At 40.5% G+C, this 1,126,966-nt stretch overlaps 15 protein-coding genes and 4 long non-coding RNA genes across 31 annotated transcripts; 10 read left to right on the forward strand and 9 right to left on the reverse strand.

Moving 5' to 3' along the window:
* The first annotated feature begins 14,435 nt into the window (after positions 1-14,435).
* LOC119656678 (death-associated protein kinase related) lies at positions 14,436-217,322 on the forward strand. The gene is made up of 5 exons (XM_038063163.1): positions 14,436-15,690; positions 198,757-198,969; positions 199,127-199,302; positions 209,797-210,115; positions 215,073-217,322. The coding sequence occupies exons 1-5, from the start codon at positions 15,563-15,565 to the stop codon at positions 216,199-216,201; spliced, it is 1,965 nt and encodes a 654-aa protein (XP_037919091.1). The 5' UTR covers positions 14,436-15,562; the 3' UTR covers positions 216,202-217,322.
* LOC119656679 lies at positions 97,005-97,459 on the forward strand. The gene is made up of 2 exons (XR_005250071.1): positions 97,005-97,228; positions 97,304-97,459. It is a non-coding gene; the product is annotated as an uncharacterized LOC119656679 (long non-coding RNA).
* A 135,443-nt stretch (positions 217,323-352,765) lies between the features above and the next one.
* On the forward strand, positions 352,766-354,511 carry LOC119658103 (piggyBac transposable element-derived protein 4-like). Its single transcript, XM_038065369.1, has one exon. It carries the CDS (start codon positions 352,766-352,768, stop codon positions 354,509-354,511), a length of 1,746 nt encoding a protein of 581 aa, XP_037921297.1.
* Positions 354,512-366,938: 12,427 nt separating this feature from the next.
* LOC119658104 (tigger transposable element-derived protein 6-like) lies at positions 366,939-367,898 on the forward strand. Its single transcript, XM_038065370.1, has 3 exons — positions 366,939-367,485; positions 367,625-367,753; positions 367,795-367,898. Exons 1-3 carry the CDS (start codon positions 366,939-366,941, stop codon positions 367,896-367,898), a joined length of 780 nt encoding a protein of 259 aa, XP_037921298.1.
* A 30,774-nt stretch (positions 367,899-398,672) lies between these two features.
* On the reverse strand, positions 398,673-475,621 carry LOC119657645 (E3 ubiquitin-protein ligase HECW2). 3 transcript variants are annotated; one of them, XM_038064651.1, is made up of 7 exons: positions 475,054-475,621; positions 464,660-466,198; positions 464,013-464,599; positions 463,759-463,925; positions 406,178-406,366; positions 399,724-400,112; positions 398,673-399,662 (listed from the first exon to the last, which is right to left on the reverse strand). In XM_038064651.1, exons 1-7 carry the CDS (start codon positions 475,301-475,303, stop codon positions 398,977-398,979), a joined length of 3,807 nt encoding a protein of 1,268 aa, XP_037920579.1. In that variant the 5' UTR covers positions 475,304-475,621; the 3' UTR covers positions 398,673-398,976. The 3 variants fall into 3 exon arrangements, with proteins under 3 accessions (XP_037920579.1, XP_037920581.1, XP_037920580.1); XM_038064653.1 differs by lacking the exons at positions 463,759-463,925; positions 464,013-464,599; positions 464,660-466,198; positions 475,054-475,621 and adding an exon at positions 460,690-460,965; XM_038064652.1 differs by lacking the exons at positions 463,759-463,925; positions 464,013-464,599; positions 464,660-466,198; positions 475,054-475,621 and adding an exon at positions 406,494-406,788.
* A 6,918-nt stretch (positions 475,622-482,539) lies between these two features.
* Positions 482,540-488,896, reverse strand: LOC119657236. The gene is made up of 2 exons (XR_005250122.1): positions 483,107-488,896; positions 482,540-483,029 (listed from the first exon to the last, which is right to left on the reverse strand). It is a non-coding gene; the product is annotated as an uncharacterized LOC119657236 (long non-coding RNA).
* A 13,647-nt stretch (positions 488,897-502,543) lies between these two features.
* On the reverse strand, positions 502,544-554,775 carry LOC119658299. 3 transcript variants are annotated; one of them, XR_005250212.1, is made up of 5 exons: positions 554,342-554,775; positions 516,539-518,122; positions 504,391-504,643; positions 503,618-503,995; positions 502,544-503,549 (listed from the first exon to the last, which is right to left on the reverse strand). XR_005250212.1 is itself a non-coding variant. In XM_038065597.1 (4 exons), the coding sequence occupies exons 2-4, from the start codon at positions 517,691-517,693 to the stop codon at positions 503,733-503,735; spliced, it is 1,671 nt and encodes a 556-aa protein (XP_037921525.1). In that variant the 5' UTR covers positions 517,694-518,122; positions 554,342-554,775; the 3' UTR covers positions 502,544-503,732. The 3 variants fall into 3 exon arrangements, 2 of the variants coding, with proteins under 2 accessions (XP_037921525.1, XP_037921526.1); XM_038065597.1 differs by having other exon boundaries at positions 502,544-503,995; XM_038065598.1 differs by lacking the exon at positions 554,342-554,775 and adding an exon at positions 537,242-537,396 and having other exon boundaries at positions 502,544-503,995.
* A 48-nt stretch (positions 554,776-554,823) lies between these two features.
* LOC119658298 (GPI transamidase component PIG-T) lies at positions 554,824-563,387 on the forward strand. The gene is made up of 4 exons (XM_038065596.1): positions 554,824-555,108; positions 561,251-561,551; positions 561,635-561,977; positions 562,044-563,387. Exons 2-4 carry the CDS (start codon positions 561,377-561,379, stop codon positions 563,305-563,307), a joined length of 1,782 nt encoding a protein of 593 aa, XP_037921524.1. The 5' UTR covers positions 554,824-555,108; positions 561,251-561,376; the 3' UTR covers positions 563,308-563,387.
* A 6,826-nt stretch (positions 563,388-570,213) lies between these two features.
* Positions 570,214-577,585, reverse strand: LOC119657926 (26S proteasome regulatory subunit 8). The gene is made up of 3 exons (XM_038065113.1): positions 577,445-577,585; positions 577,233-577,377; positions 570,214-571,382 (listed from the first exon to the last, which is right to left on the reverse strand). Exons 1-3 carry the CDS (start codon positions 577,460-577,462, stop codon positions 570,328-570,330), a joined length of 1,218 nt encoding a protein of 405 aa, XP_037921041.1. The 5' UTR covers positions 577,463-577,585; the 3' UTR covers positions 570,214-570,327.
* LOC119657927 (post-GPI attachment to proteins factor 2-like) lies at positions 577,492-606,500 on the reverse strand. Of its 2 annotated transcripts, XM_038065114.1 has the most exons (6): positions 606,130-606,499; positions 605,982-606,071; positions 605,738-605,872; positions 599,250-599,517; positions 598,965-599,183; positions 597,890-598,659 (listed from the first exon to the last, which is right to left on the reverse strand). In XM_038065114.1, exons 2-6 carry the CDS (start codon positions 606,039-606,041, stop codon positions 598,496-598,498), a joined length of 846 nt encoding a protein of 281 aa, XP_037921042.1. In that variant the 5' UTR covers positions 606,042-606,071; positions 606,130-606,499; the 3' UTR covers positions 597,890-598,495. The 2 variants fall into 2 exon arrangements, with proteins under 2 accessions (XP_037921043.1, XP_037921042.1); XM_038065115.1 differs by lacking the exon at positions 597,890-598,659 and adding an exon at positions 577,492-577,623 and having other exon boundaries at positions 605,982-606,500.
* Positions 577,792-580,991, forward strand: LOC119657925 (basic proline-rich protein). Its single transcript, XM_038065112.1, has 4 exons — positions 577,792-577,917; positions 577,978-578,320; positions 578,382-578,694; positions 578,747-580,991. Exons 2-4 carry the CDS (start codon positions 578,018-578,020, stop codon positions 580,042-580,044), a joined length of 1,914 nt encoding a protein of 637 aa, XP_037921040.1. The 5' UTR covers positions 577,792-577,917; positions 577,978-578,017; the 3' UTR covers positions 580,045-580,991.
* A 427-nt stretch (positions 606,501-606,927) lies between the features above and the next one.
* Positions 606,928-614,046, forward strand: LOC119658505 (39S ribosomal protein L22, mitochondrial). Its single transcript, XM_038065968.1, has 3 exons — positions 606,928-607,193; positions 613,493-613,706; positions 613,779-614,046. The coding sequence occupies exons 1-3, from the start codon at positions 606,939-606,941 to the stop codon at positions 613,997-613,999; spliced, it is 690 nt and encodes a 229-aa protein (XP_037921896.1). The 5' UTR covers positions 606,928-606,938; the 3' UTR covers positions 614,000-614,046.
* LOC119658502 (transcription factor IIIA) lies at positions 613,995-631,316 on the reverse strand. 2 transcript variants are annotated; one of them, XM_038065963.1, is made up of 4 exons: positions 630,741-631,316; positions 630,559-630,663; positions 624,334-624,623; positions 613,995-614,623 (listed from the first exon to the last, which is right to left on the reverse strand). In XM_038065963.1, exons 1-4 carry the CDS (start codon positions 631,065-631,067, stop codon positions 614,044-614,046), a joined length of 1,302 nt encoding a protein of 433 aa, XP_037921891.1. In that variant the 5' UTR covers positions 631,068-631,316; the 3' UTR covers positions 613,995-614,043. The 2 variants fall into 2 exon arrangements, with proteins under 2 accessions (XP_037921891.1, XP_037921892.1); XM_038065964.1 differs by lacking the exon at positions 630,559-630,663 and having other exon boundaries at positions 630,741-631,310.
* On the forward strand, positions 618,616-620,205 carry LOC119658503 (peroxisomal membrane protein PEX16). Its single transcript, XM_038065965.1, has 4 exons — positions 618,616-618,839; positions 618,906-619,152; positions 619,400-619,786; positions 619,844-620,205. The coding sequence occupies exons 1-4, from the start codon at positions 618,716-618,718 to the stop codon at positions 620,091-620,093; spliced, it is 1,008 nt and encodes a 335-aa protein (XP_037921893.1). The 5' UTR covers positions 618,616-618,715; the 3' UTR covers positions 620,094-620,205.
* A 154-nt stretch (positions 631,317-631,470) lies between the features above and the next one.
* Positions 631,471-641,105, forward strand: LOC119658504 (NECAP-like protein CG9132). Its single transcript, XM_038065966.1, has 4 exons — positions 631,471-631,720; positions 638,477-638,873; positions 638,933-639,129; positions 639,205-641,105. Exons 1-4 carry the CDS (start codon positions 631,632-631,634, stop codon positions 639,263-639,265), a joined length of 744 nt encoding a protein of 247 aa, XP_037921894.1. The 5' UTR covers positions 631,471-631,631; the 3' UTR covers positions 639,266-641,105.
* Positions 641,106-647,262: 6,157 nt separating this feature from the next.
* On the reverse strand, positions 647,263-648,525 carry LOC119657762. Its single transcript, XR_005250168.1, has 3 exons — positions 648,130-648,525; positions 647,836-648,070; positions 647,263-647,774 (listed from the first exon to the last, which is right to left on the reverse strand). It is a non-coding gene; the product is annotated as an uncharacterized LOC119657762 (long non-coding RNA).
* A 33-nt stretch (positions 648,526-648,558) lies between these two features.
* On the forward strand, positions 648,559-972,038 carry LOC119657760 (protein scalloped). 6 transcript variants are annotated; one of them, XR_005250166.1, is made up of 12 exons: positions 665,649-666,976; positions 904,221-904,357; positions 904,455-904,593; positions 945,596-945,726; positions 953,775-953,930; positions 961,172-961,212; positions 961,562-961,739; positions 961,802-961,867; positions 961,941-962,107; positions 968,000-968,234; positions 970,654-970,996; positions 971,051-972,038. XR_005250166.1 is itself a non-coding variant. In XM_038064823.1 (12 exons), the coding sequence occupies exons 1-11, from the start codon at positions 666,943-666,945 to the stop codon at positions 970,765-970,767; spliced, it is 1,398 nt and encodes a 465-aa protein (XP_037920751.1). In that variant the 5' UTR covers positions 665,649-666,942; the 3' UTR covers positions 970,768-970,783; positions 970,858-972,038. The 6 variants fall into 6 exon arrangements, 5 of the variants coding, with proteins under 5 accessions (XP_037920752.1, XP_037920751.1, XP_037920749.1 ...); XM_038064823.1 differs by having other exon boundaries at positions 970,654-970,783; positions 970,858-972,038; XM_038064824.1 differs by lacking the exon at positions 665,649-666,976 and adding an exon at positions 648,559-648,834 and having other exon boundaries at positions 970,654-972,038.
* A 13,398-nt stretch (positions 972,039-985,436) lies between these two features.
* LOC119657761 lies at positions 985,437-990,371 on the reverse strand. The gene is made up of 2 exons (XR_005250167.1): positions 986,917-990,371; positions 985,437-986,882 (listed from the first exon to the last, which is right to left on the reverse strand). It is a non-coding gene; the product is annotated as an uncharacterized LOC119657761 (long non-coding RNA).
* Positions 990,372-1,005,886: 15,515 nt separating this feature from the next.
* LOC119657759 lies at positions 1,005,887-1,045,330 on the reverse strand. 2 transcript variants are annotated; one of them, XM_038064820.1, is made up of 8 exons: positions 1,044,662-1,045,330; positions 1,023,544-1,024,227; positions 1,023,135-1,023,438; positions 1,013,291-1,014,134; positions 1,012,912-1,013,212; positions 1,012,708-1,012,850; positions 1,012,481-1,012,630; positions 1,005,887-1,010,774 (listed from the first exon to the last, which is right to left on the reverse strand). In XM_038064820.1, the coding sequence occupies exons 2-8, from the start codon at positions 1,024,209-1,024,211 to the stop codon at positions 1,008,016-1,008,018; spliced, it is 5,169 nt and encodes a 1,722-aa protein (XP_037920748.1). In that variant the 5' UTR covers positions 1,024,212-1,024,227; positions 1,044,662-1,045,330; the 3' UTR covers positions 1,005,887-1,008,015. The 2 variants fall into 2 exon arrangements, with proteins under 2 accessions (XP_037920748.1, XP_037920747.1); XM_038064819.1 differs by having other exon boundaries at positions 1,012,696-1,012,850; positions 1,044,662-1,045,322.
* Positions 1,045,331-1,126,966: the final 81,636 nt, after the last annotated feature.

Genomic DNA, 1,126,966 nt, shown 5'->3' on the forward strand with positions numbered 1-1,126,966 from the left:
CGGATATGTGATAGGGAAGCACGGTCTTGACGACCGTAATGAAAATGGTGGGATGTATGTAGTTTTCTAAAGCAGTTGGGTTTCAGGTGACCGACACCGCACGAGCAATTAGATTGTCCACTTTGCCATCAGCAGTCGATTTAGGGATTGTCTGCTGGATGTGCATAACAAGAGAAGCATTGACATTGACCTCGAAAGTGATCGCCATTTGACGATCGCTTACTTTTGCTGGCGTATTTCTTCTGTCACATTTTGTAAGATTGGAGAATTGCCACCCACCAAGTTCAATATCGACCGTTTGTATGATGCAGCTGTCGCTCTACAGCTATATTATTTATCAGAAGGCAGACACAGTGAATAATCTGTCATCGAAAATGCTCTTTTCTCGGATGCCACACAGTCCGTTGACCACGTTCCGAAAGGATGTCATAACATCTGGGTGACTGCAGAATTATGGAAGCGGTTCGATGAGCGAAAGGTATTAAAGGTCTTATTGACCGCTGCAAGTAATAGGGGACGTGACGCGCTCGAACTCCCATATCGCACTAAATCTCGGGAAGAATGCGCCATGATAAAGGGGAATTTGTTATTGTGCTACTCAGGGAAACGGAAAATTCCGTAATGATTTCAGAAATGTATAGCGAATCACGGAAGAACTTGCATATGGTCAGAAATCTTCCCATAGTCCTGTCAAGGACGTTAACGGTCGACTTCTCATCTACGATGGCGAGCCGCGGAGTAGGTGGAAGGAACACTTCACCACGTTTCTTGACAGTATCATATCCGGTAAAGTTCCTCCTTATGTGGATGAAATGACTAGTCACGGAATAATGTGCGGATAAGGACAGTTCTTCCAAGCAGAAGAGAAATTATCTCAGCCATCGATGAACTCAAATTAAATAAAGCCGTTGTGCACTCGCAGTTACTGCAGATTGGCTACTTTTATTCGTGCCGAAATTCTGGGAATTCAAGGCTTTTTCCAGAGAGTGGAAGAAGGGGATGATCTTTAAGATTTCAAAGAACGGTATTCGTTTTGAGTGTGACAATTGGAGGTGTATCTGTGTGCTGCTTACTGCCGCGAAGATAATAACTAAATTAATTCTGAAACGCATCAGTGAACATCTCGAAAGCCATATTGACCGAGAGCAGGCTGGTTTTCGCTCCGGATCCTTTTGCATTGACCACATCAACACACTACTGATTATTTTGGAAAAGTGCGCGGAATTTAGATCTTCGCTGCACCTGCTTTTCATCGATTTCGAGAAATCTTTCGACAGCGTGAACAGGGAGTGTATCTGGAGTACTCCACGTAGGAGGGACATTCCGGAGCAATTAATAACTATTAGGTTGTTGCATATGAAATGGCTGATTTGGCAATCAAGTGAAGTTAGTTGCGATTTTGCTGTATCAAACGACCACTAGTTGGCGCGTTGGTGTCGGATACATTTAATCAAGAAGTCATTTCAGTTTTGGCCATCGTTGTGATAACAGTGAATCAAAAGGAAAAAAGGATGGAAAAGAGTCAAGAACGTATACTTTTTCTGTATGAGTTCAAACTAGGTCATAAAGTAGCGGAGGCGACCAGGAACATTAACAGCGCATTTGGAGCTGATACGGTAAGTGAACGAACTACACGGCGGTGGTTCGAAAAATTCCGGTGAGGTAACGTAAACCATCAAAGTGAGGCACGTGGACATCCAAGACCATCGATTAATAACAGCGAGCTGCGTTTGCTAGTCGAATCGAACGCACGTCAGTCTGTGAGAGACATTGCAGAGAAACTGGGCATACACTATTCGACAGTTTTTCGGCACTTGCAACAACTTGGAAAGGTGAAAAAGCTCTACAAATGGGTTTCGTAAGACCTTACGGAGCAAAACATCACGCTTCGAATGGAAATTTGCAGTTCTTTACTCTCCCGCAACAGAAGCAATCCCTTTTTGCACAGAATAGTGACATGTGATGAAAAGTGCATTTTATACGACAATCGTAGCCGATCAACACAATGGCTAGATGCTGATGAGCCACCGAGGCATATGCCGAAACCAAACTTCCATCCGAAGAAGGTAATGGTGACTGTTTGGTGGTCTACAGCTGGCGTTATCCACTACTCATTTTTGGCACCTAGAGAAACGATAAATGCACAGAAATACTGTGCCCAACTCGAAGAAATGCACCAAAAATTGAGTATTCAACGGCCGAGATTTGTCAACGGAGATGAAGTAATACTCCTTCACGACAATGCACGACCTCATGAATCCAAAGCAACGGTTCAAAAGTTGAACGAATTGCAGTATGAGACTCTGCCTTATCCACCATATTCACTTTCTAAGCATTTGAATCATTTTTGGCGGAATAACCATTTAGGAATGAAGAGGTCATCAAAATTGCCTTCGACGAGTTTATCAACCCCTGAAAATTGGACTTCTACGAAACTGGCATACATGCTCTTGTATCTCGCTGAGAGAAGTGTTTTGAATCGACTGGCGCCTATTTTGATTAATTAAATAAATTTTTGTAAGCTTTACAGTCGTTTCAAATTTTGGTACCAAATCGGTCATTTCATGTGCAACAACCTAATATTATCAGAGTGACATATGATGGTGCAAAATGTCATGTGATAACCCAAGGTCAAATTTTAGAGAAAGTTACGGTGCTGACATTCTTCTTGGTGCCCTGTGGATGAATTCAATGGATTATGACGTCCTTTCTCAAACACTTCGACTATGTTGATGACATCTATTTGCTCTCCCACCGGGTCATGGGTCTCGACTAAATGACTCTGGATTTGGAAAGAGAGGCAAGTAAGGTGAAGATGAATACAAACAAACTCAGTCCCACAATAAGGAGGGGTGACAATTACATTGATAGCTACGTATGCACTGGATCCCACTCTACCAAGATGGCTGATGGGTCGGTTGCTCCAAGAGCACTTGGAGCAAATCAGAAGAAGAGGAGTGCAGGCATCTCGAGAAGTCCTGAGGAAAGTTGAAGCGCAGAAATTAGAGACGTAACGAAATTCAACTAATTTTGAAATTGGAGGGTAGCCTGCATAATTCCGGTCCGGAGCTTCTCCTTATGATCATTTTCTTCGGTCTACTTAAGAATTATCATAGAACATTCCTCCTGCCTACCTTCTTTGAGTCGATGTCATTGATGAAGAGGAACAAAAAGACGATTGTCATCACTTTGTCGTGATCCGGTAGAGAACACCACGCAATACCACAACGTGGTGCTGAATCTGGATTTTATCTACGGGATGGGATCTTCCCCTCTAGCTGGGAGACCATAAAGTATCTTGTTTTAAGTCAGTTAGAAAGTAACACAAACTTCCGAAAAACTCGCAAGATTAGATAAATTTCCAGACAGTACAAAGTCTCACAGTCGTACGACGTTTATCTGAAATTCCGAAAAATGAACGTAGGCAGATTGTTCGAAACTTTTCCAATAGTGATCATTTAGGTATTTCCATATACCTACTCTGACGAATTCGTTTAACTTGATAGAAACTATTCTGCGAAAAGTTTGCACACTTTGCAACCGCAGAAGGAAAGTAAAGTTCATGAAGATTTTACAAAGGATACATTGGATTTGATAGATTAAGTCCGTGTGATGTGGCATGCAAACATGGATGGTAGTTTAAACCTTTAGAAGGAATGACTCCGGGCCGTAGACAGAACTCTGCGATTAGTAATGTAATGTAAAATTATGAGCAGTTTTTTTCTTATATGTATATATGTGGTTGTCAGTCACCCCTTGCTGGAGCATAGCGCGTCAGTTTTTAAGGTTTTGTGTAAACACAAAGCCTTATTAAAATCGGTTTGCTGTCTGTCTGTCTGTCTGTCCGTCACAAGCATTTTTCTCGGAGACGGTTATAGCGATTGACACCAAATTTGGTAGAAAGGTGAGAACTGTGAACGCTCACGCATATAGTGAGTTACATCCTTTTACGTCGAATTTAAGGGGGGGTGCCCATACATGCGAAAGGGGGGTGTAAATTTTTTTTTCATCAAATATAGTCATGTGGGGTATCAAATTAAAGGTCTCGATTAGCACTTTTCGAAGCCGCTCTTAGTTTTGACTTTTGTTGAAAAGGTGGGGAGTGCGGGGGGTTGAAAGTGGTCATTTTTTTAACGAACCCATTCTCAGGAACTACCCAGCCGAAAAATCTGGAAAAAATCAGGGGGCTGCCACTATATGGTGCCTAGGTTCCGAAATACCCTCCATATCGATACCTGTTCAAATAAACTTAATAATAGTATATTACTATAATTTCTAGTAATTGACAGGAAAACTCCCCTTAAGTTCACCCTAGAATCACAAACACAAACACACGCAATGTAGGCTACAGTATAGATCATGATTCTGCCAAATTTGGTGAAAATCGCACTATTACTAACAAAGTTATACTAGGTCAAATCTGTCGCTCCTCTGAAAATTCAAGACTATGAATGTCAATATCACTTGAAAGTTGCTATTTTCTCATAATATATGCATATTTTACGTGCTACATGCTAATGGGACAAATGCACACTCAAATCTCTTTATAAAAGAAATACACAAAACCTTTCATACCTGAAGCGTCTAGCTTCCGGTTTCCCGACTTGTTTCTTGCTTCGATATAAATAAATACCTTACTCGCCCGCTAAATTATGTTACTTTTATCTTGCTTTAAATTTCTCGAACCAACTCAACCAAGTATGGGGGGGTTGGTGGAAAGTTCACACAAGGGAAGGGTAAGGTTCGCCCTCTTGAACCGTGATGAAAACTCGGGCAGTCACTTTCTCCTAAAAAGGTATGGCCCCACAAAGTGTTTTTTTTTTGGAATCATCATAGCAAAATTTGAATGTTCAACTCCATCCCGTGGGATAGAGACGAGGGGGAGGGTTCGTAGGAGAAAGGGGATGGTCCCCTGTCTATAACCCCACTGAATAGTTGCGGCGGCGTAATGGCGTTTCAGATGCGGGGCATTTTGATATCATCATGGCAAAGTTTGACTCCTGGAGAGGGAGGGGATAAAGAGGGAATATGGGAGGAAGAAGAGGCTCTCCCTTTCTGGCAGCGTGGAAGAACTCTGGCGATTATCCCCCGTTAAAAGATTATGGCGCCCCGAAAAGGTTAGAATATGTTCGCCAAAGAAGGATCACTTTTTTTATAAAATATGCACTATAGGCTGCAGTGAACAATCTCACTTCAAATTGGTCGCAATTATATCATAAAAGAGGGTAGCAAGGGTAGCGGACTTTTGTCAACACCCAGAGAAAAGGGCCAATGAGCGTGCCTAATTGATCAGCCTCGAAGGAGATGCAGAGTGTTGTTGTTAGACCCTTCAACCTGTCTCCAAAGTAGAAGTAAAGTAATAAGGTTTTCTCTGCATTCTAGTATAACGATACCTACATGTAAAAGTTCGATACCACAAATACGCCCCCAGATACCACGCACTATTCAAACATATCTTTCCGATTTAGCTACCGAGTCAGACTCAATCAATTTCAATTTCGACGAGAGTAGAAATCGGAATGCAAGAATGCACTAGTGCTGACGGATTGCGTAATCTGAAAGCGACGGATCTCGATGCTTCCCATCCGCAGGCTCTCGACTTCTTAAGTGAGGCCAAAATTTCGCGCTATTCCAATATGGTCGCAGCCAAGATGTTCGCATGAGAAATCCTCCAAGCAAAAGAACTATCGAACGAGGGCGAAGGGAGTGGGCTATCGTGCGCCATGCCAGGCAAATGGACACTTAAATTAGATGCAGAGGAAACGGCTAAATGTGGAATGATCAACATTTTAGAAATTGTTGGCATACCAAAAAGTGCGTACTAACTTTGGAATTTCTGTAGTTATAAATAAACTTTTGGCGATTTCAATTTTAGTTCTTCGAGTTGAAGGTTTATTGGACGCTGGTCCGTTGCCGAGGATCATGGCGATGATGATATCGTTGGTCCATTCATTTGATTGGGAAATCTTTATTGGGAATCGATGGAGCAATCTTGCGGATGGATGGGCTATTTGGAAGTGAAGTGAATACTCTCCAGAGGATGCGGACATAAATGATTATTTGTTTTCGCTCTGGTGGTTCTTGGGAAACGATAAAGCAATTGCGCGAAGGTTAAATCGATAAACACGCTAATTCATTAGGTGATTCCGAGTCGTACGTGAGTTTCACAAGGACTTACTCGATAGAGATTATGTTATTCATCTGGAAAGATATTTATTCGAATTGGGTAAATGATTTTATAGAACGTTTCATTCATTCGAGTAAATTTCCTATATTGCGCCAAACATTCTTTTAGAAGAGATTCATGATCTCAGGTGCTTCAAGTAAGGAGAATCAACAGATTTGGTAATGAAACAATCTCCAGAACAGGCGAAAATATTTCATTAGCACTTGTCCTTCACGTTTTCGATCGAAGATTGAATTTATTTTGTATCATTTCAAATGTACCTTGGGACTAAGTTATTTATGGAGAACAGATCTTTGTACGTTTAGCAATTAGTGTATCATCACTCATCCCCTAAAGCCATGAGCTACGGCAATGAAAACAGGATTTTTATGTAAGTTCTCTATAACCGATTGAATGGCATTGAACAAACCATTTCCACTGATGTGAGGTTGTTCTTTTTTCCTTAGAAGTCTTTGAAGGGCTTTAATGGAAAGTGACCAGACCCTCAATTAAACGATAGAAAAAACAGAGGTGGATCAGATATAAGTAAAGAGTGATAACCAAAGGCAGACGTAAATAGAAAAATAAATGTATTAGTATGCAGAGTTAGAAATTTAGTTTCAACAGCTCACGCCTAGGATCTAAAACCTATGATCTATTAAGGCCGGGGGAAGAACTCGGGAGGAAGTCGTGGCATCAGGACGCTTTCCAGGAGACGACACCCAATTCTTCCCGGTTGTGATGCCAACGCTCACCATGGGGTCTGAGGAAGCAGAAACATTAATTGAAGAGGAAGGTAGTCTTTTGGAATTCATCCTCAGTAATAAGTTAGAAGTACAAAACGTAGGGAACACTTCAGCATTCGTAACCATCACTAGGCAAGATGTACTAGACATAACTCTAGGGAACACTCTGATGAGTGGCTTGGTCACATTGAGGGGAAACTCGGAAGTAAATAGAATAATAAAGAATTCCAGGAGAACAGACTGGGACTCCTACACAAGATACCTGAGTGACAACATGGCTCATCTGCAGGTGAGCGGTGACATCAGGAGCGAAATAGACCTACAAATAGTGATGGAAGGCTTCAACAAAGTCGTTATTGACGCTTATGTAGCCAGCTGTCGAAAAATGCGAAAGGAGGTGTGAAAACTCCTCAACAGGCGAAACAAGTCGGGGAATGGCAGAGGTACGAAAGATCACTGACGACGTACAGCAACACGATCAGGTAAGTAAAACAAAACAGCTTCATAGGATTCTTTCCGGGGTGCCTACGTCGTAAGGCAATAGCATTTTGCCTGACACCTCAACAACGGGCAAAAGGGGGAAAAGATGAATTGAATATTATCGAAAGAGGTATGCTCGGGAGCTAGTGTAAGGTGGACAGTGGGAACCTTTAAACCACTGAAATCACACAGAATAGATGGCATTTTCCCAGCACCACTCCAGAGAGGCCATAAAATCATCTTAAGATCCCTTCTAAGAGTGGTGAGGGGCATCATAGCCTCGAGATATAACCATAGGCATAGAAACGGGCAAGAGTAGTCTTTATTTAGAAACCGGGTAAGAAGGATCCTTTCCACCGTCAGCACGCTTACCAGGCAGGTCGCTCAACCGAAACTGCCCTGATTCGGCTGACGGATGTACTATGGGATGCCAAAGGAAATAGCACTGCGTGTGTTTTTGGACATCGAAGGAACATTTGATAACACATCTAATACAGAAATACAAGATGCCCTAATTCGCAATAGAGTGGGAGACACTTTGCCTTCTGAATGGGCAGAATTTTAGAGGCTAGCCAAATAGAAGTGCCGACAGGTACAAATTCTGTTGTAATGATCATTACTCAAGGTTGTTCATAAGGTGGGGTATTATTATCATTATTGTGGAGTATGGTAGTTGATGAACTCCTAGGAGAACTAACAAACACTGAAATACAGGTTCAGGGTTATGCTGATGATATTGTTTTAATCTGTAGGGGCAAATATGAGGATACCATATCTGACAGAACCTAAACCGGACTCCAAATCACTAGTAACTCGTGTAGGAAGGCGAGGCTACGCATAAATCAAGCCATGGTCAATATAGAACCATTCACCCGAGAGCCGTTAAATTACATGTCATGGAAGTGAAATGAGTAACAGAGGTCAAATATTTGGGAATCACACTATACATGTTGAAAACATATACCGGATGACTTGCAAGTCCATAGCAGGGAAAAAATGGTCATGCATCCCAAAAATGCTGCACTGGATATACATTGCAATAGTTAGACCAATGATTACTTATAATAATAATCGTTGGCACAACAATCCATATTGAATCAAGGCCTTGAAGTGCGTTATAGTACTTCATTCAAGACCGTAACGGTTTACTACAGGATTACAGTACCCTGTAGTAGGTAATATTATCAGCACTGCGCTCGCCCGAGATTATTACCCTGATTTGACTAAGGTACTCATTCAACTGGTATCCGACGTCAAATCACGATACAAATCCCACTGCCACCAGTGAGATTTGAACCTATGGGGCGATAATTTGGGCAGCCAGAACGAAACTCAAAACACCCAGGGAATTATACAAACTTTAAAGACTGGCTTGCGTGTGCATCAGTGGATCAATGAGAAATTGGCCAGTGGCATCCCTAGAAATCCTTCTTTCGACCTCGAAAGGAACTACAGGGGGCAAAACATTGCTATTTTAACCGACAACCAAGCAGCTATTAAGGCACTTAGGTTCTACCAGGTAAATTCTAAACTGGTATGGGAATTCCTTGACAAACTAAACACGCTTGCCTCGTTGAATAAGGTTTTGATACTCTGGGTTCTAGGCCACATTGGGTTAGAAGGCAATGATCCAGCGTACGAGCTGCCCAGAAAAGAACAGCGATTCCACTGTGAGGGCTAGAGCCATTCTGTGGAGTCGGAAATGGGTCCATGGCCACGACATTGAAAAAGAAAGAGGAACGGCTGAGGGAACTTTACTGAATGAACTTATCAGTAGTGGAGCAATCCCGGGTGCTCATGGGGTTTTATGCTCAAAAGATTGTTTAAACCTCGAGCTTCCGGATCATAGTGGATATGTCAACTGATCACTTCAGGTTAAACTATCACCTGGGGAAGTTAGCGAAATCTACGGACACTCTCTGTAAATTTTGTGAGAAAGGTGATGAAACCTCCACACATGTTCTGGGACAGTGTCCGGCACTTGTCCAAAGTACGAATACCTAAAATCAGATGCCAAGTTTAAACACTCCGAAATAGGGAACATAATAAGGCTTCTGTCGGTTATAGGTTTAAATGACATACTATAGTTTATAGGTATACTATAACCACTAAAGGGACACAATAGTTCTTTTAGGACTCAGTACAACTTCTCATGGCAATATTACTACTATGGTATATTAGGTGATTGTGTATGCGACTAGCTAGATGTCAGATACCTGAAGAATTTCATCAATTACGTTGCTTTTTTCTTTTCGTAGGGCTACATCGCCTTGGTCTATTGTAAAAAGTTTTATCTCGTCGCTTGCTTTAAATAAACACGTCAATGTTGCGTTAACTAAAATTAGCCAACCTTTCGTTCCAATTAGTCTATATCCCGCATTGTCCTTGACTACGCCATTTTAGAATCCTTCGTTGGATCCTTAGATTGTTCATATTATGTAATTAGAGTTGCATATGGGAAAGATAAGATACGCGCCATAGCTTTCGGCTTGCCGAAATGCGTTTTAAATCTCTTCCAGTTTTCTCGAAAAGCCACATGTCTCTAGGGCGATTCACTCTTCAATTGCATGGCGTAAGCTGCAATGGATTCGCTGCCCTTTCCTCAAGTCTGGGACTATAATGTTCCGCAAGGTGTTAATGTGACTAGCGCATCCATAGTGGAAACCAGTCTGCTCTCTATCGATCAGGCTTTCAAGGTGATCTTTATTACATTCCAAGATAATTTCAGCGATGGCAGGAGACACTTAGGACACTTAGGCACTTCGGACCGATGCCTTTTTTGAGACCTTTTAACATCTATCATTCCCTTATTTCACTTCCTTGGAAAGATCTCAAATTTCAAGGATTTTTGAAAAAGTGGGATTACCAACTCTGTAGAAACACAGTGGACAATTACACAGGCAGACAGTTAAGCCCAACGTATTACCCCCCTTGATTACATTGATGGCGAGGAGTAATCATTTGTGTTTGGAAGAGCAGTCCATATCTGCATGTTACGGTATCAAAATAATAATTTTTGCGTGGCATCGAAGCTCAAACGTCTCAATATCGTACCCACTCGCAACTGCAATAAGAGGTTGCAGTTTCTTAGGTTCGTCAATCCGCTTCATGTTTCCGCTGTTACCTAAATTTGATGGTGCGACTTCGGTACGGGGCGACAGAACGCTTTTGTTGACGCCCCAGTGTTCATCAATATTCTGACAGGCTGTTCAAAATGTCTAACGTCTGGTCAAAAAGGTAGAAGTGTGTAGAAGGCTATACAAGCTTTCTTAACCCTCAGTTCTATATTTAGCCTCTTCTTTAACTTAGGATTCAGGATCACATCCAGATATTTTACACTGAAGAAGCCGCCCCAAAAATATCTTGGTGGGATAGTTTCCTAAGTTCTTTGGCCAGAATCTTACTGAGTATTGCAAATCCACTGATGCTTTCGATGTTCTGGTATTAACCCAGTCAGAACCTCTTCTTGGCAGTCCTGATGGACTTGCATCACTTCAGGCAGTCCTTATGTGGCTGCCAGTATTTGTGCCTGTGCCAGATATTGTAGACATTCCTGCCTTTTTACTGTATTTTGCAGGGCACGGGACTCTAAAGCCTCGACTTTTGATACCAGTTCCTCTATGGTGCCAATGTTACCATTGGGAGCATCGGAGAGATTGTTCTTGATAACTTGACAAAACTCTCAGAGGTAACCAATGCCCGAATTGAAATCACCTCTGAGAATTCTTCAGGCCTAAAACTCACTGTGGTGAAAATTGCCCAGCAATTCGTGAGAAAACTTCTTAACAACGTGAGAGCGTTACACATACTGCGAACTTGGGGCGGTGTCTGGTCTCAGATTTGGAAAAAGCTAGAACGCGCTTGAGATGATTCGCATCCTAACGACACAACGTTCAAACGACCGGAAGGAGACATGCAGCACAATAGCAAAGTACAGATCAGCCAAAGGAGACTCCGCAGTGTGATAAACAAAAAGAAAGCTCGCTTGTGGCAGGATCCAGTCGATGGGGTGAATGGGGATCCGTGGGGGCTCGGTTATAAACTGGTAACCCGGAAATTCGAAATTCTGTGGAAACCCTGTTAAATTCATGAACAGTTTTGTACGGGCACTATTCCTGCCAGCAAGCCGTGGAAGTGGTTCATCAAGTAGAAGTACAGAGCCGTCTACCTCGATGAGTGGTTCTTCTCTTGACGCTTGGTGTCAGCAATTACCTTAATTTCGTAAGACGAAAAGACATTGTAGGCGTACAAGACAATTCATTCCACGTGCCGGGATATCTCTTACGGATATTGGGTGATTATTTGAGAAACCGCCTCCTTGTCTCTGAGATTCTAGAAGGTCAGAGCACAATGTTCTGCTCTACGGCGCGGAGGTATGGGCTAATACTCTTATCAAGAAAGTGTATCATAAGCGCCTTGCGCAAATATAAAGGTAGCTTTGAGAGTGATGCCTGCCTATCGGACTCTCTCTGAATTGGCCGTGATCGCGGGAGGGATTCCTGTTGCTTTTCTTGTTAAGGAGCGTAAAGCCATGTACAAGCGCAAGGGAGAAGAATCAAGCGAGGTGGTTGTTCGTGAAGAACGGTAACGTATACTCAATGAGTAGGAACTCTCTCGGCAAAGCGAGAAACGACGCAGATGGACTGAATAGATCATTGGCGACTTGTGCGCGTGGCTGAATCGAAAGCATGGTGATACTGACTACTTTCTTACTCAGCTTCTAAGAGGATATGGTAATTTTCAGTCTTACCTGCACAAGATTGGCAAGGCACGATCTCCTGACTTTGTATTTTGCAATGGAGTTGCGAACGACGCCCACCGCACACTCTTTTCTTGTGGAAGGTTGGATGGGATTCGTCAACCACTTTATTTCCAGATAACATTATCATAAAGACGCTGAGGAGTGCAGACAGAACAAGTTATATTACTTATTATATTCGGTTTTTTCTTGTTGCGAAGAATATAGATTTCGAAAGGTGGACTGGGCAAATGGCAGGTTCCTTCCTCCAGTTCCTTTCCTCCCCACCCCTCCCGGTGGAGAGAGGAATTCGCTGACTTGAATGCTCCATAAGTCGAGGGAACCAGAGCGCTAGCCTGAAGTAATATGACAAACTATTCCAGGCTAGTTCTCTGACGACATGAAGCTGTTTAGTTGGTAGTGCGACGGTGTACCGCTGCGGGATACCAACAGTCTACGTGTAAATGCATTCACCTACCCTAGCTGAGCTAATCGGATTTGAGCCATGAAAGTCGAGGAGACATACACGTTCTCCACTCCTGCTTGCTAAAATTTAAGCAGCGTTAGGTCGCTGGAGTTTAAGTGCGGACACAGAAAGGCATCCACACTCTTAATGGCAGGGACGAATGATCTAGATCTGCCCCGATCAGTATCAATAGTGTTTTGGAATAAATTGTATTATTTGCTTTGGACTCCGCTGATGATTCGGCCTCCATTCCAATGTAATGTCGATATCTTCTTCCCGGAGGAAGATAACTAGTTGGCTGAAGCGCAATTCTAGTGCTGCAAATTTATCTGTGCTAGCCTCAACATGGTTTGCTTACGCAGGGGAATTGTTGGTCCCCATCCAACAATTGATATTTATTTCCATCAAGAGCTCGCTGGCGGCGTCGACCGGGTCAAGGCCGGAGGCCGGTTTCACGTAGCGGAATATTTTCATATTAGTATCCCTGATCCGAATCATATTTTGTAGTCAGTCGCTTCCAGTGCCTCCAAGTACTCTGCATTTTTGCAGGGTGGATAAGATTGGCCATTCGCCGGGAGTTCCTCTTCTTTAATCATCGCGCAGTCGTCTATGGGGATCTTATGGTTTGTAAGATGCAGGGATTGGGCGAGTTTGTGCTTATCGGCAACCAGATGCAAGTAATAGGAGGATGGTAGAGAACTTTACCTTATATTACGTGGTACACGAGGGCTACCTAGGACGATTCAATGCAGGAATAAATCCAAGCGTTTGTTGCTGTATTCCTCGACAATGGTATTGAGGGGAGCTTGTCATCCTGTTCGTCGACAGTACTGGTCTCTTTATTCTTTGCAGTCTTATTCGGAATATGACCATAAATACTGGCGAGCAAGACTCTAGCGGACTTCCGCTTCTAGACTAGCTTTCAGTTCTTAACATTTTGCTTTTTGGGGACCTCTGTATAGCACGGCTTTCAGGGTCAGGGTCTTCATTGAAACGAAGCTCCCCTTTGGCTATACAGCCCTCGGCTAGGAGCCCTGTTGGCATTTTTTTATAGTGCAGGGTGGATGGTCCCTGGGCTGTTGCTTCAGTTCTTTCCCTTTCGCATTCGTTTTCCATTCGCACATCCTAGTCGGTTGACTAAACCTAACCCCAGCCCAGCCCTGAAAGCTCTTTGCTCGTCCGAAAACAGTTTCGTTTGGCCGTCACGGCGAGTTCGTCGGGGAACTTGCCCAATTATGTAAATTTAACCGAAAGCATAATCGATACTGTTCGTTATAACGTTTTAATTTTTGAGATGCGTTATAAGCGAATTACAATGTATATACAAAAGGACTTTGAGTATTAGAAAGTTTTGGCTGGGACTACATAAGAATAAAGTTGATGTTGAATATTTGTAATGTATGGTCAATAGGTTTTCAATTATTTGAACAATTTATTTCCCTTACGGAAAACAATTTCGTTTTCTTTCTATTATAATCGTCCGCCGAGCTAAACAGTTACATAATACTCGTTGTTAATTCGAAATTTCGATATTTGAACAGCATTTTATTACGAAATACCAATAGTGGAGGCATTAGTTGTTCTCTAAATAAGCAATCGGACTCATCCCATTAACATTTATATTAATTAGTAATTCATCAAAATTGTGGGAAAGTTATATGAGGGAACATGTGAGTTTTGTGATTTATGTATTATTAGCATTGTCAGTATCCTTTATAATATGCACTGCAAAATTATGATTAATCTATTTCAGATTTCGAATTTATTTCCAGTAATTCAGCTCATCCACAGACTCGTTCCACGCTACCATGATTCGCTGAAATCCACACCCGTTAATTGTCATTCTTCACGAAACCTTGGCAACCCTATTGTACTCCATGCCAGTTAGAATCGAATGGGAAATGGCAGAAAAGAAAATCTGAAGGAAGTGAAGGGTCAGGAAACGGGTGAAACGATAACGAGAAAAAATCGAAGTTCAATCGAAAATACGAGCGGCCGCGCGAGGTGAAGCAGCAGCAACGGCGGCACAAAGAAGTTCTACAAGAAGTAACGACGAGTTAGCAGCAACGACGGCAACGAGATAACGACCAGCCGCGACGTCAGCAGGGAGCCCGTCTCGAGCTTGCACAAAAGCGGACGGAAAACGAGTTTTGAGCTCGCGAATCGGACCCCGGACTCGGAATCGAGCACCGTCGAGCAGTTAGTGTTCGCCAGTTGTCACTTCGCAGTCGAGTTTTGAGATTGAGTGCATTCCGCGCTCGTAGCGAGAAGTCAGAAGCCACAAATCAGAATTGCAAGTTGGAAGCTGGCCGCGGCCGAGCCAAGTGGAAAATTTCGTTGCTATTTGCCGTCGAGGGTTTGCACGGGCACACACGGTTCGTTGTTCCAAGTGCAGCACAGACGTTCGCATCCCAGTTTCAGTTTTTTGTTCGCCTGAGTGAGCCAAGTTCCCGGCCGTCCCTCAGGAAAGGGATAAGTGGTCCAGTGTGTTCGCGGGCGTGGTGATCCGACTCCAAAACGTTCGAAAGTCACCAGTTGTGCGGACGACAGACGTACTGAGAACCCGCGAGGAAAGTGCTGTATGCAGCAGAAGATGGGCCCTGCGGCAGGCGAGCAGTGAGCAAGCGATCGGGAAAAAATAGTAAAAATCGGCGCCTGAGCGGCGAAACCTTGCGAGCAAGAAGTGTGATGACTTGTTTCTTTCTCCTTGAGACCCATTCCGTGCAATTCGCGATCGAGGAGCTGCCGCGGTTTGAAATTCGACTGGAATAAATCGAGATCCGAGCGAAGAGTGGTTCGAAGCGTGTCGCAGCAGACGTGAGACCGGAAAACGTCGTCGTCGCTGCCGTGGAACTGCAAGTGCGCTCGTTACCGAGAAAACAGTGTTTTCAGTGAAGTATTTTGAAATTCAGTTACAAGCAATCGTGATTATAGTTTTGCCCGGGGAGAGACAGCCAAATCGACAAATGCTGTCCGACGGAATTCGTCCCATCGGAGATGGGCTCCTGGACGTGGAGGAGGAACGTCTCCGGGCCTTGCTGGTCCCGCAGGATATCAACGAAGTGTACGAGGTGGAGCAGACGCCGTTTGCAAGGTAAGCAGTGGCCCAGTGGCATGGATTTCAGTTCAGGGAAATGGTGAAAATGTGCAGATGGACGGGCCGTTGACAATCTGCCGTGAATGGGGTCCCTCGGCGACACGGTGTGACCACTCACACCAAGGGAGTTGCACAACTCAGCGCGGCGCGCGTGAAAAAGTCAGAAATGCATGTGCACAGGCGACGGGCTGGAATGAGGGAGTGTGTGTACGCTGCTGGGTGCGTGTAGGTTTAAGGGCACTGCATTACCGGCGAAAATGTCACCTTAAATGGAAAGTATTTTTGATAGTTTTCCGGACCTCATACTAACTTTTCGTGTGGGAGACTTTACACTTTAGCTGTTTGGTTGGTGATAGGCTCTGTTTTGACTTTAACCCTTGCCATATCTTCCCAAGAGGGTCCGAAAAACCGCGTCAGTGGCAACCTTGCAAAAGTGACCCTTTGCCTCCACAATTGCATATTCTTCCTTCGCAATTGGTGTCCTATTTTTTCTCCCCTGATACCCAACGTCTGGTTAGTCGGAATTAAGTCCATGAAAGTAAAATTGCGAGTGATGTTTTTCTGAATTTCCTGCTGTGGGTCTCAGTAGCGAAGAGAACCCAAGATGGCCGTGTGCCTTAAGGGGCTCTTTCATTTCCATGAATTCACTTGGTTGCTCTTGCAATTCAAGATGAGAAAGCAAAAATTGAATTCTAGTTATGATGGTCGAGGGTCTTATCTCCGGAAAACAAGAATCTGTCTTAGCATGAACGCAAGCATTTTTTAGCGACAACAAATTATCGATTCTCAGTCGGATGTCTGGCGACACATGTTCCAGTCATAGTCAGTTTGCGCCAAACAGATCAGTACAAAAACATTTATGGATGATTCAGCTCGTTGATCTGTTCTTGCGTATAAATATTGTACGTTCAAGGAAGAATATAATACAGATTGGTCGTAGTAGGATCACCATCCAAACATATGTCTTGGCGGCTATTGTTGCTCCTAATTTTTGAAAGTTTATGAAATAATATCAGAAGCAACGGGTTATCCGCTAGTTGAAAAATACCTTTCGAATGGAAATCAAGCTAATCTCAAAGCTGCCGAATTTGACCAAAAGATTTATGATGTTTTTGCGCCTTGTCATGAAGGAACTTTCTGCACTCCCTGATGCAGAGTTCATACTCTCCAGTCACTGGATGTGCTAATAAAAATAGTCACCTCTGAAGTGGAGGGGGTTAATGCGAATTGTTCTGTGTTACTTGCTCCATGATAGTCCAAAACTCCACCAAAAACAGGATTAATTCCTCACTTTTGAATTAATATGATGCGGAGTAATGGTGTTATAGACAAATGTGGCTCCTTTAATCTGCAAAGAAACTACAGGGGGCAGAACATACCTATTCTCACCGATAGCCAAGCAGCGATCAAAGCACTTAGGTCCAACCAGGTGAACTCTAAACTGGTATGGGAATGCCTTGAGAAACTGAATACACTCGGCTCGTCCAACAAGGTCTGCATACTTCGGGCTCCAGGCCATGCAGGACGAACTGGCCAAGAAGGGGACAGGGATGCCTTTACACGGGCCAGAATCCTTCTGTGGAATCGGAAACGGTTTCATGGCTATGAATCTAAGAAATGAAGAACTATACTGGGCTGGCCTACCAGGGATGGAGCATTCCAGGGTACTTATTGGGGGATACGAACCCATGCGGACAAAGGATTGCTTAAACTTCACCAAAAAGAACCTCCGAATCATAGTGGGAAATCTCACTGGTCATTGTCGGCTGAACTATCACCTAGGGAAGTTAGGGATATCTACGGACACTGCCTGCAGGTTTTGTGAAGAGGAGGACGAAACCTCTATACACGTCCTGGAACAGTGTCCGGTACTTGTGCAAAGTAGGTCGAGACATCTGGGAGAACAGTTTATACCAGATGCAAAGCTGAAAGATCTGGAAGTAGGCAACATACTAAAGTTCCTAACGGTTATAGGCCTGCTTGAGATACTATGATCAATAGGTACACTATAACCAGTAAAAGAGGCACAATAGTTCTTCAAGGACGCGGTGCGACCTTCCCTTAACAGAATAATAATAATGATGTTACTTATTCCTACGATTTGAATGCCGCCAGTTCATTATAGTGCTCGCAATTTCGACGATCTTGCCCACCTATGAATTTGAATCTGTTGTGGACTTCGAGGAAAATTAAGAACAGATCAGATCTTTTTGCTGGGGACGAAGGAAAACATTGGAATGTCGCCGTGAGCTGCACGTTCTTTTCATCACTTTCAAGACCGCATATGATAGTATAACCAGCCAAACTTTACATATCCATGAGAGAGTTCAATAAGCCGACAAAATGAGTAAGTGTAAAGTTAGGTAGAAGCAGCAGGATCACTCTCTAGATCTTTCCCTATCAACAACGGTCTAAGGCCATGGTATGCTTTATCATGTATTCTGTTTAACCTGGTCTTAAAAAAGTGATCCGCGATGCTGAGGTGAATGCCAGAGGTACTATCTTCTGAAGACATAGAAGCAGAATAACTAGAGGTGTACAAATTATTTTCGTGGTGGGGCGAGATCATGAGATGTATATTCATAGAAGTAAGGGCAACATCTTGCAGCACTGGTTTACTGAGAACAATGGATATAGGCGATTATTCCTTTAAAACTGTTGAAGATTTCTCCTACCTCGGGTCGAAAATCAAAGTCGATAACAGCTAAGATGAAGGAAAGCGTGTACTATGGTTAGCAGTTAACAGAGCCTATTTCAAGCTACAAAAACAATATCATTCGTGTTAGTCGTAGAGAAAATCCGACTCAGTAGACTGATGTGAGTAGGTCACCTGATTCGTATAATCTACACTACACGATCAGTTTTTCACAAGTTTGCCATAAGTCATCAAAAACTGACTGATGAGAAACTGATGAACTGACGTGTTTAGTATAATAATAATCGTTGGTGCAACAAACCATATTGGATCAGGGCCTTGAAGTGTGTTAGAGCACTTCATTTAAGATCGTAACGGTACATAACAGGATACCCTACAGGAGGCATTGCGCTTGCCCGAGATTATTACCCTGATTTGACTCAGCTACTCATTCACAGCTGAGTCAACTGGTATCCGACGTCAAATCACGATACAAATCTCACTGCCCCCAGTGAGATTTGAACCGCGACCTTTTGTCTTTAGTATAAACAGGACGAAAAAAGAAATTTTGTCGCATGCATTTAAACATCCGAACTATTCAGAAGTCATGTTTCGACTAATAACACAATAACAACTGCACTAAGCTTAGCTTGGTATTAGTTCAACCAGATTTGTTTGTTCCGTTCACAAGCGGGGTCGGCTCGTCGTTGTCGGTTTCGCCATTTGGCTCTATCAAATGCCTGATCTGGATGCAATCTCGAGGCTTTTAAATCCCCATCCAACGTATCAAGGTATCGTTGTTTCGGCCTGCCTTTTGGTCTTTTACCATCGACTTCGATGTTCAGACCAATCTTGGCAAGTGAATTCTCGTTAGCGCGAATTGCGTGACCATACCATCGAAGACGCATCTCTCGCAATTTCTTTACGATCGGTGCAACCTCATAACCATAGAGGGCGACAGGACGGACGACATTGCGGTAAATTTTAAATTTGAGACGTTCGTTGATACGTCTATCACAAAGAATACCGTTTGCGGAACGCCATTTCATCCAGGTTGCGTTAATACGTGAAGCAATTTCATAACGCAGCTCTCCATTGGCTGATGGCATTGAATCGAGGTATTTAAATCGCTCAGTTCTAGACAGATCACTGCTGCTGATACTGATTGTGCCTGCTTCATGGGGATCGGTCGTCGAAAATTCAGTTTTATTCAGATTCAATCTGAGACCGTGTTGCATGAGGCGATCATTCCATTTTTGGACAAGTTGCTCGAGATCATTTTTGCTATGTGATCCTAGGAAAACATTATCTGCATAAACCATAATTTTGTATATTCTGACTTACGCCAAAGTGATGAAAAACTGATCGTGTAAAGTAGGTATATAGGTGTGGATGATCCACCCCGGGAAGTCTGTAGGGGCAATATCTATAAAGAAGACGTAGTAAATCCTGCCTCGGATAGAGCGATATTGTAGGCCAGGATGCCAGTAAGCTGTTAGAGACAATGACAAGGAATTCCACGTGAAACGGATGTTTGAAGTTCCTTATTAAGGCAGGCATAGACTGAACAACGATTGTTGTGCCGTGAGCTTGGGATGGTATTTTTATTTTTAAGTTCTGGTTTAACGGAGGCATATTCAAATCTGCTTGGCTTAAAAAAATTTCCACGGAGAGGATTGTATTTAGTGTGCCCGCTCGTCCAATTACGATTACGGTGAAGCCTCTTTCCCGAGCAAAACTAATTTTTTTTTCTGGACTTTCAACGGTTCTCTTTAATATCCCCGAATCGTATGAGGCTTTGTGCCAATTAGATTTTCTCGGATTATGTTTATTGTGATCATTCTGTCTATTCACTTTCCTTCATTTCATTCTCTACACTAATGTCAATCTCCGCATGTTCAAGCGGCTTAACTCCTTACTTTTCGGTCCTATAGTTGCACTCCCTTCCCAAGAATACCTTTTTTGCATTCAATTCACAATTTCCGACTTCAAAATATATTTTCCACCTTTCCGTTAAATTTTACCCGCTGTCTTCTCAACCTCCAAAACAAATGTTACAAAATGCTGCCCAGGCTAATAAAGACATAGGTCAAGCCCTTCTTAAAAAAATATATTCGACGAATACCAGAGGATTTCAACGTGGAAAGTTGACAATCGACCAGATATTTTCAGTGAAATAAATACTGAAGACTGACCCAGATTTGGAGCACCTGCAAAACTGAAAATTCATTCCAATAACAATGAGTCAAGTCGGGGCAATGTTGGCAATCGGTAGATATGAATAAGGCGGTCAGTTGACTTCGTACTGCTTCATAAGACATCTCAAATGGTGGTCTATGTGAATGAGGTAAATGCACTGCCACTATCAAAAAATAGCCCGAAACATAAAGTTACACTTGACGAACCAGGGGAAGAAATTAGCTTAAAAATAAATATAGCGAAAATTTTTGCTCAAACTATAAAGAAAACGCCAAAATGACAAGCGTCTAAAATTTCGTATAAGCCGATAGGTTTGAGGTATTGGCTACAATCACCTTTGTGACAACAAAACGAGAAAAGAAAAAGGGACCTTCTGCCACGTACTGTCAAAATTAAAAAAATAAAAATGTGCGTGTGAAAACGTCTGTGATGCATGGACAATGGGCTAGACCAGTACGAGTCTTCAGAGAAAAGAAGAAGAATCTTCGGCCCAGTGAGGGAAGGCCGCCTGCGATAAATTAGGCATAACACTTCTTATATGGCGAGACACAAGCCGCCATTTATAGAAAATTCGACGGACTATGTATTGCATGACGATGACAGAAGGATTCAAAGGTAACTTGGAAGGCAAAATACTATTTGGGAAGCCCTGGGAAGACTCAGTGGACGACAGTTTCTTCCCATTTCGTCAGCTCATCATTGTTTTTACCCTAGACGAAACACGGTCTTTACACGCTGCACAATTTTACCAATTGGAGAACGCGGTCGGTTGATTGGGGCGAAAACTTCGAAAGGCCAAGTGTCGTCTTTGGAATGCAGCGCTATAGAAAACCTTTTCATCAACGATATTTGTTGTGGGTTTCTGGCATGCTGTTTGTAATTCTTGTACCACCACGCACAGTTCTTTCCCAACTACGAAGAAAGAGATTGTTATATCTTAGTCTTACTGGTATCATCGAAGTGAATTACGGCGTCTTCTATACTCCCGAGGTTTGAAAAAGGGTCCTGTATACATATTTATTATGAACATGGGCATAAGCAAATGATCACCTCTAAACGCAAGGAAAGCTACTTTTATTTTCAATATACGTTTCCAAAAGCAATGTTCCTCTATCCTTTGGAAAGAGGCCCTGATTCCGACCGACTATTCTTGTCAAAAAATTGTTAACACATCCATACTGGCTTCATTAAGGACTTTCGACTTCTATCCAAACTTACCCTGTTCAACGTTTCCTATTCTATTGTAAAGTAGATCACTTACTCCATTGTTACTTATTTCAAAGAGTGTTTTTTTTTTGTGTTGGTTAAACATTATCCTTTTACTTTTTTTTAATTCAAAGGGTTTCAGGGCCCGTTTTTGTTCTGCTCTCTATAAATGACATTCGATGTACTTGTCCCTCAGAACTTCCTGAACTCTTTACACCATTGACGTTGGGGTATATATGCCGTTTTCCTTTCCTTTGAAAATTTGAGTATAACCATTGGTTTTGTAGGATATCCAAAAGTTTGGGCTTAATCTAGAGTTCCATTCATAATTGCGAATGTCTTGTTTGTACTTTTGCTATTATTAGGAAAAGGACAAAAACAAAACTTTTCTCGGGCACCATATTTATACCGAATTCTGTTAAAGTTGGGCGCAAGTTGAGAGTGCAGCAATATAAAAGAAAAGAACGTACTGACGAAGAAAACAGATGGTTCCCAAAATACTGTATATGCAGTAATTCAATAAAAATCCTTATTTAAAATAGGAAGCTTCTTTTGGGAAAAGAAAAACGACTTACAGGTTTCGCCTCGTTCTCGTTCACTTGATATCTAACCAGATCAATTGGATAGAAAGTACTTCCACTTTTTTAGGCTAACCGACCTCAGAGGTAAGACAGTCCTGATGAGTCCACTCTGCGTCGGACAAAATTGTCAATCGTTTCTCTTTCTTGAAAAAAATAGTTGCTAACCCAGAGAAGGGATCTATGGACGACTCAACCCTTAATCAAGAACTTTCTTGTGTTAAAGTGTTGTCATATTGTCCAGGACTTTTACGGCAATTATTGGCATTGGAAAACCTTCCAAATTAATGGAACTATCAAGAGAGAAAATGGAATCTAATTTACCAGCTTGGTTTTTGATTGTGATGTATTACCCGAGAGTAGACACTGTATTTTTGAGGTTGCAGGGTAAGTCTCCAAGAAAAGGGACTTTATCAAGCCCTGTTGATAGAGGTAGTGATTTTCACGTCATTTTTCCTTACACTAAGAATTTTGCTGAGTGGTTAGAGCACAAGCCTGCCGTACGGAAGGTTACGGTTGAAATCTCACTGGTGGCAATGGGATTTATATCGTGATTTGACGTCGGATACCAGTCGACTCAGCTGGGAGTGAGTATGTGAGTCAAATCAGGGTAATAATTTCGGACGAGCACAATTCCTGGCATTGATAGCGTTAGCTATAAGATTGGAAGGAAAAATTTGTAAGGGAAAAAAATAGTATCTTAGTATTAATAATAATAATAATAATCGTTGGCGCAACAATCCATATTAGATCAGGGCCTTGAAGTGTGTTAGAGCACTTCATTCAAGACCGTAACGGTACACTAGGAGGCAATGTGGTCAGCATTGCGCTCGCCCGAGATTATTACCCTGATCTGATCTTAGTATTCCTAAATTTAAAGTTACAAGGAAATGCGGAAATCAAGGCTGAAGGATATGAAGGTTTTAGTGTATTCCGTGGAATCAAAATATTCCTAGAACAGTAGTCAGAAGAGAAATAAGAATCAAAGAAAATTATTTAACGATATCCTTCAATTGCTTGCTCAAAAATTGACGGGAAAATCCAGGATTTTATTTGTAAGCGAATGCTGTAGCTCCTATCACTTTCATTGGTAGGCCATTTATGCTACTTTCTTAAGGCAATCACAAACATTCACGTAGAGGGTTGGAATTTGCTACCTTAACCATTACGACCACTTTTCGGACTCTCAGAATTTAATCGACATTAGATTATCTTTCAAAGTCCTTTATAACAAAAGGGATCGCAGGTTGAAAATGTAGACAATAAGGTGGTTTTTTTCATAGCTAATCTATAGTCGGCTGAAATATGTAAAGTATCAGATGAATACTTCACAAGCATATAGGCATAGGCTTTGAGGTCCTTCGTTATCTACGCTATCAAAGACCACCTGTAAGTTACACAGAGTGTAAGGCGAGTCACCCGTCAGATGTGATTGGTAGTTGCAAATGGTAGCGCTATAGTTTTCAAGACCAAGACTGCTATTGGGGAAGGAGTAAAATCCTTGGGACTAGCTCGAGGAATTCATGCAAGATATCAACTTTCTTACTCTACAGTTGGCTCTGACTAGTCAGGAAGTAAATACATGAGAGTTTTGCCTTTGCCTCTGGAACTTCAGCAGTGTTTATTGTAAGTTGTACCCAATCTGACGGCATAGTTTCCTACTGGCCATTGAATCGTACCGATCTCTGGGTTTTTGTAAGTGTTTCCAAACGCGTGTCTCATAAGATCCTATGTACGGGTTTTGTTTTATGAGACCCAAATCTTGCTCGATTTAGGACAGGTGTTGTAGTTATCAACTGAAAAGTAGTACGAATAGGTTCCGGTTTTAACCACAGGCAACGGGCGTAGGCAAGATAGGAATCTCGTCTGGCTAATTTGTCCGCCCACTACATTCTTGTGTTAGCGAATTCAGTGGAGAGGAACTTTACGCGAACTGCCGCTGGTATACCTTTGAAAACTATAATTCAATTTGTTGTATGTATTTGACAAAACTCCTGTTCCGATATCACAGCCTTTTTTTGATCTCCGTCGTTGGAAAGCATGCGATATCATAGACTTTACCGGCTTTCTACTGCGACCTAGGTGGAAATCCCACAGCAAAGTCTTTCTGGAGTCCTGCTTATGAATAGTAAAGCCCATTGGAGATTCCAAAAGTACCTAACAATATGCAGCAATGGCAGTAGAGCTTCGTTGCCCAGCATCCTGGTTCCCGGAGGGTAACTTTTATGTGAGGTATCGTGACACTTGCCAGATGAAGGTTTTCAATTCCAAAATTGAATTCGCCAATATTCTGCTCAGAAAAAAGACGCTGGCCTTATTCTTCACAAATATGCGGGTTCTGTTTTTACTTGGAAGTTCAGGATAGGTTAAAAGGATGGATGGGAAACATGTTTTGAATTATTCAAGGTACATATCATATATTTTTGCCGACGTCATTGGCAGAGTTTCACCTTGTAAAGGGAAAGAACGTACTTTTTTTATTGAAGACTCTTCTGAGTTCCTTCATTTTAAGATTTTTCGTATTGGCTACGAATAATCGAGCTGACCATTCCGATTTTCTCAACGTGGCAGTTTGAGGAGCAGTAAAATTTTATTACAACAATTCCTAGCCTGAGGTTCCCGTAATTCTTATTTGCTTTTAGTAGGACGAACCAGGGGGCGTAGACCTACGTGATGTGATGTGGAGGTGCTGGCGTGTAAACCTCGGACTTTATTGACGTATTTATTCAATATGATACGATAAGTGGCGACATGGTTCTGAGTGTTGGCCGACTATAAAAGACAATGGACGGTGTGTTACGGCAATGGAGACGAAAATGTTGGGTTGGACTAGTGGCGTGACACGCTTTGATCACATTCGAAATGAGGATATCCGCGATTGGTATGGGATTGCGCCGATCGTGGAAAAATTGGGAGAGAGGCGTTTTCGATGGTATGGTCACGTAATACCGGCTAACGAGAATTCATTCGCCAAGATTGGTTTGAACAATGAAGTCGATGGTAAACGACCAAAATGCGACCGAAACAACGGTGGCTGGATACGTTGGATTTGAAAGCCTCGCGATTGTTCCAGATCAGGCTTTTGATAATACAAAACGGCGCAACCGATCAGGATGAGCTGACCCCGCTTATGAACGGGACAAAAGCTTTAGAAAAAGAAGAAGTCGTTTCGTATTGCTGGACATATGATACACAAGACCGTGGAGCATTGAAAGTAGGATTAGATTCGATGAGCTGCTCTACCGCATTTTCGGGGAGAAATTGGGCTCTGTAGAATTTTGGTCTGAACCAGGATGTTCGCTTTACTCTGACATTTTAATCCGGTCGTTCAACTGCATCTGATTTGCCATCTTCGAGTGTCGTCAGTCGTTTCTTGAGTATATCCTGTTTTATTTGGGTTTTATAATAGTTGGGTCGCTTTGACTCAAAATAATTTACTTAGGGTGTTACTTCACACTACCAATGCGGCGGTAATCAAAGGTGGTGAGGTTGAAGGACTCAAGATTAGTCTTATTAATCTTTGAAGGGGGTCCTTTGTTTTTATTGGACCTGAAACAGAGTGTTTATTCTCGGTACTTTTGCAAGGGAAAATTGTGTTCTAACCAAGGATATTCCCAAAGCATTTGTAAGGCGTCAAAGTCTCATATGAGTGCGATACTTTAATTTTCACTGCGCTATATGATGTCAATCAAACAAGACTGAGTTCATAAAAGGAAAGTAAAACATATGGAATGTGCTGAATGCAAATTCCTGTTTGATTTCGGAAAGAATCATCGGAAATTGAATCTGCCGAGAAGGATTGTGATTGAGGGTTGCAAAATCAAACACGGCAGCTGTTCGATTCGGTCTAGCCAACTTCAAGGAGCGAGGGTATCGCATGGATACTGGCGACAACCTAAGTAGCACATACACATGTACCTCATCTGGAAAAAATAATTCTAATAGCATTACCCTCATTGCTAGTGAACGCAACATATAAGGCGCGACCGGCGCCACAAATGATAGTATTTCTTCAGAATTCTGCACAAACTAGTTCCAAGCATCCGCCACTCGACTCCCTCTGGCCTAAGCCAATTAGAAGACTACAAAACTAACAACCTTGAATATTCTAGTGCTAGGCACATATAGAGCGCCCCATGTGCATGCCCGACGACCATATTGTCATAAGATTGGATGAAAAAGTTCCATTGGAATGCTGCGTGTCAATATTCAAGAGCAACTGAACAAATAAAACTGAAATTGCCGGAGAAAGAGTTTTTCATGGCGGACATGACGGATTCCGAAGAACAATTCATTCATAACAAAAAGCGTCTATAAATTACGGAATTTTAGTGGAATTTCTCCAAATGATAATTGCAGAATTGCTGGCCGCAAGTGTGGATGTGGATGGACTCGATGATTGGTAGCATCACGTAATACAGCATCCGTCCCAGAGATCAGGGTACATCATCTTCACATGAATTGTGTTACTTGCAGCATTAGAAACGGCGAGCAAGCAGCACAAATACCAGCGGAAAAAAGCGGACAATCTTGGAGACTTTGGTCGCTATCGCTGTCGCCGCCATTCGCCATATACACCAGCGTCAAAAGCAAGTTTCCCATCTTGTTCGGTGGGTCTTGAGGTGCCGCGAGCCGCAGCGGTCTCGCGTATTTGCACAAACATTTGCTTTGGGGAATTCTTCAGCGTTGCTTGTTGTTTTTGTTGCAGCAGTTGCTGTTGTAGTTGTTGCTGCTGCTATTGTTGTTGGCAGTGTAGAGTCTCTTGTATTATTAAGTTGAGTCGAGGCAAGCAAACGACCTTCATACTTTTTCATCACGGAACAGAATCGAGAGGAAAGGCTTTTGCACTGAAAAGCGAGCAAAGCGAAAAGATACCAACCAGGGCCCGACGACATCATATCTCGGATGGAGTTACGACGTGCGGCCGTTGCAGCTTCTGGTGATTGTGTCGGCAGGCGAGGGGAGGGATCGGGGTCCCTAAGTCGTGGTCAGGCCAGATCTTAGAGAGAAACACATTCACGACATACAAAAGTACCACAGCTGGCTCACTGCGGATGGCTAGCTAGCTAGCATGCAGGCATGCCCCTTTAGATATGGTCGCCCGTTTTGCCTTTTCTTGGCGGCGCTGCCACGACGACTCAAGCAAGATTTTTATGAAGACTTCTTTCTATTTCTTCTTGTGGCTTGCGAAGAGGCCAGGGAAGATTGTGCTAGTGCTTCGCGACGACTGTAGATTTCCATTCCCGTCTCGTCTTGTTCAACACAGTCGAGTTAGTATTTGAACGAATTGAAGGGGCCAAAGCCATTTCTAGTTGCGGAACGAATAAAAGTTTGGTGTTAAGGGGTATCGAAAGATTGGCTGAAGAATGGATTATCGACCTCGTCGAGCAGAAGATGCGAGAAGTTTGGTTTTGGTTGTGATTGGAAGTTGGGAATTGTATACAATTGGGCAGTTTATGAACAGCGAGTGGCAGACGTTCTTTCATCTAACGAAATGACACATGAATTCAGGATTTGTCGAAGGGATACAGGCTACAAGGACAACCTCTTATTTGCGGGCTGTTATTATGTTGGCTAAGTCTGCAATGGATCATGAATAAGTTCAAACTGGAGAAAAACTTCAGAATATTGTGTCGCCTCCGGTAAAATATACTCGAGCAATTTCTCAAAATTTTATAGATTTCATTTGATGCTTCGCGGACGACATTGCTTTAATCTGTAGGGGCAAATATGAAGATACCCTATGTGATAGAATCCAAACTGGACTAAGGATTACTAGTGCCTGGTGCAGGAAGGTGGGACTGCGGATCAACCCAGCCAAAACCACCATAGTACCATCCACTAGGAGGCGTAAGCTTGATCACCTGAGAGAGAGAGGTCAAATATTTCGGAATTATGCTAGACCAAAAATTACTCTGGAAGACGCATGTCGGAAAGCCACGAGGACTCTGATGACTTGCAGATCTATAGCAGGAAAAAATGGGGTTGTAACCCGAAGATACTACTTTGGATATATACTGCAATAGTAAGGCCAATGATTACCTATGGAGCGGTAATCTGGGCAGAAAGAACCGAACTCAGCACACAAGCCAGGGAATTACATAAGCTCTAAAGGCTTGCTTGCGTGTGTATCACTGGGGCAATGAGGACATGCCTAACGACATCCCTGGAGGTCCTGCGGGGATTAACCCCTCTCCATCTGCACATGCAGATGCAGGCAAGGAGGGCAATATTCAGGATGGCCGGTAGTATGAGTGAGGCGGGGAGCTGCCTAAATCGAAGGAAGATCGATATTCTTTCTAGGCGGTATCCCGAAATACTGATACCAAGGGATAGTATGACAACGAGGTTTCACTTCGATAAGAAGTTTGAAACACGTTGGAGTAACAAGGCAAACTGGAAGAGCGTGGCTGCGACATACGGCCTAAACCAGCAACTGATTCCTTGGTACACTGACGGATCCCTCACAGCAGAGGGAGTGGGTGCCGGTGTCATTGGTCCAAGGAGCCAATGGGCAGGTACACTAGCATATTCCAGGCGGAAATATACGCCATAGACAAATATGCCTCCTTTAATCTGCAAAGGAACTATAGGGGGCAGAACATAACTATTCTCACCGATAGCCAAGCAGCGATCAAGGCACTTAGGGCCAACCAGGTGAACTCTAAACTGGTATGAGAATGCCTTGAGAGACTGAATACATTCGGCTCGTCCAACAAAGTCTGGATACTTTGGGTTCCAGGCCATGCTGGGTTGGAAGGTAACGAGGCAGCGGACGAACTAGCCAAGAAGGGAGCAGGGACGCCTTTACACGGGCCAGAACCCTTCTGTGGGATCGGAAACGGTTTCATGGCTATGAATCTGAGAAATGAAGAGGAACGGTTGAGGGAACTATACTGAACGGGCCTACCGGGGATGGAGCAGTCCAGGGTGTTTATTGGGGGATACGAACCCATACGCACAAAGGATTGCTTAAACCTTACCACTGGTCATTGTCGGATGAACTATCATCTAGGGAAGCTAGGGATATCTACGGACACTGCCTGCAGGTTTTGTGAGGAGGAGGACGAAACCTCTATACACGTCCTGGGACAGTGTCCGCCGCTTGTGCGAAGTAGGTCCAGGCATCTGAGAGAACACTTACTACCAGATGCAAGGCAGAAAGACCTAGTAGTGGGGAACATACTAAAGTTCCTAACGGTTATAGGCCTGCTTGAGATACTATGATGAATAGGTACACTATAACCAGTTAAAGGGGGACAATAGTTCTTCGAGGAAGCGGACTTTCCCTTAACAGAATAATAATAATGCTTCGCAATGTTGAGTCCCGAAGAGTTGGTATCACCATCTGGTAGCCTGTGAGATGAATATCATTGCTTTCATTTTGAGGCAAGCATGGTACAACCGGCTTTCGTCAGAATGAATAAGATTGTGTAGAGAATTTGTTACCTAGAAAGCAAGCCCGCAGTTTTTGCTTTCCCAATGCCACTAGTCAACACCTGATCGATAGTCTGCACTGTTAAATGAATCTCGAAGGATTTTGTTCACTTCAAGAAATGGGGGGGGGGGGGTGTATCTGGTGTTTCATTGCGAAATAGGTTCCATAGCTTTTATCGAAAATTTGTCAAATATTACCGAGATTCCAGTGATGAGATGACGTTGCGAGTTGGGTGTTACCATTGTTATCATACGATGTGCAACATGAAACTAAAAAACTTAACAAATATTCTTAATTCGCTTGAAATTGTGTGTGAACTGCATACTGCGACTTTGGTGAAAAAGGTCGAAAGTGTTTCATAAGAAGAAAAACGCCTTGGCACAAAATCTTCTCGAAATAGTTAGCAATATTGGAAAGTGAGCCTTGCGATCGATGACCAACAACAAGATGACAGAGTAGGACATTGAAATTACCCATCGTTTTATTGAAGTTATCCGTCATTTTAATGAAGAAGATCGCCGTCTCATCATACCTTCGACTTGAGAAGTCCGAAAGCTGGCTGGAAAAGTAGGAAAAGAGGTGCGAAATCCACCAAATTAGTATCCCTAGAGAAAAACGATCCGCCACCGACGTAGATTTCATTAAAAAGCTTCCTGACATTGCCAGAGAAAATGAACTACCTCCCAAGCAGCTCTATAACATCACGGGTTTTTATTCCAAAATGCTCCCATGGAAAAGTCTTTTTTTCTAGGCAAGAGGAGAATATAAGTCGATAGAAGCAGTCAAACGGTAATGCGCAAGGCTGGACGCTGCACTACTTTGAATAATGTTTCGACGGAGTGTTTTGTACCTGAGGTTTCTGCACTTTTAAAATCGAAAGCACTTCTTATTTTGGATAACGATCCATCACATCCAAATGAGAAAAATTTGTAAAAACATTCTTGATTTAGCTTATGAATCAAGATAGAGTGCCTGATGATTGCCATATAAATACCTATTTGGGACAGAGCGCATCAATGATACGTACGGTGTATTGTTGTCGATTTTCGCGCTTCAACTCACCCCACTCGAGGGGCCTCTTCTCTTCCTCGACGCCATGTTGTAGCTCAGTCGCTCGTCGGTCATTTTGGAGCCATACAATCTCTCTAATCTACCTGTCCACGGGTATCTGGCCGGACGCGGGTGAAGTTTTCCGTTTGCTATTGTCTTAGGTCAGTGTACCCCGATGACACGACACATATATGAACTGATGACCTTCCCAGTAACAGTGACCATAATTTCCCGGGTACTACTCTCATGTACTAGTTGCGCAGAGAAAATATTGACGCAAACTTAATGTTGGAGTTGAGATAGTTATTTTCCAGATTTTGGGCAAACTCGTGAAGGCAGATTTATCGTAGTTAGCGCATCCAGCGACATCAAGTTCGGTATGGCCGAGGGCAGAAACAGTGCTACGTTAATTACAAATGGCTCGCCGAATTCGATTCTTTGGCAATCAATGCAAGTAGGAAGAGTGCGGTGAAGAATCAGCCTGAGAACTCTGGTTTTTAGTTTCGGTCCGATTCTGTTTGTCTCCAGTTCCAAATTCAGGCAAGGTCCATGACTCCATGCGACACAAACAGATGTTATCCCCGTAATAGAGGTGTTTGTAGAGAGATGACAGCGTCCATTTAACCCCTCCACGCCTTCCAAGCAAGTCAGTATGAGAAACGTCATCGATAATAGAAAGAAACTGTTGGTGACAAAATGTAACACTGACGGATCCCGCTTTGGATTTCACATTCCTCTGAAATACAACAAGTTTTTGAGAAGAAAATACCAAAATAGATGGGAAGAATGGATTTGGTTAATGATTTCAAAATAGCGTCGGGGAAGGAAGTGAGTCCTGAAACAATACTATGAATTTTCCGCAAGCGAGTGTAGTTTGAGTGAGTCATGATAGCGAAGAAGGGACCTTTCACTTCTTGGATTAATCAGATCAAACGATTAGAAATCGCCCGTCAATACGAGAAGGAGAGGAATGAGTTTTGGAAGCAAGTGTAATTTAATGATGATGAGTTTGGGAATGATGGTTGCAGTTACGTTTGGCGGCAATCAAACCCAGCTATGCAAAAACATAATTTACTGTCAACGGTCAAACATGGAGTCGGTAGCATAGTTGGTTGACGGTGCATGTCTGCGAAAGTTCTTGTAGACTCTCGCCGATAACAACGATGAGGTGGCAAAGGAAAATTGCGAGGGAATAACTGGTAAATGCATTATGAGTTAAATTTCGCATCCTGCATTGCATCTTCTATAAGACGTTGCACTGGTTAATGTTTTTTAAAAACGTGCATTGGAAATCCCCTTTAGAGTCTCGTACCATACAAAATACAGCAAAAAGATATTGCCACCGGGGTGGGATCTCAGGAAGTTGACCCCGTTGGTCTTCAATATTTGCTACAGGCATCAATACTGGCCATACAAGAACTGCCTTAAGAGGTATAGCTTTCAGGACTGCTAGGGAGCGGTCCTGGCTGGATTATTGCCAGAACATCTAAAGCCTCAGCGATTCTGTCAGACTCAGTATGATTCTGACCAAGCGAACTAAGACGCCATTCATTCGTAAAAAGTGGAAGGGTTCCTGGACGGAATCTTCTGATGAGAATCTGGAGCTGCTAGTCGAAACGTACCTTCCCGCCAGCGGGGAAGACTGCGAGTCAGAACCTTGGTTGGAGATTGTGCAGCTCCAGTCTTGTGAAATTATTGAATCGGCCATCATTGAGGATAAATTTAGCTGGGATATATACAATTTTTTCGCATATAAATCTCCGAGCACACACGGCTTAATGCCAATCATGTCCCAATAAACAGAAAGAAAGAGCTGTAAAGATTTATCGAAGCTTTATTTTGTTCAGACATGTGCGCCCGGTTTCGATATATAAAGCAGGCAAGCGCGGTTATGGGTCCGCGCAAGACTTTAATGATCCCACAGCGCGTGATGGACATCCAACTAGCATAGAGAGATTCCCTTCTCAAAATGTTCACCTACTTCAAAGGTAAATCCACAGAGACTGCTCTTCGCGAGATATTTGGCAGGGTTGAATGATAATTGCACTACAAGCAACATGCCTTAGTTACTTTCGTAGATATGGAAGGAACATTCAACATATAAGTACCAAAGTCATTAAGGAAGCTCGAATCAGAATAGAGTTTGAGGAGTGTTTTATGTAAGCTGAGAACTTGGATAATCCAATCTGATCTGAAAAGTTCATTTGATCAGAATTATGAGTAGAGGGACGCCTTAGGGTGGTGTGATCTCTCTGATGCTCTGGTTAATAGTGATGGATGAAATTCTGCGGTATTGGATAGGAGCGGGATGAAAGTGGCGACGGACGCCCAGGATTTGGTGATGTTGATGTCTTGAATGTTTCCCTCCGTTATGAGTGAAATTGCGGAACGCGTTGGGAAAGGTGTGTCTGTAGACTGCAAGATGCGGACGCGGCATGAATCCAAACAAACCGCAGCTGACGCTATTTAGCATCAGAACAAAAGTGTCCCAACTCCTGCGGCTAAATGGACAAAGATTGGTACTTTAACCTAGAACTGATGGTTAAGAAAGCCTGTGTAGTCTTCTGCAAGAAGATCTCTTATAAGGAAGTGGACTTCCCGGTCATGGGATATCATTCTGATATACGGTTATATTTTGTGATGGCTGGCACTGAGCAAGAAATATAATAGAACCAAACTTAATAGTAGTACATTCCAGAAGAAGGTACTTGCGATGCTGGACACCTGTCGATGGCTGATCATGTTCGTTGTGTTGACCGACAGTTAAGCGGCCATTCAAGCTTTGTGCTAAGTGAGGACATCCTCCAGGCTGGTGGGGCAGTGTAGGGCTCCACAGAAGGGTTTGGGGAGCTCGCTTAAAGTTACCCTTCTCTGAATTCTCGGTCATAGCAATATATATGGAAATCATCAACTGGCCAGAAGGGCAGGCAGCGTCAATAACAAAACCCAATCTCGACAGATTTTACGCCAGATATACGCAAATGTGTGTAAGACTATGGCGGTTTGCACAGGGCAGTGGCCTATAGGAGAATGTGCCGCGAGACTCGTCATACCCTTCTATTATACTATTCGCATTGTCGAAATTATAGAGAAGAACGATAAGCTTTTAGGCATTTCCTTTGCCTCCACCGATTCTTTGAAGGGATCGCTGGTTGGGGAGCTATCACCGTTCGTAAGCTGGCGTTGAAGATCTGAAATCCTCCCCACAGCAATCACAGCCCTAGGAGTTTGTGGTCTAAAAGCGGCGTACAACAGCACAAACCCCTTGTTCTGTTAATGTTAGAAGAGCTTCATTGAAAATTCTGTACATCTTCTCCACTGAATTCAGTTGGTTTTTCTTTATTGTCATTTTTTTTGGGTTGATTTGGTTTGATTAGATATACGCATAATGAAGGAAAATTTGAAATTTTGCGAATTCAACTGCAAAGAATTGTTCGATATTGACTGGTGCTTCATGTTTTTTTATGCCTAAGGCCGGCAGATCCACTTTAAAAAATGGAAAGAATAAACCACAACTATCGGAATGCACTGATTTCCCTAGAGTCTCTAATACTAATTTTTTTTTGTCGGGGCTTATGACCTCAAGAAAGAAACATTTATCAAGGCGAATGATGTTATACAAAATTTCACAGTTCCGAATCTAATGAACAAAAAAATTGTGATGAATGTTCTGAACACAATTTGCATTAAAGAACACAGAACGGTTCATGGAATCCCAGCAAAAACTCCCAAAGTAGGCAAGCAAATATCAATGGTGATATATTCAATGAGGTGAAACCTTCCATTAAGTCTACCTCCATCACCGCTATCTATGTTTGCGGCTGCTATCCTATCTCTTATCACACATTCCTTTGCAAAAGCATCAATATCTAAACTTATCTCTCTCCGTTCTCGTTATCATCTCATAAAAGCGGACAAACACTAATTCATTAACACACAATTTAGCTAATAGTTAAATAAGAGGGAATGGAAGAAGAACGAAACATGGATCTAAATATCTAAAAATAAATGTTTCCATCCAAAATTCTTTTAGAATACGACCGACACGTTAGTATGGAAATAGTAATTGCACAAATGGTTCGCCACTTTCAACCTGAAATGCATGCCTGACTTACTTAATGTTAGGCTTAGTCAGTATCAGCAAAGCAAACGTAATAAATGCCTAAATAATTGCTCTTGAAATGGGAATTCCAGTTGAATCCCTTGTTCCGCACTTTTGTGATAGTATTCAGACCAAAAGGCTGCAGAATGGAGAGACTTTCGAATTTTTTTTTGCTTTTTTTTTACCCGAAAGACTAACTCGAATGGCATTAAATTCCAGCGGCAAGATGAAGTTATTTGCCTTCCATAAGTAACTTTTTTGAGTCTAAAATGGGATATCTATCCAATCAAAAGTGGTACGGTAGTTGCCTTTGTTTCTAAACAGAGATTTTGCGTAGTTGGAGATTACCTTTATTTGAGATTTCATCATCGTGACCGATTTAATTTCGACGCAATCGTTTATACTATTCTGAGTAATCTACTTTATTTTGAGTGCTACGTAAAACCCTCCTAGAACAGCCTATCAAATCGGACAATCACACTTGAGGCCGAATTAACGTGATCAAAACTTTGTACTATTAATGCTTGCTTTCGTTGGAATATTATCAGCTACTCGACTAATTTCAATGCCGTCAAATGGTTAGCGAAAATTTTTGGCTGACAAGTGGTTAATAACCAGAGATAACACTTTCTACGTAAAACAACTAGGAAGTGTGACCTTGATTCATACTTCTGATAAGTGAGGAATTCAGTTATAAATACAATATGTTGGCGATAGTACCATAACATATTATCCTTGGCCTTACAACTCGCAATTAACAAAACTTGGAATATTAAAAGTTCTTTGTTCAAAGCCCCTATTTTATTGCGTCCCTCATAGCAAGGACCCGAAGTGTGGAAACAATAACCGCACTAGGGTCACCGAATCATCTCCTAAAACATCATTGTCAGCTTCAGTTCACCAAAAGACGTTTCTATTTTCAGGTAGAAATCTCATTCTTGGATATTTTGTAGTTTTACTGTCCTCGCCTTTCTTTTGTAACCATTTCGAACAATTTGATTTATGAGGATTACTTTGGAATGTGGCGGCCGACCTTTGTCATGTCTTCGCCGAAAACCCTTATCCGAAGATCTGAATCATCTCTTAACTAGGTTTTCTCAAAACGGACCGCACAATTAGAAAACTGGTCCCTCGTCCTATCTCAGAAGTACGAAGACAATAAATTCTAAGTAAATACCAGCATCCCTTAATTTACTTCCACATGAAACGAAGTCCGATTTAGTTGTGCTGAAACAAGATAAAATATGGAGAAGATAATCTCACAGACATTTAACAAATATTTAATTTTACAAACCACCTGTAAAGCATATTTTCACCACATAATAATGTTCTGACATTTAATTTTCATAATCTTGCATTTTTAACACAAACGCACCAGCATAGAATGAAAAAAGTAGTGAACGTAGATAAGATAAAGCCGTAACTATGAGTAATTTACCCTTCAAGCAGAGTATGCGCAACAAATAATTGCTGCCGGGGTCTGTATGGTAGATAAGAGGACTAGGCCGAAAAAATGAAATGTCGATAAAAGCGTACTTTGTTGTGTTATTACTCACGAGTTGTGACTGGATTGGCGCGCATTTTATCCTAGAGTTCTGTATCTGAAAAACATGGAAATATTGCGCACACCCAACCCATTACTGACCCTCTTTAGAATTTTTCGTTATCTATTCAAAAACATACAAAAGGGAGACCATATGATAGGTTTGTTTGACGGGATTGAGCGGGTGAAACGCTATTCTGCCTTGAGCGCCCGTTCAACTCGTCTCACTCTCGTTATCTTATCACCGTGTTGTCTACATTCGTGTTTGTACTTTGATTTCTTTTCAAAATGTTCTGACCTGTAGTCGTCGTTTTGGAATATTTGAAATTGTTGCGGGAAATAAAACACAATGAAAGCATATTTACGCAATATGTGGGGGACTGATGATAAGGGGTGAACCTTTGATGTGGATCTGCCATTTCTCTAGTTCTTCTGGGTATGAATTCCGCTCTTAAAGTCTCTAATATGTGGACAGCTAGGAGAATTATTCTAAATATCATAGCCTCAGTGGTGATCATCTACTTTTCAGGAAAAACTATTTGGACAATTTATCGAGGAAACTTCAGATATCAAACTGCGCAATCTTGAGAAAGCACCTGTTGATCGATTCGTTGACATACCTAATTGGCATCCAAACCGGGTGCTTTGTTATCAACAATTCTCCGGCAAATTTGCGCAAGTTCCTCCTCAGCTATCGCAGGTAGGGTGTAGACGTCCAATACTTGCTTGTGTTGTTTACGCTCCCCTTTATCCGGGGGGAAGAACGCCATCACGATATCGAGCAGAAGATGCGGGCAGGTCAGCTGTGGTGTTCGCCCTCATCTTCTTCATAACCATCCTGTACGGTGTTTCCCAGGGGCTTTAGTCTGCCTCTGCGCAAAGTTCCTTGAATCATTTTCGCTTGCTGGTCCGTATAGCCTGCTTAAGCCTACCTCGAAGATTCACATAGACTTGCCGTTTCTCGTCGAAGTCCGGTCTTCCTCTAGATCGTTGGCAGATCCTTCTAGCTCAAAAACATGCATTCCGTAACACCGCGATCTCTTCATTCCACCAATAGTTTGAGGGTCTTTTTGCGAAAACTCATCGCCTCGGTATAGCGTCGCATGCTCTCGTTATGCATCCCATTATTTGCTCTACTTTTTCTGTAGCCGCACTACTGGGATTTTGGCCTCCCAATAGCATCTCTATAAATGCATCCTCTTCATACTTTTTCACGGACGAGCCCTGGTTTCCAGCTCCACGGGAACGCACATCGCCACATGGCCCATATTCAATCTGGAGGAAAATTGGCTGGTGGTCGCTCTGAGTATAATGCTCACTGGCAAACCATGCCACTCTCCTTGCCAATGTGGTACTCACATATGTCAGAGCGACTATCGACGAATGGTGGAAACATTTTCCGTATTGGCAAGCCCCAATCCACGGCCCACGCGTTGAAACCACCCGCAATGGTCTTCGGGTTTCGGCTTCCTGCATCTGAAACTAGCATACCTACCGTTCCTTCGAATTCTACCATCGTCGCGCTTGGTGGAGCATAGCAACTATATATAGATACCAACTATTTTGCCCTGACGAATCTAACTTTTGGAAACTCCATCACTTCTTGAATGGTTTGATTTCCACACGCCCATATTGCCGCCTTGTCAGTTACATCTGCAGTCCAAGCACCGCTCTTATTATTGCGATAAGGCTCGCTGATTATGGCAGCTTCGATTTCCTTCTCATAGATGGTCTGCGAGAGAAGGTCTTGCGCTGCCTCGCAATGGTTGAAGTTGATTTGTATCAATCTCATTTCTTTACTGCATTCAAGGCTCTCCTAAACACTGAGCATCTGCTGCTGCCCGCAACGTGCCGACAGTCGACGTTTTTTTTCTCCTTGCTAAGCATACATTCAGGCTCAGCCTTGCACTCCTTGAACATATAACCTTCTCCACCACATTTCCTTTCCGTGACATTTTCTGCAACTTTTTGACCTGTCACCGTCACCGGTGCATTTCGCGGCTAAAGCAGCGCTTGAGGGATATCTGCTCCCTAAGTCAGCAAACGATCCAACCTATTTTTACTTTACCAGCCGCCAGCAGTTTGAACGCTGCTTCAGCTGGTAAGCTTATGATTGCCGTTTGTGTGCCACCGTATGCCTTCCTCAGTCCCCTGATTGCGGAATCTTGCAAGCCAAGTGGTCCGAACTGATTTTCTAAAGCGTCGCGGATATTCTCCTTGGTCGCGATTTCATCAATGTCCTTACATTGTATAACAATCTCCTGCTTCCTGGCCCGTACTTGTGCTTCTTCTCCTAAAGACTTCTCCACTTTGCCGAGGAAATTTCTCTTCTCTTCAGCATCAAATCTCCTTTCTGGGAGCGTCTAATTCGGTTGACGTTTTCTCCAAGGTCCATCAGCTCAGGATTGGATTTGACCTTCCTGCGGATATCGGCATAACTCATATCACCTTTTTTGGAAATGATAATTAATTCGGGCCGTAATCTTCTTTTCTGTGAAATTCATACCAAGGCCAAGTCTTCTACTGGTAAAAACAAATTTTACATTTTGAGAAAGTATTGTTTTTTTATGAGAGAAATACCGTCCGGGCCAAGGAGTGGCTGTTTTAATATTAGCACGGACGTCCCTTAGGGACAACTAAATAAAAAAACATTGAAAAGAATCGATCAAGTAGTCTTCCAAGATCGGAGTGAGATTACAGAGGCCATAGGCATATCCGTTCTCCGGACCAGAAGCAGAAATATGTTGACAATTTCAAGTGTGGCGTGGCTTTAACCGGCGTAATCATTAGAACTTTTTGCGTTGATTTGGGACTATAGCGAAAATATCGATCGTTTATCATTTTTCGGAATCAAATTGGCAGTCTGTGGAGTGGTTGAAAGCGAGGAGCAGCAGCCTTCTAAGGACCCAATAGTCGGCTGGAAAGGTTTTGGTCAGCATTTTTGATGTGTTCAGGATGATCTTCAATGATTATTTGGAGAAGGGAAGAATTATCACGATCAACTATTACGTTGCTTCCTTTGAGTGCAGCTAGTTTACTAAAGCTTCGGTAACTTAATCGTGGTGTGGGTCTCTGATTGATCGTATCCCTGCCTTAATCAAAAGCTCTGTGGACATGATTTTAGTTTTATCGTAAAAAGTTTATAGTCCTTCCTCCACTGTATTGTCATGGCTCACGGGTGCCTTTTTTGTTTCAAAAAATGAGCCCAATAAGACGTTTATGTCATTGGTGCTGCATGCTACTATTTGAGTTCTTCTAAAGTGTAACGTACCTCTGGAATTCAAAAGCATTATGTCTGGTTAATACTCAAGAGTTAAATTGAATAGTATCCGCCAGAGTCCGCCTGCCCACCCTTTATCATCTCACTTGAGGGGGAAAATAACATTAGGAGGTTTTCAGAATCTACTTTTTTTATTGCATAAATCTCCCCTTAATGCTGTTTCAGTGGTAAGCTTATAGCACTCGAGTTATCGAGATCGAGAGCTTGGCGCTCAACCAATGCGAGCATCGCGCCGTATAGACCAGTCAAATTCTGACCGCGTTTTAACCTCTACCGATCGGCAGTCAATTATGCCCTGTTTGTCTTCCGTGTGAGTAACGGCGAAATCATGAATTTTAATTATATAGAACGGGAGGAGGAGATCTTTACATCGGCACCAATTTTTATCATTTTTGCAACCTATATCGTTTTGTTAATATCGAGGTGTTCATCAATGCATTCAGGAGGTTACAATTATCCTGTAATTTAAAGATATACCTTACTATCTTCATTGTTAGCTTTCCGAAGTGAGGATGTTTCATTTCTTTTCAGCGGAAAGAAATTTTCTATTGCATTGCTTATTTTGTATGGCTGTTTCGTGTACTTTAGGCCTTTTTGGCAATAGAATACATAAGGATTAAACCTTTTTTTGAATGATTATGTGGTCGTGGAAACACTATGCAAACGTGTCATTGAACGAAAATTAGGGTGGAAGCGTCAGGGTCTTTGTAATTGCAGAGTCTTAAAGAGACGTCGACGACCTTCCAAAATCCGATCTTGAGCTGTGGTATTCCATGAAAGTGGAGGTGCCAAGCTGTCAATAGTGGGGGTTGTCCGCTTCCTCTAATCCTAGTGTCGTATCTTGAATGTTATTGTTCGCTTAGTGGATTTCTAGGAGTTGTAATGGTGTTTATGGTTGCTTGCATGAGCATTTTTTTTGTGATTTTGAGGCGATGATTTCTGAATTTGCATTATTATGTCAAAGTTTGAGCATTATTATCAGTTTTTTGTTATATATAGCCTCACCTCACTTTTCTATCTTTATCTAATATATCGATTATTTTTATTTACTTGCCATAAATAGTTTCCAATATCAAAAGGAACTAATGTTTGTTTCATTGATGTTGTCATGGCATCTTCAAACTACTTTGTTTCAAATGTTTGCTTTGTGAATTTTCATTTTAGTTTGTATCATTCTACATCAAATCTCAGTAATAATGAGTCAAACCACGCCGTGCCTGGTGCATCACCATGATCTCTCGTATGGGAACCACTCGGTACGACACGAGCCTTTATTATATTTCTATGATATATATATATATATTAACTTTCATTTTGAGAATGCCGTTTGCTTACGGATCTTCGCTTGACGAACTCAATCTCTTTCGAAATGAATACCATCCAGATCATGAATGCTCCACAAAGCCTCTTCCAGATTCTCTGTTTATTGCTTGGATTATCATTAGGATGAAAAAGGGTTTCAAGTAAAAGTCATACCACTAAATCACTATGAATATTCCCAGGAGTCCAGCTATTTTTCTGAAAGCTGAGATAAGTCCAAAAATCATTATATCCTCTGGGTGGGAATAGCTTACCTAAATATTTATAATTAAATCTTTGATTTTAGTTTTATTGGCAAAAATTGCCTTTTGAGGGATTAAGAACGCATGGCCAAGTGACGATTCCACAAAGTAAACCAACAACATACAGGTTTGTAATATGCGGTTACTAGGAAAATTACAACAAATGAACATTTTGAGCCAACCTTGAAACTGTAAGGAGGAGGATATCTTTTTATTGCTAGTTGTTGGGCAAGGAGAAGACCTGACTGAAATATATGTCAAACAGATGAGTCAAAAACCTGTCTTCTGTTGTAATTAAAATGGGTGGGTAAGTTTAAATTGAGTGCAGAAGTCATTTACGGTAGTAAATGACTTACGAGGGATAATCCTGGACTTCCCTGCAGGTATACGTTAATATTGCGAATAAGTCTTCCATCTCAAACTGATCGATACCTCTCGCATAAGAATTTTCAATGCGAAAACCTTTCGTGAGCCTATCGCAATCATTGGCTGTCTTGGACTTAGCGTCGCTCTTGCGAGATTATATCGAGAAGTAGAAAGTGATGTCATATTTACTGGTGACGATCGACTGTCCAGTAGGGTAAACTTCGTATTCTTTGAGAAATGGGCTTGAAATCTGACTTTTAGGGCTGGTGTATAATATTGCTCGTTGAAAATAGAGAAGGTTCTTGATAGTACTTAATATTAAGGATATGCATGCTGTAGCCTGGTAGAGGTAGGTCTAAGTAAACAAGGTACATCTCCTAAAATATCATTAATGATACCCTTGAATTGTTTTAATTGCAAATGCAGCCCTTTCTCGAAATGCTAAAATAAGCCCCAGCATACAAACATAATTGACCGGGACTAATTGACTTTACAACTGCAATTTTATTGCTCTCATTTGCGTTTGGGGATTATGGACACTGAGTTAATTACCTGGAAGCCAGTCTAGGCGCTGAGGGATTATTTGTGGTAATTAGGATATTTATTTGAAATTATAACTATGCCAAGGACTAAACGTTCAACCTCTTTATTAATATTCAAGGGAATCTGAATTAGATGCCATATGACATAGGTAGACTTCAAAATTTCAGGATATATTTGAAATCATGAGGCTCAAGTGGGATTATTCTAAAACTTCTCAAAACAGTGTACACAGAAGTCCTGGTTTTTTGACCCACATTTTTCGCAGATTCAAGGCTTCATCCGCTAACTTCTGGGATTTAAACTATACTGAAACTTTGATATAGCAATTTGAATTGTTTTTAATTTAAAAATATTTATTTGGGAATGTGAAATGCATTTTTCAAAATGGATCCGACTTATTAGCCAAACGTTTTTCATGGCTTCATATGGTTGGTACCTCGCCTTGTCCTAAATTTCTTCTTTAGTACCCCTTCAAAATTGCCTTGGGAAAGTGACCAATTCAGTCATTGTATAACTTTGTTGATGAGGGATAAGTCTTATTAAGTACTATACAAATGAATCACAATTGGTTCTTACTTCTCAGGAGGTGACGACTATAATTTTGTGCCCGCTTCTAATATTTCTGAAAATATTTTTAGTATTATATCTCTCGTTTTGATTCGTTGATTTTTACATTAAAAAGCAACCGACTAAAATCTTCGAAATTAAGTAGCACTTCCAGGAATATGTTGACCTACATTGGTTTTCTAGCCATTCAGTAATACTAGCAACAAAGCTTAGTCAATCTGCCAGTAGAATCTCGCTCTTCACTGTAATGTTGGCAGTTGGAACAAAGATCACTGTCAGCTGGATGTTGAGATGTTTGGTCTTTGATTTAAATTCAATGCGAGGAGTTTATGGATTGTACGCTATGTTATAGAGTTGTGCCCTGAAATGGTACGGAGCGAAAATATGTCACTGTTTACTTGCTTCCTTCACAAAGGACAAATAAACGGTTAGTTAAAAAACATTTGCCTAGTAGAACTAGCTAGTAAGCATGATCTATAAATTTGTATTTTCCAGATACCTCACGTTAGATATTGAGAGATATTCTTCAGCATCTTTCCTCTGCAATAGGGTATTTTAGATATTCACGAGTATTTTTTAGCTGCATAAGGGTTCTTCGGCTATTTTCCAGCATCTTTAACTTGGTGCTGATGTCACATTACCCACGTTATCTGAGTGTGTTCACGACTGACTGACCTTCATCCTACATCATTTGCGTGATTACTTTTTTCGGAAACCATGATTATGCTAATTTCATAGGATTTTGCCCGTACGCTTCCAGGTTGTGAATAATCCAGTTTCGATAAATGTCAAATGCACTCCGCTCCTTTTTGCAGTGATGTAGCCTATAATGTAGAGCATTACCAAGTTTGGTGGAAATCGCACTATTACTAACAAAGTTATAATACGCGTATTTCTCAGAAAGGTGTGCCCAATATAGCAATGTTCTACCTAATAGTTAAGTTTGAAAAATTTTTGAGAAAATTGGCGATGTCATTCACAGATAATTCGAACAAGGGCGGAGTTCAGTAGAAAGCTTTGACGCATTCTGTTTGTTGTAGCAAATTCATCATCATACTTACTCTACAGCAAATTTCAGGATTTTTTGACGTATATATGAGTAGTTGCCTTTATTACTGACACCTTTCTTGCGGGTCACAATTTGTCAAACCTTTTCGCGGGAATCTTGAAATTCCCTGATTTGTTCTATTGTTGTTAGCATCACACTAGCTTCTTAGAAGTACCTGATTCATTGAAAGTTTTTGTTTGAAATGCGCGAAAAGGTTACCTCATTTTTCCATACATACTCTTGAAAAGTAGGGTACGTCATCGATTGTCCTAGATGTTAGCCTATTCACGGGTTTTCTCAACTTTTCTCTTAAATGAAGTTACTCTTCCATTCGGACTAAACTGAAAATAGGTTATGGAAGACCTACATTCTAGACTGTTTTTCATGTCATTGCTGTTATATAATAATAATAATCGTTGGCGCAACAATCCATATTGGATCAGGGCCTTCAAGTGTGTTAGAGCACTTCATTCAAGACCGTAACGGTACACTAGGAGGCAATGTGGTCAGCATTGCGCTCGCCCGAGACAATTACCCTGATTTGACTCAGGTACTCATTCACAGCTGAGTCGACTGGTATCCGACGTCAAATCACGATGCAAATTCCACTGCCACCAGTGAGATTTGAACCGCAACCTTCCGTATGACAGCCTAGTGCTCTAACCACTGAGCTATCCGGACACTGCTGTTATATGTTAATTTTTTATCCGAGTTCTGTACTACTGTTAACCACAGTTAAATCTGGGGGCCAAAGGCAGATGTTACCTGTCGTCTGTTAAAGAAGATCGAAGAACGAAGAAAAATGTCTTACTTCTACTTCATTCCATTTCTTCCTAAAATGTGTTGAAAAGGGAAGTGAATACGTCCAATTTGAGTTGAAAATTTCTTTTTTATCCTAGATGTTGCTAATTTTAAATCAAAAAACCCTTTTCTTCTTTACTTGGTCCACTTATGGTACTTTTTGTGTAGACCTGGGCAAGAGGGCGGGGTCACCTCTTTATTCTAGATTTCGGTTTGTGTGAATACCCTAGGATTCATCCGTCTGAGAAGATATTTGTCTTTCGAGCCAGTTATGATGGAATTTGAATGTCAACTATATTATAATGCTTCCTTAAACCTAGTATTCGGTATCTGTCATTATCTGAGGGAAGTTTGTCTTCTTTTTTTTCTATTGGGCATATATTGCTGTTTGGAAAGTACTGAATTAGTGTGTATGTGGATTAGTCTGATTCTTTCCAGCATTCTCCCGTATTTCCTCTACGCCTAAAGGATTTATTAGATTTCTGGACGTATTTGGCTACTTCGAGGTATTCAAGGAAATGTGAAACATGTAGTTGCCAAATTGGGGCTTATTTTCTGGAAATAGTGTACTCATCTTTTTTGGGTCCTGTTGGGGTTGTTCATTACATTCTCGACTTTAGCCTGACGTAGATCTGTATGCAATTTGTACTATTGTCTTATTTACTTTACTCCTGTGTATACGGCACATGTGCCATTTTCCTTGTGTTCTTTTCTTTTTTGAACACATTATTCCTAAAAAAATTCCTAAGTTTATTATTTTATTTCTGAGCTGTCAATCTCCGCAAATGCCGGATTTTTTTAAGTGCCAAGTATTTAGGCTCGAATGATCCTACCTATTTAAAAGATAAAGAGGTTTTGGTAGTGGTGGCCAGTAGTAGGCCAATGAGGGAATCTGTCGAGATTTGCTCGCATCATCGAACACGTATAATGGTGTACTTCTGCGTGGTTTGAACCAGACTGTGCAAGAGTCCCAGGACATCAAGGGAAGCCTTGAGGAATTTCGGTACAATACCTGTAACTGACAATATTATGGGAACTATAACCGCCCTCTGAAGACATCAGATTTCTTTAATTTCCTGAGCCAGTCTTTCTTAGTTCACCTTCCTCTAGTAACATCAATAATATATCCAGAGCGACCCCTCTTGTCAACTAACAGCATGTCAGGCATGTGCATGTGCGGTATGTGGTGATCAGTTAGAATGCTATAAGCAAAATTATTAAGTATTGCCTACGGCTCATATTGGTGAACCGGTTTCCATTCATCAGTTAAGTGGAGTCAGCCCACAGTCTGCCTTACAAACAGCCGAATGCAAGGTACTCGCTTGCTCTTTGTTGTAAAAATAAGCGCGAGTCGACTTGGCGGTGATGTTGTGCCGCCACGTCAACCCCGCGGCTACCAGGTTCAGGCAGGTTTATTGGATCCACAGAGAGAGTTTGGATGACGCGTTCGGAATTCGGACATAGTATCCCGTATCCGCCGCTATGATGATCAGCATACAGCTTGATATCATCTAAGTACATCAAGTGTAACAGCTCGTATTTAGAACCAAGGCCATACTTTGTTTCAAAACCATGCCCTCTAGCATCATTCAGTAGCTATGAAAGGCGGTTTAGCGCCAGGCTCTGATGTGTCGATACCCTTAGATAAATGCATTGGCAAAGTGGTATACCACCCTTTCATGACTGTTACTGAACTTTTTGTTAGAGTAGGGTAATCTCTGCAGTGAGGAAGGGTGGTAATTCCTGCGGCCGACTCATGAGCTGATTTATTTTATTATTTTTATTTTACTTGTACTGGCTTCAGCATTTAATGCTTTCTTACGAGTCATTTTCAAGGTATTGTGCAAAACATTCATCACCAGATATAGTCTAATCAGTTTCCAGTAATACTATGTATGCCATAAATTATTCAGCCAAAAAGGAAAACTTCATTTATTGATCTGCTAATACGGATATATAACGATCAGATTCTTTTTTTTTCCAAATTTTGAGAATTTTGTGACCTATTTGAATTTACAGTCTGCCATATGGCGTCATGACACTTGTACTTCTCGTTAAAAGTGGCAGTTGGTGTTTCAGTAAGACCTGACGTATAGGATATTGGTAGCAGACTCTTTATCAAGTAGGGCCAATAGATGGTCGGCATTTAAGCAAATTGACTAACCATCTCCTACTTAATAAGGGGCCTTATACCTGTATCTTATACGATCGATTTTACTGGGACGCCAACTGTGACTCAGACTGAAGTCAATGCCCACTTTCTTTTATTTTTGCCGTGATGTGGAAAACATATCGGGTTAACGGCCATATTTTTGCAAGCCAAGCCAGTTACTGTTTCTTGTCAGTTTTGTGGAGCTACCCCTTATGAAATTGTCTAGACCGATTTTAGTGTCATTTGAATATAATGAATCATGTGACCTTTCTAGGATGTCATCAGACTCATACCTTTTATTTGTTCAGCTTTGTCTTCTGTTTGATCGTGAAAATTTATTAGTCACTTCCTGAAGAATTTAAGATTGTTTGACTAGAAGCCTATGAGAATTGACTTAAATGTGCTGTTAACAATGAAGGACGTTTCAAATTCGATCCAGCCTACGATTCGGTTGCCCCCAATAAGGTTTGAACCACGAGGTTCTGCTACGAACGTTAAGTACTCTAATCACTACGTTATATACTTATATTTATGTATGTTACTAGAACCATTAGTTAACGGATAACACAATCAAAGCGAAGGAAAACAACGACAAATTACAGCCGGATGCAATGTATGTCTCTTTCTATTCTGTACAATCCTGAAGTAAATACTATCCACATAGTCCTCTCGTTCCTATTGTTTCCCGGTTTGTTTTCTATGAGATTGTGCTTTGGTTCGTAGTCATCACAGGTAATCTTGGGCAAGTGATAGGCCTAAACCAGAAGGACAGCACAAAGATATACATGAGCGTCCGTGATGAAGTAGGAATCGATCCCGAGGTAAGGATATCGAGAGGCTGATGCTTACCAATTTGATTATGGGACCGGTTCTTGGTGCGATGCTCAATTGTTCACATTCCAAAATATGTAGTACAGTTGAATACAAATGGTTGTGGACGGGCGCTTCCTTGGAGCTGCACTTAGTCGCGGACGAATCTGAAAATAGTCGCTAGTTTCCTTAAGGAAGTGTATATCTTCGCCCTTTGATCAACATTAAGGCTAGATAGTCGTCAAGTTCGTTATATTTAGCTGTAAGTTACACATATATGGGGATCTTGGAAGTAACCCATTCCAGTTCCAACCTTCTAACAAAAATATCTGTAGACATTACTAGCGTTTCGCTCTATTTACTACATTATACACTTGACCTTTTGCTACAGTTCATACCCCGCTCAGTAGAGTATAATTATGTATGTGTCGTTTGCTTCGTTATCATATCTCAAAAGATTTGTAATTTTTTTGGAAGTATTGCGTCTCCCAAATGGATGCCTTCCAGAAATTTCTGGAAATACGGGTTTAGCAGTGTCATTGCTCCTTGCTTATAAGAATCAGGATTGCTATTGATTTGTCATTCCATTGTGAATATTCCTGACATGACCACTCTATTTCTTCTGACTATGCCGGTGACCATTCAGTTACACCCGTGCTCAGCTGACAATGTGCAAAGATATGGAGGAATCATCCTGTGGACTGTCCTTCCAATCAGGATGCAGTGGACACTTTATGGTCTCAGAAATTGAAGAATTGGTTTGAGCGATATTGGCTCACTGAAATTTCCCGATAACATACCAGGCGACAAAATGACAATCCGCTTCAACTCATTTGGTGCTTACAAACAGTGGATATGATAAAAGATGCGACAACCCGTATGAACCTGGAAATAGGACGAACTCGATGTGGCATATAATTATGCACCATTCTCTTTTTTTATGTACACCTTTTTCAGGCACCGAACCGCAATACGATATTGGAGACACCATTGACCTATCAAATCAAATTGCCATCTCTTGCCTAAGCTGAACGTGGTCACTTCAGCGGACCTTTTAGATGTTTGGGGCGACTAAATTTTTCCCGGTACCTCCAAAAGTTAGTAAATTGACAAGATCTGCTTTATTAAATTTTACTCTTATTAGTTGTCAGAAGGGGTTCTTGTGTTCTTACCTAACTTTTCTGGATGATCCACTCGATATATCATGTGACATCAACAGGTTATCTTCTTTTCATAAAATATGGAAGTTTGGTTACAAACGCGTCTACTTTCTTTGAAAATCTTAGTCATTCTAACAAGTGTTACATTTCAAGTTGTATACCCATATGGATCACAGCAAACAAGCTCGACAAATGAATACAAAAGCGGCGAGTTAATTGTTACAAATTATAGTGAGGTGGTTGAGCGAGGTAATAATAAAATTATATAAAAAGTCATTTTTAAGAGTGAATCACTTTGTGATAAAACGTGAATAATTGCGTCTGGTGTGGTTAATCACATCGATATATGGAAATTCCATGCTCAGATCTTTGGCCAGTGGCTCTACCAATGAAGAGAGGAAAACGATGGTTTTAACACTGGAAATCAGTTTGGACGTAATCTGTGTAGGTCTACCACAATGCCGCTTGTCTGAACGAGCTGGACATGACTCATTCTTTGGTGGATGACCATCAAACTACCAGATTTAGCTATTTCAAAAAGAAATCTGATGTGTCACGTTGTCATCATGGGTTGAAGATATCATGCTAGTATGAACGCTTGCAAGTTTCATAGTTTTGAGTTTCACTATCTTTCACCGTAAGTGAGGCTCGTAGTTTATTTAGCCAACATTTTCCAATCGATCTCGATGGTTGTATCCGCCGTCAAGACAAAGGTATCGAAAACTTAATCGGGGCTGTTACATCAACGCGAAATCTTCATACCTCGGAGAACAGTAGGTCAAATCTCACGATCCTCATTGGGCCTGTCTTGCGGATTTATTTTGGAATTCGTTGTATTTGGGTCCCTCAATCTCCAATCCGGTGTCAAATTGATCGTGCCTAATCTGTAAGCTATCTACCAAGAAAGATGCCATTCAATCGTTGCGGTATCTGGTAATTATGTAATCATAATTGAAGCGTGCAAAAAGGTGTCTAGTAAGTAAAAAAAAGTTCATAAATTGCTGGGAAGAATAGCGCAAACATTGATTGGTAAACAAACCACGACGAATGAGATCAACAGCCCACTCATCGGTTTTTTCTATCCGCAATGGTAGATCTTCTCTTTTCGGTCCCAACGCAAATAGATGCTGCTCAAGCATGTGGAAGATACTCGTCAAAGTTCACGTATGTCTCAAGCCGACAAATTATTTACAAATATTTTGACTTTTGTATGTTACAACACATTTACAAACTAAATAATTATTATTGATCGAAAATGAAAAATGATGATTGTGGTTGATGTCGATGCTGGCGCTGTTGGGACAAATTCAAATATTTCGCGACCCACACTCTTTGATTTCCCAGTTTTACAAGATGTTTACATGGCGCGACTTCTTGAATTTCAGAGTTTTTTTTTTCGACCATTTTCTGTTCACATATGCAAATGTTTGAATTTGTGCTTTTTCAAAATTTTCTATTGAATTTTTAATATGAAAGCGAGTCCGACACCGCCACCCGCCTGTTGTGTAACATAAATCAAAGAATTGCACAAAAAGATGCATAAGGTCTGCGGAAACAAAAAGCGAGGAAGACATTTCAAAAGTCATTTATTGCAGACACTCTTCGGATTCTCGTCATTTTGCAATCACATGACCATTTGTTTGGTTGGACTCCATGCGAAATTACGGTCACAGAATGAAATGCAAAAATCAATAAAGTCAGTCACAATTCCATATAACGATAATCGCATTATATGAATTGTGTGTTAAGAATCCGTTTGTCATTTGACCCTCCTTGCTGGGCTCCAGGAATGGGATTCGCTTGAAAGACTGAACGGTTGGACTTTGAGGGGGTATTTGGATGGGTAAACCTGTGATTCCCGCTCCTCAACGAATGCCTGCTGCTATGGAAAGAATGAAGTCATGGTGTTGCATGGTGATTTCTTTTAAACCCGAATCCAATGGAATATAATACGGCGAGAAACAAATTATGATCGTAAGAGGATTGTTGTATGATCCTATCAAAATGAAGGTTTTTCGAACACGTTGGGTAACATGATTGGACTCATGTTTGTCTAAAAGGCAAATCGTCAGTGGTGATGGGTAGGCAACCCCCTTTCCAGTAGCAGACTGAGTTCTTCGATGAATTCGTGCGATTTTGCAACTATAATGTTTACCAACAAAGGCGGTGGTTGCTTGGATTTACATCATGGACCCTCTGTAGGTACATAGGCATTCTTAACTCTGTACTCAACCCTGAAAATTAATTCATATATTGGCCCTGAATTCATTTTTTAAAGTTCGCAGCTGTTAGTGTGCTAACGACAAAGTGATACAATTTATCCAAACCAAATCATCCGACCAAAGGTGGACCTTTTTTCATTAGAAGATTGTTGGGTCTGGGTATATGCACAATTGCATGATAAGTCTTAAGGTCTTCTTGGATTGGTCTTTGACTGTGCTTACATATTGGATAATCTGTTGGGTGCGAATTATAATGTTTACATAATTGGGTTGAGGTCACACAAAAATAATCTGAATCATCCGTCCTGAGATGGTGGAGCACCTTCGAGAGGTTTTTTGATGGTTTTTCATTCGATATTCTTGAAAATTAATAATGACAATCAATGGTGCGATGGTCCAAATCAGGGTTTGGCTTCAAGGCTGTCTCGCTCCATTTTTACGCTGCAACATTGGATCAAGGATTGCCGCTGACGTCAATTGGAAATTTTTAGAAACGACTTACTCTTTACAATGACTTGATTGTTGTAGCGTTTATTAGCAGATTGGGTTCTCACTCAGTTTCATATTTTTTACAGAATTACTGAATTTTATTGTTTCAAATAAAAACAAATAAATCAATTATTATCTATTATCATTGGTGACCTGCTGCGATCACGTAGGCAGAACCATGATTTCAACCCCAACAACTCGCTAGTTTGTGGGCAAACAAAACTCTTCTTTGAAGGGATATAAAAAAATTATAATCCGATGGCGGAATATCAAGACTGTATCGCGGAGAGACACAATCTTTCTAACCAAATTCCTCCAGTTTAGTCGATTTTCGAGAGAAGTATGTCTCGTGTTATCCCGCTTAAATATGAAACTTCCGGATTCCGTCAAAATTTTACGCATTTCGAACCTCATTCGATTTCGTTAGTTACAAATTGCTAAATGCTGGAGTTTTAAATTAATTATTTAGCCAGACTAGATAAGCTTATAGTGGCTGGTTCCCTTCCCTTTTTTTCAGAAATAATTGATTGCGCAGATACTGTCGAGTAAATTGGTTTGCACTCACCAGTCTATTTTACGGTCTTCAGCACTGTCATCTGCGCCTCAAGAATTTTCCTACTTTTTTCCTTTCCATTTTAAAATTTATTTTAAACCTCCATTAAACTGGTCTTAGGAATTTGTGAGCAAAGATTACAGTTGGACTTTTCCTTGGGTTTTGTGTTTTAGAAAATCTGGTTTAGCTAGATACTAAAATATGAGTTTTATTGCAAAGAGGATGGTGTTTAGCGAATAGTTTTTGTACTTATATTCCTCTCTGCTCTCCAAAGTTTGATTGTACGCAAATTCTGTGTTTCTTTGAGGCCCCAGAGGGGTCTTCACTTCACAATTGAAATACCATATAGAGAAGTATGTCCTAAAAAAGAAAACGAATCTTACAGGATATACAGACAATCACGTAATGATTTTTCATTTATATGTTGTCAAATCTATATTTTCTCTTTTCTTTTGACATCATTCTTTTTCTTTACTGCCTCTACCTCATGGACTCCTCAGTTCCCGAAAAAACAACAGGGCCAATGGCTTATAATGATTGCCAAAAAGATCATCAATGTGGGAGGGTCCTGTTGAAAACCTCAGTCTCTCACACATCGTATACAGAAGTCCTCATGTGCTATACATGGTGCACTGGAATTACTTCAGGAGCTTAAATGTCCACTGGAACTTACCGACCGTTCAAAAGTAAAAAACAAAAATAAACAACGTCCCGACCGCACATGTGGGGCGGGAAAACTCGTCACTCGAGTGTCACGATTGAGGCAGATTCTGATCCTCATACGATGACTCTTTTGTCTCAAATATCGATGAAACGTGGCTTATGGATTCAACCTTAAATCAGGGCGGCAAAGCTTACCAACCAAGCCTGGTAGATCGTCTCGAGGGACGCTCCAATTCGATGTAAAGACGGATGCTATCATCTAGATCGCAGTGGCAACAAATTACCTTGTGATGTCGAGATTTCAGTTCAACTTACACAGCTCCTTACACTGCTATCACTACTCCTAGCAGCGACAGCAGTGCGAGGAGCAACGTTTCTTTCACACTTATCTAGGCAGTCACACCCTCTTAATTCCTATTGGAATGATTGATGTTACCGATGCAAGTTCGGCTCGATTTTTCGGTCCCGGCGGCGATATTCACGTAAGAATTTCTTCAGTACAGTTGGTATCATTATTAGGCACTGTCATGGGCAGGTGGCTAATCACTAGCGGATGTAGGAACTCTCTGTAGGATTGCGTATTGGTTCGTCGTTCTGTTTTACTTTATGTCTGATGTAAACTCAACGAGATGTTGCATCATCAGCTTCTCCATTAAAGTCTGGATACGTTTTTCGAAATTATACTGTAGTAATCGGTACGATGGATATATTTCGATCGGTCTTTATGCTTCAATTTATACAGACTTTATTCAATTTTACCTTAGTTCTATGAAATGAAAGCGAGTGATTAGGTCACCTAACTTCTTTTTGATGTTAGTGGATTATATCCAATGGGTTAATTACCCAAACCATATCTTACGCGCTCATCGCGAATAAACGCTTCCTAAGCATTCGCCAGTCGAAATTTTTCAAATACTTTTTACTGAAGGAAAAGTTTATGCAGCTCATCAAATGCCAAAAAATCCGTTCACGAAATTACTTTTTTTTTGCTTTATCACGTTTCTTTCTATCCAAGTTCCATCTCCCCGAAATGAATGTCCTAATGATCAAATGATCGCCTTAAATAAGACAACCATCTATTCTTTTGTGTATGCATCAATATTTTTATATTCCGTCGTGGCTCGCTTAGGCAAAAATGTATTCAACTGTACACGAGCATGGAAATATACATAGCATTGAAATGTTCGAAGTTAAAGGGTTGTTTTTAATTTATAATGTGCTTGAACTTGTCTTTTGTCTCAATGCTTTTCATTGCTATTACGAATCTTCTTGCTTCTGCTTCATACTATTTACTATTTGAGGATGTCCCTAAGTCCGCATTCATTTGATGACGGACCGGATCAATTAGAAAGCAACTTGCTCCCTCTCTTATGGTCCACAGACCCCTCTTTTTTGGATTAAACACCAAAGTTTTTCAAAAAAAGTTAGCTGACAGTTTCGTCCAGGGCAGACTCAAGTGCAAGAACGCGAACTCAGGATACCCTGCATCCTCAACAAAAAAATCACTTCAGCCTAGTTTAGGTCTGAACATACGACGGAGTTCACTTCAACATAATTCGTACTTATGTCGTGTTTGCGATTATATATAAGTGGAGCGATTACCACCTGTCGCCACTTTCGGTCACGTTCCTCCTAGGGCAGAGGGGAGGCAGCGTCTGATGAGTTGTCTCTGCCTGAACGAAACCATCAGTCTACTTTTTGCTTTATAACAATGGTTGCAGGCACAAATCGTGAAAGTGAATTTTTCTCCACATTCATTGCATTCCAAACTAAGGGTGGGTCCACCTCCTAAGCCTGTATATTTACATCGAAATATGGGTGAAAATGTCAGTCAATTTACAGTCAAAATACTGAAAAACTCGTATTTTGCCAAAAAACGTATGCCTCCTAGTATCAATATTTTAGTCACTCTTAGAAAAACGAATGACATTTTTTTTTTGGACGAACAAGATCCTCGTGAAACTTTCCTCGGCGAAATGTTAGCACTCGAATTTAAATTATCAACGATATGATTTGAAATACTTATAGGGAATGAATGGCCGGTAGATGATTGTCTCGTTCCGGCCACCCAACAAATTTGAATACACAAAAAGTAGAACGAAATACAGAGAGAATGCTGGTGAATTTAAAATTTCGGTAGTGCCCGGTAGTGATACTTTGACTATGAGACGTGTCGTGGCAAATCTCGTTCGGAAGTGGCTGAAGATCTGCTTTCTGGGGTAAGAAATAATGCCATGTTTTGTGAAACAGATAACTTTTGAGTTCTGTGATAGTCTAGTGTATTAATTAGGTATGGTATGGTACCCAGAAGGGTGTTTCTCCTCCCTTCCTGGCTGCCACATTGCCTTTTAATCCAATAAGGCCGGGAACCCAGAATATCTAGTCGAGCCAAGCGTATTTATACCCGCTTAGACATTTTAGATCGCATTATCCAGCACCTGGGGTTCTTTTGGAGGTAGGAAGCAGGCATATCTATTTTTAAGGCGGTGGGTTGAATCCACGTTGATAACGCGCTGTGGTACCGAGCTAGGGTAGTGTTTCATTATTCCACTAAACGCCAAGCCCATCGAACAACCTTGTAGTTACCTGACATGGCTTTCAATGTCTTTCCTCTTTCCAAATTGAAAATAATCCTCCGTGGAAAGAAATTTCAGTGTGGACGAAATTACAGAATGCAGTGACGAAATTGGAAGCTATCCTTGTAACGGTTTATAAATAGTCTGTTGGTTTTAATGGGCGAATTAAATACAACCAAGATGGGTACTATTGTCTCCTGGTTATGGACTTCAGTTTCGTTTTTTGCGGTATTGTGCTTCATATATACTCGAAATTTAAACCCTAGAAAATAGCCTGTTCCGAATGCCAAAGTGTGGCTTTGGAATGCCAGGCAATTCCCATACATGGGAAGGATATCTGGCTTTAGATAGAGCATGAGACGTCAAGGCAGAGTGAAAGCCCCATAGATCACGTCTCGATAAGAGATTAGGCGAAGCAGATATCAGATGAGGATGCAATATGTCGTGGATTTCCCCGCGTTCATTGAGGTAACAAGATCAGCGAGTTGTTCGACGGTATGCGCGCGCATTTATTTTTTTTTTTGGTCCTCGTTTGTCCTCCTCCATCATATTATTTCTGGATAATGATAGATTTTTAGTCTGCGATCCATTTTAGTGCAAGTCCCAAAAATACCAGGCACCTCCCTAGCAAAGAGGCAGGCAAGCGGATGTTTTGATAGAGCAAGCACTGCAGGCAGAACTGAACGGTCAACATTTTTGGTTTGTTTATAGCTCTGCTCTTACAGTTATTACAGTAGCTAATAAAATTTATATCTGATTCTAACAGTTCCTGATTTTTGTCTCGTTACACTGTTATCATGTGTATTTCCCTGGAAATTTTCGCTTTTGTGGTGGGTGGTAACTATTTGGTTAAACTGATGTATGTCTTTATGATGGATGATGAAGATGGAGGAGAATCTAATTATTTATGGAGATTTGGGACTTTAATTTAATTTTCTTAAAAAACTGTTGCAATGAGATCGAATTTGACATTTCAGTTCTTTAATTTTGTGGTAGCCCTTGAGTTTTTAGAAAATATTTTTTTCGGATTGGCAGTTTCGACACTTATTATATTTAGCAATTTCAAATACAAAGCTTCCAATTTATTCATTAGATTATTCAACCTGCATTCTCTATAATAAAACAATCTTTATCAAGTTCTCCCACTTGACGCAGCCCTTATTGTAATTTAAGGACACATTTTTAGCTCATAATTCATCATGTTTACTTAGAATGCAGTTCATTGTCATGCTTCGGCACTATTCATCTCGCTATGCCATGCATTCCGCTCAATTTCAGAACCTTCCACGCTCTATTGGCTGCCGATATAGAATATCAAACATTCCCACTAAATAGAACACAAAAATTCCATGCAAAATCAAGTCAAGCTATCATCGATACTCGCAGTACATCGAAGTGAACTCGATAGATTTGTTGCGAGCTCAGGATTCTCCCAGTCAAAGTGAAACCAGGCCACTGTTGATGGAAAAACCCTAACGTGATTCTGTACTCGCCGCCATTTAACGCTCGCTGTCAACGAGCAGCATTCTAAGTCAAATCATTCCTTGAGGGCTCGTTAACTTTCTAGCTCGCTGCAGTCCATGCTGTCACTGCTTGACTGGCTCGTATGAGAGAGTGCTGCACGCACAGCAACAGCTTCACCTTCAAATTCAAGAGGGTGATATCACTTTACATCCGATGGAATGCTGTCCATGGTTCCATGTTGAATATGTGGCTTGCTCTCGCTAATGTGGTTATTTGGAATATAATATGATTCTAGCGAACGCGAATGCAATAGCCCAAACAACAGCAATGCAGGCTCGACCCTCACCGGAATACCGCAACGTTTGACATATTTTAGCACTTAGCGTGGAGCGCGAGCACACCCGCTGACTCCGAAAAGCCAGAGGAAAAGTTATGGAGTGAAGATAGGGCGGTCGAATAAAGAATATCTATCAGGGCGAAGTCATGCGGTAACTGCATATGGGCGCAAGAGGTAGAGGTTAAGCTAAGACCACTAGTTGCTAGCTCCCTCCTCGACTCCTATGCGCTGTCGTTGGCTTCTGATATTACAAATTGTCCAATTGCACTTTTTTCCTCGATCCCATGACTTGATTTCGGTTTGGTTTTCTCCTCCATTCATTACTTTATGGAAGCCAAATGCTTAGGCAGCAGCACCCAGATGGATCGATATTGGTGTCATTTTACAATAAGATAAATGGAAAAACGCCGAAGCATGGAATTTTACACAGGGCATGGATCATGTTATACTTTGTGGATAGGTGTCTGCAGAGGAGTGAGACTACGTACGCATGTTAGACATTGGGATTAGTAGTTTTTCGGTCAGACCTTTGGCTATTTCAATGAAAAATAAATAACGTGGTCGAACGAGTCTGTCGGCATGTGATATGGTGTGAATTATTTGTATGTAGTGCATGTAGTTTCTGCTGATTCAGCTATCAATTCAGGACATCCTTAATTGCTTTGTAAATTCATTCACAGCCGGGTGATGAGGTAGTTTTGGTGATGCCCCAATGTCTAAATATTTAATTTAATTAGCGAGGATAATATCAAGTTGCGATAAATTTTGAGACGTAGCTTTTTCAGAATAGCTACACACTATTCCCAATCACTTCCCAATTATATAGAAATTTCTGTAACTGTTTCACCCATAAAGAAATAAGACTGCTAACGTTGGTCATATTATATGAACCTCTCTAGAATACACTCTTGGATGCAAGTAACCTTGTATGGCGTTCCAATTTGTTTTTCAGGATTACTCCCTTGACAGAAAATAGTAGTTTTATGAGTAATTATTAGCTGTGTAAGGCTAACTTGAGGAGGAATTCGGTTGATAGTAAAGCACACGAGAGGTCATGAGATGATATTCCTGGAGCTTGAAGAGCACAGAAAGTGCAATCAATCGATAAAGGGTGGTCGCGACAGTTGTTAATCGGCGGCGGTGATCAAAAGGAACTTTAGATGCTCGGTCCACTTTGTGTGTCCTGGTAATTTTGTGTATACCAGGGAGGGCGAAAGTGCAAGGAGGTCTTAGAGTATTTCTCGTGGGTGAGAGTTGAAATACAGTATTTCAAATAATGGAAAATCGGCTTCATCTATGGCTACCCACACTAGTCTAGTCGGATTGGGGAATAAAAGTCATATGGAGGCAGCTTAGACACCTATTTTTTCGTCCGTATCTCTGGAGTGGAATATTCCATAAACTTTCATTGCCCTTGAATTGAGATCTTGGGAAATTTTTAAGTCAAGTGTTGTCTAGGATATAGGCTAAATATTTAAACATTAAGGATCAACGCTTTTATAAGATTCTTTCTTATAAAGAGAAAAGGGCATCTGGGAAAGTGGGTTTGTTCAAACGAATCGAAGCGTTGATCTCCTTAGCATGTACAGATGTTTGTGGTCTTACTAAGAGATGGGGAGATCTCGGTTACCTGCCTGCCAATGATACTTCTTGGAGAACTAAATGGAGATGATAACGAAGATGTGCGAGGTGTGGTATATTTTTACAAAGAAAATAAAGTCGGTAACAGGCAAGGTAGTGATATGCGCTGTTTGGGTAAAATTTTCCTCTTGGATCTTTTAAAAATAAAGTTTTGGCCGGGTATGTAAGGACCGGTAGGCACTACACAAAGGAAATGAGATTGAAAAAGATGTAGGACATTGACATACACTGTTTGCATCGAATCGCCTGTCATGAATCTTTTCAAAATAAAGTAATAGGCCCGTGGCTGTGTTAAATGATTTTACGTTTTTGTTCTGGGAGAAGTAGTTATATACTAGTTCGTTCTACTGTTTTTGGCTATTGAAAAGATTTAAATTTAATACTCAAGGATAAAGCTTTTTTAATTTCTCACAGTTTCTCAGAAGAAGTAACTACAATTTTTTCTTTCTTTTCAGGTAAATACATATAATTAATGGGTTATCGTAAGTATAATAAACGCATTAGGATTGCGGATTTCTTCGAAGTGATGAAGGTCATGAATTAAGCCTCATGCCTGCCTAAGATTTTGTGTATAATAAACAATTATTAAAATCAATTTCCCTTCTGACTAAACGCAAACGCCATAAAGTGTACCAGGTCCCGTTAGAGCTTATTGGAATATTTTTAAACAAGGAAAAAATCTTTCTTGAGTCCACAAAAGCAAAAATTTAAATAATAATAATAATAATAATCGTTGGCGCAACAATCCATATTGGAACAGGACCTTGAAGTGTGTTAGAGCACTTCATTCAAGACCGTAACGGTACACTAGGAGGCAATGTGGTCAGCATTGCGCTCGCCCGAGATTATTACCCTGATTTGACTCAGGTACTCATTCACAGCTGAGTCAACTGGTATCCGACGTCAAATCACGATACAAATTCCACTGCCGCCAGTGAGATTTGAACCGCGACCTTCCGTACGACAGCCTTGCGCTCTAACCACTCAGCTATCCGATACTGAAAAGTTTGGTCAGAATGGTATTCAGGAGTGAATAGAAGATATACATACACAACGGAGCGTTACGGGAATAAAATTTCTTATGTTGATAAACCAAAAAACGATAATGAATCTTGCAATACTCGTGTCATTACTCTAATAAGAGTTGGTTTTTACAACTGCCGAGAAGTTTGTGAAAATGTCCATATTTGTAGAAGCAAAATTTGACACAATTGCACCCTACAATTACCGACAGTCATAGCCCCTGCATAGAATTGACAGTCCACCTACCATGGTAGATGATAGCTAGTATCATGTCCCTCGGAAATTGTTTATGCTGGCAGAAAGTTTTTCGTGCTCGGGCGACCTGTACTACAGCCACTGAAAGCTGTCCAACCTGCGTCAAGATCGGGCTAAATAATTGTGTGTTTTCTACGTCATCCGTTTTTCATGAGAATTGGGAGCTACATATTTCATCGCAATTACTCTCAATTTTCGTCGCTCACGCCGACATCTAATTTCAACTGCATTCATTCATCGGATCGACGCTTTCTCAATGAGGTGCAATTGTTACGATGAGAGGTGTCATCTTAGCAGTTGCTCGGCCTAAATCATAATAGGCTGTGGGGTTACCATTTTATCACCAACGAATCCAAAAGTAGTCGGCAACAAAATTCCACTTCATCTAACATTCCTAACCATGTGCTACCATACAAAAAAGCTGCCTCCAATAACTCAGATAATTAACAATGCCCTCCAACATTGGACTCCGGTGCAGCACATCTGCTGTCGGTTGTTGGCAATGTGTTTTAACTATGCCCACCACCAATTCCCAACTCCCAAAATTCAGTTGAATGTCCCACTTCAACCATCAGCACCCAGGGCACCAACGACCCGAGAATTAAGTACTTTAAGCCATCTAGCATCACTGACATCTAATCTACTGTTCGAGCTCTCAGCTATGAAATTTGACAGTAATACCCATATCGCCCTCAAAGAGTCAGTCACAATATTTTGACGATCTTTTCAGCTCCTCCCACGACCAACTTCCAAAATTCATTCAAATTCCCCACTTCACATCACAACCTCACAATCAGGACACTTTAACATATAGTTCATCGAAACCTCGCCAGTTTACAAACATAAACGCAACGTATTGAAAAAGATTCATAACCTAACAGCCGATTAGATGCTTCAATTCACTCCCGTTGAAGTTGCTTCAAGCATAATAAAAACTAAAATTGGAAAACCTTAGGTCATAATGAAATTTCCATTGTGGTGCTCAAGAGACTGAACACAAAACCCATAAAATACCTAAAGATCATCCTAAACTTTTAGTTGTTGATTCCTAACCTGGAAGAAAGGAAAAGTAAATCAAATATTATAGCCAAGAAGAAACCTAAAACTATGCGAACCTTACCGCTCGTTGTCAAGACGTGAACAGCGCTCCTCCCCATAGTCACGACCCCTAGTTGATTCATTCATGGTTAAAACACTTATCAGAGGATGTACGACACCACAACGACTTAGTTGCTGCCGCATTCCAAATGCAACTTCTAGATGACGATAGTTGTCCATTGCTCCTGAAATAGATAATCAAATGGATTGCTGATTATCTGAATGTCTCTCGCGGAATTTAGATACAATCAGTCCAAATTTCGTACGGTCGAACGTAGTGTCCCCCAAGCAGCCTTTTCATTAGCTCTACTCAACGTGCATCTACAGGGGGCGCCATTTAAATTGAAGGGATGTTTTTTTAAAAAAAATATAAATAAAAGACCAAATATTTTCAATTTTTTTACGTAGTCATTTATTTTGCTTCAGGGAGATTTGTTTTAACAACTTTTTGAAGATGATATCGCGTAAATGTTGGCCTTTGGACTTGATGGACAAATTGGTCCTTTTAACGGCGTTTTGCATCACTTTGGCCAACGTTTCAGGCGTAATGGCGGCGATTTCGTTTCGAATGTTGTCCTTAAGTTGAGCCAGAGTCTCAGGCTTTCCAGCGTATACTTTGGATTTTAAATAGCCCCACAAATAAAAGTCCGGTGGCGTTAAATCTGGAGAGCGCGGTGGCCAGTCAAAATCACCATTTTTCGATATTATGCGACCAGGAAACAATGGGCGCAATAAATCCATTGTAGCACGAGATGTATGGCATGTGGCGCCCTCTTGTTGGAACCAGAAGTCCTCCAGATCATTTTCACGAACAATCGGCATCATAAAATCGGTTATTATAGCTCGATAACGGTCGCCATTGACGGTTTCGGTAGCACCAGCACCATTTTCAAAAAAGTACCGCCCAATGATCATTGTTGCACAAATGCCGCACCAAACTGTGACTTTTTGTTCGTAAAGAGGCTTTTCATGAATTATTTGTGGGTTTTCAGTGGCATAGAATCGACAATTCTGTTTATTTACACCTCCAGATAATGAGAAATGTGCCTCATCCGACATAATGATTTTTTGCCAGAAGTCACTTTGATTTCGAGCCATTTCCACAGCCCATTTGCCATAATTGACACGACGCACATAGTCGGCTGGGTTTAATTTGTGTGCCATTTGAATTTTGTACGGAAATAACTTCAAATCTATACGAATAATGCGTCTCAAAGTGGTTTCCGGGATGTTCAATTCCTTAGAACGGCGTTTGGTCGAAGTTGTTGGAGTGGCATCAACACTGGCTTGAACGAGCGCGATGTTTTCATCGGAGCGTGATGTGCGCATTCTGGACGCGTGGCTGGCATCATTAAGATTGCCGTGATCAACAAACTTCGCGTAAAAACGTCGTATGGTAACGTCAGTCGGTGCAGTTTTCACTTTCTTTATTTTTCGATATTCACGTTGTGTTTGCACAATTGAGAAGTTATTTTGAATGTATAGCTGCACAATTTCTTTTGGAGTGTATCTGTCCATGGCGAAAAATCTCCTAAGACTGACGTTTGTAACGCGGTATTTGATTAGTCGATTTGACAGTTCTGTCAAAAGTTATAGTGTTGCCAGATGCCTTCAATTTAAATGTCGCCCCCTGTATCAGAGCTGTATATATCACTTAATAATTTCAAATTATCAGCCACACTGGTGACTGCTGAATTTCGGTCATTGGAAACGCTATCTCCCATATATGCACTGTGATCACTGGTTATCTGGACAAACTTAATGGCTTCGCCAAGAGGAGCTACTATCAACTCCTGAGTTGGCAGTGGCCCTATTGACCAAGAATAAGCTATCAACTTACGATTAATAACCTAAAATTCTATGTTAATGTCAATAGCGATGGAGCCATATAGCGATATCGTGGTGAAAAAGTCAGGTCAGCGTCGATCTTACGCCACCTCCTCAAATTATCGTTATTTTTGGAGGTTGTCATATAATGATACGCAATATTGCCAGGTCGTAAAATTTCCTGGCTTTGTCGACTTCCTTTTCCTTTGCAGCCATACTTTTGTTTTCTTTTTTTTTTTAAGTTTCTGAGCATTATTCCCATTCGATTTGTCACGTGCTCCACACATTCCTTATTTTTGTAGAATCGAGTATTTCCTTGAAAGCCTATTTTCTAAATTGAATTTCCCGTGTTGAGTGATGGAACACTCTTTTTCGTGTATTCTCGTCTTTCAAAGATTTTCTTATTTCTTTGTATTTGGCAAAAACTCCATTTTATTAATTACTTTTCAACTTTAATTCCCGTTAAGAAAGCGAATCCCCACTTCCACGAAATCGTTTAATTCTATCTTCTCATTCACTAGTATCCCTATCCTTAACGCGGTGCCTTAAACGGCAACAGTAGCGATTTCGACGTTTTCAAGGCAACTGTAGTAATACGAATATTATTTTGCGATACACTTCGTAAGGACATTTAATTTTAGGGCGATTTAATGCTCATAACCGTGGCACTGCCTAAGGAATTTGAATTCGATCCCAGGTTTGGCACTTTGGAATCACTTCACTTTTCATTACAAATTTTTGAGAAATGACAGTAAAGCAGCAATGAATGAAAGCGAAAGCTATTGCAGCCCCTAATGACTGTTTGTACGTCTGCTCCTGGCAAATTCTGTCTTGTAATACACCGAGGTCCCCTTCATACGACCAATCGTACGTTTTTCGAATATATTCTTAAAAAACCAGCGAATGTTGAGGTATGGAACAATTGAGATGGTTTCCACTTTGAATTCGCTTGTACACTGAACTGGTGCTCAGAGGTGGCGGCGAGGAAGATGGGGCGGCAACCCTATCGGCCAAACCAAAACCAAGTGGCCGTGGAGAACCTCCATAGTGGTGGCACCGGGAGACGCTGTATTCACTTTGGTTTGTCGGCCGTGATTCAGTAGGCGAATGTTCCAAAGGCCTAATCAGGGCGATCAGACCCGAGTCTGCACGAGGACTCATCTGAAGTGGCAAATTGGTCACGAAACCTTACCAGGGGTATACTGGTACCATGGGAACCGGGAAAGCCCCTGGACTCACATACTTCGGGTGAACTCCTGTTATATGTGAGGACAGCTCGGTTATTTGCGGTTGGCCCCCCCAGGTGGGAGTTTCATGGTGGTTGTGGTTATGCTCAAGCTAGAAGAGACCTAAGGGCCTCGACGTGGTGTTGCGTATCAACACGGGTGCCGTACTCCATAGTTCGGTAGAGATTTAGGTAATTCTTGCATCCACCAGTATGAATGCTAAGCCATGCACTTGGTATAGACTGGTATCGTTGTTGCTTGTCTCAGCGGGGCTCTGATTGTGGTCACAAAATCAATCCGTGTCTGAAGAGGACCGTAGGATTAAGTCTCACGACAGGTGCCTACGTAAAACACCATGGGCTTCACTGTACACTGAACTATTTCGAGGATGCAATATGAAAGGGAGATACGCGCATATTCACAAAATGTCAACAGGTCTGCCACAAGGGAGAGGGAAGGAGTATAAAGCACAACGGAACAAAATTTGATTTGATATCAATTTTCAAAGGTTCACTTAGAGCTCTTTAGATCACTTTCGAAGTGAACCCTACAGGAACCTTTGCAATGATGTAGGGATCACGGATTAAATTGGTTAAGCTCCAGTATAAGCGTTCTTCGACAAAACTGTACGGAGTTGCAAGAGGCAGCTTTGTGTTAGCCACGTAGGCGGCGTATATGTATATTTGCTGTGAATGCTGCTTTGAATGAGTTTGGGAACACATTTTAACGACCTGCTTTCCGACGCCCGTACTAAATCTTAACATTTCACTCAGGTGGCATCTAGTCTAACGAGTAAGCAATAGATAAGACCTATTGAGAAGGAAAGAATAGGCCTATAAAAAAGTGCAAAGAGACCTCAAGTTAGTTGTTTTGTGAGGTAAGGTGGCTCCTGAGAGACTCTGTGCAGAGGTAAAAATAGTACTCGATGAGTCTCCAGAGAGTTATGATAGGGTCACTTAAAAGCTATACGATAGATGACGTGGCACTGATTACCATTGAGGGATTATTGCCTTAGCAAGGAAAAGCAAGAAAGCTTGGGAGATAACAGTACCACGCCCAATAAACAGAAAAGAGCTCCGTAGAATATGGGGAACCGACCTAATAAGGTGCCCAAACTCGTGGTAAAGACAAGGCCGGACAAGTTTGCAAATTCGTGCGGAGCATGTATTTCATAAAAGATCTTCCCAACATCATCGGACTGGCGGAACCCTGTGTTGGGATCTAAGGCGATCCATTCTCATTGTCCCATATATTTACTGCTATGATGAAAGTACTGAAGCAGTTAATGACTGCTCTGAGTAGTTAATTTCCGTTGCGTTTCTATTGCAAATTATAAAATTGGCTACCGGCTTGGCTGAAAGTGAATATGAAGAATGCATCAAATTCAGTCAATTTGAGCCGAATTGGGAATTCTTTAGCGACCGCAGCTATCGTCTAGCATGACACTTATGATAGAATCAAGGGATGTATTGCCTCCGTGGGTAACCCAAGGGCTCATTGCCTCCATTATTGTGGAAATCACTTATCACGATACATCCAATCTTCCACAAGATACAGTAGTGGATAACGCTTGGATGTATTTATAAAAACATCTCGAGAATGCCAGGTTGTACTCATAAAGACGAACTCGCAAAGCAGGACGGTAAAATAATACTCGTTTTCACAAAGCACTGTAAGAGAAATGAAATATTCATTAACAATGGGTATCACATGGTTCACTTTCCAATGTATGGGAGTGATGATAGAGGCAATCTTAACTTTTAAGCAGCTCCTGCAGTATACATTGCATTACAATATAATACAGGCGAGGATGATGCCAGACGGAGAATGTATGTGGTTTCTTCAGGCCCAGAATTTTCTAGGGAGTGCAAAATATTGATACATCAACCAAATAGCTGAACATAAAGGAATAATTGAAATAATCGCAAAATGTTCATCGGCCCCGGATTTTTTCTATCCGGCCGAGAATATCGACAATTTAAGGTAAAATCATTGTGGGAAACATTTTATGTCTGAAAAAGGAACCAACCTCCCGCTACCGAGCTCGAAAGAACCCGAGTTGCCTATGTTGCAGGTTCCATATACCCACGCAAGAAAGGGTATTTTACAAAATTCGATTTGAAAAATGCAAAATAGAAGAAATTGGTTTTTTGAAACCCCGAAAGCAGACGTCCCCACGCAATATATACCATACTAGCGAACGAAACTGGAAAGTTTGTTAGAAATCCTACTCCTACTTACTCAATAGTAAATTAACTGTACTCCATATGTATAGCATAAAATGTGGAGCGTCAGTACCAGCTACCAAAAATGCTAAGCAACACTTGTTTTTCTAGCAAATCCATGCCACATGACACATAACTCGCTCAACAAAACTTATTGACGCCTCCTAAATGCAACCACAAACATGTAAATATATTACACGTTAGTGAAAAATTGAGCGATTAATACGCCCAAGTCAAACATTTTCTGGAAATGCAAAAAACCGAAATTAGAGCGAAAAGAGCTAATTGTTCAAATTTTATTAGCACATCATAGCCAAATGCAAAAGTTCCAAGTATTAATGAACCAGACTGGCCAATCAGACAAAATGTCCCACCAAAATTGGTCACACATTTCGACATTTTCGCTTCCCCCAACTTTCTTACGGTGTACTTTAATTAATTGCACCTTTTAAAATGAATCGCGACTAATTAAACTGTGAAAATAGTCACAACTCATTAAATTTCATCAGCCATATTTGGTAAGTGCCTGGGCCTAATTAGAGAGCAGTCGTCAACCTGGTCTGTATCGACGACCTGACAAAATTAAGGCCAGCTCCATATACGCTATCCATTTGAAGAAAATGCCCCTAGTCAGCTAGCCAGGGGTCTTTTTTTATTCTGAAGATTAACTAGAAATCTTTCTGTCCGGACTCTGACAGCCGGAAATGTTCTTCCCATTCGCGATCTCATTTACGAAGACTTCGCCAAGGCAGAATAACGCGGGCCTGTAACTGGAGCTTAAGCTGTTAATTGGGAAAATTTGAATTATTCTAACGATCAATTATCTATGATTGATTTACTGGACCGGTTTGACAAATTTGAACGTTCTCGTTGAGTCATTAGACGGAAAGGAGAGGTCTAATCCAACTGGTACTAATCGTCGGGATAAAGTGGATAATACCCAGACAGAATGGTGGCGAGAATCGAAATTAGCAAAAAATGATTTACATTTGTGATTCAAGACCGATTGTGGCCTCTAAAGGTGAGGTTCGTACTGGAACTAGACAAATATGGATACGATTTACGGTTTCACTTGTTTCATCCAGTAATTGCAGTGCGTTGACAAGTTGCGATACTGAGAACAGTCTGTGTGGAGTCAACGTGACTGAGTGTTTCGAGGGTTCAGTTGAAGTCATTAGGAAGCCTTGGACGTAAGGTCAATGAAGAATTGAAGCTTCAGCCCTGCTACTTCAAGAAGAGGGTGTTGGTGTTTTCTTTCCCTGAAAGAGACTGCAACCAGAGAAATTTCACATTCAAGTAAATATAGTGGATTTGTTGTAAACAGACAGCACCTTTCTATTCCAAGTAATTCCATCAGCAACTTTCGAAAAAACAACAAACATTTGTCCAGTATTTGGTATTTTTCGGTCCTCTGAAGGCGAAACCAGCCACTTGAAATTCGAGCCCCAACGAAGATTTCCTCACATCACAGATTGTAATATTCAAATTTCGCTCGGCCCATAAATATGAATATGAGTAAAATTAATGAATGGCCTTAGAACCTCATTGCAATGCCGCAAAGCTGTTTTGTATGTCCGAGAAATCAAAGTTTTGCACATATTCATAAGCCCACGAGCGTTAATTTATGCTAATGAATGTGATCCATGAATACGTGTGCCATGTTGTGCATAAAACCGGTGAGGCTGTTGTTTGAATTGTCGGGGCCCGGCAAGACAAGAGGACTTTGGCACCTCCGTGCCACGACAAATATTCCAAGACATCGAGGTACATTGTACAAAAAAAAGATCATCCAATCTGATAGCTTTGTATGGCAGAACTTATTGAACTTGTAATTCCCAAAGCACCCTCGACAGAACAAAGAATTAATCTCAATTCCAAAGAAACTTATTTCAATACAATCGAATCGGATTCGGATTTTCGACCATTCAATCGATACATGAAAGACAAAGGAGGGAAAAGGCATGAAATTGGAAAGAAAAGAAAAATCGAACCAGTTTTATGAATGAAAATGTATCTTGCGTTTGACTGGGCATTTGCTTTTCTCTGTTCCGAAGAGGTCATTGATATCCAGTTTAAAATTATATTTAAGAGTTGAAAATTTCGAACTTTAATCTCTCTCCTACACATTGAGTGATTATCAGAGATTAGACCTAGTTGGATTCTTTTTTGGGCCAGCGACCGGCGGTTTCTAGGAGCTTTCTATAGTGTCGAGTTTGGGTGTTAACACGTGCCCTTTTTTGACGAGTGAATGTATCGGAAAAATGGTTCGATGTGGTGTATTTATGCGCGGATTATGGTTCCATTGGCTTAATATTTTTCTGATATTAAAGTGCTGCTGATATGCTATAGTTTCTCTTCCGGTCTAGTCGTTTCAGACTAATCTTTCGATTAACTATGTCAAGTTTCACATGAAGGTGAGGTAAGATATTGTTCGTGAGTACATGGGTAATGAGTAGCTTTCGTAACCGAATAGAAATTGAAAAATTGGCAGATTTCGTTGTCGGCTTGATGGTGCGACTGCCGAGGGTAGTGCCAACATTCCAGTTCTCGTGCCTCGGGTTGGAATCCTGATCTGGGAATAATTCGCACCAGACAAAGCATGGAGCTTCTTTTTTGTCCATAAATACGCGCCGAAAAATGCTACCTTATTCTGACAGTTTTCTAGCTTTTTAGTAGATTCCCAGTATGGCGCCGATATCACGCCAGCGGCGAATTGCACTTCAGATAGAATTCAAGGAATCTTATTCAACATTTGTTTTCAAATTCTCTGCAATAGAAATTGATCGGTTCTAAGAACTCGCCAAAATATCTGACACTATTTGACCTTTCAATCTAGGATAGGGCAATTTGGTCGATTAGGGATTATATGTCCTGGATGGCAATAGGATGCGCCTAGTTCAGGTGGGCACCATGAAGCCCCTCTACTCCCACCTGACTGAGAACACATGGCTCAAAATTCTTCTAAGACATATGACCTGAGAAAGGTATCCCAGTTCTCATGGTACCTGATGGCCCACTTTAGATAGGTCCCCGTGCAGACTCGGTGCTGATCGCTCTAGTGAAGCCTTGGAGCATTTGCTACTGAATCACGACCAATAAGTTGAGTACATCGTTGCCGGAGCCATAACTTGCAGGTTCTCCTCTGCCATTTTGTTTTGATTTGATCGACAGGGTTACTGCCTCGGCTTCCTCTTCATCACCTTAGAGAACAATTAAAAATGAAGTGAGAATCATAAGCTTTGGGGTTGCTGATTGCGATTCATGGACGAGCAAGCATCCAGGATGATCTTCAGGGAAGATGACTAAACATATGGCTGCTCGGAAAGCCGTGTGGAGTGTGCTTAACTTTTACCTTTTAGTGATTTTGAGTTCTATGAATAGCAAACGTCAAACTTTCTTCAAAAAAGAAGAGTCCGATAATGGCTGACTGTAAGGTTTAGTGCTGATGCTAGATGCATATAAATTATCTAGTATGAATTATTCCAGTAATTTCTGGTATTTCGATGTGCAAATGGAAATTTTGAGACGTGGACTGCGGGACTGAACCTTTTAGACTCATTTGTTGTCTTCTCAAGTTTGTAGTTTGATGACGTTTTGTCAGAATTCTAATCAGTGTGGTTTAGAAAGTGGTTGATGGTGGATTGGGTTCTGTTGACGATCTGAATATGCAGTACGGGGGTAGTATTGACTTTAGTGGTTAATTTGGGTTCTGGGTTAATGCAGAAATATTTCCTGATAATAAAAGGCGATTTTGACCGCGGCTAGAGGTGTGAAGGCAATCTGACTTACTAGTGGTTGATTATATTTTTCATTTATTGTCGATGAGAAACGACCCAAAGACTGAATAAAAAAGCGCTGGCTTGATAAGCTCGATGGTAACTTGAAAACTTCTAAACTCTAAACTTCATGAGCTCGATCGCAGATCAGAAGTAACGAAGCCGATTTAAATGAGCAAGTCCCGCTCCCAAAGGCTGAAGAAGAAGAAATTTGCTTGTTGGTATTGTGCGTGCCAAAGTGTTCTATATATCAACAGGTTGCATGCAGTCAACATGTTTCGTCGGCACTGATTATGGTAAATTTCACTCGTTGGATTGGATTTTCTTGTGTAAAATGCCGGGTTAAGGATTTTGAGTGGAGCTGATCGCACAGTCTTAGCATATTTAATTCAACTTTTTTTAAGGAACCATCTATGAAGAATTTAGGTTTTGCAATGTTACTGTTAGAAATGAAGCCTGTCTAAACGTTAAACACTCGGTCCACATGGTACCTGTTGGAAAACGTCACAATGGCGTTGTCTGGTTAGAGGCAGTTGTGAATTTGTCGCTATATCGTTGATATGCCACCCGATGTTTTATTCTCAATTTCCTCTTCCTACTTTTTTGGCGGACAACGTCTAAAAACCGGGGGGTAATCTTGGTCCTATCATCGAATCATCTTTCCTTAGTACTCTTTAATTTTCTCCTTAGAACCAGTCTTGAATATTCCTCCATAATTTAATTTGCTTGACACAATCGTCAATAATTCTTCTGCGCGGACAACGCTGCCAGCTTGCCTTACCTGCATCAACATAATTTCCTTGATAAGTGCATTCTTTTCAAGCTTTCCCGGGCCTGCTCCGCCGTTTCTGGAAATCTGGGAATTTTTCGATATATTTTATAACACAGACTTTTTTATGGTTTCCATTGCGATCGATATCTATTTTCCCTCCCTGATTTTGGGATAATGTCTGTATCGTTATTCCGGCAGCCTAGTTCCTTTTGGTTCTTTTTTTCCCATGTTGTTTATTTTTTCCGCCCTTTCGAAAAGAATATGGTTGCAGTGCGTGTCCAGGTCGACTATGTATTCTACCGGTGTGTATATGGAGAGATTGGACCATTTCATTATTGGTAACAATAAGTACATCCCTTACCGACAAATTTTGGCATATTATTCTATTTGATTCATCAATACTCCTTCAAAAAGGAAACGTTCTCATCCATACAAAGTAGAACATCATCATGCCGGTCTTTTCTGAGTTCATCGACTCCTTCTCTTGCTCTTCTTCTCCTGCTCCTGCGGGTTCTGCTCCTGTTCCACCACCTGTTATCTCTCGTGCGGGCCAGTCAACTAACGCCTCCCCCCCCTTCTCCCTTCTCCTAGCCACTCATCCTTCTTCTCCTAGTCACTAAGTCACGCTTAGCATTATCATGAAAAAAAATATTCCTTCAAATGTGCTTTTCTTTTCCTTCTAAATGTCAACTTCCCCGCATGCGACATTTTGCATTGATCACGTGCCGATCGCTGATGACAGCATGTTGGTCTTCATCGGTGCTCCTCCACATCTCGCCATGGGGTCAAAGCTCTTACTATACAGATAATGATGGACCGGTAAAATCCTCTTAGCCGCGAGGGAAGAATTTTTGGGCGACCGTCAAGTTGTGGAGAAAATGCGGCTTACTAGGTTACGGTGGGCGAGTCACCTAGTCCGTATGGGTGGGGATGATCCGACCCAGAAAGTCTATTAAGGGGGACAGCCTTAAATCGTGCAAAAAAGGACGCAACTTTGTATTTTTTTTAACGACAGAGTAACAATCTATTCATTCAAATCGTTGGTGCATGATACATTAACGTATGACATTCGAAGAATATTGTGTAAAATTTTTATGAAAAAAAATTTAAAAATAAGGCAATGACAGCAATTATTCCAAAGCTTCTCGGAAAAAAAGTAGAACTGCGGTGCCACTCATTACTCGGGGCTTGATCATCTGAAATCAAAAAATTTAAATTCTTTCATTAGATAACCACCTTCCTCAGGTAACGTTAAGAGGGTTTTTCAAAATTTTATTTTTCCAATTTTTGGGAACACTTTGAAGTGAAAATCGCGATTTTTGTAAAAAAAAATCTGCTAATTTGTTATCGCAAAATAAAAAATATTAACAATTTTGAAAAAAAAAACTCTTCAGCGTTATCTCGTAAATTAAGTACAGAAATAGTGTTCAAAATTTCAGAAGGATCGATGCATTAATTTTGGAGGTATAAGGAGCACCGGCTTAGAAAACGTGAGTTGTGGGAAAAAGGCTTTGAGGTTTTGAACCCTAAAAAAATTGAAACAAAACGTTCTTAAACGAATTTTATCGATTTACCTCACAGTGAATCATCTATACCAGGTCCATAAAGGATGTTGCTATTATCTAATGTCTAAAGCATCTTTTTAAGGTTTTGTGTAAACACAAAACTTTTAAATTAAATTAAAATCGGTTTACTGTCTGTCTGTCTGACCGTCACACGCATTTTTCTCGGAGACGGTTGTAGTGATTGACACCAAATTTGGTAAAAAGGTGGGAACTGTGAACGCTTACGCATATAGTGAGTTACCTCCTTTTACGTCGAATTTAAGGGAGGTCCCCATTCATGCAAAACGGGGTGTATATTTTTTCCCCATCAAATATAGTCATGTGGAGTATCAAATTAAAGGTCTTGGTTAGTACTTTTCGAAGCCGGTCTTAGTTTTGACATTTGTTGGAAAGGTGGGGACTGCAGGTGGTTGAAAGTGATCATTTATTTAACGAACACATTCTCAGAAACTACTTAACCGAAAAATCGGAAAAAAGTCAAGAGGCTGCCACTGTATGGTGCCTAGGTCCCAAAATATCCTCCATACCGATACCTGTTCAAATAAAGGTTATAATAGTACATTACTATAATTTTTAGTAATTGGCAGGAAAACCCCCTTAAGTTCCTCCGAGAATCACGAAATTTTGCAGCAATGTAGGCTGCAAGCATGATCCTACCAAATTTCGTGAAAATCGCACTATTACTAACAAAGTTATAGACTTTGAATATCAATATCAAGCGAAAGTGGATATTCTCACATAATATATGCAAATATTACGTGCTACATACTAATGGGACAAATGCACACTCAAATGTCTTTATAAAGGAAATACACAAAACCTTTCATACCTGAAGCGTCTAGCACCGGGGTCCCGACTTCCTTGTCTTGTCTACGACGAATCCTCCTTTCTTTAGTCTGTTTTTCAGCTCTCTGCTCCGCTCGGCTTATCGGACCCATGGGCGCTTGGTCCACTGCTTCTTGTGCCTTTAATGAAGGTTAGTAAAGCAAAGAACCTTCATTGAAGACACAGGGTGCCCAATAAGCTGCAATCTCAAGGATGACAGAGGCTCCACTCAAGTGCTTTAATGAGATTTTCCAAGTAAGTTGCTCCAGGAAGGTATCTTTGTTCATATCTTCCTAGATAGGCTTGTTGATGGCATCCAAAATATCCTAGGGAGCGCATCATATGTGTGTTTGAACAAATCCAGCTCCAGCTTTTTGACATTCGCACCATGAAAGCGCGCTGAGTCATGTATGAGACGTGGTTACTTAAACCGCTGTATCTACCTTAGTTTAGCTCCGATTCATCTCAAATTTCCACACAATATACTTGAAAGGTTCTCCATTCAGAAAATGAAATAATAGAAAAATGCAAAAAAAACAGAAACATAGAAGATCGTTATTCCCCATTATTGCCCATTACACGACGCATAGTAGTGATATGCGTCAATATTGGCTTTGAATACAGAATATATTTAATGATGAGAAGCGTGCCCCGACTTGTAGAAATTATAAGTGTTTCTCCTTTGCCAATAATCTCCGACAAATGGTATCATAAATTTTCCTTACTTCCTATCTATATCGCGCGTGTAAACATTTTTTCTCGTCAAGCGATGCTCAGAATATCAAAACATTTCAACGCTTTTGTTCGCCGAGACATTCAGACTTCCCGCATTGAGTTCTCGCGTCATCACAATACAAACAATAAATCGTTGACCGTTACACTCCGCCCCCCCTGATCTGTGATGCAAAATTATGCCCTAAACATTCCACGATTGAGCTTGCACAATAAAAAGCACGTCGCGAAAAAAATTGCTTAAGATCTTATTGTGCTTAGGAATTGACATTACGTTACGAATTGTTGCCTCGCAGTTCGTTTGTGTATTGTCTGAATCATTATCTAAGCATTTAGCCAGCTCCAAATGCGGAGCCAGCAAGACAATAGTCACCGACCTCACTGACAGACCCGACTTGTCTATATCATTGTAACATTTAATTCCTCTAATCACCCAGTTTGTGTACAAACTAGCCAAATCTGAAGAGAGTCATCAGATGAAAAGATGGCTATCTATCGGACCTATGGAATCTCCCTCAAGTCTGAGCTTTTCGTGTCCACGAAATGGCTGGAAACGGGTTGACCCAAATTATATAATAACTGAACATGGAGTCATCAACTTCTTTTTGCTTCGCGACCGTTGGGTCTGGGATGTAATTTGCAGCCTGGAACACCTTCAACGTTCTCAATGCCGAATATAATGAGCCAAATCATAATGGAGCGATAGATACTTTCATATCTGGACATGTAACAATTTAGTCATTGAATTAAAATAATTATCTAAGAAATCTCACGACTTCCGGGAACACCTCTAGAACGCACGGGCTCCCAAAGTCCAAGAACGAATAGGTGTTGCGCCAATTACAGTATGTTCATCATCTTCCAGAGATAATGAAGTCGCACGAACCATATAAGAACCTTCCCGCAGTCGCATGGAACCTTGCACAGTAAAAGGCGGGGGAGGCAGTTCGGATCTGGAGTGTGGAAATTTGGAGAACGGTGCATTGACTACATTTTTTGCTATCACCAGACGATGGTAATTTGCGTGAATTTTGCCCTGTTTTTCGGCCATTGTCGTCCCAGTTGACACCATTATCGTCTTTGGCATTATCGCGTTGCTCTACGATCCCCATCATATGTTTCGAGAGCTCTCCACTCCCCCATTTCTTCGTAAGGTGAAATAGCGTGCAAATAATTGATTGTTACGTTGGACGCATTCCACTCTGTTGTATTCCTCCACATCCAAACGGACCGACTCAGCGGTTCCAGTCTCTGTGTCAGCAGTTTAACATTTTTTTTGTAAAGGCTAGTTCGATAGATAATGGGGAGAATTTCTTAAGAAACAATTATAGATACATTTTCAGAAAGTTTTCATTCATATGTTAGCTAGCCGTCGTATGGTCGCATGAAAGTTTGGAGCATGTGTTTTTGGAGCTCGGTTCATTGAATGGAATAGAAAATTGCTTGGGTAATTGATACAAAGACGGGGCGTAGAAAATGTTGGGTCACCTAGAAAATAGGTCAAAAGTTGGAAACAATGGGGCGAAGGAAAATCATTTTGTTGTCAGACCTATTTGGAGGATTGCATGTTATTAATGAATTCTCGGAGGAGGTAATTGGGAGTTTCGATTGGAATATGGCAGGTGGCTCGATGAATCGGGGAAATTATAATAATTTGAAGAAAGTTAGAGCAAGTGGAAGCAAGTTTAGTAGTTCTAAATCGTTTTTGCTTTATTTTGAATGGCTTGTCAATTCTTCATATCTTTAAATGGTGTCGTTTCTTTTAAAATGCAAGTTCCGGGGAAGTCCCAAGGAAACTTAAAGGAAGCTCTTTGATTTTGAACAAAATTGCCTGTTATATTGGAACATTACACATTTTGGCACCTACTTACTGAGCTTATTTTTTTTATCTTCCAGGTATGTACTGAATCACACAACAAAGCTATTTTAAGGATTGAGGCGTAAGTATGAAGTAGAAAGATTAGGCCAAGCATAAATTCAATGAAAATTTTCGTTTCATACATGTCAGAGTAAATCAGAACCTGGACGCTTCAGTATGAAACGTTTTCTGTATTTGCTCCTAGCTCGTAATGCATGCATATATTACGTCAGACTATTCACTTTAGTGTGATACTGGCATTCAGAGTTTTAGATTGCAGTAAATTTTGCACAAAAACGCAAATTTTGATCTAGTCGAATTTTGTTAGTAATAGTGCGATTTCCACCAAATTTGACAGGATCATGCTTTACATCATAGCCTTCTCAAATAAACTTATGGGAAGTTTGTGGTCAATCACTAACAATTATAGTACTATTAACTTTATTTGAGCAGATATCGCTATTTCGGAAACTAGGCATCGTATAGTGGGAGCTCGGTGATTTTTTTTTTCCAGATTTTTCGCTTGAGTAATTTCGGAGATTGGTTCCGTGAAAGAAATGATCACTTTCCACCTCCGTACTTCTCTCTTTTGCATCAAATATCATTCTAGTTTTCGAAAGTACTAATCAATTTTGTATTTGATTTATTATTTATTATATTCGATGAAGAAAATCTTAAATTCAAGGTAGATCGATGTTATTCACTGCATGCTTGGGGGTTCACAGTTTCCACTAAGTTTCATATCAATGAGAATAATGGTTTCTAAGAAAAGTGCGTGTAACAGACAGAAAGACCAGTTTTAATAACTGTAGCACCTAAAATAATTCAAAACACGGTTTCTGTTGGCCCACCTACCTATGTAGTAAATTCTTGATTCACGTTACTATTCACCAATATTTTAAGGTGACAAGGGATATTGTGAGTCAAATACACTTTCCTGAACAAAACGACGAACGTATGAACGATGTGTAATTCGGCTCTGATATTTGTGGCGTATAGTAGCCGCGTTGATTATAGGAAAATTTCTTTGGAATCCTACAAAATTTATGCCATTAAACCTTTCCGGCAAGCAAGGAAATTTTGGCTTTCGGTTGAGTTAGGTTTCGCTTTTGCCTCCATTCCATATTGGCCGTTTGGTGGATCCAAGTTTGCCGCACAAAACAATTCAGGACTTTCCATTAAGCGACCTATTTGTGTAAACACAAAACCTTATTAAAATCGGTTTACTGTCTGTCCGTCACACGCATTTTTCTCGGAGACGGTTACAGCGATTGACACCAAATTTGGTAGAAAGCTGGAAACTGAACGCTCACGCATACAGTGGGTTACATAATTCTACATAGAATTTAAGGAGGGGGGGGGGTCCCCATACATGCAAAAGGGGGTGTAAATTTTTTTTTCATCAAATATAGTCATATGGGGTGTCAAATTAACGGTCTCGGTTAGTACTTTTCGAAGCCGGTCTTAGTTTTAACATTTGTTGGAAAGGTGGGGAGCGCGGGGGGTTGAAAGTGATCATTCATTTAGAGGGGGCCATTCTCAGAAACTACCCAACCGAAAAATCTGAAAAAAAAATCAGGAGGCTGCCACTTTATGGTGCCTTGGCTCCGAAATACCTTCCTTACTGATATCTGTACAAATAAAGTTAATAATAGTGTATTACTATGATTTTTAGTAATTGGCTGCAAAACCCCCCTTAAGTTCATGCTAACACCACGAAATATAGGGTATAACATAGAGCATGATCTCACAAAGTTTGATGGAAATCGCACTATTACTAACAAAGTTATAATACGTCAAAGTTGTTGCTTCTTTGCAAATTCAAGACTATGAATGTCAATATCATCCGAAAGTGGATAATCTCACATGATATATGCATATATTACGTGCTACGTACTAAGAAATACACAAAACCTTTTGTACCTGAAGCGTTCAACTTCCGGTTTCCCGACTTGCTTATAAAAGAAAATGCACGCATTCCGGCTCCGTCTATGGTTTGTACTTTTTTGCGCTGAAGCCTGACTAGAAGTTTCCTAATTCGTATTGCGAACGTTGTGTCCTTCCTAATTCTTCTGGTTGTTTAATTATTAATATGAGTTCAGCCGTAGCTGAACGGTTTGGAGTACCCTGTTCAACGTTAATGACAATTTTGAAAAAGAGAGATGCCTTGTTGGCAGCAAGTGGGAACGGCAGAAGTCCGCTGTGTACCAAAAATGAAAAGATTGTTGACTGAAGTGGTTTCAAAGTGCATCCATTATTGGCTCACTTTTGACATAAAAATCCAAGCCATTTGCAACGAAATTAGGAATAAAAAATTGCGAAGCTAATAAAAGACGCTCAATTTTTTTTAATGCTAGAAGGGATAATATCAATTTTAAAATACCTGCGAAGAGTCTGATGAGTTAGTTGCCTTTGCTCTGGATGAAATCTCAAGGCATATAATTCTGCAACTTGGGTGTTTACTCACGGCTAAGGGCCCGTGGACCACAAACAGTGGAAGTAAGTTGCTTCCCAAGTGGTAATGTCCGCCATCCAGTGGATGGATTGTAAGCACTGAAACAGGAAGCAACTGGCTCCCGAAATATCGATATATGCTAATAAGAGCAATAGGGTTATCTCAATAAAAAACAATCTTTTTATTTAGTGGAAACATAGCACAACCAAAAAGTTCGACGCCACTAACTAGAGGAAGGTTTTTCTTCATTGCATGGTAACTAGTGATGAAATGGAAGAAAGTCATGGATACTGCGAAGAATATGCTGGCTATTTGGTGGGATCAGGCTGATGTTATTTATTATGAGCTGTTGCAACCCAACGACATCACTACTAGGGAAAGGTATCGATTTCAATTGATGCGATTGAACCGAGCCACAATGCGAAGAAAACGTACGAAAAATTGATTCTACAGAATAACAACGCTGAGCCTCACGTTGCAAAAACCAGTAAGATTTATCTGTAAAAGCTAAAATCGGAAGTCCTACCCCATGCACGATATTCCTCAGATATTACCCCATCCGATTATTGCTTTTCCGTTCAATAGGACATGGTGTGACTGATCAGGAGTTCCGCTCTTATGCAGGCATCGATTCGTGGATAGCATCAAAAGTAGAACACTTTTACCGTAACGGTAATTGAGCTCTGGTACAAAGATCTGAAAAAGTTGTAGCTAGCGATGGACAATAGTTGAATTCTATGAATTTGTTACCATTTTTTTATAAAAAAGTTGCATTTTCAGAAAAAGAAAAACAATAAGAACTTATCTACGCATTCTGATTCGGAGACGGTTATAGCAATTGACACCAAATTTAGTGAAAAAGTGGGAACTTTGAACCCTCAAACATACAGTGAGTTTCATCATTCTACGTGGAATTTAATGGAGGTCCCCTTACATACAAAAGGGGGGTGTACATTTTTTTTTCACCAAATATATTCATGTGAAATCAAAGGTGTCGATTAATACTTTCCGAAACCGGCCTTAGTTTTGACATCTGTAGGAAAGGTGGGGAGTGCGGGGGTCGAAATTGATCATATCTTTAACGGACCCATTCAGTGCAGTAATGTAGGCTATCACCGAGCATTATCCTACCAAGTTTGGTGAGAATCACACTATTACCAACAAAGTTATAATAGGTCAAAGTTGTCGTCTCTTTGCAAGTTCAAGACTGAATGTCGATATCACCCGAAAGTGAATACTTTCAGATAATATATGCATATATTACGTGCTACGTACTAATGGGGCAAATTCACACTCAAATGTCTTTATATAAGAAATACACAAAACCTTTCATACCTAAAGCGTCCAGCTCTCGGTTTTTCGACTTGTTTGATAACTGCTCCGTACAGAATGACGTTCCTCATCTCACAAATGTAAAGTCCGTCTTCTGCCACTCAATACCGATGTCAAAACTCTGGTTCTTCGATCACTCTGATATTAAGCATAGAAAAGAAAAAAAAATCGAGCAAATGGTAGACTCAGTGGATGAAGGACGGGAGCCCCAGATATCTTATTTAAAACAATGAAGGTTCTGTGGTTTTCAAAAACGAGCGAGAGCCAGAAATTGCAAGTATGGTTCAGAGGCATTAGGATCGACTGCTGAATGGAACCTTTTTGCGCATCACAATAAAGAGAAAAATACAGTTGCAATTATGGACACTATCACGATAAATGAGAATATTGCGGTTGCGGAAATGTTTTCTGATGGAACTATTAATGATGAACAAGAGCCCGTCCAACCAATATTTTGCAAACAAGCGAGAGCTTATCTAAACGGCTTACGTCATTTCTTAGCAATACATAATATGGGCGATGACGTTTTCTAGGCTCTTTACACACTCAACGTAGCAGTTGATAATGTCGGAGAACGAATTTAAGTCAAAAGCAAGATTAATTTTTTTTGTAAGAATCATTAAATATAATCACAAGTGTACTCGCATATGACCTTTTCTTTTCGTAAAATTAATTAACTGTCCATAATTTGTATTTTTCCTGTGAGTTTTCCAAAATTCGTACAAAACGGCTGGAGCCTTGAGCGACAAATTATCGAGCTTTCCTGGCGAAGGTGAGGACGATCTTCTGTAAAAAAAATCTTGAAATTGAAAATGATAGCGGATAATTAAAGGTGTGTTTTCCATTGCAATCTTTAGTTCAACACTGATCTAATTCCCGCTTGAGCCAATAATCACCTTCAATGGGTCCCAATAAACTGCAATTGTGATATTCTTCGGAATAATGTTGGAGTGGATGCATCTTAGAGAACTTCAGCTTTTGACATGTTACTTCTCCTTTACAGCCCGCCCTTTCGTCGAAAGAACTGTACTCGCTATTGATCCTAAATTTTGACCGATTTAATATCGTTGTTAACGAAAGGTTTGACTATGATTTATACAGCCTTTTAAGCGATGTAACCCCTTCTCACCCATCCTGAAACAAATTTAAGCAAGCCGGAAATTGCTTCAGGCGTGAAAGGTTTTTTGATTTTTTTTATGCAAGAATATCTGAGTGCTCGACGTTTGCAGTATATCTGCCTATATTTGAAATAAGACTATTAATTTTAACGTGTGGCATTTTACCTGCATTTGGTGTCTTAGGATGCTGTAAATTTATGCAAGACGGACAACATTGATTTACTATAAGCTGATCAATAATAGTAGGATTTCTATCAAACTTTCTAGTATGATGCTTTATATTGTGCACAATTTTGTACTTCTCTAAAAGCTAGTTTGTACCATCAAAAACTTCTGGCGTATGTATAGGCTTCTGTCCTCTTGATGAAAAAGAACAGCCTTTCTATCGCTTGCTTTAATCTCATCAGCTGTTGTTGTTAGGTAGAATTGAATGATGAAAATTGCTCATAGTGGGTAATTCCCTTCCAATCTCACTAAATACACACTACAGCAAAGCGAACCTTCTTGGCCATTAATTGACGCTTGGTATTCGATTGAGACAGCTTACCGCGATTGGACCATGGTTTTTTCCGCATTTGTTCATTTGTATTATTCATTTTCGATCACCAATTACCGGCCGATCCTAAAATAAAGCAATTTTGTTACGTGGCAACAAAGGTTCGCACTTATCAACTTTATATAAAAGAGTATTTTGCGCCAATTTTCTTGCACCTAGTTCCAACTTTTTCATCAAATTTCATATCAGTAGGTATAACGATTTTGGAAAATGTATGTGTGGCAAACAGATACAGTGAACAGATTTTAATAAGGTTTCGTTTTCTAGAAAACTTTAAAATGATATACTTTAGTCTTGGTCCGTGAGGGGGACTACCATTACCTGAGGACTTTGCTTTGTTTGCTGTTTTTTTAGACATTTACAATTGGCGTAAATGTTCTCGCGAGAAACCCAGGGAGATTTTCTATGGATTTAAAGCAGGAGGAGACTATGTTGACCATTCCAAAAGTGTCATCGGTAATTGCAGCAGTGGCATCTAAAACTGTCAATTCGATCGAAATAAAAATGTTTAAATGAAATATACAGTGGAAATGCATGATTTAAGTTTACGGTGGGCTTCCTAATCGTCCGAAAGGAGGCTTAGTTTTTTTTTCACATTGAATCTACTTGTCAGACTGCAAGCCATCTTCGTATTTTCTAAAATGATTTCCGGCTGAAATTGTGCCCAAAAATTAGTTTTGTTTAGATTTCTTTAGTGAATATCATGGACCTGTCCAGGAAAGTCTAGTTCTATATACGCATATATCTCCAGTTTACTCTATTGTTGGGTGTATTTTATATAGATCATTCGTTCCTGTTATATTATAATTTTTGCTCAGTTTGCTGATTCCGTTTCATTATCACCACCCTCCCATGCAAGCTAGTTAATTTGTTAGCAGTTTGGTTGTACTGGGTCTTATTAGGTATCTCTAGACAAGCATCAGCTTGATCCGGCAAGTCAGGTGCCAGGTACTGTAAAAATCGCAAACATAAACACAAACATCCGTGACAAAGAGGCCAAAAAGCAGACGCTCAACCAACTTGGGCTGTCAACAAATTGATTCCTTTGGTGAATTTTCTATCTCATCGTTTTTTTATAGAAAACGTCCATTAAAAAGACAATTCTAGCCAGGGTTATAATAGCACAATCGAAAGTTTCTTATATTAGACGCTTGCTGACTAGACTTTGCGAGACTTTGTCAATTAACCGGACCGGTTTCGAAAAATTTGTGGAAATATGCAGATGGGACTGGTCAACACATCAATTGTCTTAGACATGACTCATGACATGTGAAGAGAAATTTATTGTCTTTTCGGGTGTTTATGTGCTTTAAAAGTTCAGAGGTAGTCCCAAGCTGCAGAAATGAGAGAGCTAGTATCCCATATGAGTTAGGCGAATTCCAGCATAACTAACATTTTGAAAATCTTTAATGGGTAAATTGAACTTCTGGATTTAAACGTCAATCGATGTATCTTATTGGAAACTACTCGTTGCCCTGTTACGAACCAACTGATATTACCTAATTGTAGTTATAACATGACAAATGGTTGTGCAATCCATTTTATAAATTTATTCGAAAGCAATGGAAATAACTATTCCACAAAATCTCTATTCAATAACGCAATATTGGCAAATTATTGTGAAACTTTTTGTCGTTTGTCTAAAGTTAAAGTACGTTATCAATACTACACATAACTTAGAACTTTGACGATACAATCTTATCAGTAAATTGCTTGGTAATGACATTTCTAAAGAAAATAAATGTTATCTGATCAAGAAGGGTGTAACTGAGAATTTGCTATTAGATTATTGCACCACGATGTCTCATCTAAACGGCGTAGAATATGGAATTTTATAATATGGCAACAAGGGGGTCTTTTTAAACGAAAATCGCCATAAAGCATGTGGAGCAAAGAGCGTCAACTAGTTGATTCTAGGACAACCGAGATGTCGATAATCCTGGGATAATTGATTCTGCTAAAGCATAGCGGAAATGGAAGCATGCCTTATTAACTTGCAAAAATTAAACCGAGGCCAATTATTGTTGAAACTTCGCACTTAACTCTGTTCTCCAATCCTCTATCTGCTATTTGGTTCGATTTTCCTAGATTCATTCCTGGATCATCCATCCAAAAGCCGAAGCAAATAGTGAGTTCTTTTGAAGTACTGAAACTCCTTAGATTGTTGACAGCCGATGTCATTTGAGATTAATATAATTTGTTTGTTTATAAAACCTTTAAATTAAAAACTCACAAGGACAAAGCAACTACTTACAACATTTGCAGATTCGACTAAAGATAATTCCCGAAGTTATTAATATTGGTAAATTAGCTAAAAGCAAAGTCGCATTTCCACGAAAACTAGTCTCGGCCGCTTCAATTTGAACGATTGGTTTCCCGTAAGGCAGGCAGAACTATGAGGAGGATTTTACTTCAAAAAATAATAAATGTCTTTCTTCGATCATCTCGAGAAGGGCGGACCTATCGCTGAAAACCATTCTTTTCTTTCGCATAAAGTGGAGATAGCAAATGGCATAAAAGCGTTTATATGCATTTGGCTATGCAAATGGACTCGTCCGGTACTGGTCTATTCAAACCCCATCGTTAGTTTCAATGAGTCTAGAATCTCTTTGGACTCCATTTGTTTAACTAATTCAAAACTCTTTTAACCCTTTAAAAAAGACAACTAACGGGGGTACACAACGAGAGTAAGAGGCTGATGCGCTACCCTCTCAACCATGGCGACAGATGCTCATTTGATTGGATTAAGATTTCATACAGCACACGGTTTACTGGAAGATTTTGACAAAATTAATTTAGGAAAGGAATCGAAAATCTAGAGAAATGTTAGATAAAGGCTTTTTAGCTTTGGCGGACTCAGATTGGAAACTAGGTGCGAATTGGGTACGACTGCCGTCCTTGATATCAGATTACAAAGAAGAAGGTCTTCTAGAAAGACGTACGGTGGAGCAGTAGAGCACAAGTGTAGCCTTTTTGAAATGTCTTGGGGATAGCAGAAACCAATTACTCGTTGAAAATAGAATTGCCTGCATGAGTCATTCATAACGCCGTCCCTAATCATAGGCTTAATAAACAGAGTAAATTAAATTAAATCAGACGAGAACCACCCAAAAAACAACGACCATACAAAAATCATTTTGAATTAGATCCATTACAAACTTAGTAATTATTTCCTTCATTAGGAGCTCCCAGGAAAAAGAAGAAATTATGTATATCGTCTTGTGAAATTCCCTGATTGGCGAGCTTCCGTATAAAGGTAGCCCTTAGGATATCCTAGACAATTATGGCTATAACCGGGCAAGTAGCTGCGCCGAATTTGCTTCCAGGGTTCTTTTCCCTTATTTTATTGTCGCACAGGGTGCGCCAGTTTTTATGTTGGTATATAAACATCGAATAACTTAAAAAGAAAATGATTTCTATATATGGGGTATTTTTATTAAACTTGGTCCTTTACAATTTATTCGGACTAGTTTTTGAATACTACATCGACCAAGTGGCCGCCTTTATTGGTGAATACAAAATGTGACTTTTTTGCGGCGGTTTCCATTACCATGTCGAGCATCTCGTGTGGTATAGTGGTAATTTCAGCATGAATATTTGCTATGAGCTTTTCAATGGTCTGAGGGTTGCTGGTGTACACTTTGCTTTTCAAATTCTCCACAAAAAGAAGTCTGAAGGTGTCAAATCTAGAGACCTGGAAAGCTAGTCAATGTCGCCCCTCTTTGACTTCAGACTTCCAGGGAATTTTCATTGCAGAAACTGGATTGTTTGATTTGTGGACAGATATAATGAGTCAATACCCACCGACATCAATTCCATTGACTAGTTCGTTTTCTTTGAAAAAAAAATATGATCCAATGGTGGTTTTGACGCAAACGTTGATCCAGTCACGGTCGTGGAATGGCGTCTCGGGTAGATTCTCTGTCGCCAAAATGCGGCAATTTTACTTATGTATACCGCCAGAGTTTGAAATGGGTTCGTCGGGCATCAAAATTTGCTTCCAAAAATCGGATTCGGCGTCAACCATTCGACCGACTGTTTGGCCGTATTTCAAGGGTGGACGTGAACAAATGCAATGTTCTTCTTACTGGATAATTAAGTAGTTCAGTTACTCTTGCAGGTAGAACCCCCATAGTGTTCCAAACTACACTGATATCCTGTAAATTTGTCAGATTAGTTTTAAGAATCTAGTCTCAAATAGACCAAACCATGGTTGACAAATTGGGGTTGGAGATTTTGTGTTTATCTGAGTGTAATTATGCGATATTTTTAGCGATTAAATTATTTGAAATAATTAAAACTTGCTTTTTTCTATTCGCTGATTTATTGGTCTTGCAAACACCCGATATTTCGGGAACCACTGGTTCCCTTCATCAGAGCTAACAAGACAAGTGGTTCCCGAAATATAAAGCAAGTTTTGATTATTTTAAATGACTTTGTATTGCATTTGGCTAAGAAAGTCTGAAGCTTGTACATAGAGTGAACCTACAGATTCGGACTTTTGCTCGCGTGAAATATTAAAGTCGTATTTATGGAGAATCTACTTATCTGCAGCCCTTTTTAAGGTTTTGTGTAAAACACTTATGTGAAATCTAATCTTCGAAAGATGTCCCATTCCGGTATCTGCGCAAATAAATTTACTAATAGTACATTATCAGCTTTTAGAAATTGACTAAAAAACTCCCCTTAAGTTCATCCTAGGTGTACTAAACTTTGCACCGACTTAGAGGACATGGCACGTGTGCCAAGTTTCATGAAAATCCACCTATTAGTGTCAAAGTTATAGCAGTTCAAACTTATCAATTTCGTGCGAATTAACAGTACCCTAAGCCCTAAGTTGCTGACGTCATAATTAACGAGAATAATTGACATTCGAGTGAAATATTAAAATTCCATTCAAGAAGAATCTAATTCTCCCCAGCCTTTTTAAGGTTTTGTGTAAACACAAAACCTTATTAAAATCGGTTTACTGTCTGTCTGTCTGTCTGTCTGTCTGTCTGTCTGTCTGTCTGTCTGTCCGTCACACGCATTTTTCTCGGAGACGGTTGCAGCGATTGACACCAAATTTGGTGGAAAGCTGGGAACTGTGAACGCTCACACATACAGTGAATTACATCCTTTTACAACGAATTTAAAGGGGGGTCCCCATACATGCAAAAGGAGGGTGTAAATTTTTTTTTCATCAAATATAGTCATGTGGGGTATCAAATTAAAGGTCTCGGCCAGTACTTTTCGAAGCTGGTCTTAGTTTTTACATTTGTTGGAAAGGTGGGGAGTGCGGGTGGTTGAAAGTGACCATTCCTTTACGGGGGCCATTCTCAGAAACTACCCAACCGAAAAATCTGAAAAAAATTGAGAGGCTGCCACTATATAGTGCCTGGGCTCCGAAATACCTTCCACACTGATATCTGCATAAATAAAGTTAATAATAGTATATTACTATAATTTTTAGTAATTCGCTGCAGAACCCCCCTTAAATTCATGCTAGGACCACGAAATTTCGCAACAATATAGGGTATAATATAGAGCATGATCTTACCAAGTTTGGTGGAAATCGCACTATTACTAACAAAGTTATAATACGTCAAAGTTGTCGCTTCTTCGCAAATTCAAGACTATAAATGTCAATATCATCCGAAAGTGGATATTCCCACATAATATATGCATATATTACGTGCTGCGTACTAAGAAATACACAAAACCTTTCGTACCTGAAGCGTCCAGCTTCCGGTTTCCCGACTTGTTTATATTTGATGTAGATTACATTCTTGGCATTTGCTAATAATATTAAACTCAGTGTGAAGCGTATGAGGTTGACTATTATCAATACAGGGCTTTGCATCAAATGATTTATTTAAATCGCTTTCTAAGAAGTAGAGGGCAATGGAATTTTTAGCTATGCGACACGGAGCTGTCGTGCACTCATCGCTTCTCACATCTTTTTCTTCAGCGTTTGTCCCGTTCACAAGCGGGGTCGGCTCGTCGTGATCGGTTTCGTCATTTTATATTATCAAATGTCTGATCAGGATGTAATCGCAAGGCTTTTAAATCCCCATCCAGTGTATAAAGCCCCTGTTGTTTCGGCCGGTCTTTTGGTCGCTTCCTATCGACTTCGATCTTTAGACCAATCTTGGTAAGTGAATTCTCGTTAGCGCAAATTACGTGAACCATCGAAGACGCCTCTCTTGCAGTTTTTCCATGATCAGTGCAAACCCATATCGAGCGCGGATATTCTCATTTCAGACGTGATCAAAACGTGTCACGCCATTAGCCCAATGCAACATCTTCGTCCCCATTACGACAAGACGCCGTTCATTGTCGTTTATAGTCGGTCAACACTCAGAACTATTGAGTTGTGGAGTGCCACTTTATCCAGGTTGCGTTAATGTGTGATCAGCCAATGGAGAACTACGTTATGCTCCTCACATAGGGAAACACAAAACCTTTTATACCTGAAGCGTCAAGCTTCCGGCTTCCGGACTTGTGTTATAGTTCTGAGTGTAAATACATTTTTCTGTTACATTGTGTGGGGAATATATCGTTGTTATTTCTTATTTGGAAGTAAATTATATTTCATTACATTTCATTATCAGCAAGTGGATCGCAAATATATTCAGCAATATGTAGAGTAAAATGGCATGCTTGAATAAAATATATCTATAGTTTATGTGATTAAAAGAAAATGAAACCTTTTATTATTTGCGGGATTAAAATCTTCCAGTGGGACTTTATTGTATGTTGATGTTATCGCTACTGAAAAATGAACAATTTTCCTACTGTTAGGAAATCAACACCGCTCAGAAGTTCTCAAAATTAATGCTGAAAATATTTTTCTGCGTAACAGAAGCAAAACAATCATTTACTTCATATCAAAGTTATTCGCAAAAAGCGAAGATATCAGATGATTGATGTAAAATAAAACCTCTTGAATATTTGCATATGATTAAAGCTTTGTGAAAATATGCAAATGGTTTGAGTGGTAAATCATTATTTCAACATTTCATTTTTGATTAATGACCAAGTTCGCTTAATTGAACGATTTCCTTCATTCATCGACGAGTGCTCATTAAAACTTGGAAATATTCAATGTTTATTGAGTGGCCCTCTCAAATATCATCGTTTCATTATTTTGATTTATTTTCTAATATTGGATATTTGTACTTGAAAATGATGACAACTGTCTCTCTATCATTCAAGCGTTTTCCACTCCTGATTCGTTCGATTACGTTTCTATCATAATCAAAATATTATACGAGTAAAAAGCGAAATGTCATCGAGAGTGTTCAAATTTCTTCGTCCCCATCTCGATTGGGTTTATTTTCCTCCGTGCTCCATGCCATTCATCTTTTTGTCAACTTTCTTTCACCATACATCATATGGAGTACTGTGAGCGCAGATACACTCGGGTGTTAGCGACACCGTATCAGATACTTATTAGACTATAATAAATATCAAAGATCATCAAATGATTCATGAGTGGATGTGACTAGTGGCTACTGGTTGGGTCCATATAAGATACTAGCACTGGAGTATTACGACGCGATGGGATTGAGAGGCGACAGTCCCGGCGACAAAAACGTTCGTTCAATAAAATATGTATAATTGAAGATAATAAAAGAAAGTATGCAAAATATGCAGTAGCAGAAATAGGCAGTAAAAGTATTTTCTATATGGGGTCTAGAAAAAAACGAGAAATTTGTCTTACACTACATATTTAGAGAATGGAATCATTTGGTGTCAACTTACAACAGATTTTTTTATCTGAGTTCAGTATGATTTTGAATGACTCATTCTTTAGACCTAAAAGTACTTCCGGAAGCTAAAGAAAATTTCATTCTTCTCATTCTGCAATCATTTCCGAGGAAAATTAAGTTTTCAATAGAAGCAGCATCATCAGAAGTTTAATTTACGTCAAGACTTTGGATATAAAACGACACTTGGAATTGGAATCAGAATTGTTGATTTGAAAGAAGTGAAACTTCCTAAAAGATGTTTTCATCTGTCACGTATATAATAAAATAAGGAGATATGTTCCTAAAATAAAGGAAAATGGCGAATACTGTTATTACGAAAGTCAGATTACGAAATTACTAAAGCCACAGCAGAAAGTTGTCTTATCCTTCAAGAATGTCTCAATCATATAGTCATGGGGACGGTGATTTTGTGCGTATGTTGTTTGTCTAAACACGCTTGGCAGCCATATATCTCGTACCTAGATGAGGTGATCCCACCTTTCATTCTGGGCATGAATAGGAATGCAGTTTGCCCTACCGTGTCACACCAACATTGCCAAGCGCGGTAAGACGCACGGTACCCGGAGAGAAGTATTATTTGAAATCTTTCCCAAGAAAAACTTGTGTTGTCTGAATGTCCCGCCAAATATTTATATGTTCAAAAGCTCCAAAGACGTCAGTGATATGCACCTTACATGTGCGAATGTAGCAGGATATGCGTTTGGCCGACCATGGAAATTGTTGGATAGATGTAGTGCAAGTGACTACACCCTATTGCTATTCAATATGAATGTCAATGCGAGAGCTAATCTTTCAATTACGCCGATTCAATGTATTCGATGGAGGAGTTGATCGGCAACTGTTCCCTCTCCTTTCTATCTATCTATCTTCTGAGTACTGTCAATCAGCCTTGATGTTGATTACCTTAGGCTTGCTTATAAGCGAGGTGTCTCGTTTTATAAAATTTGCTCAGGAAGTTGAAAAAGAGTGGAGGTGATTCGTCGGTGACCATAGTGATGACTCGTCGAGAAGAGTCTAGCAAATATGCAGAACGAAAAGAAATCATGTCAGCCTATGTTGATATGGCGTCATATTGTTTGAGCTCATTTGGGCGATTTTTTCCGAAATCTTGGCTTTAGATGTCTTCTGACGATTGTGTTGAAGGCGTCGAAGAGGTTGTGAAATCGTCTGGCAGGCTACCTATGGGAGGGCTATTTAACTACATTTTGGAAGAGTGCGAGGGTGGCTGTACGGAGAAAGAAAAGAGTAATCTTTGCCGTACAGAGATATATTTGTTTTCATGAGGAAGATTATGGTGAAAACGAATATTTCCCATCTGGTGTCGAGTAGCAGTACGACTTCTAAACTGCAGGTCTGGCGGGAATCTTTTCAAGTTACAAATGCGTATTGGATCTCCTAAGTTAACCTTATGTCTTATATCGCGCGTCTTTGGTGTTAATGCATTGTCCAAGGTGTCAATAAGCATGTGTCAGTGAATATCGAGGTGGAACCTGATGGTGAATGGTCTCTTCGATAAGCTTACCCATTTGGTTGAATTTGTTGCTTATCTCCTTATTCTGAGGGCAAACACAGGATCTGAGCTTGAGCGGAGGTGCAATTGGTACATGCGTATTGTTAAAGCGAGATCAAAGGAAGTCGGCGTTTCGGTTTCAACCGAGGAAATTATCGTGAAGTTCCCAAATTGAATGAAGCGTATTTAAAATTCCGAAAAAAATGAAGTCTTTAGAGATTGCAGCGTATATGCTTGTATCCACACCCGATTAAACTGACTTACCCTATGTCCATGAGTGCTGCTAGATCCATATATGTAGGCCCCTTTGTTGCGCTTATGCCACTGGCCAATTATGTTTACCTCTGTTGTGTGAATGTGTAATAACGGGCCAGGAACTATTGAGTATTCCTCTTTTTAATTTAGGAGTAACCCGACATGATACGGCCTAATGGATCAGAAAGGATCGCACCTTTGCTGCACAATGATGCACACTACCCAGGCGGGTTGACTAGGGTGACTAAGAATGTTTGACGACAGTGCTACATATAAACGGCAAGGAAAATGAAACAAAAATAGTTAAGGTCGAGTCACATATGAGAGCGTTAAATGTGTCTCAGTCAGATTAAGCTTTATCTTAGACTTCAGGCTTGAGTTGGGCTAACTCTTGGCTGGCATGGTAGTTTGAATGAATTTCTTTTCTTGGTATCAGGAGATTAACTACATGTCCTCAATGTCTGTTCGATGTACTCTGACATCCACATTCTAGGCGAGGCGTTCATGTAGTGAACGGTATTATACGCCCGCGCTGTTTTTCAACGATGAAGAGAATTGTTTGTCGATGTCCCATCGTTAGCATGATGGGCGAATGATCATAGTGGCCGTAGTGTTTTGTGTTAGTGTTGGTTGTCCTGTGACGTCTTTTGTGTTGAGTCATATTCAGATCGATATGTTATTGATGGGAAGGCTTGATTGAGATTTTTCGTACTGAGTTGCTTCCAGTCAAACCATTGGGGAGTGCCATTCTACGTATTCAAGGAGGGCCCACCTGACCGGACCCTGAAGTGGGTCTTGCAAAGAAGCCTCACGGAGGTTATCTAATACCATGAGAATCGAAAAAGCACTTTCAGAACATATGTTCCTAGTTCCTCGCCTCTTTTTCTTTGGTCCCCTTATAAGAGATTTATAATAGTCGCAATTACGCCCAAATTCCGGGCATAGTTCTTTGTAGGTTCAGTGCGTTAAATTAGGGTTCACAATTCCGGGGTGCAACCCTTAGTTGCAGCAAAACTATTAGATAAGACTCACATCCGTTGGTCCAGATGCCAGGAACGCTTCCGAAATTGGGATCGCATTCAGATTCGGATTTATATATCATACATATTACTGCCTATCAGAAAGTGGTCAAGGTAAAAGTTCCTATTTTAAGTAAGCAGCATTGGTCTAAAATGGGAGAAGTTTCATGCAGCAAGACATGATGTCAGCCAGCAGTGTATCTGGTGGCTTTTCTTGCCGATATAGCAGTCCAACTAAGATGTATGTCTAACATTTAAATCCCACCATTAAAGACCGTTTGTCACTTAGGCGAGGCTGGTTCGCGCAGAAAGATGTGATGATGGACAGATCGGTCGGACAATAGATGGAAACGACGTAAACGCAACCGAAGTTTCGATAAAGGCGATAGTTATCTCGAGGTATTTAAGTGCATTAGCAGGTGAGGAACTCGTTGAATACTATATTGCAATACTGTGGTGTCTATCAATTCGAACGAGATTAATAAAATTAATTTTGAAATGGCTTGAGTTCACCGAGGAGCATTTCGAATTCTTGTACTTCTCAAATATAACCTTCATTCATGGCGAACTTTGAAACACTGGTCAAATTTGCATGACTTTACGTTTACTTTTCTCGCCCAGAGTCTACATACTTTTAACTTTGACACATTCACAAAATATTTGCGCCACTCCAGCAAAGGACACTCATCTCTCACAGTTTCAAAAGCTTCGCGCATTACGTTTTTATGTGATATATAAGAAATATATAAAAAGTAAATAAAATTTTGAGTCTAGGATGGAAGGAAGGAGGTACGAGGCAATGTGGTTAGCATTGCGCTCGCCTGAAATTATTCGCAGTTGAGTCGACTGGTATCCGACGTTCAGTCAAATCCCTCTGCCACCAGTGAAATTTGAGCCGCGACCTTCCGCTACGAAATTTAGGAATAAATAGCCAACTTTTGCTTTGACTCTCCATTTATAATAACGGTGGTTCAATTCAGTTTGAGCCTTAGCCACTTAGCTCACAGATTGACAGTTGAGTTAATTTATATCTGACAATCAGCTTACGATACACAAACCCGTCTCTTTTTACCGAAGATTGTTCCAGAATCTGCGCATTTCTGGACAACATAGCCTCTAGAGGATGGCATTTGGTGGTAGAAGTCGCATTCTTTTTTATTAAGTGGCGAAAATTTAGTGAATCAGGAATTGAGGGATTACCTTCAGGTTGTTATACAAATACTGCATATTTAATAACAGCTTGAGCTTGTCAGGCTGTCTATTAGTTTTAGGGTACCTTTTCTTGAGTGTCCTTGGCTTATTATTTCCTAGCATTTAGAATTTGTCTGAATATTCGGGATCAGTTCATTGTTTTCGGTTGACATAAGAATTTATGATTAAGACCCCTATTGCAGATGTACTACCTAAAAGAAAAGCGGGAGGGGATTGAGATAGGTGTCTTAGTCAAGCAAGAAAAAATCCACAATATGCTCCGAGCCGCTGAATCGACCGTGGTCTGAGTGGGGGCGTGTTTGAACGTTGCGGTGAAAATTTTGGACAGGCAAGATGCATCGTTTTTTAAGCAGCTTCATTCAATTAAGTTTTGTGTGAAACTCAAGAAAAGCCCGACTGAGACTCATGGTATGAATCAAGAGGTTTATATAGAGTATGTGCAGGGGTGTTTGGGTGTCACAAGCAGTATAAATATATTCACGATGGGGTCGAAAATGAAGACCGCGGTGGCCAGCCTGTAACAACTTGATTAACGGCAATGGGCAGAAAGTTCATGTTTTGAACTCTTACCGTCCCCTGAGTATGCAATTAATAAAATAAAACTTATCGCATCCCGACACAAGAGTTGAACATGAGAAAATTATACGCAAAACTGGTGCCCAAAATTGTGACGGAACATCACGGTATGCAGTGGAATACATTTGAATGTTTGAGAAAAGGAGTAGCGTTAGAGTCCTGAATGGTACTCCAATCGGTTTGCAAATCTGAAAAAAGATCACATGAGCAGGCCACACAAGACAATAGCATGTTGATTGTCTTTTTCGTTGTGAAGAGTGTGGTCCGCAAGAAATTTCTACCCGCCGGATAGACTTATTCCCGGCAGTGCTTTGCCGTTTGAATGATCGGATCCACTAAACTCGTCCGGAGATCGCCGATGATAGTATCTCCCATCACGACAACGCGTCAAGTCCCATGTCGCTCATGGCTCGCGGGTTTTGGCCAAAAATACAATTGTAGCCTTGTTGCATCCTCCTATAGCCATGACGTTGCTTCCTTTGATTTTTTCTTGTTTTCCGAGATGAAAAAGAACATGAAACGGCAGCCTGGTAGAGATTCAGATCAATTCAATCAATTCAGAATAATAATAATGCCAATTCCTACTTTTGAAATCAATGCCGATACTTTTAAAATGAACCCTGGGGTAGGTGAATGCATTTACGCACATAGTGTTGAACTCCCCGGTCGGTACGTCGGCGGACTACCGACTAAACACCACCCGCTTAGAGAGCTAGCCTGGAACCGTTTGTTACATTACTTCGGGCTAGTCCCCGAACTCTCCCGCCTTGGTGAGCCTTCAAATCAAGGAATTTCTTTCACCAACGGGAGGGGAGAGAAAGAAGGGAACTGTCAGGTCAACGAACCCCCTGCCATCCGGCTCCTTAACCGGTCGAGCTCTATCTTCTTAGCAACGAGAAGGGCCTGGATGTAATTAGCAACACGGCTCCACTTGTCAGCACTCCTAAGGATCTCTTCGACAATGTCGTCTGGAGAGAGATTCTCTGCGTTTAAATGGAGCTGCTGACGAACCCCGTCGCACCTTCCACAAAAAAAATGGTGGTGTGCGTCGTCCACAACTCCATTGCAAAACACACAATCCGAAGATCGCGCCTTTCCAATCTTGTGCAGGTGAGACTGAAAACTTTCATGCCCACTTAAAAATTGGGTAAGGTAATAGTCAGTGGCACTATGCTTCCGATTCAGCCACGCACCTAAGTTGCCGATGAGCCGCGCAGTCCATCTGCCTCTAGTTTCATTTTGCGATAAGAGCTGCCACTTATCTAGATTGCATTGCCGTTCTTCTTGAGCAACCACCTCCCTTGGCTCATCTCCCTTGCGCTTGTATATGGCTTGATGCAAGAAGGGCAACGAGGATCACTCCCGCGATCACGGCTGGTTCAGAGATAGTGCGGTACGCAGACGCCACCCGCAAAGCTCTCTGTTTCTGTACTTGCGCGAAGCGTTTACGACATAGCTCCTTGTTAAGAGCGTCAGCCCATACCTCTGCGCCGTAGAGCAGGGCAGACTGCGTTGAACTCATCGGGAGACGTCGCCTGCTAAGTGTAGGACCCCAACGTTTGCCATTAGCCTACTTAACGCCGAAACTACAGCCTTGTTTGCCGCTGCTTTGATTTGCTCAAAAAAGCTCATCTTTGAGTCAAGAGTCAACCCGAGGTACTTTACCGCTGATTTTGACTCGATTATCGACTCGTCGAACGATATGGGACGCAGGGTCGGAATTCTCTTTTTAGTCAGGATGACTACTTCGGTTTTTTCCAATGCAAGGTTGAAACCATGAGTAGTCATAAATCCGCTTACCCGTCGCATCAATATGCCGAGTCTGCTGTGCGCTTGCTCGACAGCGCGTCCAGCAACAAGCGTCGCGATATCATTTGCATAGCCGACCAGGCGCGGCCGAGGATGGATCCCTGTGGTACCCCAGACGTGACCTCCCTCCTCCTTTGACCCTGTAGTGTTTCATAGAGCAGGGAGGGGTTCCTCAGATAGCTCCTCAATATCCGTAAGAGATAGTTCGGCACGTTGAAAGTATTGTCTAGTGAGCTTGACTATGATTAAGTTCATTTATTGTGTTACTATAAAAGCGATCTTCCTTCAAATTTCGGTATCGACCTGTTTTCCATTTCCTTCCCATTCAATCTTCTGTAGTCACTGGAGCAAACAAGCATCCGCCAAAAGCCCAAAATGATATTTACCATAACAATGATGTCGCGCAATTAGTCAGTTAAAGCACACAAAACAATAGAAATAATCCCACTAAGTACTTCCCCAAATTCATCGTCAATTTCTTTGAATAATTACTCGTTTGTTAGCTGCCTCCGCTTCTTTGAATCGCACATACCAAAACTAATCTTCAGCATCAGAAATGAAATTTTCCAAGATGATAAGAATGGGGTGAAGGCAAATGATTCACGTTAAATGAAATTCGTTCAACTGATCACCTTGGGGGTTTCTCTCTGTTCTACAGTTCTATCTAAGCTATCTTATCTCGTGCAGATACTTAGCGAGAGATGTTGCGAATTAATGAATTGTTCATGATTTTCACACCATGAACGCGAAATCTGGTCGCACATGGAGCGAAAAAGGCCTGGCTGGAGAGATGCTCGTTTGACGATCATATCAAAGAAGAGGAAACAGTTTTTTTGTGCACAGAGGGTACATTGAACGATATCGCTGTTGTTTGTGATGTTGCGATGTTTAGATAGTCGGGTGCCTATTACTGTGTTTGTTGTGAAAAGTATGCGGAAACAAAATACAAACTGCGAATACGATAATTTCCTTTTGATGGACGCCTTACTATTTTTTCTAGACCTTCAGAGGTAGAAAATGAGGAAATATCAGTTCCATCATATGAGAAGGAAGGTAATCTCCAATTATTGTTATTTCCAATCTTTTGAGAATTATGAATGCCGAATCCCACTCACCATATTATACAATTTTTGCGGATTATTGAGAAAATGTCCATTAATAATGATATTACCATAACTAGGAAGCTTTCCAGGTCAAATCCTATGCCCCTTAGCTGGAAAAACTGTAGTTGCAGTATTTACACACCGCGGGAGGAGGAAACCTTGCTTGCAGCCAACAGCAAGCCTACACATGCCTCAGATCTAAACGTAGCCTTCTTCACAATTGACCTCACAATTCCTGCGGAGCCACATTAACGCCATTCACTCTATTCCATACAATGGGCATCAAGAGCACTTCCATTACGCAGCGAGATCATCTTATCATTTTCAGCTGGTGCGCGATTGATAGATGATAGCATTATTGAGCGCAACACGACTTTCATTTTCCCTCTATCGGGGCATAATGAAAATCTGCACATACAAATCTAAGTACTGGTCATTTGTTACAATAACTGCGAGCAACAATATTACGGCGTTTCGTATTTTTTTCCTTTTGATCCACCAGGCAACCAGTAGGAGGGTAACTTTCTCTCTCTTTGGGTATCTCGTCGGTGGCTGATAAGGAACCTCTTAAAAGTTTTACGGCAATTGTTGCCAAACTATCGGTTCAAATGGATATTTTCGAATTACTATAATCGCAATTCGCATTTATACTCGTAATAATAATGGTAGGTAAGTGAGTAGCGTTGCTTATTGCGGAGATGCTTGTGTAATTTTAATAATGTCAATTGTTATCAAAATTTGCAGCCGTTGCCGGATGGAATTCGCTGTTGTTGACAATTAATGGTGAATCAATGAATGTATATCTAATCGACTGCCATGGAGGTGGAGTTTCCTAGGAATATGATGGAAGACATTTTCTTTCGAGTGGGAATAATCAGCCAATAAAATTGATAAATTTAATGCTAGATTTCTTTTGATGTGTTGAACAACTGTTGCGTAACATTACGTGAAGACTTGAGTGAGGCGCAATAAGTAATGCAGCTAATGATTGTTTTAAATTGTACTTGATTGTTCTTAGAATTTTCAACAATTATTTGATGGATGTTATGAGCCCCCTTATCGCGCTAATTTCCCATTCTCCTAACAAAGCATTTAGGAATTCTTCAACGCCACGCATGATGGGAATGACATGATTTTACGTTGTGTTCAAAGGTGACTCCCTATACATGTAAGATGGAATTGCATTGTTTTTTGTCTGTCTATGGTCATGCGGGATATAAGATACGCGGTCTGGTTAGTTACTCTCTCAATTATGTGTTTAATTTTAGTTAATTTAGCGGGGGGAATCGCAGCTCCAAGCACTCAGGCCTTTTGTTAGGCCCATTGCACTATCACCGGGGGTCGCCTATTCAATGGCCTCTTGCTTGCAGATTTCGTAGTCTTTTACCAATCTGAGAATATCTCCCAGAGCTAGAAAGTGCGCAGATTCTTCGTTGAAGAAAGTCTTATCGAGTTATCTGTGTCTGACAAAGGTGGCGGGCAGCTGTATATAAAGTGCAGGCCTCACATTGGTTGTATATAGCCGAGTCCACGACCCCATTTTTGTCAATGTGCTGGTTTAAGAAGCAATGTCTCGTAAAAAGCCATACTAAGCTTTTCATGTCCCACTTCTTAAGGGGCCACGAAAAAGCCGCTCTAGTGACTCAGGATCCTATTACAAAGTTTTTTCGTCTGCCGACAGGGGTTCAGATTTCTCGATTTGGTTGCTTGAATCCTTTTAATATCACCATTCAGACCCAGTGGATGGTCAGATTACAAAAGCCTGCTCTGGCCCCGCCATTGTAGATCCAGACCCTTCGGGAACCAGCCTGTCAGCTTAATCTTTACCAGTGATATTCGGTGCCAACTCTATACCAACTGACTTGATGTATCGTCGCTGTTTAGTGTTGATAACACTGTCTGACTGCCGGAACAGATTCGAATGGTGAGGCCCTACCATTTTATCGCGAACATTCTTCTGCTGCCAATGACATGGCATATATTTGCGCTTGAAATATGGCCGTCGTTTTTCCGAGAGATCGGGGCAGTCTCATAATCGGGTGTCCCGAGAATACTCCTACGCTCGATCCGTCTTCCACGACTGACCCTTCAATGAAGGTTATTAGGTGTGTAAACTCAAAAGCCTCATGGCCATTTATCGACCATTCTTCTCTTTTGGTGATTATGACGAAATATGTCTTTTCGAAGACGAAACTGGAAACTGTATGATCAACAGGCATAAGAGTCCCTTGCCCTGGATGAAAACGGCAGTCATTTTTTTGGACGAAACTAGATCTTGTGTATGCTTTTCCATCCCATACATCACATACACGACGCACCAAAGTAAGTGCGCGAAATTGTTCACGTGCAAGTGATTGGAAAACGACGACATGTGCGACCCCTAAGGAATCTGCCTAATCAGGAGGTCCACCAAATTATAATTGCTCAAAATAATGTGTTGCCGTTGCTCAAATGGAATCAGGGCATTTATCAATAATCCTCGCAGCCTAAGAAGGGCACTATTTTCCTCCACGAGATGTTTGACATGCTCAAACAATGAAGTTTTTCCATGGATTGCTCCTGCTTCCTCATCTGCTTCCCAAATAGCTCCATTTGCTATCATTCATGAATTCATGAAAAAGTGGCCACTAAAGTCTGAATTAACGAGAATCGGAAACTACATTCAACAGCAACAATCTACTCTCCCTGATGTAGCCCATCTACCATGAGAACAAGTCGGGAAACCGGAAGCTGGACGCTTCAGGTACGAAAGGTTTTGTGTATTTCTTAGTACGTAGCACGTAATATATCCATATATTATGTGAGAGTATCCACTTTCGGGTGATATTGATATTCATAGTCTTCAATTTTCAAAGAAGCAACAAATTTGAGGTATTATAACTTTGTTAGCAATAGTGCAATTTCCATCAAACTTGGTAAGATCATGTTCTATATTATAGCCTATAAGGGGGGTTTCTGACCAATTACAAAAAATTGTAGTAATATACTATTATTAACTTTATTTAAACAGATATCGGCATGGAAGGTATTTTGGAGCCCAGGCACCATATAGTGGCAGCCTCCTGATTTTTTTCAGATTTTTCGGTTTGGTAGTTTCTGAGAATGGCCCCTTTCAACCCCCCGCGCTTCCCACCCTTCCAACGAATGTCAAAACTAAGATCGGCTTTGGAAATTACTAATCCAGACCTTTAATGTGATACCCCACGTGACTATATTTGATGAAAAAAATTTTACACCCCGTTTGGCATGTATGGGGACCCCTCCTTAAATTAGACATAAAAGGATGTAATTCACTGTACGCGTGGGCCTTCACAGTTCCCACCTTTCTACCAAATTTGGTGTCAATCGCTATAACCGTCTCCGAGAAAAATGCGTGTGACGGACGGACAGACGGACAGTAAACCGATTTTAATAAGGTTTTGTATTTACACAAAACCTTAAAAATGAGTGAGTGAGCAGTTCAGCCTTCAAAAAGAAAAGACTCTCGAATCGTGATTCATAACAAATTTCTGCGAATGGCTTGTCTTAAAGCGTAGTAGACTGGGTGCATTCCAATCGCACATGACGAATCTTGGAAGGCTCGAAAAGATTGATACAATCTCAATCTCCTTCTGACTCTGTATGCAGACGAGAACCGTCTCCCAGTTGATGTAGGCTGTGCAATTTATGGAAACAACTGCCCTGTACAATAAGTAATCTATGTAAAAGGCTTTTAATGACCCAGTTTTAAGGTTTTGTGTGTATGTCTGCCTATCTGTCACATCGGATTTATTCGGAAACGGGTGAACCAATTGTCATGTCATGAAATTTGGTCAGAAGAAGTGATCTGTGAATCCCTTTACATATAGCAAGTGGTGCCATTTTATGTTCAGTTTGGGGGGACCTCCCCATATATGTGTGGATGGTGGGGGGTGTGGGATTTTTTTTTAATAATATCTGAATATAGTCGACACGATGGTGGTATCAAATGAAAGGGCTCGATTAGTACTTTTCGAAACTGATGACATTTTTGATACTGGTTGAAACTTAGAGGAGTGAGGGCTCAAAATATGTGCCCTAAAAAGTATAACAACCTACCTAAGCGAAAAATCTGAAAAAAAATCACAATGCTGCATCCATGCATCTAGCCCTCAAAGTAAATGTCATTCCTATATCTGCTCAACGAAAGTTAATAATGGCCTATTACCATATTTTAGAAATTTACCATAAACACCCCCGTTAAGTTCATTCTAGAAGTTCGAAATTGGTACCGCTATAGGCAATAATATAATACACAATTTTGGAAAGTTTGAAAAAAATCTAGCTATTATTAACAAAGTTATACAAGGATCAAAATTCTGCATTTGACGTGGACTTATCGCACTCTAAAACGAGTACGATATTATCATCATATAAAATGACCTCATATGAACGACGAAGTTGGAATTTGATACATACGAAGGAATATTTAGAACTTTTAGGTATGTACGAATGGGAAAACGTGCATAGGAAATTTTTCACACAAGATGAGCACAAAACCTTTATACCCGAAGTGTTCAGCTTGCGGTATTCCGACTTATTTCCTTATCGGAAACGTTGGGCTCGGGAACTTGATGAAGTGTCAAAGTGTGTAAAGTTGCACAATACTTGATAGGTAGGGTTGTTTTCAAAAGTGCTCCTGAATAAGTTCTTCCGAGTTCGATGTTCGGGTGCGTAACCTTCTACTGGAGGATCATCGTCATCATCAACGGCCTGCCTTCTTAATAAGGAACTCCAGACATCCCGGTTTTGCGCCGAGGTCCACCAATTCGATATCCCTAAAAACTGGAGGATCTGAACTTGATTTTAGGGGTCGGGAAGAATCTTCTAATTAACATTTACTCTATTAGAGGTTTGACTTGGGTCATTAATCACATTTTTGAACTTACAACATATAATAGACCCTCCTAGATTTTTTGAGTGTTACCTAGACGATACTTTCATGGTACCACCAATGAGGATTTGAATTTTTTTTTTTTTTTTTTTTTTTTTTTTTTTTTTTGTGTTACATGGGCACGAGTTTGTATCATAAACTGGTTATTGGATAGCAATCAATGCTTTGGTCTAGCGAAGGTTTCCAGCAGCCACCATGAATAAAATTATATTTTTATAGCTATATTCTGCACTAGTTCAAATCCGGGTCCATTATATGGAGATCATTACACTGTCGAATAAGGCAAGAAGTCATAACAATAATAACCAGCAGTAATTCGTTTTAAATCTGCTACAATTCAGGCACTGAAATTTCCTTAGGTCATCTAGTCAGGACTACCCATCGACTTTCGTAATCAGGAACTTCAATATCTACGTCATTCTCTCAGATATATTACGGCTAATTATTACTCAACTTTTGAAAAAGACCACCACTGATACGTGGTCTACAATATTCTGGAGAAAGTGGGGTTGAACACTAAGGGGTCCTTGTCACTGTCATTGGATTTGAATCATTCGGGTCTAACTTTTGAAAGACCAGAGAAAAGCTCTTTAGTTATCATTCATTTACCCTGGAATGCATTACATATTTTGTTACATCATCGGGTTTCTCAGTTTGTTTGATGTTTGTCGGTTTGCTCATTTGATTTTAAAAATAATTTCTAACTTTTGGAGAAGATAATAATTTGCTTTCGTTTCTTTCCAGGTAAGAGTCTCATTTTGAGTGACATTAAGGGATGCTGAGGGAAGAGTAAGTAACGATAGTCTCGCATTTCAGCCTTCATTTTAGCTTTCTGAAATATCTATTTCTACCCGCAAAGTTACATTACGCAACGAAAACAGAAGAAAGTCTCACAACCATCGGAGTATGCCTATCAGATTGCTCAACCCTCCCACCATAGTTTGAGCAGTGTGAAAATATAAACAATTCGATTTAGCAAATTAATAGGCGAAACAGGTCAATAACTACTAAAATACGCAATGCATTAGTGTATTTCTAACGCCACTACTAACTTTTCTGCCGCAGCCATTACCGCGCTTATTACAAAATCGTATTTTAATAAACTATTTTGTGGTTGCTGATTTGCAACTGATGTTTTCTGCTTGGTTGCTCGATTGCTGGTCGCTATTGCACTTTAGTGTACCCGACATCGTCACGAAAAAGACAAGCCAACCAGCTAACAAACAACTTGACTCACTTAACCCGTTACTGCACTTGCTACTACCGCACAAAATCCGTTACATAATCATCAAACAATCTTTTTCTTCATAGTATCTTTTCGCACACATTTGCAAAATACGTTTAACCCAAAAGGTTACAAAGTAGATTTGCCGCTGTTGCTTCTATATTTGCTTCTAACTCGAATAGGAATTTTGTTAATTCGCCTTGGGCGGACATTTTAGAAAAAAAATGTTTTTCTTTTTATTTTCTGATAGATTTGCATATGAGTGATGTAGCCGACAGTGTACCCAGACTATCGCCGCCATCGACACTTCGTTGATATACGTAATGAATTGACGGGACCCCAAGTTTGCTGCTAATAGTCGTGATGTCAGTTTACAATCGATTATGTATCTAAATGTACAGTTTCCCTGACCGCCACCATGCTATGTCTCCTGAATTACCATTGAATATTAGCATTTATGCATGAATATTACCTCCAGAATGCTTGCACGATTATTGTGTGCTAATAACAACCAGCCGAACGGGGTTCTTGATAAATGCCATCCCAGTGCCTCTCGTCACTAATTTTGACTATATTTCGAAAGTCATCACCAGGAGATTTTATTACTCACCTCAATAAGATCATCAACAGTCAATATAAGGCTTGGACATTGTCCGAAAATGACAAGATTGAGTAAACCTGTCCCCTAAATTGAGGAATTTTGGAGATGAAGTGACATTGAATAGATGTTTTTTGGAACCGACGCATCTTTTGGATTTCTGGTGAATCTCCCGAGATGAATTCTAAACACTTTTCAATTGGTCTTCCGCAATTTTTATAAAAGAAGACAATTCTAAACAGAATTTTTTTTGTTGACGCCCCAGAGTCTGGGTAAAAGATGACTCAATGTCGGCTAGAACTTCCTGTCTTAGAAAAACGTTCATTTGAAAAATTTCCAAGACTCATGAATTTGTCCCTGCTGAAGTAAGCGATAAGACTATCCTTGGTTAGATAAGAGTTTGTTTGCGCTTCTCAGCCGTGGACTTTGATATTGTATTTTCCATAATTTACAAAGGCGCTAAGGTGGTCCCTGTTACTCCAACGAACTACAAGCGGAAACAGATCTCTCAAAGTAATCTCTTTCAGATTCATCAATATTCATACACACTTACAGCTTCTAATAGATTTATTATGTCTTTTCGCATTTATTACTCAATATTATAATTGATATTATGTGAGCACCCCACTTAATACGCCACAGTCCATTACGTTCGGCCGATTTTTGCATACGGTATCAATTGCGATGTAGTTTTCCGTTGCACCCAATCTTGTCGCTTGAATAGTAATACTCCCTGCCACCAGCGTTGAATTTATTGCAATTCTCGCCATGCATACGCTGAGGTCAATTAACATACCATCCATGCAGACTAACAAAAAGCATTCTTATCACAAATCATTCATTCAGAGCCCAGCAAAATACGGAGCGATGATAAAATTAATGTGAAGTAATATACAAAACGACGCATTCCACTATTATTCACTCGACAAAGTTACTCTTGTCGCGAATGCCTTTCTATCCAACCATCTATAACACACACGATACAAGAGCCGAGTAATCTATTTATCTATTCCGCAGAGAAAGATACTAAAATGCCGCTTAAAAGGTTGTATCTGGGACTGGAGTGAATGGCGGCGTTGTTATATGTCGTCAGCAAGTCAGTCAAATGACTGTCGAATAACGTGCATAGTTCAAGGGTAAATAACGTTACAATAACATTATAATGATAGTAACTTTGTTGTTAAGTGGCGAACGTTGAGTTCAAGTAGCCAAATGTACGACTACCTCTGTATCTATCTGTTTTCGAGTACAAGTCCGAGCTACTGCTTGGTAGTTGATTACTACACTTCATCACTTTGCGTACTTTTTCGAGTAACTGACGTTTTTGCTTATGCAATCTGGTAAGCTTAGAGTTGGGCTAAATTTTAGGTAAATTGGGCAGTCACTGCCTCCCTCTTGGATATGCAAAAAAAGTGATAATATGTTTTGAAATATGTTACCACCATAGAAATGTTTGTTTGTGCGAACCATCAGGCAAACTATTAGTGTGAATGATTGAATGATTTCAGTTGCGCATTTGTCATATTGTTTGATGAGAATTCATTGGTAGCGTTAATTTGTCAATAGTACCTGATTGTAAAAAATTGACAACCTTTTTTGGAAGCTACGTAAGTCACTGGTGGTTCAGATTGTTTCTGGTCGGTTGGTTTGATTCGGTGACAGTACAAAGCTGGATGAAGAAATAGGGTACAATTAGAGCTCGGAGTGGATCGTTCTCCTACTCCAGGTTTAGTAATCAAGTGAAGCAAACGCCGGAGTTCTGAAACCTTTAGAGGTTTCAGCCTGTGCCGAGGGTTTAAATTAATCGGGATTTTTCACCTGGTCTAATTCCAATTCAGTTTCAGTTTCTTATTTTCGAACTGTTGAAACCGTGCTTGGAATCGAGGGCGATGGCGATGAGTTGGGGAAGTATTTTGTCAGCCTTTTTCGTTCGTGCACGGCATTTTTTTGGGCTTCTGATAAAGTTTTTCCTTGGGGTTTAACTTGCAAGAGGTGTTTTTGATGATAATTCTATTATGAACAGATCCAAGATATTATTATGCATAACTAAATGAACGCGAATGTGGTCTCTCCTATGTGGCACAGCAAGATTACCCATGGGACATGTTGCCACCATGTTTTGCGCAGGGGAAAAGTATTGTCTGAAATATTGTTGAAGCACGATTGGTTTTGTTAAAATATCCTGTTAGATGCCTATAAGTTTGAGCGCTCGAGAGGCATCAGTGATGTTGACCTTATCTGAGTTAATGTGGTGGCAAAGTCGTTTGTCCAGTCATGGAGATTGTTGGAAGGCTATAATATTAGTGACCACACTCCTATTGAGGTCATGCTGGTGAATAGGGTTATGTGGTTGAGTGTTAACCCTCCATTTATGCCGGCTTGTTGGAATACGCGTGGGTGTAACTGGGTGGAATATGTTGCTCGGATAGAGGAGTTCGTCAGTCGCACTCCCCTCTCTGAGTTCATGCTTTTTGTTAACGGATGAAAAGGAAGGAAGGAATTTTTCTTTGAACGATGATATACTGGGGAAGCCCGAACGGACGACTCCAAAGTATGTCACGTGGTGGATGAATGCTCTTCGCAGTAAGCAGTGGGAAGTCTGTCGTCTAAGGAAAATATTCCAAAGGGTGAGTCGTCAATGTGATGTTAGCCCCCTTGTTGATATCCACCAGTTTAGGTTCGCCTATATGCGAGGTATATCGACTTACAAGGAAACGATTCTTCAGTGAGCATAGCGACGACCCTTCTGCAATGCAAAGAGAAACGAAGTCACGGCATTAAGGTGAGCAAAAAGCCTATGTTGTGCCTTGGTGTGTGAACTACTTTCGAGATCCGAGTCTTCAGTGTCTCTTGATGATCGCGTTAAAGAAGTTGAAGAAATTCCTCCTCTGAGGTTTTATGAAATCGGCGAGAGCATGGCGTGGCTCAGGTCTCAAAAGTAACTTAGGAAAGATGGGATGACTGGCAAGATGTGCAAAGCCTTCTGTGGAGTCATCCTATCTTATGTCCAATATCCGTACGATTGTTGCCTACAGGAGGGCTGATTCCCTGCTTTCTGGAAGACTTCAGACCAGGGTTGTTGTGCTTCTGAAGCTGCGAGAGAAATTCACAGTCGTACGGAGTCATACTTCCTCTCGTCGCCGTTGGTAAAGTCTTAGAGGGGATTACAGTCCAGCGATTCGGGGTGAAAATATTTCATCTGGATCAGGCGTATGGCTTCCGTGCTGGTAGGTCCACCGGCGACGTCTTAATGTATCTGAAAGACTTTGTTGTCCGTTGTGTTGGCAAATACGTCCTTGGAATCGTCGTAGATTTCAAAAGCGTATTTGATTACCTGAGTTGGCCATCTGTGTTATCGAAACTTCGTGAGTATGGTTGCCAGGAATAAGCTGTGTAGAAGAGCTACTTGCATGGTAGAAAAGCATTCGTGCAGGCTGTCAATGAGCGTGTGTGAGTTAATGTTGAGCGCGGCTGCCATAGAGATTTATCGCAGATTGATTTATATGGAACCTGATGATGGGTGAATTGTTTAGTGAGCTTTATATTGTGGTTGAAAGCGTTGCTTACACGGATGATCTCTTCATTCTTTTTGAGGGGAACAGCCGACTTAAGCTTGAGCAACAGGGTACTGAATGCATGCGCATCGGAGATGCGTGATGTCTTAAATTTGGTGTCGCAGTCTCAATGGAGAAAATCGTCGGGATGTTCCTGAAAAGGAATCTACGTCGTTTGCCCTTAATTAAATCCAATGGAGTAAATTTAAAATAGCGGCAGAAAGTGATCTACGCTTGTACCCGCACCTGATCGAGCTCAGGTGGCGTTTATTCAAATTAGTATGTATGTTGAGGTGTGAATGGGGTCCCAGCAGGAGAGCTTCTAGATATATATTCATGGGACTCTTCCTTGTATGTTTTACGTACGGGTCCTCTCTGTTATATGAGTTTGTAATGACGGTGCAGGAGAGGAAACTACTCTACGCTTGTCAATGAGTAGCATTGTTAGCGTGTCTTCCTGTGTGTCACACGATTTCGATCGAATCCAGGATCAGGAGGCATACCTTTGCTGCGAACTGATCAAGTGGAGGGGTTAGGACCGCTTGCGGTCAAAATGTTATTAGAATAGGGTGTAACATCTAAGTGGCAGCTGCGTCTGCCAGAGGAAGATCCGTCGTGGAATTTGGGCTTGATATGGGTTTTCTCCTGATGGGGCATGGTAGCTTGAATGAGTTTCCTTGTCGCGGAACATTGCCTCCCCCAGGGTTTTTTTTGCATGGGGCAGACTCTGTGTCTGTGCAGCGCACTGTGAGATCCGCAATCTAGACGAATGGGCGTGGTAGACAGCCACCAGTCTTGTGTCTTTTGTGTTAGTGAATTGTTGATGTCTAAAAGAACTATTGAATGATCTCGATGGGACATACTGCAGAGTAGTAGTAGACCACCCTGCAACTGATTGCATAGGGAAGAAGGTATATTTATAAATTGAGGGGCTCCCTTTATTGTGAGTAATTTTGTGTCCTTGGCTACTGTAATCAACAAGATTTAACTGGTTCTCGGAGAATAAAACCGGTAGCACCGTCGTTGAATCAGCGCGTTTCGTTCGGTTTGTCAGTTTATTTTTTTGATGCTTCCAGCCAATTCAATGATAAAGGCTAAGCAATTGCTGCTTTTACAGCCGAGGATCATTTAACCAAGGTTATTCTTTTCCTAATCAGCGTTTCGTCAGTAAGTCTTAAAACTCCTGAATCTTTTAATAACGCGCTTCTACTACAATTTAATTTTTTCTCATTAGCAAACACCATTTGTGATTAATCGGAATAAAATGTAGATGTATCATCGACGTAACCCTGGCACACACTCCACGATCCAATCAGTCATGTAATCTGCAATATAAATAAATACCCAAGACCAAACACAACCAACAACAGTGGGTACAAAAAACGCACAAACAAAATAAATAGATAATGTGCAGACGAGTCGATGATTTGGGAAAAGGAATGAAGTTGAGCTGTCAATTCATGAAATTGTCTGCACTAAGTAAGGAAGCAAATTAATTAATTGAATTCTTAATTGAGTTTTACTAACAGAGGGAACAGGAGAGAGATGAAGGCAGCCTTAGGAAAAAGGAAAAGATTAAGACGTTGTATAGCGTTTAGGTAGATAAGGGAGGCTAGAAATTTAAACAATTATGGATCGACCAAAGGTGTGGAGTCATTTGCCAGTGACATAAACACGGTTGGCTTCGCTACCAACCATCGAAACTATATCCATATACCTTTCATTCCCTCACGGTGGATTTGTAATTGAATCCTACTGCGATTCTGCGGCTGACAGTTTCGAAATCCTTTTTGCTTTATATCTGTTTTTTGAAGACCATAGGTGTCCTGTGTAGTTCAAATATGTCCTTACTTTAGAAGCACAGAACACAGTCATTTTATATAGCTTTTGCTGAACCCGTTGAAGACGTTGTTTTGGCTAGCTATATCTGCAAAAATTGTGGATTTTCTTCGTGTACTGGAAGAAATAAACGAATCAGATGATAGACTTCGTCCCTATATACTCGAGGAAGGCGAATCTGTAATGGAACTCATCTGAAGTAGCTTTTGCCACGAAGCCTATTGGAGGTTATCTGATGCTATCGGAACCGGGATTGCCAGCTAAAGCATTTGCTTCAGGAGAATTCATGGGGGATGTGCACCGAGTCCGATTATTTGCTGTTAGCCTCCTTATGAGAGTTTTAAGATGATTGTGGTTGTGCCGCAATCGCGAGCAAGACTTCTTCTAGTGTGGAGTAGCGCTGTGCGGCTCGTCGTGCTCTTTACTTGCGGCAGAGGTATTAGATAGGCCTCTCACTCCGATTGTTGCCAACAAATCAATTTCTGGCTGAACAAGACCGTGGGATTATGCCCACATGACATGCATAAATGTTAAACCCTCGGAACCTTCATGTCGTTTCAACTATTCGTTATTCGTTGCTCCAAACGATGTTATTCTTCAATGGTGAAAAATTAACTTTGCCAGTCGTGAAACACCATACGCCAGGCATTTCTTGCTGAAGCTTCAAAGCCCGTCAGTATAAGCAAAATATATATCAATGAGAATATTTCGGTGCACTCTGTAGCCTTCATCGTAATTGAATCCTGCTTTATGGGGACCGTTTCTCAATATTGATTGATCCTGTCGGGAACATTCAGTTTTACTATGTTGTGTATCTTGCTCTTCGGGAATTGCAGCAGGTCTGAAAGTAGACGCTTTTGCTTGGGCATTTAGTTTTGGTACACCATGTTTCTGCACCTCTTAAAGTTAAAGCCCTCAGCGCCGGTTGTTAACTAATGCATCTCGTTTTTCTCATGTTTTAGCAGCTCTCAAAATAGAGACTCTGATTCCCTTTGTTTCTAGTCGCGGAATGATCATTCAATGTTCGAGTTTTTGGGTCAGATATTTCGAATTTCAGCCCCACCTCTGGTAGGAGTGAACACTTTATGATGGGGAAGAGGGAAGTTCTCTTCTTGAAACCCGATGAAAGCTTGTGGCGGGGCCGGCACTCCCTTAGAAAGTTAAGGTGCTGTAAATGGGAAATATTTTCATCATCATCATGGTAAAGTTTGATTTTCAACCACGCTATCGCAATTAAGGAGGTAACGGGAGGAGAAATAAGGAAGTCTTTCCTTGGTACCCCCGCTAAAAACAACGATTACTTCTTTTTGAAAAGTTGCAGTGTGCTGAGAAGAGGATATTTTCGTAAAATTAATAAGGACAATGATCGTCACGATGTGATTGCAAAGAGGGCTTTTGCTTGTCCCATCACCCCCTTCCCTCTATGGATGTGCGGGAAGCGAAGGGCCAATCCTTGCACATTGCGACGACGATTGCTCTAGGAATAAACCCATTAATGTTACGAAAATATTCCCTTTCCGGGCACAACTTTTCAACGGGAGATAACCGCCACAATTCTTGGAGAATGTTAAATAGAGGAGACCTCCTTCCATCTACGCATCCTCTTTATCATCTCCCACTCCGGGGCTGGTGCTAACGAATCAAATTTTACTATGATTATATAAAAATACCCTCGTTTGAAACATCATTACTTTTTAAGGGGATGTGACCGCTGCGATTTTTCAACGGGCTTTGAGAGAGAAGATTTCCCGCTTCTCTATTCATACTGTCCTTTTTCCCGGGGGGATGAGGTTGGCAGTTAAACGCTACCGTTTTCATAGGAAAATAGCCCCAATTTGGGGGCGGAATTGCCGTCGCAATTTTTAACGTGGTTAGAGAAGTGAAACTTTCTATTCTGTTGAAGAGGGGTTCACCCTCTCCTCTTGCATAAATTTCACACAGCCTACGAAGATGGGGTTGAAAATTCACCCGTTATCAATTTTCATGGCGAACGGGTGAATGGTGTAGAAGTTAATCTGATGCTGTCTTCAGCATCATCTAGTGGTGAGCTACAACAACGTGGATGGGACGAAAATATTTCTCATGCAAAAATACATACATATATACACCAATTTTCATGGCGATCGGGTGAACGGTTTAGAAACTGACCCTTTCTAGCGCTATCTAGTGGCGAATTGCAACAACTTGTATAGCGTATAAAGCTTCTGCATTAAAAAATACCAATTTTCATTGCGATCGGTTGAATGATTTCGGAGCTTATCAGTGACAAACAGATAGTGAGAGAGGATCTCTCGCTTCAACATTGATACTCTCTCTTCCGTCTGGAGGATGAGGTTCAAAGCTAGACCCTATGGTTTGACATGAAAATAACCTCAATTTGGGGCGTTTTAACTTTTTAAGCTAACTTTTCAACTCAGGGCCACGACTTTTTCAAGAGGGTGACCCCCACGACCTTTCATCAGGATTGATGATCCTGCGTAAACTTCACACTCCCTACGAGGATCGGGTTGAAAATGAGACCGTTACCAATTTCATGGCGAACGTGTGAATGGTGTAGAAGTTAATCTGTCGCAGCGTCATCTGAAGGCGAGCTACAACAACGTGAATGGGGCCAAAATATTTTCCATATATGTGTAAACTAATTTTTATGGCGGTCAGTTGAACGGTTCCGGAATCGATCGGTCAGAAAATTAAGGCTCAGGAGATGAAAATTACACCCAGGAGCATGTCGCGTATCATAAAAGATGACTTTAAGCTCGAAGCTTACTCCAGATGCTTGACAGTAGTTTTGCGGCAAATAACAGGTAGTTCAGTGACATGCGAACGGCAGTTACCGACAAATTTTCTTCACAGATGAAACAATTTTCAGCGTAGAAGAGAAATTTAACCCTCGAAATAATAGGGTGTATGCACACAGTTCTCGGAAAGTTAAAAAAATCCCAAAGTGGTACGACGACATCATTTGGTTTCCCTATTGGTTTGGTGGGGAGTGTCGAACAGGAATTAAGGTTTTTGCGAACAAGTGCTCAAAATTCGATCTTGTAACTGCCAAAGTGATGTTTTAAGGAAATTAGTAACACCATTAAATAAAGCCCTCTTCTAAGGGAAGTATTGTATACTCCCGCGAGCCTCAGCGCTAGCATATAAAGCGAAGTCGACTTAACGTTGGTTGGAAGCTACTCTACTCGGCTTTATCGTTGCTGAAGATTGACCTTAGTTAGCCCTGAATTTTAGACTACTGATTGCGATATATTTTAGAAAAGAAGGTCCGCACTGGCGCTCACCGAAATATCGAAGAATTAGAAATCTGAAGAGGTAGTCCGAGGTAGGACAGCTCTTCAAGAGTTGCAAAATCAGAATCAGGATAGGCAAAGTGAAGTTAAAAAATTGATATAGTTGAGGTTATCTCCATATTTTTAGCGAAATCGATATTAATCACATATTTCGCAATTTGTCTGTTCGTACAACTATATAACTTCACTTTTTGCACCACTTGCACAGTCTTCCTACGATACGCCGGTGCGTAAACTTGAGCTAAGGCAATCGACAAATCAGTCATCACATTTAAAGTCGTTGATATGCTGATTTTGGTCGATGATTCATCCACAGAACTCCCGTCACCATTCATCAACCTTTAGATTTCCTGACACGTTTTCTTGCGTATGTGGTTAATTGCCGTCGTGTCTGTGGTGAAATAGTGGCCCTGAACCTCACCGGCCAATGAATCCAAAGGTATGATATTCAAAAAATACGAATGATTGACTGATTCCAAAATATAGAAAACCGAAAAAAATCAATCAAGGAAGGCGGATTGAGCATCGCTACCCAGGCAAGATTTTCTACACATTCTGACTGAAAAATTTACTGCATCCACTGAATTTTAAAATATTTTCTATCGTTAAATGCTTTCGCTTTCCCACAATAAAGTTCAGAATGTTGAAAAAAGATCCAAAAAAAGAAAAGCCGTTTGGCTATGGAGGAGAAAAAAAGGTCTTCAATGAGGTGGACAAGAAAAAACAAGTTTAGATGAAGCAAGACAACAATAGATACTTAGATATTTCTTAGTTAAACTGATTTAGCTTTAGATTTAACTGACCGAACAATCAAAACCTTTTTTTTTTCAAGTGGAAGATTTCTGACCCGTTTTTTTCTACCCTTATTGCGGTACCTGCACGCTCCCCGCGTGTCTTTGCTGATGTCATGCAAAGTATATATTTTTTTCACTGTTGGAACGAGTCATTCGATTGGAATTCGCTTGGCATCTTGGTCGTCTCCACGCTTTTTTTTCTCTCTCAGATTACTCAAGATCAGGTTATGCTGTTCGGAAAATACCGTATTTCGTGTGCATATATAAATATTGGAATGAAAGGTGAAAAAATCTGAAACACCTGAGTCAATTGCTGCGTACGAAAGCAAAACTCTAAAAGTCTCGTTTGAGGGGCCGAAAAAAATGAAACTATTTGCTTGGTCTTAAGTCGATTTGCACAATAATTCTTGCTCGAATTTTTCGGTTTATGAAAACCTTCGCTAATTATGCCGGTAAGTAGTCGTTTAAGCTGTCTAAAAAGTTCAGCCGCCTTTAGAAGTTTCTCCTAATTTATGCACTCATGTAAATACATATGCATATGGGTAAAATCAATGGAAGCCAAGAAGAAATTACTCAGGAAATTAGTAAAGAAAATATCGTAGAAATTGATAAAAAATAACGAATGATTTATCTCATTAATGGACACTATTATCGAAATTTCGAATATCTTCTGGTTAAGTTATTATCGGACGCCATTTCACTTTCTGTCGTATTTAAAATCAGTTTTTTTTTCGTCGTTTCTTGGGTAAGAAGGTATTAAGATCAATTAACTTTCAGACGAATCGTAGAAGAAAGTGAAAAGTGTCCCAGAAAGAAGATTTTTTTCTTTATTTTGCCTTAAAAAAATGTGACTTGTGTTGTGATAATTCAAATTGTCTGGACATAATAATGAGATGTTTATATGGGGGTTCATAAAGTCGTCTTATATGTACTTTTATTTTTTGCTCCTTTTTCATTTCTGCTGAGGCTGAGCTATAGTTCTATTATCATTGGACTGCATGATATATAAGTGATAATCCTATAGGAAAGTAATTAACATAAAGTCAAATAGTATTCATGACGGGAATCAGGGTTATACCCCGGGCATGAGACATTGAAGTTCCGTCGATCTCAGGCATCACGCCGTCGTCGTTGTCCTTATTTTCTTATCTTTATCGATGCCATGCTATGACTTTACCTTTACAGAACTCCTATGGTTTTTGTTTCAAAAACTATGAAAAGTATCTATGACGGTCACTTTTCGTGTGAATGCCTTCCTGAAGGTAGTTTTGAAAACATGGGAATAATTGGTAATCTGACGGAACACTGTCAAGATTGTGCAGTATAGGGATAAGAAGATTTCGCTAAGTTTTTCCTATTTTTATGCAGCCAACGAATATGTGGTTTGATCTTGAATTGTCCTACTGGATGACACCTCAAAATTAAGTGTTTTTCGATGATTTTTTTTCAATTACTTCGCTCAATCTGGTTAGTTGCTGACAGTAGAAGTGAAAATCAATCCCTTGACCAGGTTGGCTCTCTTCCAGTTTCATTAATAACAGAATATTGCCTTGTTCTTCAACGTTTTCGAAGGTTGACGTGTGCATTTCATCTGTTATCTCCAGTGATAATTAGTGATTTCCCCAATTGCCTGTTTTGAACCGCATTCGCAGCTAATTGTATGCTCAATTTTGGTCAAGTACGTGTTTTCCGCTTAAATGGAATGGTACTCTCATGCCAAGTGGAAGTTCTAAACATGGAATCACTAGAACAGACTAAATAGGTTAGGTTCAAAGGATTGTCGGTATAATTAGTCAGATAGAAAATTATCTCGACTGACTGGAATGGACTTTTCAATGTAATTTTGATATTGCTTATATAAAAGGGGCCTATTTGAGATCCATACTCAGATATCTGACACATCTCCTAGTAGGGATGCTTTCAGAGCCAAACTTTACGACGAAGTGGGAATCTCCTCTATATTCTCTTCTAAATCATTAGATATATGTTTGCTATTAGCACTTTAATCAGTCGCGTTATTCAGGAAGAATTTTTTATCATTAAAAGTTCGATTTATACTTCAGACGCCCTTTTGAATCTTTTGACCGATGCTACCAAAGGTCCCCTAGACAAGCTGCTACGAGAAATCGTTTCCAATGTTTGGGAAACTTGCTCTGCAAAAGCCTGAAAACTGATCCATATAACATTCGCTGTCGTTGAATATCCAGCAAATTACGGATATACCTTCGTCGTTGCATATATTTTCGACTACTCGTTTGGGGGTCCGAATTAAGTATTTGATAATACAAGGCACGTCTAGAAAATTAGTGTGCATTTCCATATATATAAGTTTTTTTCAAAATAGTCACCGTCCATTTCGATGCAGGTGATGAGGTGGAGGATCAATTTTTGGTGCCTCCCCACAAAAAGTCTCTCCCGCCAGTTCCTTCACTCACGACGCCCATGTGCACCTTCAGAGAAGTGAATAGATGGTAATTTGCAAGCACCCAGTAGTTGCTTCAGCGTTGGTCGTGTGTAGTTCGGTATTATTGTGCTGCAGCCAGACTCCTTTTGTCAGCGTGCCTCCCCTTTTATTCACTATCGCTATCTTCATTTTTTTTTAGGGTTTCACAGTATCTTGTCGTTTTGATAGTGTTTCCCTAAGCCAGATTGGTCTAAACATCGAAAACGATGGTAAGTGACCAGTGTGAAAGGCCAGTCGAAACAACGGTGGCTTGATATGCCTGATGGGGTTTTAAAAGCCTCGCGATTGCATCCAGATCAGGCATTTCATAGAACCAAATGGCGAAAAGAAGATATTAATCAAAATTATAGCTTTGGGAGTGGAGTAGTATTACACTCCAATGGGGAAAAAATGACTCCGCTGTCACACTGGTTTCAGTTTTCAGAGCCTGGAAAAGTTGAGTGTAAAAACTGTTTGCGGTGTTCAAAGCGCTATTTGTAGCTGCATAGGTCAGAGAATTGCTTTGTAAAAGAACAAAGAGTGGAAGATAACGTTAAATTCCTGGTAAATATATTTATTAACCCAGCATTTTCAGAAATCGCACCTATGTAAAAGAAGTATTGCAGAACGAATAATTTGTGACCTCAAGGAGAGCTCCAATTGCGTGGTTCTATCCAGAGTGCGGTGTTCATTATTGGTAAAGAGCACTAACTAGGAATTCTTAAAACGTTCAGTTCTGAGTAGGTTGTTGTAAATGACATTGATCGTGCCTTTTTGATGGGGGACGATTTTGATATATCTGCCGTGCATTGAACTTTAGTCTTCGATCTTCGGCGGATTCGTTTGCTTCAAGATGTGGTAATATACACCAAATGTGCTTGTGTGCGCCTTCTTTTTTTCGGAGAAAGCAATGCCGAGAGGGCGATGTTATAATGTTTCCCTATGATTAACCAAACTGTGTGAATCCCGCCCGTAAGTACTGTCTTAGTTCTTGACTCGGCTTGACTGTGGGCGAAACGATAATAATTTTCATCAGGTGGTCAAGTCCTTTTCACTCGGAGTTGCGGAAACCCAGCGATATCTTATTAAGGGTGTAGGCTACCAAAGTATTTGAAACAATTAAGGCTTGCTTTTTTCTAATGCACTGATGAAGGCAACAAGTGATTCCCGAAATATCGGTATTTGCAAGATCAATAAATACCACTAGCGAATAGAAAAAAGAAGCCGAGACATACATCGTGTGATCTTTAAGAATTCCGATTCCTCTCTGATAATGGAATATACACTCTCCTAACATAGTTATACTGAAGAAGCAATTTCGTCGGCGTTAAGGAGCCGGCATTCCTCCAAAAACTCCCCAACTTCACGAATATTTTCGTTCTTTCATGACGTTCCAGAACGTCAGACTCCACTTTCCAGCATTTCGTCTTTCAGAAAAACTTTTATGGCACTAACCCATGCGGGTTTTAGAGGTAGTTTCGGCCCCGAATTGCGCCCGTAAGCGTGTTGAGATTTGTGAAGACTTCACTTCACTTCAAAAATTTTATAATAATATTGGTGGTGGGTGCGGAGCTGGGGTAGGGAACTCCGGATCCTTCCGACTCTCCTACAACATTTGATACCTAAATTCCCCTTCAGTTACACGTATCGATACAACAAATATTGTTTGTGTCCGCGTATTACTCGTGAAGGGCAAAATGTTGAGAAGTAATTTGAAGGTGCCGTTCTTTTTTTTCTTTGCCGAGGTTATGTGGTACCCGTGTTCTCTGTTTTTCGGCAAATCTCATAAAATGAATATGGTTGAGCGTTACAATATGATTGCAACTCATTTTTCGCCAATTCATCGTCTATTATTTGGCGACTGTTTACCATCAAAGGTAAACGATCTTTGTCGAATTCTGAAGGTCCCCTGCTGTCGATGTCAAATTTGCCACTTTTTGATTTTGCGAACCATTTTCGCGCTGTCGACGCACTCATGACGTCATATCCGCAAATATTAAAAATAATGCGAGCAGCTGCATTAGTTTTATTATCACAGTGAAAGGTAACAAACAGGAGATGTCGACAATACTTTTGATTCCCTGGATGCTCTATCACTTAGTCTATGAAGCCTAAAACGATGGAAAAACTTTCCCAACAATAAACATTTGCGACATTTTGGGGAGTACAAAACAGTTCTTCCGAATGGCTTCAAACATTTTGCAAAACAATAAAAGACATGTTTTAAAATAAAAACAAGACAAAATAGACAAAATGTTACCAATATATTGGCATGAAGAAGAATGAATGAATAAGAACATCAACCAACAAGAACTATTTATTATAATTTTTGAAACGAAATACCAATTTTGGTGGAATCCTAGAAATACCACTGTCCTTCTTGAGTCTTGTCGTGTGATGCCAACGTCCCATCTAACGAGTTCGGGACGGAAGAGAAAACTTCTTGAATCTAGAAATAAGATTCTGGCTTTATCTCTTATTGCTAGTCCGCGAAAGTGGCTCCGAAAATGTTCACTAGCAAATGACATAATCCTTATTGATGATTTTCTCCAACATTCGCACGGCAACTTTGTCACTCCGCTGCGAACGCATTGCATATAACGTCAACTCGAGTGTTATTGTTGTAAACATCAGTAGATATCTTAGAGGGTTGGCATTTAATAAAATTAAAATCTACCATTTATCTCGTAATTAAAGTAGATTTGCTACAAATGTAAGTAAATAAAAAAAAATCATGATTTATTTGATTTAAAAAAAAAAAAATCAAAAAAAAAAACTCAGAAACAAAAAAAACGTGATTTTTATCAACCCTGCTTTGTGGTATTACGAGCTGTCAACAGGTTCATTTATAGACATTGCAGTAATAATTGCAAAACTAAGATTGCCAGATACGGAGCTGATCTGGCAATCTTAGTACTGGATGCAACACTAACGCAGATATCAATAGAAAATCATACCAATATGCTTTACCTATTGTTATATGTAACCAATGCATGGAAATTTTCGGTCACTATCACTAAAATGGGACAAATTTTCATTAAACCTTGCCTGCATAGCACGTGTTCTTAAGTAGAGAAAGAGCATTGGATAGGTCCCATGCTCAAAAAGAACAAAGGACTTTGCTTAGTTCACAATCGTGGTGACAAGGTCTGCCGCTTTTGAAAAAATGAAGTAGAAAAGTGAAGGGATCGGTTTCCACAATGTCCTGGCAAGAGTCGAAGCAAATAAAACTGGTAATGATTTCATGTATGGTGGTTGTTCCCAGGAACCTTACGACGAACGATTTTCTAAGTGAGCCTATCAGGTTGATTGCATTCCACTTAACCTGATTCACTTAGCTTGGGTAAACATTTACACTGAAAAGTAAAAAACCCGATCATTGGCATTCAGTAAGACAATTCCAATCTAATATCTTGTAAACAAATATCTCACATTATTCCCTTGAACTCATTGCATAGTCTTCTATCTTGAAATATCAAATGCCGCAAATGTAATTCCAGATACAAAGAAATACTTGCACGTTTCACACTCCAGCATTGAACAACTTGTATCCGTAAACGTTTGAATCTCCCCTACTTTGTAGATATAATAATATCTAACGTACTTAATTCCTATGCAAACTAAAAGATAAGTCTAGATAATCGATGCAAAATTAATAACACAAATACCGCCTGTTAGGAAACGTGTTCTCTGCACTAATCTCGTAGACCTTTCGATTTTTAATGCTCTCTCGTGACCTATAATCGGATTCAAACGCTGCTAGACGTGTGTGTTTTCCTTCGAAGAAAAAAGCCCCAATTACTCGCTTTCAAGGCCCCCGACTAAATCCCCCAGCAGAACAAGTGGCGTGCAGTGCAGCATTTGTGCACTCCAGTTTCTTAGTCTCGGCAAATAGACTCTTTAACACTATCACGCCGGTGAAGTCGAAATGCAGGAATGTTCGGCCCAACCCTGCTAAATCGGAGTCACATAAGACACAAATCTGAGTTGCTGAGTGAAAACTTTTTCAACTCCCATGTGATATGGTGTTTATCCAGTTGACCTTGCCATGTATCATGTAATTACCTCAATCTTTTATTTCTCTGGTTGTTTTCCTCACCTCACGGCGAGTACATAGGCGGGCTACCGAGGAAAGCATGTGTATTGTTGCCGGGTCTTTATGCGCTTGCCGGTCCACTGAACACCCGAAAAGTAAAAGCGCACCGAATTCAAATATTATGCATAAATTTTAAATGCTAAGGCCAAGTCAGATTGTTGAACCTGAAGAATTAAAAATATTTTGACTGTAGATTGGTGCGGTCTATGGTGGAGGTCGAATGGTGCTGTGACGTCGCCGCCGACACGGTGCCGCCATATATCTCCCGCTTGGCCTTTGGTATCACCTAACCATGTTCGAGTCGAATTTTATTGTTGGAATGGCAGTAACCTTTCGTATTTCGGGTTCAAGTTGTAGAATGTAGTGCGGCTGTGAAAGACGCAATTTTGTTAATACATCGGAAATATCCTTCACACGCCACCACATCACGTACCAGATTTTTATAAACATCAAGTCTCCCTGGTGATCTATTAGCCACAATAACGCTTGCTTTAATTCCGTTTCGGTAAAGCTACTCAAGGAGATTTTTATAAACGCCGTAAGGTCATGTATGTGGTAATGTCTTACAAATCTATAGATACCTCGGTTTTCAGATATTTATTACCGAAAATGGGCACCAGATCCGACTGAGTGGCGCTGGAACTGTTTCTACGTATATTCGTTCAAAGATATACTTCTCGATCTGGTGAATGAGAATACAATTTTGCCAGCAATTCCAAAACAACCCAATGAATTGGAATAATCAAACGAATCTTGTTTTCAATGAACGAAAAACAACGGATCCAGCAAGTGATCGAAATGCTCAAAATGAAAAGTTTATTTATATCCCGACCAGTAATTTATCTCAGACAGAACGGACAAATGGTCATATCGGGGGATCTTATATTTGTCAGTAAACAAAGACGGCTAACAAACAACCCGCTCCATATCACACTTTAACGCATTTTCGAGGCGCCAATGGCTCCATTCCGATAGCCCAAAAAGGTAAGGCTATTCCGAACCAGCTGACGCTTTATTGACAAACATCTTTATTCAGTGACTTTGAGTAATTTGACTACATTCAGTACGAATTCGGCATCCAGGACTGTAAAACCTTACGCCCCATTCGCATGTGCTGGGGGGTTAACAATTTGTACGTTACCTCCAAGCCAATCCACCAAAGTAATTGCGGCCAATTTTTGCTGTCTAGAATAAGCAACCACATCGAAAATGATCAATTGGAAAACAATGGAAATGGCAAAAGCCCATTAACAGTGCCCACTAATGAAAAATAAACGCAAAATCGAAAAACATGATGGCGACGGCCGTTAGGAAGTTGGTTGGCATTGTACCAACCAAAAATGGTCATTTGAATGTTTTGGGGAAACAGAAAAATCCAATTTCATCTTGAATGTTTCTCTACGTTTTCGAATGCGACGTAGATGATGATTGGTAATAAAAAAACATAGAATGCCAGTCATTATATGAGCAAAATGTCTGTAGAGTAAGCGAACATGCTGATATGTACCACGAAAATATGCTTCAGCAGTAAAGGTTCAGCTAAAGTTTGGGGGCATAACGGTCGTCTTTCATTTTTCTTTGATTGTAGCACTTTTTTCTTTAATTAGGAAAATAGGCAAACGTGGAGAAGTGTTATCGTTAAGATAGTTTCCTGTATGAAACTACTTTTTTCAGTATTAACATGGGCGCATTCGGAGCCACCTGGAAAGACGTGAGTTGGAAATGGGTTACCAAAAAATGGGACCACGTACGGGATTTCTAGACATGTCGTTAATGGAAGGTGGGTTTTATGACGAAAATCGTGACTATTCAATTATGTAGAAATTTCAACACATTGGCTTTAGTTCTTGTAAATCATGTTGTGATAGAATTTGAAATTAATTTGTTAGAAACTTATTTGTTGGACAGTAGATCAACTAGTTTTTGGATTTAATCGGAAGGGAAGTCCAAGAAAATTGAATCTCACTCCTATCCACTGCTGATGATTTCGCACTGTTATTTGGATTTTTGAAAGAAGGAAAAATATCTCTTTAATGGTCATTTCTCCCTTTTCCCCCCTTCATTATCTTTTAGATATGCTATGCAAAGGTTACCGTACAGCAGTTGTACATTTCTTTCTGATTATTCCTTTTTCAGACAGATGCTTCCAGCTTCTTTTTTGAAGTAGTCTGCATATGGCCCGATCGTCTTTGCAAGTAGTTCCCCGATTATCTAAATTCAACTTCTTCAAAGCTAATTTTTCAGCTCTAAGCAGGTTTATAGGGAGTACTGGTGTCCTGGTTTGTTCACAGTACAGTGCAATGAAACTGTCATTGCTACTCAAAATGTGCTGAACCCACGTTTCCTTTTTCCTTCCCCATCTTGGTTTCTGGAATGGCTTATTCACTTCAAAATAAGAATCTATAATATAATGCCGATTTTTTAAGCTTTTCTGTAAACAATCCAAAAGAAAATATTTTTACACAAAATGAAGATATTTTTATTTTAGTCCAAACACCCAAAGTCTCCCAAATATCCGCCTCGTGTCTTTTTAGAAATAGTTATTCTTGTGATGAAAATTTTAATGATGTTTTCACATACTAGCAGCTGCATTTTATCAATAGCAATTCCAATATTGTCTTTGACTGCTTGAATCGGTGTTGCACCATTGGCCAATATTTTATCTTCTTTTGTTTGTAGACATAGCAAAATGGACATCACAAGCCAGCACAATTTTGGTACAAAAACAAATTTACAATTTCTCTAATAATTTTCAGTATTTTCATTCATTGTATGCGTGTGTATCGATCCTTATCGTAGAATCTTTCAAATGTCATTGCAATGACAGTTGGGTCGCGGCAGTTAAAAAATAACGTGAATTTTGAAGGTACACCTCTTGTTGAAAGAACGGGGTTAGTATTAGTACTCCTCAATCAACTTGCGAGATTCCTCCTTATTGATTTGTTGATATGCCCATAAATTCTTTCATCAGTGTCCTATCTTCATCCCTTAGTATGCATTTTTCCTTGCTTTTTCTATTGATGTATTCCTTATCGACATCTTTGGCTGTCGTTCTGATGCTGTTTCAAAATCCTTTCAAATAAATCCACGCTATATTCTTCGCTAACCTCTTTTTGAAAGTACGTAGTGTAGTGAAAATTATCCCTTAAAAATTCTTCATAGGTAACGTAAAATTTGGTTTTACATTTTTCCAGCTGGTCTACCGTTCTCAGCAATTGAAAAGGGCTTGCGAACTTCGTTAGTAAACACGAAAGATGTTTATCCACAAACTTCCGTAGCTTTTCGATATCGTTAACTGTTTTTTGCTTGTAATCCATTTCCAATTGCATGGTTTTCTTATTTCTATCGTTTCCTAGATTAGACCTTACTTCTATCTTTCTTTCGAATATGACTTTTCCAAGTAAGTTGATCCTTCGACTGTGTTATCCAATTGAAAGCATTAGTAGCTTTTATTTTCATTGTCAACAAAGTCGTCTCAGCACGTGCATGGCTTTTGTAAGGGTACATTTTTTTGCCACTTACCTTCGTTTGCTCTTTAAGGGGGTCATCCCGTGTGAAGGCCGTTTTTTTTGCCTATTTTTGAAAAATTATTGTGGAGGGCTGGATAAAGATAGAAACGTGATTTTTTCACCATATGTTTACTGATATCTCTAGTATATGTGATCAATTTTTCAGCTTGATATCGTAGCTAGTTTTTGGAATTCGTGTCAATTTATGCATCTATCTCCAAAAAAAGGTGTTTTTCTGCTGCCACGCTGGAGGGCGCTGTGTTCATCTGAAGAAAAAAAACTAAACGGCATTTTAATGTGGACAATATTCTACGGTCCGCAAACTAGGATAATTCGAAAATGTTAAAAGGTAAATTTTTGGTGGGCTTTTAAACTTAATTTTTTGGATTTTGGTGTTTTTTTACGGCTTTTTTTATGAATTAAAAAAAAACTACCAGTCCGATTGTAATTATCCTAGTTTGCGGACCGTAGAAATATGTATTAAAGAAGTCGTGAAAATTTCAAAGAATTTGGTTAGATACATTTTGAGCTACGGTGGCAGCCGATTTTCAAGATGCAGTTTCGAGAAAAACGCATTTGAAAATTTAAATGTCATTATCAACAGTAAAACTTTAACTCAGCATTAATCTGCTATACCTAGTCCATAGAGAGCACCCTCCGTTTCTTCAAAAAAGTCTTGTAAGGCCGATTGTTGCCCTCTGGTTTCAATTTTGCCTCTTTTAGAGAGGTCAGTCGGTCGTCGTTCGGACCGCCAAATTCGCGCTCCATTTAGGCGGTCGGCATAAACCTGACATATGTCACCAACTTGACATCCCATTGTCACTAGGATTTTGAAAATGCTATTGACTCCTTCACTGAAAATAATTACAGCCAGAAAAGTGACTATTTCTACATCCTTGGCCCCAGAATGAGGGTGTTTAGGAGTGAAAGTCCAGATCAATTCATTTAACGACTCATTGTTATTCTGGGTCTCTGCTCCTAAACATCTGTACAAGAGATCATCTCGTGACAAATCTTCGTAGATTGGTTTGATGACTGTTTGAACTTCTTCAGTCAAAGGTGCCTTCTCGTGGTGGAAACTATCCAGTTCTCCTTTAGCTTTGCGCCATTTGCACCAACTGTCTTCGCCTGCTGACCAATTTTGATGCTGAGGATTTTCATCTGTAGAACATTTATGGAAGAAAGTTGCCCAAATTTCTTCCTTCATTCCTTCTATCGAATTTGCGTGTCGACAAATAGCTAGCCCAAAAAATGTAGTGAGGTCAGTAATACATAACCTTATCAGTAAGTTTTCCAGCCCCTTTTCCACCAATGCCTTTGTGATTCTTCTTTGCATTTCTAAGCCGCGTTCCCATTCTTTTCTCGACATGTCCTGCGCATTCCTTTTTTACTACTACTTATATTTTATTATTTGCAGAAACTTGCAGAAATACCGGAGCAAACTCCAGCAAAATCCAATATACAATATACAAAACTTGTCGCAATTGGAACATCCATGTTCATGCTTGCTAAAAGTTTCTTTGCTGATGCTGATGCGAAGTCCTTTTTCTTCTCTGATAAGTATCGATTCCCATAAAATACTCGTTTTTTTAGTGTGAGTATGACGTTGAACGTTAAAGCGATCTCCCTTGGTACGATCCATTTAAAAAAATCACTGAACACACAAACAGCACAATACGTACAACAAACTATCATATAACTGAGTATAGCTTGAAGGCCTTTCAGTGCTCACTCTAGACTGGATTATCCTTTTTATTGCAAACAGCAAATAAGTTTAGACAATTTATTGGTTTTCCATCTTTTTATATTTAGACCTGTGTTCGAATTTATAAGGCTCAGGTAAAAAACTAACAGGTAAAAAAAGATTCGATGCTCTTTCTCATCGAGTACTCTAGCCGCTGCTGCAAACTCCTTACCTGTTTAACACTACAATTTCTGAACTACTCGGAATATCGGAAAATCCCTTTGCCCACATATTCTCCACTATATATAGATACAATTCATGCAAAAAAAAAAATCGATTTCTCCAACCCGACACACGGGATGACCCCCTTAAGGTCCTCCCGTGTTGGTCCTTCGTTATGTGTGGCTTTCTTACCTGACAGTTTTCTTATAACATTCTATATACCTTTACCCCATCGACATGTTTTACGTGCTGATGCCGTTGAATCATTGTACAACTCGTCTTCATCTTAACCTGAGCTTTATCATTATATTTTATATGCTGATCTTGTCTTTTTTTGTTTTTTTTTTTTTGGTGAACCCATTTACTTTTCGTTATTTTGAAATCATATGTCGCCGAGCAAACGTATGGAATTCGCATCCATTGAAGATCTTCTTGTCATTTTCCATCCTTTGAGACTCCTACCTTTAGGCTCTGTTGTTAGGTATGAGTTAACTTTGTGACTCCAATTGAACTTTCGAAAGTAATTACATGATTCCGATCTTGCCTGATTTCCTTCTGCGCATGCATCTATACGTCTTGCTTGATACAATAAACTCATCTCTCTCGCAGGCGTGTCAATAATGCCTCATATGATGTGATTTTAAAAGTGTTTCAGATCCTCAGAGCTATCAGCCGGTGAACCAAATTAATCGCTTAGACTATGCTTACAGTAGAGTGAGCCGAACTACTCCAGCTATGAAAAATCTCCGACCCTGCCATTCTTTTAAGTGTCATGGTGGAATCTAAAACTTCCACGAGGTTTTCATCGGTTCGTAATCGGAACCGCTTCCGTTTTCTCAGTAGTGAGCATCAGCTCAGCTCTTTCAGGTAAAATTTCACTGCTCTCATTAACTCCGTCATATAGGCTTCCACGCCCCCTTAGTTCTTTGCCGTGGCCTAGTCAACCTTTTCTGTGACGCAGAACGCGAGCACTGCATTATAAATCACATTTCAGCACCGAGCCTTGTGGTATCCCCGCTATGACGATATATTCCTTAGGAACCTCATCCACCCACAATAAAAAGCCCTCCGAGAAGGCTTCATGCAAAGTTGGACACAATTTTGACATTTCAATGTCAATATGGTACGGCGCTCATCAGAATTGAGCGCACCTTTTGCGAGGTTCGTACCACCATGCTTGTTGCCTCCACAGTGGGGTGGACGTGCTGAAACTCACACTGCCACTCTGGCAGGGCATTGTCTTTTTCGATGATAGGCACCAGTTTGTTATAGTTGACTCTTACTACCTTCACCATTGTCTCCAGACAGAAAATTAGACGATATAATGTTGAGTTTCCAGATTTGAGGGGCAACATCAAGTTTTACTCTTTCCATTGGACAAGCAATATTTTCCCTTTTAGATCTCGAAGATGTTAGCAAATAGATCGAGCATAGTCTTTGCTTCGAGCTTCAAGACTTTTATGGGAATGTCATCAAAAGCTGCGGTCTTATATTCCCCGACCCTCCCACATATTCTCTTTCCTTAATTTACTGGTGAGGAAACGGAGTAGTGGTAATTTCTCTGAAAAAAAACGGAGGTAGGTTAACTGTGGCGATCTTTATTCGTATAGCTCGTTTACTGCCATCCTGTAAGCTCCCCCAAAGCTATATGTCGATATCCTCGTATAACTGTTTGAAGCAATTTCTCTTGCCGCTTCAGATAGCCTCGCGTTGCTTGGATGCTTCGTTTCATTATTTAATTCTTTAGCAGCTCGTCGCATACCGATTTCATGTTTCACCACGTAGCTGGTTTGCTTGTCGGGAAGTAATTGTCTTCCGAACATAATAATATACCATGTTTCCGTAACCTATTAGGAAATTTGCGTGATATTTCCCAGGGTCTCCGGAGTATATCGGTCTCGAATACCATATCTCCGCCATCCATTCCACGGAAGCGCTTTTTGGACCTCGGTCTGCTCTTAATTTCCATGCAGATTGCCTAGGGCGAAAATAGTGCTCAGTAACATGCCAAGCGATTTTCCTTGCTCCGGGGGCGTTCGCATATATCCTATTTGGAAAATGCTTCGAGTAGAACATGTACCCTCACACTTGTTGTTTAACTACCCCACTCAAAAGTCCATGCGTTAAAATCTCAAAACTATGATTTTCGACTCGCGTTCTCTCGCATCCAAAACCAGAGCGCTCAGCATCTACTCATACTCAGAAATCGTATCGGGAAGTGTGACATAGCAATTGAATATGTGGATTCGTTATATCTTCACCTTATTGAATTCCATTTTCGAGCCTTCAATTAGCTTCTACATAGAAGGCCTGGTCTCCGCAAGTCCATAACGTTGTCCTGCCTGTTTGATCTCTAGTGCAAATTCCATATTAGTAATATCGCTAATTATGGCCGAAACAATGTTTTTCTTTCGGATAGTCTGAGAGAATAAGTCATGCGCTGCCTTAAATTGGTGGATGTCCTAATAAGCTCATCTATATCTTTGTATACAGTAGTGATCCCTTGCCTGTTAGCCCTTATGTTTGCTTCCTGTTCCAAAGACTTTTGAATTGGGTTCAACAATTTATTTTCAGTTTTATATTTTTATTGAGCTCCAACCTAAGATGTTGCTAACGTTTTCCCTCCGATTCGTTGGATTGGACTTCATCATGAGAATACCAGTTTTGGTCCTTCACCTCGTTTGGAGATGATCACCTCAGACCTTTCCTTGTCATCTTTCTCTGGACTTTGGCATTTATATGTGTCTATTCATTTTGTCAGACATTGCGACTATGTGTGCTTCGCTAGCAATTTCAGCGACTCTCTTAACCTGTTCCACTTTCTTGGGAGTTGAGCCTTTTTGTTTCTTGGCCTTTGTTGTCCAATTATTCCCACAGTTAACCCACGCTTTCCCAGTTTATTCTGTTCTATCTTTTGAATCAGCATCTTTTAAGTTGCCTGGCTCACCTGTTCGCTCGATGCTTTTGCGTTTCTTTCATCTCTCTAAAGTTTTTTATTTTAATCCTTATATTTAGGGAATATTCCTGAATCAACTGGCGCACTTTCATACTCTACGTTGGGTACGATAATGGCCGCTTTCGGTCTTATGTCGTGCGAGATATAAAGCGTCGACAATTTTCCTTTTACACATTAATGCCCTTTGAAGTACTTGCCTTGCCTCACTAGTCCCAATCATTTTGTCATTGCTGGAAGCAACCCTGGAAAATCTCACAGGTGATCCGATCACCTATCATCGCATGCTGCGTAATGTCGAAGTCTAGGAAAGTAGCGAAATCAGCGAATTACTATTATGTTTCGTTAGGAAGCTCGTGAGAAGAAAGCGCTGGTGTGTTATTGTGAAAAACTTATTAACGGCTACCGATTTGTTCATAGGTTCAATCCAGCCGTTTGACGGATCCAGCACAGAACCTCTTGACGGCACCGCATCTGTGACCAAGCATACTCATGTAGTAAGAAAAGGCTAGTATGATTTTGAAATTATTGCAGATCTCTCTTGCTTGTTTGGACTGCGAGGATGACGTATGCTTCTATTGTGGCTTGAATATGGTTTTTGGGTGGTACCCATGAATCCAAGAAAAGGTAGATTATTTGAAACGCACCACTCGCTTCTGAAAACTGTCAAAAATTCGCGCAGGGACTTGAATATATTAGAATAAATAGAATACAACCAACAAAGCCGGCTGAATTCAGTAGAACTTGAGTGCTTTGAAAGCAATTGATGACTTCACCGAAAGAAAACATTTAGATATCGCTGCTCATACCAACAAGAGGTTCTTAGCCCTTGATAAGATAATGCTAAAACGGGGTTCTCTGGTGACGTCTATCGATAAAAACTGAAGTGCCACTCATGGGACTGCAAGAGTAGCTGATAGAGACGTTTATCTGGAAAAGCTGATTTCATCATCGTCTTTCCTTGGTAGAATATCTAACCATATTGTGCGCCTATTTGCATTGTGCATTAGTGAAATTGACATAGCGAAGTAAAAAACGCTGTCACTTGGAACAAATAATAAACAAGTCGGAATACCGGAAGCTCGCGCTTCGGGTATAAAGGTTTTGTGTTCATCTTATGTGAGAAACTTCAACGCACATTTTTCTGTCCGTATATAGCTACAAATCCAACATAATCCTTCATATTTTTCCAAACTACGAGACATACCTACATATTACAGCCATAGATATCACGCTCACCCTAAAGAAACAAACTGCCTATTTCCGAATACTGTACACATGTATGCACGTATATAAATTGATCGTACCCATATTTCCGATTTACTTCTTATATCTATTTGAATTAAGCACTGCCCGCAAAGTTCATTAGCACGCATCTATTATATACCTACATACACACATGTCTGGTTGACAAATAACTAAAAAACTAAAACAAAATAATTCTCTGTGACCCAATTCATAAGAACTCATTTCGTTGTGGTATTGACGAATTGATATGTGATGATGACGTCATGCAGGTTGTAGAGTGCACGAAATTCACAAAAAATTGTAAAGTTTCACCCCCTATAACTTTGTTAATAATAATTGGATTTTCTTCAAACTTGACTGAATTGTGCACCATGTTCTTCATTATACGCGCGCCAAATTTTGTACTTCTGGGATGAACATAAGGGGGGGTGCCGGGTAAATTTCTAAAATGTGGAAATATACTATTATTAACTTTATTTGTGCAGATATCGGAACCGGATATATTTTGAGGCCTAGATTTCGTAGAGATGCACTACTGTGATTTTTTTCAGATTTTTCGGTTGGATAGGTTCTGAGAACGAGACCTGTTACACTTTTTGTGGGTCATATTTTGAACCCTCACTCCCCTATGTTTCATCTAGTATCAAATATTGAACCAGATTCGAAAAGTACTAATTGAGACCTTTCATTTGATACCCTACATGGCTACATTCTATGAAAAAAAAATTTGCACCCTCCATTCACATGTATGGGGAGCCCCCCTTAAACTTAACACAAGATGGCGCCACTTACTGCATGTAAAGGGATCACCAGATTACATACTCTCACCAATTTTCGTGACAATCAGTCTAGTCGTTTCCGAATAAATCGGGTGTGACAGACAGACAGACAGACAGACACCGTCTCGATTCTAATAAGGTTTTGTTGCACACAAAACCTTAAAAAGAATCTCTTGGTGTATCACTGTGTTGAACAAAAGAGTCACCTGATTGACATTTTCCACAATTGCTCCTGGTCAAAGGATTTGATTAGATTTAATCTAATGCTGCTGATGTCCTTAATTGAAATTTTGGAATTTCCGGTTTTGTCCTTCATTCAGTTGCTCGTCCTCATATTAGTTTGTAGATATACATACCTTCCATTAATGCACAAAGGGTCTTTAAAATTAGCGATCATGAGGGTTTGAATATATTATTGTTTTCAAGTCACCATTTAATAATACCGCCTTCATTTATGTGTACAAAAAGGGAATATGCCTGACTGTAAGAGTATGTTGTTTCCAAAAACTTTTCTGTTAGTATCAATCAAGGAATTGTGAATGCTGCTAGTATGTCTAGTTAGGATTATCTGAGAGAGGTTACTGATGGGGTCTGAAAAAGAAATCCTGCAACTAAAATTTTTAATAGATGACTTTATGCATTACTACTCTTTCCCGTAAGATACTTTCACTAAATCATTTGGTTACAAAAAAAATTAATTTATTTCACTAGCATATAAATCTATGAGCAAGAAAATATCTCCGCAGTATTTAACTTCTACTTTTTATCTAGGTTTTATGTGAATAACTAGCAAAGCTGCAAAGTATTAACCACATTTCATTTGATATCCTACCACAAGTTCCTCATGTTTGTATCATGTTTCATAACTGTAACTAGTTGCTTCATAGGTAGGATCTAAACAAAGGAGATAGTTCTATTATACTTTAAATAGTGGATAAAATCAGAACCATTCACTAATGGATGGTGAGAGAATGGCGCCATTTATATATAATTGCGGTTTTAGAAATTACCTAAGAAATACCCAATTGGGTGAGGCTTTTAATTGCAAAATTGACTGTGAAATGATTGGATCTGTAGTATTGGAATTGAAAATTTTCAGTATTATAGATCTTCGTCTCAAATTGTCCATGCTTGAGCGGACATGTCTACCTATCAAGATTTTGTCCTTAGACGAGTATTTATTATTCCTAAACAATTTACAATTTACAAATCTATAAGCGAAGGTCATGTCAAAATTTTTAGTAGAATAAAAAGATTCCACGTACTTAAATAGATTCAAAATTTTGGAAAAGAAGGACTTCACTTATCGAAAGGTGGGATGCGATGCACCAATGCCTTGGAAACTATTCAGCCTTTCTAAATCTCTAAAACAGATCCTCCATTTTTAAATTATACCAAATATGTGCCAAGGTTCGAAACTGAGCAGGTATTGAGCGGATATTGAGCTACTGTTTATCCCCCTTAGACAGTTACAAAAATTCATAACCGTGGCTGAGATTCTAACGCGTGGTACAAGGTCGACATTGTAAACGTCCGAATCACATTGGTCATCACATCGTTCTTAGTTCAGGAGTCCTGAAAAATCCTCCTATTTTAGATGTGTCAGAGATCCAGTCATAAACCAAATTTCGTTATATATGAAATATTTTCAGTTTGTAGGAGTGCAGGAGCAACCGATGAATATATTCCTGTTTTATACAACTGCTTAAAAAGCTTGTATGCGTCAGTATAAATCGTATGGTATCGTTACTTTGGAAGTTCATCCAGACACAACAAAAACCATTTACTTATCGATCTTGTCTCCTTCGGCTTCTGTACATATCATCAACCATTTCTTCAATGTTTCTGTCCTTGTCAAAAAATAAGGTTTGTCTTGGGATTTTCAATAGGCATTTTTGGTCCAATGCGGTGTTTTTTGCTTCAAGTCGCTCGTGAACTGATTCAGTAAGTTTGCATCATATCTGCCATTGATTGAATAGCAAAGAATTATCGCCATGATACCAACAGATACTGAACGACTTTCGACGCTGATTTCCCCAAAAAGTTTTCAACCATTGCCTAGTATCTATGTTTGTCCACAATTATGAAAACTCATTTGGATTTCCGATGAACAAAGCTAACCCTTTCTTTCAAGCTGTCATACCCATTTACTTGCCGTAATTGAGTGCACACACGGTATTCTTCTTCGCAAAACTTTCTAATGGCCAGTCCAAACTTACGAGGTTGAATCGCGCCCAACTTCCACTATCACATTTTAATCATCGGGCGACCCGGTTTGGATGAAAAAAATGTAATTTGGCGTCCAGATTATTCGGGTTCACTTGTACTTCCTTCCGAAATTATTTTTTTCACCATTGAAATTGGTGGTACAGAATAGAGGTACCAAAGAATTAGTTTCTTATATTCTTGGCATGTAGGGTTCTTGTTAGTTGCCCGTCACATTCCATTGGAGGAAGGGTTCTATGTTGGCCTCCTTTCAAGAATTTAAAAAGTTGTTACGCCAGCGCGACGCTGTACTCACGAAGTCGGAGCAGCATGATCAACATTAGACTTTTCACGTATGAAACATGAGAGATATTAATAGTCTTCCGAGATCAAACATGGTTAACGTTAAGTTGTTTGCTGAGCTACCTTCAGCTGTCAGTATGGTTTCGCAGGAAAAAGAGATGTATCCCATTAGTTTGACTTTTTGTGAATTAACTCCTTTCACTCCAAATATTGCTTGATATTACGACCTCTAGAGTGAAGTAATGATCGCTTATTGTCTCATATAATTAATCAACCGACGTCGACGAGACGTCATTCTTTTCCACGATAATTCTCTAGCCTATACTGCAGTTCTCACTTCCGTAAACAAAATAAATAAGATGAATTCTAGTTGAGCACTAGTGCTACGCACCACGCTAAAATTTTCACCTATGTCGGCGTCTCAAGGAAATATTTGAGAGTCAATGACTCCGAGAAAATAAGGTGACATAAGGATTGATCGAACAATGCAATAATAGATACAAATCGTCATTATCTACGGTGTAACAACCAATGGTCGGCCAAAGCCTGTCATATTAACAAATTTCAAACCTGTCAGTTTTACGCCGAGGTTCGTCAATTCGGTGTCCTTAAGGCCGCCATCCACATGCAGTTCAACCTGTCAATTACGCCGGAAGAGCTCGTAGTGTTACCGACCGCCAGTTGAACTGAAAGCACCATCCATGTACCGGTAAGCCAAGCGGCATCATAAGTTCAATTCTGGACGTTGAAGGCCTTGTGACGAAAATTTGTGATATTTGTTTTATGCGAGCATTTATAAAAAATGTCACCAGCGATGAAGATGCCTATACAATTCTCGCTTACATGAAATTATCGTAAACAGCCTTACCAAACATGCCTGGCCAGTTGGCTGAATCATTTTTCATTCGATTAAGGGCCGCCTGAAGTGTCCAAACTGACAGACCAGCCACATCCCATCCACGTTCCGTTTTGAGCCAAACTTTATCTATAATCAAATGGTCACTGTTTCGTTCATAAATTTCTTCGCTATGTCGGCTATAGAAAATTCTTCTGAGAATTTTCCTCTGGAACACGGCTAAGAGCTCATAGCTGGGATTTTGAGGATTGACACTCGATGCTGCGAGATGCTGCGACGCTGAGAGGAGACTTGCTGATTTTGCCAGGAAGAAGCCTCTAGGTACTAACAGGAACTGTTTGGTAAACTTCCTAGCATATTGTTTCTTCTCTTTCTTCTTGGTGCTCTTGCCAGCAGAGTCCTTTCATTTGTTTAGAAGCTCTCCAAATAGCCATCCGCTTATGTAAAATAAAACACTATTAAAATAGGTTCTCTCTATCATACGCACTTTCTAATTGTTTATCATACTTATTTTTCCCGAAAGTCTACACCGTAATTAAACGGAGTTTAGCTCCATACATGCGAAAGGGGGCTATAAAATATTTTCTTCAAATGTATTCGTGTACGATATCAAATAAAATGGCTGGATAGTACTTTCTAAAGCAGGGATTAGTTTTGATATTGTTCTCAAAATAAAGGAGTAGAAAGTGCAAACTTTAAGCAAGGCAGGCTTCATTTTCAGAAACTGTCTAATTGAAAACCTTGAAAAAATTACAATAGTGTAGCTGTATGAAATCTAGCCCTGAAAATATACGAACCATACACAAAACCTTTCATACTGAAGGTTCCAACTTCCGGTTTCCCAGCTTGTTATACGTTTATCAGCAAGCATGATCCGCCTCTAGACTCCGTCCGCTTGTAATTATCGCCCTTAAGTTAATGAAGCTGTCCACTTGCTTCAAGTTGAAATCGCTCAAAGTAACGCTTCGTTGGATTGGCGTTTATTGTCTGCTTTATTGTACACCCTGGTGTTAGTCTAATGCAAATTTCATCGGTACTCATTTTCGACCTTACTGGGATATTTAAATCAGCATGGGTCACTAACTCGGAGGATCTGCACAGCAATCTTCCTTTTGAGTCTACTGAAATCTATCAGATAACGTACTCCAAAGCAATGTTGAATAATGTTGGGGCTAGCCCATCGCCTTTTTTCAGTCCAGAATCTACTCTGAAACATCCTATTGATTGATTCTGAAATTTTATTTGATCAGCCTTTTTTTGTTTTAAATCGATTGACGAGGGTGTATTAAATATAAACGGGACTGATTTTTTTTATGACTCGGAAGTGGTCTTATACCTGGAAAGAATTGATGTGCAGGTAGCCGGTACTTTTATAGGAAAGGGGTACTGATCGTAGTTCTCTCGAACCCCTTAATATCGAAAGAAACCATGAGCGAGAAAGAAGTGTGCATTCGGTGGAGCAAAGAATTATTAAATTTTTGACCAGGGCAGGAGTAAATCCGATCGAAATTTTGGAGCGATTAGGCGTACAATTCAGAAAGAATACTCTTTCAAAGAACTGAGTATTTGCGTGACATAAGGAATTCTCTGGAGGGCGAGAGTTTCCGCGGAAACATCGAGGCGGTCCGCAGGCTTATAGAGCAATCGACGAATTTCCCTATTCGAAATGGGTACGGAAGTCAACATAAGCTTTGGAAGTATCCAAATAATCGTGACAGATGATTTGGAATTTCGAAAAGTCTCCGCTAGATGGGTGCCACGTTTCCTATCGGAAGGCCACAAGCGGCATCGATTGGAAGTTTCTCGGCGGTCGTTAGGACGATTCCAGAAAACGGAGACGCGGTTTTGGATAGAATCATCCGAGTCGGAACAGACCAATATGAAGTGGAGGAAGAAAGACGAGAGGGCGCCTGTGAAGATGGAGTTGCAGGATTGTCAGCCGGTAAAGTAATGGCACAATATTACTGCGAAATCTTGAATGCTGCATTTCTGCCAAAAAGGAAGACAAACTCCGTTAGAAGTGTGATTCTTCTTTATGACAATGCAACGCCTCACGTAGGCAACGCAACGAAAGGAAAATTGAACTGGTTTGGTTGGGAAACCTTAGAACATCTTCTCTACAGTCTGGACTCCTTGCGATTTCCATCTTTTTGGGCCCCTTAAAGAATCTTTTGGAGGAAAGTGTTTTGACGACGATGTTCGTGGCAAGTTTCGTCCTCTTCGCGTTGTATTCTGGGATCTGGAGAATCCATTTGGCCATATACTAAGTAAACTCATCTTGTGCGCACTGCGACTACACCTATTGCCAGAGGACCCTCATGTACTAGATTAAATTGCTCTATCGCAAATCGAAGTTGCTAATATTGCAGATTATGTCTTCTTGACGTCCTAGCTAATCTCGAGCAACTTGTCCTCAACAACACAGTCTGGGATTGAATCTGAAAAGACAAAGTTTTTGATGACCGATCTTGTTGAAATAGAAACTGCCCTCTATGCTCCCAAGTGACTGCTGGCCGACTACCAAAAACAATGAACGTCGCTTTACGATAATGGAGGCAAAGATGTTGCGTTGGATAATACGCCATAATCTTGTCTGAAATGGAAACATCCGTGGTCAATATGGGGTTACACCCATCATCAAAAATTTCTTTGGTTTGGTAATGTAGTTCATGCTGATCAAAACTCACTGTGTAAGATTAAACTAAACATAGAAAATTGGTCGGAAGCGACAAAAAGCCGATGGATACAATGATGACTTAATACCCAGATGGACTCCATCCAGACAAAGGGTAAAAAGAACAAAAAAGAAGAATTAGAAGAAAGCAGTTGCATTCAGGTAGCTGTTCTGAAGAGGAAAATCAATTTACATTATTATGTATTTACTACTACTAGTTTCTCGGAGATAAATAACTTAAAAAGACGTTAGACTGGGCTACCATCAGTCTATGGAATTCACACTCGCTAAAACCGCCCTCACTTCATGTTCCCGCGGGATACTGAGAGGGTTCATGCCTACATCAGCACTTTCATGTCACGTTTTCGTTGCATACTCCGGCTGGGTTAAGTTCCTGGAGTTTCTTTTGTATCGCGACTGTAGTGGTGTTGACTGTCATCCTATTTTCCTCTAATCTCAACATCTTTTCCACGAAACGGCGGGATATAATGTCACTGAATGAGAATGCATTGAAAGCTCGTTATTAGGATTCAGACATTGATGTCACCAAGTCATAAGTGTTTTCTGGGAACTATAAATTCGCCCTAGGATTTGTTATTTCTTCATATTTCCTTATAAAATTAAACTACATTGTTAAGTAAATTAGGATTTTAGGGCTAAATAGTCCGTGTAAATTGCAGTTTCCATGACTGTGCAATTATTAAGATCGTTCAGTTTATGTCTGGAAAAAAAATGAGAAAAAAGTCTTGGCAAGCTTTTCTCAAATTTTCAAAACTAACACCGTGTGAACCCATTGACTTTCATCTCCAATATCTTCAATCTTTTCTATCAGCAAAACATTTTCACAGCATCCACTTGGAACCAGTTTACAACCTTCTCCGAATTGTTTCAGTTCCCATAGTATTGTTTACCATAAACTTTCGATACTACACTTCCAATTGTCTATAATAGAAAATATCTAGAAATAAAGTGAAGGCCTTGCCTTGGCAAAGATATCGACGAATTGAACGATCTATGCGAAATTGCTTATTATCACTTCCCTCATCTAAAACGATTGATTTATCGTCGGTCATTTCCAGCTGATGACGACCATGTTGATTGGGTCAAATTAATTTGTTGAATAGACTTTACTTTTGTGAAGAATCAATTCAGACGAGCACCAGCGAGTCTATTGCTTCAGAAAAGATAACAAAAAAATGCAAACTTTTTAGCGAGGCAAAAAGAAAATTCAATCTACGCAATTTTAAATTTATTTCATTGCATATAAATTTGGTAATTTCACGTTGAGAAGTGAATTTTGCATTAAGTGGTTTTGCTGCGCGACATTTTTATCTCTCTATTGAGTGAACAGGTTTTAGAGGGAAAAGATACTTTTCAGAAGACAAGTGATAATACAAAAAGCACTGGGCAGAAGATCGAACCTAGAGATGACCCACTTTCTCTTTCTCTTCGGAGTTCTTTTTTCGGTTGTAATGTTAGCGTGATAACTTTCCGAGTAAGATAATGTACTCGGTGATATCGGGCTATGTGCGGGGAAATGTATGCATTCCTCGAACCTTTGATCACACGTTTGACCATGTGCACGTTTGGTTGAATTCTGGGTTCAGTGTCACTGAAGTGCAATACCCAATCCCGTCGTTGAAATTCAAGATTCCGACCTTTTCGCTATATTTCGAAAATATCTCACTACGTACAAGCATTCTCAAGTTGTTTTCCCTTTGCTCGGTTTTCAAACCACATTAATTTAATTCATTACATGGATACCCAATCTTTTCGCGGTTTGTTGCAGAAAAAATGTTAATTTGGCATTTCGAACAGATTGACCATATTTAATTGATCAGGAAAACCAAAAAACGCAAGAGGTTGGCGTAAGATATTTGTCTGTGAATTTGAATTGTATTCATGTGTGTGATGCAAAGATCTCATCTCGTATCGCTGCTTGCAATAATTAACCTTGGGTTGATGATGTTGTTCAGCTGATTTTTGTTAGGAGAAGCACGGCTAACACCGACGCTAACTGACGTCGTTTTAACGCCAGCTTCGTCGTCATAAAATATATTGGATAATATTTTTACTGCCCAATCAGGTGATTTATGGTTTTTATGATGGTTTCGTTCTGCATTTTTCTACTAATATCAGGGAAAGACAGTGGATCTATTATAAAACATTCATAAACTTTTCATTTTATATCGCTGGAGTACTGATTACATGGTTGCAGCGATTGCTGACGCAAAGAAGAAATTGAAAAAAAGAAAATATGTGATAACACAGACAGATCAGGATCAAGGGCAGGTTAGGAAATGTATTCATGGAATTTCAAGAGAAAACCATTATTTGGAAATATTGTTTTGACATAGGATTAAAACAACAAAACTATTTCACTGAATGGAATAACAAATTTGATTTTTGTAACATGGTTGATAGTTGTTGGTCCTCGTACCTTTGTTTCATTGTCAAGATTTTAAATTTGCATCTAATAAATTATTTGAAATTAACAAACAATATTGGAACAACGTAGGTTAAGGTAACAGAATTTGTCAAAACTTAATTTTTTTTTAGATTGGTTTGAATGGAAAGAGACGGGAGAAATTAATTTAAACATTGTTGCTATGTGGGTTTCAAAAGTAGATAGATTTCTGGTTTATTTTCAAGGTCCAGGAAAAAGTTGTTATTTATAAGCGAGGGGCGAATGAAGAGATCCTTTCTAGTATACTATGCTGGTTATGTTGACATTTAATAATAATAAAACTAAAAGTCGGATTTTTCCTTTTTTAAATTTAATAAGTTTATTTTTATGCAAGTATGCATATTCCGACGACTATTTGTTATCTTCCTCAATTCAATGAATTCGAATTCGTAAAAGCAAAAGATACAAATTTTGCTTTAATTTTTATACTTTACATAAAGGTCCACTATAGGTTTTGTGAAAAAAATAATTATTAATGGCTGTTCTATATTTTTTCACAAAATTGAAACAGAAACTAAAAGAGGCAATTTTCTCGAATAAGACGCAAATAGGATGCACTCACTGTTCGTAACCTCTTGAAGTGGGAGCATCTTTAATTTACGATCGGATAAAATAGTTTATAGAACAATTTTTTGGGAAACAACGCGGAATTTGAGTGATCGAAACATTCAGCGTCATCGGTGTTTATATGGCTGCGTTCGAAATCATCAAACCAAATTCGGTGGAACAGAATCCAAATACCATATATCACGCCAATGCTTTGCTTGAATGGTAAATGTATTTCTCCCTTAAGAAGCAATAAATGATCAATACACAAAATTCAGTTTTTTTTTCTTAATTAGGAAAATACTAAAGTTGCACCACTAAACCTATTGTAACTTGTGAACTATTTGATGTGTAGTTCAGTTGTCACAAAATTTTGACGTGTATCGTATAAAGATTTGTACTAACCAAAAATCGCATGGAATGTGGGAGGAAGATATTATTAAATCCGTGGAATATAGATATACTTAAATAAATCGAGTCAGCAGCAATTCAAATGATACATTATTTCACTTTCAATATTCAAACAATGGTGAAGAACTCGTTAACTCGTAATTTTCATCCTTTATCTAATCAGTGCCTGTAGCGTTCGTTAGGGGCGATGATAGGACGAGGTTTTTTGTCCTCTTGTCCTTTGTTCTCTCGGCTTTGCCATGGAAAAGAGGAATTCCTTTAGGGAACCTGGATACCTGATCTCCCCAGTAAGGGAACCTGGATACCTGATCTCCCCAGTAATTATGTCAGCAGACAAGAGAATGCAAATCAACGACAATCCATTGAGTTAGTATTTTTCTTTGTGCAAATGTGGCTCCTTTCGCTTTTGATCCTAGATAAGTCTTCAATATTGGTCTAACTATGAACTGAATGGATAAATTTCCAGATGACAGTTCTAGACTAATGTATCGACGAACTTGGACGATTGACACCAGTTGATGCTGCGCAAAATGACAGAGTTGGCCAACGTTTATATTTGCTTCTTTGCCTTTAATATCTATCCGAAATTTCTTGAGACAGAATCTCTGGTGGTATACCTTCGAAAATGAAATGTTCTCTAGGCTTCGGAACACAGTCTCGTAGACCAACTCTACTGCTGAAGAAATTTCTGTTGTGGCACATGAGTGAGCGATACCATGGTCCATTATTTGCAGGAGAAAGATACTTCGCCGTCCTGTTCCTATTGTAGTCCTCAGCGCTCATAAGGGCTTTAAAGATTAAATGTCGATCTTTGGTCGCTGATACGCGGGATACCAAATCTCGCAAACCAGGTTATATAATATAACGATTTCAGATAGCTTAAACCTTTCATCAACGATAAAACCTGCCAATTTTCTACCGAGAAAGCCTTGCAATTTGATATTGATAAATATTCAAAACTTATATCGGGAACATTTATGTGTTCGTGCAACAAATTTGATGTGTCCTGTCCTTCTTCGAGAAAAAAACCCCGCAAATGTCATGATTGCTCGGGGACATCACCCAATGTAACGTCCGAGACGTCGTTGTGAATTGCGAGGACTGAATCTAATTTAAAAGCGTAGAATCAATCAGTTGTTGTTGAGTTGTGCTTGAGATCAGGAGGAGGATAAAATTCTCCAGTTGATCTAACGAAACCGGTTTTTCTTATTTAAGAACTACAGTTTTGATCCTTATTTGTTAAACTGATATCCGAAGTAGTTTGCAGTTGCAGCTCCAAAGACATGTGTTGACGTTGATATGTAGGCCAAATTCTTAAAGTTGCTAAAAGGTGATACATAGATACTTCTTCTGGCTAAAGCTACCCGAATATCATTGATGTAGTCAAACTACAACGATTTGTATAAGCCAAATGTCGTAACTGGAACTTAGAAGAGGCCGAAGAGAATGACGGCGACTATCTTCGGTACATCCTCTGGTGCGACAGTTTTTGATTGTACGCTGTGGTCAGCTCCAAAGCTGTAAAAGAAATTTCAATCTTGTAGCTTATGGAAATACGTAATTGGGTATTTGTCCGGAATGGTCAGTTCGTTGAAGAAAAGATAATCTCCACAAGGCCACCAAGCGCGTTGGTCTTGGGTTGAAGATGCTGAAAACTAGTCAGAGACTGTTAGAGGGGCGGAAAATTTCTTGAGAGGTCATGAATTGATGCCCTGACTCGCTGGGGTTTCGCTGCTGTTAGCCGGCATGTGCATTTTGTCATCAGGTGCCACATCAGTTTGAATGACGCCTTGAGCTTTTGATGATAAAACACCTTGCACTGGCTTTCGTCCAACTATATTACTGTTGAAAGGAGACGAACAAGTTCCGCCGTTTGGCGGAGTATCTTAAGTAGCTCGGCGTCAAGGGAGTCACTTTCAACATCTTAGAAAAACGTAGAATTTTGAATGTCTGAGTTCACAAATTCAGTTAAGAGGCCAGAGGTATTGCCATAGTGAAAATTTCTATTACTCCGTTAGTACGAGCGTTTTGTTGTCCTACCAATGCCTAGGGAATAATTCAATCCTGTAATTTGATCTCGATCAGTTTGCGTATAGTATTGATATTTTCAGACATAATTACTGATTTTGGATAAGCTTCCCTAAATTTGTTTGTTAACGAGTGTTTTGAAAAACGAATTCTGGGACTTAAATGCTTTTAGACAGGACCTTGTCTACTGTTAGTACGACCCATGACTATATTTTTTAAAATCGGGGACTTGGCACCACAGTAGATTATCTGCCTCTACATTCGCTGCCATCACGCATGTATCTCCCTTTTCCGAGGAGAAAGACCTAGAAAACTAATCTTTGGGGTAACAGATGATCGCCGTTAAGGCAGAAACCAAGAAGGTAGCAATTATCAAACACGACAGGGGTCTCTCATGCTACAATGGAGACGTCATTGCCATATAAATGGTAATGATGGAAAATATTATCTCGGAGTAAGCCAGAGGGATCAAATCCAGACTCATATGTAGTATTCTTACTAATCGTGTACATAAGTCAAGCACAACGTACTCTGTCTATGGTTAAATCATATAAGACAAAACCCAAACTTCTACTTGGATTCACAAAGCCAACTATAGTCTATACCACTATACCAGCAATAATAATGTTTGAGGCTAGTATGGTGACTCTTAATAAAAATGAAATTGGTAGCAAATTAACTATCAAATGAACAACAAATTTGCGTTTGGAGTACTGGCATGAAAACGTTTTTAATTAGCGTTTAAAAAAACGAAATCAGGAGCCTTTACTGCTTTCAGACAGATGTGCCTTGTCCACTGTCAGTACGACCCACCAGTATGGAAAGGGATATACACGAATAGTAGTTCTGGATATAGACAGGCAAATGCTCTTTTGAGGTCTCAAGTCCTCCAGTCGTGGGTCGTACTGACAGTAGACCAGACACCTCTGTCTGAAAGCAGTAGAGGCTTCTCAGTTCATTTTTTGTTTTTTTTTCAAAACGTTAGTTAGAAACGTCGAAATTTTCAAGAGTTGATAATATTTTTGACTTGCATAAAACTTTCCAAGGTAGGGACATTATTGAATGTTAAATTAAATAAATATTAAAAAATATTTTTGGAAAGGGTTTTTTCTGTCAATACGACGTCTAGTTATCTTATATGAAAATAGCTTTCAATATCCTTCACTTTTCCAGTGGTCTTTTTGATTGTGCTCCAATTGTCGGGGTTTTGAAGACGTCAGATATCTAAACCGGTCTATATTATTCTCCTGAAATAGGTCGCCATGCCTTTGATGTTTTTTGTTGCTGGTATGGCAGACTTTATCCTTATTTATACTGAGCATTGTATACATAAGATCTGTTGGAAAAGTCTGAGAAATTGGTAAATAAAAAGCACAATTTACATTTATTCATAAACTATCATCATTAAGTCTTCATAGTAGCTTTCATTTGTAGCAATGCACATACACAGTGTGTACTCTAGCGTTCGAAACACCTTTTCCAGCATTTTATGTTGTGGCTTCCTATACATTTTAGCTTTTCATTTCGATGGGCTGAAAAATCCATACACACGAGGCAATTTCAGTTTCGGGAACGACACACTCCCCACGATGATTATGAAGATTTTTTTATCTGGGCCACGTACTGTGATAATCGTAAGCTATGACGTTCAGGAAAAATCCTTGATTTGTGAAATTTGCCGCTGTCTGTAGGCAAGTAGAGAAGCAATATTTTCTTGTTTCCTCTTTAACCTTCCGCACAGCAATAAAGACGACTATATGGGAGAATATTTTGCCGGCATTTGACAAGTACCATCGCTGCTGACGTGTCATCAGCCTTTCGATTGTATGCTCTGGATTCAAATCCTAGACTCTTTCATGGATTCGACTGCTTTTTTCTTTGACGTCTTGCCAATATTTACATTCCCAAAACTATCATGTCCATCATCATCGTCTAGTAATGAAAAATGGTGCCTTTTAATCAGCTTGAACCATACATTTTTCCTTCTGTCGGTGGGTTCTGTCGCCTTGACATCTCCATTAAACGCATAAAGAAAGGTCAGGAATGCTCATTTTTATTGTCTTATAATGACCTGGAAACTTTAGGTTTAATCCATGGGAGCTTATCTGACAACTCAATAGTATTACTATGTCATTCAATTTCACTCGATTTAATCCTTGTTTCATAAGAAAATTCGTCTTAGGATAATGGATGTATTAATTGTTATCGGGTTTGCTTTTTTCTTACCACGTTTTCATAACTTTTGTTGAAGACGTTACAGTCATTCCAGGTTGTCTTGCAGTTTTTCTTTTTGCTGCCAAGGGTAATTTACAGTCCCGGAATAGTATTTGCGCTTCTCAGATACATTGCCAACCACATCTTATAATTTCATCTCTATGAATTGTGGCAAATCTTGGAAATTCAGGCTGCAATAACCAACCGGCTATCAGCTTTATAAACCACCTTAACACGCATATGTGATCGACGACTGTGAGAAGCTCCTTTTACTATTTTCCACTCCATATCCAACATTTCCGGTTGATTGTATGAGTCGAGTTAATGAAATAATTCTTCCTTTCAACAATAATTTTTATTGTTTAGTACTTTTTTTTTAAAAAAAGAAAAATCTATCTAAAAATAAAATTCATCGGAAGAGTAGATTCTCAAAGATTAAAATCTTTGATTAATCCTATATTCATATTTCTTAACGTGTACTCATCATCAGCAGCGATTGTTCCCTCTAGAAAAATGAATGGATCAATTCACCATCTCCTGAAACCATTGTTATTATAAATCACCGCTAAATATCAAACATTTCCTGGCAAATATTTTTCGCATAAACGAACTCAACAATTCTTCCACTACATCACCGGATGTTTTGCCCAAAACATTCTTCATATATGGAAGGAAGCTTCCATGCAGATAATTTGCATTAAATTATAGACGTCTAATGTAATTATAACATTTACGCATTTATACGAAATACAAGAGGGTCTTATATAGGGAATTGTGTCGCTGCTTCGCTTGTAAAATTTCATACGTCAAAGCTTTCCTTTGAAGGTTGTGTGTTTATGAAAGAAAAATCACGAAACAGGGTTAAATGCTTCTCGTGGATATCGTAGACGTGAATTGAATACTATAATTTTACAAGTAGTCCATTATGTTTGAAATGATTTTTAATGATTAGATGTCTTGTAGGTGTTATTTTATGCGATTGTCGGTCAGATGGTCGTAAAGTTTCTGTTGGTTTTGGTAAATGCTAGTGGTTTTCGCAAGAAAACACTCCTTTATTGCGGACCAGGTTATAGATTTGCAAATAATTTTCTTATTTAATTGATCTGCAAAGTCATTTATTTGTGGAATAGTTTTTAAAGACAGAAATGTTCATTGCATCATTGAAAAGTTATTTGATTTCAATCGACATTTGTTTTTACTTCACGTTTATCCTTCAAGTTTTATATTTGGACATTTAGGAAATTAAACACGAAATGGATAAAACAGAAGAGGGTTTCCTGTAGCGTAATGTTCCGCCTTCTTTAATCGAATCTATAATATAAAACATCTTTGACTGCATCTTGCTAGCATTTTTTGATCAAACTATTTTATTTGCAAAAAGTATCAAATTGTAACTTTTCTATTTTACTTTCTAGTTATTTTTGGTATTTTTTTTAAAATTTTTATGGATTCTTTTAATTTATTAAAAAAATTGTCAATAATTTCCATGATTTAGGAATATGATAAATATAAACATTTCTAGCTACACAACCAGACTCTTCCAAAAAAATTGGAACAATACTGGAATTTCAACTCTGCCTGGAGGATGAATAAAAAAATACCTATCTTTATTTTACAAAACTTTGTCATCATTATGGTTACTTTATTATTTCCGCTTAGTTTACTTTAATTTTTAATATAATTTCGGTTGAAGTTTGCTCAATTTTTTTGAGTTTTCTTTGTTACTCATTTTATGTTTGTTATAAATGAAAAGTTCTAACTCTTAATTTTCTTTCTTTTCTTCCAGGTAAGTGTTATCCACGAAAATACAAAAATGAAAAATGGCATCGTTGTAAGTATTCTTTAGTCGAAGTTTGCTAATAATCGCTGTTTTCACATCTTAGAAGATTTTGCCGTTCATTGCTTGAACCTATCATTGTTGATTCCCAATTTTCAAATTTCAAATGCCAACAAACTCTCAAGAGTGTTATAAGGCAAGCGACGATAAGGGCAGATGTGAATAGGAGAGAAAATCATTCTATAATTTCTTTAATAAAAAAGTCCGTCGTAGCTATAAACCAAACTAAATTTACTCTGAAAGCTTCCCTGGGAGAAACATATTTACTAGAATGAAGGTAACTAGATAGATTAATCTCATTTTGATAGTGTCAGTAGCTATTTTGCCTCGTTGATAAGTTTCTCTGTATAGATAATAAGATACTCCCAAAGACTTATCGAATATAATAAAAAGAAATTGCATTGGTTTTGCAACATTGGATAGAGTCATACAAGAGTACTGCAATGTCATTAGAAGAACTGAAGGATATGTTTCGTATTCAATTCTCTAAGCTGAATTTTGTGTATGCAAGTTATATAAATGAAAATTTCAACTTTAATCCAGACTACACAGTTCAAATCTGAATATCTTTCTGATTGTATGATAAAAAAGGCATGCTAAGCACACTTGAAAAATAACATCACGCCCCTGCTCTATGCATAAGACGAGAGACGGAGGATGAAGACCACGTCGGGGATAGCACAAGAATCCATCTCACAATAGTCTGCTAAGACTCGACTTGCCAGAAGAGTGGCACCGGATCGGTTACACAGATGATACTTCGGCACTTCTTGCGGGGCATCGCGCGTAAACGAGGCTTGGCATATTGATGTGATGGATAAGGATTTTGATGACGGCTCATGAATTCAGTTTCGCCCTGTAAAAGCCGAAGTATTCATTCTGAATAAAAGAGTCAAAACAAACGGTTAAATGCCTTGGATTAAGACTCGACTCGAAGATGCGCTCTTTCGAGTAAATCAATCATGGAGGTGATCATAGAAGTACTTGTCGTTTTCATCCTTGGTAAGAAACTCGTGAAGAACGGCAGCACACACTAAATGAATGTCAACTTTCTAGACAAAACGAGTGAAGATGCAGATGGACTATGAGGATAGTGGACGGCACCAATTACACCTTTTTTCTTGTGGAATGAGATTCTTCCACAAGTTTATACAGACATAGGGTATCTCTCTGCGGGAAACACTGTCAGAGAGATGCTGACAGACGAACTCGTATTTGGGTTCTTGTTGCGTAGAAGATAAAGCTTTCTTCCTGTTTGCCTTATTCGGCTTTAAATTAGTTTAGTTCCTTACAGTTTTACACAATGTGTAACGCAAATTGCCTTTCCTCATTTTACCAAGTGCATACCTCCTCGATTAATCGCCAAAGATCACGAGCTATTTCTCTTAAGATTCGTTTTCTCCCTAGACTGGTCGACTGTTCTGCGCTATCTAAGGAGATCATGCGGCCTTTACACTGCCACATATATGCCCTTACTGGATCATAATCATCCATATGAGAAGTCAACAATTAGTAGCTTTAAGGAGTTTATTGTGTCAAAGGTTGAAATTGGATAGTAAGGAAGTTGGGGTTGGAGAAATTAACTAAATGTTTGTCTGTAGGAGGAAAATAAGATGATAACAACAAGATGTGCTGCTTTGATGACGAGGAGTAAATCGAATGAAGACCCGGAATCAGACTGTGAATAGTAAGACCTTTGGACACTGCATATGAAAAAAGATTGCTCCAATTGCAATTTAAATTTTTTATGTGGCTATTAAGGCAGTTACGTCCTGGTGAATACCCGCCGTGTCGGCCTAACTCCACGGTCTTCTTAAGACACGGATTGGTGTGATGACCACAATTAGTGTCCCGCTGTGACAATCCCAACGGTATCAGTTTATAATAAGTGTAGGCTCAACATTCATACTGATGGATGTAAGACCCACCTAAATGGCAAAAATGATCTCTTTTGGATAGTAAGAGCGACTTGTCATCTATAAGTCTGGTGTCCTCATTTAATGGATCAAATGTGAGTGGACGATTTACCTTGGCATTTTTATCGGGTTCTGAGGAATTGTTGAACTATAATAGTTCGTCTTTTATTGAAGAAGGCGCCGGTTACTAGCCTAAAGACAGTACTTGAGTCTAATAAGAATGATTCCAAGAAATGGCGGGCTTTCATAAGCGACCTTAAAGAAGTGAGGACCGTTTCCTTTTTACCCAAGTAGCACCATATATCATTGTTTCCAAACCCGCTGTAAGGGAAGATTTGCGTCAGTAATTGTTGGGCTATCAGAGAGTTCAGGCAACAGCGAAAGTTGTTGCTCTCGCTAGTTGGGAAATGCGGTCTGGCAATCAATATTATCACACCACAGGAACTTCAGCTGCCGAAGTTCATCAGAAATGTTGATAGTTTATGGACCTACAGTAGTAAGTGTATGAAAGGTTGATCTGTGGTCTGATAGGCGTGCAACGACGCCAGACAGCTTTTGGGTTTATCGAATTAGTGGATAGCGGCGCAAAACCGAGATGTCTGGAGTTCCTTACTAAGGAAGGCCTAAACCGGATACCGGTTCTTGCGCCGTTGATGATATGAAAGCTATTTTTTCAAATTTGTGTTTGCCATTAGAGAATCAATATTTGTTGATTTTTCATCCTTTCGCTATTGTAAAATCTTTAGGACACACCATAATTAAATTTTGAGGAGAATATAATGCATTTTTCGAAAAATTGAGTGAAAAATATATCAACTGCCATCAATTTCTACTGGTTAAATAAGAACAATAAAGATATGAAGCCACAGCTGTGAGACCGTTGATAATTTCTCCTATCTAGGGTCAAAAATCACAACCGATAACAGCTATGCCGATAAAATCCGCACACGGTTGTTAGCAGCTAACAGACCCCATTTCAGCTGATAATTTGTCGTTCGAGAGAAGAATCCTCCGAAAATTATTTGTCCCCCTACATAAGGATAGAGGATTTCGTAACCTATATAACGACGAAATGTATGAGCGACAGGTTGTGAATAAAATTCGGCTCAATAGGTTGTGGTGGGCGGGTTATTCAAACCGTATGGGTGAGAATGATCCAACCCGGAAAGTTTGTATGGGTCGATGGTAGAAAAAGAAGACGTAGAAGATCTTGCCTCAGATAGAGCGATGGCGGTCAGAGAGCTTTTAGGGATATGAAATTGGTGGACATCGGCGCAAAACCGGGATATCTGGAGTTCCTCACTAACGGAGGCCTAGACCGAATACAGGGTGTTGCGCCATTGATGATGATGATTGAGAGGGTGAAATGCTTCGCTGTTGGAAACAGTTTATCAATTAGAAACTGCGAAGTCGTCATTAAATTGGTCCTCTGAAGATTGAATTTGGTAAAGGATTTCTTCGTCTGACAGTAGCTGAAAAATCCTTGAAGCCACTATGTGATGTCCCAGTTTGTAAACGCACCTGCCTCTAATTTTTCCGAAAGTTCGTGCACAAATTGGGGAAGTCAATTCTAAAGTCAAGTTGGCTTCCTCAGAATGGTCAACCATGACTTCAGAAGAACACTGGATGGTGTTACATTTCAATTTATTTCAGCTGTGAGTTACATTAAAAATGGGATGCTTGGCACACAAGCTTGTGTGGGTCAATCGAATTCCTTGTTCTTTTGATATTTCTGTTTCAGGGGCATATTTTCGGTTGAATACACAAACGTGTGGCAACATCCTCCAAATAACTGAATTTAATCCGCATTATAGACTTGCTCTGGTTGGAGAACTAATTTTTGAATTTTCAACTTAAATTGCTCCAACGATTCTGTTGTGAGCTTATCACTTGCATAATCGCAGTCGTTCTCTGTTAAGGTTTTGTGTGAAGGAAAACCTTATTAAAATCGATTCAACGTCTGTCTGCATGTCTGTCTGTCACACCCGATTTGCTCGACTGAGCGGATTGCCACGAAATTTGATGATTACATGTAGTTTGTGTGTCCCTTTACATACGGCGAGTGGCACCATTTTGTGTTGAGTTTGAAGCGGGCTCCCCATACATGCGAAAGAGGGTTTTTTTTTTTTCACAAAATATGGTCGTGGGTATCAAATGAAAGGGCTGAATTAGTACTTAGGGGGATAGAGCCCAAAATGTGTGCCCCAAAAAGTGAAACAGGTCTCGTTCTCAGAACCTATCCAACCGGATAATCCGAAAAAATTACAATGATGCATCTATATGAAATCTAAACTTCAAAATACAGTTCTAGAAATTTGCCGGAAAATCCCTTTTAGTTCATCCCAAAAGACATCAGCATAGGCGATAATATAGGACACAATTCTGGAAAGTTTGAACTCGATCTAACTATTATTAACAAAGTTATAGAAGGTTAAAGTTTCGCATTTCAGGTAAATTTATTGCACCCAAAGACGTGTATGACGTTATTATCATATGAAGTGAACTTATATGAATGGCGGGGTAAATTGGGACGTTTTAGTTTTGCTTTTTTGGTTTATTTTAGTTATTTGCAAATAAAGCTTGCAGGTAGTGAATAATATAATAGACATAAGTGCACCTGGTTACCAGCGGTTTTTAATTTATCTACGTAAATTAAAAATCGCTGGTAACCATATGCTTTTGTGCACAGAGTAAAGTGGAAATGCGTAAAGATGCGTTACAGCAATTCATCGTCATGCGATAACAGATGATGTTTGTTTATTTAGGATAAACACAGCATTTGTAGAGTTATATGTAGAGTTTGCCAAAATATGACGAAATATTTTGTATGCTAAGCTACGATTGGAAAATAGTGCATAAAGAGTTTCTCACATAAGATGAACACAAAACCATCATACCCGAAGCGCCTAGCTTCCGGTATCTCGACTTGTTTATACATTAGCTAGCCTTGACCAAGCAGGTACCTGCATATATTACCCTGTGATATTGCTTGAATCCGCAGAGGGTTCCTTGATTTACTACGCACCAGATTAACTGGAGCAAAGTCCCATCGAGAACTGATAAACAACAAACAAGAATAAACTGTTTGGATGGTCTATGTTATGCTTCACAAACAGGAAACATATAGACGTTAACATTGTTGTTGTTGTCTGGAGCACTCCTGTTGTACCCATATTTTAAAATGGCTTTGAAGATGTCAGAATTAACAAACCAATTCAGTGTTCAACCCACTCGTTTCCTGATCAAATAAAGGTCATTCGCCGGCAAAAATAAAAATGCTATTTTGTTGTGGACAAAACCTGCAAGAGATTACCATATTCACAACGTCTGGAGTTCAATTTGAAAAGACGAAGAAATGAAGACATAAAATGTATAACTGTGACGTAAAGTGCATTATATCATATCATTAGATTGAAGTTACTCCGCATTTCTAATATTTCAACCCAGAGTTTTTCGCAAACCCAAGTTACAAATCTTATAACATTTCCGTTCTTTATTCACTTTTGTGGGAGTGTGAAGATATTCAAATCTTGAATCTTCTTTCGTAGTTTGTTTAAATAATTCATTCTTCTGCTGGGAATTTTCATCTGTTCTCATACCTCTCGTCCATAAATCATGCGCCTTATATGCAGGTCAAAATATATTTGATTATCCCCGGGCGATTTATGTGACATAACCAACAATTTAAAGAATTTGTGGCGAACATGTCGGCCAGTTTGATCACTGTCGCGATTAAGGACACAACACAACATTTGCATAGTGGCAGCAACAAAATGGTCTAGAAGGTTAGCGACTCTCACGAGCTACAGCTGTGACTAACACAAAATTGCATATTTCAAATAATTTGTTGCAACAATTTTGAATGCAAACGTAATCCTCTTGTTTTCGTGTTTTATTGTTACTATCGCTCCTGCACACATGCCACCTAATCATCTCAGATCATGTGTGTGCTACAGTCGATGATGGAAATTATTGCCAAAGATATTCTAATTAACAATTCTGCATGCATCTCGCTGTGTTTCGTTGGAAAATATGTTGTCATGCCTCATTACACAGTCTAGTGCGGTGTTGTTTCACGCTTTTCACATTTGCACAGTGCATAGTATCTGATTATTTTCATTATTTTCATCGCCGTACCTTTACAGTATTTTCATGTATTTTTTCCACAATTAAAGCGTTTCTTAGTTTTCTCGGTGAGAAGCGAGGAGAAAAAAATATTTTTCTCGATTTCGCGGCCATTAAAACGTTTTTTTTTTATTTCGTTGGTTTTTTTTTGTGGGTTGCACTCTAGTCGCACAGTGAAGGCCGCGTGAAATGTTTTTTCTTGTTTTACAACACGTGAACTTTGTCTCTGAAAAGCCTTGGCTTAACATGAAAATTGGCGTAAAGTCTTTATTTTATTATATTCATTTTTATCGCAATTCACTACCTTATGTTAGTGGGTTGTACGTAGTAACAATAATAAGGTTGTGCTGATAGTCAAAAGATAAGGAAAAAGTAAAACTGATCAAATGCACTATTTGAAGGGTATTTACTGTAATTTGAAACGAACATTAATTTTTGTAATTAGTTAAGGTCCGGGTGTGGTCAAATAGGTACAATCAAAAATCAAAATGAAATATACTGAAACTTGGAGTATTGGCTAACAAATTATTCTATATAGGATCTACAGTGGATAACGAATTAAGTCGGCATGAATGGGAGGAAATTTGCAATGTGTTGTTCATGAAGGGTCGCTATGATGATAGATAGTTCAGAGGCTCTAGAGGGAAACTAAGTCATCGAAAACTAAGTTTAAACTAGAGACCTTTTGTAATGGAATGGGTAGCAATGATGCCTTATACATGTTGGTTTACTCTTACTCTCCAAGCAACATGTCTGTTCTTCTAATTTTCAGAGTTTTTAAGGAGGTGAGCTGCGCTTTTTTATCTGTTTGGCTGTTGCCATAAACCCCTATGTGGGTCATAGCGCATCCACCACAAGTTATATCGCTGCCGGTTTCTGGAAATACGCATTAGTTGCCTCCACGATTTTTCGAGAAGCTTGCATTCCTCATCGGCCATCCCAGGATAGGGGATTCCATTGCATAACTGGTAATGGATTTTTGGGCCGTGATTCTGGATACATGAGGTCGAGCGTTGTCATGAAGAAGACCACCCCATCGATGTTGAGTAATCTAGGCCATTGAATACGGGATTTCCAATGCATCGCTATTACCTTCTTCGAATGAAGGTTCGGTTTTGGCATGTGTTTTTAGCCTCACCGATATCTAGCCATTGTGTTTATCTACGACGGTTGTCGTATAATGTTCACTTTTCATCACATACCACTATTTTGTGAAGAAAGGGATCCTTTCTGTTATGGGAGAGCAGTGTTGCAAGTGCTGGGAAACTGTTGAATAGTATGCGCCCAATTTCTCTGTAATGTTTCTTACAGGTGTATGTATGTCAGATTCCACCACCAAGCGCAGCTCGTCGTTATCCTTTGCCCTGAACGAAATCCCAAGACGTCTGTTTTTTTTTCAAGTTAATTACTGTAATAGATGATATGACTAGTCACTAAGTGATGGAATGTGGTCTATATGAGATTGTTGAGCTGTTAAGGATCACTTCTCAGAACGGAAGCCATTTGTGAAAAGTAAAGCTGGTGTATCTGATTTATTGGCCTTTATGACATTGCATTGAGAAATTTGATGTGAGAATTATTGAGTGAAATTGTTTTGAAGTATCTAGCTACAATGTGTAATGATATGCAGCTTAATTTTCGCAGGGAGTAACGTTGACTTAGGTCGAAACAAAAGGAAATTCTCATATAAATTGATGTTGAACGGACCCGAAAAGTTCTCATATCCATCTTGTTCTTTAGCCTTTTTCAAAAGCAAGGCCGACTCGTCCTGATTGGTTGCGCCATTTAGTTCCGTTAAAGGCCTGATCTGGATGTAATCGCGAGGTTTTCAGATCACCATCCAGCCTGTCAAGCTACGGTTGGTTCGGCCAACTTTTTGGTCGTTTCCCATCGACTTCGATGTTCAGACCATTCTTGGTAAGTGAATTGTCGTTAGCGCGAATTACCATTTAAGACGCCTCTCTCTTAATTTTTTACGATCGGCGCTTGTTACAATCCCAGTTGGGAGCAACTGGTTTGTCCCTAATTTAATCAAGTTTGTAGCAAGCACTGACAGAAAGAGCGAGTTTTTTTTTTTCAAATTTAGGACAACCCACAAACTCTGAAATCACATCATTACAATCGACAGTTGGGGTCTATCGCCAACGGAGCTTGTTTTGACCGCACATTAAATGTTGAGATGGCATTGTTTGATGATGCGTTATCGTGGAGCAAAATCCATGACTTGCTTGCCCACAAATTCTTTACAAGCTGTCGAATTGCTCCACGCAAAGATTTCATAATACCTAAAGAATAGTCCGTTTTGACTATCTATTCTTGTGGCATAAATTCATGATGCATAATACCGTTCTGATTGATGAAAACCGTGAGCGACACCTTGTTTCGACGAAGATTACTTTTTTTCGGTCCCGGCTCATTCGTAATACGCCATTCACTCGATTCCTGAATTACGTGTCGTAATCCTAACCCCTTGTTTTATCTTATGAAGTTTAGCTCAGATTGAGTCATGGAAATTATGCCTGGTTTTTTAATACCAACTTTGCCACAAGAGCGGAAATCTAAATCACTAATCAAAATGTTTTGAACAGATCCCTAAGTAATGTTCAAGTCTTGTCTGTATGTTTGGTTTGTAGTTGTTGGCCAACCTTCACTTTATCGATAGTTTCATCGTTGACGAGCTCACGATCGCTTCTCAATTGTTGATGCAACTAATAAACGATGGTTTCCTTTAAATTGCCTTTACCGAAACACTTTTCTAACATTTGCAATATTCACACATCGTCGAATGCCAGTACGAAATTTAATACAAACTCGTTGTTTCAGGTTTATTTCTTTTTTTAAAATTGTAAAGAATCGAATCGAACGAACGCCAAATTGGGGGGAAAATATCAGTAACCTAACAAATAAATAAAAATAAAACTTAAATCCCGTCAGTAGGAGCGCCAAATTCCTGGATTTTTTTTTATCAAGGTATAATAGTATTAAGTTTTTTGTGGATATTTCCTTGAAAACTTTAGCTTTGAATCATAAAAATTCTGTCAGGCAATGCAAATGAGCTTAGATTAACATCTCTCAAGCGTGTCCTTTCTACGTACCACCGTCTCTGTTATTTTCCTATCTCGCCTTTCCGCGTACTCGATGGTGATTCATCTGAGGTGACTTTTGCCACGAAGCCTTATTTTCGGAAGGCATATGCTCCAGAAGAACTCGTGGATAATCTGAAATAATAAAAACTTGTTGTTTCGTTTTCGTTGGTGTGAATATTTATATTGAAGAACTTGTTAGCACTGATGAAGGGAACAAGTGGTTCCCGAAATATCAGTATTTGCAAGAATAAATATTCACACCAACAAGAACAAGAAACAAGTTTTTATTATTTTAGATAATTAATCGTTGGAAACACCGCATAATTTTACTCAGATCGTGGATAATGTGCTCTCGGTACGGTTATTTGCAGTTGGCTCCTTGTTGATTTTGATTATGCCCGTATCGCAGGCAGAGCCCCTTGCGTGAAGTTACGCTTTATAATTCAGAGCCGCATCCGTCAACAATGAAGTAAATGCTGAGTTTTTACACGTTGTAAACCAGTTCCGCTATGCTACTCACAGCGGTTCTCTGATTGTGGTCCGCAAATCAATTCAGGTTTGAAGGATACCGTAGGATTATGCCTCTCGTTGAATTCCCAGAACCTTTATGTTGGATTCCTTTCTAAATAGGACTCTTGCCGGACTATTATTCAAACGATCCATTCTAACCATGCGAGACGGAGGTGGGAGGAGTTTAAAGTGTAAAACAAGAATATTCTTAAGTGGAACTGTTGGGCGCCTCTCGTGTAAATTCAAAGCGATTTACCTGAAGCTGCATAAATGTAGAGAAGCTTCGAACCAGTATGGTATGCTTCAATTTTAACAATAGTCGACAGTGCCCGACAAAAAAATGTCTGCTCTACGAGTGTGAAACGAAATCCAGGTTCAAAAAGTTTTTTTCGGGTTTATAATAGGGCTCGCGAATAATTCTGTGCTTCATGTGATTGCATGTGAAATTCTTTTTATTTACACCAGCAGAAGTTCTATTCAAAGGATACGGTGGAAAGAAAAACTGAAATTTTGAGAGAAAGTGTACGTTCGTCGAAGTTTTGAGTGTTATTAGTAAAGGACGCAAAACATCGAAAACAAACAAATATGCAAGCAATTTGTTAAAAAAAATTTTTAATGAAAATTGATAAATGAAGGTTCCTATAAATGCCAAATTAGAAGAACGCAAGTCGGGCAGGCATCGATTGGTATAAATTTTCAGTAAAATGGTCCGGAATTTCACTAAACCATATCGTTTCTACTGTTTTTTTTTCTAGATTTGCTGCTCAATGTTTGTTGCATTCACTGCTTCATGAATGACTTTATGCCAAGCTCCCCTTTCCAAGATGTTACCTGTGAATAAGAACCGTATTGAGAAAAAAACACGAATTTTTTATTCGTTTACTTACATTACGAGCTGCACGGGGCCGAATTGTCCTGAAACATTACTTCACCAAGTGCTCATGTAGTGCTTCTACCGTGGGAACAAGGCAATTTTCGATAACTTTTTTGTACTTTTCTGCATTGACAGCACCACCTAGAAACGAAAAACGACCATTTGCTTTGGATGTTATGCATCCCCATTTCAGTACTGAGGAAGAATGCCGTGCAGTTCGTACAACACATTGATGGTTTTATTTCTCTTCTATTCTTCTTTACACTGGGGATGGACTGTCAGATCCCAGCAAATTGAATTTGGACTCATCACCTCGTTGCAATGCCCAATTCAGCCTTTTTTCGTTCAAATTGGTGTTTTTGCTGGTCTTCGCTCTAAGCCTCAATCCATTCAATTGTCTCTGAACCATTCTCACACTAACTAGAATATTTTCCTTTTAAAACAATTAAGTGCGTAATTGAGGAGCAGTTGCAGATGTATCTCGCAAGCGTGATCGCAGTAATGACAGTTTTGGCCGGGAGTAATCACATACTTCCTCCCGCTCCCTTATTTGCGCCTCAGCCTGTCACCTCTGGTATGCTTTTGAAAAAAAATCTAATATTTGCCTTAGAACAATTGATTTTTCTCCCTATTTCGCTTTACTTTTCCTCAACACTTAACTTTTACCTTCTTTATATGTTTTTTTACATAAAATTAGATGTTTCACTCTTTCGTTCCAAATCTCCATGTAAACTGATACTGAACCAAATTTGAATGTGACAATTCTTTTGTAACACCAACATTTAACTTCCCAAAACAGACGAGGCTAAATATTGTCTATTAAAAAGCTATAATCATAAAAGTATTGAGTGCGAACATTTTTTTTTTTGCCGGGAACTGTATACATAAAAATTTCAAGTGAGGAGCTCCATGTCACTTATGAAGATTTGCTAAGGAAGTGTATATACAAAAACGTTTATCCCTTGTAGCGCTTGTTACATTACAAAAGGAGTGCAAAATTGAAAAGTTTCGTGCAAACCCTGCGATAATTAGCAAAGTTGTATTAAAATTTGTGGTCAATTCTTTTCTATGAAAAATGAAAGCCACAAATTTTTAACATCATTATATTATATTAGTATATCATGCCCTGAAGTTTTCGTGTATAATCACTAAAATCTATTAATTCCTCCGAAAATCCGAGGTTTATAAGTTTTGAATACCCCAGTAACTCCTCTGAATATTACTTGGTTGGGCAACCTCTCGGTATCGTTGTACAGGTTTCTAATTCCGGTTCGGCATGTTTCTATACTTTCTATTTCTATACTATCCCAGCTTATCACTTGCAACATTGTCCCATTGAAATTCAAGAAGGAACTATACGATAAACAATTCGGGAAACCGGAAGCTGGACGCTTCAGGTGTGAAAGGCTTTGTGTATTTGTTTTATAAAAACATTTGAGGGGGTATTTGTCCCATTAGTACGTAGCACGTAATATATGCATAAATTATGTGAGAATATCCACTTTCGGGTGATATTGACATTCAAAGTTTTGAATTTGCACAGAAGTGACAATTTAGACCTATTAAAACTTTGTCAGTAATGATGCTATTTCCTCCAAACTTGGCAAGATCATGCTCTATGTTATAACCTATATTTCGCGGTGCTAGGATGTAATTAAAGGGGGTTCTGCAGCCACTTTCTGAAAATTATAGTAATATTAACTTTATTTGAATAGATATCGGTATGGAGAGTAGCCACCGTATAGTGGCAGAAATGCTTTATCTCAGCCCTCCTTTGACTTTTACGTTTTTATCGAAGGATTAATGGAGGTAGTTTCATTTGGCGTAGCATCCTTGCCTTTGGACCTAGGGCACGAAATCGGTTCCTGATCAGCAATATCGAGTTGCGCGGATTTTTTTTTGAGCTTTCGTGAGTGTTCTTCCGACCAAGTTATTTGTGATTGGTGGAGTTACGATCCTTGGCTAGATATGTCTTTTCTTGTGCCGATATCCTTTCCCTTGAAAGAGTTTAGATGTATTTATTTTTCAAAGCTCACCGGACTTTTACCTTTTGGATTTGATTCACTGAGTAATCATTATAAAGGAGGCGCACTTGTGGCGAAAGATCTTAAAGAGTCGTTTCATGCAACTTGATTTCATTGCAGTTTTATTGCCAGTTCCAATTCATTGTCTATTATTTTTCGTTCTCTTCAATAATTCAGCCTAAATATCATATTTCTCGCATCAATTCGAACAAAGCCATTATCGTGATAATTATGTGTGTAAGTAGCTACTCAACTAAGATTAACATCTTATTAGGTTTCTCCACTTCTCTCCCTAATTTTGCCATGGAATTGTGTAAACTCGGTGAATTTTTAGCCATAAAACAAAGGCTCTATTATGTATGTGATGTTGTAAAGTAAAGAGTGTAGGTTGCGCAAAGTGGTGTGGGGCGGCGTTAAGTATACAAACAGATATTCCATATATACATATTTGCATGGATATCTAATGGTTTATGGTATAGTTCAGTGAACCACTTAACGTCAAAATGCCAGACCGAATGGGGTCAATTCCGTTTCGATGACACTGATTTGCAGAAAAACCGTGGAGAGAAAAGATAGATGAAGAAAAAACGCCAGAAACTAGCTAAATTAGCTTTTACATGCAGTAAAAAGTTGCCCATTTTAGATTCCCACGTATTCGGCTTTATATTTCGTTGTAATTCTGCATAGCGTCTATGCGCTTTTGAGGATTGCTCTTTGCACTGTTTTATAGCAAGAAATGCTCATAAATATTTTAATTTAATGCTGATAAAGTGGAGAGATCCGACTAGGTTGGCTGCATATTGAAGGCCATTGTCGGCCACAGATGTTGGAATATTCACGAATGATAATGAAATTTATGTTTTATTGTCGTTCAAGGTTGGCGTTTACTAAATTTTGTTATTTCTACTAAAATACATAATTTTCTGTCAACAGGAGACTGACGTAGAGAAACTACTTCATGATAGGATCACCAACTCTGCATAAATCATGTAATTTACTGCTCAACATAATTTGCAAACCATCAAACATTCCTCGGGTTCCACATGCGAATTTTACCTCAGGAGCCAATCCATAAATCTTTTTATCGCTATCTTTCCATATAGGCCTGCAAAACACGCACAAATTGTGTACAAAGTTTTTTATTTAACTTCTCGCTCCACAATCACCAACAACGCGATCATCCAGCTGCAAATCCGAATTATACAATTGTCTGGCCCATATATGCACGTATATTTCTTGTTTTCTGCTTGGCCATTTTTCTCAAAATTATGCATGCATTGCATAATAATAATTATGGCGTCGTTAATTCTTTATCAATGCAAAAAAGCCTTCTCGTGCGTTATATTGTTGTCTTCACGCTGGCTTTAATTGCCGCACGAAACACACATGACAGAGAGAAGACATTGGACATCACCTACACACTTTACGAACAAAAAAGATAGAATACAGAAATGAAAATGAATTTATTAATGCATACGTAAAGTTTATGATATGTAGAGGTAAAATTAAGTTGTTGGGGTCTTTTGAAGGCTTTTCAGTTTTAATAAATAAATAAACTACAATTATGGTGTAGTTTGACGCCAGTCATTTGAATACGCTGTGTTGCTGCTGTTCATGCGGTGATTGAAGTTCGAATTCTAGGTGGTCTGGTTGAGTAATTAAAATTCGAGGAAAAGTTGCCGAATATGGAGGGAAGGACACTAGTTAAATCAAGTCATTTATTTGACTTTTTTATTCACCTTTTAATCGTTCACTTTTACAGTGGATTTTATGTTGTTTGAATAGAGTCAAATCAATGCCGGTTGTCAACTCATACGTAAATTTTCGGATTTGTTCAAGTGCGAACCCATCTGGTAGCCTGAAATAAAGCCAAGTTGATGCAGAAGTCTCAATGGAACATCGAATGATTTGCGCCTTTAACACCTTTTGTGGTCATATTATTTTGGCATCATTTAGATTTGTTTTTCTTTACATTATTTAGAACAACTCATAAGGGGGCCCTTTCCTTTATTGGCAGAGCGAATATTTAGTAATTATTGTGAAAGGGTTGAATGTTTTTGCACTTTTTGTTTGGTTACCCTTGAACTTTCAACATTGATTTTTAGGCATACTATCGTTGACCTCGGTAACTTGGGGATAGTGACTTTGACCACACCTCTGTCAAACAATAAAAATAAAACAGTGGCCATGTTTTTAGTTGGCAGGCCTGTGCCACATTTGGTAGCCCTTTTTGCGTATTGTTGGAGGCTATGAAATTGTATAAAACTATTGAAAGATGTACGATATGATGTTTGGGCTCGATTCTACAGATATTTCAACCCAGTTGAATTGTACTTAATTTTCTACCTACAAATCCTAGTAGTTTTGGTTGTATTTGAATAATCTTGTTGTAGTTAGTAAGGCTACCGATCGATCGCTGTACGGGCGAACTCCATGAGAAAATGGTCCATAGATGCTACCAAATCCTGCCCTAATGAATTCAGGTTATGGTGTCATTTTCTCCCTCTTAAACTAACCACATTTTATGGTAGACGAGATTAAGGTCTGAACTGGTTAATGCTCAATAGTCAGTATGTATAGACACAAGTACATGGACAGGAATAATCACCTCGTTCAATTTTTGACAACAATTCACTGGCGTCCATCAAGGACTGTTATTACACTCTATCAGTCTGTTCATTCGAAGTTATTTTCATCATCATCATCAACGGCGCAACAACCGGTATCCGGTCTAGGCCTGCCTTAATAAGGCACTCCAGACATCCCGGTTTTGCGCCGAGGTCCACCAATTCGATATCCCTAAAAGCTGTCTCGCGTCCTGGCCTACGCCATCGCTCCATCTTAGGTAGGGTCTGCCTCGTCTTCTTTTTCTACCATAGATATTGCCCTTATAGACTTTCCGGGTGGGATCATCCTCATCCATACGAATTAAGTGACCCGCCCACCGTGACCTATTGAGCCGGATTTTATCCACAACCGGACGATCATGGTATCGTTTATAGATTTCGTCATTGTGTAGGCTACGGAATCGTCCATTCTCATGTAGGGGGCCAAAAATTCTTCGGAGGATTCTTCTCTCGAACGCGGCCAGGAGTTATTTTCAATATTATGTAATCGGATATTGCAGCAAAAGTAGGGACGAATTTAAAAATGTAGTATTCGAATCTGAAGATGATTGCGCTTTAATCAACCCTTAGGTTGTTCACTGATCTCCGGAAGTATTACTACTTTGTAGAATACAAAGTAAGACTAGTTTTCAATTTATATCGCACGGAGAAACCGCACAACATATTTTTTTCTAAGTTTACAGCATTGTCACAGACATCTGTGACTTATCAAAATATTCTTTACTTTTGGTTTTACGCTTGGTTTTGTGTGACGCTAAAAGTGCATTCGGTGCAATTTTTGGCATTGTTTGATTAAATTGAACAAAGAAGTTGCTTCAAATTTGGTCTGCTAAATGGATTTTCGGGTGCAGTAACATTCAGGATAATACAGAAAGCCATCGGCCATCATGCTTTGTCGGAAAAGAATGTTTACAAGTAGTATAAATAGTTTGAAAAAGAAAGTGTTGTCGAAGACAAGGAATATTCCGGACAAACATCAACCTCTACCGACAAACAATACCTCAAGAACTTATGCCTGTCAATTGTCGAAACCATGATGATGCTATTGATATTTGGAAACGATCTGTCTCTGAGTACAATTTGAAAGGTATTGTGAGCTTGAAACCTGTAAAGTCTCGGCTTGTACTAAAACAACTCAATTTCTTCGAAAAAAAGCACTCGTTTTTCGTGACTTTTCCGCCAAAAATGTGACTTATGGCTGTTCCAAAATATCAAAAGACTAGTGGGTGAACATAATTTTGAGACGATAGAAGAGATAAAACGTGAATTGCTACGCACTCTGAAAGTTATCTCGGAAGGCGATTTTAATTCTTTTTTCGAGGTATGGTAAATACATTGACATCAAATAGATAAGAAGAATAAATAAATACATTTTGGAAAAAAAAATTTGGTCGTATTTTCTGGACACAATAGTATGTGGCGCTTTCAGCAGCTTTAGGATTGTTTGGTTTACGTTTTTCATATCGTCAAGGAAGCGTGCATTTTTTCGTAAGCCTTTATAGTACATTTTTCTGGAAGTTTAAAAAATACAAAGCATTGATCTGGAATTGTTGAATACGGTAGGTAGTACAACTGCTATTCAATATATCGAAAATATTTTCAAACCTCTTATCTCTCTTAAATCCCTTTAAAGAACATGGTTTGAGTCCTCTGTAATCACTAGATACAAGAAATAGTCAAGTGATGCATGTTTGAATGGTAGGCCTGGACCTCGAGTAATACGATGAATTTCGAAGATTTTCATGATGCACTTTGAAGTCCCAATTTTGACAGAAATGCAAAAGTAGAAACAATAGAACTTAGTTATTTCTTCCAATCCAATAGTAAAATGATTTCCTTCCTATTCCGCCATTATAAAATCACTGTGACGGATCTGAATGCGCCTTGTTTCTGCGCTAACCTTCTGGGGCTTCCATAGCCAATCGTGTTGTGAGAGAGAAACAACAAAGGTAATTCCTCCGGACAAGGAACTTAGTAATAGAAACTATAATAGAATTACTGGTGGGAGGAAGCCTATTTTCCTGTCCGGATTTGCATTTTCTCTACGGCTCTTTTCAACATATTACATCATGGGGGATCAAGCTTTAGTTAGTTTTCCGTTCTTCATTAAATGTTACCGCGCTTTTCTTCTCTGTTCATTTCTTGATCATGGAGTTGATTGCATCGCAATCTCCAGAAATTCAAGCATTTTCATCAACACGTATTCCACAGTCATTGTGTCACATTCTCTTTATGAAAGTGTAGATGTCGTGACTCCTGGGATGCCATCATTGCTAGGACGACTAATTGACTTATAAAGTAACTTCCATGCGTTAGGGACATCGAGTCATTAATGCAACACCGTTAGTGGAATTATGGTCATTCTTGGCATCTAGCGTCACTACTCCGCATCACTTACTCAAAACCATTTCGTGCGGAGCAAGATCCCCGGTAGAATGGGTTTGCTGATAAACTGCTAGCTCGATGAACGGAAGTAGCCCTGTTATATATTACCTTATCCCACATCTCCCCCTTAGTGTTTAAAAGATATAGTGCAATATAAAGAGGGCGAACTAGGTGGTTTTTGGGACTTCGGTAATAAAACCAACTTCTGCCTCTTCCACTGGGTGAAATTTTTGGTTGTATCATGTACGAGTAAATTGTAATTATAAACTACTCAAGTTGGTCTTTTCAGACATCTTTATGGCGTTTTCGGAATGGATCATTGTTATCCCAAAAAGATCCACAGATCTCTCGAAGTACCCAACAAGTCTACTTTCGTCCTGCGGAAAAAGGGCTGGGATTATTTTCAATAAGAGCTACGGGCTATCTTGTTCATTAGGCAAAAATCCGCCGGTTCGTACTTATATACGAGCATACCCTCGTCGGTTGGCTTCCCTTTTAATACTGTTTAAGAGATCCTCTTCCTTCAGATTCTGATATTTTGATTTCCCCTTTCCCTTTAGAAAAGTCTCTCCGCTTGCAGTCAACGTCGATATTTCTTGGTTGCCTGCTGTGATTCAAGTGCGATGAGGCATTGTAGCGTCCCATGCCTCGGAAATGCCAAAAATATCTCCTCATCAAAAGCACCAACGAACCATTGAGTATCCTTGAATTTCGCCTTTTTTTCTCTGCTCTTACTTTTTGATAATAGAATTGATCGCATTGCAATTATTCCTATCACTGTTGTCACCTTAGCGATCTTTCTGCTTTGGGTATAAAGTAGATCGTCGAAATTTCGAAATTCGTGTTTTTAGCGATTAAAATTTTTTAATGATTAAATTAAATGCAATTAAAGAGACGATTTTATTCGGTTCTATTCCCTGTTCTCAGAGATCAAAAATGTGCTGATGGGTGGAACAAATAATAAAGTTATTTTTCGAGAGGGACTTGGAAGAAACTAACGTAGGATAGAAGATAAACTGAGAGAAAACGCAAACGGAAGTGAGAAGATTTTAAGTGGATAACGCATGGATTGGCATTTGAACATTTATAGAACATTCAAAAAGCCTTATTTGTGGTTTGAAGGGAACCGTGAAGATTGCGCAGAGTTATTCGAAACAAATTCCTATCCTCACGTCTACTCGTCTTTCTTGCAAATCCACTATCAAACTGGCGCTACTGTATATACGGTAGAAATTCTCTTCTATCTATTGTTCCTATGTCCTGTTTATACGTTACAATGGGTGGTGACAGTTTTGTAGACGTCAAAACTGGACAAGACCGGGACTAATAGAGATTTATTTTTGGGATGCTAAAGGCCAAAACAGCCTCATCAGGGCAAGCAACTGACGCATATTTGCTATATTTGCACAAATCGCTCTAATGGCTTGCCCGCTTTGATCAGCGGAGTTCAGAAAATTTACGCATACAAATCATCATTACCAGTGACGTTTCCCAAGTATCGAATAGGTGTTGCGTAGTCAGTTACCAAGGTTCTCAGAGATTACATGAAAAAAATTATTTTGTTCACTAGTTGCTGCATATTCGGGCATGTATTGTAGAGACCAAAGGGTCAAAAGGTCTTTAGGTAGGTAGGTGCACTTCTAAACTTTCAACTTCGAAGAACGAGAAACTGCTTACGATAGCTCTTATGTCGTTACGTGGTGTTGGTTGTTGACAGTAGCAGGGCTTAGGAAGGTTTAGTTAATGACGGGATAAGGACGGACATTACCCACCCTGACCAGTCGCAAACCGAGATTTAATCTGACACCTGAAATGAAAATTGGATCCTTCACCCTCATTCATAACAACTGGGGATAATTGATTCATTGGTTGGACTGTGGTGAAGTTCCATGACACTTAAGGAAATCAAAGTTGCTGCGAGAATCATGGTGGTCGTTCGGTGGTCTGCAAGCTAGTCTTATCCATCATAGTTTTTGAATCTGTACGAATGAAAAAGATAAATACCGCCAATAAAGTGATGAAATTCATGGAACTCAGTTGGCCAAGTCTCGAACAGTGGAAGTGTAGAAAGGGAGTAACGCTTACATTAATTGGAGGCATAATCCTCCTCTAGTATTTAACATCTTTTTTTTTAGTTCAATCCACTCGAAATCCTTGTCAAGATGACGACGATGCCAGTAACACCCTCTGACTTCTTTATTGAGCAGCATATACACGGTATAGAAACTGATCTATGCGGAAGGACCTTTAAGCCTCAAGAACACCAACATGCAATGGGAAGAGGTGGGAACAATGACAGTTTATCATTAACCGAATAGGAGATCACAAAGGATTTTCAGTTGATAATAACTTTTTTGACGGTAAGCTAAGCTAAGATTCCAGACGTCCTTCAAAGTGAGGAGCAGTAATACTGCCAGGATCCTTAGCATAAATAATGTGGAAATAGTTTGAATGCTCGAATGAATAATGTGACCATGCACCAAATTTTCAAATAGAGAATTTCACAAATTTAGGGTCTTGGATTTGTACAGAGAGTTGAAGTTGTGTTTTGTTTTTTGTTTGAAACAGAACTCAAAAATGGTTCTACAAATTAAATAATAGATAAAAGATACCTGGATATGAATCAGATTTCAGTAACACCATTTTTACTCAAATTTACTGTCTATAGCGTTCCCGCATAGTCTTAAACAAATGGGAAAACCGGAAGCTGGACGCTTCAGATGTGAAAGGTTTTGTGTGTTTCTTATATAAAGACATTTGAGTGTGCATTTGACCCATTAGTACGTAGCACGTAATATATGCATATATTATGTGGGATTATCAACTTTCGGGTGATATTGACATTCATAGTCTTGAATTTGCAAAGAAATGATAACTTTGATCTATTATAACTTTGCTAGTAATAGTGCGATTTCCACCAAACTTGGTAAGCTCATGCTTTATGCTATAGCCTAGATTACTGTTTCGGGGTACTAGGATGAACTTAAGAGCGGTTGTGCAGCCAATTACTAAAAAACTTTATTTGAAAGGATATCGGTATTTTTTTTTTTTTGTGCGTACACGGAGGTGGAAAATCTTAGAAAGACACGTCCGCCGCCCGAACGGCGGAACAACAGCGGGCGCGTGTGGGATTCACACCCACTAAAAACCACCCCCGGTCTCTCCAGCCCCAGCCCCGCGGGACCACCATTGAGGTATTACTTCGCGGGGTAGGTTTGCTCTTAGGCACTCATCCTTCTCCTATTTGCAGCTTTCCGCCTTCTTTGTTCTTTCAGCAACTCCTCCTGCATTTGGATGATTGCGGAGCTAACCGCAAGCCACTTCTCCTCGGACTCCAGCATCTCAGTAAACAAGCGCTCCGGGGTCCCGCTCCTGCCCAGCACCTGGTTTAAGTTCCTTCTCTCCATCGCAAATCGTGGGCAGTGAAACATCAGATGCTCTGGATCCTCCGGTATGCCATCGCATCTGGGACAGTTCGGAAAATCATCCAACCCAAAGCGGTGCAGATACTGCCTGTAGCAACCACCGTGTCCCGTGAGGAACTGGGTAATGTGGTAGTTGGTATCCCCATGTTTTCGCTCAAGCCACACCCTAATGTTGGGAATGAGCCTGTGCGTCCACCGACCTTTCGCAGACTCGTCCCATCTGCGTTGCCAGAGATCAAGCGACTCTGGCCTTGCCGCATTTCTACGCTGTGCATGCCCCTCCATATGTCTTGCATTGTACAGGACACTCATTTCTTTGGCCAGAATGTCAACCGGGATCATGCCTGCCACCACCAATACTGCCTCATCTGATGTGGTTCTAAAAGCACTGCAAACCCTCAAAGCCATCGGCCGGTAAACCGAGTTCACCTGCTTCCGTCTTTGAGATTTTGCAAACGCCTCTGCCCACACAGGCGACGAGTAGAGCAGGATGGAGCGCATCACTCCGGCTAGCACCAACCTCCGGCAATGTTTCGGCCCACCAATATTTGGCAACATTTTTGCAAGCGCCGTGGTGGCACTGGCTGCCTTTTGGCATGCATACTCTAGGTGCTCCCTAAAACTCAATTTGGTATCAATTATTACCCCCAGGTATTTGATAGCCGGCTTTGATACGACCGTATGTCCACCGACCTCCACTTTTACAGTATTATTTTTCCTGCGTTTCGTTATCAAGACCGCGTCCGTCAAGGTCAGCCCGGCCTTTTCTAGCCAGGACTTTACCGCTCTCACTGTTTCCGTTGCGTAAACCTCCACATCTTCTGGGTGTTTTGCTGCAACAACCACAGCTAGGTCATCAGCAAAGCCGACAATCGTAGTCCCCTCTGGGACGGGAAGAGCAAGCACCCCATTATACATGATATTCCACAACAGGGGACCAAGTACCGATCCCTGTGGTACCCCGGCTGTGACAATGTACTCTTTGGGGCCCTCATCCGTCACGTACCAGAGAGTCCTCTCTGAGAGGTAGTTTTCCACCAAATTCGCTAAGTATCCGCGGACACCTATGTCAGCCAACGCCCGTTTAATTCTATTCCAGTTGGCAGAGTTGAATGCGTTTTTGACATCCAACGCCACCACGGCACAGCAGCCGCCAGAAATCAGTGCACCTTTTGCCAGGTTTACCACCATGCCAATTGCGTCCACCGTAGTGTGGGCGCGTCGGAAACCAAACTGGCGTTCCGACAAACCATTGCTGGCTTCGACGATGGGCCGGAGTCTGTTGTAGATGACTCTCTCCATCATCTTCTCCATTGTATCCAACAGGCGGATAGGACGATACGACGCTGGGTTTCCAGGTTGCTTGCCAGGCTTCGGATATCGATATGGAAGGTATTTCGGAGCCTGTGTCCCATATAGTGGTAGCGTCTTGATTTTTTTTTGGATTTTTCGGTTTAGTAGTTTCTGAGAATGGGCCCGTTAAAGAAATGATCATTTTCGCCACACACACCACACCATTAAATTTGGTATCAATCGCTGTAACCGTCTCCGAGAAACATGCGCGTCACGGACAGATAGACAGACAATAAACTGATTTTAATAAGGTTTTGTTTTACAAAAAACCTTAAAAATATGAGTCTTTTTTAAGTGTTTCCGCATTGTCTTTTAAAAATGTACATTTCGTTTTCTACATAAATTTGATTCATTCTAGACATTGTGGATCACAGAATCTATTGTCTTTCGATAAAAATTCTAAAAGATGTCAATTCTAGTGTTCCTGAAATTAGCATAGCTTTAAACGTAAACTAAAAGATAAACACAAAAGTCAAGAACCTAATAACGATCCAAGTTCTTTTATTTTGATAAAATTCCATGAAAGTAAAGAAAAATCCGTTGCAGAAAATGTCAACAACCGGCGCCGTTATGGACGACTGATTTCAGTTTTTTTTTTCACTATCATTGGTCAACCGACATTATGCCAGTCGAGTTGGATAGAACCAACGATACTGGAATATATTTACAACAGCATGAAAATCATGCAGTTAACTAGCTGATGGTTAAATAGCAATGTGATATCTAAATTTTGTAGTAGAACTGTTCATTTAAGTTCTGTTTAGGGGATAATGTTGTAAGTTGGGTCGAATTTATGTCTCAATTCAGATTTCGAGTCGGTTTCGAAAAGGCTCTTGGACTAAAAATCAGTAGAAATAATCAGGATATGCTCTGACCAGAGCCATATGCATCTTGAATAATCTAATATTCATGCTTGTCTATTGCTTGAAAACGTGGTGATCTTCCGCACTATGAAACAATTTTTAAAGGATGCAATGGTTATTTCAAGTCTAGGGTCGTTATCTTGGCCGACGTAATATTGACGTTCATTTCAAGGAAATTTTCGAAGTATCCTTGATACTTTCACAAAAAGTACAATGAATATAAATCATGCCCCGATCAGGTTCGATGTACGGCAGAGTGAATGATTCCCAAAGCAGAGGTCGACCCCATAGTGCAACCAGCTCCTCTACTATCTTTTTCCATAGTTAGTATGCCTCAAGCAAAACTCTTAATCTACGTTCTTAGTTTACTTGATTGTACGGGAACTGTCTGAATACATTTCACATGACAACCGATCGTGTAGTGATCGTGTCTGAAATAAATATATACCGTAATGAGATGACAATCCACGAGGGGCTCAAAGAAAAATATTGAGCCAAGTAGACAATACTCGAAATGATGGCGATGACGACTGTAATTGTAATAAAAGTTTTGTATGGAAAACGTTTGTTCAGATGAAAAATTCAAGGTAGGATCGTGCGTGATCATAGCATTGCTATCCCGCGTACTGTATACCAATCAATTTATTCCAATCTATCTAAATTCATGCATGAATTGCGTATAGTTGGGTGAATAGAGTGATTGATCCGCTATAAGACTTATGTAATTGAAAAACGACAGTTAGGAGGAGAGGACACGTTAGGCGTTTTGCTCTAATGTTCGTTGGGCTTTGTCAGCGAGTCACGAAATTCAAAGAAAAAAATATTGTATGGTGTAATAGAATTGTGTGAAAGAAATACCAAATGATTAGGGGGTGATCACTGATCTCAATGAATCAGATGTTTCCTGAGCATAAAAAGTTGTTACGATAGTGGAATTGGGTTAAGGTTTTCATTATTAATTTAGTTCGTTGCCTATCAGAGATTTAGATAAACGAGAGCAGAAAGGTTTTCAAGGTATTTGGGATGCAACCTTGATGCAACGAAGCAAGTGGTTCACTCTCGATTACATCTGAGAAGCTCGAATGTGAAAATTTAATTTATAATAATTATCCTATGAGTATGTCTAGAGTATTTGTTGAAAAATCGCTTTAATTTCAAGTTTGCTTCAAGCGACGCCGTCTCTTCACAAAAAAGGGTTCAAAAGGAATCAACCTAGGCGAACCTATGCTCTTCGTCACATTTATCTGAGCTTCTTTCTGTCAAATCTAAACCTCGGTTGATTTAGTGTTCAGGGCTTGTTTTGGGAGTGTTTTTCTAGTTCTCCTTTTCTTTCCGGGCTTGAAGTTAAAACAAGATGAACGAACGAAAGTGTCTCCTATACTGCTTGGGATGAACTGTGTTGCTTCCTAAAATTCAGAAATGGTTTGGCTTGCCTTCCAGAAGTTATCACTCAGGCGTTCAAATCAAGTTCATTCAGCATCGCGTGAATTTCGGAATGGAGAAGTCAAAATTGGTTTCATGGCTATTACGGAATTTGTTTATGTTCTAATTTTTAATTAGGCTTCTAATTAGGTTTCGTTGCGGTTCCACGCATTGGGCGGCTTTCAGTCAATTCGTTGGGAAGAGCCGTTCTTACGTGCTCGAAGAATGCGATCAGACTCAAGCCTGCAAGGGGGGTCCGATACCATAGGAATCGTGAAAGTCCTCTGAGAACGAGTTTCAGGAGAATTCCAGCGGGATATGTTGTCTTCCCGGTTATTTGTGCCTCCTTGTGGGAATTTCATGGTGGTTGTGCCCGTATTGCGAACAAAGCTCTTTGTTGGCTCAAGTGTAAAATTGCGCTGTACAGCTCGAGCGCCATACCCCTTAATTGCGACAAAGGAGCTATATAGGCCTTACATCCACTGGTATGAATGCTGAGCCTGCACTCAACATAAACCAGTACCGACGTGCCAGTCATGGCAGAGATTGTGTCGCCAAATCAATCCGTTTCCCAGGACATTCAAGTTTCAATAGTGTATCATTGTTTAAAATCCGCTATTCTACGACGAGAAAAATTGCACCAGCAGCTGCTACCATGATAAACATGACTTCCCACCTGGCGATTTGTTGAGAAGTTGTAGTTTTGTTCCAGCATGTACTCCAATAATTTTTATCTTGGAATTACCCCAAGAAATCACTTATCACTAATCACTTGCAACAACACTTAATTTCGATGATAGGAGGAGATGGGATTTTTTCTTCAACGGCTCTTATAAATCTCGACACAAATGTGGGCCAAAAAAATTGTTTTTATGAACAATATGAAATATAAAACAAATACTGAATACCCCTTACATTGAACGATTTGACCCTCTCGTATTTGCCCCACTTTTGCATGCTTTTCATTTCAGTCGGGATATATGTAAAATATATAAGAACAATTCACTCTTAAATGTCTGACTTTTTGTTAATGATAACAATATTTGTACCAAACTTTCCAGTTTTTCCCTCTATTGCCAATTTCGTAACTGTGGCAATAGTATATTGTTTGGTTAACTTTGTTAAAATATATCAGTATGGAATATATTTCGAGACTCGATAATCCAGGAAAGGTTTTTCTATCTTTGCCCTTATTAAACAAGTATCTTATTGCAAGAATCAGTTCTTCCGATTCTCGAAATACGTTACTTGTTTAAAAAATCACTTCGTAATTCCACTACCTAAAATTCAACTACATACATATATCCCTATAAGATAAGCAAACAAGTGTTGATCAAGTTCGAAAAGTCAGCAAGTTCCTGAGGAACGAAAACGTAGATTTTCTGTTAGAGCTAAGGTTCAGTGAGAAAAAGAAGAAGAAGAAGGCCTCCGCGGTTAGGAAAAAATTCACTTGATGAGAGAGCCGAAATCTGTGATCAAAGCATAATATTTCTATCTAGTACAGGGACGTAGACGTGGTCATACGGAGATCTGCATCTTAACGAAGTACTTTAGACTGCAATACCTACAGAACTTACCTATTGTGCATCTCAGAAAGGTATATACAAATAACTGTTAGCAAGGGCTGCTAGACACAGAAAATGCGTATTGAACGGGAGTGGAATAGGTACGTGCATTCCGATAGGTGCTACGTAAGCTCCTTCAATGCTAACATTGGCAGAGCTCAAGGAAATGCCGGCAGGCTGGTCCCGAATGCAGCAGAAGAAAACACACAAGTCATCGCTTGTGAGGCACAGAGTAGCAAGGTTCACTTGAAAATGAAAGAGTGTGTGGTTTCGAGAAGCTAGCGAAAGGGAGTCTACCGACAAGGAAAATCCGATTTTGGGAAGTATTCTGAATAACGCGGTTAGCCTGCTTGTTAAGGCCAGGTCAGATAGGTTCGGAGATTTATTTAAGATATTATTGATGACTGGGATCTTTTTATGCCATGGAAGCACTTGAAGCTAGTGCGTATATTCGTATAGACACATATGCCCTTTGAACATTTTTGGACAAATTGTTCCCCCGTTTTTCGGATCGCTAATTTAGTTTGGGCATGAGAGAAACCTGGATATAAGCACGACCAATTGGAACCTAACATAATATGGAGGTTTGGCTGCATTTGTCTGCACTTAAGGGGCAGAAAGACGGACAATGGTGATGGATAGTAGGAGTATGTTGTTTTCGCAAGTATGACACAAGTTTCTGTGTTAGTCAAACTGATTCAGAATAGCTTGTATGTTAATTTCGGTACCATCCCGACTGCTAGGAATGTGACAAATGAATTATACTGAAACGAAATATTCAGTGCCGTAAAAGATTGGAGAACTCTGGTCGTACCATGATAAAACCGAAACGGTGCTCAAAAGGGGCTACATCATCATCTCAAGGCAAGTTGTCAAATTGCTTGGATTAATGATAGACCCCAGTCTAAATTTTATGCTGGAAATAACTCATGCTAAGGGATCCCGTGGTAGCATAGACTGGCTAGGACGAACCCAGTTAAAAGAATCTCGTGTTACCTCCATAGACTGCTTACAGTTTGGGTGGTAAGCTCTGTACTGCCATCCAGAGCCCGAAAATTAATAGCATGGTAGGGCGCATTCAGTGTAGACCCCGGGCAATGGGAGAGTTAACTAAACCTCCTAGCCTGCTCTGTAATGTAAGACTTTACAGTAGTTTCACGAAAAGCAAAGTAGGAGTCGGGATGGTTTTAGTAGGTAGAAATCCCACGCGCTAAGTTTAACAGGACAGTGAGTGTCCTTTGAATAATTTCCGCCTTTGGAAAAACAAGATGTTGTAATTAATTAATTTTATATTGCTATTGCATAACAGGCTATATTTTCGTCAGCTACTTCTGGCTTTAGCCATTCTGTACAGCCCTGCACTTACCCAAGTTGTTGATCTCAATTTAGTAATCACAATTTGAAAGGCACGCATTCTAGTAATTTGTGAACATTTACGAATAACGCCGAACTTTCAAAAGTTACGTTCTGTGTATTTCAACCGTCCAAATTCAATATGCCCGTAATCGATACAATCACCAATCTTATTTATCATTCATGTCACAGCATTTTACCATCGAATGACGCGCATGGATACATGCAATCGTTACTTTTCAATATCTAATCCTCGACATTTCCATTTGATTCCTATATACTAGTAGAATTATCGTTGAACAATTCCATGTCAAGGCCGCTGAAAGCTACTGAACATTCATTCGATTCAAAATCGTAAACTGACCTGTCTGGAGAACATCAGCCCACAAGTCAATGAAATACTTACCTCAATAAATTGCATTTTAGGTTTTCCAGTGAATTCTTGATTTTTTTATAGATAAATTCAAAATTTGCATGTTCATATTACTTGCGCCCAAAAAAACCTTAAAACTCTTGAGATACTCGCAAGTGTGTACAAGTTTTCGAGAGATCCGCATCCAAAACCAGAGGCTTTGCCCAGTTCCAAAAACTCTCGAAAGTATCTAAATGCAAAAATAATAAAGATAATGACTTTTAAGTCCGTTATTACAGGAGATGAGTACTTTTCTTCATCTACTGGAGGTTTCGGTGTTTAGCCGCAATGACGGCAGGCATCACGTCATAGGTCGTCTTCGCATAACGGCGCCGGTAGAATACAAAATCCTATCAATTATTTCGTAATCAAAGATTCAAGTAACTCGCAAAAAGATCTCGAGAAAAGAATCGGCGAAAAAAATTTGTAAATATTATTATTTAGGTCACTGCCAAGTGCTAATACCGTAAAGATGCTTGCAAGTGGTATTTGATTGATTTTAATATGTCTGATACGTTCGGGGTACGGTCAAGACGGGACCAAGTGGTGCTCGTTATGGAGTTGATGTTAATGCCTTAGCGAAGACTACAAAAGATATTTATTAATAATAGCGAGGAAAAGCTGGCTTACGATTTGTTTCTGGAGTTTATGCGCAATAGTATTACATTTTGATCATGCATCGTTTACGTTGCTCAGTGATTTGCTTTTAATTTGTTTCTAGTTTTTATGATGGATGATGTAGAGATGTGAATGGCTATGTCTGTTTCTTGTTGGTTTTATTGTTTAACAAGGGCTTGAAGTGTAACTGGGAAAAATACAATAGAAACAGCTTATTTTGAACTGGAATACTTAACTAATTTAAGACAGACGAACTTCAAGTTTCTTTTCAACCAATGAATTTGCTATAAGTATTTTGAATAGCGCAATATATTAGCAAACGCTTTGCTTGTTAGTAACCCCATGTTCTAGTTTTCTGATATTATGTAGCTCCTAACCTTACATGATTTTAATATTTTATGAAACTTATTAAAACTTTTTTTCTGAGATACTGGAAGCCTTCACAAAGGTCTTGATCAACTAAAGTTTTATGTTGTGTGATTACAAATCGTTTTTGTTTTCAGACATTATTTTCAGGTTGCCAGGTACTTTTATCCTTTAGATTTCACTTTCCTGGAGTCATCGTTTTTAAAATTTTGCCTAAAACGAAACTTATTATTAAAATTGGTTTATCGTCTGTCTGTTACATGTACTTTTCTCGAAAACGGCTACATCAGTTCAAGCAAATTTGATTGACATGTCGGAACTATCCGACACATGGGCAAGCACTACTCTCCTGGAGGCGTGTGCGCATGGTTTCTATATCCAAAGCACGCAGTCACGGCCATGAGTTCACGAAGGACTTTCGGTCAATCAGTTTCACTTTCTTCGTGTTGAAGACCCTAGAGCCCGTCCTGGACATCCACTTGCAGACAATCATGGAGATGTCGCTCGAATCTAAATCTCAATCGCCTACCTTTAAGAGAAATATACAGGGACTACTGTTCATTTATTAATTAGTACTGTTGAGTGGTCCTTACACTACAAACAACATATCCTGGCTGTCTTCCTGGATACAAAGGGTTCATTCAACAACGTGAGTACCCAAGCTACCCGAAGGCTCTAACGAGATCAGGCCTAGAGGCGTGTCTTACGTAATGGGTTGTATTCATGCTAAGAACGAGGTTAATCCAATCTGATTGGGAAGGTAGCCGATGGACCAGAGCCAGAGTAGAGGGATGCCCAAGAGTGACGCCATCTATGGATGAGATTATGGGGGATGCGTTTGCATAAGTGTGCTTGTGGGCGTTGCGGACTCGGGATAAATTCAACCAAAGCGGAGCTGATGCTTTTTCCAAAGAAAGATACTTGAGTTTCACCTTCCGTAGCTAAGTGGACAAAGATTTGTACTTTCGTTCAATGTAAAGCACCTGAGTGTGATCCTGAATCGCCAAGTTAATTTAGAAGTAAAGTATAGAATTATATAACCTTCTACGCTTGCAAGAAGACCTTCATAAGGAAGGGGGTCTCGTGCCAATGATCGTTCTTTGGATGTACGAAGGGCGGCTGATAAGTTCGTGCCCTAAGGTAGTTAGCGAGGGCTCATCATCTCTTTACTGATAGCACTAATTACATGACTCATTGTTAGTAGAAATGACGCTTCGTTCCCTCATTCCGATTTGGCTTATTTGTAGTTATTTCTGGTATAAGCAAAGAAACTCGGAATTCTCGCAATTTGAAGCACCACAGTCCTTGTTAAAAAAGGAAATACACCCAAAAAAATTTTGGAAGAAATGTCATCGGTTCTTCGGGATTTTGAACCTTCATATACAATGATAAAAAACTGGGTTCGGTTATTTCAACGAGGAAGGGGGTCCTGTGAACACGACCTCCGCCCGGGTCGCCCAGCGAAAGTAGTAACCAAAGAAAATATTCAAAAAGTCAAAAATTTGTACCGGCCGTTTGAAGAATTAAATTGTGGCAGATACTGGAGGAACTGCAGATTAGCAAAAAACAAGTTGGAGAGATTTTGCATGAAAATTTGCACATAAGAAAAATTAGTGAAAGTTTGGTACTGCGAATGCTCACAACGCTCGACAAGCAATGGCGATTGGAGAGTTATAAAGATTTTTCGGAGTTGTGTCAGGGAAATTTAGATGAAATTTGCAACCGTATTGTAACAGTTAATGAAACTTGGAATCGTCAATATGATCCGGAGTCCAAACAAAAATCGATGCAGTGGATAAAAAAGGAAGAACGGCCACCAAAGAAATTTAAAGTGAAAAGTCGGCATCGAAGATTATGGATACCATTTCCTGAAACAGCGAAGGAATATTACTAATTGATTACTTTCCTAAAGGGACTACAATGACTAGTATTACTAGGTCAGCCACGTAAAGCAGTCGTTCAGGAGGGACGTGCCTAGTTGGCGTGCGGAGTATTCTTTCTGCAAGACAACGCGCCTGTTCGCACCACTCAGATTACGTCGGCTGTCCTAAAAGCTATGGGATTCATCGAATATGTCGACCCACTCTACAGTCTGGACCTGGCTTCCCGCGTCTTTCTGTCCGTCTGTCTGTCTGTCCGTCACACGCATTTTTCTCGGAGACGGTTGTAGCGATTGAGACCAAATTTGGTAGAAAGGTGGGAACTGTGAACGCTCACGCATATAGTGAGTTACATCCTTTTAAGATGAATTTAAGGGGGGGGGGGGGTCCCCATATATGCAAAAGGGGGGTGTAAATTTTTTTTTCTTCAAATATAGTCATGTGGAGTATCTAATTAAAGGTCTCAGTTAGTGCTTTTCGAAGCCGTTCTTAGTTTCGACTTTTGTTGAAAAGATGGGGAGTGCGGGGGTTGAAAGTGGTCATTTTTTTAACGAACCCATTCTCAGGAACTACCAAACCGAAAAATCTGAAAAAAATCAGAGGTCTGCCACTATATGGTGCCTAGGCTCCGAAATACCCTCCATACCGATACCTGTTCAAATTAAGTTAATTATAGTATATTACTATAATTTTTAGTAATTGACAGGAAAACCTCCCTTAAGTTCACCCTAGAATCACAAAATTTTGCAGCAATGTAGGCTACAGTATAGAGCATGATCCTGCTTGAAAGTCGGTGAAAATCGCACTAATACTAACAAAGTTATAGTAGGTCAAAACTGTCACTCCTACGTGCTAATGGGACAAATGCACACTCAAATCTCTTTATAAAAGAAATACACAAAACCTTTCATACCCGAAGCGTCTAGCTTCCGGTTTCCCGACTTGTTTCGAATTTAAAGGAGTTACGAGGACGTAACTTTTCGTGAGTCCGGATGTTCGAAGCCCTACGGCCATAGTAACACCCGAGACCAAATACTTTGGGAACGCTGAGTATCCCCAACAAACTACGCCACGCATATCCAGGTTTCAAGAGAAATGCCGCTGTCTGGAAAATCGACGATGTGTTGTCAGGTTATAAAACAGTATTTTTTGTCGATATGTCTCGGAGGACAACTTCAGGAACGGCAGCTACAGCGAGACAGGATGCTTGCCCTTACAATCTGCTTCAGGATAACATCGCACTTGGTCAAACTGAACGGAACAAGCTGGCTTCAGGCAAGAAGAAAAAGTAGAATGCAACTCTTTCCTTCACATTATATTCGTGGATTTGGACGAACGTTCGAAGTTGGCCTATATAATGTTTATATCATTATCATTATTATCATCGTAGCAGTAATAGCCAATTCAAAGCTCCTCTCATTGCAAGAGAAAAAAGAAGACAAGGTGGAAGTCGGTCTCTTTAACCTCTTTTGAAATAGCCTCCTTCACCTTTCAGATGTATTTCTAAGTGTTTATTCTGGTGAGGAAACACCTTTCAAATTCGTCCTCTTTAATATCTGCTAGTCCTATCGCAACATTGCTTTTCACGATGTTGTTATTGAAAACTTTTCTTGTAAGACTTTTTGTTATCATAGGTAACACCAGGAAGTCGGAAGCAGCTGAATGTGGCGGCAAACACTGAGAGCTATGTGCGCAGAAGCATTATCATGATACAGGAGTGACTCGCTTTTTCAAAACCGTTAAATAGAATTATTTGTGCAGTGTCTGCTTTTGAGGAGCAAATTCTTTGATGTTGAAAAAACACAGCATTGTCGCCACATTCGATTTCACTTAACATAACACGGTGATTCATTCCCTGTAATAACGTTGGCAAGAAAGTTTCGATTTTTTCTAACGTATACTTCATTTCCTGATAGGCCTGGATTCGACCATCCTTTTGATTCCTAGTCAGAAGCCTTGATACAACTCGGGCGATTATTCTAGTTCGTTGATAGTCTTATGTCAATCTTCACAGTTGAATAACGATCAGAACAGTGGAGAACCTCTACTGACCTTTCCCCTGCACTTGAGTTTTACTAAGAGCGTGTCCCTTATACCTAAGTTGTTTGTATTGAAAAAGCCGACTCACGGTTTCGTCCAAGGTAGAGGCAAGTCGTCAGACGCAGCCACACCTCCGTCCTCAGAGTAACGTAACTGAACGTGATTGCCAGATGTTCACTCCTTTTTATATTGTTATATGGAAAACGAGGATGCCTAATTTAGGCTTAAGTTGCTCGTAGTATATTTTTGTTTACGATTGAGAGGGTTGTGAGTTCGCAACCATTTAATGACAGACCGGCCCAATTTGAAACTAATTGTCTCCTATCTTCTCCGTGAATGTATGTATATAAGGAATGTATTTATGTATATAAGGGAGCCGCGCTGCTTCCAGAATAGAGGTGAAATAGCATATGATTTGAAATTGGGTGATTTGCGGTCAGTGGACAAAAAAAAAATAGAATGCAGTTGCTCCTTGATCTGCACTCAAGTGGATGCGGTTTCAGGACCCCCTCCTTAAGCTTGTTTGTATCTTTGAAATAGTTTCCGTCACATTCTTGCCAAGTAAAAAGCGAAATTTCACATTAGCTCGTTAGTCGTCCATGTCTGTTTATTTTTGCTTCATAAGTGCGCTAAAGGCAGTCATGTATCATTTACGATAGTAATTACATCCGTCATTGTTGGTTGGGCCACTTGGACTCTCTACTACCACGCAACCTAGTAATATAAATACGCGATTTCGGTTATTTGGGATCCCACCCTTATTTTCATATGCTCGTTGAAAATTTCAGCGGTCAGTAACTCTGACTATGCAGACAACGTCTAGTTTCTCATTCCTCTAACTAACAAATAATTGAAGAAAGAGAAAGAGAAAAGCAGCGATGGGAGGGTTAGTTGCCATACAAACATTGGAAAGCTCAATATCACTCAACGCATAAACAGCGGTAAATCCACTGTGTAAAGTTGTCTATATGTAGTTGAGATTGATCAGCACCAACGAACTCGTTTAGCAGTTACATGGGAACATCGCGCAGATACTAACCGCCGTTATGTATTACAGAAAGGTTCCTAAATTTTCCTGAGATTCTGTATTCTCTGTTTTGTCAAGAGGTTCTGGAGGGGTCAATTTCCTATGGGGTAGTTTATGATATCAGCAATCTACGGAGTATCGAGCGATTGGAGTATATTGGATCTATGTTATCAGCCAATGGTGAACTGTGTTATGGAATTGGTTCCTGCATCAGCGCATCTTATATGAAGTGCCATTTCGTAACTGGGGTTCTTTGTTATCGACACATCACCGAATCTCTGAAATCCAAAATCTACGGCAGTTCTGGTTGCCTATACAAGACAATGAACGACGCCTCGCGATAATGGCGGTAAAGATGTTGCGCTAGCATCCTCGATGGTGGAATTACGTGACTAATGACTAAAAAGAACTAACTAGATAAGATTGGCCTGATCATCGGCGTCGACCGATCCCAAATCACCATCTAGCGTTTGACCGTCTCGACTTCATACGGACCAAGCCTATGTATGACCGAGAAAAAAGTCGTGTTGGAGCGAGACTTACCAAATCCGCTACTGCACAGAACAAAGACTAAAGAAGAAGATGATAGATAAGGTCCAATGGTTGTTAGTGCACAATCCTCGATCTGGTTGCGTCATGGATGATTGTTCTCGACTTAATGGTTTCTCCGTTGCTGCAAGCTTATCACTTACGCGCTGTTAAGTGTGACATTAACGGAATTGAAGTACAACTTCATTGTTTGTGAATATTCCATTCCAACAAAGGAGTTAACAGGAGACATATTTATCCTCATAATCAGGATATTCTGTTTTATTTATGTCAGCTAATAAATTAAGATATATCACTATATAACGGTTAATAGTAATCGTAGTTCATATTATTAAATTTTGATTATAATCTAAAAATCTGAAATACGAACTTAACATTTCTAATTGTTCTTTTATTATTTTTTTCAGGTAAGGATCTCATGAAGGATTAAATTTGCGTACGAGTATGTATGTAGGGAAGAATCCATCGTATTTTCAGGCATATGCAAAAGATAGTTATCTATAGTGCTACCTTTTAATAGAAAAGTGTCACTGAGCGTTTATAGTGACAGAATCATAGAAGCTTTCAAACTCCTCACAGCCTGGCATTCCAATCATGTTTAATCTGATGCCGTTTGTTGTACTCAGAGCTCTTATGGGGGTCATCCCGTGTGTAGGATTCGCGGAATCGAATTCTTTTTTTGGCTTCAATTATATCTAGATATATTGTAGAATATATGGGCAAAGTGATTTTTTGATATTTGGAGTCATTTGGAAATTATAGTGTTAAACAGGTAAAATGTTACATGCCAGGTTTATGTCGATCGCCGTAAGAAATCGCGTATTTATCGGTCCAAATGATGTTCGAATGACTTCGCTAAAAGGAAAAAAATTGAAACCAAAGCTGTACATGCGTTTCTTCAAGGAACCTAAAGTTTATGGATTAGGTATAGCAGATTAATGCTCAGCTAAGGTTTTATGGCTAAAAGTCGCATTCTACTTTTTAAATGCGTTTTTCTCGAAACTGTATGTTGAAAATCGGCTGCCACCATAGCCCAAAATCTATCCAACGAAATTCTTTGAAATTTTCGCTACTTATTCAAAACATATTTCTACGGTCCGCAAACTAGGATAATCGCGATTCGTTCAGTAGTTTTTTTTTTTATTCATTGAAGAAGCCTTGAAAAAACACCAAAATTCACAAAAAAAAAGTGTAACACACCACCAAAAATTTAGCTTTTAATATTCTTTAATAATCCTAGTTAAGTCTATACGTTAAAATGCCGTTTACATTTTTTCTTTAGGATGATCACAGCGCCATCTAGCGTGCCAGCAAAAAAACGCCTTTTTTTGGAGATGGGTGAATAAATTGCCCTGTATTTCAATAACCAACTATACGATCGTTGTGGAAAAATTATTATGCATACTCAAGACATTAATAAATGGTGAAATGGTGAAAAATTCGTATTTGTATCTTTATCCCGTTCTTCACAAAAAATTTCTAAAAAAAGCCAAAAAAACGGCCTTCACTCGGGATGACCCCCTTAAGCTTTCGTGTCGAATATATCCGTCTGTATTATGGTCATGACTGAAAGGGGAAAAAAGAAAGGATGCGGTAAAAAACCGAATGTTTATTATTTTTGACGTATGTCCCCAATATACTAGTTACATATATACATCATCAACTACCTCAAACTTCACTTCCTGCTTCATACTTTAATGTTCATTAACTAGCGCAAATTGAATTGATACATTCGCTAATCAGCAATGGTAATCGTGGCGTCACATTATCTCATACTCTTCATAACATTTTACAAGTCAGTGCACAAAATTGTTGCAATTAGCGGCCATAAATAGGCCTAGAAATAAAATCTTCAACGGTTAACTGCATGAATAATTAATACAACAATTATAATTGACTGGTAACGAATTCAGCGGTTAGTTTGGAGTTTCCATGTAAGTCGCCATTGGACTTTTGCTGGGAAAATTTAGATGTTTTCCAGCTCTTCTATTAGCAATGAGCTTCCAATAGCAATTTTTCTTCACTCGGTGAGGACTGAGCGTTTAAACTCAGCGAATCATAGTTATGTTGATTCTTGGCGCTGAACTGGGATGGGCTCAATGCTGGGGACAAAAAAAGTTCCTGAGAATTTCACTGTCCCGTCTTTGGACATTCCATTCGAAGCAAATTATTGTTTCACAGTTTATTTTAGTTGGCATGGTTTTTAGTTTTTTTTTCTTAAACTTTCCTGTATTTAAGGGGGTTTTTTTCGGTAGAGATTTTACATTCTTTCCGCCGGCTATATCGGAACTCCACTGGGTCTGTGTATTGAGGGTGCAAATTCTGTGGTATCTATTCCCATTTCACTTTACCTGCTTGCAACTGTAGTAACGCGAACTGCTATGTTCTGCTAGGATGTACTTGAAAAGCGACAAAACCTGCCGGCACCACCTCTTTAAAATCTAGAATTTAATACTCCACGGGACTCATCCATTAGGAGCTTGTAGGTCAATTCAGTTTTCTACAACGTTATTTGTCTTCTATGCCATCCCAGTAAAAGGTAGTTGATCTTATAGTTTGTTTTGCCTGTACTTGTTTTTCTTCTTTCGCCATTAAAGTGCTTTGAACTATGAACTATGCTCGCCTCTTGTTGTCTCGAGGCATTGCATAACGTTCTCCCAATGGTGCTGGAGCTTGTAAGTGTACCCCATCCGTGGTGTATACGATTTGAAGCCTGGCTGGTGGTAAGCGACAAAGCCATCATTGTTGAATGTCGTGAGATTTTAAATGTACAATTTCTTAAGAAACCGCCATTGTACAAAGAAATACAACAAACACGATAGTATCATTACTACTATAAGAGTTAGTACTACTGTCGTTCATCACTGTTCAGTTTTGAATGTGTGCCGAACCAAATAGGGGGAGAAGGACGTAATAGTAGATTTTAATGTTCAAGGAAGTGCATGTATCGTTTTTGCTTTGATAAATTGTAAAATCCATTTCGAAGTTTGTACTGTGAGAGATTTTCAATGGGCAAGTGTTGCACTAGAATCTGCAAACGTTTCTCAATGGAAATTTCGATTGCGGGTAACACTTCATTTGTGATTTTTCTCTTTCCTTAAGTACTTCCGTGTTTAAACTTCACCTAATTTTGTATAGAAAGTGGGAAATCCCGACTACAGAGATAATTCTTAAAGAATAGAATCAACTGTGATGAATGAAGAACAACAAAAGGAAAATCAACAGAGTTCGCAGACAAGACTCGGAAACATTGACCTTTCGAAGATAGAAACCTAAGCATTACATTAAAGCTAGAGAGACTAACAAAGATATATCGAAAAGTAAACCTCATTCTTTGGAAAGTAAAAATAAACGTCTTTGTTTGCATGAATTAAATATATCATAGAAGCAGGAATCCTGGCATCGCTTTGTTAATAACTTTTCATTACTAAAAGTTTTTTTGGCGTTTTTCCAAAAGTTATGAACTTAGTGTGGCGCAGCGGGGTTAACAACATTCGAGATTTATTTCGAATGTTGTTAATTCGATTGACAGTTCCCACCACCGGTGTTTTCCGTGGTGGAGTAGGACTGGATTAGGTTGAAAAAAGAATTGTAATTAAAAAAATTAATTGTGACGTTCGGTTCTTCCCGTACCCCGGCACCATCGGCTATTTCCTCAACCGTTGAAACTGGCGGCAGCAAATTCCTCCCGAATTAACACCTGCGGATATAGGCAAGTGGACGGGAGTCTTGGCTTGCGTAGGACGTTTTCGTGGCAATTCATCCTGGCGGATGTCAGCTTCCCCATTTTAGGCGCAGACTTCTTCTGTCACTATGGGTTGCTGGTGGACTTGCAGAACAGGTCCCTTATAGACTTCACAACCAACCTTAATTCGTCAGGCCAAATCTTGTTTCTTCCCAACAATAATCTTTCCGTACTTTTGGAGGATATTACTGACTCTCGTGTTCGGGCACTCCTCTGAAAATTCAGCCACATTACTACCGAACGTAGTCCTAAACCAGTAAAGCACAATGTGCAGCACCACATTAACACTACTGGTCCCCCTATCTTCTCGAAGATGCGTCCCCTACTACCCCAGAAGCTAGCTATTGTATGGAAAGAGTTTGAACAACTTATAGAACAGGGTATCTGCAGACCTTCGGACTGCTGTTGGTCTTCCCCACTCCATATGGTCCCTCCCCTGTGGGGATTACAGAAAATTAAACGCACAGACTTTACGCATCATCTCGCAAACTGCCGCATCTTTTCGACCTTGGATTTAACAAAGGCGTATCACCAAATCCCTGTAGCTCCAGAAGACAATCGACGGCAATGTGCATACCCTTCGTCCTCTTCGAGTTCACGCGGATGTCTTTCGAGTTGTGCAATGCGGCGTAAACCTTTCAAAGGTTCATTCATTCGGTCCTGCGAAACCTCGACTTCTGTTTCGTATATTTGGATGATGTTTTGGTCGCTTCTTCCTCATTAGTATTGACAACAAACTATCAATAAATAAAAAATGGAACGAATAATTCTTAAGCTTAATACTTTCTACTTTCACCATTGATTATTGATATGATACTTTCGGCCGAACCTTGGGTAGCGAGATCGTGAGTTTGGCGTGCAATTATTTCTTTTAATAGAGTAGTTCTGGGAAGCGACAACTTTGACCTGTTATATCTTTGTTAATTATAGCGCAACTTCCATCAAAATTGGTAGTGTCATGCTCTATAGTATAGCCTACTTATATTACCGCGTAATTACGATTTTAAGATGAACTTATACTTTTTAAAAAATATAGCAATATTCTGTTATTAACCTTATTTGAGCAGATATCGGTATGGAGATTATTTCGGGGCATAGACACCGACAGTTGGATAGCTTCGGACAATGGGTCCGTAAAAGTAGTTATTACTTTCCGGCACCCGCAATCTCCCCTTTGCATCAAATGTCACATCTACTTTCAGCTTCAAAAAGCATCAATCATTTGATGCACCATACAGTTCACGCAGTTTTAATTTCTACCTTAAGACTTTGCCAGTTTCGTATGCGATAGACTTTCTTGTACTGAATCATCCAAGAGCAGACTCTCTCCTCTTTTCATGTAGTAAGGGAAACAATGACAAATCTCTAGCGAGGTGGATATTCCAAATAGTGAAACCTATTATGATTCTAGACATGGTGATATTTCTTGACGACTAAGGATATCCTACTAACCGGGTGGAAATACGCCAAAGTGATAAATTTGGAGAGAATCTCAGCGTTTAACGGACAGAACGAATGCTAACTCTTCAATTCTGATGGATTAAAATTAACACATAATTGTAATGACTGTATAAGGCTGGGCATCGATGAATAATAGGTTAATCTCAAAGTAAGATGTAGGAAACAAAAGCGACGTAAGAAAAGCAGCTTTTAGTTATAGTGTTGTAATTATTGCTTCCCCCGCTGAGACCAAATGGTTACTTGGTTGATAAGAACGAACCTTTCGATTGGCGTGGCCACCAAGTGTTTATGCAGTTATTCCACAAAAGGGGATTCAAATCTCTTGTCATTCACGTATGCCGCCAAAAACTGGCAACTGGCTTAGGAAGCCGTATTGAAATTCACGACGACGTTGCCCAAAGATTAAGTAAAGGACATATGTGGCAGAGAGATTTGTTATCGTGACTGGATGTCAGATACCAGTCGACTCAGTTGTGAATGACTACCTGAGTCAAATTAGATTAATAATCTCAGGCAAGCGCAATGCTGACCACAATGCCTCCTACAGGGTACTGAAATCCTGTAGTCTACCGTTACGGTCTTGAATGAAGTGCTCTTACACACTTCAAGGCCCTGATCCAATGTGGATTGTTGCGCCAAAGATGATTATTATTATTATTGCCCAAACGTAATCCATAAAACCGTCATTCTTTTGAAAGAAACAACATCCACCCTACGGGATGAAATTGGAAATCAAATACTACCACTTGCTCCCTATTTTGTAAGAACGATTGCCCGAAGGGAGCCGCAACTGATATGTCATAGGCATAGTCCCTATTATTGGGTAGATTGATCATGAAGGAGAATTGATGACCATAATCCGATTTCCGAGAAAACTGAAGTGAAAGTAAGGCAACTATTACCGCGGTTTGAGAGTGGGTTTGGAGAAGGGGACCGCTCGCTTCCTCCTTTTACCCGAGCTTCCTTTTGGTTTATTGTGTGTCTCTTTTTTTAGGGGCTATATAGAGACATTACATCGTGCGCTCTAACCTTCGAAGCTCCTCTGAATTGAATACAGCTTATGGTGGCATTAACTGCATTCCACTCTTAATGGGGTTCGAGCATTTGCAGAATGATCTTCACTTGTAAGGATCTTGTCAAATGAAGCTGTTCGTTCCCATTTGTAAATCTTGGACATACGAAGAGAATCGTTATGCCCAAAACGATGTAAATACCTACGGTATCCACCTTGTCAGTTAGAAACTGGTTCAAGTGATAGCGGACATCTCCATGGCTTCGCATAATCCACAGTTGGATATTGCGTCCACCCTGATTGTGGGCGCTCTCTTTTCTCGCCATCGGCCTTCGGCATTGTGGTCACTGCGTGCTTTCCAGTTGTATAGCCTTCGCATGTTCTTGGCCAAAATATCAATAGGCACCATTCCCGCGAGAATGAAAGTCTGACGTTGTTCGGAATGCGCTAGCGACTCTTAACGCATTCAGATGATATACTGAAAATAATTTTCTCCTACATGTCTGAACATGAAGGTTTTTTGTTCAAACTGGTGCTGCGTACTTACTGTACGTAGTAAAATGGATAAACACACTCTGACTAACAACAACATCTCCGGTGGTTTGGGTCCTCCAATATTGGACATCATGCTAATTAACACAGCTACAACTTTGGCTGCTTTCTCGCCCGCGTAGCTCGAGCGTTCCTTGAGAGTCAGTCGATAATCCAGCATAACGCCGAGGTATTTGATGGAAAGCTTAGACTCTAACACGTACTGCCCCACATGAAACCGTAGAATTTCTTTCAGTTGTCGGTAGCTGGCCAGTATAGTTTCAGTTTTGTGTTCCGCCAACTCTGACTCATGTGATACCAAACAATCCTTGATCAGCCTAATCGATGTCTCACACGCTCAGATAACATCCTCCAGATGTCTGTCTACTGCAACAATTGCAATGTCGTCTGCATAGCCGATAAGGGTAACCTGTCGGGGGAGTTTGATGGGCAGCACAGGGTCATACACACCTTCTACAACAGTGGGTCCAGCACTGATCATTGAGGCATTCCGCAGGTTATCAAATATTCAACTGGGTCTACGTCGGTATCATAGGGATATTCTTTGTCGGATGCTCTCTTTCAACCGCGATAATGAATTTGCTTTACTGTGGGAATAGAGTGGTCGCAATAAAACTGGGGACTTTATCTACGTGGCCCTGCTTCTTTTTAACTTACTATCCATTACTGCTCTATAGGCTCTTCCCCTTCGGTTGATGTCAGTCTCTTCGCAGAGTTCTTTAAAGGAATTCTGTTTACTTTCACGGGTCGCCTTCCGCAGCTCTCTTCGACGAGTTTTGTACCTCGCCATTCTCTGTGCAATTTCCTGCTCATTATTTGCGTGTTGGTAATTTTTTTATCGCTTGCAGTCGTCTGATTTCGTCATTCCATCATAGAGGCATCACAGGCTGCTACCATGTTTCTGAGAATTTGCTCAGATTTTTCTCTCGCTGTACCTGTTGTTGTGGAATTTTCCTTAAATATTCCGGCGAACATTTTCACGTTAAACATCTTTGAACTCCACCGCTTCGTCCGGCATGAGTTTATGTCTCGCGGATGACCTAATCTCCTCTTCTTCACTGTAATGAACAGTATAGCCTGATGGTGGTTATGCGTGCAGCGTTCACTAACTCATTTGGTAATGTCCCTCATCAACATACTGCTTACGAAGGTACCTATCCTTCCTTTACTGAACGTATAGATACTTCCGGTATTAGCAGGATCAATGCCTAGCAAAGAAAAAGCTTGTCGCAATATTAGCCCCCTGTTGTTGAAACCTTGCTTCCCCATTCGCTAGACCGCGCGTTGAAATCTCCCTCGATTACAATGGGGAATCGTACACTTGTGTTTAACGCCAGTTCATGTAGCATTTGCTACTATTCGCTCCCGAATCCTACAGTCATCTCATCCGATCTTAACTTTGCCAGCTTCCAGCAACTTGGTTGCCCAAACAGCTAGCAAGCTGATGATTGCCGTTTGATTGTTTGTCTGTCACACGGCTTTTTTTCGGAGACGAGTATAGCGATTGACACCAAATTTGGGGGAAAGGTGAGAACTGTGAACGCTCACGCATACAATTATTATCCAATTGTCATCATATATTTATTTCATTAATTCAAAAATCTCAGTAAAAGTTCTACCAAAGTTTAAAACAAAACTTAATATTCGCTCTTTGTTCGAAGTTAATTTTTCGACCACACACACTGTCACTTACAGAGCAATAACTCGGCTTCTAATTGTCCGTTGGTCATGAAATTTCGACAACAAATCAGTGAAGGATGTACCTTTCCAGCTCCTACTTCCGTCAAAAGAGAACGTAACCATAAATAGAGATTTTGGAAAAGTCTCGTTTACTTTGCGACAGACCTTGTAGAAAATTTATTCGCTAAGGTTTGTGAGAAAACAGCGGATGTGGGAATACAGCGCATTGAGAAGTCTCAATCCAGTCCTTAGCTCTTCCCATGAATACTCAAATCTCCATACCTCTACTTACTAGGAGATATAAGATTATCCTCAAACCCAGAAATAATTGCGGCAGACCAGAAGAATATGGGGCGGGATATACTGAAGTATTCTATATCGATGAATGAAAAACAGAACAGGGTCCGAGAGCTATTTTTTGGCTAAAAACGAAGAGTGGAGTGGGTTTTTTCTTTGGGATAATATATAACGGTGTTTCAAGTTGAAGTATATGCGATTTTAAAAGCGACAATCTGAGTGATTGACGAGTGTTGAAGGACAGATGCATCGCAATCTGCAATCACAGCCAAATATCTCTGAAGGGTCTCAAAAATCGTTCAAGGATACAGAGCTTGTATGAACTCTATGTTTAGATTTGTCAAGGGTAGGAGGAAATGAGATCGCAGTTTGTCCTGTCAGAACGGCTTGAGTGCTGCAGATGTATGCTCTGGAGGATCGACTGATGAGATATACCTATTTGGAAAGTTATAGGTTGATTGATTAAAAACGAAACGGAATCACGGATGCGCGGTTAGAAAATATAATTCTCAACACTTCAATGAAGAGAACTCAAAAGCCGCTAATAGGAGATGCTTTTTGAGTTTTAAAATGAGTGCGTAGCTCAAAAGTTTTGACACTAAAACCTTTTGGAAGCATTGTGATTTCATTCTTAATTTTCGGCATCCATCCTACACCTAAGACATGGGTAGAAAATATTCCAGGCTTCGATCACATGTTGTTAAGGTACTTAAAAAATGCTAAGATTATGAAACATAACATTACTCAGAGAAGCTCAGTTAGACGTGCAACTGGTTTCAACATTGGTTAAATCTAAACACATTTCTGGTTTTTCGAGGCACAATACAAACGTTCCATGGGGGCTTCCTATCGCGGCGCAAACTTAGAATGTATTATATCACTTGCTCAGTAAACCAAGTCAATAACATTTAAGATTGCCAATATCAGCGGGAGCTGAAAATTCTCCACGGAAACTGAAGAAGCAGAATTCATACCGAATTTTCGTTGGAGCTGCAGAAGAAATGTGTATATAGTTCTTCAACACTCGACCACGTTACCGTTAATTCTTTGTTTCATTGATTTTCGCCATCAAGAGGGGCTATAAGTCTTTCGGCTTTTTCTATCTTTCTTTTTCCCCTCGGTTTAGTCTTTATGTTTTTTAAGTCGATCTTTTTTTTTATCTGAAATTCGATTCAATACGCCATCTTCCCGCGATCATATCGACCAAACTCTACCTATAAAAAGGCAATACAAGATCGCGTTCAAGTTTCACCTGGGCATGCCACTGTGGTTGTGATTGCTAATTCTGCTGATTCGTTATTTTGTTTTTTTTAGCGCTATTGCTACCACTTTTGTGGATATCTGCTTTGGTAGCGAGTGCGCATTTGAAATTTTCCCGAAAGAAGCTCGAATTCGGCTTCAATTCTTGTAGATATAAATTGGTAACTTACTCGACCAGGCGCAAGGTCGTCAGCCAGAGACTTGGTTCTCAACCAAATTCACCATCTTGAAATTGTTATTCTGAGAAGCTGATTCAATTTTATCTGTAACGAACATATATTTTGAGTCTGATTTTCTAACTTTAGTGTTGCGTAGGTCATGAAAGCCAAATATGTCACCGAAAAACAAAGTTCCATACTTCAGTCGTGGATCTGTTTAGGGAAAACAATGTCCATTACCGAAAAACGAAAAACAATTAGCTTCGAAATAAGTTATCTTTTTCCGAATCAGTTGCCAAAAAAGACCATCAAAATTCATAACTGGCATTTCTCAGGCGATGTTTACGTTTTTCTTGTCACAATAATTTTCCTTTTTTTGTCAAAACGTCCCACACGAGCCAGTGTTGAAAGAAATAACTGAAATCTCGTTCAGTTAGTGAAGTTTAAAGTTTTTAGCTCTCAGACTGGAGCGGTAATTCGATGTTGATGATTAACCAAACTTACTTGAAAATATCTGACCGATTTGGATCATGGTAATTAAAGTCTAAGACCGCAAGTGGAAATTTCGAAGAAAAGCTATTATTTGTCATGATTTGAAAATTCTAATCTCATCCAAGAGTGCTCAGAATGACTTGTCCCCTTCTGCTTAGGTATTGGGGTTTCGTCTTCTGCCAACAAGAAGAAGTAACCTTGGATCATTCAAATTTGGTCTCTGTATGGCATGACCAAATTGGAAAATAATTTCGGTAACTATCTTGTCTATTTATTTAGTTCGTTTTTGGTACTTAGTCTGTGTAGTAAATGATATCGTTTATCACGACAACCCTCCCACTTCTCATGCTCCCAGTTCAATAAATCGATTGCTATCGGAACAACTTCTATTCCAGGTCTGTCTGCAATGATACCTACTCATATCTGGAAGTTTGTTCAATTAATTCTCATGATTTTACCGCTCAAACGCATTGTAAATACTTAGCCGAAAGATTACTCCAACGCAATCTACGAATTTATTTAATTTAATTTGAATTTTTATATAAACACAATCTTAATCGTATGCAGAAATGTATGTGCTGAAAGATGAAGGGGTCATGCAAGCAGGAAACTCGGTTCTAATTGATGACCATATTTGAAAGGTTCTTAAAAGTGACTTTCGCGATTCTATTTTTAAAGAACGCTTGGAGCAGGTATTGGCCGATTTGGGGAGGAAATCGAGGCACGTGTGACACTACCCAAGGTACTTACTGAAAATCTTCTCATCCGGATTAACATTTGAATGAATTAGAACGGCTTGTCATCATTATGTCTGCTCTGGCTATTGTTGGATAATACTTAACAAGATGCTTGGAATATGATAATCAAATACGTTTGCGTAGTATATATGTAGATGGTTCTCATTCAGTGAAATAATTCATTCATTAAGAACAGAACAAAAGGATGAATTTTTGAAAATTATGTTTGGGAAGACAATTAAAAGAATTGTGTGGGAAATTGAATGGTTTATTTATGTTGATATCGCGAAAAGTTGCAAATAATCGGACGTATATTTCATTATAGCAGAGTATGTGTATGGAGAAGAAATAATTTAACAATTGGTTTGTTTCAAAAATGGTTCAATTCAGGTACTTTGTTTTTAAGGGTTCTTGTCAAATTCTTCTTCCTGGCCCTGAAAGCACTTGAATCTATAATTTCTTTCTCCGTGAAACTGCTTCAAATATTATTTCTCCGGAAAAGTTTCTTTTTAACGTTTTAGGTTGTAGGTTTTTGAAATCTGCATATAATTTCACTATAGAAGAATTCATCTCAAATCAGTTGCATAATCCAAATGCCGCACTTCCTTGACAATGTTTTCTGGTTAATCCCTCCGTAGTCTCTTACCTATTGCAAACGTTCCCCTTTTGGTAAATTCACATGACACGGATGAGAATAAGCCCGCAAGTCCGGTTTTTAGATCGTCTTCGTTAAAAAACAAGCGAAACAAGTAAAAATCTGATGGGGCAAGATAATGGGAGAATCAAATTTCGCCTAACAATCTAGCGATCGAATTCCTTTTTCTACGATGCACATTAAACCTTCCTTATAGTTCAGCAAAAGTTAATTTGTCCTGGTGCTTTATTCCCACGAACAATTCGTCGCTTTCGAGTTCGTTTGGTCTTTCAGAACGTGGCTGATTTACGACCTGTCTTTTTCCGTCAAAATCTCGAGAAGCATCCGACCCCCGTTCCAGTAAATAATGCCTTAAATGGTTGTTGGAAACTTCGCCGTGTATACCACCTCCCGAAGGAATTTGCATATGATCGCAAATCTTTCGTCCGTCCTGGGAAGGACGTTAATGGTCGACTTATCATTCACGATGATGAGCAACTGAAGAGGTGGAAGAAAGACTTCACCACAGTTCTTATCCGTATCGCATTCGGTGATGTTCCGCCTCTTGTGGATGAAATGATTCTTTTTCTTCAGCCTTTTTCCCGTTCACAAGGGGGGTTGGCTCGTCGTGATCGGTTTCGCCACTTGGGTCTATCGAATACCTGATATGGGTGCAATCTCGCGACTTTTAAATCCCCATCCAGCGTATCAAGCCACCGATGTTTCGGCCTGCGTTTTGGTCGTTTACCACCGACTTCGATGGTCAGACCAATCTTGGCAAATGAATTCTCCTTAGTACGAATTACATGACCATACCATCGAAGACGCCTCTCTCGCAGCTTTTCCACGATCGGTGCAACCCCATAACGATCGCGGATATCCTCATTTCGGATGTGATCAAAACGTGTGACCCCATTAGTCCAACGTAACACCTTCGTCTCCATTACCGCGAGACGTCGGTCATTGTCTTTTATAGTTGGCCAACACTCAAAACCATAGAGAGCGACAGACGGACGACATTGCAGTAAATTCAGTAAATCACAAAGAACACCAGTTGTGGAACGCCACTTCATCCAGGTTGCATTAATGAAATGATTGCCACTGTAATATTCGGATACGGACTGTTTCTCCAAGCAGAAAAAAAATCATTTCCGCCATCAATGCACTCAAACGGAGTAAAGCCGCTGGGCTCGACAGTCTCCTCATAGAGTCATTTTCCGCTGCTCCTGTAGTGTCTGCCGATCTGTTACCACCAGAGAGTCGAAAAAAGAAATAATCATTAAGATTTAAAAAAAAGCACCCGTTTTGAGTGTGACAATTGAAGGGGTATCTGCGTGCTGCCTGCCGTCGCAAAGATAATAGCTAAAATAATCCTGGAACGCATCAAAAACACCTTGAAAGCTTGGTCGATAGAGAGTAGACTGGTTTCCCCTCTGGATCATTTTGGAACAGTGTGCGAAGTTTAGATCTTCGCTTCACTTGCTCACCATCGATTTCGAGAAAGCTTCCAACAGCTTGAACAGAGAGTCTGTCTGGCGTGATCTACAAAAGGGGCATTCTGGAGAAACTAATAGCAGAGCGACATATGATGACACACAATATCACGTGCTGTATCGAGGTAAAACCTCAGACGAATTTTAGGTCGGAGTCCGCCAGTGTTGCATCTTCATCCTTTCGAAGTGAAGGAATTCAATGTACTATGGCATCTTCCGTTGACAACATCTGTTTGCTTTCTCACCGGATCAGAGGAGAGAGAGGCAAGTAGAGTTGGACTGAAGATAAACAGCAACGGAACTAAGGTTCTCAAGCTGACAGATTATCGCGCTCTCTCTATCCACATTGATTGGCAGAGCATGCAAGCGTGGTCTGTGCAGACGGTGGCACCGAAATGAATGTTGCCCGATGCATTACCAGCGCTTTCGATGCCTTGTCTAAAATCTGGAAATACAGTTATCTCAGCATCAAAATCAAGTTGAGACGGTTTTGTGTTGGTGTTCTTTCTGTGTTGTTATATGGGAATAGCACTTAGAAAGTGATCCCAATGTCACTTAAAAACCCGAAGCCTTCGCGAACACTTGTCTGCGACGCATTATCGGCGTATGCTGGCCTGATACTATTTCAAACAAAGAACACCAATGACTAAATGACCAACCTTTGTAATTTGACAGCTTCCATCTCTTCTCCCATCAGGCTCAAGCAAGAGCTTGTGAACGAGGAATATCATTAATAGATTGTCGTCAGAAGATGTTTCCTTTTTTGTGGTTTTCACATATGGTGTATTTCGGGAACCAGTTTTTCTTTTCTTCGGTGTGAGATATTGTGAATTCTAGTATAAAAAAGGAAGCAGCTTCGTGCTCATGAGTGTTCCCGCTACGATGGTCAGATTGTTGTCTGGCAAGCACTGCTCATATAAGTGAACTATTTAAAAAAAAAATAAATTTATTTAATAAATAAATAAATGGTCAATTTGAAAGTTTCCAATGTTTCCTGAACCAGTTTCGTCGTATGTGATGGTACATTATTATGGAAGCATTTTCGGTCATTTTTCGATGTTTAATCATTGAAAAAAAGTTTTTTCACAATGGCTTCATTCCAAATGTTGATGGCTGTTCTCTTTCAACCCATTATTTTCTGATTTTTAGCCTATCACAATATGTCCATTTTTAAGGTTTTGTGTAAACACAAAACCTTATTAAAATCGGTTTACCGTCTGTCTGTCTGTCCGTCTGTCTGTCTGTCTGTCCGTCACACGCATTTTTCTCAGAAACGGTTATAGCGATTGACACCAAATTTGGTGGAAAGGTGGGAACTGTGAACGCTCACACATACATGCAAAAGGGGGGTGTAAATTTTTTTTTCATCAAATATACTCATGTGGGGTATCAAATTAAAGGTCTCGGCTAGTACTTTTCGAAGCCGGTCTTGGTTTTGACATTTGTTGGAAAGGTGGGGAGTGCGGGGGGTTGAAAGCGACCATTCCTTTAAGGAGGCCATTCTCAGAAACTACTCAACCGAAAAATCTGAAAAAAATCAGCAGGCTGCCACTATATGGTGCCTGGGCTCCGAAATACCTTCCATACTGATATCTGTACAAATAAAGTTAATAATAGTATATTACCATAATTTTTAGTAATTGGCTGCAAAACCCCCCTTAAGTCCATGTTAGCACCATGAATTTTCGCAATAATATAGGGTATAACATTGAGCATGATTTCACCAAGTTTGGTCGAAATAGCGCTATTACTAACAAAGTTATCATACGTCAAAGTTGTCGCTTCCTTGCAAATTCAAGACTATGCATGTCAATATCATCCGAAAGTGAATATTCTCACATAATATATGCATACATTACGTGCTACGTGCTAAGAAATACACAAAACCTTTCGTACCTGAAGCGTCCAGCTTCCGGTTTCCCGACTTGTTCATCGCTATTATCATGAGAAAATATTTTACACCAATTTTATGGTGACCACAGAAAAAGTAGTCTAAAGTTGACCAAGTATGGGTGTCCCATGTTGTTTTCTACAAATATACGACTTTTCTGTATTGCTAAATTAGTCAAAGAAGTTTTTTTTTTAATTCTGAAACTGGCTTTGAAATGGTTTAATTTTCCTATATCAGTTGTCAAAATTGGCAAGTCATCCCTAGTTTTTAAGGAGGAATTTATGTCAGAAAATTGATTAGCTAAACTCAACCTTTACATTATATCGTAAAAAATAGTGTCCTAAAATATTTCGACCAGTACATTTCGCATTCCGCAGCGGAGTTCCTTAAAAACTGGGTCTATGTCATTCCCATTGCGATGGCATATTTTTCTGATCCCATCATCAATTCCATAGCAAGGATTTCATTCAGTTAACCAACATTTGCTAAAGGAGTAGCTATTTCACTTAATGCATTTTAATTTCTGTCAAATTAATGCACTTTTTATATGTGTGGCATCACAATGCACAATTTTCGAAACTCGACTGCTCTCGCTAGATCCACCGTGGATACAATCCCTGGGTTGTAGTGATCTCAGCAGAGTCTATTCTATTGTGCTAGCAGCGATCCATTCTGACAATTAGTAAATTCAGAAATTGGAAGTTGAGTATCAATTTTCTCATATGCATTTACCGAAAGAGCTTGAGTATTACCAAAGTTCAGGTAGATTGGTAAGGAAAACGTCTAAGCTTAAACTTGAACTAGAAAACAGAACGTACCAAATGTTCATAGGGGAATAGATAAATAGGAAAAAGTAAAAGGATCTTAGGAAGCGTCACTGTTGGATTCTTTACTCATAGTGCGTAGTAGTAGGCGTTATGCAGCAATAACTAGACTTGATAATTAACAAAGTTGTATGGTCAGTCTAAGACTATCCCACCATACCCAGTAGATCCGGCATATATTGGATTGGGATAGAAGAGTGAAATATCGCTTTAAGGGGGTCATCCCGTGTGCCGGATTCGGGGAATTGATATTTTTTTTACATGAATTGTCTCTGTGGTTCAAATGCCGTTTACATTTTTTCTTTAAGATGATCACAGCGCCCTCTAGCGTGGCGGCAAAAAAAACACCTTTTTGGAATTGCTGTATATGTTGCTTTATATTTCAATAATGAACGATGCCATCGGGCTGAAAAAATTACCACGTAAGCTCAAGATACTTATGGCGAAAAATCCGCATTTGTACCTTTATCGAGTTCTTCACAAAAAAAAAAAAATCTAAAAACAGCGAAAAAACGGCCCTCGCATGGGATGACCCCCTTAAACCACATTTCATACGATTAGGTCGTACGCTGAGATATCCACCCATGTTTTTCGAGTCCACTTCTTAATAGGTTCAGCCTCTTTATATCTGGATTATGTATCTTCGTTTCGCTTTGAGTTGTACACTGTAAAGTTCATCATTTTTCCAAAATATATTATTCTGATTAATGATATTCGGTGGCTTTTCAAACGAACATTCACAGCGGACACGTTTGTCTAGGATTTCGACTGAATCCAAAAGGTCTCAAAAGGATTCTGATTAGCATTAATGAGCAATTCAACTAAGATTTCAGTATTGTATTAATGGTCCATGCGCTGAAGAGTTACCGTTTAGTTTAGAAGCATTTGTCAGTTTCTGGTTCGCTTAATTTAATATTGATTAGCATTTCCGCATTCCAAGCATAATTTGAAACTAAAAATTAAAAATAAATTGATATTCAGTCGTAAATAGTGTCCTAGCCGCACCAAAGTTCTCGCTTTTCAGATTCGGTCCACGTTCTGATTCACACGATTTTTCAGATGTCGTTCGTTCCCATGGATTTTAGGTCCCATCGAAGATATCACAGCATTTGCAAATCACATCAAATTATTCGATTAGAAACGTGTTTTCAAAGCGGAAATGCTTATATGTTTGAAATTAACTGATTAAAATTTGCGATTTGCCTCTAATTTTCATTTTACGAATGCATATTTATTTTTTAGGCATGGGGATTTGTCGTTGCTTCTAATTGATCCGAAAAAAATCTGATTTACATTTGCGTAGTAGTTGGTTCATTCATTCATCTTTCCATTCATTGAAATTTTAATATCTTGTCACACGAAATAGGTTAACTCAGGTATATTATTTATGTTTCAAACTGGTCGTTTCGCCATTCATTCAAATTCATTTCAGTTTGATATTTTTTTTCTCGAATTGGGTAGGTGATTTTGAAAAGTTGATAGCTTTCAATTAAGCATGAATGGCAATGAAATTCTAGTCTTTTTTCATGCAAAAGAGCTAAAAAAAGATTTCAAATTAGAGATTCAACGAATTCTTCAGAAGATAAAAATCTACCAATGAAATAGCAAGAAGTATTTTTGTACACTTTTTTCTTGTCACTGTGGCGCTGGTGCTCGTTTTTTTCCCATAACGTCTACATATTTCGAATTTTATTTACTTTTAGAAAAGTTTAAATTATACGATTGCTCCAGCTGTAGAGGTGGAGTGTAGTTTTTCTGTTTGAAAATCGAAAAGAAGTAGAAAGAAGTCCTTGTCCTTAAGATAATCCTGAAATATGATCGATTTTACGGCATAGATAAAAATCTCATTCATTTTAGTTATTAAAGTGCAACCTCATAACTAAGCTTTCTTAAATTTTGACTGAGCACATACACTCGCTTTCCAATTGAATCGCAAAATACAACATTTCTCAGTTGTGAAAAGTCTGAAGAGATCATGATTTTAAACTTACAGCCAAACAAGGGACCAAAACAACTAAACCACGAAGATAATTTCAGCCATTTTCGGAAAAAACTGCCGAGGAATCCAAATATTAGACTTATTTTAACTTGCATTTGCTATCACTGCAAACAGCTGGAAATATGGCCATGAGGGTATCAATCAAGATGAAGAAACCTATGTTTATACGATTCACGGTAGCTTTCGTGTAGTCTCACTTTTTGTGTACTTTCCCACGATATCAAACTCAGCTGCAGGTCGTTCTTCACTGCCCGGAATGCTAATGGGATCGCAAAACGCGCACTTTTTCTATTGGCTCTTAATTAGGAACTCGACGCTAATTGATGCAGTTCGCAATTGAATAGAGAGTTCAACATGGTGCACAGAGTCGATGTTCTAGTCTAATTTATCGTCCAATCTCAGTACGATGATCACAAAGAAGGTACTGGTTGATTCACTGTTACAAGTGAAAAATATCATTTGGCTATTAGCACCGTTTAGTTATGTAAAAGTAAATAAGGAGCGTTAATTGTACGCAATACACAATAGAATGTGGATGAAACTGGAACTCTCATTGCTGTGCCTGTAATTCAACGAGGAATCTTCGTTGAAAGTTTTTTTGTTTATGTATACAATTGCGCTTTTCTGCTGAATCGAATGACTCTTTGTAATAACCCAAGGAGCGGAAGACCTTTCTGTTAGGAGAACTTCCATCAAATTATTTCATTTTTGGAAAGAGAGCTCAATGTTTTCTTCCAAATCAATTTGAAAGTTGCTCTAATTATAGATACCATTCTATTGAAATTATCTTACTGTTTTGGATTCAATTCAATTAAGCATAAACTAAAATGGTCATTACAACTTTCTTTTTAGGGGTAAATTTGCAGCAGTCAGACGAGCTGTTCATAAAAGTTCAGGAACACATTTTGCTGCGAAATTCCTTAAACGGCGTCGACGTGCTCAATCATCAGATAAAGAAATCAAACATGAAATTGCCGTTCTAATGCTATGTTCCGGATCGGAGAATATTGTAAAGTTGAATGCTGTCCATGAGAGTCGTTCGGATACAGCTCTTCTTTTGGAATTGTAAGTTTACATTGATATTTCATTGTTTTGATTGATTGGGAGAAAGAAAATTCAATCGTTACCACTAAAAATGGAACAATGAGTGGTTTATAATTGAAATTTCTTAGCAGTGTCAGGAGTAATTGAACTCATTGTTTTCCTTTATTCTTCTTTTTAGAGCGACAGGTGGAGAGCTCCAAGCAATTTTAGACGATGAAGGATCTCTGACTGAAGCTCAAGCACGCTTCTGTATGAGACAAGTACTTAAAGCTTTACAGTTCCTGCACAAACGTTCGATAGCACATTTAGATTTGAAACCACAAAATATATTATTGGCAGGAAAACGTGTTGAAGGTAAGTAGGATAAGTTTTTGCTAATTGCTTGCTTTCTTTACATGAAATACTAAATATTGTTCCATTTAGATCCATGAGACACTTATTAATTACAGTTGTTTGAGGCCAATAGTTGGAAGATCAAATTATAGTTGTTCATCAGAAATAAATCTTGGGTTAGGACTTGAAATAGCAATTTTCAGATAGTGCTATGAAATATCGACCAAATCGTCAGTCCCTTGATCATACGGATTATCGGGGATCTACTGTATTTCCATTTCTTTCTTCGCTTTTTTTGAGAATTTTAAACAAATCGGGAAACCGGAAGCTGGACGCTTCAGGTACGAAAGGTTTTGTGTATTTCTTAGTACGTAGCATTATGTGAGAGTATCCACTTTCGGGTGATGTTGACATTCATAGTCTTCAATTTTCAAGGGAGCAACAACTTTGATGTATTATAACTTTGTTAGTAATAGTGCGATTTCTACCAAACTTGGTAAGACCAGGCTCCACATTATAGCCTACATCACAGCAAAATTTCGTGGTGCTAGGATAAATTTGCAGCCAATTACCAAAAATTATAGTAATATACTATTATTAATTTTATTTGAACAGATATCGGTATGGAAGGTATTTCGGAACCCAGGTGCCTCCTGATTTTTTTTCTGATTTTTCGGTTAGGTAGTTTCTGAGAATGGCCCCCTTAAAGAAATGGTCACTTTCAACCCCCGCACTCCCCACCTTTCCAACAAATGTCAAAACTAAGACCGGCTTCGAAAAGTAACCTAACCGAGACCTTTAATTTGATACCCTACATGTCAATATTTCATGAAAAAAAATGTACACTCCCCTTTTGCATTCAATTCAACGTAAAAGGATGTAACTCACTGTATGCGTGAGCGTCCATAGTTCCCACCTTTCTACTAAATTTGGTGTCAATCGCTATAATCGTCTCCGAGAAAAATGCGTGTGACGGACAGACAGACAGACAGTAAACCGATTTTATTAAGGTTTTGTGTTTACATAAAACCTTAAAAACAAGCAACTACACTAATAGTCTATTTCTTGGAAAACAGCCGGTCACTCGTAAATTTCAAGTTTCACACACCTGAGCCTAATCCAAATCATCTCTGATGATATCGAGGCAACTTGGCGAAAGATTGGGAAAATAAATATAAGGCCTACAAATAAGTTCTGTCGGTTTTTTCTTTAAATTTGAAGCTTTATTGTGAAAAATTGGTTATACATTCATTGTTCAAAGTATTGCCCATCGCTAGCCACAACTTTCTTTCATCTTTCAGACAATTCATAGATACCATCCCGCCAAAAATTGGCCTGCTTGGCCGCTATCCACTCATCGAGCCATTTTTTTAGTTCGTCGTAATTGGAGAAGTGCTGGTCAGCCAAGCCACGCTGCATCGACCGGAACAAATGGTAATCAGAAGGAGCAATGTCTGGAGAGTACAGCGGGTGGGGTAGGACTTCCCATTTCAACGTTTCTAGATATGTTTTAAGGGGGTCATCCCGTGTGAACGCCGTTTTTTTTGCCTTTTTTTGAAAAATTATTTTGAAGGACTAGATAAAGATAGAAACGTGATTTTTTCACCATATATTTATTGATATCTCTAGTATATGTGATAAATTTTTCAGCTTGATTTAGTAGCTAATTTTCGGAATAGGTGTTAATTTATGCACCCATCTCCAAAAAAAGGTGTTTTTCTGCTGCCACGCTGGAGGGCGCTGTGCTCATCTGAGGTAAAAAAACTAAACGGCATTTTAATGTGGACAATATTCTACGGTCCGCAAACTAGGATAATTAGAAAATATTAAAAGGTAAATTTTTGGTGGGCTTTCAAACTTAATTTTTTGGATTTTGGTGTTTTTTTACGGCTTTTTTTATGAATAAAAAAAAACTACCCATCCGATTGCAAATATCCTAGTTTGCGGACCGTAGAAATATGTACTAAAGAAGCCGTGAAAATTTCAAAGATTTCGGTTGGATAGATTTTGAGCTATGGTGGCAGCCGATTTTCAAGATGCAGTTTCGAGAAAAACGCATTTGAAAATTTAAATGTGATTATCAACAGCAAAATTTTAGCTCACCATTAATCTACTATACCTGATCCATAGAGAGCACCCTCCGTTTCTTCAAAAAAGTCTTGGAAGGCCGATTGTTGCTCTCTGGTGTCAATTGTGGCTCTTTCAGCGAGGTTAGTCGATCGTCGTTCGGACCGCCAAATTCGCGCTTCATTACGGCGGTCGGCATAAACCTGACATATGTGACCAACTTGACATCCCTTTGTCACTAGGATTTTGAGAATGCCATTGAATCCTTCATTGAAAATAATTAAAGCCAGAAAAGTGGCTATTTCCACGACCTTGGCCTCAGAATGAAGGTGTTTAAGAGCAAAAGTCCAGATCAATGCATTTAACGACTCATTGTTATTCTGGGTCTCTGCTCCTAAACATCTGTTCAACAGATCATCTTGTGACAAATCTTCGTAGATTGGTTTGATGACTGTTTGAACTTCTTCAGTCAAAGGTGCCTTCTCGTGGTGAAAACTATCCAGTTCTTCTTTAGCTTCCGCTTTGCGCCATTTGCACCAACTGTCCTCGCCTGCTGGACGATTTTGATGCTGAGGATTTTCGTCTGTAGAACATTTATGGAAGAAAGTTGCCAAAATTTCTTGCTTCATTCCTTCTACCGAATTTGCGTGTCGACGAATAGCTAGCCCAGAAAATGTAGTGAGGTCCTTATCAGTAAGTTTTCCAGCCCCTTTTCCACCAATACCTTTGTGATTCTTCTTTGCATTTCTAAGCCGCGTTCCCATTTTTTTCTCGACATGTCCTACGTATTCCTTTTTTACTACTACGTATATTTTATTATTTGCAGAAATTTGGAGAAATACCGAAGAAAACTCCAGCAAAATCCAATATACAATATACAAAACTTGTCGCAATTGGAATATCTATGTTCATGCTTGCTAAAACTTTCTTTGCTGATGTTGATGCGAAGTCCTTTTTCTTCTCTGATAACTATCGATTCCGATGAAATACTCGTTTTTTAGTGGGAGCATGACGTTGAACGTTAAAGCGATCTCCCTTCGTACGATCCATTTAAAAAAATCACTGAACACACAAACAGCACAATACTTACAACAAAATATAACTGAGTATAACTTGAACGCCTTTCAGTGCTCACTCTAGACTGGACTATCCTTTTTACTCCAAACAGCAAATAAGTTTAGACAATTGATTGGTTTTTCATCTTTTTATATTTATACCTGTGTTCAAATTTATAAGGCTCAGGTAAAAAACTAACAGGTAAATAAAGATTCGATGCTCTTTCTCATGGAGTACTGTAGCCGCGGCTGCAAACTTCTTACCTGTTTAACCCTGTAATTTCTGAAGGACTCGGAATATCGGAAAATCCCTTTGCCCACATATTCTCCACTATATATAGATACAATTCATGCAAAAAAAAAAAATCGATTTCTCCAACCCGACACACGGGATGACCCCCTTAACGGGCTGTGCAACATGTGGACGAGCATTGTCATGTTGCAAAATAACTTTATCATGCCTTTGCTGGTATTGCGGCCGTTATTTCTTGAGTTCGCGGCTCAAACGCATCATTTGACGTCGGTAGAGTTTGCCCGTGACCGTTTCGTTCGGTTTTAGCAGCTCATAGTATACCACACCCAGCTGGTCCCACCTTATACACAGCATGATCTTCTCACCATGAATATTCGCTTTGGCCGTCGATGATGAGGCATGGCCGGGGTATCCCTACGTTGCCCGACGCTTGGGATTATCGTAATGGATCCACTTTTCATCGCCAGTAACTATTCAATGCAGAAAACCCTTCCTTTCTGGTCGTTGGAGCAGATGTTCGCACGTGAAAAAACGGGGTTCGACGTCTCTTGGCTTCAGTTCATACGGAACCCAATTTCCGACCTTTCGGATCATTCCCGTTGCTTTTAAACGGTTGGAAATGGCTTGCTGAGTGACTCCAAGTGTTTTTCCAAGTTCTTCTTCTGTTTGCGATGGATCTTGGTCGAGCAATGCCTCTAATTCTTCATCTTCAAAAATTGTTGGTCGTCCGGCGCGCCAAATTGCCACTTTTAAACCGTCCAAACCATCTCTGACACGTTCGCTCAGATAGAGCATGTTCACCATATACTTCCACCAAAATGCGATGACTTTCGGTTGCTTTTTTCTTCATATTGAAATAATGAAGTATAACTCCCCGCAAAAACACATTATTTGGTACAAAATTGGCCATTTTCGTTGATGAAAAAAGTATTGTTGTTTACACTTCAATTAAATAATTTATACTGACGTTTGTGCCTATTGACAGTAGCTTTCCGATGAATGGTTGGAAATGTGGATCAATGGAATAAAAAACAAGCTACGCCATCTATTGTGAAAACCGACAGAACTTCTTTGTAGACCTTATACTTTTCTAAAAAAGAATTTTTGCCTTTATCTATTTGGGTCTAAGCTCACGTTTGAGAAAAAATCACTAATCACTTAGTTCATGCGGGAGGTTGTCAATGTGAGGTCGATTGGTTATGTCAAATAACATGAACCGTTAAATTATTCGTACTTCATTTGTTAGTCTTCATGTTTAAAAGACATCTCGTACTCTCGATTTGACTTTTATCGAGGCATTTCCCATTTTTCTCTAATATTTTGAATGTATTCTCATTAAAAGGGATGTTGATTTTTCTTGCTTTATGACAAGTGGTCTTGGCGTGGAAAATATCGTCGATACGTTTTTGGCAAGACTCTGTTAACAATTCTGCCCCCATTGTCGTATTTACGATGCAAACATTCTCTGGCCCCTTCGGGCTGTCACCAACGAAGGTTCCGAATAGTTCGGACAGTGTACTCCCTTTCTTTTATTCGTAAACTCATCGAAACGCGATCCCTTCATCATAGTAAGGAATTTGCTTTGATTTATGAGCCAATCTTTGTCCGATTATTTCACTTTCAATTGAGAGGATTGCCCGTAGAAGATTTTCCTTTTTTATTTGTTGCTATTTAATCCTGTAAAACTGCAGAAGAGGATTATTGGCTCTCGAAAAAACGTTACCTGCAGAAAAAGAAATTGTTAGCTAAGAAACATCCTTTGCTCATAATTGATAAAAATTGATCGGCAAAATTATCGCATCCATCAACTACGATTTCTGTATTATTTCTTTTCTTAGATTCCGTCAATTTGGATGTTGGGCAGTGAACCCCTATGGCCATAGTAACATTCTGTATGAAGCACCTTGGGGTTGGGTATTCCGAACCGGCTACCCCACTCGTAAGCCGAGAGTTAAGAGGAATTTTGCTGTAGGCTTTGTTATCAAGATAGAGTGGAAGACCGGCGATGTGTTGCGAGGTTGTAACACATATTTTCGAATACGCACAATGTAGCCGCTAGTGTATTTCATAGTGACGATTCTGGAGATATATCAAAGACTGGGACATGACCCGGGCTCCGAGCATAGCATAGCCAAGCGGTTGTTAAGGCTTTGTACTTAGTGGTTATATCCTTCAGACTGGTAGGGTGTGTGTGGTGGGGGAGAAGCTACAGCTTCTGAGCACTCGAGCCGTGTTGGCCCATTGTACTCGAGTTGACTGATGAGGTAGTGCAGAGATGCGCTGAACAGTCTGGTCAATCATTTTATGTGCCATCTCATAGTAACATAGAGAGAAATGAGCAGGCCGACGGACAGGCTAGCTCCCAAGATCTGCGCTAAATAGATTCTGCTCCTGTTTTCCTTCCCACAGCAGTCATTTTTTTTAGGAATTGTGGTACCAAAACGGCGCACCCTTGTGCTAACTGGGGTCGTTGGAGTTCTTACCGATACCTACACACCTTCCTTTATTGAAAATGCGTTTGCAGGTAAATGAGATATGCCCATTACGTACATTCAAACCACTTCCCTTTTTTCTCTCAATGCTTTTCATTGATTTCTGCAAATCCCTGATCACTTACGCTATCCTGTACTGAGACAGTCAAACCATTCAGGTTTTCCCGGAGATATTTCCAGCATTTTTCTGACTTTCAGCAGAGGGACGAAGTCGAATCCCACTCCTTTTAATTTTGGAAAGTTAAAAAATCGGGAAAATTGAAAATGAAGATTAAAAATGTTTGGAAAAAAAAATCATTGATGAATACTAGGTTCGCTTGAAAGTCTAACTAGAAACAATGGACGTGAAGTACTTTTCATAATTGTAGGACCATCCTTAATTTGGCTTAGCAATATGTATTTTAATCATCTTTAATATAATCATTAGGCAAAGATTCAAATTTACAACTATTAAACAGTTATGAATACACTGAGCTTTCCTGAACGAAAAAAAAAATAAAGTTTTATATGGTTATTGACTATTCATCACTGCGAGTAACATATTTACCAAATTGAATTCAGTTCAGGAAAATGGTTGGCCTCTCTTTTTCTGTCAGCTCAATATAATATATATATATGATTTCTTCTTGAGGAGAGGGGAGGGATTTATCTCACGGGCCCGCAATGGAAAAAAGTGAACAAAACAATTTTGCAATTTTAAGCGGGCCTGCATGATATTTACCCTAGTTTCGGCGGATCCTTTGTACAACTCTGCACCTAGGTATTCTATTCCGTAGTAGTTCACATGATAAATAAAAAAATGGTAATGTCTGGAGAAAACGGGTCTTTCAAATCAACTAAATTTCACAGACGCTAAGCAAAGTAAGCAGTTTCTGGGTAACTATTGAAACAGAGCGTCGGAAAAAAAAAACAAATAAGTTAAACAAGAAGGAAGCCAGTATGCCGATGAATCCTTTCTGAAAAAGTTAAAACCGAAATAAAACAATGCAAAGGCTCATTCTCTGGTAAATCGGACAAGACTGTTGACGGCTGGAACATTCTATGGCTTCAAGAGTGCAAAAGTTGTCATAATTTATTTCTGATCATATTCCCGTATGCCGTTACTATTCATTAAATTATTAAGATTGCAAAATGAGGTGAGGCTCTTGGATGATTTGGGATTGATTTGCTTTGTTTAGAATAGGATCACTGCCAGATGACATTGCAAAAATGACTGAGGAGGAGGTATATCTTAATTTGATTTACGAATAGTGGCAGGTTTGGATTAACGGATTTCATGGAAGAACTCGTGCGCTGGGTTAAGCTGCTCTACCAACATCCGAAAAGTAAAGTTCGAAGTGTAGAGGGCATATCAAAATCGGTTCGTGTCTCTGTCGGTGTTCATCAAGAGAGGGAGGTTCAATTATCTCGGATTAATGTTATCAATCAATGGTGGACTGCTTAATGAAATTGCTTCATGCATTAGCGCAACCTGGATGAAGTGGTGTTCCCCAACTGACGTTCTTTGTGATGGACGTAGTGTCGTCCGCCCTGTCGTCATCTATTATTCTTAGTGTTGGCCGAATATAAGAAACAATGAACGGCGCCTCGTGATAATGGAGACAAAGATTTTGCGTTGAACCAGTGGCGTAACACGTCATGGTCACATCCGTAATGAGATTCGCGATTGATGGTATGGTTTCGTAATTTGCGCTAACGAGAATTCACTTGCCAAGAGTGGTTCGAACATCGAATTCGATGGGAAACGACCAAAACCATGATCCGAAACCCTCGCTACTGCATCTAGATCAGATCTTCGACAGATCAAAATGGCGCAACCGATCCAGAAGAACGATCCCGCTTCTGAAGGGGGGTTCACCCTTTGCCAAAGAATAAGATGGACAAAAACACTATATACATCTCCAATATAAAACTACCCAAAATATAGTATTCCTCAAAACTTGTTCCAATCTAGTGAAAAGTACAAAACGTCGGGAAATTGAAATTTCCGGAGCACGGTTCAGTTCACAGTCCCTTGATTGAAAATTTGTATGCTATTGTTTAAATCCTCAGTCACTTATTTTGCGATTGCCTAGCTCTAGGTAGAGCCAAGCTACGGACACTAGGTAACCTTTTTTTGTGGGCCTAAAGGAGATTTCGAAGTGCAAGGTCTGAGTCAATGTCACGGGCTGGCTCTTAAGATCTGACTCGGTTGGACTCCTTGCTCGTATTAGGTCTTAGGAGTTTGTGGCATCAAAACGGCACACCACAGTGTAAATTTGACTCCTAGGAGCGGCTATTGATACCAACCTACCATTATTATATAGGTTAGTTGAGTTAGGAGCTGCGTAAATTGAAGGAAGATTGATACTCTTTCTAGGCGGCATCTCGAATTACTGATACCAAAGGATAACATGAAATCAAGGTTTCTTCCGATAAGAAACATGTTGAAGCAACAGGGCAAACTGGGAGAGTGTGGTAATGAAATACGGTTTGAACCAGCAACTGATTATCTGATGCATTAACGGATCCCTTATGGCAGAGGGAGGAGTCGCCGGAGTGATTGGTCGAAGGAAAGCACACTTTGAACCAATGGGATAAGTATATCAGCATATTTCAGGTGGAAATATACGCCATAGACAGATGTGCCTCCTTCAACCTCAAAACGAAAGGAAAGGGTGCAGAGCATTGCGGCAAGCGGCTAAGCGGCAAGGCACTAAGGTCCTACCAGGTAAATTGCAAAGTGCTATGGGAATGCCTTAACAGACTGAACATGCTTGTCTTGTTCAATAAAGTCTGGATTCTCTAAGTACCAGGCCACAGTGAGTTAGAAGGCAATGGGGCAGGGACGAGCTGGCCAGGAAAGGAGTAGCGATGTCGCTATACGGGCCAGAGCCATTCTGGGGAGTCGGAAATGGGTTCATGGCTACGACATTGAAAAATGGAGAGGAACGGTTATGAGAACTTTACTGAACGAACTTACCAGGAATGGAACAGTCCACTTAAGAAGACCGTCTGGGTCGTAGTCACAGCACGTGCAAGAGCTATAAAAGTTCTCGTAGATTCTACTGTATCAGCGACATCCAAGTTAGAACATTAAAAGCGATTAAGTTTGCCTGGGCCATCTTGACGACATAAAACGTGTAGATTCTCTGATACCGGCTCTTGCAATCTGTCTCTGGTAGCTTTCTGCGTCTTATATGTAAATCGGCAAGTATCATTCTTCGACTGGATACAATCAATGTCTACTGGTGATATGCCGATATCCGTTTCAGGCCAGTACTCAAGGATCTGCCAATGTGGTTTGAAATTATTTTATTCATGAAAAACAAAATGTTATTAAGATTTATTATTTATCTTCATCCAAGAGTCCTCAATGAGAGCGAATACACCATTGGAAGGCGTGAAGCAATACTAACTCTACGCCATCATGTTCCCTTCACTATGTTTGGCAGTAAGAATTTGGTACCGGGGTTTCACTGTTGGCCACCAGAACGTATTTTGAATTTAATAAATCAATTAAAATTTCACTTTCGTTGCTGAATACCACTTTTGATTAATCGTCTAACCACAGTCGACGCTCCATCCTCAATTGTTTTTGGGTCGCTTGGTTCTACTTCGATATCGAAGAGATAGCCATGAAATTCGTTCCATTTTGCTCTATTTCTTATAATTTATAACTTGAGAAATTGGTCAAATTCTACAAAAGTCGACCGCTGTAAGGTAAGAGTTTGGCAATCTATTACCATCTCGAGTACCAGTTTTTTAATAAACGATCTGTTGGTGAATTTGTGAGGGAATTTCAAAATTGGATTCGTTCTGTGATTTTTCCACCTTTTGTTTTGTCGAAGTGTCCCACAAATCATACCATCTTAAATTCTTTTCGGTTACCAGCCAAGTTAGCAATAAATATGCCTAAAATTCGAAAGAGGAAAGAGAAGTTAGACGAATTTTTGTAAGAGTTAACATTTTTAAAAAAGTTTTTATAATATTATGCTTTGGGTCATTAATTTGTTTGGATCGACAGTTTTTTTTTCCTTTTCGAACATATAAAAAATGTAAAATCGACCATCAAACAGGAAGATTATGCTGGAAAAATATATAAAATGAACTGCATCTGACTATAAAGAAGCTATTCGAAGCTTTCTCAAAAACATTTACATACATTGGAACAATCTAAACCTTTTTACCTAAATTGTGAGATAGTTTCCCATACCGGAAGAGACGTTGAAGCGTAGACCGAAGAAGTCATTAAAAGATGAAAACATTTCATTTTCATTGAAACTCATTAGGAAACAGGTAAATAATTGCTATCATAGAATGGAGGGCGGATCACCATCTAATCACTGTAAAGGAAGAAACATTCCTCTGGTCTTTCAAGTCACCTTTCCATCCATCTTTTCACTCCAATGACTTAATTCGGTCTTTTCAAAGAAGTGAACCTTAAAAGTCTCAAAGCAAGCTCTGATTTCATGCCCAATTAATTGGGATAAATTGCTTGCAATGCTCATGAGTAGGTAGGATATTCTTCAATAGTTTTGTGGAAAACTCTTCGCTCGGCTGTTCAGCACAGCAAATAACATATATTTGGAATTAGTATGAAACTAAATTAAGTAATATAAATTTATTTGCAATGAAACTAAAAATATATTTTTTTCTTCAATTTCAGATGGTCTCAAGCTCTGTGATTTCGGCATCTCACGTGTTATTGAGAATGGCAGTAAAATTCGTGAAATTCTTGGTACGCCCGACTACGTTGCCCCCGAAGTTCTACAATACGATCCGCTATCATTACAAACTGATATCTGGTCCGTTGGTGTATTGGCCTATGTATTATTAACAGGATGCACTCCATTTGGCGGCGACACAAAACAAGAGACATTTTTGAATATATCACAATGCTCGCTAACATTTCCAGATGAATTGTTTAAGGACGTTTCACAGGGAGCCATTGATTTTATCAAGAGCACACTTAGAATTAAACCAGAGTAAGTAAAGTATATATTATGGATTTCGCTTTAGAAGACAGAAATATGGATCCCATTAAAAGCTTAAATTGATTGAAAATAATATTTTGCAATAAACTAAAATCCAACAGATACAAAAATGGTAAATTGGATCTTCTCGCGTGGACAATTGGATGGTTTTTCCTTCCAATGAGCCGTTGAGCTTGTTACGTTTGAATCTTTATAATTGGCTTCAAACTGGGTTGCACAGTTGCGTCTGTATCTATATTCTAATTCGAAGTCACATTTGGATACCTCGAATTGTCACAAATTCCAACGAACCTTTTCTAGCTGCTGCGAAAAGTGGCTCAGCATGGAATTCTCCAAATACGAAGTGGCTCAAAGTTCATTTAAATTCTTTTGTTATATGTGAAAGATTACAATCAGTCCCGGGAACTATTTTCCATTTTAGCCTACAGTCTAAATTCGCACTGCCTTGAATTGTTTTCCTTTCTAAATCATAGAAACAATTTACGAGCATTTCACACGGTTTTATCCGATAATTTATTAGAACTGTCCTTTGATTTCCAAGTTAGTATTTCACTAAGAGTCTCCAAGATTTATGTGTTCAACCCGCTACACGTGGTTTGCAAAATGTGGATTATTTTGAGGTGAGCTATGACACTGATTTTTGAATAATTCATAAGATATCAGTAAAGTGTAGTTATTCGTCATGAAAACAACCCACAGCCTTGCTTTGACACCGCATTTTTACATAAGAAAATAAGGAAAACGGCTTAAAAACAATAATAATGATTTTGTTTAGTCCGTATTTGGTGTAAATGACAAATTCAATTAAATTTGCATTCAGTTTTGGTATTGCGTTACAGTTAGAGTGTGTGTTGATGGAAATATTGAAAAGTCATTGTACCTGAATCGGGTATGCTCAATGAGTTCTGCTTGGCAGGAAATTGATTTTGATTGCTACATACTTTGGTTAGTCATTTTAATTGCCTTATTCATGTCAAGGAAGGTGTTTCAGGTGCGCTTCTTATTTGGTTCGTGTGAAAGTTTTCTCGCTCACACAATGGGCCCATGTTAGCTTGTATAACTGTCAATTATTCCCGAACGGACAGTGTTCTGTTGCCGATCGATGATACTTAAGTAAATTTATATTTCAAGGTTTGTTTTATGATTTATATAGTTTAAGGTATTGATTGCCTTAATGCTACCTATTTGTTCCTGTATGATCGCTCCGATCGTAATTATTCTTATGGTGGCCTTTGTGGTACTAATTTGGCGATCATGACCTCATCGTGGTTTAAATTAACTTAAATTTTTCACTTATTGAGGACGATCTTTTTTGTGGGAATTAGAAGAAATGATATCCTCCGAAATTATTTTTCATATGATGCTATTCATATATTTGAAAATCTGGTTAGGAGGCTTACGTTACGAACGTCCGTTGGATACAATACAAAACAAACTCACGAAAAAGGATAAAATAAAAACCTTGTTGAGGGCGAAAATCAAAAGAAATTCTATTTTCGTATGCAAAATTGAAATCCGGACAGTGCCACAAAATCGTAATAATGACATTAAAAACTGAAACAATTCAGGTATGAAAGGTTTTGTGTATTTCCTTTGTAAGGACACGTAATATACGCATATATTATGTGAAAATATCCACTTTCGGGTAATATTGTCATTCAAAATCTTGAATTTTCAAAGAAGTAACAACATTGATCTATTATAACTTTGTTAGTAATAGTGGGATTTCCACCAAACTTGGCACGATCAAGCTCTATACTATTGTCTATATTGCTGCAAAATTGGTGGTGCTAGGATGAACTTAAGGGGGGTTCTATAATAATATACTTTATTTGAAGGGATATCGGTATGGAGGGTATTTCGAAGCCTAGCCACCATAAAGTGACAATTTCTTCATTTTTTTCAGATTTTTCGGTTGGGCAGTTTCTGAGAATGGCCCCGTTAAATAAATGCCCGAGATTATTATCCTGATTTTACTCAGGTACTCATTTACGGCTGAGTCGACTGGTATGCGACATCCAGTCACGCTAACAAACCCCTCTGCCACCAGTGAGATTTGAACCGCGACCTTCCGCTATGACAGCACAGCGCTCTAACCACTTGAGCCATCCGGACATTGACCAAACATTGGATATATTCGGATGGAATTGTTCTCCATTATTCGAGAGCACGTTCCATCAAGTATTTTTTCTTTGAAATAAGACGTTCGCGATGCCTACCCTCATTATAACCCTGCAGGTTCTCAGATTTTTTTTTTTTAAATATCAATGTACATATTTGTTTTGAGAATGATGGGGTCCTAAGTCCGCATCAACTTAATGCGGGACCGGAGCAAATGGGGAGCAACTTACTCCCTCTTTCTTGGTCCACGGACGCACAAATTCATATGGAGGAAGAGCTTCAAACACTGCTCAGAATCGTGAACTCATTGTTGTTCTTGGTTGATTGTGAGCCCGCGCGGCATTCACTTTGAACAGAGCTTTCACATATCCAAACATTCATGTACGATATGTCCAACACGTTCCTTTGATATCTGTAGAGCCTCAGCTATCTCGATCAACTTCACTTTGGGGTCATCCAAAATTATTTTGTGGAATTTTTTAGATGTGTTCGTCGGGAACAGGCTCTTGCGACCGAATATTTTTTTTTCGCCAAAAAGCAATGCTTTATTAACACACAAAATTCCTTTTTATCCGTTTTGAGAATGAAGAGGGGTCCTAAGTCCGCATCAACTTAATGCAGGACCGGACCAATTGAGGAGCAACTTACTCCTTCTTTTCTGGTCCACGGACCCCTCGCTGGGCTTGCACCCAAACTTTTTTAAAAAAAGTGAAGCGACGGCGGCTTTACGGTTTCTTACCAGGACAGAGGCAAATCGTCAGACGCTGCCTCACCTCTGCCCTGGGAGCAGCGTGACCGTAGCGGCTCGCAGATGTTGAATGCTCCTTTATATAATTCGTAAAACACGACATGCCTACGAATTATATTGAGCGCAAATCCGCCTTGCTGACCAAAGCTGGCCATGGCTGAAATATTCGTTTTGAGAATTGTTTATCTTCTCGCCCTCTGTCTATTCGCAGATTGTCCTCTTCTATTTGCGGATTGTCCAGAGTCAGTTACCGTTCATCTCCTTATATCTTTCTTGATTGAGTTTCGGATTGATAAACTTGACACTAATATCGAAAGCTAACCATTCCCTAGTCAACTGTAAATAATACATCTCATTTCCTGTATTCATTGTTTTCAGTAAAAGTCATGAAGAATGGCACTTCCCAGACCTTTGGAAAGAGGTCCTGATCATCCTACTAGGGCTTTTCAATCCTTTCCTGTTTAAAATCCTCGGGAAATACATCAACGACTCGTTGATCGTGTATTCTGGTTATCACATAGCAAAAGAGTAACATGCCTATATGGAACATCGATCTACTGCTCCCAGTTTTCTTAAGTTTAACAATTTCGTTTCGATATTTAGCCAGTTGATTTTGATTTCGTCAACTACAACATCCTCCAATCAAATTTGTTATACTCGATTTCCTTTTATCAATGGCTTGCCTCCTATTTTTAAATGATTGTTCGAAAGAGAAAGGAGGGGTTTCTCTCTTTCTCCCTAGAGTTCCCCAAGGCTCTATACTGGGAGCCCTATTTATTCTTATTTTTTTTATTATTCACCTTTCTTCATTGTTGACTCCGACAGTCTTTTCCTATTCTTTTGATGAACCACCTCTATCATCCTTGGTTCGTCTTTCGAATTTATCTCAATGCAGCCCTCCTTGATACTTTTCAGCTATCTCTTTGGAAACTTCCTCGAATATTGCTCTATAATTTGGTCTCTCTTTCGCAACTGTGACTGCTTTGTCCTTGGGACTGTAAAACGCGAATTCAACCGATCCTCTTTTTTAAAAAAAGAATTTTGCCGTTGTCGACTATCCTTCTCGAGTTTGCACTCTCTCAAGGTAAGGGAGTTAACCTGCCTCCTCGGATATCATTTCCCCAATGCTCTTCGTACCACACGTAGTGCGGATATTTTTGCGATTAACTTTGCGGAATTCGACAGTTAATTTCTCTACTCGATGCTGAGATTCCTTTGATGTTTTCCTCTTTTTATTTTTGAGGCTGGGTGGTACGTTTAGAATCACCCTTTGGGTTGCCAGTCATAAGAACGTGGATTCAGTGTCCCGATAACAACTGTGAAAGATGGAAACTATCCGCATTACTTAACAACCGCTGACTTCACATGGTGAAGGCTCACCATTTGCGCCAAGTCGAGGAGGATTGGCCTATCGGAGACCACGCTGCCACATTTGGTATCCCCTCCAATTCACATTGTCTAATTTGCGAATCCCTCAAGCTCTTCCCTTGAGATTGCTCAGGTCTAGCAAGAGCTAGTCTACGGGCACTAGGTAAACATTTCTTTGGGGCCATCCAGGAAGTCTCGGTTGGTAGGGTGCGGGAGCTACTATCCTTAATAAACGATACAGTCTAGCTTTAAAGATCTGAACTAGGTCATTCTGCTTCCCTTGCCCTTTCCACAGTAGTCATGGTCATGGGCTCCCCCCGAAGTAGCCACTCATACCTACCTACCTACCTAACTCAGTGAGGAATTTGCGTCGCCACAAAAATCTTGCAAATCCTTCACCTACTCCTTGAGACGCTGAGGTGGCCTATACCCATTCAGACTGAATCTACACATCTCTTCTTTTACAACTGCGGGTTGGGATTGGCATTGGCGATATTTTAACTGTTTAATTTTTTAGTTGTTGATTTTTGCTTTTATATGTTCATTTTCCCCTGTTTCACTTCTAGATGCTGTAGTGTCAATATCATTACACTTGATAAACCTAAAGGCAAACCCTTGTCTGCCTCCTCTTCTGTCTGAAATAAAAATTATTTTAACATTTCTAGCATTCTCATTGGCTTTTATTCATGTTGAATAATCTTCCTTTTGCAGAGACCGTCTCAACGCCATTCAGTGCCTGGAACATATCTGGCTTAAGGATGAATCGCCAATGAGCAGTACATTTCTCAGCGTTTCCCGGAACAGCACAGACCATCCTAGACGATACGATTCAGGAAAGGATCTAGACTTTGAGACTGTAGATATAAAGAAGAAAAACAAATCAGGCGATGACTATCGCTCGAATGAATACAAATCACCATCGACAACGACAACAACAACAAATGGCTGTGCTAGCGATCGCTACAACATCAAATCAACAGAACTGAATATCGACACAAATAGAAGTCGCTACAAGTACCGGAGCACCTCTCCGTCCAGCCGGCTCACGAATAACAGCAGCAGTAGTACTGTATCGGATGACTGCAGCAGCAATGAGCACGACAAAGAGAACTTTCTAGTAAATTCAACAAATGTACTATCGACGAGCAACATAAGACTATCTTCCCTACAAAAGTATGGAACCACTCATGAGTTGAGTAGTAAAATAAGCGCACAATCGAAACTATCCTCCTCTGTGTCAACGAAATTGTCGACAAGCAACAGTGCCAAATATGTAAATATTGAGAGCTGCAACGGCACTGCATCCTTGAAGCACTATCACACCACAACGAATGGAGCCCACGAGCCCGTAGACTACGTTCGTAGCTGCATTGAGAAGATCCGAAGTCCCACAAATGGATCCACCCCGACCGCGGTCACAACAGCAACAATTTGCATATTCCCCGATGCGCCTACCACACCAAAAGTAATCCGCAAAACGCCGCCCGAAACGACACGGAGCGTGAAAGCGCTCGTGAAGAAGTTCCAGCTGGAGAGCGAGGAGTCGAACGCATCAGGAGTCCCACCGTTGCCCTCAACACCACCGCCATCCATGTTATCGACTGCGTCGACGACGGGCAAACTAGAGAAGCCTCATATCAACGAAAACGACAGCGACTACCGCGTTGTCGATAGTAGTAGTAACCACAATAGTAGTAATAGTAGTAATAATAGCAACAGTTACAAGAGCACTTGCGTTTTCTGCCTGACCTGTGGCGGTCCCGGATGCCGGCATTCGGGCCGGACGTCCGTCTCCAAGTCCTCAGGAAATTTAGGTATCGATCAGGGTATTATTTGTTAGCTAAGGGTATTTACTGTTATTCTAACGCGAATCTTCAATGTTAATTATCGTTGTTTGTCGCGTTGCCGTCATTATCGCTATCGTCGAAAGCTGTCGTCCGACTGCGAAAACTACGGCTCGGCGGACGGGTGTAATGATGGCGATAATGATGATGATAAGAAGATTTAATGTTGTAGACAAATATTCGAGTTATATAAATGACAGTTGAACTTAATATAAAGAAATGAAACGGGTTAAGCGTCCGCCGACTCAGCGTCGCATGTCTTGCATTCGTCGCACAAATCACAAACACTCGCTTCCCATGCGCAGGTCGGGTCTGCTGTGACTATTCCTATGGATTGGCCCAGCGGCCGGCAGAGCTGCATGGGTCCAGCTTGTGTACAACTAGGACTCGTGTAAGGCATGCGACGCGGACGCTTACCGGGCCAAGGAATCTACTGTAACAAATATGGTACATTCCTTTAACAAAGTAAACGTAGTGCTACCTGCTTTCAGTCACCTTCTCTACACAAACCACTGCTGCTAACGGGAATTGATCGCCGGGCTCATATCGATCCGTTTTCTGTATAAACTGATACTTACTTCGCGCAGAGCAACTATTGTTGTTGATGTTATCCGAGAGCAATTTCGCAATTGCATAATCTATTTTTTAAATGGAGTTACAGAGGTACAGTGGCGGGCGTGCGCCTCACAACACGCCGCCCTGTATCTCCGCATTGTTAACAAGAAAAGTAAAAAAAGTTTCCTTATATCTCTAATTTTATGATTACTATTATCGGTAGGATGTAATGTGTCCCCTGCACGACTTTTTTCTTAATCTACCCTCCATTGCGCTACTTTTAATTTAAACGTTTTCTACCCTCTTAATGCCTCCACCTTTGCAAATATTTAATAATATATATTATTTCTTTTTTATTTCCATTTTATTAAAATATATGTAGTGATAAGGAAGACTTATATTTATTCGTATAATTATGGATTAGTCATAAAGAGAGGATGATTTCCAGCTGTAACAAACATTTGAGTAAGAGGAATAAGTTTTGTTTCTGTAATTGGCAGTTTTCGTCCTTTGAAGCGATGAATGATGAATACGATAATAAAGTTTATTGCTATTAAAATAATCCAGAGGTGTTTCATTTGAATGGGTGCTTCTCTGATTTACTAAAGTTGAAGTTTCTTACATCAGAGGTTGAAGCAGTGGCTCTATATTTTCTTTTTTTTTAACTATTTTCTTTTATTAGTGAAGCTTATAGGCGGCAATTCCACACTGTATCTGGAAATCTCTGTATAGCTGGATATTTTTCAGAAACCAAGGCGTCCCTGTAATTGTATGCAGAATTCTGGATTGAGCGCATTGCAATAGCTCTATATTAAGTATTCTCGCAGAACCCCATAACTGGATCCCATACGTCGTGATAGGTTTTATGACAAAAGGACTTTGTACTCCAAATTGAGTATAGACCGCTGTTACTTCTTGACTTCAATGCTCCTTAAGCATGTAAGCCGTTTATCCAAGTGCAATCCCAGGTATTTGGCACCACTAGATTGGGAAATTTGGGCCCCATTTAAGTTGATTGGAGGGCAGATTTCCCGATGGAGTGTGAATATTATATGAATGCATTTCGACCCATTGACTTTGATCTTCCAGGTGGTCAGCCATTCCTCGATCCGATTTCAATGTCGCTGTAAGAGCCAAGATGCTAATCGAGATTCGACATGGATGTCCAGAAACTGAAGTATCATCCGTAGATGAGATAAAGTACTGCATCGGTCCTGGTACACTTCCTTGCGGTACTCCAGCATTGATATTTTGGTCACGCGAGTAACATATGATACTGCAACCCATAGCGGTCATTTACCTGGCGACCCAATTGAAATGAATGGTATATGTCAAAATTACAAAGAATGCAATTAACGCTCTCTCGCCCTTTCTCAATAATAATACATTAAGTGAGTCTTAAGTTGTTGCTGAAATATCAGCATTATCAATCAAGGTAAAATAAGAGCAAATGACAGTTAGAATTCAGTTGGTGTTAAGCTACAATAGAGCTTTTATGTACATTTAGCTAATAAATCTAAAATCCCACCAAAGGTTGAGTTGTTCTTTCTTTTTTGCATTAAACCGCAAGCAAATTTATATTCGCACGGTAAAACTTTTGTACCGAATTCTAAACTTCCGCCCAATTAGATAGGATTTAAGAATCTTGTGAAAATTAGCGGGAAGCAGTTCCTTAATTTGGTTTACCAGATCTTCGTGCCATAATCTATCAAATGCCTGCGCTACTTCCAGGAACACCACAGAATAATACTTCCTGTTTAATGCTATGTTTTTGCGGAAGACAAATTGATCTCGGGGGGATTTACTTTTTCGTCGGAAACGAAAAGTCCAATTTTTGCCAGGAGGAGGCTCTCGAAAGGCTTTGAAGCTGTGAATAGCAAACGGATTGGCTAATATGAGCTTGCTAGCGTTTAATCCTTGCCAGCGTTGAGAATCATTGTTAACCAGCGATCATTTCCAGCTCCGTCGGAAGGAGCCGAGTTGAATAATCCTATTGAGTAACTGGATGACATACTTGATAGCGATAGGTGGTAACTATTTAACCATTTTGCCGGTAATTTTGTTAAGGTCAGGAGCCTTCTTCGAATTAACTTTCTGCAGAACGTTACGTTCACTGGCCCAGCCAAAGGGGAAATCTGGGTGAAAATGGATCACTGCCAGAAAGAAAACACTGCTTTTTATCGCCATCGCTCCTCGCCCAGTTGTCCATTGGCAAGCCTTAATGATGGCTCAGCCTGCACCGTTTCAGCTTTTAGGTTGCCCTCTATAGAAATTAGTCGTTGCTGTGATAGAAGCTGAAACTGCTCGTGAAGTACTGGAAGTCACTTTTCGTTTCTGCTATCAGAACATTTCTTAGCGTTTGCGAGCTGTTGCTTCAGTCTCGGAGATCGATGTTCTTACCATTCCCGTCTTATCAGCTGTGGGATTTTTGTCGACGATATTTTCCTGAACCTACCACTACTGTGTGTACTGAGTGTTGAGCTGCTGCGACGATGCATTAATTGAATTGCTCGACAGCATTGTCGATTTCGTGGCAAGTTTTGAGTGGAACTCTGACGTGGAGATGAGCGCTGATCTATTTCTTGTACTTCAACCAGTTTGTCTTTGTTAAGGGGGTCATCCCGTGCGAAGGCCGTTTTTTTCGCTTTTTTTAGAAATGTTTTATGAAGAACTGGATAAAGATACAAATACGAATTTTTCACCATAGATTTATTAATGTCTTGAGTGTGCATAATAATTTTTTTCAGTCCGATCGCATAGTTCGTTATTGAAATACAGACCAATTTATACACCCACCTCCAAAAAAGGTGTTTTTCTGCCGCCAAGCTAGAGGGCGCAGCGATCATCTTAAAGAAACAAAGTAAACGGCATTTTAACGTGCAGACTCAACTACAGTCCGCAAACTAGGATCATTGAAAAATATTAAAACCTAAATTTTTGGTGCTGTGTTGAATTCTTTTTTGTGAATTTTGGTGTTTTCAATGAATAAAAAAAACTACTGGATGAATGGCAATTATCCTAATTTGCCGACCGTAGAAATATGTTCTGAGTAAGTCATGAAAATTTCAAAGAATTTCGTTTGATAGATTTTGGGCTATGGTGGCAGCCGATTTTCAACATGCAGTTTCGAGAAAAACGCATTTAAAAAGTATTATAGAATGCGATTTTTTAGCCATGAAACCTTAAGTGACCATTAATCTGTTATACCTAATCCATAAACCTTAGGTTTCTTCAAGAAACACGTGTACAACCTTGGCTTAAATTCTTGTCCTATATCTAGATCCAATTGATGCCAAAAAAAAAATTCGATTTCGCAGATCCGACATACGGTATGACCTCTTTACAGTGCGATCATCGTTGTTGAGGCTTTGGGAATAAGGCCCTCTTTCCCAAATTGAGAAAATTACCATTACTCAAGACTTTTATTGAAAATTATACATACAGACAGGAAGATGGACTGTTTACAGTTCACTAGGAAAACAGATAAGAAGCCCATTGGGTCCGATATTAGTTTTAAGTATATAACTCAACCTAGGAGGGAGTAACAAGAGGAATGGAGCATCGCGCCGAGCAGTCTGCTCCTAGAAGAAACATGGAAAAGACTGGGGCCGATGAGGTAAACATGGAGGAGAAATAAGCGCAAAGAAAGTCACAGAATTATTGTGGGCAATTTACAATATAGCCAGCAAAGTTGATGGAAGAAGTGAATGATTGAGTGGGATTAGGGGAATTACAGGTGTGGGACCAAAGCGGCTTTAAAACTCCGTGCCAGAGTAATCCAGATGCTCACTTATGCGTTTTTTCTCAATGTATGCCAGAGGAATACATATCCTCGAAATGAGCAAGGTCCGTGGCAACGGGAGAGGACACCGGAAAGAATGTTGTAGAAAATGCTGGGAGGTTGACCGCACGTTATGTTAGCTAATACACAATACGAGTTTATATGGTAAGTATAAAGATAACGTCGCAGACACAAAAAAAAATCTTTCATATATTTACATGCAGTAAGGGTAGTGCATCAACACGGAAACTGCACAGCAGACGTCAGAATTGACCTAAAGGATATTTTTGCTGTATGACTACCCTTCGTGAGTGTCGGTGGATAGCTATATATTGATGTACTGTAATATGTTACCTATGATGTGTCTGCTATGCTACTGGCTCATAGGTTACGTGCTGGTAAGTATGAACACTTTTGCTTGTGCTGTGTTCGCCGCGCTATGTGCTGGTAAGTTTGAATGCTGCTTTAGGTGTTTAGCGTCTTGTATTCACCTGCAAATTGGCACGCTTGTATGGCTTGATGAATACCTTATACGCAGTTATTACACAGTCGGCCTTGATGTCCTTTGTAAACTTGGTACACAAGATGCGTCAGCATTGCTCTCGATGTACTCCAATACCACATCCGAAGAAATGCGTACGTTAGCCTGGAGATAAAAAGCTGTTTTGGTGACCAGATTATCTTTAACCATGGATCCTGGTGCAAGGAGTAAATAGATTGAGTGTAGCAGAAGAAGTCAGTGCTTCGTTAACGGCAGAATGGATATCGAAACAGCTGGACTTTTATGCTGCGATTCGTGATCTGTTGCAGAGGCTGTGAATTTGATGAAGGTTTTTCCAGAATAGCTCCAATGGTCGACTGTGCAGTCGTAGTTGAAATCGTAACAATCACCTGAGGCATCTTAAGCAAAAACGGCTGGTCGAGGCTATATTTACATTGCTTTAGACATAATTTCTGGAACTCCGCCATGCTAACATAGTATGCTGGTCCCAAGCCCAGGTCAACGAGGAAGGTTTGAGGCAACGTACTCTGTCCTCAGTAAAACAAAAATAAAATACTGAGATCAGGGGAAGACATAAATAGAGTATAGTTGGAGTTACGGTGTCAGGACGTAAGCAAGTTAGTCCGAACACAACGGACAAAACAAATACGTGTCTGCACGCTAAATGTTCGTGCCCTAACTGGAAAGACCGAGGAACTCGCAAGAGCCCTTCGGAAAAGGCGCATTGATATCTGCGCTCTGCAAGAAACCCGATGGTCTGGTGCCAAAAGCTGCGAACGCGGTAAAAATGGCTACAAACTTCTCTATTGTGGTAACCCACACACTCAATATGGTGTTGGCATTGCCATCTCAGAGGGTTTCCGTGATGCCATTAAAGAAGTCGAACGATTTGACGATCGGCATTTTATACTGGGAACGGTAAAACGCAAATCGACTATATTCTCTTAAGACGCCGGCATTTTACCACTGTCACTGATTGCAAAGCCGTTCCCTATGAGACCATCGCACCTCAACATCGGCCGTTGATTGCCATCCTGCGAATTAAGCCACCGATAAAACAGCGTGAGGAAGATGGCGAGAATGCCTCGAACAGATTTCAACTGAAGAAGTTGCTCATCCTCTACTTCATTGCCGATTTTGGACCAGTTACACATGTCAGCGCAACTGAAGTCGAGGAGGCAGTAAAACGAATGAAATCGGGGAAAGCCACAGGAGCTGACGACATCGCATCTGAGCTCTGGAAAGCGAAGAGCTGGGATCCAACACTGTCGCTCAGTGAATCTTTAATCGGGTTATTCAGGAAGGAAGAACATCATCTGACTGGCAAGAAAGTACCGCTGTTCTAATATGGAAAAAGAAAGGTAGTCTAGCAGAATATTCAAATTACCGTCCGATCCGGTTACTTTTCCATACCATGAAGATTTTTGATCACACTCTTGAGGACCATATTGGCGAAATCGTTGAAATAACCGTGAATCAAGCCGGATTTGACAAAAACTGCGGAACTACTGACGCAATACACGCTGCGCGGTTACTCATGGAGAAACACCGTGAGAAGCATCGCCCTCTTTACATTGCATTTCTGGATCTAGAGAAAGCGTTTGACCGTGTGTCACACGAACTCACCTGGTATGCTTTACGACGACACTTAGTGCCCGAAGAACTCGTGTGCTGGATTCAATTGCTCTACCACGATCCGAAAAGTAAATTTCGAAGTATGGCGGGTGTATCTGTTGGTGTTCGTGTCTCATCAAGGAAGTGTCCTCTCACCACTCCTCTTTGTTCTTGTTATGGACACTGTCACACGAGACATCCAGCGTCCAGCGCCCTATACACTGCTTTAGGCAGACGATGTTTTTCTAGTATCTAATAATAAAAACGATCTCTAGCAACTTGTCCAAAAATTGAGTGATCGCCTCATGCAACACGGTCTCAGATTGAATCTAAACAGGACTGAATTTTTGACGACCGATCCCCATGAAACAGGCGCAGTCACTGTCAGCGGCAGTGATCTGGGCAGAACTCAGCGATTTAAATACCTCGGGACAACGCTATCAGCCAATGGAGAACTGTGTTATAAAATTGCTTCATGCATTAGCCCAACCTGGATGAAGTGGAGTTCCACAACTGGCGTTGTTTGTGGTCGACGTATCAGCCAACGTCTTAAATCGAAAATTTACTGCAATGTCGTCCGCCCTGTTGCTCTCTATGGTTCTGAGTGTTGGCCGACTATAAAAGACAATGAACGGCGTCTTGCGGTAATGGAGACGAAGATGTTACGTTGGACGTTGGTTGGTTGGTGTGACACGTTTTGATTACATCCGAAATGGGGATATCCGCGATCGTTATGGGGTTGCACCGATTGTGGAAAAATTACGAGAGAGGCGTCTTCGATGGAATGGTCACGCAATTCGTGCTAACGAGAATTGACTTGCCAAGATTGGTCTGAACATCAAAGTCGATGGTAAACGACCAAAAGGCAGGCCGAAACAACGGTGGCTTGATACGCTGGATGGGGATTTAAAAGCCTCAAGATTGCACCCAGATCAGGCATTCGATAGAGACAAATGGCGAAACCGATCACAACGAGCCAACTCCGCTTGTGAACGGGACAAAGGCTCAAGAAGAAGAAGACGCAATTTCTGGTGCTTCAGACGGTAGACACAATGAGGTTTGCACGGAGTTTTCTCCGCAGATGATTGGAAGCTTATATAACCAAATGCTAATGGACTAGGCGTATTACATCAGATAACGAGAAGATGCAACAGCTATTGCATCCATAAGACATGTTTGGTACGAATCTACGCAATTTGAAGAAATTTCAAAACATTTTTTGTGGAATGATTTGTGCAGTCTAAAAATTTTGAAGGCAGTGATTCGGGCTCTTTACAATAAATACCATACCATATTTTACAGGGTAAAAGTGCAAATGATATATGCGCTTATATAAATATTGTGTTATAAGTCCAAGCAAAAATGTCTTACCTTGAAGCATGTTCCCCATTTTTTTGAGCGCTGCAGGTTGAATTGATGTAAGCCTTAAGTCAAGACATGCTTGTGTTCCATTCTGCACCTCTTTTCCTCCCTGAAAGCAATGATTACGAGCTTTGCTCCTTTTACCAACATTCCATTCGTCTTTAGAAAAAACTCAATTTTAGACAACAAATCGTTTATTGTAAAACTATTTCATGTTTCTGAACAATCGCTTAACAAACGAAAGAACAATCCACGCTCAAATGAGATGTAGAAACTTACAGGGTGTATAGTGAATGGCAGATACTATCGTCATATTCTGCAGGATAACTAAACTTGTCTCTCTATTGTGTTGTGATGTATAACATACAGTTCTGCTTGGGATATAGACACTTTTATTTAGTACAAACTCGAATTCATTACTGACCAACACATTAAACATTTTAATGGAAATACAATCTTCCGCAATACGTAGAATATAATATCTTAAAATTCAATTGATGTGCAGTTCCTATCTGAGACTCACAAGTAAACGCAATCCAAACAATGGCTAAAACCCTTTTGACTAGAAATGTCTTATAATTTACATTACAGTTCGTTATTCGTAACAATATCCTTAAAGATAGCACACATAATACGTATAAGGCCCAAACATTTAGTCAATACAAGATTTACGAGTAAAATTATCGAATGCTTACAATTATTACGCATTTTTAAAGATCTAATTTGTGGTTCGATTAGAAAAAACTTCAAAAATCTGCCGCATGCACCGAAGCTTATCTCCTAAGTAGTACCTTTGAATTTATTGTGTCTCTAATGTGAATTTGTTCGCGTAAGATGCTTTCTAGCTACGTGAAATGCGTATTTATCTGTTCTAAGGTAATGGAGGAAACCAGATCTTAGTCAGTTTAGTAAAGATGCAAAAAATGCACTCCTAGCGAAGCAGGTGCGCGTTGAAAGGCTTTCACAGTTGCATGGGAGACAATTATCATGTAGCAATGGAAGAGTGGCGAGTTTTGCTTTTATCTGGTGAATCTTTTCCCGAAAAATAAGCTTAAACTAAACATTTTGAACAGAGAAAGTGAACTATATTTCTTTTCTTAGTCAGTAGAAATATTAGTCGACTCGTCTGCTCTTGAAAGGTTATCTCTAATGCGTGTTCATGTGTATATCATTTATTACCATGATTACAATTTCATTTAAGTTTTCACTGGTTTTGTTTAGGAAAAATTTGCAATTTTTTTGAATTTTAGAGAAAATTCGATACTTATTATTGTCATTATCATTATTGCTCCTTTGTTCAATAAGTTGTTACGTTCCATATGATTTTGCACATTCCAATTTATATACCATTCCGAAAATCCGCATTCATACACATCCGTGAACTAAAAGATCATATCATTTGTAAAATATCTAAAGCAACATAATCAAATGAGCGAAATCAACGAAATTTCCATTTGATTGAAAAGAAAATTGGGGACGTCGTTTTGAGTAGCAGGAACAGTCAGCTCAAAACCCTTCTGGGATCGACCAAGGATCCTATTGACCAAATGGCCAAGTCCGGGATATACGAAATTTCCCGCTTAGGTTGCAGAGAAGTGAACATCCGATAAAACAAAAGGAGCGTGGCAGCAGGTCCTGGAGTGGACCTAAAGGAAGCAGAGTTGACGGAAAAAAGAGTGCGACCATCTTCAGAAGGTGCCGGAACATATCGTCTTAAGTAACCACATTGTTTCCAGGATCAACGTAAAGAAGATTGGCGAAGCACATAAGAGATGCAAGGAAGCGAGACGTGACTGAAAGTAGAATTCTGAATAACACATTTCTCAACAGGGATCAAGGCAACGGATACTCCTGGTTTTTCAAATTGATCAAGAGACGACCACGTGAAGATGATTCTAGCATCCGTTCCATCAGCAAGACAAGTAATCGGGACGAAGAAATGAATGAGGATTTAATGACCTGTTCAATACCTAGGAAAGGATATAAATAAATAGAACAATCTTGGATTTCTTTCCCCATTCAAACCCAAGCACTCATTAAAGCGACAAGTAGACGGTTGGAAATTTTACTAGTTTGAAGTATTTTCTATACAATATCTTATATATTGTTCTCTTTTACACCTATTTTCTTATGTTTTACCGATTTTGAATGAATTTGTGGCGCAGCAGGGTTAACACCATTCGAAATTTATTTTGAATGTTGTTAATTCGATTGACAGTTGCCACGGTCGGTGTTCTCCGTGGCGGAGTAGGCCTTGATTTGCGGAGAAAAATAATTGAAAATAAAAAGTTGATTCTGACATTTGAATTTCAAGGAAGCAGTTGTAAATATTGTAAATAAAAATAAAATGTTTTAATTTAATAAAAAATTTAGTATAATTTCAAATGAAAAGTATGTAGTTAAAACAGACGATATTTTTGAATTTCCGGCTTAGTTGCAGTCCCACGCATAATTTACATGACTCGTGAAATGAAGATAAATGACACGGTAGGGACTGAAGTGCCCTAAAGGGCCCTCCCCCCACATTTCTGAGCCTGGCTAGCACAGAGGGCATGTCGGCCGGACCTTCACGGCCGATTTCGCCATCTTTTGACCATGGGAACAAAGTGTCCATCTAGGGATAAATATTGAACAATAAAAATAATAAATAATAAAATAAGGAATTTCCACCCTTCCTCACTGCGGGGATTACCAACCTCATCCCTAAGAAGGACACGGTGCAGGACCCCGCAGGCACAAGACCGATTACAGTATTTCTCGGTTAATTGCGTCCCTTTTAATTGATTTTCCCTTTTTATTGCATTAAAAGTAAGAGCAAATTTTTGTCCCTAAGAAAATGTCCACATGTCTTCCCGCTTAAATGCACAGCTAAAAATTGGTTGAAGAAATCGTAATAGACTTAAATGAATATTAGTTGTAATACAGAAAACCCAACAAATGTATATGGCATCACTGAAATGTTGTTTTCTTTCTGTCAAATGTGTCACTTAAGCTTCCAGCGTTTATAAAGATTCTGCAAGTTCATAAAGCAAGTTAAGTGTTTAAATTTCTTGTGAAATAACGGAAAAATCTAAAGTAGGTACGCATTTAAGAAATGTACACATGGTGATAATATCTAAAGTGCAAAACTTTGCATATTTTTCAGAAACGAATGAGTCCTAATAGACACGTAACCTTATCTTTAAAACAAAAGATGAAAATCATTAAGGAAATCAAGTGTAAGGAAAAAACCAAACAGGAAGTGTGTGTCAAATACAAATGCTCAATGTCTACGATCAATAGAATTATCCAAAATGAAAAAAATATTTTAGAAAACTCCAAAATGCATAACCTGTCAAGCAAGCGAATTAGAAATGGTGCATGTTACGATGTTGACCGAGCTGTTTCAATTTGGTTTGATCAAATGAGAGCATCGGGTGCAATCATTTCAACAAATATGATTTTGGAAAAATCAAAACAGTTTGCTGTGGCGCTGGCAGAAACGTGAGGGAATATCCTTGAAAAAAATTCATGGAGAAGCTGCATCTGCCGATTCGGAAAGTGCAAATAATTTCATCAACACACTTTTCCCGAATTTGATTGAAGGTTACAAATCATCAGATATATTTAACGCCGACGAGAGTGGTCTGTTTTTTAAAGCTTTACCGGTATCATCCCTAAGCAGAAAAGAAAGTCATAATAATGGATTTAAATCGTCAAAAGATCGTTTAACTTTGCTTTTCATATGTAATGCCACCGGTGATTATAAAAAAGTAATTATCATAGGTAAACCGAAAAATCCACGCTGTTTTAAAAATAAAATTGTGCCTCTTAAATACTATCCCCACCAAAAAGCGTGGATGACGAGGGAAATCTGGGAAAGTATTCTAATCTCTCTAGACGAGGAGATGGCCAAACAAAACCGTAAGATTATTCTGTTCGTGGATAATGCTGCATCTCACAAAACAACAAAAATTCTGAAAAACATTAATATTCAGTATCTACCGGCCAATACTACCTCCTTGATCCAACCATTGGATCAAGGGATAATACACTCTTTTAAAGCGTATTATAGGCAAATTATAATACGAAAACAGATTTCTGCTATTGAAAGTGGAAAGACTATTGGAGAATTTGCGAAATCTATAAATATTTTTAATGCATTGCATATAATTAAACATGCTTGGTGGTTAGTCAGACCATTGTCTATAACAAGGTGTTTCCAAAAGGTAAATAATTTCAGTAAGTTGTGCGTTTGAATTAGCTAAGTATTATACTTTCAGGCTAAATTCATTTCCGAATGTGACGCAGCACCATCTGCAGAAAATGAGCAGGAGGATATCACTGAAACCATCAGTGACTTATCAGGGGATGAATTCGACAACTACATCCATTGTGACGACAATTTGGTGTGCTGTGGACAACTTACAGATGAAGAGATAGTTAAAGAAATTTCATTGGAAAAGGAAGACAATGAAGACTACTCCGATAGTGATGCAGAGGATGAAATTCCTGATGAAATTCCTAGTCTTCCGAATGTGCTAAATTCCCTAACAACCGTCCGAAAGTTTTTATTGCCTCAAAATGAGTTCATACAGGAGCTGGAAAACATTGAGGAATATGTTTATAAAATCTATTTGAAAAAAATTACTCAGTCGAAAATTACTGATTATTTTAAAGAAACTCCTTCCTCAGAATGAAATTTTTGACGCATTCTCCTTTATTTTATTAAATCTTCATATCCATTTCTGTGATTTTTGAGTTCCTTTATTTAATATGAATTTTTATGTCTTTGAGGTTTTAAATTTTTTAGTTTAAAATTAATGATTTGTTATTGGATTTCTTTCCTTTTTGTTTATGTTAATTTTTTTCATAAAATAAAATAAAATAAAACACAGGTAGTAAAGAAGTGAGTTTACTTCAAATCCAGTGACCTCATTGAAAATGCTGTTTATTGCGTTAGACACGCAATTAACGAGGATTTCCATAATTGCGTCAGGTACGCAATTAACCGGGATTTCCGTAATTGCGTTCCCCGCTTAAGAGGGTTGAAATTAGTGAAATTTTGCTGGCTTAATTAACCGGGAAATACTGTACTTGCTTACCAACCCGCTACAAATTCATCACGTCCATTATTAATGGAAGGATCAATGCGCACCTCGAGACCAACAACATTTTGTCCGAGGAGCAGAAGGGCTGCCGAGTTGGGTCAAGGGGTTGCAAAGAGCAACCCATTATCGACTCGGTAGTTGTAGGACAAGCAACTAGAGGCCAAAGAAACCTCTTCAGTTGCTATATCGATTATGCCAAGGCTTTTGATAGCGTTCCGCATACCAGGCTAATGGATATCCTACATCTGTATCGCATTGATCCGAAACTAATAAAGTTTTTGGCGACAGTCATGGAAGGGTGGCATACTACCTTATCAGTCCGTACATCTGAGGGTGCTAATACCTCAGAGCCCATCCGTATACGAAGGGGTATTTTCCAGGGGGATTCCATGGCTCCTGAATGATGCTAGAGGGCGTGGTTTTGCAATAAAATATGGCCTACGTGCTAAGTGTGAACTGACACACTTGATGTACTTAGATGACATCAAGCTGTATGCTGGGACTGACAACCATCTTAGAAGTCTGTTGCGCATAATATACATGTTTAGCCGTGATATTCGGATGGAGTTTGGATTAGACAAGTGTCGAATCCAAGCCATTCGCAAAGGTCATCACGTGCCGCATGCCGGACATAGCATTGGTGACCTCCACATCGAAGCTATGACCGAGACAGACTTTTACAAGTACCTAGGAATTCTGCAAGGAACCCACGCTTGAGTTGGTGATTTGAAGGATACTCTGCTGTCCGAATACCTGCGACATGTAAAGCTGGTACTGAAATCGCATCTCTCGGGGAAGAATAAAATAAGCGCGTTGAATGTATTCGCTATCCCTTCACTGGGTTATGCATGGTTATGAATATTGCCGTGGACGAAGACCGATCTGGAAAACGTCCAGCGGCGGATACGGACAACTATGTCCAAATTCCGAATGCATTATCCAAAGTCTGCCGTGGAGCGGATGAACCTGCCTCGTGACATCGGAGGTAAAGGCGTGGTTGACGTGGCAGCACGCACAACATCATCGCCAAGTCGACTCGGGGCGACTTGGGACCGGCAAGTTCTGACTGACCGCCATACTGCACATAACAAGCCTGACGTACTGTTAGTTGACGGGACGGGTCGCTCCGCGTATATTATTGATGTTGCTATCCCCCATAATAGCAACATTGAACGGAAATACGTGGAGAAGAAGGTGAACTATGAGCCATTGGCTCGGGAAATCAAAGAAATTTGGCGTCTCGAGCGGGCGGTTGTAGTTCCCATAATATTGTCAGCTACAGGTATTGTACCTAAATCCCTGACGGCTTCCCTTGATGTCCTGGGACTTTCGCACAGTCTGGTTCAAACCATGCAGAAGTACACCATTCTGCATACGTGTTCGATGTTGCGGGGAGTTCCCGACGGATTCTCCCATTAACCTACCACCGGCCACCACCACCAGTGCCCCTTTAGTTTTTACGTAGGTAGGATCATCCGAGCCTAAATTCTTGGCACTTGGTGTTAGTATTAGGTAAAATCCGGCATCTGCCGAGATTGTGATAGTTCTGAAAAAACAAAAATGTCCATTTATGGATAGATATTGAACACCCAGAAAACTAAATCAAATACGTCTAGAAATAGAAGTAACAAACAGGTACAATAGACTCCCTCTTAACCAGTTTCGCATTAACTGGCCGTCGGAGTAACTAGCCACCTTTTTTGCACTCTTTGCCTTAAAACTTTCTCGGCAGGAGGGAACAATCCTCTTATCTTGTTTTGCATATTTCGGCACTTCACAGCCTTCCCGGAAGAAATAAGACGAAAATTAGCATCTCTCGCCCCTTTTTTCTGTGAATCACTCACTATTCGCCCATTTTCTACGAATAAAAAAATTTTGCCCCACACTATGTTTATGCGGGAACACTTTCTCAGAACTCAAAGCCAAGGTAAAAGATATGAACCTTTCCCCAGCTGTTGTCAGTTCTGTTTTTGCTTGCGAGATGGATTGTTTTAACACATTTGTCTTGTGCGAAAATGAGCGGGATGTGTGAATCTGTGGTTGTGACGATGGAAAATGTCTGAGTGCGCTTAAACGGATCGATAAAGGTGAATCGGTAATGAAAATTTTCCAAATATATAAAGGAGCGTTTTCCATCTGATGCCACTCACGGTCACGCTGCTCCCAGGGCAGAGGTGAGGCAGCGTCTGACGAGTTGCCTCTGTTCTGGACAAAACCGTTTGTCCTATATTTTTCGAATGTTTGGGGGCCATGACCCAAACGAGGGATCCGTGGACCAAAAAGACGTGAGAGTAAATTGCTCTCCATTTGGTCCGGTCCAACAGCAAGTGGTTGTGGACTTAGGATCCCTCACTTATCCTAAACAATAATGAAAATTTGTTCAGAGTTGAATGTGGGGAAAAGTACAGTGAATGATTGGCGAAGGGATCGACGTTCAATCGAAAATTTCTGCTTCTGCGCGCAAATGGAATCGGATAAAAATCTCACAATTCGATGCACTAAAAAAACGAACCTCAAGATAATTGATGAAGCTTTTTTCCCTATTCACTAATGTTGATTTATATTTTGCAAATAGCGATATTTCGGGAACCATTTGCTCCCTTCATCAGCGCTAACAAGTCCTGATGAAGGGAACAAATGGTTCCCGATATATCGGTGTTTTCAAAAGACAAATCGACACTAGCGAATAGGAAAAACAAGTTTTTATTATTTTAAATAATTTAATCGCTGGAAATACCGCGGAGTTACACTCAAAGAAGAAAGTTACCTTTTTTAAAAAAAAAAAAATTTGTAAAATATTTAAATATTCACATTCAAATACAGTAGTCAAAAAAAGTTTGTCAACAACGATGAAAAAATGGAAACGGGTGTAAAAGTATGAGAAAAATAGGTTGAGCATGCCCAAATTTTTGGTAAGATACTAAAGAGACACAACTGAATTTAGGGGCACAGGAAAAAAGAAAAAGATGAAAAGCAAAATAACGTAGTAATAGGAAAATGAAAACAAAGTATAAATTAACAATCAAAAAAAGTATGTCAACATAAGGGAATTGTTAATACGCTATGTTGTTAATGAGGTTTTCCAATCAATGGGTAATATCGACAACGGTACAACACAACAAAGCACCGTTGCGTGATTACCCAAGTGGCCGCGTAGAACAACAAAAGCTGAAAGATGTCACGTAAATCCGGTGATACTTCATTTGAAAAATTGTAGAATTATTGCATATTAGACGGTGCACTGTTTATAAAATACCGCAGGCTTATAAAAACGAGGATAGGATTGACAGGAAAAGGCGCTCTGGTCGTCTCTCGTTCCAAGCCAAGCGAATTGTCTTTCGAAAAGTTCAGTGTAACCCTAAAGTAAGTGCTGAACCGGCTAGTCGAAAGTTTACCGGAACGTATTATAAATCTAAACGCTCGCAATAAACCGTATATCTCCTTAATGAATAAGAAAAAGCGCCTTGAATTTGCAGAAAAGTATAATATATCTGGAAGGACGAAACTTTTTGGAGAAGGATTATCTTCTGTGGCGAGCCCAAATTCAATTTGTTTGGTAGCGACGTGAACGTAAAAGTCGGGCGAAAATCAAACACTGAATTCAATGAGAAAAATGTGAATTTGGACATTAAACATGGCGGCGAAAATGTCATGGTTTGGTGTTTCGCGACGTCAAGGGTAGCCTTACTGCAATTTATTGAACCATGACTCCCAAAGACTTCATCGAAATTTTAAAATAAAATTTGCGCCAGAGTGCTGAGAAACTAGACATCTTAGACTTGTTCTAGCTTTACCTTTATACGATCCGAAATATAAAACGTATGCAATCCGGGCATGGCTCCTTTACAACTGTCCTAAAGTATTAGCCACGCCTCCCCAATTATTTGATCTCAATCCCATTGAAAACCTGTTGTTGCGGCAAAGCCTCCCCGAAATTTTCACATTCACTGGAGCCGCCTCTTCTCCTTTTCTCTACTGTTTTCTGATGTAACACTTTATTTCCACGAATGTTATAATTTTTGATGGTTAATATTAATTTAAACCGCGTCACGGTTAGTTTTCGAGGCAGTCTCGGAGGCTTCCTTTGTCCGGAACAGAGACGACAAAGGGTTCGTGCCGTTCACTCACCGCCAATAGTTCAAAAACAAAGTCTTCCCGGCCTTCGGCCTCCCGTTTTTTTCTTTAAATCACTGTGCATTTATCATTTGTTACTCTTGTCAACCATTTGAACTTATTCGGAATCTTTCGTTTAAAATACACTTGAGTTATGGTTTAGCACGATGTGGTGTTAGTTTTCTTGGTCAAATTCTTTTCTTTTCCTCGCGAAAATCTTCACACCTTTCGAAACGATTCAGACTTCAATAACCCCCCCCCCCCCCCCCCCCGATTAAAAAAAATGTTTTATTTGCTGAAGTGCAGTCAATTATCGTTTCCTATGTCCATACTGACTGTTAAATTTTTATAGTCTGCACCTTGAGAGTAGAACATAGTCGTTTTTCAGAACTACTTAGGTCTAGATTTTCTCTCAAACCTATGCTTTCCTGTAATGTCCGTCAATGCCTTAGAATGCGCATATGTCATTTGGCGCGGAAGTGTAAACAAGTATAATTTTTGCTGCTTTGAAAATGCCCATTTTTGCATTCGATAAAATTAAGAAGTCTTCTATTATTTAGCAATGGAGGGTGGTTACTTTGAACATTTTCATAAAAACAGGAATTGAAAATACTTCGAATACAACGTCTTTTAATTTTCATTCATCAAAGTGTCCGATATATCATTTTGGCAGTTGAAAATAAAATTCTTTGTTGTTTTGCCAAATTCAATGTTTTTTTTTTCACTTTTATGGTTCACATTTCCAAACACGTAACTGTGCCTAATCGTGTGATTAGGATGAAATAATGTTTTTATTTTATTATGATATTGATTTTTTTAAGAATATTAGTACATTGTGTACGTTAAAATTAGAGAAAAATAAGGTTAAACATAAAAACTTTTGGAAAGTGAAATAACATGTTAGCATAATCTAGTCATAAGCATTTTCGCACAAAGCAAATATTAATTATTACAAAAGAATATCAGTTCAAAAAATGCTGAACATGCGCTTGTGCCAGAATGAATGAACAGGTAATGTAAACATAAATATGTAAATTGTAAATTGCTTAGTTAGCAGATTTTTTGTATAAAAAACAAACGAAAAGCAATAAAGGCGTTCTTCATAAGCAAAAGCAGAGCCGAAATCAATGTATTTTCTTTTATTTCTTCCTTCTTCCTGTGTGCAATAATCTAAGGATTATTGTACTTATCCCGTCAGCCCCTTCAACAATTTGAGAAGTTTTGATATGGATAACAATTTAAGGATTGCTATCCGCCCCTAGTGTACATGATTCGGCTCGAAGAACCACATGTACACTACGAAACCATTTTTATGTGCAAACTTATAGAGAATAAAATTCGTATGTTTGAATTGGTGGTCATTTTCGAGTCCTCCGCTTTTACTTGGTCCCAAAGCGATCACATTAGGTGGGGTTTATCGCATACATTTTTCTTATTGTTGTTATCGCTAACAACATAACTTGCGTCAGAATTAGATATGAGGTGTTCAGTATTTTGCGGCAGACGAAAATAGATTGCATATACCATTCATTACTTTCATCTTTTTTGATTTTTCATAAACAACTTCATTAATATGAGGTACAACTTGCGAGCTTTTAGTAAACATATTCTCAAATTATCAATGGATCATTCCAAAAACTAGAATTTTTATCATTTTTCCTATGAGTTTAAGATATGGAATATCATATTATCTAAACTGCAATAATGTAACTTACTTAAGGGTATACAAATTTCTCCAAACACAGATCGATCAGTTAGTGGTGAAATATAATATACTTCAACTGAGACAGTGAATAATTAGATCACATTAGTTGAGAATTAGATCAGATACGTAACCAAACTCAGATTGGTAAATATTCAAGATAGATTAGTAACCATTGTTAATATTCATTGTTGTGAATATCAACAAGCGTCCTATTCAGAATATAATTGTAAGATACTAAATAAATGCATTTGTGAATTAATAAATTATATCATGGATCATTAATAAATTATATCATGGAGAAAAGTGTAATTAATAAAGTAACGTCAAACTTAAATTTCCTCTAAACTCTTTAATTTGTTTAGTGCTTCAAACGGCACACCAACACGAGAAATAAAAATAATTAATGCAAAGTATTTACCCCTTGGATTAACTGTCCGATTATTCTGATTCAGAAATGAGCTTGCTTATAAATACCAACTTGAACAGCGCCTGTCTTTTGACAATGATCAGATTGCTGTGCAGATCCTAGCTAGCTGGATCTTACCATATCTATCGGTTGATGGTATCTATAAGGCTATTCGTAGAACCCTATTTTCATCTCACAGCGATTACTGGATAAAAGTATCTGCTGCTAGGGATGAATTATCATACCAGGAGGCCTATCACTATATTGCTGAATTCCGTCTGGAAATATTGGAAAGTTTAGAGAAGTTATCAAATGGTGAAGAAGTCCCATGGCATGAATATGAATGAATATGAGTCCGAGTAGTGAGCAGTTGGAAGTTTGTTTAGTTGAATGCTCTATGGCTATTGACCCACCTTCCGAAGAGCCGCCATCCAAAATCCACACTTTTATGTCTGAAGAAAGATCGTCCTCCGACAGTTCTCAGTCCGACGTGGCTCCTGCTGGTGATGCAGCTATAGGTAGATCCAACGAATCTCCTCCCCGATCAATGGAGCCCGAAAGTTTTAGTCTATTAGATACGCGTGGAAAAATCTTCCCCTTACTCAACGATGGAACTGTTCAACTTGGGAGAGATGAACCAGATTTTTTAATAAGAAGAAGCACAGAGAGGATTCTACGACACCTGCCTACCGCAGCATATCCTTACGCACTATTCGTTCCACCAAATTCAGGAAAGACTAGATTCAAATTAAGGTATCCAGGAAAAACGCATGATACAGACTACGCTCTATTATAGACGGATTTAAGGCCTGTCCTTATTACTGACAACTGGAGATTTTTACGTATTGGTTTCAAGCGTTTTGCCTTAATCCCATCAAAGGAAGCCTTTCTATTTAGACTTGCTTCTAGAGGTTGCCATCCAACAGAATTGTGGTATCAAATAATGGTACAAGGAGTTAACAGAATTCCTGACGTAGTAATTCTCAATTCGGATGCCTATCTTTCCCAGCTTCTCACTCTTTCCCGTGCAGGCATCAACCTTGCCTAAATCCGTCATTAGTTAAGGACTAGAGGTTAGTGGAGACCTACACTATGTGTACCTAAGCTTTTGACGTGTAAGTGAAAGTGTTGTAGAAAGGGCAGATTTAGGAAAAGCAGACGATCGGGACAACTAGAGTATGCATGGTTTATTTTTAATGAAAGGAGAACGAATAAATTTCCTTTAAACTGATTCAACTGTATGGAATCACAATTATGGTAAGAGAACCGTATTACGGAAGCATACTCAAGAATATTATACACGAAATACAGTAGTCAAAAAAGGTTTGTCAACAACGGTGAAAAAAAATGAAAACGGAAGTAAAAGTATAAGAAAAATAGGTTGAGTATGCCAACATTTTTGGTAACATAGTAAAGACACATAACTGAGTAGACGGGCATAGGAAAAAAGAAAAAAATTAAAAACAAAATTACACATTAATAGGAAAATGAAAATAAAGTTTAAATTCACAATCAAAAAAAGTATGTCAACATAAGAGAATTGTTAGTACGCTATGTTGTTAACGAGGTTTTCCAATCGATCGGTAATACCGGTAACGGTACAACACAACAAAGTACAGACTACATCAACGTTTTAAAAGAAAATCTGCGCCAGAGTGCTGAGAAACTAGGCATCTTAATGATCTGAAACATAAAGCGCATGCAACCCGGGCATGGCTCGTTTACAACTGTTCCAAAGTATTAGCCACGCCTCTTGAATCACCGGATCTTAATCCCATTAAAAACCTACGGGCCCAATTGTACCGCAATATTCATCAGCGCCCACCTGTCATAAAGAATGGAATGATGTTCCTACAAATTACCTTCAAACCCTGGTGAAATCGATGCCTCGTCGGTGGTTAGCCGTAATTAAAGCCAACGGTGGATACACGAAGTATTAAAAACTGTTTTGATTCTGTTTTTTGACCGCGAATGATCTTATTTTTTTTAGTGTTGACATACTTTTTTTGACTGTGAAGTTGGATTTTCTTTCATTTTCCTACGGCTGTGCTAATTTAATTCACTTTTCTCCATTTTTTTGTAGATGTGTATTGAATAATGTTTCTTTTGTCAGTACTATTGACCACTGAAATTTTAAAAGATTAGTACTCAGCCTATACAATACTAGCGTAGTCAGGTGTAAACCATTGATATATTCGTGAAGTTTGACATTTCTTAAAGTAGAAGTATTAGGAACGTTTTGACTATGAGCATTTATTGTGTTGTGAAAATTGTGTCTCGACAAAAAATGGAATTAACAAGAGACAAGTTTTCGTGCGATGATCTATTACGGTTTTCAACGCGGATTATCAAGACAAGAGTGTTTCGTTCAACTTCATTCGACTTTTGGCAATGAAGCTGCATTCTTAGCCTGGTTTAATGAATTCGATGGTGACCAGAGTTCACTCGAAGACGAGTTCAAGGAAGGACGGCCAAAATCAGTTGTTGTGCCTGGAAACACTGATGCTGTGAAAAATATGATAATGAAAGATCGTCGTTAGTATAAATACCATTTTGCATGAATACTTAGAAGTAAAAGAAATTTGCTCTCGTTGAATACACAAAAATTTGACAATGATCCAAAAAAAGACTCGCAGCGCTTGGTGTAAAGAAATGCTCAAAAGATACAATCGCGGTGCGTCAAATGTCGTATATAAAATCTACAAAGTTGATGAATCATGGATCTATGCATATGAGCCCCAAACAAAACAATCGACTCTATGGGTCTTCCAAGACGAAAAAAATCCAAGGAGGGTTATTGGAGCAAGGAGCACTGTCAAGGAAATGGTCGCTTATTTTTTCGGAAAAACTGGACATGTGGTTACAGTGCCGTTAGAGAATCGTAAGACCGTCAATTCCGAATGGTACACAACCATTTGTTAGCCCGAAGTGTTTGGTGAAATAAGAAAAAATAAGCGCAATTGGAGAATAATTATTGACCATGACAATGCGAGGTCTTACACATCACATAAAACAACTGAATATTTGACCAGCCAAAACATCGAATTAATGGGACATCCGCCGTACAGTCCTGACCTAGCATCCAATGGCTTCTTTTTATTGCCGAATGTGAAGAACAAATTATGTGGTTAATGATTTTATACGTCCGAGGAAGCAGTTGAAGCGTTCAAAAAGCATGTTTTTGAGATACTTCTTTCGGAATGGCAAAAATGCTGTGACAAATGGTTTGAGTGAATGCAAAAATATATTGATCATCTAGGGAAATATTTATGGCAATAAATCTATATTCGATCATAAATTACTGTGTTTTAATCATTAGGCTAAACACATATGGAGTAGCCTACGTATAATCCTAGGCATTTTAGAAGTTCGGCTGAGAACGTACAACATAATGCAGATTAAAACGAAATTTGCTATCATCCCTGAAAGAGATTCACGTTGCTAAAGGCAAATCACCAAACTAACTAACAAACGGTGTTAAGAGGGTAATTTTCAGTGAATAATATTTGTTTACATTAAGGGCCAATTTATTGTTTAACAGCAATTTCAGAACATTTTAGGATGCAAACAAAAACTGTTGCAATAAAGTATTGAAAGGAGATAAATTTTTTTGAGATTTGTGGGGTCCTAAGTCCGCACCAACTTAATCCCGGACCGAACCAAATGGGGAGCAACTTGCTCCCTCTGTTTTTGGTCCACGGACCCCTCGTTTAGGGCTTAGCATCCAAATTTTAAAAAAATTTCAGCCGATAACGGCTTTACGGTTTCCTACCAGGGCAGAGGTAAATCGTCAGACGCTGCCTGACCTCTGCCCTGGGAGCAGTGTGACCGAAGCGGCTCGCAGATGTTAAGTGCTCCTTTATACACGTCACGCTGCTCCCAGGGCAGAGGTGAGGCAGCGTCTGACGATTTGCCTCTGCCCTGGTAAGAAACCGTAAAGCCGTCATCGTGTGACATTTTTTAAGATAAATTTAAAAAATATTGTAGCATCCTGGATGAGAGCAAAAGAGTTTAAATTTATGGGAATTATGATAATATAATAAGGTAGGAAAGAGAAAGAACTTAAATTTGTGGGAATTATGATAATATAATAAGGTAGGAAAGAGAAAGAACCGTAAACAATTAAATTTTCCAATCATCACTGGTATGCGACGAGAGCAACGGACACTACAAAGCAACTGTGTTGACTTCAGGGAGGTTTTGTAGGATGCATTCAATTCAGATTAGAAGGCTATATTAACTCTATTGGACAAATGACTCATAATATTTGAGAGAAAGAGGTACTTCTAGTTGTATTTGTTATGCAAACGGTGAAAGAGGCGTTTCCTTCTCTGGACAAGTTGGTTTCTATCGCGAATAAGGTTTAAAGTGGAATTAGGCACCTACTATGTGGCGCAGCGGGGTTAACAATGTTCGAAATTTATTTCGAATGTTGTTAATTCGATTGACAGTGGCCACCATCGGTGTCCTCCGTGGCAGAGCAGGCCATGATAAAATCATAAATTTCAAAAAACAATTGTCATAATTTTCATTATTTCACACGAACACTTATCATCGCACCAAACGAAAGAGAAATTAGTCCCAAATAACGAGAATATTGCAACAATGGTGTGGACTTATATTCAAAACAAAACTCGGAAAGTGCACGGGAACAAAGGCAAAGGACTTTTTACGCTTTGCTTATACGTTCGTCGGCGGAGTTTCGCCTTTGATGGCGAGTTCTTTTCTTTTTGGCCTACGCATCCGCTTCCGAGTGCGTTGTTGGGGTCTGCGTTTTTTTTTATACATAGAGAGCAAAGGAGCAATGTAATTTTCTTAACCAGGGGAACAAGTTGCTTCCTTTAATCGACGAGCGGACGGACTGACAACGGATTCTGTAATTTCGGTGACTAAGCACAATCGCACCTCATTTATCTACGTTCCTCTTATTTCTCTCGTATTTTGCAGGCATCAGCTGCTACTCCCACTATCAAATGTAACGAGAAAACTACTTCTTCAGTAGTACTCCTAAGAGAAAAAAACATATTAACTATAAGGAGGGACTTAGCAATATAGTAACAGACTTAAGTAATAAAAAACCAGAGGAAGAGAATATAAAGATTACGGCATTAGGAGTAATAGTCCCTAGTTTTAAAACCAATTGTAATAGAGTATGTGTGGAATGCGGAATGTCCCACATTATAGCAATGACCCAGTAAATGGGTTCGAGTCAATCTTGTGCCGATCTAGAATTAAGAATATAGGTTAAAGTAGGTAAGATTAGATCGTAAGTAATGATGTAAAATTAAGTTTAGTTTCAATAAAGATGCGAATAAGATGCACTGTATTTGAATAGAGTAGTATTATTAAGTGAGTTGAAGTTGTTAGTTTAAAGTGAAGTGTGTAGAGTATCACAGTCGTCCCCTAAAATAAAGGCATCGTAGCGGGGTGCTATCTCATAAATTGATGACATTGACGTACTAATGCGGCGTTCTAGTCCACCACCTAGTAATCTAACGACCCCAAATACAGAGACGTTCACCAATGACAAACAACCCGGCGTGAATAAGTCGCGATTCCTGCCACCAATCTTCCTCTATGGAATCTAATCGCGTGCATTAAGTGATGTTATTAAAAACATCAACAAAAATGTATATAAAATCACTAATCTGCCGGGGCACAGGATGAAGCCCATAAATAAATGAAAAACTTTAACAAAATTTGTTAACAATACGAACTGATCAAATAATGCATCCCACCTGGCCCAGGACAATTTTCAAACTATCCTTGAAAACAAGGGCCGGTATGGCCCTCCACCGTTCCCATCCTCGTATGCCCCGATGGTAAGAGGAATGATATCTTCCAAATTCTTTACAAACAAGTTAGGAATAGTATTCAAATACCACGGCTAACTGAACTCCATCCGGAAGGAATCATTTAGAATGGTCAGATACGCTTGAGTTCAGCACCGAAAATTTTGGAAAAATATTAGAAAGCTACGATTTTTAAAACAACAATAAAAAGAAGCTGAATAGAATATACAGAGACTTCAAATTATATAACTAACAATTAAAGTTAGATTTAACCAAACATATATAACGAATCTTGAGGTTGTATAGATGATAGTCATAAATATAATTTAGATGTTTTTGCTTTGCCTCCCCAGGAAAACATCCCATTGTCTTTGAAGCGACAGAGGTCAAGATTTAGGAGTGAATCGCCGCAGAGCTACCATGTCATCAGGTCCCTCATGAAGAAGAAAGGAAGACGGGGTGACTCGTCGCGTAGTTACCAGAATCGGCTTCGTCAATCACGCGCGCGTTACGTTTTTTTTGTGATTTTTGTCGCTTCCATTATGAGTTTGGCAGTGTAGCTCCTTTGGTGAAAAATGTTCGGTGGTATCAACACGCCTCGCGACTTCACGTCTCTATTGGAGTAGTTTACGCCGAGTGGGTTAGGGGGGTGGGTCTAGGTACATGAGTAAAATCTCTGTGTCCTGATACATAGAACCAAGAACCCCGGCCCTCATCTCGCTGAATTGCTAGCATTCGGATTAGCTCCAACACGTGCCGTTCGGTTTCACATATTATCTCGCGTAATTGGTGTTCACCACTGGCAAACCTAATGTTGAGGAAATCCTGCGGTTTGTACTTACTATATTTAGAAAGGAAAGCAAAATTAAACATGAAAAAGCTTTTCTAATAGATTGCAAAATAGATTCAGTTACTAGAAAACACATGCCATCACTTCAGCCCAAACAAATGATATAAATACAATTCGCTATCATGAAACTTGTCTTCAGTATGACAACTTAGGTTACTACCTAAGTCTCGATCGATGGCCTTAAAGCAGGCTCTACCACCTTTCTTTCAATTCATCGAAATTACACTAATACCAGCCAGAAAAGACTCCTAATGTGAAGACGCCGTCAAAAAAAGTTGCGGTGTAGTATTAGGTCAAATCACTGAAAGGATGCAACTTCACAACTGACCTACTCTGATATAACTTCAAATTCGTGGGCAATCTCCTCTCTCTCTCCCCAAAGGTAGTCAGAAAAAAAAATGAAGCTTTCTTCAAATACTTCTGCAGCCATGGAGGAGCCGGGCTGCCTTGATGGCGAACAAGTTTTCGGAAGCGAATCTGTCCGTATGAAGGACATAGAAAACAGTCAAGCTAACGATACGAGAGACAGCGACAACGGTGGCGATGAAAATGTCCCAGAAGAGGGTGCTAACCAGGTTGGTTGTAGTAGTGAAGAGGGAAAACTGGGTGAGTTCTTGCTCTATGTTTCTAAAAACTTAAAAAAGAAAAACAAAATTGAAGAAAAAATTTTAACTAATGTAAAGAATAACACAAGTAGGATTGAAAATTTAAAAAAAAAATAGTCCGACCGCCACCATAAGTAGCACCCGAAATAAAGAAAAGGGGGAAAGGGTGCTCCCCATTAATGTTTATGAATTAGATGGTAGAGATTTAGCCACTTTACTCAATGGGAGCGCGGGGATCTCGAATTTTATTATCAAAGAGATGGGGGTCGAGAGAATCAAAGTCAAATGTAACAAAATAGCAGATTACAAGAAAGCACGGGGGGTCCTCGAGCGAGTGCAGACTCCTCACTTCACCTACACTCCAAAGAAAGAGAAGCTGCAAACCTTCCTTCTGAAAGGCTTGGATGCGGAGGAAGAGCCCGATGAGGTGCTCAAAATGGTCCGGGAGACGGGAACTGAGGTCAAGTTCTTCTCAGTGTCACGCTTTAGTACGACGAGATCCGTTTTGGAAAAACGAATCCTGCCGCACTTCCTCGTGCAGATAAACCCAGAGAGCCGGCATCAGATCGCTCAATTACCACGCGATTCGTTTTGAGCGCCTGCTGAGGGGCGAAATAGCCTAGAGCCGAAGATGCCCGCGCTATGGTCACTCGGCAGTGAACTGTCAAATGACCTTGCGATGTATAAAGTGCGGCAAAGGCCATACCGCAGCCGAATGTTCGCTGACTGAAGCAGAGGGCAAAAAAAAAACCTTCTGTGTCAACTGCGAAAGCGGAGGGCATCCGGCTACGTACTGTGGATGTCCTACATACCGCAATATTAAGGTCACAAGGCAGCAGGCGTCAAGATCGGCCCAAAGGAGGAAGGTGTCAGTTGTGTTGAACGGTACCGTCCCCTCGGCACCAATCGTCTCGAGGATCCCGTTTGCAGAAGTAGTCCGACAAGGTGGAGTTAAGAAGCTCCAACAAGATGCAAGTGGCGGGATGAACACCATCCTCAATAAAATATTAACCATGTGTGAACACATGCAGCATACACTACACATACACAATACAAAAATAAACAGTATAACAGAATATGTACAAAAACAGCATGCCTGCTGCTAGGTCCGCAGTCACAGCGGTACCACTGGATGGTTTCCGGATCATCGTGATTAACGTGAATTCCATCGTAGGAATCGACCGAAGAGTGGAGCTCCTTGATTTCGCTGCCAGGCAATAGCCTGACATTGTCTTGATTTCAGAAACCCACCTCAGTCCGAGGCATTCGATAACATTCAAGGATTTTGAATTCGTGAGAAGCGATAGACGAAATTGTGATGGGGGAGGGGGTACCGGAACAGTTGTGGGTCGCCAATATCGTTTCAGGCATATTAATAGGCCTGACTTTGAAACCTTTGAATGTATGGAAGTCTCTTGTATTCTGTTTTCACTGCCTAGAGGAGGGAATTTATACATTCTATCAGTTTATATAGTGGGAAACAATCGAGCCAAGTTCAAGGATGAATTCCATTCTCTGTTTACGATACTCGAATTGAACAGGATGCATAATTATTATATTATAGCCAGCGACTTGAATGCTAAGCATACCTCCTGGCTAAACGCCACAAACAATCCCAGATGGGTATTCCTCAAATCTTGGATAGAGCAATGCCAGATAGAGTATAAATGCGAATTATATGGATCAGAGAGTCCAACCTATCTGGATTTGTGCATTGCTGACGCGCGAGTTACGTCAACGACCCCATTATAACCACCCGATGCCAATACATGATCCACGCCAACGACCCCAATGCGAACTTCGATACCAACACATGCCATGATAACTCATCAGAATGCCACACATGCCATGAACTCTACTTTTTTCTAAATATAATATGTTAACGCACTCCACGCACATGCACCTAAGTAAGCATTATTGTAACATTATAAATGATGCACTCAATTAACGTAAGTGCAGTTATTGTATTGTATTGCATTCGCATTGATGTGAATAAGCGTCTAAAAATAAAATCATTTATTTTTTTATGTCTATGGAACAAGTTCCATAACTAGCGCGATTGATCTCATTATTTGTAGTGTAGTGTAGTGGACATACTTTTTTTGACAGTGAAGCTGGATTTTCTTTCATTTTCACTTTTCACTTGGTTCACTTTTCTCCATTTTTTTGTAGAACCCATTCTGGCATAATAAACAAATTGTTTTCCTATATTTTCCTCGTGTTCATTTTTTTGGCGATGTTGACAAACTTTTTTTTACCATTGTAATTTTAAAAGATTAGTACTCAGCCTGTACAATACTAGCGTAGTCAGATGTAAACCATTGATATATTCCTGAAGTTTGACATTTTTTAAAGTATAACTATTAGGAACGTTTGGACTACGAGCATTTATTGTGTTGTGAAAATTGTGTCTCGGCAAAAAATGGAATTAACAAGAGAACAATTTCCTTGCGATGATCTATGTATTACGGTTTTCAACGCGGATTATCAAGACAAAAGTGTTTCGGTCAACTTTATTCGACTTTTAGCAATGAAGCTCCATCCTTAGCCTGGTTTAATGAATTTGATCGTGGCCGAGACGAGTTCAAGGAAGGACGTCAAAAATCAGTTTTTGTGCCTGGAAACACTGATGCTATGAAAAATAAGATAATGGAAGATCGTCGTTAGTATAAATACCATTTTGCATGAACACTTCGACGTAAAAGAAATTTGTTCTCGTTGAATACACAAAAATTTGACAATCGCCCCAAAAAAAAAAGACTCGCGGCGCTTGGTGTAAAGAAATGCTCAAAAGATACAATGGCGGTGCGTGAAATGCCGTATATAATATCTACAAAGGTGATGAATCATGGATCTATGCATATGAGCCCGAAATAAAACAATCGACTCTATGGGTCTGCCAAGATGAAAAAAAAACCAACGAAAGTTATTGGAGCAAAAAGCACTGCCAAGCAAATGGTAGCCTGTTTTTTCGGAAAAACTGGACATGTGGTTACAGTGCCGTTAGAGAATCGTAAGACCATCAATTCCGAATGGTACACAACCATTTGTTAGCCCGAAGTGTTTGGTGAAATAAGAAAAAAATAAGCGCAATTGGAGAATAATTATTGACCATGACAATGCGAGGTCTTACACATCACATAAAACAACTGAATATTTGACCAGCCAAAACATCGAATTAATGGGTCATCCGCCGTATAGTCCTGACTTAGCATCCAATGACTTCTTTTTATTACCGAATGTGAAAGCTGAAAACATTTCTTGTTACAAGGTTCTCCAGCCGAGAGCCAAAAATATTGTCTTGGACCTATTTAGAATCACCCTGGCAACATTTCCAAAATAAAATCCATATATCCTGCACCAGAGAGCATCCTGGAGGAAAGCGTCCCATTGTGTTTGAAGCGACAGGAGTGAAGATTTAGGAGTGGGTCGCCGCAGAGCCACCATGTCTTCAGGTCCCTCATGAAGAAGAAAGGAAGACGGGGTCACTCGTCGCGTAGTTACCAGAATCGGCTTCGTCAATCCCGCGCGCGTTACGTTTTTTTTTTGTGATTTTTGTCGCTCCCATTATGAGGTCGTTTGGCAATGTATGATAGCTCCTTTGGTGAAAAATGTTCGGTGGTATCAACTCGCTTCGCGACTTCACGTCTCTATTGGAGTAGTTTACGCCGAGTGGGTTAGGGGGGTGGGTTTAGGTACATGTGTAAAATCTCTGTGTCCTGATACAGGAAACCAAGAGCCGCGGCCCTCATCTCGCTTAACTACTAGCATTCGGGTTAGCTCTAGCAGTTGAGGAAATCCGGCTATAAGCTATCTTTTCTAAGCCGTTTTAGGAGCGGTTAGTACTCACTTAGAAGGGGAAGTATAATGAAACATGAAACCGCTTTTCTAGTGGATCGCAAAATAGATTCAGTTACTTGAAAACACATAAAGGTGCCTAGATTAGAACATTAAATAAATGAGCTATATTCACTCATTTATTCTTGCAACTCTATGTATTTGTTAGGTGATACCCAGCTTCTTCGTGAAGGCAGATAATAACGCAGGTTACTATTCCCGATACAGTACCCTCGAGAATATGCAAAACGTTCCTAAACAATAGTGCATAATTGAATTTTTAGCTACGTATAAACAAAACAGTTGTATAGTCCAAGTTCTTCATATAAGAAAAACACAAAACCTTCCATACCTGAAGCGTCCAGTTTCCGGTTCTTCAACTTGTTTAGTTAGTTAGTTAGTTTTTAGAACTTTGATATCAAAGAACAATATTAGGGATGAAAATGATTATATTGTAGGCGCAACCTGCCCTTAATCCAATATCAAGTATTTTCGAAAGTTCGGTTTTTGCCATCACTTCAGCCCAAACACATGATATAAATACAATTCGCTATCATGAAACTTGCCTTCAGCATGACAACTTAGGTTACTACTTAAGTCTCGAACGATGGCCTAAAAGCAGCCCCTACCGCCTTTCTTTCAATTCATCGAAATGCCACTAATACCAGGCAGAAGAGGACTACGAATGTGAAGAAGCCGTCAAAACAAGTTGCGATCAAATCACTGAAAGGATGCAACTTCACAACTGACCTACTCTGATATAACTTCAAATCATGGGGGATCTCCTCTTAAAATCCAAGCACCACATATTCCGTGGCGATTTCAGTTCGAAGCACACCACACAATTAAAATGGAATAATTCGATACACGTATGGAGATCTTAAAAATCAAATGTCATTCTTGATAAAAAAAAATGGAAAGCTTACGGAACAGCTAATGGCTGGGGAGGCGGGCCCGGCGTCTCCAAAGGTAGCCAGGAAAAAAGTGAAGCTTTCTTCGACTACTTCTGCAACCATGGAGGAGCCGGGCTGCCTTGAGGGCGAACAAGTTTTCGGAAGCGAATCTGTCCATATGGTGCCCTCCATAGAAAACAATAAAGCTGACGAAACGAGAGACAGCGACAACGGTGGCGATGGAAATGTCCCAGAAGAGGGTGCTAACCAGGTTGGTTGTAGTAGTGAAGAGGGAAAACTGGGTGAGTTTTTACTCTATGTTTCTAAAAAATTAAAAAAGAAAAACAAAATTGAAGAAAAAATGTTAACTAATGTAAAGAATAACACAAGTAGGATTGAAAATTTAAAAAAAAATGGTCCGACCGCCGCCATAAGTAGCACCCGAAATAAAGAAAAGGAGGAAAGGGTGCTCCCCATTAATGTTTATGAATTAGATGGTAGAGATTTAGCCACTTTACTCAATGGGAGCGCGGGGATCTCGAATTTTATTATCAAAGAGATGGGGGTCGAGAGAGTTAAAGTCAAATGTAACAAAATAGCAGATTACAAGAAAGCACGGGGGGTCCTCGAGCGAGTGCAGGCTCCTCACTTCACCTACACCCCAAAGAAAGAGAAGAACCTTCCTTCTGAAAGGCTTGGATGCGGAGGAAGAGCCCGATGAGGTGCTCAAAATGGTCCGGGAGACGGGAACTGAGGTCAAGTTTTTCTCAGTGTCACGTTTTAGTACGACGAGATCCGTTTTGGAAAAACGAATTTTGCCCAGAGAACCGGCATCAGATCGCTCAATTACCACGCGATTCGTTTTGAGCGCCTGCTGAGGGGCGAAATAGCCTATGTTCGCTGACTGAAGCAGAGGGCAAGAAAAAGACCTTCTGCGTCAACTGCGGAAGCGAAGGGTATCCGGCTACGTACTGTGAATGTCCTACATACCGCAATATTAAGGTCACAAGGCAGCAGGCGTCAAGATCGGCCCAAAGGAGGAAGGTGTCAGTTGTGTTGAACAGTACCGTACCTTCGGCACCAATCGTCTCGAGGATCCCGTTTGCAGAATTGATCCGACAAGGGGGAGTTAAGAAGCTCCAACAAGATGCAAGTGGCAGGAAGAACACCATCCTCAATAAAATATTAACCATGTGCGAACACATGCAGCATACGCTACACATACACAATACAAAAATAAACAGTATAACAGAATATGTACAAAAACAGCATGCCTGCTGCTAGGTCCGCAGTCACAGCGGTACCACTGGATGGTCTCCGGATCATCGCGATTAGTGTGAATTCCATCGTAGGATTCGACCAAAGAGTGGAGCTCCTTGATTTCGCTGCCAGGCAATAGCCTGACATTGTCTTGATTTCAGAAACCCACCTCAGTCCGAGGCATTCGATAACATTCAAGGATTTTGAATTCGTGAGAAGCGATAGACGAAATTGTGATGGGGGAGGGGGTACCGGAACAGTTGTGGGTCGCCAATATCGTTTCAGGCATATTAATAGGCCTGACTTTGAAACCTTTGAATGTATGGAAGTCTCTTGTATTCTGTTTTCACTGCCTAGAGGAGGGAATTTATACATTCTATCAGTTTATATAGTGGGAAACAATCGAGCCAAGTTCAAGGATGAATTCCATTCTCTGTTTACGATACTCGAATTGAACAGGATGCATAATTATTATATTATAGCCAGCGACTTGAATGCTAAGCATACCTCGTGGCTAAACGCCACAAACAATCCCAGAGGGGTATTCCTCAAATCTTGGATAGAGCAATACCAGATAGAGTATAAATGCGAATTATATGGGTCAGAGAATCCAACCTGGCACAGGGTAAATTCCTATCTGGATTTGTGCATTGCTGACGCGCGCCTGAACTTTAATTTTAAGAATCCTCAACGGAAACTACAGACTCTTCCTTACGATAGCGACCATAACGCTATTCTTGTTGAAGTTCTGTTTGGTGGACGAAGAGTTCGCCTTCTACCGATGGACAGTGGCGTCCACAGGCTGAACTTTAAACAAACAGATTGGAAGAAATTCCAAGAGAGGTTTATGCGGAGATATCCCCATCAAGAGGTGCCCACCTCTTGATGGGGAAAACGATAGTACAATTGCGCCAGGTGACAGGAACTTGAGCAACGAGGAAATAGTTCAGTATCTTCTCAAGCTGGAGAACTTTACACTGGATACACTTGAGCAAGTCGTCCCTAAGATTAAAGCTCGCAATAATATGGAAGGATAGGAAATGGCAGCTGTCGCGCAGCATTCGAAATTTATTTCGGATGTTGTTAATTCGACTGACGGATGCCACCACCGGTGTTCTCCGTGGCGGAGTAGGCGTTGATTTTCGAAATGAAAAATAATAGAAGTTAGGAAATGATTATTGTCGTTTTGGAGTTAAGAAAAGAGATGAAAAAGTTTTGAATTGCGAATACAATTTTAAATGAAATAATTTTTAATTTAGTGTAATGAAACAACCATAAAACGGCTGAAAAAAGTGAAAAGCCTTCTGCTCACTCGCGTCAACAAAATCTATCGGAGATATAGGGACTATCATCATCCCATATTGATTGAGTTCAAATCACTTCTAAAGATCGCGCGGGATCTTACCCGTCAACATTACGTAAGTGAAGTGAACTCCCAATGGTAGAATAAGTTAAAAGGTATTTCACTAAGCGATTCAGATTCCATGTTTACAAAGATAAATATGTTATTCCGGAAGAAGTCACGAGTAACTGTGCCGAGAATTAAAGTCGGTGGTAGCGAGATACAACACCTTATTGACTCAGGTATAGACACCAATAGTCTAACTGCTGATGCGCAAGGCAATTACATGTGATGGATGGTGCTCGAACTTATAGGAGAGCACTTTGAATCGGTGCATCGGCCCAGAATGGATTTAGAGCCAACGCGACTTTTTGAAATTGTAGAACAAGATGTCCACAATTTTAAATATAGCCTGAACGGCACCACAGTTCTCCAGTTTAGCTCTGCGTTGCAGGCTGATCTCATACCGAGTGATAATCTGCTTGGTTACTTTGTCTCATGTGTGGAGATAACTTCCATATTTAGAAGGATGAACAATAAGAGATCATCCGGTATGGATGCATTCCCAACGTGGTCCTCAGGCATTTACCAGACATTGCCATTCGTCTTTCTTTCCAGGACAATGGAAGCAAGCTCGAGTGTTCCCGATTTTAAAGAAAGGGAAGGATTCATCCAGTCCTAAGAGTCACCGCCCAATCAATTTGCTACCTAACTTCAGCAAGGTGTTTGAGGTTTTGGTATTGAAAGCCTTGAACGGGCATATCAAGAAGAAGGAATTATTGTCGAATGCGCAATTCGGATTTCGATCTGGACAATAACGAAGGTAACGTCTGATATTTGCTGGCGGATTAGCAATGGTGAGTGCGTAGGCGCTTGCCTTATAGACATGGAGAAGGCCTTTGATACCGTCTGGTGGGATGGACTGATTTTCAGGCTCCTGAAAAATGAGTTTCCCAGCCACCTCGTAGCGATGATGTGTAGTATGCTGTATGGCAAGTGCTTTGTCATTACGGACGGAAATCTCACTACTAGTAGAGAATTTCATGTTCTGAATGGATTATAGCAAGGGACAACACTTTTTGCGGCGAATTACTCAACTCTTTCGATTTTAATAAATCTCATAAAAGGTCGATGGTTGCTTTTGCTGACAATCTGCCTACACGGCACACAAGAAGGTATGATACTTGAGGTGCAAGTTTAACTTCAGAAGATTCGGATGAAAATCAATGCGCAAAAGTGTGAAACGTATGCCAGTAGGAACTTGAAAAGGAATTGGAGAGTTTCCACATTGTCGCGAACGAGGATAGTTCTGAGCGCATTCCTCGTAAGGAGTGCGTTAGATACCTGGGTATGCGTCTTGACGAGCGTCTCCAATTTAACGAACATGTTAAAGCCGTGCTAGAAAGCGCTCGCAAGGCATTCATTTCTTTTCGAAGACTCTTTTATGCTCCACATCTTAGCCGGAAGGTTAAGATTATTTGCTATCTTACTTTGGTTAGACCGGTGCTCACCTACGGTTGTCCTATCTGGTTTAATTTGAGTGCTAGCAAAATGGAGAAAATAAGGATCTTTGAAAAGAAATGTCTGCGCGCTTGCGTGGGGCTTAATAGGACTGCTTTGTCAAACTATGAGCATTATGTAACTAATGAAGTGATATATGCAGATGCTGCTCTGCCGAGAATCGACACAGTTATCATCAGATTGATTCGGAATCATATAGTGCGATCTGTTTCGCAGCCGTTCTACCCAAATGATGGGTATTTCGGGAAAACTCTCACGACAGGCTTCATTCCTCCCGAAACGTTCGTGTATTTTGACAGGAATGGTCTAATTCTTGATTCTGCCGGTGATCCGGTTGTGTATCATATACACAGGCGGGACACAGACAAAAGGATAGAATACCCCCCGAACTTGACTTTGGGGGCTCCGGGATTCGACTGGAGTTACTCCAAAGCGAGAGCAATTGATATTAAGCGTAATGAAAAAGAGAAATCCTGGTACTGGTGGCTGCGGGATGCCGTTAGCGGCGGCCGTGCTCAATTGTTAGATTATAAGATTGTTTTTTCATTCATTTTTCTCGATCTATATTATTACTGTTTAATATTTGTTTTAAATAAAAATGATTTTGAAAATGAAAAGTGATGTGTATATAAAATGCAGCACAACAAACTGCGGTACAGCATAGAAATTTCAAGAGATATTTTCATAAATATGGCAATGAAATCAAAGCAATTAATTAATGGAAGGAATTCATCGTCTATTCGACGATTCTAATCCGGGAAATAGTTGCGAAAATCCGCGACAACGAATTCATTCGCATATTAAGAGATATCAAAGGCGGGACACAGCATTGTATCTTGTAGACCATAGAACTGTCTAAGTTCCTGGAAAGGTCAAAGAGGACCTATGCGTCAGCCGGAAGATTATCAATGGTGCAAAGAAAACAAATTTAGAAAAAACTGATGATCAGGATCACTAGTGCAGAAAAGATTGTTTTTAGTGAAGAAAGAACAAATAAACTTCCTTTGAACTGATTCAATTGTATAATCACCACCCACTATCGCGGAATAATATCCGTGAACTGGTAGGAGAAACGAAGGACAATGACAGACATTCTGAAAACTCAACTGATAATGTCAACACAATAACATAACTATTATTATGGCTGCTTTCATTTTTAATAATAATTACAAGATTAATGAATTTAGGGTTAAAGAACATTTTGGGATTAAATTTTTTAAATGAAATGCAAATAAAAACGGTTGAAGTAAAATACTAAAAGAAAGTAAATTAAAAAAATTATGGAGAATTTTGAATGAGAACAATGGAATTGGACTTATGAGAATTATCAAAATATTATACGTTAACGAAAAGAGAATTTAATTACATTTTTCATCATCACTGGTACGCGACGACACCAACGGACACTACAAGGCAGCAGCATTATCAAGACCCACTGAAGAAAATATAGCCGAGGAGACCTGCCCTAGCAATTATACCCGAGGACCAAGATATCAATTAGATTTTGTTGTTGGGACAGCAGATTGGATCATCAGACGACAACATTAGGAGACGAGAATTTTCAGTTTATATACAAGATGTAAGTTGGGTTAAGAAACACTGTCTAATACTGTGTAAGTGATAAGTCCACAGCAGCAGAACAGCACAAAGACGAACACAAGCATCCATGATGAACCAGTATTCAAACTCCGGCCAACGAGATCGAGAGGAAGACGCTCAACCAATTCAACCATCATCCCGTTTACAGATGTGGATAGCGCTTCTTCGAAAATTGTTAAAGTGCTAAGTAAAAGAAAGGACTGTAAATAATTAACTTAAATTTTCCATCATCACTGGTATGCGACGACACCAACGGACACTACAAGTGAAGACTCACTCGAGAAAATATAGCCGAGGACCAAGATATTACTTAGACTTTATTGCTGCAGTCACGATCGGTGATCAATATAACAATTAATGAACCGATTTATATAGCTCTCACCGATGCCGGTTTATCCTTTATAATATACAGCGCAGGCTGGCGCATTAGAACCGAATTCAATTTTCGCTCGTCAACTCCAAATAAATGGGTGGATAGACATAATTAGGATAAGCCCGTTGAAATATAAAATAAGGAAATGCTGGCCTTTGATGAAAAAGATATGAAAGATAGTCCAATATCCAGCCCATTCTAGCATTAGGAAATAAGAGTTTCAGTTTAGTTATAAGATCTTAGCTTGAAATTAGGCAGTTGAAAAAGACTGCTTAATACTGTAGAAGTAAGAGTAGCAGAACAAAATTGCAGAACAGCACAAGGACAAACAGAAACATCCATGACGAACCTGAATTCGAACCCGGGCCAGCGAGATCGAAAGGGTGACGCTCAACCAACTCAACCATCACCCCTTGAAATTAGTCTTACAAGGAAAAAACCATAATTAATGATTTTAATCCAAAAGGTGAGGCTTCAAAATCAATGATATGAGTATGAATTCCTTAATCGTCGCCTCTTCTGTAAAGTTCCAAAAAGAAAATTTCAACTCCAAACTGAACGATTTTACACTATGTTAGACTCAGTATACGCGCCATGTATATCTGTGTGTGCCTGGAGTTTGGGATCGAGGCGAGAAGATCAGAAGGAGTTGGTCGTTCAACGGCAATGGACGTTTTCCTTTAAATTATAATAAATAAATTCTGTTTTATAATAAACGTGCCTTTTCCCTTAAAACTAGATGTGAGAAACGCTAAAAATAACTCCAATACAATGCACAGTTTAGTTTAGACTAGCTAGACTTAGATAACTTACATCTTACAATTTAGTTTTCAGTTGATATATAGGAAACGATGGAGGAGAACGGAGAGAAACAGAAGATCGACCACAGTACGCTCCGAGTCCATCAAAGAACGCGAGAGTCAGTCTGTACTTAGATCTCCTCGACCCTGGAGCCATTCGAAAAATTAATAAGTACCTAAGGTCTTTTGATATAGCTTAGCTCTTTAGCACTTCATGAGATGTAACATTTTAACTGGTATTGTTTTTTAAGTTTTGTGTAAAACTTATCAGATTTTCCACTATTCAGCGGCACTTTTAGCTTAGTCTCGAAATTTCTCCTTAAGCTTTCAAATCTTGAGTAAGTGAAGAAAACGTTTGCTATATTCCTGGTTGCACAATAGAACGTAGGACAATCGGGTGATTCATCCAACCCGAACCTATAGAGGTACTTCCTACACCCATTGTGCCTATTTAATAACTGGGTCAAATCACAACTCGTCTCGACGTGATTTCGGGTAATCCACATACTTATGTTTAGAATAAACCTGTCTGTCCATCGACCACTCTAGACCTGGTCATATCTTATTTGCCACGCAACCAATAACTTCTTTCGCTCAGTTTGTTTACTTAGGTCCACTTCTTGCTTCTCATACAAGTGGCTTACCTCATTGGTCAAAAAGTCCATCGCTTCATACGATGTCGTCCGCTAGACGCAGTATGTTCAGTAAAGCGGTTAGCCGATATGCAACTTAAAGTTGTGTTAGATGCTTTGTTTCCTAAACTCATTGCGCGTATAAGAGAACAGAAGCAATCGTAGGATGTGTTTCGGGCCACCTATATTTGGAAGCAATCTTGCTAAGGTTGACCTGATGCTCGCTACTTTCTAAAAAGCTTGAAATGTGGTTTAAAGTTCAGCTCGAAGTCGAAAGTTACAGCAATTTGAGCGATGGCTGAGACCGAACATCCTGCACACCGAGGCAAAGTTGAACAATTTTCTGTTTTGTGAAAATACCAACTCATTTTAATGGTTGACAAGTATTAGTCCGCAGTCTTTAAGCCAAGACTATCTCTTGGCTGGCTGGCATAAATCTCTACTTCGTCCACAATAACGACTTACTTAAGCACTGAGAGTCGTAAAATGCTAATTTACATTATATCCCATAGTGGAGGACTACGTACAGACCTCTGTGGAACACCTGCCATTATATTGTGCACTTCGTTCCTTCATCCGCATTTTAGAGTAGCTTCGGCTGTCGGAAACAGCAGGAGGTTATATTTAATATATACTTTGGTGTTTGCGCCGCCATGAGCATTTCGGGGATGGGGTTCCATCTCGCAGTCTGTCTGTGTATCTTTCTATCAATCTGTGTTCTTGTCAAACGCGCTTTTCTTTTAAAAAGGCTACATTGATTGTTTAAAGGATTTAGCATCTCTTTTGCTATTGTTGCATCATTTTAAGGTCATATCACCATCGGCACTAATAGTACTATTTATTTAATGGCGAAAATGCAATTTGGTGGCACATCGGAGGCGCGAACCTGACCGCCATTCTGGACTCGCCTCTGCAGCTGCATTCAACGGCTGTAGACAATTCACGGCGTAACACGAGACTGGATTGACAAATGTCATCATTTTGTCAACCCTCTAGTTTCGTCCACCGATCAACTAAGCTTTCGACAAGTCTGCGGGCCCATTGACAACATTTAAAGAAGTAAAAATATAGTTTGAAAAATTTCAATGAACCTCGTTAAGTATTGCGAAGTAACATAGATGTAAATTTAAAACCAAATTACTTAGAACAAAGGACTTAATAGATTGGGCGGTATATTAATTTTTAATTTATTGCGGAAATGGTCTCCAAAGTATTACCAATGGCATTGGCTGATGGCATAATGTGGTCATGATGGAAATCGCAAATCATCGCTTCATGGTCAACAGTGGTTGATTTCTACATTCAAGTTCCGTAGTGCTGAAGTCATCATTTCATGTCTTCAAAGTCTTCTAAAGAAATGTAAAGTAGTTGTAATTTGCTAACGGCAAGCATAGGAAATAAGTGTGGAAATAATGTATCTTAGATTTAAATGTCGAATAATAAAATGTTAAAATTCAGAAGGGAAGTGTTCCTTTTTGGAAAAGTGTTAAGCAAGGAGAAGGCGGGACGACTTTTAAGTATAAAGTTGTTCAGACTTGATAAAAAAGATCAAAATCCGGCAGGCATATGTTTTTAAACTGAAGAAAATTCGACATTCCGGAGTACAAAAGTGCTGCAAAAATATTGGTGTTGTAAGTGGCAGCCTCTCTCCGAATTTTGAACGAGGCGCAGGTATGCGCTCATCAGCGTAGACTCGAGAAGGCAAATAATAAACGGGTTCTCACAGAATAATATTGAATACAATAAAGCATAACAAACAATGAAGATAACAACAAAACATACAATCTGTTCAATATATACAATATTGTAATTGTTATGAAAACAACTCAATAGTTTACCGAATACGATTGCCATTCGAGTATTGAATGTGGAATGTGAATCCGTAATTACAATTGCACAATAGAAATGCACAACCACCTGAGCGGCAATGGTACCGGCTCAGCAGTTTAGGCAGTAAGAGCAATTCTAGTGAAATAAGAATTAAGTTTAGTAAGCACTCGTCAAAAATGTATTTAAGTCCTCACAGAATAAATTGTATTTTTTTTCCACCTGAGCCACTGTGTTTCATTGCAGCTCTAAAAAGGACAGCTTGTGGCGCAGCGGGGTTTCGATTTACAGTGGCCACCACCGGTGTCCTCCGTGGCGGAACAGGCTGTGATTTAGTGACAATTGATTTGTGAATTAAGTAAGAGAAGGATTAAAAGTTGTGAAGTTTTTGTTAGTATTGTATTTTAAATTATGAAATAAAAAGCTCTCTAACTTCTCCCTGAAACCTTAAACCGTTTCAGGCCAACGCTTCAGCGCCTCCGCTGCACACAGTGAGCCACAGTTGTCCTAGCTGACCAATCCTGAAGTAACGCGCCAGGCCAGAGCTACAGCGCCTCTCGCTGATCCGGGGGACGAGCGACAGCTGTCCTAGCTGCTCGCTTCTTGTACCTCAAAAATTGACATCATCAGCATCATCAACCCCGACACCAAAGAAAAGTAACTCACAGAATTAAGACCGTACATGTCAATCATAGGTACAGAAATTGCCCAGCGTATAAGAATGCACAAATTGTGTTAAGAAAGGACATTTTGCAAAAATGTGTAATATTAATAAACGGTATATAAAAACAGTTGATGTCAAGTCTGATGATGAATATGAGAATAAAGAAGAATTATCTGATAGTAAAGAACCAAAGGTTTAAAAAGAGATACCAAATTGTAGATTGGGATATTATATTCTTATGGGGTAAAAAAAATACATAACAATAGTAGTATATAGAATAGTAGGATTGGGATGGCCAAAATGTCGAGTTCCAGAGTCCAGCTCCAGTCATCAGTGCATTCTTGCGTCGGACGCACCAGACTGCGAAGGCATTGCAACGACACCTTCCAAGTCGGCCAAGCCATAATATCCGCCCCTATGGGGATGTCAAAGTCGTGGGTAAACGTGTCTCAGGACTGATTGACACTGGAGCCACCGTTAGTTGTTTGGCTTTGGATTTCTCCTGGCAAATTATAAACAACGGGGCGTAAAAGCGCGAGAGAGATTATGCATCGATCTCAGGATGGGACTAGTCACTCGACAGTAGGCAGAGTGTCGGCTGACATTATTTTTCGATGTAGTTCCTGCTTATCCCGTCGTTAACCCAAAATTTATATTTTGGTGCCGATTTTGTGCGCAAATTCGGTCTCGGACAAGACTTATTGGCACCTTCAGTTTCTTCAATAGACAATGTCGAGAACGTTAACCAACACTAGTTGACGACATACCAGCGAGCCCGCTTTAATTGACAGTCTTCCGTCTTTTAAGTCGGAAAGCTTAGATCGCACAAATTTAACGACACACATCCACGATGCAGGTAAGCAGAGACACATCTTCGAGGGGATTTTCAATTGTCGCTCTAAGACTCAATTTGAAGGATGCGTTTTGGTAAATTCTACTGGATGAGGCGTCCAAGGATAAGACTGCCTTCACTTCTCCAGGGCGACAACTCTATCAGTTCGTGACCATACGGTTTAGACTCTACAATGCACTTCAAACCAAGCACCGACAGATGGGCAGAGTTGTCCTTGCGCACCTGCACCATCAAGTCTTCGAATGTTTGATTAACTTGCAGCTCATCACAAAGTCCTTCGACCAGCACTTGCTGCTCTTCAGCGAAACAGCTCTCTACATGAGAGTAAATTTGTCATGAAGGAGGTTCGACATTTGGGGTACTTCATTGATAATGGGGCGATTTATAACAAACGCGACCAGGTGTCAAAGTTTTCCGCGTCCGAAAGCCATCAAACAGCTAGGGCCGCTTCTTGGAATATGTGGGTGAAGACGCGAACCCCGCGCCGCATTACCATCGGGTATTGCGTCGTACGGTGAGCACACCCACCGCCGATGCACTGAACCGCCTCCGATACATCGGCCGGCCAAGCACGAGGCAGACACGGAGCAGTAGATTCTTCTTGCCTTACTCTAGTCGAAGAATCTACTCTTTGAAAACCAGCAGCAATGTTTAGTGGATTGGTGCGAAGTAAACAATCATTTCATTAAAATCGTTACTTCGAGAAATGAGGCAGCTGAGTGGGGATAAGGTCGGCCCAGAGCTGTTGAAATCTTTGTGGTTGCAACGACTTCAAGAAAGCACCCGCAAGTTACGTTATTACAGTTTCCCCATCAAACAATTAAAAATCCAGAAAATATGATTTCGCAGAAAGGATCATATTTCCTTAAGCCAGAATGGCAAGAGTTGGCTGAGAAGTTTCATATATCAGTCTAACTGTATTTTCTAATGAAATATTATGTTGCAGTTGCGTACATCAGTCTAGCTGCATCTTCTCATGAAATATCATTTTGTCAACTAAGCATATTTCATGAGAAAATGTTCACTTGATGGGAGTTAGAGTTTTGATAGCAAAACGAGTGTGTGAGTCTTAAGACCGCCGCCGTTTGATTCGGATCAAACAATCATTGCCTGAAATAAAGTTATAATAACTGAAAACGAAAAAAATATGTAGTTTTTTTTTGGGATAAGCCAAAGCTTAGAATTTATTTCGCGCCTTGTGGTCGCGGAAGTGTCTAGTCGCACATCGGGGCCTTCAAGGGACTCCACAATTTGTACTACAGGATGTAATTTCAACTCAAAAAAACTGGGTTCGCTAGACGCCCCGACGGCGACTATCCGAAGTGCAATACCATGACGCCGACCCTCTGAGGAGACGCACATTTCTGGTCCCTCTGTACCCCGTCCGTGATCAGACAATTCCCGACCGAAGTCATCCATGACTACGCGAGTTATGTATAACCAGACATCCAGTCCCATTAATTCCCACGATATCAAAATTCTGTTAGATCAGGTAAAACTACACATGCCGGAAATGCAATCGGAAGCATAATAGGCAGGTGTAAAATGCAGTCGCTACCATCAGCACTTTACACTTAGAAATACGTCTGGTCATACATAGCTAGGAGTAGTCCGTTTAATTAGCCTAAGAACGTCACTATGTCCAACGGTGTATCGATATTTTAAGGTAAATAAAGTTTTGTTATCGAATTAGAAGTTGGTGTACGTTATTTGAGTGAAACGCGGAGTTTTCTCTTCTTTTTTTATCCGCTCGGCTATCTAACTATAAAACTCGCGCATTACGTCACAAACTGCCGCCTCGAATCTCTATTATTACCAAAGTTACAGATGGTCAAAATTTGCTATTTCACGTCAATTTATTGGATTCTGAGGAAGAGTGTATGACGACATTATGAAAAAAAGTGAATTCATATTGAGCGGCGGATCACAAACGAAAATCTTAGTTTTTCTCTATTGGCTTTTCCTTAGTTATTTTGTATATCAGTATCAGTTACTCAAGGTAGAATTGTATACTTGTATATGACAACAAAATTTGCGGGTTAAATCCAATTAAAATAACCACGGAGTAAGCAGGATATATTAAGATGCTTTTGGTACAGGCAATGTTTGTTTGCTTGTGTTACACAATATCTATCTTTAATATTTGTAGAACTTAAGCTTGGCACTAATTTTTATTTCATGTTGTAGTTTATTGGTTCATTTTATAATATAGTCATAGACATCTTGCTATGCATAGTAGGAAGGCTAAAATCTCAATTTACAGTGCAGAAGGTGGAGGCGAAATATTTTTTATTGTCCCACCACTCACACCTCTTTCACCGCTAAAATGTCACCCAAATGTGTACAGAAGTTACATTTTCACAAGTTAGTTCATAATCTATTGCTAAACATTTATTTCATCATTATGTTAGATTAAAACAGAAAGTCATAGGCTTAAATGTTATTCTGGAGTAAAGTGTCTCACCAGTCACTATTTAATGCCCCAAATAAATTATTTTCCCAATATTTTTGTTAGGGTCTACCGGGTCGAGTCGTATTCCTATGTGATAATACCTCACATTCAGAATATGTGCATATCCCTGAAAAGTTCTAAAAATATGTTTTCAACAATTTCATTCACTTCCTCTAGATATCGATAGATTCCCTAGAATTCCTATCCTACCATCCGTTATTCCTTCCGAAACCTAAATAAAATCCCAATGATTCGTGAACAACTTTTTTTATCTTTTCAGGTTAAACAGAAAACTCTCTCTACCGCTTCAACACCTCAGCGCTACGAATTCTGTCTATACCAACATAACTTTCTTAACAAACATCATCAATGGTATTTCAAGACAGTTGTCCGACGCACCTATTGTAACGTTTGTCGTGAGACTCTTTCGGGACCCACATGGGATGCCCTCTCCCGTAAGTTTGAAAGCACAAAGTGCATAGAGGATGGGCATCGGAAGCAGTAGTCAATTGGAAATGGACAACCTTTGCTACATTTAGGAAGGATATAATGGAAGAAGAAGACAAGGATATCGCCATGACGCATCAGAGGGCAACTTGCCCATGGAGTCCGTGTGAGCTATGACAGAGAATTTGCCGAATCAGTAGTTAAATTCACAATACTTAGAACGAATAGCATTGCAAATTCACAAATGTCACTTGATCCTCATAAAATTGTACATTTTTTTACCCTAGCATTTTATGATGTCTTAAGACGACCATTAATGGAGATAGACCTAACATAAATAATTAATGTATAAGGACTTGGGCAACTATAATATTTGGTCGAATATTATTATATGAAAAACATAATTATTTATTTTCTAAAGAAAATAATAATAATAATCCTTTGCAAAGACCAGGTATTCCCAGGCTCCGAGAATTCTATCTCAAATCAATGATGGGATTGCATCTCGGCTGTGTGCTGATATGTCGCTGCTGCAACTACAAACACTTGTGTATTGTGGTGCAGATGCGGCTATCAGATTGTACGGTCAGAACATTCGCTTTCGTGTTATTCGTTATTCGTCTGAGTGACCAAAGAGATCCACCATGGAAAATTCGTCTGGAACGTCGGTGGGACTAACTAAGGCAGGACATTGCTAGACTGATTCAGATCAGCACTGGCAACGCCAGCAGATGGGTGAGAAATAAAGTGTAGAGGGGTTATCGGAACTATGCCATCCCCCGTGAGACACCCGTAGTTGAAATCCTGGACACACTAAAGCAGAAACTTTTTGTCATTTGCAGTCGGTTACGATGGTATGGCGAAAGTCATTCCAGACGTGTTCAGAATGCAACATACGCGAGGAATCAGCGGAGCTTTTTCAGATCTTTCTACAAATCCCAACAGAGCGTCCAGACAGTGCAGTTTTCGGTGACGGAAGCAAAAGAATATTGGCTTGGACTTTGGGGGTTACCCGTCCAGCATGCTGGACGGGTAACCTGACATGAATATTTCGGATGTTACCGAAGAGGAAATTCGACGAGCCATAAACAGCTCGAAGAACTGGAGGGGCCCAGGTCTGGATCGGGTGCAGAATTTCTGGTAAAGTCGGTTGGCACGGAGTATAGATGAGCCCCTTGCATGCGGCTGTCTGTAAGGCAGACTGACTACACTTAACTTGAAGGATCGATCTTTCAATCCTCTGAGTGGGGTGAAGTCGGATCGATGAATGGAAGTCGAAGGCAATGCACGGTAAACACGTGAATTGTCTGTGGCAGCCATTTGTCGAACAGATGGCTGTGTGCTGGGAAGCTCTTTGCTGAGACGGAGGGGTTCATGTGTGCCATTCAGGACGGCGTGGTCGCCACCCGAGCTTATAAAAAGCTCATCATGAAAGAACGGGTGGGGAACGACCAGTGCAGAATGTGTGGTTCGGCGTTAGAGACGTTGGACCATCTCATTCCTGGCTGTACTATTATGGTACCGGTGCAATGCATCACCAGACATAATGCTGTATGTAAGGTTGTCCATCAAAATATTGCATACAAGCATGGGCCGATCACGGGAACATGTCCGGTTTACCGATATGAGCCGTCAGTATTACTTGTTAGTTCTGCTACCACCACGTATTGGGGCCGGCAAGTTCTGACTGATCGCCATACTCTACACAATTTGACAAGACGGGTCGCTCCGCGTATATAATTGATGTTGCTATCCCCCATAACAGCAACGTCGAACGGAAATACGTGGAGAAGAAGGTGAACTATGAGCCATTGGCTCGGGAAATCAAAGAAATTTGGCGTCTCGAGCGGGTGGTTGTAGTTCCCATAATATTGTCGGCTACAGGTATTGTACCTAAATCCCTCACGGTTTCCCTTGATGTCCTGGGACTTTCGCACAGTTTGGTTCAAACCATGCAGAAGTACAACATTCTGCATACGTGCTCGATGTTGCGGGGAGTACTCGACGGATTCCCTCACTGACCTAGCACCGGCCACCACCACCAGCGCCCCCTTTAGTTTTTAAGTAGGTAGAATCGTCTGAGCCTAAATGCTTGGCACTTAGTGCTAGTATTAGGTAAAATCCGGCATCTGCCGAGATTGTGATAACTCGGATAATAATAATAACCTTATTTTTTTGCATTCGAATTGTTAAATCGAAGGTTAACTTGTAAACTATTTCTCAGAAAAAGTGTGGTTCCATACTAAGGTTGCAGGACTGGTGATGTCTATGGTACATTGCAACAGTATCTACCACGTGCAAATCCCAAATGTCGGCGACTTGCACCTTGGGACCAGGAAAGTTATCTGTAGTGCCTCCCACTTGTATTAATTCAATCGAAGTAGAGGAAGTCTGGAATGTCATCAAGCCGCAAGGAAATTTCTCAGCCCTATTGGTTTTCCAACTCTGGTCATAATTGAGGTGCAAGGTTTTCACCCCATATGAAAATACTTTTTAAATCCGGCTCAAGTGTTCGACTTGATTGCAACATAACCGAGAGTAGGATTGAGATTCTTCCGTCAGTTCAATCTGTTCCGGATATTAGTGTTTTCAGCAGATGGTTCAACTGAATGGGTTCTTAAGTCTGGTGACTTATCTCGGGTCAATATGACTCGATAAATTTTTTCACCCAAGTTTCCAGAATGGAAAGATATACCCCCAGCCTTCATTTTTCGTTTTACCCAATATTGTGCAATACTCTCCCTTTCAGTTTGAGTGATTTCCTTCATAAGTGAATAAGTAGATACATCAATATTAACTGCTGGCAAATTACTTCATAATTAGCATTCGAACCGCATTGGAAGAAAAGTGGTTATTGACTATTATCGGCCTCCTAATACCTATTAAACTCGACAATGGCTGTATTGACAAATCTGTTCCAGATACCCAATCACAGGTCATCCAGTTTTTATACCAGAATGTAAACATGGAAAATCAGGTTAAGCTACCAATTTACTGGGTCATCGCCAATGTGGTGATGATGGAGTGCTCATAAAAAGTATAAGTATAGCCGGCGTAGCTGAGTTAGGGCGATGTGCAGTTACACTTAGCAAGCTAGTAAGGTAATACATATAAAGAATTAATTAATAAAGTTTTGTTTAGTTTTCTAAAAGTGAAGTGGTTTCTCCTTATTATTGTCTTTCCTATTATAACAATCTGTCAGTGATATCTTTAATAATAACTTATCCAAAGATAGTTGGGGAAACAGACGCCTGTTCAGGAAAAGGCGAGCGGCAATTGCATTTAGGCAGGAATCCGTGCAGGCTTTTTTCCAACAAGCTGTTTCGTCCGTACAAGCTTTTTGATATTTTTTCGATATTATTGATCAGTTGGTCTTGTACACCAAATTACAAAAGGTCGCAGGATGCCAGGAATACTGACAAACACGAAATGAGAGCAACAATAGGTTTACTGTTTTGTTAGGAATGTTAACTTGATTTATGGGTAAAGGATGATCTATCAAGTATTTTCAGTTAGAATGTCTTACAATAGATTTTTGTTTTTGTTACGATGTTTGAGATCTACCATAGCTCTATAAACGAACATCACAGTTCTATAAATCAAGTGATGCGAATTCCTCACAACCATTAATGAAGAAGTGTGGCAATCGAATTTATTATCAGTTATCACAGGATATTTTTCCTAGAGTCTACCATAAATCGAGTTTCTTCGCGGCATTCGAAATTTATTTATATACAGATGACGTCACCGGCGCTCTCCACTCAGTTCAGAGAAACCTATTTCGAATTATAAAAGAATACAAGCTCCTAAAAGGCCCTTTCTGGACCCACATGGTATGCTCTCTCTTGTGAAGATTGGAAGCACAGTGTGCATAGATGATGTGCAGCGGAAGTAATAGTCAATTGCAAGTGGACCAACTTTGCTGGGGTTAGGAAGGATGTAATGGAAGAAGAAGACGCAGATATCGTCATGACGCATCAGTGGATAGAGGGCAATTTGCCCGTTGTGTGCGTGTGGGTTATGTTAGAAAATTTTCCGAATCAGCAAATAGAAAATCTTTTCCCAGACAACGAGGGAAATATTAGATTTTCACAATTTCTTAGAATGAGTAGCATTGCAAATTCTCACAGGCCATTTGATCCTCATAAAATTGTACTTTTTTAGTCTCTAGCATTTTGTGACTAGATTTTAAGTCTTAAAACGGTCATTAATGGAGATAGACCTAACATAAATAAGTAATGTATAACGTTTATATAAGAAGTGGGTTTTGACAACTATAATATTTGGTGGAATGAAAGATTATATTAAAAATATAATCAAGTGTTTAGTTTATAAAGAAAATAATAATAATAAACTTATTTTTTTTTCCATTGAATTGTAAAATCGAAAGTTTATTTGTCCACTGTTTATAAGAAAACGTGTGGTTCCATGTTAATTTTGCAGGACAGGTGAGGCCTGTGGTGCATTGCAACAGTATATACCGCATGCAGACCTTAAATGTCGTTGACTTGCTCCCTGAGACCGGCAAAATTATCAGTGGTGCCCCCCACTTGTATTGATTCAATCGAAGTAGCGGGAACCTGGAATGTAGTCAAGTTGGAAGGAAATTTCTTAGCCCTATTGGTTTTCCAAGTCTGGTGACAATTGAGGTGCAAGGTTTTCACCCCACGTGAGAAGACTTCAGAATCGAGTGTAGGATTGAGACTCTTCCGTTGCCCCAATCTGTTCCGGATATTAGTGTGTTCAGGAGATGGTTCAGTTGGATGGGTACTTAGTGAAATCGATTGATCCTATATGGGTGTGAATATTGTCGTAAGAAACGCTCTTGATGTTTACATCTATAAATTCTCATGGTGTATTTGAGAGATTGCTTAACAACGAACTGAATTTTTCAGTCATTATGAATGAATATACATAATGTTCTTAATATTTTTCTGTAATTTAATGTTTTATCACACGCAAATTGGGGATACAGGGATGAAAAAAATGCCTAAAAATATTGCTAGGTTAGAATAGTAAAAGTACAGTCGACACTCAATAAATTGACGCTCGATAATTTGAATCTCCTAATAATTTGAAACAATATTTTGGGTATCTTGAGTTCCCTTGATAATTTGAAAAATATCAGTGTAATGTGGTGCCATTGGTAATTTGAAACGGAAATGAGTGCTTGTTCCCCATCAACACTCCATAATTAAAAGTTGTCTCACCTGAAATTTCATTAATTTGAAATCTCTTTCTTCTGTAATTGATTTTTTTCATTTTGTCTGTCGTTGGTTTACTTTCATATACATACATACAATTCCATTCAATCTCCTTCCGTTTTTCATTTAGGTCAAGTGTTATGAACTCTAGAAGAATGTCAGAGCGAATTTACGCATCTAGAACAGCAGATGGAGAACGCTAAATATCACAAAAATGAAAGACATCTGCGGTGATGCAACCATAATAACACAAACTGATCAATGTGAATTTGAAGTTCCAAGGATGTGTTAAATGTTACAGGATTAACAACCAACTCATTATCAGTGAGCTAACCAATAAAATTCAGTTTATTGCAGATGACTTTGTATGCTAAACAATGAGAATGTATAAGTTGAGAGAAACTGAGAGTGTAGTGGCTAATCTAATTGTATCACTAGATACTTGACATCGCAAATGATAAATACTTTTGAAAGTATGAACATCCAAGGATCTGTGGCGGAGCGGGGTTAACAACATCGATTGACAGTTGCCACCACCGTTGTTCTCCCTTGCGCAGTAGGCCTGGATTTAATCACAAAAAAATAATGGAAGTTAGGAAATTAATATTGACATTTGATTTTCAATGAAGAGAAGAGATGATAAAAAGTTGTGAAGTTTTTCGTTAACTTTATATTAATAAAATTATTCAAACTGTTGTTAACCACCATGACTTCAAGAGGTTCAGTTAGAGAGTAAAATTTGACGATATTGGTAGACAGGCTCAGTCTAGGCTCAGTATTTCTCGACCTGTAGCCTTCACCCAGTAAAACGTCAAGAGACTTTCTTTGGTGGCGCCCAGGGTCAGTGACTTAAATGCCCAAAATGGATTACATAAAAGCGGTTCAACAAGAAGCCCGCATGCGGTAGTGCTGCCCTCAACCATTGAGTGAAAGAAGTCCCTACTACAGGCTCCGAATCGAAAAAATCTTACAATCGAGTCATATCAAGACTAAAGATGTTCACCACTTGTTCTAAGGGTAAACAGTGTCGTTTGCCATTTACAGACAAAGGTTCTAGAAGAAAACAATTACTTCATTCAGTTCACACAGATATTTGTGGGCCTATGGAACGTGAATCAGTTACAAGTTCTAGATATTTCATACTGCTTATTGACGATTGTAGTTGTATGAAGTTTGTGTATTTCTTTAAGGATAAAAATGAGGAACCCAGACGTTTTACAGAATTTAAAGCAAGGATTGTGAAACGAATAAGAAGATAAGGATATTGAGAAATGATAATAGTTGTGAATATTGCAACAAAGAATACGATTCATACCTTAGAAAGATAGGTATCATTCTTCTCTTTTCAGGTTATAACTCCTACATAATTATTAGTTTTGGAAATGGGGGACTTCTTAGGTGACAATTCAACCCGTCAGCGGTGGACTACTTCTGGGCTTCAACCCGTGTACACTAGGAATTCTGTCCATACTAACATAATTTTCTTAACAACCGTCATCAATGGTGTTTGACAATAGATGTCCGATGCACCTATTGCAACGTTTGTAGTGAGGTCCTTTCTGGACCAACATGGCATGCTCTCTCCTCTGAAGTCTGCGAGCATAAAGGGCATAAAGAATGAGCTCCGGAAATAGTAGTCAATTACAAGTGGGCCATCTTTGCTACAGTTATCAAAGATATAAAGGAAGAAGAAGATAGGGATACCGTCATGACGACCGATTCAGTCGGCCAAAAATCGATTTCTAAAAAAATCATTGGAAGTAAAAAGAAACTAGTTATTATCGTTGTTAAGTGAAGAGAACAATTGGCAGCTCTGGCATTAGTCAGAACTTCACTAAAACTAAGCGTGATTACATCACTTCAGTAGTAGATATTTTTGTGATCAGTGTTTGTCTTAAAGTATGGTTATGTGTTTAGATAGAACAAGTAGGAACACATAACATCTATTGTTTACCAAATGTTAATTGTGAATGCTCTAATAAAATACCACTCGTTCTCCTTTGAAAACTCGTGTCTCATTAATAGGTTATGGGCCCAGCGCTCTTGGAAAAAGAAAATAACTAAAGTTTTGCGAATTAAAAGTAGTTAGTGACTTTGCTCGAACGACTCAGTAAATGTTTCTAAACAAGGCAGGGAAAATTACAACAAATGGGTCTTCGATACGGAAAATTTTCCGATCCGGGAGGATATGCCCTATTGCATCAAGCTATTAGCTGAGAGGACGACAGAAGCGGCAGATGACGCTAAAACGAAGGCGAAACTAATAATGACTATAGACAGTGCGTTGTGCGTTCATATCAAAGGCGCAACGTACACGTTTGAACTATATTTGATAATTCGGGATTTACGAGAAGGATATCTTTGTAATTTGATCTCGATTCGCTTTGAAAATTATGTTTCCACGGAGTCTTTTCAGGTAGTAATATTAGTTCTGCGAAATGGAGGGCTGCATACATGCCGCTTTAACCACTGAACGCTACGAATTCTGTCGATACTAATATAATTCAACAATCATCGATGGTGTTTCACGACAGAGAGACAGGCTCCCTTTTCTGGACCTACATGGAATACCCCCTCCCGTGCAATTTGCGAGTGTAAGGTGCATATAGGATGCTTACCAGAAGTAATCAGAAATTGCTAGTGGACCACCTTAGCTACAATTAGGAAAGACATAATGGAAGAAGAAGACGGGGATATCGTCATGCCTCATCAGTGGATGGAGGGTAACTTGCCCGTTGTGTCGGCGTAAGTTATGTCAAAGAATTTGCCGAATCAGCAAATTGAAAACCTTTCCCCAGGTAATGAGGGAAATATTAGATCTTTACAATTTCTTAGAACGAATAGCATAGCAAATTCTTAGACATTGTTCAAGCGATTTCACCGGATTTTCTCCAGCAGCCGCATCTTTGGAGCTAGCCCCATGAAACCCAGTCTGCCTGCGCATTTAACCTCTTCCGTCGTTACATCACATGCTATGCAAATGGCCTGTTTGGACATCACGAGATTCTTTCCCGCCTTTGCATCAGCATGTTACATACCAAATGGTATATTTGGCCTCGACATGACTTTCTTCCGTGTCAGCAATTCGCAGCGCAGCAGCAGGTGTCGATTTGCCGCCGACAACCAGATTTATAATAATAAACAAGTGTTATTGTGTTGTGTACAAGAACACTTTCAAAGCAATGTGTAAACACGGAAGGGTCAAACATAGGTGATTTTAAGAATAACGTTATTTTTAATTTTGAGTTGTTAACAAGCCTCTGAACAGAGCTAAAGGGTTCTATCCGAGAACACTTTATTACGCGCGGGAATTACTTTAAATCGCTTTTGAGATTAATTAAGTAAAAATTATTAATAAGAGAGAAATAGAATATTGTGATTAGAAAATAAAGGATTGTTGAAGTGGAGTCGCGAGTGTTTTCCTTTACTTAAGCCAAGCAAATCAAGTAAGTATTATTCCTAACCCCTTTAGTGTTTTCTGTTTCAGTGGTGTTTGATTACCCCATCGTTCCGAAGTTAAGTTTCGGCAACCCGGAACGAGAGCAACCAGGGTCCTCTAGTTAAACATCCAGGATCTAGTGCGCGAGCTTGGCCAACGCCTAAGCAGGGTAGTTCACTGGAAGAGGCCGTTTAGGAGAATGCTGAAACAGACATTATTTGATCCTCTTAAATTGTAAATTGTATTTTTTTAGATTCCGTTAATGGAGATAGGCCTAATAAAAATAATTAATGTATAACGTAAATATAATAAGTAAGTTGGGTGAACTATATTTGGTGGAATAGAGGATTATATTAAAAATATAATCAAGGGTCTATTTTCTAGAGATGATATTCTATGATAATAATAAACTTATTTTTTGTTCTTTGAATTCTAAAATCGAAAGTTAACTTGTGCACTGTTTGTAAGAAAACATGTGATTCGATGCCGAGGCTACAGGACGATGTCAATAGTACAGTGCAACAGTATATACCGCATGCAGATCTGAAATTTCGTTAACTTGCCCGCTGAGACCAGAAAAATTATCTGTAGTGCCTCCCACTTGCATTCATTCAATGGATGTTGTCAAGCTCCAAGGACATTTCTCACCTCTACTGTACTCGAGATATAAAGCTTTTACGTCATATGAGAAGACTTTTAAATCCAGCTCATGTGACTTGATTCCAATGGAACCGTGCTTAGGATTGACGCTGTTTAAGCGATTTGGCCAAGTTTTCTCCAGCAGCCGTATCTTTGGAGCCAGCCCAATGAAAACAAATCTACTTGCGCATTTAATTTCTTCCGTCGTTACATCACATGCTATGCAAATGGTGTATTTGGACATAGCGAGATTTTTTTGCGTCATTGCATCAGCATATTACCTACCAAATGGTGTATTTGGCCTGGACATGGCTCTCTTCCGTGTCATCACTTCGCATTTGTGTACACAGCAGCAGGTGTCGATTTGCCACAAAAAACAAAATAAATAATAATAAACAAGTGTTCTTGTGTTGTGTACAAGAACACTTTCGAACTAATATGTAAACCCGGAAGGGTTAGCTGAATTAAAAAATGACATTACTTTTGATTTTTAGTATTCAAGAAGTCTCTGGCAAGAGCTAAAGTGTTCTAATCGAGAACACTTTACAACGCGCGGCTGCTCTTTAATTCGCCTTTAGATTATATAAGAAATTTAGTCAAAAGTAAAATATGGAAATAAAAGTAAGTTTTTGAAAGTGGAAACACGAGTGCTCTTAATAAGTCCAAGAGTTCAAGAGTTGGAGCATCGACGTAAGTAATAGTAATAAATTTTTAGCTTTTCCTTTTCAGGAGTTCGAATACCCTATCGTTCCGCAGCAAAGTTTCGGCAGCCCGGAACGAGAGCAACCACGGCCATCAATCCAGGAGCTAGTGCGAGTTATGTATAAACACTCACAATCCAATATCGATAAGGAATTGCATTTCTTCAACAAACCAAAAGATAAGAAAATAACATCTTAAGAAACAAATGTGTATCTTATCTAATGGTTACGAAGAAATGTAACATGATCATAAAACGAGAGGATAAGGACCGAACTGTGTTCTATGATAAGAAATCAACAGAGCAAAGTCGTTCTCTTGTCATTTAACATATGGTTACTTATCCATACTATCATATAAATATGAGAACGACTATTGAATCGTTGCTCATTACGTAACTGTCAGTATTAGAGTTAAGATATATTTTTTTTTAATAATAAATATTATTATTATCACAATTTTTTTTTTTTTTTAAATTGAACAAGTATTGTTCATTTAACTTGCGCGAGCAAAATAGCCCTTAGACGAGGCCTTCTAGGATATCGCCGAAACAGACGCTATTCCATCGCCTGTCTGTTCCGGATTTTAGTGTTTTCAGCAGATGGATTAGTTGAATGAGTTCTTAAACTTTATTACTCATCAATATGTCACGTTTTTTCAGCTTTTTCACCTAAGTTTTCAGAATGAAAAGATATACCTCCACTTTTCATTCTTCAGTTTATCCAATATTGTGCAATACCCTCCCTTTTAGTGGTCTTACAGATTCCATAAGAGACGGTTGAATACGAAAAATTGACGTTTCAATCCAAGGTGACTAAGTATGTGCTAAGCAATTCTTCATAGTGACCCGAGGTAATCGGTTGCGTATGAACGAGTTTCCGATTAGGAACCGAGATACAAACAATTTTTTAATAATTATGATTCAATTTGTAATAATTACTATAAATTGATGTCCATTATTGAATACTAAACTAATTAACAAAAATGTACGGTCGTTCTAACTTAATTTATTTAATTTTATAAAATTAATTTACGCGAACGTTATGTTATTCAAAAATGTCAATAGCATTCCTTGAGTTGACATTAATTTTCTGATTTTCCTTAATTTCTATGAGGAGGAGGAAGAAAAATTGAATCAAAGTAGTTGGTTATTGATTTTCCTCATATTTCATCCGTATTATTTTCCAGGTTGTCTAACAACAGCAATCCTTTTTGCTCAACTTCCGAGGAGTTGTTAGAGGAACTTAGACGACAAAATCAAAACGACCCTTTGATTGATGACGACGCACTCGAAGAAAAATCAGAAGAAGGCGATTACGAAGAAGAAAGCGCCCAACTCAAGAGTATGACTCTGAACTGGCAAAATGTTATTAATAGAAATAAAGACATATTGACTGAGTCGCAAGACGTGCGAAGCAGTTTTAGGTTTACCGAAAATCAAACAGAAGCTTTTTTCCCAATATTATTGATCAGTTGGTCTTGTACACCAACATGTACATTGACAAAATTAAGACCAAGTATATAAAGACGCAGGATGCTGGGAATACTAATAAAGACGAAATTAAAGTAACAATAGGTTGACTGTTTTGTCAGGAATTTGTCGAGCTGTTCATGTTAACTTTAATGAATTATGGGATAAAGGCCTGTTTTCCTAGCGACAGGTTTTTTGTGCTGTTGCCAACGTGATATGCAGGGCGTTCAACGTCGACCACTCAGTTCCTTGAAGTTAGTTAGGGTGTTTTCCTAGAGAACGCATCACGTCAGCGCAGAACATGTTGCGCTGATGCGACTGGCCCGACTGGTCGAGGAGGAGTCAGTACAGCGCAGTACACCACCGCGATTGCCTTGGATACCGTTTGTGTTGTTCCAATTTTTGATTTTAAGATGTACCAAAGCGCCATCAGTGAGGTTTTCGGCCGACGAGGACGAATTGTTAGTTGAGTTCGTCCAAAAGGAAGATATATTATATGACCTTAAACATCTTGAATTCAAAAATACGACAAATAAAGACCTGCTGTGGAATGAAATAGGAAGAGCATTGAAGAAAGAAGGTATGTATTCAAAAACACAATTATTTCATTAATTTTATTAAACATTTTTTGTGACTCCTTTCAATTTTAATTAATATAATAAGACCAATAGAGTCATTTGAATTTAATTTAGAATTTATAAGCACAAACGTTTTCGATTTTAAAATAATCATCAGGTGCGTGGTTGAATTGTCCAAAAATATAACTTGAAATAATAATTAAAATTACAAAGCTTTTCATCTAATAAAAAAATTTGGATTATGAGTCCTTTAAAGAAACAATCAACTTCGTTCTTGACAACAATTATTGTTGTTGTTTTCATAGGATGTTTCTGTGTGTTCTGAAGTAGTCAGTGAAACGGCTTCTCACTTGGAATCCTTCAGCTTGAACGAAACCACGTGTGCCTCTTAGATTAATTAGGTTTTTGGAAGGGAAATCCTCCAAGGTTCCCTCGGTGGGCAAAGTACTGTTCGATAAATACTCATCCCTCAACATATTGTGTAAGCAACAGGACACAACGATAAGTGATTCAACAGTTTCCGGTTTCAACCTCAAGCCTCCGGGCTTTGCTGTGACAGTAATTGTACGTTCTTTTGTTTGCAACTTGGAGAATTTGTGCTCTCGAATATGGCTTCATCATATGCTTACTTAAACCAAAAGCCTCCTCGCCAACTACTACATGAGGCAGCAAGATATCAGAATGCGGAAGGTTCTTCGGTGGCGGGAATATTGTTCGATTTGTAACCAACGTTCCCATTTTTGAATTCTTAACACTTCCTGCGTCACCCTCCTTTCCATAGAAACCCACATCAACAAGAAGAAACTTACAGTTTGCATCGACCATAGCAAGAAGCACTACAGAAAAATATCTTTTATAGTTTGAAGTATAGACTTCTTGAGTGACCAGGTGCTACAATTGTCACGTGCTTGCCATCTATGGCAGCTACACAGTTTGGGGAACCCCATGTTTTCAAAATTCGTTGGCTTTCTGTTCCCTCCCAGTCAGGAGGTAAAAAAGGTGGCACCAGCTTCTTCTGTAGTGCTGCCAACACTGTAGGCACGATGATACATATAGCAGAAGGGGAGATGCGGTACCCAAATTCTAGCGATCTGTATGATTCTCCTGTAGCCAGAAGCCTGAAACAGGTTTATTATATTTGTAGTAATGTTGTAAAGTATTTTATCGGAGTTGTAATAATTGCATTTTATCTTTTATAGGGAGTGAGTGTAAGAAATGGTGGAGAAGTATGAGGGATCACTACAAAAGGGAGAAAATAAAAAAAGGTACAACCGGGAAGCTGCTAAAAAGAAAAGAGCGCAGTACTGGCAGCGGTTGCAGTTTTTAGATACTGTGGAGGAGCTGCAGCGGATTCTGGTCAAAGAACGTAGAAACTGGGTTATTTTCGTTTACAGAATGGGAAGTACACAGAAAGCGATGAGGAAACGGCAAACCATTTGCTTGAAGTACACTTCCCAGGCAGCATCCAAAATCTAATCTCGGGGCCAACAGGTGCATACAGCCCTCAACCGAGAGACTGGAATCTGGCATGCAAAGTAGTATCACTGAAGCGAGTGAAGTGGGCATTTCAATCCACAGCTGGTGCCTCCACAATGGACTCACAGTGAACGCTAGGAAGACTGGACTAGTTATGTTCACTAGGAACGTCAGGTGGGGCAGCTATCGCTACCCACTTTAGCAGGGGCGGAAATCCAGCTGGCACAAACAGGAGTACATTTCGACTCCAAGTTAACGTGGAAGCATTATATCCAAGAACAATATCAGAAATCCTGCAAATTGCTCTGGTGCTGTAGGAATGCTATAGGTAAGAGCTGGGGACTTTCACCCAAACGGATATACTGGATGTATACATCCATAATAAAACCCATTTTGATGTATGCATGCATCGTCTGGTGGCCAAGACTGAACTTTGCTAACCGCAGGAAGCTGCTAACGCAGATTCAGAGACTTCGTTGCTTAAGTATTACTGGAGCAATGAGTACGACGCCAACTGCGGCACTCGAAGCTATCCTAAATTTACCCCCATTCACTTGGAGGAAAAACGGAAAGCGGCCAACGACGTATATAGGCTCGATACAATTGGGGCGTGGAAAGGCGGCCAATCAAACGGTCATGCGTCTATCTGGAAATTCCTTGAAAAACATCCGATAGCCCTGATGCCGACCGATCATATGGTTTCCAGATTCGTCTTTGAAAAGACATACACTGTCGTAATCACCGAAAGAGAAGAATGGTCGACAAGTGGCCATGAGTCTTTTCAGATTACAGACCTAATAATCTTCACCAACGGGTCAGTCGTGGAGGATGGATCGGGCGCAGGGGTGTTCTCGGAGAATCCGATTTAGAACTGGCCCGACCCCTCGGTAAAATGACGACCATATTCCAGGCGGAATTATATGCCATTTCATTGGCAACAGAAGAATGTCTGCCACAAAAATGGAGGGGCCGCACCATTCGAATCTGTTCCGACAGTCGGGCGGCATTATCAGCACTAAATGGCAACAAAATATCAAGCCAGTTGGTGCTGAGCTGTCATCAGGCGCTGCTGAAACTTGGCCGACTGAACGAAACATTCCTGATGTGAGGTTAGCTATTGTCTTCTATTTGTAGTTAAGTCTAAAATTGATAGACCCGTATCTTACTCCAAACTACAATTTTATTTTATTATGTATATATACATTTCGGGAGCAACTTACTCCCTTCATCAGTACAAAGCTACTCTCTCTAGCAGGGAGCAACTTACTCCCTTCATCAGTACAAAGCTACCTAGAGAGAGTAGCTTTGTACTGATGAAGGGAGTAAGTTGCTCCCGAAATATATATATACATAATAAAATAAAATTGTAGTTTGCCGGGGCACTCTAACATCGCCGATAATGAGGAGGCTGACAGACTGGCTCGCCGAGGGTCTGAATCCACAATGGTGGGGCCAGAACCAGCTCTTGGAATCCGACAATCTACTGTCAAGTCTACTCTGAAGGGTGAAATTGCAAAGATTCACGCAACCGAGTGCAGAAATTTGGACTCTTGCCGGCAAGTGAAAATCCTTGTGAAGGAGCCTAGGGCCACTAGAACGGCATTTTTGTTGTCCCTTAAGAAGTAGGACATGAAAACCCTAGTAGGGATTTTGACGGGATACTCCCCCTTAAACTACCATATGCAAAAGATTGGGGTTGGGTTGGTTTCGGCTATGTGCAGCCAATGTGAGGAGGAGGAGGAGACGGCCTTGCACTTTTTATGCAGCTGCCCGGCATCCTCAGATCTCAGACGAAGACACCTTGGCAAGGTTTTCTTCAATGAAGAATCTGCACACTCTCTGCCTCTGGAGAATGTTCTAAGATTCGCTAAAGCCTGCGAACACCGTAGGCGGGAAGCCATTGGATAGGCAACTTAAAGGGGTAGTACAATGGGTCTAACAGTGGCCTGAGTGCTTGGAACTGCGGCTCCCCCTAGTTAACTAAACTAACTAACTAACTAGTGTGGAGGATGAAAGAACCAGTTTTACGAACGTTTTGGCTCCATCCAACGCTGGAGCATCATCTGAAACTCCACAACAAAGGACTGGAAATGAATATGAGGAGGATGCTCCAATCGAGCAGACGTCCCAGCACTTATCTCTCCATACATCATCTCAGCTTACTCAACGTGCAAACTCCACCCTATCCCGACATGGAGAAAGGTCCGAACTTGACTTTCAGCGTCCAAAGCCCAAACAAAGGAAAGAGAGTTCTGTTCTCCAAAAATATTTGCTGAAAAGAAAGGAAGACAGGAAGCATCTTAAGAGATGTCTTGAAGATCTTGTGGCATACCCAGGACCAGAACCCTGAAATTGATATGGTCTTCAAAGCAATGGCCGCAACTGTTAAACAATTCCGACCAGATCTTGCCACGAGTAACGTACAATCCCAACGAGCCCGATACTCACCTACATCGACCAATCAACAATATTGCTGAGCAGGTAAATATACCGGATATACCAGGTAAAAGTCAACAAATTCCGTTGACCCCAATAACTGCAAATAATACGAAATCAACAGTTTTCGCTAACTTAGCAGAAATAGCAAATAAATATAGTATGTAATGACATGTAAGGGGTCTGTTCTGTACAAAAATTCAATAAATTGCGACGTTTAGAAAATTAACCGACACCGTGTTCTTTTCTTTTTAATTTCGTATGTTAAATACATTATTCACGCGGACTAAAGCGAGCATTTGTAAAGTAGTTACTGATATGGAACTACTGACACAGCAGTCGTTGATCCCTGACACGTGACACTGGATTTACAAATATTCAGTATGATGCAAACCAATCAATGCCATCATTCTGCTCAACATTATAACTCTCGTCCACTCCACATTCATCTCACACACACACGATTCGTACGCCTAATCCGATATTGTTTCTCAAGCCTTACAACAAGTCATAGGCACAGAGAATGATGGATAATTAATAATTTTTTTTTGGATTGAATAATTATAAATAGCAGCAGAAATAAAAAATCTTTCGAAATTTTAAATACTTTCTGGCTTAGCGTGACTGCAAATTTTTCAGCGGGTGTTATAGGCTCCTTCACTTTGTTGTAGGAAGAAGTAGTCAAGTCGTCTTTAATGATGTTTAAAATGAAGGAAAACCTTTCTCTGGTCAGTCCTTTGAAGTACCTTTGAAAAACCTGCCGCTAGGAAAACAGGCCTTAAGGGTGGACCATCAGTATTTTCAGTTACAATGTCTTACAATAGATTTTTGATTTCAGTAGGATGTTTGAGGTTCGGTAATACTGACACTAGGTTTGAAAGAAAAGAATTTGATATGCTAGTTGCTGTGTGTGAGATGATCACCGCTTTAGGGTAAAAATTTGAAGCTATTTACTGTTCAGGAGAATCGGTTACAATATGTAGATGAATAACTGATCCCTCCTCCTGGGAGGTGCTATTTTCGTGAATATTTACCTAGTCATCTCAAAAGATATGACATAAGGATTTTCGCCACCTTTGATAGTCAGAAATTTTATTTGACAATATTTGAAATCTATTGTGGAACGTAACTTGTAGGCTCGTTCAAGGTTCCTAATAATCCTAACGAAATTGTTCATCGACTAGTAGAGCCAATAAAAACTAGTGGAAGAAACGTTACTACCGATAATTGGTACAATAATGTACCACTAGCAATGTCTTTCCTTAAAAACTAATCTAACACGGCTGGAACTTTAAAACAAAAAAAACTGAAAATTCTGCGGGATTTGGAAAGGATTAGACGCAACACTTAAGAATGATTGAAAGCAATGACAAACTATCGGCGCTAGATGCCATATAATAAACGTTAATGATAACTTGCAAGACCTCTCTACAGAGATAATAAACCAGACTAAACAGGTAAGGAGTTTGCAGCCGCGATTCGAGGACTCGATGAGAAAGAGCATCGAATTTTTTGTTACCTGAGCCTTATAAATTCGAACACAAGTATAAATATAAAAAGATGGACAACCAATCAATTGTCTAAACTTATTTGCTGTTTGGAATAAAAAGGATAATCCAGTCTAGAGTGAGCACTGAAGGCCTTTCAAGCTATACTCAGTTATATTTTGTTGTAAGTATTGTGATGTTTGTGTGGTCAGTGATTTTTTTAAATGGATTGTTTTGGACTAGCTATTCGTCGACACGCAAATTCGATAGAAGGAATGAAGCAAGAAATTTGGGCAACTTTCTTCCATAAATGTTCTACAGACGGAAATTCTCAACATCAAAATTGTCCAGCAGACGAGGACAGTTGGTGCAAATGGCGCAAAGCGCAAGCTAAAGGAGAACTGAATAATTTCCACCACGACAAGGCACCTTTGACTGAAGAAGTTCAAACAGTCATCAAACCAATCTACGAAGATTTGGCACGAGATGATCTCTTGAACAGATGTTTAGAAGCAGAGACCCAGAAAAACAATGAGTCGTTAAATGCATTGATCTGGACTTTTGCTCTTAAACACCTTCATTCTGGGGCCAAGGTCGTGGAAATAGCCACTTTTCTGGCTGTAATTATTTTCAATGAAGGATTCAATGGCATTCTCAAAATTCTAGCGACGAAGGGATGTCAAGTTGGCCACATATGTCAGGTTTATGTCGACCGCCGTAATGAAGCGCGAATTTGGCGGTTTAAAAGACGATCGACTGACCTCGCTAAAAGAGCCAGAATTGAAACCAGAAAGCAACAATCGGCCTTACAAGACTTTTTTGAAGAAACGGAAGGTGCTCTCTATAGACCAGGCATAGCAGATTAATGGGGAGTTAAAATTTTGCTGTTGATAATCACATTTAAATTCTCAAATGCGTTTTTCTCGAAACTGCATCTTGAAAATCGGCTGCCACCATAGCTCATAATCTATCCAACCAAATTCTTGAAATTTGCACGACTTCTTTAATACATATTTCTACGGCCCGCAAACTAGGATAATTGCAATCGGACGGGTCGTTCTTTTATTCATAAAAAAACCCGTAAAAAACACCAAAATCCAAAAAATTAAATTTAAAAGCCCACCAAAAATGTACCTTTTAATATTTTCTAATTATTCTAGATTGCGAACCGTGGTATACTGTCCACATTAAAATGAACACAGCGCCCTCTAGCGTGGCAGCAGAAAAACACCTTTTTTGAAGATGGGTGCATAAATTGACACGTATTCCAAAAACTAGCTACGATATCAAGCTGAAAAAATTATCACATATACTAGAGATATCAATAAACATAAATCATCAGAAATCACGTTTCTATCTTTATCCAGTCCTCTAAAATAATTTTTTAAAAAATGGCAAAAAAAAAACGGCTTTCACACGGGATGACCCACTTAAATTCACATACCATACATTTGCAAAAAATGCACAGTTGAACTTTTTTAAACTAAAAATTTATGAAAGTACAGATTCGGAACTTGTGATTCAAGTTAATTTTGCACATAACATTCTGCAACAAGACGAAATCCAATCTATGCACTAGAACCACCCTCAGGTTACCCTATATTAGCCCACGCGAGTTACGTCGTAAGCCTACACCGTGGAACTATCATCTCCTTACCATAAATCACCTTTTCATTTCCCATCAAAACTGTAATTTGCATATTCCTGTGGCGCGGCAGGATTCGCAGCACTCGAAATTTATTTCGAATGTTGCGAATGCGAGCAAATAGATGGCGTGCCGAACTCTCCACTATTTAGAACTCGCCACGGGTGCGGAGGACTAGCGGTGAGAAGGTGCCGTTGGTTGGGACAGGAAAAGACCGCATGGAGATAAGCCGGTCTCTTCTGTCTCGACCACCGGCAAGTACACACGGCTTCTTTCTCGCAACAGTAGCCTTCTTCTTTACGTGTTTTTGATTGTGGTTTTAGTCATTAAAATAAAGAAAAAAAATATTCGGAAAAGGAAAGCTAAATAACTTATACAGAATTAAAAGCGAAGATTGAGAAACAAAAAAAAATAAGATAAGGATATTGAGGAGTGACAATGGTTGTGAATATTGCAACAAAGAATCCGATTCATATCTTAGAAAGATAGGTAAGAACGGTACCTCTTTTCAGGTTATAACACCTACAAGAATATTAGTATTGAGGAATGGAGGATTGCTTACATGCCGCTTCAACCCCCCAGCGCTACGAATTCTGTCTATACCAACAAAAATTTGTTAACAACTGTCATCGATTGTGTCACGATAGATGTCCGACGCACCTATTGTAACGTTTGTCGTGAGACCCTTTCTGAACCCATGTGGAATGCTCTCTCCTGTGAAGTTTGCGAGTATAAAGTGCATAGAGGATGGGCACAAAAGGTAGTAGAAAATTGCAAGTGGATCATCCTTGCTGCAGTTAGCAAGGATATAGTGGAAGAAGACGAGCATATCGTTATGCCGCATCAATGGATGGAGGGTAACTTGCCCGTTGTGTCCGTGTGAATTATGTCAGAGAATTTGACGTATCAGAAAATAAAAAAAAAATCCCAAACAATGAGGGAAATTTTAGATCTTCACAATTTCTTAGAACGAATAGCATTGTAAATCCTCAAACGTCACTTGATTCCTCATAAAATTGTACTTTTTTAGACTCTAGCATTTTATGACTAGATCTTGTCAGGGGTCAGTCTCAAGGCGACTATTAACGGAGATATACCTGACATAAATAATTAGTGTATATCTTTAAAATCTTAAGTGATCTATGTTACATTGCAACGGTACACACCGCATGCAGATCTCAAATGTTGGCGTCATGGCCACTGGGACCAAGAAAATTATCTATGATGCCTCCCACTTGTATTGATTCAATCGGAGTAGCCGCAAGGAAATTTCTCAGTTCTATTGGTTTTCCGAGTCTGGCGACAATTGAGGCGCAAGGTTTTTAGGACAAATGAGAAAACTTTTAAATCCGGCTCAAGATCGGATCGAGATCCTTCCGTCGCCTTAATCTGTTCCGGATATCAGTATTTTCAGAAGATGGATCAGTTGAATGGGTTCTTAACTCTTGTTAACAATCCGAGTTTTTGGAATGGAAGATATAGAGGGACATGGGGTACATTGATGCATGCGGTACATAGATACAGTCAATATATATCGAAAACAAAACGTGTTAGAAAGAGCCGTCCGACACACATAGGAAGGTAATCACTAGCGCGGAGCAATGTTCACTCGACGATTAGCGCTTGGCACGTGTAAAGCTGTTTCCGACATTAGTAACAAACTTTGCATAGTTTTTATTTCGATGTGATTCCTCTATTATATTATGCCAGATCTGGGTGCAATCTCGAGGCTTTTAAATCCCCATCCAGCGTATCAAGCCACCGTTGTTTAGGCCGCCTTTTGGTCGTTTGCCACCAACATGCTGGACTACCTTTCTTTTTCCATATTGGAACAGTGGTACTTTCTTGCCAGTCAGATGGTGTTCTTTCTTCCTGAATAACCCGGTTAAAGAATTCACTGAGCCATTGTGTTGGGTCCCATCTCTTCGCTTTCCAGAGCTTAGATGCGATGTCGTCAGGTCCTGTGGCATTCCCCGATTTCATTCGTTTTATTGCCTCCTCGACTTCAGTTGCGCTGTCAGGTGGAACTGCTCCGAATGTCGGCAATGATTGTGGAAGTGGAGGATGAGCAAATTCTTCAGTTGAAATCTGCTCGAAGTATTCTCAACGGTTGGTAAGCAAAGTACCGTTCTTGTCATCAACGCAACCGAAGTGTTCGATATCCTGTGTGCGTTCATTACGGCTTTTAGCAAGTCGATACAGATCTCTCTCGCCGTCCCGAGTGTCCAATTTATCGTAAAGATTTTTGAAATGGTTCGCTCGGGTGACAGCGACCGCTTTCTTTGCTTCCCGGTTGGCATTCTTATAAATTTGCCAATTAGCAAGCGTTTTATCGTCGAGAAATTTGTGGTAGAGGCGTTTCTTTTCACGAACTTTTATTACAACATCATCATTCCAAAGCTAAGTATCTCGGTTGATGTACCGCTTACCCGGTTTGGTAACCACGAGGGTTGCAGAGGCTGCTCTGTGGATCGTGTCTTTCATTTGGTTCCACGATTCTTCCACATTCGTAATGGTCGGCAATCGTATGAACGAGATCGTTTCTTCTTTCTTCTCATCAAATCGCCGTCATTTAATGCGTTCCTCACGCTGTTTTATCGGTGGCTTAATTCGCAAGACGGCAATCAACGGCCGATGTTGAGGTGCGATGGTCTCATAGGGAACGGCTTTGTAATCAGTGGCAATGGTAAAATGTCGGCGTCTTATGAGAATATAGTCGATTTGCGTTTTACTGTTCCCACTATAAAATGTAGGAAGATGAGACAATCGTTTGATGAACTATGTATTCATAAGTACAAGGTCATGGGTGTCCGCAAAATCGATTATACGCTCGCCACCCTCATTGCGCGCTCCGAACCCCTTTCCCCCATGGCACCTGTTACCGTCTGCCTTTTCACTCACATGACCATTAAGGTCGCCGGCAATGATTATATAATCGTCACCAGGTACGTGACAAATCTTTTCATGGAGAGGTTGCCAGAAGGCATCTTTCTCGGCATCAGATCGACCTGTCTGTGGTGCGTACGCAGTGAAGAAGTGAATAGTGCGATCAGCTGATATAATGGTGAACTTCATCAGCCGATCATCAAATCGTTCGACTTCTTTAATGGCATCACGGAAACCCTCCCAGATGACAATGCCAACGTCATATTGAGTGTGTGGGTTACCAAAATAGAGAAGTTTATAACAATTTTTACCGCGTTCGCGTTCAATTTCGCAGCTTTTGGCACCAGACCATCGGGTTTCTTGCAGAGCGCAGATATCAATGCGCCTTTTCCGAAGGGCTCTTGCGAGTTCCTCGGTCTTTCCAGTTAGGGTACCAACATTTAGCGTGCAGACACGTATTTTTTTTTTGTTCGTTGTGTGCAGATTAACGTGCTTACGTCCTAACGCCGTCCATGCGTCAAGAACCCTTGCCCATTTCTCGACAGGCCCGGGGCCCATCCTGCCGCGTCGACTGAGGTGGACGCCCTAGCATTTCTCCGAGGCTTGTGACTCAATCCAATCATCATGTTTGTAATGACATTGTATGCATTTTCTTGGTCGACCAGTCGCGGGACCTGTCACCAAGAGAGATTAGGTAGGATTTAGCATAGTAGAATAACTCCAACTATACTCTATTTATCCCTTTCTCTGATCTCAGCATTTTATTTTTGTTTTACTGAGGATAGTACAGAGTACGTTGCCTCAAACCCTCCTCTAATACTTTAATTTTATAAAATATTTATTTCGGTTGTAGTTGTGATGCAAGTGCTGTCGGTGCACGTTGATACGTATTAATGTGCCCCAATATTTTGTTAAATTTATGTTTAACATATTTTTATATCTTTATAGAAAAATCGTTCGAACATTCAAACGCAAAACGGTGAGAACTTCCATCGATGACGTTTCTGTGGCTTTTGCGATATCTGACATGTTGGAAGGAAAATTATCAATAAGAAAAGCAACCGATCATTTAAAACCTGCAACTCTACAGCATAGAATTGATGAAAAGAGCAATGAAGACGATGAAGGATTGAGTTTTTCATCTAAGTATACCTCTCAGCAAGTACTTGTGGCGCGGCAGAATTCGCGGCATTCGAAATTTATTTCGAATATTGCGAATGTGAGCGGTCAGATGACGCCACCGGCGCTCTCCATTTTAGAACTCGCCACAGGAGTGGAGAGCAAGCGGTGGAAGAGTGCCATGAGTTGGCGGCAGAATGACAGGAAAAAAAATAATTCCTAATCTTCTGCCTTCAGTTTGAGGAACCGCAGCTGCCACGGGAGAGATTTCCAATTTGAGTTGACTTGTTCAAACTTTATTGTATTCTGAATTCGACTTGTTGAAACTTAAATGTAAGCGATAAAACGTATTTCGATAAGTACTAAACTAAATACTTACAACCGAACAAGAAGGCCAACTAAATGCTTATAGAATGAAATTCATCATGGGCTTACATTGACTAAAATGCGGCAATTTGCTTACGAAGAAGCTAAAAAATTTAATTGCAGCTATCCACCATTTTGGGATATCAGTAGAAGCGTTGGCTTAGATTGGACATATGGTTTTTGTAAGAGAAATAAAAATATTAGTTTAAGGAAACCCTAAAACACAAGTGTCGCCCGATCATTTTCATTTAATAAGACTGCCGTTGAAACCTTTTTTTAGTAGTTCGGAAGATGCCGCAAGATTTAATTTGACAGCAAACCGTATTATTAATTTTAATGAAACCGGAATTGCAACGGATATGAATACTCCAAAGATATTGGCAGAAAAACTCAACGTTGAATCGGCCAAATTGTTTCTGCAGAGAGAGGCGAGTCGGTGTCATTTGAAGGAATCATGATTGGAACTGGCAATAGTATTCTACCTGTATATGTTTCCCGCGGTTCATTACAAAAACCATTTTTTAAATGGTCCCCCTGAAGAGTCTTCTATCGTCTAGATCTGATTGGATAAATAATTAATTATTTATAGAGGTTCTTAAACATATCCAAAAACACATAAATTGCACAAAGGAAAGACCAATTCTTCTAATTTGTGACAACAGTATTCGGTAATAGGCAATGTTTGTTTGTTTAGGGTGAGCATAATATATACGTCTGGAACTTTTTATCCAAAGAGCCAACTTCCGGTATTCCGACTTGTTTAAAACTTAAACCGACTGGAATTTTTGTGTTCTCTGATATATTAGGGGTACCCATAAGTCATCAATTATTTGAGGATGAGTAATTTGTCATCAGTCGTGTACTAACAGCGAAAGTGATAACATCTAATTTACAGTGAACTTAAGTAGAGCAGGTAGTGAGTAACATGTAACTAAGTGCAAGATTAAACTTGTTTTGACAAAATGGCGGCATTTGTACCATCAGAGGACCATATACGGCATTGCATGTTGTTTCATTTTCACGCTGGTTTGAATGCAGCTGCTGGGACTAGAAAAATTTGCGATACGTATGACGAAGTGTTGGAAGTTAACAAGTGTCAAAGTTGGTATAGAAAATTTGCCGCAGGTGATTATGACCTTAATGATATGCCGCGAAGTGGCCGACCCATACAGTTCGACGAAGACGCGCTGAAGTCGCTAGTGGAAGCAGATCCGAGATTGACCATACAGGAATTATCGAGAAGCCTACAATCAACCTGGTCAACCGTACAAAGACACTTACATCAAATCGGCAAAAAGTGTAGACAAGGTGTTTGGACTCCACATGAATTAAGCGAAAGCAATAAGAACCAGCGACGAACAATTTGCACATCTTTATTGACGAGACTGAACTCAGATCCATTTTTAAACAGGATCGTAACTGGTGACGAAAAGTGTATCCTGTACGATAATGTAAAACGCTCTAGACAGTGGCTTTCAGCAAATCAGGCGCCAAGACCGACATCAAGACCAACATTGACAATGAGGAAGGTTTTACTCTCAATTTGGTGGGATTGCAGTGGAATCATACACTTCGAGCTATTGAGAGCAGGCGAAACGATAACAGCAGACTCATATTGTTCACAATTGGAACGACTTCAATCAAAGCTAATTGAAAAACGGCCAGCTCTAATCAATAGAAGAGGAGTCATTTTGCAACATGACAATGCCCGGCCTCACACAGCAAGAATCACGCAAGAAAAAATAAAGGAGTTAGGATGGGAAGTTCTACTTCATCCACCTTATTCACCAGATATTGCCCCATCGGATTATCATTTGTTTCGGTCGCTGAAATAATAAAAGACGAAGCTTCGGTTAATATTTTTGATATTATCCTGAGGTTACCAGATAGTAAAGAAAGAAACTAGTAGAATAGCTATTCTATTCAATTTTAAGATAAATTTGTCACCTTACAACATATCAATGTAAGATAATTTACTTCATAAAAACTAGTGATGATTGATTAAGTCCATTGAAAACTGATTATATCTTAAGTATTTTCCATGGCATAGTTTGTTTGGATTTAATTGTTCTATTTTTACATAGAAAACGCAAAAAGCATTTACTTCAATTAGTACTAGATTATGCCTAAGTACACATAATTTACCAAAAATTAAAAAAGTAAGTAATTAATAAAAAAATGTCATAAAAATCAATAAAACTTGTTTGAGCGCTTCGAATTATGTCTATACCAACTTAACTTTCTTAACAACCGTCATCAATGGTGCTTCACGACAGATGTTCGACGCACCTACTGCCATGTTTGCCGAGAGGCCCTTCTGGACCCATATGATATGCTTTCTCCTGTGAAGTTTGTAAGGACAAAGTGCATAGTGAATGGGCACAGGGAAGCGGGAGCCAATTGGAAGTGGACTACCCTTACTGCGGTTAGGAAAGATATAATGGAAGAATTAAACGGTGGAGAGAGAGTAACTTGCCTGTTGTGTCCGTGCAAGTTATGTCAGAGAATTTGACGAATCAGAAAATAAAAACCTTTTCCCAGACAATAGGCAAATATTAGATCTTCAGAATTTCTTCAAAGAATAGCGTTGCAAATTTTCAGACGTCTCTTGATCCTTATAGAATTGTACTTTTTTAGACTCTAGCATTTTATGACTAGACTTTAGTGAGTCCCAAGACGACCATTAATGGACATAGACTTAACATAAATAATTAGGGTATGACGTATGACGTATGAACGGGTATGAACTTTTAAATCCAGCTCAACTGTTCGACTTGATTGCAACATAACCGAGAGTAGGATTGAGACTCTTCCGTCAGTTCAATCTGTTCCGGATATTAGTGTTTTCAGCAGATGGATCAACTGAATGAGTTCTTAACACTGGCTACTCATCTCGGGTCAATATGACCCGACACATTTTTTCACCCAAGTTTCCAGAGTAAAGAGATGTACACCCACCCTTCATTTGTCGATTTATCTAATATTGTCCAATGCCTTCCTTTTCACTGGTCTCACCGATTCCATAAGAGAAGGTTGAATACGAAAAATTGAGGTTTTTACCCGAGGTGGCTGAGTATGTACTAACCGATTCTTCATAGGTAATCGAATGCGTTCTACTTCTTTTCCGATTGTGACCCAAGGTGAACGGCTGCGTACGATCGAGTTCCAGATTCAGACCCGAGATGAGAACAATTTTTTAATAATTAATAATTTTTAATAATTAATAATAATTTAATAATTACTATTATATTATAATTTGTAAGGGAGCATGGAATGTTGTCAAACCACAGGGGAACTTCTCACCTCTACTGTACTCAAGGTGCAAAGCTTTTACGCCATATAAGATGGCTGTTAAATCCAGCTCAAGTGTTTGACTTCATTTCAACGGAATCGAACGTAGGATTGACACTCTTCCATCGGTTCAATCTGTTCCCGATACTAGTGTTTTCAGGAGATGGATCAGTTTTAATGGGTTCTTATTGAAATCGACCAACCCGATATGGCCGTGTGTGTATTTTTGTTTAGTCCCACATTGTCCCGGTAGGCTAATGATGTATGAAGCCCAAATACCGTCTACGATGACTTCGTACCACGTTTGGCCAGACTGTTGTCCATGTTGCCAGCATGACTACGAAAAATATGTGCTACTGGGCCTTATATTGATTCGTAAATTATCGTATAAGTTAACGTCAGCCGGAAAACGCGAAATTAATAAGGAGCAGAAAAAACTACACCAGCACCTGTGTCAGCAGATACATGTATTGCGGTCGTGGTCATTGATATGTTATGAAAATGCGTCAACAGGTCATCGAGGTAATTGCGTTAAATGCAGAAATGCATAATCGAATAGCGCGGAATCCTTCTATTAGATTAAAAATTCAATTTGTAATTAGTTTGTAGTAAACTCCCGAATTATAAGGAAGCATTAATTCGTCGATGGTTTTTCAACTGGCGCACGAGCAAGGACCACTCCTCACACAGCAACGTAATTTCGCGGAGCTCAATCTATAGTGATAACTAAAAGTTAGTTAAGAGGCAATGCGAAGTCAGGAAATGCAATAACTAAGCAGGACATCGACAAACTGTGATTACACAATAACGAAAGAGTTGCAGTGTAGAGTCGAAGAGTAGGTTCCCCAGTACCTTAAAGGAAGGAAAAAGGAACATGCCGTCTTGATCGAAGGTGTGGTCCAGAACCCAACTTGTGTTCAACGCAACGCAATCGCCTCTCAAGTAACCATCCTTAACGAGAATGGAATCAAAGAAACTATTACTGTAACTTAACGAAACTTAATTAGCTTAACGAGGAAATTTATAAGTACATACTACAAAAGTACAATAGATAGATTTTAAATCAGATTTTAAAATAAGATTCTAGCTTGAAATTGTGAATATTGATTGAATAGTTGTGCAAATTGTTAATTGAAATTTTATATCGAGGGAATCGTGGTTATTTTAAACTGTGCTAAGCAAAAGAGAAAAGATGAAATTGAATTGTGCTACGGGTTAGAATGTAAACATGGAAAATCTGGTGAAGTTACCAATTTACTGGGTCATCGACAATGCGCGCACGATGAAGTGCTCATGAAAAGTATAAGTATAGCTGGCGTAGGGCGGTTAGGGCCCTGTGCAGTTACATTTAGGTAGCTAGCAAGAGAATTAATTAATAAAGTTTTGTTTAGTTTTCTAAAAGTGAAGTGGTTTCTCTTTATTATTGTTTTTGCTATTACAGTGGTCAGTGGTCAGTGATCCCTTTAATAATAACTTTTCCAGTCCAAAGACAGTTCGTCAAACAGAGACCTGGCAATTCAGGCAGGGGGGCAAAATGAGAAGGATGTGTTTTAATTTCATTAAAGGATCACCCTTTTATTCGTATATCAATGTTAAATAAACATCCAAAACTATATAATAATCGTGAATAATGAAGTATCATGTTACATGCCAATTTCAGGAGTATTGAATATCCAGATTTCATTTATAACATTAATATTGCGTCAGAATTACAGAATTGCCGAGTACGCATTTTTATTCTATAAACACAATAACACGCAAGCCTTAGAGTCAGTGAAGTCAGTTTGAAGTTAGTATTCAGTTGGATTCAGTGAATATTTGCGAGCCCTTAGCGAATATTTAAACTATGTAATCAGTTAGTGTGTAGTAACAGTATAATGTAATGTAACTAGTGAAGTGGTATACTAAGCGAATAAAGTTAATCTTATTCCCAAATAAATGTATAAGACACAGTCATTTGTGTTTCACGAACAAGTTTCGCGGAAGGAACTAAATGAACGTTTTCTTTAGGTTCACGACACGACACGAGTAATTATCGTCGCAATGTGCAAGGGGGCTACAGAGGGACACCCCCCCCCCTTCCGTTAATAATATGGGTAAATGCAATAGCATTTTAATGGAATATTACTTGTACCGTTTCCAACTTGTAACTAATATTATAACAAAATTTCACTTCGTGCATGGTGCACGACACAGCGTTGCGCATTGCTCCGTTGCACAATTTTTTGACAGTGAATGGCTTCTATTAGAGGCAATACAAAAGGTATTTCTCCCAAATGGGTTGATCTTTGGTATTCGGATGTGGTTTGCTTCAAAAGTCGACAACAAATATAGTGGTGATGGCTGGCCAAATCTGTTGATGAAAACAATTGTTGTTCGGAAAGCTTCATCCCTTTTTCCGAAACTGGAGCATACACTAGGCGACAAATGAAGGTTTACGATTTGGATTTCTGTCAGAAAAATTATATCACAACTGCACTGTATTTTGATCATTTTGACACAGTGCGTACAGAAATATTGTTACCTCGCGTAGCTGAATACAGTGCCGCAAAAAAGTATTCACTCTTAATCGCAAAGTTACAGAGGAGGTATAGCAGTGCAAGGGTATTATAATCCTCAATTACCTTTTTACTCAAAAACAATTCACTATGTAGGTATATCCATACCAAAAATAATCTAATTTACAGAATAGGACAGTAACACAACAGGAAAACAAAGTACATGTTTCACTTATTACATAAACAATTTTTGACGGCGAAAATTGTTTTTCAGTCCCATTAGAGAATTCAGTGCAGAAAAGAGAGTTGAATCGATTGAGTGCGGGACACCAATTAATTCCTGTTTAAATTAATAAGCATATGCACTAATTTGTATTTACTTATATTCACGTTTCAAATAAAAATAAAAATGTTAAAAGAAGAAGCTCAAGTGAATTTCTCAAATAAATTTTTGGAAATTTTCCGTTGTATGGAATAAATAGGTTCAGTTGAGGACCAGCTTCTAACGCATCAACTGAAAGTTTACGTTCATTGTAAAGTGCAACATTTTTAATAAATCTGTCAAATATTTTATATATAGGTTACATATATATAAATAGTGTATTTTATAAGTGGTTTGACTAGCGTTAGTTACATTGAATGCAATTTTTATAGCGAAATATGCGAAAATCGGAAAACGTACAAACATTAATTATACAGCTCCTGTTCATTAAATTAGGACCACAGCGACTTTTTCACACTTCTTCGAAATTTTTGTCGCTGACATAATATTACGGGATTTTCTAATAACGGTAATTTTATCTTATTTGGGTGACGATTGTAAGCAGTAGAAAATTATCAAGTGTCTCTAATATCGTTTTTCCTTTTTTCGAAGACTCTTTTTTTCATCCAACTTCCTTTTCGCTTGTCATCCAAAATGTTCACAAATATATTTAAACTTATTTATACGACGTAAATTCCCCATTATTTGGCAGATATTTAAAAGTTTATTACCAGTCAACCACAGAAGAGTGTGTTAAAAGTGAAAAAGAGTAAGTTAAGTGAATTAAAAGAAAAGAAAGTGGTTTTAGTCGGATAAGAATAAACATTTAGAAGTGCTTTGGATTATATCATATATATAAATTCGAAAATGGGTAAACGTAAAGACATTAATTCTGAAAAAATAAGTTCAATAACTTCATTATTGGAGATGAAAATGTTTAGCTTTCGAGATATCGCTAGAAGGGAGAAAGTTTCTCACCAAACTGTTAGCAGAATCAATCATAAAAAGAAAAACAACGCCTCGAACGGACCGCAGAATTGTTAATCAAGCTTGCGAAAAGCGTTTTTCTTCCTTGAGGAGCTTACATCAGGATCTCCAAGAGGAAGGGATACATGTTTCGCAAATGACTTTAAGGAGAAGGCATTACGAAGCCAATCTTCGGTCGAGAAGGCCTGCAAAGAAGCCTAAGCTGACCGCTGGAATGAAGAAAGCCAGGCTAGAGTTTGCAAAGCGTTATCGGCACTATTCCGTTGATGACTGGAAAAAAGTGAATAAGATATAATTTTAATATATATAATCGCCTAATCCCCCAAAAGCATATTTTTAAAAAACAAAACATATTTTTCTCCCCATTTAGGTAGCTTTTAGCGACGAATGCAGGCTGGAAGCTGTTACAGAAAGGCTGCAGAATGTTCGCAGAAGACCATCGGAGCGATATCAGGAAGACTGCGTCGTAAGAACTATCAAACACCCTCCAGCAGCGATGATATGGTCCCTTATCTCAGCCGATGGACCAGGACCGCTATATTTTGTAGAGGGAACAATGGATGCCTGCCAATACCAGTTTTTGATTGACGACATTTTGTGCCCTCATTTTAATTACCTGCGATGCTGCCGACATTCAACAACCTTTATGCAAGATGGTGCACCTTGTCATCGTGCTAAATCTACAATTAATATGTTGAAAAGATGTGACATTCCGATTCTAGGGTGGCCTGGTAATTCCCCGGACCTCAACCCCATCGAGAACGTTTGGAGCCTATTAAAAGCTAAGGTTTACGCCTCTCCTAATTCAAGTTTAGATGTTTTAAAATTAAAAATTGCCGATTTCTGGGAAAATGACGATGAAATCAAGCAAATGATAGATCGATGCTATGAAAGTATGCTTGACAGAATAAGGGCAGTTGTTGACACTAGAGGTAGTTTCACAAAGTATTAATGTTTAAGTCAGATTCCTTTTGATTAAATGAATTATATATAAGATAGGGAATCTAAAAATAGCATTTTCTATTTTATCTCTATTTTCTGTAATAAGCTTTGGACGAAAGAAAACCAAATTTCGGAAAAAAGTAGTGCGGTCCTAATTTAATGAACAGGGTCTGTAGATGAGCGGAGAAAGGGTAAATCACCTGGAAACATAGTGAAAAAATATTTCATATCAATAACGTGTGGCCGAAAAATTTCTACAAATTTTGAATTGAACCAACATTCAAAACAAAAAGTGACGCAAAATTCTGAAATATCGACCAAGCAACTCAAAGAAGATCCGAAATTGGATGTTTCGGAAAGGGCTGCGAAACTACGTCGCAAAAAAGACCTATGATCTTTAAGGCAAATTGCAAAAAGCGACTTCAATTCGCCAAACAATACGTCGTCATATCACAATCGCACTGCTATCAAATGATTTCGTCTGACGAATTAAAATTTGAACTTCAAAATTGTAAAAAGTTGGTACAAACCAGCTGATCAATTTAAAACTACCATGGTGCAATCGACTGTTAAAATTGGTGGAAGATCACTCATGTTATGTGGCTGCTCCTCCATTCATGGCGTAGGTAAACCAGTAGAAATTTAAAGGAACGATGAGAGCAAATACCTACGTTAGCATACTTCGCGAAAATCTCAAAGGTGCTGAAAAAATTAACACTAGATATTAACAATACATAAATACTGTTTTTTGTATTTAGTCCTTTTTGACGTGATAACGACTTATAAATCGATGAATATCGGCTGCACACATGAAAAAGTGTCACGTCCCGTCTGAGCCCGAGTGTACAAGCGAGAGCGGGGAACAAGTGATAGAGACGCACGATCGGCCTGAGCATCGGAATTTATCGCTCTTCGAATAATTTTGCTAACTTTGACGCCACGAGAGAAGAGAGATAAATTCCGACGCTTGGGCCGATCGTGCCTCTGTATCAGGTTTCGTGTCATTATTTATAAGTACTCCCCGGAGCAACCACAACAGTTGGTGTACGTGGCGATGAGTCCGGTAACGAATATAGACGGCTTGTACATCATCACGGACAAAGATGCTCCCTTCATTTGCAAACACGGTCGAGATGGTAACGACTCCCAGACTACGCGAGATATTCGTAATGAATACGGTCGACTCCGTGAATCTGCACTTCAAACAATTACTAAAAAAGCAGTCAAATTATGTGATGACGCTAACAACGCTGGACAAACTATAGTGACAAATCCTAATTCTCAGAGTTTGTCTGCTCATTCCATGGATATTGAAACGGATGCGGTGATACGGTTTTGACTGAAACGTGGATGCGTAACAATTGCGATCCAATTCCAGTCAATAATTATGAGTGTGTATCCCAGTAGAATAATCGATCAGATTCAGATACAATCGCAGCTGGTGGAGCAGCAATCTATCGTAAATTATATCAACATCCACGGCCAAAATTCTCCATATTACCTTGTCTGACACAACTCGTGTCGCCAAAAACACGGGTGACGTGTGCTTGGCCGAAATTAACTGCTTCGGTACTGATATAATGCCTAAATTTGTACTCGGCGCCGTGTATATTAATCCTGAAGCAAGTATCCAAAACATTGGTATGTTGCTGTACCAAGCGCTTATTCCATATGTTCATAAAAGCCAGTATACGGCACCGTTCTTGATGGATATTGATACCGATGTAGCAATTCTTCTTTGCGGCAACTTCAACACAAACGTGAAAAATGATAATGCATTTGTCAAATACATGAAAAGTTCGTTCAATCTCGAATACGTATCAGATATTAATAAGTCAACAACGCTGCGAGGAACAATTATCGATTTGACTTTTTCAAGACACATTACACTTCAAACACTTCCCTTGATTTCATACTTTTCTATCCTTGACAGAATAACGTAGATTGGAAGATCATAAATATAACACATGTATATAAGTTGTAAATAAATTGTTACTTGTAATTAATCTTTATAATGTAAGTAAAAAAATATTTGAATTAACGAGTGTAAATAAATTTTAATTTATTGAAAAAATTGTAATTTTCAATTAACTTCTTCTTTGTATTATACAAAATAATAATAATTCAGTGATAATAATTCGATTAAAGTATGCGATTTTTCATGAATGTTTGTTTATGACGTTATCACGTAAAACTATCGTCCGTAAACCGACTTTACAGACAAACAAACTTCCATTTGTCGGTTTGTTATTTTGAATAATTGATTTTTTTCAATGAAAATTATTATTTTTAAGGCAAACAGTTATTTTTAATACCCGTTTTTGTTCTACCTCCCTTATATGTTGCTTACATGAAAATTAATTTTAAAACTGTAAATAAAATATTAACATTAAAAATCGTAAACTTTCATTTGTCGCTTTGTGAATGTATATTTCAGCGTAATTTAATTACGAACATAGTAGCCATAAGTTCTGTCAGTGGATGCGTATAGCGAGAAATGTTAGGCCGTCGAAACTGGTAACACTGCGCACGGAGAGTACCTAATCATACCCCACTTCCGTCAGACTTTCATTATTATTATTATTATTGCGTTGCACCAATGTGGGAATACGCCGAAAAAGTTTCATAGTTTGTTAAAAAAAGCTGCCAGTAAACGAAGGATTCGTTTTTAGGACATTAGTTCGATACCGCGAAACAGCTGATGTGGTTGACATGCCGCGGGAGAAGCGCCCGCGCTCCGTACGTCGCCCGAATGTCTCTGCAAGCAGAAACGAATGTCGGCGGGAATCGGCGACCCGGTGCGTACCGGCGATGCGTTAGCCATATGCTAACGTCAAAACTGAAGGAAATACAGCGAACTCGGTGTGCTGTTCTTCTGCAACGATTTTTTGGTAAAAAATATCGCAAAAATCTATTTTCTGATCACGGAGTAACTGATATTCATTTCTGCGAGGCCGGCGTCAAAACCAATGCGAGCGTGTACGAAAAGATGTTAGAGGATGTAGTGGAGCCATAGAGTGAATCTCTATTCGCTGGAAAGCCGTGGTGCTTCCAGCAGTGGTTAGCAGCGCATATTCCTGACTTCATAATCGCGGATGAATGAGCCTCAGGCAACCCAGATTTGAATCCTCTGGACTACAGCCTTTGGGCTAAGTTAGAGGAGACTGTCTGCGATTCAACTTACACCGATTTGGAGAGTTTGAAGGCCAGCATTGTGCGTGTAGCTCGAGAAATGCCGCTTCATACCATGCGTGAAGTGATCGATTCATGGCCTCACAGACTTCAGGCTGGTATAGCTGCTAGCGGCGGCCATTTTGAATAATTTTTTTTTCATTTGAAAGCTCTATGTTTCCCTTTTCTAATGGTGTACTTTTCGATTTATTTATTACTTTCTGAGAAATAAAGATTTGTTTGACTAACAAAACTTACGACTATACTATGTGTATGTGTATGTGGAATGTTCGTTTGCTAAGGATTAACATTTAGTATGTATATCTTTGAATTGGATAATAAGGAAGCGACTATTCTGAATTTTTAGATACGTCTGCACATGGAAAGTTTTTCACATAAGAAAAAACAAAATCTTTGAACCTGAAGCGTTCTCCCTTCGGTTTCCCGGTTTGTTTTTGTTTTATTAGCCCATTGTAACCTACATAATTTGACTCATATTTAACAAAAGCCTGTTTAAAAATTTCCTGATCAGTTCTCGTTCATATTTTATTAAGCACCCACATCATATGAGTCGGATGTAATTGCATTAAGTAAATAAAGTTTTCAATAAATCGAAGTATTGAGTTTAATTAAAGTTTGTTTTTTTTTCAAGAAACTCCCTAAATATGTAACTCCCTAGTTATATATCCGCTGGATTCAGTAACACAAAAATATAATTCCTCAATGGCAAAAGTAACCCAATACCTTGTAACAGGTAGCTGTCCCAGACAAGAGGTCAGCAATATTAAATTCAAATTTCGCAGACATGCCGTCAGCAATGTAATTTTTGATAAATGATTCACCAGTTACGATTTGATGATGCATTTGCTCAATGAGCACAGGCTTACGTCAACTAGAACTGTGAGAAAAAACAAAAGAGAAGAAAACCAGAAAGGCTCCCGGAAGTTCCAAAAGCATGTTTTTATAGCCTCCTATGTGTAAACTGGTCATAATAATGACAAACTTACATAATCACAATTGATAGCGCTACAGGAGACCAGAAAAGTAGTAGATTTTGTCGACAAACTGTGGGGTAGTTACAATATATCGCGTAATATGAAGCGCTGGGTTTACATACAATCCCCATTGTATGCGTTAATTACTATGTCACATACATCCCCCCAACCTTACCCCTTCAGCATAAAGTAATTCTCATTCAAGTTTCCAGTAATGCATTTGCGAAATTTGTTCATCTGGAATTTGAACAGGTGAATGTGACGTAACAAGGTCAGTGTCCTTTACTAACAGAGGTAATAAAAGACGCTACGGCCATTGAATTGTCCTCTTTTTGATCCGGTTAGTCGTTGTAAAAAAATCAACTGTTAATCTGATTATTATTATTTCAATAAACTGTTATAATCAAAATAATACTTTAATTAATTTCTTTTGAGAAACTCGGACACTTAACACTGGCCTATGACCATTTATTACGGGATGTTGAATATTGCTGCTGTTAATACAAACATTATTTTTCCTCAAAATCAGGGCAAAGACACTAAACGAACCGATTTCCTCCGTAACTTAGGCTTGGCTTTAGCTTACGAACACCTGCAGAAAAGACCAGACAAATATTCCAATATATCATATATGCGTTAGAGAATCTCTTTCCAGATTACCAAACTACTTTCATCGACTCAAAATATTCATGGTCGTTATATTAGACAAACAAACAAAAAGGATCAGAAGGCAAAATACGTATGTGCAAGCTGTGGAAAAGCTATCTAGAACATGCAACTTTTTTTTAGCAAAAACTCCAGTGAATTGGACTGTGTGTCCCTTTACACGCAGCGAGTGGCGACATTTTGTGTTGAATTTTAAGAAGTTATACCCATACATGCAAAAGAAGGGTGTACCCTTTTTTCACAGAACATGTTCATGTGAGGTATTAAATGAAAGGGTTCAATCAGTTCTTTTCGAAACTGACCTTTTTTCTTATATTGGGTGAAACATAGTGGAGATAGGGCACAAAATGTGTCCTCCAAAAAGTGAAACAAGTCTCGTTCTCAGAACCTACACAACTTAAAAATCTGAAAAAATCACAGTGATGCAACTATATGAAACATAGGTCTCAAAATGCATCCCATTTCGATATCTGCACAAATAAAGTTAATAATAGTATATTAACACGTTTTGGAAATTTACCGGAAAACCCCTTAAGTTCATCCCAGAAGCACAAAACGCCAGGATAGACGATAATATAGGATATAATTCTGAAAAGTTTGAAGGCGATTCGACTATTATTAACAAAATTATAGAAGGTCAAAGTTTAGCATTTCAGGTAAATTAATGGCACCTAACAAAGCTTGCCGGTAATAACCAATTTAGTAGACATGTGTGTTCTGGTTACCAGCGGTTTTAAATTTATGTACCTAACATATACATGTATGCATGCGGTAATAGACAATGTTGGTTTATTTAACGTGAACACAGTATTTATGTCGTTGATTTGTATGTACATATGTGTATCTTGGGGTTTGGCAGAATATGACGGAATATTTTGTAGCCTCGGCTATGTACGAATGGAAAATCGTGCATAGCGAGTTTCTCACATAAGACGAACACAAAACCTTTACACTCGAAGCGCCCCGCTTCCGATATTCCGAATTGTTTGTCATCTTTTTTGGTCTGGTGATATTCTATCATATCTTCAAATTTTTTTTTCATAAAAGTTGTTCTCTTTAGTTAGTTTTGAGGATGTGAAAATTTTCGTTGAAAATTTTATAGTCACTTGTTTCTTGTTAAGTAATATATAAAAATCGATAAAATGGCCAAAATGTTTTATAGCCTTTTTATAACAAAAAATAATTGATATAATGCTCTTGTGGCGCAGCAGGATTCGCAGCATTCGAATTTTATTTCGAATGTTGCGAGCGGTTAGATGACGCCACCGGCGCTCTCCACACATTCTAGAACTCGCCATAGGAGTGGAGAGCCGGCGGTGAAAAAGTGCTGTTGGTTGGCGGCAGAGAGACCGCAGGGAGAACATCCGGTCTCTTCTGCCTCCAGCCTTGAACGAAGACAGATCGCTTCCGCTTTGTAGTGATAAAGTGTATAAGCTAATTTGTAGTGCTTTACTTTTCCTCAAAACATCGTCTTGATTTGTAGTGATTTACGTTTTGATGGATTCGTGGTTGATCCTTTTCCAATCAAATAAATTTTTGATTGTGAAGTTTCCTTTGAATGTTTTATGACCTAGAATTTGGGCTGGTTGAGCAGATTAGCACACTCTTTCTTAAGAATCAAGTTTAACACCCAATTTTTTTAAACAGGTATGTCGTACCCAGTTAATAGCAAGTACCTTAATAAAATGATAAATGCTGTTGAATGTATCAACATCCAAGGAAAAATTGATCTTAACAAGTCATCATGCACAGTTTGTTGTAAGAGTAAACAGTGTCGTTTGCCATTAACACACAAATATTTGCGGCCTACGGAGCATGAATCACTTGCAGATTCGAAATATTTCATACTATTTATTGACAATTATAGTCGTATGATGTTTGTGTATTCCATTAAGGATAAAAATGAGGAACTTAGATGTTTTGCAGAATTTAAAGCGAAGATTGAAAAACAAACAAATAAGGTAAGGATATTAAGAAGTGACAATGGTTGTGAATATTGCAACAAAGAATTGGATTCTTAGAAAGGGCGGTATCGTTCTTCCCTTCCCTTTTCAGGTTATAACACCTAAAAGAATATTAGTATTGCGAAATGGAGGACTGCTTACATGTCGCTTCAACCCCCCAGCGCTACGAACTCTGTTTATACCAACAAAAATTTCTTAACAACCGTCATCAATGGTGTTTCACGACAGATATCTGACGCACCTATTATAACGTTTGTCGTGAGAGGTTTTCTGGACCCATATGGGATGCTCTCTTCTGTGAAGTTTGCGACTACAAATTGCATAGAGGATGGACACAAAAAAGGTAGTAGAAAATTGCAAGTGGATCACCCTTGCTGCAGTTAGGAAGGATATAATGGAAGAAGACGAGCATATCGTCATGCCACATCAATGAATGGAGGGTAACTTGCTCGTTGTGTCCGTGTGAATTATGTCAGAGAATTAGGCGAATCAGGAAATATAAAACCTTTTCCCAAACAATGAGAGAAATATTAGATATTTACAATTTCTTAGAACGAATACCATTGGAAATTCTCAGACGTTTCTTGATCCTCATAAAATTGTACTTTTTTAGACTCTGGCATTTTATGACTAGACTCGAGTCAGCCTCAAGACGACCATTAACGGAGATAGACCTAACATAAATAATTATTATAATGGAATAGTATAGTAGAATAAAGAATGATGTGATGTCTACGGTTCATACCGCATGCAAATCCCAAATGTCGGCGACTTGCCCCATGCGACCAGGAAAGTTATCTGTAGTGCCTCCCACTTGCAATCATTCAATCGAAACCGCAAGGAAATTTTTTAGCTCTATTGGTTTTCAAAGTCTGGTGACAATCGATGCGTAAGGTTTTTATGCCATATGAGAAGACTTTTAAATCCGGCTCAAGTGTTCGACTTGATTGAACAGAACCGAGTGTAGGATCGAGACTCTTCTGTCACCTCAATCTGTTCCGGATATTAGCGTTTTCAGCTCAGATGGATCAGTTGAATGGGTTCTTAACTCTTGGTACCCATCTCGGGTCAACATGACCCGACAAATTTTTACTATTGAATTTGTAATAGTTACAATAAATCTATGATTATTATTGAATACTAGCAAACTAACAAAAATGTAGGGTTTCAGTCTAACTTAATTTACTTAATTCTATAAAGTTAATTTACGTGAACGTTTATGCTATTATAATGAGTGAGGGAGCATGGAATGTTGTCAAACCACAGGGGAACTTCTCAGCTCTACTGTACTTAAGGTGCAAAGTTTTTACGCCATATAAGATGGCTGTTAAATAGAGCTCAAGTGTTTGACTTCATTTCAACGGAATCGAGCGTAGGATTGACACTCTTCCATCGCCTGAATCTGTTCTGGAATCTGATATTAATGTTTTCAGGACATGGATCAGTTTTAATGGGTTCTTAATGAAGTCGGCCAACCCGATATAGCCGTGTGTGTGGGTGTTTCTGTTTTGTCCCCCGTTGTCCTGGTAGGCTAACTATGTATGACACCAAATACCTCCTACGATGACTTCGTAACAGGATTGGCTAGACTGTTGTTCATGTTACCAGGATGACTACGAAAAATAGGGGCTACTGGGTCTTATATTGATTTGTAAATTATTGTAGTTATTTGGGATATATAAGATGTGGATAACACATGTTTAGTTCACTCTCTGTGACTGTCCTATATAATGGGCTTTTATCTAAGCCTGTTCGTCCGTCATTATCTTGAAGTGAGTGGAGTAACAACAAATAAAATTCCTTTTGCAAATATAAAGACGTAGATTTTCCGCCTAGGCTTTATTGTAGTGCTTAAGTTTTATTTCTGCTAATTTTTAGTAGGCGCAAGAAGCTGTTCTACAGAGCTGGTGGATCTATTTCAGTTATTTCTGATTTAGTCGTCCTTATTACATTTGAAGAGGATGTGACCTAAGGTTTCCTGTGAGTTACATGTATTGCAATTATCATTTGTTATGATTTTTATTTTTTTGAGACGTGGTTTATTATAGAAGTGACCTGACATGATCCTGTTGGCAGTTTGTATCCGCGACATCTTTTCTATGTATAGGTCTTTTGGAAGTTTTATAGGAACATGGGAGAAAATTTTTCGCAAGGAATTGAAGCGAGTGTCTTTGATAGTTTGAGTTCTACTCTTCTGCTATTTGGTTAGCCACCAGATGGTTTATGTCAATGGGTACTTAGTGTAGAGGCACAGGCTAATTAATACGCATTCGTCCGGGCTCCGCACAGGAACGATGCAATTCACCACGAAGTGAAACTCACCCGCCTGAGTGGCTCACCTATCTTTCGGTAGCGGGGTAAGAGTCCCAAGGCTGCCTGGGCAATCGGGAAGTAAGAAGTCAGTGAGAAGTGATGTAGAAAATAAAAAGAAAGCTCTGTCAAGTTTTTCTCTTCTGGACATACTAGTTCATCCGTAGTTTATATATTAATTAGATATTTATATAATCAAAATGTCATTGTTTTATGAATAATGAATTATTTCAATTACTGGCATTCATAGTTCCTAGACTTAAAGTTGCTTGTTAGCGCATTGACCTCATTTGCTAACTCTGTTTTTGAAACGTTTCTGCCTGTCTCCTGAGCTATAATTACTTGTAGGTTAGGTGGTGGATTAGATTTTTTGTCAGCCTTGAGGAAGTTAAAAAGATGGGGGAAACGTTTGTAAGTTGCATAGAGGCCATTTTTAGCATCTGCACTCTTTTGGGCATTCAGAAAAACATGAGATCTATTTGCATGGAGCCTTACTAGTTCCTTAGTTGCTAAAATCTTTATTCTGAGATAAGGCGGTGGTTAATTTGCGAGAGCAAGGTGGACAGGTGTGGAGCCATTTTTGTGAGTCCTATTCATCCTTTTAGAATTGTGACTGTTATTGGGGTGATGTTGTTGTTTAGGTATCTGAGTGCTATTACAGATGTGGCGGCGGTGTAATCAAGGATGGCTAACTCTGAAGAGTTTGATATTGTTTTCAGGAGAGAGGTCCCAAGAATGCCCAGTAGAGAAGTTGATGACTGTAGCAGCTTTTTTTGCCTTAGTGTTGTTTGATCTTTTAGTACCAAGGATGGGTTTATGGTCTTATTAAAACAAACGAATAGCAATAAAGGTAGGATTTCATTACAAGCAAAAGCAAAGCCGAAGTCTGTGTGTTTTCTTCTTGCTTCTTTCTGTGTGCAATAATCTAAGGATTATTGTACTTATCCCGTTAGCCCATCAACAATTTGAGGATTGTTGATATAAATAGCAATTTAAGGATTGCTATCCGCCCCTTTGAACAAGAGCTATTGCTTAAGGGTTGCAGTGGGAAACAATCGAGCCAAGTTCAAGGAGGAATTCCATTCTCTATTTACGATAACAAGCTGAACAGGCTGCATAATTATTATATTATAGCCGGCAACTTGAATGCTAAGCATACCTCGTTGCTAAACGCCACAAACAATCCCAGAGGGGTATTCCTCAAATCTTGGATAGAGCAATACCAGATAGTGTATAAATGCGAATTATATGGGTCAGAGAGTCTAACCTGGCCCAGGGCAAATTCCTATCTGGATTTATGCATTGCTGACGCGCGAGTTATGTCCCCATAACGACAATCAACATATATCATATATATAATATCTTACATTTACCTACAATTCATTTTTCGCCTTAGTAAACATAAAATTATTCTAAATTGCACTTTTTCCAAATTCGACACAAAATACATTTTTCCGGCAAGTTCATTGTATCAAATATCTTTCTAGCACATGCCGGATGTGCATTTTCGAAGTAAGCATAAAATAAAATGTATAAAAGTCAGAATCATAAATTAACAGAAGAAGTTGTAATCGGAAATTTGGCAGAAACGCTGCCCTAATAAATTGTTAAAAAATTTAAACATTTGTTTTTTTTAAAAAGGGTTAATGCATAACCCATAATTCGCGCCTGAACTTTATTTTTAAGAATCCTCAACGGAAACTACAGACTCTTCCTTACGATAGCGATCTTCTGCCGATGGACAGTGGCGCCCACAGGCTGAACTTTAAACAAACAGATTGGAAGAAATTCCAAGAGAGGTTTATTCGGGGATATCGAGAGGAATGCCCACCTCTTAATAGAGAAAACGATAGTACTGTGGCGCGGCAGGATCTGCAGCGTTCGAAATTTATTTCGAATGTTGCGGATGCGGACGGGTAGATGGCGCGGAACTCTCCACTCACTCATTTTAGAACTCGCCAAGGGAGTGGAGAATTAGCGGTGAGAAAATGCCGTTGGTTGGGACAGTAAGGAACGCATGGAAATAAGCCGGTCTCTTCTGTCTCCAACCGCGGCGGTGAACACACCTAGACGAAGTTTAAAGTTTTAATCGTTTAATAACAAAATTTTCTTTTTAACAATTTAACATAAAAAATACAACGTTTTGAAACAACTGTTAAAGTGGTGACCCCGAAAAGGAAAACACGACACCAGCGATACTAGCAAAAGCGCCGCCGCCACAGTCATCGCCACCATCACCTGCGACGGCCGCTCCAATTCACACCAGCGCCGCCGCCGAGGAGAACCCCAAGGCCATCAAGTCTGGTGATTCCGCCATCATTGCGCCGGGTGACAGGTGACAGGAGCAACGAGGAAATACTTCAGTATCTTCTCAAGCTGGAGAACTTGACGCTGGATACAATTGAACAAGTCGTCCCTAAGATTAAACCTCGCAATAATATGGAAGGATATGAAACTGCAGCCATAAAACGGCTGAAAAAAGTGAAAAGCCTTCCGCTCACTCACGTCAACAAAATTATCATTCCATATTGATTGAGTTCAAATCACTTCTTAAGATCGCGCGGGATCTTATCCATCAATATTATATAAATGCAGTGAACTCCCAATGGCGGGAGAAGTTAAAGGGTATTTCACCAAGCGATTCAGATTCCATGTTTACAAAGATAAATATGTTATTCCGGAAGAAGTCACGAGTAACTGTGCCGAGAATTAAAGTCGGTGGTAGCGAGACACAACACCTTATTGACTCAGGTATAGACACCAATAGTGTAACTGCTGATGCGCAAGGCAATTACATCGTGATAGATGATGCTCTGAAACTCGAACTTATAGGGGAGCACTTTGAATCGGTTCATTGGCCCAGAACGGACTTAGAGCCAACGCGACTCTTTGAAATTGTAGAACAAGATGTCCACAATTTTAAATATAGCCTGAACGGCACCACAGTTCTCCAGTTTAGCTCTGCGTTGCAGGCTGATCTTATACCGAATGATAATCTGCTTGATTACTTTGTCTCATGTGTGGAGTTAACTTCCATATTTAGAAGGGTAAACAATAAGAGATCATCCGGTATGAATGCATTCCCAACGTGGTCCTCAGGCATTTACCAGACATTGCCATTCGTCCTTCTTTCCAGGACAATGGAAGCAAGCTCGAGTGTTCCCGATTTTAAAGAAAGGGAAGGATTCATCCAGTCCTAAGAGTCACCGCCCAATCAATTTGCTACCTAACATCAGCAAGGTGTTTGAAGTTGTAGTATTGAAAGCCTTGAACGGGCATATCAAGAAGAAGGAATTATTGTCGAATGCGCAATTCGGATTTCGATCTGGACAATAACGAAGGTAACGTCTGATATTTGCTGGCGGATTAGCAATGGTGAGTGCGTAGGCGCTTGCCATATAGACATGGAGAAGGCCTTTGATACCGTCTGGTTGAATGGATTGATTTTCAGGCTCCTGAAGAACGCGTTTCCCAGCCATCTCGTAGCGATGATGTGTAGTATGCTATATGGCAAGTGCTTTGTCATTACGGACGAAAATCTCAATACTAGTAGAGAATTTCATGTTCTGAATGGATTACAGCACGGGACAGTGACTGTGTCTACACTTTTCGCAGTATTTGTCGGCGAATTACTCAACTCGTTCGAGTTTAATAAATCTTCTAAAAGGTCGTTGGTTGCCTTTGCTGACGATCACACACAAGAAGGTAACTGAGGTGCAAGTTAAACTTCAGAAGATGTTCAATGATATTAAGTTCTTCACGAACAGTTGGCGGATGAATATTGTCTCGCAGCGGGGTTAACATTCGAAATTTATTTTGAATGTTGCTAATGCGAGCGAATAGATGACGCCGCCGGCGCTCTCTATGGTTTATTCGAACTCGCCACGAGAGGGGTAAGCCGGGGGTGAAAAAGTTCCGTTGGTTGGAGACAAAGGAACCGCATGGAAAACCAACCAAACTTTTCTGCTTCAACCGTCGTACAACAACAACCAACCGTCGTTGGTTACAATTTAGTAAAAACAAAGTAAAGTTTTTATCTTCTGATTCGCGACCGCAGGAGTTATGCGGCGGAGCATCGGAAATATTTGTGGAATCACAAAAATATCAATGCGCAAAAGTGTGAAACGATTCTGTTTGGAAATTTCTTGGCGTACGCCAGTAGGAACTTGAAAAGGAATTGGAGGGACTCCCACATTATCGCGAATGAGGATAGTTCTGAGCGTATTCCTCATAAAAAATGCGTTAGATGCCTGGGTGTGCGTCTTGACGAGCGTTTCCAATTTTACGAACACTTTAAAGTCGCACTAGAAAGCGCTCGCAAAGCATTCATGTCTCTTCGAAGACTCTTTTATGCTCCACGTCTTACCCGCAAAGATAAGATTATTTGCTACCTTACTTTGGTTAGACCGGTGCTCACCTACGGGTGTCCTATCTGGTTTAATTTGAGTACTAACTTAATGGAGAAAATAAGGATCTTTGAAAGGAAATGCCTGCATGCTTGCACGGGGCTTAATAGGAGGTCAAACTATGAGCATTATGTAACTAATGAGGTGATGTATGCAGCTGCTGCTGTGCCGAGAATCGACACAGTTATCGTCAGATTGATTCGGAATCATCTGTTTTGCATGGCGAGAGCCCTTGGGTTTCGCAGCCGTTCTACTCAAATAATGGGTATTTCGAGAAAACTCTCCCGACAGGCTTCATGCTCGCGAAACGTTCGTGTATCTTCACAAGAACGGTATAATTCTTAATTCTGCCAGTGATCACGTTGTGTATCATATACATAGGCGGGCCACTGACAAAAGGATAGAATACCCCCTGAACTTGACGGCGGGGGCTCCGGAATTCGACTGAAGATACTCCAGAGCGAGAGCATGAAAAAGTTAACTCCTGGTAATGGTGGCTGCGGGATGCCAGTAAGCGGCAGCTGTGTTCAGTTCTGTCATTTATTGCAGGATGGGGCTTTGTAAATATGTACATATTAAAAGGGTGCTGCTTTTGCGTCCAGTTGTAACTTATACATACATACACTAATGATCAAAAAAAAGTGGCCACCTACCTGGTGTCGAAAGAGTGTCAAATATTGCCGCCGCATGTAATATTTCGGGGTTTTTCGTAATTTTGCAATGAAGCAGGTATAAAAAGGGACATCAGAACATCAAAAGACATCAGTTCCTAACAAACAGACGAAGTGCAAGGATACAAAATTTAGAAATAGTGAAAAATCATTCAAAGGTGGAAATAGTGCTTGAAATACATTTTTAAAAATTTGTCGAATTAAAATGTCTCCAAAACAGCGGTAAGTAATTATTATCATTAACTTAGTAGAAAAGGATAGTAAGAAAAAACTCATCAAAAATTAGGCTTGCCTCAAGGACTTTTCACAATGATAATCCTGGTAGAGTCCTGGAAGCAAGCGGAGAAATCAGTTTGAAGATTAAAAATTCATATATTTGAATTATTTTCAAAAAATCATTTTGTTTGAAAAGAAACTCAAGAAAAGTGTATACATTTTTTCTACAGGCAATTAACGGAGGAAGAAAAAGGACGCATCGTAGGACTAAGCGAGTCTCGCAAATCACAACGCGAAATCGTGAGAATTTTTAAAAAATCGGATGTCGAAGTTTCGAGAAGCGGCGTGCAGCAAGTTTTGCGACGTAAACAAGCAAGCGGCAGTGTAGCACGTAAGAAAGGCTCCGGAAGACCACGAAAAATGAATAGCAGAGACACGAGAGCGTTGGAACAACACGCGCTAAGGAATCGGAAATCGTCGATCGCACAAATATCTAAAGATTTTGTGCCAGCCAGCGGAAACTTAGTAAGTCGCCACACGATTTCACGCCGTTTGAAAGATGTTGGCATTCGCAGTCGGCGCTGTCGAAAAGTTCCGGCTCTTAAACCGAGGCACAAAGCTGCAAGATTGGTTTGGGCCAAAGACCATCGAAACACCGACTGGACTAAAATCATTTGGTCGGACGAATCAAGATTTTGCCTTCGATCGGACAGGCCGCAACGCTGTCTTCGTAGGTCACGCGAGGAATACAGTGAGGATTGCATCCAGGAAACGCAGAAAGGCAACCCTGGAATAATGGTATGGGACTGTTTTTCCTCAAAAACAGTAGGTGTACTGCACCGGGTACCAGTGAATACAAAAATCAACTCAGCTGAATATAAAAATATTTTAGAAACATCACTGGTACCAAGTCTAGCGAGGTTCAGAACACCTCGCCTATTAACTTTCTAACAAGATAATGCACCATGCCATAAGACAAGGCTCATATCCGATTGGTTGGCCCAAAAACATATAAGGACTCTTGATTGGCCTGCTCAAAGCCCTGATTTAAATCCCATCGAAAATATATGGGACCATATTGATCGTGAGATTCACGACAAGACAATTAACAACTTAAACGAGCTATGGGAAGCTGTTTTGGGTGCCTGGAATAGAATCTCCGAGGAGTATTTAGAAGTACTAATTAATTCTATGCCAAACAGAATTGATAATGTTATTAAAAATAAAGGAGGACATACCTCTTATTAATAATAAAAAATTTGTTTTTTATTTATAAATAGCCTTTACACTTCCTACCATAGTATTTGTAAAACAGATATTTGAAATTGTTATCAATTGGGGTTCAAGTTCAAGTACGGTTCAAGTTTGGATTTTCGGAAAAAGTTTGGGTGGCCACTTTTTTTTGATCATTAGTGTACGTTATTATTCTTTGTTTCTTTGTAAATATTATAACTGTTATTATTACTTTTTCTCCTTATGGATGTTATTGTAAAAAAGAAGAAAAAATATATAAACTGAAAAGTAAATAGTTTTAATTATGATAGTTTTAAGAACAATAATTTAAGTTAAAAGTATCTTTTGAAGCGATTAAACATTATTACTTTTATATTTCTTTATTTGCCACTAAGGCCAAGAAAATTCAGTCGGATTTTTTGACCATTTATCGACAAGTTATTGTGAAATTAGATTTTTATTTCTTATTGTTTCTCTTCTCTGTCTGTAAATCGTTATCCAAAAATTTTGAAAGTCCACAGTGGCCATTAGATTTAAGTTATATTCAACCCCTTATTTTATTTTTTTAACAATGAAACGACAAGTGACGAAGAATTAGTTAATCGTCGCAGCGCTCTTGTATAGAGTGAACTTAATAAAAGAATATCATTACTAAAATTAAGTTTGATTCCTTGATCATCTAACTTATTGCCTGATTCCCAATATATTGTGGTACCTAATACGAACATACATTGATTATACAGGGTGACACATGGGAGATGGACGACGAGGGTGGTGGGGATATTTCTTCTCCAGACAAGACGCTATTTCAAATTGCAATGGGGTAGCAGGACTTGCAAAATCATTTGCTTATATATGACAATTTCATTAAAACTGGTGAGTCTGTTATAGCTACGCAGCGATTGTTTCGGTTACAATGCAATGTCGGTCGGTATGACTTCTTCCCGGTCGTAACGATATCCACAGATGGGTCAAACACTTCAGTTCAACAGGCAACATAATGCATAAGAAGCATACAGGCCCAAGATGCAGTGTAACTACACCAGAAAATGTTGCAAGAGTAAGACAAGTGGTACTCAGAAGCCCAGGACGGTCAGCTAGACGTCATTCTAGTGAGCTAAGAATTAGTCGTGAGTTACATAAAGAATTCAAATTCCATTCGGTACAAAATGCTTATCGTGCAACAACTGAAAGCAACTGATTTTGCTGTACGCGAAGACTTTGCTTACATGCTTTCTGGGCGGATTATCTCACGATTTGGCAATGTTCTTTGGGCTCCCAGATCATCTGACTTATTTGGGTGACTTTTTTCTGTGGAGGTACCTCAAGAGTCGTGTCTATAGCCACAAACCGCGAGATTTGGATGTGTTAAAAAATGCAACCGTTCAAGAAATTGCTGTCATCTCTGAAGAGATGTTGGTCCCTGTGATGGAAAATTTCGAGAAGAGACTTGAATCGTGCATCTTACATGATGGACATCACCTTGACGATGTTATTTTTCATAAATAAGTCTCACTTACACTAAAATGGCAAGTAATGAGCTTTGATTTAATGTGAATAAATATACATTAATGTGGAAGTTCGCTGAGTATTCTTAATTTAAAAGTCGTCCATCGTGTGTAAAGTGCATATCATAGTGTGGATGTTTGTGAAAAGAAATATTGAAGACCTAAAATCTTCCTACCCTAACTGGAAGAAGATTTATGTTTTCTCTGATGGGCGGCTCAGTTTAAAAATAGATTCATACTTCCAACCCTGTTGGAATGGAATTTTTTGCTTTTTGCTGCTAAATGAAATCCAAGACGTAAATTGAAGATAATAGAAAAGGAAGATGACAAAAAACATAGATTGCACATAGCGGTCTGCCAAGCGATAAATAAAGAAGAACAAGCGATCCAAGTCATGTATTTGAAATCACCCGCAGAAGACTCCACCCGATTCGTCATGGATGAATCGAAGACCACCTTCTACAGTTCAATAATCAAGTAATGCAACTTCTTCAAGAACCATCAGTAAAGATAATTTAATTTTAGGAATGACTGAAAACGTTTGTGCCGATTTAGTATAAGAAAATGCTGTATTGACTTTCTTCGCAAAGCCTTTAATAAAAATTGTTAGTTCGTTACAATATTGTCTTAATAATTCAAATATGACAAGGAAATGAGTTCATTTTTTTGATGATTTCGTCTTCCCCCACCATTCACAAAACGATGTTCCACTACTCACAATTTCTACTGTTTATATTTTCTTGTAGAAATAAAGCTTGGTGTCAATTTTGAGTTCATGTTGTAGTCATAGCATAGTCAAAGACATCTTTCCGATTGACAGTGGAGAAGGCGGAGGTGAAGTATTTTTCATTGTCATACTCCTTTAACAGCTAAAATATCACTCAAATGTGTACATAACAGAGGCCCCAACTAAATTATTTGCCGCATATTGTATTATTTATCTAGGGCCTACCATACGTCGAGTTGTCGGATATCCCTGAAAAGTTATATAAATATGTTCTGAACAATTGCTGTCACTTCCTCTAGATATCGATATTTCTTCCGAAACTTAAATAAAATCCCAATGATTCAAGAAAAAATGTTTTTCCCTTTTGAGGTTATAACTCCTACACGATTATTAGTTTTGCGAAATGAAGGACTGCTTAGATGCCACTTCAACCCCTGAATGCTACGAATTCTGTCTATACCAATATAGCTTTCTTAACAACTGTTCAGAAATCAAATAAAGTGGGAAAACATATCATGACGAAACAGTCATAGCATTGTCTAGTGCCTTATGAACTTGTATCCGTTTGGAAATCATTAGAATTAATTGCATGATAAAAATTAAGCTAATCTTCCAACTGTATTTCCAAAACGGTCTATGATGAACATTTTTATTCAAAATAAACAAGCTAAGGCTGATGCTGAGCCCGCCCCAACACTTTGGTTTGAGAGCGATTTCGGCATGTTGCCAGTATTGTGGGTTAAATCAATAATCACAATCAACAACAGTCATCAAAGGTATTTCACGACAGATGTCCGACACACCAATTGTAACGTTTATCGTGAGGTCCTTTCTGGACCCACATGGTACACCCTCCCTTGTGCAGTTTGCGAGTATAAAGTGTATAGAGGGTGCACATCGGAAGTAGTAGCCAATTGCAAGTGGATCACTTTTGGGCCGGTTAGGACGGATATGATGGAAGAAGAAGACGAGGATATCGTCATGACGCATCGGTGGATAGAAGGCAGCTTCCCCGTTTTGTCGTGTGAGCTATGTCAGAAAATTCGCCGAATCAGCAAATAGAAAACCTTTTCCCCCACACAAGGGAAGGGAAATATTAGATCTGCACAATTTCTTAGAACGAAAAGCATTGCAAATTCTCAGACGTCACTTGATCCTCATGAAATTGTAGTTTTTTAGTCTCTACCATTTTATGAGAAGATTTTAATCAGTCTAAAGACGACCATTAATGGAGATAGACCTAACATACATAATTAGTGTATTATGTTAATCCATAAGTAGAACATGACAGCTATAATATTTCCTATTTATTTTCTAAAAAATTATAATAATAATTTTTACTTTTTTTTTGTAAAAAAACGTGTGGTTCCATGTTAAATGCAAATCTTAAATGTCAGCGACTTGCTCGCTGGGACCAGCAAAATTATCTGTGGTGCCTCCCAATTGTTTTGATTCAATCGAGAGAGAGCCTGGAATGTCGTCTAGCTCAAGGAAATTTGTCATTTCTCACCATATGAGAAAATTTTTGAATCTTCTTTTGAATTTTTGAAAATTCTCATGATGTTTACATCTATAAATTGTCATGGTGTGTTTGTATTTATCGCAAATAGACAATAAAACACGAGCAATCATGCATTAACTGCAAAATCTGGATATGTATCTATTCACTTTGAGATTGCTTAATAACGAACTGTATTTTTGATTCATTGCAAAGAAATTACACAAAGTGATCGACAAAAACATTACACACAAATTGGGGTAAAAGGGTGGAAAAATGCCTATAAATATTGCTTAGAGTAGTAAAAGGTAATACTTAGCCCTTATAAATTTACTCCTAAAAATCCTTAAATGAAAGAAAAAGCCAAATTTGATTGAACTCTTTCGTCCATGTATATTGAATTTGCTCAACAATTGCATGGAAAATATAAGTCGATTTTTTCGTACAAACATACATAGCATCTGTTGTCCAGCAATGGATCAAACTGTCGTTGAACATTGCACGCAATGTTGTCTAAGTTTTGTGATTAGCGCTGAACAAGAACAACAAAGCTACAAGCGGCATCTTACCAGTTTGTCGTTTGTGTTGCAGTGCATAAATTATACCACCCGAAAAACAATTAAAAATTTCATTTTTATCACTCCAACACTGAAAATGGTCTTGAAGAATTCCTCGACAATTTCGATATGTATCGAGATAATGACTTAAAGGATAATCACAAGCAAAAATTAATAAATTACGCTTTAACTGTATCCATCACGGGTTTAGCCTTAGATTTTAAGAAACTATTAAAAGAGAAGTGTTTACCCAAAGCGAACGCCTATTTTTTGGAAACAAGAATATTAACGACTAAAAGGAGAGGTGAAAGTTATTTGAAATTTGGTGGGAAGCTAGAGAAATTAGTTACCGATATGGTAAATGTTAAAGTTTCAGAAACTAATGCAACCACTAATAATGAAATACACATTATTGACTCTGTGGCCCAAAATAAAGCCATAACAGTGTCTGAAAAAGAAGCACATGGAAAATTGGGGATTTACTTGAGAATAGAGATCCTAAAACCTTGCAGAAGGCTATAGACATAGCGTCTAATGGTTCATCATACATTTCAGGTCCTGAACGTAATGAAATAAGTTTTTTCGAAACTATACGGGGAAATAGCCACATAAATTATGCAAATCGAGCTCGTGATCGAGGTAATGGAAACCAAAACGATTTTAACACTCGTTCAAACAATTTTAATACAAACAACAGCGACCGTAATAATATTTTTTCACAGTCTAACTCTTATCGGTTCGAACGACGAACATTCCAAAATCGGAATCATAGACATCAAAATCAAACATATCGACAAAACCGTAACCAGAACCATCCCTGAAATAATTGGCAAAATACCAATGTTCGATATCAAAATAATCGAAATACTTGGAATACGGGAAAAAGAGCCCATCTGATTGACACCAATCCGGGAAATGAGGTAAGCCCCAAAAGGGGGCAACACTCGACATAAATAACGAAAATGTAATGGAACCAAAACTAGATAGATTCTCTTACTATAATCCAAAGAAACCTTAAATTTTTATAATTTTGTGACCGAAAAAAATCTTACATGATACAATTTATAGTTTCTGGATATTGAAACGAGCTTCTATGGAACATTATTTGAATGAGAAAGTAACTCAAACTATCCGAGGGGTTGCAGGTACGACAACTTCTATTGGGTAAACAGCTCTAAAATTACCCGTGAAAAATACTCTTTCAGTAACACAAAAATTTCACGTTGTAAGGGATAACTTTCCAATAAATTGTGATGGTATTCTACGGGGTGATTTCTTTAGAAGCTGTAATGCTTAAATCGATTATCTCTACAATACCCTGACCATTCGAGTACGAGACACTCAAAAATTCAAACCGAGAGATTCAAAAATTTAAACCATATAATCTCCACTAGATGTGAACAGTTTCGTCCAATTTGTTGCTAGGATAGTCCCCAAAATCTGGACAGATTCATTCGAAATACGAAGTTATAAGAGAAGTCTTCGCTGTTAGATTGTTAGATTCACAGATATGGCGTAGCCTACATTCGAGTTCTTAACACTACCGACTATGATGTTAACGTAAAACACTATTGGCCTTTAACTCGGGGCATAGACGAATTCAAAATATTATTATTTGATGCAGTATATAAAGGTATAGGTAGGAAAACAGAAATTTGGAAGAGATTGAATACAAAACATATGAATAAGGGCGACGAAAGTATATGTATTACCGAAATATACAGATATATTTCACGCAGCTCTATTTAAACACAGGGATCTCTCTCCAGACAACATTGTCGAAGAGATGCTGAGGAGTGCTGACAGGTGCTGACAGGTGGAGCCGTGTCGCCCATTACGTTCGGGCCCTTCTCGTTGCTAAGAAGATAGAACTCGACCGGTGGAGGAGCCGGATGGCAGGGGGTTCCTTGAACTGACAGTTCCCTTCCTCCTGCCCCCTCCCGTTGGTGAAAGGAACTCCCTGATTTGAAGGCTCCACAAGGCGGAAGAGTTCGTGGACTAGCCCGAAGTAATGTGACAAACGGTTCCAGGATAGCTCTCTGACGATGGGTGAGGTGTTTAGTTGGTAGTCCGACGACGTACCGAATCGGGAGTCCAACACTGTATGCGTAAATGCATTTACCTACAATACCCCCCCCCCCCTCAAAAAAAGTAAAACTTATAGTTCTTGTAATAGATTATAATTAAAATATTCTATTGTAATATAGTTTTAAATAAGTTTAGTATTTGATTTGGTTTTATTTTTAAACACGAAATCTGCGCGTAACAACGCCACAACTAAATTACTTGCCAAATATTATTTATCTAGGGTCTACCATACGTCGAGTTCCTAGTTTATAGTAGTTCCCATTCAGAATATGGGGATATCCCTGACAACTTATAAAAATATGTTCTTAACAATTATTGTCACTTCATCGAGATATCAATACTTGCGCTAGCCTCTATTTCTATTCTATAAGCCATTATTCATTCCGAAACCTAAATAATATCCCAATGATCCATGAAAAACGTTTTTTCCTCTTCTCTACACGATTATTAGTTTTGTGAAATGGCGGACTGATTAGATGCTACGAATTCTGTTTAAACCAACATGATTTTCTCACCAACCGTCATCAATAGTGTTCACGACTTTCTGGACCCACATGGTATGCCCTCTCCTGTGCAGTTTGCGAGTATAAAGTGTATAGAGGATGCACACCGGAAGTAATAGCCAATTGCAAGTGGACCACTTTTGGTGCGGTTAGAAAGGATATAATGGAAGAAGAAGACGAAGATGTCGTCATGACGCATCGGTGGATAGAAAGCAGCTTCCCCGTTGTTGTTGTAGAGTTATGTCAGAAAATTCGCCGAATCAGCAAATAGAAAACCTTTCCCCAGACAATGAGGGAAATATTAAATCTTCACAATTTATTAGAACGAAAAGCATTGCAAATTCTCAGACGTCACTTGATGCTCATGAAATTGTATTTTTTTAGACTCTACCATTTTCTGAGAAGATTTTAATCAGTCTTAAGACGACCATTAATGGAGATAGACCTAACGTACATAATCAGTGTATTATGTTAATCCATAAGTAGAACATGACAGCTATATTTGCTGTAATAAAAAATTATATTAAAAATATAATCAAGTGTTTATTTTCTAAAAAAAATTATAATAATTTTTTTTTGTAGAAAAACGTGTGGTTCCATGTTAAGGTTATAGGGCAGGTGATGTCTATGGTGCATTGCAACAGTACATACCGCATGCAAATCTCAAATGTCGGCGACTTGCCCGCTGGTACCAGCAAAATTATCTGTAGTGCCTCCCAATTGTTTTGATTCAATCGAGAGAGAGCCTGGAATGTCGTCAAACCGCAAGGAAATTTCACACCTCTACTGTACTCGAGGCGCAAAGCTTTAACGCAATAAGAGAAGACTTTTAAAACCAGCTCAAGTGTTTGACTTGATTTCAACCGAACCGAGCGTAACATTGACACTCTTCCGTCAGTTCAATCTATTCAGGATATTAGTGTGTTCAGGAGGTGGAGCAGTTCTAATGGGTTCTTAATGAAATCGACCCACCTGATATGGGTTTTAGTACTGGCCGAGTAAATTCTCATGGTGTTTACATCTATAAATTGTCATGGTGAATTTCAATTTCAATCATGCGTTAATCGCAAAAACTGGATAGGTATCTATTCACTTAAAGATTGCTTAATAGCAAATTGTTTTTTTCAGTCATTGCGAAGTAACACGCATAATGTTCTTAATTTTCTTAAGGGGTGGAAAAATATCTATAAATAATGCTAGGTTCGAATAATATAGCAAAATTATTTGCAGAATATTTTTTGTCTAGAGTCTACCAGTCGGATCTAGCTCCTAGCTAGTTATGTATGCGTCAGCATACATAAATCAAAAAAACAGATTACACGTGCCTTTATCTAATCCACCAGATACACACACCAGACACCTTAGACGCGGCGAAACAAGATACCGTCTGGAAAGAATTTGCTGCATTTCTGGAAAAATGCAAGCAGCCAGACGCTTAATCAGTATTTAGAAATGAAGAAATATAGGAAATCAAATAACATCCCGCCCAGTTGCCGCGAATCACTTCATATTGTCAATTATTATTGTGTGGAATAAATATTTCCAAAAAAGTAAAAACTCTGTTTTCATTTATATTTCTTTTTTTTTTTTTGTCCCTGCTCGGAGCCAGGGACTTAATTAGCTTGCTGCGGATTTGCACTCAATAGAATTTGTCTTCAAAGCAAAATTCCGCTTTTCTGGATTTCTGTTCTGAATTTCTGCAGACGCTTCGTCATCAACTTACCTTAAAAGTAAGGTGTATTGTTTTTCGTCAATAGTTTCATCAGACACAGATGTGTAGTTTCTTGTGTTTCGCAACTAAGGGCTTTTCGTAATTAAGTACTCTTCGTAATTGTTAATTAACAAATAAAAGAGTAATTACTGAAAAGAATCAAGATTTCTTAAAACATATCATTGGAACTGGTTACAACGGGTTAGTTCTACCAAAAATCTCTCTCGTGCTTGGGCTGTCCCTCTTTTCCTCCTTCAGGATTTTTGACACTTGGAGATAATCAACAAGGAGACGAACAGCAATTGTTAGAGAAAGTTGGCCAACTTCTCGTAACATATATACACGTGAGAGAATCTCTTTTCAGATCAACGAACCACTTTCATCGACTTAAAATGTTCCTGATCGTTATATTGGATGCGAAGTTTGCCCAAACAAAAAGGATCAGAAGACAAAATACCTATGTGCAAGCTGTGGGAAGGCTATCTGTATGGAACATGCAACTTTTTTTTACAAAAACTGCACTGAATTGGACTCCAGTTGCTAAGATGGTCCTAAGACTTTTTGTTATCTTTTTTGGTTTATATAGTTACTTATTTCATGTTCTATTACATCTTCAAGTTTTTTCCATAAAAGTTATTTTCTCTAGTCCTTTTGTAGTTTTTGTTTTTTGAAAATGTGAAAATTTTCTTTGAAAATTTATAGTCAGTTGTTTCCAATTAAGTAATATATAAAAATGGTTAAAATGACGCGAATATTTTACTCCCAAACGTTATAAAATAATCCTTTTATAATAAAAAATAATTAATATAATGCTTTTTCTGAAGAATCAAATTTTACAGCTAATTTTTCAAACGGAAATGTCATACCCTGCCACATACTCCTTGTTATATTTGTTCACCACAGTCTCGCTGGGTTAATAGTAAGTACCGAAATAAAATGATAAATGCTATTGAAGGTATGAACATCCAAGGAAAGGTTGATCTTCACAAGTCAACCTGTACAATTTGTTGTAAGAGTAAACAGTGTCGTTTACCATTTACAAATGAAGATTCTAGAAGTAAACAAGTACCTTATTTAGTGCACACAAATATTTGTGGGCCTATGGAGCAACTTAGATGAACCACTTGCAGATTCCAGATATTTCATACTATTTATTGACGATTATAGTCGTATGATGTTTGTGTATTTTATTAAGGATAAAAGTAAGGAACTTAGATGTTCTGCAGAATTTAAAGCGAAGATGGAGAAACGAACAAATAACATAAGGATATTGAGAAATGACAATGGCTGTGAATATTTCAACAAAGAATTCGATTCATATCTTAGAAAGGTAGGTTTTCTTCTTATCTTTTCTGGTTATAACTCCTACAAGAATATTAGTATTATGGAATGGAGGATTGCTTACATGCCGCTTCAACCTCCCAGCGATACGAATTCCGTTTATAGAAACAAAAATTTCTTAACAATTGTCATCAATGATGTTTCACGACAGATGTCCGACATTTATCGTGAGACCCTTTCTGGACCCATATGGCATGTTCTCTCCTATGAAGTTTGCGAGTATAAAGTGCATAGAGGATGGGCGCAAAAAAAAGTACAAAATTGCAAGTGGATCACCCTTGCTGCAGTTAGGAAGGATATAATGGAAGAAGACGAGTATATCGTCATGCCACATCAATGGATGGAGGGTAACTTGTCCGTTGTGTCTGTGTGAGTTATGTCAGAGAATTTGACAAATTAGAACGTATTTTTCCCAAACAATGAGGGAAATATTAGATTTTCACAATCTCTTAAAACGAATAGTATTGCAAATTCTGAGATGTCACTTGATTCTCATAAAATTGTACTTTTTGAGACTCTTGCATTTTAATCAGTCTCAAGGCGACCATTAACGGAGATAGACCTAACATAATAATTAGCGTATAACGCTAAAATGTTAACTGATTTGTGACAACTATAACATTTGGAGGAATAAAGAATTATATTAAAAATATAATCAAGTGTTTTTTTTTCTAAAGAAGATAATAATAAAAACAAACTTATTTTTCTCCTTCGAATTGTAAAATCGAAAATTAACTTGTGCACTGTTTATAAGAAAACATGTGGCTCGATATTAAAGTTACATGACTGGTGATGCCTATGGTGCAGTGCAGTACAAGCTAACACATTCCTCATCTAGTCCCATAAACCAATCTAATCTAATCTATCGCTTCGATATCGACACCGCAACTAAATACATCGAGGATTATTACAATATCGGAGGAGAAAAGCCTACATTACTCCAAAAGACAGGTCAGACATCCGATTTTTCCATAATCAAAAAACATCTTCAAAAAAATGGACCAATGATTGACCTCGTGCGTTAGTAGCGCTGTACGAGAGGATCACGAAAATACGGTCACAAAACGGATGCCCACGGACGATCCAGGAAGGACACCGAAAGTGGATATTATCGTAACACTAATGTGAGCTAGATTGTAATTTTATTATTATTTTCATTATAATACTATGCAATGTCGAATTTAAATCTTGAATTCTTTGGCGTGACTAATTAGAGTAAAATCCAATAGGAAATTTATAAATCAGAATCAAATGGCCGAATTTCCGACTTTCCTTTCCTTTCTATAGTTGACTATATTATATTTTTTACATAACAGTGAAAATCTGGTAACTTTACCCGTCTGCAATCTGCTAGTTTTCCTATCCCTTAAACCCCTATAAAAATGGAAGCTATCATGGAGACAGTTGACCGGGGCGGTTAATGCGCAGATTGAACAGGTAAAAAGGTTGGAGACATGTCTTAACCAAATGGAGCAAACCCTCCAAGAGCAACAGTCTGCTCCGCAACGACAAGTATATCCCGCAATTCGTAGGACTGAACAGGATAGTATTAGGAGACTACCCAATTGTGTCAGAAATTTACAGGTGTTCGATAGGAATCGAATGGGTTCAATATATTTCGTGGGTCCATAATGTTGAAACCATACTCGAGGACTACCGAATAGTCCGAGGTAAACCAATTTTTCCGCCAGTTTTCTTCGCCATATTCGCCAGAAAGTTACAGGCCCTGCCGGACACCGCGATCATCTCATATAATATATTTGACGATGATTATGTTTATCACTACCTTATGCAGATAAGCGGGATGTTCGAACTTTAGAAAATCAGCTGCATACTATGATACAGAGAACACAAACTATAGACGAATATTATGCTGCAGTTAATCACAAACTTTTACTCCTGCTTAACAAAATAAAAACCAAGTTCTATTCGCAGGAAATAATTTCCGTGCTGGCAGAAAATTATAGGAATAGAGCTCTCGACGGTTTTATAAAAGGGTTGAATGGTGATCTAGGTCGGATGTTAATGATCCAAACACCACAAACCTTACCTGAGGCATACGCTTCATGTCTGGAGGCTCAAAACTCAATCTATAGGAATCACTTCTTTCACGATAGAAATCGGGTTTATGGTATCCAGCATCCTAAACCAAACTACTCCTCTTCCAGTAATCCACCACCTAGACCTACGAATCCGAAACCACCAACCCCAATGGACGTGGATCAATCAATCCAGTCCCGATAAGTCAATTATATTAATAGACCCCCAGAGCCACGCCTAACGTCTAACGTTTCCGCGAATCGTTCACGGGAAACTCAAGGCGTATACAATTTACAGGTGGAGGACGCACCGAAGGAACCAGCTTCCGAACAAAATAATGATTGCCTCATCGACCCGGACAATCATGTAAATTTTACAATGGACGCCTCTCTAGCGTACCATACTTAGAACTCAAATTAAACAACGGGGATGTTACCAATTTTTTAATTGATATAGGAGTCAATAAAAACTTTATATCCGATAAACTATCACAAATTGTAAGACCAGTGGAGAAACTATTCACGATCCAATCAGCCCGCGGAGATATTGCCCTTACGAAGAAAGTTACAGGCAAATTTTTCAAAAGTGTTGGAATTAACTTACCCATTGATTTTTTCGTCCTGCCTGGTCTCAGAACTTTCGATGATATAATCAGAGATGACACCTTGAAAGAACTGGGAGCAGTAATTGACAGGAAAAATAACACGTTGTCAATGAAAGCTAGTATTACTATCCCATTGAAAGAAAAACTGTCGAAACAGGTAAATAACGTTGATGTTAAAAACGGTCACTTGTGCGACCAAACCAGTGAGCAACTTCAAAAATTGTTCCACAACTACTCATCAATATTCGGACCAATCAGTAACAATGAGATGATCGACACTCACGTAAGAGCCGAAATTAGAACCTCTACATCCGAGCCTATTTACACCAAATCATATCCTTATCCAGTAAATTTCCAAACTTTTACAGGATGGCATCCTACGACCATCAAAAAGCCCTCACAGTGCACCAGTTTGGATAGTTCCTAAAAAACAAACTTAGCCGATGAGAAACAGTACAGATTAGTTGTCGATTTCAAGCGTCTCAACTCTGTCACAATATCGGATACGTACTCGATACCCGACATAACCAATACGCTTGTGAGCCTGAATCTAAATTCTTCACAACACTTGATCTCACCTCAGGATTCCATCAAATCAAGATGAAGGATTCAGATATCCCCAAAACCGCATTTTCTACAGCAAATGGAAAATACGAGTTTACTAGGCTACATTTTGGCTTAAAAAATGCTCCGGCCATTTTTCAGAGGATGATCGACAATGCCCTTAAGCCATTTATCGGAAAAATTTGCTACGTCTACATAGACGACATAATAATTCTCGGAGAATCAGAGGAGAAACATTTACGGAATTTGAAAATAATTTTTAATCGACTGAAGGAGGCGAATTTAAAAGTTAATTTAGAAAAATCGAAATTCTTCAAAACAGGTAGAATAGCAGCAATCAATCGAATTAAACGTCCCGAAAGACCTGAAGCCGAGGTCATACTACATTAAATATTTAGGAATTACTTGTAAGATTGCTTTTGTCTGTTGTCACTCGCCGAGAACGTTTTAATAAATTTGTCTCCAAAAACCGGCATTGTTTTATTTGTGAAGTAATAGTATTCTTAACTTACATACATAGGAAAATTACCTGTGGAGCCTCCCACTTGTATTGATTCAATCGAAGTAGAGGAAGTCTGGAATGTCGTCAAGCCACAAGGAAATTTCTCAGCCCTAATGATTTTCCAAGTCTGGCGACAATTGAGGTGCAAGGTTTTTACCCCATATGAGGACGCTTCTAAATCCGGCTCAAGTGTTCGACTTGATTGCAACAGAGCCGAGCGTAGGATCGAGACTCTTCTGTCACTTCAATCTGTTCCGAATATTAGTGCTTTCAGCAGATGGATCAGACGAATAGGTTCTTAACCCTGGTTACTCATCTCGGGTCAATATGACCCGACAAATTTTTTCACCCAAGTTTCCAGAATGAAAAAGGGGGTGACCCCACCCTTCATTTGTTGGTTTATCTAATATCCTGCAATGTCCTAATATTGAAGGGTCTTACAGAATCTATAAGAGAAGGTTAAATAAGAAAAATTGGCATTTCAACCCGAGGTGACTTACGTGTATACTAACCAATTTTTCATAGTGACTCGAGGTGATCGAATGCGTTCTCCTGCGTTTGTGGCTCAGTACGAACGAGTGTCCGATTGAGACCCGAGACGAGAAATTTTTTTAATAAATACTGTTGAATTTGTAATAGTTACTATAAATCTATTGTTAATATTCAATTAACAAAAATGTATTATTTCATTCTAACTCAATTTACTTAATTTTATAAAGTTAACTTACATGAACGTTAATGTTATTCAAATAATGTCAATAACATTCGTTGAAACGGCATAGATTTTGTGATTTTCCTTAATTTCTATGAGAAAGAAGCAGAAAGATTGAATCAACATGTTTCGAAGTAGGTGGTTATTGGCATTCCTCAATGAAACAGAAGCTTTGTTTGAACGATTTCCTACATTATTGAGTAAGTAGATACATCAATGTTACCTGCTGCGAAATTACTTCATAATTAGGATTCCAATTGCATTGGCAGAAAAATGCTTACTGGCCATTATCGGCTGCCTAGTTCCCATTAAACTCAGTAATGGCTGTATTGACGAATGTGCTCCAGGTATCCAATCATGGGTCACTCAGTTTTTATACCAGAATGTAAACATGGAAAATCAGATGAAGCTACCAATTTACAGGGTCATCGACAATGTGCTGATGACGGAGTGCTCATAAAAAGTATAAGTATAGCTGACGTAGGACAGATAGGGCTATGTGCAGTTACACTTTAGCTAGCTAGCAAGTTAATACATCTAAAGAATTAATTAATAAAGTTGCGTTTAGTTTTCTAAAAGTGAAGTGGTTCCTCGCAATTGCATTCAGACAGGCATCCCTGCAAGCTTTTTTCCAACTAGCTGTTTCGTTCGTACAAGCCTTCTGATATTTTTTCCGATATTATTGATCAGTGGTCTTGTACACCAACATGTATATTGACAAAATTAAGACGAATTATAAGAGGAGGCAGGATGCTAGGAATACTGAACAACACGAACTTTAATGATTTATGGGATAAGAACGATTCATCAGTATTTTCAGTTAGAATGTCTTACAATAAATTTTTGTTTTTGTTACGATGTTTGAGATCAAGTGATGCTAATTCCTCACAACTATTAACGAAGAAGTGTGGCAATCGAATTTATTATCAGTTTCCACAAAATATTTTTTTTCTAGAGTCTATCATAAATCGAGTTCCTAGTTGATAGTAGCTTTGAGTTCTAAAAATATGTTCTGAACAATTGCTTTCACCTCATCTAGATATCGATATTTGACCTAGACTCCATTCCTATTCTATAAGCCGTTAATCTATCTGAAACCTAAATAAATCCCAATGATTCTTGAAAAAGTTGTTTTTCTCTTTCTTATTTATAACACCTACAGGATTATTAGTTTTGCGAAATTGAGGACTGCTCACATGCCGCTTCAACCCCTCAGCAATACGAATCCTGATTGTACCAACATGATTTTCTAAACAACTGTCATCAGTGGTGTTCACGACCACCTATTGGAACATTTGTTGTAAGGCCCCTTGTGGCATGCTCTCCCCTGTGAAATTTTGAAATACAGAGTGCATAGAGGATGTCAGAAAAATCCCCGAATCAGCAAATAGAAAATCTTTTCCCACACGATGAGGGAAATATTAGATCTTGACAATTTCTTAGAAGGAACGAACGTGTGCTGAGGCTACAGGACGATATCTAAGTTATCACCCTCCGTTCATTCCTCTTTCACCTATAATCTGCCAGTCACATCTGTTTGCATTACCCACTTATTGGCCTAATTTCTAGCCAATCAGCTCTGCATATGTTGACCCAATTCTTACATGGCATTTTCCATAAGTGCATCGCTTACCAATAGCAATATTGCATGCTCTGCATTCCCGCGGACGTTACTTTATTGTTCCACATTGAACACGATAATATTTGCTGGAGTCATATGTTTGGTAATCAATTGTTGATAATTGTAAGTAATCCATTTTTTCTTAAACTTATATAAAGAGGTTAATGTAGTTATTAGTCTCAGTTTTTGTAACGAAGTGCGCAGTTCCGACCGGCGCGAATATTATAATCAAAAATTATTGTAAAATAAATTTATAAAAACAATCTTAATTCCTATGGTGCAGTGCAAAAGTGCATACCCCACCCCATGCAGACTTCTCGCCGGCTTGCCCGCTAAAATCGAGAAATTTATTTATTGTGTGAAACTTCTCAACTCTTGTGTTCTGGGTAGAAAGCCTTTACACATATGAACAGACTTTTAAATCCAACTCAAGTGTGAGACTTGATTTCAACGAAGTTGAGCGTAGGATTGACACTCTTCCATCGGCTCAATCTGCTCCAGATATTAGTGGGTTCATGAGATGGATGAGTTTTAACGAGTTTTTAATGAAACTGCACCAGTACCGTAGGCGCAAAAGGAAAGTTAAAATTTTCTAGAAGTCTCTTTCATCTCATTATAGACATCTATAGTCAACAGCGACATATTTTCTGGAAATATCTTTCATTTCAGTAAAGATATCTACAGTCAATAGCGACTTCATGGCGTATTTGTGTTTACAGCAAGTATCCAATGAAACCCGAGCAATCATATATTTCAAGCGAGAAACAAAACTTTGGTAGCCTTTAGTGACCCCAAGATTTTTTTCTTATGTCAATAGCATTTACTGGTAAGGGTCTTCGGTATTAAATATCCAATATTAAGGGACCGATATAAAGTGGGAAGTGGTGGGAAGTATAGCGAATCTGGCTGTTGCGTCTGTCAATCGATGCAGCCGTATGAAATAAATTTGAGGTCAAATTGACCCCCTCCTCTGTGCACAGGTAAGGTGTTTTGAGATTTTCCCTATTATCTAAATTTTATTATCTCTTACTACAGATATGCAAATAAAAATAACATTAGCTATATATAGATATGGCGTATAATTTACAGGAAAGCATGTCCTCTCCTGTGAAATTTGTAGGCAAAAAGTGCATAGAGGATAGGCACCCGAAGTGTCAGCCAATTGCAAGTGAACCGCCTTTGCTGCAATTAGGAAGGATATAATGGGAGGAGAAGATGAAGATATCGTCAAGACGCATCAGTAGATAGAAGCCAACTTACCCTTTATGTCCGTGTGAGTTATTTGAGAGAATTTCCCAAACCAGCAGATAAAAAACCTTTTCCCAGACAATGAGGTAAATGTTAAATCTTCAGAATTTCTTAGAACGAATAGCATTGCAAATTCTCAAACGTTATTTGATTCTCATAAAATTCTACTCTTTTAAACTCTACCATTTTATGACTACATTCTGGTTAGTCTTAAGACGACCATTAAGGGAGGTAGATCTAACGTAAATAAGGAATGTATAACGTTTATATAATAAGTGATTTTTGACAACTACAATATTTGGAGGAAAGAAAGATTATATTAAATATATAATCAAGTGTTTATTTGATAAAGAAAATAATAATAATAAGAATATAATAATTTGCCACCTCTACTGGTCTAGTGACAATTGAGGTGCAAAGTTTTACACCATATGAGAAGACTTTTAAATCCAGCTCAAATGTTCGTCTTGTTTTCAATAGAATCGGGTATAGGATTGAGACTCTTTCGTCAACTCAATCTGTTCCGGATTTTAGTGTGTTCAAGAGATGGATCAGTTGGATGGGTTCTGAATGAAATCGATAAGTCCGATACGCGTGTGAGTATTGGCGGAGTAAATTCTCATGATGTTTATATCTATAAACTGTCATGGTGTATTTGTGTTTTCCGCAAGTAGTCAATGAAACACAAACAATCATGCATTAACCGCAAAAACTGGATATGTATCTATTTACTTTGAGATTGCTTAATAACGAATTGTATTTTTCAGTCATTGCTAAAGAACATGCAAGTTAACACATTCCAGCACAACCACTGGTACAATGATAGGTAAATTCCCCTACATGTGCCGTTCCCAGAAAATTGCATTTTCCGGAAACTCGCATTCTTTTATATTGTAATTAAATATTTCATTTCCTTTCGCGGATTTTAGTTCAATTTGAATTTTTTTCCATTGCGTTTTTGATATTGCTCAAATTTATGTGGGAACTTGTTTTTTTTAAAAATGGATTAGTAATCAATTGGACATACAGCAAACTAGGTGCTTATTTTTTTCTGTATGAGAATTAAATTCTTGATAACTTCAATAATGTTGAAATAATAACTAGTTCTAACTCAGCAGCTCCCAAAATATTATATTTTTTTAGTTAGTACGATAATCACATTATTCTAGATTAATAATCTTTCTTGTTTTTTTTCAGATTGCTATAACGGTTGGAATCATGGGTATGAGCGCGTGCCAATTTTTTGAGATCCCCCACTTCATCACCTACTATCTTCATGAATTTTGAATTTTTTCACTTTCTTTTATGAATTTTTGAAATATTAATACATATTCTATAAAAAAGTGGAAAGTAAAAATATTGATTGCTTTTTCTACAGCGTCTCAGATATTGCCTTAAATTTGTGCCTCTTGAGGTGTGTAATCGATATTGTGATAGAAAGTGCAAGCTTTGTATTACAATATGCGGAACATACTTGTCGGTCAGTATTGTGTTGTAAAATGCTGAGTGTTTGCATAACAGCACTGACCTCTTAATCATGTTTTGAGGTAATCGTGGGTCGTCAAATGAGAATAAGAAAGTAGGTTAAGGTAGGTCTAGAATAAGCATAAGGAAATATAAGCGCCAGTCGATTTGTAAAAGCGAACCCGAAAGGTAGGGAAAGTTTAAGTAGTGTAGAGTAACGAAAACGTAAGTGTAAGTGTAATTTAAGTATAATAACTAATAAAATTTGATTAGAAACGGAACTAAAGAGTTTGAGTGTAAAAAAAGAAGTGAACAGTGAAAGTGGAGGTCACGACACCTCTAGACCAGAATACCCTCTTAAATTAAAAAAATACAATTTGCTAATAATTTGCAGGAAAAGTGAAATTTCCGTTTGTACGTTATATTTGAAGGCTGTATATTTGATTTTAATTGGCATTGCACAGGCAATTGAAACGTGACGCAAACAAAGCTAGGCAAATCGCAATCTGCACCTTACAAATGATTCTATAAGATCGATATTTTCGCGAATTTCAGACAAAGGAAAATTTCATTTGGATAAACTTCAAAGGTGCACATTTGAATTTGGTCAATATGGAAGACATTTACGATAGGATCCTATCCAAATACTCATTAAAATAAGAATTTAGAGGGAACAGGGGGTGGGCAGAGGGACCCAATTTTTTACTCAAAGATTTTAATAAAAATTGTTGATTCGTTATAATATTGCGTTAATTCAAATATGACACAAAAATTTCCCACCCGTCCCACCAGTCACAATTTTAACTGTCTATATTTTCTGTTAGAAATTAAGCTTGGTGGTAATTTTGAGTTCATGTTATAATCTATCTAATCATTTCAAAGCATAGACAAAATCTTGCTATATTTGATTGCCCCAACAATCACACTCCTTTAACCGCTAAAATATCACCCAAATATGTGCATAATTTATATTTTTCGGTATTATTTTCATAAGTTAGTTTATAAACTATTGTAAAATATCTATTTTGTCATTATACTAGATCAAAACAGAAAGTTACAGGTCTAAATATTAGGAATTCAGGAGTAAACTGTCCCACCATTCCTATTAATATATATAATATTTTTCTTCTACAGTTTAGCATAAGTCGAGTTACAAAAATATGTTTTGAACTGCTCTCACTCCTGAGCGCTTCGAATTCTATCTATACCAACATAACTTTCATAACAACCGCCAACCGTCACGATGGTTGTCTGTATTGTAACATTTATCGTGAGGCCCTTTCTGGACCCATATGGCATCCCCTCTCCTGTCAACTTTGTAAGTACAAAGTGTATAGACGATGCACACATTAAGCAGTAGTCAATTCCAAGTGGACCACATTTGCGACGGTTGGGAAAGATATAATGGAAGAACAGGATATCGTCATGACAGACGTAGGGGCATTTGACGGTCAAAAATCAATTCCTAAAAATTTAATGGAAGTAAATAAACTGGTTATTATTTTTATTAAGTGGATAGAGAACAAAGGCAGTTGTTTCCGGTTACTTATCGGCTGCACCTGCGCTCTGATTTTACTCGAAACGTCACCATAGTTTGGCATTTTCTTCGTGTGAAATTTGCGAGTACAAAATGCATAGAGGATGTGCACAGGAAGTAGAAGTCAATTGCAAGTGGTATAGATATAATGGAAAAGAAAGATAAAGATGTCGGCATGACGCACGTAAGGGTATTTGACCGATCTAGCCGATCAAAAATCAATTTATAAAATTTCGTTGGAAGTAAAGGGAAACTGGTTATTACAGTTGTTAAGTGGGTAGAGAACAATAGGCACTTTCTTAACAACCATCATCAATGGTGTTTCACGTCAGACTTCCGACGTACCTATTGTAACGTTTGTCGTGAGACTCTTTCTGGACCTACATGGCATGCTCTCCCCTGTCAAATTTGCAAGTACAAAGTGCATAGAGGATGCGCACCGGAAGTAACATAGTAGCCAGTTGCAAGTGAACCCACCTTTGCTGCGGCCAGAAAGAATATAATGGAAGAAGAAGACGAGGATATCACCATGACGCATCAGTGGATAAAGAATAACTTGCCCGTTGCGCCCGTGTAGGTTAAGTCGGAAAATCTGCCGATTCAGCAAATGGAAACCTTTTCTCAGGAGGGACTCCTCTGTAATAGTTATTAATTTGGAAATATTATAATTTAATAATAACGTAATAAGTTCATATTTTAGTCAAATAATAAAATATATTGTAATAAGTTTAATTACTCCATACACTCTCTTGCGAAGTTTGCAAATGTAAGGTACATAGAGAATGCGCATCGGAGGTAGCAGTCAATTGCAAATGGACTACATTTATTGCAGTTAGGAAGAATATAATAGAAGACGAAGGTGAGGATATTGTTATGACACATTAGTGAATAGAGGGCAACTTACCCGTTGTGTCAGTTTGATTTATATCAGAGAATTGGCCAAATCATCAAATAAAAAACCTTTTCCCAGACAATCCGGAAAATATTAGTTCTTCACAATTTTAGAGAACGAAAATCATTGCAAATTCTCAGACGTCACTTGATTCTCGTAAAATTGTGCTTTTTTAGACTCTATCATTTTATGACTAGATTTTAGTCAGTTTTAAGACGACCATTGGAGGTAGATCTAACATCAATCATTAGTGTACGACATTAGTATATACAGAGAAAAATAGTTTCGTCAAATCATCTAATCAGCGTTCTTTGCTTTATATGATTTGTAGAAAGCATTCAATGAATTTTGGCAATATTCTCAGCGTATCAGACATTAGGATTTTATAAAATTCCCAAATTACATTCAATGATCTGAATAGATGATAATTACATGAAAAATCAAAAATAATGTTCGATAAGGTCTAATTTCGTTCAATAATTCAGCAAACCAAGAAACTGAAGTATTTTTCTAACACAAGTTCCATAACTCATAATTCTCCGGCCATATTGTACAACATAATTATATTCACAATTTTTTCTAATTCATATGAACAACTTATTTGCGTGGCAATAAATGTTATGTACAAATTCCAAACATGGAGGAAAATGTTTGGCACATATATGGAATTGAATTCTATAATTTACTTATTTCAGTACTTCAATTCTCTAATTCCTTTGTTTTTATGAAATGATAAAACCGAATTGGATTGCGTCAGTTTGTAAAGTACACGCCTGTGTCTAGTTCATGTTCATAGTGCAAGGGGAAAGTGGATTTTCTTTTAAATTAGCGGCTGCATCTGAAAAGACTTTACTCGGCGATTTAGTTAATGTTAAAAGTGAGAATAATGATTCGTGTTTAGATCCTGTCCAGCAAGTTTTTAAGAGCGGGGCTTTGTCTTCGAAATAATTTCAACCAGCGCCTTTTTGAATGACGAAATTTGAACGTTTGTCGATTTTGACCTTATTTTTTTCGTTGTGATCAATTTTACATTTTGGACATATGTAACACGCAGGGTAGTTGGTATTGGAATCCTCTAATTCTTAATTTAGCAGATAATTGCAACACGAATGAAAAAACAGGTTTTTCCATGTGACTATGAAGATGCCGTGGCCGTGATAAGGAAGTTGATTTCCCAAAGAAGAGGTTAACATGCAGTTTCTGACGAATTATCTAATTTAATTTATAAGTTTTTCTCTATTTAATTTTCCCTTTTGCTATTTTTAGGAGACTTATCCTTCGGCATTGAAGAGTGCTAAAGGGAAACTTGCAAATCGCTTTACATTCTCCAGTAAGATTAAAACATATTATAATAATATAATAATTAACGTTGTAAAATAAAGCAATATGAACCAGTTGTAGCCGGTGTCCAAAATGACACTGTTAATTGGTTGAAAAAGAATGAGAACTAGTGTCATCCCTGTCTGAATATGTACACATTCTTGTGTGGCTCATTGAAGCAGCCTTCATACGATTTTTAGCCTTTTGTCATTTCATATTTTAACAATCAACCTATCTAATTCTTTTTTACAGATTGAAGTGGAGTTTTAACAAATGTTTCCAGAGAAAGATAAGCTGTCATCTCTTTAAATACATAATTAAAGTTAAATATTTCAGGGAAATCGTCGAACAGTTTAACAGCGAAGCTTCAACGGCAATTAAAGATTTTATTTGAATATATTTATCACTTTCAATTTCGGTACCGACAGTTATTAATTCATTCATCTATTCATATGAGTAAATCGAATTTAAATTGAAATTAAATAATTATAATCAATATATAATTCCATAAATTAGATATAATGACAAAAAAATATAAGCTAGTATCTTGTTTTGTTTCTGGATAAAACGGCTGAAACTTGAGCAGATTAAGTACATTTCTGCAAGACATATAATCCCATTTTCAAGTTAGCACAATTTATTTCTATGATGTTATTATTGAACTTCCACAGATCATAAGAACAATTTTGAAAATTCGTATTAGTTATTGTTTGCTTTTTAATAATACTTTTCTATACCTCAAAAAAAATCTTTTCATTGATTTGAAAATAAATTTCTTAAAATCACTGTGATACAATCAGATGTGGTGGTCACCTTTGCTGCGGTTAGGAAGGATATAGTTGAAGAAGAAGGCGAAGATATCATCATGACGTATCAATGGATAGAGGGCAACTTACTCGTTGTGTCCCTGTGACATTTGTCAGAAAACTCGCCGAATTAGCAAAAAAAAAACCCTTTTCCCAGACAATGAGGGTAATATTAGATCTTGACAATTTCTTAGAACGGAAAGCATTTCAAGTTCAAAATTATACTTTTTTAGACTCTAGCATTTTATGACCAGATTTTAGTTAATCTTAAGACGACCAATAATGGACGCAAACCTAACATAAATAATTAGTAAATAACATTAATAAGGTGCGTTTCATAATTATAAGATCACTTTAAAAATTGCATTATTTCCAAAATGGCATAATGTTCAACGAAAGTGGTAAGAGGCGAGAAACAAAAACACACAAATAACTTCTACACGTGCAAAACTAAGGATACTTCGCTTTATTAGTATTTCACTATTTTAAGGTCGGGATTTGATATTTGTGTCGTAGTCTCTGCGTTGTCCAAAACTTTTTGAAAATTCCTAGTGGATATGGTACAACAAAGCGCTCTGGACGTAAAAGACATTGTGACGTAGCATTTTATAGAAGTTTATTGTATCCGTAATTTTACTCTTAGGAAGCGAGGCGTGAATAATAAACTATTTAACACCATAGCTGAAATACAGAAGCTATCCTCACTTTCACTCACTAATGAAATATATGAATTTGAAAGGTCGGTGTTTAACCTTTTTTCGGCGGGAATTTTCGAAATATGGAGACTCTGGTAGGAGTCCAGCTTCCTATCGTCGTTCACTTCCTTCAAAATATTGGCGTTGTCCAACGATAAATGGTGTCACTGCTCTATTATATGTCTGACAACCGCGGACTTTATGTGTGGGTTATTTTTATTTTTAGCGGATTTAGCCTCCTTTGTATGTTCTAACACCCTGGTGTAGACTAGCCGTTTTGTTTGCCTTACGTAAATCTTGTGGCAGTCTGGACAGGAAATCTTATAAATGCCGCTTTTTTCAGTGCACTCTTTTTTTGCCCTTGACTAGTGGTAACCGGGTCCTAAGTAGGTATAGTCTGCTGGACGAGGTGACTCGGAATCCACGATTATGTAACCGCCTTTTGATGTTCTGCGTCCGACCCGAGTAGGTTAATGTTATCCTAGATTCTGTGTTCACTGGGGGAGTGTTGATAGTTGCTGTCTTGGGGCCTGGGGTGGTTTCTTTTTGATCCGATTTTCGTTGAGGTTCCTATTGTATCCGTTTTTCTTGGCTGTTTCCAGGATGTAGTTCTTTTCTTTATTTCTTCTTTTTTTTTGAGCGGTGTTGTGACCATCCTGTGAATCATAAACCACCATCTTATGGTGGAAATCGCGGTTCGAGATGTATGTGATGATTCGTTGTGTCTGGGTCGGTTTTCTGTAGATGTCGAATTCAAGATCCCTTCTTCCTCAGATTATTTTTAAGTCTAGGAACAGTATATCCCCTTCCTTTTCGATCTCCATGGTGATATTCTTGCCCAGTTGAGTTTCTCGAGGATTTTTCCTGCTTCTTCTCTTTTGATGATTGCTAATACATCGTCCACGCATCTGATCTAGAATCTTGGGAGTGCCCAGCCTCATCGAGTTCATTCTCCAGGTTCTCCATAAATACCTCGCATAACAGCGGTGAGAGGGAGTTGCTCATTGCTGCCTCGGAGGTTGTTTTATAAAATTTATTCCTGAATGTAAAATAGAATTTCCTCATGCATGTGAAGGCCAGTTTCTTATACAGTTTAGCCTTCTTTCTCCATTTGGATGAGTTTTCGTGTGTTGTGATCCATTCTTCGAACAAGTATAGGGCTTCCTTCATCGGTACATTTGGAAACAGAGCTTTAAGGATACTAGCATCTCATCACTTTGTATCCCCCCGACCTCGTTGAGTCTGGCAATGACTTCTCTGCGGGCTTCCACTGCCCGTTTTCCTATTTTAATGTGTGATTGTTTCAAGGTCCACTATTTGGAGGACTCTAAAACGTGCAAGTACCGAAGTTAACCCAGCGTCACAGCGAAGCTAGAGCGGCATTTGCATTGAAAAATTTGGATACAAACTGGTATACGGTAATCATTATCTTATACAGTTCAAAGTAAAAATATCTGAAGCTACAAGGACTTCCCAGGTCATATTCTCCAACGAAAAAAAATGGAATCTGGATGGGCCCAACGGCGACCCATGACACTAGAAAGGAACAGCATTGTTTTACGAAGCGAAATTTCAGCAGTGGTAGTGTGATGGTTTGGGGTGCATTTTCTGCAAATGGATGCCTTTCACTGCAAGTCGTTACATCACGAATGAAAAGTAGCGATTACATTCAGGTCCTAGAAAACAACCTGATGTCATTTTTAGATGAAAATGGTCACCCATTATGAACTTTTCAGAAGGAGAACGCACGAATTCATGCCAGCCCCGAAACCAAAGCTTGTTTTCTGTCAAAATCCATCAAAGTTATGGAGTGGCCAGCATTCTCTCCGGATTTGAATCCAATTGAGAACCTGTGGGGTATACTTACACCGTGGGTTTATAAAGATAATCGGCAATTCGATACGGTTAAACAGCTCATAACGGCGCTACAGGATGAGCGGCAGAAAATTGAGAAAAATTTGAATGAAAATCTTCTGCGAAGTATGAAAAACTGCATCTAAAAAATGTGTAGCTCTCGGGGTGACATAATTCCGTAATTGCTTTTAGTTTTACTTTTTTCAATTCTTGTCACTAGTTAAGCTAATAAGAAAATGTATACGACCTTAGAAATTTGAAACAAGGACGAAGTAAGTAAAATTATATTATATTCACTATGGAGATTGAACAAATGGGAGAAATACCATTCCTGGACATCAAAATCATTAGAAACGGGGAAGACTTCGAGTTCTATATATTCAGGGAGAGTAGGGGGTTTTGCTACCTCAACCTAAATAAAATTCTATAGTTAAATTGGAAACCTTTCCTTTTTTTTATTTTTTTGAATTAGAAAAGTACCCTTAATTTACAAAATTTGGCAAGAATATATTTTTTTTATTTCTTCTTAGTTATCATCCTTGTTGAATATTATTTTACCCTACAGTTTGCCATTTTGGAAAACGATTTTTGAAGTGATTTTATAATTAATGAAACGCAATCAAGAAAAGTCAGTAATAAGTGCTTCTTCACAACTATAATACTTGGTAGAATAGAGTATTATATTAAAAATATAACCAAGTGTTTACTTTCTAAAAGAATCATAACAATAATAAACTAATTTTTTCTTCTTCGAATTGTAAAATTAACTTGTGGACTGCTTGTAAGAAAAGGTATGGTTCCATGTTAAGGTTGCAGGACTGGTGATGTCGATGGTGCATTGCAACAATACATACCGCATATAGATTTCAAACGTGGGCGACTTGCCCACTGGGACCAGCAAAATTGTCTGTGGTGCCTCTCATTTGTATTGATTCAATCGAATTAGAGAATCCGGGAATCTCGTCAAGCCGGAAAGGAATTTCTCACCTCCACTAGTCTGGTACCTATTGAGGTGCAAAGTTATTACACCATGTCAGAAGATATTTAAATCCGGCTCAAATATTCGACTTGATTTCAACATAATCGAGTGTAGAATCGAGACTCTTCCGTCGCTTTAATATGTTCCGGATATCAGCCAATACAATAAAAAACAATATAATGCTTTTTCTGAAGAATCCAGTTTTACAGCTAACTTTTCAAACGGGAATGTCATACCCTGCCACATACTCCTTGTTATATTTTTTCACCACAGTCTCGCTGGGTTAATAGTCCAAATTTTCGACAATTTTGCGTTTTTCATATATAGCCGGCACTGAGAACGAAGCCGACACTGTACCATATTTACACGTTTTTATTGCAATTCCAATTGCATTAGCAAGATGATATTTCATTGATTCTGCTGATATCTTAGTGTTATAGAAGGAGGAGTCGGCGGCCATTTTGTGTGTTCGTGTAATGTGTGATAGTAAGTACGTTGCATTTATCTTATGTATATTGGAATGATGACTAGTAGTGCACTTTATATATTGCGCACGCTGCTCTATACTTGATTTTGGAAATAATGAAATGTATTTCTTGCCGTTTTTCCGAAATATACGTGTGTTTATGTGTGTGTTTGTTATCTTTCATTCCCGAAATGTACGTGTACAGTATGTATTAATGAATGATGATGACGATGACAACTTTTCCCCTTACAGCTAGGCTCTTGCACGTTTCCGTATGCTAGATTTTTGTGAAATATGTGTGTACATATTGGAAAACTTATGACATTCGTATGTACGTACAAGTATGGACTATTATAAGAGTGTTATGCAGACTATGATTGGCCCCGAGAATATATGTAGATGTTGATAGCTGTTCTATAGGAAATATATTTCTACACATGTGGCGAGTATGTACATAAGTAGTATTGTTGTATTTTCGTATTGCAGCATTTCTGTATTCGATATTCCCATTGCATATACGCGATTATAGATGGGATTTTGAAATTTCTAATTGGAAGTACACACATCATATCCTAGACATTTTGACTTTATGTATTCCAATTGATCCTTGATGTTGATTTTAAATATGACGACGATGACGACGACGAATGATCAATGGAAACAATTCAACAATTCAATTTTATACAGTAGCGCGATCATTCTTATTGGGAACTCTTATGGGAATTCCATAATTGACATTTTCAAATTGCCGTATTTCTTTAATGATATTCATTTCGATATATTTCAATGATATGTCCGTATATAAGAAGATGGTGGCTGATCGTAGAAGATTATATAGACACAATAGAATGGGAATTATTGTAGAGTGTTTTGTACTCTTCTTATATTGCAGATTTTCATGATGCTACCATACATAATGATGATGATGATGTTGATTATGAATGAGGAAAATAACAATAGCACACTGGAATGCAAACGGTATCCTAAAACATAAGTTAGAACTAGAAACGTTTCTTCACACAAATAGTATTGATATAATGTTACTTTCAGAAACCCACCTCAATAGCAAAAATTTCTTTAAGATTTATGGTTATACATGTTATAGCAATAATCACCCCGAGGACAAACCTTACGGCGGTACAGCGATTCTGATCAGAAATCGGATAAAACACTTTCCATTGCCTACTACCCAACTCAGTAATATCCACCACACGGTTATTAGCATGCAAAATAGTTACTATACACTTAATATTGCAGCAATTTACTGCCCCCCCCAAGCAAACGATAAGCTCCGCACAATTTGACGATTTCTTTAGAACCCTGGGACCGTGATTCCTCACGGCAGGCGATTTCAACGCAAAGTCTCCTCATTGGGGTTCTCGACTGACCACCCCGAAGGGAAAGCAACTCCTAAAGTCTATATATAACAATAATCTTCACTGCATTTCTGGTGGCTCACCAACCTACTGGCCAACAGACAGGTCTAAAATTCCCGATCTAATCGATTTCGGAGTTGCAAAAAACGTCAGCCCAAGGCTTATTAGCGCAGTAACTACTAGTGAACTCTCATCTGACCACCTACCCACGATTATTACTATTAACTCTGAGCCAACGCTTATAAATAACGAAATCAGACTGATTAACGCAAGAACAAACTGGATTGCATACACGAAATACTTTGAAAAAAACTTTTGCCCTCACATTAGACTGAAAACACAAGAAGACATAGACAACGCATTGAACTACCTAACAGACACCATCACCGAAAGCGCAAATATTGCAACACCTACAATCACTACCAATGATGACAGAATTACATGTCACTACAACAAAAAAATTCTTGACCTACTAAGAATTAAAAGACAGCTAAAAGCTGCATGGCAGAAAACACGTTCTCCATCAGCTAAAGCAGCTTTCAATAAAGCTTCATGGAACCTAAAAAAAGAGCTTTATGTAGACAGAAACAACAAAATACAGGACTTTATCAGTGGCCTTTCCAACGAAGCCGATACCAATTACTCAATCTGGAAAGCAACAAAGAAAATTAAAAAACCAGTAGAAACGGAAACACCTATAAAAGACACTGCAGGAAACTGGGTAATGAATAACGAAGCAAAAGCCGAAACATTTGCTAAGCACTTAGCCGAAGTTTTCAGCCAAGAGGACACGGATCTTGAACCAAACATAGACTCACCGACCATACATGAGGGAAGGCCCTTGAAATTCTCACTCCCCCAGCTACGTAGCAAACTTTCCGAAATAAACCCCAATAAAGCCCCAGGACATGATCGTATCACTGGAAAGATGCTCAACAAATTACCTATAATGGGATTAGTAGCCATCTTATACATCTTCAACGCAATTCTACGCTTAAACTATTACCCAAACAGTTGGAAGCATGCTAGGGTCACAATGATCCCAAAGCCCGGCAAGGACCCATCTATAGTCTCATCCTACAGGCCAATAAGCCTGCTGCCAGTTCTATCCAAACTCTTTGAAAGACTTTTGTTAGATAAGCTTCTACACTCCCTAGAAGAAAATGGAATAATACCCGACCATCAATTTGGGTTCAGAAGCGGTCATAGTACCATTGAACAAATTTACAAAATCACTAATTATATCAAACTGGCCCTTGAAGAGAAAAAATATTGCATAGGACTCTTCCTCGACATTTCCCAAGCATTTGATAAGATTTGGCACCAGAGTCTCTTCATCAAAATAGCCAGGTACCTCCCCACGAAATTTCACAAAATCCTCTTCAGTTACCTTCAAGGACGGACCTTCAAGGTCAAATACAAAGAGGCTCTAAGCAGAAAATATCAGATAAAAGCTGGGGTGCCCCAAGGTAGCGTCCTTGGCCCAACTCTCTACTTACTATACACTTTTGATCTTCCAACATGTGCAAAAATATTAACAGCCACATTCGCAGAAGACACTGCAATACTCTTTTCCCATATAAATCCGCAAACTGCCTCAAGGGTACTACAAGAACTAACAAACAAAATCCTAGATTGGGCGGATAAATGGAAAATAAAAATAAACCAAGCAAAAACCCAACAAATTACCTTTACCCTGAGGAAAAGAACATGCAAACCAATTGTCATAAATAACAAACCAATCCAACAAACGAAAGTAATCAAGTATCTCGGTATGCACCTTGACAGACGACTTACATGGAAGACGCACATTAACAAAAAACGAGAACAAATAAACATACAATTTAGGAAACTATACTGGCTACTAAACAAAAAATCAAAGTTGAACACAACAACAAAAATTTTGATTTACAAGACGGTACTAAAACCAATATGGACATATGGACTGCAACTATGGGCCTCCGCAAAAAAATCCAACTTAGCGATTATTCAAAGAACTCAAACAAAAATTATTCGCGCAATACTTGGCGCACCAGATTACGTAAATAATAAAATCATACAACGTGACACAAATATCGCAACGATTGAGGCCGAGGCCATGAAAGTTAGCAGTAAATACCTTAATAAACTACAGACCCATCGTAATGTAACTGCAAGAACTATACTTAAAAGCAAACCGTATATAAGACTAAACAGAACAGACCCGCTTCAATTAGCATAACAACAGACCACAAAGAACATGGGTGGCGGCCAAACCAAACAAGTCGACAATACCGGCGAGGTGATAATTTCAGTAATAGTTAACCCGGTAGACGTCCAGTCAAAACAAATTGAACTTATCTTCATCATATTAACATCGCTTGTCGGCATTTCCTTTGGATATCAGATCTATAAGGACTATCGCAGGAGCCTGAAAAAGAGATACATATCCAACATATCCAACATAATCAGCTCGGGCAGTGCTAAATCTCCACAGGTATAACCCTGAATCTTGAGAAATGATGCTTTGAGGCTATTTTTAAATCTTTAAACAAAAAGCTCACAGATGCACTGGCACTGTTAGCGCTTAAATCCTAGGTTAAGAATTGTAACAAAGTAAGCTAGAGGTCTAAGTAATGATCTAATTCTTGCTGTAATTAATTAAAATGTAGAATAAAAAAAAAAAATGATGTTGATTATTTCTGATTGGCAAGACAAGACAAGACAATTTGCATATTAAGAAGGTTGCATACATGCCGTAATCAAACATTAATGATTAACTGTTGCCTGCTGCTTCTGTAGAAGTACTGTTATGGATGCATTCGCTTTACATGACACTTGATTGCATTTTAACCTTTCATATTGCATCTTCCTAAATTCCAAGACATTAATCCTGAATGCATTTCATTTCATATATTTGTTTTTCACATAATACACAACTGACTATAATTGAAAATTTATAGTCAATTGTTTCCAATTAAGTAATATATAAAAATGGTTAAAATGGCGCGAATATTTTATTCCCAAACGTTATAAAATAATCCTTTTATAATAAAAAATAATTAATATAATGCTTTTTCTGAAGAATCAAGTTTTACAGCTAATTTTTCAAACGGAAATGTCATACCCTGCCACATACTCCTTGTTATATTTTTTCACCACAGTCTCGCTGGGTTAATAGTAAATACCTAAATAAAATGATAAATGCTGTTGAAGGTATGAGCATCCAACGAAAGGTTGATCTTGACAAGCCATCATGCACAATCTGTTGTGAGGACAAACAGTGTCGTTTGCCATTTAGAAATGAAGGCTCTAGAAGTAAACAATTACTTTATTTAGTGCACACAAATATTTGCGGGCCTATGGAGCATGAACCACTTGCAGATTCCAGATATTTCATACTATTTATTCACGATTGTGTGTTTGCGTTGCGGATTGCTTACATGTCGCTTCAACCCCCCAGCGCTACGAATTCTGTTTATACCAACAAAACTTTGCTAACAACCGTTATCAATAGTGTTTCACGAGGGATGTCCGACATACCTATTGTAACGTTTGTCGTGAGATCCTTTCTGGACCCATATGGCATGCTCTCTCCTGTGAAGTTTGCGAGTATAAAGTGCATAGAGGATGGGCACAATAGGTAGTAGAAAATTGCAAGTGGATCACGCTTACTGCAGTTAGCAAAAATATAATGGAAGAAGCCGAGGATATCGTCATGCCACACCAATGGATGGAGGGTAACTTGTCCGTTGTATCCGTGTGAATTATGTCAGAGAATTTGACGAATCAGAAAATAAAAAACAATTTCCCAAACAATGAGGGAAATTTTAGATCTTCACAATTTCTTAGAACGAATAGCATTGCAAATTCTGAGACGTCACTTGACCCTTATAAAATTGTACTTTTTTTAGACTCTAGCATTTTATGACTAGATTTTAGTCAGTCAACGGAGATAGACCTAACATAAAAATTAGCGTATAACGTTAAAATGTTAACTGATTTGTGACAACTATAACATTTGGTGGAATAAAGAATTATATTAAAAATATAGTCAAGTGTTTTTTTTTCTAAAGAAGATAATAATAAAAACAAACTTATTTTTTCCTTCGAATTGTAAAATCGAAAGTTAACTTATGCACTGTTTATAAGAAAACATGTGGCTCGATATTAACGTTGCAGGACTGGTGATGTCTATGGTACAGTGCAGTGCATACCGCATGCAAGTTATGTATACGTCATCAGACGACAACTTAGCCAGATAAATTCCAACCTAAGTAATAGAAATTATATCTAGAAATTCGAAAATAACAAAATTCACTTGCAAACTAGGAATTTGACACCTGTCTGAAGTCTAGACACAGCATTTTGGATTTCATCAAATTACAAAAATGCAGGTAAGTTGCATCAGCATAATTAGAATATATAAAGCGCGTAAACGTAACACTCGCCCGATTGCAGTTCTACTCCTGTTAGCTGAAACTCTGTCCGAGCCTTTTGAATAAAGTATAGTTTTGTTAAATAAAATCCCCTCGTTCCTGCTTTTTTTTGTTGTTCAGTGTACCCGCTAACTACGAAACTTACAAATCTCAAATGTCGGTCACTTGCCCCCTGGCACCAGGAAAATTATCTGTAGTGCCTGTAGTGCAAAGTTTTTACGCCATATAAGAAAAGTTTTAAATCCAGCTCAAATGTTCGACTTGATTTCAGTAGAATCGAGTTTCAGATTGAGACTCTTCCGTCACTTCAATCCGCTCCGGATATTAGTATGTTCAGAAGATGGATCAGTTCGAATGGGTTCTTAATGAAATTGTGGCGGCACCGCGGGTGAAATCTGACCGGGCCTTAAAGCAACGTTAAAAATTTCTGGAAGTCTCTTTCATATCTAGAGTCAACAGTGACTCCATTTCTGGAAATCTCTTTCATTTCAGTATCGATATCTAGAGTCAATATCAACCTCGATGAACTTTAAATCTGACTGCCTGTGGCTTCCAAAAATCGACCAACCCGTTTATATTTATATACTGGCATGGCGTATTTGTGTTGACCGCAAGTATCCAATGAAACCCGAGCAATCATATATTTCAAGCGTGAAACAAAACTTTGTTAGTCTTTTGTGTGCCTCTGAGATCAGGCTAACCCCAAGATTTTTTTTCTTATGTCAATAGCATTTACTGGTAAGGGTCTTCGGTATTAAATATCCAATATTAAGGGCCGACATAAAGTGGGAAGTGGTGGCAAGTATAGCGAATCTGGCTGCTGCGTCTGTCAATCGATGCAACCGTACGAAATAAATTTGAGGTCAAATTGATTCCCTCTGTGCACAGGTAAGGTGTTTTGAGATTTTTCCTTTTATCTAAATTCTATTATCTTTTACTACAGGTAAGCAAACAAAAATAATATTAGTTATATATAGATATGCCGTATAATTTACAGAAAAGCATGGCCTCTCCTGTGAAATTTGTAAGCAGAAAGTGCATAGAGGATGGACACCCGAAGTGTCCGCCAATTGCAAGTGAACCGCTTTGCTGCGGTTAGGAAGGATATAATGGAAGGAGAAAATGAAGATATCATCGCGACGCATCAGTAGATTGAAGCCAACTTACCCTTTATGTCCGTGTGAGTTATATCAGAGAATTTCCCAAACCAGCAGATAATAAACCTTTTCCCAGACAATGAGGTAAATGTTAAATCTTCAGAATTTCTTAGAACGAATAGCATTGCAAATTCTCAAACGTCGTTTGATCCTCATAAAATTGTACTTTTTTAAACTCCACCATTCTATGACTAAATTCTAGTTAGTTTTAAGACGACCATTAAGGGAAGTAATTCTAACGTAAATAAACAACTATAATATTTGGTGGAATAAAGAATTAGATTAAAAATATAATCGTGTTTATTTGATAAAGAAAATAATAAGAATATAATTATTTGTCACCTCTACTGGTCTAGTGACTATTGAGGTGCAAAGTTTTACACCATATGAGAAGACTTTTAAATCCAGCTCGAATGTTTGAGTTGTTTTCAATAAAATCGGGTATAGGATTGAGACTCTTCCGTCGTTTCAATCGGTTCCAGATTTTAGTGTGTTCAGGAGACGGATCGGTTGGATGGGTTCTGAGTGAAATCGATAAATCCGATATGGGTGTGAGTATGGGGGAGTAAAGTTTGCTGATGTCTACATCTATAAATTTTCATGGTGTATTTGTGTTTATCGCAAGTAGTCAATGAAAAACGAGCAATCATGGATTAACCGCAAAAACTGGATACGTATCTGCGTCAACCGTCAGCATCTAGACCGTTAAAAATATGACACCGCCCTTCAAGACGTGAGAAAATTCCTTCACATTACCAGAAACCAAGAAAAATCAGACGCCCAGTCAGCAAAACAGATTTAATAAATAGAACGGCAACGTAACACCCAAACCAGTCTTGGCCTAGTGTCCATTTTAGCTCGTTGGTTCTTTCCGTAGTCGTTGTAAAACCTTTCCCATTTGGTTAATTAAATAAAGTTCATTTCAATTCCAAAGTTAATGTGTTTATTTTATTATTATTTTTTGCCGCAAATCGGACTAAATCTTTATCTAGCTACCCGACCGGCAATATCAGAGCTGCAACAGGGATTCCATCCTGAGAATTAACAATATTGAGACATGCAAGGTCAAATGTGCAGAAAATAAGTTCGTGAAAGAGCAAAACCGATACCGGAATTTGTAATCCATATAGCTAATAGACAAGAGCAGCAACACAGGCCATTAAGCCTGTTCAAAATCTTGGTGAGGCCGCAAGAACCTTGTCTTCTAAAAAATGCTAACAGTTGTGAAAATGTGTGTCAAAATAGTAAGAAAGTGAACAGTGGTGATAGTGAGTAACTAAAGGCCGAGAAACTGAGCATTTTTATGAATAATATTAGAAAACTTAAAAAAGGGGACGTATTTAGTAGTAGAAGAGAAAACATGGAGCAATTGGCACAGTTGGAACAACAATTGGCAGAAAGGGGAAGCCAAATTGTCGTTTGGCAACATTATTACACCAGCTCTCCAATCAAAATTCTTTTAATGAAAATAAACACAAAACATTAAAAGAAGTCCATTTTATGAGTATTTTCTCCGGAAGAGGAGAAGTCTCCATAAATGTATTCGCAACTAACGTCGAATACTTCCTGGGAACGATACAGGATGTCGAAATCAAAAAGGAAGCCGTACATTCTATTTACTTCGAAAAAATCATTGGGGAAGCAAAGGACGTCATCATAAATGTTTCCACCAAATAATTGGGATCAGATAAAATGTAACTTGAAGTTGCGTTACAAGCCGGACATGGAGCCTGCAGATACCTACAAAAGGATAAGCAGCCTTCCTGTCATCACGGCGGATTTAGCGCTTCAGCGCCAAACTTTAAAATCGAAAACAGATTAAATCAAAACTTATTATAGAGAGAATAATTTTATAGACTTAGATAGTGTTGAATCTTTATTAGTTAACACAGCTAAAGAAACTACCTAAGGAGGAACTGGAAAAAATAAATTACGTTGTTAAAATTATGACTGATAGGAGGTTTGAAAATAGTTGCATTAGACCGGAGTTTAGGGTTCAAAATAAATCCAATAATTTTCAGCAAAATACTTATGGAAAATCAAACAAAAATTCGTACAATTTTCAAAGTGGTTCAAGGGGTAATAGCGGAGGTTACAATAATAGAGAACGACGAACGCGACAGACAGAACAGACAAATGATCAAGGACACAATACCCACAACAATTCAGGTCGTTATAGAAACCGATATCCAAATAACAATAATTTTGACCGACCAAATAACAACAATTTTGACCGACAAAATAGTAATTTCGCCGGTCAAACATGGGCAAATTATTCACGGGTTTAACATGAACCATACGATGGAATTCAAGGTTTACACTAGAGCATTACTTTCCATGATACAACATTGGAAGTTTACAATATTGTTGCCACCTGCAAGATTTCAAGGCAACCCCATGTAATAGCTCAATTCAACCACATTGCGAATAACTGCAAGCATTTACGTCCGAGAACAAACGGCCCGGGTAACCAAACCGGTGGAAGTATCGAAGGACGGCCAAAGGCAGAGGATTCCCCCAAACATAGCTAAAATATTCTTTCTCCTTAAAAGAATGTATCAGTCCCCTCAACGGTTGTTGAGGACCTCCTCAATGATGTAAACAATCGTCTTGGATTATTAGGTAACACGATACCTGTCTAGACAATATTCTTTCATCAGGCAAACAATTGTCTCCAATTATCAACGTGACTAGACAACAGATAAAATTATTTCATAGGAATTGCAACCGAAAGCAATTCACCATTAATGCCTAGATAAATGGACTTTGTATACTTGCAGCTCGTTCAGTCGTTTGCAGGATTTCTAACCGTCACGCTGTCCAATAGATCTTTTCTTGAATAAACTTTGTTTTGTTTTAACTTCAAGCTTTGGTCTTCCTTTTAGAACTCAGTAGAACCAGTGGAACTGTACTACTCGGAAATGACACTCGTATCAGGTATGGTTCACGGTACATTATACAACTCAGCATTATGACTATGCATACAATGCATCTTTACGATTAAATAATAGTATAATCATTCCACCTATAAACTACAGGGTGCGTACGGTATTTGAGAACATGCATATATGTCGCTATAATTTCCCGAAACCATTATTTTTCTTTTTGCTCTTTTTCAGATAAGACATGGAGGATTACAACTTAACTCAAGAAATGTAGAAACATGCGGTTATCGTCGCTATAAGTGCAAATCACTCCAATTTAGAAATCTCTAATTTTCTTAAGTGCGCCCTCTCATTCATGGAGGACCCTTCAAAATCAATGAGAGCCCATGCGAGGGAGCTTAATGTTCCTGACTGTCTTATCCGTCGACTTGTCCAAGAACATCTCCGGTATAAATCCTACGTTTTGCGCAGATGACAGTTTATGTCAAAGCAAACACGAGAACAGCGAGTTATCCGATTAAAACGCCTTCTAAACAAAATTAAACACCCTGAAGCGCCTGAGATGTTATGGTTTCTTTCTGATTAAAAAAATGTTGACCAAGACCAAAAGGCCAACCCCAGAAATGACAGATGGCTCTAATACGATCCTACAGAGGTTCCTGTTGTCATGCACACGAAGTTTCCAGTTACTGTTATGGTTTTGGGTGTTGTGAGCAACAAAGTACATGTCATGCCACCTCACTTCTTCGCTCAAGGAATTCGAGTGAATTCTGCTGCATGCATCGAGGTTTTAGAAACAGTAGTGAAACCCTGGATTGATAGTGTTCGCGGTGACAGCCCATACATCTTTCAATAAGACTCTGTTCCTTCACACAAGATTGGATTGCTGAAAATTTCCATGACCACAGAACACCGAACTTATGGCCGCCTAGCTCCCCAGATCTGGATTATTACGTATGGGGCGTAGTTGAGCGTGAAACCAGCAAATATGCTCATAACATTTTTCTTCTCTGAAGGCTGCAGTTGATACCGTTATGATCAATATGAACAAGGAGCATTTGATTCGGGCATACAATCGTTTCCGGACCCGGATCGAGGAAATTATTGCAGATAATGGAAATTTTATTGAATGAGTTTATCGATATATAATAAGTTAATGTTGTGTAAAAAATTCGTCAAGTTTCATTCATTCATGTTCAAACTAGAAGCTAATTAGTTTTATTCTCAAGTTGTCCTCAAATACCGGACGCACCCTGTAGTGGACGGGCACAGGAAGTAGGAGCCAATTGCGAGTGGACCACCCTTGCTACGGTTAGGAAAAATATTATGAAAGAAAAAGAGGATGTGGTCATGATGCATCAGTGGATAGAAGGTAACTTGCCCGCTGTGTCCGTGGAAGTTATGTCAAAAAATTCGCGGAATCGGGAAATAGAAAACCTTTTCCCATACAATGAGGGAAAAATTTTGGATCTTGTCAACTTCTTAGAACGGAAAGCCTGGCAAATTGTCAGACGTCACTTCAACCTCATAAAAATTGTACTTTTTTAGATTTTATTAACGGAGATAGACCTAACATGAATGATGTATGAATAAACGATTTGCGACAACTATAATATTTGTCGGAATAAAGAATTTTATATATGTATTAAAAATATAATCAAGTGTAATAATAATAAACTTATTTTTCTGTTCTTCGAATTGTAAAATAGAAAGTTAACTTGTGCACTGTTTGTAAGAAAACGTGTGCTGAGGCTACAGGACGATATCTCTGGTGCAGTACATACCGCATGCAGATCTCAAATGTCAGCGATTTGCCTACTGAAATCGAGAAAATTATCTGTTGTGCCTTCCGCTTGTATTGATTCAATCGAAGTAGAAGGAGCCTGGAATGTTGTCAAGCCTGAAACAAATTTCTTACCTCTACTGTACTCGTCATATGAGAAGACTTTTGAATCCAGCTCAAGTATTCGACTTGAATTCAAAGGAAGTGAGCGTAGGATTGACACTCTTCTGTCGGCTCAATATGTTCCAGATATTAGTGGATTCAGGAGATGGATCAGTTTTAATGGGTTCTTAATGAAATTGTGCCGGCACGGCGGGCGCAAGCGGACGGGCTTTAAAGTAAAGTTAAAATTTTCTGGAAGTCTCTTTCATCTCGTTATAGACATCTATAGTCAACAGCGACTCCTTTTCTGGAAATATCTTTCATTTCAGTAAAAATATCTAGAATCAACAGCGACCTCATGGTGTATTAGTGTTCACCGCAAATAGCCAATGAAACACGAGCAATCATGAATTAATCGCAAAAACTGGATATGTATTTTATTGTTTAGGATAAGTGAGGAATCCTAAGTCTACAACCACTTGCTGTTGGACCGGACCAAATGGAGAGCAACTTACTCTCACGTCTTTTTGGTCAACAGATCCCTCGTTTGGGGCATAGCACCCAAGGATTCAAAAAATATAGGACAAACGGTTTCGCCCAGGGCAGAGGCAACTCGTCAGACGCTGCCTCGCCTTTGCCCTGGGAGCAGCGTGACCGTTAGTGACATCAGATGGAAAACGCTCCTTTATATATTTGGAAAAATACACCAAGGCTGCAAATTATATCCAATTCAAACCGTCAATAGTTTGAGCCATCTGATGCCACCACGGTCACGCTGCTCCCAGGGCAGAGGTGGGGCAGCGTCTGACGAGTTGCCTCTGCCCTGGACGACGAAATCGTTTGTCCTATATTTTTTGGATATGTATCTATTCACTTCGAGATTGCTTAACAATGAACTGTATTTTGCAGTCATTGCGAAGTAACATAATGTTCTTAAACTTTTTTTGGGGTTTAATATTTTACTAAAGTAATCGACAAAAACATCACATGCAAATTAAGGATGAAGGGGTCCTAGGTTAGAATAATAAAAGTAACACTTAGCTCTTATAAAAAAATGTCCATTCAATGAAATTTGATGGAAGCAGCGAGAATGAAATTTACTCACAAATAACGCTACATGAGAAAAAGTCAAATTATAGTGAATAGTGTTGTGTTCGAAAATACAGTTTCTACCAACATTGTAACATTTACACTTGAGTGAAACAAAACTTTATTAGCCTTTAGTGTACATCCGGGGTCAGGCTGGACCCAAAATTTTTTTCTTATGTCAATAGCAGTTACTGGTAAGGGTCTTCGGTATTTAATATCCAATATTAAGGGACCGACATAAAGTATCCAATACGAATCCTTCAATACGCGGATGATCTCATCCTCTACACCTCCACCAGAAACATCCCTGCCGGTGAAGCCCGCCTGAATTCCTATTTGGACGAGCTCTACCGGTACTTCACCCGCTAGAAACTGTCCCTGAACCCACAATAATGCGAAACCATCGTATTCCATGGTACCGCTAAGATAACGCCGAAAATGAGGAACGACATTTCAACCCTATCCCTGAAAATCCACAACGACACCATCCCAACCGTCAAGGAAGTCACCTACCTTGGGGTGACAATTAACTCCCGCCTATCCCACGTCCCACATATCACGAAGGCACTGAACCGTGCAACAGGTGCCTTCAAATCCCTCTACCCAATCCTAAAATACACCAGTCCAACTCCTCAGAAAGTCAAGCTGTTTTGCTATAAACAGCTTATCCGTCCCCTCCTCGTTTTCGGCTTCATCTTCTGGTCCGACACTTCCCCTCACCAAATGGAACGAATCCGCTCCAAATACATCTCCAACCAGATCCTCTACGACTCCTCTCAAACGCCCCGCATCGACGCTGTCTTAGCCCGTCATGCCCTCAAATTCCTGGAAAATCCATATCCCACCCAAATCCACTCATCTCCCCGGCCATTCAGATCGAGATCGTCGAAGAGGATCTTCTACGAACTCATCTGTTCCCACAAATCCTCGTATCTCTCCAGGCCCGTAACCTTCTTTTCGACCCCGACGGTAGAGTAATCTTCTACAACGGTAATTACTCCTCATCCCAGTTTACAAAACCTACCCATCCTTAGCGCCACTCCTAGCTTCCTTACCCAAACCCCTCCCGCATGCCCCCCATCCCATCCCACATCCCAGTTCCTTCCCCGCCCGCACGCTTTTATAAAAAAATTCAACTAATGGAGGTTTTTTTCGACTTTTCCTCCAAAGAACATTTCATAAATTTGTTCATTTATTCTTTAGTGATAAGTTAGTTTAAGCCATAGATTGTACCTTAGAGTAAGCTAGGCTGTTAAGGTAGCATATAAGTTAGGTTAGTTTAGCATTATATGTTTATAGGTTCAATAAAAATTGTTGTTTTTCGAAAAAAAAAAATTGTTGTTTTTCGACCGACATAAAGTAGGAAGTGGTGGGGAGTATAACGAATCTGGCTGCTGCGTCTGTCAATTGATGCAGCCGTATGAAATATAATAAATTTGAGGTAAGGTGTTCTGCGATTTTTCCTTTTATCTAAATTTTATTATCTCTTACCACAGCTATGCAAATTAAAATAATATTAGTTATACATAGATATGGCGCATAATTTACAGGAAAGCATGTTCTCTCCTGTGAAATTTGTAGGCAGAAAGTGCATAGAGGATGCAGACAGGAAGTACTAGTCAATTGCAAGTGGACCACCTTTACTGTGGTTAGGAAGAATATAATGGAAGAAGAAGGCAAGGATATCGTCATGACGCACGCAAGGGTAATTTGACCGATCTAGCCGGTCAAAAATCAATTCCTAAAATTTCATTGGAAGTAAAAGGAAACTGATTATTGCAACATAGTTGTTAAGTGGGTAGAGAACAGTAGGCACTTTTTTAACAACTGTTATGAATGGTGTTTCACGACAGATTTCCGACGCACCTATTGTAACGTTTGCCGAGAGGCTCTTTATGGACCCACTTGGCATAAGCTCTCCTGTGAAGTTTGGAAATACAAAGTGCATAGAGGATGAACACAGGAAGCAGTAGTCAATTGCAAGTGGACCACCTTTCCTGCTGTTAGGAAGAATATAATGAAAAAAAAGACGAGGATCATGACGCATCTGTGGATAGAGGGTAACCTAGTCCGTGCGAGTTATATCAGAGGAATTGCCGAATCAGCAAATAAAAAACCTTTTGCCAGACAATGAGGCAAATATTAGATCTGCACAAGTTCTTAGAACGACTAGCATTGTGTCACTTTTTACTCATAAAACTGTACATTTTTAGACTAGCATTTTATGAGTAGATAGAAATCTCAGTCTTAATGGAGAAAGATCTAGCATAAATAATTAGTAATAATATAATAAGTGATGTTTGACAACTATAATATTTAGTATTCTTTTCCTTCTCCTCTAAGGGTTATATTAAAAATATAATCAAGTGTTTATTTTCTTAAAAAAAAGAATAATAAGCTTATTTTTTTTCCATTGAATTAAAATCACAAGGTCACTTCTGCACCTTGACAGACGACTTACATGGAAGACGCACATTAACAAAAAACGAGAACAAATAAACATACAATTTAGGAAACTATACTGGCTACTAAACAAAAAATCAAAGTTGAACACAACAACAAAAATTTTGATTTACAAGACGGTACTAAAACCAATATGGACATATGGACTGCAACTATGGGCCTCTGCAAAAAAATCCAACTTAGCGATTATTCAAAGAACTCAAACAAAAATTATTCGCGCAATACTTGGCGCACCAGATTACGTAAATAATAAAATCATACAACGTGACACAAATATCGCAACGATTGAGGCCGAGGCCATGAAAGTTAGCAGTAAATACCTTAATAAACTACAGACCCATCGTAATGTAACTGCAAGAACTATACTTAAAAGCAAACCGTATATAAGACTAAACAGAACAGACCCGCTTCAATTAGCATAACAACAGACCACAAAGAACATGGGTGGCGGCCAAACCAAACAAGTCGACAATACCGGCGAGGTGATAAATTCAGTAATAGTTAACCCGGTAGACGTCCAGTCAAAACAAATTGAACTTATCTTAATCATATTAACATTGCTTGTCGGCATTTCCTTTGGATATCAGATCTATAAGGACTATCGCAGGAGCCTGAAAAAGAGATACATATCCAACATAATCAGCTCGGGCAGTGCTAAATCTCCACAGGTATAACCCTGAATCTTGAGAAATGATGCTTTGAGGCCATTTTTAAATTTTTTTTTAAACAAAAAGCTCACAGATGCACTGGCACTGTTAGCGCTTAAATCCTAGGTTAAGAATTGTAACAAAGTAAGCTAGAGGTCTAAGTAATGATCTAATTCTTGCTGTAATTAATTAAAATGTAGAATAAAAAAAAAAAAAAACTTGTGCACCGTTTGTAAGAAAACGTGTGGTTCCACGTTAAGGTTGCAGGACAGGTGGTGCCTATGGTGCGAGTCACATATCAGTCTAGATATAATGAAATATCAGCAAATGCAATGCAACACCTTGCACATGTGGCTGACTAACCAGCTTGCAATTTGACCTTTTATAAAAATATGGCCAAAAAGGCAGACGACATATCAGCACTTTACTTTGAAGAAATTAGCGACTGATATGTGGTTTCTCGCAGTTCGTTCTCGATACTTTTAGCTATAACGCTGTCCGTGTAATTTTGAATCATTCTATTAATAAATTCTATTAAATAAAAAGTGTTGTTTTCTTATTTGTGAGTTTTGAAAAGTGAAACTTGGACAACTTTTTTTTTCGGGAGTTTTAAGGCCACGACAAAACTTACGTTGCAACAGTGCATATCGCAGTAAATCCCAAATGTCGGCGGCTTGCCCCCTGGGACCAGGAAAATTGTTTGTGGTGCCTCCCACGTGTATTGATTCAATTGAAGTAGATGGGGGGGTCCTGGAAAGTCGTCAAGCCGCAAGGAAATTTCTCACCTCTACTGGTCTGGTGACTATTCGAGCGGAAAGTTTTTCCACCATATGAGAAAATTTTTAAATCCAACTCAAGTTTTCGACTTGATTGCAACAGAATCGCGAGTATTGGATTGAGACCCTTCCGTCGCCTCACTGTATTCCGGATATTAGTGTATTCAGGGGGTGGACCAGTTCTAATGGGTTCTTAACAGGTTCCCTGTCCCCGTACTAATCTGTAGGGTGTCCCTCCGCGCTCAAAATTTTTTCCATGAAAATAAATTTAGAATACGATGCTATAACAAATGTAATATACACAATTTAGAAAATTGTATTCTAAATTTGAAAATTTAAAATTTGAAGTTTTGATCGTATATGATTCATGAGCGTGACATGAAAGTGCATTATATTCACACTCTCAATGAATCGTATATGATTCACATGAAATTTTATCTTATTGGACGCACTGGCATTGCATTTTATGGTGAAATGCAGTGTTGTTAAATGTAGATAGCGTTTATACCGTTATTCTTTTGTTTGAACACGATTACACATAACATTTGTGCATTTGGGAATTTGTGTTGCATCGATCAGTATTTTAGCAGTTGATCGCAAAGGAACGTCAGTACAGAGATAAAAAGGCGAAAGTACGGGTATTTTGAAGAAAAAGTTCAGGAAAAAAGAAATTGACAGATGAAGAAGTTCGAGAAATGATAGAAGATAGTGATGATGAGGACTTCAGTGACGGAAGTGATGAAGAATTCGTACCGAGTGGAGAAGAGCTGGAAGACTCGGAAATGGAAGATGTCATCGAAGACATCGAATATGATAGAAACTATGTTTGCGAAAGCCAACCAAATGAAAACGATAGGAATCGAGCATCGTCTAGTCCTTCCGAATCAACCGACGAGGAAAGCGATCCTGTAAGAGGAAGCCCACGCCAGCTTCCGTTTGAACAACAAGAAAATTTGATATGGTTAAGTGATGTATTAGCCTTAGGAAGAGAAAACTTTTCTGGCAATCCGGGGGTTCGAAATATTGAAGAAATATTAGACGAAGATCGAAAAGTCAATATTATAAAAATATTTGAATACTTTTTGGATGATAGTCTGATTGAAGAAATGGTTACGCACACAAATAATTACGCCCAGACTTACCAAAATGTTCGAAGCGGACTACACAGCAGAATGAAACGATGGAAACCTGTGGACAAAGGCGATTTGAAAAAATTTTTCGGTATAATTATGTTCATGGGTGTAAAAATATTACCGTCAATAGAACATTATTGGAAGTTAGATATTTTGTACTATTGTCCACTTATGCATTCCATTCAGATGTCATACAACAGGTTCGTGACGATTCTTCGATGTTGGCATTTTGCGGATATGCAGGTAGACAACAGCAACATAACTCATAAAATTGATTCTCTCGTACAAAAACTTGTGGGAAAATTCCGAAGTTTATATGTTCCACCGGAAGTTATCGTTGTAGACGAGTCGATGATTAAATTTTACGGAAGATTACGAATAAAAACGTACAATCCTTCTAAAGCCAGCTCTTATGGTATAAAAGTATATAAGCTCTGTACAGTAAACAGCTATACATGGTCTTACGAAATTTATGCGGGTGCCTCTATTCAGTATGAGGGGCTAGATAAACCTGGAACTGTCGTTGCAAAATTATGCGAGCCACTTCTAGATCAAGGACGAGTACTTATTGCTGACAACTACTATACCAGTGTTCCTTTGGCAAAATACTTAAAAGATCGTAAAACTGACTTATGCGGAACCTTACGAAAAAATCGAGTGGGATTGCCATTGAACGTTACCAAATCGAAACTGAAAAAAGGACAATGTGTCGCTAGACAAAAAGATAACTATATTACCGTGTTGAAGTGGCATGATAAACGTGATGTTCTCATGATATCCACTTGTCATGGGGACGAGATGACCAGCGTGCGTACGAGATTGGGTGAAACATTGAAGCCAAATGCCGTCATCGATTACAACGATGCAAAGAAGGGCATAGATGTAGCAGACCAGCTTTCCTCATATCATTCTCCGTTGCACAAAAGTCTGACTTGGTTCAAAAAAATTGCTGTTGACTTGCTTTTTAGAGTAGCGGTGGTTAATGCGAGATGCATATACAACGAGTATTCCACCGGGGCTCCACTTACCATGCAAGAAGTCCAGGAGCAAATTATTCGACATCTTCTTGGACCTTCTGCAAACGTAACCACACCAGCTAGGCCTCCCTCCCAAGGGCTGTCGACACATAAGCTAACAGAAATTCCTCGACGAAACAACATGCTTATGCGAAAACGTTGTACAAATTGCTACACAAAATTACGCAAGGAAGGAATGCCGGCTGCCTCGAAAGCCAAGCAAGTGCATACGGAATGTATTCAGTGCCAGAAAGCTTTTTGTTTAGACTGCTTCAATAACGTTCATTGTTGAATATTTCCTTTATACTTTCCTAATAGAAGTTATTTTTACATTTTTTTTTCTTTCTTTTTCCAAAGGAGTTTGTTATTTACTTTAAAAATAATCCTTAAGAATTTGGCTATGCTCTACTTTTATTTCGTATTCGTTTTATTTCTTGTTTATGATGTATAACATTTTTTTAAAAAGTCATTGAATAAAAGTTACATACAAATTACCAAATGTTTTTACATTTTTTAAGACACTACGGCTTCATTAATGTAGCCAAGGTAAAACTTCTATTCTACTTTCTCAAATTCGAATTCTATAAAGTTTCAAAGTTAAGGTATATTGTGAATCATATTTGATTCATGAGCGTGCCGCGACAGAGGACCATGAATCATATATGCTTCATTGGACAGTGAACCTGTTAATGAAATTTTGGCGGCAAAGCCGGCGCGGGGGGGGGGGGGGGGGGGACCTGGCTTTAAAGGAAAGTTAAAATTTTCCTTGATATCAGATGTCAGATATCTAGAGTCAACAGCGACTCCTTTTCTGGAAATCTCTTTCATTTCACAATAACAAAACTTTACTAGCCTTTAGTATACATCTGGGGTCAGGCTGACCCCAAGATTTTTTCCTTATTTACTGGTAAGGGCCTTGAGTATTAAATATCCAATATTAAGGGACCGACATAAAATAGGAAGTAGTGGGTCAAGCTGCTGCGTCTGTTAATCGTAGCAGCCGCACGAAATAGACCTGAGGTAAAATTGACATCCGGTGTGCAGAGATAAGGTGTTTTGAGATTTTAGCTTTTATCTAAATTTTATTATCTCTTACTACAGATAAGTAAATGAAAACGTTTAATATGTCTACATTTTTTTTTCACTCTAATATTAGTTGCCGTATAATTTACAGTGGAGTATGCCCTCTCCTGTAAAATTGGCAAGTGTGGTGGGCACATGGAAGGCAACCACGGAAGTTTCTCAACTTTATTGGTTTTTCAAGTCTGATGACAAGTTAGGTGTAAGGTTTCTACGCCATATGAGAAGACTTTTAAATCTGGTTCAAGCGTTCGACTTGATTTCAAAGGAACCGAGCGTAGGATTGAGACTCTTTCGTCGCCTCAGCCTCGATCTGTTCCGAATTTTAGTATGGTCAGGAGATGTGATCAGTTGAATGGGTTTTGAGTGAAATCGACAAATCCGATATGGGGGTGAGTATTGGCGGAGTAAATTTTCATGATGTCTATATCTATAAATTGTCAAGGTGGATCTGTGGATCATGCATTAACCGCAAAAGCTGGATATGTATCTATTCACTTTGAGATTGCGTAATAACGAATTGTATTTTTCAGTCATTGCTAAAGAACATATAAGTTAACACATTCCAGCACAACAATTGTACCAGCACAGCTAACCACAATGTTGAAATAATAACTAATTGGAACCCATCAGCTCCCAACTTATATTTGAAGGCGGCACATTTGATTTTTGTTGGCATTGCGCAGGCAATTCGAACATCTTATAAGGCCCATACATTATCAAACAAATTGCGCAACACAGGCTGTTCCGCAATAATTTTAATCATGTTTGAAATCTTTTGCGCAACATAAATATTTGCACAACGCGTTGTGCTGTGTATGGGGAAGTTGAGCTTCGTTGCCCAATATTTTTATTTGGTGGTGAACTTTCCTAGTGTAATGATCATGACGACGATCCAAAGTCGCAAATTTTGGAAGGAGTTCAACGCAATATATAGAGATTTACCTAAAATATGGAAAATCAAAAGTGACGTTTACAAAAACAGAAATTTGAAAGTTGCTGTCTACGATAAGTTGGCTGAAAAATTGAGAGAAATTGAACCAGGAGCTGATCGCGAAATGATGAAAAAAAAAAAATAAACATGCTGAGAAGTGGCTACAGGCGGGAACTGAAGAGGATAACAGAAAGTTACAAATCTGGAGCAGGAACGTCTGAAATATATGAACCAAGCCCCTGGTACTTCACATAGATAGATTTTCTACGTGATCAGGAAATCCAAGTTCCGGGATTATCATCGGTGGATACTACACTACACAGCAAGAAACAGAGTATAAATAATGAGGTAAGTGAATAAATTATGCCTTGTTTTTTTTATTATGTTAATACATGCTTTTTCTGGTTCAAGATTGATTTGAGTTTGGAAAACTCTAAAACGAGAAGTTATTATTCCAAACAGATTTTCCACCACTCGACGAGGTCGTGATACCCGGTAATTGTAAATAGTCTCTTCTTTGCTTAGATTTCTCATACTGAACGGTTTAATAATATTTTCTATCAGTGGAAAAGCATCATCGGCTACGAATACATTCGTTGCATTAATGTGACTTAATGGTAGATTATCTTCTTTAGGCAAAAAAGGCCGATTTTGTGACAGTTTCTTATAAAATATTGTATTTGTAAACACTCTACCATCAGATACACGTCCATTGGCAACTACGTCTATCCTTAAAAATTGATAATCTACGTTAACAATGGCCATTAGAACAATACTGAACGTGTATTTGTAGTTAAAGCAATGTGAACCGCTTCCTGCAGGCTTTCGTTTTAAAACATGTTTACCATCCATTGCTCCAATGATGAAAATTCCACTTGCGTTCATATTGCTTTGCTACTTGCACCCACCGTTCCTCATTTTGTGGTATCTCTAACACGAAAATAATGTTACTATTTTTTTATAGGAAAATGAATAGAATAGAAAATGTTGACCAACCATTATCATCACCTACTCCACCAGAAAGAAAGAAAAGAAAGACATCTATTGCGAACGAGGATTTTAAAAAACGAAATGAATTGCTTCAAACGGCATGTGAACAGCTGAAAACTTCAAATGACGCGGTGGAAGATCCAGCCAAACATTGGGCTTTCGAATTTAGGAATTTAACAACCGATCAACAAATACATGCAAAGAAAGCAATAAACGACGTTTCATACGAAGGCCGTTTAGGAATTTTGTACCGCATTTGTTGACCTCATCTTTTGCGTTATTTTCGCCATACCCGGAAGTACCCCCTCCATACCAGCAAACATCATCGCAACATTCAGCTAATCAGTGTTTACATGAATACAAATGCAGCACAACTTTTATCTGATCCTCAATTTCAAGAATAGAGATTCTTGTAAAATACTGTAAACTTATCCACATTATCATTGCCTACTATGTAATATATTCTCTAAAATACTGTAAATTCATATGTACCGGCCTACTAAGTATAGGTAAAAATTGTATAAAATAGGAAATATGAAGTGAATATATATAGTTCGTTGGAACTATCGAACACAAGCCTAACATGTTTTATTCTGTGGAGTCCAGGCAATTTGCTGCTCCCAAAATTTACACTGCTTGACTAGATCATTATGGAGCTCAGGCAATTGCTGCTCCCATAGCTGGTTAGTCTGGAGTTTTGGCATTTAGCTGCTCCGACTAACCATAAACTAATTTACAAAGAAAGAAGAGTAAGGGATTGCCAAGTGGACTGGCAACAACCACATAAGGTGGCACATCACATTCTCCTTACTTTGTGTTTATTTTATTATGTTTTGTTTATTTCATAATATCTTTTCTATGAATTAATAAATAAAAATAAATTACCTGGATGTGTTCTTTCAGAACTTTGATAATTACTTCACACGTCTGCATTATAATTTTCCCCAGTGTTTCAAATTTTAATGCTTCATATGTAAGCTCGGACACTAAAAATCTTAAGGTAGCAAACAACCTTTGCTTAGGAGATATTGCATCCCTTAATTGCGTATCTTGTCTATATGTATGAGGAGATACCATCTGTAGAAGTTCTCCAAAAGTGTTTGGGTCCATCCTCAAATAATTTTTATAGTCAAGGGGGAAGGATAACTGTAACTCTTCAATTAGACTGTCGTGGCTAAGAGTCGCCCTTTTCTTTAGCCATTCTTTGACCCAAATTTTGCTGGTGGCATCGCCATCATCTAGGGCGCACGCGATAACAATGGATGCTATAGCAGTTGATGACATGTTTCTCTTACCATTTCCAACTACCAACTAATGTTTGAACAAAACCTTCCTGAGTATATGGGAAATGCCATTGCACAACGCAAGGTACATATACCAACGATACAAATAAACACGCGAAAATACTTCCAGATGTAAAACAATACCTAGACAAAACAAACGGTCAACATTAGTATCCCAAAGTGCAGACATTGCGTCAGCATCTTTTTCATTAGTTTCCGGTAAATCAATAAAATCAGCAAAATGGCAATTTCCATAAAAGTGGTGTACATGTAACTTCCTGCGCCCAATTGTTCTATATTTGTCACCGACGCGGTAACGCTGCCCGTTGAAAAGTTAATCAGTAAAAAGTTAAGTTAGATCAATAAGTTCTGCTACAACATTGTTATAAAGTAAAGTTAGATTCAAAAGTGAACCCCCCTTTTGTGTTTCGTGTTTTTTTTTTAATACTCCCCTCCGCTTAATACCAAAACTGGCGCAGTCGGTAAACTTCACGTAACGCCGCGCAGGATAACCGAAATCCTTTTTAACTTAAAACCTAAATTTTGGGAGAACATTAGCAAGGCCTTAAGTTCTTCAAATGACTGGTAAGGCTGCCAGAAACCCAAAATCTTAAAAAAATAAATAATAATAAATCAGCAAAAATGAGAAGAAGTAATTTGAGGTCCGGTACGGATAACCGGCGGGAGTCGTCTGACTTGGTGAATGGGTCGGGCTCTCGTAATGGACAACACGGCGTCGAAACCGCTAGTCGTGGGGCGGTTTGACGTCTAGGCGCCACGACGACCAGGAGCACAGCTCCGCCTGCTGCAGCTGTTTCGCCACAATCTGTAGCGACCACTTCAGCAGGTTCGCGTAGGCAGCGGATGAAATGGAATGAAGAAAAGCACCTCTTCATCATTCGCTCCTACTACGAAATAACGGCGGGGGCGGGTCTTACCGCCCCTTGTTGGACCAGAGATTCGTCGAGTGTTTCCCGCAATTCGCGCCCGTGACTGTGCAGCGAGTCGCAGACCAGTACCGCTTTATTACTCGCAGCGACACAATCCCGGCCACCATCAGGGAACGTGTTCGACTTGAAGTCATTGCAGAAACTGGTGACCGAGAATCGATGGGGGCAGAGGCGGCGGCATCAACACCACGCCGCACTGCAAGCAACATTTTCAGCACTCGCCGAAGCACTCTTCTCCACCGTCCAGCTGAGGTTTCCGCTGAGGTTCGGGACGAATTCCAAAGAGCGTGTATAGAATTCTCGGATATGGATCCTTTGCATGGACCAGGTATTCCCAGGCTCTATGCATCCCCAGCAACTCCGGGAACTCTATCTCAAATCAATGATGATAGTGCATCTCGACTGTGTGCTGATATGTCGCTGCTGCAACTACAATCACTTGTGTATTGTGGTGCAGTTGCGGGTATCAAATTGCACGGTCAGAAGATTCACTTTCGTGTTATTCGTTTGAGTGACCAAAGAGTTCTCCAATGAAAATTCGTCTGGAACGTCGGCGGGACTCACTAAAGCAGGACATTGCTAGACTGATTCAGATCAGCACTGGCAGTGCCAGCCGATGGGTGAGAAATAAAGTGCAGAGGGTTTACCGGAACTATGCCATCCCTAGTGAGACACTTGTAGTTGAAATTCTGGACTCATTAAAACAGAAACTTTCTGTCATATATAGTCGGTTACGACGGTATAGCGAAAGTCATTCCAGACGTGTCCAGAATGCAACATACGCGAGGAACCAGCGGAACTTTTTCAGATCTCTCAACGAATCCCAACAGAGCGTCCAGACAATGCAGTTTTCGGTAACGGAAGCGAAAGAATATTGGGGTGGACTTTGGGGGTTACCCGTCCAGCATGCTGATTGGATCGCCGCCGAAGGCATCCGCCATGCCAATACACCTGGCATGAATTTTGCGGATGTTACCGAAGAGGAAATTCGACGAGCCATAAACAGCTCAAAGAACTGGATGGGATGGATAAAATATGGCCTACGTGCTAAGTTCGAACTGACACACTTGATGTACTTAGATGACATCAAGCTGTATGCTGGGACTGACGACCATCTTAGAAGTCTGTTGTGAATAATAGACATGTTCAGCCGTGATATTCGGATGGAGTTTGGATTAGACAAGCGTCGAATCTAAGCCACCCGCAAAGGTCATCACGAGTCGCATGCCGGACATAACATTGGTGACCTCCACATCGAAGCTATGACCGAGACAGACTTCTACAAGTACCTAGGAATTCTGCAAGGAACCCATGGTCGAGTTGGTGATCTGAAGGATGCTCTGCTGTCCGAATTCCTGCCACTTGTAAAGCTGGTGCTGAAATCGCTTCTCTGGGGGAAGAATAAAATAAGCGCGTTGAATGTATTCGCTATCCCTTCACTGACTTATGCATTCGGGATATTGCCGTGGACGAAGACCGATCTGGAAAACGTCCAGCGGCGAATACGGACAACTATGTCCAAATTCCGAATGCATCATCCAAAGTCTGCCGTGGAGCGGATGAATCTGGCTCGTGACATCGGAAGTAGGGGCGTAGCTGACGTGGCGGCACAACATCAACGCCAAGTCGACTCGCTGCGCGCTTATTTTTACAACAAAGAGCGGGCGAGTCCCTTGCATGCGACTGTCCGTAAGGCAGACTGTGGGCTGACTCCACTTAACTTGGAGGATCGATCTTTCAATCCTTTGAGTGGGGTGAATTCGGACCAAGAGCGAATCGTTAAATGGAAGTCGAAGGCAATGCACGGTAAACACGTGAATTGTCTTTGGCAGCCATTTGTCGAACAGATGGCTGTGTGCTGGGGAGCTCTTTGCTGAGACGGAGGGGTTCATGTGTGCCATTCAGGATGGCGTGGTCACCACCCGAGCTTATAAAAAGTTCATCATGAAAGAACGGTGGAGGACCAGTGCAGGATGTGTGGTTCGGCGTTAGAGACATTGAACCATCTCATTTCTGGCTGTACTGTTATGGCACCGGTGCAATACATCACCAGGCATAATGGTGTATGTAAGGTTATCCATCAAAACCTTGCATACAAGCATGGGCTGATCACGGGAACATATCCGGTTTACCGATATAAGCCGCAAGCAGTACTTGATAGTTCTGCTTACAGCATGTACTGGAACCGGTAAGTTCTGACTGACCGCCATACCGCACACAACAAGCCTGACGTACTGATAGTTGACAAGACGGGTCGCTCCGCGTATATTATTGACGTCGCTATCCCCCATAATAGCAACATTGAACGGAAATACGTGGAGAAGGTGAACTATGAGCCATTGGCTCGGGAAATCACAGAAATTTGGCGCCTCGAGCGGGTGGTTGTAGTTCCCACAATATTGTTAGCTACAGGTATTCCACCTAAATCACTCACGGCTTCCCTTGTCCTGGGACTTTCGCACAGTCTGGTTCAAACCGTACAGAAGCTCACCATTCTGCAGACGTGCCCGATGTTGCGGGGAGTTCTCGACGGATTCTCCCATTGACCTACCACCGGCACAATCGTTGATTCGCAAAATACTCTCATTAAACAAATATTTTCCGATGTACACACACAGTACATAAATCGTGGGTGGCTTGCAGAAAGAGCCATTTTAGCGGCAAAAAATGTAGACGTTGACAATTTAAATCTGAAGATACAACAGTTGTTGCCAGGGAACTTGGTATCATACAAATCTATTGATACAGTTTGCGATGCCAGCGAAGCTGTAAATTCTCGATCTTACTGGATTTGCCAGGCATGCCACCGCATAATTTACAATTGAAGGTTGGATCTCCGATTATCTTGCTTCGTAATTTGAACTCGCCACGGCTGTGCAACGGTACGCGATTAGTCATTCAAAAATTAATGTTAGTAACGTTATCGAAGCCAACATTTTAAATGGCAATTTCCGAGGTGAAAATATATTAATACCACGGATTCCTATTATACCTACAGATGTGCCAATTCAATTCAAACGTATTCAGTTTCCGATTAGATTGACATTTGCAATGACTATCAACAAATTCCAAGGCCAAAGTTTGTCTGTTTGTGGCTGTTTTTCACACGGACAATTATACGTGGCATGCTCTCGAGTGGGTAAACCATCCAGTTTGTTTGTGTTAGCTAAAGATAGGCTAACAAAAAATATTGTTCACGCTATAGCATTAAGAGATTGATATTGTTTGTTAGTGTTACTGTCGTAATTAATTAATGATATATAATTTTAAGGAATAAATTATAATAATAATGTTTGGCGTTTGTTATTTTTATATTCTCTCATCGTTCACAGCGCTCCATGCCTATTTCACGCACATCCTTACACACTTACAATAAGTTAGTTATTTTTTGTCTACACAAGAAATTACCTACAAATAATTTATATGGCAAAACAACGTTGGCCTCATCAGCTAGTAATTAATAAATAATTCAAATATGATATAAAAATTTCCTACTCGTCCCACCAGTCACAACGCGATGCCTCACCATTCACAATTTCAACTGTCTATATTTTCTTGTAGAAATTAACTTTCCAATTTCGAGAAAAATTATCCTAAAAAGTTATACTTAACATCCATTCCTATTCTATAAGCCCGTATTCTTTCCGAAACTTATGTGACGGATCTAGCCGGTCAAAAATCAATTTCTAAAAATATACTGAAAAAAAATAAACTGATTATTATCGTTGTTAAGTGTATAGAGAGTAATAGGCAGCCGTTTCCGGTTTTTATTGGCTGTGCCAATTGCAAGTGGATCACCCTTGCTGCGGTTAGGAAAGATATTATGAAAGAAAAAGAGGATGTCGTCATGATGCATCAGTGGATAGAAGGCAACCATTGGGAAATGGTAGGGAGTATAGCGAATCTGGCTGCTGCGTCTGTCAATCCATGCAGCCGTACGAAATAAACTTGAGGTCAAATTGAACCCCTCTGTACACAGGTAAGGTGTTCTGCGATTTTTCCTTTTATCTAAATTTTATTATCTCTTACTACAGGTATGCAAATAAAAATAATATTAGTTATATATAGATATACCGTATAGTTTACAGGAAAGCATGCCCTCTCCTGTACAATTTGCAAGCGGAAAGTTCATAGAAGATGCGTATCGAGAGTAGTAGTCAATTGCAAGTGGACCAACCTTGCTGCGGTTAGGAAGGATATAATGGAAGAAGACGCGGATATCGTCATGACGTATCAGAGGATAGAAGGCAACTTGCCCGTTGTGTCGGAATATTCGCCGAATTAGCAAATAGAAAACTTTTTCCCAGACAATGAGGGAAATATTAGGTTTTCACAATTTCTTAGAATGAGTAACATTGCAAATTCTCAGAGGTCACTTGATCCTCATAAAATTGCACTTTTTTAGACTCTAGCATTTTATGACCAGATTCTAGTCAGTCTTAAAGCGACCAATAATGGAGATAGACCTAACATAAATAAGTAGTGTACAACGTTTATATAATAAGCGGTTTTTGACAACTATGATATTTGGTGGAAAGAAAGATTATATTAAAAATATAATCAAGTGTTTAGTTTCCAAAGAAAATAATAATAAACTTAAGTTTTCTTGTGCATTGTTTATAAGAAAACGTGCGGTTCCATGTTAAGGTTGCAAGACAGGTGATGCCTATGGTGCATTGCAACAGTACATATCGCATGTAGATCCCAAATGTCGGTGGCTTGCTCCCCGGAACCAGGAAAATTATTTGTGGTGCCTACCACTTGTATTGATACAACTGAAATAGAAGGAGCCTGGAATGTCGTCAAACCCCAGGGAAACTTCTCACCTCTACTGTACTCGAGGTGCAAAGCTTTTACGCATATGAGAAGACTTTTAAATCCAGCTTAAGTGGTCGACTTGATTGCAATAGAACCGAGCGTAGGATCGAGACTTTATTGTCACATCAATCTGTTCCGGATATTAGTGTTTTCAGCAGATAGGTCAGACGAATAGGTTCTTAACACTGGTTACTCATCTCAGGTCAATATAACCCGACAAATTTTTTCATTCAAGTTTCCAAAATGAAGAGCTGTACACCCACCCTTCATTTGTCGATTTATCTAATATTGTGCAATGCCTTCCTTTTCACTGGTCTCACAGATTCCATAAGAGAAGGTTGAATACGAAAAATGGGGTTTTTACCCGGTGTGACTGAGTATGTACTAACCAATTCTTCATAGGTGATCGAATGCGTTCTACTTCGTTTCCGATTGTGACCCAAGGTAAGCGGCTGCGTACGATCGAGTTCCAGATTCAGATCCGAAATGAGAACAATTTTTTTAATAATTGCTATTGAATTTGTAAGTTTGTAAGGAAGCATGGAATGTTGTCAAACCACAGGGGAACTTCTTACCTCTACTGTACTTAAGGTGCAAAGCTTTTACGATATATAAGATGGCTGTTAAATCCAGCTCAAGTGTTCGACTTGATTTCAACAGAATCGAGTTTCAGATTGAGACTATTCCGTCACTTCAATCCGCTCGGGATATTAGTGTCTTCAGAAAGTGGATCAGTTCGAATGGGTTCTTAATGAAATTATGGCGGCACCGCCGGTGATATCTGACCGGGTCTTAAAGCAAAGTTAAAATTTTCTGGAAGTCTCTTTCATATCAGATATCTAGAATCAACAGCGACTCCTTTTCTGGAAATCTCTTTCATTTCAGTATAGATATCTCGAGTCGATAGCAACTTCGATGAACATTGGATCTGACTGCCTGTGGCTTCCAAAAATCGACCAACCCGTTTACATCTATATACTGGCATGGTGTATTTGTGTTTACCGCAAGTAGCCAATGAAACCCGAGCAATCATATATTTCAAGCGTGAAATACAACTTTGTTAGCCTTTAGTGTGCATGCGAGGTCAGGCTGACCCCGAGACTTTTTTTATGTGAATAGAATTTACTGGAAAGGGTCTTCGGTATTAAATATCCACTATTAAGGTCTAGCTGCTGCGTCTGTCAATTGTAGCAGCCTGTCGAAATAGACCTGAGGTAAAATTTACTTCCTGTGTGCACAGGTAAGGTGTTTTGAGATTTTTCCTTTTATCTAAATTTTATTGTCTCTTACTACAGATGTGCAAATAAAAATAATATTAGTTATATATAGATATTCCGTATAATTTACAGGAAAGCATGCCCTCTCCTGTGAAATTTGTAGACAAAAAGTGCATAGAGGATGCGTATCGGAAGTAGCAGTCAATTGCAAGTGGACCACCCTTACTGTGGTTAGGAAGAATATAATGGAAGAAGAAGATGAGGATCATGCCGTATCTGTGGATAGAGGGCAACTTGCTCGTTGTGTCCGTGTGAGTGATATCAGAGAATTTGCACGTCACGTCACTTTTTTCTCATAAAATTGTTCATTTTTAGACTGTAGAATTTGTGAATACATCCTACTCAGTCTTAAGTCTTAATGTATCGACACGTTCAGAAACGTCATTTTGATCATTGATCAATGTTGTTTTATGCAAAGTAATGTAAAATACTGCTTAAAGTTTTTAAAGTAATTTAAAGTTGCAATGGCTGAGAAACAGAAACGGTGTTGCTTAACCGTCACAGAGAAACGAAAAAATCACTAAGTGTGTAGGCGAGAATCCCAGAGAGAAAAAAAATGGACATCGCTAAAAAGTTCCCGCGAGTACATTGGCCACAATTTTGAAGTTTAAAGATACATTTTCAGAAGAAACTGGGTTGCATGCAGAGGAGGTGACTCATTGGGCGCGACCTAGAAGTATGTAATCGATATTGTGATAGAAAGTGCAAGCTTTGTATTACAATATGCGGAACATACTTGTCGGTCAGTATTGTGTTGTAAAATGCTGAGTGTTTGCATAACAGCACTGACCTCTTAATCATGTTTTGAGGTAATGGTGGATCGGCAAATGAGAATAAGAAAGTAAGTTAAGATAGGTCTAGAATAAGCATAAGGAAATATAAGCGCCAGTCGATTTGTAAAAGCGAACCCGAAAGGTAGGGAAAGTTTAAGTAGTGTAGAGTAACGAAAACGAAAGTGTAAACTGTAATTTAAGTATAATAACTAATAAAATTTGATTAGAAACGGAACTAAAGAGTTTGAGTGTAAAGAAAGAAGTGAACAGTGAAAGTGGAGGTCACGACACAAACACCAGACGATTAAAAGAGAGAATGTGTTCGGAAATGGTTAAAACAGTGCCGGGATTAAAATGTGGTTATCGGAGGACCTACCCTTCAGGAAAAGGCTCAACAGTTCGCAGTAGAATTGGGACATGCAGACTTCCGCGCTAGCAACAGGTGATTTCAAAATCTCAAAAAAAGAAACGAAATATGTGGCAAAAGTGCTGATGTTGATGACGGGGTATGTAATGAGTGGAAAGAAAAACTTCCAGAACAGACCGAGGGATATTGATCTGATTACATTAAAGTCAATGAAACAGTTTTTTCCTATAAATGTTTACCTGTCAAAATGTTCTCATTCAAAGGCGATAAATGTCATGGTGGAAAAAACAGCAAACTTCGCTTAGCAGTGTTGCTAGGAACACACTGTACCGGGATATACAAACTTAGGCTACTCATCATTGGAAAATATAGAAAACCACGATGTTTTAAAAACGTCAATAATTTACCAGCAGAGTACACGTCAAACACTAAGGCCTGGATGACCTGTGATACTTTTAACAATTGGCTTAGAAGTCTTGACAAAGAGATGAAGAAAAAAAAGGAGAAAATTCTCATGTTCATCGATAATTATACTGCACATGGAGCCATTCCTAACTTGATAAACATAAAAATAAAATACTTGCCTGCAAATAACACTCCGAAACTTCAACCAATAGACCAAGACATCATTCAAAGCTTCAACGTGCACTACAGGAAGGAAGTTGTCAGACAGTTTCTTTCTGATACTGAACACCAAACGCCAACCACAATTGACGTCTTAAAAGCGGTGTGGATAATCGTCAAAGCCTGGGATCAAGTCAGTGAAGAAACCATCACAAACTGCTTCAAGAAGAGTGGGTTCAAAGTTTCATGTGATGATTAGGAGGATGACTTGCCACTCGTAGAATCTGCTAAGACCTGACAAAGAGTTCAGGAAGAATTCAACCTTCAAGAAATTGAGTTCGAAGTTTCTTACCTTTCATGATGATTTAGTCGTCTGTGGAGAATTCACTGATGATGAAATTGTCACATCTGTATCACCAGGTCCTAATGAAGAAGCGGAAGAATGCGAGGAGGAGGAGAGTCAAATTAAGCAACGTGATTTTACTACAGAAGACGCTCGTAACGCCCTAGACGCAATAAAGTGTGTATTTCTAAAAAAGGTAGTTTGAGCGACAGTGTAGTCACATCCATTACGGAATTGGATAGTAAGCAGACCACAATTTGGGACTTTTTCTCTAATGGAGATAAACAAAATGAAGATTAAGCTTTCATAAAAACTGTATAAACTATTTAAACTGCTTTTAAATAAACTATACAGTTTTTTCATCAAAATGTGTTTTCATTTATTAGTGGAAATAGTTCGCTATAACAAGGTAAGCAGATGTGCACCTACGTAATGTTGAAGTTAATAAACAAGTTTTCTTACCTTCTTAAACGAATCATAGACAAACCTAATCTCTCTATAGCAAACCTCGTTGTAACAATTACTTTGTGGCACGACAGGATTCGTGGCATACGAAATTTTTTTCCAAAGTTGCGAATGTGAGCAGTCAGATGACGCCAACGCCGCTCTCCACACTTTTTTAGAACTCGCCACAGGAGAGGAGAGCAGGCTAAAAGAGTGCCATGAGTTGGAGGCAGAATGACAGGAAAAAAATAATTGCCGATTCTTGTCTTTGTACTCTAGATAATAAAAGCTTGAATTATGAATTGTTAGCCTTGTTGTTCGTTTGCAGTCATTCAAATAGTTTTAAATTACTAGCTGTAAAACTTATGGTTAAGTAAAGAACGTATGAAACTAATACTTCATATAACGAATATTTTCTAATCCCCTTCAACTTTGTTATATCGAGGTTGCACTGTAATTAATGTAAAATTTTTATTAATAAAAAGTGTTTTATCGTGGAACTAAACCCTGACAAGTAACGGGCAATATCAAGGGAACGAGGCCCCGAAGTAATCCTTCCCCAGTAGTCCCGTCCTTGAAGATGATATACACAGCCAAGGAAATTCAAAGTCATTTAAAGGCACTCGAAATTGATAACGCAATAAATCCAACATAATCGGACATTTCTTTGAATGAATTGAAGGGTAACATAAAACTACTATATTTTTCGACCGTGCAAAAAACGAGTCATACAAATCTTAAAGATTTATGGAATGCTGATTACGGCTCCATCAGATATCCTAAGATGACAGAGGCAGCCGCAATTTCAGGGTTGAATTCGAAAAACGCATATTGCATTTTCAAAAAGTATGAAACGGCTAATAGCGTCCTAGAGAACATTTCTGGACTATTATATTCCCAGCCAGCCAATGGTTCATTAAAGCAAATAATGATAGAAAAGTGATGGGCGGCTCAAACTTTTTTCAAAAAATTCTAGCTCCATCCTTATCGAGTGGTAAAAAGTTGGTATAACACTTTACAGGAAAATATTGAAAAAATTCTGAATTTGAAATGGAAAATTCTGAAATTAGTTTGGAAAGGCCTGAAGTTAATTTGGAAAAGTCTGAAATTAATTTAGAAAATCTAGAATTAGATTTACAAAACCTATATCAGATTCCCAATTTTTTGCATTTCCAGAGCCCCAAATACAAAGACTTTTTTGCAAAACATCCTTTTAAAGGCCAAAAAAACCACAAATACCAGAAGTGGAATATGATATTGGTTGACTTGAGACGATAAGATATTGAAAGAGCCAAATAAGTGTAAGCTTTTGTCTTCAAATTCAAGTGTTCTTAAAAATTTGAAGATGTTTTCTCATTAGCTGATCGCTTTTAGTTAGACGATGTTTCTGTAAGCACCAAGCCAAGCCATCAGTTATGTATCAATACAGGCTCCAGTGCGCAAGTCTAGATAAAAGCATCTAAGTTATCACAATTATTATATGCGATATTCGTGATATCGCTCTTCTTCTCATGTGAATGCAGGTTTATCATATGCGATCTATGTAACACCGTCAGCAATACGAGCTAGGTCATCGGCAGGTACAAATGCATTTACCACGCATACGATCGAACGCCACATCAGTACTATTAGAATATAAATTTAAGAATTTAGGGATCCTCCCACTTTACCAACTTCTTAAAGTCAATTTTTTTATGGTTTTCGAAAGTAAACCACTTTAGAAATGTGTGAAAATTTCATAGTGATCCGAGCAATCTTTAGCACGGAGTACTGACAGCGTACTCCTAATCGAGGAAGCAGGTATGCGAACACTCAGCAACTCTTCCTTTTTTTTGACACTCGACGCTATAGATCCAAACAAATGTACCTGTTATACATACATACCTTCTGTTCAAAATTGAACCGGACTGTATCATTTAAATTAACCGTTTTTGACGTATTGTTTAAATTTTTTTTTATGAAGAGATCTAAGACTGCAATGATTTTAGTTGTCAATTTTTAGTGTGATCTGCAACGTCATTTCTTTGTAATCGCTTAGCAAAAAGTAGGCGGCGAAATATTTTTGCGAATTTCATTATGGATAAAAAACTTGAACAAAGAGTGTGTTTAAAAAATTGTTTTATAAACGGAATGTCTTGTCCAGACGCATTAAAAATGCTGCAAAATACCTATGGTGGATCTGCTCTACCGCGTACGCAGGTATTTAGCTGGTATAAATCGTTTAGAGAGGGTCGTACATCTATTGAGAACTTGGCCCATGCTTCCCGTCCAGCGACATCGATAAATGACGAAAACATCGAAAAAGTAAAGAAAATTGTATCCGAAAATCGTCGAGTGACCGTAAGGGAAATAGCTAGTGAACTTGGCATATCGATTAGATCGGCGTACAGCATTTTACATGATATTTTGGGGATGCGTCGGGTTACCGCGCGGCTTGTGCCAAAATTGCTGGATTCTCTTCAAAAACAACGTCGGAAAACTGTGGCTGAAGAGATGCTTTCTATGGATGATAGGGACATTCAGCACATCATTACTGGTGACGAGACTTGGGTGTACGAGTATGATGTTGAAACTACTCAACAATCTTCGGAGTGGCGCACGACAATGCACCGGCCCACACATCAGCGCTTGTATGTGACTATTTGAAAAAAAATAACGTCAATGTCGTCCCACAAGCACCATACTCGCCCGATATGGCTCCTTGCGACTTTTTCCTATTTCCCAAACTTAAATTGGCGCTTCGTGGAAAACATTTTGAGACAGTTGAAGTTATAAAAGACAATTCGCAGAGGGAGCTAAAGGCCATTACAAAATCAGCATACAAAAAGTGTTTTGAAGATTGGAAAAGACGTTGGAAAATGTGTATTAATTCCAATGGTGATTATTTTGAAGGGGATAAAATAAATATTGAAGAATAATTAATTGTTGTCGTTTTATTTGCACAGTCCGGTTCAATTTTGAACAGAAGGTAGTAGTAAGTATATTCAGCCGTTATAATGTGTTTCCAAAAGAGAAAGTAGACGTTGATATTTGCTCGGCTGTCATTTGAAGGCTAGAGTCCCTTTGAATTTCTGAACGAAATTAGTTTTACGCTCGCGTATTTTTGAGTTTCATTTCTTGAAAACTCAGCATTGAAGTGAATACAGATTACACAAGTAAATCGGCTGAAAGACTTCGAAGGACGAATGACAAATTTCTTGATGTGGATTGCCATCAAATCGTCGTAGCTCCTTTGTACCTCAGCAAGCCAGAGCTAGCCGGAGGGATGCCAGACTGGACGAAAATGCGTTTTATGAGCTGGCTGAAGGTCTCCTGTATGGTGCTGGAATCACAGAACAAACGTAAGTATGATTTTTCTAGCACTTTCCAATAAACAAAACTTAAAACGTGTTTTTCACAAAACTATTTGTTGCGGCGTTGATGTATTCCCCGAAACTACTGGACCGGATACCCACAAAATTTTGCAAAAATTGCTCATTTTCAGGTCGGTTAAAGTGGGATGGTCCATTTAGTTCTGTTGTTCATTCCATTTAATTAATATTGTAATAAAGATGCAAGGCTTTTGCACCACCGCGCCTTCTATCATGAGTGCGTATACGTGATCTACCCTCGCACGTTTCCCTTAAATCAGCAACATGTGTGGTACCGATCAACACTCATTATACTCGACAAATAAGTTTCCTTTGTATATTTGCATATTTGACCCTTTTAATAATTTTGCTGTACCTTTCATGTGTACATTAAAATTATAAATAGGTGTAAGATTCTAGTAATAAGCAGACCTAATCTAACCAACAATCAATAAACGTCGTTTCGGGCTAACGTGCGTGTTTTCTTATTGAATCGACGAGAATAAGAGTTAATTTCTAGACTTAAGTTTTAAACTATTCTCTTGCCTCATCGGTGGATAAAAACACCCACCCCGGATAAAAAAAGTAAGGGAAGAAGATAATAATCTTCTGGAATAAAAATAATGATAGGAACCAGTAGTAACTACAGTAAACATAACAGCCTTAACACTCGGCATGCCTGACAGGATCTGTCAGTTGCACCCTCCGCCTACTATCTAAATACGGATTGTACTTTTGTAGGAAGGGCGTACGTAACGCGCAGGCGAGTCTGATAATGAGTTGACTACAACAGGACACTAATGTGACAATTCCAGAAATGGAAATTCTGCGGCGGAGCGAACAACTTGCGTGTCGCATGCGCGCAAATGCGAATCGAATTGACTACGACATCGAAAAACAATTTTTGTCAGCGAATACTGTTTTTCGATGTCAGTTCGAGAGAAGACAAGTCCGGGTCAGGAGGACTCCTCACGGTCAATTAGTAATTATAAATCTAATAATTAAAGTTAATAAATAACATTAAAACTAATTTACAATCAAAGTCTTTAATTTAAATTAAAAAATTTATTATACAAAAAGTAATTTTAAATACAATTTTAAAAGAGGCAGGAAATACCACATTAAAGGACTGTGACCCCTTTATATTTATTATGGGACTAATTTAACCCATCGAGACAAATCCAACCCAATCCCAGTGGCAAAATCCAACCTGGGGGGAAATCTAAGGGAGAAACAACGCTTCTGACATATGAAACTTAATCAACGCCTTCGATATTCTGTCCATTAATGCAGATAGGAAAAGTGCAATGACCAATCAGACTGAGAACCTTGGTCTTTGTGACCGACTCTACTTGTCTTCTTCCCCAAACCTAGAGCTATTTGGCCAAGGTGCATGATTCGATGAGAGAACAAGCAGATGCCATTAGTATAGTCGATGTGTTTGAGAAAAGATGACATAGCCCATTAAAGTCCTTCACTTGTTCCAGCCAAGGCAGCATGAAGAACGTCACCAGAAACAAGAAGAAATAATGTCGATGGAATGTCATTCCGGGTTAACATGCGTGTTTTTTTTATTGAATCGACGAGAAATGACGTCCGAACAGAATTTTTACTGTATCCGTGAGAAGACAGTAATTCGGTTTAAATTCCTAAAATAGTTTATACTGTATCTGTGAGAACACAGTACACACTCCGGTTAAAAGTCCAAGCAAAATTTTTACTGTACAGTATTCTGGCACCCAAGTGAAAGTGAAGATAAATCTTAATATCGTCATGTCGAAATATAGTGCGTTAATTCCGGAAATCATACGATCATAGCTGTTCCCGTCAGAACACAAATAAGTGACAATTGGTAACAACGCGTCCAAGAAAACATTCCAGTAAGACCACGAGCTCAAATTCAGGACATGCGAGTGATATTAGTGAAAGGAAACAGTTCTGTGACCATTCCCCTGGGAATGCAGTTCAGCGTTAGAAGCAGATAGGGCTGTAATCCTGAGTGTGTGAGATAATCCAGTACCAATCACGTATCCATTAACGACCTGGGCCAAAGAGAAGGAATACGGACGGTCTCTGTTGAAATATTATCTTTTACATTTCATACAAAAACTAATTCTTTTCTACTTTTATTACTGTACCCTAATAAACCTTTTTCTTATAAAAGAGATAAAGTCCGGAACTCATTCTTTTACTGTTTATACAAGTGTGCATGTAAAATGAGTTAGATAAATGCTTGTGGTACATATAGTTACATATCTGCTAGTTTTGTTCTGAACTCCGCCATGCTATTAACATAGTATGCTGGTCCCAAGCCCAGGTAAAGGAGGAGGGTTTGAGGCAACGTACTCTGTACTATCCTCAGTAAAACAAAAATAAAATGCTGAGATCAGGGAAAGAGATAAATAGAGTATAGTTGGAGTTATTCTACTATGCTAAATCCTACCTGATCTCTCTTGGTGACAGGCCCCGCGACAGGTCGACCAAGCAAATGCATAGAATGTCGTTACAAACATGATGATCGGATTAAGTCACAGGCCTCGGAGAAATGCTAGGGCGTCCACCTCAGTCGACGCGGCAGGACGGGCCCCGGTCCTGTCGAGAAATGGGCAAGGGTTCTTGACGCATGGACGGCGTCAGGACGTAAGCAAGTTAGTCCGCACACAACGAACAAAACAAATACGTGTCTGCACGCTAAATGTTGGTACCCTAACTGGAAAGACCGAGGAACTCGCAAGAGCCCTTCGGAAAAGGTGCATTGACATCTGCGCTCTGCAAGAAACCCGATGGTCTGGTTCCAAAAGCTGCGACATTGAACGCGAACGCGGTAAAAATGGCTACAAACTTCTCTATTTTGGTAACCCACACACTCAATATGGTGTTGGCATTGCCATCTCAGAGGGTTTCCGTGATGCCATTAAAGAAGTCGAACGATTTGATGATCGGCTGATGAAGGTCACCATTATATCAGCTGATCGCACTATTCACTTCTTCACCGCGTATGCACCACAGACAGGCCGACCTGATGCCGAGAAAGATGCCTTCTGGCAACTTCTCGATGAAAAGACTTGTCACGTGCCTGCTGACGATTACATAATCATTGCCGGCGACCTTAATGGTCATGTGGGTGAAAAGGCAGACGGTAACAGGTGCCATGGGGGAAAGGGGTTCGGAGCGCGCAACGAAGGTGGCGAGCGTATAATCGATTTTGCGGACACCCATGACCTTGTACTTATGAATACATGGTTCATCAAACGATTGTCTCATCTTCCCACATTTTATAGTGGGAACAATAAAACTCAAATCGACTATATTCTCATAAGACGCCAACATTTTACCACTGTCACTGATTGCAAAGTCGTTCCCTATGAGACCATCGCACCTCAACATCGGCCGTTGATTGCTGTCCTGCGAATTAAGCCACCGATAAAACGGCGTGAGGAACGCACTGGCCCGCCGCGCATTAAATGGTGGCGATTTGGTGAGAAGAACGAAGAAACGGTCTCACTCATACGATTGCCAACCATTACGAATGTGGAAGAATCATGGAACCAAATGAAAGACACGATCCACAAAGCGGCCTCTGCAACCCTCGGGGTCACCAAGCCGGGTAAGCGGTACATCAACCGAGATACTTGGCTTTGGAATGATGATGTTGAAATGAAGGTCCGTGAAAAGAAACGCCTCTACCACAAATTTCTCGACGATAAAACGCCTGCTAATTGGCAAATTTATAAGAATGCCAACCGGGAAGCAAAGAAAGCGGTCGCTGTCACCCGAGCGAACCATTTCAAAAATCTTTACGATAAACTGGACACTCGGGATGGCGAGAGAGATCTGTACCGACTTGCTAAAAGCCGTGATGAACGCACACAGGATATCGAACACTTCTGTTGTGTTAATGACAAGAACGGTACTTTGCTTACTGATCGTCGAGCCGCAACGGATAGATGGCGAGAATACTTCGAGCAGATTTCAACTGAAGAATTTGCTCATCCTCCACTTCCACAATCATTGCTGACATTTGGAGCAGTTCCACCAGTCAGCGCAACTGAAGTCGAGGAGGCAATAAAACAAATGAAATCGGGGAAAGCAACAGGACCTGACGACATCGCATCTGAGCTCTGGAAAGCAAAGAGCTGGGACCCAACACCGTGGCTGAGTGAATTCTTTAACCGGGTTATTCAGGAAGGAAGAACACCATCTGACTGGCAAGAAAGTACCACTGTTCCAATATGGAAAAAGAAAGGTAGTCCAGCAGAATGTTCAAATTATCGTCCGATCCGGTTACTTTCCCATACCATGAAGATTTTTGAACGCATTCTTGACAACCGTATTCGCGAAATCGTTGAAATAACCGTGAATCAAGCCGGATTTGTCAAGAACTGCGGAACTACTGACGCAATACACGCTGCGCGGTTACTCATGGAGAAACACCGTGAGAAGCATCGCCCTCTTTACATTGCCTTTCTGGATCTAGAGAAAGCGTTTGACCGTGTACCACACGAACTCATCTGGTATGCTTTACGACAACACTTCGTGCCAGAAGAACTCGTGCGCTGGGTTCAATTGCTCTACCACGATCCGAAAAGTAAAGTTCGAAGTATGGCGGGTGTATCAAAACCGCTTCGTGTCTCTGTTGGAGTTCATCAAGGAAGTGCCCTCTCACCACTCCTCTTTGTCCTTGTTATGGACACCGTCACACGGGATATCCAACGTCCAGCGCCCTACACACTGCTTTATGCAGATGATGTTTTTCTAGCATCTGATAGCAAAAATGATCTCGAGCAACTTGTTCAAAAATGGAATGATCGCCTCATGCAACACGGTCTCAGATTGAATTTAAACAAAACTGAATTTTTGACGACCGATCCCCATGAAACAGGCACAATCACTGTCAGCGGCAGTGATCTGCCCAGATCTGAGCGATTTAAATACCTCGGGTCAACGCTATCAGCCAATGGAGAACTGCGTTATGAAATTGCTTCACGCATTAACGCAACCTGGATGAAGTGGCGTTCCACAACTGGTGTCCTTTGTGATCGACGTATCAACGAACGTCTCAAATCTAAAATTTACCGCAATGTTGTCCGTCCAGTCGCTCTCTATGGTTTTGAGTGTTGGCCGACCATAAAAGACAATGAACGGCGTCTCGCGGTAATGGAGACGAAGATGCTACGTTGGACTAGTGGCGTCACACGTTTAGATCACATCCGAAATGAGGATATCCGCGATCGTTATGGGGTTGCACCGATCGTGGAAAAGTTTCGAGAGAGGCGTCTTCGATGGTATGGTCACGCAATTCGTGCAAACGAGAATTCACTTGCAAAGATTGGTCTGAACATCGAAGTCGATGGTAAACGACCAAAAGGCAGACCTAAGCAACGGTGGCTTGATACGCTGGATGGGGATTTGAAAGCCTCGAGATTGCACCCAGATCAGGCATTCGATAGAGCCAAATGGCGAAGCCGATCACGACGAGCCGACCCCGCTTGTGAACGGGACAAAGGCTGAAGAAAAAAAAAGAAGATCTGCTAGTTTTGTTCAATAGGTACAGTCTTCGATAGACCTTTTTCAAGTTAGTTAGTCACTCCTTGCTTAATAGAAAAGAATAAATAAAATTAATAATAGAAGAAAACAATTGTGCTTTCATTTAAATAGATTCTGTGCCAATATTTCAATAGGTTATGGGCCCAGTACACGTTGTGAATTAGTTTCGGTTTTGAAAAGTAATTTTGAACAATACAAAGGCAGTGAAGAATAGTGGATTCTTTGAAAATTGAAAAACAATAAAATATAGGTAGTTATGGATCGTGTTAGTGCGAAAAGAAACATTAAACCCTTTGACGGTGAAAAATATAGTGTCTGGAAATTTCGAATTCGCGCCTTATTAACCGAATTAAATGTTGTGCAAGTTGTAGACAGTGAAGTTCCAGATGAAATAACCGAAGAGTGGAAAATTGCAGAAAGGACTGCAAAAAGTGTAATAGTAGAATATTTAAGTGCTTCCTTTTTGAGTTTTGCAAAGGAAGAAAATACGACAAAAGAAATAATAAGTGACTTGGATGCAATATACGAACGAAAAAGTGTCGCAACCCAATTGGCTTTAAGAAAGAAGTTACTCTCTTTAAAGTTGCAAGGTGATACAAAACTGATAAAACATTTCACTAATTTCGACGACATTATTCGCGACATGTTGGCGGCTGGCGCAAAATTAGATGAAACTGATAAAGTTGCACATTTGCTGTTGTCATTACCGAATTCGTATGATGGTGTGATAACTGCAATAGAGACATTATCAGATGATAGCTTAAGTCTAGCTTTCGTTAAAACACGACTGTTGGACCATGAAGTTAAATTAACGAATGAGGGACGAAATTTATGTGAACAAGTGCTCCATGTTGAAAATGTGTCTTACAATAAAAAGAAATTTAAGCAAAAAGGTGCTATGAATAAAAGCGACTTTAACAGACATAATAATAAAATTAATAAATTAAAATTCCCTAAAAATACAAGAAAATTTGAATGTCACCATTGTGGAAGGAAAGGGCACATCAAAAAGGACTGCTATTATTATAAAAACTCTAAATCGAAGTTCGATAAAAAGAATGAAACTATGGATAAGAAAAGTGAATCATCAGCAAAGAATGCTTACGCTTCGGGATTCGCATTTATGATTGGTGATAATTATGAGAGTGACCACGTGAAGAATGAAATAGAATTTGTCATCGATTCTGGTGTATCCGACCACATAATAAATAGAGAAGATTTAGCAAAAGACTTTGAGCATCTTCAACATCCGTTGAAATTATCTGTGGCAAAGACTGGATCATTTATAACAGCAACTAAGAGAGGCAAACCGAACGTAATCAGCAAAATAGGGATACAAGGAGAATTAAAGGATGTTTTGTACTGCCCGGAAGTTCCATACAATCTATTATCTGTAACAAAAATGCAAGCAGCTGGAATGACGATAATTTTTAATGAACGTGGTGTCGTTGTTCAAAAAGGTGGTAAGACCTTGATGACAGGTGAGCATTTTAACAGTATTTTGAAATTGAATTTTAAAGTTGGAATTTGTAAGACAGAAAATATTGATCGCGCTTTCAATGTTACAAAAGTCAATTATAGCCTGTGGCATCAACGATTAGGACATATAGGCAAACAGAAGTTTATAGAATTGAAAAATAAACAAATGATTTATGATTTAGATTAAATTTGTAACATAAATCCTAGTGATGACTTGTGTGAAGCTTGCATTAAAGGTAAGCAAGCCAAGCTACCATTTAATAAAGAAAAGGATAAAAGTCATGTAAAAAGACCATTGTTTATTATTCATTGTGATGTTTGCGGTCCAATCTCCTACGGCTATAAACAACAAAAATTATTTTGTGTTATTTGTTGATGAATATACACATTATTGTGTGTCATACACGATTGCACATAAATCCGACGTTTTCCTGGTTTTTAAAGACTTTGTGGCAAAAAGTGAAGCACATTTTGATTTAAAAGTAGTAAATTTATATAGTGATAATGGAGGAGAATATCTATCAAATGAAATGAAGGACTATTGTTGTGAAAAAGGTATTACTTATCATTTGACAGTTCCGCGAACGCCACAGTTGAATGGTGTTTCGGAACGAATGGTAAGAACGATAACCGAAAAGGCTCGATCCATGATAATTAGTGCTTGTATGGATAAAATTTTCTGGGGTGATGCAGTTCTCACTGCTACCTATTTAATAGATATCACTCCAACTAGAGCCCTAAAACAAACCAAGACACCATATGAAATGTGGCATGGTAAAAAGCCACAAATAAAATATTTGAAGATATTTGGTTCTACTGTTTTTGTACATAACAAAAACAGTAGAACAAAGTTTGATGATAAGTCTTGGAAGGGAATATTAGTTGGATACGAGTCAAATGGTTACAAAGTATGGGATGTTGAAAGAGAAAAGTATGCAATAGTAAGAGATGTAATTGTTGATGAACTTGATTTTATAAGATCAAGACCTATTGCGAAATGTGAAGGAGTTAATAAAAGAAACTCTGAAGATAAAACTGATGTTTCTGACAAAAAGTCAAAATCAGTAGAAGGTCAAGTATCTGAAAATATATCAGAAAAAAATAATGTGCAAGTAGAAACTGATTCCGCTGGTATTCAGTCAAAATCAGTAGTTGACCGTGAAAAATCTGATAATAGTAAATCAGATGTGACAGATCCCATGAGTGAAAAAAATGAAAATGAAACTTCTGTAAAAGAGAATAATAGTCCGAATTCATCTGATAGTGATAAAAAAATTCCTAATGAACCAAGGAGAAGTGATCGAATTAAGTGTAAGCCATTGGTAAATTATAATGAAGATAATATAAATGATGATCATATTTTATGCGCTCAATCAATAATTTGCAAAATTCCAACTTCATATAATCAAATTAAAGATAGTGATGATAAAGATAAATGGAAGGAAGCAATCAGGGAAGAACTAAATTCTCTTTCAATTAATAAAACTTGGACTTTAGTACCAAGACCAGAAAATAAAAATATTGTTGATTGTAAATGGGTTTTTACAATAAAAAATGACGAATTTGGAAATCCGTGCTTTATATTTTAATGGATTTCCAAATTCCTTGTTGCAAAAGGTTTTAGTCAGCAATACTTGGTAGATTATAATGAAACCTTCGCACCTGTTGCAAGAATTTCTAGTTTCCGATTCATGATTGCATTCGCCAATCAATTTAATCTACTAATTCATCATATGGATGTAAAGACAGCCTTCTTAAATGGCAAATTAAAAGAAGAAATTTATATGAAAGTTCCACAAGGAATATCATGTAAAGAGAATTTAGTTTGTAAACTGAATAAATCCCTATACGGTTTGAAACAAGCAGCAAGAAGCTGGTTTGAAGAGTTCGATCTTGCTTTAAAAGATAGAGGTTTTCGTAGTTCACCTGTTGATAGGTGTATTTATATTTTAGACAGAAAAGATATTTCGAAAAATATATATGTAGTACTTTATGCTGACGATCTTGTGATTGTGACTGCTGATATTGATACATTAAATAACTTTAAAACTTATTTGATGAATAGATTCTCAATGGTTGATTTGAAAGAAATAAAGTTATTTTTGGGAATAAAAGTTACTAGGAATGGTGAAGAAATTACTTTAGATCAGAGTGCATATATAGAAACAATTCTGAAGAAATTTAATATGCAAGATTGTAAAGCGGTTTCCACTCCACTCGAAAGTAAATTAAACTATGAAGCTCTTAGTTTAGAAGAGAACTACAATGCACCTTCTAGAAATCTAATTGGATGCTTAATGTATGTAATGGTATGTACACGACCTGACTTGAGTGTAGCTGTTAATATTTTGAGCAGATACATGAATAACAATAATCAAGAGTTGTGGAAATATTTGAAGAGAGTATTAAGATATTTAAGAGGGTCCACTAACATTAAATTAACATATACAAGAAACAATTATACTAATATATTAATAGGGGTTGTAGATTCTGATTGGGGTGGAGATGCTAATACAGATAGAAAAAGTACCACTGGATATCTATTCAAATTATTTGAAAATTGTACAATAGCGTGGAATACTAGAAGACAAAAATCGGTAGCAGCTTCTTCTACAGAAGCAGAGTATATGGCTTTATTCGAAGCAGTTAGAGAAGCATTATGGTTGAAATCTTTATCAGAAAGTATCAATCTCCATATCCCAGAACCAATTATAATATATGAAGATAATGTTAATTGTATCAGCATAGTGTAAAATACTGTAAACTTATCCACATTATCATTGCCTACTATGTAATATTTTCTCTAAAATACTGTAAATTCATATGTACCGGCCTACTAAGTATAGGTAAAAATTGTATAAAATAGGAAATATGAATTAAAAATACGTAGTTCGTTGGAACTATCGAACACAAGCCTAACGTGTTTTATTCTGTGGAGTCCAGGCAATTTGCTGCTCCCAAAATTTACACTGCTTGACTAGATCATTGTGGAGTTCAGGCAATTGCTGCTCCCATAGCTGGTTAGTCTGGAGTTTTGGCATTTAGCTGCTCCGACTAACCATAAACTAATTTACAAAGAAAGAAGAGTAAGACTGGCAACAACCACATAAGGTGGCACATCACAATAGCAAATAATCCGACCAATCACAAGAGATCGAAACACATTGATATTAAGTATCATTTTTCTAGGGAACAAATAGAAAGAAAAATAATCAAAGTTAGTTATATTTCAACAGATAATCAGCAGGCAGATATTCTAACGAAGCCCGTATCAGCAATCAAGTTTAAGGAGCTCAGAACCGCGATCGGCTTGGAGTAATATAAGGTACTTTAAGTGAGTGGTCTGATTAGGTTTTGACTGGGTTTTCCTAATCCTTGCAACAAATGTTGGACTACAGGTATTTTGTAATTTTCCCAGAACGAACATACAAAGGAGTGACTCTAGCATTTTTGATATGATAAATTCTTAGAATTTAAAACATTACATTTCACACGATTAGTTTTTGAGGGGCAGTGTTGAAATGTTATCTTTTACATTTCATACAAAAACTAATTCTTTTCTACTTTTATTACTGTACCCTAATAAACCTTTTTCTTATAAAAGAGATAAAGTCCGGAACTCATTCTTTTACTGTTTATACAAGTGTGCATGTAAAATGAGTTAGATAAATGCTTGTGGTACATATAGTTACATATCTGCTAGTTTTGTTCAATAAGTACAGTCTTCGATAGACCTTTTTCAAGTTAGTTAGTCACTCCTTGCTTAATAGAAAAGAATAAATAAAATTAATAATAGAAGAGAACAATTGTGCTTTCATTTAAATAGATTCTGTGACAATATTTCAATAGTCTCAACAAGGAAGTAGATTTTTAAACGGCGTTTTTGTATATTTTGGTGTAAGTCTCAGATTTGTAATCAACATTGTTATACTGTAATCTTTCATTTTATCACGATAATTCGGTTATATTCAGTTGTTAAGAACATTGAAATGATAAAGAAGATTAATGTAAGCCATTTTCAATAAAAAACTCGCGTCCCATTTTTATGGCTAAAAGTTTTTTCGTGTACCTTTAAGAAACTTACATTCCATTTTCTCAGATAAAACTACAGCAGACTCTCAATTATCCGATGTCTTGTAATCCAACACCCTTTGTATTCCGACGCACCCTCCCTTCAAGATCACTGCCATATTGTTTACACATGTTCTGGAGCTATTCGCTGTGTGACTCGAAAACTTTAAAAAGGGATATGGAATACAATTTTTATATATGACTGGAGAGAATTTGAGCGGAGATCAGTCATAGATATCTGAATTCATTCAAAATTTAAGCACAAAAATCAGTCAATTAGACCTAACACCTGAACAACTTTACAATGCCGACGAAACCGGTTTAAACTGGCGGCATTTTCCAGCAAAGACGTTCATTTTTTTCGGTAGAAATCTTCAGAAGGAACGCCTAACACTCATAATATGCGCGAGTGCATCTGAAATTCATAAATTAAAATTGGTTGTTATGGGAAAATGCAGAAAGTCCCGAGCCTTCAAAAATGTAAAAATGGAGACGCTGCCAGTTACATAAATCCAAGCTTGGGTAGCAAAAGAAATTTTCCTGGATTGGTAAAAACACAGCTTTATCCCACAGGATAAAGAAGAGCTTAAGTGAAAACTCTCACCTTGTTAGATAATGCCCCAGGACATCCTGATATGAATGAATTAAAAATTAAAACCGCTGATGGATATATTGAGGCGATGTACCTGCTGAAAAATACAACCACATTGATTCAGCCTATGGTCACTGTTTGCGCTGCCCGGTGCAAACTTCAATTGATCATGCCGCACTTTTCTATAACCTAATCGTAAACGCTTTTTTAACATTTACAAAAAAGTGGGCAATTCAGATCAGTATAATGCTGCTGATGTGTGAAATATGGATGACACGGGACTCTTCACTGTCCATAAAACTAAATTCGTTGTAGTACCTAAAGGTACCAGATGTGTTGACGCAAAAAGTTCTGGCGAACGCGGTACGGATATGACAATGGCACTTACGATATCATCTGAAAGCGATTGAACCCCGCCATTTTTCATTTATCCACGAGCAAAATTCCAGGACAAGTTGTTACTACATGGTACTACGAATGCAAAAGGAATAGTAAGCGCATCGGGATGGCAGACTAACGACACGTTTTTCGAATATTAAGCGATCCGATCCAGCACTGACAAAACTTTACTTATCATGGATAATCACGAATCTCACATGATAATTGCTGGATTAGACTTTTGTAAGTAGAATAATATTGAAGAGTTAACTCTACCTCCCCACACCAGCCATCGCCTCTCGATAGAGGAGTATTTGGGCCTCTCAAAACCTATTTCGACCACTCATGCAAGGCGTGGATGTTGAACCACCCTGGTATTCCGATTACTATCGACCTCATAGCTGAGCTGGTCGTTGAACCGTTGTTTAAAGGTGCTTCCAGCAAGAATATTGTCACTGGATTCAGATCAAGTGGCATTTAGCCATTTAATTGTGACATTTTTTCGGAAGATGATTTCATGCCGACATAACTTATAGACCGTACAAGCACGACGCTGATCAAGAGGGTGGTCCATCGAATATCCAACAAAAGGCTGCTCCGTCAAATGCTCTTGATGGGCATCCATCGTATGCCAATCAAGAGCCTGGTCGATCAAATCTCGACCAAATAATTTCATTCGAGAACATTCGGCCAGTTCAAAGCCAAAGCTCAACTGCGCAAACCATCGAATCGAGACTGGAAGCGACGTACAGTTTCTTAAGGATTCGGTGATGTTGAAATTATTATGAGCTGAGCAAGCCGCTGCAGCTCCCAAAAAAAGCGGCTGCTGAAGCCAAGAAAAAAATAGCAAATCAACCGCTGAAGCGAAGAAAAATTAGTAGAGAAGAAAAAAAGGCAGCAAAACAACACAAACTTATAGAAAAAGAGAAGCAAAAGGAATAAAAAAAAAGTCAAAGCGCAAACGTGGTCGTCCTAGAGCTAACCAACAACACTCTGACGACGACGAAGACACCGAAGAAGTCATTCGCAAGTACAAAACCAGACGTAACTGCTGAATTTTTTAACATTATTTATTTATTTTCTTACCTGAATAGCGACAGTGGATATCCTTTTTTTTCGTCCCATATCAATTTTGGAAATTATGTAAAATAACCTGAATTGCTAAATGAAACGTTGCACTTCGTGCAACCAACCTAAATGTTACATCCGGCGCATGCCGCAACGTAAACAAAAATTCTTAAACAAATTGAACGATTAACTGTAAGCTTTGCGAGTAATTCTTGTGATTTGACCAGAAATAAACGTGTTTATAAATGTAATTCGTTTTTTTTTAATTATTCCTATTTCTGGATGTCGTAATTCACGGCAGGATTCGCGGCATTCGAAATATATTTCGAATGTTGTCCATTAACAGCCGTCAGAGAAATCCAAGGACACATCAACACGATAATGAACTGGGCCAAAACCTGGAAAATCAGTGTAAATGTTAACAAAACACAGCAGATAACCTTCACGCTGAGAAAAAGAACATGCAGACCTGTCACCATAAACGGAAATAAAGTCAATCTTTCTAACGTAGTTAAATATCTTGGGCTGTACTTAGACAGACGGCTCACCTGGAAATCTCACATTGAACATAAACGCAACCAAATCAAAATTCAATTCCGCAAGCTATATTGGCTAATGCACAATAAATCCAAACTCAACACTTTAACAAAAATAATGGTGTATAAATCTATATTAAAACCAATCTGGACCTATGGCTTGCAACTTTGGGGCACAGCCAAAAAGTCGAACATCAACATAATCGAGCGCGTACAAACAAAAATTATCAGGTCAATTTTAGGTGCACCCAGGTACGTTAAGAACGAAATAATTCTTCGCGACACCAATACTTTAAAGGTTGCAAAAGAAGCGAAAAAGTATAGCAAAAAATATATCAAAAGATTAGCCAACCATCCAAACACTACAGCTAAAGACATTCTTCTTTCCAACAACTACGCAAGACTAAAAAGAACTGACCCACTGCAACTAGCCAACTTGCAATAATAACAAATCCACTACAAATTGCAAATAAAAACCCGCCACACTCATCAATTTTCTTATAGTACTCTTTTCCGTTTAACCAAACCAGTAATATGGGAAATACTCAAGATAAGCACGTTGATAATACCGGGGAGGTGACGAACACAATCATAGTAGACACGGTCGACGTACAATCAGAAAGAATTGAAACTATTCTCATCATCCTCACTGCAACAGTAGGGTGCTCCTTTGCGTACCAACTGTATAAGGACTACAGACGCAGCATCAAAAAAAGATACACCGAAAAAGTCTGACTATAGACATAAACTACATAGCAATCCTTTCCTGAACCCTCCAACCTTAAGAAATTCCCTACGAATTGGTTCCAAATCTAAATCTGAGATTAGAATAAAAAGGCTAATTATATTAGTTATTAAAAAGCTTAGCTATAAATTTATAATAAGATTTGAACAAAATAACTCTTTTCAAACACTGGCTTGATAGAGTGAGAATATTCTATTTTAGTATTAAGATTCGCCACACTACAGGCTAGAGACCAAAAGGTCTAATTCTTGTTGTAAAATGTTTCTAAAATATTCTATAAAATGTTTTTATGAAATTCAGCCTTGTTGAAGTTGTCAGTTCCATTGTTTTTTATGAAATAAAATAAAGTGTTGTAACAGTGAACATGGTTGTTCTTAACTTCTTAAGTCGTATGCAAATAAGGCAATAGCTTGAACCATTAATGTTTAAATAAATTTAAATTTTGAAAACTATTAATTTCCATAAATGAGAGCACCCAAATAATTAATGATAGTTACAAATATGGCTAACTTTAAAAAATCTGTAAACCGTCCCTTTAAACAGGAAACGGTGCAATTGAAATTACAAAGCCTTCACGAATGAGAGAAAAAAGCAAAGGAGTACCCGAATAAACATTAAATTCAAGCTAGTTCATAAAATATTCAAAGAAATATTGGAAGATCTATTAGAAGAGAAAGCAATTACAATGGGTTCCATTGATATAACACTAGCAATGAAAACAATTTCAGTTTTCGATGGAGAATATAAAGAAATAGTTCCTTCTTAAAATAGTAGAATTCCTATATAAAACGCTAGAAACAAGCGGAAAAAGCGAATTTATAGATTTTCTTTATCATATTAAATTACCCGACATAGTAAGGGGAGCTATACTGACTTCATTCGAATCTACATCTAGACGTTGTTTTGAAGCTGGCTCGAGACCCGATGTCGTCTAAAAAATGCTGTGCCTTGGTGACGTTAGACATCAAAAATGCGTTGAATTCCGCAAGCTGGGAGTGGATAAAAAGCTCACTGGCTAAAACGGGTGTCCCTAGTTATTTGACTAAGCTCCTCAACAGTTGCCTTTCGGAGAGGACACTTTGGTTCGACACGGATGAGGGATCCAAGCAGTACACTGTCACCGCAGGAGTACCACAGGGCTCAGCGTTGGGTCCTCTCCTGTGGAACATCATGTACAATGAGATCCTTGTCCCTCCCGTGCCAAAGGAGGCCACAATAATCGGTTTCCCAGATGATCTAGCTGTGGTTGTCGTCGCGAAAGAACCTGAAGACGTTGAAATGTACGCTAACGAAACCATTAGCGCCATAAAAGCGTGGCTGGAGATGGTTCAGCTTGACCTTGCGGAGCAAAACACGGAGGCGATCTTAGTTACCAATCGTAGGAAGAGGAATACGATTAATATTCGTGTTAGTGGTCACGTCATCACTTCGAAACCGGTTATCAAATACCTAGGGGTGATGATTGATGCTAAAGTCAATTTCAAGGGACATCTGGACTATGCCTGTGAGAAAGCGGCAAATACCAGCGTATCATTAGCGCGAATGATGCCTAACATTGGAGGTCCAAGGTACATTCGCAGATTACTTGTGGCAGGAGTGGTTCGCTCCACACTATTATACGCGGCACCAGTTTGGGAGGAAGCACTAGCGTGTGAGAGTAATCGTAGGCGGGTGAATATGACTTACCGCTTAGTAGCCCTAAGGATGTGCAGCGCTTTCAGAACAATATCAGGCGAGGCAGCGTGTGTTATTGAGGGAATGATCCCGATAGACATTCTGGCAAGTGAGACACGCTGCCTGTACGAGACAAGGAAAATGAATCCTCTTAAAAAGGATGCAGAATACCGAAAGGCAGCATGGCGAGAGTCGCTGGAGAAATGGTAGAAACGATGAGACGACTCGCAGAGGGATCGCTGGACCCACACTTTGATTCCCCGTATTGAGGAGTGGATCCAGCGACGACACGGTGAGATTAACTAACATCTAACGCAATTCCTGTCAGGAGGTTACAGGAAGTACCTGCACCAATTCAGGCTGGATGATTCTCTCTTGTGTCCTGAATGCGGTTGCACATCTAAGGACCCGGAGCATGTTATGTTCCACTGTCCACGATTTCTCTCAGAAAGGAGGAGTCTGGAAGACTCCCTGAAAAGCAACCTAAGCCCGCAGAACATCGTCGGGGAAATGTTGAAATCGGAGGGAAACTGGTATGCGGTGAACTCCGCAATCAAAAGAATACAAGACGAACTTGGAAGAGCGGAGCGCGCAAAGAAGACGCGAGGAACGGAAGGTGTGGTCGCTTAAAACGCAGTCCACCCCGCGAAGTAATGCTTTGCGGCGGTTCCGTGGGGAACGAAAAAGGAGAAAGTGGGGGTGGTTTTAGTGGGTGAGAATCCCACACGCTGCTGCCACCTAGCGCGGCAGTGTCTTTGTAAGATTTCCACCTCCATCCATAAAAAAAAAGACAGACAGACAGACATCGACTCGATTCTAATAAGGTTTTGTTTCACACAAAACCTTAATAAAAAACGAAATAATATAATCCAAAACATACAAAATCCAGGCTTTCGACAGAATAAAATAAATCAAACAATTATAGAAACCCAACTATAAAATTAATTAAAACAAATGAAACGATAACCTCGTTAGGTACGTCAATAATAGAACTGCAGCGGTTGACCAGCTAGGTGCCAACTGAAATAAAATTCTAGAAAATATCAATTGTAACTAAATGTAAATTAAAAAGGCATCTGTGATAATTTAACTAATGAATTCTTTTATAATGAAACGTATGTGGAATGAAAAACATAACTTTCAATTTATTGGAGTAAACGGTTCCCCAGAGAACTAACAATTGACGACAAAACCTTCTCAAACAAATTTCAAACAGTTCAAGAGCAATTTTCGATTTACACAGACGAAATTATCGGAAGAGACATATTGAGAATTTTTCGTGTAAAATAGTCTTTGTAACATATACCATAACAACATCAACAATGATGAAATAACAATTCCAAAGGATACTAAACCCTTGAGAATAAAGAAATTGAGCATACCTGCGGGATCAGAATTAATAGTCCCAACAAATCTGATTACACTGAAATGTACACCACCCCTCCTCATTCGAAATTTATCGCCAAATAACCTGTAGATGCAAATGGAGATATCTTTATTAAACATATTCAGATTACCCCAGAATTAATCATCTCTGAAGGCATATATACAGCCACCAGTTGGTATGCCCAATGGTAATTTGGTCACACAAAATCCTATTGCAAACTATTGAACGTCTGCGTAGCGTGCGGAGATCTACACCCAACAAAAGACTGCGAAAAGAAGAAGGATGACCCAACAACCAGAAAGTGTAGCAATTGCGGAGGAAACCATACCGCTAACTATCGTGGATGCCCAGTATACGCAGCCCTCAACAGAAACACGAATAACATTGGAAACAAAAGAAACCTGAAATACGACCTGCAAACTAACATCACCCACTTCCATCAAAACTCCGAGCATCGGCCTGTCGAGTATACTAGCTATGCGGACGCTGTGAGAAGCCAAAACCACACTCAAGACAATCAATCAGCGAAACAAAGTAACCAACAGCAGCCCCCCCTCATAAATAAAAATGTCCAAGGTAATATCATGCAAATCCTCTTATCACTAACAACCAATATTCAACAGCTAACCAGCACTATGAATCAAATGCAAGCAGCTCTCAACAAGCAGACAGAGATATTATCAAAGCTACTCGGTAAATAATGAGGAAAATAACAATAGCACACTGGAATGCAAACGGTATCCTAAAACATAAGTTAGAACTAGAAACGTTTCTTCACACAAATAGTATTGATATAATGTTACTTTCAGAAACCCACCTCAATAGCAAAAATTTCTTTAAGATTTATGGTTATACATGTTATAGCAATAATCACCCCGAGGACAAACCTTACGGCGGTACAGCGATTCTGATCAGAAATCGGATAAAACACTTTCCATTGCCTACTACCCAACTCAGTAATATCCACCACACGGTTATTAGCATGCAAGATAGTTACTATACACTTAATATTGCAGCAATTTACTGCCCCCCCCCCCCAAGCAAACGATAAGCTCCGCACAATTTGACGATTTCTTTAGAACCCTGGGACCGCGATTCCTCACGGCAAAGTCTCCTCATTGGGGTTCTCGACTGACCACCCCGAAGGGAAAGCAACTCCTAAAGTCCATATATAACAATAATCTTCAATGCATTTCTGGTGGCTCACCAACCTACTGGCCAGCAGACAGGTCTAAAATTCCCGATCTAATCGATTTCGGAGTTGTAAAAAACGTCAGCCCAAGGCTTATTAGCGCAGTAACTACTAGTGAACTCTCATCTGACCACCTACCCACGATTATTACTATTAACTCTGAGCCAACGCTTATAAATAACGAAATCAGACTGACTAACGCAAGGAAAAACTGGATTGCATACACGAAATACTTTGAAAAAAACTTTTGCCCTCACATTAGACTGAAAACACAAGAAGACATAGACAACGCATTGAACTACCTAACAGACACCATCACCGAAAGCGCAAATATTGCAACACCTACAATCACTACCAATGATGACAGAATTACATGTCACTACAACAAAGAAATTTTTGACCTACTAAGAATTAAAAGACAGGCAAAAGCTGCATGGCAGAAAACACGTTCTCCATCAGCTAAAACAGCTTTCAATAAAGCTTCATGGAACCTAAAAAAAGAGCTTTATATAGACAGAAACAACGAAATACAGGACTTTATCAGTGGCCTTTCCAACGAAGCCGATACCAATTACTCAATCTGGAAAGCAACAAAGAAAATTAAAAAACCAGTAGAAACGGAAACACCTATAAAAGACACTGCAGGAAACTGGGTAATGAATAACGAAGCAAAAGCCGAAACATTTGCTAAGCACTTGGCCGAAGTTTTCAGCCAAGAGGACACGGATCTTGAACCAAACATAGACTCACCGACCATACATGAGGGAAGGCCCTTGAAATTCTCACTCCCCCAGCTACGTAGCAAACTTTCTGAGGCCCCAGGACATGATCGTATCACTGGAAAGATGCCCAAAAAATTACCTATAATGGGATTAGTAGCTATCTTACACATCTTCAACGCAATTCTACGCTTAAACTATTACCCAAACAGTTGGAAGCATGCTAGGGTCACAATGATCCCAAAGCCCGGCAAGGACCCATCTATAGTCTCATCCTACAGGCCGATAAGCCTGCTGCCAGTTCTATCCAAACTCTTTGAAAGACTTTTGTTAGATAAGCTTCTACCCTCCCTAGAAGAAAATGGAATAATACCCGACCATCAATTTGGGTTCAGAAGCGGTCATAGTACCATTGAACAAATTCACAAAATCACTAATTATATCAAACTGGCCCTTGAAGAGAAAAAATATTGCATAGGACTCTTCCTCGACATTTCCCAAGCATTTGATAAGGTTTGGCATCAAGGCCTCTTCCTCAAAATAGCCAGGTACCTCCCCACGAAATTTCACAAAATCCTCTTCAGTTACCTTCAAGGACGGCCCTTCAAGGTCAAATACAAAGAGGCTCTAAGCAGAAAATATCAGATATTGGGTGCCCCAAGGTAGCGTCCTTGGCCCAATTCTCTACTTACTATACATTTTTGATCTTCCAACATGTGCAAAAATATTAACAGCCACATTCGCAGACGACACTGCAATACTCTTTTCCCATATAAATCCGCAAACTGCCTCAAGGGTACTACAAGAACTAACAAACAAAATCCTAGATTGGGCGGATAAATCGAAAATAAAAATAAACCAAGCAAAAACCCAACAGATTACCTTTACCCTGAGGAAAAGAACATGCAAACCAATTGTCATAAATAACAAACCAATCCAACAAACGAAAGTAATCAAGTATCTCGGTATGCACCTTGACAGACGACTTACATGGAAGACGCACATTAACAAAAAACGAGAACAAATAAACATACAATTTAGGAAACTATACTGGCTACTAAACAAAAAATCAAAGTTGAACACAACAACAAAAATTTTGATTTACAAGACGGTACTAAAACCAATATGGACATATGGACTGCAACTATGGGCCTCCGCAAAAAAATCCAACTTAGCGATTATTCAAACAAAAATTATTCGCGCAATACTTGGCGCACCAAATTACGTAAATAATAAAATCATACAACGTGACACAAATATCGCAACGATTGAGGCCGACGCCATGAAAGTTAGCAGTAAATACCTTAATAAACTACAGACCCATCGTAATGTAACTGCAAGAACTATACTTAAAAGCAAACCGTATATAAGACTAAACAGAACAGACCCGCTTCAGTTAGTAAACAACAAACCACAAAGAACATGGGTGGCGGCCAAACCAAACAAGTCGACAATACCGGCGAGGTGATAAATTCAGTAATAGTTAACCCGGTAGACGTCCAGTCAAAACAAATAGAACTTAACTTAATCATATTAACATCGCTTGTCGGCATTTCCTTTGGATATCAGATCTATAAGGACTATCGCAGGAGCCTGAAAAAGAGATACATATCCAACATATCCAACATAATCAGCTTGGGCAGTGCTAAATCTCCACAGGTATAACCCTGAATCTTGAGAAATGATGCTTTGAGGCCATTTTTAAATTTTTTTTTAAACAAAAAGCTCACAGATGCACTGGCACTGTTAGCGCTTAAATCCTAGGTTAAGAATTGTAACAAAGTAAGCTAGAGGTCTAAGTAATGATCTAATTCTTGCTGTAATTAATTAAAATGTAGAATAAAAAAAAAAAAGTTGGTATGCCCCAATCGAAGTAAGTATCGCACCCTTGCGACAAAATTGTCGCAACTCAAAATTTTCTCAATTATCAGAAATAGTTAATTGGCTATCCACGGAGCGAATCAAGCTCCCGACAACCGAATCTTAATTAAAAGGAAATAATTTTACTCCTCAACGTGGGAATATATTTATAGTTGTCTTTTCTTGACGAGGGCAGCCAACTATGGTCCGTCCAGCTTTAGCCTGTGTGAAGCAGGTACAACCCAGCGTAAATTTCAGTGGAGTTTTTACAGCATTTGAAACCCGAAATCTTCATTTGAACGTAATGTAAGTCCCTTTTTACTGTATTTTACTATAAGTAGTAATTACGTTGCAGTGCTTATTGTGATTTACTGTGATAAGTGAAAAGACCCTTAGAATAAAAACCCCTTTCTAAGTATCTGGGGAGAATTAAAATAAAAATATTCAACTGTGGAAACCAATTTACTTTCGCGCGTATATATCTATTCGATTCGATTCGATTTGAAAGGATTTGTTAAATTCAAGTTATCAATAGAAAAAATTCTTGAGAGTGAAAATCGGGAAAACTTCGAAATCAAACTTGGTGGCGAATACGTCGATTTTAAAACGTTTCGCGAGTATTTAGCGAAATATCGTGTTGGAAGACGTGAAAGTCTTACAAGTGAACCTTCTGAAGATGAAATTTTTGATCAAGGTGAAGATGCTCGCTTCACTTTAGAAGAGTCTGTAATAGAGAAAGAATTTTTCTCTGAAACAATGGCCACAAGTAATGTCGTAAATGTTTCGCAAGAAGTTAATCCGGAAAGTAGTGTAACGTGTAATGTTAGTTTCAGTGGTTTGAGAAGTTTTATACCTGTATTTGAAGGGAAAGCTAAAGATGCTTTCAACTTCACATATGCATGTGAAAAGGCTATGAAATTAGCGAAAGGCCCAATGAAAGATATACTCTTTAAGTATACTTGCATGCAGTTGCGAGGTAATGCGCAGACCATTATCTCCAATCAAGAATTTTGGAGTTGGAATGCGCTAAAGGCTAAATTTAAACAAGTTTATGTCGGGCCACACTCAATATTACAATTGCAAAGAGAACTGGTTTCATTTAATCAAAACAGTAATGAAGCGGTTGTACATGGTATGATGGTATTTCAGCGGCTTCTAGGTCTTCTCCGTAGAATACTGACTGCACGGGCAGATCAGTTTTCTATAGGCGAAAACTTGTTCATCGATGAACAAGTGCGAACAATGTTTATAAATGATCTCAAGGAAGTGCTAACATCACTCAAAAGCCAAAAAGCCTCGAGAAAGCTAGTCGATTGGCGCAGGAGGAGGAGCAGAGACTTGACTTGATAAAAGTTTCCAGCAAAAAGGATTTTACTAACAGGAACGTCTTACCACGTATACATAAAGTTCATTCCGACAAGAGGTGCTTCAGATGTGGTAAAATGGGACATATATCGTGTAGTGACCGCGGCTTCGCGATGGGAGCGGAATCTCATTCGTCTCTTTCTGAATTAATTTGCTCAAATAATGAATTTCATAATGTGCAATCACCCTAATGTTCGCCGCAGATTCCACATTATTGAATGCATTCGGGCGAATTATTCCATCCATAGGCGCACGCGCATGTTGCTACAACATGAGCTCAACAGAGTTCAAGGCGAACGTAGTGGCATGGGGAGCGGTTCTCGGAAAGAAAAGCTGGACTGGCGAGGGAAAAAGGAGAGTTTTTGAATTCTGGCTGGACTGATGGAGGACGAGAAGAAAAAGTTTTTTGAGTCGTAGCGAGAAAGAACAGCTGGACTGGCGGGTGGAGAAGAAGAGGAGGTCGTTCTTGCCTTTGAAGAAATCGGAGGACTTGGCGATAAGGAGCAGTCCCTGTCTGAACTGTGGAAGACGATCTTTTCATAACATCGACAGAGACAGGAGGGTAAAAAGGCGCCGATGGAATTGTAATCCCAGCGGGCGTGCCACGTAAACTCGAAGGAATTGGAAGCACTTGAATGATTGGTTCAACATCAATGCTGATATCGTTCTAAATTTTCCTCGCAAGCGCAGAGTGCATAATCTTTCGCCTTTGTTTTCAAAGCCGATAACAGCAAGTTTCATTTTTTGGTTGACTAAGAAACCTACTCCGAGCACATGGTTTACTGGATAGCCACTATAATATATGGTGTAGCGACTTTTCTCCAGGAAACCGGTTACTGTCCAACGCCATCTCCTGTAACACTGTTACATCAGCCCTATATTGGGACAGAGTATCGGCTAGCTGCTCAGCAGCGTCATCTCTGTACAGGGAGGGCTATTTCCATGAGAAAATGTGCAAATCGTTATTCCTTTGTCGTTGCTGGGTTCGTCGTTTTGTTATCCATCCAGTCGGAGGCTCCTGTTGTGACTTCGTAACAAGTTGTTTTCCACTGAAATAATGGCCTGAGGATGTCAAGGAAGGGAGAGAACCTCAGGGGCCGCGCCTCAATCACGTTCTGAGGCAGAAGAAATGATGATCGGGATTGTGATCCCTCGTGGATCTTCCCTCTTGATCGCGGCACTCGGGTCCGGAAACTTACGGCTCCATGCGCGCGGTCAAGCCGTTTTTTTTTTCTTTTTCAATTTTAGTTCGTGTTCTAGTTTTTATTTGTTAGGCCATAGTTTATTGTCTTTTTGAAATCCGATGCGGACCCATGCATCGGCAAAGACACGTTAACTTTGTAATAATGACACGTGAGGGATCAAAGCGCTCAAAGGACCCGCCCCCCACATTCCCAAGCCTGGCTAGCACAGAGGCGTGCAAGAACATGTCGACCGAACACTTTGATGGAGCTTCAATCTTTGCGGGCGGACCTTCACGGTCAATTTCGCAACCTTTTTAGGTTTCTGGAATAGCTCTGCCCTCTAGGTCGTTTTCGGCCACTTAGGATGATCGTCTGATCCTCCTATTTCCTTAAGCACATTACAGTCGGTCTAAACGTTTTGACAAAAACAGGAAGTTCAGAAATAAGAGAACAGACTCATCAACCTGCGACAATACCTCACTCGAGCAGAATTCTGGAAACCTGAAACAGCAGTCCGGCAACAAAAATACAAAAAACTGGAATAAAAATGTAACTAATGAAAATGTAAATAACGAATACAAAATAAATTCATTCGATATAGAAGAAAATCCATTTCTTTTTCTTAAATTAGAAAATAAATATTTGAAATTTCTAATCGACACTGGCCGTTCTCTAAATTTAAGAGCTGCAGGATATATCTTTGAAAAGGATGTCGACAAATCAAAGGGTATCAAATATCGTTGTATTAATGCCGTAGACAGTAATACATTTGGGCTTACCTCTCTGTCTTTGCGTTATGGTAGCAACGAATACACCATTCCATTCCAAGTTGCACCAAATCACCTTTTCGATAAATTTGATGGAATACTTGGTTAACCTTGTCTCGTTGAGCAAAAAGCTCTTCTCAATTTTAGCGACCAAATTTCACAAATCAGGCAGAATAAATTACGACTATCTAGAAAAACTTTTGTTGCAGAACCACGAACAGAACCAACTTTTTACCTACATATCGACGAAAATCTGGGGAAAACTATTGCTAATGGGTATAGAAAAAGATAAACTTAAAGTTGCCGGTTCACTTGTCGAAGTTAACAATAATGGCGAAATCCCGGAAAATTAACTCTGGGGAGATTAATATATGTAAAGTTGAGACAGAAGAATTGAAAGAAAAAAAACAATCTGAAATACATATTCGTGACGAACACATCTGGAAAATTTTAAAGGAAACATTGATCCAAATAACTTGACCAAAGCAGCTGAACATTCTATTATATAAACATTGTCCCTGGTACAAAGCCAATTTACACCAAAATATACAGATTTCCGAAAATCCACAAGGAAGAAGTGAAAACGCAGATGACTAAACTGTTAGAAAACGGGACTATTAAGGGAAGTAACAGCCCATGGAATTCACCTTTATGGCTGGTACCTAAAGAGGATGATGCCAGCGGACAATTGAAGTGGACACCGACCAATCATATCAACAATGTGACTTTTATGAATAAGATATTCCAGAGTTGAACAGGGTCACGTCAGTGGAAGGTCGACTAACCGCCAAGATAACTATTTTTCAGATTAGAAAACCGTTAACTGGCCTAGAGGAGTTCAGATTATTTGGAATGTTCGCCATTCCAACAAGATACGTATAGAAATTCGACAATCATCGCTCTAGAGTAATATTATCCAGTGACTGAATTTGAACTATCAAGCACCCAGTGCTGCCGGAATTGGAAAAGTTATGATACCGTACTTAGGTTCAAGCAAAAAGAAAAGATTTTCACCTTTACTGTTGTTGTATTTTGTGTCATACCCATGACCATTGCACAATGTGACTGGAGGAGAGAGGGTGCTACCTGTATGAGACATTATAATAGAAGACCGAAACATTTGAAATAATAAAAACTTGTTGTTTCTTTTTCACAGAGGCGTGCAAGAACGTGTCGACCGAGCACTTTGATGGAGCTTCTATCTTTGCGGGCGGACCTTCACGGTCAATTTCGTCAACTTTTTAGTTTTCTGGCATAGCTCTGCCCTCTAGGTCGTTGTCGGCCACTTAGGTGGATCGTCTGATCCTTCTATCCACTTAAGTTCATTACAAGGCGTCTACAATACTTCCCGGAAATATTTTTTGAAGAGACGTGCGAATATGGGTCTGGGGTTCGAGCAGATGCTACAGATGTGTTCAACCAGTTGAAGGTTTACCGATTGGCGAGATGTTAGGGTCGGCGTAGGACAATAAATAAATAATAAACATTCTCATGCCGACAAGAAAGTGTACTTGGGGTTGTTATCCTACTGGAAGACAAAAGGTTTTTCTATGCCTAAAGTGGCGTTTTGTAACAAATAACAACACAGCACATTTGAGTATACTTCCTTTTCATGTTCTAGTCAATAAATACCAATATATTCACACGACGCTTTGAGGCACCAATTTAACTGATTTCTGCCAACATGCTTGACCGTTGCATGTATGTCCCGAGTTTTTTAACTACATATTTGCTTACTTACAAAACCCAATCAGGTTGTATTTACTTTTGCCAGATCACAGAACGCTCTTTTACAAGGCCAGGCTCTTTTCTGGGTAATTTTTAGAGAGAAACGTCTTTCTTCTGACTTGACGACTATGAGACTTCGCTAGTCACAATACTCTGCGTATGGTCTAAAAGTAAACCTGTCCGCCCGCGCATATCGCGACATCTTCTTCAATGCCACGCCGCATTGTTTTCGAGTTGCGAACTTCTGCAGTGGGTCGCTGGACATAAAGCGATGTCCAACTTAGTGGTTGCTTATTTTATACCTCTTACGGTGTAGTGAACTGCATTCTCCGAAACCACTGCTTTATTCTTGCGATTTTACGGAAACTGACATATTTCACGAAGTGACAAAAGAGAGCGGAACGTTACCAGTTCAATTTCATTCAGCATAACATGATATTGCCAAATATTAACTTCGTTTCGGTTGCCATTGAATAATACTGGAAAAATACCTACTTAACTAAAAAATTGTTGAAAAATGAGAAAAAGTTCTGATACTGCATTAAAAAGTACTAAATTTAGGACCTTCCGTACTAAAAAGTCATAACTGATTGCACCCCATTTACCATGGGTATATTAAACATTCATATTTAGGCAACGAAAAGCAGAAATATTTAAACACTCCACACTCCGACTACCTTACTGACATAAAATGCTAAGGAAGCTTAGTAGCTCATCAGGTGTTATTGCGTGACACCATCACTGGAAATACTACACCTAATAAGATGCTCATTTTAATCAGTAAAATCTCCAGTAAGTAAGACCTCCAAAAGAATAGTGTATTTGATATAACACTATTCTAGAAGGAGTAAACACAGGAAAAAATGCATCCCTTAGACAAAGCTGAAATGGAACGTATGAATATATGAAATCTGGTTTCCGGAATGTGCTCCGAATGTTCAACGCTTGATAATGATAATGATAATATTCGCTTATTCAAAATTGCAAATTTCTACTAAAAACCATTAAACTTTTATTACATACTTAGTGCTCTTAAGTATCACATGGCCATCAATTAAATAACGTGTTTATCTAATTCGTCTAAGCGTTCGAACAAAATGTCTGTTTGTATCCTTACTTATACGCTTTGCACTCATCGTCAGCAGTGCAATTGCGATTACATAATTATTATGATGCACGCATTATTAAGCTATAAATTTTTAGATAATTGCATCACAAGTCTATCTTGGAATACATAAAATTGATAAAAAAGACACTTATCTCCAATAAATTACTCAATGCATTTGCATCTCTTATTCAATTCCGAATGTATTCGTTTCTTCTACGGCAAGTGTTAATTTCTCATAGAGTATTTCAGCTGTTGGATACGGCGGTAAATCTAAACGATTAAAGCAAGTATGGGCACGTGGTAAGGCGTTCGGCTTACCCCACTTCTCTACGCAAAAGCGTCGTGGACCGGTCGACCCTCTTAATGCTGAGAAACCTTCATACGGTATGCTCGATGTGCCCGTTACGAATTGGAGCAATCGAAGGCGTTGCTCATTAGTAAATTTTTCAATTACCTGCCAGAACCAAATGATCACTTGGTGGTTATCATGATATCCACTTCTATACTCGGTGTTCATTCGCCAATCGTTTATGTCGATTTCAGCCGTCCCGGCAATCACAAGTTCTAGCTCCCTGGCATCGAAGACAGACACCAACCGCGAGTCAACTACCTCATAGAACCCACGTACAAGGGATTCGGTTTGTTCTTGGACACCACGTTCAAGACGCCACTTCACCATTCGTTCCAAATATTCTTTTTTATTTTTTTCATTCACTGTAATGTTTTTGCCACCAGGTTTCAGTTCACGTTCTACAACGCGACCCAGAAGTTCTTCAGTTACACAAAACGTTAGTCCTAATGCAGCACCGGACCCGATGTCGTTGTCACGGATCCATTGAAGAGACTGGTGGAATTCATTATCAAGAGATTCTGTAAAAAAAATTCAAAAATCAACAGATCGTATTCCTCAAATAAAACTAAGCAAACTTACCTAAATCACTTAAAGCTACTGGCAATCGCAATAACGCTTTATAAAATGGACGAGTAAAAAACGCATCTAATAAATATTGATGAACTAACGCCAATCCTAGCACGCGACCACTAAAGCGGAACCAATCGTGACAATTGTCAACAAATGCAGAGAGTGGTGATACTTGGACTGTGTAAGTATCATTGGCTGAGTATTCGAATAATCCGTAGTACGGGTTGAAAAGTTCTCGTGACAGTAAAAAGAAGAACTCTCTTGACGGCCCTCCATAATCTAGGCCTTCTTCGGTATCCCATAAAACAGCTAGGCGCCCGCGTTGCAAATCTTTTTTATTGGCCGACATTATTCGACGGAAGGCATCTTCCAATAGATGAGAACGTCTGATGTGCAACCTGGAAAGAGAAAAAATATTATAATTAATTTTTTAATTTGATAGAAACTCATTGCGTTGCAATCCTCAACAAATATTGAAACAATAAGACGAATTTTTCTATTCGCTAATGTTTTTACTTAAATTCAAGTATATCGATATTTTGGGGACAAAGGAACGCAAACATTTTCAAAAAATATAGTTGACGAATATTAGGAAGGATTTCAAGAAGGAAAAAAACTATTAATCAGATATTCTCAATAAAAAAGATGCTGGAGAAGTGTTGGGAATATAACGCCAATGATTAATTTCAAGCAGGCATGCGACAGTATTGCTCGACCGGTAGTGTACAAACTATTGTCTGAATTTGAAGTTCCGGCAAGGAGACTATATACAGGAGGTGAAACTGCCTAGGCAAGCCTTGTATTTTTACAGGACAAAAAAGATGGCGGCCGATGGGCGGGGCTTTCTTATCAAGATCGCAGTTGCGCAGTTCTGCGCAGCTTTATTGGGATCAGTTCTCATTTGTGTAATGGTATTAACGCACGTGGTTTCATTTGTCATACAAATTTTCCAGTTTGGGCCAAAATCAATCGTAGAAAGTGACGATCCGCATAATGCGGCAATGTCACTTTATCAATTTCAGAGAAGAATGATACAGAAACACGACAAACAGTACATTAACAGATGCAAAGAACGCACTGCAATCTTGACTCGGCCTCAAACCGAACAATTCATTTTTTGTCCCACACTTTACTTCGAGTTTCATCTCCCGGGTATAGGATTCTTGAGTTCCAACAAAAGTGATTAGACTCATCTCAATGAGTCATTTCCGAAAAAAACTCGGGACTAACGGAGAAAAGAAATGGAAAACGGTGGTCGATTGCCGTGGACTAAATGAGAAGACTATTAGGGACTCTTTTCCCTTCTTCAAATAGAGGACATAGTGGGCTAATTAGGAAATTCACGATATTTCTTCAAACTGGACTTAGCTAACGAATACCATCAAGTATTAGTGCACCCGAAAGATGAGAAATGTAAATTCCTGTGCATGAAAGTAGTGTACCTAGGATGTCTGCTCTAAAGAAGGAACAAGACTAGACCGCAAGTTAGCAGCGAGTGTTAGGTACTTCTGACGATCCGCGAAAGTAAAACACGTCCAATCATTTCTGAGAATCAACAATTATTACCGAAAGTCCATTCCGGAATTCTCGAAAATTGTCCGGCCTGTAACAAACTTGCTCCGCAAGGATGTTAAGGGGCCATTTAATACCATTAAAACAGCACTAATTTCACCTCCAATATTGTGCTATCTGAATTTCTCAACTCCGTTTAATATGACAACGGACGCGAATGGCAAAGCAATAGGAGCAGTGCTGTCCCAACTACCTACAGGCATCATCTTATCATCCGATAGCCTAGGACAGTAGGACACCGAAGAAAACAGAACGGAAGTACTCGACTACTGTAGGTGAAGTTTTACCTATTGTCCGGGGCGTGAGGAACTCCAAATGCTACCTGAAGGGTAGGAATTTCACGGCATACACGGACCAGCCGTTAAAAGGACATACAGAATTCGACTACAAGATTGGTCATATTCCACCTCAAACTATCTGCATACAAGTACCAGATAGAATACAAAACAGGGGAGTATAATATCAATGCGGATGCCCTTAGCAGTGTGGAAACAGTAAAACAAGAAATTCGAACACGAGGGGGAAGTAGTTAAAAGGTTCAAAGGCTCAAACAAGCGACCGAGACCAAAGGGGACACCAAGTAAAAGTGTTGACGGATCTAAGGAAATTGCTACAGTCCGACGAGATTATCATGAAAACATACAACGAACTGAGGAAAAATACTGTTGAAGAAACATGCTTAGAGATATAAGGAAGCCAAATGCCAAAAATATCAAGTGATGAAAGCATCGTGACAGGAGATACCAAAAGGAGGAGGCCATTCGAAAGAATCCAAAACCGCAGGTAGAGCAACCCGGGAAACGGAAAAATGGTAGAGGAAAATTGCAAACCACCACGGGAGTACCAGGAAAATCATTGCAAAACCAGGAGAAATCACAACTCGAGAGTACACCGACCGGCGGTGAGAAGGCGCAAACGACATGTCAGCGACATAGCTACTCATAGGAAGAATATGGCTCTCGCAGGGAGTAATGCACTCAGCGATTTCGAAGGAGGGAAGGTTGATGCCTACACAAGGCCTGGGGGGAACAAACAGTGAACACTTCGCTATCGCCGAAGCTAGGGAGGAGGCCACAGGGTAATTTTAGTGGGTTGGAAGTGAGAAATGAACAATGTGTGCTTGCAAACAATTCGCAGATATGAAAACTAATCTTTTTTTCCCTTCAGTCTTTGTCCCGTTCACGAGCGGGGTCGGCTCGTCTTAATCACCATTTGGTTCTATCAAAAGCCTGATCTGGATGCAACCGCAAGGCTTTTAAATCCCCATCCAGCGTATCAAGCCCCCGTTGTTTCGGCCGACCTTTTGATCCTTTAACATCGACCTCGATGTTCAAATCAATCTTAGCAGGTGAATTCTCGATAGCTCGAATTATGTGACCATACCATCGAAAACGCTCTCTCGCAGTTTTTCCACGATCGGTACAACTCCATATTGTCGTGAATGTTCTCATTTCGGATGTGATCAAAATGTGACACGCCACTAGTCCAACGCAACATCTTCATTACCGCAAGACGCCATTCATTGTCTTCTATAGTCAGCGAACACTTACAACAATAGAGATCGACAGGACGGACGATATTGCGGTAAATTTTAGATTTGAGACATTCGTTCAATTGTGGAGCGCTACTTCATCCAGGTTGCGCTAATGCGTGAAGAAATTTCAAAACACAGTTCTCTTTTGGCTGATAAAGTTGATCTCAGGTATTTAAATCGCATAGTTCTGGGTAGGTCACTGCCGCTGACAGTGATTGTGCCTGTTTCATGGAGATCGGTCGTCAAAAATTCAGTTTTATTCAGATTCAATCTGAGACTGTTTTGCATGAGGCGATCATTCCATTTTTGGACAAGTTGCTCCAGATCAGTTTTGCTATTAGACGATAGGAAAAGATCACCTGTATAAAGCAGTGTATAGGTCGCTGGACGTTGGATATCCCGTGTGACAATGTCCATAATAAGAACAAAGAGGAGTGGTGAGAGGGTGCTTCCTTAATCAACACCATCAGGGATACGATATGATTTTGATACACTCACGACACTTCGAACTTTACTTGTCGGATCATGGTAGAGCAGTTGAATCCAGCGCATGATTTATTCGGGCACTAAGTATTATCGTAAAGCATTCTAGATGACACACGAACTCACGGTGAAACGCCTTCTCTAGATCCAAAAATGCAATGTAAAGACGGCGGTGCTTCTCGTGGTGTTTCTCAATGATTAGCCGCGCAGTATGTATTACGTCAGTAGTTCCACAATTCTTGACAAATGCGGTTTGTTTTACGGTTATTTCAACGATTTCGCGAATACGGTTGTCATGAATGCGTTCAAAAAATCTTCATGGTATGGGAAAGTAACCGGATCGGACGGAAATTTGAACATTCTGCTGGACTACCTTTCTTTTTCCATATTGGAACAGTGATACTTTCTTGCCAGCCAGATGGTGTTCTTCCTTCCTGAATAACCTGGTTAAAGAATTCACTGAGCCGCGATGTTAGGTCCAAGCTCATCACTTTCCAGAGTTCAGAGCAATGTCCTCAGGTCCTGTTGCTTTCCCTGATTTCATTCTTTTATTGCTTCCTCGATTTCAATTGCACTGACAAGTGGGACTGCTCCAAATGTCAGCAATGATTGTGGAAGTGGAGGGTGAACAAATTTTTCAGTTGGAATTTGCTCAAAATATTCTCGCCATCTATCCGTCGCGGCTCAAAAGTCGGTAAGCAAAGTGCCGCTCTTATCATAATGCAATAAAAGTGTTTAATATTCTGTGTGCGTTCCTGTCGGCTTGCCAAGTCGATACAAATCTCTTTCGCCATCTCGGGTGTCCAGTTTATCGTAAAGATCTATATAATGGACTACTCGGGTGACAGCGATCGTTTTCTTTCCCTCCCGGTTGGCATTCTTATAAAGTTGCCAATTGGCGAGGGTTTTATCGTTGAGAAGCATGTAGTAGAGGCATTTCTTTTCACGGGTCTTCACTTCAACATCGTCCTTCTGAAGTCAAGTATTTTGGTTGATGTACCACTTACCTTGCTTGGTGACCCCGATGGTTGCAGAGGCCGCTTTGTGAATCGTGTCTTTAATGTAGTTTCACGATCCTTCCAAATATGGTGGCAATCACGCGAGTGAAATCATTTTTTTTTTCTTCTCATAAAGCCGCCACCATTTAATGCCCGGCGGGCCAGTGCGTTCCTCACGATATTTTATCGGTGGCTTGATTCACAACACGGTAATCAACGGCCGATGTTGAGGTGCGATGGTCTCACAGGGAACAGCTTTGCAATCAGTGACGATGATAAATTGTCGGCGTCTTATGAAAATGTAGTCGACTTGCATTTTACTATTCCCACTATAAAATGCGGGAAGATGAGACAATCGTTTGATGAACCTTGTATTCATAAGTACAAGGCCATGGGTGTCGGTAAAATCGATTATACGCTCGCCACCCTCATTGCCCGCACCAAACCCCTTTCCTCCATGGCACCTATTACCGTCTGCCTCTTCACCCACATGTCCATTAAGGTCGTCGGCAATGATGATATAGCCATCTGTAGGCATGTTGCAAATCTTTGGATCGAGAAGTTACCAGAAGGTACCTTTTTCAGCATCAGGTCGATCTGTCTGTGATTAGTTCATGGTGAAGAAATGAATGGATGAAGTGATATAATGGGGAGCTTCATCAGCCGGTCATCAAATCGTTCCACTTCTTTAATGGCATCGCGAAAACCCTCTGAATTGGTAATGCCAACTCCGTATTGAGTGTGTGGGCTAGCAAAATAGAGATGTTTATAGCCATTTTTATCGTGTTCGCGTTGTAAATCGAAGCTTTTGGCACCAGACCATCGGGTTTCTTGCATAGCGCAGATATCAATACGCCTTTTTCGAAGGGCTCTTGTGAGCTCCTCAGTCTTTCCAGTTAGGATGCCAACATTTAGTATACAGTCACGTATTTGTTTTGCTCCGACTAACTTACTTACGTCCTGATGAAGTCCATGCGTCAAGAACCCTTGCCCATTCCTCGACAGGACCGAGGACCGTCCTGCCGCGTCGACTGAGGTGGACGCCCTAGCATTTTCCGGCGCTTGTTACTCGATCCGATCATGTTGTTTTTAACGGCATTGGATACCAGAGACCAGGCTGTCGCGGGACTTATCACTGAGAGAGATGAGGTAGGATTTTTATTTGGAACTACATTCGCAGGGGGATGTCATGATTATAGGAAAGTCATTACCATGAAGTGCCAGATAAGGATTTCACCATCCAAACAACTCTGTTGACATTGTTCGGGAATTCCCCATGAAAGAAAAAAACACTAAAACCGCAACGGAAATTGAAAAAGTAGTTTATCACTGCCAAAGCAACGCACACAGCACTTCCGATGCTTCAATATAACAACATAAAACGGCAAAAACCAGGTTTTCGGACAGACTATTAGTATCTATTTATTTTAGCCAATATATGTACGGGGAACTCCCTAGAAGCTGCACGTGTTTTAGAGAGGGGCCTGTACTCTAGGTAAATTTGCAAAAATAATGGAAGTGAAAAATATAGTTAGCGAAAAAAGCTAATTCGAGCCTCCAAACGCAAATTGCGTGAGTATTTGAAACAAGGTAGGGAATTATACTAAAAATCTAATTACATTCCACACATCGACAATTTTAACAGAGAACATAAGCAAATAATACAACAATGTTTTAAGTTTAGGAAATTATTCCATAATTTGAATCAAATGGTGCGAGAAGCAGGAAAGATAAACAACTTTTTTATCAACTTCACAGCTGTTTGGGGCAGATAAGTGAATCTAGTATCTAAAAACCGCAAGTAATTTGTATGCGGTTATGTTTTACAATCTTCTATGAAACACAAGGAACTAGCGTACTATAGTATTGAACTTACTTGAGTTTATGGGGTCCTTGTCCATATCCTTTTGATTCCAACTTACGATAAAATGCTCGCAATTTGGCTTCGAAATCGCGCCGAAAAGGAGGAGGCGCTCTTTGCGGTATCCGTGAGTTAGGCGTTGGCGATCCTTGTGGACTCCTCTCATCGACAGGAACATAGCTCATAATCTCCTGCTCGAAAAGGCTGGAAGTAGAAGAAATATACATGGCACCATTAATCACTGATAACGTTTACCCGGAAGCTTTTCATACTAAATCTTGCGACCGATTCAAAGCATTAATTCAAGTGAAATGGCTCCCAGAATACTCACACTGCGAATATAATATAGGCAGCCTTTGAAAAGAAACCCATTTTCACTGTTTTCCGAAATCTTTGTCATGGATCGTCTAATCTAGCGTTTCCCTTCTAGTTGGATTTCTTATCATGTTCTCATTTCCAGTTATCGAAATTCACATAAATTTATTACTTTCCTAAAACACCAAATATTTGAGCAATCCAATCTGGACGGGGCTCGCCTAAATCACAAACCGTTCAGAGCCTACTGTCTACGATACACAATTCGTAAATAAACACTAATTGTATTAAAATTAATGCATCGAAAAAATGTTAGTATTAAATTTTTCCAGCTTGCCGCCGAGCTGGAGCTGATATGGGAACTTCAAAGTACGCTCGTACTATATTACATTATTTTAATAGGCGTGAATTTGGTTCATTTGATTTTTGATAGGCCGAGGCACATGGGCACAGACCATACTTCGCGCACCATAGATACGCAAGTGTAACGCAGACAGTTATGTGCGAAGAACGGACCTTGAAAATGTGAAATTGCAATAATTTGACAAAGGTTTGGTGGTTAAGGGCAAATTTTCTGAAGTTGTGGGTATTCCACGTCAAAATCTAGAATAAACAGTTCGGAATTAGATAAGCCGATTTCGGGGCTTTATGTGGAAAAACATTTTACTATGACTCAATGTTTAGTATGTTTTCGCAGCATTTGACTCATCAGACTATACGCTCCGCGCCGACTGAGAAAGATGGAGTGGAATATAACCATGTGTTGGAAAATAGAACAATTTATGACTTTCCAATTAAGCCTTTCATTCGATTTGAAATCATTTGCTTCATAAAGGGTTCAGAATAGGAGTAGATTCACACACAAGAATCAGTTGTTTTGTAGGCTTCCGGTGGAGCATGCAATTTTCGCTTTCAGACTAGGGTCGAGCCCCACATCTAAACAAATTTAGTATCTTACATAAGCAATCTATGGATACGAAAAAAAAATTTCATTTCTTGAATTTCGGTTCTAAGTTTAATTGAAAGCAAATATTGCTTTTGAAAGTACTGTTTGATTTTGATTCCAAACATCACACGGATATTCCACAAAGTTTGCCACGATGTTCATGCTTGAAAAATTCAACAGTGAACCCCTCCACGTTCTCCAGCCAAGACAGTATGAAGGACATCATTGATAACAAAAAGAAATTATTGGTGACAAAATGCCTCCCTGACGGACTCCGCTTTCAGCTTCAAATTTCTTTGAAATTTTATTTCTGTGCAGGCAGCACGCAAATATCCCTTCAAGTGCTGCGCCCAAAATGAGTATCTTTCGAACATTTAAAAATCGTCCCCTTGAGTGAAAGTAGCAAGTTTGCAAGTGTTCTATAGGGAGACTGTCAACTTTACTCCACCTTTAGGGCGGTAATGGCAAAAAGAATTTCACTTCTCTTTGAAGGAGCAGTCCATGTCCGCATGTTACGTTCGCATGTGGTATCATCCACCAAAGGCGAAACTTCATCGAATATTTAACGATTCAGAATCGTGGTGAAGTGCTCCTTCTACTTCTTCAGCAGCTAATCAGCGTGGATGAAGACTACTGTTTCCCTCACCAACGCAATGATAAAATTCTTTTTGTCACATTCGTCTCACACTCGATTTCACACTCAGTCTGCCAAGTCTTGTGTTGACCTTCCAGGAGGGGGACGAAACGTCGTTTGCATAGTGAGAAATTTTCTGAAGAAACAGGCACGGAACTAGGCTCGACAAGCCGATGCTGATCGATCCGATTAGATGTTTGCCACCGATCAGTTGCAACCTAGTTTGCCTGATGACTAGGTGGTGAAAATTGTAGGAATATGAATCCTGTTACTGCGACCAACAAAATCATACCTTCCCGTCTTATATCTCAGCAAGATGTTGTCAAAGCGCGTTTGTCATTTAGGTTATTTTTCACTACCATACTTTGACCTTTAGAAAGGCTTTCAAGAACTGCGTTTAGCTATTGGAAATTTCTGTTGGTGCTTAGCAATACACAATTGTGACGTTCCTTAACCTTGATCGGAAACATGCAGTCCCCTGCTAGAAACCGGCATCCAGACTCAAAGAGTGAGCTCTACGGTAATGAACAATTCTACTCGAATATTCATCTTCTATGACTAGGCTCTTCGAAATATAAAAGCAGGACTCCGTCCGAGGACGAGGAGTATTCTCCAGAATGCCAGTGTCTCACTTCGCTTATTCTTAAAATATCCAGCGAGCATTTTGGGGGCCCACATTTCGGAAACCAATCAAAACCCCGGAGCCGCTTTTGACGTTCCGGTAGCAAGGAAGTTTCAAAATTTGCAGATTGCTAGCCAACAAATTTGTATCTATTTTAGTTGCCTTTTACGAAAAGTAGAGATTACTTTGAATATATTTTTAAGGGGTTAGGCCACTGTAGAAATTTCAAATGACATACTCAGCGCCCTGTGAGTTGGGACTTAATACACTCAAAGCCTTCTCTGCTCGGCGCCTAAAAGGGATAAAAATGCGGTAGCAGACGCGAATCCGATGTTTCTAATAACTACCGCAAGGCGTGCTCTCTTGACCTGGGAACCTGTTTCTGACAGACTTTTAACTGCAAGATTTCGGTCCACGTTAAGGAGCACAATTATACAACACTACACACCAACGAAGACCTCCGTAGTCCAAAAGATTCTTTCTTTAAGCAATTAAACGCAGTTCAGGCGTACCAAATATCAGCTACACACAAACAAAATGATCATAACATATCTTCTTTAAAGAAACAATATGACACTAACATAGACAACATGAGAAAATTCCTCACAGAGATAAACACGTCGGGGCATCAGACGCCTAGTCAGCAATTCTGAAATTATAAATGCATCTTACCAGCTGCCCCCAGTTCCCGTTCATATTTTACTAGACACACATACCGCATAAGTGGGATGTAATTGCATTAAATCAATAAAATTTTAACTAAATCGAAATGTCTCTTAAAGTTTCCTTTTTTTTATTCAAGACACTCACTAAATGTATAACTAGCTTCCCAAAGGTGACATTGTGATTGTGATGGGTGATCTGAATGCCAAGGTGGGATCTGCCGACACCTTCCTCGGGCATGTGATGGGGAAACACGGCCTTGGCGACCATGGTGGGAGGTTATGGATTTCTGCAACAACCACCTCGTCATTGGTGATACATTGTTCAAGCACAGAGCCTGTAATGAGATCACTTGGATTTAAACTGACTAACGCCGTATTAACAATCCGATCGACCACTTCGCAATCAGCAGTAGACTTAGGATTTGTCTTCTGGATTTGCGTAAGAGAGGCGCTGACATCGACCTCGAAAGAGATGGCCCCTAATGTTGGCTTGCGTGTTTCGCCCGGCACTTCTCGCACGGTTGGGAAGTTGCGATCGCTTATACGACCCAACTATCGCTCGACAGTGGGAGAGCTATCTTGTTGATCGAGTGGCAGCTCTAATGGGTAACAATCCTGAGAATATCGATGAGCATTGGGCTGCCATCAAAAATGCTCTTTTCTCGGGTGCTGCACTGGTCGTCGGCCACGTCCCGAACGGGCATCATAAGGTTTAGCTGACTGCGGAATCATGGAAGCGGATTGATGAACGGAATAGGTTCAAGGCTCTGCTAACCGCTGCGAGTGATGGCGGGTGTGACGCCCGTAAAATCCGTTATCGAACGAAATCGCGAGAAGTTCAGCGTAGTGTACGTCGTGACAAGTGAGATTGCCTACCCTAACATGCGGATACGAACTGTTGCTCCAAACAGAAGAGAAATCATTTCGGCCATTAATGCACTCAAACGGGGTAAGTAAAGCCGCTTGGCTTGACGGTCTCCCTACAGAACTATTTATCGCTACACCTACAGTTATTGCAGAACTTCCCCAGAGAGTGGAAGAAAGAGTTGATCGTTAAGATTCTAAAAAAAAAACACGTTTCGAGTGCCACAACTGGAGGGGTATCTGCCATTGCGAAGATAATAGCTAAAATACTCCTAAAACGCATCAAAGAACATCTCGAAAGCTTGGTCGACAGAGAGCAGGTTGGGTTCCGCTCCGGATCCTCCTTCATTGACCACATCAATGCCTTAAGGATCATTTTGGGACAGTGCGCGGAATTTAGATCTTCGCTGCACCTGTTCTTCATCGATTTCGAGAAAGCTTACGATAGCGTGACCAGGGAGTGTATCTGGAGTACTCTCTGCGACGCATGATGACGCTAAAAGTCACAGAGTTCGCTAGGGCTATATCCTGTCACCGATATTATTTCTTCTTGTCGGTGATGTCCTTCACGCAAACAGAGTTGACTGAAAATAAACACTAACAAAACCAAGGTTCTCAGTCTGACGAGTCATCGCACCCTCGCTATCTGCATTAATGGGCAGAGCATCGAGGGCATCGACAAATTTGTATTATATATTTAGGAAGCGTAGTTTCTACTGACGGCGGCACCGAACTAGATGTTGCACGACGCATTAACAGCGCTGCATCCGCTTTCGCTGCTCTGTTTAAAATCTAGAAATGCAGTTATCTCAACACTAAGATCAAATTGAGACTATTCTGTGTTCTTTCTGTGTTGCTATATGAGAGTTGCACATGGAAAGTGAACTTCACTGTTACTCAGCAGCTCCAACCTTTCGCTTGCCTGAAACTATCTCCAACGAATAACTTGGTTGACCAAAAAGTTTGGCAATCTTATGAGATGTGATAGGAAAACGGAAGTGGCAGTGGCTAGGTCACAATTTAAGGTGGAACGACAATTACATTGCCAGCCAAAACATGCAGTGAAATCCACTCTCCCAAGATGGCCGACAAGTGGGTCGCCCCAAGAGCACATGGCGCAGAACAGTAGAGCAGGATTTCGGACATCTCGGTAGGAGCTGAAGCGCATTTCAGGTAACCGCGAACGAACTAAGGGGTATATGGCAACCACATAAACAACCTTGTCGACGAAGGAACGACAATTTGTTCAAGCAGTATTTCTCCTCCCATAACGATATGTGAAAGGGCGTGCGACTAAACCTGAAGCCGATCTTTAAGTTGCCACCGTTAATCAAATGATTTCTCTCGCCTCTAAATGAGAGGCGTAATGATGCTGAGGCTCTGAAATAACTTGCATGTCCAAAACAACTTCAACACATGCAGGTGTTAGGACTAGGGGCAAATATAGAAAAGATGCAATGTTTCTCAAATAAATTTCCAGCATTAATAAGCAGCTACGGCACTAGTCAATTGTCACATCAATACCTACAAACCATTAATATACTGTGTTGTTGGTGAGGAAATTAGAGGTACAATCTTCTGATAATCTCGCCTATTACATACGAGCGTAAGTACCAAAATCCGTTTCTACATAACGATTTCCTTACTTCCCCTACGACGATGACGAAGTTGGGGAAGCTCAGATTTCACAAAACAGACTTGAACGACAAGAGTACTCCTCAACCGAGCTCTGAAATCTGATTCAGCTGTTGGTTGGAATCGACGCAAAGAAGCTCAGAAAGCTCTGAAGAAGAAGCGTAAAGGCGGCTAAACGAACATCATGTAGAAGCTTCGAGAAGATACTAACCCGCTCCAGGTGACATCAAGCTAATCGTTCTGAAACAACGCAGCAAGTATAACGATAATCTACGTTTACAAAGTAGAAGTGAACAGAAAGCGACCAGGAAACAGGAAACCATCTGCTTGAAGTGAACTTCCTGGGTAGCATTCAAAATCACGCACAGGAACGGTAACCATATACTACCCTCAAATCAAAGACTGCACTTTACCACACAAAATAGGGCAACTCCAGGGCATTCCTGCCCTTGAAACAGAGGGAATGAATGTCCTGCATCTACATATTCAGAATATATACCTTGCATGCTTGCTACAGGAGGATGGACAATTCTGAAGTATGTATAACGATTAAATTTAAGCGGATGAGCCAGCCCGGAAAGTACATATCCAGGTGGCCGCTTCACTGTTGGAAGTATATCTAAGAAACAAACAAATCTACCGAGACAGCACTTCACGAACTTGCGGCAAAAATTAAGAAGGCCATGCTTCATTCATGGATGTAGAAGGTGTATTCAAGTACATATGCCCCGTTTACAGGAATTTGTCACGCGCCTAAACAGCATGGAATCGATCCGTTACCAATCAGTTGGATTCGTCACATGGCTTCACATTTTGTAACGTGACTAGCCAAGTGGAGCTTTCGCAATTTTATCAATTTCGAAGCTTCCAGATCGCCATATATACCGTGCAGATCTCTGTTGAACCTGATTCGCCATCGGTTTTTACAAAAAAATCTTGGAGTAACTCAGTTGGATGAATCACTCCCAGGACTTTCCTCAACACTTTCCTTTCAAAGGCGTTTAGGAATTTTTCAAAGTCAAAGTTCAAACTTAATATAACGCAGGTCTCATCATGGTTTTATGGACATGAAATTTCGTCTTCCTATATAAGTATTTCAATTTTATACAAGGGAGGGTCGAAAAATATGATTAATTTGCAATGTATCATATGTGTATATAATATGTATTGACGTTTTTCAAGTTGTATTCCATTTTCTAGTTTTGACCATGACCTTGATTTTTGGTTCATTGCCTCGCTATATCATCGAGCATCACGAGAGTCTCTTTGGTATCGACGAGGGAGCTCAGTAAGATGTTCATGTGATCGGCATACGATACTATTTGGGATGACTTAAGGAGCTAGTACGCTGTTTGGAATCAATACAAATTTTTCAGATTACGAACTTAAGGGCCAAGTGACCAAACATTGAAAGCAGTCGGCCCCTGAAACCTCGGTGAATGGTACATTCAGTCTGTTTGGAATTTGCACCAGACATTGGGATGCAAAACTGAAGTACAACTACGCACAGTATGTTGTGGTTAATACTGTCTTGTTTTACGCTGATCTTTTGTTGAGCGTAACAAAATGATTCGGTTTTTCAGAATTTGGGAGAATAATTTGTAGACCGAACAAAGATAGCATGTAGTAAGCTTTCTACGACCTTACGACCCGCTCACATGAATGTCAAAGATAGATTTGGTTTACGCGATCAAACCTTAATTTCAATGGAGCCCATATTCAGTCAGAATTAGGCATTTATTATTCGCTTATTGCCTAATTTGTAGTTGGAAATAAATATTCTTTATTTCATAAAATTGTTGTGTTTCCGCTCGGATAATTCAACGAACTTCAGATGAAGATCAACCAGCCCATCGTACATGACGCTCTACAGCAGAGGTCCAACATGTTAGTGTAGTTAGTGGCTTTTTGACATCGAGTATCACCTCCCGGTTTCACTTACCAACGGTCATCGTCTTCCAAGCCAGATCCATCTGAATCCAGCTATTGCCATTGCATCGACAATAGAATGTTTAATGTTTGTTTATTTCCTGTTCACTCCTTTGAGGAGTATAGGGCATCCACATAATACGACTGTGGTTCAGAATCATTATTATCACACTGAATGCTGCGCAAGTGATAAGCTTACAGCAGCAAGACAAAGACAAGCGACGACGGGGATTCAAAACCAGGGCAATGATGTTCAGCTTCACAAGGGTTTCAGGTAGAACTTCGCCCCTGGTGCTCGTCACTTGGCTTCCCTAATCTAAATGCAATTATTTTGAGGCTATGATCTCTAGCGCCCAACACCAAACTGCTTAACATCTTCTCATATTGTGCCGTAGATTATGTAGATAAGGAGACTGTTAATATTTTCCCTGAGAAAACCGCCTCCGGAAAATGTCATTGTTCCATGTAAGGGTCGTTTTTCACATGGTTCCATTGTAGCTTTGAAAAACGTATCCCTCACCCTAATAGCCTTGCCGTAATTTCGATACGGTTCACAAATTACCACGCCTCCATTCGATTCTCGAATGATTTCTGAGAGCTGGTTCACAGTAGCTTAGACTGATTTGTATTACCTTCATTTGCGGTTCAACTCCCTATTAATGGGACCGTCTAGTATCTTTTAACAAATTTTTAAGATCTCCTTTTTCAAGAAAAATTTACTTAAATATTGAATCATTGAGACACAAGTATACGCATTGAAAGATACAAAACAAAGGAGGATTTTTTTCGGCCCCAATATGACGGTTTGCTGCCTCAAAAAAGTCCCTCTTTCAACTGGTTGACCTAATACCTCAGCCCATACGTAACAGTATAAAGAATTTTCAATATTCAAACTACTCACTTTAATGTACTATTGATATTTAGTATTTTCCGTTGCAGTAAATTTACGCGGAAAAGACAACTTTGAGCTACTGTAACTGTATTAGTAATGGTACGATTTTGATCAAACTTAGGGATATCATGCTCCATAGTCTATATTACTGCAAACTTATAAATTTCCCCCAAAAAGTAGTAATATAATAGTTTGAGTAGATATCGATATCTTCCATATCCTGGAACCATATAGAGGCAGCTCATGATTTTTTTTCTGATTTTTCGGTTGGGTAGTTTCTGAGAATGGGTTCGTTAAAGAAACAATCACTTGCGGCCCCGCTCTCCCCGCCATTCAAAGCAATATCAAAACTAACATTGGCTTCAAAAAATACTAATCGAGACCTTTCATTTCAGACTACATGACTATATTCGATGAAAAAAAATATATGAGGACCCCCCTTAAACTCAACCTAGAAAGATACAACTGCATATGTGGGCGTTCATATTTTACAAACAACACTTTACAAAGCGACCAGGACGATCGGATGATAATATCGCAATCGTACGACCCAGTGTTCAGAGGTCTCCTGCAACATCTCAAACATGTCGATCTGAGCAGTTGGGCATAAAACAAGCCACTTTACCTCACATATTGCGACATGATTTGCATTTGTTCCTATACACAATTCAGTCTGACCTGTCGATAAGCCATGTTGATTGTAATGGGCCCAAAAACTAATCGAAATAGCTGGAAGTGACGAACATTTTTTGGCAAAACATTATCATGAGCGATGTAGCTCATTTCACGTTAACCGGGGCCATAGCAAATGAAATTGTCAGTTTTACGGTACTAAAAATCCTCAAATTATTCAAGTGATACCTCACTGACCTCATAACCAAAAAGTGACTGTCTGGTGCGCTTTTGTACTGATAGATAATTGGCCCATTCTTTTTCGAAGATAAAGCTGGTAAAGCGGTTACTGTCAATCAGGAGTATCATCGCGATATAATAACTGATTTTTTAATGCCAATTGTTTATGATAATGGTATGAAGCACTTCTGGTTCCAACAAGATGGCGCTCCATCACATACAGTTTGAACCACTATCAATTTTGTTGAAACGATTGTTCCCTGGACCTTTAATAATAATAATAACTCCGCCGAAGCCGGTCCCAAGCCCGGTTGTGAAAGGAGGAGGGATGGATAGCTTCAGTCTGAATGGCTGAACGCCACCGCAGCGTCTCAGGGGGTAGGTGAGGAAAGTGCAGTCTTGCAGATTACTCACTAAGGAAGCTATCTCAACACCTGGCAGCTAGGGATAAACTGCAGCACCAAAAATGAGAAGAAGGAGAAATTTAAGGTCCGGTACGGATAACCGGCGGGAGTCGTAGCGTCGAAACCGCTAGTAGTAGGGCGGTTCGACGTCTAGGCGCCACGACGACCAGGAGCACAGCTCCGCCTGCTACAGTTGTTTCGCCACAATCTGTGGCGACCACTTCAGCAGGTTCGCGTAGGAAGCGGATGAAATGGACTGAAGAAATGAACCTTTTCATCATCCGCTCCTACTACGAAATAACGGCGGGGGCGGGTACAGCTTACCGCCCCTTGTTGCACCAGAGATTCGTCGTTCCCGCAATTCGCGCACGTGACTGTGCAGCGAGTCGCAGACCAGTACCGCTTTATTACTCGCAGCGACACAATCCCGGCCACCATCAGGGAGCGTGTTCGACTTGAAGTCATCGGGGAAACTGGTGACCGAGAGTCGATGGGGGCAGAGGCGGCGGCATCAACAACACCACGCCGCACTGCAGATAACAGTTTCAGTACTCGCCGAAGCACTCTTCTCCGCCGTCCAGCTGAGGTTCGGGACGAATTCCAAAGAGCGTGTATAGAATTCTCGGATATGGATCCTTTGCATAGACCAGGTATTCCTAGGCTCTATGCATCTCCAGAACTCCGGGAATTCTATCTCAAATCAATGATGAGATTGCATCTCGACTGTGTGCTGATATGTCACTGCTGCAACTACAATCACTTATGTATTGCGGTGCAGTTGCAGCTATCAGATTGCACGGTCAGAAGATTCGCTTTCGTGTTATTGGTTTAAGTGACAAAAGGGATCCAGCATGGAAAATTCGTCTGGAAGGTCGGCGGGACTCACTAAGGCAGGACATTGCTAGACTGATTCAGATCAGCACTGGCAGTGCCAGCCGACGGGTGAGAAATAAAGTGCAGAGGGTTTACCGGAACTATGCCATCCCCTGTGGGACACCCGTAGTTGAAATTCTGGACACACTAAAACAGAAACTTTCTATCATATGCAGTCGGTTAAGACGGTATGGCGAAAGTTATTCCAGACGTGTCCAGAATGCAACATACGCGAGGAACCAGCGGAGATTTTTCAGATCTCTCAACGAATCCCAACAGAGCGCCCAGACAATACAGTTCTCGGTGACGGAAGCGAAAGAGTATTGGGGTGGACTTTGGGGGTTACCCGTCCAGCATGCTGAGTGGATTCTCACTGCGGGGATTACCTACCTTATCCCTAAGAAGGACACGGTGCAGGACCCCGCAGACACAAGACCGATCACTTGCTTACCAACCCTCTACAAATTCATCACGTCCATTATTAGTGGAAGGATCAATGCGCACCTCGAGACCAACAACATTCTGTCCGAGGAGCAGAAGGGCTGCCGAGTTGGGTCAAGGGGTTGCAAAGAGCAACTCATTATCGACTCGGTAGTTGTAGGACAAGCAACTAGAGGCCAAAGAAACCTCTTCAGTTGCTATATCGATTATGCCAAAGCTTTTGATAGCGTTCCGCATACCTGGCTAATCGACATCCTACATCTGTATCGCATTGATCCAAAACTAATAAAGTTTTTGGCGACAGTCATGGAAGGGTGGCATACCACCTTATCGGTGCGTACATCTGAGGGTACTAATACCTCAGAGTCCATCCGTATACGGAGGGGCATCTTCTAAGGGGATTCGTTGAGTCCCCTTTGGTTTTGTATGGCACTGAACCCCCTTTCATGGCTACTGAATGATGCTAGAGGGCATGGTTTTGCAATAAAATATGACCTACGTGCTAAGTGCGAACTGACACACTTGGTGTACCTAGATGACATCAAGCTGTATGCTGGTACTGACAACCATCTTAGAAGTCTGTTGTGAATAATAGACATGTTTAGCCGTGATATTCGGATGGAGTTTGGATTAGACAAGTGTCGAATCCAAGCCATCCGCAAAGGTCATCACGAGTCGCATGCCGGACATAGCATTGGTGACCTCCACATCGAAGCTATGACCGAGACAGACTTCTACAAGTACCTAGGAATTCTGCAAGGAACCCATGCTCGAGTTGGTGATCTGAAGGAAGCTCTGATGTCCGAATTCCTGCGACGTGTAAAGCTGGTGCTGAAATCGCATCTCTCGGAGAAGGATAAAATAAGCGCGCTGAATGTATTCGCTATCACTGGCTTATGCATTCGGAATATTGCCGTGGACGAAGACCGACCTGGAAAACGTCCAGCGGCGGATACGGACAATCATGTCCAAATTCCGAATGCATCACCCAAAGTCTGCCGTGGAGCGGATGAACCTGCCTCGTGACATCGGAGGTAGGGGCGTGGTTGACGTGGCAGCACAACATCATCGCCAAGTCGACTCGCTGCGCGCTTATTTTTACAGCAAAGAGCAGACGAGTCCCTTGCATGCGGCTGTCTGTAAGGCAGACTGTGGACTGACTCCACTTAACTTGAAGGATCGATCTTTCAATCCTCTGAGTGGGGTGAAGTCGGACCAAGAGCGAATCGATGAATGGAAGTCGAAGGCAATGTACGGTACGGTACGGTACGTGTACGGTACGTGAATTGTCTTTGGCAGCCATTTGTCGAACAGATGGCTGTGTGCTGGGGAGCTCTTTGCTGAGACGGAGGGGTTCATATGTGCCATTCAGGATGGCGTGGTCGCCACCCGAGCTTATAAAAAGCTCATCATGAAAGAACGGGTGGAGAACGACCAGTGCAGAATGTGTGGTTCGGCGTTAGAGACGTTGTACCATCTCATTTCTGACTGTACTGATATGGCACCGGTGCAAGACATCACCAGGCATAATGCTGTATGTAGGGTTATCCATCAAAACCTTGCATATAAGCATGGGCTGATCAAGGGAACATGTCCGGTTTACCGATATGAGCCGCAAGCAGTACTTGATAGTTCTGCTCACAGCATGTATTAGGACCGGCAAGTTCTGACTGATCGCCATACCGCAAACAACAAGTCTGACGTACTGTTAGTTGACAAGACGGGTCGCTCCGCGTATATTATTGATGTTGCTATCCCCCATAATAGCAACATTGAACGGAAATACGTGGAGAAGAAGGTGAACTATGGGCCATCGGCTTGGGAAATTAAAGAAATTTGGCGTCTCGAGCGGGTGGTTGTAGTTCCCATAATATTGTCAGCTACAGGTATTGTACCTAAATCCCTCACGGCTTCCCTTGATGTCCTGGGACTTTCACACAGTCTGGTTCAAACCATGCAGAAGTACACCATTCTGCATACGTGCTCGATGTTGCGGGGAGTACTCGACGGATTCTCCCACTGACCTACCACCGGCCACCACCACCAGTGCCCCTTTAGTTTTTAAGTAGGTAGGATCGTCCGAGCCTAAATGCTTGGCACTTAGTGCTAGTATTAGGTAAAATCCGGCATCTGCCGAGATTGTGATAACTCGGAAATAATAATAATAATCGTTGGCGCAGCAATCCATATTGGATCAAGGCCTTGAAATGTGCTCAACACCGTAACGATACACTAAAGTCCACTGTAGGAGGCAATGTAGTCAGCATTGCGCTCGCCCGAGATTATTACCCTGATTTGACTCAGGTACTCATTCACAGCTGGGCCGACTGGTATCCGACATCCAGTCACAACAACAAATCCCTCTGCCACCAGTGAGATTTGAATCGCGACCTTCCGCTACGGCAGCCCAGCGCTCTAACCACTTGAGTCATCCCTGGACCTTTGATGTCAAAAAATGATGATTTTCACTGTCTTCACCATATTTAATGGCTTCAGACTTCTTTTTTTGGGGCTACTTGAAATCGAAGGTTTATGTCAACAAGCCAAGGACCCTAGGTGCACTTAAGGCCAACATTTGACAGGAAATAGCCGCCATATCGGTCGAAATATTGGCCAAAACGATGACAAACATTACAAAACGTGCAATATTGGCCGTACAGGCTCAAGGTGGTCATTCAAGAGATATTATATTCAAACAAGTCGAGAAACCGGAAGCTGGCCGCTTCAGATATGGAAGGTTTTGTTTGTTTCTTGTGTGAGTATATTTGAGTGTAGAACTATCCCATTTGTACGTAGCCCGTTAAGAATATGCAGTTAGCATATCAGATTTAGTACTTCGGGTTGTAGATTTACACGATAAGGCAACTTTGAGCTACTGTAACTTTGTTAATAATAGTATGATTTTGATCAAACTTTGAGATAATATACTTCATATCATATTTTATACTACTACCAACTTTTATAACCCTGACATAAACTTAAGGGGGTTTCACTCAATTTTCCCAAAAATACGGTAATATGCTATTATTAACTTAATTTGAACAGATATCGATATGGAGAGTATTTTGAGGCCTGGGTACCGCATAGAGGCAGCTTCATGATTTTTTTCAGATTTTTTGGTTGGGTAGTTTCTGAGAATGGCTCCGTTAAAGAAATCATCACTTTGCACCCCTCCCACTCCCCGCCTTTTTAACAGATCTCAAAACTAAGACCGGCGTCAAAAAGTACTAATCGAGACCTTTCATTTGATACCCCACATGACCATATTTGGTGAAAAAAATGTTTACACCTCCCTTTTACATGTATGGGGACCCCCTAAATCTCAACGTAGGAGGATATTACTCACTGCATATCTGGGGGTCCACAGTTCCCACCTTCTCACCAAATTTCGTGTCAATCGGTATAGCCGTTTCTGAGAAAAGTGCCTTTGACAGACAGACAGACGGACGGACAGACAGACGGACAGACAGACAGACGGGGTGCTAAATGCCCGGAATTTAGGAAGGCGCTCACTTCAATGAAAAAATGAGGTTTATTCAAATAAACCTCAATCATTATAGAGTCGCTCAAGATTTACTCGAGCAGACCGTCTACGAATCCGAGGTGGAAATTGCCATCATTAGCGAACCCTATAGAAACCGTCACGGTGGCGTGTGGGTTATAGATTCGTCTGGTGGTGCGGTGATATGAGCATGCGGTCGACAAGCCATCCAATGTACTGGGAATCAGACATACAGCGGCTTTGTGTGGGCGAAAATAAACGGGGTATATGTGTACAGCTGTTACGCCCCACCAAGCCTGACACTGCCCGAATTCGAGGAAATGCTTGACAGCCTTGTTCTCGACGCAAGGGGTCGTAGTTCAAGGGTGATTGCTGGTGACTTCAATGCTTGGGCCCGTGAGTGGGGTAGCAGAGAGACAAATGTAAGGGGCCGCAGTCTATTAGATACTTTCGCACAGTTGGATGTCGTTCTGGCCAACGAAGGATGTGTAAACACCTTTCAGAAAGGGGGGTCTACCTCAATCGTAGACCTAACTTTTGTCAACCCTGCACTGGCACGTAATATGTCTGTATGTAATCACCAGGCCATCTTCTTTGGGCTATGGGTGGAGTCACCGGGCATAAGATCATCATGCCCGAAACCGAGAAAGAGGTCAGGCTGGTCCGCTAAAGCTCTGGATGAGCAGACCTTCATGGAGGTGTGGTTAGACCAACCTAATAAAGCAGGCGCCTCTACGGAAAGAGCTGCCCATGTGGTCCAATGCATCGCCGAAGCGTGTGACGCGTCCATGCCGAGGAGGTGCTCATTGCCCAGTAGAAGACCAAACTACCGGTGGAATGCTGAACTGGCCAGCCTTCGATCAGCCTGTCACCGAGCCAGAAGAGCGGCTCAAAGAGTGGTAGGCAAAATCGACCAAGGGCAAAAAGAGCGCGCCTATAAGGAAGCCCGCAAAACCCTCAAGCTCACCATCCAACGGAGCAAGAGGGAATGCTTTAAGGAGCTCTGTTTAGAAGCGGACGTAAACCCGTGGGGGAACGCCTATAGAATCGTGATAGGGCAATTCAGAGGCCGATCATCTCCGCAGATCACGTGTCCTACACCCTTGTTAAAAATTATCCAGGGGTTTTTCCCTCAGCAAGAGGAAGGCATAGACCGCATCCAGCGACCTCTGAACGACACGTCAATACCACCAGTCACCAGTGACGAGCTGCTGGAGATCTGCACTAGGATAGGAGATAATAAAGCTCCGGGTCTGGATGGCGTGCCGAATAAGGCCCTTAAGCTTGCCGTGCAATCCAGACCGGACATGTTCGCTGAGTTGTTCGAAGCGTGCATGTCCGAGGGGATATTTCCTGCATCATGGAAACGACAGAAGTTGGTGCTACTGCCTAAGCCTGGCAAACCACCAGGTGAGCCAACCTCTTACAGACCTATTTGTGTTTTGGACACTGCGGGCAAAATGCTAGAGTGAGTAATCTATAATAGATTACTCCCGGTTGTTGAGAGCCAGAGAGGTCTCTCAGATCGGCAGTATGGGTTCCGTAAAGCCAGATCAACCATTGATGTCCTCAAAATGGTTACTGGCTTGGCCGAAGATGCAATCCACGGAAGGGGCAGTACTAGCAAATATTGCATACTGGTGACCCTGGATGTGAGAAATGCATTCAATTCGGCCAATTGGAACTTAATACGGGAATCTCTGGCAAAGATTGGTGTTCCCGCTTATCTTGCAGCTATTATCAACAGCTATTTACAAGAACGGAGGCTTTGGTATGACACCGATGACGGACCCCAAGAGTACGTTGTCTCCGCGGGTGTCCCACAGGGCTCCGTACTGGGCCCACTGCTGTGGAACATCATGTACAACGATGTTCTTAATCTTCCCCTTCCGGAGGAAGCCACGGTGGTGGGCTACGCCGATGATATAGCGCTGGTTGTTGTCGCAAAGCATCTCGAAGATGTTGAGTTATAATCATGCGAAGCGATCAGTGCTGTTAAGAGTTGACTTGAGAGTTCTGGTCTGACACTTGCGGAGGAAAAACCGGAAGCGGCCCTTATCACCAAGCGCCGTAAAAGAAGTTTTGCCCGTATTCAAATTGGGAATCATATCATCACTTCTAAGCCTGCGATCAAATACTTGGGAGTGATGATAGATGGGAAGCTTAGTTATAAGGCACGCGTGCAGTATGTCTTATGACAAAGCATCCACTGCGAGTGTGGCCCTGGCAAGAATAATGCCGAACGTGGGAGGGCCACGGCATGCTTCCAGGTTGCTTATAGCTAGGGTAGTGAGTTCGATCCTGCTCTATGCAGCTCCAGTTTGGGGAAAGGCATTGCAGGTTACATTTAACGAGTGAGTTCAGTCTACAGAAGAACAGCCCTAAGAGTGTGCTCGGCATTCAGGACTGTCTCAGATGATGCAGCATTCGTCATTTCTGGAATGATGCCCATTGACATCTTGGCAGATGAGATGACGAATATATATAATGTGAAGTCTATCTCTCCTTTATCGCAGACGAAGAACGCCGAAAGGGAGAGATCGCTAAATAGATGGCAAGAGCGTTGGGAACGCTCGGGAAAGGGTCGGTGGACACACAGGCTCATCCCTGCCATCAAGGAGTGGTTGGAGAGACGGCACGGTGAGATTAATTATAATCTTACTCAATTTCTCACGGGGCATGGAGGATATCGCCAGTACCTGTTCAGGTTTAAAGTGGATACCTCATCCGACTGTCCAAACTGCGATGGAGTCCCAGAGGACCCAGAGCATGTATTCTTCCGCTGTCCAAGGTTTGTGGAGGAAAGGAAGAACCTAGAGGAAACTCTAGGAGAGGTGCTTGTACCAGAGAATCTGGTGCGAAGAATGCTAACATGTCAGGAAGACTGGGATGCGATCAACTCCATGGTCGTATCTATCCAGAGCAAACTGCGAAAGGCAGAGGAGATCAGAAAAGCGCGGTTACGTACGCCGCGTAGAGACGAAAGGGGACGAAGCTAAAATGAGCTGACTCCGCCCTGTGATGTAATACCGTACGGTGGTTCCACGGGGCTTGGAGGGAGTCGGGGGTGGTTTTAGTGGGTAAGAATCCCATACGCTGGCGTGTCCAGGCCAGTGTCTTTTGAAGATTTCCACCTCCTCAAAAAAAAAAAAAAAAAAAAAGATTTTAATAAGGTTTTGTTTTACAAACAAAACCTTAAAAATGATGTACACACATCTCTTTGAACCCTATTAAAAGATTTTTAAAATAAACAACAAAGTTGTGTTTTTTCCATCATTTTTAAAAAAAACCTTTTGGCGAATATAGCCAACCCGAAGTTTGGTTATTTCTATAAGCGCAGAAATAAGAGAAAAGTTATTTAGGAAATCGATTTAAAACAAAAGATACTAGCCACCATTTGCAACTTGCGTAGCGTCCACACTTTCAGGGAATATTCATATTTGCTCCGAGGTCCACGAGGGATCTCGACATAGCAAAGCAAACTAAAAAAGTCTCGTCGTAGATCTAATTTGCGCTCCACTATTATCGCTCCCCGGCACCTCCAAAAAACCCTTTCTACTCCTCCATAGTTGGTTTATTTTCTGAGCCACCTTCCCACAGTTACTATGGGTACAACTCCACACAGGAGGAGTAAGGTCGTGGTAATGAAAGTAGAAAGTGTGAATACCACCTAGTGTTGGGCTCCATCCATAAGGCAACCAGTTCTCTGTTTTTCTTTGCACCTTGGGGTCTGTTTTTGTTAATGGTGTTTTTATTGGATTTTGAAATAACCATAAAGTTTCTTAATTTCGACAGAATAACCCTAGCTTGCATGCGCATGGGGGGCCTGTTGGCGCTTTCACGTTGCTGCTTCCTTTTATGTTGTCCTAAATTTTCTGCAAGTCCTCAATAAAAAATTGAATGATATTTGGATATAGCGAACAAAAGCGCATTCACAAATTTAGCATTTAACGATCTCTATTAATTTATCAGTCTCCTTCCAATTTGAATATGGATTCGAGTTGAGCAATTTTACTCGAAAGAAGAAATGTCGAAAATTATTTTTGCTGTCAACTTATATGATCGCGAATTTATGACCATCGATTTTTAAAGAATTGGCTTCGTTTCAAATATCTCTCGAGTCTGCCTTTTCTTCTTCATAAAGGCTGGAAAAGGAGACTCGTAAGATGCTTCAAACCAAGCCAATTCTTTACAAATCCATGGCTATAAACTCACAATCGTATAAATTATAATTTCGCCATTTTTTAAATTTGGCTCCACCTTTTTGCATGCTAATTAATTTATTCGACGGATCCAATGACCGCCCGAATAAATGGAATCTTTGTATGTTCAATTTCGAGACAAGTTTTAAAACGCAAATCTGCTAATAAACCAAGAGAAAAAACACGATTGGTAGAATTCCTGCTATTCAAACCGTGTCAGTGTGAAAGATATTAATTCGAAAGCAATTCCAATTCATTAGGAGAACGTGTTCCCCGCAATTTAGCATCTTATTAATTTGTGAAACTTTGGAATTCTCCATTTTATTATGTCAACCTCATCCGATCTTTTTTGTTTTTGGGCCAGAATGTTTGTTAATTCTTATTCGTCCATAAAATTTAGAAGATTGGTTGTTTCGAGAATTAAGACAAAATTTAGATTAGATGGATTAGTAATATGATAATGAGTAGACATTAGGCGTTCGCTTCTGGACTACGCGCTATTCGTTATTGGACGTGAAATATTTGGGAGTTTCCATTAGTTTTCGATACTATTTCGTTTATAACCCAATTTAAATCATGCACTGTAAGGCTAGCAAATTCTTTTGTGAATAAATAGTCACATTTGAGCTACTAGAAAATGACTGACGGGGAAAGAGCTAGGGAAAGTCGGTATTTGCCTTTACTCTTGGAATTGCTTCCCTATCCGAACTTCTGCAATCCCCAGTTTGAATGCGCCATTTTGGAAATTCATTCTGATAGAAATAATTTGTCTTTAAACTCAGAGTCAACATCGAAATTGACCCAAATACCTCAATTAAACGAAGGCTACTCCTCATATTTGCTAACCGCTTTATAGTTTGATAAAAATAAAAATAAGGCCGCTACGGTCACCACTGGAAGCTGCCTCCGGACGGGCCAAGTGTGTGCAAGACCAGGCTTGAGGAAGGTTTTGGTTTGTTAGTTTTGTTTAGGAGCAAGCAAATTTGGCGTTGAATGAACGGAAGCAACAGCTTGGGAACCATTTCCCTGCACTTTAAAAGAACCCCAAATCAAGATAGAACAAAATACGCCGAGGGTTGCTTAGCCAAGGGAAGTAATTTCAATTAGGAACCTACTCTGGTGACCGTGCTAATCAGGGCGGATTTTTTTCCCGTGGGTCCAAGACTCAAATTTTAAAGAACGGACGTCGATTAAAAAAAAGGGTAGTGCTGATGCTAGGTGAATTGGACACATTAAGCATCAGTCATAGTACTTCTGCTCTGAAACCGATAACATCAGGAGCCTCGACAAAAATGTCAGGTGTCGGAACCGAGAATCCCCTTTTGTCTCACTCAAGAGCCAGTATCAGAAGGCCAACCATATTCTGGACAAGATTATGAAGAATAAGCCTGTAAGGAAGAGCTTCGCTAAATGCTTGTGAAACATACCGCTTTTAAAAATAACCGACCTCGTGATAAGATCAAACAGGGGAGCAATACCAACTAAGCTTGAAATGGTCGCCGAGCAGCCTCTGCAGGCAGCGATGCAGTAATGATCGGCTGACGAAGCACGCGCTTCGAAATCTTTCGGCGATTTGATAGTGGCAATTCCGCTAAGGTCGTTGGAGGTGGTCATCGAGCATATCCTGGGCAGCAAGGGGGACAGGGGGAACGTATCCTTTGCTTCGATTCTTCTCAGATCAATGAGTGCGACGCCTGGAAGGTCATGAATCTGCGCAATATTATCTCATACGACGAATTTCTCGGAGGACAAGCTGCTCGCATCTGGTTGTTGAAGATCCGCATGAAAAAGTTCAAGCCTGTCTGTCCCTAGAACCTCATAGATGACTGGGTGGCAATCAAGGAGGGGGAGCGTCAGCCAAACAGACAACCTTTCTCACTTCGCGCAAATGTAGTGTCTGGAAATCAGTGGCATTACCAAAGGCAGGCTACAAAGTGCTGTTCGAAGTCAGGAACGCAAACATGAGCAACGACTTGGACCCAATCGATGCTGCCGACAAGCTTTTGGACGAAGCAAGGATCGACGACGATCAATGCTCCCTAAATAAGCAGACCATGCTGATTGTAGTGCAAATAAATCTACAACACTTGAAGTGCGCCTCAGCCTTCTTTTCCTTCTCCGTAAGAAAGACATCGACATCGCACTAATACAAGAGTCTCGAATGGGAAGAGGCGATTCATCAAAGAGCTCCAAAACAAATATTACAATTTATTTCACAGCACTGATTAGAGTACCCCTAAAGCGTGTATCTCCCCTAGGAAGACGCATTTCTTTTTGGGTCCGAATCTAAGTTCCAGCGACATAATCGTAGTCAAATTGCCAAGGTGAGCACACGCCTTAGGATAATTCGAAAATCAAATCAGAAAATCAACAGAAACCTATCGGTATGTAACAGAAGCAATACACTAACCGCACCTTAGATGAGCTGGTTTCAAAGATCGGGGCTCTAGAGAAGACGTTTGAAATTACCTTTAGAGTTAAATGCCCAGGAAAATACAGTAAGAAGACGTCTAATTTCAGGAAAATGATCAAGAAGGTCTTCAATATCTGCTACCTCAATAAAAACTAGCAGGCTACCTTAAGCGGTATCAATCGGCCATCAGACCTGCCATGCAACGTCCCTAACTGGAGTATTGTCAGGACTTTGATTCTGGCCAGAGAACAGAACCCTGTTAGAAGGTTATACAGCAACAGCCATTGAGGAATATCGAATCGGTTATCACCGAGGATAAAATCCGCTTCTTTATGTAAATCTTGAGTCCCAGACGACATAATGCCAGTCATGTTCGAGAAACAACAAGAAAGGATTGTTCCGTCGCTTGTAGAGATTTATCAGAATTGTATTATACTCCTCGCAACGTGCGCTCGTGGTTTTAATACCAAAAGCAGCCAAGCCCAGTCATAAGTCCGCAAAGGACTTTCGCCCAATCAGCCCCGCTTGCGCCATTTTAAGGACTTTCATGGAGCGGTCACCCTTTCCCAAATAATTCAGTATGCCTACCCCAAAAACAGAGGCTGCTCTTCGCGAGGTAATTAGCACGGTCGTTTTCCTGTATGTAGAGGGAGCATTCAGCAACGATGGATGCAAGGGTCGAGATGGCTGCGCGTCAGCATCTCGATCTCGTTACTCCAGGTTCGAATCCCGGTCGTCATCCGTCACATCCAAGATAATGTTCATATTCGCGCTGTCCCCGCTGCTGTAGGCTCATCACTTGCACAGCATTAAGTGTGATGGTAATGAAACTGACGCAGAATCTCATTGAAACCTAAGACTGTGTGGACGCCCTATACTCTGAACAGAAGAACGCATTCAGAAACGAAGCGCAGAAAGGTGGCACATGACGAGGACTTAGTGATATTGAGGTACCGGATGTTGTTATGTTATCATCGGGATTATGAAGAGCGCGTTAAAAAAGATGGGCATATGAACTGTTAGAAGCGCAATCAGCATAAATCTAATCAAAACAACCAAGACAAAAATATCCGAATGCCACCCCCTGTCACTAGATGGGTGAAGATTGTCACGTTCCATAATTCTAAAGTATCTGGGTGTGACTCTGAATCGTAAGCTAAATTGAAGTCCAAACAACAAACAAATCCAACGCCTGCAAGAAGGCCAGCGTGACGAAATGGAGCCCTCGGTCAAGGTTGGATATTTGGATGTACACACCGGTAGTCCGTCTAACGTACGGCTCTATTCTGGGGTGGCCGGCGTTGAGCAGGAAATACTATGGGACTAAAATTAATCAGATCCACAGCAACAGCAGAAGTGGAACTTAAATTGCTCGCTGTTGCTAAGGTCAGAATAGCTTGAGTCGTTTCGATTCAAAGAGTAAATATCCCTCAAACAACTAACTTAAAGAGAATGTCAACTAGCGTCATGTAGCACAGGTTTGTATATTAGTGAGAAAATTTATCTCGTTTATTAATAAGCATTTCACTCACAGAAAATACCAAACAAAAAATTGTCCAAACCCAAAATGGATCGAAAAATAAATGATGGAAGCCGAAGTGATCATCGAAAGAGTATGAGGAGGATAAATATGTAGAGGTAGTCCAACAATCCAAGGTATGACTACCGGAAATGCAGGGTAAATAACAAAGCATAACGGAGGCATGCAGAGCTACGAGGAGCAATGAATAAGCTACCAAAAAATTGGTGGAATAATAAGATCAGGAAGTAACAAGCCCTACCAGGTGTTTCTTCGCAGAGGCAAATCTTAATCCCTGAAGGGCTAGGTACAACGTTGTTATGAATATATTTTTCTTAATTTTTTTCTCGTAAAAGAGGGAAGGAGGGAAATATAGTTCCAGCACTCATGCAGATGCTATCGATGATAAGAACGCGTTCCGAAGTCAGAGAATGGAGTCTAGACCGCGCTCTCTTTCTAAATGCAATGGCGATACTCCCCCTTCCACAAGAAGAAAACCTCAAAAAAAATGAAGAGTAGCGCTAGATGTCTTCACCACACTTGCAATAACTGAAGGTGAACTTGTGAACATTTGCAGCGGAATCGGGGAAAGCAAAGCTCCCAGCTTAGCTGCTGTGCCTAACAAAACCCTTAAACTGGCTGTCAAGACCGACCCCAAATGGTACGTGGGCATGTTTAATGCATGATGGAAGGCTCATCCGGACAACTGTGAGTAGCGTAGGAGTTCTTATGATTCCCACCTTAGGAGAGGTCGCGGATTTCTGTTCCGAATATGATTTGGTAGAAGTTGTCACCACGAAGCAGCTAGCAAGAAGAATACTATGAAAATTGAAGTCAGTAATCTCCTCGAAGCCGGATATCAAATGTATATCTGAGTAGGATGACCGACACTAACTAAGATGAGCTTCAAGGCAGTACTTGGAATATGCATTTCAAAAGGCGGTCAATGCCACTGTGGCGCTTGCAAGAATATTGCCAATGCACCAAAACTCAACCCGGGATTCCTCATAGCTGGAATGATGAGATCCACAATAATATATCCAATAAATATTGCAAAATCGATAAAAGATAGAATCAATTTACCATGAAGGTTCACTAGCTTGAAGACATAAGAGGCACCATTAGCTATAGTAGGCAATATGCCAGTTGACTTACAAAATAAAAACACTAGCGAAAAAGCAAAAACCGTCTAATTATTTCAAACAATTTTCTGGTGGTTTCACCCAGTAGAATCCCCATAATTTATATCGTCAAGGGGCTGCCTACTCGGGACGAAATATCGCGATTACCAATTATGGGCAGGGCAATATAAAGAAAATTAATTCTGGGCACCGGCAAATTTTTACGAATTAGTCGGAAATACGAAACATGATAACACGATATACGAATTGCCGGGATTCCACTGTATTATAGAAGGGATCAAATGGAAATACGAAATTTATCACAGGGCACAGAGGCCCATTCTTATGATTATGTTAAGGGAAGCTGCACTGCTAAAAAAAACTATTGTGCCCCTTTTACTGGTTATACCCTAGCTATTAACTATAATATGTCAAGCAAGCCTATAATCGTCAGGAATTTTAATATATTCCCTACTATCAAGCTACTTTGCTACTTGCCCGGACACAGTCCCAAAACGTGTATGGAGGTTTCATCACCATCCATACAGAACTTGCAGGCAGAGTCCATAGATATCCCTAGCTTCCCCAGGTGATAGTTAAGTCACCAGTAGCCAGTGAGTATTAAAACCATAATCCGGAGGTTCTTCTTGGTGAGGTTTAAGCATTCCTTTGTGCACCTAGGTTCATATGCCCCCATAAGAACCCTGAACTGCTCCATTCCTGGTAAGTTCGCCCAGCATAGTTCCCCAGTCGTTCCTCTTCATTTTTTTAATGACATAGCCACGAACCCGTTTGCAATTTCATAGAAAAGTGTAGAGGCGTTCCTGCCCCAGTTCGTCCGCTGCCTCATTGCCTTCAAACCTAACATGACATGAAACCCACAGTATCGAGACCATATTGTGCGAGCCGTGCGTATTTGGTCTCTCAAGGCGTTCCCATACCAGATTAGAGTTCACCTGTTTGGACCTAAGTGCCTTGATCGCCGCGTAACTGTCAGTCAGAATAGCAATGTTCTGTCCGCTATAGTTCCTTTCGAGGTTGAAGGAGGAACATCTGTCTACGGCGTATATTTCCGCCTGAAATATGATAGTGTGTTTACCCTTTAGTTCAAAGCACAATTTCCTTGAACCTGTGGCGCGGCAGGATTCGCGGCATTCGAAATTTATTTCGAATGTTGCGAATGCGAACGAATAGATGGCGCGGATCTGTCCACTTTGCGGAACACGCCACGGGAGTGGGGGACCGGCGAGAAAAGTGTGCCATGAGTTACAATCGCCCGAAATACAGAGAAACCTTTGCCTTGTTTGAGTGTGTTTTGATTTCAACGCGCGTATCTGCATTGCACAATTACTGGCACTAGTAGAGCCAGCTAAAAACCAATGACCCCGACACCCGACACCCCCCATATGTCACGGAGGCTGATCCAAATGGAAATCTTGTATCGATTTGTGTTAAATGATTCGCCGAATTGTTCAAGATAATCATTTCAGGCCGAGGAAGGTAAGGCCAACAGGCGCATACTCCCGTTCCTGATGCTTGAAACATGAGGATGGAGAATTAGAACTGGTGTTTAGTAGGACAGAATCCCAGATCCCCCTCCTCTCTAGATTTTAACAGCAGCCTTGCGTGGTAGCTTTGGCACTACATTAGAGGTACTCTAATTCCTTGGTTCCGTTGTTACTTGCCTCATGGGGAATTTTATGATTTTAGAACGTATGCATATCATGAGCAGTTTTTCAGTTGATGCTCGCAAAATCCCTCTCTCACAATCATCTTTATTCCACCGTCCCCGTTAAATCCAACATAACAAGTGCTGCAATCGCTTGGAAAATAGTTCGCTGCATTCCCCGCATTCTATCACTGTTATCAGATCACAAATTACTATTTTGAGCTGGCTGCACTACCCCTTTACTTTGAATTATTTGACTGTCAGCTTCGAACGAATTTCACCGTTTCCAGTGTCCTAATCGACAATGTATACCCATTTACAGCAGCACTTAAAACAGTAGCACGTTCTTCAGGTCTAATTCACCAATTAAGCTAACCACAATGAGGACCCTATTAAGAATCTTTAGAATCGCAATAATTTAATGTGGACTTTCACGGTCAACATCTTTCGGGAATTGTAAAAATAAACCTGAAGCTACTTTACTCAAGTTGGATTTAAATATTATTGGACCAATTTTGTAACAATCCTCGATCGAATATTCCTCATAAAGCAATTCGGCTACTCTTTACAGTTTTATGAAACTTTATAACTTAAGAGGTTTATGGCACCAATTGAGGCAGTTTGAAAAAATGATCCTCAATAAAATGAATTTGCCTAGACACTTACTTCTTTTTAATTCATGACGTACATTTAGAATAATTCTTTTCATCCAAACCTTGCCATCTTGGATTTTAGTTGATTTCCTTCAAAGTTGACTTACTTTGATTTATGAGATTTTTAATAGTCGATTGGGTTCTTGAATATTAAAAACATTCCAACTTGTTCCGCTTCGTAGCTTAATTTGCAATAATAACCTTGAATCTGCAAGAGTGGAAACTTTAGATACAAGATTTGCAATTCAAGATACTTAAAAATACACAGGAAGATTTTCAAAATTCAACCACTTATTTGCTTGCATTTTCAAATATCCTTAGGAATATAATTCAAAAACAAAATATCTATTAAGCTATTTTCTCAATAAATCACCATAAACCAATTAAAAGCGACAAACGACCGTGTTATTCCAAAATATTACACATTCAAATTTTGTTCGGTTCCCATGAGTTTCTAACGTACGTAACATACAAAACATTCTAAAATTTGATATCTTCATTTGCTTAAAAATGGGCAGTTTGTAATAAAATTATTGATCATTAACAAATTGTACGCATTCATTAGTCATTTACAAGCACAGAGTTAACCTCTTCTTACCTATAATAAAATTAAAATCCAGAAACCTTTCATAAAAAACGTATTTCATTTATTTGATTAGAACCATATATTAAGATTTATTGGCAATAAAAATTAAGACCACTCTTCTCAGGTTTGTAGAACTTTTTGTGAGACATTTGGAATGTGACACAGAATCTAAACGTGTACAAATTAGATCGCAATTTATTATTGATTCGCAAACTGGAAAAATAGTACCAGAAAAGATTAATTTCTATTGAGAGAATGACCAAAAATACAACCATCTCTATTTTTCAATGCCAACGCAACAATTTCTTCCTTCAGCTCTCAATAATTTAATTCCATGCACTTTGATTCATTCAAAGGATAATCCAATGATACGGGGCAGACAAAAATGAAGAAAACTATCGCGTTCCGGAATAATAATAATGGTCAGTCGTGCTTTTGTCATAAAACAGCACAAGAGAGACTTAGCGACAAATTATCCCTGGAATCGGAGGTCGCATTTTGATGGCACGTCAATGACCACTTAGGTCGAAAAGAGTCCACCCACGTATTTGGAGACTCGATCACAATCGTGGTAGACACGGTAAGAAGGGAAAACTGTAAGGCCAGTTCCAATTGCAGTAAATAAGTTTCCTCAAACGGAACTGTTGTGCTGTATTTCTTTTCAATATATGTTGATTCCAAATTCCTCCTGTCCTCATATATAAGACAGTCCTCAACGAAATATCCAAGCACAAGGCGACTGCATCCCAACTGAATCGAAGTTCAATGCCACTAATACGAATGAGATAGATAAATTATAATTGAAGTCACTCATCTTCCTTGACGACCGGTCCCGAGACAGGTCGACAAAGAAAACGCATTCGCGTCAAAAATGATTGCGCCATTGATTACAAAGCCTCGCAGAAATACTAGGGCGTTCACGAGTCCTAGTCCTGCGGAAAATCAGCAAGGGTTTTTAACACATGGACGGCCACAAATAAGTATCTGCACGCTAAATATTGATACCCTCACTGAGAGACGGATTAAATCGTAAGAGCCATCTTGAAGATGCATTTTGACATTTGCGCTCTACAAAAAACTCAATGGTGGGTTGCCAAAAGCTACAACATAGAAGGCGGACGCTGCTGACTATATCTTAATGATAATGTGGGTGAAAAGGTAGATGGTAACAGGTGTATGCCATCGCATCTCTTTTGATTGCTGCCTTGCGCGAGGAACATACTGGCCAGCCACCAATTCAATGGTGGATATTTCGGAAATAGAAAAATTGACTCACGTACGCGGTTGCCGACCATTACGAATGTCGAGCGATGGTAAAGTAAGGCTGAAAACACAATCCACAATCCACATCCAAGACTTGTAAGCGTTTTGTCGATCGTGATACTTGAAATGACGATTTCCAAATGAAGGTCCGTGAGAATTCCCATTTTTACCATAAGTTTCTTGACGATAAAACACTGCCCAACTGATAAATTTACAATAATCCCAATGAAGAAGTAAAGAACGCCATAGCTGTTACCCAAGCGGTATGTTATAAAGATCTTCATGATAAACTGGATACTCGGGACGGCGAGAAAACACTGTATCGACTTGTCAAAAGCCAACACCAACGTAAACGCTTCCTGTGCAGACTTTTTATGCACATTCCATGTGAAATTTTTAGGATTGAACCCGCCTTTGTGTCCCCACCGGAATCTTAGTTGTTGAACATGGAGAGGAATTAGCAGTGAAGAAGTCCTCAGAAGTCAATTTCATTTGCTTTTTTCGAATATGCTTGCTTTCGTTTATTAAAGCTTTTCGTTTACTTTGGTATTTTTTTTTCTCGATTTTTAATTTTCCATTCAGGTCTACTTACGTTTTCAGGTTATATTATTGTTATTTTCCTAGGTAATTTATGAGTTGGTATGTTTCCCCCACGCAGGATGCAGGGACGAGGAGTGCCTACACCACTTCATCGTTTCAGAATTTGGTTCGAGTGAGTTTAGCTGAATTCCAATCTCTGAACTCCAACACACAACCAATGCGTCACATCCAGGTCTGACAAGACGGGGGGTGGAAAGGAGGAAGAAATACCCCCCGGCCACGGAATTTTCCGGCGGACGAAATAAAAATTTTAATGGAAAAACAGCGGGCTGCCATAATTTTTTCCCCCAGAACCGTACAATTTTTACCCCGAGCTCATTTTCCGCATAATTTTCACCCCGGGCCTGAATTTTCTCTTTACGACTGTGGCCACATCACAAAACATCCCCACGACACTAACAACTTGTTATTTACTTATGCATATATCCTCTTTAGGTACAAAGTAGCAGGCTGGTATTGAGGTGCCATCGAACTGTCGGGCAAATCAGACTTAGACTTTTAGGCATCAATTTAAGGGCCCTCAAGAGGGCTAGGATATCCTTGAGCTAATGCGAGTTTGCATGCAATATCCATTTTAGAATTTCCACACCTATCATGAATCTGTACTTTATCTCACCGATTGGCTGAAACATTGGTTAATAGAAGAAAGATTGGTGCCACTCTGTGAACTGAGACCTGACTTATAGAGGCAAATTCTCAATCTTTCAATTAATACGGCTGAGCAAGATAGTACCGCAGGGAAAAAAATTGGAAAAACGTTGTTAAGCAGACAATGTAACCAATCTTCCAACTTCTTTGCTGAGTTTACTGAGGAGGTGGGTATGCAGTGTATCTCTGGAACTCCTCATTTCGAATGTCCTCAGCCAGAAGATGAAAGATTTTGGTTTGATTTAACTTGCTGGCAAGTTGAAAATTATTTTGAAGACTTACTAGTTGTGAGTTACCGAACACGCATTACCTCCAATGTCCAAAATATTACGTTCTGCTTGTATCTATTGCACCACGATTGTCCCCCTCCGATTATTCATTCGAGATGTTAATGCGACACGTATTTTATAGCACTAAACTAGATCTTCCGGTAGCCTTCATTGTACCCTTGTTTCAATGGGTTATGGGGAGAGATGCCAAAGAACCTTCTTAGGATTGCGAAATAAACCTTTGGCCTCTGTAGTTCATGTATAATTATTTTGGACAGAATCGAGTGAACAGAGCGATTTCGATTTTCCAAAATGGTGCTAATCAACAATATCAGTTTTAGGATGTATCCCCAACATCATTCCCCGGTCGGAAAATAATTATGGAAGGAGGGGACAATATCTGTAGGCAGAAAGTTTAACGAGTCTTAAGAAAGAAAGCATCAGGACTGTAATGCTAAATTGGACATTGTCCTTTCTATTTGTTCGTCGAAATCGAAGCTTTTACGCATGAACATTTTTGAACGAATTCTTGATAGCTGTATTCGGGACATCGTTCAAATAACCATGAATCAATCCGGGTTTGTCAAAAACTGAGAAACTACTGATGCAACACACGCTACCCGGAGAAATACGCCTCTCTTTACATTGTATTTCTGGATCTAGAGAAGACATTTGATCGTCTGCCATGCCAAAAGAACTCGCACGTTGGATTCAATTGCTCTACGTATCAGCCAATGGTGAACTGCGTAATGGAATTGTTTCACGCAATAGTTCCACAAGTGGCGTTCTTTGTGATCGGTGTATCTGAGCAAAATCTAACGCTTTGATCACATCCAAAATTAGGAAATCCGCGATCGATATGGGTTTGCACCGGTCAACAACAGTGGCTGGATACGCTGAATAGTCATTTGAAAGCCTCCCGACTTCATCCAAATGCGGCCTTGACAGAGGAAAATGGTGAAACCGATCAAGGGGAGCCGAATCCTATTTTGAAAGGTACAAAGGCTGAACAAAAGATACGCTGACCATATTTTCACCGAGATGCAAAGAAGGGTTTCATGTCGAATAGTCATTCCTTTTATGTTTTTTTTTTTGTTTTTACGCTTTCCTTAGTTCTTTGAGGCCAGATTTGTTGCATGAGAGCATATTAGCAACATTATTTCGAGTTGCTTCTTTCAATTCGTTGTTTGTAGATTTAATACCTCAATATCGATAACGATAACGTGGTTTTTGGAATGCATGATGTGAGTTATAGCTTGCGTTACCTTTGACATCAGAGGATAACAGTTAAGGAACAGAAGAAACGAATAGGGCCTATACAATGCCTTAATTATCAAGAGTTCGGACACACCAAATCATACTGTAAACTTCCAAGTGTAGGCGTCATATGCGGTGACCTTCTTCCCACAGCTAAATGGCCATTAGACAAGGAAGATTCCTCAGCCAAAATTGTGGTAACTACGGGAACAACCACACTGCGAATTACAGAGGATGCCCGGTGTACGTTGAAGTGAGTCAAAGAACCCGACCACCAACCAAAAGACCCTTCAAAGGCAGTTGTGGAACTATTACGCGAAGCAAAAGGCGATCTAAATGCAAACCCTATTTCTACTGAAAGAAAAAGACAAATTTTATTTTTTAATGCCAAATAGTGAATTTTTCATTCCTCATACATACGACCGAAAAAATAACACTGTTCCCTGCGCTCCAAACAGAATTGTGCCTACTAAAACCCAGTCGACCTTGTCTTGTGCTGATGCTGTGAAATTCGTCTTGTCCCGAATCAACACAGCGTACCCAATCAGGAACTAATTTAGAATCTATAATGGTATAACTCATTAAAAGCATGAACCAATTTACGGCATGAATGCAAAACAGGATGCAAGAACTGCTGCGAAACCAGACGCCGATTCTCTAAACCCTTCTCGCAAAAAAATGAGCTCTGCTACAATCTGCTATTGAAATGTGAATGGTATTAGCCAACATAAAATTGAATTACAAGTATTCGTTTTCAACAGTGGGATCAGCATGCTCCTTACATCGGAGACTCATCTCACCGACAAATATAATTTTATGATACTTAGTACTTTGATGGGAAAGGTCATGGAGGTTCAGGAATCCTCATTAAAAACCCAGTAAAGCATTACGTAATGGAACACGTGCTAAGGACTATAGGCAAGCCACATCTATATGCGTAGTAGAATGGGGGGTTCCGGTTAAAATTTCTGCTGTATACTGCCCTCCAAGATTTACCATCTTTGCAGAACAGTTTGTAAGCTACTTTAGTTCCCTTGGTAGAATATTTATTGTAGCTGGAGGCAGAACTCTCCGGGCTGCCAGCTATATCGACGAACTGAGAACTCGATGTATTATCGAGTGGCCAACTGATCGCCGTAAAATCCCCGATCTTATCGACTTTGGTATAACGAGAAATATAAAAAAACAACTATCTGTGCAACCCTGCTCTTTTCAAATCTACAACCAATCCCTGCCAAATCTACCAAACTGACAACAAAGAAAACTGATTGACTTAGGTATCGGGAATATATCTTTTCGCATTCAAAAGCAAATGTGTCCTTGAAATCAAACATCGGACTCGACCATTCTGTACATTGGTTCACTGAAGTATTAACATCAGCTGCCCTGTATGCAACACCGAAGTCCCAATGTGCAGTTTCAGATCATCCAAAGTTTTCAAAAATATTAGACCAGTTTTTAAGGAGAAAAACGAGACTGAGACGTGAAAGGCAACAGTTTAGATCGCCGAACTCGAAAAGGAATCTGACAGCGGAAAGAAGGTACAAAAAACATTGAACAATTTGGAAAACCGGAAGCTGGACGCTTCAGGTATAAAAGGTTTTGTGTATTTCTTTCATAAAGCCATTTGAGTGTGCATTTGTCCCATTAGAACCTATCACGTAATATATGCATATATTATGTGAAAATATCCACTTTCGCGTGAAAATTTTGCACAAAATGGGCAATTTTGAGCTGTTATAACTTTGTTAGTAATAGTGCGATTTCCACCAAACCTGGCAGGATCATGCTCTATACTATAGCCTACATTGCTGATTTCATGATTCTAGGATGAATTTAAGGGTCCAGTCAATTACTAAAAATTGTAGTTACATACGATTATTAACTTCTTTTGAGTAGATATCGGTACGAAGGGTATTTCGGAGCCTAGACACCATATAGTGGCAGCCCCTTAGTTTTTTTTCAAAGATTGTTCGATTGGGTAGTTTCTGAGAAAGGGTCCGTGAAAGAAATGATCACTTTCGACCCCCCGCACTCCCCACGTTTCCATCAGATGTCAAAATTAGGCTGCGTTTCGGAAAATACTAACCGAGACTTTCCATTTGATACCCCACATAACTATATTTGGTGAAAAAAAATTACACACTCCTTTTGCATATATGGGGACCCCCCTTAAATCCAACGTAGAAGCATGTAGCTTACTATATACCGCTATAGCCGTCTCCGAGAAAAATCCGTGTAACGGACAAACAGACAGACAAACAGTCCAACAGACAGACAGGCAGATTTTAATAAGGTTTTATTTTACACAAAACCTTAAAAAGGAGAAACATAAAGATCTGAAGTGCTTCCTTGAAAATCTAACACCGACCACGAATTATTCCCCTTGGAGAGCTGTGAAGAAGCTCAATATTAAAATCCTGCGCGAATCACCAATCCGATTGTTGGACGGCAGTTGGGCGAGGAATGATGCTGGGAAAGGTTTAATCTTTGCTCAACACTTGAAAGGCGTTTTCCAACCGAACCCACATATAGCAGAGAAAGAATTATCACTTTCGATGCACACCAACCAATTCCTTCCAAAATTTTCGAAGTCTTAAGATTCTCGTAAGACCACATTGACCCCGAAAAAGGCTCCTGGTTTCGACCTTACGGGCAAAATAATCCAAGAACTGCCAAGATCTGCATTCACTCAACTGATATATATATTCAATGCAATCTTACACCTTAGCTACTTTTAGAAATGTTGGAAATTTTCGCAAATAGCGATGATTCCGAAGGAAGGTAAAGATCCTACGCTTATCACGCCCTACAGACCGATAAGCCTGCTTCCCTCACTATGGAAGCTATTCGAGAAACTTCTACTATTCAAGTTACAACACTTGGACGAAAAGGGGATTATTCCTTCTTACCAGTTCGGATTCAGAAGAAAACATGGAACTGTTGAACAAGTTCATGGACTAGTCTCCGTGATAAGCTGTGCTTTGGAACGTAGAAAGTATTACTCGGCCGTATTCCTTGGCGTTGCGCAAGCATTTGGCATGAAGGTCTTATTTACAAAAACAAGGAAAAGCTACCTACGAATACCCATAAAATTCTCGAATCGTATCTAACTGACACGAGACTTGTTATTAAACAAAAAACTTTCACATCACGAGAATGTAACATCAAAGCGGAAGTATCCGAAGATAGTGTCCTAAGCCCTCTGCTTTATTTGAAATATACTGCAAATTTGCCCACAAACGAGAGCCTATTTACTTCTACCTTCGCTGACGATACGGCGATACTCTGCACACACTCAAATCCTAGTGTTGCATCTCGAGACCTCGAGAGTCACATGAAAGTGGTTCAGCAATGGTTGGTCCGCTGGAGAATCAAAGTGAACGAAAGAAAATGTAGTCATGTCACTTTCACATTGGAGAAACGAACGAAGCTTAACTGGGGAGCTTAACAGCGTATTCATTGCTCAGTCTAAGGAGGTAAAATACCTAGAAATACACCTAGACAGAAGGCTTACTTGGAAAAAATATATTGAGGCCAAAAAAACTCAGTCCAGTCTAAGGTTCAAAAACCTGCACTGGCTACTCAACAAATTCTCCAAGCTACCCTTGAAATTCAAAGGGCTGATATATAAACCAGTTATAAAGCCAATCTGGACTTATGGTGCACAACTTCCTCTTCTTCTCGCACTTCAAATATTAAAACCCTTTAAAAAATGCAGTCTAAGATATTGAGAACAATTACTTCCGCGCCGTGGTACATCAGAAACTACAAAATTCACCGTGACTTGGGGATATTACAAATAAACGACGAAATTAATCGGCCGAAGTTAACATACTTTGATAAATTTGCTTCACATCGAAGTAGCTTAGCCAGGAAATTATCGCATAAAATTCGTTACCATCGCATAAAGAAGAAAAATTTCTTGGCTTCATGATTTATTTATTGATATATTTAGTTTTGATAAAAATAATAAAATAATAATAATTAGCTGCCAACTATTCTATATTCCCGAAAGGTGGTGAAGGATGTAGACTGTTTTTTAGATTTAAGATTTTATCGATTTTTGTTATTTTCTATGTAGTAGAAAGGTCCAAAAATTAACGTAATGCAATAAAAAGAAAAATTCATGAATCAAAATTTTACAAATTTACGACAACACCTAGGTATGTGAAATTGCATTTAATCAATTCCTTCTCATTTCCGATTAATTAGCTGGCAAGGCTCACTTCACAGACCCATGTATGTATATGAACATTGAGAAACTGTACCTTAAAATTACGGGAACAAGAAAAGCCTCACAATCATTGATGCGAATCCCAAGCACGCACTTTGTGAAAATCGCTGCCGCTGTTGTCGATACGATGAGTGTTTTTTGAACTTACAATGTTGATCCATTTCGTCTTTACCTCTCTCGAAATTTAGGAAAGTTATAAGCATCACCACCAGAAACGACTTAGCAGATAATAAAATTATAGAAGAAAACAAAAACTGCGACGACACTTTTTCACAATGAAGGAGACACATTCCAAAACTCCCTAGAAAATGGTCCATTCCTTATATTCAGATGATAATGCAATCTCTGCACTTCTGGTTAGAAAGCTTTTCAACACAAATGCCAGCTTGCAGTCTTGATTGAAAAATCGATAATTCGCTTTCACTTTAGATGCAGTTTTCACCTCAGCATATCGACAGTCACTTTTTCAGATATGCACAATTAACTTTTACACTTTTTTGATTTTTAACCCTGCCCTGTGAGGCGACAGATTAAGTCTTCTCTGACACGGAAGTAAATTCAAGGGAGTTTTGTCTTCCTTCAAATCCTTGAAAATATATAAACGGAGAATAGCAAACTGTTGCACCGAGCACCCTCTGATGATAAAATATTGATGACAATAAAAAAAGCCACCCCTCCCCCCCCCCTGCTGTCATTCTGTTCTTCGACTAGAATGTTCGAATAAGGTCATAACGTCAATTTGAAAGTATATAAGTCCCAGGCGTACGTTTGTGATGAGCCTCAGCAAGCGAGCAGTTACTTATTTTTAAGGCTCTAGAGTTTAAAGGAAAAAAATGAAACCAAATTTCAGGAAATCATCCCAAAATATTTAGAAACTAACCACCTCCTCTTTGTAATGTGCTTTGTCCCTATAGTACTTGCATTTCGGAAAGCAAGTTGCTATCGAAACTGAGCTTTGAGGATATTTAAATATAACGATTTTGCATCGTCCACAAGCTTGTAAGAAATTTATGACAAACCGTTAACTCCCACACTATAGGAGAAAGTCGATGCGAAATTTAACAATGTTAAAATTTCTCCTTTATTTACATTTTCGGCCGAACAAACAAATGATCAATCCTGAGGTGTCAAAAATTGAAAATGAAGTTCCTAAAACCATAAACTGAAGGTGAGTGTCGTAAGCACCATAAATTCAGTTGAGCGAGATTTTCTATTCAGTCCCAAGTTCCGCAAAAGATCGGTAAAATTGATTAGAAAAGGTTGAATTTACTTGACGAAAACACAATAAATTAGTCGATAAGGCTGCCACGGATTTACTTTGTTCATTTTACTTTGAAAAAGGTTAGTCTGCTAGAACAAAGGGGGGTATTTTGACTAACTTTTAGTTCAAGAACAACTGCCGCGACTTTCACTATCTAAAGGGACTTTTCTTTGGTTAAAACTTCCAAACATTTTTAGATATGCATGTTATATCATCAAAAATAAAATTATATGGGTCGACAAAAAAAATGTATCTTTATCGATCATATGTGATTAAAAAAAACCCTTTCTCAGTCCAGATCAATGAAAAATGGTGCACGTGCTGTTTACGAAATGCAATCTATCTAAAATATATTTAAACTGGAAAGAGATGCTCGTAGATATTATGACCCGAACCCAATCAGGTATTGGGCGACTCCCGAGACTTCCTTCCTGTCTTGGAATAGCAACCTCTATTCAGCAATGCATCGACTTTTCAATAGAATAACACAACCCACACGCACTCACTTCCACCATTAAACAATTAACCGAAATCTAACAAAAGCACCAACTATTTGAGGATCCCCCCAATAACTCTTCGGAAGTTCTAGATTCGATAATTGTTGAATGATCAAAAGACTGTTAACAACTGAATTTGTTAAGCTTTTGCTGATAGTATGGGATCGATGGATCGAATTACACAAATATTGGCGCGACCCATCCATGCTTGTCCAATATAATTATGTTGCTGGTCACTCATTCGCTAATGAGACCCCGAGACATTGAAATGCTGCAGACCCGAGCCTTCAACACCAGTTTCCAGTCAGATAAGTGGAATGGATAGTCCAAAGTAGCTTTTATGCCAGTACAAATTCTAAATCGTTCATAGGCCTAAAGTTGTTCGCTGTTTTTATTTCAGTTGCACGGAAATTAACAAATGCATATGTAATTGCTGAACAATGGGTACAAGAAAAGAGTCGACGGAAAAGTGGAAGCGAATCCAATCGGTTTAGTTGAATGGGAAGAAATAAAATCATATTGGGAAGGACTCAAAAAACCTAGATTGGGGGTCGTTTTATTACAGATAACATAGGAAATCACTTCCGAGCAGTCATTCGGTTTTGAGAGCTATTTTGCTTATGAGCCGAAAAATTTCGGGAAATTGGAAAACAAAAATGAAATGCTTAATTCATCAACTTTTAAGTCCAACTTCCCAAGAATGGTTTTCTTTTGAGAATGATACTGATGGGCCCCAATAATTATAGAGCCGCTCAAAATTCAGCCCGTGTTCACTAAGGTAATCTTAATTGCTAATTCTCCCTCACAAAACAAAAACCGAAGTAGTCATCCTGACTAAAAAGAGAATTACGACCCCACGTCCCATATCGTTCGGCGAGTCGATAATCAGCGGTAAAGTGCCTCGGGTTGACTCTTAACTCAAAGATGAGCTTTTTTGAGCAAATCAAAGCAGCAGCGAACAAGGCTGCAGCTGGAGTTTCGGCGTTAAGTAGGCTAATGGCAAACATTGGGGGTCCTATGTCTAGCAGGCGACGTCTCCTGATGAGTTCAACGCAGTCTGTCCTGCTCTACGGCGCAGAGGTATGGGCTGGCGCTCTTAACAAAGAGGTGTATCGCACTGCACTGTCTCTGAACCGGCCGTGATGGTGATCGCGGGAGTGATCCCCGTTGCCCTTCTTACTAATGAGCGTCAGGTCATATACAAGCGCAGGGGAGAGGAGCCAAGGGAGGTGGTTGCTTACGAAGAACGGCAACACACTCTAGACGAGTGGCAGCTCTCTCCGCAAAATGAAACTAGAGGCAGATGGCCTGCGCGGCTCATCGGCAACTTAGGTGCGTGGCTGAATCGGAAGCATGGTGAGACTGACTATTACCTTACCCAATTTTTAAGTGGACATGGTAGTTTTCAGTCTTACTTGCACAAGATTGGAAAGGCGCGTTCTCCGGATTGTGTGTTTTGCAATGGAGTTGTGGACGACGCCCACCACACTTTTTTTTCTTGTGGAAGGTGGGATGGGAAGTAATGTGACAAACGATTCCAGGCTAGCTCTCTGACGATGGGGAGGTGTTTAGTTGGTAGTCCGACGACGTACCGAATCGGGAGTCCAACACTGTGTGCGTAAATGCATTCACCTACCCTACCCAAAAAAAAAATTGTTTCTCAAGAAGAACTACTTAGCTTTTCCGTAACTACAACACCAAATATCCACTAAGCTGATAAAATGTATGCTAAGATACTAAGAAATGCAGACTGAAATATTCTTGATACGAGATCCTACAACCACCAATAAATCACCCTTAAATCTTCAGCTTCGAAAGAGTGATATTTCTTTTGGGTTTTTGAAAATGCAGTTTATGGAAATCTTGTCAACAATTGAGGTAGGACGCGACTTCTAAGGATAACAATTATTTCGACTGAAAGTCAACCCGTAATCAAAGCCTTAAAGATCACCCAAGCTGGCGAATCAATGCAGGGATGAATCTTCGGTCTCTCTCTCCAAGTTCCATATATAGAAATACAGAGGAGAATGAACGACGAATTAGCCAGCCAAGACTCTACTCTTGACACCCCGTCGACGAAAACAGTCTACAACACGCTAGCCACTATGAGAAGTAGAATCTACTCGCATTATTTGCCAGCTGCTGATCTCAGATAAGGCACCTGTCTTGAATTCGCTAAAATCAGCACGACCTATAATAGGCACTGCCGATGTTGCGAAGAGGAGATGCAAACAGTCATACACTTTGAAATTGGCCAACTAATTAGGCAACGGACACCAGCGAGTCTGTTCTTTGACGACCTCAAGGCAGTCTCAAACTGTAGGATAAGAGAGTTTATTTTATCTTATCTTTTATGTACTGCAGGGCTGAATCTGAAAATTCAAACCCGCCGGAGGTGATTTTATTTCTTTTGCCCCTTTAGTTATAAGGCGGAGTTAGGAGTTGTGGTATCAAAATGGCGCATCATAGCGTTTATTAAGCGCCACCTCAAACAAACCAATCCCAATATAATAGGACAATAAGGTACCAAGCTTGTTTAAGAGGATGAGGAAAAAGAGGAGGGTTTAAATCAATCTAAACATTTAGATATTTTTTTTTTTGGTTGAGGATTGAAGGATTTTAAGTCCGAATGCACTTGATGTCGGGCCGCACAAAACAGACCCCTATTTTTGGGGTTAGTACCCAAGCATACAAAAATAAAAGACAAAAACGGCTCACAGTTTTGTTAATTCCAGAGTGCTAAGCCGAAAACGAAGAGTCCATGGACTAAAAAAAGTGGAAGTGGAGAGCAACTCTCCATTTGGCCCGGATAATAGTGCCGACTTACGTTCGATATAATTCGCACTCATATTGGATTTTGTCAATTATATAACAAGTCGGGAAACCGGAAGCTTGACGCTTCAGGTATAAAAGGTTTTGTGTTTCACTATATGAGGAGCATAACGCAATTCTTCATTGGCTGAAAGCATTGACTCGAGATATTTAAATCGCTCAGTTCTGTTAGCCGCAGTGACCTGCCCAGAACTGAGCGATTTAAATATCTTGGGTCAATACTATTAGCCAATGGAGAACTGCGTAATGAAATTTCTTCACGCATTAACGCAACCTGGGCGAAATGGCATTCCACAACATCGAAGTCGATGGTAAACGACCAAAAGGCCAGCCGAAACAACGTTTGCTTGATACGATGGATGGGGATTTGAAAGCCTTGCGATTACGTCCAAATCATGCATTTGATAAAATAAAAAGGGCGAAACCGATCATGACGAGCCGACCTCGCTTGTGAACGGAACAAAACAGAAGATGTGAGTAGCGATGAGTGACAGTTCCGTCAAAGTAGTCACATAGTTAAAAATGCAATCGCCCTCAATTTTTTAGAAAGCAAGTTAAATAAATCATTCGATGGGAAGGACTGTATTGATAATAGTCAACCTCATACGTTTCACAGTCGGAGTTTAATATTGGATTGGGGAAAAAGAAATGTCGTATTTTGTCAATTGATGGCGACACTTCAACATACCTTGTGTTGTACTTATCGGATCGGCACAGCACAGCGTTGATTCAATCGATTCCGTTCTGCTGTAGTGGATGACAAAGATACACCCCGTACTTTTAAGCCAATCGTCATAGAAACCGATAAAATCGTCAAAATCATCCAAGTAGACCGACATGTGAGCATTCGCTCGATTGGGCAGGAACTGGGTATTGACCATAAAACCGTTTGGAATCATTTACAGAAGATTGGTTTCCAAAAAAAGCTGGATGTTTGGGTGCCACACGAGTTGACGCAAAAAAATCTCTTGGATCGAATCAACGCCTGCGATGCACTGCTGGAACGGAACGAATTCGACCCATTTTTGAAGCGGATGGTGACTGGTGATGAAAATTGGATCACGTACGACAACCTCAAGTGAAAAACATCGTGGTTGTAGCGCGGCGAGCCGATTAAAACCATCGCCAAACCCAGATTGACGATCGGGAAGGTTTTGCTGTGTGTTTGGTGGGATTGGAAGGGAATCATGCACTATGAACTGCTCAACTATGGCCAGACCCTCAATTCGGTTCTCTACTGTGAGCAACTCCATCGTTTGAAGCAGGCGATTGACCAGAAGCGGCCAGAATTGCTCGATAGGAATGGTGTTGTGTTCCACCAGGACAACGCTCGGCCTCACACATCTTTGACGACCCGCCAGAAGTTACGGGAGCTCGGATGGGATATCCTATCGCATCCACCGTATAGTGCGGACCTGGCACCAAACAATTACCATCTCTTCCGGTCCATGCAAAACGCTCTTGGTGCTACTAAGTTGGCCTCAAAAGAGGCTTGCGAAAACTGGCTGTCTAAGTTTTTTGCAAATAAGGTGCGGGGGGGGGGGGGGGGGGTTAGTGAAGTTGCCTTCTAAACAGCAACAAGTTTACGAACAAAACGGCGCATATTTGACTTAAATCGGATAATTCTAAGTATGTTACATAAAGCGTCAAATTTCCATCACAAATACAACATTTCTTTGTCCCCAACCCTATATTATTAGCAAATATGAACTTAACCTACAACAGATACAAACATGCTTCAGGTATGAAAGGTTTTGTGTATTTCTTTTATAAAGAGATTTGATTGTGCATTTGTCCCATTAGCATGTAGCACGTAAAATATGCATATATTATGTGAAAATGTCCACTTTCAAGTGATACTGACATTCATAGTTTTGAATTTGCAGAGGAGTGACAGTTTTGACCTAGTATAACTTCGTTAGTAATAGTGCGATTTTCACCAAATTTGGCAGAATCATGCTCTATGCTGTAGCCTACATTGCTGCGTGATTCTAGGGTGAAGTTAAGGGGGGTTTTCCTGTGAATTACTAAAAATAATAGTAGTGTACTATTATTACCTTATTTGAATAAGTATCGCTATGGAGGGTATTTCCCTTAAATTAGACGTAAAAGAATGTAACTCACTATATGCGTGAGCGTTCACAGTTGCCCCCTTTCTACCAAATTTGGTGCCAATCGCTACAACCGTCTCCGAGAAAAATGCGTGTTACAGACGGACAGACAGAGAGGCGGAAGATTCGCAGTGTGCAAACATTCCGGAAGACGCAGAACACGTCTTTTTTCACTGTCCCAGATTCGAAGCCCAAAGGGCTACATTTTAAGCTACAACCGGGGAGCACTTTACACCCGAAAATATCATGGAACTTATGGTGAAAGCCAAGGGGATATGGACCGAAGTTGAAAAAGTGATTACAGCCATCGGAAAGAAGCTTAGGCAGGAGGAAGTCATCCGAAAGAATGAACGCGAGAGGAACACGAATGTTGACATGAGCGCAGAATAAATTCTGATCCAGCCCCGCGACGTAATACCAAATGGCAGCCCCGCGGGGAGAGTGGAAGGAGAAGGAGGTGGTTTTAGTGAGTAAGAGTCTCACATAACCGTGTGGCACCTTCCATCGAAAAAAAAGACAGTCAGACAGACAGATAGACAGACGGACAGACAGACAGTAAACCGATTTTAATAAGGTTTTGTGTAAAAAGGGCTGGAGAGATGTAGATTCTTCATGAATGGAATTTCAATATTTCACAAGAATGTCAATTATTCTCATTGGTTACGACGTCAGCACTTATTTGTATGGCTTAGTATCCTATGCTGACCACATTGCCTCCTACAGTGTTCTGTAGTGTACGGTTACGGTCTTGAATGAAGTGCTCTAACACACTTCAAGGCCCTGATCCAATATGGAATGTTGTGCCAACGATTATTATTATTATTATTAGTATCCGGTAAATTCGCACAAAATTGATAAGTTTGAACTGTTATAACTTTGACACTAATAGCTGGATTTCCATGAAACTTAGCACGCGTCTGCACGATACACGAGACACTCTATGCGGGTGTAAAATTTAGTACTCCTAGGATGAACTTAAGGAGGTTTTTCAGTCAATTTCTAAAAGTTGGTAATATACTATTAGTAACATTTGCAGGCATTTGAACAGGTATGGAAATGGGACACATTTTGAGGCCTAGATTTCATCTAAGCACACCACCTTGATTTTTTTCAGATTTTTGGGTTGGGTAGTTTCCGAAAATGAATCCTGTCTCACTTTAAGTGTATACATTTTGACTCTTTAGTCGCGCACTTTTCAATTCACGTCAAAGTTAAAATACTGATTGATTGATGATTTGATGAAAAAAATTTTTACATCCCCCCGTTATATGTATGGGGAGCCCCCCTTTATAAATTTATGTCCGTGAAATTCCCCCTACCTTCATTAAACTTACAAACCCACTTCAACACATCTGCCCCTTGATTGCCCCCATAAACTATGAGCTTTGTATTTAATGAAACGTAGATTCCAGGTGTTCTCAATGAACAGTATAAAATCAGCAGAGACGTTTCTAAAATGAGTGTGCTGCGTCCTGTACTATATCTTATCTACATACAGCGGGCTAACTATCACAGTTTCATTACAAGTCGAGCGGCATCTAAGGAAAATAGAAAACTGGCTTCAGATATGCTGGGTGAAGGTGGAACCAGCCGAATTGAGTACCAATAACTTTAGCAACGTGAAAAGAAAGTTGTCCTCAAGTGAAAGCAACAACATCGCTATAACCCAATCAAGTGATATTAAATATCTGGGAATACACTTCGAAAAAAAGGCTCACCTGGAAGCGGCACATAGAGGCGAAAAATTAGCAACTCAAATTTAAATTCACACACATTTTTCGGGTGCTCCGCCACAAATCGTCGCTTGCCCTGAACTGTAAGATAGGGCATATGGAACTATGGGACTCCGTCAAACCATACAATATCAATCTCAATTGCTATACCTTTGGTTCCACCTGGTACCTACCTTTCGAATAAAATGACAGAGCTATACCTAGCTTTGGAACATTGGTGCCTGTCGACCGACCGTATCTATGTGAGTGCAACTCCACAGAGTGTCCATCGGCAGGTGTTAGTATGCCAATTAGCTCTTCAATTTGGAAATATGAGCCTGGTTCTTAGGGGGGGCCTAAAACGTACTCCCCGTGGATTTGAGCAACTTAGAATCTTGAATACGCGATCAGAACGAGATAAAACGCCAACCGATTGCATTACCATTTGATACCTCCTTGCCCCAGCTGAAAGTAAGAAGTGGCTTTTGAAATTCTCACCCAACTTGGCTTCTCATACTAAATTTGAAACTTCTTTTCCGCCGTAATCTTCGGAGAGTTAAAGGAAAGCAGTTTAGGAGGAGATCCTTAAGTCAAGGAGTACTTTTACCAAAAATTATTCATTAATATGCTTATTCATAGCTTAGTCATAATAACGAGCAATTCAAAGGATTTAGCTCAAGTTGGGAATTACAATTCTTAAATTCCGTCAACCTGGAATTTCGTGCAATAAATAGGATCTAAATATTTCACGCCTGCAATTCAAATTTCCAATACTGCGAGAAAAGAAAAAAATCGTCAACAGAGTTTAGTGAGATTTTCAGCAATCAGGGCCATCAAAATTTATGCTGCCGCCAATGATATCACGGTAGATCATAAATTTCCTTAACTTTACATACTTTCAGAATCCTCGAGAAATTCTAGACAGCGATAAGAAACAAAGCTTACTCAAAACGTGGATATGCATTAAAGATAAATGAGTCCCTTTTTGGCGATACTTTAGAAGAACTATTTCTTCGACCAACTTAAACTTAAACTGAACCAATTGTCATGAAATTTGTTGAGGAGGTGTGGTCTGTGGACCCGTTTACATATGGCAAGTGGTGCCATTTTCTATTGAGTTTGAAGGCTGACTCCCCATAATGCGAAAGGGCGAGTACATTTTTTTCTTCGAATATGGTCATTTGCGATTTCAAAAATGAAAGGGCCCGATTAGTAATTTTCGAAATTGATCTTATTTCTGATATTGGGTAAAACATAGGGGAGTGAGGGCTCAAAATGTGTGCAGCAAAAAGTGAAACAGGTCTTTCACAACCCATCCAACTGAAAAATCTAAAAAAAAAATACAATGGTGCATCTACACGAAATCTGTTCAAATAAAGTCAATAATATAATATTACTTTATTTTAGAAATTTACCCAAAAACCCCCCTTAATTTCATGCTAAAAGTACAAGATTTGGCATTAGTATAAGGGATAATAATCCAACTATTATTAACAAAGTTACTGGCATTGAAACTTCTGCATTTCATGAAAATGTATTGCACTCTAAGAGGTGTCATCATCATATAAAGTGAAACTATATGAACGGCGAGGTCCATGGGGTCATTTTAATTTTCCTTTTTTAGCTTTTTTTAGTTATTTGTATATCAGTATCAATTACTCCAGACAAACATTTGTATGTACATTTATGTGCTAATTAAGTTTACGGGCAGTGTCCAATAGGATAGACTTGTGTGTGTGTGCGTTAGTACCAGTGGTATTTACTTTAAGTACATATTTGAATGACTTAATGCACGGGGTAAAGTGGAAATACGTAAAGATGCGTCAGTTCAATTTGGATAGGCAACTTTTATTTATTTAAAATTAACAAAATATTGATGTCTTGGATATGCGCCCAGCCTCCGGTATCCCGACTTATTTCTTTACTTTTTCTATTTATATAAAATTACTCTCTTTTCGACCCCATTCGACCATTTCCATTTCGACCCATTATATCATAACTTCTTACTCGGAGTACTTAGTATACGTTACTCACGCCCCACCTTCCAAGTACAACGTGCTCCAATTTCAACTCTTCAAAGTTTTTGTCTATCCGGCTTCATCCAGGTCATTTTCCGATTCTTTCCGAATAACATATTTTTAATTATAGCAAATGGAGTATCGAAATGGCTGAAAACGAACGTCACTTTTGGCGAAAAATTGTCATATTTGATGAGGTACATTTCTCTTGAATGTCGTGTTTATAACACCGAAAACCATTAATGGAATGGCCAACCCTATGGATATGACCTCGGTGTTTTTTTACTATATTTACCTGCGAAAAGTTATGAATAAAAAGCCAATCAACAATCAAAAAGAAAAGGGCAGGAAGATAACAAATTTCGGACTATTACTTGATTGGCATATCAAAATAATAATCTACAGATAGTGCCCCCTTGTTTTGATCAAAAAACCATTTTACAATTCCAGAATTTCATTTATCCTTTTTTCCACTGTTCAACTAACCAGCATGCCACAAGCTCAGCAAACACTTAAAATTCCGTGCTTACGCCATTCATTTGCCCTCCCAATCTGCTGGCTCACTAATGGCCGGCATGACACTCTGACGTGCTTTCATATCAATACCCACACGATAATGTGGTTCCTCGCCTTTAAGGCTACTTTTAAATTCTCTTAGAAAAATCTACAAGGTCTGTAAAATGGCAGCAACCAAATGGTAACATCGTTTTGACGCTCAGTCAAAATCTCTGTCAAGTGTTGTGACTCCCGATATAGAGCACCAAGGTTTGAATAAGGACACTTGACAAGTTTTTGTGCAATGGGGAATATACGTTTGTAGGGTTTCAAAGTCTGGAATAAGGCCAAGTCAAATTCTAAATTGAAGAATAGGTTGGGATAAAGGATTCACAATATTCACACCAAAAAACGTAGAAATCGAATATTAAGAACAGGTCCTTCCCCCAATCCGTTTTTAGTTTTAGTCATTTGACTGTCCAAAACGTTGCACTTTGTGGACTCACTGTGCTAGTGCCAAAACTGGACGTCAAAAACACGTTCAATTCAGACAGCTGAGTCTGGATAAAGAGCTAAATGTGTGTCCCTAGTTTCTTGACTAAACTAACCGAAATTTACCTCTCCGAAAGGATACTTTAGATACGTATGACGGACCTAACGCCTAGTGCTAAACAGAAAGTACCATCCGAATTCACTTTTGACTCCTTTCAGATTCGTCCAAACCGTAATATAACCGTAAACCGCCCAACAATTCGATAAACACAGTCGACATAATTTCTGTTTCGACTTTTGGCGAGGTTCGCCTAATTTGAACGTAATGGACTATCCAGTCTGGTCCATCTTAAGAGTAAAATATTCCGAAGTTGGGTCTATTGGCAATTTTAGAGGGAGAGAGCTAAGAAATATATAGAGACTAAAAGTCTCAATTTTGAAAATAAACTTCTAACTCTTCTCATGACATGAATTATTTGCTATTGATATACTCCAGGTTTTGCGCTCAAAACTCGGAATAATCACAATGTCATACAACTTATCAATCCATCAACCGGTGATGCAAAAATATATTCATATTGCATTTATAATTAATTGAATCAAACTAAAAGCAGACATTAGGAAAACCGACGACAGTACCTTGAAAAAAAATAACAACAAAAGAAAATTCTTTGTGAACATTTTATTCCAACCAAAGAATTATCACTTCCAGCAAAACAATCATTTTATGCAATCAAAACGATTAATTCCGGCTTTATGCGGTTTAATGCATTCGAACAGTCAATATCAAGGCCAATACTTACACCCATTAGAGGAGTTTATTGATTGACCGCCACATGTGCTACAATATGGACCATTTGAAAATCTCATGTGCGTAAAAAACTAATTTCAGTAGCTCAAATTGGCCTTCACCTGCATTTTCTTCGCAAGCGACTCCGCTAAATTTCGTTTTCACCTGGGATCGCGTGCTCTTCTAAGCTAATGGGTCTCGCTTGGGTTAGCACAAGAAACAGAGAAGTTAGAGTAACAGTTTTTATGGTTGCATTCGATATTTCCATAATGTGTGCAATTAGAACAAGTGGATTAGCACGCCTTCATCAGCACTTTGACTTCTGGCCATCATGCTCAGTTGATCATACGGAAGATACGGGAAAGACAATATTTTGTGGTTGAAGTGGTTATGAGTATTTTATTCTTTCCCTGAATCACTTTTTATGCAAAATCATAAATGTTAACAATAATGTGAATAGCAACCAAACAGCAACAGAGCAGAAGACGGATGATGGGGCACTTAAATTTGCTATGAACACATGGAGGTCCTTACTCAATATATGTATAAGCTTGACCTACACGAAAATCAGAACCCTGGAAGCATGTGTTTCTAGGCATTAATTTGCATCATTGAGAGTGGAAGTCTACTACTTGCACCTCATTTATAATTTTGATGAAATCGTTCGCCGACCTTTCACCTTTGCTGGATAGTCTAATGTTAACATGGGTCCTTGTTTTAAGTGACAAATCTCCAAACTCTCCACTTCCTAGTTTTGCAATTGATATCAAAACTAAGACCTGCTTTCGAAAGCCCTAATCGAGACTTTTCATTTGATACCCCATATGTCTATATTTGGAGAAAAAGGATAGTGTGACAGAGAGTAAGAACCAACGGGCAGGCACGGCATCTGAAAATACCTTGAATTTAGCCACATAATATCAGTAAACACATGTGATGAGAACAGGTCACAAAAAGTGAAGAATAAAGCCACATATCCGAAGAGCGCAAACCTGACACATGCTTTCGGGCGTGATTACTCTGCCAACGAGGCAGAGGAAGAACTTCGCACAGAGGCAGATCCTAATTTCTGGGGAACAGCATACAAAGTTATTATAGCTGAGTTCCGTTTGACGTTCACAACACTCGCGATGACCGCGATCGTTATGTCAGTTTTTGATCGCCTTCGCGTTGTGACTTAAAATTATTGCGAAGAAATGTGAAATCAGCTGGGGAACAAAAAGAACATTCCATTAGATCACATTGCATACAACACATACTATGAAACGGGCTGGGATAATAAAGCTCCCCGTCGTTAAAATCTCTGCCCTATACACTGCTTTATGCAGATGATGTTTCCTAGCATCTAATAGAAAAAATGATCTCGAGCAACTTGTCCAAAAATGGAATGATATTGAATCTGAATAAAACTGAATTTTTGACAACCAATCCCCATGTGTCATACGGAAGGTCGCGGTTCAAATCTCACTGGTGGCAGTGGAATTTGCATCGTGATTTGACGTCGGATACCAGTCGCCTCAGCTGTGAATGAGTACCTGAGTGAAATCAGGGTAATAATCTCGGGCGAGCGCAATGCTGACCACATTGCCTCCTTACACTAGGAGGCTTGAATGAAGTGCTCTAACACACTTCAAGGCCCTGATCCGATATGGATTGTTGCGCCAACGATTATTATTATTATTAATCCCCATGAAGCAGGCACAATCACTGCCAGCGGCACTGACATGTCCAGAACTGAGAGATTTAAATACCTCCGGTTAACGCTATCAGCCAATCGAGAACTGCGTTATAGAATTGCTTCACGCATTAACGCAACCTGGATGAAGTGGCGTTCAACAACTGGTGTTCTTTGTAATCAACGTATCAACAAACGTCTCAAATCTAAAATTTACCGCAATGTCGTCTGTCCTGTCGCCCTGTATGGTTCTGAGTATTGGTCGACTATAAAAGACAATGAACGGCTTCTTGCGGTAAAGGAGACGAAGATGTTGCGTTGGGTGTGACACGTTTTCATCACATCCGAAATGAGGATATCCGCGATCGTGGAAAACTGCGAGAGGCGTCTTCGATGGTATGGTCACGTAATTCGCGCTAACGACAATTCACTTGTCAAGATTGGTCTGAACGTCGAAGTCGATGGTAACAGGTCGGCCGTAACAACGGTGGCTTGATACGCTGGATGGGGATTTAATAGCCTCGTGATTGCATCCAGATCAGGCATTTGATAGGGCCAAATGGCAAAGCCGATCACGACGAGTCGACCCCGCTTGTGAACGGGACAAAGGCTGAAGAAAAAGAGGCCGTTAAAATCTCTGTTAAGACCTAATTCGGCTGATTTATCAGCGCAATGAAAGCGCTAAGGACTAGTTTTGTTACCAAACCCCGATCCATCATATCGCCCCATTTCCCTTATGAACACGATAAGTAGATGCTGAAGAGAATCATTTATAACAGACGTTTCCCTATCATAGGATCTAGGCATCGCTTATCGGAGCGACCATTTAGCTTTCGCCAAATTCATTCCACGATAGGTGCTATAGACTAAATCGCGATGTTTTTCAGCAAATGTTGTCCATTGGGATATTGGACATAAGAAATGAGTTCAATTCAGACAGCTGAGAAGTTGTTATTGATTTTTGTATGTCCCATGGGACCCGGCAGACTAATAGTCCAAAGACGGATCTGATACCATCCACAGAGTGCACCAACAGGACTGATGGCAGGCATTTAGCCTATGTTGCCAGAAAAACTATCTTTCTTGGTCGAAAGGCCAAACACGTATTTATTAAATTCGATTCCTTATTATTGAACCAACCAACACACTTACAAAGACTTTAGTATCAGACCCAACCTAAACAGACTGGACACGTGTTACAAGCTTGAAAAATGTTAGTCATTAATGTTTGAGTTTATGAACGTTTAATCGTTATTGAGTTAGTGAGAGTTGAGATCCGGAAAGCAGGATGTGTTGTAAATTTCAGAGTATACAAGTATTGAGATCCGGAAAATCGTACGGAACACCGGGCGTAGAGGCCACTCGGTGGTCCAAAGATAGCTGATACGGTACGGAACAGGTAATCCTCCGTGACTCTACTTAACACGGCGAACAGTTGGGGCGCAAATGACTAAGGATAGATGGATACAGAGAAATGCTGTGCCGCGAAACTGTGGAACGACCCGCTTAAAGGAAAATAGAATCATGCAGGGATCGCTGCTGAAAAAGATTTAAGGTTAGAAAACTTTATTGTACCATCTACAATTAAACCAAACCCGGGCGTACTCATACACAAAAAAATTATATTCATTGGTTTCCCTAACCTTGCAAGTGTTACATTGGTTCGACTCTGTTTCCAAACCTCTTGATCCGTGATTTTATCAGAAAGTCTTCTTTCTAGTCTCCAAAATAGTATTACTGAATTGTTTTAACAACGTTCCCAGGGGAGGTCTCGACCTCGACCTCTTGCACCGAGCAAAAGCTCAGTTCTTTCAAGTCATTTACAAGTATGAAGAGAGTCTGTAATAATAGGAACTCTCTCCGCACCCATACTGAAGGCCACATCGATGGCCTGAAAAACAACAAAAAGTTTAGCAGCTAAGACCGTACTCACTTTTAAGGAACCACGCGAGACCTGCGTCCCCTCAGGAACCCTACAGCTTTGGCAAACCCATCCACAAGAAGAAAAGCCCTTGATTTAAGGCCGTTTACAGTTCTACTACACGCAGCCACCACACAGGCTCTGCCATAAATGCCACTCAAGTCATAGGACAGGATATCCTGAAGCTTTTTAGAGGTTGTGGAAATAACATTGGGAAATACAATATGGAACTAGCTTTGAAAAGACTTATAAATCGGGGACAGACCATTGTCTTCATTTGGGTTTTGGACCACCGATTCCAAGTTCCTTGGCCGCTAGAAGAGGTCTTCTGAAACGAAATGGTGGCTTTTAGCCAGCGCAAAGACCTGATGTAAAGAGGTGGTTCTGTTCATCCCCAGGCATCTTCTCAAGATACAAGTAGATATTGAGTTGAGTTTGTTTTCAAAGTACTTTGGAGGGTTCATGGTGGAAGTGGCGGCATATTCTATAATGGGCTTACCAAAGATCTATAGACATTAATAGCCTTTTGGGATGGGAGACCCCAAGAAAAACCGATAAATTTCAAATGGTCCTTTACAGAGCGCTTCCTCGTTATCTCCCTACCGAACAAGGTGATGGATTTAACATGGGTGGGGGTATGGTCATTAATTTTAATGAGCAGGTGTCTTACCCTGCTTCTTTTAAAGGGGGTAGATAGGATTAGGTTAATCAGTAGGCCCAATCTATGGGATTCGGCCACGAAACATTTAGAGGTTGTAATCCAATCATTTTCAACATGAGAAAATCCTCTGTATATTGGATGATTTTTATGCTGTCAGAACATTTATTGTGAAGGCATGCTGTATTAATGTTAAACAGCATTGGACTTAAAACGCACCGTTGAGGAATGCCGAAAGCATCTATTGTACATTATCCGTGCCTCCCATAGAACAATCTCAGCAAGAAAAAGTAACTTTGACATTGTCTAAGTGTAATTTCACGATATTTCCAGCGATTAAAATATTTAAAATAATTAAGACTTGTTTTTTTTCTATTCGCTACTAATATTTATTATGGTTGCCAATACCGATATTTCGGGAGCCACTTGTTCCCCTCATCAGTGCCAACAAGTCTAGGGAATATCACTAGTGAATAAAAAAAGCAAATCTTAATTATTTGACATTGCATCACTCAGCGTCGCCACATCAACCTTCTCTTAGGCTTTTTTCACATTAAGCGCCACAGTCAACGCTTGTTGACCTTTACTTTTGGCGATCGAGATATACGATAAGAAATCATTGATGCGTGAGGATGTGGATTTACCTGCAGAATCAGCAGAACAGTTTGCGGGGAGGATTTTCTATTCTTCAAGTAATTTATTGATTCGAACCTTTACCATTGAATTAATCAGTTTAACAAAAACATAAATTAGAGTAACTGGGCGGTAGCTAGCCAAAATTTCGGTGTCCTTAAGGGTTTTGGGATGGGGACCACCCTAATAATAGACCAGTCTTCCGGTGGAATTAAATTGCACCAGATGAGGCTTCGACCCTGCAGAAAACGTTTCCGGCGCTAACCAGCGTATATACTGGTAAGTAATACTGTCTGGACCAGGGACAGAGACTCTTTTGTGCCTAAGTAGGACAGTCATTGGCTGTTCTTTCAAGAAAGGCTGAGAAACGCGCACTGAACCGAACTCCCTGTTAGAGATCCTGGGAGAGAAGTAAACAATAACGAAATAAGCCGTGAGGTTAATAGTCTCAGCTATGACAATATCAAAATCTGAAACATAATTTTTCGAAAAAGAATGGACTTTCGGAACGCCAAAATGATCATAGCTGTCCTCTTGAGTTCCTGATCATCAAATCTGATGGCTGTTTCTTTGAGCATTAGGGAAATTTTACTAATTTCTCTCTGGTACTTCGTTACTACACCATACAAAGGGTTTTCCTAAACAGAGGTAGTTGATTTGAACCCATTCTGAGGGTTGGGTTTTAGGAAAGGTAGGTTTAGTGGTCCCAGCATATTTCTTCTTAACAACGTTGCTCAAACTGACCGGGCCTCTAACGACTCTATTCTTTGAGTAATACTTTTGATACTTGGGTTCTCTTTACTGGGTAAGAAGGGGAAGACACTATTATATGATATATATAATTGTCCGAGCTTTGGAGTAAACTATAATAATTATTTGAATGGATAAAGAACTAATTGTCTATAATGGGTGTTCCTAGTTACTTGACTAAACTAACCGAAAGGCAAGAGTATCGTAGGCCTTAGTGTCGAGTCCTCTCCTCTGGAGCTTGATGTACAATGAAGTTCTCTTCCCTCTTTATATGTCTGTGGTTTTCAAGAAATAAACTGGAGATGTACACTAATTTCCAGAAACATCTGATCTAAGCCTGCGAGGAAGCGGCAAACATCAACATATCGGTAGAACGGATGATGCCTAACATTAAAACCCCCGACACAACCACATATAATTCATGACCAGAGTGGTTCTCCCAGCCCTATTATACGCCGCACTTGACTGAAAGCTATGAGTGTTCAGTGCCTCCAGGATAATCTTAGGCGAAGCAAAATGCGTTACTGCCGAAATGGTCGCAATGGATTTTTTGGTAAATTTGGCACGGTATCTGTACAAGAAAAAGAGAATAAATCTACCGATATGATTTTTTACAATAACTTTCCCTCCTTTTTATCTCATGAACAAGATTGTTAACATTACAATCTGCAACGAAGTGATGTCAACGAAGACCACAATGCACAATTATCTTGCTGGAATTGTTCAGCACATGCCTGGAGTGCAACAAGAATCATCATATCTTGTCACATTTCAAAAAGAGCAAGTGAGAATATGGCTGAAGAGCGACAGTTTGCGAGTGTTCTTTTCAGCTACAGCCCTCGTCAAGGCGTTCGGTTTTGGCGAAAAGTCCCTAGTTCTACAAGCTTTAGTTGATTTAGGATATCAACCAGCGTTTATGCCTTGGAAATCTTCAACAGGTTGGGTCTGGAAAAGACGAGCACACTTGTATCGTAAACGGAATCGGACGCGTATACGCGGCGATTAATAGGAAGGCTGTTTCCAAATGTCCAGCCCAAACTAACGGTGGAAATATGTGTTGAATTCGTTGACAATCTTACTTCCGTAGAATTCGACTTGATTCTAGGGGTGAAGATTTTTGAGAAGATTATTGGACGAAATTTTAGAAAAGACCATCTTTTGTTAACACAGGAGAGGAAACTAGTCTGGATTTTATCGGGAAAAGTGCCGCTGCCGAGCGGAATACTGACCACATTGCTAACGATTATTATTATTATCAAAATGCCGCTTTGCAACATCAAAGTCAAACATATCCACAGCTGATTTTAAAAAGGCGCTTAAACGTTTCTTCGAGTCTGATGATACCTTCAAGCACTTGCCATCGATTGGTGATTTCGAAGCTAGCTACCAGAGAGTTCAGTTATCCGCGAGACAGTAGGTAGATATTATAAGGGTCTAATACAATCTTACCATATAGTATTTCAAGAATATATTGACCTGGGTCACATGCAACAAGTAGTCCCAAACGTTGAGAATCGGAACGTATATTGTCTTCCACTTTATCTGGTTGTTAAGTTGAAAAGTTCCACAAAAAAAAAGAACGGCCAATCTTTAACGCCTCTGGGGTGACAACAACCTAGATGAACCTTTACACCACATCTAAGCTGAAGAAAGACTTGACGCAAATCTTACCTAGGTGAAGAAAACATGAATTTGTTGTCTGATTTCATATCAAAAAGATGTTCCGGATGATTAAGATGCAGCCTTGCCACCAGGATTTTCTGTCCGTAAGAACATTGTTTTAGTTTGCCGAGGATGAGGAGAAAAAGGCAAGGATCGATTTTTAATACAAACAAATTGCTAAGCTGGCAGAAACAAGAGGCGAGAGATCTTATCAATCAAATGGCGGACCAAATGGTTAGCACCGACAGCGGTAACTTTAAAAACATTGATATAGAAAATTTGGCAAACGACACTCACTTACCTTACAACCCGAAAAAATTCGTTTGTTTTCTGTCAAATTGACTTTTGCGTATTTTTGGGAAAAAAGCGAATTGCAATTGTTTAGTTGAAAAATTGATTTATATTTCCTTCCTTCCTTTCCTTTCTTTCAAAATTTGTCGACCGTCACTTTCAAGTGACTATCTGTCACACTGTCTGTTTTTCCTAAGTTATACAGGATATTCCACCTTTTCTTGACTGCCGAAATTTTATTTGATTCAATACAATTTATTGGGCCGATGAACGTTAACTGTATCGACAAGATAACCACCATTTAGAATAATGCACATTTAAAATCTTTTTTCTGCATTCTTCATAAAATTTTCAGCATTTATGGGATCAAGGCACTGATTCCCTTGCGGATATTAGCCTTCAGAGAATCGAGTGTTTGGAGTCTGTTACTGTTCACTTTTCCCTTCAAGCAGACCCACGAGAAAAAGACCGGCGCTGTGAAATCGGCCTAATGAAAAGATCTATGGAGATCGACTGTTTTTTAGATGAACGGCCAAGGGAAAATTGTTTCTCGAAGAGAAGAGGTGAGGCAGCGTCTGGCCTGAACGAAACCGTCCGACATTTTTTCTATTTCTTTTTTACGCAATATTAGTAAGATATTCTAAGAATTATTTTGAAAATAAAATTTCACAATTTCTCACGTTCTTGAGTTGTGTAAAGCTACCAAAGAACACTGCTTTTTTCTGCTTTTGATTGCTTCCTTCATTTTGTTGATGATCAATGTTTTAATAGGGTATCCTTTAACACGCCTAGCATTTCAAATTTTCTTGCTGAAAGTGAATATTTGAATATGGGGGCCAATAGCACGACCACAATGTTCGACACTACACTCTTACTTTACTGCTCTGCGCCATGTAATTCTAGGGCAACCCACTCGTCAGCTACTCTATTAAAGTGGATTCCGTAGCCTGGCATTGCTAGCAATGCATTAGCCGGTCTTTCTTAAAATGTACCTACCCATCGCCACTTCCGCCGTCTAATCAAGACATTTATCGGTACATCAACATACATATGCCATCATTCGAGATTTTTTTAGTCCAGAGTACACCAAACGCTCGTAGTTTTTGAGTAACAGTGGTGGTGACTTTACATATGCTGCTCCCATATAACAGCACGGAAAGGACATTGACACAGATCAACTTCAATTTGATGTTGATGTTGAAGTATCTGCATTTCCAAATTTTAGACAAAACAGCAAAGGCCGGTGTAGCCTATTAATACGTGCAGTGACATAAAACTCGATGCCACCGTCAGCAAAAACAACCAGGATAGTCAAATTAATCAACACTCGGTGTTCTACCCGTTAATGCAGATAGGAAGCCTTGATTATTCTAATCTTTATCTTCAGTTGAAATCTGTTTGCTTCTCTTCCTAAATCCTGAACCATTTGGCCGAAGTCCATAGCTCGGTGACGGAGCAGACAGATGTCATCAGCCTAGTCGAGGTATTTAAGGAAAGATGACACGGTACATAGAAATCCTTCTCCCCCTCTGGAGATGGCAAAACGGACAACGTCACCAATAACGTGAAAGAATAATATCGGCGACAGAATGCAACCAGACTTCGCTTTCTAATACCTCAGAAGTACTACCTCGAGACGCAAATACCCCTCCAATTGTCGCACTCAAGATCGGTTCCCTTCTTCGAAATCTTGACGATCATCCCTTTGTTTCACTCACTGGATAGATCTAATTCCCGTGATTTACGAATGAGTGAAAAAAACAGCTCTGCACAAACAGCCAGAGTTACCTTGAACAAGCCCGCAGGAAGAGTAATGGCCTTGTACCGCTTCTACAACACAACAACAACAAGAGTCCATATCATCAAGTTACAGTGACTAGCCAACCACATGAGGTGGAACTTCAATATTATACGGTTGAGAACCATGGTCAAATTCTCCCTCACCTCTTAAGCTGCTCGTCGTCGTGGATAAGGAGTCTACCAGTAATGTCCCCCGCAGTACCATCGAAAGGCTCGACAGTCAGCCATATCCTATAGCACCATTTCACCCAACAATCTCATTTGCACCGGAGAGAAGAGCACTGTTTCTGGCGGCTTAGTGTTCATCAATATCCTCCAGCGAGTTATTTAATATGTCTAACGTCCGGTAAGCAAGATAATTTTCCCAGTATCGAACGGCAGCCTGATCCGATAAGCGACTGAGCTCGTGTAGAATCATGCCGAAAATTACGTTCGTGAAGTCTGTTCCCTAATTCTTTTTTCATCCCCGTCGAAGCTCCACCGACTCCCGTTCCCTTCTGAGCTGCTTCAATTTTTAGATTCTCATAATCAATAATCGTTACATAAATGCCTAGAGCCGACCCCGCTTGTGAACGGGACAAAGGCTGAAGAAAAAGAAGTTACACAAAGGCCTAGACATTTGGTCTTGGAATGGTTATTTTTACGTAACGCAACGTACTGTCGAACCCAAAACAGCAATGTAAATTCTAGAACTTCATATTACGAAAAACCTCTAGATTCCATATGTAGAATGAGTACGTAATATTGTACAAATTCCAGAAGCTGGAGAATTTCAAACATCAACCCCAACGCCATGAAAATAAATCATCTCACGACTTCATTCTATGGATATGTCGTCAATCACAAATTTTTTACATTCGATAGAATTTACAAGGAACAGGACATTGCGGAACTACAAAGCCCCCAGTCTGGACACATTCTAGCTAAGTGAAGTTAATCCAATTATTCTATTTTATAGATGCCAACAAAGTAGAAAAAGCAACTCACCTTAGTAAAATTGTCAACTGCAAATCATGACCCAGTCTCTCCAAAGCCGAAGTGCCTTCCACTCGTAAAATATTAATTTTCTCTCGAAGCGACCTGGACAATGTCACCTGACCATGCCTTTCTTTCAGAATTTCGAATATATTTGGCTGACGTAAAAATGCAATAACCTGTAATGGAGTTAAAAAATTTCACAGTTGTATATTCGTCAATACTATTTCAATGTCAATCTACACTCAGCAAACTCAATAGCCCACCTTATCATTATATGCCACTGGAATCTCAGGCAACTCAGTCGCTGCCCCTGTAAACGAAGATGCCGGTCTAGGAGGTGGAGCCGGAGCAATATCAACGTTTTCATGTTGTTGTCGTTGACGCATTCGCAAACACTCAATTGGCAATCGTGGATCCATAAACGAAGTCTTCCGATTTGCATGGTCAATGAAAAATTGTTTCCCACTCTGATCCAGTTTCGACTCCCATCCCGTTGGCAGAGATTTATTAATCAATGCAAAAGAGTTCACCAAAGCAACTAAATCTTTATTGTACTGATAACGGTGGAAACTATTCGGGTCACGTCTTATTCGTATAACCATGTGCTTGAGAGCAGCATTCCGATTGTAAATTGCGAGAGCATCCTCGTTTGTGTGCAGCAAGGAATAGAAATCTGGACGGCATAACATCAATACAGCAGGGTGGGAGCCTATCATTTGCAGACGCTCAATTTCATGTGCAACCACACTCCTATCGATTGCACGACTTTCGGATGTAATTGTTCGTCGTATCGACTGATATCGACGATCAAGTTGTTGTCTGTGTTGTTCGCGCCCTCCAGCCAAGCCGCCTGTAATACACAGCACGATTTAAATAAATCTGCATCAAAGCAACGCTTTTCAAATCTTACCTGCTGATCCTGGTCGTTGCCAGCTCGTGGTTCGAGTTGTATGATCAATGTAGAATATTCGTCCATGACTATCCATTCGCGCCTCCCAAGCAGGCGGCAGTGGCTCCTCGGAATCAGGCAAGACTCCTCTGGCGCGTTCCGGTATCGATGGGAGTCTTGCACTTGAAATGTGAACAATTTCCGACTCATTTGTCGAATTGGAGTTTTCAAACACACGCGGGGAACTGGCACGATCACTGAGATTCACATTATCGGGGCCGCGGACATCAGTACTCACACCATTTTGAGCGCACGCAGCATGTTCTTCTTCCTGCGATCGAGGCCGACGTGCATGATGTGTTGGAGTTGGTGGACAAATCAACTTTCGTGCAGTTAAGCTCCCATTGCCACCTACACGTGTCAATAATCGTGGCTGCGGACGTATACTGGGTTTCGGCTGTGAAGATAGATTCGGAGGTGGAGTAGCTTCGGGAGAAGATAAATCCAAAGGAGAAGCACTGCGTGTCGACGATCCTGATGTTGGGCTACACGATAGTTTTCTGCAGAAAATATAATGCCGCACTTCGTTGTTGTCAGACTTCAAATTGATCGGTTCTGGTATAATAATTCCATTTGCTCTTCTTGTTTTACCGCCAGAAAGTTGTCGTGTAAGTGGTCTGTGCTGGCGAATTACTTCTGAACTTGTACTGGCCTCGTTTTGAGCATCTTCGAACGAGCTACTTTGAGGAAAGTTGAAATTCGCTTCATTGGCTGGCACTTTTCTTGTCGTTATTGTATTAATGTAATTATCTGGTCCAATTTTCTTCTTAAGAACGGGCTTATATTTAACTCCAGGACTATCCAAATAAGAGGGCATACCTGAACCTAATGTGGAATTGCTTTCAGCTAGACTAGAATTGGCTGAAGGTGTACAGTGTTGACTAGTATTAGAATAATCGCTATCTTTTCTTCCCATTGCAGAATCGATCGAATCGAAAAACTCGCAAGGAGACTCTCGCGACACATTGTTTAAATTGTAGAGAATATCAGCGTCGTTTGACAAACCCGACTCATCAATGTCGACGATATCGAACTTAAATACATCGTTCGTTGGCTTTGATCCCCGTCCGTTTTTCGGTGGCCATGATCGCTCTAAAGGCCTATGAAACTGCTTATTCAATTTACTGGCATCATTTTGAGGTGTTTCGCTTGGCTGTGGGTCCTCAATTACCGTCTCAACGGGATTGTTTTCAAAACACTCTCGTGCAATCCAAATGTTGAAATGATCTGAATTGGAGGCACTACAGCCAGCTGTTTGATTTTTTATCTTTTTCTTAACGCCATTGAGTGTGACATCTGGATCGCTTGATGAATTGAGAGGCTTCGCTTTCCTACGTACACCAGAACAAGGTGTTATTGAAGATGATGCACTATCGTCGTTGCTAGTACACGGGGAACAGCAATTTGTCGCTGGAGATGTTGCCACCTCTATCGTAGACGGAACTGCTGACGTTGCATCAGCTTCAGTTTCTGTTGTAATATCGTTTGATGTAGAAGCAACTGAAAGTGTGAAAAGAAAATAGTGAGGCAGAATGCTAAAAATATTAGGTCACAAATGGAGCACTTTTGTAAACAAAAAATCCGAAAATGAAATATTTAGAGATCCCTGTAAACATTGTGATATTTTTCTGAGGAGGCGTTATGATTATTAAACATCTTCTGCATAGAATTTAAAAATAAACGAAAGTGGGTCTAGCAAGAGATATGTCCTACTAGGAAACTAAAAGGAAACCCTGAAACTAAGCAATAATCAAACTCTAGGCCAATATTGAATAGCATCTATGTTCAATGGGTGATGCCATCTTTCCTTAAATGCTGATGACATCTGCTTGCTTTCTCACACAATCATTTTTTGGGGGTAGAGTAGCTGAATGCATTTACGCACAGAGTGTTGGACTCCCGATTCGGTACGTCGTCCGACTACTAACTAAACACCTCCCCATCGTCAGAGAGCTAGCCTGGAACCGTTTATCACATTACTTCGGGCTAGTCTCCGAACTATCCCGTCTTGTGGAGCCTTCAAATCAGGGAATTCCATTCACCAACGGGAGGAGAGAGGAGCAAGAGAACTGTTAATTCAAGGAACCTCTTGCCATCTGGCTCCTCCACCGGTCGAGCTCTATCCTCTTAGCAACGAGAAGGACCCGAACCTAATGGGCAACACCTGTTAGGACTCCTCGACAATGTTGTCTGGAGAGAGATGCCCTGTGTTTAAATAGAACTGCTAACGAATCCCATCCCACCTTTCACAAGAAAAAAAGTGTAATGAGCGTCGTCCCCAACTCGATTATCGACTCGCCGAACGAGATGGAACGCAGGGTCGGAATTCTCTTTTTAGTTAGGATGACTATTTCGGTTTTTTTCGAGTGCGAGGTTAAAATCATCCGCTTACCCGCCGCATCAATATGCCGAGTCTGCTTTGCGTCTGTTCCACAGTGCGTCCAGCAACAAGCGCCGCGACATCATCTGCACAACCGACCAGGCGCGACGCTTCTGACATCTATCATAGGTAGTGTTCCAAAGCCCCACCCCCAGGATGGATCCCTGTGCTACCGCCGACGTGTCCTCCATCCTTCTCTGACCCTCTAGCGTTTCATAGAGAAGGGAGCGGTTTCTCAGATAGTCCCTCAATATCCGTAAGAGATAGTTCGGCACGTGTAAAATATTGTCTAGTGTGCCTAGAATGTCTTTCCATCTTACGGAATTAAAGGCATTTCTGACGTCAAGCGTTACGAAGAGCACCACCCGTCGAGTTCGGCGGCTATGTGCCTCCGCTCGTCGAACGGCATCCACGACTTGCATGACAGCATCAACTGCGAATAAGCTGGGCAGATAAATCTTCGGAGGCGCATATCGCTTCAGCGAGTCTACTTCTGATGAGTTTTTCAAGCGGTATGAAGACGGCAACTCGAGGTTGCTTTTCCCTTTTATAGCAATTATAGCACTGAGTGGTACTGTCTGCCTTCTCGTCTCCGTTGCAGGTGCCGCATCGCTTTGCGGGTTCGTCTGTGCAACCCGATGTCTCGTCGGGTATTTCAGCCGTTGTTGCGGTCCTTCGCTGGTCGCTGGGGCGAGCGTCGCATTTTCCTGCTGCGTATAAACGCAGCCAGCTTACTCTCCATTTCCACTATCTCCTCGTTTGTTTTGTTTTTGTTCGCCATTTAAGTTTTTTACCAGCGCATCGTGTACAAGGGAAGGACCGCAATAGTCAGGAACTGGTACACCCTCGTGGACAAAGCCCCTACCCCACTTCCCTGAGGCCTGACTTACGATTAGCTGAACCCCGAACTCACGAACGGATCAGGGCTCGTTCGGGGCAACACGGTCTATTAATACCGGTTCAATGCACACTATCCGACCAGGGCCCCGAGGGGGCAGGCTCTTGATACACGTCAGAACTAGGCTCACATCACCCCATCGACGTCGACAAGGAGTTGTTGACGCCTCCAGGGACTCGCAGTGCGTGCCGGCGTGTGTCGGTCATTAGCAGTTCGCTCTTCACCGAGAAACTTTCTCGAGGCTACTACCTAGGACGCAGGTATTATGCCAGCTAGGGGGTCAGAACTACTTGCTTACCACTGGTTTCGACTCGTCCACCTCGAGGACGCCACCCTCCGCATCGTAAGCGACCCGTTAAGGATCGTTGACGACACCTGAGGGTCATGGACCTTGAGAAAATGAGCTCAGATTTGTAACTTAAAATAAACACCAACAAAATCAAGGACCTCAGTCTCACGGGTTATCACAATTATCATGTTTGCATTAATGTGGTTGTGTCTGGATAGTTGAGTGATTAGAGCACAAGGCTGTCGTACAGATGGTCGTGGTTCAAACCCCACTGGTGGCAGTCCTCTAAGTCTCATAGACCAGGGAACGGCCTTTCAGATAATCAATATCCGGAAGAGATCGCTTGGTGCGTGAAATGAGTTTTCTATCCATCGAGATCGGCGACTGTACGCCTCGGCTCGATGATCGGCATCGCGACTTCCAAACAGCATTCACCGTAGATCTCCCTGATCTGTCTTGGGGAAAAGTCTTGCAGCGCAGATCACTTCAGCGAGTCTAGTCCTGATGAGCAGCAAATCTGGCCGTTGGCGAAACACCAATTTTCAAACTTCCGCCGGGATACCACCAGGACCTGGGGTTTTCTTGTTTTTCATGGTAAGAACTGATTCTTCGAACGCTTTTATTGTGAAAAGGGGGCAGTCTTTGACGCTTTGTGCGCTATTGACATGAACTCGTATGGGATGTTTGGAGAGTAATGCACATACAATGCGATTTTCTGGGTGACAAATTCATAGCGCTGCAGTCTCCTTTTTGTCGGTAATTCCAGTACATAGTAAGCTTTTCACGACTGGAAGGAAGCCTTACACGCTGTTGTTATCTCTGAATTTACGACAGAGTCAGCTGCACGCTACCATCTTAGCGCGCCCTCCAGCACGATTCTGCTTGTTCCAAGAGCTTCGACGAACTTGCCGATGCTCACCATTGCGGCATTCCACGTACAGTGGGAGCTCCAAGTTGGTACATGTCGGCAAATAGCGTCAACCACTTCGAATGCCATGTACTGGTGATCACATTCCGAAAATTTTCTAAGAATCGCCACCCGTCCACCGATGAAGCCAGAAATTCCAACGCAAAAGTGATGTCAGGGATACTTCCTTCACAACTTGGGCGCCGAAACGTGGACGTCGATCCGGTCTTTAAGCTAAAAGCCGCCATTTCCAGGATCCGTTCCCCTCTGGAGTCTGGCTGAGGCATGCCTAATTCAAGGGCCCTAGCATTAAAATGACCGCCTAGTCCATAGTCCAGACACCTGTAGCACTTGATGGGAATTATCCACATTCGTACCCCGCATACTACCCATCCAATTTTGATTTTCCCACTGCTAAGGAGTTCCCTCGCTTATTGCTCGGGGACTTCCACTAGAGCGAGATTAAGCAAGAGTAAGCTCTTGAATGCTTCGCAGAATGTAGTCATGCTAGTCGACCCCCCGTTTTCCGTATGAAAGACACTTCTACTCCATTGTCCTCGGGTTTCATCCTGTAGCGGGTGCCACTAAAGACTTCTCCAAACATCTTGCCTTCCGTCGGCTTGATGAGCAGAGCCGACGGTCTAGTCGTTCTTCGTTTCGTCTTTTCTGCTACTAGCTATTGTTTTGTAGCCCTCTTGTCTTTAGACAGACAAGCCTCTGGTGACGTAACCCATTCTTTCCTTTAATCCTCCTTTGCCTTCCATTTTTGGACCCCAGAAACTACTTGGATAAAATCTCTTTCAGACTCGTCTTCCTCCGAGAATAGATTCGGCCGATCCCGCTCATTTCAAGCAAGTAGAGACGGGTTGCTGGTTATGGGCGGTGATAGGATTGAGAAAATGCACCGCAACGTCCAGCACAACACGGTAACATATGTTCACCAATGATGTACCCTCCAACCGGGTCGTGGGAACATTTGCGGGTGACTTCGATTCGACAATTGTCTAAATCAAAATTTCATCCAAATAGCACAGCTGGACATAGCAACTATGCACAACAAGATCAGTAGGAACATTAAATTCAATGTCATCTAAATACATCAAGAGGTATGTCAGCTCGCATTTAGCACGCAGACCATTTTTGAATAACCCAAAAAAAGAGGTTCAGTATCATGCAAAACCAAAAGGGACTCAATAAATCCCCATCAAAAGCCTTAGCATAATTGAAATAGCACCAGACAAGTCGATAACAAGCTGCTCTTTGCAATCCCTCGATCCAACAGAATATTGTTAGTCCCGAGCTGCGAACTGGTCCTTCCACTAATAATGTCAGAAGTTCTTCTTAGGGAAAAGCTAAGTAATCCCAGCAAAGACGAAGGATGAAAATGACCTCATCTACACTAATAACCAACTCATTGTGTATACTCTGGCAAGCTTCTTGTACCAAAAACTCTGCATCGGATCCAGACTGAAACTCTTTAAAATCGTTGAACTTTTTATGGCTCGTTGAATCTCCTTTTGGGTAGCATCTGCAAAATGCATCCCCGGCGTAGAGGTATGGCAGGTTCTTTCAGCACTGATCCTCTCAGCATACTAACCCCTAAAGTGCGCCTCAATATTCTTTTGCTGCTGTACTGTCTAAACGCTCTGTTGGGATTCGTTGAGTGATCTGAAAAAAACTCCGCCAGTTCCGCGTGTACGTTGCATTCTAAACACGTCTGGAGTGACTTCTGCTGTATCGTCGCACCCGACTGCATACGACAGAGAAGTTGTGATTTAGTGTATCCAGTATCAATTACAGATCTCACTTCACTTTTTCCTTGACCCTTCTGCTAACATTGCCAGTGCAGATTTGACTCAGCCTAGCAATGTCCTGGTTTAATGAGTCGCACCGACGTTTTTGGCTATGCGATCTGACAGCCACAACTACCCAAGTAACTGCAGTTCTAATAGCCGCAGATCAGCACACAATCGAGATGCAATCTCATCATTGATTTGAGATAAAATTGTTGGAGTTGTTGTAAATAAAAAAAGCCTGGGAATACCTGACCTATGCGAAGGAGCTATTGCCAAGAATTCTATTCACGGCCTTTAGAATTCGTCCCGAACCTCAGTTGAGACTTCAGCCGGTCGGTGAGGAAAAGTGCTGTGTCCAGTACTGAAACTGTTGCCGACAGTGCGCAATATTGCTGAACGCGCCACTTCTGCGCGCATCAACTCTTGACCACCAGCTTGAGTGATAACTTCAAGTCGGTCATTCGCTAATAAAGGCAGAGATTGTGCAGCTACGGGTGATAAAGCGATTCTAATCTGAAACCCGCCGTACAGCCACATGTACGTACTGGGTGAAACGTTCCACTAATTTTTGATGCAACAAGGGGCGATATAACGTTGTCGTTATCCCCGACACCCCGACAATGTCGAACCGTCCCATGATCAGCAGATTCGGCGCGATCCATTACGCCGCCGGTTATCCGTGCTTCATTGGTTGGTGGTGCATTTTACATCAAACTGCCAAGTGCTACGATCATTTCCTCAGTGTGTGTGTGTGTGGTGAGGGAGAAGCTACAGCTTCTGAGCACTCAGGCCGTTGCCGCAACTTGAGAACATCGACACCAATGCCTGATGCGTCCATAGGTGGGGCATTCACATAGGAAATACTCCGTGGATTCCGCTTCATCATTATAGGAGGGACACGTATCATCTTGAGAAATTCCTATTCTGAACAAATTCTGTTAATTCTCTTAAGGGAAAGTCGCACCGCGTCCTTAAAGAACTATTGTGAACATATGCCAAGGTAGTGAAATATGGCCTGTCAGAATGCCCACAATACACCTGCAAGTCCTCCTGCTTTTCGACAGGATAAACTTTGTGGTACGCATGTTCGGTTCTAGTAGGAAAAGTTTGGTGTGTCAAGCAGCATTTAGGCTCTGTCATTGTGGGAAGCTTGATCCCAGTTTTCGAAAACAGACTTAGCCAATCCTACTGATACTCCAATTGCTGGCTCCGATCCCGGCATAGGAGAGATTGACCCCTCTTTCGCTGAAACATCCGAGATTTCATTTCCCTCTACCTCACAGTGACCAGGTACCCAGAGTAGTTCCACCGTATTGAATCTAGAGATAGAGTTCAAACGGTTTCTACATTCCTGAACGATTTTCGATGCGATCAAAGGACTACTCAAAGCCCTCAATGCAGCTTGGCTATCACCGCAGATTGCGATGCGCCTGCCCTTCAAACGCTCGTCAATCACCCAGTTTGCCGCCCTTAGGATCGCGTAAACTTCGGCTTGAAAAACCGTTGCATATTGTCCCAAAGGAAAAGACCACTTCTCGTTTTTATTCGAGAGGTAGACTCCGGCTCCAGAACCCTCTTCTGTTTTTGAGCCATCGGTGTAGAAGACTTCCGTATATCCCGCCACACATTTCTCTGGGACTTCCCAGTTCTCTCTACGCTTCAGGGTAACTTCATATCTTCTACCAAACAGATATATGGGGACACGAGCATCGGAAGGCATTGTAAGAACTGGATTCAGTCCTCGCAGTAACCCTTCCAATGCTCTGTGCCCCCCACATCCGTTATTTCCCCATAGATCTAATCGAATTAGTCTATGAGCTGCTCCCATTACAGTGCTTTGTATAAATTTATCCAGGGGCTGCAAATTGAGTAGTGCATTCAGAGCTGCGTTTCATCTTTACCTCTACATGTTTGTTCCAAAGAAGTTTTTTATTTAAAGTGACTCCCAGATATTTCACTTCTTCGGAGAGTTCAAGGGTAGTACCCCTCAACTCAGAGAGGCAAAGTCCATCCAGTTTCCTCCTTTTTGTGAATAATACAATTGTGGTTTTATTTGGATTAACTAAAAGACCATGTCTGAGGCAAGATCCGGATTAGCAGCAAGCACAGCCACGTTCAGCATAAGCTTGAGCGTGTATTGGCAAATTTTGCAGTTTGCATAGTAATGAGTCGATCAGCATACTCCACAGAAGTTGCGAAAGCACACCTCCTTGGAGGCAACCCTCCGTTGCTTCTGCAGTCAGGTAGCGATCGACCCCCACCTCAGCGCACAGCAATCTGCTTTAGCATAACATGGATCCACTTAATTAAAGCATCATCTACACAATGCTCTCTGGTGACATCACAAAGTTTTTGAAAAGGCGCACAGTCAAAGCCCATTCAATGTCCACGAACACCCCCATTGCATACTCACCATTCGAAGTTGCATCCTCTATCTTTGTGACCAAAGAATAAAGAGCAGACTCAGAGGACTTTCCACGCTGGTAAGCGTGTTGGTTTTCACTAAGTTGGTGCGACCTAAGTGCGTTTCCACGAATGTGACGCTCCACCAGTCTCTCCAAACCTTTCAGCAAGAATGAAGTCAAGCTGATCTGTCTGAAATTCTTTGGATTAGAATAGTCATCTTTCGCAGGTTTCGTTATGAAAACTACCTTAACCTTTTGCCAAGAGGAGGGCACGTTGCCCAGAGCAAAACATCCTCGAAAAATATTTCTTAGAGGTCGCTATAAGTGCTCCATACCCTCCTTTAGCATTGCCGGATAGATGCCATTCATGCCAGATGCTTTGAAATGTTCAAAGGACAATATGGCAGCTCTCACCTTTTCATGGGTATCAACCGCTTTCGCAGTGTTCCAGCTCCCCTTGCAGCACTTGTGTGTTGAAGGGGTTGCAAGAACCGTCAAGCTCCTCCTGCCACTTCTTTCACCCGTTCTCCCGGGTAGTGTACTTCCAGGAGGGTCTGTACTGAATCCAATCTGGAGCTCGTGAAAGTACCGTCGGGTTTTATAAGAAAGTTCAACTTGGCCGACTCAGCCCTTTTGAGGACTCTGCACAGCCTTGAAATCTCTCTTTCGCCTTCCAGTTCCTCACAGTACGCTCTAAAGGAGTCTCGTTTCGAACACCGAACGAGCCTCTTATATTCACGCTGTGAGTTCCTGAAATTTAACCAGTCTTCGTTCTTATTAGTTATTACTTTTGCAAGCCCGATTTCCTCAGTGACCAAGACCATAAAGCTCTTGCCCTTTTCACATCTACGACCAGAGACATTGCAGGAGCCAACAACCATTCAGATTGTAGCTGTCCATCCCTCCTCCTTTTTTAACAGGACATAGGAGCAAAGGGGACATTTGAGTTATTCCTGTTATCCTGTGTTATCTGACACCATAAGTTGCATTCCAGAAGAGCTTCAAGGGATAGTGCACCTTCGAAGGAGCCTTAAACACGGCACAATTCTCACCGCGCAAGTGAATCTCTAAACCTATGTTTATAGATAGTTCCGTGTGATAAAAGCGGTATGGTAAGAGGGCACGCGAAAGCACTCTAGATCATTGGAAGAAAATTAGACCCAATCGAGAGGCCGACAGAATATCAAATGGACAAGTTTCTTTCCATTTAGAGACTTAACTTTTATTTAAATTTCAATTGGTTTACACTATGATTTTCCAGCCGCATCAGCAATGTTTTCCATTAATTCCAAATTCTTGGCTAACATCTATGCCCGCACCTGGAACGTTTCTGCCTAGGCAAGTAATTATCGACTTATTCAGGGAGTGTTCTTGGCAAGCCTTGCTCTTTCCTTAATTCAAGGAACGTCGGGTTTTATTTCTATTCGCCGCGTCCTGCAATTGCACACGAGCATGAAAACTCAAACAGCGTTAATAAGTGTGTGAACGGAACCTACATGAAAGGCGTCCTAATGAGCACATAAGGAAACCTCTCAAGCCGAACACTTCTTACGTAAATCCGCGCACAATTTAGGAGAAAATTGCACCGCAGCCAACCGAGACAAGAGTGCATAAACCAAAATTATAAACAAAAGGCCATTCGCTGCATCTCCTTGACCTACTTTGGAACGTCCGACTTACCTTCGAGCTCAGTAGGGCAGCCACCATTGTCCTGCGGTTCGGCGTCCATGGAAGGTGACGCATCGTCCTCATTATCCGGTTTTGACCCGTCACTAATTGCATTGCATTTTTCACTCGGTTCACATGCGGCCTCTTCTGCCATCGCGGCAGCAGAAGATTCACCGCAATTATGCCCGCAGCCATCTCCAGGCAAGCTTTTGCCTTCATCACGTTCCGCCGTACTTCCGGGTTCAGCTTCAAAATTTTCCATTGCGGATTATTTCGTAGAAATAATTTCGGCAAACGGTTATTAGTGGGAATTACATTATTTCCATGAATTAGTGCGATTTAGTTTTGTTTGAATCGGAAATCGCGACCAATAGGGCGCCCCAATTAGACCAGGATGTAATCTAAAGGAGCAACACTTCACGACTCAATACGAACACTCCGAGGCACGTCTCAAGGATTCCCGGCATTTCTAAGCCGCACGAATGTCATTTTCTACTCAGAATTTGCATTTCTCGCGAAAAACACCGGATTTTCTCACGACACCACTTAACAAAACAAAATCGTCCACCTCTTCTGACAGTTGTCAAACAACCATTGAGTGCACCATTGACAGTTGCTCAATTTGAGCTACTGCAACATTGTCAAATCGAGGTTATCATCAAGCTTAAAACAGCTGTTTCGTACGTGAAAAAGGTAGTGTTGTATTTACAAATTCCTCATAAAAGCTGAATTGAAAGCCACCTCATTTTAAGGGTCGGTAGAGTAAAGCGTTGCTTCTATTTTATTTGATATTCACCATGAAGAACTACGCTCAGATTCAACAGAAAAATGGTTTCAAAAATGAACATTTTATAACTACGTACTGGTTTTGTACTTGCCCATAAGAGGTGAAAAAATATTTGCTGAGGTGAAATAGGAGAATAGGCGGAAGCCGATACGGATATTCATGCCTTGGAGAAGCGGTTACTTTGAAATACGAAGAATGTGAATCCGATTAGAGTATTTGCCATTTACAGACCATGCACAAGGGTTGCGTGATTCCTGGTTCGCTTTAAAACTAAATTTTCACTTTCGCTTATGGGAGGAAAGTAAATCACATCAAAAACTACATGTTTTGTAGCTATCCCTGCAAGCTGCAGTAGATAACAACAGTATTGCTACACCACGAAAAATTGTTCTAATAAAAGGGATTACAGAAGTCTAAGGGGTTTCTAGTAAAAAGAGTAACCAACCAGTAGAGTTGCTTGGCAAGTCAGTAAGGACTATAGTCACAGTGACCACCGGGTAATCTGCATGGAAATCATGAGCAGATCAAACTCGAAAAGGCGCTCCCGCAGAATACTGGGTGGTTTGTCCGCTAGCGCTAACGCTAGCAATTAAAAGTGACCATCCGGAATAGAAAAAAGGACTGCTTCAAACAGGTGTGCGACCATTTATATGCCTTGGCGCTTTGGATGACGTGATGCGTCTTCTGAAAAAAATCATTACCACTCTATTTCTTCATCACCAAAAAAGTGGAAGGGAAGTGGTGGTCCAGGTCAACGAGTGTACAATAACTCCAGTAACCGAGGAGGAGCTTTTGGAAATATATTATGGCATCCGTCACAAGAAGGCCCCAGGTTTGGATGGTATATCAGATAGAGCTTTGAACCTGGCATTTAAGATTAGGGCCGACTTTTTCGCTTACATCTTCAACGTGTGCTTAAAAGTGTATTCCCTCCTCCGTGGAAAAAGCAAACGTTGGTGCGACTTCATAAACCCAATAAGGCACCTGGAGATCCAGTATCATATAGCCCGATCGGTCTCTTGGATACAAAGATGGTATCTTGGGATGACGATTGATTCCAAACAGAGTTTAAACGAACAAATAGAGTTTGCATGTCAAAAGCCATCGTCGGACTTGCAAAAATGTTGCCGAATATTGGCGGCGGAAATACTGTCGGAAATTGCTTCTAGCCTGGGTGGTGCGATCCAATCTGCTATATGCGTCACTTATGTGCGCGGAAGGAACTTAAAACTCTCAGAGAAGCAGGTAAATTCGGTTTAACGACTAATGTATCTGAGGGTTTTTTAGCGCTTTTAGAACCACATCAAATAGGGCAACGTTGATAGTGACAGGCACGATCCTAGTCGATATACTGGGGAAGGAAATGAGTGCGCTAAATCATGCAAGACGGTAGAAATTAAAACACAGAAGGTAGAAATCTGGCAAGATCAAAGTCGTATGATCTCTGATAACATAAGCGGGGTCTAAGAAGGGTCGCTAGACGCACAGACTTATTCCCAACATTAGTTTCCTCCGTAGTCATAAAATTACAGAACGAGCTGTCGAAAGAAGAAAGAAAGGAAAGCAGAAACACGAGGACCTCAAGGCTCACTCTGCCAAGTAATACCCAAACGGTGCGGTAACGGTAACCAATCCGAATACAGAAAATTCGGCATCCGCATAATTGTACTCTGATAATATCAGAATATTGGGAAAATTCCTGTAAAGAAATTCGAAATTGGGTCAACAAGCTCTGGGACTAGTAGAAGGAATTGTGCGTACGAATATAGCAAAATCATCATCGCAATTACAAACCCAACCCTGTACAATGATTTTATGTCACCCAAGCACTAACTTGATTTCAAAGTTGAGAACATGACAGTAAAGGAGAAATGAAGTCATTGGAGTGATAACCATCTGAGGAACCACATACTGTGTTATGCACATGGATCTAAGACAGAAGACGAAACAGAGACTGGGATACTTACAGTAAACCCGACGCATATGTCACAACCCCTAGGTCACTGCTTCTCAGGAGATGTATGCAATAAACCTGTATGTCAGGGGAAATCCACAGAGAGAGTAAGAGTGCGATAAAATCAGTATTCCTTTGGACAGTTAGCATTAAAAGCTATCGCATCATCCCTGAACAGATCTAAACTGCTACAGGAATGGCAGCGAAACTTCAAAACCCTCTTCATTTTCTTCAGCCTTTATCCCATTCACAGGCGGGGTCGGCTCGCCATGATCGGTTTCGTCATTTTGTTTTATCAAATGCCTAATCTGGTTGTAATCGCGAGGCTTTTAAATTTCCATCCAGCGTATCAAACCACCATTGTTTCGGCCTGCCTTTTGGTCGTTTACCATTGACTTCGATTTTCAGACCAATCCTGGTAAGTGAATTCTTGTTAGTGCGAATTACGTGACCAGAGCATCGAAGACGTCTCTCTCGCAGTTTTCCACAATCGGTGCAACCCCATATCAATCGTGGATATCCTCATTTCGAATGTAATCAAAACGTGTCATGCGACTAGTCCAACGCAATGCGTGAAGTAATTTCATAACGCAGTTTTCCATTGGCTGACAGCATTGAACCGAGATGTTTAAATCGAAATCGAGCGAAACCTCAAAACCCGGACTGTCGAAAACATTGAAACGTTTATTTGAATAGCAAGGAAAGGTATTGATAGCAATAAAAAGACACATGAACTTGTAAGAAAGCGATCCCAAACAACATTTTTGAATACCGGAGCTTGCACTTGGCATCAGCAAAGCCTGGCTAAACATCAAGCAAGTAGCCTATGGAAGCGATGGGCTATAGGCATAGGCATACTATAATTTGACAGGAAAAATCCCGAAACTAAGCAAACTTAAACTAAAACTAACCTTCCACATCATATTGGGCTGTTTCGCGTTCTTGCAGTGAAAACATATTCTGAGGAATAACAAACCTTGAAATGGAGTCCATCAGTTGTATCTTATAGAGTATCTCCTTAGCATCATTATACATCGTGCAACTGCAGTTAAAGGTCCATATATTTTCCTATTACTTCAAAAATTTTGCTTATAAATGGATCATGCAGATTTTGTATGTAGCTGGTGCTAAAGTGGTTCAACGTCTCTCCCTCCTCTTTACCCTCTTTTTTGAAGAGCTGCATTTCACGTGCTCACTGATTGGACACTATCTCACAGTTATAGCGTAATCTGTAAGTTAATGATATTTACTTTCCAATAACTGGATAACTGGTATATCAAAACCAAGACGACTATACACCAGAGATTTAACTTTCAGCACATTCTTTGAAATTTTATGAAGACGGAAAAATCTTCCACTCATTCGACTGTGACGGGAGTTGCGCGAGCGTATGTATGCAGTACATCGGTTTGCACACACAAGGTTGCGAGCACATGGCTACGAGTTGCTGCGAGCACGTGGCAATATCTATCATAACAGCATTAGCTGTTTATGGCTCTCCACATCCCAACGGGAACCAAAAGCAGAGCTTCAGTTCGGATTAGGGATAATGGATCTTAATGGAATCACTGAGCGAAAAATTCCTCTATGGGAAGCTCGGTGGAAGCAAGCACGCGTAACATTCTCGGCAATAAAACTAGATTTGCTCTCCTAGGAAATGAGGAGGAAATAATTTGATGCATCTAAAGTTAATCTTTCGGATGCATTCGTTTCTTGCTGTGAAAAGATGAAGAAACACACAAGAAAACCATGTAGGCGACTTCAACACACCAATACTATTCTGTGTCCCTTTGCCGCTTAAGTTGCTCCTCCTGTCTGTTCCATGGGAACACTAATACGAAAACGAGAAAAAAGTGGAAGTACCAATAAGCAGCAGTTTCGTTTCTGACCGTTATCGCGGATATTTCCCCCAAAGATGGTAGTTGCTAACCTGCGGGAGTGCTGGAGCCTGGACAAGGCTTAATAATCAACTCCTTATGGATAAGGATATGTTCATTGATGCAAATGCGGTAATTCGCAGAGAAATCAAGCTTCAGGTGGCACAGTCTTTAGAAGTAGATTATGAAGACAAACTGACAGCCACAATGAGAGTATATGCTAGTTCCATCCCGTATAAAACTTCCCTAACATGAAAAAAGATGCAGATTGACCAAATTAACTTGAAACATGCCCTAAGCTATTTTTTCTACTGGCAGCAAGGTTAACAAAGTTGAAAGACTGACTTTATGTACTATTGGTACTAATTCATTTTAACAGAATCTTTGGTATTGGATCAGTAAAAGTGTTTAGGATCTTTAACGATGCAAGACACACAAGACAAGTTAGTGCCCTAATACCAAATTTACTGATAGGCACCATGCTGAGATAACCTTGCACTTAGCAACCAGCTGCGGTCATTTTGCAACAACAGGTCAATCGCAAGAGAATAAATGTTATAGTTTGTGTATACTCATACTATGGCTTTCCATGTCTTCTGCCGAATCTTGTAACATATGCAAGATGAAAATAATAGCCAAGGATATGAAAGCCTTCACTGGAAGATCTTAGAGGAAAGATAAGGCTTTCCCACCCTAGAGCTAGAAATCTCTCTGAGGTCCCCAAAGAATGGTTTACCGAGTTGACACTAGCTAGAGCTGGGCATGCGCAAAGGAAGTGCCTGAGGGTTTCCCCCTCTTCTTCGCAGTTTCAACAATGCGAATTGCAGGGTATGCCGAGCCTGATGGCATGGTCCCCAATGGGCCAGTGCCTCGTGCAGACCGCCGTAATTTTGTACGGATTTGCACGCGTCTCGCGCAGGAGCTCTCATTATCGGATTTTATTATAAGCCGGACAAATCCTTCTTGACTTAGCACACGTGGTGAGCCTTCGCGATCTAAGGTCCGCGGCTGCTAAGTAGTGCGTGTAGATTCCGCCCTAAACAGTCGCCAGCGATGTGGACCTTCACTTCTTAGCCGGGACCGGTGACCGACGTTATTGTCTTCACTTGTGAGGGATACCCCGACGTTGACGGTTACGAGTTAGGAGTACTATGTTTATTACCAACTACACCCAGCTTGACGACAGTGGATTCCAGTCTACAAACCACTAGTACGACTTGCACCGACTGCCTGGATACCAGCAGCTCGTCCCCGATAATGCGCCTGGCATCACCACCTTTTCTTCTCTCATCGGTTTATTTTGCTTTTTAATAATTGAGTCCATGTCTTGGTCCCACCGAGTAGTCCGAGAAGAATGTCCACTATGGCTAGCCCGGCCACCAAGGTAAGGGTCTTATTTGAAACTAAAGGTGCCCAAGGTATTCAGAGTTCGCATACTAAAGACCAGGCTCCCCCGGAGCCCTCGGCGTATGCTGTTTCACCTTGAGGTCGTATTAGCACCTTCTCCAGCGCAAGGAAGACGATCCCCAGGCTGTTGCTTCGACTCACCCCCCCCCCCCTCTCTTATCCACTTACCCCTAACACATGACCAGCAGGCCAGCAGATCCTCGTCAGTTAAATGAGCTTACTCCCAGCTAGGCCCTACCCACTCTTGGCCCGTCCGAAGAAAGTTTCCAGCGGCCATCGCGAAGAGGTCTTGTTAGGACTTTCTGAATTATGCAACTTTAATATGAAGCATTATTAGCGCAGGCCGCCTAAGATAGGTGAGAACACGCGTAAACGGATTACGGAGAGAATTAGTGATCCCCTTACTGCCCAGCCAGTGGCTGCTCAAAATTGAAGAGAATGAGGATAGGTTGTCGAATAATAATAATGGTTGCCTCGATTTGGGTCACTTTGCAGTGGCATGTACTAATCAGCACGATTGGTCGAAAAGTTGCAAGAAGTGTGGAAAAAAGTCATCTCACTTACACTGGAGACCCACGATGCGTGTTGCGCAAAAGGAAAGATTGGGGGGCGACGAGCACGTTCCTACAGCCACAGTTTCAAAATTATTGGCGGCGATTTCAACGCGTGGCCCTAGACTGGGGAAGCCGAGTGATGAACATAGGGGTCTAATCCTACTTGATAGCTTCGCGAAGCTGGACACTATACTAGTCAACGTTGGATGCGTGCCCACCTTCCGGGGCAGAGAGCTAGGTCCGATCGTCGATCCTCGGTGGCGAAAGGGAGTGATGAGTGGACACTACACTCACAGTGACAATCGGGCTATCTTTCTCGACATTAGAGGTCGGAGGAAGCGACAGTCGAATGCGTAACAGGAGTGGGAAAATCCTGATAGCTGACGGATCGACTGAAGTTTTCGAGGAGAAGGCGTCGCTGACAGCTTTAGAAAGAGATCATCACTCGAAGGGAATGACGCTTGGAAAGGTCAGAGAGCTATGACAGGGGAAATCAAAGAAAGTTGTCTTAAAAAGGCCACACGTAGAAGCTTGTTGTAAGGTTGTAATGAACAAGATTCGTGGAAAAAATTACACCAACTGACGTGCCTGGGATTCTTGTTCAAACTAATCCCAACTCTGCTCCCAAAACATCAGCCAATGGTTGAGTAATTCCCGAAAAGGCCGCTGGGCCCATGCACTGATCCCATGTATTTAAAAATGGGTCGAGCAAAAACACGGAGAATTGAATTACCACCTAACACAGTTCCTTATGCGAGACAATGTCTACAGAAAGTACTTGCTCCGCTTCGGACTGCACAAGTCCCCCGAATGTCTCGCTACACCCCAGACCTGGAGCAAGTTATGTTCCATTGCCCGAGATTCGCAATTCAAAGATATCAACATCAAATTTCTCTCTAAATAAAAGAACACAAAAAAATTATAAACAAATATCTCACTTTATTTTATCCATTCATTTGATTTAATAAACTCTGATCCTTTTCTTTCCTTCTCTCTTTTTTGTTTTATTTTATTTATTTTATTTTTTTTTTTCCTTTGCTTTTCCCATCTGCACCGCAATCGTGTGAATCATCAGGACGATTTTAAGAAAAAGCGCTGGTATACTATTCATATTTTTTCATATTTTTTTTTCGGGTCAATGCAAATAAAAAATATTAAAAATTTCACAACAAAATTCATGCTGTATTGTTTCAATTTATTATATTTTCTATCAAACGTTTATTTGATCCTTCCATTTTCAATTTTTTTTTTAAATTTTGTCCATTTCTCTTTTCTCATTCCTTGTATATCATTTATTTCTATACATTTGAAAACTTGTTCTATGCATTGTCTGTTTCTGCTCAGCTCGCTCAAATTTATTATCATCAATCGTTTCGATTTTTCAATAAATAATTCATCGTTACTTGGCACTATGTAATAAAATAGTGAATTTTTTTTATTTATTTTTTTTGTAATTTGCTTATAGCTAACTTTCTGTTTCTCTTACGTTTATTCTTCTCTCACTGTTTCATTTCTTTATTGATTCACGTAATCCTGGTTCCGCAATGTTACCACAAAATAATATTATTACATTTTATTAGTCTCGTTATTTTTAATCGTGTTTCTCGTTTTACTCATATACGCACTAGTGTAGCTATAAAAAAGGGTTTTCTCTTGTATAAATTGATTTCTATTCAACAAAAATACATGAATTGCGTGAATATGTTCTGAAAGATTTGTTTCTTAGTTGCTTTAGACTAACGTGAGGAAACTCATCGCGACGAGTATACTTTATCAGTTGCTTCGACATTGAATAGTAAATAGTGTTTTAGACAAATCAGTTTTGGTTCTATTTTTGATTTATATTTTTATATTTTGTTCTTTTTTTTCGGTCTCGCTCTATCTACTTGTTTGGTTATGTCAGCAGTTTTCCATTTTTCTCTGATGCATTTTCGAGGAGAAGTAAGTTGCTAGTCTCTATATGTACAATTTTCAAGTCTTTGGTTTTTAAACTTTTCTTGTAACTGTAGTTTGTAAATAAAAGTATGATTAAGTCATAATAATAGTTAACACATTTATCTACAAAATAATCAATAAACGAATATGCTTAGGAGCAGAGTAGGAAACACAAAAACTGGAGTTGTAGAGAAAATTAACTTGGCTTCGCAATGATTATGTTAGGGCGGTAGCTTAAAAAACGGCTCCTATGGCCTACGCTTAAGTCTTAAACATTCGCTGGATGTTTAGTGTATTCCACGAACTTGCATGACGTTTGATTTTCGCTTGTTGTCTAATTACGGAGTAGGAATATTGAATGATAATCTTACAAATAATTTATGGAAATGTATTTTATAACAGAAAATTCTTACTTAAATCTAATCTAAGATAGGTATACATATGTAAACTTCATGAAAACAGAATGAAGTATCAGAGATGAATCGATTCATCCTTATTCCGCGCTGCTACATCGAGTGAAAAGTAAGAGGAACTTATGATCGCCTAACAGTAGGAAAATGCCTGTTGCAGTTAGTTCTAAATAGGATCTACCCCGTGAACGACTAGTTTGTGAATATTATTTCGTAGTTATTCGTTTCTGAGATCATAAATAATAAATAGTTTGTTATATTAGTTCTGTCAATGATGAGTATTACCCCAATGAACAATAGAATAAAAACGAAATAATAAGTCTTTGATAATAACTGGCTTGCCAGTCACGGACCACATAGGATCTGCAGTGCAGGAGTAGATAAACAAACGTAGTTTCAAAAACTGAACCTAAAATAGAAGCTATTAGAAGTAATTACTGTTAATCGCTAACTTTATTGTTGTAGATTACACAAGGATGTATTAAATAAAAACGGAACCCATTTTCTGAAAAATGACAAAAAGAGTCTTTTACCTGGAAGGAGCGGAGAGGAATAAACTCGTCTTCAATCCCCTTAGATCTGTTTAGTATCAATTGTAACCATAACCGAGCAAGAGGTGTATGTTTTTGTAGAGCAAAGTATCTTTATAAAAATGTTAACCAAGGAAGGGGTGAATCCTATTGAAATAAATATAAACTCGAAATGTTGCATTTAAAGTTATAAAGACGGTGCTAGTCTAATAGTTAGTTGAGTTTCTCAAGGAAAGTGATTCTCATTGTTCAGCAGGTTTTGTTTTCAAGTTCCAGAAGGACATACATTTTGCACCATTATTCAAAAGTGTTCAAGAAAGTATTCAATAAATCTCTGAACATCTCTCGTCTGTCCCGATAAACAGCGAACAAGCAAGGGCAGGAGTAAATCTTTAATAAATCCGATCGAAATTTCACGGTCCTTGCGAGAACAGAAGAAAGAAGAAAAACTGTAGAACTAAAGTGTTTGAATAAAGGAATTATCTAGAGGAAAAGAAAAGTAGAGAACAAAAGCCCAATTGTTGCCCAAGGACAAAAGTGTCAAAATGCTCAGAAATCGTTTGAAAAAAAAATTGCCAAAATGGTTAAGCAACTCAACATTAAAAAATTCAAAAAGGTGACTGACAGTTTCGTCTGAGCAGAGGCAAGTCATCAGACGCTCCCCTGGGAGCAGCCTGACCAAAAGCGGCTAGAGATGATAATCGCTCCTTTTTGTATAATCACAAACATGGCATGAGCGCGAATTATATCCAAATGGAATCCGCCTTTTATATTCGTTCAGACCAATACTTCCCAATTGGTCTGGTCCCACATCAACTGGTTGCCGACTTAAGACACACTCAATCCTCAAAAAAAACTCAACATCAGTTACGGGAGTGTTCAACGTACAATCCTAAATAGCTTAGGGATTCGAAAAGTATCGATCAGATGGATTCCACGACTGATATTGAAGAAACAAATGCAATATCGATTAGAGGTTTCACAATGACTGCTAAATAGTTTCAAACAAGACAGTGACGATTTCCTGTTTTGTTCGTCATATATGACGAACCATGAATCAAACAAGCGAAGGAGTGAAGACAGCAATGAAGGCTAAAACGGGGTTGTTAGCTGAGAGGTTAATAACGACAAGGTAGTTTTCACGTTGATTTCTTTCACAATCCATCCACAATCAATGCAAAATGCTATGTGGGTGCGATAAAATTGGCATTTCAACTTAAAAGAGAGACAAGAATGATGAGAAGAGCCATTTTGCTACATCTCGAGGAAAAAAATTATTTGGATTGGAGGCATTTGAACATCCATCCTAGTCTAGACTTAAAACCCTGTGATTTTTATATTTTTGTACCACTCAAGGAAGCGCTTGGAGATCAGTATTTCGACAACAACGAAGCGTTCGCGCGTCAATAAGTGAAGGCATCAGAAACATCCCCAGTCGAAACCGAATATAATGATAGATCGATTATAACAACCGAATGGTAAGATCCCGGCTAAATTTCTATATAAACTAATAAGTAAACATCCCGCCAACAATGACATCGGATACAGTGACATATCGCTTAAAACGACGAAATTTTACCGATTTTCATCACCTATAAAGCCCAACCGTTTACTTGCTCCAGGAAAATAAAACAATACGAACAATTTTCAATCGTATACCTTATTTGACCTTGCATAGTTTACGAGTCGCGAGTCAAATAGTGAAATTGCAAAGGAATGTGGAGTCTCACACTCTACAATATTAACGATTTGGAAGAATAGAGATAAAATAAAAGCTCTTTTCGAGATCAACTATTTGAAAATTAAACGATCGAGGACATCTGAACATAAAGTTATGGAGGAGGCTTCATTAAATTGATTTAAACATCAGAGAACAAACAACGTCCCAATAAGTGGTCCAATCCTGCAACAAAAAGCCAACGACTTCACTCGTCTTATGGGGAAGGAAAATTCCGAGTGCTCGTCGTCTTGGGTATAACGTTTCCCTGTTCGTCATAATATTGTGGCAGGAAAAGTTTGCGGTGAAGCAGCTGGCGTTCCTGAAGGTGTGATTGAAGAGTAGCTCTCTCATAAGTGGCCTGCTTTGTGCAAAGGATACAAACCAGAAGAAATCTTTAATGCAGATGAAACTGCATTGTTTTATCATTTAATCCCTTACAAGACACTTAAATTCAAAGGTGAGCAATGCAAGGATCGCAAGTTGTCTAAAACAAGAATTACAGTATGGTTGCTGCGAACAAGACTAGATCGTGTAAAAAAAACTTTTAGTGATAGGAAAAGCTAAGAAACCACGTTGCTTTAAGAACATTCACTGGATGACATCGCTTTATTTTCAAAAAATGGCTGCGAAACTGAGATGTAGAATTGAAATCTGGAGAAAATAAAATTCTTCTCCTAGTAAACAACTGTCCCGCTCACCCTGTAGTCTCCAATCTAAAATGCATAAAACTGGTGTTTTTACCGGCCAATGTCACCACTGTTTTCCAGCCCATAGATCAAGAAGAGATAAAAGCTTTAAAAACATAGTACAGAAAACTTCAAAGGCAAACTTCAAAACTACAAAGGCTTCAGAATATTGAAAACCATGCAATTCTAATGCTATCGGAAGCTTGGGACAATGCCAAACAGACTACTATACCCAACTGGTGTCGCAGATTTAAAAAATCTCTCTCCAGCACAAGCGGAGGCGATGATGATATTCCACTAGCAAGAATTACGAGTATACAATCTCCTACAGATGAAGATGACAACGTACCACTAGTTTAATTGGTTGCTTAGTTGTGCTGATTTTCTGCTGCAGAACCAAGGATTGAATGTAATTCATAAAATATATTGGGATAGATGCCAATGTTACCTTGTGCGCCTTAGCTACTGAGGAAGAGATTTTTGCAGAAGCTGAAAGTAACAATCGTAACAGTGACGAACAAAACGAAGGCCAGCAAGATCATCAGGAGCAGTGTCAACCAAGAACAATATCCGACGTTCATAACGCTATAACAGTTTTACAAAAATTTGTTACCTTTAACGATCAGTGTGTGATTATTGGAGGGGTAGTAAGTTTATTTGAGCAGATATCGAAATGGGACATATTTTGAGGCCTAGATTTCATATAAGCGCACCTTCCTGATTTCTTCGGATTTTTGTGTTGGATTGTTTCCAAAAATGAGTCCTGTCTCGCTTTAAGTGTGTACATTTTGACTCCTTTTTCGCGCTCTTTACAATTCACGTCAAAAATAATATTAGATCCGGGAAGTACTAAGCGAGACCTTGCATCATAACCACATGACAATAGTACAATGAAAACTCTCTTAGCGGACACTCCTAATAGGCGGATTATGATTTTTTTTGTATATGTCCGAACAATTTGCCTCTCCTTGCTTTAGAGCATTACCCAATATAACACTTGCTCTTAAATCGGATAAGTGTCACGGTGGAAAATTGTCGAAAGAAAGGTTAACAATTTTATTGTGCGCTAATTTAACAGAAAAAAGAGAAAAACCACTCGTGATTGGGAAAGCTGCACGTTCCAGAGCATTTGGGGTTGCCCATAATTGGGCATTTTAATAAAAAAGCCGGCAGGGCTATCCCGCCGCAACAGAATTCCTCGATATCGATAAAGAATTAGCCACTGAGTCCCGATCAATACTTCCAGAGCTTGAGATCAACTGTTCCAGTAGCGAAATCTTGTTGGATGAAGAGGATTCCAACACTGAACAGTCTGAGGAAGCATTAGAGGTGCTGTCAAGTCAGGCTGCTTTGAAAACAATTTCAACCTTAAGGTTTTTTTGTAAAAACAACTATATTGCTTTCGAGCATTCAAAAAATTTAAGGGGACGTATTCAAACACTGTTCTTAGGAGAAAAACATAAAATGTTACGTCAGTCCACAATATCCGAGTTTTTTGAAAAATGTAATGCAAATAAAAATTGAATAAATCTTGAGTTTAAGTTTTGTCTGGTAAAGAGTGAAATAAAAATTTTGTCATATCTTTAGAAAGTGTATTCATTTGGTTATAAAAGTGTTCCTCCCTCAACAGAATTGTGTCGAAAAATTGTATTCTTCCTCCTTATGGACGGACACCCCTCTTGAGCGGACACAAATTGCTCGACGGTCGGTGTCTGCCGATGAGAGTTTTCACTGTAATAATAATAATAATCTTTGGCGCAACAATCCATTTTGGATTCGAGCTTTGAAGTATGTTAGAGCACTTTATTCAAGACGGTAACGGTACACTACAGTACACTGTATGAGGCAATTTGTTCAGAATTGCGTTCGCCCGATATTATTACGCTGATTTAACTCAGGTACTCACAGCTGAGCCGACTGGTATCCGACATCCAATCACGATAAAAAACCACTCTGCCACCAGTGAAATTTGAACCGTGACCTTCCGCTACGACAGCCCCGCACTCTAACCACTTGAGCCATCCGGACTATATCCAATAAAAAAAAATTTTACATCCACTCTTCATGTATAAGGAGCCCCCCTTTAAACTATACGTAAATTTCATACCAAATTTCGTTTGGATCCCTTTAGCCGTTTTGGAGAAAAGTGTGTGTGACAGACAGACAGTGAATCGATTTTAATAAGGTCTTGTTTTACATAAAACTCTGAAAATGCAGATCTACACCGATCTTGTTCGAAATGTATCTAGCTCATATTATGTTTCGTTTATCAAAGGTAATAATTTCGAAGAGAACTTTACTTTATTGTCTATTTAAAACCACAAAAACTGTCTTTTGGAAAACAACTCTCTCTTCATTAGTGTGAAAGAGCACCTTGATGAAGGGGACAGTTGATTTCCGAAATGTAGTATTTCCGACTTTAAATAAAAATTTCTAGTCGATTTGTATCTTTTGACAAATCACTGTCTAAAATATAATTTTCAAACTTTAACTACGCTATTCAGGTTCGTTTTAAATAACTTTGCAGAATCTTTTTTATGTCAGATCTTCCATTGCATATAAAGGTCTGTGACTGATTATATACAAATTTTTGTGGACTTACCACCACGATTCCTTTGGAAACTCCACCATTTCATACACTTGCACTGCTAACATTTTCGATCATTTGTTCTTATCAGAAATTCCTCATGCATTGAAGACAATCTAAGCATATTTAATAAACAAGAGCAAAACAAAAAAAATATGATAAGTTAAATTTTCAATAATTTAATTCATAAAATGAAGTCGTGTATATATTCGAGTCATTTTTGCCAATCAATATGATTGTCAAAAGTTTATATATTTGGTTAGTTTAATGTTTGCATTTGGTGTAGTGAAAAATAAAATCAGCAGAAACTCTATTGCATTTCGAAGATAACAATAAATTAGGAAACCTCAAGCAGACAATACCTCCGACTAACTGGGGAATAATTATGATATTAATTAAATAAATAACTTATTACAATCATACCAATTTCCAACGGAGAAAGAGGTATGCAAAGGCAACAACAACGTATATTCATATTATCTGCCTAAGGAACTATATCTACTCCTGCAATTTCCTGCAAGTCAATTATTATCTCAATGCTTGTGATTTTGTTTGTTCAATATTTCTCTCTTACTTTTCAGTGTCAGTTCAGTAACACTTCATCGTTTCTTTAGTCCTAAGATTGCAAATGATGATATAAATGAAATTATAGTGAATGCTCACTTGAAGATATACTCCTGATGTGTTCAATTCTACATATGTTCGTTTGTGTTATGAACTATACATTAAATTGATTTAAGTGTGTGAGTTTACTTACTTTAATCTTTAAAAATAGTTTCGATTCTTGTAAGATAGATATCATTTGTTTAGATTTGTTTTTTTTCTTCGATTACGGCTAGTCGTCTAATAAAATTATGACAAAAATATAAACAATTTAACCTAATTTCTTTATATTTCTTAGTTTTCTGCATCGGTACGCAATCATATTTATGCAATTAAATAGAAAAGAATATGGATATGAACTTAATTGATGTATGTAGATAGTTATACGTTCAGAGCGATAGAAAAACGACATCTTGTATCCGTGGAAAAATGTTTAGTACACGAAATCTTCTCTCGTTTATGAACACAGTATATTTTGACCAATTCCTGAAGTGTTATGTTTGTTTCATCTTTGTATTTTAGCGTTTTAGCTCATTGATCGTTCTCTTTTGCTTGTTTAGACTATATTTTGTATAATGTATGATTTCGCCTTTATTTGCCTTCTTACATTTCAATGCAGTCTTATAATTAGCTTGGATATTCATACAGTGTTTGTATACAGTTACTAAAAATGAAATTTACTTATGAGCCTTTATGAAAAAGGATGTAAACGATACACATCTGTTTTATAGCACTTTTTTCTTACTAAATATAATATGTAACTTTTTGCCATTGAAATTCATTAGACGATCATTTTATTGCCTTTTGTTTTTATTTTTTGTATCTTTTTATTTTGTTTTTAATTTTTACTCAATTTTCAGTTATTAAACTAAAATATTGCTGGAATAACTAAAGAGAAACTTACATAAATTAAACTTCTAACTATGAAACTATAAAAACTGTGATTGAGTTAACAAATAATAGTCCAATAATACACATTCTCACATATTCGTTATAAAAAATGAAAGCAACAAAAAGAAATTATGAAAATATTCAAATAATCAATATAATAAAAAATTTATAATGTTTGGCGTGAATTTCTAAATTAAAACAAAGGATATCTTGTGCGAAATTGATAACAATTTCATATAGTTTCCTTTCCCTACGTCAGTTCTCATATATCAACTAAAATATTTGATTAATCTATTTTTTCACATTCAAAAGAATTGCTTCTTGTTTTTGTTTCTCTAATGATTTTATACGAGTTATTTCTTTCAGTTGAAAATTATTGCATCATAATCATTTCAGATATATTTGTTTAATATTTATCTTCTTCGACTGACCAGATATTTTCTTTTTTCAAGTTAAAGTTCTATTTTTCTGTAGATATATTATAATTTGAATTAATGCAAACGGTGGTTTAATTTAAATAGAATGCGGCTTACCTGCAAATAGAAAACACACGTTATTTTACGTATTCGAAAGCTGGAAGAGAAGGGAATAGTGAACTAATTTCTTTATGTGTTCCATGAAGTATGATTTTTATGTGCTCTGATAATAGCAATTCAAGAAAATATGCTCTAGAAAGATTTATCTTCAAATATGACAAATCTCATATTTAATCTTTAACTTACCTAATTTGTCGTACAAAGTTGAATATACTAGAAGTCTTTCTACATAGCTCTTTTTTTTGGTACAAAATTGTTGGGATTAGTATTTATCTTCATATATTAAAATGTGAAATAAATACAGCGAAGTTTTTCTGCGCAAAATACTTTTTATTTCCATTTTCAAGTTTTCCTTTTTTTGAAATATTTTAATGTGTACAGTTGAAATGTGGGGCTAATTTTCTTGTCAGTATTCATTGATTAGACCAAAATTGAAGAAGTTCACGGTCACGCTCTACAGAAACTATCAACATAACTTCAAATTTAAGACAAATTCTATGAAGAATAGAAGCAGTAGTAATGGAGAACTTAAAAGAAATTATTCACAGAGATAGATACGCTCCCAAAAATTTTGATAAACAGAAGATATGTTGAAAGAAATAGAAATTGGCACATTACACATTAATCACGATGGAAATCGAAGAAAATATCGAATTAGTTTTCCGCCATACACTCGTAATCAAGATCTCCACCCATCCTCTTTACAGCATGAAATACAGTCCCTACAAATTAGCATTAATGTTCAAACGGAGCATTCGAAATAGTGAGCAAACTCGGTTTGTAGAAACTATATTTAAATCCCCCATTTAATTAGTTATCGGGAAAAACTAATTTGCAATTTTTAAATTTAATTTGCTGTGCATTAATATCAGAGAAACAGCTTCCACCTCTTCAGAAACTTAGGGTACTTTTTTCCGTTAATAATCCGTCAAACAAATTTTGAAGAAACTCCTTCTCCTTAGCCACACACAACCAGTGTTCTTTGTTTGCCCACTCTTATCTAAGTTTCATCTGATTTTCAGAGTGTACAAGAAGGGGGATTTTAGTGCTAAGCACACTCATTAGGGATCTAGACAGCCCACTTATTGGCCAGCAGATCGACGGAAAATTTCGGACCTTAATGGCTTTGGGGTTACTAAAAATGTGAGGCGAGAGTTGATAGCGAGCGAGCGGTGCTGAGATATTTTTAGACCACTCGCCTAACATTATAACACTTGTAACCAAATCAACGAACTGGTTGATTTTCCGTAAGTATATCTGCAAATCAACACTCCCTTGAAAACCTGAGGTAAAATAGGCAAAGCCCTGTTGAAATTCAACGAAATAATGACCGTGGCCGCACAGCTCTTCACGCTCATGTACCGCTAAAGTTCCAAAAAGTAATACACCGCATGGCATACTACAGCTGGTCCAAGTAAAGCGGAAGCTGAGAAGACAATGGCAGGCTCACAGATCTCCTGAAAAGCAAGTCGATCGCTCTATGAAGTCCTTAAGGATCAACGGGAACAGGAGTTCCAAAGTTACTTACAAGGTTTATCGCCTACTGCATTAACTGATTGTTCCCTGTGGAACGCTACAAGAAACTTGAAGAGACCTGCTCAATGCAAATCGCCACTGAGATCAACAGACAGCAGGTGTTGAAATACAAAAAATATTTCACCCACCCCCCCTTGCCGGAGATGGAGTCAAAATTTCCAAAAATATCCATGCCCGCACGGAAAGGAAGTTTCTCATTTAAAACCAAACAAATTGCTCAAGTTTTCAGAGAACAACAGAACAACCCAAAGACAGCCAAGAATTGCTTAATCACGAGAAAAATGTTGAAGGAACTTCCAGGTTTCGCAACCCCTCACGTGACTCACACATTCAACGCAATTCTACGTCTCGACTATTTCCCCAAGGCTCGGAAGGTTTCAGAAGTTACAATGAACCAAACCAAGATTTGAAAACATATTGTTAGTTTCTATTTAGAAAGTTTCAACAAAAAAATACGTCGTTAAAAAATGAACTTCCTTGCCAATTGAGCATTCCTAGATGCAATGTCTCAACGGCTGGGGTGCTCTACGTACGAGGTGCATTCCGGAGAATCTAAAAGCTATTACGAGTTCGACTACGCTAATGACATCTGTTTGTTCTTTCACCGGATCATGGACGTTGGCCAAATACAGTCTAACTAGTCATCAGTCAGTCAGCATCGAAGGCGTCGATCAATTTATATATCTAGGAAGTGTGATTTTTGCCGAGTCTGGCACCGAACTAGATGTTGCCTGATGCATTAGTAGCGCTAGATCTGCTTTCACTGCCTTGTCTAAATTCTGGAAATGCAGTTACTTCAGCACAAAGATCAAGTTGCAATTGTTTGTGCTAGTGTCCTTTTTGTGTTGTTATATGGGAATAGCACATATAAAGTGACCCCCACTCTCACTCACAGGCTCCAAGCCTCCGTCAACACCTGTCTGCGACGTATCATTGCAGTATGCTACTGTGCCACTATTGCAAACAAAAAACTTGATCAACGCACAGACTTGTTATCCGTGGGGGATATGATCAGCAGACAGAAGTGGCAATGGATAAGTCACACGTTAAGGAGGGGGCGACAATTTCATTGCCAGCTACGCCTTGTAGTAGAAAACACTACCCAAAATAACCGACTAATGGATCGCCCCAACGGCACTGGTAGAAGGGACTGCGGTCGTTTTGGGAAGTCCTAGAAGAAGTTGAAGCGCATTGCGCCGCACTACCCTACCAAAGGGTGTAAGTGCAACGGTGGAACGAAAAACAAGGCGAGGCTTACTGTTGTGTCTTTGCAACGCATGTAGCTCGGAAAAAGTAAAACTTTGGCTGATAGGAATATATTAGAATCCTAGGTGTTGTAAAAAGTTAGCAGATTGCAATTACCCTGAATTTAAAGTCATTACCATAAAATGGCTTCCAAAAAAACGAATAATGTTATTAACTTGGGACTTGAAATTTTATGATCCTAGAATGAATTTGCCAGTGAAATTCAAAAATATAAAAACGTTATTAATTTCATTTGCACAGAGATCGATATGAGATATTTTTTTAGGCCTAACTTTTATAAAGAGGCATTACAATTTTATTCAGATTTTTCGCTTTTATTGTTTCCAAGAACGAGTCCTGTTCCACTTCAAATTTGTACTTTTTAACCTTTCACTCTTTTTTTGTGCAGCCGATGGTAAATCCATTCCGAAAAATACTACTTGTGAAAGTGATTTTCCCACGTAAACGGGGTGAATACCGAATGAAGCGTAAGTTAAAAAAATATATGCAAAAGGGGAATGTAAAAATTTCTTTCGCCGAAAATAAACGAAAGGTCTCGATTAGTACTTTCCAAAGCCGTCATTGTTGACAAAAGGAAGGAGTGCGGGGTCCGAAAAGGATCAGTTACATTTATTATAAGTATATTTTTTAGAAATTGACTGGGAACCCCTTTAAATGATATTGCCAAGTTTGGTAGAAATCACACTATTACTAAGAGAGTTGGTTAAATTTGTCATTTTTGTTCAAATTCATTGCGAACACTGTGATGCTACTAAAGTGAATGGTCTGACAAACTAAATGCATAAACCTTTTGAGCTAGGCACAAAGGGGGCAGTGCCCTTTCAAATATAAGAAATACACAAAACCTTTCACACCTAAAGCGTTCCGCTTCCCGATTTGTTTATAATGATTTTAGTGTAAAAATGAGAAATTCGGATATTTATAAAATGCTAACTCCACCGTTACATTAGAACGTTCGACATAGCTCGGAGTATTAACAATTTGATTGGTGTTGAAGTCACTTCTCTGCCCATGGTAAGTCAGCGATTTAAAAAGCTTGCCACGTGACTGACTTGAGACTGAAGTGGATAACGATGCACTGAAGGTCATCTTACGTCACCACGTCATTGCATAAGTGGATGCCGCACGAATAAACCAATGCGCAGAAACAAACATGACTCGATGGGACACCCTATCTCCTGAATTGCAACAAAAAACCACTTTCGACACGAATTGTTACCTATGATGAAAAATGGTTGGTCATGTATGACAATCGCAGGCATTCATCGCGATAGATAAACGGAGATTAATTACAAAAATACTGCCCGAAATGGGACATTCATTAAAAGAAACTGATATCTACTAGGTAGTCTAGCTCAGGTCGTCCAAACTGGCAGGAGTTGTAGAGTTTGAAACTCCCCGTCACCATCGCTCGCCAGAACTTTCACTCACCAATCACTTCTTTTGAAATTTTGACAACTTCTTGACATTCGAAAAATTCAATTCAACAGAGGCTGTAAAACTAGCCTTTCGGCAACTCATTAATTCCCGTCAGCCAGGATTCTACGCCAAGGGAAAAATGGAGTTACCATTAATTCGATCCCAAAGAATTGGAAGCTTTAAACAGTACACTTTAATATGCGCCACCCTCAAAACCCAGCTTCAGAAGAAGTCGTTGTTAACATCGAAATGGGAATAAAAAGGCTTAGTAACGAGGTAGACGAAAGGTGTGCTTCAAATCTTATTGGTGGCAGAGGGATTTGGAAAAATTCAATTCCTGTTCGTGTATCATGACTGAATATCGGAAACCAGCTGTGAATGAGTATCTGAATCAAGTATCAGGATAATAGTCAATGATTTGTGTCGTGCCAATGATTGCGAGACTAAGGATTAAATCCGAGGTCAAAATATAAGCGGAATATCACCAAGATTGTGGCAGAAGACGCGAATAAGGGTGAACTCAGTTACGATCGTCTCCTAACATATAACGACAACGATGAGGATTCGAAATATGCGTAGGCATCTCCAAAACAGTAGTAAAGGTCTCGGCTGCGCATTTTTAGCTTAATCGATGAGAGGTATTCTGGTCCAAAATGAAAGATTAATTTTGATTTTTTAATCATTAATTTTACTTAAAAACGCAAAATTTTTGTATCGGTGAATTAACGACGAGGTCAAGAATATTTGTTGGATAACACTGGACAATACTATTCCTCGCATCCTAACATGTTCATATTAAACAGTAATGCTTTACTTTTTGGCAATCAGAAGAACGGACACTAAGCGATAAGGCTGAAACAAACATGACCAAATTTCACTCTTCATGATTGTTTTTTGCTTTTAACCACTGGACCCTTCAGCATCACCAGCAAATTTGAATAGAGACGAAGTTTACAAGAATAGGAAAAAACTAATTAGGGAACGGTTTTGCTACACAATCTACTCAAAGAATATAATTTTGTTCTCGTGCCATCCATTTACCTTTCATTATGACTTGGTTTGACCAATCGCAATATACTATATATATGTCTCTAGTTAAATAACCCTTTTCTATAATGGGATAATATTTCAAGATCGTTGATCCCAGAGGTGTCACTTTTCCCTTTTCTTCCCGATACCCAACATATCAAATGAAAATCTTCAATGGGCACTAGCTGTACATTTGGGATCGGTTGAAAAAAAAACTAGAAAGGGATCAAAATGGACATACCGTAAAGTGTAACATGTCTCGCACTCAGAACATATCGAGTCGAGAAAGTCTGAAAATATTCATTATATTGCACCTCTATAAAATATAATAATAATAATTGTTGGCGCAACAATCCAATTGGAGCAAGGCCTTGGAGTGTGTTAGAGCACTTTATTCAAGACCATGTGGTAGGCATTGCGTTCGCCCGAGATTATTACCCTGATTTGACTCAGGTGCTTATTTACGACTGAGTCGACTGGTATCTGACGTCAAATCACGATACAAATCGCACTGCCGCCAGTGAGATTTGAACCGTGATGCTCGCACCACTCAACTATCCGGGCACAAAGGCCTCAAAATATATAAAATCTCTTTTATTACTCAAGCGAACTTAATCGGACTAACACGGTGTTCAGAAATTGACTAACCACTCTTTTTTCTGTATGTTCTAACAAGACAGAATAACAGTTATGCCATGATTCACATCGGTCCTTTACCGTAATACTGTGTAGATTATCAAGTTGTTCAATTGCACAACGTTACGTTGCCTCAATCTCGAATAGAGGAAGTGAAAGAACCCTCCAACTTTATTAAAAATCGAACCAGCAACAGTCTGGAAATGAAAGAAAAAAACAAAATGACTTGTTTTAGAAGAAAACAGTTTTATTTCAACCCCAGCTAATATGTTTCCAATCTCAAGGATTTATCAATTTTTTTATATATGTTTTAAGGTTTAAACCCACAACCCCATATTCAGTCGCTTGGCGGTCTGGCTGAGAAAGTAGATACCATCGCATAGCAACGATAGCATTGAAGTCGTCAAACTTCCTTTATTGGTTGCCTGCTTGCTACTTTTGCTATCTAATTACTAGTCCACAGGTATTTTTTCCGGCGACCAAAATAGTGTTGGGAAAGAACCTCCCATAAGATGGACTTTCGAGCGCCGAAATAGTCAAGAGCTTTAGAATTCTATTCATCAATGCAAAACAAATGGCAAGATTACCTCTTTTCTTTCTTCTTTTATGTCACCTCGCCGTCAATATGAGTTCACTTTATATGATGATGACGGCATACACGTCTCAGAGTTCGATAAATTCATGTAAAATACACAATTTTTACCTTCTATAACTTTGTTAATAGTAGTTGGATTTTTGTCAAACTTTCCATGATTATGCATTCATACTTATAACCATACCAAATTTTGTACTTCTAAGATGAACTTTAGGCGGGTTTCTGGGTAAATTTCTAAAATATGGGAATCTACTATTATGAACCTTATTTAAGCAGATATCGAGATTGGATGTATTTTGAGACCTAGATTTCGCATCGAGGCAGTTCAACGAGTTGTATGGTCTTAAACTGGCAAAACGACGTATGTATTACATATTTATTAGTTTACAATTGAGCTGCATGGCAAAGCATTTTTGCCCCTTGTGCAAATCATGGGCCTGTTGGAGATTACTTTGGGAGACGAGAAACGCATCGAGCAATCCGAGCATAGGGTCAGTGACGCTGTAAAAGAGGGCCCGGATTCAATAGTAAGAGGAAAATGCGGCCAACCGAGAACATTTTCTTAATAAGAAAGAACTCTACGGCCCTACAATCATGTTTTATATCATACGTTATCTTTAAATACATCCTTTAAACATTCGGGCATCAATTCTACCAGAAATATTTAAAGAATTAAATCAATTACTTGAGTTATTCTCGAGCCAGTTTTTGAAAATTTTGATTTGTTCCGTTTTTACAGCTTCTAAGATGTTAAAAAAAGCTCAAATTACAACTTTTTTATAAAATGATACATATTTGCCAAATTTCAAAATAATAAAAATTCCGAACGGGTAAACATAGCCACACAATTTGACATAAACAACCACGATGACCCACCAACAGAGATTGTTGCCAGCTAATTGAGGTCGTCTCATGCGAGCTTAGGGGATGTAGCTAATTGAGCGCAACTTAGAAGAATATAAAAATGACGATTACGAAATATGCCAAATTATGTTTTGAATATTTAGTTAAAACAGTTTCTAGCCAATAATGGCATTGTTTCAACTGGGTTTCTTTAGTACGTGACTGGCACGTAACCAGACCTAACACCTTAAAATACGATGTTTCTGATCATATTAACTTTTCTGGTCTACGAAAGATCAATTATGTTAGGACATTAATTTAGCACATATGACCGCCCTAAAATATATCGCATTTCGTACATTAAAAAGACTAAACAAAATGCAGTTGCAGGGATAGTTAAAACCAGAAAAAAATGTATTCTGTCTTTAAACCGCATGCGCGTTCATAGTTAACAGTTTTTTTTACTTGAACCTATGGTCATGAAGAAACTCAAGAAGCACTAAGGGCAAACAACAATCACAAAAGTCGTTTCCTTTGCTCAAGTTTGAAAGTTCGAAAAAATGCATTCTGCCAATAAAATCATGACAATTGATAGATATGTTCAAACACATTCAGATAAGCATCCACTACGAACAAGATCCAATTTCAGAAAAAAACTCTTAAAAACTAATTGTGAAGTTAGCTCTTTGTGTACAACTGAATTCAAGATCGAGGAGATTGTGTGCAAAATATATTATCGGGCTATATTTAGAATGGAAATGAAAGATCTTTGGATTCGTCCATGTTGTGTGTATACATACTGATCCCAAGCCCCGATAAAGGAGGATTTCGGTAACATTTTGAAAGACTATCATCAGTAAAATTTGCAGAGTTCAATAAAACTGACAAAGTAAGTATAGATGGACGCTCAGCATATATGCAATAACTTTACACACTAAATCTCACTTGATTTCATCTCATCTTCATCCAAATTATAATTTTTGTGAATGGGCCAACAACGACAAACTCGACAATCAAAAATGTCATAAGATGAGAAGAGATAAACGAAACGAAAATAACATCAAGCGACTATTTAACTAATGAAAAAGATGGTGTTCAAGCAAAAACTTCTGTAAAGACTGGGATGGAACCAAAATTAACAGGGATGACGGCAGAAACAAACGATGGACGAACAACGGAAGAATCCTTTGTAGAACATGAACAGTCCATCCTTTCGATGTATATAAAATGCCGAGACCATCGCTCCGATTTTTTCCATGCAGGGCGCTTAACTACAAGAATTTTCTTGCACCCTCATGGAATGTTAAAATTGCCAATCTAGAGGGCGCGGATTGTTTTACAAAGATTTTCACCCGCCGGTAGAAATTCAATTTGCTTCATTCGGCTATGTAAGCCCTTGCTATTTCACCCTTCAGACTTAACAATGGATGGCTTAACGCCAAATGTTAACTCTGGCACGGTCATTATGCAGCCAGACATTTGGCGAACTATTCTGTCAGCCTTTCCTTTGCCCTAACACTCAGAAATGTTTCGCCCAGTCAGATAAATTTCAGCAGCAGTATAACATAAGTGTCGCTACTTAGTGTGCTAAAAACGTTGCTTGACTGTCGGAACAGATTTGAATGGACCAAACTCGCTACTTTTGCCACAGCTATTCTGCTACCAATAAAATGGCATATACCACCACCTGGTATATGGTCATCATTTTTTTGAGAGGTCGAGCAAGTTCCATAATTCCGAAAACATCCCTGAACCCGATCCCCGTCCCATGGCTGACCCGTCGGTGAAGAATGCAGGGTTTATAATCCCAACAAAACTCGTGGCTAACCATGACTTCTTAAAAGACAAATCTGGAAACGTAGAAGAGCACACTGATGTTTAGGAAAAAACATATTTGTAAGACCAAATCACGGAAAGAAGTAAATGCGTTAGAAACCTGTGGAAAAAAAAGTTTTTAATTAAAACAATTCGGAGATTTTTCGTCGTAAAAGCTTTATTGAAACTGATTACTCTTTGTGCATCTGCCAATCAAATGCCACACAATAGGCTGGATTGAATAACCTAGTTGATTGCTAACATGGGTTATCATACGAAAAAAAAATGAGTGTGACATATACATGTTTTAAGAGTATAGCAAGTTTCATCCTCAGAAACTATACCCTGTCTTTCGTGCGAAATTTCGGCTAAGCTTTCGCGGTTCCCCAATATTCCAAAATTATGGAAAAAAGACTTTCGCCCATGAGCAACGGTTACAACATCAATCCGGTGTTAAACTCAATTCAGCTTTAGGAATGTCACGAAGTTTCTTTCATAGAATAGCAAAGAATTAACACCAACAACAAACACCCAGATCAAATCATAATCCAGGATTTGAAGAAAGTGATTATTCTGTACGGCTAACGTTCGCGCAAAAAATACTCGGCCTCTATGGTAGTGAGTGCTGGCCGACTATTAAAAACAATGAACCGTGCTTTGCGTTAATGGAGACAAAGATGTTGCATCGGACCAGCGGCATAATACACCATGATCACATCCGAAATGAAGATTTCCGCGATAGATATGGGGTTAAACCGATCATGGAAAAATTGCGAGAAGGGCGTCTTCGATGGTATAGTCATGTAATTCGAGCTAACGAGAATTCACTAGCCAAGATTGGTCTGAACATCGAAGTCGATCGGAAACGACCAAAAAGCCGACAGAAATGGCCCGATTCCATCCAGATCAGCCCTATGACCAAGCAAATGGCACAACAGATCAATACGAGCCAAATTCACTTCTGAAGACTGAAGAAGAAGTTTTACACGAGGGAATCATATCACGACAAACCAGATACATTGCCTCCTAGTGTATCGTTGCGGTCTAGAAAATGAAGTTTTCTAACAGACTTCAAGGGCTAATTTAACTAACTTTTGCGCCATCGATTATATTAATACATCAAAATGTAAAGGCCCCGATTAACAAGTTAGTTTTTGAAACTGATATTAATTATAATATCAATCGAAAAAAATGTTGAAATCAATAGACTTAGACTGCAAGCGGTTAAAGCATGACGCTTCACTTTTAAAAATTATTGAACCGGAAAATTTGTGATACAATATTTCCCAATATTTTCAATTTCCCCTAAAATCTCTATCAAATTTATTCTAGGCACTCAATTTCGAGTGTGAAGTAGTCATGCTTATAATAGCATGAACAATTCACGGCAATTTCCAATATTATCAGACAATTTACTTTCAATGGAGAATAACTTTACTCCAGATCATCATGCAGTATTTATGTTACTTTATAACAGACCCGATGACGAAGCGAAAAAAAATAAAGAAAATTGCACTCGTCTAGACCCATATAATTTGGTAATAACATAACAGAACTTTTCAAATTTGAAGTGTCAAGTTTCCGATTCCCACCTTTCTTCAGCCTAATGACACCAATAAAGCATCCAACAGCACGTAGTTTTGATTTTCTATGTTTACTTTTCCGGAATTGTTATGAGCTAAGCATCAATAAAATAAATAGGTGGAAATATTACTTCGCCATTGTCAAAACAAATATACTCAGACAGACAGGCAAGTACGTCAAAGCGGACACCAGCACCGAAAAAGGAACTAAAATCCTACCTCGAATGAAACCTGTTCACGTCAATCCTTCCCCTGAAAGAGGATGAACCATATCGAAATATAGAAAAGAGGGACACTGGAATATGAGGTACTGATAACAATTTTAATTGCATTTTACTTATTATCAAATTTGAACACATTGCATTTATTAACTGAATTCTTTTTTTCGTTTTCGTTGTTTGTTCGTCAGCTTTTCCTTCTCATTTCATTGTTTTTCAAACAGAACAACGACTTGCTTGTTTTCAAAGCAACGCATAGGAACAATATGACAATATTTTTAATGATTCTTATATAATAAAAGCTTCTTGGATAGTAATGTTTTGTTGTCAGTAATAATTCGTTTATGTATATCAGCAATGCACATACATGATCAGTCGTAACAGAAACATTATCCGTAGAAGTTTAGAATATGACAGCAGACTTTTATAATGCTATTATTACCTTTCGTATATAATTTACTTAATGTATAATAAGTTCTCTTAATATTCTTTCCTCAGTTTTATATAAGATTTCGATACTTTACATAAATTCTTTGGATTCAAAACGCACCCGTTACAATAAACAATTTTAATCAACAATTAAAAGCTACATGTTTTGTTCCTCTATGAATATATTGTTAACAAAAAAGAAGACGTATTCGAATTGCAAATTTCAATTATTGTGTCCACTATTGCTATTATCATCAGCACAGGTAGTGTTCGTGGTCATACTTCATGGAAGCGACTCTTCTCGAACATTCAACCACTATTTCTAGTTCATCGCATAATTTAATAACTTTCTTTAAATAGTGTTCGACTAAAGTAATTTTAAAATTAAAAAATATTATATATAAACGGTAGAACAGTATCGATACGATATTTCACAGAAAGCAAAAATAAATGATGTGATAATTACAATAAAAATTAGTTTGATCATAAATATTTGTTAACATCCTTACTAAAGAAAATATCATGTTTCGTTTGGATTCTCGCACACTTAGCTCATAAATAATTTAAAATGTATACTTGCATTGTATGTTGTTGGGAGAAAATCGGGTATAATTCTCTCCGTTCCTAGGTGTTGGTCGAGTACAGTTGTTGCAAAGATACGCCTATGAGAAATCGGATGCATCTTCTCACTGCCCTTTCACAGTAATATGTTAAATGTTTTAGCTTTTACCTATAGCTCATAAGAACTGAATATTTTGGTTTCAATTTCAATACAATAAAATTTGTTTAGGTTTTGTGTTATTCTTGCTTTTGCATACGATATAATTGTATAACTCCTCATTATCTTATAAGCCCCCTTCTATTTCGCAGTCTTCCACATCAGAAACATACATAATATCTTCATTTGGATCGTTTTCGGCGTATCCAAAAGGTCTTTTCCTCTTTGGACTAGGGGAATGTACTTCTTCTTCCACTTCCGCTTCTTCCTCGCGTAAGTTCTGCTTTGAACGTAACAATTCCATATCCTCCAATGTACGCTTCTTTCGAAACTCGTAGACTAGTGGGAAAATATGCTCTATCGCCGCCTGAACATGCGCCACACTGCCAGCTGTGAAAGAGAGTTACGGAAAAGAAAGAAAAGAAAACAAATTTTATGCGAAGGAAATATCATGAATGTAAGGATAGTATGCAGCGTTTTAAGTATTTTGTAAAATATCCTCATCAATTGGGCGTTAGCGTGATTATTTCAAATAAATTGACTCCCTTAAGATCGACAAAGTCAAAAGCTTAGTTAATGCGCATTCATGCATTATTTTTGTTCGTCATTTCCGAATATAAACAACCAATTTTGAGTTTAAAATAATTCAACGTATCTCAAAAACACGATTCGCGTGCCCTTGCTTTTTCCCATGGTTTGCTCAAATTTTATATATTTTTTTTCTAATATTTGCTGCTTAAATGTTTTGAATAAAACTATTAAACTTTATAGTCATTTGTACTCACCGGTAACTGTTATACTTCCAGTCGAGAAGATCTTCAAAGTTGCTTTGGGATATTTCAGTTTGTATGTAACGCCCGGGTGCAATTCAGGCTCATAACTGGCTTCCTTTTTGTATCTCTCCGAAAAATTCACTATTTTTATTGCCCATGGCATACTACATGTTCCAAGAACGTTTACTACCCGAAAATTATGAAATCTTACATTAAATCCTAGTTTTTGAAGGCAACGAGCGTACCGACGTGCTGCAATTTTCGCCTGTAATTGAAAAAGGAAAAATACATGAATGAGTGTTGGAGGAAAAATTCAATAATTGGGGAAATTATAATTTCTGTATAATTTCTCTTGAGGCCATAGCTCGTGTGTTATTATATCAGTAGAGCTTTCAAGAATTCCGACTTCATCACCGACTAACTAGGAGACCAATAACACGTGTCTGGGTGAAATAATTTAACATTAATGGACTATCTATTTTTTTTTTTTCATTTTCGATAACTTATACCGTGTAGAATGACGTATATATAGTTGTCGTTTATGCTTTGATGTGATATAATAGCACATCAACCACACCCATCCGCTATCGCTCGCGGCTACCTAAAATGTGCTTCAGCTCTCTCCAGGACTTCCCAAGATGTCCGCTGTTCTTCTCTACTATTCTGCGCCTAGACTTTTAGACACATTTTAACTGAATAAAATATCCCAACTTGACAGGTCAAAAACCAACCTTTTTAAGGTTTTATTTGCAAAACAAAAACCTTATTAAAATCAGTTCAATGTCTGCCTGTCTGTCTGTCACAGGCACTTTTCTCAGAAACGACTATACCGATTAGCACGAAATTTGGTGAGAGGGTGGGAACTGGGGACCCCCAGACATGTAGCGAGTGATATCATTCCATGTACGTTGAGATTTAGGGGGGATCCCCATACATGTAAAAAGGGGGTGTAAAAATTTTTTCATCGAATACAGTCATGTGGGGTATCAAATCGATTAGTACTTTTCAAAGCCAGTCTTAGTTTTGAGATTTGCTAGAAAGGTGGGGAGTGGGAGGGATCGAAAGTGATAATTTCTTTAATGGACCTATTCTCAGAAACTACCTAACCGAAAAATCTGAAAAAAATCATGAAGCTGCCTCTACATGGTGCCCAGGCCTCCTCTCTCTCCATATCGATATCTGTTTAAATTAAGTTGATAATAGTATACACTCCTTTTCAAAATTATAACCGCATGAAACAAACATAATGTAACAAAAATGAAACCTAAAAATAGCAATTAAGCTTAAAAAATGTGTAAAAACATAACAAATTGAGAAAAAAAGTAAAATTGTCCTTTTTCATAATTATAACCGCATTAATTACCTCGTTACATAAAAAATAAATAAAACAATAATGGGCAGACCTAACTCATGGTTTAATAATCGATAGTGTTTCCTCCCTTTTTAATCACTTCGAAGATTCGATTAGGCATCGAATGAATGTATTTTGAGAGCATTTGTGGTGTCAACTCATGCCATGCTCTTTCAATGGCCTCTTTCAGCTCATTTCTGGAAGAATATTCTTTATCCTGGGAGTAAATCTGTCGGACTAGCCATCCCCAGACATTCTCTATAGGATTCAAGTCTGGTGAGCAGGCTGGCCATTCAAGTGTGGCTATGGAATTCGCTTCCAACCAGGCTTTAGTGGACCTACTTACGTGTATGCTGGCATTATCTTGCTGGAAAATTAATTCATTGCCCTCAAAAGAGTTTATAAAAGGAAGGAGATTATCCTGCAGAACATTCTGGTACTCCTGGCTATTCATTCTCGCCGATGTAAATGCTAGACGCCCTGTACCTTTACTACAAATGGCTCCCCAGACCATAACTGTTCCACCTCCGAAATTCCTTCTGGACAGATATCGTGGTTCCTTACGCAAATCTCGCCAGTAGCCATCAAAACCATCCGGACCATCTAAGTTAAATTTTTTCTCATCAGAGAAAATTACCTAATCAAAAATAAAAGATAATTTTGCTGAAAACATCCGCCAACAAAAAGGTTATACCTGATCCCAATGTCGTGACATGTTATTTCGGGCGAATTCCAGTCGAGCATCCTTATGATGCTGCTGTAATCGTGATGCTTTCCTCATTTTTTCCCGTACGAGATTAGGATTTCAATTTATTTCCCGCCATATGGTCGGAATCGATACAGAAAGCTTACATTCGTTCCTTATGCCTCTTAAACTGTTCGTGGAATTTGAAGTCGCTTTGCTTATGGAACGTCGATCTCTATCGGAAAGCACTCTAGGTCTTCCTTTTCGCTTTTTAGTACCGTAATTGTCCATATTATTTAAATAATTACGAACTACTCGATCCGATCTGCCTATTCTTGACGCTATTTCGCGTTTTGATATACCTTCTTTAAATAAGGCACTAATTTGCCCTTTTTCATAATCGGTAAGCTTAACCCCTCGTGGCATATTTAAAAAAAATTAATCAATGAGCAGAATTGATCAAAAGAAACTAACAATTTTACAAAAATATGTTTTTTCAGCAGCCTACAAACAGTATCAGTCGCGCGCGGTTATACTTTTGAAATAGCACAAAACCGGTTTTCTGTGAAATATTTCTGAACGGTTGCGACTAACACCGTTAGTCGGTATATTTCGAACAACAGACTATTACACTAACTGCTGAAAAAATGAGACAGCTGCATCTATATCGAGAACTATAGAACTTAGAATTTTGCCGTGCGGTTATAATTTTGAAAAGGAGTGTATTACACTATTTTTGGGAAAATTGAGTAAAACCCCCCTTAAATATATCCCAGAGTTATAGTTATAGTAGTATAAAATATAATATGAAGCATATTATCCTCAAGTTTGATCAAAATCACACTATTAGTGAAAAAGTTACAGTAGCTCAAAGTTGACTTTACCGTGTAAATTTACTGCAACTGAATATCAATATCACACTAAAGTGGGTAGTCAGACATGCTAAATGCATATACATAACGGACTACGTACAAATGGGATAGTTCTACACTCAAATATACTCACAGAAGAAGCAAACAAAACCTTTCATACCTGAAGCGCGCAGCTTCCGGTTTTCCCGACTTGTTTAAAACAAATTTCAAGTTTTTTTAAACTCCCCCATTGTGCCAAATTTAATTCTTCAAAAATCCTAGTTAGTCGTACAGGAAATAACTTACACTCTATCAGTCACAAATACTGCAGCAGTAGCGCTAATTTCATATTCTCAGCAGATAGTCCATAAATCGAAAAATTTTGAGTATTTTTTCATGAAAATATTTTTACATGCACTATACTTTTATAATAAATACTAAATTTAGAAACATTCGGCTCAGTAAATTTTATTTAAAAAAAAACGTCGAAAAAGCATCCTGAACTTTTACACTAGGAAAACCCCTTAACAATGAAGAAACTCATCATAAACCCCGCGTCTGCCCAGCCAACAGATTGTTCAGAAAAAAAGCTTTAAAATATTATACAGGGAGCAAAAAAAATTCTGATAATTTTATATTTTGCTATTTTGAAGATGGCCGGCATTGTTGAAGCGACTGGTTGAAACCAGTCGATCTAGCGAGCTGTGAAACGCTTTACAAAAGCTGGAAGGACTGTGGACCAGCCCCGGAGCAGTCGGCAAACAGTGTTCACGGCCGTGGTCAATTTCCAGCCTTGATGATGGCGTGGGCTGAGATCTGTACCACTGGGAAGATTTCGCTGGTCATCATTGAAAGTAAAATAACGATCAATGCCGCCAGCTAATTGCAGCGGATTTCACATGACCGAGACACAAGCAACTTAACATTCCATTTCAAAAGGACAGGGCACCGAGACATTTCAACAACGTTTGGCCACCGAATTCGCCGGATTTTAACCCGATGGACTACTCCGTCTGGTCCATCCTGGAAGAAAGTATCAGCTACACGATATGCCGCTGACACGCGTTTCGAATTATATTACGGAAGATCGAGTGTCCGAGCATCAATGGCAATTTCTGCAAATGACTTCCAAAATGTATTAAAATCCAAGGACGAAATGTTCAGCATTTATTATAAATGTTTTTATCTAGTGTTATGGGTACTAATATCAAAAGCGTTGTTATTATTTAATTTTGATGAATTTATGTGTTTATGCAGTAATTTTCTACCGAAAAGATATCGGAAAACAAAAACTATGAAGTGGAGCTATTATATAGCTTAGATGGATAATAATATCTTGTCTCCCAATCAAGCTCTAATGATTTAATCATTGTTAAGCTGAAGCTGTATGTCTGAGGATTCGTGGCGCATCTTGGGAGAATGGAAGGCAATGCAAATGTCGAAAGATGAGTATGGGATGGTTCTCCGGAATTTTATACAAGGAAAAGGCGGCAAACGTGCCAGAAAAACTAGGCAAATTCAGACGAATCATCTGTTTTAACTGGACATCTTTAAAATTACGATAAAGTTTGCAAGTAAATATAAACGGTCTGATTTAAAATTGATAGCAGAAAACGCTAGTACATAGAAGAAAAATATGTGTCCTAGATGGGATCCTGAGTAATATCAAAGTCTAACATGAGGGTGAAAACTGACAATATCAACCTACCTTGAGGTTCTGTGAAAAAGCGCGAAATCTCGATCGCTACGATCAACAGCGCCGACCCAGACAAATTACGGAACCAAATCAAAGTATTTTCATTGTGCCGACCGATATAAGTTTTGGTGAATGAAAGAATGATGAAAATTGGCTATCCGTTGAAATTTATGATCTATTCAAAGCCCCCAGATAATTTAAGGCAAGAACTATTGGCAAATAGGCACGAATTATCAAATGGAAGGTATTATTATAATTGGCGAGAAATACTCCTTATGTGCTCGACGTATAAAATTCTCACTCACGGCCTAAACAGCCTGTGTGCGACGACCGCCGGCATAGCGCATCAACCCACACACGCGCCAGTTTTGCTTCTACCTCCTTTTCGTCTGGCCGTATCGTTTTCATTCGATGATCGAACGCCTGGACAATCCAAACTAACAGGCCAAATGCATGCCACCCACGTTCCGATCACCGATCACCTGCGGACTGTTTAGTCGTAACTGACAGGCCGAACTGGTCGTGGATGGTTTCCTTAATATTGGTCCTTCTAAACAACAAAGACCTATGTTTCCAACGCACCAAAGCGAAATCATGAAGAAATTTACGATGAAAAAATCAAGCAGAAACCACAAAATGCCCGAAGAAGGCAACGTGGATAAGAACATCAATAACGAAATGGGCAGAATTTGAAATAAGCTTAAAGGAAAGACCAAAATCGTGGAAAATGGCGGCGTTTTGTATTCTCCTTCCTAATGAAAAGTGAATTTTCACCTCCGCATAAAAAAAATGCCTCTGCTGGAACAACTTGAAACATTGTACCAGCAAGCCCACACTACTACCATATATCTAGCTGCACCCTACACACCATGCCGGAAAGCAGTAATTGATCATCATTGACCTGTCCGCGAAATCTACGTCTCATTAATTTGTGTACCAAGAGACAAAAAAGGTCAATTTTGCAGGGGGGGGGGGGGGGGGGGGGGGGGGGGTGGGCATACATGTTAAAGTTCCAACCCCGATAATAGGTAATTTTTACCTGTTAGTACCATCTACAGGGTGTGCCCTAAAAGTAATACAATTGAATTTCCCGCACCGCTCCTACTGATCGGAGTGAGATCGAACCACTTGGAGTAGGTGGGGCTCTAACCTTTGCCGTAGAATTGGTCTCAGTGCTCTTCAAGCTGTGGAGTAACATGATGTCAGTTATTGTAAACCTCTGCTACACGCCGACTGAACAACGTTATGCAATAAAATTTTGTGTTAAACTGAAAAAATCTTTTGAGGAGACTAATAAAATGATTGGTGAGGCTTACGGGGAATCTGTTCTCCCGTACTCACAAGTTTCGAGGCTAACAAAGGCCGGGAAGACTTTCACGACGAACAACGCTCTTGGCGGCCGTCGGCCAGCGAAACCGAAAACAATGTAGCTCGTGTTGGACAACTGTTGGACTCTGACCGTCAATTATGTATAAAGATGATTGCCAATGAACTGAACTTGTAACCCACTGAAGTATTTCACAATGTTACTGAAAATTTAGCGATGAGGAAAATGTGCGCCAAGTTCGTGCCTAAACGAGCAATATATTGAAATTGAACCTGATTTTTCGGACAACGATGATGAAACCTGAGCTTTTCAGTACGGCCCAAAAACAAAACGACAAGTTCTGAGTAGCACACCGACAAGTCTTTCAAGCCGAAAAAGGAAAGAATGAGAAAATTAAAAGGAAAAACAATGCTTATTGTCTTTTTCAACAGTAAAGGAGTGGTCCATAAGGAATTTGATTCTCAAAGACAGACAGTTAACGCTGCCTACCAAGTGAATGTGCGGGAAAGACTCCGCAAAAGGGTGATCAGGATGAGAAAAGACATTTGCGATACCTCGATCTACGCTATGGTCGCTACGATCACCCTCGGATTAAGTCAGGAGCACGATTTGCGTGCATAGAAGAGATCCAATCGGCCGTGACGAAGACTTTGAGAGATACCCCCGAAGGCGCCTTCCAGGGCGCGTATCGGTCATGGCAGTCATTGAAAAAAATGTGTAGAGGTCCAAGGTCCAAGTTCAGCCAAGTCAGAACAATTCAATTGGACAAAATAATTTCATCTGATTGCAGTACGATACAAACTAAAAAACAGAAGCACTTCTTAACAACTATGGAGGAAACTTCATTTCATTATCCACGTCCTGATTCATATTCTTTCTCCTTTTGCAATGCATTAATCAAAATATTGCAACGATTCTCATGATTGAATGAAATCCCGTCGTTACTAGAGACCTTTACACGAAGGTCAGTCAATAAAGTATTGTTATCAATTTATGATTGCTTTGCTATTGCCGTGCATCCGTTTAATTATATTGTCTATATGGATCATAGAAATCCGATCTAAACATTTATTAAAACCTACATCGGAAGATTATCAAGTAAGTAGTGCCAGTTATTCTATGATTGCAACATGCTCTAGTTAATTTTCACTTTTTAAGTGATAAAAAATGAATTCTGCGTTTGATCAAGTACAACACAAAACCGTGTTTTGAACTGTTTAGATCTCCAACATTTTATTTTACGTTGAACCCTTTTTTGATTACTTCGGATACTAAAATATTAGCAATTGAAATATTTATTTACGGGCATTTCCAAAAGGACGGCAAATCACTCCGAGAAAATAATTTGTGTGGACAGGAATAAACGAGTGGATAGGATAGATTAAATCAAAGCGGAGTTATTTGTTGACGTTTTAATGAGTTTTCTCCTGAGTGGGAACCATTTCGCCTCTAAAATAAGGGGGATAAAATCGGTTAGAGGAGCTCATGAATGGTGGTGCACAGAAGCTCTCCTGAATATGATCTGCAAAAAATCAGATTACCTACGGGCCTCTTAGAGTAGATTTTCATTAAAACTAAACCTGGAAAACCTGGTCACTACTCGAGGCGATCTCTTTGCGTTCCAACGTTGCAACATTTGTCACCATTTCGTTCTTTCCAAATTGTTCGCGATATCGATAGGTACTTCGGCTCGGCGACGGTAGGTAGACCTTTATGATGTGCTGAATCAATACTCAACACGGGAAAAATGATTTGAAACACACAGTGAGAGTTCCGAGTGTATGGTTGATTTTGCGGACACTCACGACCCTGCGCTGGTTTATCAAACGATTTGCCCCATCTTCCTACATTTGATGGTAAGAACAGTAAAACTCAGATCAACTATATCTTCAAAAGACGACGGCATTTTATCATCGTCACTGACTGCGAAGCCGTTCCCTATACAATCATTGCACCTCAGCATCAGCCATTGATTGCTGTCTTGAGAATTCCATTAAAAGCGAAGAATCGTGCAATCAAGGTAAAAACAGGATCCACAAAGCGGTCTATGCAAAGCTCGGGGTCACTAACCCTGGTCAATTATTCATCAATCGGAATATTGATTGTCTAAATGAAGAAGTGTCCGGATAGCTGAGTGGTTAGAGCGCAAGGCTGTCGTATGGAAGGTCACGGTTCAAATCTCACTGATGGCAGTGGCATTTGTATCGTAATTTGACGTCGGATACCAGTCGACTCAGCTGTGAATGAGTACCTGAGTCAAATCAGGGTAATAATCTCGGGCGAGCGCAATGCTAACCACATTGCCTCCTAGTGTACCGTTACGGTCTTAAATGAAGTGCTCTAACACACTTCAACGCCCTGATCCAACATGGATTGTTGCGCCAACGATTATTATTATTAAATGAAGTTCCGTGAAAAGCAATACAAGTGATTTAATCGTCGATAAAACGCTGGTCAGTTGGCAAATTGACAAGTGAAGCCTTGTCAAAAGCCGACATCAACGCACACAAGATATTGAATAGTTCTGTTGCGTTAATGACAGGAACGGTACTTTGCTTATCGATCGACGAACTTCACCGGACCGATGGCGGTGATATTTAGAGCATATTTCAACAGAAGATTTCTTTCATCCTTCATTTCCACAAACACTGCCGACATTTGGAGCAATTCCATCTGTAAACCCGACTGCTGTTCGGATGTGCTGAGGAGGCAGACTAGGCAGCAACCCTGCCGGCTGTAGGCAAAAGATTCAAACCTTTGAGAGATCAGACTCGAGTCTGCACGGGAACTCATCTGAAGTGGTTTCGGCCACGAAACCTCAACAGAGGTTATCTGGATTCATGATACCGAAATAGCCCGCCCAGTTCATATGTTTCAGGAGAATTCCCAGTGGGAGTTTCATAGGGGATTTAGTTATGTCCACAGAAACCTCCAGACGCCAAGCGTGCAGTTGCAATTCGGATGCCGGTTGTTTGCGATTGGTCCCCTATTGGGAGCTTCATGGGGGTTGTTGGTTATGCTCAAGCGAGAAGAGACCTTCGGGCCTCGGCGTGGTGTTGCGTTTTAACACGGGTACCGTACTCCTTAGTTCGATAGAGAACTAGGCACTTCTTGCATCCACCAGTATAAGTGCTGAGCCTGCATTCAGCATAAACTGCCACCGGTTTGCTTGTCACAATATGGCTCTGATTGTGGTCTCAAAGTCAATCCATTTTCTTAAGAAAACCGGAGCGTTAGGTCTAAACGGCGTGAGCTCACGTTAACTGAAGTCGAGAAAGCAATAAAAACGAATCGGGGAAACAACAGGACCTGACTATGTCGCCACTGAGCTGAGACCCAACCCTGTTGCTCAGTGAGTTCTTCAATCGGATTATTGAGGGAGGTAGAATACCCATCTGACTGGCAATAAAGCACCACCGTTCCAATATGAAAAACGAAGAAGAATGTTAAAATTACCGTTCGATTCGGTTGCTGTACTAAGCCGTGAAGATTTCTGAACGAATTCTTGACAACCGTGTTCTGAAGAAGAAGAACTACAGAGTACAATAGGCCACTACGGCCTGAATGCTCAGAGGTTATAGCTTTTCCCCCACCACAAATACAAATGTCATTACTGATCCAATACACGCTGCGCGCTCACTCATGGTGAAACACCGTGAAAAGCATTGCAATCTCTACATTGCGTTTCTGCATCTAGAGAAGGGGTTTGACCGTGTGCCACACTAACTTATCTAGTACACTACACGACAATACTTACCGCCAGAGTCTCTCTACGCACAGGTATATCAAAACCGCTTCGTATTTCCGTCGGTATTCATCAACGAAGCGCCCTATCGCCACTCCTCTTTATTCTTGTTATAGACACCATCACACGGAGCATCCAACATCGAGGGCTCTACATCGAAGGTGCCTCTTTCGAATTTTTTTCACGATTGATACAACCCAATATCGATCGCGGATATCCTCATTTCGGATGTGATGAAGGCGTGTCACGCTCCTAGTCCAACGCAACATCTTCGTCTTCATTATTGCAAGACGGCGTTCATTGACTTTTATAGTCGGCCAACACTCAGAAACATAGCGGGCGACAGGGCGGATGACATCGCGGTCAATTATAGACTTGAGACGTTGGTTGATACGTCGACCACAAATAACGCCAGTTGTGGAACTTCACTTCATCGAGGTTGTGCTAATGCGTCATAACGCAGTTGTCCATTAGCCGATAGCATTGATCCGAGATATTTAAATCGCTCAGTTCTGGGCAGGTCGCTGCCATTGGCAGTAATGATGCCTGTTTCATGGGGATCGGTCGTCAGAAATTCAGTTTTATTCAGATTCAATCTGAGACCGTGTTGCATAAGGCGATTATTCCGTTTTTGGATAAGTTGCTCGAGATAATTTTTGCTATGAGACGTTAGGAAAACATCGTCTACATAAAGCAATGTATAGGGCGGTTGGCGATGGATGTACCGTGTGATGGTGTCCATAACCAGAATGGTGAGAGATGCTTTCTTGATGAACACCGACAAAGATACGAAGCGGGTTTGATGCACCCACCACACTTCAAACTTTACTTTTCGGATAGTGATAGAGGAATTGAATCAAATGCACCAGTTCCTCTGGTACTAGGCCTTCGTAGAGCATACCAGAGTTCAAATGCGATGTCGTCAGATCCTCTTGCTTTCCCCAATTTCATTCGTTTTATTGATTTCTCAACTTCAATGGCGCTGAGAGGTGGAATCGCTCCAAATGTCAGCAATGCTTGTGGAAGTGGAGGGTGAACAGATTATTCCATTGAAATCTACTCGAAATTTTCTCGACATCTATCCGTCAAAGCTCGTCGGTCGGTAAGTAAAGTACCGTTCTTGTCATTAATGCACCAGAAGTGTTCGATATCCTGTGTGCGTAGGTGTTAGCTTTTGACAAATCGATATAGATCTCGCCATCCCGAGTGCCCATGTTATAATGAACCGCTTGGGTAACAGCGATCGCTTTCTTTGTCTCCCGGTTGGCATTCTTGTAAATTTGCCAAATTTTTATTGTCGAGAAACTTGTGATATAAGCGTTTCTTTTCACTGATCTTCATTTGGACATCATTCCAAACACAAGTATCTCGGTTGATGAACCGCTTACCTGGCTTGGTGACCCCGAGGGTTGCATAGGCCACTTTATGGATCGTGTCTTTCACTTGGTTCCACGATTCTTCCACATTCACATTAATCGCGCAAGTGAGATCATTTCTTCTTGCGGCCGTTACTCATTATAATATTTTGTAAACAAAGTTTCATAACATTTATGATAATATTCTGAATGCGAGTTTGATTTTGAATAGGATGACTATTCATTTTTCAAAACTTAAAATTGTCACAGGTATTTTTTTATAACTAAGAAATTTGACTCATCATTTATCATTTACCAATATCAAAAGCAGTATTTCTCCTCTCCGAAAACGATCGTATTGGCTTAATTTGCCAAACATAAATTGCAAATACAGTGCCATAGTCCGTAAGTAATTTCATTTAAATAACATACATGAAAGTTTATGAAGGAATATCTTTTAGACTGGCGATTTCTTCCAGCAATAGGCTACCACCCGATGGCATACGCGTCATAGGCTACTGTTTACTGTGGACTGGTGTTCCAGGCCAAATCTTGATAAACAAAATGTTCTGAAACACTTCCATGCTATTCGCAGTAAAATTTTAGTTCACAGCATCAGTTTAAAGAAGAGTTCACATGGCTGTGAAATCTTATGAGTCATTTTTCGGGGATTTTTATTTGGTTTTGGTTTGGTTGCAAAAGCAACTTATCAGCCTGGGCAAACAACCATCCCTCGCAATAGGGTGGATTGGTCAGCGCAGGCCAAAGATCGCAGAGAACATTTTAAAAGTCGAGGAAAGACCTCAATCGTTCAATTTTTTATTGCATAACTCCAACTATTTCTATCCTGGAAATCAAACGCTTTTTTGGAACATCACTAAAAATATTTCAGACAAAATATTGCTATAAATAGTGGTCAAATCTGAAAACATAAAGAAGACAAGTAGAAATAACACGTTCATTCAACTGGAAACTACGAGTTTCGATTTTGTAACATATACGTAAGAGTCATGTACAAGGGAAGGTGTACTCCTCTTCCCTAAAAAAACGACCTATATAACCCACACCACAGAACACAGCATAACTGTAAAGTGCATACGCAACAACGTAACAAAGAAAGAATTGTAAGGAAAATGCAAATTTCACTTACTTGATCTTCAGATGTAGCACCAGTACATGTAATTCTTCCAGACGACCATATAGAAGCCGTCGTATATGGCCGACGTAATTTCATTGTGACCATTCCGTTCTCACGTCGAAATTCAACATTGAAACCGTTTAATGCAATCTCTCGTAGATTTAAATGACATCTAACACTAAACGAACATACTACATTATTTATAACTATATCAATTTCAGGATCCGCATCTTGATCCGCTGCTGCTTCAGCATTCTCAGCTTGAATATCACCGTTGGCAAGGTTTGAATGATCCTTCTTAATATCACGATTGCAATCTGATGCAGCAGAATTTGTGTAGTCGTCGCCATTATCAACAATTTCATGATTTTCGGCGGAGTTTACGTTTCTAGCGCTACTATCTAGGCAATGTGACTGATCAGATGCGGAGTTTTCATATTGTGACACTGTCGTCAGCTGCGACTTGGAGGCTAACGATGATGTAACTGTGATATCTCGATTTTGTGTGTTAGGGGTTGTTTGTTCGTACTGCGAGGAGTGATTTTGATTATGATGTGCTAGCGTTGCAACAGTGAGGGGGGCTGTTCCTGCGACTAACGTTGATGCAGCCGTTACCATATTACTGGCGGAATTTGTAATGAGAATATGAGAGCTTGTGCTAGGTGCATTTTTGATACTATTAATGACTGACGCTGTAGTCACCGGCATGTATCCGATGCTTCCATCTTGGAAATTGTTCTGTGTAAAGAATCTGTTGAATTGCGATAGAGGATTGACTTGATTACTGAATTGAACGTGACTGTTGTTAGACTCGTGTTGTAATGATTGTTGCTGAATTATTTGCTGACTATGTTGCTGTGCGACAACGAAGGCTCCACCTGACGATGAGGTTACATTGACGTAATTCGTTGACGAAACTGAACATAGACCAGTCGATGGGGCTACTAGATTACCTGTTACAGGTAAATTGACCATTTCGTGTGGCAGAATAAGTCTTGTTTGTTGTATGGTTGTGGCAGCAGATGATGTACTGTTTAGATTATTGCTACTGCCACCGGTCGCTCCACTACCAACTACGCCGCCATTTGATAATGTTTTCATACAGTTACTAGTTTTTTGCTGTAACAGTGTAGCCATTCCAGCACTACTACCGTTACCGCAAAACATAGAATTATTAGACTATGCCTTTTTGTTCTATTTTGTTTTGATTATAATCAAACGTTATTCGATAGAAATAGATATTTACAGTTTCTTCAATATCTTTTTTTGCCTTATTCCGCTTCCTTTCTCTAAACTTATTCGAATAATAAAAGCACTTTCTATATAAAATCCTTCAGCAATGCCTGCTTCTTTCTCCGCTAGGTCCTTTTAGCTGTTCTCCGTTTTGATATGCGGCAGAGAATCTTCCAATCTCTCCCCTTCTTACAATTTTCTTTTTTTAATTCAACATCGAACGTGTTATTGGTAGTAAAAAAAACTTTCAAAAAGGCGTTTACACTTTTATAAGGCTCTTTAAGTTATATTCTTTTACAATAATCGCACTATTTTTAAATTTTTGTTCCGTTTGCATGCAGTCAAGAGTTTCAGCAACAAATTCTGAAATAAAAAAAAAGAAATGTATTAGTCAAAAGGTAATGGGTTTTCGATTAAATAGTTTTAACAAGCCTCCAAACTCCTCTATTCGGTTACGATAGAATACTACTTTGAACAGAATCCCGGCTAGTTTCAGTCCAACCAAGATTCTTTCTATAATAACTCAATTATTTTAATTCATCTAATGATGGTAATCTATTCATACACCTACCACTCAATAAAAAAAGAGCCGTGACACAATTCTTTGCATTTTTCCTAAATCTTATGTTCTACCTGTTCGTTGCTTCCATGTTTATTCATTTCATTTTATGGTGTTTAATATTGTCATGCCGCCTATTAACACGTGGTAGTTTCTTTGCAATGTTCAGTAGGCATTGACTTGCCACTTAGCTACGATTAATTGAGGCTCCAATTAGTGTGCAAACTTTACCGCTCTTCGTATGATGTAATATATTTTTCCACTATCTCGTTTTCCGTTTCTCTATGTACATAATATATCATGCGCACTTGTGGCAGTGAATTCTTTATGCTTTGATATTTGAACTTATTAATGGAATGGTGGTAATGGACATAATGGTTGACACTTGCAAGTTTCACGGTCTCGTATGTGCCACTGCTACCCAAAGAGCAAAAATGGATGGATTGTTTTGCTTATATATTCCAGGCTAATTCATCTTGAGATTTGAAATATCTGAATCATATCTCAAAACAGCAAGGATCATTCAAGCTAAACACTTTCTTCCCAATGGAATACGCATAGAGAACTTTAGAAATTTGAATCGTTTATGTTGTGTGATAACAGGGAATCATGCTCAAAAAATTAATTTTCGTAGCTCGTCCCTATCTAAAATTTTCGACCGATAAAGTAAACCTTTTCTTATCCAATTAGCGTCACATGCTTTGTTGGCCACATCTATAGTTCAGTTAAATTCTAACCTGTACACCTTAATAAATCGATTTCATGACTCTTATGTTTACTTAGTTCATTATTTCATATATTTTTTGCACAGCCCATCATATTAGCTTTCATCGAGGCCAATACCACTGTGACCAATATATTATCATTCGGCAAAGTGATTAGTCATCGGTGCCCTCACATTACCCACTCTTATCAAAAACGAGGCTCGATAAGTAAAGCAAGCCTTTAGTGTGATTACAATAGAATGAGGGATTTGTTATCTTCAAGAAATTAATATTTGAGATTTTTAGGAAGAATATCATAAATAGCTTTAAGATAATATTTCCAATCCTCCATCTCGAGAAGATTAGGAAAATATTCGACAGCAAACTCACTAATGTTTGCGAGAAATTTTGCTATTCTCCGCGTTTTATCACGTATTCTCGATTTGAATAAGGACTCAAAGCAGTTACTGTGGTAATTTCAAATTTGTAAATTTTATAAAAGGCATTTTGAGCATTGGGTTGAATTTATAATTAGGAATCATAACTTTTATAGCTGAGCACCCAACGAACTTGGGCGCAGCCTTGCCGAAGCAAGAAAGAAAAGCATTAATTCTAGCAATTGTCTCAACAGCGAAAAATAAAAACAAAAATAAGATTTTGTTTCACACAAAACCTCAAAAACAAAAAGTACTTTCATTATTGACCTCTTTCGCTTGCTGGTAAGTTTATTTCATTGTTGCTGTGGTCTCCTAACCCGGTGCTCGGAGGTAATGCTATCGGCTGAGTTAACATCAATTGGCAAAGTAGAACCTTCAAGTGGTGGCACCGGACAACCCTGTATTCATATAGACTTGCTAGCCGAGATGTAGTGGGCGATTGCTCCAAGCCTTGGCTAGGACATGACGTGACATGACCAGAGCCAGCACGGGACTCATCTGAAGTGGCTTCGGCCACGAAGCCTGACTAAAGGTTATTGGGTACCACGGGGACCGGAATCGCCTTCCGAATTCATGTGTCGGAGAAGTTGCTGGGAATTTGTTCTCGGACCGATAATTTACTGTTGGCTTCCTAGCGGAAGTTTCGTGGTAGTTTAGGTTGTGACCATATTGTCGACAGAGCTCCTTATAGACTTAAACGTGGAGTTGTGCTGTACAACTCGGGTGGTGCAACCCTGTCGGCCAAACCAAAACCAAGTGGCCGAGGACAACCTCCATAGTGTTGGCACCGGGAGACACTGTACTCACTTTGGCTTGCCGGCCGTGATGCAGTAGGCGAATGCTCCAAAGGCCTAATCAGGGCGATCAGACCCGAGTCTGCACGGGGACTCATCTGAAGTTGCAAATTGATCACGAAACCTTACCAGGGGTATACTGGTACCATGGGAATCGGGATAGCCTCTGGACTCTCATACTTCGGGTGAGTACAGCTCGATTGTTTGCGGTTGGCCCCTTAGTGGGAGTTTCATGGGGGTTGTGGTTGTACTCAAGCGAGAAGAGACCTCGGCGTAATATTATGTTTCAACACGGGTGCCGTACTCCTTAGTTCGGTAGAGATTTAGGTAGGCGTTGCATCCACCAGTATGAATGTTAAGCCATGCACTTGGTATAGACTGGTACCGTTGTTGCTTGTCTCAGCGGGGCTTTGATTGTGGTCACAAAATCAATCCACGTCCTAAGAAGACTGTGGGATTAACTCTTCAATACAGGTGCTCACGTAAAACCCTCAAGGACTTAACTGTACAAATCGGGTGGCCTTGTATCAACCGTGTCCGAATAGGACCGTGGGGTGGGTACTCACGTAAGACTGCAATGACTTAACTGGGCTCTTAATCCCGTCGTTACTGACAATTGTGTGCTATACATTTTAACTCTATTATAGTTCAACTTCTGCCCGCAGTTTTAAAAACCACGTTCTTCAACAATTATTTTACATGAGCCGATTTTAGGACGACGCACAAGTCTAACTTTTTGGGGAAGTACGCAGTATACATAGTATGTTAGTTGAATCATTTCCTTCCTTTCTTAAAGATCCCTAACGGAAATGAAATAATGCTACCAAAGGCTGAGCGTACGTAGCAGGCATGTGTCCGTATTTGAGCGCAACTAGTTGCTAGGTCACTGCTGTCCATTCTTTGCGTCACTGTATTCTGCTCTTCCATTACTTTTTAATTGGTAGATAAGTTATTGTAGGCTAATCACTAGAGCATGACACTTCGGATAAGGAATCGTCACTGCTCTTCCATTGGCACACTAAAACCGAAAATGGAATGTACGCACGTTCAGAAAAGTATCAAAGTTGGCACAACTGAAAACATAAATTAAAATACTGCAGATTAGTGTAATGAAATGGTCCGAAACAGAGGAAATCACCACACTTAATAAAAATGTCGATGCTATCGGAATTATAGGTGTGAAAACAATAAAGAGAAACCTTATAAGTTTAAAAACCAATCTCAGGTAGGATAATCGTTATCAACGACACAACAACTGGCATACGGTCTATGCATGCCTCAGGAAGGAACTCCGGACATCCTACTTCTGCACCAACGTCCACCGACTCGATATCCCTACAAGCTGTCTGGTGTCCTGGCCTATGCCATCGCTTCATCGAAGCCAAGATCTGTCACGTATTTTTTTTCTACCATTGATATTGTCCCTTATCTTGTTCTGAAGTATGATACAATAAACATTGTGAAGAGTTTTGTCTGAGGAGGATGTTGTAGTCATGAAGAAAGTCCTAATATGATTTCTAGATTTTCTTCTGCACGGCTCGAATCGGTCTCATGTCCTTTTTTCTTGCCTGAGTGACCCACGTTTCCTTCAGACTATAAATTTTGTTGGATACTAACAGCTAAATTCTACACAAAGATTCGGAAAATGACAATAACACAAAGCTATGCTATCAACGGAAATGGCGAAAGTGGAAATACTACTACAAACTTAAGTATATAATGAGAAAAGATTCCGCGAACAGACATCTTCTTTCTAATGAGTGACTTCAGCATTCGTTGCTAGAGTTTCGAAAAAGAAATGCAGATATAAATAGTCTTCTCACGGGGGACATAAAATTCACGCAAGCAACAATCAAGAAGGCGAATAAGCGTTCAGGAACTAGTTGATGAAGACACAAGATACGAATTTGGGAATCGAGAAACCAGACAGCAAACAATGGACCTGCGAAGAACATTGGAAAAAGTAATCAGAAGGTGAAAAAATATGCAAGCAGGCCCCTTGGCGGCGGATGCTTAAGAAGCTGCGATGGGAAAATATGAAAAAATGTGAAAAAATTTCAAAAAAGAGCGTTTTGAAATTTGCCAGAGATTTCGGGCCCGTTACACTAAAAAAAGAGAAGGTCTTAAAGTATATGACATCGGTTCACCACTACAAGCCTGAATCAAAATAAGCGAGAAAGAGTGGCCACTAAAACATGAGGCTTCACCAATAAATACGAAAACGAGATAAAACTTCAACTCTTTGTGCGCAATTGGTTAATGCCTTAGTCTTCAAATTTTTATGACAACCGATTCAGGAAACTTCTGAAATGCTGAGAAAAATATGTTTCAATACAAGGTCACTATGTAGAAATATCTTCCAAAAAAATCCCGTATATATCTGACTGACCCTCTTCTCTCAGATTTTGGCGTCAAATTCTTCGTATGCATGAGACCACAAAATCCTTCTAAATATGAGCATCCAATTTTAAGAACGGAATTACACAACATCCTAGGTATGAACAGAGTAAAGCCAACATAAAAAGTATATATAGCACCGAAAACTGTCACGTATTATGCAGAGGTGAAACTTCAGAAGTCAAGATAAAAGTCCGTCAAGGCTGTTTTTTCGGTTTTTGATAAACGCCATAAAATTTCGTCCATTGCCTGGAAGACATGCAGGAATCAAATGGATAGCAACAATGTTCGTTAAATATTTAAATTTCCCACTGTTTCAAATGACTACAGGTTTGGTAAAAGAAAAAAAAAACAAAGGCAAAATTTAACACATCAATCAACAGAGCCCAGGTGTCCAGCTGAAAGGTCATCGCACTATTATAGAGACAAAATAACTACTTCGAAGACAAGGAGAAAGCGAAAAGGTAGTGAGTTTTAGAAAATTCTGCATAACATCTGTTCCACTAATCTCGAGCATTTGTAATAGTTGTATATTGTCTATTCTTACAGCTGAAACATACATTGCATTCTGCACATTTGTCATTGGGAGAACTCGGAAGCTTATCTGCAAACGGCTGAAGAAAAAGAAATAGTCATGCAGACTTTCCAATCTCAAAGATACAGTTTAATTCTATCTTCCTTTCTCAAAGAGACAATTCCATTCTTACAACGTAATTAGTCAAAAAATGTTGGTCAATCATCAGAAGTAAATATACTTTCACAGGTAAACCAACAAAGCCCCCGCAGAAGGGAAAAAGCGAACGTAAACGACATCAACAACTCATCTTTTTATTGAATTCCAATCATTTTCACCTTCACTCGAAATTGAAAGAAATCGAAAGGCAACTCAATCCATTCCAATTCCACGTGATTAATTCACTGGACCATGTGTGATGATGGGCCTAATTTATCTGCTTTACATATCTAATTCGGATCCCCAATAACCTCTAATATCATTTGCATGAACCTAAACACGAGGCCTAAATAAATTATACGCACATCGAAGCAAACTCCTAATACGTATTCATTTTATGCTTATTATTCATAATTCTAGTTGACATGCTGCCTTCTATCGTTATTTGTTGATAAGAAGACGTAAGACTTCGCATTTTACAAAACAAAAGGAACGATTTAGCGATAAGCGGGGGAGCTGCACATGCATTATCGAGGCACACATAACACTCTTCGGGTGTCGCTGTCGTCAAGCTTTAACGTAGTCGAGATACTTGAGAACCATGCGAAACGGGGAAACTGTTAGTGCTGGAATGTGAAGCGTGACTATGACCAAGCGTGCTGCCGGGAGAATAGGAATGCTGATAAGAGACGTTCGTCCCATGCTTCGACTTTTTAAGATGGAAGCATTAGCGCGGATAGTCTGCTGCGGGGGATTCATGATAGCGTCAGCTCTCTTCAGATTTGCGTAAAGATAGTGTTCATAACATTTTTTGTTTCAGATCGCCTGAATGTCTTATCAAGCATTTAGGCTAAAGTCCTTTGCTCTGATCAGTTTTTATGAAAGATTATGTCATTGCCTCCTGATAATCAGCAATGAACTCGAAAAAATAGAGTTCATGCAAATGTCGTTGGGAATCGTACATGCAAGTAACATCCGACGCGGAGGAAGTTTGAAAATGAGAACTGTACGGCCTACGTCATTTATTTTCAAAGGTTTTTCTGACATCATAAAAACAAATTATATTTCTTTTAATTAGGTAATTTGATATTTACATCGACATTTATGGCGGGACACTGATCGATTGTAATATAATATTTCATCTATATAAGAAACGAATTAGAATTGATGCTACGCCTCAATAAATATTTTTATCAAACAAAGGACGCCATAGGAACCACCTTTTTTGTGTACAGATGGCATGGAGACCGGTAGAGGTAATGATTCAAACACGCGTGTTGTTATTGTTGAGCGAAGATTGGCTGCTATGCTATTTTTATACAATTTCTCTGTTGCGAATTCACGTGCCAATGTGCACACAATCAATGACGAACAAGTGCTCAAACATTATTGGCACACAGTCACCTTGATTCAATCGAATACTATAAACAGTCGCCAGGCAGGTGATGTAAAATTGCATTCATATGCATGACGTATTGTTGCTGGTCGCAATGGGGCTATCCAAACTTGTTATCATGCACCAATTATCTCATATCATTTTCTCTAAGCAGATGTTTCCTAGCTCCTGGACAATTGTATTTATAACCCAACCTTCCCTTATTAATCTAGGCTAAACATAGACCAAGGTCATCATTCTGAACAAACGGAGACCATTGGCCTTATTCGGAGTAGCAAAAGCGCAGCTAGCTCTCAGACAAACCGCCGATAAGTTAAACAGACGTTTATTTAAGCTAATAGAATGTGGTGACTTTCGACGGAATACTATATAAATTTCTATGCAATACTTCTAATCGTTTGAGCTTTTGCCACCTTTTCGAAAAATGATTTCTGTTCGTTTAAATAATTCTCAATAGTCTCACTAATATAGAGAATATGGAGAAGTAACCACAAAATCAGAGAGCATTCTCTTAGAGCAGACGATGGATGATTAGCACATTCAGTGTGAATACAATCAACCCTCGGCCCTTCCTATGTGAATGCCGACAATCGGACGAAACTATTCCGAACCTTTTAGTATTAATGAAGCGGCTTCATTCTATATCAAGTAACACCCTTCAATATGTATTCCAGCCTCTGCATAAATCTGAAAAAAATAAATTTCATGGCAAAAGTAGATTCTCTATAAAAGGTGTGCTGCATTTCGAGCCAACGAGTTCGTTATAGACAATACTGTATCAAAAATGGCTTGGAGAGTGCGCTTGCGTTGGTGTTCGACTTAGAGACTAGATTAAGGGTTATTAACAAGCATATACTAAATAGATACGGAAATTGTGAAGAAATTGAATCTGTTTTACTATTTGGTAATAGTCTATTTGTTTTCCTCAGTTTCAAATTTGATCCCGCCTCCGACATTGAAGAGTTTATGAAATGGCTTGAGAAAACTACCAATTTGATTGGGAAAATTAGGAATTTGACAGAAAAAAGTTATAAACAGTGGATGTTATTCCACTTCTTACTTTCCCATGAAAACAATCCTGCATGATTTCGACCCCGTCTTCACAGAAACTGTCGGCTTGCGAATATTCCAGAAATAAGAGAGAGAGAAAATTTTCTTTTGTCCATCAGCACGGGTGGTGTGTTACGCACCAGATAGTCTTTATTCAAATGTCAATCTGTCAAAATATTGTCATTTCATCTCATTTTTATTCGCCACTTAAATAAGTACGTTACATGCCCGCAGCTTGAGGGACAAATAAGCATTTTACAGGAATATTTCCTTCTTCCTAAATGGAACAGTGTGAGGCAGGAGGTGAATTCAATATTTTACAAACTGTATTTGACAAGATTTTGCAAAATAGGCAAGACATGTGGAACGTTGCAAAATGGGTCGAAAACGGAGAAAGGGTGGAAAGAATGTGCGCTAAAAAACTGGTTTGTGAAAGCTCGCGTTTCAGGCAACTTGTTACGTCAAATAGCCCAAGAATTGACGGAAAATACAGAATGCGGCAGCATAACTTCCTTTTTTAAAATGCGCGTCACTCAGTTAGTTAATGTCATAGCGGGGCGCTAGTGGTCTCGTTCAAGAGGGGATACTGTAAAGTTTTGTCCCGACACGGTTCAGTCGCCATCATGCGTTGGAATAGTGAGGAGCGTGCCTTTGCCGTTGAGGTTTACTTTTCAAGCGGATGTTCGGTTATTGCAACACAGCGTGCATTTCGGAATCGCTTTAATTTAGCCCCGTTGGCTCCTGTCCCAGACCGCAAATCAATTGTTACATGGGTCACTACATTCGGACAAACTGCAAGTGCGACAAAAGGAAGAACTGGAGTCCCTCGGCCCGTTAGATCACCTGAGAACATTGAAGCAGTGAGAGCGTCAATGTTGCGATCGCCACGGCGTTCTGCGCGCAACGGCTAGAAAATTTGGATTTGGGGACACTTGGTTCCAACAAGACGGTGCAACAGCACACACTTCAAGAGCATCGATGGCTGTTTTGAGGGAACACTTTCCAGAGCGCCTTATCTCAATTAGAGGCGATTTGGAATGGCCGGCACGCTCTCCCGATCTGTTCCCTTGTGATTTTTTTCTATTGGGGTTTTTTAAAATCCCGTGTTTATGTGAACCGTCCAAGAACCCTACAAGATTTGAAGACCAACATCCAAGAAGAAATTGCCAACATAACACCTGCTATGCTAACAAGAATCATGACAAACGCCAGAAATCGGTTTAGGCAATGTATGGAGAATGGGGGACGTCACCTAACAGATTTGATCTTCAAAACAATGTAAATAAAAACTTTAGACATGTACCTACATTATAAAAAATAAATAAATATTTTCCGATGCATACAATAGTTTTTATTGAGTTTTGAAAAAAGGAAGTTATGCTGCCGCACCCTGTATTAGCAAGCAACAATTTCACAGTAATGGAAGGGTGGCTTCACAGTTGAAATATCAAAGAAAACATTTCGTTGCGAAAAACCCATTGCAGGTGCAAAATTACAGCTTTAATAAGAATGACATCGTCTACACATTTCAACCCTCATACCTCAATGCATACGAAACTCATCATAAGGTTTATGAAAATATCAGCTTTCCTACTGAACAATATATCGAAATAAAAGCTTTATCAAATTTTCCAAGTGTTTGCAATTTCTTGGCCAGGGATTGTAAAAGAGTAAAGGGAATATGAGGATACACATAAAGGAAGGTTGACGCTACTGTGTTGAGTAAGCAACCTCGCTGTTCCAAACAGGCAGGCAAATAGAAATGCGTAGATGACACATGAAATTTCAAGCCAATGATTGGCGAAATGGGATAAAAAAATGGACAAGAAAATTTTGCTTTTGGTGGACAACAACTCGCAAGGTAAGTTTGTGTTCGAAGAACATCAAACTCATTTTCATGCCTGCTAACAATATGCCACTGATGCAAACGTGTGGCCAAAGAATCATTCATATCTTTAAAGAGAAACAATCTTACCACTCTTGTAGACGAAACTACAGTCAATTTCAACTTTAATTTTGATTTTGAAGGTTTACGAGCTCACCAAGAAAATCAACGTTCCTGAGATTATACCTGCCCAACAAACGTATCTTGGAATAACGGCAGCGATGTCGCCAAACCTCTAATGTTTATTCTAAAGAACAGATCTGTCAGCCAATCATGAACGAAGCCAGTAGCAATCGACTAAATGCAAGGAAAAATGATGATGTTGACAAGGAGGAGACTGATGAAGTTGAATTTCCACTTTCAAGCTCAGAGGTTCTGTGATTTCTAGGCATGATGCCAAGAGCTTTCCGGCACCGAATGACCAATTTCGAAAAGCAGTACAATGCATACATAACTATGATTTTGTTAGTTTTATATTTTTTCTTTGCTTATAATAATCATCCGTTTAAAAAACTGACTTCTGGCTGGTCCTAAAGTGAGCCTTATAAACGGAATCCACTGTACAGCTTTCATCAATTCATGAAAATATTCTATTCCTTTCATGAAAAAAACTTTATAAAATTGAAATGAATCCCCTGAATTCTATTTAACGGCACTTGGAACATACGATTGGAAAGCGCCAAGTGAATATGCAGTGCACCTTCAGTACGAACGGATTGAAGATGAACCACCCAGTGAATAGTCTTCATCTTTAACGAATAAAAATGTCGACAAAATCTTAAACCTATTGTGTTGAATCCATCGATTGACAAAATAGTGAGATTTCGACCAATGGATTCGTTCGAGCAAAAATGGGCCTAAAAAGCTTTTCCAGGAAGGAAGGTGCCTTAACTTTTCGAGATCAACAGATATTTAGAAAAAAAATAGCTTAATAGCGAAGCAAATAAAAAAAAAATTGTTTTATTTCCTAACTCGATTGATGATGAACCCGGTGTTTGGAACCTTTCCATGTCTGCTAATAAATCTTGGAACATTCGCGAAAGGATAAAAAGACACATTTCCGTCTCCCCAGTGCACATAAAAGCAAAAATATCAACTTGGAAGATCAAAATGGATGCTGTTTTTTGGACTTTAAATAGCTGGAGATTCATTTACAAAGAGCCTTGCCCACAAGGCAAACGGCCAACCAACATTTTAATCAAGAGGTCCTCGAGAAATTTCGAAAAAGGACCGTCACAACAACACACAACAATTTTGTTAACCCATGAAAATATTGCTATGGCTCCTCAGCCTATTTATTCAACTTGAATCCTTGTGGCTTTTTCTCTCCTCGGAATTAAAAATAAGTCCAAAGGGACAATATTTTCATCGATTTATTACTTCCACTTGTTCCGATAAGATTTATGAAGAACGCCACTTCTGCAGAAAATAAAAATAGTGAAGATAGTGAGCTGGTAGATCGTAGATAGTCGATTGTCGGATTTACAATGATAACCGAGCGAATTACGAGTGCCGTTGATCTTGTTCTTACTGAAGTGGTAGTCGAAGCATCATCAACCCTCAATCAGGCTAGAACCAATTCGTCAGGCCTTTTTATCGCAGGATAACAAAAAAATTCAGAGCTAACTCTCCCCCAAATGTTTTACATTTGACTTTCAATTTTTTCGAACTAGTCAATGATGGATATATTCGTTCTAGTGAGATAATATATTATTTTAACCGGGACAACTCTCGACAGATGATCGGACCATGGCGTGAAGGCGGATTCTCCTCTTTACTAAAATGTAACATTCTCTTTGACATGCTCATTTCATTTAGCGTAACCAGCTATAAGATAAAAAAGCACAAAGGAGAGCAATTTTAAAGGTTATGGCACGCTCCTTTATATGTTTTACCAAAAGAAAAAACTAAAAACATCAAAGCTAGCGCTAGAGCAATGGTTGATTACAACCCTTAGACAACGAAATAGTGTTAAATTTTAAAAATGACCGACAAGGGGATTTCGTCTGATATACTATTATTAACTTTATTCCAACAGGTATCGGAATTGAGAGCATTTTAAAACCTAGATAATTTTTCCAGATTCGGTTGCTTAGTTTCTAAGACTGGATCTTTGTAACAAGTGATCACTGTCAAATCACCCCCCCCCCCCTCCTCCTTTCTCAGCTGATGTTAAAACAGCCTCATTTGATGCACCACCTAGCTTTATTCTAGGAAAATGGTACACTTTCCTTTACATGGTTGGGAATCACCCCCCGCCAATGCCGAAAAAATGTATTTTTCATATACCGGTGAGGTCCAGTTGTCCTCTTTATCAGTGGATGTTAATAAGGTTAAAAAAAAACTATAAATTAGATTCATTTCTAAAATTAGATTGAAATTAATAATCTGCAATGCGGGGATACTTCAAATCCTTAAAAGCAGCGATGATGCCGAAATACCAGAGGACATTTAAAAAAAAGGCCAGCATTTTTGGGGATGGAAACATTAAATAAAACCATAGATTGGCATGAAAAAGACTTAGGCAGGGAGCATCTCTCACTTTTCAACAAAATATTATGGGGAATTGTACGTGCAATGTTTTCAAGGCTTTTATAAAACTTTAATTAACGTGAACAATCACACAAGCGTGAACGCACTCCGCTCACGTTATCACGATTGCCCCCTTTGGCCTCTCGAATATTGTCCTTCCGTTTGTTGTATGTACCACAACAGCAATTCCCTTTTTCTATAATTTTATTTTGATTTTTCTTCCATTTACATGTTATCTCTTATTTTACTTCCCATGACGAAAAAAAACTGTATCTACAAAATCAACTCCGCTAGGCATTAATTAACTAACCACTTGTCACAGTAATCAGCTCTGGATGAAAAACGCGATAAAATACTGAAAGAGGGGATTTGAAACGATTTAGTTCGGGGAATTCCACAATTGAAGCCGTGAACGCGTACTGCTTCCGTCCCGACTCTTATGTATTTTCTATGGGGAGCCTCCTATCACAAAAAGTGAAACAAATGAATTAATATGCATTTGTGGAGAACTTAAGAAATATTTACTGAATAGATTAAAAAAAGTCTATTTTTTTTATTTTTTTTAAATTACAAATTGCTTGACAGCTGATGACCAGACTTTTCTAACAAGTGTATACATAGATTGCTATCTACATTAATGTACCCAGAATAAAAAGCAAAAATAAATATTTATCATTGAAAACAGAAAACAGGTTTGTTACCTTGCAAACACCTCAAATGTATCTACAAAAAAACTTTTTCTAGCGTATTTTGCTTTGTTATCCATAACCTCCAGAATGTCAAATATGGTCCCAAAAAGCAAAAAGATTTGAGGGACATGATTTATGGTTGATTCATCATTCTACTTCGAATAGAAAAGCTGTTGAAGCGTGCCGAATTGTTGGGTTTATATAGCCACAAGAACCTACGCCATCTCAGAAACTTTCAAACGTTCGTTTGCAAAATTTAAAAGTAGCAAGAAGAATTTGGCGATAAAGATTGTAAGCATCCTTAGACCGCAATTCTAACAACTCAATGCGAAAGCAGCAAAGTGAAATGAATAGGCGGATGAATCGCGCAAACTGATAGAAATATCCACTGACAATATTCAGAAGAAGAAATTCCAGGGGGGGGTTACACAGGCAACGGAAGCTGGCTTATCAACTGAAACTGAGAGACAGAGAGTTGAAAAGCGATTCGCAGTTGCGAGTAGCTGATTCACAGACAATAAGGAGAATGTTTCTTATCAGATGATGACTAAAAATGAAAACGACAAACATATAAAACAAAAATACTGCACTAAGCTGGTTCAACGATCGACCCTAATATGGACACCGTAGACGAAAAAACACCGGCTGACTCCGATTTAGACTTCAAATTCCCCTGAAATTTTATATACTTCAGACACACTTTCTGTTGACGTTGTCGCTATCCATGAGCAGCATTTCCCAATGGCCTAAAGCGTTTTAGTATAAGTATAGTCTATGCGCAAAATCCAAAGTGGAAACCAGGAAACTTGCCTCCCTGTTGGTCAATCCTTCCGAGATGCTCTTTCATTCATTCCATAATTATTTAAGCGATTATCTTTGTGATAGAGGCACCAAATATTTCTCAAATTGTCACACTCAAAACGGATATCCTTCTTCAGAATTTAAACAATAATCTCCTTCTTTCACTCACTGGGGAACAACTATTACCTAGGATTTTCGAATATAAGCAGAAACTCTGCAGAACCTGCTAAGACTACAAGGAACATTTCGACGGCGAGACCAGCCAAACCAGCAGTTTTACTCCCCTTAATTGCATCGGTGGCAGAAATGATTTCGCTTTCCTTTGGAGGAACAATTCATATTCATATGGCACTTTGTCGAATCGAATCGTCGCTCCTTCGACCTCTTAAACTGCTCATTATTGTGAATGAGTAGCCTCCCTCTTAATGCAGTGGTAGAATTTCTTTTGAAACGGAGCCGCCGCACATTTACCAAGTTACGAAATTCTACCAATTCACTTTGTGACTGGCTCTCTCTCGGACAGTGTACCGTCGATGACGAAACAATGAAAATTGCAGAAATCAACAAGCTTTTCACCGGTATTGTTACGGTCACAAATCCAAAAATGCATTCTGATCACCCACCACGATAAAGTATCTTGACAAAGGAGCAATATCAGAAGAAAGAATTTCCGAGAAAGCAGGATTTTAGCGAGTAACCCATCGAGTGACATTTGCTAATATGCAATTTCAGCTTAGTCATCAAGCACCAATATACGAAAGCGTGTAAATTAGATTGCATGACAGTTCAACAGAGCCGAAAGAGATGCACACAATTGGAAATCATCTGCATAGAATAAGTACTTGCAGTTGAGAAAAGGATGGGGCCCAGTATAAAGACAGGGAACTCCAGAGAAGGAGAACAGGGTGAGCAATCAATAAAGGAACTCTATAGGTTCGTTTAGAAAGATAGAAGTTGGGCCATGTGATAATTGATGGGGGATGTTGAGGACCCAAATAGCGCTGGGGTACGCGATTTTGATGCCACAAACTCCCTAAAGTTGTGATTGCTGTCCAGAATCTAGCCGACTTAGATCTTCAGAACTACCCGGTTATGTTCACGAAGCATTACTTTACGACCAGCAATATATTTGAGGCGTACAAACCATAAGTTACCTAGCGTTCGCAGTCTGGCTCTGGCTAGAGCTGGGCAACTACAAATGAAAGGCCTGATGGTTTCTAATCCCTCTCCACGACTTCGACAATGTGAATTATAAGTATGCCAAATCTAGCGATATGGTTCGTATGTATACGTTTGCGCGTGTCTGAGCCGAAATTCTCGTTAGCGAATTTTACTGTAGAACCCCCAGATCATAGAATGGAGAGTTACCGCCATCTGGATGCAGCAACTATCAACTAGTGCCAGTAGATTCCACCCGTTGTAATCGCCCTCAAAATGCCGACTGCCAAGAGCGAAGCCCCACTTAGCCATCCCATCGACCTGCTTATTCTATGTTGCTGTTACCGGGAACCCAGAAGAGGGTGACTTTAAGCGTATCGTCCAGACTGTTCAGCGCGTCTCTGCACTATCCTATCAGCCTGGAGACTATCGCCACTGAGTAGAAGACTTGATTGCAGCCTCGCTTTCGATAAGAATGTCTGTTTTATGGTTGAGACTCACATTATGTACCAGTCATCAACAAGTCTTCAGTGTCGCCAGTACCTCCGCTCGGAATACACTGGTGTAACCTGAAACACCATTCGACTCACTCGGCTATACTGTGCGTTCCCTGCTCCAGACACAATCTTTAATCCATCGGCAAAAAATACTTTTTCGTAACTCCTAACAAATCGCCGATCTTCCACTTTGTCCAGGTTGGAAAGCCACCATAAAATTTCTCGTGAAACTTGACTTTCAAGTGGCGTAGCCCGTTTTGAACGCCTAGAGTTTCCCTGGCACTTCATGTGGGGTGTTACTATACTGAATGAAATTCATAAATTTGAATCAAATTCTTCATGTGAGCCGAGAACGATGTAATTCCGCATTTTTAAATGGATACCAGGCGCGCAAGGCCCTTAACTATATATAGGCAAAAGTTATATAATCTGCACTTGATCCAAGAATCGCACAATATTGTCACAGCCAACCGACAACGGCCACGAAATGTCGGACTGACCGAGAGTACCAGATGGGCTGAGAGTTCGTATTCAATATCGTTGTCTACGAGGACGATGGAACGATTATAGCGGTAATACAATTTTTCAATACCCGGAAAGTCTATTAGGGCGATATCTATGGTAGAAAAAGAAGACGAGGCAGACCCTGCCTGAGATGAAGCGATGACGTAGGTCAGGACGCCAGACAGCTTTTAGGGATATCGAATTAGTGGACTTCGGCGCAAAATCGGGATGTCTGGAGTTACTTATTAAGGCAGGCCTAGACTTGATACCAGTTGTTGCGCCGTTGATGATGATGATACCTCAAAACCATATGAATTTATTACTAGTAGCGCCATCTGTGTGTTAGCCTCCGAACTGTTCAGCCATATAACATACATAGAGGTATCAATATAACACAGATTCATGAAAGATGCCTTGACATACGTATCCCTGGTACAGTATCTATTGCCTATTACTACAATTGCCTCAATGCATAATGCAGCGTTCTGATAGCTAAATATTACTTGTGGCCATAATTTATTGTAATCTGGGCAGCTTTCTCGTTTTTGGAACTATTTTTCACCGATACGGCACTCCACCCAATTCCCCTTTGTTGTCAAATTATAATTCTGAATCATTTTTTCATTATATGTGACAAATAAATTAAATAATTTTCTTCTTGATATCACTATAAAACACAAAAAACGACATATATGTTGCTATTTTTTGAACAGCTTACTCATACCTAAATATATAATTGGATCGTCCGAACCTTATTTTTCAATTTTTCTGTTTGTACTGCCACTTCCTTTGCTTTCATTCGACGATCACTTAGAATGACTTATTACACAAATGTTTTGTTTTCACTAATAATCACTGTTTTAGACCATTTTCACGTGAATCATTTGCTAATGACTTTCGACCGCAGCGTAACTGCTTAGGTTAAACTTATAGAATTATGTATTTTTGCATACAAAATCAATCTTTTGATCAATCTACGCAGGTGCTCATTTCTTTCTTTTTTAAAAACTCGAATAACTACGGAATATTCAAATGTTGATGTTTTGTAAATTTTGTTCTGTTTCAAATTGTTTGAGAGCCGGAAAAAAAATTTACGTACACAATCACCTCAAATTTCAATTCAACATTAACGTTGCCACTCTTCCAGTCCTTATGTGGAGATCTGAAATTAGGTGAACGTGGTAGTAGAACTCGGGACGTGATGTCTACCAAACAATTGTCGGGATAATAATAGAAATATGTTTAGCCTTCAATTATATCGAACACGCAAAAGATATTGGTTTGCAAAATTTGTGGGAATTTCAAGCTTTTTGTAAATTTGGAAATGAGGAACAGCGATTTAAGGACGATGATTGGCAAGGTGGGTTAACTCTCTCCGCCAGCCAAACTACCTCCCAGACTTACCGAGGACGTGAGTTCCACCACATAGCGCAACCCCCTACAGAATCGCTGCCATTTCTATTCTACATAAAATATACACCGCTTCCGTTTTTCAATCAACTCCTTCGCAGGCATAGTGTTTGCAAATGACTTCGCGAAATGAGAATTAGGGTTGACTTACTCAAACATTGGCCAGACCATGCATCATGTTTTGTATTTCACATTACGTACTTGTTACAAATGGGTTGCTGATTGCGTATCAACCGGAAGTTACTCGTGTCGAGCATCCAGTAAATAACAAATTTCAAACAAGAGTATTTCAGACCTGATGAAGACTAGATTTGCAATGAAAATGCTCCTAGCAAAAACCCATTTAGCGGTGGGTGTTAAGTTTAGATAAAGCGGCACAATATCAATTTCATACTACTAAAATAGTTGCAAAGAAACTACCACTAACTATTGACGTCCCATTGCGAGATGAGCAAAGAATAACAATTATTCCAAGAATTTGCTTATCTCTTGCGGTCTACTGACTCCTTCCAATAGCCATAGTAGTATGAACTTGAACTGACAGTTCTGCCACGCAAAATATGCCTTTGATACCTTTCTTTTATTTCCAAAGCTTCGTGACTTCAAAGTTGTCCAATAATCGATAGATTAAATGTAACATGCTTAGATGTCGGCAACTGGTAAAGAGTACATGGATTTGAGGAAGATAGGTCTTCTTGCAATGATTTTTATATCAACATTAGTCGAATCTAAAGGACATCCAGTATATTTGCACCACATTGACAGAAACAAGCATTTACGCGTTTTTGACGAGCGTTGCCCCACATGTAGATATATGACAATAAAAATCATTCAGAACATTGCTTAAGTCTGATGCCTCCATCATCTGAACAGCATTCGAAGTTATGTTTTGATAGAATACAAATAGGAAAGATATGATGGTTTAATGGATTGGTGCATACAGTAAGACTTCATTCTCGCCTTTTAAAAAAATTTATCACTTTCAGTGAGTAATCATTGGACAAGGCCTCAAAACACCCTACTAAGGCTAATTAGGCCAACCACCAACCAAACGCTTAGGATGAAAACTTTTTTTTCGAGGCTGAAAGTTACGATTCTCGTTTTCCTTCGAAACTGAGAAGAATTTCATCATTAGTATGAAATTCAAAGCACTATCGGCTTAGAATCGAGCCAAGAGGTTCCCACCATTTCAAACGATAGTGGGATCCAAATCCCCTTATAAAACTCACTCAATACTCATTCTTTACTGAGTTAGCGAATAGAACACATCTGAATTGTTGTGTACATTCATAATTATACGAATTATCACGAAATACGCATATAACGCTGGTGAATTTCACTGTGTATGATCAAGTTTCTTGGGAGATTGACTCACTGCTTCGTTTGCAACAAAGGCCGTCGTCACAATTTCTTATCGCATTGTATCTTTTCTGCTGCTCGTTTAGGAGCAAGCCTTCTTCAAAAGCGAGTGAATCATTCCACATAAACCTCAAATTTGGGTGAAATTAGATAAGTATCGGTGGAAACAATTATTTGGAGAAACCTCAACATCAACATCAGTTTTAATTGAGACGATTTAGATAATGCCCGGCACCTACGAATAATTCCATCCAATTTTCGCAAAATCAAAACTGAAAATTCACTTTGGCGCATTACACAATTACGGCATCAGCCATGAGAGTACGAGGCAAACTGAGAATTGGATCATGGACGGCAGATATATAGGGCAAATGCATTTCACGTATAAGTGGGTCAGACAATGCAGTTACCACTATTTCCGGCCGCTCACAGGAAGCAAATTTAGCTACAAAATTCACGTTTCCGCAAGTCAATCAACTCACAAAACATTAGGCTCGGAGCAAGCATGAACGTCGCTGTAGCGAGAAAACACGTTCTCGTCAATTAGATTTACAAAGATTCGATCTCAATATTTTTTTTTCGTGGCTACGAGTCCACTAATGTTACTTAGATAATTTTACACTAGAACTCATCGTACGAGTGATAGTAGTCATGTAGTTGTTCGTCATCGTGGCCTCATGCTTCATCTCGACCGAAATTAATCACCAACGGGACGCACCATACAACCAACACGGTATCCACACTACCTACTGAACGGATCAGGCTGGTCCGCCTTCGAATTCACCGAGTGATAAGCGAATTACCGATGACAGCACACATTTTCAGTTCCACATGCGGGATGGAGAGTGCACTATGAACTCGGTGTTCACTATCGTTAGCTGTTCGTTGGTTCGGTGTTCATTACAATAATTCGCTACCACTCGTCGCAAAGTTTCGTTGAACATAGCATGCGCAGACCATAGGGAGAGCGCTAGCTCGTCGTGGAGCTACAACACGCAGTACAATTGTATGTTGAAGACATGACATTGGAATCCGGTATATTGAAATTACTCGTTTCTCCTCTGTCCAACGTTCTTTTAGATTTTCAGCCAAGCAGCGATGTTTTTGTGTATTGATTTATGTAATGCGGAAGTCAGTTCAGGTATAAATGAAAGTGAACATCAAACATGAATGGGCCTACGGCGAAAAAATATTCAATTATTTACTTTACATTTGACTATTATTACTACTAAAGCGGTAGATTTAAATAAGCCTAACAGTTTGTTCTGTATGACCGACTGAAAATATTATTACAAGGAAAGAAAGCGATGCCGAGTGTGAATCTTTCAAGAAACCCCTTTGAGGTGAAGCTGATCAGCATTACGAATTGTATAGTAATATCTGCAGCAAGGAAAATAAATCGATTTACAAAAAAAAGGTTCCTCATGAAGCTCATAGCTCAAAATGTTTCCATCTAGAAACCGCAACTAATAGACTACACTTTTGAGTTAAGTCGCTAAAAAGCGCTTTCAAAAAATGTCCCGACCCTTAATTTATACTCGAAGTTTATCTTCATTGGGGATCAATCGTCCTAAAGCTCCCAAAAGAAAAGTAGTTCTGGAAATCCGCGTTTAGGTTTTGTATAAAACAAACCTTAATAAAATAAAACAAAAACAAAACCTTAATAAAATCGGTTTACTGTCTGTCTGTCTGTCATATACATTTTTCTCGGAAACGAGCGATTAACACCAAATTTGGTGGAAAAGTGGGAACTGTGAGCGCTCACATATATAGTGAGTTACATCATTTTGCGTCGAATTTAAGGGGGTAACTATACATGCAAAAGGAGGTGTAATTTTTGTTTTCACCAAATATAGTCATGTGGTCTATAAAATGAAAGGTCTCGCTTAGTACGAAGCCGGTCTTAGTTTTGACATTTGTTGGAAAGATGGGGAGTGCGAAACTAAAACTACCCAATCGAAAAATCTGAAGAAAAAAAACAGGAGGCAGCAACTATATACCTAGAGTCCGGAATACCCTCCATATCTGCTCAAATAAAGTTAATAATGGTATATTACTATAATTCTTAGTAATTGACTGCAAAACTTCCCTTAAGTTCATCTCAGATACAAATAGTGTAGGCTATAATATAGAGCATGATCCTGGCAAATTTGGTGGAAATTGCACTATTATCAACAAAGTCATAATAAGTCAAAATTGTCGCTTCTGTGCAAATTCAAGACTTTCGAATGTCAACATCACGCGAAAGATATTCTCACAAAATATGTGCATATATTACGTGCTAGTTACTAATGGGACAAACGTCCACTCAAATGTTTTTATAAAGGAAACACACAAAACCTTTCATATCCCAAGCGTCCAGCTTCCGGTTTCTCGACTTGTTTTATTTGTCCAGCGGATCTACCCCACTTATGATTTTGACGAATTTACTACCAAGCCTACAGGATATGAAGTTTAGGAGAGCCTCACTAATTTGAGTCTCCTGCAAGTTGAACCACCAGCAATTTGAACAGACACTTTTCAAACATAATGTTGCCAAATTGACGATTGGAATGCTGAAACAGGCCAATCCTAAAAAATTCTTTGATTTGCAGAAAACGTGGGGCCTGGCCTAAGCCGAATCGACATGTCTGCCAAACCCCAACAAACACTCGCACATACAGATGTGTGGATATGGATATGTTTGGCTTGGTTTGTGTAGATTTGCAAGCGTTTGCAACAATCCGATCGAGTGTCGGCTTTTGGCAAAAATCAAAGGAAATTTGCTTGCCTGCTCAGAAAACCCTAGTGCATTTGGAAACGTGTGGATAACTATGTTTGATTTGACCAAACGTTCGTGGAGGTTTGGAATTTGCCGCAAATGCCAAACGTGCGAAGCTCGCATAAGAAACGAAAGGCATTGAAAATTTTAGGGATGCTAAAAATGGAAAAAACACTATACTTTCCTGGTTTTAAAAAGAACGTGAATGAAGCTATGTGATTTCCACACCATTTTCACACCAAGAGTTCATCAAGCTGAATAACCATTCAAGCAAATTATCTGCTAAGAAAGAATAGGAAGAATTTTTAAGGTTACAGGGAAAAAAAACCCTCAAGTAATCCAAATCTCGTGTAACCCTTTTTAGGAAAAGTCCATTCTTTGATGAAATCACGAACTGAATGAGGTGATGAAACGGGGTTGCTACCAAAAAGATACTTGCACTGGAAGGTGAAAAATCTGCACCTGATAGAAAGTCAAACAAAGAAACCGACTTTTTTTAGTCTGCTAAGGTGGCGAGTACCAGTTAAATTAAGTCGTTTGGTATCAAAATATCTCGAAATGCTCTCCACGCATTATAATTCAGGCAAAAATACTCAGATGGCAACGAATTTTTATAGAATGATTCAATAAAGTGTTCATCTCGAAGAATAATTTTTAATATAATTTAATTAACATATGAATTGATATGTATGAATGTATGATTCACGATACAAATTCCACCGCCATCAGTGAGATTTGAACCGCGACCTTCCGTATGACAGCCTTGTGCTATAACCACTCAGCTACCCGGACACATAATAGACGGTAAATAAGTAAAAGCCTTAACCTTTGCCGATTTTCAATGATAAGGCAAGGATAAGAATAATCTGTGGTTCTTGTAATAGTAATCTTTGTCACTCATACATTCAGAAATAGTCGCACAAGCCTCCCCATATCCACTATCTATGTGTCAGTTCCGCAAATCATTTGATGTTCGTCTGAAAGCCGACCAGATTTTGGCATTACTTCATTGTCCTATGCACTGTTTAATAGTTGTTGCTGGAGCGCGTCAAACACACCTGCGCGCAATCGTTCTCGATTATCTGAAATGCACTTCAGTTCCCTCCAACGATATTCTGAGACGAAATTCCGCCTGCTCTCCGTCGATCAAACTTTCGAGATATTCTTTAATGAGTTCAAGGATTATTTCAGCTTTTTGTCACCCTCAAAACGTCCGTACGAGTGGAAGTAGCAGATCTGCAGTAACTGCAAGTGCCACAATAAATAACTCTGTAGGGGGACCGTGAAGTTCAGCGGTCTTACTCCGTTTGAAGGCACTGATGATCGAAATCATTTTTCTTCTGCGTATCAGCATGTTACGATTTACAGTCATTTCATCCACAAGAGAGGAATCTCACCGGACGTGGTACGGAGTTCGAACGCGTTACGCCCGCTATTACTCACAACGATCAATAAAGCGTTCAACCGTTTCCGTCAGCCAGATCTTATGACGCCCCGTCCGGAAGTGAACAACGACCTGCGTGGCACCCGCAGCATTCTTGATGGCGGTCCAATGTTCATCGAAGTTTTACGTTCGAATCTATGATCCTTTATAATTCTCCGGATATCTTCCGGATTCCACTACAAGAGAAACTAACTATTTTTCATCCCTTCAACGTTCGAATCCTCATAACCCAAAGAGCTAACATCGACCGCAACAAATATGAGGACGTGATATTTGGCGGAGAAGCCGCATGCGGCAGAAGTTTCCAGCCTAAATAGAAATATGCATTGTCTTTTGCTAGTCATTTTCACAGTCCCGTCCCAAATCTTTCACATCCAATCAGATTGCCTGATTTGATTAAATGTCATTCATTATGTTCCACCTTGTCCGTTTGTTTGTGTAGTTGAGAGGTTCATAATGTTATATTCCTGACATATCCCCGAAAATGATATGAAAGAGGACTTTGCGTCCGTGGATGCTACGCTTTGCAATGGATGCTAATGACTGTTCATGTTTAATCCATGATTTCGTATATTTAGGATTGCCACAAAAAGACAAGTATTAATTTGAAACGGAAAGCCCGTTCTTTTGAAGCAAGGAAACAGCAGTATCGCACGGTTTCATTTTGTCTACTTCACTGAATCTTTTTGAAACCCATTTCCCTTCCTTCTGTATCTTGTCCAATGCATGTAAATGTGCAGCCGAACTTTTATCCGAAAATGCTTGCAAATCATTAACTTCAATTTTGCGCTAGATATCAAAATTCAGACCATCTTCGAGTCTCATGTTTCCCTCACGGAAATGGGGGAAAATTAAGTCTGGGCTGTTGAATGACTCATAGAGTTAGCATCTAGGATTGTGAGTAATATTTTTCCTATTTCAAATGCGAATAACAGGCAATACCTCAAACTACGTTTTTTAAAGTCCCTATCGAACCAATGAGGGAAAGTAACTGAATTTTTTTGTGTAACTACATGTTAATTATCTTTAACACAGATTCGCTATAAATGGCTTCTAAACAGAAGTCTACATGACCACTTTCATTGTGCAAACCTGTAGATAGCTGGACATAAAGATAATATCAGACGAATCGAAAAAGAAAAAATGGCAGCGACTGATTTGTTGATAAAATTATAGAAACATAACATTCAAGGACAAAAGAATTGCACTAAAGTTAATTAACACAATATGCTTAGAAATGATTCCAAAGGAGCGGAAAAATGTAAACAAACGATACCTACTCGAAAAACCATAAATTCCAATCAACCTGGTCCCAATCCCGGTTGAACAAGAAGAAAACTGTGCCTATGGATATGAACCCTAAAAAACCCAAATATTCAGCAGCTCTGCCCTTTGTTATCGATTAAAAGTTATAACACTGAAGCCAGAACGAGTTAATATACCAACCATTGATTGATATATGGAACCACACACAATTTAACCCTAATGTATAAGGAAATACTCCAACCACACCCAACCTTACAGTTACACAAAAAAAATCAAAGCATAATTTGTTCCCAATGAAATCAGATTTAACATTAACCATACCAAGGCAGCTGCATTAAGACCCTTCGGACCCCAGTGACCCAATGAATACGGAACATTGATTTTCCGCTGGAAACAGGAAAAGTAAAATGCAATTTCAACCAACCAAATGACATTGCTAACTAGACTTCAATGCACCAACATACATTAACGTAGTCATTCCACCATGGGATTGTGGCTATTAATTTATTTCCAATATTGGTCATAAAAAGACGATTAATCATCCACTTCGTATGCACGATAGGTGTCTCTCTGACACCAGTCGTCCCAAGAGTTGCACTCGATCCGTATTTAATTCCATTCAATCGATTTCGCCGATAGTCAAATTTTGAACGAGTAGGACTGCTACAAACCGATTAAATGGGTGAACATTTACTAGCCAACGACTAGTAAGACAAAGACTCTGATTACCAATTTGGATGAACTGCGAACTGATTTTCAAGACCCACTTGACACTTGACTTTTTTTCAGGAAGATGCGAAAGAAAATAACGGATAGAATTTCAGAAAGCAATTGCCTTAAATATAGTCGCTAAAGCAATCCTTAAACTCATGAAGAAAAATTTTATAAGTTGGATCGCCAAAAATTGGCCTGATTCCCCTGCCATGTCCTAATTAAAGAACAATCAACATTCGGTTTTTCCACTACGCATTTCCGTGGCTTTAAAGAAGCCTCTCAACAGTTCGACTGTCGGGAAAACTGAATAAATAAAAAACTTGATCATAAATTAATAGAGTTGTTTCTGTTTGTTATTTTTATTCAAAATAATCAAAAATATTCAAAATTTATGTTGAAAGGGTGTTCGGTTTATTTCTGAAGTAGTGGGGAACGGAACTGCAAGCGGAACTAATGCAATTGCTAGAGTATGCCTGGAGGTCGTTAATTGAATACAATGGATCTTTACCAAGTTATAGCGCCAGGAAAACCATGTGTACTCAGGAAAATTGACATAGGTCCCCCAAATTTTAGATTTCTGACATATGCCATCAATACTTCCCCCTCCTGTTAACAGTCCCCGCGTCATATATGTCATCGTGTCTATCAGTGCACCGCGAAGGGTTCGTGTCGCACCTGGTGCGACAGTAAATGTCAAAGATTCGAGTAATTCGATTGCTTTCCAGTGAGTGTTGAGTGAGATTTTCGAATATTAAACGCATTTCAATGACTTTACTTGCGCAAGAGATTGCTCGCAAATGAGAGAGATATGATTCGACTGTACAATGCTATCTTAAAATTAATGAGCAGAGAGGAACTTTAGACAGGAAAGAAATAGATTTAAACTGATTCCAGAGATTAAAAGGGAACTAGAGAAATCGAACTCATGCAAGATGAGCGTGAGAATGATGCAACGTCGCCTTAATGAAATTTGACTTCGGATGCCTGACAAAATGTCTCTTCTGACAAGTCATAAAGAAAAGACCACTCGACTCAGCGACAAAGAGGTGAAAGTCGAACGGAGACAACTGGAAAACAGTCGATGAGTCCAAATTTGATTTGATTTGACTAAATGATGCAGCAGTAGTTCACCAAAGAAAAGGAGGATGGTTTAAACCCACCATCCACATTCAACTCGGCCGGTCAGTTACGTCTGAATAGTCCGTATTTGGCCGGCAGCCGGAAAGTGGATGAAAGGCTCTGGCCTCTCAGTTCTCTAAGTAACTCTTCAAGCGGCCGGTGATCGAATGAAAAATAATTCGGTCAACCGGCCAGACATGTTTGTTTAAGTTACGAGCGAGGACTTCTTGTTTAAGATGTGAACGAGAATTCTGTGGGCATTTTTATCGTTGGTGAACAGTTTTGATAAATGTTCGACCGCAAACATCTCTAATTTTCTTCTCCAGGCCTTCCGCGTCCAGAGTTGCACTAATGATGTTACAACTTGCCGGTACATGAATGGTGCTTTCAGTTCAACCGCCGGGCTCGTCCAGCGTAAATGGTAAACCGAACTGAAAGTGGATGGTTTTAGCGAGGAATGTGCAACATCAACCGTAAAACGTTCTCCGCATGGACTGGAGCTGCATAACAGGATGCGGAATAGAGAAAGTAACTAATTCTGGCTGGCCATGTAAATGCATTCAAATATAAGAAAATTCTATGGGACGACTTGGTTCCCACCATTGAAGCCTTGAGTGAAAAAGTGGATAATATTATTTTTTGAGACGACTTAATGCCCCTGCACACTGCACGCAATCTCTAAGTATTATTATTTCAAATATTTTCTTCGTTGATTAAGAATAACCATCTGAGTTGATTATATACTGAAGAAGGATACAACCAGTACCCGAAAAACCTATTTATCAATAAAAAAACATACCATTTTTAGGAAAAAATTAACTAGCTTATTTTTATTTTAGAATAACGAACTATTTTTCACTTCACAGGTGGCGACTTTTAAAGACAATTTGGGGGTAAACTTAACCTGGCCCGCAAACAGTCCAAACCTCAAGCCGATTGGGACCTGGGGAATAATTTACTCAAAAAATGCAGAAACAAAGCCAACGTCTCCTGTAGAAGTGAAGCACTGCTAGAGTGTTTGGAAGCCGTGGTTAACATCAAAACAGAAGAAACTCGATTTTGATTTTCTTATATTTTAATTTGATAAATGTAAAATATAACAAAATTTGTTAAAAATCTATAAACACATAAACCGCCTATGGAGTTCAAATTCTACATGGATTTCTACGCAACTTTACTGTAAAAATGTGCGTAAAATTCAAACAATGTGCCTTATTTTCTAATCGAAAGTGAAAATCCTCAGGACAAGTGAGATATTTTATTCCCCATCGTAATAGACAATATTTTCCAGCAATATGTATCCATAATTCTTTGGTTTCCATGTCGAAGAATGCAAAAAATATGCAAACAAGCAAGTGCGCGAATTTTTTGGCGGTCGGTATATTTGTTAGCCAGTGGTTAAATAAATGAAAAATTTTTCAATAATGGAACAACAGTTGTAAAAATCTTATTTGAACAAGTGAATTTTACGATCGCCCAATTTTTAATCTAAAAATAATTTTAGCGATGTGAAATTAAGCCGTTCTCTTGACATTTATGAATATAATTTGGGACAGTTCAGAGTCAAAAATAGTCGTTGCCAGGCGCCCCTCAAAAGGCTACCATATAAGTTATTTTAGAAAATAATCTAGTTTGAGAATTTTCCTCGACTCTCGTTGACTTTTCCCATCATCAGTAGTGAGATCTTAAAAATAATAATAAATAATAAAAATAATTTGAGAGAAGTAGATGAAACATGAGAAAAAAGTAAGAACTGACCGCATTTTCGAACCTACTTTGAGTCAATTTGACGAAAAACCCACTGGCAAACAAGTAGTAATAAATATTAACTCCCAGGTATTTACGTCTACAAGACAAATAAAAAGAAAATTAGATAAATGCTGCGACTCATAGGAAAATATTCTAGGCTGGAAACAGGTTAAAATTGGTTTTCATGACTGTAACTATTTGAATAGATCTTAATGAAATTTACGGAGTGTTTGTCAAGGTCATGATTCTCAAAATATAATATAAAATCTGATGCTTCTAGCAAAGTATTGTCAAAGTGTGACGACATATTTCACCTAGAGGTACTGGGTAACGCATAAAAAGTGTCAGTGTGCAAAAGATATTACGATAGTGATTCAAAATATTAAGGGAATTTTCGACCGAAATCATTCGATTTTTAAGAATATTATGAAAAAGAATCGTTATGAAATTATCAAATTGGTTTTTCCTATAACTTGCCATTGTCTGGATGACCTAACTTAAGATGATCTACCAAAAATGTTTCTACTGTGAAATTGGCAGTGTAAACAAGAGTTCATCAACCTCCGTTCGGCATCATGCACAAGTTTGCCTTTCAAGAAGCTCGACCACCGAATTTTTTAAATTAACTTGCACTTACCCAAACAAAGCGATCATACATAACCATTTTTTCGATATAATTTTTATTGACGATGCCTGTTTCCGTCTCTGGTGATCACGAAAACAAACAAAATTGTCGAATTTCGGTCTCCGAAACCCCAGAAGCAATTGAATAAATGGGTCGGTGGCATTACTGCGGCGTACTTCTTTGAAAACAACAATAACCAAACAGCTACTATCAAGACATCATAAGATGTTTGATGGACAAAATTGAGTGATATGGATATATATGACAAGTGGCTTCAACGAATGTAGGTTAATAATCACTAGCAATAGTGTTAGACCAGCTTTCACCCCTTTTGACCGAAATGTTAATGGAAAATTTAAAGAACGGTCACTGCTTGCACGTTGCCGAATTTTCGGATAAAATACGTAAACAATTTGTTGGCGAGTATGAACAAAAATAAGTAAATACAATTCACCGTTCAGCACAGTTCATAAGAATCTCCAATTTACAATGGGATCCAATTAAGAAGACGATGTACTACCTTCCCTAGACATCAGAATAATAAGGACGATTTGGAAAATTCGAATTTGATGTTTACAGGAAACAATGGAGCACACACCCCACCACGATTTCACCGAGAATAGGACTACACAACACCATGATTCGCAGGCTCTTTACGACTCACATTATGCCAAGAAAGGATACAAAAAGTAGAATATATTCTAAACATTGAATCAAAAAATATCTTCCGGCTAGCCACTTTCAACAATGCCCCCCCCCCCCCGCCACTTTTCAGTTTTTTTTTCCTTTTTTGACCAAAAATAAATTCCAACACGGCACAACATACATTATATACATCGCTCGCTGGTCGTATGAACACGGGTGAAATCATAGCCTTTTTGGCGGAGCTCGAGACATAAATTGCCAAAAATTGAAGTGAATCGCCGATTAAAATCGTGATCGTCGCAGCGGAGCTCTATGACACTGTGGTGAATGAGAAGAGCCGAGAGTTTGACTGATTCAGGAACGGTTCTTGTAAAAAGCGGGGCTTCACTTCCTTATTTGACGTCTGAACAGTCATCAATAGTTAGCAGTAATTCTAAAATCGAGTCTTAGAAAAATTTAATGATAATATTCAAATTTTCGATAAGCGATGTAAAAAGTCCGAAGAAATATGCTCCATCATTTACACGGGAAGTGCTGGTAAGATGGAAATTTCCAAAGCAGTATGAAATACGTTAGATATGCCAACAGTGACAGCAAAACTTTCAAGAGAATACTCGCTTCCAAATTTTCTCGGGACAAGAAAAAAGAATGTGTGAAGTAACCATGTTGGAGAAGGGAACGGGGCCCAAAATTACGAAAAAAGAGAATAGAGGCATTACCACCTATGGGGGAAATTGATCAAGAATGTTATAGCAGACTTACGGTCCGGTAACTCAGAGAGACCCCGCTTGCAACGAGACAATGAAAACGGCCATTTGGGCTTGTATGGGGCACTGCGTATCAACAGACAAAAAGTCCCAACACTCCTCGGCAAGGATAATTACTGCAGCAAGTTGCGGCTAACGAAACTCTGACGATTTTTCACTATGCCAGGATTCCCATTGTTCTCTTAATCGTCAAGTTAAAGAAATCAACCTATGAAACGATATGGGGAGTGCATTCAAGTTTTCCAAATCACATCTGAGGACGTCATTTAATAAAACATCGAAACCTTTGAAAATTACATTGGGATCTAAAAAAGAGAGGTGGACGGCTCCAATCAACCGGGAACGCATCAACCGCTCCGCGTAATCTGACAAACCAAGAACAATCCTGTGTCGAATGGAAAGATAACTCTACCGCCCTAGTATTGCAGATTTAATTGATATTTCCCCAATCACGTTTTACGACATCATTTATCCTTAAAGGAACACGTCCAATTTTTGAAAAAAAATAATTTCTTTACGATTGACTTTCAATAGTGGATATATGTTTTTAAATATGTTTTTAATACTATAAAAATCGAATCTGAGTTTAAAAATGAATGGCCAGTTTATGGTACATGACACGACCCGTCAGAGAAGAATTCCGAATGTATTTTTCTCGACTCTTTTATCGCATCTTGCTTTTCAAAGCATCTGCTTCTTTCCCTTGATGCTCAGAGATGGCGGTGAGGAAGACGGGGCGGCAAACCTGTCGGCTGAACCAAAATCAAGTGGCCGAGGAGAACCTGGCACCGGGAGACCCTGTACTCACTTTGGCTTGCCGGCCGTGATGCAGTAGGCGAGTGCTCCAAAGGCCTAATCAGGGCGATCAGACCCGAGTCTGCACGGGGACTCATCTGAAGTGGCAATTTGGTCACGAAACCTCACCAGGGGTATACTGATACCATGGGAGCCGGGATAGCCCCTAGACTCTCATACTTCGAGTGAACTCCCGTTGTGTATGAGTACAGCTCGGTTGTTTGCGATTGGCCGCCTATTGGGAGCTTCATGGGGGTTGTTGGTTATGCTCAAGCGAGAAGAGACCTTCGGGCCTCGGCGTGGTGTTGCGTTTTACCACGGGTACCGTACTCCTTAGTTCGGTAGAGATTTAGGTAGGTATTGCATCAACCAGTATGAACGCTAAGCCATGCAATTGGTATAGACTGGTACCGTTGTTGCTTGTCACAGCGGGGCTCTGATTGTGGTCACAAAATCAATCCGTGTCTTAAGAAGACCGTGGGATTAAGTCTCCACGACAGGTACCCACGTAAAACACTCAAGGACTCACTGCTTCTTTCGCTTGTACTTTATATGTAAATAATTTCTATTCCAGGCCCCGATAAAAGTCTGTTCCCGGGGGAATCCTCCCATTTCCACCCCCTCTCGGCACGCCTGGATACAGGCAGGTTCTTCCTAGGAATCGTTGTCCCCTCTATGTTTCTATGGCTAGAAACTCAAGAGGGGTGACTTTGGGTGTGCCGGGCAGACTGTTCAGCGCGTGCCTGCACGGGTCCACCAGCCTGGAGGATATCGCCGCTAAATACAAAGCCTTAATGGCAGTTTGTACTTCCGCTTGAAATACACTAGTGAATCCTAGAAGGTCTTACGAGCCCGCTACGCTGTGTATTCGAATAAAAAACTCGGACAAAATAATAATAATAATAATCGTTGGCGCAACAATCCATATTGGATCTAGGCCTTGAAGTGTGTTAGAGCACTTCATTCAAGACCGTAACGGTACACTACAGTAGACTGTAGGAGGCAATGTGGTCAGCATTGCGCTCGCCCGAGATTATTACCCTGATTTGACTCAGGTACTCATTCACAGCTGAGTCGACTGGTATCCGACGTCAAATCACGATTCAAATTCCACTGTCACCAGTGAGATTTGAACCGTGACCTTCCGTACGGTAGCCTAGTGCTCTAACCACTCAGCTACCCGGACACAACAAAAGTCGAAAACAAAACGGCACACCGCCACCACTCCCTCCTAACGGCCAGTCTGAACTGAGAGATTGTCTAAATCGTATGCGCTAGTTCTACATGCTTTAGTTTTTCCATCGCGTTGTTTTTTAAATAGTTTTAAAAAATGTATTTTCGGACACTTGTCAAGCTCTGTCGAAGCTTGATGAGAAAGAGAGAGAGAGCTCCGCAGGTTTTCGTTGTTACAGGATAAACTCGAGAATATTAATGGATGTCATAGTGGCAATTATACAAATTACAGCGTCTCCAACGAGAGCCTATTTTCGTTGAAAGGAATTTTACAAAAAGACAGTGGGAAATAATTCAGAATGCTAATAAAGAAAGTGACTACTGTTATTCTCCATACGAGTAATGCTTGCAGCGGAACCTCCTATATCCTGTAAAATGATTTGATTCTGCTTTAGACTCTTTGTTTTTTTAACTAAAGAATAACAGTAGTCACTTTCTTTATTAGCATTCTGAATTGAGGTACTTGGCTGAATCAATTGACAATTGTTCAAACGAGGAACGAGAAAATTTGGATAAATTTTAAAATGAGGATGTAATGGGTCACAACATTCGCAATATAAAGAAAAAGTTGAGTGCATCACTGATAGTGACGCGAACATATTTCAAACTTTCTTAGTTCCTTTACGACTGGTAGCTTATAACACCGGGAAAATTATATGGCAGAATCCGGCCCCTTCTGCTACGAGATCATGTAGACCAGTACGATAACAATTTGTTTCTAAATCAAAAGATATCACTAAGGAATAAATCTCCTATATTAAAAGATAAGTTAAAAAATTGACAGATACTATACACTAGTGTCAACTTCACATGGTACAGTGAAAATTAAGCCACCGAACACTATCAAACATGCGCTGCTACAACTTCAATACTTAACGTATTGAGTAAAGGGTATAGAGAAAACCCAAAGACAATGAAGTTGAACTTGTCTATTCTCTATGCGAGGATTCGATTCTGACACCGACGATTATAGCGAATAAAAATAAATAAAGTTCTTGTTTGTTTGTAGAAAATTCACATTTTCACCTTTTTTTAGTTTAATAAAATAATTGTTATCAAAACTAAACTAAATAATAATTTAGTCCGATTTTATAATGCAAATACTCCTATATGCTTCGGTGATGAATACTGTGTCATAGCCTTGCAACACATCAGCGGTCTTCCACTGTGCCCTGGTTGGAAAGTTCACAGCAAAGTTACTCAAAGTACGGACTTTGAGACCGTTGAAAATTTCGCCTATCTAGGGTCGAAAATCACAACCGATAACAGTTACGATGATGAAATCCGCGCGCGGTTGTTGGCAGCCAACAGAGCCTATTTCAGCTTCCAAAAACTGTTCTGCTCGAAACTTCTCACTATAGAGTCAAAGCTCTTACTGTACAAGACAATGATCTTGCCAATCCTCATGTATTCCTCGGAGACTTGGGTTCTTAGCAAGAAAAATTGCAAACTCTTGGGCGCGTTCGAGAGAAGAATCCTCCCAAGAATTTTTGACCCCCTACATGAGGATGGACGATTCCGTAGCCAACGTAACGACGAAATCTATGAGCAATGCCGTCAGGTTGTGGATAAAATCCGACTCAATAGGTTACGGTGGGCAGGTCACTTAATCCGTATGGATGAGGATGATCCAGCCCGGAAAGCCTATAAGGGCAACATCTATGGTAGAAAAAGAAGACGAGGCAGACCCTGCCTGAGATGGAGGGATGGCGTAGATCAGGACGCCAGACAGCTTTTAGGGATATCGAATTGGTGGACTTCGGCGCAAAACCGGGATGTCTGGAGTTCCTTATTAAGGCAGGCCTAGGCCGGGTACAGATTGTTGCGCGGTTGATGATTATGTAACTTCGTCTTATTGTACTTTTTGCTGAGCGCTTGCTACCACTCAATAGAACGGTACATTAAGGTCGAGCGAAACACGGCTGTGTAGATCCATGGATGCAATAAATATTTTATAAAACTTCCTTTTAAAAATTCTGAAATCGGAGGATTCAACCACGACATACAGCTACTGAGAGTTGTGCTGACATTGGTCTGTTTTCAAAATGTTCAAAACTCAAATAAGAATTGAAAGAAAATTCCATGAATGTGTAGAAGCTGATCCAAATTAGATATAAAATCGCAAGCATGATATACGGCAATAAAAACACGTAGCTTTTCCACCTACAAAAACGGGAGCTACTTCCTCCCTTTGTCAGTACTTTAGCTAAAGTAAAGTACTGAAGAAGGGGGTAAGTAGCACCCGAAATAAAATACAGTCGAACCTGGATATAAGGAATTGCAAGGGAAACTCACTTAAATTCCTTATAAACAAGTTTTCCATTTATCCAGTTTTCCTTATACAGAGGCTTTCAGCAAAAAATTCCTTTTATCCAGGTTTTTGAATAAACAAAAAATTTCAAAACGTGTCACAATAGAAAATTGCACGATTCTAAGAAAAAAAAAAGACCTTCCCTTTTTGTCGTTCAGGGGAAAATTCCATATATAGAGGTCATGACAACTGAATAACATAAAAATTTCCATTTATAGAGGCTCCGGAAAAAAAATGAATTCCTTATAAAGAGGTTTTCTATTCCATATATAGAAGTTCGAAAAATTGAAAAATGTTATTTTTTCTTTGAAAATTGAAGGTGCACGAAAAAATGTTCCATTTAAAGAAGTTTTCCTTATATCCAAGTTCCTTATATCCAGGTTCGACTGTAGAACAAAAAAGACATAGAAAGAAAAGCTGCGAGTTTTCATTATTGGAGAAAACCCCAAGTACTAGGAACGATAAATGTTATAATGAAAAAAAGATTAATACAAATCCAAAACCAAAAAGTGATGGATTATCCAGATCAAGTTTCAATTCACTCGTTTTTGTAGCATTTACGTGAGGGACGTGCTCTTAGCGAAAACCTCAATAAACATCCTGATATTTACATGGATAAACTTGCAACTTAGCCCTAAATAATCTAAAGACTCCGCGTCATTTTTCCAAGTCAGTATTTTAGGAACTGTAAGATAAATATTTGTTCCATTCTGAACTACGCGAACCATAATATCCACAAAGATCACAAAGATAAAAAGCATATTCAAATCCATTCTTCACATTAAGTTCTAAAAAAATAAAATTGCAACATCTCCGTCTCCGCCTCAGTATTCTTCTCCATAATATCCGATACACAACTGCCGTCCGAGTTGCGACAGAAACTGGTTTGCAGCCACATAAGGTATTCAATTTGATATATGCGTGTTTACACTCGAAGAACATCTGTGTCTGCCATAGCCCGGATTCGGGAGAACCAGCCACTGCCTTTTGTTGTCCGGCGACAACAGGTCTCACACAGGATGTTGGGTCGATCGCACTCGTCCCCGATAAAGGGTCTTTTTAATTCAATCCGAGAAATGTCTGGATCAAGAAAGAACCCCTATCTCCGCCCAACTTTGGCATATTACCGAGATTCGACTACAATACCCAGACGCTGCGGACCATCCATTCCGTTCTATAATTATCGCTTGACAAAGCTTATAACTACCGCATCTGGGCTGAATCCAATGCCGGCCAGGCACGATTTTGCTTTCGGTACAATCCGCTCCGAATTCTCTGTACAAGCGGAAACGGCTCCGCCAATTCTCACCTCGTCCGTTCTCGTGGTCGCGGCGGGGCAACTCGCCGACGAGTCGTTCCCGATTGAATCGGACGCCCGAAAAGGCAACGATGATAATCAGAATCGCACGAAGGGGGAAAACAAAGCATCGACGAGTTCGTAGGCCGAGCTGAGAGCAGTTCCTTCTAGAACACAATATTCGGAGGTGGTGTACGACTTTTTCGAATTTCACTTGGGCAACGAGGTCCTCAGACCTGTTCGAGTGCGGCACAAAGAGCGTTTGCCTCAGTAACGTCATGCACTGTCCGTTCCTTCACTTTTCAGCCGCACTCCGTCTGCGGGTTCTGATATGCGAGACACAATCATTGCATTTTCAGCCGTCACTCGAGCGATCTTCTAGAGATTAGTATTTCCATGATGCGATGTATGGAAAGAACAAAAAAGAACACCCAGCGCAGCGTATGACTAATGCACACTTTATCGTATTTCCTAAGCTGCGAAGTGAAGTCAAGAACGCAAATAAGAACTCGGCGACAGGCGAACGCGATTATTTAATTCCCAGGAACGGCAATCTCGCCAGCCGCCCGTCATTGTTTGTTTGGGATTTTCGCAATAATACCAAGCATCGGAAACAACTGAAACTCAAGCGACTCCGCCAAAGCCAAGCGGAAATGGTGCGAGAAAGTGGGAAGAAATTTCATTTTTCGCACGCTCCAAGCAGGCAAAACTGAGAGGAAAACAGTTAGCCATGAGACCAATGTGTGTGCCCAGCCAAGCTGAATCCAAAATAAATTACATAAATTGTTTGTGGCCGAGCAAAGGGCACGGCACAGGCTATTGTGTGTCCTAGGCGACCACCCAATCTTATCAAAAATCCGAGAAATTTCGTCACAGAGCAGCCAGTTCCCTTCCTTCCGTTCCAATGCCCCATGCAAATTCTATGGCGAAACTTTTCAGACTCGGACGTCTCGTCGCGAGCAATGAAACGTTTCGCACGAAATTCTAAAATAATTTCAGTTCTCCACTCACCGTTCTCTGGTAATCCCAGTGCGCATCACGTTCAGCAAGGCTTTCTTATTGTAGAAAATAGCAGCTTCTCTTCTATTTCCCGACGTCGGGAACTTGGCGAACTCGCATAGAAAATTTTTTCTCACGTCTCCGTTTTCTGCGCTCGACCTTTCGCACAAATTTCTTACGATTTAAGCTAAAAAATCACAACTTTTCTTAGTTTATCTCACAGTTTTTATGCTAACGCTTAATTGTTTGGTCCTTTCGGAAATTTTAAATCCGTCGCGTATATTTTATTCAATAGCTAAAGCCCGATGACATCTGAAAATCCTCATGACAGTGCAGCCATTTTGTACGGAGTGTCAGTCAGTCAGCCAGCCGTCGCGTGTATGTGTGTGGAGTGCGGTGGCGGCGGTTCAGTGGAACCACACACGAGCCAGTTCGAGCCATATGAGCTATGGCTACGAGCGCGCCGCGAAGTTCGCAGTCCACTGCCTGCTAGGCGGCGGGTGTCGCCGTCGTTTCATCGAAAATCGCCGCTCGCCGTCAGACACTTCGTCGCTGCTATAAAATTATGGTGTGTGCGTGCGCAATTGCTCGTCGGTATAGGACGCTTGCTATAACGGGAGCTGGTGTTGGTTACCAATTTACGGCGATTTCGGGGCCATCGGGCAAACATTTTCTTTATAGTACGAAAGCTGTTGAACTTTTTCGTTTCACCGGATGACTGCTGCGATTTGGCGGGAGGAAACTGATTATTTTGAAAGTGACCACGGACTTTGTAAATGGTAAAATGAACAACTTTGTTGATGAATATGGCCAAATTTTTCATCTATGATGGCCAAACCTTCTTATCCAGCCATATAGACCGCTTCATGTTACAAGTTCAACTTTCTATTTCCAAATGGTGATTTAAAGTTATTAATACTTAATCCAAGGTCATTCCTGGGAGACTGGAGTTCATATCAAGAAAAAATTCCAATTTTTCGCCGCGTTTGGAAGGAGAATCCTCTGAAAAATGAATTCACAATTCCATAGCTTACAGAATGAAGAAATTTCTAGGCAATATTGCGATAGTTTGTGGTGGGGAATTTGTTAGTGCGCTGGTCAGAGCGAGCAGAGCAGTATATCGCATCACGAAAGAACTTGCACGTTGTCGCGTATCTTTCGAAAGTCCTGTGAAGGACGCTAACGGTTGACTCCTCATCCACGATGACGAGCAACTGAAGAAGTATAAGGAACACCTTAGCACGGTCCTTAACCGTATCACATCCGGTTAAGTTTCTCTTCTCGTGGATGAAATGGCTAGTCACCATAACATACGGATACGGACTGGTCCTCCAAACAGAAGAGGAATCACTTCAAACGGAGTATAGCCGCTGGGCTTGAAGGTTTCCCCAAAGAGTCATTCATCCTCGCACCTGCAGTTTTAGCAGATCTACTACTTCCACTCATACGGACATACTGAAAATCTGAGAGTTCTCCCAGAAAGTGGGAGAAGGGAAAGCTTGTCAAGATTCTAGAAAAGGGCACCAGTCTTGAGTGGGGAAATTGAAGAGGTATTTGTGTGCTCTATACCGCCGCGAAGATAATAACAAAAATAATACTGGAAAGTTGATCGATAGAGAGCAGGCTGGTTTTTGCTGCCGATCTTCCTGCATTGGTCACACCAACACCAAGATTCCTCCAAATTTCAGCAATTTCCTTGACACCCAGACCCCCCAACCTGCATACCATTTTGCAGTGCAGACCATCCCCCAACACTAGTGATCACAAATTTCGCCCCTTTCCTCGATCAGGTCAATTTATAGAAATAGTGCGCGGAATTTAGATCTTCGCTTCAGATGCGGGTTTTGGGGATCTATGTCTCTCCACGGAGAAGCAGATTTCTCCGTGGTCATGCTTTCTTCTCCAATGGAAAGCTTGCGTTTAGTGCCAACGGTGCAGCCAGGAAGAAAAGTACGGCAACTCCCACTTTTGGGAAAAGCTGGAATTCCGAATACGTCCACTGTATTACTGCCTAGATCGACCATTAAGCGGAAGAGGAAAGCTCGGCAGAAGGAAACTTCATTCACTAAGGCTAACTCCCATCTGCCACAACTTTCTCCTTCACTGTTACCAGGAAGAGTGGAAGAAAGAGAAGCTGGTGACGTGGACACTACTGATCTAAAGCCGGCATGTGAAAATGGATCCAAACGAATCGAACATCGTGAAGCTGGAAAAACTCCCAGCAGACGGAGGAATGAGAGGAAGGCACTGCGGAAGAAAGTAAAGCTTCTTCGGGAATGAAGACATAGACGTAGCAGCACCACCAGGTGTGCTAATGCCCGGAGAAATCAGACCCGAGAAAGCGGAATCTTCGGCGGAAATTGAGACAGTATGGGTATGCACACACTGTACTCTCATTGCCCAAGTGGAAGTTTCCTCCAATGAATGCATCAATAAGGCTGCCTCAAAGTGGCCCCAGCAGGTAATACCAGCATTGAGTTGGTGTTCGGTCAAAGTTGGCCCTTGTGAATACTGAGCTGTGCAGCACGAAATATGCCGGATGTTGAATACTTGGCCCTCGAAGGAAAGCAAGGACATCATTCGCAAGTTGGGTGAACAGAACCCGGGCATAGAATTCGGACACTGGATAGTAAAGTTCATGATTATGAGAAAGGACAAATCCTCGAACTGGACCTAAAGAGTCTGAAGACGCTCAGATACTGTTACCATATGATCATATCTGTAAATTGGAGAGAATCATTTTTATTTGGAGAGCAAAGAATAATGATGGTCTTCGACTCATACAAGCTACACCTAAGGTCGAGGGATAATGCATACAGTTGCGGTGCTCGCACTGACGATGGGTAAATACTACTTGTTAGTAACTTTTCCTACCCCTTTAAGGAAACACGCAGAAGAAATGGAAACTAGAGACTGGGACGGAACTCCCTTGACGCCTGTTTTTGAAATGCGTAAACAGGACATCGCAAACCAAAGAAGATATTAAATGGAAAACAGAAGAACGCTTTACGTGAAGAGATGAGAACCTTTGTAGAAAAGGTCATCAACACTGCTGCACCTCCAAATGCGCAATTCTCAGAGAAATCGATAATGAGACGAATATTTTGCCGTGCGGTGTGTGGGAAATCTAGTTAATATCGTTTATGTTTATCTGAAAACAATGAATGTGAGAAACACAGAGCATTGGAAGAATCGTTGGGAAAGCTGAACCCAGCTTTTATAACGCCTTCTGATTCTTGGATCCCCATACACCCGTTTGGTAGAAGATATAAAATTGACCTCAAAAGTGGAGAATTTGGAACAAGCCAGAAAAATGCGTGGCGGGGTATACTGAAGCCTGAAATAGGATTCTACTTCTCGAATAAAAATCAAAAGTGAGCTTTTCCCTGGGAGCAATATGAAATTGTCTTTCAGGATGAAGTGTGTGCTATCCTAAGGGTGGCTACCTCGCTGATTGGCGATCGGCTAAACAGCGATAATCAAGCTGCACTGAGGGCGTTGATTAGTCCTTTGGTGACCACGAAAATCATCCAGGAATGTAGAAACCGATTGAAATGTAATCGTAGATTCAATACAATGGAACTATTCTGACTACCTTGCCACTGTAGCGTAGAAAGAAATTAGATATCACATGCAGCCAAAAAGGGTTCAATTTCCCCCATGTCGAGTTCAGTGCCATCAATTGAAGTGTCAATAGCACTGATTACGGCTGCTATCAAAAACTGGGAACAAGCTTCTCATAAAGTCAGGTGACAAAGCCTAAATGTTGCTAGATACGTCAAACTGTTCTTAACGCAATAAAACAAATATATAGCAAAGTTCATCTTGTCGAAAATTAGGAGGACTTGTAGAAATATTATAGAAGTACCGACCTGCCATAATTCACTAGCTGGGCATACGTTCAGAATAAGAATTTTACAAGATGACATCTGTCCATTTTCTAATGAGGAAGCGTATGTTATTTTCTATGTGAATGGCCCTCATATGGCAGCATCAGACATCAGATCTTTGGTGGAACATCATATCCACTAACGGTAATCCTGCGATACATAAATGTAGCTGGCATATTTCGTTAGAACACACGCATTCCAGAGAAACTAATGAATATTGCAAGAGCGACATATGATGACACAAAATATCACGTGCTGTACAATGTTAGATTCTCAGAAGAATTTGAGGTCTAAATAGAAGTCCATTAGGGTTGTATCTCGCCACCGATATTATTTCTCCTGGTTATCGATGACGTTCTTTATGCCGCCTTGGAGGAGGGCTTCAATTGCCCGTAACTCTCTTCTCAAATGCTTTGAGGACGCTGATAACATATGTTTGCTCTATCCTAGAGTCGTAGACCTTAGCCAAATGGCTGTGGATTTGAAAAGGGTGCAAATAGAGCCTTCTTCAATAAATTCCAACAATACCAAGTCTCTTAGTCTGACGAGTAATCGCACTCTTCCTATCTAGTCGCAAAATAAGTGGTGACTAAAGAATCTAGCGGTGACTGCGATTAAGCGCTAATTAAAAAAATTTAGCTGTAACTGGGGTGACTTATGGATATGCCGGTCATATTTATGTTCTTTTATTGTTAATTTTGCATTTTCAGTTTGTCATGAAAAAGTTGCTGGCGCTATATGTGACCTTTTACAGAAGTGTCTATTTTCAAGATTTAGGAAAGAATTTGCTTTTTCTCGCGCGAATGAAATATTTTCGTTTTCCGGCGTATACATAACTAACACCTCTTCCACTGTTCTATGCCAAGAAATTGTTGAGCGACGCACACGCCAACCATCTTCGGATAGCGGATTCCTTTACATGGTATAATCCGCAGTGCATTTGTCGCCTTTTCTCTGTTCTATAAATAACACATTAAAGGGTATCGGACCCATATGCCAATGAAGTTCTCCATTTCTTATTGTCTCAGGCTACAATACCTCAACCACACGACGCAGATATGAACTGATGAACGCTTGGAGTCTTTGAATAACAGTGGTGGTTACTTTCCACGAAATACTCCCATATAGTAGCACAGGGAAAACGTTTTCGCGAAACAATCTCAACTTGATATTTATGTATAGATACTAACATTTGCACATTTTGGACACAACAACGTGCTGTTAATATGTCGAACAGCATTAAGTTCCATGTCGCTGTTGGCAGAAACAACACTTTGTAGATGTACAAATTATTTAATGCTTTGGATGTTCTGTCTATTAATCCACATAGTAAGAGTGCAATAACCGCTTGTTCCGATTCTGATTGTCTCTGTTTTCAAATCCAGAGTCATTTGGCCAAGGTCCATGACTCGTTGGGTAGAGTAAGCAGAGTCCATTACCATAGTTGGTGGTTGAGGGTGGATGGCATTTTATCGAACCCCACCACGTTCTTCAGACAAGGGAACAGGAAGAACACCACTAATAACTAAAAGGGGCACTATTTGTCAGATGGTGCAACACTGACTCTCTGTTTCCAGCGAGCAGACGAACTAGGCACACGCAAGCAAAGGTACCAAATAATAGTAACTTTCAAGTCCGATGTCAGCACCTCTTTTGTTACGCACATTGAAAAAACAACTTCTAAATCTACTGCTGATGGTAATATGATCGATTTGATTAGATCTCCAATGATTATCAGTCGAAATTCTATTGATGATGAAACTTACAAACCTTTCACCAATGTTGCTACGGCCACCGAAACCATGCCTACCCGTCTCATCAAGAGAAGTATCATCAGAGCCTATCACCAGACATTTATTAGGCCTCTCCTAGTTGCTCATTATAGGCATCTTTTTCCTCTTCTTTTGCTTCAGCAAGGTCGTTCCGTTTCGATCGAATTTGCCATTTTTCTCATTTGCTTGGTCCGTGTGAATCCAAAAAGCACCATCTAGTGTATCCAGCCGGCCTTTTGGTCATTTCCTATCATGTTTCAACCCAATTTTAGCTAGTGCGTTCTCGTCAACGTGAATTACAAAACTATTCCGTCGAAGACTCCTCTCTTACAATTTTCCCGCGATGATTGCAAACACACATCGATCGCGGATGTCTCCAGTTCGAGGGTGAACATAGCTAGTTATACCTGATCCCACGTAACATCTTTCTGCCCATCACTGCAAGGGGGCGTTCAGTCTCCTTGGTAGTTAGCCGAGAACTATAACTATCAACAGGGCGAATGAAACTATAGTAGATTTTATACGTTCTGTGCCGGTCAAACTACATCGGAAATCAGTGCACATTGCCTAATTAAATGGTCATTAACTGGGTCCGAAATCTCGCCGTCAAGATCCTATTGGCAATTGGCTCTCAATGTATGAGACGGTTCTTGAACCGTTCTCAACAACTGTCCAACACCAAATTTACTTCTACTACTCATAGGCTTGCAGGAGTACAAAGTAGGTAAAACGACGAATGAAGGGGAGGAGCACTCTTCAGAGACCAATTACTCACTTCGCTTGGACCCAGAATGTCTAGCATATTGCTAGAAATTTCCAACAAGTTGGAGAAAGCGAACATTCTAGGGGACCTTGATGCCACTATTGCGAAGCGTGCACACTTGCCAACAACCAATCGAAACTCGACTTCGATAGCCGTTGATTCTTTCTTAGGCGCTGTTAATACAAAGATAATTTCGAAATCTGCAAGGTACTAGCGCCAAAAATGTATATTCCTAATAGTGAACTTTTAATACAAATCCACTCAATTTTTGGGCATCAGATAATGGCTCTACCAAAAAAATGTCCTTTTGAATTTGGTTTCTTCTGCGCGGCAGCCGTATGCGCTGTATTCGTCTAAGGTCGTACTTTGCATTATTTTAATTTTTCCTTGATAGGAATGAATCACAGTTATAAAATTCATTCTCAAAATTATATAAAAAAATAATTAAATAAATTTATCTTATTACCGTTCTGTTTTTAAAACGCTACCGATTCAGACGGCTTTGCCTGTCAATAACCACCTGCCATGCACTGAACTGCATTTCACTCCAGTTTGACATTTCTAACTCAATCAATTGTGAGAAATATGAGTTTGTACGTTCGGGCGTAAACATTAAGCTAGGATGGATTTCAAGTGTGCGACGGCATTTTATATTCTGTTTTGGACGGCCGTCATCACCAGCGCAAATCACAATGAGGAATTCCACGAGGAACTTTACGTGAAACCTCTGCCAAATGGACAAATCAACACATTCTTCCAGTTCACCACGCGATGGAAGCTGGAGGCCGGACAAAATTGTAAGAGGCAACATCAAAAACTGATAAAATTGCTCCATTATCTGAATCGTTGATAGTAATCTTGTTGTTGCATTTTATTACAGTAGATCACACGCGCTTGATGCCGCGGACAATCGCGGAAATTTTGAATATATTCGACGTGAAGGAGCTGCATATTAGCTTGACGCAGGGGTTGTGGCGCTACGAGACATGGGGCTACCCCGTTGTGGACTCCTCTCCCGGGGCCGAGATGTGGGCTTGGTTCAATGGCAACTTGACCAGGGCACAGGTGGATTCGCAGTGGAAGAAACTAACGAGTACTCTGTCAGGAGTTCTTTGCGCGTCGTTGAATTTTATTGATATGACGAACACGGTCGAACCGAAATATGGTTTTCGACCTCAATTCGGAACCAGCAAAACGAATTCAGAAGCAAATGGGCACATAAGGTAATAGCAAGGAGTCCCTGAAATCAGGAAACTTGATCGGAATATAATCGATTTATCCATTTACAGATATGCCACTCTCCCGCGCGAAATAGTATGCACGGAAAACCTCACACCATGGAAAAAGCTGTTGCCTTGCAACAGTCGTATTGGTTTTTCCTCCCTTCTTACTTCTGGCCATGTGCACAACACATTTTACCACTCATTAGCCGTCCACCTTCGAACGCTCTGCGATGACGAGATAAAGGAGAATTGCATCATTGAACTCCGCGAAACAGCTAACATCGTCTACGATCAGAAGCTGCTGGGCGGCTCCGACTTCTCGCTGCGGAAAATGTTTGGTCAAGGTTTGAACGGAGCTTGTTCGCTGGCAGATACGAGCATAATCTACGTAGACGTAACGAATGATCGATACACGCTGACCCCCGAGCCGAAAGAAGTCATAACGTCGACGCGAGGAGGAGTCACGACGTTATTTGCAGTCTATAACGTTAAGGAAGAGTCAAATGATAAATTGTTCAACATTGCCTGGGTGGCTAAAGAGCGGAAGAACTCAGTTCCTATCATATCTCCACCTCCACTAGTTGCGCATCGATACATTCTCAATCATGGTCAGGAGCGGGGCAAAGTGGTTACGGAAATCACCAACTCACATTGGGGACCATTGAATGTCGTCGTCCAAGAGAATATTCCTTGGTATGTCCCTGTTTATCTGCACACTCTTACAGCCACAGTGAATAAGGAACGAATTACTCCGAAGTTGGTCCACTACATTCCTGGCGAACAACGTGAGAGGCCATATCATCTGGAGGTGGCCTTAACAGTTCCAGCGAAGTCGGTTGTGCGTCTTTCAATCGACTTCGATTTCATTTTCCTCAAATGGCTGGAATACCCGCCAGACGCGAACCATGGTCACTACCTCGGGTCCGCTGTGATATCGACGGTCCTGCCTAATACTAAGAACTACACAGGCATCCCCGTGGACGGGTACTTGTTCGCGCATTCATTCAACGCAAGCCGACCCGGTTACTTTCTGCAAATTCGAACTGAGTCTCTAATCTTAACACTGCCGACCCCCGATTTCAGTATGCCTTATAATGTGATTTGCTTAGCGTGCACGGTGGTCGCGCTGGCGTTCGGGCCGATTCATAGTGTGGCAACGAAGAAGATTGTGATTGAAAGCCGGGAGACGTCGCATTCGATTTTGTCGAAGCTCAAGCGGAAGCTGTTCGGAAAGAAAACCAAAGAGGAGGACGTAGCTGAGGAGAAGGAGGTCGCGGAGGAGAAGACAGAGGATGCAGGCACGGACCTAGAAAAGGAGTCAGAATGCTAGTTGAATTTTTAAGAAAGTTTTCGTTTGTATTTATTGATGTATATTTCTAAACTGCAAATAAAAATTGTTTTGTAGAATGAGCTTGGGTTTTAACTTTATAGAATGCGATCGGAGAGCTTTGGAGTGTAGTGCAGGATCAAAAACTAGCTATTCTTGATTTGATAAGGATACAGTGCCCGATGAAAGATATTCGCACTCAACACTATTATGATTCTACCTTTTTAATTACGTCTAGAGAACATTTAGTTTCGCCTGATGATGTCTGAGAGCGAAACCTCTAATTTTATGTCGAAAAATATCAGGAAGGAAAAAGTTAAGTGTCGAGGAAAAGACCCGTATCTTTGTTTTACGGGAACAGGTTGATAACAATAGAGAAATAAGTATTAGATTTTTTTAAAAAGTATGCCAGAGATAGCATTCTGGGACGAAAAGAAGGGAGCGGGTGGGTCAGACGTTCAGCGAGCATCCTTGCGAGATAGATTTGCATCTGCACCTCAATTACGAACTAACGAAACGGAAATTAATGCCAGTTAGCGTGAGAACGATTCGACGAGGGTTGAATGTATTAGGACTCCGAGTTCGAAGACCACCAAAAAAACGTCTGGATTGGGCATTAGAATAACGTGACTGGACTGTAGACGATTGGAAGCGAGTTGACTTCTCTAATGGGTCGAAATTCAATTTGTTGAGATGACCTGTTCCCAGTGCGAAGAAGAAAAGGAGACAAATTTGGCCGTGAGTACCTGTCGAGTTGACATAACCCCACGGTCTTCTTAAGACACGGATTGATCTTGTGACGGCAATCAAAGGCCCGCTGAGGCATACTGGTGGATACAAGACCTAACTAAATGTCTACCGAACTAAGGAGTACGGCATCCATGTTGAAACGCAACACTAGGCCGAGTCCTGAAGGTCTCTGTTCACTTGAACGTAACCACAACCCCCATGGAACTCCCACTGTGGAGCCAACCGCTATAACCGAGCTGAACCCACATAAGACAGAAATTTTCCGGAATGTGAATTTAGGGGCAATACCAGTTCCTATGGTACCAATATACCCCTGGTAAGCTTTCGTAACCTATTGCCACTTCAGGTGAGTTCCCGTGCAGACTCGGGTCTGATTGCTGCCCTTGGAGCATTTGCCTACTACATCACGGCTAGAAAACCATAGTGAGTACAGCGTATCCGGGGGCCACCGCTTAGAGGTTCTCCTTGAACACTTGGTTTTGGTTTAAACTACAAGTAACTCTCGTAGGGATCCAATTTGTTGCGTTTGACCTCTTTGAGCACCGTTGCCCTCTCTCTTTTATGGTCATGTTCCACAATATACTGTGCGACTGCAGAATTGATATGACAAGCCTTTTAGTTTGCCCTATGTAGGTACATGAGCAACCTAGATGCTGTTTTAAATACGTATTCGAAGAATTATAAGAACCTCAATGACTTAAGGGAAATTCGTTAGCTTATTTTTTGGGCCCATAGAAAGCTTATCGGCAAAGATCGATAAGAAAGAAAACAAATCTAGAAAAAACTTTGGAAACGAGTCGGTTTAATGGATTTCCGGACGTTTATAAATCTATACCAATTGATGCCCGCACGAGTTGTAGAGAAATACAAAAGACCAAAAATAAAAAAAAAGAGTCTTCTAATTTGACCCTGTACCTTCATTTATTTACTTTCATTAAAAAAATAATTTAACAAATTGTTTGTGCACAAGTTTTCAATGAACGTACCAAATCTTCAATTTTTCTTTCCACCATATTCTTTAAATTGAACTACACATGCAATCACACAAAGCACAATTTTATTCTCCAGCTTCATGATAAGGCCGGAAAACCCCTTTTGAACTTGGATTTTCCTTCACAGCTGCAATGCGAACATTTTTTGTCTAGCACTGTAGCTCATCAATTTCCATCTCCTTAACATTCAGCTATTAATGTTTCGTCGAATGTATCGTAATTTTCGTCCTCCGCGCACATGCTTATATTCTAACTGACAAAAATTATCCTATTTGTACCCGTTGATTAGGTACGCAGCCTTAGGGCTTGAGTACCCATTGACTTGATGCCAGAATGGACCAATTTGGGAGTAACTATCGCCGATTTTGTCATAGTTCATAAACTACTCGTTTTGGGCAAAGCTTCCAATTTTTCAAGGATGATGACTACCAGATTCTGATCTTTCAATCAAGAAACAAAGTGGCTGGGCTTAGTCCTGAGTGAGGCGAGTTCCATCTCCAATATAATTCGCCCTCATTCTGTATTTATGAATAGATGCATATAAAGAGCTAGCGATTGCTCTCAGGTTAGAGGTGACGCGGGGGTCGTCTGCGATCTTTAACGGGTCACTCACGATACGGGAAGTGGTTTCCCTGAGGTACCTAAGTATGATAAGTAGTTCTGACCTCCTAGCTAGTAGTATACATGCGTCCTAAGTGATAAGCTTGAAAAAGCCTCTTGGTGAAGACCATCGGGACACACTTTGAGTTCCCGGAGCCGACGTCGATGCGGTTATGTGAGCCTAACCCTGTCAGGGTGCGTCGCCTCAAGCGAGCGCTAATCCGTCCGTGAGTTCCGAGATAAACTAAGTGTAAAAAAAACTCACCGAATCGATGAAATATCTGCGAAGAAGGAAAAATGGACTGCTTTTGGGTACAGTACGAAAATGTGTTGCGCAGAAATCAGTGAAAGAGATAGTAAGGGCTGAAATACCCGACGAGACACACGCCCAAATAAAGAGGAAGTCTCGCAAAATGATGTAGTTGCCGGTGCGGGCCGGCAGTGTTCCTATTCCGGAAAAAAAAACGCAGAGAAAATCGCTAGAACTGCGCAGGTGGATTTGGACATAAGCCGAGATAGACGCAGTCGTTACCAGAGCAAGCAATGTTCCTCAGAAAGAACGTCAGAAAAGGCGTGAAAAATGGGCTGATGGAACTGAAAGAAATCCTCGACTGCATTTCGTTCTACAGGCGAATATGGGTCACAGTGGAAGATGAAGAAACGTCGAAAAGCAGAACTAGCCGCGCTTCCCACTGAAAATAGCGGAAGCATCAAGCACAGACAGTTCACCGCAAAGCGAACTGGGGAAAACGCGGAAAGAGGAAGACGGGAAACAAAGTCCTAAACCGTCAGAAAACGAGGAAAAAAAGAAGGACTAGACCGTTGGCTTTGCTGATTAGATCGACGGAAGGCAAGAAGTAAGCCTGTAAGCCAGAAGGCAGTGGAGCAGGAGAATCTTCCAAACATAAAAAGGAAGGGCGATGGAGTCCTCGTGGAGTTAGGCTCGAAGACAACTAACAAAAATATATTCTGCGGGGCGGCCAAGGGGCTACTGAGCAAGAAGGGTCTGGTGTCTAGTCTAAAGCTTATGTACGAGATGTACTGTAGAAAGTCGAAGTAGAGGAGGCCATCAAACGTGAATATCCGGTGGTAGCCGAGGCTCGAAACTCGCTTGCCGAGCAATATGCAAGAAAACTCCTACAAATGCGGATAGCCCTTACCCTGTACCCCCACAAGTTGATAGCACAGTTCACTACGAAGGTAAAAACTGATCTAGTGCTAACCAACGAACACTACCGGAACAAGGACTCAGCTTGATGGCATCTCAACTTATCGGGTATCGCTGTCATGTGGGTTCGGGACGGCACCCGACTTCGGGTTCTTGTCCAAGGCCGAGGAGATGCCTTTGTCTAGATTCAGTATTTAGAAATAATGTTTTATTAATGGAGACCCGAATTCTGGTAGGGTGTGACTTTAATACTAAGGCCCTTAAATGGGCCGTGCCTCACCCAGACCCCAGAAGGAAACGGATCCTGGAAATGGCGGCGAGAACCGGATTCGTTGTTTCAAACATCGAATCTATACCAACGTCTGCGAGGGAAGTGTAATCTTTGTGTCGGAATCACTGACGCCGCGTTCTGAAAGGCTTATCGGAAAATGCCCCCAGTACATCTTTCGAAATGGTTGACCCTATTTGTTAGCGTATATCAGCCCAGCTCTCTTTCTGCATGTGGAGCGTCACGAAGATGGACATCGGAAGCCTCGTCGAAGCTCTCGGAACAGGCAGAGTCACGCTGAAAAGCACTTCGGGGAGTAGTGGGGTAGCAGTTGATACTGTTGGCGGGACCTAATCGACGAGGTAAACGGGGATCCGTGGTGACTCAAAACCCTGCATATTTAATACCGACTAGATAGGCTGCATTGTACAGGCATTATTCTTTAAACATTCTGCCATCAGCACATGATGGCAACAGCAGGGTCGTCGTCGAGGGCTGTCCGCTCTGCACCATGAAAGAGCGTGAGGAGGCAGTCCCCACTATGAAAAATATGAAGGAGAAGAAGCTAAATACCGATGGTATCCCGGTAGAAATATATGAACTGGTGTTCCAATATCAGTTAGACCTACTGCTGGTGTGCAATGCTTGCCTAAAGGAGGCAGAAAGGGGACCCTGAATTTCCGTCTGCATACTGACCCCTGTGTATGCTTGGCACGATCGGAAAAGTGCTCGAAAGACACATCAGGAGTAGACTCGATTTAAGAGTAAAGAAATTTATCGTGGATGCTGTTATGGAGGGCGTGAATGCTGTTATAATGCCAGATTAGAAAGTGCATCCTACGTGCCGAGTTATCTCTTGTGGATATTGAGAGATTATCTGAGAGATCGTACTTGTTGCCGGACGCACCGTTAAACAGGTGCAAAGACTTGGCATATTGATGCGACGGATAAGCTGGATGAATTAGTGAATATACATTTCATGGGCTTCCCATATAAAAACAAACATCCAAGTTATGAGCAAGACTCCTTTGTCCAAAAAGGTACTCGTGAGGTGACGCTCAGTGTAGGGTTTACACCTCTACACGTCAGACAGAATTTTCCTTTTCACCACGGCCATCTTCATACGAGCTAGCGCTGTAGATACTGTCGGGTCTTCCATCTAAGACATTTTGCCTTTCGGTTGTTCGAAGTAAGTTTTGCAACCGTCTTTGATTATGATCTTCCCCTTACGACTTGGCTCCGTTGTCGACGTTCAGCACGAGATGGAAATGCTTACGCCGTTGAATAGGAGTATGTAGTTACATCTGAAAAGCTTATGTTTTTACTACCCTGACTGGTTAGCAGAGATTGACATTCGAACTCGCTCTGTTTTCCTCTGCGCTCGGAGGTTAACTTGGTTATGTGCCTACTCTCTGTTATTTTTTTCCTCCTTGCTTTTGTGTGTGTGGGTAAGGAGGCTTCAGCTGGTCATTTTGAAATCCAGTAGTAAAGAAAGCCTTGCGAAAGCTAAGCACTCCATACTGGATAACCTGCGGATCACTCTGAATTATATTTGGATTTTAGTTCTCTGGTTTTCCGAAAAAACATTCACAGGATTTCAAACAAACGTGATATTGGAGTGCGTAAAATCGGTTCCGTAAATGCTGATGAAAGACCACGGACGCAATGAAATGATGTTTGCCGCGAATTCCTTCCCCGAATACGTTTTTGGATACCTAGGCATTCCACTCTACACATAACATAAACAATTATGTAAAAAGCCAGAACCACAAAGGGGAACTCCGGACCCGGGGTGAAATTTTGAGTAAAGCCTGGGGTCATCTTATGCGACCTCCTATTATCATGGAAGTCTCTATTTAAGTTCTCCGAAAGACACCGTGCCCGGGGGCATCACCCTCTTCCACCTCTCATTGGTCCTGTGGTCACCAGCAAATCCCTTTGTCTAGCCCTTGCAAATTCTAATAAATATAGCATGATTGCAGTTATGCTTTGGGATTCCATGCGATTATTGTAATTCGACTTTATGCTTTTTAGTAACACAATAAACGCGCTAACTGGAATTCACTCGCTAAGATTGATTTGAACATTGAAATCAATGGTAAGTTCCCGGCTTTATACACTGAATGGTGATTGATGGAAGCCTCGCATCAGATCAGACTTTTACTAAATAAAATGGCGAAACCGATTACGACGAGCTGACCCCGCTTGTGAGCGGGACAAAGGCTGAAGAAAAAGAGGAAGCAACACAATAAACGCCGAGTGATATTGCGAAGCACTGAAAAAAACTTAGTCGAACAATCCCGGATCGGAAAAGGGTGTTGAAACCTTCGTATACACATGAGGTGTACACTTGTTGATAACTGCTGGGAGAAATTATATGTGCATGTAGAGCAAGGAAATAATTTCAGAAATTTGGTGTGAGTTCATAAGAACGCGCCTTGCAGTAGCCGTCAGTAATAGCCCAACAAAAGATTGACGATTACTACCATTATATTTTCCAGAGTACAGACGCACACTGCTGCAAGCGGGAAAGAAGTATTCTCCAGAGTCCCACCGCACTCCGCCTAGGCCCAACTTATTCACTCTACATTGCAGGAATTCTCGCTCAAGGTGGAGGAAGCGAGCGTGCTGGGAACTTGATACTGTTGTCCAGGAGCCTGCCCATACTAATCAAAAACCGTTTTTAATAACCAAAGGTAGCCCAGATGTCAGTTTCTATTCAAGCCACTGTTTAGGTTTAGGTAGAAAAATCTTTCGAAATTTATATGTTCCTACCCCAAAATTGTCTACTGTTGCATTCGAGTCCGCCCCCATCGTTAACAGAAAAAGCAGTTGCAGTATTGCAGTGCAACAAACTTCAATACAATTTGGCGTGACTTTAACACTTGTACTGTTCCCCCTGAATTCATTCAATCAACGTCCTTTGATTTCATAGAAAGGACAAAAGGCACCCAATGTAGGAACAATCCTCAAATGAATTAATTTAATTAATTTTTAACTTAGATATAAACGCAGCAATCCCATGACGTTTCAAGACCTGAAAGATACTTCGGCAAGGAATTTAAGAGGAGACCAAGCAGCCTGATCGATCTGGGAGAACAACCTGCATGGTTACGACATAAAAGTTGACCAATTTTCGTAACGTATCATTTTATTCATTCGAAAAAATATGAATCAAAATAAGAGAGAAATCATAAGCGGACACAATTACAAAAAAACGCACAATATTTTAGGTCTAATAAAATCTACTTCCATAATTTCTTAATCGACATATTCTTCTCGGAGTCCTTTTGCATGACTTTCGCTACGGCCATTTCGAAATCCTCCTGTGTGACATGAACTCGCCGTTCTCGCAGCGCGTACATACCCGCTTCTGTGCACACACCCTTCACTTCTGCACCCGATGCGCCCGGCATCAATTCTGCAATTTTCCTCAGATTTATGCCTCTCGTCAGGTTCATTTTTCGCGAATGAATTTTCAAAATATCCAAACGTGCTTCCTCGTTTGGTGGTGGGAATTCAATCTTCCTGTCAATACGACCAGGACGCAGAAGAGCCGGATCGAGGATATCAATTCGATTCGTTGCCATAATGACTTTAATATTTTTTGTTGCTTCAAAGCCGTCCAACTGATTCAACAGTTCCAACATAGTTCGCTGTACTTCAGAATCTCCACCGGAACCCGATTCAATACGAGACGAACCAATGGAATCAATTTCATCCATGAAAATGATCGATGGTGCATGCTCACGTGCCATAACGAACAACTCTCGAACCATACGCGATCCCTCGCCAATGAATTTTTGTACGAGTTCCGAACCGGAAACACGGATGAATGTGCATTCTGTATGATGAGCGACGGCTCGAGCCAGCAATGTCTTCCCTGTTCCTGGAGGTCCGTACAGAAGTACACCTTTCGGCTGGGCAATGCCCAAAGCGTCGAACAATTCAGGATGTTTCACCGGAAGCTCAATGACCTCTTTGATTTCCTTAATTTGCTTGTCCAGACCGCCAACCATTTCATATGTGGAATCGGGGACTTTTTCCACCATCATAAGGGAAACGAGGGGATCTACTTTGTTGGGAAGAATTTTGTGGAGAGTATAGCTTTCATTTCGAAGAGCAACACGACAATTTGGAGTCACATCATTGATGTCAATGTTTTTGTCGATATCAACTACAAATTTTCCTTCGGGGTGGACTTTGACGAGCACTTTTTTTTTGTCCATTGGTTTTACAACTTCACCTACGTAGCTTCCTTGTTCCTGAAGAAGTTGAAGTTCTTCGCGGAGCATGCGAACTGAAAATGAATAATAACGTAATTTAGTTATTTATTGGAGATAGTATTTCCTTATAGTGAGTGGCTAAAAGCTAGCTTGTTACTTTAGGACGAGTCAAATATAGCTCCCTGCAAGTTCAACTTCCGCAAAGACAACTTTGACGGTCTCAACTCAGCTTTAGCGTCTATCAACTAAGTTCACATATTATGCAATTCAACGTGTGATCAAGTTCTTAGCACCTTTTACAATATTACAATAATTTAATTACATTCGCCTGAAACATGCACTGCGAAAGAAGTCTTACGCTTCTAAGAATGACGAAGACCTTGCTCACTTTAAGATGTGGTCCATTATGAAGTCGATGATTAAAAAAGCGCATAAAAAGTACTTGTTGAGCGTCGAAGCCGTCCTTGCCCGCAGTAACTTCAAACCGTTTTCGTGCCACACGCGTCATTTCCGTAATAGCACCCAATCTCTCCCTTCTTCTATCAGTTTTGCTGAATCCACGGCCAACTCTCCACAACAATTCTGCGACCTTCCCTCCTCTTACTTCCCTTCAGTGTTTTCTCCCTCGACCACTCCACCCTCCACGCCTCTTCTAACTGCAGACTGCTCCGAATCTCTGGATTTTCCTCTCCTTACGCCTTGCTTGGTTGAGTTCCTGATTGATAATCTTAACATCAATGTCGGACCTGTTCCGATGGGCTTCCTAACCCATTCCTTCTTAACTGTAGACAACACATTTCCCTCCCCTAATTAACAACAAAAGCCTAAAAGAATGCTACTTTCCCCATCTCTGGAAAGAGGCCCTTATCATCCATATCCTCAAGAGCGGAGACCCTTCTCTTGCTGTGAACTACCGCCCCATTTCTCTCCTTTCCTCTTGTCCCAAAATCCTCAAGAGAAATGTCAACGACTGGTTGACCGCGCAGTACGGTCACCTTATTGGCAAAGAGCAGCATGGCTTCGCGAAACATCCATCTACGACTTCAATCCCTTTGATCTTTCCCAACGTCATTGCTAAATGCTTTAATTCACGATAAGAGGTACATGCTATTCATATTTTTAAAGCCTTTTATACCGTTGACCATAATATTCTTCTCTCCAAACTCTCTCAACTCAACTTCCCTCCCTCAATCATCTTCTGTCTTTTCTCCTATCTGTAGAATTTCTTTTTACGGTTACTCATCTCGTTCCTTCTCTTCTTCCTCTGGTGGTCCCCAGAGCTCTATACTTGGCCCCCTACTCTTCCTGTTTTTTTATCAATGGCCTCGCCTCCACCCTCACCTGCCTGTGTTTGCTTTACGCAGACGACCTTAAATTATTGGCCGATGTTTCGTCAGAGAGCACAGTCTCTTGCAGTTCAACCTTGGTACTTTGGTCCGTTGGTGTTCGCTTAACAAGCTCACACTGAATGTCAGCAAATGCCACTGGATGTGCTATTCGCTTAAACATTCCCCAACATCCTTTTGCTATTCTCTTAATGGACTACCCTCTCCACTACTGACCTCCTTTGAAGACCGGGGTGTAATATTCGCTAACAAACTTCATTTCAATTCCCACTTCGTTGACATCATCAAGCTTCCAAAATGTCTGGTTTCATTCATTATGGCAAACAACAATGGTAATGAGCTCATGGTAGAATGTATTTCAGAAATTCGAGACAAAACTGAACAAAGTCAGCTCAAATTCTCGTCTAGCATAGAAATTATTTACGAACTTGGCAATGACCCGGGGTTGACTTAGTGCTGTTCTTTGTAGTTTGCCTTTGTTTTCTTTGTACTTTATGAATTTTAGTCTACTAAGCATCTTAACCCGTAAGCAAAATTTGTGTATAAAATAAGTGTTCAATACAATACACATTTAATATGATTCAAGCACACAAGTCTTTTACTTCGTTAAAAGTTTAGGTGAGAGTGCAATATTCGGTTTAAACTTGTTTGATTTTAAGGAAAGTTAACGAGGTACAAAGTTCCGGCGTTGAGAAAAACAAGTAACATCCGTGAATATCAGTGGCGTGTTGAGATGACGAAGGCAGAAATCCTCACATAGCAGGACAATTTTAGCAGTCTGAGCAGACTGTCTAGAAAGCTCTTGAAAGATAGCTAGGTTCGACATTGCCTTGGCTACTTTCAAGCGAGGTTGCAGCGTTTGGAAGAACAGGCTTACCAGAAACAAAATGGGGCAATCTTGGACTTGTCTTGAGATCCAGTAAGAGGAAGACGTACTTGCAGGAATATGAGACCGCTGAGGAAACATACTTACCCTTTTCACGCGGTTCAAAACGGGCATGGTGAAGCACGAATCCATCAGGCGCAATGTAGACAGCAGCGGTCTATCAGCAACAAATCGGGTACAATTGGAGCGATTGTCGATCCCGGAGTTTGATGGGCAGTACAGTGAGTGACGCATGTTCACGTCATTGATTCACTACAACGAAACGTTATCTGCGGCTGAAAAGCTCCATTACTTAAAGACTCACCTGCAAGGTGAGGCTGCGAGAGTGATTCAACAGCCGAACCCAAGAACGTGAGCAATAAAAAATACGCCGCAGCAATACGCATGTTGCAAGAGCGATTTGATAACAAGAGGGCATTGGCATGGAATTACTTGCATAAATTCCACAAACTGCCAGTGGCTAAGGAAGAATGCAATTCCTTCATCAAACAAATAATGGATGTCGGATCATTGGGACTAGTTGATCATCTTATTATTATTCTGTTAAGGGAAAGTCGCACCGCGTCCTTGAAGAACTATTGTGCCCCTTTTACTGGTTATAGTGTACCTGTTGATCATAGTATCTTAAGCAGGCCTGTAACCGTTAGGAACTTTAGTATGTTCCCCACTTCCAGAAGTTTCAGCTTTGCATCTGGTATGAAGTGTTCTCCCAGATGTATCGACCTAGTTTGCACAAGTGCCGGACACTGTCCCAGGACGTGCATAGAGGTTTCGTCCTCCTCGTCACAGAACCCGCAGGCAGTGTCCGTAGATATCCCTAGCTTCCCTAGGTGTTAGTTCAGCCGACAATGACCAGTGAGAATTCCCACTATGATTCGGAGGTTCTTTTTGGTGACTTTTAAGCAATCCTTTGTACGCATGGGTTCGTATCCCCCAATAAGCACCCTGGACTGCTCCATCCCTGGTAGGCCCGCCCAATATAGTTCCCTCAACCGTTTCTTAGATTCATAGCCATGAAACCGTTTCCGATTCCACAGAAGGGTTCTGGCCCGTGTAAAGGCATCCCTGCTCCCTTCTTGGCTAGTTCATCCGCTGCCTCATTGCCTTCCAACCCAGCAAAAATTTAGTTGATCCCACGTGCGGAACCCCAGGACGGAACGACATTTTACTAGGAGCTGATACCTATAGTGACATCGTGCAACAAGGATTCAGGAGAGAATCTCCCTATGCAATGAACACTAGATTCGGATGGATTTTGCTGGGCCAAACTTCGTCCCAAACCACTCAACCGAGCCACGGATGACACTAATGACCAACTGGTTAAAAAATTTGGGAAATGCATGAACTTTCGACTTAGCAACCTGTGACGTCCGACGAGAAAGCAGCCTTTGAATGGTATTGGCAAACCACTAGACGAGACAGCACTGGGAGGTACGTTGTCCAACTTCCGTTCAAGCAGGACGCTGAGCCTGGGACAACCTTCTGCAATTCTATTCAGAAGGGGTATATCCCATTTGCACAATTGAAAAAACGGCTGACAAACAACGAATCCTTGAGATGTCAGTACATAGCATTCATAGAAGAATACTTAAACCTGGGTCACATGGTAGATGTACCGAAACAAGATCAGTGTTCGAGCCACACCACGCTGTGTGCAAAGATGATAATGCAACTAGAAAACTGCGAGTCATGTTCAATGCATCTCAGTTAACACCATCAGACAAATCGCTCAACTCATTGGTGCAAGTATCCAGAACAGAATCGTGTGCATACTGATGAAGTGGAGGACATATCGGTATGTAATGGCAGCTGATATAGAGAAAATGTACCGCCAAATAATGGTACACCCCAGGATTAAAACTTCCAACGAATTTTGTGGAGAAGCCATCCATCTGAACCCTTAAACACTTCAAATTAACTACAGTGACGGATTCTACCGCTAGGGCTTACAAAGTAAGGTAATCCGGACTCTCCATCAATTGGAAGATGACGAAAAACTCCACCATCCCGAAGCTTGCAGCAGAAGTGCTGAAAGAGGATTTCTACTTGGATGATGTCCTCACCGGGAGAGATACCCTCAAGGAAACGCAGGACCTTATAAAAGTGTTACTAAAAGGATGTTTTAATTTGCGGAAATGGAAATGTTATTTGCTTTCCATTTCCGTAAATTGATTTGCTAGAATCTATTCCTACTTCTGACCGGGAAACAAGTGTATCATTAAACATCGATGCGAAGGAGCACGTCAAAATATTAGGGTTACGGTAACATCCAGCAAGAGATTCTTTCCTGTCCAAAGTCAAGCTGGAAGAAATTATCAATAATGCGCTAACGAAACATCAGCTTCTTTCTGAGATTGCAAAGTTATTCGACCCGATGAGATGGTTGCAATCATATATCGTCGGAGGCAAAATATGGATCCATCAATTGTGGCTACAATAAACGAATTGGGATGAACCAGTAGAAAAAGAACTCGTTGGGAAATGACGAACATTCCGGTCACAGTCACCAGTTCTGCAGGAGATTTCCAAGGTGGTTACACTGCGACAGTTCAGCCCGCTTACGCGTATGAAGTAGTCATTTACGTGCGCATTGAAGAACGTGATGGTTCCACCACAGTTGAAAGTACAATCAATCCCGCCCTTGGAACTGTGCAGCGCGGTGCTGTTGTGTGACTTGATGGAAACCACGTTAGAGGCCCACGGTTGGAATAATATAAGTGCCTATTCCTGGACGGACCCAACGATCGTTCTACAATGGCTTCGAAGTCCGGCGGCAAAGTGGAAGGTGTTTGTCGCTAATAGAGTGAGTCACATCCACTCTATATCTGGTACTTGGTACGAACGAGTACAACCCGGCAAACCCTTTGTTCGAACTGGCGCTGTCTTCGCTGAGCCGATCACGATTAATTGGAATAACGGGGGAGGGGGCAAGACCACCGAAGCAAATATAGTTGTGTTTGTATGTCTGTCCGTAAAGGCTGTAGATCTTGAGCTCGCTAGCGATCTAACAGCGAAAAATGTATTGCAGCAATCAGACGGTTCATCGCACACATTGATAAACCGGCACCAATTTTGTAGGGGCTGACAAAAGGTAGCGTGAGGAGGCAAGAAAGATGATTGAGGAAGCACAAGGAAAACTAGCTGTAAACAACCTCAGCCAGAACTTTATTCCACCGGGAATTCCCCACTTTCGACCTTCACACCAGTGAGCACTGATCCACCGACGGAGATACAAAAGAAAATGTGGCTAAAAAACTAAAAGTTCTGGCAGCGATGGAGTCTTTATATTAGTTGCCATTTTGAGTCACATTGTTTTCTGTATCTCCGTCCGGCAACTCAAATAGATGTTCCCCCGTCAACCGGTATTCGCATTTACAACAAGCGGAGAATGCAGACTAAATCATTATAAAGCAACCTCTACTGGTCCCGAGAATAAAGTAACCTCGAATATTGCCAAGTTGTCAAACAAAGGATAATGAGATGTAATATCGTTTCTATCATCGATTTTAACAAAAAAAAAACTTAATTTCCGTAATATCCTGTAAGACACAAAACTCTAGAAAAGCCGCGGAATTCTCAATCCAGCGTTTCTCAATTTTACCAAGGAATCTTATTGGATTCCATTCAATATACAAATCACTTTCATCACTTGTCTTTCTACTTCTCGACTTTCTTTATTACTCCAAGTTTACCTTTTGCATTCAGTTCATTTCTCTGTGCTTGCAATCGCCTCAAATTTTGACTCTTTTCCGCCACAATCAGCTGCAATTCTTCAATTTTCTGGATGTAATACGAACGCAGACCCTCGCCTGTGGGTTTCGCGAGGTCCACGTCCATCTGTAAATGCAATAAAACTCAATTCAAATATGCTCTCATTCACGAATTTCTACTAAACGTCATTTACCTTGTTTGATACAGTCATTTTGAAAGTACTTTTCCCGATCTCACACTCGTACTTTCGCTATAAATTAGTTTTTTGTATCGTAATGACACCGCTCAATCGAAAATTTTACGCAAATCACTCCAACTTGTCAGACGGTTCTTCTTCTTGTTTATACTTTGGCAATTACCTTTGAGCATTTTCTTTGAATTGGAAAGAAAAGTTGTCAATTAACAAAATTAATATGATTTTATTTTACTTAATGATTTTATTGGAGAAAGCATGCCTTAATTAGATTAGATTTCTAAATTATTAAAAGAGAATAGGCGAACACAAAAATTATAATGTAAAATTTTTGAAATTCACGTTTGACATGTTTACCGAAGTGATCATTGAACGCACCCAATGGCGTCTTTTTGACGATGTCCTCACAAGTGGATTTTGTTCCGTGAATCAAAGCTTCAATTGAATCGCATTTTCCACTGAATTTGCAATAGGTGAGTGTATTTCTAGATTATAGTCTAAGTGCTTATCTAATTTGCTTTGCTTTTTTCTAGTTCTCCTCAATAGTTGTGCGCGGATAAAGTTGGGAGCAAGATGTCGGTAGCCTACTCCCAGCAGCAGCAACAGCAACCGCCTCCTTCACAGCCTCCGCCACCGCAACCGGTTCAACGCGGACCACCTGGACCACCGCCCGGACGAGGTGGTCCGCCACCACCCAGCACCGCGCACATACAGAAGCTTCTCGATGAAAATATGGGCCTAATACAAACCATTCAAGATTATCAGAACATGGGGAAGGCCCATGAATGCATGTCCTACCACCAAACTTTGCATCGAAATCTTGTGTATCTAGCGCAGTTGGCGGATGCAACACAGAATTTATCGCAGATTTTGCCGGTAAGGTCTAAACATTCATCTGGTTGCCGGTGAATAAGTGTAGTTTGTGTCTCCGTTCTAGGCGCCGCATATTTTGCAGCAGAACCAAAATCCGCACCCGATGATGCCTGGCGCGAATCCCACGCAGCCGCCACTTCCACCGCACAGTCATGGAAATGAACCAGGCGGACCTGCTCCTAATCAGCCGATGCCATACTCAAATCAACCGCCACCGGTCTCGCATCCGAATATGCCGCCAACAACGCCCCAGAACCAACCGCCGACATCGTCGCAGCCAACTAGTGTGATGCAGGCGCCAGCTGCTCAGCCGCAAACTGCAGGAGGGCAGTACCGCGGGCCTCCAACAACACAACAACCACCAAATGCACCGCAGGGTAAGTTGTCTGTTTTTGCTAATTTGTTTGAAGATTCATGAATTTATTTCAGCACAACCTCCGCAACGACCGGGCGGCCAACCACAGCCACAACCCCAGCAACCACCGCCACCACAACCGTATCGGGGAAGCTACCAGCAACACGGGCATTATCCAGGTTATCCACCGCAAGGACAGCCTTATCAACCACAATCAGGCTACCCAGGTTCCATGCCGCCCTACGGCCCGCCGGGTCAAGGTTATCCTCCGAATACCCAGGCCTATCATCACGGAGGAATGCCGCCAGCTTCTTCAAGTGGTGGCCCACCTCCTCCTAGTGTCGCGTACTCGAATGCAACTCAACATCAGGTTCCAGCGGCGGGAGGTTACCCACCAGGTCCAAATCCTCAAGGCTCGCAGCCACCTCCTCAGATGTACGGACCTCCAGCCGGAGCTCAAGCGCCACCAGGTCAGTATCCATCTCAAGGAGCGGGTGGACCTCCGCCACCGCCCATGGGCTATGGTTATGCTCCGAACGGCGCTCCAGCTAATTACGGTCAGCCGGGCTCGCAACCTCCTCCAGGCCAACCCAACTACCCACAACCAGGCAGCGCTTCGCAGTCTGCTTATCCGCCCCAGCCTCAATCGCAATATCAACAGAATCCTGGCTATCCAGGTGCGCAACAGCCGCCCATGGGAATGCCTCCTTCCTCGCAGGCTAATCAGCAGCCGCCGGCCCAGCAGCCTCCTCCGAACAATCCCGCTGCCTCGAATAATTCCAACAACTACAATTCCTCACCCGGTCCCGGTCAGACTCCTCCACCCAGTCAAAACGCAGGAGCACCCAACAACGCTCCGTCGGCCCCGACTAGCAACGCATCGAATCAACCTCCAGTTTCCCAACCCCAGCAGCATCCTCCAACGACTGGCCCGCAGTATGCAACCGGTCCACCGCAGCCAATCACTACGGCGCCTCCAAACCAACAGCCCCCGTACACTTCGCCTCCCGCATCCTCCGGTGCTCCAACCACATATACTCAACAACCGCCCCAACAGCAGATTCCTCCTCCCGCCAACACGACAGCCAGCCCCGCTCCAAACGGAGCTCCTGTGCCCACGCAATATCAACCTCCGCCTGGATCTCAAACTTACGTGGCTCCTCCGGCCGGGCAGCCTTACGCTCCAAGCGCCGGGCCGGGAAGCTACCCCTCGCATGGTTATCATCACCAAGGCTATGCTTCAATGCCGCAGGGACAATATCCACCTGCGCAAGGGTATCAAGGCTATCGACCACCTGGTCAGATGCCACCTCCTGGACCACAAGGTCCACCTGCTGGCAGCTATCCGTACAGCTATCAGCCGCCACAGTAATTTTTTTATGATTTCAATATAATTTTTAACATTTTTTTCCATATGATTACTACAGCTCAACGACCGACGAAGAAGATTTTATGATTGAAACTTAGGCGTAGTTCGTATGAAAGCATAGAACACGAAAACTTACGAAGTGCACGCCTTGACAAAATATAGTAAGAAAAGTCAGTAGTGCTGTGATTGCATGCTTGAAAAACTTGCGTGGAATTCTAAATTTTATTCTCTATTCGTTGAGACGCGTAGATAACTCAATTTTAGCTTTTTCGGAGGAGCAAATAAGGTTTGGAACACAAAAGTAACTTAGCGGGAAAGTAGTGTTCACAGAAGACCATTAGATGTACGAAACTTAGCCAGACTGTTCCCGAAACAAGGAACGATTCTGTTTTTGCAATGCTTCCCAGGCTCATCGTAGGACTACTGCGACTGCGCACTCCCTCCCAAAAACCTACGCGGAACCAAGCCCTCTGACAGCACTACTAACTACGAAACTTGATCATGTTCTAAGTGAATGTCAAAAAAGTAAATGTTTTAGCCGTAGTTAGCCCCTTCAGTATTTTTAAGACGAAAATAAAAAGTGTTAAGCCCTAAAGCACGGTGGCTCGGAGTAGTCCGTACTTCGTTCTCTCCATTTTAAATGAAATTATATCGTTCGTATTCGTGTCTTGTTCAGCGAGAGGAAAAATAAACTTTCTAAAGTGAGTGACTTTCTAGGGCGATATTGAAGGATGGACTCATTTTAAAAAATTTATCACAACATACCACGTTATCTACATACATGTCGGAACTGTTCAGATTTTAACTTCCCTTTGTCGATAATCTCAAAAGAAAAATAAAAATGTTGGGAGTCATGTTGATTCTTAGCAACTATAATGACTTGTTTCGTGTATGTATTATATTAGAGATTTCGTGATTTGAATAAAGATTTATTATATTTAAGTAAAAATGGTTTGGTTTTTCATTCAGTAAGTTAGCTCCCCCAGGGTTTGTTCCAGAAGTCTCAGCCCTTACCCTAGTATTCTGCGCCATGTAGCTCTAAGCTTTTCGTGACAGACCTCGCTTTATAATAGGCATCTCAAAACGATTTTCTCGAATAACCAAGTTGGAACAGGCCTAAAGACTGGTGGTACTATCTTCTATAAAGTGTTTAAAGCAAGCAATAGACATTGACTCCCTGCAGGAACTGAATGTAATTGTGGGTGCCGCTAATTCAACATCATGGCAAGGATATCCTATTAAGGGAAGTTGCACTGCGTCCTAGAAGAGCTACGGTGCTGCTCTAATGATTATAGTGTTCCTAATATACCATAATTAGATCAGGGCTATAACCGACGGGAATTTTAAGATACTTCCTAGTTCTAGGTGTTTCAGCCTAGCATTTGGTATTAGTTATTCACCCATGGACGTTAAGAATTAACAGACCAAGAAACCTAGAAATGAAATAAGGGCTCAACTTCCAAAAAAGTGGAGCAGTTGAGGTGGACGGCTGAAGCTGATATCGAAACCCACGTAGCCGCAATTCCGTAAAAAGGGTATGGATCTCTGAAGAGGGATGTGGAACCCTGGCACCTCGGAAAAGCAGTGGTCGGAAGAAGAGAAAACCGGAAGATATCATTTTCAAACGTGGTGAAGGGAAAGGAGAGTGAAGGCAGACCCGAAGCTCACCAATTTGGGAAATAATGTTACCCGCTTACAAAACCAGCACTGAAGAAAGGTACATGTTATGTCCGAAACACGTTTCTGCAATCCTTAAATAAAATCTATAATTAAACGAAACTTTTCCTTTTAAGAATTTTACTTAAAGTTAGCCGCATTAAGGAGCGCGCTGACTGGAACCGACACGACCGTTCTGCTAGCGCCCACTGGGAATGGCAAAAGACGATAGATTTTGCCTCGGGCTGCCTCAGCCAACAGACAAACAAACGCATGTTTCAGACACCAGACAGACACATGTCTGACAGACAGAACCCTTTTCTGCGCCAGAAAAATCTCTATATCTGTTTCACACATCAGACAGTCTGATGTTTAATGCAGGCTCAAAGATTCGTCTGACTGATGTCTTTTTGATTTGTGAGGCAGACAGAGACATTTGTCTGCTGCGGACAACGATTTCATTTCAGTGTAATTACGTGGTATTTCTAATTATTTAAAATAATAAAAGACTTCTTTTTCCTATTCCCTAGTGTTGATTTTTATTTTGCAAATACCGATATTTCGGGAACCACTTGTTTCCTTCATCAATGCTAACAAGTCTTGTTAACACTAATGAAGGGAACAAGCTCTTGTAGCTTACATGCAAATCATAACGGACTGCGGATTCAATTAGTAGTGTCACACAAAATGGTTGTTGGAAGTACTTGGTTTGCGCGGAAATCAGGCGAAAGTAAACATTGAGCCATCCACAGTACAGCCCTCCGTAACACCTATAAGGGAGAAGTGGATGCCACAATAAACGCAGTCAACAGAGATCCTGGAGATGAAGCATCAACAAATGATCTTCACAATCACCTGAAGAATGTTATCATTAATACGGCCACAAATATACTTTGCTCCAGCCGCAAAAAGAGTCGGAACGGCTGGTTCGACGATGAATGTAAGCTAGTATATAGCCCGGGAGAACCAACAGATCTGTAAACTCGAAAAGTACAGAGAGAAGCCGCACCAGGCGAGGAAGTTTTACCAATAAGTCAACAGGATGAAGCCTTAGACGCCTCGATGCTCACCCTGCCGATACAAAGAAGGAAATCTGACGACATCGGGCATATTGGAGCAATGGGTTGAGTATTTTGATGAACTGCTGAACAACCAGAATGTCGGTGAGTTCGAGGTCCAGTCAACTAAAGACGACGGACAAATGCTGCCAACACCAAGCATAAAAGAGACAATCCGTGCAATTTATCGGCTTAAAAATCATAAGTCGCAGGAGTCAATGGAATCACAGCCGAGCTGATTATATATTGAGGTGACCAATTTCACCAAGCGGTTCACCAACTTATGCTTAAGGTGTGGTACAGCGAATCAATGCCTGACGACTGGCAACGAGGCATTTTCTGTCCCATACATAAAAAGGGGGATATCACATAGTGCAGTAATTATAGTGGTATCACGTTGTTGAGATATAAGATATTCCCCGTTATCCTGCTAGGTCGGATAGCACCGTACGCCCAGAAGATCATTGGCCCATACCAAAGAGGCTTCACTCCATGCAAACCAGCAACAGATCAGATTTTCTCTCTGCGGCAAGCGATGGAAAAACTGTTGGAATATGGACATCAGTTGCACCATCTTTTCATCGGCTTCAAAGCCGCATATTATATTGATAGCATAGCCAAGGTAAAACTGTACACGGCCATGAGAGAATTCGGTATCCCGACCGAATTGATAAGATTGACTAGGTGGACCCTGACCAATGCGTGAAGCCAGATAAAAACGACAGGATCACTCTCGAGGCAATTCGGCATCAACAGCGGTCTAAGATAAGTGGATGCTCGATCATGCGTCGGCTTTAACCTGGCCCTGGAAAAAGTGATCCGTGATGCTGAGGTAAATGCGAGGGGCTCGATCCTCTTCAAGTTCACCCCACTACTGGCCTATCCTGACGATATTGATATCATGGGAAGAACGACCCGAGACGTACAAACTGCATACAAATCGAGCAGATGGCGCGAGATCTTGGGCTGCACATCAATGAAGCGAAGACAAAATATATAATGGCAACATCAGCATCAACAACATCAAATCGCACTAGCCCGACGGGAAGAATAAAGATAGGAGTCTACAACTTTGAGACCGTTGATAATTTTTCCTATCTAGGGTTGGAAATCACGACCGATAACAGCTGTGACGATAAAATCTGCTCACGGCTGTTGGCAGCCAACAGAGCCTACTTCAGCTTACAAAAACTGTTTCGCTCGAAACGTCTCACCATAGGGTCAAAGCTCTTACTGTACAAGACTATGAATTTGCCAGTCGTCATGTATTGCTTGGAGACTTGAGTTCTTAGCAAGAAAAATTGCGAACTCTTTGCCGCGTTCGAGAGAAGAATACGCCGAAGAATTTTTAGCCCCCTACATGAGGATAGACGATTCAGTAGCCTACATAACGACGAAATATATGAGTGATACCATGACCGTCAGGTCAGACAGTCCAATATGTTGCGGTAGGCGGGCCACTTAATCCGTATGGATGAGGATGATCCAGCCTGAAAAGCCTATAAAGGCAATATCTATGGTAAGAAAAGAAGATGAGGCAGACCCTGCCTGAAATGGAACGATGGCGTAGGCCAGGACACCAGACAGCTTTTAGGGATATCGAATTGGTGGACCTTGGCCCAAAACCGGGATTTCTGGCGTTCCTTATTAAGGCAGGCTTAGACCAGATACCGGTTGTTGCGCCGTTGATGATGATGATGAAAAGCTCTTTGGATGATTTTCAAATCGTGCCCAGCGTATCAAACCATCACTGTTTTGGGTGTCCTTTTTGGTCATTTCCCATGGAATTCGATATTTAGACCAGGCAAGTGAGTTCTTGTCAGCGGAAACTACATGTCCATACCATAAAAGACACTTTTCTTGCAATTTTCCACGATTGGTACAACCCCATATCGATCGCGGATATCCTCATTTTGGATGTGATTATGGCGTGCTACATCAGGCGCCGTTCATTGTCTTTTATAGTCAGTCAACACTTAGAGGGCGAGAGACCTGACGACACTCCGGTAAATTTTCGATTTGAGACGTTACGGTGATTTACGGAATCGATTTGATAAAAGTAAACTAGGGAAAATAGGGTTTGTGGTGGAAGGAAGCTAGGGAATCAAACAAATCATATTGAGCTGCTGAATTTGGGATGAGAAACATGTGTGCATTACACACGACTGGGAAAGAAACGACCACTATACACCTTATAAACAGTAATTTAACGCTCCAGTTTTGTTGTTACCTTTTATTTTGGCTAATATTCCTTTTTTCAACAATAATCTATATTATATAATTTAATACTGCTCATTCGGAAATAAATACTTCGCTGAAGACATTGTTTTCTTTTCAAGATAGTCAATTTGATTTGTGCAGTGTGTAGAAAATAACGTTACGAGTAAGTAATCCATAACACAGAAGAGAAAAAAAAAACTAGATTCAAGTTTAGACCTCTATAAAATGGAAAAATGCATTTCCAAAACTAAAAGCTAAAAATCTAGTGCCGCAAGAGAAATCTTTCTATTTCATTACTGGTAGCTTTTTGGGTATCTATTATTTCGTTTATTCAATATTTTCGTAGTCGAGATTCTTTTACGTTGTTCAAATGAGTGTATATAATGTACTTTTTTAGAGATATGTTGGATATTTTGTTTTGCATTTCAATTATCATTATTTGTTGTTTTCCGATTGCGTAGCGATGGAAAATTTCAAAGTTCTCTATGTCCTAATGTTGTTTTTCAATCGTTTATTTTTTTTAATATCATATTTCGCTTAACAATGTCTGCATTCTACTAAAATTTAAGTCTTTTTTCATCATCATTCGATAATTTCCAAGTTGTTGTCCACTAGTCGCTTATTTTAGTTGAAATAATAAAAACTTCAAAGGATAGAGTGATTGTTGCTATGTTTATATGCATAATTTACTATTTGCTATGTTTAATTGTTAATAACTCAATGCAGCTATTCAAGAAATATTTCGTTAGTCACAACAAACTTGCGGTGTCCGGAAAACTACAACTACAATAAATTGGCACACACTATAGGAAATTGGTCAAAATAAGTCGTCCTCAATATTCTGTACCATATTTAGTGGCCATAAAACTCTTACAAGCATATGCAGTTCAAAATATGAATGAGATATTAGGGAAAAATCAGTTGAACTTTTTTGGTAATACTATTCATCTTCGGAAGGTAAAGCTATTATAGTTTCTTTATTATTCACTACTCAAATCGTTAAGGCTTTGAAACATATGAGGCAATCGGAAGAATCGTGTAGGATTATAGCTACTAACCAAGAAGCTCCACGTTAAGGTAGGGAGTTTGTTGAACTTGAATATTTCTTGAACGGAACATTGTTCCCTTTAATTTCTACGTCGACTACGTACAGAATGCGCTGTTCATATTTACAAAGGATGCTTAATGATAAGTTCATTCAAAAGACGGCACTTTTGACTAATTGATTTCTCTTCTTTTTTTAATTCTTCGTTACTACATTTCTACAAACATTACTAACTTATATAACTTGTAACTTTTTTAATTTACATATTTGTATGTTAGCTATAGTTTCCCTAGAGGCAATATGAATATTATGATATTTTCTTCAAGAAATTTTTTTCAAAATGGAAGAATCGTGACTAGATTTTAAAAAATTTTGAGTTTTTTGTTTTTAATACTTTCAATTTTACCATTTACTAATCGCTTTAAATGTTTCAAATAAACAATTTAATATTTAATAGAATAAACTATGAAATAGTAAAATTCAATCAGGTTATGGAGACCAGACATATAAAATATAAAAATTTTGCCTGTTACATAAGCTCATGATGTTAAAGGTACTTTAGTTTTTCGTGGTTGGCAGATTGAGTTTCTAGTTTCATCTCGCATGTGATAGAAATTAATGTTGAAGATCAACTGCGAATGCTTTTTAAGATTAGGATGAAAGATTGCTGCTTCTCCTTAGAAATATTCATTTCGAGGAAGGTTCCATTAAATTAAATCAAAAGTAAAATATATGGCAAAAACGCTAATATCAAAAGGCTTTTATACGCATTCTCTCTAATGAAATTTAAATAGATTAATCCCCAGGGCTTCTTGTTAAAAGTATTCCAATCGAATCCCACTGTATCGTTTTTAGGTGTAGTAATGCCAATTTCAGCCGCTCTTTATGTAATTTATTGCTTATAAATCTCCAATTTAACTAATAGTGCGTCGGATATTATTTCACGATCGTGGGAACCTCACATTGGGCTCAGGACACGTAGTAAACAAGCAAAACCGAATTTAACCGCGAGCAAGGATTCTGATTTTTTCGAACAAACGAAGGCAATTTTATAATAATGTTAATCGTTGGTGCTACAATGCAATTGGATCTGAGCCTTGAAGTATATTAGAGCACTTCATTCAAGACCGTACAGTACCCTTCAGGTCTATGGTACACTGCAGGAGGCAATGGGATCAGCATTGTGCTCGCCCGTGATTATTACCCTGATTTGACTCTGGTACTCATTCATAGCTGAGTCTGGTATCCGAGACCTAGTCACGATACAGTTCTTCTGCCACCAATGAAATTCGAATCGCGACTTTCCGCCACGCTCTAACCACTGAGCCATCTGGACACGTAGGCAATTTTGATACGTGAAAAATCCACATGAAAGCGTTATAGCCAAGCTTCTGGGAATTTCGTCAACCGAATTGAAATAGGTGGAAGAATGCCCGACGTTAAGAGAACTTTGGCAAAAGTTGGAAAGCGTGTATCGATTAAACGTCCTTGCAACAAAAGCAGATCTCCTGAAGCAAATAGTGTTTTAACGCATGAACACGATGTTCGCGACCATCTTTGAAACATATTTAGCAACGAAATTGCACATGTGGCTTCTTCGCTGAGAGATGACAGATTTAGTCGGTGCTGCATCTTTTGAGGATTTTAGGGCACGAGGAAGAAGAGGAAATTGGGCCTTAGTTCACAGCTAGAGTAGGGTCACCGTTTTTGAGAATAAAGGTAATCAAACGAGAAAGTGTGGGACCACAACGGCTAAAAAATTCTCATGTACTAGAACGGTTTCCAAACTCATCAAATAGTGTTTATAGGCGGAGGAACCCATAGTCCTGAAATCAGGATGGTCACCGGAAACAATATCTTTTTCCATAGTGCATGTTTCAGGCGAATATTTTTATGCATCTGAGTTGTATAAGGGAGCAAACTCATGGAAGTTTGTTGATTGATGCTCAGGTTAAGTATTGAACGCAAAGTTGTCTTTACGGAAATTTATCTTAGTTGATTATCAAGCAGTTTAGGAATTTTAACGGGAGAACTCCTCAAATTTACGGGCTGGCTGGTGAGTATTGATTTTAACATACTACGGGAATGCACAAGGATATATGGAGAAGTATCGCTCGGATAGGTTGGAAACGAAGAGATCGACATTGCAGTCGTTTCGTGTGTCATTTTACTGTTATATGCAGAAATATACCCAGCTTACATATGCTTGCTTGCTACATATTTTGTGTTCAGCAATTTTAAACAGATTGTGACATTCCATACAATAGGCCAGACCAGCATCAGACCTTCTGATTTTCTGAAAGACAAACTTCCTTTTGATAGAAGATGTGAAGTTATTCTGGGAAGAACCAGAAGAATCCATAGTGGAATATACCGGGGCCTTGTGCATGGATTGTTTAAAAACAGGACAGAAAGAAGGGGAAGTTTCTCAAGCTACTCACTACTAAACGAGGGAAGAATAGGCGCATCGCAATCTGATGTTCTCAAGAATCGATTGGGAATTTACAAGCCGATTTAATTCTAGATTTAGTACGCTGGCACTACCCTGGGGACATGGTCGCTAACGTGTAAAGGGAAATCAAATCCGAGATGCCTTTGCGAAAGAAGGTTCAATCTTTTCCTCGCCGGGACAGGAATCAGCAATCGGAGTGTCAATAGCTTAGCTAATGCTGCTATGAAAAATTGAGAACAATGCTAATAGACACAACGAACGTTTCCTATCAGAAACAAACAAACGCGTTAGAAAGTTTGTTCTGTCAAAAAGTAGGAAGACTTGCGGAAGTATTATGGCCATTCTTACTGGCATAGTCACATAGTTCACTAAGTGACCATATGCTCACAGTAGAGATTCCGCAAGATGATACGTAAGTATCCGTCCTGCAATGAGAAAACGGAATACACGGAGCATTGCCTATGTGCATACTTCGTCTATGGATGCATGAGATATCGGATTTTTCATGCTGATGTGCCCCGATAGCAATCGATAGTAGCACATTCACTAACGGAAATCCTTCGACACATAAGCAAATTGTGGGTATTTCGTTAGATGAGGAAATTGAGTACAATGGACCACTTGGCCTTAGTGCTCCGAGGTTATGCCTCTCCAATCCATTGACCAAATGAAAAGATAATGCATATATCAAAAAAGGTTCTGCGGTGTTTTAGGTAAGCAAAATTAAAAGAGTCGAAACAAGTAAACATCGAACTTTTTCAAGAGCACGGTTGCTCGGAAGGGTGCCAAACAAAAGAGCAATACTAAAGGATGCTTCAACTGAAAAGTGTTGAGAAGGGCTGGAAAGAACTGAAGCCGGAAAACGTATGCTAACATCAAGGCAATGTGAGCCGAAGCGGAGTTTATCATCGAACGTTTCACCAAGGCTTTAATAAAGGGAGGCCGTCAAGAAAGTGAGAAAATAGAGTCGAAAGGCCCTGAAAGAATAGTACGTCGAATGACATTTACTAACGTTTAGTGCCAACCCATTTATAGACCATCAGCAAATCAGACTGTCTAAGTGCGACTATAGGCACACAGTCGAGTAAGGAAGCGATAGCGAAAAAAACCTTCAGGTCATCGACGTCAAACAAGCACCGTTATTCAAGAATAAAATCATTAGTGGCCCCGAATGAATCCTTGTGGTACACCACAGGAGAAATAACTAACCGGATATGCAACCGTCAGAAGAGGCACCACAAGAACGCCCAGAGAGATAGAAAGCGACTCATGTTATCAGTGACTGGGAAATGTTAAGCAAAGCAAGCTTAGACAAAAGTATCGTATGATTAACGGACTTAAAGGCTTTGGAGAAATCCATTAATATAATGTGTACTTCCTATCGAAAATTTAGACATCTGCTTAGTAGCAGTGGACAAGACAAATAGAGAAAGTGAATAATCAACCAGTCGTTGACACATTACTCAAACGGTTTGGAACAGAGAGAGAAGGACGAAACAGAGCGGCAATTGTCGGGGAGTGCATAATCATCGATTTCGGGTATGAATAATGAAAATGTCTTTCCACAAGACCGGCTTCTATCCGGGACAGCTGACTAATATTGCCGAGACAGATACCGTTGACGTAACGAGAGATCCATTAACATCAAATATCACCAAGTTTGTGAGACACCAAATTCGTTCCAGAGAATGATGAGTCACATTTCGAAAATGCCTTGAACGAGCATGAACCTTTTCTGGGCTTTGATTTGAACCTAGCCCCAATTCTAGATGCGGTTCCAACTACGAAATCGCGACTTCGATAAAGTGTAAACCAGGAAGATCCAAAAAGGGTCTCGCAGAAAAACCAGGTAGACTAACGAAGTCTAAGATAATCCAAATACCATGTGCACAGCAGATGTTCGAATTAAATTCGCAGCGTCTGACCCAGAAAGGAACCAATGGATGCAGCCATGGCCAACGAATCTTATTCGATATTAAAGAACGACGTTTGGGATCTGGTGGACCGTTCGAAAGATCAGTTAACTTCAGAAAGCCGAATAGCCTTGAGGAATAAATATGAGGTTGATGGTTCCCTATTACTAAACGGAAGATCAGGGTAGTTGCAAAGGCATCTGCTAATGTTCTGGAATGAATTACGGTGAGACGTATGCTCCTGTGCGTTTTCGCTCTATTCGTCTTTCCATGACCCTCGCGGTATAACGTGGGATGCACATAAGACAGTTCGACGCCTTCACTGCCTTTCTGAACCGTATTATTGAAAATTAAATTTATGTGGAAGTCCTGAAATACACCAGAAACATTTTAAAGTTCATCATTGAAAAGATGTATGAAACCAAACATATTATCGACAAGGCTGAGAAGATGTTATGCAGGCGAATTTCACAGAATAGAGTCCTTGAATGGATTTAGTCAAGCTGAACGTTGTTGGCATCAGTATTTAAACGAACATTTACACATTTTTGGGGCAGAAACAATTTTGAGGATGTAAATATCTACGTGAAAGGCAAAGACGGCGATCTGATAATATTCATCATCAACGTTGATACCTTCATGATGCTATGAACAAACAGTACAAGAGAATCGATGGGTTCTACAAGTCGGGTTTTCTCGAAATGCGTGAACAATAACCATGAGTTGGCGAGAGTACATCTTCGACATATTGAATCAATTCAGAATGTCGTCATGCAACCAGGTGAAACACCACCTGACCCAAGAAAGATGTTCTCGAAGGCAGATGGTTGGATGACGCGCTCATGCCTCAGTCGCGACTCGTCCTGATGTAATGGGTGCCACCAGTGTTTCAAGTTCATTTAATATCCGTTTTTTAAAGATAAGCCTTTTACCTAAGGGAGCGCCACTTGCCTTAAACAACTGTACGACCCATCATTGTCAAGATATGGATGAAGACTTTCAAGTGAAAAGTGCGATGGTTTTATGAATGTGTAGTTTCTATCGGTCAACACACGTAGGCTCTTTTTGACGTTAAGAATAAGTCTGAAACCATAGAAAATAGTCCTAGCGAGTATAACATAAAGGACGCAATTTGGTATACACTTGCAGGGAAATCACACCACATATGCTAGCAAAGCCCTGGAAAAAAATGTGGCCATACAACCCCCCGAATTGGTGGGCCTCGGCGCAAAACCGGGGGTTGCTGGAGTTCCTTATTAAGGCAGGCCTAGACTCGAAGATAACCAAGATGATAATGATTATGGAAAAGATTTTCACGAAATTGACAAGTAAGCCATCGATGCTCTATTAGCCAAATGATCTTCAGACGAAACCGATGACTTCTTTATGACGAAGGTAAACCATGAAAATTTCCGCACCTACGAGGAAATTATTTTTAAATTTAGGCAACAACAAGAATGCGATGAGACTTCGAAGGGTAACGATGTTGCGCCGTATATTTTCGCGATAAGAACAAGCGACGCTTTGACTCCCATTAATGTTTGCATGATATGGGCCAATATCATCTTTGTGTTATACAGGTTGGGAGCACAAGCGTTCGAAAAAGCAAACTATTCTTAACCCTTCCAATAAGATCAAGTTCCTGCTCATTGCGAAATAAATCACACTGTATCGTAAAACCTATTTTCAATCATTGTCCACGAATGGCCGTTACATTCACCCCAACTGAATCCAATCGAAAGATTGTTCAGGTTTGTCGTTGTTGAAAACATCTCACAAAATCAGACAATATGTAATACTTGACGCGACTGATAAATATTCACGACACCTGAAGGCAGGTATCAATGTAACTGGAGGAATTTTCGAAAATAACTTTTTCTATCTTAATTTTTCTGCTTTTTCGGAAGATGTTATGAGTTTTTTGTTTGATTATTGAGGGGTTATGATTCCGCATCCACTTGATGACAATCCAGATCAATTAGGAAGAAACTTTCCTCCACTTTTGTGGCTCATGCACCCTTCTTTTTAGGCCAACCACCCACAGATTTTAGAAAGGGCAACTGACGCTTTCGTTCACAGCAGAGGCAGTTCATCGAACGCTGCCTCACATCTGCTCTGGGAGCAGCGTAATCAAAACCGTATACAGGTAGTGTTTTATATTCGGACTTAAACTAGGTTAGTGTACATATAATACGATCCGACGTCGTGTCTGCGAGTATATATAATATGAAAAGGCGATCGCTATTTGTCATCTGTTTGTTCCCAGAGTAGAGGTGAGGCAGCTATCGAAGAGTTACCTCTGCCCTGGACGAAACTGTTAGTCGTTCTTTTTATTATGTATTTTGATGACTAGAATTTATTTTTATACTTTTGCTATTAAAAATCTGATAACTTTCTGTACTCCTCGCAATTAATTTGAGGAGTTACAATAATATAAACTTGAGATATAATATTTGGTCCGTCAATAAAAAGGAGAATTAAACAAATCTTTCCATTTGATGTTTGTATTTTTAGGTAATGGAAGGAGAGATAACCTTGTCAGAAGTGGATTGTACTCCATATTATGATCTACATTGTATTTTATTTATATTATATCATGTACGAACATTAATGAGCCCTTGAAATAAGTGACTTTCGAACATCCGTACTTCCTTCTTTCGAACAGATTTCAAAACTAAGAACTTCTCCGAAAAGTATTTATACCTTTATACCTTTAATTTGGTACACAGAAAGGTAGTGTTTCCTCTTCACCCCTTAGTGGTGTATGGGCATATGATGGTGCGATCGTTGAGGAGACAGAGCATCAGTCTCTTCATTTTGTTCCTCTGGGTTCGAATCCCAGTCGTCATAGATGGCTGTGTTTTTATTGTGTTTGTCTCGCTGCTGTGAACTTATCACTTGCACAGCATTTGGTGAACTGAACTGAACTGTTTAGTGAACTGAAGCACTGCCTTATACTCCACTAAGAACACATTAAGAAGTGAACAGGAAACAGACAGATACCAAATCGATTTTAATAAGGTTTTGTTTTGCACGTAACGGTGACAGGTTTGTTTTAACCAGAATAGCAAATCGCAGGGATCGGCGAGATTAAATTCAATTTCGACGGGTCATACTGTTTGGCTACCTACTGAAACGAGAATTATAGCACGGGCTCGATAAAAATGTTGACTGCCTTTTCAACATTTGGGATGTCCAGTGTAGCATTCGTCAGTTGCAGCATGCTTTATCTCTCTCCGGAGATTTCCCCTGAAATGCTCATCGTAACCTTTCTGCAGCACGTAATGTTGCTGGATAATGACTGAATATGGACTATGGCACAGTTCATCGGCATTCATATTCCTTCGTAAAAGGTGCGTAGTTTAATGAATAGTTTGACTTTCCCTATGTGAGTTTGTGTGAAGAAACTTTACCATAATTACCGAGTATCCGATTCCGAGAGGGCCTGCATGGTTCGGGTGCCACATGAGGATAAATTTCCTTGGAGGATGTCGAGTGCATATTGTACGAAGAAACAGAATGGGATGTCGATGTTTAGGAGTCTTTGGGTAAACAAATGCTGAGGGTGAAACAGATCTTCCGCCAGAGTCAGAAAAAATCCAAATTTGGCAAAGAAACCGAAAATCCAGTAGCAATTTCTGTACGGATCAAAGAATCATCAAGACTTCCAGCCAAGATACCATCTGGCAACTGAGCAAGACAAAATCCTTGTTGATATTCCTGCATATCTTGGGCATACGAATTGCTGAATGCACAAACATGACAGCATGAATTCGTAGTTCGCAATCAAAACGAAACTTGACCGATCCGAATGACATTTGCATATTTCGGGGAGTCTACCATTTGGAGAAAGAGCCGTTCTAAGATTAGTATCCTTAATGTACGGTTAGCATTTGATCGTTTTTTCACGTCAAACATTTTTTAAACACATATCCCGCATTTGGGATATATATGCAGAACAGGAAGAGAGCGCCTAAATTCGTTGAAAAGTTAACCAGAAGTGAAAGCCAATATCAACTCCAGCGTTGTACTTGTACTCCGAATGTATTCGAAAGAAATTCTCTTGGTTTCCAATTGCCATTTACCATCTTTAATGGAAGCTGAAAACGACTATAACAAAATTAACGGAAGAGTCGACTTAACAGACAAGGAGATTAAGTCTGTGATCTGGGCTGTAAGTCGCAGAAATAGTGTAAAAAAAATTTCTTAAAACTTTCAATGATTAGCGTAGTGAGTTTTTGGGTAATCTATTCCAAATACATTTAGAAAAAAATATCCCTGAAGCATTTTCTGGTCCCTCTTGTTGAGTTTTTCATTTTTGTTTGAAATAAGAAACGAGAGATGATGTCACGTCGTCAGGGGGGGAGAACTCCCCACAGCCCTAAAACTGAGGTTCAATATTGCCGATCACTTGCAAGTGAGGCAGAAGATACGTTGTTCGTGGGTTCGTTGTAGCTCACTCGGTATCGAAACAGGGACAAAAATGACTGGTTTCGAGTGTAATAACGGGTTATGCTTCAACCTCATCTGAAGAACAAGGGTAGAGGAAAAAAGGCTCAAGAAGTACAAGGTGGCCGAACGGAAAATAAAGGCTGTTACCATTGTCCAGCGAAAAACTCCATGGGTGTCAAAAGTGGCATAATGGAGATAGAAGAACTGCTGGACCTTATTACACATCAATGAAACTCCTCGAAGACTTCCGAAGAGGAGCTGAGGAAAAAGCATACTGCTAGTGCCGCCCCTAGTTGCACAAAACGCAGTGCCCTAAGCCCGCCAGAGGGGGAACAAACAATCGACAAAAGGAAACAGTGTGGATCCGCCGACGGGGACACAGCAAGAAGATGGTAACCAAGTAGACCAAGCAGCAACGAATAAAGGAGCCCGATGATTTTTCCTCCCGCTGGAAGGATTCGATAAGCAAGGGCAAAGGCGACCCCAAGGCTCAAGCAAATGGCGCTCAAGCCATCGTTGATTGACGCAATACGTGCTGCGGGAGACTACTCACCAACACAATTTGGTTTCAGAGCAGGGTAATCCACAATTGAAGCTATCGAGAAGCTGGTCCAAGCGGCTGAGGCACACAGTCGCCACTGTCGGCGAGTGGTACCCTTTGTAACCCGCAACGTAAGAAATGCCTTCGATTCTTCGAGGTGGCGTCACATGCCCGAGGTACTGGCAATTGGTTCGGTGGCACGGCAAATGGATGGCTGAGCATGGATTCTCGCTAGCTGTAGAGAAAATCGAAATCGTTGTGCTGACCAAGGAGAAGGTTCCCACAGTCCTCCCTATTCAGGTTGGTGAAACCATGGTTTTGTCGAAGCCGGCAGTCAAATACCTCGGCATCATGATAGACATGAAGATAAGCTTCTTCGAACAGATTGGCAACACCGCATACATCTTTTAAAAAAAACTTACGGCCATGATTTAATCGGAAGCACGTTGAAGTTGACTATTACCTAACCCAGCTGCTCAGCGGACATGGGTATTTTCAACTTTACCTGCACACAATCGGGAAATTACGGTAGCCCGACTACATTTATTGCAAGGATGTGATGGATGATGCTTGCCAAACCTTTTTCTTCTGCAGAAGGTGGGAGCGCCATCGCCATCATCTTTCAATGGAAGTGTGTCTTACGTCCTCGGATACCATGCTGCAGAGTGAAAACACGTGGAGCTGAGTGGCACATTTCAATCAAGGCACGCTTAAGGTGGAAAAGAGGGATGCTGAATAGGCCTGGCCTGAGATAATGTGTCAAACACTTTCGGGTCAGTCCTAGATGCTCCGGGGTCTTTTAACCTTCAGTCTGTCATTCTAAAATCTGCGAATTATAAATAACAACAGCAAACTCGAATTCGAAGTATATAGGAAATCTACAGCAACCCAGAGAACGATAACAGCGACTTCGGCAGACACTGCAGCATAGCAGCATATAATTTAATGGTCCGTAGGCTTTGCGCTCCACTAACCAAGGCAGTTTTTGACAGGGACATACAGCTGGGAAGAACGAAAACAAAAGAGACTAAGTAGAAGCCAGCATACAACCGAGCACGAAAGATGAAACAAATTGGACAAGCATACCGATGTCCAATAAGTTCTATGAAATAAAAGCATTTATGGAATTTAACATAAAAGTGGTCGTTTCCAGTAAAAATAATCACTATCAAAAAACCACTGAGTAGTGAAACAGATCCACTAAAGAAAGAGAAAAAAAGCGGAATTTAGAAAATAAGTAATTGTGACAAAATTTATATAGGACAGACTAAACGAATCATTACGACAAGGTTACAAGAGGGTGGGATACGCCAAAAGACCAGGAATGAATACGGTGAGATCAGCGGTGGCTATGCACATTATCGAAGAATGACAATCGGTAACAACAGACAACGTAAAACCAGTACCACACGCGAGTAAGGTTGGACGCATGGGAGAAACCGGAAATAATGCAAAACGGCCCGAAAAAATCACTAGACACCGACGAGGGAAATTGCCCATTAAGACCCATCAAAATGATCTAAGTACTGATGAAGGGAATAAAGTGATCCCAAAATATGTAGATATTTGCAAAATGAAAACTTTTTTGAGCTCACATAGGCAGTCTTAGTCCCATATGCCGCAAAGATGAGGAAAATTTGAGTATATTGCCAAAAACGAACAATATGCGTGGTCTAAGCGCTTTGGCTCGTTTGCGAGTTCGACAAACGGCGTATATAGCCTACATCGTGGGATTAACATGAAAGCCAAGGCATGTGCGGATCAGAGAAACATGAGATATCTACTGTTTATAAAAGTCGAAAGCTGTATGAAAATTAGCGTCAAAGCTACTATGATCAAGGAAGATAAAAAACGAGCATAAGTGGAGACATAACAGTAGACAATTAAGAAATAAGTTATTCCTTGCAAAGAGTACATAATTAGACAATAAAATGACCATGAAAACTAGCCAGAAAAGAATAAGGATTGCTTTATTATCCATCGGGAGTAGCGTCACGGCAATGTTTGCCAAAATAAGTAATCGACGCGCTTTTAATGTTATCCGAATCACTACCGCTTCTGCTTTAAATTAATCTGCCGTCAATCAGGAAATTAAAAATCATAACTCTGTAATCGGCACAATTTTACTATTATTTCGATACAACCCACTGTAAAGATTAGTAGTGTGGAAACTATGGACTTCAAAATATATACTTGTAGCTTGCTGGTCTGTGTTTTGTACAAACATATAAACAAATACAACATGTGCGTCCCTTTTTTTGAATAAATACAATTTGCCCTGGTTTGTTCTTCAATAAATAGTTGAATCGTTTTTAGTTTTGCGAGTGCCCACCTAATATATACAACTGCCTAATTACATAACAGACTGAAGATCGCATACTTTTATCTATAATAGATTGTTTCCGAAAATCTTAAATTCACAAATTCCCTTCTTACATTCAACTAAAAACCCACAAGTTCGTAATCCACAATCGCTAATCCAAATTCAAAGCACATGAGAAAACACTGAAAAATGTTCAATATAATTCTTTTTTGGTCTCATAAATACGCTTAAAGTATGTAAATATTCCATATGACTAGAAATTTTATACATATTGCTACATAGTATTACTGTATTCTCTCTATGTGTATATAATTTGTTCGTGATTCAAATATATAACTCTTTCCCTACTTGTTCTGTAGATTGTAGATAGTAAAAAGAAAATTCGAAGTGGTGCAAAAGTTACATATAAATGTACCATATAAATACTTTGTTACGAAAGAAGTGTTAGTTCAATAAGCTTAAATACTTTATCAAATAAATAAAGAGTGTAAATAAATATCGATTTAAATAGAGAGATCAAAAAATATGTTCAGTGATATCATTTCGAAAAAATAAATAATAAGATGAAAAACAATCAAGGTAGCTACGTATCAATATCAGTTAAGTCGGCCATCATGAAGATACTAAGCTCCATGAACACACGTTAGAAAAACAGCTTCACTTTTTTTACTTTTGGTATCTTAAATGCTATAAATATATTTCAAGGAAGTTAAGAGTACACCAAGTACAGTGCGTCCAAGTCAACCATTTGATTTTTTTCTTCTTAAATAAATAGCTACAACTATTAATAAGAATTATTCACACTTCAATTCGCTAGGTCTAGATTTTTTCTTAAATTGATCAGCTGCGCCATGTGCAATGAGTAAATGTTCAGATGGGAAGTCTAACATTGTTGTGCAATGGAAAGCCATATTCGCGGACGCTATAATATATTCGCAGAGAGCAAACCAACTAAAGGCTGAAAATAGGGGTAACACCCAAATTATTTAATTATCTTGTAGATTCTGGCAGATTTACTAGATGAATCCTATATTAAATTTGAAATTCATAAAAATAGGCTACATTTAATGTAAAAACACAAGATATCTACAATGTGCAGCAGTTTTCAACCTGCTGACCTTCAAGCGAATTCGCATTTCCCCCAAACTGAGTCTTGCTTCAACTACCTCTATTCTACTACGTTCAATGAGTTTACCGGGTCCTACCATCGGCCAATATGGAAACCTTCACGAGGATACGATAAAGCATTCAAAAAGTACTTACCCATATCATGGCACAATAATCGATGTTTTAAGAAGAATAGTATCAATCCAATTGTACTCGCTATTGATACAGCGAATAGCCTTTTCTTCCATTTCAGAGAATCTTCCTGTTGGGGGGTCATTGTTTCCGCAGTGTGTAATAGTTGGTAAAGCTTGATAGTTGCCAGCATGTGACACAATGATACAGTCATAAATACGATGAATACTTTCTCGTGGATTGCTGCAGTAATAGAGACAATTTTTTAATCATAACAGCAGTTAATATGTTAAATTTGAATTTTCTTACGATAGTTCTCCCTATTTGAAATATACGTGACTCCACACAGCGAAGAAATTTCAATAATATTCAACCAAAATACCAGATTTATTAGGAAATTTCCCAGATTAATGTCCTTCATGGTCTTGACATTCACCATTAGCGTCCGGTAATAGTTTCGGTAGACAGCAGCAATTGGAAATCGTGGTCCTATATGCAGTGCAATGCAAATCCGCCAAAAATAACGTTGAGGACTTACACCGGTAATTGCACTTATCGATGGAATCACGTTATATACCTGAAGTTAAAATAACATGACAGAAACATTTTATATATTTTATACTTTAATAATAATTACTAAATCACACACAGATAAGTTCACTTAATCGGCCTAGTATCCGTAAGAGAATAATTAATAATATAATAATCGTTGGCGCAACAATCCATGTTGGATTAGGGCCTTGAAGTGTGTTAGAGCACTTCATTCAAGACCGTAACGATACATTAGGAGGCAATGTGGTCAGCATTGCGCTCGCCCGAGATTGTTACCCTGATTTGACTCAGGTACTCATTCACAACTGAGTCGACTGGTATCCGACGTCAAATCACGATACAAATTCCACTGCCACCAGTGAGATTTGAACCGCGACCTGCCGCACGACAGAGAATAATTGCCGACCTTAACGAAAAACCAGTTTACTAGATAGAAGCTGACAAAGGAAACACTGAATACGATGATAAAGTCACAAAGTAACTAAAGAAATTTTTTGGAATAAGCAAAGTCCTTCTCCCGAAATTCATACACCTGTGATCTAAGAGTGCCTAATCCTACTATACTCAAAGTGAAATGCCTCCCCAAAATCCATACAGCAAATAATGAATTTGATCATCAACAGCGCAACAGCCGGTGCTCGGTCTAGGCCTGCCTTAATAATGAACTCCAAACATCCCGGTGTTGCGTCGAAGTCCACCAATTCGATATACCTAAAAGCTGTCTGGCGTCCTGACCTACGCCATAGTTCCATCTCAGGCAGGGTCTGCCTCGTCTTCTTTTTCTACCATAGATATTACCCTTATAGACTTTCCGGACTGGATCATCCTCATCCATACGGATTAAGTGACCCGCCCACCGTAACCTATTGAACGGATTTTATCCACAACCTGACGGTCATGGTATCGTTATGTAGGCTAGGAATCATCCATCCTCATGTAGGGGACCAAAATTTCTTCGGAAGATTCTTCTCTCGAACGCGGCGAATAGTTCGCAATTCTTCTTGCTAAGAACCCAAGTCTCCAAGGAATACATGAGGACTGGCAAGATCATTGTTTTGTACAGTAAAAGCTTTGACCCTATGGTGAGACGTTTCGAGCGGAGCAGTTTTTGTAAGCTGAAATAGGCCATCGACAACGAACGGCGCGTCGTAATAGAGACGAAGACTTTGTGTGGCACAAGTGGTATGACACGTCATGATCATACCTGAAATGGAGACATGGCAATCGATATGGGTTTGCACCGATCGTGGAAAATTGCGAGAGTGTCGTTATGAATGGAATGAATATGTAATTCGCGATGACGGAACCATCTGTTGCTAAGATTGGGGTAGTTTTAGTGCGTCCCGACTCTACCCAGATCAGGCCTATGACCGAGAAAAATGGCGCAATCGATCAAGACGAGCCGACCCCTTGCAAAATGGGACAACAGCAAAGGAAGAAAGGATTTTTAGTTGTTTTTACATAAGTCTAAACCTGAATGAACCGGCACCACCCCGCAATTAAATTGGATCTAGCCTTGAAGGGTATTAGAATACTTCATTCAAGACTGTAACGCTATACTACAAGATTTCAGTACCCTGTAGGAGGCAATTTACACTTGCGTGATTGTCACCCTGATTTGACTTAGGTATTCATTCACAACTCAATCAACTGGTATCCGACATCCAGTCACGATCGCATCTGCCACCAGCGAGATTTGAACTACCTTTTGTACTACAGACTAGCGACTATTCGAACACTGTGCATTGGTTATTCTTAACATCAAAAACATGTTCAATTCTACGTAGTGGAACTGTATCGTCGAAACATCTATAATAGAATCTTTGACTACTGTCGACTGTAAAAGCTGACCCATGATTTCAATGAAGGGTCGAAAACACACAACATAACCGCGCACCAGGGGTCTGCCCCCGGTCCTCTGCTATAGAACAAAATAAAAGATAGTGTCTTTACAGCTCCCATCGCTTAAGCAAGCCTTTGTCGTCGATTTTTCAGATGACGTCGGGTTGACTAGAATACCCCGTCACTTCTTCGTGGTTATCGAAATGGCTTCGTGCCACTGATTATGGCTATGGAGTCATGATATTGATTACATTATAATCACACAATCATTGATTGGTTATGATTCTGCCCAACTTTCATCTGATGAAACTCTCTTTGACTACTATCATTCCTGTGCTTCTTTCATTTCTTAGCAATTCTTCTTTCTTCTTCAGCATTTCACATATTTCTACTTTTTGAGCTAACCGCCAAATCACGCTTACTGAATTTTTTTTTGACGTACGTGAATTAACCATTTGAATTGTTTCTTTTAAAGAGTTTACCATTTGGAGAAAAGAAGTTACATTGTGCAAAGATTGTGAACATTGGGAAACGGAACTCCCCCCTCCCCCCGCTCATGCTGTCATGCCTGTACCTCAAACAGAATCAGGACTTAGTCACTTGGTTGTCGCCTGTTGTAAGAAGTTTTTTCGATGAAAAATTGCTAGGCAACGCGATATAGCAAATGCGCAGTATTGAGAACCTTCAAATATATTTTAATCAATTGAACTGGGATAAAGAGTGGTTAATCGTATGATATCAAAATCATAGTTGGGGATTCTAACAGTCAAATAGGGGCGGAACCCGTATTCAGGCGATACGAGGGCTTCCACACCTTACATTAAAACACCACCACCAGTATCGCACAAACGTACGAACGCACAAAGTTGTTTACGAACATAAATGGGCCTCTCCAGACGGGACCACGTTCAATCAAATTGACCTTGTGTTAATTGAACGCCGCCACCTCTCAGCCTTAATAAATGTTAGAGCATATAGGGGGGCAATGTAGACTTGGGTCACTATCTCGTTGTCATTGTCCTCCGGGCTCGAATTACAACACCGCCTACAATCCTCTTTGACAATCAGGTGTGAGTGAATACTGAAGCCACAGTAAAGTCCTCGGTAACATCTATAAGAGGGAAATGGATGCCGCAATAACCGCAGCCAACAGCGGTCCTAGAGATGAAGCATCTACAAATAATCTTCACAGCCACATGGAGAAAATAGGGAAATCTCATTTCCGGCATATTAGAGCGATAAATTGAGTATTTTGATGAAGCGCTCAACCACCAAAATATCGGCAAGCATGGAAGAAACAGTCAGTGCAATTCATCGGCTTAGAAGCCATAAACCAGAACCCTATGGAATAACAGCCGAATTGGTTAAATGTGGAGGCGACCAACTACACAAGGCGGTTCGTCAACTGATGACCAAGGTGTTGGACAGCAAAGCAATGCCTAACGTCTAGCAACGGGATATTATCTGTCCCATACATAAAAAGGGGGATATCTCACAGTGCAGCAATTATAGAGGTATCACGTTGCTGAATATCATCTATAAGATATTCTTCACTATCTTTCTAGGCCGGGTAGCTCCATAAGTAGATATGGGTAGGTGATGTATGTAATATTACAAAAATGATATCACCTTAAAGCATGATATTACATTACCAGCATCGAGCACGATCCAAACATTACAACATCACATACCATTGCCGCATCACCGCATTACCAAGCATCACCGCATTACGAAGCATCATTGCATTACCTAGCATCGTCATATTAGCTAGCATCAACGCATTATCTAGCATCATCCCATTACCTAGTATCATCCCATTACCTAGCATCATCCCAATACCAAGTTTCATTCCATTACCTAGCATTATCCCATAACCTAGCATCGTCCAATTACCTAGACTGGCCTTGAGTTTACTTTAGGTTACGGGCTCGCTCTGGGCTGGCATCGGGCTGACTTTTGGACTAGCTTTGGATTTGCTTTAGGTTGACTTCGGACTAGTTTTGTGCTGGCCTTTTGACTGTTTTCGGGTTGCCGTCGGGCTTGCTTTAGCTTAGCTTTGGGCTGGCTTTGGGTTGGCTTCGGGTCGGCTTTTGGATTGTTTTCGGGTTAGCTTTGAGCTTGCTTGAGGTTGGCTTTGAGTTGGTTTTGGGCTGGCTTTTGGTCTGTTTTCGGGTTGACTTCGGGCTTGTTTTTGGATTGTTTTCGGGTTAGCTTTGGGCTTACTTAAGTTGGCTTTTGGACTGTTTTCGGCTTTGGCTTCGGGTGCATGTGTATATGGGGATGCAGATTCTTGGCTTTTAGTTATAGATTGTAATGTTACGGATTGGAATAAATATCGGCTGCTGTATGGGTTAGTAACGTAATATTTCCTAGTATAAGCGGCCGTGGCTTCAGTTTTCATGTGAAAAGCTGGTTTTGGTTTTGAGTGTGATCGGAAAACTTTAATTATGTCAAGCAAAGATAACTTCTAAGTAATGTTCGTTCACAAAAATCACGATTCCCTGTTTTTTGCATGTGAAAATAATACACTATGTATTATCTTATATCTTATATGAAAGGTTCATTACTTCTTCAATGATACTTATTTGGTTCTGTCGTATCCTTTTCGTTTTGAATGCAATAAATATATCTAAAATTATTTTAATAATAAGTAATGCTGAACGTTAATATTTAATGTTGATGATATAACATCATATGTTTGATTAAGGTGATGATAGGTGATGTTTGTGATATAACTTTGCGATATCACCTTTTTCAAAAAGCTATATGATATCACATTACCTACTGTGGTAATGTTTTGCGCCCCTCTACTTTGCATCAACTACAAAGCCGGCTATGATAGTATAGCCAGAGTAAACCTGTACGCGGCCAAGAGAGAATTCAGTATCCCGACCTGACGACGCTGAATCTGACCAATGTGCGAGACCAAATAAAAGCAGCAGGATCACTCTCGAGACCATTCAACATAAACAACCATCCAAGACAGAGGGATACACTATCGTGTATCGTGTAATCAGCGCGAGATCTTCGGCTACGCATTAATGAAGGGAAGACGAAGTACATGGTGGTGACGTCAGCGACATCTAAAAACCAAAGAACTAACACCTTCAAATGGCACTGGTCAAATGAGACCAATAAAGATAAAAGACTACAACTTGGAGACCGTTGATAATTTCTCCTATTTAGGGTCTCAACTAATTACAGCTACGACGATGAAATCGGCGCACGGTTGTTGTCAGCCAACAGAGCCTTTTTCAGCTTACAAAAACTCTTGGCCGCTTTCGATAGAAAAATTCCCCGAAGAATTTTTGGTCCCCTACATGAGAATGGACGATTCCGTAGTCTATATACCGACGGAATTTATGAATGATACCATGACCGTGTAGATGTGGCGCAATAGTTCGCGGTGGGCGGGTAACCTAATCCGCATTGGGGAGGATGATTCAGGCCAGAAAGTCTGTAAGGACAATATCTATAGCAGCAAAAGGAGACGTGATCTCAAATGGAGAGGCTAGAACACCGGAGAGCTTTTAGAGATATTGAATTGGTGGACCTCGGCGCAAACCGGGATGTCTGAAGTTCGTTACTAAGGCAGGCCTAGCTCGGATACCGATTGTTGCGCCGTTGATGATGATAATGGGAGAGCTACGAAATAATTGTTTATGACTTTGCCCAACTTTGGTCTAATTCTTAGCAATTCTTCCATTCTTTTCAACGTTTCACATGCTCGCATCATCCTAATTTTTCATGTTACCCGCCAAATTGTGTATTTTTTTTAAAGAGATGGTATCATTTTCAAGTAAGAAATGGCATTCAGCAAAGATTGTGGACATTGGAAAAACGGAACTCCTGTGGGCTTTTTGTTTGTCATTACTCATGCAGTCATTCCTGTAATTAAACAAGCAATCATGCCTCTAACTAGAAACATTTCCAGAATCAGGATTCAGCCGACTCCTTGTTGCCTGTCTGTTGTAGGGAGTTTTGTCGATGAAAAATTGCTAGGCAACATCACTTGCGTTCGATATAGAGAATGCCCGGTCCTGACAAGTTTCAAATATCTTGAAATCAATTCAACTTGGACGACGATTGATCAATCGCAGACATGCTCGCTTTTGGGAGTATCCCTAGGCAAGGCAGCTTGTCTTGTGTGAGTAGTTCAGGTACACCTACTTGTCGAGTCAGATAATATGAAACAACCTCCTTTTTGTTAACAAAACTTGGAGGAAAGCCCGCGTAAAAAATCAACTGAATTAATGCGGGTAAAACATGTTTAAATCTACATAATTCCCTCAGGATATCAATCAGGTTCATAGTTTGTTTGAACGAGGGAATGTTTTTACATTATTGGAATTACTCTAAATTTAGATCCAGTTTAAATCAGAAAATTAGTTTGAAATGCTTACCCGACAATGTGTTTCGTGCACCTCCTCAGCTTGGAAGACGTATGCTGTTATGAAGCAGAGCAGAAGCGTGATAAGGGGAAGAGCCGCGGTAACAATGCAAATATCATGAAATCCAACCATCAAATGCACAACGAACTGAAATGAGGAAGGGATTAATAGGAGGTGTCCGTTGCATAGTGGGTGAAAGGGGGCAGAAAATTATGCACGATTATGAGTTATATAAATCGCTACTGGGCCACCTTACCTTCTCTTCCGCGATTTCCGCTTTCCTCTTCTCCTTATATGTGTCCGTCTGTTGATCCATTTTAGCAAGATGGGTTGAAATTCACAAGAACTGCGAATTGATGAGTTGAAAACACCGCGGAACGCTAGCAATAGTGACAAATAGTCACCTGGGAGGAGGTGGCAATGTAGTTTCCCGAAAACTTTTCTAATTTAGCGGAATGGCCCAGTTGCGGTCTCAGCAATGAACGGGCGCCTCAATACACTTCCCAAACTGGACTCGGCATTTCGGCAGACAGTGATTAGAATAATTTAGTTGCGCAATGACCTTAACGCTTCACGCACTATTGAACTCAGGTGAACATCAACTTGTAATTTTGTACACACGCACTCTTGAATGGGGCGTATTGAGCGGAGGATTTGGATGGTCAGGTGTCGAACGAGGGATTTGAGGAAAGACACCACGATGGAAGCCTTCTTTCAAGCTGGCTGTCAATTTTCAACCCGTTTATGCTGTCATTTAGACAACATACGATGTCCGTATGTGTATGTAGGATCATATATGCTATGGAAAAGGACATGCGCATAGATGGTTGGAAGTACGGTGTGGTAGCACCGGGGAATAATGGTATTTGGTACGGGAGGATGTGGACGGATTAGTTTCGGTTGATTTGGTCATTAAATAACGGTCAAGTTCGTTGAATGAGGATGCAATTTATACACCGGCCAGTGTGCCTCCCATCGGAATGTAATACTCACGTCTCAACTGCTTGCCAAGTAATTCTCTGTAAATATTTTGTAGAATCCTTTTTCTTCAAATCTTTCATTCTTTTCTGCTAAATTTAACTTTTTAGAGTAAGCAACTCCGCTTATTTTTGCCCGCCAACACTTTAGCTTACAACATTTGTAAATCTGTGCGACCGTCCCGGCAAAAGATCCATTGTGAACTCCATTTACACTAGACTCTAATCAGCTGTTTATGTCCAAGGCTTGTAGGTTATGTTGGGAATTGGAGGTGGTAGAGATGTCGGGGCTTGCAAAACAGTTCTCCAGGCTACTGGCGATTCGCTGCATTCCTAATGGTGTGAGACAAATATTACCTGTTCAGGCACTACATACAACAAATGTTCTCGACAAAAACTGGAATACAGCCAACACTGGGCCGAGGAAATGGCTCCAATACAATAAGGTTGTGCACCCTCCACAAGAGCCACATGAGGAACCTCGAAATGCAGTAAGTAAATAAATAATCTGCTATCATCTTACTTCTTATATTTAAATTATTGTTTTAAGTTTAGTTATAATCTCTGATTCGGCAGCCGTTTTCCCTCCTTTTCATACATTATGAGGCATTTGTAAATCGCGAGTTGTCTATTATTTGGTGGTTCTAGGCCGAGGAGAATGAATGATACAACCTGACATAATTCAGATGGTAGGTATAAGTGGCCGTTCTAGAGAGCCCAATTAGCACTGTGGTGCGCTGTTTTGATGGCACAAACTCCATAAGACCATGACTGCTGTTGTGAAAGCAGAGTCCACCCAGATCTTCAGAGCCAGCCCGTAGCATTCACGAAGGAAAGCAGTTCTTCTACCCTTTAGCTAGAAATCTCTCTGATGTCAAAGAATGGTTTATCCAGTGCCCGTACGATGAGTTTAGTTAGAGCTGGGCAATCGCAGAGGAAGTGACTGAGGGTTCCCTCTTCTCCGCAGCTTCGGCAATGTGAATTGTAGGGTATGCTGAGCCTGGCGCCATGGTCCCTTATGGGCCAGTGCCTCGTCCAGACTGCCATAATCTTGTACGAATTTGCACGCGTCTGGCACAGCGTGGTCAGGTTTTGTTATAACAGGGCTAATTCCTCCTTGACTTGGCGGGGATGGCAAGCTTCGCATTCTAAGGCCCGCGGCTGCTAAGTTGTGCGAGTTGATTCCGCGCTTAACAATCGCCAGCGAGACACCTCCACAGCAGAGCCCCACCTGGCCAATCTGTCAGCCTGATCATTCCCCAATATGTTTCTATGACCGGGAACCCAAAGGGAGATGACCTTGAACGTGCCATCCAGACTGTCCAGTGCTTTTCTGCTCTGCCCCCGCTGGGTACAAGGCCTTAATAGCCGCTTGGAAGTTAGAATGGCGGCTATGTTACGCTGGGTGCTTGGACCATGGACCATCAGCCATGGGCAGTCTTTCAGTTTCACCAGTACTTTCGATTGGAATACACTGGCGAAACCTGGGAGACCATATGAGTCGGGTACAGTGTGTGTGTATTCGAGAAAATCACCACACCGACTCAATAGACCATCTTTGATCCAACGGTGAAGAATAACCTTGCAACACGCCGCTGGTCTTCACTCTGCCCTGGTTGGAAAGTCCACAGGAAAATTTCTTGTGAAGTCTAGCTTGGGTGTGGCATAGTCCGTGGGGAATGCCCAGACTTCCCAAAGTACTTTGTCTAGGATATTACTGTGGACGCAGTGCTTCGCTGTTCAGCTTCCGGACACATAGTCTGACGGCACTGCGCGTTTCAACGTATTTAATGTGGAGGTCTAGGGAGAGGAAATGCAGGAGTATATTGAGAGCATTTGTCGGGAAGTACTGCAGAGCCCCAGTAGCACCTGCACACGCCGTTCTTTTAGTCCTATGGATTCAGACGATTTAATGCTTTCTAATTATCGCGGTGATTGAAAATAGCAGCAGTTGACATACAGAGTGTAGTAGTGGAGAGTTAATAGCTTGTAATGCTTGTCTATAAGCGAAGACGAAAAAGTTACCATACATGAACAGTACATCTAACCGAGTTAATTTAGCAATAGCATAAAACGTGCACAAGTTCACAAGTTTTACCGATCCCAAATGTGTTAACATCTCCTACTGTAGTGTGGGATAGAACGGATTACCTCCCCTTTTGTACGGTTAATGTCAATCTACTCTATCTGTATGTTTGAGGTGGGGGGAAAGTTATAGCCTGTGAGCTCTAACGGAATATCCTGGATTCATTTATATAACACAGGATTTCCTTTAATGGATGTAATCCTACTCGCTGCAACGGGATCACATCAACACCGGAAATCTGATGTCTGATGCGTCCAAAGGCGCGACATTCACATAGAAAATGCTCTGCGGATTTCGCTTCTTCATTGCAGGAGAGACACGTATCATTTTGTATAATTCCTATTCTGGGCATATGTTTAGCTAGTGAATCATGGCTTGTCAGAATGCCTACAATACTTCTGTAAGTCTTCCTGCTTTTCGACAGGAGATACTTTGCGGTATACATGTTAGGTTCTGACTGAAAAGTTTGGGGTGTCTAACACCATTTATGCTGTGCCACCTGTCCTTATGGGAAGCTTGTTCCCAGCTTTTGAAGACAGCTAATGTCACTGATACTCCAATAGCTGGTTCCAGTCCCGGATGGAACCCTCTTTTGCTAAGGCATCCGAGATACACCACAGTGTCCAAGTATCCAGAGTAGTTCCACCGTATTGAATCTAGCGATACGAGTTCAAACGGTCTCTGCATTACTGCATTACTCAATGCCCTCAGTGCAGCCTAGCTATCGCTGCAGATTGCTTATTAATCACCCAGTTTACCGCCTTTAGAATCGCATATACCTCATCTTGAGAAATCGATGCATATTGTCCCAGAAGAAAAACCCACTTCTTGCCCTGTTCTGTTTTAGAAGACTTCCATATATCCCGCCACTCACTATTCTTCTGCGAAATCCTAGTTCTTCCTACGTTTCAGGGTAACTATATATAATTTCTACCAAACAGTTCAGGATCAGGCATTGTAACAACTGGGTTCAGTTCTGCTAGTAATTCTTTCAGTGCTCTGTGCCCCATCCGTCCGCTGTTTTCCCATAGATCTAACCGGATTATTCTACGAGCTACCCTCATTGCAATGCTCAGAATATATATATCAATTGGCTGCAAATTGTAGTGCATTTGGAGCTGGGCTGGATGTACTCATGGCACCGGTAATACCTAGGCACAAAATTTTTGTAATGCGGCTAGTATACGGTGAAAACTTTTTTGATTCACCTTAACCCACCACTGTATAGATACATAAGCGAATGATAGCAACATTATCCACATTACCACATCAGGCCTAAATCCCCATGTCGAGGCAAAACGTCTGCACAGCCCATAGGCTGTGAAAACTCGTTTCAACTTTACCTTTACATGTTTATTCCAAAGAAATGTTATTTAGAGTGACTCCCGGATATTTCATTTCTTCGGAGAGTCTGGAGAGGGTTGTACCCTCATCTCTGGAAGGCAAAGTTCATCTAGTTTTCTCCTTTATGTAAATAAAACCATTGTAGTTTTATTTGGATTAACTGAAAGTCCATGCTTAGGGCACCAACTGTCAAACAAATCAGCGGCGGTGTATATTTCTACACACCGTTCCGAGGTCCCGATTAACAGCAAGCACAGCAACGTCATCAAAATAAGCTTGGGCATGTATTGGCAAATTTTGCAGTTCGCATAGTAGTGAGTCGAACAGCATACTCCACAGAAGTGGCAACAGCACCTTTCCTTGGGGGCAGCTTTTCGTTGCTTCTGCTCCGCATAATTGAATTATCATCCACACCATGCACTATGACGGCATCACAAAATTTTTAGAAAGGCGCACAGCCAAACGCCCCTCCAATGTCCACGAACACACCCATCGCCTCACCGTTCAGATTTGCATTCCCTATCTTTGAAACCAAAGAATGAAGGCAGATTCACAGGACTTGCCGGGTTGGTAACCATATTGGTTTTCATTTACCAACCAGCCTCTCAAAACCTTTCAGCAAAAGTTATGTCAAACTGATCTGCCGGAAGTTCATTGAATGTGAATAGTCATCTTTCTCAGGCTTTGGTATGAAGACTGCCTGAACTTTCTACCAAGAGGTTGGCCAAAGCAAGAAATACTAGAAAACATTTCTTGGCAGTCGTTGCAAGTGCTCTATACCTTCCTTTAACACTGCTGGATAGATGCCATCCATGCCACTTGCTTTGAGGTGTTCAGAGGACAACTCTCCCCCTTCCACTTTTCTCACCAGTTCTCCCGGTTGGTGTTCTTCTAAGAGGGTCTGTACTGATCCCAGTTTAGAGTTCGTGAAAGTACCACCGGGTTTTCTACGAGACTTCAAATTGGCCGACATATCTCCTTTAAGGACTCTGCACAGCCCTGAAGTCTCTCTTTCGCCTTCCAGTTCTTGACAGTACGCTCTAAAGGTGTCTCGTTTCGAGCACTTAACAAGCGTTGAGTTCCGAAAGTTTAACCTGTCTTCATTCTTATTGTTTCTACAAGCACGGTTCAGAAGTCGCTCGGCTGACTTCATGAGTTTTTGCAGTTCTTCTTCTTCAATGGCGCGACAGGCCAAATCTGCCCTTGGCCTCCAGGATAGACTTCCTCCATCTATCTCGATCCTTTGATCGCGTCTTTCAGTTGGAAATTTTCAACAACTTTTTACTGGCCTCTTCCACTGAGTTCTCCCATCGTCTGCGTGGCTTTCGAGTGTGCCTTTGAATACCCTGTTAAGTATCCATTTGTCATCCATCCGTTCTATGTGACCGGCCGGTTGCCATTTTCGTAGTTTTACCACCACCGATGTTGCTGGGTCGTCATAGAGCTGGTACAACTCATGGTTGTATCTAATTTGTCAGTTAGCTCCATCTTTTACTGGTCCAAGTATTCAACGTAGAACTTTACGTTTGAATATGTCGATGTACTTCTCTAACGCCTGCATTAGAATCCACGTTTCCCAACCGTACAGTAGCACAGGTCGTATTATGGTCTTCTAAATTCAGAGCTTATTTTTCCTGTGCACCCTTTTTTTCATTATCCGTAGAACTGAGTAGCATAATTTGTTGGCCATCATTATTCGTCGCTGAACTTCGTCCTTTCCACCACCATTCTTTCCTATGTTACTCCTAGATACACAAAGTTATTCAAATTTTCAAAATTAAAGTCGCTCATTGTTAGGTTTTGGCATATCCGCGCCTGTCTTCTTGATTGGGTCCCGATTTTTCTTTTCTTTTCGTGAATTCTTATGCCAGCTTCTTGCACTAAGGGGACGAACCCTACGTTTGAAATCATGAGACCAGCTGTGATGAAATCAAATAGCTTCTCTCCTCTTGGATTGCATTTGCTACTACCTCAACAAATATGTTGAGCGCTCGCATCGCTACCTATTAAGAGTTCGAGATCATTTGCTTCTGCATAGTTTTTGCATCGGTGGAGGATACAAAAAATCAGAGGGTAAGCAGCGGAACGAGTGAAATGGCCATTTAACTCATTCCATTGATGCAAGTTTGTGTGCGTGGATGGGATTATGTCTTCTTTAGTAATAGAGGGAATGGATGCCCTGGCGCTACATATTGGAAATATATACCGTGCTTGCCTAGTATACGTTTATATTCCAATTTACTGGGGTGATATGAAGGTAATATTAATTCCCAAACCAGGGAAACCCACCTACATGGATGCGAAAGGCTTCCCGACCGATCAGCCTAATTTCCTTTCTGCTAAAAGGACTGGAATGATTAGTAGATCGGTTCATAAAAGACACATACATCCCCCCCGATTATATGGTTTCCAGATTGGGCTTTGAAAAGATATATTCCGTCGTAATCACCAAACGAGAAGAATGGTCGATAAATGGCCACGGATCTTTTGAAATTACAGAGCTAATAATCTCCACCAGCAGGTTAGTCGAAGAAAACGGATCGGGCGCAGTGGGGTTTCAGTGAAATCCGATTATGAAACTAGCTCGACCTCTCGGAAAAATTTAGACCGTACTTTCATTGGCAGCAGAAGAATGTTTGCGACAAAAATGGTGGGGTCGCACCATTAGAATCTGTTCCAACAGTCGGACAGCATTATTAGCACTAAACAGCAACGCCATATCAAGCTAGTTGGTATGGAGTTGTCATAAGGCGCTACTGAAATTTGGCCGGCTGAATGAAATACCCTGATGTGAGTGGGAAGGCACTCAGACATCGCTGGTAATGAGGAAACTGATAGACTGGCTCGCGAACGTTGTGGATCCAGCAGCTTTTGGCATACAGCTACCCACTGTCAAGTCCACTCTGAAGGGGGAAACTGTAAGGATTGACGCAGCCGAAGAGAAATGGAGAAATTTGATGTTCTGCGAATGGCAATTTTGTTGGCCCTTAAGAAGTGGGACATGAAAAGCCTAGTAGGATTCTTAACGAGACACTGCTCCCTAAACTACCACATGGAAAGTGTAGAGTGGTGGTATCGACTATATGCAGGCAATGTGAAGAGGAGGAAGAGAAAGCCTCGCACTTCGTATGTAAGTGTCCGGCCTCCGTAGACCTCAGTGCGCAAAATATTCTCAGATTCGTGAAGCCTACGAACGCAATCTCCGGTGGATAGAGAGGAGGTATTGCAATAACATAACAACAACAAATGATCATTTACATTCCTTCATCTTTTAAATTCAGATTTTAACACAGTTTTGAACTTGAATTGCTACTACGATAATTGATTTATCATTCATGTTATTTTTAATTTTATTTTCAGTATGTGTGCCATATGAAAACTAACATTAAATACAGCCCAGATAAAATGTGGTACATCGCCTCATTTGTACGCGGCATGACAGTAGACGAAGCTGTGAAACAACTGAGCTTTATCCTAAGGAAGGGAGCAAAGTATGCCAAAGAAACCATATTGGAGGCACAGAAAATAGCTGTCGAGCGTCACAATGTTGAGTTTAAAAGTAATTTATGGATTGGTAAGTGAATTCATTAACTATGAAGCTGCCTTCATTGTACTTTATGATTGTTTCCATCGTCCACTCTTTCAGCGGAGTCATTTGTTGGTAAAGGACGCTACTTTCGCGGCGTACGGCGCCACGCACGCGGTCGTACAGGCGAAGTTGAGTACAAGCATTGTCATTATTTCGTTCGTTTAGAAGAAGGTCAACCTCCAAAGGACTATTACCTTCCGGCACCGAAAACACCTCAGGAACAATTCGACGAATGGATGGAGGGCATGCGTAAACGAAAAATCACACACACGCTTTAAAATTAACTACTTAGTTTTATTAACAATAAAATTACTTTATAATGTTACGCTTCTAGTTTTATGTGGAACTTCTTCGGGACCCGAATCTCCTCGCCGTCACTGTCGCTTGTTGTCACGAAGCTGCTATAGTCCAGATCTACCTTTTGTTCCTTGTTATCAAAATCGATTCCGGTTAGAATTGAAAGCGTAGATATTTTCTTAATTCCTTTATCTTTCCGTTCCGCCTGCGGTTTTCGTTCCACAACAACGACTTCTCTCTTATGCAAAAGAATGTGGGCATTGAGTTTTTGATTGGTCGCGAAGCTACTCTGACAATTTTCCATTGGGCACAAAAACCGAATACCTTTGTGAAAATTGTTTATGTGTACGTTTAGGTTGCGTCGATGTTGGTATGAGCGCTCACAATAATCATATGGACATGGGAATTTGAGTTTTTCTGCTTTTCGATTGTGATCCTTGAGATGTGTCCTCAGATGGTTCTTGTTTGAAAATTTACGATCGCAGATAAAACACGTTGGCGCGTGAAAAATTTTCCTATGTTTTTGCAGTGTTGACCATCTTTGAAACTCCTCGTTGCACTCGGGGCAATTGTAAATTTTATCTTTTTTCAAGCCAAAAGGTTTCCTGGAAAAAATATAATAACAAGTTAGAAATGTGGAAACCAAATCAACACAATTGTGTACTGTAGAAAGGCTTGACTGGATGATTGGAAAAAGTTGAATATGTAACGATTATATGCCATTTACCCCTTGGTATCGTATAGCGCATCAACCACACCTAAGCGCCATCGTCCGCGGTTAACTGAAATGCCCTCCAGTGTGCGTCCGTCCGTGCTTATTACCCTAATTTAGGTACTCATTCACAGCTGACTCGACTGTTATCCAACATCCAGTCACGAAACAAATCTCAGCCCAGCGCTCTAACCACTGAGCCATCCGGACACTGGGCGTTTCTCGAAATCGATGAATCGCTGAAACATGTCTAAAATTGTTTTCCGATGTCATGGCTAACGCGATTCACATTTGCGTGTATGCGACACACAAGTTATTCGCTCCGCCACAACACTCCACCGCACGTACGGCTCCCTCGACTCGTCTGCCGCAAGTCTAAACGGACGTGTCGCACGCACCTCGCCCTGGTCGCGTTTTCTTGCTGAACGAAGGGCTTTAGTCGAGCTAAGGAAATCCGTTTAACCATGCCCCTGACGTTGAGGCTATAATGATGTTGGCTTCGCTCGAGGACTTCGAAGGGGTCCTCATAATGTGGCTGCAGCGGCTTCCGAGGAGCGTCCGTCCTAATTAGGACGTGCGTACTGGATTCGAGATCAATGGGCAAATCAGTCACGGTTTTCACGTGGTTGGAGGGTAGTGGCGGGTTCAGTTTTGTTATTGCGTCCTTGAGTAGGCGTGACAGATCGGTAGCATTGAGTCTCGACTTGATGTTGAGCACAGGGTCGCTGGAGAGCCTCAGATTCTACCCGTATGCCAGCTCCGCAAGACTTGCAGCAAATTCTTCGCGATTGGCTGTTCGGAGGCCAAGTGGAACGAGTGGCAGGATCTACGAACAAGAAGGGTCGTCTCGGGCCAATATAGTTGCGTGCAGCGTTCTGTGCGACCTTTTGAGCATCCCATTGGATTCCGGGTGGTAAACGAGTGTTCGGTGACCTTTAAAGCCCTATTCTCAGTTTGCCGAACTCTGAGAAAAGGGAGGACATGAACTTCATTCCCTGGTCGGTGATTATAACTGCACACCAAAGCGTGGAACCTATTCTCGGTAGAGAGCCTCTGAACAAGATTGTGCAGCAATGTTTTTCAGAGGTATCGCCTCAGGCCACCCCGTGAACCTACCGATGATTGTGAGGCAACACCTAATGATGCCAAAGTGAATTGTGTGGAAACGCTTGGTGGATCGAGGGAACACTCCTACCTCTTTCCTCACATGCACACGTTTTACACTTCTGGTATGCGACGCACTACCTGACTCAAGAATTAATGTCTTTGTTCATACCTCGTGGCGACTAACTAATTCACTGTCCGAATTCCTGAGTGCGTCAGATCGTAAACGGCGTGAAATACTTCCTTTCGGGAATTGGTCGGAATATATGGCCTTGGTTCCTTGGTCTCGTAGTATATACTGAATGTTGAGCCGACGATCGGAAACTCCCTAAATGTGTATTTAGAATTGGTTCTCAAGCTCTGAAGAACTGCGTCGTCCTTCCGCGCTTCGGCGATTGTCGGAAAATCGACGGTGGTGGGGATCTTGACCTCTGTAACACGGGACAAAGCGCCAGCAACCACGTTATCTTGTCTAGACACATGTCGAATGTTGGAAGTGAACTAACTGATAAAGCTCAAATTGGCGAGGGAACGCTTTGTCCGACTTTTGTTTCAAAGCAAAAGTGAAGGGATTATGGTCCGTGAACAATGTGAACGGTCTATCCTCAAGGGAATATCGGAAGTATTTAATTGCGAGGTACGCGGCGAGTAACTCACGATCATAGGTGCTGTAGTTCCGTCGAGCGAAATTGAGTTGTTTGGAGACGAAACTGGTGATGAGCAGCACCTATGGGAGGGAATCATCTGAAGTGGCAATTGGTCACGGAACCTTACCACGGGTATACTGGTACCATGGGAATCGGGATAGCCCTTGGACTCACATACTTCAAGAGAATTCCTGTTGTATGTGAGTACAGCTCGGTTGTTTGCGGTTGGTCCCCTAGTGGGAGCTTCACGGGAGTTTTGGTTACGTTCAAGTGAACAGAGACCTTCGGGCCTCGTCGTGGTGTTGCGTTGCAACACGGGTGCCGTACTCGTTAGTTCGGTAGAGATTTAGGTAGGTCTTGCGTCCACCAGTATGAGTGCTGAGCCATGCACTTGGTATATACTGGTACCGTCGTAGCTTGCTTTGGCGGGGCTCTGTTTGTGGTCACAAAATCAATCCGTGTCTTAAGAAGCCCGTGGGATTAAGTCTCCATGACAGGTGCTCACGTTAAACTCCCAAGACTGACTGTCAGCGCAACTGAAGTCGAGGAGGCAATAAAACGAATGAAATCAGGGAAAGCAACAGGACCTGTCGACATCGCATCTGAGCTCTGGAAAACGAAGAGCTGGGACCCAACACTGTGGCTTAGTGAATTCTTTAATCGGGTTATTCAGAAGGAAGAACACCATCTGACTGGCAAGAAAGTACCACTGTTCCAATATGGAAAAAGAAAGGCAGTCTAGCAGGGTGTTTAAATTACCGTCCGTTCCGATTACTTTCCCATACCATGAAGCTTTTTGAACGCATTCTTGACAACCGCATTCGAACTACTGATGCAATACACGCTGCGCGGTTATTCATGGAGAAACACCGTGAGAAACCGTGAGATTTCTGGATCTAGAGATGTGCCACACGAACTCATCTGGTATGCTTTACGACAACACTTAATGTACGATCCGAAAAGTAAAGTTCGAAGTTTGGCGGGTGTATCAAAACCGCTTAGTGTCTCTGTTGGTGTTCATCAAGGAGCGCCCTCTCACCACTCCTCTTTGTTCTTGTTATGGACACCGTCCTATATACTGCTTTATGCACATGATGTTTTCCTAGCATCTGATAGCAAAAATGATCTCGATCAACTTATCCAAAAATGGAATGATCGCCTCATGCAACATGATCTCAGATTGAACCTAAATAAAACTGAATTTTTGACGACCGATCCCCATGAAATAGGCGCAATCACTGTCAGCGGCAGTGATTTGCCCAGAATTGAGCGATTTGAATGCCTCGGGTCAACGCTATCAGCCAATGGAGAACTGCGTTATGAAATTGCCTCACGCATTAACGCAACCTGGATCAAGTGGCGTTCCACTACTGGTGTTCTTTGTGATTTCTATGGTTCTGAGTGTTGGCCAACTATAAAAGGCAATGAACGTCGTCCTGCGGTAATGGAGACGAAGATGACTAGTGGCGTCACACGTTTAGATCACATCCGAAATGAGGATATCCGCAATCGTTATGGGGTTGCACCGATCGTGGAAAAGTTGCGAGAGAGGCGTCTTCGATGGTATGGTCACGCAATTCCTGCCAACGAGAATTCACTTGCCAAGATTGGTCTGAACATCGAAGTCGATGATAAACGATCAAAAGGCAGGCCTAAATAACGGTGGCTTGATACGCTGGATGGGGATTTAAAAGCCTCGAGATTGCACCCAGATCAGGCATTCGATAGAGCCAAATGGCGAAACCGATCACGACGAGCCGACCCCGCTTGTGAACGGGATAAAGGCTGAAGAAAAAGAAGAAGATTTATCTCCATCTTTACGGGATAAATGTTTACACCTGAATAAGCAGAGAATGTTTTTTCCTTGCTGTGTTATTCTTTTTACCTACTTGAAAGTTTCGTTTCTTTAATTACTCGATTTGTTATACCGGAAAACCTACATTAATTACTCGGAAAAATATTTTAAGGATTCTGTTATTCTATCTGTTATTTTATCGGCAGTTTATTTTAAATAGATATGAATTGAACAAAGTAGAATATGACATGGTCCAATAGTGAACATTTAGCTTAACTCATACTTCGACAAACTGTGGAGACTTTTTCCATGACCACTTTTTTGTCGTGAACTGTTACTGTCAGAATCGCACCCAGAGTGACAGCCATTGGGGTTTACTAGCTTGCGATAAGTTTATCATAACCTTTGGCCGGAGGGAGACTAATGGAATTTGCTTCTTATGGCATTAAGCTCGGAAAAACTTAACAATTTGTTTTCAAAGTACAAGAAGTGGGTGAGCGAGAATCCTCAACTCGTAAGCGATGTAGAAACCACCGCCAAATGGGTTTCCTATTTCATAGCAGGTGAGTGGCCATTGAACTTTTTCCAGCCGACTGACGCCTCATTTACCCGATCTTGATAATTTGCAGGGCGTTTATCCAACTCGACGGTCACCTCCGAGCTGATTTATTCTTTGTCCAATATTTTGGTGTTGTTCAATGACCGAATCATCGAAAAAGCCAACACGGTCAACTGGCGGTCAGACGGCAATGGCGACCGGATAAAAGTGTTTCTAACCACACTGGAATACTGCGAAGTTTTCATCGAGTTGTCGGCAAAAAGCCTATGGGGCCAGAGGGGCAAATGGTTCATAATCGTGGTCGTGCAAGTCGTGAAGTGAGTTTTCCTGCTAAACTGATGGAATGGTTTTGATTCCCTCAGGGTGGATGTGTTGCCACTTTTTGAAGGAACATATTTTTCTGTTGAATTGCTTCAGTGAATCCTAGAATGTTTCCCCTGTGATTTTGTGACGTATATTTGTATTTTATTCGATAATTTATGGTGAAGTCTTTTTCCTAGATTCCGTCTATTTCGGGCTTTACAGGAAACATTATATTCATTTCTCACTTCTCTACTACTCTAGGTCGATTGCACGCTATCTTCTCCTAAAGCAATATTCAGAGGAGATAATTCGAGTGCCTGCCATTCCACAATTGAACCGCAAGAAACTCGAAGAAGTCGCAGCCACACAGCCAACTGATGATTACTACGTGAGCCAAAGTGCATTTTTCTTCAAGCTAAAACGATCCGGACGCGTAATTCGGAAAATTGAAGGAGCTCCGCCACTACACCTTCGCACGTGGAAGCCACTGGATACAGGGACCAAACGTGGAGTTCTAAATACCCCGGAGTTATCCAATGCAGAAATCTTGTACATTGCGAAACCATTGATTCACTTGGGCGCAATTCGCGTGTTTGGCTACAAAAGCTGGAAGAGCTACAGTTTGGCGCTCTTGTGTGATTTGGCCAGGTGAGTAGATTTATTGGTTGTGCAACTGAAAAGGTTTAATCAAAGCTTTCTCGACAGCATTCGAATCTACTATAACAACCGGCACCTGCTCAACAAACAGCAGAAGCTGGAGCTATCGCGGCGATGCGTCAATTTGTTGCTCTACTTGATGCGTTCACCGTTCTATGAACGAGCTACGGAGAAGAGACTTTTGTCATTCCTGACTTCGTTAGGAAACAACATTCCATTATTGAAAATGATTTGCAACCCATTGGCCCAATACATACCACAATGGCAGGACACATACTTCTACATGTGGCCAACGTAAGACTTTTCCCGTAAGGAAACGTGCGAACAAATATATTCTTTTTAACTTTTGGATGTTATTAGTGGTAAGGTGAGAGGCAAGATTTAATATACGGGAAATTAAAAATGAGAAATTTTCGTTTATTTTCCCAGGCCTTTGTCTATTCGGTAGGAATCTGTAAAAAAGGAGAAACACAAGTTCATTGCTAAAGTTTTTTCTCTACCTTTTGTAAATGACGCAGCGATAAAAACTTATGAGTAACTTCCCTCTCTTCCTTCGGTCTCTACTCTATGTTTAATTGGTTGGGTTAAACGGGTTTTCTTCTCCCACATATTTTTGTAAACATCGTTCATACATCCCATACCTAGGCCAAGCGTTTTTGTTTATGATATCCTTTTTGGGGCTTTGTTTGCAAAACAAGACCTTATTAAAATCGATTCAATGTTACACACACGCCAGAGTGTGGCATTTTTACCCATTAAAATCTATTAATCTCTCCACCCACTCTTTGATGGTGGGGATCAGCTTGTGTATCGACCGGTCCTTTCCCGCGCGGTCCCAGCGCTCCTGGCGTCTATTTACAGATCTCTCCTTTTCGACGTTCTACGTCAAACAAGAGACTGTTTTCAGATTATATATGCTGGTCATTTCATCTGCCAAGATGTCAATGGGCATCATTCCCGAGAATGCAGTCCCATCTAAGACGGTTCTGAAGGCTGAACACACAGCACTACATAGTATGACCACAGCATTACATGATATGTGAAATGCTTTTCCCCAAATAGGGGTGGAATAAAGCAAGCACGAGCTTACCACCCTGACAATAAGTAGCCTATAAGTATACCGGCTCACCAGGAGGATTACCAGCCTTAGGCAGTAGTGCCGCTTCCATACTGTAGGGAATATCCCCCCGGGCATGCACGCTTCGAACAATCCAACGAACATGTCTGATCTGGATTTTACGGTGAGCTTAAGGGCTCTGTCCAGGCCCGGAGCTATGTTGTCATCCATTCTGCTGCAAATCTCTAACACCTCGTCCGTGGTTACTGCAGGTTCCCGTTACATTCGAAGGTCTCTGAAATGTGTTTGTGTTCCATCTTGCTGGGGGAATAAACCCTGGATGATTTTCAACCGGAGTAGGGCACGTGATCTGTGTGATCTAAACCGCCCCATCCCAATTCTACATTCGCTCCCCCAGGGATTTACATCTTCTTCCGAGCAAAGCTCCTTAAAACATTCCCTCTTGCTCCGCTGGATGACAAGCTTAAGGCTTTTGCGGGCTTCCTTGTAAACATGCTCCGTTTGTTCCTAATGGGTCTTACTTACCGCCTTCTGAACCCTTCGTCTGGTTCGCTGGCAGGCTGATCGAAGGCTCGCCAACTCACTAGGCCACCAGTAATTGGGTCTACTACTGCGGAATGAGCACTTCGTATGCATGGGCGTGTCACATGCCTCGAGGATGCATAGTGTGACATGGAGAAATCTCTCCGTGGTACCGCTTACCTTAGTAGGTTGACCTTGCCACACTTCCAAAAAGGTTGCTGCTTTTGCAAACCAGCCTGATGCCCCTCTCGGCTTTAAGTATCCTATTTTCCTGGCCTGTGGCTCCCCCCTTCATTCAAAATGATTGCCTGGTGATTGCTGTTGGTGTAGTCTTCATTAACGTGCCAGGACATACCTCGTACCAGGGCAGGGCTAATAACGTTCAGATATACGATTCAGGAAAACATCGCACAATAGGCATTTGGGGTGCTTATTGCATTCCTTGGCAATATGATCGATCAATGCAGTTGGTACATGCTTTAGCGAAGTATTTAAACATGAGGCACTTGAAGCACCTCTTTAATGAAACCTACTCTCGCAGACGGCATACAACACATCCAATTCGAACCTTTCCGGCCGACAATAATTTTGGCGCTGCTTCCGTTGGCAGTCGCATTGTGGCCGTTTGAGTATTACCATAGGCTTTTATCAAACTCACAATGGATTCTTCTTCCAGTTCCTCCAACTGAAATTGTTCTTTCAACGTAGTGTATATTTCCTCTCTGGATGTTACCTCGTCGAAATCGCATCGCATGTAGATCGAAAGCTTTTGGACCCGAACTGTGACATTCTTCTCAAGCGAGTTTTACACTCTTGCCCAAGCTGGTCTTTTTCAGCCCAAACACGAGATCGCCTTTCTGGATTCCTAGGATCTTGCTGACATTTCCACCTGGATCTTTTAGGTCGGGTTCAGATTTAACCTTTTTTAAAATCTCCGCCTACGGCAAATGGCCCTTACTAGAGACAACAATTGCCTCTGGGCGAATTTGCACGTTTGCTTTCTTCTTCGCCTTTTTATTAACAATCGTGATCCATCTACCATTTTCTTTCCCCTTCGATTGCAGGTTTCTTACCTTCAGTACTTTTAGTTCCATTCTTCGCAATTGCTTGTGTACTTTTTTTCTCTTAGGCGCCCGCTGATTCCCCAAAATATCACCGTCTTTCCTCCAGACTCCTTTTTTTGGTGGCAGGTCGCTAACACTACGGTTGGAACGGCAGGTTTCGGTTTTAACTGGGACCCCTTTCTCTTACTGCGACCTATTATAGAGGAAACTAATGGCTCTCACCATGTTTTTGATGGCTTGGTGCACGTTTTGTTTGTCCTTGATAAACTCGGACAGCTCAATTATTTTTGCTCCAAACTGCAAGAAAGGTTCCTCCGGTTCAGGGGTTTACGAGCCTTGGCCGGATTACTCCTTCTAAATGCACCTCCACCAAATGCATTTAATGTACTTTCCTGCGTTTTATTCCTGCCGCCCTGGGCAATGGTGGAGATCGAAGAATTGAGGAGCTTCTCCTGAATCGGTTAATTTCTTGGTCTCCATAGCCATTTTGGTCTGCGCACCAGAGATGAGGAAACACTAGCCCATACACAGTCAGAAAAGTAAAGTACATGAACACATATTTACACATCAATAGGTATGCCCCTATCCTCCAACTGGAGTCACGCCTGATGTGAGATCTGACAACTCCTCACTGTCTGGCTGTCATACGAAATTTTCTCAGAAACGGCTGCACCAATTGACACGAAATTTGGTGAAAGGATGGGAACTATTAGCACCCACACATGGAGTAAGTTACATATTTTTACATTGAGTTAAAGGGGGTACATTTGTTTTCATCGAATATAGTGTGGAGTATCACAGGAGAGGCCCTAGTCGTACTTTTCTAAGCCACTGTTAGTTTTGTCATTTGATAGGAAGACGGGGAGTCGGAAATGATAGTTTATTTAACGAACCCATTCTCAGAAACTACGCAACCGAAAAATTTGAAAAAGAGTTGCCTCGCAGCCTCACAGACAAAAGACTGATTACTTGCCCTCCAACCCGATACAAATTCATAACATCCATTATTAGTGAATGGTCAATGGCTGTCCGCGGAACAGAAGAGTTGAAGAGTCGGGTCAAGGGGTTGCAAGGAGTAATCCACTATCGACTCGATAGTTGTGAGACAAGTCAAAGAAATCTCTTTACTTGCTATATTGATTATGACAAGGATTTTGACAGTGTCTCAAATACCTGGCTAATTGATGTCTTACATCTGCATCGCATTGATCCCAAACTAATAAAGTTTTTCGCTTCAGTCATGGAAGGATGGCATAAGACCTTATCAGTGCATTCATCTGAAGGTATCAACACCGCAGAGCCCATACGTATACGGAAGTGCATCTTCCATGGGGATTCTTTGAATCCCTTTTGGTTCTGCATGGCACTGAACCCCCTTTCATGACTACTGAACGATGCAAGAAGGTATGAATGTATTCGCTGTCCTTTCTCTGGCTTATGTATTCGGAATATTGCCGTGGACGAAAACCGATCTGGAAAATGTCCAGCGGCGGATACGAACTACTAAGTCCAAATTTCAAATGAAGCTACGTGCTTATTTTTACAGCAAAGAGCAGGCAAGCCATTTGCAGGCGACTGTTTGTAAGGCAGACTGTTGGCTGACTCCACTTAACTTGAAAGATGGATGGAAAGCTCATAATGAGAGAACGAAGAAGAAATCAATTTTCCACAATATTATCAGCTACAGGTATTATAGCTAAATCCCTCAGGGCTTCCCCTGATTCTTAAGCTGGAACAATTCTGTACTTCCTGTCTAAGCATTAGAATAGTGTGGAATACTGTCTTCCTTTTAAAAATCAACTGCCTCGGCCATGATTTTCACTTACAAACTAGATTTTCGTTTTTCATAAAAAGATTTGAAAGTAGTTACTTACTCTTCTGTCCGATGTTGTTTCTGGACGTGCCGCTGAAACTGCAATTTGTGCCTTGAAGTATATTCACATTCTTCGCAACTGTATATTTTCGGATTTTCATGGAATTGGCGAATATGGCGTATTAAACTCGTCCGTGTGTTGAGATATCGTTCACAACTTGGAACCGTACATTGCAATCGCTTAACATGATTCTCATGCTCCTTTTCATGAAATGTTTTTATGTGCCGTTGTAGATGTGTTAAAATTATGTAACGTTTATCGCAACCCTCGTAAGTGCAGGCATGCTTTTTCTGTTAAAAAAAGATTAAAGAACAAAATTTTTATTTAATTAAGTATTCCCTAAATAAAAAAAAACAATTCTATAAAAAAATCAAAAAAGTGACTGACGATTTCGTTCCGTGCAGAGACCATTATACATCAGACGCTACCTCACCTCTATCCTGGGAGCAGCGTGATCGAAAGTGGCTACAGATGATAATCACTCCTCTATGTATAATCGCAAAAAAGACATGAGTGCGAATTATATCCAAGTGAAATCCACCTTATATAATCAGGCCCGAACTAGGCCGAAGCGAAATTATTTTTGTTTGAGTATTGTGGGAATCCTAAGGTCGCAACCAGTTGAAAAGAAACTTTCCTACGTATAAAATTCCCAAAAGTGAAGAAACCGCCAGTCATTTTTAAGGTTTTGTGTAAACACAAAACCTTATTAAAATCGGTTTACTGTCTGTCTGTCTGTCGGTCACACGCATTTTTCTCGGAGACGGTTATAGCGATTGACACCAAATTTGGTAGAAAGGTGGGAACTGTGAACGCTCACGCATACAGTGAATTACATCCTTTTACATCGAATTTAAGGGGGGGGGGGTCCCCATACATGCAAAAGGGGGGTGTAAATTTTTTTTTCATCAAATATAGTCATGTGGGGTATCAAATTAAAGGTCTCGATTAGTACTTTTCGTAGCCGATCTTAGTTTTGAAATTCGTTGGAAGGGTGGGGAGCGCGGGGGGTTGGAAGTGATCACTTCTTTAAGGGGGCCATTCTCAGAAACTACCAAACTGAAAAATCTGAAAAAAATCAGGAGGCTGCCACTATATGGTTCCTGGGCTCCGAAATACCTTCCATGCCGATATCTATTTAAATAAAGTTAATAATAGTATATTACTACAATTTTTTGTAATTGGTTAGAAACCCCCCGTAAGTTCATCCTAGTACCATGAAATTTTGCAGTGATATAGGCAATAATATAGAGCATAATCTTACCAAGTTTGGAGAAAATCACACTATCACTAACAAAGTTATAATACCTCAAATTTGTTGCTTCTTTGAAAATTGAAGACTACGAATGTCAATATCACCCAAAAGTGGATACTTTCACATAATATATGGATATATTACGTGCTACGTACTACGAAATACACAAAACCTTTCGTACCTGAAGCGTCCAGCTTCCGGTTTCCCGATTTGTTTGAATTTTTGGATATTTAGCAAAAAAATGGGAGTCCGGGGGCCACATAATGAGAATGTGGCCCGCCTTTGTAGACCGCGTTGCCCCGAGCTAGCACTGATCCGTGAGTTCGGAGATCAGTTAAGCGTAGGTCAGGCCTCAGGGAACTGGGGTAGCAGTTTTGTTCCCGAGGGTGCATCCATTCCTGACTCCACGAATGATAGAACACCAAAAGAAAAGATGGGGAGACGAAGGAGGACGAGACCGTCAGCCTCCTTCCACACTTTTCCTCTGCTTTCCAGTCCCAGTTCCATTTGAGTGTTGTTTGCCGTTGCAGGCTGCGTCGCTTTGGCACCCGCAAAATAAAATGTCCACGGAGAAAACCGAGACTTCCGAAGAGCATACAAGCCATCATGGCATCACATTCACCGAAGGGCGATCTGGTAGTAGATGGTCAGGACCGTCGGAAAATTGCAGGACAAGCTGCTATCATCGAAGGTTCTCGGAAAAGACCAGAAAATATACCAGCCCCTGCACCTTTTCACAAAAAAACTAGATTTACTGAAATCTTGGTTCCGCACTTATGGCTACAGGCAAGTAGATATGAGTCTAGGACTTCGACGAACGTTTTTTTGACGCTTCGTTATAGCGGATAGCACTTCCGTCTTAGGCTGGGTAATGATTGCTAGTGGATCTGCACAACATATTATTCATTGAGCCCACAACCTCGCTTAGATCGTCAGAAAGAATGTCAACCTGCACGCTCAATACTCTTTCCAATGTTTTACCCAGCTTAGTCTCTCTGAGTCCATTAAGCATACTGTTCAGCACCACATCAACACTACTGACTCTCCTATCTTTTCTATGATGGTCAAAGGTCAAAGTTGCGCGGAAAGAGTTTGAGAAACTTCTTAAGCAGGATATTTGCAGACTTTCAAGAGCTGCGGGTCTTCGCCACTCCACATGGTATCTAAGTCCAATGGCAAATGAGGACCCTTTACCGATTACAGACGTCTAAATACTCCATTCCACTCATCCACGATTTTGGGCACCCTATCGCAGACTGCCGTATTTTCTCGACCTTGGATCTTGCCGAGGCATACCACCAAATCCCTGCAGCTCCCGAATATATTCCAAAGACAGAAATTTGCATACCTTTGGGATTCTTCGTGTTCGTACGGCTGACTTTTCGCCTGTGCAATGGGCACCAACCGTTCAGAGATACATCCACTCTATACTACTGAACTTGGACCTCTGTTTCGTCTACATCCCTGACGGCGTACAATCCTACCCAGACCAAGGTTGAAAACAAAACCTTACTAAAGTTGGTTCACTGTCTGTCTGTCTGTCATACGCACTTTTCTCGGAAACGACTAAACTGATTGACACGAAATCTATAGAAAGGTGGGATCGGTAAACCTCTACACATACGATGAATTAAATTACTGCACGTTGAACTTAAGGAGAGTCCCCATATACCTATAAGAGAATATATCCGAACATATCCATGTGTCACAGACCAATCCTCGTACTACCTTTCTGCTGGAAACCGTCTTTTGGTCGAGCCAAGAGTGTTTAAGACTGGGAGTAGGCTCATCTAACTGACGATGATCTGATTGAAGAATAAGGAGGCCGGTAATATCGACGAGTGGGATGAAAAATGACCTTGCTAAATACTAGAAGGAAGGTGGTCCGTGAACACTGTGAACGGCTTTCATTCCAGGGAGTATCGGAAGTATTTTATTGCCATGCACGCGGCAAATAGCTCCCGAGCTGTATCCAATTCCTTAGAAAAAAAGCTCAACGGCTGACAGATTTGGTTCACCTTTTGGTGAAGGGCAGCACCTACCGCGATGTCTGAGGCATCGACGAAAACAGCTAGGGGTGCATCTGATTAAGGGAATGCCAGGAGTGTAGCGTACGCCAGCTGTCGTTTGGCATCGCATTGCACAGACCAAAAAGCATCTGTGTGAGCTCGAAGAGTCCGAAGCGTATGCATATTGCCGTTTTCGGAATATCTTCTGGAGCTAAAGAGATTTGACGGTACGCCTTGACTAAGTTCAAGGTCGTGAGGGGTCGTATGGGATAGCGGTCTGGAATGGTCTAAGCATTCAGACGTCTGGAATCGCCACAAGGTGTCCATTCGCCGTTGGACTTTGGGACCATGTGTAGCGGAGAAGACTAGCAGCTGTTTGATGATCTGGATATACCCTGCTTTAAAAGTGTGCTGAATTCTTTCTTAGCAAAACGAACTTCTGGGTTGGTAATGGACGCACCTTCAAGAAGATATGAAAGCCAGTAGCCCGTATGTGGTGCTTTATATCATGTTGCTGTATTTTTAAGAAGCGCGCGAATGCGAGGGTCAGCTACTTCTTCAAAAATGAGTACAGCATGTGACAAGTTTACCTGAAGACCTGAGCGAAGTTACGGAGTCTATACGAGACCTATTCTGCAGATCCACTAGCAATCCCTAGTGGTCTAGAAAGTCTGCGAACGAAACACCATGATAACGTTCGTCGAAGTCCCAGACTTATGTCTACTTGTTTGTAGCCGTAAGTGTATATGGTTGAAGAATTAGCCGCCGCTGGTTTGAATTGGTTCGGAATCAGTTTATGATTCTGCGCTACCGAGAGAACTGAGACGTCTGCGTCTGTGTCGATCAGGTAATGGCAAAGCTCCAAAAGTTACCACTAATTTGGGGACGGTAGCCGTAAGGGTTGCCACTGTCTGCCAAAGCTCAGCAATTTGACCCGTGGCTTCCCGCGACACTTTACTGATCATAGGGCTCGTATGCACCTCTTATTTTTTGTCAACAATGTTTGCTAGCACCTCTAACGATCCGGAGTACGCCCAAGATTACTTCAGAAACTCAACACCAACCTTATCCCCGACCAACTGCTTCATCTCACGCATCAGTTGACTAGGGGAGCGGTCGCCTAAGGTCAGCAAGTTATTCAACGTTGCTAACTCACCCACAGTCGCTTGATTAGGGTGTCCTTTAATTTCGAGCAAGAAAATAAACGGATTACCTAGAGAAAATGAAGAGTCGTCTGATCTCCACAACGAACGAAAAACTTAGTCACAACCAAAGCGGAAGCACTCGAGCCCTACTGTCAATTGCGGAATGAGAACCAGGAGAACCCACGGAACAACAGAGGCACAGTCTGCCCAACTTTGTTCCAACTTTCGTATTTAAATAATTAATCAAACATTTAAAATAAATAAATAACAAATCTAATTCAATCTGTATGTAAATGGTTGTAATTTACTTCCGCAGTGATGTGCGCTGTACAACAGTTCTTTTTCCATTCACAACTAAACTATGGGAATCCGCCACTGCTGTCGGCAACGAAACGAGGCAAGCATGCAATGCAACTTCTCATGGCATGCACGGCCAGATGCACATATTGGAAAACTGCACGATGTCGACGCCGGCGGTGCTTACTTCTCCTGGAGCTACTGTTGTTTCGTTATAATTCTCTGTTGATCTAGTTGCAGTTGGATGATAACTCGTTGTGGTCTTATTTGAGCTTGAAGCCGTGGTTGCGAAATAATCGTTTGTTGTCTTCGACTAAACTTCCACGATTGCTCTGCCGGCCTCGTGACTCTCACCTCGCTACCAACAGGTAGGTGAGCCTCTTAGGCGGGTGAGTTTCACTTCGTGGTGAATCATATTATTCCGGTGCAGAGCTCGAACGGATCCTCGCCTACGAGAGGAACTTTGTAAGGAAACGGGGTCTCCAGCTGAAGGTTTCAAAGATTCGTCCCATCCTGACGTATGGGTGTATTTTGTGGTGGCAGGCGCTGAGCATAAAGTACAATAGAACGAAGCTAAATACGATTCCAAGTAGATGTTACCGCCACAAGGAACTTGGCTGGCGGCACTGCAAACCTTTTGCAGGTTGGAACATGAACCGAATCCCAAGTGTAATAAAGTTATTCTGATCGACAGAATGGCGACCATTAACGAATCATACTCAGTGCCGGTATCCTCAAGGTTGGTGGAGCAGTGTGGGGACGCGCAGAATGGTCTAGGTGGCAATCTTATCGCATTACTTAGCAGCCGTTGACTTCAGATGGCGAAGGCTCCCTACCTGCTTCAAGTCAAGGAGAATTTACCCTCCCATAACAAGACCCGCAATTGCATACAAGATTACGGCGGCCTGCACGGGGCACTGACCTGTAGAGGACCATGCTACCAGACTCGGCATACCGAGGAAGCAGGAAAGCTTTGGCACTTCTTCTGCGATTGCCCAGCTCTGGTTGCAGCTTGGGTACGGGCACTAGGCAAACCATTCTTTGAGGATTTTAAGGAGATATCCAGTCGCAGAGTGGGAGAGCTGCTATCCTTCGTGAATGTTACGAGCTGGCTTTGAAGATTCGAGACAGTTGGCTTCTACTCTCCATGCTCTAACCACAGCAATCATGGGCTTAAGGAATTTGTGGCATCAAAATGCGCACCACCGCGCTAATTGTTCTCGGCTTCTTAAGGGACGAATAGGAATTATGGATGGACATTTTATGCATCTTATTAGTTTTAATTGGACAAACGCACGTTGTTGTTTTTGTTCTTAACAAAGCTGATGTGAGGGTTTATTTTTCTTCGAGATAATGGCCGTGAATAAAACAAACCCTCTAAGGATTGTTTGAGCTCTTTCCCACAACGGCATCAACAGCCAAAATCAAATCCAATCCATATTCAAAGGGGCCTTTGAGCTTCCATTTCTTAGGAAGAATTACTTATGTCTAAGTTACCAAGATAGTTTAAATTCTCAACCTTCGTGCTAGTTTTGAAGTGGTTAGCTATTGCCATTATATGTCGAGAATTCGGAGGAAATGCAAGGCTGAGTTTCAGGAATATAGACCTTGGAGTCAGCGGGGTCTGAAAGTAAAATAGTCTAACAATCCTCTGTCCGTAGGCATCCTTAATCCTAACAACTTTATTCATTTGTCACTTACGATTCCTGTGTGCACTTGATACACGTGTCGATCCAGGTGCGTACCCCTCCTGAAGACTTGACCACAGTTTTCATAGGTACACCTGTTTTTCGTTCTCACTCGTCGCAAAGGTTCCGACCACTCCTCACCCTCTGAGGAGGACGGAATCTCCGTTTTCACCGCGATAAATTCACTTTCCGACAACACTTCCTCCTCAGACTCTTCCGGAATCTCTGTTTTATCCGCGACTAAATCGTCTTTCGGCACTATTTCTTCCTCGGACATTTCGGGAGTTTCCGTCTTCACCGTGACAAAATCACTCGCACACCATATTTCTTCCTCAGACATAATTTTTCATAGAGTCCCTGATCGAAATCGAAATCAAAGTTCGACACGCGCTCCAAGGGACCCGTGCCTTATTTACTAATTGGAAGTGACATTTGTTGGCATGCAGCGTTTGTTTTGGTAGGGTTGTCCACTGAGAAATATGAGCCTTAAACCCGAGAATTCGCTTTTATATAAATGATGGCTTTCAATGGGAATGTTTGCTCATATATAGACTGTTAATCAAGTATGGCTCGCAAATTTGATGAATAACAAGACCAATTCGCGACCTCTCCAAACACTTTTCATTCAGCTTTGAACAAATGCTTCCAGTCTACCACGAATCCATGTAACAAACCATCATGTCATCCTTTGCCCACAACCGCCTGAATCCGCTGAATTACCAGCTGTCAGCTATTCCAGAATTCCAGTTGTCATTCCGCGAGAAAAAACGACCCAATGACAATTTATTCTGCTCTTCACGGAAAAATAGGAATTTTTCGTATGTAGACGGGATTGTTGTGTTGCTGACGTTCGTGTCGAAGAAGTAAACATTCAACTGAAAATTGCATAAAACCAACGTGACAAATGGCATCGGAATACGAAAGTGTGTTGCTCGTGAAGCCAGAAGTGTTTATTTATAAAATTCCACCACGGGCCAGCAACAGAGGATATCGGTAATGTACAAATCCTGACTTTTTCCAGCTTGTCACGGAGTAATTTTTGGGGATTGTGGTGCCGTCGTCGTGTGCAGTGTCGTGCAGAGCAGATCTTCGGCGGAGGAAGGGATGGCTTTGTGCCGCGGCGTGCACTTTCTACTTTTTCGTTTTGGCTTTTCATCTTGATAATTACGCTCGGAGATTTGTGTCTTTTTTGTGGTGCTCGGCAGTCTGTGGACGCTGGGATTTGATACGCCCCCAGACGCTGCTTATCGCTTTCACATTGCTGGGTCCATCCGACTTAGAATTTTAAGATAAATGAGCGCAGAACGAGGGGAAATGCAAATGACATTCCTCGGGAAGTTGCGAAACTGCAATCGATGGAGTTGTAAGCTCTGCAGGTGGCGACAGCTCGCAGTTTGCTAATGCATTTAGGCAAATTTTGAGCTTGAAATGTGTGTGATCTTATGACACGTTAGTGCCTGGGCTCTAGCGCAAATATGACTCATCGCCAGGGAACCTTCCATCCGTCCCCAGGAGGGTTAGATTGAAAATCTACTTCGGAAGAATTCCCACCTGTTTTGGTCAACTTTTAATATAGAAGTTTTTGCCAAAAATCGCGAGACAGCTTGAATATCGTTCAAAACTGATGTTTTTAACCTTAGAAATATCGATCGACGGATTTTTATATCGAGAATAAAATTCTTTGTTATTAATGGAAAACATTACCGTTAAGGCATAATTTGGTATTCATGCCATATGAGTTGGAGAGATTTCCTATTTATTTGCAGATATTGTCCTCTTGCAATCCTCATATTCTTCCTGCTGGCGATGTCTTGTTTTCCTTCGCTATTTCCTTCGACCACAACGCTGTTTTCTGGCCACGTTCAGGCATTTTTTATCCCAATATCCTCGGCAGATTTTCCACGCGATGTGACCTCCGAAATCCCCTTCGGTTTCTCCATGTGGACGTGCACCGATGGATTACGAAATCTTATTGGTTTCAACTGCCTCGAGAAATCATTGCCCGCCTCTATCATGAGAAGTTTGCCTCTGCCTTCCGCTTTGTTTTTAAACACTCCAGAGTCGTGGGTGGAGACGCACATTTGGAAAGATTGCAAGACTTAAAAGTTCCTTCATTTCTTCTAGCCTAGCATTGAGGGACTAAGCCATTTCGTCATGTTTTCCGTCGCATCAGGGATGGTCAGTGATCCTTAACAGGTGAGGTGCCCGAGCAAGTGGCTCTGACCCGCTAGCTGGCATTATATTTACGTCCAAGGTAGTAGCCTTGAGAAAGTTTTTCTGTGAAGAGCGAACTGCTAATGTCCCATACACGCCGGGATACACTGGGAGTCTCCGGAGCCGTCGACAAATCTTTGAGCATCAATGGGGTGGTAGTTGTGGCATGTATCAGGAGCCAGCTCTTTCAGAACCCTGGTCGGATAGTCTGCATTGAATCGGTATTAGTAGATCTCGCTCCCCGAGCGAGTGCTGATCCCTCCTTGAGGGTGTGGAGATCGCTGTAGCTAAATCTACTGCGTCACGAATTAACCTGCAGCGAAGTACTAGAGCGGCGTACACTCAAAGCGCCCGTTCCGGTGAGAAAAAGTTTCGTTGGATCTAGCAACGAAGCTGCGCCCCTAGACCTGACCACGAGACCCTTTTTTGAAGTGGAACAGTCCCAGAGTGCCTCGTGACATCGGAGGTAGGAGCGTGCTTGACGTAGCGGCACATCATCCCCAGGTAGACTCGCTGCGCGCTTATTTTTATAGCAAAGAGCAGGCGAGTCCCTTGCATGCGGCTGTCTGTGAGATGACTCCACTCAACTTGTAGGATCGATTTTCAATCCTCCGAGTGGGGAGGGGATCGATAAATGGAAGTCGGAGGCAATGCACGGTATACACGTGAATTGTCTTTGGCAGCCATCTGTCGATTTCCATTGTCGCTGCCAATAGGTAGGCGAGCCACTCAGGCGGGTGTTTCATTTCGTGGTGAATTATATTATTATGGTTCGTCCCATCCTAACGTGCGGACGTCTTTGTGGTGGCAGGTGCTGAACAAAAAGCACAATAGAACGAAGCTTAACAGGATTCCAAGCAGATGCTACCGCCACACGCAAGCCGAGCTTGACGGGGAACTTTGCTGGCGATACTGCAAGTCTTTTACAGATTGGGACATGAACCGAATCCAAAGCGTAATGAAGTCATTCTGACCGACAGAATGGTGATTATTAACGTTTCATACTCAGTGGCCACATCCTCCTGGCTGGTCGCAAGTTGTCCCAACAAAATCGTGATTTTCTGCAAAAGCCCCAATTGCTAATCGTTTCGACTGAGCAGTGTAGAGAAGAAAATGGCGTGCTTGAAGTGGTGACCCCGTCAGTTCAACGAAACTAGAAACTAAGATCGGTGTACAACGGTACGTCACAGTCAGAAGCTGGTGTGATCTCTCTCAGGAGCAATTGTCTAAGCATGTATCAGCGAATCGGTTGGAAGCATCCAAACTCCAGCAGACAAAGAGCAAGTCGAGTAGAACCTGCTGAGTCAGCCACGCTGCCCATTTTAACCTCGAAAATCAATTGGATTTCGTTGATTGCAATCGCCAAGGACCAGTGGATGCAGTTTATGTCAAGAACGTGCCCGGCGAAATTGTCGTTTTAGCATCGTCGTCAACTATTCCGCCACCATGACCCGAAGAACGTCGCACTTTGCAGAGCTGCTAACTTCAACTGTTCTTGAAAAAGCCTCAACGTCTGCTGCAGCAATTTTCTGCGCTTGGAATTCCCCGCTCTTTTCGGTGGCTACGACAATATGGAAGCTCCCATTTTACCGGGACCCAGTCTGCTGCTTATGGAAATGAAGCAGTTGTCTGCGGACACAGTGGCTCTGCTCCAATCTTTGTAGTTACAACAGTCAATGGCCCCATGGGCAACCATCGTGCAAAGCTTGGAGGTTTCTCATTGATCCCACAACCAACCTTACGTCAGCAGGGACGATCTCTACCTGCTCATTCAACACTCGATCCATAATTTTCGAAGACGTTGCCGACCCCCGCGTTTGTGCACTTCCTCAAAAATACCGCAATGTAACTACTGAGCGTAGCCTCTCCAAGCCAGTAAAGTATAATATTCAGCACTACATCAACACCATCGGCTCTCCTATCTTCTCCAAGGTGCGTCTACTTCCACCACAGAAGTTCGCTGTTGGGCGGAAAGAGGCTGAAGAGCAAGGTATATACAGACCCTCAGACAACTGTTGCGGCGAATGGAAACATTGTTGCATCGATATCCCATATCGCTTATCCATGACTTTGCGTATTCACTCGTTGTAGCCTTATTTTTTCTAGCTTGGTTCTAGCCAAGGCCCACCACCAAATCCCTGTAGCTCCTGAAGATATTCCGAAAAAGACAATATGTCTCGGACTCTTCGAGTTCACTAGGATGACTTTTGGACTGTGCAATGTGGTGCAAAAATTTCAGAGATTCATCCACTCTGTTTTACGAAACATAAACTTTTCTTTCGTTTCGATGGGTGATGTTCTGGTCGCCTCCTCTTCAGAGTCTGAACGTATAGCGCACATTGAGTGCATTTTTCAACATCTCCTTGAGACCGGTCTTTTTTTCAATGTTGAAAAGTGCAAATACATCCAACCGCAGGTTAGATTTCTCGGCCACAATATATTTGCATTCAACCAGACGCGGAACAGGTACAAGCAATCGTGAGCTTATCACTGACTAGGGAATGTAGTTTCAATTCTCTTTTTTCTCGGAGTTAGGCAAACTCCTAAGTTTCAAACGCCACCGGCATATCCCTACCGGGATGCTTGAAACATGGCACAGGGCTCTAAAGGTCGCTATAATGCTTCAAGACGATCCTTCTTGGTCGCAGGCCCTACTTCTCGTCCTACTTGGCCTACGGACAGTCAGCCGCGAGGAGTTTGTTGGAAGCCCCGTGGAACCTGAGACTCCCCAGCAACCCAGTTCTCCACATGAGATCGAGCCTAACTGGCCTGTTGCGTCTGCTCAGGGACGCCGTGAGCTGGATCAAACCACCGTCACCTCCTCAGAGACCTTGAGTCTGGCGGTAAAGACGGACGACTCCCGGAAGCCGGTAAAGTGATGTGGACCTCGTTCAAGAACTTTAGGAGGCGTACCCTAGAAGGTTTTAATAGCTCGCCTGAAATCTTTCTTCCGGGAGATAAATACTCCCATGGAAAGTGCGAGTAGCGCGTCCGGTTCGACTTGCCAAGCTGAAGGAGTTACCTTCGGACTTTCGTTGAAACTCCCAGGTTTCAGCTGGCGGTGGCATGCTGTAAAGAGCGCTGTAACCAAATCTATCGCGTCGCGAATTAATTGGCAGCGGAGTACTAGAGTGTCGCACATTCAAATAACAAAATCGTGATTTTCTGCAAAACCCATCGTTGCTAATTGGACAGGATTAGCAGTGGAAAAAAGAAAGTGGCGTATTTGAAGTGTGGATCCTCCTCAAGGGAACTGGGGCAGGGACTTTGTCCTCGAGGGTTCACCCGTTCCTGAATATTATGTCCTGCTCCCTTGCACACTATGCGTTATAACTCTTATGGTGAGAAAAATTTATAAAACTCAGGAGGCAGAAATGGAGGAGTTGGCTGCATTTGTGTGCAGCACGCGTGTGTACCGCTCACTAGGAATTAGGTACTAGCACTGAGGAAGGAGGCACGTGGTCTCCGAAACAATTGTATGCGGGATGCGCAGATTTCATCATTGTAGCTATTATCGGTTTTGATTTTCGACTCTAGATAGGCGAAATTACCAACGGTCTCAAAGTTGTATTCTGCTATCTTTATTCTTCCCGTTTGACCAGTGCAGTTTGATGTTGTTGGTTGGTTGTTTTTTGGTGCTGGCTATACTTTGTCTTGCCCTCATTGATGTGCAGCCCAAAATCTCGCGCCGCCTGCTCGATCTGGATGAAAGCAGTTTGTACGTTTCGGGTTGTTCTTCCCATGATGTCGATGTCGTCAGCATAGGCCAGTAGTTGGGTGGACTTAAAGAGGATCGTACCCCTCGTATTTACCTCAGCACCACGGCTCACTTTCTCGAGGGCCAGGTTAAAGAGAACGCATGATAGGGCATCCCCTTGCCGTAGACCGTTGTTGATGTCGAGTGGTCTTGAGAGTGATCCTGCTGCTTTTATCTGGCCTCGCACATTGGTCAGGGTCAGCCTAGTCAGCATTATCAATTTTGTCGGGATACCGAATTCTCCCATGGCCATGTACAGTTTTATCCTGACTGTGCTATCATAGGCGGCCTTAAAGTCGATGAAGAGATGATGCAATTGATGTCCATATTCCAACAGTTTTTCCATCGCTTGCCGCACAGAGAAAATCTGATCAGTTGCTAATTTGCCTGGAGTGAAGCCTCTTTGGTATGGGCCAATAATGTTCCGAGCGTATCGGGCTATCCGGCCTAGCAAGATAGCGGAGAATATCTTATAGATGATACTCAGCAACGTGATACTTCTATAATTGCTGCACTGTGTGATATCTCCCTTTTTATGTATGAGACAGGTAATACCTATTTGCCAGTCGTCATGCATTGATTCGCTGTCCCACACCTTGAGCACAAGTAGATGAACCACTTGGTGTAATTGATCGCCTCCATATTTAACCAATTCGGCTGTAATTTCATCGGCTCCTGGCGACTCATGATTTTTAAGCCGATGAATTGCACGGACTGTTTCTTCTATACTTGGTGGTGGCAGTTTTTGTCCGTCGTCCTCAGTTGGCGGGACCTCCAACTCGCCGATGTTTTGGTTGTTCAATAGTTCATCAAAGTACTCAACCCATCGATCCAATATGCCCATTCTGTCGGAAATCAGATTTCCCTCTTTGTCTCGACAGGATGAACATCGAGGTGTGTAAGACTTGTTGGTAAAACTTGCGCGATTGGTGTGATTGCTCCCTGTTATTTTTGAGTTCACAGATCTGTTGGTTCTCCCAGGCTTTGTTTTTCGGTCTGTAAAGTCGCTTCTCCGCTCGCCGGAGTTCGTGATAAGTCTCCGCGCGTGCCCGCGTTCTTTGAGAATGCAGCATTACTCGGTATGCAGCATTCTTCCGTTCCGTTGCTAGCTTACATTCATCGTCAAACTAGCCGTTCCGACTCTTTTTGCTCCTGGGGCCAAGTATGTTTGTGGCCGCATTTATGATAACGTTCTTCAGGTGATTGTGAAGATCATTTGTTGATGCTTCATCTCCAGGATCTCTGTTGGCTGCGGTTATTGCGGCATCAATTTCTCTCTTATAGGTATTGCGGAGGGCTATGTTGTGGATGGTTTCATTGTTAAGTCTCACCTGATTGTCAGTTGTTTTGCTCGCACTAATTTACTTACGTTATGATGCCGCCAATGTGTCGTCCTTATGGAATCAATCATCTTTTGGAAAGGGTGTAAGAGGAAGAGCAAAACATTTTCATATTATACACATCAATACCAAACTTCATAAAGCTATTAAAAGCTGCTTAAAAAAATATTGGGAAAAATACTAGATTTCACAAAATTACTTCAAATGTAGCTTTTGCATGATGGAGGTTTACTTGGGCTACCTTAGTGCTTGGAGCTCTTCTCCAATGTCAGAGTCACGTTCTCCTTCCCCGACATGACACTTCCTTGCGTATCACTGACCACCTTGAGCCCTAGAAGGTCTAGCTCCGTTAGCTTCTCTTCTGTGCACACCATGTCCAGTTCCCTGCTCAATGGTCTGCTTGTAAAAATCCTAATTTTATTTTTCTTTCCTTTACAGCGCCGCCGATTGGAATCTTGGCGAGCCAACATGGACAGGGCGTATGCGGCTGGTCGCAAAAGGGAACGCGGTCGCTTTAAAACTAGAAGATAAGGTGTCAGGCGCTCTATTTGCTAACTGTCCAGTCGATACATACCCAGGCGTGGCTATCGAATCGGTGTCCGACAGTTCACGGTATTTTGTTATCAGAGTTCAAGATGACAATGGACGTTCGGCTTTTCTCGGACTTGGTTTCGGTGATCGATCCGATTCATTTGACTTGAACGTAGCATTACAAGATCATTTCAAATGGGTTAAAAATCAAGAGCAGATTGAAAAGGAAAAGGTTGAGCCTAAGAAGGAATTGGATCTAGGTTTCAAAGAGGGCGAAACTATTAAAATTAATATGAAAATAACGGTAAGAGATGTAAATAAGATCGGTAGGTTTGAGTATTAATTTGCTGATATATCTGTTAGAAAAAAGACGGTAGTGAAGCCAATTCTCGAGCGGCGAAAAGTCGAGTTGGTTCAGGAATTTTGCCACCACCACCGGGCGGTTTAAACAAAATTGCCCCACCACCATCAGCTGGAGTTCGACAAAGTCCCACGGCGTCCCCGGCTCATAAACCGCCCCAAGGAACGGGCACCGAATGGGGTGACTTCACATCAGCGGGGTAAGTTGTGCTCATTCTAAAATGGAAGAATTGCAGGAAAATATGACTGAGAGCATATTCATATTCTGTTTACAGTTCACAACCGCCTGCGGCCGAGCAAAATACAACGAAAAATGCAAATTGGGTACAATTTTAAGTTTATTCATTTCTTCTTTGTGAAACGAACGAGGTGATGAATAAAAAACAAAATAACACTCGGTTAAACTTTATCAGATTCAGAAACACCTAAAAGTTAAATAACTTGTTGACGTATATTTTTACAAATTTAAAATTGATAAATAGATTAGAAAACGACGTAGACAGAGGACAACACCTGCTACAGTGGAGAGCCGAATGTGTGAAATTGTAATTGTTATCGACGGTTATGAGAGGAGAAATAAATTCGCAGAAGGCAAAGTGTGAACTTTATATTAAGATTATGAAGTGTAGTAAGAATCATATAAATATATGCATATATATGTATATTTAAAGTATAATAGCAGCAAATCTAAGAAGCAAAATATCGATCGAAGGGCGAGAGGTGAATACTATAAATAACAAACATGTTGAGATGATGCAGTAGTTTACAGTGAAGTGTCAATGCGTATGAGCTTCAAGTGGATTGTCTCACACGTAAAACGACAGGATTATAATACAAATCGTCTACTAAACTATAAACAACGTATTCCATAGACACATTTTGAAAAATAAAACAGGAGCACGAAGGTGAATGAGTTTGATCAGTTTTCGCCTGGTTGAATAGGAGGTCAACTGCACACGACTTCATATCATATCATAAATATGTTCCCTTCGTCCAGCAACCAATCTCAGATCCTGGGAAAAACGGTTTCCGTTCCCATCAGACGTTCAACCATCGCTAGGCTCAAAAGTTTATCAAATTGTTTATGCATAACACAATATTTCGACACCATATAGAACCTATTCGCTTATGTAATCAATCATTGTTGTACTTATACCTCTTCCGCCAAGCGTTTAATTATTGGCAAAATGAGTTTTTCCTTTGTTTTCACTGTTCACATGCATATATGTGGGAGGCAACTCATGTTGCAGATAGTTAACAGGTTAAGATGAATGAATTAATTATATAATGAATTGCACTATGTTCTGCTATTTTTTGTTGTAATAAACTCGTTTGATTTCGACTCCCGAGAGTCGCTTGTAGTTCATTCTCTGTATAGTTTATTTAATCAGCCTCGACGAATCAGAAAATAATTGAAATTACAACAGTGAACAGCCACTGATTGTAGAAACAAAACTTGTGTTAACGATTTAGACTCGTAGACCGATTGTAGTCGGAAATTAGTTAATCTTAAGTCTTCGTTGAGAACATCGTGGTATATTTGAGTTGTTGTTGTAAACCAATGATGTGTGTACGCATTATATCAATAACTAGGATAAAGTCCACCCGTCCGCTCCAATACCCTTCAAAATTCATGCCACAACCTTTTGCAATAGTTTTCAAGGTCTAAAACTACTTTTTTCTGCCTTAGGAAGAATTGAACCCTTTTTTGGTTATCCAACAACAACACCTACTCAATCTGCACGTTTTTTCCCACCTAACTATAGGGATTTTGTTATACTGTCCTCTTTTTTTCATTCCTTAAAGCATCCTGTCTGCTACAACTAAGGATATTTTGTTAATTTTTTATTGACATTATGCTTTTACGGAGAAGAAATAGAAATAACTTCTCCTCAGTTCGCTATCACTGAAATATCTTACAAAGTAAAGAGATAGATAAAAAAAGTGTGATATTTTATGACTACAAAGTAATGAAATGTGTTGCTTTTACGGTAAAGCAGATCAAGTATCACACGACATTCCATTGTTGGAAGGATATTTTACTAATTTAGTGCATCTTTATTCGTTTTGAATACAAATATTTTTTTGAATCCGTTTCATGTGTTGAGGTATAAATAGATTGAAGATTATTTTTTGATATATTATAATTAAATAAATTGCAAGAATTAAAAACAAATGGAAAGTCTTTCATTATTTCTTGGTAGAGAGTCTTATCAATGTAGGCGTTAAGTGCCGTTAACCTCGTCCAGTAGCAGGGTTGGCTCATTTCAGCAAGACATCGCTAATTCGGTCCTTCAATCGACTTTGATTTTCCGGCCAATCCTAGCTCGTGAGGCACGAATTATATGGCCATTCTGTCGAAGAAGCCTCTCTTATGATTTTTTCACGATAAGTGCCACATCTTCGTCTTCATTACCGCGAGGCTATGTTTATTGTCTTTGGAAGTCGGCCAGCACTCAAAAGCAGAGAAGAACCACGGAGCAACAGGGCGGGCGATAATAAGGTAGACTTCTAATTTAAGACGTTCGTTGAAGAATCGAACCCAAAGAACGCTGCTTGTGGAACGCCCTTTCATCTAAGTTGCGCTGATGCGTGAAGCAATTTCTTAGTGCACTTCACCGTTGGCTGATAGCACTGATCCGAGCTACTTAGATCGCTCAGCTCTGGGCTAGTCACTGCCAATGACACTGATAGTGTCTGTTTTATTTAGGTCGATCGTCATAAATTCTGTTTTGTTCAGTTTCAGTCGGAGACCGCGTTGCAACATAAAGTGTTTCCTAAATCGTGGTGGTTATTAGCAGACATAAAGGATATAATATCGAGAGCTGCGCTACATCTATAAAGTTTATAATGACCATGATTTTGTTGTTAAAGCAATTTCAATTCTTAATACCAGCTGATGTAAAGTTATTTCTCGGTTGCTGGGCATGTTGGTTATTGTGCAGAAGGTAGACAACTCTAAAGTTTTGAGAAGGAAGGTGGTTAGACTGATTTGACTGTAGGTTTTGGCTCGGGTTGTGTCAATCATAAATGCGTTTGTAACAGTTGGAAACTTTTTCACTCGACGATCAGTCCGGTCGAAAGTGGTTGTTGCCTTGTTCCTATCGTCATTTGTGTTGTTTTCTGCCTTATTTCCTTGTGGATCATTTATCTTATCTCTGACTTTCTGCCTGGTTGAGAGTTTGAAAGCGTGTTCGAAATCAGGTAGCATTCCTAATCATTTGTTGAGATACTGCCAAGTGAAACAGAAGCTTGCGATATTCGATTTTTTTAGCGACAAAACAACCACCTTGAAAAAGCTGTTAATAAGGTAGACGGCAAGGAGTTTTCACGATTGATAATGACATCACCTACCGGGTCAGCTAAGAATGTCATAAAATAACCTTGTAAATAAACAAAACGTTTTCATTTGTGTTCGTCTTCCTAAACCCATCCTTCCTTCCTGCGGGAGTAAACCTTAAAAAAATTGAGGTCCGGGATGAAGGAAGGGACAGTGTTAAATATGGGCTCGTAATTGGACCCCAGAGACTCAAACATAGTACCCAACACTGTTGAGGATCAATGAACAACATCAAGGGCTCTTTGTCTTTGTACGTTTCAGTAGTGATGCCGTCAACCATCAAGGGCGGACGACCTAGGCGGTGTATGATTTGGACGAAACAACTAAACAAATTTATCCTCCGCACCTACTGCCGTATCATGGATTTGGAATGGAATCAAGCAAAGTACATCGATTCCATGGCGCATTCATAACTCGTTTTCTGGAACTAAGTCATGTTCCGGAATAGAACCTTACCGATCAGTAAAGAATAATAGTGAAAAATAATCGATACTAGGCAAGAAATTTTTCAAGAAGTTTCACTTGAGTTCGGTGTGGAGTCGTGTTGACAGAATATGCTAAGGAGATTGTCAATAGGATTCTAGAACAGGAATCTATCTTTCGCATAGAAACGAGAATGGGGGCTTTTCTCTTGGAACAATATACAACGATCTTTTAGGCTGAAGTGTATGCGATCCTAAGAGCAGTAACGATCATCAGCCTTGAGCAGCCCTTTCGAAAAGCAGTTAGACTTGCAAAAACATTGTGGGCATTCAGACTCCCTGTGAATTATTCACTACCCAGGCATATGTTAGGAATAGGAATTCTACAAGGCAATAACTAACGATCCTGTAATGAGGAAGCGGAATCACGAATAACGTGACAACGAGATTTCACTTTGGTAAGAAGTTTGAAACCAGCAACTGATTACTTGGTACACTGACAGATTCCTCACAGTAAATCCAAGGAAAATATACTTGGAATCATTGGGTAAACACCCTAGCATATTCCAGGCGGAAATATACGCCATAGACAGATTTGCTTCAATAGGAACTTAAGGGGGCAAAATATTGCCGTTCTGATCGGCAGTCACAAGAAACTCGTTGGTGCGGTACCAAAAGCTGCCACATACAACAAGACCGCGGTAAAAATGCCTATAAATTTGTCTACTTTGGTAGCCTGCAGACTCAATAGGGTGTCGGCATTGCCATCTTAGAGGGTCAAGCCACTGATAAAACCGCGTAAGGAACACACTGGACCGTCTCGCGTTAAATGGTGGCGATTTCGTGAGAAAAAAATAGAGTTGATCTCTCTGACGCGATTACCAACCTTTATGAATCTCAAAGATCCGTGGAACCAAATAGGAGAATTTGCGCGCTGGGTTAAATTGCTCTACCACGCTCCTTAAAGTTCGAACTGCAGCGGGCATATAAAACCGCTTCGAGTCTCTGTCGGTGTTCTTCAAGGAAGCACCCTGTTGTCCAAAAGTGGAATGATCGCCTTATGCAACACGGTCTAAGCTTGAATTTGAATCTGAAACATAATTTTTCCCCACCGACCCCAATGAAACAGGCACTATCACCATCCACAGCCACCTGCACAGAACTGAGCAATTTAAATATCTCTGTTTAAATGTCTGCGTCACACATAATCCCAATTTGGGTGAAATGACGTTCCGCAACTGATGTTCTTTGTGATCGACACATTAAAGAACTTGTCGAATCCAAAACTTATCGCAGTGTCGTCCATCCTGTTGCCCGCTATCGTTCTGAGTGCTGGTCTATTATAAAAAAAAGCAATGAGCTTCTCAATCATGAAGATGAAGAAGATGTTACGTTTGACCAGGGGCGTAACACGTTATGATCATATCCGAAATGAGGTCATCCGCGATCAATATGAGTTTAGACCGATCGTAGAGAAGTTAGGAGAGAGGTATCTTCAATAGTATAGACATGTAATTCGCAATTGTGGCGGTCAAAAGGTAGTATAGGTCCCAGGGCGAAACGTGGATTGGTACTCACGATGGAACATGAAACCTGGGAAACACGTGCTGAACCAACACGAATAGCTCTACTACCAAATTTTATCTCCACCTCCACGTGTTGATCGCTGGGAGTTCTTTCTTAATTAAAAACTGCAGACGGGGAATGATGAAGGCGAGCCTCCGTCGTCACGAGACAAATTGTACCCGCTGGTCCTCCAGGTTGGGGGGTTGGGTAGGGCTGACAACCCTACACGGAAAACCGAAATTACGAAACCACGGAAGCAGCCTCGGACAGGATGGATTTTACAACGACTAACCCGGCAATTAAAACATAACAACGATTTGTGCATTTTCTCATGGAACGTGAGCTCCCTGTATAGACCGGATGCTGCTCAGCAGCTAACCAATACCCTGTCCCAATATAAAGCTGATGTAATAACGTTGAAAGAGATGCGCTGGACAGCGACCGATTTCATGGAGAAGAGTTACTACACTATATATTATAGCGGCCATCCAGTAAACCATGTGTTCGGAGTAAGTTTCCTAGTCAGCCAAAAAATGAAACCTGCTGTTATCGGCTTTGAAAACATAAGCGAACGGCTATGCACTCTGCGCTTGCGATGCAAATTTAGAAATATAAACCTCATTAACGGTCACGCCCCTACAGAGAAAACTGCAGAATCGGAGAAGGATACCTTTTACGAGACAGTAGAATGGACGATCGAAACGTGGCCTAGGTATTAATTCAAAATCATACCTGGGGATTTTAACATCAAAGTAGGGACGGAGCCCGTATTCATGCAACACGTTGGTTCCCATAGCTGACACAAGGATACTAATGATAACGGACTGCGGATTATTCAATTAGCAGTGTCACACGAAATGGTTGTTGGAAGTACCTGGTTTCCGCGGAAAGCGGTCGACAAGCATACATAGGCCTCTCCAGATGGAATCACTTTCAACCAAATTGACCACGTGCTGATTGAATGCCGCCACCTCTCAGGCTTGATGAATGTCAGAACATATAGGGGTGGCCAATATAGACTCGGATCACTATCTCGTTGGCATAGTGCTCCGAATAACAATACCACCCAGAATCCCCTCTGATAATTAGGTGAGAGTGAATACTGAAGCCATCCACAACATCCGTAACACCTATAAGGGGGAAATGGATGCCGCAATAACCGCAGTCAACAGAGATCCTGGAGATGAAGCATCAATAAATGATCTTCACATTCACCTGAAGAACGTTATCATTGATACGGCCGCAAACGTACTTGGCTTCAGTCGCAACGGCTGGTTCGACGATGAATATAAGTAACGAAACGAAAGAATGCATACCGAGTAATGTCGCATTCTCAAAGGACGCGAGCACGCAAGAAGAATTGCAACGAAATCCGGCGAGCGGAGTAGCGACTTTACAGCCCGAAAATGGGAGCCTGGGAGAACCAACAGGTCTGTGAACTCGAAAAGTACAGAGAGCATCTGCACCAGGTGCGGAAGTTTTACCAACAAGTTAGTGGGATGAAGCTTTATACACCTCGATGCTCATCCTGCCGAGACAAAGAGGGAAATCTGATTTCCGATAGAATGGGCATATTGGAGCGATAGATTGAGTATTTTTATGAACTGCTCAACAAACAGCATATCGGCGAGTTGGAGATCCAGCCAACTGAACACGACGGACAAATACTGCCACCAAGTATAGAAACAGTCCGTGCAATTCATCGGCTTAAAAACCATAAGCCGCCAGGAGCCAATGGAATTACAATCGAATTGGTTAAATATGGAGGTGATCAATTACACCAAGCGATTTATCAACTGATGTTCAAGCAAATCAATGCCTGACGACTGGTAACGGCGCATTATCTGTCGCATACATAAAAAGGGAGGTATTAAACAGTGAAGCAATCGAGACCATTCGACATCAACACCGGTCTAAGAAAAGGGAATGCCCTATCTTGCATTCTCTTTAATCTGGCCCTGGAATAAGAGATCCGTAATGCAGATGTTAATGCGAGAGGCACCATCCGCTTTAATCTACTTAACTACTGGCCTATGCTGACGATATTGACATCATGAGAAGAACGAACAGAGACGTACAAACTGCCTTCATCCATATCGAGCAGGCAGCGTGATATCTTGCGCTGCACATCAATGAAGGCAAGACTAAATATATGGTAGCAACGTTAGCAGCAAAAACCAACCAACCAGCAACATCAAATTGCACTGGTCAAACGAGAAGAATAAAGATAGGAGACTACAACTTTGAGACCGTTGACGAGGCTCAACAGGTTGCGATGGGGGGATCACCTAATCTGTATGGATGAGGATGATCCAGCCCGGAAAGTCTATAAGGGCAATATCTATGGTAGAAAAAGAAGACGAGATAAACCCTGCCTGAGATGGAGCGATGGCGTATGCCAGGACGTCAGATAGTTTTAGGAAATTGGAATTGGTGGATCTCGGCCTAAAACCGGTATGTCTGGAGTTACTTATTAAGGCAGGCCTAGACCTAATGATGATATTAAATATGATCAGACCACTAAGGCGCTAATATTCGGTATCCCGTGCCCATGCCCAACACTAGTAAGAAAAACGATGGGGAAGTCGAAACATGTACAAATTAAATAAAAAAATTCATTAGATTATCTTCAGTAGTTGCTTTGTTATTAATTCCCAAAAATAAGGGTGAAATCTACTTTTGACGGTGGAAGAGCGTCTTAATTCAGATTGAAATTGAAAATACTTATAGTTTAGCAATAGCGATTTTTGGCAAAAGCTCCTATTGTAGGTTTCGTTTATCCGATATCGAACCACGATACAAAGCTCTGCCACCTGCAAGATCTGGACTGCGGCCTTTCATTACGACAGTCTAGTGCAACTACAACTTTTTCAGGACTGCTAAACTGGAAAAAATATGTTAAGGTCTTTTTTCTACGAAACCTTTTGATTGAAAACTTCCGATTTGAACTTTTTCAATATTTAGTTATTAATACACTATTATGTCTTTCAATTACAATTATCTTTGCTTTACAACTATTAATTACTTCATTTTATTCATGACTTGGCTTATAACTATAGTCGCTTATATAATCTTTCGCACGATAAATTCCTTAGCTGTTAGCTAAATAAGGATCTGATCTATTAATTCTGAATATGATCCATTGATTTACTGGATCTAATTTGATCTTATGAGTTAGCTGGTCGCAGTACCAGATCCTTACATTCACCTGATCTGATCTAAGTGTTGAGGATTGTTTTATTTATTCCTTTTGGGATATACGCAATATCACGGTTTATGCAATTTGATATTCCGTGTTAGTGTGAAAAGTAAGATAAGAGTTGTATCTCAGGAATAAAATTATGGATCATTTGGGAAATTGTTAATAGAACTTGGGAAATTACAATTTGCCTCACCTATTGCTTCGCACACACTCAGGGGCAATGAGCTTCGTTCCTGAGTAATTTAGTGGAGAGTTTAACGTCCAACGACATCTGCTTGCTCTCTTATCGAGTTATAGACTTTAGTTAAATGGAATCTGAAAAAGCAGGTAAGGACCGAATTATAGATCTATGCCAAAAACCAAATGTCTGACGGACCATTCAACTCCGCTTATCTGCATCGGTGGAATGAATACGAAGGCGTCAGAGACTTAGTATATTCTGGTACGGTAGCTTCGAGCTCGATTACAACACAGATCGCGCCAATTTTGCCTTCTGTATATTATCATAAATCTGGATATGCATCTATCTCAACACTAACATTAAGTCGACGTTTTCTTGGTTCGGTCGCGGATTTAATTTCGTCTCCACTGGCCGTTAATCCAACTGTTAACTGCATATATAAATCAACGTTTTAATTAAATGTTCTGCATACAAACAAATTAAACTTACTAAAAAGAATAGAAGAAACCAAGAGCCTGCGAATTAGTTTCACCCCAGGGTCGGCAACACCCGCCCGATATCGCGGAGCAACAACTCCCAATCGCAAGCAACATTCGATTCTGAGTCCCATCAAGTGACAAAACAGGTTTGGCAGCTTTTCTACGATTGAGACTCGTTTCACGTCGTGTGGAAACCCAATCTTCCACACACACATCCGCATCCGCTGACGACCATGCACTGCATTGGAGCAAGAGAGCCAGCCGTAAACACTGGCGAGCGTCAGAGCGAGATGGCCACATCGACACATGACCGCCAGCCGCTCACGAACACTCCCCTACGCGATGATTCACCCTCCCATTCACCTTTTCTAGACTCCAATTCGCCGCGGTTTCGTGTTGCGCGACGGCGTTCTCTGCATTCTGGAAATATTTTAGTGTGCCATTCTTCGCATTCCGGGGACATTTTTGTGCCGCTGCCGTAAATTTCCGAAACAAAGGCCAGGCCCTCGCGTCTCGTGCGTCTGCGTTGCGACCGTTTCGGCTGCCTCCGCGAGAGATTTTCCCAAGTGGTGTTGTGGCCCGAGAGCCGTGTCGCCTTTCCGGACTTTTCCGCAATCCGGTCCGTGTGTGAAGACGCGCTTTTCCGATCCAGAAAGTGCTCCTCCATCGCTCCGGCGGCGGTCTTTGTAGCGAGCAAGCCCCGAAATTGCAAAGGGTAAGCATAGTCACTAACACTTTGTTAATTTCACGAACACCACCGCAGGCTTTGTTGATTGCCGCCGCGTGCACAGGTCGTGTACGTACGCGAGAAACGTGTTGCATTCGGCCTGGATTGCGCATGTATCAACTCCAATTGGGCGCTGTCTCCTTCTCTCGCACGGCATAGGGTTATCCCGCGTTGTGTCAGGTTAAGGTCAGGCGCATGTGTGCGTTGCGGCGTTGCGATGGTGTGGGTGATGTGTTTATTTACCCTTCGAAATGCGCGCGGCGAAAGGCGAAATATGAAAAGAATTTTCGCCGCAAAAGTTTTTCGAATTATCCGAATTTTTCTTGTAGTGAGAATTTTCTAAAGCAGATGGCGTTCGAAAATGTTTTGTTTACTTCCTCATTGCGTGCTTTTGAGCGTCTGCGTTCTCTTTTTCGCGTGTCGCGACCTCTTAATTTCCGTATACAGACCAAGCATTTACAGTTACGTCATGACGACATGGAAAAGGTGGTAAAAGGCCGAGTAAACGGAAAAACGGCTCTTTCCCACTTGAAGGCGACAGCGGTAGCGCGGCGGCGATTCACGGCGGAGAGTTGACTTGGAATTCGGTTGGGAAGTGTAAGAGCAGCTGCTCCGCGTTCCGGGGGTTGAACCGGCAGTTGGTGTTGGCATGCTCTGTGAGCGGCGGATATAGTGAGTTCTTATTGGGACTGCTGGGATGTCCCACAAAGGATTTGGGCTAAAACTCAAATTGGGAATAGTTTTCCACTTCGAAAGGAAGAGAAATACAAATTTTGTGAATGCTGGCACAATTGCTTCAAAAATTCCGTTAAAACCATCAACAGGGCGAATACTGAGAGGGGTTAACTTTGTGAACAGTTGAAGGTGGAGAACTGCCCAAATAGTAAATGAAAAGGCGATGGTGCTGTTATTGCTGGGATTAATTCTGGTAGAGACGCGTCACACTATTCCTACGGGAAAACCTGGTATGACCTAAAACGTTCCATCAAAACAACAGCAGGAAAAATCATTGGACGTGAATCCCGGCATCAAACAACATTTAGAGCGAAGCATAAGGACGAATAGAGAAAATTTCCAACGAACAGCTAATCAAACATTAAGGCAGAAGAAACGAAATAAGTCGGGAAACCGGGGGCTTAACGCTTCAGGTATAAAAGGTTTTGTGTTTCCTTATGTGAGGAGCATAACGCAGTTCTCCATTGGCCGATAGCATTGACTCGAGATATTTAAATCGCTCAGTTCTGTCAGCGGCGGTGACCTACCCAGAACTAAGCGATTTAAATATCTCGGATCAATGCTATCAGGAAATGGAGAACTGCGTAATGAAACTGTTTCACGCCCTAACGCAATCTGAATGAAGTGGCATTCCACAACCGGTGTTCTTTGTGATCGACGTATCTCTATACTTCTGAGTGTTGACCTGCTATAAAAGACAATGAACGGCGTTTTGCAGTAATGGGGACTAAGATGTTCTATTGGACTAGTGGCGTGATATGTTTTGATCCAATCTGAAATGAGGATATCCGCGATCGATATTGCATAGATCGTGGAAAAACTGCGAGAGGAGTTGTCGATGGTGTAGTTACGTAATTCCCGCTAATGAGAATTCTCACCAATATTGGTTTAAACATCGAAGTCAATGGTAAGCGACCAAAAGGCCGGCCGAAACAACGGTGGCTTGACACACTGGATGGGGATTTGAAAGTCTCGTGATTACATCCTGATCAGGCATTTGATAATATAAAATGACGAAACCGATCACGACGAGCCGATCCCGCTTGTGAAAGGCACAACGGCTGAAGAAAACGAAGAAGATGTGAGGAGTGACGAGCGCGTGACAGCTCCGTGTCGCACAACTAAAAATTCCATGAATCTCTATTTTTTAGAAAGTTATTTAAATAAATTTTTTGATCGAAAGCCTTGTATTGATAATAGTCAATCTTATACGCTTCGTACTCTGAGTTTAATATTATTAGCAAATACGAAGAATTTAACCGACATCAGATATAAACAAGTCAGAATACCGGAAGCTCGTGCTTCAGGTATAAAGGTTTTGTGTTCATCTTATGTAGGAAATTTCAACGCACATTTTTCTATCCGTATATAACTACAAATTCAACATAATCTTTCATATTTTTCCAAACTACGAGATATACGTACATATTACAGCCATAGATATTCCGCTCACCCTAAACAAACAAACCGTCAATTTTCGAATACTGTGCACATATATGCAAGTATATATATGAATCGTACCCATATTTCCGATTTACTTCTTATATCTATTTGAATTAGGCACTACCCGCAAAGTTCATTAGCACGCATATATTATATACCTACATACACACATGTCTGGTTGACAAATAACTAAAAAACTAAAACAAAATAATTCTCTGCGACCCAATTCAAAAGAACTCATTTCGTTGTGGTATTGACGAATTAATATGTGATGATGACGTCATACAGGTTGTAGAGTGCACGAAATTCACAAAAAAATGTGAAGTTTCACCCCCTGTAACTTTGTTAATTGGATTTTCTTCAAACTTGACCAAACTGCGCATTATTTTCTTCGTTACACGCATGTCGAATTTTCTACTTCTGGCATGAACATAAGGGGGGTGCCGGGTAAATTTCTAAAATGTGGAAATATACTATTATTAACTTTATTTGTGCAGATATCGGAACCCGATATATTTTGAGGCCTAGATTTAGTAGAGATGCACCACTGTGATTTTTTTCAAATTTTTTGGTTGGATAGGTTTTGAGGACCTGTTACACTTTTTGGGGGTCATATTTTGAGCCCTCACTCCCCTACGTTTCACCCAAAGTCAAATATTGAACCAGTTTCAAAAAGTACTAATTGAGACCTTTCATTTGATACCCCACATGGCTACATTCTGTGAAAAAAAAATTTGCACCCTCCATTCACATGTATGGGGAGCCCCCCCCCCCCTAAACTTAACACAAAATGGCGCCACTTACAGCATGTAAAAGGAACACCAGATTACATACTCTTATCAATTTTCGTGACAATCGGTCCAGCCGTTTCCGAATAAATCGGGTGTGACAGACAGACGGACAGACAGATACCGTCTCGATTCTAATAAGGTTTTGTTTCACACAAAACCTTAAAATGGCTGGGGAGAAATAGATTCTTCATGAATCGAATTTTAATATTTTACTCGAATGCCATGTCGAACGTCATCATATCATTTGTATGGCTTAGTACGTTGTTAATTCGCACGAAATTGACAAGTTTGAACTGCTATAACTTTGGCACTAATAGTTGGATTTTTATGAAATTTGGCACGCGTATGCACGGTACTGCTCTCTATGTCGGCGCGATTTAGTATTCCTAGGATGAACTCAAGGGGAGTTTTTTTATCCAATTTCTAATACTTGATAATATACTATTAGTAAATTTATTTGAGCCGATACCGGAATGGGACATCTCTCGAAGATTGAATTGTTTCTTAATTACCTTAGAAATAGTTCGGAAATATGGTGAGCTACTCTGGATGTTGTGGTTATTCTGACTGGCCCTAATTCATTAGTTCAAATATGTTCAGAATACGTGTCCATCCTGTGACATAGAAGTGGAATTAACGGAGTATTTGCACGATGGACTCGAACGCACGCAGGATATAGAACACTTCTTTTGCGTTAATGACATGAACTACTTTGCTTACCGACCGTCAAACCGCGGCGGATAGATGGTGAGAATATTTCGAGCGGATTTCAACTGAAGAATTGGCTTATTCTCCACTTCGACAATCATTGCCAACATTTGGAGCAGTTCTACCTGTCATCATCATCATCAACGGCGCAACAGCCGGTATCCGGTCTAGGCTTGCCTTAATAAGGAACTCTAGACATCCCGGTTTTGCGCCGAGGTCCACCAATTCGATATCCCTAAAAGCTGTCTGGCGTCGTGAATCAAGCTGGATTTGTCAAGAATTGCGGAACTACTGGGACTATACACGCTGCGTGGTTACTCATGGAGAAACACCGTGAGAAGCACCGCTTTCTTTACATTGCCTTTTTGGATCTGGAGAAAGCGTTTGACTTATGGTACACGAACTCATCTGTTATGCTCTACGACAACACCTAGTGCCAGAACAATTCTTGCACTGGGTTCAATTGCTCTACCACGATTTGGAAAGCAAAGTTCGAATTGTGGTAGTGTATCAAAACCGCTTCGTGTCTCTGTTTGTGTTCATCAAGGAAGTGCCCTCAAACCACTCCTCTTTGTTCCTGTTATGGATACTATCACAGGACATCCAACTTTCCGCGCCCTATACACTACTTTATACAGATGATGTTTCTCTAGCGTCTAATAGCAAAAAATTATCTCCAGCAACTTGTCCAAAATTGGAATAATCGACCGATCCCCATGAAGGAGGCACAATCACTGTCAGTAGCAGTGACCTGCCCAGAACTGCGCGACTTAAATATCTTCTGAGGTTGCTTCACGCATTAGCGCAACTTGGATGAAGTGGCGTTCTACAACTGGTGTTCTTTGTGAACGATTATCAACGGACGTTTGAAATCTAACGTTTACCGCAATGTCGTCTGTCCTGTTGTTCTCTATGGTTCTGAGTGCTGGCCGACTATAAAAGAAGACAGTGAACGGCGTCTTGCAGTAATGGAGACGAAGATGTTGCCTTAGATTAGTGGCGTGAAACGTTTTGATTACATCCGAAATGAGGATATCCGCGATCGATATGGAGTTGCACCGATCATGGAAAAATTGCGAGAGAGGCAGCTTCGATGGGATGGTCACGTAATTCGTGTTAACGAGACAAGATTGGTCTGAACATCGAAGTCGATGGTAAGCGATCAAAAGGCAGGCCGAAACAACGGTGGCTTGATACGCTGGTTGGGGATTTGAAAGCGTCGCGATTACATCCAGATCAGACTTTTGATAGAACCAAATGGCAAAACCGATCCCGCGCGAAACGGGACAAAGGCTGAAGAAAAACAAGAAGAGATAGTAGTAACCAGCTTGGGCAACATACTTTTTTCGAAATGGCTCATTTCAACTTCGGATGGAGATGACATCAGTTCCTCTAACTTGTTTCCCAGCTAGGCTCCATAAGCAATGTATCTGTCTTTAGCAATAGCTTTGGAAACAAGTGTTTCTAAGTCATCTTTTTTATTCCGCCCTGTAGATTTTCCTGTTATTATAGCATAAAACGAACAACTTGTTTTTGAGTTCCTTTATGAGGCTTTGGGCTTTGCAAAGATAGTCTGTCATGTCTCTGGGGTTAGAGATTGAATGAAAAAGCTGATTTTGATTGAGCATGAAGTGAAAAGTGGAGGTACTTCTCGGGTATTGAATATTGATTTGGTTTCTGATGAACTCTGCCGTCCTTATATGCAGTTCCGTCCATGGCAGTGGTAACACTTCAGAAGTTGCTCCACTTCTGTCATGGGAATTGTACAACTGTAAGTAGTAAGGCAACCAGATGTTGGTCCTATTTTTTATAACACATTCCTGCGAACTATGTTGAAGAAGCGCTAGTTTATTTCAACTCTTCGTCTTCTAGTTCTTGGCAGCTGCCCGGTAGGCTTGATTAATATCTTGATATTCAGTTAGGTTTTCTCAAGCAAGTTTCACAAACCGATCTGCGGATGTTCTTGCTAAAGGTATATACATACACGCCATATCAATATGTGTAACGAAGTTTGGTGCCAATTGTACCATTGTCAATGAAATTATTAGTAGGATGAACTTACATTTTTCGCACTCAAAGAAAATGGGCACCGCCACAAGGATGTCAATTCAGCCTTTACGAATGCTTACGAATTATGACCCTTTCAGAAAGGGTTCGATTTCATTGCGAGTCAGTAGCATACAACCATTAATGGCCCGCCCAGCTTTCAGTATAGGCTTCCCTTAATAAGAAACTCTAAATATCCCGGCGAGATCCACCATTGCGATATCCCTACCAGCTGTCTGGCGTCCTGGTTTACATCATCATTCAATCTAGGCTATGTCTTCCATTTCTACTATGAATATTGTTCCTATACACTTTCCCGGTTGGATTAGGTGACCAGCTCATCGCAGCTTATTGAGACGAATTTTATGTACAACCAAATTCATTCATAAATCTTGTCGTTATATAGGCTGCGGAAAAATCTTTCCTTTCGCTCAGCCCCTGAGTAGTGTAGTAGCAGTATGTGCTTCGTGAGGTATTCTCAATTGATCTCACCCATCACAACAAAAAAAAACAGACAATTGACACTGATATGCAAATAACTAAAAAAATCCAAAAATGGAAAACTAAAACGTCCCCATCAACCCCGCCATTCAAATAAGTTCACTCTATATGAGTCTTAGAGTGCAATAAATTTACCTGAAATGCGAAACTTTGACCTTCTATAACTTTGTTAAGTTGGATTGCCTTCAAACTTTTTAGAATTAGGTCCTATATTATACTGCTGCCAAATTTTGTATTTCTGGGATGAACTTAAGGGGGGGGGGGGGGTTTCCGGTAAATTTCTAAAACATGGCAATATACTATTATTAACTTTATTTGTGCATATTTCGCAACGGGATGTATTTTGAGGCCTAGATTTCACATAGATGCATCACTGTGATTTTTTCCAGATTTTTTGGTTGGATAAGTTCTGAGAACGAGACCTGTTTCACTTTTTGGGGCACACATTTCGAGCACTATCTCCCCTATGTTTTACCCAATATCAGAAATAAGACCAGTTTCGCGTACTATTCAGCCCCTTTCATTTGATACCTCACTTGACCATATTTTTTGAAAACAAAAATTACACCCTCCTTTCGCATGCATGGGGACCCCTCCAAACTAAACACAAAGTGGCGCCACTCACTGCATGTAAAGGGGGACACAGACCACATGTTCTCACCAACTTTTGTGACAATTTGTTCAGCCGTTTCCGAGTAAATCGGGTGTGACAGGTGTGACAGGCTGATGGATAGACAGACAGACATTGAATCGATTTCAATAAGGTTTTGTTTCACAGAAAAATTTAAAAATTAATAATGCGAACCAATTTTTGTTGTGGGATTGACATATTTTGAAATTAATTTTTTCTGTGCCATCTTATTCATTATTCATCCATTCCCAATTGCTATCCTTCTGATAGCAACAGCTTTCCATCATTGCTGTTTTTCAAAAAAACGGAAGCTAATCCTAAAAAAATAAGATAATGACATTTGGCATAATCAGATTGCTTCACACATTTCACCAGTCATCCCATCCCAACCAGTCTAAGGTTTTTTTCCGCCATTTCGCGATTTCTGTTTTTCTTGGCCACCTTTAGAATTGCTCAGCCTTCCCAGAAATCCACAAATTCATTCACGAAGCACAGGGATCCAAACAAACGCCTAATTGTGTCTCACCATCAATCTACCTGTGCTAATGCTTGCCCCCGTGCTCAACCGCCCAAGCCATACGCGCTCCACACTCGCTTCGAGGAAAATTGAATAAAATCAGTTTGTAATCGAAAACGAAGTAGAACATACGGACAAAGAGCGCCCGATCCCAGCAAAGTTTGCACATTACCAAGGCGCTCCGTTCTCTTTGTCTTAAACGTTTTCTTACTGAATTCCTCACCGTCCCAGCTTCACATTCAGATACTTCCCGCAATGCCATTGTTGCTTCGCTCCGTTACTTTTTGGTTCAACTTGTCTCGTACGCTCGCGACACCGAACCCAGTGCACGCATGCTCTCCCGCAGCAGCACCCGAATCGCACCCCACGGGATTGTATCTTAAGGATATGCTCAAGGATACGCAGGCACCCAGGGACAGGTTGTGAGATTCCTTGCTTCCTCCGTGCATTCGCGTAAAGGCGTTTATTAATTTTTCTACGGCGGCGGAAATTGAATTGTCTGGTGAATGCGGGAACATAGGGCATTCACAGATACTCGGCACGGATTCAGATACTCGCAGTCTCTTTGATCCTAGGAGGGAGGGGGAGGAGGACCGACCGTACGGCTATCGGCCCCTTGTTGAATCCAATCAGGATCAGGTAAAAGTGGCGAGGAGTCATGCGATAAGATAAAAGCTGTGTGCGTACGGCGGGGCATGTCATGTTTATAGAATTAAAAGATTTCAAATTGAATCTTCACTTGCCATTCTCTTTAGAAATACGAGTATCTGTTTCTATGTATGGGAGTGTTTGAAGAGATTTCAGATAAAAGTCAGTTAGTGTTGCCAGAAGCGTTAAGTGTTATTGTAAGCTATACCATATTGTATCAGATAATAGTTTTCTAATTGACTTTGAAAGTTTAAAAATGAAAGTGGAATACAAAAGAGGTTTATTCTGAAGCCATATAGTATGCGGGCTACTTGTAGTCGTGTGTTGGAGTGCTTCTAAGTAATTTTTCTTTGAAGAGATGGGCTCCAAACCGAGCAATGACTCTTTGACCTGAGTATGACTGAGTAAGTAACAGGGAACAATAGCATATAAAAAATCCGAAATGACGATGATTAAGTGCATTGATCGTCAGGGCCAGATCTTGTTATCCCGAGTTAAAGTTTCACTTCGTCATGGATATTTATCTTCGTCTTTGTGCTGCTCGCTGCTGTAGGCTTATCACTGGCATAGCATTTGATAATGCAACTGAGGCACAGTCTCATTGAAAACCAAAAAGGAGAAATACAATAACAGAATGGAAAAGAGGTTGTGTGGACGCTCTCTATTCCACACATTGTTACATTCCCGATTGTCGCAATGAAGTCACGATTACAGACTACACAGATCAAATGTTCTTAAATAAAAACCATAAAATTTGTTGTCAAATTTAATGAAATGGCGTCCAACGTGGGTTGCGATCTCCAATAACTGGTAGATACAATAATTTGGCAGAAATCAAAATATAAAGAAGTGTTGAAAATTAGCTGTGTACGTCCGTCAACATCTAATTGCATTATCTTTACGGTTTTCAAATTGTTCTGTAGTCTACATAATGACCAAATCTATGAACGATACCATGACTGTTTGGTTGTGGATAAAATCCGGCTCAACAGGTTGCGGTGGGCGGGTCACCTAATCCATATGGATAAGGATGATCCAGCCCGGAAAGTCTATAAGGGCAATATCTATGGTAGAAAAAGAAGACGAGGCAGGCCCCGCTTGAGATGGGGATGTCGCATTGGTTGATGATGTTAGTAATAGTAAGATTTTGATCAATTTTGAGGATAATATGCTTCATATTATATTCTATACTACTAGAAACCTTTATAACTCTAGGATAAACTTAAGGGGGGTTTTACTCAATATCCCCAAAAATATGGTAATATACTATTATTAACTTAATTTGAGCAGATATCGATATGGAGAGTATTTTGTGGCCTGGACACCATATACAGGCAGCTTCATGATTTTTTCAGATTTTTCGGTTGAGTAGTTTCTGAGAATGGCTCCGTTAAAGAAATTACTTTCCACCCCTTCCACTCCCCGCCTTTCTAACAAATCTCAAAACTAAGACCGGCTTCAAAAAGTACTAATCGAGACGTTTCATTTTATATCCAACATGATATTCGGTAAAAAAAAATTTACACCCCTCTTTTTTATGTGTGGGGACCCCCCCTAAATCTCAACGTAGAAGGGTATCACTCACTACATGTCTGGGTGTTCACAGTTCCCACCTTCTCATCAAATTTCGTGTCAATCGGTATAGCCGTTTCTGAGAAAAGTGTGTGTGACAGACAAACAAAACCTTAAAAACATTTTCGTCTGTGAATAAAGTCGAGTATTGTTTGAAATAGTGAGTACTTAGATGAGAGACGGACCATTACTATCATAATTATAATGACTTTATTACATTTAATTATATCAGTAATGACTGACATCTAAGAGTGGCTAATCTGATCACCCATGTTAAGCGTCTGTGGTAATGGCTCGCAGTTAGATGGGGGCGTATTACGAAAAACGCTTTTTTCAAGTTTATTGTACATTATGATGAATTTCGTCACAGTAGACTAGATAAAGGGGGACAGTAGCTACTTCCTTTCATTAATTTTTGTATTTACTTTAATTGTGAACCTTTGATTGTTAAACTATACTGGATACTTCCGACACAGTACTAGTTCAGAATATACTCATAATTTAAAAGTTCCTGAGAAATAAGGATACCACAAAATGTTTATAATCAGCTTACGGTTCCTGGTTTATATATATTCTGCAAACTTATCGATAGTTTCCTTAAGATTAGCCTAAGGTGCGTTTTGTAGACTTTCCTTTAATGCCAAAGTAGATTCCGTGCTAGTGGAAGTATCCTCAAAATCCTGGGAATTTCAGAGCTCTGCTCGGAAATTTTTAAAGGACATAAGCTTATATATGCACCTCCATTTTCAAAGGAAATTATATCTATCCCCTGGTATAAATTTCCCTAAGGTGGTTCAATGAAACAAGGGAGAATAGAAGTTGATTATAGTGGTATATCTAAGCTAGTGGCTTAGACCTTCTGAATTTCATAGTTTCTGGGAAGATCAGATGAGGTACACAATTTAAACTTGTACTCGCAATAACTTCTATGCTTCGTGAGAAATTGGGTGAAATTATAATTGATTTGCCTCTGCTTTCTCTGTAAACATTCCTTCATGGTAGAGATCAGCCCATCGATCATTTTTTGAGCTTTACCATTCCTGCTGTGATCTAATAGATTACCTTTTTGTCGATGATGGGGAACTAGACTTTCATCGTACGAGGCATATCCGAAAAACAAAAAGACAATCTCAAGAATGGTGTCGCACCTTTTCACGTGTCTCGTATATGCTTGAAACTTCATCTGGCAAGATGTCAGTTGTCAAGATTCTTGCGATGATAAATGTTATAATAACCCCGGAGAAAAACTCATTTTAAGGGCTGTTCTTCTGCACTGCCTGCACCATAAGCCACAATCAAATGTATCGAGGCCATTCTATCATATTATTCTTGCCAGAGCCATACTGGTCCGGATGTTTTGTGGCAAGCATTATGTTGTTTTCTCTCATATGTCTAAGATATATTGAGGTTTGCCGAGTGTTGGCGCCACCACTAACTTTTACCACTTCCAAATGGCAGGAAAGATCTGCACTAACATACCCACCACCATTTCGTTTAGAGGCCTTTGATGGCAGTCAGCACTCCTTCCTTCTTGAGAGGGTACTCATTGGATAATTTTCAACAGGAAATTGGGGTTTCTGAATCGCCCTGTCACAACTCCTTCACGTCTGCTTCTGGGTATATACGGGCTTTCATCCTAGGTAGGCGGGGACGATAAATTTGAGTTTCTTTATTCTACCCGGTGGCATCAAATTGCGTGCATTGCAAAATTATGTCGTGTCTTCGGGATCTCATCAAAAGTATTTCAGTAATTTCATTCCAGGGAGTGCCACTGAAAGCAACTCTTTAAGACTCAGGCCCAGGTGCTTTGTGGCAAGAAAATCGTGGTATTCATTTCTGGCTGACAGGTTTTTTCCACTAAAACATAATCGAAGGATAATAGATTTCATCAAATAGTGAGCCTAGGAAAGCTGATAGTGGGTGATATTTTTCATTGTCGAAACTGGTATACGAAATAAAGTTGGGTCACTTCATTATTGGGAAATAAGAAAGTCCTTCTTGTCATGGCTGACAACAGAAGATCCGAAAAACAATAGAAGCAATCGTATTTCCAGCTACTGGGAAAGAGGCCTCTGGTTCATAGCCTATAGCTCTTGTGCTCTTTGAAAATCTTGGCTGTCTTACAGAAATGGCCGAATTTTAAAAGGTCATTAGGCGCGAATGCTCAGAACGAACTACTAACAATTCTAGAAGAAAGAAGTTCGCTGTGGCGGAGGTTGTCGAACAAGGAATGTGGGAAATGAGCGGGCCGAGGAATTGACCAGGTAAGGCTCCGCTCTTGTGGCCAAGCGAGGATTTGCTCTTTACAGTCCTCGGTCTAATGTTCCTCTGGCTATGAAATCTATTTGTACTACATTGCCAGGAGTGTAAAGCCTAGGACATCGCCACTAAGTGTAAAGTCTATGTAATTCTTGGCACTCGAATGATGCCCTAGCGATAGGCAGGATTTTAGTATCCCTAGTACCTCTGCCTTGAATACACGGGCGGATTTCGGGAGGCCAAATGATTCACATTCGTTTCGGAGGAATTTCATCTAAGCTGCTACTGTGGCCGTAGGTTTTCGCTGTTTAACATCCAAGCTCACGAAGTTTAACACAACTAGACAGAACTGCTTATATAATATAAACTTTCGGGCGAGGACGTGAAGAAGTACATTATGAACATCAGCCGGGCAGAGTTACAGAACCTCAACAGCATTTTCACCTCCTCCAGGTCCTCTTGAGGGCGTATCAGCTCAGTTCTATGTTTATTCTCAAATTTAGGTTAGGATGCAGAATCACACCCAGATATTTGAAGGAATCGCGGGAGGTGGAATTCGGGTACCTTTGTCTTTGTGGTAAATAGCACCAGCTATTTTAGTTGCATTTATGTCAAATCCGCATCTTGCAGCCAACACATATCTTTCTCGACGCGTCCTTCATGATCTCATTCAAAACGAAGGGAGACATTTCTGACACCAATATCCCCAAGTTGTCAGCATAGGCTACCAGTTTCACCCCGCACTTGTCTAAAATCTGTAGTATTGCATCGACTACTATCACACATTGCATCGGAGAGATTGCTCTATCCCGGGGCTCTGGTCTAGTAGCTACCTCTCAAATCAGATTGGATTGTCCTGATTGGAAAAGGGCGACCTTCCTATGATAGTCCTTGAGTGGTGGGTTTTCATCACGGAAGAGGTGATCTGTGTGTGTCGTTGCCGGCTTTCAATATTACCTCCAAGTGAATGACAGGTAGATTAAGAATCCATTCAAGTACCAGGGGTGGATTTTTTATGCTTTCAAAATGGTAGTGCCCCTGGATATAGTATTTCCATATTAGTTTGGAATATTTTAACACCTAAATATTTGATACTTGGAAGCAGTTGGATTTCCACCCTTGGTAGAGTACTACTTAATATTCTTGGCGAGAGCAACTAGTCCAGTCGTCCTAGCTTTGAACATGAGTTTGTCCCGAAGGCGTCCATGCGTAAAGACCCCTCATCATCCAGGATCCATAACAAGCAAGCCACACAGGAATGGAAAAAACCCTGCCGCTAAGTAGGCCAGGTGGCACTGATATATGATCTAATTTCATGCTGCCATAAATCATAGATGTTTGGTTGAAAGTATCATTCCGAGGTACTCGAAGTTCTCAGTTCTGGACTAGCTGGTGTCAATGACACTGATGCCGGTCTGAGTTGGGTCTTCGAATAATCTGTTTTCGTCAGTTTTAGAAAACCATGCTGTATGAGGCGATGATTTCATCTTCGTGGAAATTGTTTGAGACCAGCTTTGTTTTGTGAGACGTTATGTAAACCGCGTGACCGTTTTCATAATAAATGAGGAAAGGAAGGAAACAAGACACTTTCTTGATGAACGGACAGAGGCGTGGAACGCTTTTAAAGTATCTGCCACACTACGAACTCTACCGTGGTTTTATCCAATAGACGAGTTCTTCTGCCGCTAGATTATGTCGCAGTACATACCAAATGGGTTTGTGTGGTAAGATGTCAAACGTTTTCTCCAGATCAGGGATGGTTTCGCCTGGGGCCATGTTTCTCTCGGAACTTGTGATAGAGGCAAATATTTTCACGTACCTTCATTTTGATTTGATCGTTTCAGGTTTAAGTATCTCGGAAATGGGGACTGTGAAAGTTCCCTAGACGGCTATGTAGTACCGTTCCTGGTTCTTGATTCAATTTCGTGTTTTTTTTCGGCTCGTGGTGGTTGGCAGTGGAGAGAGTAAGTTCATTTCATCTCTCTTCTCGTTACCATTTGATTGCTAGTAGCAGTCAACAATAGAATGTCCTTATCCCTTTGTTGCCTAATTATGATTAGTTCGAATGATTGTAGTGTCACCACAATATAATGTACTCTGTTAATAAAGGTAGCTGAAGGTCCTTCGAACCACCCAGCGAGAAGAGTGATCAGCACTTCTGTTAACAGCTTGCTTTATTCCCAAAATTTCTTTATATTAGTTTCGGGGAAAACCGATTGTTGGGAAACGCATGGCGTACTAGCTCTATCCTCCAGTCTATAGCCTTGGACCATTTAAGTAGTTGTCATGGGTTGTTGCAGACACCAAGCTATTCCAGAATCTTAATCCCATTATATTCTGTATTTGGAAGCCAGGAGAAGCACTTTATGAATAAGGACAGCTCAGTAACCATTCTGAAGTTTCTCGCAGACACTCCTATACATCTCTGAAAGAGATACTGGTTTAATCAGTTGTTCGCATTCCCGTTCTAAGGTTAATTGGAATTGGGGTTCCTGATATTAAGAGTCTACCGTACCAGAATATAGGTAATCGTTTTGAGAGTTTTTTTGGAATACGAATCTGTTCTGGATCTCCAAGGCAAGTGCAAGAGGAAGAACTCATTGGATCATGGCAGTTCAGTGACCCTTTTCAGGATTAATCGTCTTTTCTCCTATAATCATTGAGGGGGAGCAATATTGCCTGAGGTACTTGCTCATGCTCTTTTCGGTAAATTTTAGCTATAAATGTTTTACAGAATACATTTACCGATCTCGAAGCAATGCAGTAATGCGGTTCTCATAATTTAAAAGAGTTTTCCTTTAAACTGTTTGCCGTGAATTGATCGAACTGGATCGTGACAAAGTTACTGTCGCTAGGGCTTATTCTTGCCAAGCAATGTCCTGGAGGATCTTTCCCTTCGGGTTTGGTGTGCGCAGGTGATTTGCCTGAAGTCCCGCAAGTATTTTACTTTGCCTGCAGGAACAGTCAAGTTTTAATCATAAGGATCCAATTGTTTTTGACTTTATGCTGCCTAACTAATTCGGTACTTTCAGTACTGCTAGATAGGATCTATGGAGGGAACGCTAAGCCAAGATGAGGTTAAAGCAGAAGCTATAAAGAGGCTTAAATTAATGTGCAACTTACATAGTTTCGAAGGTTTTAGAGGCTAATATATAACCATATTTCAGCTTATTCCAAATGGCGCCCAATGTGGGTTTCGGTCACAACGTTTTTTAGACACTTTTTTTCTGTATCTTATTAAATAAAAGACACTTTTTTCTGTATCTTATTAAAGAAAGAAACAGTTATGTGAACCTTCTTTAGTTTAAAATACTTTTTACTGATATATTGCATTGGATGTTAGTTCTTATTATGTTTTTCGTAGGGTAACTTGTTCGAACATCTAATCTGGTGACACCTAGGTCTAGATATCACGAGAGAGACACATTAGTGGGTTTTTATTCATTTTTAAGGTTTTATGTAAACACAAAACCTTATTAAAATCGGTTTACTGTCTTTCTGTCCGTCACACGCATTTTTCTCGGAGACGGTTATAACGATTGACACCAAATTTGGTACAAAGGTGGGAACTATGAACGCTCATGTTTACACTGAGTTACATCCTGTTACGTCGAATTTAAGGGGGGGGGGGGGGGGGTCCCCATACATGCAAAAGGGGGGTGTACAATTTTTTTCATCAAATATAGTCATGTGGGGTATCAAATTAAAGGTCTCGGTTAGTACTTTTTAAAGCCGGTCATAGTTTTGACATTTGTTAGAAAGGTGCGAAGTGCGGGGAGTTGAAAGTGATCATTTCTTTAAGGGGGCCATTCTCAGAAACTTCCAAACCGAAAAATCTGAAAAAATCAGGAGGTTGCCACTATATGGTGCTTGGGCTCCGAAATACCTTCCGTACTGATATCTGTACAAATAAAGTTAATAATATAATAGTATATTACTATAATTTTTAATAATTGGCTGCAAAACCTCCCTTAAGTTCATGCTACCACCACGAAATCGCAAGAATATAGGGTATTACATAGAGCATGATCTCACCAGGTTTGGTGGAAATCGTACTATTACTAACAAAGTTATAATACGTCAAAATTGTCGCTTCTTTGCAAATTCAAGACTTTGAATGTCAATATCATCCGAAAGTGGGTATTCTCACATAATATAAGCATATATTACGTGCCACTTACTAAGAAATACACAAAACTTTTCATTCCTGAAGCGTCCAGCTTCCGGTTTCCCGACTTGTTTATTGCTTTTTTTCTCCTCAAAATTCAGTCCGCAGAAATTTATTTGAATTTCCTTGAGCAAAACGCGAAGAGGCAAATCCCAATAAAAATCAAATGACAGCTGTCAATGGAGCATTACTGCACTTATTTTGTGGTTCTGTCAAGGATCCAATTACTCGGTGGTAGTTTACGGCGTGCCTGCATTATCCTTTAGAGGCAAGTGTGTATGTTTTTAGATTGCAAAACTTTTTTTTTTCATTTTACTGACCTATCCCTTGGGGCGCCGCGGCGTTTTTTGATCTTTCAGATTGAAGCTATCCATACCTCTACCTCTCACAACCGGGATTGCGACCTGATGTGGCTGTAAATGTTTTTCAAGAGATAATGCTTTAGTTTTATCATTTCCACAATTTAATCTTTGCAAGTGATATACCTACAACAGAGAGCGAATGCATAGGTACACGCAACTCTATCCACACGGCTATCAGTCCGTATCGGACCATCTAGAATGGGGATAGAGGCAACATAGTCTGGCAAGACGAGCGTCTGTGCAAGATTCAGTCTGTCTTTCTCTTCCATGACTTCACAGGCTAGGGTATAAATTTAAGAGAGAATTCGTTGCACGTTTTCCCCTTCGGAAAATCATCTCTTCTCTAGACCGAGTGAAAATTTATGCCGCTTTTCCCCTTTGTATCTTTGTTGGTTCTCCTCAGTTATGTTTATGCCGCCGAATGTGTAATAATTGGAATGTGCTGTTTCCGTGCGATTCGTGTGCATATTTACATAGCGGAGTGTAATAAATTGTGATTTCCTTGATCAGCGGAAGGAATAGATCCGAGTGGAAGGCAATAGCGGGTGCTAGTCCTTGAGGTTGAGTGTCGAGCGAAACAGTTTCACCAGGTGATTTCACGAAGGTGCGAAAAGGCGGGAGTTCAGCCGGTTAATAGACTCCCGCTTGAATTGGCCGCTTTTCGATTCGCGGAAAATCTGCGTTTTCCTCTTCGAGATTTTCCTAATCTGAGAGTTTTCGTCGCGGTTGTGGGGCATCTGTGGTGTTTCATACGAGTGGTTTGTGCCCAAGGCGAAGAAGTTGGTTAACACTCAGCTGATAGAAGGACGACGATGACCCACCAGACGGTGGCTCACGAATTGTTGCGCGCGATATGACAAATGCGTCCCGGCGGCGCGGTTAATTGTACTAACGATCCCCGTCACGCTTGGCCCTGAATAGTAGTTTGTGACCGTTAACGGCGCCCTCTAAAAAATTGCAGTGAAAGGATTACAAAAAGGATTGCTTGGTGACGGAAACCAGCTTGGAATCTAGTGTCGAGTCCTTTTCAGATATTTGAATAAGATGAGTGAAAGGTGCCCCTAAAATACTAGAAAATTGTGAATTGGAAATTATATTTTCGCCCAGGAGCCAATTCCCCGAAATACTACAGGAAAAAAAAGTGAAAAATCGTTTTCCCAATTGAGTGCCGTGCGCGGTTCTAACGTTGGTCCGTTCGCTTTCTGTGTGTGAACTTTCTGTGCTGAAGTAAAAAGTTATTTTTAGTTTTTATTTCTTTTCTCGGTTTGATCTTTTTTTCATTTTAAATGTTGTACAACGCGCTGGCTACTGTTGCCATTGCCGTTTCTCCCGCTTCACGCCGCATTCATCAGAATAAAGTCTAGAAGGAAAGGCAGCGGAAAAAATACACAATACGAAAAGTGATGCTCTGAGACGGCGAGACGACGGGACGGAATCGAACCCAATCCGAAATAAATAGAAAAAAACACTCGACATTTATCTTGTGACGAAAATTTCAATTTTAGATAAATACAAGCGAGAAAATAGATGAAAAGCTCCCGCGAACAGGGAAAATAATCCAAAACAATTCGCGGGAATTGATCGCAAAAAATTCTACCAGGGAAGAGTTGCGAGAGTTGTGTAAAGAAATTCCCGCTTAAAACTTTCGAAACTTTCAAACCATCTCGAAAACATATTTTTTTCCTGCAGAACGAGGAACCCTTAAACTGTCGTTCATGGATTGCGAGTACTCGAAATTGTTTTATAAACGTGAGTATTTTACGGCTTCTCCCGCGGCCTGGAACCACAGGCCCAGGTCCTTAATTCACAGCTTTTTTGCCATTTCTACTTTGTTTATTTCCTCACCGGTTTTTACAACTTTTCCATGATGATTTTATGGCATTTTTCTTGGTCCGCCGGGTGCGCGAACGTGGCCTACAGTAGCGAAATTAAGGCAGATACTATATGAATCTGCGGCTGGGTACGATTGAATGTTTAAAAACCCATATTTTTCCCATGTTTGAAATGCACATCCATACCAGGTCCCCTGAGGTTGGGGGCAGCAATTGTTCATTTTCTCGGTTCCAGCCAGCGGAATCCGAGTACTCGGGAACGTGCTTTTTTAGGAAAATTGTAACGAAAACAAACACTTGCCACTGAAATACGAAACAACATGAACTTAGATATTGTTTGTGGATGAGTTTCAGCGTTTTATGATTTGTTTTCGGAGGTTTTACTTGTGCTTTGATATAGTTTGGGTTTCGGAAAAAAGTTTATGTACGTTTCATGTTTACGGATTTGATGATTTGTTAGGTTTCGCTTGGCCTTGCCTCTCTTCTGTGTAATATTGAAAACTATCTTCAATCTCAGCATTTATTTTATTGCTTATGTTTATTACCCTCCATTCATTCCAGACATTCGAACGTTTCCTATGAAATGTTGAAATCCTGATGTTCCGTAGCTTTGAACACATGGCTAGCTTTGGTTTCGAGTGGTCTCCACTCGTAATTTCTATTCCAGGGGCCGAAAGTTTCTAGTGTATTTACCTGGGGATCCCCAGTGGCATTCCATACCATCTTGTCGAGCATAGATAATTATCAATTATAGATGAAATTCCTTCCTTGAATTGAGAGAGCAAGTTGGGTTCAAATTGCAAGGTCAGGCGCGTCAAATAACCGCCTAGAATTGCCTTTCGCCAACTATAAGGGCAGAGTTATACCCCTTAGTTGGAATATAGCGCAAAATGGTAATGCAGGTCAGTGAATACCTAAGTGCATTTGTACAGGTGTTGCCGCCGACACTTGGTTGCATACTACCGCGCTGCCCGTCGGTATACCATTGAACGCAAAGTTTAAGTAGTTCAAACACTTTTTGGGATTTATTAATGGCTAGAACGAAGCTATCCCTTGCAAACTGACTAAGTAGGTCGTCAACGCCAGTTAGAATACTACTTGATTGAACTTCGTCAATAAACCATGAAATTTCGAATTTCAGGATAGTGGCTGCATGCCCCACATTGGGCGCCAATTCTAAGAAGGTCCGAAAACTTCGCCGTATTAACAATTGTTAATCGCTAGATAATAGTTTCAATCCGAACCATGTAATGTGGAGGAAAGTAATCAAGCATGCTGGGAATCATTCATCGATTTCATAGGATATCTTGAACAGTTTTCTTATATATGCACATAACAAGATTTTAGTGGCCCGTCGGAAAGCCGCAGTGTGAGCCAATATGCAGTCCATCTGAAGTTGACTTTTGTCGGAGGGAAATGTGACAATTATCGTGCAAATCTGCCATTGAAGGTTATCACATTACCACGTTCGAATTCCCTGAAAATTGTAACTAGGTTTGCCTTTAACCATCAAAGATGGAACATGGAATTACTCGATATACTCGTACTCTTGTTTCGTTGAAAGTCATCGTTCATGCTATCTATATAATAGGCTTGTCCTTAGTCTAAATAAAGCAGCGGGGTTAGAGGAAATGTGTTTAGTAATATCCTCATTAAATTAAAAATCAAAAACTGAGATCAAGGAAAGAGAATACATAAATAAAGTATAGCTGGAGTTACTCCACTGTACTAAATCCTACAGGTCCCACGATAGACCGGCGGAGAAAATTGGTCGGAAATGGGAACATCCGTGGTCGATATGGTTTTGAGTTCGTCTATTCTATCAGCTGAACTGACGGTAAACAGTAACCTCACCCGGATCAAGGTTATGACCCAGAAAAGTGGCGAATCAGATCCAGTCGAACCGAGTCTACTACCGAAAAGGACAATGAAAAGAAAGCTGAACTAAAGTGGCTTTATTTTCTAAAACTAAGGTTGCTTACAACCAAAGTTTTGTTATAACAAAATGATGATTGTTGCGGCATCCCCCACAAGGGGGTTTGTATACTGGCTTCTTATTTGGTATAACATACCGGCGGGTTTTACCTTTGGCTCAGGAAATATGTTCACGGATTTTGGAAAGGAGCTTACAATTTCAGTCGTTGCGGCTACGTTATCCTGTAAATTATGGACCATACTGAATTACGGAGGCCTTAAATATGGCATGGTTCATTGCGATCTCCGTTGGAAGTTTGCTAACGACGGAAACGATGTCCCTATTTTTTTTAGAAAAACAAGTTAGACGTTGTGATACTTTTTATATTTATATGTTAGTCGGTTTGCTCGAAGAGGGATGCTGTCGCGTGATTGTGGCTTGACCTAAGGTTCAAAAAGAACTCCCAGATGAATCACCGGCCCCAAGACAGTCTAAATATTTGTCTAGGTAATCTAAAATATTTATCTAGGTAATAACTTGTTCGGGCATAGGGTTGGCTAATTGTGCAGGTATTTGTTGATTGGGGGTGTGTTTTTTAAATTCGTGTAAGGAAGAAACATTATTGAACATTATTGAAAGTTATTTATGCCCTTTTATGTTGCCTTGGGCTTTTTATTGGCATACAGGCTTGTTCAAAGACACGTCGCTGATCACCGGGCCAAATACAATCCGATCAGGATTAATGGTCCGCTAAAAGGAAATTATATGTATCCTTCCGTTGATGTAGACTGATGAGGAATTGTGCTTTCTAGTTCAAAAAAGTTCTCAGGTTGTCTTCTGTTATTTCGACATTCTAATGCCTATTCTACCGTCAGTACCTTCTCAGCCTTGTTTGAGAAAAATTGAACTGCTTTAGCGCCAGTAAAGAATTTCTAATATAGGAAGAAAATCTCTTTTAGGATTTTAGGGTTCTGTTCACTCAATTCACAAATCTCTTCCTCCTCAATATAGAATCAAACATGCAGCGCTATTTATGTTCGCTTGTTCAACTTCTGGATCACATCAGTCATAAATGAATTTGTTAAAAATTAAAAGTATTGATTATATTTTGTCCTGGCAAAGTGTTATTTCGGGTACTAACGGGCTATGAACTGCGTTTGGGATAAGAAGTCGGCAACAAAAAGTCAATTTGTTTGACAAACGAAAATCAACAAACCGTCCACCAATTCAAAATCCCTATTAGCTGCTTGGCATACTGGCCCAAAACATCGCTCCATTGAAGGCAGTGTGTATCACGTCTTCTGTTTTTACAATAGATGGAAGAAGGAGGCTGCTGTTTTTGGTGTTGCGTTTGCCACCACGTATTTCGCTTTACTTCCATTAATGTACAGTCCAAAATCTCGCGCTGCCTGCTCAATTTGGATGAACAGGCCATATTTAATTACAAACCCTTTATCGTAACCGTAGCTAGGGGAAAGCGTTTAGGTTCGTATAAAATGAAAGGTCTCATAAATGTTTTTCTGCTTAAATGATCAATGCACTCACACGGAGTAAAGCCGTTGGGTTTGACGATCTCCCCACAGAGTTATTCGTCGCTGCTCCTGCAGTTTCTGCAGAACTGCTACTTCCTCTTATACGGAAATTCTGAGAATTCGAGACCTTTTCCAGGGATTAGAAGAAGGGGATGATAATTAAGATTTCAAAGAAGGCTTGGATGATTGAAGATTGGAGGCGTATCTGTGGTATCAGTAGTATCTTTTCAGTGAGCTAGAATCTCTGAAAGAGAACAAAGGGTAGACTTAAGCCTTCCCTTCAAGTAGCCTCTTGTTGTCTTCAGATCTAATTCAATGAGAATTTTGCCAGTTCCGTTTTTCATATGAAACGTGATTGCTTCCCTGTCCACGGGTCTAATCTTGTAGCGGATCTCGTCGAGGACTTCCGTAAAGGTTTTGCCTTCCATCGGCCTAATGAACAAAGCTGGCGGTCTAGCTTCCCTTCGTTTCATCGATTTTTTTTGTTGCTTCACCATTTGTATCTGGCTTGATTTTAAGCGGATAGTTTTCTACTGGCGCGGGGGGTTGCTTCCTGTTGTTTTTCTTTTTTTATCTCCTCGTTTTTTCCTAATTCCTAATTGTAATGGATTATTTGCGATCCGTATGGCACTTACGATGCTTCGAGCAGGCCTTCTGTTGCTGTCCACATCCGCCTGAAAAACTCTTCCAGTTTCTGGCGGTAGGTTAAAGACTGCTTGCGCATTTATGAATAAGCCTCTCCTTTTCAGCTCCGAGAAAGGCAGTAAGTTAGGTTCGCAGTAGGCCTAAGTTCAATACAATTTGCCCAATTTCAACAATCTCCTCTTTGTTTCATTCTGAAACAGAGGAGGTGCTTGTCCGTGTGTGTGAGAGGTGGGGGAGGGGCAAAGCCTCTGAACACTCAGATCGTAGTGGTCGATTGTACTCGCTTCCACCGTTTAACGGAATATCCCGGACTCGTTTATGTTTCGCAGCATTTCCGTTAGTGGGCAAACAAATAAGTCCAAAGATTGCAACTTGATTAATGCATTTAGAGCAGCGCAGAAAGTAGTGGTCATGGCGCCGGTAATACCCAGACACACAATTCTTTGCAGTGCGGCTAGTTTGCAGCGAAAAATTTTGATTCACATACGGATGCTTAAACGAGCATTTGCGTAATGGAAGCAATATATCCACATTACTACCTGGGACCTAAGTCCCCACGTCGAGGCAAAGATTCGCCCACACAGTGTTCCGAGATCTCCACCAGCAACTAGCACAGCCACGTCATCAGCATAAACTTAATCGTGTATGGCAGATTTTGCAGTTCGCAAAGTAGTGAGTTAATCAACATACTACACAGGAGTGGCAATAGCACACCTCTTTGAGGGTAGCCGTTCGTCGCTTCCGCTGTTAGGTAGCGATCAACCAAACTGCACAAAGCGGTCTCCGCGTTAGCATAGCATAGATCCTCTTAATTAAAGTTTCATCAACACCATGCTTTCTGGCGGTATTACAGAGTTTTTAAAAGGTGCACAGTCAAACGCCCCTTTAATAAACAATGTGTGATTTGCGCTGTTTCTAGGGAAAATTTTTAAGGAATTAAAACGTAACACCGTCGCTAGTAGTGATTATTTTATTAAGCAAATATCGATATTTCGGGAACAACTTGTTCCTTTCTTCACTGCACGGGTGTATACTCGTGTTCCCCTTCAATGTCCACGAACAGCCTCATTGTGTCCTCTATCTTGAGAAGCCAGACTCACAGGACTTTCTACGCTTGTAAGCGTATTGGTTTTCATTTAGTGGGTGCGACCTTAGCGTCTTTTCACGAATGTGATGCTCAGCCAGTATCTTCAGAAATTTCAGCGAAAATGGTGTTAAGTTGATTTCTTTCCCGAGTTTAGCTATGAGGACTTCCTTAACTTTCTGTCAAGAGGTAGGTACGTAGCCCAAGTAGCAAGACATCCTCGAAATATATTTCTTAGAAATTTTTTTAAGTGCTTTATACCCTCCCCTAGCATCGCTGGGTAGATGCCATCCATGCCAGGTGCTTTGAAGTGTTCAAAGGACAGTATAGCAGCTCTCACTTTTTCATTGATGATAGTCGCTCTCGCAGTGTCCCAATTCCCCTTGCAAAACCTTCGTGTTGAAAGGTTAGCCGAGAACGCCAATTCTCTTCCTCCCACTTTTGACATCTGTTCTCCCGGATTGTGTACTTTCAAGAGAGCCTGTATAGACTCAACTCTGGAGTTTGTGAAAGTTCCATCGGGTTTTCTAAGAGAGGCCAACTTAGCCGATTCATCCTATTTGGGGACTCTATACAGACTGGAAGTCTCCCTTTCTCCTTTCAGTTCTTCACAGTATGTTATAAAGGAGTCTCGCTTCGAAAGTTTTACGAGCCTCTTGTATACACGCTGTGAGTTCCGGAATGTTTAAACTTCCGTCTTAATTCTTATTGCTTCTACAAGCGCGATTCAGAAGTGGTCTGGTTGGCTTCCCTGAGTCTTTGCAGTTCTCGATTCCACCATACAACCGTTTTACCGGTTTGGCCACGGGAAATAGAACAAGGCTCTTCAAAACACTCTAAAAGTCAGCGATTCATGGTTTCCAATTGATCTTCTATCTTGAAAGGAGTTCTTAGTCGCCTATGGAGCTCCACCTTGCAGTCATGAGTCAGCTGAAGTGATGAAATTAAATAGCTCCTCCCCTCTGGGGTTGCATTTGCTACTACCCCAAGAAATATATATATTGAGCGTTCGCATCACAACCTATAAAGAGTTCAAGGCCAATTGATTCTGCATACACTACCAGATCCCTTGGTTCTTCCGTCAGTGGAGGACACAAAGAATCATATATCTCGTGCTCTCTCTCATCGAAGAAGACCCTGGTTTCATTTACTAATCCAATATCACAGGTTTTGTTAAAACGAATCAATGGCTCTTGTACCAGAAATACATAAAGTCAGTTGTAATACTTCACCAGCCTTGATAGCAGTAGATAGGAAAAAGCTTTGACATGTTGCAGGTTAATTTGACTAATCTTTAAGTTTGTAGACATAAGTATAGTAATATGAAAAGCGCCACTAAGTCTTCTGCGTCCAGTGTGGATTTCAGTTTAATATGAAAAGCGCCACAAGTCTTCTGCGTCCAGTTTGGATTTCACTGGGGATGCCACGTTGCCCTCACCTTCTGCTGAAAGTTCCGCTTTATTGTGTCCGATTTCTCAAGATATCGCCATACTTAGTGTTGTAGCAACCCCCATGTCCTTATTCTCAAGAAACTTCGCCTTCCTTCTCATTGCCTTACGCTGTTGCCGATTGGGAGACCCTCCATGTTCACGGTGTCCGGTCTGTATGGATTTGTTTCGACATACAGGAATTAGACCAGTTGCGTCCAAATTACCAGCTTCCCTTTCTTTCGCTTTTCCTTGGTAGAGGCGAAACAAAAGGTTCTGACAGGCAGGCCTGTAGTCTCCTCTTCTTTATGCCTGAAATTTCCTTCTGCTGAGCTTTCCTCTTCCGTTTTTTGGAAGAATTGGCAACAGTGTCACTTACAGATCAGCCGTAGTCAGCTTTCTAGTTCCTCTTATTATGGGAGTTCTTGTGCTATCTTCTCTGGCTGACCGTGTCGTAGACACTGGGTGTAGGTTTTTCACCGAAGTGGAAAGCCTGTTTTTCACAAATTTCTCTAGGGGGATGGGGGAACATGACTTCGGTGAGGTCTCCAAAATCTTTGCCTTGATCACGACCTGATTTCTCAAAGTTGGGGGTGGATTCGAAGTCTGTAAAGCATTACCACTTGGAGAGTTACCATCAATTACTTCCACCTTTATGTATTTTTGGACACTTTTATTGTAGTAGTAAACTACTCCCATCGGTGTCGGTGAGGGAGTGAACAGGGACACTGCGGATTACAGGAGTTACCATTTCTGCATCGACAATCGCATTACTTTATATTTGACCGTGCATACCCTGGTGTCACGACGAGTGTTTCAAGCCGCAATTCCTCGTTCGCTGAACTGCAGCGTGCGAGGTGTTTTCGCACTGTTTCTCAACGCAGCACATCCTTTTTCCTTGATTTTCCCTTTGTTTTGGATTTTTTTATTATCCATGGGATTCCTATCGGCGCATCGTGTGCAAGGGAGTTGTCGCCAATGATCAGGTGCCCCTACCTCAATTCCTTGGGTCTGACGTAGACTTAATAAATCCCGGAACTTATCGACCGGGGTTCTGGAGTGGTTGGCTCCTGGTGAGCGCCACAACTACCACATTAGCAGAGCCAGGTTAACATCATGCCCTCGACGTCGGCAGCTAATTTTCAACGACTCCTAGTACTGCCAATGCGTACCGACGTGTGCTGGCCACTTTCGGTTTGTTCTTCACCGAACAACTTTCTTAAAATCTCTCTACCTAGGACACAGGTACAATGCCAACTACTTGCTTATGTACCTCGGGAGCGTCACTAATCATAGCCGATACCTGAAGAGTGGCTATCTCCTATATATCGGACATTTGCCGCTACATGCAAAATTGCTAGTTATTCACACGTTCTGGCCTTTGCGCAGTTCACAATGTGGCTCCAAGGAATGGTCCTCGATGAGGTATCTCCCTTCTCAGCAGCATTCGAAAAATTTCTTGCTTTGGCATTGCTGGCATCTCAAGTTGATTTGAATGTTTGCAAAGGGGTATGCTGCCCCTCTTGAGCCTTACTTCATTCTCGACTGCTAGTGACCTCCAGGGAATTTAAGCCCTCTTAATTGATAGTTCTACGTATATATTGGCATAGTCTATCGTTGCATATTCAGTGGTTCCTATGCGGATATATAAATGGGGAGATATCCATTGAATGGTTTCGCCACGAAACCACTGCTCTCCACACCGGAAATAGATTTTTTCCTTTTTGTCAACTGTCATCACTACAAAATGAAACTGCTCATCTCTGATTTCTCGATCGAACTTGGCTGCGATGGTCTCTTATGTTGATTGGATTAGCCTCGTGAAAAGAGAAAAATTAGATTTTCCGTCAGGTAATCGGTTTCTACTTTTCTCATAAGTTTTGAAAGTTAATCTTAGAAATAGGAAATTGCTACCTAAATTCGAGTGAAAAGATTTAAATAATTTTGTATCTACTGCTTAAAATTTGTCTCATCTAATTTACATAATTTGAGGACATTTGAACGGTTTCAAACCTTTTACACGTTTCAGACGAGTTTCTCATATTTAAATCACAATATATAGTAAGCAGAAATAAAAGATAAAACATTAGAACAGATTATTCAGGAAACTGATTATAGGAAAGTTCATTTTAGGCGACCAAAACTAATTAATAAAATGAAAAAAAACTGTCCGTTATAGTCGAAGTATTCTCAAAGTTTCTAGTTAATGAATATTCATCTTCTTCTAAACGATCTGTTTGTTTTCCGTACGTGGACATGTGGGGCTATTTGACTCTACGGATTTGCCTCATTTTCTACTTGAGTTATTGATGTTTGGAAAGGTTGAATTTGGGACCTAAACATTTTCGTTTTTGAAAATGAAAAATACAAATTGAACCGGCCTGTCTTAGAAATTACTATGTATGTTCGCGTGATTTCAAGTTCAAACTTGTATAAATATTCTAATTTCCATCTTCACTCAAAAAACACAACCATCGAATTTTCTCTTTGTAAAAAAATCCCAACTAATTCAGCACTAGAAGCACGCCATCACTTCAAATGAAAGAACAGTAAAAATAAACCACCATCTCCGCGGCGGAGTAATAAAAAAATGACAAATTCAAGATAATTTATTCAGGTGCTCAGTTCTATTTTTAAACTAATATAACTCTAGCAACTAACCGGCCAACCGACCAATCCGAAACCATCAGTCATAAGCTACCGTTTCTGCCTGAGAAAAGTCGAGGGAGAAAACAAAAATGAACAAAACAAAAGAAAAAATATTAGAAAAGAAACACAATTTGATGTAAGGAAATAAAATAAAATAAAAACAATAAAATAAACAAAACCACACATCATTAATTCATAACGATAAAAGTACATGCAAGAAATAACGTAAATTGTTGAGATATTTTTCTAAAAAGAAACTGGAAAAAAGACGGAGGAGGAACACTAAGAAAATATGAAGAAACACTTGGCAAATAAAACTTTTTGTATTAAAAATATTTATCGCGGGTAAATATAACAATTTTTTTTTATTTACCTATTTATATACACATATGCGGTGATGATGATAAAACTCAAATAAAATGACATATGATTGTATTTCAATTATTTTCCTTTGAACCGTTTCAATGTCAAGCGATGGAAGGTGGGTGAATGGAGCATCTGCTGTGCTTTGTCAAGTTTATACAGAACATGATGGATTTGGTCCGAGATGTGTGATGCCGGGAAACTTTAAACAATTGGCGCCGAGCCAATGGAATGAAGTTATGTCCACTTGGCGACCTTCAGTTGGCTAAAGTTACAACTTTTGAAACTGCATCGAAAAAGATGCATTTTTAGAGTTTTAGTAGTCCCTTGTGAGGGACCAACGTTTGCTTGCGCTGGGAGTGCTGAGCTGGTGGTGGGAGCGTTGGAGGCACCACAGCTATTCCTTCCCCAATGCTCTTCGCCTGACTCTCTTCTTAGGGGGCGCGATGTTCTGATGCCGAAAAGCCGATGGAGCCAGTTATTGATCTGAATAGTGTAAATTAATAGGCGGTGGTTTCGGCGACTGAGGTGACTGGATCTTCGGCGGGTGAGATGGTAGAAATTATGGGAATGGGACGTCTGCCCACTCCCGATTAGCAGGTTTCAGGTGGTCCTTGGAGAGGGTCTTTGCAATCTCGTTAACGTCTACGATGAATGTTCGAGCATCAATCCTTTTTTGGCACTCGATGCGAGCCGGTATACGACTACTCTAACAGCTTCTTGATGCCTAGCCGCTAGCACCGAAATACGGAGCGATGAGCCGAAAATCATTCCAGCTGGAGAGACTTGCAGATCCTCTATGAAAGTGGTGCGTAGCTCAACGAGGACTGCTCGAAGCTCTCGGAGCCATAGAATCTTGGGCATGTACTTTAAGGGAGCCTTGCCGTGGAGGTAACAAGATGTTGTATAGGCGTGTTTCGCCCCCTTGAAGTGGTTAAGCTGGACGGGGATGCCAGTTTAAAATTTGCGACCTTGATGACTTAGGTGTGATGTGCAGAGGCGTTCCAGAAATATATATCCAGTGATCGATTGTGGCCCGTGCGATCCAGGACTGGACCTCGTGTTAATTATGGCATGGCAACTTCCGTAGCCTTCGCAAAGAGGAAGCTTGATGAGATTCACGAGAATGTGATCGAAGCGAGTGTCATGCGTTTTTAAATGACTAAACTTTGCTCTATTGTGGCGATGTAGCTTTGAGAGCTGACATGGCATCCATTACTTGGCCCAGTGCAAGATAATCTTTCCGAAATTCGGCCAAAAGAACCTAAGGTCGCCTGGCCGTCCGACTCGAGTCGGTGAAACTTCAAGCGAGAGCTGGTTATGAGTTGCGGCAGTTGTTCATCTTTCGATTATCCCTCACTTATAGCTTGACAATTCAATATGTTGGGCGTGGAGACTGACTCTGGCTGACTGGCGTCCATCTAGGATCCGTTGGAAATACTTTTAGCAGCAAAAATGGCGAGAAGCTCGCGGTCATTGGTGAAATGCCGCCGCTAAGCCTCCGGCCGCTTCGCGGAGAAGCCTAATGGGACCCATTTGCTGTCTGCCCTTTGTTGATCCAAGTTCTCACCGATAGCCATGTTGGAGTGTCGGTTTCCAAAGCTATCCTTTGGATGGATGACAGGAAGATTCAAGTGGTAGTAGGCACTTCTCGAGTGTCCAGCTGATTTTGGACTTTTAACTCAATTAACGACTCAATTAGCTCATTTAGTGGGGCCTGCAGCACAGCGGCGTGCTATATGCAGCGGTGATAATAATTAATGACATCGAGAATACGTCTTAGTTGCGAGGAGTCTGTGGGAATTTGGGAAATCCGCGATTGCTTGGATTTTAGGTTCTGGTGGCGGACGCGCTGGCGGTGCGGCAGATTTGTTACTAGCTTGATGTGTTATGCAAATGTATGTCATTTTGAACATTTTTCCATATTGGAACTCAAAGATCGTAAAATAACCTTGATATATTAGGTGCGTAACTAAGTTTTCGCTGTTTTTTTGATGGAAATGCAACTTGATTGTGAAATAATGGTTACAAGTGAATCATTCAAGATATTGCTCATCGCTAACTACAACGTTGTCGCATCTTTTCGGCACAGCTCGGAGGCCGTTACAGTAAAAAGGTCAATCTTTTGAGGCTATCCACGAATCAAACTATTTTTTCATGTTTTCATATGGGTGAAACTGGTGATCAGCCAGACCATGTGACACCGAACGGATCAAGTAATGATTGGACGGCGCAATATCTAGGGAATATTGCGGATGGGGTAGGACTTCCCATTTGAATGTTTCCAGGTAGGATTTAATGATTCCATCAAGGTGAGGACGAGCGTTGTAATGCTGTAGAATCACTTTTCCGTGCCTCTTTTTACATTGTGGCCGTTTTACGCGCAGTACTCGCATCAATCGCATCGGTTGAAGTCGATACCTTTCGTCAGTATTGGTTTCGTTCATAATGAATAAAATGAGTAACACCATCCTGGTCCTGCCAAATACCAGCCGAACTTTCGCAACGTGAATATTCGGCTAGGCCAGCCTCATGTAATTTTTTCCTTTGGGTTGCTATAATTAGTCCTTTTTCTATCATCCATTACGACGCGATAAAAAAACCCATTCCCTTTTACTGCGAGAGCACTTGTTCACATTTGTAAAAACGACCTTAGTGGGAGTAATACTGTTTGGAATTCTTGGAAAGTACTCGAAGTAATAATATGCAGAATTGGAATCATTCCTATTAGCAACCATTCTCTTTTTGACAGGGCCTTATTTACTCTACAGGTTTTCTCGGGGATAAATAATTTTTTTAGAACGTAACCAACATTTTCGTTTTTCTTTCAAAACCTTTGTATTAAAGCTGAACAAAAGAGCTCACTCGTCAAATGCTTGCACGGCGATATTGGTAAACTGAACGCTAATTGACTATTGTTCATTCTTAAAACCATTTTTCTACACTTATGGGAGACTGGCTTACCAAGAGTTTGGCTTCACAATGGTTATTCACTGTCCAGTCTCTCCCAAAGCGTGCAATTGTAAGTTTCACGCAGCCGAATGGGTTAATTTGATTTTCTGCCGGCAGGTGAACATTTTTGAAAGAACCCGGGGCGAGAAGTGAGTCATGAAAACCCTGGTAAATCCTTTAAGGGCGCATTGCTTTTTAAACTACAACATGGAAAAATGGACAACTCAGAAGAAGATATCTCAGTACGGAAGATGCTCTCAGATTCGCAAAAGCCTGCGAACGCTCTAGGCGGGATGCCGTTGAGTAGGAGTTTTTAGGAGACAATAAAATGGGCATAACATAAGGTCTGAGTACTTGAGGCTGCGGTTCTCCCTCTATCAAACTGAACTAGATCTTCCATAGTCATAACAATATCAGTTCTAACAGGCTTTTCTTGGGATGTATGGGTTATTTGTAAAAAATCTCGTCTTTTGAGTCAGAGATCTGTTGTGGTGTCTAATATCGCATTATCTCATTGCCTCAGTGCTGCCGAATTGTAAGAGCGCGTCTTGAGATTCCTGTCAACACCAACAGAGGATTGAGGCGCACGTCTGGAAGACTTACAGAGAGGATATGGCTTTACCTGTTCATGCAAAAAGTCATCAGTAAAAATTCTGTTCCTGCTTGAGGAATGGCCAACGGGGTTTTTTTCTTTAAATTTGTACGTTGCTGATTCAGAAACCCATATCTCGTCGACTTTTACTTGAAGCAAAAGGAAGAAATCGGGAATGTTGGGACTTAGATTTGAGAGAATTACGATTTGTGTTAAAATGACGGTCTAATCTGCGTTAAAGTGATAAAAAAAACACGCTTGGTTTGTGAGGACAAAAAGATGAGAATGAAAAGTGAAATTAAGAGGCAGAAAAAAATACCTGTGCAATACCCTGAAACTATTTTCAGCTTATTCGGTAAACAGTTGCACGGAAGACCGTCGTGTTTGGCATTCGGCAATACTTTGGATCCTTAACATAGATGCTCTGTCACTAATGTGTACACGGGCATTGTATTCTGACGTACTAGGTTAGCAGTACCCAAACAAAAAATTACTGTGGTAAGAGTCGATAAGGATGTAAGTCCAGCAATATAACTGTGAAAACTGAACCCTGCAGACGATTACAGACAATAATGAAATCTCTTTCATTATTGTCGAATCCCTATCTAAAGACTTTATTTTATCATCTTTGAAAGGCATGAAAGTAGGAAATCTTCAGGTTGAAACACTGAGGATATCGGAATATCCATGAGAATGTAGCTTATTTACCACTCTACCGGTTTTGGGTATCGTCTTTGATTCAAAGAAAGCGCATCTATATGACGAACTCACAAATCTCCTCCTCGAGATTTGGAGTATTAATCACAGGAGGAGGCTGCCCGCAATTTCGTAGACCAAAAGAAAGCTTTCCAACTAGTCAACACAGAGCTACCTGGGTCCCTATGCTACCAGGTCTTACCTTCGCTCAGGTAACAATTGAGTACAGACGCTTAAAAGTCTTTTGGAATCGTTGGAAGAAGCAGAACATGAGAGCCCGACGGAATATTATTAAATATTTCTGATATCCCGTTTAAGTGTTATTAGCATAATGGGCCAAAGATAAATTTATGTCACGGATATTATATGATTGCGATCGCAGTGTTCGCGCCATGCATCTTTTCACCAACGACTCAATCATATAAAAGGTCTTATTTACTATAAATTCTCAATTTTCGAATCTGTTAATCTGTCTTCGACATAGAATGAAAATCAATCTCATTTTTCACTACCAATATTTGCATATTTTTGGTCTATTTATAAAATCTTTTTGTCTCTAACCTTGATTTCTCTAGACAATTCCACTCAAAGTGTTACAAATATAAATCCAAAAATAGACATAAAAATGCATCTTTCTCTCCTAGACCAGAAATGTAGGTTATCAGACGAATCAATTCCAATAATTCATTGAAACTATGAAAAACTGAAATAAAACGCGCATGAAACCACCCTCAAGCCATAACAGATTGCCGAGCAATCATTGAATTGTGTAAAAGTGTTTTGATTCTCTCTTGAGTCTGTAGTTTGGCCCGGGGGCAGATTGTGTGGATTACAAGAATTGGTAGCTGAATCTTCGAAAATGACCACCAGATTTTTTGCATTAAAGTCATTATTTTGATCGGAGAAATTGTATAGTTTACTGCAATTGGGCTTTGGAGCGTTAGTCTTGACCATTGCTCAGTCTAGTAGGATCTTGCGTGTTTTTCTACGGTTCAAATATATATATTGACTGTTATTCTTTTGAAATTGAGATTTAATTTTCTTAAGACAATAAATCTTGAAAAACGATACCTTGGAGGGTATCATTCCAATTATAAACGAAGAGATGGTATTTTCCTTTCTTTTGCTTTTGAAAACGGGACTAAATTTCTTTTTAATTATGACCATATTTACTTTTACTTTCAATTGACACAGAATTTTCAGCACTCCTCTGCGAAGCTTCTCAATCCTTTCCTCAGTCGGTAATACAACCAATGTAGCGCTAACGCCCTTATCATTTGGTTGCCGAAGAACTCTTGGCCTACAGGACCTTCTTTGAGGAGGATCTAAAAAGATGAAATCACTTGTTGATAGCTGGGGCTACAGAATGAATATTCCAGCGTTTCTCATCCGAATTTATTCATTTTATTGCTGACAAGTTTCGCTAAATGGGGACTCAGGATAATATTTCTTACAGATTGTATTCAATAGTCGGAATCATGGTTTCTTTAACATTGAAGAAATGCCGCAGAATTAAGGTCAATTTTAAGATCTTCTCCGGGGTATATACCACCAATGTTTTAGAAAATAGATCCTATTTGCATTTAACACACCCTCGACTGACATATCCTGACGCCCTGTACTCCACAAAAGAGTGAACAGGAGAAAAACTGTAGCGTAACAGATTTTACATTTTAAGGCGCTGTTTACACCTCGTTAATGTGGGTGATCACTCCTAGGCAGACGCACTATTTTACTGTGGAAATGCAAGTTGTGTTGATATTCAGGGAAGGGTTCTTGATGTTGGAAGCCATTACCTTCATAATGTTTATTTTGTCCTTTTTTTTTCAATTTTGAATTTTAAGGATTTCCTCTTTCCAAAGTTTGTCCTTGTATATGAGTTCAGACAGGCCTTATTTAACGCAGGGGTAGGTAGGTATGTATCAGTGGCCACTCCAAGGAGCCCAATTAGCGCTGTGGTACGCCATTTTGATGTCACAAATTCCTAAGACCGTGACTGCTGCTATGAGAACAGAGAGGCAGAGTACAGCCGGCTCAGATCTTCAGAGCCAGTCCGTAGCATTCACGAAGGAAAGCGGCTGTCCCACCCCGTAGCTAGAAATCTCTCTTAGGTCCCCATAGATTGGTTTACTCAGTGTTCCCTTCCTCTCCGCAGCTTCAGCAATGCGAATTGCCCCGCCAGCCTGAAGGATGTCGTTGCTGAATACAAGACCTTAATGGCCGCTTAGCTCTCGGTTGGAATGGTTGTGTTACTGTTGGGAATCGGATCGTGCTCCAGCCATCGACAGGTTTCCAGTATCGCTAATGCTTCCGCTTGGAATACACTGCGGAAATCTGGGAGACCATATGACTCGGATACACTGTGTGTATTCGAGAAAATCCCCGCACCGACTTCACAGACTATCTTTGATACGTCGGTAAAGAATACTGTCATAGTCTTGGAACACGCTGCCGGTCTTTCACTCTGTCCTGGTTGAAAAGTCCACTACAGAGTTTCTCGTGAAGTTCAGCTATCGTGTGGAAAAGTCCGTGCCCAAATATCCCGAGGTGGTTCGTCTAGAATGTTACTATGAGCGTAGGGCTTTGTTGTCCAGCATCCGGGCTCAACTGGTCTAACGGCACTGCACGCTACGACGTATTTAATGTGGAGGTGTAGGGGAGCAGATGCAGGAGTGCATTCACAGCATCTGCCGGGCAGAGTCGCAGAACCTCTATAGCACTTACACACGCGGTTCTTCGAATCTTATTAAGCTTCTTTCTGTTGTACTTTTTGCTCAAAGCCTGCCATCATACAATAGAACCGTACGTTAGGATTGGACGCACCACAGTTCTGTACATCCAGAGAACCATCCTCGGTCGGAGACCCCATTTTTTGCAAAGGTTTTTTGGCAGGCATGGAAGGCTATACAGGCCTTCTTAAGTCTCACTTCTATGTTCAATCTCCAATTTAGCTTTGGATTCAGGATTACACCCAGATACTTCACATTGGAGGAAAGAGCCAATCTTTGTTCATTCAACCGCGGTGCGCTTGTGGTGAATATCATCAGTTCCGGTTTGGGTGGGTTTGTGCCGAAGCCGCACCTTGTGGCCCACAGGCATACCTTTCCCAACGCTCTTTCCATGCTCATAATAGAGGGAAATATCCATGACACTAATATCACCAAGTTGTCGGCATACGCCACCACCTTCACCCCCCTATTGTCCAATGCTGGCAAAATTTCGCCCCATCACTATTAACCGGAGAGAAGGCGTCACTCTGGGGCATACCTCTGTTCACACCTCTGGTCAAGTGATTACTTCTCAGGGTTATCCTTGTTCTCAGCATGGATATAATCCAGTGCGTAAGATACCCCTCCAATCCAATACTGATCAAGGCTTCCTTAATGCTAACGTTGTTGAATGCTTCCACTATATTCAAGAAGGCAGCTAGGGTATACTCCTTGTACTGTAGTGACCACTCAACCACGCCAATTACCTCGTGAAGAGCGGTTTCAGTGCATTTGCCTTTGAGGTAGGCATTCATATCCATCCTGAATGGGTAGATGGTAAGGTTTTTTGGCATACTGCAAAATTTTAATTGTGTTGGTTGTGCGGATAGGGCTCGAGATACTCATGTGACTAGTACCAGCAACTTTGCAGACGGGTTTGGGTTTGGAGCTGTTGCTGGAGTTACGCTTGGCATTGTTTCCTAGTTTGTGGGTCGAAGCATGTTTGTTAGCTTGTATACATGCCCATATTATTACATGGGAGCGAGAGTTTCCTTGAAATTAATAACGCTAACTATCGTCTAGAATATTTGTTTTCAAAATGAGAAGACCATGCTCAATTGAATCACCTGTCCGTCGCTAACCAAACTGGAATGGGAAAGTTATTAATGTGACTATTACAGTGTTGAGACCAAGTTGAAGCGTGAACTTTATGATTTGAATGGTGTCCCCCGGGTTCGAATCTCGGTCCTAATCATGGATGTTTGTGACTATATAAAAGATGAAGTACGATGGGTCTATTATAGGAATGAATGCTAAAACTATGGTCCACCTTTTGAACAAATTACAGTGTTAATTAATGCCCAATTTTTTGGTCCGCTGGAAAATTTTGTTGAAGGTTGAAAATGTGGAACTAAGGCTGCATCTGTTTGGAAGGAAAGGACTTTTACATTACGAACCAGTGTAATCTAAGAACACTTGAAGTTTGTTAATTTGTTTGTTTGATCAAGTTTAGTTGTAATTTGGTATTAACGAATTTGTTTTGGATCAGAGAATAATGGAAGAGTCCAGGCAGACTGACTATTTGTGTGCTGAATGTTGAGGTTTGAAGTTTGCCGAGTAATTTCGATTTCTAAGTGTTGGTCGATTATGTGAAGTATGGAGGGGCTTCAAAAAAATAAAAGTAGTAGTAATACATTGAATGCGGCTACGCTTAGGAGTATGATATCGTTATGCCTGCCAGCTTTGTCAAACTTCGGGAATATTTTTTTATCTCCCCTCAGGCCAATAATGGACAGACAATGTTGAAGGTAGTTGGTATACAGTGTGAAGGTCCTTTGACGGATTGAGATCTTGGAACTCTTTCAAGATTACCTGTTTCTGAATAGACTCAGGTTTTTGCATACTAGATATTCTAGAGAATGTTATCAGGGAGGGGAATGCGGTTGTGGAAATAGAGGTTGAATGTTGACTTGAATTCGTCGTATTATTCTTCCTGAATTAGTGTTGTTGCTTTTGGCGGCTGGTATCGATCGATACTCGTTGGTTTTGAGGGAATTGAACTTGGAACAGTTTAGATTTGGGGGATTGATTGATGACTCTCAATGTGACATTTCTGAAATTATGCACTGCTATCAGCAGTGGATAGATGGATAATTCCGGTAGTTGGACATCTAAAATAATGCTATCTTTTTCACTGATGTCAGGCGGGATTTCAAGGATCAAGATGTTTTGATTTGGTGGTATTGATGTGACTAATGGAGAAATGATATAGACAGAAATGAAGGAAAGGAAAAACTGAAGTGCTAATTGCTAGCTAGTCCGTATAGTGATCAGGTTTTTGGAATCAAAATGTTGGTTGGTAATGTATTTTTTCCAGATAGGCCCTGGATAAATTCACTGTAGCCGAAGTCCGCTTAGTTTCAGCATTACTTAGAACCTATTTAAGGATTTTTTTGATATCCTCTGACGAAATCCATTGATGTAGAAGTCTTTAATGCAAAATACATCTTCTGGTACTTAATCGGAACAATTAATTGCAAAGCTGGCATTCTCACTGCCGATATGAGAAATAATAGATTCTGTCAACATGACTTCAAAAGTCTTAAAAACGGATTGGTTTGTCTTGTGAGACTATGTACGTCACCTTTGGATACATTTTTAACTTAAGGGTCGATTCAAGGTGATGAAATTCTATTAGGACATACGATTTGTACACTTTTGTAACATATAAGAGAGTGAATAACACCTGAAAATCACTTTCGGTCACGCTGCTCCCAGAACAAATGTGGGGCGACGTCCGATGGATTGCCTCTGCCCTGGTTTTGTTCACCCTCTTATATGTATACAGACACACAGCGTGGTGGTGAACTATAGTTAAGGCGAAAACCATCTACTTCAGGTCTAAATTAGCCGAGGCAGAAGTAATGGGTGAACTGGGTTAATTTGTAAGAAACTGCCACTTTCGGTCCTTTGCGTTCGGGGAGCACGACTAGAACAAGGGGTAGATCCGCCTCTCGAAATGGGCGTTCGTTAAGCATGATGTACAGCACCACATCAACACTACTGACTCCCCATTTTTCTCTAAGGTGCGTCCATTGCCCCATTGCGCAGAAAGAGTCGGAAGAACTTCTTAAGCAGGATATTTGCAGATCTTCAGTCAATTGTTTGTTTTCGCCATTTCATATGGTCCTGTGCTCCGAAACTTTCACTTCTGTTTAGTATATTTGGATCATGTTCTGGTCGCGTCTCCCTTTGAGTCTGAGCATTTAGAACGCCTCGTGAGCATTTTTCAACGTCTACTTGAGGCCAATCTAGTTCTTAACGTTGAGAAATGCAAATTCTGGCAATCGCAGGTGAGATTCCTCGGTCCCTTGATTACCCTTGAAGGTATCCAACCAAATTCAATCAGAGTGTAAGCGATTTCGAGCTTCCCGCTTCAAAAAACTGTTAAGGATCTCAAAAGGGTTCTTAGGCATGTTTAACCTCTATCGCCGTTTCCTGCTCAAAGCCGTCTACCATCAAGAGATCCTTGACGTCTTCTTGTCTGGGCCGAATGTCTGATTGTGTGGTTCCCAGCGGCTTTCCAGGCGTTTGAGACCCCCAAGCAACAGCTGGTGGATACTATACTTCTGGCATTCCCTTAGCAAGATGCACCCCTAGCCGTATTCGTCGATGCCTCAGACATTGCAGTAGGTGCTGATCTTCACCAAAAGTGAACCAAATGAGGTAGCCGTTGACCTTCTTTTCCAACCAGTTGGATCCGACTCAGCGGAACTACATCACCAATGATCGTGAGTTACTGGTTACTTCCGGTGTTCCCTTGAAGGCAGGCCGTTAACGTTTTTCACGGACCAGAAGCCACTCACTTTTGCTTTAAAACAAAAGCCCTATAAAATGTCTCCTTGCCAATCTCGGCACTGGAGCCTTATCAGTCAGTTCACTTCTTACTTGTTTGGACAAGATACCGTTGTTGCTGGCGCTTTGTCACGTGTTGCAGAGGTCAAGGTTCCTGTCGCCGTCGATTTTCCGGCGCAAAGGGACCTGGCTGATTTCCGAAAGGAAGAATTCCACACTGTTCACGATCTGGCGCACCGGACAACGAATAGGTTAGTCACCGCTAAGTATTTCTGCCCGTCCATGAACAGGGACATTAATTCTTGGGTCAGACAGTGCATCGCATGCCAGAAATGCAAAACTACGAAGAATGTGAGGAAAGCAGTAGGAGTGTTTCCTCGGTCCACCAATCGTTTCCACATAATCCACCTCGACATCATTGGCCCTTTGCGAGACTCGCACAGTTTCAGGTATTGCCTTACAATCATGGATAGATTTACCCGGTGCCCTGAGGCAATATTTCTGAAAGAATTTGCTGCACAATCCTGTGCAAAGGCTCTATGTCGAGAATGGGTTCCACACTTTGGTGTGCCGGCAAATATAATCACCGATCTGGGATTGCAATTTGAGCCCTCGCTTTTCTTATAGTTGGGTAAACTCTTGGTCTTTAAACGCCACCGGACAACCGCGTACCACCCGCAATCCAATGGCGCAGGCCGCTATAATGGTCCAAGACGACCCTTCTTGGTCGCAGTTCCTGCCAATCGAGAAGAATTTGTTACAAGTCCCGCGGAGCTAGTATACGGGGAGAATTTGAAACTCCCCAGCGATCTTGTTTTTGACATTATATCGAGATTCAACGCTCCCGGTCTGTTTCCTCTGCTCAAGGACGCAATGCCAAAGCTAACACTGCCAGCGCCCACCGACCACGCGAAAACCGTGGCTGACGTGCCTAAGGATCTCAAATCCTGTACGCATGTCCTAATTAGGACGGACGCTCCCCGGAAGTCCTTGCAACCATTTTATTAGAGCCCCTTCGAAGTCCCCGAGCGAGGCTAACATCATTATAGCCTTAACGTCGGGCGCACGATCAAACGGGTCTCCTTGGCTTGACTAAAGCCCTTCATCTAGCAGGAAACGCGACCAGGGCGAGAGGCGCGTGAAGCGTCCATTTTGACTTGTGGCTGCCGAGTTGAGGAAGCCATGCGTCTGGTTTCTCGCTGAAATCCCCCTTTGGTTTGCAGGTGGAGTGTTGTGGTGGAACGAGCAAGGGATAATGATGATTATCCCATGAATCCATCGGACGTTACCTCACTTCTGTCCAGGAAGCAGCGTGACCGGAAGTGGTTTTCAAGTGTTTTTCACCCTCTTACATAATATATACACGACGTGGGTGTAAATCATGGGTCGAAAACCACCTAGTTAAGGAATAAGCCAGCCAAAGTGGAAGTAATAGATGAACTGAGTCAAGTTGGGAGAAACTGCCACTTTGTTGGTTCTGTGCAAAGCAACCATTTTTTTCCAAACAAAACGTGGTCTGTACCAATTGGTCCCATTCGTTGTCAAGCGCGGACTCACCCTCCTACTCCTTCTGGAATAGCCTGGATTATTCTAAATACTACTGATACCTGTCTTTGCAATTTGTTCAATTTGTTGATCAGGTAGTAGACAATGTATCCAATAGAACGGTTACCTGTCTACAGCCGGCAGTACATTGTTTTTGTTAACTTGTGAATCGTGCTTGGGATCAAGTCGAAGTTTTAGTATAGATTTGATTCTGTGGCATTTTGTGCAGTGCCAATATTTTTGAATACTTGCTTCAGCCATTTCTTTCTTTAACAAGCTGTAAGCCTTATCTCATCGGAATTTTCAAGCAACAAATTTCTAGTTGTCTAGATTCTACTGACGTTCCTCATGGTGGTCCTATATGACCACCGTTGACCTCTATGAGGAACATAGGTAGTCAGGAATTAGTATCTTTTACATTGTCTTTGACAACATTGTTGGTCTCCGGTACTGGTTTGAAATCTGTTCAGGCATACCTTCCTCCTCGACTGTCTTTCAAATCTAGACCATCTAGTTCGATTTTCCATGGTATGTCAGCGCATGACATTTGTCATCCCTTAAGAGGTAGAGCTTCGCTTATAATTCGGCTGACTGCAATATTCTTGTGGATTGGCTTTGTTGCGGTTACAGTTTAGATAATGTTTGATATGTTGGCAGAATAAAGGGTGCATTTGAAGAAATACCAACAATTATGCGTTGTCTAGCAAAAATATAACAAGGCTTTGCTAAGTAGGATAGCTATGAAATCCTTTATACTGAAACCGTTAAACTTTTGGCTTCCGATTGGTTTTTGTATATAAAATCTGTCTTCCAACCAAGTGTTACTCTGCCAGCCCGAGTTTTTGCAAGTCATTTTGCTATGCTAATACTGAAAACGTGTAACAATTAACTGCATTTAAATGATTAATGATGATTACACGTAGAATTTTCTCTAATTGATGTCAATTCGTGTGTTTTTTCGCTATTTACTTATAAATTGTTTCAGTGAGTGAAATATGGAAATAGTTGCAGAATTTGAAAAAAAAGAATCTGAGAAAAGAGGAATGAAATAATTAATGCCTTACTGTCAATCATATTTTTGGAAATGATTATGATTTATCGTGGATAAATCTGCTAAAGTGAATATTTCACCGGTTCCCTCAAGAATTCTTCTTACGAGGTGAAGTTTTAGTTTTTAGGATTGCAGACCAGAAGCTGGAATTCCAACAGATCAGAAGTCAGACTATACCTAATCAATAACTACACTTGTCTGACCCATCATTGCATCTATTCGTAATTTTGTAGTGTTTTTTAATTTGTTGCCTAATTTTGGAAATAAAATATTGTTTTTTTGAAATTAAAGGGCAGCTCATGAAATATCTATACACATGGAATTAAAGAATAATCATGTCAACCATGTAATCTTTAATTTCCATTTATTTCTACATTCATGAAAGTACGAAAAAAAGTATCTTAACACAAGTTAATGACTGAATAAAAATAACAATAAACGATCTTCGTATGAAATGAAATCACGAATATCCAAACACTTCGCAATCATTCATTTTAATGGGTCATTTCAATATCGAAAATTGAATATCAACAAGTCTTGGCAATATCTTTATTTCTGGAATTTCTTTCTCCGCATATCCTTCGGGTTTCAAGATTTTTAGGTTGGTTTGCGTTCAACTTTTATGAAGGCCATAAAGCTGAATGAAGAGATCCAGTTTCCCAATTGGCTAAATGGAAAGAACACACCATTGGACTTCATAATAAAGTGGAACGTGCAAATAATAAAAATAATAATTGGTTTATATAATTTTAAATTTATCACTGGCTATTATTGATGTGATTTTAGCTAGATAAAGTCGTTTCCTGCGGGGTTTTGCAATGCATTTTAATCAGATTAAAAAAGGACATTTGAGAGTAAATGGGAACAGGAAGTCGTTTTTAAAAGGGAGAAAAAACAGTAAACTGTTCAATCCACCAGTCACCATAGACTGAAAATAGTCTATATATAAACTTGTCTATAAATGGGGCGATTGGTGTGTAAATTAGGAAAACATTATTTCGAAATACGGCTTCACCTGGCGAGTTTTCCAAAGAAGATTTTGACTGGCGATACCGAAATTTCGTTGAGTGACACTATACGAAATTTGTCCTCTGCTCCCCTGTTTCTGGAGCATAGGTCATCATCCAAGTGATCTCTTTTTTCTTATTGTTATTTTCTCCTGGATGTGTCCGGATAGCTCAGTGGTTAGAGCACTAGGTTGTCATACGAAAGGTCGCGGTTCAAATCTCACTGGTGGCAGTGGAATTTGCATCGTGATTTGACGTCGGATACCAGTCGACTCAGCTGTGAATGAGTACCTGAGTCAAATCAGGGTAATAATCTCGGGCGAGCGCAATGCTGACCACATTGCCTCCTAGTGTACCGTTACGGTCTTGAATGAAGTGCTCTAACACACTTCAAGGCCCTGATCCAATATGGATTGTTGCGCCAACGATTATTATTATTATATTATTTTCTCCTGCCTTGCTTCAAATCCATTATATTCACAGTCAACTCTGTACAAATAATAAGCTTATAGCAGCGAAAAAAGAACAAAAAAAAACATCAATCTTCATGACACAACTAGGATTCGAACCCGGGGCACGAGACTTAGAGACTGACGCTCATTCAAATCGGCCAACGTAGTCTATACGAAATACCACCATGGAAAACTGATGGAAAACGCTAGCCGGTATTAAAAGGTACCATTAACCATCCGTTTTTCTCTTTTTATCTAATTTAATTTTATTTTTTTTTAAAAAGATCGGTGATTCCCATATATGAGGCCAAGATATAATCACCTTTCCACTACATTCAATACGGTTTGTTGCACAAGCTCGAGCCCCCATGTCACCCAAAAGAAAACTCTGATATCTATTAGACCTTCACTTTCCCCTTACCTTCGAAACCCACAATATTCTGTGCAGTGTATTTATCATCATCATCACCATCTGCTATCTACAAGGCAATGTTCTTTTCACTTCCCTGATAAACTTCATATCAGACAAAAAGTGATTGCCAATTCTTATCAGATATCGCAGCCGTTTTCTTTATTTGTTTAATTGAAAGTCGTGATACATTGTTTAACTAATAGAGAGAAAACAAAAATTGATTGGCAAGAACACGCTGCAAAAAAGTCGACAAAGTGGTATGAGTGCAATTTGCAGTTTTTCTGAAAGGTTTTCACGTTGTCTGTTTGGCGTGATATTTTACCGCATGTTGAAAGTCGATTGGTTGCGTTAGTGGGTTGTTACATTATCTAAAAATTATCAAAATTTTGTCTGGAATTATGATTAGGTAATCTTGGGAAAAAGTGTCAGACATCCAAAAATTTTGCTGGATGAAAGTACCAGTGCTGAAGGAGACGAATTTTTGCAGAACTATCAAGATATGTAATATGTAGTTCGAAAACAGGCGGTCTTATTTGAGCACATATCGATTTTCGAATATGAGTGCTGTTCAATCTCAGATAACCGCTGACTTCTTGAGGTCACCATCTGCAAAAGATGCCCGTTTCAGGAGCTTCTAGAAGGCCAGATGCGCTTTTGCGCCTCTGTGTTGGACAGGCTCGCCAATGTGAGGTGTTTTTTAAACACTTCAGTTCCTCTCAGGTGATTCAGGTCCTTAATCTAACTGGAAATTTCAACCAGAATGTTGTGGTCAAAAGTGGGGATGGACGATGCATCACATCCATAGCTAATAGTTGATATCCCTCCTGGCTCCGTTGTTAATGAGATGCGAGCTTTGCAATCCACTTCCTATATCGATATTTTCTGGTGTTTCTTATCGAAGATGGGTCTTCATTAATGTAGTGGCACTACTAGGGGCTAGTAGGAGGGTAGAAAACGGTCCTCAAATAAAAAAAATAAGAAATAGAAATTCAAATATTTATGAACAAAACAAGGAATAACAGGGATAACAATTAATAAACAAAATAACCAAATAATGACCAATTGTCAGGTTACGGATAGACTCAGTTCTATTCCTTTTGGGTCTTATAAATACAGTTCTTTCTTCAATAAATCAGCTTCATGTTTTATATCTCTCGGGCCGAATAATAAGCTCTTACCTCCCTAACTATTGATGCTTTCCTCAACGACGACCCTTGCGTGGTATCTGACGCGGATAAAATGAGTCGAGTTGGCTGTACTCGCCGGAGGGTGGATTTTCGAGACCCGCTCGAGAAAAGGCAGCCGGGAACCGATAAAAATGTGTCTGCTGTTGTGGGATCGCTTAACCTTGATCTGGTTCGCCACTTCTTAGTAACATAAGCAGATTGTCATATAATCGTCTAAAGTGTAAAACCATCACTGTTTCTGTTCACTTGGGTCATTTCATGGCGCTTTGTATATTTACGTTGGTCTTAGCGAATTATCGCCGTCGTCAAAGTCATGGCATGGCATGGCAATTTTTCGATGCCTCCTCATGTTGGCCAATGTTATTGCTTTAGTCGTGCGTCCTCAATTCGTCAATGTATCGATCGCAAAAGGTACTAGTTAGCGTACAGTTCTTGTCAGCACACCGTTAATGACCGTGCTCGTACAGGTTTTATTGAGGTAGTTCGTCAAAAACTTAGTTTCTTTAGATTTAGCCGTAGGTGGTATACGCCACCACCTACGGTGGCGATCATTTCAGTTTTGAACGAGTTGCTCCAGATTAGATTTACTTGTTAGACGCTACGTCAGAGTAGACTAACAGGTAGGACGTTGGAAGTTAGATGTTGCGCGTTGTAGACTCCTTGACAAAAGTATCGACGGCGATATGAAGCAGTTTTGATATACTTGCCACATTACAAACTCTGCTTTTTCGATGTAAGGTAGTTCAACCTAGTGAAATTGGATGCCTCAAAGAATAGGGGATGAGTTTGTGTAACATTTGATTAAGCGCTTTCTTTAGATCGAAAAAGGCATTGTATAGAGGCCATTGATATCCTTTATCGCAGTGTTTCGTTCCCCAGAACGCAGCCGCAATGCCGTCTTGCTTGCCTGTTACTTTGATTCGCATGTCGAACCCGTTCACGTAAGTGGTGAATGAAATGTAGCGCACTATACACCATAGTAAAAGGAATTTCAACATTATCTTGGTCTCCGAAGCAGAAACTGCAGTTTTGATTGTCTTGTAAGGGGTATTAACGGCTTTTCATTCACGATGGTGAGCAAATTGAAAGCAGCGCTCGCAACAATTTTCGTTGCCGATTGTACAACGTCCGGCAAAATAGTACCTCTTGTGATCGATGTGACAAGCCGTAACATGTGGATACGGGCTGGTCTCCAAACTTCAAATTCCTATCAAGCAAAGCAAGACCATTACTGTTCCTTTGCAGCTTTTGTAGTTTCTGCGGAGTGCTTATTTCCTCTTATTCGTAAATCCTGGGAATTTGAGACTTTCCCCAGTGAGTAGAAGAAAGAGATGGTCCATAAGATTTCCAAGGAAGGCACTCGTGGGGGGTGCGACAGTTAGAGCGACATTCGCGTGCTCCCTGCTCCTGTTAAGATAATAGTTAAAATAATCATGGAATTTAAAAACCAGCTATAAGCTTTGATTCACAGATGTTTCTGCTCTGTCTTGCTTATCAACTACACTATTATTATTATTCTGTTAAGGGAAAGTCGCACCGCGTCCTTGAAGAACTATTGTGCCCCTTTTACTGGTTATAGTGTACCTGTTGATCATAGTATCTCAAGCAGGCCAGTAACCGTTAGGAACTTTAGTATGTTCCCTACTTCCAGAAGTTTCAGCTTTGCATCTGGTATTAAGTGTTCTCCCAGATGTATCGACCTACTTTGCACAAGTGCCGGACACTGTCCCAGGACGTGCATAGAGGTTTCGTCCTCCTCCTCACAGAACCTGCAGGCAGTGTCCGTAGATATCCCTAGCTTCCCTAGATGGTAGTTCAGCCGACAATGACCAGTGAGAATTCCCACTATGACTCGGAGGTTCTTTTTGGTGAGGTTTAAGCAATCCTTTGTGCGCATGAGATTTAATGAGATTGTTAAACAAAATCTTCATTGGAACCCAACTGTCTGTTGGCACCACAGTTTCTAGAAATACAAATTTAGCAGCCACTTTTCCGTTTACATACATCGAGTTCTTATCAATTTATGGTAATGTATGCTTCACATGCCTCCCACCCTGCAACTAGAGATCTCTTTGAGGTCCTCAAAGAATGGTTTACCTAATGTCCGTAGTATGGTTGCAATTGCCCAGCTCTAGCTAGGACCTTACTACCGACATTAGGCAAACCATTCTTTGAGGGCCTCAAAGAGAACTCTAGTTGCAGGGTGGGAGACCTGCTAAACTTCGTGAATGCTACGTCCCCCTCTGGCTCTTACCATAGCAATCATGGTTTAGCAGTTCGTGGCATCATATTAGGTAAAAATTTGTTTTGAGAAAGGATAAATTTTGAGCCAGCTCTACCAACTTAGAGGTGTCATTGATTCAATGCAAGGCAGAATATTTGAAGGTAGTTCTGACCTGATACCTTTGTACTTAAGCATCCAAAAACTGGTCAGGTTACTTCCCAGCTACTCGATAGGTTATGGAATTATAAAAAGCTATGTAGCCTCTACGACTAGCATAAAGGTTCTCTCAAAGTTAGACTATAAATGATAGAAAGAATCGGAAAGATACTGGAAAACCACGAAATATGGAGAGGGACTTGACTGACCATGTAACTTGGTCTCTGCTCGCAGGTGCAAATTGAAGGACATTGTCGTTTTAGTGCTATTGAAGAAGAAAGAACGAAGGTTCTTAGTTTGACTTCACCTTTTTTAGATGAATTATCTGTAGTTCTAGCAGTTACGCCTTTATTAGGCCCATCATACTATACATTCATATTCAAAAAATCATAAACATCCAGCATTTGAAACCGACGCAGGTAGTCGAAATCACGAAGCTGACGTCCAGAACATCTTGACTTCACCTTAATGTATGATAGAAAGATAGGTGGGTGATTCGGATAAAAACGGTATTGATTCGGATAAAAACGGTATTTTTTTATACATCCATACACAAGTTATACCTTCAGTGTTTTTCGCACTGTACACACTTTTGCCAATGATGTGAAAGCTTGACTATTCTTTGTTTACAAAAAGTTTGATAGGGAATCATCAATAAGCTGCACACACGCTCTTTGATGGCTTCATTGCTTTCGAATCATCCCCTCAGAGCGACTCCTTCATGGGGGGAATAAGAAATAGTCACAGGGAGACACCTGCGGGAGGAAGAGGATCTCTGGAAGGGTCCTTGAGGATTTTCAAATGTATTTCATCCAATCAGTTCCTTGCTAAATTCGCGGTGTGTGTTCTAGCGTTATCATGGAGAAGGATGAAATCTATGATGGACAAACTTCGTCCTTTAGTTCGATTGGCGGCTTTCGTTTGCTCCAAACGACTCGCAATAGTAAGCCGCATTCATCGTATGTCGGTCATGAAGAAAATCAATAAGCAGAACCTCTTTATAGTAGAAAAACTCGTCGCCAGAACTTTTCTAGCTGAGAGTCGGTATTTCAGCCTTCAAGCTTCGCCTTTTCTTCGCCACTCCACATTCGTCTTTCTTAATTCCGGAGTGTAATGATGCACCCTAGCCTCATCAAATATGCAATGCATCTCACAGATCTCCCACCTGCCCTGTCTTTGATCTTCTGTTGATAATCTCGGAAACCGCTGATAATGGTATGAACACTCCCGATGTTGATAAACATTTCTGATGTGATTTCATCAATATTTATCCGGCGATCACCTTTGGTAAACTGCATTTTCTACAATTTCACGGCAGTCTTAAAGTTGTCTGTTCCAACTAAACACTCGGTTCTGGGACAATGTAGCATCCCCAAATTGTTAAAATCTCTAAGGGTTTAACCCCTTCGTTTGTCAAAAATGTTATAATAATACATTGTGCGTTCAACAGTTCAAAAGAGTGAATTCTTGGGAAAACCTACCGTGAGTTTATATTCACAACCGAGCTTTACCAAATGAAAGCTCTCAAAACGCATTACCTAAGAAGTTTTCATGCGGAATTTAACTCTACACCAGGTCCCTCTTTGCTGCAGCACCAATGTCGGCTTGTAGATGCGAGGTTGCGACCTAGGTCACACTTGTAGTTGATGGAGCTTCTTTTGTACGGCCGTCTCTCCTGTCCAATTCCCACTTTTTCGTTTTAAGGCCCAGAAATACTAGACCTCCTTCGATAAATAAGCGTTGGCGAAGATGCGACTTCCTTTTATAGGCAGCACTGAAAGTACTCCCATTGACTCATTCGGCTGAGGCGACTAAGGTGAAAATAAACCTCAGTGTGCCTCTAATTGTACTATGGGCGTGTGCCTTTGATGAGTTATGAGGTTTTAGTTATTCCTTGATATACCATGATTGCTATTATGTGCTCAGAGTGCAAACCATCTCCTTACAAGTGCTTCCTTATTACCTTCATCTTTTCTGAGGTTCTGAGGATCTTCGTTTTGTAGCCTACAATGAACATTGAAATCTATCTAATACCAATACCGCTGGCTCCGAGTGCGGTAGATCAATGTTATTCATTGGCTTTGCAGTAGGCGCTTGAAGATGTGCTTCTTACCTAGGGTGCCAGCCCACACTTCATCACCGTAGAGAAGAACGGACTGAAAGACACCCATTAGCAAATCATACTTATTACTCCCGTTGCAACCTTGTGCACGGTGCTTCAAATCTACTTCAAGGAGCTCATCTTTAAGTCTATCATTATGTCAAGATATTTCACGGCATACTTAGATTCGAACGCGATCTCAACAACTTGCAGTGTGGTCTTGATGACGTAGAATCTGTACACAGTCATCCATTTACTGACTCGCCACAGTATCATTCCCAGCGTCCACTGGGCTTCTTCGACAGAACGTGAAGTGTGATTGCATCTTTCGCATATCCGATTAGATGCAATTAATTGGGTGTCTCGAGTTGCAGTGCAGGTCCAAGGCAAGTATACCTCTGAACCGCTCCCCGATAGGATTTTCATTCCTTGTCTTTCCCGAGTCTCGTAGAGTCAGGTGCGGTTTCTTGGGTAATTTTTGAATATCCCCATGAGGTAGCCTGGATCATGAAAATGACTTACCAGCGCCTAAAGCTTGTCGGCTCTCTTCGCCGAATTGTAGGCCTTCCTCACGTTTAGAGTTAGGCCGTATTCTTCAACTCGTCTATCCACTTGGTATTTTCAGTATTTTCTTATATAATATTCATATTGTGAATTGCTTTGCTCTAAAACCATACTGCTGCGATCAGAAAAAGAGATAAATAAAGTATAGTTTGAGTTATTCTACTACGCTAATTCCTATCTGATATCTCTTTGTGACAGGCCCTGCGACAGGCCGACCAAGAAAATTCAAACCAATAATATGACGCACCCGATCAAGACGAGCCGTCCTCGTTTGCGAACGGGATAAAGGCTGAAGAAAAAGGAGAAAAATAGGGACTAACGGTTTCGTCCAGGGCGGAGGCAACTCATGAGACGCTACTTCACCTCTGCCCTGGGAGCAGCGGGACCATACGTGGCAACTGGTGGATGATGGACCGGATCCCTCACTATCCTAATCTATAAAAGAAGAAGAGTCTTGGCTTTACGAGCAGTTTCTTCATGTCCATACTGAAAAGGCCGTATGCTAATAGGAACCTAAAATCTCTTCATAGATTCTCGTTGCTAAACATGTGTTGAACACATTGGTTGGCAAGTGTCGGTTTTGCCTGAATAGAAATTCCAGCACTTCACTGAGAATGCTATTTGATCGGGCACTTTTTTGTCCGCTTCTCCCAGTTCCTTTACCGTGAAAAATGGGCAATCTGCAGAACGTGCTTCCTTATCAGTAGTACTAACTGAGATAATCTGGACAGGACATCCATCTTATCTGCTTTCGTTGTGTAGACTGAACAATGGTTGCCGAGCTTTCGGGTAATCAGTTTATATCAAAGATGTTGATGTCACTAACTCCTAGAAGCAGTATGGTTTTCACCTATTAATTTCGTTGCGAAACTCCGTCGAGGTTCTCTATAGTGTGGTTCCCTAGTCTTGGCCTCTTACACTTTGTCCATTCCGATGAATTCTGAAGCAATTCCTTCCAAAACTACCAATTTCAGCTGTCGATCAGGATACAGGTGATTTCCCGTGACAAGGTCTCCTTTTGGGCGCTAAAACATTGCAAGCCGCTGTAATAAGACTCAATGTTGAGTCTACTGGCGATTGAGTGAGGCCACTTTTATTTATTGGTGAGTTTTATCGCTTATTCACTTCTTTTGAGGGAGCTTCGGAAAATTTACCTATGTCAGTTTTTCTGATTTTCCCTCTGATACATGGACGATAGGGTGTTAAATGGAACCATTTGCCTCTCTAAGGAACTTTATTGTTTATCGCTGCAATTTTCTAGTACCGTTTACCATTGCACTAATGGCACTGAGGACTCCATAACAAAGATTAGGTCTAGAATGGCGACCTCGCAACCAATACTGCGGAATGTCGGAATGCTACTTAAATTAAGACAATGAGTGCTTTCTGGTGGCCACCTTGAAGATGCGTATTGCCAGTGAATCTGGTTGTGCCATGTCCCATTTAAAGGCTCTGACATTGAAGTCTTCCTCAGTTAGGAATCTCCCTTCCATATTTCGGACATCCTTTCAGGAGTGAAGCTTTTCCGGGCTCGTTCTCCGTGACGTAAATGATGATTGAGCTTATTTCCGCACAGCGGATTCAGATGCAATTATCTCATGGTCATGGTCTCGTATTCTTCGGAAGACCAGGCTGCCCACAATTGCAGCAATTGGGTGCTCCTGTAGATGGGACGAGGTATTCCTCGCGAGGATGGTTTTTAGTACGCATCGCTCATCTCTGCACTAAGGAATAATTCAGGATGTCCTCAAAATTTTATAATGACACCACCGACGCCTGTTTCGTTTTTCTTCGGTGGATGAAGTTAAATTCGCTTTTTTGTCTGCATGTTATCGTTTCTGCCACCGCTCTTGTTGCAGCTAGCTACCCTGCCGACATTGTTGTCAGAAGTGCTGTTGCTGTCCGGCTTGCCACCCATGTAGGAGGTATTTTCAAGGGCTGCTAGATTGCTCTACATGGTCGGAACCTCCTTCTGAGCGAAATTAAATTGATTCTTTAATTGCTTTATAAATTGGCTCTGCGTTTCCAGCTATCAGCATCCTTTAAGATCGAAACCCCTTTGACGGTCTTCAGTTTTTCGTTGACATATTCTGCCCCCATGGCTCATATTCAGGTTGATCTGTAAAGGTAGTAAACAATTATACAAAATAATTTAAGACCATACATTTTTATTCTGTTGATTCAGTCTGGTCGATAGCACAGAGAAGAATTGACGGCTGAGATCCATCGTCTTCGGCGTAATAACTTGCGGAGCCAATGATCAATGTTTTTCCACGACAAAGGTCTAGATATTACCATTTTATTTGATAATCCAGTTGATTTGCGAGGACTGGTTAGTTGTTTGAATGTGGTGGATGATATTAGCATTATTGTGCTGGCCTCATCTGCAAGCCCCTATCTTTGGTAGAATGCTGTAATGATTTATGTAATTGCATGGGTGCCAAAAGAGTGCAGAGCTATTCCTAAAAACCTAAAGAAATAGTGAAATTAACCGCTACGAACTGAAAATGTCGTGACGATTTTTTGAAATCTTCTCTATCTTTTCATAGTTGATGGCGGACTGTTTTTTTCTGCTAGGTTGCTTCGCCAACTTTGTGGCTGTCAACAGGTAGCCGAGCCACTCCGGTGGGGGGGTTGCGCTACTTTGGTGTGGAGCTCGGACGAATCTCCGGAAAGCGATTCTTTATTACAGCGCCTCCACACTACCCCACTCCCAGCTGATATTGGGTTTCAGCAACAAAACATGACTTCGTATTCTTCATCAGACTTCAGTCCGGAGACAAAAGGCTTTAGCCTGGATACGGAGACGCTCTTGGTCCTGCCGTCGACGTCAAACCTAAAGAAGTACTCCCCTCGGTTCAATACTTCATATGGGCCCTAATATGGTGGTCGCAAGGCTTTTCGGGAAGCATCCACGCGAACCAGGACGTGTGTGCAGACATCCAGATCCTTGGGGGTGTTAGCCTTCATCGCAGAATGATGGGATGGCGGAGGTTATACTAATTTGGCCCAAGCCCAAAATTTTAGTGGTGGAAAGGGCTGACCTGATATCGAACTCAGGCCCGCTGGGGAGTCTCAAATTGTCCTGGCTGGCAGCACACTCCTCACGATGGGCTGTACGTAGGCCAAGTTGCACAAAATGCAGGACTTGCAACCACGAAGAGTCATGGTGTGCCATTATGGCACCCTTCAGTGTCCTATGACAGCGTTCTAGCATCCGATTGGATTGCAGTGTGCAGTGAAGTGGTACGCAATCGTCCGATGGCGTTTGAAGCTTCAGCGTTTGCCTAACTACGTGCTTTAAGTTATTTTGTGTTGATGGCTAATGGCTCACAGGCTGAAAAGCTAGGGTTGATAGTGATTTTGAGTAAACTCGTATGTTGATGGGATCGATTCTGAGCTTTCATAGACTCGGGTTGAGTCAACTCGGCTAGGCTTTACATGCATTTGACTATGTTTCTCAAATTTTAGGTTATGTTTCTAACCTTCTTTTTTTCATGGTGCATTGTAACGTCATTTTCTGACTAACACCACGATAGTTGAGTCACTCGTCTCAGTATGTTTGGTATTGTTTTGAGATTGAAGTCTAGAAGCTTCTCAAATGTCGCTGGAACTGCATCCAGGCGTTCAGAAATGTCTTGCCCTGTCCTTCGATTGTGTTATGTTTGAATCTTTAGATCTAGCAAGGGGGCCTCCGTAAAGTCTCTGACTGAACAATGGTGCCGCCCGAGCTTTTGGGAACTATCTCTTTTTGCCTTTATGTGCAAGACAATTCTTTTCTTTTTTGGCTTTCGACACGGCGGTTACTGATCCTTGTTCTCTTGTGGCGATGGAGAAACTAACAGTTTACGGATATTTGGTTGGTAACGGGGGACTGTAGTGAGGTACAATGCTTGATCGTCCCTAATACGTTGCGGTCGGTTAGTTTTCTGAATCCAAACAGGAAAGAAAGGTGAGAATCAATGCGTTTTTACTTGTGTGTCGAGGTGAGGAGGCAGAGGGAGCACGTTTTAGAGTGGAAATGAAGGTTTGCAGCGATATGTTATGCCTGGTCCATCCCCAACATTTTCCTTTCTTGTTACTGATGTCATATATAGGAGTGAAAATGACGAGGCATCTTCCATTTTTACGGCTTGAAGATAGAAATCCTAAAGGCCATGCCTCCCAAAGATCTGAGGTAGGGTAAACATTGATTGAGGATGCCATCCATCGTTTATCTTTTGAGGGACTGAAGCATTGAAAAGGAACTTCTACGTTTCCGAGTCTGGCTACTTCTGGTCGACTTCGAGCAGCTCCGGTAGTGATGGATGGCCATCACATAAGCCATTACAATGCGCAGTCGCGTTACACGATTCTCGTGGTTATCTATGCAAGGGTTGATAAAAACATGAGATCTTATGTTCAGAGCCAGGATTAGGCGCGAGTCGTCTTAACTGAGAACATATTAGCAGGCCTGCAAAAGTTTTTTTTTTTGGGACGGACGCAGTCTGAGGGTCACTTGCGCGAAATGCCATTCTGGTGTGTCAAGGAATAGAATGCTATTGGTTTTGGTTTATAACTCATTGCGACCTATTCATAATAGTTAGCCATATCTGAAGTATCGGTCATGCCGTGGCGTCATCACCGCCGCTCCCTTCACCGCTGGTCGACTAGTGGCTGTCCAAAAGCGCCAACTGGGACATGTGAAATGACTTAGTTCGGAAATAGGATAAACAAGGATTGGGGCCTAGCAGCAACTTCGCTCTGAGTTCTCCACCCCATTAATTCCATTGTAGACTATAAGGAATGCCTCCCAATGTGGGTCACATGCAATAATACATTTTATAATATATTTGCGTTCAAATCTGTAATTAAAAACTGATTGTAGTTTTCATATATATTTTATCAAATCCTAAACGATATATACATAGCAAAAACAAGTCAAACAAAACAGTAGAAAGGAACATTTATGCGATACAACAAAATCCAATTCCTGACGTTAATTGCGACGACTAAGCAAAAAATTGTATAATCGCTAATGCATTTATTTGTAACTTGTCATCAAAATAAAAACACATTCTTGATTGTGCACGAGCATGTGGAGTACATGTAACACGAATTCGTCACATCAATTCTACCACTTTCCCAGATACAAAATAATCATAGATATTGGATTTAGATTTACCATTTAGACTATCTTCAAGCCCATTGATAGGTCTTCATTGGATAGCGGATAATCGTTAATTCGTCCGTTGCGGACTACTTTAAATTTTCTTTATATCGAGGTTGGAAAAAATGTTAAAAGCTGTCTTGGAAGACATCGCGGCCCAGCCTGTTTGTGTGCTCTACCGTATGCATGCGGCTGGCAGGTGGAGCGTTGATGCATCACAATGCACTTTCGGTTATCTTTCAGATACAAATAACTATACATATCTGAAAAGGTGAATATGACGACACGGTGCAACGGGAATGCAAAGGCTAACAGGACAGGTTTCTCGGTAAATGTCATATGGAGAGGAAGTTCACTATTGGCTTTAATGACAAAAGATACATTTTTATGATAAGAAATTATGGAAATTTATGGCTGTCGATTCAGATTGATCAGACAAAAATTTTTTTGTCTCCTTTGGTATGTTGCAGGTAGTGAATGTTGCCAATTGATACTTAGTCATTGAGGAATCAGTTCCTTGCCTTAACAACGGATGTTATAAATTTAGGCACTGCCTTGCAAAGTTTTTATTTATGTGAGTCGAGCAAATGCAGGAGTCACGGACTTTCGCCAAGTTCCACTGAATTTATTTAGCTTTAAGGCAACTCATAATCTCAAATAAACACTTTCGCACGTACCATTTTCCGCTTTATCAAAAGAAAAACCAACATCGAAATGTTTCTGACAAACTGATAAGTAACTGCAATGACTTCATTCGTAAAAACAGGCGGAGGGAGGTTGCGGAAGCGAAAAATCCAAACTTACTTATCTCGCAGTTATCAAATCGGATGATGTAAGACACGCTTTTAAACTTATCAAACAGAAGCCGATATAACTTCTGATGACGAGTCCATACGCAGAGTGGAAATCCAAGAGACAGAATAACGCGAAAATAGCAATGTTTGCCATTTGCTATTAGCAGTCACGATGCTGACGGCTATGGAGATGATATTTGCGATATCCCAACGATCATGATGGAAGGCACACATCCAAAATGATCTCGGCAATCAGAAACTGACGTTAATCGATCAATCAATCAAAATTCAATTTAGTTTACTTCTTATGGACGTGAGCTTGTACGGGAAAATTGGAGGGCAGACAAATTTATTAAATAATTTGCCAGGATGATTGGCAACCAGATTTTCAGCCCAGGGCTGGTATGGTGCTAACTTACTCGCTGAGAGGCCTCAGTTAAATATAAACTTCTGTGAGTTTGTGGTCACAGAAAGCCGAGCATCGGTTTCGAACTAAATTAGAACAAATTGTATATAATCTCTGGAAACACGATAATTAGATCTTTCAAATTTCCAAACCAGCATAAAGATCGCATCCAAACTCAATTTTCCTTTTCCTACCGCAAGAACAATCTATTTCATGACCACAAATTTGTGACGGGGGTAATGATTTGTGTGACTCGATTGACCTTTTCTGGTAAAATGCACAAACCATGTCTCTTGGAACATCATAATATTCCCGACCATCTTGGTTGTCATCAACATTTAGAAATCCCTTGGAGCGCTGAACCGAGGAGCATCGTAATCAGTGACTTAATTGTCGACAACAAAACAGGTCATAAGGCAATCCATGAAATTATAGAGCCATTAAGCGAAGTTGTACATATTAACGATCTGTCGAGTGGCAGACTAAAAGGGGAATACTCAAGTTGATGAAAGAAAATTCCAAGGAAGACGATCGGGTCGGCGACGGCGGCTGCCAGTAGTCATGGAGACATTTTGGCTGCGTTAATTGGTATATGGTAGTCAGGCGCCGGAACCACAGTTAAATATGCATTTATTGACCAGCTAATTTACGGGCTACGTGCTAAGTAATGCCTTTCATGCCTGGTAGTACTTACAGTGGGTAAGTATTCAGAGGCAGCACGGCAGGTAACGTAATTAAAGGTCTGGTGAGAGTAGAAGGTAAGAATTAGGCGAATCTATTTTCCATTTGGCATGGGCAAAGATCATGAACGTATTCATTGGCAGTAAAAGTCATTAGACTTGCAGGCTATAATAGTTAAGTATCGGGGCCCCTAGAATAGACGCTAGGATTGGCTCAGAAGCCATTCGAGGTTTTGACTTAGTTTTGAATTGAGGTTGAATTTTATTGACTTGATCCTCCCAGCCGCCACTAGGTACGTCTAGAAGAAATGGCAGAGTTTCACAGTTGGGAAATTGCACTGAAGTTGTTGATAAAAACAGACGAAAGTGGACTTGAATAAGAATGAAATATTCCAATAGTAGTTGATGCTGGTTTCACTGAATTTCGCAATATAAAGCTTGGCCTTTCTGTTCGGTTCTTCTCTCGAAGATAGAAATTGAGTAGAAGATGCTAAATCATATATATATACATACATGTGACTACCCTGTGAGGTTTCTTTGCATTGAAAGGTTCTTTTCTCTGCGGGGTTTTCACAAAATATGATAACCCCCTGTTCTTTCATTGACCATGATCTTGGTCAATATATCTGAGCATCGTCCCTACAATATTTCACTGGCCAATTCCGCTATCTAGTATCTTTGTTAGATTTGCCTTTTCTTTACTCTCTTTGGATTTCCTAAAACCAGTTCTTTTGTAGCTCATATTCTTGTATGAATATTCTATATGATTCGCCTTGTTTTATCTCTACTTCCATTGAGTAGAACAATTGGCCTTTAAATTCATCATCATTCTTTCCAAAATTGCACAAGCATCCCCTTATCTTGCTATCATAAATTTACAGCGCTAATTCCCCGCAATGGTAAAGCCCAACTTTTATAAAATATGCATCAATATTTTTTAGGCTAACAGTTTCGTCATCACCTAATTCTGTGAATTGGTTTATGCCATATTCAGGATATGTAGTTTTGTGGCAAAATAAAACCATATGAAAATCAGTTCAACATCTTTCTGTTTACTATTTTTTATGGGAGATGGGAAGCTTCAAAAGTTACCGCCGGTTCCTGTTAGATGGTTATGTGGGGCTCTTACTCACTAAAACAACCGCCTTCTCCCTCCTCTCTCCGCGACTGCCATACAGTATTACGTTGCTGCGCTGCGTTTGAATTTTTCTGCTGATCGTGCTCAGATTCTTAACTCCCTTTCGTTCATTTTTCCGACTGATCCTTTCCTGGGTAAGTTTGTAATGTCTACACTTTCCTCATTTTTGATTTCAACCCATATCCCAATCGACTTCAACATATGGTTGTTTCCATCTCTCTTGACATTCAGAGATAACCTCACTCAGGGTGAACTGCCGCTGGCAGACAGAAGATTCTCCGATGGCATACGCTCAATCATAAAGATGTTATCTTTCTATTGTAAAAATATCAGTTTGGGTCGGCCTTTACGGTCGGTTACGCCTGCTGGTTCGGTATACAAAACATGCTCGAAGTGTACTCCAATTCCCATTTTTTCTTCATTTGTTTTTTTCCCAGTCCATTTGCCCACATGGTTGTATAATCGCCCTTGAGGCAGGAGCCTGGGCCGGGCGCTACCTATATTGAGTAGAATTCCTTCAATCTGCTGTTCTAGTAAATCTCTTTGAGGAGATATTAAGCAACTGGCAGTCCAATATTCCCAAGAGTGGATCCAGGACGGATCCTTTTCGATCCTTGAATGCGATTCACCATTACGAAGTATTTTGTTCCATCTCGTGGAATTCAAGCGATACTTCACTTTGAGTGGTATCATTGCAAAGCATTTATCCTTTTTGAGGCTGTCTTTAACTATTATGGACACCAAATTAACTGTCGTAGCCGCGTTTTTCGAAATCTTAATCGATTTCTAGACAGATCACCTCTTTTTATGGCAATCAGAACGAATAATCAATAACGGATTACACAGACTATTCGTTGGTAATATTAGACAGTATTTGCTAAGAGGCATAGCAGCCTAAAAGTTGCTGGTTTCTGCTTTTTCCACTCTGCGTGGCATGCTCTCTCTTCATACATGCATACATACTTTGCTGGGGATTATATTGATTTTCGGTTATTTGTTCGGTAGTGTCTTGGACTTCCTCGCTAGTTCTCATTGGAAGTTCCACGGAGTCTAGCTGGACAGTGAGAAGATTAGCAGCACTCACATTTTGAGGGACAAGATCACTATGAAATTTGGTCGAAATATTCAAACTATGAAATCCCATATATACCGTGAATTGCTTAGTTTTACATGGAATTTAACGAGGGTCATTGAATAAACATCCACAATTCGGGGATTCATCCATCCATCAATTCAAAATGATGAAAATTCTTTCTGCAGCTATTACCGTGTCCTATGAAGAATAGTTTGGTCTTCTGCGCAAGTAACTCGTGCCTCTGGTGAAGCCACTTCCTAATGTTAGGAATGAGATAATACGTCCACCGATCCTTGGAGGACTTGTCTTATCTGCGTTGCCAGCGACAATGCAACTTCGACTTTTCCGCTATTTTGCGTTCTGGGCACGCCTTCCCACGTCTTGAAATTATGTCGATTGGGATCATGCGCCACCAATCTTGCTTCATTGAATGTAGCTCCAGAAGCACTACGAACTCGCAGAATCATCAGACGGTAAAGGAATCCCCTTTGAGTTTGCGAGCACGTATAGTAAAATGCAAAGCCCACTTGAGCTATGAGCAATCTCCGATCATTTTTTGGTCTACCCACAAGTACCGCGGTAACCCCGGCTGCCCATGGTGTGCCTACTTTAAGCGCCTTCTAAAGTTTAGTTTGGCATCAATTATCACCTTCAGGTAGTAGACTTAGACACAACTCTTTATCCATCGACTGGCTTCCAGTTGGCGCTTTCCAGTCAGAAATTCATCGCTCTTATTGCTTTTGTTGCGCAAATTTTCGCATCGTCTGGATCCTCTTCTATGACAACCATAGCTAAGTTACTCGGAAATTAGACAACTACAGCTTCTTTAGAATGGAAAGCTTAGGCAATCCGTCACAGATCACATTAGTAGAGGCTTTCTTGGCTATACTAATATTGTCTGGGGCTCTTATTTTTCGCGTACTAGAGCGTCTTTTTCGCGAGGCAATTTTATACCAAATTCAAGTATTCAGGAATATCTATTTCGTGAATGTGCCCTTAATTCTGCACAGTCGGTGATAATGCGTTTTTGGTATTCAATGAAAACATGAGACTGCACAGACGGAGATTATAGTGTCTTCATTCACCCACTATGTATCGAGCGTGCCAAATCCCATATTGACGCGCCAATGGGCCATTGCCGAGGATGGGTCGCAGTCTCCTGTATATGGGTCTCTCCATCGTTTCCCCTCTTGTATCCAACAAGCAAATTAGACGATATGATGTTGAGCCTCCAAGCGGCTTGCTGGGTTTGAGAAGCAATGCAAACTTTTACTTAACTTACTTACCCTTTCTTTTAGCCAAACTTCGGGGCTATTTGTGAATAGGTGAGACTCAGCATTCACTCCCAGTTTCATAGTTTTGTTGGAAGTGCTATCCAAACTCGGGCTCTTATTGTCGTCGATCCCCCACTTATTTCCTGCAGTTCTCTCTAGTCCAAATAGCACTCGGCGCAATTTTTAGATTAAGGAACAAAAAGAAGTCGCTTGGGGCTAAATATGGTGAATAAGGAGGGTAGTAAAGCAGTTCAAACCGTAATTCGTGGATTTGCGTCATGGCAACCATAGAGGTGTGAGACGGCGCATTGTCTTGATGAAACAGATTTTTTTCTTCAAATGTGGCTGTCTTTCCGCAATTTCTGCCTTTAGCTTGTCGAGTACTGATACTTAGTATGCTCCTGTAATGGTTTTTCCTGTTTGAAGATAATCGATTAAAATAACTCCATGACTATCCCAAAAAGTAGTCGCCATCACTTTCCCAGCCAAACAAATAGATTTTGCTTTTTTTGGAGCCGATTCCCCTTTCGCAGTCCACTGTTTTGACTGTATTTTTATTTCTGGCGTGTAATGCTGTATCCAAGTTTCATCCATAGTAATTAATCTTCGCCAAAACTCAGATTTATTGCGCCTAAACTCCGTCAACGGAGCGTCGGAAATGTTCATTCCAACAAGTTTTTGGTCTTACGTGAGCAAACCTGGCACCCAACGCGTGAACAGTTTTCTCATGCCTAAATCTTCATTCAATATGTGACAAACACATTCTTTTGACATATTCACAGCCTCTGCTATCGCTCTCACTTTAATTCGACGGCTGTTTAGCACCATTTGGTGAACTTTAGCGATGTTATCGTCAGTGGTTGCAATTTTTGGACGTCCCGAATGTTCATCGCCTCACACTCACATCGACTCACTTAAACGTTTGTCAAACAACAACCACGCGTCCAAAATGGCTGTAATTTTGGTGAGTATCTATCAAAAGATGCGCAACCATATTCCCTAGCTTTGAATAACGAGTGCTGCGATCTCCACGTTGAGGTCGGAAACTTTTCAGACCACTCTCGTAGGTTTTCCGTTATGGGGTTATTTGCCTACGAGGCTGATTTAGTCCACTTTTATAAAGGCTTTCTCACCTACTGTCTTCGTAAATCGGCTTTACATCTTCTCATTTGCAGGTGTAAAGGGTTCTTGATCTGCTTTTCATCGTCAATGTCAGGGCCTGTTCCCTTCGATTGCGGTAGCTGTGGCGTCTTTGTTTTTAAATCTGGTCGTATTGTTGCTATCTTTGTATTAGAAATTAGAAGTTCACGGAACCAGTTCTGATATTGTCATCAAGTTTGGTGATGATGTACTCTATCAAGAAAGGGATAATTAGGGAAACGGTAAACAACAAGTTGCACTCAAATGGAGCATAGAAGAAGAAGAGGATGAAACTGTGTAGTGTCAACAGGTTGGACAGAGAAGCTTTGTTGCGCGATCTTCGGTAGTTCTTGAATATGATATATTTATCACCGATCTGTATTCTGTGTTCGCCGGTGATGGTGAACGAGCAAACTCTGGCGTCTGATTGTGATAGGTGAAACTGTCCTTAGGTAATAGTTGCTAACTTAAAAGCAGTTCTTAAAATTTCGTGTTTTGGGACTCATGGAGGTTTTTCCAGTGGACATTTCTAAACTCGAATGCCTTGAGGAGCGGTTTCTGTCGAAATGCAGATGTCTGATACTGGGGCATTGTGGCAACTGATGCTGAGTACGATTTCTAGGAATAAAAGGTTTTTTGATTTGGGGGGTTTTTGCTATTAATAAGGATTTGTTCGAGTTTGGTGTGGCTGTCCCTGTTATTGAGGAGTATCATTTCAGTGTTGAAATGGAACATATTTTCCATAAAGGAAAGATAGTTATGGTCGTGAATGGTGAAACTGACAACCATTCTGATCTATGTTCATAAGTATCCAATAAGGAGATATGACTGGCTTGTAAGTCGTCATCTGTTATCAGAAATTCGAATTCTGATGAGGACAGATACTACATATGAGCCTGATGGTTTGTATTGAGACAATAACAATCTTGAAGAATTGGGTGGATGTTTAAAGCTAGGAATAGTTCCTTGATAAGAATTTTGCCTGCTTACAAGAGTTTATCCTGAAAAGATGAACTAATTTCATTCAAGACCAGTCATTGTAGTTTATCCTTGCTGTCGAACTGATCGAATATGAACCAACGAACTCGATCTGTGGTGGAAATAATGTTCAATTTCCCTGTTGTGGACAAAGCATTGAACATTTGGATAAATTTGAGGAATGAATGATTACCCGGAAGCACTTTGTGAAGGAATGTCACATTCTACATTTCTTTGTAGTCATGTCCTACAAAAAATATAATGCGATAGCTGGTCTTTGTCCCGCTTGTACTTTTGAGAGTTTATGAGAAAATTCAACTGGAGGAATATCTCGTCCAGTCTTGATAAAACTTCTCATGTTCTCAAAAAATACACTTGATCTTCTTCTTTTTCTTCAGCCTTTTTCCCGTTCACAAGCGAGGTCGGCTCGTCGTGATCGGTTTCGCTATTTGGCTCTATCAAATGCATGATCTGGGTGCAATCTCGAGGCTTTTAAATCCCCATCTAGCGTATCAAGCCACCGTTGTTTCGGTCTGCTTTACCATCGATTTCGATGTTCAGACCAATCTTGGCAAGTGAATTCTCGTTAGCACGAATTGCGTGACCATACCATCGAACACGCCTCTCTCGCAAGTTTTCCACGATCGGTGCAACCCCATAATGATCGAGGATATCCTCATTTCGGATGTGATCAAAACGTGTAACGCGTCTAGTCCAACGTAACATCTTCGTCTCCATTACTGCAAGACGTTGTTCATTGTCTTTTATAGTCGGCCAACACTCAGAACCATAGAGAGCGACAGGACGGACGACATTGCGGTAAATTTTAGATTTGAGACGTTTGTTGATGCGTCGATCACAAAGAACACCAGTTGTGGAACGCCACTTCATCCAGGTTGCATTAGTGCGTGAAGCAATTTCATAACGCAGTTCTCCATTGGCTGATAGCGTTGACCCGTGGTATTTAAATCGTTCAGATCACTGCCGCTGACAGTAATTGTGCCTGTTTTACGGAGATCGGTCGTCAAAAGTTCAGTTTTGTTTAGATTCAATCTCAGAGCCAAAATCTAACAAACAAGTTATGATGGACAAAACTGAGTCATCAGTACTCAAGGACAGACTAACTGTGAGTTGACTCGGAAAGACAGATTCTCTTCCATATTTCCCTAAAGAGGCGCTCAAACTTGAAATTAAATAGAACTCACCCTTCCTTTACAAATCTACTACTCGTTAAGTTTCTCAAGGAGCTATTGTCCATTTGGACTGACGGCAAAGAAAAGCGATGAAAAATAAAGCGAAAGCTTTTGAGGATCGGAAAAGGCCTGCGGTAAAGTTATATGATTTTCAAGAGACCCAGCTGCAGGGAATATTATAATTTACGCAAATTGCAATAGGTTAGCCACGTGAAACGAATAGAATAACACGTTCAAGAAAATTCATTACCGGGGTAGCCTTGAAAATGATAGAAAGATTCAATTGACGCTGCTCCCACTTTGCTTCTAATAATTTCAAATAGAAAGAGGCATCTGATAGCTGGACAAAAATACCTGGAGATAAGTAACTTCAATTATGAGTAATAGCTTTATAAGATTTTGTTTTTTTTTTTGGAGCCAAATCTTTCCATGTGCAGACGTGCTGGCCGTTCACCCATTCTGATGATTCCTCACTTACGCTATGTAATACTTTCTATTATTTGTTTTTTTTTTTTTGTGGGAAAAAGCTCCACGATACGTATTTCCTCCGACCAGCTACCAGTTTCCAGATCATTGAGCCTTCACCGCATGTGGTGTCTAGCCTCCACTTCCAATTGAAATCAGATGATACCATTACCATCTTAGTTGCCCCCTACTGTACTTTAGCTCAAAAAAAAAATATATTAATAACGAGCACCTCTCCTGCCATTCACTCCATCCATTTACAGATTTCTTGAAATCTTCCTTCTTCGAATATTTTAGCATAGTCCGCGGTGTTGCGCAAGATTTTTATCGATCCTTATCGGATCGCGAGCCCAATGAAATGCTTTTGCTCTAGCGGTTGCCGTTGTCGCCGTATATTCGTCCGTTCCGTATACATTCAACGAATTCATGAGAAAATTCTTTTAATGAAAATATCTGTTAGCTTCCTCGAAATAAATATTTTTACTTAAGATAGTTTGCTGTTAATGTAGCCGCGCTGATATTATGCTGCGTTTTGTTGTTGCCATCCATGGTCGATGGCTGCCTTAAGTTTTTAACTCTTCAGCGTGTGATTGTGTATAATTTCTTGTTTGCTCGCTTGCAACTCTTTAAAAGCAACTTCCATTCCATGTGCTGCTGTCTCGCAAGATGCCTTTGAGATATTTCTTTTGTCGGAATGATTCCGTTCGGAGTTGAACCGATTCGAATATTTCAAGAATGTCACGTCGCTTCATTCCTCAATTGAATCGGGGCGAAGGTTTGCCTTAACGAGGGTACCCCGCGCGGTACAGATGAAAACTCCCATTCTGTGTAAGAAAAATAGTTTTTGATATTGTCGGATGATATTTCTGTTATTTTTGCCAAACCTGCATGTCATCTTCAAGATTGGGCTGCACCCAAGTTATTGTGTTTTTCTTTCAGATACGCAACTGTGAGAGATAGGGTTGGGATGGGACCCCAAATCGCACCAATCAGAGAAATAACTCTGAGTATCTTGAGCTGATATCTGCACCCTTGCTGGCATTCTCGGTTCAGTTGCCTTCAAGTGTATCCTGTTGCAAGCATCCCTTGAGAAGCTAAGCTTATTGCCAGAAAGATACTATCTCACCTTCTTACGAGTGCAGTAAGAATGCGAGGCTCCTCTGCTATTTACTTCAGAAATATTCCAGCCTCAAATATTTCCGAGTGCATGAGTACAAAAGTTCCTGTAATTTTCAGGGAAAATACTCATCATTCCCGTCTCACAGATTTCGTGATATAACCAGGCAATTAAAATCCCGAGCCGAGGAGCCAGAGTGAAAGGGTCATCAAACGTTCAAACGAATTGCATATAGAATGCTCCTCTGAATCACATAAATTCTATAAATTGTTCATTATATGTCGCGGCTCAGATTTCCCTGCACCGTGCGGCCGCACGACCCAACATAAAGTATTAGCTGGGCTGATTTTTGGGGTTTTTCATGAAAATTGGCCGTGTTGAGTGCACATAGGAGACGCTTTTACCGCTTGGCATTGCGTCACATAAATCACGACGCTGTCTAGAGATGCTGTTGTGGCTGCCATTTAAATGAATCGCGCGTCAAGCGTTCACTCCGAAAACATACACAGAGAGTAGCCCAAATGAGTTAAGGATATGAAGGACAGTCAGGGTGATATGCCGGATTTGTGGTTGGTGGAAGAGCCAAGGGACGTGCAGCGCTCTGTTGTACGATTGTGCGAAAATTTGTTTATTTTTAGCGTAGATCAACGCAGCGTCCAAAATGGCTGAGATCTAGTCGCGATACATTGCGTTGTAGTGGCTGACGCGACCAAATAAACATACCCGAACAGCTCGTTCGAATTACGAGTGAATCAGTTCATGATCCTAAGCTTGCCAAGTTGGAAACGATGGCACAAGTTTGTTTGACTTCAAATTTTATTTTTGTACTTATGCTTCGGTTTCTATTTCGCAAGTTATTATTTCTGTTGTTTGCAGCGAGATGACCTGCAGGTTGATTAATGTATTGTGCTTTGGCAAGGATTTTGTTCATGAAAAAATCCGGAATACAATTCCAAGGAAGTCGAACCCAATCGGCCATAAAGTGGAAACACTTCATGTGATGCCACAAAAATCCTCGGAACTATGCACCTATGTAATTTTTTCCTCTCCATTATGTCTGCTTGAATAAACTTAAACGAGTCGGGAAACCGGAAGCTTGATGCTTCAGGTATGAAAGGTTTTGTGTTTCCCTATGTGAGAAGCATAAGGCAGTTCTCCATTGGCTGACAGTATTGACTCGAGCTATTTAAATTGCTCGGTGCTGTCAGCTTCAATAACCTGCCCAGAACTAAGCGAATTAAATATCTGGGGTCAATGTTATCAGCCAATGGAGAACTGCGTTTTGAAATTGCTTCACGCATTAATGAGACCTGGATGAAGTGACATTCCACAACTGGTGTTCTTTGTGATCGAGGTATCAACGAACGTCTCAAATCTAAAATTTACCGCAATATCGTCCGTCTACCGTTTTCTATAGTTCTGGGTGTTGGCCGACTATAGAACACAATGAAAGGCATCTTGAGGCAATGGAGACGAAGATGTTGCTTTGGACTAGTGGCGTGACACGTTTTGATCACATCCGAAATGAGGATATCCGCGATCGTTATGGGGTTGCACCGATGGTGGAAAAGTTGCGAGAGAGGCGTCTTCGATGGTATGATCACGCAAATCGTGCTAACGAGAATTCACTTGCCAAGATTGGTCTGAACATCGAAGTCGATGGTAAACGACCAAAAGGCAGACTTAAACAACGTTGGCTTGATACGCTAGATGGGGACTTAAAACCCTCGCGCTTACATCCTAATCAGGGGTTTGATAAAACAAAATTGCGAAATCGATCACGATGAGCCGATCCCGCTTGTGAATGGGACAAAGGCTGAAGAAAAAGAAGATGTGAGGAGCGACGAGTGCATGACAGCTCCGTGTCACATAGTTAAAAATTCCATTTCCCTCTAGTGTTTAGAAAGCGATTTAAATAAATCATTTGATGGGAAGCCCTGTGTTGATAATGGTCACCCTCATACGCTTCACGTTCTCAGTTTAATATTCTTAGCGAATGAAAACAATTTAACCAACATCAAATATAAAAAAGGGCTAGGGAGAATTAGATTCTTCTTGAATGGAATTTTAATATTTCATTCGAATGTCAATTATTCTCGTTAATTATGACGCCAGCATCTTATTTGTATGGTTTGGGATGCAGTAAATTCGCAGGAAATTGATAAGTTTTAATTGCTATAGCTTTGACACTAATAGTCGCATTTTTAGGAAACTTGGCATGTGTATGCACGAGACTGTCTTCTATGTTGGTGCAAAATTTAATACTCCTAAGATGAACTCAAGGGGAGTTTTTCAGTCAATTTCTAAAAGTTGGTAATATACTATTAGGAAGTTTATTTGAGCAGACATCGGAATGGGACATATCTCGAGGCTTAGATTTCACATAAGGGTTTTACACAAAACCATAAAAAGCGCTGGAGAGAAGTAGATTCTAGCAGATATTGGAATGGGACATATTTTGAGGCCTAGATTTCATCCAAGCGCACCACCCTGATTTTTTTCGGATTTTTAGGTTGGGTAGTTTCCGAAAATGAGTCCTGACCCACTTTAAGTGCGTACATTTTGACTCCTTACTCACGCACTTGCAATTCACGCTAAAACTAATATCAATTTCGCAAAATACAGAGATCTTTCATTTGATACCCTACACGACAATATCCCGTGAAAAATTTTTTTGAATCCCCCCTTTGCATGTATGGGGAGCCCCCTTTTAAACTCCACCTAAATTTATGCCACTCGCTGTATGCGTGGGATGTCATAGTTCCCATCTGTCTATCAAATTTCGTTCGGATCGGTTTAGCCGTTTTGGAGAAAAGTGCATGTGACAGACAGACGTTGAATCGATTTTAATAAGGTTTTGTTTTACACAAAACTTAAAAAAAAAACATTACAACTATTCAGCAGATCAAATTTCCCTTGGTAGAAATGGTGAAAATATTTCAGTATAATATTCAAAGCCTAAAGGCATTCTCCCCTCAAAGTTTATTTCAGGTTTTAATCTATTAACAAAGTTTAGGGAAGACAGCTATGGTGGCGTCATTTTGGCGTTCCGCAAATCCATTCGTTTCCGTCAAGTTAACTATGATTCAGATTATGATGCTGAAACACTCAACCTCACTTCTAATTTCGTGGTCGTGTCAGTCTGCCTCCTTCCAGTATCTCTAACAGGGAGTTCAACACGGCCTTTAGCAGGCTCCTCACTTTTTGAGAGAAGTATAACAATGTACTCATCACTGGTAATCTTAATGCTAGATCCAAAAATCTGGGTGACTGCCTTAGTAATGGCAAAGGAATGAGATTCGAGGCTGCTGTCCTCAGCTCCTCATTTAATTTTCTTAATAATGGGATGCCCACTCTTTTCAACCCTCGTCAATGCCTAATCAATCAGGCTCGGTTCCAGACATAGTTCTTGCTAATTCTGCTAGCCAATATTGGCAGTGGAATCCGATTATGGATAAAATATCTACACCACACTCCCATTTGCATCTCTACAAAGTACGTGAATGCGTTTACGCACAGAGTGTTGGACTCGTGCAACAGTACGCTGTCGGACTACCAACTAAACACCTCCCTGTCATCAGAGAACTAGCCTGGATACATTACTTTGAGCTAGCCCTCCCGCTATCCCGGCTTTGGGAGCCTTCAAGTCGGGGAATCACTTTCACCCACGGGAGAGGAGGGGAGGAAGGGAGTTGTTAGTTCAGGGAACCTCTTTCCATCCGGTCTCTCCGCCGGTCGAGTTCAATCTTCTTCGCAATACAAAGAGCCCGTACATAATGCGCAACTAGACCTTGCACTAACCACATAAGGCAGCCGAAGGTGTGGTGAGTCCCGGAGCTTAAATTGTATTTTAAAAGCAAACAAATCGCGTATAGTCGATTCACCGCTAGATCAAGTACCGCAAATTTTCTCCAATTTGAGGAGGCCAAACGTCTGTGGAAGATTGTTGCTCTGAATTATTTGTAACGAAAGATGTCAAGTCCTTCTGGAAATCCGTGAATGGTTTTCATGGTTACCTCAGTCCTTATTTTGTCCTCATCCTAAGAAAAACCTTGAATATCTTGATTTTCTGGCTGGGAAGTGCAGCCTCCCTTCCCGCTCTCTTCTGGGCGTTTTTAGATATTGTTTCTCAACCCTTTTCTCTAGAAGAGCTGGCGGCTGCATTGCGAAGGCCCAAGCGTCCCTCTGCCCTGGTACGGATAATATCACTTATCAACATGTACGCTATGCACTGCTACAGAGGCTTAATCTCATTTGGTGCAGGTTGAGTCCTCCTGAGTCCTGGTCTATTATTCGGGTGGTGCCCAACCCAAAAATGCTTAAGGACCCACGACTTTTGACCAGTTACCGCCCTATTGCTCTCATTAATGTTTTTGTGAAACTGCTTAACTCCATGATCAAGATTTATATTAATAATTTCCTGCCTGCTAACTGCTATGCGTATTCTGTAGGCAAATCTACGTCTGCTTGCATCAATGATATCCTTTGACACATTTCGATAGCAAAAGGTAAAGGTCTGCAGGTGTTGGCTGTGTTGCTGTATGTGAAGAACGCCTATGAGAACATTGATCTGGCTAAGGGTAGTCGACATAATGTCACATTTCCGCTTTCCTGCTAAAATTGTTTTATGGGTGTCAAGGATAATGTTCAATCGACGCCTAAAACTAGGGCTGGACAGCGTTCAAGTTGGAAATGGCATTTTCCAAGGATGCGTTTTAACTTCAATGTTGTTTAATATCTATGCAACATCACTGCCTGATATATGCTCCGATAGTATTAAAATTTCCTCATTTTGGCCACTAGAGATGATTGGTTGTCGACTTCCAAATGTTTGCAAAGGCCGGTAAACTGAAGAAGATTGGGCCTACCAATCAACATAACCAAATCCCAATCTATATTTTTCAAGGAAAACAGGGTAACATTCCAGGTCATTAAAATTAATAATCTTACCCTTGCGCATGTCAAATCCATCCCCTTTTTAGGCAAGGAGATAACGAGGACGGGTATGGTCAGAGACCAGTTGAACATCATTATTCTTAAAACCGTAAAGGCAGGCAGGTTGATTAATTTTTCAACTGGTTTTTCTGGGGATTTCACAACTCTTAAGGTCATCAATCTCTATAGATCTACGGTAAGGCCCATTATAAAATTTTTTGCTTTGGCAAACGAGTCGCCTCTACATTTCAGAATGCCCCTCTTGGCAGCCAAAGAACTTCTTAAATTAAAGGAAAGAAATCCCAAAAGCTATTATTTGGTGGTTCAGATTAAGGATGAAAATGGTCTCTCCTTGATCTATAAGTCGTTCCCCAGCTAGTTTGACACTGTAATTTCCAATGTTATTCCCGCAACCTCTAATAAGATTAAGGTTATCCTGTTGTATGATTTGTGAGGTACCTGTGGTAGAGCCCAGGTGGCGGTTGCGTGTGGCAGGGCCTCAAATCAAGGCGTTTTCTGGTTCTGGCGTTTGGTGTTGCGTTCATGCGTGGTGGGTCTGCCTGTGCAGTGGTTGGTCCGGATGGGACGCAAGGTTCTGGTTTTTCTTGGATGTCAGTTCGGTTTTGGCGGCTGAACTTTTTGCCGTGCTTCAGGCCAAGGTGGTTTTCAAAATGGGTGAGGAGGAGGTTTCTATCATTACAGAGTGTCTCCATAATAATAATAATAATAATAATCGTTGGCGCAACAATCCATATTGGATCAGGGCCTTGAAGTGTGTTAGAGCACTTCATTCAAGACCGTAACGGTACACTACAGTGAACTGTAGGAGGCAACGTGGTCAGCGTTGCGAGTGTCTCCATACTTGTAAATTAGTCAAACAAAGTATGTCATCACATCATCTAGTGGGCAAAATACATGCCCTTGCTTCTGACCCTCTTTTTAAGTCTTCAACAGTTTTATGATGCCTCGCGGATGCGGAACACCCATTAAATGAACTCGCCCATGTAGACGCCCGTAATGCTCTTCGCTCTAGTCCCACAAATTTGGTCCAATCCTCCACTGTAGATGTTCTGAAGGCAATTCAGGAACACTCCTACAGAGAGTGGAAGAATGACTTTTTGGCGATATCACGTGTCAAAGGACCATTTTTCTCTAACATTCACGCTGCTTTACCCATTATTCACCTTTTTAGGCTACACGTATGCTTACAGCTTCCGAAGAAAAATTACTGAATCGTCTTAAAACCAATCACATATATAACGAAGTTTTTCTCAAAGGGTTTGGAAACATAGATTCGAACAAATGTAACACTTGCATGGTTGGAGAAACTAACGAACACAGAAGAAGAAGAAAAGAGTTTAAGGACTATGCTCGGTTTGGGGTCAAGTGTAGATTTTAACCTTCAATAAATCTCTTTGAATAGAGATCCTTGCATGATTGATGAACTTTTATATTTCTTCAAGGAAGCTAAAGTCTGATTATATCATAATACATATAGTTTCAATTTCCTCGCGGCACGATATTTCCTGCTATCCTCGTCCTTGTTTCTTGCGTTGTTCTGTCGTTACCCCCGGCGCTCCAATGGTTCACAATGGTTAGTTGCGGAGAAGTACCTGATCCACACGGTGTCAGATACCTTTAAATTATCGAGCAGCCTCTATGTGTTCGTGCGTCAAGCTGCTACCGGCTTTCTGGTCTAGGCAGGAAATGCTACTTTAATATCGATAGCCTCTCATTTGGCCGCATTGAATTAATTACCTAAGTTGAGGATTTTCGAATTGGTCACTACTAGATAGTCCAATAGATTAGATCCCTTCATGTTTAGAAACCTTCCCAAAAAATATGACTGGTGTGAACTTATCAACCTGCTATTACCCCATGCCCTCATGACGGTCCTATGCCCGCATTAGAGCCAACTAGCCGGTTGCTCCCGAACCTTCTTAACATGCGGTTTATGAACGCCAATAGTAAGGAAATTTCCTGGTCTGTCAGCTCTTTCTCCTGCTCGGCTGTTTAGTAACATCCAAGCGATGTTATTAAGATTGCTCTGGACACGAAATTCTAGAACCTCAGAGCCTTACGATTCCCATCTGGGAGTTAGATAAACCACATATTTGGCGGATCAGGAGGAGCTTCTTAGTCTGCTCGTATTGGCATCGTCATACAAAATCCATCGATTGGCTTCGATAGATTTGACTGTAAATGAAGAATATGCCGTTGCCAGTACTATCAGAGAATTGCTGCGGTTTTGTTTTGCCCTGAGTCGCAGATTCTTTTCTTTCAACCTTGATAAAACGCGAGGTTTGTGGTTTCCTCGGAGTCGCTGTTTCACCCATAGACAAATGCTTATCTTTGGATAATATTTTGCCTCAGCAGGGCGGCCGGTTGGAACCTAGGATCCAGAGAAGCGCTGGGCCTCAATTGGATTGGTTCCCTGTTGAGCTCACGATGGGAATGTAACTATCATATTAATTTTTGTTTTTGTTCTTTCTTAGTTATTAAGATAAGTGGATCTCCGTACACACTTTTTTCCGAGACCAAGAATTTGAGATCCGCTTGGTATCCAGAGCTTACCGTTTGCGGCCACATCTTAGCCTTTATGACCATTACTCCTTCGCAACGGTAGTCACATCTATAGATTGTCAATTAGCTCATGCTATGAAATTTTTCCGGATGATTTTTTTCAACATTTTTAAATTTTGAACGAAAATACCGGAGAATGGAAGTTGTTAAGGAGCTGCTAAATGAACTCAACAAAGATTCAAAATTATTAAAACGTGTGATAATAGAAGATGAAATATGGGTTTACGGAGATGATGTCGAAAATCAGGCGCCATCGTCCCAGCCTTCTTCATCGCCAAGACTGAAAAAAATTTAGCAAATGTTGGCCGATTATAAATGACTATGTTGCGTTGAACTAGTGGCGTGACACGCCTTGACCATATCCGAAATGAGGATATCCGCGATCGATATGGGGTTGCACCGATCGTAAAAGAACTGCGAAAGAGGAGTCTTCCAGGGTATGACCACACGATTAGCTTCAATAATATTGGGATGGACTTTGAGGTCAAGATTTCATTTGCTGACATTGTTGTGGCTTTATGCTGAGTAATTATGCAGAATCTGCATAGAAAAGATTGGTACAGAGAATGGAATAACTGGTTCCCGAAATACGTTTATTTGGAATATTGGCTCATCTCACTTTAAGTGTAAAACATTATCTATTGTCATTAGCTGGTTTGAGCCTAGACAACCACCTCCTGAGGATTGTTGTCTTTTTTTCGGTCAATATAATTCATGCATATGTCCGGGCCAATAATACGCTGTTCCTTATGATAGAGATGAGGCAGCGTTTGATAAATTGCCTCTGCTATATCGACGAAATCGTCAGCAATTTTTTTTTGTTTTTTGAAAAATTGTGATATTTGCCCAAACAGAGGAAGGAGTAAGTAGCTTCTGAAAATTAGTGCGTTCCGCCATCAAGGACCACTCTATTCTGAAACAAAAAAGTTGTTGATTATGAGGGTAGCTTGGAAAATAAAGCGCTCGAAACCTGGTTGCGTTATGGATGTTTATCTTCTTCTTTGTTTTTTTCCCGCTTTTTTGAATGGATTGTATTCCGTAATTAATGACATTTTTCTTTTTATTTTCAGGTAAGTGGCACTTTATATTTGGAGCTCATTTGAGGTTTGTATTCTACAATTTGCATCGATGGGAGTCCATTCATTCTGTTCTATTTCATTCCTTTTACAATTGATCCCGGAGTATACGTATATTTGCGAGTCTGAGCTTTACTACCTTAAAGAAAGCTGATTGTCGTTATCCATTTGGTGGGGTAGCTACTAGGCTAATATATTCTAGATGAGGATAATGTCAACATGACCGAGGCCAACAAACTCTAGAGGACGATAATGCCAACATTGAGGGTTTTGGTTCTTTTCTTGTAGTGCTATCTCAGCTTCCCAGTAGTCAGTGCCAAAAATCTCGGTACCGTGGAATTTATTGTTACCTTAACAGTAGCTTGGTTAGGAAAGATATAAGGGAGATGCAACATAGAGAGCAAAATATCGGGAGTTCGTCTCGGGCGGGCCGGATTGTGCTGCTAACATGTTATTTCAAATAGCGTCCAATTGTCAAATGCTGAAATATAAAATTCTACACTTTTGGCAGTTGATTTTTTGAAAAATCAGACTGTTCTGTGTAACTTTTTACCCCACTGTAAATTTAAATATATTTTTGTCCATTTTTTGTTAGTTTTGATTTCAGTCAACTCTTTGAGGAGTGCGATCTGTTTTGCTAGCGTCTACCTTGGGTTTGGGTGCTACCAATTGAACAATTTTTGATTAAAAAGTAATTACCCCATGATGAAGGCAGTAGCCGCAAGGAGGATAGTAACGCATCGTAAAATCAAAATTCAGTTGGGTCATCGAACAATATCCTGTACAACGTGGGATACGTAAGCTATGTAGTAATAGGAGTTCATTCTGCACAAGGAGCTAGTACCTGATAATCTCAGCTTTTGACGAATAACACAGTTTTTAAATCACGAACTTGTCAATTCTTGTGCATGACTGTAATCATGGATGATTGGATTAAACAGTTTAGCACTGGCATACCGTATCGTAGCCTTTTGTTTGATCTGACCGCTCTTGGCTAAAGTTCACATCTATAGAGAAGGAAATTTCGTCCGTTCCCAGTGCCATTGAAGACCTTAATGTTTTCACGATTTCGGTGAAGTCACGGTTTGGAGGAAGTTGAATTTTTCGATCTTCCAGGATTTTAGGTTGGTTTAAAGTCTACATAGTCAAGTGGAATCCTTTGCTTCCTACTATCACCTGAAGCTCAAATTGCCGCACAAACAATTATCCTAATTTATTTGAGCCTGTTAAAAGGCCACCTGTATATTGAAATGTGATCACAGAACGACGTCTTTTATTAAAGCGCCACCTGCATTGGGTACCATAGAGTTGTTTCAATTTTTTTTTTCGATATGGACTCTCTGGCTATGGCAACAATGCATACTTTCGGAGTCCATCTAGTTTTTTGAAGCCTTTCTTCACTATAGTACAATCAAGATATATACTGATTACGGGGTCTCGAGATACGTGTCCCTGCAAAAATCGCAATCATTGTTGGTATAGAGCTCAAGCGCTAGGCTTTTTTCCCGTAAGGTATTTGCGATTTGATCATGTGTGATTCGGAAGTGCCACATCAGACTCCGTAAATGTTTTGAGTGGGAGAGGTCCCTTAACAGACGGTGTTCGGTGAACTCGTTCAGGAGCGTACGCATTAAAATGATCGGTTATGACGTGGCTATACCTCTGGATCACTAGAATATTCAGCGCCTCGGAATAGTCTGCGACAATTAAACTAGCTAGCTAGCTTGTAGATATAGGTCCCTCTTACCTTAGCCCTTACATATCTGTCGGCTTCAAAATCCATATTTATATTTTGTCCCCAGCTTCGCGTATTCTGTATTCGTTGAATTTACGTTTTTAGTATAAATCGCTGCGTCCGCCAGAATAAGACTGTTTAAATTCCTGATCTTTTTTCGCCAGCTTCGAACATCTGCTCGTTAGCACCCGGCTATCTAAAACAGCCAAGGAAAATGCAGTTGCCCGCAATAAACAATTATGACAATGGGAACCAGCAGCTTCCAAAGAAAATGAGAAACTACAAAAATTATTGAAGAAAGGCGAAAAAAGAAATGCAAATTTGAAAAAGAGTAAGAAGCCAATAGGACGTCTTTTCTACCACCAGGCAGAAAAATAATAGCAAAAAAGATGCTGACCAAAAGTTCACAAATGACACGCTAATAACTGGCTATGCGTGTAGAGAGTATGCACATTTGAAAGACGAGTGAAACAGAGGGATTTCAAGTACTCGTAATTGGCAAATTTGTTAAGGAAGTCACATCGCGCTCTATGAAGGAAAAAGTAATTTCCAGGATATTTCCAGCATTTTTGAAGCTCATTCGAAATCTCCCTCTGCTAGTGATACAGTTGTTGGTCGATAGAAATGTCGCAGAAGGTCTATAATGTTTGCAAAATATTGACAAAAGGTACGACACTGAAGTGGGGCTCCTTTCACCAGAATGCCATTCAAAATGGAAAAGAAGGATCAGTGCTCCTCGCAAATAGATATCGTGGTCACCACACCAGAACGACTACTCGAACATTTAGACTTAACAAAAAGTTTCTATCTTGAGTCGCTACCTTTCTTCATAATTGCAGCAGCGGATGGCTTGATGGAGGAGAACCATCACAATTGGCTTTACCATACAGAGGCGCATTTCAGTTCAACAACTGAGTCTTTCATGATCAGGCGATCGATACCTTTCTTTCAACATTAATTGGCAAACCAAGCTTGAAGACAATGCAAAATGTTTTCCCTGTCACGCTCGCAGAGGACTTTCTCTCATTCCCGAGGCTGGTTAACATCGAGTTATGCAATTATATGTCGACGGAACATTCCGGCGGAGCTGCGCTTATGTACGACTTCGGTTTTATGTAAAAAACGTTTATTAAAATCGGTTTACTGTGTGTCTTTCCGTCTATCTGTCTTTCTATCTGTCTGTCTGTCACACGCATTTTTCTCAGAAATGATTATAGCGATTGACACCAGATTTGGTGGAAAGGTGGGAACTGTGAAGGTTCACGCATCATTCTACATCGAATATAAGGGGGGGAGGAGTCCCCATACATGCAAAAGGAGGGTGTAAGTTTTTTCAACCAAATATATTCATTTGTTGAGCTGATCTTAGTTTTGACATTTGTTAAAAAGGTGGGGAGTGCGGAGATCGAATGTGAACATTTCTTTCACGGATCCATTCTCAGAAACTACCCAACCGAAAAATCTGAAAAAATCAAGAGGTTGCTATCGTACTCACAAAATATTTCATACCTGAAGCGTCCAGTTTCCAGTTTCCCAACGTTTTCTGATTTTTTTGGGTCGATCTACCCTCCCGGTTTGACCGTAGTCAATCTAGATGATCATTTTGCCCATTCCATCTATGTGCATTACACCTTCGAACTTGTAGATACAATTGCTATATAAACAAATGCATCTGCCGTTCATATTTTCAGGGCTATCTGCTACGCCCAAAAAAATAATAATTTCAACTGTTGCCACCACCACCAGTTTGTGTGCCGCTTTTCTCAGCGGGTTGTGGTCTGTATCCTGCCGTAGACTGTACGTATGACTTTCATCCTTCAGCATTCTCAAGTTTCCACAATCCTTGATAGTGATCTCCTGTTAAACTTTAATGATTGACTGAGTCATTTTTGCTCCTCTTTGTCACCCATTTTCTCTGCACATAAAATCTTTCGATATAATGTCACTTCCTTTTCTCTTATCTTAGTTCAAAATATGTCTTTCATTTTTTGCAGTTCGTCTGCGCAATGTCCGATCAATCTGATTGGATTCGCCTGACTTTGAGGTTACCGTGCAATTGGCGAAGTCAATGAAGGCAGTCTTGAGAAAACTAGTTATGGCTGCGAAACGTGTGCTCGAACCATCAAAGTGTGCGTCGTACATTATCTGTCTAGCATTTTTGCCTCCATTTAAGTCATTGGTTGTCGTGGCTTTAATGCCGATTAAGCAATATCCTTAACTTCTCCAGAACTGGAAAACGTGACAAGCCAAGGGAAGCCGCTACTATTACATTGGTTCGGTTTCTTCCGCGATTATTAGATACTAGGTATATCACACACAATTGTTTGGAGCACCATATGGTGCGATGGCGATATCGCCAAGAAAATTGTTGCAGATTTTCATTTTCTTGCGAACCTTTCTTCCAAATTTTTTGCTTAGTTTCGTTTCACATCCTTTCGGTGTCTTCTTGATTTTTTTTCAATCACAAGCGCTTATGCAACCGGTTTGGCCATTATATTCCATAGCAATAACACCCGTCGGTAGTACATGGTCGGAAAATATATGGATTGTGCCGTTTTTGTTTTCAGAATCAAAATTGAGTTACTTGAAGATGAAAGCTAGCGGCTACGAAAATAGGCTACTTCAGAGCTGTAGAATCAATCGCTTTTTATTCAATTTTTTTTGAGTGATAAAATGAAAGAATACTTTTTGGCTACAAAATAGTTTATTAGACAAACACGGTATTTCGGAAATCAGTTATTCTTCTTCATATTTCTGGAATCAAATGATCAACTCTAGGAAAAAAAAATTGAAGAAGGAATGAACTGATTCCCGAAGTACGGCATTTTGAAGAAAAACATTGAGGAAGGGAACAACTGGTTCCCGAAATACTGTATTTTTGAGTTTTCTTAGTCGAAAAAGTGAAAGAAAAAATAGTCTACTTTAATTCTACCATATAAAATACTGACCACCATACTACCCCAAAATGGCAAATATGAGAATTTTTTTAATTATTCAAGGGTGTCTTATAGATTGAATTCGCTCTGAGGTTAAAGAAGATTACAATCTATGTTACGTAATTAAACTAGAAATCTTTCTGCTACAAAAAGAACAAACAAACTCACGACCTCAACCGAAATCATCACAACCAAATTCTCCATACTTCCTTTTTATTCCCACTTAGAATTGCTCTACATTTCCTGATTTATCTAGATCAAAACGTCGAAAAAAATCTTCGGAAGAGAAATCACTAATTGCAATGACTTGTTAATTTATGTTTCAAGTTCCCGAGAAAAGAAGAAAACTAAGTGTCGAACAGCCAAATGTACATGTAGTCTAAAAAAGATTAAAAAATAATACAGAAATAGACCAGCCTTGCCTATCTCATATTCGATCGTTTGGCTCCATCGGAGATAACGCACTTTCAAGTGCTCCGTACGATGGCCGCTTGGACTGATGGTGTCTACTTTATTTTGTTTATTCTACTGGCAGAGTTGCTTAATATTGTACTGTTTTTTAGTAATGTTGTTACGTAGAGAACGATGGATGGTTACTGGGGCTAGAAACCTGCCTCCAGCGCTGAGTCATCGACAAAATCAAATTTATTTATATCGTAAGTGCTTCAGAGAGAGTGGACGCATAGTAATCAGGCGAACGTGCATATGGTCACCAATTTTTTTGGTATCCAACGATCAGGGATATAAAATTGTCCACTAAGTGATAGAATAGTGTACAAAGCTCCATACCAATAAGATAACTTTCGTCCGGGTTCGCTTGATCAGGCGACAAAATAGAAGATTTATGAGGGCCAAGGTGGTCAAACAACGCCTCAAAAGATATTTTATGAGCCAACTTGCGAAAAGTGGCAAATATAATGCTTTAACATTAACTGCATAAACTTTGGCTGTTTAAAATTAATATGGTCTTCTAGTAAGACCGTCTAATGTTGAAAAGAAATAGTTGTTTGTTAGGTACAGCAGGAATTGCATTCAGCGCCGTTATGCGCTAAAGGGCTACGATCTTGATGGTGGTTTGCCACCTTATTTTATCGTACATAAGGCGATTTGTTGAAACTTTCAGATACTTATGCTGATATCATTCAATTCCGATCAACAAGAGGTGATAAATATCTTCCAATACTCAAGATGATAAGTATCTTCAGTGTGTATCTTGGAAGATGACACCGTTCGACCTAAACTCAACACAGTCAACAGAAGTCTTCTTTATATTCAGAATAAGCTCTTGCAAGAAAAGGAGCGAATTTATCTTTCACACACCATGGAATATCAAAGGATGGTTGTATTTTAAAATATACATTATTCTACTAAGGATTGCACGTTGTCTTATGCCCTAGGTTCTGTATTCCTAACTGTCAAAGTTCACATAAAATCGGGGGAGCGTGGATAAATAGTGCGATTCTGTCTTCTGAATCTCGATTCCCGGCATATTCAGATTTGCGAAATTATGGACCGGGGATAGTGACACGTCGTTTTAGGGCTGAGTATTATCAATCGTCAAGGTAAAAGTGACAGATTAATTATTTCAGATGTATTTTACGATTCGGAAGATAGGCAAAGGATATTTTCAAGACATTGATTATGTCTGGATATGGCATCGTTCCAGACGGAGAATTCATAAGATCTCTAACCAGAAATTCAGATATGTCATTTGTGCTTCACGTTTGCTTAACAATCAATTAATGTAGGGACTGGATAAAGCCATATTTAAGCGTAAATAAGCAAATGAAGGAACATGGTAACGACATTCAGTTGCTCAAAAAACTTTAATTTTCAAATCATCGGTTGTAGGATTGTGGAGTAAGATTATTAGCACAATATCACTGTAGAAAGTTTACTGCTACATTCGAGTTCGACAAAAACAAGGAACTTACAATCCTGTAACAATATCTTTTTTTTCGTCTTGAATCGCAAATGCATTAGCTCTTTTAGGATGAGCATACAAAGCATTCCACGATGAAACAAACATCGGCTATCCGATATAGGCTTGCCTTAATATAGAACTCCAGACATCCCGGTTTTTACGCCGAGGTCCACCAATTCGATATTCCTGAAAACAGTCTAACCGCCTGGTTTACGCCATCGCTCCGTATCAGGTAGGGTCTGCTTAGTCTTCTTTTCCTACCATAGATATTGCCCTTATAGATTTTCCGGGCTGGATCATCATCTTCCCTATAGATTAAATGACCCCCCCACCGCAATCCATTGAGTTGAATTTTATCCACAATCAGACGGTCGTGGTATCGCTCATAGATTTCGTAGTTCTGTATGATATGAAATGGTCCATCCTCATCTAGGAGACCAAAAATTCTTCGAACACGGCCAATAGTTCACTTTTTTTGCAAAGAACCGAAGTCTCGGAGGAATACATGACGACTGGCAAACTCATTGTATTCAACAGTAGGAGCTTTGAGCCTATGGTGAGACGTTTCGAAGGGAGCAGTTTTTGTAAGTTGAAATAGACTCTGTTGACTGCCAACAACTGTTCGCGGATTTCATCGTCATCGCTGTTATCGGTTGTGATTTTCGACCCTGAATAGGAGAAATCAATGGTTTCAAAGTTGCATATTTATTATTCTCGTTTGACTAGTGCGGTTTGATGCTGTTAGTTCTTTCGTTTTTGGTGTTAACATTGTCACCATATATTTCGTCTTGCTTTCATTGGTGTGCACCCCAAGATCTCGCGCCGCCTCCTCGGTCTGGATGAAGGCAGTTTGTACGTCTTGGGTGGTTCTTCCCATGATGTCGATACCGTCAACATAGGCCAGCAGTTGGGTGGACTTGAAAAGGATCGCACCTCTTGCATTTACTTACCTCAGCATCATGGATCATTTTTTTCAGGGCCAGGTTAAAGAGGACGCATGCCAGGACATCCCCTTGTTTTAGACCGTTGCTGATGTCGAATGGTTTCGAGGGTGATCCTGCTGCTTTTATCTGGCCTTGCATATTGGTTAGGGTCAGCCTAGTCAGTCTTATAAGTTTCGTGGGGATATCGAATTATCTCATGGCCGATCGATGGAAAAATGATGCAACTGATAGCCATATTCCAACCGTTTTTCGAAAAATTTAATCTGTTATTCATTTGCCTGAAGTGAAGCCTCTTTGGTATGGGCCAGTGATGTTCAGGGCGTATGGGGCTATCCGGCCTAGCAAGATAGCGGAGAATATCTTACAGATGGTACATAGCAACGTGATACCTCTATAATTGCTGCACTGCCTGATATCTCCCTTTTTATGTATGAGACCGATAATGCCTCTTTGCCAGTCATCAGGCATTGATTCGCTGTCCCACACCTTGAGCACAAGTTGATGAACCATTTGGTGTAATTGGTCGCCTCCATATTTAACCAATTCGGCTGTAATTCCATCGGCTCCTGGCGGCTTATGATTTTTAAGCCGATGAATTTCACGGACTGTTTCTTCTATACTTGGTGGTGGCAGTATTTGTCCGTCGTCTTCAGTTGGCGGGACCTCCAACTCACCGATGTTCTGGTTGTTAAGTAGTTCATCAAAGTACTCAACCCATCGCTCCAATATGCTCATTCTGTCGGAAATCAGATTTCCCTCTTTGTTTCGGCAGGATGAGCATCGAGGTGTATAAGGCTTCATCCTGCTGACTTGTTGGTAAAACTTCCGCGCCTGGTGTGGTTGCTTCCTATACTTTTAAGTTCATAGACATGTTTGTTTTCTCAGGCTTTCTTTTTCCGTCTGTGAAGCCGCTTCCCTGCTCGCTGGAGTTCGTGATTAGTCTCGTGCTCGGCGTCCTTTGAGAATGCAGCATTACTCGGTATGCAGCATTCTTCCGTTTCGTTCCTAGCTTACATTCATCGTCATACCAGCCGTTCCGACTCTTTTTGTGACTGGGGCCAAGTATGTTTGTGGCCGTATTTATGATAACATTCTTTAGGTGATTGTGAAGATCATTTGTTGATGCTTCATGTCCAGGTCCTCTGTTAACTACGGTTATTGCGGCATCCATTTCCCTCTTATAGGTGTCGCGGAGGGTTGTGTTGTGGATGGCTTCAGTGTTAACTTTCACTTGATTGTCAGAGGGGATTCTGGGTGGTGTTGTTATTCGAGCTCGGAGCACCATGCCAACGAGATTGTGATCCGAGTCTATATCACCTCCCCTGCATGTTGGAGGCTGGAAGGTATTCAATCAACACGTGGTCAATTTGGTTGAAAATGGTCCCGCTTGGAGAGGCCCAGGTTTGTTTGTGAACTATTTCCCGCAGAAACTAGGTACTTCTAACAGCAATTTCGTGCGATACTGCTAACTGAATAGCGGCGGTCCGTAATCATTGGTATCTTTATGGAAGCTATGGAAGCCAACATATCGCTTGAATACGGGTTCCGTCCTCACTTGACTGTTGAAATTTCCAAATATGATTTTGATATTATACTTGGAACAGGCTTCGAGGATTCGTTCTACTGCCTCGTAGGAGGTATCCTTCATGTGGCTCTTCTTCAGGAAACCGGTCCCTGTCCAGCAAATTTCTTGCAATACTATTACATCAGCCTTATATTGTGACAGAGTGACAGGCTGCACTCCTTCTCTGTATAGGGAGTGCATGTTCCTTGAAAATGGGCAAATCCTTATATCGTTTTTGTTGCTGGGTTCGTCGTTGTGCTGTTAATCCAGTCCGAGGTTCCTCTTGTGGCTTCGTAACTGCGGTTTTCTGTGCAGGGTTGTCAACTTTATGCAACCGCCAACTTGGAGGACCAGTTGGTAAAATTTGTCCCGTTTTTAAGCGCGGCAAACTCGCTCCTAGCGATCACCACGTGGAGGTACAGATAAGGTTTGGTAGTAGAGCTATTGGTATTAGTTCAACAGGCGTTTTTCCTGGTTTTATGCTCCTCCGTGGGTACCAATCCACGTTTCACCCTGGAACCAAGACTACCCTTTGACCGCTAATGAAGATGCGATGTGATGATTTTGAGCAGAAGGATGCTGAATACATACAAGTCATCAGCGCATGGTCTGGTAGAGTTGGGGTTGGTTTTCCAGTTGAGAGTACTGACGCGGTGTTTTACAAGGCAATCTACTTCGAAAATTTTAATGTCAGAAGCGTGAAGTATGAGATTACTGTAAAATATCTGTGGAAAATCATCTCAGAACGCACATCCTGGTATCTATACCTGATCAAACTTAGGAAGCGTCAGACGCCAAATTCGTTGTTCTGAGGATGGAATCGCTTGATTGAGTGAATTCCCAATGACGGATTGTAGCCAGAATCCACTATATGGCTGTTGACTTGTTGCTCTGTCCACGTGTCTTCCGGTATGTCATATGTTTTCTACCGACACGTTATGCAGGTGTTCCTCGTGTTAATCTAAAGTTAGCCCAACGCCCTAGGGTCTATAGGATCAGGGGAAGCTTACCATTGCTGCGAAATAATTTGGTCAAGTACCAAATTTTGAAATTCAAATGTAGTTGACAGATTCGTGGTAGGGCAACTTTTCAGACGCTCTCCGTCCTGCGGAGCGTCGTAACTGAAAGCGGTTACCTATGATACTTACGCTGATTTTATCCTTTTATAAGAATAACATGGGGAGCCGACCTTAGGATAAGGTTGATTCGAGCTAAGTCTTTGGCGAATACCGTATCCACGTACTCTCAATAGGCTATCAAACTCGAGTCTGCAAGGGGCTTATTTAATTGGTTTCGAGTATGAAGCCTAACCGAAGGTTATTTAGTGTCCTGAGAACTGGAATAGAACTTTGTGCGCCTATGTTTTGGAAGAATTTCCGCGGATACAATTTCGGGCTGATTAATTGGTATTTCATGGGTGTCTCTGTGATTATTGTTATGTCTATGCAAGGGAAGATCTTCTTGTGGACTCAATATGGGGTTTTGTTCATAACGAATTTCTTGATTACGTTGGAGGTGTCACTGTTGTGACTTTAAACCCCAGTTTATAGTATGATTGTAGTAACAAATTTAATTCGTTGTCGAGGAGGATAGGGAGACTGTCGCTTAAGGGATTCGCATTAAACCCATTTGCCGTTCATGATTCAGCATTTGAGTTTTAAGTGGTACATATATTATTCAAAAAGAAAATTGGATTTTCTTCCGTGCAATGAAGTGAAATTATAAGGGATTACGAAAATTCGGAGAATACTATAGAATAACTGGGGCAGTTTTGCTGAAAGATTGCCGGCGTAGGTTTTTGCGGCTTGCTATTGCGTCCATCTTGCCCAACAAATAGTTTAAAAGTATTGAACAAAAGGGGAGTTCAAACAAACAGATGCATATCTCGAGGCTAACTAATTTGCGAACAGGCATTCTTCGAGGTAGGCGGAGTAATCAGAAAAAATTAAACTAAGGAAAAAAATACATTTCAGAATATATGACTAGGCTTTATAACCAACAAAGGACTCTTGACTTCTGAAGCAAATTTGTTACCTACCTCTCCAAGCTGCAATCAACTACGAAGTCAATTCAGTAGAATCTGTAACTGTCCCTAATCCTCCTTCAAATATGACATTCCCACTTGACCACTAGTCTCAGTAACGAATTTGAAGTTAAACTCGCTCGTATCGAAATTCAAGCGTCGTCTGTAAGTGCATGCTTTCGTTAGATTCTCACTAGGATCCATGTCGCAATCACCTCCCAGTATCATCATAAAATGCAATACACAAATGTCGAAATGGGAACTGGATCCAAGAAAACAGAAAATCCAAGATCCTTGAAGCCATGTCCAATTCATAGTCGAGAGAGAGTCCCTTTGAAGGTACTTTGAAAGGGAAGGATTTTAGCATAAAACTCGATGACAATTTGAATGGCTTTTTCACACAATTGAAAGTTAAAGCAAGACGATAAGAATTTTCTTGACTACACTATCTACATAGGTACATATATTGTGCTCACAGGAGCAAGGCAGCCGGAACAAAATAAAGCATAGCGTACAATTCTCTCCAGAGTTCCACTTGCCTACGGGGCCCAATATATATATTATGTATACATGAATCCTTCGAGCTCTAGTCAACATTGGACTTCGTAGAGCGGATGTTTAGTTTCGTATTCGAGGAATAGCACTCATCCATGCAAACAATTGAAAAGGACCGGAGGAGCTGCAAGGAGGCAGGGGTCCGGCTGAAGCGATATTGAACTAGAGAATGGGAACGGATACCACGACTGCTATTCCGATGAACCATAGTGTAGTATAGTAGTCCAGAACATGTTGTTTATGACCAAGTTTAAGCACATATCTAGGAATTCCCTGGAGTTTGTCCAGTTCTCTCAAGTGTCCTTTCTCTCGCTCTCTCACCAATCCTGATGTATTGATTTTTGGAACTTAGCAATCCGGAAAATTCCTTTTGGCCCACTCGTTCATTCGTAAAACATTCTTGCATACGACTGGAGCGCCTTATGCACGCAACCCAGGCAGAAGTCGTGGGGATGAGGCTGGTTTAGGCTACGTGGAACAGGACTTTAGAAAGTGGAACGGTCGTGAGGTGAATTGTTTAGAAGCTACAATAGAAAATATCCTCGCCTGGTATTATACGCTATAACGTCATCATGTCACTATACTATCGTTTATCGTCCTCTTATTATTTACATACATGAACTTATAGGTCGGGAATTGTTAAGTACAGGCGATAAAACGTCTATTAAACAATAAAGGCGTCGGCAGTGGTAGGACGTAGAACGTAGTGTTCTAGTTAGTGAGAGGAGGGGGGGATAGTGGTGTTTGGCTCATGGTGGTTTCGCTATGTCATGTCTGTTGCTCATTGTGTTTTCCATATGAAATTGAAACGATATTCCGGGAAAGAAAGCTTATGGAAATTGAAAGTAATAAAAATGAAGTGAAAGGAAGTGGCTGGGTGGGAATAAGGGATGATGTCCTTGGAATTTTTGTGGAGATGTGGCATATAAAGCATAATTTTTTCAGTATTATTTTTCGAGGGCAAGGCTCTAAAAAATGCATCTGAAGCATTATGGGTCTGTCGTAAAAACGCGGAAACCTACTTGAATGAAAGGCTATGAAAAGGAAGGGGGCCTTTTCCGCTTGGTCGTGATTCATTGGAGTAAATGTGTAAAGGCAAGGGAAAATCCCAAGCTATATTAAATTAGAAATTAAGAAAGTATCCTCTGACTATTGTAGAAGTTTTAATTTCCTGCATGCTCTTGAGTTCAAATCCTAACAATTTCCATTTCCAATGTTTTCCGGTGACTGATTTACAACTGGAAATTATTCGTCCAATTGCAAATAAAAACGCTTCGACATCATAAAACACCTCAGAAATCCTCTAATCCCGTGGGCACGTTCCAGCTCATAGATTTTATTGTAAGCCCCCACGTTGTGCGAATTTTTACGAGTCGTCACGCCACTCCTAACCCCTAATCGCGCGCATTCAAAAATCAAAAAGCACATCTAGGAAAATCTGCTAGACCAACGGAAATTCAAATGACACTGAAAACTGTGTGCCTCAAGCATGGCACGGAGAAGTGCGAATCCGAGGCTTTATTTATAAATCAACGATGAAAAAGATCCTCACGTCAGATGTAAGTGCAAACAGAAACCAGAAAATGAAGAAGCAAATCTAGCAAAGAGGCGGCGACCGCGTGTAAAGGGGTATCACCAATAAGAATGAGAAGAAACTTTAATTCTAAATGAAAACTTGTCAGTTGGGAAAAGTCGACGCGGATTTTCCGAGCGCACACACAGCATGTTTTCGGACATTTGCCAAAATTTTGAGCTATTTTAGGTTTAATGACTAGTAACGTATCGCCCAGCGTTCTGTTGGTAGTGGTGTTGGGCGATGATTTTCCGTTAGCTAAATTTTATATGCACTGGTTGCGGAAAAACGTTTTCAGATGTAACGTCTTGAGGTAAGACAGATGTACGCTGTTCTTTTTTCTTTTAGCGGATTCAGTTCTATTTATTTGGAGTAGGTAGTCGGTTTTTCAACGTATTTTGATTAGGAACTAGATTAATTCCTTTGTTTGTTTGAAGAATGTTGCGATTTCTGAGTGGGAGCTGAATTTTCAGGATAAGGAATATGGCAGGACTCCGTTGGTTTTTTTTACACTCATGTGTGGAATGAAGTTCTACAGCGGTTGGACTTCCTTATTTTGATTTATAACATTTGTTTTAAGATAACAAATTCGTAATTCATTCCTGACACAAAATATTCCCTTGACCTTTGTTATAAGATCTTTTTACAATTTGAACTTCGGAAACCAATTGCCTTTCCTTTAGTACTAGTTGTCTTTTGAAGAAGGAATGTCTTTTGAGGAAAGGAATCGGGAATCAGTTGTCATTTTCTAGAGCCCTCGTTGTCATATTAAAAGGGCAACTGGCGCTCGAAAAATAGTATTTGCCACAGAAATATTGTGACAAGGGCTGATTTAAACCAGCACATTCCTATTGCCGATATTGTGGGCGCAAGCAGTCCCAGGACAGTTTTTATTAATACTGAAAGAATATGGATCTCCCTGCTTTCAAAAGCTTAACGTAGATTTTCTAGGATACAAGGATACATCTTCGTTTGAAAAAAGTAGCAGAATGCCCTTGAACCTTCTTCCAGCCCTTTAGTAGGATTGGATCCTCTTTAAACATCACGGATAGTCCCTCTATTTCTAAGTGAAAGGGGTCATTGCGTCAGCGACTGATAATACATAATCGGTCGAAAACGGGAAAGTTTGATTTATACCATGGGCCGTCTTGGGCTGGGGACTTGAACTGGTATTAGTATGGCCAGTCCATCGAAAGGACAGCGGCTACCTTTTGTGATAAAGTAGAGAAGACATCATGCGAAGGTAAGAGCTCGAAAATGGAAGATAATTATGGAATTTAAAGACCTAGATGAGATCACCTTCCAGGAAGGTATATTCGCTGCATTCAAAGAATAATTCGGCATTAGTGGACTAGAACTAATTCCCATAAAGGATATGAGGTGGGGGGACATAGATTGCTTGCAGGCGAAATGTAATTACACGATATGGTTATGAGAGCATTTTCGTAAGAGCAAAAATCAGTGGCATCCATATCTACAGTTACTAGGCTTTTCGTACTGCCCCAATATTGCAATACAAAGAGTCATTGGATGCTAGAACTCATCGCTTTAAAATAATTGCTGGCGATTTGAATCTTTGAACCGTGAAGTGAGTAACAAATACCAGGGGACAAATCCAACTGGAAGATTTTGTGACGCTTGTGAGAGAGAGTTATCGACCCTATGTACTGGAATGAGGTGAGTGAATATTACTTGAGTACAAGCAGGAATGGTACAGGAGACTCAGTCTTTAGACGAAGATGAATCGTAGTTAGAGGAAGATGAGTCTTAGACTCTAATTCAACACGAATTTTTCTCGATACCTTTAGTTACTGAAAAGAAACTAAGGGACGCTAGGCTCAATTCGATCAATAGCATTTTGATTCGTGCATGATGGCAGGAGTGTGGTGGTGTGTACCACCAAAACCTTAAAAAACCGCCCAGGGTATTCCCTTCATTCCAACCTGTCTATCTTTTATTCACCAGAGGGACAATGATGGAGGGATCGGTGATATACACTCCGTTGCTCACGCTCATCGTGGAAGACAATGGAATATCAAAACGATACTATGGGTTACGACGAGCCCGTATATGGTCTATTCGAGTGCAAGCTTATGAATCCAGCTCGTAATCGAATGACCTTCTCCAAGTGCTGCGTGGTGTTGACGCAAAAATATTTTGTAATTTGGTCGACCAGGGCATTATTGAGGAGACTTTAGCGAAGTTTCTTGTCTCTAGTTAGTTAGCTCGGCTAGTCATGAATTACTTTTTGGAGAGACTCCTATGGTAAGTAACGGGCAAAGGACCAACGAAGTACATTATTATGGCAGGAGTTGCGTGTTTTGTATTTTATAATGGAGTGTTTGTCTTCTGCGTTCCGGAGTGGTCAGTGGTGACCGATTCTGCAGACAATCTGACAATGGTTGTAATTACGGAGCACAGCAGCTGTTTAGTTATACGCGCAAGAAAACGAATAGACAAACTAAATCTGGCAGAGGAATGGACGGAAGCGAACCTGGCTACTACTCACGAAGTCATTTCGAAATCGATGATCAAGTGCCGAGGGGTTAATGTTCGACGCTAGACAATTTGGGTTACCTCATTTTTGACAAGGATTAGGCATGATATTAAGAGATTGAGATGCATCCGCAGAATGCTTGTGGACGGAAAGGTGGGATCTATCTTGCTTTACGCGACTCCTATCTTTCCTGGGGTATTGGTTTCGGAAACAAGAGCAAAGTAAGTTAAGTAAATGCACTGCTAGGTGTGACGCTAGCAGTGCATTTACAACAATTTCGATTAAGGCAGCGTGCGAAAGAAGAAAAACAAATTCAATGTTACTGCATACTTCTGAAAAGTCGCTAGCATAAATCAACGCGTGCTATCCAGTCAGGCAGGCCTGTCGGTGACGCCTGAAGAGTTCATAGTTTATTCGGCCATCTGTTAGGCTGAAAACACCATCCATGTATCGGTAAGCTGTACGACACCATAGATTAAACTCTGACCGAACTGATTGTAGATGGTGGTCTTAAGGATGAATGGAAAACGGATGGATGGATAGAAAACGGCATCAATGTTGGAACTACTTTCAATATAACCCATAGGATGAACTCAAGAGGGCTTTTAACTTGATTTCCAAAAATATAGTAATACATCATTATTAACTTTATTTGAGCAGATATCAATATGAAGTGTATTATGAACTCTAGACCCGAACCCGATTTTGCAGATATTACGGGTTGGTAGTTCCTGAGAATGGCCCTGTCAAATATGACCACTTTCGATTCTAAAATTTGGGATCGTCCTATACACATTTCTTGTCTCACAAACTTCCCCGCTGATTTCTGGTATCGCCTCGCCTCTTAAACGTCGAGTATGACCTGACAAACAACCAGTAAATTCTGTTGTCGTAAGGTGAGGTAGAATTTACAGATTGTTTGTCATTAAGCGGTCAGGCTTAATTTCCCTATATCCCTTATATGTTTTTCGAATTTTACGTCCCTCTTGGAAATGGTGTCTTTCGCTATGATGGTGTGTTCGAATCTTGGATCTGATCTAGAGATCCCTTTTCTCCCACAATTATGCCTCCGTTAGATGCTTGCCAAGGAATATCCCTCGTTCCTTCCTTCTAGTCTGTTCGATGTGTGCTTTGTTGTGATAGGTGCAAATGTTTCTTTGTCTGGAAGATTTTTAGGTTTTACGTAGAACTGCTCCCCCTGTGTTGTGTTGTTTTCTCCTCCCGACTGTGATTGTATGAGTTATTTGTCATCGACTTGCTAGTTATAAAGTGGAATTCGGCAATATACGACGATGGCAGCACAGCGGTGACTCCAATCTATTGCCATTGTGGATTTGTTTCGTTCTTCATAATCAATCTTGCCCCACTATTTTGAACTAAATTTCGGGGTCGTGGGGATGGAAGTCTGGAAATCGTGCGTTAATTCTTCTGCTGAATATATGTAGTTTAACTCGAGGTCACCACTTTAGGAGTTACAATGTGTGGCGGGTAAACTGTCAGAAATATTATATATTTATTAGGTATATATAACCCCGTAGGCAGGAATCATCATCAACGATGCAACAACTGGTGTCCGGTGTGGGCCTACCTTAATGAGGTATTCTAAATGTCTCAGTTTTTGCCCGGAGATTCACCAATTGGATATTCGTCGTAGTCTGGCATCTGGGCTACGCCGTTCCATTTGACGCAGGGTTTGCCCGTTTCCGGGCTAGGTAATCCTCACACATACAAATAACGCATTATGCCCACCGCATCCTATTGAGTCGAATTCTATCCACAACCGGGGATAGGCTGCAGAATTGTCTATCTTCCTGTGAAGGATCAACAATTCTTCGGAGGGTTCTCCTCTTGAATTTCCAATTTGTCTTACTTAGAAGCCAAACCTCTGAAGAATACATGGAGACTGGCAAGATTATTGTCTTGTACGGTAAGAGCTTTGAACTTGCATTGAGACGTTTTGAACGGAACATTTTTTATAAGCTAAGCTTTGGTAGCTAACAATGACCGTGCGCTTAGAAAGAAGAGGGGATTTGAAAAAGGTTGTGCGTCTCGCAGTCAACCCAGGGTCGCAGATTACTTTTTCTAAGGTCATATAGAAAGAATGCATAATAGAACACCTCTTTATTTTACACCGTTGTTGGTGGTAAAAAGTCTCGATAGTGATCTTACTGCTTTTATTTGGTCTCGCACATTGCTCAGGATTAACCTAGTCAGTGTTACTAAACTTGACAGGATACCAAATTCTCTCGTGGTCGTAGTGCAACTGATGGGCTTATTCCAATGGTTTTTTCATCGATTGCCACACATTCGTTGATGATTTTTTTATAGTGAAGCCTCTTCCTTATAGGCTAATGATGTTCTGCGCGTATGGGCAGGCTAGTGAAATAGTGGAGAATATTTTATAGACCCTACTTAACAGATGAATATATTCACGCACAGAGTGTTGGACTGCCGCAACAGTACGCCGTCGGACTACTAACCATTAAAAACCCTTGTCATCAGAAAACTAGCCTGGAATCGTTTGACACATTACTTGGGGCTAGTTCTCACGCTCTCCCGGATTTGGGAGCCTTCAAGTCGGGGGATTACTTTCACCAACAGGAGGAGAGGGAAGGAAGGGAGTTGTTAGTTTAGAGAACCCCTAGTCCTCCGGTTCATTCGCCGGTCGAGCTCAATTTTCTTCGCAATAAGAAGAGCCCAAACTTAATGCGCTCCTCAGTATTTCTCTGACAATGTTGCTTGGAGAGAGTTCCCCTGTGTGTCTGCGTCCTACGACAGAAAAAGGTGTGTTCAGGTCTGTCCGCCACTCCATTGCAGAACACACAATCAGGAGATGACGCGCTTCCGAATTTGGTGCAGGTAAGACTGAAAATCTTCACACCCACTTAGAAGTTGGGTAATGGAGTAATTAATCTCATCATACGTTCGGTTCAGCCGCAGATCTAAATTGTCGATGAGCAGCGCAGTCCATCGTAGAAGGTACCCTAAGACTTTGCCGTCTCCTTTGTAGAGGCGTTAATGTTAATGAGGCTTATATTTCTAAATTTGCCTTGCAAGTGCAGAGTGTATAGCGCTTCGCTTATGTTTTCAAAGATTCGATAACAGCAGGTTTCAATTTTTGCCTGCCTAGGAAACCACTTCGATCACTCTGATATATGGTGTAGTGGCTGTTCTTCAGGGAACCCATTTCTACCCAATGCATCTTTTATAACGCTGTGGCGTGGTATCAGTCTTATATTGAGGCAGAGTTTCAAGTAGCTGCTGACTAGTTTTCGATCTGAGCTTCCGATTCACTTTTAGGAAATCCGGGGTTGAGGGTGATTTTGGATAGATGACGCTGTTAGGAAGTTTGATAACTGACGATTTTTTTCGTGAGGAGATGGAAATCTTCAAAAGGCACTGGCCTGGACACGCCAGTGTGGTGTTTTTGCCAACTAGAAACACTCCCGTCTCCCCTCTCCCTGCCCTGTAGGACCACCACTAAAAGTTACATCACGGGGCGGAGTTCCTTCTATGCGCGAAGGCCTCTTCCGCTTTTCGCAGTTTACCCTGCAAATTGGAACTTATTACATTTCAATTACCCTGACATGCTAGCATTTTCCGGACAAAATTCTTCGGTGATAACATATCACCTAGAATTTCCTCTAGGTTTATTCTTTCTAATCGTCATCATTGTAATTTGGACAATTAGGCGAGATGTTCAATTTAAACATGTGCATTTAATCCTATAAAAGTACTAACGATGAGAAGTTGAAAAACTGGGTGAGATTATAATTCATTATGCTTTCTCTCCAGCTACTCCTCGATAGTAGGGGTCAGCTTGTAGGTCCAACGACCGTTTTTAAGGTTTTGTGTGAAACAAAACCTTATTAGAATCGATTCGATGCCTATCTGTCCGTCTGTCTATCACACCCAATTTATTCGACCGATTGTCACGAAATTTGGTGGCAATATGCGGTCTGTCAATTTCTTTACATATAGCTAGTGGCACCATTTTGTGTTCAGTTTTAGCGGGGGGTGCTCCCAATACATGCGAAACATTTTTTTTACAGGATATGACCATGTGGGGTATTAAATGAAAGGGTTCAATGAGTACTTTTCGAAATTGTGTGTGAAATGTGTGAGGGCTCTAAAAGTGTAACAGGTCTCGTTCGTAGAACCTATCCGACCCAAAAAACTGAAAAAAATCCCAGAGGTGTATCTACACGAAATCTAGGCTTTAAAATATATTCCGTTCCTAAATCTGCACAAATAAAGTTGATAATACTACATTAGGATATTTTAGAAATTTGGCCGGAAACCTCCCTTAGGTTCATGCTAGAAATCGATAATTGCAATTGGCAGTGGTGTAAGGGATATCATATGGCATAATTTTTGACAGTTTGAAGAAAATCCAAATATTATTAACAAGGTTCTAGTAGGTGAAACTTTTACACTTTATGGGAATTTTGTGCATTCTAAAACGCGTATGACGTCATCATCACATATCAATTCGTCGGTACCACAACAAAGTGAATGTGGAGGAGGGACACAGGGAAACATTTCCTTTTACTTTTTAATCATTCGTATATCAATATCAATTACTTGAGACAGCCAAATGTATCTATATATATGTATATATTAATGAAGATTTGGGGTAGTGCCTAATTCAGATAGATATATTTGAACATTATACCAGTGGTATTTAATATATGTTACCAATATACCTACAGATTTTTCCCTTTCGATTTTTTTAACTTGCAATAAGACTTGATGGGCTTAATGTTATGTATGTTCGTCACCTCTCTATCAATCGGCATCATCGCCGAGATGCTGAACCCTGCATCAGGACTATCTCAGAGACACCGCTGAAGGAAGAGCAGACCCTTAGGGCTGTCCTTCTGTAGGTTGCATTCAGTTTATATGCGTTACATAAAACACGCACTGCTTTTTTCCACATCGGGACTACAGGAAGGTGGAATTCACCACTCTGTATGTAAGCAGTCTGGAAGTATGCCGCGGCTCTCCTAAATTCGGCATCATTTTTTCTGGAGCTATACTCGTGGGGATTCTTTTTCCCAAGTATACTCTCCCGTGTTGCTTAAAACTCAGTTTTGCATCTATCACCGCTCCCAAGTGGTGATGGCCGGCTTGGAAGTGATGATATAACTCCTAATTCTGATTGTAGCGTAAATTCTCTTACGGAGCTTGTCGATGGGTACTGCTTCCGTCTTTTCCTCTCCAAATGCCACTACTGATCACTTCGCATGAATACAACTCAGCATCTTCGAGATGTTTTGCGATCACAACCAGTCATCGGAATCGGAAGATTGATTACATCGTAAAATATGCTGTGCTACGATAGTGGGCCCAACAGACCCTTGTGTGACACCTGCGCAGAAAACGTACTTCTTCCGGGGACTGTTCCTAAGAAAGGATAGTTAATAGGGTGGAGAGTAATAGGAATGTTTCTGCTGACGATGAAGTGGACCAAATAAGAGTAATAATAATCTTTATTGAAGATGGGAAGGGTAACGCTAAATTGAGGAAACGATGGATGGATGGACTTCCTCAGTCTGGTCTGACCGTACATTGAACCAAGACTGGTGCCTAGCGCTGAAATCTGCGTTTATTATTAAGTATCAGGCCTTACCTTATGATTTCGGCTAGAAGGCGTGAAGGACTGGATTCGTTGGAAATCGATGCCTGATCAGGACAATAACTAGCATCAAGGACAACTGCGTTTCAAAGGAAATGGAGGTGAGTTCGAGTGATCTGAAGCTGTTGGCTGGTAGGAAATATTGGTGAAATAGAGATTTCGGTTTCACCGCCACCGATGGAACGAGTATTTGATTTTGGGCGGCCAGTATCGAAAAGGTTGAAGCTGAGTAAGTTGAGTTTATGTGATGATACCTTAACTTAACTTATAACACTACTAACAAGAAGAGCTCTCTTTCGCGATTTAAGTTAGAAGCCACGTTCAATACGAAACTGCTGCGTGAGTCATTGTGGAGATAATCGGGTCGGGTGAAGGTTTTTTTAAGAAGATGGTTACTTCAATTTGTATGCTAACACATGATCTCGCTGGTTGGGTACCAGTGTCTACATGACTTCAAACTGGGAATCGTCGATGACCTGGGTAGGGTACCATGTACAGGCTTGGCTGATTATTTATTGGGAAGGAACATTGACAATTACTTTGGTTCCTAGTTGGCAGTCCCGTTTGCCTTCCCTTCCAAAGTGAACTAATTTAATTACTAATTGTGGAACCGATGGAAGGCTGAAGTAATTTCAGCCTAATTTCACATTAGCGTGCCTAAATTTAACAATGATTGAAAAAGTTCTCTCCACTTCCCATTAGCATTTAGAAAAATAGAAAACGCGTTCCATTCCCAACGCTACTCAAATATCGTTTTATATAACTGCCAATTAAATTCGCCACTTTCAATTTCACGTCAAATTGCCTGTTTTGTTATTTAACGAGTACTTAACATATACCCAATCTCTATGTGCACACAGGCGAGTATTTCATACTCGTGTACAATGCACTATTTGCCATGTTAAGTCATACGCTTTAGGCCGAAAACAGTGAAAAAATAAACTTAGAAAAATTGAAAAAGAAACAATTCTCCACCTTGACTGGTTTTTTTGTTGCATTGTTCAGCGCTCAGCCGGGCCAGTCGCTCCAGTTTACATTTGGATTCAGCCCCCCGGGTCGGGCCTATGAAATGAAACATTTGCGGATGTAAAAGCTAAACAACGGCGAACGATATAATATGCAATAATGCAACAGTAATGCACATTGATTAATATTAGTCATTTTTTGCAATAGGACGATAATTGGCGCTAGAACGAGGGCTCGCGTGCCTTTGATTGGGAAGTTTGATTGGGGCGCTGAAGGTCTCTTTCACGGAAGTTGAACCGGACAACATCTGAAATGGCTTTGAGGGTAGAAGGACGTTTGGGTGGTTGTGCCTCTTGGTTTCTCATTGCAGGACATGCGGAGAACTATTGAAAGATGAAAGATACAAATTGCAACTCGTGAGGAGCCACTGCTGCCGAACATCAAATAAGTGAATGTAGACATAGTCACCGGCAGACTAGAAGGCTTGTTGCAGCAGACAGGCTACTTAGCTTTTGCAATTGCACCGAGTGCACATACCACACAATTGCTCGTACCGCACACGTTACACGCACTTGCAACAATTCTAAACCAGACCGAGCCAAGTCAGACCTAGACTTAGCCCAACTTAAGTCTCCTGAGGTTTAGTCATTGCATAATAATATTGTGTGGTTTGATTCTGATTTCATGCCATTTCAGCCGTCAGCCAGGTTCAGCCAACCCAACATACTCACGCTAGGCACATGTACAGAAAGTACTCGACCAGGAAAGTATCGGTCGCAAGCAAATAATAAGGAGCAATCCGACATGGAAATGAAATAACGAATGTCTACGTATATGCGCTTATAATACGGCTGTGAGGCAACCATTGAGGAAAAAATACATTCAATAATTTACCAGCCGAATCGGATCAAATCCAATCCAAGTGGATCGAAATACCTGGCCTAGGTGGCCGACATTGGAGCAATATTTGTCGGTTGGCTACATTTGATATTTCTTCTCGAATTATTTCTACATCTCTCGTGGTCATGTTGTTGTCATCGACATCGTCGCCGCTGTCGCAAATGATCAAAAGTCTGGCTTCTAAGTATTGTTCATAAAAAAAGTATCTGCAACTGGCTTTCGCTTTTTACGAGAGAACCTGATTGACGGATTGTAGTAAACTGGAATGGTAGGAACCAGGGAGTTTGTTTTGGGGCCGGATTTTAAGTAGGACAGACGCGGGTGAAAGTGAAAAAGGTTACTGAGGAGTGGTTACTTGAAATTATCCTTCGAATGTATGGAGCCTTTGTTTTTGGGGACCTTTATGATTTTGTGATCCAAACTCTCTGAGTTGAATACGTCACATTCTCTTCCATGCAATTTTGTCCTTAGTTTGAAACGAAAACAAAATTAAACCCTCCTGAAGTGAACTTCTCAGATATGTGATTTCTCTAGCGAAATATATTTTCTCAAAATTTGCGACATTTGCATCACAAAAGACCCAAGACAGGACATCTACCCACTTCGCTCCATTCTCCCTTGCAATTTCTCGCCGTATCTACTTATAGGAGTTATTATCTGCAAGATACTAACTAGTTCGCTACATCCATCTTTTCAATGCAACCAGCGAACAATCGAACAGACCAAATTTACTTTGTAGTTTGTTGTGTTTTGTGATGCATTTCGAAAGGCTCGAATCAACATAAAAATCATGCACACACTTGAGCCTCAACATAACTTGCTGGCATAATACTTGGTATCTTTTCGATATTTTGATTTAGATTCAACTGAGTTTGTAATGCATATTGGCACATGGTAGGCTAGACTACGGCAGCTTCCAAGCCGGGCCGCATCATAGATTCTGGCGCTCTCTCGCAGCATGCATATGGGATTAAAAGAACGTGTGCGCCACGGGTACCGAAGGGGGACAGAAGCCATTGACTTCATGCGGTGAGGTGTTAGTTAATTATAAATTATATGCGGTAGGTATCCTTTTACCCACAACACAACTATGGTTGAGAATTGTTGGCTGCCAAATGTGCTGTCGCTAGGGTTAATTTATGAATGCACTCAAATGTTTTCTAGATTTCGGTTGCATTTTATGATTGCATTATAATTTCGTAATTTGTTTTTGAGTTATTGATTTGTTGTCTGGCCACTATCGGGTTGAGTAAGTTGGAATATGATATTTTGATCCGAATGATGATAGCATGGCGATGGAAATTTAATTGTTTTTAATGCGAGAATGTTAGGGTAATTGGTGCAGCTTTAATATTTGCTATAGATCTGATTCGTTCCAGAAAAGGAGCTTCCAAACTTCCTTAGACCCATACGTAGCAAACTGTAAGATTCTAAAGGACATAATGTCTATTATAAGCTACCATACCAACAGATAATTAAACAATATCGATGATTAACTAAATATTACTCTCTTTTCATTTGCAGGTAAGTCATCAAGGCTGTCCGGCCGCTGCTCATATTTCCTGACGGAATGAAATTTTCGGAAGGTTTATCAATAAATTTATTGAAATCCGAAATAAATTTTATCGTTTTTAAGATGATTGAGATTAAATAGGATCGCGGCATACCACGTAAGTTTGAAAAATTTAATCGACTGCAATGGAATGCTTCTTGCCTGAAATCATCGCGAGTTTCCCAGTGCTATGTTATCCCTGCGTAGAGGTTGTAATGTTCTCATGATCATCATCGATGGCGCGCCAGGCCACATCGAACCATTTCCTTTAGCATTGTGTTCTTCCTTTTGACCATTCGATCACGCTTTTCAGTTAGCAAAGTGCTAAGCTTTTCTTTCTTGGTGGACACCCTCCTTGTGCTTTCATTCCAGTATGTTCGTCTGACCATTGAAGCTTTGTCAGTGCAGGGACCATGGATAAAAGCGTGTCAGCATAACAGGGATACTATCAAGAAGACTACAGGAGATTCAAATCGAACTAAATTCTTCGAAATTTGAGGGGGAGAAAAATCATTGCGCATCTTCGACCACGACGTAATTGCGTCGTATGGAAGATCGCGGTTCAAATCTCACTGTTGGCAGTAGAATTTGTATCGTGATTTGACGTCGGCTACCAGTTGACTGAGCTCTGAATGAGTACCTGAGTTAAAATCAGCGTAATACTCTCGGGCGAGCACAATGCTGATCACATTGCCTCATATAGGCTACTGTAATTCTGTAGTGTATCGTTACGGTCTTGAATGAAGTGCTCTAACACACTTCACGGCCCTGATCCAATTGGACTGCTGCGCCAACGATTATTATTATCACATGCGATGGGGAAACACACAAAAAACACATCTAAGCGCCATCGACACATCAATGCATTAACCACATGGGCCAAAGATACATGATGACATTTCCTGCCCCTTTGCCGTTGGATATGCTCCTTCTTCTTGGATTCACTATTGCATACCATTTGTATTTGTTCCAAAGTTCTCCCCATAATTTTTCTTCGGAACTTTGCACCACCACCAACTTTCTATAAAACTTTCTTTCTGGAGTACTCAGTAATATGCATTCTTCACACTAGATTTTCCGGTCCAAGTATTTCACTTAGAGTGTCCTCCTTTCAAGATTTAGTCGTAAGGAGGACTTACTAATATTTATTCTTCACATCAGATTTTCCGATGCCCGCATTTGCGCTAGAGTTCGCTGTAGGTTTTTACTACTCGTAAATTTTGAATAGTAATATAAAGTGTGTTCTGAGTCCTGCGGAGCATCATCACAGTTTGCACAATCAAATGAATTGTGCAATTTAAATCTATAGAGATACTGGCGTTTATATATGACCGTCATCTCGTTTGTCCAGATGTCAGTCGACATTATTCCCAAAATGACATTTCACCACCTTAAATCGACTCTTAGGGTCGCCCTGTGGACCACATTCAATGCATGGGCATTATGTGAGAGCTGTAGTGCCATTTCCCAAAGTAGGATTGTATAGACCAGAATTATACTTCCGTGGAAGTATGGTCATAATCGGGGGTGGGAAATCTTAGAAAAATGCATTCGCTCCAGCTACTCAACGCGAAATGTCGGAGTGGCATTCGTACCCACTAAAGACTTCTCTCGATCTCTAGACCCAGCCTTGCAGGACGACAATTTAGCTATTACTTCACGGGGTGGGTTTACCTTTAGGCTCTCGTCCTTCTGTTCGTTTCTGCTTTTCTCCTTCTTTCTTGCTTCATCAACTACTGTTGTATTTTTGTGATTGCGGACCAAAACCTGAGCCAGTTCTGCTTCGACTTCAGCATCTTCTCAACTATGTTCTCCGGAGTCACGCTCCTGCCCAGCGCTTCGTTCAGATTGCTTCTATTCACTGCAAATCTTGGACAGGAAAACATCACATGCTCTGGATCTCCCGGTGTGGCACCGCATCTAGGACAATTCGATGAATCACCCAATCCAAAGCAATGCAGATAATACCTGTAACAATCAACGTGTCCCGTGATAAACTGAGTAACATGGTAATTGGTTTCCGCTTAGCCACCCCCTAATATTGAGATCCAGCACCAGCAACTTTTCGTAGCCTCGTCCCATCTGCGTTACATAGATAATTCGACTCCGGCCTTGCTGTATTCCTGTGTCCCGTGTGCCCCTCCATACGCCCTCAATGATATAGCCCATTAATTTCTTTCCCCAGAATATTGATTGAGATCATGCGCGTCACCACCAGTTCTGCCTCATCTGATGTAGTTCTAGAAACATTGCAAACCCTGAAAGTCAATAGCCAGTAAAACGAATTCACATGCTTCCGTCTCTGCCCACATAGGCGATTCGTAAAGCAGACTGGACCGTCCACTCCCGCTAGAAGCAACAGCTTGAGATGTATCCACTTCATTTGCGATTTCCGTTGAGGGCTCTTCTATTTTCCGGGCACCTGCTGCTGCCTGCAATGTGCCGAGGGTCTGCACCCTCCTTTTGAACACTAGGGAATTTTGATCAGCTTCGAAATTCTTGTTGATATGGACTCCCGCTCTGCATCACCTGCATTGCTTCGACCTGACATTTGGACTGGTGCATGCCTTCAGAATATAGCCGAAACCAAGGCATCTCAAGCATCGCTTCAGTGCCACCTGCTCCCTAAGCCGACACATAACGCACGCTATTCTTACTCCCCTGCTGTTCTATTCTTACTCTCCCTGCTTCGAAGGAAAGTCCAAACTGTTCGCGTTTTCATCGCTGACTTTTGTAGTCCCATAAGATCGAATTGCTTTTCCATGATCTCGCGAACCTCCTCCCTAGTTGGGATCTCATCTTTATCTTTGCAGATCATAGTGATCTCCGGCCTGCCAGCCCTTATGTCGGCTTCCTGTCCTAAGGATTTTTCAATTGGGCTTCCGCGGTAGCATCTTTGGATATCTTGAGGGCCGACAAACATTTTCCTTTCTGGAACCGTCTAACACGGCTAATATTATCGTCCAAATTGGTTAAGTTCGGTCTGCCTTCTCCCTCCTAAGGGTAGCGTATGTCCCTTCACTTCGTTTGAAGAAGATGATAACCTCCGGCCTTAGCTTCGTTCGATTTTCCCTTTTTCAAAGTGGTATGTTTCTGCAGGCTTCCACATTCTCGTTGAGAGATCCACTCCCTTTTCCTGGAGTCGTGGCTACATGTTTTTTATGCTTCAGCTGTCCTTTTTATGTGCTCCACTTTTTTCCGACTTGAGCCCTTTCTTCTCTTCGGAGTTTGCTGGCCAGTTGACTCATTGAACCGTTCACAAAGCCTCTTCCCCGGTTTTTCGTTTCTCATGCTTTAAACAGGCACTGGCGCACTTTTTCGCTCGACGCTTCACTCTTTCAGCTTGTGCTTTGCCGTACGCCAACCGTGTACCTCTTATCATGGTCATTACATTTTGGTGAATAATCCGGCGCTCCTGAATTCACAAAGTTCCATGATCTTTTTACCCAGTGCGATAAAGGTAGCCTCCAATTGGTCACTGCATCGTACATCGCTCAGGTGGTTTGGCGTCAAGGTTTCTTTCTCTTCGTATACTTCCATTACATACTTCCCACTGGGGGTAGCGCTTCCGATCGCGCGGGCCTGTGCCTGCATGAGTCGTGTTTACGTCCGTCTCTAAGCAGAGTTACTCAATTTGATCTTGAGACTTCCTTATACATACTGGGTTCAGCTGCTCGTTCGGAATGGTGGCATGTTGATCGAAGGTTGACCAGTTCATAATTCCCTGAATAATTAAGTATTCTGTTGGGGAATGTACATCTGCTTAGTATGGGGGAGTCGCATACTTTAGTGATGCATGGCGTTGAATGGAGAGCCCACTTTGAGGAAGTGCTTACCTTATTGTGGCTATTTAAGTATCACCATTGGGTTTTCTCAAACTCCTAGTGGATGAAGAAAATGGTTGAAGTTTTCATTCCGGACAGAGGAGAACTATTAGACGTTGCCTTCCCTCTGCTCTGGGAGCAACCTGATCGAAAGTAGTTGTCAGATGGTGTTTGCTCCCTTATGTATATATTTACGCAAAACTCTGTGGGATGAGCGTCTCGAGGAGCAGAAATATTTTCCAAATATTTCCTTTATTTGCTTGCTTAGCTTGCCACCAAAACGACAAACATGCTTCGAACAGGGTCGAACTTTATGACTATGACATTTTGCTATTGAAAGCGGGTCCTCGACAAAAGTATTGAGATATCCCAGAATTCTCGTTTCTTTCTAGCTGGAGCCAACATTCCGACTTTGACCCAGAATATCTAGCCGATACATTCTGGGTCAAATCGGAGTTTGATTGAGGAGGGGAGTGCTCTGTTTCGGTATTCTGTTTTCATAGTCTGTTGAGTCTGTAGCCTGAGTTCTGTAGTGCAGATGTTACCAATTTGCGCACATAACAAATTTGCTTCTGATAGCCGCACTAAATCTCCTCCAGTTAATCCTCTTGGGGTCGCTGAAAAAACAAGGAACACAGCGAGATTGAGGCTAAAACCATTTAGCATCTAATCAGACGCTGTTCAGTTCCTGATAGTTCCATTGGAAATTGTAAATGGGATATTGAGGATATCCTCACAATTCGAGCTGAGGAAGTCTAAGGTTGATGTATTGTACCTATTACACACGCCATACACGATCCAATAGAGTTACGCCTGAACAGTCCGCAGTTAACCGGGATTTCGTATGATGCCAGGCGTCAGATGTTAAAATTCTTCCGCCTGTGCTGATCGATCATAACCGCAAACGGTTAGGAACGCTGTAGCTCAACCCCGGACACAGAAAAGTATGCAGATTATTCTTGATAAGGATACATGTCCTAGACTTGCCAAAGTCTTTGTTACAGTATTGTGGAATAAATTCTAGTAATACTCTTGGCGCCCTTTAATGATCCGGCCTCCTCCGACGCAGGGTTTCTGCAGTAGTACGATGCCCAGGTCTTCCTTCTAAATGAAGACTAACGGGTTGCCTATGCACACGTCAAGTACTCCCGATTTATCTGCGCTACTTCCGACTTGGTCTATTTATGTACCATTTCCGGTGCCTTTAAGTACTCTCTATGCGGAGTAGGAAACCCCGATTATTCATCTGTGGAGTCTCCCCCTTGATTTTTAACCATTCGTCCGTATCCTTGCATTTCTTCGTCAATCAGATGCGTGCAACAAGTCTCTTAGGCATCTCGTTGTATGGCATAATCTCGAGCTTTACACGCTCCCTGGTATAGCTGATCTTAATGATGCACAAACTGGGAAAATCTGCGGATCACTGATGTTTGCATGTCAAGATCCCCAGTTTCCAGGGATACTCGATGACCGGTTCTGACAACTTGGCTTAAAAGCTGGTTCATACCTCTGGCGCTAGTTTACCACTAGCGGAGTTGCCGTCCTAAAGTGGTACCCGTGAATAACTTCTGGTCATATCACTGAAGGGTTTTACTCCGTAAGTCGGCCATGTGGCATTGCTGTTGTGTTGACTGCAGAGGTTGTTTGTGACCGGTCTTTTGCAAACTCTGTTCCTTTTGGTCTCCTGCTCGACTTAATTATGAGCTCGGCTGGATTTAAAAGCGTTGTTTCGCCTTCTGCTTGTTTCACTTATGCCATGTCCATCAATAACTGGCTACTTATTCTTCGCTATCTTGTTGACAGTATGGATGGATATTGGCTCTTGAGCTCTCTCGTCTTCGTTGATTTCCAGCAGCTGACAGTCTTGTCGATCCTCGTTCCCCGCGGATCTCTAATGTCGACATTTTTGGGGCAGGAAGACTATGGCCGCCCGCATGTTTGAGACGCAAAGTGCCAGAAAAATATTCATTATTTAGAGCTGTCTGCTACAGGAAAGGTCACTACCTGTTTCTCAGAAATTACATCAATCCTATAAAAAAATTTGACATGGGGGCTCTATAGGAATCATTGGAAAACGTTATTGACACTTCAGGAAGATTGCGTTTGACACATTCAGGTGCTATTCAATCCATACAGGCTCATGGATGATAATGGAAACATAGGTGAAGGCATATAATTGAACTTGTCACCCGTGCAGTCATCACCTTCGATTAATTTATTTCCCAAAAACATAATAACCATCTTGAAATAGCATTTCATCAGAATATTCCATAGCCAATCCAGAAAAGTAATCAGTCTCCTAGGTACCAAGCGAAACAAGCCAACCCACAAGTCTACCATTCACTTACTCAGTGCATATCACGAAGTTAATTAACAAGCATCGAATATGAGAAAAATGCATATCGAGCGGAAGCTGAACACCATGCAGAAAACGTAAAACCAGACAACAAAACCATGAAAATATGGCAAGGATGAAAGTTCCCGTCCCAATTGAGTTCAAAATTGAATATGAGTGTGCATCCGATGTTTCTGCTACGCAAAAATTCTCCATCGTTCACCGTCGAACTGTAATGCATATTTGCAAAATGCACAGGAGAGTTTCCCAAACATGCCGACCAATTATCCTTTGTAATTATTAAATGAAAATTTTGTCCATAACCGGATCTGATGAACGCCAGTGGATGGATGGATGTTGCGTCCTTTGACCAGGCATTCCTTCTTTCCATGTTCGGATAGTCTGATTGCTCAATAACGCAGTTTTCACCGAGTTTGTGTACTACAATGGAGCATGTAGGGTAGGCGGCTCCTCGTTTGGAATTCGGCCAATTTTTCGTATCTCAGGGATCATACAGATGAGCATGTGATGAAGAGTTTCCATTTTATAGTTATTCGGAAGCCAGTAATTCAAGACAGTTCATCAATGCATTTTTAGGAAGAAACTAGAGAAAGGAGAAGGGGAAGTGTCTGGCAGGCTCCTGTGAGGTCTTCGAAAAAGTACCAGAGGGTGCTTGAAGCGATTGTGCATCGAAAAAAGCAAACTTTTAGTTAATTGCATAAAAAAAGACATAGTATGCTTGGGATCGAGAGAGAAACGCTACTACTCTCGTATTATTAGGGAATCCTTTTTCCATACGGTAACACAACATTCCCTCTGGAATTCCATTCACTTTACTAACAAAATGCCTCAATAAAAGTGCAAGCAAGGGTTGATGGCTGGAACAACTCTATTCCCTGCACTATCCAATGCCGGGGATGATGATAATAATGGGCTTTCAGAACATATCCAAGAATTTTCCACGTATTCACATTTAACAACTAGTTATCGTTGCCACGACGACTGCATCGCGCTATCACATCATCACATGCCAAACAGGATGAAATAAAGGCAACAGCAACATCAACCCACATATTGCTAACGACGCCACTCTACCACTGAAGCTGAACCCCAACACCGCGTAGACATGACGGCAGGACCATAGTGAAAGTTTCGGGGGATGCTTTCCATACAAACTGCAGCAGGAGCCGGGCTCAAAATGCATGCAAGAACATATTTGGCTACACGAAATTCCATTCATGTCCATTGCAAACATATTTATACTTCGCCTCGCGTACATGTTAATTAACAATTCGTTTGAATTTCCAAAATTGAAAAAAATACTACAGCGATGGCCTGATGGTTCCGGGACCATTCAGGATTGAGGACTATTGAGATATTGAGAGTTTGTGCAGGAAAAATGGATTGGGACATGATTTGAGCAAGGGCTAAATAGGAGCAGTTTTTGAAGGTTCAGCTTGGAAGGAGGGTGGGCTTTTTACGGTGTTACTCTGATTAGAGTTTACTTTGTCTTTAATGGTAGGATAACCGCTTGGAAGGATAAGTAGTCAAGTCTGCAGAATTGAAGTTAGGGAACAATTGGTGAATCTGGGTCATTCCAACGAGAAAAACGCATATTCGACCCATTGTCCTTGATCTCACTCTCTCTGATTTCCCTCAACCAGTAATCCGTCACGGGGTCGATCAATGCATCACACTCTCCTACGTAACACACCGTGTTGTCGGAATAATGAAAAATATAATGAAGCGAAGTAGGAACACCGAAATACCTTGAATTACAATGAATTCTCGACAATTTATTTTGCAAACAATCCAATATGGGATTCTTGCCCATATGAACATAAAAGTATGCAAAGAATGGACTCGCCATCGTCCAGGATTGTATGCAAAACAATTTCGTAAATTCACTGCCGCTGCATCGCCAAATTACGTGGACGAGATATGGATTCTGACCGAATTGGACCACACGAGCATGAGCTCTTTTCAACAGTGTGGCACAATGGTGTATTGGGAGGAACGTACAACTGAACAGAATAAAGGACGATTTTGATATGTCTGGAATAGTTGTTAGTGTGTTTCGAGAATGGACTTTGGAGTGTGTAGGGTACACACTTTTTTCACTTGGAATGTGTTAGTCATAGAGAATGATGAAATCAGGGTCGAAATTTACTACTATGAGATTTTTAGCAAATGTTTTGCTCCATATAAAAATTGAGCTCCAAAACTGGAATAAAAAGGCTTGCCTTTTATATAGATAAGTTGATCCTTATAGGACAAGACAAAGATTGAGATTATTGCATTTCCAGATTTTAGACAGGGCAGCGAAAGCGGATCCATCAGACATCCAAATCAGTTCCCCTGTCGGCAGAAATTACGATATACAACTTGATTGACGCTTTTCATACTCCGCCCATTAATGCAGACTGAGAACCTTTGCTTTGTTGGTGCTTAGTTTCAGTCCAACTCTACTTGCCTCTCTTTCCAAATCTAGAGCCATTTGGCCAAGCTCCATGACCCGGTGGGAACGGCGAGAGAGTAAAGAAATGTCACCAGCGTAGTCGAGGTGTTTGAGAAAATATTTTATTGTCCACTAAACTCCTCCACGCCCTCCGGACATGGCGGTATGTGGAACGCCATCGATAACAAGAAAAAATAATATCGGTGACAGGATGCAAACTTGGCGGCCTCCGCTTTGAACCTCAAAACACATGACATTTTGCGCCATCATAAGTCGCTCTGATAATAACTATTAGTTTTTCCGTAATGCCTTTCCTGCGTAGAGCACTCCAGATACATTGCCTGTTACCGCTATCGAAAGCTTTCTCGAAATCGATGAAGAGCAGATGCAGCGAAAATCTATACTCTGCGCCGTGTTCCAAAATAATCCGTAGGGTGTTGATGTGGTCAGTGCAGGTGGATCCGTAGCGGAAACCAGTCTGTTCTTTGTCGATCAAGCTTTCGAGATGTTCTTTGTTGCGTTCCAGAATTATTTTAGCTATTATCTTTGCGACGGCAGGAAGCACGCAGACACCCCTCCTATTATCATATTAAAAACGGGTCTCCTTCTTTGGGATCTCGACGATCATTCCTTTCTTCCACTCTCTGGGAAAGGTCTCGAATTCCCAAGATTTCTGTACGAGCGGAAGGAGCAGATCAGCCGTAACTGGAGGTGCAACAATAAATAACTCTGCGGGGAGACCGTTAAGCCTGCCAAGCGGCTTTACTTCGTTTGAGTGCATTGATAGCCGAAATTATTTCTCTTCTGCTTGGAGGAACAGGCTGTTTACACATGTTACGGTGACTACCTACTTTATACACAAGAGGAGGAACTTCACATGATGTGATACGATCAAGAACCGTGGTGAAGTGTTGTTTCCACTTCTTCAGTTGCTGATCATCGCGGATGAGAAGTCGACCGTTGACGTCCTTCACAGGACCATATGCAAGCTCTTTCGTGATCCAGTATACATTCCTGAAATCATTGCGATTCGCGGTATATTCCGCTTCCGTGGCCTGCGCAATAGCGAATCCTCTTCTGCCACGGCGTATGCTACGCTGAGTCTCTCGGGATTTCGCTCGGTATCGGAGTTTCAGCACCACGTCACATCCACCATCTCTCGCAGCGATTCAACCCCTTCCCTTCAACGATCCGTTTTCACGATCGATTTCGCAGTCAACCAGATCTTATGACGCCTCTTCGGTATATGGCCGATGACCTGTGTAGCACTCGAGAATAGAGTACTTTTGACGACGGCCCAATGTTCATCGATATTCTCAAGCGGGTTACTCAGTATATCTGACGCTTGAACAGCAATATAGCTCTTCCATTGTCGAGCGGCAACTGGGTCGTACAAGTGGTCGATGTTGGGGGTTGCAGCTCTCCAACCCTGCGAGAAGAATCGGACGCAACACGTAAGTGAACGTAAACGACCATCAGATGATGGTCCCTTTTGAGGCCGATGTCAGCGCCTCTCTTGTTACGCACATCCAACAGACAACTCCTAAACTCTACTGCTGACCTCGAAGTGGTCGAAGTGATTGCTCGTCGATTGAGACCCAACCGACCCGTAGAAAGCATCGTTCTCCACTATATCGGAAGCTTCCATTGGTGCGTAGCATTATACAAGTTTGATGCTCCTCAACCCGGTATCTTGCAGTTAGAAATCTGTCAGAAACTGGCTCCTAGGTTCAGAGAACGCGCCTTGCCGTTGAAGTCAGAAGCAATCCGACACCGGATTCGCATCTTCTATCGGCTTTCCCGAATACAAAAGCACATTGCTGCAAGAGGGAGAGGAGTACTCTCCATAGTCCCACCATCATACTTCGCTTAAGCTCAGAATGTCCAGCTTTTATCGCTAGAATTGCCGCTCAAGTTGGAGAAAGCGAGCACTCTGAGAACCCACGCTACCGTTGTCGAGAAGTGTGCGCACATTCCACAAACCAATCACAGTCTGTTTTCGATAGCCAAAGGTCTTGCCGTAAGGTCAGTCCCTATCCAAGACGTTTCTACCTGACGAAAACAGCGGTAGATACCTATTTTGCCTAGGATTGCTGAAGTGTTTTGTTGAGTGGAATTCCATAAAATATCTGTAGATATATCATGTAAATAGGTTGATCTCTCCAGTTTCAAAACTTAGATCTTTAGTAGTAGGTCCATTATACTATATATTGGGTTGAGGAAAAACAAATGTCGTATTTGTGATCGAAAGTTGACGCTTTATTTAACATACTTAGAATTATCCGATTTAAGTCAAATATGCGCCGTTTTGTTCGCAAACTTGTTGCTATTTAGAAGGCAACTTCATTGTCCCTTCCTTATAAAAACCCCCTTCTTATTTGCAAAAAAAACTCAGACAGACAGTTTTCGCAAGCTTCTTTTCGAGCCAACTTAGTAGCACCAAGAGCGTTTTGCATGGACCGGAAGAGATGGTAATCACTTGGTGCTAGGTCCGGACTATACGGTAGATGCGATAGGACATCCCATCCGAGCTACCGTAGCTTCTGGCGGGCCATCAAAGTGTGTGAGGCCAAGCGTTGTCCTGGCGGAACACAACACCATTCCTATTTACCAATTCTGGCTTCTGGTCAAACGCCTGCTTCAAACGGTCGAGTTACTCACAGTAGAGGACCGAATTGAGGGTCTGGCCATAGTTGAGCAGCTCATAGTGGATGATTCCCTTCCAATCCCACCAAACATACAGCAAAACCTGGCCGTCAATCCGGGCTTGGCGATGGTTTGGGCCTGCTCGCCGTGCTTCGACCACGATCTTTTTCGCTTGAGGTTGTCGTACGTGATCCACTTTTCATAACCAGTCAGCCTTCCGTTTCAAAAATGGGTCGAATGTCGTTCCGGTTTAGCAGTACATCGCAGGTGTGATTCGGTCCAAGAGATTTGTTTGCGTCAACTCGTGTGGCACCCAAACATCCAAATTTTTTTTTGGAATCCAATCTTCTGCAAATGATTCCAAACGGTTTTATGGTCTATACCCAGTTCCTGGCCAATCCACTGAATGCTCACATGCCGGTCTACTTGGATGATTTCGACGATTTTATCGGTTTCTACGACGATTGGCCTACCAGTACGGGGTGTATCTTCGACGTCCACTACATCAGAACAAAATCGATCGAACCAACGCTGTGGTCGTTACAGTATCGGGCCCATAAACTTCACAAATTTGTTCGGCCGCCTTCGTTGCATTTTTACCTCTCAGGTAGTAAAAACAAAATATGGCGAATTTCTTGCTTGGTGGAGTCCATCTTTGACGCGCTATAACTTGAGACTGAAACGTACGATCAAACTGTCAAAGTGACACTTGTAGCATACATTGTCGTCTTCAAATCAAAGATATGTTTAAGTGTCGCCATCTGTTGACAAAATACGGCATTTTTCCCCCCCAACTCAATATTTATCCGATTTAGCCATTTCAAAGATCCATAACCGTGGCCGTGATTCGAACCCAGGACGCGAGGGTGACTTCCGAATCGCCTCGGCCATCGCACCATCCACCATTGCCTTTATTTCAAACATAAGTTTTCGGAACAGAATTTAAAGCTGATCTCGCGGTAGGAAGAAGCTAAACTTGATAATCCACAAAAAAGATATCAAATTCGCTTTCAAAGAACCTCGAAAAAAAAGATAACACAAACCTCATTAGATCTTTTTTAACGATTTTCACTATTGTGACCTCAATACAGACGTCCAGATGCATCTTCATCACTACATGCATGAATAACATGAAATCTGATCTGCACAACAGATACAATAAAATAATAACCCCATTCGGCTTCACAGAACGACCAGAAATAAATAAATAAACAAATCTTTTTATGAACACCATCGTCCAAATTAGTGCTGTATTCGTCATATTTTTGCGCAATCTTATCTTTTATACATTTTATTCTTGCCGGTTCCACATGACCAAGAGCAAGTAAACGAGTCATGATCACAAATGCACTTATGTCTGTATCTACAACTAATGTATGTTACTGACATAAATATGCATTAGATATGTGCAATGTATTTCCGTCTGAGGTTCAAAACAAACAAATATCTGCGACGGAAATTTAGTGCATCTCATCATAATAACTTCCAGATGAAGAAGATGAGCCAATTAAAAATTGCAACTGTAGCGCCAACCTGGCGAAAGCAAACAAAATCCTCAAGGTGCCGTTTTTGTAGGGCAACAAAAAAAAAGCTACAGCAACAGATACATTAACGGGAAGAAGGAAAAAAATATATTACAGAATTGACAAAATTGATATTATGAAATTGCCTTTCAATTACATTAGTCACGGCACGTTACCTACCTGTTTCGATGAAATGATTAATACAATTTATGTGCATGTATGTATATAGGCCAAATCGTGACGTATAAAAATATGTTTTGTAGAGGAGCAAGGGGCTTTGAGGGGTAGGTTCAATTTTTGCTTCCTGACGTCTAGTATCTTGAGTATCCTTTTATTTACTCCAACCTTGAGGTTTTTGGGGAAGCTTTTAAGTGATGTACACTCACCGGGTGCTGACTCTCTACAAATATTTGAAAACTTAGTAAGGCAAGCTCCTATCGAGATTTAAAATCCTCGAAAGGAAATCTCTTCCTGATTTTCTTTGGCCCAGAGCTTTTTGAGAATTCGGGTAAAGCAGCGCATTGTTGGTTGGAGGTAACCGAGTCCTGGAAGGAAATGTTTGTTTAAACGTTAACCTATGCGACAATTTTTTTCCGGCAAATCTGTAGCTCTGGCCAATTGCAGGAATATACTCTTCAAGTGCTGCTTCACCCCGACTTTTTCCAGTCACCGAAAGCATACTCTTAAAATGCTACAATCTTCCCTATAACATGACCATCCAAGTTTCTTCGCTACAACATGATCATGCAAGATGACGAGCAACGAAGATGCCGAGCGCAATAGTGCAGCACAACAGCACCTTGAGAAGAAAAAATCAAACCAACAAAGGCCTCGGGGGGACAACTCTTCTCAAGGAACCGGTTTAACATTTACCTGGTTTCCTACAATCCGATCTACAGCAGCACCCTCTCCTCATCCTAACCGTCCGTCGTCACTGTCTTTTGACGACTATTATTTTATCTAAATCCATTGATCACTTGCTGTTTGTATGTTCATCTGAATGTTTATTTAAATCTTAAGAAATCATGATTTCGTTAAAGATCAATTGATTTTCTATTGCTGAGGTGCTTTGGCGGATGGTTTCCTGCCGCTTCGTACGTTCCACCGGTTGCCGGCATGCCGATCGTGTTCCCGGCCTCGAACACAATACTCGATGCTCTTACAAGTGAAATCGTTTTGAATTTTGTAAACCACCATTAGTTTGAATAAATTTTGAAATTGAAAAAAATACAAAAATAAAAAAGAACAATATCAAAGACATGGAGGAAAATCGAATGAGTCAACAGAAATTGTTAGAAAAAATCAGATTTCAGCTCCGTGGTTCTCTGAGGGATCAACTGAAACCAGCGTGGATGGTCTTGGATGGACCCACGATGGACCGGAAGATATCTTATATTAGTTTAGCTTAAGGTAGCATCAGCATGTGTTCTTCTAAGAATTGAGAAATCATCAAGAAGTAGATGAAGAACGCATCGAAGAGGAGAGGAAAAAACCAGGCAGATAGATGATCTTGTGGTTGGTTACATAAACGCTAAAAAACTGGTTAATTCGCTTGAATGGTTGCCCGATATGTTCTGTGCCTCGTCATCAGCAGCATTCATGCTCGGCTGAAGTATTATGATCATCACTCACATAATAATAGCTGTTATGATCGATGGCAATCAATATGTAAAAGATTCGATCGTAATTGGATCATTGGTGGTGTTGCTGCTTTAATTTTCTGAAATTAAGTGGATTTAATTCAATATATAGTTGCAGGCGATGTTAATTTGGACCAAATTGTGACTTTATATTTTTGAGGTAGTTTTGTGGATCGTGTGTTTCTGGGGATTGTTGGTTTTGGACTTCATCCTGATCGCTTTTTGGAGAGTCGTAGTCCATAAAACTAGGTTTCACAAATACTCCACCAAATTTGGTACTCACGCATACAGTGAGTTACATCCTGTTACGTCGAATTTAAGGGGGGGGGGGGTCCCCATACATGCAAAAGGGGAGTGTACAATTTTTTTTCATCAAATTAAAAGTCTCGATTATACTTTCCAAAGCCTGTCTTAGTTTTGACATTTGTTGGAAAGGTTGGGAGTGCAGGGGTTGAAAGTGATCATTTCTTTAAGGGGGCCATTCTCAGGAACTACCAAACCGAAAAATCTGAAAAAATCAGGAGGCTGCCAATATATGGTGCCTGAGTTCCGAAATACCTTCTATACCGATATCTGTTCAAATAAAGTTAATAATAGTATATTACTATAATTTTTAGTAATTCACCGCAAAACTCCTCTTAACTTCATCCTAACCGCACGCAGTGATGTAGGCTATAATGTAGGGCATGATCTTACCAAGTTTGGTGGAAATCGCACTATTACTAACAAAGTTATAATAGATTAAAGTTGTTGCTTCTTTGAAAAGGGAAGACTATGAATGTCGATATCACCCGAAAATGGATAACCTCACATAATATATGGATATATTACGTGCTACGTACTAAGAAATACACAAAACTTTTCGTACCTGAAGCGTCCAGCTTCCGGTTTATCGACTTGTTTTTGATATCATTATGGCAAACTTAGAAGTTACCCTATACTCCTGGAGTGGGAGAGGAAGAAGCGTTAAAGAATTGTGGCAGTAACCTCCCTTAAAAAGCCATAGCATCCCGAAGTAATGCTATTTATATCAAAACGGAAGGGTTTAATTTTGAACCCTATCTCTGCAGGGGCAAAGAAGGATGTGAAGGGAGAAGCACGAGGTCTATTAAGCCCCGTTGAGAAATCGCGGCGATCACCCCTCTCTCCTTGAAATGTTATGGCGCTGTAGGTTGGGGGGGGGGGGGGGTTATTTTGATATCATCACGGTAAGGGAAGGGGAGGGGGTAAAGAGAGTAAATGATAAGTAGAAAAAAGTTCTGTCTCAGGTGCCGTAGTCCTTAGTTGCCGCAAAGGCCTTAGGTATGCCTTCCATCCAGCAGTATGAATAGTGGGCCTGCACTCAGTATTTACTGATACCGTTGTGTCAGTTACAGCGGGGCTCTGATTGTGGTATCCAAATCAATCCGTGTCCGAACAGGACCGTGTGATTATGTTTTCACGGCAGCTACTCCCCGTCAAAAGAGCATAAGGCTCGTTTCACATGTATACGGTTCCATTCGGTTCAGTTCATTTCAGTTTCAGTCGCTGCCGATAAGTGTGAAACAGTGTTTCGGCTTCAATTCGGTGAACCGAATGCTTCCAGGACAAGAATATGTTTTATCAGGTTTCAGTACGGTTCGAATTCGTCTGCATGGAACAACAAGCAATCAAGGCTTTCACACACGCACGGTTCAGTTTAGGCTTTGACCTCACAGTGAATGGATGTAAATGATGAGTTGTTAAAAGTTATTAGGTTTTACGTGGGTAAAGTGAGCAGTGTGCAACAGTTTGGGGTTATGGAGAACGAAAGGTAGATATTATCTTGAAAAGTTATGACGCCCCAAAATCGTTCCTTCTTACATTAGCATGGTAGAATTTGAATTTTTAACTCTATCTCTGGACGGAGACACGATGGGGATGGTATATAGGGGGAAGAGGAAGGTCGTACCTTACTAACTCCGCTGAACAACTGTAGTGGTCCTCTTGAAAAGTTATGGGTGCTTCAAAATGGGGCCATATGTTATTACGGTAGGGTTTCATTTCGAACCTCATAGTCAGAGGAAGTTAGGACGGTATGGAGAGGAAAATAGGAGGTCCTCAACTCCAATCTCATTGGAAATCAGAATCGTATCGTAACATCATGGTAAAACGGAGAGACAATAGATGGAAAGAGTACATAGGAGGAAAAGGAGCATGCCACCAATCTACCTCGGGTGAAAACTTTTGGAAGGAGTACAACTTACCCAAGCTACTCTCTATTATTTAGATGTTGTCGGAGGGTCCTGAAATTAATCCCCGTACGCTCGATTTTAACCCTGATTTTTCAAGTTTCTCCAGAATTACCTACAGGAGAGGAAAATTGTTCTCATCTTGGAGCATTTCTCTGCCTGTTTTGGTAAGTCAACTGTCCCTTAACGTTATCCTGGTTCAATAGATTGTGTGAGACCGCAGCTCCTTAATCCAATAATTTGTAGTGCCTTTTAGATAGTTCCGGTATTCGCATAGTTTAGAGCAAAGTGTCTCTTCTCCTTCGGCGATGGGACTACCGTCTGCACTTACTTTTGCAATATAATCGATGATCCCTGACAAATCAGGGAATTTATGGCGAAAAGTTGTTGACTCTCCCGTAAGAACAGATGGATTATCTACAAACCTCGGTATATATATATATATATATATATATTTGAATGGTACAGTTTTCTAGCATTTTCCAGGCGGAAATACTGTCGGGCGAGAAGCTTGTCGTGATCCAGCTCTAGTTATTTTGCTTACTTTTAAGAAAAGTATTTTATTGATTTAATTTCCTAACGTTTCGCCGAATTGCTGTCAAGGCGACTGGGTGAACAGTTGTGAAATTAAATATTTTTCTAAAAAAACCTTTTGCTGGTTTTAGTCAATTTTCTAAAAAAAAATTAGGAAATTTCAAGGGACCAAGGGTTATTTTAACCGATACTGAAGCTATCAAACAAAATCAGGTCAGTCAGCGATGATATCCATCAAACTGACAAGTCAGAACGATTCTTCCTTGACTGTCAGCCAGTGGGCGAAATTTGCGTCTCGCTGGTTGTGGTGAGGAGCGGAGTCTACTCGTACTGCTTGTCAGTTGCGGAAATCCGATCAGGAAGATTCGATCCTCCTGTAAGATAACCCAGTTCTGGGAACTTATGAGGCAGGAAGATTTGGTCTTCCTACAACAATCACTGCAGTATGCGGCATTGCCCAATAGGGGGTCATGCTGCCAGATTCGATATATTCTATAATGGGAACTTCCAAATATGCGGATAGGAAAGCGAGATTCTCTTGCGACCGCTCATCTCTATTTACAACCAGGCAACGGTACTAGGTAAACCTGCGGATACTAGGTAAATGCGGGAACTCAAATAAGTCTCTAATTGTAAAGTAAGAGAGTTGTTATCTTTTGTGTATTTCGCAAGCTGGCTATAAGATACAGAATCCACAAGATTTCTATTTGCTTGCAAAGCTCATGTTCTTGGGAATTGTGGTATCAAAACAACGCACCATGGCCTTATTTGACTCTATTTCACGACTACTTTTACTTATCTATCATCTATAATCGTGCTACTCAACGTGTTGCACTCCTCTGTGGTCTATATGAGAGGAAAAATGCATTTTCATTAAAAGCAGCACCTTGCCAGACGATTCTTTCCAAGTAACGCCCGATCTCCTCAAAAATAATGCACAGGTGCTCACAAAATCTTCCTGATGCTTGCCGTGCCATTGATGTGCCCAAGCCCAAACAGGACTTGCTTTTTGCGGTCCTGGTGGTCTTTGTATAGACTCTAAGCTAACCAATTCCTTAACTAATTTCCTAAGATCAGACAGATCTTCAGTCCGCCACGGCGTTAGGGTTACGTTACTGGGTTTTTTGGGGCAGGGTGTAGATCTCGGAATATGACTGTCAAAAACAGGGACCTCTCGCAACGCTCGAAAACTTTTTGCAATCCGCAACTGTCGGCGTAATAATCACTTGATGCTGGTTTCTGCGTAGAGAATAGGTACCCGCTAGAAATTAACATCTCGTGTTATACTTTGTCGTCATATTCTGTTTCGAAATTTTGACGTATTGTGGGTGCTTGCGTTCTTCATGTATCAAGGTCAGGGCCCTAGAAATGAAATCAGGGCCCGGGGGTGAAAAATAAAGTGAAAACCAGCCCGGGGTGGAAATTATACTGATCTGAGATGAAAATTATGCGGGCCCCATATTATTCCTTATTTTCATTGACATTTCTATTTCAGGCACCCGAGAAAACTTCAGGTCCAGACTTCCTTCCTACCCACCTCTCGTCAGGTCTGATCAAGATTCATCAAAAATCATTTGTAAGATTAAGTATCTTAATACGGGTCTATGTAGCAGCTGGATTCTGAAAGTGAACTTTGAATCCCAGAGTTGTAAGACGATTTCACTTAACCATCAACACAGTCCTCGTCAACAAAAAGAGAAGAATGAAAATCTCCGCTGATATGTAGTACTGGCTAATTGTCATGGTCCTTAACTTGGCTCCCAGGTCATTAGAGTACATCTTGCGGTAGTCACGACCAAAAATCCGACATCGGATACATATCTGATACTACTAGACTTTTCAGCGTAAAACAGTACAGTGCCACAAGGGGATGAGGAATATTCTCCATAGTCCCATATCGCCGGAATTCTAGTTCAACTTGGAGGAACCCGGCCTCGACATCGTTGTCGGGAAACCTGCGCACATTCCAGAAACCAATTAAAAACGTTTTTCGATAGCCAAAAATCATATCCGTTAGATTAGTTTCTATCCGAGGAATTGTTTTCATTTTAGTAGCAGGATAGTTTCGAAATTCGCAGCTTGTAAGTCTATAGATTTTTAACTCTTTTAGTCACTTTTTTGGACATTCAGGGGATATTTGGGACCCCCACATGGACTATATACATAGTAATCTTTGTGGATAGGTCAGTCGTAAAGATGGGTCGGGGTCAGGGGAAATCCGATTATGGAACTGGCCCTACCTCAGAAAAATGACAACCATATTCAAGGTTGGTATGTATGTTATTTTTTGGCAGTAGAAAAATATCTCGGACAAAAAAGGCGGGGTCGCACCATTCGAATCTGTTCCACCAGTCAAGCAGCGTTATCTAGTGCTAATATTAGCACCATATCAAGCCAATTGCAATAAGGCTGCTGAAACTCGATCGACTGTATGATGATGTGCGTATCAGGGCACTCGGAGCTTGAAATTTTCAATCGAATATCGTTGCCAATGAAAGGAGTGACAGAGTGGCACTCCAAGGTTTTAGCACTACAATGATGGAATCAGAACCAGTATTTGGCATTAAGCCATCCTCTGTCAAGTCAACAACCGAATGAAGAAATTTGAGTTCCTGCTGGAAAGAACGCGAAGCTCTGCACTGCTCTTTAAATTATCACATATGAAAGATCCAGGTAGTGGTCTTGGCTATATGTAACCAATGTGATTAAGAAAAGAAGACGGCTCTGCATTTGATACGTAACTGACCGGCCTCTTCAAACCTTGGCTTTCAACGAATATACCTCGAATTTTTTTCAGTGATGATAGTCGGGTAAGCAATGAATAGGAAATTTTAAAGAATAGTTTGCCAGCCCCGGTAAGCATCATAGCTGTCAGTTCCTCGCATTGTACTTCAGTTGCCTCTATGTTTTTCCGAGAAGCTGGCACAACTAGCTTAAGGACGACCCATTGATTAGTCATCTTGAGGTAGTGTATAACCCGCAACATAGTTATCGCCTTTTCTTGATATGTGATCTGTCCACTGCCACTTCTGCTTTGTCATTATCCCGTCCGCGGGTATAAGGCCCGTATGTCGACGAAATTTGTTATTAGTCGCTAGTTGTTCAAGGCTAGAATATCCCAATGAAATGATGCAGACTAGTGTTAACGAAAACTTGGAGTTTTTGAGTAGCAGTGGTGGTCACTTTCCCTACTCTCATCTAGATTTGGTATAGTTGCATTTCCAAATTTTGGACAGAACAGCGATAGTGGATTGAGCACTGTAAATGCGATGGCAGAAACAATGCTTCTTAAATATACGAATTAATCAACGTACTCGATTTTCTGTCTACTAATTTAAATAGGAAGAGCGTAATGAACTGTCAGATTGACTTGGTTGTACTTGGTTTTGTTGGTGTTTATTTTCAGTACAATTCTGTTTGCCTCCAAATCTAGAGTCATTTGACCAAAGTACATGACTCCGTGAGAGATAATACGATTTTAATGCAACATTAACAGTTTAGGGTAAAATTTATGTTTTAAGTTATGTTTTTAATTCGTTCTAGATCATTTTGTATATTTTCTGCCTACCCGTCTACCTCTCAGAATAAAAGCTGAGGATGAAGATAGCTCAATGGGCTTGGTGTACATGTATTCATGTATTCCTCGGAGACAAGAAAAATTGCGAATTCTTAGCCGCGTTCGAGGGAAGAATCCTCCGAAGATTTTCTGACCCCCTACAAGAGGATGGATCATTCCGCAGCCTATATAACCACGAAATCTTTGTGACGATACCATGATCGGCTCAATGGGCTGCGGTGGGTGGGTCACTTAATCCGTATCGATTAGAATGATCCAGCCTGGAAAGTCTTTAAGGGCAATATTTATGGTAGAAAAAGAAGATGAAGCGATGGTGATGGCCAGGCGCTTGACAGCGTGAAACCGGGATGCCTGGAGTTCCTTATTAAGGCAGGCCTAGACAAGATACCAGTTGTTGTGTCGTTGATGATGATGAGGAATTCAATGAGTCATCTCCAAATGTGATTTACCCAAGAAGCTAATTTTTTAGCACCTTGCCGTAATAACATTATAATAGCTTTAGGTATTTCCGCCTTTACCTGAAGAATATTGGAGAAAACACTAGACTGTTGATAAATAGAATTCAAAGTGGACATTTGTTATTGCCATCGGTCCCATTGGTACTAAAACTGAATCTTCCTGAAATTTGGAACCCATTTTCTATACAGTAAACCATTAACGTTTTTGTGCTCATATATGAGGCGATAGCTTTCGGGATTATTGCTCAATTTAACACCTTTTAGTTCTTAAATTCAGAAGCATCTAGATGAACCAATAATGATTGTTTAGGCCGTCGACTTTCAACCCTCTACTCAGTTTGCCATATTGGTATACTCTTTCAACTCCAAATGACCACCGAGGTAGTAAAATTTTACGATCCCTAATTAAGTATTAATGCAGAAATTAGCTATTTAACCATCCCAGACACAAAAAATGTAGATGGTGCCAGTAGGAGATTAAATTAAAATTTAAATTGACTTTCCCAGAGGCAAGATCATCAAAATTTAAATGAATATTAGTTAGACTCATTAAAGTTGCAAAACGTAAAAAAAATTAATGCATACAGAATATGAAAATTTGCAATACCAACCTTTGTGAAATAATCAAAATTTCGAAACAAAAGATTCAAGGAATTAAGAGGCAAATAAGGTTTCATTTTTGCACAGAATTTTAAAAATGAATTGCAAAAGAACCCAGGTCAATCAATCTGTACCTTCCTGTCTTTCAGAATGCGCAGTAGTTAGGGTCATAAATGAGTTGTTCAAAATATTTTTAACAAAAAAAACGCTATTATTTCTTTTAAGGTGGAACATAGGACACGCATAGAATTTTCCTTATCTACAATTTTCTATCATAAAACATTGTTTTAAATGTGTGCTAAGTGTTTCACTTTGGCAATAGGAAGAAATGAAAGTTGGAACCCGGGGTAACCAGATTGTAAGATTGATGTTCCACTAATTCATTTTAAAGTTTTGTTTCACACATCAGAATCTAGTCAATGTCAGTCTGTCTGTCACACCTGATTTATTCGGAAACCGCTGGGCCGATTGTCACGAAAAGTGTTGGGAGCGTGTGGTCTGTTGTTCCCTTTACATACAGTAAGTGGCGTCATTTTGTGTTAAGTTGAGGGGGGCTGTCCATACCTATGAATGGAGGGTGCAAAACTGTTTTCACAGAATGTGGCCATGTGGGGTATCAAATGAAAGAGCTCAATTAGTACTTTTCGAAAATATTTGATCTCGGATGAAATGTCGGGAACTGAGAGCTAAAAATATGGCCCTCAAAAAGTGTAACAGGTTTCGTTCTCAGAACCTATGCACCCAAAAATCTGAAAAAAAATCACACAGACAATCTAAACAAAATATAGCCCTCAAAATACTTCCCGTTCCGATATCTGTACACATAACGTTAGTAATAGAACATTTCCATATTTAAGAAATTTAGCCGGAAACCCCCCTTAAGTTCATGCTAGAAAAACAAAATTTGGCACAAACATAGGGGATAACTTTGAAGGAAATCCAACAATTATTAAAAAAGTTATAGAAGGTGCAACTTTATAAAATGGCGACCAAATTGCTATCCCCGCGCGTCAAAAGTTTTAAGAGCCAAACTGCTAATGCGAAAAAACATATTTATAGCTCTTTTCGTACTATGTGAACCGCAGCGCAGCAGCATCACCTAATACGCGTCAACTATCCCTAGGACTTCTAGAGAAACAAACACTTTTTTTGAGATTTGTTGCCTTTTGTTAATGCGTGGTCTATTCATTGCTATTTTCGATTTTTTTTTTATTAAAATAGAGGGTCTCAGATTTTGACTTTTGATTCTGCTGATTGATTCTTCCGATGTACGAGGTACGGCGATAAGGGGCACATTGCCAAGAAGTCAGCAAATCCAGCTGCTTCTAAGAAAAGGAAACCTGAAGAGCATCAAACTGGCCAGCGAAATCAGTGAACGATAAAATTTCTGGAAAGGTGTGGTTGGAGCGGTAGAGTGTTTTTAATAAAACATTACCTCATTTGAAATAATTAAGGCTTGCCTTTTCTTTTTCTCTAGTAATATTTATTAACCTTGCAAATATCGATATATCGGGGACCTTGTTCCCTTCGTCAGTGCTACAAGTCCAAGTAATTTAATTGCTAGAAACATCGCGACATTACCTTAGTTTGTTTTCGTTATTTCTACAAAACGTCATGCGTAGACTTCTCCAGCATTCAAAACTATAATAGTGGTCGAATATTATGTTGAGTGTTCAAATATTTTTATTCTAGAGTTATGGCCGGCCGACTTCTTGCAGAGTGTTTAAAGTTGAGGGCGTTCGTTATGAAAATTACTCGCTCCGCCACAGCGTTCGTTCTAATTAAGACTTGCATGTACGAGCCGAGATTTCTGGGCTTCGTGGGTGGTGGGGGCTCCAGTTTTCGCACTGTGTCCTTATCAGGCGCAATAATTCGATGGTCGCTGCCGAGTACAGAGTTCTCTCCGTATATGAGCTCGGTGAGGGTTGCAGCAAATTCTTTGCGATTGGATGTCCGGAGGCCAAGCAGGACAATTGGCAGGAGTTGCCTTTTTACCATCCTACTGGTCGGGGGAGGGGGTAGTACGTGGTTGTCCGGTGACCTTTAAATCGGAGGAGTTTGCCTAATTCCGCGAAAAAGGCAGACGCGAATGGCATTCCTTGGCCCGTGATTATACTCGTAATTGCCGGCACACCGAAGCGGCTATACTCTACTCTGTTTCTCGACAGACGGCTGCAACACAAGATTCTGCAAAAATATATTTCAGAGGTATCGCCTTAGGCCACCGTGTGAAGCTGTCGACGACTGTGAGGCAATACCTGAAGCCGTGCTAATTTCGAAATGGACTAAACCTCTATCTTTACATGTTTTATAATTTTGCACTTTTGACATGCGATACACTGTCTGGTCCAAGAATTAATATCCTTGTTCATGGACGACTAGAAGTACTTCGGTCGAGTAACCTATTCGCTGTCCGGATACCTGCTTGCACTAAATTGGAGTACGGAAATCGGTCAAAATATATGGCGTTGGTCCCGAAGATTAGAAATTCCCTAAATGAGTATTTGGAGTTAGTCCTGAGGCACTGAAGAACTGCATCATGCGTCTGTGTCTTCACAATTGCAGGAAAATCAATGGTGGTGCGGATCTTCACCTCAGCCACATATGAAAAAGCATTGGCAACTGCGTTACCATTTCCAAACACATGTTGAATGTCGAAAGTAAACTGGCTGATAAAGCTCATATGCCGAAGTTGGCGAGGGGACGCCTTGTTGGGTTTCTGTTTCAAAGCAAATGTGAGTAGCTTATGGTCCGTGAACATTGCGAACTGCCTGTCTTCTAGGAAGTCCTAATAACTCACAATCGTAGGTACTGTAGTTCCGTTGAAAGAGGTTCAGTTGCTTGGCAAATAAACTCAACGACCGCCAAATTTGGTTCACCTTTTGGTGAAAAGTAGCGCCTATGGCAATGACTGAGGTATCGATGAATACAGCTTGTTGATATACTTTGGCTGAGTCCAAGGTCGAGAAAATACGGCAGTCTGCGACAGATCCGGTTTAGGGACCATGTGAAGGGGCCAATATCAACAGCTGTCTAAAGTTATGCAAATTTCCTGTTTAAGATGTTCTTCGAATTTTTTCCGCGCTGCTGCAAATTTCTCCGGTAGTAAAGAACGCACCATAGAATAGATAGGGGAACTGATCCTGTTAATGTGGGGCTGACTGGCCCAGAGAGACTACGCTCGGTTGTGATGTTGTGCTATTTTTGAAGAAGTACGCGAATACATGGGTAGAGAACGTGCAGGTTAAGATTCCTCTTAAGGGAGATTATGGGGTCAATCAGGTATCTGTTGTGCAGATCCAATGGCAATCCATAGTAGCATAGGAAATGCGAGTACTGATATCGGCGATATTGAAATGCCAAAAAAACATTTATGGAAATCGTAGACAGCGGCTCCGGATCCGAACATACTGAGATAGCTTGTGTGGTCTCCGGAAGCCTGTAGTAGCTTGGCACCGACTATGTCCCCACTCAACTGCTTCATCTCGCGCAGTAGTTGACTTGGTGCACGGTTATCGAGAGTTAGTTCTGTAAGTAAGTGTTAGGCGTTTAATGAACTCTTCCTTCAGACAGTTTCCTAGCACGTCTTTCCATTGAGCCTGACGGGCGTCCGGTCAAACCGCGGCATCCATCGTGATACCCGCTAGAGCAAATTGTGCCTCGAGCAATCGGAATCGTAGTGCTGGGATTCTTCGCCAAAACGGTGGCACTCGTGTTGCTGCGGCAATGGTTCAGACCCTGCGTCAGTTTCGTCCGTAGACAGAGTTTTTTACAAAACAAAATGCGACTTAATACGTAGTCCCGAGTATAAAACCCAAATATTGGTGAAATTATGTATTACCTATTCTTTATCTGGGTCACCATCGAGCGATGTGATTGCCTACGGGACTTTAGGTAAGATCGATTAACAAGAAAAGAAGAAATCTGCAACAAAGTAAGGGACACATTAAAAGAAACTCCATTCAGAAGGAATTTAAATTTTTGATACGAGGTTAGTCAATTAAAAAATGAGACCGATTTTATTGCTGCGCTTGTAGTAAACCTGCAACCTTCAGATTCCCCGGCATCCTTCCGCTCTCCATTGATATATTCACCATTATTTTAGCTTGTTTAGTTCGCCTGCTGTGTCGTGTTGAGCAGACGGGTGTTGGTGGTGCTCATCACGAAAATAAAGAAACGAAATCTGGAGCAACGCGTCGCGATAAAATTTTACGCCAGATTGGGCGAAATAGCTTCGGAAACGTACGCTAAAATTGTAAAAATGCATGGTGATAGTACTCTTAGTCGTGCCCAGGTGTTTCGATGGCATAAAGGAGCGTGAAAGCGTGGAAGATGACGCGCGGAGTGGGAGACCAGTCGAGATATGCACTGACGCGAATGCGCAGCGTGTGCGCGCCCTAATCCATGAAGATCAACGTGTTTAGCAGTTCCAATGTAGGCCTGAAAATTTTAACAGGCGATTTCGGGATGAAAAAGTTGTGCGCGAAGATGGTTCCAAAGAACCTTTCTAAGGAGCAAAAGCAGCATTGAATGATCGTCGCGGAAGACTTTTTGGAACAAGTGGAAAACGATCCCACGCTGCTTGATCGAGTTATTGCAGGTGATGAGAGCTGGTTTTTCCAATACGACCCGGAAACCAAACGTCAGAGCTCACAATGATTGTCTCTGCATGCCCCCCCCCCCCGTCCGAAAAAAGGTCGCATAAGCAAGTCAAAGGTGAAAACAATGATTATTACCTTTTTGATAGCCGTGGAATCGTCCACAAAGAATTTTTTCCACCAAGGCAAACCGTAAATCAAGTCTACTATCACCAAGTACTCGAAAGATTGCGAAAACGAGTCAGCAGGGTGCGCCCAGACATCGCTCGTAACTGCAGCCTTCATCACGATAACGCGCCGTGGCACACCGCCCTCAGCGTGTCCCAGTATTTAGCCTCTAAATGAATCGCCGTGTTGCAACAGTCACCTTATTTGCTTTATATGTCACCCTGCGACTTTTTCTGTTCCCTAGAACAAAATCGGTGGTCAAAGGAATCATTTTGAGTCAATTACGGACATCCAAGCGGGCGTCGCGAGGGTACTCGCGGACATCCCAGTCGAAGCGTTCCAGAAATGTTACGAAGAGTGGAAAACGCGCTGGAATCGCTGTATAGCTGCCCAAGGGGACTACTTTGAAAGTGATAGCAGAGTTGTAGAATAATTTTTAAATATACGGTTCTTATGGAATCAGTCTCATTACTTAATTGTCTAACCTCGTATTCCTCTAGAAGGTTGTGGCAGGGCCAAGCAAAAGCTATAGGAGACTGCGGACCCCGTTCATTAATTTCTTACTAAAACTTATCTAGGGATTATTCCCTCCAAGCGAGAAATCGTGACTGCCATAAAAAAGAGATAATGGTAGTGCTAGGGAAGACCTTCTGGAAATTTGCCGTAGGATATGGAGAAATTAAATTTCGAGCCTAGAAAGCAAAGATAATGAGGCCTTCAACCTCGCAGTAAAGTCAAGGGCGGACAAGTTTGCTGAGTTATGCGGAACATGCATTGCGAATGAATTTTGTGTAAAGCAAAATCTCATTAAAATCGGTTTGCCACTGTCTGTCCCTCTGTCTGCCTGTCTGTCTGTCACACGCATTTTTCTCGGAAACGGTCATAGCGATTTATACCAAATTTGTTGGAAGCATTGGAACTGTGGATGCTTAAACATATAGTGAGTTACATCATTCTACGTCGAATTTAAGGGAGGTCCACATATATGCAAAAGAGGGTGTATATTTTTTCACCAAATATGGTCATGTGGGGTATCAAATAAAAGGTCTCGGTTAGTATTTTCCAAAGCCTTAGTTTTGACATTTGTTGGAAAGGTGGGGAGTGCTGGGGGTCGACAGTGATCCTTTCTTTCACGGAACCATTCTCAAAAACTTGCCATCCGAAAAATCTGAAAAAAAAATCAGAAGGCTGCCACTATATGGTGTCTAGGCTCCAAAATACCCTAAAATATCTGTTCATATAAAGTTAATAATAGTAGTAGTAATTGACAGAAAACTTTGCTTAAGCTCATCCTAGAATCACAAAGTATGAGGCAGCAATAAAGGCTATAACATAGAGCATGATCCTACCAAGTTTGGTGAAAATCGCACTATTATTAACAGAGTTATAATAGGTCAAAGTTTTTGCTTCTGTGCAAATTCAAGACTTTGAATGTCAGTATCACGTAAAAGTTCACGTGCTAGGTACTAATGAAGAAATGTCCACTCGGATGTTTTTAGGAAATAAATACACAACACCTTTCATACCTGAAGCGTCCTGCTTCCGATTTCTCGACTTGTGTTGCTGTTGCCCCCGCTCCACTTTGACTTTTAATGAAATTGCTTCAGTTTCGTTATCAACAAGTGTAATGCTGTACAATGACCGGGATTCGAATTGAGGGCAACGAGATGGATAGCCTGCATATTCTACTCCCTCAATTATCTCCGTTGTTACCCGGATTGCGAGCCCCTCCAGCAGTCTATTCGTCACAAAACATCTATCGGCAGTATGATCAGGGTGAAGAGAATGCCGAACATAGGATAGATCCATAGAAGGAGATAATTTCCTTCGAGACTTTCTGTTACTTGGGGAGATTTCTCGAAAGATAGTGTCTAGATCTGCAGAATAATATTTTAAAGAATAAATTCTTATCTATTTGATGATAGAAAGTGAAATTTATAGCTAGCAGTTGTCAAATTCGTAGGCCCCACGTTGGGCGCCATTTCTACTATACGAAGAATTGTGTGGAAGTCTTTTGAGACTTTTAGGAAATTATCGTTATTATCATGCGTACAACTTAGACTTATTTGCCTTATCTGTGGAAACTAACTAACTAGGCCAAGTTGAAGCCCATTTCCAACAGCGGTAACCCCTCTTGCTAAAGATCTTTATTCATTTCTTTATTCAAGATTGATTACGGAGAAGATTCCCATTGAAAGATACAAAAATCGAATCTAAATTCATGGCCTGAAAATCTTTCTCCCGCTGGGAAAAAAGGCCAATCGTCGCCGACTTTCAATTAAGTGGTATACGTCGCGGCGGATGGAAGAGCAGCTACTTTCGCGCATACAAAACCCAGGGTACCCATCGTCTTCGCCATCATCATGCAAATGATATTCAAAAATCTCATCTCCATTTTTTTGGGCTGCCTCAATTCTGTTTTTTTTTTCTGCACGATCGCGCATCATCTAATCTCGTATTCATCGAAAAGTTATAATTCTTCTTTGTGGATCTTTTTTCTGGTTTTCTTTTCTTCCTTTCTTTTTCTCTACTTATCAAGCTTAGTTTAATTTTTATTTTTATTTTTCAATTTTGTATTCGAATCAAACTCTGTTTCGCCGAGTCTATTTCTTGTGCTGCTGGAGCTGAGTTCGCGATGTTGCCCCACAGTTTGATTGCTGCATATTATTATTGTGTGTGCACAAGACCCAGCCATAAAAGCTCCATTCGAAAGCGATCGAGATTGGAGAAAGACAAACTCAGTTGATGCTGTTTTTTCCCTCGGCTAGGCGCACAGCAAAAAAAAACATTGGGAAAAATAGAAAAAGATTGATCAGGCAATTATATTAGATACACAGCAGAAAAAAAACTGCACCACATAGACCTTGAGTCGGATTAGAAAAAAATCTTGAAACGTCTTTTGGGAACGCGATCGATATGTAATTGAGTGTGTGAATAATAACAGGTTTTCGGATGAAGTTTTGAATCGATTTAGTTTCGTTTGCTTGTACCAATCAGATTTGGGTACGTCCAGTTGCAAGGAAATCATATTTCTCATAGGGGCTTCCGGTGGCTTTCAACGTCTTCGTTTGAAACTTTAAGGACACCGTGGTATGCAACGTGCGCTTTAAGAGCCAGTTTTTCATTTATCATTCTATTGTGAGCAGAGGAAATCGCGGATGATTTTTTGTTCGCGATATCCAAAGAATTTAAAGTATTTCGATGGTCAGAAAATGTTAAAAAATAAAGATTCCTGAGAGAAAAAATGTTTACCGAAAAAAAATAAGTTGAATGGAATCATTGATATTTGTACAGTGTACAACATTCAGACATATTAATTTTGAATTTATGTGAAGTTAATCCTTGCTACATCCGCTGAAACTAAGAATTCAACCCTGTGAACGCAACTGGGTCATATACATATGTATAGCAACTCAGGCAGAAGTATTATTTTATTAGGTATTAATGATGACACTGTGCCATGAGCTTATCTTTACGTCTAAATGCAAGGATTTGTTTTATACCACTAACTACATTGTCCTTCTTCTTTTTCTTCAGTTTTTGTTCCGTTCACAAGCGTGGTCAGCTCATCTTGATTGGCTTCGCCATTTGGCTCTATCGAATGCCTGATCTGGGTGCAATCTCGAGGCTTTCAAATCCCCATCTAGCGTATCGAGCCACCGTTGTTTAGGTCTGCCTTTTGGTCGTTTACCATCGACTTCGATGTTCAGACCAATCTTATCAAGTGAATTCTTGTTGGCACGAATTATGTGACCATACCATCGAAGACGCCTCTCGCAAAACTTTTTCCCCATAACGATCGCGGATATCCTCATTTCGAATGTGATCTAAACGTGTGACGCCACTAGTCCAACGTAGCATCTCCGTCTCCATTACCGCAAGACGCCGTTCATTGCCTTTTATAGTCGGCCGACACTCAGAACCATAGAGAGCGACTGGACGGACGACATTGCGGTAAGCTTTAGATTTGAGACGTTTGTTGATACGTCGATCACAGAGAACACCAGTTGTGGAACGCCACTTCATCCAGGTTGCGTTAATGCGTGAAGCAATTTCATAACGCAGTTCTCCATTGGCTGATTGCGTTGACCCGAGGTATTTAAATCGCTCAGTTCTGGGCAGATCACTGCCGCTGACAGTGCCTGTTTCAGGGGATCAGTCGTCAAAAATTCAGTTTTGTTTAAATTCAATCTGAGACCGTGTTGCATGAGGCGATCATTTCATTTTTGAACAAGTTGCTCGAGATCATTTTTACTATCAGATGCTAGGAAAACATCATCTGCATAAAGCAGTGTGTAGGGCGCTGGACGTTGGATATCCCGTGTGACGGTGTCCATAACAAGGGCAAAGAGGAGTGGTGAGAGGGCACTTCCTTGATGAACTCCAACAGAGACACGAAGCGGTTTTGATACACCCGCCATACTTCGAACTTTACTTTTCGGATCGTGGTAGAGCAATTGAACCCAGCGCACGAGTTCTTCTGGCACGAAGTGTTGTCGTAAAGGATACCAGATGAGTTCGTGTGGTACACGGTCAAACGCTTTCTCTAGATCCAGAAAGGCAATGTAAAGAGAGCGATGCTTCTCACGGTGTCTCTCCATGAGTAACCGCGCAGCGTGCATTGCGTCAGTAGTTCCGCAGTTCTTGACAAATTCGGCTTAATTCACGGTTATTTCAATGATTTCACGAATACGGTTGTCAAGAATGCGTTCAAAAATCTTTATGGTATGGGAAAGTAACCGGATCGGACGGTAATTTGAACATTCTGCTGGACTATCTTTCTTTTTCCATATTGGAACAGTGCTACTTTCTTGCCAGTCAGATGGTGTTCTTCTTTCCTGAATAACCCGGTTAAAGAATTCACTGAGCCACAGTGTTGGGTCCCAGCTCTTCGCTTTCCAGAGCTCAGATGCGATGTCGTCAGGTCCTCTTGCTTTCCCCGATTTCATTCTTTTTATTGCCTCCTCGACTTCAGTTGCGCTGACAAGTGGAACTGGTCCAAATGTCGGCAATGATTGTGGAAGTGGAGGATGAGCAAATTCTTCAGTTGAAATCTGCTCGAAGTATTCTCGCCATATATACGTTGCGGTTCGACGCGAAGCAAAATACTGTTCTTGTCATTAACGCAACAGAAGTGTTCGATATCCTGTGTGCGTTCATTACGGGTTTTAGTAAGTCGATACAGATCTCTCGCGCCATGCCGAGTGTCCAGTTTATCGTAAAGATTTTTGAAATGGTTCGCTCGGGTGACAGCGATCGCTTTCTTTGCTTCACGGTTGGCATTCTTATAAATTTGCCAATTAGCAGGCGTTCTATCGTCGAGAAATTTATGGTAGAGGCGTTTCTTCTCACGGACTTTCATTTCAACATCATCATTCCAAAGCCAAGTATCACGGTTGATGTACCGCTTACCCGGCTTGGTGACCCCGAGGGTTGCAGAGGCCGCTTTGTGGATCGTGTCTTTCATTTGGTTCCATGATTCTTCCACATTCGTAATGGTCGGCAATCGTATGAGTGAGATCGTTTCTTCTTTCTTCTCAAGAAATCGCCGCCATTTAATGCGTTCCTCACGCTGTTTTATCGGTAGCTTAATTCGCAAGACGGCAATCAACGGCCGATGTTGAGGTGCGATGGTCTCATAGGAAACGACTTTACAATCAGTGACAGTGGTAAAGTAGTGGCGTCTTATGTCACTATAAAATGTAGGATGTACATGAGACAATCTTTTGATGAATCATGTATTCATAAGTCCAAGGTCATGGGTGTCCGCAAAATTGATTATACGCTCGCCACCCTCATTACGCGCTCCGAACCCCTTTCCCCCATGGGACCTGTTACCGTCTGGCTTTTTACCCACATGACCATTAAGGTCGCCGGCAATGATTATATAATCGTCAGCAGACACGTGACAAGTCTTTTCATCGAGAAGTTGCCAGAAGGCATCTTTCTCGGCATCAGGTCGACCTGTCTGTGGTACGTACGCGGTGAAGAAGTGAATAGTGAGACCAGCTGATATAATGGTGAGCTTCATCAGTCGATCATCAAATCGTTCGACTTCTTTAATGGCATCACGGAAACCCTCTGAGATGGCAATGCCAACACCATATTGAGTGTGTGGGTTACCAAAGTAGAGAAGTTTATAGCCATTTTTACCGTGTTCGCATTCACAGTCGCAGCTTTTGGCACCAGACCATCGGGTTTCTTGAGCGCAGATATCAATGCGCCTTTTTCGAAGGGCTCTTGCGAGTTCCTCGGTCTTTCTAGTTAGGGTACCAACATTTAGCGTGCAGACACGTATTTGTTTTGTTCGTTGTGTTCGGACTAACTTGCTTACGTTCAGACGCCGTCCATGCGTCATGAACCCTTGCCCATTTCTCGACAGGACCGGGGCCCGTCCTGCCGCGTCGACAGAGGTGGACGCCCTAGCATTTCTCCGAGGCTTGTGACTCAATCCGATCATCATATTTGTAACGACATTGTATGCATTTTCTTGGTCGACCTGTCGCGGGGCCTGTCACCAAGAGAGATCAGGTAGGATTTAGCATAGTAGAATAACTCCAACTACACTCTATTTATCTCTTTCCCTGATCTCAGCATTTTATTTTTGTTTTACTGAGGATAGTACAGAGTACGTTGCCTCAAACCCTCCTCCTTTACCTGGGCTTGGGACCAGCATACTATGTGAATAGCATGGCGGAGTTTAACTGCATTGTCCTTGTTGGATATAAAACCAAAGCTGCGGGAAATGACATGATGGCAAACTCAAAAGTATTCCTCTGGGAGCTGCAGGCTCCAAGTTAATTTACGGAATATCCAAGTCTGTCGTAGGCTTTAGAGGTCCTAGAACCAAAGGAAAGTTGTGTGAATGAAAACAGAATCTTGATCTATTCTTTAGCCTTTGCCCAGTTCGGCTCATCTAGATCGAGCAATCCACTGTTTTCGTTTATGGGCTTAGTCCGAGTGGGGTTGAAAGTCCTCAAATCACCATTCTGTGCATCAAGCCATCGCTGTTTGGATCGGTTTTCGGATCATTTTCCATTAGTTCAGGCCAATATTATCTAGTTCACTAGCGAGACCTCATCATCGTGGATTATGTGACCATATAATCGAAGATATTTATCACACAGTTTTTGGACAATGGGAGAAACCCTATATCGATCGCGGATATCCTCATTTTGGACGTGATTATAAGATGTTACGCCACTGATTCCAGGAAACATCTTCGCCCTTATTACCGCGTTCGTTGTCTTTGCTAGTCAGCCAACACGACTACTATCGCAAAGTACACTGAATGATTTTTTTTATTCTGAATTGGTCTGATTTTTTAATTGAATCGATCACCAAAATTAGGGAAAATAATAATAATAATCGTTGGTGCAAAAATCGAATTGGATCATTCATTTTATTTAATGTAAAGAAGTTCTTGAGTCTGCGTCGACCTGACTAATTGCCTGATTCCCACTTTTTTCGGTCCATTTGGTGGCGGATTTATGACCAACTCTATTCCTAAATCATATTTGTGTTGACTAGCTTATTCCTAAACTAGGCGGTTTGTCATCATCGATATGCAACTATTTACCCTTGTGATTTTCTTCTTCTTCAGCTTTTGTCGGCTCGTTCGATCAAAGGCCAGATTTGTGTGGAGGCTCCCTGATCACCATCCAGCGTATGAGGCTGTCGGTGTTTGGCCCGGCCTTTGGGTCATTTTCCATCAATTTTGTTGTTCAGACCAATTTTGGCAGGTTAGTTCTCGTCAGCGAGAGTTAAATGTCCATACCATCGAAGTCGAATCTCTCGCATTGTCAAAATTTATACATCCATCGTCCTAACAGATCATAGCAGCAACCCTTCGTTTAAAACAGTTGGTTGGAGTTCAGGACACTTATTAACGAATGGATCAAATAAACTTTAAATATTTGGGGCTCAAGACATTTTTTTTTAAATGGGCGCCACGGTTGCTTTCCTTTCGGAGTCTAGCTTAGCACTCCCCCGTCGAAGTTTCTGTACCCATTCATAACAGTGGGCGAAACATGGATAGACCGCTTCACTTTAGCGAGAAGAGGGGATTCCGGTGAATTCGCGCGTTATAGCGCGTCAAAGATGGAGTCCACCAAGCAAGAAATTCGTCATATTTTATGTTTTTACTACCTGAGAGGTAAAAATGCAACGAAGGCGGCCGAAAAAATTTGTGAAGTTTATGGGCCCGATACTGTAACGATTCGCACAGCACAGTGTTGGTTGAATCAATTTGGTTGTGGTGTGGTTCTGGTTGGTTCTGGGCCAATCGTCGTAGAAACCGATAAAATCGTCGAAATCATCCAAGTAGACCGGCATGTGAGCATTCGCTCGATTGACCAGGAACTGGATATAGACCATAAAACCGTTTGGAACTATGTGCAGAAGATTGGATTTAAAAAAAAGCTGGATGTTTGGGTGCCACACGAGTTGACGGAATGGGAATGACGCTGCCTTCTATATGGCAACGAGTTTGCGAACAAAACGGCGCATATATGACTTAAATTGGATAATTCTAAGTATGCTAAATAAAGCGTCAAATTTCGATCACAAATATAACATTTCTTTTTCCCCAACCCAATAGCCATCTTTGGGAAGGGAACTAGTTGGAAGAAAGTGTTGCATATAACATACATATAACTCCATGCCTAGTTCAGAGGAATTTCCCTCATAATTTATCAGGCAGGCAGGCAGGGCAGGGGTGAATGAGACTAAGCACTTATGTCGACTTTTTCGACGTGAAAACTATAAAATTAGATTTCGAATTATGATGCCTACAGTATTCTCTGGATTTCATCCTTAATTGATTGCTTTTTTTATTTCAAGAGTTGAAAATTTACTCGAGAGAAAACGACTCACCTTCAAACGCGGAAGTCATCTGTCAATTGTAATGTTTTAATAATACTATGCAACAAGTACAAATCTTTAAGAACGAACTTGGATCACGAGATCGAACAGCTTATTTTCAACTAGCTTGACTAATTTATGAAAACCTAGGTACTTTTGTAAAGGAACGACGAAGCATTTATACGACATCGAAGGTTCCACCTAAGGACAAGGTCATCCGTATACACAGCAAGATACTTAAATGGCCACTTTTGTGGGCTCGATAAATCAACTAAACTAACTAAAAGTAGGTCAGAATTCGAAAACGTAAAGCTTCAGTTTTATCAGGCTTTGTAATTTTCTTATCTTAAAAACCATTTCATTGGAGGGTGCCCCTTGCAGGGCGGAGACTTTAAAGGCCGCGCCTTATAGCACATCTGAGGCATCGATTGGAGATGCGATTCGTCGTGGATCTTCCCTCTTCATCACGATCCTCCGGTCTGGACTTTTACGGCTCCACGCGAAGATTGAGCTGGTTTTTGTTTAGTTTCCTATTTAGCTGGCGTTTTGATTCATTCAATAGGTGCACTCGAGATCCCCATGTTTGTGAATTTTCAGTATCTGGTGAGGACGACCCGTTAAAAGAACGTTAATTTTTATATAATGATACGTGAGGGAACCCCCCTCCCCTTACATTCCCAAACCTGGCTAGTATAGAGGCATACTGGATAGAGCTTCAATATTTGCGGGTCGACGTTTACGGTCAATTTTGCCATCTTTTTGGATTTTTCGGGATAGCTCTTCCCTCTTGGTCGTCTCCCGCTACTTAGGATGGGCGTTTGATCACAGACCTAATCCCATTTTGTCACTACAAAACTTAACGGGGGAAATATATCGCTCACGGTGTACATTTGACACCTCACACTTTCAAAATTTTTGTATCACTGTCTAGATATCGAGAGTTCTATCTAAGGGCAGGATTTATCATCAGTAGTTCTAGAGGAAATCAGGTGACAGACCAACAGTGTCGCTTTATGCAAAAGTTCTATATTTCCACAGTAGTCCCTTCAGCTGCTAACTCCTTGTAACATCCAATATTGGATTAGATTAAGACCCTTCATTTCTAGTAAAAAGTAGAAAGGAGGAGCATTGAATCTGTGTCTATCTAAAAGTATTGAGATACACATGACGTTCTGTCTACAATAAAAGAATTTATTGGCAAACACGATAATCAAATTAATGACGTGTTTGATAAGGATTAGTATTACTTATCGCTAATGAAGTATATAAATTGGTCTAATAAGTGATGATACGATGATTGAGTTTGATGAGCGTCAGCTTCTTGGTCCCCTGTTCGGGTTCAAATCATCGCTTAGTCACTGTTGCTGGTTTTTATCTTTGTGCTAGTCCTGTGGCGCAAGCTTATCACTTAAGTAAACATGAATAGAACTAACAATGAGAAAAAACCGACCATGGCTCAAAATATTTCGGACCTAGTTTGACACATGGACTTTCCACCTTCTACTTACTGTATCAATCTGTTTGTTTGGTATCTTTAATCATTAAGTTTCGGCCGTCTTACTTTTGCGTAAACCTAATTATTTAACAAAAATAAATATATAGGAATCACCTAAAATAGGTTCTCCTTTCGTTTTGGCTATGCTAAGGATTTGATTTTTCAAAAAATAAATTTTTACGGGAAAAATTAAGTTTTTATTCTGTGAGTGTTTTCCACTTCTATTGGCTTTTATTCTCCGCAACACTTTTACCTGATGTTATAAAAGCATTACGAAAGGTACTTGCAATATAAAGCATTTAGTGGCACTTTGATTTTTTTTATTTAACAATTGAAAAATAATTTGCGTCAACGATGACGTCAATGTTTTTAAGCCAGAAGTGAAAGGTAAAAGATGCTTTGTAGATAACTGTGAGTATCTAATGGAACCTAATTGGAAAACTTCTTGTGTTTCTTTAATTCCATAAAATCGTTCAGTTTCTATTTTTCTGGGCTGTTGTTACAGATTTTAATTTTAGTTAATAGAAAGAACATTATTTTTGTAGGCTGTGCTGTATTTAAAATTCTGTCACTAATTTGCCAACACTTTTCTTTTTTTTCAGGTAAGTTCTTCTCTTTTCTAGGTTTGTACATATTTTTGTTAGAAGCTGCTAAAATTTTATCGAAAACCTCACAGTTCAATATAAATATGTAATGCATATATAAGAGACCTATGAGCACTACGATCCTAGTAATTAATTTTACCCGACGCTGGTGTCTAATTCATTCCGGATTGGTCTGTATGTCGCAGGATCTTCATTAGTGGATGTGATGCTACCCGCTCCAGCTCTACATGACCTATCCACTGGAACTTTCGAATCTCAATATGATGTTCGCCGTATTTCAGGTACAACTCACTGTCCTATATCAGTAACTATCCTTTGGTCACTTTTACTGTCACTGAGCTTCTCCTGAGGATTCGCCATTCGAAAGCCTGGTTCTTCGCTTACGCTTCGTTTCCGTAATACAAGACGGGCCGAATCAATGTTTTTTATATTGTGAACTTTTCTTTCTTGTGTATTTTTTTGAATTACCAACACAAATTCAAATGTTTTCCTGGCAGCTCATCTCGTCTATTTTGTCGTTAACCTTTGTGAGAGTTGCGCCAAAGAAGACAAAACTGTCGCCTTATTCGAATTTATAAAAGTTCACTGTGGCTTTTTTCTCATCGCACTGTGACAATGGCATCTTTCCGCGTATATACTTCACAGCGATATTAAATAATGTTGGGACCCATCCCAGCCCGTCGGCATACTTTAATCACTAGCTTGTGCTAAGTCTTGACCTGAACGCTAGCTGTCATTCTGACGAGTCTAATTAGTTAGTATTTTGTAAAATACCGAGCGATCGATACTATTGTATGCCTGTTTAAAGTCAATAAAAATTTAACGGGCATCAGCGTTGTATTTCTCAGAAACTTATGGTCACCCAGAATGCCTACAATACCTCTGCATCCCTTTCTGCTTTTTGACAGGATAAACTTTGCTTTGATTCTAACAGGAAGAGTTTTCTGTATCTAACGTCATTTAAGCTCTGCCCCTTGTCATTTGAAGCTTGTTCCCAGTATTAACCAATGCTTCCGGCACTTTAATTTCTGGCTACGGTTCCGGTATGACAGAAATTGAATCCTCTCCTCCTCCTTTTTCTAAGGCATCTAGGATTCAATTACTCTCTATGCACAGATGTACAGATTTCGAACTGGTTCTGCATTCCCGGATGAATTTTCAGATTATGAAGGACTACTTAATGCTTTCAAGTCTGTTTGCTTGTCGCTGCCTATCTCTACCTGCTTCAGAACCCTAATTCTATTTTTGAAGCATCGTAGTAGAAGACCTCAATATACCCTGTCATACATTCTCCTGGTCTGTGGCAGTGTTTATGTTTAAGACCGCACCATGTAAATGTATGGGAATCCCAGAATCAGAAGGCTTTACTGGAACTAGATGGAATTCGTCCAATGTCTCTTCCAATATCATATGCCCCTCAAATCTGCTGTTCCCCCAAAGATCATGTGAATTCGTCTATGAGCTGGCCTCATTGCAGCGGTCTAAATATTTGTATCAAATGGTTGCAAATTGAGTAGTGCATCTAAAGATTTGTGTGAGTTCGTGCTCATGGCACCGGTAATACATAGACATACAGTTTTGGCAGTGAAACTAGCTGACAGTGAAAATGTTTTTCTGTCATCTCAAGAAATACACCACGTATATTCACACAACGTTACTCCATGAGACCTAACTCTCATGGAGAGACTAAGGTCCACCTGCACAGTCCACTTTGACTTTATATTTTTATTTCAAAAAAATCAAAAACCTTTCACTTCTCCATAGAGTTGAAAGGTTATTTCCTTCATCTTTGAAATGCAAAGACCGTCCAGTTTCCTCATTTTGTAAATAACACCATTGTGGATTTATTTGGATTTATTGGAGATTCGTACCTGAGGCATCAGCTCTTAATCAAATCACGGGGTCATTTTATATTCAGACCCCCTATTCCGAAGTCCAATGACACATAGTAGTGAGCCGATTGCGACGTGATCTTTTAGAGAGATGTTTTTTGTGTGGATAAATAGTTACGCACAAAATGTTAGACTTCTGTTTCAGCGATAATACGCACCCCTATTGCGTCTAGACACCGACAGGAACTGTTGAACACACTGACTAAGGCGCGTGGTTCAGACAACCTAAGCTACCTTAGTATATCTTCTATCCATCTCCCTCTTTTTTCACCTTAAGAATGCTTTGAGTGTAACGTGGCACTTTCTTCCGCGTGTCTTTGCTCTTGAGCATGACGTCACACTTGTCACGCTTTTGTCGACAGGCCATGGCGATGACGCTCCCATCCTCTGCAGAAAAGGGTGTGGTAGGCTTCGTGATTTGCCGATTGTGTGCAGTTAAGATTGGAAATACCCGTGTTCGCTGAGCAACTGGGTTAGGTAATAGTTATCTTCACCGCGCTTTCGATTGAATATGACCATACCCCAGGATTGGTGTTATAAGCTGAAAGCGCGAGCTTTTCTTCACAAGCGACAGCTTCCTTATTTCCCTTGCTTTTTCTAAGATATATAATCCTCCAGTCACTAGCATGAATATCGATCAGAATAACTGATGTTATCCATATCGCTACTGACTTCAAGACGTGGACACAATTCGCAAATCCCCTCGCCATTGTACTTGTGTTAGGGGTTTGAGGTATATCTCCTTAATGATGGGGTCAATTCGTCCTTCGGAATGTTGAAGAAGGACGAACTGAACCGCAGTCATCAGCAAACGGCGAAAGATTCTGGCTGAAGCTTTGTCTGCGGTTTACCATATCTAGCGTTATAAAGAGCACCACTCGTCGACAGTAGCGACTGTGTGCCTCAGTCAATTTCACCGCTTGGAGCACGTCCGTAATCACATCAATTGTGGATTGCCCCGCTCTAAAAACATATGCACTTGGTCAGTTGTTTCCCGGAGCACGTATTGGGTCAGTCAGCCTTGGCGCAATTGCATTCCTTATACTTAACTTTTCACTGTCTGGAACTCTTCTTTGAAGACCTGAAAAACCGCTAGGAACCGGAAATGTCAGCCACATCTTCTTTCTGCAGACAACAGTCCTTGCAAAGAACACATTATTTTTCCGACCCGCAAGTCTTCATGCTGTGCCTGGGTTCGCCACACTGTACTTCTATCTTGTTCTTCTTGTAAATGCCTGATATGTGCCCGTAGACCCACAACTTAAAACACCGGGTGGGAACTGCCCTTCGCCTTATCCTGCAAATGATCCAATTGATCTTTATTTTCCCGCAACTAAGCAGTTGCATCACTGTTTTCTCAAGGATAGTGAAAATGACTAATTTTTGTTCTCTGGAGTTGTCAGATTTAACTCCCACCTTGAGGTTGCTCACATTTTTATCGCTTCCTTCATTTCTTCCTTGTTCGCGAGATGATCCTTATTTCGACGGCACGGCTTAGAATGCTCTGGACTCTTTCGCGGAACGTACCTTTCTTGCCAGTCTTCCATCGAAGTTCGACAAAGACCTGTATATCTCCGGTTTGAATTCACCAGATAGATTTAATGTCTACCCCAGCGTTTTCTAGTTCGACGCTGTTGAGAATTCCTGGAAGAACTTCCATGAGAGACCTCCCTTCGTTCGGTTTGATGAGAATGGCCTCTGATCATGTTTTGCCCCTTCTCTTTTTCTTTAACGCTGATGTTGTGGTCATACTTAACCTCGACTTTGTTACAGTGGAGTTACTGCCGTCGTTATTAAACCTATTTTCTTGTTGTTGAATCTTTGCCATATTTCGCCGCTGCTTGGTCAATTTAGTTAGAATTTCGCGGATTCTTCTTACTGTGCCCTTGGCGGTACATCCACGCCGTTTTCCTCTTGCCTCTTAACAATCGCTTGTTCTCCATCTAGCTGGGTCAGGCACTGCCCTTGTGCAGGTGGGGCCTGTGTTAGAGATGTGTTCTTTCCTCAGTTTCTCTTCGGCTGTCTTCCAGGAGGTTCTCTTTTGTGTAATAAATTTCAAGAGTTCCTCCATTTGAATCATGCCATTTTTGACATCTATAGAGTTTTTTCGCTGGGCGACGGTACGGCCTTAATTTTTCGTCAGACCCCTCCACATTGCTTGAATAACTTTTTTTCTTCTTCCTTTCTTCCTTTATTCCTTGTCTTTCGGATGAGGTCTATCTTCTCCGGTGAGATGACTGGCATTTTCCCCTGGTAGGCGAGCTCGTCAATCTTTTCTCCCGTGAAGGAAGTGTCACATAGCTTGGAGCTTGCCATCTTTTCTTGCGGCCTTTTTCAGACTGACATCAAAGGGGGACGATTAATCCAAACGACAGTGGGAGATCTTAAAAAAGGTCAAAAGAACAATTCAAAGCAAATAAGGGAAAATTTTGACGAAGGTGAGAGATCCCGAACTGGAAAAGAATGATATCAATCCTGGCTACCATCTACGGTAATGGTGATCACAGCGGTGAAGCAGTGTCTGATGAGTTGCCTCTGCTCAGGGCGCAAACGCTTTTTAAAAAACTAGTGCATTTTGTCCAGACAGAGGAGAGGTCTTTGCACTAAACATATGGAAGGAACTTTCTGCCCAATTGTTCGTGTCCGCTATTAACTGAAGGTTCAGGCCCAGGATTCCCTCAATTAACAGAAGTTCAATGGGTGGATGGGCAAACAAATTCATAAACTATTCTCTCTTCTGAAAGGGTTAGTCACTTGTTTAAAAGGCCATGTTGAAAATAAATTCCTGCTCTCCCATGGGTAGAGCTTATAGTGCGTTGGGCAATAATGCATTTTTTGAACCACATTTGCATCCTCAATTTATCGTAATAATCTGCAACGTATGCATATTCCCCAAAATCTTAAACGAATCAAAACATAAATCCTTTCCCCAACATTGTTGTGTTGTGACTTTCGCTTGACTGAAATGCAAATTGGTCGGACCCATCTTGTATGTACTTTTTTACACGTGACAAACAATAGGCTGCACCTTCAATGCAGACATTGTTCTCCCGACTAAGAACATTATCCCTCAAATAGAAAAAGACATGGGTCATGGGATAAAGAAAACCACAAGAGACTGGGAAAGTAGATTCACGGGCTCGGATAGCGAAAAGCGGAATGGGATCGTTCCGCAAAGGGTCCTCTACTGTTGTTATTCGCTAAATTATTACGTGTAATTCCGATTAATGAATGCCCTGCAAAAGGGTATCACCGAGCATCTGATTATGACGAACAAGAACAATGCGTGTGTACGTCCTGGGACTGCAAAAACAACACAAACACGAAAAGAACACAGAACGCATTGTGGATATTACAAATGGTAAAAACAACCGGTGAAATAAAAGGCAAGCATTTGCTGCTGCTACGTGGTTTTTTCTGCAAACCCCATCCGAGCCAAGAGAGACGGCCGACGTTGACGAGATGAAAGACGGCACAAATATATTTCTTCTGCATTTTTCTACCTGTATATCAAGGTACAAAAGCATTCATTGCTCGACTGTTACATCAACTCAAGTATTTCGAGTATTTTTGTTCGTTTGAATGTTAGTTGGCTTTACCCAGGGCACACGGACATAATTCGTTCAATAGGGTTCGTTCATTGGCGCGTCGGTTGGCTTGTTCTTACAGAGGCTCCGGAGCTGTTGGGGCTGGAACTTCACTTTTTTGTCCCCTTGATCCCCTTCGGTTAATTTAAAGACCGCAAAACATTAAACATTTCGCGATCACATGTATGCAGCAACTTCTCTCAGGGACGGTTAGATTTTGCTGTTTAATTGTTTAGAGGGAAAGGAGCGTTAAGTTGAGAAGTTTCCCGATTGAAATTAACTTTCAGATTGCGCTCGTATTTGGCCTTAAAATCGGACCAACAACTAAGAGTATTTCCGTTTGGGTCACACAACGAATTCAAGGGAAGGCCTTATCAGCCTCCACAAGACGCAGAGATTTGGGTCTTCCAAGGTATCCTTAGCTTCAAAGCATCTTTTGCTTTAATGTTAAACGATGCGAACCGACTCACCTAATGATTCAGTTCCATGGCGGAGTTTCTCCTCCCATAAAGAGTAAAGCCAAACAAACGCCTGAACACTCCCCTACAAAACTGTTAGCTCCCTCTCCGCTAAACCATAACAAACAACAAATAACGCGATGGCATTTAACTTCCAATCTTCTACTTAACAGAATCCACCATTCCAAACGACATTCTACAAATTTTCGTTTCTCGAACGACATGTACGTAGTATTCGATGACAAAGATCGCGAAGATTCGATCAAGAAAAAAAGGTCTCTCTTCGCCCATTCACCTTGCTAATCATCGAAACTTTCACAAAGTATTGGCTGCTCTGAAGCATGTGAGGCATTCCTTATGTACGCTCTCGGGTATACCATTAATTTGCTGAGACTGACAAAGCTATTTCTAGGTATCTTTCAATGTATTTCGTTAATATACTATATGATCTACAGATAACAGACAAAGGCTTCCGGTATTGTAGAAATATGCGAACTGAACGCAGATGGGTTAATCGAAATTCAAATTCTTCTGAAAATAAAATTAATTGAATTCCAACTGAGGAAAATTTCTCTATCGTTATTCTGACTTCATTAGGAAGATACTAATGGGCGATTAGTGATTCCATAATCAGGCCGATGTTCTAGGAAGGCTTTTTTCCTTAAGAGCCTTCATGGGCAAATATCACCTAGGTAATCCATGCATTGTATATTTCTTTATCTGGTAGTTTCTAGATATTATCTATCTCTTTCGAATTGGCGCCGAGATTGATTTCGTTCCTGCGAACTTCCTGGTCTAGGTTTATGCAATTTGACTTACCTTTCGGAAACTATTAGTGAGCCTACGTTATCATTAACTTCAATTATTTCTTTTTAGCGGCAGGTATACATTTAAAAAAAATACCTGCGATTAGGGAATCGCGATGTTATGAGGTTGGGAATCTATCCGTTTACTTGATTTTATTTACGGAGATGAAAACTTTCAGAAAACATTTACCCTATTCCGCGTGGAACTACGGCAAAGTATTAGTTCGTGGGCGGACTTGTTCCAGTTAACTCTCTTCTCGTCCATCAGTTACCCTCGGAACCATGTCTTCCTGGCCTCCAATACTTTCCTAAGCTCACACTGGTTGGGTCCTACGATATCGGTATTATTATTATTCTGTGAAGGGAAAGTCGCACCGCGTCCTTGAAGAACTATTGTGCCCCTTTTACTGGTTATAGTGTACCTGTTGATCATAGTATCTCAAGCAGGCCTGTAACCGTTAGGAACTTTAGTACGTTCCCCACTTCCAGAAGTTTCAGCTTTGCATCTGGTATTAAGTGTTCTCCCAGATGTATCTACCTACTTTGCACAAGTGCCGGACACTGTCCCAGGACGTGCATAGAGGTTTCGTCCTCCTCCTCACAGAACCTGCAGGCTGTGTCCGTAGATATCCCTAGCTTCCCTAGGTGATAGTTCAGCCGACAATGACCAGTGAGAATTCCCACTATGATTCGGAGGTTTTTTTTGGTGAGGTTTAAGCAATCCTTTGTACGCATGGGTTCATATCCCCCAATAAGCACCCTGGACTGCTCCATCCCTGGTAGGCCCCTCCAATATAGTTCCCTCAATCGTTTCTCTTCGTTTCTTAGATTCATAGCCATGAAACCGTTTCCGATTCCACAGAAGGGTTCTGGCCCGTGTAAAGGCATCCCTGCTCCCTTCTTGGCTAGTTCTTTGCTTCTCGGCCTTATGGCTAAGATGAAAGTGTAGTACGATATCGGTAACTGTATGTCCTGGCACATATGTTACATAAGCATTTCTAGAACTATTAGGTTGTTGCAAATGAAATGGCCGTTTTGGTACTAAAATTTAAAATTAGCTTACAAAAATTTATTTAATTAATCAAAATAGGTGCCAGTCGATTCAAAACACTTCTCCCAGCTCCAGTTTCGTAGAAGTCCAACTGTTCGGTGTTGATAAATTCGTCGGAGGCAACTTTGACAGCCTCTTCGTTCCTAAATTGTTTTTCCGCCAAAAAATGATCCAATTGCTTAAAAAGATAGTCGGTTGGCGAAAGGTTCGGTGAATATGGTGGATGAGTCTCATACTGCAATTCGTTCAGCTTTTGAACCGTTGTTCTGGAAACATGAGGCCGTGCATTGTAGTAAAGGAGTATTACACCATCTCTGTTAAACAATCTCGGCCGTTGAATATTCAATTTTTGGTGCATTTCCTCAAGTTGGGCACAGTATTCCTGTGCATTTATCGTTTCTCCAGGTGCCAAAAAAGAATAGTGGATAGCTCCAGCTGTAGACCACCAAATAGTCACCATTACCTTCTTCGGATGGAGGCTCGGTTTCGGCATATGTTTCCGTGGCTCATCACCATCTAGCCATTGTGCAGATCGGCGACGATTGTCGTATAATATCCACTTTTCATCACATGTCACTACTCTGTCCAAAAAGGGATCGCTTCTGTTGCGGGAGAGTACAGAACTGCAAATTTCCGTTCGAAGCGCCATGTTTTGCTTCGTAACGGTATGCGGAATCCATTTGTCGGGCTTTTTCACCTTTCCAAGTTATTGCAAGTGCCGGGAAACTGTCGAACATAGTACGCCTAGTTTTTCTGCAATGCCTCTCACAAACTGACGTGTGCCGGATTCGACTAGCAAACGCAGCTCGTCGTTGTCAATCGATGGTCCTGGATGTCAACGTGGCTTATTTTGAAGGTTTACGACGCCTGACCGGAATTTTTCGAACCACCGCCGTGTGGTTCCTTCGCTTACCGTATCAGCTCCAAATGCACTGTTAACGTTCTTGGTCCTCTCCGCTGCTTTTTGACCGAGTTTGAACTCATACAGAAAAAGTATACGTTCTTGGCTATTTTCCATCCTTTTCTATTTCTATTCACTGTTATCACGACGATGGTCAAAACTGAAATGACTCCTTGATTAAATGTAGGAGTATTTATACTTCATTATCAGACACCAACAGCCCCAACTGGTGGTGGTTTGATACATCAAAATCGTAACTAACTTCACTTGATTGCCAAATTGGCCATTTCATGTGCAACAACATAATATATACCATCTCATTGAAAGTCTTCTCCATGCTCTTTTATTTATCCATAAATCGAAAACAACGAAAGAAAACGTGTCCTAAATCGTCCGGTACAAAAGCGACACTATGAAAGTTAGGTAAACTGTTAACTTAAATCTTCGTTGATGTTGGGATTCAATTTACAAACTGGCGTTTTTTAAAGCAGCAATGAGCCAGTACCTTAATTGTAAAGTTGTTTAGGATATGCGGGATCCTAAGTCCACATGATGGTGGACCGGACTAAATGAGGATCAACTTACTCCCTCGTTTTATAGTCCATGGATCCCTAGTTTGGAGCATAGCACCCCAAGCATTCAAAATTAAGAAAAAACCAAAACGTGACTGACGATTTCGACCAGGGCAGAGGCAACCACCATCATGTGTATGTGGACTTAGGATTCCGCATATGCTAAACAACTATCCAGCTTTAGCTTAGCTTAAACTAAAACAACTGGCGTTTTAGTCCAATATAATTCGCAACCTTTTCGTGTTTTTGCGATGATAAAAGGGAGGGTTTTCCACCTGTTGGCACTTTCGGTCGCGCTGCTCCCAGGGCAGAGGTGAGGCAGTGTCTGATGAATTGCCTCTGCCCTGGACGAAACTGTCAGTCATTTTTTGTTTTTTTTTTAGTTGTAAAGGTTTTGCAAGTTTAATTCAGAGTTCTCCAAACCAAATTCAGAATTTCTCAAACTAATTTCAGACCTTCCCAAATTACCCTCAGACTCTTTCAATGCGATTTCAGAATTTTCCATTTCAAATTCAGACTTTTCCATTCCAAAATTAGAATTTTTCATTTCAAATTCAGAATTTTTTCAATATTTTATTATAAAATTTTATACTAACTTCACTCTTAACGCTCTGCAAGTGATAAGTTCACAACAACGACACAAGATACCCGTGACGATTGGGATTCGTACTTAGAGCAGCGATATCCCCTCTACTATAGTCGCTTCATACTTTGTGAAAGTGCAATATTTGGGATTTTTTTCAAAGGATCCCAGCTCGATCCTTATCCAGTGATAAAAAGTTGGTATAAAGCTTTATAACAAAAGATTTTAAAAAATTCTGAATTTGAAATGGAAAAGTCTGAATTTGAATTGCAAAATTTCAAAATTTATTTGGAAAAGTCTGAATTAGATTTGCGTAGTCTACATGGGTATACCATACCTAATTTTGAATTGATAATATGGTTCCCTACCCCCTTTAGCAGTTGCGACATTGAGGATATTATTATACATAATATTTCCATTATGCGAGTAAAATCCTGTAGGGCACTTACGGAAGCATGGTACTTTCTCGATCAAGCGTCGGTTGTCAATGTTGTACCAACGTCTTCTTTCTGGCAAATAGCTGAAGTTAAGGGAAGTTAGTGTATCAATCGGGGACAGGAACACCGTAGGTTCCAATTGGGGATTATACAACTAACATGGTTCCAACCCCGTTTGGAAAAGCAAAAGGAGAAGAGGTTTAGTCACTATAGTCTGGGAAAACCCCGAGATTCTGGTTTCCCACATAAAGTATGTATGAGTAAGACATACTGCGAGCGCTTGAGGTGATGACTCAATTGAAGCGAAATTTGATCTTTTCCTTTTTTCCATTTTTAAGGTTTTGTGTAAAACAAAACCTTATTAAAATCGATTCAATGTCTGTCTGTCTGTGACACGTTCTTTTCTCCAAAATGGCTAAACCGATCCGAACGAAATTCGGTGGACAGATGGAAACTATGAAATTCCACGCATACAGCGAGTGGCATAAATTTAGGTGGAGCTTAAAGGGGGCTCCCCATATATGCAAAGGGGGGATTCAACATTTTTTTTCACCGGATATAGTCGTGTAGGGTATCAAATGAAAGGTTTGTACTAGGATTTGTACTTTCCGAAGCTGACATTAGTTTTGGCTTGAATTCCAAAGTACGTGAGTAAGGAGTCAAAATGTACGCACTTAAAGTGAGACAGGACTCATTTCCGGAATCTGCCCAACCTAAAAATCCGAAAAAAATCAGGGTGATGCGCCAAAATTAAATCTAGGCCTCAAAATATGTCCCATTCCGATATCTGCTCAAATAAACTTACTAATAGTATATTACCAACTTTTAGAAATTTACTGAAAAACCACCTTTAAATTCATCCGACTTCCGAATTTCGTACCCGCATAGAGAATATTTCGTATATATGTGCTAAATTTCATGGAAATCTGGCCATTAACGCCAAAGTTATAGCAGTTGAAACTTAACAATTTCGCGCGAATTAACTGCTTCCAAAGCCATGCAAATAAGATGCTGACATCATAATTAACGGGAATAATTCACATTCGCCTGGAATATTAAAGTCGCATTTATGAAGAATATACTTATCTGTAGCCCTTTTTAAGATTTTGTGTAAAACACTTGTGAAATCTAATCTTCGAGGGATGCCCCACTCCGGTATCTGCTCAAATAAATTTACTAATAGTATTAGGTTGTTGCAAATGAAATGTTGGATTTTTCAATGAAGTGAAGTTAGTTATGATTTTAATGTTTAAAACTGCCGCAACGTAACTCTGGTGGTATGGGATAATTGAGTATAAATAGTCGTTCGTTCGATCAAGGAGTCATTTCAGTTTCAATCGTCATTGAAGTTCCAAGTAAAACTCAAAGAAAAAAGCATGGAAGGGAGTCAAAAACGTCTACTTTTTCTATATGAATTTAAACTTGGTCACAACGCAGCGGAGGCAACCAGAAACATTTGCAGAGCATTTGGAGCTGACGCAGCAAACGAACGAACGACACAGCGGTGGTTCGAAAAATTCCGATCAGGCGACATGACCCTCCAAAGTGAACCTCGTGGACACCCAGGACCATCGATCGACAACGACGAGTTGCGTTTGATAGTGGAATCTGATCCCCGATCATCGATTCGTGACATTGCAGAGAAAATAGGCGTACACTATTCGACAGTATCTCGGCACTTACAACAGCTTGGAAAGGTGAAGAAGCTTGATAAGTGGGTTCCGCATGAACTCAACGAGCAAAACATGGCGCTGCGAATGGAAATATCCAGTTCTCTACTCAACCGCAACAGGAACAATCCCTTTTTGCGCAGAATAGTGACATGCGATGAAAAGTGGATATTGTACGACAACCGTCGCAGATCAGCGCAATGGCTAGATGCCGATCAGCCTCCACAACACATGCCAAAACCGAGCCTTCACCCGAAGAAGGTAATGGTAACTGTTTGGTGGTCTGCATCTGGAATTATTCATTATTCGTTTTTGGAGCGTGGTGAAACAATTAATGCAGAGAAATATTGTGCCCAACTTGATGAAATGCACGAGAAATTACGTGTTCAGCGGCCTAGATTGGTCAACAGAGATGGAGTGATACTGCTCCATGATAACGCCCGACCTCATGTTTCCAGAATGACGGTCCAAAAATTAAATGAATTACGATATGAGACTCTTCCTCATCCACCATATTCACCCGACCTCTCGCCAACCGACTACCACTTTTTTAAGCATTTGGATCACTTTTTGGCGGGGAAACAATTCAGCAATGAAGTAGCTGTCAAAAGTGCCTTTGAAGAATTTCTTAGCTCTAGAAACCCAGACTTTTACGAAACTGGAATAAATGCCCTTGTATCTCGTTGGGAGAAGTGCATTGAAGCTGCTGGTTCTTATTTTGACTAATAAAATTAATTTTCATAAAAGTTATAGTTTTTTGAAATTTTACTCAAATATCCGACATTTCATTTGCAACAACCTAATATATTATTAACTTTTAGAAATTGACTAAAAAACTCCCCTTAAGTTCATCCTAGGTGTACTAAATTTTGCACCGACATAGAAGACAGTCTCATGCATACACATGCCAAGTTTCCAAAAATCCGACTATTAATGTCAAAGTTATAGCAGTTAAAACTTATCAATTTCTTGCGAATTTACTGCATCCCAAGCCATACAAATAAGATGCTGACGTCATAATTAACGAGAATAATTGACATTCGAATGAAATATTAAAATTGCATTCATGAAGAATCTACTTCTCCCCAGCCCTTTTTCATGTCTGTTGTAGGTTAAATTTTTGGTATTTGCTAATATTATTAAACTCAGAGTGTGAAGCATATGAGGCTGACTATTATCAATACAGGGGTTTCCATCAAATCATTTATTTAAATCGCTTTCTAGAAGATTTCTAGAATGGAATTTTTATCTATATTACACGGAGCTGTCGTGCACTCGTCGCTCCTCACATCTTTTTCTTTTTTTTCAGCCTTCAGTTCACAAGTGGGTCGGCTCGTCGTGATCGATTTTATCATTTTATTTTATCAAATGCCTGATCAGGATGTAATCGCGAGACCTTTAAATTCCCATCCAGTGTATAAAGCCACAATTGTTTTGGCCGGCTTTTTGGTTGCTTACCATTGATTTCGATGTTCTGACCAATACTGGTTATTGAATTCTCGTTAGCGTGAATTACGTGACTACACCATCGAAAACACCTCTCTCGTTTTTCCACGATCGGTGCAAACCCATATCGATCGCGGATATTCTCATTTCAGACGTGATCAAAACGTGTCACGCCACCAGTGGAATGCAACATCTTCGTTCCCATTACCGCAAGATGCCGTTCATTGTCCTTTATAATCGGCCAACACTCAGAACTAGAAGGAGCGGCAGACGGACGACATTGCAGTAAATTTTAGATTTGGAACGTACGCTGATACGTCGATCACAAAGAACACCAGTTGTGGAATGCCAGGTTGCGTTAATGCATGAAATAATTTCATTACGCAGTTCTCCATTGGCTGATAGCATTAACTCGAGATATTTAAATCGCACAGTTCTGGCAATGGCAGTAACCTGCCCAGAACTGAGCGATTTCAATATCTCGGGTCAATGCTACAAGCCAATGGAGAACTACGTTATGCTCCTCACATAGGGAAACACAAAACCTTTTATACCTGAAGCGTCAAGCTTCCGGTTTCCCGACTTGTTTTTTTCTTGGAAAGCTAATCCATAGGTCATCCATTTTTTAAAGTTTTGCGTAAAACAAACCCTTATTCAAATCGGTTTACTGTCTGTCTTTTTTTTGCCGATGGAATGTGGAACGTCCCAAAAGCTACCGCAGGCAAATTTGGTGGGAAGGTGGGAACTGTAAACGCTCACGCATACCGTGAGTTACATCATTCTAGGTCAAATTTAAGGGGGGAGGGGGGGGGGGGCTCTCCATACATGCAAAAGGGAGTGTTAATTGTGGGGTATTAAATGAAAGGTCTCGATCAGTACTTTCCCAAGCCGGTCTTAATTTTGACATTTATTGGAAAGGTGGGGAGTGAGGGGGGTTGAAAATGATCATTTCTCGACTTGTTTACTCTTCTCCCTTATCCCAACCTTTTACGCCCCGTAGTTTACGGATATCGATGATACGGAGTCTGCTTCTCACAATCAGAAACTGCCGGTAGCGAGGTTTTGAGTCTGCATTGTAAGCCTTTTCTCTTCTTCTGGAATCCTTCATATCCTTTTCATATCGATTTGGTTCAGATATGAAAAAATGTAAATTTTCCAAGAGTGCATGTGAACATAAACACTATCAATAAGTATGTCTCCATCCGCCACTTGTGGTTCGGACCAATATCTGGCAAGTAGCTCTGGGACATGGGCAGCCATATTTCAATGATGATTTTACCTGTGTCGCTGAATTTAATTGATCAACCCAATATTTTCGAAAGATTTTAATAAACCAGATCCATTTTATTCTTACCAAATAGTTAAGGCATAAGTTTCTTCAAACTGTCGTTGAGTTGTGGACAAGAGAACCCAATTTTTTTGAAGGCCGTCTTCATTAGAATTTCTTTTTAATTCGATCTTTGGATTGCCCTTTGGAATACTTTTCACTGTTTACAACTTTGTCTGGCGACTGTCTGTTGCAGGGATCTCCTTCGATTGGGATATAACCATGTCTCTCCTTAGAGCTTATGTTGACTGAGGAGGTTTGATTTGAGCATTCACCAGCGATTTTGTATTCTGTTTTAATTATTTTATACCAAATTGTCATTTTGAAGATGATTTAGAGGACTATTGGTACAAGGATAACTCCATTGTCCTCTATTTCCCCTTTCCCGATTTATTTAAACCAACAACTAGACTTTCAAGCATTTCAACAAACCAACTCAATTAACAATAATATTTTCAAAGTTATTAAATAGCAATTCATTGAATTTTACTAGTAAAGGTTGTTCAAATAACCGCAGAGCACTGTAAAGGCCATAAAAGGCTGAATTCGACGAAATTCTCGTTTGAATAGTTTAAATGGTTAATGGAACACAGCAAAGTTAATTAAGTAAGCATAGAATAATTCCAAAGAACTTATTTTCGAACCCCTTTTACAATTTAAATGTGTATCACCTTGCACTTGATTGTGTGTTGAATAAAAGCATACTAATAGCAGAGCAGACATTCCGTTATGTGCATTGTTAGATACAATAATGAAAACACACGTGACTGTGCTGTGGGTACTTTCAACTTTACAAATTTTCAGAGATGCGGTCACGGGATCCTCTCCGAGTAATTTATCATTTGAACTAATGACCTGAGAGAAGATTAAAAATAAATCAATTCATTTCAATGTTTTTTCATTGATACGTCACATTAAGATTTCTGCTGATGATATATCGTTAATTAGATACGTTAACATGGGTTTATTCTCGCATTTACACATATGGACGTGGCGCTGTTTTCACTTGTTTGGCTGCTGCAGGGTCATTGTCAGCAAACAAGGAGAACAATGGACAAGCCTCAGCTCGAGAAAAAAATGTTTAGCAAGAGGTCCTTGTAAAAAAGTTTGCTGACTCTTGAACCTCTGTACTGCCAGTTTAGCAAGGAGAGGCCCTCCTTCGATGAACAGAGTAAAAAGCAAACAGACTCTTCTTTCGGATGTAACAAGTCATGATCGAAATGTTGATGAAATGTAAATATGTGGGGAAAGAAACCTTAAATCTTATTAAGGGCTTGATTCACCTCCTGTCAAACAAATCTTAATCTGTCATCATAAAAAGTCTAGAGTGCGCCTCTAACTATTCACGAAGTATTCAATCTCCTCATTTGTATAGAATCTTTGAAATCTTTTTCAAAAAAGTTGACTGACGGTAGAGTTTTCTACAACAGTCTAAACAGATGTCCATAGAAGTTATCTAATGCGATTGTATTATCACGTAGCATGACGATGCTTTTGGTTGGAAAACGGCGCCTTTTGTTTCGATGTACAGCTTTTGTTTCATTCAATAGTTGACAGTAATAATTAGAATTCATTGTTTGGTGATCGTCTGATGGACGTGGCATTTTTATAAGTCATACCAGTTTTTGCTTGTCTGTTTCGGTTCAGTAATATGATGATGAACATGTATCTTGTTCTTCGTCAGTCAAAAGCAACTGGGGCACTCCAAACTCCATTGCGCTGAGGTTTCTATGATAATAAGCCAAGTTGCCTACTGATTATCTAATATGCACCCGCGTAACTTTTGAGAGCCGGCTTTTCTCCGAAATATCTCCTAGGATATTTTTTTCCTTGATGGAAGTTTCAGATGATCAATCACTTTGATTTTTCATCATTTCTCACATTTGGAAAACTTTTGGGCCACCCGTTTAGATAGATCTAGGGATGAACTTCGAACCTCAATTGGATTTGTAAACAAGGCGGAATTTCTAGGTTCTAATTCCGTCATTTTTATCATAGTAGTGAGTAATCTGGGCTGATGATATCCCGCTAGCTTGGTCTGAGCTTTAAAATCGGTAGGAAAGGTGGATCAAAACGACGATGAGTTTATATGATACGTTAGATAATGATTTGATAAATTCTCGACTCGACCCAGACCAAGCTTACGACTGAGAGAAGTGGTAAACCACATTAAGATTGGTCGACTTCGCGACCCAACAGAACGTTTTTGGTAAAAAGATAATGCCATCACTGTAAAACTCCTGAAATTTCTGGACGCGAAAATGAATCGGGTGATTTTCGCGGCCCTGTTTGGAAGTGAGGTTTAAGCGTTCAGTCCTACTGAATCCTATACAAATGATATTTGGACTAAGCGAGGTTTAGTTTATAAGATGGATACATTAAAACTCTCCAGCTAAGCTCTCTCAACTTGCGCCGAGTCATTAAAGAGCCATGCAACTGACTATTTAATCAATGCATAGTAAATCCACGTGCCGGCAATTGAGGATACTGATTTCTCTTCCAACAAACCTACGTTTTGGGTAGGGTATATACATTCTGCAGCAAATCGGTCTGTTGCCTAGTTGCATCCAGGAAATCGTGCTGACACTGTTTTCAACACCAAGTTCTTCCAGAACTTCAAAATCGATCCATTCCTCACCTGCATGTCAAGAGATGATCACCTTTTTCAGACAAACCTGAGGGAACACCATTGTGAGTGGGTCACTCAGTCATAATCTAGCCTAGTCTGTTTGGTTGGCGACTTGAGTCGTTAAAAAATCGCTACCTTGTTTTCTATGGTTTATTACAGCTACTCTTACCAGATTCGATGGAAAGGTGGGAAAAGTGAATCCCATTGCATGCAGTGCGTAACATCGTTGCGCGTTGAGTTTAAAGGGGGTCTCCATACATGCAGAAGGGCGGTGTACAATTTTTTCCCATTGAATATAGTCATGTGGGGTATCAAATGAAAGGTCTCCATTAGTATTTTTCGAAACAGATATTAGTTATGACATTGTTTGCAAAGGGAGCAGTGTGGGGATCTGAAGGGGGTCAATTATCTCAAGAACCTGTTCTCAAAAACTGGCCAACCGAAACATCTGAAAAAAATCAAGGTGGTCCATCCTTATATCTGGACCTTAAAAAACTCCCTTTTGCGATTTCTGCTCAAATAAAGTTAATAATATGATAGTATATTATTATATTTTGAAAATTTAATGGAAATTTCATTAATTTTGCACTGAGGTAGAATTTAATAGGAAGCAGCATACTGGAAAGTTTAGTGGAAATGCTACTATTATTAACAAAGTTGTAGTAGGTCAAAATTGCTCAATTCGCATCAAATAAATACTCGCTAAGAGACAGAATGTCAATACTATGTCGAATTGAATATCGGATATATTCAGTGTATATACGCTGCGATATTTAACCTTTCGTCTTCTGAAGCTTTATAAGCGACTTGTTCATTACATCAAGAGGACGTTCATCCCGCCCTAAAGGAATATTGTGCCCTTCGATGGTTATATAGTAGGTGTCGCCTATCGTAACTGTAACTATAATATGTCGTTCAATTCTATGTTTTTCTCAAAGAATCTGCAAATAAAATCCTAAAATATTTTCAGTCTCAATATGCGGTATTTTAACTTTCAATGATCACCATCAACTATGTACTATGCTCCTAAGGTACTTTTGATTTATATTTTCCAAAAAAACGCAAAAGCTTAGACTGTTCCATTCTTGGTAGGTTCTTTCACTATGATTTCCCCCCTTGACTCTCATGATTAAAAGTCCGCGGGGAGTTCTACTCCATAGACCGTCGTTTCTACTTCTCTGGTCACTAGCTCATCCGCTGCTTCGTTCCTTTCTATTCCAGTATGATCCGGAATCCAGGATATCCACACTTTTTTTATGCATTAGCCGAGTCTATTTAGTTCATCGTAACGTTTTCATTTTGATTCTCAATGGAGAACCCCTCAAGAATATGAGAAAATTTGAGATAAATCGGAGCAAAACTGAAGAAGATTCAGCGGTTTAAACAACCACGCCTCATACGTGACTTAGCGCGGAAAAAAAGTGTAGCTGGTAATGCATTGAATTCGTTTAAACACACATATAGTGCTCTTCCCATGAACATCTGAACAAAGATGCCCTCCCGGAGCGATGTGGAGGTTTTACACAGAACAGCAATGAGAGTTTGAACCAACTTATCTCACTAAAGCGCGTTCGAGGGAAGAATCCTCCAGAACCTTTTTAGCTCTGTTAAGAGAATAAAAGATTTCGGAGGCTCTATAATGATGAAATTTATTACCGGTATCACGACCGCCTGGTTGTTCGTAAGATCCAGTTCAATAGTTTACGGTGGTGGTGAGGATGATCCAGCCCAGAAAATCTATAAAGTTAATATCTATGGTAGAAAAAGAAGACGTGGCCGACTCTGCCTGAAATGGACCGATTCCGTAGGCAAAATCGGGACGCCTGCAGTTCTTTACTAAGGCCTAGAACGAATACTGGTTATTGCGCCGACGATGATGACGACTAAAAATTGATTGAAGAAGATAAAAACTTCTTCAATTGGTCATTTCTCTTGAATTAGGTTAAAAATATTAGCGCTTTCTTCATGCAGTACTTTACCAGTATATTGACTTGCCCCGGTGGGACCCGGTGGCCGTCTACTGGAAGTAGCTTGATGCTACTTCTCCTTATTGTGTGTTATTTGGCCGCTACTAAGCCTCTCGACAGGATCTCTGCCACATATTTATACTTTTGCCTGGATTTGACGATTATGCAAGCTCCTAGTCGTGTACAAAGTGTATCCCAAATTACCTGCATAATTCCTCCTGGCAGACCAGGGTTTACCAGGGTGCTTGGGTCAGTACTATAATTGGGCTCGCAATTATTGCTGACTTAACCTCTGCCTGATAGCGATTATTCTGGGCAATTAAATGGCTGTTTTCTCATTTCACTATATTTAAGATCCTTGCTAATATCCAATGTCAGAATATCTCTCTAACGCTCTGCCATGCCAGTTGTCTCAAATCTGCTGTCTGTCTTGAATGTTAGGAGGCCTGCATCAAGGTATTCCAGCTTCTCTTCCTCATCAGGCAGCATATCTATCTTCTTAGTTTTTCTCCTTGTGCCCTAGAATGAAAACGAATTTGTATTTGGTGACACTGTTTTCCTTCCTTCCTCCATTAGCAATTTTTACCTCTAGGTAGAAAACATAGGGGAACGTCGGATTTATGTTTGTTTTCGAAGTTTTGCTCGCCGCAACTATCCCTGCGGTCCTCGCCGTTTTAGGGAAACAGGCGCCAACTTTCTCAGCACCTATCGACAGTTCAGCCCTTTCCCAGCCTGGAGATTTAAAGTCGAAGGCTTTAAATCAGTCCGCTGTGGGTATGTCGGACGATTACGTTCCTAATTGGCCCTTGTGGATGCTTCTTCCGTAGAACTACCAATTTAAGATTCTTGACTGTGCTACCATAGTTAACGTCGGAGGTCCTGGCTTCTTACATTTTAGAATAAAATTTATTTATCGTGAAGCCCTTTCTCCTATGTGCTGATATTCACTGCTCCCTTTTTAGTTCTATTGAGAAAAGTTAGGGTCTTTCCTGAATCTGCTTAAGAATTTCTTCCAGCCCGTCTTTCAAAAAGCGCATTTACCATTAGGCGTTTGCACCACCGCTGTTCTGATCCCTGGCTTCTCTGAATCAGATGTGCTTCTACCTTCTATTCACTGTTCTTTGTTAGTTATGGTCTTTATGATGAGCTACTGTCGGGGTTGACGCCTCCGCTTGCCTGACTAATTTCCGTCTTCTTAGGCGTTGTATCCTGGTTATCAGTACTGTCTGATGCTCTAGTTTGTGACCGGTATTGAATCCCACTTCTATGTTCGTTTTTGTTGTACTTTGAGTGTCTCTAGTATCCCTGTTCTTTCCACGAATATGGCGATCACGAAGCTTATCGTGCTATAGCCCTTAATAGCACGATAAGGTACCGGAACTTACCCGAGAAGGTGGCTAGGTTCATGTAAGGCGCAAGTTACTTTCGACGCCAACTATCCAGTGGGTACGGTACAATTAGCAGCTTGGTTTTTGGGGGCTCGACTTTCTAGTGTAAATCCCCAGCGTTTTGCTAAAGGAAAGTCCTTCGTGTAGGATATGGGTTATAGCCACGTACCAACGGTCCTATAGTAAACAAGGGGCTAAAGGTGTCAAAGCTTGTTCAGTGTTCAGGCTTCTTATAGTTATAATGATGACATAAGTCTCGGAGTATTCCTGTATCCCTTGTATGACCTACAGTTTATGATTTGTATGATGGCGGTCCGTTCGAAGGCAATTTACCCGAATTCGGTTTACGCGAAATTGATTTTTTGCTCTGCCATAACAGAATCTTTTGTACATAAGCAGATACTTCGGTTAAGATTTTCGCCCCATCAGTGAGGAATTGTTAGTCCTGTTCTGGATATTACACTTGGTCATCTATCTATCTAATCGCATATTTGTATCCTGAATCGTATTAGTTTGAATATATAGGGAATAAGATGCTTCCATTCCTTAGGCTAAAGGAAGTCAACTAATGGTTGAAACAGATACATATTATCACGCTTGGGGCACGTTTTCACTTAAAAAATGGCAAAAAGAAAACAACATTTTATAACTCGGCCTAGAATTATTTTTAAAAACTGAAAATACATTTAATGATCACAATTAATGACATGAAGACGGTTCCACGTTCCTTGTTGCAATAAAAATATATTTCGTAGCAATAAATACTTCGTAAATTCCATGCACTGTATGACGGGCTACAAAGTTCGAGAATAGATTCTACCGATCGTTCTGATGGATCGTAAAAATGCAGCCTGCTGGTGGTAAAATCTATAATTAAAGACGATTCCATCTATGTATTTTGAAATATAAATATAGATCAAATAAATAGACAATAAATTCGCCTGTGTAGACTATGACTTCCACCTCTATTGTCAAGGCTCCTAATCGATCACGTCGACAAGATCATCTGAAAATCAGTGTCTCGTAACTCATTCACTTCTTTCTAACAATACATTTTCTTGCCCGGTCAAACCTCCCACGGTCGGAAAGTCTTTTTTTAAAATAAAAAATCTTTTTTTAAAAAGATAAAGAAAACAAAAATTGAGGAAAAAATTAAGGAATCATCAAACTGGATATTCCAAGAAAATTGCAAAAAATGTTGTACTACTGTGCTGGCTGGCCGCCAAAAGATTTGTCTTCTTCACTAAATCAAAAGCTAAATCAAATTAGAATAATCTCCAAAATCTTGAGAAGATTCTTTGTGCGTGCCAATCGGTTCAAGATGCGTCTACGTAAGATCGGTATTTATATGCGAATTTAGAGCGTTATGTGTGTTTTAATATCCTGAAATTGCACTTAAGCACTTTTCAGATTAATCCACAATGTTTTTAGTATTTTATTTGTCAACTGGGATTGATTTATTGTTTATACGCAGATCGCCATATTTCGAACCTGATCTAATTTTTCTACTTTCACTCGCTTGAAGATTGTCCTTGAAGTTTTTATGACTCTTAGAGTAAGTTTGCCGTGATAAGATGAATTTGCAAAATTATATAATATAAAGATTTTAATCTCGAAAATATGTTTCAGTGTAGTGTCCTAGGGATGAGAGCAATCTGTTCGGTAACGATCTAACTTCGGAGCCAGACATCATCCTTGCTCTTGCAATTCATTTTAATTTATTTTCAAGAAGATTTTTGCGTAATGCTTTCCCTCACTTGACAAATTTGCGTTGACCTATCACGTTGAAAACCTCGTCCGTTTTCCAGTTGAATACTGTTGCAAAATTGTATTTATTTATTTTAAACTTTTTCCTCGAAGGAAAAGTTTAACGTCACCACGAAAAATGTATCTTTTTTTCGTCTTTTACTTTGTTCGTAATCGTAGCCAAACGAAAGAAAAACATGACATAAATCACGCTGGCACAACGGACGACGAACGGATGGGAAATTGTAATATACAAAATGAAAACAAATTTTCACGATGTGCTAAACACGCCATTAATTTTACTTCACGATGAGATGCGTCGTCTGAAGGATGTTAAGTTTTAGGTGGATGATTATGGCTTAATATGATTGCCTTTCTTATGCCTTTTCGATTGCGGTTTGATGTTTATTAACTGGATGTCCGGAAAAGTCGCTGGCAATCTCATTTTAAAGTGTTCTCTGTAAAGTGAAAGTTTTTCCTAGCAATCTTTTGGTAAATATGTAACCATGAAACAGCAAAACCCGAGATACATGGAAAGAATAGTGCGAAAAATCAGGACTATTTAATGAAAGATACTTCGGGAAGCAAAAAACAATAAAGTTCTATTAATTATGCCATGCGGATCGGAAACATTAGCTGTCTAGAAGTTTACTGTCTGTCTGGTTTACTGTGTTACTGTCTGTCTGTCCGTCACACGCATTTTTCTCGGAGACGGTTGAAGCGATTGACACCAAATTTGTTAGAAAGGGGGGAACTGTGAACGCTCACGCATATAGTGAGTTACATCCTTTTTCGTCAATTTAAGGGGAGGTCCCCATACATGCAAAAGGGGGTGTACATTTTTTTTTTTCATTAAATATAGTCATGTGGGATATCACATTAAAGGCCTCGGTTAGTACTTTTCGAAGTCGGTCTTAGTTTTGACATTTGTTGGAAAGGTGGGGAGTGTGGGGGGTTGATCATTTCTTTAACGAACCCATTCTCAGAAACTACCCAACTGAAAAATCTGAAAAAAATCAAGGGGGCTAGGCTCCGAAATACCCTCCATACCGATACCTGCTCAAATAAAGTTAATAATAGTACATTACTAGAATATTCAGTAATTGACAGGAAAACCCCCCTTAAGTTCACCCTAGAATCACGAGATTTTGCAACAATGTAGGCTACAGCATAGACATGATCCTACCTGGTGAAAATCGCACTATTATTAACAAAGTTATACTAGGTCAAAGCTATTGCTTTTGTGCAAATTCAAGACTAAGAATGTCACTATCACTTGAAAGTGGATATTTTCACATAATATATGCATATATTACATGCTACGTACTAATGGGGCAAATGCACACTCAAATCTCTTTATAAAAGAAATACACAAAACCTTTCATACCTGAATCGCCTAGCTTCCGGTTTCCGAACTTGTGTTTATTGGAGATTAATTTTTTATTTGAATTTTTACGAGGACAAAATCCGTAATCTTTGTCTTCGACTGTCTGAAGCCTGGCCTCACCTGGCCTTTGTTTGGAAATGATTAGAAATGTACAAACACAATGTTTACTAAACCTTTAGACAACGCAGAAGGTCAAGCCACATGAAATTTCCTTAGAACTGACAGTTTTATGCAAAGAATGCTCAATGGCTCTGCTTCTAATTTTTTTCAGTCGCAGATGAGTTTGCCCTACTTAAGTTTTATCAGATTTGAGACGGGGTTGGAGGGCGTTGATATATGGGAGATGCGCCGAATAACTACCAGATGTAGGCCAGTTAGGATCCTACAGCTCCTCGGTTCCTTGGAATGGTACGATGGAAGTTCTTGTGAGAAATTTCGCGAGGCAGGTCGTGTAAAACATTGTGAGGATTAATCTATGAAAAACCTGAAGCTGTGTACTAGATTCAATAAAAATATTAGGACGTATCGTTTCTTGCCGCTTCGCTCATTTTGTTTTTCTTAGCATTTGTTGGCATTCGAATTGAGGAAATTTGTTCGGAGAGTTTTGCTTGGACTCCCTTTAATTTGGTATTCAGTGGGAACTCTGTAAGGTTTGTGCTATTTTTCGTGTATTTTTCCGCACTACAGCAGGAAGAAATCAGCTAAACAAGTCCGCGCGTTAGAAGGTGGAAAATTATACATTTTTATGAAAAGTGCAAGAGATTCTCGGAGGACGGAAAAATCGAGGACCTGGAAGCAGAAGGTTGAATGAGGGACGAAGAAGTTGGTTAAACGAGTCCGACCGCGGTATTGGGAAAATATCTCTGTACTTTCAACATTTTGAGCTCAGGGTGATCCTTTAATTTGGATCTGCTGTGTTTTCCATGTCAAGCGTCCAGAATAATTGCCCGTGAGTTTCCGAATTCAGTCATTTCTGAAGTTAGTGTAGCTTGGAGGCAGCATTTGAGTAGAATTGCATCTTAACCACTTTGGCCGTATTCGGATCTTTTGTTGTCACCATGCCCCAATTCTAGATCTGTGCGAGCTATATTTGCAGAGTTCAAACTAACAGCTCCACATTATTCTTTGCAAAACTTCACTTCAGTGTTTACATTATTCAATAGTTAATTTGCGTGATGAAATTCGAAAATATCTTCACATGTAAGAGTGTTGCACAAGGTCACATCATAGAGACGATCAACCTTTGCAAGGTCAGATTGGAGATTCAGTGGAGTTGGTTTTGACGATTCTTATTTTAATAGACTGGAAAGTAGAAAAATTCTTTTGGACATTGATGCAGCAATTCTACCAACTTGTCTTTCGTTAAGGAGTACCCGAGCAGGTAGCAGACACATAACTTTATGTTAACCGTTGAAATGCTGGAATGGACCTCCCAATACCGATCTGCTACTCTATTTCTTAAAAAGGATGTGTGCATAAGTACACATCAACCCGAAATCCCTCGGTAAGGTTTATTCTGTCAGAGTTTCTACGCAGAAGAGAAACTGATTGACAGGCAATGATGTATGAGTGCCATCAGAAACCAGCTCCTAGGATTGGGTCGTGCCTGACGTCCTAATGAAAGGGGACAGGCGGTCAGTTCGTTATGTTCGTAAAAATTTTCAGGTACAGATCTCCGTCGTTAAGTTCGTAAAGGTTATCCGTTATATATCTAGTGTTATTTTTGTTTAGGGATTGAGGAGTCCCTAAGTCCCCATCCATTTGATGTCGGACTGCACCAAATGGGGGGCAACTTGCTCCCACTCTTTATGGTCCACGTTCTCCTTTTTTTGGGTTTAACACCCAAAGTTCAAAAGATAAAAGAAGAATAAAGATGGCTTGTTTCGTACCAACATCAAGTGCATGCAGACTTAGGACTCCTCAATCTCTAACCAAAAATTGTCTATCTCCGGTCAAGCTTTGGTCCGAACTTGTTGTGTGAATGAAAAGTAACCAGTCTCGCTCGAATTAGTGATTTAACTTGCAAAACGTGAAAAGATTATCCCGAATCACAGAATCCTTTCTTGTAGCTCCATGCCACTCTTAGTCGTGGTAGTGTGTGGGAGAGTCAATCTTAGCAGAGTTCGAGTGACTGAGAAGGAAAGCAATATCGGTCGTGTGGCAAGTGTTTTCCCTGATACGAGACTTTAAGCGGGTCATCGTTGCTCAAGATGATAAGAATAAAAAACAAGACTATTAGGACTTCTCAATTTACTAACTTTCTGAAAGCTCCATCGACTAATTCAATATTCGCTTCTCTTCATATAGTTGCCAGTTATCCCAGTTAATTGGAGCACAGCGCGAGCTATCATTCACAGTTTTCTGAAATTTTTCTCAGCTCCTTCCAGGACTTCTGGAAGAGCTTGCATTCCTTCTCCACTGTCTTCCACCATGTGCTAGCCTCATTACGCTATGCAGTCGGGTTGTTGCCTTTCCTTAATGTATGATCTATCCACTGTTCTTATCAGGTTCTGACTAAAATGTCTGGCTTGTGTGCTGGCAAAATTTTTCGTTCGAAATTATATCAATTTAGAGTATCCCGATGACAAGGACGCAGATCGATGTTGACGGAATCTTGGAGCCTTGTGGCAACAGTGGTGGCCACTTTCCATGTGTTACTCCCATACAGCAACATAGAAAAGCAAAGAACATTGAAATGCAACGTCCCAACTGCATTTTCAGGTTTTGGACAAAAGAGCAAAGGCGGATCTAGCCCTGTTAATGCATCGAGTGACATCAAGTTATACGAATCGCTCAACGGCTTCAATATTCTGCTCATTAATACAAATAGAATGAGGATAATCCAGCCCAGAAAGTCTATAAGGGCAAATTATATGGTAGAAAAAGAAGAGGAATCTGCATGAGATGGAGCGATGGCGTGAGTCAGTATGCCAGACAGCTTTTAGGAATATCGAATTAGTGGAACTCGACGTAAGACCAGGATATCTGAAGTTCCTTACTAAGGCAGGTCTAGATCGGATATCGGTCGTTGCGCCGTTGATGTTGATAACAGGATAAGTGGGATGACTCGTTAGACTGGGAATCTGTCTTTTTTGTCTTCATTTCCCTGCCTTTTTCTCCAAATCCAGATCCATTTGACCAAGGTCTATGACTCGGTAAGAGCACAAGCAGATGTCATTGTATGTAGTTGAGGCGTTTGAAGAAAGCAGTCAAAATCAATTGAAGCCTTCAACGTCCTCTAATGGAATATGCCATTTTGGCTCACTCTGCTTTAGACTTCAAATTTCTCTGAGATTCTACCTCAATGCAGAATGTGACATGTCGCGTTATCGTATATGTCGTTCTGATAATAGTTATTAGTTCCTCCGAAATGCACCTCATGGGTAGACCTTTTCAGATATTTTCCTTTTGAAGCGAGACTAAATAAGCAAAACTCAAAAGGGAAAACAGGAAGACGTATATCCGATGAGGATGCATCATTGGGGGTGGCCGGATCCAGCATCTAGCCGCGATCCCCGTCATCTAGCTAAACGCTGTGCGCCAATCCATTCCCCACAAAAAGAGTAGATGTCAGTAAAATCAATCGCTTTTTTTGTCGGAAAGTTGACTGAAGGCGAAGTATTGGAGACAGCCAGGAACGCCCTCACGCTACATATCTCTGTTTGCAACTGAAAAGAAGCTGAGAGCCGGACAATGCTATTGTCCACCGATTTAAAAACTAACGAATGTTTATAATGACTTCATAATGGCTTGCATCAAAAAAGTTGCGGGGAGAACCGGTCTGGGCCGACGGTTTTAGTTTGTTTGATTGTGTTGATGTCAAAGCTAATTTCACTTCTGTTCAGCGGAGTAGCCCGGGCTGTTTAAAGTTTGTGTCGTTTGCACAGGAATGAAGTTTTCCCCTGCTAAATGACAACCGAATCACGGAGATGGCTGTATTAAGTTTACGAGGATCGGCCTTATGTTCCCCTGCGAATAGATGGAGTAGCCACATGCAAGCGAAAATAAGCGATCATCAGATGAGATTCATTTAGGCCGATATCAGCACTTCTTTTGTTACGCACATTCAGAAGACAACTCCTCAATCTACTATTGTTTGCGGTATGGTCGATCTATGAGCTATTTGTTGTCGACCAGTGGAAATTGAACTAACTTTGTTGGAGGTTCTATACTATGAACAGTGTCCCACAGATGACGAGGCGATGTCTACAAACTTTTAATCGTTTTTATTACGGCCGCCCATCTTATACTGGGGCAAAGTGTTGTTAGAGCCAACCTTGGCATTCAGATCACCCGCCATCTATCACCACCACTATGTCACCTTTAAGTAATTCCTCCTGTTGGCATAAAAAAGTATGCTAGCGAAAGAACACTAACCTGCCGTCTTTTCATCGCCTATTCGGAAAAAACTTTAAATACATAGTATCATATCACGTTGAAGAGAATATCTTTCTTGAGATCTCTCGTAATTTCACAACACTAGCACAGGGAAAAGGACACTACTCTGACGTAATTTTTATCCTGTTGGACACAGCAATAAAAAACTTGACTTCACTGCACCAGCTTCGGGCGAGGACTTTCCAGAACTTGTATAATCCAATATTAAGGTATCGGCTATCGTATGGACGCCCGCATGAGGCGGGATCTCCTCGGAGTATCGGGGGATTCTCTCACCTACTACAAAAAAGTGCTATTCTTTGCTTTACATTCCCAGTTGTCGCCTCTCCAATAGGTCACTCGTCGATCATCCGAAACTAAGAAATCTGTTCTTCTCTTCGAACGATGATCAAACGTTTCGACTCCCCCGTGTAACACCAATCGTAGACTGTGCTTGCTGGCGTGCCCTCAGCAGGTTCGCAACAATGCTTCTTTATTGTCTGCATCGATCCGTTAGGCAAAAATGCATAGAATTATGCGCTACCATACAACGCTAGGTGGCATTGCAATGTGATTCATAAGAAAATGCCGCTGATCATTTTAGTTTTCAAAAGTATATAGTTGGACAGTTATTGGATAAATTTAGGGTTACGGGAAATTTTAAGGTGGGTATGTTTTAGGTAGAAATATGGTAGTTATAATGATCACTTTCACAGTTCTTTATGGTGTATGGGAGCACAAACTGTGTGGGATAGTTTCAACATATTGAAACTCCAGCTGTTACGAAGCATTTAAATATTTAGGTATTCAGAGTATGAAATGAGTTACAGGTATCCTTAGTTCAAAGCCATGTTAATTCAATCATTAGTTTTCCAACTCTAGTGCTCTTCAGTAGTTCCATATTCTGCATTGACTTCTCATCAGGGTCAAGGTTTCTGTTTAAGATTTGAGACCGTGCCTTATAAAAATACTATAGTTTATGAAAGCATGAATTGGTTATGAATATTTTTGTGCCTGCTTTGCTATTGGTAGGTTCAGTTTTGTATTTAGGCCCCTTTTTTAGCTTTTACTTCAAGGTAAGTCCTGAAATATCAACTAGAAAGTCCAAATAATCCAATCCAATCTAAGTCCAAAATAATTTTTTCATCAATTTAATAAATGTTGTTTTTGTCTTTTCAGGTGAGTTTCGACTATAATGTAACTATCTTAAAGGAAACCACGGTTTGTATTCTAATTAATAAGCAGATGGTGCTTCTGAGTGTTCATGTTTGTCTACTGCTAAACAAGATTTAATTACAAGGTAGGCTCCCTTAAATAGCGATGATTTGATACGAACAAAAATCAGTCGACACTATCCGGACGAAGCTTATGTTGGACCTGATCCAAACGAGATAAGTTTGTGAAAGGGATAGTGGTATTCTTTGTCAAATGAGCAAATTCCATAGTCGTTTCTTTGCGGAACTTCCAGTTGGTTGGGTGTTTCGCCTTGGAAATGCGTAAGATAAGCGCTACCTTAGTGCGAAGGATGTTTTTTCCGGGGTCATTCAACAAGACATTTGAATATGCCATAAAATCTAAGGTCTTCAGTGTTAGACCTCAATTCAATTTGAGGGCAAAATTTTTGAGTGTTCGACTCATCATCGGGCTTTCATCTTTTCTTTTTGTTGTAATTTTGCCACGTTTTCTCGGTCCTCGTAAAGCTTCCCATATTCCTCTGTAACTAAATAAATCCACAAGTTTTCAACTAGCTTGTCCGTCAGACTTAGGTTTGTGTCTCATGCCATACTCACTATCCTCGTTCAAGGGTATAGACACTGAGAAAGTGGTTTGTTACTATGATAGCAATTACTTCTATGACTTGTATCGTCTCGCTCTTGTGTGTAGCACGTGACAAGTCAGCACCTGAGGAGTGATGAAATCAAAAATATTTATGCGCGCTTTTCACGGAATGGTTAGCTAATGGGTCACAGTGTGCTTTCATCACGGTATTCTCTCATTCTCGTATTCTAGTCATATTTTGTTACATCTGTTAGGACATTTGAAGTGGTGTTACTTGGCACTGACAAGGTCTATTCTAGAAAATTTTACCGCAATACATTCTTTAGTTAAAAGGAGAAACCAAAAAGTTTTTTCTAGGGTTCATATGAAAGTTTCGGTTTAATCAATCTTTCTCTGAACCAGTTCTGTAAACAGCGAAATTACATGTCACAGAAAAATGCAGTACCCATACTCCAGAGACATAGCTAAAACATTCCAAACCGGAAGAATACGAAATTCATGTCATTGCATCATTACATCTATTTATACCTTTACGCATCATTAAAAAGATGACCAACTTAATGTAAATTATTAAATTACTTACGCGTAAATGCGCTCAGACTCTTCCCCATTACACAACATAAAAATGTAAATAAATATTACTCGCATTTAACTGTTTCCACTGTAGAAACTCCAAGATGTATGGCCAGTCTTCTGTGAAAAAAGCTTGTTACTCCTCCCACCTCATCAGAACAAGTTTTCACGTCTTCATCGCTCCACTCGTCCACGGGACGGGCATATATGTCGCGCTCATATAAGTTGCCATTTAAAAAAGCAGCCAAGAAAGCGCTACTCTTTCTTCGCTTCCCCTTTCTTGGACGCGCAACCACATATACTACATGAGCACAAATGAGCGAAAAAAGTACCATCTTTGCGTAATTATGCTTTAACTTAACGACGAGAAAATTAACAGCATCAAGCAAAAAAGAAGGCACGGAATACTCGGAAATGTTTGGTCTTATGTGGCCGCCTCCTGGTCTACCCCACCCTGCTCGCGATTGCTTATAATCCAAGTAATTGAGTTATTAATTTTCTTAACCGACTGCTTATTACTCCTTTTTTCCGCCTGCCCTGCTTCTATCTGATTCCCTGAAATCTCGGAATTGATGACGGCCGACGAAGTAGATATGACGGCAGAAGTTGCAAAATCTAGAAACGGAAATTCGAGAGGGACGCCACGACCAAGAAAGAACTGAGTTGCTTTCGTTAATTTACCAGCACTATCATGGCGAGATCAGTTGCAAAGTGTGCTCATATTTAAACCGCATTAAATTATCAACAACGTTAAGTGCTACCTCTATAATTTGCACAATGGCAAAACAACTACTTAGTTAATTATTTCCTAATCATCATCGTTTCTTCTCGAGATAGGGAACAATGATAAGATGCTCTTAAAACGGTTAAATGGTGTCAGAGTGATCTTAAAGTTAAGAGCCAGCAGTGCTAGCACCAGCAGATGAGCAGAATTGTAGGAAAAAGAAAATGCAGTGGAAGCGGCGGCTTAATGGATGGTATCGGGCAAGGGTTGATGAGAAAGTCGAGGTGGCTATCGATATCTTACCTCAATGTTTCAAAAGTTCTTGGAATCAGTGGAGTTGTCATGGTCAATTTGAATGCAATTCTAGGTAGACATTATCAGTCTAGTGCGCCTGAAACATTGCTTCAGACGACCCTTCCCCTCTTCTCGCTTTACAGGACTTTCAAATTAATAGATTTCTAGCGTCGTCTATCATGCCGTTGCGGAACACAGAGAGAAGCAATTGTGCCTGACCAATCTTATGCAGCTAACATTGAAAATCTACATGTCCGCCCAGTGAGAATTCCCACTATGATTTGGAGGTTCCTTTTGGTGAGGTTTAAACAATTCTTTGTGCGTATGGGTTCGTATCCCCCAATAAGCACCCTGGACTGCTCCATCTCTGGTAGGCCCGCCCAGTATAGTTTCCTTAATCGTTCCTCTTCATTTCTTAGATTCATAGCCATGAAACCGTTTCCGATTCCACAGAAGGGTTCTGGCCCATGTAAAGGCGTCCCTACTCCCTTCTTGGCTAGTTCGTCCGCTGCCTCGTTGCCTTCCAACCCAGCATGGCCTGGAACCTAAAGTATCCAGACCTTGCTGGATGAGCCGAGTGTGTTCAGTCTCTCAAGGCACTTCCATACCAGTCTAGAGTTCACCTGGTTGAACCTAAGTGCCCTGATCACTGCTTGGCTATCGGTGAGAATAGCTATGTTCTGCTCCCTATAGTTCCTTTGCAGATTAAAGGAGGCACATTTGTCTATGGCGTATATTTCCGCCTGGAATATGCTAGTGTACCTGCCCATTGGCTCAAAACACATTTTCCTTGGACCAATGACACTGGCACCTGCTCCCTCTGCTATGAGGGATCCGTCAGTGTACCAAGTAATCAGTTGTTGGTTTAAGCCGTATGTCGCAGCCACGCTCTCCCAGTTTGCCTTATTACTGCAACGTGTTTCAAACTTCTAATCGAAGTGAAACCTCGTTGTCATGTTATCCCTTGGTATCAGTAATTCGGGATACCGCCTAGAAAGAATATAAATTTTCCTTCGATTTAGGCAGCTCCCCACCTCACTCATACTACCGGTCATCCTGAATATTGCCCTCCTTGCCTGCATCTGTATGTGCAGATGGATAGGGTCTAATCCCAGAAGGACCTCCAGGGATGTCGTTTTGCATTTCCTCATTGCTCCACTGAACACACACACAAGCCAGCCTTTGGAGCTTATGTAATTCCCTGGCTTGTGTGCTGAGTTCGGTTCTTTCTGCGCATATTACCGCTCCACAGGTAATCATTGGCCTTACTATTGGGAGGGTTGGAACATATCGTTTATAAATGGTCTCGCGTTCCTTGGGAAAGAGAGTGATCATTCCCGCGATACCATGACAGCCGGCCCCGAGGAAGTAACGTTAGTAAAATATCACCTGTAAAGCATTGTGGTCGCGTTTGCTATGTGTCGACCTTGTTCGCGGTTATTTTCATATGCTTGCACACTCATCCATTCACTTATCCAAGTACGCTTTGCTATTGTGCAATAGTGCCTCTGGCAGCAACTGCCGGTATGAATCTTCTGATACGTCAAGTCTCAGCAGCTCATCGTAGAAAGCGTAGGTCCTAAGATGGACCCCTGTGTTCCTCCCAACGTGAAATGATCTCCATCCTACCTGGCTCTAGTTCTTTGTTTCATGGATAGTCCGGTAGATGAAAAGAATTTTGAAGTGGTTCGCAAATCTCAATCTACAAAATTGAAGGCATTTCTAACATCGAGCGTTACGAGGGGTAAATCCCGTCCAGATCGGTAGATGCATGAATCAATTCACGACCTCTATGACAGCACTGTGAATTTCCTTCCTTTAAAAGCGAATTGCCTTGGGTGTAAATCTGTGACAGCACGTATCGTTTCAGAGAGTTTGATGAGCTTTGCGAGGACCTTTCGGGCTGCTTGATACGCTTATGGTCAGTATGTAGACGGCAGCTCAGAGTTTTCTATACCTTAACTGATCAGTCATCTCGGCGCGGAGTTAGCTTCCATTAGTTAGGTCTCCTTCTGTCTACCCGCGGGGATCGTAACGGTGCCTTCCTCACTTCTTCTGCTTGTCGCAGTTTATCCTGGATTACTGCGATCATAGAATTGATCGCATCCCAATCCTCCTGGCAAGCACCATTCTCCGGACAAAATTTTCCGGTGATAGCATTTCACCTATAGTTTCCTCTAGGCTCCTCCTTTCTTCCACGAACCTCGGACAGAAAGAATACGTTCGTTGGGTCCTCTGGGACCCCGTCGCAGTTTGGATAATTAGGTGAGGTGTCCAATTTAAACCTGTGCAGATATTGACAATATCCTCCATGGTCGGTGAGAAACTGGGTGAGATTATAATTGGTCTCCTGCTGCTTTCTCTCCAGCCACTCCCTGATGAAAGGGAACAACCTTTAAGTGCAACGACCCTTTTTTGGCTGATTCTGTCGCTGTTGTCATCGCTTATGGATCTCTCCCTTTGGGCTTTTATTCTGCGATAAGGGAGAGATGGACCTAGTGTTATAAATCATCTCGGTTGCCAGGATGTCAATTGGCATTATTAACGAGATGACGAACGCTGCATCATCTGAGACGGTCGTGAAGACAGAACACACTCTTAAGGCTGTTCTTCTGTAGACCGTACTCAGGTTATGTGCATTGCTTAAAACATGTAGCGCTTTTCCCCACACTGGGACTGCATACAACAAGATAGAACTCACCACCCAGGCTATGAACAACCTGCAAGTATGCCGCGGTTTTCTTACGTCGGCATGATCCTTGCCAGAGCCATACTCGTGGTGGATGCTTTTTCGCAAGTATGCTTTATGTGCTGCTTAAAATTGAGTTTTCCGTTTAACATCACCGTCAAGTATTTGATGGCCGATTTGGAAGTGATGATACGATTCCCGATTCTAATGCAAGCGTAATTCCTCTTGCGGCGGCTAGTGATGAGGACCGCTTCCGTCTTTTCATCCGCGAGTGCTAGTCCAGCACTCTCTAACCAAGCCTTAACAACGCTAATTGCTTCGCTTGAGTACACTTCAGCATCGTCGAGATGCTTTGTGACCACAACCACTGCAATATCGTCGGCGTAACCCACCATCGTGGTCTTCTCCCGAACCGGAAAGTTAAGTACATCATAATACACGATGTTCCACAGTAGTGGGCCCAGTACGGAGACAATCTACTCCTTGGGTCCATAATCGGTATTACACCACAGCGTCCGCTCTTGTAAGTAGCTATCGATAATAGCGGAGAGGTAGGTGGGAACACTAATCGTCACCAAAGACTTTCGTATAAGGTTCCAATTGGCCTAGTTGAATGCATTACTCACATTCAGGGTCACCACCACACAATATTTGCCCCTTCCGTGATTTGCATTTTCGGCCTTCGGTCTGTCTGTCCGTCACACGCATTGACACCAAACTTGGTAGAAAGATGGGAGGTGTGAACGCTCACGCATACAGCGAGTTACATCCTTTTACGTCGGATTTAAGGGGGGGCGCGGGGGTCCCAGCCATCCAAAAAGGAGGGTGTAAGTTTTTTTTCACCAAATATAGTCATGTGGGGGTATCAAATGAAAGGTTTCGGGACTTGCCGATGCCGGCCTTAGTTTTGTCATTTATTGGAAAGGTGCGGAGGAGTGCGGGGGTTCGAAAGTGATCATCTCTTTAACGTACCCATTCTACCCAATCGAAAAATCTGAAAAAAATAAAGAGGCGGCCACTATATGGTAGCTAGGCTCCGAAATACCCTTCATGACGATATCTATTGAAATAAAGTGAAGAATAGTATCATCATCATCAACGGCGCAACAACCGGTATTCGGTCTAGGTCTGCCTTAATAAGGAACTCCAGACATCCCGGTTTTGCGCCGAGGTCCACCAATTCGATATCCCTAAAAGCTCTCTGGCGTCCTGATCTACGCCATCGCTCCATCTTAGGCAGGGTTTGCCTCGTCTTTTTTTCCTACCATAGATATTGCTCTTATAGACTTTCCGGGCTGGATCATCCTCATCCATACAGATTAAGTGACCCGCCCACCGTAACCTATTGAGCCGGATTTTATCCACAATCAGACGGGCATGACGTCATTTCGTTGTCAAATAGGCTACGGAATCGTCCTTCCTCTTGTAGGGGTCCAAAAATTCTTCGGAGGATTCTTCTCTCGAACGCGGCCAAGAGTTCGCAATTTTTTTGCAAAGAACCCAAGTCTTCGAGGAATACATTAGGGTTGGCAAGATCATTGTCTCGTACAGTAAGAGTTGTGGCCCTATGGTGGGACGTTTTGAGTGCAACAGTTTTTGTAAGCTTGCAGCCAACAACCGTGTGCAGATTTTATTGCCTTAGTTGTTATCGATTGTGATTTTTGATCTCAAAGTTGTACTCTCCTATCACAAAAGGAGCCGCTCATAATACTGGCAAGTTATTAAGTGTTTTCCTCTGCTGCTCTCACTAGCCTTATGTTGACTTCTTTTTGAAGGTTGAAATTTGAAGGGAGTAAAATGAATCTTGGTACATTCAAGCTAAGAGGCAGATTGAGGTTTGCAATCTATCGGCAAATTTTTACCAATTCATATTGGATCACTTGTCTCCCTCTTGATTTTGTTTATTATTTTTCTAATTGTGCTGTCCTTTCGTTTCTCCAATTATAGGGGCTGCCCAAGTTGATTCCTGATAATCGACGCCAAACCCAGAAACACCTCGGCAATTGCTTTGATTTTTTAATAAAAATTGTCGCACAAAGAAGTCGATTTTCAATCTGGTCTAGTTTGGAAACAGTAGTCGACTATACTTGCCTTGACCGCAGCATATGCAAGTCCTTGCCTCGCACCGTATTAGATGTCAAGTCTGATGAGAGAAAGACAAATCTATTTCTGCAATCCATGTAGAAAAATGTGTTATATAGCCTCCTAGAATCTTAGTTTACTTCTGCCAGCTGATCAGTCTGCCTAAATTAATTTTTTTGGAACTCCAGATGGAAAATAATATGTTTCAACTACGCTTAACATTATACATAAAGCCCTGGAAATTTGTAGCTATCCCGAAGGACATATAGCACTGGCTATTCTGCTAGGACTTTTTGCTTCTATCTGATGACCACTCACAATTCTGATCCAAAGTTTCAACCAATTTGCGGACATATGTCATTTTACGAAGTGCTTCTGTGCTACGCGCAAGACTATTCAAGGAAAATTCAGATCCAGTGTTTATAATTCGACCTGGTTTAATTTGAGTCTCCATTGCATAAGTGGTTAGCATTTTGCAGCGCTTTTTTGAGACTTAACATTTATCTGAGGTAGGAAGCTGAGTATAGTATCACTCGTCAGTGTCTGCTTTGGTTTCATGGTTAAGATTACAGGTCAACATCAGGCAATGAACCCTTTTGTCGGTATCTTTCAAACAGGGTCGTCAGGAGAAAATCCTGGTATGGGATGGATAGTATAAGGCCCCGCTAAAATTGAACAATCAGTCTAATTTTGTCAATGTCTCTTTGTTCCTCGTATCTCGAGGCCGAGCAAAAACACTCTTTTTCTAACCCCTCGACCCACATCGACGGGCCTGCCTCCATTTGACTCAGTAGGGACTATAGCTTTTCGGTATGCTGGTTTCTTCCCGGAACGTGCTGATTTATATTTTCTGAAGTTAAGAAGTGTATAAAATTTATCTTAGCTTTAGTAATACCTGGACAATATTGTGTTATCACCTGCGTTTGGCCCACTAAAAAGTGGAGGGAAAAGAAGTAATCCTTCTGGGCTCATAATTTTGTCAGTGGCTTTGAAAAGAAATTCGATTCAAATGAAGGATTAATAAGGGTCCGGTATAGTTTTTATAGGGAAGCTGATGATTTTATTCTAGAAGGACGAGGGTGACGACCAATTTTTTAAGGTTTTGTGTGTTTTGTGTCTGTCTGTCGCACGCATTTTTCTCCGAAACGGTTATAGCGATTGACACCAAATTTGGTGCAAAGATGAGTTCTATCATTCGACGTCGTACATGCAAAGGGGGGTATGCATTTTTTCCACCAAATGTAGTTATGTGCGGTATCAAATGAAAGGTCTCGGTTAGTACTTTCCGAAGCTGGTTTAGTTTTGACATTTTTTGGAACGGTGGGATTTGCGGGGGGTCGAAATTGATCATTTCTTTTAGGACCCATTTTAAGAAACTACCCAACCGAAAAATCTAAAAAAAAATTATGAGGCTGTCACTAGGCCTAGGCTTTGAAATGAATATGTGTGGGGAATATGTGTGACGCCCCTGTTGAGGCTATCTTTTGGTTCCAGGAATGTATTAGGCAAATCAAGTTTCATCTCCTTCGATTTTATGACACTCTACAGACTCATTAGAACTCTGCACTGAATTCATCTTGTTGTCTGAGAGCCGTTTGCGTTCCATCTTGCAGATAGTTTGTGATATCCAAAAGTTTCCGTGATTGTTTCGTGCAGCAAAAATGAAGGGAGAGGAAAAGAGAGAGTTGGGAAATGCTGCAGAAAGTTCACCCAACGTCAATCCGGGATCATCACGTACCGCATTCTCGATTTTTTCTACAAGTTCATCAAGTCAATCAATTGTAGCTCTTCCGTTTCTCTGATTATCATGTAAAACTCGCGACACAACTTCACCATCGGTCATCATCCGGCCTGCTGATTGGGCCGTCAAGACTCAATACAAAATTTGTGTTCTTGCTATCTTCACAATTATCACAAATATCTATTTCCGGGGCTTCTAATGAAGAAGATCAATAAATTCAATTGTCGACTCTGTTTCTGTCGCTACTAAGGTTTTTTATTTCGCGGATACTAGCATTTCGGGAACAACTTTCAAGGGCACTTTGCAGTGAGGAAGGGGAGCAAACTATTCCCGGATTACAAGTATTTGCGAAGTAAAATCCTTTACTAGCGACAGAGCATCAATATAGGCGATTGTGCCAGAGCGTTTTATAGAATTTGTAGGGGTCAAAAAGTTTGAATTGCTGACGATCAACCAAAAGAGTTCATTCTTTACTTTTTAATATCTATTATATGGAATACGGGGAACAGGACTTAAGAACAGGAAAGAATAGACTTAAGAACAAGAGAATGACCATTCTGTGCAATAAACGAATACAATACGAATATTTTGCATCCGGCCAGGAAATGAGAAACATAAGATTTCCCTCATTTTCACAAATAACGTATTCCGGGGACCAACAACTTCCTTATTCACTGTAAGCTCTTCCATTGAAGTGCAGTAGCATCGATACTATCCCTCAAAACATCCAAATCCTCCAAATTCCGACCAACCCTGCTACTGCATCGTCCACCAAGCAATGTTTATGGCCATGCAATTTTAGTGTGCCATTACACCATGAAAATAAACAAAACAGAACAACGCCAAAACAACACGGCGATATCTTGTACAAGTGTTAAATAAGATGATGGCGATGACGATGCAACCCAGAAAGAAATGAATAGGAAACGAGCAATGAGCCAGCGAATACGTACCAAGAAACGAGCCTTTCAGTCAAGAAAAAAGTTACATTCAAGAAGACTTCTCGAAAGGCTACGAGTTAGCCATGAGGCAAACTAAATCGGCGGAAGTTTAAGTCACAACGCCAGTAGCCTCAACTCTAGCTCTAATAACTCCTATAACAAAAAAACACACCAACAACGCTCCGAACAACCGCAACAATAATAGCAACAAAAGCAACATTCTCCAAATGAAAAAGAAACGAGTATCGCGCCTAACTATGGTTAAGTCTTCACAGTTAGCATAGAAAAAGTAAAAAAGAAGCGGCCGATCTAGCCGAGCCGGAGGGAGCGAGATACATTGGAAAAGATACAACAAAACTGAGGTAAAATTAAGAAGAAAATAAGAAAACGAAGCACAACATGCACACAACATACTTCTTGGATATGGCGGAAAGCAAGTAGGCAGTGGAGCTAGCCAACTCCATAGGAACAAGTTTTCTGAAACGAGAACCGAATCCAACGTTCAGATACAGAAACAACTTTTGTGGAGCTCGGCTGGGTTTATGCTGTGGAGACGAGCGTCTCTGGTTGCGGGGAGCCTGGGCTCTGGTGCAGGGTACCATGGCGGAGCGTGTGTGGGTTTCTTGAGGAAAATTGCATGAACGGCTTTGTTGCTTTCTGCCAATTTGAATTCGCGGCATAATCATCAATGTGCTATTATATTAGTGTGTTTCTCACTTCATTTCGGCCTACAATTGTACTAGGCGAGGGAATTGTTTGACACCAGAGTTGCCGAATGAGATTTTTAGGCAGTATCTATTTTTTTCTAGCTGTACCAGTAGGTTGCACCTTAAAAGCTGAATATAAATTCCTACATGGGTATCTATTACTTGAGTTACTGCTTCAGGAGAGCAGAACCTTAAGAGTCCTGTTATGACACTTCGATTTACCACTCATCCTGGTGAGTTTCCACTCAGGACCAGACGACTATTTTTCGTGTCCTCACATGACTACCTTTTGGTGACCGCTGAGTAATGTTTTCTGACAGGGGAAGAGTGCGTTGGGTCGGCCTGGGAGTAGTTCAACTAGCTAACGAGGTTCCACTTGCTTGCTGATCATGTTTGACACATGTTTGTATGATTTCAAAAGAACTCCATGTCGTAACATTCACGAAGGAAAGCAGCCCTCCCACCCTACAGCTGGAGATCTGAGGTGTTCAAATGATTTACCTCGTGTTCATAGCCTGACTCTAGCTAGATCTGGTTAATCGCGAAGGAAGTCCCTGAGGATTTCTCCCTCTTCTCCGCAGCTTCGGCAATGCCAGGTATGCCGAGTCTAGCGGCATTGTTCTTTATAGGGCAGTGCCGCATGCATACCGGCGTAATCTTGTATGCAGCGTAAATCGCCTTTAGAGTCTCGTTCCAAGTAAACCACGGGAGAAAACACTACCAACATGGTGGAGTGAACATCTGACTAATCTCAAGAGGCCATATAAGGACTGTTTTGTACAGGAATGCTACCTAGACTTGATTAAGAAACGGTCTTGACTGGACTACTGTTAAAATATTAAAAGTATCAGTGACCATGCAAGACTCAGCTAGATTCTGACCAAGAAGCATAAGAGCTTATCCATTCTTAACGAATTGGATAACTTCTCGATGAGATCTTCTGGTGAAAATCTGGAATTACTACTATAGTTCGGGCGTATTTTTCCGCAAATGAAGACTATGCATTTTTGGTCGCCAGAAAGAATCAATGTCACTAAAAAGCTCAGGAGCCGAAAGTATGCGCAACCCTGTCACCAAATGCGGCATGATCCCTGCAGAGAACGTCATTGCCTTTGCAGACTTTGGCTTGGTGACCTATCTGACCGCAACTACAGGGTGCGGCAGCATAACTTCCTTTTTTCAAAACTCAATAAAAACTACTGTATGCATCGGAAAATATTTATTTATTTTTTATAATGTAGGTACATGTCTAAAAAAATTCTGTAGCATGTTTACATACCAGTCCGAATTCACTGTCACTGTAACCTCATTTTCCTCAAAAAACCAGGGACCAATAATTCCAGCTGAGGAAATTGCACCCCACACTGTGACTTTGGGTGAATGCAAAGGCTTTTGATGCAATTCTCGAGGGTTGGTATCAGCCCAGTAGCGCATGTTTTGTTTGTTAACCGACCCACACAAATGAAAATGGGCTTCATCGCTAAAAAAACAATAGCACCCTCGGGAACGACATCAAGAAGAAGCTCACACGCGTTGATCCGAGAATTGAAGTCACGTTCTGAAAGTTCCTGGACTATCGCCAGGGGTGAAAATAAAGATCATCACGAAGAATTCTTCTCACAGAACGATCGGATATTCCAAGGGCAGATGCGTGGTAGCGCGCAGAACGCTGTGGCGATCGCAACATTGACGCTCTCACTGCTTCAATGTTCTCAGGTGATCTAACGGGCCGAGGGACTCCAGTTCTTCCTTTTGTCGCACTTGCAGTTTATCTTAATGTAGTGACCCATGTAACAATTGATTTGCGGTCTGGGACGGGAGCCAACGGGGCTAAATTAAAGCGATTCCAAAATGCACGCTGTGTTGCAATAACCGAACATCCGCTTGAAAAGTAAACCTCAACGGCAAAGGCACGCTCCTCACTATTCCAACGCATGATGGCGACTGAACCGTGTCGGGACAAAACTTTACAGTATTCCCTCTTGAACGAGACCACTAGCGCTCCGCTATGACATCAACTAACTGAGTGGCGCGCATTTTAAAAAAGGAAGTTATGCTGCCGCACCCTGTACTTCATGTTATCCTCCTGTCGGCTTCCTGACACGTTGGAAACAACCGCCTGTAACACTTGGTCGAGGCTACTCGCATTCGTATTCTGCATATTACCCATCCAATTTTGAATTTCCCGCTGTTAAAGAGTTTCGTGGCATATTGTTCTGTGACTTCCACAATAGCTAGTGTTTGACCTCGTGAATTCACAAAAGTGATACCCATCCTCCGGACATCTACGCTTCTTGCCCTCTTCCACTTCGACCTTTTCTGTGTACAAGAGATCTCGAATTTTTAGAGAACACATAAAGGACTTCGCCACCCTTCATTTCTGGGTGGAAGACACTTCTGCTCTACGTCTTCACCTTATAGCCGCGATTTTACCTTGGCTTTTTTTTCGGAACAGGAGTACTGCAGGATACTGAAGCTACCGTCCCCGCCCCCGCAATCGTATCGCTTTGCAAGGCTTGCTTTTTATTTAGGTGTACTGGTGTCTCGTTGGGATTTTCAGCTGTTGCTGCCTTTTTTGGTGAGTGCTGCTATTTCGTCGAATTTCTGAATTTCATTGTTTGTGTTCTGCATGGACATTTTACCGGCGCATCGTGTGCAAGGGGTCATCCGCGGTTTACTCTTCAGCGAAAGGCTTTCTCAAGGCTACTACCAAGTACGCAGGTATATTGCTAGCTAGGGGGCAGAACTACTTACTCGGGTGCCTTAAGAATGTCACTTCCCGCATCGTGAGCAACCCGTTAAAGATGGCAGATGCCCCTGAGCGAATCACTTAAGCAAAGCCATGCTGTAGTACGTACACCCCGAATGGTCCTATCTCTCCAGTACACGGACCATACTGTGGAATGTTGACAGGGCAGAATGAAGGTTGCAGCTATGCTAATCTGATGCTATTCATCACCAAGATAAACATACCAGAGCTTCACCTACCGCGAGTGAACGAACAAACTTTCGTCCAATGTAAAGTATCTTGGATTTTGGATGCGATGTTAAATTTGAGGCTAAATCTAGAACTAGGGGTTAAGAAAGCCTTTCCACGCTTGCAAAGTCTTTCGTGAAAAAATGGGTTTCCTTGCACAATTGTATCGTGCTGTGCTATAGGGTCAGGGAATCAGGGTACGACGATGTTTTACGCTTATAGCAACATCCTAGACCTTCTACAGAGAGGACTTTTGCTGTTATGAAAAATTTTGCTAGAAGTCTTCAACCAAGGCGGGAGGAGTGGCGATGTATTGCAAAGCTTTGGCCATCGATGGAAAATGACGGATCCAAAACCGGTTGTGGATTTGAAACGACAGCTTTCTCAGATATATACAACATGTCTGAATGGTACAGTTTTGCAATGTATGCCACCGTTTTTCCAGGTAAAGATACTGTCGACACGAGAGAGTTGACGGATAAGATTCGATCCGATTCCTAGGAGTAATATAGCTATTTTGTCCAGCAAGTCAATCTTTAGTTTGACGGATTCGCTTAAAATCCTTTTTGTTTGGGTTCTCGCACGGGTTCCGCTCACTCCTAATAGGTACAGCATGTATTTAGCTGATTGCGATGAGGCGCGGAATTTACTACTTACAAGAAATTTGTAAGGTAGGCACGGGTCACAGTATTCTGCACGCGCTATTGACCAGTAAAAGATCATACTTATATCATGTCCTCGCTGTGAGATCCAGACCCCTCAGATTTTCCTTATTCCTCTTATAACGGCTATGGCGCACCATTGCGATAATTATGCCATGTTTCTCAAGGTAATGCTCTTCCTCTATGTGGATCTCCTTTCTTCCGTTGTCGGTTTTGTTCCTCGTTTTTCTCAGCTTATGTTAGATGGAATCAATGGCATTCCACTGCTTCTCGTGTGCTCTCAATTTCCTTGCTAAATTTACTGGTGTCATCATTCCACCTTGGGTTTTCTCCAGAGTTTTTCTTCGTCTAGAAATGCCACAGAATGCGGAAGTAGATTCTTTGGGTCCTTGTAGCATCCGCGCAATTGGACTAGATATTCGCAATTTTTTTGCAATCTGAGTTGTTCTTTAAAAGAAGATTTTTTATTTATGCTTCGGTCGTGCGTGACTTTATCTACGTCTTTGCAATATATGCAGATGTTTCATTTTATTGGCCATGTACCTTCTGACATTTTCTCCAAGTAAATTTTTAACTTGATTGTGGTGGTAACTAGTTTTGTCCATATCTTCTTTCTGAGTTCTTTTCTGGATCCTTTCCAAAGGCTATCGGCTAATGGTGCACTTACCAGAGATTGAACAACTCTATCCCATGCACAACCTGTAAGGCTGCAATGTTGAATAGTGAAATCTAGTTGTTGTTAAAAATTAGAAAATGTTTTCTTGGTTGATCCTTATGAAAGCTTTTCATCCCTATTGTATTTGGTATCCTTTTTAATTACCTCATGGACACACAGAACCTCTGCTGACAAGCTGGGGTGAAGGTAAGAGGCTTTCAATAATTATCCTTACATCCCGATTCAGCGTGCTACTTTTGCTATCCCTGCTTTCAAGTCCCTGTAGCCTTGAAGGCTTTTCAAGTCTAGTTTTTTTTGCGCTTTCTTTTATATTCATTGCCGATGGCTACATTACTAATGCGATGGTTGAGGGGGTAGAGCGTCAGCCTCCAAATCTCTTTGCTCTCGGTTCGAATCCCAGTTATCATGGGTGTCGTCTCGCTGCTGTGAGCTTATCACTTACACAGCGTTAAGTATGATGATAGTGAAAGTGAAGCACAATCTGACTGAGAACTCACTCCACACTCCACCACGGAGTGAACAGGAAGCACTAATTTGGGTATCAACACCAGCTAGCATGAAATGCCCACAAGAGGATCAACCACAAAAAACGAGTCCGAGAGGAAGTTCCAAGAAAGTTCGCTTACAGGTGCTGATAAGGTGCAATTATGGTCAGTCCCCTGCGTCTCGTCATTGGTACCCAACTATTGGGTACGTGAGATAGGCGCTATTAAAATACTGGCAGTTGTTCGCCTAAAAATCTTGCAGATTTCAATTCTCCAGGAAGTATATTTATAGGTATATATAGGAATAGCAAACTCTCCAGATTACACCCTTATTAAATCTACATTTGAAGGATCTAATTTTTGCAGGCAGTGATTGCATAACTGTTGTAGAAAGACATAGCACATGCTACAATTTTCCGTCGGAAACTGCACAGGCACTAGAGGTTGCCTGTGTCCCTTTTCACTTGTGAAAGGCCATATTTCAAAATACACAGATAAACCTTGAATTTAAAGTAATTCTGATATCTTCTGTCATCCAATGCGACAACTCTGATTCTCATTTCTATCTGAGTTAACCGAACTAATCCAAGAAGTTGTCTAGTGCAGTAGATACTATTTACCCGCTGACGAGGTGCAATTCAAACGCTTGCTCCCTGCACAACTAACTTTTGAAATGTAGATCAGACAACTACCCTACGCTCCCCTTACAAGTCTAGCCCAAACAAGTTCATTTTGTTTTTCTACTATTTTCCAACTTTTCGAGCGCTCTCTCTGTTATTGTTATGGTTAGGGCTCCATTTGCACCCCACAACACCCCAGTCCTAGTTCCGCTTCGTTCCGAACATGCTTAGATTGGTAAAATTTGTTGCTCCCACTGATAACAGTCCTGTAAATATATGTACAATAAAACAGTTTAATTCGATTGGATTTTGCAACAAAGTTTAATAGATTTACGACCTTCCTTTAAGTTTTGTTAGTTTGGGTGCTGATTAATTTCCATTCACTTATATCGCAACAACGTGTTCTGATAAGGCAAGATATTACCGGGAATGGACAGCGGACATTGGCCGGATGTGGAAAGATTGAAAATTATCGAATGTCAATTAGGATTAATGTCGATAATTATAGCAGATATCAGGGAAAGATATGGAATGTAATCAGGACTAAGTACAAGAGGCAAATTTTCGAATCGCGGGACAGAGAGTTACCCTGAGGAGGTATGGACATTCCGCTCTGATTGCAACCGTACATTGTTGCAAGTCAGTGTGATTCAGCAAGTATTTTGCAGCTGCAGATTTTCTGTTTTCCTCGAGGCCATTGTCCAAAAACTCATGTTGATTTTCTGGCTCGATTAGTGGCGATTTAGTGGAAACAGGAAAAATTTACAATATGAACGCGTAAAGTTAGGTATAGCACTAACGTTTATCCAACCTGAATGGATTCTCAGGCCTTGGGTTGAATAAGTTATTTGAGAATAAGTAGCGGATGGAAAACAGTCATCCTTACAATTACAATTTTTTATTAAGATGGGCAGAAGTTCTGGATAACAGAACACGCAGAAATACACGCGAAAAGATACTTCTGCCATGATGGAATGAGAGGTTGTTTAATGCCACCAGCAAAATTTACTAAAAATGATTGTAACACAAATCCTGAATGGTAGCACCTGAAGCTGGTACAAAATTGGATGAAAACCATCAATGGACACATCGAAAAAGTTGTTGCTTCAGGGTTAAATCTTTTCGGAACGCTTCTTCTAAGCGCCACACGTTTCCACGGGGACTTTTGAAGCAAGTAGCAGAATACCAAATTTTGACAGTGAACCTTGTCATCTCCAAATCTCAGTTGAAATTCGCTGTCTTCACCGACAAATATCGTCAAACAGCCCCAAAAACATGACTATTATTCTTTTGCTGCCAACCTTTCATGGTTGAATGGTTTCAATGTTGCCAATAACTGACATATCATTCAATGGTTCCATTGCTGTTGCCAGCTTTTCAGTATCTCTTACCGTTCTTTGATATTCTGCACCTTTTCCAGAGGGATTTATTTTCTATCTCATGTAAGGAAGGACAGCGCACTTCATTTACATTTAGTCCACTGGTACTGACATGTTACTTCGTCTAATATTGTACTCTGAAAAACGGATCTTGTGCTCCGTGGTATGTCGAGCTCATTTTCCGTTGATTATTTTAATGCACTATTGTTTCCATCGGCTGCGAATATTTGCATCCCAATATTGGTCATTAACCACGCTAGGGATCCGCTATTAGTTGCTACCTTCTCTAATAATACAAATATCCCTTGAAATTGAGCTTCGCGTCGATCATTGCACCCAGAAACTTGATAATCGGCTGTGGAGTGAAGGCATACCACCAACCCGAATAAACACTGCAGCTTTTTTCTACGATTGGTAATCAAAAGGGCCTTCATTTTCTGCTCCCGTAAATCAAGCTCGGTAATCTTTAGCCTCTTCTTATGGCGCTAATTGTCACTTCAACATCTTTAAATCGCAAAATGCATTATGGAAGCCTCCATCGGCACGACGAGGACGTAAATCCCATTGCAGGATACTTCACATTTCAAAGTAGAGGGCACAACACTCAGCTTTGTGGGGCTCCTGTCGTGACAGTGTATTCCTTTTGGAAAGGCAATTCTTGATCGATTTGATTAAATATCTAGCTACACTCGTTTTAACCAATGGGGTCCAACTACATCACCGCGCAGCATTTACTATAGGTCTTCCTTGCTAAATTCCTTACGTTGTTGCTCCGATAGACCATAATCTGTTGTGAAAGATCGTTGCTCATATATCTCTTATCGTATCTATAGGGCTGTTCGGTTGTTTGTAAGTTTTTGGTTACAAAACCAGTCCCTGTCTCGCCTGTTCTACTAACCGCGGCTCGTTTGCAGAGTCTCTTCGTACGAAAGATATTATTCAGATCAAGGCGCATCAGCTACTGTCTGCAACCATATCCGTATCCTTTTAGGATCTGCGGAAAGGGGTAACTTTGTTCCCCCGCGATTCCGCTCTTTCCTTTAAAATCCTCATTCCGGATGCATCCAACAAATTTTTTCAGTACAATAAATATATTTACCATTCATGCCGGATACTTAATAGCCGATTTTGAGATGAATTGGATTATCTAATTCTTTGCATGGATATTTTCCAATGCATAAGATACTCCTCCAATCCAATACTGGTACTAACGTTGCTCAATGTTCCTATATCCAGGAAGGCAACTAGAGTATACTGCTTGTAATGTAGCCGCGCCAATTACCTAGTGGACAGCGGTTTCTGTGGAGTTGTCTTTGAGGAAGGCATGGTGGCACTTAGAGAAGGGCATTCTCTCCATAATCGACTTTAAGTGCATGTCTAGGGCGCGCTCTAGGGTCTTCAACACGAAAGAGATGAGACCGATTGGACAAAAGTCCTTGACGCACTCATAGTCGCGCGCGCGTTTCCAAGGCTGCAGTACGTATTCCAAGAGATACAGCTCCGGCAAATCCCGACAAGCCGCGGCACAATCCTTCCTTGCTGCTTCTGTAGCATGACTGCCATTATACCATCTGGGCCCGGAGATTTATATGCGGAGAAATTGAGAAATAGCCCAGCCGATTTAATCCTTAGTAACTACCGATTTGATAGTCTCACATGACTAGGGCTGCATATCCTCCAGCAGCTCTCCTCGTTGTCGGGGAGGTACTCCATGGTTTCACCAGAAGATTCCGTCCAGGAGCCTTCCGACTTTTTTAAAAAGGATGAGCTCCTATGTTCCTTCAACAGAATCTTACTGAGTCTCACAGATTCGCTAGTGATTTGAATTTTCTGACAATAGTTTACCCAAAACCGCCTTTTGGCAGTTCTTGATAATTTGACCAAACTTTCTCCAGTCGATAGTCCTGGGATCATTCAAATTGCTGAGATCTCTGCGGCGTGATCTAGGCTGAAAAGTATCCAACTGTGATCTGAGAAGGATCTCTGGTCAGACACTTGCTAGTTCTCCACCCTAAGAATCCAATTGTCAGTTACTAGGATGATGGACCTCCTCCCAACCGTTACACTTCTTCGAGTTGGGAAAATGAATGGTTGGTGCACTGCTCCTGTTATACATCTATAGATTTGTATTAATAATAAAAACGAAGAATGACTAATCAGTTTTGTTAATTTTCCAGCTTCCCCAAAGCGTATGTCTTGCATTTGTGTCGCAGCCTATCAATAGATTAGCCTCCTTTGCTGCGATGGTTGACGTCAAACGTTGGAGTTTTTCTGACAGAGCTGATTGATCGTTAGCCATATAAGAAGAGGAAATATACACGTTCTCTACTCTCGCCTGGTTCAATTTGACCACGACTCACAGTCACTGGAACTAAGATCCGGATTCAGAGAAACCTGCTGACTCTTCCTGGCAACCATACATGCTCTAGGTCTGCCCCGATTAGTGTCTCTTGTGCTGTGGAAAAAATTATAATATTTGATTTGGTATTAGTGCGATGACGATGTCTTCCTTCAAAAGAACATCCAGCAGATTAGCTCAGCCGCACTTCGATTTATCTGCGCAATCTTTAACAGGATTGTCAGTCCCCGTCGATCTTCATCTCCTTCAACACCTAGATCCAGGTCTTCGTTCGGTTTCGCGGAGCGGAACATTTCTATAATACCTTTGCATTCCTGCCTTCGAACTAACTTAATGATTCGCCTTTTCCAGTGCCTCCAAGCACTCCGTTTATACGAAGTAGAAAAGGAATCCAAGGGTTTTAAAGGCGCAAGGATCAGACGAGCTTGCCCTTATCCATGCGTAGGGGTTGACTTTGACGTTACGTCCTTTCAGGGGTCGCTGAACTTTGTGACACACGAACCGAAAAAGTTTCCCCAGAGTTGGTCCTTGCATGCTATAAGGTCCACGGGTCATCTGAGAGGAATCGAAGCAGGGGTAAATCCTCTATGTTTCACCTTCTCCGACAGTTTGGCTTCAGCACTGGTTGATTCCTCCAACGCTAGTTTGCCGCTGATGGAATTCCCATCCGCCAGCGCTACATGTAAGTGACTGGTTGGCCAACTGTTGCTACTTACCGGTTTGCACAGGTTGCTTGGCGTCCGAGCGTCTGGCGTCTTGCACACTCTGCTCCGCTTGAGTTATTGTTTGACCTCGTCTTGCGATCGATTGCATTTGAAGGCTTTTGGTTGATTCCCAGGCTTTTGCTGTCATATTTTTCGGCAATCGTCTGGTAAGTAGCGAGGTCCTTTTCATCCATCCCGCTCGTCGACAGTGCCGCCTCCTTATTCTTCGCAAACTTTCTCAGAATATGTATGGACCTCCTTTACTGCCTCCTGAGCAGAATTCCAGTGGACCTTCACTTCTTAGCCAGTTTCCGATGACCGACATTCTTGCCACCCCTTGCTTTTGAGGCCTCCCCGACGTTGACAGTTTCGAGTTGGGAGTACTATGGTTGGTAATCGCTATAGCCGGCTCGACGACAGCAGATTCCAAGCTGGAAACCATTAGACCGTCTGCCGTCTGCCGGAGGTCCCTGCGGTTGGTTTCTGCACAGCGGTGATACGGCTGCGATCGACTGTACTGCTTTCGATGGATACTGTCTCTTGGCTCGATGCGAGTAGCTCGCCCTACAATGATGCGCCTCGCATCACAGCTTTCTTTTTCTTCTATCATTCCACGAGTAGTCCGGGAAAAATGTCCATCCTGGTTAGCCACCAGGAAGAGGATCTTTTTTAAAATTGAAGGAGACCAATCTATTCATAGTTTGCATACTAAAGACCAAGCTCCCCATTGGCCACAAGCCCTCGGCGTATGCTGTTCCACCTTGGTTTGGAGTCTTGTTAGCACCTTTTCAGTGCAGGAAGGACGATCCCCGCGCTGTTGTTTTGGTACGTCGCCCCGCCAGATGCATTTGAACCTAAGACATGACCGGCAGGCAAACAGATCTACACACGTCACACTCTTGGCCCGTCCGAGGACGGTTTCCAGCGGCCACCACGAAGAGATCGTGTGAAGGCTTGCTGAATTATTCAACTTTAACCTGAATAATAATAAGAGATTGATCCAATTCGATTGTCGCGCCAACGATTATTATAATCAGACTAGACCGGGAAGGGAAGAAGGTTTTACTCTTTATTCTCTCTATAAAACTGCGCGGTTACAGAGTTACGCCACTTCGAAATTGTGATTATTTTTATATCACAAATCAGCTTATGGGTAGGGCAATTCTTCCCACGATTTGGTAGGCTTGGCTTGGCTTGGTTTCGAGGGAAGCTGCCCTCTTCTCCCCCCCCCCCCCCCCCTCCTTTTTTGCCTTGGTGCATTGTCTCTTCTGCATATCCCTCTCACCCCTTTCCGGCGGTGAGGATGTAAAATCAAACTTTTTCATGATGATATCAAAACATCCTATTTGGCGATGTTATAACATTTTAAGAAGGCACGACTGCTGCTATTGGTTAACGAGATATCAGAGACGGGCTCTCTCGTTTCCCTTTTCGCTTCGCTTGAATATTAGACCTACTCTAACAATAGCCGAATTTTGTAGCACTGAGTTTTTAGGGAGGATTTCTCAAATTCTTTTACGGAAAGAAGGGGGGGCTTCGTTTTCCTCATTACCATGATGATATCAAACAACGCGACTTTGACACCCCGAGGATTTATTGTCGTTGAAGAGGACGGCTTTCCCTTCCTCCATGTCTTCCTCACAACCTCTGAAGATGGGGTTGTAAATTTAACCTGTGCATATATTTCGTGGATAACCTATTAAATTTTAAACTGCAAGTGTGACCGAGTATCTATTACATGAATTTAGAATAGATTTTTCAATGCACAATCAACCCAAACGGTCGGTTCTCAATTCACGCGAATAATGCGCGCAAACAAGGAAGCAATTTGCATTGCAGATTTTATGTAACATTTCCTTACTCATGTCGTCGGATCTACCAAATTGCAACTTGGTTTGTCAGAAATAAATACGTGGGTGTCACTGAAGCATCACCACATAATCGAATAACCATTCAAACATAATTTTTGCATCAACAGCTTCACTACGACCTTTCAAACCGAAATGATTTATCGCCACATTCATGAGTAGTACATTGTTTGGAAGCAAGGGAGTAAGTTCGGCGTAGGTGGATGCTAACAGGGCATCACTCCAAGCCAAGCTACCACAAGCATTTCTTCATAAATTTGTTGACCATTTCAATTTAATGTGAATTACGAGACGCCACGATTGCCTAAAGTCGACATAAATCAATGCTCCATCATCTACTGAGGAAGCTCCAACGATCAAGATTTTCTGGGGTCTATTCAGGCTGCAAAGAGCTTGCATCAATACTGGCATCAACACAATTACATTGTAGTGATGAAAACGAAATTAAGTCCCGACAATTGAGCTTGAAACGACTTTAAATTCTACTCATCTGGAAGCTATAAAATCCGATCATGATATGAGTTGAAAATGAAATAGTAAACAAAGAAAAATGAAAAAAACCTTTAACGATTACTCATCCAGCATAATTATCATATATTGTTCGGCTCTGAGTATGGCTACGAGTGCGTATGACCACAATATTCGGGCATAGGTTCACATTGATCTTGTCCATGTGCGCTTGTTACGCGAGATGGAGTCAAATGATGATTGGCGCCCATCTGGAAAACAGGTCGCTGGGGTGTAACTAGTTGAAAGCTCTGAGGTTGCCCTGCTGTAGGGAAGTGAACCTCTAGATCGTCCGTACACATTTTTTGACCATACCTGTTACATGCTGGGTCTGACCTACCATTTCAGCATAAACTTGAGCCTATTTTGGCGTCCCTTAATTTCTCCGTTGGGCGAGCCCACATCGACTGGCTGCAAGAACCGGTAGCTGTTATGACAACAAACTAAACGTGGTAGCAGAATGTGAGTGGCCGATTGAGACCAAATCACTTGGAGGTGTACGTCTTTATGATTAGCTTCCAGATATGGCTCACGATATTGTAGCATCAGCACAACAACAACGTCAAGAAGTTTCCTCAAACCACCAAGAATCAACATCTTCGATTGCCACTTATCTTTCACCTACGTTTCTTGCATGCAGCAGCATCATCCCTTGAGAGCTGTACAACTTTCCAAGTATCTGAAGTGCGCCGTCTTTCTCTAGAGTTTGTCTGTATCATTTCTTTTCTGGTTAATCTTCATTACTCATTTTACCTTTTTTCTATCGTCTCTTAGCTGTTGATGGTTATCAACCGAAGAAGTCGAAGAGCACTCTTCGGACGTAACTGGAGGACGGGGATGTTGTATAGGCGCGCATGTTGCACACACAAGTAAGAAGAAAACTTGTTTTCTTCGAGCACACGATCGCTATATGAAGAGCTGGATCATAATCGTAGTAGGCTTGCGTTACAGAAACAAGATGAGATTTCGCTAAAGGACCGAGAGAATGAAATGGATGCTGGGCTCAGATGGCCAGACGGCTTGATGTACGGTACTTAGGGATATGTCCTCGTACATATAGTTTGGTTCCTTCCATCTCTCTGGTAAAACTCTGCTGTAGTCTAGCACTACCTAGATGGCTCAAAAACTAATATTGGAGCCACCCATTTGCATAACCCTCCATGCAAATCTCATATATCCAAATTCTGTCAGCTCAACCAATTCTAGGCTTGTATCTTAAATTTGGCTAGTTCTAGAAGATGCAGTCCGCGACTATCGCTCTTCCGTACGATGGGGAGCAGCGCACTTTAGCACATAAGAAGCACGGCAGCGCCAGTTCTCCCTCAAGACGTCTCCGGGCGCAAGAATGAACCTTTCTTATTCTTACGATCGTGTGCTTGACTATATGCTACACATATACTCGACGATCTTCTCCCTCGCAGAGGCAACTTCTTGGGAAGGTGCCCCGCTTTGAGTTTGCGCCAACTTCTTGTTAGTATACTTTTTGTGTTCGATCAGTGAATGATAGTAGCAATAAAGTGTATTCGGCTAAGTTGATTTTTTCCATTTTTTCGGCCCCAAGCTCTGCCGAAATCAAGCAAGATCACTCGAATGCTCCACACACGGTCGTGAAGCAGCTGTTCCAAAGAGCCATGATCTCTCTCGCGTGTGTTTAATCCGCGAAACCTTTTTCTTTAATCGCATCGAGCGTTGCGCGCACTCGTTTGTGATATCTAATCTGAGTTTTGAGTTTTTCCGACGTTGATTTCGAGCTGGTTGCCACTGTGTATATATATATGGTGAATGCAATTCGGTTAATGGTTTTTTTCTTTGAATTTAGCCTGGTCTGTTTGTGTAAGATCGCGCTCATATCTTTCAAGTTGCGCTTACCTGTCCAACTTGACTCATATTCCGTCTACGTCGGGTGTGCATAGTGTATACATATTTAGTTAGTGTGACGCAGAAACCAGCACTCGTGTTAATTTTCAGTTTGAGAAAGAGAGAAAAAGAAGAAATAAGTCTTAATTTTCTATAAATTGTGCCTGAGTGTGTGTCTAGCTGGAGTCGACCAGTGGGAAAGTGATACATTGCCTTCGGTGCTTGGATTATATCACGGTAAGGTATAGTAGGCTTTGTACATATTTGGCGCCAAAGGTTTCCCCGGTGATAGGGACAAATTATATAGGCTTTGGAACACTCTTCTGAATTTTCAGGTACATCAGGTCAGGGTCTTATAAGTCAAGTCCAGAAGGGGTAAATATTGGTTACAGTACGCACTGTCTGCTACTCCAGGATTACTAGAGAAGGGTTAGGACCTATTTGTAGTTGCTACTAGCGTATTTAAAAGGCTGAACTCCAACATTATCACTAAGCTACGTATCCATTCCAAACTCTCGTCTCAGCTGTAAGATTCCCATTCAAAAAAGTCTGACCGTCAAAAGGGTAGAGGCAACTATTCAAACAAAGTATTTGCCTAAGCTTAAGTCAGCAAAAGCCAGAGCCTGCGCGCTTACGGTCACAACGCTCCGCAGGGTGGAATTGTATATCTGAATTTCATAAGTTACATTATTCACTTTAATGTGATACTCGCACTTCAGTCGATTACAATTCTTCTAATAAAAGTAGGATTCTCTCCAAACTTTCCAGTATTTGCCCTGTATTGTGCTTCATAGGCCTACAATTTTATAATAATATACCGTTATTAATTTCATTTGAACAGAGATCGATATGAAATGTATTTTGAGGCCTCGATTTTATTTAGAAGCATCTTCATGATTTTGTCCAGATTTTTTGAATGTTTCTCAAAATGAAACTTTCCTCACTTGAAATTTGTGCGTTTTGACTCCTCATTCTCCTTCTTTACATCTATACATAAACTGTGTGGCTCCTAATAGAATAAACCATCACCATTATGAAATACATATTCAGCAGACAGCTGAAGAGTGACCTTCCCAAAGCGTAGTTCCAGCGTAGACCAGCGGCCACGGTCTCCATAAATACTTGACAAGGGGCGAGATTCTATATCCAGATTGCCGCCTCACGCTCAACTTTTCAGCTTCTCAAATTCCCTGGACAAAATCCAAATATTTTGATTTTCATCATTGCATGATAAAATTATCACTCTCGTCCCTCAGAGTGTGACCTATCTACTGCCACTTGGGCCTTCTAATCAACACATACAAGAGTAATCGGCCGAAGTATATTGTCTCAAGTAAGTACACGCCACTGATAAGGCTCAACGAAAGCTTGGAGTTTTCGAGTGGAATAGTGGTGACCTTTCATACGCCATTCCGCAATACAGGCAGGACATTAGTGCGAAACATCTTCAACTTGATGGTTGACGGTGGAATTGGCACAGAAGCCGAACAAAAGCTAGCCAAAACTGGCCGGATAAGAACTAGGAGGGTATCAAACACAAGCAAGTGTTATTTTTAAAGTTTTGTGTAAACCTTATTTAAATCGGTCTACTATCTGTTTGCCTCTTTTTTGGCGTTGGAAAATGGAAAAATTCAAAACCTATCGTTGGCTTCTGCTGTATGGTTATGTGAGAATTTTACTCACTAAAACCACTTGCTTCCAATTTGCATACTTCGCTTGATTGTCATTTCGGTATTACATCGCGGAGCAGGATCTGTTACGAATTGCGGCTCGAATTGGTACTTATCATCTTCCCCCGAAGTTCCTCTTTCCTTAGCGTATTGTGTATCATCTTCATTAGTTTTTCCATGGCCCTCTAAGATGGGTCAGAGACTAGCATGTGGTCTGCGATATTCTCGAGTGACTACTGCACCCCGGTGACAATTTCGACCTCCGTCTTGTGTGCGGCGAGCCTCGGGGAGTTAAAAACAACGTGTTCCACAACCTCCTCAATCTATCACATGTCGTTCAATTGTCACGCTCAAAGCGGTAAAGATAAGCGCGAAACCCTCCATGTTCACTTAGGAACAGGGATAATTCTGTAAGTCAAGCGTCATTTTAAGAGAATCGTCCCACCTCTTCTGACACTACGGTGTTGTTTTAGTTCGTACCCAATGTCGACGATAGATGTAGGATTCGCCGATTGCGTATGTTGGGTTTGACCCTCGTTTGCCAAGAAGTCGATCCGGACCATGGCAGCTATCACGTATGCTACTTGGTCAGATGTTGTCCGCAGTGCACTTAGGTGACATGGTTGGGCGATCTTTTTTCTATTTATTTCTGTTTTTGTTATTTTCCTATTTGTTTCATGCTCCAAGGGCCAGACAGGAGCTCTATAAACCAAAATCAAGATATGTAGATAAGAAGCCGACGGCATTGCCTTGGGACGCCTATCTTCAGTAACATTTTCGCCAATAATTTTGTAACTCCGGATGCTTTAATTGCTAAACTTTCAAGATATGGCTTGAAGTGTAATTTTTGGCCAATCGTGGTTCCCACATACATATTTGAGCGCTAGTTACGAATGTATGGTTTGTTCACCAATTCTAATCTTAATCGACGTTTGCTTCCTTCGTTTGGTAATAAGACCTACTTCCGTTTTATGCTCTGCCAGGGCCAGACCGGCGACTTCTAGCCAAAATCTGATTTCTCAAGTTACCTCGTTTGTAAAAATCTCGATTTCCTTGATGTCTTGTACTACGATAGTCACTCCAATATCATCTGCGAAACCGATAACGGTCGCCCGTTTGGGGAGCTGTAACTTCAAAATTCCATACAGAAGAGGACCGAGGATCGATCTTTGTGGATCCCCACAGGTTGTCCGATGTGTCTTAGATCCATCGTCCGAATCCTGACACACTAGCCTCTCGCGGTGAAACTCTATGACGATGCGCATCAGACATTCAGAAGTGTCTAATTTGGCTAAAGCCTCAAATATTATATTTTATACCAGTTTCCAGAATTGAACGCGTTCTTCACATCTAGAGTAACTACTGCGCAGGATTTATTGCTGCCTCTGCAATTTTCGTCACCGTACTGATCGCATTGGCAATAGATCTCGCCTTTCTAAATCCCATATATGCCCGAGAGGCTACCCTCCTTTTCTGTGATCGGTACATGCCTGTTTTTCGAAAGTTGGAAAAGTCTGCCGATGCCGTTTAATAAGCATATAGGCCAACGTAATGCAATGCTGACCATATTGCCTCCTACAGTGTACTGTAGTGTACTGTTACGGTCTTGAGTGAAGTGCTCTAACGCACTTGAAGGCCCTGATCTAATGTGGATTGTTGCGCCAACGATTATTATTATAGGCCTATTTGGCTTCGGAATTTGCACTAGCTTTTGTTGCAAGCACGCCGTGAATATTTCTGCGAGCTACTTTGGAACAGTCTTAACTGTGACTAGCACTGCCTTATTCGGATGCCCTCTAAGCCTGAAGTTTTAATTTCGGCATAATCCGTTCCTCTTTTTTGGTTACCTCGGGAATTCCATTGGGATGTACCTGAACATGAAGATTCGATTCACTTGGGACTGGTGGGAAAAGAGTACTAAGGATATCTCAGAGCAAATCAGGGTTCGTGATTGGCGATGAGCACTTATCTTTGGTTGTTGCCATGAATGCTTAGTACGAACCTCCTCATGGGTCGGAGTCCGCTTCCTTGCATAACCTCTTGAAGTGTTCGGATTTACTTCTAGAAATGGCTCCTTGTAATTCTTTTCTCGCCTTTCTATATCGGTTGTGCAACTTTTCCGATTCAGGTAGGTTCCTGCTACGTTGACTATATCTCCTTCAAGGCAGACTTTACAACAATCATCAATTTTGAAAATCCACCAAAATTTGCCTATTCGTTTTTTGAATACGGTGCGACATGGCATGGAAGCGTCACATGCATTCTGTATCTTTTCAGCACATTGCGTCACCTTTTCTTCTGCGTTTCCCATGGGCATCGTATCCTGCAATAGTATTGCTTCGAACATTTCTTTATCAAGTTTCTTGGATGTCCAACTCAGCACTACAATTTTCTTAGTATATTTTCCTCTGTCCGTCCGTCGGTCTATGTTTTTCTCAGAAACGGCTGTACTAATTGACATCAAATTTGGTGGAAAAGTGGGAACTGTGGGCGCTCATGCATACAGTGAGTCACATTGTTGCAAAAGTGTAGTTATATTTTCTTCACCAAATATAGTTGTGTATCAAATGGAAGGTCTCCATTAGTACTTTTCAATGCTGGCTTCAATTCTGACACGGGGAAGACCGGGGTTGGAAAGTGGTAATTTCTTTCGCGGACCCATTCTCGGAACCTACTCGATCGAAAAATTTGAGAAAATCACCAAGCTGCCAATATACGGTGTCTAGGCTCCGAAATATCCTCCATGCTGATATCTGTTCAAATAAAGCTTCTAATGGTGAAAAATAGTTGCAACCAAAACAACAGTTTAGACCTTATATCCAGAGGTAGCCTCAGACACACATGCTTTTGATTCTACTTTGAGGTTCATTTAATTTTATGTTCAGTGAATGAAAGGAGAAGGCTCCGGTCGCGAATGGTAGAAACGCTGACTGTCTTCATTATTTGAAAATTATCCGCAGTGACAAAAGCACTTTAGGAAGCTCTGCAATATGAAATGAAGTGTAAATATTTTCCAATGCAAACGGTTCAAATACTTAGGTGTCCAGCTCCATAGACGCCTAAGCCGGAAACGGGATATTGAAGCTAAGCGGTCCCAAATGATGATAGACGCCAGAAATCTTAACTGACTAACAAAAAGATCAAAACTAAGTCCAGATGTCAATTTCGCTGCATCGCGATAGTACTCCACATTGATGGTAACGGAAATTAACTTAACAACAACTGTTACTATTACCTTCCAGGCTGATAAATACGTGTTGTTTACTGCTGCACGTGCTTGGCCGGCGATCGTGACTCTCAGTCTCTACTAACTCTTTTGCGACACAGAATTCTCTGTTCCATTCAACGCTCTGGTCCTTGAGAGCACCTACACTTTGCACTATGCTCGTAAGCTCCTCCTTTAGTCGGATTCACCTCCTCTGCTTCATAGATAAACATATCTAAGTTCGGTTATGGTTTCAATTGATACAAAAGGAGCCTAAGAACATTGTGTTCATGGTTTCCCTAAGGGTATAGAGAAGTTGTTCACTCACCCTTTCCAGGAGGACTTTTTTCAAAAATGAGTCCCATTTGTACTTGAATAAATCTCATATATTTTGTATTTAAAGATTTTTTCAGTCACTGACCATTAATTTGACGCTCGACATCTTCGATTGTGTATCCAGTGCTGCAGATAGGAAGGCTACGATGACTCGTCAGGCTGAGAACCTTGCAGTGTATTGATCATACTTCCAATAGCTCGCGAATACTCCTTCAGTTATCGCATTTAAAAAGTTAGTTGTTTTCGAGATCTTTACGATAGTCCCTTTTTCCACTCCCTGGGAAAAATCGCATTTTTCTCTCGTAGTTCCCAGGCAGTAAGGGCACACTTTGCGTAAGTTATCATTCTCGATCTTAACGCGGATACACATCTGGATGGTTTAGAAATCTTGGAATCCTCGATACTGTCACCGGAGAGCATGCGTAGACTCCAAAAACAAATGTTTGTTTATCACCAGGGCAGAGGCAACCGTCAGACGCTGCCTCACCTCTGCCCCGGGAGCAGCGTAACCGAAGCGGCTCGCAGATATTCGCAGAACACAACATGACTACGAATAATATTGAGCGTGAATCCGTTTGTTGATGCGGACTTAGGACCCCGCAATTCTCAGAAAAATATTTTCAGCTCTGGCCAAGTTCTGGTCAATAGGGCGTGAGGTGAGGCTGCCCTGGTAAGAAATCGTAAAGCCGCCATCGCTTAATATTTTTAAAGTTTGGGTGCTAAGCCCTAAACGAGGGGTTCGTAGAGCAAAAAAAGAGGGAGTAAGTTGCTCCCCATTTGGTCCGGTCCGGCATCAAAGATAGGAAGGGGGATAGGAACTCTAAACATCCCGATTTTGTCTTGGAGTCGGCGAATCCAATACTATATTCCTAGTAGCTGCCTTACGTCCTAGTCTACGCCAACTCTTCGTCTGTAGGTGAGTTTGCCACGTCTTCTTTCATCTCTCATTTCTGACCTGGGGCAGCTGCATCCATAGGAATTGAATGACTAGTGCACCATAGCCTATTGAATCGGATTTTATCTTTGATCAAACGGTCACGATATCGCTAATGGATTTCTTGATTATATAAATTCCAAAGCTGGCAATTTTAGATGTTAGGCATCAAAAACTCGGAAGAATACATGGGGGCTCACAATATACCTTGCAAAGTAGGGGCTGAGTGAGCAGCATGCTCGTAACAATTTTTGAGAAGCTACTGCGAAAGCTGCTAATATCGACATTTTACGGCCTTACCCGAAATTACCAATTCAACACTGAGGTTGATAAAAGCCAGCGCCTTGGCAGTATCTTGATTGCTTACTGTGCTTGATTTACTACTGTCATATGTGGATCATACGGTATCTCTAACAATTCATATCAATCCTCTGGTCGAATTGGATGTCCTTCAAAATTCGTCTGGGAAGGAATCGTGCCGACCAGAGTGTGTTTTTGTGAAGCAATTGATTGTAAGCCCGAAGTAAGCGCGTTTAACCCGATTTTAAAATTGTAATTTTCGACGGATTTATGTACATAAATCCTGCACTCTTGTAATTCACGCCGTGTAGAATGTAGAGAAATATGTATATTTTCGGACGGAGTCAACTTTACTTTTAAATTAACTGCTGTTTTATAATGATTCGAAGCCAAATTGGCTAGTATTCTCCATTGAATCGTTTTTTTTTCTAAACTAATTTACAAATTATTTATGCAAAAGAGCAGATAATTAGCTCGTTGCACGAAACAATGGCCATCTGGTCAGCGAAGTTAAGTATTGTGGGAAATATTTTGCATTGAGATGGGGGACCAAATATTGAATGTGCTGTAAATTTTCTAGAAATCCTGTGATAAGGCAGAGTTATCTTTTTCCTGTAAATTTGAAGCTATTTAAAAAGATGTAGACGTGCCCAGATTAAATAAAGTAGCTCAAGCTATTTAATATCCATTATCTGCAGAAAATGATTAAGTACGAAAAAAAAGGAGTTACCAGTAGAGATATTTGCTACCCATTCAAAACTGCCCTTGGCAACCAAATATTATCTATTGCCTAAAACATGAAGTTGCTAACTTTTTAAAGTAAGGATCTATCTCTCTTCAGAACACTTATTCAAGCATTTCTTGATCATTTTCTTTCAAGAAAAGGGCGAGATCTTTTAGGTTGGCGTAAATAAGTTCTTAGCGAACCACACAATTATAAAAAGTAATTTTTGCTAAATAGGAGCCTCGACACTTTTTACAGCCAACCGAAAAAGTAGAGTATGGGGTCCAAATAATGAGGTACCTAACAATGCCAACAGATTGATCTAGCCTGACAATATACTTTTGTATCAAGATCATGAGCCACCGTCTGCAGAGTAACAGCATTCTGCAATCTGCAAATCTGAATGGGTAAATAAATATTGAGAGCGATCGTCGACTCCAAGTCTTTAAACATTGACATGGCTGGTTTGAACATAAGAGGACCAAATAATGAATTTACTTTCGGGAAAGTTTTGACAATAAGAGTTAAATATCAAGAGCCTGAAGTGCCGAAATGTTTCGCAGAGCGTAGAGGCGACAAAAATCAAACGACGGGGCAGTAAAAAAACTTCACATCTCCACACTTCGACAAATCTTACAAACAATAGAAAACATTAAGTTTAATATACAATGAATTATGCAAAATGAAGCTTTTTTGACCTCAGTTCTTGAATTTTTCGAATAGACATCGTACATCTCATGGATAGTATTAAATTTTCATGGAAAGTGATCATCATTATCATCATCAACGGCGCAACAACCGGTATCCGGTCTAGGCCTGCCTTAATAAGGAACCCCAGACATCCGGTTTTGCGTCGAGGTCCACCACTTCGATATCCTTAAAAGCTGTTTGGCGTCCTGACCTACGCTATTGCTCCATCTCAGGCAGGGTCTGCCTCGTCTTCTTTTGCTACCATAGATATTGCCTTTATAGGCTTTCCGGGCTGGATCATTCTCATCCATTCGGATTAAGTGACTCGCCCACCGTAACCTATTGAGCCGGATTTTATCCACAACCTGACGGTCGTGGTATCGCTCATAGATTTCGTCATTGTGTAGGCTACGGAATCGTCCATCCTCATGTGAGGGCCAAAAATTCTTCGGAGGAACACGGCCAAGAGTTCCCAATTTTTCTTGCTAAGAACCCAAGTCTCTGAGGAATACATGAGGACTGGCAAGATCATTGTCTGTACAATAAGAGCTTTGATCCTATGGTGAGATGTTTCGAGCGCAACAATTTTTGTAAGCTGAATTAGACTCTGTTGGCTGCCAACAACCGTGCGCGGATTTCATCATCGTAGCTGTTATCGGTTGTGTGTTTCGATCCTAGATATGAGAAAAGTGTCACCGCGGTTATTCGGGAGTTCCAAGCTATCTTCATCGTGTTGTCAGAGTTTTTGGTCTGAGCAAAAAAAAACAAATGGAGAATTGCGTGGGTGTAGGCCGGATTCTTGTGGATGTGTTTATCAGGAAGTGTATGCGGCAGTGGATTAGTGGCACATTAAGAAAGATCGACAACTCAATCGCGAGTTATGCCATGCAATGGCGGCCACTATCCTAGGACCGTTGGTGAGTGGGTCATCCTAGATCTATAATACTTGGCATAGAATAGTGGAAGATGAGCACAAGCTTCTTGAAAGATCGTGGAAGGAGTTTAAGTGACCACAAACCGACAGCACGACGCGAGGATGTGGTTAACGCACCATGCACCACACAATGGTTAACGAAAATCATATAATTGGGATAGAATAATAAAAGACAGGCAGGAACTTATTCTTAGAAGACGGGAAATCCAACGTCCAGCGCCCTATACACTGCTTTATATAGATGATGTTTTGCTAGCGTCTCATAGCAAAGCTAATCTCAAGCAACTTGCTCGCAAAATGGAATGATCGCCTCATGCAACACGGTCTGAGACTGAATCTGTATAAAACAGATTTTTTGACGACCGATCCTAATGAAACAGGTTCTCTCACAGTCAGCGGCACTATGTCATTATTGTCCTGTAATATCAAAATGGTATCTTTTATTTTCTGTGCTTTCTTCTGTGGTTGATTTTTTTTGCTCGGTTCGTGGTATCCAATATTATTAATTTTATGTAGAACTGCTCTCGGATTAAACTCTCAGTGGTTCTGGTTATGCGTCTACAACTGTGGCGAATTTATTTTCAGGGTCACTGGATACAAAATGCTTATCTTAATGTTTTCTGTGTTATATAATCTAGAGATTCGATGTTAGGCCTTTCACTAGATAATTAGCAATGTCGAAGTTCATTGTTGGACAAAGTAAGTAAATGGAGATGATCAGGTCTCGTCCATTTACTGCTGCTTGGTGATCCAAGTTTCTCTCTGAAAGCAATGACCCTTGCGTTCCCACTAGAATCAAATCAATGGGGCAATACCTGTTTCTGTTATTCCCCCTTATATCATATTCTAAAGCAGTCCAAGAGTGGTCGCGATCAGGACTGCTATTGTCTTCAGCCTCTTTCATACAAACATAAATAAACATTACTTTTGTTCGTTTTCAACTAAAAGGGTAGGCTTAACATTCGTTACTACTGCCTTTAAATGATCTACTATCGGTTTATTTTTTATTTTGTGTAATCTTGTTTTATCGCCGCTGTATGATCTTGGGTAACTAAACGAGCAAGTCACTCTTCCGACAGCTCGGCAATATTGAAGGAATTATTATCAGATTCAGCTGTCAATAGTACTTGACATTGTAGTGCAGGAGCCATTTTTACGGCTTCTTAAATCTATTTGTCTTCATAAGCCCATTGCTCCCATAATATCCCATTTTTATTCAATTTTCCTCGCAGGAAGTGTACTCCCCCGCTTCACTCACTCTGTTCCAGGCTTCAATCAATTTGTCAATTGTTTCTGTTTCTTTTCAAAAATAAAATTATGTGCGTTCATGTTACTCACCACAATATATTGCGCACACGAGGAAACAATGTCAAGAACCAAAACGCAGAACGTGTTGTTATAAAGAAATTCCATCCGCTGATAAGTAAATTCCAAAAGTTTTTAATAGGTCCATTAAATAACATTCCTCATACTCATATGAATACTAAATATTTCACCTGAACAGAAAATAATAAAAGAAATGCGAAAGAGAAATGAAAAATGGAGGAAAGAAATGTGGAAAAGAACAGTTTGTCCATGTACTCGCTATACATTGTAGATACTCTGTAATGTGGTGTTTATCAATAGCAGCACGTGGAAATAAGGATTGTTGGTATGGACGCAGAAACGATATTTAAGAGACGAGTATTCAGTGTTCTTATATGGCTAGACAACTTAGTGCGGAGGCAGGGTGTCAACAGTCTGAATAATTAAAAAATGCAGACGCTGCTATGTACGTTCGATGAGGCAAATATGAGTAGCAACAACCTGAAGCGTACCAAAATAGAACATATTAATGAGCTAAAATAAAAAATATACGAATATCTAGATACTTACTATACTGTCTCCTTCCCTGTGGTAAACAACGCAGACCACGGTTCAGCAACCTCTTCGGCGCTTCTTCCTAGCGTTTCAGCAGAACGTTTTTGCATTCATAATGAATTTATTAGAAATTTTGTCATTGCGTCACTAAACCTGTAGAAAACTACTGTGACCAAAGGTACGTCTATATAGTTTGGCGCCAAAAGTATATCTAGATCTTCTATAAAAATCGACACCTTGTACCCACACACCAAATCAGCTAAGATGCAATCTTCTAATCAACTGAATACAAAATCCAATTTCTATAATTCTCGCAGGTCTCATTGTTTTTTCTTCGAAACCGCCAAAAAAGAAAAAAGATAAAAGATACTTTGATAGAAGAAAAAAATATAGAAATTATATGGGTGCCGTGCAGAGATTAAAAAGTATTCGATCGTTATAGATCGCAAACGATCCGTTTGGAACGTACAATCTCTTGGCGGCCAACTATGAGTCATACAGGTGTTTCCACTTTGTTCTCCGCCAGGTTTGTCGGTGTATGTATATCAAACATAAATTATACAGACACAATCTGGCGGATTTGTGTATCGCCAACTGAGAATTTATATATTTAGATAGGTATTAGAAGATATAATATATAGGGGGAAGGCAAAAGTGTGGCCAAGTGATTTGTGCACTCGTAGGAAAGGTGGCATACTTGAAAAGTTGTTGTTAATTGAAATATATACGGTCGTTTGACCGTTATTTTGTTTTTAATATTTGCAGTTGATATATTGGCCAGTAGAACATTATAGGGTCAAAGTACTAGCACTAGTGTTAGGTATGAGTTTTCTACTTCTATTAGATGAACGCGAAAGTTTCTATGTTTTATCGGCGGGATAACTTCCTGTTTGACCGCTGCCGTGCGTGAGGAAGGATGGTTAGGAAGGTATAATTCTTAACGTTAATCAAGAATATGCGTTTGAAGTAATCTTGATAATTCGAATGACTTCTGACCCTTTATTGGGACAATGCACACTTTTTAATTATAGTAAAAAATATCGCAAATCAGTGTTGATAATATTCTACTTTAATCAAAAATTTCACAATATGCCAAAAGTACGGTTGTTTCCTGTATCTCCTAGTTCAATTAAGAGCTTGCTCCCATGAAAGTAGTGTCATGAATCTATAGCAATGGAAGCAAACACCTCTTCTCCCAGAGGGTTGGCTAAACGCTGTCAGGAATATTTCGTTATACAAGTCTGCGTATTTATTGCAAGTCAGAGAACAATGGAACTCGCTTCGTTTGAAATCTAATATCGCATCCTGCAATGATTCTGGACAATCCCATGCAAAGTATCCTTATGCGTCTAGCGTATTAACAAGAATACAACGTAATTACTCCGAAGTAACAATAGAAATGCACGAAACTTCGTTTTCGTGGGTGAAGTGATATCATATCACTTAAGAGGAAAAGTGATATTACAAATATCACCTTTCATTACCCTAACCGTACATGTGATGATATATCACCAACATCACATATTACACTCGATAACCGATTACTGAATGTCACTATCACTAGAGTGATATTTGTCCTGCCTTTATCCCATCCACAGCGTCATATATACACACGCATATTATAGTAAAATATTGTAACATGTAAAGTATAGAGAATCATAATCCTTTCAAATGAGCATTACTTACAATTTATAAATATATGCATTTTCTATTACTTCGCTCGGCACTGAAACGAATCCTCAAAATTAAGTTATTCCACACACGCCGGAAATTTTGTTCAGGCCAAAGTTAGCCAAAAAAGCAGGGAATCATAACACTAACAGATTTGAAAACAGTAGTCGGCATCAACGCTCCTCCCCGTTGCTTGTAGTAGGAAGAGCGATTTGATGTATCGAACCATACATTACAGTATAACTTTGTAATTTTTAGTGATTTTTACAAAACACACACACCACACGAGTGGTATTATCATCACTTCTTTTCTGGGCAATAAAACCGTAATGTTGGTGTGTTAAGTGTTATTGTGATGTTTGGTGATGTCGCGATTTCTGGTAATCTTTGTATCGCGCTCGGTGATGGTGATGTGATACTACTTTTCTGATATTATGTACATCACCTAACCGTCCTCACAACATAATTCTGTGCTTGTGATCATTTGTAAGGTGAGTGTTTCGCGTTGTACCTTACACCTGTAGCGGACCTTGACTGCTGATAAACGAATACAGGTTTGGTAGCCTCTTCTGTATGAATTTGAAATTCCCTTTCTTAATATCTTCGAAATCTTTAATATAATCAATGTATAAATCGACGATACTCACTTTGGCTGAAATTCATGCTTTCACATGCCCAAAGAACGGAAACCACATTTCTTACCTCTATCAAAAAACTTGAATCGTTCAAAAAAATCAAAATCTTTAATGACGACACAATTTGTTGGCTTTTCCTTTGATCGGACGTGAGTCGAAATTTGGAAATACCCTCCAAGATTCTTTAACTGGGGAAGCTGTTCGCTACCATCACTAACCATCTTCGTTGGAATCTCTTTAAACCAATTCAAAACTATCTTTGAGTCGTACGAGAAATACAACGTTACCTCCTTAATTCCTATCGTGAGAATTACTATTTTTGCGGACTTCATTAGAAGCAGGTCTAAGGTTTCACTAGAGTCATCGCACAAAGCAGGATGCAGACATCTTTCGGTAACAATCTCTGGTTTTTCTATATACGACCGCTTAGTTAGGCTTTCAGTCGAATCGTACTAAACAGACTTGAATATGATATCGTCCATCGACGAACTCAACAGTTATTTCTTACAATATCTCATGCAGTCTACTTTCATGGGCCGCTCACTTTCTGAAGATCGATCATATATCAATTTCGGTAAAAAAAAAATTCTCAACAAAAAAACCCTTCCTTAGTTGTGTTTTAAGGAGGAACTTCTGAGCTGCCACATTCTTCTTGCCTTATACAGTACCCGTTGAGCTCCTCACGACACCACGGTATGTTTACCTTACGGAACATTTTTTCGGTATCTGATGAAAATACATATTCATGTTTTCTCCATCACAAATAATGTGTTTTCTCCATCATAAATAATAAAACGAATTAAAAGGTCATTCAAACTTATTTTTAGTGGCAGTCTTCATCGAGGCAAACATTGGTTGATATTTGATCGTAGAACTCTACCTTCTAATAACTGAATGATGTGCAAAGTAATACCCAACCTTTGACTCTCCTACGAAAGAAGCCATCAGTTTCATTTGGCTCAAATCGATATATTTCGGGATCACTTTATGAAACATTATTCGTAACTGTCTAAAATATATCAACACCCTGTTTCTAGAGTTACCCGATGGAATGTCCAACATTTGCTTTACGGCAAACCGTAGGTTAGATAGGAAGTTGTAAGTGCCGCTTCTAGGAGCCTAATTAGCACATTGATGTGCCGTTTTTATGCCGTGATTGTTGTGGGAAGGGCAAGAGGAGTAAAATCTAGCTGGCCCAGATCTCCAGAGCTAACCCACAATATTCACGAAGGATTGCAACTCCTGCACCCTACAGCCAAATATCTGTTTTGAAGTCCTCAAAGAATTGTTTACCTAGTGCTCGAAGGTTGGCTCTAGCTAGAGCTGAAGAATAGCAAGGGGGCACAAAGCATGATCTTATTGGTAGACGACTTATCCTCAGGAAGATCTTCCAAATTGGAATTCTATCGTGGTATTTTGGGTTCGAACGTCAATTTCTTTCTTGAATTTGTCAAATAGGATTCATCGCAATCTCATCTTCTGGGGAAGTAGCAGGCCCCCCTTATTCGGGGCTCTATGCTCTATTTGGAAACAGGATGCATTCAGACTTTTACTTGAAAGAAACATCATCACCAATTTCAAAACATGTGCCTCGGCAAGAAGTCCAAAATAGGATGGAACACAAGCGTGATTCGAACGCTGTCTTCCGAGTGGTCACGGCGTGAATACGACACGGCATAGCAGCTGTCTGTTTGTTTTTCTTCGGAAATTGACATTCGGAAAACTTCTTCATCAGGTCATCCCCTACTGCTCGTCTCATGACTCTCTCTAATCGCTGAAATGCTTCTTTTTCATTTTTTCCAGAAATAATCAATCATTCATAGAATGCAAGGGTCTACAAGCTGTGAAAGATAACAGTCTCTGAAAACCATTTTGTTGTTTTGGCACTAATCGATACAAACTTGTGGTTCGCAGTCTTTCTTCTGGAGAACAACGACTGAACTGTACTGAGTACTGAACTGAGTACTCGATTATTCCTTCTTCCTTTCTTTTAGCCATTCCTTGATTTTTCTATTGGCCACTTCTTTTTCTGCTGGTGCCAGAAATCTTGGCCTACTGTTGATTGGACACTCTACTTTTAATGCTAGCGCCATATCAACTTTGCTTGAGTGTTCTCCATCTGACTGATAAACGCTTATCAATTTTTCGACTTTTCTTCTCTATTTCAATACTTCAAAGCTTAGTTCTCTATGTGCATCATAAGATAAGACTTGGTTTTTGTATTTTTGGAAATTTTTTTCAATTAAGTTAAGTTTAGTCCAAGTCACAAAAATGCTAACATCGTATCATCGCCAACCTTGAGCTCTGGACGAAATCAACTGCTAATTGTAGTACAACTCTTTCTAAATCCTGCAAACATATCGTCTGTTACCTGAGAGGTGCTCCAGTGTATAAGTAGAAATCATCCCTCATCGAATTCGACCCTTCATATTAATTAATATTTTAGTCCCTTTTCCACTTTTTGCAATTTTCTCACAACATGTGTGGGTGATATCTTATCAAAAATTAACTTAATGTGAGTCCAGGGCATTAGGACTGAAGTCTCCTCAGATTCCCTTGGCTTACCGAGCTGTCGAAGAAAATTGAAAGGGTCCTCCTACGTCCCTGAAGATTATTTCACTTCTGAAACCTTTGGTTCTTTCCTTGTGGGCGTCGTTGTTCTTTCGAGTTGACGTCGTCTTCATCAAAAGCTGCTGGATTCGTCGTTAAAGGTGGTACCCTTTCATTTGGATATACCTGAATTTTTCAAAGGCTGCCAAGAGTGACAAATTTGGCAATCTTCAGATCTATTTTTTCTAAAGGACGGGTAAAATCATTTTCTTCCTCTAGGTTTAATTTGTTTTCATTTTGCTCGGACGCTTAGACATGACAACATGATATATACATCCGCTTCCAAACGAATACTTATCAAAAAACAGCCTATTTAAAAATTTAGAAGGTGAACCAATTGCACGTGAAACCTAACCGTGATTGAAGCTGAGAAACTATCTGACAGTCCAAAAACGATATATTCGTCAACACTCGCACTTTGCATCAGTTTAAAAGCCTAACCACCAAACGTTCGACATAATTTTTAGAACTTGCTAGCAAAGAGGCAAGCAAAGGTACATCGATAGATTAAACACCCTCTTCATTTGTAATTCAAGGGGTATATGGCTAGTAACAACTAGGACAGAATTAGGATGTTGTTGAAGGAATTGATCCACTTAAAATTTGGTATTCTCTGCGTCGTTGATAGTTTTCCCATCACCGTCTTGACAGAGGCTGCATAGTTTTCGGTTCGTAAATTTGTTTATCTTAAAGTTTTCATGAATTTATCTTCAATTTTACAATAGTTGACATCGGTTCAGAGAGTTAATTTTCTTTATTTTGTCTTCCCGATAATTGGTAATCCCGATATTTCGTACCAAATCATCAGTTCGTTGACCACACAAATTATTAGAATTTTACTGTATTATATATTCTGCGTTGATATATTTTAATGACCAATCTTTTTGTCCCTTTTGTGTCTATTTGTCCATCCGCCCCTTATACACATTTGCTCAGAAACGATTACGTTTTGGTAGAGAGGTGGGAACCTCCTCGCATGAATAAGGAGTTCCCACCATATATGCAAAAGGTGGATGGATTTTTTTTTTCGCCTAATATGGCCATGTGTCATCAGATGGAAGGTCTTGATAAGTTCTCACCAAAGCTGGCATCAGTTCTGATATTAAATGCAAAAAGGGGTAGTGCGGAGTCTGAAAAGTGATAATTTCCTTCACAGACTCAACCGAAAAATCTGAAAATACACTAATTTCAACTATATGGTACCTAGGCCTAATAATCCAAAGTATTCTTACTTAAGAAATACACAAAACCATAACTACTTTCCTTATCATTCCTATCGTTTCGTCTTTGTCTTGTTTAGCGTTTTACCTTTCTTTCCGTTATCTTCATTATTCATCCTTTGAACTTCAATCGCATTTGTTTTAGCACTGATTTCTAAATTGGTCTGTCAGTACCGATCCGTATACTCCTCCCTAGCGAGCTGCTGGGACGATCTCATATCAAGGATGCTTACAACAGACCTTTTTTCCATTAAGAGACAGTCTACTCGATTGAAGGTGAGACCGTCAAGCGACGTCCAAATATATTTATGAATATTGTCATGTGGGAAGTATGCAGAGCTTTTATTCATGTCCTTGCTGAATGCAAAGTCAACCAACCGCTGAGCGTTGTGAGCGGTGTCATCCAAAATGTGCTTTCTAGTCACATCTTTATGAGACCCCTCCCTTTCCATTTTTACATGTAAGTATCCTACAAAGATTTTCACACCATCCGAGAGCAATAGGATCATTCCGAGGGTGTTAAGCTGCGTGTTTTGGTTGGCGTTTGACAATAAATGACTTATTTCCAAAGATATCGTAAAGAGCCTTTGATTAACTACTTTGAAGTCGAAGCTTTAGTATATCCAAATTTTTTGCACCTCCTAATGTATGCCTATTTTAATTTCTGTCGATAAATGCTTTTTCCAATTCATTGAAATATACATATGGTTGCTGTTCATCCCTTGGTGGGACATAGCGCGTCAATCAGACCTACGCGCCATTGTACCCGGTCTGTGGCGCAGCGGGGTTAATTCGATTGACAGTTGCCACCACCGGTGTTCTTCGTGGCGGAGTAGGCCTGGATTTGGTCGAAAAGATGATTGAAGTTAGGAAATTAGATTTGACATAAGATTTTTCAATGAAAAAGTTCTAATTTTGATGAAATGTTAAAAATAAAAGTGTGTTTCTAGTGCGATGCATTTTTGCTTTTTTCTAACTTTCTCGCGGTACTTCAGTATTCGAAAGTATATTCATTAATTACCGCGTTAAGTGATGCTAGAACAATCAGGTCATATTAGACCCAGTGGACCTTTGGTCCCCCCCCCCCCTCCATCACTTCGCGAGACGCTCGTAATTCTCTACTATTTTGCGTCAAATGCTGTTTGGGTGACTCATTCGTCGGCCATCTTGGGACAATGGGTTATTGTAATTCTGAATGACGTTAAAAGCAATGGATTTGTCGCCCTTGCTTAATGTGTGACCTATCCACAGCCACTCCGGTCTTCTGATCACATCGCCCACAGGTGGCTAGGCTGAGCGCCGACCAAGTCCTCTGTTTGCAATAGTATCAAGCAGACAAGTGGTGGTCACCTTCCATGGCCACTCCCATATAGCTACACAGAAAAAATACCACCACAGAACAGTCTCAACTTGATCTTGGTTTTGAGAGCGTAGAGCAACACCCAGTTCGATCCCATCGTCGCAGAAAGGATGCCTTATAGATATACAAATTGATCGACGCCTTCGACGTTCTGCCCATTAATGCAGATAGGAACAATGCAATGACCCGTCAGACGGAGAATCTTGGTTTCAGTCCAACTCTACTTGCGCCTCTTCCCAAATTCATAGTCATTTGGCTAAGGTCCACCACTCTTTGAAAGGGCAAACAGATGTCTGCACTGTAGTTGAGGTATTTGAGGACGGATTTCATGTTCCATTGTAGTCCTCTACGCCTTCCGGACAAGGCAGCATGAAGAACGTCATCGATGACAGGAAGAAATATCGGTGACAAGGTGAAACCCTGGCGGACTCCGTTTTGGACCTCAAATTCCTCTACCTTCAAGGTTAAATGTCAATGCAGGAGGATTCATAGCGGAATCCCCCTTCTGCCATTCTCTGGGAAAGGTTTCGGTTTCCTGGGATTGCTCTTCTGCTTAGAGGAATAGTGAGTATCTGCATGTTACGATGACTAGTCAATTAATTCGCAAAGGCGGAACTTCACCGGATGTGATACAAATAAAAAGCGTGGTGAAGTGGTCCTTCCACCTCTTCAGTAGCTCGTCATCGTTGATGAAGATTGGCCCGTCGCGGGCGGGACAATCGAAAGACTGGCGAAAACATGCAAGTTCTTTCTTCATGCAGTATACACTTTTGAAGTTATTCGGTTCGACATCGAAGAGATGGACTCTTCCGCTTTTCTGATCAGCCCAATAACAAATTCCCTTCCCTAAAGGTGGATACTACGTTGAACTCCCCGGGATTTGGCACGGCATCCAAGTTGAGCGCGTCACGCCCGCAGTCGCTCGTAGTGGTCAATAGAACCATCAATCCATAATTCCTTATGACGCACCTTCGGGATGTGGCCAACAACCTGCATAGCATCCGAAAAAACGTTTTTGATGCCGGCGCAATGCTCATCGATATTCTCAGGTGTGTTAATCAATATATCTGCCGTCTGACCAGCAGCGAGCGAGAGCTGGGTCATATAAACAGTCGATGTTAAACCTGGAGGGTCACTGCACTCCAACCCTACGATAAGCGGTGAATGCGACACGCAAGCGACCATAAGCGACCATTAGATGGTGAACCCTGTCGATGTCAGCGCCTCTCTTGTTATACACATTCAGAAGACAACTTCTATATCTGCTGCTGATTGTAAAGTGGTCAATATGACAGTTCGTAGAGGAGTACTCTCCAGAATCCCACAATTTCACTGCACATAAGCCATGCCCGCACATGCCCAGCTTATATCGTTGGAATTGGGGAAGGAGGAGCGTGCTCACATTCTAGAAGCCAATCACAAGCCGTTTTTGATATCCGAGTCGTCATTGACGTTTCGGAAGGAGTAGTTTCAAAGTTTCAAAATTTGCAGGATGCTATCCCACAAATGTTTACCGCTTTTAGTGGTGCTCAGAGATGGCGGTGAGGAAGATGGGGCGTCAACCCTGTCGGCCAAACCAAAACCAAGTGATCGAGAAGAACCTCCATAGTGGTGGCACCGGGAGACGCTGTATTCCTTTTGGCTTGCCGGCCGTGATGCAGTAGGCGAATGCTCCAAAGCCCTAATCAGGGCGATCAGACCCGAGTCTGCACGGGGAGTTATCTGATGTGGTAATTTGGTCACGAAACCTTACCAGGTGTATGCTGGTACCATGGGAACCGGGATAGCCCCTGGACTCTCATACTTCGGGTGAACTACCGTTGTATGTGAGTACAGCTCGGTTGGTTGCGTTTGGCCCTCTAGTGAGAGCTTTATGGGGGTTGTTGGTTATGCTCAAGCGAGAAGTGACCTTCGGGCCTCGGCGTGATGTTGCGTTTCAACACGGGTGCCGTACTCCTTAGTTCGGTAGAGATTTAGGTAGGTCTTGCATCCACCAGTATGCACTTGGTATAGACTGGCACCGTTGTTGCTTGTCACAGCGGGGCTCTGATTGTGGTCACAAAATCAATCTGTGTCCTAAGAAGTCCTTGGAATTAAGTTTTCCAGGCAGGTGCTCACGTAAAACCCTCAAGGACTTAAACCCTTTTAGTCGGCTCTTACGACAAGCAGGGAAGATTTTAAGCGCCTTCTTAAGTAGCCAACTCACAAGTCTAAATCTACGAAGATAAATTGTGGGAAAAGATATTTTCCCTTCCAAAATGAAAATTGACGAAATTGATGATAAGGAGTGTAAAGGGAAGTAAGCAAGAGAACTTGGGAAATTTACAAAAGCTAGTCACTAGTGAGAACGAGCAGGATAAATTGAATAAGGAACCTCTTTGATGCTGAAGAGAAGGGCCATCGAAGCAGTGTATTTTAGCCAGGACTTCGATTCTACGTGAAGTTGTTTTCCAAAATTGAATCTGATTCATTCTTCCGAAACCTTAGAACTCGGTTCCTGTTTGTCTTGCTAATTGGCTGCTTCTATCTCATCCTAGCTCGAACTCAGTCAAGAGAGTTCCAATTCGGGACATGGCATATGATTGTAAAACGCTGGAGTTTCTAGTTCACCACTCGCCACTCCAATTGTCAACTATTTCTAAAGCATCAAACACTCTTTCAAATTCAGAATCATACCGAATTCATTACTCAGCTCAAATGATTCACTTAGCGCCGTTGCTATAACCTCTCAACCTCCAGCTAAAGCGAAGACTCGCAGATAAGTTTCCAGTCATATCTCGGACTCAATGTAATATCGCATCGAATAATCACGCAATGACTAAATTTACTGCAAACAATTAAATTCAAATATTCTGAACATGTTTCGCAACTAGTGGGGTGGAACGGAGGCGTCGATGATAAAGTTAAGCTCCCAATAAAAGTTCACATGTCATCGCAGAATCGATTGAGTCATGCCTGACCGCCCATTCTCCCGGTCACGGAGGGGCTTCATCGAGTGTCTGCCGTGGAGGCTGGGCTCCACTGGCCTGCCGAATCGAACTGAACGCATGTATTCGCTCCGTTTGTTGTTTTTTCAGTTCGAAAGCATCCAAAGCAACAGCAGAAAAGTTGCATGATAAGAGACCTTGTGTACATTTACTCCGACATTTTTCTGTTTGCTGGAATCGCTGCAGAAGCAGCACCAGCGATTCCGTATCAGAATGTAGAAAACGAGCTGGCAAGTAAGCTAGTGAACTATCAGAGCGTAAATGGACTAAAAGTCGACGATGCTGTAACTCTTTTTTATATGGCGATATAAAGTGCAGAAATGCTCAACTTGCATTACTTACAATTGGCATACATGAATGATTTCGAGCTGGAATCCAGTGTTTTGTGTTGTTCAACACACACGATTTTCATTGTTTCCAAACTGCTGGTCGGGCAGCTCATGTGGAAATCAAATCAATTAAAAGTGAATTGTGTAATAATCCTGTTAGTGGGCAATCATATTTTGACTGTCCGAGCACAACGGAGGTGGACCTGCATTCGGGGGGGAATGCTTTGGCTCAGCAGGGAGACGATCCAAGGAGGACTAACTCCTTCAGTGTATTGACTGGTTTCTTATTGCTCTCTGATGTAATTAAATCACTCACTCCTTTGGAATCTGGTGTATTCTGGGATACCGATATAAAATAATTTCAGATATTGCATCCCTTCTGGCTATGGTGAACTTTAGGATACACTCAATGTGTCTAGAGGCGATACAGCTGGACTTTCTTCCCAGTTATCAAATATTCTTCTTTCGGTATTTCTAAGAAAGCCAACTTTCCGAAAGAACGGGCTAATTTTTTATAACTCCTGATGCACGGTTTGTTCTATATTGGATTGATTTGTCCCAAACAAACTTTTTTATTAAGAAAAGTAACGCTGTCGGTAATGAAATCCTATTCGGGTCGTTTAATCTGAACGGTGAGGACCATAACCAGGAATACATTTCGTACCCTCCGAGGCAATAAACAAGTACAAAACCGATCAGAAACAAAGGGTCGAACTCGAAATTTGTGAGGCAGTATAGATAGCAAATTGCTATTACATCCAGTAGCTTGGAAAAGTGAAATCAATTAAGGTCATTTACGTTTAATCCGCCCCGATATGAACCCTTGAAGTCCGAAAAAATACCCACTCCAACAACCCTAATCACTTCGTCCGTTCACCAGAATTTTCAAAGTAACATTCTTACAAGACTACAAACTTGTTCTCATTTGATTGCACCCCGTGTAAAAATGCTCCTCAACCCCCTGCGTGCTCCGTTGCGTTGCATATTGTTATGCTTTAATGAATGCCTGAGCATTCGCTCTCTCCTCGACTCTATCGCAGTTGCGTTCGAAAAAGTAGGGTAAAATGCAATTTATGGATGTTTGGTTGAGTAATTCCGTTCAGACTATTGAGCAATGAAAGGAATTCACGCATAATGACAGAGAAGGAGAAATACAATATAAAGATTTGTATCTCACTCTCACTATCAACTATGCGAAAAATAAGGGTGAAAATAGGCAGGTGGTGTGTCCTAGTAATATCCATCCACGGCGATATGTGGAGTGGAGTGTACACTATTGTCATAATGTAAGCATAGTCGAAATATTTTCGGGTTCATTATTTCGTTGACATCTGTCTCTTAGGGATTGGAAAAATGTTTGCTGCTTTTTATTAACCATGTAGCCGTTTAGCGCCACAGGATTTCCGATTTGAATTTTGGAGGCGTTACTTATGGGTTGACTATATTTTCAGCTTCTGAAGTTTGGGTTTGATGTTTGAACTTCAATAGGACAGAAAAACTCTTGGAAACGTTCCTATATCTACTATTTAAATATAACCCAGGACATTAATTCCTGTAGAAAATTCCGTGGGTTGTACTTAGTTTAAAAAATATTGAAAAAAATTTCAAATTAGTCAAACATATTCGAAATGTGACATTTTTAAAAAAAGAGCCCTTTAAAGGTTCGCTGAGTAAATGAAACAGATTCGCCATTCCTTTGCCTGTTGGAATTGACACAGGGATTCCTTTCATATTTTTGCCTGTGTTGTGATGTTGTGTTCTACCATTACAGTTGATTTTTAGCTTTTCTGCTGGACTTTATCAGTGACGATGGTCAACAAACTAAAGTGTTAGAAATAAAAGAGGAAGAGGACATCTGAACAATATTTTTTTAATAATAGAAAATTTGAATGTATTATTATCGTTAGCCTTTCTGTGAATCAACGGTTGATCCAAGTCCAAGAAGATATCAATTTTCTGCATTTTATTGAACTAACGAAGTGCGTTTAGGTTACAGACGAATGTAGACTGGTCTTTGGATATATGCTACTTATATTAGGTTGTTGAAATGAACAGACCACACGGCGGTGGTTCGAAAAATTCCGGTCAGGCGACGTAAACTTTCAAAGTGAGCCACGTAGACATCCAGTATCATCGATTGACAACGACGAGCTGTGTTTGCTAGTCGGATCCGACACACGTCAGTCTGTGAGGGACATTGCAGAGAAGCTAGGGGTACACTATTCGACAGTTTCCCGGCACTTGCAACAACTTGGAAAGGTGAAAAAGCTCGACAAATGGGTTCCGCATGCCCTTACGGAGCAAAACATGGTCCTTCGAAACGAAATTTGCAGTTCTTTACTCTCCTGCAACAGAAGCGATCCCTTTTTGCACAGAATAGTGACATGTGATAAAAAGTGGATATTATACGACAATCGTCGCCGATCAGTACAATGGCTAGATGCTGATGAGCCACGGAAGCATATGCCGAAACCGAGTCTCCATCCGAAGAAAGTAATGGTGACTGTTCGGTGGTCTACAGCTGGAGTTATCCACTATTCTTTTTTAGCACCTTGAAAAACGATAAATGCACAGAAATACTGTGCCCAACTCGAGGAAATGCACCAAAAATTGAGTACTCAACGGCCAAGATTAGTCAACAGAGGTGGTGTAATACTCCTTCATGACAATGCACGACCCCATGTACCCAGAACAACGGTTCAAAAGTTAAACGAATTGCAGTATGAGACTCTGCCTCATCCACCATATTCACCGGACCTTTCGCCAATCGACTACCACTTTTTTAAACATTTGGATCATTTTCTGGCTGAAAAACAATTTAGGAATGAAGAGGTTTATCAATCCCCGACAGTTGGACTTCTACGAAACTGGCACACATGCTCCTGAATCTCGCTGGGAGAAGTGCTTTGAATCAACTGGCACCTATATTCATTAAATAAATAAATTTTTGTCAGCTTTACAGTCGTTTCAAATTTTAGTACCAAAACGGCCATTTCATTTGCAACAACCTAATAGAATCAGAAATTCCAGGAAGCTAATCATCAGGTTTTGGTGAGAGTTTTATTCAATGAGTAATTCGCTTTTTAGGATATGGAGGAGAGAATTCATTTGCATTCGAGTTTGTGCAAACATTTGCAAAAGCGACTAGTAGGCACAGTTTTACCCTACCTAATAAACAGTTTGACAGATTAGACCACACATTTAGATTAATTTCTTTGTAAGTAAGCGTACCGACTAATATCTTAACTGCCATTGTCATAGTTTGGTGATGAAAACCTGCGGCAATCGAAAATTGGGTCTTGAGCTTTCAAGCACTACAAGCACGTTTTTCATTCCCGCTGCTCAAGGAGCGGAGGTGAGACAGCGTCTGATGGGTATGTTGCTGATGAATTGCCCACTTTCGTCGACGACTTGTGAACGATATGTTCCCCGTCTCCTACTATAGGTATTGATTTTATAGGGTTTCCCTTCTGATTAACTGTCCCGCCCATCGCAACCTGTTGAGTCTGATTTTATCCTTTATTGTACAGTCACGTATCGTCTTTGGATTTCGTCATTATATAGGCGTTGAATTTATTCCTTTGGGAACAGAATCTCTCTCCGTTCTCCTTATGTAGGAGAAAGATGTTCGGCGGGTATCTTCTTAACGTGGCTAAAAGTTCCCAGTTTTGGTAATTTTTGTTTAGGTATTGCTTATAACCTATAAGTCACTGACTACTTAGAAATATCATAGTCGTGTACAGTAAAAGCTTTGATATTTGGCGGGAAGGATGTGCACTATCGACGTCACAATATATGCAAGTATGTCATTTTCCAGGAGGCTATGCTGTAGTTTTACTACTATCGCTCTTAATGCTGTATAACTGATAAGTCTACATTATCAGAATCAAGAAAAAGTAAATATTTTTGAGCCAACCAGGATTAGAACGCGATTAAGTGGTTGATGCTCTATCTATCAGTGGAAATTTGTGTGGGTGTGAACAGCTTTTTGCTCAGAAGAGGTTAGGATAAGAAATTTTGATGAAACTTATCCAGCGTATCCAAAATATATTTATGGAAGGCTTCCTTTCAAATTGCATGAAACGAGGAGCTGATATATATCATTGGGTTTTGAATTCACAATAGAATTTAATACAATCGAAAAAGGGGCAAATCCACGACAGACCGCACTAATCAACCTCAGATATCAAAAGGTATTGTTTTTGAATTGACAGAAATCAATTTGAATAACAAATTGATAAGGCAATTATAGTTGGACAAAATAACTAAGGCGACCATGTGTATTGTTGCTATAGCTTCTACATGGGGTGTAGCACGTGAGCCCCACCTACGTACTATCGCTGTCGATTACTGGCAATGTACTTCAATCCCACTCATGATTTTCCGAGAAGTTTGCCTCCTCTCTCAATTGTTCTGCATCATGCCGTCCTAGTGCTTAGAGCTGTCGGTAACAGCGGGAAAATTGGTTTCATTGCGGGCCTGTATCCCAATGAAAATCTTCATTTATGATATTATGGTCTAAAAGCCCACCATTAACGTTCCTTATAGGACGATCGAAAGGCTTATAATCAACTGCAAACGTGTCGATTATTCAGTATATGGTCGCAAACTCATTACTGTTTGCAGCATTTTCCGCATCCTTAGCTAGAGTCATAATAAATTTTCTTTGGCACAGCGCACATACACTGCATTTCCTGAAAATTATCGTGATATTGAAACGAAAGTTCGTGTTCACTTATAGCGTTATAATGGGCCTTAAATTCCTTAAACTTGTGAATTCGCTTCCAAGTTGCAGAAAGCAGCTTGATTTTATAGTGTGCTTCGAAACGTGATCAGGTCCTTATCAATATTCCCCGATGAGCTATTCAAGATGTCTGTCGTCCGATTAGAAGAGTAGTCTGCTCTCTGCTAAAGAACAGACGAACCACGAAATCCGTCCGTGGTGAACTTCGGAGGCGGAGGCTTCCCATCCGTGCGATTGCAAGCAAAGGCATATCCAGTGATTCTAATCTAGGTCGACGTCAATGCCTCTCTTTTTGCACACATCCAGAAGACAACTCTTAAATATACTGTTGATAACGATGCGAAGAGTCTGATTGGATATAGCATACCATTGAGTGAAAATTCAGGGGTAGCCTTCATATCCTTTTGCAAGAGGGTTCGCTGATTCCAGTAGTCAATCATAAATCGTTGATGAAAGCAAAAGGACTTATTTAAAAGATCAGCTCGCCTGCGAGCCATGGCAGCCGTTTCGTTAGTATGAATAACCCAATAGTTCTCCTACGATTTATGTTACCTTTTACAGCGAACATGGCATACTTTGAGTGGATTTTCGGTTTTGGTAACTCAGTACTGGCGGTTTTAATGAGTGGCAAAATGGATTCCCGGCTGTTGGTATCCAACTACAGCAGTGCTTCAGTAGAAATTTCGACTATTATGGATGAAATGGGCGCAGGAGTCCATAGGATTGGTTCCATCGATGGACAGGAGTCTTTGCGTTTGAAAAGCAGCATTTTTATGTACTTTCATACAAATCTTTATTATCGCCATCAAAATAGCCTCCTTTTGAGCCAATACAAGTATCCCAACTGTTAAATTATTTGTACACGTGCGTCCAGGGAATTTTTTTTGGTAGCTCCAATTCGTGGCGCGTTTCCCGAAGCGCATATTTGGGTTTTGGAAACATGAAACAGTCGGAGGGAGTCAATCTGTCGGTGACGACATGTTTCTTGTTTGGCTAAAAATTCAATCACAATCAGACTGGAATGTGGCGCCAAATTATTGTGATGAAAAATCCATAAATTTTCCGCCCACAAACCTGACCGTTTCCCACCATTTGCCTCACGTAGATGCTTCAAAACAGCCGGAGTTGACCTATAAGAATGTTGAAATCGTTTCTTCTTGCTAATGCCAACCGACAATTTTCGACTCACATGGGACAAGTTATCTCCAACCTTTACTGAATCTTTTATGGCACTCAAATTTTTGGCGTTCTTGGATAGAGTACATTCGCCAAAACTCCCATTGGAAACACAAATTTTAAAGCACACTCGTTTTGCAATTTTTTTCCATAATGAAAATCCTTAGACGAACTATTTGTTTTATAAACGAATCATTGCCAAACGTATGCTAATGGATGTATCCCGGTCAAATGTCACACAAATTCCAAAGAAGGTTGTACCAATCAAAAGAACATTACAGTGTCCAACGAAAAGGTAACCACTGCCACAAAACAGAAAATATCGGGGAGATACAGTGTGAATGGTTGAATAAATAAATAGCAAATCCCCAAAATGCAAAAAAGCTTAGCTCCCAAGAAAATCGTATAGGGGAAAAGACCGGCTGAAATTGCTAGTGCACATAACCGCACTGCCTAAGAAAAGGAGAGGACTCCACAGGGAAGATGCGAAGGCCTGGAGAGGAGTGCTACCTCAGAAAAAAATAATAATACGGTATCCTCTGGGGGTAACAATCATCTTCAGACTAGGCGAAAGGTTATACGCCTACATTGTCAGAAGAGTGAGGCGAATCCGGCATTCACAAATATGGACAACAACGTTAGACACACCAGACGATTACAGAAATGAGACCTTATGTTAGAACTCAAGAAATCCAAGGATGTAACTGCGGACAAATTCATAAACCAATTTGAAAAGTCTTTAGGACAGTAGGATAAGGGCTAGGAGACAGGAGATCATTGTAGAGTGCGAAGAGACAGAGAAGAAGGGGATTGTCTTTATCGGACTTCAGAAATCAGCGAAAAACTTACGGGGTCATGTTTCCTTTTAGGGAGCAAATGACATTGAAACGATCGTTCAAATGCCTACCGCTAATATGCTACCACTAATGACAGGACTAAGCAATGCAGAAAATGCTGAGTGGATGGCCGTATCAGTGGGGATTGTAGGACCAATCCAATTTGACCTGCAAAAAGGAGGAGTATCCGGAATATCGGCACATTGCAGGCAGCAGCAGGTGCTCGGGGGACAAAAGAGTCCTCAACGAGAATTGTAGATGAGATTGATACACATCAACTTCTACCATTGCGCGACACTAAAATTTACTTGTGCAGACCATCTGCAGGAAAGTGTAATGACTAATGTGACTGATTGGTCGATGGTCAAAAGTGGTCGGAGTTGACCAAGAGGGGAGAGCTATCTCAAAACCCTTAAACTTTGGCCAAATGCACCGGATACGTTCGCAAAAGGAGGACCACTTTAGCGGAGCTTCAATAATTGAGGGCGGACGTTCACCGCCAATTTGGCCAAATTTTAGGTTTTTGAGGAAGTTCACCCTTTTTGGTTGACTCTTGGCACTCAAAATGGCCTTCAGATCACCGCGCAATCAGATTTTGTCATTTATAAATAGCGTCTAACATGCAAGGCGAAAATTTTTAGAAATCAGTTCTTACTTACCCGAAAAAGTTGCCTCAAATTAAATTTATTCTTAAAAGTTTCACTTGCACTCTACACTAGAATGATTCGTGTAGCACATGCATTGCATTTCTTTAAAAAAGATTTGATAAAAAGAAAGTCGCCACTGAAAATGCCAAACAACACTGTGCTCCTATAAAGCACCGGCTCAGCCGTTCTTCATCGAACCTACTATATCCCAGCATTTGCATGTACAATATTTTACTTTAGTCAGAAACAAGCATTGGAAATGGATTTAATAATATCCAACATGGCCTGGTCAATATGAAAACAACAACAAGGGTTAATGATCATTTTTGAAATGTTAGAAAATTTATATAAATATTAACCTCGAAAATGGAATTTGGGATTTTTGGGGGAAATTAAAGGATGCAAAAATAAAATGATCATTTTTCAATTACTATTTTAAAGTAAGTGAATGTCTGGATGGAAAATGTGGAATTGGAAGGAGGATAATGGAGATGTTGAAAGAAGTTAAATAGGGGAAAAAGGAAATATGCTGCGAAACGACGGACACCACAAAGGACATTGATATGGTCACAATTAGCGAACCTTTTGGACCGGAGACCAAACTTGCGCTGCAGCTGTATAGGTTATGGAGATAGGGCCTTTCAGAAAGTAATGCAACACCCGGAAGCCAGATTCATAAGGGTGAAGGTGGAAGCAATCCACATGTGCAGCTGGTATGCTCCTCCCAACACTATATTTTCCGAATATGAACAAATATTGAACACTATGGTACTGGACGCGAGGTGATGTGGTACAAATATCATAGTAGAGAATTTCAAAGCGAATGAGTCTGTAGTGCAACTAAAATACGTGAACGACACGTTGATCAGGATAGTCGCTTTGAGCATATCCTCCAGAAAAATCGTTTGATTTCAAAAAACATTTCGTACTAATCTGGTTCCCCTTGCATATTTCTTCTATGCCTACGACTATTTCCAATAATTATATTCTTACCCTTTTGAGAGCTTGCGAAGGTTCCAAGCAGGGGATGGATTAACATAGCTAACACATAAAGTTAGTCAATTTCGGACTTCCTAGTATTGAAACAGGGATGACGTTACAGGCGAGAAATAAAACAAACTTGAGCATAAAAAAAACGAAACAGCTTCTTTGGTCAATTCTCGAAATATGATTAGCTTTTTTCCTGTGCCTTTGCGCAAAGCACACGTCAGATACAGATTTAAGATATAAAGAAGATAATGCTGTGCAGAAGTATTAGCAGTTCTCAATGGGATTGAGAAGGTGACGTGTAGAAGTTTATAGTTGAGCCTAGATCAGATATGTACTCCAATAAAACCGGATTTAATAAAATGATGTTGATTAAGACATCCAGTTGATTATAACAATTAAAGAGATAAAGCCCTAACAACTTTCACTTAAGTAATTCTCTTATTGGACGAGGGAACATAATCTTTTCGCTAATACCAACAGTCCTAGATTGTTGTTGGATCCCATAAAGAACTTTCAGATGGAGTTCAAATAACTTTTAAACCTGACTTAGCTAATTATACAACACTTAAGCCGAATTTACATCTTCTAAGGCATATGCAACTAACAAACGAACTTCATGCCGTTCCGTAAATACCAAGCTGTTAATTGGCTTTTAACCACCCACAAGTTTGGGAAAAGAACCCAGAAAAACACGTGTGGACACCTGTTTCCCTCACTCCGACACTCACCCAGCCAAATTTACAACTCGCTTAATCATCGCCATCAACATCAACTAAACTTCACTCCATTGTTTCGTAAAATGTTAATGTAATGTCTTCGATTCTTCTTGAATTCGTGACAAAGGCCCATGCATATTTATCACGCTGTAATGTTGCTCACTGACTTATCCACCTACAGGCAAACATCTTTGGCATACGAACGTACGTCTTGAGGTGCAGGCACCATATTCCTCTTCAATACCTGTTGTTGGTTGTTTTGTCTCTTTGGAGCTGTTGAACAATTTGTCGAATTAGTTTACGACTCGAGAGGGTAGTCCGCACAATTAAGTGGAGGAGTGAGGCCGTCTATTATTCACTTTGATGATTTTTTGATAGATTCTTGAATATGAAAATAAGTTGCGTGTTGGACCTTCCCGCGCGCTGTCCTCCCCCTGTCCCCGGGGCGAAATTCTGTACACTCCGCCGTGAGGAGTACTCCAGTATTGGACTATATAATTCATTTCTTATTCTTCACCCAACCTCATAATGTTTACGGGACTTTGAGAAGACTTTGGATAAGTCGTCAAGTGTATGAATATTAGGTTGTCACTTGGTTGCCCCCAGCCACTTGTATGGGAGAAATGGGAAGAGCTACTTGTTAATTCAGTGCACAATTTTAACACATGAAATGAAATGGTGTGAGCGACCGAATGTCGCCCCGTCGACTTTTTATTATCGTTCCTATTTCTTTTCATAATTCTTCCAACAAAATGGGTTTTTTACGGACGAGCAAAGAGTGTGGAACGCCACAAGTTTTTGTCCTTATTTCCAAGTATTGTTGAATACTTAGCCCTGTGACCTAAAGGATGCAATGTCACGTATATCCAGTCATTTAGATTGTTCTTTATCTGCACATCATATGCGCGAATATAATAGCGATTAAGTGTTTATTTGTAATTAAACTGAGTCTTGGAGATCCATATGTATGTATATCGAAACGAGTCCTTCGTGGGAACAGTTTTGGGTGTCAGACTTTTGGCCTAATTGACATAGCCACAGATCACTATAACAACTAAACTCTTCGACATTTCACTTGTCGACACCTGAAAATGATCAATTGAAGCTTCCTACTTTTTGGGGTGGGGGTTTCAACGGAGAGCCTTAGGAAATGCTGTAATAAATTTAAAAAATCTGGCTAATCTTTAAACGGCCTTCGATACGTTCAACGTACACAAGACTTCAAAATAAGTAATCATAGTAGTTGTACAACTTTTCTTCCTTTGTTTTCTCAAACATTGCTTTAGCGGTAAGTGGTGTCTTGAGTAAAACGCCTGACACAAGTAAAATGCGCGCATGCAAGGAAATAAAATATTTCAGCTGTCGTGATTAGATCTTTCGTCGTCGAAGCTCGGCCGATCATTTCAGGTCTTAGCCTTCAGGATTTCCTTCCTCCAACCATCTCGATCCATCAATCACGTCCTCCAATTTCGAAATCTGAGCTGTGATGCACTGTCTTCATCAGCAAAATCTGTCCATTTGTTTCGAGGTTTTGCCACCGGTCTTCGTTCTTCTGTTCTCCCTTCGAATATCCTTTTTGGTATCCGATGGTCATTCATACGTTGAAAATTGCCAGCCAGTTGTAAGTTGCGAAGTTTCATTATTTTGAAGACCTCAGAATCGTCGAGTATTCCATACAACTCATAGTTGTCTGAAAGGTATCTGTTCTTGATTCTGACCTGTACTGTTGAATGGGACATTGCCCTTTTGGTAAGGCTACCAATTTTGCTGAAATTCTCAAGTTAAGCATTATTGTGTATTCGTTGGTTCTGGTTAATACTTTCATATGGCTGCTTGATCTCTACGAGTATTTGGTAAATGTTAGTGTTAAATTCCCAGCATCTTTCTAACGTCTGGCTGACCGTAAATAGCTGATCAGTTGTCGATCTTTCAGTCCCAGAACCTCCTTTGTATTCACCAATCGATTTATCGGCGCACATTCTATCTCTTTTATCTAGGGCTTTCGTAAATATTTTATAGGACTTGTAAAGTAGTGCGTTCTCTCTGTTACCTTTTTTGTGGAGAAGACATATAACACTTTTTGAACATTCTTGCGAGATCTGTTCTTGCTCTGGAGAGGAACCAAATTATCGATAGTTTTCATGGTCCATGGACAGCCTGATTTGAAGAGTTCAACAGGGATGTCATCTTTGCTCGGCGCCTTATTCTTCCCTCGACATTTTATAATAATGTATATTTATATAATTTATAATAAACCATAATTCTTATAGGTTCTCGCCATTGAGTTGTATGCGAGGGGTTGAGGAGTCTCTGGGCTTCCTCTTAAAACTCTGGAGAATTTGACCTAATCACTTTACTAACTTCAATTTTTTTAAGTAAGTTGGTTTTTATTCCGTGGGGCTTTGAAATTCGACACCTGTTAAAGGTTCGTCGGAGTCGCAGTTTGCTCCTCGATATGATCGCGCATCGAGGATCCTGGATGATCATCTTTTGGTCACGAAAACATGGCCCCATATCTTTTTGATAATGTGATTTTATAATTTAGTTTCTACTACTTGTAAAGTTAATGAGGTTAACGACTCTCGGTCATTTCTCGGTGTATCTCCTTGTTCGCAACCTTGACGTTGAATATCGTCTCCAAGTAATATCTTGAAGTCATTCGGAGGCAGTAAGTTGTATAGTTTTCTCTGTCCGAGGTTGTCTATTCTGGTTCTGTACAAGTTTGATCTTTTGGTGGATGACGGGTTGTAAGCAAATCGCTTCGAACCCGCAATTGGGAAGACCAGATCAGTTGCTTTAAACCTCCATCAGGTTACACCCGCGACTGTATGTTCGTTTTCAATAGGGTGATGCAATGTTTTAGCATCCCGGGACTGAATCAGTCCTTAACTGTGGGGGGTTGTGGTTTTTCCCTTTCCTGGTTTTTTTTTCACAAAATGTTTTTGTATCTGTGTTGGCAGCCTTCAACATGAATTCCACAATATTTTCAATTATTAAATGTCTTTTTGCGGCAACTGCCAATCTATCAAAAAAGCAGTAAATTTCGAACAAAGGCAAAAATACCACATTCTCCATATTTTGGGCCCTGTCAGTGCATCTCGAGTAGTATGCTGAGCCGTTGTGATCAAATCGAAGCAGCTGTGTTCGATAACCTCCATCTCCACTCTAAAATTGAATTATCGCATATTTTAATTCCGCATCGCTTCGTCCAATTCGTCTTCGAATATCCGCAATGATTCGTTATGCTTAACAACCATTTTGTGACTCCTGCCATTTCTTTTATCATTCTGCAGTTGATTCCTATCTTTTCTGCATCTCTGCTAATACGTATGTTACCTCTCCTGCATGCCTAGACTACACTTAATCGACACACCATTCGTAGTTCCTGTGTTTTCCATCACAGTTGCCAAAATTCAAGCTGCGTACGGTAGAATGCCGTGGACCAACAATGTTTGGTAATATCCTCGAAATCGTTGCAACGATGGAAAAGGCTCTAGTTTAGTTGCAACTCAATGTGTCTTCTGTCGATCATTATTCTCAACTATTTAATCACTGGCTGCCAACACTAACTTCCACTGTTATTTATTTTTGCTTTATGTTCAGCAAATGATATGCCTTTTGTTACTATTACTATCCCAATATCATTCGAGAAGCTAGCGGTTATCGTGCTGTGAGAGAAGTATAATGTCAATACTCCTATCATACATAATTATCCATAGTAAAGGGCCTAGGATAGAACCTTGTGGCACTCCGCAGATGGTTAATTTGATAACGGTGCGTACAATGTATTTTGGAGCCTCCAGTTTGACAGCTTCTCTAGTTTATCTGACTTCGGAATGAGGATCAGCTTTTGTAGCTTCCATTGTTCGGAGAATTCTCTTTACTTCTTTAAGGCAATGTTTAGGTGGACATATTTAGTGTTGTCCTAACTGCCACTTTCCAAGCCACATTCGAGATCTATGTACCTCAGGTAAGCTAGGATGCTGATTATATTGTGCAACAACTTAGGATAAGTAATCCGTGGGGAGCGTTAGTCTTTTAGTAGTGAGTAGTAGTAGTCACCGACTTCTATGCACCACTCTATAAATCAGAGTTCACTTCATTACACATCCGCTTGAAATATTCAGTCTCGCCCTTTTCCGATATTCTGCAATTTCTGGATTCCATCAGAAATTGGGATTTCTTTTTCGGAAAAGAGTTCGCGGAGACATAGAGACAGATGCAGCTTGCACTTTTTCCACAACCTATAATACATTTTTTACGCTTGCCGATAACAATGTGTTCTCCAGAAATAGTTCTTTGAACATTTTTGCATCAAATTTGTTAGGTGCCTAATTGATCGCTACCCTATTTGTTGGCTTCATACTACTCCTATGATGATCGTTGTATGGGTACTCCCCGCCGAGATACCATTCCAGGTCCTTGACTAGTGTATCGCTGACGATTGCAATCCTCCCCTTCGGAAAGTCTTGAATCCTTCAGAGTTCATAAGTATTGCATTCACGTGTGATAATTTTTCAAATAATATCCATCCTTTGGTGTTGGTTTCTCAGCTATCCCATTCTATTCTCTGCCCGTGCGTTAACTTCACCGGCTATTATTTAAAGGTTCCGGCGACTTACATTGAAGGATAGTTTCTTCAACATCGCTATTATTTTGCGCGTTTGGGTTCTTCGTTGTAGGTCTTGGCAAAAAGGCCTTGCTCAACGCATTTGCGACACAGATGGGGTCTGCTTGGCGGGATAGTGAAAGTTTTCGTAATGTGGCCAAATTGAAAGATTTATGTACTCTGTTCTCGCAGCCAGTTTCTCATCCGCCCTTTACGTACTTTGCCGGTTGCAATGGCCCTTTTCGCTACTTTGATAGAAAGACTTATCGACGCTATCTGCGTGCCACCGTATGCTCTTCTAAGCGGTTATACATTTGATTCGCTCAACGATTATAGTCCTAACTAAAACTGCAAAGATTTACAGATCTCTACTTTCATGGCGATTTCGTTTAAGTCCCAAGGTTTGACCACTATTGCATCACGTAGTGACATTTCTATTTTCCTTTAGCTTCATCTCTATCTTCACCTGTTTTAATAGTCCCAAGTAACAGATTGTCTTTCTGTCTTGTGACGTTTCTGTTCAGCTCCGCTAGTATATCTGATTTGACTATACGTAAGATCTCTGCGTACGTGAGCTCGCTGGTTTTCCTTAAAATAAGCGCATCGCTGGAGCTATGTGTACTCCACCCCATGTAACTGACATACATACTGTAGAACCGTGGACCTGCTCATACCCCAAACAAGCCCTTGTCCAATGCTTGATTGTCTCGCGCGTGACACGTCTACTGGGATGAGCCATATGATGGGATATTTTAAAAATGTCGTTACGGAATTCATTGGGTATACGCGGTCGTGGTGAACCCATAGAGAAATCCAATTTTCGACACTTGCGTGGTCAATACATGCTTCGGGCAATTTCAATGCCGATTTTTTTCGAAAAAGATTTAGAAGTTCTGTATTTTTTGCTTGAGTAACTGCCAACTACTGGGCGGATATTGCAGATGAACTGTGAAGCAGACCCCACCTCGATTAAGCTTCATCATGGTCCAAACAATATGTTATTGGTTTATGTTCCATTTGAATATTAAAATTTCGGCCTTTTGCTGGGTAATCTGTGCTGATTGCTTTTGCTTGTGTACTCTTGCATATATGGAAAGTTTTGCTACTGTGACAGGAACAGCATCCTGGTCGTGTAGAATGAGTAATTTATCCGGTAATTTGCTAGCTTTTAAACGGCGGCACTCACCACACACTTTCGAGCTGTCAGATTTTTAAGTACAAGATTGATCGGCCTTACGTTACAACCGGGAATTCTTTGAGGCTGTAACTAAATTTGTTTCGGAGCTGTGTTTCTGAAACGTCCGAGTCTGGAGAGAAAATGTGATGGGTCTTTTATTTTAAATATTTTCCATGAAGCTAAATTGTTTCAAAAATCGACTCTGACAATAGGCGTAGGCACTTCAGTGATGTGAAATATCCACTAGACCATATGCTCCAGCTCCAAGTGAAGTTTGAAATTTGCGAGTACCATGAGTGGTAATTAACGAAGAAATAGCGGCAATGATTTAGGCAGCAATGTCGATGGAGTCGATCGACTTGCTCAGCTAATGTATCCGAATCCAACGATCTACTTATTATTAACAATTTGTCGGTATGGTCTGAACATGATTTTCGAACAGAAAACGGTGAGGCTCTGGCATCTGGTGAACTCCTCCTCCGCCTTCAGGGTTGCGATCTTGTTGTTTCCTGGGAGATTGTTAACGACATCGATGACATCTAGATATCTAGTTTAGTGTCGAATTTTTACGTTATCGAGAAGAATGTTGGATTCCGCAAAAATGACTCGTATTTGGGGTAGCCATATCTCCGGGTACTTGCTCTAGAATAATTGATGAACTTTGATGTGGCAGATTAGCATTTTTTATTGACACTTTATACGCTGATAGCTTCAGGGTCACTGTTTTCAGATGAAGACGGCAGAGACAAGTAAAGTGGGCACTTACAGCTAACAACATTAAATTTTATTCCTTCCCATTGCCTTAATGGCTATTACATAAATAAGTGATATATTTCAAGATACGAGCCACTGTGATCAGATCTTCCAGGGGAATTGGTTGCTTTCTTTATTGTTTGATTAGATTGGTTTCGCGGCTGCCAACTCGTTACCATTACTAGTATCTCTAACCACAATTACTAGAACTGATGTGACCAGGATTCTTGAAATAAGTAGACTATGGGTATCATTCAATTAGCTGGGTGGTGGGCGCTACGCCAGTTTCAGTAATTGTTGCCAAATGCCGATAATACTATGTAGATTTCCTATCTAATCATCATCATGACATAACAAAGTAATGTCACACGCATAACTTTTTATTACCATAACCTACATCACATATTACACTCGGCAGTATCACTTCAGTGATATTCCCTACATATATCATCAACTGCATTCTATACTAAGGACGGTGTGATGTAAAGAACGTGGTGATGTTTTGTGATGCGATATCACATTGGCACTTGGAAGAATATGCATTTTTCTACTGCTTTGTTCGGCATTGTGTAAGCAAAGAATCCCCATAGCTAAAAATTAGACATGAACCACACACAAACCCGAGCAGCGAATCATAACACTAACGAATTTGCAAGCGAGAGCATTTGACAGCCGCCAGCGCCACATGAACTAGGAAGAACGGTATTGCATTATTAGGTGGTGATGTTTTGTGATGTAAAGTAAAACGAAACACTACTTATTGCAAGATTAATATTATTACTTCCTTACTGTGTGGTGGGACGAGAATGTATTAATGTTAAGTGATGTTCTGATTTTTGGTATATCTGGAACGCACTCGTTGATGGTAGTGTGATATTGCCCTTTAAGCTGATAACAGTTTTGTGATGTTACATACGTAGTTTCCTTTTCGACGAATCATCGTTTAAATTATTTATGATGTAGTGCAAAAGCGGCATCAAACTTGGTCTTGGTCAAAATCTACCAAAGTTGCACGTCGACAGTTTAAAAAAATTACCCCAAATTGAATTTATTTACGGGAAAAGGAACTCAGTACTTCCAAATTCAGCTTAATAAAACCGATGGTCTTTACATTGCTTATCATTTTAGTGTTGATTTTTACATTTCACATACTTAACTAATGTTTTTTCTTCTTTTTTGCAGGTAAGTTCCCAATGATGTGCAGCAACACAAAGCAGTGGGATTCGCATGTACAAAGCTTAAGTTCGTGGAACTACTTCAGATTATTATGATGAGCTTCATCACTTTAGCAGTTGACCAAAAAAACAGAAACCATGAAGAAACCATAAGTTCACCCTTCACTTCTTTGAATCAATTAAAGCCAATTCTTATTAATCTTTCAATATTTTTATTTCTCTATTTTTTTCTTTTCAAATTAATGTAAATCACATAAAATGTATCCATAAGTATCCATTTCCTCTTTAAGTTGTTAGCAGCCTGCCTTATATGGGAGAATTGAGTTAGGTAAATTGCGGTTTGTTGCCTCCAAAGGAAATCTTTTTGCTATAAAATGTTTAAAAATGTAAAAATTAACATCGAATTTGTTTTCGATTCAACGATAAAGAGGCATGAGGAGTCAAACCGCAGACTGTGTGGGCTGACGCTTCTCTGGTTTCAATGAGGTTTTAATGCTGAAATTGTCCGCTGAAAGTATCTGAACAAAAACTCTTAAAAAATTTTAGAATTTGGTAAATAAGTTCGCCCGTTCCAGTATTGAAGAGAAAATTGCGTAGTAAGTGATGTTGGCGTTCTGAAATAACTTTCAATTTCCGCACAAAACAACTAGTGGAATTACTGGTCTTATTTACACTTAAATTGGAAATGCCTTCCATATTTGGCTTTGGAGTTGTTCTAAACAGGTTTTATCTTAATAAGTACTTTTCGCAATGTTTTTGTACGTATAAGTGTTTGTATGATTTAGAGACTATAGGGTTGTAACAGAGCCATTCGTAGAAAATTGCATTTAACAAAGTTTTTCTTGAGCACCGGTTTGTGGAAAAAGGTTTGTTAGATAATTTTTTTGCAGGTACTATCCTGGAATTGTGTTTTCAATTTTCCCACTTCTGTGTTCAATTGCATTTGCGTTGACTCTTGGTTGAATGCAACGATAACTTTTACGAATAGATATTTATATAGAGAGCTTGGGAGACCTCTAATAATTTCTAAAGATATTTGAATGGTTTGGAGGACAAAATGCATAATTCCGCTGCTACTGGATGTTACAATTTCTGTTCAGAAGTTTACTTACAAATTTAGATGGTCATCCTTATGTTTGCAGCGAGCACGACACACTGAATTAACTGAAGTTTGCAGTCCAACCCCTTGATAGTGAGCGATGGGCTCAGTGAACTCCGGAACGAGGATGGCTATATATAAAATGAGAAAAGAGAGAGAAATAACAACCTAGAAAAGAGCATCACTCACCGTTTTTCATAGCCTCCATAGGCTTTTTGTTTTTCTCGTTCCTTAGTCCATATTTGTTCTTGGTCGCAATAACTTATAGAAGTATAGTGAAAGCACTACATACTCTTACCGTAATCAGGTGGTGTACAGAACCCACTATGCGATGCTTGAGGACACTTTCCGATAACCTCCTCGAAATAGTAGCCTCACATAGCAGGCAGAAGTATGCAACTGTATTTAGGTCCCCTATGCTGATTTCAATTTTATTTCTGTCGAATTATGAAGCTCCAACCATTGTTCATTCCTGCTAATCGCCACTTTTGATTTCCTTGTAATATATCTTATTTTAAAATAGATGATCTTCATCCATTTTGAAAGTCGATTCCCTTCGTCTGCCTATATGGTTGAATAAGTCGACTCTCTTTCAGGATTGCCTCTCGGCTCCTTTTCCGACCAATCCATCTTTGATTCATAAAAATTTTCATAATTCATTAATAATTTTCTTTTCTATTTAGTGGGAAAGAACCGAAAAGGAATGACGAAATTGTTCTTTAACTGGCGAATAAAAATTGTTATTACCCATATACCTTTATTTCTTCTTCTTCAGTGAGTTTCAGCCCTTATCGGCTTGATCCTGTTATCTATTTTGATGATACAAATTAAACCAGAAGTAAACAATCTTCAATCATACCTTGGCAGACTATCTCGGTAGTGAGTTAGGAACAGGTTCACACTTACTCTAATTAAATACTAAACGATATGTTTTTCCCTGAAAATGTTTCCTTTGATAGCCGTTCGCAGAGTTAACTCTGTGTATCTCATGAGCGACTCTATTCATTCCAATGTACATTATCACAACTCAGCTTGGAGCATCCGCACCCAAAGTGTTTTTAATAATTAAAAATCCTCTAATGGTAATATACTTTTCCCCACACCGCTTCCACTGCAGCAAGGTCCTTTTTTTCCGACCCTCTTTCGAAATGCTTTCTAGCAATTTTTCAATGGCATCAATATAGGCCAGGAACGTGTCGTTTAGAAAGCGGGAGGGGCAGTAGGTAGGTCACATATAAAGGAAAGGCTACCAATCCATTGCGGGTTATGCTATGCAACTGATCACACTCTCCCAGGATGGGCTTGAGTGGGCCGATCTAAATCTACGTGGTGTAGAACAGCACAACTCTCTTTTCATGGACGCTTTCATTTTTGAGAACATAAGGAGGTTCTATATGGCGAGACCTCGTGAGCAGGGGGGCGGGAGTGGCTATTATCGTGTCGCAGTACCTAGTCCCCAGTAGCTTTGGCCTCTTCTCTGTCATAACTCTCACACAAATGTTTGAAGACTTCAATGTAACGAAAGAAATGAATTGTCTCACTTCTAGAAATAAATCCGTGGTAGTTAATGCCCTAGCTCCAGGTTTTAAATTATCTCATTTTGAAGTAACTCCAAGGATCATCTTTGTATCGTCTTCCACCAGATTCAGTTTAACTATTGGTAATCGCCACTTGATGCCATGAATGGTTTCACGTCTGCATAACTCTACTCCTTTGGTGTACTTCGCGATTACACAAATGTCCATGTCATCTGCAAAACCAATCACCATTGTCTCCTTTGACACGCGAAAGTCGAGCATTCTATCAAACATCACGTTTCACAAAAGGGATACCAATATGAGTCCTCGAGGAACTCATTTTGCGACAATCAACTCCTTCAGTTCATTACCTATTTTGTACAAGTCTTATCGAGACACAAATTTCGATTAGTTGAGATAAGTAGCTAGGGACATTCAATTTCACGAAATTGCTCTTCAGTTGGTTGAGTTAAAAGCATTTTTGGAGTTCAGCCTCACAACACAGTGATGTGACTCGTCGGTGTATCCCGTCCCAGGTCATTGTATCCCGAACCAGGTCTACGACTATTACTATCCAGTCGATCGAAAGACGGGTTTGGCAAAATTACTGCTCTGATAGTTCATCCACTTTTTCATTTCAACAGCAAGGCAACATCAGCACCAAAAACCAACCGACCAACAACATCAAACCGCACGTAAAGATAGGAGACTACAACTTTGAGAACGTTAATAATTTCTCCTATCTAGGGTCGAAAATCACAACCGATAACAGCTACGATGATGAAATCCGCGCACGGTTGTTGGCGGCAACAGAGCCTACTGCAGCTTACAAAAACTGTTCCGCTCGAAACGTCTAATCATAGGGTCAAAGCTCTTACTATACAAGACAATGATCTTGCCAGTCCTCATTTATTCTTCGGAGACTTAGGTTTTTACCAAGATGAATTGCGAACTCTTGGCCGCGTTCGAGAGAAGAATCGTCCGAAGAATTTTTGGCCCCTTACATAAGGATGGACGATTCCGTAGCCTACATACCGACGAAATCTATGAGCGATACCATGACCGTCCGGTGGTATATAAAATCCGGTTCAATAGGTTACGGTGGGCGGGTCACTTAATCCGTATGGATGAGGATGATCCAGCCCGGAAAGTCCATAAGGGCAATATCTATGGTAGAAAAAGAAGACGAGGCAGACCCTGCCTGAGATGGAACGATGGCGTAGGTCAGGACGCCAGACAGCTTTTAGGAATATTGAATTGGTGGATCTCGGCGCAAAACCGGGATGTCTGGAGTTCCTTATTAAGGCAGGCCTAGACCGGATAGCGGTTGTTGCGCTGCTGATGATGATGATGATAATGCATTGCTATTATTTTCCACAAGACCTGCTGACAGGGCCCTCGGCTGTTTTTATTCATTAGCAGCATTGAATGCTTTTTCTGTGTTCGTCTGACTGGAATCACACTATCGCCTAAGTCGTTCAGTTCTGGATCGGCTTTCATTTATCCAAGAATATTAGCGCGAGATGTATCTCATTTACGGAAATAATTATTCTTGAACGAATCTGCTCATTTTTTTCCTTTTTCATTTGCTAACCTCTTCGATAGTTAAGCTACAATTTCACACTCTTTCATACGCATCAGTCGAACACTTTTTTGTCTGCTAGAGGAAATGCACCTCATGGAAGACCATACAACTCCCCACTGTTTCCGTCTTTGAGAGTTCGAAAGCGCCTCCTCTCACAGGTGACCCGTAAAGTAGAGTGGATCGCACCTTTCCGGCTAAAAACAAGGTGGGACTAGCTGCCTTTTGCCACGCATCCTTTAGGTGTTTCCTAAAGTTCAGTTTGGCGGCAATCATCATCCGCAGGTATTTGATCGCCGGCTTAGGGACAACCGATTTCCACCTTCACAGTGTTCTTCTTTCTGCAGTTCGTAATTAAGACCACTTCCGTTTCCTCGTCCGCCAGAGCCAGTCCGGCCGTTTCCAGCCAGGTATTTATTGTTCTTTTTGTATCCGCCGCGTAGATCTTCACATTCTCTGGATGCTTTCCACTCTTTGGTGCCATTATCGATCGTTAATTTCGATCCAAGAACATCTTTGTTAGCCAATGTGCCTTTAATCCTCCACCTCCAACCCTTGACCAATTCAATCCCTCACTTGTCATTTTAGAAAACTTGATGTGTCTTTAAAAAGATGCGTGGGTTCGTGCCGCAACCTGAAATACCAAACTTCGGGACATCATGCGTACCCATAGAAAGTAAACATGCGAGCTAAAGCTGCAAATAAATCACAAAAAAGATTAGCGGTGCCACCGCGTGCGTCGAGACGTAAAACCAAAGACACAGGTACCGCAATCAAGAGGCAGGATTTCGTGGTTAGAGAGGAGGAGGAGAACAGGGAATCCTCAAATCGAAGATTTTTTGTACTGGTTCATATCTATAATTGAAAACTCAGGCAAAATGACAATGTACAAGAAAATGGTGAACAACAATAATTTCAAGTATGGAATTTAGAGCTTTTAAGGGTCGGATTACAAGAACCTATTTTATGTGAGTGGTGAATTGTTTCTATTTTTGCTCAGGTATAAAATGTCCGAGAAGCACACAAAATGTTAACTTGAAAATTTCCTTGTGATCTGATGCATCGAATTACAGATTATTTAGGGACATTATGAAGTATCTCATTAGGTTTGAATCAGTGGTAAAAGATAATGGGCATCTAAGTGAGTGTTCATTGATTGCTTCACGTTTTTCTAAGAAGCGGAAATTTTTTATGTCTATTGCTGGAATGTTGAAGAAGTCCTTTGACTAAAGTAGTACCCACGTGAGTTTATGGACTGTCCATCTAAGTTGATTCTTTTCCAACAAAATCGTCCTCTTAAGAGTTTCAGAGGAGTTCTGTCTGGATATGATCGACAAACGCCCACCACCTGCGGTCGTCACATTAGGCCACGTTCGTGGGACCCCTCGAGTCATTCACATCAGTAAAAATTTACAAGAAAACCACAATTTTGTTTGCACGACCACTACGCTACTTTAGGATGTGTTTCTCCGGCAATAGCTCCGAATTAAATTCTTCGAGTCAGCTGACTCCCTGCGTCACCTACTAGCTCTCGCAGCACTGGCTTAGTTGGCCTTCATCGACCTGGCATTCGGCATCCACTCAATCGTAGTCCCGCTATCGCCGAGCATTTGCATTTGTATGCATAACATTTCGTCTTAGCCAGGAACAAGCGTTAGGAATGCATTTCATAATACGCAACAACAAAAAAGTTGATGGGAAATAGGGAATTGAAAAGAAAAAGAAATATGCTGCATACAACGAAGTCAACTTCCTGTCAGCTAGTGACAAAACAAAGCGAACGAAATGATGCGGATGTTGTGAAGCTTACGGACACTACAAGGATTAAAATAGAAGAAGTCGCGGGATGGTTGTGAATGTTCGCTGTCACACGAAGCGATGCGAATCACTGCCCGTGGCAGATGTAATCGCTCCATATGCAAGCCCCCTAATTTTTATTCTGGAGCTCGTCAATTTTGGTGAAGATGCATCAAACGTGTTTTTGTTAGGAAAGCCTAACAGAGAGCCCTGATTTTTGTAGCTTTCTTCGGGGTTTCGGTTGCCCGAGAAACTGCAAAACATTGCTTCTCAGGAGTGCATGAACGTTGCTTTCAATAACTGAAATTGTTGATGTGTTTATGTGCTCTACTTCTACGTTATCAAGGAGCTGACATTTAAGTCATCGTTTCTAATTAAACGTTATTCTTGAAATCGTCTACCAAAATCTCCAACCCTTACATCAACAATTCTCTTCTAAAAACGACATAGAGTCAACAAAGAATCAAAGATTCATTGCCAAATCAACATAAATCTCAATTTTTCTCATTTCAATCTACTGTCGTGTCTATTTTTCCGCTGTCGTATTTATAATTTTCTCCCATCTTTCGTGCCACGTAATCGTATGCCACACGACAAGAATAGCGAACACTGCAAACTATGTAGATATTGGAGGAACCTAATGGAACAGACGGGTCTATGCCAAGAAAGATACTTGCACTTAAATCCGCTAGCGAGCTACCTACCCATCTGCACATCTCCAACACTTTGCACTACTTCTGTGTACTGTTTTGCATACACCTCGCATGAGGATAAATATAAAACCGAATCTGAGAAGAGAAATTGTTTGAAAACTTTTCAAAAGCAAACTACTGACGAGTGGCGTAGCAACGAGCGCAGAGTACCCAAAAAGAAAATTTCAATACCATCTCTGCCGTTGGTTTGCACATAGCTTGCTCATAAGAAGGTAGTGTCAGACTAGCATCAACAGAGCCATAGACCTCAGCGGAAGCCAAGATAGGAAGAATCATAAGGCCAAGAGCTGCTGGAAAGACGGAAAGGTATCTCTCTGCACACAAAGTCGTCAAAGCCCTGAAAAGCCAAAGGCAGAACCACAATATTTTGCTTTGGGACGCACGTTCTCTCCTCTCGAAATACCATGTGCGATGAAGTAACCGAATTACGTATAAACATACTAAGGAGTAAGTGCTGGAATAATATAATGCCATGCGGTTATTTTATAACGTAAATATAGCACACAATATCTAGTCACACTCGACTATCGTGTCATACATGTGAAAATACCGGGAGCGGGCGGAAAAACGGGAGGTGACGAAGAAGGCCATAGCCATCTATCTCTCTAGGTACCGTAGTGTCGTCGACAGCTTTAAGACTCGCATGTGCACCCGTGTGTCCCGTAAAGATTTCTTCCATCTTTCTGAATAAATCTGCAAACAGAAAGATACAAGAGCTTGCAGATACTACATATTCGCGAACTTTGTCGCGCTACCCGCAAACCGTTGGATGATATTGTTGTAGTTTTTGTTGGGCCACTGAGGTCTCATTCTTTACATTGTTAGTGATATTTGTCATAGTAAATCAACTTTTGTTGATTGTTCATTCTTAAGATTGCTTGAAGAGGAAAGATGTGAATTGTATGCATATCAAGTTATGCACGCATCGTATGAGATAATCCTCGAATGGACTTTTGCAATGGATAATGCACTTTTAGTGTTTACTTTTCAGTAATATTTCTGAATGAAGTCTTTGGCAATATTTAGGGAATATTTAAGCAAAACATTGCCTATATTTTGTCCTTATAAATAATTAAGATTTTATTGAAAACCGATGACCAATTAACGGGGAAGCTATTAGACTTAGAAATATGATCCGCCCAAAAAGGATGGAAAACAACTATTGTAGGATAACTGAGGAATCTTTTCAGGGTGTGGTCACTGGGGAATTTAAGCAAAGTCTGCATCAATGATCGATTGTAGACTTGACGACATGAATCCCTTGTTTATGATATCCTTTATAACAGTAGTCAGCAGAAAAAAAATCATTTTCATCCTATTTCGTAAACATGTTGATAACCTTTCACAAATATCTCCCCCCGTAATCACCAGATAATCGTCTTTGATCTGAAGAAAAGGGCAAGTGGTTGGCTTCTCGGCCAAGGATGAGGAGGACGTCGGCTTGATCTGTGAAAGCAATTGACAAGCAAACATTTACAGCTTATTTGAAATCATTGGACGGTTTTTGCTATTTCACTAGTATTATTTATTTTATTCTCATATACCGATATTTCGTGGGTGGTCTCTTCCTTGTGTGGTTGGACCAGGAAACTAAACCAGGCATACCTTTGAGGAGAGCCTTCCAAATCACGAAGTGTATCGCAATGGCATGCGATTCATTGATTCCAAGAGGTTATCCATAGAACTGACTGTTGGTAGAACAGTGAACTGTCTGATCCTCGGTCGACGTGTCATCGGGCCACACGAGCGGCAAAGGGTAAAAATGACGAGGAGGTGAAGCAGCGTGTCTACAAGGAACACAAGCTAATTTTATAGCGAAGCAAGAGGGACAGCTTCAAATAACTCTGCGCAGAGGCGAATATAAGCCCATAGGGAAACACCTACAGAGTTATAATGGGGAGACTCAACGGTCAGGCAGCTCCGCAAAATGATATGTCCTGATATCCTACTGAAAATTATTCAGGGTTTGCTTTCTCAGGAGAACCTGACCGACTGTGGTTGTAATATCCTCAATAATTACGGAGGAAGTATTGGAGATTTGCAGTAGACCAATGAACAACAAAGCACCAGGCCTCGACGGTATATCAAACAGACCCCTAAGCTAAATGTTAAGTCAAGACCGGACACAGTTGTAGAGTTGTTTGAAGCATGCTTGATGGATAGGATCTTTCTTGAGATATGGCTAGGATTATTGCTTAAACCTGGTGAACCTAATTACTAGCAAATGGGTTGCGCCAATGGCATAGCGGCCTGGAAAGGAGGATTCCAAATGTTGGTGACCTTCGATGCACCTATAGGCTGCTTATAACAAAAGTGGGGAGTTCTACTACTCTACGCAGCGTCAGTTTAGGCAATTTCATTGCATACCACATGCAATGCTCAAAAGAGCAGTGTGGTTTATCGAAAGACCGCCTTAAGAGTGCTATAGCTTTGAAATCATCTCAGACGAACGAGTTATGTGGTAGCCGGAATGATGGGAAAGAGAGGGATTGAGCAGATGGGAGCAACGGCAGGGACGGATGGAAAAATAATGATGGACCCAGTATTCCGAGTATCAAGGTGTGGGCGCAGAGAACCCATGTTAGGAAAAACTGCAATCTCACCACCGGATATGGTGGATACCTGTATCTGTATAGGTTTAGATTGGGAAGCTCACCTAACTGTCCCAGCTACGACGGCGTGTGGCGCTGTATGTATCAGTATCTTTTCCGGAAAAAAAGACCAATGAGTGCTGAAAGTACCAAATCGGACCTGCTTCAAGCGTTCGGAAAGATCATCAAATTTTAACGAGTCGCTCAAGATCAACTATGTTACATGATGCCGACAAAGCGTCATCTGCGTAGAACAATGTCTAGGGCATTGATTACTGGATGTCCCACGTGGCAGTCAGCATAGCGAAAACGAAAGGGTAACTCCTTTTGAACACCTGCTGTATTTCGAACTCTGCTCTTTGAGCCGCCTTAGCCTTACCCAGTGTCTGCTGATAGGTGGCATTACTCCGAGTATAGACAACATTTGAGGTAGTGGTAGATTAGAAAAGTTTTTGTTGATATCTGCTCGAGATATTCTCGCCATCAATCCATTGAAGCTGTCATAGTAGAAATATACGATATCCTGCATCAGTGTCGGCGTTTAATGAGGCGATACAAATTTATCACGGTCAACTTTGTTTGTCATTTTTATAAATGTGCCAAATTGTCAGCATTTTATCGTCGCGGAACTTAAGAACCTTCTACCCACTGACTATCATTTGGATATAGTCCTTCCAGAGCCAAATATCATTGAATGATGAATTGCTTCCTGGGCTTAATGACTCCAAGCATTGTGTGAGCTAATTTTTTCATCCTGTTGTTGGTTTGATTCCATGTCTCTTTAATCCTTGTAGCGGTCGACAGGTGCGTGGATCATATCGTTCTCATGATTCAGCACAATTTGATTTGCGGCAAAGCGGTGGACCTATTGCATAAGTTCCTAAGTTTAAGGGTAACTGTTTCGTAAGATTAAACTTTGCGGTATGTTACGGCAGGGCAGTGGTATCATCTGATAAAAATACGTAGTTATAAAATTTGGATCGTTCTTTGTAGCAGCACTGCGTTATTAAATTTTGCGGTAAAGTTGTTAAGTCTGCCTGTCAACGTTTTCATTATTTCAGCACGCCCCTGAAAGTGATTGCTTCTTCTAATCGCAAATTCTCTGATGACACAACCCCAAAATCGAGGAAAATATGATACATGTGTCCGATTATTTGAACTATGGCCGACGGTTTCACCCTCAATTTATAGCGGAATACCTAAACATAACGAAAATATTGGTTCATCCCATTATAACCCAAGATTTGAAAATGAAAACTATTTTCACCTAGTTAGATCCAAATGTGATCAATGAACAAAGGAACAAGAACTCTAGAAAATATGCGAAAATGGTTTTAATTCTTTAAATTCAGTTATCATCAGTGATATGACTCCGAAAAAAAAGAAGTACTTAGAGTCTCGCTCTACCCCAGGAAGGCAGGGTGTTCACCACGTTGGTTCAAAAACTTCCATGTAGTACAGAATTGCCATCCTCAAACTTTTTTTCTTCGTCCCAAAAGGGAGTTGTAAACAAAAAACACAGACAGGATGAAAAATATCCAACTTTATGTTCATGACTCTAAAGGACACCCGGGATCACTCATTCTAGGCTTCTTTACAGGCCTAGAAACATCACCGTCAAACATCAATGACGTAGAATATAATCAATAAACGATTTCTTATGAGCGTGGGGTCGATTTTCTTGAGGTGCATTGCACAGAAAAAAATCAATTGTTTGATTTCTTTATCGGCTAGATTATGTTTAACTTCAGCGGGTATTAATTCGTATCTATGATATTTATGAAATATATAAGGAAGCAAACACGAACTTGTAGCCACTTCGGTCATGCTGCTCCAAGGGCAGATGGATTGGCTCGACGAAACCGCAAGTCCTCTATTCTTTAGCGGCGTCATACAAAATTTCAGCGAAAAATCTACAGCTGCGTCGCTCTCTATGGTTCTGAGTGCTAAGTGACTCCTAAAAACAATGAACGGCGCCTCTAGTGATGCAGATGCGTAATTCGCTATCAGGATATCCGTGATCAATATAGATTTGTGTGGCTTTCATTGGTTAGAATAGTTTAATTATTTTCTAATAATGTTCCTGGTATGAAGAATCCTTCCCCTTTCACACTTTTTGCTTATATTATTTTATTTTATTATAGACTCAAAGGCTTCAGTCTTTTGTGTGAGATCCAAGTCCCGCAAAGGCGCACAGTCCTACAATATCAAAGTACAAGTTTTCCCTAATTCGTTGTGAATTATGCTTTTTGTAACCGCGGGTAGTTTTGGCGCTGATTGCAGAGAGGGAGAGTGAAGAGTTAAAAAGTAAACACTTAAAGTAAGGCAGGATTATTCTCAAATTCAACCGAAACCAACCGAAATTTATGATAATGCACGTGTAAGTTTAGGCAATTAAAATACATACTTCGATTTTTTCTCAAGTTTAGTTAATGATAATATAATATATTACTGTATTTTAAAGATTGATTAGAATACTCCCCTTAAGTTAATTCTAGCAGCAAATCTTGTGAAAATACGTCAAGTTTCGGGTCTTGAACATGCTAACCCGAGCCAGGCTTTCTCCCTCATAGTTATTTACTCACAATATTGGGTATATTCTAGTAAATATTTCCTATTTCTGTGCATAAGCGCCCCCAACCTCTATCCATCATAAGAATGAGGACAATATTCCAATGTAAGTTATCTACTAGCAAACTCACTACCAAAACCACATCACCTGAAACTCATAGTTGACTAAGCATTTTATGACACGATCATAAAATTGTTGAGTGAATGTTCGGCATGTTCCTTTTGATTTTCATCGTATCATTCTCGCCGAATAGACTTGCGGAGAATTTACCACCACCCACAGTTTTCTCGTTTCATCTTCAATAAAGGATGCTGCCACTACGAGCTGACACCGCCGAAAGAAGTTTTACCCTAGCCTTTAACCACCGTTAAATTTTCATTGGAGGAAAAGGATATAGTGGAGGAGTACGATTTGTCACGGAATGGTGTGTCACTTCCAGAACGACTAATTTCTAATCCTTTCTTAGCAAGTTTTGTCGATTTCCGGAGAATGGGTGATACCATAAGGATTGCGACTTAGCCAGCAAATTATTTTTTAAGATTGTTTACTTTAAGTTTGAAAGAAACTCAATCCTGTAGGGTTACAAATTATTGTTGACTATATCCTATTTCCAGAAAATCACCCATACCCACACTTCTAAAGGATTTAAATAAGCAAACAACCGAAATCGATCGAAAATTCATGATGAAGCTACGGATCTAGGATCCAATTTTGAGTAAACATCCTCCTTAACGGTAATTTTATGTCACAAACTGTAAAGACTGTGACAGCAGCATAAGGACAAAGTATTCCACGTGATTCTCCTTGCATGCTCGCGGCATCTTCCTATCACATCCTATGATGTATATCATATTATTCACCTGTCTACATCTGCGTATGCATGTCCCTCTGCGACGAGATGGAAAACTGCTCATGTACGAAGCATACACATCCTTTACGTAATCCTTGGAAAAAAGCGCTACGATAGCGAGGTTTAAGGTTGCCATATAGCTGCTTTATAACAAATATGTAGTCATACTCATATGTGCGGGAGGACATGTGAATTTTATGCATTTTGATAGTCTCCGTTTTCTTTTGCCTTTGGAGGTGAACAACGAAGCGCTGAATCATCTGGTGTAAAGTTGAGCGAAGGATAATATAATGAAGGCGACTGCGGGGATGCCGACTGCCAAAAGCAGTTCATGTTACCTCGAAATTGTTTCAAATATATTTTATGATAAATTTAAGTTGTCTCTGAAATGTTATGGTTTATTGAAAGGATGGGAAGTGGTGTTTCCTGGAGGTTGTTTTTATCATGTTTTCATAAATTTGCTGGAAGTATCTTTGGATCATTTACCGGCTGGGAGTATTGATTTGAATTAGAAAAACAACAACTTGCATTAGGGAAAATTAACATTTCCAGGAAAATTTAATTATCATAGATATTTCCGGGAGCATTTTCCTCCTAGGATGAAAGGAACTCGGCATCATAAGTTTCAAGATAAGTTCATTTGGCATCTAACAATTTCACTAGGACCTTCTTTCTAATACCACAAGTTCCTACAAAGAAAGAGCCCACCTTCACATACCCCATGCCTCCGTCAACAGTGGGGAAACTACCTAATAACAACCACATCCAAGCATTAAATGTTGATGATGGCGTCATTTCATTTTCATATTAATTTGCCAATTATACATGCTAACGACTTAGTGAAACGAAAAGAATACTGAAGAATGCTGGATGACATGGGGGCAAAGATGAGGAGAAGTAGGTGAGGGCATGTTCAGACTCGGAACCAAGACAGACGGGGCTCAAGTCAAACCACACCAGGAAACTTTTCTACCCGCTTTGTTCGTGGAGTACATCAATAAAATTCCTGTTTAACATTCCTAAGCGTTTCATTTATGTTTGCATTATTGTTTTTGCTTTCTAAAAAAATATTTCATTTTATTTGATGCGATTGTTCTTTTTCTTCTTGATGGCTAGAGTACACAAGTTCTTGGTGGCTCAAGTACGAGAGCTCTTGGCCAAAACGTTTGGTTGTTTGTTATGGTTGTTAAAGGATGCCGACCTTGGTTTTGATAAATTTGAACACTTTTTTGAGGAAATATTCATTATATTCACCCGGAATATCTGGGTGTATTTCTAAAACACCTAATTATCATGTTCATAAGGGGATCGGCAAATCGAATTAAGAATACTGTCTCTCCTTCTAGCAGATTTGATTGCCTTTTTTAAATGTTTAGAATTCTCTGAAACTCATCCTGAAATATGTTGAAGGAGAAAGGTCGAGTTTATTTCTTGCCTCGGTAAAACAACCAAGAAGCGGAGGCATCTTTCAAGGTCCCCATCCACTGCATGTCTACGTGGTGTCATCAGGGTATTCCGGCCTATGACAATATCAAATGAAAAATTTCGTGCGCATATGAATCTAACACCCGTAGAAATGTTGATCAGAAGACGGAAATTGCTGTAGACAGGTCATTCATTAAAAAGGAACGAAAACGAAATGAGTGTGGAAAACAGCATTCAAATTTTTTAAAATGAATACTGTATAAAAGATAGTCTTCTTTTTCTTTTTCTTCAGCCTTTGTCCCGTTCACAAGCGGGGTCGGCTCGTCGTGATCGGCTTCGCCATTTGGCTCTATCGAATGCCTGATCTGGGTGCAATCTCGAGGCTTTCAAATCCCCATCTAGCGTATCAAGCCACCGTTGTTTAGGTCTGCCTTTTGGTCGTTTACCATCGACTTCGATGTTCAGACCAATCTTGGCAAGTGAATTCTCAAATACCATCGAAGACGCCTCTCTCGCAACTTTTCCACGATCGATGCAACCCCATAACGATTGCGGATATCCTCATTTCGGATGCGATCTAAACGTGTGACGCCACTAGTTCAACGAACCATCTTCGTCTCCATTACCGCAAGACGCCGTTCATTGTCTTTTATGGTCGGTCAACACTCGCGACTGGGCGGACGACATTGCGGTAAATTTTAGATTTGAGACGTTCGTTGATATGTCGACTTCAAAGAACACCAGTTGTGGAACGCCACTTCATCCAGGTTGCGTTAACGCGTGAAGCAATTTCATAACGCAGTTCTCCATTGGCTGATAGCGTTGACCCGAGGTATTTAAATCGCTCAGTTTTGGGCAGATCACTGCCGCTGACAGGGGGATCGGTCGTCAAAAATTCAGTTTTGTTTAAATTCAATCTGAGACCGTGTTGCATGAGGCGATCATTCCATTTTTGAACAAGTTGCTCGAGATCATTTTTACTATCAGATGCTAGGAAAACATCATCTGCTTAAAGCAGTGTGAAGGGCGCTGGACGTTGGATATTCTATGTGACGATGTCCACAACAAGAACAAAGAGGAGTGGTGAGAGGGCGCTTCCTTGATAAACACCAACAGAGACACGAAGCGGTTTTGATACACCCGCCATACTTTGAACTTTACTTTTCGGATCATGGTAGAGCAATTGAACCCAGCGCACGAGTTCTTCTGGTACGAAGTGTTGTCGTAAAGCATACCAGATGGGTTCGTGTGGTACACGGCAATGTAAAGAGGGCGATGCTTCTCACGGTGTTTCTCCATGAGTAACCGCGCAGCGGGTATTGCGTCAGAAGTTCCGCAGTTCTTGACAAATCCGGCTTGATTCACGGTTATTTCAACGATTTCGCGAATACGGTTGTCAAGAATGCGTACAAAAATCTTCATGGTACGGGAAAGTAACCGGATTGGACGGTAATTTGAACATTCTGCTGGACTACCTTTTTTTTCCACATTGGAACAGTGGTAATTTCTTGCCAGTCAGATGGTGTTCTTCCTTCCTGAATAACCCGATTAAAGAATTCACTGAGCCACAGTGTTGGGTGTCAGCTCTTCGCTTTCCAGAGCTCAGATGCGATGTCGTCAGGTCTTGTTGCTTTCCCCGATTTCATTCGTTTTATTGCCTCCTCGACTTCAGTTGCGCTGACAAGTGGAACTGGTCCAAATGTCGGCAATGATTGTGGAAGTGGAGGATGAACAAATTCTTCAGTTGAAATCTGTTCGAAGTATTCTCGCCATCTCTTCGTTGCGGCTCGACGGTTGGCATTCTTATAAATTTGCCAATTGGAAAGCGTTTTATCGTCCAGAAATTTGTGGTAGAGGCGTTTCTTTTCAGGGACCTTCATAAAAACAAGTCGGAATACTGAAAGCGCTCGCTTCGGGTATAAAAGTTTTGTATTCATCATATGTGAGAAGCTTCTACGCAGATTTTTCCATCTGTATATGGCTACAAATCCAACATATTTTCCTGCATATTTTTCCAAACTACAAGATATATGGACGTACATATTACAGACATAGATATTATCCTCACCCTAAACAAACAAACTGCCTAGTACCGAATACTGTACATATACATCATCATCATCATCAACGGCGCAACAACCGGTATCCGGTCTAGGCCTGCCTTAATAAGGAACTCCAGACATCCCGGTTTTGGGCCGAGGTCCATCATTTCGATATCCCTAAAAGCTGTCTGGCGTCCTGGCCTACGCCATCCCTCCATCTTAGGCAGGGTCTGCCTCGTCTTCTTTTTCTACCATAGATATTGCCCTTATAGACTTTCCGGGTGGGATCATCTGCATCCATACGGATTAAATGACCCGCCCACCGTAACCTATTGAGCCGGATTTTATCCACAACCGGACGGTGGTGGTATCGCTCATAGATTTCGTCGTTATGTAGGCTACAGAATCGTCCATCCTCATGTAGGGGGCCAAAAATAGGACAAAACCATTGTCTACATTACCTGACGAGATCCGGTAGCTACTTTTTGCTCAAGGCTAATCAAGAGCAGAATGGTAAAAATATTAATCTTAGTTTCTGAAGCAAGAGTAGTAACCACGATGGCAAATAGCGCTCTCGAACAAAAACAAGATTCAAAACTTGAAATTTGGCGATTGAAGTTTAGAATTGTAATTAATCTACGGCGGACGACAAAATCTCCTTGATGAGAGGTAAAGGATAAGCCTTTTTCAAGCGCATCAAGGCAAAAGCACTTCACCAAGTCTCACCAGAATGGTGACCGGCGAAGGTCACGTGTTTTGCAATTCTGCAAAGTCATCGGGGCCAGTATCAGTGCTTTTTAAAATTTTGTTGTAAACAAAACCTTATTAAAATCGATCTGTTTGTCTGTCACACGCACTTTTCTCAGAAGCGGTTATAACTATTGATATGAAATTCTGTAGAGAGGGTAAAGTTCCCACGCATGTGGTGAGCTACATTGGTGCACGTTGAACTTACGGGAGGGTGCAACATTTTTTCCATCGAATATAGCCATGTGGGTATCAAATGAAATGTCACGAGGGGTACTTTTGACATTTTTTGGAAAGCAGAGGAGTGTGCTATTTCAAGGACCCATTTTCAGAAACTTTAAAATCGAAAAATTTGAAAAAAAAAAAAATAATGTTAATAATAGTGTATAATTATATTTTCAAAGTGTTCTGCGATACCCCCCGCCAATTCTTGCCAGGTCAGTGAAATAATCCAGGTTTGAATATGAACCAGAATTCTGGAAAGTTTCTTTGCATAATCTCCTTATTATTAACAAAGTTAAATTAGTTACGAGCTTCCGCTTTCCGACTTGGTTGGGTTATTTCCACCGACGTTCATTACAACTTGAAAGTGGTCGTAAGTCTTTCAATGGTTCTTTGAGGGGGTGTTAACGGTAGGTTTCTCATTAAGGATGATGAACAATTGAAGAGGTGGAAGGAACGCTTCACCACGAAGCTGCTACTTTTACTTATTCCCAGTGTATGTTTGTTGATCATTACGCTCATATTGAATGGTTTTCAATGCGATTTCTAGCGTTTGAGGCTCATAATTGGAAAGGATTCTGAGTTCCACTTCCTGGACATGAAAGAACGCCTTTTGTGCTACATAGATAGATTCGTATTTACTTCCGGGAGATTTGACAGAGAAAGAGGCCACTTATCTCAGTCCCAACGTCTAGCATAGTTAGAATGTATGACAACTATGATTGCGAACCTCGTTCCAGCTAATTTGCCGAGGCTTTTGATGTCTTCCCCAAAATGTAAGATCTTTGTCCTTATTCGATTGCCAGGACATTCGACTTGAAAAAATTGCTGAAAGACAACCTCGAAGAGTTTTTGCCACACTTTGATGAATTTTTAGTTGGCTGGAATATAAATTAATCAAAGAGACGAAGGAACGAAGCACCTGAAGCTATAGTGTTCACCTTGGCGCTGGGCCTTATTCGGACCCTGGGTTTTATGGTCGACTAGCGGAGACTTCTATCATTTATTCAATTCGAGGTTACTACGGCTCAAAGTAGATAATTTCCCTTGGAAACCATATGTATATTCGTCACTTAAACACAAAATTATACTTCCTGCTCCAGAAAATCAACCTCCAATTGCTTCCAACCAATTCAGCCTCTGCGAAAACATAGTGAGTCCTGCATGAAAACCAAACAATCGGGAGAAATTACTCCTAAACTGAAATTTATGAACTGAAACTTCTTGTCGACAATATGCAGACCGCTTCCTACACACGCCATTGTATTCGGTAGATCTTAGTGGAGTCAATTGGATTTCCAGATAAATTCATAGACCAGATCGCGAAGGATGGAATCGTACGAAGACTGTCTACCAGCGTTCCCCGGTGCAGTTTGCAAATGCAAATGATGTCAGTGCAGATTGTCTATTTGAGTGCAACAAATGAACAAAATTGAAAGCTATACAGCGCGCGAATTGAGTGTAGGTACCATTGTGCATTTGAAGTTCTTATTTTCCTATTGCAATGCCGAGTTAATGGTCTTTGGGCTGGTTCTATGCCGCACTGAGAGCACGTAACCATCCGCGCCCACGTGGTATTTATTCATACATAAATTCATGACTTTGAGCGCAGAATGTGATATTGCCGGGTTAATGCTGAAGATGTTTTATGGGAGTGAATAACATCTTCGCCCAAAATTGGAAAATGTTGCGTCCGGGAACATTCACTTCCAGCGCAAGGAGTTGGTCGACTGTTTAAGAAAATACGCGTTGTAGTGATTTGATGGATGGACCAGCGTTTAGAGAGTGATAAATATCCTGCATTTTCGATCAATAAAGCGTCCAGACTGCTTCCTTCAAAATCGCGGTTCTGCTTATCTTTCACTTTTTCCGCCTGGTCACTGCTGTTAATATCCTGACGAAAAAGCTCACTCACTTGGTTCAACTCCGTTTTAGCAATTCACGATGTGACTTTGAATGTGTCACGACAAATGATTTTCCTTTTTCTCTGTTGTTTGGAAATCAACCTGACTCCAGACTATATTTCTCGCCGGCACATAAAAACAACAACCACTGACGAAAGTAGAACAATAACAAACCATATTTCCCAACAAATGGCATCCTGGCAAAAAGGACTTAGGAAAGTGCACATACGACTTTACCTCCATGAATGAATGCATGCATCGAGGTACGGGCGATAGATACATTTTCAGGACTCTCCACCACAGAAGCGAGTTCCGCATTCTAAAGTTTTGCAAACGGGCGGAGGCAAAAAAATACGGAAGAGGAGCACTCTAAGCGCATTTATATGGAGGGACGTATGAATAAATTTGGTGTAAGGTCTCTAAAGTGAATTCCCAAAGTGTTAGTTGCATTTAAGGGCGAAAAAGCAAAAACCACGCAAATGAAACATAAGATTACTGGGCGGTTTTTCTGCAGAGGTGGACTTTTGAAGGAACTGGATATTTGATGAAATTCGGTTAATGTTGGGGTAAGTTGTTAACGCATAGGCTGAAGTACTGTTCTGCCTTTTCTTTCCATTTGGAACAGTGAAGTTTTCCAGTTACAAGGAGGACGAAATGCTATCCTTTTTGACTGGGGAAACATTAGGATTGAGGTCGCATGGGAAATATACCCATATATATATTTAGTATTCCAAATGAACGGATTCGCCGAACGATTCGAGAACTAGACAATCTAAATAGTGGGGTACATTTTCGTAAGGTAAAGATTCCTGTTGTTTACCCCATCAGTAGTAAACATATCGCGGTCAAAAATGGTTGGTCGGTAGTTAGAAACCTATAGCGAAAGTGTGAATTTTGAGGTCAAAAGCAACAAAATACTTGAATGAATACTGAAAGGATTTGAGCTCAAACACTGTGTTTGGTGACTGGAAGCCTTCGCCGGGAAACATGCAAGGTTCAAAGAGCAACATTACTTTATATTTCGAGCAGAGACCAATAAGATTTTAATGATGATGTTTGCGTATATGATCAATATATTAAATATAGATATACCGTGTTGATATTGTGCTCTTTGTGCTACCATTCATCGTTCAATCTGCATCAAAATCAGTTCTAAAGGATGCAGGTAGTATCATTTTCGAGTAGTTAGTTCGCAGTGTTGTACTGTTGAGGGAATAGTGAGTATATGTACTAAGTAAATTATTATTATCGTCACGGATATCCACCGTCACTCTTTTCTTCAAGCCAAACATACCATTTCCCTTAGTTTCGCTTTGTAGTTAGTTGCACCCATTGAACTGAACAATGCGGGTTGTAACGAACCAGGCCATCGCTTCTAAGAAAACTGCGGTAAGCCGCTAGACTAGAAAAAAGAAGACAATTTTCTTTTCTCACAATAACAAGCTACAGCCCACTCTGACAGCACTGCATAATCTCAACAGTCTAGGTCATCGTTAATCCCCAATCAGATAAAAAGTTGGGCCCGTGTGACGCTGAAAATGTCGCTTGTGCTCAACATCTAGAAGCTAGCTTATATTAACACCCAGTTGTAGTCAACTTCCAAGAATACACCAGTTGAAATGATTGGATGGTTCTTCTTTTCGTTAGTATTTTATTTTAATACGAACATCCCTTCTTCAACACTATATGTCATATGTTTACAAAGCGGAAGAAGGGAACAAGTGCTTCTCGCAATACTGGGATATGCTAGTTAAAATAAAATACTAGCAAAAGAAACGTCAATCAATTTTTTCGTTCTTTTTTGAAAACTTGGGTGTAGAGGAGGAGTAAGGAGAAGAGGAAGTAAATGGCTTCCCAAGTGGTCCGGTTGTCACCAAGTGGGTGCGGACTCAGGACTCCCAGCATCCTCAACAAATAATTTAATCGTTAAAATACCGCAAGATCACACTTAGCAAGAACGCATTGACCACCATAAGGATTATTAAGGAAGTTTGTCAACCTTCTGTTACCTAACTGAAGCACATATTCAACAACATACAACGACTTGAAACCTTTTCCTCGCCTTTGTCAAATCAATTTCTTCACTATAAACCGCAAAAAAAACAAGGAAAAATATAAGAAATTTTTTTCGATTTTTTGGTATAATCTGCTACATATGTTAGTCAACCCTTTTGTCTTCGCACAAGCTGAAAACTCAGTCAATTGGCCAGACGATCCTCGAACTCTTAGTTTCCAAGCAACTCCCTCACCTAACTCCAACCTCCAATGCTCGTTTCATTCTCTCATGCAGCAGGAGTAAATAAAATATATTAATGGAGGCACACATTTGAATATAGACTATTCATAGGTTTTCCAAAGCAATTCCTTCAATTTATCTTTCGTAAGGATTTTCATCATCATCTGCGGCGCAACAACCGATGCCTAGTCTCCGTCTGCCTTAGTAAGAAAGTCCAGGCATCCCGGTTTTGCACCGATGTCCACAAATTTGATATCCGTAAGAGAAGTCTGGCATCCTGGCTTACGCTCCATTTGAGGCAGGGTCTGTTTTTCTACAATAGAGATTGCTCTTATAGAATTTCCGGGTTGATTTTTGACCCTAGAGAAATTAGATTATCAACGATCTCAAAGTTGTAATCTCGTATCTTTATTGTTCTCATTTGATCAGTGCCATTTGATGCTGTTACTTCTTTGTTCTTTGGTGTTGACGTTGCCACCATGTACTTCGTCTTGCCTACATTAATGTGCAGTCCAAGATCTTACCCCGCCTGCTCGATCTGAATGAAGGTACTGTACATCTCGGGCTTTTCTTCCCATAATGTCAATATCGTCAGAATAGGCCGTATCCTAGTTGGGTGGACTGAAAGAGGATGGTGTCCTTCGTATTAACATCAGCATTACGGATCGCTCTTTCCACGGCCAGGATAAAGAGGATGCATTATAGGGTATCCCCTTGTCTTAAATCGTTGTTGATGTTGGATAGTCTCAAGAGTGATCCTGTTGCTTTTATCTGGCCTCGCACATTTGTCAGGGTGCCGAATTCTCTCTTTTTATACCTACTATCTATCATAGGCGACCTTGAAGTCAATGAAAAGGTGGTGCGAATGATGGCCATATTTCAACAGTTTTTCCATCGCTTGCCGCAGAAAGAAAATCTGATGTGTCTTTGATCATCATCATTAACGGCGCAACAATCGGTGTTCGATCTAAGCCTGCCTTAATAAGGAACTCCAGACATTCCGGTTTTGCGCCGAGGTCCACCAATTCGATATCACTTACGCCATCGTTTCGTCTCACGCAGGTTCTGCTTCATCTTCTTTTTCTATCATAAGTATTACCCTTATAAACTTTTTGGACTGGATCATCCGCATCCATACCGATTAATTGATCCGCTCACCGCAACTTATTGAGCCAGGTTTTATCCACAACCTGACGGTCATGATATCGTAGATTTCGTCGTTATGTAGCCATCCTTATATAGGACGACCCTAGATAGGAGAAATTTTCACCGGGTCGGAAATCACAACCGATAACAGCGATGACGATGAAATCCGCGCACGTTTGTTGTCAGCCAACAAAAACTGTTTCGCTCGAAACGTCTCACCATAAGGTCAAAGCTCTTACTGTACAAGACAATGAACTTGCTAGTCCTTATGCATTCCTCGGAGATCTGGGTTCTTAGGAAAAAAAAACTGCGAATGCTTGGCGGCGTTCGAGAGAATAATCCTAAGAAGAATTTCTGGCCCCCCTCCATGAGGATGGACGATTCCGTAGCCTACATAGCGACGAAACCTAAGAGCGATACCACGACCGTTTGCTCGTGGATAAAATACGGCTGAACAGATTGCGGTGGGCGGGTCACTTAATCCATATGGATGGGGATGATCCAGCCCGGAAAGTCTATATGGACAACATCTATGGTAGAAAAAGAAGACGAGGCAGACCCTACTGAGATGGAGCGATGGCGTAGGTCAGGACGCTAGATACCTTTTAGGGATATCGAATGGATGGACCTTGGCGCAAAACCGGGATGCCTGGAGTTCCTTATTAAGGCAGGCCTAGACCGGATACTGGTTGCTGCGCTGTTGACGATAAAGTTTGACCAGTGCGATTTGATGTTGTTGGTTGGTTGGTTTTTGGTGCTGACGTTTATATATATTTTATCTTGCCTTCATTGATATGGGACGGTAATGTTTTGAGCGTATCGGGCTATCAGACCTAACAAAATAGCGGCATATAACTTATAGATGGTACTCCGCAACGTGATACCTCTGTAATTGCTGGGCTGCGGGATATCTCTCTTTTTATGTATTGGACAGATAATGCCTCGTTGCTAGTCGTCAAGCATTAATTTGTTGTCCTGCACCGCATCAGTTGATAAACCGCCTGATGTAGTTTGTCCCCTCCATATTTAACAAATTCAGCTGTAATTCCATCGGCCCCTGGTGACTTATAGTTTTTACGCCGGCGAATTGTACGGACTGTTCCTTCCATGTTTGTTGGTGGCAATATTTGTCCGTCGTCTTCATTTGACGGGACCACCAACTCGCCGATATTTTGATTGTTGAGCAACCAATTCATCAAAGTACTCAACCCATCTCTCCAATATATCCATACGGTCGGAAATTAGATTCGCCTCTTTGTCTCGGCAAGATGAGCGTTGAGTTGAGGAGGTCCAGGCCAGGAATGATTTCTGAAAATCTGAGGATAAAATTTACCATTACATCACTTGAATCTGTTCTTACAGTCAACTAACGTTAAGGGCATTAAATGGAAAGGTGCGTAGTAGGGAACTACCATCATGCTATTTAAACTCATTTTACTGACTGGAATGTTCCTGGTGTGGGCATCAAGGCGTTAATATTGCAGAGGCCGACAGATTAGCTCGCCAAAAGTGGTTTTTTTACAGTAGTGGAACCAAAGACAACTTTTGGTCATCTACTGTCAAAAGTGTTCTTCAAGGTAAGATCACAGGAATTCAAGAAGTCGAGTGTTGTGATTCGGATTTCGGTCGGCATGAGAAGGAGCCTAAGGCCACTGGGAGCAGCATCCCTTATGTATCTTAAGAAAGGAAATATAGGACCACTAGTAGTGGGTGGCTTGGCTAACTACAGGCAAAATGAGATAGATGAAGAGAAATGCCGTGCGTATCATATGTAATTGGGCGGGTTCTTCAGACTTAATACGAACATACTTCAGAGTGGCCCCTTCAACAAAGAATCTGTATACTCTCTGCCTTTGGGAGATATCCCTAGATTTGCAACAACTTGCGGCCGACATACGAAGCAAATTGTCTGAAAAATATCCTAAGATCCTACAATTCGCAACAATTATTTAAATCCACTGAACAATTTTTCTATTTTGAGCCGAAACTAGCTTTTTTGCGGTGCAAGGCTATTGTAACATTCATATCAACTTCCTATTATCTCCTGTTTCTTAAGTTTAACTAGGAAAATGGACACTTTCTATAATTTGCCTGTCCATGAGCGTCATTTTATTTATAGAATCATGGTAAGATAGAGCCGAAATTCTTATTGCGCTGAATCGGGTGCGGCTTATTTCTGAATTGTCGACATTAGGGATTTGGCGAGGACTCTTTTATATTATGCAAAAAGATGCTAAAATGAATCAATAATTCTGTGGAATAGGAAAAAGAAAAGTATGATAAAACTTACAATTATTTATTCCTTGTCCTTTTTGCTTTTCCTAATACATTTCGAGCATCTTTCAGTAAGTTTATTTGACTTTTCATTATAAAGAAACTTCACTCTGTCCGATATAAGCTGAAATCTCGTCCTTCGGTCGATCATTGCTCGGAAATTTTTTTCCCCGCAGTTACTTTTCACTGTGGACTATATGGAAATTGTTGCAGTATTCCTAACATGTGCCATATGTGTAGGTGCGTTATCGTGGAAAAGCAGCACACCTTTCGTTAACTTTTTCCGCTTTTTCTCTTTTACAATTTCTTTTGATTTTCCGAGTAGCTCAGGGTAGTATCCCGAAGCTAGGGAAACATCTCTTTCTTTGTAATCGATCTATATGATTCCGTGTGAATTCTCAAAAACAACTTCTTTGGGGGTGGTATGCCCTTTTTGTGTCATTGCATGGGGTTATGGTATTTAGACTCGTGTTTATAATGATAATCCCAAGTTTCATCTCTGTTAATAGATGATATCTCTTCCAAAATGGTTTCAGGAATTTATCCTTGCTCTGTTATCTATATGCTTGCAGTTTGCCACCGGATTTGGAACCAATTGATACTCTCAATGCGGGCCTTGATTAATGCAGGTACAAAAGGCTTCAATTGAAATGTTTGCGATTTGTCGGCTGATGGGTCAGTGTCGGAGGTTTCTTGTCTAGCAGACATCGTTTGCTGATAAATGTGTTTTAGTCTGTTCTTCTTTACGGTTCCAAAGCATAGGCTTTCGCCTCAGTAAGGAGATGTACCACAGGCGCCAAATGCTAGTACAGTGACGATGAGCTTTATGAAGTGCATGCGCCTTTCGAACCATCTGAGAAGCAACGGAAATGGTGATAGCAGAAGTTGTTCCGATCGTTCTTCATGCTGCTGAGCGGAGGTGTATATACCTTAAAAAGGTGAGGAAGATAAGAAAGTCGTAGATGGTAGATGGACCGCGTTCTCATCAAAGACTTGCGGCCGTGATTCAATCAAAAGCACGGTAGGCGTCTTATAATAATAATAATCGTTGGCACAACAATCCATATTGGATCAGGGCCTTGAAGTGTGTTAGAGCACTTCATTCAAGACCGTAACGGAACACTACAGTACACTGTAGGAGGCAATGTGGTCAGCATAACGCTCGCCCGAGATTATTACCCTGATTTGACTCAGGTACTCATTCACAGCTGAGTCGACTGGTATCCGACGTCAAATCACGATACAAATCCCACTGCCGCCAGCGAGATTTGAACCGCGACCTTCCGTACGACAGCCTTGTGCTCTAACCACTCAGCTATCCGGACATCCGGTAGGCGTCTTATGTGCGCATAATCACGAAATCACTGTTGTCGGGCTGCTTTTACTGCAAGGATGTGGTGGATGATTCCTGCCTCACCTTGTTCTTCTGCAGAAGGTGAGAGCGTCATCGTCATTGTCTATTGGCAGAAGGATACCAGGTGTCTCCGAACACCAGAATTGAGGCCATGCTGCAGAGGACACGAAGACACGTGGAGCATAGTGCTACTTTACACTGAAGTCATTCTTAAGGTGAAAAAGAGGATGGATAGAAGAGACGGGAGAGGAGCTGTAGCTCTCTCTACCACTGGATGTGTGCTCCTACGCTGAAAAGGACTGACCTGAGATAATGTGTCAAACGATTCCGGATTAGTGCCCTACATGCTACAGGAGGTGTTTAAGCCGTAAATTTATTCAATGGTTGGGAGTTTCATGTTAAAACAGGATAAGGCAGAGGCAACTCTTTAGACATTGATTCACCTTTCCTGTGTGACTACAGACGGTATTTGCTCCGATTATATTGATTCATTAACACAACTTGGATTTTGACTTTAGCTTGTCTAAACCTAGACTAATATTTTATTTGAGGACTAAATTGGTCCTGAATTCTCATTCATTTGTGGTAGATTGCAGTAATTTTGAGGAACAGTTGACTCTCACATTTCAGGAAGCAAGCATCCATTTTTTGAAATTCTGAAATAGTTCATGACTTCGTTTCAAGGCAGAGGCTACTCTTCAGATGCTGTTTTACCTCTGCCTTGCGGAGCAGCGTGAGCAAAAGCTGCGTTGATGATGATGAGCACGTTGCAAAAATTGAAACAATTATTGTTGACCTGTAATGTTGAAATTCCCTGTGTGCCTTAGAAGTCCTGTTAAAATCGCAATACTACTAACCCTGTTTCTGCGACTTATCACAGAACATAAGGTATCATAACTTAGTGTCTGGTGCTAATACTCACTTTCCTCTTTGACACCACCTTTCAGTTTCACACATTAATTGTAAAGCTAATGAACGTCAAGCAGAATCTCATAATCTCTCTCTCATTGATTACGGATAAATTAAAATTTATTTTTTGTTTAAATTCCCAATGGGTAGGGAAAATTAGTCTTATTAACTGATGATAAATATCTACAGTATACTAAGCCGTTTAAATTTAATTCAGGATTTTCATCTTCATTAAATAAATACGATTTTAAAACTCTTCCCCTTCGATTCGAAATTCAACAGGATAATTTTTCTCTGCTCGGCGCATGGTTTTTCCCTCGTTATTCCTGTTGCCAACTTCATAATATGATGAAAAATGAGCCCGCTCTACTGCATGGAAGATTTATTGCAGGAAAATGCACGGTTCGTCTTCTTTTTAATATTGTACGATATTTCGAAGGATTCGAGGCATTTTCTTCTATTTTTTATTATTCACTTCATACTCTGTGGAAATTTCTGTCCAATTTCCATGACTGCATATATTTTCTCTTCATATGTATATTCGATAAAATTTTCTAATATTCTGATATTATTTCAATTTTACAGACGGTGTAGTTGGAACCGGCACCATAACCTCACCGTGGACATCAGTAAGTGCCGGTCCATCGGGTCCGTTGGGGCCGGCAGACACCAACGGTACCATGACAGATAGCAAAAATTTGGATGTGGGGGACATGAGCGATGTAAGTCTTTTTTTTTCACAATATTGGAACCAAGAAAATAAAAATAAGAACAAGACCAACTTCGAAGTTAAACGCTTTTTTTTAAATTCATCCCCAGGACGACAAGGATCTCTCGTCGGCAGACGCGGAAGGAGTATGGAGCCCCGATATTGAACAGAGCTTTCAAGAAGCATTAGCCATATATCCGCCATGTGGAAGGCGAAAAATTATATTATCAGATGAAGGAAAAATGTATGGTGAGTGGAGAAAGTTTGATTCAGATTATTTTTTATTTGAAAAAATACAAGCGAATATATCCAAGGGAAGCATGTTATTATTAAACAATATGAATTTCTGAGTAGCTGTATTCCTGTGAAAATCCCATCCTCATAATATTTTGTATGTGATATATCTTTAAAGTTATACAATTTCCACCAAGTCAAATCCTTGGAACAAGTTTCCAACTGATGAGATATTTAAAAGGACTACCAACTTTGACATGAATATTTCTTAGAAGGAATCCAGTTACCATCATCTTCCACGTTTTTTATGAACATTTTGGGCGAGGGACAAACTTGCATTTTCTTTGTAATTATGCGTATCGTAATTTTGGCTTCCATGTTTTTGAAATTGGGCCAAAATTGCTATTATCAGAATGAGTTTATTGAGATATTGAAAAAAAGGAATCGATATTATTCTTGAGGAAATTTTGATTCAATAAATTTCAATTATTCGTAATTCATTAAAATTTGATTGAAAGAAAGTGTGTTACTTTGTTTCTAAAGACCCAAGCTAAACATTTTTCAACAAGCTCGAATCCAAGGTTCCAATTGTACTTCGACGCCATAGCAATTTCTTTTGAATTATAGAAATCGAAATTAGAGACGGATTATTACCTCTTGGGAAAGGTACAACATCAAATGATTCGATAATACGCATAAATCAATCTATTAAGTAAGAAAATTCAAGGTTCACTTTCCGACACACAATCTGATAGAAAATATTCCATATTTCCATTTTGCCCTTGGTGTGGTATAGCGTGTCAACCACATCTACTCGTCATCGTTCGCGGTTCTCCGAAATGCGCTTCAGCTCCCCCAGGACTTCCCGAGATACCCATACTCCTCCTCTACTGTCCTGCGCCAAGTGTTCTTAAAGCGACTCACTCGTCGGCCATCTTGGGAGAGTGGGCTCGCCTGCATGACATAGCTGGCAACGGAATTGTCATTCCCCCTTAATATGTAATCTATCCACTGCCACTTTCGGCTTCCGATCATAACGCGTAGAAGAGGCAAACCTGTGTGTCCATGTGTTTCTGTTGAGGAAATCGGAGACTTAAACTTTCGACGTGAACCTGTTATATGCCAATGAAAGTCCTAGAGTCCGTTTCTGCATAGTTAAGGACCTATGTGATGGTGGCACCACAACGGTCAAATTAACTATAAAAAATCAACAGGCAGATAAGGAGATTCGTTAGTGCTCAGCTTATTTTCCTTATGAAAAGGGCGAATTTTACTAGAGCTATCCAATATGACAAGAGTAAAAGAATAGCGGGAATAGCTGGACGCGATGCTAACGTCCACCACATCTGTTGGAGGAGTTCTAACATCTACAGGAGAGGTTTGAGACAATTAGAATATATGGTAAGAATCGAACTGCAGATCCTCAGCTTCTTCAATGTGGTCGGACGAGAGGAAAGAGAAAGTTTTGAACAATATCACGCTCTCAGATGACAGACGCATTAATTTTGAAATGGGCATGGATTCACCTCAAAGAGCTTCATCTCGGAATCCGCTGAAAACAGATTGGGCAACAAACAAAGTAGAACTGAGCGCCCTAGTTACGATCCCTGGAAGGCGCATCAAATCCATTCCTGGAGTTGACTCAGATACTTACAACTAGTATGAGAGAAGTTTTCGATGAGATCTGCCCACTCAATCCGCCAAAGAAAGGTAAAATACTTCTCAGTACTCTTCAACCGAGCTCTTCAGTCTGATTCAGTTCTTGGACGGAATCGATACAAAGAGGCTCAGAAGGCTGTAAAGAAGAGCATAAGGTTGGCTAAACGATTATCATGAAGACGTTTTTGTGAAAAGACTAATTCGCTTGAGGTAACCTCAATGTTGAAGTGTGTGGGTGTGTTCATTCATATATGCCAATTGCCTGGTGAGATGGGAAGGCGATATTTATTACGAAACCAGGGAACCCAATCCACACGGACTCAAAAAAAGGATGGAAAGACTGGTAGATCGGTTTATAAAGGATACATATATTCTTATGCGTCCACTTCACTGTAGGCAAGATACCTATCAGAAATTTACGGAGACGGTATTCCATGGAAAGACGAAATCCGGAAAGGAAAGGTAGGCGTACTTTCAGTTATGCCTATTCGCAGCGATTAATGATGCGACAAGACAGTATGGAATCGATTTAGATTCTTCACATGTTGAAGTGGAGGAAATTGGGATGGAAGCCTATTGAACCTGAATGTCTTATGGACTGTTTACAGGGAGGGTACCCCAGTAACAAACTCACGGTGAACGCTACGAAGACTGGACCAGTTATGTTCACTAAGAACGCTAGCTGGGGCGGCCACACTCTATCCACCTCATCAGGGGTGTAGATCCAACTGGTACAAATAATCATTTTGGAGTACATATCGACTCTAAGCTAACGTGAAAGTATTATTATATTCAGGAACAATATCAGAAAACCTTCGATAAGTAAGATCTGGGGACTTTCACCACAAGGGATTTATTGTATGTACACATCCGCAATATTGGTATATGCATGCCTCGTCTGAATTTTATTAGCATCAGGAAGCTCTTGTCGATCCTTTCAAAATTTGTTTGCTTATGAATTACTAGAGCAATGAGTACTCTGCCAACTGCGACATTCGAAACTATCTTAAATCTTCCCTTAATTCAGTTGAAAGTGAAGTGGGAAGCAGCTAACGATGCATATAGACTCGATACTATTGACACCATGCATCCATCTGGGAATCTCTTAGCAGGAGTGAACCCTAGGTGGCTCTGGTGCTCACTGATGATCTTGTTTCTTCATTTTTCCATGAGAAGGCATACTATGTCGCCAAAGGAGAAGAATGGTCGACAAATGTCTACGATTTGTTTGGAATTACCGACTTAATAATCTTCATCTACGTGTCAGTCATCGAAGATGAATCGGGCTAAGGGTTGCCTTGGAAGACTGAATTATGGAACTGGCTCGACCTATTGGAAAAATAACCATTACATTACCTGTGGAAATACTATATATGCCACTTTATTCGAAGCAAAGGAATGTTTACGATAAAAATGGAGAGGTCATACCTCTCGAATCTGTAAGGCATCCCCTAGTCTTAGGTCGTTGTTTGATTTTTTCTGGCCGTGCACATTGATCAGGGTCAACCTTATCAGTTTCATTAGTCGGGATACCGAATCTTTCCATTTGCGCGTGCTCGCATTCTTTGAGATTGCTGCATTGCCCGGTAAGCAACATTCGTCCATTCCGTTGCTAGTTTAACATATTACATCAGCAACATGTCGTTTCGACTTGTTTTGCGACTGGGGGCAAATATGTTTGTGACCATACCAATGCTAACGTTGTTTAGGTAACTGTGAAGATTATTTATCTACGTTTCATGAGCGCTTCTGTTAGCTGCCTCTATTATTGCGGCATCCATTTCCCCTTTATATTTGTTACAGAGGAATTTGTTGTGTTTGTTTGTTGTGCTGTTAACTCTCACCTAATTGTCAGAGGAGATTCGAGATGGAGCCGGGAGCACGATGATAGTGATATAGTGATCCAAGTCTAGATTGACGCCCCTATATGTTCTGACATTCATCTCGGCTGACAAGTGGTAGCGTTCGATTAACAGGGGTGGGGAGGCAGCTAAATTGAAAGTGGGCCCGTCTGGAGACTCCCATGTTTATTTGTTGACCTCCTTCCGCGCAAAGCAAGTACTTCCTACAAGTCTCTTCTATAGGGGCGTTTATTTCGAAATTTGTAACACAAGCGCAGAGTGCATAGTCGTTTGGTTATATCTTCAAAGTCAATAACAGCAGAGTTTCATTTTTTGGCTGACTAGGAACCCTACTCCGAGCACATACTTTACACGATGACCACTATAAAATATAATGTTGTGGATCTTTTCAGAAAACCGAAACCTCTTTAGCACATTCCTTGCCACGTTGTGAGATTTGCCTTATATTCGAACAGCCTCTTTTCTGACGGGTCTGTCATTGAAAAATCCATCCAATATGAATATCCTTTTCTGGCTTTGCAACATGTGGTTTTCATTGTAAGATTGTCAACTCTGCGCAATGTTTAATGCTCAGGACCCGTTGGTACCCCGTTTTTAGGTGCAGGAGACTGGCTTTCATTTTTCTTCGTTGGCATTTTCATTAAGATCGAACTCCCAACGATCAGCACCACCGTGGAGGCCGATATAGGGTTTGATAGTAGAACGGTTGGCATTGGTTCCTAGGTTTTATGCTAGATCGTGGATATCCACGTTTCACTCTGGGATTGTAATACAATTTAACCGCTCTATAAAGTCATGCTTTAATAATAATAATCGGTGGCGCAACAATCCATATTGGACCAGGGCCTTGAAGTGTGTTAGAGCACTTAATTCAAAACCGTAACGGTACACTACAGGATAGCCTGTACAAGGCAATGTGGTCAACATTGCTCTCGCCCGAGATTATTACCCTGATTTGACCCAGGTACTCGCATCAGAGTCGACCGATATCCGACATTCAGTCACGAGAACAAATCCCTCTGTCTCCAGTGAGATTTGAACGGCGACCTTCCGCTACGACAGCTTAACGCTCTAGCCATTTGTGCCATCCGGGCAGCTAACATGCTAAGTGGAATTAAAATCAGGAGGCCGATTACTCGTTAACACAACGTATGTTATTATAACGCAGTGGAAGGTCAATTTCAAAGAAGTAGACTCTGAAGACAAAAATGATGGGAAGACTGGGTTGACACAAACATCAAGGTGCCTTTGAGATTTTCGGATTAGAGGAGGTGCTTGTTGAATTTAGAAAGCTAGAGACAACTGCCTCGAGAACAAAGATCCCGATTTTGGACCCAACACCAAGAAGAGACTTTTCATTTCTTCACATACTAAATTACTACTCCGCCTAGACTGATCTGTTTAGGCTAATTAGAAAGTCCTGTCACCTTATCCACATCGAATAACGAATTAAACTGAACTTCATAAATTATTACAAAACAAACTTGAACGACACAAATACTTCGCCCAATCTAATCACCAACAATAAATTGAGACCAATAAATATTTCCCCCAGAATAAGGATATACTTTTCACCATAACACCTGACCTGAACTTGACGTGACATCCTTGGTTGCACCATCGTTTATTACTTAACGACCAGCAAACAAATAACTTTGTCTGACTAAAGACACACAATTTTAGTATCCCCAAATAGTCCAGTAGCCATGTATCTAGTTTCCATCCTCTCTCTCATCTCCACCTTCCACTTCCACCGCATTAAAGTGGATTTTCTTTCGTTTGAAGTCATTCAAAGTCGAAAGGAAGGTAATTTATATTGCGGGCATATTGTTTTCTACCGAGTTTTTGGAAAGTAATTAATTTTATCATGTGACAAGATAACTGTATATATGCAACACTGAGCATATATTTTGCTACATCCTCCCCAATATACCCAGTGTTCTGGAGAACAAAGACGAAGGATGTTGATTGTTTAAGGATAGGACATGCCTGTCGTACTATTCCTATCCTTGCCAACTATACCCGACGTTCTAGTTATACTCAAAATATCCTAATACCGCAGATCCTAGAGTTTTCGAAATACAGAACAGAATGGAGGAGAATAGAGCGGAGCAGAATAGAGAAAATACATTTTGTTTAAGACAAAAGGCGTACATCGTTCCAGCAGAATACCACGGCTGCTGTCGTGTACGAAAGCCCAGATTCTGTAGGACGTGAGAAGATCTGTGGGCATTTTAATAGGTACATCAGAGAATTTCATATAAAAGCCTTTTGCCAGTTGGATATTATATTGTATGTGAAGAGTATGGAGTATCCTCCAGATATGCTACGATACGGTACGTAGACAATAGGTAACGTTAGCATTACTGATGATACTGTAAAAGCCCATTACCCTGCCTCGCACTTGTGCCAAGTGTATTGTGCTGGAAAAGGATTCCGCTTCTCATTCTCGACATTGATGTCGGTTTTCATAAATCTAATGGCCAGGTTCCTATAGCGAGCTGGAGGTGACATCGAATACATAGGCTGCTCGCAACAGCATGAAGGATATGGTTACAGGACTGTGATGTTGTGATGTTAATAATTTGGCATTGGTATGTTCCATCGCTTTGTGGCACTGCTAGCAGTCCTGAGCAGGAGTTATTGTAAACCAACACGGTTTTAAATCTTTGCATTGTGACGAGAGTTCAAGAGAAAGGTCTCCAAAACAACTACATCCAATGGTGCGTTGTGTCACTCGTCACTCTTATTTGATGCATCTCAATCAGACTTGCTCCAGTTATAACCCATGTATACCTTTGGTCCTTCAAAGAGGCTTAGTCTCTTCCGACCTGTAGAACCCAACAATTATTCGCCCGGTGAATTCAGATGAAGCCGTCAACAGTTTAATAGAACCTCTCTAATCCGACTCTCTCTCAAACTCGATCGAAATTGTCCTTCATGAAGAAACACAGATACAATGACCAAGCGGTATATTTGCGAGTTGAAATTATACTTGTAAAATGAAGTAAGTGCTTATTTTCTTAAGATGTCAACGGTGAATAAAAAAAGAAAAATGTTACTTCGTCATACTTCGAACAAAACAAGAGTACTTGAGGGGTTAGATAAATTGAGAGGTCTTAAAGTGTTGCGAATTACACTATTGGTGGCAATACTACTCTTAAGGAGTGGAAAAAAATCACGCAAAAGCCGGTTTCAGAAAGTGGTCATAAAGTGCAAAAACCTATTGAAACACCAAGGTTACAAACGACCGACGAAGTGATGTGCTTTTTTACAATAGTAGGAGTAGTTAGCAGTTGTTTTGTTTTGCTTGCGAATATATTAATGTCTGTAGGTTTGGATATGCTTTAACTAGGAGAGATAAGAGGGAGTACCATCAACAAGCCCTTTAATCGAAAAACAAGTGATGGCGTTCCAGGAACGACTGAGACTTGGAAAATAATTCTCAGCGTGTGTGCTACACTATTGGAAAAACGAGTCTTAATTACAAAATACTCCCATGAAAAACCCTGGCTTCTAGCCAGGAGTCGACCGTAATTCCGTGTAGCAATGTACTTGGGAGCTACAAGTTTGCCCCCCCCTTGTGTAAAACAAAACCTTGTCAAAATGTTTATTGTCTGTCTGTCTGTCTATCTGTCTTTTTTCGAAGGTGGAAATCTTCCAAAAGCATTGGCACGTGCCAACGTGTGTGATTTTTACTCACTAAAACCGCCCCGTAATTCCTGTCATCGCAGAGTCTGTCGTCGCGGGTTGGACATGGCTCTAGTCTCTCCCTTCGCCCATCCATTAGATCCGCAACCGCGCCTTTCTTGCGTGCTCTGCCTCTCTGCGGTTCTTTGAATCCTATCAAGCTATTACTTTACTTTGCATTGGAGGAACGAATCAATTTTTGTTCATTCAGCCGTCTTGGTGTTAAGTAGCATTACTTCCGTTTTGGTTGAATTTATGCCGAGTCTGTATTTTGCGGTCGACAGGTACACCTTTCCTAACACTCCTTCTGTCCGCAGCTTTACTAAATGTGCAGTACTACATTCGCCTTTTCCAGAGACCATTTTAAAAGGGAATGCATGTAATAATTTGTTATATTCTCCCTTGCTCTTCCATTTTAACACTCCTTACCTTTCCCAATACACTCCTAATTTCCTACTTTCCACCTTGACGTTCACTTATATCAATCGTTTAAAATTTTAAAATCAATAATTTCACTTCATTTATCAAAAACCTACCACCTGCTATCTTTCTCTTAAATTCTAGAACTGATCTTTTGAAAAATTTGTCAATTTGTAAATAATGATAATTTTTGAATATTGCATGACCGGTCGAAAAGGAACGATGACCTTTCACATAAACTTGCCCAGATCACAAATTATTAGACGCAGGCCTAACGCTTTGCTTGTGGTTGAGGCGACTAAAAAGGTATTTTTATATTGATGATTAGCGAGATCGGGATAGGCTGATGGATGGACAACTGATCAGCTGGACGGAGGAGTTAATTGGGTGTCTTGGAGGGAGTCGTACGTTTGCAGCTTTGGGATCGCAAATTGTCCAGGTTGGAATGTGGGTTTAATTTCGGCGCTGCTTGTAAATTAAGGACGAAAAACAGACGCGTGGAGGCTTTGCATTTCTTGGAAAACGCGAGTGAAAATTTCTTGTGCGTAAGATTCCATTTTTGTTCGCCCCCTTCCAGTAGTTCTCACAATGTGGAGCGGTCTCAAATTGTTAGCTTTTGGTTGGTTTTTAAGGTTTTGTGTGAAACAAAACCTTATTAGAATCGAGACGGTGTCTGTCTGTCCGTCTGTCCGTCTGTCTGTCTGTCTGTCTGTCTGTCTGTCTGTCTGTCTGTCACACCCGATTTATTCGGAAACGGCTAGACCGATTGTCACGAAAATTGGTGAGAGTATGTAATCTGGTGATCCCTTTACATGCAGTAAGTGGCGCCATCTTGTGTTAAGTAGAAGGGGGCTCCCCATACATGTGAATGGAGGGTGCAAATTTTTTTTTCACAGAATGTAGCCATGTGGGGTATCAAATGAAAGGTCTCAATTAGTACTTTTCGAATCTGGTTCAATATTTGATATTAGATGAAACATAGGGGATTGAGGGTTCAAAATATGACCCACAAAAAGTGTAACAGGTCTCGTTCTCAGAACCTATCCAACCGAAAAATCTGAAAAAAATCAAAGTGGTGCATCTCTACGAAATCTAGGCCTCAAAATATATCCGGTTCCGATATCTGCACAAATAAAGTTAATAATAGTATATTTCTACATTTTAGAAATTTACTCGGTACCTCCCCTTATGTTCATCCCAGAAGTACAAAATTTGGCACGCGTATAATGAAGAACATAATGCACAGTTTGGTCAAGTTTGAAGAAAATCCAACTATTATTAACAAAGTTATAGGGGGTGAAACTTTACAATTTTTTGTGAATTTCGTGCACTCTACAATCTACATGACGTCATCATCACATATCAATTCGTCAATGCCACAACAAAATGAGTTCTTATAAATTGGGTCGCAGAGAATTATTTTGTTTTAGTTTTTTAGTTATTTGTCAGCCAGACATGTGTGTATGTAGGTATATAATATATGCGTGCTAATGAACTTTGCAGGTAGTGTCTAATCCAAATAGATATAAGAAGTAAATCGGAAACATGGGTACGAATTTATATACGTGCATATATGTGTACAGTATTCGGTAATAGGCAGTTTGTTTGTTTAGGGTGAGCGTGATATCTATGGCTGTAATATGTACGTATGTCTCGTAGTTAGGAAAAATATGAAGGATTATGTTGGATTTGTTGCTATATACGGACAGAAAAATGTGCGTTGAAGTTTCTTACATAAGATGAACACAAAACCTTTATACCCGAAGCGCGAGCTTCCGGTATTCCGACTTGTTTAAACGTAAAGTCAGTGCTTGATTTTTCCGCGATTTTCCTTCTCCATCAGGGAGAATTGCAGTTCCTTTAAATTCGGTTAACTTTCTTCTTCTTCTTTTTCTTCAGTTTTTGTCCCGTTCACAAGCGGGGTCGGCTCATCGTGATCGGCTTCGCCATTTGGATCTATCGAATGCCTGATCTGGGTGCAATCTCGAGGCTTTCAAATCCCCATCCAGCGTATCAAGCCACCGTTGCTTAGGTCTGCCTTTTGGTCGTTTACCATCGACTTCGATGTTCAGACCAACCTTTGCGATGTGCGCGGATATCCTCATTTCGGATGTGATCTAAACGTGTGACGCCACTAGTCCAACGTAGCATCTTCGTCTCCATTACCGCAACTTTATAGTCTGAAAACTGGCAAAGTTATTAACCGAACATGGTGAACTATATTGGGAAGTTGTGTGCGGACGAGATTTGTTATTCTTGATCTTTGATGGCAGACAAGTGGAAGTTTCTTTTTTTTTGCTTTCGTCGTGAACACTGGTATCCTCCATTAGTATGGCCTGAGGACGCCAAGGCAGGGGAGAAACCTCCAAGGCCGCGCCTCATCATACATCTGAGGCAGGAAGAACATTGATCGAGGATGTGATCCGTCGTGGATCTCCCTTTCGGTCGCGGGACTCGGATCTGGCGTTTTACGGCTCCACGCGTGCGATCGAGCGGTTATTTTTTTATTCTCAGGTTTAGATCGCGTGTTGGTCACTCGATAGGCTCTTGCGGATACCCTTTGTGTTGATTTTTCAGGATCCGGTGTGCACTCACCCATCGGAAAGGACACGTGAATTCTGCTATAATGACGTGTGAGGGATGGAAGTGCTCAAAGGACCCCCACATTCCCGAGCCTGGCTAGCAAAAAAGAGTGTAAGTACGTGTCAACGGAGCACTTCGATGGAGCTTCAATATTTGTGGGCGGAACTTCATGGTCAATCGCAGTCTTCTTAGTTTTTTGGGATTGCTCTGCCCTCTTGGTCATCTCAGGCCACTTAGGGGTAATTTTGTACTGATGAAGGGGGTTGTCGCTCCCGAAATATATATTTACATTTAAAATTAAAAATTGTATTTTGGGAGAAAGCTACCTCTGGTCTATTAATCCCTGACATTAATATCGCCAAGTCATCGGCATACGCCACCACCTTCACCTCTCTCCTGTGCAATATCCGTAAAATTTCGCCCCACGGTGGGCGCCATTTATGATGACAAAAAATGGATTGGCGATGATCATAAGACCATCCTAAGTGACCTGAGACGACCAAGAGGGGAGAGCTATCCCAAAAACGGCATACGCCACCACGTCCATCACTATTAACCAGAGCACCGACGAGATGGCGCCACCCTGGGATGTGCCTCTGTTTACAGCTCTGATCAAATGGCTACCTCCTAAATCCGACTAAACTGATCTGGTCCTTAGGATGGATATTATCCACTGCGTAAGATTTCCTTCCAATGCAATACTGGTCAAAGCTTCCTTCATAGCGTTCTCGCTGCAGTGTTCAAATTGCCTGTTCGTTTCGGTATTAAACACGTTCGTGCGTGTTTCCAGGACTGTGGTGTGGACCCAAAGAGATACAGCTCCGGTAAATCTCGGCAAGCCATGACGCAACCCTTTCTTGCTGTTTTTGTAGCATGACTGGCATTATGCCATCTGGACTCGGAGGTTTTTATGCGGGGGAGCTGTTTATATTCCAGCCGATCTTATCCTCGGCAATTACCAATTGATAGTCACGCACGACTGGGGCGAGTGCAAGCAAGTTTCGGATTCACGGTGCTTCTCGCTGACAGGGAAATGCATCTGAACCAACAGATTCAAAGTTTCACCAGAAGATTCCGTGCCGGAAACTACCGACTTTTTAAGAAAAGATGGGCTCCTTTCAAGGTTCTGTCAATAGTCTAACCAGGATCGCCTCTTGGTAGTCTTGATGGCTGATTTGCACTTCTTCAGGCAGTCCTTTTATGATTAACTGGGGGGATGTATACGTGGATGTGGTAGGAAAATTCCTTGGTTTTTGTTTTCTGCAATGAAAAATGGACGTATTATCTTATTTTAAGAGAATTTCAAAAAAAAATCTGCAATTGACACAGACCCGAAATTGCTTGGAAAAACACACTTCGAGCAGAGTATTAGGAACCATTGTCTCTTTTCCTTCTGCGAATCCTTCTCCAGTGATGACAGTTGCAGCTGTCACATAAGATGAGTCACAAATTCGAATCTGATCTCTATTCGATTCAGTAACGTCAGAAGGTAAGCTGCTCAAAAGGAGAGTGGAAGTTCTCCCTTATGCCAGTGAGATGATTGATTATGCTTACACTACCTAAAACATCCTTTGTGCTTTGCTAGTTGAACCACTTCTGGTCGGGGATAGCAGCTCATTTTTCGCAAGTATTTTTGCTTGCAAGAGTCCAGATTTTCCACCAAGACGACTACGTGGTTTTTGAAGCGCCGTAGAGAATGCTACCCGGAAGCCAACCCAGAAATCCTTTAAGATATAAATTCTAATTATAGTTTTCACGTCGTTATCTGTAAACCAAATATTGCTGCGTCTGGCTAAAAACCCTGTTCACTGATAGTCTCTTTATTCCGTGAGTTCATGTTGCATATAATAGGCTTTTAAATCATTTACACGTTTCTCACAAAGGAAACGATTTACTGTGGCCACCAATAGGTAAAAAGAGAAAAACTCGCTAAGAAATTCAATATTACTCGCGAGGATCATATACAAAACGTTTAATTCTCTAAATAGAATTATTAGTCTTAGCTCGAGTTCTTGTGTAAAAAGTAGCTATAGTCCAAGGTTTTCAACACTTGTTTTCCTTATCCTTAATTTCCCTCAACAAATGCCCATTCATTTGTTAAGATGTCTCCCATCATTCATACTTTCTTCTTCATTTCTATGTTTTCCTCGACGGATTGCCCTTTGGCGGTGGTGATTCTTAGCCGGTCCCACCATTGTCATAGTCTTTTCAGTCAACGCAGACGTTTCTGCTGTCATTATTCTAATAATAAATGTATAGATATAATCGTCCAATACACTCCGAACTTTGCGAACTTGCAGACAATCTGTCCATTTTGTCTTAACTGTACGTACATATGTTGGACGCAGTGACCACACATGAGAGCTCCATGCACGATGATATATTGAAACATTTCTTGTGTTCACTCATATGCAAGGGAAGAGCAGAGAGACTAAGCCCAAATGAAAGAAATGAATCGACAACGAAGCTGGAATTGAAATTGAAGCTTATTAACCCTTTGACCCAGTGTAGCATTGTTGGATTATTGCTTGGCAGCAGGCGTTCATGGTTGTTCCTGGTAGTGATAGCAGTTGGAAGCCAATCAATGGTGCATTGAGACATGAGAGCGAAATAATTGAAGCAATGTCTTATTTAGGGATTGACTGGTTTTGGTTAATGGTCTTATCAGTAAGTTTGGGTGTATTTTTGTGATCCTGGGTAGGAGGTACGACCAATCATTTCCAAGCTTTAGGTATGAATGGCAGCACCCGGGGTTTAAAACCTGGAAGACCAGAGTAATGAAAGTGGAGCAAGGTCTTATTAGTAATGACTAATGACTAACGAAATATTTACGATAATTGTTGAATCCTCGATGTACATATTCGTTGAGTAGTATCGGTATCTCCTAGTGTCCTACGTCATTCATATTTCAGTAGTGTGGCAACCAAAGTTATCGTTTTATAAAATTGCACGATCCTAAAAGCATATAGATGCGCTATGCAGAAAAAAGATGTTTCATTATGTTGAAAAGAGGTCAATCAGAAAAGTCTAGTATTGGTGAAAGTTACACCTCTGTCAAACTAAAAGTAATATTCACAATATAGTTGTTTCCTCCAAATATCAAAATTTCCTAGCCCAGGTCCTTTTTTGAGATATTTCTCAGAATATTTGACAGTTCGAGCTGAAAATAAGAAATTCGTTGAATTTATATTTGAAATTGGAGATCTGTATCATCCTTCCGAGCTTCTCAAATTGCTTAAATCCCACGAGGCTAGATAAGCCGACTTCAAAAATTCTTGATAAAAAGTGTTATATCTTCCAAAAAAGTGTTGAATATCAGAGATAAACTGGCAGGCATAACTCAAGTGTCGAAGTTGACGAGGAGACGTTTTATCTACGTTTGACTTGAGAGAAAACCAAAAATATAAATTCAAAGGCAAAAGTAGCTACTGAGAACGACTCAATGATATGAGAGTCCTTGGTTTTGGCTTAGGCAGGAACGCATTCAAAACTGGTGAATTACATTATAATATGCAGCTCTCGGTAAAAGTTCTTGGTAGATCGACTGTTGCTTTTAATTTGCCTGATTTCATTTTTAATTGCAGAAGTTTGCATTTTTGAACATTAAGGATGAGGTCGAAATGAAATGAACGTTGAAAAAAATACTCTGACTGTTCTAAATGTTCAGACTTTGAGGAAGAAGCAATCAAAACAGTATCCAAATAAACTAAACAGAATTGTCGGCCTTCCAGGATATCAAAGGAAGTTGCATCTAAAATATTTATCAGTTTGTTCAGTTGTGCGCAAAATCTTAGATGAAAGGTAGTGGTTCGTGATCTGGAATAATAATGGTTGGCGGGACAACCCAATTTGATCTGGCCCTTGAAATGTATTAGAGCACTTCTTTCAAGATCGTAACGGTGTTGGATTACAGTAACATGTAGGAGGCAATGTGGTCAGCATTGCGCTCACCCGTGATTACTACTCTGATTTGACTCAGGTATTCATTCACAGCCGAGTCGACTGGTATCCGATATCCAGTCACGATATAAATCATACTGCCCCAGTGAAATTTGAACCATGACCTTCCGTACGACAGCATAGTCGGTCTAGAATAATCTGAGAATTTAATTTACGGTAGTCTCCGCAAGGTCTCCGTTGTCCATTTTGTTTAGGGACTATGTGTAAATCGAAAACCAACAATTACCAGAAGCACGACAAATACACTGTTGGAGTAGAAACTCAAATTCTCGCAACAGTAAGTTTTTCAGGTGCCAAAGGACGCACCCTAAAAAAATGGAGGGCAACTGCGTTCCACTGACTAGGAAAAAACTATCACTGAAGGTAATGTCGCTATGTTTTTGGAGAAGTGTGTGAAACTGTTTGTCGAAAATATTTTTGAAAATAATGGAAAGAATATTATCTGAACAGGATAACATTCTCCTTGATGACTTTAAGGTAATTGTGGCGTCTATCGAAAGCGTATTCTGCAATAATAATAATCGTTGGCAACAATCCAATTGGATCAGGACCTTGAAGTGTGTTAAAGCACTTGATTCAAGACAGTAACGGTACACTACAGAATTACAGTACCCTGTAGGAGGCACTGCGCTCCCCGAGATTATAACCCTGATTTGACTCAGGTACAAATTCCATTGCCACCAGTGGGGTCCGAACCGCCACCTTCCGTACAACAGCCTTGTTCTCTAACCACTGAGCTTTCCGGGCACACATTCTGTAGATTAACCAAAAGCCCATAATGGCCCAGGAGGCCTGCACCTATTATTGCGAAGTCATCCGCAGAACAGTCCCCAAAGCCCCCAGAGGCCTTATGTTTTAATACTTAATTACACAAGGGGTATGCATTTCCTATATTGCTCGCGAGAACCTTATTCGCCTAATGTGGTAATTGCTCCAAGGAGATTAAACTTTAAACTGGCAACCAGTATTGTTTGAGTAACTTCAAGCAACTTCTGTAGTCACAAGGATCCTCGTAATTTTAGGCCCACGTTGTCATCATTTAGGTGCTTCATTCCGCGTAATAGATGAGATTGTTGTCGATCTCGCAAGATGATACATATGGTTGTTACTTTCCTTTGAATGGGCAATAGCAGGCAACGATGGTTACGCACCATCACCCCGGTTCATGAAAATGTGTTTCAGCTCCTTCCAGGCCTTGAGAAGCCCAGACTTTCCTCATCCACTCGTTGAACACTCTTCAATGCTGCATCCTATTACGTGACGTAGCCATCAATGATGTTGTAGCCTTCTCTTAAAGTATAGATAATCTATCCACTGTCACTCCCGTCTTTTAATGAACACGTCCACGGTCATTTGCCCCGTACGCTGGCGTAGTTTTCCATTGCAGACTTTGCCAATTCTTGAAAAAACAGTAAAGCCCCGTTAATAGGTTGGATAACAGTGAGTTCGGTGCCACCATCAGCTGCGACAATGCTACCAAAATAGACATATATGAAGACTGCAATGACCCGTCAGACTAGAATCTTGATTTTGTGGGAATTGATGTTCAGTTTGACCCTGCTTGCCTCCTTTTTCAAATTGAAAGTAAGGTAAGAGACTCGGAACGAAAGCAAGCAGATGTCATCGACATAGTCCAAATGTTTGAGAGGAGTTATCAGGACAGATTTAAATAATTGATGCTACTCAGAACTGCGATAGTTGATAACTGGAACGGAAAAATAAAATTAGTTCGACGTCCAACTCTGAAGGATTGCGCAGGACTTGTATTTCTAAACACGTGAACCAAGTGAACCCTAGAGGAGTCGAATTAGACTGGTAAAAGATGGGATTGTATGAAGCAGCTTTGTGTCAGCTATGACAGGTGATGTATTTGTATATAGTTGTAAGAAACCTGCAAGGCCCCGAATAGGAAAACCATCAAGCTGTTCAACGAAAGCGATTTACCACCAAACTTTTGAAGAGGCGTGGTTAAATTATCGCACAAAGAGAACTTTCTACAGAATAAGTAACTAACTAGGATATAGGCAAATCAAACTTCAAGCCCAGAAACCATCATTATAGGAGTAGCAGAAGTTTGTGTTGGTATCTAAAGCTGGGAAACATTGAGGCTAAACACCCTCAAAGATTATAGCGAAAGTCCTGCAGCGGGTGACTTAATTAATGATTTGGAAGCTTTTCATACCGGTGGCCTGTTTTCGGTGAAGCGATTTGACGATTGAAACCATAAAATTGTTTATTGACTTGGCTGAGAATGTGACGAATGCATCAAACTGGACCAACTGGAAGGTCCCTAGCGATGGTTTTCTAGTTATTTTGGGGCATCGCCTGAGTGAGGTAGGCCTGGAATAGAGGCATACGACGAAATACCTAAAGCTACGGGGATAATAGAGAAGCCTGTACAATTCGCTCTCTTTGGTCTTCGTAGCGCGGAAGCTCCTGATGTCATACGAACTTGAACATGATCTATTGAATATTTGGCCGTTATAAGTGTACGGAAACATTCTACGGGAACTTGGGCACTTGTAGAATGGTTCCCAAGTGCTTTGCTTCTTGTTACGAATTTCATATTCATGATTAACCCTGGCAAGTTTAATTGCAATACTTAAGTCCACCACGTCTGCTCATCATTCCCAGACAACGTAGTTCTAACGTAGTCACTCGAAAATGACATCGAAACCGAAATCTGCATGTGCTTTTCATACTTTATCAAGCGTGGATGACATCAAAAACTTGTTCAGACGACAATGCGTGCCTCCTAAATCCACTCCAGCGCAACGAAAAGGCAAGTGTTCATTCTCATGTGTGGGTTATTTTTGCAAATCATCGCATTGTACAATCGAGCCATAGAGCTCCGCTTCCACAGTGGCACCAAAATGAAGTAATCACTGGAAAATAGGAGCATCGACAATAGAGGATACAAATAATTACTACTTGAAATTTTTGCTGTTTCATTTCCATCCAGCCGCGTGTGGAGTTTGGGGCTCATTTTCAGTTGCCATACTCCAGCCATCATTTCGACCCATCTCATCTCACAAATCATTCACCAGCAATAGCTGTAGCAGTAGCGACGGTGGTATCGCAAAAATACTAGAACGACGAAACCGGCAAAACGCTGCCATTACATAAATTACAATTTTGCCAAGTTCATTGCAGAGTGCAATCGCATGGAGTTTATTGGAAAAGCACAGTTTCGCCTAGTCCCGCGAAGGCAAAGTTTCAATTACTACTTCGGCAATTATGCGGTTTGATTGCTGGTGAATCTACATCCAAACACCAGGCCGCGGTGGATGAATGATTGAGTGAGGTAGGCGACGACAACAACAGCCACAATTACTGCAACTACGGCTGTAATGAAGTAGATTGCAGGGTGAAGTGGAGCTCGAGTGGCTGTTGGACACCAAGCGAAGAGGGATTGAACCTTAGTAATGAAACTGGAGATGATGCTGATGATGATTATGAAGGCGAGTGGTATTAACACCAGCATAACAATAATTGTCGTCACCACTTGCAACAGTAGCTTGAAGATGAATCTGTGCATTGTGGTGATTGGAGAGCAATGAGGAAGTTGCAGCGTCCACAGATAAATCAATTCTTTTGATTTTTTATTACTGCCGGTCTCATCGTTTTCTAATGAATCAATTAGATTTGCATAATAGACGCTAGATCGAAGCTGTTAAGGAGAAGTTTAGAATGTGCACTAAGTGTGGTTGGAACTAGATGAAATTATGCTTCAATTATGGTGCTGAAGTTCAATTCGATCTGCTTCTTTCTTCAGCCTGGAGTTAGAAAACTGGAACAAGCATCCGCTGAATTGCAGAAACCAAATAACTATAAAGAATGCGCATTTCATCTGCTACTGCTTTTGAAGTTTGATTAATAAAAGAGCATCCACTAATGGTCTCGGTTACAAGTATCGCACTTCATAGAACTTTGATGTGGCCTTAATAGCACCCAGTCCATCATCTGGGATCAAACCATTCCCTCCGTGCTACCGCTAATACTTGATAATTAGTCCAAAATTAAATGTTTAAAATAGCAGGACTTCAAAACACAACGCACCTTCACCACCTACTTTTATACGCTTTAGGGTCAAACCCGACCCAGAAATGAGAAAAAAGGAACACATCTTCAAAAAGGAATGTGGGTCGACAAACTTGCCTGCCCTTCCCGTCACTCCCACAAGTCACCCTTCACCCTGTCAAAGGACTCAACCCAACCTTCCTTTTTAATTATAGACGAGCTAGCTTCTAGGTCACATCACCATTGCCGCCAATAAAACGACGACAAACTATAACATCGCTTCAGTGATTCCTCGTCATTTTCTCAGTAAATTAAAACCTTAAAAATCCTTTGATGTTAATGTCAAGTATCTTGCGAAGAGGTTTAAAGAGAGATATCTTTCAGTGTGAAGCTATAGGGACCGTGTACACGTGTAGATGTATATTTATACACATACAATTATTGTTGCTGTAACAATCTTGAGCTTGTAAAGTTGTACCTTATATAAATTATCCTTTGAAGTGCAGTAAAAGGTTGAAAGGGAGTTCTGGGAAAACGCTACTTTTGTTGTTGTCGTTTGGGGGATATTCTTTACTTTGGTGAACTTTCATGAGGTTGGCGTTGTTGGGTATGGGTTAGATAATGTCAGCACACATTTGCCAGGTTAGTTGTTGTCTTTTGCATTGTTGAATCCTGCTGACAACTTTGAAAACTAGTACATACTCACTTAGATACGTTTTCTGATAAAGGAGAGCAAAGACTGAAATCAGAAGTGGGGGTGACTTCATGAATTTGTCTTGCGGGGATGTGCATTGAAGGAAACTTTTATTGAAACCTGTAGGATAAATGGTAATTTTTTTTTATTTTCCATTGTAGTTTATCATGTGGGAAATTGAATAGAAACTCTACAATTTGGCTTCCATATTTCGTAGAATATTCATCAATCCTTATCACCAGTTGATGCTTCGAATAAAAAAGTTTTCAAAATAAATAAAAGAAACTAGTTTGGAGCTACATTCTTGACAAGTTTGACGCAAAAGATTTTATATAGTTAGAGCGTTTGCTATGACCTATTTACCGGGAGAGTTGCAGAATGAAATACATATAAGAGCTTCTTTCAAATCGTTGTCTTTTCAAGTTTTTATTGAAAATAGAACCTTGTTAAAATCGGTTTACTGTCTGTCTGTTGTGTTTTTTATGGTAGGTGGAAAGCCTCAAGAGCTACCACCGACTTCTGCCAGACGGTTATCTGAGACTTTTTCCCACTAGAACCACCTCCTTCTCCACCCACTCTCTTCGCGGGACTACTATATGGTATTACATCGTCGAGCTGGATCAGTATTTAATTGTTATTCGTGATGGTGATCCTCTCGTTCTCTTTCTTCCTTGTAAACTTCTCTGCCGCAGTATTCCGTGGATATTCTTTCAAATTTTCTTCTTCTTTCTTCTTCCACACTTCCGCTTTCCACACCTTAATCGAACTCAACACTCAACTCTGCTGGTAAGTTTGTATTGGCTACTGCTTCAATTTCCGTTCTGTATGATGCAAACCTTGGGCAATGGAAGCATCTCGAACAGTTAGGTGAATCGTCATAACCAAATCGGTGAAGGTATCCTCGATAACCATCATGTGAACCTAAACATTGAGTCAAGTCATAGTCCACGTTACATTGCCTTCATTTAATCCAGCTCTCGACGTTCGGTATCAACCTATGAGTCCAGTATCTTTTTTGTTCTCGTCCCATCTTTTTGGCTATTCTACCAGTGATAGATTTCTTGCCGACTGCCGTCGAACGGCCTTAGCTTCACCAGCTTCATAACTTGGTTCGTGAATCCGTAGGATTTTTGTCGTCAAGATATCGATTGGCATCATCCCAGCTATTATATGTACATGTTACGTAGTTGGGTGTCGTTCGGTAAGCGCAGCATGTTCAGAGGACCGCAAGTCGATACCACGCTTCTATTTTTCTTCTATTGTTGATCTTACCCAGTGCATTTGCCCACTCAGGTGCTGCGTACAATAACACCGAAGTGACCACCCTTGAAATGAGTTGTCTTGAGCCCCCTATATTCAGTAGCATTCTAGCGATCAAGGAGCCGATGCATATTGCAGATGCTTCTTCAAATTCAACTTCTGATCGAAAATCACCCCGAGATATTGGAACGCAGGCTTTAAATGTATAATTTGATCTCCGATTTTAATCTTGATAGACATATTCTTCCTGCACTTGTTGACCATCACAAATTCTGTTTTGTGCTCTGTGAGTGACATTATAGTATTTTCTAACCACGAATTTATTCGCCAATTTACTTCGTTGATGTAGATTTCGACGTCGCTAACGTAGCTTGCTACGATTGTAATTGCAAAGTCATCTGCGAATCTAATGAAAATGACCTCGCCAGGGGGACATAACGTTCGCACTCTGTTATACATTGCTTCACAACACAGGGCTTAGGATTAGTCCTTGTGGTACTCCACAGGTTGTTCGATATTCTTTAAGGCTCCCATTTGAGTCGCAACAAAGCAACCTTTCTATCGCCTTATTTAATTCTTTCCACCCCACCGAGTTGAGGACGTTTTTTACGTCGAGAGTTACCATCGGACAATAGCCGATTAAATTAGGGCACATGGTCTGCGAAGATGGACAATCTCCGAGTCATCCCAAAACAGTAGAGTAATTTGACCCCCTGCACAGTTCTCGCCGACCGCCAGACGTCGTGGGCACCGCAATTCGAACGTGCATGCGTCCGACACGACACGACAAGCCACAACACTCCACCCCCAGCTGAAACCAAAGGGGGTTTCAACGAGGAACCAGTTGCACCTCTCTGGTTGCGCTTTCTTCCTGGAGGAAGGGCTTTGATTGAGACTTCCGAGAGGTGTCCGTTCTAATTAGGATATTCGTGCAGGATACGATATCTCTGGGCACGTCGCTTCGGATTCGTTTTGGTCCGACCAGGGAACCTGAATGAATGATAATTCTTTCAAATCATCAGCCTCTTTTCTATGAGTCTTGATCGGACTGACCTTTTTATCTACTCCTTTGCTTTTGAAAGTGTGCATGCAACTTCTCTGAGTTTACCTCCTATCGCACAACACAACGCGTATGGAAAGATGAGAGTCGGTTTAGGAGGGGGAAGATAAGGTACTGAGAGTAGAGAAGAAAGGGGATATGTTGATATCTTTCTATATCCTTAATATTTAGGATATCTCAAAATACGGAAACTTATCATGAATGGGTACATTTCCTAGCCTACATCCACCCCCCTCCCCCTACAAGAATATAGTGATTAACCGTAACCATTTTCGTCAACTAGTTCTGTCCCCTTGTCTTTCATCGCCTTTGCTATGGATGCTCTTTGCTTTAAATTCGCGTTGGTTATCTTATCCGCAGTCGGAAAACTATGACCAAGTAATGTTGATAGGTGAAAATCCGCTTGCTTCCTGGCTCTGGGATTCTGAGCCTTTGGACCATAAATTTTGTCCTTACATGCGAAATAAATATGCAAACACTTGTCCATGCGCAATTTTAAAATGTACAAAAAGTAAAGTCTCTTCTTCATCACTTAGAGGCGTGCCCGATAGGAGATCTGACCACACTTCCTAGATCCCTTTGCCTTTTACATGCAATTTATTGGAAATTTTCATGCAGGTACAGAATGGCCGGTACATTCTGTACCGTTGAGTTGAGAATAGAAGGGCTCCTCATACAGGCAAAGAGCGATTACAGTTTTTCCCCGAATGTGGCCTTCTTTGGCGTTGACTACCAAGGGAAGGAGTGATAGATCGAAAAATAGGTACTTAAAATGTCTTGTTAATTAAAATTAACAATATAATAGTATATTACGTTTTGGAGACTTTAGTCCATCCTAGTAATGCAATATTTTGTCGTCATATCAAGCATAACGTAGGGCATGATAAAGAAAAGTTTGGTGCACATCTTGCTACATTTACTAAGAAAATTACTGTGGGAAAAATCTTGTTGTAGTTCATTTGAATCGATGTACGGTTTACTATGCTGTGTCCTAAGACCTCATGGAAGTGAATAGTCTGACGTACTAAAAGTATATACACTAACCACGGCGAGAAATATGAATTCTCCAAATTTGCATTCTGCATTAGGTCTCTGCCCCAAATGGGACCCTTATGTGAGAATACTTAGACTTAAGAAAAAAGATAAGATTTTCATTTTTGCGATTGTTGTATTTTATGTCATCAAATTGTTCTAATAGGAAGGAGGTTAGAGAACGCGATACGATGAAAGACCAAAACATTTTTTTCCTACGTAATACACATCATACAAGGAAAGTTAAGAAAATGAATTCAACCTGTTTACAGATTAGGGGGGCATATAGAGTCGGCGTCCTGCAGTACCAAACTAAATACCAAGAGATGAAGATTTTTATAGCAGGATCTTTTACAGAAACAGGCTGTTTTCTCGGTTATTTTCAGAGATAAACGGTTTTTTCTGCCCGTTCTAAAAGTGAAGCTGTCGCCAACTTTCTCGCGAACTTTATAATGGGATACTCATAATCTGTGTTTTGAATGTATAACGTACGATTTTCCTTTGGTAGATGGATTCCAACGGGTCTGGGGTTAAGTTTGGTTAACTTAGTACACTTCATTGAGATTGAATTAGTTACTGTTCTGGGAACGATGCCGTACGTCGGCCAGGTGGGACGACAAGTCTTCCTGGTGGTGTTTGAGACAGTAGTGATTTCCGTTAAGAAGAGTTTTTGTGTCCAGGCTGCCCTTTGGTTCTTTACCCATGGTTCGTCTTGTAATTTCATTTGCTTCAGTGAAGTCATGAACCCCCTGCTTGCCGTTCACTTCCTTACTTTGGTCCTAGGTGCTTCCTAGTGTTTAGCACGATTAGGTGGTTACATAAAAGATGTGCAGATGTTTTTAAGGGTGTATTCTCGAAGGTGTATTCTGAATCATTATGGCCAAAGAATGCTGATGAGATCTGAGGCAGGAGAAACATCGATTGAGTATGCGATCAGTCATGGATCATTCCTCTCGATCGTGGTAAGCCGGGCTCGAGTTTCTTCTTCTTTGAATATAGCCGCGGGAGGTATCAAATTAAATTTCTTGACCAGTACTTTCTGAAACCGGCTAAGATCATGGAAAGTATGGTGCAAACCTCAACATTATTAACAAAATTGAAATATGTAAAATGTTGGCTTTTTGTGCGAACTTTCCGAACTTTTTATAGCCTTGTTGGGTTAGGCAGAAGGAGATGATGAATTTTGAGGAAAATATTGGTTTTTATTTTCCCAAGCTTTTTATATAAAAAATGGAATGTTTTATCTAGGGATGAATTTTAATAAAGATAGAAACGAGAAGATGAAATTGAGCTGCTAATCTTACTAGCAAGCAGGATGTACTTTTCAATCTTCCTAACAAAGTAACCACTAGGCAAAAAGGACCGTACATATAAGGCTCCTCAGTGTAAGTTCGATACCTACCAGGAGTATAGGGGTAACGCATGTGCCATGGGTACCTGCCAGAATCTCGATAACTATCAGGAGTAACCCTGGCCGCAAATAGGCATCGGCGTTCTGTGTAAATGCTAATAGCATTTGTCCTGCATTTCTTCTTATCTACTTTCAAATGAAGCACTGTCCTGCTATCTTTTGCAGCATGTGTGCATCGGTCCTAAATGATCTGTTTCAAAAGTTTCAGCAGAAAAATGTTTTCAGGCCTTTTGTATCACAAAAGTGTTCGTTACGAAACAGTTTTTAGCGAAAAAAATATCTCCAGTCGGCTTCGGGCTCCGACAGAGTGACAGTTCCCAAACAAAGGACCATTTGGGCTCTATTGTCATGAACCCTCCATATCGACATTGGACAAATAAAAAAAAATTAATACACGTCTTTGAACATTTCACGAAGAACTCCAGAATCAGCTAGGAAGAGCCCGCAATACCGAATACAGTATAATGTTCATCTATACGATACACAAAACGAACCAAATTTTGAACTGGCGTAACTGGTTGGTGTAACTGGTCGCCTCCATATTTAACTAATTCGGCTGTAATTCCATCGGCTCTTGGCGACTTATGATTTTTAAGCCGATGAATTGCACGGACTGTTTCTCCTATACTTGATGGTGTATTTGTCCGTCGTCTTCAGTTGGCGGGATCTTCAACTCGCCGATGTTCTCGCTGTTCAGTAGCTCATCAAAGTACTCAACCAATCGCTCTAATATGCCCATTCTGTCGGAAATTTCCCTCTTTGTCTCGGCAGGATGAGCATCGAGGTGTATAAAGCTTCATCCTGCTGACTTGTTGGTAAAACTTGCGCGCCTGGTGCGGTTGCTCCCTGTACTTTTCTAGTTCACAGGCTTGTTGGTTCTCCCAGGCTTCCTTTTTCCGTCTGTGAAGTTGCTTCTCCGCTCGACGGAGTTTGTGATAAGTCTCTACGCGTGCCTGCGTTCTTTGAGAATGCAACATTACTCGGTATGCGGCATTCTTCCGTTCCGTTGCTAGCTTACATTCATCGTCAAACCGGCCGTTCCGAACCGACGTTTTTTGCGACTGGGGCCAAGTAGTTGGTGTCGTAATTCGAGCTCGGAGCACCATGCCAACGAGATAGTGATCCGAGTCTATATTGGCCCCCCTATATGTTCTGACATTCATCAGCGTTGAGAGGTGACGGCGTTCAATCAGCACCTGGTCAATTTGGTTGAAAGTGGTCCCGTGTGGAGAGGTCCACGTATGTTTGTGAACCGTTTTCCGCGCAAACCAGGTACTTCCAATAACCATTTCGTGTGATACTTCTAACTGGATAATGCGCAATCCGTTATCATTGGTATCCCTATGTAAGCTATGGGAACCGACGTATCGCCTGAATACGGACTCCGTCCCTACTTGACTGTTAAAATCTCCAAGTATGATTTTGATATCATACTTGGGGCAGGCTTCAAGGGTCCGCTCAACTGCCTCGTAGAGGGTATCCTTCTCCGACTCTGCAGTCTCTTCTGTAGGAGCGTGAACGTTAATTAGGCGTCTATTTCTAAACTTGCCTCGCAAACGCAAAGTGCATAGCCTTTCGCTTATATTTTCAAAGCAGATAACAGCAGGTTTCATTTTTTGGCTAACTAAGAAACCTACTCCGAGCACCTGGTTTACTGGATGTCCGCTATAATATATGGTGTAGCGACTCTTCTCCAGGAAGCCTTGTATTGAGACAGGATATCGGCTACCTGCACAGCAGCATTCGGTCTGTCCAGTGACACACGTTCCATGAGAAAATGCGCAAATCGTTAATCCGTTGTCGTGGTCGGGTTCGTCGTTTTAAGATCCATCCTGTCCGAGGCTCCGTGTAGGGTTGTCTGCCCTATCCAACCCCCAACCTGGAGGACCGCTTTCATCCTTCTCCGTCTGCAGTTTTTCATAAAGAAAGAACTCCCAGCGACCACCACGTGAAAGTGGAGATAGGGTTTGGTAGTAGAGCTGTTGGTGTTGGTTCAGCAGGCGTTTCCTAGGTGTTATGCTCCATTGTGGGTACCAATCCACGTTTCGCTCTGGGACCTATACTACCCTTTGACCGCCAATTCTCCTGAATACTAATGCTCTGGTACTGTCGTCTTGTACTTTTTTCAAATATCAGTTTCAAGTTGATGTGAAGTTAACAGTAACTATTTTTCGGAAATATCTCGTCCTGAAATAACATCTAATTGATGTCTTTATATGGAAACCAATGGAAAGCATGCACTAAACTCATTGTAACTTTCGTCAAGATTTCGCCTTTTCATTGAATCTGAAGTAACTGAGGTGCTTCATCGGTCTTCAAAATTCTATCTTTTCTTTATTTTTCACAAAATTCCGCCTACTTATTTATGTCTTATTTTTCTATAATGCAGGTGCTCTTAAGCCTCAAGCACCGATTATCAGATCCGACCTTTTAGAGCTTCACCATCTTCCTATTTCAATTGCTAACATTGCCTCCTTCAATGTTCTTGTAAGATGTGCTCTGCTTATATTTACTTCGTTACTGGAGCCGACTCCGATATCCGATAGGTTTCAAGTTTTCATAACGCTTAACAGTATCTGTTATTCCATCCCTCACTTTCAAGGTTGTTCCCAATTAAATCAATCTTCTAGATACTATATTCCCTGGTTATTCTGAAGGTTTCTCTTCACAAGTACATGTGAGTATTTATTTAATTGCAATTGCAATATTATCTGGAAGTTTTAGTATCTAAAATTTGGACATGATTCCTATTGCTGATATCATCCATCTGGGTTGCATTTTGGTTTTCAAATTAAATTGTTTATTTGATTGTACTTTCTAGCTCTTGCAAATTTGAATTTCTTTTTAAATTAGAGGTGGGTTTGAAATGTAACTTGGGCGCGATAATGAAGGAATTATCTAAAAGTAAGCACTGGAAGCAAAAGCAGTAACCTTGGTATAATACAGAGAGGAGGTCGTACAGGAAAGAAGGAAAGGAATGATGGAAGAACAAACTATCAATTCCATCAGATATTCTACTATCGTTTGCTCCAACCCAAAGAAACTATGTATGAAAAGATTGCAAGATATCCTAATCCTTTTTGCCAAAAACTTCGCAAAATTTCCACTTATTTACAAAGAAATTTCGATGCATTCACTACCCAGCGCTCCCCTTCTAATTCTATTGGAGGACTACCTTTTAGAACCCGGGACCAAATTTGAAATTCTCATCATCAAGAATATTAATTCCTGGAGCCCACCTTAATATTAAATTCAATAATTAATATATCTTATAACATCACCATCAAAAACGTATAAACTATAATTTCACTGAAAGTAAAAATGCTGAAGCCACAAAGCAACAATCTCCCTTAGAAAGCTGACGACATAAAAGGAAACACAGGCAACGAACAAAGCTTGCCCCCGAAAATAAGTAGGATTCGTAAATATATGGCGGAAGAAAAGGGATAGCAAAACGAAACTATGCCAAGAATGTGCAATTAGTGAGTGTACGAAGCGTGTTTTAGAGCTGCAGGGCTTCTGCTGGATATTCTCTTCTGCTCTGCTCCTTGGAATTATTCGTCAGAGGACGGAGTTTGAGTTCACTCTGCGCCCTACAAAACAGAAACACGACGGGTCTTTGTCAAACCCCACGTTCTCCTTACGCCAACCGGACGAAATCCTGGGCAAAGTTTCCACTTTGCTTCTGTTTTCATCACCTTATCTCACTCCGGGGGTGGCGTGGTGGCGTGGTGGGGGCGGCCCACTTCTTCGTCACAATGAACATTCATACTTTAGGAAGGATATCTTGATGTAGAGCGCCACCGATAGAGTTATGGTGTTTTGGGCTTGGAACAATATGAATAGATGAACGCACAGTGAATTCAAATATATCTGTAGGATGTAGGGGTATGTGTGCGCTATTGTTTATATATCGCGTCAGTTGAACCCATGCCCCGAGCCTGAAGACGTTTCTCTGAATTCTTGCTAGTAAAATCTGTATCTGTGATGTAGATGGCGGAGTATTACGCCACGCCAACAGGAATATAACTTTAATAATATTTTCGCTATGAAGTTGAAATAACATAGCAGCCGTGGAAGCAACAGCGGAATGGAATGAACCTTTTGATATACACCTACACAAATATTTTCATTAGATTTTTATTGTCTTTTATCACTACTATTGTTGTGCTATAGGTAGATGAGCAATTCGTTATGTTGTGCTACGTATTGCCTAGGGTTAATATCTTGAATGGAACTACACGTTAAAAGTGAAATTAATTATTATTCGTTGGCTGGTCAATGAATGAAAGAAGCACGAGATAATTTATTGTGGAATTTAATTTATTATTACGTGCATTGGTTAGCCATTAGCTCTTTGATTATGGAAGGAGACGAAGGGCTGAAGGATAAACTATGTGAATCACCTGAACAGTTTCGAAATGAGTTCAGTTTGGGTTTCGTGGAATGTGTGCATGTATCTTGCAATTTGACAGAATAGAACAAAGAGTAACAGTATACTTTCAAAATCGCGCACCCTTCTGTGGCGCTTAAACAGGAGGACACTGGGCTCTAGTAAGGGTGATTTTGTCTTCGATATTTGTGGGGTCTATAGTTTGGTCTCGATGTAGAAATATAGTAACAGAAGTGTGTCAAAAACTTTTGCTTCAAAACATTCATCATCATCATCAACGGCGCAATAACCGGTATCCGGTCTAGGCCTGCCTTAATAACGAACTCCAGACATCCCGGTTTTGCGCCGAGGTCCACCAATTCGATATTCCTAAAAGCTGTCTGGCGTCCTGACCTACGCCATCGCTCCATCTTAGGCAGGATCTGCCTCGTCTTCTCTTCCTACCATAGATATTGCCCTTATAGACTTTCCGGTCTGGATCATCCTCACCGGTATCGGTTCTAATAAGAGCCTTAATAAGAAACGACGTTCCGGTTTTGCGATACGGTCCACCAATTCGATATCCCTAGAAGCTGTCTGGCGTCCTGACCTACGCCATCGCTCCATCGTCTTTTTTTTTCTAGTATACATTTGCCCTTATAGACTATCCGAGGTGGATCATCCTCATCCGTACGAATTAAGTAACCCGTCCACCGTAACCTATTGAGGCGGATTTTATCCACAACTGGACGGCCATGTTATCGCTCATAGATTTCGTGGTTATGTAGGCTACAGAATCGTCCATCCTCATGTAGGGGACTAAAAATTCTTCGCAGGATTCTTCTCTCGAACGAAGCCAAGAGTTCCCAATTTTTCTTGCTAAGAACCCAAGCCTCCGACGAATACATGAGGACTGGCAAGATCATAGTCTTGGACAGTAAGAGCTTTGACCCTATGGTTCGTCGTTTCGAGCGGAACAGTTTTTATAAGCTGAAATAGGCTCTGTTGGCTGACAGCAACCGTGCGCGGATTATCAACGGTCTTAAAGTTGTATCTCCTATCTTTATTCTTCCCGTTTGACCAGCGCGATTTGACGTTGTTGTTTGGTTGGTTTTCGGTGCTGACGTTGCACCATATATTTTGCCTTGCCTTCATTGATGTGCAGCCCAAGGTCTCGCGCCAATTGCCGCCTGCTCGATCTGAATGAAGGCAGTTTGTACGTCTCGGGTGGTTCTTCCCATGATGTCGATATCGTCAGCATAGGCCAGTAGTTGGGTTGACTTAAATCAAGTTTGGGTTACGTATTTCGCTTTGGATTCATTGCCCCGAGTCCCACTTCACTCACTGCTGACTCGAACTGCTTGAACACTTCCTTCGTACGAAGTATCGATCGGGCAAGAATATCCACGTCGATTACGCGCAGTCACGTACCTCCGATATCAACTGAGCCCACCTTCCTGACGACGTATTAGGGCACAAAGTTCCTTCCTTTTGCTTCCTGACACAATAGGAAAGCTTTGTGTCAGTTCATTTTGCATTTTTACTTGGCCCTCGTTAATCATTGTGGCTTTCACTAGCCGGACTAGGTTCGGTGGCATTTTTTAGCTCGATCATTATTCTGTACAGAACATGACAACTTACACTATTGTAAGCCTTCAGAAGTCAACGAACAGTTGATACCCACCAATGTCATATTCCCAGCACTTTTCAAGCACCTGCTTAACTGGGAATACCTGGTCCGCTGTCGAACGTCCGGATCTAAAACCACTTTGGTATTCCCCGATGATGTTGTCTGCACACTCCCTCAGCCGTCGTTTGATTATATTCGTCAGAACGTTGTAGCACATGAACAGTAACGAGATTTTCCTGTAGTTTTCGCAAGTCAGATGATCCCCCTTTTTGTACACTGGAGAATTTAAACCTTTCCTCCAATCGTTAGGTAAATACCGATTTATCCAGATTCTTGTTTGTAGTTTGTAGATTTGACTGGTGAACCCCGTTCTCCCTTCTTTTAAGAACTCGGCTGGGATGCTATCAATTCCGGGAGCTTTATGGGATTTTAATTTTAACAAAGCTGGCTCTACAAAGTCCATGTGAGATAGAGTCATTTGTCAAATAGTGGCTGCAATTGCTCGAAATAAAGATTGACGGACGGTTGGCCACCAGCTTCAGGAAAGACTCCCTTGTGTCTTTCCTACAAGCCGCGCGTGCATTTAATTACGTTTGTTAGTATCCTAGAAAGATAGGCTCCAATTTTAACTGTTTTCTTCCAATATTTTTAAAAAGATATTCATTGCTAATGACCGCGTTTCTTTTGGTTAGTTGGGGTATGACAATGCCGCGGTTATCCCTCGTCAGTAGTGATTTTTAGCCAGAAAAAGAGAAAAAGTACAAGGAGGCATCCTATTTTAAATAGACTATATGATATCAAGAGTGGCATGGGGTCCCACGAATAGTACCTCAATTACTGATTATTATCGGATTTTAGTTCTTTCAGCTACGGATAGCGAGAAATTCGTCTCCACGTGTAAAAACAAGTTAAACATTTATTATCTGTTTCGGATTTATTCTGTATGTAAATCTATCCCAGTGCAAGTTTAGATGCGCTTCATTTGAGACATGTTTTTGGCAATGATGTCTGAGGAACCAAGTACCAAAGCAACCGACCCTCCTTCTCCAACTGGTGAACAAAGAAACAAACAATGATATGTCGACATGTAGTTGGAGTACTTAGACCCTCAGAAATTCGACATGTTGACAGTTTTCCCTCTTAGTAGGTAATAGTTAACTGATGCCTAACCAACATAATGGTTAACTGATTGTTAACTGAAAAATGAACCATATTTCTGTGATTTGATCTGTCATTAAATTGGGATGGGAGAGGTTGAAAGTGTTCGAGCAACCGAAGAAAACTGGTCGAGTAAAACTTATCTCTGAACTTACCGCTGCAATTGGGAAGACAATTTCTCAAAGGTATAACTGACGAAATATTCAAATATAATACTACACACAAGGCACAGATCATATCCATCCAAAAATTTGGAAAAAATCTTCTTGAAGTGGTATAATACAAGCCTATGAACTTTAAGCGCTGTCAAAAATATTTAAGAAGTTGCTGGCGAAAAAGCCCATATCGATATTATTCTCATTCCGAGCCTCCATTTCTGATTTCCATCTAAAATAAACCATGATTGAGTAAGTCCACATTTCGGTTCAGCAAGGGCTTTCTGACAGGCATTTTACAGAATGTGACATGTAAGACTTCTTCTAACCAAATTAAACTAACAAAAATCTTGAAGTGTTTCTCCAATATCAATGCCACAAACAACCCTGGCCATTCGCTTTTGAATGATTCCAGGAGAAAGTTCTTGGATCGGTGGTAAGCGCATCGTGATACGCCCGTTACGGACTAATTGGAAACTTCAGTATTGTCTTCATGCGCGAACCAATCATTAATAACTCATTCCCATTGAGTTGGGTACAAAATTCCGATACCTTAAAAAGAAGAATTATGGTTTCTGCCAAAGCAGAGATTACTTGTCAGGCGCTGCTTCGCTCGGCCGACGCAAAAGTCAGAAGTGTCTGATGATTTGATGCTGCCTTGGACCATACCGTACTCAAATATTGTATTTTGCCCTAAGCACGGGATCCGTGCTCAAAAATCCTATTTCTATTTCGAACATTCCTGTATATAGAAGTAATGCGAAGACGAGGACAGTCTCTAGATATCATTCTTTCTCCTGTTTAGGGAAAGCAAGTAATCTCAAAATCGCTTTCTTTCGATTGCACTTTGCAGGCTCATAATCCATGTTATCCATTTCGGCATACTATTAAAACAATTGGTAATAAAAATAAAACGATGAAATTTACTGTATCATCTTCAAACTTCGGGGCAACTTCTCCAAGTTAAACATAACGCCTTAAAAAAACCACCCAAACACAAGTTTTTTTGTCCCTCATTAATCAAAACTCACTCCTTATCACACTGTCCTTTCCATCTCCTTCAAAGTAAATTAACACATAGGTCATACCCACGAATTTTCTGGAACTTCACAAAAAATCAGTCTCAAAGGCCAAACCGAAAAAAGTATATTCCGTAGCCGCAATAATATATCACTTTCTGGGACTCAAATATCAATGTAATCAGTGGCGAGGACGACTCATATCCTGCACTGTGTAGCCATACCAACATGACCGCGTATATCCGGAAGGTGGTCACGGCAATGACAGAAGTATCAAGAGGTAGATATTTTTACCAACAACATTTGGGATGAGAATCCAGAAAGTGAATGATTACAACGGCGGTGCCCTATCCTGTCCTGCTCCTGTCACTTATGAATTCATGTAATAAATTTATGTGTATCCACGGAAGGACGGTCAAACAACTTGATCTTTTCCAAAGAAAATTAATTAGACGACATTTCATCTTTGCAGGGATGAAAAAAGATATCCTCTAAGAGAATGGGAAATTGGTGTCCTCCGACTGAGGGAATGGCGAAATGGTTTTACTTTATTCAGTTCGGCTGTGATAGTCATCCTTGGGTGAGGGTGTTCATTTCCTGGATATGAGCATAGTGGTTTAGAGCGTTTTATGATAAATTGCTGTAAGGGTTGCTCTCTCTGGCTCTTTCCCTTTTTCAGTCCTAATTGAATTGTTTAAAATATTAATTTATACCATCTGATATTATACGCATATTATCATTCGCTTTGTCAATTCGAAAGGGTTGTTGGAAAACTAGTGATGAATATTGACTGTGTGAAGTCCCATCGAAAAGGGGACCAATATTTATCTGAATCTCTTCTATATTTATGCATATATGGCTAAATTTTTGTGTATAAATATCTGTAATTCCTTACGGATAATGGCGAATGAGAAAGTATTCATATAAAAAAAGACTAATTAGGGCTCTATAAATATAAGCAAGGATATTCAGGAAAATCTTTGTGGCAAACACCTTATTATGCTTTTCATACATTACCCTTAATATGAAATTCTGTTAAAAAGATAATTACCAATATGAAGACACATTAATTAGCAGATGCTTGCTAAATTAATATCATTTTTGTCTTGTTATGCTATATTCAGATCAGGACAATTTATTCCCCTTCTAAGATGCTGATACTAATCAAGTAATTTCATCAAGCCGGGATGTGTGTTAGACTGAAAACTGCCCTGAATTGATGGAAAACAGTCTCCTATCCAAAAATTTGTCACAGTTCTCACTGTTCCACAGGAGAAGGGAAGAGTCACTAAAGTACTCCCCGGGTTACATTTTTACACTTAAGCTGGGACGTTCACTTTTCGCTGAGTTTGTGATTCCCTGTGAGTTGGAGATTGAGAATTCACTCTGAATTATTTCGTGCTTGTCGTAACAGGTGATTAAAAGAGAGAGAGAGAGATTTGTGAGCTTCTGGAATTTTCTTATGTTTCGGAAACGGCTCGACTGAGCGGATACCTATCAACGATGGGACCGAGGCCTCTCCGGACCACTCACTTGCTCCAACTTCAACGGGAATTACAGCACAATTTGGGCATTAAACGAGATAAGCTAGTAGGAGTCTGGCGAATAACTACCTCCCTGGAACGCCTGTTAAAAGTAAGCGTGAATTCAATATCGGATTAATGCTTACCGCATCCGCTGAGCGTGCTCACGCGACGTTCTGGTACAAAATGAGGAATACCCCAAAATTACAGTGTTCCGCACCAACGGAGACTTTCGATACAAAGGAAAAAAAGGCCTTCCATGGGGCAATGCAACCGAAGAAAAGCTTCCCAAAAATGACATTGCGATCGAAATTTGTGGGTTTCTATGACTTATGGTTGGAGCCGAGAACCTGCCATAAAGTTAAATTTCAACTTACCAACAAGGCAACTACTAATATCAACCTCGTTGCGATCAGCAATAGATTCAGTATTCTGATCTACTGGCATTGGTGGAGAGCCGGGGGTTGACAGTTTTAATGACATAATGGGGTTTGCTGAGGGAAATTAAAAACAAAAAATAACGGCTCAATCCCGCGAGTGCGATTATCATGAGAGGACGATATTTCCTTTCATTGCGTGTGTTTAAATTTTACAAGATAACGAGTTCGAAACACGCAGTAAGCTAATACACCGAGTCGAAATTCCAAATTGCATCATTAAATTCAGGAAAATCGTCAGGCGAAAATCACTTCAATTACTGTCTTCGATGAACCCCAAACAATCCTAGCCATTTTTTGGGCTCTTGAAAACAGGTCGTTCGTAAGGATGAAGGTGATGGGGTGCAGCGCCCCGCACGAATCCCTTTTCACGCTTGACCTGCCTTTGGCTCGAAATTTCCATTTGCGGGACGCTGTAAATCCTTGGAAACCAAAAGATTCGTCGTCGGATGAAATTGCAAGACAAAAAAACGGCGCGCACTCATACAAAACAATCCGCAAAACGTACACACGCCGGATATCCTCCTTCAATCGACCGGTGAAGCCGAAAACCACGCGCATAACTCCTCCAGTTCTTTATTAATAAATTTATCTGAACAATTTTAATTCTTAATCATAAGCTTCTTGGCACGATCCAAGGCATTCTGGTTACGTATGCCAAGTACAAAACTTCGATTATTATGACTTGCAATCTATTGATTCCCACAATTGCGCCGCTATCGCCATCGTTAAAATAAGAACAGCTTTTAACAGCCTTTACAAAAATTACATTTTACAAGCTCAAGCCGAAATTCACTCAACAGCCGTTCCGCTACAGACAGAAACAGGCATTAGAATTGCATTTCGCAATATGCACTATGATTTGGATTAAGTAAACAACAACAGTTAGTTAGGTAATCAAAATGGAAATATGCTGCATAAAAGAAAATGAAACTCTGATCCCTCGTCACTGACCAAGGAGAGCTAAAGGATTTAGATGCCGAGATGTACCGGACATTGCACAGCCTTTCCGTGAAACTGTTCCTTGTAGCCCCAGCAATTTCTGTAGGCCTGCAACTACCACTCTTCTATAAATCCTGGGAATCTGATATCTTTCTTAGGGAGTGGAAGAAGGCGATGACTGTCAAAATTTCGAAGAAGGGGACTCACGTTGAGTGTGACTATTGGTCGATCGCATGTATATCTTCTATTTACTCCTTTGTGGAATATAGAGTATCCACGGTCTCGTTCCTGTTTTGTCCTCCATTTTGACTGTAATTAACATCGACTTAGCAATCTTGGCTAACTGGCTCCGGATTTGGAGAAGGAACCAAGACAAGGTAGAATGAATATGCATCATATCAACAACCACACTCCTATCCGCATTACTGGATAAAATAACAAAGGCTTCGAGCAATTTACGCATTGACAGCACTAGATCCAGCTTGGCTGTTTTCGTTGTGTTGCTCTCTGGCTGTGGTACATGGAAATCCGCACTTTTACTTGAAAGCTGCAAGCCGTGGTCAACACTTGCATGCACGATATCATCGGGGATTTCTAGCGAACATAATATTGAACAAAGACGAGCCATTGCTGACTATATTATAGAACGCGGTTTCCTGTTATCGAAGGGGGGGGGGGGGGGGGGGGGGGGGGGGGGGGTAGACATCTCGAGAAGTTCTAGAGAGAGCATATGTTTTAGATTGGGAAATTTCAATGATAATTTTCTCTGATCAGCCTGAAGTTTGTCTGGCGATTCACCTAATGTCCCAAAATCTAAATTCAATATTACGTCTTTTAAGTGAGTAGATAGAAGTTTTCAGTTTTTCGAAATATAGTAAAGAATTCATGATAACTTAACTTCTTTTAATATCAAGGTAACTATAATTAAGTCGACTTCGTCTACATTGGTAAATTTTTTTTATACATGGTGTAGTTCATCAGTGTGTAGCTTGCTAAAGAGAAAAGAATTTCTATAACTCTGATAAGACGTTCTGAAGCCTGAATCCTTTCTCGGGTCTGACTCTCTTGACGGAATTATTACCTTCAGGTTGTTCGCGTTGTCCTTAAACAATCGTTTGTATGGCTGAAATTATTCTTTATGTGCATAAAATTGCTTCTGGAATTTGACATAACATGCCTAAACGAAATCATTTCCTACGCTCGAACGTCAATATTTACATATTTGCATAACTACACACTTCAACAAGGACCGGCTTGTCTGAATTGGTCTGACCACTTTTCTTGGCCATAAGCTTAATTGGAGTGGAGTCGAGCATTTTCTAAGTCACTAGCTGACTGCTAAGCGACTGTCACTTCAGTCGACCTTCGGGCCATTTTCTGTCAACTTGGATGTTAGGTAGTCAATTCTCATCAGGACTAATGTACTAATTTAATCGAAGCCATTTCTCTATCAACTTCCCTACGATAGGTGTAAAGCTATATGGTTCACCACATCGGTTGTGATTATAGCATATGTCCATGCGGTTGTTGGAACGTACCGTATAATTTATTCCTCTTCTATGCACAGCAGGTCCACTTGTTCAGTCCTGTCTTTTTAGCGTCTACAGTCTCTTTCAGGAATATTGGTAGGCTTTCTACTCGGTGTATCTTTCGAAGTATCCTACCTCGATCGTGAGAAGTTTGCCCTCCTCCTTAGGGACTGTCACCATGTGTGCCCTTGGTATATCATCCCCAGTTACCAGCCACTTATTTCATCCCTCGCCCATTTCCCAGACGATGAAGTCCTCAATAATTTCTTACTCCTCATGAGTGAATATTTGCTCCGGAAATATGAATGAATTTGGGTTGCTTGGGAGCATGTCTCTCTTATGGGCTGATCTCCGGCGCTCTCCTCTTTCTTGGCTCCGACGCTTTTTGATCTGACCTGAGCCCTCTGGTTTCAGCCCTTTCTTCAGGTACAGTGTACTGCTTGACTACGGTGCAAAGATCCTCCTTTATTTTTTTATTTACACGTCGAGCTATAGCGAAAAAGAAGATCCAGTGGAAAAGCAAAAAAGAAGCGATTAGGCCAAGCGGCTGGAAAGTCGCAGAAAGCACAGAATTAAATCAATTCTGGAAATTAAAGGTCTGAATAGCGGTAGAATAGCATGGAGCTCTATAATTGAAATTATATTCAACAGACAGAAAAAAAAGTATATTTAAGTTCTTCTGCTTCCTTGTTCTGTTTTCATTTGGTCGTTATGTTTGCCTTGTAGCGGAGTCAAATCGTTTAGAACAGGTCCGGCACATATCTGGGTCGTAAAGTAGGATAACTTCACTACTCCCTTGGTGACAGGTCTCCCCACTAATCGACTAGGCTATAGACTATAGGTTATTGAGGAATTATTCAAATGGTTTCCAAGAAACCGCATTTGCAATTGTTTTTCTACAAAAAAAAGTGGACTGAAAAATAGTTAGTAGTACTTCTGGTTCAAGTGGTTATGGAACACTTTCAGGTAAAACAAAAACTTAGGAGACTTGGTAAGCAAATTTGCGAGCTATTAGTCGCCATTGAAAGTAGAATCTTCTTGATAATTTTTGTGCCTCTACAAGAGAATGGACGTTCCCATATCCTCCGCAATGAAAAAAGCAATGCGCTTTATCCCGACCGCTTGGTTGTGGATAAAACTCAGTTCAATAGGCCGTGATGGGCGCATCATCTAATCGGGATGGGTGAAGATGATCTACCTCACAAAGATCTCTGATGGAACATATCTTCGATAAGAAAAGAAGGCATGGCAGACCAAGATGCTGGGGATGCTCAATTTATGAAAGACCTGCCAGGATTTCCTCTAGGTATGTCTGGGTTAGCTAGATATTCAAGGTTGTCATATTTTAGGGTTCATTCCGGGATAAACTCCAATGCAATGTACTTAAGATGCATGCATTTTGTAAAATGTTGCGCAAAGAACCAAAGTGCGAACTAGATAGGGAAATTATCCATTAGTGTCTAGTAGGAGTAGGCCAATTTAACGGAGTTGGTTCTGGGCACGGGCAAGTGAAATATTATACAGGGTGCGGCAGCATAACTTCCTTTTTTAAAATGCGCGCCACTCAGTTAGTTGATGTCATAGCAGAGCGCTAGTAGTCTCGTTCAAGAGGGGATACTGTAAAGTTTTGTCCCGACACGGTTCATTCACCATCATGCGTTGGAATAGTGAGGAGCGTGCCTTTGCCGTTGAGGTTCACTTTTCAAGCGGATGTTCGGTTATTGCAACACAGCGTCCATTTCAGAATCGCTTTAATTTAGCCCCGTTCGCTCCCGTCCCAGACCGCAAATCAATTGGTACATGGGTCACTACATTCAGACAAACTGCAAGTGCGACAAAAGGAAGAACTGGAGTCCCTCGGCCCCTTAGATCACCTGAGAACATTGAAGCAGTGAGAGCGTCAATGTTGCGATCGCCACGGCGTTCTGCGCGCAAACACGCATCTGCCCTTGGACTATCCGATCGTTCTGTGAGAAGAATTCTTCGTGATGATCTTCATTTTCATCCCTATAAGATGGCGATAGTGCAGGAACTTTCAGAACGTGACTTCAATTTTCGGATGAACGCGTGTGAGCTTCTTCTTGATGTCGTTCCTGAGGGTCCTATTGTTTTTTTTTTGCGATGAAGCTCATTTTCATTTGTGTGGGTCGATTAACAAACAAAACATGCGCTACTGGGCTGACACCAACCCTCGAGAATTGCATCAAAAGCCTTTGCATTCACCCAAAGTCACAGTGTGGTGTGCAATTTCCTCAGCTGGAATTGTTGGTCCCTGGTTTTTTGAGGAAAATGAGGTTACAGTGACAGTGAATTCGGACCGGTATGTAAACATGCTACAGAATTGTTTTTTCCCACGGCTAGAAAATTTGGATTTGGGGGACACTTGGTTCCAACAAGACGGTGCAACAGCACACACTTCAAGAGCATCGATGGCTGTTTTGAGGGAACACTTTCCAGAGCGCCTTATCTCAATTAGAGGCGATTTGGAATGGCCGGCACGCTCTCCCGATCTGTCCCCTTGCGATTTTTTTCTATGGGGTTTTTTGAAATCCCGTGTTTATGTGAACCGTCCAAGAAGCCTACAAGATTTGAAGACCAACATCCAAGAAGAAATTGCCAACATAACACCTGCTATGCTAACAAGAGTCATGACAAACGCCAGAAATCGGTTTACGCAATGTATGGAGAACGGGGGACGTCACCTAACAGATTTGATCTTCAAAACAATGCAAATAAAAACTTTAGACATGTACATACATTATAAAAAATAAATAAATATTTTCCGATGCATACAATAGTTTTTATTGAGTTTTGAAAAAAGGAAGTTATGCTGCCGCACCCTGTAGTAATTTCCTCTTGGTAGCCGAAATATAATAGATCATCTAATCACCCCCCAATACCCCATTCATTAGTTTATCGAATGATTTGATCAAGTTTTCATGATTTTTTTTTAACTCAGAAATCTACAGAACGTTTGTACTCATCCAGTATCCTTTCCCAAATACATAATTAAGTGCCTTGAACATTGATGTACACTTATCATTGTTGTTGCTAGTGTCAACTCCGAACTGAAACTCGGATTGACACTTTATTTCCAAGAAATGCGGCATCGATTGACAGAAAATTCAAAAAGTTCCTTCCACTTCCCATAGAACCGATCTAACAAAACTTGAATTGACATAAATTCATATAAGGAACACATCTAAATACAGTTTTCACCTTTGGTTCCTTTTTTTTCTTCCGAATAATCGAATCCTAATTCGACCCTCTGCTGCTCCACTTTATCACAAGATCGAAAGATTTCAACCGTTTTTTCTTTGGAAATTATTTTCAAATGCCCTTGTCACCTTTCTTCCAACCCTGTCGTTTCTTCTCATTGCCCTTTAGAATCCTGTCTAACTCACAGGAAAGTTCGCTTCACTAGAGAAAAAAGGCACACTTTCACCGTAAATCGACGAAGAAAAAAAAAGCTCCGAAGAAATATCTTACGGATGAACGGTAAGGAAATTCGTGAAATGTTCAAAATAGAAAGGAAGGTGATGGCCCGGTAAGAAAATGGTCCCTTTCAAGCAAAAAGGACATGTCGGGCGAGGGATGAGTTGAATCGGGTTATGTGAGAGAGCTGAATGTACAATAGGATGGTCGAGGGGCTTGAGGGGCCAGGATCAGGCTGGAGGTGGAGGTAGACTGAATGGATGATAAAAACGACATTTCCTTTGACTTTGGGAGAATTGCTTGCTTCTAACTCAATTTGACGAACCCTTTTCTGTTTTTATGGCTGTCGGCGTTCCTTTTTTGTTGTCATCACTTATTAGAAGCTCTATAATTTATTTCGTGTGGAACATAAAAATGGAATTTTGATATCCGGGGAGCGTTTTTGGGACGGCGTAAAGTCGGTATCCGCAAAATTGTTTATTTGTGAATATTATTTGCTGATGTTTAAGCGAAAATTTGGAATTCACTAATATTGGATTGCCATGGAAATGGTTGGAAATAATCGGGCTTCTCTGAAAATTCTGCGTATTAGCAACTTTTTCTGGGTCAGTCTCCTCATTTTGATACTGTCGTACAAATTAAGGGCATCTTTTCTAATTAAATTACGATTTGAGGGATTTATTAAAAGCCCCTTTCTCACTGGTGGCGAAATTATTTTTATTTATTATTGTTACCACAAACTCTTGATTATTAAAATGTTATTTTCGCCCCACACTTTCAGGGAGTTGGGTCGGGAAAATTTCCCAAGAATCTAATATTCTACAATCAAAATCCGTCCCAACGTCATGAAATGGAGAGGCCTCGTACGGGTTGCAGCAAATCGAGATTTATGGGGGGTTATGGTCGTGGCAGACAATTTTATGAGCTACCTTTTCCTTCCTTATCGCATCCTTTATCATTTTCTTCGGCGCTCCGGACCCTGTCGACTTTTATTGCTTGCACTCGACCTGTACAAATTTAATATTTGGAATTAATTGTCTTCAGTGTCGTGACGTACCTTTCTCTTTTCTTGTATTTAATCATCTTCTTTATTGACTTTTTTATTGTCGTTCCCTATATCTATATATTCATTTTGCTCTTATTTTTTTCTTCTGTGTATTTTCCAGGACGAAATGAACTGATAGCGCGGTACATAAAACTTCGAACGGGAAAAACGAGAACACGGAAACAAGTCAGCTCACACATTCAAGTACTGGCAAGAAGAAAATTACGGGAAATCCAAGCTAAATTAAAAGTCGTAAGTATCTTTAGAAGGTGGGGGTATAGAAAATAAAGATCACTAAAATACAAACAGAGAATAGAAGAGGGTTGGACCGGCGGGAGCAGAAGTATAATAAGGGCACCGAACGAGCAAGAAGATAGGATTGTGAGGTAGATAAATTAAGGATAGCAGATAAAGGAGATCCTCTGTACAAGTACCATGTCGGTTGGGGGTTGTTTAGTTACCCTCCAGACCGAGTGGTTGAGTATAAACAGAGGACGAAAAATTGTCAAGAATTCGCTTTGTGGAACAAACCAGACCGTACGTAGCGGAGAAATTCGTTTCTTTTTCTTTCATTTATTCCAGAGAATATTTTCGTGTTTTTCTTTTGTTTTTATTTAGTGAATTCCTTGCTGACCACATTGTGTCCTTGTTGTCGCCCTCTTTTATTGTTGTCCGTGCAATCTACTCTAGTTGTCCTGTCGCTCTCCTATGGCACCCGACTGTAGTCTTTTGTGCTGCTTGGTCTTTTCATTATCGACAATCTATTGTGAAATTGTCGAATTGGGCGAAGAGAGAACTTTTTCAATTGTCCCCACTTAGAGTCGAGTGGAGTTCTTTACTGAGAATAAGAAGAAAGTAATGTTGAACCCAATAAAATTGTAATGGAGACATTCCTCGTGAACTAGACTACGTTTTAATAGAATTATATAAACTGCTTCGGGCGAATATTTTAGGTTTCTATTTTGGTTGAAGTATGTCACGATATTAATAAAATAACGTTTAATTTCAACATGACTAGGACAAATAGCGGAGTGCTTGGAGATCCTGTCATTTTTAAGAATTGGTAACTTGAATGAAATTGATTTTAGTGGTTGATTGCAGGTAGCGTCACTTCGACAATAACAGATTTATGCTAAGATAATTTGGGTGGTATACCCATGCAAATCTCCTAAATGCTTTTGGACTCCTCTAAATTAATATTGGATTTTTCTTTTACTTATGGAGGAGAAATCTTTCAAAAACGCTTACAGTTACAACAGTGTGTGGGACTATAATCTGGTTGCCATTTTCCGCTTGGTGGAGTAAAGAGCGCCAAACAGGCCATCGTTTGTGGTTAACCGAAGTGAACTTTAGCTTCTCTAGGATTTCCTGGGACGCCCGCACTCCTGTATTGTTCTGAGCCAAGTGCCCTTGGGGCGACCCATTCGTCGGCCATCTGGGGAGAGTGGATTTCATTGTAGCCAGTAATGCAATTGTCGCCCCTCCCTAATGTGTGACCTATTCACTGTCACTGTGTGATTCGCAACCACTAAACTCATCGCGATTTTTTCCCCATATCGTCGCGTAACCACCGTGAAGTATTCATCGTTTGGTAGGGGTCTGCTTTACATCAGCAGCTTCAGGTCAATGGTCCGACGCATTTTTCGAAGTTAATTCAGTTCCTGGAGTTTCTTTTCTTGTCATGGCTAGTGTTGTGTTTGCCACGCTTCAATTTGCTTCCGAACTTTGCATCTCCTCTACGATATTATGAGTTGCAATAACTACATCAAGTACCCCCCTCCCCCCGTTTCAACCATGAACCTCCAACAATGGAAGATGCGTAAAATGCACCGGATCCTTCGAGCGTAGAAGCATAATCGAGAAAATCGGGTGACTTGTCTGATCCGAAGCAATTCATACTTCCTGCAAGCACCGTATCCCTTAAGGAACTGTGTCAAGAAGTAACTTAATTCTCCCTTTTTCGCGCCATCCATTTTTTTAGGCACAGGATCAACTTATACCACCATTACTGCACTGTCCTGCGAAGCTCTTTTCTGGTGGCTTTTCGGAAGTCTGACTTCCCTTCACTTTTCTTCTCAAATAAAAAGGGTGCATCTCATTGCCAGAAAATTCAAACGGGTCTAAGGACGCTAAATTTCCTCTACACTGGTTCGGTTCACAATGTTTTCCAATGCTCCCGCCAAACAGAAGTCACATATAGTGGCATAGATTTTATGAGCGATACCACGACCGCCTGGTTGTGGATAAAATCCGGCTCAATAGGTTGCGATGGGCGGTTCATTTAATGCGTATGGTCGACGACAATCCAGGCCGGAAAGTCTATAAGGACCATATCTATAGTAGAAAAAGAAGACGAAGCAGACTCTGCTTCAGATGGAGCGATGGCGTAGGCCAGGAGCCCAGACAGCTTTTAGGGATATCGAATTGGTGGACCTCGGCGCAAAACCGCGATGTTTTTAATTCCTTATTAAGGCAGACGTTATTGCGCCGTGGATAATGATGATCCTTGGGTACTATACTCCCGCAAATTTCGTAAAAGTAGCGATTTTAGACTTCACTGTATTATTCTTGTATTCTAGATACAGTGATATGTAATAGTACATCGGCTTCGTAGAACATATGCGATTGCTACACGACCATATTCTTCAAATCTTGTCACCTCAGATGCAATACACTTGCGCCAGCGGTTTCATCAAATTTCTGGAATTTACTTTTGACCCCTTAATTGATTCTATTGTTTCCATGGTTCTCTTCACCCTCGGGAGTAAAAAAAAGCCGCGGGAGTTATGTCCTGCAAATACAATGGTTAAGGCAAATCATTCATCAAAAACTCACGAACAAGAAGTGAGGTTTAAATAAAAACATTATACAAATTCCAGGAGTGGTTTTTCCACAATTCTAGGTGGCAAATGGCACATAACGTTCAGCTAGTATTCCTTATTAGTCGTAGGACTATATGGCAGGGGCTCGATTCGCGTTATGTCAAGTTGTATTTGAAGTCAGTTTGAAGGACTTTTAAATATGGTTAAATTTGTCAATTTTTTCGACCTTGGCTTTTTAGGCAGTTACCATTTCTACGGTTTTGGTTTTCGTTTTAAGAAGTTTTCGTCATAGTTGACTTCATTCAGTCACTTTTAACTTCTGCAATTTCGACCTTTTGGATGTTAATTGTAGGCAATCAGTTTCATCATTTGACGAGAGATAAAGCGAGGCTGGTGCTTCGCTACAATTTTAAACGCACTCGATTATTTTAAATGACAAGCGTACAGTTTGCGTTTTTTACAATTCCATCACTTAGATTACCGGTATGGGATGAAGATGGAGATTGCCGGTATGGTATGGAGATGCTAGGCAACTCAGATTCACGTTACCTTCCTCGGCATTGATGTCGGGTAGATAATATTCATTGTTGGGACGAACAATGACGCGGTTAGGCTGCAGAGGCGGTTTAACCTTGTCTACTCCACTTTTTAATATGCTAGAGCCCTTTTTGACGAGTAGAGCCGTCAGAGTAAGCTGGATGCAGAGGAAAGGGATTGGGTTCGTTATATAGTCGTCATTGAGGGAAAATTGGCTAGTAACAGAGAGAATTATTCGAAGGAGTATCTCGGCTCCACAAGTTCAAACGTCGTTTTCAAAGCAGTTCCTGGTCCGAAGAGAACGATGGGAAGTTGTTGACCTTGCCGTTCGTTCGGTGGCACGTTCGTGAAGCTTTGAGTGAATGTTGCCATTCGCATCTGAGTGGTAAACCCTTTTCCTTGTCTTCTTAGAGCCAATGAGTTTGGCGAGACATTGGAAGCTGATGCTCTCGAACTGCGAGCCAAGTCATTCGTGGTAGCGATCGGGATGTCAAAACGTAAAATCTGTATTAATCAGAAAGCAACGGAAATTAATTTCGCCTCGATTCTCCTGTTGGAGGTTTGTAATGCCGAGAAACCTTGCTACGCTGACAAGACTGGCAAGTCCGGACCCATTAAACGATATACTTAGTCATGTTTGGTCTAGTTCCCCCACCGGGATGCGATAGGCCGTGGATAATGCCGAATATGAATCTGCGGAGAGGTGCAGTAATGTAGCGACAATGCATTTCTATCGAGACGTCGCCATAGACTGCCTTATAATGATCTTATACTCTCAGCTTTACAAACCTGGTTTCAAGAAGGTGCCTCAGTTTGACGTCGGCTTCCTGAGCTATCTTGAATTCTAATGTGTTGATTGTGACTGAGACGTCAATGAGTTCAATGCGAGATGGTGAACTAATTGATGTAATTGAGTAGTCGTTCTTATCTCAGAGACGATCTTTCGGACTTGTGCTTAAAAATGTAACTGGGCGGCGTGTGATCAGTCTTGATCCGGGGCGGACTGCCCTCGACCAAGTCACGGAAGCACTTGAGGGCGCTGTAAATGACATGGAGCTCCCTGTCTCTGAGCATCGCTGAATTTCTTTAAAAAGAAGGAAAAGAGGGCAACCACCATTGCGCAGTCAAAGCAGGTATACTACGGATGCCTCTAGTATGCTCAGGAACGCCTTCTCCGCTTCTAGGGTTCCGGGAACTGGTCGTTTGTCTTTCTTTTTAGATCTGACAATGCAAGTGTGAATAAGTGCAGATCATGCCGAGAAACTGCCGCCAATCAACAATGATAATCAGCTGAGGAATTTCTTCTTTCCTTCTAGAGTGACATTTTGTCTCCAAAAACGCATTTGTTGCGTGGATAGAAAGTTCGACGTCACTTAGACGTTGCAACACAGCTATATTTTCGAGAAAATCTGGATGGCATCGATGTATTTGAAAACGAAATTGATTCCTCGCAAGTATGTATCAATATAGCGTTGGAAAGTTTGGACATCGTAGCAAAGTGGCTCTGAATTTCTGCAATCGAAAAGGATTGGAATTTAGTGAATTGCACGGCATCTATCGTAGAAAAAAAATAGAAATATAAATATCATCCGAGCATGGCTGAAAAATGGTGAAGCCGTGACACATTGTGGCAGTCTGGAATCGGGGCTACCTCGAAATCTTAGCAATCGCCGCATAGCCGTATTTTTCGAAGGCTGACATGAACGATTGTCGATATCGAATTGGAGATATGCCTTAACTATCTTCAACTTGTGAGGACAAAGACGAGCTGCGTTACCTACTTTCTGGCCATGTGAAAATCTCATGATGAGGCTATTTGATTGTAGAGATTTGTGTAATATCGATGAATTTCGGGAGAAAATCCTGGTAGACTTGGTTGTATCGAATGAAGAGAATGTAGGAGGGTTGTTGGATATAACGTTATTGTGGATGAAAAACCCTCTCTTTGTCTGTGGCATTCCTATCTTGCAGACCTATAATAATTCTAAAATGAGAAATGAAGTCTTCACCAATGCGGCTACATCGGCAATAATAAATGTTCAGGAAAGGCGACGCCGATTGTAGAAAGCTTCTCACCAACGGTTTCAATATGTTTTCCGTTGGAAGTGACAAATGCAAGGGTCATTAATTCCTTGTTTATACTGGAGTAATCCTAGGATAAAACAGAAACAGCAGCACCAGAGTCGACTAGAAGTGCGAGTCGTGTAGCTATGTCCTTGAGATTCAAGCCCCCGATCTTTTGAGCTCTGAAATGTTTTTTTAGTTTTCCTGCTTCTTACTCGAGGTCTTGTTGAAGTCACGAGGCAGTCGCCACTTCCTGACATGGTCTTCACATCGTCAGGGATAGTAGTAACTCTAGTATGCAGAAAATGAACAAACTCGACAATTGATCTGTCCTCTGTTTTGTCTTTTGATTCTTAAGCGAGAAAAATTAGCTTCGAACTTATAAAGTCAATTAATTATCGCTTAGAGAGTATCTACGTCTAACGATGTATTAGAGGAATTTTCCTGGCGAGAGATCTTGTTGATAGTGAGACGAGTAATCAGGACCATCTTGTCAACTGATTGAGAATTGTAGAAAAATCATTTACTAGCACGTGGACACAGATGCAGGAAAAGCGTAGGCAGGAATGTTTCGTTGTACTGGCTCGCAGCTAAATTTCGTATTTGTTGAAGGTATACGGCACCGTATATCCGCTATTTGCCATGGAGAGAAAGCGTTGACGATGCATTCTTCCAGCATTACGTAGTTATCCTTCCCTGGTAGATTGAAACAGACAAGTTTAGCATCGAAATTATTGGCTAGAACTTTGAAGTATCCGATATGATTATGTTAAGCGAAATTTTTAACTCGGCCATAGCGGAAGTGGAAGCGAATACGTCGACATATGCATTACTGGCTGTGCCATGCAATGGAATCCACTTTTCCAGCCGATGTTGCCCTAGATTCTCACAGTGCAGAACAATAGAGGAGGAGCGTAGGGCTCTCAGTCCTTGAAGGAGTTGAAGTGCATTTGATCCAACCGAGAACGATGGTGCATAGGCGTGTTGGACGGCTCCATTTTGGAGATACTGGCAACTATATATTATATGGCGAAGTAGCTTCGGAGATTATCGTACCAGAATGGGGGAAGTTTTATAGTGTTCACAGCGTCAAGAATATTTTTGTATCGCTCGAATAGTAGATCGAATTACTTCATGGTTCGTTTAGCTGTGCAGGAATACCACTGGTGCCCGTGTTTCTTGCAAGAGACTTTGAAATCGTTTTTGTTCGATTACAAGGTTTGAATTCTGAATAATTGTCCTTTGGATGGTGACTGCAGTCGTCGGTTTTACAAAAGATGGAACGTGTTGAAATGTAACTCTTCTATTTCTTCTTAAGTTCGGCCTTCTAAAATAACAGAATGCGACAACTGATCTGATCTAACTCCAGGCTTATCGACCTTTTTAACCCCTTCCAATTGTTGAACTTCAATCTTCTGGGTATCTTCAACTGTACTTCGTTAAACACATTATTGAGGTACCCAATTTAGTAGCGTATTCGGTTATAATATTAAGTGGTCACAATGGAAGGCTGCGGCTCAAGTCTTATTGATGGCAAAAGCATTTGTATTGAAAGTGGATGTCAGATACTAGTCGACTCAGTTGTGAATGAATAGCTGAGTCCAGTTCCATTACGCTGCTTAGCAAAGGTTTCACGAGCTCAATGAATGTTCTGTTTGCGATCTCCTTTTGCATCCACAGGACTTTCTCCTTTTCAGATTGCTTTCAAGTCATATCTAAACCCATGGTTCATTTTTCGTCCCCGTAAAGAAAGAATTAAAGTAAAAGTTTTTTGTCATTTCTCACTGGCCTTTCTTAAACATCTTGAGATTTGCAAATACGATAGAGCGAAGTTCAATTAGTTCCCTGGCATAACCTCTGATGGGTTTAGCGTAGAACATGAAGTTGTTGCCCCCTTCGCTCCATCATGTGTTATGCAGTCCGTTTCTGAGACGGGTTTCGCAAATTCAACGATGCAGGGTTGCAAAGTATCCCTCTCCCCTATTCCCCATCCAGCCAAGGCGAGCCTTAAGCATTCCATTTCACAGTAATTTCCCTTGCATTACTTTGTGAACCAATCATGTAGCCCAGTACATAGAATCAGTATGAAATAATAAGCCATCAGTTGTAGAAGAACTGCAAGGATATCTACAAGCATCTCTGACCTAAACAAACAAGGAAAAGAAGCTGAATGTTGTGGTCCTTTTGAAATATTTCAACTCAGGAACAACCTTTTGAAACTGGCTATTCGTATAGAGAGCCTTCCATTTTCACATTAATCAAATGGATGTCCCGCTCGATCAACTGGAAATGACGGCAGTCTTGTTCCATTTACGACTTGATTTCATGTGGTCCACTATAGGTTGCTTGTACTGGTCGAAGCTAACGCTAAATATTTGCGTCCTTGATTTCACATACGCCTTTGCATCTTGTTTGAATGCTTTCAGTTATATCTGTAGTTCAGTTTGCTTTGACGCAAAGTACTCGATGTTTTGAGATTGACATTTTCCTCGGAGTTGAGCTATGTACTCTAGTTAGAGCAGAATTCAGTATTGTGGCTTGTTTTTGTCTAAATGCTAATACCTGGTGTATTATCATTAGTGGTTTAACCTGCTGTTGACAATTTCTAGAATATATAAGGTTAAGCAGGATATCCCATCAATCTTTTGTGGCTCCATTGAATTATGAAGATTTACTTCTCCTCCTTCACGTCTTTCTTGATATAGGATCAGACTCTCAATCAAAACGTACATTACTACAGTCAGAATATTGTCCAATCCAGACATTCTTACAGAAATTAAATCTTTTCTTGAGTATCATTTAAAATAATAAGATAAATAATAAGATCCCGTTGCAAAATTGTATCTTACATAAAGAATTCTATAAATATTTTTCTAGGATCATATTGGCAACAAGGAGAAAGCCCTTCAGACAATGTCGAGTATGTCTAGTGCTCAAATTGTTGATGTGACAACAGGCAAAGGTCTAACATTGACTGGACCACCACCTCCTCATCATCCCCTGCATCCATCATTACCTTATCATCGTCCTCCTGTAAGAATATACGAAAAGAAACATTCAAAAACGAAATGCTTGTGACTAAAAGAAATTAAGAATTAAAAAGCAAGCTTCCCAGAATAGAATGGATCATTATGTACAGTTTTATAAAAATTCGATATTCTGTTAAAATTTAATAGAATTGCGTGCATTTGTAATATTTATGGAGTGGTTGGTTGGTTGGCAGTTAATTTATTAATAGTCGCAAAAAGCTGGGGCTGATGAATCATTTAACTGCGTCTCATTGTTGCTGTGTACTCATGCTGGCCTTGTTGTAGCTGTTTGTATTGTTGGTTGGCTGGTGGTGACGCCAGGGTTGATTGTCTCTCATGCTTATCATAATTCTTAGTATTAAGGCGATAATAATCATTGACATTGCATTAGTTTCCTCATGCCAGTTTGTAATTATTGTTTCACGGAGTAGGCTCTAAACGCTACCCTTAAAACGTCTAGAACTATTAAGGATTTTACTTTGTGTTGTAATTTGTGATTATGTGATTAAAGCGACTAATACTCTGTTTTCCTTTTTCAGTGAAAAGCTGGAGTGTAAGATCTTAGTGTTAAGGGCCCCTGAATTCTACAAATTGAACTTCGTTAGTCAAAAATCGAAGGGGCTCTGAGACATCTAACGAAGTATATATGTATATTCAGTAGACCGAATGTAGTAGGCACAGCCGGCTGAACCGAAAGCTTCCCCACACATTCCAACTAAGTTTGCAAGGCTGCACTTGTTTTTGTAAAGAGTGGAGTTCTTTAATCCGAGATGGTGTATAATTTCCATAACTATGAGCTTAAGTTCAATGTTGTACAGGCAAAAAGATTTCGCAATTCATCGTGAGCTTCTTCCGAAGATACATCTGAGTTTCCAAGTTCCAGACTGAATATAAATCTCCGTTTTGAACCTGTATCCCAACACTTGTAGCTTACTATTTCTTATCTCATCGATAAATAAGTAAGTAAGCAGGCTCAATTCAGCCTCGCAGCGCTCTTTATACAACAAGTTAAAAGAGGATCATTTATTCGTCGTATTGAAAATCGATAGAACCTATCATCATGATGGAATAGAATCACGTTGTTTAGTAATATCATGGCACAAAACAATCGATTTTTGTTTCCCTTATACTAATGACCATCTTTTCGGTACTCATTGCTTTTTATCTGAAATTCCCTTGCGATTCCTCTACTATCATTCCATTAATACTGTGAAACCCTATGTCGCACCATTGCTACCCGTTTCTGGTAACGTGCATCAACTATTCCTAGGACTTCTCGAGGAACCTATAAATCTCAAAATAAAGATATGATTTGATGATGACCACGGTAGTGAGTTTCCATGTTTTTCTGCCTTTGGATTGAGGCGGTCCTGAGATTGGAGCAATTGGAAAGATAGTTTGGCCTACCGACCTTCCGATAAAGCATCCAGCACGTTCAATACACGCATCTCACCAGACGCTGTCTCACCTTTGCCCTGACAGCAATCTGACGTAAGATTTTCTCTTGAAATGTGTTGCATTTTTTTGTTGTATAATCAGCTTCAATTGCAACAACGTTACCTTGCTTTTAAGGTATCGCTATATAAAGTAGTTTGTTGGATGTTAAATTGGGGTTCGTCGAGGGCAGGATGTTACCCCTTCGTCAAATAAGGTTCAGATGATACCTTTCCCTTAACATGCACATGCCCTCATTTCAAGTATAACACATGGCTCGATGCTTCCTTCGATTTTTGCAATATAGGAGCCGGAAAATCCGTCAGCATTTCGAATTAACATCTACTGTCCGACTGCTATAGTCTTCGGAGAAAATGGCCCGCGATTCCAATCAAAATCCCATCTCAAAACCATCTCAAACTTGCTAAAGGATTTCTCCCGCGCGTAGTATAATTCTTCTGACACCTTCATGTTGTGTGGTTTGTATCGACCCTGTTTTTTTCAAATCTCTCAACTCACTGCTTAATTAAATTATTGTTCGCTTACTAATAAGCCGCAGTTCGAATTTGACACATAAGGTCGAAGGTTTTCGTAATAAGCGTGGACACAAAACGCGCAGATATGGGACACCATGAAAGGGGTTGCCTCTGCTCTGAGGGAAGTCGTCAGTTATCGACTTTCTCTATGTTTGTTATTCCCCTATATTCCAAAAGGACGACTTCATTAGATTTCAAATGAAGTTGTGAAGGCGAACCTATAAGCCTAGGTTTACGCAGATACGGAAAACTCCATACCACTGCTAATAGAAACTTTTTCAACCAGGTTTATGAATAACTTGATATCCTCAATAAGCGCAATATTGATTTTAATCTTTAGTCTGAATATCCTTGACCCGATTTCTGAATACAATACCATTTCGGCAAGGTTCACGATCCGGTGGGTAACAATCATAACTCATTTGCGATCTATACGAGGCTTTTGAGGAATGGTGTCATCGTCCATTGCATTGCAGCATGAAGTATAGTGTCTCTTAGATAAATAGTAACATTTCCACTGAATTCATCAACTTAAACAGGCTGAGCAGTCGAGGTACTGTCTTCCTTTTCACAGTCGAAAGCTTTTCAAAAGTAAATGAAAAACAAGTGAAACGAACATCTTAACACCATTGTTCTACGATGAGACGCAAAGTGCTGTTATGGTTTATTCAGTAATTCCAATAATAGAAGGATTAGCAACTTCAGTCAAACATCAGGGACGAAAATGGCTTATTGTTTCATCCAGAGCAGAGGCAATTTATCAGACGCTACCTCACTCTTGGTCTCGGAACAGTAGATTACTCAAATTGAAAGCTTTTATACCCGATACAATTTTATTTTTTGTGGGAGGTAAATATTGTTCCCCCATCTTGCCTAATTCAGAGTGGTAGAGTTTCGGCGAATGAACCACTTCGAAATATTTGTCATCTACTTAGCATGATAATTTTCGCATTCGTGAACGATATCTAGGTTGTGAAGGTGACTCGCGTTAAACCTGCGCAAGTACTTCGTCATCGGTCTCCTTCGCCCATTTCACCCTGTATATACGATAGTTCATGAAGGTTTCGGTCCATGACTTCAAATTATCAACCTCAGTAGCCAAGTCCTATTCAGATCAGACTACCTAGTACAATATGGCATTCTACATAGTCCCCCCTCTCTTCGTCTTCATGTTGGATAGGATGCTCTGGCTCATCAGGAACTTAGGAAGGGCGCTTTTCATTCATCATCACCACATTGATCTGGAACAGTCCTGGTCTTATGCCAAGTACGTTGAGTTCGTTACTCCCAGTAATTTCTTGAAGACAGGTTGAATCTGATCATATATATGTTATTGCTCTTATAGGCTTTTAGAACGAGGTCTTTCTCGTCAATTTGGATCAAGTAGCCAATCAGCCGTAGTCTATGTTATTGAGCCTAATCTCTTCCATGATTATCAGGATATCACTCAAAAATTTCGTCTTTATACTGGAGTCTGAATCCTGCACGGACCCGAAAATCCTCCGGAGGAACTTCCTTACTAACGTGGGAAGAGTTCATAATTTTGTTTGCTTATGCCCCAAGTTTTGGAAGAATACATCAAGACAGGCGATATCATGTTTTCGGCTATAACTTTTGACCTCATATAGGGGGCGAAATTTACGTTCTTCGAAGTTGTATCTTCCTATTTGCAATTAACCACTGCGTCTCGTCGTTATTCTGGAAGCTAATGTCGGTACCATAAATGTGATGTAGCTTTCGTTAAGCGGATTGAGTGGACTTAATGAGGATACTCAATACTGAATTTCGGACCACTTTTTCCGATGCCAGATTGAAGACAACAGACGATAGCATGTTTCCTGTCGCCGCCCTTTAGTAATGTTGAATGCTTCAGACAATAATCTGGCTGTGCCTCGTACATTGGTCATAGTTATCTTAATCAATTTTGTTGGGAAATAGATTCTCTCATAGCGGCGCAAAGTTATATCCTAGGTATGTTATCGTGCGTCATCCTGAAGTCGACAAGAAGCGGGTACAGAAAACTACAGCAAGCTGACATTTAAGGAATTTATATCAGACCTAATACCAGGTGTATAAATATGAAACCATCTTCTATTCATACATTGATATCTGTTGTAATCTGTTAATTTTTTCTTATCGTTTTGACGTCTGTCAAAAATAAAACCTATTTATTTGGAGAATCCTAAACGGAAAAAATCATAGGTTGATCCAGGCGAACCATCAACATCGACATCGTCAAATCGCTTTGAAAAGAAAACAATGCTCTGCGTTTGGTGGGATCAGAAGGGAATGATCTATTATGAGTATCTAAAACCCGGTGAAACTGTTGATACGCAATGCTCCCGACATCAATTGATCGATACCATCACCGTCAGGTTGTGAATAAAATCCGGCTCAGTAGATTACGGTGGGCGGGTCACTTAATCCGTATGGATGAGGAATATGCATCCCGGAAAGTCTATAAGGGCAATATCTATGGTAGAAAAAGAAGACGAGGCAGGCCTTGTCTGAGATGAAACGATGGCGTAGGTCAGGACGCCAGACAGCTATTAGGGATATCGAATTGATAGACCTCGGCGCAAAACCGGGATGTCTGGAGTTCGTTATTAAGGCAGGCCTATACCAGATACCGGTTGTTGCGCCGTTGATAATGATGATGATTGTTCCATTTTCGTCACTGCCTCCCCCCCCCCCCCCCCTTTGTCCGTTAAATTTCGTTGCCGATCTTGAACTGGATTGAACTCAACGGAGGGGATTATTGGTACTTAGCTAATTAGAATACTTGATTTTGACGAGCCAAACACTGCCCAGGCCTCACAACGAGAACGGGTTAAGCGGGGCTTTGTTTTAATGGGTGCAGGATTTTTTTTACTCTCCAGATTGGCCAGTTGGTCTATTGGGTCCTTAGTTGATCCTAGAAGAATTTGTTAGTTCGAAGCTTTATTGCACGTAAATTATAATTTTATGTCTGTAATAAACCCTCATGTTGTGCATAGTGTGTCAGCAGCACTTACGTGTCATCGCCGTTAGTTTCAGCCCGACTCTGGTTATCTCTTCCTCCAAAATCTCAGTATTCATGCTTCTTGCCATGGATTGCCATACTAAATATAAATACGGTAGTCCTTACGAAACACTTGAAGATGGAACCATGGTAATAAGCGTGTTCACAAATTACAAAAACTTTGACTGAAAACTTGCATCTAAGTGCCTTTTCACTGTTTGATTATTTCGCGTTCCAGATAATACTTGTTTCGCTTTTAGACTGAAGCCGAGAAGTTCTGAAATCACCATCTAGCCTATCATTCCATAACTGTTTCGATCCGCCTTTTGATCTTCCCCCATCGGCTTGGCTGTTCAGCCCGATTTTAGCTAAGGAGTTCCTATCAACGCAGTCTAACCAACCATACCATCGAAGATGCCTCGCTCATTGTCTCCTCCACGATGGGTGCAATGTGATATCAATCGCAAATGACTTCATTTCAGATGTGATCATAACAAGTTATGCCACTGATTCAACGCAACGTTCTCGTTTCCACTATCGCAAAGCCGTATTCATTGCCTTGGGTGGCCTGTCAGCGCTCGGAACGGTTGTGCTGTTACGGAAGCAAAAAATGGCCCCATGCAGCCACTCCATTATTCAAACTAGGTAAAAATTTTGTCGAGAAAGTAACCTCAGATTTTATTCTTGGAGACTTCGGGAGGCAGAATGAAGTTTGACCTTTTGATCATTCATTCATAATATTTCCCTGGAAAAAAATGTGTGCTCTAGCGTCCTAGCCGTGTCCTGTTTCATCGTCGATGTGCCCTGTTCTAGTGTATTCCTGCTGTATTGCATTGCCTAGTACTTACCGTCGTGGAAGTAAGAATATGATTTAGTGGTAGGACTAGTCAGTAAGACTAGCCACTTGAGCAAATTCTAGAAGGAATATTATTAATTGTCGTAAAACTACGATCGTTTCGCTTTTGTTCATGGGCACTTAAACTCTCTTACATATGTTGCGAGCAGTTAAACACTGGGATTTTCCTAAAAACGCGCAAGTGTATATCTCATTACTATTATTATTAAACTTTGAAAGAATTTGGCTGGAGGCTTGGAGGAGCTCTGCGATGTCGGTATCTGAGAACCTGCGTACATATCGTTCATCTTGTCAGTCTAGAATCTGCCCAACAACCGAATTTCGAGCAAAAAAAAGTGTGATCAATGTTATTCACAAAAATGAAAAAAATGCATTCCACTCAGTTACAACATGGGACTTTGGAACAAGAAAGAACAAACAAGGCAAACTACATTTCTTACACCACTTTTTGGAGAGATTCCCCAACTCTTCTCAAACAGAGCCTACAAAAATACATTTAGGAATTAGTGAATCGCTAATTGTTATGACAAAGCTTGTAATTATGTCACGTGAGTGTTAGCTAGAATCTCTACAGTGTCTTCAAATGTGCTCAAAGATCTCTAATTGAATTGAGATTCGTTTCAATTACACAGACACTAGTGGAGATAGAACGAATCCATGTGTAATTTATTGAATGAACAGGGTGTAGACTAATTCGATAATGGCTTTGGTTACTAATCGATTTCTCATAGAGAAGAAAACAAATTGGCACTTTCTCGTTGGTTTTTGTTCCGAGAGTTTGCATGCATGTAATCCTTCGGGTTTGTGTAGCCCTTCCATTCTCGATACTTGAATGTTGCTAATTAGTATAAGAGATGATAGTGAAAACAATGCAATCGAAACTCAAATCTTAGGATTCCTTGCAAATGAAATCCCTCCGACAAGCAATAATCATATTCTCAATATCCTTAGGAGACGCTCCAATTGTTTTCACAATTAGATTTCAACTTGTTTGATGTTCACTCGTCTTCGAATGCACGAGTCCGTAACATTTACTATTTGGTCTTGCTTTTAAAGTTGTTAACCTGAATTGAAAATTGCTCCCTAGATACGACTTTATGTACATTCTATCGTCATGCATTTGATAAAATCGTTCGTACTAATTGTAAAAGCATAAATAACAAAACATCTCCATCCACTACAGCTAAAAACTGTGAAATCTGCTTCTCATGGTCAACTAAAGTTGTTAGATCTGTTGCTTTTCATAAGCTAGTAATGCGAATTCATAAATTAAGAGACATTTGTTTTGGGCCCATCTTGACGATTGTGTCGAAGTGCTTTTCTCTGTGTTGAAATTGCTTAGAAAATGCTTTTTGTCCATTGAAAACGTAATGCTTTAAGTATTTTATTGATTTGTTCGTGTCATTTCTTTCTTCCAGCAATTTTGGCAGCCAGGACTTCAGGCGAGTACTTCACAAGAGTAAGTATGCAAATGAAAGCAAAGCAAGAGAATATTCAGAGTGGCTATGGTGACTATCAAAGTGGAGCTGTTTTCAATGCCATGTAAACTTTTCATTTATTTTTATTCACATTCCCAGACGGCTTGCAATTTCTCGGGCTGAGTGTAAAGATGCAGTCGTCATGTGAGGTTAAAGCTTTCGATTAAAAATTTAATCAAAGGACAAACCCACTTTCCTGGTCACTATTGTCGCCAAATGATTTACATATATTTGTTTCCGACTAGAGTTCTCATAAACGACCTCTTTTATTGTATTCACTTTTCCAGCACATTCTGAGTACAATACATTTCTATCATTTTTCAATTTCAGTATTAAGCCTTTTGCACAACCACCATATCCCTCCGGTAAACCATCAACAGCTGTTTCTGGTGATATCGAAGCAGGTCTTCCACCAGCGCAACCTTCATGGGAAGGTCGAACGATAGCAACGCACAAATTTAGACTGTTAGAGTTCTCAGCGTATGTGGAAATCCAAAGAGAAGAGCTTGTAAGTATCTGAAAATATCGGTCACCGAATCGCAATTCAAAAACTATAAATTTTTATTTCAGTACCACAAGCATATGTTTGTCCACATAGCAAGTAAGCCACCCACGTATACAGATCCAATGTTAGAGGTAAGTTGTTCATGATATGCAAATGGATTGGATTAACAATTTGGAATAAATTTCAATTTGTCTTCTATTGCAGTCGATCGAAATTAAACAAATATCAGATAAATTCCCTGAAAAAACTGGCGGCCTTAAAGATTTATACGAAAAGGGACCGCAAAATGCTTTCTATTTAGTGAAATGTTGGGCCGATTTAAATACAAATGTTATAGATGAAGCGGGTGCCTTTTATGGTGTTTCAAGCCAGTAAGTATATCAGTTTGTTCTCCTCCTTTTTTCTCTTAGTGTTTAATTAGAAACTATAGGGGATATTACATGTATCTACCAAAATATTTCAAGTAATTTTATGCTTCTTAGTTGCGGGTCATTTTAATTCATTCCATTTCTTCATTGAACTTAACAACCAAAATATTATTAATAAACGCTAGAAGACGGCGAAAACTTCCAAAATTCCATACCAATGAATATGCCACAGTTGCTGAACTGTAATGGATTATAACATCCTTTGTCAATCAATTGTCATAAGATATCCCATCCTAGATGATTAGCCTTAACTAGCAAAGGATCCAGCGCAATCCAGTGTAATTCAACGTGGATGGTGACATCCTTGGTAAAATTGGTACATGGATGTTAGGCGGGTTCATTTTGATAAAGGAATGTTTATGATGATACTGCACAAAATCCATCACTGGTTACATATAGTTAGTTTTCAAATAGTTTAGATGGATTGTTGAAAATAAAGAAATAGAACTTTGCAAATTTGCCATAACTCCGACAGTTCATTCGATTTTAATATATAAATTCGTGGTTCTACTCAAAATCGAATGAAATATCAGAAGGCCATTACGGACCAAAATCCAGAATAACATTTGAAGTTTGAAAATGATTTCGCCAACACAGCCTTCCATTTACCAATAGGATCGGACACACAGGCTCAAATTGCTGGTGATACAAGATCCTTGTTTATTTTATTTCCGAACCGAGACGACTTCCATCTCTTAGTAGGCACTGGATACTTACTAGCCAGCGAAGTGGTAGATAACGTGAGCGATGACCATTCGGCACGATAAGGAATTGAGATTTGAGAACGTTCAGAAATAGGTTTCAAATGAGCTCACAACGGTGACACTCTATTCCACAAAGAGTGGCACTTCGTGCGAGCGGGTCTCAGGGTAACGTTAAAGCTACCATCGTTCCGCAAATAATCTTAACACGGCTGCAAGCACATCCAAAGCCGTAATACCATTAAGGGATTATATAAAGTTGTGAAAGCCGCTTCTTGAGCCGCGATCTTGAGAATATCTTCACCAAATTTTAAAACGAACAGAGCATTAGGTCCGAAGTTAGAACTATTTATAACACATTACCTCGCTGCTCCACCGTAGCTGTGCATAGACTTTTGAATAATATAATGGCGATAATGGCTTGTAGCCAACATCAAATCGATGTTTTAGAGTCTGGAGAAGCAATACTGTATGGCCCTGGAATCCACAACTCGGTGTAAATAAATAAGTTCATTTTTAAAATGGAAAACACAAACTAAAAATCTAAACATTTTTTGGATAGTTCATATTTTTACAAATCCTTCGTTCAGCAACTAGATAATACGATATACTAACGGAAATTTTTCAAAATTCTGCTTCCCGCTGACCGGTTTCAAGTTATCTCCACCGCAAACCATTCCCAAGAAAAAGCTCCCCAGGAAAACGGCTGTAGATTTGCAATTTTTAATTTTTTTTTCTTAAATAAAATGTTTACAAGTACGTGGCAATATGTATTAATCGATGCTGCTAACCGCTTTTAAATAGACATTTACTAAGTTGTTGGAAAAAATCGAGAAAGTGTGGTCATATCCACTGTAAATGTATATAATCCCTTAAGTCGATAGTATAGGCTGAGTTAACTTCTGACGTGTGCTTGATTCTGGCTTTAAACAAGATCTCTCATGGCGATTTCCGTCAACCTATGTCGAGCCTCCCTATTTTAAGGATTTAGGATCATCTAAGGTGACTGCATATTTTACCGGGGATACGGGCTTGCAGCTGAGATGTACAAAACTAATGCCAACCACACCAATTAAGGCAACTAAAATAGCAACGACACAACTGGCTATAGATTTTACAGGAAACAGTAGTATACAGCGCGCGTAAAAGAAGTCTCCTTCCTGGGCAGAAAATAGAGGTGCTGGCAGTGAGAGGGCAAATACAGAGCACCGCGTATAGTAATAGTTGCGGCGGACAAAAAGTACATATACCTCCGAGTCTGCAGTCAATAGATATCTTAAGCCGGCAAGAACGGTTGAATAGATATCCCATTTAACAGCTTTGTTGGAAAAAATACCTCCATTGACGTTAAAACTAGCATAATGGAATTGGAAGAACTCCTGGCTCTTATCATAACCCAGCGAGGCTTCTAGACAATCATCGAAGAGAAGTTGAAACAAAAAGAAAGCCACTAGTGCAGTAGTTAGTTTAGAAAACGTCGGAGAGGCCACATACAACCAATAAACAAGTCGGAATACCTGAAGCTCGGGGCTTCAGGCATAAAGGTTTTGTGTTTATTTTATGTGGGAAACTCTCTTTGCTTGTTTTGCCATTCGTACATAGTTAAGAATGCAAAATATTATGCAATACATTGCCAAAAAATAAGTTTACATATGTACACAAATATTGTGCTCAAAATTTATCTAACGCATCTTCATGCATTTCCACTTTACTCTGTGCACGAAAGCATACATACGTACAAATATGTTCATCATGCATTGAACACTATCCACAAATTATATTAGCATATATATATACAAACATGCCTGTCTCCAATAATTGATACTGATATTGAAATAACTAGAAAAAAAAAGCGAAAGTGTCTTCATGGACCCTGTCGTTCATATAAGTTCACTTTATACATATGATAATCACGTCATATACGCCCTAGAGTGCAATAAATTTATGTAAAATGCAATATTTTGTCTCTAAATAACTTTGTTAATAATGTTTTTGGAATGCGTTCAAACTAATGTCCTACAGGATGTATTATGAAAGTAATGCGCATTGTTTTATTATGACTTAACTATACATGGCAGTGCGGATGGAGATTGTGGAGAAGGTTCTGCCCTGTCAGATGCGCCTTGTCTCAGTTTGCTCTAAGCAATAGGAGTGTTAGGACGTGTCTTTCTGCGAAGTCTGTTTCGATTGTGTCACTGCGTAATGGAGCGCTCACTGTAACAGCGGTACGCCTGGGAAGAATGCAGCGGAAACTTATCAAATGCTTCAAGAGAACTTTTAAGTAGGGATGCATTTCGAGATCCCAAGAAGGGGGCACAAGGCCTTCTCCACAGCCCAAGAAAGCGCGCATGAGAAAGTCTCGCAGCAAAACAATGCTGATTCTTTTCTTCGACGTCAGAGAATCGTCCATTTTGAATTTATACCGCATGGACAAACTGTTAACGTAGCCTTTTACCTAGAGGTGCTCAAGAAACTGAAACGACGGGTCGCACGCGTCAGGTTTGACATCAAAGACGTTTTCAAGGTCCACCACGGCAATGCCCCCAGCCACAGGGCGTTCGTCGTTACTAACTTCCTGACCCAGAACAAGACCTCCGTGGGGCCCCAGCCTCCTTAAAGCCCTGAGTTGGCTCCATGTGGCTTTCTTTTATTCCCCCGACTGAAAAAAAAGCTGAAGGGGAAGCATGGGAGTCGCTGGAAAACATTGAACCTCAAGTTACAAGGTTCCTGAGAGGCATAGCCGAGGAGTTTCAGGGTGCTTTCCAGGCGTGGCAGAATCGTCCCTTCAGGTGTATCGATGCAGGAGGAAACTATTTTGAAGAATTTTAATCAGTTGAAAAAAATCTATTTTTCCTGATAAATGCGCATTACTTTTATAATGCATCCTCTATATTATTGTCTGAACTGATGCCAAATTTTGTACTTGTAGGATGAATTTAAGGGGGTTTCCAGGTACATTTCTAAAGAATGGTAATATAATATTATTAATTTTATTTGTGCAAAAGCATAATCATTTTCGAAGTATCAATCGGGCCCTTTCATTTGACATCCCACATGACCATATTCTATGAAAAAAAAATGTACACCCCGGAGACGGAGATTTGTCGCGAATGATTCCCAAGAGTAATTCCGTTGAGTTAGTAATCAAAGGAATGAAGCCGACAAGTCAGCGTAAGCTGGATTCCGAGGGAACTCCACCATAGCAAAGATAAAGTCAACAACAGTGGCAGCAAAACAAAGAAGAAAGAATAACTTCTTATCTAGCTGAACGATCTTTTGAGGAAGTTCTTTGAAAATTCCGTAACAACACAAGCAAAATGACGTTCGGGTAGATGTCAAATCTATGCAATAAATTTAAACCCGTGATAAACTTGTCGAATTTGGGTTGAAAGCTGACGAAAAAACACGTTCTTTGAGGTAGTCCAGAGAATCCAGGGACAAACTCAGTCGTTTTCTTGAGTGATGACGGCAACGGTGGCAAATGTGGCACTCGTTTCATGGCTACGTACTACGTACAACTTTGAGATATTGGAGCTGACTGTCTTGTAGACAGAGGGAACGAGCAAATGTGGCTACCCAGGTTAGAATAATCTCAAGTTATAAGTAACATCTATTAATTCCAGAGCGTCAACTCAACGTCCTCGAGAAACCAGGGAAACAACTGCTTATAGCGGGAGCATGATCAGATAGATAGATAAGCACATGAGCAGAGTATGCAAAATGTAAAACAGGAGGTTCACGTCCGTATTTACTTGCATTTGTCTTTGCAAACTGATAGAGCAAATGATTCGTGAGGGAAGAGCTGATTTGTCGCTCCTCAACGAGGAGTATAAAGATTGAGACGCACCAATATGGCTTTAGAGCGAGGCGATCCACAGTTGGTGCCACTAAGGAAGCCATCACTATTATCGGGTGGTGTTCTTCATAACGCTGGATATAAGGAACGCTTTCAATTTTGCTATGTGGGCATTAGAACTTCGTTTTTCCATTCCCCGCCCCATTCTCTACGAGATGCGAATGACCAAGGTGAAAATGAAGGTCGCATCGAGAGCGGCTCATTTTCTAACCTTAGCGCGGATCTTTAGAACGACTCATGCTGCCCTGCTGTGACTCGAGATGTCCCACAAATTGCATCTGTTTGGATACGCGGATAATATTGTGACACTAGCTGCCCCACTCTCAGTCTAATAAGCCCAACTTACCCTCCGAATAATGATGCGGAGGGCTAGTAGATGGATTCTCCCTAGCTCTTAATAATAATAATAATCGTTGCCGCAACAATCCATGTTGGATCAGGGCCTTGAAGAGTGTTAGAGCACTTCATTCAAGACCGTAACGGCACACTAGGAGGCAATGTGGTCAGCATTGCGCTCGCCCGAATTTATTACCCTGATTTGACTCAGGTACTCATTTACAGCTGAGTCGACTGGTATCCGACGTCAAATCACGATACAAATTCCACTGCCACCAGTGAGATTTGAACCGCGACCTTCCGTATGACAGCCTTGTGCTCTTAAGGCATTCTTAAAATGAAAATATTGAGGTAGATAAAAGGTGCGCTAGAGCAATTAAGACTCCCTGAAAAACAAGTTGTGCGCTCCTAAGTTGAATAGGCCTTACACGACGTAATATGTGAAACGGTTCCAAGTTAGTGTTCTAGAAGCAGTAGGGTATATTTAGCCAGTATTCCCCGCTTAGTCCAGAAAAAACACAAGCATTTCTTTAGATCCCTAATCTAGAGAAATATCTAGGGCGTATGGGAAAATGTCTTCCAAGACGAATAATTCTTCTGGATCTGGTCAACCATCAGTTACTTTCAGTCATTAAAATTTCAATTTTTTACTCAGCGTAAATTCCTAATACATCATTTAAAAGGGAGGTATCAAAATGCTGGTAAAAAATAACTGTATTTCTCGTTAGACCTTCGATGCGGTTTTGAGAAGTTTGTCAGAAAAATATAAACAGGAGGAGCGATTCTAAGTTGAAGTATTTATGGTCACTTTCTGACGGAGGTTAAAGTGTTCATCGTCTATTTATTCCATTCAAGAATTTTATTTATATTTCAGAAGAATTCCATTCATTCCAAAATGAAAATGCATTAATATAAATATGTTTTTCTTCTAATTCATTCTAGGTATGAAAGCAACGAAAGCGTAGTATTAACATGCTCAACAAAAGTGTGTTCATTTGGCAAACAAGTAGTGGAGAAAGTCGAAACGGAATACCCCCGAATAGAAAACAATCGGTTTTTCTATCGTATACATAAATCACCGATGTGCGAATATATGATAAATTTCATACAAAAACTTAAAAATCTACCCGAACGGTATATGATGAACAGTGTATTAGAGAATTTTACAATATTACAGGTGAGTGTGGATTCTTCTTGCATAAATTATTTAAATAGCAGAAATGTAAAATGAGTTGCTGCAAGCCTAGAGATTGAGTTTTATCAACGTCGTCGTTGCTGGCTTTTAATAATTTTCTCCAATTCTCCTCAGAAATTATTGACTTATTCGTTAGTGCAATTTTTAACAGATGAACATTAACGTTTTGCTCTGTGTCGCTAATTCATTTATTCTTTCTTCTTTCATTCGGTTTCATTCCCTCGATGGTGATCTATGTCTTTTACGAGCCGGCTTGCATGTCGCGCCTTATGGCGTTTATTACAATTACAACATTGATTCTAAATTTCATTGAATGTTCATTTCCAAGACAATAGGCTTTCAATCTAGCATTCTTACCACCTCTTTAAAATTCATCCCTTGTTAGCCATTTCACGTTCCGTGAACATTGGGAATTGGAGATACTAGAGCGGTTCGTTGGGGGGGTCAAGTCGCTTTAAACTGACTACTGCTAATTTAACGATGGTTCCCTTAGGATTGGTTCAGGAATTATCTATTAAGAAAAAACAAGGAGGACCCTCCCACCAATTGAAGGCATTTATCTTTAAAATCTTGCAATGCTGATAATACCAAACTCTTCACTAAGGCGTGAAAATTCATTTCCAATTCGTCATCTTTGTATTCCATTTTGCATCCACAAGAGACTCGATTTTACATCGTTCGATATAGTCTGCTGAACAATCTACATATGCGACATATGCCGGCCTCTACATTGTTTTGTGCAAAGCCCTGCAGTGTTCCTCCAACTCTTCGGTATCTACTCCTTAACTCCATTCGTAACACTTGTTTTCTATGCTCGTTTCCGTATTTCCGCCGAAGCCGCGATGATCGTTTGCTTGCTGCTTCGCTTTTCACTCATGCAGCCGTAGAAATGCCATCCCTCTAATGGTTTTTCTCGCCAGTCGTTTCAAAGTGATAAATAGCAGCGTTGTTGCACCTTAGCTCGTAGTCTTCAATTTTAGTGCCAGGTTCTGCTTCATCGCAGCAGCATTGCGCTATATTGTGTAGTCTTTGTACTCACTTCTGGCTTTGGCATCCGACTCTCAAATCAAGCTTGAACATAATGCTTTCCTTTTTCGTTTCCTTTTTCTTTTCGCCGTTTCATAGTACCATTCTTTTCCTTGTCGCTTTGAAGCTTCATTGATTCTTTTCTTCACTGTAATCATAACAGCTAATAATCTATTTTCATTTATCCTGACTAACATTCCACCTGATTTCTCACGAGCTCCGATAGCCGATTTAGGATCGTATTGGATATCAAATCCTCAACATTAACACCTCGCAACTCCAAAGCTTCGTGAAATCTTTTGTGTAGTTCATTTCTCTCTGTAATGCCGCCAATACTATTTTGGTGCTTCTGTTTAAAGTTCTCGAGCTTTATCATTCCGGCTTACTCAATGCCACGGCTGTTAGCAATTACTGCTCCATGGATGCCGAAACTTCCGCACCCATCGGTTATCGTTTTGTGAAAATCTAGAACTTTAACAAGCCCTTTCACACGAAACCCCTAGACTTCCAGAATTGGACACCTCACATTTCACCTAATATTCCAAAAGGATACGTAAATACTTTGTTAGAAACCTACTTTACTAATTTGATGTCGAAACCTCTTGCCGACCTTCAAGTTATCTATTATCAAGTATCCTAGCTTAATATTCGCAACTTCATCGCTTCGCCGCTTCAACATCATGGCACACTTTTCGAACACGAGCCTGCCACAAGATCAGTTTGATTTCGGCTGACTGGCTACGGATATCTCATCAGATCAACCATATCGCGGTCAGCAATAAATTCAGGAGTTGGCTTCTGAATGAACGCAAAAGGTGTTCAGGCACACAGGGATCATCACCTGATTGTGGCTTACCTTCCCTTGCGGGTTGCTATTGCATCTTTCCGCAGGGGAACAGAATGATTTGCTGTCGTCCAGCAGTAAGAAAAGTGGTCTTATGAGTGTCGTTAACGATGGGCTTCTCATCTACGATGATGAGCAGTTGGAAAGGTCACAACGTTTCTGAATCTTATAGCATCCGGTAAAGTTTCACCTCTAGTGGATGATAAGTGAAAAGTGACCACTACTGATACTCAAAAGCTACAAATGGTCATCAATTCGTGTCTATATCGTGTAATCGGGGTATTATATGATAGCTTGACACAATAACTGATGAAGAACTTCGCCAATGTACGGGACAGACACCGAGTATAACAGTGGAAGAAAAGTACAGACTCTTGGAAAATCCTGGCGACGTTTATTTCAACCATATATAACTTCATGCTATTTTTTGATTTTTCAACTATTTTGTTGTATTTAGTCTTCACCTAAATATTTTATGAAGTCATACATCTTCACGTACTAACGTAAACCATGTCCCTACTATCTTTTCAGGTTGTTTCGAACAAGGACACACAAGAAACACTTTTGTGTATAGCGTTCGTATTTGAAGTGGCCGCATCAAATCACGGTGCACAACATCATATCTATAGGCTAGTAAAGGAATAGCATGAACTGAATGAATGTATGCAATCCCCATCATCGATATTTACTTATAACAAAGATAAAGTTCAAATTTGTAATATACAACAACAACAGCAACAAGACGACGTGATAGAAGGGAGAGCAACTGCAGCAGATGCATCTGAGTCGGGAACAGCAGTAGGAATCCTAATTGCATCATCAGTAAAATCGGCGATCACAGAGAATTTGCATATTAACAATAGCAACAGTAACAGTAATAGTAATAACAATAACAACAACAATATCAGTACTAATAACTACAACACAGTTTTCTTGAAACAACATAATCATCATTTTGGCGGCATAAAATCCAGTGATGATGGCGACAATACACCACAGACACATATTGACGATATAAGAAGGAAAGATTCAGTCTAGAAAAATCAGTTTAGGAAAATGCAGGTGCATGCACTTGTACGGAATGCATTCTGCAGCATGGAAATTTCTATTTCGAATGGAAAATGTATGAATGTATAATTGGAAAACGACTATTCAAGTAATTTATTTATTGGATTCTTGTTTCGATATAGTTTTACGGCAAGCATAAAGTTTGCAATGCCATAAGGAAGGAGAGTAGTTTGTAAAGAATCTTGAATATGTTTGTTTGTTACTAAGAAGGATCCCATAGAATAGTTTTGTGGTGAAATGGAATGTCTAGATTCAGTAATAGTTGTAAAGTCCGGCCCAAATGCATTCCTGGAAGTTTCGATTGCAATGGAATCGTTTAGCATGAAAAGTTAATCAATCGTCTATGAACGGTTTGTCCTGGGACCCGAATATATTTGCGATGCTGTTCATAGTTTCGCAATATATTCCAATTCTAAGAATGCCTTCCATGATGCTGATCATTCAGAGATTTGATTGAACCAATTAGTTTCGAACAGGAAGACCAAATTGCATCGACCCAGAGGAAACATCTATAGAATTCCATTTCGCCATTCTAGATGGAAATTTGATTTCACCGAAGAAAGTTCAAAACAGGACATATCCGACAAATCTAATCATACATTCACTCACTCTCTCTATCTTTACAAATCTGCTAAAGTTGTGATATAAATCTTTTTAAAAAATTGTAACTAAAGACCACGGACACACCCGAACTAAATCCTAAATGTTGAGAGCTGAAAGGAAGAGGTTGGAACCAATTTGAAGGAGAGGCAGAATGTTAAATTTGCAAACTAGTTTCACACTAAGATACCAAGTCCAGAGATGAGTACTGAAGAGGGAAAAGATAGAAGTTTCATTGGAACGGAAGATGAGTAAAACGGAAGAAAATAAGAAATTTAAATAGTGCCTACAAATTCACAATACTTAGTGTTTAGAGTATTATTAGTTTGTACTTCTTATATTTTCAGATAAAAAAATTGAAAAATAGAAAATGAAGCAAAAAATAAACATAACAAACCTTAAGAAAGTAAGGAGAAAATGAAACAATTTAACTTAATAATTAATTTAAAAGAACGCTAACGACGATAATAACAAGTATAAATGAATAAGAACATTTTTAAATGGAAACTAAACTGGAAAGTAGATAATTCTAGCGAAAAGATGAAAAATTCAAATAAGAAGTACTGATTAAAACACAAATACCATGGAAATAAGGTGAGAACCAGTCAAAACGAAAATATCTTTATGCTAAGATGAATGTGAAACAAACATTTTCAGCATACACGCTATGAATGTATGTCTTGAAAACACCACGTGGGGACAAACATAGTAAAATTAAATTTTAAATAAAATACGAATTTCTATAACTTCTATAAAAATCGATGGTGACCTCATAAACAGTCCACGTAATTGATATCGAAAAAAAATTGTCTTCATAAATGGCAAATTTGTAAAAGTCCTTTTATTTAAATTATTGCGTCCAAAAAGTTGTGTATTGGAAAGATGAGAGAAGAGAGATTGGAGTTTGATAAGCCGAGGTGTAGATGTGAGTCTGAGAACAAATGGTTGCTTTTACCTTAGGTAAATTTATGTTTCAAGAAATTAAATCACGTCGTTAAATAACGATGACTTGAATAAGTTCAAAATTAATAGGATATGCTGTCTCAAAGCGTTGGCGGAAGAACCGGTTGAGTCCCCTTTTATCTACATTTCCTACGTATCGTGGTTCCTCCAACTTCATTCTTGGCCGTTTTTACAATTCGACAATACAGCTCGTATATTCAACTTATTCTGTACACATTTTCGATTCACTTCTAATGCGGTAGGGATTTCAGGTCGACCCATTTCACCCATAGTTCATTATTCCTAAAAACCTTTCAGAATATTGAACAAGTCGAAAACAGATGGCTCGGCGCTTCAGGTATGAAAGGTTTTGTGTATTTCATCTTCTTCTTTTGATCGGTTTCGTTATTTGGTTCTATCAAATGCCTGATCTGGATGTAATCGAGGGACTTTTCAATCCCCATCCAGCGAATCAAGCTACCATTGTTTTGGCCGGCCTTTTAGTCGCTTACCATCGACTTCGATGTTCAGACCAATCTTCGTAAGTGTATTCTCGTTGGTGCGAATTACGTGATCATACCATCGAAGACATCTCTCGCAATTTTTTTTCCACTATCGGTGCAACCCCATATCGATCGCGGATATCCTCATTTCGGATGTGATCAAAACGTGCCACGACACTAGTCCAACGCAACATCTTCGTCCCCATTACCGCAAGACGCCGTTCATTGTCTTTTATAGTAGGCCAACACTCAGAACCATATGGAGCGACAGGACGGACGACATTGCGGTGAATTTTAGATTTGAGACGTTCATTGATACGTCGATCATAAAGAACAGTTGTGGAACGCCACTTCATCCAAGTTACGTTAATGCATGAAGGAATTTCATAACGCAGTTCTCTATTGGCTGATAACATTGACCCGAGATATTTAAATCGCTTAGGTCTGGGCAGGCCGCTGCCGCCAATAGTGGTTGTACCTGTTTCATGGGGATCGGTCGTCAAAAATTCAGTTTCATTTAGATTCAATTGGAGACCATGTTGCATGAGGCGATAAATCCATTTTTGGATAAGTTGCTCGAGATGATTTTTGCTATTAGAGAGAGAGAAACATTTTGCATCTTGCCTTCGCTGTTATGAGGATCCCCTTTAAATTTAAATTAAATTAAATTTAATATCGGGCCTTTCACTGCAGTCTCCTCTCTATGTGTCCAGTAAATTTCATCTAAATAAGCGGCGACACTCATTCAGATGTGTGTGTGTGTGTGTGTGTATGGTGGGGGAGAAGCTACAGCTTCTGAGCACTCAGGCCGTGTTGGCCCATTGTACTCGCCTCCCCCGTCTAACGGAATATTCCGGATTCGTTAACGTATCGCAGGATTTCCGTTTGTGGATGTGATGCTACCCGTCGCAATTAGAGGACATCGGCACCAAAGATCTGATGCCTGATGCGTCCATAGGCGGGGCATTCACATAGGAAATGCTCCGTGGATTCCGCTTCCTCATTACAGGAGGGACACGTATCATCTTCGGTAATTCCTATTCTGAACATATGCCCAGCTAGTGAATTATGGCCTGTCAGAATGCCCACATGCAAGTCCTCCTGCTTTTCGACAGGATAAACTTTGCGGTACGTATGTTGGGTTCTGGCAGGAAAAGTTTGGTGTGTCGAGCAGCATTTAAGCTCTGCCACCTGTCGTTATGGGAAACTTGTTCCCAGTTTTTGAACTCATTCAGATAGTCAACCGATTTTAACAATCTACTAAAATCCCTGGGGCACAGTTTGCGTTCACCTTTGAGTTCCAGATAATGAATAGTTTATGTAATCGATCAGCTTAAAACTTAATTAGGTCAAGGCCAACATTATTCCCTTCTGATGTCTTGTGTATCATTGACATTGATTTTCTTCTACTTAGTCAATGTGATAGTGGCAGGCTTCGTACCAGGGGCTTACTTATCGTCTTATTCAACTGGTATACCGCGAAATATTATTTTCCATATGCCCTGTATGCAGCAGTCTTTTCTATTTCGCGCCCAGAACTTGCCTGAACCCTTTCGGAATTCGTCGGATCGTTTTCACTAGTCTAAGCATTTATATTATCGATACCCTGGAATTTGCGAAATCTCTTGCTTCGTCTTCCTGAAACTGAAGTTGTTTTGGGACTTGGCTTTCAGAATGCTCTGTCTCCAAAAATGTCGATTCGATATTCACGTCTTCCAATTCCAGAATTCGAGCAGTATACGCTATTTTGATCTATTAAATCCTCCCACCGTTTAGTTGGTTTTCCCACTGGTCTTTGTCATTCATGGCCAGCCCATCATAGCTTTTATATCTTCATGATCATGGAAATTTCTGGGTCGTTGAATACTATATAATATTTCGTGCTATTATCGGTCTCCATGATAGTGCGTCCTCGGTCTCTATAACGCTTCGCGCTGATAATTCTTCACAGAACTCTCGTTTCGAATGCATTCAGCATTTTCTCAATTGCTTGCATGAGGGTCCAAATTTCGCATCCAAAGCATAACACAGGCCTTACAACTGACTTCCAACTAGGGCGCTGGAGACATTAAATATACTTGGTACTTGGTTTTCTGTTCGGACGGAGGTGGAGAGATTGGAGTCGGCATTTGGTTTTTATTCCCTATTGTAGTTCCTTGTCTATTTAAAATACATACAAAGCAAGATAACAAGGTGAATTTATTTTAGTTTCTTCAGCTGCATTGGAATCTTTTGTAACAGGCTCCATTGAAATAGAAAGATTTACTACAACTAAAAAGATTGACTTCAACTGAAGTTGTAATAATTTTTTCGTTGAACTATTGGTTATTATGTAATGGACTTCCGACGATAAAGCCGTTTTTTGTTGTTCATTCAACTTCTTGTATGCTAAACCCAATCTTGAAGCTGTCTAGCGAATAAAGGAACCATTCTTCAAGTGCGCTTAAACTTTGGAAATTCGCCTTATACCATTTTACGCTTCTTCGTTAACAAAATCCCCTGGTGTTTTGCCCCCATTTGTTTGTTAGGGGCGTAGTGCTGCCAAGAAGACAGAAAAGACATTTCGGACTCAAGGCGGGTGAAAAGCATTTCTACGAGTAGTGTACTGGCGTATCTATAGATAGCGTCTACAATAATCTATAGTGTCTTCTTGTGTATGTGTATCTGCACATTCGACTTGACATTTTAGGTTGATCATGATGTTATGATATATGCTCGCAATCACGAAGCCGCGCACCATCGCGCGATGAAAACCACTATTTGTACAACTCGTCACTCTCTTGCCATACTTTTTTTGGCCAATAAAAATTCGATCCTTGAGTTGCATCTCCTGGGCATAGTCTTTCTTGAGTACTACATTTCTCCAACGGAAGCGCTTCGAAATTTTCCTATTTGGATTGCAGATGTAGATGTGTAGATGTATATTTCAGAGGACTATTTTCACGCAAACTCATATAGGAATTCTCCTAAAAAAAGTATCCTAATTAACATGGTCCCTAGCTCAGATAAAGTCGAAGGTTTTCAGAACTGGAAATAAAATACCGAAATCAGGGAAAGAGATAATTGAATTAAAGTTGGACTTGCTCCGCAAAATTCTACCTGATATCTCTCGATCACAGGTCCTGCGATAAGCCAAACAAAACAGGGTATTGAATCGACCCCGCTACTAAAGGCAACAATGTGGTGTTTCATAGGAAACGTGTGTGAGCAGCTTTTTTACCATCTGATGAAATTTGACTCGGACTAGTTAAGAAAACAACATTTTCAAAATAGGCTTCTTTTGAGCCAATGTAAGAATGCCAACGGTTCGTCTAATTTTCCACTTCAATGACTCCACAGTGAGTATCTGGTCTGAGCACGTCAAAATCCCAGGCGCCGCGATCTCGCGCCAAAGTTGTCCAGTATCCAGTGTGTTTCTCTCAGTAAACTCTGGGCGTCCTGGTATACATCATTGCTCTTTTGAAGGCAGGATCTATCTGTTGTCTTATAGCATAGATTTTGTTTTTTTAACCTTCCCGAACAGAATTATGTTCGCTTATTCAAATTAAGTGACCCACCCACCGTAGCCTCGAGCCTGATTTGACCATAACTGGAAGATTTCTTCATTATGCGCTCATCAGGATCGTCCATGCTCACATAAGGGGCCGAAAATTCTCTGAAGGATCTTATTCTTGAATATGATAAGAGTTCGCAACTTTATTTGTTCATAATCTTGTACACTAAGAATTCTGATATCGTCAGGATGTTGGTGTCGAGATAGCTGCGCTTTTTTGGATAGGCCCTACCTGGCCTAAATTCAGAGCCATTGTGCTGAGATCTATGACTCGGTAAGGGAGCAGTGAGTCCTTGATTGTTTTACGTGGGTACCTGTCGTGGAGACTTAATCCCACGGTCTTCTTAAGACACGGATTGATTTTGTGACCACAATCAGAGCCCCGCTGTGACAAGCAACAACGGTACCAGTCTATACCAAGTGCATGGCTTAGCATTCATACTGGTGAATGCAAGACCTACCTAAATCTCTGCCAAACTAAGGAGTACGGCACCCGTGTTGAAACTCAACACCACGCCAAGGCCCAAAGGTCTGTTCTCGCTTGAGCATAACCAACAACCCTCATGAAACTCCCACTGGGGGGCCAACCCCAAACAACCGAGCTGTACTCACAAACAACGGGAGTTCACCCGAAGTATGAGAGTCCAAGGGCTATCCCGGTTCCCATGGTACCAGTATACCCCTGGTGAAGTTTCGTGACCAAATTGCCACTTCAGATGAGCCCCCGTGCAGACTCGGGTCTGATCGCTCTGATTAGGCCTTTGGAGCATCGCCTACTGCATCACGGCCGGCAAGCCAAAGTGAGTACAGCGTCTCCCGATGCCACCACTATGGAGGTTCTCCTCGGTTACTTGGTTTTGGTTCAGCCGACAGGGTTGCCGCCCCGTCTTCCTCACCGCCACCTCTGAGCACCTCGGTAACAGAGCAAACATATGTCATTATCGTAACTGAAGTGTTTTAGGAAAGGTGACGCGGTGGTGCGAGGAGGAAGGATTCGAGCTCATTTCTATGTGCTGAAACTTCTGCCCCCTTGATTTAGTTTATTTAGTTTTGTAATAGTAAAAGGCCGCACTCATCATTGTCCTCTTCCACTCCTTGGTATGGTGAACATATTTGCTGGAACCACTCATTTATGTACTAAGACAAATTGAATTTCGTTGTGCCATGACATTACCTTTTCCTCAAATGGCATCTAGGATGGTTTGTTATCCCAGTTAAATAAACGCAGTCTCTCTAACTATTCGATGAGCGTATCTAGCCCATTGCAGTGTAGCTTCATGAAAGACGATGCAATAGTCCGTCAGATCTTTCTGGTTGTTGGATTTTTCGTAAAATACGAAGTGAGAAAATGTTTACTGCTCTTTGTGATGTGTCTAAGACCAACCACGCCTCGCGTCCACATTCATTTTCCTCTACAGTTTGTGCCTGTTTGCTAGCGAGATCGGTTCAGCTGAATAGCTTTTGCCATTTCGCTGGATCGTAAACTAGATATGGGTGGAGTCGAGAGGCTTTCAAATCACCGTTTAGCATGTTAAGAAATTCGACATTCAGACCAATCTAAACTAGTGAGGTATCATCAGCCCAGGTGACACTACCGTACCACCTCAAAAGCTTCTCTAGAAATTTCTCGACGATGGATGCAATGTCATTTCAATCGCGAATATATTGATCTAGGACTACCCAGTATTGGGAACTATAAAGAACGACAACGTGAGTGATGCCGCATAATATTTTGAATTTGAGAAGTTCGTTAATGTGCTGAACGCAGAGGATGCCAGTTATGGAGCACCATTTCGTCATGAATGGCGCAACAATCGGTGTCTGACCAAGACCTGTCTTAGTGAGGAACTCCAAACATCCCAATTTTGCGTCGAGGTCCACCAATTCAAAATCCCTAGCAACTGCCTAGCCTACGTCATCACTCCATCTTCCACGTCTTCTTTTTCTACCATAGATATTGTCCCCTTTGCCTATACATTCTTTTATTTAGCTCCACAACAACACGCTGGTTTTCCCCATCGTACAAAATATTCGGCAATTTAAATTTTGATTTGATTTCTCTCTTGAAACAATTAGAGTCCTTTCAAAAAAATAACTACTAGCAAAAAACCTTGCAACCATCACTAACATTTACGTTATCGGCTTCAAACTTCGCTAATGAAATATTTTAATACTTGTTTTACAACACAGTATTGTAAAAAATACTAGAACTTACGGGAATATCGTTTAAAACTCAATTAAACAAACAAATAAACACTAAAAACACAAAAAACGATGGCTCCAAATGGACGTCTCTTTTTTAATGATCTCAAAATGTTCGTTGATCATTCTTTTCTTATTTTAATGCTATTTTTAATCGTTTAAATTAGAAAAGAAAAATCCAAACACTCACACGTGCACGCACGTATAAATATTATGTTTGAATGATGCCAATACTTAAAGAGATATATCTTTTTAAAAAAATTATTGTTAACGGCTAAATCTAATTTTCTAGCGTAATTACCCTCTCCCTTTTCCCCTGCATCGCGATTAAAAGCTTAACAAACCATTTTGTGCAATCCGAGAAACGCATCGTGTAAGCAACAAGCAATTCTACCCTTGACATTAGAAATGCATCTTTCCTGTATATGTAGTGGTAAACGATGGAGAAAACACTAACGTTTAGTACTTTTGCAATATTTACTTTTTAATTTAATCGAAATTTTCTTGGAGTACTTCGCATACGCTATTCCTCCTTTAGAGTCTGTCCTTTAAGTTTTTCTACTTTATTTGTAATGTGTAATTACGATAAATTTAAAAAAGGAAACGACAATTCTCATTTAACGAGAATGACTATTGCTTTATAATCTAAATATATAAATTATATATAAAAGAGAAACGCAGCAACCTTGTCCGTTAGAAATAATCGGCATTATTGGTAAATTGAGAGAATTATACATATAAATATACAAACATCTTTTTTAAACCAATTATAAATAATTTAATTTAAAAGAGAAGAATTTGAACTTTTAGAATATTCACCCAGACGGGAATGCGATGAAAGTGTATTGAAAGGAATTGGTTTTGACGGAAATTTTACACGAAATATGGAAACAGATATTTCCACAGTATACAATAAAACTCGGTGTTCAATTTTTCTAGAAATAGGGAAGGAACGCCCGCAAAGTTGAGATAGCAAGAGAGCAAGTAAGATTTTGCAAAAGATCTAGAGATTAATTTGTAACGTAAATGATTATTGTAATTATGAAAACCTAGTTTGAACGATATCTTTTTTGTCCGTTTCTTTCGCTCTAATTCTCTTGATTTAATTGTAATTTTAACGTGTAGTTATTTTATTCTTACGTTTATATATTATAAATACGATAAAATACTACTAAAATCAATTTGTTCTACTCCCGCAAAACCACCAATTAATTTTGTAAAATTCTTCGTTTATGTTATTTTTATTCTTTTTTTTCTCTCTCTCGTAATAAGATTACAGGTGTAATAAAAAAAGAAGTAAATAATGTTTTATAAGTTTTAAATAAAGAAGAAGAAATCAAATAAGTGACAAAAAGAGAAAAACTTGAAAAAAAATATCGAAATTGTAAAAATGTAAGAAAAGTAAAGGAGAAAAAAAATAAAAATTGATTTAAAATAAAAAAGTATATAAGATAAAATTTATTCTCTATGTGAGGAAAATGTGAAGAATAAAATTTTTTCAAAATAAATTCTGCTTTTTTCTGTGTTGATTGCTTGCCAACCGCGAGAAAATAGCTAATTTAAAACCCCTAAAAATTAGTGAAAATCGACCAGCATCACCTAACAACTCAACTAAAGTATCTCCCTCTACGTTAGCCAGGCTCAGAAAGAGAGTGTGATTACTTCAGCCTTCACAAGTTATTCACAAAATCACGTTAGTTAATTCAGATGCCTTTGGGGCTTGCCCCCAAAACGATCCCGAAATCAATAAATGCAGCAAATCAAATTTTCGACTAGAAATGGCACGAGTAGCCGGATACTCGTAAACCCGGAGGCACGATCTAGGGAAGGAAATCTATGACGATTTGCATCCTTAACCCCATTCTTCTTCAGGGTTTAGGTGACTATAAGGCATGTGCTACGGTGCTCCTGGCCTACGTTAGCATCTCTTAGTCGCAATACAGTGCGTTCATAAATGATAGAACCACACCGTTTTTTATTTTGATTGAATTTCATATGAAGCAAGCAATATAGGAGAGATCCACCGTCGGCCAACTTGGGAGAGCGGATTCTATTGCATGATGTAACCCGTAATGCAATTTTCGCCCCTCCTAAATGTGTAGCCTATCCACTGCCACTTCCGCCTTCCGATCATAGTCGGTACGAGTACCAGGCCTGTGCGTCGACCAAGTTCTTTGTTTGAGATAGTGTCAGGCCAGCGTACTTCGATGATATAACGCAGACAGTTGTTCACGAAGACGTGGAGCTTTGGAGTAACAGTGGGGTTCACCTTCCATGTGCTACTCAGCTTGATCTTGGTAGTGAAATAACTGCATTTCCATGTTTTAAGCAGGTTAATGAAAGCAGATCTAGCGCTGTTAATGTGTCGGGCAATATCCAGTTCGGCTCCACCGTTGACAAAAACCATGCTTCCTAGATATACAAATTGATCGACGTTTTCGGTGCTCTGCCCATTCATGAAGATAGGGACAGCACGATGACCAGTCAGACAGAGAACCTTGGTTTTGTTGGTGTTTATCTTTAGTCCAACTCTACTTGCCTCCTTTTCTAAATCCAAAGCCATTTGCCTAGGTCTATGACCCGTCCTCCGAACAAGGCAGTATGAAGAACGTCAACGATAACAAAAAGAAATAATATCGGTGACAGGATGGAACCCTGGCGGATTCTGCTTTGAACCTCGAAATCCTTCGACATTTTACCTCGGTGCAGCACGTGACATTTTGCACGATCATATGTCTAAACTCCGCATACTGTTCCAACTGATCCGTAGGGTATTGGTATGGTCAACGCAAGAAGATCCGGAGCGGAAACCAGCCTGCTCTCTGTCCATCAAGTTTTAAGTTGTTTTTTGATGCGTTCCAGGATTATTTTACCAATTATCTTTGCAACGGCAGAGTGTTACGATGAGATTCCGGCGTTGCATCATGTTGGCATCAACACGGCCGCCAAGGCTGTCAACCAACCAAACTCCCCTAACAGGTTTGCCAGTCGTGAACATCGACTGCGCGAGATAATATAAGGAACCGGACGGCATGTGCTGGAGATGAGAAGCGGAGTTCTTGATTCTCAAATATTATCTCCCTGTTAGGACAGAGATTTTATCAGGTGCCTTGACTCAATAGTCAACAAAACTAAACCCACCCGAGGTAAACTACTCTAATAGAGACGTCTCGAGGCGGGTTGATATAACCGAAAATTTCAATCGCAAAAGAGCTACAATGCCTAACGGCTTAATAAAAGAAGGGGCAGAATCACAAAAAAACGTTTTCCTCTCCTCTTCATGGGGGGCAGATGACATGGTAGCTCGGTAGCAGCCCACTCCAGCCTAATTGTTTGCCCCCTTTAAACATAATGGGGGAGCCCTACACAAACGGTAAGAGTGACGCCTTCATTGGGAGGTTAGAGCACACACAATATAGGTCAATGCATGATTAAACTTATAATTTCAATTCCCCAGAAACAAGACTTGAGGTATAACCGATACATGAATTTAACAGATCCACTCCGAATTTAATTCCAACTTTAGTTCGCATTTTTCTCAAAGATATAATGCTTTTTTGTTCTTCTTCTTTTCTTAGAAAGCTTGACCACTATTTTTAGTATTTCAAATTTTACTTAAATTAATTGTAGTACATATTTTCGAAAGGTTACTCACATATCTTGTACAAAGTTCATTTTTGTACAAAAGCTCTGCCAAATGCGAGTTCATCGAGTCGCTCCTGCGAATTCAAGATTGAGGCCCTGCGAAACATAAATCTGCAAAAATTCCGCCGAGCGGGGGCTTATATACCACAGAAAAGGCGAGAGAAGTGAGGAAGTTGTCGCTTGTGAAGGGAGAGCCCGTACCGCAGTTAGATACTAGACAGCTACCTCACTCCCCCTTGCCCATCAAGGGGGGAAATCAGTGCGAGTACACACGATTTCAAATTGTTTTGCCCTTGAGCATGAGCGACATGTACCGAAAACCCGATCAGCTGTGTTTGACATACCGCCCGGACTTGCCAATGTATTGGTGAGATTGGCAAGTTTTTGCTTATGTATAAGTGAATACGTGAAACAACTTTTTGCTAGATGGGTGAGCACGCCGTAGTACCAGAATAGCAAAAGCTCACCGATCTCTCTCTTACCAATACGATTTGACGAAGATTATGCCTTTTCCTTGTTTAGCGTCTCTGATGTGTACAAATAAGCTTCTGCAAGCGTACTTGCAAGTGGGGTCATTTTTGTAAGGGTACTGCCTATAGTAGATCTACTGTGCCCGTACTATCTGCGAATGGCAGTAATCTTGGGAAAGAGAGTCGAGAGGTAGATAGACTGCGCATCTCATAAAAGACGTGCGGCCGTGGTTCAATCGAAAGCACGATTAGGTTGACTATTACCTAACCCAGCTGCTCGGTGGACATGTGTATTTTCAATCTTACCTGCACACAATCGGGAAATCACGGTCCGCCTCTTTTTTTGCAATAATTTGATGAATTTCTTCTTCTTCTTCTGCAGAAGGTGGGAGCGCCCTTGCCATCACTTTTCGATGGAAAGGTCGTATCCGGACACAAAATTGAGGCCATGCTGCAGATCGACACTTGGAGCCGAATGGCACGTTGCACTCAAGCTATTCTTAAGGCGAAAAATAGGGAGATGGATAGGAGAGATACCAGGGTAGCTGACTCCATGAATCCACGGAGTTTTGCTCCTATACTGGGTAGGCCTGGCCTGAGTATGTGTTAAACTGTTCCGGGTCAGAGTTCTAGATGTTCGAGGAGGTTGTTTTAGCCAGTATTCTGTCTGAGACGGGAGTCCTACACTTTGTGGGTAAATGTATTTTACCCCCCTAAAAGAAAAATACTCTCTCCTATAAATTCTGGTGTGAAAAACTAGCAGACTAACAAAATTGGTAGAAGTTTGGACAAGTTGATTGCTTCCAAAAATCATGGGATCGATTATTTATCGAGCGAATGGGAGTTAGTTGTTGATCCGGGGAATACTTTCTAAAATAATGAGTTAGAAATGTATACTGCGTTGCGCTTCTCTGTGAAATAGAATATATATATCAGGTTGTCCACAAAGTTTTCGCACAAATCAAAGACAGAATTCAGCAGATAAGTTTATAAAAACCTTTAATTATTTAATCTAATATATAATTGCCTCCATTAGATACGACTTCCCTCCATCTATCGGGCAACTTCAAAATCCCCCCTCTATAAAACTCTTCCCCCTTCCCCTCAAAGTACGTGCGAAGTGCACTTTGGAGGTCAGCTTCAGAAGTCATTTTTTTACCATCCAGAAAATGTTGGAGGGACCTGCACAAATGGTAATCAGAAGGAGCAAGGTCGGGACTATACGCAGGATGACTCAAAACTTCCCAGCCAAGCTCACTCAATTTTCGCTGAGTAGTTAAAGATGTATGCGGCCGGGCGTTATCATGATGAAAGACAATATTTCGCCTGTTGACCAATGCTGGTCGTTTCGAACGTAGCTGGGTGTTTAATCTGTCGAGCTGCTCGCAGTACTTATCGGCGGTAATGGTCTCGTTTGGTCCCAAAAGCTCGTAGTGTATGGGGCCACGAACGTCCCACCATATACTGAGCATTCGCTTCTGCTGATGAATAGACGGCTTTGCTACCGATGGACCCGGTTGATCTCGATGAGTGTAGGCTCGTTTCTTCGCTACGTTTTCGTACACAATCCATTTCTCATCGCCAGTTACCAATCGATTCAAAAAAGGGTCGTTTTCGTTCCGTAAAAGGTTAGCGGAGCAAATTCTCACTCTATCGGCCAGATTTCGCTCAGTCAGTTCGTGCGGTACCCACTTTGTGCTCTTCAAAACATATCCAAGACGCGTAATGGCTACTGCTACTCCTGATTTTGATACACCGAGATCCTCTGCAAGCACACGTGTCGAAAGAAAAGGATTCGCTTCCAGTTTGTTGCGCAGGATATCGTCGTCAATCGTATAGGGTCTTCCTGAGCGAGGTTCATCTTCAAGTGTCAGGTCTCCGCTGTAGAATTTTTCGAACCAATCGTAAACTGTCCTGCGCTTTACCTTTCCTTCACCGAATACCTTCGACAAATTTTCAATCGCCTTCGGCACCTTCGTCCCCATTTGAAACTCGTACAAAATGCAATGACGAAAATGTACTTTGTCGAATTCCATGTTTATCCTTGAATATCCTTCACAACACTGATCCTTCAAGGATAATTTACCATGCATTTTATAGTTAGGACTCTGACCTTTCCATTGGGATATCACATGTTGTACCTGCTGTTTTGGTTTGTCTGCTAATTGCTTTTTAATTGTCACATTAATATTTGTGCGAAAACTTTGTGGACAACCTGATATATTGTAGCAACGTTTTTTTTAAATATAAAATTCCATTAGTGGAGCAACATACTAGTATGTATAGTATACAATCTATAGCTGCCCCAATAATAACAAAAACCACACCAGAAACACTTTTTCCATTTTAGTTTATTATGTCCTCCTCATTTATTCCTATTATCTCTTAAATTTATGACGACTCATTACAAGTGCAAGAACCTTGATCCTGTATAAAAATATTTCTACTTTCGTGCAAACTTCCATACAATACAAATGCTTTTGTTTCCACATTTTTGGGAATGATTTAATACAAAAATACATACATATGTTATAAATGATTTCTCATACAAAAAGAATCATCTAGAGATATTAGGACAGCGATTTTGAAGAGACTGTTATCTTGATAAATCTATGAAGATATTTTATGCGGAACCATCGTTGAATTGCATACTTTCTCTATATCCTTTGCTAATCATACACCTTACAGTTAGCTAATATATCATACGATTGCATGTATAAAAATTAGATTACAAATAAAACCATCTTAGTAAGATATATTTGATGTTAGAAAGTACAAATTCTTCCCCGGATATCTTTAATATCATTGCCCAAAAAAATTATTCGTAAGTACTAAATTCTTAATAGTTTTTGTATTTATTTATTTTTTTATTTGTTTCTCATTCAACAATGCTATTGTCAATATTAAATCCATTTCAGGAAGGTTACATGAGAATAACCAATTTATTTAAAATCACTTTATAGCTCAATTCGTAGCCTAAATGAACAATTGTTGCTAAGCATCCATGGAGGACACCTTGGACTATGTGTAAAATCCCAAAGATAAAAAATTTATGAATTGATGTAAAAACTTACAGATGTCAGTAACGGACTGAATTTAACAATAGGATAGCACCTTGAGGGAAAGACAGTTCGGAAAAAAATCAATTCGACCTAGTGAACAAACTTGATCTCGGACCATTTGATATTTTTAAAAGTATCTTTTTGGTTTCTTATTTAACAATTTCTATAATTATATGGTGAAAGCGGATAGATGCGAATTCTTTTGAATTTTCTAAGGGAATTTCCCGTGAAATTTTCAGTTCTGGACCTATTAAAAGCACGACGGGGTGAATGGAAGAAAATCATTATTGCATGACGAGTCGTCTGCGAGCACAGTATGCTTTATTGTATTCGTGTTAAATTATTCTAGTGCATTCCAAGAGCTATGAGTGAATCGAAGGAATAATGACTTATGCACCGACTTGGGTAAACATTGTTACCTTTGAAGTTTTTTAAAAAAATCGACTAAACACGGTTCGCATTGTATATATAAATAATTATTGTAAAATTTGCTAATCAGTTTGATTATTTTTCTTTGAAAATCACAATTTGCTTTACTTTGTCAAAAACGTCTATAAATTCAAAATGGCTAAATTATAATTAGGATATATCGACATAATTTAACTAGATTTCTATTTTGTGTATTCTGTTTATGGCAGAATCTCGTGAGATCCGCTTTTATTTTATAAACGTTCTGCTCATCTACGTAGCACTGATTCCCAGCCGCCTGTTTTTTCTATGAAAGGGTTCCACTCAACATCCTGCATAACTGCATCGTGGATATCTATAGCAATTATACCTTTATTCAGTTAATACTCGTACACATATTAGACTCACGAAGTGATCAAATTTTGTCTGATTTTGCTGACATTATATTGTCATTTCCAATTTGATTTACAATTTTTGTTAGTGTAGCTCAAGGTAACCTTTACTGTCAGATTGCGTTTCACTGATAGATGCTTTCATTCCCCATTAACCAGCAGGATCCAGAGTTTCGAAGTTTGCAAATTATTTTAATTATTTTCGGGGCATTCGCCGACGTTCAACATATGGGCGACACTCGGATATCTAAAAGGATAAAAGAAGGTTTCAGAGCGTAGAGAAAGCTCCGAAAGCGCTGGGTAGATTCTCTTGATGAAGACAGTGCATCACTTCTCAGATTTCGAAATTGGAGGACGAGGGGCGAGGAGGAGGCGATCAATAGATCGAGATGGTTTGAGAAACAACATCATAAAGACAAAGGCCTGAAATGGACTGTAGAACCTCGACGGTGATGACCATTTTTAAGCCAATCGACGTGCAGAACATCTTTATTGAAGTTGCGATTATTGAACTCCTTCCCTCTTTACATATTGGAAGCGATTTAAAAAAAAGCGAGGTCACAGCAAAATGAGTTACGATTTTCCACAGTTCTTAAATGAGTGAGCAGAAAATGTCTTTTCCATAATAGGGAAGACGCTCTTTAAAATGCCGAGGAAAAACGCTTGTCTTGGGGACAGCAATTTACTGACGTAGAGATAAAAGCTGAAATAATCCTGGAACGTATTAAATAACGTCTCAAAATCTTGATCGACAGAGAGCAGGCTGATCTTCTCTCTGGAATCTCCTGTATTGAGTACATTAGAGTCTTTCGGATCCAGCTGTTTTCACCGATCTCGGCAGTAACAATAGGAAATATATCCGAAGTTCTATACACAGAAGATGTATGCCACGTACTGTATTGAGGTAAAATTTCGGAGGAATTTGAAGTCCAAAGCGGATTCGCCAGAGTTGCATTCTGCCTCCGAATTTATTTCTTTTTCTACTCTACCAGGCTAACAATATCCAGTTGCTTTCACAGCGAGTTATGGCTCTTGGCAAAGTAGGACAAAGCCAAGATTCTCAGTCTGTGTGCTGTTATATGGAAGCAGCGTATGGAAAGTAATTGCCAATGTTACTCGAAAGTTCCAAAACTTCATCAACTTATTGTCTACTCTGGCCTGATAAAATTTAGAATGGAGAACTTTGTCGGCGAATGGTGGACGTGTTGATCAGAAAGTGAAAGTAGAACACATTCAGAAATGGCGATAAATCCACTTCGGACTATGTCACAATGGAAGCCATTATTACTGGGTGTCCGATGAATGGGTTGCCATAGATCTATGTGGAGGAAAAGTGTAGGCTTTTCGGAAAGCTTAAGGGAGCTGCATCACATTCTCAAGAATTGACACCAATGACACATAGTGGTATTATGATTATGAAAGACAAGGAATTTTTTTAATGAAGGCCGGACTTACGGATTTCTTTTCATTCATGTCATTCAATAGGGAATTTTGTTGCTACTAGACAGTTGGCAATATGTAATAGACCATGAAGGAAACTGTGGAAAGACTTTTTGAAAGTTTGACTTTTTGAGCCCTTAACATACCAAGCTTCTGTCGTCAAAGTTGTTTACTAAACTACTCCATGACTCCATGTTTTTCGTTATTAAAATTAAAGCTTTTTTGAAAAGCGATTTACAGGCGTATTAACATGATATTAATTTTTAATTATTCTGGGAAACATAAAAATAAAGTAGTTACGGCGAAATCACTTATAATTTCGCTCTAGATTTTCCAAGGATCCCAACGACAAAAAAGAGCTGTAATCGAAGAAATTTTCAAATTTGAAAGATTGCTGTGTCAAGTTCAGAAATATTTTAAGGATTCTTCAAGTTGTTTTTTTTGCACTTGCCATGTATTTCTAAGCCCAGTTGATGTGAATCTTTTGTGTAAAAAACGTGCTTTGCAAACATTGATAGGATCATACCTAAACCGACGCAGTTGACATTAAGCAGAAAGGCGCAATTATTCATTGGCTGACCGGAATATATCTGTTCATCAATAGCCGCAATAAAATTAAGGTTTAATGAAAGCTCAGTGCGCCGTTTTTTGAAAAAAATATCGTGAAACAGGTCAAATAGAGAGAAAAAAAGGATCGGCAGGAAAAAAGTGCACCACTTCAAAGGAAGACCGAATTATTTTGAGAGAAAGCCTTAAAAGTCGTTTCTAAAATGCAGTTCAATTCGCAAAAGAAGTGCAACAATCACATCAAATGAACATTTAAAAAAAAAAGACTGGTCAAAGCCGTCTAAAGGGTTTGGGCATCATCCATTAAGTCATTACAAGGTTTGAAAAGAACACATGCACACGTGATTGCAGAGATAACAGGTTAATGAAAGCTAGACGTTCAGGATATTTCAAGTAGGCAACGTTCTTTTTAAAGGTTAGGAATCGAGTAAATCTCCTTAGTATAGACTCAACTGTATCGCAGTCGCAATTATGGTAAGGGGGCCATACTACCGAAGCATATTCAAGAATATTAGGGACCAAGGATTTACAAAGGATAACTGAAGAATGGATATCCATGAATCGATAGGAGAAACGAAGGATAAGGATAAAGCCGGATGCGGCTGAGAACATCGACATAATGGAAATTGAAGTTTGCTGTCAAAAGTCACACCTCGGTTTTTGTAAGAGGCAATCACGACTAAGGGCTGACCATCCACATAATAAACGGATGTCGGCGGAGAAGTTTATAGTGAATAGCATAAAGAGTAGCATTTCTTCAAATTAAGTGGCAACTTGTTACGAACGCACCACTGAGATAGTGTGTCAAGGTTTGACTGAAGGCTGCACTGATCAGTAAATTATCTGCATATAAAAGGCTAGGACAGGTAAACAAGGAAGGAAGATCATTCACGAAAAATGAAAACAGAAATGGACCGAGGATGGACCTTGGGGTACTCCCGAGGAAATAAAATATAGAGACGATATACAACCATTGCAGAAGACACGATTCACTCTACCATCTAAGTAAGATCCTAACCAAGAGAGCAAAATGCAAAGCAATCATTTCTGACAAAGAAAATGGAAACTAAGCGTTTAAATTGGGCTAAACCACCAAAAGCAAGCAAAATTATTTTCTCGGATAAATCAAAATTCAATCTTATAGAAACCGATGACTTTCGCAGCGTTTGACGCAAACGGGGCGCACACGATATGCACAAAATTGTACCCTTCCAACCGTGCGATGGTGTGGGGATGCATTTGTAAACAGAAAACTGAGTCGATTTTAATATTAGAGGACACAATAAATGCCACAACTGTGGCTGAGCTTAAGGGGGTCATCCCGTGTGTCGGGTTGGAGAAATCGATTTTTTTTTTCTTGCATGAATTGTATTTATATATAGTGGAGAATATGTGGGCAGAGGGATTTTCCGATATTCTGAGTCCTTCAGAAATTACAGGGTTAAACAGGTAAGGAGTTTGCAGCCGCGGTTAGAGTACTCGATGAGAAAGAGCATCGAATCTTTTTTTACCTGTTAGTTTTTTACCTGAGCCTTATAAATTTGAACACAGGTATAAATATAAAAAGATGACAAACCAATCAATTGTCTAAACTTATTTGGTGTTTGGAATAAAAAGAATAATCCAGTCTAGAGTGAGCACTGAAAGGCGTTCAAGTTATACTCAGTTATATTTTGTTGTAAGTATTGTGCTGTTTATGTGTTCAGTGATTTTTTTAAATGGATCGTATGAAGGGAGATCGCTTTAACGTTCAACGTCATGCTCGTACTAAAAAGCGAGTATTTCATGGGAATCGATACTTATCAGAGAAGAAAAAGGACTTCGCATCAACATCAGCAAAGAAACATTTAACAAGCATGAACATGGATGTTCCAATTGCGACAAGTTTTGTATATTGTATATTGGATTTTGCTGGAGTTTTCTCCGGTATTTCTGCAAATTTCTGCAAATAATAAAATATACGTAGTAGTAAAAAATGAATGCGTAGGACATGTCGAGAAAAGAGTGGGAACGCGGCTTAGAAATGCAAAGAAGAATCACAAAGGCATTGGTGGAAAAGGGACTGGAAAATTTACTGATAAGGACCTCACTACATTTTCTGGGCTAGCTATTCGTCGACACGCAAATTGGATAGAAGAAATGAAGCAAGAAATTTAGGAAACTTTCTTCCATAAATGTTCTACACACGAAAATCCTCAGCTTCAAAATTGTCCGGCAGGCGAGGACAGTTGGTGCAAATGGCGCAAAGCGGAAGCTAAAGGAGGACTGGATAGTTTCCACCACGAGAAGGCACCTTTGACTGACGAAGTTCAAACAGTCATCAAACCAATCTACGAAGATTTGTCACGAGACGATCTCTTCAACAGATGTTTAGGAGCAGAGACCCAGAATAACAATGAGTCGTTAAATGCATTGATCTGGACTTTCGCTCCTAAACACCTTCATTCTGGGGCCAAGGTCGTAGAAATAGCCACTTTCCTGGCTGTAATTATTTTCAATGAAGGATTCAATGACATTCTCAAAATCCTAGTGACAATGGGATGTCAAGTTGGTCACATATGTCAGGTTTATGTCGACCGCCATAATGAAGCGCGAATTTGGCGGTCCGAACGACGATCGACTAACCTCGCTAAAAGAGCCAGAATTGACACCAGAGAGCAACAATCGGCCTTACAAGACTTTTTTGAAGAAACGGAGGGTGCTCTCTATGGACCAGGTATAGTAGATTAATGGTGAGTTAAAATTTTACTGTTGATAATCACATTTAAATTTTCAAATGCGTTTTTCTCGAAACTGCATCTTGAAAATCGGCTGCCACCATAGCTCAAAATCTATTCAACCAAATTCTTTGAAATTTTCACGGCTTCTTTAGTACATATTTCTACGATCCGCAAACTAGGATAATTGCAATCGGACTGGTAGTTTTTTTTTATTCATAAAAAAAGCCGTAAAAAAACACCAAAATCCAAAAAATTGAGTTTAAAAGCCCACCAAAAATTTACCTTTTAATATTTTCTAATTATCCTAGTTTGCGGGCCGTGGAATATTGTCCATATTAAAATGCCGCTTAGTGTTTTTTCCTTAGATGAACACAGCGCCCTCCAGCGTGGCAGCAAAAAAACACCTTTTTTTGGAGATGGGTGCATAAATTAACACGTATGCCGAAAATTAGCTACGAAATCAAGCTGAAAAATTTATCACATATACTAGAGATATCGATAAACATATGGTGAGAAAATCACGTTTCTATCTTTATCCAGTCCTCCAAAATAATTTTTCAAAAGAAGGCAAAAAACGGCCTTCACACGGGATGACCCCCTTAAGGAAACAATTGAAAAGTTTGGTATGGGGAAATTACGGCTGAATACCTGAGTGCTTTACATGTCCAAAAGGGTGAAAGTGTCATTAAAGCTAAAAACGGCGCAACAAAATACTAAGCAATATTTTAAAGTAAATATTAATGTTTTTTTTTGAGTGAATTCCAAACAATAGAGTAGTTTTCTTTTCGAATTTGTTAAAAAAAAATGAAAAATTTTAGTTCTCTATTTACCCTGTTTTGTTATTTTGTTTGTCAAAAGTTATAATGACTATAAACAGTGAAATATTATTGTACTTCTTTTTTATCACGTCTTCTGGAATTCGTATTTTGTAACATTATGTTAAAAATCTTTATAGTTTTGTTTTAAATGAATCAATGTGCAAATTTTAATTGAAATTGAAACGATTTTGTGACGTTTTTCTACGTGAAACTACCAAAAATAAAACAAGATTCAGCGCGGCTTTTTTGTCCTTGGATGTATGTTAAGAGTTGAAGAAGAACCGAAAAAACTAAATCCGATCACGGGGTACCAAAGTTAAGTTTTTTTTCTTTAAGTCTACCAATAAATTTCACAAATATGATTGATAGGAACCCTTGAACATTTTGATCAACTTCATGAGTCTTTGTCATTGAGCAATTAGCGGCGATGGGGAATAGAACTAAAGATGTTGGATAATATACAACAGTACAACTTCCAGAAATGAACTTTCCGTTCACATTAAAAAGATACACAACTCCAACATTGAATCTACAGCTTAGCTAGAACGAGGTTGCTGTTTTAGTCTTAACACTTCAGCATTAATGCTTTGAAAGGTAGTAGAAAATCAAGGCTACACCAATACGTATCTTAGATCATAATAATATCAAAATTTACATAAATTCTAGTCACAAATTCTATACAAAGTAAAATTTCAATTTGGAAAGCATATTCTGTAATTTATAGAATGGTTTTCGGTGGAAAATCATGAACATTGGAGTAAGGATAAATACCCTTTCATTATTCAAAAAAGTAGGGACGAACTCTTATTTTTGAGACATCATACAATATCTTTCAGATAAAGTAACATAGAAAACGTCCATAATCTACTGCATCAATCTAAATTACATTTCCCTCTAAAAGTATTATAGCAGAATACGTAGTTCATTATTGTATTAAATCACTAACAGGAACCAACATGGACAGCTCGCCCTTCATGTTAAATTTGATTCTCTTAAATAAAGGATTTATCTTTTTCTATTCTATCATAGAAAACACAAATGTCGTTAAATTTTTAACATCAATTGAATGCCTTTTTATGGTTATTCCTATTAGTGAACTAAATACTTACATTGATATACGCAGATAACTTGTTGATATAAAATACGTTACATGTGCCTATCCATAAAACCAATATTACTTGGAATATTTAGGTAAATATAACATTTTTTTGTGGCATTTGAAGTTGAAATTTAGCACAGTCCAAGCTGGGAGGCGGTTACGTTTTGAATAACATATTCAAGTCTCGGCAATTGTTTGTCAACGGTTTGCCTAATAAAATGAAATGCTTTGACAAAAGATGTAAAAGAAGCATTTCGTGACAGCTTTGCATCTTTCAAATGGAATCTAGATCGTCCTAGGGTAGTTAGACGATGCGACTGGAGCGGAGAGAACTTCCTTTACTCTCTGCGTGCGACTCCGACCTCGACATCTAGAGAACTGCTACTATCTGGTATCTCGAACGAAAGATTTTATAAAGCACCTTGTCAGTAGACATTTGAAGCAATGTAGGCAATCGACAAGGACGCATCGATTCGAACGACATCGAATTTAAGTCCAAAGATGCAGAAAAGCGTTTAGTCCTTGTAAGTTTTTACCACAGCTGACCAAGGGAAAAGGTAGTTTTTTTTCCCTCCTACTGCATAGAAACAGCCCACTGGGATCACAAAATGTAATAAAAATATTGAGGTAAGCAAACTGCTAAAAACAGAATAGTCAAGGAATAAAAGTAGGCAATTTTGCAATAGCCCTCTCTAGGCTTATTGAGGTGAGTAAATCGTGATTAAAGGCAGAGAAACAAATATCCCACAAAATGCGAGTCAATCGCTGCTTTGGCAACTAGAGAGGTATGTATATCATTATTATGTCCATTACAGAAAAAAATCGGAAATTTCATCTCTTCGTAGATTTGAATAAGTTTGGAATTTATTTATTTGGAACTACATTTAGAAATGATTCGGGATTCCAAGACATGAAGGAAACAGCGAGGAGCGTGATTTTGCTTCTTAACACATTATAAGGAAAATTTCGATTGAACAATAACTCATATCACGATAACAATGGTCTGTAACATGGGTCACCCCCGTCAACATAAATGAATCTATGAATATTGGTTGACGAACAAAAGTTTAGCAGTGAAGAAAGTATCTACAGTCAAAAAGATTTTGAAGGAGCCACTTCGTCAGAAAATGCTAAGGAAATAACCAACAACGTTTATACTACCCCTAAGTTTGTAGGTTGAACTTACATTCCTTCCAAAATTATGTCTTATAGTTGCTTTTCACTCAGTTTATACCTTTTAGGACTGACTGTTATTCTTATCTTAACCCTTCTCAAAACCATTTTCTTATAAATATTTTTTGTTGCCACATTTCACATTTACATGAATACATACCTTGAAATTATATAAAATATTTTGGCTAAAAGCACGGCTGCGTATATTTCATTGATGTCTAGTATATTGTTACTATCCTAGTAAATATCTAATTATCAATTGTCATAATATGGCGCTAAAGTCGCATTTGCCATAAATTTATCTAAATCGATCCACTTGAATCTCCAGGAAAATGCATTAAATTCTCTCCACTAAAACTAGCAGTCGGCGATGACGGTGGGTCGAGTGAGACACGACTAGCGGAGCTTACACTACTTGAGCTTAAATCTTCACCATCTATGTTTACAGCTGATTGACTTCCACCACCTGTAATAGAATAATTTTAAAATTTTAATATTACGAAATAGAAGAGCACAGTTTTTCATGTGTTCATAATAAAATGCTGCAGAAATTTGTGACTAAAATATTAGATTTATCAGAAAGTTTTGTTTATTTTTAGAACAACAACTCTGAATAAACTTTATTAAATCATAAAAATATCATCCTCATTTATTACTTCTTCCTATATATGGTTGCTATTCACATCTTGTTGGGGTATTGTGTGTCAACCACTCCTACGCACCATCGCTAGCGATTCGCTGAAACGCAATTCAGTTCCTCCCAGGACTTCCGAGATGCGCGCATTCCTCCACTACTGTTCTGCGACAGTTTGCTCTTGGAGTGACCCCTCTTCGATCATCCTGGGGAAGTGGATGGCACTGCATAGCGTAGCCAGCAGTTTGTGCGCCGATCAAGTCCTTTGTTCGATATAGTATCAAGACAGCGTACTCCCATCATACGCTCCAGACAGTTTTTAGTAACAGCGACGATCACTTTCCATGTGCTACTTCCAAATAGCAACACAAAAAGAACAGTCTCAACTTGATTTTGTTGTTGTGACTACTACATTTCCAGATTACAGACAAGGCAGCGAAAGCGCATCTGGCGTTATTAATGCGTCGAGCGACATCCAGTTCGTTGTCACCGTCGGCAGAAACCACGAACTGATCGACGCCTTTGATGCTTTGCCCATTAGTGGAAATAGAGAAATTATCAGACCGAGAACCCTGGTTTTGTTGCTGTTCATCTTCACTTTGATTCTACTTGCCCCTCGTTTCAAATCCAGAGCCATTTGACTAAGATCCATGACCCGGTGGGTGATCAAACAAATGCCGTCAGCGTAGTCGAGGTGTTTGAGGAAAAACGTCATGGCCCATTGAACTCCTCCACGTTCTCCGCTTTTGATCTCAAATTCTTCTGAGATTTTACCTAGATGCAGCACGTGACATTTTGCGGCATCATATGTTATATTGCTCTGATAATAGTCATTAGTCTCCCTCTCTCCTCGATCTAAACTCCGCGCTATGTTCCAAAATGATTCGTAGGTGGCTGATGTAGTCAATGCAGTAGGATTCAAAGCAAAAACCAGCCTTCTTTCTGTCAATCAAACTTTCCAGGTGTTCTTTGATGCATTCCAGGAATATTTTAACTATTATCTTTGCCACGGCAGGGAGCACGAAGGTACTATTCCAATTGTCACACTCAAGACGGGTGCCCTTCTTTGGAATCTTAACGATCATCCCGTTCTTCTATTCTCTGGAAAAGTTTTCTGATTTCTAGGATTTCCATATGAGTGGAAGAAGCGGATCTACAGATGATGAACAATTCCAAGGGAAGACCGTCAAGCCCGATGGTTTTACTCCGTTTGAATACATTGGTGGCTGAGATGATTTCTCTTTTGTTTGCTGGAATAATCCGTATTCGCATCTTACAATAACTGGCCATTTCATCGACAAGAACCGTGAATCAAGAGCTGAACATCCTTCTTAAGACCATCGAAAGATTTACGACCCCATGCAAACTCTTTCATGATGTGATATACACTACTGAAATTATTGCGTTCTGTTTCGGTGCTTGAGGAAATCACGCCTGACATTACTCGCAGCGGTCAATAGAGCCGTTTTGATTACAGTTCAATGCTCATCGATTTTCTCTGGTGGGTTACTGAAAGCATCTGCCGTACGATCAACAAAATAGCTTTCCCAATGTCGGGCGGGACAGCTGGATGATACAAGCAGTCGATGTTGAACTTGAGGGCTCGCAGCTCTCCAACCCTGCAAGAAGTGGTGCAACACGAAAGCGAAAGTGGCCAACCTGATTGCTTGTATGGTGTCGGTCAGTTGAAACTCAATTGCTTTTCTATGCTCGAACAATGTGTCACAAAACGAAGAGGTGATAGCGTGATGGCAATTAGTACATTCCATTGTTAAAAAATGCCTTTTTTGAATTCTTTGCCCGGCAACAATTTTTGTAAGAACAGAAACAAGTGATAACCAAATACTAACAAGTCCGGGAAGTATTGTGGAGACGACAAAAAAACACCAGTGTAGATCTACCAGCTTCTGACTGGTCCTAAAGCATTGCTGACGATATCAGCCTCATGGGAAGAACGACCTGAGACACATAGACTGTTTTTATCCAGATAGAGCAGGCAGCGCAAGATCTTGGGCTGCACATCGATGAAGGCAGGAAGTATATGGTGGCAACGTCAGCATAAAAAACCAACCAAACAACAACATCAAATCGCACTGGTCAAACGAGAATAATAAAATAGGAGACTACAAGTTTGAGACCATTGATAATTTCTCCTATCTAGGGTCGAAAATCCCAATCGATAACAGCTACGACGATGAAATCCGCGCACGATTGTTGACAGAGCCTATTTCAGTTTACAAAAACTGTTCCGCTCGAAACTTTTTACCATAAAGTCAAAGGTCTTACTATACAAGACAACGATCTTGCTAGACTTCATGTATTACTTGGGGGCTTAGGTTCTCAGCAAGAAAAATTGAAAATTGCGAAGAATCCTCCGAAGAATTTTTGAACCCCTACATGAAGATGAACGTTTCCGTAGCCTACATAACAAAGACATCTATGAGCGATATCATGACCGCCTGGTTGTGGATAGAATCCGACTTCGGTTGCAGTGGACGGGCCATCCATATGGATGAGGATGATTTAGTCCGACAAGTGTATAAGAGCAATATCTATGGTAAAAAGCCGACGAGGCAGACCCTGAGATGTCTGGGGATCCTTATTAAGGCAGGCCTAAACCGGATACCGGTTGTTGTGCCGCTGATGAATACTACTCCTATTGCAGCCATGTTTAGAATACAGCAATAGTATCAAAAACAAAAAAAAACTTATGCCGTTGTAAGGAGTGAAGAAATATTAGAATGGGACACAGAACTTTTATAAACACATCAAACTTAAAAGCATTTGTAGTATTTGATTTTGGAATAAACAATTCTAATTGCAGTATCCTGTGTTTTCTTACCCTCATAATCAATATTTTGTCTTTAGATCAAGAATAACTAAATGTAATCAAATCAGACTAAATTCATATTTTGAGATGGCTCTTGCAATAAATAAGCCTATTATCCGCATTATCCAAGTGAATATTGAATCTGCATTTTTTTAAAATAGAGCCTTTAGAATTCTTTATTAGCGGGGTCTTTATTTCCATTAAATAAAGCTCGCTGCATCACATCACCCCAAGACGAAGAGTAATTATGGTACAGTCTGAATTGCGGTGCAGCACCTAAGTGTCTCGCGGTTTAGATGGGGTAAACCTCACCCGTGCTAATAGTATTCACTTTTAAGGCAAGAAATTGATGCCCTGCTAAGGTATTGACTCTCTTACGAGTCAGGAATTGAAGACTCGCTCAAAGAATTCCCTGCTTGCCACAAAAAGCCAACTAAAAGGAATAGAGATTTGTGAGGTATAAGGCGTATAAGTAGCTAAGCATTCAGGTATAATCGAGGTAAGGTGATGAGACTGCTTCTTGCGGCACTGTAATATTGTACTTGTGACCCCGTCGTAAGCGTGAATCGGCTGTCAAATGTAAGCTTAATGTATCCATAGAGCGCACCTGGGAGCCGGTATCAAGTTGGATATTGGCTGCGATATTCCAGTCCACGAAAAAGAACATCTCAATAGTCAGTGTTGCGCAGTTACAACAAGAGAATATGAACAAATCAATGCAATTCAGGAAAGGCGTCTAAAAGTAATATTGCGGTCGTGGTGAGTGATCTGAACGCGAAAGTTGTCTCTGATAACACCTTGTTTGGACATTTGATCAAGAAATATGGTCACTATGTCTATATAATAACGATGAAACGTTTGTAGATTTCTGCAGCTTCCATCGACTTCCCCGCGAATCCTGAATCAACTTCAGCGAGAAAGTGAGCCATTTTTTGAATTGAATCGTAACCTGTGAAGGCACTATTCGATGCCCGAGTCAAAACAAGAGAGTATGGAATGAACGAAAAACGGAGATACCACATGGTCATCCGTCGCAAAGGCGTGGCAACGATTTTTAGTCGGTCACATGGAAAACAAAACAATTTTTTCAAGATGGGCATGTAATATTTTGATTACTTTCTGGGTGACACGATGTTTTAATTCTGAAAGGAAAAAATAGTCTATAAGAAAAATCCTTCAGCGTGGAAGCTCTGGAGCTCATTAAGAGAACGTTGTTGGTAAAAATTAAACAGAGTAAACTGAGCCATTGCATTTGTTCCGGGGTTTTCCACGAGGTCGTTTGCTTCTACATTACCATTCGGTAAGCGTCTGGAATGGCTTCTGTCAGCCATTCACTCTATATTTCCTTCACACTTCACTTTCTTGTTCGGCATATAAGAGATATATTAGCCTTATAATTAAATCAGTCTGAATGCCGTAAGCTGGGCGCTTTGGGTATAAAGGTTTTCTGAATTTTCTATGCATGTTTTTCAATTCATGCATAGCTAAGTATTCAAAATATTTCTTCATATGTTAAAATATTCCAAGATATATGTACAGATTACACACATAAATATTGTACTCATCCTAAACAAACATTGCCTATTACCGCATATTGATGCATAATAATATTTACATGCATCTAAATTGAACGAATGCATCTGAATATTTCCGATTTACTTCTAAATTAAATACCGCTGGTACTAACGTACATATCCATATAATTTGGATACCATAATACGTATACCTACGAGTATGTACATATGACTGCTCAAGTAATTGATATTGATATACAAATAACTGAAAAAAGCTAGGAAAGGAAAACTAGAAGGTTTCCATGCGTCCCTTCATATGAACTCACTTTATATGATGATGACGTCATACACGTCTTATAAATACAATACTTTGATCTTTTATAACTTTCTTAAAAACAGTTGGATTGCCTTCAAAGTTTCAAAATTATGTCTTATATAATCAGTTATACTGGTGTATTTCTAAAATGAACTTAAGAGGAGTTTCGGGCAAATTTCTGAAATGTGTTAACATGTTATTATGATTTTTCATATTTTTCGGTTAAATAAGTTCAGAGAATAAGACGTGACACTTTTGGACCGTACATTTTGAGCCCTAACTTCCTTGTTTCACTCAATATCAAAAATGGACTCATTTTCGAAAAGCACTAATCGAGTCCTTCCATTCGATTTCTCACATGACCAGATTTTGCGAAGAAAAATATACAATGTAAAATAGCTTCAAATGTTTCCAAATAAATTGTGTATGACAGACAGGCAGACGGAAGTCGTAAACTGAGTTTTACCTTACCTCTCTTAGTGACAGGTCCACCGACAGGCAGACCGATAAAACGCATCCAGTGTTATTAAAATATTGCGATAAAAAAGCCTCGAAGAAATGCTAGGACGCTCACGTCACGTCAACGTGGCAAGACGGGTATTGAAATGAACAAGGGTTCTTGAAATATGGACGACGTTAAAACGTAAAAAAATCTAAGCTCAAAAAAAAACACTGGAAAGACGCAAGAGCTCTTCGGTAGAGGCGCATTGATACTTTCGCTCTACAAGAAGCTCAATGGTACGGTACCAAAGGCTGCAACAAAGGATGCTGACGCGTTAAAACTGGTTATAAACACCGTGAAAACATCGCCTTCTCTACGTTGCATTTTCGGATCTAGAGAACGGGTTTGACCGCGTGCAATACACAACACAAACTCATCTGGTATGTTCTATGGCAACACTTATTGCCAGAGGATTCTTAGCCTCCGAAGAGTAAAGTAGTTCGAAGTGCGGCAGGTACATCAAAACCGCAGACAGTATTACACGGGACATCCAACGTCCAGCGTCCTATATACTGCTCGTCTCATAGCAAAGGTGATATCGAGCAAATTGTCCAAAAGTGGAATCGTCTCAAGCCTCACCGTCTCAAACTGAATCGTGAAATATGAGGTTGGACCGATCATGGAAAAATTGCGAGAGAAACGTCATTGATAGTATGAACATGTAATTGGCATTTACAAGAACTTACTTGCCAACATTCGTCTAAACAACGAAGTTGATGGGAAACGACCAAAATGCTGGCCGAAACAACGATTGCTAATATGCTAGATGGTGAGTTAAGAACGATTCCATTCGGAGCAGACCTATGACCGGATAAAATGGCGCTCATACAAGTTCTTTGTATCGACAGTCAAGTACCTGGGATTCGTCATCAACTGCTTTTACGGTGATCCTGTTCGTGTTGTAACAATCCAAGAACTTAGATTCGTTTCTATTTTTTAATTGGTCACGGCAGCAAATACTGAGATAGTTTAGGTTTAATCAAACACTGATCTTCGCTGCGATGCCTGTCAAACTGAACCCCGAAGAACGCTTCCTAAACGCTACATCGGGGGCAATGAAAAAAAGATTATCGTCAGATTAAAAGGAAGATATTCGTTATGGTCACTAGCATCGAAAGTCCACTTGGGGTTATCACTTCATTCAGTCAGTCAACTTTAAGCATTAGCTAATACAAGCGTTAAGATCCTTAAAGAGCGAGTTGTCGCATGTCTTCGACAATGGCCTCTAGGACTGATTGGATACGATTTCACCATGAACAAACTGCCAATTTTCAATCAAATTACGTATACTTGCCGTGATTCAGTGTTCTGAAATCATAATCCACCGATCGGGCTCCTGATTTATTTATTTTTACAAAATTTCTTCAACTATGTTTCGATTCCCACATAGATGTATGTCAAATTCATTACCGTGAAAAATCATGATCCATGCAGCTTAGCGAACGACGAGACAAAAGGAATTCAAGCACCGTGAACCTGCTGCAAGTAGCAACGATTCAGCATCACAAAAAAGTTTGCATGTCTTGCGTGGTGCTCTCAACCACCATGATCCGGTAAAGTCCCACCCCTTGTGGATTGCATGGCAAGCCATCGTAACATACGTACGCGGATTGTTTCGCCATACAGAAACGAAATTATCTTTGTTATCAACATGGTCAAGCAATGTAAAACCGCCCCAAGCCGAACTATTTCTAGCCTCTGTAGTTTCTTCTAGTTGCTCCTTCCACCTCCAGTGAATGGAAGAAGGAGATGGTCGGCAGAGTAGCATTCAATCCTTGATACGTTTTCTTTACATTATCTGTATCAAATCACGATAGGAATCCCACTGCCACCAGTGAGATTTGAACCATGGTCTTGCGTTCTAACCACTCAGCTATCCGGACAATAGATATCACCTTGAAATATGATATACTATTACCCATCCGATCCAAAAATTACAACTGCATGACCAAGCATCACCCCATTACCAAGCATCATGGCATTATCTAGCATCATCCCATTACCTATGAGGTTGTTGCATATTAAATGGCCGATTTGGCAATCAAGTGAAGTTAGTTGCGATCAAACCACCAGTTGGCGCTGTTGGTGTTGGATAATGAAGTATAAATACTCCTGCATTTAATCAAGGAGTCATTTCAGTTTTGACCATCCTTGTGATAACAGTGAATAAAAAGGAAAAAAGGATGGAAAAGAGGCAAGAACGTATACTTTTTCTGTATGAGTTCAAACTCGGTCATAAAGCAGCGGAGGCGACCAGGAACATTAACAGTGCATTTGGAGCTGATACGGTAAGCGAACGAACCACACGGCGGTGGTTCGAAAAATTCCGGTCAGGTGACGTAAACAGTCAAAGTGAACCATGTGGACATCTAGGATCATCGATTGACAACGACGAGCTTCGTTTGCTAGTCGAATTCGACACACGTCAGTCTGTGAAAGACATTGCAGAGAAACTGGGCGTACACTATTCGATAATTTCCCGCCACTTGCAACAAGTTGGAAAGGTGAAAAAGCTTGATAAATGGGTTCCACAAGCCCTTACGGAGCAAAATATAGTGCTTCGAATGGAAATTTGCAGTTTTACTCTCCCGCAACAGAAGCGATCCCTTTTTGCACAGAATAGTGACATGTAATGAAAAGTGGACGACGATTGTCGTATAAATCGTCGCCGATCAGCACAATGGCTAGATGCTGATGAGCCACGGAAACATATGCCGAAACCGAGCCTCCATCCGAAGAAGGTAATGGAGACTGTTTGATGGTCTACAGCTGGGGTTATCCAATATTCTTTTTTGGCACCTGGAGAAACTATAAATGCACAGAAATACTGTGCCTAACTCGAGGAAATGCACCAAAAATTGAGTATTCAACGGCCGAGATTAGTCAACAGAAATGGTGTGATACTCCTTCACGACAATGCAGGACCTTATGTATCCAGAACAACGGTTCAAAAGTTGAACGAATTGTGGCTGTGGCTCATCCACCATATTCACCGGAACTTTCGCCAACCGACTACCATTTTTTTAAGGATTTGCATCATTTTTTTGACGGAAAAACAATCTTCAACGAATTTATCAACACCCGGCAGTTGGACTTCTACGAAACTGGCATACATGCTCTTGAATTTCGCTAGGAAAAGTGTTTTAAATCGACTGGCACCTATTTTTGTAAGCTTTACAGTCGTTTCAAATTTCAGTACCAAAACGGCCATTTCATTTACAACAACCTAATAGCATCATTTCATTACCAAAGTGATGTTATTATATAGCATCACCCAACATTGTCGCTCTTCGTAGTACAAGTCGCGGCGGCAGTTGTGGATGCCGAGTACCGACTGTTGTCGGGTTGGCTCTGGGCTTGCTTCAAGTTGGCTTCGGGCTGGTCTTGGACTGGCTTCGGACTGGTCTTGGACTGGATTCGAGCTGGTCTTAGACTGCCTTCGGGCTGTCTTTCGGATTGGTTTGCTTTAGGTTGCTTTCGGTCTGGCTTTTGGACTGCTTTCTGATTGGTTTGGGCTCGATTTAGGTTGCCTTCGGACTGGCTTTTGGACTAGTTTCTGGGGCGAGTGCTTTTATTGGCTATCAGTTGCGAATCTGCTCCCTCGGCAATTTTGAATGTGAGTATGATAATAATAATCGTTGGCGCAACAATCCATATTGGATCAGGGCCTTGAAGTGTGTTGGAGCACTTCATTCAAGACCGAAACGGTACACTACAGTACATTGTAGGAGGCAATGTGGTCAGCATTGCGCTCGCCCGAGATTATTACCCTGATTTGACTCAGGTACTCATTCACAGCTGAGTCGACTGGTACCCGACGTCAAATCACGATGCAAATTCCGCTGCCACCAGTGAAATTTGAACCGCAACCTTCCGTACGACAGCCTTGTGCTCTAACCACTCAGCTATCCGGACACCAGTATGATAGGCAAACTTTAATTATGCCAAGAAACCATAACATCTAAGTAAAGTAATGCCTGTTCGCAAACTTCACAATTCCCTGTTCCTTGCATGAGAAAATATTGTACTATCTATTATCTCATATCCTCATGGGATCTTTTTTTTCTCCTCTTGCATGAAAGGTTCATTCCTTCTTTAATGATACTTATTTGGTGCTATCGTATACTTTTCGTTTTGAATGCATGCCAAATTATTCTAGTAATAAGCAATATTTGGTACTATGGGCTGCTGAACGTTAATATTTAATGTTGATGATCATTGGTTAAGGTGACGAAAGGTGATGTTTGTGATATTACTCAAAAAGTGATATGATATCACATTACCTACTAAGGGAATGTTTTGCCAACCTCTAATTCCAACGCTCCCAACTTTTTTCAACTCATGTCTGCATCGACAATAACTAATTACGTGGACGTATTGATCAGAAAGTGGAAGTTGCGGTGGATAGGTTGCACATTGAGAAGAGCGATAACTCGATTCCTTATTATACCATGCAATGGAACCCAATACCTTAGGGTGGTCGACGAGTTGACGGCCCAGACCTACATGACACAGAACAGTGGATCAAGAGGGCAACCATGAATTTTTATGGCTCAGATGATTAAGAAGAATTATGGCAACAAGTGGCCCCAAATCTGGATAGCTCTTGACGGATTCAAACTGACAACTTACCAATAAATGGTAAAATTAATATGTAAAGGGAAACCAAATTCTAAGCGTCAATATATGGAGTAAACTCAACAAATAATTTCTGTAATTATGATCCTGCTGATTTTTAAGATTTTGTGTAAAATAAAGCCTTAATAAAACGATTCAATGTGTATGTCTGTCCCAATTTACTGAGAAACGGCTAAACTAATTGTCATGAATTGGATGAGAAGTTTGATTTGTAAAATTCCTCACGAATATTACAAAACTAAGCGCTTTAGTGAAAAAATGATTAATTTATCGTTTTCCCAGAGTTTGAGAATGAACTGTTAAAATTAAGGTATTGTCGTGATGATTGAAATGAGAAAACCAAATTATTTTATTCGTAAATCTATGACTGGAATGAAAAAAAAAACTTAACGATTGCAACGGACTTTTTGTTAACAAATTGCATATTTATGATCAATCAATAGGAAAAAAGGTGGGCTTCATGGCTAATGCTTATGCTGGCGCAGATTTAAATAGGCTCAGATTTAGAATCAATACGGATACTAATTTTCCAATCGACGGCTTTCACCTTGGATGAACTAAAGTGTGTAAGCATGAGCAAATTACAAGTGGAACGCCATTGGAGAATCTTGCACTACACATGAATCACTCTTCAACCAAATACTGAAAAATCCAAAAATTAAACGATATTTTTTACTATCCACTTGGGATTTTGTTTTTTATTATCTTAACGTTGATTTACTTCCTCCGCTATTTGCAAGTGACTTTATTAATAAATACTGTATTGTTTTTTATTATTTTTTTCATTTGCTTCTTGTGAACTGCTAAGTGAGACATGTTTTTTACATTTTCTATTCAAATAACGCTGCTCTTGTCTTCTTTAATGTCTAAAAAAGATTCAATGTCATATTATCTTGCGTATGATATTATTTTAAACAGCTGATCTGTATTTGTTTGTTATGTTGCACTAGAAAAATGTATAGAGATATAGCAAAAATTTGGTTGTTAACTTTTACAAAAGATGTTTTATAAGTTTTTGTTTGTCCTTTTTCTACTTTGTGAGAATATGCGTCCGAATTGAAATGATTATTATTCTCTTATATGACATTCACTAATATAGAACATTCAAGTGCAACGAAATAAATCAGTGTGTAATACAATTTCAACAAATAGCAATAATAGATCTTTTTTGGGGGTCAGAACTTTAAAAAAAATAATAAATTGAATTAAAACCTTCGACTTAGAAATGACATTTACTTAAAAAATGAAGTAAATGTTATTTTTAAAAATAAATTCTGTTTTGTAGGCAATTTTCGAATAAATTAAATACCACTCAAAAACACTAAAACAATTATATTAAGAGAGAAAAATTCTAAAATAGAAACAACAATCATTATTTTCATCTTTCAAGCGATTCCACCTTATAGACATCACTTCCCTTACCGAGAACAAATATAATTTAGATAAGAGAAAGAGCTCTTCTCAATGATTTGTTTGAATTTGCATTTTTTGTGAATTGTGCGTGGTCTTCGGACAATTGAAATAACTTATGTATTGAATATTTAACTATTGATTATTGTTTTAGAAGTAAACGTATCATAATATAACTGAAACATTATGTGGGGCAGGTTCGCCACATTTTTTTATTTGTTTTTCATTTATTTGTGGCAAACCAATCTCTGTATAAACACGCCCATCCAATCGAAGGACCGAACGAGCATATTCACCATTAACATCTATGATTAACTGACGAACTTAAATCGATAAATTTGATCCTAAAATTCCGGCAGCAAAATAATGAGTTATACGACATTTAACTAAGTGGGAGGCATCAATGTCGTACGCTTGTTGAGTTTTGAGTTTTGAGTTTTGTTGTTGACATGTAAATTTTACTACTAATACAGGTAAGGGACTTAACAAACAAAATATTGTTTGGAAATATAACAACTGATTCTCATTCGATTCTATCCAGTATTAAAAGACTGCGCGATTATTGTCTGTGCTGTTTTTGCATTATTCTATATTACTCGAGATTTTAACCCATCGAGCCAAACGTAACAAGTAAGTTAATGATATAAAATTGTGTATGGTACACGCAATGCATACCATGTTAGTAACAATAAACTTAAGACGCTTTTCCCAATTCCCCTGGGGAAAATCTTTTTTTTTTTTTGAGAGTTGATATTTTTGTCTTAGTAACAGTACTTTCGATGAATTGCAATCATGAAATATTGAAGAATTAATTTCGAAAGTTCGTTCATTAGTTGGAATTTTTATGTACTGAGTCCCATTATGGGACCAAGCCGGACATCAATCCGATTTTTTTCTTAATTATTTGATAACTAATCTTATGGAACAACTTGGGGCAAACACTTGCAAAGCAGACTTCAAAAATAACATTTTAACTTTCTTACTAGTCTGGTAATAGTCCCTAAATTAATTTTCTAAACCGACTGTTAACGTACTTTTATCGAGTCTAAATTGGAGGAAAATCGAAAAAAAGTTGTCGGGATGGAAACAGATGTAAAACTTAAAATAAATTTAATGCCGTTTCTATCAAATGCAAAAGCAGCACACAACCTGTACGGACCAACACACAATTTCGTTTCGTCTACAAATGTCATATACATTTGAAAAACTACCTTCAACATGTTTTATATCATTTTAAGTTTAAGTCTACATGAGTGTTGAAATTCAAAGAAGCGAAACAGAACAATGACGCTCTGTGAGGATCATCATCTCATTTCGACACCATGACAAAATAATATAAATAATAAATCACAATACAAAAAACACAAATCAAACAAATCAATAATTCTTATCTCTTCTTTCGTTTAGATTTCTTCTTTCCATTTGCAGCGGTTTGTTGATTGCTCGAACTTAAACCACCGCTACCGACGCTGCTATTGCAATTTTTCGATGACTTCTTTGTACCAGCAGAACAGCCATCATCATTTAGTGGAGGGGTAGATGGCATATCATAATCCAAATCCTCACTAGATTGTAGTGCATTACCTTGATCGCTCGAATCACTATGACTGTTGGTTTCCGGCAGTGAATCGCTAATAGCTTTTGCTATTTCCAGAGCAATAGTCGAAGTTTCTTCATCTTCGGTTGATACTTGTTGTTTTCCACTTCCAACCATGCAAGCGGCAACGCCCGAAGATGATGTCATCGAGCATGCCGAGTGTGTTGCATCTATCAACGGTCGGAGTTCCTCATCATCATCACGACGTACCAGCTCGTCGTTGGCGTGATGACGCGACCGACTGTGTTTTTTTATTACATTCCTGGAACTTTCCTCAGTATCTTCAGATGATGATGTCCAAGGAGTGTTTTCTTGGTAGGTCATTGGCTCCAGGCTAAGGTATTGTTCGTCAATATCATTTACCGGTTCACTGAACCCACTAGGTTCGCATTTTCCTGATGTTTTCCCGTCACTTTCATGAATGCTTCCACATAGAGCTAATATTAAATTTTGCTTCGTGTATTTATGACGTGGAGACGAACACTCATCTTTTGATTTACCACATGCTGGGACAGTTTCTTCCTTATCAGCTGCCTTCTCAATGTTTTTCTCCGATTGCTCTTCCGTCACGGGGCTTTCAAAGTTGATAAGACTTACAGCTTCATGTTGGGTCTCATAATAGAGCTCGTCAAATTTTGGAGGCTCAAAACTTTCCAGAGGAGGTAACACAGGTTCCGTATAATCCGGCGCAGGTATCAATTCAAAAGATAACTGGCTTGATATGTCTTTCGCCTTTTTGGACTTCAGCGAGCGAGCTGGACTCACGATAGATCCTTCTGAAATTTCCTTTGCTGCATCTTTATTAGTGGTGGTACGTTCAATATTGAACGAAGCAGCCTTCGTATCACAATCGCCAATATTACTAATAGTGAAAACAGCCTGCACTTCCTCAACAGAACTTTTCTTGCTTTTTTTCTTCGGTGAAAACGGTAGAGTAACTGTATCTGAAATCTCAACTTCAATTGGTGTATCACGCTTTTCGGAGGACAACTCCTTTTTCGTCTTTTGTGGTGATTGTTTTGGTGATGAGTTCAGTCCTTTTGATTTTTTCCCACCGGATCTTGTTTCCGAGAGAGACGCAGATAAACTTGGATATTCTAAGTCTTTGAGTTGCACTTTCTGAAGAGGCGGAAAATTTTCAATTTCAATATTTCGAATTTCCGATTCACTGAACTTTTCATAGAACTTCAAACCAGTATCGGATGCTTCGCTCTCCATAGGCTTAACTTTTTGTACATCTTGAAGTACGGCTAGTGGCTTATCCTTTGCTTTCTTCGACTTTGTATTGGCATTCTTCGCTTTGAGTTCCGGAGAATGGGGAGCTTCGGGCACACTTTGTGTACAATCCATAGATTCGTCAGGTCGACTCAGTGGATCAACCTCCTCGACCATGCTGGGTTTAATATCACAAGACTTAGAATCCACACAAGGTGTATTCTCTTCCACTGATTCCTTTTTGCTAGATTTGAGAGCTGTCTTTTCGGTTTTCTTACTTGGAACTAAAACCTTCTCGGCTTTTTCTATCACCTTTTTGCTAGCATTAATAATTGACTCAAAGCTTGATGCTGCATCGAATGAATGTTCTTTTTTCGTTGTGGGATTTGCTGCCGTCTCAACACACTTGGAGCTTTCTGCCACAGTTTTCTTCTTGCCATTTGTTGTATCACTATTGTCTTTAGTCTTGGATTGGCTTACGGGCAAATTCCCTTTTGTTGATACATTCGCAGATTGAGTACCACTTTTAATGGATTGAGTATTCTCATAGGATTTTGCCTCGGGTAGTTGTGTTTTTGCAGGCTGTTCCGATTTTGTCGATTGTTCTGGAACAAGTTTCTCCTTTTTGAGCTTGTCTTGTTTGGAAGGCGGTTTTGCAGTTGTCGCAGTGGTTGACTCAAGTAAATGCTCCTTTTTAACTGAGGGAGCAGGTGGTGAAGATTCTTTCTCCTTGTTCGATCTCTTTGGAGCCTTCGCGGTTTTTCGGTTAATTAGCGACATCTCAGTAAATTTTGCAATTTGTGGATCACAAGATTCTTGTTCTTTCGATCTCTCAGGTTCAACTTTACCATTATTTCCACTTTTTTCCGCTTCTTTACTCACTGTTTTCCTGACGACCGAGGGGGGCGCTTTCTGCTTTTCCTCAATCACCGGCACTATTAATTCTGTCCCAACTGCTTCTGGCGGTTTTATGTAGGCTGAGTCTAACATTGCCTCACTACCCGCTTTTGAATCATCACAAAATATCGCCACAACAGGTCTGAAAAGCGCTTCATCGCAATTCTCATGGATTATGTAATCGTCTCCAAAATCGTTAGAGTTAGTTGAATCAAAATCATTTTCACTTGGCGAACGCGTAATAGTTGTGACGGTTCCCAAAGGATTTACTACTTTCTCAATTAGAATTTGAGATGGACTTGGCTTTTGCTTTGTCACCTCCGTTGATAAAGGAGATTTACGTTGCACATCAATACTTGATGCCGTCGCTCTATCAAATTGTAACGTTGTGGTGGATGTTGGTTGTGGGGATGATGACTTACTAACAGGCGTTAAACCTTCAAGAGAAGAAAAGCCAGAGGCAGTGCATTAGACGGATGTCAAATACTCATCTTTTTTCTAAACTTTCTTACTATCATTCAACGGCATTTGTACAAAATCATGAAAACTTTAGCTAAATGTTCGGGTTTAAATCTAATCCGGCAAGTGATCGCAAAAATCATAACTGAAAAAATTGTTAGGAAATCACTACAATTCACGTCTTTCGTTAGATCATAACAGAAAACAGACGCTCTTGACTTCAATCAAAGATAGTGAACGTAAAGATTCATTAGAAATCAATAAAGCAAATCATGCATTCTGAAATGTAGACAGGAAGGATTCATTGAAAGCAATCAGAAACTACATTTATATTAGCTAAGAAAAATCAAAAGAAGAAAAACAAGTGATAGAAACCTCACACCATAACTGACTTTGATATCTGCTGCGCATTTTCCAGTCTCGTTGAATTCTATGTAAGTGCAACAATGCGCGTTTGTTATTTAAACAAGAAACGGTTCAATTCAATGTTAGATATGAAACTGTTAAAACGAACATGAGAAAGAAAAACATCTGCCTTTGGCTTTAAATTCTCTTTACAATTTTTTGCTTGTAACAATCGGCCAACTCATATTATTCTACAAACATATTATGAAAAGCTGATCTATGTACTTTGGTTGTCTCGTATAAGATCACACGATGTAGTTGAAGCAACAAAAGTTAATAGTAAGGTCTAAGGATCTCCATACTCCCGAAGAGCCACTTCGAAGTAATGCTTGATTGTTGGATGTACAAATATTCATACAATTCATAGATTTGTTGAAATTTTAATGGAAAATTATGAGATTTATGAACATTAAATGCATGCAATATGTTATGTGGATATCCTGAATTATTTTCATCTCCTACTTCACTTTGATTTTATTATTTGGTTGATGAGGTTTCTGTTTTAGGCACAAATATGTGATCTCCTTAATGTCTTCCTTCGACTTCAGTGCAATGTAAATTATGATTAATAAACAGAATAGCTCAAAATTGCGTTCACTTTTCTGCATTAAATTCGCTCAATATCATACACACAAGGCGCCTTTATTAGCTCTGAAGAATGTCGCGCTCTTATTCAAGTATGCCACAAGTAAAATTCTACTTTGCGTGTAGAAATAATAAACGTTAATTTTGTGCGTAAGAAAATTCAGAACAGTTTCAAGCCTCCAGCAAGAAAAACGCTTCAAATAAGGAAAATGTATGTTAGGATAAGTTGGTTGGCAAACATAAAGCGGATTCACACTCTTAAATTAGATAAGCATTCAAAACTGGCACATTCGCTTCGTCATTAATCGATAAGTAATATAGATATAACCGGGGCTGACTGTTCCGAACCAAATGCGATTCATTCTTCCGTGACGGCACATAAATGCTAATTTACATAAAACTACTATCGCAACTATATGCATGGAAAAAAATCAAAAACGGGGAAAAATCTCCGTCACAATAAAATTTACATTTTTCTGTGCACAAGTAACTCAAGATCAAACAATACCGATTGAATGAATTGTGTCAAAGATAAGTCACTTTAAGGATCCCGAAACTCATCGTTTTCACTATCATTTCACTGCCATAATGTGTCAAAAATGATATTGGTAAAATCATAAATAAAAAAAAAAGTATTTATACATGGATAACATGGCGTCACGATGAGAATTAGAATTAATATAAAAATATTTACCTGAATCTCGCTGAGAAGGTGATGGCGACTCTTTCATTGCATCAGCTAAATCTTCCTTGAGTCTTGAATCTCCTTGTGTAAATGAAAAGTCTGATTCCATATGGCCGTGACGAAATCGATCCATCAGCTTCGGGCTCTGCTCGAAGCTACCTGCAAATTTCCAATGGAAACGATTACTCTCCTTTAATCATTCTCCCATGCGCAGAGTGTCTTACTAGGAAACTCACTGTAAGAACCGGACTCAATAAGGACCGGAACTCCCCCCTTGCTAGACATCGGCATATTCATTGGACTCGATCGGCCTGGACGATTATTCATCGCATTTATACCGATTTCCACGGCTTCCGTGTCTATGTGACTTAAAGGTGCTCTGGTAACAATCAAAAGCATTAGCAATTGAATTTGACTGCTTAAATGATATATCTGATTACCCGCTTGGCGTGTTGTAAGTTTTGAAAATAAACTGAGGTCCCATCCATAATCGCCTGTGCGGTCCTGCGTGTGTGATGATTTCCACCTGTGATAGCCAACGCTCATTCTGATCGTCTGTATCTTTTGAATTTGGCTCGTTGTCCAAACTTTGGTAACTTGGATCTCTCATAAGCCAATTTTCGCGGGGAAGTGGGGGCTGAATGTCAGGTGTATTTTCGCGTCGTCCTAAATACCATTGTGCCTTTGCTTCCACCTCCAATTCAATTGCCGTGTCATCGCATATCTTTTCCTTTGCAACATCTATCAAAAAATCGATTCGTCATATTTCCTGGCGCTCCGTTCCAACTGAACGAATTCAAATTAGAAAGTAAAACTTACTTGAAACCAACTTAACTTCCAAGTCATACTGTATCAAAGCACCATGACCAGCCATTATAAACAGCGAATCTACTGCTTTCTTTTGCATACGATGCGACGGAGTTTCTCGTGCGGCATTCGGTGGATCCAAAAGCCACGATCTTGCCTTTGCAAAAACTGCACAAACACGAATATCTTTCCCTGCATCATCTGATAACGATGACAATCTCTGACGACCGCTTCCTGTTCGGGTGTATGAATTTTGTGCACTGCCCGGTGGCGTTCCCAACGCCGATGGTTGCCTTATCTGAGCGAGAGCATGCATTGCAACGGGACGTGGAAATGGTGATGTTCGAGGATTATTGAAAGGCGTACATGATTGATTGCATGCACTCTCCGTATGTGATATAGGACTGCTTGATCGACCATCAACAGTTAAACCGGCCGATCGATGAAATCTTGATAATCTATTTACAACATGAAGACTACCATGTGTTCGAACTCCAGCTGGTCCACCATAGGGCGTTATCGGAAATACATGTGTGGTGCCCCGAAGCGAGGAGACAGCAACCCAACGAGAATCCAAAGAAAATGCTATATGTTGAATTTTGGCACTAGTATCGCCTCTGTGGAGAATGTACAAATGATGCACTGCAGCCAGGTGTGGTCCTGCAGGATGAGGTTGAACACGAAACACGTGAAAATTATGACCGCGTTTATCTGCCGTGAGTAGTAGCATTCCAGAAGGATCAAACTCCAGGGCAACTATGGCATCGAAGTGGGCGATGAAGTGCGCAATGGTGGGATCTGTTCCTGTAGCAGTTACTGGTGATCCTGTAGTTGGGCTTGTCTCCTTAATTGGGTACTGAAAATATACAATTGTTGAAAGTGAATTATTATTTTGATATTGTTGAGAAATATAGATTTACTTAAAAGTTAGTGAGTCAAGATACGACATCCCGCAAGTATTTGCGATATAGGTAGGTAGGTAGGTATCAGTGGCCGCTCCGAGCGCTGTGGTGCGCCGTTTTGATGCCACAAACCCTTGAGACCGTGACTGCTGTTATGGCTCGGATCTTCACAGCCAGCCCGTAGCATTCACGAAGGAAAGCAGCGCTCCCACCTTGTAGCTAGAAACTTCTCTGAGGTCCCCAAAGAATGATTTACCCAGTGTCCGTAGCCTGACTCTAGCTAGAGCTGGGCAATCGCAGAGAAAGTGCATGAGATTTTCCCTTCCTTCTCCGCAACTTAAGCAATGCGAATTGTAGGGTATGCCGAGTCGGGCGGCATGGTCCCCTATGGGCGATATAAGTTCTTTGGGACAGAAGTATCGTTATGGCAGCAATTAAAATTCTAGTTTTCTAGGACTTTTTTGGCGATTTGCTGGCCGCGTATAAAGCTTGTATCGTATATGACTTTAAAGCGACTGATTTTTCATTGAAACATTAACTCAAAATTCTCGATCATCTCTAACAGTCGCACTAGAGTAGAGACTGATACTCCGATCAAACTGAATACTTCTTTATTATCTTCATGAATTTAAATACATTTTTTTCGTAATAAAATATTAATAAACAATAATGAAATGGATTACTAATGCATTTTGCTATGTTGAGGAAAAAAATTAGAACATGATCCGGCTTAGGGACTAATTGGCACGAAGGTAGAATAGTGCAGATTTTAAAGTAGGCATCGCCGGTCGAGAAAGCTTTGTTGTTGGCTACGAGTAGAGGTGAACATGATGCGCTTGAGCTCTCTTCCCAAGGAAAAGCACGAGAAGTTTAAAGAAGTAGGCATAGTAGTCCCATAACTGCTCGTGACAGAATGAGAAGCTGCTGCGAATAACAATTTCGCATCGTACGAAAGAACTTGCAAGTGGTCGTAAGCCTTCCGATGGACCTGCAATACACGTTAACGATAAGCATTTTATCGACGATGATAATGAGCGACTGAGGAGGTAAAAGGAGCACTTCACCAAGATTCTGAATAGTATAACATCCGGTGAAGTTCCTCCTTTTGTGGATGATATGGTAAGCCACTATACAGAAGTGGAATTATCACTGCCATAAAGCAGTGAAACGGAGTAATGCCGGCGGTCTTCCTGTGGAACTGTGCGTAAAGAACCTTCAATCTTCGCAGGGTTGTTACTTACACTCAGTTCTAAATGCTGAGATCTTTCCCAGTGAGTGGAAGAGGGGGCTAATCGTTAATAGTCCGAAGAAGGGCATCCGTATCGAATGCAACTATGGGAGAGAGGGGCATTGCGTGCAACGTGAAGATATTAGCTGAAATCATCCTGGAATCTATTAAGGAATCCCTGGACAACTTAATCGGCAGAGAGCGGGCTGGTTTCCGGTTTGGATCCGCTAGTAGCGATCACAGTAACACCACCCAGATCATTGTATCGTTCAAATTACCACGCATTTCACCTTCGTTTATTTCGAGAAAGTTTTTGACAACATGTACATGGACGTTTTCCATGCTACCTTGGCTAGAGGACATCCTCAAACACCGCCCGGGAATGAACAGTGAAAATTGCTATGAATTCAACACGATGTTTTGAAGTTCACGGTGGTGTACTTATTAAGAAATTCGATTCGCGGGAGGTTGGAAGCTTAAGATATTTGATCATTTAATCTACTGCTCACCATGCTTATATCGTTGATCAACTGTTTCTTAGTTCTCTTTCATGATGTCGATTATCGCGCCTACGAGGGTTTTCGAGGAGGAACATAAATATTCGCTCCTTTATTTAGTCTCTTTTCCATATTGTAATTGTTTTCCTATAAGATATTCTCCACTATCTTGCTAGGCCGGATAGCCCCATACGCCCAGAACATCATTGGCCCATACCAAAGAGGCTTCACTCCAGGCAAATCAGCAACAGATCAGATTTTCTCTCTGCGGCAGGCGATGGAAAAACTGTTGGAATATGGACAACAGTTGCACCATCTGTTCATCGATTTTAAAGCCGCCTATGATAGCATAGCCAGGGTAAAACTGTACACGGCCATGAGAGAATTCGGTATCCCGACGAAATTAATAAGACTGACTAGGCTGACCCTGACCAATGTGCAAGGCCAGATAAAAGCAGCAGGATCACTCTCAAGACCATTCGACATCAACAACGGTCTACGACAAGGGGATGCGCTATCATGCGTCCTCTTTAACCTGGCCCTCGAGAAGGTGATCCGTGATGCTGAGGTGAATGCAAGAGGTACGATCCTCTTCAAGTCCACCCAACTACTGGCCTATGCTGACGATATCGACATCATGGGAAGAACCACCCGAGACGTTCAAACTGCCTTCATCCAGATCGAGCAGGCGGCGCGAGATCTTGGGCTGCACATCAATGAAAGCAAGACAAAATACATGGTGGCAACGTCAGCACCGAAGACGAATCAACCAACAACATCAAACCGCACTGGTCAAACACAAGCACGAACAAGAATAAGGATAGGGGAATACAACTTTGAGACCGTTGACAATTTCTCCTATCTAGGGTCGAAAATCACAACCGATAACAACTACGATGATGAAATCCGCGCACGGTTGTTGTCAGCCAACAGAGCCTACTTCAGCTTACAAAGACTGTTCCGCTCGAAACGTCTCACCATAGGGTCAAAGCTCTTACTGTACAAGACTATGATCTTGCCAGTCCTCATGTATTCCTCGGAAACTTGGGTTCTTAGCAAGAAAAATTGCGAACTCTTGGCCGCGTTCGAGAGAAGAATCCTCCGAAGAATTTTTGGCCCCCTACATGAGGATGGACGATTCCGTAGCCTACACAATGACGAAATCTATGAGCGATACCATGACCATCCGGTTGTGGATAAAATCCGGCTCAATAGCTTACGGTGGGCGGGTCACTTAATCCGTATGGATGAAGATGATCCCACCCGGAAAGTCTATAAGGGCAATATCTATGGTAGGAAAAGAAGACGAGGCAGACCATGCCTAAGATGGAGCGATGGCGTGGGCCAGGACGCCAGACAGCTTTTAGGGATATCGAATTGGTGGACCTCGGAGTTCCTTATTAAGGCAGGCCTAGACCGGATACCGGTTGTTGCGCCGTTGATGATGATGAATTGTTTTCCTATTTAAGTTTCAATGAAACTGTGTTGTTTTCATGATCATCGCATTTAATGTTGTGCGAGCGATAACCCTATAGCAGCGAGACAGCACACGCACGAACACAAACATCCATGACGCACCGGATTGTGGTGTTGCTTTGTGATTTAGGCGCCTCAGAATGCCAGAGTTCGTGCGAACCTCGGCTACTCTCGCTAAATCGTTATCAACATAACACACCTTGAAGATTCTACTGAGAGACATTGATGCCAAAAAGTGGAATAGTCTGACCCTCGAAGATCCAACCAAAGCCTTGTTATTAGTATGTTTGATTGATAATGCCTGGTTATTACTATGTTTTCTGCCCTCTTCTTGTTATTGTTGGTATATTTGGTGTACAGTTTAAAACTTGATGGAAATATTGCATTCAACTTTCACTATTTTCGAGGGGATGAAAAACGAACCACAAGGCTGAAGAAAAAGGAGAAGAACATCAGCAATGAAACTAAGGATATACTGTAAAGGGTATAAGAAGCGATGAATACCAAAATGCAGTAGAAATATTCCATAGTCTTCAACACAATGAAAAACTGATAATATTCTCAGAAGCTGTTCCATGAGCATTGCGAAATGCTAGTATTAGAGAGCGCGAGAATGTTAAGAAATTCTTGCTAGAAGAGACACACCCGAAATTGCAATTGACATTGACAAAACGTGGGCTGAAACTGACTGGGAGAAACTTATATGGTCAGATGGGACCAATATATAGCGTTTTGGACCGGGCGGATGCGAATGAATGGAGGAATTGCGAAAGGAAAATACAACCACATCACGTAGAGTCCGCACTGTTTTCATGAGGCTCAATTATGGTATGGGACTGTATAACAACAAAAGGGGCTGCGAAATTGGAGAAGATGGAAGGAAAAATTACAGCAGACTCTTATATTAAGGTTCTATAGGATTACCTGTTTGGCAGCATGGAATATTTGAGGGTTAATGCGTCGGACATTGCCTTTCAACAAGACAATGATCCGCAGAGTACAGCTAAATCGACCGCCAAATGGCTCTAGGCGTGCGGAACAAAAACCTGGCCTCTCCAACATCCAGACCGAACCCCATCGAACACGTCTGGATTGTATGAAAACAGCCGGTCACATGGAAGTCGGGGACACTAACCGAATTCTGGCTAAATGTGCAGGATTGAATTATAGCGTCAATTGGAGAGGTGCAATTTTGAATGTTTGGGCAAAATGGAATGTGGTGGTGATCTATGTACACTTAAAGCACTTGCGCGCTTACGAATGCCAAGTTTAGGATCGTTACGAAGTCCGTTCGTGGTAACCTTGCTGACTTAGTTTTAGGAGTATCCAGTGTATGATCAATCTCTATGGACTTTTTAACACATTTTCGGATGAAGGGAACGTTTGGCGCAACAGGTTGTTCAATAAGTTTTGCGGTTCGATAAGAGAGAGCGTTGCTACTTGCCTAATTTTTTTTGTGTTATGGTGGTGTATCTGTCAATTAATTCTTTGTTTACAAGCCATTTACAATCAACGTGTCACAGTATTTATTTACAATGGAAAAAATCAACCATCGTGCAGTGATTTAATTTTTATTTTTGGAAGGTTTAAAAGCAAAGCAAATTTATGAACAAATTGTGAACAAAAGTGTATAAAGACTCTTTGCTTTCCATTAGTACAGTAGAAAGATGGGTTGCTGAATTTAAACGTGGTCGTACAACCCTTAAAGATGATCCACGTCAAGGACATCCAAAAACAGCAACCACACCAGAAATCGTAGAAAAAATACAGGATATCATATTGGAAAATCATCGAGTGACTTGAAGAGATTTACTAGAAGCCCTAGGCATCTCATTGGGCAGTGTAAGCAATATCTTGACAGAAGTATTGGGTTTCAGAAAGCTGTATGCACAGTGGGTGCCGCATTCGCTAACAATGGAGCAGAATCACATTCGAATGCGGCTTTCTTAGCAATATTTAGAGCGTTTTCGAAAGGATAATGTGGATTTTGTGCGTCAATTCATCACTATAGATTGGGTCTTGGGTCTAATATCGTGACCCTGAATCAAAACAAAATGCTAAAAAGTGGTGTTGACATGTTTTTCGGCTCCGAAACCAAATTCTCACTTCAAGGATGGAATTCATAAATTGAGTCTCGTTGGAACAAGTGTTTTGATTTTCACGGAGACTATTCTGAATAATAAAGTGTTTTTCAAACCATGAAATTGTGTTTTTCTTATCGAACCGCAAAATTTACTGAACAAAAATTTTATCCGTCATATACGCTAGTCGTCGAGTCGCGTTTTTTATAAAATTATTGCAAACAGAATGTGCTGTTTGCTTAAACAACAAAGCATATAACAGGCGTTTTCGACAACACCTTCTTTGGGTTAAGGATATCAGCCGCCAAAATGCATGATATGTAGACTTCTACAATCGTTTCTGAAAGACAGACGAGAATCATTGGCATGATAACTATCTAAAGAAGCACATACTGTGGTACGCACATCAATTTAAGAACTAAGATGAGACGGGCATACATAGGGTGAACCTAAAGCATGACATGTCATGACCATTAACTCAACATACAATAAAGCCTCAAACGTGGGACCCATGCGATCCTGGCAGCTTAAGCAACTGGCTCATCGATATAATCCATGCTAAAGTAAAACTGAGATCAAGGGCACTCATAGATTTAATAACCAATCACTGTAATCTACAAAAACCTCTGCATACGATAGGAATCTACATTAAATACCCAATATGTAGACTTCGCAATGAAAAGAAGCAAATACTCTCACGCATCCGCATGTCGAGGTGGAAGCATACCACTTGGGAAAGAAAAATCCGGAAGAAGGTTTTGATCATGTGCACCTAGTAAATTATCTCCTAAGTCTCGCAATTAGGATGAGCCGAATGCACTTCGGTAGGACATGCAAAACACCAACAGGCTGCAGTATGGTGTAAAATAACCCAATCCTAAACAAAGCACTCCTACCCATCCACACTGAACAAAGAAAGTCTGAGCAACCCTTCTACACTTGTGGCGATTTGTGATAACAACCATCTTGAGTGGCCGTGGACGAATAAAAAGGAAGAGCTATCGCAAAGCCTGAAAAACAAAAGAAAATTGGCGAAATTGACTGTGAAAGTCCGACCGCAAATACTGAAGCCCCATCAAAGTGTTGAATGGAATGGGGACTTTGAACACTTCAATCCTTCCGGTCACTCAGGATGACTGTTTGGTCATCACCAATCACATTAGATCATTACAAATGGCCAGAAGTCTTTGTATCCACGATCCCTTACTGCTATATACTGAACGGTATTGCCGCTCGAGCTTCTGAGGAGTGTTTTTCCCTACCTTTTGTGATACGGCAACTCACATTTAGTCATTAGAACAGGAACGATTACAAAACCTGGTGAAATTTAACTTTTTAAAGAAATTCGCGTTCTTTCTACCTACCATAGACTACACAGAAATAGCGAAAAGAACGTTCGTTAGAAATTTTCGCGAAAGTTGGAATTGTTAGGAAAGATTTGATCTAGATAAAGTAGGGCTGCATCATCTATTGTCCGATTCGATTACTCACTCACATTATGACGATCATAGATGGAATCTTAGGTAAAACGTTTCACGATATAACTATCATCATTGTTAATTAAGTGGATTCCGTAGAAGGATATGAAAGTCCTGGGGGTTTAACGTGAGTACCTGCCGTGAAGGCATAATGCCACGGTCTTCTTTGGACGCGGATTGATTTTGGGACCACAATCAGAGCCCCGCCATGCAAGCAAAGCGGTCCTGGTTTATACTGAGTGCAGGCTCAGCATTCATACCAGTGGATGCGAGGCCTATCTAACACCTCTGCCGCAACTAAAGAGTACGGCACCCGAGTTGTACAGCGCAACGCTCGAGCTCCGAGGTGCTCTGCCCGCGATGTAGGCATAACCACACCTACCATGAAACTCCCACTAAGGGACCAACCGCAAATAACCGGGCCGGGAGCATATCCTCCAGGAATCCTCCTGGAGCATATGCTCTCAGAGAGCCATTCCGGTTCCCATGGTATCAGATAACCTCCGGTGAGGCTTTGCAGAGCCACTTCAGATGAATCCCTTACAGACTCGGGTCTGATCGCCCTCCTCGAGTACGTGGGGACAGAACTCCCCAAAGGGTTAACCCGTAGAAGGATATGGAACTACTGAAATGATACCGTTTAATTAACTATCGTTATCACTATATTGCTGAGTCTATTCATCGGCGCTCATCACGAGAGAGCGCCGAAGTTTTAAATCGATTAATGGAATACTTAAAACATGAGATGGGGCATGTTCACTGGAGTCGTTTGTGACGACGAATAAAAAATAATTTGGAATAGACAGTCTGTCGCGGCGATGTATATTCCATTGTTCTTTGCTGCATAAAATAGTTGGCTATGAAAATCACGGAACATTAAATGCTGCATTTGATTTACAGGATTATCCATTCGTATTTACAATGACTAGATTTCAAAACGCGATAAAGGTCCTGCCCTCTCCCAAAGAGAAGTCATTTTAGTAGAATTATGATCATTTGGGCACTTCGATTTTGAATTAAAATTCCGTAAAATCATTGATGCGGGATTTACATAAATTTTTTAAAGTGTAATGCAAAAATTTCATTTTGAAACTGCATATATAGTAACTATGGATGTTAAGTGATTGTTCATTTGTCCCGTTGATATTGAAGAAAAATGAACGCACTCAAAAACAATGAGGGCACTTTAAATCATATCATTAATTTGCTGTTTTCTAACAATCTGCAATTAGTTCTAAGCGTCATAGGAAAATGAGATCGCTAAGAGCAGTCAAGATAAACATAACGTGGTAAGAACTGTAAACATAAAAAAAGATAATTTGCACTAGCAATAAGCGGAAAGTTCATTGTAAGTTCAAATTTGTTGATCAGATTGTCATATTTCCGATGTGAAAAGGGATTGGTGGTAGTATTCTTCACGTTGTACACAGAGAACTTCTCTAAATAAAGTTTGTATCTGTGAAAATTAAAAAATCATGAAAGCTATTCTACTCCGTGAAATAGTAGAATAGAAACGAAATATAGAAAGCATAGAAATTACTCATATAGGGCGCGATAGACAAATTTTTGATTGAATCGATTTGAAATTTCCTCGAAATCTTTGCCGACAGAATGCGAACAAATTAGTATAAATGATGGATCGGTGCCTAGCGCATAAGTTAAGTTAAGATCAAAGAACGGAAAATAAATAATAAAGAATTAGATCAAAAAACCGAAGTAGAAAATCTGATTTCAGAAAGAGCTACCTGTCGCCAAGCAATATTTAATACATTTTTTCACGGTTATATATGAGGAGGTAGCAACCCCGCTCCTACTTTTATAGCCTTGTGTGTGAAGTGTTCAGTTTCTCAATCTCATATCTCGAACTGTCACAAGCATGTTACTTGCATAATGAACAATGCAAGGAAAACAAAACCACCATTGAACCTTTAAAAACAAAATAGGAAAAAAAGAACGATCAAAGATTGACAGCAGACTTTCAAATCTTTTTTTCTGCAATTTTGGCATCTTTTGATTCAAAATCAAAAATACCAAAGAAATCTTTTTGGAATTAAACTATAATAACCAACAAACTAAATTCTTACAGAACGTATTACTTGCACAAACCTATTTCTAATGCCTAGCAGAAAAAATACTAATTAACATCTAATAGTTGCCATTAAGCGAAAAAGAGAGAGACCAAAATGCAACTTACCTTTATATCTACAATGGTAACCAAGCCTGGTTGTTTCAACTCTCCTGAGCTTGATTCAAAACTACTAGATTTTGAAGATCCTAAACTGCCGCCATTCGAACCACTACCAGTCAATCCTGCAGCCACTTGTTCTCCAAGCTCTCGTAATCCTTTACCAAGGCTTTTTGCAGCATTCAAAACAGTAGCCGTATAACTAGGAACGCCTTCACAATCACAACCTCCGCTACTTCGCTTTGATGGCATTAATTTCCATTCGGAATAAGCCATCCAACGAGCACCAAGAGCAACAGGATTGGGATTGATCCTGAAAATAAAACCAAAAAATGTCGTTACATAATGTGCTTATATTGAAAGATTAATTAGAAATATTGAAACAATGAAATAAAGTGCTGATATGAGTGTTTCTTACCCCGGACTTGGATGACATGTACTAATTGATAAACGATCTTCCAAGTTCCGTGCATCAAACACAGCTATTCGTTCCTGGAAAGTGACCACAATCGATGTACGATTTGCCAATATATCGATAACTGGATTCTTAAACTTGATCATTTTCACTTGAGCGCCATTCTTCAACGATATAAAGCTTACGGAACAATACTGTGAACTGCATGCAGTTGATGAACTATCACAAAGTGCCATCAATGGCCGCTGATCAATGAACTGATCAATCGGCTCATTAGCCATTTCATCATCAACAGTAATCGGAGTTGGAAGTATGCGTAAAGCCTTAACCATTCCATGACGCCAACCCAATATTTCAACAGCTTCTCCATGTGCCGGTAATGCATACACCTTTATTCCAGATCCAAAACCAAGAATGATGACTAGTGGCGGTGGAACATTCCCTTCTAGCTCCCAGTCCTCACCACAGGTTGGGTCACTTATGTCGGCCATATTCTCGAATCGAACCCACAGGACTTGATCCTTTGGATCACCCTGCGGTGGACTTGTAAGCGTGACATCGTTAATGAATCCCGCTACACTATCGATTAATGAGCGATCGCTTACAACCTGCGGTGGCACCACAGCTGGTACACACCGGACAGCGGATCGCTTTGGCGAATCGGCTGACATATCAGTTTAGCGTTTTCTGAAATAGATAAAAGAAATTTTGTTAGATCTATTGAATTGTTTTTAAAAAACGAGATAATAGAGATGCTATATGGATCGTCATCTAGCAAAGTTGCTATAACAAAAGTACAATCTCAGAACAAATCGTAAAAACATAGAATAACTGATATCAAACTTAGATTAATAAATCTGCAAGCGACACCTAAACTTCCGTGGTGGATTTAATTATGTTTGATGTGATGTGAAATGAGGGGCATTTCACTACAAAATGTGTGTCCTGTATAGCTGCAGTTTAATCTTCCTCTTCAGCCTTTGTCCCGTTCACAAGCATTCACATTCAGCGTATCAAGCTACCGTTGTTTCGGCCTGCCTTTTTGTCGTTTACCATCGTCTTCGATGTTCAGACCAATTTTGACAAGCGAATTCTCGTTAGCACGAATTACATGACCATACCATCGAAGATGCCTCTCTAGCAATTTTTCCACGATCGGTGCAACCCCAGAACGATCGCGGATATCCTCATTTCGGATGTGATTAAACCGTGTCACGCCACTAGTCCAACGCAACATTTTCGTCTCTATTATCGCAAGACGCCGTTCATTGTCTTTTATAGTAGGTCAACACTCAGAACCATAGAGAGCGACAGGATCGACGATATTGCGGTACATTATAGATTTGTGACGTTCGTTGATACGTCGATCACAAAGAACACCAGTTATGGAACGCCACTTCATCCAGGTTGTGTTAATGCGTGAAGCAATTTCATAACGCAGTTCGCCATTGGCTGATAGCGTTGACCCGAGGTATTTAAATCGCTCAGTTCTGGGCAGATCATTGCCGCTAACAGTGATTTTGCCTGTTTCATGGAGATCGGTGGTCAAAAATTCAGTTTTGTTTAGATTCCATCTGAGGACCGTGTTGCATGAGACGATTATTCCAATTTTTGGACAAGTTGCTCGAGATCCTTTTTGCTATCAGATGCTAGGAAAACATCATCTGCATAAAGCAGTGTGTAGGGCGCTGGACGTTGGACATTCCGTTTGACGGTGTCCATAACAAGAACAAAGAGGATAGCTGTAGTTTAATATCGGGAAGAATAATAGTAATAATCATTGGGGCGTCAATCCAGTTTCAATTGACGCCTTGAAGACTGTTAGAAGATGTATGGAACTGTAAAAAGAAAAGTTCATGTAGATGCCTTAGATTACACAAATCAGTCATCAGTAGCCATATACAGGGTGCGACAGCATAACTTTCTTCTTTAAATTGCTCGCCATTCAGTCGGTTGATATCGTAGGGGAGCGCTGGTAGTCTCGTTTGAGAGGCTTCAAAAATTTATCGTGGGACAGTTCAGTCAGTTGCCATCATGCGTAGGAGCGATGCTAAGCGTGCTTTCGGAGTTGATGCCTACTTTTCGAGCGGATGTTCTGTGAACGCAGCGCGCCGTTTGGAATATTTTTAATTTAGCCCCTTCGGCCACTGTCCCCCACCGGAAATCAATTCTTACGTGGGCCACTATGTTCACAGTCTTATAAGGCTGGAGTCCTCCGACCCATTAGATCACTTCAGAACATTGAGGCAGAGAGAGCTTAAATGTAAGGATCAACACGGTGTTCTGCAGGTAAACATGTATTTGCCCTTGCACTCTCCGATCGTTCTGTGAGGAAAATTTTTTCATGATGATCTTCATTTTCTTTCTTACAAAATAGTGATTGTGCAGGAACTTTCTGAACACGACTTCAATTCTCGGATGACCGCTTGTGAGGTCCGTCACAAAATCGTTCCTGAGGATGCTATTGTTTTTTTAGTGGTAAAGCCCACTTTCATCTATGTGAATCCGTCAACAAACAAAACCAATCCTCGCAAATTGCATCAAAGGTATTTGGAGTCACCTAAAGTCACAGTGTGGCGTGTAATTTGTTTGGTTGGAATTATTAGTCCCTGGTTCTGTAAGAAAAATGAAGTCACGGTGACAGTGAATTCGAACCGGTACGTAAACATGTTACAGGATTTTCCCCACGGCTAGATGAGCTGGACTTATGGGATATTTGGTTCCAACAAGATGGTGAAACCGCACATGCTTCAAGAACATCGATGGCTGTTTTGAGGGAACACTTTCCAGAATGCCTTATCTCAATTAAGGCCGATTTGGACCGCTCTCCCAACTCGGACTAGTGTAATTCTTCTCCATAGCAGCAGTACTTGAAGATACATATATGAAACTCATATTAATCGAAGATATGCAAAAAGTTGACTCGAAATTAAGACCGTGGATAGGAAAAATAGACGATTTGGCGAGTTCTAAATCTTGCTAAAAGCCATATACATATCAATCGAAATTGACAGACAAATTCCAATTTAAACGATTTTGGATTTTAAATTTGGAAAATTAGGGCTCTAGTTCTGGCTAGTGAATTACATAGATGACACGTTCTAATACAAATATTGTTAATATCATGTGTGCGAACTAAGTATTAATATTCATTCAAAAGGTGAATATTTACTACTGCAAATGGATGACCCTCTTTCATACGAATTCGCCAAAAAGTCCATGTTTGTGATAAGATCTTATTTGAGACACTATTTTTTCCATAGGGTTGACGACACATGGAGATAAATTTCTAGTTTCATTGCAGTCACTGCTCATTTACCTCCAATTTTGTTATGAAAGACGAGGTGTCATTCACATTCCATGCTTCTGCTATCTTTTCGTACAATAATTCTTACAAAATAAGATAAAGACCCAAATAAATTGTCTAACGAATTGGCACACGCGTCTTTATAAGATCTGTTGTTCACTTGAATGTAGGGATTGAAATCGGAGAGCCATCTTCAACAAAAATTTCAGTAAATCATAGGAAAATTATAGGGACGTCAACCAAATAATAACTAAACTAAAGATATGCTATATACTGGCAAACAACTCCATTCTGTGGCTTTTAGTCAGCCCGTTCGTCACTGCTCAGAGGTCTTTATTTTTGTCGTCGAGTGCTTTTTTGTTATTATTATTGGAATGGTTTTCATTTTTTCTTTGTTTGATAAAAGAAAAAAACCTACTTTGAGACTAAGAAAAAAAGATTCAAAATAAGCACGAAATCACTATTCTAAATAAAAACAGGTTTTTGAAGATTGTAGATTGCGATCTGTAAAGAATGAGTTGTATACGAGAGATTGGGGTTATTCCGGCTAAAGATTGAAATAGTCATAAATTCTCCATTTTATCTAATACCAGCAAAATTAATAAAAAACAATGAAATGCGCAGGCTACAATAAAAAATAGAAAATAAGTCGAGCTTCAGCTTGTACCTAAAATGGAAGAGATATCGCGGTGCCTTAGATCCTTTCTATGAATAAGAAATTTAGAATCAACAACGCCTCGGACGCTTTCGCCATTTCAGAACCATAAATAAAAGTAAACAGTAAAGACTGGAGTAATTTTAATGTAATGCATTTATGGTCTATCTATTACCTATTTTTTGTATTCCATTATTGTGGGAACTACATCTCAGTCCTTCTTTATTCATAGCATGGACTCTTTGAAAGATGTGACGATATTGTACCTTTTTGATTGCTTATGAAACCTACAAATTATGGATACGATTAGTCGCTACAGGCATTCGACGAGAAATTATACTACACACCCGAGTTCTGTGGCAGATTTGTCCCGAACCTTAGTTATTAACACTACTACTGACAAGTTAAACGCTATTCAGATATATTGAATTCACTGCTCTTCCAATTACTAGGCCTATAAACTATGATTCACACAGTTAATGCGCAATTCCATGGTGGCATTATGATGTCAACTCGACAATATCTAAGAAATGATGGGACGTATCACGAATCGGGTTCATGGATCGAATGTTACAACATGAAACGCAATTTCGAAAAGTATTTTTTCAAATTTAGTTGTGAGATAACAAGCGAAAAACGTTTCTCATGTATGAGAACGAAGTTACACATTTTGGATTTAAAGTCGCGATGATAGGCTTATATTTCTCAGTGAAGACTATTGTATATTGTCCTGAAAAATATAGGAACGAATCGATCCACTGATTCTTCCAAACTGTAGGAGTGTAACTTTTACGAGGTACTACCTGAAAAGCAATTCTTTGTATCAAAGTTTTAGGTCATTGATTCCAATCTGCAGCTGATGTAGTTTAGAATAAAGAGTCCTTTCCTTTAAAGTATTAATGTAGAATTTAAATAGAACTGGAGAAAGTTTGCATAGGAACTATCCAGATTGCAATCGCTGGATAAGTGATTCTCTGGGGGCACTTACTTCCTACGAGGCGTCCTGTATAAAACAAGAACTAAAAGGTTACTCAAATGTTTCCCCAATATTAGAGAGCATTACTTGGTCCAAATGTTGGAAAGCATTGCATAGTTCCGTAGAAAATTAAATAATTTGACATTGACATTTAGCAGAATTTCAATTTAGTTTTATACCATTTTGCGGACGTCAATGACGAAGCTTCTCAATCAAACAAACAACATATTTTTTAAGGTGGGATAAGGTGTTAGATGAAATTATTTGACCGAACCGCAGTTTACCATGAAAAATAGTTGGTATCCTTGCCCTGCGTCTGACAAGTATTTCAAAGCTTACAGCTGTATTAATGGAATAAAAAGAATTATCAGCCAAAAAGAATTACACGTGTGAATGTCGTTGAAATTATGCCTACTTACTTCGCAGGGTGACTCTATGGTAATTCAATTTCTCACCTAGATAACGTGAACGAACCCCAGTATTTTAGACTGATTTTTGGGATTCCCTTTGCCCCAAAGCAGAAAAAATATTTTCATAATCTTCCTTTCATAGTATTATTTCCTATTGAGAACAAAATGTAGTTACTAGCTTTAAAGGGGTGAAGGATACTATCCATTCGCATTTTGCCATTTTTTTGGTGTTAAAAAATTGCTCGTCATAAATTGTGGGCTCTATCACTGTCATTTTGTCTATTTACAGCGCCCGACTTCGTCAGTTCATCTCAAGTGGGTTCTCCAAATTTTTACAATGGATATCGAACGAGGAATCCGTCCCAAATATTGTGTTGCAAATGGAATTTCGTGTGCCAAATCGTTGAAATTGTTATAAAAGGCTTTCTGCAAATAGGCTTTGTCAAAAACATCGCACGTATAAGTGATGCACTGCTTTAAAAAGCATTTGGAATGCGGTAGGCTCATCTGGTTAAGCATCAACGCTTTCAACGGATGTTAACATCTATAAAGTTGAAAAAGCTATGGCTTAAAATCGTCATTTATATTTGAGAAAGATACAGGCGCACAATTTCTATAGACGCACTATCAAATTTTATTTTAAAACGTTCTAATTCCAAAAGTCTTAAACAGATCTCAATACCACTTTCATTTTATTTTCTTACAACTTTATTTCATTGTTCACCATATCGAGTACGCAGTTTACCTTTATTAGCCACTTTAGAGAGAGGTTTGTTCAAGAAAAGTGGCAAATTGAGTGCGCATTTCCTATAGACGCACTTTGAAAGTTGAAAAGAAACAATTTTTGCTTTTAATATTTTTTTATTTCTAATAATTGGTTGCTGCACCATTATTCTGAAGCACATTAAAAATTGCCTCTGAAATTGATGAAACTCCATCTCGATTTCCATTCATCAAGCTTTCTTGCGAATGGAAGACGTGCGTCCGGAGGGTGCTTTTTCAAGGCCGGGCATTCCTTCATTTTCTTATACGCGATGAAAGCTTCCTCACTTAAAGCATTCTGCCCTTGACGTTTGGAAAATAATTGGAAAATTCACTATGAACTACCATGTTACTAATAAGAATGTGGTCCTAGTGAAAGCTATAATAGACGAAGATCCGATATACGCAAGAAAAATATTGCTAATGAACTGGGCTTAAATGCCATGGCTCTGTCACAAATATTATTTTCTCAAAGGGCTCCACATATTTTGAGCGATGCTTAAATAGGGAATATCGGTCGAGATAAGACAAAATTTCACAGGGTCAAAATTGCAGCTGATACTCCCTTTAGAACTTGTTAAACAGTAACAACGAAGTGGTACACAAAAACGTGTTTCAATCGAAATTACACCAAAAAAGAAAAAAAAATAAAAATTTTGTTCCCTCAACCCCTCTGTCATTCCTTCCCCATAGATGCAAAGGCAGGATTTAAAAAAAATGTTCACCGGAGATAGTCGTGTAGGATACCAAATGAAAGGTCTCGATTAGTACTTTTCGAAACTGATACTAGTTTTGGCGTAAATTGCAAAATGCGTGAGTAAGGGAGACAGGATTCATTTTCGGAAACTACCCAAACTAAAAATCGAAAAAAATCAAGAAAATGCGCTTAGATGAAATCTAGGTCTCAAAATATGTCTCATTCCGATATCTGCTCAAATGAACTTACTAATAGTATATTACCAACTTTTGGAAATTGACTGAAAAACTCCCCTTAAATTCATCCTAGGAGTACTAAATTTTGCACCGGTATAGAGGGCAGTATCGTGCATACGCATGGCTGATACCATTGACCCGAGATATTTAAATCGCTCAGTTCTGGGCTGGTTACTTGACAGAATTGACCGATTTAAATATCTCCAGTCAATCCTATCAGCTAATGGAGAACTGAGTTATGCTTCTCACAAAGGGAAACTCAAAACCCTTTAAATCTGAAGCGTCAAGCTTCCGGTTTCCCGACTTGTTTCACATTGAAGAAATCGTGTGCAAACACTAAAATTGTGGAAAAAGTTTTCACAGCATACCAAACATTCACCTTTCTATATTTTTTAATAATCCTAATTCAAGGACTACAGTGCGCGCAATTTCTATATACGCACCCCATATATTGCTCGTTGTGACTATATAGAAGCCTCGAGAAATATAAAGTTTATATGATAGTAAATGTATCTTTAGAATAACAAAAAAAATTAACAAAATAAATATTGATTTTTTTTAAAATTACCAAAAATTACATTTTTACTGCGCAATTTCTATATACGCACTTGCACTTTTAAGTTTATTGAAATAAATAAACGCATATTGACTAGTTTCTAATATTTTGTTTTGCTCTCATTGGACCTTATGACTTCGAAATTTTGCGTTGAGGCTATTAAATTTTTAAAGTATTTTCTTCGATTTGGTATCAGCATTCTAAAATTTTTGTCTTTAACTCAAGTACGAAACTAAATTAGCGTTCATTCGCATAGACTTCCCTTGCAAGTATCCCTCATATATTCTCTATGGGGTTAAGATCAGGACTTCGATGGGACCACTGCAAATTTTTTATTTGTTTGTCATTTAAAAATTATTTCGTGTATGCAATAGCGTGTACCGCGGCGTTGCCATGTTGGAAATTCCAGTTATTATTCTCATCTAAATGCGGCATCAAAATGGCTTCCAGAAGCTCAGTATAAATTACTGAGTTCATTTTGGTTGGTACGATTCCCTGTCGAAGGTTACCGGGAAAAGAAAATGCCCCCCAAACCATAACACTACCGCCTCCAAAGTTGCGACTCATTCGAGGAGCTTCATTTTTTTTAGATCGTGCCAAAATGCGCTAAATCCAGCTGGACCGTAAAGCTTGAATTTCTTCTCATCCGAAAAAAATACTGGTTCCATTCTTCTTCCCATTTCATCCACGATCTATCTAATTTGAGACGAGCCTTATTATTTGCCGGTGTTAAATGAAGTGCTTTAGCAAGTTTTTTTATAGTTAATGCTGTTATCGGTAAGGAAAATCTGTTGTAACCGTCTCTTTTTAATAGGAAGAAGTAATTTCGGCATGATCTGGAACGAACCAAAGTTTATTTCTAGTAGCTTCCTCTTTAATCAAGGCGATTTCTCTTTCCCGATTTTTTTATTTCCACGTGGATGCTTTTTTGTACCGTATTTTCCCTTTACCTTTAATCTAAAGAAATCCCGCACAACTCCGTCGGATCTACTAATTTCCCTCCACATCGCTCTCACTGTGCAGCCCGAATCTTCCATTCTGGCAAGTTGGGCTTTTTCTTCTTTGGTTAACACTTTTCCACGAGGCATCGCTATAATCTAAGCTAAAAAAGTTAAAGTTGAGCACCGTTTTACGTAAAACACTACAACATTTCACGTCACACCTTTTAACTACAAAAAAAAACTTTTCAAAAGTAATTTTATAGACGTTTTAGCTACCTGCGTTTATAGAAATCGCGCACTTGCAAATGATTGCTTTCGATCAGAAACAAAATATCGTACAACATTTTTCAGCTAAACTAAATGCCCCGAACGAATTCTCAGGAAACCAAGGAACTTATATTCCCTTCAATTGTTTCACATAATCTTCGCATTCTATGCATTTTCTAAGAAAAAGAGGAAAAATATGACTGCGCACTTTTTTTGAAGATGGATGAGTAAGTTGCGTTGTACATAAACAATAAAAGACAATCTCAGGCTGAAAAATTGTAAAGTGTGCAACACAATATATTAACAAATGTGTGGGGCAAAATTGCTAATCACGTGTTAACTCAGTTTCTTAACAAAAAAAAAAAAAAATAAGAGAAACGTCCCTTCGCATGGGATAACCCACTTGAATATTTCCCAATTGGCGATTTTCGTAGGGAAAGATTCAAAAATTAAGGGAGACGTAAAGACATCAGAAATCGAAGAACCACTTGTGAAATTCTGCTTGCTTGATTCAAAGGAAATGGTGTTTTGTACAGATTTGTGACAAAAGACAGCTTTGTTGTGTATTTGGTAGGATAATAGGGGAATTGCGTATTAAGAACTACCGAAACCTATGGTAGAACAGAAGAAAGGGAAGTTTTACCTAAGACACCAACAGTCCAAACCGAGACGAATGATAGAAAAAGACTTCAATTTATCAACTGAACCACAGAATCACTTGAAAGATATTGGGAAAGAAGAAAATATGTGCATAGCCTATGCTCCACAAAGGAGTGCACAGGAGACATACAACAGGAAGAACCAGCCAGGTTCTCAAAATATTCAATAAAGCTTACTTCCCTAGAACAGTAGCTACTCTTCTGTAGATTCCTAAAGCATATTAGGCACTTTGACCTTCTAATAATGATCAACAAATTGTCTCTGTGTAAAAAACTGAAACCTATTTGCATGGTAATGTAGATAATATTATTTATTGATTTGTATTCTAAAAATATTAGCATCATCTTGGTACAATATTTTGACAATTACGTACCAGAGTCCACTTACTAAATTTTGCTCACAATGTAGTTATCCAATCCACAGAAAATAGATAGCATTGAGTGGCATAACAAACATTTCATAAATAGATTTATCCTTTAATTGAAAACAGGACCTGACGTAATTGATTGAATAAAATTGCTGCTGCTGGAACACGTTTTCATTGATTTCAATGATTGGTTGAATGATTGATTAGACTCGTCTGGACTGGATGCGATATGACCAGAAATTCAATATATTCTGTTTCTACCGAGAGATGATGTGAATGTCCCTCATTTTAGTTACATTTCAATATATGTTTTGCCCCCGTACCCTTACAGAGTATGATGTGCATATGCCTACGCGGAATTGATAAGTGATGAAATGAAATAAATTCGTGCTAGGCCAATTCTGGTATGAAAACCCGAAGTATGAATGAGAATATTCAGTGCTGAAATCGTAATCAAATGGCGTAATCGACTCTTGCAATCTGTGGACAAAGTTTCGAAAATTTCCTCACTATTCTGCACCACTTAGCTCCCACTCTGCCCTACATTACATGTTCACTTCAGTAGTGAGCTGCTGTTACTATATACACTGCTGAAAGCCAGAAACTGACGACGACCCAAGTTGTCATTGAACATTGGAACAGAGAATCATAATGTCGAGCTTGGCTTCCCACTGCGAATGTAGTATTGTCTTTGTTTTCACGTCTCAGCTGTTCATGCAGAATGGCAGAAGCATGCTCGCATTGAATGTGTTTTGAATCGCTAGATTTGCTGCCATGAGCTCACAATATATACATTTGTAGAAGCTCCAACGACCGTGAGTTGATTTCAGCTCCGTATCTATTTAGAAAGTACAAAATCAAAACTATAAATACGAGAAACAGAAACTCAGCATTGGTATCACTCCGTGCTAAGTGGTCAAGTGGGAGCAGGCGCATTTGGCACGATGTGCAATGAGTGCAACCTTCTGAAGACAATAGAAAATGACGGGCCCCAATCACCAGCTGGGGAGCGTTGTATCTGATTTAGACTCATGTGCGTGTACTTGACTGATTGGAGCTGGAGGCAAGCTGGCTGTTGATAAGTTTCTATTTTGTTTTGGTTTCTTTTCTTGCTTTTCAATGTTTTGTTTGGAACTATTCTTTGAAACTTGATCTTTTGTGTTCATACGACTGGAATATGGCCCAATCGGAACCCAAGTACAAACAACAGCCGCACTGGCTAGATTTTCTAGTAGATTCGAAACTTATTATGCAGTTGAAGTGTAGATTGTATACTGATTTGTTACTGAGAAACTTTCATATGAGCATTTGCTTTCTATGAATCCAAGCGAATGATTCACTAATGTACAAAATAAAATCCATGAAACTTTGTTCACCACTATTCAAAGGAACTGAAACAGGTGGATCTAAGATTGTGTGTATAACAAGTGCCTTTACATACATAGAACACGCTGGATTAAGGAATGGGTAGGAAACTAAGTAAGAGTAATGAGGCGAGCCATAGCTTCAAGTACTTAGACCAAAGTAGTATTATCCCCTAATCTATCTATACAGACAGTTTCCAGTTGGTACTTCTTGTAAGCTTTCACGAATCCAAAGACGATTCCTAAAGGCCATGGATGTATAGTTTTCATTAACGAGAACTCTAACAGGATATTCAACAAATAGCTAACGAACATCGTATACACGTTCTTAGCTGTCAGTTTAACATCCTTTACTATTCTTATAACAGATGGGATCCTTCGGCTTTCTTTATTGTAATGTTCCACGGAAGTAACGATTGATTTCTTCTTGCATTCGAGTTATTAATAGTCGTAGCCAAAAACCAATAATCATTAAGAAGTATTAGGATTCTGCTAGTGTTACTCATTTAGTGGGGCGGTTACACACTAAAAAGACCTTTTTAACTTTTACATCCTCCTTCATCAGCGGCAGTTGTAAAAAAGATTAAGGGGGGTTCTTATGTGACAGCCGTTTTTCGAGGAATTTTTTGTTTGGAATTTTACTTTGGGAAAAGTATGCACTATTTTTCAATACGGGTTTTCTAAAAAGTTTTATTGACTTTTGAAGTACAAAAAATAACAATATTTTGTAAAAAAATCTCAATTTGGGCACTGAATCCTTGCGAAAAGAGGCCTTCCAAAAAAAGGTGGATCGATGGTTCGCACGAAATGGCAAATATGATTGGTATGAAATACAAGAAGAGATTTTTATTCAATCTATACTTTTGTGATTATCTTCCAACTACTTTATAAATGTTTATCATTACAATTTTTGAAATGACGGGTCAAACCCCAATTAGCCGTTTTTGGATTTAAAAAAAAAATAGTAAAATATTTGTTATTCATAATAAGCTAGCGGCAACAATACTACACATTTTTTAAAAAACAGACCCAAATCTGTCTATTAGTTCATTAGAAATCGTGGGAAACACTTTGAAAAATATGGTTTTCAGAAAAACTTTTTTTTGAGTTTCGTGGAAACCCAGTGGAGAGCGTCAAAAAACTTGTCTTAACACTCGTTTTCCATTTCAGATCCGGCAAAATCCTTTCGGTATCTTATTTGTAAATACCTAGGACTTAAAAAAATGCTAAGAAACTGGTTTTTTGAAAGCGTCACATGAGGGCGAATGGATTTCACGGAAATGTTGGAAAGATCTTCTAGTTTTGTGGTAAAACGGTCAAAGCACAAAAATAAAAAGTCGGAATACCGGAAGTTAGATGCATTCTGGTGGATGCAAGACCTATCTAAATCTCTACGGAACTAAGGAGTACGGAACCCGAGTTCAAACGCACGTTTGAGGCTCAAAGGACTCTTTGTCCGCTTGGACGTAACCATAACTACCTAAAACTCCCATTAGGGGTCAACCCTTAATTACCAGGCTGGAAGTACATGAACCAGGAATTCTCCTGAGCTATGTAAATTCAGAGGACTATCCCGATTCCCATAGTACCAATATACTCCTTTTGTGGTTTTTTTGCCGAAATGACTTCAGATGAACCTTCGTTGCCTATAGAAGCCTTAGAGCATTGGCCTACTGTCAGGTCAAAGTGAATACCCGGTGCCACTTCATACAGGTTCTCCGTGGCCACTTGGTTTTGGTTGGACCAACAGGGTTTCTGCCCGTCTTATTCAACGCCACCTCAACCTTCTCAAAAAATCAACCGTTTGAAAAAGATAAAAAAAATCAAAATTTTAACCTGTCACTTCGCCTTAAATTTGCAAACAGCCATCATATGGACGGACTTTCTCGGACCTTCATTTGGGCGTGGTTATTCCAAAGCCAAATATTTCGGTTGGCGAAACGCTTAGTGGTGGTGACAGTGAACTTTGTATGTGCCCCTTTGCGGTTCGTGTTTTTTAGCTTGTTCTCACAAATATTCAACATTCGTAATGGTTGGTAATTGCGTAAGTCAGATTGCTTATTCTCTTTTCTCATACAATCACCAACATTTAAATTCTCCCACGCTGTCTTATGATAAAATCGATTTGCATTTTATTGTGTAAAATATGTGTTCCGAAAGTGTTTCACCATAGCACCTCCACCTCCAGCTATCGTCCACCTTTTGACCAACATGCCCGTTAGGATCGCCCACAATGACGATAAAGATATCGGAGGCATGTTATAGATCTTTTTGTCAATAATAATAATAATCGTTGGCGCAACAATCCATGTTGGATCAGGGCCTTGAAGTGTGTTAGAGCACTTCATTCAAGACCGTAACGGTACACTAGGAGGCAATGTGGTTAGCATTGCGCTCGTCAAGCAGTGGACAAAAAACATCTTTCTCGGCATCGGGTACACCTCTCTATAGTGCGCATGCAATGAAAAAATAATTCGTTCGATCAGTTGATTTAAAAGTGAACTTCATCAGCCGATCATCACATCGCTCGACTTCTTTAATAACATCATGGAAATCCTCAGTGGTGGCAATGTTAGCAACATATTGTGTGCATGGGCTATCAAAATAGCTAAGAATAAAGTCATTTCTGCTGGGTTCGCGTCTCTATGTTGCAGCTTTTGGCACCGTATCATCCAGTTTCTTGAAGAACGCAAATACAAATGCCTCCTCCACCCAAAACCATCTGTTCTAAAATCTCCCGTAACCGTGAATTTTACATAGAAAATAAACAATTGTATATGCATATATTTTAAATAAAAATGATCACTGACTATTTCATATCTTAGCATTGCAATGTAAGAATATTTTCGTGCTCGGGAACAGTTAAATGCATTTTACTTAAGCAGATCGACAGAGGTAATATACAGATATTTATTTGCATATGGGTATCAAAATTTTGGAAGCGAAGTACTTTGAAGAATCAAGGCGAGTGGAGTTGTTTCTAACTTCTAAATTGAGGAATTGATAGTTCGATACGTTCGGCTGCTCTCGTTTGAAAAAGATGTCTAATGGCAGTTAGGTGACTAGTTGAACTCTTTTAGCCCCGGTTTATATAAATTAGGATTTGAAGACGAATATGCAAGAATAGGAAGATGCAACAAAAATATGAAGCTCGTCGATTAGGTCCCTGTTGTCATACATAAATGCAGCGAGCAAAATTAACGATACTTAGCATCTTTAGCTACTTGATGTACTTCATGTATGCATTTTATAATTTTCGTTAGCTCTATTACATTTGGATGTAATATTTCTGCATGGTTTGAACCAGACTGTGTGAGAGTCCTAGGGCATAAAGGGAAGGTAAAGGTACAATACCTGTAGCTGACAATATTATGGGAATTACAACCACTCTCGAGAGACGCCAAATTTTTTTGAGGGGTACCCTCAGATGAACGCATTGACAAGGTGGTATACCGCTCATCAATGATTCAAATCGTCCCATCATTAACCGATCTCCAGGCCGTGCTGTCCATTACGGCAGCCTAACCCGGTCACCAAGTCAGTGCTTTCTCACCTACCGCTTGCGTGGCCTATTGCCATTCCAATTACAGCTATCTGTCCCTCTTGCTTATACAGCAGGGCTTGGCCGGCTACAGCTTTATTGCCATTTGCTTTTATTATTTTTATTTTGTTGTACTTATCAAATCTTTAAAGAAAGAATAGATCCTCTACCAATCCCCATAAATAGATACTTTAATTTGAGAATCCTTCCTTCTTACTCTTATTAACTCCTAGCAAACCCCACACAAAGGGGAAGAAAAATACAATGGCAAAATATTATAAATTATGCGAAAAGCCACAAAACAGCCTGTGCAAAAACTAAAATAAGAATATTATGAATAACAATGCCGACATTAAATGTCAATGGACTGAACACTTTTGAGATTCGCTTTATCCGACGATTCTGCAGGCAAAAAACTATCCAATTCCAGGCAATATCAATGGGGAGCAAATCAGTGTGCCAACATTTGACAAAGTAGAGAAAGCCATAATAAATTAAAGTCAAACAAAATACCTGGACTTGAAGAGAAGATGGGACTAAATATATCAGAAAAATCCTAATAACTGGGATATGAACAGAAGAGAAGGATCCTCAACTGGCACAAAGATCTACAAAAAAGCGACCATCTTAGTTCTGGAACTACAACTGCTGACAAACATGACAGTATTAATTACACTGCAGTATATAAAACATTATTGGAGCTAGCCGCCTTCTAGAAACTGGATAATAGGAGCCACGATGTTAGGTACGGGGTACAAGGTATGAATCGAAAACGAATTCACCCACAACTTCCCGACTTAGTCAAGGTAAAAACAATATATCCCCCCTCCTCCGTTACTCTTTAACTTAGCACTGGGGCCAGAAGTACTCGCTAACGATGTTGACCTAACGAATAGGTCACTATTTCGTATGACGGAACTGTTCTGGCAAATAGAGTTAGCTGCCTGCAGGATAGCAAGTCAAAAACGAAGTTTATGATTCAAACACGGAGGAATACCAACAACTTGTAAGAGATCACAATGAGCGATTACAATATTGAACAAGTAGAACAATTTGCTTATATCCTAACCATATTGAAATCAAGGCTCATCCATGGAAACATTATATGGCTTATCTATAAAGTGCTATTACAGCCGGTGCTACTATATAGAAATAGAGAGTGTGAAGCTGAGCACATTAGAACGAAATTTCGGGTTGCAAATAATATTAAAAACATAAAAAAAATAATATGCAGTTGAAGGATTTAAATATATTGACCAGATAAAACAAATACAAAAATAAAACCTAACAACAAAGGCGTTGCAAATTAATTAAATATAGTAACACCGTCAATGCAAACTAGAAGAAGGCATCCGTAATATTCACAACAGCATTTTAGGCCAAGTCGCAGGAAGAAGGTATAGATACAGCGCTCGTAATCAAATTAAATTAACTTTAATTTGGTAAATTTGAACCTGCTAATTAGGAAAAGGCGAAAAACGTTAATGTTTTTTTCTATAATTAATAGAAGCTTGGATCCTCTTTTAAGATTCACTAATGATGCTGAAACGAAGACAGTTTTTTGCCTGAGTTCAATGTATCAAAATGCAAACGATATCCAACTTGATCCTCCTGGCCTTTGTCTCTTCACCAATATATTTGCATGTGTTGTTATTCAGATATTTTCAACTCATAAGAATTTCAGATCTTCCTCCACGTCGTCTTTTCACCTTTCTGTATAATTCATTTTACTGTATAAGTCCGAATTCTCGTTGAAAAACAGAAATGTTTTTTTCATCAGTTCTTGCCGTAGTTCAAGTCTAGCACGAGTCTCATCACTAGATATATTTCGTTTTCGTTTTCTTCCTCGTGAATAGGTTTATGAGCAAGAAACATCTGCTTGCTGCGTGAAATCCGTGCTATATCATTGGGTTATAATACCTTTATCATTGACATCTCACTCCTAGATGTTTGAGGCCATTGACTGTGGCGTATTTGAATATTTTTGAATTTTCTGCTTTTAGGTGCATTACATATGTATCCCGCTTACTTTCGTTGATTTATTATTATGGGATACTTGTTGACTCGTTCTATTTTGCAGAATATTTCTTTCATTTTATGTGCGTGGATTTGGACACATTTGGGTGAACAGAATCTCTACCGTATTCATTGAAAAAAATAATTTCTGCAACTCTTTGTTCGATTCAACCCCTGAATGCAACTAAACTTTATCTGATCTCCCCTTGAAGACTTTTCCTCCTTCCGAGGTGAAAATTATAGGGTCTGAGGTGGAAATTATGTCAGGCCCCATATCATCCCCTTTTTTCATTGAAATTCCCATTCCCGGCCCACAATAAATGCCCGCGCCCGAAGGATTCCCCTTTTTCGTCAGGACTGCCTACAGGCCCAATCGAAACCCAAACAAGTCGGGAAACCGGAAGCTAGACGCTTCAGGTACGAAAGGTTTTGTGTATTTCTTTTATAAAGAGATTTGAGTGCGCATTTGCCCCATTAGTATGTAGCACGTAATACATGCATATATTATGTGAAAATATCCACATTTAAGTGATATCGACATTCAAAGTCTTGAATTTGCACAGAAGCGACAAGTTTGACTTATTATAACTTTGTTAGTAATAGTGTGATTTTCGCCAAATTTGGTGAGATCTACTTTATACTGTAGCCTATATTGCCGCGAAATTTTGTGATTCTAGGATAAACTTAAGGGGAGCTTCCTGTCAATTACTGAAAATTATAGTAATGTACTATTATTAACTTTATTTGAACAGGTATGGAGGGTATTTCGGAGCCTAGGCACCATACAGTGGCAGCCTCTTGATTTTTTTCAGATTTTCGTTAAAAAAATGATCACTTTCAACTCCCCTCGCTCCCCGTCTTTCTGGCAAATGTCAAAATCAAGACTAGCTTCGAAAAGTACTAATCGAGACTATTAATTTGATACCCCACATGACTATATTTGATGAAAAAAAAATTTACACCCCCCTTTTGCATGTATGGGGACCCCCCCTTAAATTCGACATAAAAGGATGTAACACTATATGCGTGAGCGTTCACAGTTCCCACCTCTCTACCAAATTTGGTGTCAATCGCTATAACCGTTTCCGAGAAAAATGCGTGTGCCGGACAGACAGACAGTAAACCAATTTTAATAAGGTTTTGTGTTTATACAAAACCTTACAAATAGAAGGCCCCATGTGCCACAAACGATAAAAAAACATAAGAACCCAGCCTCAGGATAAACTTGGGAGTCGGAGCAAGGAATGCAACGAAAATCCTCAACTAGTCACTTGAATCCCATCATCCAAAGTAAAAAACTTGAAATCAACTGTGAAAAATTATATCACGAGCTGCACATGGAGAAGATGCGGGTATAGGACCGGAGAAGCGCTGCAGAAGGAAGGAACGAATATTGGAAGAAGGAAACGACTTTCTAGAATTCCACGGTCTTGCCAAAAGAAGTTGGACAGGAAACAACGAGCGCGCATTCTTTTTAGGGATGAATCGCAAATCAAACTTTTTCCAAAACCAAATACGCTCAGAACATTATTGACCTATACCAAACAGGCTTCACTCCAATCAAACAGATCAGATTTTCTCTCTGCGGCAAGTGATGGAAAAACTGGCCATCACTTGCACCATCCCTTCATCGACTTTAAAGCCGCCTATGATAGCATAGTCAGGATAAAACTGTACACGGCCATGAGAGAATTCGGTATCCCGACAAAATTGATAAGACTGAATAGGCTGACCCTGGCCAATGTGCAAGGCCAGATAAAAGTAGCAGGATCACTCTCAAAACCAGTCGATATCAACAATGGTCTACGACAAGGGGATGCCCTATCATACGTCCTCTTTAGCCTGGCCCTGGAGAAAGTGATCCGTAATGCTGAGGTAAATGTAATGGATATGATCCTCTTTAAGTCCACCCAACTACTGGCCTATGCTGACGACATCGACATCATGGGAAGAACCCCCCCCTGTACAAGACAATGATCTTCCAGTCCTCATGTATTCCTCGGAGACTTGGGTTCTTAGCAAGAAAAACTGCGAACTCTTGGCCGCGTTCGAGAGAAGAATCCTCCGCATTCGAGAGAAGAATGCCCCCTACATGAGGATAAACGATTCCGTAGCCTAAATAACAACGAAATCTATGAGCGCTACCATGACTCTCAGGTAGTGGATAAAATCCGGCTCAATAGGTTTGGATCACTTAGTCGGTATAGATGAGGATGATCCAGCCCGGAAAGTCTATAAGAGTAATATCTATGGCAGCAAAAGAAGACGAGGCAGACCCTGCCTGAGATGGAACGATGGCGTAGGACAGGACGCCAGGCAGCTTTTAGGAATATCGAATTTTGTGGACCTCGGCGCAAAACCGGAATGTATGACGTTCCTTATTAAGGCAGGTCTAGACCGGATACCGGTTGTTGCGTTGTTGATGATGATTATTTTTGCAAATACACAAAGTCAAAAGCCTTTCACAGTTGCTTCCACTATCTTGTAGACCGAGGAATGACGAGCAGTTTCACGATTTGAAATAATTAAGCCCTTCCTTTTTTCCGCTAGTAATATTTATTAACATGCAAGTCTGGGACTTGTAGTACTGATGAAGAGAACATATGGTTTCCTAAATATCGGTATTTCCAAGGTCCGGAAAGAAAAGGCAAGTCTTAACTATTTCAAACAAATTAAAAGCTAGAAACATCGCAAGATTACACTTAGATCAAAGGACTATCTATATTTAGTGGGCACGATCCAAGCGCTTCGAAAGTTCGCAGGAACCAATAGTTCTCTACCACCCGACATAAGTGGATTTTCCCAGATGGAGTACTTCCAGAAAGGGTTTACTGACTTAACACCGAAGTTTTTGAAAGTATCACTGTCATTTTCTAAGAAGGTTCAACATGGCCCACTCATCCTTTTCGTCTTCAGTTCCACACAGTTTCCGGACCTTCAAAAGTCGTGTCTGCAGCTCCGGTTCCACTAAGGAGTCGTTTGACCGCGTTTGTCTCGTGCAATTCAGAGTTTCCAATTGATATATCGTCAAAAGAGTCCCTAACATAAGCACCCGCATTTATCCCAAGAAGTTTATTTAACTTTGCCCAATCCGTTTTCCTCAGATTCCGTCTTTTTATTACAGCTTGTTCGCTCATGATAAGAGATTAGATTTTCGTTTGCTATGATCGCTCATGATACTCAAACTCAATTCTAAGTAACCGTGATCCGTCTAGCTCCTGCCAGTCTCTAATCAACTATAATATCTTTGAAGTATATATTGTTAGGTCAATTACTTCACTTGTTCTTGGCCCAACGATCGTAAGGGCACAACCTACTCTTGCGGTCATGAAACCAGTTGAAGTGAAGAAATCAAATAGCTTCGCTCTCTAGGATTCTATTTGCTTGTTAGAATGCGAAATCGGAAGTTCTTTGCTTGGAGTTCATATTTCATAATCAGATTCAATTCCGGAGCCTTTAATGCGCGCTCAGAAGTAAACCATTTACAATTTTCGAACCAACTTTATTCATTGTTAAAGAGACATTAGCTGACCTGACTGAATATCAAATAATGTCCACAATTCTACAAGTTGCAGTGTGATGAGCGCAAAGTCGTCTTTATAGTGGCGGAATTAACGACGAATGCGATAAATGGAGAATTCTAATAAGCGCTAACAGGCGTGTCCACCTCGGATTAGTCAGTGCCACTTAATTTCACAAGCGCTGCATTTGGTTTGGGTAAACAAAAACAGAAACTCGTTCCGTGCATCTCCACAGCGCAGTCTTCGGTTGTTTACGGACATCTGCAGGTTTGCGAGAAGCGCCATCATCTCCAGTAATAACGAAGAGGAAATACCAAGGACACCATTATCGACTGCGACCAAATTAAAACAATGTGTCATGAGTGAAGGAGAAACGGGGCCCCGAAAAAGCCAAACACGAAAGATTACTCAACGAGAACCACTTTGACATCATCCGCTGGCCACTCGAGGCGGCTGCCACTGTCTGACCATATGATTTCGATGGCTACGACCGCGAAAAGACGAACAAGTCCACAGGGGCCAGACAAAAACACTGGCCGCCACCACAGGCGCAACCGTTTTGACGTTTCCCAATTCCACTCTTGTCGCTACACACACACCACGGCCGTTCCAACCGAGCCACACACACGCATTCGTTCCTCGCTCTTTCGTTGTGTGCAGACCTTTCCAACTCCGAGTCGAAGGACAAAGGAGACTGGACGTCCGCCCATTTTTTCTTTCTTTTGGCGAGACCCCGAAACCTCGAATTTCCGCCGATTCCTGACACCACAATGACCTCGGGGGCGCGAATGAATCACTAGGACAAACCAGGGGATCTGGGCAAGCGATTTCGCTGGGCTACGTACCTCTGGCAAGCGGCAACTGCACATAATTTCCGAAAGTTTGCGCCCGTTCTCGACGAGACGGGAGGCGAAACAAAAGCTGAGTCCCCGTCACACTAGAATTGCATAAACTGCGTCGTCATATCCGTGCGAGCGAAAATCAGACGATAAGCGCTGCCGAGACAATGGAGGGCCCGGGACTCGTGTCCTGGGCGGCCGACACGGGTCGCTGGCGCGGCGAGCGGGGCTGGGCGGTCCTGCGAGCGGCCACTGGCGATCCGATCGCGGTATCCTTGCAGGGATCGGGCGAGAGCGATGACGTCGTGACGCAGTCTAGGTCGTTTTGGGTCGAGGTGCCCCTGGGCTCCCGTGCACTTTCTAGCATTCGAATTTCTCGTCGCCGTCGTCGTCGCGCGTCTCTTCACCGTCCTCAGTACATTTTCAGTGGCTTTTCGCGTCTCGTCAACAGGAAAAATGATTTTTCGCACCAGGAATTCCTCGCGAGCGTCAAACTACGCACCAAATTTTCTCAGACTATTTACAACGAACGACAGTCTCGACTTGGCCCGTTTCAGTTCCACAATTTTTCTCGTACTGACGTTCCGTCAGCTCTTCAGCGGCGCACACCAAGGGACGAGCAGTGCACGGACGGCCGTGCTCGACACAAAGCCATGCACACTGCTGCAGGCCGTCAGGGTAGTGGGGCGAAAGTGAAAAACAAAACAGCAACACATGCACGCACCCAATCAAGCGAACTGACAAAAACAACCCACACATGTACCGCGGGTGGGATGACAAATTGAAAACATTGGAAACGGTCGACTGAACGTTCGGGGAAATCCTGCCGTGGGAGCCATGTGTGTACGGTCTAGTTTCCTGGGCGATAACGAGTTTGACATGTCGGAGCAAGCTCGGGACAGAATGGGAAACGGACCGAACAAGTGGACAGATGGTGTTGAATTGAAACGTCAATAGAGAAAGAAAGATAGGAATTCCAGGGACGGGGGAGGCAGGAGGGGGAATGTTTGTATGGTTTATTGTTTGGAAATTAGCGGGGGTGCGGCTGGGAGAGATGAGGAATGTTGTTGCGGGTGGGGAGGTGAGATTTTGTCATACGAGCCCGATTTTCGGGAGATTACACTGATAGCGAAAATTATATGAACACTTTAATCGAAGCAAGGCAAAAATCGGAATCTGGCTATTTCCAGTATTGCAGATTTTGTGTATTTCTTACGTAACAATATCGCATTTCACGATTCTTTCCATTTTTACGTATATACATTTAGTACATATGTATTTTACGCTAAAACTCACTGAGAGAGAGGACAATTGGTATTCGAAGTATTGGTACACGAGAAATAAAAATCCTAATTCGGCATTTCAGGAAAATCTACACTTGGTTTTTGATTTTTCTTACTAAAAATACGCCGGACAAAACGATATACACGATAACAATAGAATTAGAATATTCATTTTAATTTCAGACAGACTTCTTACGTGATTTGAAACAAACATTTTTTTTAGTAGGGTAGGTGAATGCGTTTACGCGCAGAGTGTTGGACTCCCGCAACAGCACGCTGGTAGACTACCAACTAAACGCCTCTCTGTCATCAGAGAACTAGCCTGGAACCGTTTGACACATTACTTCGGGCTAGCCCCCCCGCTCTGCCGGCTTTGGAAGCCATCAAGTCAGGGAATTCCTTTCACCAACGGGGGGAGGAGGGGAGGAAGGGAGTTGTTGTTAGTTCAGGGAACACCTTACCGTCCGATCCCTCTGCCGGTCGAGTTCAATCTTATTCGCAATAAGAAGAGCCCGAACATAATGCGCAATACCAGTCCAGCTGCCAGCGCTCTTCAGCATCTCTCTGACAATGTTGTCTGGACAGAGCTCCTCTGTGTCTGCATAAAGCTGCTGACGAAGGCGATCCCACCTCTCACAAGAGAAAAAGGTGTATTCAGTGTCGTCCGCCACTCCATTGCAGAACACACAATCAGGAGATCGCACCTTCCCAATCCTGTGCAGGTAAGACTGTAAACCTTCACGCCCACTTAGAAGTTGGGTAAGGAAGTAACCAATCTCACCATGCATTCTGTTCAACCACGGGTCTAATTTTTCGATGAGCCGCGCAGTTCACCGACCCCTTGGCTCATTTTGCCAAGAAAGTTGCCACTCGGTAAGGGTGCGTTGACATTCTTCACGGGCAAATCCCTCTCTTAAGTTTTCGCCCTTACGGCGGTAGATAGCTTTGCGCTCCTTGGCAAGGAGGGCAACGGCAACGCGATCACCATCACGGCCGGTTCGGAGACGGTGCGATAAGCAGACGCCACTCGCAGAGCACCCCGCCCCTGCACTTGAGCGAGGCGTTTACGATGCACCTTCTTGTCAAGGGCGTCAGCCCATACCTCCGCACCATAGAGAAGAACCGACTGCGTTGCTCCCATAAGGAGACGTTCCTAGTTGATATAGGGCCCCCGACATTCGCCATTAGCCGATTCAAGGCCGCGACTCCAGCTGCAGCCCTGTCCGCTGCTGCTTTGATTTGCTCGAAGAAGCTCATCTTCGAGTCGAGCATTAAACCAAGGTATTTAACCGCTGGTTTTGACTCAATAGTCAACTCGCCGATCGATATGGGACGCAAAATCGGGATTCTCAGGATGACTACTTCGGTTTTTTCCAACGGATGGTTGAAACCGTGAGCAGTCATCCATCCGCTTACCCTTCGCATTAATATGCCAAATCTTCTTTGCGCCTGTTCAACTGTGCATCCGGCAACAAGTGCCGCAACGTCGTCTGCATAACCGACCAGGCGTGACTCTCCGGGCATATCGAGTCTCAGCAGACTATCGTAGGAAGCGTTCCAGAGGTCCGGCCTTAGGATGGATTCCTGTGCTATTCCCGACGTGATTTCCATCCTCCTTTGGCCCTCTAGCGTCTCATAGAGCAGGAAGCGGTCTTTCAGATAATCCCTCAATATCCGCAAGCAATAGCTTGGCATGTAAAAGGAGCTCTCTAGTGTCCTTGCATATCTGTGCATCTAACAGAATTGAAGGGATTTCTGACGTCAAGCGTTATGAGGAGCACTATCTGTCGAGATCGACGGCTGTGCGCCTCGGCTCGATTAATCGCATTTACGACCTTCATAACAGCATCCACTGTAGATTTCCCTGTCAATAGAGAAAGAACCCAAATTGCCTTGCGGATGAGTCTCCTGCAGCATGGATCGCTTCAGCGAGTCTACCCCTGATGAGCTTCTAGAGCACTTTTCCGGCCGTATCAAACATACCCAGCAGTCGGTATGCAGACGGCAGCTCCGGGTCTCCTTTACCCTTACTGATCAACGCGAGTCTGGCTACTTTCCAGCGACAAGGAAAAATGCCCTCCTTCAAGCAGGCGTTGAACACTTCAAACAGCAATTCTGGCCGTTGGCGGAACACGAGTTTGTAAACTTCCGCCGGGATGCCATCAGAACCTGGCGCCTTCCTGTTTTTTATAGTGAGAACTGCTTCTTCGAGCTCTCTCATTGTGAAAACGGGGCAATCCACGACGCTTTCCCCGCTATTTATATCAACCCGTACAGGGTATCTGGAGAATAATGCCCACACAATGCAGTCCATCTGGTCGGTGCTCAGTATGCAGGGCTTCCGCAAAGCCCCAATTTTCCGGGTGACAAGCTTATAGCCAAGTCCCCAAGGGTCCTCATTCACCTCTTTAACAAGGTTCTGCCAGCCGCGAGCTTTGCTTTTATTTATAGCACTGCGGAGTCTCCTTTTTGCTGATCTATAATGGGCCTTTATGGCGCATGCTTCCGCGTTGGCGTGCAAACGTTATGCCAAACGGCGGAGCTTATGACACTCCCGTAGGTCGGCAATTTCTGCCGTCCACCAGTATATAGAGAGCTTGTCGTGCTTGGTGCCCCTCCGGAGCATGGAAGTCTCACATGCCGTCATTATCAGGTTCATCACTGAATTTACGACGGTGTCAACTGTGACACTACCACTCCTCGAAGCGCCCTCCAGCGCGGCCCTGCCTGCCCCAAGCGCTTCGACGAACTTCCCGAGGTTCACCCTCGCGACATTACACACGCAGGGGGAGTGTCGCGTTAGTGCTCGCCGGCAAGTAGCGTCAACCACTTCGAACGCGCTGTGCTGATGATCACTTGCCGAGAAGTCTTCTAAGACTCGCCGCCCGTCCACCGATGATGTCAGAGATTCCGACGCAAAACTGATGTCAGGAATGCTTCTTTCATAGCCTAGGCGCCGAAACGTTGGCATGGATCCGGTGTTTAAAACTACGAGCACGGTTCTCGCCGCCATTTTTAGAATTCGTTTCTCTCTGGAGTCTGACTGAGGCATGCGCCATTCAAGAGCCCTGGCATTAAAATCATCGCCAACCAGGATTCGTCCTTCCGTGCTCGAAACGGCTCAAGCCGGCGCCGAAAGTCCAGCATCGTCTCATTCGGCGTCAGGTAAACGCTAAAAAAGTTATCCCTAAAAACCGGATCCAGAGAAACCCGTTCCCCCGGCCTTCGGCAAGAACACGAACTCGAACATTGCCCCGAACCCAGATGGCACCGGTTTCCGATAAGTCGAGATGCCATGAGGACTGGTCTTTGTTTCGGTATTGCTTGCTAATCAGCACTAAATCAGTATTTACTTCCGCAGCGAAATGTGCTACCAACTGGTGAGCGGTTGCACTTCGGTGTATGTTAATTTGCAAAATGCGGATCATGTCGTTCACACCCTAGCTCTCTCCAATTCCGCCCTGAATATCGGGCATCGTCCCGAGCCCGCAGTGTGTGCGACGCTCTCACCAGACGCGCCACGATCCCTGCAGAGAACGCAACTCTCGCTTTCCTTGCAGGTCTTCGCTTGATGATCCACTTGGCCGCATCTCTGGCATGCTATCCTCTTGTCCGGACCCTTGCAAGCTGCTGACGTGCATCTATAGTCCAGACACTTGTAGTTCTTGGTGGGAACTATCCGCACTCTGCATACTAACCCATCCGATTTTGATTCTCCCGCTGCTAAGGAGTTTCCTCGCATATTGCTCGTGGACTTCCACCACGATGAGCTTTCGGTCTCGAGCATTTACAGAGGTGATACCTACCCGGGCATTCGTTACCTCTGGACATTCACGCTTTAGTGCCTCCTCTACCTTTTCTGTGAAGCAGTCAAGATCCCGTATTTCTAGAGAGCACATGGGCTCTAAAATGGAGTAAGTTTATACAAAAGGACAACTTTGATCTACTATACTGTGATCCAAGGGCCAATTGTATACAGTTCTTATGAGTAAAAGACATAAACAAAACCCTGTGTATGAGCAGGACTGACGAACAAAAGAGCCGAGGCCTCGAACCGGGATTTTTCGGGGGCCTCAAATTGAAATTTGAATAGAATAGAGATATAATAGAGGAGCGGCATCGTTTTCACTCTGAATTTTCTGAAAAAAAATAATTTTTTTTACCAAATTAACCGATTTAGATCAAGTCGACTCGCACCTCCCAGTGGTAGCCCTGGATAACCATTAGACAACCGTCATGTCGTGAACGAAGGTGAGTAGCATCCCAGCGTCCTAAGTTGTACTGGAAAATCCCCCCTCTCAGGTGGTCGGTCCTATTTAATCCTTTTATTGAATTTAATCAACCTTTTTAATAGTAGTTCGAGGGTTACAAGATCACCACCGTCGACCAAAAACGTAGCCCAACCAACAAAAAAATACCACAACATCAAAGAAAGGAAAACCTAAAACTATAAAAGCAACAAGTAATGAAGCGAAAACACCTCAGGAAATAGAAAATAAGGAACTGCCTGGAAAGCTCAACAGGATAGAGAAACTTAGGAGTCAAGCAGTGGATTGCAGGATAGTCTGACGTGGAATATAGCTCCCTGGGGCCAACATATCTCTCTCTGAGAGTGAGCTGTGTCTTTCCTAGGGTAATGTGTGGCTTTCCAAAGGCCAAGCTTCTTCTCTACCAAGACCGTTAGTGAGTGGTGACAGTCACACCCTGTACGGGGTGACACTATTATTAACAAAACGTCGGAAACAACTCCTCCAATACAGGGGTCATGCGAACCGTGCCCATTGGATAGTTTGCAGTGGGGGTAACTAACTGTATTCGAACGGTCTGGTCGTCTCAGTGAGTAAATTTGACTTTACCGTGCTACGGGGGCTGCGGCACGGCGGACCTCGTAATTCCCATACTCATGGTCATCAAATAAGTACAAATATTAAAATAAAGAAAACTACAACCAAAAAAGCGGAACTCCGTACTGCACACAAACTGGTCAACTAGGCGGAGATACGTCTCCGAAATACTGAAAGTGAGATGATTACTCCCAAAAAAAGGAGAAGTTGGGACGTCAAGCAATGGGTCCAACGTCAACATTGGTACACTGCGAGGACAACATCCAACAAAGGCCACTACTCAAAAAGCAGGGACAAGCAAAAGCATATCTGAGATAAATATATCAGACGTTAGGATACGGGGCTCAGAAACGTATGTGCCAAATGGTACCTGTGTTATCTGAAGGAATGCCTGAAACAAGAAGAGGTCTCTAAGAAAGCTCATAAGCCATCTTTATCGAAGGCAAGACGGCGGGGAGCAGCGTAGATTAGCTCGCATAAGGGGAATGCTCCCAAAAATTCCACACCTGATTCCAAGAGGGCAGAAAACCCGGGTAGGTCAGGGGTGACGGCTGGAATCGAGAAGCCCGCCATTAGCTATGCTAGTGCGATCAAGAGCATTCGGTAAGCAATATTGCCAAAAACGTTTTCCGAGCAAATACTCACTTGTGAGGAGCAGAAAACTATCGATGCAAAGGATGGGCTGCGAAGCATGTGTTCACCGCGATAGGCTTTCGACCAAGTCACATACTGGTGGACTGCGCGACATAAGACACTGCAGAGTGGCTTAGGACTATAGTTCCCAAATCGCCAGGTTGACTGTGTGCTGGGGATTATGTACCAGGAGCACACATGGTGATAGTGTTTCGTTCGAAAGCTCCAACAATAGAGACGGAAGATCTCATGGCCCCCCTAATCGTTCAAAATGAGGGTAGGTTACCGATCCCTGGATGCAATCACGGGGCTTTTAAATCCCCATCCAGCGTATCCAGCCACCGTTGTTTCGGCCTGCCTCTTGGTCATTTACCATCAACTTCGATGTTTAGACCATTTTTGGCAAGTGAATTCTCGTTAGCGCGAATTACCATCGAAGACACCTCTTTCGCATTTTTTGCACGATCGGTGCAACCCCATAAATATCGCGGATATCCTCATTTTGGATGTTAAGTCCTTGGGGTTTTACGTGAGCACCTGTCTGGAAGACTTAATCCCACGGTTCTTAGGACACGAATTGATTTTGTGACCAAAATCAGAGCTCCGCTGTGACAAGCAACAACGGTACCAGTCTATACCAAGTGCACGGCTTAACATTCATACTGGTGAAAGCAAGACCTACCTAAATCTCTACCGAACTAAGGAGTACGGCACCCGCGTTGAAACGCAACACCACGGCGAGACCCGAAGGTCTCTTTTTACTTGAGCATCACCACACCCCCCATGAAGCTCCCACTAGGGGGCCAACCGCAAACAAAAGAGCTGTACTCACATACAACGGGAGTTCACTCGAAGTATGAGAGTCTAGGGGCTATCTCGGTTCCCATGGTACCAGTATACCCCTGGTAAGGTTTCATGACCAATTGTCACTTCAGATGAGTCCCCGTGCAAACTCGGCCTTAGACCTTTGGAGCATTCGCCTGCTGCATCACGGCCGGCAAGCCAAAATGAGTACAGCGTCTCCCGGTGCCACCACTATGAAGGTTCTCCTCGGCCACTTGGTTTTGGTTCAGCCGACAGGGTTGCCGCCCCGTCTTCCTCATCGCCACCTCTGAGCACCTCATTTTGGATGTGATCAAAACTTGTCACACCATTAGTCCAACGCAACATCTTCGTCTCCATTACCGCAAGGCGCCGTTCATTGTCTTTTATAATCGGCCAACACACAGAGCCATAGAGGGCGGCAGGAGGGACGACATTGCGATAAATTTTAGATTTGAGACATTCGTTGATACGTCGATCACAAAGAACACTAGTGGTGGAACGCCACTTCATCCAGGTTGCGTTAATGCGTGAAACAATTTCATAACGCAGTTCTCCATTGGCTGACAGCGTTGACCCGAGGTATTTAAGTCACTCAGTTTTGGGCAAATCACTGCCGCTGACAGTAATTGTGTCTGTTTCATGGGGATCGGTCGTCAAAAATTCAGTTTTGTTTAAATTCAGTTAACATGCTCAAGAACCTTCTGAGATCCTTAACAGTTTTTGGAAGCAGGAAGTTCGAAATCGCTTGCACCTTCACTGGGTCCGGTTGGATGCCTTCAGGGGTAATCAGGTTGCACGTTTCAACGATAAGTACTAGACCGGCCTCAAGGAGACGTTGGAAAATATACTCGAGGTGCTCTAAATGCTCGGACTCATTGAAAAAACGCGACCAGAACATTATCTAAATATACTAAATAGAAGTTGAGGTTTCGCGGTACAGAGTGAATGAATCTTCGAAAGGTTTACGCCGCGTGGCGCAGTTCGAAAGTCATCTTCGGAATGTCTTCGGGAGCTACAGGGATTTGATGATTGATGGCAGTTAACGAGGTTATGCGCAAAGTCGTGGATGAGTGTTATGGGGTAGCGGTATGGAATGATCGAGCATTCAGGCGTCTATAGTCGCCCCAAAGTCTCCATTCGCCGTTGGATTTAGGGGCCATGTGAAGTGGCGAAGATCAACAACTGTCTGAGGGTCCGCAAATATCCTGGTTAAGAAGTTCTTCGAACTGTTTACGCGCAACTGCGAGCTTCTCCGGGGGTAATGGACGCACCTTAGAAAAAATGGGGAACCAGTAGTGTTGATGTGGTGCTGAACATCATGCTTAACGAGTTCAGAGAAACTACGCTTGGTAGTGATGTCGCCGTATTTTTGAAGAAGTGGGCGAATACGTGGATTGGCAACGTCTTCAAAAACGATGGAAAGAGTACTGGGTGAGCAGGATAAGATTTTCCCTAATGACCTAAAGGAAGTTGTGGGGTCAATGAGGGATTTACTATGTATATCCACTAGCAAAGCATAGTGGCAAAGGAAATCCGTGCCTAAGCTGGGTATACTGATGTCCGCAACTATGAAGTGCCAAGAAAACGTTCGTCGAAGTCCTAAACTCAAGTCTATCTGCCTGTAGCCATACGTACGGATCGAAGAAGAATTTGCTGTCGCGAGTTTTCGCGATTGTGGTTTTAATTTTTATGCCAGGATACGGGAAGAACCTGTATCGACCATATTAACCATTGAGCGCCGGCTTAAGGGGTAGTAGATTGCGAGGCGACGTGGTCCTGCATTTATGGTAGCATTCGCCAGAACTCCCGGCGAGACTGATTTGTCAAGTGAGAAATTGCAGGGGTTAGTAAACTGTTAAGTCTTTTCAGCGAACCTATGATGGTGCGTAATTAAAACGAACGCATTCGCTGTGACGCCGGCCAAAGTGAATTTGGCCTTGAGTTGGAGGAACCATGCTGCCGGGCTCCTACGCCAAAACAGAGCACTCGTACGGCCGTGGTAGTTACTGAGGACATGGTTAGCGGAAACGAACAACCCAAAACGCGCAAGTGCAATGAGCGGAGTTGGAGAACCAAAGACATCGGAGGTAGGGGTGTGGTTGACGTGGCGGCACAACATCATCGCCAAGTCGACTCGCTGCGCGCTTATTTTTACAGCAAAGAGCAGACGAGTCCCTTGCATGCGGCAGTCTGTAAGGCAGATTCTGGGCTGACTCGACTTAACTTGAAGGATCGATCTGTCAATCCCCTGAGTGGGGTGAAGTCGCAATGCACGGTAAATACATGAATTGTCTTTGGCAGCCATTTGTCGATTTGTATTTGTCGAACAGATGGCTGTGTGCTGGGGAGCCCTTTGCTGAGACGGAGGGGTTCATGTGTGCCACTCAGGATGGCATGGTTGCCACCCGAGCTTATAAAAAGAAAGAAAGAACCGGTAGAGAACGACCAGTGCAGAGTGTGTGGCTCGGCGTTGGAGACGTAGGACCATCTCACTTCTGGTAGCACTGTTATAACACCGGTGCAATACATTACGAGGCATAATGCTGTATGCAAGGTGATCCATCAAAACCTTGCAGCATGGGCTGATCACGGGAACATGTCCCATTTGCCGATATGAGCCGCAAGCAGTACTTGATAGTTCTGCTTACAGCATGTATCGGGACCGGCAAGTTCTAACTGATCGTCATATTCCACATAATAAGCCTGACGTGCTGTTAGTTGACAAGACAGGTCGTTCCGCGTATATTATTGATGTTGCTATCCCTCAGGTGAACTATGAGCCACTGGCTCGGGAAATCAAAGGAATTTGCCGTCCCGAGCGGGTGGTTGTAGTTCCCATAATATTATCAGCTACAGGTATTGTACCTAAATCCCTCATTTCTTCCTTGATGTCCTGGGACCACCACCATTCTGCGTACGTGCTCGATGTTGCGGGGAGTTCTCGACGGATTCTTCCATTGACCTATCACCGGCCACTACCACCAACGCCCCTTTATAATTTAAGTAGGTAGGATCGATTTTTTGAAATGGTTCGCTCGGGTGACAGCGACCGCTTTCTTTGCTTCCCGGTTGGCATTCTTATAAATTTACCAATTAGCAGGCATTTTATCGTCGAGAAATTTGCCTCTACCACAAATTTCTTCTGTTGTGTTAATGACAAAAACGATACTTTGCTTACCAACCGTCGAGCCGCGAGAGATGGCATTTGCGCATCCTCCACTTCCACAATCATTGCCGACATTTCGACCAGTTCCACCTGCCAGCGCAACTGAAGTCGAGGAGGCAATAAAACGAATCAAATCGGGGAAAGCCACAGAACCTGACGACATCGCATCTGAGCTCTGGAAAGCAAAGAACTGGGACCCAACACTGTGGCTCAGTGAATTCTTTAATCGGGTTATTCAGGAAGGAAGAACACCATCTGACTGGCAAGAAAGTACCACTGTTCCAATATGGAAAAAGAAAGGTAGTCCAGCAAAATGTTCAAATTACCGTTCGTTCCGGTTACTTTCCCATACCATGAAGATTTTTGAACGCATTCTTGACAACCGTATTCGCGAAATCGTTGAAATAACCGTGAATCAAGCCGGATTTGTCAAGAACTGCGGAACTTCTGACGCAATACCCGCTGCGCGGTTACTCATGGAGAAACACCGTGAGAAGCATCGCCCTCTTTACATTGCCGTGTACCACACGAACTCATCTGCTATGCTTTACGACAACACTTCGTGCCAGAAGAACTCGTGCGCTGGGTTCAATTGCTCTACCACGATCCGAAAAGTAAAGTTCGAAGTATGGCGGGTGTATCAAAACCGCTTCGTGTCTCTGTTGGAGTTCATCAAGGAAGTGCCCTCTCACCACTCCTCCTTGTCCTTGTCCTTGTTATGGACACCGTCACACGGGATATCCAACGTCCAGCGCCCTACACACTGCTTTATGCAGATGATGTTTTCCTAGCATCTGATAGCAAAAATGATCTCGAGCAACTTGTTCAAAAATGGAATGATCGCCTCATGCAACACGGTCTCAGATTGAATTTAAACAAAACTGAATTTTTGACGACCGATCCCCATGAAACAGGCACAATCACTGTCAGCGGCAATGATCTGCCCAGAACTGAGCGATTTAAATACCTCGGGTCAACGCTATCAGCCAATGGAGAGCTGCGTTATGAAATTGCTTTACGCATTAACGCAACCTGGATGAAGTGGCGTTCCACAACTGGTGTCCTTTGTGATCGACGTATCAACGAACGTCTCAAATTTAAAATTTACCGCAATGTCGTCCGTCCAGTCGCTCTCTATGGTTCTGAATGTTGGCCGACCATAAAAGACAATGAACGGCGTCTTGCGGTAATGGAGACGAAGATGCTACGTTGGACTAGTGGCGTCACACGTTTTGATCACATCCGAAATGAGGATATCCGCGATCGTTATGGGGTTGCACCGATCGTGGAAAAGTTGCCAGAGAGGCGTCTTCGTTGGTATGGTCACGCAATTCGTGCAAACGAGAATTCACTTGCAAAGATTGGTCTGAACATCGAAGTCGATGGTAAACGACCAAAAGGCAGACCTAAGCAACGGTGGCTTGATACGCTGGATGGAGATTTGAAAGCCTCGAGATTGCACCCAGATCAGGCATTCGACAGAGCCAAATGGCGAAGCCGATCACGACGAGCCGACCCCGCTTGTGAACGGGACAAAGGCTGAAGAAAAAGAGAGGTAGGATCGTCCGAGCCTGAATGTTTGCACATAGTGCTAGTATTAGGTAAAATCCGGCATCTGCCGAGATTGTGACAGCAAAGATAAAAAAAATATTATCTGCCGTTCCGGAGCCTTATTAACCCGAATTGGACAATGACGGAGGTGGCTCGTCCAGTGAGAGTATTTTCAGTTGGCTTGGGCGATTGTAGTCCTGCAGATTCGCCATTGCTCACTGGAATACCATGTTTCCTGCCTTCAGCATGCAAAAACCATAAATACGTAGTTGATTTTCTCTCGAATGAGGTTGTTGACATCACTTAAGTGATTTCGTTTTTAAATTGAAACGAAATAATTTTTAGGTCCATTTTGTCAAACTTTCTCGTTTGTGGGTCACCAATTGTGAGTTAAACACTTTAAACGGATGGTAAAGGGGTTCATTCCCCCAGTCCATTTTGTCCTAGATCGCGGCGAAATAGCTGGGGTAAGCGGGGATTGTTCCTGGTTCCCCCAGTACAAGAGGTCAACGCATTCACCAAGTCAGACGATTCTCACCACAACGCAACTTAAAATTTGTTTTCCCCATTTTATCCAAAATTGCTAGGAATCATGATAGCTCTCGGCCACAACCATACTTGGACCCAGCCGCAAAAGGAATCGGAACGGCTGGTTTGACGATGAATGTAAGCTAGCAACGGAACGGAAGAATGCCGCATACCGAGTAATGTTGCATTCTCAAAGAACGCGGGCACGCGCAGAGACTTATCACGAACTCCGTCGAGCGGAGAAGCGACTTCACAGACGGAAAAAGGAAGCCTGGGAGAACCAACAAGTCTGTGAACTAGAAAAGTACAGGGAACAACTGCACCAGGCACGGAAGTTTTACCAACAAGTCAGCAGGATGACGCCTTATACATCTCGATGCTCATCCTGCCGAGACGAAGAGGGAAATCTGATTTCCGACAGAATGGGCATATTAGAGCAATGGGTTGAGTACTTTGATGAGCTACTGAACAACCAGAACATCGGCGAGTTGGAGGTCCCGCCAACTGAAGACGACGGACAAATACTGCCACCCCCAAGTATAGGAGAAACAGTCCGTGCAATTCATCGGCTAAAAAATCATAAGTCGCCAGGAGCCGATGGAATTACAGCCGAATTGGTTAAATATGGAGGCGACCAATTACGCCAAGTGGTTCATCAACTTGCGCTCAAGGTATGAGACAGCGAATCAATGCCTGACGATTGGCAACGAGGCATAATCTGTCTCATACATAAAAAGGGAGGTATCACACAGTGCAGCAATTATAGAGGTATCACGTTGCTGAGTACCATCTATAAGATATTCTCCACTATCTTGCTAGGCCGGATAGCCCCATACGCCCAGAACATCACTGGCCCATACCAAAGAGGCTTCACTCCAGGCAAATCAGCAACAGATCAGATTTTCTCTCTGCGGCAAGCGATGGAAAAACTGTTGGAATATGGACAACAGTTGCACCATCTGTTGATCGACTTTAAAGCATAGCCAGGGTAAAACTGTACACGACCATGAGAGAATTCGGTATCCCGACGAAATTAATAAGACTGACTAGGCTGACTCTGACCAATGTGCGAGGCCAAATAAAAGCAGCAGGGTCACTCTCAAGACCATTCGACATCAACAATGGTCTACGACAAGGGGATGCCCTATCATGCGTCCTCTTTGACCTAGCGCTGGGGAAAGTGGTCCGTGATACTGATGTAAATGCGATGCGATTAGGGCGAGATCTTGGGCTGCACATCAATGAAGGCAAGACAAAATATATGGTGCAACGTCAGCACCGAAGACGAATCAACCAACAACATCAAACCGCACTGGTCAAACACGAAGAAGAATAAGGATAGGAGAATACAACTTTGAGACCGTTGACAATTTCTCCTATCTAGGGTCGAAAATCACAACCGATAACAGCTACGATGATGAAATCCGCGCACGGTTGTTGTCAGCCAACAGAGCATATTTCAGCTTACAAAGACTGTTCCGCTCGAAACGTCTCACCATAGGGTCAAAGCTCTTACTGTACAAGACTATGATCTTACCAGTCCTCATGTATTCCTCGGAAACTTGGGTTCTTAGCAAGAAAAAGTTCGAGAGAAGAATCGTCCGAAGAATTTTTGGCCCTCTACATGAAGATGGACGATTCCGTAGCCTACACAATGATGAAATCTATGAGCGATACCATGACCGTGACCGACTTAATCCGTATGGATGAGGATGATCCTACCCGGAAAGTCTATAAAGGCAATATCTATGGTAGAAAAAGAAGACGAGGCAGACCCTGCCTAAGATGGAGCGATGGCGTAGGTCAGGACGCCAGACAGCTTTTAGGGATATCGAATTGGTGGACCTCGGCGTAAAACCGGGATGTCTGGAGTTCCTTATTAAGGCAGGCCTAGACCGGATACCGGTTGTTGCGCCGTTGATGATGATGATGATAGCTCTCTCATGCTGATAGCTTTAGAATGGATAGCGTCCGTCTGAGTAGATGTAGGCCACAGCAGCGCTTCAAAAGTAGGTGAGCAAAGTGCAAGAAATATGGTACAGGGTGCGGCAGCATAACTTCCTTTTTTAAAATGCGCGCCACTCAGTTAGTTGATGTCATAGCGGAGCGCTAGTGATCTCGTTCAAGAGGGGATACTGTAAAGTTTTGTCCCGACACGGTTCAGTCGCCATCATGCGTTGGAATAGTGAGGAGCGTGCCTTTGCCGTTGAGGTTCACTTTTCAAGCGGATGTTCGGTTATTGCAACACAGCGTGCATTTCGGAATCGCTTTAATTTAGCCCCGTTGGCTCCCATCCCAGACCGCAAATCAATTGTTACATGGGTCACTACATTCAGACAAACTGCAAGTGCGACAAAAGGAAGAACTGGAGTCCCTCGGCCCGTTAGATCACCTGAGAACATTGAAGCAGTGAGAGCGTCAATGTTGCGATCGCCACGGCGTTCTGCGCGCAAACACGCATCTGCCCTTGGACTATCCGATCGTTCTGTGAGAAGAATTCTTCGTGATGATCTTCATTTTCATCCCTATAAGATGGCGATAGTGCAGGAACTTTCAGAACGTGACTTCAATTCTCGGATGAACGCGTGTGAGCTTCTTCTTGATGTCGTTCCCGAGGGTGCTATTGTTTTTTTTAGCGATGAAGCCCATTTTCATTTGTGTGGGTCAGTTAACAAACAAAACATGCGCTACTGGGCTGACACCAACCCTCGAGAATTGCATCAAAAGCCTTTGCATTCACCCAAAGTCACAGTGTGGTGTGCAATTTCCTCAGCTGGAATTGTTGGTCTCTGGTTTTTTGAGGAAAATGAGGTTACAGTGACAGTGAATTCGGACCGGTATGTAAACATGCTACAGAATTTTTTTCCCACGGCTAGAAAATTTGGATTTGGGGGACACTTGGTTCCAACAAGACGGTGCAATAGCACACACTTCAAGAGCATCGATGGCTGTTTTGAGGGAACACTTTCCAGAGCGCCTTATCTCAATTAGAAGCGATTTGGAATGGCCGGCACGCTCTCCCGATCTGTCCCATTGTGATTTTTTTCTATGGGGTTTTTTGAAATCCCGTGTTTATGTGAACCGTCCAAGAACCCTACAAGATTTGAAGACCAACATCCAAGAAGAAATTGCCAACATAACACCTGCTATGCTAACAAGAGTCATGACAAACGCCAGAAATCGGTTTACGCAATGTATGGAGAATGGGGGACGTCACCTAACAGATTTGATCTTCAAAACAATGTAAATAAAAACTTTAGACATGTACCTACATTATAAAAAATAAATAAATATTTTCCGATGCATACAATAGTTTTTATTGAGTTTTGAAAAAAGGAAGTTATGCTGCCGCACCCTGTATATGGCTTCGTAAATTACTTAAGAAAGCCAGAAATTTCTTGCCCTTTCCTTATCTGCTTCCATAGACACTGCTGCGACCTACATCCATTCAGACTGAAGCTATCCATTCTATCTCCTTTCAAAACTGGGTCATTGTTATCTTATTTATGCCAAATAATATTTTACATTATCTTCAAATTAAAGTCATTGCACTTTTAAGAATCTTTCCATGCTTTTGTCTACCACGTATGTCAACGGCTGAATCAATTTTTTAGCCGCGTTATTTGCGAAAATCTGGAGAGCAGAAGACATTTCTCTCTTAAACCTTCGTTTTCCACTGGAAAAAATGGTCTTCATTGATAGAAAGTTGTGGAAACGGTTTTCCGCGTTTATTTTATTACAGTCGAATTGTGAAATAGCGAAGTTGAGATCAAAACCATTACCATCCACAGCCACGGCAGTTCAGAGTTCCAATTAGACCGGCAGCTGTTATACATAGTGTCTCGGCTAACAACGCCCAACTGTCAAATGCGCTGCACTTGGCTGACTCACTCACGGTTGTTGACAACGATGACGGCCCTAGCACACCTGTCAAGGTGCTAACGTGTGGTGCATGACTGTTTGTTTTTCCCCGGCTTTCGCCAATAATTCGTGAAGAACGCGGAGCGAGCTGCCTGCATCCGTGCCATTGCCATCGAAGCGATTGTGCCAATCGTCGCGATAGAACTTCCACCGGTGCAAGGACTCCCGACCGTGGGGCGCATGACCGTCCTCCCTTCGCGTGTTTTCTGACCTGTCATTTTTATCACGGCAGTGGCAACGGCGACAGATGGATTTTTATCGAGGCGGTGGACAGCGGATTCACGCCCGGAGCATTCTGGAACAGTGCGAAACCCAGTGAACCCCGCGTGACGAGGACGTGACGTGTGCGTAGTGAGTCGAGTCGTGAGCTGGCCCCAGCACCCTCCACGCCGATCCTGCCGCTGGACGCGCGATGCAAGTACGATTCGTCGTTGACGGCCGCCCGTAGCCGCAGCGAGCGATAACGACAGTGGCCGCGGCCAGTCTCAGTTCCAGTTTCGTCCGAGATAAAACTAAAATGGTCGAAAGCGAGCTCAGTGTGGTGCGAAAGGCGTGAGTGTTGCGGTTTTCGCGTCGTGCAGTGTCCTCCAATCGGAGCCCAGAGTCTGATTCGAATCGGAAATCCATACAATTACGTGAGTGGCCAGAGCGGAGGTGTCGGACGATTTTCCGTGCGGATTTTGTGCGAGTGGCTGCGGAAGCAGCGAGCCAAGTCGCGGCGTGCAAGTGGTCGAACGCGAGTCGTCGAGAGGAAAGTGAATTGTGCGGGCGGCGCGAAGGGTGGAAGTTGCATAGTCGCGCGGTCGAGTGCGTCCCAGTGCGTCTTAACCCAAGCCGCTTGCCGAGCGACACGGTGACGACGACAGTGTGCAAAGTGCGGCCGGGATAAGTGAGACGAGCGCCCCGCAGCCGAATATGTCGGACCTCACCCGTCCGCCGTTCAGTGACATAAAGCGGCCCGAGGAGGTCGTCAGGATGTCGATGACGGACAATCTCAAGTTCGCCGTCCTCATTGGACTGATCGAGGTCGGCCAGGTCACCAATCGGGAGGTTGTCAACACCGTCTTGCACTTGGTAGGTGTCCCATAAGTTATCCTAGAATGAGTCCGCCGTCGTTGTCACAGTTCCCCGCGGGTCCTGTCCGCCTCCCGTAACCTTGTGGCGTGCCCGCTGAACGGGGAGGCCCGCCGCCCGCTCGCTAGCCGCCGTCCACCCACAGCCAGTCATGCAAAACATCAATAAACACCACTCACATCGCGAGAATGCGTTTTCGATCGCAATTCGATCCGCGCGTGTGTGTGTTTAGGCGAGGGCGGTGGGAGGACGAGCGCCGCAGCCAGCGGGGCGAGCCACCGTTTGGCGGCCGCCAATTGATTTGTTGTTTGGGCCGAGGCCGAGTTGTTTTCCACCCTCCGAAACGTCAAAAGTGCGATTTGTTGTGACACAGAATTGTTCCCGTGCGGATGTCGGCCGGCTCCGTGTTTTCTTGTTTTTTTTATTTTCCAGGAGTAAACGGCCTTGACTCAGCGTCGACAACTCTCTGTCTGGATGGCGAAGAAAGTGACGGGTCTAGGGCGGAAGAAAATGAACTGGAATCCGAATTGGACTCAGCGGACGGGAATTGGCGAGCGGGTCGACATCGATTTTCTTCTTTGAATAAAATGTTTTGCGTTCAATATGGAGAGCATTTGAGTCTTTGAATTTGCATGTGATTCTCGTGGAGGTTGATCGTGGAATGTGTTGCTTAGGGGAAGATTGCGAACGAGTATTGGCTTCTAGCTTGGTTAAATAATTCGTCGCTTGATCCTGTCGACAGGTTTCTTCTATCATCTAAAGGGCGCTCCTCGAGGAGCTCTGCAAAACGACGTCTTTACAATGAATCCTCAAAATTCTGGTGGAAGCAAGTTATTAGCTCTGCAGTCCATTCCGGTCGCTGCACAAAGTAATTGCGGCGTGATTGGACTTTCAATCGAAAATTCCTCATGGCAAAAAGTGCACAAAATTCGTAGATGGAGGCCAGTTAGTCATGCATGATCATATTTGGCATTTTTGAGTTGTTTGGCATGCAAAGTTTCAGGCGAAGGAAACAAAGATGGATTTTTTGGCTACAATGGGGTTTTTATTTAACAGATACGATGTTCCGTGAACCAGTTGTTCCCATCTAGAGAAGGAAAACGTTGATGGAGGGAGCAACTGATACCTGAAATACTGTATTTGTTAAATAGAAATCATATTGTAACCAAGAAAAGAAAAATGTTTTTCTTTTCATGGCTCGTCGAATAAAATAAAATACACAATTCGATTAATAAACTCGTTCCCATATTAGGAAGGCGGACAGGAACAGCCGTAAATGTTTCTTTATACATGACAACTGCACCTCTAAGTGGTGTTGACACTAGTGTATTACTTGGCAGTTGATGGAGTGTAAGTGCTTACGATGAAAGCGAGAAATGGATAAAATTAGGGTTCACAATTTGACCTGGCTCGTGATATCGTTCTGGGGATCCCGCAGGATGGGCACTTATCATCTTAAAGAATCCTTGTTCTGAGCATATGCTCAGCTATTGAAATATGGCTAGTCAGAGTGCCCACAATTCTTCTACAAGTCTTCCTGTTTTTCGACACCATAAACTGCAGTAAGTTTGTTTGGTTCTGACAGGATAAGTTTAGTGTGTTTAGCAGCATTAAGACTCTTCCACCTGTCATTATGACATGCTTTTTCCAACCAATGCTACTGTCATTCGAATTGTTGGTACCTTTCCGGGCATGGGGGAAATTGCACCCTCTTTGGCTAAGGTTTCCGAGATATCATTATTAGTATATATCGAGCACAAGTTGTGTCCTTCTTCATTACCTTACCTGATGATGATGATTGTTACCAAGATGTTTATTGATTTTTCTCCAAACGGTTTTCCTAGGATTTCGTCTTTGTATTACAGACTATTCGCCTGCAATAGTTGGACTAAATTCTAAGTAACGAATGAAACTCCATCTAGCACTCACCAATCTCTAATCAATTGTTACGTCAATTACTTCACTTCTTCTTGGCCCCACAAATGTAGGGGTGCACCTTACATCCACGGTCATCAGACCAGCTAAAGTGATAAAATCAAATAGCTTCTCTCTTTTAGAATTGCATTTGCTACTTTCTCAACAAATATGCTAAGCATTCGTATCATAACCTATTAAGAGTACAAGTCCACTTGATTCTGCATGCGCTACCAGATCCCTTAGTTTTTATATCGGCGGAGGACAAAAAGAACCATAGGCTAAGTAAGTAGAGGCATCTATGACGTTTCTTATCTTGCCATTAATCTGGTAAGTTGGTCGCGGCTAGTCCTGGGAACAGAATTGTTTGAGTATGGCTGCCTTTAACGATTTTGACATCGGAACGTAGGCTTTCGGTCTTCATGATCTCCCATCGAAAAAGTTCCAGCACCCTTTACTGATATTATAGATTTTTTTAAACCGAAATTGGTTATTGCACTATAAATATATAAAAACAATTTTGCAGCTTTGCCAGTTTTGCTGCCAGTAGATAGGAAGAAACTTTGACGTGATGCAGGTTCATTTAACTAACCTTTGTGTTTGTAGATATAAGTGTAGTCTAGTGTAAAAACTGCTGCTAACTGAAAAGTGTGGATCTAACCGAGGTTACCCGCTTGTCCTCACCCTTCGCCGATTGCTCATGTTTTTTGCGTCCGATATCTCTCTTTTCCTGGTAGAGGCGGAAGAGAAGGTTCTGACAGGCAAGCCTGTAGTTCCCTCTCCTTCGCGGCTGAAGTCTCCTTCTGCCGAGCCTTACTCTCTCGTTTTCCGGAAGAATTAGGCAATAGTAACAATGACAAGCTGGGCGTAGTCAGGTTGTCAGTTCCTCTCATGATCGCGTCGTAAACACCGGGTGCAGGTTTTTCTCTCAAGTAGAGAGCATGTCTTCCATAGATTTCTCCTTGGGGGGACATATCTGGTTAGGCTTCCAAAATCCGTACCTCGGACACGACCTGATTTCTCAAAGTCGCAGAGTTATAACCCATTGCTTCCATCTCCAGGTGTTTTGGACACCCTTAGTGTAGTAGTAAACTAATGCAGACTCCCTCATCACACTAAGGTGGTGTCCGGGGTAATACCGCTACATAAGTCCGGGTGGAAAAAAGTGTGATAATCAAAACACTAAAGCCACTCGGCATAAGCCGTATCTTTAACGTGCAATGAAATTATTTGAGGATACTGGTGATGTGAAAGATTGTCAAAGATCGGTAAGACCACGTACTGTAAGGGCATGGCAGGCCATCAAAGCAATCGATTTTCGAATCTGAAGAAACCCGAAGCGTAAATAAAAAACTATGCCCCGGGATATTGAAACATCGAAAAATTCAATATCTCGTATAATCAATGAAGACTTAGGACTAAAAGCTTACAGAAGATCTACGGCCCCGAGATTAAAAGCTTACAAAAGACGTGCGGCCCATTTGCAGACAGAAGATTTAATAATGGCAGAGTTTAAAAGAAGCTTCAAAATTAGCACCAAGAGTACCTTTGCCTAAGTGGTGGTTCATTGGGGTGTTCGCTATGACGGTATCACCTGCATCCACCCACCAAAGCAGAAAAAATCATGGGTAGACTGTGTGTTTGCTGGGGCCGGAAAGGTATGGTCTAGTAAGATCTGTTGAGTCCATACTAGTGGCTACCAACAATAGTTGAATGATTTGAACCGTTTGATAATTGACAAACAGCCAGAATACCAAAAGAAGTAACGCAAGAGTATTTTTCTTCATGGCAATGCTTCATTATATATGCTAAAACCGGTTCATAACACCATATGCGGCTTATTCGCCAGACTTTGTTCCTTCTTATTAACACCCGTTTGCATTGATGGGTCACATTCATGTTGAGCAGAGCTTGAGTTCCTAGAAAGATATGAAAAATTCACTCGATAAATGATTCGTCGCGAAGGCCGAGGATTCGTACTAGCGTTGTCTCTAGAAATTGCCTGAATAATAAGGAAAAGGTATAACTAGCAATGGAACATACGTTAAATAAACCTGCTTTTATTATTTTTCCGAAAGGACCATGTTGTTTTACAGAAAAAATCCGCATTTGATAATTGTACACCTGGTGAACGGAACAGATATAAGCAAACTTTTCGGAGAATTGGAGGTCGTATAGCTCCAATTGATTAACTCACAAGTACCCAGTATAGTAAGAAAAGGAGTAGAACCTATTGTAGTTTCTTTAGTTTGGAAGAAACTATGTATGTATGGTTGCCGTTGTCCACTAAATGAGCTATAGCGCACCAACCACCCCCTCGTTGCCAGTTCGCTGAAATATGATTGGGCTCTCTCCTTGCCCCCCTCTTGAACTGTTCTGCGCTAGGTGTTTCGAGGGCGATTTAGAGGACTCTTAGCCAGCAATGGAGATTACTCATTGAATAAGCTGTCACTACACCCGGCAGTTAGGTATAAATATAAAATGCACTACCAAAAGTGAGAATGAGGAGAAATTTGAGGGCAGGTATGGATAAACGGCAGGAGTCGTCTGACTTGGTGATTGGTTCGGGCTTCCGTAATGGACACCACAGCGTCGAAACCGCTAAACGACCAGGAGCATAGTTCCGCCTGCTGTAGCTGTTTTCGCTGGGATTTGAGTAGCATTGAAGATTGACGGGCGATAATGGTATGCTATGCATCCAGGATGGCGAACAGCTGAAGATGTGGAAGGCGCACTTTATCATTATTTTGAGTCCTATAACATCCGGTGAAGTTCCACCTTTTGCGGATTATGCGGCAAACCACCCTAACATGTGGGTTTCATGTACTCCTTCTAACAAAAGCGAAGATATTTTTGCGATCAACTCCTTCAAATGGAGTAAAACGGCTGGATTTGACGATTTCTTCTCGAAACAGTTTTTGAAGCCCTTTATTCTCTGTGGACTGAACCATGGGCACCCTAAGAGTGTGAGGAACGATCAAGATTTTAATGAAAAGCACCCATCTTCAGTGGCAAAAACGGCGACTCAACCATCTCTCAAAATGTTGAGTAGTAAACAGCAGGCTGGTTCCCACTCTGGATCCTCCTGTACCAGCCATATTAGTACCTTTTGGACCGTTTTGGATACACATTGCGGTGTTGAAATCCCTTTCAATGAACCTTTCATCGATTTTAAGAAGGCCTTCAAAGCGTGTACGGGGAATGTGTCTGGAATATTCTACGTAGACGGACCATTCCGAAGGAACTAAAATCTGCAAAAATCTCAGAGAAATTTGAAGTACAAAGCGGAGTCCACCAAGGCTGTATTTTGTCATCGACATTTTTTCTTTCCGTTACTGGGGTGTCCTTCATGCAGCCTTTACTAGATAACGAGGAAGGATTCAATGAAGATGCCGTCTCTCCTCAAATACTTCGACTACACTGTTGACAACTGCTTGCTCTTTCACCGAGTCATGGACTTCAGCCAAATGACTCTAGATTTGCAGAAGAAAGCATGTAGAATCTGAACTGAAGATAAATTTATCCCACTCTCTGTTTGGATTAACGATCAGAACGACTTGGGCGTCGGAAAGTTCCTATTTCTAGAGAGCGTTGTTTCTATCGACGGTAGTACTGAATTCGATGTTTAGAATCAGGAAATGCAAATACTTCAATATTAAGTAGAAGTACCTCCGTACCAACGCCCTCTCTTTGATGCTATGTGGGAGTAGTGCATAGAAAGTGATCATCGTTTATACTCAGAAGCTCCAAGCTGTGCATCAATCGTCTATTTAATATTGTATGAATTTTTGACGCAGAAAAGGGTACAAGGAGCAGTTGTACCCAATGGGCTACTTTCTCGTTCCCATCGTTGATAGGTTAGTAGAAGAAAATTTGCCGCAGCAAGAGTAATTCAAATAAAAATAATTGTGTCAAAAGGATGTAGTTTTTAATATGCTTTATAGAAATAGGAAAAATGAGACTCAAAGTGCAAGGGTTGAGCTGCTGAGGAAGACGCAGGAAGGAAGAATTTAGATAAATTCTCTACGAAGTAAAACAACAGGACGAAGTTGATGTCCTTGGGCGTCAATGAGGAAAGCAAATACCAGTGGTTCATGAGATATATTATTAACTGTAGAGAACGGAGTTTTCACTGACTGACGGAAATATGTTGACTAGGATATCCAGTGTCTGAGTATTGTAGCAAAGTTTGATTGGGACGGTTGTGAGACAGAGGAGAGATAAAAGAGAGTGAAGAATTGTGGGGAATGTCCACCGTGTTCTACAAATTCTCAGCCACAAAAAGTGAGAAACTGTTGATGGCAGCATCGCTGGATTTGCTGTGGTGCACCGTTGTTTAATGTTGTTTATTGGCAGTACTTAGAAGTTTTATTGAGGGTCATCTGCCATTTGGAAACTTCGAGAGTTCTTAATTTTAGAGAACAAGAAATTATTCGCACATGATATTAGCCTGCATTTTGGTGACTATTGGTCAGAATACTTCGTGGTAGAAATCCGTTCTGAAGATTTGTCAGCCTTATAGTATTTCTTCTTCTTATTGATCTCAACTGGTCATTATTTTTGAAAAAGTTTCAAGCATTCTCTTTCTTCTTTTTCTTCAGCCTTTGTCCCGTTCACAAGAGGGTCGGCTCGTCATAATCTGTTTCGCCATTTGACTCTATCGAATGCCTGATCTGAGTGCGATCTCGAGGCTTTTAAATTCCCATCCGTCGTATCTAGCCACCGTTGTTTCGGCCTGCCTTTTGGTCGTTTACCATCGACTTCGATGTTCAGATCAATCTTGGCAAGTGAACTCTCGTTAACACGAATTGCGTGACCATACCATCCCCATATCGATCGCGGATATCCCTATTTCGGATGTGATCAAAACGTGTCACACCACTATTCCAACGTAACATCTTCGTCTCCATTACCGCAAGACGCTGTTCATTGTCTTTTATAGTTGGCCAACACTCAGAACCATAGAGAGCGACAGGACGGACGACATTGCGGTAAATTTTAGATGTGAGATGCTCGTTGATACGCCGTTCACAAAGAACACCAGTTGTGGAACGCCATTTCATCGAGGTTACGTGAATGCGTGAAGCAATTTTATAACGAAATTCTCCATTAGCTGATAGTGTTGACCCGAGGTATTGAAATCACTCAGTTCTGGGCAAATCACTGCCACTGACAGTGATTGTGCCTGTTTCATGGGGATCGGCCGTCAAAAATTCAGTTTTAGATTCAATCTGAGACCGTATTCCATGAGGCGATCATTCCATTCTTGGACAAGTTGCTCAGGATCATTTTTGCTATCAGATGCTAGGAAAATATCATCTGCATAAAGCCCTATAGCTGGACGTTGGATATCCCGTGTTACGGTGTCACACCCGCTATACTTCGAACTTTACTTTTCGGATTGTGGTAGAGCAATTGAACCCAGCGCACGAGTTCTTCTGGCACTAAGTGTTGTCGTAAAGCATAGCAGATGAGTTCGTGTGACACACGGTCAAATGATTTCTCTAGATCCAGAAATGCAATGTAAAGAGGGCGATGCTTCTCACGGTGTTTCTCCATGAGTAACCGCGCAGCGTGTATTGCGTCAGTAGTTCCGCAGTTCTTGACAAATCCGGCTTGATTCACGGTTATTTCAACGATTTCGCGAATACGGTTGTCAAGAATGCGTTCAAAAATCTTCATTGTATGGGAAAGTAACCGGAACGGACGGTAATTTGAACATTTTGCTGGACTACCTTTCTTTTTCCATATTGGAACAGTGGTATTTTCTTGCCAACCAGATGGTGTTCTTTCTTCCTGAATAACCCGATTAAAGAATTCACTGAGCCACAGTGTTGGGTCCCTTTCGCTTTCCAGAGCTCGGATGCGATGTCATCAGGTTCTGTGGCTTTTCCCGATTTAATTCGTTTTATTGCCTCCTCGACTTCAGTTGCGCTGGCAGGTGGAACTGGTCGAAATGTCGGCAATGATTGTGGAAGTGGAGGATGAGCGAATTCTATCTGTCGGACGGTTGGTAAGCAAAGTGCCTTTGCACCATTAACACCACAGAAGTGTTCGATATTCTGTGCACGTTCACTACGGCTTTTAGCAAGTCGATACAGATCTCTCTCGCCATCCTGAGTGTCCAGTTTATCGTAGATTTTTGTAATGGTTCGCTTGGAGCGACTGCTTTCTTTGGTTCCCGGTTGGCACCCTTATAATTTTGCCATTTAGCAAGCGTTTTATCGTCGAGAAATTTGTGGTAGAGGCGTTCGTTTCACGGACCTTCACTTCAACATCATCATTCCAAAGCCAAGTATCTCGGTTGATGTACCGCTTGGTGACCCCGAGGTTTGCAGAAGCCGTGGGTCGTGTCTTTCATTTGGTTCCACGAGTCTTCCACATTCCACATTCGTAATGGTCGGTAATCGTGTGAGTGAGATCGTTTCTTCTCACCAAATCGCCATCATTTAACGCGCCGCGGGCCAGTGCGTTCCTCACGCTGTTTTATCGGTGGCTCAATTCGCAGGACGGCAATCAACGACCGGTGTTGAGGTGCAATAGTCTCATAGGGAATGGCTTTGCAATCAGTGACAGTGGTGAAATGTCGGCGCGTTCTGAGAATATAGTCGATTTGTGTTTTGCTGTTCTCACTATAAAATGTAGGAAGATGAGACAATCGTTCCATGAACCATGTATTCATAAGTAAAAGGTCATGTGTGTCCGCAAAAGCGATTATACGCTCGCCACCCTCATTGCGTACTCCGAACCCCTTTCCCCCGTGGCACTTCTTACTGTCTGCTTTTTCATCCACATGACCATTAAGGGCATGTGACAAGTCTTTTCATCGAGAAGTTGCCAGAAGGCATCTTTCTCGGTATCAGGTTGACCTGTCTGTGGCGCGTACGCGGTGAAGAAGGGAGTAGTGCGATCAGCTGATATAATGGTGAGCTTCATCAGTCGATCATCAAATCGTTTGAGTTCTATAATGGCATCACGGAAACGCTCTGAGATGGCAATGCTAACACCATATTGTTGCATATGTGTGCCAACCTCGTTTGCGTTTGCGTTCAATGTCGCAACTTTTGGAACCAGACCATCGGGTTTCTTGCAGAGCGCAGATATCAAAACGCCTTTTCCGAAGGGCTCTTGCGAGTTCCGCGGTCTTACCAGTCAGGGTACCAATATTTAGACACGTATTTGTTTTGTTCGTTTTGTTCGGACTAACTTGTTTACGTCCTGACGCCGTCCATGTGTCAAGAACTCTTGCCCATTTCTCGACAGGACCGGGGCCCGTCCTGCCGCGTCGACTGAGGTGGACGTCCTAACATTTCTCCGAGGCTTGTGACTCAATCTGATCTTCATGTTTGTAACGACATTGTATGCATTTTCTTGGTCGGCCTGTCGCGGGACCTGTCACTAAGAGAAATCAGGTAGGATTGAGCATAGCGGAATAGCTTCAACTATACTCTATTTATCTCTTTCCCTGATCTCAGCATTTTATTTTTGTTTAACTGAGGATAGTACAGAGTACGTTGCCTCAAACTAATTGAATATATTACTCCTCGTCACTAGCTACACTGTTCCGGTATTTCATAAAGAAACCCTGCGTCTTGCTAATGATTCTGTTTATTTAAGATGACTCTACCGAAAAGAATCTAATGTGATATTTTCATTGAACTTGGTGTCTTCATTAAGTCATCAAGTCAGTCCCCGAATACCTACCAATTCCAAATAGATAACACATTTCTAAATCTAGCTGGGAATATTTAACTGGAATTATCACTCTATTGATCTACTCAAGTTCGTTCGCACCTCTCTACGTTGCCACTTTTATTAGCTCCATAATTCAGCCCCGGGTATGGGTGAATGCAAAGTCGCAAAACATGGACTGTACTTCGCGTCGGGGTATTTATTCTGCATCATCCATACGTGACTTCATAAAAATGTGGCGAACAAACAAGTCTTCAATATTAATTCAAGTAGTTGTTAAAGACCGCAAATTACTCAGCCACGGTATGTGATAAGATTTATGGTGTCACACTCAGCTAATGCTATCGACAAATTGGTGGGTACCAACGAAGTTTCCCGGTCTTGTAAGTGGTGCATGTGGTATGATACGTACTATTATGTAATGGTTGGAAAATTGTGGAAAATATGGATTATCCTGCTTAGTACTCAATAATAGAAGCCAGAATTTTGTCAAGACTTATTGATACAAGCTCTGTTTTGATTGAATGACACCTACACTGTTATTTTTTCAGGAGAACAGCATTGTTCGGTCCATTGCGCATCTTATATATTCGCGGCTTTTATAGAACACCAATCCAGGCATACTTTCAGTGAATTTCGTAAATTTGAAAGCTTCCATCTCAATATTCACTCCGGTGACTGTTATCGAGTTTCTCGGTGCGTGCACCAACCTTGTGAGTTGGGAGTCCCCACCAACCTTGATTTTTGTTCAGTCTGCTAAACCCCGCCAAGAAGGTGGAAGGAGGGGAGAAGGAAGAAAGGGGCCTAGTTTTCTCAGCGGTTCAAAGTAAAGACACTTTAATATAATAACTTCAAACCCTGGGTCTATTCATATCAACAACAAATTTCTTCAAATTTGGTGGATTTAATTGAATTTGGAAATGTAAGACCTTTTTCGTCAAAGTATTTGTCGATGCTATTATCAGGTTCCACTTTTTCTAGCAATTAACTGAGCACCAATATCGCATTGCGAAAAGCGGAATATTTGATAGTTTGTCCATTTGGTTTGGTTAATCTTCGCGCCGTGTGATCACCTTGGAAAATATAAAGGTGGTGCTTAGAGTCATGATGGGAGTCATGATATCAGTAAGTAGGGTAAATAGATAAATGTTTCGCCGTTTTGTTGACCTAGTTCACAAAACTATGAGCGCTATAAGGCGGAAGGAGTAAAAATTGCCGGGAGCCAAATCTTAGAGCCAGGCAGAGTTTGCGAAAGGTAACAATACTCTACCCCCCAAAACAAGCAATTTTTTGGAGATCATCTCTAGTTGAAATTTAGTAATCACATGGAAGGTGCATGATAGTCTGCCTATTCTTTCTGAGCCTGTAAACCTGAGCTACTGTACTTACGTAGTCCTCCAAGTATTGTTTGGAGAACTTTTTTTTACAGTGCAACGGTTGAGTCATTTCAAGAACAGCTTCTTGATGTTCGATGTTGTCTTCTATTTGTAGTCAAGCCTAAGATTGATAGATCAATAGCTTACTCCAAACTACAAACCTAGCTTTGTACTGATGAGGGGGGTAAGTGGCTCCCGAAGTATATATCTATTATTATTATTCTGTTAAGGGAAAGTCGCACCGCGTCCTTGAAGAACTATTGTGCCCCTTTTACTGGTTATAGTGTACCTATTGAGCATAGCATCTCAAGCAGGCCTGTAACCGTTAGGAACTTTAGTATGTTCCCCACTTCCAAATGTTTCAGCTTTGCATCTGGTATTAAGTGTTCTCCCAGATGTCTCGACCTACTTTGCACAAGTGGCGGACACTGTCCCAGGACGTGTATAGAGGTTTCGTCCTCCCCCTCACAAAACCTGCAGGCAGTGTCCGTAGATATCTCTAGCTTTTCTAGGTGATAGTTCAGCCGACAATGACCGGTGAGAATTCCCACTATGATATATACCTACACTGTAAAATAAAAATTATAGTTTGAAGTAAGCTACTGGTCCATCAAAGTTCTTGATGTTCTCTTCCCAGTTCAAATCCTGGGTTAGCCGGGTGTCACTTGTTCGAGGTCATTCAAAACATCTTATAATTCGTATTTCCAGTTTAAGAACTAGTTAATTAGAATTGTTGGGGAGGGAGAGAGGATAGTGCGAGATAAATGTTACCTAGGGAATCGCTCGAAACGTCTCACCGTAGGGTCAAATCTCTTACTGTACAAGACGAAATCATTGTTCTCATGTACTCCTCGCAGACCTGGCCGAACTATTGGCTCCGTTCAAGAGAAGAATCCTCCGAAGTATTTTTCGGACTCTACATGATGATGGACAATTCCGTAGCCTACATAACGACGAAATCTATGAGCGATACTATGACTATCTGGTTGTGACCAAAATTCGGTTCAATAGGTTTGGTTGGGGCGGGTCAATTAATCCGTATGGATGAGGATGATCCAGCCCGGAAAGTCTATAAGGGCAAATATGTATGGTGGAAAAAGAAGAGAGGCAGATCTTGCCTTAGATGGAACGATGGTGTAGGCCAGGAGGTCACACAGCTTTTAGTGATATCGAATTGGTGGACCCCGTGCACAAAACCGGGATGTCTGGAGTTCCTAATTAAGGCATACCTAGACCTGATACTGGTTTGTGACACTGATGATGGCGATAATGTAGGAATTCACATTGCAAAAGTTGTCAAGCAGTACTTGCAACGGGAACAAATTGAAATTCTCCATTTCCTAGCAAAGTTTCCAAAACTAAATATTATTAAAAATGGTAGGGTCATGTAGTCGGTAAGTTTTTGTAGCTAGGTTTTGACTTAGTATGGCCAAATTTGTGTCTGGGCGGCTCAAGTGGTTAGAACGTCGGGCTGTCGTAGCGGAAGGTCGCGGTTCAAATCTCACTAGAGGTAGATGGATTTGTTATCGTGACTGGATGTCGGATACCAGTCGACTCGTTTTCGGCCCAGCGCAATGCTGACCACATCGCCTCCTAGTGTACTGTAGTGTTTCGTTATAGTCTTGAATGAAGTGGTTTAACGCACTTCAATGCCCTGATCCAACATGGATTGTTGCGGCAACAATTATTATAAAGGCCAAATTTTCCTAGATTTATCACAGATACTTAACAACTGACAAATAATTTGGAGGATATCATCGCTGACCTTAAAGCGGCCAAATTATCTATAGTTTGCTTAGGAATCAGATCACACCTCATCTGTCGATTAGCCTGCCCTGGAGACTGTACGACTCAGGTACACTGCGTCTTTGTTGTTGCTCCAATTTCACTCCCATTTAATCCATCGGTGAAAAATATAACTCATTGCTGGTTTTTCACTCTTTTCTAGTTGAGAATTCCATAGTCTGTTGGAGATGTTCAAAGTTCTCCTGATGGCATTCTGTCCAAGATGTTGCTATTACCGTAATATCTGTTCAGTGACCCCATTCCCTGAGAGCACTGTACGATACGGTGTCTTTCAATATTTCAGAGGGCTTTACTCTTAGCCGATCTGAATCGCTCAGTATCGTAGCCAGATAGTTTGGTATCGTCGTAAATGACTATCAGTTGCGGCAGCTTTGTCTTAGCGGTTGCATGCCGAGCTTTTTTGGGTGCAGAGTCGGTCCTGCTAGAAGGAGAAACTGCAGTGTCAGTTTTCTTTTGGCTGCAGTTACCTTTCTTTGGTACAGTTCGAGGACTGCGCTTTGGCTGAAGACGAACTGTCCGAAAGAGTTTTACCTGTTGGTGGATTCTTACCCTATGCTAAAGCAAGAGGGACCGATTGAAGCTCCGTGCTGCACGGTTTTCACACAGTATATTTCATCAACGGATTGAAGATGGTCTGCGGACTCGGTGCGGGTATGTTCTCGGATACAGGTAGCGTAGCCGATTTATACGAACTCCCAGGATTCGCCAGTGTATCCCAAGCAGAAGAACAGGCGATATTGGAAGCCTGGATGGGGCATGATCCGAGCACCGAGCGTAGCGTAACCATTCTGGGGAATGCAGGGACCTGCTAAATAGTTTGGGCGGCCCGCTAAAATTTATCCTCCTCTGGATTCTCAGTGATAGGAACATAGAGGAAAGTCCGCGAGTCGGCGTCCCACTGAGGAGGGTGAAACCCTCAAGCTTTCCTTTGGCGATTACCCGGTTCTAGCTAGAGCCAATCTGGTAAACCGGCCAATAGGTAAACCATTCTTTCATTAACCCAAGGGAATCTCTAGTTGTAGGGTGGGGAGATTCTGTTCTTTGTGAATGCTTTGGGTTGGCTGTGAACATTTGAGCCGACCAGACTCTGTTCCCCTTGCTCTTATTACAGCAACTATGGTCTTAGGAATTTGGGGTATCAAAACGGCCCACCAGAACGCTAATTGGGCTTTTAGGAGCGGAATTGATCCCTACGTACCTTACTTGCCTCCTCGCGGTGAAACATACTGCCCCAAATTCATGCTACCTGCGCTTGCCTTTTACAGAAGCATCTACAAGCGACTATTGCTGATATTGCCATGATACAGGTTTTTCGTTAAGAGAGCTACAACTTTATTACGCGGTGTTTAATTCGATTTTCATGACTTTTTCACAAGAATCGGCCTATATTTCATTACGCTCTCTGAGTCGTTTAAAGCCATAGCTTATTGGCTAAAATCAGGGATTCAACGTATCTTCGAAAAGAAACTTTACGGCGTTAGATATCATGAGCGAGGCCACCGGGCAAGGTTATTTCTAGCAGTTAGGCTATTTTGCCTAACTCAACCTTCTGTAAATCGTTTGTAGAAAGTATATGCTAAGCTTATTCTAGAAAAATTATCTTAACACCTAAGAACCCATACCGTGCAATGAAACCGATGGCATCAAAGCAGCATGAGTAAGTTATTTTATGTAGAATATGATCAGATTCATTTCCATCATTATGTGCTAAAAAGTATTTATTGGGAAAAGATTTCAGCTGAACCATGTTACCAACTCTCATCCGATCACTCCCCTGTTATTATATACATGTTCAGACAGCGTTCCAGAGGAAATTATAAAGTGGTTCAAATACTACACTTAGCCAATTGAATACCTCTGAATATGATTGATCTAGCCATTGAGAGTTTCACTAATATCCTGTAAATGGCTGCACGGCTGTCCATAAAACCAAACCAAAGGGCAGCCAACCGACACAAGCCTTCAGCGCGTATCCTAAAGATGATCCACAAAAAAACGAAATGTGAAGGCATGGCAAATACATCGTTCTCTAAAGTTAAGAGCCGAACTGTCAGAGGCAACAGAAGCCCTAAGAAAAGCTCCGAACGATCAAAAACCAGCAGAATATGCAAAATTACCTCAGAGATTTAACTTCGACGGCATATGCAGACTATTCTTTCTGGGAAGCTTGTAGAAATCTGAAAACAACGAAACAGCACTCACAATCCTTGCACCTGTGAAATGGTGACTAGGCTATGTGGTGCTGAAAAGGGTGCTGTACTGGAGACTCATTTATAAAATGTTTTTCACCCAACTTAGTGAAACACAAAGTTCAACTTCCACGATGCTCTCCCTCATTTGCCAAAACGAACCTCCGCTTCAGAGTTAAAAATGCTGTTCGCACCATCAGAGAACTTATCCTAAAAAAGGATGTGAATCTTTAACGTGACGACACGTTTATTTCCGGAACATGTGGAGAACTTCTGTTATAGTTACGGTTGCAAAACCGGGACAAAATCCGACGCAAGTATCATCTTACCGCACGATAAGCCTACTTTCTATTTTGCCAAAAGTGTTTGGAAAACTACTAGCTTCAAAGAATCTGTCGTTCCTAATAAGTCGCAATATATTCTCCTACCATCAATTCGACTTTCAAGAAAAGCATAGCACAACAGAGCAGCTCATCGTATCGTTTCTGCAAGACAAGCTTTCCACCAAAAAAAGATACTGTTTCGACGTCTTTCTCGACATTGCTTTACATTTACTCTGAATCGGAAAACGAGCGCACCCGTTTCGTTAAATAGAATCAACATACAACAAACTGTCAATGTCAGATATCTTTGCTTCCAGCTTGATCGATATCTTATATGGAGAAGAGACATCGAAGCTAAAGGAACGCAAATGGGACCAAAAGTAAAGAGTATCTACTGGTTAATCAACTGAATTTCTAGTTTATCACTAGATAAAAAGTTAGTTTCTTACAAGTTAATAATTAAATCCATGTGGACCTACGGAATTCAGCTAAGGGGTGCAACAAAGATTTACAACATCAAATTGATCCAACAAACTCAGTCGAAGATCCTTCGAATAATACTAAATGCACCTTGCATAGTAGATTACATCGAAATCTAAATACCTCTTGACGATGACTATGACGAAATACTTGTGTGTGTGTGTGTGTATGTATGGTGGGGGAGAAGCTACAGCTTCTGAGCGCTCAGGCCGTGTTGGCACATTGTACTCGCCTTCCCCGTCTAACGGAATATTCCGGATTCGTTAACGTATCGCAGGATTTCCGTTAGTGGATGTGATGCTACCCGTCGCAATTGGAGGACATCGGCACCAAAGATCTGATGCCTGATGCGTCAATAGGCGGGGCATTCACATAGGAAATGCTCCGTGGATTCCGCTTCCTCATTACAGGAGGGACACGTATCATCTTCGGTAATTCCTATTCTGAACATATGCACAGCTAGTGAATTATGGCCTGTCAGAATACCCACAATACACCTGCAAGTCCTCTTGCTTTTCGACAGGATAAACTTTGCGGTACGTATGTTCGGTTCCGGCAGGAAAAGTTTGGTGTGTCGAGCAGCATTTAGGCTCTGCCACCTGTCATTATGGGAAACTTGTTCCCAATTTTTGAAAACAGATTTAGCCAGTGCTACTGACACCCCAATTGCTGGCTCCGGTCCCGGCATAGGGGAGATTGACCCCTCTTTCGCTAAAGCGTCCGAGATTTCATTTCCCTCTATGCCACAGTGACCAGGTACCCAGAGTAGTTCCGTATTGAATCTAGACATGGAGTTCAAACGGTTTCTGCATTCCTGAACGATTTTCGAGGTGATCAAAAGACTGCTCAATGCCCTCAGTGCAGCTTGACTGTCACTGCAGATTGCGATGCGCCTGCCCTTCAACCGCTCGTCAATCACCCAGTTTGCCACCCTTAGGATCGCATAAACTTCGGCTTGAAAAACCATTGCATATTGTCCCAAAGGAAAAGCCCACTTCTCGTTTTTATTCGAGAGGTAGACTGCGGCTCCAGAACCCTCTTCTGTTTTTGAGCCATCGGTGTAGAAGACTTCCGTATATCCCGCCACGCATTCCTCTGGGTCTTCCCAGTTCTCTCTACGCTTCAGGGTAACTACATATCTTCTATCAAACAGATGTATGGGGACACGAGAATCGGAAGGAATTGTAAGAACTGGATTTAGTCCTCCCAGTAACTCTTCCAATGCTCTGTGCTCCCCACATCCGTTGTTTTCCCATAGATCTAATCGAATTAGCCTATGAGCTGCTCTCATTGCAGTGCTTTGAATAAATATATCCAGGGGCTGCAAATCGAGTAGTACATTCAGGGCTTCGCCGGATGTCGTGCTCATGGCACCAGTGATATCCAGACAAACAGTTCTTTGCAGTGCGTCTAGTTTACGGTGAAAACCTTTTTGTCTCACCTTAACCCACCACACTACGGATGCATATACGAACATCGACCTAATGATGGCAACGTATATCCACATTACCACATGAGGCCTGAGTCCCCATGTCGAGGCAAAGGTCCGTCTGCACAGCTCATAAGCTGTGAGAGCTCGTTTCATCTTTACCTCTACATGTTTGTTCCAAAGAAGTTTTTTATCTAGAGTGACCCCCAGATATTTCACTTCTTCGGAGAGTTGAAGGGTAGCACCCCTCATCTCAGGGAGACAAAGTCCATCCAGTTTTTTCCTTTTTTTGAATAAAACCATTGTGGTTTTATTTGGATTAACTGACAAACCATGTCTAAGGCACCAGCTGTCTATCAAATCAACGGCACGCTGTATATTCCTACACACCGTTCCAAGATCTCGATCAACAGCAAGTACAGCCACGTCATCAGCATAAGCTTGAGCGTGTATTGGCAAATTTTGCAGTTCGCATAGCAATGAGTCGATCAGCATACTCCACAGAAGCGGCGAAAGCACACCTCCTTGGGGGCAGCCCTTCGTTGCTTCTGTAGTCAGGTAGCGATCGACCCCTACCTCAGCGCACAACAATCTTTGCGTTAGCATAGCATGGATCCACTTAATTAAAGCATCATCAACACCATGTGCTCTGGCGGCATCACAAAGTTTTTGAAAAGGCGCACAGTCAAAAGCCCCTTCAATGTCCACGAACACCCCCATCGCGTACTCACCATTCAAAGTTGCATCCTCTATCTTTGTGACCAAAGAATGAAGAGCAGACTCACAGGACTTTCCACGTTGGTAAGCATGTTGGTTTTCACTAAGTGGGTGTGACCTAAGTGCGTTTCCACGAATGTGACGTTCCACCAGTCTCTCCAAACCTTTCAGCAAGAATGAAGTCAAGCTGATCTGTCTGAAGTTCTTTGGATTAGAATAGTCATCTTTCCCAGGTTTCGGTATGAAAACTACCTTAACCTGTTGCCAAGAAGAAGGCACGTAGCCCAGAGCAAGACATCCTCGAAAAATATTTCTTAGAGGTCGCTCTAAATGCTCCATACCCTCCTTTAGCATTGCCGGATAGATGCCATGCCATGCCGGGAAATAGGACAAGCCTCTTCATAGCACTCTAAAAGTGTGCCGTTTAGAGTTTTCAATTCATCTTCCAGCAGCAAAGGAGTCCTTAGTCGCCTAGCGAACTGCACTTTATTGCCAAGAAGTTCATTGAACTTTGCCCAATCCGTTTTCCTAGGGTTCCATCTTTGTACTGCAGACTGTTCGCCCGCAATAGTCAGATTGAATTCTAGATATCGGTGATCTGACAGTGAGACCTCGTCTAGCACTCGCCAGTGTGTAATCAACTCTAACAATTTTCGGGTACAGATTGTTAGGTCAATTACTTCGCTTCTTCTCGGTCTCGGACCCTACGTTTGCAGTCATAAGACCAGATGAAGTGATGAAATCAAATAGCTTCTCTCCTCTTGGATTGCATTTGCTACTGCCCCAACAAATATGTTGAGCATTCGCGAAATACTTACTCAAACTAATAAATACCGAGAAAAATTGAAAAAACCACCCAAATATTCTTGCTGGAAATTTGTAGAGTAACTCTCATTGAAATTATCAAAATTAATCCAGCCTTTACCTTAGAATAGTGCTAAAGGTAGCCTTTTAATAATCAGAAATTCTACAAGCTAGGGAGGAATTTATGTCTGTTTTAGTGAATAATATTCGAATAGATATTGTTAGTTCTGCAAAAAGTGGAAGGTACAATAATAAAAGAAGTTAAAAAAAAACTTCCAGACATCAGATATGTTGTCCTTGTCATTGCTCATGTCGATTGGTCGTCCGAGACAAAAAAGAAAACACCCGTTTATTACTCGCTCGCAATAAAAAGTCCAGGCTATGCTTCTGCATACAAATAGTTCATTTCTCCATTGCTCGAGCGGAACCGCTTGAGCGAAATTCATTTAATTGCTCGATAACATGGACATGTGTATAACATAATTATATAATTATTCTGGAGTAGACATTTTTAACACAGTTAAAATGATCATGAAAACGAATACCTAAAAGAAGTTAAGTTTTAAAGTTGTGGAATTGAAATGAGATATAGGGAATTGAAAATAGGAATAGGAGCAAATTAGTAATAGTAAAAGTCTGTGCCAATCTTACCATTATTAGCAAACGAAATTGTGTTTTCTGTGTATTAAGATGTAAGGTTTGATTTGCTGAAAATAATATTCAAAAAAGTGGATGAGGCTTCTGGCCCAATGTTTTTTAGATAGAAATTTTGACGTGCCTGAAGAGCGTAGCTTCTGAGTGATGACTTGGAGTCAAAGTGGTTTTGGTTGGTCGATTTAGTTTGTTTTTCATGTTCCCTAAAGTTTTGTTGAATGACACGCGAGGGACTGAAGTGTTCAAGAGAATTCAGGTTAAAATGTAAATGATACTGAGGACCTACAAATTTGTCAATTATTAAATGAAGCTTAAAATTTCTGGGATTCTTCAGCCAGAATTCAAGACTCGATCCGGAGAGCGTCGTTGAAGGCACTCAACCAAAGCGATTACCCAAGAAATTCATTTAATGTCACAAGCTAATTCGAGCATATTTTATTTCCTCATAGCACCCTGGTAACGATTGTAAGTAATACAAAAACTCAAATTATGTAAATTAGACAATTCTCTTGTCTTTTTATTCAAGCATGAAGCAACTTTCCAGCGGAATGATACTCAACGGACTAGTTCTGGCAGTAAAACCCAAGCGATTTGCACCATCTATTTAATTTGAATGTAATTACACAAAATGTTGCTCCTTTGCAAATTCTAGTAAACGGAGCAAGAAACCTTCCGCCCTCCGCGCTAGGATTTGCTTTATTACAAAATGAATCAAATTTGGTATTGCTTTCGTATGAAAATGTTTAATGTGAACTGAAAAGATATTACCCAGGGTCACCAATAATCCTGCTCTGGAGTGTCCGGAACATGCGAGGCAATTAAATTCGAATTGGATGTAGGGACATTTTCAGTTAAGGTTTTTTGTGTTACTAAGTAGGAAGGCGAAGGTGAATGATGCCTGGAAACTGTAACCATGGAAATACCTTTTTTCCTTCGAAGTTGGAAGGAATTATACAAAGATTGTCCTTCCGGATAGCATATCAGCATGTGATCCGTGGTTTTGTGAATTTTATATTAGGAGTCAATTTGGGAATGAGATTTTGAAACAGACAAGTCGTATGAATTGACAGCTTTTAGGCATCTTGTTGGCTTCTATATGGAAAAATGAAGGAATTATCAGGATTTTCCTTGGATACTTTGTAAAATTAAAGGGGGGAGGAGCTTTCTAGGAAAAGTTGTTTTCTAGCTGAAGTCAGCTTGGGTGGCGGAACATGTGTTTATGTCAACGACGCTTGTTGGCAAAGACAACAAGGACTATTCAGTTTCAATCGCAGTCTTTCTTCCTCATATAAGCAGAAAATGTGAAGTCAGCTGGGGATCCTGAAACTAAAGAGGGCGAGGAGTATACATTTCGTTGCTTATTTTCAGTCTACTTCAAATTGCTCGTCGATACAATCACAGCAAGACACTAAATTTGATTCAATTCCTGTGATTCCGCTTCATTGCATCCATGACATTCGTTTTCAAACTTCTGCCAAATGTATTGTCTATGAAGCCATTTAATCTTAATATCAGCTGGAAACATTTGATTTCTTCATCTATGGTGTCTTTATTTGCACATGGTTGAAACAGTTGAATCACCTGTCATGTGTAGCAGACGGATTGATTGGAATTCATTCAGACGTTAACAATCACACGTCCATATATTAATAGGGCAGACGTCTGGATTCAAATCGATAGAAATTCATTCCATAATCGATGGAGGATGTTGGTATCCTAGTCAAACAGTCTGAAACTAGTTGAAGAGTTGGCGAATTCTTTTGGTTTGCAGTTTGGATGGTGTGAACATTCAGAATTTTATTAGTCTTGGGAATTTGATAGTTACGAGGCTCGTAAAATGAAGCCATGGCTGTTTTCTTAGTATTGTGGCTGAGATGAAGGGAAAGGTCAAAGGAAAATGGAAGGTATATAGGCAGGGTTGGTAATGCTATGGAGATTGTAGAACATTCTATTCAGGCTGGAGACTCTTCTGATACAGATCTAAACCATATGTGGTATTGCAGAAGCTCAAAAAATGGTCATTACCAAAAAATATGCAGTGCATAGCATTTCAATTCTCCTGGAGGGCTATCATTCTGGTCACCAGATGTTTCGATATCAGCAATGCAGCTAGAGTTTCCTCTAGGTTTGTCCTTACTCTTTCGGACATGGGGAAAATATGTGCTCCGGATTCTTCGTTGCTCCATCGTAGTTTGACGAATTGTACAATTTAAATCTGGTTCTCAATATTCTACAATTCGTGAGAAACTATAGATCTCTTCTTTGCGGCATTCTTCGTTTGTGATAGAAGTTTAAGTACATAATTATGTATAACGATACATAGTAAGAGGGCTCGGTGGGGCATCCCCGCAGTCAACGTACTGTTTGGCTCCGTTCTTGGTGTCATCTCCGAACCTCCTTCCTTAGAAGTAACTTCCGACAATAGGAATGAGTTCGTTGGAAATACTGGTTGTTGCTAAGAGCTTTTCAGTTAGTCTTCAATTCGCTAGAAGCACTACCACATAATATTTCCTAGCAATGCCATTGCTCAATTTGATGGGTGGATTCTTCAAAAAATCTCTCACTTAATTTGAAAAATTTAAATTAACTACATACAAAGAATGATTTGAGGTCAGTAAATATCATCGACATGTTTGTGAAATAAGTATGAGTAAAGAAAACCACTAGCACAGGCCTCTCAGTAGGGAGGGAGCAGGAAGCCGTAATACTGAAATTTTCGAGTAAAGGTTTATTTCCATAACAAATTTGGAAATTTTAGTAGAATTCTCTTTGATTTCAATTGTGTAGGATTCCACGGGTCCTTTTTTGTGGAATCTGTTGTCCCACCCACCTTTCGTCAGGCCTAAGTGCCCTTAATTAGCAGTCTTGTTCTGAGTCCATGGCTCGCGGAGTTCGTGACACGCGAATTACTCCACTCCCTTTTATTAGCACAGAACAGTACAGGGTTCTGTTTATTGGTCTCTGGGGTATTTGGTATTGGTGGACCTCGGCGCAAAACCGGGATGAGAGAATACTGGACAATAACAAGCACAAGTTGATGCTGTTTTTGGTGTGTTACAATTTTAATTTTGTTGGTATTTATCTTCAATCTTACTCATCTCTTAATCCAGAGCAATTTGACCAATGTGTTTGAATTCATGGAGTCGTAGTCTCGATATGTAAAGTAATATGTCAAGGTCCATTAAAGTCTATCACAACTTTGGGCCAAGATAGCATAAAGAAAGTCACCAGGAACGAGGAGAAATAGTATCGCACTTTGTCCTGTCACATAGCGCTTCTCCGGAAATCCCCTTTCGGTTAGGGTACTGCAGCTACACTCATTGCTAACGCTACTGAAAGCTGTGTTGAAGTTGATGAAAAATTGGTGAAACACTGGGTCACAGCGATCCAATGGATGCTTATATGGTCAGTATACGAAGATTCAGATCGAAAATTAACCTGGCCTTTCCCGATGAAACTTCCCCTTATCGATAAGTCCACCCTTATCCCAAACGGGTTTTGAAAAAATATTTTACGAGGGTACTTTCTTTTTGTCGGACATGGGTTCAATATATGCTCCCTGACGCGAACACGAATTTAATATGTGATTACAATTCCTTGATTGCATGGATATACAATGAGCGTAAGTTCAGTATTCATACCAGTAGACGCAGAGCCAAAATTAATACCTCTGCTGCAACCATTGTATACGACCCTTAATTGAATCTGAATCTACAAGGAGGATTGATCGCGATATACCGTGTAACTCCAATAAAGGGAACGCTTATTGTTACCTCCTGTTACTGTTACTAAATTACAGAAGGTGAGGATTTGCGGCAAGAGCTACTTCTGATAAGTCCCTTCCACACTTTGGTCTTGCTGTTCTTGTCGAGTACGTAGAGACAGTACTCCTCAACAATTGACTGGAATCAATTTGGTGCAGTAGACACCAAATCTTTAAAAGAGTTCTATCGAATCTTTCATCTAGTAATTGGCATGAAGCTTTCAGATGGATGCCCATTGGACTGGCATAATTTTCTGGGACAAAGATGATTTTCATCCCCTCTTTATTCGCGAAGAGCTACTGAGGTTGCAGTCTACAAAGGATGTAATTTTGGCACAGTTGCTCTTGCTATCTAAATGCAGACTATATTAAGATTCTATATTGGAAAGCCTCCATAAGACCAACCTCAGGAGGCGGAGCGTAGCAATGTTAGCTGGCAGCTGAAATGCACTCTTGCCTTCTTAGGGTAATATCGCGGCTTTTCGTTGGAGAAGAGTTTACCTGTACGCTAGAGTTCCAAGACTTTAAGGTTCGGCGATTAAGGTTCGTGGGGGTGACACTTTTCATAGTTAGGAATTGGATGAAACACAACGACACAATGACATCAGTAGTTTTGCGGTGGATTTGTGCCTCTTAATTTGTGCTTACTAATTCTGACCAGGACATTGCTTGGAAATTCACTTCCGGATGACACCACAAAGATGTTTTCTTCTGGACACTATGTCATCGACGTATTATCAATTGTAGGCTCCTGGATGCCGTGCAGTGCAGCCAGGTCAAAAAATTGAAACTGAAAAAATCTTATTACTACAATTCTTCTCCACTGTTTTCTATACCTGGTATGCATAGCTGCAAGGACTTCTTGAGTTTTGTAATTGAAATCAGAACCACTTGGTGTAATACTGCAGAAGTGAAACTATGTAAGTTTATGTTTTCTAAGTGAAGCATCACAGTCTTTACCTATGGCAAATTTCCCTCGCAGTTATTGATACCAGCTTGTTCTAGCAATTCCGTCTTTGAAAATCCACGGGTTGCCCAAGTGCATTATAGTCCTTTTAACTATATGATTCAACAACTTTCCACTATTAAGTATACCTGGGATCATTGATCACTTACTTTCTTCGAATAGTAGTCAATTTATTTTTAAAACCGTATCTGATAACCACCCAAAATGTCTCACACAGCTATTTTGTTCTAGTTCTCCATCAAAACGTAAGGAATCCTTGGTTAGGTCAGCCGAAAATTAGCCTTTCGCTTCAATTAAAGTGGGATGTTAACAATTACTTGTTATTATCTGATCTAAAAAGATGACTGACGGCTTCAAAGTGACGCAGGGTCTGAATGAGTTGCCTCTGTCGTGGACGAAACCGCCTTTTTCAATAACTGGAGTGTTCGACCTGAAAAGAGGGGTCTGTAGACCACAAGAGTGTAAGTAAGTTCTTTCCCAATTGGTCTGGTTCGTCATCAAGTTGATGCAGACTAAGGTCTTTCTCAATACTCCAGCATCTGTTTTTGGGAGCCTCGACGGCGTGTAAAATCAAAGCACGCGTTCCTACGATCAATTCTCCGAAATCATTATTATAAGAATGTTAAGAACACTTCTCTAATCTGCTAACCTGTTCTCAGTGTTTGTATTACATTTAGTTTCCTCTTGTTTGATGTGAACTCAATTAGTAAAGATCATTAGAGAAGGGATCCTTTCTTTCCAGTTCCGATTCCAAAGAGTTGCTTGCTTAGCTCAAAGATGACCGAAACACGAATTTCACTATTGCCGTGAAATTTTGTGACGAGTGATACCAGGTGTATGGTGTGTGCTGGTAGTAGGTCTAGGCTTTGAAGCACGGCGGTAGCAAAATATATGAGAAACATAGAATTCGTCCGAAGCGACTGAACACTAACTCTCATTGAATGTTGCCTCTAAACTACACCAACTTTGAACATGACTGAATTTGCTGACTCTCTAAAATAAATTCCAAATATTTGTTACAAACAGCACAATAGATTTGAATTCCAGGATCACCCTGCGTACAAGGAAATAAACTAAATACAGTGAAAATATTTTCCAACTACAGCCCCACAATTAAAGCACGATAGCAGGTAATCGTCCGGTAGAGTGGAACAAAGGACCTGAAAATATTCCAGCGCTTCACAGACTCAATGCTTCTTCATTGCTGGCATTCATCCGTCAGGCAACAATGCACCTAACTGCACGCAGGCATGGGCATCCATGTTCTAAATATTATAAAAAGGGGGGTAGAGTGGTAGAGTTAATTTCGAATAGAAAATGTGTATACTAATATGATTAGTAAATAAGGGGGGATTCCAATGTTTGTGAGCTTTAGGTAAAAATTTTGAAGCAAAGTTAAAATATTAAAATTAAAATAAAATAAATTAAAATGAATATTTTTGAGCCGCAATTTTTTTAAACTACGGGTTTGAGATGGAATATATAATACAAAATTGGAGCCAGGGTGAAAATTGCTAAGGACGTTGAAATGAGAAATGTTGCATACAATTAAACGAATTTCTCCACTAGCCCGACATAACAAAGAAACAGATAAATGCATGCTGTGTAACCACGGGTACATACTTTTATAAGGTTTTTTCCAGCGCTCTTAAGTAAAAATGTTAAATGTTGCAATTTTTCTCCTCTACTCCTACTTTAGATTCTTCCTGGCTTTGACAAATACCCTAAAAAGCAGGGCAATGACTTCCTAAACAAAACATAAACATGCCGTTTCCTTGAGAAAGGCCCAGCACTGAAGAAAGGGGATAAATTGTTCCCGAAATATCGGAAATTGCAACAAAAAGCCTGACCATCGATGAGAAAGGCGACACTATTTTTTTGTTTTTTTTTTTAATACTTAGATTGGTAGAAACGTCAGAATAGTATATACTCTTTAATATAGATACATAGATACTTGTACTTGTCAGGATTCTTGGTCTTCGAGCTTTATCTGTTTCAGAAAAACAACGGATGACTAACAGCACATGCTTTGGTTCTCAATTAAAAGAATGTTTCAGGAAACCTCAATGATTCTCAGTACCTTATTTTCAGCTCCTAATAGTAGAAATCTTATGCATTACTACTTTTTCCTATTCAGACTTGTCCTGAAATTTCTCCCTCTAAGCACTTGAGACATTACAATCGCCATGCATTTATAACCGCCCCAAGATTACTTTCACGGCAATTGATTTGAATTTATAAAACGTTTACAGTGCTAGCGATACAAGTTCGTTCGCTTGTTCGTCGAAAGCTAAACATTTAATTTGGCAAACCAACGTGCAAACCAGCACGGCAATGAATAATTAACAAACGCTACCGGTTGCTTTCGCTAGAACTCATCTTTGCTTCCTTCGTGCTGTTCGACTTTCATTTTTTCCACCCCTATCCTCCTTCACTCGTCACTGGCTGTGTTCATGCTACGCATAGAAAATTTAAAATGAATGGAGAAAGCCATACAAGATGAGAGTACCATTTACATATTGATGAAGTTTCCGCTCGCCTATCTCTTTTCCCGTAAGATTGGTACATCAACTATGCAAGGAAACGATTCCGGCAGCCAGGCAACTTTATGACGTAGTCTTGCTTCAAGTGATTACAGTTGAATAAGGACATGAATAGGTGAAATGAAGAACTGAAACTTTTAGAATTGAGTGAGTTTGAAGTGAATTGATTTTTCCACTCGGATCATGCTTTCATGGGACTTTGGGGAGATGAATTACATTCTGGGTTTTGTAAGAGGCTAGTGGTCTTTGAAAAGTATCCCTATTCAAATTTCCGGTATTGAGAGTTTTAGGACGATGGAAATTTGAATGGAAATTTATCAAGAATTACATTCGAATGTGATAATGGAAGGAAGAAAATGTGGTGCCCCCATCCAGGGAGATGGAGAGATAGCAATTAGTTAAGTAAAGACTGCAGGTTGGACAGATTAACACCAAAACCAGAGAACAGACAGCCAGGATATCTTGTACTTTTAGGCGAAAATGGAATTCAAATTCATTACGCGAGGAAGTGGTTAAATTTTAGCTCCGGTATATTGGAGAATAAGCCTCATTGCCATACTTCATAAGTGTAGTGAATAAAAGATGAGTCAGTTCAACATAATGATTCGAAGGGAATCGTTCTCCCATTTGGAATGAATAGAATTTTTATTCAGTGAATAGATCTCATTTGTAGATTGCTTGATAATAGAATATTAATATTCCATTTCGACTAATGAAACGAAATAACTGAATTTTTCAGATCAGTACTGGCTTATATAGTTTTCGTGAGGTTGGGTTTTTTGGGAGAAGTGATATGATATTGGATATAGTGTTTGAAGGGAAAAAAGCATTGGCATTTCTGCAAAACACAAGGTTCTCTGCCTCTGGGTGGATCAATCGGGAACCATTTTTTTGGTCTACCAAAAAGAGTTGAGTGTTAAACTCGAAAAAGGGTCCCATGGATCAAAAAGAGTGGGAGGAAGTTTCTAAACAATTGCCAATCTCTCTCTCCCTCAATCTTTAAGGAAATGTTCTAAAACCATTTAGTTATGGGATTGATTGATATGGAGAATAGTCTCCTTCTTTTATATCCTTGTGCAATTCCACGACACATTTTTAACAAAATTTTTAGTTGACTGGATAAGATATTTTGTTTACTTTGTACGCACTGAAGTCCACAAAAAACTTCGTCAAAAGCACACTGCCAGAAAGAAGTTCCTATCCCCTAGAATCTATGCTGACTTCGTTTTTGCGTTCCTCGGTCAGATCCGTAATACTTCAGTCCAGAAAGGAATATTCGATCAGTGTTGAAGACTCACCGGAGTGCGGAAACCTCACCTGTTGCTAAAACCTGGTCAGTCCATTTTAACCTCATTATTTTCTACAAAAGCCTGCCCTGTGGAAAGAGGCTCTCATCATCTCCATGAACAAACGCAGCAATCGCAGTCTTGCTGAGAATTACCGTCCCATTAGGCTCCTCTCAGCGATTGGTTGGTCGCCCACTTGTTCACTTCATCATGGAAAAGCAGCATGGCTTTGTTAACCTTAGGTCCACTGCCTCCAAGCTGTTCGACTTTACCAACTTTGTCGCCAAATGTTTAAAAACACGGCAGAAAATGAATATTATCTATACTGAATTGCTAAAGCCTTCCACACTGTAAATCATGAGATACTGCTATTCAAACTCTCTTTTCTAACCCCATACCACTTGTCTCTTTCCTTCCCAACCGATCCTGCCATGTCTCTTTTGATGGCTGCACATTCCGTTCCGTTTCTTCTTCCTCTGACGTCTCACAGAGATCGATCCTGAATCCTTTATTATTTTTATTTTTTGTCAACGACTTTCCCTTCTCTCGTTACTTGTCCCTGTTTGCTCTATGCCGACAGCCTTGAGCTGTTTTCCGCTATATTGAAGGACTGTGTCTAGACACTGTAGTTTAACGCTAAATGTCAGAAAGTGTGTTATTCGCTTAAATCCTCACCTACTTCCTTCTCTCACTGTGATTGTCCTGCCCTTGTAAAGGTGCAACTTTCCTTATGTGGTCTATCTCTCCCGTTTCCGTTTTTGAACCTCCTCTTCCTACAAGGGCGTAGAACCCATCTGGATTTAGGTAGATTTTTCAAACTTTCCTTGGATCTGATGGACTGCTTCGCCTCTAACGACATCAGCTGCCGTCCTGCGTCTTATAATACACCCAACGCAGGCACTTTCAACGTGCCCTTCGCAGAGCACGAACTCTACTTCTATTCTCCGATTCTTTGACTTTGTCGAAGTGGTAACGCACAATCGTTTGGTACTTTTTTTCTCCTCCCCTGGGGATACTAGGTACTTTTTCCGTATAATTTTCTCCCCGGGCCCGGATTTTCTCTCTACGCTGATATCCAAGTATTTAAATCAAAAGGCAGCAAAATAAGTAACTTACCGTGAACCGGCTGAGGATCTGACATCAATATCTACGAGAATGTCGGCATCTAATATGAAACAAAGATATTACTAGGTTCTCCCTAGTCTCAGAAAAATCAAATGCTGCTAGCCTTAAACCAACACTTTATTGATAAGAAATATTTCAGTGAGAAAGTCGTAGAGGGAATCATCGGACATCACCTAAAGGAATTAGTATGTCGATGATGAACCTATGTAAACTATTATTAGGGAAAACGTTGCCGAAACCATACCAAGAGCGACATAAGAGAGAAAAAAAGAAAATATAAGCGCGGTAGTAGAGCTACCTAAGTAAGGAATGGAAAAAAGAGTAATATTCCAAACATGAAAGCAGTTGGGTATAAGCTGTATGTTTGTTTCCCGTGCTATGAAACTGTTTGAGGACATATTGGTGTGAAAGATCGGGTAGACCACGTCATTAAAGCGATCGATGAATCAGTTGAAAAGCCTAACTGTAAACTAAAAATTATGTCCCGTTAAATGGGGAATATTGAAAAATTCAATGTCTCACATAATCAACGAAGAATTAGGACCAACAGCTCAGAGGTACGGAACATTTACTGACTAGTGAAAAATAGCGTGGCAAAATTCAAAAAGCTTTAGCAAGAGTACGTTGATAACAAGCAGCAAACGATCCTCTTTTCTGATGAGCAGAATGACAGAATTTATTCGCGATCGTCAAAAGAAGCTTCAAAACTAGTGCCAAGAGTTCAACGAGGCCAACGATGCTGGTATTTCGGAAGCCATTCTTAAGCCTCTGAGTCAATCCCTTTCTCAAAAATCAGCATTGGTCGTTCTGAAAGAATTTTTACTCGCTCAACTCAAACCTGGCCCGAAAACAAAGTTTCCAGTTTTATTTCTGTAGACGATTAGCCTTCTGGTTGTCCAGATTTTAATCCATTGGACAGCAAATTACGGTCAGTTTTAGAGGGTATGGTGTGCTGAAGTCGACAAATATCGACTTGCTTAAGAAACCATTAAATTGAGCAGTGGAAAATGTTCCTATGGATTTAATGCGTACCCCGATAGATGATCCAATCCAATCGTCGTCTCAAAGTTGTATCAAGGGTTAATGTGGTCACTTCGAGTAATATTCTTCAGTTTCTTATTTCTTAGTATGTTGAGGGTTTTTAATAATAATAATGCTGCTTATTTTTCAATCACTAATTCTGAATCCCCATAGCCAATTACAGTCAGCAGCAGTATGTCCAAATGATTTATTATCAACATGAGTATTCATTAGTGCCGTTCGCAGACACGTTGGCTCTTCAAAGTCGGCTCTCTCATATTTGGTTGCCAACTATTCGGCCCCAGTCCATGACTCGCTGTGAATGATCATCGTAGTTTAGATATATGAGGAAAGATGTCAGTTGCGGCCAAGGCAGTATTAAAATCACCATTGGTGACAAGAAGAGAGAGGAAAGATTGGAGACGAAATTCAAGCCTTGAGTACTTAGCTGCTATCCTATAAATGTCTACCTATTTCAGTTGCTTTTTACGACCAACAATATTTCAAGAGAGTTCTAAATCATTGAGCCAAATTGGGAGTCTTCATCTTGTTGTTGTATAAGATACGTTGAATTATACGCAAGTACTAATAATAATGTATGAAACTATGACTTTCCCTGAGATGCCTTGGTATTTCTTTGCTATTTAAATCGATTCAATCCTTCCTCTTTTTTTCTTCAAATGTACATCTTTCTACTGCTAAAAGCTCGTTTCTTATACTTTGTGGTCTACACTGAAATTTTTTTTCTGCTGCATTTTGAGAAAGTGTGGAGCTATCGATTAGCCTGAAGATTGAGCTTTGATATGACAACTATTTGAGCTGATTAGTTTATCAATATATCTATGTTTCCTACCTAAAAATACAAAGAAAAATAGGGTAAAGTGTATTGGCAGTGATAACAGCTTGTTGGTATTTTTTTTAAAAATGTCTTAAGTAAAGGCAGAAAATATTAAAAAACCATTGCTCCTATCTATTTGGCTTATCTTGAACATAATCTGTCAATACATATGGGATGTAGAGCTGATTTAATAACCAGGTTCCTTGATAATTTCTAGAAACAGTTTTAATTGGAGTAGAACTGCTTCCATTCTATACATAAAAAGTCTTGAGTCATATAGTGATAACATTTGATGAGGTGAAGTGATAACATTTGATGGAGTTCAATGCTTCTGTTTTGAGATATCCGAAGCACCCTTATACGCTATCAGAATTATAAGTTAAATTGTATTGAATGCCGAAAAAAAAACTTACAAAGTGGAAGGTTTTATCCCACTGCTTCCAGGTTTGCTAGAGGTTTCGGCAAGAGGTTTTCATATTCACACAAAGGGAAAAGCAAACCTTGAGCCAATGTTCAGCGAACCTGAATGAAAAGTCCCAGGAAAATTTTTCAAAAAATTTAAAATTTGAAATATTTTGAACCAAGTGATTTGAAATCTAAAATTTATGAAGTAATCTGGACTAGCTACTTAGTCAATCTGCAGTTAAGCTGAAGCTCTTCTTCATTCATCATCATTTTCTCACATATCATCGAGATTTTTTCCATGATGATCCTAACGATGATTTTTGTTATCAATTGACACGCGGTTATCAGCGTTCTCGATCTTCAAATACCGTGAGTCCAATGACTGTTATTTATTCTATATTGAATAGCAGTGTTTGGGAAAAGCAATGGACGTCCGGAGGAAGACGTCAAACCCATACTCCCAAACGTCTTAAACACTGCTGCCTATAGTTCATTCTGACCAAAGCGAGGGGGGAGCGGCGTCGGGTCGACGTGATCGGTTTTGCCATTTGGCTCTATCAAATGCCTGATCTGGATGCAGTTTCGAGGCATTTAAATCCCCATCCAGCGTATCAAGCCACGGTTGTTTTGGTCGTTTACCATCGACTTCGATATTCAGACCAATCTTGGCAAGTAAATTCTCGTTAACGCGAATTGCATGACTATACCATCGAAGACGCCTCCCTCGCAATTTTTCCACGATCGGTGCAACCCCATAACGATCGTGGATGTACTCATTTTGGATGTGAGCAAAACGTGTCGCGCCACTAGTCCAACGCAACATCCTCGCAAGACGCTATTCATTGTCTTTTATAGTCGGCCAACCTTCAGGAGGGACGACATTGCGGTAAATTTTAGATTTGAAATGTTCGTTGATAAGTCGATCGCAAAGAACACCAGTTGTGGAACGCCACTTCATCCAGGTTGCGTTAATGCGTGAAGCAATTTCATAACGCAGTTCTCCATTGGCTGATAGTGTTGACCCGAGGTATATAAATCGTTCAGTTGCCGCTGATAGTGATTGTACCTATTTCATGGGGATTCATCATCATCATCAACGGCGCAACAACCGGTATTCAGTCTAGACCTGCCTTAATAAGGAACTCCAGATATACTGGTTTTGCGTCGAGGCCCACCAATTCGATATGCCTAAAAGCTGCCTGGCGTGCTGACTTACGCCATCGCACCATTTTAGGCAGGGTCTGCCTCGTCTTCTTTTTCTGCCATAGATATTGCCCTTATAGACTTTCCGGGCTGGATCATCCTCATCCATACGGATTAAAAGACCCGTCCAATTCTTCTTCCTAAGAACCCAAGTCTCTGAGGAATACATGAGGACTGGCAAGATCATAGTCTTGTACAGTAAGAGCTTTGACCCTATGGTGAGACGTTTCGAGCGGAACAGTCTTTGTAAGCTGAAATAGGCTCTGTTGGCTGACAACAGCCGTGCGCGGATTTCATGATCGTAGCTGTTATCGGTTGGGATTTTCGACCCTAGGTAGGAGAAATTGTCAACGGTCTCAAAGTTGTATTCTCCTATCCTTATTCTGCTTCGTGTTTGACCAGTGTGGTTTGATGTTGTTAGTTGATTCGCCTTCGGTGCTGACGTTGCCACCATATATTTTGTCTTGCCTTGATTGATGTGCGGCCCAAGATCTCGCCCTAATTGCCGCCTGTTCGATTTGGATGAAGGCAGTTTGTACGCCTCGGGTCGTTCTTCCCACGATGTCGATATCGGCAGCATAGGCCAGATAGACATGGGGATTGGTCGTCAAAAATTCAGTTCTGTTTAGATTCAATCTGAGATCGTATTGCATGAGGCGATCATTCCATTTTTAAACAAGTTTCTCGAGATTATTTTTGCTGTTAGATGCTAGGAAAACATCATCTACATAAAGCAGTGGGGCGCTGGGCGTTGGATGGCCCGTGTGAAGGTGTCCATAACAAGCAATGTTGCTGAGAGGTACCGAGAAAAGTAAAGTACTTGGGGGATTTCTATCGTGGAGCGTATATAATTCTACCTGCACCTGATCGAACTTAGTAGTTTAGTTTAGTTAAATGGGGGGAGCCGCAGCTCCGAGCACTCAGACCATTATTAGGCCCATTGTACTATCCCCGTAAGTTGCCTATTCAATGGCTTCCTGCCTACGTTGTTCGCAGGCTTTAGCGAATCTGAGAACATTCTCAAGAGGCAGAGAGTGTGCAGATTCTTCATTGAAGAAAACCTTGCCAAGGTGTCTTCGTCTGAGATCCGAGGATGCCGGGCAGTGCATAAAAAGTGCAGGGCAGTTTCCTCCTCCTCCTCACATTGGCTGCACACAGCCGAAACCACTACCCCAATCTTTTCCATATGGTAGTTTAAGGGGCAGTGTCCCGTCAAAAGCCCTACTACTTAAGGAACAACAAAAATGCCGCTCTAGTGGCCCTAGGCTCCTTTACAAGGATTTTCGCTTGCCGGCAAGAGTCCAAATTTCTCCACTCGGTTGCGTGAATCCTTGCAATTTCACCTTTCAGAGTAGACTTGACAGTAGATGGTCGGATTCCAAGAGCTGGTTCTGGGCCCACCATTGTGGATCCAGACCCTCGGCGAGCCAGTCTATCAGCCCCCTCATTACCGGCGATGTTAGAGTGCCCCGGCACCCACATTAGGAATGTTTCGTTCAGTCGGCCAAGTTTTAGCAGCACCTGACGACAACTCCACACCAACTGGCTTGATATGTTGTTGCCATCTAGTGCTGATAATGCCGCCCGACTGTCGGAACAGATTCGAATGGTGCGACCCCTCCATTTTTGTCGCAGACATTCTTCTGCTGCCAATGAAATGGCATTTATTTCCGCCTGGAATATGGTCGTCATTTTTCCGAGGGGTCGGGCCAGTTCTATAATCGGATTCTCCGAGAACACGCCTGCACCCGATCCATCCTCCGTGACTGACCCGTCGGTGAAGATTATTAGGTCTGTAATCTGAAAAGACTCATGGCCACTTGTCGACCATTCTTCTCTTTCGGTGATTACGACAGTGTATGTCTTTTCAAAGACGAATCTGGAAACCATATGATCGGTCGGCATCAGGGCTACCGGATGTTTTTCAAGGAATTTCCATATAGACGCATGCCCGTTGGATTGGCCGCCTTTCCACGCCCCAATGGTATCGAGCCTATATGCGTCGTTTGCTGCTTTCCGTTTCACCTCCAAGTGGATGGGGGGTAAATTTAGGATGGCTTCAAGTGCCGCAGTCGGCGTAGTACTCATTGCTCCAGTAATACTTAGGCAACCAAGTCTCTGAATCTGCGTTAGCAGCTTCCTGCTGTTAGCAAAGTTCAGTCTTGGCCACCAGACGATGCATGCATACATCAAAATGGGTTTTATTATGGATGTGTACATCCAATATATCCGTTTAGGTGAAAGTCCCCAGGTCTTACCTATCGCATTCCTACAGCACCAGAGCAATCTGCAGGATTTCTGGTATTGTTCCTGGATATGATGCTTCCACGTTAACTTGGAGTCGAAATGTACTCCTAAGTACTTGACTGTTTGTGCCAGGTGGATTTCCGCCCCTGCTAAGGTGGGTAGCGTATAGCTGCCCCACCTGACATTCTTAGTGAACATAACTAGTCCAGTCTTTCTAGCGTTCACCGTGAGTCCATTGCGGAGGCACCAGCTGTGGATTACATGCAGAGTTGCACTCAAGCGATCACATACTGTGTCCGCAAACTTGCCGTTAATTATTACGGCTAGGTCGTCCGCAAATGCTTGCGCGAAGCCTTTTTTGTCCTCCAGGAGCCACAGCAGGGTATCCATCACCAAGAGCCATAACAGTGGAGAGAGAACCCCTCCCTGTGGGCAGCCCCTGAGACATCCTGCTTCAATAGACTTCTGGCCGACCGATATGTGGATTTTTCTCCACTCTAGCATGTGAAGGATCCAACTGATTAGCAGCGGTTCGATTCCATGCTGTCTTGCCGCATCACAAATTGCCGTAAATGAGGCATAATTGAAGGCACCTTCGATGTCCATGAATGCGCCTAAAGCGTATTCTTTATCGGACATCGCCTTTTCAATTTTTGCCGTAAGTTCATGGAGTGCTGTCTCCGTGGATTTGCCTTTCTGGTAGGCGTGTTGCCTATGGTGAAGTGGCCATTTAGGAATGTGTGTATCCCTTATGAACCGATCTACTAATCTTTCTAGTCCTTTTAGCAGAAAGGACGTTAGGCTGATCGGTCGAAAGCTTTTTGCGTCTGTGTAGGTGGGTTTTCCTGGTTTGGGAATGAACAACACCTTCACATCCCGCCATCTAATTGGAATATAAGCGTGTGCTAGGCATGCCCGATATATATTCCGAATGTGTCGACCCAGGGCATCCATTCCTTCTATTACTAGCGCAGGAATGATGCCATCCGGATCTGCAGACTTATATCTATGGAACGAGTTAAATGCCCATTTCACTCGCTCCAGTGATACTACTTTGCATGCCAGATTCCAATCTCTCGGCTGAGGGCTGTATGCATCTGTTGGCCCCGAGATTAGATTTTGGATGCTGCCTGGGAAGTGTACTTCAAGCAAATGATTTGCCGTTTCTTCGTCGCTTTCTGTGTACTTCCCATTCTGTAAACGTAAGTAACCCAGTTTCTGGCTACGTTCTTTGACCAGAAGTTAGTCTCTTCGCAAAAGCGTCTCCAAGATGACCGTTTGGCCGATCTTATGCTCTTCTTTAGAGCCTTCTGTGCCTCTTTATAGCGATTCCAGCTAGTGCTTGATTCGCCCTTCAGAGCACGATTAAGGAGCATCCTTGTCGTTCTCCTCTGTTTTGCCAAATCCGAGTTCCACCATGGTGTTTTACCCTTCTTTGGCATCCTGAGTGCACAGCTTTCTTCGAAAGCTTCTCTCATGCTAGTTGTGATCATCTGGGTTGTCTTCTCAATTCCAGCAATGGATTTGATGCGCCTCCCAGGGATCGTGACTCGGGCGTTCAATTCTGTTTGATACATTACCCAATCTGTCTTCCTCGGATTCCGAAATGGAGTGGGTGGAGGTAGATCCATGCCCATAACGAAATCAATGCGTCTGTGATCCGAGAGTGTGACATCGTTTGATACTCTCCACTCTCCCATCAGAGCCGCGATGTCAGGAGATGCCACCGTGATGTCGATGACCTCTCGCCTGACCACGTTGAAGAAAGTGGGTTCATTACCCACATTTAGTATCTGCAAATCGGTTCCTACTAGATACTCCAGTAGTCTCGATCCTCTTGCATTGATGTTCGAACTTCCCCAGCATATGTGGTGAGCGTTGACATCACATCCTGCTATTACCCCCATGCCTCTACTTTTGGCATATTGGATAGCTCTGATGAATGTTCCACTGGGAACGTCTTCTGCGTCGTAGGGGAAGTATGCAGAGCACCATAGTATCTCTTTATCTCCCTGTTGACTTTTTATGGTTAGCTTAGCCGATGTGGTGTCGCCATCACATAGATCGTTAACCAGGTTAGCCTGGAAGTCTTTGGAGACTACCATGCAGGTGCGGGGTCGATCGCTTCCATTGGCATACAATAGGTCAGCATGTTGGAAGTTTAGGCCCCTGACTGCCCCACCAACAACCCACGGTTCTTGTATGAGGTATGATCGAACTTAGAACGCATTTGACTAAAATTAAGCTTGTGTATATGACAAGGCGGGTTAAAAGGTGTGAATGCGGTCTCAGCAGGAGGGATGCTAAAGCCACATATATAGGTAGGACTTTTTGTTCGATGTGTTAGTTTTTGTTCCTCTCTATTGATTGAATGTGTGTTGACGGTACCGAGTGGGGTTTGCTTTACGCGCGTTGAAATGTATGCGCGTTGCTTTGTTAGAATTTCAACCGCCCCCATGCAGTTACTATAGGATAAATAATATTGTGAGCAGTAATCAGGTAGAAGGATTAGGACTACTTGTGCTTAAACAGTTGTGGAAGAAAGCGTTACATCTAAATGACAGATTAGTCGGAACGAAAGTAGCAGAGGCTGGATCACACATGAGTACGTTAAAAGTGTTCCTGTCAGAGCGATCTTTATCTTAGATATGGTACCTTAAAGGGGTCATCCCGTGTAAAGGCTGTTTTTTTCGCTTTTTTGGGATTTTTTTTTGTGAAGAACTGGATAAAGATACAAATGCGAATTTTTCAACATGTATTTATTGATATATTAAGCATACGTAGCCCGACATCAAAGGGTGAAATGCGTGTATTAGACCATGGTTTTCAAACTAGGATTATTGAAAAATAATTATTTAATTTAATTTTGGTGTCTTGTTAAACTTTTTTTTGCAAATTTTGGTGTTTTTTTACGGCCAAATCAATTGCAATTATCCTAATTTGTGAACTGTGAAAATGTGTTCTTAATATGTCGTGCAAATTTCAAACAATTTCGTTGGATATATTTTGAGCTATGGTGGCAACTGATTTTCAACATGTAGTTTCGATAAAAAAGCATTTAAAAATTAGAATGTGATTATTTAAGATCTTACGGGACTACGAATCTGTTATATCTGGTCCATAGACCTTCGGTTTCTTTAAAAAACATATTTACGGGTCTGCCTTCAATTCTCTCTCTTAGCAAAGTCATTCGAAAGTCTTTCGGACCGATATATTCAGGTTTCATTACGGTGATCGGCGGTAAGTCGCAGGCGAATGCCATATCAGGGAAGGAGGAGCGCACTCTAACGGTGGAGTAAGGCTATAAAATATAATAGAATGAATGCCCAGCATTGACCTGAAACCTGACGTACGGCCTTTGACCTGTTTAACATTGTAATTTCCGAATTGCTCTGAATATCGAAAAATTACTTAGTCCAAAAATTCGACACTATATCTAGATACAATTGATGCCAAAAAATCGGTCTCTCCAATTCGTCACACGGGATGACAACCTCAAATGGTATTCTTTTTTCGCAGAAAATATCCAATTAGGGTTGGGCTTAGTGTGGGACAGATGTAAAAAACTAGTTACACACTTGGTCTGGTTCTCTGCACTGGCCCGATTTCAGCTAAGCCATTGAGGAGTGCCGCTTCCACGAATTCGGGGACAGTATGACCCCATGAGATCATATACTCCAGACAACTGCTCTAGACCTAGTTATTTGCGGTGGGTCCTTTGTGGGAGTTTCATTGTGGGATGGTTACGCTCATATGGATGGATAATTTTGCTTCAATCTTTGAGTCAGTTGGATTCGTAAATGGAGAGTTCAAGACCTTTCGCAGAATCTTCAGGCTGAGATACCGCTTGATAAGCGCTGAGACTCCAGAACGAACATGAAGAGATTATGGTATCTTCTTTGGTAATGCTGGATTTGAATAGAAAACGTAGTTAATGCCTTTAACGTCGACTACACATTTCTTCTTTTACAAAATTATACGTAATTCAGAGTTCTACTCATTATCTTTCATTCATCACAATCTGCAGGTTGACGGATTTTCTGTATACCGCATGGTTGCTTTTTGGATTGCAGGGTTCGCTGGCACAGCAATCCCCAACCTAAACTCAAAAACATGGTGAAGTTTTATATTGCACAGTTGTAATTAATATCGGATAACTGCAAATGAATTTAGTTTAAAAACAAGTGACAGACAGACAGATGATGTAGTAAACTACATGGTTACCACCAAGAAATCATCACTTGTCACAGTGAATCACCTACAGTCGCTTGCGAATTACCACAGGTTTGTTCGCGAAATATTCCATTAAGACTTCTTCCGTAACTAGTACACTATCTTGAGCAACTACCTACATATATATGTACGAGTCCAACGAAATACGATACGGTCGTAAAATGTCTAGGTACCAACACTACCTGTACTCTGTAAGTGTATCCCCTAATACTTTTTACGGAACAATTGAAATTGATATTTCATATAGATGTGGCTGAAAGCCCGCCAGCAATACATTATTTGTTTCTGCTCCACAACGTGGCAAACACGCCATATTCCGCGCTTCGTAAAACTGCGATAAGATAGCAAACAATATAATGTACTATATATCAGTGAATTCATTCACCTGAGGAAAAATCGTGGGGTATTTGATTTACCTGTTATCATACGAAGTGAGAATCGCCATTCCAATAATGCGGTCTACATGTTGAGCAAACAACTCGATGTCGCTCCCTAGAATGTCCGCCCTCCGTCACATCTCGTTCAAATTCTGTTCCTCTGATATAATTAGAGTCCAATGAAATTACGTGAAAAAATGAACATGATTGTGATGGTGCTTTGTCTGTCTATTGCCATCATCGTAAATGACTGGAAAAAAAAAGATATTTCCAACTTAATTCGTTTCGTTGTCGCGAAAAATTAACATCCGCAAAAATGTAATCATGACGTTTTCATCAGCGACTACCATCCCCAGAACAAACATTTAAATCTTGGTGAATGGTACCGTGCAGGATTAGCCATCAAGAACCATCATCTCGTTAGTGGGGTTGCTGCTTTTTTAGTAGAAAAGATTTGGGGTTTATTTTGATGAAAAAAATTTACATAGAATTCTCATGAATGTGCATGAAATGAAAGTGACACTTACAAAATAGGTCTCCAATTTTCGACCAGAAATTGTATGAATTCATTTTTCAGTAAGAAGGGCTAAATATAGATAACAAACTAATAAATAAGAAAATAAATAAATATGTATAATATATAATGAGCAATGGATTTAGTGAAACTTACTAGCTTGGTTGGGCATACCAAAATTGGAAAACTCCACATGTCAATTATTATTATTCTCCTTTCTGGCTATAAGTCATCAACTCACTTAAGGATTAGACAGTAAACATTAAACATAATATTCAAATGTGCTGATTCCGGGAAGCTAAGCTTTAATTAATCACAGGAAACCAATATACTTTCCCAACTTTCCCAACTTTAGTCAACAACAGTTTCTCAGAAGCTTTGACGTAACCAAAGTTTTGCCTTTTCTGAATTTCAATGTATTTGAAACTTGTAAAAGGCTTCGAATTTCAAATATATGTCAGGGGAGTTATTATCAACTGCATTTCGCACCACCGCTTAAGGAAACAAGGAGTCCATGCTCCTTGATAACAGAATCTGGCGTCCCTGTCTTCTTCGCTTGAATGATATTTCTAGTCTAAGAAGACTGAACACAGGAGATTCAACTCCCAGCCCATTGTTCGAAATTTTAGGACAAAGAAAAATCATTGCGCATGTTTGACTGGTTATGGTAAACGCGCTAGAAAAATTTCCCCACATAAGGTCTGGTGTTAGTGCCGTGTTTGTGATGCAGTCCACTGCTGGCGGCCACGTGGTTGCAAGTATGTGCCACATGGGATTTAGCAGCACACACAAGAAAATCATTTAAGCACCATCGACACACCAAGACATTAACCACATGGGCTAGCTACCTCCTCCCTACCCACGGATACACATCGACATTCTGTGCCCCTTAACCACTGGATTTGCTCTTCCTGTATTCAGCGTTCCTAAGGTAGAGATTCATCATCGCAATCATCACTCTGCACACTATACTGTCATTTTTTGATAAGCTTCTCTAGCTTGTGTGCAAAATTTCTTGACATTTTTCTGCGCTCGAAGACTGACTCTAAATTTAAGTGGTTGTTGGAGAGGTAAAGGGGCAGAGCTAATCCGTCCACGGTAGACATGGAGAAGGCCTTTGATACCGTCTGGTTGGATGGACTGATTTTCAGGCTCCTGAAGAATGAGTTTCCAAACCACCTCGTAGCGATGATGTGTAGTATGCTGTATGGCAAGTGCTTTGTCATTACGAACGGAAATGTCACTACTAGCAGAGAATTTCATGTTCTGAATGGGTTACAGCAAGGGACAGTGACTGCGCCTATACTTTTTGCAGTATTTGCCGGCGAATTACTCAACTTTTTCGAGTTTAATAAATCTCCTAAAAGGTCGTTGGTTGCTTTTGCTGATGATCTGATAGCTTACACGGCACACAAAAAGGTAACTGAGGTGCAAGTTGGACTTCAGAAGATTCGTTTTGAGAAGATGTTCAACGATATTAAGTTCTTCACGAACAATTGGCGGATGAAAGTCAATGCGCCAAAGTGTGAAACGATTCTGCTTCGAAATTCCTTGGCGTACGCCAGTAGGAACTTGAAAAGGAATTGGAGAGATTTCCACATTGTCGCGAACGAGGATAGTTCTGAGCGCACTCCTCATAAGAAGCGCGTTAGATACCTGGGTGTGCGTCTTGACGAGCGTCTCCAATTTAACGAGCACGTTAAAGTCACGCTAGAAAGCGCTCGCAAGGCATTCATGTCTCTTCGAAGACCCTTTTATGCTCCACATCTTGGTTAGACCGGTGCTCACCTACGGGCGTGCTATCTGATTTAATTTGAGTGACAACCAAATGGAGAAAATAAGGATCTTTGAAAGGAAATGCCTGCGTGCTTCCACGGGGCTTAATAGGACTGCTTCGTCAAACTATGAGCACTATGTAACTAATGAAGTGATGTATGCAGCTGCTGCATACATGTCGATTCTCGACACAGTTATCGTCAGATTCATTGGGAATCATATAGTGCGATCTGCTTCGAATGGCGAGAACCTTTGGGTTTCGCAGCCGTCCTACCCAAATGATGGATATTTTGAGAAAACTCTCACGACAGGCTTCATTCCTCCCAAAGCGTTGGTGTATCTTGGCAGGAATGGTCTAATTCTTGATTCAGCTGGTGATTCGGTTATGTATCATATATCATAGACGGGCCACGGACAAAAGGATAGAATACCAACGAACTTGACTGTAGGGGCTCGACTGGAGATATTCCAGAGCGAGAGCAATTGATATTGAGCGGCATGAAGAAGAGAAATTTTGGTACTGGTGGCTGCGGGATGCCGGTTAGCGGTTGCCGTGCTCAGTTCTGTCATTTGTTTCTTGGTGGGACTATGTAAATAATATAAATATTACACGGGTGTTGTTTTCACCTGCGGTCGTTATGAATTATATATTTTATTATATTGTATTGTGTTCATTTCGCTCATTCAGAAAAAAATTGTGAAATATAAGAATATCTTTAATTACATATATATCATTCATTTTATTAGCTTTCAGATAAATAAATTGTATATATTTTTGTACTAACCTTAAGAATAAATTTAAATTTCAGAAGTAGTTTTTTTTTAAGATGTCAAGTGCAGAATTAGGTTAGGGAATTTATTTTAATTTTTTTGTTCGTCAACAAGACAAAGTTAACCTTGTCGGGTTTTTGAACATTTCCTGATAACTTACATATTATTTCTCAATGCAATGAATTATATATATATTATATTATTTATATTATTTTATATATATTAGTTATAGTTTGTTATTTATTAAAAGAAACTTTGAGTGCCATAATCTTTATTCCATTTTTTCTTGTTAGATTATACGATTATTTTTTCATTCATTTTTCTCGATCTATATTATTACTGTTGAACATTTGGTTTAAATATTGATTTTGAAAATAAAAAATGAAACCCGGCCACGGTAATTGGCGAACATTGGCCGTCCTTCTGGAAATATGTTCAGTTTAATTGAAATGTCCCGACGTTACGCGCCTGCATGGCCTTGTGTAAGCCAGGCTCGTGAATATGGAAATTCCGATGGATATTTTTTGTTCACATGCATAATCAAAAATTTCGTCCAGTTTTTGTACTGTAGGACAAAATGAATTTACAAGACAAAGAAAAAGTGAAGGCAATTTATCAAGCCAAGCCTTTCGCTACGTCTCAAGCATTCCATCCAAACCATGGATCATTACACTTTCTAGAAGAAGACATTAATCTCATGCTCGTCTATGATGAAGATCTTCTTAATAAGTGGGAGCATAACTTCATTGTGACTTACGTTCAAGTGAACTTTTTATTATTATTCCTTCCATAATTTTCGGTCCCAATCAAAATTGCAATCCGGGAATTAATGGTATTGTATCTCCTCTAGGACTTCCTTTCTTATGGCATCTATCTTGAGGCGGGTAGAATTTTCTGGTTCATTGTATAAGAAGTGGGGTATCGAATGTGCCATATGCTGTCTATCTTCACTGAGTCTAAGGCTCTACTGAGATTTGTAATGAATCGGAGTGCATGAGATTGGAACCCAAATAGAGAGTTAAAATGGTAAGTCGAACAAAGGTTTCAGGAAATTGATCGAATTTAGCTCCAAACTTCTTCCTTGAACTTCTAAATTAGATTAGTCTCTCAAAATGTTGTTCCAGGCTGTGCCCTAAGTGCACTTGTACTCAATTTTTAGAGGAATAGCAATTAAAAAATTAATTTTTAGAGCAATAGTTTTCATTGGTGTTTCATGAAATTCCTTTGTTAAACAAGTGTTCCTTCTCGGATAATCTAGTCTGCCTTGTAGGTTTGGTATTCTTTGACAAAATACCAAAAAGCTTTGTCATCGTTGCGTTTTGAGTTGATGCTCTGCGCCTCGAAAGTGATGTTGCCAGAGATTTCTCTCTCTCTCGAGTTCGAATCCTGGTTATCTTTATCCTACTGTGGGATCCCGAACTGTTTTTAGTTGATGTACATACACATCCACTGTAGTTGTTGAGCTATCATAGTGCTTCTTTAAAAGAAGGCGGGATGGCGGGATGGCGGGATGGCGGGATGGCGGAATTGCTGTGTAGGCCTCTTTTTCTTGTTTTAAAAGAGGTGCAAATCGTCAGAAAATACTGACCCCTAACTTGGACACGCCAGAGTGTGGAATTTTTATACCCTAAAATCAGTCTCGATTTCCCTCCCTGCCCCGTGAAACCACCCCTTTCTTCTATGCGTGGCGTTTGAAACCGCGTCTTTCTTATCGACGCGGTCATCGAGTTAAACGCATCTCAATTCTCTTGGCATGCATGTCGAGTTTTCGCTAGGCTTCTCGTTTTTTCCATGAAACTTTGGTATTGGGGGAACACGTGCACAATACCCTATCACATTTGCGAGTGTGGTATTTCTACCGACTAAAATCACTCTCGACACTCTTCCCTGCCCCGTGGAGTTACTCCTTTCTTCTATTCGTGGCGTTCGTAACCGCGTCTTCCTTATCAATGCGGTTATCGAGGTTAACGTATCTTAATTTTCTTGGCAAGCATGTCGAGTTTCTTCTAGGCTTGTCTCTTCCACGAATCTCTGGCATTGGGGAAACACGTCGATGAGTTCTTCGGAACCCTATCACAGTTTGATCAATCAGGTAAAGTGTCCAAAGGTACGGTATCCTTCATGGCTCCTCAGAAACTGGGTGAGATTATAATTGATCTCCCGCTTTTCATTCTAGGAACTTTCCTAGAGATGGATTTGGATGGACAATATATATGTTCGCCATTTTTTCCAAGATGTTAACTGCCATTATTCCGGAATTGACGAATGACGTATCATTTGAAGCATTCCTCAAATCAGAAAACACGTGCTGTTTAAAATTGAGTTTTGCATCTATCATTACTCCCAAGCATTTGATGATCGACTCGGAAGTGGTGATATGACTTGCAATTCTAATGAGAGAGTAATTCCGCTTTCATGTTTGTCCTCCAGTTCAGCGCACGTCATAATTGCATCTTCAAGATGCTTGGCGATTAAAACCAATGCTATATCGTCGGCGATTAAGTGCATCATCGAACATGATGTTTCACAGTTATGGACCTAGTACGTTGCCCTAAGGGACATCTGCGGAGACAACATACACTTTGGGTTCCTCATCGGTAACGTTAGAGATTTCCGTATAAGGTTCCAATGGGCCGAATTGCATGTGTTCTTCACGTCCAGGGTTATCACGGAATATTTATTAGTATTAGTCTTTCCGTGATTTGCATTTTCGGTGCCCAATGAATGGTTGATCTGGATTTGCGCAACCGATACTGGTGGTCTGAAAAAAACCTCCGTGGCTTTCAACCATCGGAAGTAGTCTTTTGCAGATTACGCGCTCTAACTTTTCACTATCGTGTCTAGAAGGCGTATGGGGCTGTAGGAGGATGGTTCATTTGGGGTTTATCAATCTTAGGAAGCGGTACCAGCATCTGGCGCTTAAATTATGCAGAAAAGATTCCCTCGGACATGTACGATTTGCTACCCTTTAATCGTCGCTGAATTCAACGTTCTTCGAAAGGATGCTTTGCTGCAAGTCGAATTTTGCACTACGGTTGGGGGGCTGTCTAATACAACTCCATTTCAAAACATTTAGAAGGTTGTTTGATAAAGGACCAGGATGCCGGCTTCATTTCGGATTCTCTCACGAACTGTTATGAAAGAATGTTATATCAGACCATCTTGTTGAAACCAGGACTTTTGATTGAAACTTGAGAGATTCTGAAAGGCTGAAGCAAGAAAAGCAGTATCTCAGTTTACAGGAATGGGACGCCTGTGGCCGGATGAGAGGGGAATGGAAAGGGCGGATTCCCTCCAAGTACAGGTTTTTTTTCGGAAACCCGGAATAGAAATTTTAATGAAAACAAATCGGAAACCGGAAAATTCGGTGCTTCAGGTATGAAAGGTTTTGATTTTTTGTTTAATAATATTTGGGTACACGATGGTTTCAGTTATATATAGCTCAAAGAGGATGTCTGTTGAGCATACCCGATATTCAATTCGATGTGGTGCTGACATTTTATCTCTTAGGGAGTACCAATGTGACTCAAAAGAAGCAAATTTGACTTACATACTATAACTTTGTTAATAATAGTAGGATTTCTACTAAACTTTCCACTATGATGCTTCATATTAACCCCTGAAGGAGGGTTTGCAGTAAATTCTCAGTAGGTTTCATGTCAATAGCTGTAACTATTTCTGAGGAAAGTGCGTGTGACAGACAGACATCCAGTAAAGCGATGTTAATAGAGTTTCGTTTTCAATAAAATTTCATATATAGTATGTGGCCAGCAAATTTTCTTTCCAGACCCCTCTAATTTTAACTTCGGGTCCGAATTTTTTCCAAAAATTTTAAACTGGGCCCACATTTTCTCTTTATTACCTTGGGCGGCCTCCATAATAGTAAAACAATAATGGATATTTTAATTAGTCGCTGATTAATGATGCGGTTTAATTGTAGGTCGGTCTTATATCTGTAACCGCAATTTTACCTGTTGGTATAATCATGGAGGTGGGAGTCTTTTGAGAAAAAGAAGTTATTGAGGTTCGCAAACATAGCAAGCATTTCGTTAGCAACATTCAATTCGTAGGCATAGTTTACCGCTGAATTCGCGAACAGTTTGAATTTCGTACGGATGCAAATGAATAGCATCCAAGTAGAAAGTCCAAATACGCAGGCTACAGGTATCTCTAAGATTGACCAGCAATTCTTTGCCCAATGCTCGATGCTTAACTCATGCTAGACCTGGAATTCTCCCGTCTAGAACTGGATGGTCGCCTACAGGCCAATGCCGACTAAGTTAGTTGAAGTAAGGAAATGAGGGAAAGTTCCACTACTTATGGGAGTAAACCGGGCTCTTGACACGCATGCCTGATGCTCCCCTAAATGTTGCCTCGTTGCCTTGTTCGCTCACTTTATTCTGAGTATTTCCCTGATATCGGGAACCCGAATAATGGTGACACCAAGCAAATCGTCTAGACTATTTAGCTCAGGGCGATACCGCGATGGTAACCCAGATGATGGTCTGGACTAATTGTTGTATCATATTTCGTTCAAAGGTCACATGTTTTTTCAGCGACTGATACGCTTCGCAGATATTTCAATGGTTACAGAATTTCTGTATATTTTCGGTCTTACAGGCGCGTTTCGGATAGTACATACTCACGTATGTTGTTCTGCTGAACGATGTCATTCTTTCCTACTGACCGTTCTCGTGTTTAATAACTTTCCCGATCCCATATCCCACTTTGATATATTTTTTGCCTATGCTTTGTCTATAGATCGACCGACAATGGTATTTGCGAGTTCAAGTTTTTGGGGATTATTCATACCTGAGTTCCATATATTACCTACAGTTCCAGTCTTTGGGTATAGTTTTTATATTAAATGGGTTGTTATGGGTATACCTGCAAATCTAAAGGCAATTGCGCTAAACGGGGCCAAAATAACATAATTAGTCAAATGCTGAGAGCACATCGCGACACCTGTAAGTCTTCACTATCGATTGCAAAAATCTCGCTGATGGGAGTTTTCGATAATTTACAGTCCATCTGTAAATATTCAAATAATCTCTTCAACTTCTTCATTATATTGCGAATTATTTTCTCAGAAGGACAATTGAATGGATTGGAATACGTTAGTGATATGATTCAGCGTATATGCCCATTATATACGGAGTAATCATTCACCGGGAATAAAACCTGTTTGACTACCATGGGTAATGTTTCCAGGAAGACATACGACGTGTAATTACGCCAGGTATGTTTTTAGTGTCGCTGTAAATGTATGATGTGAAATCTGTGAAAAGATTAATTTTTACTGAACGCCCACATTTGGGAGGATGAAAAAACACTTCTTGTATCTCTGATCTCTGTGGCCAGGTGTACTTTGAGTTATATAATACCTTCACAGTTCTGTCCATCTGACTGTGAATATTGTTTACACAAAATTGTGTTGCGGACAGATTATAGGAAGCACTAAGAAGATTGGCAGGTGAGTTGGAATGGAGCCTCTTATTGCGGATCGATTGAGAAAATTATGCACTTTCCGGGCATTGCTGGTTGTAGTTGAAATGTGTATTTATGTTGTGAGTCCAAAGCAACGTTGTCGTGATCTATTTATGGGGTTTATCTTTAATCGTATGCCCTATGAAACTGATATATTATTCGAGAGTATATTTGAGCAGAAAGTAATATCAAAATATTCTTAAAATGACGACTCCGGTGAAAACCCAAAAAAACGTCCAACACCTCCGCATAATCAAACATGTTTTGTGAGCAACACTCAAATGTAACAGACAGAATGTAGGATGGTGATGGGGAAAACCTCTCTTCGTCACCACCATTGTCTACTGAAATAGCAATTTTCATTCTGCTTTACATTTCCCGTCAATTTCGTCTTGTAAACATCATTATCGTCACGCTAAATTGGGGTTGAAGCCCTCTCCCGACATGAACTTTCGCCAACGGTGGCCCAGCACATTAGCAGCATCCCTCCCAGTATTTAGTCACCCAATTTCCAGCTACAGACTATTAGAATTTTCGCGATTTTCCCCATGAAAAAAGGACATGCCACACAAACTTTCAAATAATTTTTTTTGGGAACGCCAGAAACATATTGCACTCAGTACGACGGTAATTCATCCGCGATTGTTCTAGGATTTAATTGTAACAGATTTATTTGGATATTGTTGTTTTCAGATAAGCGTTTTGGGTTAATAAATATTTTCACATTGTCATGAGATTTTATTTACAATTTTCGGCGCTCGCTTCTAATCTATCCTAAAAAATGTGTTCCGGGTGCATTTGTTTGTTGTATGTGTTTGCAGAGAGATTACATAGGGGGAGCCTGCAAATTTGTACAACTTTTAGACTTATTTGTAGTTGAACAAAAAATATTTGTAGTCACGTTTCAGTTTGAAGGACATACAAAGATTTATGATCTTTAGAAAAGAAGCAGTTTGGGTCATAATTATAAGTGGCACTGGTTTTGTATAGTCTGGAATGGCTCTATGGATTTTACTATTTTAAATTGAATCTAAAGATTTTTCTTTGCAAATAATTCAGAAGGACTATCCAGATGTGTATAATTATAATAGATACTTTTATTCTGACTTGATGAGGGAGCCTTAAATTACGCTGGCATTCTGCTGGTAGACAAAAAAATCCGGCGTCAATCTGATCCATGTCGATTAATAAAAGCAGATATATGAGGGACTAAGAACGTAGGGATGATACAGCCATCATCATATCGAAAATTTTCCCAAACAGAAGTGTGATCAGAGGCTTAAACAATAATTTTTCCATATAAGTTACGCGTTTTGGATATTTGCGTTCACAAAAAGGCAACCTTGAATTTCAAAAGAAAGCATATTGAGAAGGGGAGAAGTGTTCCCTGAAATACGCCTAAAGAGGAATTATTTTTTTTCAAGCCACTGGTTAACAAACATCCTTGAAATTTTAACTACGACACATCTAGAAGTTTCCGAAAGGAGAACGTTTTGATCGGTTTCATCATTTCTCTCTGTCAAAAACCTAATCTGGTTGGAGTTGCAAAACCTTCAAATCACTATCGAGTGTATCAAGTCATCGTTGTTTTGGCCAGTCTCTCAGTCGTTTCCCATGGACTTCGATGTTCATACCAATATTGCCAAGTTGGTACTCGTCAGCGGGAATTACAAGTTCATACCATCGAAAACGCCTTTCTCGCAATTTTTCCACGATTGGCGCAACGTCATATGGATTGCGGATGTCCTCATTTCGGATGTTATCCAGGCGTTAAGGTGTAACGCCACTGGCCGAAGCAACATTTGCGTCACCATTACTGCAAAGTGAAGTTCATTGTTTTTTATAATCGGCTAGCAATCAAAACCATAGAGTGCGATAGGGCGGGCAACACTGCGATAAATTTTAGATTTGAGACGTTCGTTAATATTGACGATCATAAAAATCGTCTGTTGTGGAACGCTACTTCATTCTGCATGCATTGATGCATGAAGTAATTGTGTGAATGCAATCACCATTGGGCTATAGCATTGATCCGAGATATTCAAATGTCTGGGTTCCATGGGATCGATCGTCAAAAATGCTGTTTTATTTAGATTCAATCTGACACCGTGTTTCGTGAGGCGATCATTATCTGCGTTTTTTGATAAGTTGTTCAAGATCACCTTGGTTGTGAGACGCTAGGAAAATATCATCTATCTATCTATCATAAAACAGTGTGCAGAGTGTTGGACGTTGGATGTTCCGTGTGACAGTGTCCATAACAAGAACAAAGAGGAAGGAGGTGATAGACCGCTTTCCTGATGAACATAGATAGAGGCACAAAGTGGTTTTAATATACCTGTCACACTTCGAATTTTACTTTACATATCAGGGTTGAGCAATTTAACCCAGCATACGAACTCCTTTGCCTTTAAGTTTTGCTGCAAAACATACCAGATGAGTTCGTGTCAAACGTCTTCTGTAGATCCAGGAATAATTTTAAGCTCGGAGTTTACCGAAAAACTACTGGGCATCGCTTGACTGTGGCTTTGCGGCAAATATGAGTTACCTACGAAAGCAAAGCAATTACTTTAGCGATACGCGAACAAATTCTCTTCACAGCTCAAAAAAAGAAATCACCTTAGGGGAGAAATTTCACCGTCAAAGTGATAGGGTGTATTAACACAGTCATAGAGAAGCTGGAGAAAATATTCCTAAAGTGTAGGATGAGAAAATCGTTTCATAAACTCATTGCGTGCTCCAAATCTTTAAGCGCTGCAACATCATCTGCTGAAGTCGACCAGACGCAACTCTTCTGTCATGCCAAATTTTAGCAGACTATCGTGGGAAACGCTCCAGAGGTGCTGCCCTAGGATGGACCCCTGCGCTACTCCCGTTGTGACTTCCATCCTCCTCTGACCCTCTAGCTTCTCATAGAGCAGGGAGTGGTTCCTCAGATAATCTATTAATATCCGTAAAAGATCACTCGGCACGTGGAAAGCATTATCTAGTGTTCCTAGAATGCCTTTCCATCTAAGGAAATTAGAGCCATTTCTAACATCAAGCGTTACGAGGAGCCCCACCCGTCAAGCTCGGCGGCTGTGTGTTTCCGCTCGATAAACGGCATCGACGAGTTGCATGAAAGCATCCACTCTGGATGTCCCTGCTCTAAAATCGAACTGTCGTGGGGATAAGTCTTCGGCAGTGCGTGTGGTTTCAGTGAGTCTACCTTTGATGAGCTTTTCGAGCACTTTCCTGGTAGTATCAGGCATACAAAATGGTCGGTATGTAGACGGCTGGTGGCAGTGGAATTTGTATCGTGATTTGACGTCGGATACCAGTCGACTCAGCTGTGAATGAGTACCTGAGTCAAATCAGGGTAATAATCTCGGGCGAGCGCAATGCTGACCACATTGCCTCCTAGTGTACCGTTACGGTCTTGAATGAAGTGCTCTAACACACTTCAAGGCCCTGATCCAACATGGATTGTTGCGCCAACGATTATTATTATTATTATTATGTAGACGGCACCTCAGGGCCCTTTTTTGGCTTATTAGCGCTAGCCTCGCCACCTAACGAGAAGTAGAAATTTCCTCCTTCAGGCAAACGTTGAATGCACCGAGCAGTAAGTCTATACGCTGTTGGAGCACCAGTTTGTATACCTCTGCAAGGATACCATTTGGTCCTGGCACCTTCTTGTTTTTCATAGAGCTGACCGTATCTTTCAACTCTTTTATGAAGAAAAGTGGGTAGTCCTCGGCTTCTTTCTACGCTTCTGTCGTCAACCCGAATGGGATTGGCAGGGAATAGTGCCCATTGGGTTTCCGCAGAACCTTTTCGGGTTATCAGTTTGTAACTGAGTCCCCATGGGATGCCGTTCACTTCGTAGACCACGTCCTGCTAGCAGCAGCTTTCTGTTCATTGCGCTGCGGAGTCTCCTTTTGACTGATCTGTACTCTTCCATTGTGGTACAAGCCTCCTTCCGGACGTTTCAAAGTTGTGTTAAGCAGCAAAATTGGCGATTTTCCCTCCGAAGCTCTGCAATTTCCAGTTGCGTTACTCACTTTGAAGGCGATATATTGATAGTCGCTTGTCGAGAATGCCTTCCTCGCAGCCTGGCCAGATATGCAGTGAAATTCCTTGAGAAGTGTCTATCACACCCTAATGCCGTAGGTACGAATCGTCTGGGAATTATGGTCCGCGAGAAAAACATCCTCTGTTCGAGCCAATTTCCACAAACGCTCCTTTACTATAAAAGTAGAACCTTCTTTTCGACAGAGAAGATCGAGTAGTGCCCTGTATATATAGCTACTCCCAAATCTAATATATTCTCTGATCCAAACAAAATAACTCACCGTACGTAAACAACCATCTATCCTTCCTATTCCCTTTGCCATCCTTATCCGTGCCCACCTTTTTTGAGTGCTTTTGTTGACTTTCCTCTAGACTTCCACTAAACAACCGCAAAATATTAGGTTACGTTTCATAGTTCTAACATTAGATTAAGTTATCTGTTAGGGTTTCTGTTCGGTTTCAACGTTCTTCACGTGCCGATTAGAGAGGGAAACTAGTCCATTTATAGGTATTTTCCAATGATACTTCCTGGTAAGGATCGCCTTCGTTTTGCCCTCGTGAGTGCCAGGTTTGTATTTTCTGTCACTTCTTTACAGCTTCTATGTCGTTGGCGTTGCCCACTTCCGTGAGTTCCCTAGCAACTGGACCGCTGACAAACATTATAGTGTTTCCATCTCAGCGCCCAACTAAGTACCGGGTATATCAACAATCACCGGAGACTTCCTTATTATAACCAATTCTTTCTGTGCGTTCAAACCAGTTTGATGATGTCGATGGTTAACCTAGTTGCATGAAAGCTGAATTGACGATTTTATAAGCCTCCAACACTACGTAATCTCGCTCCATCGTTTTGTGTATAGTGTCTAAAAACCATATAAGTCCACCAGGATGCTTGACAGCCTTAGGCAATAACACTAGAGTCTGGCGTTTGCGTACCTTAGGAAAGATTCCATTCACGAAGCATACGTCAGACAACACCACAAATGTGTTCGACCTCGATTTAACAATTAGTTTAAGGTCTTTGTTTTCCAATGGCTTAAGTGGTTAGAGCGTTGGGTTGTCTTTCAGAACTCGTCGTCATCGTCGGAAGTTCGCGGTTCAACTTTCACTGCAGGCAGAGGAAGTTGTCATCGTGACTGGATGTCGGATGTGAATGATTACCTAAGTCGAATCACGGTAATAATCTCGGGCGAGCACAATGCTGACCACATTGCCTCCTATCGGGTACCGTAATCCTGTAGTGTACTGTTACGGTCCTGAATGAAGTACTTTAAGAAACTTCAATATCCTGATCTAATATGGATTGTTGCCCGAACGATTATAATTAAAGTCCTTGCTTGGTTTACTGTCCAGTTTCGCTGCTCTCTTATCTTCCAACCTCCTGAAACTTTCTGAGATTTCTCCTTCTTACTGTGAGTATCAATACCACGTCTAAAGATCTGTGGGGCCATTACCCGCCTGTTCCCTGAGAAAGTGAGCAATTCTCAGAGGGGATTGGGATATGTAATTTGTGTCTAATGTCTGAAATTCTACACTACTACAATCCTGTAAGCACTTGCTTATGGATTTATATCCACCTCTGCGCAGAGCTCTATAAAATAATCTCTTTTGTTTCACTCTATGGGTAGCTCGATCTTTTTGGGAGCTTAATTGTAGGCTCTTATCATTGCAATATTTGAGGATGGCTTGGCTGTAATTCCGTGTAACTTCGGTCATGGGGAAAATAAATTTGAAAAAAATCATATGGTAATCTGTTTTTGGCAAACTTGGCAAGTTTACGCTCGGGTGAGCGTTATTTATTGCTCTCTGTCTCTCTGTTTGTATGCCCCCCCCCCTTATTTTTAAATGAAATACAAATTTCGACAGTGAATTTTATTTGCATTCTCTAGATTCTTGCTAATCTTCAAATAATATCCTCGAAATGATCTATGAAATCGTTCATTTTATAAGTAAAGATGAACTGTTGATGGGTTTTAAAATCATTATAATTAGAAGTATAGCGATAATACAGATAAGATAAGATCGGTACGACGGCGGAGTTGTTTCTTATTATAGAATTAGATTGAATGACTAAATGACGAAGCAAGTATGAAGTCGAAAGAATGCGCAGAGGTGTGGAAATTCCATTATGGGGAGGAGGCTGGGGCATATAACAATGAAGTGCATTTACTATTATTTCTCTTAAGGTTAACTAGCAAAAATTTATGGGAAAAATGTTTCTGTAGCCCAGCAAATACAATTAATAATACTGAACACAAATTATAATTCAGTTTTCTATTTCGAACAATTTTTCTATTTCGAACAATTAAATTATCGCTAATAGACTGAACTGTGAGATTGATTGCAAATTGGAGGGCGTCGTTGAAAATTGATAGAGATGGGACAACAGTCACAGTTTATTTAAATAGATTGTTTAATTGCGCTAATTAGAGACCACTACGAAGCTGAACATCCTTTGTCTACAAGCATTGATTGCTTGCAGAAGACCGTACATTCGGTTCACTTCTAGCCATTCAATAGAAGCAAACTTCAAATTACCAAAACAAAACTAAGTCCTTTTCGATCGGGTCGAGTCCCATGTAGATATTTAATCTCCTCAAAGAACTCCCTTGTTTGATACTCCTTCTACTGAGAACGGAAACTTCCTAATCAGAATCGAAATATTTCATTAAGAAAATTCAATAGTTACCACCACCACGTCTGCACATATTTAAGCGATTTTCTATCTATCCATCCACTCTAAGTCCTGTACAGCAAACTTTAATAGAATTTCCAAAACTTTGTCCGGGCAAATGTTTTCCCAGAATAGGAAACTAAGCTTTGATGATGGCTGTGCCGGGCTGGAACAGTGAATCGATACCAAAAAAGATATCAACTCTATGAAAGGAAGATGAAGTCCGTCGGTCAAGTTGCTGGATATTGAGATACCTAAGGACGAAGCTAGTGTTCGCAGAAAGTTATGAAAGTTTGCGGTTGTCTGCACTGTGATTTTGATCTTGTGAAAGTGAAATAATTTTCCGAAATATTTCGCATCTTTAATAATTCAAAGTTCAAGAATACAATAAGCTTACGTTGGTTATGATTACTTTGTTAACTTTTGTGTTTATTGTTGTACACACTTTTGGATTTTGGATTTATTGACGTAGTTGTCTTCCCGAATATCTTGTAATCTGCTGGAAGTGATTCGTTTATGTATCAGGAATTTGAATTTGAAGTTCTCTGTTAAGATGATTAGGAATTCAATTCACACAAATAGAATCGCAGGAGACAATATGAAATCTATTTATGGAATGTGCTTCTTGTGTTACAACATCACTTCACAACAAAAACAACAATATCTTTTGGGTTTTGTAGTAAGTGGTTTCTGTCTAATTTTAGAAAAGGTGACACGGTTCGAACTGACACCTACAGTATATTGCGGTTTATTATATACGTATAAAAGCATTTCCATGAAGACTATGACAAAAAAGAACTATCTCTGAGGATTGCTTGGCTATACTTCCGTGTAGTTTCGGTCATGGGAAGATAGATTTCAAAACAATCAAATTGTTATGTTTTTGTGCAGTTTAGCAAATTTCTCCAGATTACAGACTAGGGGACATTCGGAATACGGCCCTCCAAATATAGGACTATCGATATGGTACTAATCGTTTATTAAAAAAAATGTGAACAAAATCTGGCAATAATTGTTGTTGACTGCTTTTTCAGAACTGCGATGCAAAGATTGCTCCCATTATTTGACAAAGAACCGTCAAAGAAAAAAATCTAAACAATTGAAAACAAATGGCTCGTATTCCAGTTGTGAATTACGGCTCGTCACGGATGTTTGTTTTTGATTTTGTGCTCATCTCACTTTTGAAGGCTTATTATTTGCAAAGTATTAAGTGTGATGACAATGTGCAGTATAATTGAAAATGAAATGGGAAAAATGAGTAATAAGCGATTGTTTGGATATTCTATCCCGAGGAGTGAACAGGACACTGTCTATTGGGAATAGCAGATATTGATTAACGAGCAAAATTGAAATCAAACACCTCAATAAGGAAATGTGTACGGAAATTTAGTTCAGTGACAGGAATAGAAAAATTAAAACTATAAAAAAATTAATATTTAGAAAATTAGAAATTATATAGAAATGCCATTTAGTTTTTGTTAACTCAGGGAGTCGGTGTCGGGAAGAGAGTACATATAAATACCCACATTTTTCAACCACGAAATTCACTATTTTGCATCAGCTTTTCAAAATTCAGCTACCACTTCCTATCGGTACGGAATTGGGTTTAAGTTTTGTAATATATCTTAGGAGCTCTTCATGGTGCAATGGCACGTACGTATCGTCGAGAGGTTTCTTGTTCAATCTTTGGACATCCTCTTTGAAGTCCCCTATGTTGTGTCGGATATTGCGGGAGTGGTGTTTTATCTATTACTTCTTAGTGAACAGGTCACTTTGGTCCTTTCCAGTAGCCAAAATCGGGCAGTCATGAACATATGTAGCGGATGACCTTAAGCCCTTCACATGATTTTGGGGGTATTGATAGGTACAAGCTGAACAGAGTGGGAAATAACACTCATTGAGGACAAATTGTTCGATCTCACGAAGTTTGGGCGACTAGCCAGATAACTGGCGGTCCATTTGATTATCTAATTCAGAAGGGATATACAGTGGTGCTACACAGAAGGATGACCGTAACGGAGGCCTTCGATAGGTCAAGAGTGAGAAAAATTATACGGGGCACAGGATGGGGTTGGTTATAGTCATTGTGGTATCCGAAACCACTGCAGTGCTTCGCATCCTTCGGTAGTAGTTTGATGTCGGTGAGTTGAATATGGATTGCAGGTATCGGGTGCAATAGTGAGCGCTTCAGCAATAGGCGATAATTAGGCGAAAAGGTTCGCCTAGCGTTGTATTTTCCTCCCCTGAATTTAAGGTCGAATTGACATTTCATTTCCTGTCAATTTCGATTATCCAAACCGCATTCAGGATTGACTGTATTGAGGAGTTTTTTACTATTACTGTACGGATTTTATTAGGCCATATGCTTGAGCTTTTAGGTCTGTTTAGAACATGGATAAGGTGTGAATGGAAGCGTTTGTGAATTTTCCCGCGTTGGTGTTTATCAGGGGATGCCAGCTTGGTATACTCTCTGTTGAACTAACCGACGCAGCTTTGGAGGCTGCTAGCTGTATTGTAGCCACATTTTATAGAAACATTGTCCTTAGGTTGTTTAGTAAGGTAAGGTTTTCAACAGTAGAGCAATGCTTACCGATGGCCGTTATGAAATTGCAGCTGTTCATGTGTGCACTGCATTTAGATTTTTTTGTGCTCTTCTACTTTCTTGCGGAATGTCACACTTTAAGATCGTAATTCTTGGGTTGTTAGGGTGGGTGCTCTATACAACAAGGAAGTGAACATCTTACCTGCAAAAATTACTTTGTAAGTCAAATTTTTGCCCCTCAGTTCGGTTCGGTTGAATTGGAGTGGGGTCTGGAGTCTTCAAAAGCCAAATTGTAAATGCTTGCGTACATAGAATAGACGTTTCGAAACTCTAAATTAACTCTTACTTAATCCACAAGATTGCTTTGCACCTTTTATAGTATCAAAGGCAGGAAATCTATTGAAAACAATATGGTGGATGTCCAACTACTGATGGCGATGTGGTTTATATTGGCAGCACAGTAGATTGATTTGATGTGCAATCTTAGTTTTAGGATGAAAACCACATCACAAAGTACTATTTGCCTGCTGCTATGCTCTTATAAGTCGGTCACTGTGGTGGGTTCGGAGTAATAATGCCAGGTACGAAAGATAATTTGCTGTCCATTTTTAAAAAACTAGGGATTCCAGGGCTATAGGAGCTAATTAGAAACCTTCTGTGTGGGAGAGAGATATGCCTCTGGAGATACATATTTGTAGGAGTTGGTGGCGATTTCTTCAGTTAGGGTTGTATAGTAGGAAGGTAAACGAGTCGTATATCTCTTGTTCACTGCCTTATGAAGTGAGATGTAAGAGACTCTACTCTCTTAATGGGGTGGGCTCTTCTAGCGCTATGCGGTCTTGCCCAATAGAAGCTCTCAACGTACTCCCGCAACTCTTTTTATACGACCTCCATATCAAGTACACTGTGCTGTTCAGCGCTGCTAGGCGCTCTTGGCATCCTACGGCTCGCTGGCTGCGGCTACTCGTGAGCGGTTAAATTCAAATGGTCCGCGCTCACTACTTCCGCTAAAGTAGGGGGAGATTTTATCCTCTTATGGTAGAACTAGGACATAGGTGCTTATGAGATAGGCTCGTATAAATACTTACAGGATTACAGCGACCTTAACAGCGCGGGGGACTATACTCCAGATTCAACAAAAATTATGATTTTCACTGCCGAAGTTGCGGTAGGAAGGGTGGTAATTTCACGCACTTCTTCTGGGCACGAACACTAGATAAGGAATTTTCAAAGAACAGTTTTACTAATTCAATATCCAGACTCCATCAAATTTTACTTTTGTTGTGTGTTTTAGTTTTGATATTGAAACGGCACACCACAGCGCTAATTGCGTGTCGCACCAAGGAGGAGTCGTTTGTTACTACTTACCTATCTTGTTGAAGATATTAAATTTATAATAGCAGAGTAGACCTTAGGGCCCGCCCAAAAGCTGCAGTTTCATTGGAAAACTGCATGTAATTGGGTGACTGACAGACAGAAGAGTCACCTGAGTTGAACCTATTTGATAGTTGTCACAAATACAGATGCACCGCTGCCGGGAAACCATGTTAGCAAACCATTTGTGATCACCTGAAAGGCATGTATGGTTGTAATCTACTACGTGCACCAGCATCGCCAGTATTGCAAGGATAAGCAGTTCCACCACATGACCTAACGAGACTTTCCCTTTCTAAATATTGGGGAAAAAGAAATATTTGTGATCGACATTTGACGCTTTATTTAAAATACTTAGAATTATCCGTTTTAAGTCAAATATGCGGGTTTTGTTCGCAAACTTCTTGTCATTTAGAAGGCAACTTCATTACCGGGGGGCCGGCTCGCCACGCTTTGACACTTGGGGTTGTCTTATGTGATCCACTTTTCATCACCAGTCACCATCTACTTCAGAAATGGGTGGAATTCGTTCCGTTTCAGCAGTGCATCGCAGGCGTTGATTCGGTTCAAGAAATTTTTTTGCGTCAACTCGCGTGGCACCCAAACATCCAGCTTTTTTGGAATCCAATCTTCTGCAAATGGTTCCAAACGGTTTTATGGTCTATACCCAGTTTCTGGCCAATCGAGCGAATGCTCACATGCCGGTCTACTTGTATGATTTCGACGAATTTATCAGTTTCTACCAGTACGGGGTGTATCTTCGACATCCACTACACCAGAACGCTTTTTAGTTGAAACGAGCATCTTTCTTGCCATCCTGATAAACTTTTCCTTCTTCGACTTCTTGGGACGGATTTCTTGGAGTTTAGAGTAATTAAACGTCGTTGCGAGCAGTAGTGAATACACATTTTAGAATCTACGTCTTTTGGAGCTGAAAAAGACAACTAAAAGGGCAAAGGTATCTCAAACTCATGAATTGGCGATCATTAATGGTAGAGGTCGGGGCAGCTCGACTGGAATATCCTGTTGTCATGTGCTCTTAAGGGAAGTTCGTAGGCAATTTATAAAAAATATACCTATAATGAATATGGGATTATGCTATTACTAACTTTACTGGAACAGGTATCGATATGGAGAGCATTTTGAGACCTGGATACTATGTTCATGGACTACCATATTCTTTTTAAGATATTTGAGTTGGGTAGTTCCTTGAAGCAGCTGAATCTTTTCGGACCCCCGGACATTCCTCCCTTTGCGACTATTCAACTGTCGAAACTATCGATTTGGGAAAGTACAACTCGATACCTTTCAATTGATACCCCACATGACTATACTCGGTGAAAAAAATTTGCGGGTCAAATCCTTGTGATGATTTCACTGTTTTTGTACGACATCGCTAATTTCAGAGCCAATATAGCGCCAGAGTACGAAATCATTTTGGGCTATGCTGATAACCGCAGTAGTGCGTACTATAAAAAACGAGACAAGATATCGGCAATTGTTGCTGTGGTCGCGTGTAGTCATCTCTTTGGTTGAGGAAAGTATAGGTTGGCCGCTTGAAAAGAAATTGTATACGTATCTCTTTGGAGGAGGATCATCGGGTGATACAAGTGATGAGAAAGTTTGTATTACTGGTTACTAAGTCTATGACAATTACAACAATTCACTGTAGACTGCATCAGTTGGAATAAATATTCTTACCCTTGATGACTGCCAGTTTACCGTAAGTTTAGTTAGACTGTAACGCGTGTAGTGAGCTTCATAAGAGACACCGTACTGAACTTGAACTTGCTTTCAATATGAATTCTCTTCCAGGTTAGCATTGTAATTTGAAATTGATAATACTTTTAGCTGTTTTGGCAATGATGCTTTTTAGAATTCCCAGCCTTGAATCACATTTGTCGTTAGACATCTCCGTCGAATGGGTAATTGTGATTTGTATTTCTTTTTTTATTTATCCCTTCTTCCTATTTTTTCCATGAGACCGTATTTTAGCCTTATTATTATCATACTTCCTAATAATTCTACAGTAGCGGGACAAGCACAAAGTCAAATACAAATATCCCTTACGTAACCAGGATTCCAACCCGACATACAAAGTCGAGTGGCGACCACCTCGGCCATTGCACCTTCAAGTATATTGTAAATATTAATTCCTGAAAGACTTTCCTTGTCCATTTTATGAAATTTCGTTCTAGATTTCCAGGAGAATTTCCCTTTCTTCACGTCATACAAAGTCCCAAGAAATTGCAATCTCATTCTCAAGTATGTCCTCTTAAGTAGAAAATCACCCCAAAAGTTCTTTTCTCTCCAACGTTACAGTAATGGTATCCATTCGTTTCATTCCAAGATAAAATCTCTGACATAATTCCATTTACATCAAAATTGTCCTTTTGTTCCTGCTTCCAAAACGGTCGACTGCAGGTTGCAAAGTTATCCCATGTCCTTGTGAAACCCCAAGACAGGACGGGACGATCAATGGTCAACGAAATTGTCGTAGAATCGAATAACAATCATAGTGTTATGTCGTAATCAAGTGACCAAGCTTGGAAAGAGCCATTAATCAGGCACATGTCAAGTGGGTTCTCATCGTCATCTCGGGCTCTTCGGGTTCTCCATTCAGTCTAAATCCTCGATACCCAGGCATATGCAGAGGGTTAGCTTGTGTAAATGATTTGCAGCCATTTCAACCCGGTGGACTTCGTATCATCCCCCGTGCGTATGTGTCAAAGCAAAAGTCGAGGAGGTTGTTCTCAACATAACAAGAAGAAATCGATACAAATTCAGCTTGAAAGTGATTGAACAGCCCCGACGAGGGTGAAGCTTGTACAGGAAATCTTTATGACGGCAAGGACATCATCGAAGATGGCATCAGCCGGCATAAGGCCATGCTGAAATGAGTTTGCGAAGTATCCAGCGTGATATTAAGTTGGCAACATTATTACCTAAGGAAGGTTGCTAATATAAGGAAGGGCATATAAGTGCTACTGATTCGAGAGTTAGAGGTGGCTCTTCACTTAGTCACACTTTGTTCATTTCAAAGCCATGGCGACCTAATTTTTATTACGAGTAGTCATCTGTATCGAAGAATGTTGATTGAAAAACTTTTGAGAGACGATAATGAAACTTGGGAATAATATTAAAAGTTTTATTTTGAAGAGTTTCCTCAGTCGACCGTCAATAAGGACGAGTGGAAGGTATTGAAGTCGAAGCTCGATGCGACGAAATTGGAAATTGAGTTTGCTAACGTATTTGCATTTTCACTCAAGTGAAATGAATTTAATTTGAAAGTTTCAACTGTGAAGTGAAATTTTTTAGACGACCTACAACTAGGAGGAATGCTGTTCCGCTGCATGATTGGTCAAATGTGGGGTCATTTTCTTTCTACGCTTGTTTCAATGCATTTGCCAAATATGCATTTCAGATCCATCCGCATCAACTTTACAGCTTACAAACTTTATGAATAAATTGTTTTATTTTTAACTCCATTTCCAACTTCGAACAAGTAATTTGTGATCTGGCTTCCCCAGGGAGCGGCTAGACCCTTCCACTTCCCGGGATAATCCGGCAATTTGCACTGGCATGTTCCGATTTTAGTTTTTTCCTGCTTTCAGCGTTCATTAACTGGTTTGCACTAATTGCAATCCGTTTACGACCGAGTGCACATCAAAAAACGTAACTATCGAATTCATCAGACCGTGGCTTATGCAATCTCGCTCAAAAGGCCACTTAATTTGATTAAGCTCGAATACATTCGGGAGAACCACTTAAACTTGAATTAATGAATGGACAAGAGATGAACATGCACGTAGCCATAAACAGAATTTAAATCAGGAAATTCAAAGTTGAAAATGGAGTTCCTTCTTCCTGCATCGGTTTTTTAATCACATTTTCCCTGCTCGGCTCTTGGTGTTTTTTGTTTTGTCCTGTTTTTATTTTTCATCTCTCCATTTTCCTTATACTTTTTCCATTTATTCAATAAAACCAGCGAAACAAAACATTTCAAGTGGTTTCGTCTAGAACGCTGGTTGTTGTTGAAAAGTTTTCCTCTTACCAGTGGAAAGCTATCCTGTTTGCACGGGTACATATTCTCCTTCCTGATGGAATATTTTCATGGCGTCTACCACTCTGCTACCTTTTCCTGGGTGCGCTAGCGTAGGTGAGTTATAGTTTATGGTGGTCGGTAAAGAAAGGAAAATCTGTCTATTGAAAAAGAGGAAATCATTCGAGAAGTGCTATGCACATACATTTATATAAACAAGCTGTGGATTGCGGAACGGTCTGACTCTCCGAGTCAAGCCCTGAAAGTTTCACGAACTTGCCCTGGTGCAGTCCACAATTCGTATTGCATTCAATTATTGTATATAAGCGCGTGGAGCTGCCATTTTGCACGAAATGAGATTTTCTAGCTCATGCAGTTTTTTTCAAATGCCTGACTGGATGTTTATTTTATGTCCTATTCAATTTCAAGTTGGGAGTTTTCGACACTTTGGAGTTTAATGTTTGCTCACTTGTCGCCTGTTGGTTTAAAGGTAAAATTTGTTTGTTCACGGGATCCTTGCCTTGCTGTCACATGCGGTCGGAGCTGTAACTTTGCGATGTTGCTAGAGTCTGCAGACTAGCTTGTTACCCATAGGAGGTGAAGTTTTGTTGGCTGGTGATCTTACAAGAGAGTACGGTGTCTAAAGGCAAGTTATAATTTAGTTGATTCAAATATTAGTATTGGGCTGTTTGCGACTTTATACAACCTGTATTAGGCAATGACTGACGATTTGCTCTTTAAGTACTGAAGTAAGTACACGTAAATATCTGTAGCAAACTAGGCATAATCTCACGATTTGGTGGTCACAATCAGAGCGTCATCGCGAGTAGCGGAACGGAAATGTATATATTATATTATGTCAGAATATTTGCTACAACATGATACATTCAAAGTCTAGAATATGCACTGAAGTGACAATTTTTACTTACTTTAACTTTATTAGTAATTGTGCGATTTCTACCAAAGCTGGTAATGTCATATAGCCTATATTACTGCATGAATCTAGGATGGACTTGGGAGTTTTAGACTCAATTACCAAATTATAATAAGATACTATTATATTATTAACTTTATTTGAACAGATGTCAGAATGAGGGATATTTCGAAGTCTAGGTACTGCGTAGTGGCAGTTAAGAGAGTTTTTTTCAAATTTTTCGGGTCCGTGGTTTGGGGATCCGTGAAAGAAATGACCATTTTCCAGCCCTCACTCTCGTCCCTTCTGTATTAAATGTCAACTTTGAAAAGTACTAATAGAGATCTTTCATTTGTGGGTGGGGTATCCACATGACTATATTCGGTGAAAAAAAAATTCACTCTCTCCTTCTCTTCAAGTTCAATGTAGAACGATGTAATTTACTGTATGCATGAGCGTTCACAGTTCCCACCTTGAAGTTGCAGCGGGGTGTTGAATTTTTCTCAACTAAAACCACCAATCCCCCACTTTCTCCTGTTTCTTTTCCCGGAGAAAAACTGAAAAGCATTACTTCTCGAGAAGCGATCAGCGATCATGTTTTGCATTATGCACAATCTACCTTGGAAAGGTCCGAGCGAATGCTCCTTGTTACAGAGTTCACGACGCGCCAATATCACCATTTCCCAAACAATGTTTTGCGAATTTGTGTTGACTTTTAGAAAGTCTTGCATGTTTTCCCTTTCTGAGCAAAATCGCGGACAGAACATGGCATGCTTTGAGTCTTCAGGTGTGCAGTCTCATTCAGGAGAAAGGGAGAATCATTCCAATTGTATCGGTACAGTTACTTCCCGTAATCACCATGACCTGCCAGGAATTGTGTTAGGTGGTATTTAATTACGTCGTATTGTCGATGAGTCCATTCCGTAACACGGGGAATCTGTGTGGAGCT

Source organism: Hermetia illucens, chromosome 5, assembly GCF_905115235.1.
Source record: "Hermetia illucens chromosome 5, iHerIll2.2.curated.20191125, whole genome shotgun sequence".
NCBI lineage: Eukaryota > Metazoa > Arthropoda > Insecta > Diptera > Stratiomyidae > Hermetia > Hermetia illucens.

Coding starts and splice junctions, on each gene's coding strand:
- LOC119657925 (XM_038065112.1), top strand. CDS start 578,018: ATGTCGGTAGCCTACTCCCAGCAGCAGCAACAGCAACCGCCTCCTTCA. Junction 578,321..578,381: donor ATTTATCGCAGATTTTGCCG/GTAAGGTCTAAA, acceptor TCTCCGTTCTAG/GCGCCGCATATTTTGCAGCA. Junction 578,695..578,746: donor ACCACCAAATGCACCGCAGG/GTAAGTTGTCTG, acceptor AATTTATTTCAG/CACAACCTCCGCAACGACCG.
- LOC119658505 (XM_038065968.1), top strand. CDS start 606,939: ATGTCCAAGGCTTGTAGGTTATGTTGGGAATTGGAGGTGGTAGAGATG. Junction 607,194..613,492: donor ATGAGGAACCTCGAAATGCA/GTAAGTAAATAA, acceptor TTTTATTTTCAG/TATGTGTGCCATATGAAAAC. Junction 613,707..613,778: donor TAAAAGTAATTTATGGATTG/GTAAGTGAATTC, acceptor CCACTCTTTCAG/CGGAGTCATTTGTTGGTAAA.
- LOC119656678 (XM_038063163.1), top strand. CDS start 15,563: ATGCTGTCCGACGGAATTCGTCCCATCGGAGATGGGCTCCTGGACGTG. Junction 198,970..199,126: donor ACAGCTCTTCTTTTGGAATT/GTAAGTTTACAT, acceptor TCTTCTTTTTAG/AGCGACAGGTGGAGAGCTCC. Junction 210,116..215,072: donor ACACTTAGAATTAAACCAGA/GTAAGTAAAGTA, acceptor TTCCTTTTGCAG/AGACCGTCTCAACGCCATTC.
- LOC119658503 (XM_038065965.1), top strand. CDS start 618,716: ATGGCATTAAGCTCGGAAAAACTTAACAATTTGTTTTCAAAGTACAAG. Junction 618,840..618,905: donor GGTTTCCTATTTCATAGCAG/GTGAGTGGCCAT, acceptor GATAATTTGCAG/GGCGTTTATCCAACTCGACG. Junction 619,153..619,399: donor GTGGTCGTGCAAGTCGTGAA/GTGAGTTTTCCT, acceptor CTACTACTCTAG/GTCGATTGCACGCTATCTTC.
- LOC119658504 (XM_038065966.1), top strand. CDS start 631,632: ATGGCATCGGAATACGAAAGTGTGTTGCTCGTGAAGCCAGAAGTGTTT. Junction 638,874..638,932: donor AAATTAATATGAAAATAACG/GTAAGAGATGTA, acceptor TATATCTGTTAG/AAAAAAGACGGTAGTGAAGC. Junction 639,130..639,204: donor GGTGACTTCACATCAGCGGG/GTAAGTTGTGCT, acceptor TTCTGTTTACAG/TTCACAACCGCCTGCGGCCG.
- LOC119658299 (XM_038065597.1), bottom strand. CDS start 517,693: ATGTTTTGCGGTAACGGTAGTAGTGCTGGAATGGCTACACTGTTACAG. Junction 504,644..516,538: donor GTGCTACATCTGAAGATCAA/GTAAGTGAAATT, acceptor TTTCAATTACAG/GCGAAAATTGCAGCACGTCG. Junction 503,996..504,390: donor TGGAAGTATAACAGTTACCG/GTGAGTACAAAT, acceptor TCTCTTTCACAG/CTGGCAGTGTGGCGCATGTT.
- LOC119658298 (XM_038065596.1), top strand. CDS start 561,377: ATGGATTTCAAGTGTGCGACGGCATTTTATATTCTGTTTTGGACGGCC. Junction 561,552..561,634: donor GCTGGAGGCCGGACAAAATT/GTAAGAGGCAAC, acceptor ATTTTATTACAG/TAGATCACACGCGCTTGATG. Junction 561,978..562,043: donor GAAGCAAATGGGCACATAAG/GTAATAGCAAGG, acceptor ATCCATTTACAG/ATATGCCACTCTCCCGCGCG.
- LOC119657760 (XM_038064821.1), top strand. CDS start 666,943: ATGGATTGCGAGTACTCGAAATTGTTTTATAAAC. Junction 666,977..904,220: donor CTCGAAATTGTTTTATAAAC/GTGAGTATTTTA, acceptor TCAATTTTACAG/ACGGTGTAGTTGGAACCGGC. Junction 961,213..961,561: donor CAGGCGAGTACTTCACAAGA/GTAAGTATGCAA, acceptor TTTCAATTTCAG/TATTAAGCCTTTTGCACAAC.
- LOC119658502 (XM_038065963.1), bottom strand. CDS start 631,067: ATGTCTGAGGAAGAAATATGGTGTGCGAGTGATTTTGTCACGGTGAAG. Junction 630,664..630,740: donor ATCAAGTGCACACAGGAATC/GTAAGTGACAAA, acceptor TTTTACTTTCAG/ACCCCGCTGACTCCAAGGTC. Junction 624,624..630,558: donor ACTTCAAAACTAGCACGAAG/GTTGAGAATTTA, acceptor TTTTTTTAACAG/AAAAAGCATGCCTGCACTTA.
- LOC119657927 (XM_038065114.1), bottom strand. CDS start 606,041: ATGGATCAACAGACGGACACATATAAGGAGAAGAGGAAAGCGGAAATC. Junction 605,873..605,981: donor CGGAAATCGCGGAAGAGAAG/GTAAGGTGGCCC, acceptor TCCTCATTTCAG/TTCGTTGTGCATTTGATGGT. Junction 599,518..605,737: donor TGCACGAAACACATTGTCGG/GTAAGCATTTCA, acceptor TTTTAACTTCAG/GTATATAACGTGATTCCATC.
- LOC119658103 (XM_038065369.1), top strand. CDS start 352,766: ATGATAGAAGATAGTGATGATGAGGACTTCAGTGACGGAAGTGATGAA.
- LOC119657645 (XM_038064651.1), bottom strand. CDS start 475,303: ATGGAAAATTTTGAAGCTGAACCCGGAAGTACGGCGGAACGTGATGAA. Junction 400,113..406,177: donor CAAGGACCCCATAAACTCAA/GTAAGTTCAATA, acceptor TTCTCTTTCCAG/GTTGCACATCAGACGTTCTC. Junction 399,663..399,723: donor AGTAGCTTTAAGTGATTTAG/GTAAGTTTGCTT, acceptor TTTTTTTTACAG/AATCTCTTGATAATGAATTC.
- LOC119657926 (XM_038065113.1), bottom strand. Junction 571,383..577,232: donor AAATGAACTGAATGCAAAAG/GTAAACTTGGAG, acceptor ATTCATTTTCAG/TTCGCATGCTCCGCGAAGAA.
- LOC119657759 (XM_038064819.1), bottom strand. CDS start 1,024,211: ATGTCAGCCGATTCGCCAAAGCGATCCGCTGTCCGGTGTGTACCAGCT. Junction 1,013,213..1,013,290: donor GGAAGTTAAGTTGGTTTCAA/GTAAGTTTTACT, acceptor ATTTTTTGATAG/ATGTTGCAAAGGAAAAGATA. Junction 1,010,775..1,012,480: donor ACCTTCTCAGCGAGATTCAG/GTAAATATTTTT, acceptor CTTCTCTTGAAG/GTTTAACGCCTGTTAGTAAG.
- LOC119658104 (XM_038065370.1), top strand. CDS start 366,939: ATGTTCTCATTCAAAGGCGATAAATGTCATGGTGGAAAAAACAGCAAA. Junction 367,486..367,624: donor CACAAACTGCTTCAAGAAGA/GTGGGTTCAAAG, acceptor ATGATGATTTAG/TCGTCTGTGGAGAATTCACT. Junction 367,754..367,794: donor TTTTACTACAGAAGACGCTC/GTAACGCCCTAG, acceptor TTTCTAAAAAAG/GTAGTTTGAGCGACAGTGTA.